The following is a 1,153,433-nucleotide window of genomic DNA, read 5'->3' as shown; positions in this document are numbered from 1 at the left end:
AAGAGAGATGTCTCCTGGTGACTTGTCCACCTTCCTAGAATTGGCTGGATGGACAATGAGCTAAGGGTGACAGCTCCCTGGCAGGATGCACAATGGGTCAATTGTGGCCTAAGTGCTGTGAAACTTAACTCGCCCTCTCTACTCTACAGATACAGACAGATCCTCAACCATATTTCGATATTCATCTTATTTCTTTCATATCTCATTCAATTCAGTTCGATATATCTGCATTTTTCTAGGAATCTTGATAAATTGTATCGCAAGATTCTTCCTATATCCTAGTTTCAAGTTGTAAACTACGTTGAGTGCTGTTTTATGGATTTAAACTCATTTTGAGTCAGAGGTTTATCTTAAAAACAAAACCCAGTGCCTAACTTTGTTTCAAAAAGACCCCTTTTCAGTGTTTCATTTTAAATATTTTTTCAAACCACTTCGTTCGTTTTTTTTTATTCTCCTGTCAGATATCCTATTGATAAAAATTGTAGATTTTACCGCCAGGCCTGAAATTAATCAAGAAGTCGCCTTTTAATTCTGCTGAGGAACGGATCCTTCATGAAGTGTTTGCTAAAACATATCTTCTCGTACTGGGATTACTTAGATGTACTGTCAATACTGTGCCTTCCAGTGATGCCCAAAATTAGGTGACTAATTTAGTCGTCGTCAATTTCAGTCCATTTCCTTTATAGAAAAAAAAATAAGCTCTAGTATAAATATACATTTGAAAACTCCAGGGGGCACAAATCTATGATTGATTTTATAGTCACTAATAGAAAAAATATTCAAAAGCAGATTCTAGATATCCGAACTTTAAACTCAGCAGAGGCAGGGAGTGAACACAAAATAACACCAAAACATTTTCTACAGGAAATCACCGAGGAAAAATTCAATGTAGAATCACTGTGGAACGACTCTACAAGAGAAATATACCAAAGGAAGCTAGCACAGAAGATACAGCTGAAACAAATAGACGACATCGAAGATATAATCGCGAGCTAGGAGAAAATTAAAAACAACATTGAGGAAGCAGCAACAGAAGCTCTAGGAAAACGCCAAGTCATACTGAACAAAGGAAACAACATCAATACACCATGGTTCAGAAAATAAATAAAAGAGAAATGTAAAGAGAAACGAGAGGCCTACACGAAGTACAAAACATCCAATACTCCAGAATTCCGAGACACCTACAAAAGAATACGAAATGAAACAAAGCAGTTGGTAAGAAAAACAAAAAATGAACACCGGGAACAGTTTACAAAAAGGATGAAAAGCGACTTCTACGGTACACAAAAACAAATATGGAGATTCATAAGAAACCAATGGAAATAAATGGCAGAATTGAAGGAATACAATAACATAACAGCAAACGAATGGGAAAGATACCTGACGGAACTGTTTAAAGAAAGGGAAAATAATAGTCAAATAATAACACAATAAAGTACCTGAATTAAGACACGAAATAGAAATCAGTTTTCAGGAAGCAGAGATAGCCATAAATTCACTCAAAAATAGAATAGAAAGTCAAAAGGACCAGACGGAATAACCAACGAGCTTCTAAAACACGGAGGAGAAAGTATAACCCTTGAGATGACAAAACTTATACAAAAGAAAGAGCATAATGATACCAATGTTAACAATGTTAACAAAATCAATAAACTAACAACTTTATCAGATAAACAACAAGGATTCAGATCCGGAAGATCCAGCGTAGACGCCGTATTTGTACTGAGACAAATCACAGAAAAAGCCATCGAGTACAATAAACCACCATATCTATGTTTTATAGACCTGACAAAGGCTTTCGATCGCATCCAAGTCGAAGACGTCTTACACCTACTGTATAAAAGAAACATACCAATCAATATTATACAAACCATCGAAAACATCTACTTCCATAATCGAATACAGGCAAAGGTAAAAGGAAAACTAATACAGTGTATACCAGTACAAAGAGAAGTCAGACAGGGTGACTCGTTAAGCCTACTTCTCTTTAATATAATTATGAACGAAATAATACAAGCAGTACGTAAAGGTCATGGTTACAGAATAGGGAACAAAGAAATCCAAATATTATGTTCAACGACGCCGCATTAATCGCAAAGAGTAATTTTGCTATTAATTGCTAATGAGGCATTTACTATCAAAATTAAATTTTAAACAGTTTTATTTAAAGCTCAACGTAGAGACAATGACGAAACGTTTATTCTTTACTAGAAGGCTCTCGAATTATTTGTAAGCCTATAAAGTGATCTATTTTTGGTATGTGTTTACACTTTATAGTCTTTAACGAAATAGGTTGAGGAGGGGAGAATCGTTTGTCTCAAGTTGGTCATCCAGAATTTTGTCTGTGTTTTTAATTTGTTAATTTCCATAGATTCCAATAAAGATAGCTTAAGGCCTTCTACCCGCCTTCTACATACGCACTTCGCCATCTAAAAGGCGAAGTGCGTATGTAGAATCTGTTTTTCTATTATTGAAAGCCCTTTTATGTTCTGCTATTCGTTTATTAACAATTCTACCAATTTGACCGATGTAAGTTTTTGGGCAGTCGCCACATTTAAGTTTGTATACACTACTGTGTAAGTGCTGTATACAAACTATACGTTTATATATATTTGTATACAGTTTATCTAATAAATTAAATTGTTTTATACAGAGTAGTTTGATTCGATAAACATTATGTATCACTATTCACACGAATAAATATTTAAGAAGAACAGGAAATTCGTTTATATATATTTCTATTCAGATTTTTTCGTTTTATAAAATGTTACATCTAATTGTTAGAATTTGCCCTTTAATTGTAGATAACTACTTTTTCAGTGATATTTATATCTACATAGGAAATTCAAAAGATACGATTAATTAAAATTGCATTTCCTGCGTAACTGTACAAATGTTCACTAGAACATGCGAGAATTTGATCAGATATCTTTTAAGTTCGATATTGAATACATTGTAAGAGAATAATAACGATATAGCATCATGCACAATGCGGTAATTTGTGGAATTTTCATATAACTCTTGCCTGCTTCATTCTGCATTTTATTTCTAGAGGTTTTTTTATTAACGAGTCGTATAAAAAGCAACTAAGAAGATATATAACTAATTAGTATTGCGATAATATCATTACCGAATGTAATTCTATGATGAGGATGATTAGGGATACGATTCTTCCTAAAAGTCATCCATTTTATACTACCATATTTCCATTTCAGACCAGATTCCGCACTTTTGATTGCCATTATAGCTGATACTTTCTAAGAATACTCAGATACTTCTGAAGATGATTACCAAATGTAGAATTGACCATAAAAATGATTAGGATTATGATATTTCTTAAAAGCCATCCATTTGATCCTCTAAATGTTTCATTTCAGTCCGGATTCAGCACTTTTGATTACCACCATAGCTGTACTGTCTGATGATACTCACATCCTCCTGAGGATATATCGCCAAACTACACAACAACTACCACTGTGCCGACATGAGAGGCATCGCTGCGCGCCGTAAAACCAACACTGCATTCTAACTGTGGCTTCTACTATAGGGCTTAGTCAATCTTGTACGCTCTAATTATAATTAACAATGAACACTTATGAATTCTACATATCCTATTCTTCTTAAACTATTACTAAGTAACTTAAGAATCGTACCCTACAAGCTCCGAGTCAACAATGTACAGAAAACGTTTACATACTACCAAGTTTAGATTGCCCACTCATATTTCCCTTTTTATCATGTCGCAAATATATATGAAAATGTCCTTAACGTCAGCAAGAACAATTTTGTGATTGTGATCCGCCGTCTACATCGTTTAGATCTTTTGGTCGACCTCGTCGTCCTGGAAGCATAGCTCGATCTACCGCTGTTTCTATTCTGATCATCACTCGCTCTACTAAGGTTTCCACGGCCCTGTTTACGTTCTGTCCGGTTGCGGCACTCGTTTCCAAATAGGGCAATCTGAAAGATCGAGATATTTATTTGTATACTGTAAACATGCCGTCAGTAAAATATATACTGAATTAATAAATGCTGTATGTGGGGTGTACTGCATAGATTCAAACTGTGAAGTAACTTAATAACGTTTCAGGAAAACAATATCTCTTGGTAAATATCGGCGAAAGAAACTATTTTTATCTGTGTGTCCGTCCATGAAGAAAATAACACCTAATATATTTTAAGCGAAAACAATAACTATTAACTGACGCCAATGTAAAAGTAATACTTTTTCACCATAAATCTTTTATATGTGATAATTTTCACTACATGTTATTAGAAGTGATTTTCTTCGCGGTCGCGCATTTTTTTTTCGCCGCTCCTTTTTAGAAAATTCAATCTTCTCGAATATATGAACAGAATAAACTTTCTTGGCCTTCTTGGAGCAGTTACTTTTTTCGCCGCGCATTATTAGAAGTTACAGTTTTTGCTGTTCAAGTTTCGCGAATTCAATCAGTTGGTATCGCTGACACGGTTTATAATATAGTAGTAACCTGACCTGGGTCAACTTTAAGTGTTCAGTTATACAATAAATTAAAAACTACAATCCGTCTTTCTGCTAAAAAACTGAACATTTAAAATCAGTTGGGCTAATGTAGTGGAAGCCCAACACCACATTAGGTGTATGGAACGTAATAGGGATGTCCAAAAGGATAAATATGTGCGTATTAATGAGTTCATTAATAATTAAATATACATACTTATACGATTCGGCAAATTCCCTAGCTCTCCATTCGGTAATAACTCTTCTTTCTTCTAGATCTGCTTTATTTCCACACAAAACTACATCTGGTACCTCGCAGTAGGCATGTAACTAAAAGAATTCAAGAAATTTATCATGTGTGTACTAGTTTAATGAAACCAGCATACCAAATTATAAATTACTGATCTAAACTACCGATATTTACAAATATATGAAAATTGAAGCATAAAATGTAAAAGAAAACACAAAATAGACATACAGTGGAAACAAATACAGTAAATTAAATAAAAACTTTATAATAGGATTCTTTTTTAATAACTATTGTACTACAGCCACTTGCAAAAGATAGGGAAGCAATTAAAAAAGTGATCGCCAACCTTCGTTACAAGATGGCACAATAAAAAGAAGAAGTATTATATTAAGTAGAAAAAATTCAAAGTCCTGTGAGATCCCAAATTAACCAGGTTTGACTTTGATTATACAAAAATTACATTATTATACAGTCTTAAAATTCGAGATGAAAAAAACAAAAATTATAAAAATACAAGAAATATATTGTACACAAAATAATTCTTTAAAACAATCTAAACAGGGTACTAAATGTAAAATGCACCTAATTGTATTTATAAAAAGAAAAGAAAAATATAAAAAGCAAACTATGCAGTGTTTCATTAATCCAGAGTGCAGCAAAGCTAGCAAATAAAAAAAAAACTAAGGACAAAATGTTCAATTGGCCTCCTACCCTTAGTTGTTCTATCCAGTTTCGTATCTCGAGAAATGATTGTTCATTTGTGAGATCGAATAGGAGCAAAAATCCCATGGCATCTCTATAAAATGCCGTTGTGAGGCTGCGAAATCTGACAATAAAATTATGAAATTAATTGCATTCCTATTATTTTGTATATATCTAGAAAATGTGTTTTAAATATTTACTTTTACAATACCAAGACGAACTTTAATATACTTTTACTAGTATTGATCCCATCAATAAAGAGTATTCAAAACAAAATCGCATACAAAAATCACAAGAGCTTATATTTTATCATGTATCTAGAATATTATAGGTCCAAGTGCGAAATTTCTATAATGAGAGATATTAGAAAATAATAGAATGACTTCAATTAGTAACAGCATCAATACATTTTAAATAAAGGATAATATATGAATAGTAGATGTAGATCTTTGGGAATATGAAATGTCCAATAGATGAAAGATGTCTTATGAATGCTGAATTAGACAAAAAATGTTTCAATGGAGTAAATCAAGAGGATGAAGAAGTAAATACAAAAGAAAAAGATGAACAGCAAGTAAATAAAGATTATAAAATCTGATATTTTTAGTAACTAAATTCCAATCTAGTCCTAGTATGCCAATACCAGCATACAAGATATTATAAAACAAGTTAAGAAACTCTTTTTGTAAATTTGTAACTATTGTCAATATTAAGGTTCATCACAGTAATGGTTACTGTCTTATTCTTCTAGGTCTGGCTATATGATAGAAGGTCTAGGACAAAAAAATCTATTATCAATGGTTTATACTTGATTGGATCATTCTGTAGTTAGCAAATTATTCAATTTTGCCAAAATTAGAATTAGGAAACTTTTTCGTTGATTCCATACTTGTACTAGTTTCACATTATGTTATTTTAACATAAGTAGTAATTATTTTTGCAAATCATGTTTTAACATCAATTTTTAAAATAATCAAAATGTTGAAATCTTTAAGTATCAACTTCCTTGTTAATGGCTCTAATATATGTTTTTAATCTTTTACAGGAAACAGTTATATCAGTAATACCCAAAATATAACAAATTTGATTGTGGTACATGTCATCCCTAATTTTTTAATGAAATAACTTATTTAAAAGTGATTTGTTTACTAAGTACAGGTCACCTGGTAGGTTTACCTGTTGCATATACTATATCCAACAACTAAAAATACAGTTTAACTATTTATCTATTTTACCTAAAATTATTCAAGCAGTTTTTCTTACCTTTCTTGTCCAGCTGTATCCCAAAGTTGTAGATGAATTCTATGATTTCTGCCTTTTGACTGATATATCTGAAAAACTACTTGTTGTACTTCGTGTGACGTAAGTTAGACACTATCTTACCATTCTCTTTTCTCTAAAATCAATTCCAACTGTTGATATGAATCTTGAATGGAACACTCCATCTGTATATTGGTATAAAAAACTAGTTTTTCCTACTCCTGAATCTCCTAACGCAAGAAATTTTATTAGGTAATCGTATTCCATTCTGAGAAACTAATATTTTTATTTCCGATTATGCTACTGATAAATTCTTAAAAAAATAGATTTACCAAACAAATACATGTCAAATTTATATAGGTTAAAAAATTAATGATCTTCTACTTTGTATAATATGTGTATGTAACCTATAATTTACCCAGCACAAGTGTCAACTGTAAAATTTTGATGTATTATTTAAGTTCATTTTTAAATGTATTATATAGTATATAAATGTATTATGCAAAAGCTGCAAATCGTCTTGTCGATTAAATACATAATAATAATTTTATTCAATAGTACTGAAAGTTCATATTTAGTGGTTGACGACTTTTTCACAGCATAGACATAGACTCAAATGTTTTATTCCCTATGCTGTGATTTTTTGACATTGACATGTACGCGGTGTCAATAAACTTTCAATATTTTGTTATCATTGAATCAAACGTCACATTAACTAATGAATATAAATATTTTTGTGTCCGTTTTACGGACATTATCTAATAATCATTTGATTTTATGTAGAAATAATTAATTTTATAAGTTTTCAGACGAATTTATTTAAACACAATTAATAACTAATGGATTTTTATTTCAATATATGTTTTTAAACCGGCTGCAACACTTAACATTCCAACCAGAAACACATTTTGGGTTTAAAAATGTTTGTAGGAGAATTTAGCAAAATAGTCCATTGGGGACCGCTAACTGCTTTAGGTATTACATTTTATTCGCAGTTATTTTATTTAATTCTTTTTAATCCAAAGAATTTAAATTATTAATTCATAAATTTATTAAAAATCACCTTTTTAGGAATTATCAAGATTGTCACAGCCATGACTATTCACTGTTCAAATATGTGGTGGCCAAGAAGTACAATAGGTGGAAAACTTAATTTTTTAGTTTTTGTAGGATTCTCTGGTCTCACCTTATATAATTTTCTGTCTTCTATGTATCATGGTCCAGGCTATTTAATACTTAATTGGAGACCTGTAAGTTTAATAGATTACTGTAATTTGTGTCCATAAATTGTAAACCCAATAAACCCAAAATTTTTTTATCATTTATTTTTAGGATAAAGAAGAGCATTGCAAAAATTTACAGTTTTGTTTAGAATGTCAGGGATATAAAGCTCCTAGGTCACACCATTGTCGAAAGTGTAAGTAAACTATGTACATAATGTCTGTACAATAAAAAAAATACTTTTTTATTCTTCCATATTTTAATATATCCATTATATTATTATGAAATTTTAATCACCAGAATTAAATAGCAATGAGATTTCATTGAAATTTCTTGTATCAACAAAATACTATTGCTAATTTTATCATTTTTTATGCATATTAAATAGTTTTTTCTTATTTTTCCTGTTTGATTTTTATGTAATATATTATACCTCTTATTCCTAGTCTCTATCTGGCAGAATCAGGAAGTTAACATGATTTCTGGTGTACTTTCTTCGACTATTGATCCTATATATCTGCCATTGACAATCTTCTTATGGAACATGTTTCCAATATGTCTTTTGAGAAGCTCTTAGCTAGGTTATGGTCACTAATAATGTGAATGAAAGCAAATAATGGCTCAACATCATGTATTAAAAAGAAAATTTATATAACTCATAGGTTTAACTTTAATTTTGAAATGATACATGGTTCCGATGTTTTATATGCAGTTGTCAGTTAATTATTTTATTCTTTTAATAGCCTAATAGCTTTCACTGTGGCAGAACAAATGCTGGGAAAAATATTTCCAAATATTGACCTATGCACTTGCAAAACATTGTATCATGATAACACACTGACTGTAAAAGTCTATATTCTTTTGATAACTATATTTTGTTTTTGACAGGTGGTCGTTGTGTTTTAAAAATGGATCATCACTGCCCGTGGATCAATAATTGCGTGGGCTGGGGTAACCACGCACATTTCATCTTTTTCTTAACGTTCGCAACTGCCGGATGTCTGCAAGCCTCAGTGATATTGGGATGTTGTTTGTATAAATCCATACATAGAGTAAGGTACTTTTATCACGGAGATACATCAGTAAATTTTGGTCTGTATGGGATGATGTTATGTGTTCTTTCACTTGGCTTGTCCATTGGGGTGGTGGTAGCAGTAGGAATGCTTTTATTTTTTCAGGTAAGCTACAGCAACTTTAAGTATTGATGTGTTTTTATTAGATTGGTATAATTCAGTAGATAATGATTGTACAATAGCTATGTCAATTAATTTAAGATGATGCAAATTTGGTGGAATCACAGGCAACAACTACATAGACATGAGAATATTGAGGCAATCAATTTCCTTGATACTACTGCCGTTACTAAAACACTGAAGAAGACAACACCTTTGAACTAGTTTGAATGATAAAGAAAATCAGAGCATAGTGCTTTGTGTGTGTGTGTGTGCATGTGTAGAATAGTGCATCATTTCTTCATTTCGTTAGTTTAGATAAGAAAACCCATAGGAAAGCTCTTAATTAGAAGGAACATTAGTAATTTAGGTTATATAAAGTTGCTTATGGGTCATTTATGAACAGCCTAGGCTTATTAATAAAAAATATATATTTTTGGAAATTGCTCATATAAAAATTTAATATCGTACAGAGAAAATCATATTAACTTCATACTTTCATATTTAACAGATATAAATCAACAAAAATAAGTCAGTCATGTCAAATGAGATAAATGTAATTGTTAAACAATAAATAAACAACATAAGAATAAGAGTATCATCCTTAAGTAGATTCATCTAAGATATTGTTAATTTTTTTCGAACGATAACAATAATGTAACAACTAGAACAAAACTATGAGACTGATTCGGCAAAAATGTTGACATTAGCCTTCTACAAGCATGTACCACACTACACAATAGAAAATGGCGCCATCTGGCGGTGATACTCAGTACTTATCGGATCGCCGTCGTAGATATAAATTTTGATTACTATAACTTGAAATTCGGGACAGCGTATACTTGTTTGTAATATTTGTGCTAAAAAATAAATTTAAAATGAACTTCAAATTTTTTGCGTCCCTTAAGGATATTTAGAGGTGTCGCTGCACCCAGGGCACCCACTTTAGCCACGCTACCGTATTTATGAACTTTTTTTCTCCTTAGATTAGAGCTGTTATGAAAAATAGAACAGGTATAGAAGACTGGATTATGGAAAAAGCTGTTGGTCGTAGGAAAGGAACACAAGAACAATTTCGATTTCCATACGATATAGGGATATGGAGAAACATAAGTCAAGTAATAAACCTTAGTTGTCAGCCTGTTGGCGACGGTATTATGTCTTGGCCTGTCGCCGAAGGATGCCACGAGTTTTCGCTTACTGTAAGTATCGTTGAGTTTTATCTTGAGAGTTTATATTAGTCTTACTTAAGGGGGGGTTGAAAGTGGGGACTGAGCAATTACTGGGCTGGAGATAGGGTAAGCAAACAAACCGAAACGTCTGCGAACGGCCACTCTTGTTTTGGAGAGCTGGGTCGTAAGTAGTAAGTGAATAAAGGAGGGACTGGAAGGGGTAATTACAAAGAAAGAAATCAAAAAAATACTTACATAGATTTTCTGGGCAACAAACACAAGAAGGTTCCTAAACTATTTGAAATGCACGCACTGGCCGATGTATTTCCTTTAAGAAAGTTTTTGGGATCGGAATTGGACCAAAACACTGCAAAAAACACACAACTGTATCCCACAAAGGCTAGAATTGGTCTGAAGTGACCATGGAACACAAATATGGTCAATTCTTGGGAAGATTTGGGCTTCAGATTATCCTGGATGACAACAAACTGCAATCTTCAAAACCCGGTCACTCAATTTCTTCTTTAAATCATGTGGACGTCTCAAATGGTTGGAAACGCCCTCTTACAAATCCTTCAGATAGGGCACAGTACAAAACAATCGGTGATTAACTCAACAAAAACTGCCAAATAACATTTTGAGCACAAATTCACCTTTAAAATTGAAAAAATTGCCAGCTTTTAAGAATACAACCGAAATCTATCTCTTCCCAATCTCAATCTCAACTTGTCTGTTTCTCTTCGTCTCGGTTTACTCGACTTTCTTCACTTAAACTCCACACTGCTACTATACTACACATTTTCCATAACAAAAACGAACAAACAATAACGAATTTGACGAAAATCCGGACTAAACAATGAAACCAAACGCTTTGGCGTTCCATATTAGATTAATTTCATTCTCCCAAAACCGCTCTCTTGTCCGCATCAACGAAAAGATTTCTGTTTACTTAACGCGCAATATCCAATAGGCGGCATCATCATCAAACAGATGCAATTAAAATTATTATATACAGACCAGAAATGTTTATGTTATCAATCCCAACGACGCAAAAGGATTGAGAAAATATTTCGGTGTTTTAATACATACGAAAGGAAACCGAAATGTTACAACTTTCTTCCACGAATTCATATCTTTACTTAACTACATTACTCTTTTGTTTAAGGTTGAACAAATAGAACAGAAACAAGAAAAGAGGCTAAAATCTAGAGTTTATAAAATTGTTAAACCCGCTTCTGGATATTGGTTTCCTATAACTTTCGGCATAAGAGTTTGCTTAAATTACCCATTTAATGATGAGCCGAGAATAAAGTTAGATATTGGAGATTCTGTAGTAGTTACTAGATGGAGAAGGTAAGTAAATATACAAAATATTTGTAGATTTCATTATTTTATGGTATTGTTACATTAAACGCTCGGTAGTTTCATTGACATGTCCCAATTTCTCTGACTAATGATGCTAAGGTGTCGTTCGAGTCTTAATGAACAGAACATTAAAATGACTGAAGAATTCTTTAACTGTAATTTTTGAAACCGTGGAGGTTTCCTAGTCGGGATTGTATAGGATCATTTTCTCTCTTAAAATTAGATTATTAAAAAAATTATTCTACTGCTTTAAGTACTTTGTCTGCTTTTTCATTCCCTTCTATACTAATATGAGATGGAATCCAGATAATTGTGATCGCCCATTTTGGTGTATATGAGTAATTCTCCACTAAATGAGAAATATCTGCTCCAAGCTAATTTTATGTATAATACATGTTGGTTTTTTTTTGTATTTTTGGCACGTCACAGCATATTTAGTAATTTAAAAAAGGAATATTTAAATAAATGAACTTCAAACACCTCAAAACACAGTCCCCCGGTACATACCTTTTCCAGAATTACAAATCTTATCATAAGTATTTATTTTTCAAACAAATTCAAAATACAAAAAAAAGTTTCCAAAATATCCAAGTACATAAAAAAACTGGTATGCATCTTTAGACATTATATTTTTAACAAATTTTAATCAAAATATTTATATGCTAATGCTACCAAACCGCGTTGAGTCAAATTTTGTTTTGGTGCGGGATATTTGGGTCTGCTGGTGAACCCCACGTCTCAGCCGTTAGTGAAAACAGTCCCCTGGTAAGCTTTTTTGTACTATTTTAAGAGTTTTAATAACGACAATTTGTTTAGAATAATTGATTATCTATCAACATCCCTTGCCAACAATCCCCTACCATTTCATAGCACAGGGAACTAAAATTGTTTATTTTAATATTTTATTATTTGATGTGCCTATCTTCTGTTATCCTTTTCTTGCTAATTATAGCTTTGTTTTCTTAACGTTTATATTGAGTCCATATTGTTGACTGTAATACGTGATTTTGTTCATAAGAACTTGTAGTTCTTCTAAGTTGTCCGCAAATACTATGGTGTCATCGGCATATCTGATGTTTAGCCGGTAACCATTTAGTAGAATACCTTTTTCAGTTTCGTGCAAAGCTTCGATAAATATTCTTTCAGAGTATAGATTGAAGATTAGAGGAGACAAAATACAGCCTTGCCTCACTCCACGCATAATTCACATAGTCAGTGTGTTCACCTTCAACTCTGAGATTTGCTGAGTAAAGATTTCTAATTATTTTCAGATCTTGGTTGTTAATTCCTACTTCTTTAGTATTTGCTTTGTTTTTGTGGATTACTTTACGTTTTGGAGCTGAGAACTTGAATTTATCGCTTTAATTTATTTTTAGGCATTGGCTTTTTGGTGAAAAGATACAAGAAGTTCCGGTAGGACAGCCCGTTGAACGAATTAAGGGGTGGTTTCCTAGACGGTGTGCCGTTGAAGTAATTGAAAACAGCAATTCTCCAGCTTCCAACAACAGGCAGATTAATGGTCAACATTATAAGAAGAATAAATAAAAATATTTATTGTGTTGTGTGTTTTTTATCCCTTCTTTTTTGCTGCTGCGGAAAATTACGGAAGTATAGCTGTAATATAAACATATAGGAATTCTTAGTCTATAAACACCTGATAAGGGCGAGAAAAAAGTAATCATTTGTGTTATTTAGTAGAATTTTCACAAAAGCAATAAAATAAAATGCATGTAAACCCAGTGAAGTATAGGAATAGAATAATGAGAATGTTACTGAGGTGTATATGAAAATGTATCATTTACATTCAATTTAATTGGACCTCTTTAATAAAGAAAAAATATACTATGGCCTGTAATGGTGAGCCGCACTCGAAGTTTATAGGCTGTGGTCTAAAATGTATGTTCTTCTTAATGTTAATACTTAATGCAGAAAAGGGTTTGCATTTAAACATGTCAAGAAAAAGCTAATTCCAGATCACGCTGTATAAAGCCTGAATAAAGTTCATTATTACAAAAAAAGGGCAGCGATGGCTGCGCTTCTTGATAATACAACAGAATCTTGTTCTCATGTGTGCATCAGCAAGTTTCACATGCATTGAAAATTATATTGCGTAGTATGAAACAAATAATTACATGGATTATTACATAATTTATAAAAGGAGAGAAATGATGATGTGCCTCTTCATTAAAATTGATTCGTACATCTACAGACAGTAGTTATGAATACTGTAAATTTTTGAGTGTTGACACTGACACAGCGTCTGTATCGATACAGTGTATCAGCACAAAAGTGCTCCAGCGTTACATCGGGCGACGACCCAGCCGATTGATATAAATTCTCAATACAAAAAACGTAGCAGATACATGGTATTTCCTATACTAAGAAGTAGGGAGAGAGTTTCTAGCGCCACACGTGTTCGGGCACTGTATAGTGCTAAAAAGACATTAACACGTTCGCACCTAACCTATTGATACTAGACGTTCCTCAGAAACGGATATGGGTTTTTAGGTAAAAAACAGGAATATTGGATTAAAACTCGGACACATGGATTAGTATATAGATATTAAAACATTTTTTTTGGTTTACTTAGCCTGTCAGTATACTGGTAGTCAGGATATAGATGTACGTTTTTAACTATATACTAAATACCAGTATACTGGCAGGCTAATCTAGACAAAATAAACAACAATAATCGCTGTATAATTGGGAAAAAAATTTCTCTTATCAATTTTATCATTTTTTTTATTACAAAAGAAACATAATTATCATTCTAAACTTAAAACTATAAGAAATAAATTTATTGTTAGACTTGTGTATGGAACAATTTGTAGCAAGGAACTATGCATAGTCCTGGTGAGTCGGGGCAGCTGGGACAATAATAACGGGACCTTTTTCGGGCATTTTGCTTAGTGCAATATCGGGACCGTAACATACCACTTTTATTTTTTTCCGTGACAGGAACTTGTTCTGGGTAATGCATATTGTTTGCAGTTGTTTGTACCTGAATAGCCTTGTTATTGTCGATAAGGTCCATTACTATGCTCTCACGAAATTGCAAAAAAGAAGTTTTCTTATTCGATGCTCTCTTGTAGATGTAAAAGCTGGTCCAAATGCATATGTCTAATAGATGGACAAACAATTTTCTATACCACCGAAGTGTTTTTCTTGGTACCGAGTAATATGACAACATCTGGTCTGCTCGATCTATCCCAGACATGTGCTTATTGTAGTCAAGCACACAATCGGGTTTAATTTTCGTAGCACCTCGTTTACAAACAACCTCAGTCATAACGTGCTTATGCTTTGTGCTGATCATTCTGACATCACGCTTATCTTTCCATTTAGTAACCAATACGGGCCCTTTACGTTTCCATACAGCATCTCCTTTCTTTAGCTTCTTTTTTAACATGTCCTTGGGGTTTCCAGTTCTGTCTTCTCGTAGAGTTCCAACAACGTGTGTCTTTTCCTTGAATAGGGCTTCCGCCAATCCTACGCTGTTGTAGAAATTATCCATGTATAAAACATGACCTTTTCCGAAATAATCCTTCGTCAACTCTTTGACAATATCCGCCGTTTTCAAGGTACCTCTTCCGGTATATACAATAAAATTTAATATATATCCATCGTGTGTAGTGAGTTCGTATAGTTTAATTCCATACTTGTGACGTTTACTGGCTATGTATTGTCGAAAGATGAGACGACCACGCCACAAGATTATGGCCTCATCAATAGAGAGCTCTCTATTAGGGTATAGACAATTTTGTATATTTTTGCGTCCAAACTGCGCGTAACTGCGTCCAAAATAGTCCGAATCTTGTAAAGACGGTCCTCAGTATTAACATCAGTATGGTCTACGAATCGTAGCATTTTTAAAATCCCTAGAAATCTATCGCGGGCCATAGTTTTTCCAAAAACAGGGTGGTAGTAAATACTTTCCCTGCTCCAGTGTTTGGCAAGGGAAGGAAATTTTACGATGCCTCCCAAAACACACAAACCTAGGAATTTTTTGATTTCCTCATTAGAAACTTCTTTCCTTTTTCTTTGAAGTGTTGTAGATGTGGATACAGTGGGTCGTGTATTAGTTTCACATACAATTGTGTCGATTATATCGTTGTCGAAAAGCACATTAAAATAATCTATGGGTTTTGCATTGGCCGGAAGATTTACATTGATAGACGGTATTCCAGTAAAATCAAATTCTGTTACATCTTCTTCTACTTCGCCCCAACCATAATGTTCATCTGAAATGTATTTTGTAGATTTTTTCTGTGTCATAGTGGTATTTGTTGTCTTATTATGGCAAATATGTGGTTCATCTGTTAGATCAAAATGTTGTTCATCCCCAGATTAACTTTGACCGGACTCTGTATCTTCAGAACTATTTACACTAGTTTCGCTAAGATAAGTTTTATCAACTACAGAATCATCGTTAGAAAAATCGTCTTCGGACTCATTAAGATTTTCTGGGAGACTATCGAAACATTCTGCCTCTATTTTATTTGCTTCAATCTGTAATTCTTGTTCTGTTAACGGGCGATTGCTAGCATACTTTGAAAGTCTAGGTTTTTTCATACCACTTGGGCTAAAACAAAAAGAAAACAATTAATAATGCACAAACTATTGAACCACTCTGTACATAACTTTATTTTTCATCTAAATTTTATAATACTTTTAAGAACAATTAAAACATTTCAATATTATTTATTCGTCCAAGAAACATTCAAGTGTTTATAATGGGGCAATAAAAAAAATCTTGTAACTAAATAAAGTGAACAAAATTTAAGAATGCTAAATTTAACTTAAGAGTGAGATGTTTAAGTTCATACAATCAACTACATTTAAAGTAAAATCATATAAAAAAATTATCAAAAGTGGAATTAGTTGCACAAGTGCTTTTAATTAATCAGTAACTAAATAACACTAAAATATTAGACCAAAATTATTTTGTTTTATTACTAGCACTATTATGACTTATTCTATAAATGATATTTAATATTTCTTACCCTGGAATATTTGTATTATCCATATTTCATCAATAAAATTCACCAATATCACCATATAACCTTAAAATTATCACGTGCTCTAAATGTGTCAATAAAATTGTTTAGGAACGAACTACCAGTATACTGGCAAAGATTACAATATTAGAGACTACATACATATACGGCGTCTACATCTCGTTCCTTTACTCCTGGTCTGTGTGAATATATAAAGCATTGAAATTAGTAGAGCTGTGAGCCAGTAAAGTGGTAGTCAGTATATTACGGAAAACTCGAACTACCAGTATAGTGGTAGTCAGGTGCGAACGTGTTAAACTGTGGTTCGGGCCTTGGATTAAAACATTTGGCGTAAATTCAAAACGCATGTTGTGAATAATTTGCTACTAAAAACTTAGCAACCGAAAATGAATATAAGCACAAAGGAAAACCTTCTGTATAAATGCGAATATAATTGCGCATGCCCTTATGTCCAACTTTTCGATCGGAGATGTGAAACAATTCGAGTGTTACATGGTGGAGTAAATGTTTTATCGGTAGCTCATAAATACGCACACTTGACGTAATCTCAATGACAACGTACTACTTGGTGAGAACTACGTGCTCAAAAACGTTCAAACCCAATCTGTAATCTCACAAATAAAACAACTCATAAAAAAAATCCATTCCATTGCCTTTGTAACTGAACCTAGATTCTTACACAAACATAATTTGAATTAAGAAGTTATTGCAATAGATTATTTGAAATTAGACGCTTACACAAATATAATTCGAACTAGGATGTTATTGCAGTAGAACTTAGCAATTGATCCAATTCTATCGGAAGGTAAATAACCTCGTAATTAAAGTATATTATATACAGTGAAATTAGGAAGTTAAGATTCATGTGAGACTACAAATTAGGGGTTTAATTTGGGATTGAAAGGATAGGTTTTTATGTGTCATTTTATGACTATATCTGCTTTCCATTATATTAAAATGACAAAGCAGCAAAAAAATAAAACACATTATTATGTTGCTTATTTATTTCTATAATTTTCTTTGATAAAGTACTGATTTATTGTAACTTACATACCTTTTAAAATACTCTTCTTTAAACGAGCATATGCACATGGTAAACTCTAGCGTTTCTGCAATATTGCTCTTAATGATCATCACAAATTAGCATTTGTTGCCCAGAAGTAGAAGGTCACTGAAAATCTATAATAATGGAATATTATTACAATTAAGAATGTGTGAATATCATATATGTCTGCGGCCCACAGGTAGGATGTGAAGAACAGGAAAAAGAAGAATTTCGTAGTGCCCTTGATTGTAAGATACTCAAGATTCCTGTAGACGAAAAGTGTTTTATTGGAGGTGGTTTGAATGGACATATTGGTCAAGAAAGAGCTGGATTAGAAAGAGTTCATAGAGGTTTGGAGATGGGAATAAGAAATGTTAAAGGAAATAGTGTAATTGACTTTGTAGTAGCATGGGATTTGGCTATGTACGTTGTTTATGACGACCGAAGACCAGTATGTTACCTGTAGCAGCGAAAGAAGAGAAGGTCAGATGATTTGGTGCTGTGTAAAAGAAGCCAGCTATAGGAGATTATCAAGTGCAAAGTGATAAAGGGGGAGTGTGTAACTGGTCAACACCGACCGATCATAAAGGTAAGGCGGAAAGGAAAGCAAGTTGGACATCAGAAAGTAAAGTGGTGGAAGTTAAAGTACAAGGATTTGGCAAAAGTCTTTAAGAGCGTATTCACAAAATTTCGAGCCAATGCTTTTTAAATGCATTCATTTTTTTCGAATCCTAAAAAAACTAATAAGTATTTTTGAAAAATTTAAACGCAGAATGAAAGAATACATTATTACTGAGGGCCGAAAGTCCCTGAAAACTTCTATAATGTTTATTTTAATAAGTTACAGGGGTGAGAAAATTTAGTGATTTTTAATTTCAACTATCTCATTCAAAAAAACTTTTTGTTTATTCTAAGGGACTTTCGGCCCTCGGTAATAATATAGTCTTTCATTCTGCGTTTAAATTCTTCAAAAATATTTGTTAGTTTTCTCAGGATTCGAAAAAAATGATTGCATTTAAAAAGCATTGGCCCGAAATTTTGCGCTTACGCTCTTACGAGTATAGTGCTGGAAGAGTTTGACGAACAAGATAAAGTAAAGATGTTTCAAAACCTCGTGAACCTCGTAAATACGCATGCCCGAAAAAATAAATGGACCCTAAAAACATTTACCATTTTAATTTTATAGGAAATTAGGCGACAGGGTAGGATTTAATAGGATGTATTAAGTAGGATGCTAATGATGTCGAGTATTTCTAATAAACATGACATATTATGTTTCTCTAATCTTAAACATTCCAGTTAGTCATCGCATTTTTATTTTATCTCACATTGAAAGATGTAATAAAAATTTACGACTTCCGGTCTTCACTGTCGATAAGAATTGCTGTGTAAAAATGTAAAATATTTACATTGCACTAATTTGGCTTATAAATAAACCTTTTAAGAACTGAAAAAAATCTAGAGGACAAATAAATAAATAACAAATCAATGTATGATAGAAAAATAATAGGATTTTGATTTTAAATTCAGCAAAATATGTTTATACGAGACGAAAACCTCGAATTCCTTGGGAAAAATATTCCCATGAGATTTTTTGCATAATCACTTTCATAAAATACCGCAGAATAATGTTCAAGAGGTCGCTCATACAAAAAGTGGTCCTAATTTATTAAACAGTTTTGTATAAATCCATTTTTAGGTTGTGATAAGGTCCTCAAACAACTAAAAACAATGTTTTTAAATTAAATAAGCCCAAACTAAAGTATCAGAAACTGATAGAACAAGGTTTGGTGAATTCAAAAATAATTGTGTGTTTTTGAGCCTTCAATCATTTTTCGTTTTTTTTTTTCAGTTTTAAATTGTTTATAAGTTGAAAACGATAAACTTTAAAGAAGAATTATAATTAACATTTTTTATTCAGAATTATCCAAAAAATGATAAAATATTAAAAACGATTGTTCACAAAAAAAAAAATAAAAAATATTAAAGCATGCTCACTAACGCAAAAACTAGTTCGTCTCTGTCTCGCTACGATAACGCACTGAAGAGAACTGCATGTTTTTAGCAATGCCTGATACCGTTGTTTCGTTCGTAGATCGACGTCACTAAATGATTACGACAGGTCCACGACATTATGAATTATCTTTAAATTACTGGTGGGAAACCAACAAAGTTGTTAGTTGTGTCGGGTTGACCCAAGGATACTAAACACAGATAGGATTGATTTTGTCCTATGCTCTAATGTAAGAAATGCGTTGTGTTGAGTGTGACGTAGGCGTGGGGATTCGTGGTTGACATGTCTTATTGTTTTATACAGAATAGTTGTGCCTGCTGCCAATTTTTTTGTTGTACTAGCTATTTAACGGCCTTATAATAATATTTAATTATTGTTTCTGTATCAATTTACTTGTATAAACAAAATGGGTGGTAATAGATGTGCCATATATGGTTGTGACAATAATTTTAAGAGTGTAAAAACCAAGAATATGCCTGTTATTTTTCACAGTTTTCCAAAAGGAAAGGATTTAGTGTCGAAAACTGTAAGGGTTGAATAGGTTAACCGAAGCAGAAGAGCTGATAATTTTAATCCTGATTCTAGTAGAATATCTTCTGTTTATTTTACAAACAATGGCTATGAAAGAGATCTTCAAAATGAATTATTAGGTAAAATAAAAAGCAATAAAATGCCTATAAAATTTTTTTTAAGGTAACTTATTTTAGGTTTACCTACTAAACGCCTTTTAAAGAAAAGTGCAGTTCCAACACTTTGTTTATATAAACATACCTTTGACATACCTGTCTCTACTCGTGAATGTAGATTAGATGTTAGAAACAAAAAGCAACTTGTAGCAGAAATTACAAAGGTTGATTCAAATATTTTGAATATTGCATCTAATCAATATGAACATACTATTACTGAATATGAAATAATTTTTGAACAAGCTGGTGACAATATAGATTTAAAGCCTGAAGTAGATTTTGAAGCAAAAGACAACGAATTATTAAACAAGTATGAAAAATTAATAGCTGATCATTCCAATTTGAAGAAAAAGGGTCAAATGAAAATAAAAAGTTTAACAAGTCAGTTGAGGTATTCTAAAGCAAAAAATATGAATGTTCAGAAAAAATCAAAAAGATTTGAAATTTTGTTAAATAAAGTGTTAACCACAAACCAAATTGCACTTTTTTCTGAGTGTGGATCAATATATTAGTCCAAAAGTATTCCAAAAAGCCAATCTTAAAATTCCTTAAGAAAAAATAGAAGAACCTGATGTATCTAACAATAGTAGTTCTTTCTCTTACCAAGAATCATCTTCTAATCAGTCTGCCATCTCATATTGTGTTGTCAGTGATTTGCAGGAAACTACAGAAGATGCCTTAAAATACATCGCTGGGTATTTAGCAAAAAAATTTATAGATAGTTTACCTGATTTAGGTAATTTCACATACAAAGTTAGTAAACATAGTTATAGTTTACAATTATGCGTGCAGCAACTCTCTTATGGAGGTCTTATCAAGCCTACAGATGGGTGGTTCATAAAAATAAAATTATGGAATAAATATTATGAAAAATATATTGATACCTATAGGAAAAATAATTGAGTTGTTGGAAACATTTCAAAAAGGATTTTAAAAAAAGAAAAAGTGTTGCCATATGTGCTTACTAAAAACTTTTGTAAACTTAAAACAATAATTGGAATAAATTATAGAAATTTAAAATTCAAGGAAGCTGGAAATTTGAAGCAAAAAAACTTATCCGTGTTGGATTCAATTAGGTCAAAAATTAGAAAATTAAATAGAATTGTTCGGTAGGGAATGTTTCTAAAGCTTCCTAGTATTGTATACTGTTTAGTTTTACCTATGTATGTTTATGAAATAAATGGTTCAGTATTGAATAGTTTTATTTATCATCAAATGTTTTTGGATATTAATTTGTGCTCTGACTACGTAAGTAAAACACAGATTTATAGATTTTATTTACCAGAAATATTTACTTTGAGAGTAAACTGACATTTATTAATTTACTTATAAACAAGCAAATGCATTCATTTCCAAAATAAATTTTATTTGCCATGTAAAACAGATCATTAAGAATTTATAAGTCTGAAATGTCTTAGGTACTGTTAAAAATCTGAATATCTGCCATCTATTTACAAAAACAAAACGTAAATTTTTCGTTTTAAACTTTTTAATCTCAAATTAAGCTCATCTTCCGTAAAAGTTAATAGTAACAATAAGGTCGATAATTGTTGTCATCCCCACACCTACGTCACGGCCGCGTGTTGCAGTGAGAGACAAATTTGGGCGATGGAACTATCCTATGTAGTCAACCGTTCTTGGGATTGACCGAAGATTTTCCGGTGGCGCGGCGATGTAAGTTTTATAGTGTATTTTTATGTATGAGAGAGTAATAAAACAATAAATTATGTATGCAAATCCCTAAACTGTTGATACGGGTGACTCAATGAAAAACAGATATTTGTCAACAAGTTTACAGAAGTATATAGGAAAACAATTTTAAATTGAGTATGACCACCAGGTATAAAGGTTGGAGCAGAATAGAATACAATAGTTGTGAGGATTGAGATCACAGAAAATGTGATAGTGGGTTTTTCCATTTTGTATATAGGAAGGTCCAAGTGGCGTTTTCAAAATTCTTAACAGTTCACTAAAAGTAGGTACTTCAGTTGCAAGGTGCAGTTTATTGTGTATACTAGTGTTATGGAAAATTTGGAAGTGCCGTGTAAACGCCGAAAAATTGGTCCTCTAACAGTTAATGAAAAAACATTAATATTTAATTGTTTTAAATCATTTACAGACAAACATTTATGTGAAAGTGTTGATGAGACCGTTGAGTTAGTTAGCAGTACACTTGGTGTTGGGAAATCTACGATTTACAGAGTTATTAAAGAAGAGAAATGTGGTAGTTTTCAAATGCCACGTAATGCTCCAGGGAAACCAAAATTTCAAATAGAATATCATTTTAAAGAAGGACTTCGACGGAAAGTGCATGAATTCTTCTTTAGACAAGAATTTCCAACATTGGATAAAGTTCTTGTCTCAGTTCGAAATGATAAGGATTACCCAGAAATTAGTCGAAGTACGTTATGGAAACTTTTAAAAGAAATAGGCTTCCGCTGGAAAAAGAATCCCAAAAAGTCTATTTTATTAGAAAGAAGCGATATTGTCATATGGAGAAGACATTTTCTAAGAACCATAAAGGAAATGAGAAACCAAAAAAGAAAAATATTTTATCTTGATGAAACATGGATCAACGAGGGTCATACACCAAATAAATTTTGGCAGGATGAAACTGTTACAAGTCAAAGGCACGCTTTTGTAAATAACTTATCTACTGGTTTAAACCCACCATCAGGAAAGGGACGCAGGCTGATAATAGTACACATTGGCAGTTCAGACGGTTTTGTTGAAGGTGGTTTATTAACTTTTGAATCAACTCGTACCGGTGACTACCATGAAGACATGAACGCTGATGTCTTTCAAGAATGGTTCGAACAAATGATAGATCTTCTTCCTAAGAACTGTGTAATAGTAATGGATAATGCAAGTTATCACTCCAGACTTATAGAAGGACTGCCCACAACCAAGTGGTTAAAAAAAAGACTTGCAGAATTGGCTGAGTTCAAAAAATATTACGTACCATCCCGGATCTATAAGAAAGGAACTTTATTCGTTGTGTGCCCTTCATAAAGAAAAATTTAAAAAATACGAAATTGATGAAATTGCCAAAAATCGTGGAATGACAGTACTTAGATCCCCACCATATCATTGTGAATTAAACCCGATTGAACTGGTATGGGCACAGATAAAGAGTGAAGTTTCAAGAAAAAATACCACTTTTAAAATTCATGATGTTAAACAGTTATTTTTGGAGGCCGTAAATAATGTAAAACCTGAAAACTGGGAAAAGGCAGTAAATCACACTATTAAAGAAGAGGAAAAAATGTGGAAGCTGGACAATATTACTGATAAAATGATCGAGCCAGTTATTATAAATCTTGGTTCTGAAAGTTCATCTTCTGAATCTGATTTGGATTTGTAACAAGTAGCTGTAAGTTTTATATTAATATTTTTATTCATCTATTTAACATACCTTAGACGGTTTTAAAAACTCTTTTGTAATTTTTAAAAATTAAAAAAAATGTGAATTTTTTAAAACCCTTTTTAATGTAGGCCAGTCAGTGCTAATATAGTGTGTGATAAAAGAGGTCACTTTTGTTTACATACACATAACAATTTATAACACTGAAATAATTCATTTATTTTTTACAATTATTCAAAGTAATTTTTCAATTAATCTTGAGCACGCCCATGGAGTGGTCGGAGCTACCAGTTAAAATTATGCTAATTACTCTCTCGTTCATAAAAATAAACTATAGCGTAGTATTTAACAAGTTTATACCTCTATAGTTTTTTATCTCCTTTTTTGAATAGTAGAATTAGTTTGCTCATTTTCCATTCTTCCGGTATTTTATTGTGTTTTATAATTTTATTAAAAAAATTGGAAACAGAAAATTTCCAGTGGGTCAATCAATCACTGTTCTTCGTCATATTGTTCTTTGTTTGCCGTATTCTTTTGCAGATGGACCTTAATAAAACAAACTATTGGTGAGAAATGTCATATTTGTGCAAAAATCCCACAGACAGACTCTTATCTTTCTTTATAGTACAGATTTATTCTTCTCTTCTTGTCATGACGCCGTCTCCTTTCGAAGGTTGGCGATCCAAATGGCAATTGTAGTTTTGGAAACTGCTGCGCGAAAGATCTCTGCGGATGAGCGGTCGAACCATCTCCTCAGGTCTTTCAGCCACGAGTTCTGGCGTCTTCCTACTGATCTTTTGAACTGTACTTTTCCTTCCAGTATAACTTGAAGTAATTCATATCTTTCGCCTGTCAACACATGACCCAAGTATTGCATTTTCCTCTCTGCAGTTGTATTTTCCTATATCTCCCTATAAGAATGTATAAGAATAATAATAACGACACCAACGTTATATTATGGTTTTACTGAGAATTGACAATAAGATAACATGTCATAATCACATTCAATTACATTTTACAGATTTTTTATACATCTCACGTATGTCACATTTTAATTTCATTTTGTATTACATCGAATTTAATTGGTTTACAACCAACGTTGTGCAATTTTTAATAGTGCAGTATCTGTCAAAAATCTTAAGTCATGCTTGAAAACCTTCGACACTTTATATATTTCATAAAAGCTTTTAAAAATTACTTAGAGATAAAAATGATTAAAAACGATGAAATAAATTAATCAAAAGATTTCACAATATTAACTTAAAAAGTGAATCATTAGCTATACACTGCTTCACAAAGCTAATTTAATAAAAAAGATAAAAGCTGCTTGGATCAAGTTATTTTCTGTACAATTTTAAGTTTCCCTGCAATTCCAGGAAAAATACTTCCATAGCTTTAACTTAAAAAACCTTGTTTTAAAGTATCTTTAGTATAATCTCTTGTTTTCTTTCAAAATATAAATGTTCTGCCAAGTTTCAATTCTATTCAGGTTTGTACTCGTATTTTCCACTGTATATTAAGAGCCATTTAACCATAAATTTTGGGAATATAATTGAAATTTTCTAATAATCTGATTTCGCGCAGTGGTGATTGGTAACTTGACTTACGCTATATATCCGGTAAGTTCCGGACTGCAATGCTTTATTCTAGTTTTTTTCAATAAAAAAATGACTGCTGGCATCATTTTATTCCAACTTGTGATCATGTTCTCCTTTTGTAATTTTAATGGCGCCATCTACCCATCAAGTTAAGGACTAGGTTTTCTATTTATCTGAATTTGTGTTTGGGTCATTGGTAAAGTGATCTGCTCCATCTATCTAGTAAGTTCCGGACTAGAAACACTTTTTATTTATCTGAGTTTGCGCAATGGTGATTGGCAACTTAAGCTGTACTATATATCAAGGAAGTTAGAGACTGTAACGCTTTCTGTTTATTAAAGTGTTTCGTCTACTGACAGATCTTTTAATTTTACTTTTGTTTTTTTGTTTAAGAAAAAAATGTCCGTTGCCTTCACCTTATCTTAGTTTTCATTTTGATTTGGGCTTATCATGTTTTCTTTTGTATCTTCTAACCACTGAATTTAGGATTAGAAAGTTTTTTAGTTATCTGAATTTGTGCACTGGTGATTGACGTGAGTTGCGCCATCTATCTACTAAGTTCCGTACTATAACGCTTTCTATTTATCTGAGTTTGCGTAGTGGAAATTGGCAGCTTGAGCTGCGCCATGTATCCATCAATTTTGTGACTAAAACGAACTTTAATTATTCGAGTTGTCTGCTGTGCTGATTAGACTACTTAAACTGTGCAATCTACCGACCAAGATCCGAACTTTTTCCATTTACGAGATTACGCAGTGGTAATTAATGTATTCGTCCCTTTTAATTGGCTGGTTCAAGATGGGAGAAATTAATTTTAATAAATGTTAGGTTGTTATAAATGCTTTTAAAAGGTTTTTTTTATTGTTATGTTTAAAAACTTCTATATTTGTCATAAAACATGTTTTTGTACATGTTTGCTTTTATAAATAATTAAAAATCTCATTTATACAAGTAATCTGTTATTTCTGAAAAAAATACAACATATAAAGCTTTAGTTCTAATAAAAATTGAATTATTTATTGCATCTTTTTCTAGTGTGTTACATTTCTTGAAAATAAGCACTAAAATTGTGGCTTTGGCAGAAAAACTGTTGCTATACTATCTATATATTGACTTCTGTATTTCAACGCTTCAGATAATCTTACTGCGCATTGGTGATTGGCAACTTAAGCTGCGCAATCGTAACACCAAGTTTCGGACAGTAAGGCTTGTTTGACAGATCTTTCAAGAAAAAAATGTCTGATCGCTAAAACCTTGCAAATTTTCATTATATTCGGATGTGTGTTAAAATTTTTCTATTACATCATAAATAAGGCTGTCCAGCCAGTAAGTTTCAGACTATATAGCTATTTGCCCGAATTGACACAGTGATTACTGTTAATTTAGACCGTGCCATCAATTTTCAGACTCTATAGCACTTTTTTATCTGATTTTGCGCAATGAACTTAAGCTACGCCATCTATACTCCAAGTTCCGAACTGAAATGCGTTCTATTTACTTGAGTTACGCAGTACTTGGTGGTAATTCAGGCTGCGCCGTCTATCCACTACGTTTTAGACTATAAGACTTTTTATTGAAAGTGATAATGCTTATCACGTTTGTCAATTTGATTGCAATAATATGAGTTCGAGTCCCACGTTTTTGCATGTTATAAAATTAAAAATTCCATCGGCACCGTTATTCTCAGATTGTTCCAGAATTTTTGGTGAATCTAAATACAATTGCTGTATCACATTTGTACAAGTTTCATTTTTAATTAACATGGAAGACAGGAAAAGTTATGTAAATATGTAATTTTTAGGTTAGAATCCACTTAAATGTTTTCACTTTGTTAAAACCGAAGAAAATATTAAAAGACGAACACTTTTTTTATATTTGATTCTGATAAAAGAAGTTTCTTGGTTTTGACGCCAAAACGGTATCAATTTGACTTAAATCTGATAATTATGACAGCTAAAAATTGGTCTGATTGAATTTATCATGTATTCAAAGAACACAAATTTAGAAATGTGGGATATTATAAAGGAGCAGTACTAGAATCTACCATATTTCGTTCTCAATGAGAATTTATCGTTTGTTTTATTATTCTTTATTAAAAACTTATTTTAAATCAGGTTTTTATGAAGACTGAATTTACATTATGTATTCGGTTGGTATGAAAATTTAAAAATAGCTTTTTTCATGATATTTCAGCATTCTTAAACAGGCTTTGTTATTATTTATTATCAAAAATACTTTACCAACAATGAAAGCATTATCTTTGCGTTCATGATTACAGTACTTGACGTATTCATTGACAATTGACAGATGACGTGACTTAACCCACGTTATACTCCTCAATGTTCCCATTTCGTTTCCCCCGCTAAAAATATAATAAAAAAATTTCGAGTGTGTCTTAAGATTTTGGCCAGACCTTATCATACATAATATTATGTACAATCGCCAACAAAATAAATAACTCTTAAATATAAAACAATTAATTTATACATAAAAAAGAAAATAATTTATCTTATATCTATAATGGTGGAGGATTTCTAACTAAAATTTTGACTAGGCTTTAAGTTTCGTCGGTTCCATTGGTCTAGTTTTGATGTAAGGTGGGTTGGGCCAGGGCCAAATTTGTGGTAGGGAGGGTTCGTAGTTGTAGTTGTATTGGTGGCTTTCGATATATTTTCTCATGTCTGTTGGTTTTGGATACACTGAAGCGATACCTACAAAATAACACAATTATTCAACCTCATTTTGACTATTGCTCATCAATCTTATATTTATTTAACCTTAACAAATTTAACATGCTACAAAAATTACAGAACCGTGGAATGAGAATGATTCTTAAAACAAATCGCCGTACCCCAATTGGGACGATGTTAAATACTCTAAATTGGTCCTCTGTTGAAAATAGACTGTGTTATTTCACCATGATTTTGGTCTTTAAAATAGTAAATGGCTTATCACCTGAATATTTTCAAGAATTCATTTCTTTCAACAAAAGTATTCATTCTTATAATACCCGAGGTTTAGATGACATATATTTACCTAGAACTATGTATAAAAGTACGATGAATTCGCTCTTTTTTAAAAGCTTCCTTAAATTTAATCAGTTACCATATATCAAAAATTTATAGTGTACTTTCTTTATATTGTATGTATATTAGGTTTTTTTTTCTATTTAAATAAAGATCTATCTAATCTAACATAACTTTAACTGCATTATGTAGCCGTTTGCTAGCTTTAAATAGTTTTTGGTGGTCCAGTATCAAAAATTTTTAGTCATTGACCAAATGTGACAACGTTTTGAATTTTAATTTTGGTGATTTGTTTGATAATCGTGTTAAAATTAGTTTTTGTCGTGTACTGTTTGTGTATAATGATTATTTTAACACAATATTTAGCATATTTTGTCACATTCTCACTAAGTAGGTAAGTATTTACATATAAGCGATACCCGAGGATCCAGATGAAGGTTCCTGATCAAGGTACGGAAGTAATCTTCTTGTAGGTAAGAGTCCTTCCAAAAACGTTTGAGCCTTAAAGCCATCACAATGTACAGGGTGAGTATTTAGTGCGTAGTTTATTTAGAAAAATTGTAGTCAATGATATTCTCCATACTTGGAAAATATGTGGAAGTCTACAGGGCGATTCATTACTGCGTGGTGTAATTCATTTCATTCATCATCATCATCAGTGATGATGATGATGAGAGTATTTAACAAGTTATGACCATTTTTATTTCGATATCCCTATGAAATCAACACCATGTATATAAAGAAGTAATGCATAAACAATTATTTATTTTATATAATAAAGTAAACAATATATTGTAGTTTGTAAATTAAGTTTAATTGAAATCATTGACAAAAATTTATATACAGGGTGGACTACAAAACAAAATTACGATTTTCTCAATTTTTTTTAATGAATCACCCTATATTTTATTTTTTACAAGGCAAGAGATGAGGGTTCAGATAACGAAGAAGAAAGGCCAACGAAGAGTCGAAAACTCCCCAAAATTCCACCGAAAACAATAGATAACGATGATGAGACAAAACTGTGTAAATTAATAGACATGATGAACAATCTGGCAAGTGACATTAAAGAAATAAAGAGAACTCAAAACAGAAGTAATGAAGTAATAGAAAGACTTATTGCTGATATCCAGACTTTAAGAGAAGAAAATAAAGACCTGAAGAAAGAAAATATGGAAATTAAAAAGGAGTTAAATGAAGTCAAGGAAACTATTGAATTCATGGAAAAACAATGTAGTCATGAGTGGACTAGCAATTGAAACATACGATCAAAGCGTCTTAAAAGAGGGAATGAGCAACTTCATTAAACACAATTTGAAGATAGATGTTAAAATTAAAAATGCACACAAACTGGGAGAGAAAACCTGTCTGATTGAATTAGCAGAACATAAAGAGAAGGTAAAGATTATGAAAAATAAATCTAAACTAAGACATGTTGAAAAAGGAAAAGTATATCAATGATGATACTACAAATAAAGAGAGAGAAATTCAGAAAACAATTAGAAAACTTGCGCAAGAAGAAAAGGAGAGAGGAAAGGATGTAAGACTTGGTGGAAATAAAATATGGATCAACAAGGTCGGCTGGAAATGGGACAACAAAGAGAACAAACTAGTCAAAATGAGGACAAAAAACTAGTAAACAAATGTGCCGGAAATACTATGACAAACCAGGCAATGCCAATGGACATGAGTAGTTATAGAACAGGTAGTAAAGACAAAGATATATCCATAAATAATGACCAAGGACGTGAGCAACGTCCTTGGTTGTTATTTGGTTATGGGTTTATCCTAACAAGAAGGATAAACCCATAAAAATGCAGTCAGCAACGAGCGAGAATATAAACAGTAACTATTTAAAACCCACATTAAACAAGAAAGAGCTTAATGACACGGCCCACAATAACGCAGCAGTGCTAAAGACCAAAGGATGGACATTAGCAACATGGAATGTCAGAGGTCTCAACGGCAAAGAAGTCGAACTTGCTGAAGAATTTGAGAAAAATCAAATAGACTTGCTGGGTATAACAGAGACCAAAAAGAAGGGAAAAACACACAGTTTTTAGAAAATAGACACTTCCTCATCACCAGTGGAGTGCCACTTGGAGAAAGGGCAAAATAAGAGGTAGGTTGCCTGATACACAGTAACCTAATAAAGAATATTCAAGATTGGGAATGCATTTCCGAAAGAATTCTAAAGATAAGACTGGTAACTGCGGAACACAAACTATCATCGTTATGTATGGAATAAATGATGACGAAAGAGCAGCTAGCAAAGACCTATCCTGGGGTATCCTCACAACGTTCATTACATCCATTCCAGAGTGATCCGCATCTTCAACTTTTTTTTCTCTTCTATAATTAGTCCGGAAGGAGTTTTTTTTACAAACTGCAACCTTGTCGGCCTTAATTTTTTACGCTGCGTCCCTCTTTGCTTTGCTATAATAATCTTATAATGGATATAACGTGAAAAAGACATGGCTGATTTTGGTATTCTTGAATAAATACTTCACTGTTAACCTTTTTGAGATCACCAGTCATAACGAAAATTACTCAAATGTTAACTCACAAAGCAACACAACGAACGTTAACTTATCAAGCTTGAAAATCTTGGGTACACACGTTGTAGCGTTTTAAATTTGGTGGAATATTTTCGTTTTTCTGTTTGCAAATGAATTTTAAAACGATCAATATATTATGGCATTTTAAGTTGAGATTCTAAATATCAAGTTTTGGTATTCAGCTGTTTTTGTCTTTTGTCGTTAAAACGCAATAAACTGGAATATTTAAAAGTTGTTTCGAGTCCCCTAATATAATATTGCAAGTCAGGTATACGGTTTTTCTAAGAAGTATTAACTGAGAATATTTTTTTTTGTCTTTGTTTACATTAATATTCCCCTATTCTCTGTATGTATTGTAAGGTAAAAAATTTCCAGTTAACCAATTTAAAAGTAAATAATCAAGAAGTTTTTTTGTTGTTTCGTTGCTAAGAACGAGGTCAAAAAAGGGTAGATTGTTTGTTTTAAGTTTGTAGGCAAAAACTAGCTGTGAGACGTAAAGGGAAATTTATTTTGCGTTGAAATTTGTAAAATGTAAGGCATCGAAGAGTCGACATTTAAGCCCCAAGCAGAGCAGACAGAAGAGATTTTGAATCGCGAGTCGATTCAATTTTTTTTTTGTGTAATATCTTAAGACCGGTTAAGGTGATGATACTCTATGCAATGTGGCAGTTTAGATCAGAGTAATCACCCATAAGATTTGTGCAGTACACCGGCACTGATGAAATTTGGAAAATGTTTATATAGAATGTCCCCGTCGACAGCTTGATTTCCTCCATCAAGTTTCTGTTCCAATCGTTCCTGCCTACGTATGCAAAATGGTTTATTTTTATTCAAGTTGAGAGTTATGTCCTTTGCAGCTCCAGTCCCATAGATGTTAACAAGTTTTTTTTGCAAGTTAAGTGCTAAACAGTGAAATCAGGTAACAATTAACATTTTAATTTTAAAGTAAAGACAGACATTTTTTTGCTAAAACAATAATTGCTTTCATTAAAATTTAAAGCATTTGTAATAAATAATAAATTGTAAATTCTATGGTTTACCAGCTGTCATTTTAATTGTTTTTTTTTTATGTAATGTTAACATATGACAGCTAGCTTTGTTCTTTTCGATATTCATTTGTTTTGTTTGTTTAAAAAAAGGTTAATCTCTGTGCGATAACATTTGTAAGTTTTGTAGTATCTCCAATCTATTTGTAAACGGAGTTTGTAAACGGACACATGTAAGTTTTTTTTTTATTCTGTATTTGGCAACTATTTATATAATATATTTTTTATGCCACTTATATGTTTGATAACTGTTTGTTTGAGACAGAAATAAATGTTTGCTGTAGTTGTAAAACTACTTTGTTTCCTTTATTTTAGAATAATCTCCTAACCCTTTTATGTGTTTTTATTTTAGGGATATTTTTCCTAAATCCGGCAAGTTTAGGATTCTTCGAAGCGGCGTCCTTTCCTTTCAAATAGCTAGAGGTAACCTTGTCTGCCATATCTTATTTCATTTTGTCAAGGAGATTTATGTAAGTACCCTTTCATTTTTTTTTGTAGCTGCCCCCATCCGACCCATTTATTTCACTTATCCACGACCCCAGCACTCCAACTAACCCCTGAGTGCCCGTTCGCATAGTAGCGTTTATTTCGCTTGCCCTATCTTGACCCCCATTAGTTTCTTTCCCCAATTTTATAAGTACCCCTATTTTCTTACCTTATGGTAAGCAAAATAATTTCGTTACAACGTACCGTTTTGCTTGCGCAAGCGCGCTTAATTCAAGCATGCATAATTAAGATTCTTTCAATCCTCAAGCCGCTTGTAAAATCATAAAGCTTGCACCACATTTCTCTACAGACACGCAAGCGTACTTGTAAAAAAAATGGACAAGCTTGCATATGTATCTGTAGCAGTCTTTAAAATTATTTCGTACATTTCTTAATATACTTACGTTCTTTATAGGCATATTCCAATATTTCACACGCTATTTGCATGGAACACTCTCTGATCGATCCTAGAGGTGGATATAAACTACCTCTCTTAAGGTCATCGTCTGAAACGTTATTGGCTACTGTTTCTGAGGCTATCAAGAAAATTTGTTCGTTAATATGATGGATTCCTGCGAGGATTACTCCTAAAGCTACTCCCGGGAAGATGTAAGCGTTGTTGCCTTGGCCCGGTTGGAATATTTTGTCCTGATAGTGGACTTTGCCGAAGGGAGAGCCACTGGAGAATATCGCACGGCCCTGAAATAAAATATTTATCGCTATAAAATATTAAACCAGCAAATATACACTCAGATGCAAAAAAAACGCAACGGAGAAAATTTTGGTAAAATTCAAAGTATTTCAGTTTTTTTTTATTTTTGGACCTATTTTGATGATTTTTTTAGCACACTGTGTAAAAATTTATAAATTTTAATTTAGTATAGTGAGTTTTTTAATAAAATTTCGTATTTGACTTATACGGGGTTATTCGAAAGGTGGTTTTTTATCCTAATTTTGAAACATCCTGTGGAATAATTCCATTAGCGGATTTCCTGTTATTACCATTATCGTTTGTATTAATTTGTAATACGACGATGGGGGTTTTGGTGACTGATATCGAAGGAATGTCATATCGACATCCCAGAAGCACTGTATTTAAATAATGATTAAAAGCAACGACATGATCTTGGTTTTATTGAACAATGATAACAATAACAAAACATAAAAAAGACAACTTAAATGTAACTTAACCTAAGTAAGCAAATAACACAGAAAAACTACTAAAAAATAACTGAATACTTTGTATTGCCTTCCCTAGCCTTTATAACTGCCTGTACACGTTGGCTCATGCTGTCTATGAGGTTGCGAATATCAGCTTGCTGGGTGCTTTGCCATTACTCTTCTAGAGCCAAGCGAAGTTCGGTAATTGAGGGTGGTGCGACTTCGCGACCTCTAATATTTCTACCAAGCATGTACCAAACGTGCTCTATTGGGTTCAGATCTAGCGAACAAGCTGGCCAGTTCATTTTATTAATACCAACTTCCTCTAAATATTGCGTGACACACATTGCAGAGTGGGGTCGCGTAGTATCTTGCATTAATAGAAAATCATCGCGACTACGACGTTAAATATGGTTAGATTTATTTGTATGCGTTAGTTTTGAGATTTTAGCTGGGAATGAGTCAAGGTTATTCTACGATATAATTTGAAGCATGTTCTACAAGATTTTTGGGTTGTTCCTCGGTGATAACGGGTTAAAGAGGAAAAGTGGCATAGGAAGCCGGTACGATACATCGATCGAAGGTCGAAAATCAGGTTTGAAAGGGTTGCTATAAAGAGCAGACGTGTTTAGTTAGTCGAAAAAAAAAACCGGCAAATTTGTCAAAGAAAAAGTGATTTATACTCAGTAAGGTGTCACTTTTTTTGTTTGTAAGCCGTCTCTCATTTGAGATGTTTGTAGAACGGCGTTTTCAACAAATTTGAAAAATACCAGCATGGTTCCAGTTCTTTAAGAAGCAGATTTTCGAAGTTTATGTCTAGTGCCGCCAATTTCAACCTCAAATTGTTGTCCTAATTAAGAAGCCGTTTCAAAATACTTTTGGTAGTATGAAGATGAATTTGATCGCGTGGCAGAGAGTACAGTATATATATATCCAGGTCCTATCCCCAGAAATTAAGGTAAAAGTGCATTTTAGTGAAATCCAGGTAACTTTTTTTGTTTGAACTTTTACAGTAAAAATAGACATTTTGACAGACTTTAGACTTAACATGAAACAAAAATCACAATGCTTAGGAGACATGGTTGCAACCGAAAAATAGGGTTTTACGAAGATTCGCAAACGGAATTATTCCACAGAATGTTTCAAAGTCGTTTTAATTAACCCCATACAATAAGTCAAATATAAAAGTTTATCAAAAAACTCACTATACTAAATTAAAATTTATAAATTTTTACACAGTGTGCTAAAAAAATCATCAAAATAGGGCTAAAAATAAAAAAATTGAAATACTTTGAATTTGACCAAAATTTTCTCCGTTGCATTTTTTTTGCATCTGAGTATAGTAAGAAATAAGAAAGACAAATTTGTAGAATAAGCTACTATTAAAATAAATGCTTTTGGATGTTGCTTGGTAAAATGCTCAAAAGTTATTAAACCAAAATGTACAGTTATTATTTTTAAGGGGAACAAAAAGAGTCTTACCTCTGTATTAACGTACGCCTGTTCAGCGGTACATTCAGCTTTACTTGTCGGATTACTGAGAGCAAAAATAATTGGTCTTTCATTAAAAGCAGCCATATTCTTTAAAATTTCCGGTGTAAATGCACCTGCAGCAGCGGAAGCTCCTAGAAGAGAGTCAAATGTGAGTGTGAAATGGTACATATTTAAATTTTAATAAAAAAATGAAGTTTTTCAAAGGGATTACCATTTCATCAGACCGTTTTCGGCCTTATCAAACGATCATTAGTGAACACAGAAATAGCAATTAAAACTATCTACTTAAAAAATCTGTTTGCAATGAACGTTCTCTCACAGAGATGTTTAGACATGAACCAAGAAATTTACACCTGCTTTATTGATTTCGAAAAGGCCTTTGACAAAGTACAACATGAACCACTAAGACAAATTCTAATAAAGAAAAATATAGACAGCCGAGATATTCGAATTATATGCAACCTATATTGGAATCAAACAGCTAATGTGAAGGTTGAGGGTAGGCTAACAGAAGAAATTCAAATCCGTCGAGGAGTCCGGCAGGGATGCATCTTGTCGCCACTTTTATTTAATCTGTATAGTGAAGCTATTTGTGAACAAGCACTCGAGGAAGAAGATCTTGGTCTGATAATAAATGGTGAGACGATCAACAATATAAGGTATGCTGACGATACGGTTCTTCTAACGGGAACGCTAGTAGAACTACAACATCTCGTTCAAAGTCTCAATATATACTGTAACAGTTACGGCTTGAAAATTAATTTGAAAAAAACCAAATTTATGGTAATCACGAAATCAAAGAACATCAGAGCTAATCTTGTAATAGACAATACAACGATTGAGCGTGTGTCCTGTTATAAATATCTAGGTGCTTGGATCACAGACGATACTGATCAAACAAAAGAGATTAGATGTAGAATAGAAATCGCTAGATCAGTCTTTAATAGAATGCGCAAACTCTTTTGCAATCGTGATATCAATATAAAGTTACGAATACGAATGCTGCGGTGTTATGTCTTTTCTACCCTGTTGTATGGAGTAGAGGCTTGGACACTAAAACAGTTGACCACAAAAAACATCGAAGCTTTCGAGATGTGGTGCTATAGGCGCATTCTCAGAATATCATGGATGGACCGCGTCACTAACACGCAAGTACTCCAAACTTTAGACAAAAGATGCGAAATTCTAAATGAGATAAAAACTAGAAAGATGGAATACTTGGGGCACATTGTGAGAGGTGAAAAGTACGAACTTTTAAGAAATATCATGCAGGGCAAAATTAAGGGCAAAAGAAGTGTGGGAAGAAGAAAAATATCGTGGCTTCGTAATCTACGTGAATGGTTCGGGTGTAGTTCGATTGAACTTTTTAGGCGCGCTGCTAACAAAGTCGCAGTGGCCATGATGATTTCCAATCTCCGCTAGGAGTGGCACGAGAAGAAGAAGAAGACTTAAAAAATGTGTAATAACCTGCTAATTACATTTTAAATGTTTAAAATTAAAATTCAAACGACGAGGTCGATATTAAAAGGTTTAACCTTAAGGGAACATATTGAACCCTACTCGAAGCATACTATCACACTTTAACACCAGCCAGAGTTCAATTACGTCTTCTATATGTGTATGCAGACATTTCACCTTCAATCTACAACGTGAAGAAATGCTCAGCCGATTCAAGACGTAGTAGTGAAGTATAATTGCGCTGCAAATAATCGACCAAAGACAAGATCAGCGCCTACAAATGCCTAAAATTTGGAGTGCTCTAATGATATTACTTCTTTTTCCTTAGATTTCATTAACTACGTGGCATCCAACATGGCGGCTGTCATATGTCAATATTGAGGCTGTCAGATGTCAATATGGAGGTTGTCAGATGTCAATATGTCAGCTGCCAAAACGTAGTAAATCCAACATAGCGACTGTCAGCTGTCAACCCGTGGCTAATCTAACACGGCAGCAGTCAGATATTATCCGGAGTTTTTAAATACAAATCTATCATAAAGTAAGACTTTTTTCATAATTGCCTATTATTTTTTTTATATCATAATAATTTCTTGATACAAAATATTTAGAAATTCACTTTTCTTCATTAAAAAAACATACTTGTCACATTGTTGGAATAAAAATTGTACATGAAAATGTATTGTGCAAGAAGAATACGTCTGCGTCCAATGAGGATCACCAAGACATCTTCATGACGATTTCCAAAAAGTATTAAATATAGACTAAAGTGACGTTTACGTCGATAGGTTACAGTGGATGAAACACAGATTCACTGCTGTATATCCGAAACCAAAGAGCAGTGCATAAAAGCCGGATTTTCGGCACCAAAGAAAACAAGGATACCCATCGGTAGAAAAGCTCACGGTGATGACATTATTTTTTTGCCTTGGAAAAGGTAGGATCCTAACTGGAGAATACGACACCCAACTTCCGATAAAACTGGACGCCAAATATTAGTTAAAACTGCATATTCTGCATCTGCTCACAAAAATGTTTTAACAATGCGGAAATTAAATGATCTGTACTTTAAGGTGATGGAACATCCACTCTATTCCCCAGACTTGGTACCCTCAACTTCCTTTTATATTCAAAACTAAAACTATTTCTCACCGGTCAGCGCTTTTCGACCAATCAAGAAACCATTGCAGTTCTGTATGTATATTTTGCAAGAGAAACTCTATAGAGAGAAGAACAACCACAGTATTGGAGCAAACATTGCTTAGAGAAGATTATTTTATGAAAAATAAAACTTCTTTAATATAAATTGTCGTTTCTACCATCAAGCCAAGAACTTTTCAGATCACCATCGTATTCTTCTCCTTTTATCTTTTTAGACATCTCTAACAGGAAAAAGTATTTTCTAAATTCTATTTTTAACGGCAATATATTTTATTAAAAATACATTTTTAATGACCTAAAAACATCTAAAATTGTTATTCCAATTTACTAACTTACCTATTAATACCGACGGTTTAATTTCGTTAACAATGGCGGCGAAGTCTTTGATGGGAGCGTGATTTTTAGCGTAATACTTCTTGTGGCCATCCAAATTGCCTTCGGATCTTTCCAACGCTAACAATCCATCGATGTCAACCATCCAAATTTTGTCCCTGGCTTCTTCTGTACTTAATCCTTCATTTTCTAATGCTTTAACCGTCAAATCGGCAATACCTGTGAAAATTATTTAATAAATAAACTTCCGTAATGTACAACAAATCATTATAAAATGAAGTATAGAATATTGGCTTAAAATCTTAATTTTTTTTCCTTGGCAGATAATATTTCAATAGGTTAGGTCACATAGAGAGAATGAATGATATGGAGCCGCCAAAACATATTTATAACCAAAGAATAGATGGAGTGAGAAGGAGAGGCAGACCCAGAGTATTAAGGATCAGGTGGAGGAAGACTTACGAATGTTGGGAGTACGAAACTGGAAAGTTAAGGCGAAAAATAGGAGAGAATGGAGACTTATCCTTGAGCAGGGCAAGACCCACCATGGGTTGTGGAGCCAATGATGATCATGATGATAATATTGCAATGAATTTGTTCAGTTTTTACACTGCAATGAAAGCAGTTACTACTTATTTACTACTTAAACAATTGTAAAATGAATAGAATGTAATCTATAATATACACACTAAACTAACTCATAACATAACAATAACCGGTCTGAATACATTACAGCTACTGAATATTCAAGATATTCAGGAAACATTTAAATCTGCAGAAGGACGAGATGTGGCAATTAAGTTCCAGAAATTTGTCGATAAAACATAAGCAAATAAATTACGATCAAAATTTTATTATACATCTTCGCAGCAGTATCTCTTTAGACAACGTTTTTAATGTTGCTCTTATGACTGAAAGCACCTCCGGTGATCCTCCTTAATCCATTCCCTAACACCCTCTAAGCCCCTATGGTAGTTGTTTGAGGTGCACCTTTAACTTGGAGAATGTGAAAAAGTCACAGGGGGCGATATCTGGACTGTAGGATGGGTGCGACAATGTTGGCATGTATTTAATCGAGCAAAACTATAGGAGCATTTATCCAGTTACCAAAACTTTATTAGTTTAAGTTTTGTGGTTCAGAAACTAGTTGGAGGGAAAATTTTAGACTTAATTCGACATTTGTTTAAACTTACATGTAAAAATATAATGGTAAACAGCCAAATGAATAACTCAACTGAAGATATTAGTACTATTACTCAATTTATTACCGAAATGTATGTAAAGTTAACTAAAATTATTTTCCATTAAAAAAATCACGATCTCATAGTAAAGCTCCAATTTCTTGGTCTTTCCACCGTCAAGATAATTGCTGATGTTACAAAGGCATATATTGAGTATAAAAAGTTTAAGAAGCACTATAAATCAACAATATCATTAAAGAAAAAAACTGGCTTATGAGAATTTCTTTTCTAATTCAGAAAATATATCTCGTGACAGTTGGAAAGTTATAAATTATCAATAGTAATACCACTAGTGATTCAATTTTCGCGATAAGTCTGTCGATTTACTTCTAAACGAAAGTGAGTTGCTTGAAAACACCAAAAGTCCGTAGGACGAGTGGTGTTTTCTTTAAGAAACTCAGTTGAGTTTAGAAATAAAAGACAGACTTATAAGCTAAATTAAATCACGAGTAGAATAGAAAAACTACAAGAAGAATATACCAAGGCTGGCCTAGATATTAACCTCGCGAAAACAAAGTACCTATCTACAAGTGAAGAAGACATAGAAGATCTACAGATTGATGACAACGTAACAATCAAAGGAAAGGATAAATTCAAATACCTGGGGTTTATATTCACGAAAAAGGCAACAACAGAGGAAGAAATTACACAAAGATTAGGAGAAACAAGAACAGCAATCCGACAACTTAACTCAGTATGGTGGGATAGACACCTAAATATGAAGACAAAAACGCAGATTTATAAAACATTAGTGCGAAGTATTATGACATATGGGGCTGAAAATTGGATCATAAACAAGAAAACCAGCAGTAAGATAGTAGCAACAGAGATGGAATGCCTGCGAAGATGCTGCAGAGTAACAAGAATGGATAGGAGAAGTAATGACGAAATAAAGCAAAGAACATCAATAGAAACAGACATACTAACATATATACAACAAAAAAGACTAAAGTGGTATGGACATGTAAGAAGAACTAGCGACAGCAGATGGATAAAGAAAATAACCGAATGGAGCCCCATAGGAAGGAGGAAAAGAGGACGACCCCGAAAATCCTGGAGGAACGAAGTAGACGACGCCATGAGTAAGAGAGGACTAAACGATGGAGAATGGAACAACAGAGAGAGATGGAAACGGTTGAGCGAGGGAAGGCAGTGAATACTGCAGAATCCCTAAATATATATAAATCACGAGTGGTATTTTATTAGAATATTTCATGAACAAAGTGATAGGTCAAAAATTCAGTAGAATGAGAGGAAGGAATTTAATAAGCTCTCGCTTCCTTGAAGGTTATATCTTTGAAGGGATCAATATGTCTCTGATACTCACAGAAATATTTTTCTTGTACCAATTTTGCAGTAGTGTTCCATGTGGTTTTAATAACACTCTCCTTGTAATCACTACCATCAATTTTTCGCATGTTGAAGGCCCAGTCTTTTAGAATGAATGCTAGTCTTTCGTTGTTATTTTCTGCATCTAATTTGTAGTTGCGATCCACACAGAACATCATAAATTGTCTCCATATATAAGATTTAGATTTTCTTGTGTTACTCGGTATATTTTCTTCAATGTTTTGGTTTATAACTTCGTTTGAAGTACCACCGAAATGACTCATTTTGACGTATACAGCTACAATAATTTTTTTGGTAAACGTCAAACTTTGCTTTGCGATCGGTATCCATGGTTACGTCGTTGAAAACACGAAGCTGATAGACCAATCAGAATTGAAAGACAGTTGGTGTTTTCGCGATAACACAAGCTGTCTTTGGTGTGTGATTGGTCAGATTATGTGAAAATTTTAAGATGAGTGAAATAGTCACAGAAATAAATTTCAAAATAAAAAAGTCTGTGCAAGTGCGATTACAACAAACAATTTCAATAATTAGTTTATTTCAGTAGCTAAACATATTAGAAGTTCTTTTAATTCTACAAATGAAACCGTAGCCATAGATTTTTTGAAATATGTACACTCTCCTTACGACTCTTTATTTTTATTATCTATTAGTGATACTGAAATCAGCAATGTTTTGCATAGATTAAAAAATTCACACTGGCCGGATTTTTATTTCTTAAACTAAAAAATAATTGTTGAAACAATCGATATAATTATTATACAGAAAATTGTGAGAGATATAGTTGATGGCTTGGAGGAAGACCATTTTGTGTCTTTGACATTGTGTGACTTATCCAAAGCTTTTGACTGTGTTTCGCATGAATTACTGTTGGAAAAAATTAACAAATAAGGTATTAGAGGAAACGTTTTTAATCTATTTAGATCATACCTGACAAATAGAAAACAGGCAGTTTTTCTTAATAACAGCTATTCTGAGTCATTAACACTGTCGAATATGGGGTTCCTCAAGGTTCGATATTAGGACCCATTTTGTTTCTTATTTATCTAAACGATTTATTTCAATATACTTTTCCTATAAAATGTGTTTGCTTCGCAGATGATACAACTCTCGTTAATACTGATATTAATCAGCATAATTAAAAATAAAAATAGATAGTGATACCCAGAAAGCAAAAAACTGGTTTGTACATAATGGACTGAATCTAAATAAGGAGAAAAATCAGAATTTGATTTTTTGTTTCCGATTGGAAGTATATCTCAGGAAATAGTATTAAACCATTAGGAATCTTTCTAGATGATAATTTGGATTGGAGTGCTCATACAGATTACTTAAGTTCTAGACTTGCTACAAGTATATTTTGAATACGCAACTTAGTTTATATGATTCCTAAAAGTACCCTTCGAATGTGCTACTTTAAACTATTCCACAGCCATTTACAGTACGGAATAACTGTTTGGGGTAATTCTTCTCACGCAGATCGAGTTTTTAAACTACAAAAAAGAGTAGTGAGGATACTCGCAGGAGCAGAGTATATAGGACACTGTAAACCTTTATTTCTGGATTTAAGTATTATGCCAAAATAAAACGGGTTGTGCAATATATCACTGGAATTCTGATTACAAAGAATCATGTCGATTGCCCAATGAAGCTTCAATATATACTGCCGAGCTATCAGCTTTATTTCTTGCGTTAAAATATATAGCCTCTATTGGTATGAATAATTATATCATTCTGACTGATTGTAGAAGCATTATGGACAAACTCACTTCTATCAAAACCACAAAAAACCTAAACCATATTGAGATACAAATAAAGAAGTTACATTATGATATTATTTCCGCAGGTAGCTCGATTATTATTTGTTGGGTAAAAGGACACTCTGGAATATTAGGAAATGAAGAAATCGACAAATTAGCTAAATCTGCAGCTTTAACCAAACATAATATAAACAACATACTTCTTCCAGTAGCAGACATAGATAATATTAGTAGAAACAACTGCAAACAAAGATGGCAACGTTTATACAACCAAAGTACAACTGGAATAAACTTTAGAGCTTGTCAACCACTAATACCCAATGAGAGATGGTTCAAATATGAGACAAATAGGTTATTTATAAAAACAATAAACAGAATAAGATCAAACCACGCACTCACTCCTGCATACAAACATAGCATAGGTATTACTGATAATCCATATTGCTCCTGTGGTAAAGTGGGAGATCTGCAGCACTTTATATTGGAGTGTGGACAGTACAAACAAAGTATCAAAATGATGTATGAAAAACTAATTGAGCTAAATTGTTCATTGCCTGTCAATTTAAATACAATTATTTTTTCAAATAATAAGCAGATATTAAAATGTATCTACGAATACATAACATCCTGTAAATTTAAATTTTAAGTAGTTTTAGGTATTCAAATCAAAAATTGTAAATATGTCAAAAATTGTGTATACCAACATATTACTTCCTGTAAATTTATATTATAAATCGGCTTAGGTAATAAAATCAAAAATTGTAATTACCACAAATAGTCTGGCTAATTGGCTATGCCAAAGCCATTATACAATAAAAAAAAGTATTATGCCACTACCTTCACTCTATATATGGACCCTGTTCTGCAACAATGGTGTAACCCACAATTTGTTTACAAATGTAAAATACATGCCAACAAGTTTATTACGAGTGGTTTGACAAAAAGCAAAAATGGTAGAAGCCGTATCTGGTACTTTAGCGATATCTATTAACCAAAGTTCTAATCCACATTCGTCAAACTAGTGATAATGCATAAATCTACAACAACCAGGTAATCCACAGTGCGGTTTACATTGTTGTTGAAAAATATTCAATGGGTATATGTATCAACATAAACTACAATAATTCTTTTTCAAAACAGAACATGAATCAATTATTTTATTAGGACAAATTGGGTATAGATCTCAGTAATCATTTGTTTTATAATATGCTGTAGTTTACTATTTACACAAATAAACTTAGCGGTTGATACCCTGGTGCTATAAAATGTAGTGGGTTACGCCGTTGTTGCTTACTGCTGCATTATACACTGGGGGAAAAACTAAGACAAATTAAGTTAATTGCGTTATACAATACATGCGTTTTTATGCAATAAACGACAATTAGACCGAAATCATTAGACTGAAAGCAGTAAACCAAACTCATTGGACCGAAAAGCCCTTTACCGTAACCTCACTAGACCGAACAGCATTAGACCTACAGCATTTTCATCAGTTAAACAAATTAACATCGCAAGTTAACATCGAAAATGCAGGAAAGGACAGAAAACCTTTACTTGGAAAAATAGAACTGCCTCCACTGTGGCCAAATGGTAGACAGCTTTCTGCTGAAAAAATAAAAGACCTGAAAGACATCTTGGATTTGGTACCTACAGATGCAAAAGTCTTTTATAATTTCTTAGATAAAGTCGGAAGTGAAAATTTCATAGACGATGTAGAAGGACATGGACAGATGCCAGATTTTACTATTGATGAAGAGCAATTTGACGTTGTATATGAATAATAAAAATAACTGTATCTACTTTTTCTCAATAAAAATGCTTTCTGATTATCTTTTGTATCAAATTGTATTATAAACTATTTTGACACAATTAACTATGATCACTTACTCAATTTTGCAACAATCATGTAACCCAGTTTTTATTGTTTTTTTTATACCAAAAATTAAAGGTTATTGTTTTATTTCGATATTTTCCGTTTATATGTATTATTGTAAAAGACTAAAACATATTTAAAGAAAAAAATCTCAGCAAGGGAATTTTCTATGATAACGAAATACAAAAAGCTAATTATCTCAGAACAACATGCCGGTGGCTTACACCATTGTTGCAGAACAGGGTCCATATATGAGACACTGATTGAAATTCATGCCAACAAAGGTAAGTTTAGCATAAACTCCAACTTCCATGATCACGATACAAGATCTAGAGATGCTATTAGAGCACAAAGTTTTAGGTTGACAAAGATCATAAAAAATTCGACTGATGTTGGTTTGTATAACTTTTTGTCAGATGAAGTAAAAAGTCTTCACTTGTTATCTTTTAAGCTTAAAATCAAGTCACACTTTTTGAAACACTGTTTCTATTCAAAAGTACAGCTTTTACACGATAGTACTAGTTTGGTCAGGGTATTTGCCTGTTATGATGATATTTCATGTTTTTATATTTTTATTTAGTGTGTTTGTCGTTTCTTAAATTGTTAATATTAAATATCTGTTTGTAATGTATAAATTCTCAAAAATTTTATATGTATGTATGTAAAAATTGTCACTATTCCTTTGACTTGTCAAAAACAAAACTAATTTTTGTATATTGACTAAATAAATTCTATTCTATTCTATAGACAAGAACAAATTAGAATATTTTGGCCAAGTTATGAGAAATTTCTAATAGTACTATTGTAAAAAAGTCTTTATATGATCGTTTGGGAATTTATGAGGTTACACAAGATGATATTGTTGAACCATTAATAAGTTAGATAGTTAGTAATAACAAATTATTGAAATATTTTGTGAATAAATAGTAACTGTCTTTTACAGTTATTTCTTATTAGAATTAATTTTTATTTTCTTTATAATGCTTTTGTTTCATCTGTCACGGCGATTAAAAGTTCATATAGAAAGGAATATTTGGTAAAGTAAAGCGATCTACTATTCGACTCTCTAAAATTATCATATGTACTAAAAAAACGATTACAACTGGCTATATTATGCAGCGATTTATATAGCCTGTAAGGAAGACAAAAACTGATATATTGGAACTTAAAAAATAAAACTAATTCTTCTTATAAAAATATGTGGTTGTTTTTAAACATAGCAACAAATAAAAATTACCTATGGCCGCTTCTCCGGCTCCCAGGAACAGGAATTTGTTGTCACTGAGTTTTTTGTTTGTAAGTCTTTTGGAGGCCAATAATCCAGATACTGCCACACTGGCAGTGCCCTGCAAGAAAGCAACATTAAGCGTTTTGTAAATTATACATTGTTTTGTAGACAAAAACACTCTAATATTACAACATTAATTAATACTATAAAAGACTGTATTATTTTAAGTCAATTTCTCAATTTTACATGTTCACTTAAGTATTCGTCTTTCGCATTTAGACCTTGTTTTATTTGAACTACATATCTATGTGCGAAAGTATCTTTTTCTAGCTAGCTACCTTCTTCGGGAGTAGAAAGGTGTTGGACCTTGTCTTGTTTGTACCATATTTGCACGAATGTATCTTCTTCTAGCTAGCTAGCTTCTTCAGGAGTAGAAAGGGTGATGGATCTTGCCTTGTTTGGACCATCAGTGTGCGAATTTATCTCCCCCCTAGCTTCTTCAGGAGTAGGAAGGTTTGGCATGGTCTTGTTTGAACCAGGTGTGTACGAACATATCTTCTTCTAGCTAGCTAGCTTTTTCAGGAGTAAGAAAGTGTCGGACCTTGTTTTGTGTGGATCATCTGTGTGCGAATGTACCTTCTTCTAGCTAGCTAGCTTCATCAGGAACAGGAAGGTGTTGGACCTTCTCCTGTTTGGACCACCTGCGTGCAAATTTATCTTCTTATAGCTAGCTTCCTCAGGAGCAGGAAGATTTGACCTTGTTTTGTTTGGACCATCTGTCTGCGAATGTACTATCTTATTTCAGCTAGCTAGCTTATTCAGGAGCATCAATGTTATTGGTCAAGGTGATTCTAGTACTTAAAGCACAATAAGTATTTGCTGTGTTATGCCCAAAAGTTGGGGAAAATTTGTATGTTCTTCCCGTTCTGACAACAGTGTCACCAGACGCTCACTCAGACACTGAATAATGGGCATCCTGACTGGATAGTCCAATCTGAAGCCTTTATTTTCGTTGAAAACTCCGCCTCCTACAACCAAGACTTAGTAGGCCAAGGTATAAATAGTATAAATATACAAGGGCCAGTAAGTAGTATTAATGTTTTGTGCTACTCGATAAAAGTGTTGCATTTATATCTATTATTGCTCATATCTTTCTTTCTTGTTTTTCTTTCCCTATTCCGAGCTGAACTATCTGTGACGTAACTTCCTCGCAAATAGGTGCTTTCATCCCATTTATTGGTGCTTGGAATCCTCGGGAATCTCTACAGCTGGAGTAGGGGTCTATCGTATTGAATTCTGACTTTCTCCACAGCCACAGAGCTATAGTTTCCCCCTAACTATTTGCAACAATGAGAGGAATCTCTCGCATTATCAAGTAGCTGTGATGAGCACGATCTGCACCTCACTATTTACACCATCGGTTTTCTCCCTATCCCTATGTAAGTCGTGAAAAAAACACAATTTCACGATCTACTACGACAAGAGCTACATTGTGTGACCAGTAACACCAGAGATGAGTTTATCGCGATTGATTGTTGCAACACTTAGCCAATCGGATGCTCCTATTTCTCTGAATAATAATTCTAGTTGCTGACGAGATAAGTTGACTTAGCTAGAAAATAGGGGGAGCACCAGTTGTTTTCTTCTTCATCCGCCAGGATTATTGTAATATAACAGGCAGCACTGTTGTTTGATTCTTCCATTAGGTCCGGATTATTATAATCATTTGCTTCCTGGCGTACAAAAAATGTATACAACGATAAGCCTTGTCTCCGATAATGACCATGCTTCACCAAGCCTGACCCGTCCACCTCGGTGTTTAACTGATCCGACGGAATATGGCTTTGGTAACCAAAAGTGTCCCTCGACCATTAAACTGTGTAGGTCCAAACCCATCAAGAAGACACTTCAAACATCTTCACCGCTTCACAAAGTTTTCTAGAATAGAAATGGGGATTTTTAAAACAATCAAGTAATGTGGAAAGTCCGGTATCTTGTGCTTTTGGATTGGGGTTTTGACGTCAAGACCAGTTTCATCGACGTACACATGACTGTAGAGGCGTATGCACTACCAGACGAGAGAAGAGGTGGTGGATATTTGAGAGCAGTTAAAAATTTGGAACTTATTCCTGATGCCTACTTTGGGAAACTTCTTGCTTATAATATGACGAGGCGAATACAGGGAAAGACGGAGACATATACAAGGAAAGAATGGGAGTAGGATCCGAGTTAGAGATATGTGAATATTTAGACGGAACTAGATATCGATGGGAAATCTTTTTTATTATACATTTAGAGTAACCAGAATTCTCTTGGGCTGGATGGTGGTGTGAGATCGTGTAAATGACAATTGGTATCAGTAATGGCTAAAGGAAGTCAAATGGCAGATTATATCGTGTCAAAGCGTTCAGAAATAGTATCCACATGTATCACCGGCAAGTTTCTGAGAGACCATGCGAAATACGAATAAAAATCTAAACGAAAATTGTGAATAAATACACAAGCTGTATCATCTTAAGATATCTAAGAATACCAGACAAAGGAAGATCCTTCTGCTCTAAAATCTTATTTTTCTGAAAGATATTGGTGCAGTCAATAAGAATCTCTTAACAAATAGCATTAACTTGAAACGCTATAGATTTCATAATGTAGAAATTCTTAATATTAAAGTAAATAAAACCATTTTTAAATTGTTGCTTTACCTCTACCTCTAGATTTTATCAAGTAGACATTATTGCTTTAAACTTAATTGCAGGTCATAAAATTTTGACGTTGAGATTTTCGTGCAGGGTTGCCATATTGACTGGATAGTAGAAGGATATAGGGAATTATATAATAATGAAAATGTAAGTTATTATTATTATAAATTCATCTTTTCAGAGGTATATAGTGAATTGTGACGATAAAAAATATTTAAGTATAATGAAGAATCTGTATCAAATTTAAATTACTGAAAGTTGGATTTCTAAGTTGAGATTTTTCCACGCGGATTTGTTATTGGACTTTTCAGTGGTATGAGAATCACTTAGTACTACATTTACGGGTTTACTTTTAATGCTCTCGGTACTGAAGTAATTTCGTATAGCCCTTCTAATTTTTTTTTATTTTTCAATGATATTTCATATAATTATTTCATACAAATTTAATTTTATTAAAAAATATGTTTATAAGTGAAAATAGTTGAACTGTGATGGAAAATATCACTGAGAATGTCCAATAACTTCAAAGTCATGTTAATTAAAAAAAATACACATAAAAAATTACCTGAATATCGTCATTGAAAGTACAATACTGTTCTCGGTATTTGTAAAGGAATCTGAAGGCATTGTGGTTACCAAAATCTTCAAATTGAATTAAAGTGTTCTGACCATAGCGGGTCACGATTGCTTCCATGAATTCGTCCAGAAAGTCGTCGTACAATTTTCCGGTCGATCTCTTCTGACGAAGTCCAACATACAGAGGATCTTCAAGGAGATTCTGAAAGTCAGTATCATTCAAACAAAACGTATGGAGTATAGGAATAAATAAAAAGGACGGCAGTGTGTACTGTATTTAAAAAATTTAAGGTCCTGTAAGTCTTTCACAAACTGAGTAAGTTAAAATCGGATCTACCTACTGAAAACAATTTTCATTTACCTGATTATTGGTGCCGACGTCGAGTACTACCGGTAGACATTCATGAGGTTTAATTCCAGCTAAAGCTGTATACAAGGCCAGCTTTCCTACAGGAATCCCCATGCCGCAAGCACCAAGATCGCCGAGACCTAATATTCTTTCACCATCTGTGACGACCACAGCTTTTACATCTGGTTCGGGCCTGAAATATAACGCTTACAATATTTCCATTTATTAATTCATTTTAAGGTTAAGTTTAAGATAAATCGATGCAATATTAGCGATCATATAAAACTGCAATATCAGAAAACCAGTAGTACTATCCCATTCGGAAATTTGGTCGGTACTGAATCGTCTCAATTCCCATACATCATCACTAAAATTCCCCACGGGCTAAAAGTGTTCCACTTAAAATCCAATCTTTGATCAACCGGCTAATTACTTATATTTTCACATTGGACCTAATGGAAAACTACGGGGTACTGTGGGATAGACAGATTACCAGAAATACAAAGAAGAGAATTTATAACACCTTGGTACGCAGTATAATGACCTATGGAACAGAGAATTGGATAATAAATAAACTAAACAGGTCCAAAATCACAGCAACTGAAATGGAGTTCATGAGAAGAAGCTGCAGAGTGACAAAAATGGATCGCATCAGAAATGAGGAGATAAAACGAAGAATGGCAGTAGAACAAGACATACTCAGCTACATCGAAGAAAAACGTTTAATTTGGTATGGACATGTGAGAAGAACAGATCATACAAGGTGGATAGCAAAGATTTCGGATTGGAGCCCAATAAGAAGGAGGAAAAGAGGTAGACCCCGAAGATCATGGAGGGATGAAGTGGACGAGGCCATGGAAAGACGAGACCTTAGAGATGGAGAATGGCAGAACAGAAAGGACTGGAAACGTTGGCTGAAAGAAGGAAGGCGGCGACAGCTGTAAAAATCCTTGTATAGATAGATAGATAGGAAAACTACGATTTAAAAAACACAAGGATTCAGCTGATTATGTAGCAGACAGAGATTACCAGCCCGAAAAACCCTCTCAAAACAAAAATACGAATGCTTCATCATTCATAATAATCTTAGATTAAATTAGAATTAGAGATTAAATACCTTTTGTCGCGGAAGAAATTTCAATTTTAACAGAATGGGACAAAGAAATCTACAGTGTGCACATTGTGGCTACAAAATAATTTCTCAAAGCAAAATTCAATATGTAAAATATGGGATAGATGTTGTACTTACCAATTTTTAACGACATCGTAGACGTGCCCAATGTCATTAATCGTAATAAATAACCCTCTAGGTCTTCTGTAAATCAATCCAAACTTCTGGCAAGCCAACCCGACAGTAGGAGTGTAAACGATCGGCATCAACGTTTCAATATTTTCAGATAACAGCCTAAAGAAGAGTTTTTCGTTTCTGTCTTGTAATTCGGTGAGGTAGATGTATTTGTTTAAATCTTCTTGGTATCTTTCGACGGATATCCTACAGAGTTCTAGTTGTTGTTCTTGGGTCTTAAAACGGGCTGGCTGTAAACCGTGTATACCTAGTGCTTGACGTTCTTCTAATGTAAATCCTAACCCCTAAAAAAAAATTTGACATTATGTAGCAAAATGACAGGTAATGTTTGCAAAAATTAAGGCAAAAACACTTTTAGGCACTACCACTAATGTGTGATGAGTCCAGGATGGTTCTTTATGACTCAGACGGTCGCATCAAAACGTACAGAAGACGTGAGGAACGATATGCTGCTTGTATTCGACGAGCACGTGTTGCTTTTGGAGGAGGCTCGGTAATGTTTGGGCAGGCATTTCATTCGAAGGTAATGCCTTTTGCTGGGTTTGTGGGCTAAACTTTCGTTTTAATGCAAGATAACACGCGGCCAAACGTAGTCAGAATGGTAACGTAATATCTGGAAACCTTCAGTGTGCTAAAAATGAATTGGTCGGCTTAAAGCCCAGATTTGAACCCAATTGAGCAGGTTTGGGACCAACTCAAATGAGGAGTAAGAAACAGAATACCTGCTCCAATAAATCGTGAGCAGCTTCGGTTGGCGCTCATGGAATAATGGAAAGGTAGCATAAATAATTTAATCAATTCAATGCCAAGTCGAATGAGGAGTGTAATTCAAAATAGAGGTGGTAATACAGAATATTAAAAATCAAGACTTTAATGTATAAAGAAAATAAAAAAAAATTACATTGAACAAGAAGAAACGTAGTTTAGAATTTGATAATTAATAATTGTACTAATTGTCGATCGGATTAGCCAAGCGGGCTGGGCGACTGGCTTCTCCTTCGCTTCAATGCGAGAGATGTCAGTTCAATCCCCGGCTCGGTGTACAGAAAACAAAAAGGCTAACGCAGCAGTTTAAAATTCTAAAATGAATCTGCGGCTTAGTCTAGAATATGCTGGTATCTGATCGGCCTATGGTGGAGCAGTACGGCAAGAGATAAGGGCTTGCGGCTAGGTGATACTCCTCCATAGATCCCTACCGGAAGGGCGTCGAACGCCTAAATACCGGGTATATATATATATATATATATATATATATATATATATATATAATTGTACTAATATTTAATGTATTTCTTTATCGATTGTAATGTTACTGTATATTCTTGTAACGTAATGTAATAAAATTGTACCTGTATTAGTGACCTACGCTGTCGAGACACTTAAAGCTAAATAAATAAAAAAAAATCCTATATAGTTAATTTGGGGACAATTAAAATCAAGTAGAGGGCGTGCAAATACATTTCCTAAATTTGAAAAGAAGGTAATTGAGATTATTTACATGATTAGATTTGTTTTATTACTATGTATTTTATTGATAATTGACTACCAGCCACCTCAAGATGGTTAAATATTTACTTTTGTTGTAGATTAGCCATCGAGTCTAAGCTTTTATTGTAGCTTAAAAATAGGTGGTTTGTTGATTGCATATTAATATAAGTTTGATACCTTATTCAAACGAGGATCCCTTAGATGCTCAATTCCCATGACTTGGCCCGGAGAAATAACGTCCCCGGTAAGATGCCTCTTGTGTTGGTCCTCTGCATTTAAGGTTCTTGGTATCTGGTTGAGAATTGTCTTGTGACCAGCATTTGCTGTCACTGATCTAAAAGGAAATTCTGAATTATTATAAATATATAGTAAAAAATTAAAAGAAAGTCAGTATTATTATATAATACTATCTAGATAAATATTTCATAAAATAGGCACCATCTATTTATATTCGAATTAATATTAGTTGTAGCTGTCAACTACGTAGATTGTTAACTTCGATAAACCTCTGAATTTGGCACTATATAAGTTAAAAAAGGGGTATAATATAATTCATTTCACAGATTTTACCTGTGCAACTCCGTCAGATACAGGTAAATGCTTGGAAATACTATGTTTCTAAAATCTGTCAGAAATATCAAATGCTCAGCGCAATTTCTGATCGCAAAATACGTAATACTTTAACACTAGTTCGTTGCTAAAGAATAAAAACACAAAGCGAGTTTACAAGTCCAGTGTACTCGATGCACTCGCTCCGTTAGCTGCTTATAAAAAAAGCTCTGGAAAAAGCTGAACTGCCGACGATTTTACACGCCGTTCGCTGGCTTTTGTGCGAATGCGTATCACAGTAGCTTGTTCACAAGTGGCTAGTAGCATTAAAGGTCGTGGCATATTATCGTGCACGTTGCGTTTCTAGCACATAGCGTTTCCGAAAAATATAATTTAAATGATTTTAAATATGAACAACTCACACTGTCCGGAACGTATCGTATAAGACACCTAACGTTTCCGTTCAGTATATTCGAAAACAATATTTTACAGATGCCGACGGCTACGGAACGAGTCGAAAACTGTTGGTACCGATAGAAGTCCGTCGTTTTCCCCTCGTTGTTAATTTAGGTATTTGTTTGATTTTGATATAGAGTATTTAAAAAAAAAAAGGCTATTTTGTCATTTATGCATGTGTTTTCATTGCTTTGTGACAATTCAACACGGAAGTGATAAACAATTATGACTTTTGCACGGAAGTGATACCTCTTCTTTTTTAAAAAAATCTTTGTTTTGTTTACAGTTTAATAGTACAAGATAAAATGGATTTCGAAAAATTAATTGAACTCGTATGCGGTGAAGAAATTTTATATAACTACAATGATAAATGCTATCATGATGCAAATAAAAAAGAAAATATTTCAAGGGAAATCGCACGCAAATTAGGACAAAATGGTAAGTAGGTATCAAATAATACCGCAAATATTTAATCCGTCTAAAATGTATTAATTACACGAAATACATAGGAATTATTGTTGCCAGTCAAGTTTTCCAGCAGCACATTGAAAAAATGATTTAAAGTTGCCCCTTGCTGTGAAAGCTAATAATGAATTTTTGTCGCGAAAAGCAAGAACACACTAACTTAAAAATCGATGGAAAAAATTTTCTTTTTGCTGATGATACCAGTATTACCTGGAGGAACTCTAATATTGCAACTCTTCATGCAATTATAACTTCTGATCCTAAATCTAAACCTGGTCCGACTCTAATTTACTCTCTTTTAACGTGGATAAGACAGTAGCATTATCCTATAAAGGAGCTCTTTAACCATTGCTTCTTAATAACAGCCAGATCAGTATCGTTGATTCTGTAAAATTTCTTGGTATTTTTATAAGCAGCAACCTTAAATGGCCCCTTCATATAGATTTGTTAAGTAAGAAACTGGCCTCAGCCTGCTATGCAATAAGATCTGTTTCAAAGGAAATCAATTTAGCATCCTCCAAAATAACATATTTTTTTGTTCGAGTCTCATCTTCGATATGGCCTTCCTTTTTGGGGTTCTAGTACAGCTGCCCAATCTGATCTTATTTTTAAATTACAAAAAAGAGCAATACGGTATTTTTTGGCCTCAGTAGAATAACACATTGCTTTGAATGAAGCAGTGAAGAATTTTAACTCTTCCCACTTTATATATTTACAAATTGTTTGCTTAATTCGTGAATACCTGCATGTTTTTCCAGCTACTGACTACTACACCAGAAATTCAACCTTTGATGTGTATTTACCGATCCCGTCCGCTGAGTTATTAAAGAAATCTATATTATATTCGGCAAAAAAATTATACAACCATCTCCCTTTGCAACTTAAATCTACATCTTCTTTACTTAAGTTCCGTAAATTGACAAAAGCCTATCTATCTAAAAGACCAAATTATTCAGTGGAAGAGTTTCATAACGAATAACTAAGAAATTACTCTATGTTTAGGTACAAGCAACCAAAGTATTTTATATATATTTGGGTATCACTTGCAGCAACTTAAACTTATTTTATAGTTCGTATTGTTTTATTATGCAATTTGCATTTTAGCTAAATTTTGCAATGGATTGCATATTTTATTATCTTTTATTTTGTGATATTGACGATTTATGTAATTTTAGTAAATTTTAATTGTTGGTGTTATTATTTTGACTTTTTGTAAGCTTTGTCCATAAAATTGTACGAGCATATTTCTATTTTAAGTGTTTTTCAGTAACAAATCGGCAAAAAAGGGTGAAACGGATTATACAAAATCTAATTCTAATATTAAACTAAAAATAATATTTTAAACTAACAAAGTTACATTCATTAATTAAGAATTCACAAAAATAATCGCACACAAGCATACGCCCAACCTTCACCAATAACCTTGACTTTAAACAAAAACCTTGTATCAGTCTATTCATTCAGGAAGAAGCTGTGAATTTATTTCATTTGTGGTATCAGTTTTGAACGAAATACTGTTTGTTATTGGTATTTTACTTATTAAAGAAAGTGGTTTACAACAAATGTTATATACAGGGCGACAATTTGAAATATTTTTACTCTATATATCAAATTTTAAAATTTTTAAATCCTTTTTGAAGTTGCAATGATTCTTTAAGACGAGAAATTTATAAAAAAATAACATTGTTATTCTTGTAGAGATTATTTAGTTTTCATAAACAATTTGACAATAGTTTTGTACCAATTCGTCACGCGTCCTGATGACTAATGGGATATAATTATAATTATGAACGTTTTTTGAGTCCAACATTTCTTATGAAATTAAGCGTCTTCCAATGGCGTGAATTTCCGCTTGAAATATAATAAAATTATGTCAATCAATTGGCATAGAGCAATTGGCTGGCGACCAAGACTGCGCTCGTATTTGCACCGGTGGTCGTGGAATTTTTTCATACAACAAATAATATACAATGCATTGCAGACAAAAATATGACAAAAACCAAGAATGCAATAAAATAAAACATATTCATATTGGGACATTATATTATACAATCTACTCTTGAATTTGATAAAATTTAAATATTTGTGATAATAATAGATACATAGTCACCACTAATATATTATATAGATAATATTCATAAATGGCTTTTATCTAACCGGTCTTGTTTTAATAAAAGTAACGGGATCTGTTGTATAATATAATATACATATATCTTAAATACTTTCTAATCAGGAATATAAATTTAGGCTTGGCGACATACGGTTGAACTTTTATAACACTATAAGCACATGCGAAAGAATGCCGAAGGCGTTGCTGGGAATAGTCAATAATAGGATTTATTAAAAGTTCGACAATAAACTAGGCTTTAGAAACGACATGGGCACTAAAGTCTCATGCTCATGCAAAGAAATCTAGATATAAACCAGGATGCTTCATTTATTTTAAAAAGGCTTTCGACCGGGTTGAATACGACCAATTTATTAACATTGTAAAAAGAAAGAACATAGACACCTCTGCAACATCAGAATAATAACAATATTGGAATCAGAAAGTCAAAATAAGAATCGAAGATCAACTGCCAGAAGAGATATATTCTTAGGGGGGTATATATTGTCACCGTGTGTATTGTCGAAATGTTCTGGTCACTGTTGAAAAGAAAACCCTCATACTACTTACAGGAAAAGCAAACATTAAATACGAATAGGAATTAAATAGGAATACCATATAGAACACGAAGTCAGACAGGGATGCGTTCTTTTGCCATTACTGTTTAATTTATTTTTACTGTTTAATTTAATTTAGATTAGAACTGAGAGTAAGAGCACTGAGATGCAACGTGTTTTCGATACTGCAATATGGGCTTGAAAGCTGGACATTAAAGCAAGAACACATAAATAAGTTAGAGTCCTTTGAAATGTGGTGTTACAGGAGGATGCTTAGAATAGCATGGACACAGAAGAAAACTAACACGAAAGTATTGCGAGAAATGGGCAAAGAATGCGAAATAATAAACACAATAAAAATAAGAAAGTTACAATATCTGGGACACGTAAGTAGGGGACAGCGATATGGACTGCTAAGGCTGATAATACAGGGAAAGATAAGAGGAGGAAGGAGTATAGAAAGAAGGAGAGTGTCATGGTTGAAGAATTTAAGGGACTGGTTTAAATGCAGTTCTATAGAACTCTTCAGAGCAACAGTAGATAGAGTAAAGATAGTGATGATGATATATCCAACCTCCGATCGGGAGACGACACTTAAAGAAGAAGAAGTTTAATTTCTAATTTGACAAAATCTTTAAGAAAGCTCTAGAAGACCAAATATTTGGCTTAAAAGTAAACTGGGAGCTGGTCAATAATATCAAGTATACAGATGATACTTGCGCTTATCTAGCTAATCAACCACCTTCCTTCATTAGCTAATAAACTCGGAAATGCGACAAATCATCCATTAAGAGGAACGGCATTAGAGAGAGATGCGAATGATGCTGTAATTTTATGCGAAAATCTGCAAAATCTGACTTGAATATAAATGTGAATAAGTTCAAACGTATGATCTTTCGTCGAAATCCATATATGCTGCCTATATCTCTAAAGGATGCGATCTTTTAAGGCCAAGAAATAGGTGCGTCACGACCCCTTCCAATCCACCGACCAGGATACAGGCCTGCAAAGGTATTCCCGGACTTCATTACTGTAATGCGGTGGAGCGCCATCTTGTAGAAACCACATATTTTGTCTTATTGCAATATTCACTTCTTCCAAATACTGTTGTAAATCGTTTGCCAAAAACTGCAAAAAATTATCACCATTTAAATTGTTGGGAAGAAATACTGGGCCTAGTCGATTGTTATCCAGAATTCCTGCCCAAACATTAATTTTGAACGTCCTTTGGTGATGAGTCATTTTTTTGGCGTGAGGATTTTCGTCGGCCCAAATGTGCTCGTTATGATGGTTTGTTATTCCATTTTTCCTGAAGGTAGCCTCGTCGGTAAACAAAATATTTCTAATAAAATTAACATTTCGAGTGTTTTACATTAACAACCAATCGCAAAATCCAATCCTTTTAGGATAATCTTCAACCAATAACTCTTGAACCGTTGTTAAGTGATAGGGTTTAAGCAGCTGATCCTTCAAACGCCTCCAAATCCTTACGCGAGGAACATTTAGTTGAGCAGCTATTAGCCTTGTACTTGTTCCAGGGACCTTCAATGATTTCTAAAATGTCTTCATCAGTTGCATCCATTATTGGACGACCACTATTGCCAGCAACTTGCGGTTGGAATGTACCCGTTTCCGGTAAACGGCGATCAATGGTTAGAAATAATCGTCTATCGGGTGTATTTCGATTGGAGTATTTTACTACATAACGCCTTGTGGCTGCTGCACTATTTCCTTGACATTCACCTACGATATTCGCGATAGTTTATTGAAATCATATTTAATCTGTTTCAACTTACCCAAAGTTAAATGCATATCTGCCATTTCCTGAAATGTGTAGGCCATTGTGATATCAAAATTTTTAATATTAATCTTATCCACACAATAAATGATAGCTTCAATATTATTGACTGTTATTGATGGAACTGTGTGTAATTATTGTATTCGTAGTATCTAATTGTAATTTTATGGCCAACTAGGAAAAAACTAGTTTTCCGAAAAAGTGATAAACACAATTCATTTGATTTGAACGTACTCAAAAGTTTGGGGGGACTTAGAACTGCACACACCCCTTAAAATTTTTCTGTGCGCTTAGATTTTGTTGTTTCTTTTGTATGAAAAATGATTTCAGAAAGAAAGTAACGTGTCCATTTTTATTACAAAATGTCAAGTAGTTTAGGAGATAATGCAATAAAAAAAATTTTTGTTTTGTAACTTCAAAAGACTGTAACTTTTTTTGTATACACTTTTGTACTAAGGTAAGTTGGATTCAATCAATTTATTTTTGTCCCCGTAATAAGTGATTTAATTTATGACATAACTTTTTGAAACACTCTGTATGACCCATAACTAATGGAAGAATAAAAAATGGGGTTTGGAGGTAAATATAAACAAAACTGAATATATGTGTGTAAGAGGAAGAAGAAAAGATCTGATACTTAATGATGAAGAACGTATACAATATAACCAAACGTTCAAATGTTTGCACATGGAATTGACACTTGAAGGGACCCTGGATGAATCAATAAAAAACCGAAATATACAAAGAAGACAACGAACCTTGTGTTCACCACAAATTCTACGGTCGCGGTCGGCTGAGGACGTCTAAAGGACTGACAAAACTAAAGTAACATCGAAATGGTAGCGTCCATCAACGTCATGCCATCTCACACATTCCCACTGAGCTACTTGTGGCAAAACTGCATCTCGAAAGCCGGCGAAGCCTGGCTGTTAACGCAAACATTCAATAACACAAACACTACACGCTGGAAAGAACATAACATCCAGACAAACCTCCCACCTCTGATTCAACTGGCGACAGCATTCAAGATTCTCCACAACACGCGCCACGACAACTTACCACAGTGCCTCTTTCTGCCTTGTACTGTGCTAATCCAACAACATTCAAAGCAAACCTGAAGAACACAAGGTACTAAACGGAGACTTCACGTTTAATCCCATTCGTAATAAAGAATCCTATTCGTATCCACAAATGAACATTGCAGTCAAGGAAAACAAACCATAAAAGTTATGAAAGGGGTTCTGTAGAACCAAAATATCTCCAATGAAAACAAAAGAAAGATTTACCAGACCATTATACAAAGTATTGTCACATATGGTTCAGAAGTTTGGCCACTAAAAATACTTAGCCAAGGAAATGAACTCCTGGAGGAGGTTAGTTGGAAGATCACCTCAATAAAGAGTTATTTGTGAAAACACAATGATTGATCACGTAAAGTACAAACAACTGAAGTCGTACGGTTACGTGCAGAGAATGGAAGAAGATCGATCACCAAAGCAGATACTAGACTAGACACCAAAGGAAAGACGTAGAAGAGGTAATCCACGAACAAAATGCACAAAAACAAACCAAACTTAAACGTTTACCTAGGAAAAAAACGAATTTTTATGCACAGAAAATGAATATATTAAAAAATGACTGCTATACTTACTGAAATTTATCAACTGACTTTCGAGTTTGATATTAATCATTAATCCCTAGTTCCTTGTTGTTGGGCGTGATCATATAATTTTCTGTACACCGGCTTCACTACTAAAACTCTAGTTATCAACTTATGTCTGTTCACACCTTGCTTTATAGATGTTTTCAATAATGGATTAGTATCGATTAATAATACTAATATAATAATAGAATTACATTTACGATAATTGATTTTCCTGGGCTATATTTAGATGTCATACAAAAGGTTTATTCAAGGCGTGGTATTTCAATAATAATATGAGACATAAAAAAAAAACAAAAAGCTAAAATTATTTGTGAAACTTCATCGATTTTCAATGAGCAATTTTTGTTCTGGTATTAATGGCTTTGGTTACAACCAATTAGTTAGATTTGTGAAGTGAGTGTTATTACTATGTACTATGCTACAACATGAGCATAATAAATTTATTAATGCACGTGAGTGAGTTGGTTTTATTTACACCGTTTGTTATTGAACCAGTTTCATTTAGTTAAAAAATATTTCTATATAAACAAGGAGATGAAATCCTCAAAGTTCCACAGCAAACTCTTGTGCATCTTCGAAAGCTACTTTACTAAGGACTTTCCAAGTGTCCCACCAGGTCTGTATTATACAAACTTTTTTGTTTCTGGTTAGTAATTTTACAATTTAAGTTTACAGTTTATAATGTTTTGATAAAGTACATAAAATATGTTTATATTTTCTGAAAAAATAATACAATTTAGATCTAAATATATCGCTCCAATATCGCCCCAATACTCAACCCAATGTGTGGATGCCTTACCGTTAGGTCTATAAATATCGCACTTCACCCAACTTGCACAAAATGATGACTTAATGGTTCAAATTCCACTTATTTCGCGTCTTATATTGAATAAAACGTATTTTTATACTATTTTTGTCATCAAAATTTACCATTGCGGTATAGTTTCACGAAAAAGCCTGTAAAATGACTATATTGACATAAGCGTGCGGTATTATTTACTTATATAATATTTACTGTAAACTAATATTGATATTATTAGGACTTATCACACGCTGATTTCAAAGAATGAAAAATAAAACAATGTAACACAAGCCTCTATTTCCCTTGTAAAAAAAGTAAATAAATTATCAAGATCAAGTGCGTATCGTGTATCTAAAGTAAACATGCAGATACGCTAAACCATTTGCTAATAGACAAAAGAGAACAACAAACAAGATTTGTAAATAAAATTTTTATTACTCTTTGCTATATTGCTTAAATTTTTATTCAACATTCATTATTATAACGTATTCTATACACATTCCATACACATTTCTTTCTATCGATCTTCATTATTTATCATTGTGTAGAATAGTGGTTCTCAAACTTTTTTAGTCGCGGCACCCTTGTAGGGATAAAAATATTTCGAGGTACACCAACCCTTGAAGCGATTTGAAAAATGACAAAAAATACAATTTTGAAGCTCATTTGATTTCAATACAAACTTTATTTCAGATCAATAAAATACAGTACATTTGATATTCAAATATCCTTACTTAATGTGATGAATGAAACTGTTTCAATGATGTTTTCATATATCCTTTATAATTATGGAAATCTTTGTAAGTTTGACCCTCAAATCGATTGATGCTTGAAGTTTGCGTCTGTATTTAGTTTTAATGTAAGCATAAGCGGAGAAAGAAGACTCACAGGGATAAGTCGAGTGAAACACACAAGTTTTTTCACTGCAACCTTGACAACAACATTATTTTCTGAATATACCTGCATCCAGAACTTTTCTTCGCTTCCTTCACGGTATTTGAGTTTTAAACTGCTATGTTCGCTGATCTCAAATAGATTTTGAAAAACTTCATTTTTACGCAAGGCTTTGATTTTATCTAATTTTGCTCCTCCTTTACCTTGAAACGAAGTGGTGGTTTTATTTATTATTTCGAAGATGTCTGAAAGGTATCCCAATTTTAGCAGCCAATTGACATCTTTTAATTCTTGGATGAAAGCCTCATCTGTAAATGTGATAGTCAGTGGATCTTTTAGTTCAAATAGTCTCCCTAAAATTGTTCCCCTCGATATCCACCGGACCTCTATGTGGAGCAAAAGATTGAAGTGATCCATACCCATATCTTCAGCAGTGAGCTTTAAAAGGCATTCTTGAAGCAGACTTGCGGCATCTTTTTAGTTGCCAAAGAATGGCAATGTAAGATACAATGACTGCTGGAGGCATTTTCTGCCACTATCTTTATTCTAGACACCGCCCCTCTAATTTTACCATTGCCAACCATTGCAGCCGCTTCATCACTGCAAATATCCACACATTTACTCCACTCTATATCAGTTTTTCTTATATACTCGTGGATAACTTTGAAAATTTCTTCACCAGTGGCATAACTTTTAAGCTCTTCACACATAAGGAATTCTTCTTCTATTTTCATCCCGAATGGAAACCTCACAAACACAAGCAGAACAGCAAGTCCAACCGTCGGACTTTAATCAAGCTGTAAACTGAAAAATTCACAAGTTTTTAACATATTTATAAGCTCTCTCTCTACAAAGTCTGAAATAGTGTGAATTCTCTTGCTTATAGCGGTGTTTGACATCTGCACATTATCAATCTTCTTGGTCATATCTGGACGTAACATGCATTGTACGACATCCTTCACGCAAGGTTTAATCAGTTCCTCGGCAATGGTATGAGGTTTTCCAGCCTTTGCAATGTGGCATTTTCATTTTCATTTTTGTAGACTCTTTCCATCATGCGTGACCCTGCCTGAAGAGATGAAGCACGACGTTTGAAGGTTTCTTCGGCCTTATCGGCTAAACCAGAATGATTACTTTCCAAATGTCTTTTTAATTTAGATGGAACCAAGCACCCATTAGCAACATTCTGGTGCCTGCTCGTTGCCAACTTGAATAAAGCCATATAACGTGAGATAGCTAGGATCATACCTTCTTATTTTTCCCCAAATTTCTTTTTGGTAATGAACTTCCTTTCCACAAATTGAACATTTGCATCTTCTCCATCTCTGCTAGTTGTCAATGAATCAGTTGATTCAGATGCTTCAGTTACTTCACTATATTTCCTTTTCAAAGACCAAGAGAGGTATTTTCCAACCGTAATAGTGCAAGACATATTTTAAGGCAAAAATAGCAACAAAAGTACATAATACTATACATATTAATCGCTCTCACGATGAGCAAAATTATTATTTGGTTGATTTACTTACGGTCTTACATAAAAATCCTTGTCGAATCGAGAATATTGCCAGTTTCCATGATGCAAGTTCTGCGTATCGAGTTCGAGTTCGCGATTGTGATATTCCGTTGTGTGCCAAAGCTTTTTGTTCCATTCATGGGATTACAAAAAATAAAATGAATTATAAAGAAAAGCCTGGAACACATAGAAAACTGGGCGACTTAACAAAAGGTGTGGTATGTGACCACATCAAAAGTTGTAAGGATCGTCAGAGACACTATAGTCTGAAAGATACAAAAAAGACTTATTTACCAGAAGAGCTCACGATCAAAAAAATGTTTAACTTCTTTAAGGAAAATCATCTAAATGGTAAAGTCTCATCTGAAACATACAGAACAATTTTTAATACGTATTTTAATATTGCTTTTGGATACCCCACAAGTGACACATGCGCAACGTGTGATGAATTTCAAATAAAGTTTAAAAGTTTGATTGATACTGATGAACTTAGACAATTAACTCTTATGAACGATTTGCATAAAAGAAAGGTCGATGTCTTCTATTCAAGGAAAAGGCAAGCAAAAAAATCTGCAAAAAAAGCAACAAAAAGAAAGTCATCTGCATTGATTTTTCAAAAAAAAGGTTTAAATTCCGAAAATTACCGCTAACGATGTGTACTATAAATGCCAATTGTCTATGTATGCCTTTAATGTACATGTCCTCTCTTATGGTCAGTCTATTTTTTATTCCTATCATGAAGGAATGGCGAAAAAAGGATCAAAGGACGTTGCATCTTTTCTTCTCCATTTTATCAATATTTACTTACAAAGGCCATGTTGAAGAACTGCAAATCTTCTGTGACTCTGCCGGAGGACAAAATAAAAACTATTTTTCGATTTATTCATTTTGTAGTAAACAACAAAATTCATAATCTGAAAGAAATAAATATCACATTCCCTGTAAGAGGACTGTGGGATTTGAATTGTCCCTTTGAGGTCCCGGAAAAATTTGAAGAAGTCATTAGGCATTCCCTTGGGGTTTGAAGGAAAAAGTAGCATCATCTGATCATACTCGCCTTATCTACTACCGTTCAACATACAATGGACCAGTACTATCTGGAATAATACGAAAACGCTTTTACCAAAACTCAGCTTTAAGATGTGGAGAATTTTTGCTGTCTGTTCGGGTATACGATGGTAAGTTATAAGAAACTTTTAAATAACAATGAGATTTATTACTTTTTTTCAATTTTTGCTACAGATCCTTTACCAATTCCAAAGGCTGCTTTTGTTTCTGAAAAACCGTGAGTGATGCAGATTTTTTTGCAACAAAGCCGACTTTGTAAACCCAAAAACTGTAGTTATAATACTTTATAATAATGTTAATTTCTGTTTTATGTAAACTACTGTTTATAATCCCTTTTTTAAAATAAAAATAATTGGTTTTAAACATTAAAATTCAATTGACTCAGTTGTGACAAGAAATGACATATCTGGTTTTTCCCTGTACCCTTCAATTATGATCCGAAAGTATTATTAAAATATATTTTTCTAAAAATCATCTTATGGTGCTTCTTACACCTAATCCGAAAATATACTGATCATTCATATTTGTTGACAAACTATACGGAAAATAAATCATTCGATATCGATTGTGTAAATTGAATTTCAAGTTTATAGCAAGATAAATTTTATTAAAAAATTAACAAACATTTTTATCATATTTATAATGACCATATGTATTACTCGTAAAAAACAGATAAAATGTTATTTCCTATAAATACATATATTATCATTTTTTGTTAATATAATATGAAGTAATTCAATACGGTAGAACACAAAGATATTTAATTTTGATTTGTAGCGTTTAGCCAAACAGGTCGCCTTCATTTTGATTCTCTATTTAAAATTGGAATACTTCCAAATGTCCACAAATCTGTTTATACAGCAATTGACTATCTCGATTCAATTCAAAACGCTTTATAATACTAGTGCTATTGAGTTAATAGCACTTACTGCTTATTATTATTTATTGCTTGTTGATAATCTGTACTACTACTTCTAGATAGTGCATGTATGAAATTCAATAATAACTCATATCATCTTTTAAAATAAAATTTGATTGGAAAGTGCATGTAAGCGGTTTATGTGTTTATAGGAATATTCCACTGAGTACAGACGTCCTTTTTGGCCAATAATAACTTCATGCATGGTGTTTGATTTTATATCTTTTTATCTACTGTAAAAAGGTAGATAAAATTATTCTTCTACAAGTTTTCTATGTCTAAAGGCCCGTTTTCACGCTACGTCTTATTGTACGTTTTGTTGGATAGGACAAATCCTATACAATAAAACGTGGCATGTAAACAGCAAAACGTACGTCTTGTCGAATCGAAATGAAATCCAAGGTCAGATCGTAGAAATGATGGAAGAAGTATAGTTTTGCGAGAACTGATACGATAAAACGTTACGTGAAAATACATATTCAGACAAGTCGTCCGATCTTGACTTATTTGACAACTAGTTCCACTGCAGTTCGTTTCATTTTTCCCAAAAAAAAGAATAATAATGTCAGATTTGCGGCAATGCACCCACGATTTTCTCGAGGAATTTTTTGAATTGTATAAAAGTTTTTAAGTAGTTATGTTTTAAAACCAAGTATATTGCATTACAGGTTTCAGTAATTATTTGGCTTAACGCTGGTTTGGATATTATGATTGTGAACTCCAAGTCCTTGACGCTGCGTCCTGTTGTAAGATATCTGAGAGTTGCGGTGAGTCTTTCATGGGGTGTAATGGCTTTTCTCATGAGGTGTCTTATTTCAATATGTATGGTGTTACCAACTCTAGCAATTGACAATAGGCTGAGGTGTCCATTCGCAAATATTGCGCCAATCATCTGGTTCGCCTCTTTTAGTAACGAGACGTGGGAATACTGGCTTCTTTTTAGAAGCCCACTCTCTTGACCATCTTGTCTTTTCCCTCTTCATCCCCTTTTTCCTCAGTCGTAGTATCTTTATAGTTGAAAAAATAAAAGAAAGCAGCCGTGTTTCCTCCATAATAAAAAAACACTAAACAAACTCCACACAACTCAAGACTCTGAATTAGAAATGAGAATGAAAACGGAAGGGAAAACGTAGTGTGTATACACTGGACAAAACGTACATTTTGTCGTACGTTTTATATGACCCACAAAACGTACAATAAGACGTAGCGTGAAAACGGGCCATAAAACGGCATCTATGGTATACTTGGTATCTGTGCCCTCACGGTGGAATTAATAGTTTTATAATAAATTTAATTTTAGGAGGTCTATACCAGGGCTATCCAACGCAAGACCCGCAGGTCGCATGCGAAAGATATTTTTTGCGACCCGCGTATGGATACTATGCATTTAGAAAATATGTAAATCTATTTTATAAAAAAAATAAACACCGTAGGCAGAAAAATATAACTAGTTAAAGAATTTTTACTTTATCTGGCAACGCTGCATGTAAACCGTCCCTCCCCTCTGATGCATCGCTTGGCCGATGTAACAACTTGTCGGTGTCGTCATTTGGCATCAATACGAATGGTATTGGAGCGGTTGTAGATGTGACCAGTTTTTATGAGAGGTAATCGATAAAATACAGTAAAACTTGTAGCATTTCGTAACTGATGCTGACTTCGGAATCAACATGACGGCAACTGCTGTCTTTAGGCCAACTATCCGCCCCCTATCAAACTCGGTCTTCTTCTTATCGCGTCGTCTGCTTTTGAACATTGGCGATCCAAATGGTAGATGTAACTTTGGAAACAGCTGCACGAAAGATTTGATTCTGATCTTGTAAAAAATGTTTTCCGCTCGCTCAAACTCAGTTGATGGAAACTTGTGAGTCTTCGTACTGTGTGAATTGTAAGTTGTACTAAATTCTGATCGGTACTAGATTTAAAATTTAAAATTTAGTGGTTAACAAATTTAGAAAAAAAGAAATTGAATAAAAAACTAACGTCCGGTTCCACCAACGTGATCTAAGTAAAATCTTACCTAAGTTTTGCTTAGTTAAAAATATTTCTTAGTTGTAATTTGCGTTCCACCATACAAATTTTTACTTAACTTAACCAAGAAAAAACTTAAGTTCTCCGAAATACCAACTTTTGCAAAATTGTCAGAAATTCTTAAATTGTTGACTCGTTATTAATGCAGAAACAACAAAAAAAGAAGAAAAAGATGAACATTTGTGTCATTTTTGATGCTGTATTTAATCCAATGTCATTTCAATATTTATTGTAAATGTAAATGGTGACCTGTGTTCTTGTGTATTTTGATATTTTATTTTGTAGCTAGTATAAAATAAATATAATAGTTTAAACTATAGTAAAACATATTATACACACTATATTGTATATAACACACACGATAAACTACACACTTCGGTGCAATTTACAACAAAAAAATATAAAAATAAAAATGCTATCAACACAAGAACATCTACGTACGCTATGTATACACTATAAACTATTATATACTATCTACTACTTTTATATTATAGATTACTATACTACGATATTACTATAGATTAAATAAGATTATAAAAATAAAAAATCCAATTAGACCGAAAAAATGCGAGTTAACCCAACATCGACGATCAACAGATGAAATCAGTGTTACCAATGGCTGGGCATGGAAAGATGCACCTCCCTGTCAAAAATTATGCGATTTTGTCCAAAATTATGCGCTGTGTTGTAAAACGTGAGAAGCAATCAACAAACATCAAACAAACCTTATTTTTATGTCCTTACTGTCATCTGTCACTGTCATGTCCTGTCAGTTGTCATTGTAATAGTGATTGAAAATGGATTTAAAGCGTGTCACAGTCACGAAACATTTGCTAAAGTTAATGCTGTATAACTATAAATGTCAGGTCAGTACAAACATTTTGTTTTAAAAGAAAAAAGAAGACGCGGACTCTTCTTATAAACGTTGTAAACTGTGGCTTGGCCTTGGCTTTTTCTTTTGCTTTGCTGGATTATGCGAAATTGTGCGATTTTATGAAAATGCGAAAATTATGCGCTGGGAATTAAATTATGCGAAAATCGCATAATTATGCGCCGATTGGCAACACTGGATGAAATGTAACCTCACTTATGTGTCAATATATGACAGAAAATGAATTTCAATGCATGCTCAAGTTAAAATTTTTGCTTAAGTCGTCATAGTAGGTGACTTAAGCTTAAGCAAAAATATTTGTACTCAAGTAAATATTTTTAGTTGGTGGAACAAAACTCAACGGACTTAAGTGAAAATTATTTCTTAAGATCAAATTTTCACTTAAATCGCGTTGGTGGAACTGGGCGTAAAACCTAAACTGATAGGGCTGAAATTTATTGTTTTTGCCAAGATAAGCATGTATACAAAGTTTTATTAAAATAAAATATTTTATAATAAGTGTTCGGATTTAAATACAGTAAAACCTCCGTTAACCGAAATAATTGGGGGGAAGGCTGTTTCGGATAACAAGAATTTCCGTTAAATATAACATTGTTTTTATATTATTCTTGGTCAAAGTATTGGTGTTAAAAAATACTATGAGGTGATTTCATAATGTTTTCTAATAAGTAGATACAGAATAAAGTAATAAAATCACGGAAAATAAACAAGTTTAACATTCTTTTTTAAAGAAATCTTCTATTTTCTTTTGCGTTTTCGTTTGACAACGATGTTTGGCAGCTATATCTCTCCATCGTCCATTTGCAGAACGTCATGAGTTTGCCTCATTCGATTGTTCAACGAAACGTAAAGCAATCTAAAAAGGACAAAACTTTAGCAATGACAACAAAAATTAAGAACCTTGTCGTGTTCCTAACTAATTATGCCTACTGTATAAAATTCTTACCTCTAAGGCATTGAAAATCTCGTAGGAGGGCTCGTGCTGCCTGTTGTCTGTTGGGTCGTCATCTTCGGCGTCTGATATGCTCAGGTTGTCTGGATGAAGAGCCATATATTCACTTTCTGAATAATCGGCTGCTAACCACTCACGTATCTCGTCTTGGTTAATTTCGTTACATCCCAGCAAATTTTTATTAAAGTTTAATTTCTTCTGTCGTTCCTTTATCATTTTCTTCTTCGGGATCGTCAATCAAAATCCCATCAAAAAGTTTGTTCCAGCATTTGAAGATTTGATCTTGGCCTACAACTCAGCACACCAATAAACAACATGTTTCATTGTTAAAGATTTGAGAATTTCGGAAACACTTTTGGATTCATGCGTCTCCTGTAATAGCAGATGTCTTAAGAATGCTCCTCTATAATGTCTCTATTACTCCCTCGTCTAACGGCTGAATTAAGCTCGTGACATTCGGTGACAAAAATCTGACAATTGTCACCATTTTGTAGATTTTGAGGGTGAGTTGGCGCATTGCCAACAAGCAACAATGCTTGGATGGGAAGGTTGTTTGATTTTAAAAAGGATTTTACACTTGGGACGAATTCATTTTCGAACCATTCTAAAAATAAAATGGTCGACATCCATGAGATTTTTTGGCTTCTTTAAAATGATTTGATTTGGAAATGGCTTGATTTCCCAACACACATAGGCATCAATCGGTGAGTGAAATTAATGGAATTGTTTACGTTTTGCGATAAAAATTTACTTTTTATTGACGAAATTATTAAGACTGTCAGCCGTTTCGGTTAAGGGAGGTTTTACTGTACCACTTATATTTCCAAATAAGTTTAAAAACCAAGCACAACAAAATTAAAATTAGTAGGCTTTTGCAAACCCCTTTGCAAAGTCTAAGTCCTTCAACGTATATTATTATAAATTTACTAATAACAATATCTATTTTTACATACACAAATTTGTATCATATACTATCCTGTACCACTGTTATTTAATTGGATTTATGACGATGTGTTAATTTTGAGTATACTTCAATTATGTAAATAGCACACCAATGTGTGAAACTTAAAAAATGTATGTTATAATTATTTTTCTCAATCCGGCGCAGGATGGTACATAAATAACCGCTACATAAATGTAAAATTTCAAAGGAAACCACAAAAATGACCGCAGATGCATCATACAAAAATATAAAAGTCTATGAGAGCTAGATAACAAAATATCTCAAACTTAAATAATCTAACTAAAGATTATTTAAAAACTACTTGTAGACTCCGTATAAAAATTACTGATAGCACGATTTTTAGGATACCTGTCCAATAAAATGGGTGTCTCCATAATACATTAACGTATACTTAATTCATTATACAACGCTTCTAATAGCGGCTAATATATAATAGCTCCATAGCCGGATAAGAATGTCACAATTGCCCCAGGGGAAACTTGACCCCAAGGCATCACAAAATATGAAGATTCACCAAATTTAAGCACAAAATATTGACACAACCTCAAAATCATCATAACTCCAGTTATAAGAGTCCAAAACGGTTCATTCGAGATCTAAATTAAAGGTATTGATGTCGAATGATCGATCAAATGATTTTCAAAGTGGTACCGTCCCTCTAACTAAAATTATAACTCAAAAATTACGAAAAAATTGTGAAACGCCAGAGAATTGAAGGTTAGAATCAGATTTTAGTCTTTTAAATCAACATAACTCTGGTTTTAAGAGTCCAAAATGGTTCAAATGGGGGAGGGGGTCCAAATTAAAGGTATTGATGTCAGCTATTTACTAAAATAACTTTCAAAAGAGTAGCGAGTGTCTCTAACTAAAAATGTAACTTAATAAACGGCGAAAAAAACATCAAAAATACTGTTTTTTCGATTTTTAACTACCTTGTACTACTTTAAAAATTCTAAAAAAATTCGGGGAATGAGAGAACGGGTCGTTTAAACGTGCATGGCAAGATGACAATATAAAGAGTACTAAAAAATGCCACTAAAATACGTTTTTATGATGATGATAAGTCACACCGTTTGTCCAGTAAAGTAACGACTCCATCTAGGAAAAAAACTACCACCATTTGACATTTTAATTCATAATTTGTTCTTGAAACGATGTATTTAATTAATAATACTGTATTAATTACATATTAATATAATTAATAATTAATTTTAATAATACTTTTAAGGTAGAATATAATACAAAATAATTTAAAGCTTTATGTTAGTTTAGATTTAAAATCATATCGCAATCTGAACAAAGAAATCTGAACTACTGGCATTTCAACCTATGAGTCAATCATATTTTGTTTTTGAAACGATATGTTTAATTGATAATACAAAAAATATTAATTTCATATTAATATAATTATTAATAATGTGATTAATATTTTTAAGGTACGATTTATACAAAATAATTTAAAGTTTTATGTTTAGAGCCATTTTAAGAAGTCCACTAAGCAATCCAATTTCTATAATGAATTTCATATTAGAACCAGATATGCAACATAACTTTTTATGTATAGAAGAGAAGGTTAGGTACTAGTTCATCCAGTGGAAGTAGCAGTAGGTTAAAAAGATTCAACCGTTCTAATCTACAGCAACATTCTACGAGTATAACCTAATGAGAGATCAAAATTAAGACAACTTTGAAGATGACTTGCTAAATAAAGACAAAACTGAACTTTTGAAGTTGAAGATGTTTGAGCTAACCTTGTATAATATTTTAGTGTTATGGAAAAACCTGAAAAGAATCACTAAACATGTATTATTTTTTATTCGTTTATTAAATTTTCTTTACATAATTTAATTTATTCCTGACACCACAAATTGTATAATCAAAAGAGATATTAAAACATTATTGTGATTTCTTTGACAATTAATATTGGTGTTTTCCGAAATAAATTTTTATTTATCTTACAGATAGTAACCAATATAATTTGACGTGAAAAGACGGGTACATTTTATTTTATAAATAAATGTCTATCCTTTAGATAACTATCTATCAAATAGGACAATATTTATCTGGAGGTAAAAAGACCGGCCCTTTCATGCAAGAAGTTAATTATTTAAAAAATTTAATTTTTAATTCTTTTGAAAATTTTGTTGATCCTAAAAAATTGGCTATAGTCCTTTTCCATCATATTGATAGCACATTATGTATGCAAATCCTCAACAGGTCAAAAAACCAAAGGCGTCACCCTATACTTGTTTTGAAATAAATAAAAAAAATTAATATTTTAAGATGCCGTCAACAATTCATTATCTTTTAAAAAATCTTCTGTAAAATAAGTGTCCACTGTCCACTAATCTCACTATACCTTTTTTGTGCGTAAAAAACGTCGGTATATATGCCACACGATTATTGTTACTTATACACGGGTGATTAACGAGAGAATTCAATGTTTCACGAAATAAATTAATGTAAACAGTAATTTAAAGGTGATTATTGTTTTCTATACAAGTTATCGCCTGACACAAAAAGAATACCTTCTTTGAACGATTACCTGGAATTACTGATAAGGCTTCACTAATGATAGTTTAAGTAGTTTTTATGCCACATTACAGCTTATGCCAATAATATAAATTAGAAATTTTTTGCATCTTCCATTTAGTTTGTAGATGTACATTGTTCATGTCTTACCTACCTACGTTTTTGGTGTCGATATTTTGTTATTTGCATTTAAAAATGACGTCGACAACAGGTTTTATCCCGGTTAAGAGTAGTTTTAAAGGTTCCTTCAGTCTAAGAGAGAAAAATATAATATTAAATGTACACGATGCACTTGTACATCAACGCCCTTTAAGTAATGTTCGTGAAATCGTTAACATGTGTTCAAATATGACAGGGGTTGGAGAAGCAACAATTTATAGATTCTTAAAAGAAAGAAAAGGAGGAACTGTTTCATCTCCCAAGAAGAGTGGAGGGAGTAAACCCTTGGAAATTGAAGAAATACATAAAAACATGATAAGACGCAGCGTCCACTCATTTTTTTTTTTAACAAAGAATTTCCAACATTGGACAAAATCCAAACATTAATTAGAGAAAACGAAGAGTTACCAATCATAAGCAACAAGAAATTATGGGACTATTGAGAGAGATGGGATTTCGTTGGCAAAAGAATAGAAGAAAATCCGTTTTAATTGAAAAAGATTACATTGTATGTTGGAGACGAGATTATCTAAGAACTATTAAAAAGTACCGAGAAGAAGGGCAAACAATTTTTTATTTGGACGAGACGGCTAAATGAAGGTCATACTGTACCATATCTATGGGTTGATACAAATGTGAAAAGTTCCCGTCAGGCATTCATCGAAGGTGTATCTACTGGAATAATCAATATTCCCATTGGAAAAGGACGCAGACTCATAATAACCCATATTGGAAACGAATACGGTTTTGTCAATGGTGGATTATTAAATTTTGCCTCAAAATCAACCAAAGATTACCACGAGGAAATGACTGCTGACGTTTTTGAAGAATATTTTGAGCAAATGTTGGATTTAATTCCAAAAAATTCTGTCAGTCATAGATAATGCTAGTTACCATTCAAGACTAGCAGAAAAATTGCCAACAACGGCATGGAAAAAAGGAGAGATAATCGAATGGTTGGATAAACACGCAATTGAGTACAAGGAGAATTCGACAAAAAAGGAATTATTACCTATTGTAAGGCAACATAGAGCAGCTTATAAAAAATATATAATTGATGAAATGGCATTAAACCGTGATGTAATTATTTTACGTTTACCCCCATACCACTGTGATCTGAATCCGATAGAAAATATAAATGGTCTCAAGTAAAGTGTGAAGTCGGACGCAACAACAAAACTTTTAAATTAGAAGACTTACAACAATTATTAGAACATTCCTTATCCAAAGTAACTCCAGAAAATTGGAAAAATGCTGTTAGTCATGCTCACAAGGAAGAAAATAAAATGTGGAATTTGGATAATATGATGCAATGCTGGAACCGGTAATAATTAACATTGGAGTTGAAGATTCCTTCGATTCTGAAGAAAGCAGTGAATCTGAAATGGAATTTGATTAAAATAATATTCATTTTTTTACAAATCGGTCCCTGTTACGGCCACAAATTATTTTATATATAACCAATAAAATAAACATCTTACATTTCTTGTAAATTCATTAGTACCTGTTAATCTCCATCACTCCGACACTGGCAACTTTATTTAGGGATTAGTAACCTCAAAACTATTGTATTCTATTCTGCTTCAACCTTTATACCGGGTGGTCATACTCAATTTAAAATTGTTTTCCTATATACTTCTGTAAACTTGTTGACAAATATCTATTTTTCATTGAGTTACCCGTATCAACAGTTTAGGGATTTGCATGCATAATGTGCTATCAATATGATGGAAATGGACTATACGAATTTGGTGATCCTAAAAAATTGGCTGCGAATTTGGTGATCGGTAAAAAATATAATACAAAACTCGAGCTTTCCCAACAAATAAATTGCCAAACAAAAATTACGCAGATTTTATACGTAATTTTGCGGGGATTTCATCATTTTAACTCCTTGCTTGTAATGACGACATCCATATGCTCAAAAGTTAAAGGATCTGAAAAATAATTTTACCGTCCTAACCGAAGAATCCAAGAAAGTTGTACTCAGTATTGAGGAAAAACACAGTATACTTTAATCAGCAAAAATTCACAGTTTAACAAAAAAAACACTATTCGTCAATCAATACGAATTTGAGAAAAATAGTATTCGCAAATATTTCATTCAAAATCGACACGGTCCCAAGACGGAAGTTTTTTTTGGGACACGTCCAAACTTTTCTTTTAAAACTGTTTATTAAATAATTAAAAAAAAATCTAAAAAAAATTTTTGTTTACTTTAAACATCGGGAATGTGTTACAATTTTGATATGCATTGTATACAAAAACATAGTGTTAATCTTTAGTTCAGGTTAAGGTCACAGTAGCCTCATCGCCTTGAATAATAATTGCAAATAGATTAAAGTGAATTGATTTAATAGTTTGCTACTCCTCTCCAGACCTACAAGACACCGAAAATTGAGTGATAAATTCATACGGGAATAAAATGTTGCACAGGTACGTAATATATGGCTTAGTTGTTTATTTCTCAGTCAAATAGTTCTTCTCACTCTTTAGGTGATGTACTCTCATGGAACTATCAATAAGGCAAATTGAATTTTATCTACTGCTTTTCTAAATGTGTCTTAAGCTCAAAACTGTTTTCACTTTGATCTCTCATTCTAGTATCAGTTTTAAAAGTTCTTAGTTAGCATGTATTTTTTGTAGAAAAATATACCACAATTGCTAGGTCGTATGATCGCCCAAGTTCAGCTCATGGTGGCACCCTAATTCTTTCTACAAATAATGCTTTCTCTCCTATAACAAAATATGACTTTCTGTTAAATGAAGCCTTTTTGAGTTTTCACTGGTTTATAACAAGAATCTTAATCTATACATTATTTGCATTTATAGATCACCTGATTCTTCCACGGAACTATTTTTTCAGAACCTAAATTTGTTAGACGACCTGCCCAATAAAAGCAGAAAAATTCTATGCGGTGATTTGAATATTAATTGCTGTTGCTTGTGCTACCCAAGTATCCTTGGGTAAATGATCTTCGAAATAAAACTAATACAGCTCAAACATTTTCCCTTCCATATCCTGAAAATCTAAATGAATGCTTCGTTAATGTGAGTAAAAATATAACATCAACTATTTTGCCACAGCAAGATCCTATTTCCTATCTCCCCAATTCAAAAAAGCCTCGAATTCATTCTTTATAAGACCAGTTGATAAATCTGAACTGATCCAAACAATCAGTAGTATCAAAAGCAAATCTTCTTGTAGTACTAATGGACTATCCATAAAAATTTTCTTAAATCTCCCAAAAAATGTATTGGAAGTCCTAATTAATGATTCCTTTGAAAAAGGTATATTTCCAGAGTGCCTTAAGACAGCCATTATTATTCCTCTTCATAAAGGTGGTGAAAAATCGAATCTCTGCAACTATAGACCTATTACCTTACTACCAGTCCTATCCAAAATTATTGAGAGACTTATAAAAGTCGGACTTATATGCTTTCTTGTCGAAAACAACATTTTATCACAAAGTCAGTTCGGCTTTTTATCTAATAAATGTACCAGCGATGCTGTGTTTTCTGTACTACATAAAGTCTATCAGGCACTAAACAATAATCTTTACACTGCCACTGTTTTTTGTGACTATGCCAAAGCTTTTGATTGTGTAAATCACGACATTTTGATAAAAAAACTAAATTTCTACGGAGTTCGAGGTATTTCTTTGAATTGGTTCCAATCTTACTTGAGGAATAGGAAACAACTACTTAGAGCAAATGATACTGACACTAGTCACAAAAGCATTGTATGTGGAGTATCACAAGGTTCAGTACTGGGTCGTCTACTTTTCCTTATCTTTATAAATGACATCATCTATTTTAAAAGTCGATGAAATTTTTTTTCTTTTTGCTGATGATAGTATCACCTGGAGGAACTCTAATATTGCAACTCTTCAGACAACTATAACTTCTGATCTACTTCAAATAAAAACCTGGTCCGACTCTAATTTACTCTCTTTTAACGTGGACAAAACAATAGCATTTTCCTATAAAGGAGCTCTTCAACCCTTACTTCTTAATAACAGCCATATCAGTACCATTGATTCTGTAAAATTTCTTGGTATTTTTATAGACAGCAACTTTAAATGGTCCCCTCATATCGATTTGTTAAGTAAGAAACTAGTCTCAGCCTGCTATGCAATAAGATCTGTTTCGAAGGAAATCAATTTAGCATCTTCCAAAATAACATATTTTTCTTTGTTCGAGTCTCATCTTCGATATGGCCTTCCTTTTTGGGGTGTCTGCCCAATCTGATGTTATTTTTAAATTAAAAAAAAAAAACAATACGGTATCTTTTTGGCCTCAGTACAATAAAACATTGGAAGAAGCTACTTCAAAAATCACGGGATTTTATTTCTTCCCTCTTTATATATTTTAGAAACTGTTTGCTTAATTCGTAAACACCTACATACATGTTTTTCCAGCAAGGCCTAATCATGATTAATCCACCAGAAATTCAAGCTTTGATGTGTATTTACCGATCCCGTCCAGTGAGTTAGTAAAGAAATCTGTATTATATTCGGCAAAAAAATTATACAACCATCTCCCTTTGAAACTTAAATCTACAACTTCATTCCTAAAGTTCCGTAAATTGACAAAAGCCTTTTATCTGAAAGACCATATTATTAGTACCAGTACGTTTAGGTACAAGTATTTTTATATATATTTGGGTATCACATGCAGCAACTTAAACTTATTAGTTCCTGCTCGTTTCGTTCGGTTCCCTCGGTTCCTATACCTGCTCGGTAACGAATTGAGGGCCGACCCTTATGATCTGGCGGATATAAAATTTGTAAGATTTAAGCCTTCTTGGCTGAGTATTAAAAGGAATCGAAAATGAGTGACATCTAAGTAGTTATTCATTTAATTTTAATAAGTTTTTCAGGAAAATTTATTTTAATTTAATCATTTGTTTAACATTATTTAATAATTATTTAATCATTATTTAATATTGTTCTGAAGCTATTTTCTTGTGGCATTTTAAATTAGATACTATTTTATTGGCAATAAGCCACAATTGAAGGTTAAAATAAGTTTATTGACGTTTCAATTTTCACCTCGGAAATCGTTTTCAAAATACCGTCAATAAACTTATTTTAACCTTCAATTGTGGCTTATTCCCAATAAAATACTATCTCATTATTTAATATTTAGTTTTAGTATTTTGGTTATTGTTGGGATATTCTATTTTTGTTAAATTTTTGTAGAAATGTGGACATCCCGTGAATAAATAAATAGCTTCAACAAAGATTCCTTTTATCTTCAAGATTAACAGAACACAAATCGATTTGTGGCTACCGTACGAAACGTTGTGATGTTCTTATATAATTATAATTCATTGGACACAAAATCTAATTATAATATTCATATATATTTAGGAGTTTGTTAACATTTTGTCCTTGGACAATTAAATCATTGACAGGACCTTAGCCAAAAAATGCGTCCTAAATTTAGACTAAATAATCGTTTAGCTATTTACCATTAAATTATTTAATCTGTGGTTATATCTTACAAAATAAAATATAAAAGTAAACACGTTTTGACATTGAATAAAATTCGAGATTTCCTGATAATAATGATAGTATAGCATACATATATTTAAATTTATGAAAATTCAGATACGAATTATCTGATTAGCAATGTTTTATATCGCAAATTAAATAAAAAGGAATTTTGATTGTGATGAGTTCCAGAAAGTGTGAAATATAATTTTCTTACGAAAAATAATTATTTTTTTTTAATATTCATTATTAACTTGAAACGTACTGATGATAATAAGGCAATAAAAGATAAAAACAATTGGCGGTGCGGTCGCTAGCCTTCAGTAATGAAAATAGTATCATCACAGTAAGGTCTTGAGAGCTTTTCGCAGAAAGGACCATTACAAAAAATATGATTTTCTATTAAATCATTATTATTTACTAACCAGATTTATAATTGCAAAAGGAAATATGGCGCTTCATAAGAGGTCAAAAAACGGAGGTAAAGAAACTAATAGAACCAAAACACATAGAAAAGGATACATGGATTGACTACCACAATGAAGAACATAATATGAATGTACAAGAAGTTCGTAAAATAATTGAAAAGCTGAAGAACAGAAAAGCAGCAACTAAAGACGGGATACCAAACGAATTACTGAAATTTTGTGGAGCAGCAATGACAGAACAATTAACAATATTAATTAATAAAATTATAAAACACAATAAAATACCGGAAGAATGGAGAACGAGCGAACTAATTCTACTATTTAAAAAAGCAGATAAAAACAGCCAGAAAACTACAAAAGTATAAATTTGTTAAATACTACGCTAGTGCCGATTGTTCGAACGCTAATCAAAACTTGATTGTAATCAAATATTTAATTGCAATAAAATACGTCATACGTAATATGATTTATTTTATTCAATTTTATTATTTTGTGTTATAATTTAAAATAAACCATAATTAAACTCTGCCTGATGTTAATTTCATGTTTTTATTTACAAATCAATAATAAACAATTTTTAATAAATTTGACAGCTGCTGACGGATTTGCTTGTAATTAAATATTTGATTACAATCAAGTTTTGATAAGCATTCGAACAAACCGCCCCTAAACTTACAATTAAACTTTTCATCATCATCATCATCACTGGCTCGACAACCCTCTTTGGATCTTGGCCTGTTCCAGGATTCTTCTCCATTCTGATCTGTTTCGTGCATTTTTTCTCCAGTTTTTTATTTTTAAGGTTGTTATATCATTAAGTATCTCAGTTTCGGTCTTCCTCTTGTTCTTTTTCCTACTGGCATCTGTTTGAATATTTTGTTTGGTATTTCGCCTTCTTCCATTCTTTCTACATGTCCTATCCAACGCAGCCGTCCTATTTTAATGAATGTGATAATATCCGGATCCTGGTATATTTTGTATAGTTCAGAGTTGTATCGTCTTCGCCATATTCCGTTTTCTTTTGTGCCCTTATATATGTGTCGCAAGATTTTTCTTTCGAAGGTGGCTAACAACGTTTCCTCTCTTTTAGTGAGTGTCCAGGTTTCTGAGCCATATGTGAGTACCGGTCTTATTAGGGTTTTATATATTTGGCATTTTGTCTTTCTTGCGACGTTATCTGATCTTAGGTGTCTAATTAAGCCATGGTAACATTTATTTGCAATAAATATTCGCCTCTTCACTTCCTCCGTAACGTTATTATCAGACGTGACTAGGGATCCCAAGTATATAAAGTTTTTTACCCCCTCTATGTTGTATTCTCCTATTGTTATATTTTGTGGCTGCCTTATTTCTGCGTTTTTACTTACCTGCATATATTTTGTTTTGGTCTGATTGATTTTAAGACCACTATTTTGTGCAGCTCGTTCTATTTGGTTGTATGCCTCTATCATTTCTCTTCTTGATCTTGCGATTATGTCAACATCATCTGCAAATGCTAGTATTTGCACGCTTTTATTAATGATTGTTCCTCGTGTATTGACTGTTGTGTCCCTCAGTATTTTCTCGAGTACGATGTTGAACAAGATGCATGATAGAGCGTCTCCCTGGCGTAGTCCCTTTTTCACATCTATTGTTTCCGTTAATTCATTTTGTATCCGGATTCTACTTTCTACTTTTAGAGATTCTTTTATCAGTTCTATTAGTTGTGTTGGTATATTAAATTCTTTCATTGCTTTTATTAAGAATTCTCGGTTTATATTGTCATATGCGCTTTCAAAGTCTATGAAGAGATGATGTGTTTCGATGTTATATTCACTTGTTTTTTCGAGGATCTGTCGCAGAACAAATATCTGGTCTATTGTTGACTTCTGTCTACAGAAGCCACTTTGGTATTTGCCAACTATTTTTTCAGCGTGTGGTCTAAGTCTTTCATAAATGACATTGGACATTATTTTGTATGCTGCATTCAGCAGCGTGATTCCACGGTAGTTTCCACATTCTAACTGATTTCCTTTTTTATGTAATGGTACAATAATACCGCTATTCCACTCCGTTGGTAGCTGTTTATTCGACCATATCTTTGTTATCAATTCATGTATTGTTTTTTGTAGTGCGTCTCCTCCTTCCTTTAGTAACTCCGATGCTATTTGGTCCGATCCCGGTGCTTTATTGTTCTTTAATTTTTCTACTGCTGTTCTAATCTCGGCTATTGTTGGTGGAGTCTTTTCTCTGTTGTCTGCTTGGTCTAATGGTATGTCAGGTGTCGTCTCTCTCTGATCTCCTTCAAACTTTTCCGTAAAATGTTCTGTCCATCTACTTAGTATCTCTTGCTGTTCTGTCAATATATTACCTTCCTTATCTCTACACATCGTTGTTCTCGGTTTGAAGTCTTTTCTGCTTTTGTTTAGTCTCTGATAAAATTTTCTTGTCTCTGTTGATTTACTTAGTTCTTGTAGTTCTTGAAGTTCTTTGTTCATATATTCTCTCTTTTTTCTTCGGTGAGTTTTCTTTTCTTCTTTGCGTAGTCGTTTATATTCTTCCTCTGCTTGTCGGGTTCTGTGCCCCTGTTGCATCAGTAAATATGCTCTGTTTTTTTTGTCTGTGATGATCTGACATTCCTTGTCAAACCAGTCATTCGTTCTTGTTTTTCTTTCTCTACCTTTTATGCCTAGTACTTCTTTAGCTGCCTCTTTTATGATGTCTCTGCATTCTTCCCACTCTTTATTTAGGTTTTCATGTGTTATTCTGTTTTCTAGTTTGTTGTTTATCTTTTCTTTATACTCTTTATTTTTGTTTGTTTCTTTGAGTCTTTCTACCTTGTATCGTTCATGTTTAGAGCCTCTTTCCTTTTTGATGTTTGAAATTCTAGCCCTTACCCTACTTTCGACCAGGTAGTGATCACAATCCGCATTTGCCCCTCTTCTGGTGCGGACGTTTATTATATTCGATTGGTGTCTCGAGTCTACAATAACATGATCTATCATATTTACTGTAAGTCCATCCGGGGATTTCCAGGTACCTTTGTGTATATCTTTGCGAGCGAAGTTAATTTAATTAAGAATTAAAATTTTACAAGTGCTAATAAATCAGAGGATAAGTTTAGCAGATGAACAACAGGGTTTTGGTAGTAGAAGATCGTGTACAGATGTAATATTTGTAATAAATCAAATTACTGAGAAATCGATAGACTATAATAGATCAGCATTTCTATGTCTGATTGACCTAAAGAAAGCATTTGACAGAGTAAGACTCAAAGATGTAATCCACATTCTGTATAACAGAGAAGTTCCCCTAAATATTATAAAAACTATCGAAAATATCTACCAAAACAACAAAATGGAAGTCAGAATAGATGCACAACTTACAGAACCTATAAAATAGGCAGCGGAACAAGACAAGTGGACTCATTGAGCCCCATGCTTTTCAATTTAATCATGGATGAAATCATCAAAAGCGTTAACAAAGGAAGAGGATACAGAATGGGAAACAAAGAAATAAAAATACTCTGTTACGCAGACGACGCAATATTGATAGCCCAAGATGAAGATAGTCTGCAAAGACTGGTCCACAGATTTAACATAAGAGCAAATCTCATCAACGACAATCTCATCTCGGCTTCGGGCGGATGAGTTAGTAAGTGGTATGGCACTTCTTTCTCCTGTTGTTGAGAAATTGGTTCCAAAGGCGGATGAACCTATTAGTGGTCAACGGCATAAAGATGTAGAAGGCAACGGGAAACCACTGCATTAATGATCGTCAGATTTCCCTAGAACAATAACCATGGAACCACGGTCAATCACATGGCCCCTAGTCCGCGGCGGACCTTTAATAGTCGAGGGGTGCTAAGAATCTCCGCGAGGAGGAGCCACCCGAATGTGGCAACTAACTATATAGAGAAAAAATCCTTTTTAAATTTCGGGACATAGAATGTGAGGAGTTTGTTCGAACAAGGAAAGACGCACAACACGATTCAGGAAATGAACAGACTGAACCTAGAAATATTAGGCATAAGCGAAATGCGCTGGCCTGGTTCCGGTAAAACATTGGTCATGGATAAAACGATATACTACTCCGGAAATGACACCCGAAATCATCTATATGGAGTTGGAACAATTATCTGCAGGAGAATCCAAGCAGCCGTTGTAAATTTTGTTCCCTTTTCGGATAAAATGCTATTATTACAAATACAGGCTAAGCCAGTGAACATTAAGTGTATGCTCCAACTGCAGATAAATCAGAAGCTGAAATAGAACATTTTTATGAAAAACTCAAACAACTTCTACAATACACAAGAAAGGAAGAAATTACAGTAATAATGGGTGATTTAAATGCAAAAATAGAAATAATCCAAGTTGACATTATATTAGGTGATTATGGTTTAGAAATAAGGAATGCTAGAAGCAACAGATTGGCTCAATTTTGTCAAGAAGAAAACCTGGCGATTATGAACACATGATTTCGATTACTACCCCGTAGACTGTATACCTGGAGGTCACCACAGGATAATGAACAAAATTGCATTAGAAATCAGATCGACTTTATTCTAACCAATCTAAGATTTAGAAATTCCATTGTAAGCGTTAAGACTTTTCCTGGAGCAGATGTCCCTTCAGACCATAACCTCCTTGTCTCAAAAATGAAACTAGTAGTAAAAAAGATAATAAAATCCAAAAGTTCTAAGGTGAATACTCAGTTACTCAAGATAAATGAAATCTATGCTGAGGCTTCAACTTGTATCAATCAAGAAATGAAGAAATTAACATCAGAAATGAAAAACACTGAGAATGTGAACATTATGTGGAGTAAAATCAAAGATTCTGTTATAAAAACACAGAAAGAAACTCTACAAAAGAAAACAGAAAGCCGAAAACGTTGAATGACTCAAGAAATACTGGAAATCATGGAACAAAGAAGAAAATATAGAAACAAAAACCCAAATAAGTACAGAACAAAATAAAAGGGCTAAGGAAACGTGGATGATGGAAACATGCATCGAAGTGGAAGAATTGCAGAAAAAGCATGATCATTATAATTTACATAAAAAAGTGAAAGAATTATCTGGAAAATCACGAACAAATACACCTAACCGATTAATTGACAAAAACAATAAACCTATTATTAACCCAATTGAAATAAAACAAGTATGGACTAAATATATTGAAGATCTTATCATGGACACAAGAACGGAACCAGCACAAATTGATAACGAGGAAGCTCCAATAATATTAAAATCTTAAGTCCAACATGCTATAAACAACATAAATGTTCCTGTAAACAAAGGAACAAACAATGTAATTCATTTAATTATTCACATAATTATTTATGAGAAAGACAAATCATTTTGCTGATAATAGTAAGAAAAAACAAGCTCAGCAAGCTGGTACAGAGTCCTGGAATGGATATCATAAATTAATGAAAAAAAAAACAGTAAAAAACAATGGTGGTAACATGGGAAGTGCTTTTTTAAAAGTTTTTAAATGGGCCTAACATATGAATAATATCTAACAAATTTCAGCAATACTTTTTGCAACAATTTAATCAATTAATCAGTAAAATAAATCACAACTTATAGATTGAAGTATTATTTTAAAAATGCTAATTTTGATAAATTGTAAAATATTTCAACAATCCATTGTAAATAAGTTATCAATCAATTATCATACCTTTGTTTGATAATTATGATTATTAAATAAATCATATGACTCACATATTATAATATAGACTTGGAGAAAGAAAAACTATATTGATATTCCTCAAAATAATTCTACTACATTATAAATTAAATAGAACTAGATTTAGTAATAATTGAGAAATTTGATAGGAGAACTGAGGAAAATAATTGCATGCCCAAACAAGCATTAGGGAAGTAGATTAGTCGAGTCCTCTTATATTCAGTGTGACCATGGAAAAATCATCAAAAAGAGAAACAAAAACCAAACGGAATAAAATGAAATAGAGATGATACAAATATGTTATGATATGCAACATACTTAAGATATGTTAAGATGCTTGGCAGAGCAATCAGTTGTATGGGGAAGAAAGCTTCATGTAATTTTCATATATTTAATAAACAAGTTCAAATGTTAAACGTGAATCTTGGCAGATGAACAAGAACATCTACAAACTGACATTAATAAAATACTAAAAACACATTAAAATTACTGTGAATGTCTATATAAAAACAATCTTCATTTCATTTGGATGTATTTTTACACAACAATAAAAATCATGGATATTTATTATTTTTTCCTTGGGTTTTATACAATTAAGACAATTTCATATTTTTGTTATCACTGCAGGTACAAATTTCCTATACTTATCCTGCCATTTTTTACTTTCATAATTTTTGTTCATTTTTTTTAATACTTTTACTACCTACTTTCAAAAAAAATTCAAATTTAAGCTCTTTCAGGCAAATAGGTAATTCGCAAAGATTTGCATTTTTAATATTTACCCTTATAATTACCGTAGACGTTATTTTTCAACATTTTTACTTTTTAAGAAAAACTATAATGAGCACAAAAAATACAAGAAAAAAATTATGATACAAAAAATGTTTAGGGATTGCAAACATGCAATAAAATATTATTTAAAATCATACATTTTTTCAAAACAGCTGAGAAATGCACAGCTGGCTATACAATTAAATTAAGTAAGTATCTAAAAATAAATTTTACAACAGACTAGAATAATGAAATTGAAATAATAAAAAATGATAAAATTAGTATATAAATGTGGTTAATTCTTGTAAATAACATCATATTAACAGTTTTTAAACATAATGTGTAGGGAATTGAATGAAGGGTCATTCATTTTTTATAAAATATTTGTGAAAAGCCTCAGTAATTAAGTGCGTATTTAAATTCCTAAAAACTTTTTGTGAATTAACTGTCATTGTGAAATTGCACCTTAAATAATGTCATTGTAGTTCAAATAATCATTGCAAATAAAAACCAATATCAATTATAAATAAAAATTCCTTTAATTTTGATTCAAATTACTATTGTAAATATTGGATTTCTGTTTTGTATTTCTGTATTGGAAATCTAATAAAATCTGCCTTCAACTTCACTTTATATCGATTTTTAGGAACATTATCTAAGTAGAATGTATCATTATAATTGATTTTTAAGCTGTTAAAGAGACAGCATTGTTATTATTTTTATAAGCTTTATATAACAACACATTGTCTGCATAAAAATCATAATTTTGAATACTCTGACAAGCTTTTTTACAAAATAAAGATTAAAATGACTTACCTGAGCGATCGAGGTATAAAAGACAACATTTTTAAGAAGCCGACAAAAGAGTCATACGATTTTTTTCGGAGTTTTAAATAAAATTTATGGACGCGAGTTAGAAGCACAGCAAACACTGGGAACACAGAATTTTATTGGCACAGGTAGTTCGATCGTTATATTACATCACCGACACAGCTGACTTCTTTGGACAAAAATGACAGGTAGCTAACGTCATGTGGACAGACAAGCATTTCTTCCCGATTAAATGAAAAGTGGACTACATTCATGTAGGGCAAAATGGAATAATTTATTGATTAGTCTTAAGAGTACATTTGGACGTATTTTATTGTAAGAATTGTATTTTAACACTATCATCTAAAAAAAATAAGTAGGAAAGATATTGATGCGGATAAATGGTACGCCCAAATTTATGCAGTATATATGACATTTTTGAGAAAATGCATTTCAGGCTAAACTGAAAGTACCTATTAACATTTAAAAGACAAATGTAAGTGTAGACAATAACTAAAAACATAGGATTTTCTAGATCTGTAAATATAAAACAAACAACTCTAGCTTTCTGCTTTTTCATGAAGATAAACTTAAATCATTAAACTAGTAATATTAACTGTACCAGTAAAAATTAAAATGTAGAAAAAGCAAGCTGAACGTTTTTTTTTTACAAAACAATTTGCAGAAAGTAATAAAAATTTAATACAGCAATTAAAATTACTATTCCAGAGTGGAAAAATCGTTTAAGTCAACATTTACTGAAACTGCTGATATCTAGATTGTAGTAGAGCAATCAAGGAACAGTAGCACGCACAGAAGTGAGCTGAGAATGCATAGCATGGTTCATACAATGTGAAAATATTTTCATGTAAGATTTGTCAGATGCAGTTTAAATTTAAACAGCAAATTAGGGGGCTATATTGCATGAAAACACTACCTCTTTCGAGTATGATATTTGTAACAAGAAATTTAAATTAAAGCAGCAACCTGTTAGTCACATCAAAAGTCATAATGAAGGACCATTCAACTGCATCTTTTGTGACAAAACATTTAAGTTTAAAGAGCAATTGCTGATTCACTCAACAGTTTATGAGGAAAAGAGACCCTTTAAGTGGGACACATATGATAAAGCTTTCAAGCTGAAGCATCAATTGGACTTATATGCAAGGATACACAATGACTTAAAGTCATATATATGTGAGGTGCTGAATTTAAACTAAAATTAAAAAATCTGCTAGAAAGATCTGAACAAGAAAATATCGGCCAAAATCTGGATATACTTAATGAATCCCGCCATGGTCACAGCAAATGGTCATAGCAAATGAAGTTTTGCAATCAGAAAAAGGATTGGATGACCGATAAAATACTAGACTTTATTCAATAAAGAGGCAAGTGGAAAAATAAAGATGAGACGCATATAGAGAAATATATCGACAATTAACAAATAATATACGAAATTAAGCGAGCAAAAGACAACTAAAAAGAAAACATGACGAGTTTGGACATCTACGAATACTGGTTCTAGTATTTTTAGAGAAAACCATTAAACAAAGAAAAAATAAAAAATCTTCAGCCCCTGACCAAATATCATCAAACTGGCTGAAACTTCTAGATGACCATAATGTCTCAGAACTAAAAAAAATTATGACTACATATACGAAACTGGAATAATGCCACAAATATGGTTGGAATCTACATTAAAGTAGACACTCTCTACACTCCCAAAAAAACCTAATACATCATCATGTAAAGACTTTAGACTATATAGTCTTGTGAGTCACTCTCTCAAACTGTTTCTCAAGATAATTCTTAATAGAATTAAGCAGAAGTGGAAGAAACAAAAAATTCGCTTTTAGAGTAGGATTGGGAACAAGGGAAGCTTTGTTCTCAATGCTAACATTACTTCAAAGATCAAAGGAAGTACAGAAACCAATTTACGTCTGATTTATACATTTTGAAAAGGCGTTTGATAGGGTCCAACATGATAGGCTGTTTGAGTATTAAGAAATGATTGGAATATATGACAAAGATCTGAGACTTTTACAACATCTATATTGGAATCAAGAAGCTGCTATTCTGGTTGGCGGCGAACAAACAGACAATATTTTCATTCAAAGAGATGTCAGACAAGGTTATGTGTTATCCCCAACTTTGTTTAACTCGGAAATAATATTTAACAAAGCCTTGGAAGGACAATGTGGAGTTCGAATTGAGAAAGAAACTATTAACATCAGATAAGCAGATGACACGGCGATCATGGCTGAAAGTATCGAAGATCTTCAATTACTTATAGATCTGGTTACTAGAGAATGCCCCAATAATGGACTAAGCATAAATACATCAAAGACAAAGTTACTTGTGCTTAGTAAACAAGACGTTGTCCCTATGCAACTAATTGTCAATAATGATTTCAAGTTAAATTAAGAGGCAATCTGGCAAATGTGCATTTCAGCACACTTATCCTAATTGAAATCAAACTGAATAAAAGTATAGCTTTAGTTTTGGTGTTTCTCAGTTTTTTAGTAAAATTTGCAGAAGATACTGCGAGAAAATATAGAGCAAGCGATAGAAGGCAAAATCGGGGAGGATCAGGCAGGCTTCACGGCAGGAAGATCATGCATAAACCACATATAGGTACACACTGGAAAAAAAAGCAAAAAATAGAGATATACATTTGGCATTTGTGGACCTGAGAAAGGCGTATGACTCTGTACCAAGGTCAGAACTATGGGAGGCAATGTACAAATTAGAAATACAGACCGAACTCATAGAAGCTACAAAAGCTCTATATAAAGAAAATAAAGTGTCCATTAAAATGGGAACAAGAATCATAGGAGACTTCACCACAACAAAAGGGCTCCTGCAGAGTTGTTCCACATCTCCAACCTTCTTTAAAATATACTTAGAGAAAGCCTTGACTACATGGAAAAGAAAATGCGAAGGCATGGGAGTAGCGGTACGAAACGAATACCTATATACGTTAAGCTTTGCAGACGATCAAGTAGTGATTGCACAAGACCAAGAAGACCTCAGTTACATGATGAAGAAACTACAAGAAGAATATACTAAGGCTGGCCTAAATATTAACCTCGCGAAAACAGAGTATCCATCTACAAGTGAAGACGACATAGAAGATCTACAGATTGACGACAACGTAACAATCAAAGGAAAGGATAAATTCAAATACTTGGGGTTTATAATCACGAAAAGGCAACAACAGAGGAAGAAATTAAGCAGAGATTAGGACAAACAAGAACAGCAATCCGACAACTTAAGTCAGTATGGTGGGATAGACACCTAAATATGAAGACAAAAACACAGATTTATCAAACATTAGTGCGAAATATTATGACATATGGGGCTAAAAATTGGATTATAAACAAGATAAACAGCAGTAAGATAGTAGCAACGAAGATCGAATGCCTGCGAAGATGCTAGAGAGTAACAAGAATGGATAGGAGAAGTAATGACGAAATAAAGCAAAGAACATCAATAGAAACAGACATACTAACATATATAGAAAAAAAAACTAAAGTGGTATGGACATGTAAAAAGAACTAGCGACAGTAAATGGATAAAGAGAATATACGAATGGAGCTCCATAGGAAGGAGGAAAAGAGGACGACCCCGAAGATCTTGGAGGAACGAAGTAGACAACGCCATGAGTAAGAGAGGCCTAAACGATGGAGAATGGGACAACAGAGAGAGATGGAATCGGTTGAGTGAGGGAAAGCAGTGAATACTGTAGAATCCCTGAATAGATATATTTATGGAAATCAGATGCAATTATAAGTTTGATGAAAAAAATAAAGAAACATACGTTCATATGGTATTCATTGATCTTGGGAAAGCATATGAGAGTTCCTCGAGTGATTCTGTGATGGGCACTCAACAAGAAAGGCTCGGTGCTTAGTCCTTATATATTCTCATTAGTTCTGGATCAATCAAACGGGCAATAGAATATGCAGTCCATTTAAGACGACAAAGGGACTACTACAGGGTTGCTCCACATCCCCCACCCTGTTCAAAATATTCCTGGAAAAAACCCTGAAACCATGGAAAAGAAAGTGCGAAGGAATGGGTATACCAGTAAGGAACGAATATCTATATACGCTAAGTTTTGCCGACGACCAAATAGTGATCGCACAAGACGAGGATGACCTCAGTTTTATGATGAGAAAACTGGAGCAGGAATATACAAAGAATGGGATGGAAATAAACCTAAAGAAAACTGAATACCTAACAACGGAGAATACAGAAATAAAACAGCTGGAAATAGACGAAGGTAAACAAATCAAAGGAACAGACAAGTATAAGTATTTAGGTTTCATAATATCAAACAAAGGAACAACGGAGGAAGATATAAAAAATAGACTAGGACAAATAAGAGACTGCATACGAAAATTGAACCCGGTACTATGGGATAAGAACATCAGCATGAAAACAAAGAAAAACAATCTATAATACCATGACAAGAAGTATCCTCACTTATGGGTGTGAAAATTGGACAATAAATAAGAAAACCAAAAACAAAATAAGAGCAACAGAGATGGAATTCCTAAGAAGAAGCTGCAGAGTAACAAGAAGAGATAGAATAAATAACATGGAGATTAAGAGGAGAATGGGAATGAACTCCGACATAATAGACTACATCGAACAGAAGAGGTTAACCTGGTACGGACATGTCAGAAGAGCAGACCAAAATCGGTGGATAAATAGAATAATAGAGTGGAGCCCGATAGGAAGAAGAAAGAGAGGCAGACCCCGAAGATCTTTCAGAGATAAGGTGGACGAAGCAATGAGTAGAAGAAACCTACAGGAAGGGGACTGGCTAAACAGGAAAAATTTAGGAAAACGGTTGAGTGAAGGAATACAGTGAAAACTGTGGAAATCCTTGTATATATATATATATATATATATATATATATATATATATATATATATATATATATATATATATGTTTGTTTTGAGGTTTCCGCGGGAGCTATATGTGCTGTCACTATTTTTCCGGGTTTGATTCCGCGTTGTAAAATGCTGGTTTTCCTGAAAACCATTGTTTTGGCGACGTTTCGGCAAGGTCTCACTTGCCATTCTCAAGCCTGGTGGATCTACTTCTCGTCGTTACTCGATTAGTACTTAAGTAGTACCAGTACTAATCGAGTAACGACGAGAAGTAGATCCACCAGGCTTGAGAATGGCAAGTGAGACCTTGCCGAAACGTCGCCAAAACAATGGTTTTCAGGAAAACCAGCATTTTACAACGCGGAGTCAAACCCGGAAAAATAGTGACAGCATATATATATATATATATATATATATATATATTTCTTTGTAGTACCAATTGACTTCTGGACGAAAAGTATTCCCATTTGGCATCCGTGAATATTCACGGGCCACAATATACAGCGAATTCTGTTGCGGTACCAATTGGCATCAATCGCTGTTGCGGTTTCTTTGGCATCGATTGGCTTTGGACCTTTAGCACCCATTGGTTTATGACTCAAGTCGACAATAATACCTAAAGGTTTCGGTGGAATTCTACCTGAGTCAATTCATCTGTTCAGTCATTGTAATATTTTGTTGTCGAAACGGATGTTTAAAAATTTAACTTGTTAGAGTATATTATAAAGTTATCTTTATCTATAAATTGTAGGCAGGTAGTTATTGCTTTTTTCGAGATTGAATATTTTTCTTTTAAAATTATGACAGCTTCAAATTTGATTTAATTTGCTAAATACTTTTATTTTACATTTTTTAAGCTCAGTAATTTAAAAATGTTTTATCGTCTTTTAACAACTTCTAGTCTGATTATTCCCTGAGTAAAAGAGCTCTGTTGTAATGAATTATTTGGTATAAAGAAATTCTGGTATAGTAGGATTAAATGTTAAAATTAAATGTTACAATGATTGTAACTTCATGTCTTGGACTGTTACGTCGCATTATGGGCTATATGGGCTGTATTTTCTCGTTCTTGTTCGTATTTCTCTTCGATTTGCATTTTCGATGACACTTTCCAATATTTTAGCAAATTCAAAGTCCATGAAAAATACTTAGAAAGCAAACAAAAGTACTTATAAGAGTATACGACCATTTGATAACACTCACTGTGAAAATTTTTGCAAGTGAAGATGTTTAAGACAACAGGCACATTATTGCCGAACGCAAAGTGCACATAACTTTCTCCTTTATTTTTTGGTATCTGACTTCTTACAACTGTGTGTATTTTTCTTTCCTCTGTCCATACTTCTCGTACGTCACTGAATCTGGTTTAATGTGGTATTATATAATAATAGATGCACAATCAAAACGAACCAGATTCTTTTACATTAAAAAGAGATAAAATATTATGTCCATATACTATGAAAAGCAATAATTAAAAAAGAGTCGTATTTTAACACATATTTGTTTTTCTTTAACCGTTTGTTAATAAATAATATATCAAAATTTATTCGACATAATGTATGTTTTATTTTAAGGCTGTAACATAAAAATAAGAATTACCTGTTATGAAGGCACTACATAGGTAATTATTATCTGTACCTAACAAAAACCAATTTTATCAAAATCAACCTAGTTTGAAATATATGGAGTCTCGATTATATCTCATGGTTGTGTTTGCCCTACGTAGAAAAAAATAAAATAAAATTACTGAAATCTCTTGGGAATTGAAGTACTCAAGAATTGAAAAGATGTTGAAATTACTGTAACTTTGAAGAAGTTGAAAATCAAATGTTTAAAGGTACACTTCTTTTAAACAAAATTCAGAATCAGTATTTTATCTCTTAACTTCATTAGAAGTGAATAATAAAGAAGTTATATACATACAAAAGGTTTTTGTAAGAAACACAGTTGCAAACATATAATTTACAAAATTTCTTGGTCTCTCTTTTTAAAATGGCGATACATAGCTTTCAACGTAAACAAAGTTTTAGGAGTAGTGTCCACTTAATAGCTTCTAATGGTAATAGTGGGTTAGGGACAATTAAAACCTAGTTAATGTTTAAAATTTGCCAATGTTTTTACTTTATTTTAAGTCTTTATCAAGGCTATACATGGCACATACCTATAATGGTACATAAAATGATCCATTGTGACGTTTGGGTTCACCATTGGAAAGTTGTCCGTTCTGCTTTGGGGACTGTGTCCTCTGACTATAAAATATAAGCGAAAAATTGCAATACACTCTTAACTGCTCAACATATCAAGGTGTTATAGCAGGTGTTCCGGGTGCAATGCTGCCATGTTCACATGTACAGCGTGGAAAACAAGAGTCATTTGCTGTCGGTTAAGGTTACCGAAAACCCAAGCAAAGCTTAACTTTTTGGATCAATAGCAACAACTACTCCAGTGACTCCAATAGTGAACATGGCAGCATTGCACGCGGAACACCTGCTATAACACCTTGATGTGTTGAGCAGTTAAGAGTGTATTGCATTTATACTAATTGAACATCTTTGGGATATGTTAGATAGATGTGTCCCGAGGCGCCCACATCCACCTCAAATCCTTCAACAACTAAAAGAAACTCTAATCGAAGAATGGGAAAATATAGGTACCTCAACAAGATATCGACAGGCTTATACGCAGCATGCCACGTAGATTTCAAGCACTAATTCGCGCTGGTGAAAAATACACAAGATATTAAGAATCAATTTTTCTTCATATCCTTACGTTAGAGATGTGGAACAACTGCTTATTCCATTTCATTTGTTGTAGTGTTTTCAAGTTGTTATGATTATCTTCAAAATGGTATGTAGAAATGGTTTTAATTTATTAAATTTATTTGAACAAAACATGATTCCTTTATTCAGGTAATAAGATTTCTATATTATTAAAATTATTAAGACGCAAATATGTGTGAGGCAAAATTAATAACAAACTATGAACGAATAAATAAACGAAACACAAATATAGAGATATCAGCAGGAGTGGTGAGAAAAGCAAAGAATAGTAGAAGGCAGGAGAGTAATAATATCCCAGTTAAAGACAAAAAATGATCCAGAAATTGAAATTTAATAAGACACTTTAATAAAATATAGGTAGAAGAGCGAGCACTAAATCCTACATATCTGATCTACCCGAAAATGTATTACTTTGCTATACTATAAAATACTAGTTATGTTTGGATCAACAGAAACAACTACTCCGAGGGCTAATACCCCTACCGGCATTGAATTATACTATTGATCCTATAGTCGCAGAACAACACAACCCATCAAGTGTGAAACGCCAAACAGCTGTTTCGGTCCGCCAGACCTCATCAGTGACGCTTGGCTTCTCCATTGGAAAGTTGTTCGTTCTGCTTAAGGGTACAAGGTCCTCTGAATCTCAAATGTAGATGAGAATGCAATCCACTCTTAACTGATCAACATTTAATATGTCATCACAGGTGTTTCGTGTGCAATGCTGCCAGGTCACCCATGTACAGCTTGGAACAACAAGAGCCATTTGCTGATCGGTTTAGGTCACTGAAACCCAACCAATTATGTTTGGATCAACAGAAACAACTACTCCGAGGGCTAATACCCCTACCGGCATTGAATTATACTATTGATCCAATGGTCGCAGAACAACACAACCCATCAAGTGTGAAACGCCAAACAGCTGTTTCGGTCCGCCAGACCTTATCTGTGACGCTTGGCTTCTCCATTGGAAAGTTGTCCGTTCTGCTTAAGGGGACAAGGTCCTCTGAATCTCAAATGTAAATGAGAATGCAATCCACTCTTAACTGATCAACATTTAATATGTCATCACAGGTGTTCCGTGTGCAATGCCGCCAGGTCACCCATGTACAGCTTGGAACAACAAGAGCCATTTGCTGATCGGTTTTAGGTCACCGAAACCCAATTAATTATATTTAGATCAACAGAAACAACTACTCAGAGGGCTAATACCCCTACCGGCATTGAATTATACTATTGATCCTATAGTCGCAGAACAACACAACCCATCAAGTGTGAAACGCCAAACAGCTGTTTCGGTCCGCCAGACCTGATCAGTGACGCTTGGCTTCTCCATTGAAAAGTGTTCGTTCTGCTTAAGGGGACAAGGTCCTCTGAATCTCAAATGTAAATGAGAATGCAATCCACTCTTAACTGATCAACATTTAATATGTCATCACAGGTGTTCCGTGTGCAATGCTGCCAGGTCACCCATGTACAGCTTGGAACAACAAGAGCCATTTGCTGATCGGTTTAGGTCACCGAAACCCAACCAATTATGATTGGATCAACAGAAACAACTACTCCGTGGGCTAATACCCCTACCGGCATTGAATTATACTATTGATCCAATGGTCGCAGAACAACACAACCCATCAAGTGTGAAACGCCAAACAGCTGTTTCGGTCCGCCAGACCTCATCAGTGACGCTTGGCTTCTCCATTGGAAAGTTGTTCGTTCTGCTTAAGGGTACAAGGTCCTCTGAATCTCAAATGTAGATGAGAATGCAATCCACTCTTAACTGATCAACATTTAATATGTCATCACAGGTGTTTCGTGTGCAATGCTGCCAGGTCACCCATGTACAGCTTGGAACAACAAGAGCCATTTGCTGATCGGTTTAGGTCACTGAAACCCAACCAATTATGTTTGGATCAACAGAAACAACTACTCCGAGGGCTAATACCCCTACCGGCATTGAATTATACTATTGATCCAATGGTCGCAGAACAACACAACCCATCAAGTGTGAAACGCCAAACAGCTGTTTCGGTCCGCCAGACCTTATCTGTGACGCTTGGCTTCTCCATTGGAAAGTTGTCCGTTCTGCTTAAGGGGACAAGGTCCTCTGAATCTCAAATGTAAATGAGAATGCAATCCACTCTTAACTGATCAACATTTAATATGTCATCACAGGTGTTCCGTGTGCAATGCCGCCAGGTCACCCATGTACAGCTTGGAACAACAAGAGCCATTTGCTGATCGGTTTTAGGTCACCGAAACCCAATTAATTATATTTAGATCAACAGAAACAACTACTCAGAGGGCTAATACCCCTACCGGCATTGAATTATACTATTGATCCTATAGTCGCAGAACAACACAACCCATCAAGTGTGAAACGCCAAACAGCTGTTTCGGTCCGCCAGACCTGATCAGTGACGCTTGGCTTCTCCATTGAAAAGTGTTCGTTCTGCTTAAGGGGACAAGGTCCTCTGAATCTCAAATGTAAATGAGAATGCAATCCACTCTTAACTGATCAACATTTAATATGTCATCACAGGTGTTCCGTGTGCAATGCTGCCAGGTCACCCATGTACAGCTTGGAACAACAAGAGCCATTTGCTGATCGGTTTAGGTCACCGAAACCCAACCAATTATGATTGGATCAACAGAAACAACTACTTCGTGGGCTAATACCCCTACCGGCATTGAATTATACTATTGATCCAATGGTCGCAGAACAACACAACCCATCAAGTGTGAAACGCCAAACAGCTGTTTCGGTCCGCCAGACCTTATCTGTGACGCTTGGCTTCTCCATTGGAAAGTTGTCCGTTCTGCTTAAGGGGACAAGGTCCTCTGAATCTCAAATGTAAATGAGAATGCAATCCACTCTTAACTGATCAACATTTAATATGTCATCACAGGTGTTCCGTGTGCAATGCTGCTAGGTCACCTATGTGATCAGTTAAGAGTGGATTGCATTCTCATTTACATTTGAGATTCAGAGGACCTTGTCCCCTTAAGCAGAACGGACAACTTTCCAATGGAGAAGCCAAGCGTCACTGATGAGGTCTGGCGGACCGAAACTGCTGTTTGGCGTTTCACACTTGATGGGTTGTGTTGATCTGCGACCATTGGATCAATAGTATAACTCAATGCCAGTAGGTGTATTACCCCTCGGAGTAGTGGTTTTTGTTGATCCAAACATAATTGGTTGGGTTTCGGTGACCTAAACCGATCAGCAAAGGGCTCTTGTTGTTCCAAGTTGTACATGGGTGACCTGGCAGCATTGCACACGGAACACCGGTGATGACATATTAAATGTTGATCAGTTAAGAATGGATTGCATTCTCATTTACATTTGAGATGCAGAGGACCTTGTCCCCTTAAGCAGAACGGACAACTTTCCAATGGAGAAGCCAAGCGTCACTGATGAGGTCTGGCGGACCGCAACAACTGTTTGGCGTTTCACACTTGATGGGTTGTGTTGTGCTGCGACCATTGGATCAATAGTATAATTCAATGCCGGTAGGGGTATTAGCCCTCGGAGTAGTTGTTTCTGTTGATCTAAACATAATTAATTGGGTTTCGGCGGCCTAAACCGATCAGCAAATGGCTCTTGTTGTTCCAAGCTGTACATGGGTGACCTGGCAGCATTGCACACGGAACACCTGTGATGACATATTAAATGTTGATCAGTTAAGAGTGGATTACATTCTCATTTACATTTGAGATTCAGAGGACCTTGTCCCCTTAAGCAGAACGGACAACTTTCCAATGGAGAAGCCAAGCGTCACTGATAAGGTCTGGCGGACCGAAACAGCTGTTTGGCGTTTCACACTTGATGGGTTGTGTTGTTCTGCGACCATTGGATCAATAGTATAATTCAATGCCGGTAGGGGTATTTGCCCACGGAGTAGTTGTTTCTGTTGATCCAATCATAATTGGTTGGGTTTCGGTGACCTAAACCGATCAGCAAATGGCTCTTGTTGTTCCAAGCTGTACATGGGTGACCTGGCAGCATTGCACACGGAACACCTGTGATGACATATTAAATGTTGATCAGTTAAGAGTGGATTGCATTCTCATTTACATATAAAATACTAGCTTTTATCCTCGATTCGATTGTGATGGCGTCTTCTGCCGAGAAGTATCCCTTGAAAATACAACTTTTTTTAATAAAATGTATCATCTGTGCTTATTTGTGTCCCTGTCAAAATTGCAAAAATAATCAATATGATCGGTTAAAAAGTTAAACAGGGAATGCGAAAAAAAACAAGCCGACAAACACCTTACACTCACATTTATAATATTAGCTAATATTTTCACAGAAAAAAAGACAAAGCATAACCAGAGATAGATAAAAACTAAGCATCTTAACGAAAGAATCTTATTAAAACAGCGCCAAACCACATTTTCAAAATTCACAACATTTTTAATGCATTTACAACCCCTAACATTAAATGCTTTTTAATACACAACGTTTTAGCAATGTGCTTCAAAAAATTATACACATGGCGCTGAGAAATAAGGTTATAAAACCTTTCAAAAAGAATAAAAGACTGCAGATAACAAGAAAGTAAGATAAAACCAATAATATATTGTAAATTCAGAAACTAAACAAAAAATATCCATTCTAAGAATTAAACTCAAACGCGAATCGACCAGATGTTACTCGAACCTTTATAAACCTGGAATCTAAGACAATCTAAGTGACTAACTGGCTTCCAAAATCGTATCACATCCTGTAGATGCCAATTGAACCGCTAAGCTGTAACGACATGAATATCGCTTCAACTCAATATACACAAATCGATGGTGGCGCTGCTTATTTTTTGCCTCGAACTACGATTTATTTACGAATCAAAAAACGGTCCAATTGGATTCCGGGTTCATATCGCGTATAGAGCCTTATAATATCATCCACTATGCGTTTCTGATATTATTTTGAAGAGGTCAATTGGCATCCGAATACCGGATGCCAATTGACCAGCGGAAGCCAATTGAACCTACAACTTTACATGTGGGAAGTCAATTGTTACCGTAAATAAATATATATATATATATATATATATATATATATATATATATATATATATATATATATATATATATATATATATATATATATATATATATATATATATATATATATATAGTTCCGGATCAAATAACAGCGAAACAACAGGGTAATAATATATATAATAATAATAATAATAAATAAATACCTATTATTCTTTCTTCTTTCTATCACTGGAGTCATCCCGAAGAACCTTCTAGAAAACATAAGAAAGCTGGGTCTAAATGAACATCTATATAAGATCATGCAGAAAGCTGTGCTACTTTCGACGTCCAGATGCGTTCGAAAATTTTTGGGAGATACACCGATGTACCAAGTCACCTAGGACTCGATAACATGGAAAGAGTCCCACCAGAGCTCAATCCTTTTGATACCGTAGGTATCTGGGATGAGTGAATTTTCCCCTTAGAGGGAGTGTGAACCGTATGGCTAAATCTGGATAATAATAATAACAGTAAAACAAGGGGTGCTTAATGTATGCTGATGTAGTCTTAGTAAGAAATAGAGAAAGCGACTTAGAACAAAAGGAGACAAGCTCTTGAGGAAAAAGGTTTAAAACTAAGTAGGACAAAAACAGAGTATTTGGAATGTTCATTTAAAGATGGAGTTACTACAAATATAATGATTGTGAAAAGTAATATGTAGCTTTAGGTACCTAGGATCGGTGTTACATAGTAATTGGGGAATAGATGGAGATGCATGCAATAGAATTATTTGAAGAGTAGAAGCTGAAGACCAGCTATGATGTACAGAACTGAATGTTGGTCAGTTAAAAAGAAAGAGGAACAACGATAGCATGTGGTGGAAATGAGAATGCTTAGATGGATAAGTGGAGTGACAAAAAAGGATAAAATTAGGAATGAGTATATTAGGGGAAGTCCACGGGTGGCTCCAATTATTGCCAAGATAAGAGCAATAGGTTAAGATGATTTGGTCATCATGATTAACGTAGAGACGTTAATCATCCAATACGAAGAATTGCTGATCTGCGGATTCCCTGGAGTAGTAGGAGGGGAAGACACCGGGGGGGGGGGGGGGGAGACGCTAAGACAGGACATGTCGGTAAAGGATATTAATATGGATATGACCCAAGATAGACACTTATGGAGACATGTAATTAGGGAAGCCGACCCGGCATAAGGATAAAGACAAAGAGAATGATGATTATAAAAAAATTAAAAAATTGAATTCTGGGAGTTAGGGTATTTTGCCTATCTTAATGGGGGGTATCCTTTCTCCTCCTATATAATTTTTGGTATTCTTCTTTAATACTTTATGAGTTGGACCGAGTCTGTGTATTAGTCGGTAATCGATTCTTCATTGATTTTTTTAACAAACTCTCTCATTTTGGCATCAATTGGTCTTACCTATACAAACATCCATTATCCCTCTACACTTGGGGTCCTAGGGAAAGTAAAGGATATACAAACAAAAACAACACATGGGAAAATCTAAATACTGTATTTCCGAAATATCTACTTATACATTAAATATGGATTATAATAACAATATAACATAAATTATTTATTACTTAGTAACTTATTAGAGTTTGGGGAATGCATAAACCGCAGGTAACGCAGGTTGGTAGTCCGTATCATACATCTGAGCTTTGATGAAAGCTTCTTTGTCTTTTGGTTCGGGAAGAACCGTTGCGTTTCCTAAAAAAATAATATTTAGTTTATAAAAATATAAGTTTATAATAAGTGTCAGTTGAATAAAAAAAAATAAACAAAATAAATTGTAAATTTAGTAAATTTTAATTGTTATTGTTATTTTTTGACTTTTTGTGAGCTTTCTCCATAGAATTGTACAATTTTCAGTGACAATAAAGCATATTTCTATTCTAATCTAACCACAAAGTGGTAGCTTTACGAATACATATCCGAATATAATAAAAAAAAACAAAAAACATATATAAACAGTTTGTTTTTTTTTTGGTCGATCCCTTCTTTATCTCACCCTAGTTCTATTACCCTCATATAATCCATTCTGCTGATTTGTTTGTTCCATTATCTTTTTTCTGTTCAACATTCATTATTTATATTTTGAGAGTTTTCATTTGACACACCACTTGACCGGTCTTTCTTGCTTACTCTATTTCTCGTTATATCCCTCTGGGAATGCACAGTGAATTATGAAAGTTAAAGTTGATATTCGGTCAATTTTTTAGGCTAGTGACCTAGATTATCTCGGAAACCACTTCACCAACAAAATGGGAGCATACGCGCAAATTGATCCGCTAATTGAAGGCTTTCGTTTGACATATATCTTAACCTTGAATGACAAATATGTTTATTTTACTATTGCTATAAGTAAAGTTGTAATGTAAATTTTTTGACTTTGTCTTTTATTTTACTATTTTTATTCTAAAAATAGTTGGCGTCCAATTCTTCTTTCAACTCTTCAATCAACTAAATATCCTATTTAATCTTTATTTTTCATTTTCAATCTTCATTTATTTCAGTTATATTTCCTGTATTTGACTCCAGTCTGTTCTATGTCACAGACATGGAACATATAAATTTCTATGCCTCACTTCAGTGGACAAAGGTTATTTGTCAGTTGACAACTGTGCCCTGTCATGTCACACTTCAATGCTGAAGAAAGGAAGAATAGTATTTATATTGTATTTTGCTTTTTAAGCTGGTGCTTCATTTGAATATTCATTTACATATTAAATATTCTCTGGGATAAGTTATATTTAATATTTAACCAATATCTGTCTTTTTACCTCTTTCGCACATGTTTCTTTAAACATATAATTCGGCCATTATTATTATAATTGAACTAATTTGCCATTTTCTATTTAATATTGTAATTATTTTTAATTTTCATATGGCAAGAAAATATTTTAAAACACATGCAGTAGGGCTAACACATGGTTAATATTTTTAGTGTTTTTGGCATAATTTTTATCAACCTTTTTAGCTGAAGAATTCTGCAGCATATGCTCGACCACGCAGCAAAAACCCAATGGCCACCTGAAGATCAAAGTACCTAAATTCAACTACATCATCAGCAAGTTATCCTGTGAAGCCAACATCAGCAAAAAACCTCTACATTCTTCAATCCTCTGAAGCCAACAAGTGATCCAGTGATGGCATAAGTATCATATTTTATATTTGTAAAGCTTATAGGCCAGATTTGTTTTGATTAATTTTAATCTATTATTAAAATTTTGAATTTTTATAAAATATTTGTTTATGTATAATAAAAATATGATTAGTTAATATCTTAGTTTATTTGTCCTAGCCATTTGTCATATGTCATCTTTACTTCTAAGATAAGACGTTCTCACACCTGAGACACTGAGCTAAACGAGGTCTAACAATTAGCTCCCAAAGAAAGTTGTTTTATTGTTCTACATTGGCTCCTAACTTTCGGTGGTAGTTATATTGGCACCCAACGTTTCTGATAGGTCGTTCAAAGGTCACATAGTATAAAATAACATCTTCTTATTCGTTATACAAGATTACGATGCCGCTGTTCATATTCTTGTACTAAAAATATTCCGAAATAAAAACACAAACTATTCAAGTTATTTTAAACGATATTTCATTTGATTTATTCAAAATCCGTCTACAGTCTCCTCCCGAATGAACTGTAAAACTTAATAAATTGTTGGTACAACTGAACTACGACACGTATTTATACTAAGTGTATTACTTGCCATAAGATCCCATTTAAAATTATCTTACAAAATGGGGACCGTTTGTAATTTTTAATGATGGTGTCACAAAAACAACATAAAAACTATTAAGGGGTGATTAGTTCAGCTACCCAAAAATTTGTTTTAGACAAGTATGTATCGAAATCGTCTCGATGTCCATCAGTCTGCTTGTTTGTGTAATAAATCTTGAACGAAGAGTCCTAGGGTCTTGAAACTTTGTACACAAGTTTCTCTTTGTGTAAGGAAGGACCATATTAAATTGTGTCAATAGGTTGTATAAATCTTCTCATCTACTGACGCCGTTTTTGTTTGTTGATGCCAAAATGCTAGATTTGTGAAACTTGGTACACTTGATGTTGCTCTTCTACTGGTATTATACTGAATTTAGGATCAATAGGTCTTCTTCTTGTCATATCCTTATGCTTCTAGTATTTTGAAACTTGGTAGATAGATTCCTCTTAGTTTTACGTTAAAGAATACTGTGGGGCCATCCGTTGTATCCGTTTATTAACTTATGTGTTATGGTTCAGAAAATAGTTAAGATTTTAAGTTAAGTTTTTCCTTGTAAAACTTTATATTCGTTGTAACTAGTTAACTAAATTCTATTGACTTACTAAAATTAAACTACAAACTACAATAAATATTATTACATCAAAGTCTTACCTTCTTCATAAGCGTACTCGAGAAGTCGCGTTGCGATTCTTAGCGAACACGCAACGATGCTCTCCAGTGGTGGGTATATTCTTCCATTTTCGAGATTATCTTCCGTTACCAAATTGGCGAGTGCCTGAAATACATAAGTTTTAAAATATTGCCTATTGTGAAATATGCGTGGAACACGTACGTACAAGTGAGAGGAGCAAAGGGGAGTATTAGAGAATTAATTGAGGGTGATTAATCGTAGTATATAGGTAAAATAAGACACCTTTGTCGATCATAAATAAAAGAGAGTCGTAAGAAAGAGTGGTAGCAAAATAAAAAGTCTGACTGGATAATGAATGAAAGTTTTCTATGATTAGTTAAAAATGATTTATATATGAGGATCTGTTGAAGCTCGGAGAACTTCTGTAATAGTTAATTAAAGAGGTAAGACTTCTACAATTCGCTTATATGTATTTCGTACTTTTGAGAACTCATCAGAGCGCCTCAGTAGGAAGCCCTAAACGTGAAATCAATTTTTTTTCCCGTTAAAGGAAGCAATAATGAAATAACTTCCTAAAAAGGCATACAGCGACATCTAAAAATAACGCAAGAAGTAAAAAATCAGAAGATTTCTACTAATTATTCGAAACCAAAATTCAGATTCTTACCAAAATCTGCGCTGTCAATTTTCAAACAACAAAGACGAGGTCAGACTACCTTCCCGCTCTCTCTACTGCTATTTTACAACCATTCGGCCAATGAATATCCAGTCGCGAACATTTTTTGTGCCATGAATATATTACAAAGATGTTTCAAGAGAGGAGAAAGCAATAATCTCTAAAAGCAATCCAAGAGCAAATAAGAAACGGTGTATGAAAAACTAAGTTTTGGAACTAGAAATGATGCTGGGGATAATATAATTGAGCTGGAAATTGCACTAGTATTTATACAACAACTGTATGTCTCACCTTGACGTATAGGATCTGTTCACGAACAGTTCAGGGCATTGTAGATACCTGTTTAGGACCTTTTCGAGACAGGTCTACACAATAACCACCACTGTCGTATAATTCACAGAAAAACAACAAAACAGTCCATGAATGAATTGTTGAGACCATAGCCCAAATACAAGAAATAGGTTCACGACTAAGGGCATGCTAAAAGAGCAAGAGGAACAATAAACTTTAATTCACATTTTAACTTGCAAAGTTTTTTCCGAAGCTATTGACCGACCAACAAAAACAACACCAAATTCAAGTTTGCCAGAGAATTCTTAAATCCACTAATGGTGATGAAAACTTGCTGCAAACGCATCATCACTAGAGAATCGTCTCGAATGAGGTCAAGAATCTCTCCTGCGTCTAAGAAAGTACAAAAGTGTTTCCATGGCCTTGAAATGCCGAGAAGTTTTCTAGGCGCTTCGCTGTGTCTGGGCCATGAATTATGATAACGGTTATATGTAGCATTTTAGCAATTTATGTATACAAACAGCATAAGCGTGATTCATCAACCTCCATACTCACCAGACCTAACCCCTCCTGCCTTTGTATTGTTTCTCATATTCAAGAGATCTTTGAAAATACATATTTGACACGATCAACAACATTAAACAAAGTAGCAAGAGGAGCTCAACAGCATTCGACAAGAACACTCCTCAGGGTAAATTTAGTGATGCAAATAACGTTGGAAGAAGTGTATACGTTGCCAATGGGAGTATTTTAAGGAAACAGTAAGAAACGGTTTATAATATTTATAAACAAAGTTTTTAGACATGAGTTGGAACTTCTTAACGATCCCTTGTTTTATCAATTCAAGGTGTGACACCTTTTGTTTTTCAATAGTTTGCCTAATTTGTTCCTAATTATCACTTTTATCATTTATTTTAACCTAATTTTATTGTCAAGATAAACAACCAAACAAGATTAATTGTCAGCGATGGTCCAAAAATGTGGAGGGACTTAAATATAGTTATAAAATAAAAATTAAATTCATAGAAGCAATTTTCTTACTAATTCTAATAAGTAGTTAAAGCAATCTTAAAAATTCGACAGTAAATCAATTACGCTTACCTCTGCTGCAACCAGGAAGTGTTCTTCGCTGATTTTTTGGATTCCAGCAGTGACTGTGGCCAATCCTACTCCAGGGAATATGTATGAGTTGTTACCTTGTCCCGGGTAAAACGTCTTTCCATCTAGAGTAACTGGATCGAATGGACTACCACTCGCAAAGATGGCAGTACCCTGAAAACAGTTGAAATCTTTCAGCAAAAAATTAAGAGAAGACTATATTAACTTTTATAAACCTTTATTGATCGAAATATGTAGCTAGACTCATTAATAAAACAGTTTTTAATTGGCAAGAAAATGTTGAATCTGTTATAAAAATTGAATTGATATCAACTAAACAAAAATTTAAATATTAGCGCCATATGTCATTTACCGGAAGTTAGGATTGGTACAATGTAAAACTGTCAATTGTATTCACTTTTGGAAGTCAGTCTTTACTGTATACTCAACTGGTTCGTTTCATTTAAAGTTTTAACAGTAACTAGTGGTATACAAGGTTTTAATAATAAGCATTTAGGATTCTCCACAAGCAGATGATGAATCTGTTATAAAAATTCATCTAGCTATCATAGTTTATCAGTACATGTATATATGCAGTGTAAGCATACTACAATTATTAATTAAAGACAATTATTTACTTACATTTGTTTCTCTGTAGGCTTCTTCAGCTGTACATTCCGCTTTATTCGTAGGATTGCTCAAAGCGAAGATCACAGGTCGTTTGTTATTTTTGGCCATTTCGCGCAATATTTCTGAGGTAAAAGCGCCACCGACGGCCGCGGCTCCAATTAAGATTGAGGGTTTGATGCTCTTTACGACTTCGGTCAATGTTTTTACAGGTGAGTGCTCGTGTGCATAGAGTTCCTTGTGGTGGTTAATTCCTATAAAATTGAACACCGTGTAGTAAATTGTAAAACATTATATGTATATATATATATATATATATATATACATATATATATATATATATATATATATATATATATATATATATATATATATATATATATATATATATATATATATAAAGTTTTTTTTATACCAAGTGCAAAAATCCAAATAAGCTAATGGCAAGGTTAAGTTGAGAAGCTTATCGAGAAAGCAACTTAAAACAATTAAAGCAATGTTGCCAGATAGTCATTAGAAGTATAGAACACAAAGATAAACATAGTAACTAAAGACATTGTTGGTAGTGGATTATTAGTAAGGTAAGTCTCAGTACTAAGTAACAGTTGAAGTGAGTTGTTGTGCTTGAACACCCTTATCTCTTTCCGATACCTACTAAATTCTCTCGTGAAGAGTCTTGTCCTGGCATTGTCTCCTTGCTTGCTATGGAATTCAACAACACAACTCTTAACTCCCATTTCACTGTTATCTTTACTTTTTTTCGCTGTTGAACTGTTAACACACAGCTTATTAACAACGATACAGATCAGACTGAATTAGTATCACTGACTAACTGATAGATCAATTTAAAATTAACCGAATTTAAATAGTAAGAATAAAAAAATATATATTAACGTAATTGACTGACCTATTTGATCTTTATTGCAATGCACAAAATAGTACAAAACATGTTTATCATTAAAACGTTTATTATTCCAAAATTAATTTATCATTATCTAAATAAAATGTGCTTATCTGAAGTGGGTGGAATTTTGGCGTCAACAAAATGATATTGTCTTATATAAGGCATATTCGAAGTATAATTACTACAAACATCTTGAGTATTCACACATTTATAGCTGTATTAGATGGAAGTCTCTTGTAACTGCTCTCTTGTAACCCTTCTTTACGTAATACATCATAGTCTCACTCACTCCTAGTTAGAGGAGCAATTTCTAAACTCCGAAAAGTATAAATCGATAATGCCTGAATAATATAAAGAAGCTGCAGTGATAAAACTGGAATAAAAGCAGGTAATAACAGTTTAATTACAGCTTTAACATACTAATGTATGACTTAAAAATCAAGAAGGACATCTTATCCTGCTATAACTGATAAACTTAACTACCAGTAATGAAAGAAGTCTATTTTATACAATTTTTCTATTTTTCTAGTAGTTTTAAGTTTACTAGGCTTAAGCATTAACATATATTACAAATAAATAGATCTCTAGGGCTTGGCAATATAGCTGTAGAGTTACTTAAAGCAGGAGGTCCACTCCTAATAGAACGAATAACTTTTCTAATGAATCAATGCTACCAACAAATTAAAGTACCATCTGAATGGAAAACCGCTCACCAAGTGTCCATCTTTAAAAAGGGTAATCGGAAAGATCCTAACTGCTACAGAGGATTAAGTGTCCTACCTACTTTAGGGAGATTGTTTGAAAAGATAATAGAACCAACAATTAATAAAAAAAAGAATAGCGGTTGGTACCGCAGTACATCTAGCCTTCATCGACCTAGAAAAGGCGTATGATAGAGTTCCAAGACTTAAATTGTGACAAACTTTACAAAACATCGGCATTAGTCCATACCTTTTAGGAACAATCACAGAAGTATACAGGGATAACACTACCTACCTAAAAATCGGAAATAGACTATCAGAGCCAATAAAAGTAACTAAAGGACTAAGACAAGGATGCAGTATGTCACCCTTACTGTTTAATTTATATATTGAGGCAGCCCTCCAAAATTGGGGAAAACACTGTCAGGGAATGAGAATCCCCATTGGAAATGACGTACTGTTCTCCCTGAACTTTGCTAATGACCAAGTCGCCCTAGCTCAAGATTCTTATGATCTAGAATTTATGATAAAGCGTCTATACAGAGAATATGTAAAATGGGGGTTACAAGTCAGCATGAAGAAAACAGAATATTTGGTTATCAATTCAGGTGCAAGGTTTGAAGTGTTGATAGATGAGGACGTGGAAATCAAACAAGTGGACAAATTTAAATATTTAGGTGCACTCATTGATAAGAACGGCTTGGGAGAAACCGAAATTAAACACCGAATTCATCAGGGATGTAAAATTGTAGGATGTCTGAACTCCTAATGGTGAAATCGCAACATTACCAAAAGGAACAAAAAAAGAATAGGGCAAACCATGTTTGAATCAGTTCTTTCTTATGGCTCTAAAGTATGGACAATTAATGCAGACCTGAAGAGAAGATTGTTGGCAGTTGAAATCGATTATTTAAGAAGTGCTAGAACATCCAGGCTGGAAAGGAAGACCAACGAATCGATAAGAAATAACATGAATACTACAGAAACGGTCATTGACATAATAGAAAGAAGAGGTTTAAAATGGTTTGGACACCTATTGGGAATGTCTGACGAAAGTTGGCTCGAAAAACTTCACAGATGGAAGCACCCTGGAAGAAGAAAAAGAGGTAGACCTCGACGCTCATGAAATGCAGGAATTAGAAGAGCGATGGAATCGAGAGGTTTGTAGGAAGAGCATGCCTTGGACCGGGAGGATTGGCGAAGGAAAAGAGCATGTATTGTATTTACAAATTGGATCCTGTAATATATACAGATAAATAGAGATAAATGTATAAATTAATTGTAGTTTATTACCTCCTTCAGGTCTGTCCTTAACGATTAATCCTTTAGAGTCTACCATCCATATTTTCTTCCGGGCGTCATTCTCACTAGTACCTTCCTTTATCATTGCCATGGTACACAATTGGGCGATACCCAGATTTGCTTCTCCTGCACCTTGGAATACTATCACATGATCGGAAAGTCTGAAAATATAAGGATATAAAAATATTTTCGATTCAATTATGCACAATCAAATATAATTCATTCAATGGTCCTTAATATAATTGGCGTTAAAGGTATAATGAATTGTATTGTCAAATGTATGTGAAAATTGTCGATGCTAGATAAAAGTTTTCAATTGTACATCGAAATTGTCAAATTGTCAATTAAGAGCAATTAAATATACTCCGTTCAATGATTGGTAACAACATTTGCGTCGTGAACTGTTATATTATAAATTGGTATCAATCATATTACCAACAACTGTGAGTTGCGCGTCAAAATTGTTACATTTATGTGAAAATTATCAAATTTACGTAAAAATTGTCAATTATATGTCAAAACTGTGAATTCTTCACTGCTATATTATGTAATGATATTAATTGTATTACCAACAACTGTCAGTTGAACGACAAAATTGTTAGATTTACGTGGAACTTATCAAAATTGACATCAAAATTGCCTATTGTATGACAAAATTATCGATTCTACATAAAAATTGTCAATTGTATGCCAAAATTGTCAATTTTAAATCGAAATTACGGAAGTCATTCTTATATCTTAAGTCATTTTAATAAATATCATATAATTAAATGTAATAATGTGTTGTCTGGTGTGTTGCCTATATGCGGGGCATCTAAATTATGGTCAGTATTGTGGCTGTAATATTATAATAACCTATAAGATCTCTCCGCTATTTTACACTCGTTTTTTGACATTAAGAATTTAAATTAACGGCATCTTTGTTTTCCAACTGCTCCCGAGTTCGTTATGACTGACTACGTTGTCATTCATTCATGGGCATTCAAAATTATGGACTTCTTTGATCATCAGCTGTTTCGAGAGAATTCATTCTCGTTATATAAGCCAACATAAGAGAGATATGAAGATTATTATTGGTAATTTGACGCATCAGTGCGAATTCTTCTAAGTGATAATTATTAATGTAATTAGTAATATTTGTAATTAAGCCAGTTTTTGAGTTAAATAAAGTTAGATAAACCACGTTGTGCTTCACTTAATCTCTGAACCCACAGAAAAATGTAAAATATACTAAGGAAATTTATCTCTTTTTAAAGAAAAGTATATACGATAAAAATTTACAAAATTCATGCCTATATTAGAGATAGACTATGCAGACAAATATCTTAATTTTCCTTACCTAGTTTTTGTGATTCTCAAAGAAGCCAATAGACCAGCTACGGCTACACTAGCGGTACCCTGAATGTCGTCATTGAAAGTACAATAGTTGTTTCTGTACTTTTCCAACAACCTGAACGCGTTCGAGTTACCGAAATCTTCGAATTGGATCAAAGTATTCTGGCCCCATCGGCGAACTACTGCTTCCATGAATTCGTCGAGGAGCTCGTCGTACTGTTGTCCTGTGACTCTTCTTTGTCTCAAACCTGTACAATAACAAAATTTGTTAATATTTAATGCTAGACAGAGGAATGTGGTACTTTAAATCGACTTAATACAGCATCGGCAATATTTATATTGAGATTATGCACGAGTAAAAGAGAAGAGAAACTTTTACGTGGATGTGGTAGAAGTAATTAATGGAGAATTTCAAATCGTAAAATTTACATCAATTGCCTAAATAAATGTTAAAATTGAAAAATCCAAATGTCTTTGAGTGCAGGAATTTAAACAGGAAACAAAAAAGTTGCTAAAAATCTTCTTTTGTGTCGATTTTTACTTTGCTAGTCAGTGGATACTCAAGGTACTAATTAGGTAATTAGTAACCTAAAATAATTATTAAGATAAGTAGTAACCTATGATAATTAGTAACCTAATTAATTTCGATAAGATCTATATAAAAACTATACAGAAAGCTTGATTTACAACCAAAAAAGTTACTAAAAACTTTATCAGAGTCTTCTTTTTATGCCGATTTTTACTTTGTAGTCAGACGATACCCAAGATACTCATTTAGACAAATTAACTTTAAAGAAACTGAAACAATGCATCAATGACAGTCTAGATAGATGTCAAACTACATCACACTAACATATGAGAACTAGAACGCATTTGTCAAACACTGTTTATGGGGGCAAGTAAAAAAAGCGATTACTATAACAATAAACAAGAAAGAAAAAACTGAATGACAGATGCAATTTTGAAAATGATAAATGAGAGAAAAAAATATGACAATACCAAGAGATACAAGAAAAATAACAGATCAAACAACTACAACTTTAATATGCATAAAAACTACGTACCTATATACAAAGGATCTTTCAGATGAGTCTCGTTGTTGGTTCCTACGTCTATCGTAATCGGGAGACATTGATGGGGCTTTATTCCTGCCAAAGCTGTGTATAGAGACAGCTTTCCAACGGGGATTCCCATGCCACAGGCTCCTTGGTCTCCTAAACCTAAGATACGTTCACCGTCGGTGACTACTATTGCGCGGACATCTGATTCGGGCCTAAAAATTAAATAACAAGCTTAGTAAACATAAACACGAGCAATTTGGTATCTGAATAGAAGAGTATGGGGCGCTTTGGCCAGACAGAGATTTGAACTACTCTGACATCACTGTCGGTAAGCGTTGAATCTGTATTACCGACCAAAACCATTTGCAAACTGTCAATTGACACTTTGGAAAAGAGAGGAGTAAGGAGAGGATGCGTTAAATGAAAGGGGAGGCGACAACGATTACGGTGGTGAATATCTTACAAAAAATATACCCACCGTCTGCCGAAAGATGACACCAACTCTGCCGAAAGCTATTTCTTCTTTACATTCTTTGTTCAAGAGACCTTCTTTTTGCGGTTGTTATAAGCATTAATTGTGTATTTCTTTTGTACTAAAAGATATCTAGTTTGCTAAAAGACTATTATTTCTTCTTTCTATACTTGTTTAAGGTGCTTTTCTTACAAATACCTTTTTTGCGATTCTTATAACCATTTTACATTAAGAATTCTTTTATACTGAAAGATACCTAGTCTGCCGAAAGACTATTTCTTCTTTAAATTCTTTGTTCAAGGTGCTCTTATGTCAGAGACCTTTTTGCGGTTTTTATAGTCATTTTTTGATGATTTTTGTACGCGGAATCTTGCCTAAATATACGGGGAGAATCAAAACTAACACAAGGTCTCTTAATAATTTAACAAGGTTTATATATATTTTCGAAACTGCAACAATGTTATAAAGCATGTTGATAAACAGAAAATGGATTTCTAATAGAAAAATATTGGGTATTTACACGTACGCGGTCTTGTATAATCAGCATGGCTTATGTATTTAAGCGACTTACTAGAATTATCATGGACGTATAAACATAGATGGACACAGCAATAAGATACCTTAAACGCACACTGTTTTGAAGCTTTGATATTCCTGGACAAGAGGGTAAAGGGGAGTAAAACGGGTATCGATAGACTGTGATACTTCCTCAATGAACATAAGCGTGCTTGAATTTTTACTCGCGGGGATAATTATTCAGACGTTAATAATTGGAAGTAGTAATAATGTATAAAAACACGTTTTTATAGAAAAAATAAAATACAATTTTATTTGCTTTAAAATTATTACAATAAAATATAGTTGAGCTCAAGTTAATTTTTAATAGGTATCAAATAATCCTACGATAAAAAAAACAATTAAAAAATATACATTTGTCAAATTTAAGTACACACCTCTATATATATAGGTATGTACTTAAATTTGACATATGACGTATATTTATTGATAATTGTATTAAAACATATTTTTTAAAATTGTGACAAATTTGTTTTAATACAATATGAATAGATTCCTCGTAGTAAGGGTTTCTGCTACAAAAATATTTATTGATCATTCCAAAGCTGGCATTTGACATAAAATTATTTGCAAATATACCTACTTATTAAAAAGTAGGCGTGAAAATGTATAAATTATTGGAAAGCTATTTAGCGAACAGAAATATTAAAGTAAAAATGGTAAATAGACATAATAGAAGACGTTGGTACAGAAATAAATTTTTATTGATTGCGAAATAAAACAGTCTTAGTAAGAACGCTTCTTATGCGCACGGTGTTAGCATCTAAAGTAGTCCTCGTTTCATGATGAATTTCAATTTTAAAATATTTCTCAAGAACCAATTTTAAAAGTTGCATAGAGTGACTATCGATTGCATCTTCATCATACATATGGTCACCAAAATGCTCATAAATTGATTTTGGGACATGTATGGTTTTATTAATCAAAATATTCATAAGGTTTTTAACTCGTCTGTTGTAGATATTTATAGTTTTATTAAAATATCTGAAATATTTTTCAGCTTCCTTACAAGTTTTAATAACCAAAAATGATGCTTTTGAAAGGTTTTTATACTGTTTTCTCTGTTGAAGTTTGGAGTAAGTTTCATCATTAATCAATATTATTTGGAAACCTACATAGAAAAATAAATGAGTTTTATTCATTTCACTAATTTATTTGAATTCATGAGAAATATTAAATTATAAAGCTACTAAACAGATCTTTTTAATCAGATGATGTCTACTTACAATTTAAAAATGTCTATACTAATTTCATGAACTAATATCTTGTTCAATACATTAATGAATATGGATAAACCCAATGGTACACCTATGAAAGACATATTTTAAAATGTAAACAAACAAGCTTCCTCAGTTCCTCATCTTAATAATGTAAACAAACAGTACTTACAAATTAAATGAGACATTGGGATGTAAATATTTCGTTTTTTTGCAAATGCAATACTGTAGCACCATTATTATAATATGTTTATTTCACTATTTACAAATATCACTTAAAATACAGCCAAAATATCGAAAAACAACTTTTCCTCATCTTGGGTAAAAAGTAAACAAACATGGACATGACATGGAACAGCATTTGATTAACGTAGAGCCACATAAGACAGAGAAATGTAAACACCGTTGCCATTAATAAATAGTTTTCAGTGCTTCTACATATAAAATAATTGGTTGATATCTGTTTTATACGCTATTATTAAATGATATGCAGACTATGTGCACACTTGATGTTTTAATTACAATTAAATATATTAATATAAGTAATAAATTATTATTTTGGTTTGATAATACCTGTAGAGTATAAAATAAATATAGTAATATTTTCAGCGATACGTGAATAAGATATTTTAATAAAAAAACGTGACAACATTTGAAGGTGCTGAGAATGTAACCTAGTCAAATAATTTTGGCTTCACATTTTTATGTAAATAACTGAGTCCATCTGTGTTTATACGTCCATGAGAATTATAAATAGATAAAAACATTAGTTAGTCATGTGCTAACACAACTTTAATGTAGAAATCTACTTTTGTTTACAATCTTTCAACCAGACCTGGGTTGAACTATAATTGTCAAGTTATTCAATTAAGAAGGAAAAAGTACCATCCATACTTTTTGAAAGTAAGTACAAATTGAAGAATCGGTTGGCTTAGCGTAGCGAGAGCACACCATAAGAAAAAGAATGTCTAGGTGGAGAGACTTTTGTGGATAGTAACACAGCATCATTTTAACATTATTTAAAAGTAAGATATATCACATAAAAAATTTGTCAAACAAACTTACCAATTTTTCATAATTTCGTAAACGTTTCCTTTGTCGTAAATTGTAACATACATGCCCCTCGGTCTTCTGTAAACCAATCCAAAGTTTTGACAAGCTAATCCTACGACTGGTGTATATACTAAGGGCATAATATCCGTTACATATTTCCTGACGAAGCTGTAGAATAGTTTTTCATTACGGTCCTACAAGTTGAACATTTGTCAAAAAAATTGAAATATTTAAATCTACCTAAATTTAAGAGCAAAGAAAGATCCAGAATTATTTTTGGACGTTTCTTTGCGTACGTTTTTACTGGAGCGTGTGTTGCGATCATCGTTGAGCGATCGTCGCTGAGTAATGATCGCTAAGCAATGATCGCAAGCGGAGTGTTTTTACTGGTGGTAACAAGTGTGAACAAGTGGTTTTGTTGCAGCGATGAGCGTATGTAAAAGAAAACAATTCTTGTTAAAATACCTGTTAGCAGAAGAAAGAGACGACGAAGGAATGTTAGAAATGTTAAGTGTTCCAAAATTAGAAAAATATGCAATATTTAAAAGAAGACAAGAAGAAGAATCTTCAAAATTTTGATAAACAACCATTTATTCGGAGATGATGTTAACTTTCCACAATTATTCCGTTTGAATGAACTTCAGTTTGGTTTTGTGTTAAGTTTAGTAAAACAGGATATGAAAAAGTCGTCTACAAACTGTATTCCATATCCAGTGTCTCCAGAAGAGAATCTCTCAAATCAAAAACTGTCAAAATCACATACACAAGCCAGTGGCGGCTTTTGGGGGTAGGCAGGATAGGCCGGGCCTACCCAATAATTTTAAGAGCTTTAAAATTGAAACACATATATTCAAAAATTATGTTAATGCATGTAAATAACTTTTAAATGTACTAAATCACTCAATACATTAGCGTCCGTTAAAACAACTAAGTTATTATATTACCACAGAAAGCATCGAATCGTATTCAGGCATTTTAAATATCATTAATAGGCCCGATAGGAACTGGCCGACCCAGCTCACATAAGATCCCCGTACAAAAAGCGTTTGAAGTTAAGCAGCTTGCCGGACAACGATTTATATTGTCATGTTTATGCTTGCTGTTTAGGCACCAGACGATCGGGCCTACGATGATCATCGTTGTCACTTGTAACGTAATTATCGAATTGTAATATAAATTTTCTTTTAAATTATGATAAAAAAATATGTAACATAATCTATAATTGTAACATATTTTTAAACAAACAACACAATTGCAAACAAGTGCACGGTTGCCCAAATAAATTTAAAAAAATTCGTAAAATTCGAAGAAAAAAAATCACATTTGCATGATTTCTATATCGCCTGATTGTATGCAACTTATATATTTGAGATTGTTTTATAACTGATACATAAAAATGAGTTTTTATGACGTTTTACCAGGTTGCAGTAATAGTAATGTTGTTAGTGAGCGTTTGGACATTGTTGTTTCACTATTGGAATCGCCATTATCTAGAAGAACTGAAATTGATAGAAAAAAATTATTATGAATGAAAGGCTTACTCCAACATTGCGTATTGACCAAAAAGATGGGAAAAAGGTGCGTACTTTTAATTGCTCTTGGTATGATGTCTACAAATGGTTGTCTGGAAGTATTACGAAAAACAGACTATATTGTTGGCCGTGTTTCTTATTTTCTAATAAGAAATGTGTATAGAATTGTGAAGGATACTTTGATTTAAAAAATATGTCTGCCTCCTTATTCCAGTTGCAAGGAACATTTAAGTAATTTCCTGTCCTTTAAGGATATACAGAAGAGGGCGTTTTCTGTTCGCGATTTGCTAGATGAAAAATCAAAAATCGCAAAAATTAGATACAACGCAGTAGTTAAAATGAACAGAGAAATCATTAAAAAATTAGTTAGGGGGGGGGGGGGTCATGACTCCGTGACCTCTCCCTCTGGATCCGTCACTGATTACACATAGTTATGTAATTTGCTGGCTTGGCCTACCCAAAATTTTACCACACCAGCCGCCACGTCACAAGCCACTATAGTCGCTCAGCGTTTGCAACTGTGTCCTGTGTCTGTGTGTCTGGTGTTGGTCTGGTCTCGGACCAGTCTCCAACGATCGACGATAGATGGCTCCAGCTCCAGCGACAGACGCTTCACTGCTTCAGTCAAAACGGCGCCGTAACAGACCACGCAAGCGGTACACCGTACACCGACGATCGCTTAGCGATGATCGCAACGCCAACCAGACGCTCCAGTCCAGTAAAAACGTACCTTGAGATAGAAGCAGTCAAGATATTTGTTAAAAATTAGATAATCACCGTTTTTTTTTCTATAGAAATATGATATCTGGTGCAAACGACAGGCGATTAGTCCGAATTAACAAACACGAATTATCGAGCTTTAAATTCGTTTTTTGAATACTGGAAGCGAAAATGTAAACAATAAAGAATTTCTAAAAATACGAACTTACCAAAGGCCTATCAGGTACAAATACTTGTTTAAATTATCGTCTAATCTGTCCAAACATTTTTTACAATGATCGATTTGTTGTTCCTGTGTTTTTACTACGGGAGGTAGCAATCCATGAATTCCCAGCTGTTGTCTCTCTTCGAAGGTGAATGCCAAACCCTGTAACAAAAATAAAACCGTTTGAACATTTCGTAATAAAAGCAACCAGTATGTTTTGTTGGTGTGTGAAATTCTAAAAATGTCATATTTATCATCGACAACAATTCCAAATGTTAATAAAAATAAACTCTTGGATGTTTGTTTATTTTGTGTTAAATCATTTTATAAGTTTATGTTTATATAATAAATTTTGTAATATATGTTTAATGGATAGGAATTTTTATTACACACTTAAAATTTTTGCACTGCAATAACACACGTTAGTGTGTCCTTGATTTTTAAAGTTTTGCTTCCTATAATTTGGGAAACCCCCATTTTATTCAAAATACATTATACAAATAAAATTAATTTTGTGCCAAAATTGTGTACACTTTCAAAATTGATATAAAGAGAGTGAAACAGAGAAAATAATGTATGCTAATAATGTAGTATTAGAAGGAAATACTGGATTTAAAACAAAAATTGGAACAGTGGGGACTTCTTCTTAGCGGTGCTTGTCCGTTCCGAACGTTGGCGATCATTCTGGCTATGATGACTTTGTTGGTTGCTACATACAGTGTGTAAAAGCCAAATGGAATAAATTCATTATTTAGGTTACTGTACATATTTATAAAAAATCCCGAAACACGTCAAATTTAAATTATAACTTGACATTCTTTAACGTGAAAATGCAACCTCTACCTTCAAACCCCTTAGAATGACAGGTACAACCCCCAATTTTTAAAATAGGAAGTATAGGCTTGTGATAAATCGTTTGAAAGGTCTTTTCATTCTCCATTCAAAAATGTTGTCGCTTTCAAGTTTATTAAGATTAATTAAGATAAAATTAATTAAAATCATGTGATTACCGAAATTCGCTAAAATATACTCAAAACTTATTTCCCGTTTAGGTCTTGATAATGAGAAAGTGAACAAAAACCATAGCAATGTGGTTTTTAGATGGTAACCATTAAAAAACTTTAAAGAATTTCCGTGGCAACGTTATTTTAACACGCATTAGTAAATTGTTTTGTTTAAGTTGTCAGTATTTTAATTTAAGTAAAAAGTTCGTTCAATTCAATTCTGAAAAATGGTTAGATTAACGGAAATGCATAAAATAACAGTTTTACAAATGATTGGTTACGGAGATAACACCCGAACACAACAGGAAGTAACTCGCTTATTTCATGAGAAATTTCCTAATTTATCGCCTATATCCCAAGGAACAATAAGTAAAATAGAGAAGCAGTTTCGCGAGTTTGGTCATGTAAGGCAGATAAAAAAAGCAGCTGCCAATGCACTGAGTGATGAACTCAAATTAGATGTGTTGCTTGAGTTTCAGGAAAATCCACATACATCGAGTAGACAGGCATCCACTACATTCAATGCTAGCCATACATCGATAGTAAACAGATTAAAAGAAAATAAATTGCATCCCTATAAGATGATACCTACTCAGGAGCTCATGAAAGACGATTTTGATAGGAGAACTTTTTTTTGTGAGCAAATGATGGACATGTTGGATAACAATTTTATCCAATTAGAAGTCGTTATGTTTTCTGATGAGTGTACTTTTTCACTTAACGGTCATGCTAATCAACAAAATTGCCGCTACTGGGCCACGGAAAATCCTCACTGGATGAAAGAAGAACACACTCAATACCCTCAAAAGGTTAATGTTTGGGCAGGGATTGTAGGAAACAATATCATTGGTCCCTTTTTCATTGAGGGCAACTTGAATGGCAACAATTATTTGGCACTACTTCAACATTATGTCATTCCAATGTTGGCAAATTTATATCCTGATCCAGGAAACCCTCAAGTTCCAGCGAATACGATATCGTTTCAGCAGGATGGAGCACCACCACATTACTAACTTAATGTCCGGCAGTACCTCTATACAATATTTCCCAATCGGTGGATAGGGAGGCGAGGATCGATTGAATGGCCAGCGCGATCACCTGATCTTACATTATTAGATTTCTTTTTATGGGGATATGTGAAGAGCCATGTGTACAAAACTAAACCTTCTGATTTAAATGACTTAAAAGAACGAATAACGCTTGCCATTAGGTCGATCACGCCTGTTATGTTAAATAATGTTAGAAGACAGTTTTATTTGAGATTAGGATGTTGCCAAGACGTTCGCGGTGAACATTTTGAACATCTACTTCATTAACATTCATAGTTCTTTTTCGTGTTCTACATTTTATTACGTTTTGCATTACATTTTAGTTTTTGATTGTATTGTAGCGAATTTCGGTAACCACATGATTTTAATTTATTTTATCTTAATTAACCTTAATAAACTTGAAAGCGACAACATTTTTGAATGGAGAATGAAAAGACCTTTCAAACGATATATCACAAGCCTATACTTCCTATTTTAAAAATTGGGGGTTGTACCTGTCATTCTAAGGGGTTGAAGGTAGGGGTTGCATTTTCACGTTAAAGAATGTCAAGTAATAATTTAAATTCGACGTGTTTCGGGATTTTTTATAAATATGTACAGTAACCTAAATAATGAATTTATTCCATTTGGCTTTTACACACTGTAGAATAGCTGTGTTGAGGTCTTTCTATACCATGCTCTCAGGTTAGCAAGCCAGTATATTCTTCTTCGTCCTGGGGCAATAGTAAGAATTATGTTTGTTTATTGATTATTGTTATAGTTATGTGAAAAAGATTCATCAAAGCGTGGACTTTTGAAACTTCCTAATATTGCAGTCAAGAGTTAAAAAAATATATAATGCAGAGAAGGAAGTATCTTTGTATAAGTTTATTTTCATTGAGGAAACATGGACCTTTCAAAATGCAACAATAGATAGTTCATGGCAAAATGAAGACAAAAGAAGCGTCAGAATTATAAAAACAGATAGTAAAAGGTTAGTCACATTGGCCAATTCGTCAATTACATTTTATTATTATCCGAATTGGATTTATTAAGTTTATAAAACTTTTCATTTTTTTTACAGATAGAATATAATCAATTCTGGTAATGAGAATGGATTTATTGACGGTGCACAAGCGATATATTCTTCGAAAACTAAAATATATATTATTACTATGGAGAAATGAATAAAGATGACTTATACACTGGTTTGAATAGCAGCAGGGCCGCCCAGAGCCAGGCTGGGCCCCGGGGATGAGACCCGGCCGGGCCCCCCTCCCCCAAACCCAGTTGAACGAAAATTCCCAAAAATCTGATAACTCATAAACTGGGATATGTAATAGTGAACACTCATGCTATTGACACAGGAAGGAAGTGTGGCAGTGGCCGATAGAGCGAGCTTCCGATCAGGGGCTCCCACGCGCAATGTATTCCCGATATATTTTTATTAATTGTAACTTATGCAAAGAAATAATTTCTTGCATATTGCCTTTTCCAAATGCATAATATTCCTTATAATAATTTCATAATTAAAACCGCAAGCAAATTCAATCTGTTGTAAAATATTTTAATAAAAAGAATTTTTTTAAATTTGCTAATGGCCGGGCCCGGGCCTCGGGGATTTTGCCCCCCTGTCCCCCCCCCTCTGGTCGGGCCTGAATAGCAGTTATTAAAGTACAACCTTCGATAATTATTATGGACAATGCTTTAAAATTTTACAGTCAAGTTTCATAGTTCTTAAAATGAAAAGTTCGTGAATCATTCCGTAGATTTTCTCTTGTTAAATCTGCTTTTCGTAAATGAATCTGTATTTGAACCTTCTTTTCACGTTCTAATCACATAACTCCTTATACATATTTTCAAATTTAATTCAACACAAATCTTCTCGCGCTGTCTTCAACTAACGATTTTTAAATTGTTGTTGAATATTTTCATCTAACACTTCAATTTCTAGTCAGTTCACGCTCGGATTTTTCTTTATAAAGATCATATATCTTACACAAAGTAAGCACATAATAATTTACTTCACTCCATTGATTAAAATTCCAGCTAATTCATCTTCTAAGGCTTTTTGATAGATACGTAAACATACACATTTCCAGAAGGTATGTTGAAAAATCATAGGTGAGACAATACATCCTTGTCTCACACCTTTTTATAATAATTTCTTCCGGATAAGAATTTTAAGATTCAGCTAAGCTGTTTGCTAAACTCCAGTAGTGCTTAATGTGTTATTTGTAATTAATAATAATAGCGCTTTCTGGTACAACTTATCTGTAAAATTAAAAGTTTATTCTTTACAACGAAATATTCATATATAACATACCTAATCACCGAAAGTAATAGCTAATTTAATTTCACGGAGGTGAAATCCGATTTAATTAAAATGTTGACACACTTGTCAGCAACAATAGCAAGGATGATTTTTAAAATTATTAGATATTTTTTAGAAGTATAATTAAAGTAGATGATAAGCAGAATTCCACGTTAAGTAACAAATAGAATACCTCTCTAGATAACTTAATAATCTTCGAAATCGTACTATCAACATGAGTATGTAAGACTTTTTAAAACACGATTTCTTAATAAATAGCTGATACAATTTTAAGTTGTATGAACTATAGTAAAATGAATTAAGGAAAGAATATAAAAATTAAATATTTTGTACAGCTGAATACGCTATTTAGCTTCTCTGCACCTAAAGCCGCGTTTACACGGTGACAATTGGCGAGACAAATTGTCATTGGACAATTGTCATCACGTGGTTGCGGATTGTCGGAGGCAAGTCCAGTTGAACGAGAAGATGTTTATACGGGGCTAACTATTGCCATGGCAGTAGACAGCTAAAACATGGCCGACTGCTCGTCATCTGTTGTGTCCGGCGAGGGAACTGGTAAAAAACACATACTGGCCTACACCGTTCACACGGCGCCAATTGTCGCGACAATTGAGATTTCGAGTGGTGGGGGGCTCACTGGGCGCAGCTCATTGTCCTCAGTCTACTCCCGGAGACAACTGAATTTTGGGCCAATTGTGAGGGCAGTTGGCAAGGCAATTGGTCTGAAGTGTTTAGACGAAGACAATAATTTCATGCCAGTCAGTTGTCTTCTGACAATTGTCTCGCCAATTGTCATCGTGTAAACGCGGCTTAACAAGATCGTTTGTGAAATATAATGCAATCAAAACATCAATGAACAGGAAAGCATCCAGAGCAGAGCAAATAAACAGGGAACTTAAAAGATATGGTACAAATCCAAATTATGATTATATCTGACCAGAAAGTGCTTTATAAAATTCGTAGACATTTTTTAACACGAATTCCATTTGATTTTCGCTCCCTATAAGAGAACTGTTTGACATTTAATCAAAATACACGTTTTTCCATTGTTCTGTTTATCATTAGTTACAATTAGGAACAATATCAGTGATAATACACAGCATCAGCTCTTCTGGATAAATTAGGGGCTATATGCCTTATTTTTACCGTTTCAGCAATTTTCGGCAAGGTCAGATTTGTCATTAACAAGTAAGAACGGAATTTAGTTACATAAAGAGAGGTCCAAATAAACTTTGAGAACTGTATTTGTTCATCAACGCTCTCGTTCAGAATCACACCTCGTCTATACCATAGTACCACAATTGTAGCAAGTGACTCATATTTTCAATGTAGACCTCTGCTGGTTTGAGGGAAAAGGAAATCGATGAGTCATAGGCCTGCGGTTATTATAAAAAAAAATAATTAGGATTTTAGAACGAATTGATTAACATAAAAATTATTTTCTTATTTTCTAGATGCCATAGATAAAGAAAAGTAATTCTTGTTAAATATATTTTTTGGGACAAACTTTCTATTCGTTTAAATCAACAAACTTGACTTGATGACTTGATTCAAGGATTAAATTTAATTCCTATTGTCTAATGAGATTTAATGGCATGCGATTAGAAACAGGGTCGTCTAGTAACTTTTACAATAGGTAAAACTGAATTACTTATTTGGTAACTTAACTGAATATTTATTTCTATAAAATATAAAAAATATAATAATAAAACACTGAAAACTTCGTTTTCAAAACTTCCATAACATTTATTATAATATCTTATCACTGCAGCTGTTTCGGCAGAGTGCTTTTCTTAAGTGATCTATTTTTGGCATGCTTAAGTTAATTTCCATAGATTCTAATAAAGATAGATTAAGGCCTTTATATTGGATATGAAGAATTTGAAATTTGTCATTAAAAGAATGATTATGATCTAGAAGGTGAAATGCGTATGTAGAATCTGTTTTTCTATTTTTGAAAGTCCTTTTATGTTATGCTATACGTTTGTTAAAAATTCTACCAGTTTGTCCGATGTAAGTTTTTGGGCAGTCGCCACATTTAAGTTTGTATACACCACTGTGTAAGTGCTTTTTATTTTAGCTCTTGTTGTTTTTAATATATTTATCTAAGTTGTTATTTGTTTCAAAAGCTGGTGTAATTTCTTTCTTTGTTTATGTGTTTGGCTACTTTGAATTTAATAATCAAATATATACCGATTTTAATTTAAGTTTGTTTGTTTGGTTTTTTTTTTAAGAAACAAAACATGATTTGAAAAAAGGGTACAATTTTATTAGTTCATTAGTTATAAGCATTTAAACTTCTTCTTCTTCAAGTGCCACCTTCGTTCCGAAGGTTGGCGATCATCAGGGCTATACGTATTTTCGAAACTGCTGACCGAAACAATTCGTTGCTGCTACAGCTATACCATTCCCGTAGATTCTTTAGCCAGGAGTTTCGTCTTCTTCCTATGGACCTTTTTCCTGCTATTTTCCCTTGCATAATTATTCGAAGCAGTTCATATCTTTCGCCTCTTGTAATGTGTCCCAGGTATTGCAGTTTTCGTTTTTTGATCGTAAATATGACTTCCTTTTCTTTATTCATTCTTCTCAAGACCTCCACATTTGTGACTCTCTCGGTCCATGATATTCTCAGGATTCTGCGATACATCCACAGTTCAAATGCCTCTAATTTTTTGGTATCAATCTTTTTCAACGTCCATGACTCCATTCCGTAGAACAGCACAGAAAGTACGTAACATCTCATCAGGCGAAGTTTCATTTCAAGGCTCAAATCTCTTCCGCAGAACACTCTCTTCATTTTAGTGAATATGGGTCTGGCTTTTTCTATTCTTATTTTGATTTCTGCTGAGCTATCGTTGTCTTCATTTATAAAAGTGCCTAAATATTTGTATTTGCTAACTCGATCGATAATTTCATTGTGTAAATATAAATTTTGGACATTTTGTGTTGATTTCGATATTACCATAAATTTAAGCATTTAAACAATAAATTGTTAACAACACATTCCTGTCCAAAAATTCGGATTATCATGTAGAAGATTGGGATTTAGCGGCCCAAAATACATAAAAATCGGTTGTAAATCTCATGAACCTCAATCGGCTATGAAACCCTCCTTTGCCCCTAGACTATTAAACCATCAAACCGTAGTTTTTGAACCGATTAAAACAATATTTACTATTTGATCTACGCCCTTTGAACCGTTACATCTGGTCGAAAATCTAAATAAATTTGTAAACAATACCTAATTGACTTTTGTAAAACGATATCGTTAAAAAATGCTACGATAACGTTTACCACAAATAAAGGAACATTTGAAAGACAACGATCGTGAAAAGTGACACAAGGTCACCTATTCATTTGATCTAAGGTTATTAGCACTATCGGTAAAAGTACAATCTCCTGCGATAATATATTATTTAATTATTATCAACTGTGAAACCATAAACAATGTATGTATTCAAAATTATTAACGCTTACTATGTGTTTATTTAGTGAGGGTAAAAAATGTTTGCTCGAAATTTCCTTTACAAGTTTTTTCCATTCGTCTTTATTCCTCGATCTCTTTTTGACAACTCCATCTCAGGCCAATTATTTCATGATCTCTTGTTACAGTTCTTCTCCAGTTATTATCCGTCTTCCTCTTCTTCTTTTTTCGTTTGTTTGGTATTCGAGACTGTCTGGTTATATTATTTTTGTCGTTCCTTAGCGTATGTCCAATCCATTTGCATTTTAGATTTTAGATTTACTTATTTTTGTGTTTACTTGACTTTGTAGTAATCCTTTCCGGTAGGGACTACAAGGAGATACTTGGTGTTTATAAATAATAGGAGTATGACATTGCCGCATCAGTTTCAAGACTGCGCAATGTGGTTATACATGTCAAATAAGTTTGGCAAGGGGGATATACCCCTTCGCGAACGTATCAAATATTCTTAGTGTTAATGATTGGATAATTTTAGTTCATTTTACATAGCTATAAGCAGAAATATCTGACTTCTCAGCAACGAGACATAAAAAAAGATTCAAATCACTTGTTTGTAATAAAAAACCATTTTCTTCGATTTTTGCATCTTATCTTATCTTATCTTTACTTTGCAAACACTCCCCAATACATTCTAACTAAAGCAATTATTTCTAACGCTGAAATCGCCCTCGGAATAATTTTCAAAATCTTAGTCGATAGCATTTAATGGCACAAATGCCCAAATAATGCCAAATCCCTTAATTTTAATATTTTCCACGATTAATTTACATATCTCGTTCAATTTCTGAGAAAAAAATAATTCCTGCAAACAAAGCCAACGCTACTGTCAAATGATACCAGCGTATTTTTAGTTAATTATCTCCAAATTTAAAATAAACATTTAAGAGTGGGAACTACCATTTTGTGGTAAATTTTACAATGAGTCACTGTTAAGATTAGGAAAATACCAACTATCAAGTTTGTTAAAAATGTGGTAAGCAGACGCAGTATGATTTACTGATAAATTTACCTTATTTAAAAAAACAGGTTGAAAAATTGGAATTATACAAGCTGTATAATACGAGGCTTCCACTATAAGTACGAGACATTTCCCATGGTAAATAACATTGGCATATTGAAAATCCATACGAAAAATTTCGATTTGCTGGGCCATCCTGCATCCTGTTTACCTTGGACAGCAATTAAATTGTAACGCAGAAAGTCACGGCGAAATTAGATATAGGATAGAGCAGGCTAGAGCGGCTTTTAGAAGAATGTCCAAGAACAGAGACCTAAACTTGGCATTGAGGATCCGCCTACTTCGCTGCTACGTGTTCTCGATCTTACTTTATGGTGTCGCGTCCTGGACTGTGAATAAAATCGATATAAATCGCCTTGAGGCTTTTGAAATGTGGTGCTACAGAAGAATTTTAAAAGTTTCCTGGGTGGAGAAGATTCGAAATTCCACAATACTAGAACGTCTCAGTAAGACTACTGAGAGATGCATCAAGCAGAGAAAGCTGGAGTATTTCGGACATGTAATGAGAAGTCCCAAATATAGGTTGCTACAAAATATCATGCAGGGAAAAATAGCAGGCAAACGCAGTCGAGGACGAAGAAGAACCTCATGGTTGAAGAACTTGCGAGATTGGTATGGTGTTGATATAAGCACGCTATTTAGGGTGGCAGTGAATAAAATTAAGTTAGCTATGATGGTAACCAATGTTCTGAGAGGGCATGGTACATGAAGAAGAAGAATCCTGCATACAGTCCTGACTTAGCACCGTGTGATTTCTTTGCATTTTCACGAATAAAAAATAAACTACGCGGTAAATTAGATGATATAAACACAGAATATGTTTTTTATTGAAAAATTAACATAAATTGATTAACACACATGAAAATCGACTATCCAAACCAATACTAAAATACAAACCAAAAGAAAGAAGGCAATAAAGAAGAATGTATGGTCTTACCATTAAATTACAATCATTTATTTATATCAGGTCTACAGAAAAGTCAAGGTAAATCTTACGTTGTATTGTTATTTTCGAAGTATTTCCCTCTTATCCAAACTGAAAGAATAGGGCTATTATCGTCTGGATAGATGTATTTTCTGGATAGATTTCCTCCACAGTAGCAATCATTATGTTTTGTCATATATCGCGGTAAGCTATTACAATAAATAAGGATATAACTGCATTGTAAAAACTTATCCAAGTTCAAACGTTCATTGAAAACTATCTGACCGATTCATTGGTGATACGCATCTTTCAGCAAATCTTGTAGTAGCTGGTCCATAAAGCCTTTAGCCATAGTTGTAAGATTTAAGGCTTTCTCGTCTGAAAAACACGTTATTTTCTTAGTTTCTTCTGATAATTAATTTTTTTTTTTCACTCATATTTCATTTTTTACTCGCGATCAGTACCTACTGTACTATTAAATTATCGTTAGACATTTTGGGCTGTCCTGGAGCTAGTCTTTTACTCACCAACACTTCTAGATATCGAAAACCGTAATTGTATTTAATCGGTAATGGGTTACCACTGTTCTAATGAACCAGCCCTAATCCAGCATAGAAAAGCTAAAGAATACTGTTATGTTTCGTCATTTTTCAATCAACGAATCTACGTACCATTTCAATATTAACCCACATGGAGGTTACAATTTATTGAGCCTACCTCCCCAAAAGTAGCTCTGGGAGGACTCTTTCGTGCTAGGAGACATGGTATGCTGGAGCTTGTTCTTAAATTTTCTTATGCATCTAGAAATCGCGAGGTGTGCATGGTCTTATAAAGATGTTCATTAAACCAAGCTGTTTGATGTCCTCCAGGTTCTTCGGAGAGACACCAATTGGTCATCAATAGAACACCAATAGAGAAGATAATAGCTCTCATTTGTCATCTTTTGGCGTTGTTGGTTTATTAATTATCATGAGATCCGGTCGATAATGGTTAGTCTGAGAACACAGTACGGTTCCAGTATAGCCTGTGGTTGTCATTTTCAAGTGTACTACCAGAGACGTATTAATAATACAAGAGATGGTTCGTTTCGAGGAATCCCAGTTTTTTAGTTATCTCTTAATGGAGTTTTCCCCTGACATGTCGTTCCTTACAATCAATTGCAACAAATGCCTGGCAATTCCCTGTAGGATTTTGGATGATTTCTTGGATTTAACTTCCTTTTTTTGATTGCACCGCTGTTTCACAAAACTCTATCCTGATGACAACCAATAGCTCGACGCTGTATTGTTAATCTGTGCCTAGGCACTGTTTTAATATATTAAAGAACCCTTTATTCACTAGATATAAATATATTTTGTGGTTAGATAAAAAGTTCGCAGTTTTTATTTTTCTAAAAATTGTACTACTGTTTGATGATGAAAACAAGTAAAGTTTTACTTAGATCTCTCAACAAATTTGTATCTTTATAGCTGTTGAAGTTGTCTTAAAGTTAACATCACGTGAAGGATGTTCAAAAAGTACATTTAACACTCATAGAGCAAAGGATATGGTTTAGGAAAATCGTTGATTAACCAAGAGAGGTTTAGTAAAAGCTCTAGGATTTTACTAAACAATAGAAATATTTAGAGTATTTTAGAAGGGTTAAAAATGCTTTTGGGATGATACTTGGGTTTACCAGTATGATCTTAAGGTGCTAAGGAGTGGTTTGAACCCGGTGTTTGCGGTCACAAATGTATTAAAATTCAGAGAGATTATTTCAGCAAAATTCTATATTACAGTTTTCGTAACTAAAAATGGGACTGTCAATATATGCAATATCGATTCCTGAGTAAATATTGCTAACAATAACTATTATTTTTTACTAAAATTACTGGCAGTACAATTAACCAACAGGAAAATTCCCTCTGAAACATAATTACTGTTTGATAATGCAAATGATAATTTATATATGGAAAAAACAAATTAACGTGGCTAAAACCTTTTTATATCCAATTTAGCTATCGATTTAGACCAACTAAAAGAAGTTGCTAGCAATAATACTAAACAAATTGTAAAGCAAAGCTATTATTTTCAACTGTGAAACGATTTCTTTTCTTCCAGTCTATACTTACACGAATGTTAATAGCTGTAATTAGTTTAATAGATTTTCAGGTTCGTTAATTATAAAAACTTGTTTGTACAACATGAATAACAATAATAGTTACGTAAAGTTGTACGGTATGTCTCTTCTAAAAAGACGTAGATCCGTTATTTCTGAATATTTGTTGTTCTTACATGATTTCTATTAGTTTTTCCATTCTCTACTTGTAATATTTATCCAATGGTTCCTCTTAATGCTCTTAATGTTCGCGTCGACCCTGTTTCTAATGTCTACGTACTTTATATGTGATTTCTGAGATTGCTTTTCTTTTCTGATAGTAGCTTTCTAGCTTTCTAGAGAAGAGATGATTTATACGTAAACGATATCGACACAATTAAACTTATCCATGATTTTTATTTGGTCAAGAGGAAAAAAACAGTCCAAGTTCTAGCTGCCAATCTCTTTGATCCCAACTAACCGCAGACAACAATTTGTAATGCAAATTCATGTATGTTGCAATAAAGATCAGAACATATCCACGGAATATCTTGTAATTTTAAACCGTAATCGCAGATAAATAATTTTAAAAAATCAATAAAATTAAACCATTGGATGCTGAAAGAATGTGTTAGCAATCACCATATCTATCACCAATGATTGGGAAAAGCAATAATTTTAAGTAGGTACCTAGGATCGGCATTATAGAGTAATGGGGAAATAGCTGAAGATGCATGCAGTAGAGTTGTCTAATTTATTGTCTTATATCGAAAATTATAGGCAAATCGATCGATATACAAAACCATCCAAGTGTAAACCCTCTATAGCCCCGTGTGTACTCAAGGCAACAAGGGAGTTTTCGATGCAGAAAACTTTTTTAAAACAATTTCCGACTCTAAGATGTCCTCTGTTGATTTCAGGCAACATTTGGTTATATATTTTAATACACTTAGTGCCATCTATGAACCTATGACGAAACCTATATGGAAATTTTTAACAGTATGTCAAATGCGCATGGCTGCCTTATTAGTTTGTATTTTCGATCGTGATTTATTGTTATAAATTGTGTACAATTTATATAAAAATACACAGAGGCATTATATCAGCATTTAGATATTGATTGCCGTTGAAATTTGTTTATTTTATTGTGTTGTTTCAGTAATGTGATAAAAAACAGGTATGTTGCTTTGAATCCACACTGGACCATATCATTTTAAATTATTTTTTTAGGATGGATACAAAAACGTTCTACGGGAAAAGCAGTAAATATCCGTTATTGTTTGTAAAAGTTCCCAACAAATCCGAGGAATCCAAAGACTCTGACTTTAAAGAGAGTGATAATGAATTTTCCATAGGCACTTAGATATCAATCGATCCAGGATCAAATGAAATGGAAAATAAAGACGATTTGTACGAAGCAAATTTAGATTAGGATACCAATTTAGATTTAGACCAAGATGAAGATGAGGATGATACCGATAAAACAGAAAAACAAATTGAACAAAATGTGTTCAAAAGGTCAAAAATGATCTAAAAAAACATTCAGTAGAAGACTGGTCCCCGAACAATATTTCCAATTCCAGAATGGAAAGGTAATTTACCGACATGCAAATTATTAGAACCGGAATCCCCTCTACATTATTTTAAAAAGATGATATCTACCAATATGCTGGAAAACATAGTAGAACAAAGTAATTTGTATGTACTGCAAAAGAATATAAATAAACCATTAAATATGACACTAGCAGAATTAAACCAATTTATTGGATCTGTTCTACTGATGTCAATATATGGCTTGCCAAGGTCGCCAAGGACAAGATCATTTTGGCAAAAGGAAACACGTGTTGCTCAAATAGTTGACACTATATCTAGGAATCGCTGGGAAGAAATAAAAACTAAAATTCATTTCAATAATAACGAAAATATGGTCAACAATAATGATAAGTTATACAAAATTAGACCATTCATCAACGGTCTAGTTCAAAATTTTCAGAGTATTCCAATGAGTGAAAAATTGTGTATTGATGAACAAATGATACCATTCAAAGGGGCACATTCTTTAAAACAATATATGAAGAACAAACCCAAAAAATGGAGATACAAGGCATTTGTTTTGTGTGATAGCAATGGTATTGTTTATAACTGGGAATTATATACAGGAACTAATGTAGTAATAAGATTATGTGAGATAGTCGAACAAAACAAATTCTATAAAGTATATTTTGACAACTGGTTCAATAGCATTCAGTTGCAGATTGAAATGGAAAAACGTGGACTGCAATGTTTGGGAACTGTTCGTCCAAACAGATTGCCTAATTGCCATTTTTCTGATGACAAGAATATGAAGAAACAGGGCAGAGGTACTGTAGAAGAAAAGCACGCTACAGTAGATGGCATTAGACTAACAGCGTTAAAGTGGTACGATAATAAACCGGTTCATTTTCTTAGTACATTTGTTGGTTCTGAGTCTACTTCGTTAGTGAAGAGGTGGGATAAGAAACAAAAATCAAGAATTGATGTATACTGTCCAAATGCAGTGCAATGTTATAATAAATTTATGGGAGGTGTCGATCTTATGGATTCACTAATTGCTCTTTACAGAACAGACATAAGATCTAAAAAGTGGTATCTAAAAATATTTTTTCACCTTCTGGATTTAGCTGTTGTTAACAGCTGGTTGTTGTATCGTCGTGATTGCGATTACTTTGAAATTGAAAAGAAAAACCAGTTGCCTTTGTTACAGTTTAAGTCCCACTTATGTAGCGTACTGTTAGCAAGAACTGACCAGATCAAAAACAAAGGACGTCCCAGGCTCAGTGAAATTGAGAACGAAATTGTAAAAAAACAGAAGAGAGGACCTACTGCTATTGTACCACCAAAGGAAGTTAGGCTTGACCAAAACTCCCACTGGCCAGTATTTTCTGAAAAAAAGGGAAGATGCAAAAAACCAGGATGCTGTAGTACTCTTAAAGTAATGTGCGATAAATGTAAAGTTGCTTTATGTTTTACAACTACAAATAATTGTTTTTTTGATTGGAATCATAAATAAGTCTATAACTTAATTCGTTAGTTTTTGCTGCCCACAATTGCCTGAGGGCAACAGTCCCAAAACTCTCGCCAAGTTTACAAAAAAGTCGGGCAATAGAGGGTTAACGAAACATATTGAGCATCGTTCGTATGACTTATGAGCCAACCAAAGCAGTCCATTTCTAATTCTCCAACAAAAGTAACAACATAATTCTATAGAAAAAATCAAAAATTCTAACCAATATTGACGGGGTTTATGCTTACAGTTAACAGATGACCAGCCACTATCTTCAGTGGAGACTTAATTTTGTTGAAATAGAGAAGAATTTACTGAAGAATTAGTTTTTTTATTTATATTTTAACCACGGCGTATGTTATAGTATGCTATTTCATAAATAGCATTCAGTATGGGAGAAGAAATATATAAAAATTATTTAAATATTAGCATATACTTAACCACCATGGACAGGTATGTTGTAAATAAAAAAAAATTGTATGGGAATATGCAATGGGCAATTTTTATTAATTAATTGCATTTATTTTCTACATACCAACATTATTCACGAATGCAAAACAAATTTGCAATTCACCTTGACTACGTAATTCTACTTTCCTAGACCGATGAATAAAATTAATTAAACTCGCTGGTTAAGTTAATATGCACCACAGAAAATCATAGTATACACAGGAAATCGAATGGATTATTTATAGATGTGTGGAAAAATCTAAAATTGCGATTAGCCAAAGTTTAAATCGAATTACACAGATTGTGCAATCAAAATACGCAATAAAAAAAAATTAAAAGAATATCTGCCAATAAGAGATTCGATTCGTAAAGATTCTCAAAATTTAAAAGCCATAAATGTCATCCGATTAATGGCGATATTAAATCATTTGTTTAAATTTTTATGACACTTCCGATTTTAAAATAATTTCATATAAATACAATTATTATTTTTAAACATTTTATTCAGTTTATATAATAATTAAATTTACTATCAAATAATATTAATTTATATTTTATTATTAATTTAATATTTCGTCTGAATATGAAAGGTCTGTCAGCAGTAAACAACTTACGCTTTGTTAATACATTAAATATGGCGTTAGGAGCTAACATAATAATTTATTGAATTATTTTATTTGCAATTTGCATTTGTTTATTTGCAATCAAACTCTATGTTAGAGTTTTAATTAAATTGTCTGTGTGCTTCAACTTAGCAGTGAAAACAGAGTTTGGAAGTGATGAGACATCTACCGGAATTTTGCTACAACTACATTAGTTGCGAAGGATGAAATTGTGATGTTTCGTGTGCGTGGTATATTTGTTTCGAAGATAAAGCAAAAAATATGTGTTTTAGGACGCTGCCTGGTGGAACACTTGATTCAAAAGTGTTGGATTTAGTGATATGTCTGACAAACAAGCTACTACTACTACTATCGGTTTACAGCGTTCTCCGACGCCTTCCGACTCCTAACCGCCATTCTTCTCTATTTAACCATAGGCCTGGAGGGATTTCTCTTTCCTCTAGTTCTTTTTCAATTCCCTCTCTCCAGCTTCTTCTCGACCTTCCTCTTTTTCTTCTTCCTTGTGGTGTCCACGTCAAAATCTGTTTCGGAATCCTGTCATCTGGCATTCTCTGTACATGGTCGTACCATATTAACTGTTTTGTTTTTATGTCATCAACTATTGTATGCTTGACTCCCATCATTTCTCGTATTCTCTCATTTGGTATCCGATCTCTTCTTGATTTGCCTGCTGCTCTTCTCCAGAAGTCAATTTCTGTTGTTAGTAACAGTTTCTCTGTTCTTTGTTTCATTGGCCAAACTTCACTGCCATATGTGATTACACTTTTAAGTACGGTGTTGTATATGAGTTGTTTGTTCACTTTAGATATTGTTTGGTCCCACAGAATGCCGTTCATCATGGATATGGCTTTTCTACCCTGTATGTTTCTGTCTTTTATAGCAGCATCGAGTGTTCCATCTTGAGTTATCTTCATACCCAAACAAGCTTCTATTGGATACTTATGGTTTGACTATAAGGTAGAAGCTACTTGATAGCGTGTTTTTTGTAACTTAAAGAGTATTGTTGGATGCCACACTCCATTGAAAGGCTGGAAGATATTTCTTTCCTTCAAGGCTTTTAATAATTTCATTAGCTACCCTATGCATTTGCTGCTTTGTCAAGTGGTTTTCACGAAAGTCTAATTGATAAGTTGGAATATTTTTTAGTAACGGACGTTCTTCTTTTATTCTATTTAATAGCAGCCTACGTATAATTTGAATTAATATTGTTTTCAGTTTATTTATCCTGGTTGCCACTTTTATCTTGTGTATAAATTCTTTTTTACTTGCCATTTCTTTTAGGATGATTGTATTTTAATTTGGATTCGCGAAAGAGATCAAAGGAATTCAAATTACTCAAACAGAAAGTGCGTTTCATTCCTCAATCCTTCCCTTTCTGCACTCTCTCGTTGATAAGCGCAAGTACAGTGTAGGCCCAGGTAATTTGATTAGATTTCTATGCATACACTAATTATGATTTTATGTTTCAGGACATCCTACAAAAAACACAAAAAACGGCTTCGGTCACCAAAAAATTTACAAAATTACTATCAAAAACGGGCGAAAACCACAAAAAAATATTAACAAAAACCATAAAAACCCAGGAAAGTGGGGCCCAACCCCTTGAGCATCAAGAGACTTGAGGCCCAAGTAAGCAATTTTAGATTCGCGGTAAGTCACATGAAGATAACAGGAATAAAGCGACTAATTCTAGCCCCAATTTTAATCGGATAGGGTACCTTATGTTGGAGTTCTATTACCCAGGGCTCCCACATGAAGAGAATTTGGCTGATACTTGTGCCCCTATCGCGGATCAGAGTGCTATAGTGGGGAAAGGGGTGATCTGGAGCATTGGAGCGCGGTGGAATGACCTAGACCGAGTCAATACACCTCGCTCCAATGAATTGTTACACCCGAACGTAATTCTTAGGGGTGAACATGTCTCACAGGCTGGGTTTAATTAAATTGCTTACTTGCTTGCTTCCTGCACTCTCCCTTGCACTGTTGCCATCAACATGAATATCTCATACTTTAAAGAATGACTACCACAGAAATAAAATTACATTGATTAAAAAGTATTTACTATTTATTTTGCAAATCTCTCAATCATAATGGTAGATTTTAACATCTAAACTTGTATATTGAAATAAATTATTGAAAAATTGTTTTACCACTGGCAGTTTATGGGATATAAATATGATGAGGATGGAAAAAGATTAATCAAAAGCTGTAGCATTTGAAATTTATTGGAATCCCCTCGTATATGTGTTAAATTGAAATCCCCTTATATATGCATTATAATAACGAAGAATTTTTTCAATGTTTCTTAGTTCGTATCCTTCAATTTAAAACCCAAATAATCTTTCGTTCTTTTTAGGTCGCCGCCGTCGATAATAAATCATTTTATTGTTTGTTTATGTCACAGGCGCAAATTTCTTCGATATTTCGTTGTTCAAACCGCCCGATATTGCGTTTTCAAATTAAGAATTTACGTCTTAATTTCCGTTGTGTCTTGTTTATGTGTCTTAAACCCAAAGTGTTTTGTTTATTCCCACTTATGCGATCAATTTTTTAAGATAATTTCGTCACTTTCGTTGGAGCCGCGGTGAAGAGCGGTGGTCTTCAGCGTTATATCCAAATTTTACGTCAAATTTGAAATGTTCTTCGTTGTTCGTCTTTTTTTATAAAAAATATGTAAAATATAGTAGCAGTTTAATGGTTCAGTTACAGTTTTAAGTAAGTTTTGAAATGTTGCCATTGTATCCAGTTGTACCTTTTCCTGTTTTTAAGAAGCCAAGTCCAGTTTAGTTTCCAAGGTTTGTGTTCCAGTGATCCATCTTCCTTTTTGTTCGTGTGTCAGAGATTCCCAGCCATTGTTGAGTTTTTAAGAAGTCCAGTTTACAGCGCAAGTGTAATTTTTGTGAAATCCAGGTAACTTTCAAATTTTAAAGTAAAGACAGACATTTTTTTAATAAGAAGAATTTGCTTTCATAACAAAAAAGATTTGTAATAATTAATAAATTGTAAAATTTTAGGGTTTGACTTTAGCTGTCAATTTATTTGTTCAGTTTTTTTTTAATTTAATGTTAACTCACGACAGCTCGTTTGATTATTTTTGATTTTAGTTTGTTTTATTTAAAAAAAAAAAGGTTAATCTCTGTGCGGTAAATTTATTAAGTTTATAATAGTATCTCCAACTCCTGGAATTTGTAAACAGATGAAACATGTAAGTCTTTTTTGTATTTTTGTATTTTGCGACTACTGTTGTATTATTTTTTCACTGTCTATTTTGTAACTGTTTGTGGTGACACAAAAATAAATGTTAAATTTTGTTTCTTAACATTTTGTTTATTCCTTTTTAACTAACCCTTTTTGAGTTTTATTTGAAAAAGATATGTTTTTTATGTTTAATAATTATATCTCCAGTTACAACTAGCTGTTGTGATGGATATAATTAGGCACCTCAAAGTGGCGCTCTATATAAATTACTAGAGGTGTTTCCTGTTTGTTTCTGTTTTGTTTGTCCCAAGAGATATGTATAAATACCCCTTTATTTCATATTTTCTGTAGTTGCCCCAATCCTACCCCCTTGTCTTTTACTTATCCACGACCCCAGCTCTCCTACCAAAACCTGAGTGCCGTTCGCATATGTTTCGATTATTTTGCTTGCCCTTCTCCACCCCCAGTAGTTTCTATCCCCAATTTTCTAGCCCTATTAGTAATACCCTATGGTAGGCAAAATATTTTCGTTACAAAGCATATACTGCATTTGAAAAAAAAACGAAGGTATTAAGAATGATAAAACCACTTTTTTCAATATTTACGTCACAATAACGTATTTTTTGGTAAAACTCATAAAATATGATTTGTTATGTAGTTTTTTGTCCAATAAAATTGTGGAAAATGTTGTTACCGCTTACCCGAACAGGAAACCCCGCAGTTGACTGTAATTTATAGATTTATATTAAACCGAAAGGAAGGTAAGTTAGTTCATAGATAAAAATAGATACAACACATGAGAGGGGGCGAGCACTTGCTTAATAAAGATGTAAAATTTAAAAATTAACTTTACAACCACGAATTTATCAACATTTAATATAAAGTTATGAGAAAGGAAATAGTTTGTATTTGTAAATTGGTGTAAAAATGTTTCGACTGTGTATATTTTGTCGATATAACCCAGAAAAAGACATAGTGATCTTGACGTAAGATTTTATAAGCTTTCTATAAAAATATTAAGGACGACATTTACATGCATATTGTATTCTTATATAATAGAGGTAGTTATTAATTTACCAACATTTGGAAACTATTAGAATGGAATTAGATTGCATAATTTTTACTACTTTTATACAACAAAGATTATCCAGCGAAATATTTGTCAAATTATGTGTCACACACATAAAATTAAGGGGCTTGTGATACTGGAAGGGAGGCTGTTGACAAATGACAGATGTCTATATCGTTAAAAGATGACTAAAACAAAAATCGACCTGTTTGAGCATTTTCACAAAATCCAACAAAAAGTGCCAAATATCAGTTTTGAGTTAGCCAACCCTGTTCTTTTTTTGTGTATTTGTCCTGTAAGCGACCGTCTTTTTTGTTTAAAAAAATGACGAGTCTACCTTTGCGTAACTTCTCCATAGAAACGAAATGTTTTCTAGGTCACTTAAAACACGTAAACCGTTTGTTTTTATCTATAAATCTTTTTCACTAAAATTGTATAGTCATGTTTCCTACAAAACAGTCCAAAGTTTGAAATAAATGCAAATGCGTCAGGTAAATGATTGAAATAGTTTTGTATTTATTCGGTGTGATCATATTAACGATGACTCAGACGTTCAGCTGGGTTCAGTTAAAAAAAAAAAAAATCCAAGGAAACGGAAAAGAAAGCAGTCAAGGTAATGCACGTTGCGGCTACGTATCCGTGAGTTCAAGATATATTCTAGAATTTACGTAATTTATCAAAGATGTTGTCTCTTATGGTAATAATACGTTATATATGCCAAAAAACAATTATTTCAAGATTCTAAAGATATCATTATTATCAAATTAAACGACACAAATTGACAAATGCATACAATAATGTAATTAACATAATTGGCGATAATGAAGACAAAACCCATATTACAATTTAGATTTAGACGAATCAAATTTAGACGCTTCATCAATCAAAATAACAATTTGGATAACAGTGTTGCAGGAGAGAAAAAAATTTAACTTGCCACACCACCAAGTACTAGTGCCCCAAATGGAGATACAGGAGAAGGTAGTACAGGAGTAAAAACAAAGAGAGCTACAAATAAAGTTCAAACAGTCCCTTCTAAGCAATCAAGGATTGTTAGAGAAACAAGGAAGATTTGCAGAAATGCTGGTCAACTATATGTCACAGAAAGTGATAAAGAGGTACGGGGTAAATTTTGTTACGATTTATTACCACGCCGATTGAATGTGGTATAAGATTTGAAGCGGCTAAACGACAAGTGTTGTTTTCTGCTTTATGGTCTTTAGGAAGTCATGAAAGTCGAGCAGACCATAAATTGATGGAGAATTCAATCAAATATTTAAAGTATGTTTTATGAAAACTTTTGATATCACAGAAGGGTATATGAAGGTGCAACTTATTAAAATGCTCACTAATTCAGGTCAAACAACTATAACTATTGACAATCGAGGTAAACATTCACTGGTAACAAAAACTACACAGGAAAGAAAATATAAAATCAATCATATAAACTCGTTTCCAAGATATGAAAGCCATTGACATGCCAAAAGACATGTTGAAAAAAAGTATCTTCCATCTCATTTAAATATTTCAGTTTTGTATTGTTCTGAAGCTATTTTCTTGTGGCATTTTAAATTAATTACTATTTAAATGGGAATAAGCCACAATTAAAGGTTAAAATACGTTTATTGACGTTTCAATTTCCACTTCGGAAATCGTTCTCAAAATACAAACATTAATATTTTCTCAAATAAATGTTCTCAAAATACAAATGTTTGTATTTTGAGAACGATTTCCGAAGTGGAAATTGAAACGTCAATAAACGTATTTTAACCTTTAATTGTGACTTATTCCCATTTAATTAGTAATTAATTTCAGTTTTGTATTTACTTTACAAAGAATCAGTAACGGATCAGTGTCCTACAATGTAAATAGAAATATTTTTAAAGAAATGAATAAGTTCCCATAATAATACATGCAACACGTGCGACACATTCAAGCTAAAATCTAAATTATGTAAAGATGAAGTAGAAAGGACAAGATCTGGTAACGGAATGGAACAGACATAAAAAAGTAGCTGACAAACATTTTGAAGCAAAATCAAATGATAAAGCCGATGCAATAAAAAAACCTTTCAATTAAAAATGGTAACCTTTGATTTGCAACAAGTCTTAAAAACTCAGGACACAGGAGTAGCTAAAAAATGAACCAACACATATTTTGTCATGAAATAAAAAACAAAATGCTTAGGAGTAACGGTTGCAGTCGAAAAATAAGGTTTTACGAAAATCCACTAACGAAATTATTCCACAGGATGTTTCAAAGTTAGGATAAAAAACCACTTTTCGATTAACCCCGTATAATAAGTCAAATACAAAATTTTATTAAAAACTCACTATACTAAATTAAAATTTATAAATTTTTACACAGTGTGCTAAAAAAATCATCAAAATAGGGCTAAAAATAAAAAAGCTGAAATAGGTACTTTGAATTTGACCAAAATTTTCTCCGTTGCATTTTTTTTGTATCTGAGTATAATGTATATGCCAAAGAAATGTACTTAAAAACAAAAGATAATGAAAAAAATAAATTTGTGTGGCATGATATACAATGGATGTGATTTTTCTTCTTCTTCCTACTTCATAAATAGGCTTAATGCCTGTTTTACTTCGGTTTTGGGCGATTTGTCTCTTGATATACGTACTATTATATTTTCTGTCATTCTTTCGATGTGTTGATTCCATTCCACTTTTCTTCTTTTGGCCCACACGTTTATTTCCTCTATACCACATCTCGCTCGTATTTCCCCACTTCTTACTCTGTCTCTTAGAGTTTGGTTTGTTATTTTTCGTAAGACTTTCATTTCTGTTGTTTCCAGTAGTCTTTGTGTTTTCGCCGTATCTGCTCTTGTTTCCGCTGTGTACGTCATTATCGGTCTTATTGTTGATTTATATACCCTGGTTTTCGTTTCCGTTGTGAGGTATTTGTTTCTCCAGATTGTGTTGTTGAGACATCCTGCTGCTCTGTTTGCCATGTTCACTTGTTTTTGTACTTCTTCTTCCACTTTTCCGTAGCTTGATAGTTTTATTCCCAAGTAGTCAGTTTCCATCACTTGTTTTATTATTTTATTATTTACGACTATGATATCACTATCGTTTTAGTTTTCTCTGTTGAGATCTCCATGTTGTATATGAGCGCCGTATCTTCGAATTTTTTAATTAACCTTTGTAGGTGATCTTCATTTTCGGCTGTTATTATGGCGTCGTCTGCGTAGCATATTATCCTTATTTCCTTTTCTCCCATTCTATATCATCTTCTTTTTTTCACTTTCTTTACGATTTCATCCATTATCAGATTAAATATTAATGGGCTCAGCGAATCTCCTTGTCTAATGCCAGTTTCATATTTGATAGGTTGCGATAGTTTTCCTTTACATCTTACCATAGCTATGTTATCTTTATATATATTCTCAATGGTTTTTACTAAATCCAGTGATATTCCCTTTTCATATAATAAATGTATCGCGTCCCGAATTCTCACTCTATCAAACGCTTTCTTCAAATCTATCAGACACATATATGCTGGTTTGTTGTATTCCAGCGACTTTTCTTTTATTTGTCTTATTACAAAAACTGCATCCGTGCATGATCTTCCTGTCCGAAATCCTTGCTGTTTCTCTTACAGAGATATTCGTTCGTTTATTTTTGTCGCTATTATTCTTGTTGTCAATTTGAGTGCTGTATTTAATAGATTTATTGCTCGATAATTATTGGGGTCTTTCTTATCTCCTTTTTTTGAAGAACATCACCATGATCGCTCTCCTCCATTCATCCGGTATTCTGTTCGTGATTATTTTATTAATAAGAAGTTGCAGTTGTTGTACAAGATGATCACCTCCATATTTTAAGAGTTCATTTGGTATTTGATCTTCTCCTGGTGACTTTCTGTTTTTTAATTTGTTTATTCCTTCTTTCACATCGTTTTGGGAGATTTCGGTCTTTTCCTCAGTTATTATATTTGGCGTTTCTGGTAAAGGTTCTTCGTTTTGTTTTTTAAACATTTCTGTCAGGAAGGCCACCCATGTATCCTCTTGTATGTGATTTTTGAAAGAAGACTGTATGTGTACCCTGTTGTATAAAACATCTCTAGAATTAGATGATCCTTTTCATTACGTCATTGTTTTGGAGATACTGTTTTAATTTTTTAAACGCTTTATTATGACAGACACCATGATACATAAAAGCGAGTTTAAGTTATTGTATCATGGACAGATACTGTTCAATAGATCGATTATTCGTTTATTTTGATAATAAATTGTGTTATAGTTTATTTCACGAAAAATGGTTGAGTGCTTAATGATTGCAATAAAACCCGACCGCAAGTACCCCAGCTTAGTCAACATTAGTTGAGCAGGTAAGTATTCAGGTAAAATTGAAGCTACTGTGGAGTGTCGTTATCTTGTTTGTATAATAAATTCCTGGTAATATAAAAACGATTAAAAAATCGTATAAAATTATAAAAACGATTAGAATACATTTTATTTCATAAAGTTGTAAACATTTTAACAGTGAGTTTCACTATCAATGGTTGATCTTTTAATGACCACAATAAATTTGTTGATCGTTAAGTATTTCCTGGAATAATTATACAGGTTCGCTCTATTCTGTATAATTTGTAAAAGTATAAAAAACCGATGAGAAGTTTTTAAATATACATTTTGTTTCATTTAGTTGAAAGTGTTACAAGTGTTACCAGTGTTATACCTATAAAACAGCATTGTGTGGCGTCCGTGGAAAAACATTAAGAAAAGCATTTATCTGTTGACGCTAGAGAAATCGTAAAAACAATATATAGTTCTTTACTTACAAGAGGACTTACTGCTAATACTGCTGCCAGTGAAATATCTGATTTAACGAAAATACCTCTAACCACAGTGAAAAGAATTACATCAAATCCCATTAAGTCAAGAAGGAAGCGTAAGGATGCCGGTTCTACCAAATGTATTGACGAAAGTGATAAGGACTTAATAAGAGGAAAAATTTACACAATGTACGAAGAGCAACGGATACCTACATTAGATGCTTTAAAACAACGGCTTACTAATGATGATACACAAATAAACTGTAGCCGCATTAGTCTTTGGAGGATTTTGTCTAAAATGGGCTTCAGATATCGTACAATTGACAAAAGGCAAGTGCTTATGGAGTCTCATCGTTTACAAAAGTGGCGTACTGAATATATAACTTCCATAAGAAAGTACCGTACAGAAGATCGACCAATAATTTATCTGGACGAGACATGGTTTGACACACATGAAACACCATCCAAAGGATGGTCCGATTCTTCCAACAGGTGTCAAACAAAAGCTCCATCGAACAAAGGGAAAATAATAACAATTTTACATGCAGGATCAGAAAATGGTTGGGTTCCAAATGCCTTATGGCTTTCTGCAAAGAACATTAAAGACTCCTGCGTGGATTAATATGAGGATACAACGGCAGAGCTTTTTGATCAATTGTTTAAGAATTGTCTTATATCTAACCTTCCTCAAAATAGTGTGATAGTAATGGACAATGCAAAATACCACAGTCGTCAATTACATAAGTCTCCAAGTGCAAATAACACGAAAATTGAAATTCAAAACTACCTGTTAGAAAACGATTTATATTTTGAAGAAAGTTATTTAAAAAATGAACTGTTAGAAGTGTTTTAAAATCATTTTCTATTAAAAAAGTATATGTTTGTGACGCATTGGCCGAGGACATGGGACATACAGTGTTACGGCTTCCGCCCTACTATTGTTTATTTAATCCCATAGAGCATATGTGGCACCAACTAAAGTCAAATGTTAGGTCACAAAATGTTTCTCCGACTTTAAGTGGTAGTGTAGTCGAATTAATAAGGAAATGTGTTGCTGATATCTCCCCAGAAAGTTGGAAAAATTCAGTATACCATGTAATGAACGTAGAAAATTCATATGTTACTTTGAATCACATAATTAAACCAATTGTTATTAATCTTGAAGAGGATAGCGACAGCGAAACAGAATTACGTATTTAGGAATTCATAAATATATTTTGGTTATTTTGGGTATATTTTTTTGTAAATATTAACTTGTATATATTTTTCTATATTTTTTTTTCAATTCATCTATTTTTTGTACATTGTATATTACGTACGTTTGTATGTATATACTATAAATAGAACTATTATTACTGTACATTTTTAATGATATCCGATTAGGAAGAGCAAAAACTTTTAAACACGCCAGTTTTTTTCTGACAGTCCTAAGCCTGTAAAAAGTGTGAAGGAAAGTACCTTTCTGAATTTAGATCCATATACTACAATTATTCACGTAGAAAAAAAACTACTTTCTTCATGTTAAAAATTATTCAATTATCAAGTATATTCACTTGAACAACCTGAAAATACCTTATGAAATAATTTAATAAATTTTTATAATCGTGTATTACACAGCTACCAATTATATTAAAAAAAATATATTTTATTACTACCAAAATATATTAAATAACAAACTTTCTGAAGTGCGACCCTGTGTACTTCGGTAGTTTATTGAGAGACTCTTGTATACACAATAGGATCAACTCAGGTAACCATTAAGCACTCAACCATTTTTCGTGAAACAAACTATACAGTTGTATATAAAGAGATTGAAAACTGAAATGCCAAAGATAAAACTTTTAAACAATAGCGAAAAATATTGAGTAATAATTGTAGGCAAGCCCATTTTATTAATGTGCTTACCTACTTATATATAATAGATAATCTAGTAAGATGATAAATATCAAAGTCATATATTTTTAATTTGGCAATCTTAATAGCTTTAACATTAAAAATTTAATGGATTTTAACTAAAACAAGGCATTTAACACTAACAGGCATGGGAATGAGTAGATAGAATTTTTAGTAGTACACAGTATAAAAGATAATTGATTAAAGTTTATTTTTATATATCCAGTTATCTAATTATATGGGAATTTGTTAAAAGTAGGTAGTTTTTTTTGAAGGTATAAAGTTTGTGTTTTTGTATAATTGCTTCCGTATATTATAATAAAATAAATATCCACATTTTAAACTTAACAATTTTAGAAAACTTTTGTTTTCAACAATTCCACAAAATTTATTTTAAATTATTTTCACTACAGCTGTTTCGACCAGAGTGCCATTCTCACGTGATCTAATTTTGATATGTGTTTACACTTTATAGTCTCTAACTGAATAAGTTGAGGAGAGGAAAACTGTTCGTCTCAAGTTGGTCATTTAGAATTATGTCTGTATTTTTTCGTTTGTTGTTTTCTATAGATTCTAATAAAAATAACTTAAGGCCTTTATTTTGAATGTGAAGAATTTAAAATTCGTCATTCTTATGACCTAGAAGGTGAAGTGCGTAGGTAGAGTTTGTTTTTCGATTATTGAAAGCCCTTTTATGTTCTGATTTGCGTTTGATAAAAGTTCTATCAGTTTGACCGATGTAAGTCGCCACATTTGTATACACCACTGTGTAAGTACTTTTTCTTTTGGCTATTGTTGTTTTTAATATATTTGCCTAAGTTGTTGTTTGTTCTAAAAGCTGATGTTATTCCTTTCTTTCTTATGTGTTTGGCTATTTTTGTTGATATCTTGCCTGTAAATGTAATCGAGCAGAAGGTACTGGATTTTTTCTCTGGTGGTGGAAATACTAATTTCAGGGCTTTCTTATGTAGTGTTTGATTTAAAATTTTATTTATTGTGTGTTTGTTGTACCCATTATTTACTGCTATTTGCTTAATGATATTCAGTTCTATCTCAAAGTTATTTTTCGACATAAGAATTTTTATTAATCTATATAACATACTATTGTAGGAAGCCCATTTATGTTGTGTAGGATGGGATGATGGATTGTGTATAGTCGTGTCAGTATGGGTAGGTTTATGAAATACGGAGAACTCATGTTTGTTTTAAGTCTGACAATTTTTAAATCTAGAAAATGTATGGATTGAATCTGTTCTGTTTCTATTGTGAATTTAATATAACTATGGAGTGAATTAATATACGATAAGAATTGGTCAAGTTGTCTGTTAGTTCCTGTAAAACATACCAGTACATCATATACGTATCTCCACCAATACAAAAACTGTTTGAATATGGGATGTTTAGAAATCTTTGTTTCTAGATGGTCCATAAAAATATCTGATACCAATGGGCTTAGAGGATTACCCATTATAAGTCCTGCACTGTTATTTGTATCTATTTGATTATTAAATTCAAAGTAGTCCTGGCTTATGCAAATTTCAAGAAGATCTAAAATTTCAGACGTAATGATAGGATTTCTAATATTATAGTCAAAAGTTTCTGTAAAAGGAATACTAGCAAAAAGGTTTTTGACGTCAAATAAAATTAATTTTGAGTTGATAGGAAATTGAAAATGTTTTATTTTTTTAACTAGTTCTATCATATTTTTTACGGTAAATTGAGGTGGAAACATCGGTCAAACTGGTAGAAAATTTATCAAACGTATAGCATAACATAAATGTATGCATCATACATCAAATATACCGCTTTCAAAATTATCCAACGAAAACTTAACTTCTTTTTTAAAAAAATATTGTAAATTGAATATTTCAAGTGAAAGGACTCTAAAGAGAAACCATGTCAACTCGTACTCCTCAGTTATAGATAATACAAAAACTAATTTTAGTGACAATTACTTCTACGTGTGTGTTGACGAAACTACTGATTCGCTTCTGCTAGATGCTAAACAAATTCTTAAAAACAACGTTCTTCAGCAGCAACTTTCATTCATTAAATCAAATTTTTAATTGCTTTAAACAACTATTACTCAATTAGAATCATCAAAGTTGTTTTTGGCAGAAAGCATAGCCTTAATAAAAGAAATTAGATTAGATTGTCAAAATGTTAAAGGTGACACTGGAAAAGATATTTTTCAAAAATTTCAAACAATAATTAAAACAAACAATGGTTTTCAGAAACTGATTGAGGTAATTGACGTTCTTTTTGGTAATTTTTGCGAAGAAATAGATTTAAAACCAAACAATTTTGTGAATGTAAAATATGCTCCTATTAAATCCATTGATGTGGAAAGAAGTTTTTCAATTTACAAATATATGTACACAGATTGTGAACAGAAGCCATAAGTTTTTATTGAAAAATTTTGAAAAACATTTTGAAAAGCATTCTCAATTTACAAATATATGTACACAGATAGAAGACATAAGTTTTTATTGAAAAATTTTGAAAAACATTTTGAAAAGCATTCTCAATTTACAAATATATGTACACAGATAGAAGAAAGTTTTTATTGAAAAAATTTGAAAAGCATTCTCAATTTACAAATATATGTACACAGATAGAAGCCATAAGTTTTTATTGAAAAATTTTGAAAAACATTTTGAAAAGCATTCTCAATTTACAAATATATGTACACAGATAGAAGCCATAAGTTTTTATTGAGAAATTTTGAAAAACATTTTGAAAAGCATTCTCAATTTACAAATATATGTACACAGATAGAAGCCATAAGTTTTTATTGAAAAATTTTGAAAAACATTTGGTCATTTATTGTTGCCAGAATTCTAAGGAATAGTATTTCATTTCATTAAAATTATTTAGTACATTGCAATTACCTACTTGTTTTTAAATGTATTTATATTGTTTTCTAATTATTAAAATAAACGTTAATTTATAATACCATTATTAAATATGTTTCAACTCACAGTAAGCATATTTTCTAAAAACAGTGCATATTTAATGCATATTTTAGGTTTAGTCATAACCATTTCAGTTTAGAACTAATAAAAAGAATGATCCACATAGCCAATATTGTTCTATGGAGTAGAGTACAAGAATGGACAATAAAAGTACTTAAGGATGAACCGAATTGAAGCATTAGAAATGCGAGTAAAAAAAAAGAGAGTTACGAAAGATTGTTAAATGTGGGAAAAGTATCTTATTAACAAGAGATACATAAGAAAAACTGCAAAATTGAATCTTAAGAGAAAAACCAGAAGGTTGAAAAGGTGTAGGTAGAATCGAAATACACAGGAAACACAGTATAACTTTTTTCTATTATAGAAGACCATAAAGTCTTTGCTATCACCAACGTCCGATCATTCTGATATGGTACAAAAATAAGATTTCACATACAATGACTTTTAAAATTTCAATTTTTGTGAACAACCTTTGTGGACACACTGTAGGTGATAATTTATAGAAAAATACAGAACAATAGGTCAAGTCAATAAGGTGAAGTAGCTGAATGACGTACACCTGAGAGACAATGCTAATACAAACAAATCTTAGAAATTATTGGTTTAGATGAATTGTAATAAGGAAAAATAAGATGTTTAAAGAGTGGAAGCGAGTAATACTAAAAAAAGGAATCACTGACAAGTAAAATAGCACACAATGTAAAAAATACAATACATAAAACAGTTATTAAAAATAATACGCGACAAAAGCAAAGTATTTACCTGTAATTTAGGAAAACACGAAAGAAAATTTTTAATTTGCATAGAGAGAAAATTAAAGATTCAATTAATTGAGATTCAAGTCATTTTATAATTGGTAATGCATATTTATAGAAGCAAAGTCCTTTAAACAAGTAAAATATGAAAAAATCTGTAAAAATATTATTTTTGAAACCAAAGTAAATTTTATACAATACATCTTAAACAACAAAAAAATGTAGTAATAAAATAATCTCTGGTATCATAGTTTACTACATCTGGGAATGTTTTACCAAACATATTTGTTTATTTTTAGAAAACCGCTCAAGAAACAACCGGCAATAATACATATTACAAAAACAAACATCTTACCTTATTTAAAGCGGGAGTCCTCAGCCTCTCGAGTCCGGAAACGCCGCCTGGTACGAGGTGCTCTCCATTTCCCCAATTTCCAACCCGATCTCTTTCCATCGTTACGTTTGATTTGTTTATTGGGAGTGGGCTAGAACTGCAACAAAAAGGAGACCGTACTGATTTATCGTGCGACAGATATCATACTGATTTTTAGTTTAGTGTAATGAATAGAAATTTAGCTTATCGGTAGAAGTGCTAGACCTGCGCAACATGTCGTAACGATCAGCTGACGGCGGTGAGCGACGCCCCACAACGCGGCGACGCCTGGCGTACAAGCCTTCGTCATGATCGCGTAACTGCGGAGCCGAGGTAGTAGGTGAAAGGAAAAGCTATTAGGATTGGCTTAGGTAATAACGCTTATATCAGTCACTGGGTCAGTAAAATAGCAAAGTAGTAAATTAAAAATGCCAGAAGAGAATAAGCCGAATTTATGTTTGTGATCAATTTTAATAACGCACATACAGGGTTTTTCCAAAGTAATCTGAAATATTTTACGGGAAATTCCTCGTTCAATTTTAGGATTCAAAGATTCTATGAACTTGTTTAATATGCTTCGTCGTTTATGATACAAAGATGGTTAAAAACAAAATTAAAAATTTATTATTGACTGATTTGAAAATAATTGATAGCGCAAAGTGACGAAGAATTTCAAAATTATTTTAAATTGTCTTTTCTCAAATGTTGTAGTAGTTTTAAAAAATCAATAATGCATAAATACTTATTAACAAGCCCGTAAGATTCTTAGAAATGTTCAAAATATCCTATCCATACTGCAGCAATCTCTAAAACTGCCGCTCTAAAACTGTTCCTGAAAATAATCCATAATAGGATCTATAGGAAATTAGACGTAGACATCAGTAACACTCAGATGGGATTCAGAAAAGGGCTGGGTACAAGGGAGGCTCTGTTTGCAATGAACGTTCTCTCACAGAGATGCTTAGACATGAACCAAGAAATTTACACCTGCTTTATTGATTTCGAAAAGGCCTTTGACAAAGTACAACATGAACCACTAAGACAAATTCTAATAAAGAAAAATATAGACAGCCGAGATATTCGAATTATATGCAACCTATATTGGAATCAAACAGCAAATGTGAAGGTTGAGGTTAGGCTAACAGAAGAAATTCAAATCCGTCGAGGAGTCCGGCAGGGATGCATCTTGTCGCCACTTTTATTTAATCTGTATAGTGAAGCTATTTGTGAACAAGCACTCGAGGAAGAAGATCTTGGTCTGATAATAAATGGTGAAACGATCAACAATATAAGGTATGCTGACGATACGGTTCTCCTAACGGGAACGCTAGTAGAACTACAACATCTCGTTCAAAGTCTCAATATATACTGTAACAGTTACGGCTTGAAAATTAATTTGAAAAAAACTAAATTTATGGTAATCACGAAATCAAAGAACATCAGAGCTAATCTTGTAATAAACAATACAACGATTGAGCGTGTGTCCTGTTATAAATATCTAGGTGCTTGGATCACAGACGATACTGATCAAACAAAAGAGATTAGATGTAGAATAGAAATCGCTAGATCAGTCTTTAATAGAATGCGCAAATTCTTTTGCAATCGTGATATCAATATAAAGTTACGAATACGAATGCTGCGGTGTTATGTCTTTTCTACCCTGTTGTATGGAGTAGAGGCTTGGACACTAAAACAGTTGACCACAAAAAACATCGAAGCTTTCGAGATGTGGTGCTATAGGCGCATTCTCAGAATATCATGGATGGACCGCGTCACTAACACGCAAGTACCCCAAACTTTAGACAAAAGATGCGAAATTCTAAATGAGATAAAAACTAGAAAGATGGAATACTTGGGGCACATTGTGAGAGGTGAAAAGTACGAACTTTTAAGAAATATCATGCAGGGCAAAATTAAGGGCAAAAGAAGTGTGGGAAGAAGAAAAATATCGTGGCTTCGTAATCTACGTGAATGGTTCGGGTGTAGTTCGATTGAACTTTTTAGGCGCGCTGCTAACAAAGTCGCAGTGGCCATGATGATTTCCAATCTCCGCTAGGAGTGGCACGAGAAGAAGAAGACTGCAGCAATGTGGCATATCTGCAACATTAGATTTTTGAATTTTTTAATATTGACGGAACTTTTTTGACGATATTTTGTTGTTTTTTACCAAGAAAGACAACATAAATACATAGTATATCTTTCTTTTTGTTGAATTTAAAAAAATCATACATTAAAGGGTTAAAAAATCGGTTTTTGCTATGAAAATCAAGGAAAAAACTTATATTGAACGGTACAGAAGAGAGTGTTTGTTGCGAAGTCAATTTTTGAGAATGGTAACAATTCTTAGATTAGAAAGACGAAGCATTTTCGATTTAGATGAAACCTGGGTAAACGAAAATCATACCGTTTCAAAAGTATTGGCAGATAAAAATATTACAAGTTCTCGACAAGTCTTTCTAGAAGGATATTCTACTGTTTTAAATGCTCCCGTAGGAAAAAGTCGAAGATTAACAATTACGCACATTGGTAACGAACATGATTTTGTGGAGAATGGTTTATTTGAGTTCGTTTCAAAATCTAGTAAAAATTATCCACTTATATTGTTTCCAATAACGCCAGCTATCACTCAAAATTAGTATACAGTTGCCGACGGTCTCATGGAAAAAAGTAGATAAGTAGATAGTAATTGACTGGCTCAGACAGACAGACAGACAATGCTTAAAACGGAATTATTACGAATTGCAAGGCAACATAAATCGTACAATACCAAATATGCCATTGACAAAATGGCAAAAACAAAAAGGAATAACGGTATTACGTTTGCCACCTTATCATTTTCCACTAAATCCAATAGAGTTGGTATGGGCTCAAGTAAAAGGTGAAGTGGCCAGACAAAATACAAAAACAACTGTTATTAAATTCCATGAAAAACATAACGAAAGCTAACTGAACCAATGCCGTAAACCACGTAAAAAAAGAGGAAGATTGTGGACTGTTAATATTAACTATGAAGAACTTTGTCAATTATAGATATCAATACCGCTTTAACATTATTTTATTTAACATATAAACCTGTTCCTCTTTGAATCTCCAACACTGACCCATGCTTTTCATACTTGTTATTGAGCGTTCCACGTTAAGAAAATAACATTGCGGAGATAGGGCCATGTATCTCTTATGGACGATAGAAGCGCGGCGATGCCACGACGAACACAAGCACGATTCAGGGTTGTATTATTTGTATTTTCGTTTCCACAGGCATGAATTAAAATTAACGTTTTTTAACGTAATTGACAAAAAGTGCCAATTCGAAACAAGAGATAAAAAGTAGGGAAAATAATTTTAATTAAATAAATAGTATTTACAAAAGTTAATTTATTTTATATTATTTTAATTATAGTAACGACAGTTTATTTAACGACGTGGTGAGGATACCATATGCCATGAATCATGAAAATCAGTAGAAAATATTGCTCAGCTAAATCATGCATTTTTCCGGCTATTCAAGATAAGCAATTAAACAGACCGCTTTGTGTAGCGCGGTTATCCAGCTATCCGTTGGAATACATATATTTAATTACTAATTGCAACTTAAAATAATACGGTGTGCGTATGTCAGCAATTTTATGTCATTCTCTGACTACATAATGATAATAAGGCTTTGTGGTTCTTTAGTAGTTACTCTGACTTTACAGTTAAATGTTAATTGAAAATGGAAATTCAAAAATTAGGCCAAGGGAATATCTTGGACATCCGTGCAAAACAAATTGTTTTAAATGTATTTAATTATCATCTAAATTTAAGAAGTGGTGAAAGCGTTAGAAAGAAGTTTAACCGATAAAGTAAGTGCAATGACGGGAGTAAGTTTTAGTACTATTTCTAAAATACGCAAAGAAGCTGCGGAAGGAGAACTAAGGCCTATAAAAAAAACAAGAAAACGTACCAAAACTAGAGTGAACAGTGGAAAGTTCACTTACGATGCAGTAGTTTATACGCGGCTAAGTGCCATCGTACATAGCTTTTTCTTTAAAAATTTACTGCCGACATTGAACAAAGTTCTTGTACTGGTTAAAAAAGACAAAGATTTAGCAAACATGCCACGCACAACAATGTGGAGAATGCCCCATGAAATGAACTTTGTTTTTTGCAAACTAGGAGTAAAGTCAAGTATGATTGAACGGCCCGATCTTCTAAAATGGAGGCATCAGTATTTGCGTGAGATAAAAAAATTTCGTTCTCAAGGATACACCGTCGTTTATTTGGACGAAACTGGGGTGAATGTTGGACATAGTGTTTCCAAAGAATGGAAGGACCTCTCAGTGACTTCAACCAGGGATGCGTTTGTTAACAGGCCTAAAACAGCCGACACAACGAGGCCCCCGATTTGTTATAGTGCATGCGAGTAGCAGATTGGGCTTTGTAGAAGGTGCTGCTTTTTTGTTTCTAGCTAAAAAAAACTCAGCGGACTATCATGATGAGATGGACGGTCCTATATTTGAACAATGGTTTAAGGAAAAGCTGCTTCCTAGTCTTCCAGAGAAAACTGTTGTGGTGATGGACAACGCGTGCATGAGAGTTTTGGCAACACTGATCTCTATAAACGCAATGTTATTTTCTTAACTTGAAACAAAGTATTCATTGATTTGTATTGTTATTTCTATGTGAACAGGATGAAGACTCTTTAAAAAATAATATCTACTAAATGATTTCAGTTTGATCACTTCACTTGCTGTTTGCAGATTAGCGAAGATTTGCATTCGTAATGAGCTACCAGTTACAAACAAATAAAGTATAAATATTTAGGAAAATCCGAACTTTAAAAAATACGCAACGGAAATAACAGCCCAGTAAGATCAGGCGAATAAAGAGGATATTAGGAAATTTAATATATACCAATTTACTAACAATAAAATTTCTCAACTTGCAGGAACTTGTGAAAATGTTAAAACGGTCCGATTTTGTAAAATTATTTCGAAGGAGATGAGGCAACAGAACAAAAGAAATATTCTTTGTTGATAACGTGACCGAAAATTGCGCTTGATAAAAAAGGTGTAACTTGTTTAAAGAAAGAACATTAAAAGAAGATTATTAGATCATCTATTAATAATGTTTAGTAGTATGTTTTCTTAGGATCTAAATCTCCCAAAATATTGTGTTTTTCTTTTATTTATCTACCAGTTGTGTTAATTTATATCACCACCACCACCACAATTCATACGCATTTGATCTTGTTTGCTATATATTTGTCTATATATATGTCTCTTCTATTCGTAGCTTCATTAATATCACTTGACATGATTCTTTTTGTTTTCATTTTCTTCTTCATCTCTTGGAAATCCACTTCGAAGTTTTTATTAATCATCATTCTGGCTTTACTATTCCGCGTGGGTCCGAGACTCCTCAAGAATTACTCTCCAGTCGTCCCTATCCTTCGCCTTTCTCCGGCAAGCACGTATTCCCATATTTCTCATGTCTTCATCGATGTTATCAAGGAACTTTGTTCTGGGTCTTCCTCTTCTTCTATGACCAATGGGTTTCTGACCGAAGTTTTTATTGGTAGTCTGACATCTGTCATTTTTCGCATCAGGTATTTTCACTATTGGAATCTGTAAGTGATGTACCTTTATTCATTATTTCTTTGATTCTGTCCGTTTCTGCATGTACACCTCCAATACTTTTTTGTGTGTTTTTATCCCATAATAATGAATTTAACTGACTTCTGAAAGTGTGTACTTTGTCTGTTTTCTGCAATATATACTTTTTCTACTGTTTTCGTCTTAAGTCCGTGTCACTTTCAAGTATCTGTAATGATTTGCTTCATGGTCACGCTTCCAACAATGTTTAGATGTTGTTTTGCAGAGTCGAATGCCATATACCTTATTTTCATTCATTCATTTTCAGAGCGGAGCGACTTAGTTCTTCCACTAGTTTTCTATAAGAACAGTATACCTTTTGCTTATTTTACCCACAGTACCATTTTATTCAGGCAAAATCATCGCCCTGGGAGCTAGATATTTTTGAAAAATCCAGGCTTTTTGTGTGATGGTCAGATCTCGACCATTTGAGCTATCCATCTTTCTTCTTTCTGATGTTTGTTTTCAAATCTTGGCAAGCTGTTGATAGCTTACCTGAAACAATTACTTGACTGTTCGACCTGCCCTATGTTTACGTAGCCAGGACAATCGTTAAATTAAAGCCGGCAAGAGGGTAAAATTATATTCAGATAGAATCTTTAAAAGTGCTTTGTGCAACTTAAAATATGATATAAAATTAATGGAAAGCTGATAAATACCATCACATACGCAGATGACGTAGTTATATTGAGCGATGACTGAAATTGATTGATAGATACGCAAAGATACACATTTAAAAATAGATATACAACAAATCAGATGTTTTGCAGACAGTCTTGAAGGTCTGCAAACACTTGTCTCCAGGGTGGCAAAAGTAAGTAGCAGGTTTGGGCTTGATTTTAAAATCAAAAAACCAAATACATAGTTATAAGCAAAAACAGAATACCACCTGGTCAACAACCTATAACACAAATCACCAACTTTTATTATCTGGGTGCAAACTTAAATGAACAGTGGGACCAATCGACGGAAATTAAGATAAGGATCGAGAAGGCAAGATCAGCTTTCGAAAAAATGAAAAAAATCTTTAACAGCCACGATATAAAATTGGAAATAAAAGTTCGTTTACTAAAATGCTACGTATTCTCCGTTCTTTTATATGGCGTGGAGTCATGGACCTTAACTGAAGCATCACTGAAGAGACTCCAAGCATTTGAGATGTGGTGCTATAGACGCATGTTGAGGATTTCCTGGATATACAGAGTTACCAACGAAGAAGTACTACATAGAATGGGTAAAGAGCGCGAACTAGTCGTAACCATAAAACGTCGCAAACTAGAATACTTGTGCCATATAATGCGCAATGAACAATGATTAGACCTACTTCGGACCATACTTCAAGGAAAAGTGCATGGGAAAAGAGGTCCAGGGCGAAGAAGAATATCCTGGCTGCATAACCTGCGAAAATGGTTTAACTTAACCACTACCGGACTTTTCAGAGCAGCAGTCAACAAAGTCAGAATAGCCATGTTAGTGTCCAACATACGTAACGGATAGGCACCATAAGAAGAAGAAGAAGACATTAAATACAAAAAGTATCCAATTTTAAATATCTAGGTTATTATATTACCGAAAAACACATTATAAAAGGTTACATAGAGTCAGTTGTCTTATATGGTGTAGAAGCATGGACCTTGAAAATATCTACTATTAACCGCTTAGAGGCTTTTGAAATGTAGTTGTATAGACGAACACTAAAAATGATGATGACAAATAAAGCAGTTCCCAACAGAGCGGAATCTACTCCTCAGCTGACTGTAATATTCTTCGACTAAATATGATGGATAAAATCGAAGATCGCAAAGGAATTAGTAAAAAACAAGTCTCGTGGTTAAAGAATGTCAGAGAAAGGACCGGAGAATGGAACAACTGTTCAGAATAGATCAAGATAGCGATAGTCTTGTCGTGTTAATCACCAACGTCAAGGGAACTTGATAAGGCACGTTAAGAAAAAGAATCATGGATTTCAGCTCTTCTATGTTTGGGAAAGCGTCCATCCATTTTAAAACCTTTTCCATTCTAGTTGTTTACATATAAAGTAATCAATTCCACTTCAGTTATTTAGGTTTTTGTATCAATCTAAGTTTATGAATGCTTTTACAAATTTCTTTGTTTGTACTAACGACTAAAAAACTAAACTATTTGCTGTATTAAATACTTACAAAATCTCATTGTGTTTGGTGTTTGGTTGGTGATTGATGTTTGGTGATGTTTCGATGTTTTTTTCATTCTGATCGTCCTTGTTAAACCAATTCCACGAACCCAGCATGATTTAAGAGCTTAATTGTATCGGTATAGCAAGAGAGATAGGTTGGACACCCTGTATTCCAATGGAAAATGAGCGCTACAAGACAAGGAATAAAAATCAATGAGTTAATAAAGATGTGCGTGATGATGATGAAAACCCCATAGAACCAGAGAAGCTAATTACAACATATCCGTTATTAAATGTAAATCCAAAACCAACAGTAAATCTGGAAAGAGATCTTTACAATACCTCCAAAAATATTAACGTAATATGCATTAGCACGTTCACAAGCAGAAATCGGGAAATCTCCAACCTAACCTAACCTAACCTTTTCTCAGTTCTCAGTCTCAGTGAAAGACCACAAGGATATGAAAAGAAAGAACAAAGAAATACAGCACAATGGGAATAATAAATAATGTTAGTATTTACACATATTCATCTACAAGATAAAAATATATGGCTAGTGCATTTCTAATCTAAACTTACTTTTATTATTTGTAAAGGTTGTTAAAGTAAAAGGTCGTCAATTTCTTCTTTTAAGACACTGTAATAGGTATACAGTTTTCTTATAAGTACCATACGGTAATTTCTTCGTTCTGTACCAATAAATATACAACACTCAACGTCTTATTCAAACTAACCTTGTTTTGCAAAGAAATTAATTTCTCTTTAATATGAAGTAAATTATAAAAATGTCATACATGACACTTACAGTTCGTATTTACTCTCATCGAATGAGTATATAATGCAGACTGGTATCAAATTTTTTAATTTTCTCTATTTTAGTCTGATTTTCTATTGTGTTAAACATTTTATGACATCGATCATCGTTCTCATATTCTTTCATAGTTAGGGCCTCTAAATATACTATTTATATATAAATTTCTACGGTATTATTATTATAAATCAAATAGAACAAGTACTAAAACAGAAACAGCAGGGTGCATCCTCAGAAAACCCTTTTAAATATACAGAATATGTTGAGAACGGAGATGGAGATCATCGACCTCAGAGACCTTCGACATAGAAAACATTGATCTGGAGAAAATATGTAATCTAACAGTACGTGCTCTAAACGACACCGTAGGAAGATCTTGCAATAAATAAAACAAAAATCGGATAAAATAAGTCTTAAAAAGAAAGAAAGGGTATTGGAATGGTTTGATGATATGCAAAGTATAGATGAAAAAAATGTTTTGCAAACAGAAATGTCTCACATAGGTTAGTGCAAGAAAGAAAAAGGATTTAGCAATAGCAAATCTAAACTAATAGAATGAAGCTAAGAACTTCTACATCGCGGTAAAGGATTTCAACCAAGGACTAATTCATGTAAAGATACAGAGCTAAGAATTTAAGGAGAGAAAAATGAGGTGATTGCTGAGTTTGAAATGGGCTGAATGTTTCAAGGATCTACTTCACATTGAGAAGCAAGCTATAGAGCAAAAACCGGTAATTGTGACACTAGAACTGCAATTTCATCAGTCGAGGTACTAGAGGGAGCAATCATGAAGCTGAAAAGCGGAAGTGTCTGGAGAACATCAACTGGTAGCAGAGATAGATTTTTAAATCAGGTAGTCAGTGTTTGATCATTGCTCTTCATAAGTTGCTTTACAATCTCTGGGTCAATGAAAAATTCCCTATGAATGGAGAATAGAGAAAACTGTATAGTAGATAAAGAAGGTTATATGTACATACATACGAATAAATATTAGAAGAGTATCAGTTTGTATACCATCCTGGTAGATATACTGTTTATCAGAGCTTTCTTATGTGTCAAGCCGAGGAAACGTGCTTGGAGTACGATGCATATGCTGTTTATAGATTTCTATAATATGTTTGATAAAAGGTAAACTTATATACATAATGCAAATCTTTGAGGTACCGATGAAAGAGTTATAACGGTCGCAAGCTGACGTGTACGTAGGAGAAAACTCGAGTGGAACTTTTTTGATAAATAAGGGACTGCAACACGAGATTCTCCGCCTGGTGGCATTTTTAATGTGGCCTTAATAGGACTGAAATTAAGTGGAATTATTGGACTAGTTTCTCAAGACCTTGCATTGCTGAAAGAAGTGCTGTTTGAGATTAAAGAAAGTGAGTCGTTTAGGCTAAAAATAAACAAGAAGAAAACCAAACACTTAAGATTGTCTGCAGATTAAACCAGAAGAAACTGCCAAACGTTACTTTGAGCATTTTATCTTCCAACGAGCTACGAGTATTAAGCCTCAAGGGTACCAGATTGACTCGTAGATCACAAAAGGGATTATGGGGGAAAACTGGGCGTACTTTCACAATATAAAGGTACTAAAGTCTACGTTGCTCTCCAGAGGAACTGTAATTAAGTTGTACAAAACTTGGACAAGACCAGTTATCACCTTTTCATTCCAACTCCATTCGAATTTATGAAACAAACTACTTCGAAGGATCTAGGGGGTCGATACGGGAAGATATTACGTGAAGAACAAGAAGTTATTTTGAACTTTAGGAGTTTATCGGGAAGGAATATATAGTTACAATAAATTGAGAAGACTTGCCTAGCTAGGTCACCTAAAGATAAAGCTATAGGATAGTTGGGGATGTGAAGGACGATTTGAGAGCAAGGCAGTTGGTAGAGAGATCGCAAAGAGTAGAGTAGACTGAAGGCGAATTAGGGAAGAGACCAAAAACCATCAGTTATAGCACCTAAGATGATTATAGCGTCATGGGCCATTAAACAAATAAATAACACGATTTTTTTGCGATCTGTACAGAATTGCTAAAAAATCTATGTGGCTCTTAATTGCTAAGGTAATTTCTGTGTTAATTACGGACTAAGTCCTGCAATGTCCAGTTCTTGTACCATATTTTTGGAGGTGTTTCAATTGGTCTCGATGTCTTGGATTTTTCAGACCTTGCAATTTTTGCTGGCCTTTCATCGTCCATTCTACTGATGTGGTCTCTTGACTCCCTGCGTCTGTGTCTAGCCTATCTTACGATATCCAGGACACAACACTGTTCTCTTGTAAACTCATTCTTTTTTTGGTCCCTAAGAGTGTAACTAGCAATGAATCTTATCGTTCGTATTTCAGCTGATCTTCGGAGCTTCTTGGTTGTAGCTATTTCCGCTCTGGTTTCAATCGCATAAGAAACTTTTAAAATGCACCACATTTCGAAAGCCTCAAGGCCTCATGTGCTTGTGCATCTAAATAATGTCACGTAGGTAGCTAGATATCATTGTTGTTCTGTTAGTCCGTACTTTGGGATTTCTGCTACTGGTTAATGTTGACTCCTAGATTTTGGAAGTTCATAACTTTGGCTCAACACTTTGGCCGCTAGTTTAGATCTTCTAGATTCTCTATAAATCATGAGATTTCGTATATTCTCAATAATATAACCATATTAAATTTGTGTGCAATGTTTTTGGACCTGTATAGTAATCTGTGATTAATTCGACCGTTACTTGATGGAAGTTCATTTTATCAAGCAATAAAATAACGAAAACTTTGCAAAAGGTACTCTGCCTTAAGTGTTTTATTGCTTGTACAGTAATCAGAACAAATTTTTTACCCCATCAGAGTAATTACTCTTGAAATACAAATTTCTCGAATATGTGATATAAGCAACCGGTAGTTGAGACTTAAAATTGGATTCTACTTCCCTCGAAAAACAGATAATTTTAATCATAGATACATAAAAGTTTTTAACGGCTGACCCACTAAGCAATTTTCTCCCAATTAAGGAAAAATTTCGTGAAGGTAACGACGCTAATTTGATTTTCACAATAGCCGTTACCGCAACGAACGTTTGAAGAACACGGTTACCGCAACAATTTAAGGCAAATCTGTCAAGAGCCAGACTAAAGAGTGTTCCAATTAACAATTAATCGAACGACTAACTGTATCTGATGGCCTTCACGGCTTCTAAATTACTTTTGCGTAGAAAAGTCCGTTACTTCAATGACTCGGATTTTGATCAATGGGTAATTTACGATTATTGTTATTTTTTGCCTTTTTTTTTTGGTATTATACAGAGAGTGTACCTTTATTTTGTTTTACATGTACATGTTCTATAAAGTTTTGTATCGTAAACTATACCGGAATAATTATTATGCAATTAAACTTTTGTTTATGATTTCAATTTTCTTATTTTTCTTCTTTTACGGCCTATTCCTTTTTTTTTCTTGAAACCCTTTTCCCTTTTTGTGATAGCATTTTGTTTTCGTTTAGGTTCGAGTTTATAAACAAATTTGAAATAGCTGGCATTTGACACACCAGTCAAAGCCATTAAAGGTTTTGAGAATACAGGAATGAATATTTCCATATAATCCTGAAACTTTTACCGATGAAGACTTTGCTCCAGTTGAATCATTCATACAAGAAACAGATAAAAAGACACTAGACCCAGAGAAAAAAAGAGGATTTGATAAGGAGAAGAATAATAAGGAAGTTAAGGGGAATAAGGAAAGTTCGACACATGACAAAAAGTTTAAAGTATCTTTTGTTGACATAATTCCACTACTAGGATGCTCAAAAGATGACTCAGTTGGAAACAAAAGATCCAACCACAAAAGCAACAGGAAGCAACATTCCGAAATAATGACATCAACACCAATGAAGTTACTTCTAGAAGAAAAACAGCGGAAGAAGGAAGAGCAAATGAGAAATAAATCCAGCAAAGGAACCAAACGAAAAATAGGCATCGAAGAGTCCAGTCCTCCGCGAATAGTTCCAAAAAGAAATTGTATAAGAACACAGAAGATTTATTTCAGATATATCATCTGAAGATGAGGATGATGACGATGACCGTGATAGGGACATTACCGAAGATATTTGCACAATTTGTGGCGAATTCGGTAAAAACAGAGAACTCTGGATCCAATGCAGCATTTGCGGCCAATGGGCACGCAAAGACTGTGCCAGTTTCAGAGGCAAAATTTACATTTACGATTTCTGCATTTAATTACTTTTTAAATGGGGGTAATAGTGGCTAAGGATTGAAGTTTTATTTACGTTAACAGTATAATTTTTAAAGCTATGTAGCGGTATAAATAAATCAAAATGCTTAGGCGGCCACTATCCCCCCCCTTTCCCCTAACCGCCAGAAAATTTAACATTTTAATTTCCCCGAAAAATAAAAAATGCATGGTAATTACAGCAAATTTACTAAGATGTAAATTGGAGCTGGAAGGTCAGATAATAAAACAAGTGATGGGGTTTAAATATCTAAATATCACATTATTTAGCTACGGAAAGCTCGAATCTGAAGTGGAAGATCAAGTGAATAGACCAAACAGAGCCGCAGGGTGCCTGAATAAAACAATACCTATGGAGAAAGAAAAATATCCGGAAGGAAATGAAAGGCAGAATTTATAAAACAGTCATCAGACCAATAATGACATACGCGGCAGAAACACAACTTGACATAGAGAGGACAAAAAGGATGTTAGATACAGCAGAGATGAACACTATATACTTGATGGTAAGACACTATGGGAAAGAGCTAGCAGTACATATACGAAGTAGATGCGAGGTGGAGAACAGCGAGAACTGGGTAAGAAATAGAAGAGTAGAATAGAACGATCATATAAGCCGAATTACAACAAATTGAATAATAAAGACGTCAAGAGATGGTTCCCCAATAGAAAGACCACGAAAACGATGGAATGACAACTTACTGGAGGCACAGTGAAAACAGACAGTTATGTCTACATAAAAAAAAAAGAAGAAAACATACGACATAAGTTCAAGACAGTAGAATGTACTACAGTAGTGACTATAATCTTAAATTCTAAAACAACGTATGCTGTAGTCATGCAGCCGTTGTGTACTTGTAGATTAGAGGGGAGACATTTAAATAATAACTTTATAATTTCGGTTTTCTATATCACCGAAAATCTTCTGTAATTGTTGTCATGGATACATTATTTATTAGATAATTTAAATAAAATGTATAATAGCTTTAGATAAGATGTTATACAACATTAAAGAAAATACCAACAAGTAATTATTGTTCTTTAATTAAATAATAATATTTGTTTTGTAAGATAAGTGTACAAACAATCAATATTTTTGTGTTATTCTAAATAGATCAAATATTTGCATTCCAAGCAGTACAGTCGATTGTCCAAGAGAATATTATTTCAATATCGGGAATGTAAATGGATTGTTAAACGTTTATAATCGATCAAAAATAAAACAGGAAAGCAAACAAGAATATCATCTGGAGTGCTCGTTATTTTTAATGGATTTTTAGTCTACAAACGAAGTGAAATGTTATGTTAAAATTATTTTATAAAACTCACAAAAAGCGGAGCAAAAATAAATTTATGTAAGACAAAACTGGATATGGCATTGAAAGCAAATTCTCTTATTATTTTCTATTTTTGGTCTAGCCGTATTAATTATGCAAAGTAAATCTTCCAGAAAAGTTGTCTATGTTTCCAACTTATTTGATCTAAAAATCTAATCTAAAGCATAAAAACTCAGAAAATGTGTAACTTGCAAAATGACGCACAAATTATTGGTAATTATATTGACAAGATAATGTAAAAATTTGTGTACTTCGAAATAATGAGCTGAGGGAGATACGAAGGGAAAAACTTTTTTTTTTGGAGACAATTCCACAAATAGTTGTCCTTTCTTCTTCTTGTTTTTTTTTTTCGTTATAAACAATTCTGCTAGTTAATTGTTGGATTGATACCTCTCTGGGAGATACGTAGGTGGTGCAATAACACCACCCGATATTACGAAAACGTGATAAGAATCTTCTTCTTCTTCTACTTCTTGGTGATTTTCAGATCTGTTTAATTTTGAAACTGCCTCTGGTTAATTTCCTGGGAGGTAGATTGCCAACTAGAAAATTTTACAAGGAAATCAAGCAATGCACCCAAGGATACATAACAAGATCAACAGTTTGCAAGGACAAAAATGGGGCAATTATCAGCGAGAAAGAGGAAATAATGAAAAGGTGGAAGAGCTTTTTCAAGAGCTGTTAAACCCAGAAAAAGAACAAAACGAAGATGAAGAGATAATTCACCACACAGCAGAACAACTAGTTGAGCAACCAACATTGGAAGAAACGATAAACGTCATAAAACATCTAAAAAATAACAAAGCACCTGGCACAGATGGAATAACTGCAGAACTGATAAAGAATGGTGGACATGCGCTATGGAGGCGTATCCATAAATTAATCGACCGCATATGGACACTAGAAGTCATCCCAGAAGATTGGAAAGTAGGAATCATACTTCCTATGTACAAAGGGGGAGACAAACGACTCTGCAAAAATTATAGGGGCATAACAGTTTTAAATGTCATCTACAAGATATTATCAGGAATTATATATAGCCGCCTGGAATCGTTTTCGGAGGAGATTATTGGTGAATACCAATGTGGCTTCAGACCAAAGAGGTCAACTATAGACCAAATACATATGTTAAGAGGTATACATGAAAAATGTGTTGAATATAACATACCTATTTACAACTTGTATATCGATTTCAAATAGGCGTTTGATGGAGTAGATCGACAAAAGATGTTAAAGCAACTATCTATGTTAGGGATACCCAATAAGTTGGTTAAACTTATACGAATGACTCTGGAGGGTTCCAAAGCTATGGTGAGAATAGATGGAGATATGACGCAGGCCTTTGATATTGAAAATGGAGTTAGACAAGGGGATGCCTTATCAACAACACTTTTTAATCTAACTTTAGAAGCTGTTGTTAGAAAACTGGATGTAAACGGCTGTATTAATACAAGATCTATGCAAATATGCGCATATGCGGATGATGTTGCCATAATAAGCCGCAACAAAAGGGTATTGAGCGAAAAAGCTATAGAACTGAAACGAGAAGCTGCTACGTTTGGTCTATATATAAATGAAAGCAAAACAAAATATATGGAGTGCACAAAATCGAAAGAACATGAGAATCTGAAGGTAGACAACCATACCTACAAATATGCCTCCACTTTCCCCTACCTAGGCTCAATAATAAATGACAACAACAACATCAGTCAAGAAATACAAGCACGGATTCTTAGCGGTAATAAGTGCTTTTATGCATACAAAGACTTAATGAAAAGTAAGTTACTGAATCGTGAGTCTAAGCTGAGAATCTACAAAACAGTAATTAGACCAGTGGTCACATATGGATGTGAAACGTGGACCCTCTCAACCACTGATGAAAATCAACTGAGAATATTTGAGCGCAAAATACTAAGGAAGATATTTGGACCAACCCAATGCAGCGATAGTTCGTGGAGAATTAAAATGAACCACGAGCTGGATGAACTAATGCAGAGCGCAGATATTGTCAGATTTGTAAAATCACAAAGACTAAACTGGCTTGGTCACCTAGAAAGAATGCCAGATAATCGAGCTGTAAAAGTAGTCCAGAGATGGAAGCCCCAAGGAAACAGAACAAGAGGAAGGCCCCGTAAAAGATGGATAGACGACGTAGAGAGGGATCTTAAAACCATGAACATCAGGCAGTGGCGAAGGAAAGTATCCGACAGGGCAGAATGGAAGAACATTGTTAAGCAGGCCAAGACTCACAAAGGGTTGTAGCGCCATTAGAAGAAGAAGAAGAGATTGCCAACTATCCCTCCATCTTTTAGGTGGTCTTCCGGGAGGTCTTGAACCGGGCGGATTGTTTTCTAGGGCAATTTTTGGGAGTCTATTCTCATCCATTCGTCTTACATGATTGTACCACATCCTTTTACGCTGCCTTCCACAACGTACAATATCTTGAATTTTACACTACTCTGACGTTTATGTTTCCCATCATGTATCTTCTTGTTTTGCCAACTATTGTTCTTAAGGTTTTCATTTCGGCAACCCTTAGCATCTGTTTCGTTTTGTTGGTATCTTCGCGCACCGATCTGAATTGCATCACCTATTCTATGAGGTTGTTCTCAACCACTAACTTACATCTGAGCGGATCTTTTGCTATTGTCATACATTTAGTTTTGGTTTAGTTTTAGATAAGAATCTACGATCTCGTATTGGCAGACCGCCGACTGATGGTGCGCGAGATAACTGAAACAGTAGGGATCTAATCCGAAAGATTTTCTACGTTGTTTCCTACCCATCGTTCGGAAAGATGATGGCCACTATTTTCTGGAATTCACAAGAGGTGATCTACATCGACTATCTGGAGAAGGTGAAAAGGATCACAGGGCCCTACTACGCCGAATTATTGGGCCGAGTCGGTCCAATTTCAATTGGCGAAGAAAAAAGTATTCTTTCACCACGATAACGCATTGACTCAGACCTCCGCCTTCGATATAGCTAAATTAGTCGAATTGGGCTACGAACTGTTACTCTATCCATCGTATTCTCCAGATTTGACTCCGTGTGACTTTTTTTGTTTCCAAACTTAAAAAGGGCACTCACCGGGCAGAAATTTACCTACTTTGCAGACCTCAAAAAAACGTAATTTTCAGAAGGGTTAAAGAAGTTGGAGCATCGCTGGTTAAAGTGTATCGAGCTAAAATGAGACTATGTTGAGAAATAAATCTTCACTTTTCCAAAATTTTCGTTTTTCTTTTGTAACTAAGTAGTCACTTCATCTTTTGAGCAGTTGGCCCATATTTCTACGATCTGTTATCTCTCGCTAATTTGTCGACCTTGGTCTCTTCTATTCTATTTATGTGGTTATTCTATTCTTTTTTTCTATTTCTCCGTTATATTTTCTCTTGATGGTCTTCACTCCTCTTTCGGTCCCCTCTTCCTCCATTTCCATTAGCTCTTTGTGTTGTAGCTGTATTCTTGTTTGTGATGCTTACGTCATTATTGGTTTGACACTAGCTTCATAAATGCTTAATTCCATTCCAGTGTTAATATGTCGGTTTCGTCATATAATTTAGTAAGAAAGTAAGTCTATTTGCTTTTTGTAGATGATTTCTCACTTCTCTTTCCAAATATCCATGGCTGAACAGTAAAATCCAAAGGTATCTTATTTCCATTAGTTATTCAATGCTGACGGCATCCATTTCTAATTTATATCTGGTTGGTTCTTAACTAGCAAATATTGTTTTGGTTTTCTCAGTTGAGATTGTTTTATTTTTCTTTCTTAACGTATTTGATGATTTCATCCACGATTAAATTGATCATAGTATTACTTAATGAATCTCCCTGTCATATTATATTGTCTATGTCTATATATTCAGTAAGATGTCCATCTATTTTGATTTCCAAATTGTTGTATTGATGATACACGTTAATAACTTCATTATTATACAAAAGATGAATGTTATCTTTTAGTCTTATTCTGTAGAATGTTTTCTTCAAGTCGTTCATGCATCAAAAAGCTGGTCTATTATTCTCTACCATCTATTATATTATATTATTATTAGAATATTTTTGTTTATCTGCGACAATTCTGTAATTTATTCATTCTTGTAATTTTGCGACTGGTATTTAACTGTAAATACCATCTGAGTTGTTATCTCTGTCATTTTCTAGCAGTTTTTACTCTTCTTTTTCTTGGGAAGCAGGATTAGTTGTTCTGAAGGCGAAATGGCGAAAACCAATGATCATCCACTGTTCAGTCCTGATCTTACATCGAGTGCCTTTTTTTCGTCCATCATAAATAAACTACGAGTTCAACGTTTTTTAGTGAATTATGAATTTTCGTGAAGATCAATTTAAAATACAGCGCCGAGTAGCCAAGTGGACATTGTTAAGAGTAGAGACTTTGAGAATAATAAAGTATTTGGGGAGCATTGGGTCTAGGAGAGTTCGTATCTGGCTCCACCAGGTGCCAATCCGCATCAGATTTTACTTTAAAGACAAGCATGCCTGTTTGGTTTTGGAGTTACCCTATCCAAGTGGAAAAGGAAGCTAACACAAGAATTGTATTATTTCTCATCGAAAGTATTTTAAAATATAAGAGAATTATTTTAAATGTTAAATATTTGTTTTATTTCTATATTATTATATCAAACTTTCTGTAACAATTAATTGTTTTGTCTGACATGGACGCCTAATTGTTAATTTCTGTTAATCTCTGAATAACGTAAAATTCAAACAATGATCCAAATATCAATTAAAATAAAACCTGCTTTTCCACATTAAACGATTATTTTAAATGCCTTTATAGACGCACGTAAACATAAAGAATAAAATCGAGCAGGTAATTAACTTTTAATTGCAGCTTAATTACAACACGTAGGTTAGCTCCTTTTACTATTATCTTAATTCTTTTTAAATTACATTTAAGTAATTCGTTAGAATATGTTTTTTCTCAGAAAAAAATTCTTGATACCTTGGAAATTAACCGGACAATTAGATTTTTATGCATTTTTTCGTTTTTAGATAAAAACTTCATTTTTGTGAATTTTATTTTATGCCTTATTAGCGACGTTTTTTTCTTCTTTCAACCTGTTAAGATGATTTTTACGAACAACAACAGTTCTACACAAACTTTTTCTTAATGTGAAATAATGTCTTAAATTAAGTAGCATTATTTTAAGTTTATTTTGGTATTTTAAGTGTTTATAAGTTTGGCAATAGTTTTATTTTCGTTCTCCGAAGAACGGAGAATTGGTTATATCGCAAATGCTTTGGAATTTTTCCCGAAAGATTTCGGGAAACAGGACAATAAACTAGTAGGCCAGGAAATGAAGCTGAAAAAATGGCAAAACCTCGCATTTTTGTCGCCCAGCATCGATTTGTACAAAAATTTGGGATTAGGCTCAAGTTCATTTTCTATATTGAGCCGCTGTACGCTTTTGGATTTTTAAGGGTGAAAACTACCCCTAGTTGTAAGAAATTATAAAATACCATTTGAAACTTTAATATAGTCAACATTTGGATTTTATTAGTTGAATAATGATTGTTTTATGCTTTAGGATATAATATCATAATATTTCAATCCTTAAAAACCACCCTTAATAACAGTGCAATTTATATAATTAATTTAATAGATCTATACAGTAAAAAAAGTAGAATTACGGCTTACATGAGCAGATATTTCTTCTTTTCTGTCTTTTGATTTGTATAGAGAAAGTGGAACATATTATTTATAACGTATTACTGCGAAAAAACCGGTTCTATACATTAAAAATGCTCTTTTACACTCCCAAGGGGCTATTCAAATTTTTCGAAAAAAAAAAAAAAAATTTAAATGATTTTTAGGGTTTTTTGAACTGATATAAGACTATGTAAATTAAATTCCGCAAGATCACTTAGTTTTTAAGTGGGGTGAGTTTAAAGGGCTCGAATAAGAGGGTGTTTGCTCGTAAATAAAAGTTTTAAACAGCTATACCTTGCTAAACATTCACTGTAAAGAAAATTTATGCACAGGAAAATTTTAGTTAATAAAAAAGCTACAATTTAGTACTGTATAATTTTTTTCGTATATCCAGTATTTTTGAAGATATTTCGAAGAAAAGGCAAAAAATACGGAATTGCAAAAAAAAATTCTCTTTAAAATCAAATTTTTCTAAAATTAGGCCTTTTAAATGAGTCAAGCTTCTTGGATGTATTGATACATATATAAAAAGAATTAAAGAAGGGTGAAGATCAATTTCAATTAGGAGGGTACTTAGGGGGCTGTTTTCACTGAAATGTTTCGTAGAAAAAAGTAGGTACCGACCTTATTTTGATCATAAGTCGCTCAATATTTATGCTAGAACATTTTTTTTTTAGTTCTAATTGTATACTTGACTAAAGATTCCAAACATTTTCCTCGAAAAATACAAAGTGTTTTCGTTATTTGGCTTTGAATATTTCAAATTATGGAATTGACGAAAAAAGCAAATCTTTAACATGCCGTATCTCGGTTTGTATTGGTCGTAGAAAAACTATAAAAAAAGGATTTTGTTTGTGTTTCCAAAAGATACATTTTTATATGTACAGTATTTTTGATTAAATGCATATTTTTCGAGTCATTTTCAAAAAACCCTCTAAAAAAGTCGATTTGTTCGTCGAAAAACTGTTACTTTCAATCGCGAATAACTCAAAAAATACCAGTTTTACGAAGAAAACGTAAAGAACATTTTTTCTTAGAACTATATTTCCATCAATTTCCATTAAAATGTTTTGAAAAATTCCCACCCCCAAGGTTTTAGAGTACAGCGGCATGATATAGAAAATGATCCTTGGGCTATTCCCTAGCTTCTATAAAAATTTTAAGTAAATCCATTCTGGACGAAAAAATTGCAAGCCAAAATGTTTCATTTCCTGGACTAAAGGAGGCCAGATTAAAGTTAAAGCATCTTCAATGTAACGTATGATTATTACATTTAAAACTTTTTTTGCTACGCCCATGACTACTAAAACAACATGGCGTCATACCCTAGTCTCTCAATTGCGAAAACTTGGCGCCGTATTGTTCCCTTTAGCGACATTTGTCTTGTTGAAAGAATTTGTTGACTCCTCTTGCCAGCCACAAGATTATGTAGTGCCATTTGCACCATTTGTTGGAGAAACATTTTTTGTCTAAAGCAAGATAATGCTGGTCCGTACATTGCAAGATGTGAGTATGGGATATTCTGAGATGACGTATTCGACATAACCATTTTGAGTTTCAAATCATAGGCTATTGATTATGTTAAAACAAAAAATAGAGTTAAAAGGAACCACAGCGTTCATTGTTTCTATGGTAATGGATCCCCAAATATAAAAGAACCGCGGAGTGCTACCATTTAGAGGTGTGCGTTTTTGAGAAAGTAGTGAATTTTTACTTGCTCTAGGTGCATTTTGGTGAATTTTATGCACTTTTAGTGAACAGGGAATTAAGCAGGGAATTTGGCAACTTGTTTATTTATTGTTTGGCAAATTGTTCGTTAACTGGTTGAGTGGAGCAATGACTGAATGAAGTGCTGAAGTTTTTAGAGCTATATGCTAGTGAGAGATTGTTGTGGGATTCTTCACATACAGACCACAAAAAAACCCAAAACACCCGATGTGTTTAAAAAGATCAGCATAAATTTGGAAAATACCTCAATAGAAGAACTGAAATCGATAAAGAAGTCGCCAAAATAATGGCGACTTATTTATTGCAATATTACCTTAATTTGGTCCTTTAAATTGATATTAATTGCTCTAAAAACTTCCGGCACAATCAGTTAAAAAATAATTGTGCGGATTCCTCACAAGTCAATTGAAAAAGTTTGTCATATTTCCTCTGAAAAAAAAAATGTTTGAAGCCAGTTTCAGATTATTATCCAAATAAAGACTTTTTCGACATCGACGTTTTTTTTCTACCTCATTTGTTTTTAAAACGTTTAGATAATTTTGCAAACTTAAAACATACAGAGCTGCTGCCGCAGTAATTTCTATGCTCTCCATTGCTGATGGTACACTGATACAACTCTTGTGGTAGCTGTATGTAAACAGTCATTTGTCTTAAATACAGCCGTGGAATTCTTTTGGGTAGGACATTGGTCAACGCGAGCAGCAGCAATGGCTGCATGTAAAGGGGATATAACAACTGTACTTGTCCAAACAGTGACTCTATAGGTATTTAGCAGAACGCAATCGATTCTTTCAGGCTTCAACTTTGAGGTAGATATATTAAAAAAAAGCACCCTTTTATCAATATTGTCATTTTAAAAAACCGTTTGAAAAAGAGCTAACTTTTTAGTTTATAAACATTTATAATAACATTGGTTAAAATACAAACAAGTCATTTGTCTATGATCAGCTGGTATTTGAATGTGAGCAACAACGAGCCATCTACTAACTATGTATGTATTCTGTAAGAATTTCAATATGAAAATATCGATAAAACAGACACAAATTAAAGATCTTGAAGGTAAATAAATACCACAAAAAACCAGAATTTAAACAAAAGAATAGTCGGTGCAGAGTTCAATGCTATCTTAGCAACTCACGTTGTGAAACACAAGATATTATAAAAATATAATCTTAATAGTTGATGGTGGCTAATTATAATAAAAACATTGTATTGTTCGAAACGTATCCTTAGATTATATAACTGCGTGATGTACTTTAAACATCCAGGAGATAAAAAGCTAAATCTGTACAATTGATTAAAATTTGTTATATTATGTATTTGGAATAATAAATAATAAACTGATAATGGTATTATGTAATGCAATTTTTACACCGTTTTACAAACCTAAACTAAAGTTTAAAGTTATCATACAATGCATAAATAAATACGTATTTTATGTTTGGTAGTTCCTGGCCACGAATTTTCTATCCAAGTATGTTGTGAAACCTGCCAGTTTGAATGAATAAAAAAATAATAGCATTCATTAGTTGAGGACATGAGTTTATGAGACCCTGGGAAAAAAAGAAACAATAATAAACGAGCGAATTAATTCTAATATTCAAAAAAGGAAATAAAAAACAGTCAGAAAACTACAGAGGTATAAACTTGCAACTAAAATTTTACCAAGTAGACCAGAGTAGAGTATAATAGAACAGCATTTCTCTGATTGACCCAAAAACAGGGTTTGACAGAGTAAGACTCAAAGATGTAATCCATCTACTGTATAAAAGAGAAGTTCCCCTAAATATTATCAAAACTATCAAAAACATCTACCAAAACAACAAAATGGGGGTCATAATAGATGGACAACTTACAGCACCTATAGAAATATAATATATAGGCAGTGTAATAAGAAAAGAGTATGCTCTTAAATTTAATCATGGATAAAATCATCAATAGCGTTACTCTGATCTGCAGACGACGAAATATTGATAGCCCAAGATGAAGATAGTCAGCAAAGACTGGTCCACAGATTTATCATAAGAGCAAAATAATTTAATATGACAATTTCATCTCAGAAAACTAAAACAATAGTAGTCATTAAAGAACCAACCAGATGTAAAAAGTAATGGAAATAAAATACCTGGGAATTACACTGTCCAGCCAAGGAGACCTGGACAAAGGAGTGAGAGATCAAGTACAGAAAGCAAATAGACTGGCAGGATGCCTTAATAACACTGGCGAAACAGACACATTAACACAAAGATGAAGTCAAGAATTTATAAAGCCAATAATGACATATGCCTCAGAAATAAGACTCGACACAGCTGCAACGCAAAGGCTACTGGAACGGCAGTAGCCTTTGCGTTGTAGCTGTGGGGTCTTATTGAGACATCCCTGACAGATCCATGAGAGTACTAAGAAGAATTACAGGAAATAGAGAGGAAATGAGAGATCGAAAGAGAATAACCACATAAGCAGAATGGAGAAGGCCCGTGTTAAAAATGTCAAAATAGCAAGAGATAAGTTACCAATCGGCAAAAGAAGTATCGGATGATCACGCAAAAGATGGAGTGACAACCTTCCATAGAGGTATTAATCCGCCAATGAACAAGCAGAATTGCTTATAATGAGGAAGAAGAAGAAGAAGAAGTAATAGCAAATATAAAACAGACGAAAACAAAGAAGGAGGATCTATACGGACCAAAACGGATTTCAAGCAAAGGCATCAGCAATCTTAGGAAAGTTTATCAGTCAAATTGAGATGCAACAATATGAGAATCTGTGACATATACCAATCATATACCATGTGAGAAATGACCATATACCAATACAAAAATTTATGAGAGGCTCTTACAAAGCGACATCATCAAAGAGTAGGAAAGTAACAAGGACAGATCAATCAAACATTTGTAGACCATCCGGCCACCTTAAAAATGGGTAATTTTTGATGTCTTATATCTCCTAAACTTTTGTCCGATTTAAGTGAGTTTTTTAATATGTTATAGCCTTATTCCTTGACAATATCGTTATACTAATATGGTTGCTAAACAGTTAAATTTTCATTGTATACCGGGTGTATGAATTCAACTGTGTTTTTTTCTTAAAGTTTGCATCACCCTGTGGGATATTCTAGCATTTATAAAATATTGAAATTAAAACTATAGCCTCATGTTTTCTTCACGTTTTATTTTTTGATTCATTCGCTTATGTTGGATAACACAAAAGTTAGGTAGTTTAACAACTAGCCATGTTTTTCATCAAGACAGACGATTTAACTCACCAGCAAAATTAACCCCACAAACTTTATTATTGTTTTGTTTACATCACCTGTGACAGTTTGTTTCCTAAGTTTGTGTCATCGAAGGTTTTTTGACATATAGTCGTTGTACGACATTGTTGCAAATCTGTTTCCGTGAATAACAATTCTTTTGTAATTAAAATTAACAATTAAAATTGTAATTTTATATCATTGTGAGCGAATATTGTTTAAGTTGAAATTTTAGTGATTATTTTTTGTTTGTGATTTTAAAAATACCACTCCTTCCAACTGATGCTGCTAGGGCAGTGGCTTTAGTTGATGCTGGTTACAGTCAACGTCATATCGCTGGTATACTCGATGTACACAGAACTACGGTACAAGATGCCATTTCGGGAGACAGGACACTTCAGTTCGAGATGACCGCTTCATTGTCACTAAAGTATTGAAAAATCGCTTTTGCATCGCTCCTGAAGATCGTAGGTCTCTTCTTGAGGTGAGAAACGTTAGTGTGAGTAGACAAACGATTAGAAGAAGACTGTCAGAAATCTGTCAGACTGCTCCCACAACACCGTAGAGCTAGACTTCATTTTGCGCGAGAATATGCTAACTGGATTATGGCGGAATGGAAGAATATACTGTTCTTAGATGAGAGCAGAATAGCCCTAAAAGGTCCAGATGGACGCCAACGTGTCTATAGGCGTCAAAATGAAAGGTTTGCTGCATGCGCTATAACCGAAACAGTGGCTTACCGAGGAGGGTCAATAATGATTGGGGGAGGTATACCTTACGAAGCGCGTACTGATCTTGTTGTGTTCGGTAGAGGCAGTGTAAATGCCCAAGTATACGTGCAAGAAGTTCTCCAAGACCATGTCATGCCTTTTGCACCATTCATTGGTGATAACTTTGGACTAATGCATGACAATGCACGTTGCCATACAGTAAGATCTACCCGTGAGTACCTTAATGAGGTCGGGATTCAAGTTCTACCATGACCAGCACACAGTCCCGATCTTAACCAAATTGAGCATATCTGGGACAACCTTAAAAGACGGGTAAGAGCAAGAGTACCAGCCCCTTCATCCTTTGAAGAGCTGAAGACAGCTGCGGTATAGGAGTGGCACAATATCCCCCAATCTGATATCCAGGATATCATGAATGGATTGCCAAACCGGCTCCAAGAAGGGCTAGACGCGGTAACACCCATTATTGATACCTAATTTTTTTTCAATTATATTAATTTGAAGTAATTACTATTTAAATGGGAATAAGCCACAATTAAAGGTTAAAGTACGTTTATTGACGTTTCAATTTCCACTTCGGAAATCGTTCTCAAAATACAAACATTAGTAAATTACAATTTACTAATGTTTGTATTTTGAGAACGATTTCCGAAGTGGAAATTGAAACGTCAATAAACGTACTTTAACCTTTAATTGTGGCTTATTCCCATTTAAATAGTAATTACTTTAAAATGCCACAAGAAAATAGCTTCAGAACAATAATATTAATTTGAGTTTTCTTCGTAGATTTTATTCATTGGATTTTTACTATAACAAATGACTTTTTTTCAAAAAGATTATTTTTTCTCTTCCGCGGAGATAAAAATTGATAAAAAACATGTACAGTTGTTAAAGCTCCTAACTTTTGTATTATCCAACATAAGCGAATCAATCAAAAAACAGAATGTTCAGAAAGCATGAGGCTATAGTTACGATTTAATTTCAGTATTCTACAAATGCTAGAATACTCCACAGGGTGATGCAAACTTTAAGAAAAAAACAGTTTGATTCGTACACCCGGTATACAATGAAAATTTACCTGTTTAGCAACAATATTATTATAAAGATATTGTCAAGGAATAAGGCTATAACATATTAAAAAAATCACTTAAATCGGACAACAGGTTTAGGAGATATAAGAAATCAAAAATTACCCATTTTTAAGGTGGCCGGTTAATTTTGGCCAAGTGTATGATCCAAAAAGGAATTTTCTGAGAAATTAAGGGAAAGGTATGTCCAATATTGAGCCAATAAACTTGATATAGATAGATAGACAATACAAAGATATACATATGTTTCTTTTTAGTTTTAAATTACTTTTTTACGTTTTAAAAATGGTTTTTTGATGACCATATAAACTTGAAATCAAAGCGAATATTAATTGTAAACAGATGGCTTTTTTATCTCATATACAGTTAAATTCCCCAACACTCAGTGGTTTTTTACCACTATTTTTTTCATGCCATACAAAATCATTTATGTTTTTAAATAACATGCACATAAAATCAGAATTTGGTGTTTATTGAGAGTAAACTAAATTAAAGACCAAATACTTGTCAGGATAGAATGCCAGGATAGCATGATGAGATTTTTTCCTGTTTTTTCCCTCATAATTTACTATGGAATCACTAACAGGAGAATTTTACTGTCATCATGGCATGTGTTTGTCTTTTTAAAGACGAATCACATGCTATGATTTTTTTTTGATGCACGGATATTCTCAAGTTAAAGTTGATTTCATGTAATCGAATGAACTACAATAAAGTCGTCCCAGGAACGCAACTCAGCAATATTGGCAATATCATTTTCAAGTCGTCTATTTTAAAATATACAATATATGTCTGAATTGACAATATGAATGAGTCAGATAGCCTAAAATTCTTTTTTATTAGTAAAGATAATGTAATTTTGCTAAGTTTTTTTTAAAGCTGAATTATACTTGAATCAAATGCTAATTTTGCAATTGTTTACAAAGAGAATGATAATTATAGTGTTCCGTATTTAGTGCAGTATTTAATTTATTTATTTAAGTTGTCATATTGATAAAAATATGTTTGTATTTGTTTTTAGGCGACATTAACCACTTATCTGTTAATGTTTGAGAATGATTATCTGTTTTGATGATAAGTTTTCACAATTAACAGAAATATTAAATATGTAGTTGAAATTTATATTTACTTGTTGACATTCTTCCTTTCTATTTGTAATTTCGTATTTGTTTACTTATTATAGTCAATTTTTACCCACAAAAGTTATTTAATTTATTAGCTTAAAAACACTGAAATTTTGCAACAAAGCATAATTAACTTTAGACATTATTCAAAATTAATTTTAAGTAATTTTCAGGATTCTACTATATATATATATATATATATATATATATATATATATATATATATATATATATATATATATATATATACTCTTCTTTCATTTAAGCGTTGAAGAATCCTCCTAATTTTATTAGTTTGTGTCTTAAAGCTCTACAAAAATTGTTCGTAAATTTGGAAAAAAACTAATTGATTTGTTTAAAAACTATTCAATGAATCGTTTCGAAATTTTTATTACATATTCTCCACTGAGTAGATTTGTAAAGTCACAAAGACTAAACTGGCTTGGTCACCTAGAAAGAATGCCAGATAATCGAGCTGTAAAAGTAGTCCAGAGATGGAAGCCCCAAGGAAACAGAACAAGAGGAAGGCCCCGTAAACGATGGATAGACGACGTAGAGAGGGATCTTAAAACCATGAACATCAGGCAGTGGCGAAGGAAAGTATCCGACAGGGCAGAATGGAAGAACATTATTAAGCAGGTCAAGACTCACAAAGGGTTGTAGCGCCATTAGAAGAAGAAGATTCTCCACTGAGTACAACTTGAATCTCTTGTATAATAAAAAAGACCCCGCTGGATATTATAAAAACAAATGAAAACGTCTATCGAACAATATAATATGAATGGAATAAGATAGGGATAAAAATAAAACCTATATTTAGTAACAGATTTATCAATTACCAATCACAGCATCCACCTCATATGAAAGTAAATTTTATACTCTAAAAAACCAGAATAAGCAAATTATCACACACTAATAACGTCAATAAAGGATTAATGAAACTAAAAAACATTTTATTGGAGAATTTTTACCCAATTAAACTAATAAACAAATTTTTATTTAACAACCCTAATAATAGAATGATTGACATATAATAAGTTAAACAACAGAACCAAAATATGTCATCATTAACACCCAAACTAACTAAAGTCTTTGCTAACTATTCTGAGATTAAAATTGCAACTAAATATATAAAAACCCTGGCATCATTGTATACAAAAACTAAATCACCTATTAGCATTATGGAAAGCTCAAATGTAGTTTATAAAATACTATGCTAAAGTTGTGATATATTGTATATAGGACACACATCCAGAAATCTAACAGGCAGAGTGACATCACATAAAACTGACCTCAGAAATAATAAAAAATACATACATTACGCATTTACTTTCAATTAGACCAAAATATTGAGACATTAAACAAATTAAACAAAAGAAAATTCCTAGAAATGATAGATAAAAATAAATATCAATGTTAAGAATACCAAGCATTTTTAGAATTATTGGAGTTAATACTAGAATTAGATAGACTCTTTTCTAATGATATAAATCCTTATCTCGTGAATAGATCAATTTGCTTTCAGCAAGATGGTGCACATCCTCATTATCTTTCAATCGGTGGTGAGTTTATCAACAATACATTTAAAAATCGTTGGATTGGAAGCAGAGGAGTTATCGAATAGCCAGCAAAATACCAGGATTTGACGCCTCTAGATTAGTTATTTAAAAATCAAAGTGTATGTAAATAGGCCACGGACATACGATTACATAGATTTTTGAAATCAGTATTTCAAAAGCTTTTAAATGAGGTGCCACATGATGTACTTTTCCATTTAAAAAAATCAAAGTTATGATTGTCGTCTGAAGAGGGATCGCGTAAAGTTCGAAACATTGATGGTATAATATACTACGATTATTTTTAAAATCGACTTGTCCGAGCGTTTGGCTTACTTGCTAAAAATAAATAAGTCATTAGTGGGGGTAGCTCTTATTCCAGCGCATGGCACAAATTCAAGTAATAATTTAGAATTTTTGGAATAAGTCCCAAATAAGAAAAAATAAAATATGTTGTAAAAAACTCTGAAGTGCCACCGAAATATCAAGTCATTATCTATAGATTTACAAAGTATTTACTAAACAATCAATAATAATTAAAAGTAATCACAAACATGATATAATGAACTGTTTTGATTTCAAATTTAAAGTGACTCTAATTCTTTATGAAGTGTTTTAGTAATTGTGTAAAACATTTGCAATACAAAAAGTTTTTAAGATATATTTGATCAAATTGTTTTATAAACGCTCAAAATTATTTTATTAATATTTACTATTAACACGATCGTGAATCAGAAACATCAAAAATCTATACTATAGGATCTAGAGTGCCTAAAGGTAGTGTTCTGGGTCCTGTTATGGTCCTAATGTTAGTCACAGATAATAATCCTGCAACAGCTACCGAATCTCTTCAAAGGCATATTAGGGACATTGAAAAGTGGACAAAGAGATGGCGATAGAACTTCGTTCCTATTGGTCATAGAAGGTCTTTTTTTTTAATATGAGTTTTTTTACCAGCTATCCAATGGTTGTACGTACAAGTATGTAGCTTGAAAAATATAGAAGTTATTACAATTGTTGCGTAAAAAATATACTCCTTTTTCAAACGTTTATTTTGTAAATAATTTCGATGAAAACGCAATATGCATTTAACTTCTGAGATAGTTTAAGTCTTAAAGAATCCTATGAAATTTTCTAAATGTGTCTGGCATCATTAATAGAGCCAGTTCAATAGTTTAAATATTTAGCCTCAGGGATAAATAAATTGACATAAAAAAATGATATAAACATTGTTTATGTAAAATATAAGGGAAAAACTTATAGACAAAAAATCAAATTGTGACCATAAATTATTGTTTAAAAAACTCAAGGTAAAAATACGAATACTTTTTCATCTATTAGTCATCTAGTAACCCCCACCTATGTCTTAAAAGCTTCAGATATCTGCGAAAAATTTTGCCGTGAAATCGATGATTTTTACATAACCAGACTGTGCTATTTAACTTTAGACAACCTCGTTGACTTAGAATCAGAAATCCACGAAGCATTTGCAATAAAACAGAATTGTGTTGGAATATTTTTTGATATAAGCAAAGCATATGATACAGTTTGGAAATATTCAATCATTAAAACACTCAGCAACTGGTTAATAAGGGGTAACATATTAAAATACATTTCAAATTTTCTTGAAAACAGACAATTTCAAGTTCGAGTTGACGGAACATATTCTCAAACAAAAATTCAACAAAATGGTATACCACAAGGATCAAATTTAAGCACAACTTTATTCTTAGTAGCAATAAATTCGATATTAACACAAATTGAAAACCCCGTCAAAGCTAGATCATACGCTTACGACCTAGTTATTTTCTGTAGAGGAAAAAACATAGCAACGATTCACAATCACATTCAAAAAGCGTTAACACACATTGAGAAATGGTCAGCTACAAGTGGACTTCAGTTTAACACTACAAAAACGAAAGCAATCTGTTTCTCAAAGAGAAATCAAATCCAAACAAAAGAATTATATCTACACGAACAAAAACTAGATTACGTAGAAGAAATCAGATTCTTGGGTATGACGTTTGATAAAAAATTAACTTGGAAGACACATATTCAACAGCTGAAAAATCCTGTCTACCTGGTATAAATTTACTACGATCACTTGCCTTTAAAAACTGGGGTGCCGATTATTCAAGTTTAATACTTATTTACAAATCCATAATTCGATCAAAACTTGACTATGGAGCCATCGTCTACAACTCCTCCAAAAAAACACATTTGAAGTCACTGGATATTATCCAAAATAGATGTCTACGTATTTCTTTAGGTGCTCACTACACAAGTCCCATTCAAAGTCTCTATTGGGAAAGTGGAGAACTTCCTCTTTCTTTCAGAAGACAATATCTAAGCCTAACATATGCAGCGGCAGTGTCATCAAACCGAAATAATCCAGTACTGCATAACGTTTTTGCTGATCGATTTACAAATAAATTTCAACAAACACATAAAATTGATCATCCTTTTTACTTTCGTATACAATCATACTTATCCAAATTAAATTTTCAATTTCCAAAAACCTATGATACCTCTTCAATCCACAACCCAGCACCATGGACAATATCTATTCCTGATATCGACATCAGTCTAACAAACCTAAGAAAATCAGAGAAATCATCAACCGTCATTAAACAAAAGTGTTATACACTATTAAACAGATATGGCAATACCTACAACGTATACACCGATGCGTCAAAAAATGAAGACAGAGTTGGAGCAGCAATTTATTCGGAAGACTCCTCAGTTAGTTTCAAATTGCCATCAATTACAACCATCTTTTCGGCTGGAATATTTGCAATTCTAAAAGCACTATTGTTAATACAAAACAAAAACAAAGAAAGATGTATAATAATCACAGATTCTTTAAGTTCATTATCCTCACTGATTCAATTGTACTGTGACAACCCCCTTCTACTTCTTATTAAAAAAGAACTTAACAACATTGCAAATAAGAACATCCAAGTTCACTTTTTATGGGTACCTTCTCATATAGGAATTGAAGGTAACGAAGTTGTAGATAAACTGGCTAAAAACGCACCAACTAACCCGATGTCCGAAGAAAGTAATATATTGGTACAAAACGATTTAAAACCATACTTAAAACAAAAAATAATTCAAAAATGGCAACAAACTTGGAACAACACTCCATCAAGGCTATACGAAGTCAACAAACATTCACATCTTTGGAAACCAAAAATAAAAGACAGGAGAGAGCAAGTGATACTTACCCGTCTCCGTATCGGCCATACACGACTTACTCATGACTATTTATTACAGCGCAAAAATAAACCAGTGTGTGAAGTGTGCAACAGTGTTCTAACGGTAAAACATTTTTTAATACAGTGTCCCAAATATAATAGTGAACGACTCAAATATAACATACCCAACTCCCTAAGAGATGCCCTAGAAGAAAATACAGACACCCGAAAAATATTTTCCTATCTTAAAGACTGCCAACTTCTTCAAAAGATCTAAAATGAACATTGTAACACACAAAGATATTATTATTATTATTATTGTAAACTAATGTATATTTTACTTATTGTATCTATATTGTATTAATCTTAATACGCTAATGACCCTGCGTGGTTGATGCGTTATTAAAATAAAAAAAAAGACTGTGCTATTTATATTTCGAACCACAAAGACGCTTATTATTAGAATGTTTATAACTAATAGATTACTGAATATACGTTAAAAAAAATAACACGATCGTATACAATCTAAGTCCCCTTGTAGTGCTGTTGAATGGATTAACAGAACTGTTGGATAAAGAAGAAGCGAATCTACAGCCAAGTTAGCTCTCTACTGATAGACTGGAAGCCCATACCCCTCACATAAGTAAGATTATGCGTTCGAACAAGACAATGAGATGGCGACCACGGCAAGAAAGAGGACAACGAATTTATGGAAAGTGAGGAGGATACTTCGAATTTAATGTCACGTCATTCAGCATGATGAAAACGGTGGTGATGAAAAGAAACGACTGGCGAAGGTCAAAGTTTAACTAAGGTTGTAGCACTTGTGATGATGATGATGTTTCTTATTTAACTTTTCTTAAAACATTCATTTTTTTATTTACATCGTTTACCAAATAAAGTGTCGCAATATCTCACCAATGATTCAATTCTGTCATTGTATGTTATGTTCAACCAGCAAATTTTGGATTAGTGTGATTATGTTTAGTGAACAATGTTCAATTAAATAAATAATTAACGTCACTACAAAGTACTATTTTAAAGAGTTAATTTTTTGTTGTTTGAGTAAATATTTTTTACTCAAGCTATAAAACTTGAAGTCATAATAACCTTATAATGTTACATGTGCAACGAGTTAAATGACGAAATTCAAAGTTTTATTAATAACATCCTTAACCTATTGCAAATAAAGCAACAATTCTCATTAAGATGTTCTTGTAACCTTCAGCGATAGCAGCCGACCTTCATGAGTTTCATTATCACTTGTTATCATACATTAGTCATTATTGAAGAAGAAAGGTTACGTGAAGTATACGATCAGGAAGCTCAATGACACATTTAAAAATTTAACGGTAACTATCAGTTTGAATGAAACGAATTATATTCCTTTGAGGCATTCTTCTTTTGGTGCCTATTTATTTCGAATATTGGCGATCATTCTGGCTATAATTATTTTATTAACTGATGCTCTAAATAGATTAGTTGCTGTTGTGGAGAACCATTTCCTCAAGTTTTTTAACCATGATATTCTTCTCCCAATTTCTCGCTTTCCAAATACTTTGCCTTGAAGGATTATTTTCAGTAATCTGTATTTAGTGCCGTTTTGAGGCATAAGACATAAGAAAGAAGCTAAACCATAGTCAGAAAAATAAAAATGGAACACTGGGACGGAAGTCTATAAGAATATAATCCTGCAGCAAGCCGAATTCAGGCCAGGAAAATCATGTCCTGCACAAGCATTTACACTCACTGAATGCATGTGGCATTGGTTGATTTGTCGGCGGCTTACGACACCATAAACAACAAAGTGCTGTTATCAAACACCTTCAAAATCACTAGAGATATTAATCTTAACAAAGATAATCGCATCTGTAATACAGAAAAGAAGAGAAATTGGAGAAACCAAAAAACGGCTTGTTCCAATGCATAGATAGATTAATTGATAATTCCCGTCATCATCTGCAAATTGCAAGCTGTAGTACCATCTTTTCTATTATTTTCCAGATATTAAAAAACCCCTCCAAATGAATCTTAAAGGACGTAGGGGCAATGCAACAACCTTGGCGAAGTTCTTTAGTCACCTTTATCTTTTTTGTCACTTTTTGTCCAATCTTTATTGAACTCGTCATTAGGTCCTCTTGCACCTGCCACATTTTGCTAATGGGACACTGTCATATGTTTTTTGAAGGACAATAAATATCAAGTGTTTCTCCACACGCTTTTCTATTGTTTGCTTTAGGCAAAAACATATTGCCTATACAAGAACGACCACTACGAAAGCCACTCTGATGCTCAACATTTTCCCAACAACTTTCAATTCGGCTTTTAATTATCTTCCCATACATTCTATATATTGAGTTGGTTACCCTGAATCCCCGTTAATTTAGACCATCTTTTATGTAGCCTTTTCTTTACGTTATCGTAGGCTTTATTCCACATTTCATTCTTGGCTCTATTTACTGATTTTTTTAATAACTGTTGCAGATCGTAAATGTTGCTTTTCGGTTCGCTAGCCATTTATTGTACATATATGTATGGTTCGTATTAATTGGTAAGGAGTAATAAACATTGTTTAATTTAAAATTCAGCCTCATTCGATATCTGGGTAGACTCGATTTCAAAACATTGCAGATAGGGGTAGAAAAGAATTAGAAAAAAGAGCTAAGAATCTTCTAGAGGCCGCAGGATATATGGGATTACAGATAAATATAAATAAAACAAAATACATGGAGCTGAAGAATAAGTAAAAGAAAAGCAGAAAACTAAATATGGAAATTGCATTAGGAAGAGAAATTCTGGAAATTGAAGAGGTGGAGGATTACAAGTATCTGGGAGTTCTTGTGACAAATAAATGTGAAGAAGAAGAGGAAATAGACAATCTACAATAAATCTACGAATAGCAAAAGGAAACAGGTGTGCAGGCAGTTTGCAAAGAATAATAAAATCAAAATCATCATTCAATCAAATCAAATAAGACATGGGTGTTAACAAACAAAACTACAACAGAAATATGGAAACGAAGAATATTAAGAAGACTTTTTGGAGGAAAGTTGAAGAACAAATGCTGAAACTTATGAAATGTTCGGTGAAGGGAGAATAAGCGATTTTGTCAAAGCTAGAAGATTGCAGTGACTAGGTCATCTTGTTAAAATGGATAATGGTAGAGAGGTAAAGAACATGACATGGAGAACCCCGGAAGATAAAATGAAAAGAGGCAGACCGAGGAGAAGATGGAGGGAAGCAGTTGCGGACGATCTACAAGAAAATAAGATAGAAAATTGGAGGAAAGAAGCTAGAGATAGAACGAGATGGAAGAAAATTACTAAGCTATGGGCCTGAAACGGTCTGCTACAATCTTTTATATAATATATTCTCGTATATTCTGTAAATATTAAGTAAATTGTAAAGATTGAAATAAAAAATGGTAGGAGTACAAAAAATATATGGCAAAGAACACAATCACTAACATTTTTCAAAATGGGGACGAACATGAAGAGAATATAATCTAAATAAACAAATTCCACAGTTTCGTATACAAATATGTAACAATCAATATTTTATATCCTTTCTATATAAAATACAAAACTCACAGTTACCAATTTTGGCGATATTATTTTCCTAGAACTCAGTAGATAAATGTTTAATCCGCTCAACAATGTTTTTTGACCTCGGAGGCGAATTAGTGTGCCCGGGACGCGAATATAAGAATATAAGCTTGGTATTACAGATATGGGTGGTATTGTATCCAAACTATAAAACTATAAACAGTGTGTAACCTAAACAGTCAAATTAAAATTGGCTCAACAATTCACCCTGTAATCATGTTGTTGTATTAACCATCAACACCCTAACCCTAAGTCTTTAAAAGCAAACCAAAAACAACCACATATGGATGAAAAATTCTGTTGAAAATTATAAACTAAATTACCGGTCAAGCTCAAGGACTATGGGGCGGCTAAACGAATGAAATTGGATGATTTCTATAATGTTTAAAATGAAAGTTATTAAAATCCATATTGGGCTAAAACTTACCGTTCTAGTGTACGGTCTGTGACACTGCAAAAATTATCGCGAACCGAAAATGTTGCCGAATATCTGTCGTACAAACACCTCTTACATAAACCACCGAAAAGTTCGTATCTGTTTAATAATTTTAATTTGCCGAACATGATATTTATATCAAAATAGTTTGGAAGATCATGTGTACATTGATTGATAAAAATGTTAATTGTAATGTGTTCGCATGACCGTGTGCATATTTGTATATAAACAAGAAAAAAAATAGCAAGATTAGCGTTTAATAGCAAACAGTATGTATTGCTAGGTTTAGATGATAGCGGATGAACAAATATTATCTGTTTTAGGTAATATACAAGAAAATGGAATAATAACAATACATAAGCATATATTATTCTTCTTCTTTTTACTGTTCTTTATGAACATAAGTGCTTTTTCATTCTGCGGCTTATTCCTAGACTTCAAATTTATTGGTTTCAGAGACTGTCTGATACTCGTCCCATTGATCTCCTCCCAGCTGATGATTTACCTCCTGCTACATTTACTACCCTCTATTTTTAGTCAGTAAGATATTCTATAGTATTACTAAAGTAATACTATAGTATACTGTATACAATAACTATATTATTACTAAAGAAACGTGCTTTGTGTTTCACTTAAATGTACAAAGTATTACTAATAAGGTAGATGAATTAAATGCATTTTTTAAAGATAATAAGTATGACATTTTTTGTGTTTCGGAACACTGGTTCTTCTTTCTAAGTGTCGTCTCCGCAACGAAGGTTGGTTACCATAGTAGGGGAGACCGGGGAGAGTTCGGACCATTTTTAAAAATTAATTTTTATTAGAAAAGTGTATTGATATATTTACCTTTTAAAGTAGTTAACTTAAGCTTCCAAGGTTCAGGCATAACCAATCAAGAGCAGAATATATCAAATCAATAAATTAACAACAAAAATAAAAAAATATTGCAGGGGGTCATTTGTCCGAAGTCTCCCCAGAAACGGGGAGACTTCGGACTAGGAACTGGGAGACTTCGGACAGTACTGGGAGACTTCGGACAGTACAACATATGTTACTTATAAAAATGTATTTAAAAAAAATAGACATGTTTAGATATTAAAAAATTAATGCAATGAATAATCTTCTAAATCTGTATTAAAATAGATCATATTTTCATATCTTTGACGTGTATCTTTCAAGGGCTTCGGTAAAATACATTTTATGTCTTCAAATATAACAAAAGCATCTTCTTCAGTGGAGATAAACCGATTAGAAGTGGCATGTTTTTTATAAAATTTTACGTCGTATCCTTTTATCTGTTTTTCCTGAATTTCTGCAACATAGTGCCGAAATGTAGCTGGTGTTTTTCCATAAACTCTGGCAATTATAAACTGACCATTTGCAATATTTGTTTCTTCTGTATCCACTTCGTCATCTTGCTCTATGAAGTCAGAGGATTTTTCATTGCTCATTATGTCTTCAGAGGAAGAAGAAGAAGATGTTTCAACAATTTTTTTAGTGACTTTCTGTCTTTTTTTAGGATTTACTTTCCTTGTAACAGATCGTTTTAGTTTCCTGTTGGCAATTTCGTCTTTTTCTGGAGTATCCGTGGCAATGATACATTTGCCCTTAGGCCTCCCTCTATTTGATGTTTTACGTTCTGGCGCCTTGGGAAACGGTCTAACCATTTCTGGAGAAATGATGTTTGGAGAAGTTGAGTGACTCGGAGAAACTAAAACTTTGCTTGGCCCCGGTTTGGACAAGCTATCAAAATCTCTTTTTCCGAGTTCCGGTTCTGTAGTAGGCATTGGTCTATCTGTCACGTAAGAAGATAAGAACTCTTCTTCTCCGAATATATTCCTGTCAAAAGGCCAAATACCTGTACACTTGAAACCACTTTTAATATTAACTGGATTGGCAGCTCTGTCCCAAGCAGAAGAACAAATAGCAGGCAAGTCATATATAGAAAGTGTCTGACCAGGATTAGACAACATCCAGGAATTAGCACCATCATTAAAAAACTTTTTGAAAGGACCAAACACTGTTTGGTCCAAAGGTTGTAACTTATTAGAAGTATGAGGTGGTAGTGTCAAAACAGTAATTCCATTTTCTTTGCAGTAATCAAGTCCCTCCACTGAGAGATGGGACTCGTGGTTATCCATGATTAGTAAAATTTTATTAGTATCAGAGCAGAGTGTATTTTTGACAACATGTTTAAGTACTTTCAAAAAATTATCACTTGTCATCCATCCTGAAGGAGATACTAATCCTAAAGCAACTTGAGGAACCCCTTTCATCATGCGGTTTTCATCAAAACGTTGCCGTGGGAATACCCATATAGGAGGCAATGCTTTTCCATCAGCAGAAATTATGCCCACTTGTGTAACTAATTCTCCACGTTCACGTGAGGTCACCTGCCCTATTTGATGTTGACCTTTTCTTCCAATTATTTTAGGTACACGCTGAACTGTAGTAACCCCAGTCTAAAAAATAAGTGATATTAATTATCAAAATAACTAAACAAAATTGTTAATTGACTCACTTCATCTAAATTGAAAATCGCTGAAGATCCAAAAGAATGACGACGTAAAACTTCTTCTAATTTATTTTGAAACGTCTCAACAGTAACTTTGTTAAAACTCGTCATTCTAGCGAGACTAGTGGCTTCAGGTGTTCTAATAGATAGTACAGGATGACGTTTCATGAAACCTGAAAACCAGTCTGTTCCAGCTTCTTCATTTTCGCTCCATGTAGTAGGCATTTTAACATGGTTTTTCTTGGCAAATTCAAAAGCTAAACGTCTTGCAGCTTTAGGCGTTAGTCCATGAAACATGGAAGAACAATCTAATAAATATTTTTCAAGCATTTTTTCCATTATATCGGTAAACACTTGAGATTGCTTGAAATTTGGAGAGAATGTTACGTTGTCTATACCCACAGCTCTAGCTTTCTTTATGTAATCTAGAAGACTAGATTTAGGAACGCCGTAGGTTTTGGCGCTATTCCGAATGCTCAATTTGCCGTCAAGCACCTCTGATGTGGCATTTTTCATAGTGTCTGCAGAAAATTGTCGTTCTGTTACCCTTGTATATGTACGGGGCATTATGAGCTGTAAGAGAAAAATAGAATAACTACAGATCAGGGGAGACTTCGGACACACAGGGGAGAGTTCGGACACTGTGTCCGAACTCTCCCCTAATGCAAACATTGGTAATACAATGGGTTTATAAAAAAACTTACCTAAATATTGCAACAACATAAACGCAAATTAATGAAATAAGTATAGTAGATTACAGCACCAAAGTTTTATACGTGGTAAGTCTATGTATTTTAAAATATATCTTCTGGATTGCACCGATATTTTTAGAACAAAACTCGACAAAACACTTCACAATAGATAACTCTGTGACTACGACCGAAATCACAGCTGTCAATACATAACCTATAATTATGTACAAATAAGGTTGTGTTTACCAAATGACAACAGTGCATCTTCAAAAATGTGCGAAATTCAAATGTGTCTCTCAATTAGGTTTTAGAAAAAAATACCCAACAACTAAAGCTTTGATAAATTGCGTTAGGCTTTCACGGCCATCGTCTAACTTATTAAACTGTTTATTCGGGCTGTTGGGCCGTTGTCTTCTGTTGAGATTTGTTCTCGACGTTTCGCCAACACTAGGGGTTGGCATCTTCTGGAGATGTTGATGCTTCGCTTGTAAGCAGAAACTGACGACGCGTTGTACTACGGAGGCAATATTTATAATTCCCACTCGCCTCCCCTCCACTGGTTTCGGCTTGAGGGGGCGTGTCGTTGTTTATAGTAGCTTTTCTATCTCCGTGTTTGGCGGGAAGGGCGTTTGTGGATTTTAATACTGGTATCCATGTTTTGTTGATTTTTAGTCCTTCTTCTATCCTATTGAAATTGTTTGGGTGCTTGTATATTTCCACCGCTTCCCGATATAACCGTGGGTAGTACTGTGAAGTTTTGTCCAGCATCTGTGTTTCTTCAAATAGTATTCGATGTTCTCCGCTTCCCAAAGCGTGTTCGGCAACGGCAGATTTGTCGATATGTCCTAAACGACAATGGCTTTTATGTTCATTTATCCTGGTGTTGGTGTGTCTTTTTGTGGTTCCCACATATACCATTCCACATGTGCATGGTATTCGGTATACTCCGGCCGTTGCTAATGGGTCGCGTTTGTCTTTTACCGATCTTAAACAATCCTTGATCTTCTTTGTAGGTCTGAAGATGGTCTTTATGTTGGCTTTCTTGAGTATTCGCCCAATTATGTCCGTTACCCCCGATATATAGAAAAAAACAGAGTCTACCAAGTAGTAAATTCTCAATCTTTTTTGAACCTATGTTCACCGCCTTACGGCAATATGAGTGACTGCCCTCCCCTAAATAATGTTGTCACGCAGGTGGCAACATGCGAAGAAGAATTTTACCAACCTCCGATGACGACTCCTCTTATTCGCCCGAGTCCGAGGACGAAAAAAACAGCGAAGATGATATGGACGCAGCCATCCCCGACGAAGCTTTGAACGCTGAGTCGGACGCACCGCTGAACGCTCAGTCGGACGACTATCTGAACGTCGAGTCGGACGTACCATTGAACGCCGTAGCCCCGCCCCTAGACGACAATAACGTCGAGATGGAAGCACTATCTAAACAGCTGAAGAGACAGCGTGCCCCAGAAGTAGACGAAGACGAAGAAGAAAGAAAAAAAGCAAAAGAAATGGAAGCCATAGAAAGAGCAAAGGAACTAAGTAGGTCAGTCAATGCACTGACCGAACAGATGAAAGAGATGAAAAGAGAAATGCGTGCCAGGGAAGAGAAACTTCTTAGCCAGCTAAACGAGCTAAGAAAAGAAAATCAGGAGAAAGATCGGGAGGTCAAGAGACTCACCGACAAGATATTCGAGTTAATGGACGCATTAACTCAGCAACGCAACGAGGCAAAACTCGTTAAAGAAAAAGCAGAGGCATTCCAAGAACCACCTAAAGAAAAACCAGCCAAGTCGAATTCGGTGAAAAAAACGAATTCGAAAAAAGTAACTCAAAAAGAAGTTACAGTGATACCAATCACCACTAGTGACGACGCTATGGAACTGGAAGCTGAAGACGAATGGCACTCCACCTGCAACACCGAGTGGAAAACAGTCGAAACAAAAAAACCAAGACAAAGCGCTGCGGAAAAGCAAACCCAGCTGATCCAAAAGCGAAACGAAGAGGCAATGTCAAAAACAATAAAATCAAGGCAGGAGAACAGACAAACTCCTGAAAATAAAAAAGAATCAACGACAAAGGAGTCGCAACCTCCTACCAAAAAAGTTGATGCAAAGAAAAAGGAGGCGCAAACTCCTACCAAAAATGTTGGCAACATGGAGTCACAACCTCCAACCAAAAAAGTTGAAGGAAAAGCGACCCCAGAGATCACACCCGAAGTGGTCTCCACTCCAAAACAACAGAAACCACCGGCGATAATTTTAAAATCAGTCGGAGAACACCAAAAGATACTGCAGCAAGCAGCATCCATGAAGATTATCTCGGCAAACAAATTTGCCAGATCTGGAAGGTCTATAGTCATCCAGACTAAGACCAGGGAGGATTACCTGAAAATGGTAAGACTTCTAGAGTCTTACACGCCAAAGATCGATTTTATCGCGTATCCTATTGATACCGATAAAATGAAGAGAGTCATCATTAGAGGACTATCGGCAAAAACCGATACGAATCTAATTTTAAATGAAATAATAAGCAAAGGAGTGGAGGCCACCAAGGTTGTAAATATGATCTCCAGAAAACCGGACAAGAAACCTCTTCCAATGTTTTTAGTCACAATAAAAGCAGAAGAGGACACCAAAATCAAAAACATATCTGACCTATGTTATATGAGGATCAGCATTGAAGACGAGATGAAGTCAAGACAGGAAACAATCCAATGTTTCAACTGCCAAGGCTTCTACCACAGTTCCAAATCTTGCCACTGTGGATCTAGATGTGTAAAGTGCGGAGGAAATCACCTTAGTAGCGAATGCGAAAAGGATAGAGAAACAGACCCAAAATGCGCTAACTGCGAGCAAGCGCATACAGCAAACTACCGCGGATGCCCAAGAGCTCCAAAGAAGAAAGCCGCCCCACAACAACAAAGGGCAAGGCCAATCAGCGCAAACAATACCAACAAAGGAGTCAGCTACGCTCAGGCTACCAAACAGCCTGAAAGCGTACCCACTGAAAACACTGCCACAAACGAAGCAGCAGCACTAATAGCAAAATTCAACGCCGATCTAAATGCTAAAATGGCACATGTCACCAGCATGCTAGATCAAGTTCAACAAGTAATGACAGCCATAGGAAACATAGGTCAGAAATGTTAGTACACCAAACGGAAGATCTTCGCATTGGGTCATGGAACTCCGGCGGATTATCCAAAAAAATCAACCTTCTGGACGAAATGATAAATAGATTAGAGCTCGATATCGTAGCCCTACAAGAAACCAAATTAGTGGAAAGGAAGAAAACAAAATTTCCCGGCTACGATATCTACAGGACGGATCACAGAGCACTATCAGGTGGAACAGCCATAATTGTGAAAAAAGAAATCGAACACGAACACATCCCAACACCAGATGGACTGGTCACAATGGAAGCCACACTCATAAGAATAAAAGCGAACAACGACTCATTAAAAATAGTGTCTGCATATGTCAGACCAAATGAACCGATCCTAGATGAAGACTTGAGCCTAATATTAAACTCAGAAGAGCCAACAATAATAATAGGAGACCTTAATGCGAGATCTCCCAATTGGCACGACAGGACGACCAATAATAACGGACGACGACTATGCAACCACTTGGAAAATAGACCAAATACGTACGTGATCGGACCAACTGAACCGACATGCTTTCACGGACAACTTCCCACTCATCTAGACATTGCAATCCTACACAACGTGGGTCAACAATATGAGATACACTCTCTTAACGAAGGCGATTCAACACATAACTTAATCGTACTGACCCTGGGCGCAATAGAAACAAACTATTTGCAGCCCCACAACAGGAAAAAGACTAGTTGGCCTAACTACAGAAGAATTGTGAGCGAGAACATCGGTAATATCCCCACAATCAACAACATAACAGAATTAGAGGACAGTGTAATAAAACTAGAGGAAACAATTAACAATGCTATCGATGCCAGCTCCAAAACCGAAACAATAACCAGACAAAAAGGAAGATTTAGGGATATAAGCACAGAACTTAAAAACCTAATCAAACAGAAAAACCGTAAAAGAAGAAGAGCCTACCGCACAAGAACGGTAGAAGACAAAAGGATTGCAAATGAGCTAGACAGGGAAGTGAAAAAACAACTTCAAAATCATCGAAATGAAAGCTGGGACTCCTATATCGAAGAGCTAAATCCAAACAAATCTGCGTTCTGGAAACTATCAAAAATTCTACGTAAAGACAAAAAACCCATACCCCCTCTACACGGAGTAAACGGGATTGTCTACACAGAAATAGAAAAAGCAGAAGTCCTAAAAGACGAAATAGAAAGGGCGTGTAGAAACAACGAACACCCCAACGAAGATATAGACTTCGAAGAAGAGGTAGAGAGGACAGCAAGAAGACTAAAAAGGACAAAAGGCAGAATAGGGATACTTCATACATCTCCCGAAGAAATAAAAGAACTTATAAAGCAGACCAATGCCAAAAAAGCCCCTGGTCCAGACAACATCACAAACAGGGCGCTGAAAAACCTACCAAAAAAAGCTATTGTTTATATTACCAACATCATAAACAATATGCTGAAGCTAAGATATTTTCCAGACAGATGGAAGGAAGCTCACATAATCATGATTGCAAAGCCAGGGAAAAATGGCACATTTCCTCAAAATTACAGACCAATCAGCCTACTATCATCTATAAGCAAGATTGCGGAAAGAGTAATTCTAAAAAGATTGAATGAAGAATCTCAAGCATTACACACCATTCCAGAAGCTCAATTCGGTTTCAGAAGTGAACACTCCTGTGAACTACAGGCATTAAGACTCACAGAATTTATAACCAAAGGTTTCAACGAAAAGGCCTACACAGCAACCGCATTTCTGGACGTCAGTAAAGCATTTGACAGAGTCTGGCACAAAGGACTCATCTATAAAATGAACTCATTGGGATACAGCGAGGCGATGACATGTCTCCTTGCGTCATACCTTGCTAACAGAAGGTTCCGAATTCGTATAGGGGCAACCCTGTCTGAAGTCGGAACCCTGGAAGCGGGTGTGCCTCAGGGTGCTGTGTTATCACCATACCTGTACACCATCTATACGGCCGACACGCCAACAGAACCCGGATCTCTGTTAAGTCTTTACGCAGACGATACAGCAATAGCGGTTAGCTGGAGAAACCCGGATCATGCAGCTAATCATCTGCAAAGAGCACTAAATAGATTTCAACGATGGTGCATAAAATGGAAAATAGCCTTAAACCCAGACAAAACTCAGGCTGTAATGTTTAGTCATAGAAAAAGTGTACCAAACCGAGAAATCACGATAGACAACACCCCAGTTGAATGGACCAACCAGGCAAGATACCTAGGAGTGTTACTCGATAAGAAGCTAACATTCACAGAACATATCAACCAACAGGTATATAAAGCCAAAGCGCTGAAAAGTCAGCTCTCAACGCTCATAGGAAGAAGAAGCAAACTTAGATTTAAAACCAAAATCAGGGTTGCAAACAGCATCATCATGCCAGTCCTAACGTACGCCTCGGCAGCTTGGGGACATACCTGCAAGTCAAACAGGATGAAGATTCAGAGATCTCAGAACCAAATCATTCGAGATGCACTAAAAATACCAAAATACGTACCTTTAAGGTACGTATTCAGAGACTCAGGACAAACCAGGATACTACGGACGCTTGACGAAAGAGCCTACGATATATTCAACGGACTTACAAACCACCCTAGTAGGATGCTAAGAGAGCTGACAAACTACAACGAAAACATCAGGACGGTACACAGAAGACCAAAACAGCAAATTGCAAGATATAGGGAGAACCCAAACGAATAATCAAAGGATGCAATGGTGCATAGTCGTCATAACCTCAAGATCAAGATAAATAGGAGACCAACCAAAAAAAACACTCTGGCGAGAGGGTACGCTTTTCTTTTAGGTTTTTAGGTTTTTTAGGTAGAATTAAGTCCAATATACACCGGGGTGAGTGAGAGCAGTATACACTTGGGAATGCTCACCCCAACACACGCACACAAATAGGATAAGGAAAAAAAAGGAAAGAATTGGGACCCAGGCATATTATAGTTCCGAAGCTCCAAGGAAGTCCACAAAAAACAAAAAAAAAAAAAAACAAAAAAACAAAAAACAAAAAAATATATAAAACGGTCTCACTATTTGAATCACTCGGATTCATCCAGTACTTAAACATTTGTCACTTTTTCGTAAATTCACTTCAATGACCAAATATGGAGGGCCCATCAGGCCCCACATATACCGTTACAACGGACTAGGCCCCTAAGGCGGATCAGATGAACACTGATATTCTCGCGAAATCCGAGCACTGAGGTCTTGTGCGGCATACAAGGGCTCAGTGGCCGGACCCTACTCGGATGCTCGGCCGGCGAGGAGAACAAAATTTATTTTGCCAAATCGGCGGCCGAGTGACCGAGCACACACTCTTTTCCGGACATAGAGTCGTCAGCCACGGCTGGGGGCTCTATGGTCGGAACACACGCTTTTTTCTTTTGTTTTAGGGACTCAAGTCCCGAAGTCATGATAGAGTAACTTCAATAGAGTCAGTAATGTAAATAGGGAGAAAAGCCTAGATGTGGCTACCCCTACAGTTAGGTGGCATAACCACAGTAATTAAAAACAGAGGGTGTTCCATTACCCAGGACACCTTACGTAACTTTCAAATCACTAAGATCATAAGCCTCCTCACGTAAGTCACACGATGAGGAGGGGTGGAGGAAAAACCTGGGGGTCAGATAGGTACCACTTCGACTAGCGAGGTGAGACCGGTTTGATCTTCGGACATGTGGATCCCATTCTTAGATTGGTATACACATGTTCCTAGGGGCAGGGTTGATCACTGCGTGTGTGTGTGTGTGACGCGTCGTCAGTTTCTGCTTACAAGCGAAGCATCAACATCTCCAGAAGATGCCAACCCCTAGTGTTGGCGAAACGTCGAGAACAAATCTCAACAGAAGACAACGGCCCAACAGCCCGAATAAACAGTTTAATAAGTTAACTAAAGCTTTATTAGAAGTAATAGAACATATTGTTCACGGTCTTAATGCAGGTGAACCTGCTAATGGATTAATGTGTGACCTTACAACAGCTTTTGATTGTATAGATATTCAAACACTATTGATAAAATTGGAGTACATACTATGGAATAAGAGGTACCATACTCGACCTTTTAAAATTATAGCTTAGGTACAGGAAGAACGCAGATTGTTACATTTGATTGAGTACCACAAGGATCAGTTTTGGGACCTCTGCTATTCTTGATATATATAAATGATTTACCAAGTGCGTTGGAAAAAACCAACTGTGTTTTTTTGCAGATGACACAACTTTATTATGTAGAGGTAAAACTGATTACAGTCAGGAAATATTAGAAAAATCTAAATCCTGGTTTAACTGTAACAAACTTAAGTTAAACGAGCAGAAAACTCAGACAATAGTATTTAGTTTCAATAGATGGATTAAACCATCTGAACCAGTAAATTTACTATATTGAAGGATTGTGTAAGAAGTTCGCCTCACAGATTTTTGCCATTTGCAGATTGGCTACTTCTGTGAGTCGAGATATTCTTAGGTCAGTTTATTTTAGATTGGAATGGACTGGAAGTCCAAAAACATCTACCGCTCATGAAGATCGTACGCTTTTGGAGAGATTAGAAAAGAATCCTTTTGAAGATGCGAAAATTGCAAGAATTATGTCACAGTTTCTGGGATGAAAGACAACAACTTGACTCAGAATTAAAGCATCGGGTGTTAGGTACCAAACTACAGCAAAAAACAAGCTCTTACACCACAACAGAAGCAATTGTCGCCAAAGTGACCAATCACGACACAGATTGTCACTTTGGCCGGCCAATCACAAAGATCGTTATTAACTGCTTTGTCATTGGCCTCCCGGCGGAATATTGCTGAGAATTCTCAAACACTAAGTGTATAAAAGAGCAGCATATCTTCCGATCGGGATCTAGTCGTCATATACTACTAGCCCTGCTAAACCTTGTTGGGCCTGGTGTCGCTACCATACTACTTTGAGTTTTATTATTCCAGTAACCTGATATCGTCGAAGACGTCGAATAAAAGAAGACTTCATCCATTTAGAAAATAAACTTCGAAGCACAAGAACCGGTGTGTTGTAAAGCAATTACAAGCGGGCTTGTAATTGCTTTTCCGATCAGTGGTCGAGCTTCGATAACACTTCGTCGCCAGAAACCTTATGCAAATAGTAACCATCCTTACAGGATCGAAAATACTGTTTACGAAAGGTAGTGACACGAAGCGACGGACAGTAGGAAGAGTTGACACTGCCGGCATTCTTGTGCCTCTCTCGAGGAGAGCGAACGCGGCTACACGAGGTGAGAAGGCCGGCATCTCTGTGGAACTCGAGGCATACACCACGCAGCAGAATACTTCTTCTTCTTAAAGTGCCTATCCGTTCCGGATGTTGGCGATCATCACGGCTATCTTTACTTTATTTATTGCAGCGCGGAACAGTTCAGTGGTAGTCGTGTTATACCACTTTCGTAAATTTTGAAGCCAGGAAATGCGTCTTCTTCCCGGTCCTCTCTTACCATTTACTTTCCCTTGGAGAATCAGCTGGAGACGGCAGTAACGTTCTTGATTTCTCATTGCATGTCCTAGATATTCCAACTTTTTAGTTTTGACGGTCATGAGAATTTCACATTCTTTCCCCATTCTACGCAGGATCTCCACATTAGTAACTCTGTCAACCCTGGATATACGTAAGATGCGCCTATAACACCACATTTCGAAAGCTTCGAGCCGATTCATAGATGCAACAGTCAGTGTCCACGCTTCCATTCCGTAGAGCAGAACTGTGAATATGTAGCAGTTCAATAGACGGCATTTTGTTTTTAATGATATGTCTCGACTGTTGAAAATGGTTCTCATTCTAACGAATGCTGCTTTTGCTTTTATTATTCGCTGTTTAATTTCTGTTGAGTGGTCCCATTGGCTATTTAAATTGGTGCCTAGATATTGTCGTCTCCGGTGTAATTAATAAACGTATGAAAAACTGATTGCAACTTGGTGCAAGTTTCCATGTTTATTAATTTGTCCAACTATTGCGCAATATGGTGTTATATTGCGTAGTTGGCCGGTACGCTCTTATTGTGGCATTATCTTGAAGAGACAATGCCATTGTGGTTTTATTAGGTGGTGGAAATAAAACACATTCTTTCTAAGAAGAAAAAAACTCAGCTTCAGAGTCTTAGAAAGAAACAGAGCCCTTCGAGCAAAGTGCTCTAGGGAGCTACCCTACACGGGTAAAACACACACTATACACTGTACTGACTTGACTAACTTGAGATCCGAAAATATCCCATATTTAAAGATAAATTAACTTTTATATGAAACTTTTTCATTTCTCAACCAATTAAATTTAATTATAAGTTCCAGAAGGAAGGGCGATGAACATCGAAGTGCGTGATTGGTGGCACTTGATGACATCCCCCCTGCTTTGGAGACTCTGAGGCTGATAAAAAAAAGATGATTTTATTAAAAAAACTTAAGAAAACAATTTTTTTACAAATCACATGTAGAAAAGAAAAAAAAATGCATAAAATATATTAAATATAACATGAAATATATCAAAATGAATATGTCTATATTGTCAAATTACTTACAAGTCCTCTAACACACACTACACTCGCGTACACTCGCGTAGCGCGCACTTACACTGCACAAAAACACTCACAGGCGGTGATCGGTGTTGTGGACAGCATCTGCAGGTCCATCCTCGACGACGTGCTCTTCTACGGCGGCTTCGTCCTCTCTAGCTGTACATTTCCCATCTGCATGTCGCCGGTGTGTCGTAGGCGAGTTTGCCGGGCCTCCGTGGTGCTCTGGACCACATAATGGTAGGGCAGGCAGTGACTGGCTACTGCGGAGACATCCATTGCATCAGGTACTTAGCATCAAGTAGGCTGGCTCGTCGGAGATATGGCACATCGACGGTTTCAGGGCTGCAGAAGGTGGATATCGGCATGTTAGTTTGGTGTACTAACATCCGATGCTTCTCCCCGCTGTTTTCTTGAGTGGTTTTGATGCAGGCATCGTGTTGGAACTTTTTGCGATTTTCGATCGCGGAGCATGAGAACTCTAACATCTCGGAGTCGTGGTAGAGTTCGTTGAAGGTTGGGCGCCATGTCGTCTCCGGTGTAATTAATAAACGTATGAAAAACTGATTGCAACTTGGTGCAAGTTTCCATGTTTATTAATTTGTCCAACTATTGCGCAATATGGTGTTATATTGCGTAGTTGGCCGGTACGCTCTTATTGTGGCATTATCTTGAAGAGACAATGCCATTGTGGTTTTATTAGGTGGTGGAAATAAAACACATTCTTTCTAAGAAGAAAAAAACTCAGCTTCAGAGTCTTAGAAAGAAACAGAGCCCTTCGAGCAAAGTGCTCTAGGGAGCTACCCTACACGGGTAAAACACACACTATACACTGTACTGACTTGACTAACTTGAGATCCGAAAATGTCCCATATTTAAAGATAAATTAACTTTTATATGAAACTTTTTCATTTCTCAACCAATTAAATTTAATTATAAGTTCCAGAAGGAAGGGCGATGAACATCGAAGTGCGTGATTGGTGGCACTTGATGACAATATGTATATTGCTTGACTCTTTCGATATTCTGTTTTTTGATTGTAAGTTGAGCGTTTAGTATTGGTTTTTTACTAATTGTCATAAATTTGGTTTTCTTTATGTTAAGAGCTAGTCCGTATTTGTTGCTGACTTCTGTTATGCGATTTGTTAATATCTGTAAGTCATTCAGATTATCGGCAAAAACTATAGTGTCATCTGCATATCTAATGTTATTCAACCATTCACCGTTTATTAGTATTCCTTTCGCACAACCGTCTAAAGCTTCCTTAAATACCCATTCAGAATAAATGTTGAACAACAATGGAGACAAAATACAGCCCTGTCGTACTCCACGTTCTATTGCAATTTTATCAGTTAACTGGACTTCTATTTTGATTTTGGCCGTTTGATTGTAGTAAATGTTTCTGATAATTCTAAGATCTTTGTTGTCAATTCCAATTTCTTGCATTAGAGTCATTAATTTGTCATGTTTTACTCTGTCAAATGCCTTCTGGTAATCTATAAAGCATACGTACATGTCACAATTCACATCCCTGGTTTGTTGGACAGACTTATCTGAATATTCTAGAAAATATCATGTTTCCCAGTGTAGAACAGTTGTACCCAGAAAATAATTTTATCCTTCAACTAGATAATTGTCTTGTTCATACTGCAAATATAATAAACCAGTGGCTCCAGAATAACAACATCGAAAGTTTACCATGGCCCAGCTACAGTCCAGATTTAAACCCAATCGAGAATGTGTGGAGGGATATTATAAAACGGTTGTATCGGCGTAGTTTTATACCTCAAAATACTGAAGAGCTGTGGCACGGTATATAACAACTTTGGAAAGAGCTCTCTGAAGAAGACAGTTTCATAGTTTCTTTCACGCAAATGGACCGAAAACTACAATTTAGTATAGTTTTTGTCTTCCAGACCCTCGCTTTCTTTCGAGAGTTTCTTGTTCCCTCCATTTTTTATTAATAGAAAAACTGTGGTTATGCTTATGGTAAAATGTTTTGCCCAGTTATCTTTTAATTTGGTTACAATTCTTGCTTTAATATATTGTTGAGTTAAGTCGTTTGTTTCATTCTTTAACAATAATAAAAATAATAACAACAACCCTATTTTATGTAAAAACTATCATTTATATACTCTTTATAAAATGCTGGAATTGAAAACAATAATAAAATTTAGACCTTAATAATTATTATAATTTATGAATTACCATATGTAATCCATATGTTTGTTGTTTGTTTGTTTATTTTATTATTTGTCTGTCATAACTAATATAATGTCAGACCAATCAAATACACTGCCCAAAATGATCAAATCTTACTAAGAGTCGTATCAGTTTTTTTAGGAACCAGCTGTACATAAAAGGAAAACTAATATTAAATGTCAGGAGGGAAAGAATCAAACTAAGAAGAAAGAAGCTAAACTGGTGAGCATAGATCTGGAAGAAACAAATAACCAAATAGTACTCTGAGAAACGGTGTAACAGCAAACAAAATAAAACATCTAATAAAATCAATCAAAACACAAAAGAGCTTACGGAAGACGAAGATGAATCGAATATAATAGAACAACAGCAGAATACACACGAATAAGCAAAGAAATATCAAAAGAGAAAAGGAAATATGTAGGAAAATACAATACAGAAACTATTTCGGAAGTAATAGCACATAATAAAAGTCGAAATCAGAACAGGACATAAGGCTAAGGACATTTATCTGCGAAATAATTTCAAAATTGGAAAAATATTTGAAATGTTGCAGTTTTCTATTATTGAAAGAACTTTTGTGTTCTGTTATACGTTTGTTAAAAGTTCGACCAGTTTGACCGATGTAAGTTTTTGGGCATTCATCACTTGTAAGTTTGTTTAACCTATTGTTAAGTGTTTTTTCCTTTAGATCTTGTTTTTCTCAATATATTTGTTTTAAGTTGTTATTCGTTCTGAAGGCTCGTGTTATTCCTTTCTTTTAATGTGTTTGGCTATTTTTGTTGATATCTTGCCTGTATATGTAATCGAGCAGAAAGTGTTGGATTTTTTTTCTGGTGGTGGAAAAACTAATGTCAGGTCTTTCTTATGCAGTTTTAATGAAGAAAAATCAAGCTAATAGAGTGCTCATTTGAAATCCTTATATGGTTACTGGCTAAGTAACTTGTTAGCATGGACCAGATCTTGGGTTGAATTTTTAGAGCCAAAAACCGGTTGGCTTAGTTTCAGTATTATTAATTGTAAACGCTTTTCTTGTTTATTTTTATCTTTTGAAAATGAACTCACATTTGCAAACAATTAATCAATTACATATTCTACTTAAGAGTTTGATAATAGTTGGCAAACTGTGACTAATAAGTCATTATATAGGTTTATTATTTTCTGATTCATTTCTCTGTAAATTTTACGACCATTTCGTGACATTCCGGACTGTGATTATTACATTAGTATTGCATACTGTATATTTATAATACGAGTAAATTTAATTTGCAAAATTGTGCATAACTGACCAACTCAATACGTCGATAATCCAATGTTATCTGTAGCTTTTTTTAATGTACATCGCATGATCTTCATGTACTGGTATCACCTCCATAACGAACACCAAAGTTCTTTTGTATCAACGATATAATAAATTAGTAGTATCACGCATGATTCGTATGATATTATGTTTTAATTATTGCAGATTTTTATTTGGCAATTTGGAAAACTTTGTTTTGGTGTAATTTGGAATGCAATTAAATATTTGTTCTCTTGATGTGCATGTCCATTTTCACAAAGAAATCTTGATTGTTCCTCGGAAAGTTCTTCTTCTTCTTCTACGTTTATATAGGCTTCTTCTTCTTCGTTTTTTTTTGTTTTCGATTATATAATCATTTACCCAGTACATGTAAGGTTATGCTCGTCTTGCTCTAGGCAATGCAAAACCAGGGATAAATTTCTACTTCTGTTTACTGCTAATTGACAGCTGGGTGATACTGAAAGATCACCTTTTCCATTTGTTTATCTTCTTCCTATAATAGAGGGGGAGGAAGTGTTACGTACATTTAAGGTTAGATTAGACTTTTCTCGTTTGGGAGTAGCTTCCAAACATTGTCACATTAGGTTTATGGGTAATGCTACTTTCGGTTAGGATTAAGGATTTTAAGGACGTAAATTTTTGTATGTTAGTATATTTCCAGTATTTTTTTAAATTTATTTTATTTTTTTAATTTTGACAAGTAAAAAAAAATTTGTTGAATTTGAAAAAAATTGATTAATTTATTAATTATTTTTATAACTTTGTCAGAGGGTTTATATAGAATACTATGTAAAGATATTGGACTCTCTATTCCTGCTTTTAATAGTTCTAAATACAGATCCATATTTTTGTGTTTGTTTATGGGACATTCAAATAAGATATGGATCACTGTTCCAATGGTTCCGCATTCACATATCGGTGTTTCTATTTTACCTATTTTGTAGAGGTAGCAAGGCGTTTTGCAATGTCCACTACGTAAACGATTAATATTTGTTATAGTATTTCTGTCCATATACCCACATTTGGCATACCATGGTTTTATGGGGAAATCATACTGCAATATGCAATAGTTTGGATCTTTATCTTTAATTTGGGAATGCCATTCATTTATATAGGCAAACCGCTTGTTTTCTTTGACGTCACCTCCTACCCTCCTCCTTCTTCTTCTTTTCCTAGGTTCATTCATGCAGTTATCCATCGTTTGATATTATGTTGGTTACCATATTAGCTATCGTGATTTTACAGATAGCAGCTCTCCATACGGATGTAGCCAATTTTCTCTAATATCGTCTTAGATTTTTTAGCCATATTGTTCTTCTTTTACCAGAACTACGTTTACCTTTGATCTTTCCCTGAATGATGAAAATCCCTAAATTTGACATTTTCCAAATATTATTGAAACCATGTTTTTGTTTAGCTATTTTAGAAGTAGTGGGTGTGAATATAAAATCAGTTCTATAAAAATGAAATAAAATAAAAATGAATTTCAACATTACACAAAAAGTGATAAATTCGATCGGAAACACTCGGGTTTCAATCGTCAAACAGGGGTAAATATAATTTTAATCTTTGTCTATTAAGTGAAATCATAATGTGAGTTATCTTTGTTAGATATCTCAGATTATAAATTCCCTTCACATATCAGTTGGCCCATATATGGAATTTGCAGTTAAAGTCGATTACCATAAACAAATTATACTCTGCACGTTTTTATAAGTTCCCTATTAATTAATATGGCATGTTTTTTATTTATTTTCAACAATAAAAAAATTTCACTAAACCCTGGCTAATGTTCACTATTACTCACTTATGTCAACACACGTTGATTTTTTCATAATTACGTTAAATCCAGAGGTAGTTATGGAAAAATGACGTCAAAACAACAATATTGTCAGTTAATGTCTAATGTTTTTTGTAGTATTGTAAAGCTTTTTGCTGTTTGTAGATTGTACAATGGGTCGAGCTAACGTTATCGATAAGAAAATTTATTCATCATTATTAGATTTTTTAATTCTGGAAAATCCATTTCGGAAATCTCGAATATGTTGCAATTGTCACGCTATAGTGTAAGAAATATAGTCAGAAGGCACAAAACTACAGATTCGGTCGTCACAAAACTTAGAAATGTACGAAAAAGTAAAATAACCGAAACAGATCGAAAGGCATTAAGACGCATTATAGTGAAAAATCGACGAGCAAACTATATGAAGTTAAGTGGTTTATGGAGTGACGTTATTGGAAGACACGTTTCTAGATCCACATGTCACCAAGAGGCCCAAATCCAAATGTAAGTACCAAATTAGGATTTGGTACTTACAAAGTAAGTTTTACAGTTGGAAAGATTAGTACGAATTGTTTTTAATAAATTTTAATTTATTTTAGGCTAAGGAAAAGCCACTTTTAACATTACAACAAAAGAAAAATAGACTAAGATGGTTAAAAGAGCATAAATATTGGACTCAGCAGCATTGGGATTCAATACAATGAAGTAATGCGACCAGATCCACATCTGAAATCCACATCTGAATCTTACTCAATCCACATCTGAATCCAGCTCATAAAATTAATGACTTACTTGACAGTTTTAATTTGGTACAGATTATTGATGGGCCAACTCATATAACCCCTACATCGCAGACTCTGATTGATTATATAATTGTCTCAAACAAAAATAGAATAAGCTCCTTTGGTGTGTGTTCTCTTGACCACATAACAGACCATGAGCTTATTTATTGTGACGTCAATATCTTCCCAGAAAAACCAGCCCCAATTTTTAAGACAGTTAGAAATTTCAAACACTTTGATGTAAATCTTTTTTTACTTGATTTAAACTGTACTTTGTTTGCCAACATCTATCACATTGAAAACATCAATGATAAAGTAAAATTCTTAAGCAGCTCCATTTTGGCTCTCTTCGACAAACATGCTCCTTTTAAAAAGATTAAAGTCACTAAAAATTATAATCCTTGGCTAACAGATAATGTGAAACTTCTTATGTCACTAAGAGATCAGGCTAAAAAAAAGTGGCAGAAAACTAAGGAGGTAGCTCACCTTACCTACTACAAAATGATTAGAAATTATACAACATTAGCATGTGAGAATGAAAAAAAAGCTTTCTTTCAACACAAACTTCATGTGGGTGGGATAAAAAATACTTGGAAAAATTTACAACTCATTAATATTGGTAAGACAGAACACACAATTCCAGAAACATTAAAAGAACCCTATGAGATTAATCAGTACTACACATCTTGCATCCCACATCTAACAATCAATCAAAATACAATTGACAATTATTTAAATACTGTACCTAATCGCGAACAATTTACCTTTGCTCCAGTATCTTGTGATCTAGTGCAAAAATTGTTATATACTATTAAATCTAATGCTCTAGGTTCAGACGGTTTAAACTTAAAAATGTTGCTTCAATGTTGCCCATTAATCATTCCTTATATAACGCATATAATGAATTGTTGCCTCTCAAGTAAATATTTTCCAGATGAATGGAAAAAAGCATTAATTAGACCCATACCTAAATGTAACAATCCAACCGAATATAAGGATCTTAGACCTATTAGTATTCTGCCTACTTTATCAAAAGTGTTAGAACGCATTATGCAAATGCAGCTTGGTGATTATATTTCTAACAATAATATCTTAACTGATTTTCAGTCCGGGTTTAGGCCATTTCACAACTGTGAAACAGCACTCCTTAAAATAACTGATGACATTTTGAGAGAAAGAGATGTGGGTAAGGTTACCATTTTAGTTTTGATCGATTTCTCTAAGGCATTCGACACTCTCAATCATTCACTACTCTGTGCAATTTTGAAGTCAATCGGCTTTTCCATAGATGCATTGAATATGGTTAAGTCATACTTGCATCACAGGAAACAGAGCGTCAAAGTAGACGAAAGAATCTCTGATTTTCTAAACATTTTGTCAGGTGTACCTCAGGGCTCAATCTTAGGTCCAATCTTATTTACTTTATACACCACCAATATTGGTACCTCCTTGAATACCTGTAAATTTCATCTCTATGCAGATGATACACAAATTTACCACTCATTTTACCCAGTTGACAGAGCAAGTGCTATTGAGATTGTTAATCAAGATATTAAATCATTGATTGCTTGGGCAGGAAATCATGCATTAAATATAAATTCTAAAAAAACTAATCTGGTGGTTTTTGGTCCAAACAGGGTGTGTTTGGAAATGAGTAACATCATTGAAATAGTTGTTAATAATGAAATCATTAAACCTGTAACTAGTGCAAAAAATCTAGGTTTAACTTTAGATAATCACCTCAAATTTACAAAACATGTAATAAGAACAATTTACCATAATCGCCGCTATCTGTCATACAAAGTAAAAAGAATATTGTGCGAAAATCTGGTACTATCAAAATTTAACTATGGAGATGTTGTGTATGGGCCTTGTATTAGTTCAGATGATAGGAGAAGAATTCAGGTGGTTCAAAATTCGTGTCTTCGTCTGATCTGTGATGTAAGAAGACACCAGCCTATTTCTCACAAATTAAAACATGTTAAATGGTTGAACATGGAAAAGAGAAGATTTCTACATGCTGCTTGTCTTTTTCACAAAATTATCAAAAACTCTCTACCAGCATATCTTTTTAAAAAAATTATATACAGAACTGACATACATAATGTTAATACAAGATATAAAAATACAATTACAGCTCCGCCACATCGTACAGAACAATTCAAAAATTCATTTACATATCAAATATCAAAAGTATATAATGGATTAGCTAAAGAATTAAAATTAAAATCGATTATATCTTTTAAGAAATCTCTTAAATCTAAATTGCTAAGTGAGTAACACATGTGCAACTATTTGATGACCTGTTATGAAGTATGTATAAACTGTGTGATAGTTTTTGTACAATATTTAAATGTTAAATGTTTCTATTGGTTATGGTTTTTAATTGATTGTTACATAACATGCAAAAAAATATATTATATTTTTTTTTTCTCTCTTGCTTAAGATGAAAAGCAGAGGTACTGATTTCTTGAAATCAGCACCAACTGATCTTCGGCATTTTTTCTTTCTTTCTTTCTTTCTTTCTTATTGGATTTTATGCATATATAAATTATATATTTTGTGTATTGTATGAATTTGAAGGAAAAATAAAGACCTTTATTATTATTATTATTATTATTAGATTTTAAGTGTGTGTTGGAGACAGTAGGAGTCGCGTCATTCGCAGGAAAAATGAAGCCTTCCATCCCGACTGTCTGAAGAGAAAAGTCAAATTTCCTACATCTGTCATGATCTGGGGAAGCATGTCGTCTAAAGGTGTGGGAAAGTTACATTTTATCGATGAAATTGTAAACACGGACAAATATTTGAATATTTTAGAAGAATCTCTTTTACCGATTATGGAACACCGCACCGTTTAACATCACCGGAAGATTTTGTCTTCCAACAGGACGGCCCAAGTTTTCAAACCTCAAAAAAGAGTTTAAAATGGATTGAAGACCATGGCATACCACTTCTGGAATGGGTTTCTAATAGTCCCGACTTGTCCCCGATAGAGACTTTGTGGCGCGAAATGAAAAAAGGAAAAATTGCAAGAAATATGGGATTCGTTTACATTAGAATTTTGTTATAACTTGGTAAAAACTATGCCCCGAAGAATTGTAAATGTCATTAAAAATAAAGGGGATGTAACTCAGTGATAAACTTTCACATTTTTTTTGTTAATATTACACATTCTATGCGTTTTTTTAAATTTAATATTATTCTGTTTAATCAATAGTTTTCATTACGTTATAAAATATTTTTTATAATTAGGAAATTCAAAAATGTTTATCGATGCATTAAAACTTCTAAAATGTATGTTGCGCTTTTATTTTTGTTCTCTAAAATTTAATTTTCTAATTAATCTAACGTTGGGCCAACTGATATGGGAAGGGGCTCGTATTCCCATATTAATAGAAGAAAAATGATATTTACCTAAAACGTCGTACGATAAATGAGAAACTTATTATTATGATGAAATTTGTATTTTTGTGATAGTTTTTTATGAAGTTATTTTTATTTTTGAACAGAAATATGTGAAATTCAGTTTTGACCTATCCAGGTCAAGTATGGTATATAGAAAACTATTAAAACCTTTTAACTGATAACCTTATCAGTATTGTTAGGTGGCAAAAAGGGGTCAATCCGTCTGTTAGAAAAGAGATAAATATATCGGCAAATTTGAATTTCATCATTATTCTGTAGACATAACTAAGTTTTAGTGTTTATTGCCCTTATTTTCTCTTTAACGGAAAACACGCTAAGTTTCAATTTTTTCTTATTTTTATTTATTTTTTATGTTATTACTTTATGTTGTAGGGGAGAGTGCGGTCCCTAAAAAATATTTTTTTTTCCTTTGTAAGTAATTTTTTTCACGAGTTAAAATAACTCGAATACAGGTGCCAGACAATACCAAATTCACTGAAAAAATTAAATCTTTATTATCTTTAACAACTATATCTTGTAGACGAATTATTCATAAAAATATTATGCCCCGGCCCCATTATAATGGGGCAAACCGGGTAAACCGGACTACTAAATGTGGCAAAGTGGGGGCAAATAATACAATATAACTAAGTACAATTTAGTGCAGTTTATCATAATCACTTTAAACTATCTGACTTTAAAATGTACTTTTATTGTTAAGAAAATAAATACTCAAGTCGTCAGAGACGAAAATGCCACTGAATCCCTAAAAATCATAGGAACAAGCTGAATTTTGCCAAGAATATTAATTTTGGGATCTCAAAAAACTGCAAAACCGAACTTCCCCCTAAAACCCCCCTCGTATGGGTGTAAAAACGCAAAAAAATCAATTGACCAAGAATCTATATGTCGTAGAAAAAAATGTTTCAAATAAAAAATATAGCTGAGATCATTCTAAATCAAAATGGTTATTAGCACTTTTTGTGTAGAATGAACCGTTCTCTCAGAAACAACGCTTGAAGCGTTGAATCCCAAAATTAATATTCTCGGCAAAATTCAGCTTGTTCGTATGAGTTTTAGGGGTCAACCCTCTGACGACTGGACTATTATTAAATGCAAACGTTTATTAAGAAACAGATTGGCTCCCGTGGGACATGGTAGATAGCTCAGTTAATTAGAGCATAGGCACGGATCGCTTAGATCGTGGGTTCAAACTCCACCCGGCACCAGTTGTTTAGGCATATATTAATTTGGTTGGTCTTTATTATGGCTATTAATTCAAGCTTAAAATTTACCTACTCTGTTACGATGTTCTAAGATCTAAAGTAACGTTTAATAAATAGCAATAGGCTAATGGATAACTGCGAGACTTGCAAGACTCTTGCTGCAAGAATAAGACCAAGACCAGGTGTATTGGTGCAAGATCAAGACCAAGACTGTCTAAGCCTCGTCTTATTCTTGTATTTGAACAACACTACTCATATTAAATTAGAAATACTATCTTTCCTGGATATTCGTTTTAGAATACACTCGATAATTCTCTTAGTCCACGTGCTATCGTCCATTTTTGCAACATACCCTACCCGATTCTACTTTAAAGTAGCTGTTTATTACTGTTTCTTTAGCCGCCATTGTTAGTCAATTTGGAATGAATAGAGCAATAATTAATCCCCTAAGGATGCTCGTTAACAAAATCATTAAACGTTCGGTAAAAACTGGGTATTTCGATATTCCCTTGTATGGGTTTATAATATTACTTAAATTATTCTAATTTCTTTTCTCTGTAATTTTGAACGTTTCTGCTCTGGTACACTTATATAAAAAAATAATACAAATTAGGTACTTGAAAAAAGTTAATTACAAGGGTTGTGTGTGTGCTTGGGATGTTGACTGCGAAACCTATGGTTTCATTCGCCTAATCATGTTTGACTTTGATTCTTGACAATGAATAAAATACAATCTATTAATATTTAAAATTTACATTAATAATTTTTTAAAAACAATATAACTACGGTAATAAATTCTACATTATACAATTGGTGAACTTACAAAAATCATATATTTTTTATACATTTTTATACAATTTTTTTTATTTATTAATTTTTTATTTATTTATTTATTTTTTTTTATTTATTAATTTTTTTTACTTATTTATTTTTATTTATTTATTTATTTTTTTATTTATGTACAAGTTTTGGTATACATTGGTCTTTATAAACTATTGTTTCATATTCTTATTTTTAAAGTTCAATTGCAAGGGTTGTATGTCTACATATAGAAAAATGTTACACCCAGCACAAAAATGAACCTACCTTTATTTCTGGCAATGAATAAAAAATGAACATGAATTAGCACGTAATTCCTCCGGGTATTTGAAGAATCAATATCTAATTTTTAGGATACATCATAATATACGTTAAATAAGTAGTTTAATAATCGATTCCTTAATGTTCTTTGTAGCATGCAATAATGATTAATGTAATTTGGGGAAGATCGATATCTTTGGTACGATAAAATAAAATCCCTTTATTTCTTAGTTTATGGAGATTGTACTTGCGAGGGCGTGTTCTCGCATATCTTCATTAAAGAGCGTTGATACATCATTTTGTTTTTTTCCTTTGTTTTTAATTTAATAGTTATTTGGTCGATTTTGTTGTGTATTTTTGTATTTTCTCATTGCTTGAGTAGATACTGAGTTCTGTTTAACGTCTTCATTTTTTTGCCTATTAAGTTTTGTAGTGCATTTCACTCTTTTACGCAATCTTATTTGGCGTGCTGGATTCGAAAGTTATTTCTTTATGCCATTATCCAAATTTCACATTCATATAACATAGAAACCTCCACTCATCCCAAACTCCAGCTGGAATGTGTGATGGGTGGATCGAGTAGCCTATTGAGTATGGCTGCCACTGCCATGGTCCTTCGAAGTGTAGGGGGTTGTACAAAAAGTTAACGAAAGGATTGACAGATTGAGAGCTCTTTCTTGATTCGGTGGGTGGTGGTGCATGGCTTATTTCGACATCCCAAAGGCCCGTCGGTGGAGCCTGCTCTTGCTGCACGCGCTTTTTACTGTCGGTGTACACAAAATTTTTCTTAGAGGGACAGGCGGCTTCTAGCCGCACGAGATTAAGCAATAACAGGTCTGTGATGCCCTTAGATGTTCTGGGCCGCACGCGCACTACACTGAAGGAATCAGCCTGTTTTCCTTGGCCGAGCGACCCGGGTATCCCGCTGAACCTCCTTCATGCTAGGGATTGGGGCTTACAATTGTTCCCCGTGAACAAGGAATTCACAGTAAGCGCGAGTCATAAGCTCGCGTTGATTACGTCTTTACCCTTTGTACACACCGCCTGTCGCTACTACGATTGAAAAAACTTATTTTTATGAAAGCACAAAGAAGAAAAGCCGGATTGTTTATTTCACGACGACCTGGCAAACGACAAAGGAATAACGATTTACAAGAATCCTCTACGAACCCTTTATACCCCAAGCGCTCTCAAAATTGCTAACACAAGAACTGGATAAAATGAAAGCCGATGTAATAGCGATTCAATAGATGAGATGGACTGGTTCAGGAATTATCGAGAGAAAAGACGGATATACAATATATACTACAGCGGACATAACACCCGACAAGAGTTTGGCAGTGTTTCTACAAGAGTTTCTACGTCTCAAAATTCTTTAAATATAGCTTACTTAGTGTACACGCCCACACGGAAGAAAAGGAAGACGAAAAAGATGAATTCTACGACACCTTAGACAAAGAATATGTCCACGTCATGATGTGAAAATCATTGCTGGATACCTTAATACAAAAAGTGACAAATAGCAATTTTTCCAGCCAACTATAGGATATGAGGGCTTGCATAAAGAGTCCAATGATAATGAATTGAGACTAATAAACTTTGTATGCATCAAAAACATGATAGTAGGAGGAACGAGATTTCTCCATAAAATGATACACAAATGAACATGGAAATGCCCTGACAACAAAACCGTTGACCAGATAGATAACATCCTGATAGATGCAAGTAATTCTTCCGATCGCATGGACGTCAGAAGCTACCGAGGTCCAAATATAGATTAGTGACCACTTTTTTGTAATGGCAAAAATCAGAGGAAGAATATCAAACCTAAAGAAGGATGAACATGACAGAAGAGTGAAACAAGACAGAATTAATGTTGATAATCTGCGAATTGAAACCGTTGCGAGAGAGTATAGAAAAAAAAATGGATGAGGAAATGCAGAGCCTGGAGGGGGCGGAAATGTGAAGGAATTGTAGACAAAATGTAGAAATAACTGAGAAGGTTACGGAAATATTTGGGAAAACCAAATCAGTTAAACAGAACGAATGGTTTGACAAGGAGTGTCAAGAAGCAACAGATAACAAAAATAGAGCATATCTAAAGACAAATCAAGCTGGATGCACAGGAAGAGTAAAAAAAGAATACCGAAACCTAAGAAGAGAAGAAAAACGATTACATAGAATAAAAACAAAGGCAATTTGAAGAAAAGCAGTTAGAAAACATAGAATGGGATTTTTGATTGAAGAAGGAGCTCACCACAAATAGATTCTTCTCTTCCAGGTAATTCAATAAATTGTCGCCTCAATTGTTTCTTGACCCGCAGTAAAAAATATCCGTGTTTCTTCATAATTGTTTGTTCCTAATTTTGCTTAGAAAATTATTAAATTAATAAACTGGAATATAAAAAAGCGATATTGGTCATATTCTCACTATAAACCCTTACTGAGAATTCATCTGTATTTATAATTTTTTATATTTGTACGGTTTCATGGAGTGAATTATAATGTATTTTGGTCGTTACGTGCTAATACCCATAATTTACTGACACGGAGGGTCAACTAGTTAGTTTTATCATTCTAACAGCTTAATAGGTAAGAAACAATTTTATGGTCCGTTTAAGTATGGCGCAATAATTGTCTGTCGTCTTCATATTTTATCTGGATACATAAATATGTATACTCAAACACTACTATAAAATCACCTTAGTTTCTCTTCCTGTATGGGTAGTTGGAAAGTTTTAGCGTACCTTATACCGCGATATGAAAGTCTACGAAAACGACACGATACGAATTATGATCTTTAATTAGGAATAAAATAAAAAATAATTGTAAAATTATTGTTACAGAAAAAGTAAACGATATTTACAATAAATTGCGAAAATATAGACACGCATGCCAAACAAATAATTGATTTCGTATGTGACATCGAAGTTTTTGATTATTTTTCTTTAAAAGAAGAAGAATATAAAAAATTTCGAACACAATTTTAAAGAGTTACTGGAGACTATAATCTATATTCCAAATTCCTATTTAAAGAGGCAGTGGAGGAATCCCAAGACAGTGTCAAGATGAACGACCTAAATATGAAAGGCATCAGGTATGCCGATGATACTGTGTGAAAAATAAGCAGATTTTGACTTGAGTCTAAAACGACCCATCGACAAAACCAACCAGGTTTGTGAGCAATTCAGTATGAATATAAGCAATTACTATTTTTATTGGGAATAAGTAACAATTTAAAAAAAATCCAAATCCAAAAAGGTTGAAATAATATTTTACAAAAAAGTAAAAAGACAGGGAGAATAAGATCAAAAAATAACTAGGTGAAGACTAAGATAAGTTATTGATGTAGAAAACCAAGTAATACTATGTTATGCCTACACGACACGAACTAGAACAACTTATGAAGAGAAATTAATAAGAACCAATACGCTTATTTTCGTCCCTTCAAACTGAGTCCAATTTGAGAAACCTCATAAGTTATAATTTTACCAATAACCTATCTACAGCGGTATGATTTGGCGATGTATTAGAAAAACACCAAGTCAATGACTAAAGGCGTTTCTCCTATGCAGCGCGCATGTTGTTATAATTTGGCGCAATAATGCCAATAATTTTCAGTCAAGTTCAATCTTGTGTTGTGAATGCACATAGATAAATGTGTAGTGCATACGAATACAGTAGTAATCATATTGTGGATTAGCTAGAGTCAAAGAAAACGGATACATCAATTAGAAGGAGAAGAATGTTCCTGCAGTTCCTTCTCCATCCTCCAAAGATTGCAAGTTGATAATTTGTTCTATTCTAATAAGAAGTTTTCATTGAAAATAATTGTTTGTTGACCTCTAAATGTGTTAATATGTACTTAATTTTTAGGTGAAGGAAAAAGTGCTGTTCATTGATGAGTAGCGACGAAAAAATGCAGATTTTCTAACCATTGACTTGACTACAAAAAATGAGCAAGATTATTACTTATAAAGCCTAATTTCCGCAACTGAAGTTAAGCAACGAAGTAGAAGAAAAGAGCTTGGGGAGTCTTGAAAACCTAATAGAAGTAATACTCCATATCAACCCCCAATAAAAAAATTACCGTTTGTAAATTATGAAAAAGTACCCCAGGTAATGCAATTGCTGGTATTATTACAGATGCTATTCGTGAACATATTAAATCATATTCCACAAAGTTAGCTCACTATACTAGCAAGGAAAAGTATTATTTTAATGATAAATGAGATATTACTCTTATGTACACAATGTTTACAGAAAAATTTCCGGAATATGCCATTATTATTGTTATTCGCGGATGTTATGCGCGGAATCAAGTGGCAAAAATAATCCAAGGAATCAGAAGGTTCGACTAAAAATAAGCCAATTCATGCATTTTCACCTCTCCTACGTGAACTCAAACTTGGTTGTAGCAACTTCTGTGTGTTGTGTCCTTCTATTAACGGTTAGCCAATCACACCTTCAGGCTTAACAATAATAAAAAAGTACACGAATATTGTCTGAAACATTGGCATATACCAGTGGAAAGACTCCAATTAATTATAAGAATATTGTTGATATACAAAAACTACAACGTTATATCATAGAATAACCGAACACACATAGAAGCGACACAACGGTCCAAAAGCGTGTACCATTTTTGTATACGCATGCCCGATTCTGGTTGTTTAACTGTCAAAAACACGTACTTATTCTTTAATTCTGGTTGTTTTCGATAGTCCGTAGGCGTCCAAAAAAAGAGAAAATTTAGTGTGATTTTTAATTTCAAATATCTCATTCAAAAAAACTTTTTGTTTATTCTAAGGGACTTTCGGCCCTCGGTAATAATGTAATCTTTCATTCTGTGTTTAAATGTTTCAAAAATATTTGTTAGTTTTCTCAGGATTCCAAAAAAATGTTAAAAAGCATTGGCCCGAAATTTTGCGCCTACGCTCTTAAACGAAACAAAGAAATTACTAAAATGCTCAAACTAAAAATTGTTGGAAACATAATTAGACCGATAATAATTGGGAAAATCTTAAAATTACAACAGAACAAGACTTCAAAATTGCAAAAACATGGTTGCAAATAAACAAACTTACATTAAATTATGAAAAAACTAAATAGGTACTCATCTACTTTTTGCTATATACAAAAGTTGTCTGCCAATTTTTAATTCGTTAAATATAAATAAAAAAGATCAAATATATGGATCGAAGTACATAAAATATTTAGAGTTTTAAATGGGAATTACAAATAAAAAATATTAAAACTTTATTTGTTGCATATCTCAATATTTAGTGACATTTTTGTGACTTAGTCAGGAGAAAACTGTAAATTTATTAAGATTAGATATTGACAAAAGTTAAATATTTCATTACTTATAATATACTTAGAATATATTAATACTCTTATAGTTGTAAGTAATAAAGTATTATTTATAAATACAGAAAAAGTTCTTTGTTTAAAATTTGTTCTGTTAAAAATTTGTAGTGCCAAAGTGTGGATAGAAGCTTGCAGACGAGAAGATTTGTTATTCAAAATGGATTCACTTTATAATAATTATAGGATTTGTGAACTGCATTTTGAAGATAATGTTATTGTAAAAGGAAATAGAAGAAAAACATTGGCGCATGACGCAGTACCTTCAATGATCTTTGTTATTTATATTTAACGAATTAAAAATTGGCAGACAACTTTTGTATATAGCAAAAAGTAGATGAGTACCTATTTAGTTTTTTCATAATTTAATGTAAGTTTGTTTATTTGCAACCATGTTTTTGTAATTTTGAAGTCTTGTTCTGTTGTAATTTTAGGATTTTTAGTAATTTCTTTGTTTCGCTTAAGAGCGTAGGCGCAAAATTTCGGGCCAATGCTTTTTAAATACAATCATTTTTTTCGAATCCTGAGAAAACTAACAAATATTTTTGAAAAATTTAAACACAAAATGAAAGATTACATTATTACCGAGGGCCGAAAGTCCCTTAAAATAAACAAAAAGTTTTTTTGAATGAGATATTTGAAATTAAAAATCACACTAAATTTTCTCTTTTTTTTTCACCCCTGTAACTTATTAAAATAAACATTATAGAAGTTTTCAGCGACTTTCGGCCCTCAGTAATAATGTCGTCTTTCATTCTGCGTTTAAATTTTTCAAAAATACTTATCAGTTTTTTCAGGATTCGAAAAAAATGAATGCATTTAAAAAACATTGGCCCGAAATTTTGCGCCTACGCTCTTAAGAATTTATATTGTGTGATATGCCCACTGACTATTAATTTTCTGGTTGTTAGCTGTCATTGGCGGCTTGGCCACGTAACTTCAAAGGACTGTCGCTTCTCTGTGTTCGGTTGTTCTCTGGTTATATACCGAATGTAGAAAATATCCAGGGTTCAAAGGGGTAGTGAAGCGCAATATAAGATGCTGTTTCCAGTTAGCATTCTCTAGCCTCTCCTACTCAATCCCTATACTCACCTCCACGAAGTGCGGCTTGGGCTGCACGGGTGAACCCTGGAAAACCTAAGGAACCTTGCTGGAGATTGGGTAACCAACCCCAATGCAAGGCAGGGTCGGGGCTGACGAGGAAGGGAGAAATGGTCCTCCGAAAAAGGGGTTGGTGAGCAAGGTTAGCAGCCTACCTACTGTCAAAAAAAATCAATGCTCAGAGAACCGAACAGAAGCCTCGGAATTGGACGGATACACAGATGACGAACCACGCAAGAAAAAGGACAAAGAGACCAAATAATCTACGAATTGGCATTTGGATCATCGCATCGTGGAACAAACGGGAACAGGAAGTTGTGCAGGAATTGGAGCTCCATAAAATTGATATATGTGCCCTGAACGAAACAAAAAAGAGGGAAAGGAAGTGCCAATAGAAACAAATTTATATTCCTGTACAGCGGAGTAGATAAAAGCAAACGAGCTCAGGCAGCCGTATGCCTCTTAATGCACAATAAATATAGTAACGATATTCAAGAAATAAGATACATCAACGAACACATGATGCTGGTTTGCCTTAAACTTCACCAGACGATACTTAATATTATCCCCGTATATGCGCCGGATAACAGCAAAAACAATAGCCGGTAGTAAAACAATAATTCTCGGCGATCTAAACGCCAGAGTAGGCAACATACCTGTGGCTGGAGTTACACAAAGATTTAACGAAGAAACGCTCAACGACAACGGAGAAAGACTTCTAGAACTTTGTTTAATGAATAACCTCCGAATTAACAACACATACTTTGACCACCCAATACAACATAAGATCACCTGGTCAGATACAAGAGGACGTAACTCTATGATTGACTACATTCTAACAAACAGACAAATACACCCCAAGAATATAATAGATGGTACTCTATTATATTCTTGGGGTGTATTTGCGGCGCACTCTATCTTCCGCCAATGGTACTAGGAAAAATAAATATAGCAATCACCACACAAGGCAAGCGAAATACAAAAGTAGAAGAAAAGTTAAACAAAGAAAGCTTAGAAGAAGAACGGACACAAAACTTGCATAGAAACAGACTAACGGAAAAGCTAAACAGCCATAACCTAGAGACTAAAAAGAATATAGAAGAAACCTGGAAAATTATTAAAAAATGTATCCTACAAGCAGCGGAAGAAGCTTTAGGTAAAAGAAAAGTTAACAGAAATAAACGGGAATACAAAACTCCATGGTACGATGAAAGGGTGAAAACACTAGCAAATGAAAAGAAACAAGCTTTCCTAACATACAAAGGAGTGAAGACACCGGAAGCACGAGAAGACTACGTGAGAATCAGGAATAGAGTAAACCAAGAAATAGATAACATTCAAAAAGGACACTGGGAGAAATTTACCAAAGATATGGAATACGACCTCTATGGATCCTAGAAAAAGGTGTGGAAGATGATAAGGAGACAAAAAACAGAAATGAATGATGATTTTACCTATTAGAAATGAATGAATTTGTACGCATAGATAACATTACGGAGGAACAATGGACTGAGCATTTCACGAAATTATATGGAGAAGTAGAAGAAGAGAACAGAGAAACAATCATTAACGAAACCCACGATAGAGTACTAATATCAGAAGAAGAGCTACAAGAACGAATAAAAAAAACAGAAAAGCACCTGGTCCTGATAAGATATGTCCCTTAAACAGGGAGACTCGAGAACTCCTGAAAATTATAGAGGCATTAGTCTGATGAATAGTACATTAAAATTGTTAACGGCAGTCATAAAAGATAAAATCGAGGAAAAAGCGAACATGGCAGATGAACAACAAGGCTTCCGGAAGAACCGCATCACATAGACGCAATTTTTATTATCAGAAAAATAATAGAGAAGTCTATTGGATAAGGAAAACCAGCATACATGTTTTTTGTAGATTTAAAAAGTACTTTTGACAGGGTGAAGAGAAATGACATATTAAATTTATTACAAGCTGAACAAATAGACCATCAGATAATAAGGACAATTAATGAAATTAACAAGAACAACAAGATCAGAGTTATAATGCCAACAGGGGAACAGAATGCATAGAACTAAAAGGAGGAATCCGCCAAGGAGACTGGCTCAGCCCATTGTTATTCAATATGGTGATGAATCAAATAATTCACGAAGTAAGAAAACAACACGGATACCACTTGGGAGCGCATAAAATCACGATATTATGCTATGCCGATGATGCAGTACTAATTGCTGATAACAAAGATGACCTACAAAGGCAGCTCCACACCTTCAATATCACAGCAAACAAACTTAATATGAGAATATCAGTAGAAAAAACTAAATGTATAGTGATCAGTACAGAGCCGCGCAGATGCAAACTAGAAATAGACGGCAAAATTGTAGACCAAGTAATGAAATTCAATTACCTAGGAGTAGAGATCACTAGTGACAGGGAGATAAGAACAGAGACCACAAGGCAAGCATCAAAAGCGGCAAGAGTAAGTGGTTGTATCCGAGAAATCATATGGAGAAACAAATATCTGACCACGGAAAGAAAAATGAAAGTATACAAGACAACAGTAAGACCAATCCTAACATATGCAGCGTAGACAAGGACCGATACAAGAAAGAACGAAACAACAAATCAACAATATCGAAATGAAAGTATTAAGATCAATAGCGGGCATATCATTAAGAGACAGACAAACCAACAGAAGTATACGCGAACAATGCAAAATTCAAAATATTAACAGGTGGATAAAAACAAGAAAAAAAAAACTGGAACGAACATGTAAACCGAATGGGACCAGATAGATTAGCGAACATCTGTAAAAACAACAAGCCGTATAGCAGAAGACCCGTTGGAAGGCCGCCAAAAAGGTGGAAAGGTAATGTACAGTCAACAACGACTAAAACAGAATAAGAAGCGGACAAAGAGGAGTAATCCTAGTCGCACGAAGAAGAAGAAGAAGAAAATATCCAGGATTATTATAATGAATTGTTCAACTGGCCCACAACATCCAATAATATACCTGACGAAGATGAATAATCACACTTTTTTTTTGAGTTGTAATATTTTTTATACTTTTTAATATAAATTATAGTACTTGTGAATTTTGCTTATAAAGTTTAGTTTCAGGTGAGGCTGAACAATTTATTTGAGAAACCCCGTAAGTCAATCAAGTTTGAGCTTATATAGATTTTATTCTCAATCTTTTTTTCAAAAAGTATTGAAGTGAAAAAGTCAAGAAACAGTGTATAAATGGAATTAGGTCAGTTTTTAACATGTAGAAATCTTCGTGTTTTTCTCGCACGGGCTTTTTAGTTTTTCGAAAGTTTTAGTTTTGTAACTTATGGGGTTTCTTAAATAAGTGATTCAATTATTAAGTAACGTAAGTCTCTAATTAACAAAATATACTTTTTCAAAAATACCTAATAAAATATTTACCCGTTATGGTTTTTTTCCACATTATCCATATTACCACAACACACTTGTGTTACGACGCTCGCGGTGTTCCCCATCACGACAGATTCGTTCACAATTAACTGCGACCATTTCAATTATTTCCTCACGAAAACATAATCATTGTACTAGGAATCACAACCGTTAAAAACTTTGACGGATTTAAGCATCTAACGAATAGCATTGAAAGCGAAGGAAGATCGCGTTCATCGGCGGTCTCGTTTTCACTTTTCATTAATAATATATTATTCCATCGATTTCGCAATTAAATTGGGGAAATAAAACTATAGTTCGGAACTAATTATGTATGGAATAGTTGATAATAGTTTCGTATTGTACGTTTACGGTACCTAATAATATTCTTTTCGGACGCGACCTTGATAAAAATGAAGATAGATAGATACCTACAGGTTGAAGCGTATATTTTATATAGTCATGCTAAAAAGTGATAGTAATGTAATATTGTGTTTAAGACCTTGCTCCAGAAATCCAACTTTTTATCGATTTTAAGGGAAGCATATTGTTTGTATTATCTCTTCATATTTCAACATAGTAGAATAATTATTTAAAAAATTGCGGGACGACTTGCCACATTTTTTTAAATCACACTTATAATATATACATATATATATATATATATATATATATATATATATATATATATATATATATATATGAGCCGCTCAGAGGAAAAGTGGTATAACCGCATATAACTTAACTTTTGGTAAATACAGATTTTGCATGTTAACGAACTAAAAAATCTCAGTAAGTTAACTTACGGAGCCAGTTGTGACGGATTCTTGACAAGAATTTGTTGAAATTTATATGGGATGCAGAATTACAATGATTAAAGTTCGTTGTTCCCATGTAATTAGATGTTACTTCCAGAATACCATTTCACCAACAAACATTTGTGACGAGTTTAGCAAAAAATATAAGCAACAGAGGGCAAAAGTAAAAGACATGGTGATTAAAGCAAAAAAGAAGAGTGGGGAGGATTTTGGGAATAAGCTGGAGAAGGACCACCACACTAACCAAAAACTATTTTACAAAACTCTGAGAAGTCTAAGAACAGAGAACAGACAACAAACACCAAAACAAAGATGGCCACATCCTCTGCGAGAACGAAAATATTATGAACAGGTGGAGAGAATATTTCGAAGACCTTTTGACTCAAAAAGACTATAATAATAAAATAGACAACACTGAAGAAAACCCATATGAGAACCCAAACCAAAACGAAATAACAATAGAAGAAATAAGAGAAATAATACTCAGGCTCAAAAGAGGAAAGGCAGCTGGCTATGATAAGATAACTGCGGAAATGCTAAAAAATATGGGAAAAAATGGAAATGAAATGCTTAGAAAAGTTTGCAATAAAGCATGGAATGAGAACAAGATCCCAAAAGACTGGGAAGTGGGCGTTATTCTACCCATTTTCAAAAAAGGTGACAGACGAGAATGCAGCAACTACAGAGGTATAACTCTCCTGAGTATCCCTTCCAAAGTTTACGAACGAGTACTGGAGAAAAGACTACTACAAGAAGTAGACCATAAGCTGGAGCAGTCACAGAGCGGTTTCACGAAGGGAAGAAGCATCCATGACCATGTTTTTACACTCAAGCATCTAATACAAAATGTACGAAATACAAGCACGGAACTATACCAAGCCTTCATAGACCTCGAAAAAGCATTTGATAGAACACCGCGAACCGAAATAGACAAAAGCCTCAGAAACAGAGAAGTAGACAGCAAACTCAGAAAAGCTATTATGAGCCTATACAAGAACACAAGAAACAGAGTAAGAACAGATAATATGGAATCAGAAGAGTTTAGAGTCAATGATGGCTTACGACAAGGAGGTGTACTAGGCCCCATCCTGTTCAATATTGTACTAGATGATGTAATGAAGGAAACTAGAGAAGAAACATCGAGAATATTTGTTGGACATAGAAACCTGGAAATGATACAGATAGCGGAGTGCGTATTTGCAGATGACCTCGTCGTATTTGGAAGAAACGAGGACGCACTTAAGAGAAACCTCCAGATATGGAGAGATAAACTTGAAAAACGTAACCTGAGAATTAATGAAAGTAAAACCAAGGTCATGGTATGTGGGAAAACAGACCAACATACAAACATTAAAATCAATAACTATACTTTAGAACAAGTCGAAACCTTTAAATACCTGGGAGTGCAACTAGAGAGTAGGGGTACACAAGAAGCAGAGATAATTGAATAGCAAACGCTTCCCGGATATACCACGCAATTAAGAGCACATTCCTATCGAAAAAAGAAGTATCCCAAAAAGCAAAGATAGCTATCTACAACACAGTTTTTGTACCTATCTTAACATTTGGATGTGAAAGCTGGACGCACACCACCAGACTAAAAAATAAACTGCAAAGTATTACAATGAAGTATCTAAGAAGAGTACTAGGGGTGACCAGAATGGACAGGATACGGAACGATGAAATAAGAAAACGCTTTAAAGTCCAATCAATAGAGAAGAAAATCGAAGAAGCCCAACTAAGATGGTACGGCCACATGGTAAGGATGGATAAAAAAAGCCAAGTGAAACAAGTGTGGGAAGCGAGAAGAACCTTGAAAAGACCGAGGGGCAGACCCATGAAGACCTGGGACGATGAAATTGCCGCCATCCTAGACAGGAGAGGAGTCATCAAGGAGCAAGCGAAGAAACTGGCAAGCAACAAGAAGAATTGGAGGAAGTTTGTATATGAAACCTAAAAATAGACTTTACACCCAACACCTTAGGGTAGAAGGGTTATTCATTATATATATATATATATATATATATATATATATATATATATATATATATATATATATATATATATATTATTGATTCCATTGAAAGTGTACGCAATTTTCTTTCAGTTTACCTTTCAGTTTCAAATGCGACAATTTTTGTAAAAGTTTATTTTATAATTTGAACAAAGAAGTTTTAAGGAAAATTACCTAACAGAAACAGAAATGAATATTGCTACTAAACAAACGTAAAGAGGTATTTTAAGAAAATTCGTATTAAAAACCAATATTACTCTTCATCTTCTTCATAGTCAGACAAATGTTGATGTTCCACATCAACAGCATCATGAACCGTTACTAAGTCAATGAAAAACTGGTGCAGAACAGGGGGAATCCACTGAAGACGTTCTAGCATATCTTTATTATTTGCTGCAGTAACTGGCCTGGGAGAATAATACAGTCGGTCCATTGAAAAAGAGGTGCAGGGTCTTTCTTTGGCTGATTTCTTTAAACCCAAACTTTTAAATTGCTCAATATCACTCAAGGTTCCCTTGTACAAAATTACTTTGGGAGAATTGCCAAACTGTAGCCACTGAACTTGTAACCATCTAAAAGGCATTTTATCGGCGTTCACCTTTCGCTTTGTGACAGACTTTTCCAACGTTTGAGTTGACCAAAAATCATCTCGTTGCATTTCGTATACATAAAACTTGTATTTGTAGAAATTGTAGAAACATGCATTTTAAATCATGTTACAATATAATATATAATATTAAAGTACTTACCATCTAACACCGTCTATATCAGAGTTGTATTCGTCGCTTTCAACATCATTGTTCGTAACTTTTTTATTTAAAGGTGTGTCTGCATTTTTCTTTGGTGATTTTCTGTTTCGACTAGTCTGAGATTCGTTAATTCTGTAAACAAAAAACAACGAATAGACTCTACATCCAATATAAAAGCAGCAAGAGCAACGAAAATTGATAATCACAATAACGACAAGAAACACGAGGTACGCAGGAAGTAATAATATAAGGAAGTAATAATATATAAAATACATAGACATTATGTACAAAGGTGCTTCTCGTGGCGTCAGTAAGTTCAGTGTATGAGACGCACACTGGCAGTTAACGTGTTAATATCATTAATAATTTTCATTTTAAAATATTTTTTTGAAAAGTATTTCCACACATACGTCACGACCCGATATAGCATTGCAAAAGACACGGTTATTTTGATAAATCGTTATATATAAATTTGAAGTACGGAAAACACGATTTATTGTATTATTAGAGTTAAAGTCGGCATGTAATTTGATTAGTGCCAATAAAATTGTTAACGTAGTAATTTTGGCCCTGCCACTTCATTTATCATTACGTACCTCTAACAAGTTAATATAATACTTTGTGAAACTATTGCATTTTATTATCAAATCAGCTGCAAAACTAACCACCTAAGGACTAAAACACTGTTTAGTCCTTAGGTCCACAATGGTTTAACTCCATATAAAACAATATTTTAAATATGCCACAAGAAAACAGTTTCAGAATCATTGTAAGTTGTAACTTAGTTAATAAAAGTGTTGTTACTTTTTTAGTTGTCCAATATTGATCCAAATATAATTACTTTGGCCCGTTAATTTACACATACCTAATTGTGGAAGCTGAGGAGTCGCTACATAAGCTCTCTTCTGTCCGTATTCTCAGGCGTTTATTCAATGCAACTCTTAATTCCCTAGAAGGTTTCCTCTTTCGGTCTCTTCTCGTGGCATTGAGTGCTGCAACTCTAAAAATACTATATTTAAATTCATTCAATAAAATAACTGATTTTATAAAGTATAGTTTATTTCACGAAAAATGGTTGAGTGCTTAATGATTGCAATTAAACCCGACCGCAAGTACCCCAGCTTAGTCAACATTAGTTGAGCAGGTAAGTATTCAGGTAAAATTTAAGCTACTGTGGAGTGTCGTTATCTTGTTTGTATAATAAATTCCTGGTAATATAAAAACGATTAAAAAATCGTATAAAATTATAAAAACGATAAGAATACATTTTATTTCATAAAGTTGTAAACATTTTAACAGTGAGTTTCACTATCAATGGTTGATCTTTTAATGACCACAATAAATTTGTTGATCGTTAAGTATTTCCTGGAATAATTATACAGGTTCCCTCTATTCTGTATAATTTGTAAAAGTATAAAAAACCGATGAGAAATTTTTAAATATACATTTTGTTTCATTTAGTTGAAAGTGTTACAAGTGTTACCAGTGTTATACCTATAAAACAGCATTGTGTGGCGTCCGTGGAAAAACATTAAGGAAAAGCATTTATCTGTTGACGCTAGAGAAATCGTAAAAACAATATATAGTTCTTCAACGAAAATACCTCTAACCACAGTGAAAAGAATTACATCAAATCCCATTAAGTCAAGAAGGAAGCCGGAAGATGCCGGTTTTACCAAATGTATTGACGAAAGTGATAAGGACTTAATAAGAGGAAAAATTTACACAATGTACAAAGAGCAACGGATACACAAATAAACTGTAGCCGCATTAGTCTTTGGAGGATTTTGTCTAAAATGGGCTTCAGATATCGTACAATTGACAAAAGGCAAGTGCTTATGGAGTCACATCGTTTACAAAAGTGGCGTACTGAATATATACCTTCCATAAGAAAGTGCCGTACAGAAGATCGACCAATAATTTATCTGGACGAGACATGGTTTGACACTCATGAAACACCATCCAAAGGATGGTCCGATTCTTCCAAGAGGTGTCAAACAAAAGCTCCATCAAACAAAGGGAAAATAATAACAATTTTACATGCAGGATCAGAAAATGGTTGGGTTCCAAATGCCTTATGGCTTTCTGCAAAGAACATTAAAGACTCCTGTGTGGACTACCATGAGGATACAACGGCAAAGCTTTTTGAGCAATGGTTTAAGAATTGTCTTATACCTAATCTTCCTCAAAATAGTGTGATAGTAATGAACAATGCAAGTTACAACAGTCGTCAATTACATAAGTCTCCAAGTGCAAATAACACCAAAATTGAAATTCAAAACTACCTGTTAGAAAACGATATACATTTTAAAGAAAGTTATTTAAAAAATGAACTGTTAGAAGTGTTAAAATCATTTTCTATTAAAAAAGTATATGTTTGTGACGAATTGGCCGAGGACATGGGACATACAGTGTTACGGCTTCCGCCCTACTATTGTTTATTTAATCCCATAGAGCATATGTGGCACCAACTAAAGTCAAATATTAGGTCACAAAATGTTTCTCCGACTTTAAGTGGTAGTGTAGTCGAATTAATAAGGAAATGTGTTGATGATATCGTAGCGTAATAAACGTAGAAAATTCATATGTTACTTTGAATCACATAATTAAACCAATTGTTATTAATCTTGAAGAGGATAGCGACAGCGAAACAGAATTAGGTATTTAGGAATTCATAAATATATTTTGGTTATTTTGGGTATTTTTTTGTAAATATTAACTTGTATATATTTTTCTATATTTTTTTTTCAATTCATCTATTTTTTGTACATTATGTATTCGTTTGTATGTATATACTGTAAATAGAACTATTATTACTGTACATTTTTAACGATATTAGATTAGGAAGAGCAAAAACTTTTAAACACGCCAGTTTTTTGCTGACAGTCCTAAGCCTGTAAAAAGTGTGAAGGAAAGTACCTTTCTGAATTTAGATCCATATACTACAATTATTCACGTAGAACAAAAAAACTACTTTCTTCATGTTAAAAATTGTTCAATTATCAAGTATATTCACTTGAACAACCTGAAAATACCATATGAAATAATTTAATAAATTTTTATAATCGTGTATTACACAGCTACCAATGAAATATATTAAATAACAAACTTTCTGAAGTGCGACCCTGTGTACTTCGGTAGTTTATTGAGAGACTCTTGTATACACAATAGGATCAACTCAGGTAACCTCAACCATTTTTCGTGAAACAAACTATACATGCACTTACTTCTCAATTATATCACTATCTTCTGTATCATTTTCTTTTTGCAAGGTACTACTACTACTAGTACTGCTATGTGTAGAACCTGTGTCAGAAATATCTATTGACTTGTTAATCTCTTTTGTGCTTGATACTTTGGATTTTTTGGCTTTATTTACACTTTGTCCTTTTAATTTAGAGTCATTTTGAGTTGTTGTATTCCTAGAATACAAATAAACAAAAATAAGTAATAATATGTTATTTCTGCGTTTTGGTCACCTTCTGACAGCACTTAAAACACAGTTCGATTAAATAACATCTGTGGCGTATCAATGAGGGTTTTGGGGGTTAAACCCTTTCCCCAGAGCATATAAAGTAAAAAATATGTAAAGAATATTAGGAAAATGTAACTTGTCTTTACACACAATACAAAAAATCAAAGAATTCAAAACGCTAATTTAATAATTAAATTAGAGTTTTGAATTTATTATATTAAAAATAACGTCAGAAAAGGAAAGAAACATGGATATTAAAATTAAATTACCACCTTAAATATGTAGGATACAATAATTACTGTATAAATGCGCAATAAGTATTATTGTGTATTTGTATTATTGTCAGAAATAACGCTTAAATTTGGCAACATTGCAAGCCGAATAATTACACAGCAATGAAGAAATGTGGCGCAAGCCTTTGTGTATCGGGTGAAAGACTTTGGGGAATTACCCCATTCTCTTTTATAGTTTTAGTTTTAGGTTCTTTGCTTTGCATTTGTGTAAAAAATATAGAAAGCAAAGATTAAATCCTGAAATAGCAAACAAGGTAAGTTTAGTAGGCATGTTCATAGATAAAGAATATATATTACTGAATAGATAGGAAACTGTGTAGGTTATTTCTGGACAATGCGCCATCTGGCGGCCTTAGGAAATCAACATCTTTTTAAAAAATCTTCTCGTAATTCTACAAATATAAAGATTAATATTGAGGGTTTGATTACAAAAATAAAACAAACGTTGGTTCTTTTTCTACTTTATCTTCTTTTTTACGTTTTTATATAAACATTAATTACATGTATTTAAATGTAGTTGGTTAAACAGTGGCTATTCTGTAGTTTCTATAAATTACAACACAGAAACAGAGAAGGAAAAGCATCACATTTCAAGGTGGACTTATACCTCAATCCAACATAGCGGGTTTCTGGTCCAAAATGAATTGTGCAAGTCTTCTCTGCCAATTTTGTTAATCCAAATATCATAAAGCTAAAAAATAAATAGTTTGTTTTTATTATTTTCTGTGAAATTATGTTACATAGTATATTTCTAGAGGTGCTTTACAAAAGGACAAATAAACAAAAGTTTTGTAGAAAAAGTTCTTGAAACATTGAAGAATTGCCACATTTTTAATGGCGATAATTTTAATTCCTAAAAAACTTTTACCTAATTCTATATCGGCAACAATTCTAATACACATCATAACGTGAAAGAAAGAAGTTTGGGACAACATCGGACATTTTAAGGCAATTATTAAAAAATAAATAAAATCTTATATCAGCATTTTCTACTTACCGCCCCATCTTTTGGAAAAATATGCATTTGAGCATCCTTATTGTAATTATTACAACCATTAACGCAACAGTTAAAAACCGTATTTATTTAAATATGATGGCAAAAAAACAAACAATTATTTAATCGCAAATAATACAACTCAAAACACTGTGTCGAAACCACAATAAAAATGGCGTACTTGTTTTGTTGGTTGCGGTATTGCGCAGTCACGAAGCTTTGCTATGAATGCTACGCCCTCTGGTGTCCTTAGGAAATACAAATTTCAGAGGACTGTCACTCCCATAAGAGATACCCGGGCATGGGCATGTTAACATATGTAATTAATTACAGGTTAACTTGAACGAAAATACAAGCTGAATATAGCCGCAAATGTCAACCATAGAACAAAATATTTCAGTTTGGCATTGTTGAAATGTTGTTTCGTCGAGAAAATGTCGAGAAAATTACCTATCTCCTATCTGGTACTAGTATAATAAGAAGGAACGATGTATATGGAGATGAAATTTATATCAATGAATTCTGCTTTACTTACTGATAATTGTACAATGATTTTTATTATCTGGGAAACGTTCTTTTTATGTAATTTCCATTTAAAATGTCTTATTTTTAAAAGCCATGCCATTATTTACCATGAAACAACAAGAAATGGCAGGAATGACAACTGTTTCATTTTATTCTTACCTACTTTAAAGAGAAAATTACTGCTTTTTTTACCAGGGTTAGGTTAGATTTGGTAAGGTTTGGTTACGTTGGGTTAGCTTTATTATCATTGGTTTATGTTCTTAATAATAAAATGTAAAGAAAAATATGAAATTTTTCAAATAATACAAATTGCCAGCTTCCCAGTCGGATTTTAAGTTATGTTGGGTTATATTGTTTTACATTTTTCAATTATAAAGTATCGAGGAAAATATTAAATTTTAAGTAAATAAATATTGTGGAATTTCAGAGTCATTTATGTATATATGATACTTTAAAGTATTTAAATAAATCAATACCACGGAATAAATAACAATCAGAATGTCCACTCTCAGATGCCGCTTTTGAAGTTTGTCAGCATGCGATCGCCATATTTTAAACGGAAACAAAAACTCGAACGTCTTATTTCACCGATATTAGCACGAAAATAAACAAAATCGCCTTTATCTCGAAACTTACTTATTCTGACTTACAGCAACCTTGCACTGAGTGTGCTATATTATGTCTATAGTTATGCACACCAGATAAAATGTCACTGAACAGTACTGGTTCCGTTTAAGACATGGCTGATTCCGTCTGCGCGTACTTATTTTTTCAAGCAGAGTGGTCATTCTGGTTGTTTATTATTCTGTGTCAATACTGTGGGATTCCCAGGCAGACTTTTAACCGTTGGTACAGAATCTAGAAATTTTCATGGAATCAATCTAATATGCTCTGTGAACGTATATTTCCTCTATGAAATTTCCTTACGGCTGCGTTGCCGTGCAGACGATAAAAGACAATTTCATATGAAAATAAGGATATATTTTCATTAAAGTGTATAGCATGGAGGAACGTAAGGAATAGCATTTTCAACCCGTTTCTTGTTTGTTCGTCACCAAAGAAAGCTGTAACAGAGTGCAGTGGGTGTATACTAAAATTTATTGAAAGTTTTGCGTTGTGCTTAAATAAATTTAGTGCCCAAGAACTTCTGATTAAACATAGTGTGCCGGTAGAGAAAATGTGTATGTTGTGTTAAACCATTAAAAATGTTGTGTTAAAACATTTAAAGCCAAATAGGCAGTTCGTAATTTCTTCTAAGATGATGGTTAGCTGGTACTCGTTTTGCACTTGTTATTAAGATTGCACCCATCTGTTTATATTAAGGTAAGTAATTTTCATGAAATTTTTAGATCTTTTCAAGGTTACGGGTACTACAACGTAGGTCACTAGCAACGATGTCGAATGTACATAAAATTTAACTTCTTGCGCATGTCCGCCATATTGTTTTGAAATATTAAAAATCTTGATTATTTTAAACAATTTTACGCATTTTTTCATAATTTAACAGTTAAAGTCAGTGATTTTTATTATGTTTTAGTTACTTTTTTTTTATTAAGACATACATACTCTTCTTTGCTTTTGCGTAAATTTTTTTGGTTAACATTACTTTATTTGATTTTCTTTGTATTTCTTGATTTTGGGCACTTTTACTAGTTTTCAACAAAGAAAACACCACAAAAAATTGGGCCTTTTTGAGGCGTAACTATAAATATCTTACTAAATAATTACCAAATATCTTATGTCAGTACTATTATTGACATTGGTAATGAAAATACAGTACAAATGATTTGGTTGACTGACTGGAGTTGGCTGATATATCCCCCAACAATGGATGCTGCGTTCTGTAAGTTTTTTGCGTTATTCTCCACTGTTGTAGGACAGCAAGGAAAGATTTTAAAAAACATTCCGAAAACCTAAATCATAAAAAATGTTTAGAAAAAGCGGCTAATTTTTTAGCAACATGCACTGGAGAAAAGGACAATACCCAATTAATGCTTAATAATTTCAAAAAACAAATAGGGAATCCCTTAAACCCACAATTTAAGATGGCTATTTTTCTTGCTAAAATGGGGCAGTCTTTTAGAGGTCAACGCTATTTTTTACCTTTCGATTTTAATGTCCCACCACAAAGAGGGGGAGAAAACTTCAATAAAATAGCTGATTTTACAAAATACATGTACTTACTTCTCAATTTTATCACTACCTTCTGCATCTTTTTCTTTCTGCTTGGTACTTCCGCTATGTGTAGAATTTGTGTCAGAAATATCTATAACTTGTATAATCTCTTTTGTGCTTGATACTTTGGTTTTATTGGCATTATTTGCATTTTGGACTTTAAAGTTAGAGTAATTTTGAGGTTTTGTATCCCTATAATACATACAAACAAAAATAAATAGTGATATAAACAGTGTGTGTTACTTCTGCATTTTGGTCAGATTAAATAATGGGATGACTATTTAACCTGCTGAATTAATAGCAATATTGGAAGCTCTTAAATATATTTTAAACTATCAAAATAACAGAAATAAAAATATAACATACATAGGTCACAAATAATATGTAAAAAAAAAATGTTGGCAGATTTGGACAAAAATAATTCTTGCACAATCAATAAGATCCACCAAAACAACATTAAATCAAGAACTATTTACATGTAAATGTGACTGAATATTAAAAAAATACTTACTTAAAAATATCCTTCAACAAAATTTTAATTTCTCTCCTGAAAACATATTTTGGATTTATGACATTCTCATCCTCTTCTATATTTACTGGCTTTTGCTGTTTCCTTCTTGATGCAGCAATGGTTTTAGAAAATTTAGCTGGGTGATTGTCAGATTCATCTTCAGAAGAAATATATATAGAAGAACATATCCGTTTTCGTTTTGGATTTATGACATTCTCATCCTCTTCTATATTTACTGGCTTTTGCTGTTTCCTTCTTGATGCAGCAATGGTTTTAGAAAATTTAGCTGGGTGATTGTCAGATTCATCTTCAGAAGAAATATATATAGAATATATCCGTTTTCGTTTATTTCTTTCACCACGCAATCGTAGACTTAAATTTTTTTTAATTGTAGGTCTTTTTCTTAAAATGTTATTTCTATTGTATTTATTTTTCTTTGATGATTTGCACTTTTCCTTTTCAGAATTATCAGAGTCTTCACTGCTTAATTTATTTTGACTTCCGTTATTTTTGTTTTTGTAATTTTCTTTTTCAGAAATACTACATGAATAACTAAAATCTTTTTTGCCTTTTTTTTGTGAATTGGAACTGTGATCACTTTCATGGTCTGAATTACTAAATGCATCACTATTTTTTGTATTATCCTTCTTGGATGTACCGTTTAGATCACTTTCATGGTCTGAATTACTAGATGCATCACTATTTATTGTATTTTCCTTCTCTTGTTTATCGTTTATTTTGTCACTTTTGTCCCCTAAAACATCACTTATACGTTTTTTGTTATTTGTATTGTCACATTTTTGTTTATTGATAGTTTCATCATTTTTTTCTTGAAAACTTTTAGGAGATTTTTTATTAGTTATATTTGTTGAATTCGTGTCATTTTCTTCCTCAACATCACTTGTCGTAATTTCAATAGTTTGATCAAGTTCATCTGTATCAATTGATCCTTGTTCATCATCATCATTTTCAGAATGATTATGTCCGTTTTGATTTATTGAATTGTCTTTTACTGCATCAATATCATCTTCAATACTGTTTTCATCTATTACAATAGTTTTCTCTTTAGATATATCCTTTGCATTTTCAGTACCTTCAAAATTACTACCTGAATCCTCATCATCACTGCCTTTGTCTTCTTCATTATTATTCCCAGATTTCTCAGGATCCTTATTATTTTTATTTATATTATTCTTCTCTTGTAGAAATTGTTTAGAATAACACTTTTCATCATTAGCATTTTTTGAAGTTATATTTTGTATACCAGATGTAGTAGAAAATTCAGCACTTTCAACAGAATAAAAGGAAGCGGGTGATTGCAAATTATCTTCAACATCTGATTGAACTCCACTAGTTTCTGAAGAATTATCAACTTGACGTTTATTTTTAATAGTCTTGGATTGACCAGTTTTATTTTTTAATTCACTAGATGATTTATTTGAATCTGAAGTAAATTCTTCGTGGGGGTTTTCTGTTTCTTTTGGTTCTGATTCAGACTCATGATCTTTCTCTTGAAGGTGTAATTCACTCTGAGCATCAGCAAAAATCTGTGGAGACAGTGTTTCTGAACTCACATCTTCAGATTCTTCTTCACCCTGATCTTTATTTTCTGTTTCATCAGCATCCAAGATGCGTTTCGTGTTTATATTTGATTTAAGATTTTTTGGAGTATCCATTGAAGATTTATGTTTTTGTTTCTGTGAATTATTTGAATCTTCTTCTGAACTGTTATGGTCAAAAAGATTTTCCCTAATTATTTCGAACCAGCTATGTTTTCCAGGTTCATATATTCCTTTAATATCCTTAAATATTATGCCCTTAAATTTTTGTTTTTTTACTTCGGCTATCATTTCTGCACAGTCTTTTTCTTGGTAGATGTTTTTCATTTCTGAAAACAATACATGATTTGGAATTTCCTTAAAATTATTTTTCAAATATTTTTTTCTTTCACACAAAGGTTCTTTCATTAAACTTGCTTCTCCAAAAAACAAACAATCAATAACAAAAAGACAAAAGCTTACTTTTTGAAGTTTCTCACTTTCTATAACTCTTTCCAATGGTATAGAGATTTTAGATTTATCTGTAAGAACAAGCTCTCCATCTACAATACAATCTTCAATAGAAGGAAAGGCAGTGTTCATGTATTTTTCCAAATCAACTATCTTTTCCAATGGGATTTGTTTTAAATTGTTTGAAAAATATTTAAAACTGCTGCCAGACTTGTGAATTTGGATTCTATCACCACCATATGTAATCTCTGCACAAACTCCATTTGTGCACTTTTTAAAAACATCTTCTACTGATGTACAATCTTCTGCTAACATTGGCAACACAGGTACCATTAAGTTTCTATTCATTAATATTTTAATCTTCTGATTGTTATCCAAAATAAATTTAGAAAGAACATCATCTATATTATTACAAGTTTGATATAATTTATAGGCACTTTCATCAACTGTATCTAATATTAATCTTGGGCTAGCATCTATTTGTAGGTCGCCTTCAATTATATGTATCACAGTAACAAGATCATTTACTGTACAGTTTACAAGGAAATTTTTAAAAAGCCCTACGATTTTATTATCCTCATCTAAATTATCTAATTTTGATAAGAAGTCATTTACATGGTAAACAGTCAAATTACTTTTTTTGGCAGGAGGTAAAATTGTGCTTTTGTTAAAAAAGTATTTAATAGTCTCTGCCATATCATATTCTTGGTTAAAATATCTCAATATAATATTTTTGTCTGTATTGAATATCCTACTGAATATTTTGATTAAATGGTTATGATCTAAGTATTCAAAATTATAATGTATAACACTTGGCATCAATAACTGATACCAAAGAATCTTATTATCTTTACTACAGTCCACAAATGCCTTAGCAAACTTTTCCAAATGTTCAGTTTTTTCTTGTCTAGTGTCAGAATTGGCTATATCTGCAACTAATTTTCGGAATTCTTTAAATGAGGCATATTTATTTTGTTTTTTGACATCATCTTTATTAGATTTATTCATGGTCTCTTGATCTTTTTGGGATTCACTAACACTTTCTTCATCTATGTTATCTTCTTTTGGCTGTTTTCGTCTGACAGAAGTACTTGTAATATTGCCATGAAAATCATCACACTTTTTTGTGTACTTAAGAATATACTGTTGATGTTCTTCATCTAAAAGCTCCCAACCTAAAACATCCTCAGGGTCTTCAATTCGCCGAGTCGAGGCACGCTGATTTAAAAACACTTTGAACAAACATTTGATGTGATACCATAGTTTCCGTTTACTTTGTTCAAAAGGATTGAAAGTTATTTTTGCTATTCTCCAGTCTCCTTCAGAACATTTATTTTTGCAATGTTTACATGTAGCTTGTCCATTTTTAGCTTGTTCCACCTCAAAAGGTTTCTCGTCCTCTTTATATTCAGAATCGGACATAATAAAAATAAGCAGACTTCAATGTTAATTATTTTTTATCTTACACATGTATTACACCACATCAATTTTAAAATTAGAATATTTAATTTACTATTTACAATTTACATAACCCTAAAAACCCTTTTAAATGAAATGAACAACAAATCAAAACAAATGAATAAATGAAAGAAACATGTTGCCAACTTCACACTTGTTTCTTTAAATGTAAGGCCTATGTAAGACGCGTAAATGTAAGGTAATAAATTTAATGTAAATAAATTATATAATAATTATTAGTGTGAAATAAATTAGTTATATTGTAAAAAATAAAGACTTTAAAAATAAACTAAGTATTAGAACATTTTTATAATAAATAAAGTTCATAAATTAGACAAATAAATATACTACTAAAGTTTATTTTGATGTTTCGATTTTTTTTATATGCTTAAACTACACGCTATTAAATATGACAAAAAATAAAAATCGGTTGCCTGTAAAGTCGGTTTTACGGGCGAAGATTTTACGTGACAACGTCTTTTTCTCGGTAGAATATTTATTGATATGAATATTATTAAATTGCACAATAGGAACAAGGAATTGAATGAAAATAAGAATTGCACAAATTTTAACTATAGAAATATATTTTGTTTACTAAAACATTGTACATGTAAACTTAAACTTAACTAATTTCTATTTGAGTGATTTTGTTGAGGATAGGACGATGATAGGAGAAATAGCATCGCACCAGCGGACCGATCATGTTTGAGTGGGAGAGAGACGCAAGGCATTCGCCGGTCCGGCGGGCCTATCTCTCGTTCGGTGACTCATCGTAACAGACGTGAGCGGGCGTTACACTTTTTCATGAGTGACTCCGAGCCACAACCTAATTTAAGACGTTGTCACGTCAAAAGGTCTGAAACTGTTGTTTTGTGACATGTTCAAGTTAAAAAATGTTGTATTTTTATGGGATTAAACCACAATTTATTATATTAAAAATACTTTTTACATTTGTTTTTGACGTTTCAATTTCGACTCTGAAAATCGTTTTTAAAAGAAGATTCTTTTAAAATAAGTAGAAATAATTTCTAACAACAGCTCCTTATTACATATAAATAAATGTAAATAAATATACCACCAACCTACAGTTTATAACATCTGTAACTGTATTAAAACAATTTTTTATTTACGTATTTAAAGTGAAAGCGTTGTCAATTTAAACTAAGAAGAAGAAATGTTTGTTATGACAGTATGTGACAGATTAAGTTGGTTTAAGGTTAACATTAGAAAAATAAATGATTTTAAAACAAGCTAAATAAGCAGCGTAATTTTGATATTGCAATCGATATTATCAAATATACAACTTTAAAATCGCCTTTAGTTAATAATCTGTGATAAAAATCTGGAGTTTAGGAGTTAAGTTTTGATTATACAGTGCTGAATTAAGTATTTTAATTATTTACTTTCTGTTTAAACATACGGTATGTCTGACGAAGATGACCAAGTAGAAGAAAAACCCTTTGCAATAGAAAGGGCTAAACAGGGCCGTGCTTTGTGTAAAAAATGCAAAAAACATTGTTTACAAGGGGAATGGCGCATCGCAAAGTTAGTACCGAACCCTTTTGGAGATGGAAAAATGAAATCCTGGCATCATATCGACTGTCTGTTTGAACAATTTTTAAAGCAGCGTAAAACAACTAAACGTATCGAAGGCCCAGAAGAAATTGATGGATGGGATGATTTAGATAAAGATTTGCAAGATAATATCCTGAAGCAGATTGAAGAATGTGATAAATTTCATGGTAAAGCACCAACAACTCCTAGTAAAAAGAAAAAAACTCAAGCTTCTCCTACTAAACCGTCTGCTGTGGATTCAAATAAAGAAAAAGATAAACATATCAAGAATGAGGTAATAAGTGATAAAAAAGAGTTATTTAAGGATTTTAGGAAGTTGGTACTTGATATTGCAATGCATGATAGTCATCTAGATAAAACAAGTTGCATAAAAAAAGTATTTTCTGAGATGTTTCCTGATTCTTCTTTTAAAGATCAAATAATACTTTGGAGCAGATTACTATTACCTGGAGTAGTACAAAGAGTATATAATTTAAAAAGTAAGCAGCTCATTAAGTTATTTAGTAGGATTTTCGTAACAGATCAAAGTGATATGTTAGAACATCTGGAATTAGGTGATATTGGTGAAACTATCCATAAATTTTTTGAAGAAAGTAGCAAGGTCAAACCAAACAAAAAAAGTAAGCTAACAGTTAAAGAAGTAGATGTGTTTTTAAATAGGTTATCTACTCTTACCAAAGAAGATGATCAAATAGAGCATTTTAAATCTTTGATTCCAAAATGCAAATCAAATGATCTTAAAATGATCATAAGGCTAATTAAAGGTGACTTAAGAATGGGCGCTGGTGCTAAAACTGTTTTAGATGCTGTTCATGTTGATGCTTATCAATCTTACCAAACTTCAAGAGATTTGGCTCTTGTTATAAATGAATTCATGTCTAACAGTAAAAAACACAAAGCAGATGTTGTACTGATGACACCTGTTTTACCAATGCTTGCAGAAGCTTGTAAATCCGTAGAACAAGCTATAAATAAGTGTCCCAATGGGATGTACTCAGAGATTAAGTATGATGGGGAAAGAGTTCAGGTCCACAAACAAGGATCAACATTTAAATACTTTTCTAGATCTCTCAAACCTGTTTTAGCACACAAAATTGCGCATTTCAAAGAGTATATTCCTAAAGCATTTCCAAATGCCAATGATTTAATTTTAGATAGTGAGATACTTATGATGGATACTGTGAGTGGAAATCCTCTACCTTTTGGAACCTTAGGAGTTCACAAACAGACTGAGTTCAAAGATGCCACTGTGTGCCTTTTTGTTTTTGACTGCATTTATTTTAACGGAAGAAGTTTAATCAAACAACCACTCAGTGAGAGGAAGAAAATTTTACAGGATAATATGATTGAAATACCAAATCGAATAATGTTTTCTGAAATGCAGGAGATCAACAAAAAAAGTGAGTTAGCAAAGATGATTGCTAAAGTTTTAAAACAAGGACTGGAGGGATTAGTTTTGAAAGATTTACAGAGCATATATGAACCAGGAAAGAGGCACTGGCTAAAAGTTAAAAAGGATTATTTGTTTGGGGGTGCTATGGCTGATAGTGCAGATTTAATAGTATTAGGAGCTTGGTATGGGACAGGAAAGAAAGGAGGTATGATGTCTGTATTTCTTATGGGCTGTTATAATCCTGATGCTGATATCTTTTGTACTGTAACAAAAGTTCACACAGGTCATGATGATAAAACCTTAGAAAAGTTACAAAACGAGTTAGATATGATTAAGATAAGTCAGGACCAATCTAGAGTTCCTAAATGGTTAAAATGTACAAAAACTATGATTCCAGATTTCGTAGCTAGAGATCCCAGAAAGCAACCGGTTTGGGAAATTACTGGTGCTGAATTTTCGAAAAACGTTGTTCATACAGCAAATGGCATTTCAATCCGTTTTCCTAGAGTAACAAAAATACGAGATGACAAGGATCATAAGACTGCAACCAATTTACATGAACTGGTTAAGCTGTATAATGCTTCTGCAGAAAATATAGATATAAGCTTATTGACCAAAGATATGGATAGTTCTCAAAATGACAAACCTGCTGAATCACCAAAAAAGAGAAAAAACACAGATAGTAGTGAAAAAACTCCTAATAAGAAACAGAAGACTATTGAAAAGAAAGAGAAGACTGGCAAACAAGAAAAAATTCCAAAGCAAGAGAGTAATTCTGCAAAGAAAACTAATAAAAATAAAACAACTATATTCAAGGGAGTAAAAGCTGTTTTAGAAGACGAAATGAAGAAAGATGATCATGCTGACATTGTTAAGTAAGTATTGTTTGTTGAGTAATAGTTTATATTTGTGTATGTGGTAGTTGTACTATTTTACAGCTTGTGGGTATAGATAGGTCACGCTGTAGTCAATTGTATATTTTTTATGTTATAGTGTGTGCCTTGTTACTAAGTAAAGTTGAAAGAATCGCTTATTATATCATTCACTATATTACGATTACTTTTCTGAACTTAGTACAAAAATTTATAAAAATTTACTATAGAATGAAGTAAATTTTGAGAAAATTGAATTTTATTTCATTTTATATGGTTTTAGACAACATTTCAAATAAAAAAAAAATTATTTCCTACACGTTGCTGCATCTGAGTTATTATAAATGATTATAAGCTTAAAATTTACCTTTTTAAACCAATTTTACACTATATAAAATACATTTTTTAATCAATAAAATAATTAATTTTTTAATAGAAACCTTCCTCTTCATTTTGCTGCTTTCAGAATTCACATAGAGCTAATAGTTTACACATACTAATGTTGTATATTATTTGTAAAAATTCTGTATTGCTGATTGATTTTTATTTAATTACAATATTTTTATATCTTTTAGACATTTCATTGATCACGGAGGGGACATTCTATTAGATGAAGAACAAAAAGTAGCAACACATGTTTTGCATTATTACAATCTAATCAGAGAACCGTTGGTGGTATGTCCGTACACTGCCAGACATGTAACCTTTGAATGGATCGAAGATTCAATAGAGGCGGGATCTTTGTGTGACTATCGCATGTACACAGTGAGGTGGAACCCAGATGGATGAAAATCTGGTTCATCATAGGACCTATTCAAAGTTTGTTAATAGCAGTAAATCTGTGATTTCATATATTTGAAAGCACTTTTTATCTATTTTTGTATTCTTCTCAAAATCTCAGTATTATCAGTAATCATTTATAATTCCACATTTCACGTTTTGACTTTTTGTATACGCTGTGCTGAATTGGTATGTAAAAGTCATCAAAAACATGTAACAATTCAGCAGTTTGATTTTACTTTTTATGACAAAGTAATTTGTATGGAACATTTTTACTGTTATTGCCTTTTTTGATCATGTATTTAATTCTTATTGAGTTTTATTATGGTTTTTAAGTACAATATATCGAAAGTTAAGTTAAACAGCAACTTTGAATCACCAAGAAGATGTCTTTCGCTGTTCGGTTTTCTACTTTCGTTAAAAAGACAAATCTAAACATTTTTAATTCTCTTGAAATCAAATGGTTACACTCAAGTTATTTCTTACTGTAAAGGATTATTTGTCTATATTTTGCTCACCAGTTTTGGATTTTGTTATCTTATCTCATCGTTGGTGTTCTTAATTTGCTTTCACTTGATATTAATTCTAGTAGAAGATTTAAAGGAATCGTTGACAAATTTTCAATCATATTTTTAACCATTTAAATTATTAGAAAAAGTATTGATACATGGGTAAACCTGTTAGTTGGTTCTTGGCGGTATTTTAATTTAATATGGTGTTAAAGGAAAATTAATTATTTGTTCATAATGTATGTCGATGTATTAAACATCTGAGTTGACTTTCTCGTCATCTTATGTTGCTAGAAAGACAACTCAGGCGTTTGTCACATCGTCATTGATAATGTCTTGCGCAGATCAAAACCCACAGGAAGAAGTAATTCCAGACCACTTGTTATCGTGGAAATCAATGTATCGTTACCAATTTCATCCATAAAAGCGGCCACTCCTTGTGTAGTTTTCGTCATTTTCCGTGTACAAGCGTAAACCAATTTATTTCTTGTTGGAACAAAATCCATATATAAGATGGTTTTAGATTCGATTGTGCTAAAAAAATATATTTGTATACTTTTTTCATCATTTTTATTAAGTTGAAGACAATTTTTATGTTATATCTGAATCCAATAAAATAGATTTAAGATTTTAATATATATTTATTATTTTAAAAGTTTAAAATACTATGTTTAGCAAATTTTTTACCTTAAATATCCTTTAATATATTCTAACAGATATACGTGCATACTATTGTAAATAATATATTGTTACACATTGTTACAAAAAATATATTTATTAATAGATAAAATATTATGTATATATATTTATTTTCCTTATTATTTTTAACAAAATATATAGAACGGTGGAATTCCGCGCGGTGGGTAAATCCGCGCAATAAAGTAACTAGTAAACTATTACATGTGATAAATTGCAAGCCCATTTCTAGTAAGTATCAATTCTCACTGCATTCTTGTGGTTCAACACGCTGCGCATTTTCTCATAAAATTTAGTATGTTATGAACTTGTTCAGAGTGAGGTTTACTTTCATAGACAAACGTTTAATTTTTCGCAGATCCTGTAGCTTTATATCTTTTAACCTTTCTCTCCACAATCGATTTGGAGATAGGATCCATTCCAAACCAAAAAGTATCGTTGAAAATATCACTTTCTTCCGAGTATGATCTTTTTCTATGAGCTCAGCCTATTAGTAATGATATTTTTTCTTGTTAATTAAGATGAGCCATTAAAAAAAAACACTTTTACAAGTCAAATTTTTCTTTATAGATGAAGATTAATCTGCTTGAATAAATTTAACAGTTGAACTGATGTATATTTTAAGAAGTAGCTACCAAATGGATGAAGTACAAAAAATTACAATAAAAATAGTCCACTTTTTGGTTACTTATTTATTCATAAAGAAAAGTTTTAATTGTTTTGTCAGAAATAATAAAAATGTCAAAATTCGTCAGTAAGGCTACAGCAAAAATTCAGTAAAAGTTACAATCAGTCTCTAATGTTCTTCTTTTAATATAATTATCAAATTGATCTTCAATTTCAGGAGTCATATGATTTTTCCAATCCCCTACTTCACCCTTTCGAATAAAGTGATAACCCGCTTTCTCAAAATATTTCTTTCCTCCTTTTTTATCTAAAAGTACCTCACAATTACAAGCCTTATTTTCTTTCATATTTGAAAACTGAAGAAATTTGTTGAGAGATTCTACATCATCCTCAGACACATCTTTTTCCAAAAATTGTGCAATTTTTCTTATAGCTGCCCGACTGTCTTTCTTCATTTGCTCGTACTGGATGAATAGAACGTTTTCCTCCTGTCGTTTTTTCCAGAACTCCGACACGTGGTCAAAGAAATCTCCGTAAATGACAGATCCGTTGAGGAATAATTCACAGAATGTTTCGAAGGTGACGTTAAAGCCATGTAAAAGTTTGACGTGATAGTAGAATGAAACGCAGGTGTCCTTTGGATTCCTCGTACAGTATATTATCTGAAACAATGTAACAATTATGAGTTTATTCAAATCGTAAATAATAGACGATATATAAAAACACACCAAAGAAAATGGTGCCAGTAGAAAAAACATGATCATAAGCTCGACTTTTTTCCCACACTGTGATATACACAAAGCGATATGGATTATACACCATACACAAAAAAGGAGATATCTTTGAATGCTTTAACCACAGAGGAAATCACCGTTTGGCTCCATATGCAGAACGGATAGTAGGAAAATACCAGGCTGGTTTCATAGATAGTAAATCGACAATGTGTGTCAACAATTCCTTTGCACAAATTAGAATAGGAGGCAAAACTTCAAAGGCTTTCGGCATAAGCACCGGACTCAGACAGGAAGACCCGCTGTCCCCATTACTATTTAACCTAGCATTGGAATATGCAATGCGAAAAATCTATGCCAGAGTCAAACCAGACATAACTGCCAGAGGAGCAAAGATTATTCTCGCATTTGCAGATGATGTAGATGCAGTAGCACAGACAACACTGGAAGTTAAGGATATAGTATCGAACTTTGAAGAAGGAACACTAAGCGTAGGCCTGAAAATAAACGAAGAAAAAACTAAATACATGGTCGTATCAAAAAAGGAACGACAGCGAATAAGACAAAACATTACCATAAACGATCATAATTTTGAGGTGGTCAAAGAATTCAAATACCTAGAAGCAACAATTACCAGTGAAAACACAGGAGAACGGGAGGTTGAAATACGAATACTGGCGGGGAATAAATCATTCTTTGCCATTCAACATCTAATGAGGTCAAAGCTTCTCTCAAGGCGTGCCAAAATCCAAATGTACAAAACCATAATACGACCAGCAGTGACATATGGAAGTGAAACATGGACATTGAGAAAGAAAGAAATCAATAAGCTATTAGTATGGGAACGCAAAATCCTGCGAATTATATATGGTCCTTGCAGGGACAGCGTGACAAATGAATGGAGGAGCAGATACAACAATGAAATAGAGACTCTCTTCGGGAAAGGAAACATCGTAAGTTACATAAAAGCCAATAGATTAAGATGGGCAGGCCACGTGGTACGGAGTGATGACGACAGACTGATTAGCAATGTGTTTTGGGAAAGACCAGATGGTAGAAGATCGACAGGAAGGCCTAGAAAAAGATGGAAAGACACAGTCAGGGAAGACCTGGAGAAGATGGAAGTAAGGCCATGGGAAATAATAGCACAGGATCGGAATCAATGGAAGGCAATAGTAAACGCGGCAAAAACTCACGAAGAGTTGTAAAAGCCAATGATGATGATGAAATCGACAATTCACCAGATTGTAACCTTGAAACAAATTTTAGAAAAAACACTTGAATATGGCTTAGGTAATCATCACATATGGACATATAAGGACAAAAGAACCAAAATGACTATCTACAGAACACTGATTAGACCCGTAGTAACCTATGGATGTGAAACTTGGGTAATGACGAAAAAAGATGAAGCCCAACTCAGGACATTCGAGAGAAAAATACTGAGGAAAGTATATGGCCCGGTACAAGAGGAAGATGGCACATGGAGAATCAGGAGAAACGACGAGGTTAATGAGTTAAATGAAGGTTATGACATTGTAAGATTTGTGAAAAGTCAAAGACTGTCATGGCTGGGACATGTGCAGAGACAAAGCGATGCAAAAACAACTAAGAAAATGTTACAATGGAAGCCCATAGGAAGGCGAAAAAAAGGAAGGCCCAGAACGAGATGGTTGGATGACGTGGAAGACGACCTGAAAACAATGAACATAAGACAATGGAGAAGAAGGGCACAAGAGAGATCTGAATGGAAGGACATAGCCAGACAGGCAAAGACCCATCCAGGGTTATGATGCCAAAAGAAGAAGAAGAAGAATCATCACATATTTATAGACTACAAAGCAGCCCACGACTCTGTGAATAGAAGGGAAATATTCAAAGCAAAGAGCTAGGAATACCAAATCAGCTGGTAAATTTAACAAAACTAACTCTTGAAAAAGTTAAATATAGAGTACGAATTCAGGGGGACCTGTCTAAAGCTTTTAAAACAAATAACAGAATTCAGGGGGACCTGTCTAAAGCTTTTAAAACAAATAACAGGCTTCGCCAGGGAGACCCTCTCTCCTGTATACCTACTGTTTAATCTGGCGCTGGAAAAGTTGGAAAAATATGTCTAACAGAGAAAAGAAAATACGAAAACGGTAATATACAGAAAATAGAGAAAAATCTTCAAAAAAACGATATAAGAGAAGCGTATAAATATCTACGTAATTTAAGATAAGAATACAACTCCCGAACAAATTTATACGGAAATCAAGAAGGGCAGATAACCAGTGATAGAAACAAAATCAATCTGGAAAACCTATTATCAAACTATTTTACGGAAGCAAAATTAATGAAGAGCATGTGAGTATGCAGCAAATTGAGAGAGTTACCGAAAATATAGAACCTGCGACAATAGAAGAGGTAAAACAAGCAATACGAGCACAAAGGCTTTAGGTATTGACAATCTCCCCTCTGAACTATATAAATTTGGTGAAGAAAACCTAGTAGGACAAATGCATGCGCTGATAATTAGGAATTCTAATGGTGAAAAGATCCTAGCGACTGAAAAACCGGGATTATATGCCCAATATATAAAAAAGGGGATAAATTGTAATGCGAACATTATCCATGACCCTCTTGTGCACAGCGTACAAAGTTTTTACCACCGACTCTAATGTCCTGTACTCATAAGGGACTCAACGTCGTCCAAATCTGTCGCTCTAGGAGAGGTATGTGATCAGTGATCATACATATGTTCACAATCAAGCAGTGCGTTTGCATAGCTTTTGCCCTGTTGACATCGTTGTGCCGTGTTGAAAAGTGATCTGTCTACACTACATTGGAAGTTAAAAATAATAATACGGAATTATTCATTTGTGACATGTAATAAGACAAATACAAGAACGGAGTTTTACCCACTGCACTATTATACAACGTAGACTTAATGGTTTTCTTTCAATTATCTTTATTTTCTTTTTTGCGTCGTCCCCTTGAAGAAATTGAAACAGTTTCTTTATAATTTTTACTCATGATTAAATATTTAAGGCATAATAGTTCCTCTTAAAAGAAAGGTTTAAAGAAACTTTATAATTTAAAAAGTTAATATAATTAAATACCTTAAAGTTACAACGAGTTTTTCTTCGGGTGCAATCCCACCCATTACTGAATTTTCACATGGTAATAGGTATTCTTTTAATAAAGTTAACAGTTCATCAAAATATGTTAAATTCATTCGGAAATAGGTAAAAAACTTTGGAGGGTATTTTCTCAATTTGGGGTACGGAGTCATAAAAGAACCCACGATCAATCTATCATTATTTAAAGGGTGCACCCACCATCTTTTATTGTTTTTGCCTTGCTCTGAATCTACGGTGTAACAAACAAATACATGCTAACTCCTCTAACTTCACAACTGTACCGGCTTTCGACATTCTGGTAAACCGCGGTGCTAAGCACTGTCATGTGTACGATACCACTTTTTCTAACGTGCGTTCAACGCGGCGTCAAGCGGCTTCCCACGATCGGCGATATTGCGGACCAGCTCGCACCCACGCACCGTGGGAAATGTCTCATCCGTGGTAGCACAGGCATATCTGTGCTGGTACGTGTATTCATCGAAAGTCGGTAACATCAAAGGTGCGGTACATGCCCGTGCGACGCGATCCGAACGCGTCCGTGTTTTAACAAACGACAAGTGCAAGTCCGAAGTTCATTCGCTGACACGAGTAGTTGTGTGTAGTGTTGTCAAAGTTGTTTTGCAGTTTTTTTTGCTAGTTTTTTGCTAGAAAATGGAATAGACAAACGAAGTTAGTTTTGATTTTTTAAATTTGTATCAAAATGAACCAAGTTTATCGAATTCTACGGCGTTAGAGCATAAGAACCGAAACGATCTATACGATGCATGGAACCCAATAAAAAATCAATTGAAGAATAGTACTATTTCGGTTAAAGACTTAAAAAGAAGAGAGACAATTTAGTCTCGACATGCAGAAGGCAAAAAAACAAAAGTAGAGACGACAAACTGTCACTGCGTTGCCGTCTGTGCTCATCGTGCGCGATGATCTGTATAATCGCCGATCGTGGGAAGCCGCTATAAAGCCTTCATGAGTACAGGCCACCGAACTACAGGCCCTAACAATTAAATGAAAATATTGTCGTGGAATATCAAACCGGTTTGATTGACATTGTACAAGATTGATCAAACTTGATGACATCAAACTTCCGATGAAATTAACGATTATGTTTTTGGAATGTTGTGCCTACTTACCTTAGGTTTAGTTGTTTCAAGTTCAACTGGAAGTAACTGCAATGGGAGATGACTCTTAATACATCTTGGAGAAGGTAGACTGTTCACATAGTCGACTGAATTGGTGAAGATATGTTTAAATTGATCGGTATATTCAAAAAGAGCAACAGACATCCTAAAATAACAAAATAATAAATAAATTAGTAAATAATTATTATTAAAATAATACTGGTATTGGCTTTTGACTACCCAATTATGTTTTATTGCTTAAGTACATACCATTATTTAAGAAAAGTTTTACTGGGTGGCTCTAATAATTTGATCACCCCACTATTTTAAGAGCATCTAGCATTCTGCACACAAAATATTATTTCGGTTAGGTTTAGAGGTACTATTAATATATTTATTCCTTTGACAAAAATTAAATATTAATTTAAGTTTGTAATAACAGTCGACTTTTGCGTTCGTATAAAAATTATTAGGATTATAATAAAGCTTACTCTATTAATGGGGCTCGAAGCTGCTGTACAGTCGATTGAGCTTTCTGAAAATCCAGGTTATTATTTAGCAACCATATCATTTCCTGGCACCACGTTGAACCTGATCCATGAAAACAATTCATTAATAAAAACTAATATATATATATATATATATATATATATATATATATATATATATATATATATATATATACATATAATCAAAAAAATACGACCGTTGATAAATTTAAAATATATTCAATGGTTGAATTGGCAAATGAAAGTCGTCAACTACTTTATTGATTTATTCGAATACGTTTCGCTTTTATTTTTAAAAGCATTATCAGTTCACTACAAATAAAAAAGATTTTAGAATATAAGTAAACAATCAACAGGGTTCATACTTACAAAAACAATTTGTAGGTTTTTTTAGATGTTATGAAAACTCTACGATAACTTAACATTAAAGATTAACAACTAAACGAGAGAAACGAAACAAAAAAATACAAGAAAAACTGTAAGAACACTATTGTTCATTTAATTTTAACCGATGGCTTCATTTGAATGTTGGCTTAAGCTCTTTCGAGGGTCAAACCACACTAATCTTTTCGATTGTTTTCTATCAGCTCTAGGATGTCATAATTACAGGGAGGAGGTACCATTATTGAGGGAATTAGCGAGCGGAACGGGGACAGACCTTTTTTTAAAAAAGGATTCCTTTTTTCTTTTTCTTTAAAAAACAAACAAACAAAAATAATGGAAAGAAGAATGGGAATGAAGTTACTGTCTTGTACGGGGGTTTTTTATTTGTTTTGTATGATGAGAGAGTGATATATCTGGCTCAAGTTAATCGGCACTTTTTGTGAAAAGTTTAACTCACTTTTAGTCTTAAACGAAGTTCAATACATATTATTGTTAAAACAAGACTATTATTAGCTTACATAACTGTCAAACAAGGTCCATAGGCAACTTGCCGTTATCAATAAATAAAGATTATTGAAAAAAATATGAGTGATGTGTTAATTTTGTCCAGGAGTTTATGTAGGTTCTCTGAAGCCAAGGGAAGTAAAAGTCCGTCTGATGTTTTTACTTAGCAAAATAGTTGAAACCTGGGGCTTTTTCAGAAGGAACGTCTTTAAGGACGGTCTCTATTCACGTGAAAGGGCGACAATTTTCTGTCTCGATCGATTCTCATTACAGGGTTTTTACATGGTTGCTTTTGATGACGTAACAATATGAGATGAGTTTGTGTTGAAAGTTTTTATCATCTCCAAGTTTAAGTTTTCTACTGTCTCAGTCCATTTTTGCTGTGGTGTATCACTATTTTGAAACCATACCAGAAAATATTCTTTTTGATAACTTCTGGGCATGCTCTTCTTGGTTCTACTTATCGCTGTCCCAATAAAACGAGCATAGTTCTTACTGACGAGGTATCGAAAAGCGAACTTTTCCCAGTTTGCTCGTGTAAAATTTCATCTAAGACTTGGAATTGACTTTATAGGGACTAGGGAAATTTATATGCCCAGCTCTACAATGACTGGTTGATATGGCTGTGTGGAAAACCTGGGAGAACACTGCTTGTGGCCACTAGAGGGGCGTTGTTATAGTCGCTTGATACAAAACAGAGGTCATGGTTGTACTCTCTGTTCCATGCGGCTGATGAGATATAAATGCTTATCTTCAGTTCACTGTGCTAAGGCATCCCCAATTATGCAATTTTTCCTGTATTTACACTGTTCATGATCACTATTGAATTCGCCTATATACACCGCTGTATGGGGGTACGTTTCTAGAACGTGAGTTGGCCACTGGTTTCTGGAGGTTTATAGACGTTAGTGATGCCGATTTTTGTAAGAAATGCCGCACTCCTAAGAAAACTTAGGAGTGCGGCCTACTGATATGACGAATGGAAGGCCGAGAAAGTAAATATGGTGGGAAAATTGGAGAAAGTTGGTTCTTGGTTGAAAAAGAAAAGAAACTATGAGTTCGATTTTGATTGTGGAGAAAAGAAGGCAGTTAACCTCCAAAAAAAAATGTGCCAGCCAGAGGTTTGAATAAAACAAGTTAGATAATGTCCTTTATGATGACCTGTCTTCAAAAAATATTTTCATGTAATTATTTAAAATAAATTTTTCAATAAACATTAAAAGATGAGAGTTAAGAACCAACAAAGAGCAGCGTAGAGCAACTCATTTTGAATTTTGTCTCAATATCAAATAGACATATTTTACATATACATTTATTTATTCAACTAAAACTACTTTAAATAATTACCTGTTCTTGGATAACTAATCAACCAGACATCATCCTTTCTAACTGGAGCACCCAAAATTTGCGGAGCATAATTTTCGAAAAACGCCGGTAACATGCACTTACCGGGATTAAATTCCCAAAGGGCATGTTTTATTCCCAAATGCGCGTCTGTTATTTCTCCGCATTTACCTTCTAACGGTTTTTTCGTTATCACTTTCATAGTTAAGGTAATTGCACTCAACTGGACTGTCGATAGATGCATAGTTTTGCAAGTGTAGGTATGTGCATTTCTATTTGAAATTACTTTCACTGAATTTCTTAATTTACTTATACTAAGAAAGTGGTTTGTAGTTATACTTATTGCTAGCTATAATAGTTATACGTTAGTATTTGGATATTTATAAATTAATTATATATCAAACAACGTATGATATAGAGAGGTCGGCAACATTTTTCGGACGGTGGGCGATTTTCAAAATAAAAATTTTTATGCAGGGCTTCACATTTAAATGTAAATTAAATAGTGCTTTGATAAGGTCCAGATTCATAGCTGGAAACCTACAACACACAAAAGTTTCTATTTTACAGTATTAACACCGACCGTATTAACACCTTAAATAAACTTTTATTACAGATTTCTTTCATTGAAAAAAGATGAATTATCATAAATAGTGGAAGTGTATACTAAACCCATACAATTTTGGGTAGTATATATTTGAAAGGCCACGGGAAAGAACGATCAGAATCACATTTTGTACAAATCGAATTTTAAAGTTTAATGACGTTTATTTTAGTTTAGAAAAATTAAATACAACATTTTTAATTATCACTTTATACTTTTTAAGACCTTTTGTAAATAAAATAAATTTTTAAGACTTTTTAATACACAAATGAAAAAAAAATAGTTTGCTAATAATATGTATGTGCTTAAAATCTTTAAATTTTTAATTAAGGAGCTGGACTCTGATCTATTTTGCTCGTTAAATATCGATCGTCGACCAATTCCACTTCACTACCTTCATTTGTCGGGCATGGGAAACTAGTCATTGGTAAAAGGAATGCTCTTCAGGTTTGTCAGGAATTGTGTTTGGTGCAATAACTCATGCAACTTAGCAGTCTTAAAAGGCAGAGGTTCATTATTTAGCTTCTTTAATGGAACAGGTTCCAATTTTCTCAGGCTGCAGGATATACCTAGACCAAAATAGTGATCTTTGTGTAACACAAACCATGGGTGTTTTTTTAATTTTTGGAATCCTGATAGGCCTGGTTGCCGTAGGACATTTTGGCACATAAAGATGGAACAAATATTCGGCCGATGTTTGAAAGTTAACTTCATCCGCACAATTTATTACCTTGAATGGTGATGGTTTACTGCGACTATTCTTTAATACATCTCTCCATTCCTCCGGTATTTCCGTATAAGATTTAGAATTGACAAGACTCATGTCCTTATCGCATTCTAGGTAAGAGTGTCCACGTATAGGAAATATCATTTTCACTAGGTCGAATCGGTTAAGCTTGTGCACTACATAGTGGAGAAAGCGAATTACGGTAAAATTTTTTTTGACCTCCGCACGAATCACAAAAAATTATTATGTGGCGTATGTTTGAGTCCAAAATATACAAAAGAAAGTAAATTAAAGTACATTCTTGTCGGCAACAGGAGAGAGAAGCAAGAAATAAAATTCTCTCATTCTCTCTCCTGTTGCCGACAAGAATGTAGCGTAGAATCTTTTTAAATAATTTTAAACTGTTGGTCCTTGTTCTAGTGTAGTGTTATGTACAATGTATGTTTCAATTACATGTTTATTACATTCTGTGCTTGCTGGATAGCCCAAATTTGACGAAATGTCCCTGATGATGCTGTAGAAAGCGAAAGTACTTGGGCAAGATTTGATTATTAAAATTGTGCTCGATATTTGCCTTTAATTTTCAAAGTACAAAAGAAAGTGTTCCAACATTGAACAGACATCATCGGCACCCTTTCGGGCAACACTTTCGTCGTACTTATAAAATACTGAAGTTGCATTTGACAGAACATGAATATTAAAATGATTAAATGATATGAAGTTGTGTTGGCGGCGATAGTAAACATCAGATGTTGAGATGTTGGGAGTGGGAAGGTTTTTTTTGTAATATATCGTTATGGCTTCCATTGTCTCGTTTTTTCGTGATTCTTTTCTATAATTTTTTTTAGCGAGTAAAACTACTTTTTTGTAAATGGATCATCTTCTCACGCACTAGTGTCTGCAGTGTTGTTGTCAATCATTTTTTGTTTCTTCATCGGTGCATTTAGCCATTTTATCCGTAGTAATTGCAATGTTAGCTTTAAAACTGGAACCAGATATCGTAAAACATATTAAGATAGGACATCTGAGGTGAATAAGGCATGTAATGCGGATAGAACAAAATGACCCAGCTAGAAAAACGCTCCTTGATATAGATCCGTTGTTCAGAGAAGAAAAGGAAGACCCAGAACAAGGTTCCGTAATAACATCAATGAAGACATGAGAAAAATGGAAATACGTGCTTGGCGGAGGAAGGCGATGGATAGGGACGACTGGAGAGAAATTCTTGAGGAGGCTAGGACCCAGGCAAGGTTGTAAAGTAAGAATGATGATGAGGGCCATGTCTTAATTTTCGTCATTGCAATAATGCTGCTAAAAATAAGCTAGTAATAATACAATATTATATTTTTTTATTGAGTAAAGAATATAATAAATACATGCTTTATAATCGCAAATATCATCCTGTTCCTAGCACCTCTTACTAACTTTAAACGGACAAAAAATCACTAACACCAAAATTTTCTAATACATTACATTGCTATAGAAACAACAGTTTTTTCGTTGTACACCATTTTTTGTTGTATTCACAACTGAAAGAAGGCTATGAAAAGAACCATAGTAGCTATATTATTAATTTATAGTAGCTATTTATAATCCTATGGGGTTTTCATCTTACTTATACGCTAATAAAAAAACTATTTAATCAAGCATTTGAGATTTCTACAATCTGCCATTTTATAATTTACATCTACACCGTCGATATATTTATTTCTTTTTGATATTTTTGCAGACCCACTCCATCCCTTCCCGCACACCAACGCCTTGAGTAGCGGTGCACGATTGAATTTGCCAGGACCGGTCTTTGATCGTGGGCAATCCCAGAGTTCTGGCAATTTCGGCAGCTGATAAGGAATCGGGAAGATCTTGTTTGTTTGCGTAAACTAGGAGAGGTACATCTAGAAGCTTGTCATCGCTCAAAAGCTCGTATAACTCGATACCTGTTTCTTCGAGACGTTTTTTGTCTGCGGAATCTACGACATATATCTGAAAATCAAGATGATAGCTGTTAATATTCATATTAGCATATTTCGTTAATAAAAAAGCATGACCATAAGCGAGAATAATGTGCACACATATATTCAGATAAAGCAAGTGCGATAAATTGCCAATAAACAAATAAAAACAAAACTTACAATCGATTTCATACTAGATCAGCTCCAAACTAACTATTTGCCTCAACAAAGATGTATAGCTGCAGTCACTGAATAGTTTATATCTTAATTTTTACATTGTAATACTGTAAAATCGCAGTACCATACGAATTTGCTAAATGTCAAAGGGCTTGTCAAAAATTTCGCGCGTATTAAAAAATAAAATAAAAACCTATCAAACGCGTCCAAAAAGGAATTGCCAAACTCGAAGAACAGCAAAAACTTCTTTCTATAATTTTCATTTTGTTACATTTGTCAATTTCGTTTCTTGTCTAATATCTTTAGACCATAGTAGAGAGTTAAGAATGTTTACCGCTTTTTCTCCCTACTGCGTTCCCTTTTCGATGTCTCTTTTGGTAGTGCCTTCTTTAGATATTATGGATCCGAGATATTTATATTCATTGCATGTTTTGTGTTTCTAATTTCTAACTCTGGATCTTCTTCTTCATCTCCTATTATAAGATACTCTGTCTTTGATATATTGTGTTTATTCCCTTTCTTGAATATTGAGCTATCCAACATTCCAATCATCAGGGATGTTTTGTCCTCTTAAGCATTTGTTAAATAGTTGAACCAACATCTCATCCTACATCTACATACCTACATCTATCCCCTGTCAGTAAGACCTCATAATGGTGTTTCCACTGTTTCAGATCTATTAACTGTAAGTTAGATTTTTTCCTTTCCTTCCCTCCGGAGAGACTTTATCACCTTCCACGCTTGCCCAACTCTTGTTCCACCCATATACCTATCCACCCCTGCACATTTTCAATCCCACATCTCATTTTTACTTTTCACTACTTTTCTTTTTACATCTCGATTTAATTTTTTATATATCTTGTAATATCTTGTAAATTCAAGAAGGTACTGACTTGTTCAGAGTTCGATCTTCAACTGAGACTAAGGTTTACTAAGTGCTACGTGTGGTCAGTGCTGCTATATGGCGTAGAGGGCTGGACACTCAAAACGAGGGATATAAACAGATTAGAAGCTTTCGAAATGTGGCTCTATCGCCGTATCCTAAAAATACCATGGACAGCGAAAATCACAAATATAGATGTCCTTAAAAGAATAAACCAAGAACGCCAACTTTTCGAAACCATCAAGAAAAGGAAAACGGCGTATCTAGGTCACATCATGCGAAATGAAAAATACCAGTTCCTCCAACTTATAATCCAGGGTAAAATTGAAGGCAAGAGAGGAATGGGACGCAAGAAAATGTCCTGACTCCGAAACATAAGGCAATGGACAGGGATTAACGACATACAATCTCTGGTACATATTGCAAGAAATAGAGAATTAATGGAAAATGTGATCGCTAACATCCGTTAGTGGATTTGCATCAGAAGAAGAAGAAGATATCTTGTAATCATCCTCCTTTCTCGTTGACATCCATTTCTGATAAGCAGTTTTCTTCTTGTTTATTACCGTTTGCATATTCTCCGACCACCATTCTTGATTTTTTGTTTCACGTTTATCTTTATACCCCAAAGCTTCACTTGCAGCCTCATGAATGCATTTTTAAGTTGCTGGTATAATTCTTCCGCTGATATATTTTCTCGATCCACATTTTGTAATTTTGTGGCCAGTCGTAATTTGTAAAGAAATTTCGTTGAATCTTCTTTTAAGCTTTTTAGGTTATATTTAGGGTGAATGACTGTAAATTCTATAAGAGAAACACTCGCTCATAAATGTTTATTTAGGTGCTGGTATTAATTTTATGCGAAAATAAGTTATATGTAAATTTATCAATTAATATAAATATGGTGTGTGTATGCAATCAAATTACGGTACCTGTGATGTTGATCTAATACTTCTTCTTCTTCCACAGTGCACTGGAGGGAAAGTCAGATTCGGCAGAATCTTCTTAAAGCCGCGTCGTCAGGTTTGCACAAAAATACTGAAGTGTTTAGCGCGCTGATTTATACAAGACTAAAAACTGAGGTGCGTGTCGTCTCGTAGCTTTGCTCCCTTAAGACTTTTAGGGGGGCGGACTGTACAGGTCCGTATTAATTCACGATTATAGGACATACACACACGTTAATTAAAGAATTAAATATAAAAATAAAATAATAAAAATTATTAATAAAAACTAAGAATATGTGTGGAGGGACGTAACATAGGGGATGTTACTTCTTGTCCCTTTTCTATATTCTGTATTAATTTATAATTTCTGTATAAATTAAACGATGGTCGGATCCACATTCTGATCCACGATATACCCTACGTCAGTTGTTTTCAGCTGGGAAGTTTGACGTTGGATTACATAGTCGATTATCGAGCGAGGATTCCTAGTAGGTTGTATCCATGTAAATTTGTGGATGTCTCTATGTTGAAAAAATCCATTCATAATTTTGAGAGACATTGTTTCACAAAAATCTCTAAGACGCATTTAGTTGTCATTGGTTATTTGTTCACTATATCTTCTTAAAACTCTGTTATTTTCTTCTCTCCCTACTCTGCCGTTTAAATCTCCTAGTATAAAGATTTCACAGTTTTCTTTAACTTAAGAGAGTATTTCATTCATCTTGTTATAGAAATCGTCTTTACTTTCTGGATCTGCAGCTTCGTTTGGGGCATACACTCCGACAATTACGATGTTGTGTCCATTCTTTTTTATTTCCAGTATTAGTAGTTGTTCATTTACTTCAGTCCACGATTTACTATTGTTTTTAAGATTTTTGTGAATGGCGGCGCAATAGAGACTCCTCTCTTAGCTCTATTATCTTTACTCACTCCACTGTAGATATGTATATATTCTCCTATGTCTTCATTTCCTTTTCCCTTTTTCTTGGTCTCGGTGAGAATACGTATATTTATTTTTCTTTGCGCTAATTCTTTGAATATTTCTACTTGTTTGGTTGTAAGTCCTTGTACATTCCATGTAGCCAATATTATTTTCCTTTTCCGTTGCATTAGTCGTCTTTGTTTTGATCCATCCTTTATATTCTGAGGCTTTTGGTCGAAATTTTTAGCATTTATTTCTTTTGACAAGGGATGAGTTGCTAGCCCATCGCCTCAACCCTCCTCCTTTATCCGGGCTTGGGGCCTGCACCGGCATTTACTGAACTATTCAATCCACCCCGCACTTACCGGAGGCGGAGTTAGGTTTTTTTAATTTTAATCAACCTATTCTGTCCGGGTTCGCCACTGGTAAAGTCACTTTGACGTAAAATGTGCGTTTAAACGAGCCGATTAAAAAAATCGGCTACTAGATTTGTAATAAGGGTGTAAACTATTCAATGGCCGTAGCTATAAGTCTTTTTTATTACTCGATGGTGTGGTACATAATAGACGAGATTTGATACCAGATAAAAAATTAATGAAATAAACAACGCTTACCGAAGTGTCGATATTTAACAATAACAATGTGCGTGTTAAATGCAACGAGAAAACCGCTAGTATAGAGATATTGTCCATGTAAAAAGCCTCATATTCACGATAGAGTATTATGTGGATAATAATTAAAATATAAATAATTACCAAGACATCGGTGTTCTCAAAATAATTCTTCCAATATGGGCGGATTTTCCTTTGGCCCCCAATATCCCATACATTCAACTTAAATCCATCTGAATTAACTGATTTTATATTAAAACCCGCTGTCGGTGTTATATTTGTGATATCCTCTGAAGCCAACGTTTTTAAAATTGTAGTTTTACCAGCATTATCCAAACCAAGTAATAATAAGCGGAGTTCTTTTTCTGGAGCAGTTCGAAGTTTTCTTAAAATTGACAGCAGGCCCTACAATGAAAACAATGTTTTTACATTTTAATTTTAAAAACATAGGAAGAAAGTTTTGCATTACTGTATATTTTACAGGGGCAATTTTAATATATTATGGTACCTATGTATATGAAGAAATACTCACGCCTACGTCATGAGGAACCAAATTTAGCATAGTATTTCGCAAAAATTGTCTAACTTTAAATTCCAATAATTTATCCAATAAAAACTGCCATTTGTCAAAAATGTCAAAATTTATGTTTGTGATTTTATGTTGTAATGAAGTTTCTATGGAAACTTACGTTATCCACTAATAACAAACAATGAATTTTTTGCAAAATATTAGCTACATTTGACGATATCTTTAAATTCCATTGTTTTTTATGTTACGTACCATAGTTCATGAATTGATGATGCTATAAATCTATCAATAAGCCTACTCTGGAAGATTTAACTTGCAAAATTAAAGCAGGTTGTTGTGTTTAATCACCAAGTACTTGGTCAATGAAAACAAATTCAAAGCAAAAATAATCAATAATGAAGATTTACAGTAGGGGTTTTAATTTATTCGGGGAGATTACGGAACCCATTCTGAATAATTTCACACTGGTAGTTGAATTTGAGGTTATAAAAAAGGTAAACATTTAAATTTTTGTGCTTTTTGAGTTCTTGTAAATAAGTTTAAAGAAGTTAAACATACTATTTTTTGTGTTAAATGAGCTAAATTTAAATTCAAAAGAGTTTTTGGTTAATATCAATAAATTACAGTAAACTATAATTTCTATTTGATTAGGAGTGAGAGGAAATAGACATAATTGTCTTTTATTTTTAATTAATTTGTAACAATTTTTCTGTTTACATTTTTAAATGGTACTTTTCTATGCACATGGGACTATATATTTTTGTATTCTATTGCAGAAAGTATTTTGATACCTCAAATAATTGTTGCAATATTTTTAGGTATGTTTAAATTTCAGTTACTCCATATTTCATACAGACAAAGAGTGTTTCCTTTATGTACATGAAGGTGTGATTGACCTAGTCAAAGCGTTTGAAGGTGATGTTGTAATGGTTGGTTCCAATGATGATTTTTACCTTTTTATGAAAGATACAGGGGAGCTACTATTAGGTGACTTAAACCATTTACAGGAATCCATACAGACACATTACGAAAACCATTTTCCTGATAAAACTATTAAAGATATTGTTTGTGGATCTAAGATTATTGTCATTTATGCAACAGATGGTACAGTGTGTAAAGTTATTGACAGTGTTTCACAGACTCTCAAGTTTAAATGTAATAATATTGTTGATGTTAAGTGTGGAAAAGAACATTGTTTAATACTGGATGAAATTGGGAATGTTTACTCATTTGGCGTAGGCAGGTATGTCAAGATATTTTTGTTCTGTAACACATTTCTTAATGTCTGTTAGTATTGTAACATTTAAAAGAAGAATTATATCTTACAATATGGTGGCAGTAATTTTAATTTACGATCATTCATTTTAAATATTTATTTAGCTATTTCATCAGTAATCCATTTTTTAAAATGTAACTTTGAATCTAAAGTTGCCTTTAAGCATTGCAAATGTATAACTTTTTCTGTGAACAGTTTCTAATATCAGCTTTTGTGTAAGAGATTGATGAAAGTTTTTCTGTTAGTTGCAAATTGACAGTGCTCTTAACAATTACACCATATTCAAGATCTACAATATGTGTAAAATAATTCATGAATTAAATAAAATATATTTATTTTCTAAAATAATTTAGTTACAATATGATATAAATGTTTTTAGGTTACTATAATTATTTTTGTTTTTAGCCGTGGGCAGCTAGGTCATGGCAAACTGAACGAAGAGCCAGAGCCAGTATTAATAGAAGCTTTAGCTGGCATTAAGATCAAGAAAATAGCAGCTGGTGGCTGGCATTCATGTGCTATCAGTGAAGATGGTGTTTTATATGCATGGGGTTGGAATTGTAATGGGCAGATAGGATTAGGAAAAACAGAGGAAGAAGATGGATATGTTGCGGTTATGGCACAACCGCAAGTTGTAGAAATTTCTAATGAAGACTTGAATGCCCTTTATGTTGCCTGTGGGGCTCGACATACTATTGTTTATACAGGTAAGTAGAAATTCATAATCCTCTTTAGCTTTAGAGCATCATTTAGCAATTAACTTGTTATACTGCATACTTTGTATGCACAGATCTTTAATTTCCATTGTTAAACAATAAAAAAAAAACAATTACTTTGTCTCCATATGACATATGTAATTTTTTTGGTTTCTCTTTAGTTAAGGCCCAGGTGCTTTACTCTGTTATTGAGTATGAAGCTAGGGAGGAAAATATTTTCATTCTCAGCTGTTGCACTTGTGGATAAGAAAAATTAACTAGCATTCCAGTGGTGACTGTTTCCCAGAAGTTCGTAAATATACTGCTTATAAGGGGCTTGGTATCTTCCAAGACTAGCTCCCACTTTTCAGAGCATACTTGTCACAGCTGTCTGAAAGGTTTACAAAATTTTTTCGGGACGAATGTGTTGAGGTATTTCACCAGTCTCCACCAGAATTCTCTTGACAAAAGGAACAGGCATAAACATAGAAAAAGTGATGCCCCACTTAAAAAATAAATGTTGTATTTACCTTTCTCAAGTTTTGATATGCACACCAAATAATAATATCTGTCGTCTTAATCGTTAAAATGTTATTCCTTTGAAATAAAAAAAACCTGATTTTTATATAAAATATTCATCTTTAATTTCTGTACTTAATATTCCCTTCATATCGCATTGTTACAACCTTAACAAGAAATAATAATAGATGGTTATAATTGGTAGTAAAATGTCAAGGTTAGTTTTTTTAATATCTTCAATACTTCTGAAGTAATTGTTATGTTTCTGTCTCATAATTAACTTGCAATCATTTTAATGGAAGCAAAATATAATTTATTCAATCTTTCAATAAGTTCACACGTACTTGTCAGGAATACAAGTAATTGAACATAGAATAGAACCAGTCAAATAAACGTACACACTAGATTGGAATTCCTTTCATCAAAGGCTCATCTGTTTCTTATAACGGGTGTCCCACAATTCACGCAAGATTTGAATGTGCCGTCATTTGTGCAGTGAAGTGTTGGCAACAAAAAACAGAAACATTCTGACAGCTGACAGCTTAGGGTTAGTAAAAATAAATGAAGCGTTACATGAGAAAACTACACATTTTCATTGTTGAACAAAAATATAGTCAAAATATTGATTTAACTTCAACTGTCACGAGAGTAATTAAAAAATTCAAGGATACCGGATCAGTAATGCTAAACACACTGATCGTCCAAAAACAAGCCGCCTAAATATTAATATCAAAAGTCCAAGAATATCAATTGGGCATCATGGACAAGAATTACAAACTTCAAGAGGCTCTCTACAGTGTATACTCACTAAATATCTGGATCTCCATGCTTACAAAGTTCAATTGACACAAGAACTGAAGTCAAGCAGTGACTATTATTGGTGCTCGATATCTCAACATGATAACAGACTTCTTTCAGTCTAGATTGATGTGGACAATATCTGGTTTGGAGCATGTGATTTGGAATTTGTGGAACAAAATGGTCCCACATGCCATAAAGCCCTGAAACAATTTAGTTACTGCATGAGAATTTTCCTGGTCGTGTACTATCTATAAAATCAATAATAGATCATCAACCAAAGCAGATTCAGAAGTCAATCAATCAAAGCAGATTCTAGATATCCAAACTTTAAACTCAGCAGACGCAGGGAGTGAACACAAACTAGTACTAGCAAAAATAAGAACTACAATAACACCAAAACATTTTTTACAGGAAATCACTGAAGAAAGATTCAATGTAGAATCACTGTGAAACGACTCCACAAGAGAAATGTACAGCTATAAGAGCATGCAATATAAAAGACATAAATGGATGGGTGACAAAACGGAAACAGAAGTAGAATGAACACATAGTATGAATAGCATGAGATAAGTCACCAAATGAACGAAGAAGTATTGGCAGACCAAGAAAGATGGTGCGATAATTTAAACAATTTAGGAGGCTAATATTGAAGAAGAAACAGGCTTTAAAGCCTACATACAAGAAGGAATATCAAGAAGTGTACTATCTCATTGCGGTTAACAGGATTGGCTCCCTAGATCGTATGATTTAACACCATTGGATTTCTTTTTATGGGGTTATTTGAAGTCAAAGATTTATGCCAACAAGCCTACAACCATTCGTGCATTGAAGCAGAAGTTTCAATGATGCATCAACGAAATTTAGCCACATTCATGCAAAATGGTATGCTGTACCTAACGCTATCGTGTTTATTTTATGATTCAATAAAAAATTACAATCTACAGAAAAAAAAACGGATGTGGTAGTCCAGTGGGACTGCCGGTAGAAGTTATACTTCTATACACGCGTTCGCCGTTACAAATTTATATGGGAGTCAATCTGCACAATCATTACATATTTAATGCTATAGGTAAGAGAGAGCAGAAAGAGAAAAAGAATTAGGTATATAGGTATATGGTACATCGTTTGCTGTATATAAACATTTGACCTGTAATAGGAGTATAGTAAATGAAGGATTGTATCAATATGTTAATGAAAATATATATTTTTATTTTCATATATGTATAAAAGGAGTTGAATGCAAATAAAATTTTTTTACGAATACTCTGCAATAAAATTCATTGTTTATTTTGTTATTAATATAAAAATTACAATACAATACACTACAACATAATTCAATATAATAATACAATACAAATTAAAATGCAATATCCATAAGTATTTAAAATTGCCAATATACATAACTTACTTTACGAAGATAAAAATAAAAAACCAACAACTCGGATTATGTTGTAAATTTTCATTTTATTTTAAAATTTAGCATTTTTGCGTATATTACATATATTTAATAACATTAACGTGAGGTTTTTAAATATTTCAAAAATAAAAAAGGAAATTCATATTGGAATTCGAACTCACGTACATCAGCGTATGAACCAAACACGTAAAAGATTTGCCAATTAGACGTGATACTAACGGATTTCAAAATTGACAGTTGTCTGTCATACAGTGATTATTTTGAAATACAAAAGCCTAAAATAATTATGAACATTTAATAAATAATACAAAACATATCACATAAATAATAATATTAATATATATTATATTATATTATATTATATATATATATATATATATATATATATATATAAATATATATCATATATAATATAATATATTTATAATATTAAATATATATACAAAAGGAACATTTTTATTCTCGAGAGAGGAAGAGAGAGAAAATATATCTTATGTCTTTCTCTTACTCATTATCTTACATATGTAATGGTTTCACAGATTCACTCCCGTGCAAATTTCCAACGCCGACCGTGCGTATAGAAGTATAACTTCAAAAAACAGTGTTTTCTATTCAATTCGAATCTTGTATAAATTTTGGCGACACCCAATATAATAAGGTTCTCAAACTACTTTTATATGAGATTAAGCCACAATTATTTGAAATGACATAAAACAAAAATAACTTCGGTTATAAATTTTCCCAGAATTTTTATAATAATCTTATATTGTGGCTTAATCCATATAAACAATAATACCCATTATTATGATGTGATAATGTGGGATAATGTGAATAGACCATTAATTTACAAAATCCTTTTTATTTGCAGATGATAAACAATTGTACGGCTGCGGATGGAACAAATACCACCAGCTAAAAACTTGTGACGACAAAAACATTTTCGAATTGACTCACCTGCATAACTTCGAAGATTATAGCGTCCTGGACCTCCAATGTGGACCATGGAGTTCAGCAGCTATTTGCGAATAAGTAGTTTCGGTAGACTTAGTCGACTTTAAGTTTTATTTTTACCAAATTTTATTAAGACTGAAAAGTATTTAGGAGTTGAGATCTTATTTACCAGTTACAAATGTTGGATTGTACTATATTGTAAAAACCTTTACTTTGTTTATATTTAATGTAAATTGTTAGCTGTATTTATTTACCCGGTGCGTACACATAGTATGATTTATATGTTTAGCCAAAATATAATAAACAGTTTTAAACAAAAGGTTGTTTTATTGGTTGCCTATTTGATGTCCACCTCGACAAGAGTTTTAACAAAGAATGTATATATGTCGTACGCAATCGGTGTAACACGTTATTCCGTGGAAAGCCTAGTTATTACATGTATTGCCGACAAACGCTGTATTACAATCATTATTACTTTGTTTGACTGCCATTTCAAGGACTGCCGTCTACTCTTTAGGCAAACGGTGTTACAGCTTATTTCAAATCGAGTGGCGAGCCCTTCCACGAAATAGTTAATGGCGCAGACAATAGAATATCTATGATCAGACCCATGCAGTGGCGTTGCAATATTAAAATCGGTAAAGAAAACCAAATAGCCGAAATAAAAAGACGCATACAATTGTCTTGGGTACCTTTCAGCAAGCTAAGCTTTATCTTGAAGAATAAATATATACTTCTTCTAGTTCTATGACCGTTGTCGATCGTTGGATCGATGTTGGCTACCATATTCGCTATCGTAACTTTATTGACAGCAGCTCTAAATAACGATGTAGTTGATTTTCCATACCATTGCCTTAGATTTTTGAGCCATGATGTTCTTCTTCTACCAGGACCACGATTACCTTGGATCTTTCCCTGAATGATCAGATGTAAAAGATCATATTTTTCAGGGTGTCTCATAATGTGACCGAAGTATTCCAGCTTGCGTTTCTTTATTATATTGACCAGTTGTGTTGTTTGGTTCAGCCGTCTAAGGACCTCCTCATATTTTCATTAGTTGTCTGTATACCCACATCTCAAAGGCTGTCAAGCGTTTAAGTATAGCCTCAGTTAGAGTCCACGCTTCCACTCCATACAGCAGGACAGGAAAGATGTAGCAAGATGTCATTCGAACTCTAAGGTCAATGCTAAGATCGTGACTGCAAAGTACGTTTCTCATTTTTACAAAGGCAGCTCGGGCTTGTTCTATTCGGCTTTTAATTTCTGCGGTTGGATCCCAGCTCTCATTGATATTACTGCCGAGATACATGAGTTTCTCTACTCTGTCCAGTGTGGCATCTCCGACTTTTATATATACCCCCATCCTGTATATAATTTTGTTTGCTAACTATCATATATTTAGTTTTCTTAATGTTGAGTTTTAATCCATACTGATCACAAGTCTGTTTTATTTTGTTCATTAGATTGAAGGTCTTCGCCGCAATTAGCAAGCACTAAGTATCGTCGGCATATCTAATATTGTTGACGGTTACTCCATTCACAATAATACCTTCGGTTGTCTCCATTAAGGCTTCCTTAAATATTTCCTCCGAATATAAGTTAAAAAGTAAAGGCGACAATATACAGCCTTGTCTCACTCCTCTTTTTATATTTATTTCATCCGACAGTTCTTGTTCAACCTTTATTCTTGCCACTTGATGCCAGTATAGATTTGTAATTATTCGTAGATCTTTATTGTCCAATCCAGCTGTTTCCAATATTTCTAGCATTTTGTTATGTCGGACTTTGTCAAAAGCCTTTTCAAAAAAGATATACCAATGTGTCTAAAACGTAGAGTTTATGACAAATGTATTTTGCCTGTCACTACATATGGATTGGAGATCATGGCCTTTAGAAAGAAAACCTTATAGCAGCTCAGTACAAACCAAAGAACGATGGAGAGGGCCGTGCTAAGGATTAGTTTGAGAGACAGGATTCGCAATATCGACATTCGTGAAAGAACAAAGATTCCTGATGTCGCAGAACGTATAGAAAGGCTCAAGTGGCAATGGGTCGGACATGTTGCCCGAGATAATCCCGAAAAATGGACACAGAGATTACCAAACTGGAGACCAAGAGAGAACAGGCGAGGAGTAGGCAGGCCACAGAAGAGGTGGGCAGGTGATATCAGAATGATAGACTGTCTAAACAAGAAAAAGTAAAAAACAATCAAAGATTAACTCTGCCTGTATTAATGTGGGGTGAATTGAATAGCTCTATAACCGATGCAGGCGGTACCAAGTCCGGATAAAAGAGGAGGGACAGAGGAGTACCACCTCTAAAAAAAAACAGGGTTCAGCTGACCCGGCTGATAGCACCCTGTGAGGGTCCCTGCCTGGGTACAGGTGAAAACCGGTCAACGGTCTTAAGAGTAGAGGATGGCTGGAAAAGTCACAATGGTCGAGAGGGCGGAAGAACCAACACCATCTGATCCAGAATGGACAGTTGAAGAAAAGGTCCTCTAAACGGGGGTTCTGACGTTAGGCATTAGCAACCCAACACACAGAAAAACGTAAGGGTAAGAAGAACGAAAATCGAAAGATGAAAAAGCCAATCAATCAATCAAAACGAAGAAAAGATAGAACATTCATATGTGCAACGTGGAATATAGGCGACGGAAGTGATCAAGGAGTTAAGAGAAAGCAACATCGACATACTAGTAACAACAGAAACCAAAAAGAAAGGAAATGGAACGGAAACAATAGAAGACCATATCCACTGCTGTAGCGGAATTAATAAGGAATGTAGAGCAAAGGCAGGAGTGGGAATACTAATCAAAAATAAGTGGAAGAACAGGGTTAGAACATGGGAGCCAATCGACGAGAGGATAATTCATATAGACAAATACGGTTAAGAGACAGTGATAGTCAGAGTATATATGCACCAACAAACGATTCCCCGAGAGTAGAAAAAGAAAATTTCACGGAACAACTTCAACACCAAAAAGATCTTATCAAGAAGAACGTGGAGATAATTATAACAGGAGACCTTGTGGGGAGATTTGGAGTGGATGAACAAAACGATAACGGAGAACATCTGATTGAATTATGCGAACTAAACAACCTAAAAATAACCAACGGATTCTTCAGACATAAAAATATTCATAAATATACATGGACGCAAGAAACACGAAAGCTGAAATCGATAATAGACTACTTAATGTTCAAACAAGATACCACAATAAAGATAAAAGATGTGAGAGTCAGAAGAGGAGCAGAATGTGGAACTGACCACAAACTACTGACAGCAAAAATGGGCATTAATTGGAAACATAAAAAGACCCTCTCTACATAAGAACTGCTGAACACTATAACAGAAAAACAATACAAAAATACAAACAACGTCTAGAGCAAAAATTAATAGAATTCAGATACGGCAACATCGAAGAAATATACGAGCATATAAAGGCGAGTATAAAACAAGCAGCATTTGAAGCCCTTGGAGAGAAAGAACATATAACGAATAAACAGCACTATTATGAAATAAATGAACCAACAAAAAGAATAATTGAAGAAAAAAAGCAACTATGCAGAAAATGACTGATTACAAACAACGATGAAGTTTATAAAGAATATAGAGAAAAAGATAGGGAAGTGAAAAACAAATAACACAACAAAAGAATGAAGAATGAGAAAGAACCTGCTTAAATATTGAAATATACATAGGAGGTACGAGAACTTCGGAGTCATGGAAAGGACTAAGAGGATTGAAACAAAACTCAAAAGAAAAAATTAAATTGAGAAATATACAGGACAAAGAATGGAAGGACTACTACAAGCAACAGAACAAAGACCACAATTTATTGGAAAAGAAAACAGGCGAAGACGAAGCAGATCCCCACAACAAGAAATAGAAATAACAGATAGGGAAATGAGAACCGCCATAAAAGCAATCATAAATAAGAAAGCACCGGAACCTGGAGGCATCTCACCTGAGCTTATAAAATACGGCTCAAAAAAATTACACCGGATGATAAAATGGATATTTCAGAAAGCCATAAATGGAGAACAGCTCCCAAAGGAATGAACGGAGGCATATATGACATATATATTTAAGAAAGGATATAGAAAACGATGCAAAAACTACAGAGGAATAAGCATAATATCACCAATAGGAAGATTATATGGGAAGATACTGCGAGAAAATATAGAACAAGCAGTAAAAGGCAAAATCGGAGAGGATCAGGCAGGGTTTACGGCAGGAAGATCATGCATAGACCACATATACACACTGGAACAACTGTTGTAAAAGAAAAAAGCAAAAAACAGAGATACACATTTGTCATTTGTTGACCTGCGAAAGGCGTATGATTTTGTACCAAGGTCAGAACTATGGGAGGCAATGTACAAATTAGAAATACAGATGGAACTCATAGAAGCTACGAAATCTCTGTATAAAGAAAATAAAGTGTCCATTAAAATGGGAAAAATCATAGGAGACTTCACCACAACAAAATGACTCCTGCAGGTTCTTCCACATCTCCAACCCTATTCAAAATATACTTAGAGAAAGCCTTGACTACATGGAAAATAAAATGCGAAGGCATGGGAGTACCGGTACGAAACGAATTCCTATATACGTTAAGCTTTGCAGACGATCAAGTAGTGATTGCACAAGACCAACAAGACCTCAGTTACATAATGAAGAAACTTCAAGAAGAATATACCAAGGCTGGCCTAGATATTAACCTCGCGAAAACAGAGTACCTATCTACAAGTGAAGAAGACATAGAAGATCTACAGATTGGTGACAACGTAACAATCAAAGGAAAGGATACATTCAAATACTTGGGGTTTATAATCACGAAAAAGGCAACAACAGAGAAAGAAATTGCACAAAGATTAGGACAAACAAGAACAGCAATCCGACAACTTAACTCAGTATGGTGGGATAGACACCTAAATATGAAGACAAAAATACAGATTTATAAAACATTAGTGCGAAGTATTATGACATATGGAGCTGAAAATTGGATTATAAACAAGAAAAACAGCAGTAAGATAGTAGCAACAGAGATGGAATGCCTGCGAAGATGCTGCAGTGTAACAAGAACGCATAAGAGAAGTAATGACGAAATAAAGCAAAGAACATCAATAGAGACAGACATACTAACATAGAACAAAAAAGACTAAAGTGGTATGGACATGTAAGAAGAACTAGCGACAGCAGATGGATAAAGAGAATAACCGAATGGAGCCCCATAGGAAGGAGGAAAAGAGGACAACCCCGAAAATCCTGGAGGAACGAAGTGGACGACGCCATGAGTAAGAGAGGCCTAAACGATGGAGAATGGGAAAACAGAGAGAGATGGAAACGGTTGAGCGAGGGAAGGCAGTGAATACTGTTGAATCCCTGAATGTATATATATATATATATATATATATATATATATAATCAATGATTTCTTCAGAAAGTGTGAGCACAGTATGTATTTACATACGTCCATAATTAATCTACCTTAGTTGCAGCAGTTACATTAAATTTATAAGCTTCCATATTCCATATAAACAATAAATTTGTTTTAGTTGGGCGAAATGGGCGTTTCATTTGCATATTAATCTGGGTAGCACTTTACTCATAAAATTTAAGAATATTGTCGGCTACTGTTAGCAAAACAATGCCATATACATAATCACTTTCGGTAATCCGACACTTCTTTGGTTCATACCTGTCAGATTATGAAGGAACAACTTTTTTTAAAACTTGAAAATTAGCGGAAACTAACATATCACCACTACTACAACATTTTTAACAGGTAAATGATTTTTAACTTACTATTTAACAATATCTGTAACTGATACCTATCTATTATTCACTATTTACAGACCTTCTCGAATGGAAAACTGACTATTTCGTGATTATAATAGAGTAATAAACGACTGAATCAATTTTTAAACGAAACTCTAGTTGTGTGGAGGATGTTTAATGTTTTATACTACAAGAATTATTAAAGGTCTGTGGAATCGATAACATAGAGGTCGATTTTTTTTATTTAACGTTGTTTGCGTGATCTGTTTAAGTGTACCTATGTTTTACGGATGTATATAAATATCTCGATTTCAAAAGGAAGTCAATTAGTTTAATGGAGTATGTAGTAGTAGGCTACTATATTATGTCATACAAAGGAAAACTCAAACAATTACGACTTAGATAAAAAAAACTTGTTCTAAATTACAAATGTCAACTCATTTAGCAAATTCAAAAATTACCACCATAAAATAATACGTGAAATGTGAATTATAATTTCTTCTTCGTCTTCGTCCTCTTTATAAGCAATTCTGCTCTTGTTCATTGGCGGATTAATACCTATATGGAAGGTTGTGACTCCATCTTTTGCGCGGTCGTCCGATACTTCTTCCAGGCCCGACCAGTGGCGGGGTAGGGGGGGTAGGGGGGGGGCAAAATCCCCGGGGCCCGGCCGTTAGCGAATTTAAAAAAATTCCTTTTATTAAAATATTTTACAACAGATTGAATTTGCTTGCGATTTTAATTATGAAATTATTATAAGGAATATTATGCATTTGGAAAAGGCAATATGCAAGAAATTATTTCTTTGCATAAGTTACAATTAATAAAAATATATCGGGAATACATTGCGCGTGGGAGCCCCTGATCGGAAGCTCGCTCTATCGGCCACTGCCACACGATTCGCAGAAGCGCTGACCTTGGCGCGACGTCTGTTTGTTTACAAGTTTACGTTCTGACTCACTTCTTCTTCTTCTTCTTTTGGCATCATAACCCTGGATGGGTCTTTGCCTGTCTGGCTATGTCCTTCCATTTAGATCTCTCTTGTGCCCTTCTTCTCCATTGTCTTATGTTCATTGTTTTCAGGTCGTCTTCCACGTCATCCAACCATCTCGTTCTAGGCCTTCCTGTTTTTCGCCTTCCTATGGGTTTCCATTGTAACATTTTCTTTGTTGTTTTTGCATCGTTTTGTCTCTGCACATGTCCCAGCCATGACAGTCTTTGACTTTTCACAAATCTTACAATGTCATAACCTTCATTTAACTCATTAACCTCGTCGTTTCTCCTGATTCTCCATGTGCCATCTTCCTCTTGTAACGGGCCATATACTTTCCTCAGTATTTTTCTCTCGAATGTCCTGAGTTGGGCTTCATCTTTTTTCGTCATTACCCAAGTTTCACATCCATAGGTTACTACGGGTCTAATCAGTGTTCTGTAGATAGTCATTTTGGTTCTTTTGTCTAATAATTTCGATGTCATCAATCTTTTATTAGCATAGTATGTACGATTCCCGCTGGAAATACGTGCATTAATTTCGCTACTTACGGAGTTGTTCTGATTGATTTCTGTGCCGAGATATGTAAAGGCATCCACTCGTTCGATAGTATAGTTGTCTATTGTGATATTATTTTCATTGTCAGTTATTCTTTTGACTGTCATATACTTCGTTTTTGCTTCGTTTATTTTGAGACCTCTTTTTCTTGCTTCAGGATCAATTTGTTTGAACACTTCCATTAGTCGTGGCTTATTCCTACTTATTATGCAGTAATTTGTACTGATTTGGTGTTTATATGGCCGGTTATATTGGTTTTTCTGATGACTGCCTTAAGAACTAGGTTGAATAGCATGGTTGATAGGGCATCTCCCTGTCTTACTCCCATGTTGATGTTAAACAAGGGAGTCAGTTCTCCATCTACTCTGACTGCGGCTTTTGAACCCTGCAATGACATTTTTATGAGGCTGATGTATTTCTTAGGTATACCTAGATTACAAAGGTCTTCCAGCATTTTGTCTCTTTTCACACTATCAAAAGCTTGTTTAAAGTCTATATACATATTATATAGGTCTATGTCGTATTCATAAGCTTTTTCTTGTATCGTTCTTAGTATGAATATGTTATCTGTAGTGGCTCTATTTGGTCTGAATCCATTTTGATAATCACCAATTATATTTTCGAAGTATTCTAATAATCTATTGTAGATTATACCAGAAAGAATTTTGTATATTACATTTAGCAATGTAATTGGCCTATAATTCTGGCATTCCCTCTTATCTCCTTTTTTATATATTGGCTGTATGAGGCCAACTGTCCATTCCTCTGGCATTTGCTCCTTCGTCCATATTAATGTTATTAGGTAATGGATTCTTTCCCAGAGTTCGGATCCTCCATGCTTTAATAATTCTGCCGAAATTCCGTCCGTTCCTGGCGCTTTATTATTTTTTTGTTTATTTATTATCTGAACTACTTCTTCATAACTTGGATTTTCGATGTGCAGCTCCGCCGTATAATATATTGTCTCGTTCTGATCATTTTCGTTGTCTGCATTTAGATTTTCTTCGAAATATTGTTTCCATCTCATTATAATTTTTTGCTTCTCTGTTAGTAGTTCTCCGTCCTTGTCTTTGCATATCGTTAGTTTTGGTCTAAATGACTGTGTGCTTTCTTTTATGCATTTATAGAATTTTCTGCTTTCGCGTCTGTTGTTATGCTTTACGATTTCTTGTACTTGTTTTTTCATAGCCTCTCTTTTCTTTCTTCTGCATATTCTAGTGGCTTGTATTCTTTTTTCGTTATAAATCTCACTGCTATTTCTTGTATTTCTTTGAAGTTGGTTAAGCCTAGCTTGCCTTTTTTCCTCTACTGCAGTTCTGCATTCATCATCCTACCAATCCGCATTTCTTTGCCTTTTGGCTTTTCCGACAGTTTCCTCGGCTGACTCCGTTATAATTGTTTTTAATTGTCTCCATTCCTCCTCTGCAGTATCTTCCTCTCTAGTTCGGTTGAGTTTTATTTGGAGAGCATTTCTGTAATCTTGTCTTTTTGTTGCGCTTTTGAATCCTTCGACATTCCATTTTTTGATTTGAATATTTTTCCCTTTTGCTACTGTCGCTATTTTCTGTCGTAATTTTGCCCCTACAAGATAGTGATCTGAGTCAGAGTTCGCCCCGCGATACGTTCTGACATTAGTTATGTCTGTTGCCCATCTTTTTGAGATGAGTATATGGTCAATTTGATTGGCTTCGTTAGTTCCTGGTATTTTCCATGTTCCTTTATGGATATCTTTTCTCTGAAAGTTAGTACTGACAACTACGTAATTATTTGCTGCTGCGAACTGTGCCACCCTGAGTCCATTTTGACTGGTTTCAGTGTGCAAACTGTGTTTCCCAAATATATTTGCAAACGTTTCTTCTTTCCCCAGTTTAGCATTAAAATCGCCTAACGTTATAACAGCATCGTGTCTTTGGATTTTATCACATACATCCTGTAGTTCTCCGTAGAATCTTTCAACGTCTTCTTCATCAGCCTCTTCCGTCGGTGCATATACATTAACCATTGTCACGTTATGAAATTTACCTTTAAATCTTATGGTGCAAATTCTATCTGATATTGGTGTAAATGCGATAATGGCTTTCCGCAGTTTTTTGGTTACCATAAACCCTACTCCTCTTTCCCCTTGTCTCATTTCATTTCCGGAGTACTATAGTGAGAATTTATTCTTATGAATTTCTCCCTGGCTCTTCCATCTGATTTCCTGCAGTGCCAATATTTCAACTCCGTATTTTTCAAGTTCTTCTGCCATACTTATCATAGCTCCTGCCTTTAAGAAGGTTCGCGCGTTCCAGGTTCCAAATTTTAAATCCATAATCATGTCCATTTTTCTGTGCTGAGTTCGTCGTTGTGAGGGTTGTTACCCCTTCGCTTAACCCCCTTTTCATCGGAGGACCAAGGCTCCCTTCTTCGTCTGCCCTGACCCCACCTTCCACTGGGGTTGGCTACCCAGTCTCCAGTGGGGTTGCTCAGGTTACCGGTGTGTACCAGATTGGAGGTGAAGATAGGAATTAAGTAGGAGAGGCTAAGTGATGCCAACAGGATACGACATCATGTATTGCGCTTCACTACCCCTTTACACACCTCCTGACTCACTACCATTCCCATATACCCCCTTCGTCACAGGTTTCAATTGCAATTTTCGGCAGTTCGAATTTAAATAGGACGTTGAACACAGCTTTGGTGTTATTTTGTTGTTTAATTTCAGTTTTTATAATCTGTACAATTTATTCAGTTGCAGCCCGAAAAGATGGGAGCTTCTGAAAGAGATAGTAGGATCTTCACTGCACTCATTGTCTGATACGAGGTGGAGTGCTAGAGTAGAATGTGTGAAATCAATAGCGGCACACATAGGCAAAATCATTGAGGCAGTTTCATCATTGTTGAATCTTAACGTAACTGTTGAAACGAGAGCCACAATCAATGGGGTTTTAGAATATCTTAACACCTTCAAGTGCATCCTCATGGCGTCAATTTGGGTGAAAGTGTTGGTACCCATCAACTACAGAAATCAACTACTTCAAACTATGGACGCTACTTTGGATGTTGAGAGTAGTAATATAGAGAGCCTAATTGATGATTTAAGTGCCTTAAGAAATAACTGGGACAAGATATTGTCTGAATGCAAACATGTTGCAAATGCTTATGGTATCGAACCGGAACTCTCCACTTCCCGTGTGAGAAAGAGGAAGACTTTTCACGATGAAACAGCTACAGAAGATGTAATGTTAAATTTATCCCCGGAAGAACGCTTCAAAACAGAAGTTTTTTACACAATAATTGATGTTTTGGTTGCCAACCTGAAAACGAGGTTCACAGCACTGAGAGAAATCGAAATGAAATTTTCATTTTTATGGAAGTATAACGAAATGGACGAGAATACGATCTCAGAAAGTTGTGTAAGATTCGCCGAAGAGTACAATTCAGATGTAAGCAGGGATCTAGTTGATGAAATGATTTACTTGAAAACTGTTAGTAAATCAAACATCTCAGATACGTCGCTGAAACCAGCAAAACTTTTGAACAAGCTCGTGTCCCTTAATGTGACAAATCTTTTCCCCAATGTGTACATTGCTCTTCGCATATTCTGTTGCCTACCAGTATCCGTTGCTCAGGCCGAGAGATCATTTAGTGTTTTGAGCCGAATTAAGAATTGTTTATGATCTACTATGGGTCAACAACGATTATCTGATTTGGGACTGTTAAGCATAGAGTCGAAACTTGAAAAAACTCTTGATTTCGACCACGTGATCCAAAACTTTGCGGATATGAAAGCAAGAAAAGTTATGTTGTAACTAACAGTTCTATTGTAAATTATCAAAAACAAAGTTTAATTGTTAAAACTGTTTTAATTTTCTTCCTTCCTGTGTCAATAGCATGAGTGTTCACTATTGCATATCCCAGTTTATGAGTTATCAGATTTTTGGGAATTTTCGTTCAACTGGGTTTGGGGGGGGGCCGGCCGGGTCTCATCCCCGGGGCCCGGTCTGGCTCTGGGCGGCCCTGACTTCTTCTGCCGATGGGTGACTTATCTCTTGCTATTTTAAAGACACGGGTCTCCTAAATTCTGCTTATGTAATTATTCCAGTCTTTTTTATATTTTGTTTCCATTCATTTGTCCATTGGTGTACGTTACATTTTTTTTTCTAATGTCTTCACTTCTCTTTAGATCTCTCAGCGTATTTCCTGTAATCCTGTGTCTGTTTCGCCATATAGTGTTATTAAGGCCAGTCTATTTGCTTTGTGTACTTGATCTCTCACTTCTTTGTCCAGGTCTCAATAGCTAGACAGTGTAATTCCCAGGTATTTAATTTCCATTACTTGTTGAATACTGATGCCATCAATTTCTATTTTACATCTGGTTGGTTCTTTCCTGACTACTATTGTTTTAGTTTTCTGAGATGAGATCGTCATATTAAATTTTTTTTTCTCTTATGTTAAAGCTGTGAGCCAGCCTTTGCAGACTATCTTCATCTTGGGCTATCAATATTGCGTCTTCTGCGTAACAGAGTATTTTGATTTCTTTACTGTAAGTTGTCCATCTAATCTGACTTCAATTTTGTTGTTTTGGTAGATGTTTTCGATGAAGCCACCATCTACACATCCGAAATGCTAGATTTAAAGTTTGCTCTTTCTCACGCTTTGACAAAGGAAATGAAGAACTGTGTAATATTTACAGACAGTAAAAGTGCAGTAGAAAGATTATGTGTAACAAATAAATCCAAGCAATTGACTCATCTTGATATAGAGATTTTAAAAGTGTACTACGAGGTTTCAAAGCTCGGAGGAGAAGTTATTATCGCATGGATCAAAGGCCATTCTGGGATAAAGGCTAATATATCTAATAGCAGATTGGCTTTGGCAAAAGAAGAATTATCAAGCGGAGAAACCATAGACAACAATATTCTACCGGTGTCAGATATAGATGTATGTAGTAAACTAAGTTAAATGTAAAGACAGATAAAAGTATTTCAAAGGGAATTCCGAAATTAAAAATAGACAAATGTGAGACTTTTAAGAAAACAAATAAAAATAAAGGAGAATCTATTGCTAAGAAGACAATGACAACCAAGGTTAAAAAGAAAAGTGCTAAGAAAGAGGAAGCTTTTAGTTCATCTGAAGACTATGAAGAATTCATTTTAGATGATGATTCTAACATGGAATGTGATATTGGGGAAGAGGAAGCAGAATGTATGTTTTGTACTGGACTCTTCTCTGAAGATACCTCGGGCGAACAATGGATTCAGTGCTCAAAGTGTTTTAAGTGGGCTCACACCGACTGCACCAATATAGACAAAAAAGACACATATATTTGTGATTTCTGCCTCGATGGCTAATTTTATCCCGTTATCCTAATATCCTTGTTTTGCTCTAAAATATTCATAAATTAATTGACGTATTAAAACTAATATTAGGGTTAAAAAAAGTATCCGATATTAGGGCACTTTACTATAGGTAAGCATAAATGAGTACCTACCTACTATTTCATCGTCCGTGCTTCTATATTATAAAAATTAATTTGAATAGCTTTTTGTGGGAATTCTAAAAACAAAAATTGATTGATAAATTAGAGAGGCATACAATTTTTCCAGAGAAATCAATGTAAAACAATTTTTACTTAATTAAATTTATTACTAAACATGTCTTGTAACATAAATAACCAAAAAATTTATCAACTTTTAAAATAAACACAATTTTCAAAATTCCCAAGATTTTATAGCAGGACAATACGAATACGAGAGATCGCTGTCGGTTGAGTGTGTCTGTCCGCTGTTTTGTTCATCCATCTCTTACCACATAGATGGCGCAGACAGTTGTGGTTACATATATGCCACGCTGTTGCCTAGTTTAAATTTTTTCCGGCATGCATCCGGTATGTCCGGTATTCCACTATTAACAGGCAATAATGCGGTAATAAATTACTAGGAAAACTTTAAATAAACTAAATAAACTGTTTAAAATATATTTACTACATTATAAAAATGTAATAGTATTTATAAAATACTAATATTTATATACAAAACACTTTTATTTCATTTCTTTAAAACTTTAATACATGCCCAGTTATCGGGCCACCATTTTGTAGGCGTATCCAAGGTACATGACATGGACAAGGACAACCCACTCAAGTTTCAGACTCACTGATAATACGAGGATCGTCTCGCATTTCTGTTATCCCGCTACTAAATTTAGTAAATCATTTAAGGGGGTATGTTCACGCCGCAGTTAAAATGAGTGGCATTCAAATAAACTAACGTTTAACAATTCTTTGAGTAGATGGCAGCACGTGCATCATATTCTAATTTTTTAATTTTCCCGAAATTTACTTCTCTGAACAGCGACATAGTTGCCAGTGAGGGCAAGTACTGGGAGTTATAATATAATACGATCGGTACAGTTCGCTCTCAATCGGCAGTCTGCGGCAGTCTTGTTCAATGTAAGTTGATATTAGTAGAAGTTTCAGAAATTTTTATTTTCGGATTGGATCATTCCATATATTTTTTTAATTTTGAATCGTGTTTTGTTATTTATTTACCTTTGAGGTTGCTGTTTTGATTTTGAGTGTTGTTTTGTTAGTTTTATAAACATTTTAAATAGTGTATACCAGTCTTGTTTCCTAATATTGAAGAAAATAGATATTAATAGTACTTTGTAGTATATGTTAATGATACAGAGCCCCTATTTATTGAAAAGATTGAGCGAGATGAAGAACTTTGGGCTCGAATGATAGAAAAACTCAATAGTTTTTTTTTATAACTGTTTTTTACCGAAAATGGTCGATAGAAACAAAAAATGTCAGAAAAAAAATCATTAAATTTCTGATATGCTTTGTTTTTTTTAACATTTCTAAGTATTGAAACTAGATGTAAACACTAAAAAGTGTATTTATTGATACGTGTGGAACGTCCCGCAGCTACTTTCCATAAACCTCATAATTTATTAACCCAGCAGCGGTCGCTAAGGGCCGATCAGTTCCTTGCTTAGGTAATTTTACATTTTTCTTGGCAACAAGGTTATTGAATTTATATTTATTTTCAGTCGGTAAACCAAAACCTTCCGTTGCTAAATCAATTTCTTCTTTATTTTGAAATTCACTCTGTAAAAAGCTCATTAGCCCACTCAATCTTGTTTCTAAAGATGTAACTTCTGCAGTTTCTCCACAACAAACAAGATGTTATAGTCGAATGGTATGTTTTGTCAAACCTGACTCAATAAGAGGATACAATATCGCCGAAAACTTGTCAGCAGGTTTTGTCTAAGGTCTCAAGTGAACGAAGTTGACTCTCAATCATATCATAAAGAGCAGAAATCTTACAAGGACTACTAGAAACTCGACTGAAAATTATCTTTAAGAGCTCTCTAATGTAAACTTCAATCTGGAGATCCTCTCTGCCAAACCTAGGTTACAAACTCTTAATAATTTTTCAACTCGATTGGAGGTAATTTAAATTTGCGCTTACCTTTTACAATTCATGACTCAAAGTACCTTGCACTGTATTTATCCGTTGCCTCCATCTCACTGATTATCTCTTCTTCGGAAACTTCTTCGAATATACTTTTAAGTACCGCACTTTCCACTTCACAAAGCTCATTGTACTTTACTTGTAAGGCTTACAACTTACAAGTAAAGCTATTGTAACAAACTGTCCAAAACATTGACAATTTTCGTAAATGCACTATACGAAGTACCGTTCTGCTTTTTCTATCTGATTTCATTTTCCGAGGTTAACTTTGGCCGACCCTTACGGCAAAAACAAAATTATTTGCCAGAAAAAAAGTTTGCACTAAAATAAGCGAAAACAACTAACTTCCCGTATATAAGTCCTGTCACGTCCCGCAGTTATTTTTCACGAAAGATGCGGGGTTCGAAATAATACAAAATTAAATTTTAAACAAAAAACCTGCTTTTGTATTAAATTACACAAGTGTGGTTTTATTACAGCTTGCTCTTGTGGTAAAAAATCGACTAACTATATATATGCAATTCTAATACATATTATCAACAGTTATTGATATGATACATGATACTCAATACATTCTCAGACGAAAAAGGTCGTAAAATTTAATTATCTTACACCAGCACTTAGCCGGATGTGCTGACTGGGAATTTTTTTAGTAAACATATTAATTACTTGATATTTTTTATACTACTACATACACACAAAACGTTCATTCATTTGGAAATATTTATGACAATTCTGAATTCTTTATCTGCCCAAAAATATTTATTCCAAACTGATAAAGAAATTTGGAATTGTTTGAAAAGCAGGTAAATAATAATCAAAAAAGGAATTATGGTAATTAGACCATTTATTTATAAGAACAGTATTTTTAAGAAATCTAAAATATGTTAGTCAGTTGAAAAACAGCGTCACTACAATAATAACTTTTTTCATATCAAATGTTAACAGTGGAAGTTTTTTCCTCAGAAAATTTCAGATTTTCATCTGATTTCTAATTATGACTCAAGTTCTTGATAATTGAAAGTCAAACGAAGCCAAAATATTAACTGGGAGGGGCCGCTTTGCTAAACAAAACCACGTGATTCGTATTACCATGGTTACTGCATAACAAATAGACAATTGGCATAACCACAAAACTAGGTTTTAATGTTTTGCAGATTTTTCTTAAATTCGGCAAACACGCATTTGTCGCTATGTAATACATCACTGCTGCCTTCTACTAAATGACACGTGAACTTATTTTCCCATCTATTAAGTGATAGCCGAACTAATTTCTCACTATCAAAATGCCAACTTATAATGGTAACATCAACAAAATCCCTAGTTTGCAGCTTTTAATTGTAATTTTATCTTTAGGTACAGTTAATTTAAAAATTAGGGCAGTATGGATAACGAACATTTGCTTAAAATAAAGGTTTTTGGATAGTTAATCATTTAACGTAGTTATTTTGTACCTAAGTTCAAAAATTATTACACAATACCAATTTTTAGGCACGTTACCAAGTAAGTTATGACATCGATTTATTTAAGTACAGTTATAAAAAAATTACTGCTTTCTTTGGAAATTTTAACTAGATATCATTAAAATAGAAGGTGTACAGTTTACGTACATAATCATAAGTTGAAGATTTGTTTTGAAATAGTGACGATAACTGTACCTAAAAAGTATATAAATTTTAACATTGTGACATACCACCTTAAGGTTTGTTCCAACACGCCACTTTTGTACGGTTTTAAAACGATCACGAAACTGTTTTGAATTGATTTTTGCGCGTGCGTCGATTTTGCACCGTTAGCGTACGATGCCAAAAACCAAAAAAAATTGTTAATCGGGTTATTTAGTTGAGTATCAAAAGTTTAATTTAATATTTTGAAATAGAAGCATATTATAATATTTATAATGATTGATTTATTTATTGTAATTTAATTAATTTATGTATAATTTAGCTTGATTGTTTGCGCTATCTATACAGTAAGAATCAGACGTAAGAATCAGACTACTACAACTAAAAAAGAAGGAAACTGTAATGGGCATGCTAAAGTCGGAAACAAATTAGTAATGCGTCTCGGCAAACGACGGAGGAAAGGACGATCTCCTCACAGTTCTGTTATCCGAATGCGAAATCTTGCAGTGAGTTCAAAATTTGTTCCATAACTTCCTTGAATTGTTTTCATGTTTTTATTAAGTCTGCTTTCTAGTTTGGTTTATATTCTCTATTTTTGTTTGTATTTTTGAGTCCCTTTACATTGTATCGTTCATGTTTAGAATCTATTTTCTTTTTTAAATGTTAAAAATTCTGACCCTTACCCTACTTTCGATTCAGTAGTGATCAGAACCCGCATTTGCTCCTCTTCTGGTGCGAACTTTTATTATATTGAATTGGTGTCTTGAGTCTAGTATAGCCTGATCTATCATATTTACTATAAGTCCGTCTAGTGATTTGCAGGTGCCTTAGTTTTTATCTTTTCAGCGAATTTAATTATACAATCGATTCAAAAAAAGCTGCTATGAAAAAAGACATTTTTGAAATCAGATCATCAAAAATTTTAAAATTCGTTATTTCTCAAGCAGCAATTTTTTATTTGGTTGGGCTGTGTTATCTATCATTCCTGTTCCATACTACGCAAAATAAACGTTTACTTTGTATTCCAGTTCTTCCTTTGACATAATATTTAGTTTTTTATTGACGTTTATAAAATGAAAGTATTTGCTTCGTTGTGTAGTTGCAGAAATCTGATCAGTGGCGGATCTAGAAATTTTTGTCGGGGGGGGGGTCATGGGTCTTGAGGGTGATGTTGATACAGGATTTAGATTTTTGCACCTTTCAGTGGCTGATCCCCAGAAATTTTTTGTCTGGGGGGGATATCAATTTGTAACAACATTCATTTATTCTTTATTGCTATACGAAGTGGAAACATGGACTCTAGGAATTACAAGTATGAGCCGTATAGAAGCCTTTGGAATGTATGTTTTTCGAAGAATGCTGAAGATTTCGTGGACAGAGCACGTGACCAATAACGAGGTGCTGAGAAGAATGGCTGAGAGAGAACTCCTAAATATTGTAAACAATAGAAAAACGAGTTATCTAGGACATATTCATAGAGAAGAAAAATATAACTTATTACGACTCATAATGGAAGGGAAAGTAGAAGGAAAAAGAGGTCCAGGAAGAAAAAATGCCCCTGGCTGAAGAATGTAAGAGACTGGACAGGCATGGACACACATTCGATACTAAGAACAGCTCAAGATAAAGAGCAATTTGCTGTAGTTATAGCAACCCTTTCGTAATGAAGAAGAAACCTTAAGAATAAGTGTAAACAGCATTTTATTTAAGTTAATTTATTCAACAAAAAACATAATATAATTAAGGAATAGTTATTTCTATAATTAGGCATATTAGGCTATAAGTGCACGAATCGTCAGCAACAGCCGGTGGAAAATAAAAGTCCAGCAACGAGTGGTAAATAAAAGTTCAGTAATTAAAAATACTATATAAAAAGTAAATATTATATAATTTTATAAAAATGTATTCTTTTCGCCTATCCGATTTAGCACATCGCTCTATGATTGCATTAACATCTAGAGAAATTTCAGGATGCACCTTGATGAGTGCTAAACCAGTTAACAGAAGTTCTATTTCTAAGCCAAGTCTTTGGACGCTTAAGCGTAGAACGCTCTGTTGTTGCTGCACTGACTGGCAGTGTAATTAATATTTGCAGAAATATTCTGATATTTCGATACATACCTATGAATCTCGCAGTTTTCTAATATTTCTAAAATACAATCAGAAAGTTTTCCATTATTTTGCACCACTCTTTTCCACTTTTGAATCCACAGTGAAAACTCTTTTTCTACTGTGGAATATGCAGTAAGTAGTTGGTCCAATAATATCCTGGAAGGTGGAAGTTAAGATATTATCTAAAAGGGGCAAATAAATAAATCTTCGGAAATATTCTTCGCAAGAGTTAGCAGATTTGTTTTGACGACAGGTTTGACGAGAAACTATACGAAGCATCTTCAATTCAATGTCTAGCTGTTTAGCTATTTGTTTACTTCATAGTAAAGCTTGCTAAAAACAGATTCAGCATTTGATCTTTTATTTTGAAGAATGTATTTAGTGTCCTCTATGGCCTCAGTAGCCTACTTAAGATCTAATTTTGGTGACTGAAGAAGACGACTAAGTGATACAGTTGTACCTAAAACATCACTAAGACAAACTACTGTTTCACAGTTTCACAAATGCCTTGGACAGCAGCACCCAGTTCCTTTATTTGTATTCACTAACGTATCAGACAGAGCTAATGCAACAACAATATTCACTTTGATATTTATAGATAAATTATAAAATATAGCACACACTCTCAACAATTATAATACATATATTCAAATTACAAACAACCAATTCGTAGACAAAACTGAAGATAAGAAATACCTAATACAAAATAAAAATGTGCTGATTTCGTGTGAAAGGTCATGTCATGTACATTGAATGAGCAATAATGTGATTAAAGTAATTCATGATATTTAATTTTGTTTTGGGGGTGGTCATTGGGGGCCCCCTTGGATCCGCCACTGTATATAGTCGACTTCCGCTCAGTCAACGCATTATTAATGTGAATCAAAATTAATTTTATAGACTAGATCTAATGTATTATTTTTATTATTGTAAGCAGAGATATAATATTCTATTGTTACAATGATCGAATTCGTGATGGGCACGTGATTTCGGCTATATTCCACCAGTTACGGTGCGTGTTTTCGGATGACTTATTTCATTTAATATTAATTTGCCAGAGTTTTATCTTTATGGAACATGCATATCCATTCAATTACATCATCACTCAAATTCTACTTGCTCATAGAATTATGACCTGTTGGAATCTAGACAATGGAATAACGCACCCGCCAAAATTTACACTGCCAAACTCAGATATGCAACCAGTAATACATTGATAAAATGCGTTAGGCTTTCAAGTCCATCGTCTAACTTGTTAAACTGTTTGTTCGGGCTGTTAGGCCGTTGTCTTCTGAGATTAGTTCTCGACGTTTTGTCAACACTAGGGGTTGGCATCTTCTTGAGTTGTTACTGCTTCGCTTGTAAGCTGAAACTGACGAGAACTGTTTCGCTTGTAAGCCGAAACGTCGAGAACTAATCTCAGAAGACAACGGCCTAACAGCCCGAACAAACAGTTTAACAAGTTAGACGATGGACGTGAAAGCCTAACGCATTTTATCAATGTATTACTGGTTGCATATCTGAGGTTGGCAGTTTAAATTTTGGCGGGTGCGTTATTCCATTGTCTAGATCAGCGGTTCTCAACCTTTTTTACCTTTTTAACTCCTTCACCAAACTTTTCTGGCTTGTAACAAAAATGTCTATATTTTTCATGACTTTTACACTTAATTGCATTTCTTTGTTGTAGTTATTTATTTTCTCGGTAATTTACCTATTTTGGACAATTTTTCCACAGTGTGATCTTCATATCTACTCTTTTATGTTTTAAAACTAACTATTTAACAACTTTCTCTATCTTTTACGCTCTAATAACTGCTTTTTAGTCTTTTTGAACTTTCATATGTGGTGACTTTTTGCCTATTTTAGTTTATTCCCTTCATTTGGACACCATAATTGTTGTTTTCTCCTGTAATACATGCAATTTTGTTACATATTTACCTCATTTCTACATCGCATTAAACACAGATATTTTCACCATATTAGAACACAAATTTACCTTTCAAATTAATTCGGCAAACTAATATTAGTGTTGAGAAGTTACGAAATTGGCCTAAGTATGAAGTCATTCTTTTTTTAATTGTTGTTATATAAATTCTAACTCTCTGTTTATGGCGTTTTTTTTTATAATACTGTTCGATTCGTTACGTGTTGTGTCCGTGATATTCCAAGCATTTTGCCATAAAGCTACATTTCAAGGGTCTCATAGTATTTCATTTCAATGTCCAGGATTCAACTCCATACTGAAAGATTGACTAAACAACATTGTAAAGTAAAACTTATTCTAACTTGCTGGTATTTAGGTCAATGCAATAGTTTTCCTGGTTTTGATAATTACCATTCAGATTTATTATCGATTTCATTTCTTCACTTGCATTAATAACTATGTCTAATATATTTTGTGAGTTTTTAATTCTTTCTTCTAACAGTGTTCTCTTCTCTAGTGCTTGTTTGAATATACATTCAGAGTACAAGTTGAAGAGTAATGGAGATATGACGCCTCTTCGTACATACGAGGGTGGATTGATATAAAACTGGCCTTTGATAGAAAAAACAAGTTTTTTTGAAGTAGATACACTTAGTAAGACGAAGTTTCAGCGACGACTACATCATTTGTTGCGAAACGGCGTCCTCCGTACCATTTTTTTAGGTTTGGAAACAGAAAAAAATCGCTGGCGGCAAGATCTGGGGAATACCGTGGGTATTCAACCAATTCATAGCCCAATTTGTGTAATTTAGCCATGGCGACGGCCGATCGGTGAGCCGGTGCATTGTCTTGGTGAAAGAGCACTTTTTGCGTTCCAAACCGGGGCGTTTTCGACACAATTCGGCATCGAATCGATCCAATAATGCTGCGTAGTACTCACCATTGATTGTTTTTCCTTTTTCCAAGTAGTCGATGTGGCTGATGCCCTTCGCATCCCAGAAAACAGTCGTCATCACTTTGCCGGCCCAATGTGCACTCTTTGCCTTCTTCGGCGGCCCTTCGCCGCGTTTGGACCACTGTCTCGACTGTTCTTTGGTTTCCGGTGTATAATAATGCACCCAGGTTCCATCAACGGTGATAAATCGGTGAAAAAAATCCTTCGAATGGCGCCGTGTCATGCCAAAAGCGTCTCCGAAGTGGTCACACGTTTTTGCATTTAATCGATTGTCAACAAACGCGGCACACATCGCGCGGATAGCCTTTTCATGTCCAAATGATGGTGAATGATGTTGTATACGCGTCCGTAGGAAATGTTTAGGATCTCTATTAACTCGCGGAGCTTAATTTGACGATCTGCCATAATCATGTCATGGATTTTGTTGATCATTTTCGGCGTGGTGACTTCATTTGGCCTCCCGGGACGCTCATCATCAAAAACATTCGTACGACCACAACCAAATTCAGCTTCTCAAAATTTTACTGGTGCTAACGAAGATGCAACCTCACCATAAACTTTATCCAGGTCGGCTTTCATTTGCACATTCGTTTTACCCTTTTTGTAGAGGAACTTAATCACCGAACGATACTCGACTTTTTCCATTTCTCCGAAAACACAAAATTTGCTTGCTTTTGACGGCTGTAAAAACCAAACTAATTGTTTTTAAAACTTAAAATTTTGACAGACGTCGTGTCATGAATGGCAAATGTCAACACCGAAACCAATTCGATATCAAGTAGCGCCATCTATCAAAGGCTAGTTTAATATCAATCTATCCTCGCATATGGATATTTTGATATATACCATTGTTGGAATATTTTAAGATTGCTTCTTGTTTCCAATGAAGGTTTTAAATTATGCGACTTCGTCTCACCTTATCTAATTTAATTCACCTATACGTGCTTGAAATTGTAGATAAAAGGAAATAAGGAATTGGGAGATGAATAAAAAAACATGTAAAAATGAATATGCTCATTATTTAGTGCAAAAAAGACATAACAAGTAGTCAATACTTTTGGTTATTAAAAAGGACTGATTGTTCAAGCTATTTTTCCAATTAGGTACATTTACTTAAAGCTACTAACCACTTATTTTATTTACAAAAAAATTATTGCGATCTACCAAGAAATAATAGGTCCTGCATTAGAATTTGATCACTTGAAATATCATTGAGAAAAAAATGCTTAACTTTTATATTTTTATTTCATTGTAAATGTTTTCAGTTGACATTAAGGATGGCGGTACATATACAGTTGTATTACAGGATGAATGTCGAAAGTTTCGAATAGGATTGTAATGCACACCAGCTATGTTAACTAAACGATCAATGAAGAAAGAGTATTAGAATACAAGTTATGACAGACTTCAAATTTCAACTGTCAAAATTTGTACTTACTTGGAACATTTTTCATGTTATAAAGGTTTAGGTGACCTTTTCTTTTGCAATGCTATTTGCGTCCTGATGAAAAAATAGTGTTTAGCCAAAGCCATCTTTTGAAAACTGTTATTTGGTCTATGTCCATTCAGAAACAATGTTTAATATTTAGTATGCTGAAATATAAGACAATGAAGGAAAAGTATTAGAAAACTGCAACACTGTACGTGACATATATGTAGATGGCATCACTAATAATTAGGTATACTAGTCTTCAAACGTCAACTGTCAAAATTTGAATTCACTTTCTAATAGAAAAAATAGTATTGGAGCAAAGAAATCGTTTAAAAACTACTACTAAACTATGCTTCTTTGGTAACAAACTTCAAGGTGTGCCACGCAAAAAAACAAAACAATATGGTAAGTGTATTACATCAATACATCACTGGGCATGCAATAAATGTAGTTTGCCCCACTACTAACAAGTTATACCAATCTTTAAGTGTCAACTGTCAAATTGTGAACTTATTTGGACCATTTTACAAAGCTTCTTCGGAAACAAAGTTTAGTTTGTGGTATACTGGAAAATAAGACAGTGAAGGAAAAATATGAGAACATTATATCACTTTACATGACATATATAACGATGGTTGCCACTAATAACAAGGTATACTAACGTCAACTGTCAAAATTTGAACTTATTTGGACCATTAAAGTTATAGAGGCAAGTGAAACGTCCTTCTGATGGGAAAAATAGTGATGAGGCAAAAAAAAACAATTTTAAAACTGTTATTCTGATTATACCATCTGTGGAGACAAATTTAATATTGGTTTGTTAAAAAACAATGCAGTGAAGGAAAAATATGAGAACTCCACATCATTGGACATACCATATATAAAGACGGTGCCACTTATAATAAGGAATACCAACTTTCAAACCTCCACTGTCAAAATTTGAACTTAATTGAACGATGTTAAAGTTATAGAGGTTTAAGTGAAACGTCCTTTGCAAATTTTAAGTCATTTCTGATGAGAAAAATAGTGTTGAGGCAAAAGAATCGTTTGAAAACTATTATTCGCACTATGACTTGTTTGGAAACAAAGTTTAGGATGTCGTGTGCTGGGAAACAAGAAAAAATATTAGACCATCCCATCACTGGATATAACATAAATAAAGATGGTGCAAATAATAACAAGGTATACCAACTTTCAAACATCAACTCTTAAAACTTGAACTCTTGGACTCAATAGGACCAAGTTACTGGAGGTTTAAATGATACTTTCTTTGCTTACGAAACTTACACACTTTACGAAATTTTGATTGATTCTTGATGAAAAGAAACCTTATGGAGCAAAGTAATCATTTAACAACTGTTCGGATTTTGTTTCTTCGGAAACAAAGTTTAATATGTATTTTGCTGACAAATAAGACAGTAGTCGTAAAAAAAGTCGACAAAATGACTTTGGTCGATCCTAAGTGGAATCTTAAAAGTAATGTGATTTAACAAAGCAACATTTTTATGTCTAATCGATTTAAAGGAATATGAAGACATTATTGTATAGGAAATCTATACAAACAATTTTATTTCGGCACTAAAAAGCAAATTAATAGATGCAATAACATACGAATTACAAGACTAATTAGGCCAAGACAATCAAGCATTTGTATTGAATATCACGATGAATGAAAATATAAAAAATACAAGAACATAGTGAGTAACAGAAAAAAAGTAATATGTAAATGGCATGCTATATCCATAAATCCAATACCACAGGAGTTTTTAAGAAACTTTTCAAGTAAAGAAGTAATACAATAGTTGTAAAAAACACAAAATAAATGAAGATACTATTGGTAACTTGTCTTTAGTTTTTTTTATATGGTAGCCCCATTTACCACAGTGAAAAATGTTTTTCGTAACACACATTTGTCGATCGGATTAACAATTCGACTTTTGGCTATGTTATGTGTTCTTTGTGTTGCTGTATAGAGTGAAGACATCATCATCATTCTGGCTTCACAACCATGCGTGGATCCTAACCTCCTCAAGAATTTCTTTCCAGTCGTCCCTATCCATCGCCTTCCTGATGTCATCAAGGAACCTCTTTTCGGGTCTTCTTCTTCTTCTCTGACTAATGGGTCCTTTAAGGAGAGAGTAGAGACATGGAAGCATGGAAAAAACAGATCGTCGATAGATTGATCGATAGAATAAGCTGGGTGAACAGAGTTACAAACCACTTAAGGAGCGTTATTGTAGATATTAATAGTTTACCGGGTGGTCCAATAAGCCGATCTCTCGGCTGTATATCAGAAACTATTCATGTTATAACTTTAGGAGAAAAAATTCCTCAGTAAAAGTGGCCAAGAAAAATCGCTGGAAATAACTTTCAAGGTTCTGGGTTAACCGGTAGGGGGCGTAACCTGTGAAGAAAACTTTGAAAACAAGTTTTTTGGGAAATATGCCCAATTATACCAAGTGTTAAATAAGTAAACTAGAAAGAGGCCTAAATTCTGCACAAAGTTGTTCAAGTACTTTTTTTTATTTTTTCAAATAAAGGGTGGGGGAGAGTGGGAAAATATTTGTGGATAAATACCTATAACTTTGGTTTGGATCAACCGATTTTAACGAAATTAGTGTCAATAGAAAGAGTGTGGATGAATTAATTTATATCTACTATACAATAATTGCACTTAGTTTTAATTGTCATGTGTAGAGGGTACTTTCGAATAGAAAAAATTAAAATTTGTTTTTCTTCAAAATGTTTAATAGAAACACCTATTTATTGTAAATTACAATGGAACTGGATTAAATTCGTAACAAAATGGCGCAAACCGCATGTTGATAGCTTTTGTCGAACTCGAGATACGAATAAAAACGCATAAACATAAGTAAGTATAGTATTGACTCACCCTGTATTATAAATTAAATTAAAAAATAAGTCAGTACGTACTTTCAAATTTTTGTATAGCAGAAGAATCTTAATGTTAATACCTATTTTGACCATTGTTATTTCATATGATTAAAAATAATTTTTTCGAAACTAAGTAGGCTAAGACAATGAATTTGACGGGGAGTTCATATTGTTTATTTATTGACAGCAGTCAAAACATTGGTAAGAAGTGTTATATTATAATTCGAATTGAAGATTGCACTTTTTTTCAATAGATATTAATATTGGTAATATTAGTAATTAATTATCAGTACTAATAATTTGTGATGAGTATATCAAATGCAGAATGCAGAATTGTATAATATGATTGGAGTTTATTTCGAATGTCACCAAAATGCCGCTATTGCCTCACGTATATATTCTGTAGGATATCCTGACAGGAGAGATTATGGCAAAGAAGTATTTGAAAGAAATGCAAGAAGATTAAGAGAAACTGGTAGTTTTCATAGTCCTTGTTTTAAACGACGTAGTAGAGGTATGACCGAAGATAATTCAATCAATATTTTTGCTTTAATTCAACACAATCTAGATATAAGTATAAAAACATATTTGGATTTTCTGGAAAATCAGTTACCCGTTTTATTGAAAGATATTTCCTTACAAACAAGATATGATAATACAACATGACGGGTGTCCTGCACACTTTTCCAGACGAGTTCGAGATTGTTTGTATGCAAGTTATCCAAATAAATGGATTGGAAGGGGAAGTATATTTTCATGGCCAGCTAGATCTCCAGACTTAACATGTCTGGACTTTTATCTGTGGGGAAGATTGAAGGACTTAGTGTACCAAACTCGACCAAACATGCGAGACGACATAAAACAGCGCATTATAAACGCAATAAATAGTATATCAACAGCTGAGATTGAAGCAGCTGTTATGTCTACGCGCGAAAGATTACATCTTTGTGTGGACATCGATAGAAAACAATTTGAACATTTAATTGGACATTAAGTTTTAATGATCGAGATATTTGTATGATCTTTCACATATTTAATTTTAAGTTATAATACGGGGTGAGTCAATACTATACTTACTTATGTTTATGCGTTTTTATTCCTATCTCGAGTTCGACAAAAGCTATCAACATGCAGTTTGCGCCATTTTGTTACGAATTTAATCCAGTTCCATTGTAATTTACAATAAATACGTGTTTCCATTAAACATTTTGAAGAAAAACAAATTTGAATTTTTTCTATTCGAATGTACTCTCTACCCATGACAATTAAAACTAAATGCAATTGTTTTATAGTAGATGTAAATTAAATCATCCACACTCTTTCTAATGACACTAATTTCATTAAAATCGGTTGATCCAAACCAAAGTTATAGGTATTTATCCACAAATAGTTTCCTACTCTCCCCCACCCTTTATTTGAAAAAATAAAAAAAAGTACTTGAACAACTTTGTGCGGAATTTAGGCCTCTTTCTAGTTTACTTATTTAACACTTGGTATAATTGGGCATATTTCACAAAAAGCTGGTTTTCAAATTTTTCTTCACAGGTTACGCCCCCTAGCGGTTAACATAGAAACTTGAAAGTTATTTCCAGCGATTTCTCTTGGCCACTTTTACTAAGGAATTTGTTCTCCTAAAGTTATAACATGAATCATTTCTGATATATAGCCGAGATATCGGCTTATTGGACCACCCAGTACATGCACTCCATGCATGCATGTATCCCTTTTGTACCATTGTTTAAGAGCAATACCAAGAGCAAGAGTTTTTATCGTCAATGGAAATTAGACCTGAAAGTTTCTAGATATTGTAAAATATAATTGAGCACTATAATAATAATGGACGATAAAATCCAATCAATGAACATTTTTTATACCAAAAAAGAACACAAGTAGAAGACTCAATATCACAACCGACGCAATACCTTAACTTGATTTTACAATAGTAAAAATAAAACAGTTTTGATTTCCCAATGATTATTTCAAATTTCATAATTCTAGTTTGTAAATATACTCTTTTTTCAAATTTCTGATTCGTTGTTAACCTACAACTACAATAATCGTTGAAGAATCTAATATAGCGCATCAGCTCGACATAAAAGAATATGTCATTTTTACACAGAGAGAGACGTGTGCAAGAACAATGTCGTTTAAAAATCAATAGACATATATTGTTTGTTTATACGTATGAAAAATAAATTCGACTCGAATATTCAACTAAAACTAAAATTGTAATAAGATTTATATAGAGTGTAATACTATTCGAGAAACGTGTTAAATTTTTTTGAATTAGTGTTGTATTTGTGCCAAACTTTAATATATTTTCGAAGTATTACCAATTACCACATAGACTGTTATAAATGAACGTCGGATCGGTACCCATCCAAGAAGACGCAGTCGTCCGTATACGAGTATGATAAACGACTCTCTGTTAAAACAGACGGACGAAGCTAACTTTACCCAGCAACAAAGCATTTACGCATCTCACATGTTATGTATACTTCATCTAATTTACATACCGTTCCACGTCATCCTCGTCATAGTCCGTGAGGTCACATGATACCAACAAGAAATATTTAGGCGGTAGGTGTGTTCTTTTTTAGAATCACTTTGCCGAGTACACTGGCATTACAGCCACTAGACATATTTTATTATATACGCGTAGAAATAATATTTAAAGATTTCTATTAATGTTAACTTAAAGAAATACATAATAATATGTTGCATTTAATTTGTATAAATGCATTATAAAGCGTTTTTATAAAGAACATTTGTACGGAACACACTCTGAAATCGAACGAAGGTGATATTTTTGCATAAATTGGAATATTTTTGCATAAATAAACACTTATTTGACAGTTGCGGTGTTGACACTTTTTATTTTACATTTTACATAACATAAAATAAATATCTATGTATTCCATTTTACATCTTTATACGACGCATTCAAGCGGCTCAAATTTTTTTTAACACGATTATTTTTTAACTCTTGTTTTGTTTCTATTTATTTACATTAAATATTAATTTGTTTTGTTGTATAATCCACTTTTGCAATAATTATGTGACCTATTTGATTTAAAATGGATTCAGGATTTTTGTATACTTTGGCAACTATGTCAACTTCGATCTCTGTCAATGATAATGACGTGTAACGGTAAGTAAATTAGATGGACTGTATAGAGATTGTCCCATAACTAATGTAGATGATTAGAAAGATTTACTAAAGAAGGGAAATATGTTTAAATGATGTTCTAATTTAACACCATTCAGCTCTTTATAGCATGCGCACGCGAACGTTATAAAGAAAATAGACTCGCTTCGACTCTGAAGTTAGAAATAACCTCAAAAATTTGTCGACTTTTGACACTGATCAATCAGCGTCATCAATGATGTATCAACACTGATGTGGATAATTAAAAAAGAGCATTCATACATAAAATAGAAACATAATAACAGAAGAAAAGGAAGATCTTTGGAATATGCTAAATTAATCTATTAATTTAATTCATCCAGCTCTTTCAGCCCTTGCACATGCGCATGTTACAAAGAAAACCTAAGAAAACAAACTCACTTATACTCTTAAGTTACACATAACCTAAAAATCTTCCAGATATTGTCCACAACCTTTTGATGGTGCCACAGTTTTTTAATTGAGCAGATATTGGATTAAAAATTGTGAATTTTTTTATTATAGTGGAATTTTTGTGAATTTACGATTAGTTTTGCATTATGAATATTTAAGAGGAAGTTCTGAAATGAAAAATAGTGCTATCTGCAACAAGTCTTGGAATGAAGCTTTGGATGAAGTAGTAGATAAAAATGAGGAATGGAAAGTTTGTGTTACAAAAGTATAGGGAATGGCTGAACATGAATTTGAGAACACACAGTAGATTCTAATCCTATATCTTCGTTGCAAAATTTAAGGTTACCCATTTATTATAAAGTTGTGTAGGGAGTGCTATATGTGCACCTTACTGGATTCGATCACTGTTAAACGAATTTTTGTTAGAAATTAGTAAATATGTAATATATATAAAACATTTTTGACAGTTAATTTTATTTCTCCTATAAAAATATTTGGGACTGTTTGGAAGTCAAGAAAATGACCATCTGATTGGTGTACCTCAATTTATATTCCGCTACACAAAAAAGGAACTACTACCAGATCTGAAAACTACCGCACACTGTCACTAATAACACATGCTAGTAAAATCTTGTTGCATATCATCAAAAACAGATTAAAAACCTATCTACATTATTAAATTCCTCAGGAACGAGGGTTGTAAAGGATAAAAGTACACGAGAACAAATCCTGAACCTGAGACATTGAAAAGTCTAGAGAATTTCAAGTATCTATGATTATATGCTTTGTTGACTACCAAAAGGCATTTGATTGTGTGAGCTGGATAAATCTGTGGTCCATTTTAATAGAAATGGGCACACCAATGCACCTGGTGACCCTTATTAAAAATCTGTACCAGTTCAATATAGCAACAGTACGACTAGATCATAAGTTCTCAAAACCAATTCAAGACCGAGAGAAGTGTTAGACAAGGATGCGTGTTGTCACCTGACTTATTCAACATGTCATGAGGATGGCTTTAGGTGGATGGGCCGTTGGAGTAACAGTAGCTGGTAGGAAAATCTCAAATTTAAGATTTGCTGATGGCACTACACTTATAGTAGCAAATGAGCAAGAAATGTTTAATATTCTGCAAAGAGTTGAGTACGAAAGCAATAAAGTTGGTCTGAAAATAATAAAGAAAAGACAAAAATTATGGTGGTCGACAGATTCCACACTATTTAACTGAGTAACATGTTACAGGAATACCAGAGAGTGGACAGTTTTGTCTATCTTGAGTCTGGTATAACTAACGATGGAAACTGAAGTAGAAGTTCGGAGACGTATTAGAAATACGAAAGACAGACATATCTCTCAAAATATCAAGATGAGACTGTTGAATGCCCTTGTATTCTCAATATTTCTATACGGGGCAGAGACTTAAACTCTTCGCTCACGCGAGCGCTAGAAAATAGATGCCTTTGAGATGTGGTGCTGGAGAAGAATGCTGCGCATACCTTAGACAGCTCATAGGACAGACGTTTTCATTCTAAACCAACTCTTAAAAGGCTAAGATTAAAAAAAGGCTGTCCAGAATATGTCTTCAACGTATTCTGCAATTTTTCGGTCACGTGGTTCGCAGCGGTGACGATAGTTGGGAGAGATTAATTGTTTCTGGAAACGTTTTGGGGAGAAGATCAAGAGGACGATCAACAACTAGATGGTCCGACTAAATTAAGAATTCAACTGGAAACTTATTCTGCGAAGCTCTCAGAGCAGCTGAAGATTGAGACTAATTGAGAAAAATAATTAGGAATATTGAAAGAAATCACGATTCTCAGTAATGGGGGAACGACAAGAGAGAGATAAAAATGTTGATATAAGAATTATTCAAAAAACAAATTGTACTTCACTGTTATTAGTGGTATACTCTCAAATTTTACGACTTCCTATATTCAAATTATTTTAGGAAATAAAGCATATTTTAGGCAATGAAGTATTTAGTATTACTATCTATTTAATGTAAAGGATTGGCAAAAATTTAATATCATATTAATAAAAAAAATTGAATCGACACTGACACTTTTAGTCAGTACAACAAAACTTTGAAAATTTCTCTCATATGTAACAATGTTCTGACACATGGCTCCCTCTGGATCAATTATCTACAGATATACTTAACCAAGCTTTTACTCATTTAATATCTAATATATAATACAGGGGTAAAAGATAATATCGTTGCTTAAAAAATACATAGATTTAATATTGTACATAGTCGAGCAAGAGCATATCTCTGAATTTCAGTCAAGGCGTAAAGTATTGTGATGATCTAGGTACATTGGGCAGCTAGAAAATATAGAATTTGAAGGAAATCGATAGCAGAAAAGTTTTTTGATCTACCAACTTAACAATTTCTTGAAAACAGTTTTACTTATAGGACCTGCTACAATTCTGTAAGGACCTGCTGTTCAACAAGTAATTTAACAATACATGGTAAATAACATTCCTTTTAAACTATGATATTTTCATGGTTAAAAACAGTAAAATTGCTGGTTTCTCGAATGCATGTTACTTTTGTGGATATTTATTTTTTTTATCAACATTAAAAACATTGGCCAAAATAAATAAAATTATTGTTTCTCTATCTTAGCTCGGTGGATCCAGAAATCTTTCCTTCTATTTTTCATCTATATATCTGGTTTTTTAAGCATGCACTTGAACTAACTGATCATATAAAACTATGATCAAGTTCCAAATCAATTTGCACAGATGAAACAATATGTTTTAGTTTATTTTTAGGTATTCATCCATTTCAAAGTTGATTTTCTTTTAACAGAATATATTCATAGATTTTTCGACAAAATATGATTCCTCATATTCAAGAAGTTGTATTTAAGCTTTGAATTAAACTAAATTTTGTAGACTGTGTGTCTACATTAAATTATTGCGTTATTTTTTCTTGTACGGATAACATAAACATACGGTAGAAGGATAACTTGGTGTAGAGAGTCGGTCTATATGGTGGTTTTCGTCTTTTGAATTTGTATTTTTTAGTTAGCAATTTCCATAATTTATGAAAGTTCAAAGCATCACAAGCGTGTTCAGTTGAGTGTAAATAAGTTGACGAGACCTGCTTATTCCTTAGAGCTAGTTTGTGTTCATTTAGTCTGGTGGATAATCATGTGTTAGTTTGTCCTATGTGTTTTTGGTTACAAGTTCTGCAAAATATACTGTACAGACCTAGATTTTTCAATGGAAATATATACTTAGCATTTCTTAGCGTTGATCCCGCTTGTAATGGTGTATATGCAGTTAATACGTTATATTCATATTGTAATTATACTGTAATAAACTCATGACGATGGTTAACGTTAAACTAACTTGATATATAATAGATAACACTTTTTACAGCTTTTACAGCTGTACTTTGAATTTAAATGTTAACAAATTTGACAGTTTATTTATGATAAGCCTTTTTGAACAGCAAAAAATTAGTTTTTTGACTATTTTTTGTCTGTCAGAAATCAGCAAAAGTTCGGAAGTCAATTCTGATCGTCCCTGTATTTGCTTTGATAATGTATATATACGAAAGACCAAACGTATGGAAGAAAAATACAGAGTACGGTCTATAGGTTCACAAAACAATGTATCATTATAATATTAGGCTAGTTTCTACTTTCAAATGATTTATTTAGAAGTCCTTGTACTTAACTTGTATGACATTGCAGTATAGCTAGATCAAAAAGCTTTTCTATTGCCGATATTGTTTTAAACCAAAACTCAGTCTACGTTTATCATAAATACTTAATATCTAAGCTCAGGAATTTTCATTATCGTTCTTGAAAATATATTACAATTGTCTCAATTGACTAGTATATATAGCAAATATTACAACATTTATATTCTTATTTTACGTTAGAATCTAGACATTGTCTTGAATTATTGTGCCATGTGAAGAAATTTTAAAAGAAAATAAGGAACCAAGATAGTTTTTGATAAGTTCCTTTATTGTTTTTATACGTATATAGATAATAGACAATATATATGAGTATTTAAATGCATAAAGGTATTGAAACAATATTTAACATCAATAATGATGTTATTTTTATAAAGAATGTATTCCACTAGTCATAGTTTCTCTTATTTCTTAGCCGTGTATCAAAACTCAAAACCTGTGGGCATTTATATATTATATTAGAGTACATATTCAAAAAGAGCTGTATACTGTGTTGTATTATCACCTGCTAACTGTCAGCTGTCACCCATTAATGTCAACTATGAAAAGTCAACATTAAAAATATTAACAAGCTATCTGGTGCAGTTTTTAGCGTTTTAAAAACTTACGTGTTTCTTTCTTGTTACTTTTTTTGACATTGTTTAAGAAGCACAAGAAAATATTAAAAATGATGAGCGAAGGATGGAAAGGAGCAACAAACAGAGAAAAAGAACCGGTTTATAATGAATGTAACATAAAAAACTGAGAGCATCAGGAATGAATGAATGGAAAATCTTATAGGAAAAAATGGTGCTAAATAGAACACCTATAAGAAAGAAACGCAGATGAAGGTCACGCAATAAATCGAAGCTGTTCATGACAGATTAAAAAACTGTATAATAATAACATGGGTACGCAAATCACTGAAACTACAAACCTGGGAAAAGTGACTCAAATAAAACAAACCACATTCACTGTTCATTTTCCTAAGACAATATACGTTTGTCATAAATTATTCTGTATAACGATATACAAGGTCGAAATACTTATAACATGGTGGCAATTAAGACAAAATATAAAATATTCTTCTAAACGTATACTTGTACTAGAGAAAAGTAGTAAAGAAAGCACTGGAGTAATTGTATAACATAATATATACATATTAAATAATTGTAAAAAGTAGCTTAAACGAATATTTAGTAAAAAAATATATTTTACTACTCTCCTAGCACTAGGTACGCCAACATAACCTACATAGGTTCATCAATCAATAAATCGATAAAATCGAAGTAAATATGATTGATTGTGTCTAAATGGAAAAATAATACGAGAAAAATTAAAAAATTGAATTTATATTATTTAATGAATTGTCAGGCTAAAACAGCTTCCGAAATACGATATGACAACATGAAAGAGGAGTACAATGTCAGAATACATATAAAATGACAGTAAAAAGAGAAGAATATTACAAAAACACCGATTAATTGTTTTTGAATAGGAGGAAATTTAGTAGATTATTACGTTTGTTTAGGGAAAACAATAATTAAAACTCCGTTTTGTATCTGTGGAGCAAAAGATGCATTCAAATCCTATTTCATGCATCTTTTTCCCATCCACATACTAGTTTAGAAGTCATCATTCTGGCTTTATCGATGTTATCAAGTAACCTTGTTCTGTGTCTTCCTCTTCTTCTCTGAGGAATAGGTCTATTAAGGAGCGTTTTTCTAGCTGGGTCATTTTATTCCATCCGCACTTTCTTACAGCGTTTTCCGTTCTCTTAACAATATTGATATCATCAACATAGGCAAGCATTTGCACTGATTTATTATATATTGGACCAATGGTACTTTTTCCAGCGCCAGATTGAACAGTATACAGGAGATAGGGTCTCCCCGCATTATTTGTTTTAAAAGGTTCAGACAGCTCCCCCTGAATTCGTACTCTACATTCAACTTTTTCAATCAAATTGTCAATCAATCAAGATATATATGCATGTTTTATTGACTATAATAAAGCATTCGATAAAGTACGACATAAACAATTAATTAACGTCCTGAAATCGAAGAAGATTGACTACAACGACCTCGGGAGCATATCAAATTTATTATATAAACAGCGAGCAAAAGTACGTGTTAACGAACAGTTGTCAGAATAAATTGAAATTAGACGTGGACAGGGATGCGTATTGTCGCCAATTCTTTTTAATGCCTATTCCGAAGAGATCTTGAAAAACGCTCTTGAGGGTGAAACAGCTGGAATAAATGTAAATGGAGTTCCCATTAACAACATTAGATATGCGGACGCTGGGAACAGTGATTAACTCCACAAATGATTACATTCAGGAGATCAAAATCAGAATAGAAAAGGCTAGAGCAAATTTCAACAAAATGAGAAGAGTGCTATGTACAAGGGATTTAAAATTGGAGCTAAGAGTTAGGTTGGCGAGGTGCTATATTTTTTCGACTTTGTTTTATGGAATGGAATCTTGGACCTTGAATGCGACATCAATGACAAAACTGGAATCATTCGAGCTGTTTGTATATAGAAGAATTCTGAAAATATCGTGGACAGAACATGTCACAAATAAAGACTTTCTGAGAAGGATGAATAAAGAAATAAAAATTTTATAGAAAACACAATTAAAACAAGAAAATTGGAATATCTCAGACATATTACACGTGGAGAGAAATACACCTTGCTCCAACTGATCATGCAGGGAAAGATCCAAGAAAAGAGAAGTATAGACAGTGGAGACAGTGGTACGGATGTACATCAAACATTTTGAGAGCAGTCTCACAAGTCCGAATAGCTATGATGATTGCCGACCTCCGCCGCGGAGATGCACTCGAAGAAGAAGAATTCAACTTTTTCAATAGTTAGTTATGTTAACTTTACCAAATCATTTGGTATTCCTGGCTCTTTCATTGCTTTGAATATTTCTCTTCTATTCACAGAGTCGTAGGCTGCTTTGCAGTCTGTAAATATGGGATGAGTGTTTTTTTTTCTACATAATATTCCAGTGTTTTTCTAAAACTTGTTTTTATTTACCACCTCTGAAACCAGCCTGGTATTTTCATACTATCCGTTCTGCATATGGCGCCATACGGTGACATAGTACTGTAGAAAATATTTTATACGCTGCATTTAGAAGCGTAATTCCTCTGTGGTTAGAGCATTCAAGCAGTTTAGAAGTCACCCCTTTTATAGGGATAGAGAAAAAGTCGATGACTGATACAGATTCGGCATAAAAAGTTATGTGGGGAAAAATTTGAAACTATAAGTTTCTTAGTAAGTAAGAAGAAAATTTAGGTGCAATATTCTCTGTACTTATTAACATACATTAGCCTCGTGAAAGAGTATACAGGAAGAAAATACGTTAAAACTATTTCACACATTTTATTTCGATCCATAACCTGTTTAAGTTTTAGGTATTTAAGAATAAAACACTAAATCACAAATTTTCAATGTTTCGTTCTTAGATAAAATGAACCTTCATCAAGTAACGGTCGAATACATCAATTATTATAAGTATTTGTTGGTTAGTTGTTATATTTTGTTCAATATATTGTTTAAAGTTTTTAAATTTCAGTTTGTTCCAATTTCGTACTGTATTTATATGTTTGATCTTATGAGAATCTATGAGATATTTAAAATCTACAAAAAAGTTGATTGCAAGTTACGTTTTGAAATTTATACAACATAAAATAACTTAGTTTAGTATTTAAACATATAAAAGTTTTACCAAAAACTATTTTAGTCCCTTTTAGGCCTTAAACTTAATAATAAAAAGCAGATGATTAACTTTTAACTTTATCAGAAGATAACCTTTGAAGAGAAACATCTACGCATCGAGGTTGATTATCAATCTTCTGATAAGCGAGATCTATATAAGCATCTAGAAGGCCCGATTTTTAAAAAATGTACAACGTGAAGAAATTTAGGAACAGGGGAATGTAGCGAAACAGAGTACTTGTATGCATGAAGGTAGAAGGCAGATCTACTGTGAGAGGATTCTTGATTCGTTAGGTTGTATCGGTGTTGTCTAAATTATGTGCCTTTATCAAAATGTTATTCTTACTTTATCCTATAGTATAAGTTTAAAATAAGTATGTGATTTGTGACGATGTCTTGCAAAGAGATTTGAAAATATGCTAATGGAATAGTCAATCAGCTGTTTGGGTCCATTTTTGAGACTCAGAACTGGACATTCTAATTATTTAAACACAAATATATATAAAACCATTAATAATACTGTTGGGTTTTTACTCGAAACAATTATTATAAAAGTCTTTGGATCAAAATATAAACTAAAAACATTTAGTTATTTAGCTTTGTGTGTCTTTCTATAAGATTAATACAATCAAAACTATAACAGATATATACTGACGCCGAATTTGAATTTAGTATTAAAAGTAATGCAGGAGCAAATTAAACAAATCTATAAAATTGTGTATAGCGAGAAAATGAATGGATGGAAAAAGAATGGAACAACAAGGGTATCAACGTCGACGGATCATACTTAAACCACTTGAGATTCGCAGATGACATAGTTTTAATAGCCGACAATATCCAGGAACTAAATGATATGTTACAACAATTGAATGCAGTTTCAGGAGCGGTAGACTTAAAAATGAACTACAGCAAAACAAAAATACTGAGCCGAGACCAGACAAATATAACAATACAAAATCGTACCATAGAAAATGTTGAACATTATGTATATCTAGGTCATGTCATCAAACTGGGAAAACCAACTCAAGATGCTGAAATTAAAAGAACACAACTGGCATGGGGCGTTTTCGGCAAACCAGGATATATCTTGAAAAACACCTCCATTTCTGTAAACTTAAAAGAAAATGGTGTATAACACATGCATACTACCAGTTTGTACCTACGGCTTGGAGACAGTAGCCCTTGATACTTGAGATATTGTGGAAGAAATTACAAAAATGAAATGGCGCTGGGCAGGTCACGTAGCCCGATATAATGATAACAGGTGGACACGGAGAATTCTAGAATGGAGACCAAGGACGACAACACAAGTGGCAGGCAAACAGTGGATTAGATTGGCGCAAGATATAGAAAGCTGGAAGCAATTGGGAGAGACCTACATTCAGGAGTGGATGGAAAATGGTTGACAAAGAGATAGCGAGAAAATATATATTCTCTCTACTTACTATTGTAAATTATTTGTGGAAGTCAATATGTAGGTAGAAATTACATGTATATTTCCTTTTTATATTGATACAGGTAAAGTAATTTACATTGGTGACATCTAATGCGACTATTTCTATGAAATTTCTATACGGTGCACAAAATTCAAGCAAGATTTGAAGTTGCCGCAAAAAACAAAAACAGTTTGACAGCTGACAGCTTTGGGTCAGTAAAAATGGAGGTTTACACGAGAGAACAACGTGTTTTCATTGTTGAACAATATTTTTAAAATAATAGAAAGTAACTTCGTCAACTATGAAGAGAGTAGTTGAAAAATTCAGGGAGACTGGATCAATTGGTGATGATCCATCTAAAAATAAGGTGCTCAAATATAAATATCGAAGCAGTACTTGAGAGTATTGGTGAAAGTTATACGGTGCACAAAATTCAAGCAAGATTTGAAGTTGCCGCAAAAAACAAAAACAGTTTGACAGCTGACAGCTTTGGGTCAGTAAAAATGGAGGTTTACACGAGAGAACAACGTGTTTTCATTGTTGAACAATATTTTTAAAATAATAGAAAGTAACTTCGTCAACTATGAAGAGAGTAGTTAAACAATTCAGGGAGACTGGATCAATTGGTGATGATCCATCTAAAAATAAGGCGCTCAAATGTAAATATCGAAGCAGTACTTGAGAGTATTGGTGAAAGTATAAGAACATAAATTCGGCGTCGAGGACAAGAATTGCACATTTCAATAACAGCGTATACTCATTGAAGATCGCGTATCCATGCTTATAACGTTTAATTGACACAACAACTGAAGCCTTATGTCCATGCACAGTGAAGAGAGTTTGTTGAATGGATTATTGAATATCAACTAGTGGATGTTGATTTTTTAAGCAAAATCATCCTAAACGATGGCACATTTTCATCGTGATGGTTTTGTTAATCCTCAAAATTTCTACTTTTGGGGTTCTAAAAACCCACATGTGACTGTCGACGAACAAAAAGGTATCCACAACGTGTCAATGTTTGGTGCGGATTTTGGGCTGGAACCATCATTTGACCATATCTTAGATGTAAAATAAGTAACATCGAGTGGTACATTAAAAATTTACTGTAAAGTATCGAAAAAAGTCGCAGACCTATTTAGGTATTTAAAACACTACACAGCGTAAGGTTTGAACCACAAACTCAGTAAAATATTCACATGAAGTGAGAGTGCTCACTTACTGAGCCACGGGGTGATTCAAATCATCGTTTTTTGTTATGTTAATTAAATTTTTTGTGGAAATAGACTAATCTACTAATTTTTTGACTAACAGATAATAGATGGACAAAGCGGATACTGGAATGGAGACCAAGAGATGATGCCTACCGAAGCAGAGGTCGTCCACCAACACGTTGGACTGACGATCTAAAACGTTGTCATAGGAATTGGATGCAAGAGGCACAAGATCGAAATAGATGGAAAATTATGAGGGAGATCTATGTCCAGCAGTGGATAAGCGAAGATTGAATGATGATGATGATGACTAATTTTTTGATGAATTTTACTTTTTGTATATTGTTCTGATTCTTCAGTATTAGTCTCTTAGTGTTTTTTTTTGCATTTATGATCTGGAAATAATCTTCTAAAGTTTTTTACATTTTGTAACTCATTCTTTTCGTATTTTTATTCGAATACTCGAAGTGTGTATTCCAGAACACTATATATCTTAACTTATTGTCAATTGGCATATGCTCTACTTTGTCTCTACCACTACTCCCACTATATTCCCGAATTTATAAATTTCCTAGTCCTTTAGTGGATCCTGACCGCTTGGACATTTTATTCTACCAAATGTAGATAATAATATTTCATCTAATATATCATCCAAGAAGTTTCAGACCTGATATAGATGGCGACATTAGTATCGAATATATATATGGTTTATAAAATACCAATCTTCAAATGTCATCTTCAAAAATTCGAGTTCAATAGCATAAATCCATTTGGTTTAGTAAGTACTACAAACTTCATCTGTCAAAACTCGAGCTCGATAGAACAATAGTTCATAAATTGTATAATAGTTCCGCAATTTGCAAAGTAACGAAAGAATTGTACTTTCCTATTCAAATGATTGCTACCAGTTAGAAAAAATATTACTCAAGCTAGACAATGGCTTTATATATGATACTTGAACTCTGCTTGATTGATAAAAAATGATTAAGAGGTAGTATGCTTAGTTTCAGCGAGGTGATAAAGACTCAAATAATGCTGAGCACTTTATTCGTCCAAATTCGGCAGTTGTTACAGTAAATATAAAAAAATATAGTAAGCAGTTTTAACTGATTGTAAATTGAAGTTGTCTGAGATAGCAAAGGAGTTAAAGATATTAGAAGGTAGTGTGTTCATCCTTTTTCATTAATATATGTCTGTGTCTATTTGCTTCTATGACTCTCATGGAGTTTTCATAGTGTAATCATAGTCATAGGAGTGTAATCCTGGATTTAATAAATGCCTGGCCTTTTGGTAGATCATGGCCACGTGATATTTCTCCTCAATCTATCTCATAATATTCCAGCAACAAAATTACTTAGGAAGTGCCTAGCGTGATGTACAGATGGCGCCACTACTAACAAATTTATATGGTTTACATTGAACTTTAAACGTCAAATGTCAAAATGTGGGTGCCTCAGGCCAAATCCATATGGATTAGAAAGTTTTTCAAACATCAAATGTCAAAATTCTACAAGAAATTTTAAACGTGTTGCATTGTATTTCATTAAAGCATTTGAAAAGTGGATATATCGAAAAATACTTAGAAAACCTTTAACTACAAATCAATCTAATGCTCAAGTATACATAAGAGCAAATACTTTACCATCTGCAACAATCAGCAACAATACTCTCTAAAGAACACACATAAATATAAATAAATTAACAGCACAGTTATAGGAAAACAGATTTTTTAAGAATAATTTCCAACTTTAGGAGACCACACAAAGCACCTCGAAGAAGAAGAACTTTGGTGTGGCGTGTATTTAGAATTTTCCGCTCTAGATGTGTATTTTTGCTGGATATTTTGGCATAAAAGTATTTGTATTCACGCAAATAAATGCCTAAGTGTCCTCAAATAGGTGGGAACTCCATCTGAGTGAGTTTGGCGGCTGTGGAAGAAAGAAAATCATGTATGACACACATGCGACTGCATTTGGATTTTTAAATTAGTATCCTCGTAGTAAACCGTGCACAAAATTAAATGTTTGTTTTTAAAACAATGTTTTTAACATAGTTACCTAAGAGTACCAAAAACAATTAAATCAATAATGCCCTGAATAAAAATTATTACATAATAAAAATTAATATCTGAAAAGTATAATATCCAACATAAAACGGCTACGATTTTTCCGTTTTAATGCTACAAACTTACGCAGTTTCTAGTTACCAACAAATATTTATGTCCAGTTTCTGATTCTCAAAAATTAAACGGCCAAGTTCTCTTTTTAAACAGCTGTATTAACGTCCAAACGTCTCTGTTGTTATAAAACGTGATTTCTGCTAATACTTATCCAAACTGAAACAAAAAAAACATACTTTGGCTTCTATATATGTTATTTACTCTTACTTATCTAAATGATCTTATTTCTGACAGCTCTCAGAGTTTGCTATTTCCTTCTAAATGTAGAAGAAAGCGGATTTTCAAACGGTAACTCTACCATTCGTTAATTGCTAATTGTTACAGTGGTATAAAATTAACCAAACGGTTACCAAATGGTATAAAATTTTGAGATATGAAATGTCTAAGATCGATTCAAAACCGGGTTTGTAGTATTGAAATAACTAATGGAGTAAAATCTATGTTATCTCACTTTTTACTAATATTAATGGTTGAAAAAGTCTGGTGGTGTTTTGCCGTTTATGTAATTATTCCCACCACGTAACAACTATAGATATCTAACTATATTGTACGTATAAATACATTCTCATGTAACGGGAAGTGTTCCAAAATTTCTACAAGGTAACAAAAAATTGTGTTCATTGGAAAGTTTTGCTTTTTCAGATCTAATATTTAGGTTTATTTATTATTATTGGTATCAGTTATTTAAGTTGAGTGTTGTGGGGGCGTATGCTTCAGGATGGCATGAAATTAGAACCCTTAAGTCTATATAAGAGGGCTGTTTACGGGTTATGAGGGATTTCATAAAATAAATTTTATTATTATGTCTGCATCAACGAAAAAGTTGTAAAAGACACTTTGATAAACGCCAAAAATTCAAAAAACTATATCACATATAAACACATTTTTACTGAATTAACTTCAAACAGTTTTTACTGCATTAAAAATGCCTCCACTAAGAATTTTTGTCGTAACAATAACCATTTTCATACTAGAATCTTTGAAAATGTGAATATTTTCAATAAACACAATTTTTTGTAAATATCTAAAGTAAGTCAGACCCAACTTGCTCCAGAAATATACTAATTTAAATCAAATAAACGAAATTAGTTCATCAAACACAGCTAAATTATAATTTGGTTTGTCTCTAGTGTACCATACTTATAAAAAAGTGATCTTGTTGCAAAAAGATGCATATTTTACTGGTCAATCAGCAATAGGTTTTGAGATAAACAAAATTAAATATAAATGTTAATTTTATTACTGTAATAAACTTCCGAACATACTGTATTGTCAGTGGAATTGTCTAATAATTTATCAGTGTTTTTTATTACTTCGCTAATGCTTCTAGTTAAGAAACTTTATATTCCATTTAAATTAAATATTATATCACATTTATAATATAAATTATAAAATTAAATATAAAAAAGTGTATTTTGTCTACTAACGACTGTGTCCATTATACATACATATAAGAAAAATGGTGGTAAAATAAAACTCTTTAACCGCGATTGTATTCTTCTCGCTATAGGCCCAGTATGGACAGTGGGAGTGTGACGTCACAACTGTCAATTACTTTCCAAACAAAAGTTAAAATGCCCAATCTCAAGACTTTTTAATTTCTATAAAGTTAACATTTTGCTTCCTCTGCTGCTTTTTCTTTTAAGTATAGTGTTTTTTACGATAATACCATTATAATTTAGTGTTCTATTTCTATGAAATATAGTTTAAAAGTTTAAATTAACGACATTCTAACCTTACTTTATTGATACATGCATTTTATTGCTATTTTTATAAAACAACATGCTTTATTATTTACACAACCTTGTAAAATTTTTGTAGTAAGTAACTATTAGAATAGACAGATGTCAATAAAATCTACGTCATCACTTCCACAGTCCATTATATCTACAAAATAGAGGCAGGCCCTCTATTTGACAGATCGACAATGTTGCCACATATAATGTAACGGTCTGATGAATTAAAGACGGCCGTGAGTACACATTATGATAACTTGATCAATTGGAATATTAAATGAACTGTTGAAAAAATGTCTGATACCGAAATATGCCATGATCAATATAATTTACTATTACCGAATGGTTTTTAATAAATACTTTGCTACGCCTTGCGGTTGCTTTTATATTTACCATCTGCATAAATAACAATACAGTAAAACATTTAAATTAAACAAAACGAAGATGTTAGAAAAATATAGCTTGAATTTTTCATTTATTTCAGTTTTCTGGATTCTAATGGTAGGCATATTTCTTAAAGCATGTTTTGGACTGACTTAAAAGTAGGTAAATATTTCTACATCATATATCTATATGATTTTTCATCTAAAATAAACATTAGACGTATCTATAAATAATAAAGTACAGTATAGTTTATCACCCTGTGTTCTATTTACAACATTGTTCCCTTTTATCATCTAACCAGTCTTCCTAAGTACTATGTAGGAGCATATCCTAAATTTTTTCTTTGCAAGAATAAGTGTATTTCTCTAAACGTAGGCCTATCAGAATCTTTCCTCCTCCAACATTCTAACATTAAATCGTATATATCCTTGTGGGTCGTAGGACGAGGTAGGTATTTGAATTGCCCATCATCACAGTGTAAGCGTGCTAAGTTCTCCATCACCTCGGGATCGGTGAGGAATTCGTACGGCTGTCGGCGACAAAGCGTTAGGATTTCCCATAGTGTGACGGCGAATGCCCAAACGTCACTTTTCGTTGTGTACCTACAAAAGTATAATTTACATTAGTATTGCACATGCAACAATAGCCACAATTAAATAATTTGGTTGGGTTTACCGAAAGTACAAGGTGATTATAGCCGCAAATGTCAAACATGGAACAAAAAATTTCGGTTTAGCAGTGTTGGCATGTTTTAATAATAGAGAGTTATTGCAAAGTTAACAGTGCCTGCGTTGCACTATTTACACTGCGCTATTTTGACGTACGGGTGACACATCACAAATAGAGATATTGCTTGAGCTTATGCATACGTTGTTGCGTTATTTACGTTGTTTATGTTTTCTTTTCATTTGTTCGCAAAATATTGAAAATGGATCATAATTTAGAAGCACTTATTTAACAAATGCTCATGATGATGATGTAGAGTTTATCATTTTAAATAACATTGTGGGAGAACACGTATTACATCCACAAAATCAAGAATTTAATTTAGAAAACATGTTGCAAACAGATGTAAAAATACATTTTAGGTTTAGCAGATAAGAGATTCCTACATTTGCAAGAGCTTTACGCCTACCAGATTTTATTCGTACCAATACTAGAAACTCTGTTAGTGGTAAAGGCATTTGCATTCTACATTACTTGAGTGATGAGAAGGCTCGCATATCCCAGCAGGCTTAAAGATCTTCAGCTTTTATTCAATTTGTCACCTCAATCATTATCTCAAATTATTAATTATATTGTTGCATTATGCTACTGTCTGATGTACTCATTTTAGTAAATTATTACCAATAAACTTGGTTTAGATAAAAGACAAATAACATACATAACCTGAGAAAGAAAATAGCGCAACGAATTCCGCACAGCGTAACGGCTCCCCTAATAACGGCAGGCCGTATTTTCAATAACTCAGCGTAAGCCAAATATCACATCTGCGCATGCTCTACTGTCAAAATAACGCGTGCTGTAATACAGCAACTGCAAAATTGACTCTGCAATATCTCTCTATTGTATATGCTGTATGCTTCAAATATAAAGAGATAAAACTTTAGAAAAGTACATTTTGATTATATTATGTTATGAATTCTGCAAATTTTGATTTATATAAAACAAGAATGTGTAAATATTTGTTTCTTTGGAGATTAATTGCAATTAATTATTAGAATTTTTTTTTGGCAATTGCCCTTTTATAGATTAGGGAATAGATTTGGCAATCGTCAAATCAGCAGTAGCCAGATTGCAACAGATACTTGCAATTAATCTATAAAGACACAAATTTGCAGAATTAATAAAATAATATATTCAAAATGTACTTTTTAAATTCTTCCTTTATATTTAAAGCATAGAACATATGCATTATAAAAACATCCCGACATTGCCAAACCGAAATGTTTTATTTCATGGTTGATATTTGCTGCTATATTCAGCTTGTACTTTCGGTAAACTCATTTTATTTTATTATACTCAGATTTCAAGTTATTGGGTATAAATCAAGAAGCTCTCAATATTTTGTATGGAGTGACGGTACCAGACAGACAGACAGACGTAGAGAGAGAGAGAGAGAGAGAGAGGATGAAATAAATATTAAAATAGAAATAAAAATTGTCCGTCTGTCCGTCCAATATCCGTCCGTCCGAGGCCCTCTAAATATTATAGCAGTTAAAACAGATACCGAAAAACTGATGAAATATACAGATACGGAAGAACTGATGATAGATTAAGTTTGTTTCAGCATTAAAATTAATGCGTTAATTACTATTGTAATTAAAGCATTAATTACTATTATGCTGTGTGGGACAATTAAATTAACAAATTAGCAAATAAATTAATTAAAAGTCGTTGTTATGTATATGTTTTTAATGTCAATTTAATAAAAATTCTTTGTATTAATTATTTATTAGTTATTATTAATATTTAGCTATTAAATTTTTAAATTAGAGTAAAGATAAAAGTAGAGATAAAAAAGGCCAAGGAAAAGTGGTTAACAGACCAATGCATAGAAATAGAAGAGTATGACAGAAAATAAGACAACTTTAATATGCATAAAAAAATAAAAGAACTAACAAATACCAAAAAGCGAGCACACTATGGGATACTCAAAGATGATAATGGTAAATTCATTGCAGACATCAAAGATAAACTAAGATTTTGGCAAGAATATATAATGAAACTATTCGACGATGATAGAATTATACAAGAAGACCCACAGGAACAAATAGTAAAACAAACAAACCGAAAATAATAATATACGAATTAAAACAGGCAATTAGAAATGCAAAGAACGCAAATTCAGTAAACCCAGATCAGATACCCACTGAGCTAATTAAATGCATTGACGAAGAAAAACTGCATATACTTTAGATCTGTTCAACAAAGTATATACAACAGGAGTAATACCCGAAGATTGGTTGCTGTCCACCTTTGTAACACTACCAAAGTCAGTACATGCGACATAATGCTCCCAGTACAGAACAATTTCCTTAATAAACCACACACTTAAAATATTTCTCAAAATAATACATGGAAGACTATACAAAAAATTAGAAGAAGATACAGATGACACCCAGTTTGGATTCAGAGGAGGACTAGGAACGAGAGAGGCTCTGTTCGCTTTTAACGTTCTCGCGCAAACACGACTAGATATGAACCAGGATTTCTATGTCTGCTTTATAGATTATCAAAAGGCTTTTGATAGAGTACGACATCAAAAACTCATAAAACTGTTAAAAGAAAAGAATGTGGATAGTCAAGATATACGGGTTATTATCAATCTGTACTGGAATCAAAAACAAAGGTTAGAATCGAAAATGTCGATACACAAACTATAGAAATCAAAAGAGTTGTTAGACATGGTTGCGTGCTGTCACTATTGTTATTCAATCTGTACAGCGAAGCTATTTTTAAGGAAGCAATATCAGAGGAACAACAGGGTATATCAATAAACGGAAAAATCTACAACAACATAAGATTCGCAGACGACACTGCTGTTTTTGCAGACAGTCTAGAAGCACTGCAACGCTTAGTAAATGGATTTAATCAAGTCAGTATCAAATATGGACTACAAATCAACGTTAAGAAAACCAAGTGCATGACTATTTCTAAGCAACATACAGTAGGAAGGCTAGATATCGAAAGAACACACGTAGAAAGAGTGAATAACTACAAATATCTGGGAACCTGGGTAAATGAAAACAATGTCCAAGGTAGAGAAATAAGGACACGTATTAAAATTGCAAGACAAGAATTTATAAAAATTAAAACAATGTTTGTTAATCGAGACCTTCCTCTGGAGCTGGAAGGAAAAGGAGAATGGAAAGCTGGACACTAAAAGTGGATAATATAAAGGAGTTGGAATCATTTGAGATGTGGTGCTATAGAAGGATTTTGAAAATACCATGTAACCAACGAGTTACAAATGCAGAAGTGTTAAGAAGGATACAAAATGATTGCGAGGTCATAAAGAACATAAAACAAATCTGGAATATTTAGGCCACATTACCAGAGGTGCGAAATATGGGATATTAAGGCTCATAATGCAAGGTAAAATCAAGGGTAAAAGATCTATAGGAAGACGAAGAATTTCCTGGCTAAGAAACCTAAGAGAGTGGTATAGTTGCAGCTCAGTAGATTTTTCAGAGCAGCTGTCAATAAGGTACGGATAGCTGTGATGATAGCCAATCTCCGATAGGAGAAGGAACTACAGGAAGAAAAAGACCGTTGACATTGACAGTTAGTGACGTTGAATTAAAGAAAAATAAAATATAAACAGTAATTCATATTTTTTTAAGTTTGAAGAAGGTTAATACAATATGGTGTTTATAATTATTTAGTTAAGACTTGATTTTCCACAAAACGACGTTTATTTGAGAAGTTGCAAGAAAAAAGCGTTATAGTATGTGTTACGTCCCTCCACACATATTCTTAGTTTTTATTAATAATTTTTATTATTTTATTTTTATATTTAATTCTTTAATTAACGTGTGTGTATGTCTTGTCAATCGTGAATTAACACGGACCTGTACAGTCCGCCCCCTAAAAGTCTTGAGGGAGCAGGGCTACGAGACGACACGCACTTCAATCTTAGTTTAGTCTTGTATAAATCAGCGCGATAAACACTTCAGTATTTTTGTGTAACCTGACCACGCGGCTGAGAAGATTCTGTCCCATCCGAGTCAACCCCAGTGCACTGTGGGAGAAGAAGAAGTTACATCAACATCACAGGTACCGTAATTTGATTACATACACACACAATATTTATATTAATTGATAAATTTACATATAACTTATTTTCATATTAAAATTATACCAACACCTAAATAAACAATTATGAGTGGGTGTTTCTCTTATAGAATTTAAAGCTCATTCATTGTGGTCCTTCGAGCCGGATTTGAACCAGCGACCTTATTTAGGTGCTGGTATAATTTTAATATGAAAATAAGTTATATGTAAATTTATACCAGCACCTAAATAAACAATTATGAGTAAGTGTTTCTCTTATAGAATTTAAAGCTCATTCAGTATGTCCTGTACCTGCCTTTTGCTATATTTAAAAGGTTTTAATTTTGTCTCTCTATCTATCGTTAATAAATCTACATAGAATTCGTTAAGTTTTCGAGTAGTACTTACCTAGTCTGATAAACACTTTCCCAGGCCATCCATCTAATCGGCAACGGCGTATTACCATCAACCTTATAATAATCACTAATGTAAAGTTCGTTGTATGTACCGAAGTCACAAATTTTAATCTGGTAACCCTTTCCTATCAAACAGTTTCTCGTCGCCAAGTCTCTGTGAACGAAATTTAAAGTTTCTAAATAGTGCATCCCAGAGGCGACTTGAACTCCCATGTAGAGAAGGCAATCGAACGACAGCGACTTGAGTCCGTACGGCAGCGTGGAAGTGTTGGAGGCGGCCACGTGGGTTCTTAAGAACTGGCAGAGGTCTCCGTGGTCGAGATACTCCATTATGACGCACAGTGGTTCATCTTGACTGCAGACGCCGAGAACTCTAGCTATGTTCGGGTCTTCTAAGGCTGCTAGTATTCGGACATCTCGGTAGAAGTCTTTCCTGCAAAATAATTAGTGAAACGATTAAAACTAATTACTATTTAAATTTACAATTAAAACTTCTAAAACACCTATATAATACTTTTTGATATCTATATTCTTAAATAAAAAAATTTAACCAAAAACAAGCTTAAATGACATAAAACTAGCTGTAAGACGGTACTCTTAGACGTAGAAACTCTTCAACAACATATTGTTACGGGTCGAAGCTGCCCCCCTAAGGCTGACCCGTTCTAGGTTTCCTGATGGTGAGTTTCTTGATTTGCGTCGTACCTAGGGTGCTTACAGGAGCTTCGTACGTGTCCTATTTCGCCACAATTCCAGCATCTGATGGTCTTCGTTTTCTTGTATGTCATGCTTTTCATCATATTAACGAGCTGGTCAAGTTTATCTTCATCTCCTTCCTCTTTTACAGTCCTAACTTTACTGTACCCGCCAGAGGCCTGCGTAGCTGACTCGTATTCGAGGGCGGCGGAGAGGACATCAACCAGCGTCTTGTGACGAGCTAATCGCAGTGTTCTCTGCATTTCATGATCACGAAGACCATCAATAAACGTTTGAACGGCCAATTTTTCCATCATGTCTTCGGGAGCTGTTGGATAAGCATATCGTACTAATCTGGCAATATCTACCTCATATTCTTGAAGAGCCTCATCTTTCTTCTGTCTACGATTTTTAAGCTGCGACTGATATACATGCTCCAAATGTTCGTGGCCATATCGCATATTTAACCTCTTCTTCAGTTGTTCGAAATCATCGGTCTCCTCTACGGCTATGGTCTGAAGCACATCTAAAACATCTCCTCGAAGAGCGATAGTCAGGTTTACAGCCTTTTCTTTTTCAGACCATCCATTCGCTCTTGCGGCTGATTCGAACTGTTTCATGTAGTTGATCCATGATGATTTTCCGTCGAAAGTTGGGACTTTAACATGAATAGAACCTCCACTTCCTTCAAATTTCGGCCGTGTCTCCAACTTACATTTCGTCTCGTCTTCTTTTGTCTCCACTGCAATCGGATTGTTTCCTCTCTCTGCTGTCCCTGTTTCTTCCATCTTCCTTTCCATCTCTTTCAACTTTTCTTCGAAGGCCAACTTATCGGCAGCAACTTGGTTTTTTAACGAAGATATTCTATCGTCGAGGGCAGACATCTCAGAAGTGACTTTAGAGATTTCCGAAGAGATGTTAGCAGAGACTTTGCTTTCCAGCGAAGAAATCTCGTTAGAAACTTTGTCTTCCAACGAAGCGATGTCGCCGGAAACTTTGGCTACATCAGAAGAAACTTTCGAAATATCGTCAGAAACTTTGTTCTCTAATGATGCGATGTCACCAGAAACTTTCGAAATATCGCCAGAAACTTTGTTCTCCAATGATGCGATATCACCAGAAACTTTCGCAATCGACGAGATAACAGCAACATGCTTGTCTTCAAATATATAAGTTTCCGGATCCAAACCTTCTTCTTTTAAAGCGTTCTTTAGTCGTTGGACTAAATCAGCCTTTTTCCCGGTAGAAGCTAATTCCCTATCTTCAAGATGCCTTCTTAAATCCGTAACTGTGAGCTCATAAATCGTAGTCATTTTCACAATTTATTTTATATCCCACTTCTGACACCAGTGTAATGAAATTTATTTATGTATAATTAGTTATAATGTCTTTACTAATTTATTATATTGTTCCTACTTTAATTTATTAAAAAGCACGATAACTTATATTAATTTATTTAACTACTCAATAATACATAATTTATTTAAAGGCGAACGTGACAGTTAAATGTGAAGACTCGCGCCCGCGATTTAATTGTCACGTTCGCCTTTAAATAAATTATGTATTATTGAGTAGGTAAATAAATTAATATAAGTTATCGTGCTTTTTAATAAATTAAAGTAGGAACAATATAATAAATTAGTAAAGACATTATAACTAATTATACATAAATAAATTTCATTACAATATAAAAAACAGGAAATATTTCAACAGACTGTTTGCAGGTTATGGTTAAAAAATATAGAGATGTAGATATAAAAAAATCGTTCTCGTCTTTAATTGACATCGAGAAATTCTTTGACCGGGTCAATCAAAATATTAAATGGAACAAAATATTGGCAAATAACAATTTGGGTTCCATAATGGCCTAGGAACAAAGGAGGCATTATTTTGCATTAGAGTATTGTTACAAAAAGCTGTGGATTTCGTAAAAATATCTATGTATGCTTCATAGATTAAAAAATTCGATCAAATGAAACACACCAAACTATTTCAATGCTTGAAATCGTTTTCTTCTTCCTTCTTGTATGTCGGCTTTAAAGCCCGTTTCTTCTTCAATATTAGCCCCCTCCATCTTTTTCTTGGATACGGCGTCTACGAAGGATCTTCCGGATCTGAATCCTTATTGTTCATCTGATAAAGTTGTTAGTTTATTTATTTTGTTGGTTAGGACTTTTGTGGTAAGCTTAAGTGCGGTGTTCAGTAGATTTATAGCTCTATAATTGTTGGGGTCTTCTTTATCTCCTTTCTTGAACATTGTTATCATTATGCTGTTTCTCCATGCGTCTGGTATCTTATAGTGCAATATTAGTTTTTGTATTATAAGTTTTGGGTTATACTTTCTCCTCCGTGTTTTAGAAACTAGTTGGTTATTCCGTCTGGTCCTGGTGACTTTCTATTTTTGAGTGAATACTATCTCTACTTCCTGAAATCTGATTTAGACGAGAAAACAAGGCGCAAAGAACCGATATAAATACTTGAAATCGAACAACATAAATAAATATGTTATGCGACTTATAATGAATTTATAATACAAAGAAATAGCTGTAGTTAGATTACATCATCGTAGTCAGAATCGAAGAAGAGGTCACAAACGATATAAGATACATTGATGTCACGACCATTATGGCGGATAGAGTGTCGAAGGTGAGGCGTAGATATAAACATCAAAAAGATAAAAAGGAAGGCTATAGGTAAAATTACACCCACACCGATAGCGATTAAGAGTATTTGGTAAGTTTACTAAACAATAAAATCACAAGCGACGAAGAAGTAAAGGCTTAATAACAATGGCATGTAGACAATGCGTTTGCTAAATAGAAACCCACACCAACAAGGATGTCGGATGGATGCTAAAGGTCGATAAACTAAATACAATAGAGGCGTTTGACATGTGGGACTACCAGAGAAAGCTGAAAATTGGCTTGAACTATACACACCAGCGATGAATAAGTTCTCAAACTGCCAAAAATAAAGGTCGAGAAATTCTAAACATCGTCAAAACGAGGAAAGTTAGCTATTTTGGACATGTAGTGAGAAGCAGTAAATATCATTTTCCTCGCCTAATTATCCAGTAAAGTAAGAAATGTAGACGGAAAGAGATCGACTGATCGGAAAAGGCTCTCACGGTTGCGGAGTATAAGAGGTTGGACTGGGCTGGGTGTAGAGCAACTTTTCCGTGCAGCAAACAATCGACAAAGGTTTTATTGCATTATCATGGGGATAGTCAACGCTTGAACACAGACACAGCACACAAGTATGTTTTAGCAACTTTCCGTAATTCTGTTGTTACTGCAACAGCAATCACTGCTGAGTATTGAAATCTTTCTACATTTGGAATAGGTATAGTCCAATTTTTATATTATCAACAATTGTTTCTTGAAAGTAGTACATAGTTAGTTTTCTCATTGATCTTTTTTGTATTTTTTGTTTCTTGTAGAAAAGAATCTACCGTCTAGGTAGCGCAATGGACGGTGCGGTAATCTTGCGAGAAAGTGTCGATGGATGCATAATTCAAAGATAACCGTGCACGGGATTTTTTTATCAATAGAAATTCTCCTCTTAGCTGAGTAGTATCAATCGAGGATTCATGGTAATAAAGTATTTATTCAACACATTATACAAAAACTTCAGTCTTGAAAAAGGCGTAACGAATTCTGAAAGATAGAATGGAAAAACGAAAAAGAAAGAATGTAACAAATGATCCTCACTACATGTTTTTATGAATCTATGTAGGTTTTGGTGGATTATTCGGTCATATACCGAATAATAGAGGTAACATCTAAAAAAAGGCTTAAGTGGTAACCGTAGGCTCCTCCGTATATAGATCGAGTGGTTTGGACAGTACCAAAACAATATAAATGATCTTCAGGGAACTTTAACAAGACAATAAAAAATAATAAGACAAGACTTTTTAGCAATCAAAGCAGAAAAACAACAAAAAGGCAAAGTCTAAACATGTTTTCATTTTCATCAAATATATTTTTAGATATTCCTCATTTATATTCGCTTTAAGACTTAAATTACATTCTACTTTAATGCTCTATATTTAAAATTGTCTTACCTTTCCTTATCCGTAGCTGTTTCTCCCAAAAACTTGATAGCTACTAATCTGGTTTCGGTAGACATGTTTGAAGAAAATTCGTTTATTCCATCTGCTTCAGCAATATAAACCTAAAGAGATCACACAATTAGACATGAACAAAATAAACAAAAATACTTGTACACAAAAAACCATATTTTGTCTGCAATATAGAACACTTTTTTCTTTGTTCCTTTTTTTATCACTCGTAGTCCTGTGTATCCCATGTGTTCTATTTGTTTCTTTTAGTCACTGATTGGTAGTATATTATAGTGACCATAAGTGTAGAACTGAATTGATCTACTAATTTTGGTGGCTGAGGGACCGTAATAGGTTTTGATGAAGACTCCAGACAGGAAGTCGAAAGCTCCACATGACCAAACTTGACCCGCCACATCCCAGAAACTTTATAGACTAAATGTATAATAATAAATACAATTTTGATTTTAATGCTGTCTTAAATCACAAATAGGATTTCTCATGATTTATTGAAAAATATTTTTCCGAAAAGCCTGATTGCAGTATCGAACAATTAGTGTGAAAAGCCGATAGAAAAGCGATAAATATTGACATGGAAACTGTTCATTCTACACTCATAGTCTAGGTAATCAGAAGGTTGCTGCTGAGTGGGTTTCCAAGACCAGAAGCCTATTATTACCGCATTTTATGCACTATGTACAAGAAGGTGATACGTTTTTCCCCAAATTGTCATGAGTAATAAGTCTTGGTGTCACAAAAACGTTAGAATAATCAACGAAAGCATCTTAACTGTCTCAACCTACTTCAGGAAAAGTAATTGTGGCTGTATCTTTTATTACGGCTCTACTATTGAAAGATTTTACAAAACAGGATACCTTGAAATTCTTACGTGTCAGCATTACGACTATTCGTCCTGAAAAGCTTCACAAACGATGTCATTCTTCTGCATGGCAATGTACGATCACATGCAACTCACACAGTCCAGGATTCGATTGGTTACGTAAAGTGGAAAGTCTAATAACATCCACTTTATAATGCAGACTTATCACCCAGTGTTTAGCACGTGTTCGGTCCACTAAAACAGTCACCAAAACGGCGCCGATTCAGTTCGGATGCAGAGGTAGATTTTTTTTATTAAAGAATAGTTAAATAAACTGCCGAACATATTTTATGAGTTTGATATTCATAGAATGATTATACAATCACATAACATTAACGCAAACTTATTTTTAATTGGTAAAACTAAAAGCACGGTTTCTAAACATGTTTTTGGGCTCTCTTACCATTTTGACTATTGAATTTAATTTTATTTTTAGTAACATTAAAGAAAGTAAAGCATTTACCGTTCCAAAAGCCCCTTCAGACAATTTGGACAACATTCTGAGTCGATGCCTTGGGAATTCCATAATCGTAGTACCGTCCAATCTTTTTCTTAATGCTGTAATAGCTTCTTGTTGGGTTGGAGACTACAAGCAAATCATACCGTTAATACAAATCAACCAAAACAGAAAAATCAAGAATCAAAAAATGTTTTATGATATAAAAAAAGTTGTGTCGTTGCTAAAAATTACCTTAAAGAATGTAAATTAAATAAAACACATTAAAATTGGAAAATAAAACGTACCTGTCTTCCTCTATCGTCGTTATGGGTACTTTTGATGGACATTCGTGGTCCTTTCGATGTTACACTATTAAGCCTGCTTCTTGAAACAGGTAAAGTGTTTTGCTCTGACTCTGAAAGTAACGGTAAATTGCTTCCTTCTGGGATGACATAGTCGTAGTTATCTAAAAAAAAAAGAATAACATTTGTAATTATAATAAATAGACTCGACTGCTCAACGAGCGGCAGACTTACTCTTACCTGCCGCAATAGGATATTTCTTCATCGTCCCTTGGATCGTATTCTGCATTTCCATGACCACAGGACTATAGCTGTAGTAAGGAGCAAATTTCATCGCTTGATATGGTTCTTGATATTCGTTGCTTTCGGATATATTGCCAGGGTGAGGCAGTGGAAGGGTCGACCTAAGACTAGACTTCATTGTTCCGTGACTCATTCGGTAGTCGTCGATTTCTGTTACTCCGTACGCTTCGATGGAGCTACCTTTTTCACTCAGACCTATTAAATTAAAAAAGTAGAGTTACTTAAATTTTTTAAAAAGATTTTAAAGAATATCACTAATATATATATATATATATATATATATATATATATATATATATATATATATATATATATATATATATACATAATCCAGAAATTAAGACCTTTATTCTTCTTCTTCAAGTGCCGTCTCCATCAATGGAGGTTAGCGGTTATGGTGGCAAACGTTGGTGGCCTTTATATTTTATATTTTTATATTTACAAGGAATTTATTTCTGCGCAATTTTTAAATCTCTTCTGTTGTGATATTATGTTTTTAGGCAACCAGGACTACTATCGTGGGTATTGTTGGTTGCCTAAGATGTAGAGACGATCATTATTATCGTCATGTCATGGCATTATTGATACGTGTGTATTTAATGTATCTTAAAATAAAATATTATAAAAAGCCGTTGTAAAGGTTAATAATATTCGAAATTTTAATATATTAACATCTTAGTGAGATAAATTTTATTATTTTTGCCTCGGATACGTAGAACCATATTTGTCAGACTTATTTTCTTGCCACACTTTATTAGTTTTGTTTTTGTTCTGGCACCAGAGTAGAATTTTCAAAAACTATTTTTTATTATTAAAAAATGTTTCAAATCTTCTAAAATAAGGGAATAACTCTTTCAATCCCTCCAGAAACTGAATACGAAATGAAAAAAAGAGAGGCAAAACAAGTCGTTGGGAGAAATCGTCCAGCTTTGGCCTCTGCGTTTGCTTATATATGTAAAATATTATTGTGGCGAAATCAGATGTATACCGCCAGAGAAATGACCTGCAATTTCAACTTGGTTCACCGAACACGGGCTTCTTGACGCATTTTAAATATTCTAGAACTATAAAACTGGATTATAAAGAATACCCAGAAGTGTTTCTTGATTATTACTTATGTATATATAGGCCGGTTATTGTGATGGAGTTGTAGTTTTGAACAACTTTTAAAAAAATATTGATCTTGTGAGATTAATTCTCATTAATATATAGAATAATAAACACTGTACACTATAAATAAAGATAAACAAATTAAAGGTAAAAATAGAATATAACAAAATATTGGTATACTTACACTTACCGTACACAGATTCTGGCTGAAGGTGAGGTATGGTATTGTTGGGGAAGCCGATATTAGACGAATTAGGACTTCGGAAGAATTTCCTATTTCTAAATCTATATATGAGCAAAACGAAAGCTCCGATAATTAGTATTGCAAGGATAAGCCCTAAAAAATAAAATTAAAAATATTACTGTTGTGTTTATTATCTAAGTTATTTATCTAAAACTATCAAAAAATACTAATTTTGTTTTCGCACAATTCAATAGACATTTAAAAACTTTGTACGAGATTGTGCTAAACTGAAAATTTGTTAACGCAAACTTAACTAAACTTATAACAAATATAGATAATTTGCTTATTATGTCTGTCTGTCTGTCTGTCCGTAACGAAAACCATAGCGCCACCTCTCCACAAGAACTACTACTATCTCTGTAGCAAATGACGATCTCTGTAGCAAATGTTCTTAAAATGACGGAAAAAACAAACATGGCGGCATTGTCAAAAGAGCATTACAAAATATCTCTGTTGTTATTGGTCCGATTGGAGCATGTTATGAGTTTAATAAAAAGAGAAAGAAAATATAATGAACCCATAGTTACATACAAGATATCACAGGGCATTATGGATGAAAATAGATTTCCTATAAGACAAATTTTTATTTTATAGACTTAAAGAAGGCCTCTGGCTAAGTACAAAATAAAAATCTGATCGAATTCTAACACGCGACATATCAAACCAAAGGGACGGATATACCGATTATACTAAGATAGAAAAAAAAAACAAACAAGGCGATTACCAAAAGGACACTACACAGTATTTTCATTATTAATGAACCTACAGAGACATACGAGATATCATAGGGTACTATGTATAAAAAAAGATTAATTTTAAGACAAATTTTGTTTTACTGACTCAAAGAAGGCCTCTGGCTAAGTACGAACTAAACAAATGATCGAATCCTAACATACGACATAGCAAATGAAAGGAGAGGAAATAAAGAATATATTAAGATAGAAAAAATCAGTCAGTTTTTAGTTGTTACCACCCGTGGAGAAACGATGACGACTATTAGACCTAAGTCTGTTTGTTACTAAGTAGCAAACACGAGACTGTAGCTTATTTGTAGTGTACTGTTTTGTGCGTCTTAAAACGTTTTATTTTTCATTTTTCTTTCAAAAGCACTAAAGTAGAACAACACGTTCTAAAATCCTAATTAGAATCGGGCCACATTTAACTAGAATATATAAATTACTTTAATAAGTGTGTCTCACCATAACTAAGGAGATTTTCCGCCTGGAAGGCCTCATGGAGTGTGGGAGGACGAGGAGGTTAAGCATATGCCTATGCCCTTCACTCCAGAAGAACTCGGAACTTTGGGTACACTTAAAATGCGCAAGGCTTCAGGGATACTAGACTAGACTAGACAGGGTACCGCCAAAGGAATGGAGCAGGCATTTATTCTGAAGTATTTGAAAGCACTGCTTACCGCGCAACGATTTCCAGAATCTTGGAGGACATCAAAGCTGTTTCTCATTCCAAAGAGCGGAGACAAGTATGTCTCTATTTGTCTCCTTCTATGCATTGCAAAATCATATGAAAGATTGATCAGAGGGAGACTGGATAGGTTCATTGCGAAGTCGGGAGCCATATCTCAGAGATAATACGGCTTTCGGGAGGGATACAGTGCGGTGGATGCGATAGTTGGCGTCTATTGGACGTTGTGCAGGGAGAGCACAAATGCATTCAGCTCACTGAAATGGAGGATCGCTGACATAGACTTGCTGAGAAATAGATGCTGTCTAAGATACCTGACAATGGCAGAAAAAGAAGTTGCAGTCGACGTCGACGATCCTGGGACCGATACACAAGAATACAGGGATGGTACCACTCACTTCGCATTCTCTCATTCGCTGATGACTTCGCTATACTGGTAGTTGAGGAGGATAGCGATGAGTTTCTCTTTAACATCCAGATGGCAAATGATCGGATCGTGTGAACCACTGGATTAGATAACGTGGACTAGAACTGGCGACCCAGAAAACGGAAGCGATATTCCTCAAAGGATTAAGAGGCCGGCTCGAAATTCCCCTAAATGCGCAGGACAGAGGGTTATACCAAAATCGAAGATACAATAACTCGATGTCACGATACATCAAGACGGAGAGAGCATGTGCGAGCGGTCACCAACAAGGCTGCGGAAAGTCTTGCTGTGCTGGATGGATCATGGCCGACATTGGCGGGCCTAAAATCCGAAAGCAGGAGGACCCTTCACTCTGTTGCAGTGTGTGCAGTCAATCGTCCTAATGGCATATTAAGACCGTTATGAGCACGAAAGAAAATGTTTAGAAAGCTCCAAGATAAGTCAAAGGAAATAGAGAACGTTGAAAGAATCGATATCAGCACAGAAAAGAGTCTATGGTCGGGTAAGTAGAGAGGTAGTTTGTAAAGGTCTGTTGACCTTGTCTTCGAGTATTTTGGTATACGATATTGTTGGATTGAGCTGCCACCCACAATTTGATATCAAGCGAAAGTATTATACAGTGTGTCCGTAAAGTACGGAATAAATTCTATATTTCCTAAACGAAAAGCCTTTTTAAAAAAATCTAAAACACGTCGATTTTTAAATTTAATGTTCTACATTTTACAATAAAATTTCATTATACAATGTGATACACATTACAGTGATGACGTCATCGGCTCTTTTTTAAATGTAACACCCTGTATTTTAGGACATTTTTAGATCGATAAAAATGAGCTGATTTCAAAAAAGTATAATACTCGGGTCTAATGGATATAATTTGAAAGATATGCGTTTGGAAAATAAATTATTTATTATCAATTGCAAAAAAGTAGCCTACTTCTAGTTTTTGGTAAACTGTAATTATTTTTAGTAACGTTCAATAACAATTAAGTAGTACAATGATTGTATTAATTCGTGAATGTTCTGTATTATTGCTTAGAATTAATTTTAAGTAGAAATGAATTTGAGTGTAAAGCAAAGAATTGAAATACTCATGATGATTAGGTATGGAGACAAATCTCGAACGCAGTCAACAGTAAGTAAGATTGAAAAGAAATTTCGAGAAACTGGTACGGTTGAAAATGCACGCAAATCAGGTCGTCCCTCTGTAGTAGGTTAGTAGTAATCTCGATGTTTGCAAAACAACGGTACACAAAGTACGTAAAAGTAAGTAAAATGCACAGTTGTACAGGAATTAAACGAGGATGATCCACATAAAAGAATACAATTTTGGTTTTAATCCCCCTCTTGGTTTAAAATATTATTTTTTCTGATGAGGCTACATTCAAATTAAATCGCGAGGTCAACCGTCAGAATTGTAGATACTTGGCAAAGGAAAACTCCAACTGGATGCGGAAACATCAGACACAATACCCGCAAAAGGTAAACGTATGGGGTGGCATTGTAAGAAATAAAATCATTGCACCCTACTATTTCGAAGGTAATTTAAACGGGCCAGCATAACTTCAGTTTTTAAGTGGGTATCTCATACCTAATTTAGTTAATTTATTCCCCATGCTTTTTTAATGATTTTTCCATGTCTATAAAGCTCAGATATATTTCTTTATTTTTCTTTAAGGCTTTTTCTATTACTTGTTGCATGGTGAATATATGGTCTTGTGTGTTGTGTCCTTTTCTGAATCCACTTTGTACGTCCTCTAATGTATGTTCTATTTCTTTTCTGATTTTCCTTTCTATTATGGTTTCGTATACTTTTGCTGCTACACATAGTAGTGATATACATCTATAGTTCTTACAGTCTCTTGTGTTTCCTTTCTTGTATATAGGTATAATTAGCATTTTTCCATTCTCTGGGTATTACTTTTCTCTTCCATATTAGGTTATATGTGTATAACAATTTTTCTTTTGCTTTTACTCCTATATATTTCATCATTTCGGGTGCCACTTAATCGCTTCCTGGTGCTTTTCCAATCTTTATCTTTCTTATTGCTTTTTCCAGTTCTTCTTTTTCTATAGTTTCTAGATTTTTCGTGTTTCTCATGGATACTCTCTTGTTGTGGCTTTCCTTCTCCATTGTATTCGCTTGATTTCCATTCAGTATCAGCTGGAAATGTTCCCTCCATCTTTCTATTATTGTCTTATCGTCGTTTATTATTGTTCCTTCCTTGTTCATTATTTGTTTCAGTTTCGTTTCTTTGTTGCTTCTTAGGTTTTTCAGTGTTCTGTAAAATAATTTTCTGTGCTGTTTTCTTCCATTTTTTCCCCGAATTTTTCCCAACTTTTCTTTTTCTCTTTCTTAATTATCTGTTTAACTTTTGTTCTTCGTCTCTTATAATTTTCATATTTTTGCTGTGTTTTGTCTTGTATGTATTCTTTCCATAATTTCTTTTTTTCTTTTATTTCTCTTTTCACTTCATCGTTCCACCAAGTTGTTTGTTTCCCTCTGTTGTTATTTCTTATAGTTCCACATATTGATTTGGCTGTTTTTATCATCGCATTTTTAAATATTCCCCTTTCTTCTTCTTTGTCTCTGTTATTTCATGTTCATTGTCCATCTCTTTCTCTAGCCCCTCTGAGTATCTTATTTTCGTTGTGTCTTCCCTTAGTTTATAAATTTTTATTATTTCTTTGTGTTTTCTGTTTATGTTTTCATTTTTTTTTTCTTTTGCTTTTGAATGTGGTTTCTAGTAGATAGTGTCACTACCAATTTCATAACTCTTTTTAACCTTACGAGCTCATTTTAATCGATCTAAAAATGTCCTAAAATACAGGGTGTTACGTTTAAAAAAAGAGCCGATGACGTCATCACTGTAATATATATCACATTCTATAACGAAATTTTATTGTAAAATGTAGAACATTAAATTAAAAAATCGACGTGTTTTAGATTTTTTTAAAAAGGCTTTTCATTTGGGAAATATCGAATTTACTCCATACTTTACGGACACACTGTTTAACAACACTTCTCACAACTATCAGATCCAAAAAGTGTAAACATGAATATGCCATCGAGACCAAGTAAGTCAACTGTCAAATTTATATTCTTTTCCCACCACAAATTAAAAATATATTTCAAAAAATAAATTTTTTAAAAACGATTTTCGGATTGTCCAAAGTCTAAAAATTCTGCTTTAATCTTTCTGCTTTAATTTTATCCATAAAGCAGAAATATCTTTGAAACATCCAAATATTTAGTAGTTTAGTATAAATTTAAAATTTTTGTGTTTTCAGTATCTCCCTAAATTACTTTAGCAGTGTATTAACATTAACTATCACTATAAAAATGCATATTCGTTATTAACAGTGAGTCTTTTCATATTTCCATAAATCTACCATTCCCATTAGGTATTGAAAAGCCTCTTTATGGATTACACTATTACCTTCAAACCATAATACGCACCTATCAGTATAATAGCTATTATCGTCGGTTCATTGATTTCATTGGGGACCGGAATTTCAATTTTGTGATCGTGTTTGTCGCCATCAGGCAGATCCACTTCCGGTGCCACTGTGCTGGGCTCTGGTTCGACGCTGTAGTTTCCATGGGCGACAACAGAATCAAAAGAAATCTCGCTAATTAAAATCCATTTTGATGCAAAATATAGGCGCAGTTTGACGAATCTGCCGACTCTGTGGTGCAGTTTTATAGATACGTTTCTGGAATTTTCGAATATTCTGTCTTCGATGTATTCGTACGTGATTGGCTCACCTCTGCCGAAATGTTTGCCTCCTATGCTAAAAACAACTTTGGCCATAGAAAATACCTAAAAAAAAATAACAAACAATAGTTAGACGATCCATAATCATTTTCTCTATAGTCATAGTCATAGTCATCTTTATTGATCCTTTAAGACATTCAAAATAAATGTATAGGATACGTCACTACAGAATTTGGTATAAAAAACATTAGTGTGTATAATACAATACTCACAGTGTAAAAGAAATTGACAAAACATAAAATATATAAAATAACATTTTTACAAGTAAAATATGAAGCTATTGCAGTTTGTCCTCAAGATATTCATTTATAGAATAATATGCTTTTCTTAAGAGTAAATCTTTAACATTTTTTTTAAATTTAGAGATAAGTGGTATTTCTTTCACAGTTTTTGGCAAATGATTGTATAAGGTCAGTCCCATATATCTGAAGCAATTTTGAAATTTGGATGTTCTGTGTTTAGGAACTCGTAAAGATTCAGCACTTCTTGTATTGTAGTAGTGATTGTCTGAATTTACTGGAAATGTATTGATTTCCTCTTTGACATAAAGTAAACATTTATAGATATATAGGCAGTAGAAAGTTAAAATTTGATGTTTAATAAAAACTGGTTTACAAGACTGTTGATAATCCAAATTAAAAATTTTACGGATAATTTTTTGTTGGTTAATGAACACTTTGTTACTATCTACTGAGTTCCCCCACAAAATTACATTGTAGCACATGTGGCTGTAAGCAAGGCTATAATAAACGTTCATTAATGCCGAGATGGGTAGTGTGTTTTTAATTCTAGATATAGCATAAAAAGCTTTATTCAATTTCATGTTCACTGAATTCACTTGCTCTGACCATTTGAGATTACAATCAATGAATACACCCAAAAACTTTGTAGAGTGAGTGGAAGATAACATATTGTTTCTATCGTGGATGGTTAAGATATAGTCATATTTAGATGAGTTGTATGAATGAAAATAAATAATTTGCGTCTTGTCAATGTTTAATATTAGTCTGTTGGTATTACACCAGCGTATAAAGCAGTCAACAACAGTCTTCATTGTCATTTTTAATTCCTCTAGTGTACGTGCAGAGACTATTAACGAGGTATCATCAGCAAACATTGATATTATAAGTGCCCTTATGTGATCTGGTAGGTCATTAATAAAAATTAGGAATAATAATGGTCCCAGTACGGATCCCTGTGGTACTCCTTTATTTGTCGTGTATGGTTCTGAGCTTGATTCTTTCATCTTAACAACACTCTTCCTGTCACTTAAGAAATTTATTATCCATTCTAGAAATATCCCTCTAAAACCAACGTTATATAATTTATTGCGAATAAATGGTATATCTAAGCAGTCAAAAGCACGTGATAGATCAAAAAATAGTCCTGCCACGTGGTTTCTACTATCTAATTCATCATAAATACGCTCAAACAAGCTGCATGCAGCCGTGAGTGTTGCCTTTTTTTATCTAAAGCCGTGTTGGGTTGGAGTTAATAAATTGTATTCTTCTATAAAATTTAACATTCTGTTGTATACAACCTTCTCTATTACTTTTGAAATTATGCTAAGGACAGATACTGGTCTATAATTTGAAATATCATGAGGGTCATTCTTTTTGAAGATTGGAATAACTTTTGCCATTTTAAATATGGATGGAAATTGGCTGGTTGTTATTGAGAGATTAACTAAATGGGTTAAAGGAATCGATATATGATCACTTATCAGTTTTATTATTTTTACAGATATGTTATCAATACCAGTACTAGGCTTATTTTTTAGTTGATCGATTGTATTTTTTATTTCAATTGGAGTTACCGGTAAAAAGAAAAATGTTTTGTTACACATTTTTGAGGTAGTACAAGAAGAAGGTAACGATGTGCCAAAATGAGTTTGAAGATTGTGTTCTGTAATTGTAGCAAAATATGAGGCAAACGAATTAGCAATATCACAAGACTTGGTAATAATTTTACTATCATAATGTAGAATAATATCAGTCCTGTTCTTTTGCCTACCAGTTTCACTGTTTACTAAATTCCAAATTGTTTTTGGTATGTTGTAAGATTGATTAATTAAGTCACTATGAAAGTTTTTTTTGTATTTATTAATAGAGAATTATATTCTTTTTTTGCCTGTTTATAGGTATCTTGAGACTCGAGACTCCCTATATTTTTTGCTATCCAGTGTAGATTTTTTAGTTTTTCACTAGCGTGTCTTACCTCATTTGTTACCCATGTAGCCTTATTTGTTTTGTGTGCTTTATACCGTGTTTTTATTGGACAATATAAATTTAGATTGTAATCTAAAATGCTAACAAATGAATTTGTGGCATATTCAGCATTCAATTGTGAATAAACTTCATCAAAAACTGTAGAAGAAATCTCTGCTTTAAACATCAGCATATTTTCATCTGACATATCCCTGTAACTGATGGGTTTTTTATCTTTTTTCGATACTTTATTGGCTTGCAAATTTACACTAAGTGAAAATACTTTATGGTCACTGAAGTGACCCTCGAACACATTTGATTTATAAAGATGTGGTTCGATATTTGTCAATATGTAATCCAATTTTGTATATGATGTTTTACCTACTTTATCTACGAAAACTCTTGTAGGAGCCTCAGATGTGACTCTCAGATTATAACTTACTAAAAACTCGTTAAAAGATTGCTTATTATTAGACATGACAAGATAATCAATGTTTAGATCCCCACAAATATAAATATCATGATATGACTTACTGCATAGCTCCAATATATTATGTAATTATAGTTTTAAAACTATAAAAACTTAAACTTATAATTCCAGAAATAAAAAAATATAAAGATATTTTTTCTTACCTGTACTTCTTTGGTAAACTGATTATTGCAATAAATATGTACAGCAGAAAATTCCCTAACCCTATCAAATTCAGCTACTATTTCGACGGGCTTGTTGTGTCTAGTTTCATTCTTCCATCCGACCCAAGTCTGCCCGTCGTAGAAGTCGGTTTTGAAATCATCGTGGCCAAACTTGCCGTCGGTAAGCTGGCCAAGGCCTTCCCTTAGATTGTTGCCATCCCATTCGCCATCATATCTGAAATATAGTAGTTATAAATACATAGTTTTTTGTTCACGTTTTATAACAGAAAAAGATAATTAAGTATATTAAAAATATGTTTGTAGCTATTTTATTTGTAGGTTAGAATAGATTCAAGGGATTAAACGTTTAAGAATTAGCATGATTGGCATAAGCGAACTGAGAAGAGATGAACTGGAACATGTGAACAGGATGAAGGCATACTGTACTACTCTGGGAGTGAAGAAAACGATACAGTCACGGAGTTAAAAAATACGTTAAATTTTTTATACCTGTTAGTAAAAGAATAGTATTGATCTAATTAAATAGCAGAACATTTAATGTAAATAATATTCAGGTATACGGCACTACCGCAGAAAATAAATACGACAATGAAGTAGAATATTTTTTATAAACATTGTTCTGAAGCTATTTTCTTGTGACATCTTAAAGTAATTGCTATTTTATTGGGAATAAGCCACAGTTGAAGTTAAAATAAGTTGAAGTTTTAATTTCGGAAATAGTTCTCAAAATACAAACATTAATTAACTAGCGGACCCAACAGACTTCGTTCTGTCAAATAGATTTAGAATGTGGCAGTTTATTTTTTTAATTCTCGTGAACAGAACCGTCACCATGATGATAGGGCGGTGTGTGAGGGTTAGCTCGGGTGACCTAAGTATCTTCGCCTCCACGAACTTTGGCCATCCTTTTGGACCCACTAAAAACCCCGACTGGGATGTCTGCCAGAGGGCTTCAAACTAAGAGGAGAACTTAAGGTTCAAACCTGATTGAAAAATAATCTAAAGGGATAGTGGGAACCCAAAGGTGACAAATATTTATAAAGTGGGTGCTTCAATGACAAAACATAGAGATAATTAATTATTTATTATTATTAACATAGGGTTAATAACCGATGTAATAAAGAATAATGAAATAAAACGTATATAAGTATTTTCAGTAATCTGTTTTATTTTTATTGTAGTGCTTTATGATATACAATGCTTTTTGTTTGATTACCTGGTGAATATACAAACAAATCTGATGGTTTTCCAGTACTGAACAGGCAACATACAATTGACCATGTGAGAAACATGGGTTTTCTAGATTAATACCACAAACACCTAATGATTGCCCCTGGAACTCTTATTTATGGTCATAGCAAAAGCAAGCCGCACTGGAAATTGTAGTCGTTTAAATTCAAATGGTACATCAGTCGGAATCATTGGGATGCGTGGTATCAAAACGTCTTCTCCTTTATACTTTCCTTTCAGTATAGTTGCTTCTATCACGTTATTCAATAATTTTTTATCGCTAACCGTGTGCCGTTGCAAAAAACGCGGTTGGTTGATATTTCTCAACATTATAACTAGCGATCCAACCTTTAATTAAAGAATATGAGGTGGCAATCTTGGTAAATCCAGCGAGTTTAAAAAATCAGGCGGATAGTTGACGACTTCATCTTGGTTAGTAGCCGAATCAACTGATTTACATCTCCTAAATTCGCCTGTAATTTGTTCTTGAATTTTGAAATTTAATTCATTTACATCTATGATTTTTGCAGCCAATATAGCCCGTTCGCTAAACCAATCATGGTTGCTGTAATTTTGAGCAACATCTGGAAACACCTTTTGAATAAGTTCATCTTTTGATCGAGTTAACTGACAAAAACTTTGAGGAAAGTTAATGCAACCAGTCAAGGTGTCTAAAGAAAATTTGCCATTACCAATGTCAATGAGTTGTTTAGAAAATATGTCTCCAGATTGGTCATTTTGCAACTCGACACGCATATTCTTGCTTAAGTGTAATACCTTGACATGTTTCCATAAATTGGAGGACTTTAAACATGCATTGAGTTCATCAGCTGGCGTTGATCGTGGAATCACTGAAAATCTATGGTGATTTATTGTAGATCTTGTAATGTTCTATCTAAATAAAGCCTCCAAAAAATTTTTTATGTGCCATCGTGCATTCATCCCAAACAATCAATTCACATTGCTGCAAAACCTTTGCCATTGCAGAGTTCTTCGAAATATTGCAGGTTAGAGTTTCGTTGCTTTGTATGTTTAATGACAATTTTAGTGCTGAATGGGCTGTTCGACCACCTTCAAGCAAAGTTGCTGCGATTCCCGACGAAGCGAGTGCAAGTGCAATTTTATTTTGTGAGCGAATTGTGGCTAATATCAATGAAATCAAAAAAGTTTTTCCTGTACCACCAGGTGCATCTAAGAAGTAAATCCCTCCTCTTTTATCATTTATTACTTTCATAAGTGTATCAAATATACCTACATACTTCTGTTTTTCATTCAATAGTGGAAGATTTGTTTGAATTAATTCTTTATAAGAAAATATTTGTATGGGAAAAAGAAAAGGGCTGTTTTAGAGTTTTCCTGGAAATTATTGGAAATTTTTCTCGCCGTAAAAACCATTCTTAGACTTCAAGGACCATTTTAAAAAAAGAATTGGTAAGATTGGTCCATGCGTTGTTGAGTTATACGCTTACCAACACATTTTGCGATTAATTTTTATATTATAGATGACGAGTGTACTGAGATATAGGCAACTTAAAATACACAATTCAGTATTATAGTATCTCAAATAACCTACCACATTTTCAACGATAACTGCATTAAGTTGAGTTACTGTAATCTTCGTTGCATAATCATCATATTTTTTAAATAATGTTTGTCGTATATTGTGTTACTACAGTTTTCTTTGCAAAATATCTAGATAGTGCTGTGTCTTCTTTGAGTTACTATTTACTTGTTTGCATTTTCGTAAATAACTTTTTAAGGTAATGCACTTACATAAATATTTGCTTGAGTTTTGTGTGAAGAGTGTTTGAAGTTTAAAATATGAATAGAATTAAACGTATATTTTAGTTATCTAAGAAAATTTGTGAACAACCTGACCCTGGTAAGTGTAGATACAAAAACAATAATATTATTACTTTGGTAACACTTCAAATTTCCTTTCGCCATCATAAAAGCTATTAATACCTAGTAGGTATTTTTATATCTGAATTCTTATGACTATCAGAAATATCATCAAATATAGTTCAGGAGCCATATAGTTTTAAGTCTTGTTTCTAATTCTCACAGAGCTATCTTCACCAATATCCGCGAAACCAACACGTGATTCTATCATGATAACTGAGGTGTGGAATAAAATTATCAATTATGCAGAGAAGCAATGTCTTTTCAACTATCAAGATATCGAAAATTCCGACTGTTCTGATGAGAATCCACACTATGTTCCTACTGATGATAATGCTGAATCAGAAGGTGAAAAACAACATAGTAGTAATAAACCTAAACTAAAAAAAAATGGCAATGACAAACACGAAAGGAAGAAATCGTGTAAGAAATCAACAGGAGTGGAAAGACAATAAGGTTAAAAAAGAACTTAATTTAGGAAATAAACATAAAAATAGAGCAGGCAAAATATTTCCATCTAGGATCATGAAAGCACCATGCAACGAGAATTGCAGAAATGGATACACGGAAAAAATTTCGGAAAATAACAGGCAAAAAATCTTTGAAAATTATTGGGGACTAGGAGATCATACCAGACAATCGGATTTCATCACAAAATGTGTGCATCAAAGAGAAAAGAAACATGTAATAAAGAAAACTGAGTCAAGGCGCAATGTTTCCCGAGAATATAATTTTATGCTTAATAATAAAAAAATAAAAACTTGTAAAACGATGTTTTTAAACAAGCTGCATATTTCGGAAACCTGGGTTACAACTGCCTTGAAAAAATTGGAGAAGGTGGCACTTTAGAAAAGGATATGCGGGGACGCCATACTGTAACACCCAATAATATTGTAGAAGATATTAAGGAAAGTGTGACAACTCATATTAAATTGTTTCCATTAGTTCCTTCTCAGTATAATAGAAAACATTCAAAGAAAATGTATTTGGAAGATGGTTTAAATATTAGTAAAATGTACAGAATGTACAAAGAGCATATTGGAACCAATTCAGTACAGATTGCAAGTGAACGGCAATATCGTAAAATTTTCAATTCAGAATTCAATATAACATTCTTTAAACCAAAAAAGAATCAGTGTGAACTATGCACGGGTTGTACAGATGCTGATAATGACATAAAATTGAAATTGCAAGAAAATATGATCAACACTTAGATAACAAAGTTGCAGTCCGAAAATTGAAAGATGTGGATAAGGAACTAGCTACTGAGGATAAAACTTGTGTTGCGTGTTTTGACCTGCAAAAGGTATTAGTTAGCCTTCAATTAGAAGTAAGTACATTTTATTATAAAAGTAAAACTGCAACCTATAATTTTACAGTCTACGACATAAGTAACAATAAAGGATTTTGTTACGTTTGGTATGAAGAGGTCGCGAAACGGGGACCAAATGAAATTAGTAGTTGCTTGTTAGACTTTCTGAGGATACAAAAAACTAAAGATGTTGAAAGTGTCATCTTATACTCCGACAATTGTGGTGGCAAAATAAAAACCGTTTTATTTTCTCCATGTTTGCATATGCTACTAAAATTCTGAACATAAAGATAACACATAGGTTTTTGGAGAAGAGGCATACTCAGAATGAAGGAAATAGTATGCTTGCAGTAATAGAGACAGCTAAAAAGTGACAGGGTGCTGTCTATACCCCAGTCAAGGGATCACATTAATAAAAATGGCGAAAGTAACTGGCCAACCATACATAGTAAAAGAAATGTCCCAAGCAGACTTTATAAAATTTTCTGACATGGTAAAAAATCAGAACTGGAGAATGGACGAAACTTTTAATCCAGGAAAAATTAATAAAATGCTGGAATTGTCGTGGCTACCACAAGAACCTAATACTGTTTAATTTAAATACGATTTTGCAGAAACCCCAAGAATTCTATGTCTGAAAAAAAGTAGGCGTAGTCAACTTCAAACTTATTCCACTGAGTTGCCGAAACTTTATACTTCTCCTCTAACTGTTGATAGTAAGAAATTGAAAGGTTTATTAGAGCTCTGCAGAGGTGATCCATCTTCAATACTGCGTTTGTACCATAACTTTTTTTTTCTTTACGGTCAAAGGAGGGAACACAGACGAAGGATGATATACATCATGACTCTAAAAGTTGCAATAGCAGCTAATCTGAAGAACATGACTTTGAGTAGAAATAAATGTAACCTATTTTGTGAGATTTAAGATATAATTATAAAGTTCATATTAGAATGTGTCTTTCAAAATGATGTTATGTCATATTTTCCCTAAATTGTTCCAACGAAAATTGTAATTCATATAAAAAAAAAAACAGAATATATCAAGAAAAAATATAATTATTTGGTGTTTATACTTGTAAATAGGGCAAAAATACGCATTATTACAACATCATTATCATTATTACAACTTATTATGCAAGGCAAAATCCGAGGAAAGCGAAATGTGGGAAGACAAAGAATATCCTGGCTTAAGAACTTAAGGGAATGATTTGAATGCAGTAGTGCAGAACTTTTTAGAGCGACAGTCAACAGAGTCTGCATAGCTATGATGATTTCCAACCTTCGATAGAAGATGGAACTTAAACAAGAAGATACTTGTAAATTAATTTTCTCAAAACTATCTAAAAGGACTTACTACAGGCTTCGTTACATGAATCGAATTGTAAAAGTGAATTGGATTTACTTAAAATACTCTTTTCTTCTACCATTCATATAACCACTGAAAACTTTTAATACCATAACTTAATACATAAAATCTATTAAGCCACGGTTTAACTATTCTTATTGTGTTCCGTATCTTTTGTCCTTTCTAATTATACCCCTGTCGACCCTTAAACCCTTTGACTATTAATTACTTCCAAACTGATTATTTTTCAGGTGTATCGCTTACGCGTCTGCCTATATTTATAAAGTAATTGGTGATAAATTTCCGAACAAAACCTGGCTTAATGTACCTATAAAGAATAAAATGGGAACGTACCAAGCGTATTGATCGAAACTTTCCTACATAATCTCCAATAATCCTCCAAAACCGCTACCTATATTTGTTATAACCCTATACTCGCGACTTTGCCACAATTTATTGTTCCCTCATATTGCTACCCTCACATTCTGACACGGATACAGTTTTGCAGCTATAGAAGTAGCAATGTTTCCGCTAAGTATAAGTGAAATTCAAATTTAAGACGTATGAATATTTATTACTCTTTCGTACTTCGTCGTTATTGTGTAATCTATTTAGTAGCGAAAACGATAGAAATTTCGGATCTTGCTGTCGTATTAACCAGGTAAAATTAGATGGCTTTGTTTTCAATTTCGACGAACGAAGCAGCAGGGCGACCCGCTCTAAGAATTTCAACCAGTGGTAGATTATATCGCATTGTTAAATAAGAGTAAAAATAAATCTCTAAAACTGAAAAAAAAAAAATTATTGGGAATGGTCAAACAATATAAATATTTTGTTAACATATAACTGTTATATTCTCCCCAGAACTGACACTTCTTAAGAATGATCTTTATTATAGATATTTTTATTAAGATTATCATTCTTATCAAGAAAGTAGAAATTTTCGGATTTTTAGTTTCGTCATTTATTATCAGATGTCGCTATAGTCCGGATAGGACAACTCCTATCCGAACTCGGGAACCCGGAGGCTGGAGTGCCACAGGGAGCGGTACTGTCACCTCTACTGTACACGATATACACAGCAGACATACCTAGAACACCAGGTACACCAGTGGCTCACCCAGAATTTGTCTTAGGGGGGGGGTTTGAAATTTTTTTTATGCTACCTTCATTTTGAGTCCCTAAAATTTGGGTTTTAGTTTAATTTAAAGTACTAAAGATAGCGGTGCCAAAGATTCAGGTATCTATTATCCTGCCTAGCAACTAAAACCACCCTCTCTTACTTGTACGCAGTTGATTGTCGCACGTACCGTACTCCGAAAGTGGGGTGGCCACTGTAAGGCTGACGACATTTTTGGAACACTCCCTTCTCGTATCTAGATCTTATCTATTGTTCTGAAGCTATTTTCTTGTGGCATTTTAAAGTAATCACTATTTTAATGGGAATAAGCCACAATTGAAGGTTAAAATAAGGTTATTGACGTTTGACATTAATCCAACTTGTAAATACAATACATTTTGGAGACGGCTATCGCCGTATTCCCGTTTTCCTCCGCCAATCCTCCCGGTCCAAGGCATGCCTCTCCTCCAAACCTCTCGATTCCATCGCTCTTTTAATTCTTTCATTCCATGATCGTCGAGGTCTACCTCTTTTGTTCTTCCAAGGGGCTTCCATTTGTGAAGTTTTTGGGGCCAACGTTCGTCAGGCATTCTCAATAGATGTCCAAACCATTTTGAACCTCTTCTTTCTATTCTGTCAATGACCGTTTCTGTAGCATTCATGTTATTTCTTATAGATTCTTTGGTCTTCCTTTCCTGCCTTGATGCTCTAGCACTTCTTCTCAAATAATCCATTTCAACTGCCAACAATCTTCTCTCCAGGTCTGCATTAATTGTCCATACTTCAGAGCCATAACAAAGAACTGATTCAACCATGGTTTGCTCTATTCTTTTTTTGTTCCTTTTGGAAATGTTGTGATCCCACCATAAGGAGTTCAGACATCCTACAATTTAACGTCCCTGATTAATTCGTGTTTAATTTCGGATTCTTCCAAGCCGTTCTTAGGAATGAGTGGACCTAAATATTTAAAATTTTCCACTTGTTTGATTTCCACGTCCTCGTCTATCAACACTTCAAACCTTGCATCTGAATTGATAACTAAGTAAATATTCTGTTTTCTTCATGCTGACTTGTAACCCCCATTTTAAATATTCTCTCTATAGACGCTTTATCATAAATTCTAGATCATAAGAATCTTGAGCTAGGATGACTTGGTCATACGCAAAGTTCAGGGAGAACAGTACGTCATTTTCTATGGGGATTCCCATTCCCTGGCAGGGGTTTTTCCAATTTTGGAGGGCTACCTCAATATATAAATTAAACAGTTAGAGTAACATACTGCATCCTTGTTTTAGTCCTATAGTTACTTTTATTGGCTCTGATAGTCTATATCCGATTTTTAGGTAAGTAGTGTTATCCCTGTATACTTCTGTGATTATTCCTAAAAGGTATGTATTAATGTCGAGTTGTTGTTAAGCTTGCCACAATTTAAGTCTTGGAACTGTATCATATGCCTTTTCTAGGTCGATAAAGGCTAGATGTACTTCGGTACTAACCGCTATTCTTTTTTCTATTAATTGTTGGAGTATAAACAAATTATCAGTGCAAGATCAAAGATCAAAAATTCAAACGTCAATAAACTTATTTTAACCTTCAATTGCTACTTATTCCCATTAAAATAGTAATTAGATCTTATCTCTGTCGTTAGCTCGGTCGGTGTTTCTCTTCTTCTTCTTTCTTTTTATTGACTGCTCGGATGTAATTGTGAACACTATTCCATCACTCCGTATTTCCCTCACCTTCACGATCATCTCTTTTACAGTCACAGGGTTCATACCTATTTATTTATACATTCTGTTTCTCTCCACTGTACATCTATTACACTCCAACGTTGTGTGAGTAACAATGTTGGAATATTCGCAGTATATGCATTTATCTGTATCTGTCTTTCTAAACCTATGAAGATACGCCCTAAGACAATCTACCCAGTCCCTTAGGCTCGGGATCAGCATCTTTGTCCACTGAGCAACATCTTCCTTGTTGTTCCACTCTTCTTTCCATCTTTCCATTGATCTTTCCCTTTCTTCTTTTTTTTATAGCTGTTGTCAAATCCTTCCTTCTCCTATAGAGATGTCCCTTTTCTACTGCTAATACAGGCAGAGGAACACAACCCGTGATAGTCCACAAGGCCGCCGCAGATACAGTCCTGTAGGCGCATGCTACTCGCAACAGACTCGTTCTGTCAACTTTTTCATAAGCCTAATATTAGATATCGATATCTAAATATAATGAAAAATATTATTAATTATTGTGTATTAATTATTGTGTATTTATACAATAATACAATAATTATTTTGTTCTACATATTTAAAGTGGTAATTTAATTATTCAATCAGCGTTTTGGATTTTTTGTATTATGTGTGAAAGACAAGTTACGTTTTCCTACTATTCTTTATATATTGTTTACTTTATATGCCCTGGGGGGGGGGGTTTAACCCCCAAAACCTCCCCTGGGTGCGCCACAGAGGTACACTACTAAGCCTCTATGCTGATGACACAGCGATAGCGGCCAAACACAGAAATGTAGACATAGCGGTAAACAACTTACAAACAGCGCTAGACGACATAGAAGAATGGAGTTTAAAATGGAAAATCGCTATAAACTCCGAAAAGACACAGGCTGTACTTTTCAAAAAGAGGCACCAACAACCATAAGAACAGGTAACTGTGCAAGACAATCCCATCGAGTGGAAAAGTGAAGCAAAATACCTCGGAGTAACCATGGAGAAAGGCTTAACGTTTAGTAAACATGTAGAAGCTACAGTACAAAAAGCCAACATGGCAAGAGCATCAATAAGAGGCCTAGCAGGAAGAAAAAGCAAAAATAAGATTAATAAATAGTATAATTCTTCCCATACTAACATATGCATCTCTCGCATGGGGACACATATGCAATACATCAAAAAAGAAAATACAAGCGGCACATAACGACAGCCTAAGAGAAGCAGTCAACGTACCGGGATACGTAGCAGAAAGATTCCTCTTTAGAGAAATACAACAAATCAGAGTGACTGACAGGTTGAAAGAAAAAGCTAAGACAAAGTTCGCGGAGATAGAGAACCACCCCAGCCACATATTGCGAGAGATATTAAGGTATGACGCTTTCCACAGACGGAAGCACAAAAGACCCAAACAACAAATAGTAGAATAAAATCATAATACTAGAGAGAAAATCAACAATCACACCAGAGAGAAAACAAAACACCAGAGAGAAAACACTTCAAAAAACAACAACAACGCACAATGAAGATAGTTCGTAGCTCATAACCCTCGTGGACAATCGCAACGTACAGCGTGGATCCAGTTAATTTTATGTAGATAATTTATTATATTAATATACACTAATTCTGATTTTATGTTTCAGGCATCCTACAAAAAAAATCCAAAAAACAACAAAAAAAGGCTTCGGCCTCCACAAAAAAATCAAAAAACTACTAACAAAAACCCACTAAAAACTCGGGCATGTAGGGCCCAACCCCTTGAGTACCAAGTCGCCGAACTGAGCCTAGCTCAGAGCGGAGACTTGAGGCCCAGGTAAGCAATTTTAGTTCGCGTATAAGTCACATTAAGATAACAGGAATATAGCGACAATGCGCTGTCCTGAGTTTTGAATTCGGTTAGGAAACCATGTTGAGGTTCTATTACCCAGGATCTCCACATGAAGAGCATTTGGCTGATAGTTGTGCCCCTATCGCGCATCAGAGTGCTATAGGGGGGAAAGGGATGGTCTGGAGCATTGGATCACAGTGGAGTGACTAGTGTTCTTACTTGAGTTAATACACCTCGCTCCAATGAATTGTTATACCCGAACGTAATTCTTAGAGGTAAACATTTCTCACAGGCTGGGTTTAATTAAATTGCTTGCTTGCTTGTCGCTATAACGTCCATATTGAAGCCATTTTATTGTTGCTTCTTTTGACGAAAAATATTTGTTTTCACGTTTAGAGCCTCTGTAGCAGTTGCTCTGATGATTCCTGCTACTGGTTGCTATCCCTTTAATAAAAATATTTTTTCCTCAGAAGATTTCGTAGGAGCTGAAGTTGCGGAAGTCAGTGATGTATCGCAGCAAGCAGCGAGATACCACAACTGATAATTGTATAAATTGCAGTACACTCTCTAATTCCGAAATTCTTTCTACATCATCATTGCCCAATGTTCAACCACAACTCAACAATAAGTGTCAACCTGTTTTAACTACCGAAAAACAAACTTCCAAAATTGTAATTATTTCCGATGCAAAACTTACTCCGGAACAAATTCGTCCATACCCAAAGGCCGTGAGAAAGTTCAAAGAAAGGAAGAAAGAAAATAATTTTAATCATTCTGACCGCTACACCAGAAAAAAATAGATTGGAAAATGTAATAAGAGAAAATGAGGAAAAAGAGGAACGGGCTCAGGAAAGAAAGGCAAGCAATATAGAAAAGAAAAAATCCAAATCCCATATTCGCATAATCCCATAAAGTTTTTGATGGATGAGGAGACATCAGAAAGCGACATTGAGAATTATTGTGAAGAATCAGATAATAGTCTTATGGAAGTTGAGACTGAAGATGGTAAAGATTTTGGATTGGTTCTTACGAATATCTAGAAAGGGGATTTTGTTCTCATTAAATTTGATACAAAAAAAAACACTCAAATTCTTCGTTGGTTAGATCGAAAAGGAACTAGAAGAGTCAGAATTTTTAATAATTTTTTTAAAAATGACGCCGCGACAAGATTTTCTATTTCCAGATCAGAAGGATGAGAATCATATTTCTGCAAACGATATTATGAGAAAATTGCCAGATCCTGAAAAAAAAAAAAATTGGGACAGCCAGATCTAGCTCCATTTTTAGGTTTTCCGTTAATGGGTAAAACATGGGATAATTCAACGTATTATGTTAAATAAATATTAAAAATTGCACTTATAAAAAAATGTTATTATTTTATTTCCATCAAAACCTTTGTCCATATGTGCCCCGTAGAAAATATTGTCTTGTCCACATGTGCCTCCCTTAGGGGCACGTAATGTAATGTAATGTAATAAAATTGTACCTGTGTCAGTGACTTACGCTGTCGAGACACCTAAAGCTAAATAAAAAAAAGTTTTTAAAGCTTTTATCAACTTACAAACTATTAATGTATATTTTTTTAAATTATCTTTTACACAAATCATCTCTTGATAATAACAAATACACAAAAAAAGAATTATCTAATTTTGTGCAGTCCTTTTAATGTTATGTGCCTACAAACATTTCGGTAATTTATTTATATTTATATAGACATAGATTAGAAACCTTTATATATAGTAGTAGTGGAATAATTGTTATTATATCTTAGATTAATGAGGCAGATAACCTTTAAATAAAATTATGTCGTTTTTTGTTATTCTTTATACATATTTTTATCTAAATATTGATTTCTTCGGAACAAAAACTAGTTTATACTACCAACTTTTAGAGTAACGACCTCGAAAGACTTTAATTATTGTTCCCTCCCTTCCTTTATTAATAAAAAAACTTATGTTAATAACTTATTAACGATCAAAAATAAGGTATATATTTAGAAAGATTAATAATTAACTACGAGACAATAACTATACCCTCTGAGTCATGCAAAGATGTAATTAACTCTATTAAAATTGTTTGTCAAAGAGATAAACGACTTTTTCTACAAAAGCCGCTTTTATGTCTTCAAAGTAAAACCTAACACGAGTTTAATGCTTCAAATAAAAATTTTATTAACCTTATAAAATATATATTATGTGCCCTTTTCAGATCAGCAAATTTTATACCTTTATGTAGGTTGTAATGTAATACATTCAAGGATATATTCGATCTTTATATCAATCAATATTTACAATGATTATTATTAATGTGACTGCCAATAAATAGTTTTATTAAAATTATAAGAGTAATGGAAAAAATAACAATAACAATATTATGGTGGCTTATTCTGTTATAGGCTTATAATAGCCAGGGCCGAGCCGTGCCGGGGTGCAAAGGGGTTCGTGGCACCCGGGCGGCGCTCGCTTGGGGCGGCAAAATTTACCCAAAAATATAAAAATATAAATATTTTTAATAAAAAATAAAATCAAAACGCCAAGCAAGCAAAGTGCAAAAAAAACTGGCCAAATAGTTGCTATTCAGAAGATAGCGAGGCCTTTCCCTGTGATGTATAATATACAGTTTAATAAAAACAATAGTACCAAAATTGTGCGTAGCTAGCGCTGACCGATGCTATTACCAAAGAATATAGACGCTTAGCGTCTATATTCTTTGGTAATACTTGCCTCGGGCTTCACAAAAACACGAAACTAGTAAGGGCCATTTCGAAAGTGTTAAGAAATGGGATGAATTAAAAAATCAATTGAAAAAGGTTTAACTGTCGATTTGAATCAGAATTTATTTCAAATAGAAAAAAAAAATGGACATTTGTTTTAGAAAGAACAGAAGATTTGTGATTCAAATTTTGGCTGGACAAAATTTAGCTTTTAGGGGCAACAGTCAAAAACTATACGAAAAAGGTAATGGCAATTTTATGAAATTAATTGAGACAATTGCAAAATTTGATAGTGTCATGGCTGACCATATTGGCAGGATTCAAAAAGATGGCAAAAAAGGCACATTATTTGGGCGATAAATCCAAAATGAAATAATCACCTTAGTTGGAGAAAAAGTTAAAAAAATATAATTGAATCTTTAAAAATGTGCAAATATTTTTCAATTATCCTTGATTATCCACCTGACATTAGTCATCAAGAACAAATCACAATTTTTGCTAGATTTGTTTTTGTTAATGATTTTTCTAAAACTGTAGGGGTTTGAGAACATTTTTTAGGATTCTGCGAAGTTAGCAACATTATTGGTCAAGGTTTAACTGATTTCATATTAAATTTTGTAAAGGAATCTGATATTAATATTGGACAGAATCAGATGATTGTCGAGCCAAAGACGATGACGATAACAAAAACGAAAACTGGAGATGCAAAAAGTTGGAATCTCATCTTTTTGTTTATTTGTTATGTTTTTTTTTAAACATCACTTAACCCGGCAACTGTGTTGTGGGGTGAAAATCACTCACGTCGTTCATTAGCGCTTGTTAAAATAGTGGCAACATCGCCAGATTCATCTGGCGCCACGAGTACCTTCCCATAATATAAGATCTTGTATTGCATCATAAATTTCAGTATATAAATAAGATTTGAACGAGTGGTGTCGCGTTCTTTGGATTTTTGGGTGATTTTAACCCCACCTTACAGTTGAAATGCAGTAATATTCAGTTTTTGGGTAATTTTAACCCCACAACACCGGTTAATTATTAACAGGTAAGTTCTTATACCAGCACAATTTACCTTTACTTTTTTAACAGAAACATAATTTAATTGGTACGAATATTAAAAATTGATTTTTAATTTCAGACATATAGAAATATGTGTAGTTGGGAGAAAGAACAAGAAGCTCTCTTGAAGCTTTGGCAGGATGAATTAACTGGACCAGAGGTAGGATCAGAAAGCGAATCTGAAAATGAAAGTCAGCAGGTTAGCCTTCGTCCCAGTGAGGATGTTTTAGAAAACCAACTTCAATCAGTGGAAAATTGTCAGCCTGGAAATTCTAATCAGGAAAATCAATCATCGTCGGAAGATTCTTCTAAAGACAAGACTTTTGATCGATTTGTATCCAGTTGTCAACAATATTTTATTCCTAGTGGATACTTGACGATCGATGAAAAATTAGAATCTTTTCGGGGACGATGTTCCTTTCGGCAATATATCTCCAATAATCCGTCCAAATATGGCATTAAAATATTTGCCTTAGTGGATGCCAAAACACTCTACATTTTAAATTTAGAGGTATATGTTGGCTCACAGCCTGAAGGACCTTTTCAATTTAGTAATAGACCGTTTGATGTAGTAAACATGCTTGTAAATCCAATCCGTGGTACTAAACGCAACATTACATTCGACAACTGGTTTACCAGCATACCGCTAATGGAACATTTGCTTAATGAACATCGGTTAACATCTGTTGGAACTATTCGTGAAAACAAGAGGGAAATACCGACAATCTTTTTGAATTCCAAAAACAGTGCCGAAAACCACGCAATTTTCGGATTTAAAAAAAGACATTTCTTTGGTGCCCTTTGTCCCGAAGAAAAATAAAATAGTGTTAGTAGCTTCTTCACTTCATCATGATACAGAATTTGACCCCAAATCAAATAAACCTGAGATTATTGACTTTTATAATCACACAAAAGGTGGCGCAGATATGGTTGACGAAATGTCTGCGTTATATAATGTGTCTCGTAATAGCAAGCGATGGCCTCTAACAATTTTTTTTCACTGCTTAATAATGCAGGAATAAATAGTTATGTTATTTATCAATATAACAAGCCAACTGACAAACTAAAACGCAGATTTTTTTTAAAAGAACTTGGTTTGGCACTAATTAAACCATATATTGAAAAAAGAGGTAACAATCAAAGAATACTATCAGACATAAGAGCGAAACTAAAAATAAATGATAGCGGAGAGGACTCTCAAGGACCTCCAAACAGGAAACAACGAACAACATCCAGATGTGGAGTGTATTCCCGTGGAAAGGACATAAAGTGCAAAAACAAATGTGTCAAATGTGACATTTTTCTCTGTCTTGAACATTGTGTATATTTTTGTTCTAAATGTGCAAATAATTGTTAATTGTGCTATTTAAACAAAAGTTCACAGTTACTTTTTATAAAATTTGTATTTTTTTTTATTCTGAATCTCTAATAAAAATTTTGGTAACAAAAATTGTGGTAGTGGTTTAAATATAAACTAAATTTTAGTATATTTTTTAAATCGTTGAATTTTTAACGGAAATTTTTTAAATGATTTAACTTTGAAAAAGATTATATAACAATATAACCATGATTTAAAATCTTAAGGTTGCATGTAAAAATAAAATAGTTTATCAATTTTATAAATAAAAAAAAATGGGATGATAATTACCCCAACACACAGCTCCTGTCAGAAAATTTCAAAAAGAATAACCCTATCTTAATTCTTAATAAATTTTATTTTAAATTTAATTGTTCAAATTAAATATTAACCGGAATATCATGAATAAACAACATTCTCAGAATGTTGTTTATTCATAAATTATATTCAACCAGTATTACTTCCCCTATCGTTACAGACATCATGTTATTTTAATAATGACTTAATTGGGCCACAATTTATGCATTAAAAATTTATTTGAATGTTCCTATAAATGACAGTTAATAAGTAGTTGTATTTCTCAATGCGATGTATTTAAGACAAAGCCAGTGGCGTATTTTGTACTACATTTTCCCTATTAAATCTGCTTTGGCATTATTCAGAGGGAAAATGTTTGTTGCAATCAAATCAGAAACTCGTAGATTATAATAAAATACTACAAAAATGAAGATCTGAAATGAAGTATTTTAATACCTCTGTTTAAAAAGAGAGAAGAAAAAGATACAGGAAACTTTACTTCGTTTTTTCTTTTCTGAATAACCATTACAAAATTCTTAAACTCTTCTTCTTCTTCTTCTTCTTCTTCTTAATAATATGACAATTCGCACTTTCCATACGGCTGATCTAAAGAGACCAGAGGCGTTGTTAGCTAAGCTCTCAAATTGTTCACACATGAGATGTGTCTTCTTCCACAACCCTTTCTACCCTATCTTCTTCCTTATATTATTAATTGCAGTAAGTAATGCTTGTCCTTCATAATATGTTCCAGGTATTACAATTTTCTAATTTTAATAGTATTTAAAACCTCTTTTTCTCTTCCCATTCTTCTCAACACCTTTCTATTTCTCCATATTGTTTTATTCAGGCAAACTGCGTCTTTGTTTGCTCTATTCACTTGATCTTCCACTTTAGTTTCGAGCTTTCCGTAGCTAAATAATGTGATGCCTAGATATTTAAACTTGTTCTATTATCTGACCTTCCATTTTACTTCCATCTGACAGCAATTTACATCTTAGTAAATTTGCTGTTGTAACCACGCATTTTGTCTTTTTTGGAGAAATTAACACGTTAAATTTTCTGACGGTTGTATTAAATTGGTGCAGCATACGTTGTAAATCATCATCACTTTGAGAAAGTAGTATTGCATCGTCTGCAAAGCATATTATTTTAAGTTGTTTTTCTCCCCTTTGGCATCCTTTTTTAGTTCTTACTTTTTTTTATTATTTCATCCATAATCAGGTTTAACAATTGAGCACGCAGGGAATACAAGACTCAGGTTTCAATAGAACAAAACAGAATTCCTCAAGAATGGAGATCAAGCATCCTAATACCCCTCTTCAAAAAAGGTGACAAATCGGATCCGGAAAAGTACAGAGGAATTAATTTATTAAACGCAATGGCCCTTAATTTATAATGAGAAAAGTGAAAGAGAAATCATTAGAATACAACAAACCGGCATATCTATGTTTCGTGGACCTTAAGAAAATGGACGTTATCCACTTATTGTACGCAAGAGAGATACCTCTAGGAATAATTAAAATGGTCGAAAATATCTACAAAAACAACACAATAAAAGTAAAAGTGGAAGAAAAACTAAACGACCCTATTGAAGCTGACAATGGGATAAGACAGGGGGATTCCCTGAGAGAAAATACCTGATGAGAAAAATGACAGATAAACTACCAATAAAAACTTTGTTTCAGAAACCCATTGGTGAAAGAAGAAGAAGAAGACCCAGAACAAGGTTCCTTAATAACATCGATGAAGACGAGAAATATGGGACTACGTACTTGGCAGAGATGAAGATGAAGAGATGAAGAAGAAAATGAAAACAAAAAGAATCATGTCAAATATTAATGAAACTACGAATAGAAGAGACATATAGACAGTGTATAGAGAGAGTAGTATTAGTATTTCGTCGTCTGCATAGCAGATTATTTTAAGTTGTTTTTCTTCCATTTGGTATCCTTTTTTTAAATAGTAATTTAGCTGGCCAAATTTACATGCATCGGTTTACCGAAAGACGAATTCCTAATGCTTGAACCTTTGTGAATGTTTCTCAACGAGTAGTAGTATTAGGGTTCTGTTATACCGAAAAAAAAAAGTGGAAAAACAAAAACTATCTGTCGATTAAATGTAGAAGACGACATTTTAGACGCTGTGGAGAATAATAATAAGTGTAAGTACACTAACAGTGACTAAAATGGTTGCAATGTTAAAAAATTTCAAAAACAACTTCTACATCTACACTTCTATAAGAGAGTACAAGGTTTACACCAAGGTGATCTTCCTTGAAGATTAACATTTTGTAGGTGGTTTCAATTTTTAGAATTTCCATCCAAAGTGAAACGGCTGAAGCATGTTTCACGAGAAATAATGTATATAATTTTCATTATTGCAACGTATGGGGTGACGAGAACCCTTATTTAATAAGTAGGAAAAGTTTTCGATGAAAATTTATCATAAATTTATGGACTGGAATAACTAACAATCGTTTGATAGGACCATATGAATTACCCAGAACACTAAATGGAGGGGCTTACTATAATTCCTTGCAAAATGTTTTGCCGGTACTTCTTAAAGATGTGCCTTAAAGAAAGCGCCTGTAAACACATCGTAAAATATAGTTTTTCATTTTACCAGAACTGTTAATAACATTCTTGATATCAGTTATCCTCGTCGTTGGATTAGTAGGAATGGATCCATTCTGTAGCCACCACGAAGTCCCGAATGCAATGTACTGACTTTTTGAGAATATCTGAAATCGTTAGTTTATGATAAGCGAGATGAAATCGAAACAGAAACGGAATTACGGGAACGAATTTTTGATGCTACACAAACTATCCCAGATAATTTAGTTAACTATGGCATTATTAACCATTCTGGATTCTGTTGTTTATGGGGGGGGGGGAGGGGTTTATCGAACACACTGTATTTATGGTAACGTATGGTCCTAAAGTTTTGGGAAAAATTTCAAAAGCATATAACTCTGACCACAATAATCTTATATTTTTATTAAATTATTCAACAATTTAACTTAACTATCCTTATTATAAATAAAAATCAAATGACAGACAAGGGACCATTATTTTCGATTTGCCTAATAATTTCCCTGACACGTTGCATCATCCTTTGGACGACCTCGGCGTCAATTTCTCTAATTTTTTGATATATGCGGCGTCTTAAATGTTCCTGATTTTGTGCTTCCCATCCGTTATTATAGACTTTCCGACTTAATATTGTCCATAACTCTTCAATTGGACGAGCCTGAGGTAAGTTGGGGGGATTGTCTGCTTTCGGTACAAAGGTAAAGTAAAGTTTCGACTTGTTGACGAAATGCACTCGCCTTAACGCGCGGCAACATCTCGGAATTCTCTCTAATTGATCCTCTGTTATTTTGGAGCTTTCCTTCTTTTCCGGTAGATAATATTGTTACTCGATAGGGTCCTGTATACTGTAGTCTTTCCAAAATGAAATCTTCTGGCCAGTTTTCGCTGTGAGACCCTAATGTTGTTCTTAGCTGCTTCAATCAGACTTGCCTCTTTTATATGGTTCAAAATCCGCGGTCGGCCACTTTTACGCAAGTTAACACATGGTATCACTTCTTCACATTCTCTGATTGTGCGATAAATTGTCGATTTGCTTATGTTTTGATCTCGATAAATATTAACAATATCTCGTTTCGACATTTTTCGCCATTTCGCTCAACCATATTATAAACACCTCGACGAATATCAATTTTATAAGACATTTTGCAGAGCACAAACCAAAATATTCTGCTTTGTTTATTAAATGTCAATAACTGATGACATTTCAATTCCATGGCCTTCTTTGTTAAATGCATTTTGCTTCTCAATCAGACCAGGTGAAATTTTTCCTAAAACTTTAGGACCATACGTTAGTAAAAGATTGCCCGAAAATATACTACATATACATTAAAAAACAGACAGATTTTACGCCTATCTGAAAAAAGAAGAAGTAATTTGAATATAATATATATTTATACAATTTAATATCCTATATATAGATTAAAGTTTTTCCATAATTAAATAGTCAACAAAATATTTACAGATTTAAAAAAAAAAAATAGAAAAAAATATTTTTATGAATTATATTGATCTATTTGGATAAAATATTTACACAAATCAAATCCTTGTTTATTTTGCGTTATTTAATTTGCTTTTTAAATTAACTATTGTTGCGGAGTGGTAAAGTGTATGTATGTATGTATATTTATCTTTTCATCTATTTGTTTTATAATTTAAACATGTGAATAATTTCACACCGAAATAAATAAACCGAGGGCTCACTGGCTATGCCACGTCTCACCAAATATGAATATTGGTTCCTTATATTAAACGCATAACATATTTGGACCAACAAAATTAATTTGGTTTACTGTAAATTTTTTTCACGTATTAAACGACAAATTTAATTTATTTTAAAGCCTAAGTTCTAGATTAAATCGTTCTAGATTAAATTAATAATTATTAGTTTATAACTGATCATCATTAGTAGCTCATTACTGATTTGCAATAAACTATAAAGACATTTTACCACTTGGTGGAGAACAAAAAATAAGGACAACACGGTTCAGGAGTACAGTTTATCATAAACAAACTTTGTAAGACATATACCAATTACTAAAGATATATCATATATATTTACATAATTATCTAGAGACATATCACACTAAAAATATGAATAGAGTAGTACTGTAAGTATTGTAGGACATAGGAAGGTATTATTAGGGTATGAATCATGTCGAAAGTTTTTGCGTAGTCCAGAAAATCAATAAATACGCCATTTATATCTCTGAATGATCACATGCCTAGCAAACAGAGCTTCTCGTGTTCCAAGACCCCCCCCCTTGAACCCATTTGTATTTTGTCATGTTCTCTTCACACCTACTATAAAATCGGGCATAAATAAATTTAAAGATATATAAACAGAAAACAGAAAAAATATCCTGATCGAGTACCAATAAGTAAAGCGACGGTAAGCAAAATATTGCATAGTTTTAATGATACTGGCAATGTGAGAGATAAGCTCAAGAGTGGCAGTCCCACTGTTTCCGACGAGAATCAATTAAATGTATTACTTGAAATTGAAGAAAATCCTCATACTTCAATTTACGAAGACGACTTTAATAGACGCATGGAATTATGCGAAAATATGGAGGAATTGTGTAATCGAAAAAATGGATTTGAATATAATGTCTTGTTTTCCGACTAGGCCATTTTTTTGTTCAAATGGTAACGTTAATAGGCAAAATTGTCGTTATTGGGCAACAGAAAATCCCAATTGGAAAATGAAAGTTTATGCCCAATATCCCCAAAAAGTAAATATATGGGCTGGAATTGTTAGGAATACCATACTCATACATAGAGATGTAAACCTACGTAGTTCCATTTTTAACCGCAACATTTCCAGATAACAATAATCCTGGTCAAATAGATCTGACCGTTTGGTTTCATTAGGATGAAGCAAGTCCACATTATGCTGTATCATCATCATCATTGGTGCTACAGCCCTATAAAAGAGCCTCAACCTTCCCAAGTGTATTACGCCAGTCAGTTCTATCCATTGCCAACTGTTACCAGCTTGGTGCGCCTATTTTTCTACCATCCTCATCTACACCATCCTTCCATCTGAGTTTTGGCCTACCCCTACTTCTACTTCCCACAGGTTGTGACATAAGGATTCTTCTAGCAGGGTTGTTCTGCTGTGATCTTGCCAGATGTCCTGCCCATCTTAGTCTTCCTATTTTTATAAGAGATACTACGTCTTTACCACCAAATGTATGTTTATATCTGTGATATATCTCGTAGTTGTACCTCCTTCTCCAAACACCATTTTCACAGATGCCATCGAATATTCTTCTCAGGGTCCTTCGTTCAAATATAAGCAGGAGGTTTTCATCTGCCTTGGAAATGGTCCATGTCTCCGATCCATATGTCAACACTGGTTGTATAAGAGTTTTGTATATGTTTATTTTTGTTTTTTGGCTTAAATTTCTGTTTCTCATATGTCTACTCAGTCCAAAATAGCATTTATTTGCTAGGATTATTCTTCGCTTGATTTCTTCCGTCATGACGTTCTCCTTGGTGATTAGGGAGCCTAAGTATGTGGATTTGTCCACCACTTTAAGGTAGAGTTATCAACTGTGCATACGTGTCAACATCATCTGCATATGCCAAAATTTGGGATGATTTATTAAAAATGTTTCCTCTGTTGTCTATTTGGGCATTCCTGACCGCCTTTTCCAGAGCTATGTTGAAAAGGAGACACGCCAGCGCATCTTCCTGTCGCAGTCCAACATGCGTTTCAAATGCCTGTGATTGTTCGCCATGTATTTCGACTTTGCAAACAACTTTATGCGTTGTAGCCTTAACCAATCTTATCAGTTTATCGGGGATATGGAATTCATCCATGGCTTTATACAATTTATTTCTTAGGACACTATCATAAGCCGATTTAAAATCTACGACAAGATGGTATGCGTCCATATTGAATTCATTGGTTTTTTCCTTTTTAGCACAAAGATCTGGTCTGTTGTTAATCGACTAGGCCTAAAACCACTTTGATATTCGCCAAGAAGCTCCTCCAAATATGCACTCAGGCGGCCATATAAAATACTCGAAAATATTTTGTATGCTGTATTAAGGAAGATTCTTTCCCTATAGTTTCTACATTCCAATTGATCGCCCTTTTTGTGTAGCGGGCAAACGATCCTAATACACCACTCTTCCGGGATTTGTTCCTCATTCCAGGCTCTCAGTATGATTTTATATATATATATGATTAGTCAGAGTAGCACCTCCACATTTAATGAGTTCCGCGGGTATACCATCACTTCCTGGAGATTTATTATTTTTTAGGTGTTTTATTGCTTCCCGTACTTCTTGAATTGATGGAGGCTCCAAAGGTGTATTGTTGCTTGCTCCTGCGGGCGGTTGATTTGGATCTTCTACTTCGATAGTAAGTAGTTGTTTATAGTGGTTGGAAATTTTCTAAATACAACTTTCCAATCGCTGGATTGGACGACGCACATTAAATGGCATGTTAGGTCGCTAGATTTGAATCCCATGGACTTTTCTATTTGTGGTTCTTTGAAAAGTAAAGTATATGTAAACCGACCTACCAATTTGGTAGACCTCAAACAGAGAATTTGTACTGAAATGCAACAAATTACACCAGTGATGTTGTCAAACATAACCTAAGAATTCATTGGGCGTCTTGGGTACTGTCAATTAAACCAAGGAGCTCAATTCGAGCATTTGTTGTAATTATGTTATTTGTTTGTCTTTAATATGAAATAACTTCTTCATTTTCTTTGTAAAATAAATTTTAAATTAAAATTGTATACAATTGTATACAATTTAACGATATACGACGACAAGTAAAACTAGAATGTAGCTATTTTTAATGTTCGTTTAATCTATAGGAGGATCCGTTCAATTTCCTTCTTTACAGGATTAATGTATGCGTAAATTAGCTGTGCTGGCTTACCTTTCGTTAAAACAAAGCATGTTTTTTAATCTGTCCCGATTCAAGTACAATTATCCAATGTCCAACGTTCTCGTAGTAATTTAAAAACAACGGAAGCGCACACGTGACATAAATTTAAAAATCCCTGTTTAAGGATATAATTTCTCACCTGAAATCGTAAAATTCCCAATTATTTCCTCTTTTATCCCCTTGCGGCATTGAGTAACTAATGATGCCGTCGGTCCATTGGCAGCCGTAGAGCTCGACTCGCATACACACGGTCCTTTTATGATAGCTGTAGGGGTAAAACCTGATTTTACTGGCCCATATTGGTGGATCTAATTCACGTTTCGCCTCCAGATAAGGATTAACGTTTCCGGGGATGACCTGAAACAAAATAAAATGTATTTTATAAGGCGATTTTGCGGGTTCGCGAAGTGCAACTTGTGGGTTTCGGGTGCGAAAAAGGGTTGAATCGATGAAAATTCGTCCAAGATATTCAGGATAATTTTAAATAGCGAACTTGATCCTAATATTTATCAATCAAATATTACAAACAAGTATACGCTGTCCTGAATTTCCAGTGTAAGATTACGTATAACAATCAAAATTTATATATATATATATATATATATATATATATATATATATATATATATATATATATATATATATATATATTTAAATTGTCTTAGAGATAATTTTTTTTACTTTAAACATTGAATACAATCGGTTATAAGTTAACGGTTAGGAGTGGTCAATGTTTATGCAAAAAATTTTTAGTATTGGTATTCACAAAAAAATCCTCCAAAAGTCCAAGACAAAAAAGATCTGGAAATTATGGCTAAAAAATAGTGACTCAAGCAATAGTGGAGCTTCTCCTAATTGAACAAAAACCTACTTTATATGCAATTGAAACCCAACAGGCAATCTGACCATATTTAGGCACAGCAAAAAAAAAACATAGTGGCCGTACTAAAAATGAAATACAAAAAAAATCAGAGTAAAAAGGTTATAGGATGTCAAAGGATATATCCGAGAAAAAAATATATATCTCCTCTTCTTCTCAGTCTTTGAGTGTTACCATACCATACGAATTTTTATTATACTGTACAAAAGTATCATACTAATGCATGTCGCTACGTTTTCGGAAGAAATAAATATGTATTTTTTAATTGTAAATTTGTTTATTTTATTAACAAATACAGGAAATTAAGTCTACATATTTAAGATTTGTAATGTATTTTTATAGAATAGAAAGAAGTCCGCGATCTTCGATGGCAGGTAAATTTGGTGTTGCATGTACAATAAGCCTTTGGACTGTTTCTAAGTCAATCTCACGAAATTTTTGCAAAATTCTTCGCCTTAGCTGATATTCATTTTGGGCTTCCCAGCTATTATTATACACCATTATACTCAAAACAGCCTATATAGGCCTTACCTAAGGCACATTTGGAGGGTTGTCGCGCTTGGGAACAAAATTTATATTTTGAGCAGTTAACCAATGTGTCGTTTTTCTGGCGTAATGGCATGACGCTAGGTCGGGTCAAAATATAATTTCATTATTGGGGTGATGAGTATTTATAAATTGAACAAGCTTTGTAAGACACCCGTCAACGTAATTGTCAGCATTGAGAGCTTCACCGCGAACACGCCCAATAAACGGCTGTGAAACAATGTAGCATTTGTAAATTCCTTGATATACATTGAAATCCCCTCGTATATGTATTAAAACACTGAAGAGTAATTTCGGTGTATTTCTGTTTTCTTTCGTACAAGTTAAAACACCGAATCTTTCAACTTCGTTTTATTTGCGTCGCTAGAGTTAATGAAAACCAATTTATAGTTTGTTTTGTATTTCACAGATGGTTATTTCCTCACTATTCTTTGATCGTTAAACCGCTCAATACTGCGTTTTAAATAAATATTCCCGTTTAGTGTTTTGTTTATACCAAGCTAAGTGAAGGATTTTTAAGAATTCACTCACTCTCACTGAGGCGTTGTCAGAGACAACTGCTTCCATCGTTCAGTCAAAAAGTTTTCTTCAAATTTGTAATATCTTCGTCCTTCATCCTTTTTTTATAGGAAAATGTGTAGCAGTGTAAAGTATAGTAGCAGTTTAATGTGTAGTTGCAGTCTGAGTGAAATTTTGAAGATAACCATATGTTGCCATTGTGTTCAGTTGTACCTGTTCCAGTCTTTTAAGGAGACAAGTTTTCCAAGGTTTGTGTTATAGTGCTAGCTTCCACCTTCATTTTCTTATCCCTGGTCGTCGTCCCAGTCTATAGATGCAGTTTTTTTGCGTGGCAGTGGCAGTCTCAAGTTCAAACCTCAGAAATGTAGAAAATATGTAAAGTAAAGAAATTTAGTGAAAATCAAGGTAACTTTTTGTGTTTAAATTTTAAAGTAAAGATAGACATTTTTTTAATAATAATAATTGCTTTCATCATTTAAAAAAATAATTTTTTATTTGCAATAAGTTATTTCTGCCACAGTTTATAGCCCACTAACAATAGTAAGTGTTTCTCTTTGTTATTTTTGTATTTACTTTTGTGACTATGAATATAGTATTTTTGTATTGTCTATTTTTGTAACTGTTTGTGGTGAGACAACAATAAAAATTTAATTTTTTTTTAACCATTTTGTTTATAACTCTCTAACCCCTTTTTTGAGTTTCATTTAAAAAGATATATTTTGCATTTCTAATAATTATTTCAATAGTTACAACTAGTTGCTGTAATCGTTATAATTTGTCACCTCGCAACGGCGTCCTTATTTTAAATAGCTAGAGGTCCTTCCTGTTGTTTTTTTTGTTCATTTGTTCCAGGAGATTCATGTAAATACCCTTTTGTTTCATTTTTGTAGTTGCCCCAATCCAACCCACTTGCCATTCACTTATCCACGACCCAGCTACTCCAAATAAACCCTGAGTGCCGTTCGCATAAGTTTCATTTATTTTGCTTGCCCTATCTCCACCCCCAGTACCTTCTGTCCCAAACTTTCAACCCCTTATAGCAATACCCTATGTGGTAAGCAAAATATTCGTTACAACACCAGCTTCTGAGATGGCACATCATACCAAACTTTTATAAGCAAATTTCACTTTTCCCTTAACTTCGTCCGGTGCATCTTGTACATTGCGTGTATAAAATCCGTCGTTGCCCTTCATTTTGAAATCGGATAAACTAAATACTTTTTCATCTGCGTGATAGGAAGTATGAAATTGTCTTCTTCAGAGAGCTCTTCCCAAACCTGTTGTATACCGTACCACAGTTCTTCAACATTTTGGGTATACAATTACGCCGATACAACCGTTTTATAATAAGCCCCCACACATTCTCGATTGGGTTTAAATCTGGACTGTAGCTAGGCCATGGTAAAGTTTCAATGTTGTTATTCTGGAGCTACTGGTTTATTATATTTGCAGTGTGAACAGGACAATGATCTTGTTGGAGGATAAAATTATTTTCTTGATACAACTGTTCTACACTGGGAAACATAATGTTTTCTAGAATATTCAGATAAGTCTCCCCAAGAAACCTGCCATGAATACGCCATACCATTTCCATTCCTCTAGATGAAATCCATTCCCATACTTTGGTGCTAAAATGACCAGCTGCTCGATATCTATCAACATACAGAGGATTAAATCTATTATTATCTGGTCTATACACCCCAGTTTTGCCCTTTTTAGAAGATAGAAAAATTTTCTCATCTGTAAATATTACCCTGCCCCAAAAATCTTGATTTTGTAGCTGATGATTTAAAGCAAATATAAGTCTTGATTGCTTCTGTTGTGGTGTAAGAGCTTGTTTTTTTGCTGCAGTTCGGTAGCTTTAATTCTGTGCCAAGTTGTTGTCTTTCTTTCCGGAAACTGTGACAAAATTCTTGCAGTTTTCGCATCTTTAAAAGGATTCTCTTCTAATCTCTTCTGGATTCTCTTCCAAAACCATGCTTTCTTTCGAGAGTTTCTTTTTCTCTGCATCTTTTATTAATATTAAAACCTGTTCTTCTGCTTACGTTAAAATGATTCGCTACGCAGATAGTGATCAACCATCTTCTAATTTCGTTACAATTCTTGCTTTTAGTTCTTTGCTAGCAATGAAGCCATTTTTTGAGGATGAACAGAGTAAGTTATCTGACAAATTTTAAGATTTGGCAGTAACAGTGACAATATGTAAATAATAAGTATTTATCCTTCAAAATACACTGCTCAATTTTCTACAAAATACGCTTTAAGAGTCGTACCAGTTTTTTAGGAACCAACTGTACATCCATCACTAGGTAATCAAATTCTATTAAAAATAATGGTTGTTCCCTTTTACCAGTAAGTTATAAAACGGTCCTGGTATACGTAAATTTAATTACAAAAATATGTATCAAATTTAATAGCAAAATACAACAGGTGTTAAAAGTTAACAAGTAGCACAAAGACCTTATTGTTCCATAATCTGATTCTGCGTCGTCATTTATATCAATTACCCGGTAATAAACATTAATTTATAGTTCGCCATCAAAGTTTATAATACGTTCTGCATATTTAGTATAGTTAATCAGACAAGGCGCCTCACAGGAAGTAGACAATTGAAGATAAACTGCGGCAATAGGCGAATCCCGTTTTGGAACTTCTACTGCCGAGAAATAAATCTCCGTGTACCCTGAGCAAACAATTGTTTTGTTCACGATGTGGAATATGTGTAAATTAGAAATGGATTTAAGTTGAAACAATGTTATAAACTGGTGGGCGGTATAGAATTCCTTGCTGTTATAATAAAGTCGAAAATATTGTACCAGCTTATCGTAGTGTAAAGTTTTTATAGTTTATTGTAGAAAATGAACAAGATGGTGATCTTACCAGCATTTGGAGCGGATTAACAACTCAATAAATTAAAGATCGAAGGACCACCCACGGATGTAGAAAAAAAATTAACAAAAATACAATTTAATGTCTAACTTTACTACTATTGCTAAAACAAGATCTGGTTAAAGATCTTTTGTGAAGTTCTTATCTCGCGTGTTCATACCGTCGATTCCACTAGTCTACCACGAAACACAAACACACTAGCACTGTTTATAGTTATTAAAGGTAACTAACTAGGACATAAACGTGGTCTTTGATACTAATCAACTTAATTAACTATGCAATAATAAATGGCGTTTGTTAACGTGTTGCTTTCAAACTATATTTTACAAGACAAATAAGAGAGAGTTGGTACTCTAAATAAATCAAATGCGACGTTCACACTCAGTGGTATCTAAACTCGTACTCTTAATTGACTGTCTTTTCTATGCAGGGTTTGATAACAACTACCCGTTAGGATACAAGCTGCACAAGAAGAAGACATCAACAGGTTCTATGGTCGTCTAAAAGAAACTATTTTCGAAGCGCTATTCCGAATCGTGAACTACTCATAATTGTAGGAGACTTAGACGCCAAAGTAGGGTCATCTAATGAAAATTTTAAAGGAGTGCTGGGCAAATGCGTGTTGCATTGTTGTAGCGCCAAAAAATTGATGCCTTTGAGATGTGTTGCTGGAGAAGAATGCTGCGCATACCTTGGACACCTCATAGGACAAACGTACTACTGCTACTTGTCGGTGTATAATGTTCTCATCCGTTTTCCGACTTTCAATCGCCACTTAGTCTGGTTGTTCCATAGGTCTTCTTCTATGGCCCTTTCTCTGTTCTTTATTCATTCCTTCGCTCCAACTTTTTCTCGGTCTACCTCGTTTTCTCTTTCCTTCTAGTTGCCATTTTAATATTTCTTTTGGTATTAGTTGTTCATCCATTCTTTGTATGTGTCCGAACCAGATAAGTTGTTTTGCGGCTCTTCTCTAAAAATCCATTTCTATCTCTTTCAGCGTTGCCAGTGTTCTTTCTTTCAGTGGCCATACCTCACAGCTGTATAAAGTGATACTTTTTACTATAGTCTCATATATCCGCTTTTTATTTTTCTTTGCTGATGGATTGGTCCCATAAAATGCTGTTTAACATTGTGATGGCTTTTCTCCCTGACGTATTTCTCTCTCTTATGGCTTAGTGTAATGTTACATCTTGTGAAAGAGTGATACCTAGATATTTGTAGTCACAGTAGTGCTTTACCATGGTGTTATCGTCTAATATGAGATCTTTTTGTTCTACTCCAATGCACACGTATTCGGTTTTCTTTTTAATTACTTCTAGACCCCATATATCATTCTCTTCCATTAATTTTCGTGCCATATAGTTCAAATCGTCATATTCTTGAGCCATTATTACTTGATCGTCTGCAAAGTTGAGCGTATATACCATAGTGTTGGTGAGTGGTATTCCCATTGTCCTGCATTTTTGTTCCTATCTTTTTAAAGCACTTTCGAGGTATATTTTAAATAAAGTGTGGGACAGACAACATCCTTGCTTTAATCCTTTTGATGTTTTAAATCCTGTTGTTATTTGAGTCCCTGCTTTTATTTTTGTTATTGGTTGGTTGTATAGCACTTTGACGGCTGCCACAGCTTCTTCAGTGGAACCCAGCCGTAGGTTTTCCGTAGGTCGACGAACAACATATGAATATCTTGATTCCGTGCCATCTTTATTTCTACTATCTGGGTTAAGGAGAAAATGTGGTCAATAGTGGATCTACCCGTACGAAATCCTGCTTGTTCTTCTGCTTCATAATCTAAATATTCTCCCTCGATTCGGTTCTTCACAACCTTTCCATATATTCGACTCATAGATCCGGTTACAGCTATTCCTCGGTAATTTTTACAATTATTTTTATTACTCTTTTTATGTATAGTACTGAGGTATGATATCTTCCATTTCGTAGGGATTTTTCTTGTGTTTATGCATTCTTGAAATAGTTGTCGAAGACAATCGTACAATTCTTCGTTCCGTACTTAAACAATTCTCCGGGTATATCCTCTGGTCCGGGTGCTTTGTTCCTCTTCAACTGTTTACATACATTTTTAATTTCCTCTGTTGTTAATCTTATTGATGAGCCGAATATTGAAATTCTATCTTGGTTTTGATTTCTATGTTCTTGAAATTCGACTCTATTCTCTACCAAAAGTTCTTTGAAATACTCTTCCCAGTCTTCAGGTTTTATGCTCTGTATTACTTCTTTATTCTTTTCTTTTCTCAGTTTTTTTATCAGTTTCCAGCTTTCTGTGTTTCTGATACCTCCTAGATAAGTATTTATTCGTTGGCAGTTTCTTTCCCAAGTCTCGTTCTTCTTCTTAGAGATTTTCCTTCGTACTTCGGCTTGTTTTTATTTATATTTTATTTTGTTTTGTAATGATTTAAAGCTTAAATATTGTTGTCTTTTAAATTTTATTTCTTCCTCTATTTCGTTATACCACCAGTATGGTTTGTTTACCTTGGGTTTTATGTAGTATCCCATTGCTTCAAATGTTGCTTCGTGTAAACAGTTTTTTATATGTTTATATAACTGGTCGATATTCTTAGGGGCGGGAATTTGTAGCTTCTCATCCAATCTATTTTTGAATATGTCTTGGGTACTTTCTTCATCTAGGTTTCTGATGTTGTATCTTCGTTCCTGTATCTTTTCTGTCTTGTTTATGTCTCTATGTGATTCTCTCTGTTGTCTTCGGGTTGGGAAGTGTATTTTTGAACGTAATAAATAGTGATCGCTAACGCATGTTGCGCTTCTCTGAACTCTTACATCTTGTACTCTCAGTCGGGTTTTTTGTTTTGTTACAATGTAATCGATTATTGATTTTATGTTTCGTGTTTCCTGAATCCATGTATAGCTGTCCTCAGTTTATGTAAAAAGTATCCATTTAAGATTCTGAGTTGATTCTGGTTGCATAAATCTATGAATCTTTCACCATTGTTGTTCGTGGTGTCTTCTCCGTATTTTCCTACTATTTCATCCGCATCTTTTCTTCCTACTCTACTGTTAATATCCCCCATTAATATTATTTCCCGCGATTGACTTATTTTAGATATTTCTTCGTGAAGCTGTTCAAAAAATGCGTCTTTTACTTTGGCTAGTGCGTCGTTATTTATTGTGCATACGCCCATAATTGTAAGTTTATATCCACGAAGACACACTTTATTTTAATTAATCTTTCATTTATGGCTTCCCAGGTTGTTATGAATTTTTTTAGTCTTCTGTTAATCATTAAAGAAATTCCCTGTTGAGCTCTACATTCTTTTGGTACTCCACGTATAGAAATGGTCATATTTTCCTAGATTTTCAGAGCTAGTGCGCTTCTTTTTGGTTTCGGTAATGACTGCTATGTCTATTTTTAGTTCTGTTAATTCATGTAAGACTTCATTGAGTTTTTTTGATATACCTTGAACGTTCCAAACAAATGGACCAAAAAATCGTGTCCTATTCAAAGCTTATGTCGTCTTTGTTGTGCCGTTCTATTCCGAGGCGTGTGATTGGGTTTTTTAACATTTTTCTATGTTTTTTACAAGTACCGGAAAGTTAGTCCAATGCTTTAACCCCCAACCTGGAGGACCAGGAGTTTGGGTTCAGAGTCTCGCTCTCCTAGACGGATACCGGGATCTACCGCTAACGGGTTCGGTCCATCCTTTTAATTTTATACGAACCCTAAAATCGGGGGTCGCCACTTCCGCCATACACACCGTACCGAAGATGTTCTTCTCCGCCGTGGATACCATTGTGGTCTTCATCCGGACCCTGGATAAGGGACCCTTTCCCAAGTTTTCCGGGTCAGGAAACTCCTGGAATCTGCGGAGGGCAGGGATTGATTCACTTTCCCTGGTAGGACTGTCCAAAGGAGTTCCTACCCGCTACCCTGGACAAACGTTTCTATTCTTAACCAACTCGAGATTAAAAAAGGTTGTCCACAATATGTCTGCAATGTATTTTGCAATTTTTCGGTCACGTGGTTCGCAGAGGTGACGAGAGTTTGGTGAGATTGAACGTTTCTGGAAACGTTCCGGGGAGAAGATCAAGAGGACGATCACCAACTAGATGGTCCTACCAAATTAGGAATTCAGCTGGAAACTCATTCTGCGAAGCTCTCAGGGTAGCTGAAGATAGAGACCAATGAAAAAAAAATAATTAGGAATATTGGAAGAAATCACGATCTTTAGTAATGGGGAAATTACAAGAGAGAGAGACCCGATAGGATAATTACGAGAAAAAATATCTGACTACGTTTGTACATATTAAGATGGTAAATAGGGACAAGGAAATACAAGATTATGGAGTGAACTGAGTAGCTCTAGATTCGATGCAGATAGTGACAAACTCGTAAAAAGAGGAGTGATAAAGGAAAAATACCTCTATAAACAACCAGGGTTTAGCTGGCTAGCTGATAGTACGCTATAAGAGTCCCTAGGGTAGCGTCACAGAAGAAGAGATTGGAAACGGTGAATTCGGCAGCAGAATGTGCAGATGACCAACTAGAAGAAAATATAATGCTCTTAAGCTTTAGTAAAAGTAAATCGTCTAGTAGAACGAAAACTCCAAAATAAACTCCCGACTACAAGTCGGTAGTTGAGTCATTACTCGGAAAGTAGTTGGGTTACTCAGAAAAAACAAAAAGGTTAAAAAACCCATTAAGAAAAAATTGATCAACAAACGACGATGTATGGCTACCAAAAAGGATTATGAATAGACTTCGGCAAATATGCATATTGCATATTGTGCATATTTTATGCAAATATTTCATATTTTGGCATATTTGTATAAAAGTTTGCATAAAGTGCATAAAAGTTCAGATTTTTATACTGTATTTGAAAATTTTTAAACATACCAATTTATTTCAATTCTTGTATAAAATTTTGTAGTCATTTTAATCAAGAAATGATCTAAGTACGTAATCTCTACAGGTACAAAACATTTACAATTTCAAAGAAGATCAATTTAAGTAGCCCTCAACATTCTTAGAAAGTCTCGGTCACTGAGGCATTCAGTTATTGGATAATCGCTAAGGGTTCGCTCATTTGCATTTTATGATCTAATCCCCAAATCTATCTACAATTTATTGTATCTTAACAGCAGGTAAACGGCTAATGATTTTGTTCCTAATTTAGGGATTTTCCAAAATCTCCCAGTTTATTGAATTAGGTACCTAAACATTTCTAATTTGATGCTCAGATTTGTAAATCATTTTTGTTTTGATATTCAAAGCGTAAACACTCGTTGTGCGTAACAAAAAGGAAGATTGTGATTTTATAATGCCTAAAACAACCAGTGCTTCAACTTGGATTAAACCTTATAAAGAGCTGTCTATGGATATGGGAAAAATCTACTGTTCAGTCTGTGGCAAAATTGTAAGTATCTAATATTTTCTATTAAATATCTAATATTTCATACATACAGGGTGTTTCCAAATGACACTTACAACGTTTGACTGTAGATACTTCTCGAAAAATTGAACAAAACGGTATAGTTAATGAGGGGTCAAACTTATTTACTTTTCGAGATACAAGGTGTTAAAATTAAAAAAAATTAAATTCTTTTAATTAATAACAACAATAACTTTAAAACCAATAAACGTATTTACTTGAAATTTAGTACTCGTAAGTTGTTTTTAAATGAAAAATAGCTTCCTTTAGTGAGAAAAAATTGTCCATGGTACAATACAATGGTGTGTATTTAGAAAAATGTTTCACCTTTACTTTTTTTTATGAAGTCAGCTATTCTAAAACACAATTATTTTTATTGTAATTGAATTAACAAAAAAAAAACTTTTGTTGAATTTTAAAATAAGTTATATGATGTACTAATGGTTAGTAACAAAAACTAATTTGTGGATTAATACTGCATTTAAAACACTTAGCGAGTGTTTTTTTTCCAAACCAGTTATTTGATTAACCAAAAACACCTTGTTTATTTTTATATTTTAAAGGTTGGGTTAAAATAAATGTTTTTATTTTTATTTATAGATAGCATGTGAGAAGAAATTTCAGATAGACCAACATGTGAGAACTGCTTCACACATTGCAAAAAAAGGAAAAATAGGAGGAAAACATCAAACTTCAATGGCTAAATGTTTCCAATCTACTTAAAAAAAATTAGATGAGCAAGAAACTTTTAATGAAGACTTGTGTCGCGCATTAGTGTCTGCAAACATACCGCTTTCAAAATTAGCAAATGTAAATTTTAGTTCGTTTCTAAAAAAATATTGCAAACTTAATGTTCCAAGTGATCGGTCTCTAAGAAGAAATAATGTGAACGGGCTATACTCGTCGGTGTTAATTAATATTAAGGAAGAAATTGCAGATAATTATTTTTACATATCTGTAGACGAAACCACTGATTCCTCAGGAAAGTATATTGCTCATTTATTGATTGGTATTCTTAAAGAAGATACCTTACTAAAATCTCATCTTATTTCATGCCAGCAACTTGAGAAAACAAATGCTTTAACAATTTCGCGTTTTATACAAGAAACATTAGCAACTTTTTTTCTTCCGACAACTATTCCTTCTAATAAATTACTGCTTATTTTATCGGATGCTGCTCCTTATATGGTGAAAGCAGGACAAAATTTAAAAATATTTTTCCCAGATTTAATACATGTTACTTGTGTAGCGCATGGATTAAACAGAGTTGCAGAGGAAATACGAAAAAGTTTCCTCTTGTAAATACCATGATATCCAGTGTCAAAAAAGTATTTCTTAAATCTCCTATAAGAATTCAACTTTATAAAGAAATGCTACCTAACATTCCTCTTCCACCACAACCTATTTTAACGCGATGGGGAACATGGTTAGAAGCAGCTAATTTTTATGCAGATCATTTTGTTAAAATAAAGAACATAATTGATAGGTACGTTAACAGATGAAAGTTCCCAATCTCTTTTGGATTCTAAACAAACTTTTCAGAGTAACTTGCTTCAACAAGAACTTTCATTTATAAAATCAAATTTTAGTTTTGTTCAAAAAACAATTACTCAGTTAGAATCACCAAAACTGTCATTGTTCGAAAGTACAGCATTAATAAAAGAATTTGCGTCATGTTGTCGGAACGTTAGAGGTAATATTGGAAAAAATATTTTAAAAAAATTTGAAGCTACTATGGAAAAAAATAAAGGTTACCATATTCTTTCTGAAGTAGTCAGTGTTCTAGCTGGAAATATTTCGGAAACAATTAATTTAGAACCAAATGTTTTGGTTAGTTTGAAAAATGCTCCCGTTACATCAGTTGATGTTGAACGAAGTTTTTCCATATATAAATATATGTACTCAGACAGAAGCCACAAGTTTTTGTTAGAAAATTTTGAACACCACTTGGTCATTTATTGTTACCATAATTCTAAATAAGTTTATTCATACTTAAAAATGATGTAGTTACTTAAAATAAATGTAAATCTTAATGAATAGTAGGAAATATTTAGTTATGTACACTTTTTTTTTAAATAAAATTGTTACTATTTTACGATTTTTTTATTTATTTGTATGCATATTTTGTAAAATATTTGCATATTTTCTGGTAAACACGTGCATATTTATGCGCATATTTTCTATATTTTTATTTGCATATTTGCCGAAGTCTAATTATGAACATCGTAACTTAGAACGTGCTCGATTTCTGTATAAAATCAAATGGGACAAAAGGGACAAATACGGCTTGTTTATTTTACTATATTGTTGACAGATAATGATTAAAAACGATAACATAAAGACATATTTAATTTTCATGGCGATTTATAGCTAGCAACCAGTAATCTAGGAATCGGCAGATCTGCAGTTGTATTTCCGTCACAATTTAATCAAATTTATCATAATCGACCTCTTGTGTAATATAAATGATATTCAAACAAAATACAATAATTTATACCCAAATTTCATTTTGCTGAATATGAACGGTTGAAATATTTGCATAGTAATTGTTATCAACATTAACTGTGACCTGGAAATCCACTCATAATTATAATTTATTCAGTTATCCATTTAGATTATATATGCATAAAAATAAGGTATATTGTTAATTATTAATTTGGTTAATTTGGTACAGAACTAACATCAAATAATTCTTGTTCATAAATAATGTAATGCTGCGATACATTAAACAAGGTACTTTTCAAATTATTCAATTTAATTGTATTACTATCAAACTAAATTTTCTCTTGCGATTTACGTCAATGTTAAATGAAAATATATATATTTTCATAATCAACATAAGATATACGAACCATCTGAATGAATCTAAAAGCGTTTATAAAACAGCTAAAGAAAGGACTAATGTTCAAAGATCATAACAATACAATAATTCGATAACTTTTTTTCATCGTTATCGGCTGTAAAGAGGTTGTTTAAAAAAGAATTATAATATAAAGCAATCGCAGCATATCTATCTATATAAAAGGCTATGATGACAAGTCATCCAGTAAACTAACGACGCCATCTAGGAACGAAATCTGAACTACCGCCATTTGACATTTCAATCATATTATGTTCTTGGAACGATACGATTGATTAATAATACTGTATTAATTACATATTAATATAATTAATAATTAATTATATAGTGAAGTCGTTTTACCCTGCCGTATCTCGGATTAACGCCCGAAAAATAATTTATGACTCTAGTTACAGCCACTCTGTTATGCTTTCCCTTTTCTACCTGCTTTGTGGTACCGAACCTCCTACTGGTCGGCTGTAGTACTTGAGGATAAATCAGCGCTACCAAAACAATTTTTTTATAAATCATAAAAAAACACAAATTGAATGCTTTGTGATGATAATTTATTGAAAAAACTTTTATAATTTTATTTCAAATAAAATTGTCTCGAGGAGTGCATCCATTCCCTGCGGTCGCATAACTGGATAATTTTAGTTGTTACATTTGCAAAAATAGTAAACAGTCTGCGGAGCGAGGCTCTCCATTGACCGGACTTATCGGCCAATGACCGACGCGCCCTGCCACCGAGGTCCCGCCCCCTCGTGTATATATTCAGAGAGCTCCGAAAAATCTCGCTATTAGTATTCAACGATCGCCGGTTTTCAATAGTGACAATGGATAACGTACAAGAAAACGATAGAACACCTAAATATAAGTTTTTATCTCCGAGTGAGCGTCGGAAATTGTGTTGAAAGTGGAAAATTATTATTTATTCAAAAAATAAAGGACAGATAACTTTGTGATATGGGTTTGACCAGTTTATCAAAAGTATTAAAAGCTATGGGTTTTAGATACAAAAAAACCAATAATCGTAAAGTGTTGTGCGAGCTGTCCAATGTTATTGGAAAAAGGTGGAAATTTATAAGAAACTATTTAAAAAACAAGAATTCCGAATTTGCCAGACAATTTGTGTTTCTTGACGAAACATGGATTTTTTCGAAAGGAAATAATACCAAATCATCCTGGCAAGATGATTCTACCAAATGCTATTCGAGTACTAGTGCGAGTAATGGCAAAAGATATATTATATTGCATGCAGGAAATACGGAAGGTTTTATACCCAATGCTAGTCTTATATTTTCTTCGACAAAAAAAACTGATGATTACCACGGAAATATGGACGGTGGAAAAGTTTCCCACAAGCAGCTGGAAAAAAGAAGACTTAACAAAGTGGCTCTCGGAGAAAAATATAGAACACGAACATCTAGTTTTAAAAGCTGAATTATTAAATAAGTGCAAAGAACACATTACTGAGAAACAATTTGTCGTTGACCAAATGGCACTAAAATATGGTCATGAGGTTCTAAGACTACCACTATATTACTGTCAGTACAATCCAATTGAATTGGTGTGGGGCATCACTAAAAACTACTATGATAAACATGCATGTAAGACCACCGACGAAGCCAGCGTTTTACAACTCTGGCAAGATGCACTAAACCAAGTCAATGAGGAACAATGGCGGAAATGTATTGAGCATACTGAAAAAAAAAATTTAGAGTCATATGAAATAGAACAAGTTATTGATGAAGTAAGACCTTTAATTATTCGTAATGATGAAGATTCAGATGAATCGGATAGCGAGTCAGATAGTGATGATACCTGTCCATAGATTAAGAGGTAGATAGAAAAATTAACACAAAAGGGTACCACAAAAAAATAAAACAAAAACCGCATGCAGGAGGAAAAAAATTAGATTAGCAAGTAAGGTAGATTAAGGACATGACTGGACGAATGACTGGTATTAGACGACGGATGAAAGGATTCGATGCTTGCTCGCTCTCGACTGCACTTGGTGCAGAAAAGGGAAAGCAAGTATCGGCACACACAACCATCATTAGATCGCCGAACAATTGCTTTGACCGGTAGTGATAAAGCCAAATGGGCTAACCTACCACATGAATGTAAATACACGGAAATCTCCCATTGTCTGACGGGGGATACCGCGAAATAGTCGAGACCTGGCTCCAAAGACCAGGGGGCGGAGGAAAACCGGGGCTGGTTGTACCGCAGGAGGACAACCTACCTCGGTGGGTTTGGGAAGGTGTGTGTGAGAAGTAGGAATAAGTCTTTGTTTTATATAGATATATATTTTTATAGATATATTTATAAAATATATAAAAATAAAAATATAATACAAAATTTTGAATACCCAGTATTAACATTGGCAAATTTTTTTATGCTTAAATAAAAATAGAGTTTAGTACACGCTGAAAAAGAATTTTTGTTTTTTCAGCATAAATATTAACCACAATATTAATTTTTGAAGTTGCATGTGTAATATGAAAAATTTTTCTAAAACTTTAAATATCTCAAAAACGGCTATTCGAGAATGGTATCCCAATAAAAATCGATCCAGAATTTTACGTAGATTCTAAAAAAATAACAAAAAGCACAGTTTCTATTTAAAATAAGAAACTTAATGGCGACTTCCGGTACAACCGGAAGTGCTAGAAGAATGCAAATATTTAAAAAATGAAGAATGCTTTGCATAACCCATTATTCCAAGTTTGCAGAAACCAGTGACGACCAGAACTTTGAAAACTTTTAACCAACATGTTGCGTGAATGACCCTGTATATTTCATACTCAATGTTTATCAATTTACATTATGATATTCAATTATTATAAAACATAATACAAAGTTATTTTATTAAAAAAATCCCTAATGTCGTATTATCAAATTAAGAAAACCGTACATTTTTAATTTGAGAACCGCTGACTACCTGAGGCAAATTTGAACAGACACTTTTATTACTTATGCGATAGGCTAAAACGATCCTACTTTAATAATATTTTTAAGGTGGAATTTATTACAAAATAATGTAAAGCTTTATGTTAGTTTAGATTTAAAGTACAAACGCCATCTGAACAAAGAAATCTGAACTACTGACATTTCAAGGCTAAATTTCTCAAATAACGATTTTTTCCATAAGTCTATATGACTAAAAAACTCCACGTAGAGAAAAAGCGATGGAAACGATGATGAGTTTCCTTTATTGGAAACCGTGAACGAGTCATACTGTATATAAATAATATACATAAATTGCGTTCCTACAGAAATCTCTACCTCCATGAAAATTTAACGTATCAGCCGCTAGTTATGTGTGCTTCAAAGTTTGGAGCAATGTCGAGAATCTCCTCAGTTATTCATCTTATACAAGCTTGTGAATAACTTAATAGGTTACCTCTCTTGAAAGACATGCTGGAGCTCGCAGAATTCGCTATTTCTTTTTATTAAAAGATTGCTTTTCCTGAAAATGGCAACCGTACATTTTTAATGGAATAGCGTATTTTATTTTTCGAAAATAGTTTATTGAGTAATGTCGAAAAATGGGTTATATTTTCGCAAAAAAAGGGCAAACGAAAAAGAAAAAATAACAAATGAAACAAATGGAATCTGTGATATAGTAAGGATATTACAAAATATTATCATTTTAGATTTCTGTTTCTAGGAAGATTATAGCCCATTTTCATCATATTGATAGCACATTATGTATGCAAATCCCTAAACTGTTGATACGGGTGACTCTTATGAAAAATAGATATTTGTCAACAAGTTTACAGAAGTATATAGGAAAACAATTTTAAATTGAGTATGGCCACCAGGTATAAAGGTTGAAGCAGAATAGAATACAATAGTTTTGAGGGTTACTAATCCCTAAATAAAGTTGCCAGTGTCGGAGTGATGGAGATTAACAGGTACTAATGAATTTGCAAGAAATGTAAGATGTTTATTTTATTGGTTATATATAAAATAATTTGTGGCCGTAACAGGGACCGATTTGTAAAAAAATGAATATTATTTTAATCAAATTCCATTTCAGATTCACTGCTTTCTTCAGAATCTAAGGAATCTTCAACTCCAATGTTAATTATTACCGGTTCCAGCATTGCATCAGTCATATTATCCAAATTCCACATTTTATTTTCTTCCTTGTGAGCATGACTAACAGCATTTTTCCAATTTTCTGGAGTTACTTTTGATAAGGAATGTTCTAATAATTGTTATAAGTCTTCTAATTTAAAAGTTTTGTTGTTGCGTCCGACTTCACCCTTTACTTGAGACCATATATTTTCTATCGGATTCAGATCACAGTGGTATGGGAGTAAACGTAAAATAATTACATCATGGTTTAATGCCATTTCATCAATTATATATTTTTTATAAGCTGCTTTATGTTGCCTTACAATAGGTCATAATTCCTTTTTTGTCGAATTCTCCTTGTACTCAATTGCGTGTTTATCCAACCATTCGTTTATCTCTCCTTTTTTTCCATGCCGTTGTTGGCAATTATCCGCTAGTCTTGAATGGTAACTAGCATTATCCATGACTATGACAGAATTTGTTGGAATTAAATCCAATATTTGCTCAAAATATTCTTCAAAAACGTCAGCAGTCATTTCCTCGTGGTAATCTTTGGTTGATTTTGAGGCAAAACTTAATAATCCACCATTGACAAAACCGTATTCGTTTCCAATATGGGTTATTATGAGTCTGCGTCCTTTTCCAACGGGAATATTGTTTATTCCAGTAGATACACCTTCGATGAATGCCTGACGGGAACTTTTCACATTTGTATCAACCCATAGATATGGTACAGTATGACCTTCATTTAGCCAAGTCTCGTCCAAATAAAAAATTGTTTTCCCTTCTTCTCGGTACTTTTTAATAGTTCTTAGATAATCTCGTCTCCAACATACAATGTAATCTTTTTCAATTAAAACGGATTTTCTTCTATTCTTTTGCCAACGAAATCCCATCTCTCTCAATAGTCCCCATAATTTCTTGTTGCTTATGATTGGTAACTCTTCGTTTTCTCTAATTAATGTTTGGATTTTGTCCAATGTTGGAAATTCTTTGTTAAAAAAAATGAGTGGACGCTGCGTCTTATCATGTTTTTATGTATTTCTTCAATTTCCAAGGGTTTACTCCCTCTTCTTGGGAGATGAAACAGTTCCTCCTTTTCTTTCTTTTAGGAATCTATAAATTGTTGCTTCTCCAACCCCTGTCATATTTGAACACATGTTAACGATTTCACGAACATTACTTAAAGGGCGTTGATGTAGAAGTGCATCGTGTACATTTAATATTATATTTTTCTCTCTTAGACTGAAGGCACCTTTAAAAACTATACTTAACCGGGATAAAACCTGTTGTCGACGCCATTTTTAAATGCAAATAACAAAATATCGACACCAAAAACGTAGGTAGGTAAGACATGAACAATGTACATCTACAAACTAAATGGAAGATGCAAACAATTTCTAATTTATATTATTGGCATAAGCTGTAATGTGGCATAAAAACTACTTAAACTATCATTAGTGAAGCCTTATCAGTAATTCCAGGTAATCGTTCGAAGAAGGTATTCTTTTTGTGTCAGGCGATAACTTGTATAGAAAACAATAATCACTTTTAAATTACTGTTTACATTAATTTATTACGTGAAACATTGAATTCTCTCGTTAATCACTCGTGTATAATTAACAATAATCGTGTGGCATATATACCGACGTTTTTTACGCACAAAAAAGGTATAGTGAGATTAGTGGACACTTATTTTACAGAAGATTTTTTAAAAGATAATAAATTGTTGACGGCATCTTAAAATATTAATTTTTTTTATTTATTTCAAAACAAGTATAGGGTGACGCCTATGGTTTTTTGACCTGTTGAGGATTTGCATACATAATGTGCTATCAATATGATGGAAAAGGACTATAGATTATTTCAGGCGGAATCGTACTTTTATTTTCGATTTGCATTAATTATTCGATAGTTAGGTGTGTTTAAATTAAAATAAGAAATAGAAAAAATAGACAATGACAGCTGGAAAAATAGTGTTGCCCATATTCTAAAGATAGAAAGATTTTGTATACATCTTCTTCTTCTTCACGTGCCATCTTCGCGACGGAGTTTGGCAATCATCATGGCTATTCCGATCTTAGATGCTGCTGCTGCTCTGAATAGTTCAATTGATGTGCATCCGTACCATTCCCTCAAGTTACGCAACCATGAGATTCTTCTTCTTCCTACACTTCTCTTGCCCTTTATTTTTTTTGCCCTTTCGTGTCTTGATGGTTTCCAATACTTCCATTCTTTTCTTGATTCTTCTCATGACTTCGTTGTTTGTTACATGCTCGGTCCATGATATCTTCAGGATTCTTCTATACACCCACATTTCAAATGCTTCCAACTTTTTAGCAGTCGACGCATTAAGTGTCCATGCTTCTATCCCATAAAGCAGAGTCGAGAAAATATAACACCTTGCCAGCCTAACTCTCAAGTCCAATTTTAGTTCTCTTGCACAAAATACCTTTCTCATTTTATTGAAGTTTGTACGTGCTTTCTCTATTCGAACTTTGATTTCTTTGGAGTAATCGTTTGTGTGATTAATTATTGTGCCAAGATAGTGGTAGTTTTCAACTTATTCTAAAGCACTACCGTTAATTGTCAGGCTTTCACCATTATTTTGGGTTTTTGATATCCTAATAAATTTGGTTTTCTTGGTGTTTATTGATAATCCATATTCTTCTCCATACTCAACTATCTTGTTCATTAGCTTTTGGAGGTCTTGGAGGTTGTCTGTTATTATGATAGTATCGTCCGCATATCTAATGTTGTTAATTGGTGTTCCATTGACGTTGATTCCTGCTGTTTCTCCCTCAAGAGCTCTTTTCATAATTTCTTCAGAGTATGCATTGAATAGTAGTGGTGACAATACACACCCCTGTCGCACTCCTCTTTTAACTTCGAACTCCTCTGATGTGTGTTCATTAATGCGTACGTGTGCCTGCTGTTTATAATATAGATTTGTTATAATTCGAAGGTCATTGTGTTGTAGTTGTTTTGCTTTGAGGGTGTCCATTAGCTCTTTGTGGCGGACTTTGTCGAAAGCTTTGTTGTAGTCTATGAAACAGACGTACATATCTTGGTTCACATCTAAGCATCTCTGGATTGGTACGTTGAATGCAAATAGAGCTTCACGGGTACCTACGCCATTACGGAATCCAGATTGAGGTACCTTGTATACATACAGATATGTTACTCAAAGAAACCATTATTATAGATCTAGATAATGACAGTGATAGTGAATCTGACTTGTCCATGTATTTTTTTTAATGTAAGTACTTTTTATAAATGGTAAACTTTCTAGGTATACATAATTTATGTAAATATTTTTAAATTCAGTTGATAACGGTATAAAACCAGCTTTTAGACACACTTCAATTTTGAAAATAATTTTCTAAAATATTTTTGCCTCTGTTCCTTTTGTACTCTATTTAGAAATGACAAAGTTTTGTAAATATGTGAATGTAGTGTATGTAAATATTTTTGCAACTATTATAACTTTAGTAGACAATGATAAAAACCGGCTTTTTAACACACCTAACAATAGAATAAGTAATGAAAATCGAAAATAAAAGTACGATCTTGTCCAGAGGCGATCCTCCGCTGTATTGCGGTAGACACTTATCGATAATAAATATTAATGACTTTCTTAGATCTCTGGTAGGACTATATCAGAAACTTTAATGATTCTTTGTTTTTGTTGAACGAATAATCCTGCAAGAAGAACAACAAGGGAGATGCGATACATTTATTATATGACTAGGGAATACAACTTTATAAAGAAAAAACGTTAGGGAATATAATATATAAAGACAAAATAGAGATGGTAAGGTCCGAAGGACCACCAAGTAACCTAAAAAGGTAAAACAGACAATAGGATAGGACAAGAGCAATAGGACGCCCGAGGAAAGATATCAGTTGAAGCTAAAAACCGAAGTAAAACAGGCATGAGGCTTTAATAGAGTAAGAATAAGGACAACTGAAGAAACAAGTAAAAAGAAAAGTATGATTATGTCGGGTTTAAAAATAGATATAAATGATGACAAGAAACTAAAAGAAAGCATAGAGATATTCATATCACAAGAACTGCAGGCTCAAATAAAACTGAGGAACGCAACAAAAATAGAGATTTTTTCAGTCTATGCCATAGAAACAGAAACTTTCACGGATAAAATTGAGATACTAAATAGGAAAAGTAAGTTAAAGTACATATCATAAAAATCGCATTTACATAAATAATGATCTGATAGTAAAAGAAAAAAGAAATACAGAAAGAAATAGTTAAAATAGCAAAGGAAATAAAAATTAAGGAAAACAGACAAAAATAGGCTATAAGAAGTTTGTGAATGGAAAAGAATGGATAAGGGATGAAGAAAAACAACAACTAAAAGAAAATACCAAAGAAAAATTGTCAAAAAAATAGTAGAAGAAAAACAACCGGGGAGATATGATACCGAAACTGCAAGGCAAAGGAATACGGCCATGGAAAACGGAAAAATAAACACAAAAGAAAGGCAACAATCCAAGGATATAATAAAAATTGGGACTTATAATGTGAGAGGTACTTTTAAGCAGGGAGCTTGAAGAAACTTAGACCAAATTATGAAAAAGTATACAATAGATATCCTTGCCCGGCAAGAAACGAAACAACTAGGAAATGAAATAATAAAAATAGGAAAGAGCACACAGTTCAAGAGTGGGGGAACCAAGAGATATTTTGGAGTGGGATTCATGTTGTCGGAGAAAGTAAACAAAGCAGTTGTAAATTGTTAACCAATATCAGACAGAAAGTTACTTGAGACCAAGAGGAAAGTATAGGAAGATAAGTATTATTAATGTACATGCGCCCACTGAAAATATAAACCTAGAAACCAAAACAGAGTTCTCGCAAGGCAACTTGGTCACGTTATACTAATGCTAGAGAATCGAAATGTTAAAACAATGCCGAAGGAGGGAAAAAAGGGGAAAAAAGAAGAGGACGTCTAAAGAAGAAGTGATTGGAAGCAGTAAAGCAAGACTTGTCAGAAATATGCGTGGGAAATTGAAGAGAGAAAGCAAGGGACCGAAAAAAATGTAGGGAAATAACCCTCCATAATAATTTTATATGGTATTTTACTTTTTAATAAATGCCTATTTGAAGGAAACATACCAAAGGAATGGAATACTGCTAACACAATATTAATACACAAAAAAGGGGACAATACAGATCTGAAAAATTATCGTCCAATATCACTACTATCACAACTTTATAAAACATTCACAAAAATAATTACAAATAGATTGACAACAAAGTTCGATGTATATCAACCAGTAGAGCAAGCCGGATTTAGAAAAGGGTTCAGTACATGTGACCATCTTCACACACTAAAGGTCCTAATAGAAAAAGTTAACGAATACAATTTACCAATCTGTTTAGCATTTATAGACTACGAGAAAGCTTTTGACAGCATAGAATTATGGGCTATTGAGGAAGCACTGGTCAACAGCAGAATAGATTCTAGATATAGGATATTAATACATAACATATATCAACACGCTGAAATGGTAGTCACGATGGATAACGGAATGAAAACGAGGCCAATAAAAATCAACCGAGGAGTAAGACAGGGAGACACCATATCTCCAAAACTATTTACTGCCGCACTTGAAGACATCTTTAAATCACTAAATTGGGAAACGAAGGAACTATCGATAAACGGAAAGTATTTAAACCATCTAAGATATGCAGATGACGTAGTACTAATAGCCGACAGCTGGAAAGAACTGAAGACGATGATCGATGAGCTTCATACGGAATCCATAAAAAAAGGACTGAAAATGAATCTGAGTAAAACTAAGCTAATGTCGAATAAAGATGATCAACCGACGATAACCATCCAAGGAACAAAAGTGGAACATGTAGAAGAATACATATATCTGGGTCAGAATATCAACGTAAACAAAGAAAACCAAACTACCGAAATAAGCAGACGAGTAAGAATGGGAAGGGCCGCATTTGGAAAACTCTCATACATACTGAAAGACAAAAAGATACCCCAAAACCTTCGAACAAAAGTGTTCGATTCTTGTATCCTTCCCGTTCTCACTTACGGAGCTCAAACCTGGACATTCACAAAAAAGAACATGGACAAGATTCGAAAAACTCAGCGAGCCATGGAACGACAGATGCTTGGTATCTCACTAATAGATCGGCAAACGAACGAAGCAATCCGGAACAGAACAAAAATAAAGGACGCCGCGAAACAAGCAGCTAAATTAAAATGGAAATGGGCTGGACACAACGAACGTCTCGAAGATGGTAGATGGAACAAAGAAGTCGGAAACTGGCGACCGTACGATGCGAAGAGACCAAGAGGAAGACCTCAAATGCGCTGGAGCGACGATATCAAAAGAGTCGCAGGACCAATGTGGAAACGCCTAGCACACAACAGCGATGAATGGCGAGAAATGGGAGAGGCCTTTATTCGACAATTCGGATAGAAAAAGGGCTATAAAAAAAAAATAATTTTATATATATATATATATATATATATATATATATATATATATATAAGAAGAAGGATATTTAAAACATTTTTTGCATTTTTACACACTTTTTATTGATATTTTTGACGTAATTGCTATCAAACGCGTTTGCGCCATGTTATTGTCTCTAAAAATTACAAAATAATTATTTATATTTTTGTTTCGACTGTTTAAGTTTTGTAATCAAAGACTAAGTATTTTAATCACAAAACCACAGAAGACGTTTTCTTGAGAAATAACAGAATTTCAATATTAGTCTTACCCATTTTCCAAGTTTCCCAGTACAATTAGAATTCTAATATTTTCTATTGGATTTAGAAGTTTCTGCTTAACTTTTATTTCCAGTTCCAACTTTAATTAGAATTGCCTCTTCGTTTCCTGTTTTGGCTTCTTCCTAACTTTCTCATTTCTCCGTTTCAAAATAAAATATGAATGTTTCCTGCGTAACTTCACTAATGAGCAATAAATGAAATATTTGGCTTTAAACAGGCTTCGGAGTCGGTTACCCGAATTGTCTCTCTTCCAGAAAGCTTTAATTACTGGAATCTGTGGGAATTTTAATTCGAAAACGCTGTAAAAATTCAATTTTGCGCTTTTTCAAGGACTTCGCCCGAAAGAAAATATCACGGCTTGAAGACTTATTAAATTTAAAAACAATTTTCACTCGACTGAAATAATTACACTAAAATAACATTCTTTTCTTTAGAAATAATAAAACTGATGTTTCTGCTAAAAAACCATTATAAATGGAAAATGTCTGCCTGTTGTTCGGATCTTTTCTAATGCATCTTTTTCTATAAGTTTCAGAATGTTTTTTGGTAGTTGATAAGTTGTACTGGGGCTCAAATCCGTATAAGATAAGATCCATTGTATTAACTCTAAGGTAGAAATATACATTTAGTTTATGAGAAAAGTTTAGCATAGCCATCATTTAAACATTTCATAATTCTTAACCTTATAGATATAGTTAAAAAATGTGTGTTCATCCAAGTGCACTGCAGGTATTGTGGCGTGGAGTATAAACATAGTTTAGACAATTCTTTATTTAAGTATTTTCTTTTTTTAGTTTTTTAATATTTATTGCCAAAAATATTGTTTCTATATTGTTTCTAGCTCCAAAAATTTTAGAGCACGGGACTAATTTAATAATTGTATCGAAACTAAATCGGAGTACAGTATGGTTGACTATGCTATAGTCTAGGTAGGCTATGGGCGACCGAAGCCTTACAAGAGAAACAATACTTATAGAGCCAGTAAACGTCTTTCCGAAGGATTGTTAGCCATAAAAACATATGGATGGGGTTTTTTCAGAAGGGAAATGTTGCTTTTTGAAAATAACTAAAAAACGTTGCGGGTAGTAAAAGGAGGGTTGTAATCAAATTACAATTCAAAATTATTCTAAAATTAAGGAGCTTAAATTGAAAAATACTCCTTCTAGACCATGAAACTTAGATAAAATGAATTGTTATATTGATCCATCCGTCTAAAACTACTACTATTGCAAACTTAAGAAGAAACGAGAGGCATTCTACGAAAAATTGCAAACCATCCTAGATAAAATACCTCATGAAGAACCCTTCATTCTTATGGGTCACTTAATGCACGAATTGGAAATGAAATAGGTCGAGTAAAACAAAGATTTAATGAAAAGCATGTCAACACAAATTGAGAACTGATGGCTAATCTTTGTGCTTTTAATGAACTGAGAATCAATAATACATTTTTCGACCATAAGTCTATGGAATCTATGATTGATTTTGTAGTCACTAATAGAAAAATCCACTCAAAGTAGATTCTAGATATCTGAACTTTAAACTCAGCAGACGCAGGGAGTGAACACAAACTAGTACTAGCAAAAATAATAATGAAAATCACACCAAAATATTTTCTACAGAAAATCACCGAGGAAAAATTTAATGTAGAATCATTGTAAAACGACTCTACAAGAGAAATGTACCAAATAGACCTAACAAAGGCTTCCGATCGCATCCAAGTCGAAGACGTCTTACACCTACTGTATAAAAGAAACATACCAATCAATATTATACAAACCATCGAAAACATCTACTTACATAATCGAATACAGGCAAAGATAAATGGAAAACTAACACAGTGTATACCAGTACAAAGCGAAGTCAGACAGGGTGACTCCTTGAGCCCACTTATTTTTTTTTTATTAGGAAAAGATGTCGCATCCACCAAAAGGTTATTAGCGACGGAACAAAATATAAATAACAAAGTTAAACAGCTACAGATTATACAAAATGTTTATGGATCTGAGATAATTCACTATATTGTCACAGGAAACAGTTTTGACCTAGAACCTGTGGTAGAGCGTTTGGGATCTTGTAGCGCTGTCTTTCTTGGTCATATTTACTACAAATTGTTAAAAAGTCTTCGACTGTTAATCGGACGTTACACTGATCTCATATAGGTGGATTTTTCTTTGTGAAAAGGTAGGAGTGCGTTAATCTGGTATGTCCTAGACGTAAACGCGCAACCGCAATTTGTTCTCGTCTATTGCGCGAAGATGGAAACCACTGAGACATACTATTTTTAATTTTATTTAAATTGGAATTAGTTTGAGACCACTCATTTCGCCATAAACACACTTTATTTTTAAAATAAGCTTTTAAGTCACTGGAAACACACTTGTCTATCGGCTCCGACAAATCACTTAAAATTGCCTCTCGTGCAATCATGTCAGCTTCTTCATTTCCTGTTATTCCGACGTGTGAGGGAACCCATAAAAATTGGACGCTTCTTCCATGTTCATGATCTTGGCAAAGCTAGTATTTTAGCAACTTTTCGAAAAGATGGTTCGGAAAGATGTGTTTTAATGAATTTTGACAGATAAAAGAAGCTGTAGCATAGAGAGACGAGGGAAGAATCCATCAATGTTCCATTGAAGTATCGAGTTGAATGTTGTTAACAGATTTAGAGTTAGATGATATTGAACGATTGTCTACAGAAGAGTCACTATCTAAGTCAGAAATCTCTTTCTCTAAGTGGTTGTGTAGTTTCTTTTGAAGTTTTGTAAACTTGCTTTTTGTAGATCTATCATTTGCATATTGATAGCTGCTTTGTAAAAGATGGAGTAAACCAGCCATATCAGTTGTAAATTCTTTAACGACGCTAATAGCGTCGGGGGAGCCTTGGACATTTCAATCAGTAAGGACAATTGGTGGAAATTTAAAACGAATGGTGGGGTATGATTATCAATGAAATTTTCAAGAGTTTCCCGTGTAGATTGGACTTTAGATGAGCGCGGTTTTTTTTTGGTTGAGAGAGTTTGGGTTTTGCAAACAGATTATCTGATGAAATTGCTGAATCTGAAGGAGGCGTGTCGATCTCACCAATACTGCGTTTTATGGAAGAACTTGCGTTTTCGCAATTGCTATTAGAGTTTTCACTTAGATGATGTGGCTTTATTACATTTGGAAGTACTGGAGCAAACTCATTGGTAGTGACAGAAGTCGAGCTTGTAGTTTTATTTGTAAGATTGGTTAAAATGGTTGTTTCAAAAAATTGTGGTGATGTATCAGTTTTATTAGAACTTTCTGCAGTTGTATCTAATGGAAAAAAAAACTGATAGATTGAAAAATATTGCTTCCGAAGTTTGTGAAAACGGTATTGCCGCTGAATGAGGTTGATTAAAAGTGTTGCTATGAGTAGGAGTATTAGTAGTTTCTTTGTCGTGGAGATTTGTAGGTGTAGGTGATATGCTCGGATTTGATAATGGATAACTTGATGACTGCTGGGTGTTTGGTACCTTATGTAGTATACTTGTTGAAGCTGTTTGATTTGGTACTTCATTGTTTGACTCGATATGAGTTGATTCCGTTACTGAACTGTTTTTGCATTGGGATGATATGTGTCCTGTATTTTTGCAAATAAAGCAGGTGAGTGTACCTTGTGACAAAAATATGCGGTAAGGTGTTTGGTCGAAATTTATTAGAATAGAATCTGGAATTGGTGATGTTATAGGGCTTATATAAACTTGCCTCCGAAAGCTCAATATGTGACTATATTCGGGAAGAGTCGAGCTAATTTTTAGAAATGTTATTGGGGAAATAAGCTTTAAACCGATATTCTGTAATTCTTCAACTAATACTTGATGAGGAATTGACGGGCAGACTCCAGACAAGATTAGTCTTTCTGCTGGAGAGACAAGTCTTCGTGCTGTTACAACTTCGCCGAGTACTTCTATAGAGCCATGTTGTGTCATGAAGTTATCTACTACGGTTTTGTTTGCCAAATACATGCAGATTCTATTATGAGATAATCTAGATGAAAAAATAATATTTTTTGGGTTGATGATTGTACCTAAAGGAATGAGATAATCCTGCAGTTTAGCATTATCGATACAACTAAATACAATTGCTTGGTTCTTACTCGGAAAAGAATGTGAAGCGGCTGAAGCATAACTGTTTGTGATATTCGAACGTTGATTTACTGGACTGGTTAGATCGGAAGGTGTGTTTACATTGTGTGAAGTCATTTTAAGCTGCGGTGGCGAAGGCCTTACTCCGACTCTGGTAAATGAAAAACCAATCGCATGCCACTATAAGCTACTTATAGCAGCTAACCTCACAAAATGATTGTACGGTAGTGTATATTTATTATTTGACGTTTTCTTTTCACAATAATAAAATAATAATTACGTATAGATGACTTACTTAGTAGTATCTAGTAGATAAACACTTTAATTTTAAAAAACTATTTAGTAAAACCACTTGTTTTTATTAAAAACTAGGAGTACGATATCAGTACAACTTAACCGTACCTTGCCAGGGTCGGTCTCCTTCTGAGCCCACTTATCTTTAATATAATAATGGACGAAATAATACAAGCAGTACGTAAAGGTCATGGTTACAGAATGAGGAACAAAGAAATCCAAATATTATCTTATGCAGACGACCGCATTAATCGCCGAGACAGAAGATGAGCTCCAAAGATTAACACTCATCTTCAATACAACAGCCAAGAAATACAATATGATAATATCAGCAGAAAAAACCAAATGTATGACAACATCTTAATACCCACTACGATGTAAAATCGAAATTAACGGGAAAATATTAAAGCAGGAAGCAAGGTTTAGATATCTAGGAATACATATAACTAGTTACGGAGATGTCGAAGAAAAAGTACGACAACAAAGCTTAAAAGCAAGTAAAGTGGCGGAATCTTTTAATAACACAATCTGGAAGAACAAACACCTAAGACAAGACACAAAAACAAGAATATATAAAGCAGCAATTAGACCTATATTAAAGTACACGCCGGAAACAAGACCTGACACATCTACAACGAGACGACTACTAGAAACAACAGAGATGAGAATACTTCGACGAATATCAGGGAAAAGTCTGTTGAATAAGGAGAGAAGCAAAAACATACGAAGAGCATGCAATATAGAAGGTATAAATGGATGGATAAAAAACGGAAACAGGAGTGGAACGATCACATTAGTAGAATGGCAGAGGATAGGATAGTACGAATGGCACAAGATAAGTCACCAAATGGACGAAGAAGTATTGGCAGACCAAAAAAAGGTGGTGCGATAATTTAAACAATTTAGTAGGCTAATATTGAAAAAGAAACAGGTTTAAGAGCCTACATACAAGAAGAAAGAAGACGAAGAAGTCTAAAACTAAAATGATCGGTGCGAAAAAGAAGCACTGACACACTAGAACAATCTTTGCCTCTGAAGTCTGAAAACAAGAACATCACTGTTTGGCTGGAAGCATATGCTTCAAGTCTAAAAGCCTCCGCTTAGTTTTTGTGATTAAAAATTATTTCACAAATAGCTTTTTGTCATTAATTAATCCATACCGTCCCATTTTACTAATGCACGACGGTCACTCAACTTGTGTGAGCATTAAATTAATAGAGTTACATCACATCTTAAAACAACCTCCGTATACGACTTACATCTTACAACCTCCAGGTATTACAGCTTTTAAATATTTAAAAACTTACTAGGATTACATATTGGTAACTTTTGCAAAGAAGTCTTATAAGAGATATCGAATAACAAAACCCTGAACACTTTTGTTTTCAACACTAAGGCCTTTATTTTGAATGTGAAGAATTTAAAATTGGTCATTAAAATAATTATTACGGTCTAGAAGGTGTAGTACGTACGTAGAATCTAGTTTTCTATTATTGAAAGCCCTTTTGTGTTCTGTTATACGTTTATTAAAAGTTCTACCAGTTTGACCGATGTATATTTTTGAGCAGTCGCCACATTTAAGTTTGTATACACCATTGTGTAAGTGATTTTTCTTCTGGATCTTGTTCTTAATATATTTGCTTAAGTTGTTGTTTGTTCTAAAAGCTGGTGTTATTCTTTTTTTTCTTATGTGATTGGATATTTTTGTTGATATCTTGCTTCAATATGTAATCGAGTAGAAGGTATTTCGTTTTTTCTCCGCTGGTGGAAATACTAATTTACACCACAAGGTAATTCAGGACTTTTTTATGCAGTTTCTGTAAAATTTTGTATATTGTTTGTTCGGTATACCCATTGTTTACTACTATTTGCTTAATGGTATTGAATTCTATCGTGAAGTTTTTTATTACATCGAGTGATGAATTGTCAATATACCACCTCTGAAACCAGCCTGGTAATTTCCGATTATTCGTTCTGCATATGCTGCCATACGATGGCACGAATACTGTATGCGCTGCATTTAGGAGCGTAGTTCCTCTGTGGTTAGAGCATTCAAAGATATCTCCTTTTTTGTATATGGTTCAAAATATTCCAATCTTATTTGTCCAAGACTTATGTGTCTTTGTTTCTTTTATAAACTGTTGAGTCTTGGCCACCGCATTTATAATATAGTTTAGCTGGGAGATTATCTATTTCGGATGAATTTTGCTGGCTATAGTGTGTGGTGACTAAGAATATCGTGTCTTTATGTTGAAAAGTGGTTTTATTAAAAACAGCAGATAACCTTACTTTTATGTAATTAATTGCAAACATAGATTTCCATGTAACGATGCTCTGATCGTTTAACAGTCGAACCGTGGGAGTGTCAATATTTGCGCATCCACTTCTACAACGTGACGGCGTAGTGGGATTCAGAACGGCTATTTAAGGCGTGTGAATAGCGGAATTAGATAGTCTTGTAACTAGCGCTCTAGGCTCCCTGACTCGCCGGTGTAGTGAACCTGCGAGCCATCTCGGACAGAGAGATTTCCGTATTGAGGATCATACTCTGTCCCTAACCAAGCGGAACCCATCGGTGTTGCGTATTGAGTATTACCGCGGATCTGCACAGAACCAACCGGGACAGAGAGATTTCCGTATTGAGGATCATACTCTGTCCTTAGCCAAGCGGAACCCGTCGGTATTGTGTATTGAACATTGCCATGGGTCTGCACAGCTAAATATTTTGTTTGCGAGCGTATTCGGAGCTTTCGCTGAATTGAAGCGAAAGCGAGTATAAATCTGCGCGCGATCGATTTCCCCCATTTCGTTTCTTATTAGTACTAATTAATTTCTTTTCTTTTATAGACGTTCGCCGAGGACTTCGTCCATCGCGAGATCCAGACGGGGACGTAGAATTCGTTTCAGTTTTATTCATTGTACAAGTATACAACGTAGAATTCCTTTTTATTTTTATTTATTGTAGATATACTAAATTAATAGATTTATTTTTATTTCAAACCTGTGTTTTACTGAGTCTGTCGCCCCGAAAGAGCTACCCATCACATCCATTTAACTATATGTTTTTATAGCTTCAAAAATAAAGCTTTTAACTGTCAAAGTCCTTATTGGAAGGCAATAGCTTTGACAGCTTTGTAATTTTCAAGAGTTCTGTGAGATCTATTTTCCTGCCACACTACATATATACGATTTACTCTTTACTTTTATTTCCACTTGGACTACTTTTCACTACAACTAGGTTTGTTTAATGATGTTGTTACATAAATTTATATTGGAGAATCTTTAATAAATACTTGCCACATCTTTTCATATTTTCCCGGTTATTCTATTTACCTAAAAGATAACAATTTTCTGAGTGTATTCACCTTAATATTTTTATCCCAACTTCCTCTTCAGAAGCGAAGTTTGTCGCTCGGAAACATGGTTTAGAAACTCACAAAATGTAATATATAACTTTATACTTCCCGTACGTTGAGATCACAGTACACGTTCGACATTATCTACACATGAAAGAAGCTGGAACTCAAATACACATAACACTACACAGAGCCGACTGTGTACGTGTAATGAATACAGTAATAAATTTACAGGCTCTGATTTACATACTGAATAAACTCTAAAGAAATTTACACAGATTCTAACCGAAAGAAAATACTTCTATATTTTGCACAAAATTTGCATTTTTAGTTCACTAGATGAAGTAAACACACTCGCATATTATTATTCTGTGTGAAAATAACTTACACTTTCGACCGTTAAATGCAATATGTTGTCGTAAAAATATTTTATTACATTACATTACAAGAATATACAGTAATAATATTAAAAATATAATTCTAAAGTACGTTTCTTCTCCTAAATTTGCTGGTAAACCTGGTTTCACAGATGAAATTAATAAGGTTTTGGAATTGATCTGGCGAGCTGAGAATATTTTGTATGTTTAACAAATAGAATATTTGATTTGATCAAATTAAAGGCAGATATCGAGCTCAGTTTATTAATTAAATCTTGCTCAAGTACTTTCGATTCCTAGAGCATCTTCAGGAGCATTTTGTGAATTTTGGCCTATCCAACAATCTGTTGAGAATGTTATAAACATAAAATTGTACATTACACTACACTACACAAGGACACAAAAATAGAAAGAGCTTTAAACGAGCTAAAAAATAATAAAGTTCCAGGACACGACGGTATAATTGCCGAGCTCTTGAAAACAAGCAAGACATTAACAATCCCTGTACTAACAGAGCTATTTAATAGATGTCTCTATAATAGCAAGATCCCTAAAGACTGGAACGAGAGTCTAGTAATACTCTTACACAAAAAAGGGGACAAATGTGATCTACAGAATTATCGACCTATATCGTTGCTCAGTCAAGTATACAAACTATTTATGGAAATTATTAATAACCGGTTAACCTACAAAATAGATAATTACCAACTGGTTGAACAGGCTGGCTTCTGCAAAGGATATAGTACATCATACCATCTGCTGACAATGAGAACATTGATAGAGAAGACAAATGAATACCAACTACCCGTATTTCTTGCCTTCGTCGACTATGAAAAGGCGTTTGATAGTATCGAGAAGTGGGACATAGAACAAGCTATTAATAATTGTAGAACAGCTTCGAGATATAGGCAACTAATACATAATATATATGAAAATTCAACTATGATAGTACAACTAGACGAAAATACAAATCCCATCCCCATTAAGAGAGGAGTGAGACAAGGAGACGTAATATCGCCAAAGCTTTTCAACCTAGCCCTAGAAGACGTCTTCAAAACTACAAATTGGTCAACCTATGGCATTAACGTTAATGGCAACAAGTTAAACCACCTCTGATTCGCTGACGACATAGTGATTATAGCGGGCACATTCGAGGAACTGCAAATTATGATGGGGGAACTAGCAGCCAGCTCCCAATGCATCGGCTTAAAAATGAATACGAAAAAAACAAAAAATCGGTTGCCTGTAAAGTCGGTTTTACGGGCGAAGATTTTACGTGACAACGTCTTTTTCTCGGTAGAATATTTATTGATATGAATATTATTAAATTGCACAATAGGAACAAGGAATTGAATGAAAATAAGAATTGCACAAATTTTAACTATAGAAATATATTTTGTTTACTAAAACATTGTACATGTAAACTTAAACTTAACTAATTTCTATTTGAGTGATTTTGTTGAGGATAGGACGATGATAGGAGAAATATGAAATGAAAGGAAGTGTTTCTGCTGTAATGTGTCTTGAACGCCAAGAACGCTCGAGAAAGACAGAGACCAGTGATGTTCCGTGGAGCTTATCCAATATCGGGAGATGCCTTCGGCAAAATTCGGTAGATTTCGGTAGATCATATGCAATGACGTAAATTATATATATATATATATATATATATATATATATATATATATATATATATATATATATATTATAATACAGTGCGTCCAATTAAGTGAACACCATAATGGAATTTTTTTTTAGTTTTATGACCTAAAACCTAAAATCAATCATCAATTAAATTTTTTGAGCCATATACACGAGGTTTGTCAAAAAATATGAACATAAAATTCATATTTTTTGATAAACTGCCTATATTACTAAAAAAATTTAATATCTGATGATTGTATTCTAAGTTTTAGATCATTCAGAACTTTTTAGAAAGAATAACTTTTTTCCATAAAACTAAAAATTGAAAAGTTTCCCATTATGGTGGCGACTTAATGGTTCAAAAGTTAAAGACCTTAAATAATTATGCTGAACTAATTATTAGAAATAACCATAATTCATTGAATTTTGTTTAATAAATAAAGAATCAAATTATTGGGACCAAATGCTCACATCAGCTATTATGATACAAATAAGGTTTAATAATATTTTGAGAAATAGTTATAGGTCATAATATTTACAGAAAGTTAAAACGTTCTGGTTCAAATAGATGTAACAACCATTATCTGCTAATGGATTAAGTCGGCAGTCAAAGAAAACCGACAGCACACACACCGTCATTTAGCTAATAACTTATCACTTGATACTTGAGATTCTTTGAGAATTGAAGAGACGTGTGTGAATGATTATGATTACGGAATGATGTTTATACAATATGTTATTATTAGGTATAAAATTACGAACTTGAATCTCGGGGTATTTCGCTTTCTTTGCATCTTTGCAAATATATTTTTAAACACTATAGGAAGTATCAAATGAATTTTAATACAAACGTATTAAAAATACCAAGTATTAGGTTACACTGAAAAGTTTTTTGATGGTAACAGAAATAAAAAGATAAATTGTATTATCCGAATTTATTTTCAAGTCATTGTGATATTTGTTTTAAAATTAGGTAGATTCAAGGGGCAGTTCGGTAGATCGGTAGATAGGAATCAAATTCGGTAGATCTAGCGAAAAATCGGTAGACGGAACAACACTGACAGAGACAAAAGCACGGAAGCACGCACCGATTCAACGCGCCTAATTCTCTAGTGCTGCGCGCGCAGCGGACCGATTATGTTTGAGTGGGAGAGAGACGCAAGGCATTCGCCGGTCCGGCGGGCCTCTCTCTCGTTCGGTGACTCACTGTAACAGACGTGAGCGGGCGTTACACTTTTTCATGAATGACTCCGAGCCACAACCTAATTTAAGACGTTGTCACGTCAAAAGTAATGACAAACACAGATGACCCCTGACGTCTAACTATAAATGGCGGTGAGATAGAACAAATCCAGAAATATATCTACCTAGGCCCAATCCTGAGACTCGACAAAGAGAACCAAAGTGCGGAAATTACTAGAAGAGCAAGACTAGCATGGACAGGATTTGGAAATCTTAGTTGGATACTTAAGAACCGTAAAATACCCCAATACTTGAGGAGCAAAGTGTTCAACCAATGCATCCTTCCTATCATGACATATGGATGTCAAACCTGGACCCTAACCAAGGTAAACATGAATAAACTAGCCACAACAGAAAGAACAATGGAAAGAGGAATGTTAGGTATACGACTGTCAGATAAAAAGAGGTACGACTGGGTAAGATTCAAAACAAAAGTAGAGGACATAGCAACAAAAATTGCCAAACTTAAATTGAGCTTCGCGGGCCACACTGCTAGGCAAAAGGACCAACGTTGGAATACTACAATACAACATTGGAGGAGACCTCACGAAAGTAAACGACCAAGAGGAAGACCACAGATGAGATGGATTGATGGTATTAAAAGAATAGACGGAACAAATTGGAAATATGTTGCTCAAGATAGAGACCGATGGAAGGATTTGGGAGAGGCCTATGTCCAAATATGGACGACAGAAGGCTAAGAAGAAGAAGACACAAGGAGTAACAGTTTAAAATTTTTAAAATAGGCGAAGCTACATTATGGTTGGCATCAGGAGAGAGAATGGCTCCTGGTCTTAATAGAAACGTTAAGGTGACATGTGACATATGACAGCTTGGATGGGCAGTCACAATTATAGAAATGTAATCTGCACATTTCAAAATTCTATAAAACTAAGCATTGACCAAAGGTCCAACTGACACTACTATAGGAAATCAACTGATGAAATATTAAATTATATAGAATATTTTATGTAGGTTGTATAATTCAGATCTCATAGTCAAACCTGTCTATAATAATTAAAGTGTTAGTTGATTTCCTATAGTAGGCACTCAATTAAATAATTATTTTTGCATTATACATGAAGCCATAATGTTGCGTTAGAAAATATTTGCTTGTCAGATATTCTCAGGGTAATGAGAGTGGGTTTTCAGAGGTTAGAACCAGAGTGGCTTCATTTGGAGTGCTTTTCATTAATCGTAATACAATTTTCAAAGCTTCAAATTGGATTCTATCAAGTATATGTCAATTAGTTATGCTAGCTGACCCATATAACAAATAGCAGTAATCTATAATAAATCGAATATAGGGTTTATAAAAATTTAATATAATATTTTGATCTGTACCTCATGACCTGTTACAAGGCATTTTAAGTGAATTAATACTTTTTTCGCAACGACTAATTGTTGTTGAGTTCAAAGCATGTTGTGTGTTGTTGAACATACTTAAATACAACTTTCCTGAACGTTGGATTGTTCGTAGTAGTCATATACCTTGGTCATGTGGTGAGGTCATGTGATGTCATATAATTACTTAATGCATAAAAATCCCAGAAGAATACTTATTATTATACTTATAATACTTATTATAAATACTGCAGCAGTTTCTTTCGAACCAATGATGCTATTTGATATGAGACGATCTTTTATGTAATGTATTGACAAATGAATTAAAGAAAATGGTGGAGATATCGAACACTTACTTTGACAAAAAGTTTAATGTTATTTAGTTTAACTATTTCTTAATTTGGTTTATAAATAAAATATTTTGGTTATGAATTTCATTTAATACAAAACGTAAAATGTTTGATGTAAAATCCAATTATTCTGTTATTTTGTCAAATCCTACTATTCTATCCTGCTAATATATTTATTTTATTCATTATTTCGTTAACTATTAACTTTATTAAAGGCATTTTATACCAACATTCAAAAGTATTGATGTTCTTGTCTAATTTTCTTTCGTTGCTTGAAGTAATTGCAGTAAGTCTGAATTATGTAGTTGATTTGTAAAATGCGATTAACTCGAAAACTGTTGAGTTTTGAAGTTATTAACAAGTATACCATTTATATCACAAACACCAGTAAGTTAAAGAGCAAAAAGGTTAAGTGCAAATGTATGCCACATATGTGGCATATGTGGCGCCCCCTCTATCAGCTATATTAAAGCATGTATCAAATTATAATTTACGATGTTCAATAGTACCCAGTTATGAATTTTAATACATAAATGTTCACAAACATAAAAGTTATAGCGAAAATTAAAATTTTAAATTTCCACTTTAACACCCTGTATCTTTCTTAATATCAACGTTTTATTGAAGCAATTTGGCTTAGATCGTAATATTTTAAAGTGTAGAATCTACGGTTTCTTTTTGTACAATTACTTAAGGACCAGATCACAAACTAGTAATCGTTTGGATGGAATTCCCCTTCATATGGACCCAACAGAAACCGACCCAGGGAGAGTCTGACCAAGTTACGGCTTCGGCTACACCTGTCAATACGTGCTCAACACAAGAAAAGAAATTCAAAATCAATTTATTAGAAGAAGACTCAATAAAAGACCTATATAAGCGAAGATTGGACCAAAAGCTAGAAGAGTTTCGGTATGAATCATTAGAACAAACATACGAACACATAAAAACCTGCATGAAGACAGCAGCCCTAGAAGCTCTTGGAGAAGTGGACCAAAAATACACCCACCAAACTACGAAATTAACCGAAGACACACTAACATCCATAAAAGAGAAAAAAGAACTCCATATAAAATACCTGAACACAAAAAACTATGAGGACTTGGAACTATACAGGAAAAAAAAATAAAGAAGTGAAAAGAAAAGTGGCAAATGAAAAAAATGAAAGATGGGAAAAATCATGCACAGAGATAGAACAGCACATAGGAGAAACGAGAAATTCAGAGTCATGGCGCACCTTAAAGTCGCTCCAAAGAAATAAGACAGAGAAAATCAAGATCGGTCAAATCAAAGAAAACGAATGGCAAGAATACTATAAAAAATTGCTAACCGAAGACCGCCCCGAATTCAAAAAATCAGAAATAGACGGAATAGAAATCTACACACATGACGAAATCGAATTAAGCCTAGCTGAGGTAAAAAGAACGATCAAAACTCTAAAGAACAAAAAAGCAGAAGGTCCCGGCGGAATACCAAATGAATTGATAAAAAACGGATCGGAAAAGTTATTCCGTATGATACATAAAATGTTTGAGAGAGCACTGAATGGAGAAGACCGGCAGAATGGACCCAAGCATATATCACATCAATATACAAGAAAGGAAATAGAAAAAACTGCGAAAACTATCGGGGAATCAGCATTATATCGTCTATAGGCAGACTGTATGGAAAGACCATAAAGGAAAAATTAGAAATATATATACAAGATAAAATCGGAGAAGACCAGGCAGGTTTCACAGCGGGGAAAGCATGCTTAGATCACATTTACACGGTCGAACAACTAATAGAAAAAAGAATGGTCAAAAATAAATCCGTCCATCTGGCTTTTGTTGATCTTAAGAACCAAGCTATGGGAAGCAATGGAAGACATCGAAGTTCCACGAAGATTAATAAACGCTGTAAAAGCACTCTACAAGAATAACGAAGTAGCTATCAAAACGGGCAATAGAATATGCAGTCCATTTAAGACGACAAAGGAACTACTACAGGGTTGCTTCACATCCCCCACCCTGTTCAAAATATTCCTGGAAAAAACCCTGAAACCATGGAAAAGAAAGTGCGAAGGAATGGGTATACCAGTAAGAAACGAATATCTATATACGCTAAGTTTTGCCGACGACCAAATAGTGATCGCACAAGACGAAGATGACCTCAGTTTTATGATGAGAAAACTGGAGCAGGAATATACAAAGAATGGGATGGAAATAAACCTAAAGAAAACTGAATACCCAACAACGGAGAATACAGAAATAAAACAGCTGGAAATAGACGAAGGTAAACAAATCAAAGGAACAGACAAGTATAAGTATTTAGGCTTCATAATATCAAACAAAGGAACAACGGAGGAAGATATAAAAAATAGACTAGGACAAACAAGAGACTGCATACGAAAATTGAACCCGGTACTATGGGATAAGAACATCAGCATGAAAACAAAGAAAAAAATCTATAATACCATGACAAGAAGTATTCTCACTTATGGGTGTGAAAATTGGACAATAAATAAGAAAACTAAAAACAAAATAAGAGCAACAGAGATGGAATTCCTAAGGAGAAGCTGCAGAGTAACAAGAAGAGATAGAATAAATAACATGGAGATTAAGGGGAGAATGGGAAGGAACTCCGACATAATAGACCACATCGATCAAAAGAGGTTAACCTGGTACGGACATGTCAGAAGAGCAGACCAAAATCGGTGGATAGAATAACAGAGTGGAGCCCGATAGGAAGAAGAAAGAGAGGCAGACCCCGAAGATCTTTCAGAGATGAAGTGGACGAAGCAATAAGTAGAAGAAACCTACAGGAAGGGGACTGGCTTAACAGGAAAAATTGGAGAAAACGGTTGGAAACTGTGGAAATCCTTGTATATATATACTTAAGGACCACCCTGTATATGTTTTATTACAGTACTCGTAATTTGCTTATATTTCTTGTCAAACCAGCGGGAACATCTAAAGGTGGATTAACAAACTATTATGTAAAACATATCTAGAATATCGATAAAGCATAAAAATACAGTTTTCATTTCTGCAATAAAGCAATTTTTATAATTCAATGTTTTACTTATTTAGTCACAATTATTTATGAGCCGTATATCGATATTATTGCTTTTGAAACCGATCCCATCTTGACTATTAATAAAATTCCAGCTCATATTTCTTGAACCGATTACAATTTCATGAGATAGTGGAACAATTAGTAGCTAAGTCACGTATAATACCTTTAAACTGCAAGACAAACTCATGTAAGTCAATATTTGCCGAGGTACAACTAATAAAGTGCCTAATAATTGACGAAAATTAACTAAAAGTTCTCAACTGCTAGAAGCTACAAAGCTCCAGACTCCATTTCCGACTGCCTGAATATTTCATCACATCTATAAGTCAACTATAATAAGTATCTGGTTGTACCCTATATATACCAATAAGCTCCTTTTAATAGTATTAGATGTGGGTGGAGAACGCAGAGTGTGGCTTATTAAAAAAGTTTAGATCTCGCTCAAGATATGGATATTGAAAAACTTCGCGCAAGCAATTAAAAGTCTGTAAAATTCGAAATTTTTATATGTAGATCGTGCCGATAAGAAGTGTTAATGGGTCGGTGGATGTTCGCATTGTTTAAAGTTTTTTTGAATGAAAGATAAAATAAAAAACACAAAACGGATATCGGATCGCAAATGCCGAAACTTTTTTGTAATTTAAAAGTCTTACAGTAAAACCATTGAAAAGGAAAAAAAGAAGCTTTATGTTTTATAAATGAGATCCAATTTTACATGTTTTTTTTTCATTTTAATATTGATTACAAAAGTTTTTGGATTAATGTTGCTAATAAAGAGCTGGAAAAGTTGGATTTATACGGGACTTTTTGTAACATAAGTTCAGTGACAGTAGATATATTAAATCGTTTTCTGTAAATTCAAAAAGTATTAATGTACCGAGTAGCGAACAAAGAACGGGTTTCAGAAATATCTAGCGAATGGATAATACTGGTAATAGTCCATTGAGAGAAAGTGACACTGAGATTACATTTTTGAGAGGACGCAATTTTGTTTTTTTATGTGTCGGAGTGGTTAGTATAAGCTTAAGTTCAAGTTTGTGTCTGTATCTCGCAAATTATTTACACCATTTGTAGCAAATTAAATTCTCTACGACTTTATTTCTGTTACTTTTTATCGTAAAATTAAAAGTAAAAAAGTTATATATAAAAATAACTAAAAATTTTTGAACAAATTTTCTTTTGGGCCGTATAACTTCTTTTCTGGTCATTATATACCCTCTTTAATGACAGATTAGAGGTTACACAAAGAACGGTACTAGGCTCGGGCTTCAGTCTGATAGAGGTATCTTGGTCGGAGTTCTTATTACAGCTCAAATATAAAGAATCAGTTAGAGAAGTACTGAAGATACAGAGACGAGAAGTTAGAAGATAAGAGAAGAGAATTATTTGGGCACCACCCTATTTTTAGAGGAACAGGGAAACCTTAAGACATATAGAATAATATAACAGGAAAGGTAGGATACAGTAAGATAATCACGCGAGAATAAAGTAAACCGTGTGAGAAAAGGTATTATGATTGTGCGGTACACACTTAATATTTCGACACATATACACTAGTTATATGATAAAACAAATAATAATATAAATCAATAAAAATGCCTGAAAGAGATACACCTTGCACAAAAATATAAATTCATATCATAGCAAAAATATAAAAAGCAAATAGTTCGTCAAAAAAGTTATATTGAGGTATAATAAAAAAATGCACTATAACAATTTTTATGGCACAGTTAAATAGATTACACAATCTATTATCGAATACAACAACAAAATATCTTTTTTGAAAAATAATACTGAATAATGTAGTATTCTCAAGAAAAAAACAAGGAATATTATAATTGTCAATATTCGTCAAAATAAAATATTATTATGCCTTGAGAATACGTAAACATTTACTAAATTTTTTTGAACGTGATCCCCTCAAATCTATTCCTAAAATTTATCATAAATATAACCTACTTTAATATCAAACAAATGGTTCGTAATTTGTACGTATATATGATATCGTAAGTTTATACCCGTGATAGTTCATTCGGTTAAACTTAACCATAAAGCAAAGTCGCTGAACCGAACGTTGTAAATCAGTTTCTTACTATTTAGGTATTGAAGTTGAGCTTTAGTCAATAAAATTTATAGTTACTCACAATACCGTCGACAACAGGTGGACACAGGTAATGGCGTTACGTCCTCAATAAAGGCACTTGGGTCCTGGCAACTGGTATTGGACGGCAGGTACAGCAACGAATTACGGTTTTCGATCCGTAATCCCTCGAATTGACTTAGGTAGTCGAAAAGAGAAACAACCAGACAGGAACAGCACAGGTAGTAGTAAGTAGTATAGATAAATGAAGAGACAAATGAACGTAAAGTTGAATGATGGCGTCAAATAGCAGAGACGAATGAAGGTAGAGATGAACGATCGGCAAACAGAGGTGATTTCGTTCCTTCGAATTGAAACACGTCTGTTTGACAAAAGGGAAAATAGTTAATATAGGACTCACTGTGTAAAGATATTTTGTATAGATAAGGGTGAATTGAAAATACACTTACCGCCGTCTGATGGAGAACAAACCGCTTCCCACAGGAACCAACTTGAAAATGAATTCGAATTTTATTCTGAGGCAAGCTAAAGATACAAAAGAGGTGGGAGTATTGGCTGAAGAGTGCCACGCAAAATTGATATTTAAATAGCAAGGCTAGTGGGGTCATTTTTGTAACTTAAACACTATCTCCCGACAGGAATTATACGTTCACCGAAAACCAACTCTTCGGCTTTTCTGAGAAGGTAGACCGGAGATTTCACAATAGGCACTGACTCCTTTGTTTCTAGGAAAGATTTCTATTAAGCAAAGGATAGATAAAAAGATCAGGGAACATTTGGCGAAATATTTCATTGTTAAAAAAAAGCATTGCGAATCGCTCGTTGCTATTGGGTTACTTTTAAGGCTTTTAACAAAATATATGGACATAGGCGGCGTGAAATTAATTTTCTAAGGAGAATAATTTAAAGACATTTTAAACATGCTTCAATTATACTATAAAATGACATCAGAGCAATATTAGAGAGGGTTTTTCATAAAAGTAATTTTCACTAGAAGAAGTCACAAATGATTTAAGGACGCTAGAACTGAACTCCATAGATAACAAGTGCAATAATATCAAAACAGTAGTACTGACAGCGGCAGCGTCCACCCTGGGAAACAAGAAAAGACAAGAAGAGGAGCTTGGTTTGATGACGAGTGCAGACAAGCAATAGGGGAAAGAAATGAAGCACACAAAATGTATATAACAAGAAGAACACGGGAAAGTCGAACATCATTTGAAGTCGAAAGACGGAAAGCAGACAAGATATGTATAAATAAAAAAAAACCTATGAAAATGGACAAATAGGAAAAATGGAAGAAAATTTCAAAAACAACAAAATTATAGGGGTTTACGAATACCTAAAAAAGATAAAAAGTGGGTACAAACCTCAAACAAGTTTACGTAAAGATGAAAGTGGGTAAATAATTAGTGACCAAGAGAAAGTCACAGAAACCTGGAAGTATTATTTTCAGACCCTACTTGGTACACAAGTAGACATGGAAGATGAAAGAGGTATGAACCACGTAGAAGAGAATGAAGTAGAGAATGGAGTAAAAGCTCCAACAATAGAGGAAGTTCTCGAAGCTATTAAGGCCTAAAAAAAGAATAAAACCCCGAGAGTTGACGAAATACCAGCAGAATTGTATAAGGAAGGTTGCGACCACCTAGCAAGTCACATCCACGTGCTCATCAAAGACATACGACAAGAAGAGAAAATACCCGACGATTGGAAGAAAACTACCGTGGAACTTCTCTACTATGTACAGCATATAAAGTCCTCACGTATATTATAAACCAGCTGCTCCAACCACTAGCAGAAAATATTATTGGAGAGTATCAGACGGGAAAGATCGACACTGGATCAAATATTTACAGTCAAACAAATCTTGAGTAAATCATGGGAATATGACATTGATGTTCACAACGTATTTGTAGACTTCAAACAAGCATACGACTCAGTCAAACGGAACAAACTCTACAATATATTGGACCACAACTTTGTTTAACCTGGCACTGGAATATTCGGTTAGGCAAATGCAAACTGGACGAGGAAATCTACTGACCAACCAGACGGTTCAACTGGCCGCTTATGCCGATGATATTAATATTATGAGCAGAACAACAGGAGCACATGAGACATACGTAGAGTTAAAAACGCAAACAAAAAGAGTAGGTCTGGAAATTAACACAAAAAAAACAAAAATAAAGTCCCAGTCCCAATAATGTCTCCTAAAGAGAAGAAATATAGTCCCACAAAACATTATAAATGAAGATGACATTGAAACTATTGGAAAGTTTACATACCTGGGAGTAGAAATATATGCCGATGGATCAGAAGATGGAGAAATACGGAAGAGAATAACGTAGGCAAACAGAGCTTATTTTGCCGTCTCCCATATATTTCGATCTAAGAATGGTTACCGAAATACAAAGATGAAAATCTATAAAACCTTAATTCGACCAATAGCATGCTATAGCAGTGAGGCATAGGTCCTGAAAGAAACATCCAAAAGCAAACTCGACACATTCGAAATGAAAGTACTGAAGAGAATACTAGGACCTCTGAGGAAAAACGGAATCTTCAGAAGTCGATACACCAACGAGCTTTATCAACTTATAAGGAAGCACCACTGTCAGACTTCATTTAAATACAAAGATTGCAATGGGCCGGACCTTTGATAAGAATGGTAGAGGATAGGCTACCAAAAAGAGCACTGAATGCTAGAATGCAGGGAAAGAGACCGGTTGGAAAGCCAAGAAAGCGCTGGGAATACACAGTAAATAGCGACGCACAAGCCCTTTTAGGAGTCCGTGTATGGAGCAGATCAGCCACAGACAAGCAAGGGTGAGACAAAAAATAAAGGAGACAAGGCTTAATTTGGGCTGTAGTGCCATAAAAGAAGAAGAATTTTCACTACAAATTTGTTTAATGTTATTAATTTCTCTAGATTTTACGGTCCACCGAAGTTGGCAGGGACATCTTGGAATAAGGGGTTTAAAGGGTTTTCGCGTTGTATCTCGTATATTGGCAACACTACAGAAAATTTTATTAAACATTAGTTGTAGAAAATTTAATTGTCTACAAATTTATTCTATTATTATTCTTCTATTACTTTAATCGTAAAATGGAAAATAAAAAGTTAATAACATTTTACAATAAAAAAACACCGTGGAAATATTATAGGGGGTTTTCAACGAATAATTTTCACTACGTGTTTAATTTCATTAATTTTTCTGGGTTTTCTCAGTTTTCTGAAGTTGACCAAGTTCTTGAATACTCATAAGAATACGATAAAAACGAACCTTTAAGCTATATATTTTTTTGTTTATATAATTTATTGGTTTGTTAACGTTCCTATGGTATTATTAGATTATTATCGAACTTTTTCGCGACCACCTATGAGGTAGAGTCTGGAGGCGCATTTTTTTAAGGGGTATCCCCATTAGGCATAATTCACTGACAATTTCCAGACAAAATAATATTGAGTATGTTGTAATGTTTATACTTTATACGAAATTTATACGCAAATTATAAAAATATGCTTTGTTACTACCGATGGGACTTTAAGAAAAATTTTTATAATTTGTTTAAAAATTCTTTAGTTACTTTTAAAGTTCCTAAACTATTCATGTTACTGTTGATATTACGTACAATGATAAATGACATATTCTCTTATCTTATTCTTGCATAGCAGGCAATAAGCCTAAGCAAACATCTTATGTTTGGAGGGTTGAAATTTGCCAATTACATCTGTTTATTAATAAACAGTCAAAGTCAAGTATACTTAGTCTACATAAGGTCAAATCCAGGTACTATATTATTTTATATATCAACGTGTCAAAAATAGCATTTGTTATCAGATAATTTCCGATTTTACTGCAAAATTTTGGGTAACAGTTAGTAAGTTTTCTGCAGATTTTGTAATCATTCAAAATATTAACGAATTCTTAATAAATCTTTCACAAATATTTTAAACATCGAATTATTCACGTTAAAAGAATTAGATAATTTAAAACAAAATCTTTTCAAACTATATCGTAGAAATTCGCTTCTTGTCAATGATGAACATCTGTATGAACTTCAGTTAAGATTTATCCGATCCCAAATAAAGATCACATCATAATATTACGACCTACACCCTATTATGTTAATAACAAATGGTTTGAAAGCTGCGCAATGGAAAAAGTGACCACATAATTTGTACCAAAAGTGTACAATACCATTGTAGAATACCAAATGTTCATAATTGCACAAAGACCATAGCGACAGAAAAGTTTTTCCTAGCAAAGTCATTTTGCCAGAAATAATACATCCAATAATTATCCAACAACATGAAGTAAAATTAACTAGGTTGCTAATGACAGAAGAATCAATTGTTATTGAAGGAGTCTACTTCAACAAGACAACATCCTAAGACATAACTGAACGTTGTTAGTGTTACTGGTTTTTTGTTTCTAATTTATGGCGGAGGCTCTTACAAATAACATTCGCCATTTATTAAAAAACTAATTTTAAGAGTAGGCGCAAAATTTCGGGCCAATGCTTTTTACATTCATTTTTTTCGAATCCTGAGAAAACTAATAAGTATTTTTGAAAAATTTAAACGCAGAATGAAATATTACATTATTACCGAGGACCGAAAGTCCCTGAAAACTTCTATGTGGTTTATTTTAGTAAGTTAAAGGGGTGAAAAAGAAGAGAAAATTTAGTGTGACTTTTAATTTCAAATATCTCATTCAAAAAAAAACTTTTTGTTTATTCTAACGGACTTTCGGCCCTCGGTAATGATGTAATCTTTCATTGTGCGTTTAAATTTTTCAAAAATATTTATTAGTTTTCTCAGGATTGGAAAAAAAATGAATGAATTTAAAAAGCGTTGGCCCGAAATTTTGCGCCTCATCTGCATCTGCAACATACAAGCATGGCGGAGGAAGAGAACGATCTACAACTCGTCGGCAAGACTGTTTTGTAGTTCTGACGGCAAGAAGAAACCCAACATTCACGGCTTCCAGAATTAACAGTATCTTCAGGCATGCTACTGGGCTTGCCGTCTAGCCCTCAAATTTGATGCATGTAACCGTTTTCTGACAGTTTGACTGAAAATCGCTCGCCCAGTAGCATGCCTGAAGATACTGTTAATTCTGGAAGCCGTGAATGTTGGGTTTCTTCTTGCCGTCAGAACTACAAAACAGTCTTGCCGACGAGTTGTAGATCGTTCTCTTCCTCCGCCATGCCTGTATGTTGCAGATCCAGTTGCTACATACCGAATCCATGCACGACTTATCACAATTTGCGACACATTTAGCCTCATAGCAACCTCTTGTTGAGTTATGCCTTGTTGCATGTTGCAACAACCTAATTGCTCGAGCTGCACTAGTTCTAAACGTCTTTGCGGCATAATGTTTTTGTGATAAATAGATTTCTTGACTTATTGACAACTGGTAAAGCCAATACAAGCACTTTTATACGAATGATATATTCATGTTTGGAACAACATGTCTCTCTTTGTACGAGATAAGGGCCGATAAGAATAGGGAGAAAAAAACCACATGCAAAAAATATTGGCAATAAAGATAGTATATAGAATATAGTACAGGCAATTATTTTAAAAAAAGTTTTATATGTTTTTTATCCACTTCAATTTTAAAAAATTTTAAAATTATCCACTTCAATTGTTGAGTAGTGTATATTGATTACTGGATATTACAGCTAATAATAAAACTTTATCAGACCAGTAGACATAAAGCAGGGCGTGATAACCCTAAAATACAAATCTAATTCCCATTTTGTAACTCTGCAATATTCTAACATTAGATTTCGAAATGAATTTCCCGAATCAGCCTTGACATTAAATAATAATACCAACCAATGTAGAAAATTTAAATGTCAGATCGTTGTCAAGCCCCTCCGAATTTTTTGTAAGACAAAATTCAAATAATAAGGGATGATTTGCTTAGCTCGCATATTTTTCCATGATATATTAAATTATGTACCGTTTATTCTGACGTTTGTCCCAAATTTATTTTATTGCGTCTAAATTTTTAGACCTATAAATCTTTGATATGTATATTCGTCAAGGCTCGCAATAGTTGATTCAGTGCTTTAAAATATAGGTACCAATTCCTAATATAAATATAGTTCTACTTGTTTATTTGTACGACCGATTTGGCATTATCCTGAATAGTCCATTGAAATGTTATAATTGTTATGCCTTAGAGAAAGCAATTTCATTTTTTTGATATGTTGGGTTAAGTATAATCTTAAGGTATAATCTATCCTTGTCCCCCTGTCGCTATCTTGGAAACTGTATCTCGTCATTGCATTCTATATCGTCAGTATTTCTTTGCAACTCCTTTCATTTGATTTCTATTGAATTTCATGGAAATTAAAACAGTATTTTGTTATATTCACATACTAAGTTATCGTTAGTTTTAAATTAACTGTCACTTCTAACTCGTATGTAGCATTAAATTCATTACTATGTCTGAAAAGTTTTGAATATATAATACCCCTAATACTAAGCTAGCTATAAATTAAATTTTGTATCTAGTCTAATTAACTAATTAATTAACAGAGAAAACGACTTTTTAGCCAAAATTCATTATAAACAACAACGTTCTTTCCCCGAGCAAACATTTATTCAAGTTGGAATTGTATTTATGTTGGTGTTATTTCCAGTGAAAGCGTATATTATTATTCTCTTCTGCACTATTATGAGTTTACTAACAAATGTGTCGTTCTCATGCTATTCCCCTGCGATATAGTCCGGCCTACAGTTTTGAATGCGAAGCGAAGGGAACGCTTAATGTACATCTACGGTATTAAAGTTGACTTGTGACCAAGCAAACAGAGGCTTAATATTGAAAACAATTTTCTTTCACAACTTTTTATGCAAATCCAGAAGCTAAAACTAAAATAATCGAATTCGAAATCTGACAGTCGAGTAAGTTGTTAATTTTTTTTTATTTAGCATTACGTGTCTCGACAGCGTAGGTCACTGACAGGTACAATTTTATTATATTACAAGAATATACAGTAACATTAGAATCGATAAAGAAATACATTAAATACATTAAACATTGGTACAACTATTAATTATCACATTCTAAACTACGTTTTTTCTTCTAAATTTCCCTGGTTTCATAGAGGAAGTTAATAAGGTTTTGGAATTGATCTGGCCAGCTGAGAATATTTTGTAGGTTTCGAATCAAAAGATTATTTTTTCTGTTGTTAAAATAGGGACAGTCTACGAGACTATTTTTAACAGATAGAATATTACCACAGTGTGTACATGTAGGTGGATCTTGGGAAGTTAGTAAATGTTTATGAGTTAGTATTGTATGGCTGATTCTAAGTCAGCGAATTAAGATTTTGTTTTTTCGTGTCATGGAAGGAAACTCAAGCTTTTTAACGGTGGAATGGATATCACGAAGCTTGGAAGGGATTTTATTCCGGTGATCTTGCCAAGATATTTGGATAATATTTTTAAAATACGACTGTAAATCTGTATTTAATTGTATGTTTTCAGTCTCCATATTAGAAGACGCGGCTTGTTTTGCAAAGAGGTCGGCTAATTCGTTACCAGGGATTCTTACATGAGACGGAATCCAGATCATGATTATGGATACTCTCAGTGAGATTAAACTATCGAAAGAGTTTTGAATAGCTTGAACCAAAGGATGTAACTTGTACATACTTATAAGAGAGTAAATAGACGCTAAAGAGTCTGTAAATATTGCTACTTTTTTTTATTCTGGTGATAGTAAGTTTGTAACTTGAAGAATAGAGAATAATTCAGCAGTGTGTATGCAGCAGAAGAGCGGGAGATTACAAAATATGATTAAACCTGTGTTTGAAGTTACAGCATATCCAACATCCATAGGAATCTAGAAGCATCTGTGTATACAATTTGGTGAAATCTGTTGTTGTGACATTTGACTTGCACCTCCAATAAAATAAAATTCAATAAACTACAAAAATAATAAAAACATTTGAAACTTACGTGCAAGGTTTTCCAATGGCCTTTCCTGGAAGCATGTGATTTCTCTTAATTTTAAAAGTGTTATACTCATCTAGGTTTTTAACTCCCTTCTTTCTCTTTTTTGTAATCTCATTCTTCTTCTTCTTCTTCTTCAGCCTTCATTCATCCATTGTTGGACATAGGCCTCCTCCAATTGTTTCCACGCTTCCCTATCTTTTGCAATTCTCATCCACTGCTTTCCAGCTACAGCTGTTATATCGTCTATCCATCTCTTTTTGGGTCTTCCCACGCTTCTTTTTGTTTCTCGAGGTCTCCAGAATGTCACTTTATGAGACCATCTGTTGGTGTCTTGTCTTCCTACATGTGCTACCCATTGCCATCTCAATGTCGCTATTTTTTCCATGATGTCAGTTACTTTAGTTCTTCGACGTATTTCGGTGTTAGGAATTTTGTCTCTGAGGCTTATATTTAACATGGCCCTCTCCATGGCCCGTTGAGTTACTCTTAATTGTTCTGCCATTTTTCTTGTTATTGCCATAGTTTCCAATCCATAAGTTGCAACTGGTAGTATACAAGTGTCATAGGTCTTTCGTTTTAAGTGTATTGGGATTTTTCTGTCTTTTAAAATGAAGCTCAACTTCCCAAAAGCAGCCCATGATAATTGTGTCCTTCTTTTAATTTCTAGGGTTTGATTTTCCTTTTCGTTTTTAATTGCATGTCCTAGATATATATATTGTTCTACCTTTTCTACATTGATGTTATCTATCGTGATGTTTTCTAGGCTGTTGCTTAATATCTTTGTTTTGTCGAGATTCATTTTTAATCCTATTTGATTCGATTTGTGATTTAAATCTTGAAGCATTGATTTTAGTTCATGGATATCTGTGCTTATTAGTACTATGTCGTCTGCGAAACGCAAATGGTTAAGATATACTCCATCTATTTTTAATCCCTTTTCGACCCAATTTAGTTTTTTGAAGACATTTTCTAATGCCAAAGTAAATAACTTGGGTGAGATGGTGTCACCCTGTCTCACGCCTTTGCCAAGGTGTATTTTCATAGTTTCCAGATCATCATCTATTTTTACGTGAAAAGTAGCATCATCGTATATATTCTTAAGGAGGGCAGCATATCTTGAATCTACTCTGGCGTCGTCCAATGCTGTTAAGAAAGCCCATTTCTCGATACTGTCGAATGCTTTGTGATAATCGACAAATGCCAGATGTAGTGGTATGTTGTACTCTATTGTTTTTTCAATAACTGTCCGGATTGTTTGCAAGTGATCGATAGTGCTAAAACCCTTACGAAAGCCTGCTTGCTCCACCGGTTGGTATGCATCTAGCTTAGCTGTCAATCTATTTGTTATTATTCGGGTTAGTAGTTTGTAAAGGTGTGACAACAAGGTTATTGGTCGGTAGTTTTCTATATTTGCGGCGTCTCCTTTTTTATGGAGTAGAATGACTTCCGCATTTTTCCATGCTTTTGGTATTTGTCCTTCCAATAGGCATTTATTCAGTAATGCTCTCATTGCCTCTTCTAATGCAGTGCCTCCCATTTTTAGCATCTCTGAAGTAATTTTATCTTCTCCTGGTGTTTTCCCATTTTTCATTTGTTTTAGGGCGGCTCTAATTTCTGATGTTATTATTTCAGGGAGATCCTCTGAGCCCACATTTAAGATATGTTTTGTTGGTATACCGGGGTTCGGAATAGTAGAAGTATACAGCTTCTCGTAAAATTTTCGGATTTCTCTAACGATCTCTTCCTTATGCGAGCACAAAGTTCCACGGTCGACTTTTATCTTTATGATTTTATTCCTGCCAGCGGACTTACATGTTTTTAGTACTTTCATGTTCTTATTGTTCTCTATGGTTTCAAGAATCTGGTTTGTTCTATAAGCTCTGAGGTCTTTTCGAATATTTTTCTTAACGCTTCTGTTGAGCGCTTTATAGTCTGGGTTATCTCTGTTCGTTCTTCTTCTTTTCTCTATCTGTTCTAGAGTCTCGGGTTTTAGTTTAGCTTCTTTTTGTTTTCTTATTCTGCAACAAAGTTTCTTAGTGACTGTTTGTATGTCTTTAAGTTATTTTCTCAGCTAGTTCATCTATATTCTTGTGCTCAAAGGTATTTGCTACTAGTTTCCGTGCTAATTCCCCTGGATATTTCTCTTTATTACTGGCTAGAATGTCTGCCGTCGGTAGAGGGTTTGTTGTTAATAGTTTTCGTCTTTCTCTCTTTACGTTAATATGTATATCGGCACGAACTAGTCTATGGTCACTGCCAGTATTAAATTTGTTCAGCACCTCGATGTTTTTACATATTGATCTATCACTGGAAAGGATTATATCTATTTCATTCTTAACCTGGCCGTTCGGGCTACGCCATGTCCACTTTCTTTGTATTTGTTTTTTATAGAACGTGTTCAGGCAAAACATTTTTTCGGTTCTTATGAAATTTGCTAATGTCTCTCCTCTGGTGTTTCTGTTGCCTAGACCGAAGTTTCCTATGTAGTCTGAGTCGCCTGGTATTCGCCGCCCTATTTTTGCATTAAAATCTCCGTTGATGATAACATCTAGGTCTTTAGCTCGCGTTATATCTTCGTAGAGTTGTTCTATTGACTTGTCATCCGCAGTGGAAGTTGGAGCATAGCAGTGTATTATTTGTAAGCTATATCGTTTATTCAGTTCTAATACAAGATATATCACTCTTTCCGACACTACTGAGTATTTTACAATCTGGTGTTCTATTCTTCGGTTGACCATGAAAGCCACTCCTCCTTGACCGTGGTTCTCTTCTATATTATATTGGTATAAAGTGTGCCCAGATTTTGGGGCACATATCACTCATCAATCTCATTATCACTCATATTAAATTAAATATGTAGTATTTTACAAAACAATCGCCGAAATATCAAAGTATTTGTCTATAAACAACAACAAAACAACCTGCTTGTCATTTATCAACAAGCAAAATCGCTGTGTTCATGACACTACTAGCGCCAGTCAAAGATCAGCGGCAAATTTATAAAACGATATAAGTCAATGACTTAATCGTTTCATAAATAGATGAAGTATTCTGTTGGCTGCCTACCTATCAACAGTACTGAAGACTTATATTCTTTTATAACTGAACGTTAGATATAAATATTGGAAACAAATTTTCGTCATAATCTCAATTTACATAAAGTAGTGACTGATATCCTTTCATAAATAAGCGATTCAAATGACATAAACTACTTTTACGTAGTTTTTCAATACAATCTGTATAAATTGTTTACTAACTTTGGTAGAAAGACATTAAAAATGACATACTTAATGACAATAAAGGAAAAGCTTAACACGTCCGACATAAAAAATCCTTCAGCTTACATCTATCACCAATACTAATGTCTCCCGACTGCCAACTCTCATTAATAACTCTCGTTCAAGAAAACCCTTCAAGTCCGTAATTTTTATACACGTCTGAAGTTGACTTATTTCATAAGTTGCCCTACCGTACCCGTGATTGATATTGCTTCCAGTTTCGAGTTGATCGTCTAATGATAAATGGTTCGATACTATTAGAGAAGACAAAGTTGCTGTATCGGCGGAACTCGTGTAAATTTAGTTTTTAAAAACAGAATTATAAAAATGGAAAACTTCCATTAGGGGCAATCGTAAATTATACCTAGAGAAGCTAATCTTTTCATCATAAATAATATCATTTCAATTTAGAATTAGTTGATTTACACACACACACACACACACACACACACATATATATATATATATATATATATATATATATATATATATATATATATATATATATATATATATATATATATATATATATATATATATATATATATATATATAAACTAAGGTACACTCGAAGAGTGGTGGATTTTTCGGTCAAAGTGGAGAAATAAAAGACAAAGAAGGTGGCTACTTCATCTATTTATTGAAGACGTTTCGCTTTCTGTTTAGAAAGCATCATCAGTTCATCTAAAAAGAACAATGTGAAAAAACCAAACATCCAAAGAGAAGTTAAAACATTGTTACCTCAAAAAGACATGTAGCAGTCTCATCAAATTGTTATAAAAAACTTAAGTAAAAAACATTAAAATTGATGTGCAAAGAACTAGAAAGATCATGAGATGCACTTCCAACAATGTATTATCAGTAAAATTTAAATTTGACTTTAGGTAACATTATTAATTAGTTGAGATTAAAATATAATATTTAAAAGTAAAATGAAGTTATCACTCTTTAGCTTACTGAATGCAGCAGGTAAATGAATTAACAGGTGTAACACCCACGTCAACAACGTGAAAAGACAATGGCCTTGAGGTCAAAAAGTGACAGAACAGCAAGGCGAAATACCAACCTCTAATGTAGTAGAGCGGTACATTTAAAGATTATGGTAAATTTGGGTGACAACTTGTCATTATAAGTCAAAAAGCCAAAAAAATGAAAGGAAAAGGTGGTTAAAAACACCATTTTCCCCCCAGTGATTGGTTTGAAACTCAAAAACAAAGCAAGCGAGGTCAATCCAAAATATCATATATTATAATATCTACGTTGTGACTGGTTAGCCAGCCAACAGGTGAAGATTGATTTAACTTCCACAGTCCAAGGTTCATAGTATTTGGAACTGTGAATGAAAAGATCTATGAATCAGTTTCAATAAAAAGATTTTATTAAACAAGTCAGCCAACAAAAAACAATTACTTAATATATGTAAATGTGATATTGACAAAATATTTAATAAAATTGTAAGTTATTAAATCTAAGTTAATTAAAGAAAGAAAAAAAATTTATTTTATTTATTATTATTATTAGATATGAAAAATACATATGATCATACACACTTTATGGGACAATTCAAAGTAAATAACATATTGAGCCTAATTCTGTAGAATTAATGCATGATAAACTTGGCTCAAGTTACTAATGTCGGTTCTCTTATTAAGAGTATTTGGGTGTTTACCCATTGCTACTTCTGCATCATCTTGTTTAAACCCCATTTTCGCATTTAAGTCGCCCATAATTATGGTGTAATATGCTGGTGTGGCATGTAACGCGGTTTCTAGGACCTCATAAAATTTTTTAATTTCTTTATGTGAGTGGGTAGTCGTTAGAGCATATGTCTGGATTACTTTAAGGTTATATCTTGCATTTAGTTTGAAGATGAGATATACAATCCTCGGACTTATGCTGATAATTCCAACTATATTTTGTGTGTGCTTTCTATGTATAATGAATCCTAGTCCACCATTTGAAGTGTCTTCTTCACCTCTAAAATAAAATACTTGTCCTGATTTAAGAGTAATTTGGGCTTCTCTTCTTCGTCTTGTTTCACTAAGGCCGGCGATGTCCCATTTTATGTTTTTCAGATCTTCCTCAAGTTCCATCATCTTCTGGTCTGATATAAGAGTTCTAATATTGTATGAAGTGATATACATTTGTCGCTCTTTGTAGTAGTCTCATTTTTTCCGGGGATTCTTAGCACCTTCTGCTCCAAACCTCTTCCAACCGCTACCTTGGTTAAAGGGTGTTGCAGCCGCCGGAGACTGAGGGCCGTTTAGTAGTTTATGGAAAATAACTTTTGGGGTTTTAAGCCATTAAAACAGCACGCTTGACTAGTGCGTGTTGGCGAGTTGGTTTGGAAGTTGAGGGAGGAAAGGGTGGAGATGGGAATGCTTTGGGTTTGGACATAGTAAGAAAGAATTAGGAACAGACATAAATCAACCAAACATCGTAAAAGTAATAGATACAACTACTGTAAAGTTTAGACTACTTACGATTTTGTCGCTACAATGGGACTAAGGAAAATATAGTCAAAAAACAACACTTTTTCAACAAATAATGAATTCACAACTTATCGACATCGGAAAAGGGAAAGGCCAAAGACCTATTAAAAACAGAGTGTGATTACAAGCCAGAAACTTGCAAGAATTCGACTAGGAAGTTTCTAGGATGTAGGAAAAAACGAAAGAAAGGCGGCGGACAATATGGAAAAATGTTCTAAACTTGATTGAAGAGATTTTGTAAAAAAAAATTGTCTCGCAAAAGTATTTATCAGCATTCTAAAAAATTTAACTTTTGAGAGATTATGTTGTTGATCTGTTTTTTACTGACGGGAATTTGAATGCTCAAAAGTCATAAGTATTTCCAATATTGTATGTAAATTAGTTAAAATATAGGTGTACTTTTCTTTATATTCTTCATTTGTTATAAAAGTGGATGGATATCCAATTTTTGTACACTGTATAAGGAGTTTCAATGCTAATTCAAATTCAATATCAGTTTTGTATGCTGTTCCCTTATAAAAATATGTTATTACACAATTCGATCGATTTGTGAGGCGCAGATTTATACCGAAAACGGCTTTCGCCGAAATCTCCACTTTTGATTTATTATCATCCCCCTTGCTATAGAAAAATTGACCGGAGCGGTGAAACTCCCATGGGAATTTTTGTGTTCTAAGGTTGTAAGGATGTTAGAGTGTAATAAAATCTCTACTGTCGACTAGCCACAGCAACACAGTACAAACATGGAATAAAAAATTACTCAGAAACATAACGTCTGAGAAAAGTGAATTTAAAATTATGCTGCTGAGACGTTATTAGATATAAAGATTGATGATTCTACCTAACAATGAGCTATAACATTTAACGATTATGTTTTTTAACACATTGAAGATTATGTTTCAACATCTGCAACTTTCTAAGAAACAAATAAGGATAGGAACGTTTAGAAAAGCCACTTTCATGGTTTTTATATGACCTGTAAGTTTGTTCTCTTCTCAATTTTTTTTACTTTTTGCTGATAGACGATTAAAGCGAAAATTCACCGTTTTTTGACCTTAATTTGTTAATAATTTACTAAGTCCAAAAAATCGATTGCAGGAAACATATAGATTTTTGTTACGGAGGTCCATACTACTCAAAACAACTGTCGTTTGCCTGGCCGGTTCAGTATCACAAACAGGGTACTTTTTTGATTATTTCCCTGGTCTATAATGCTCAGTGAAAATACCAGTATAAATACCAGATCATGAGAAATAATCCAAAACATTTACTTCTATGGTTGAAGCTCAAAATTCTTTCTGTTAACATTGATACAGCGGTTTTAATTCTTAAATATAGTACAATATATATATATATATATATATATATATATATATATATATATATATATATATATATACAGGGTGAGTCATAACTATTGGGACATAGACTAAGGACAGGTTATTTGGACCAAAATATGGCTATTGGGCCAAATATGCCTTAATAAAATGTTGCTAAGCTAATTTTTGTTTTTCGTTTTTTGCTAACAGTTTCCCTGTATATTTATAAATTGCTATCAAAATTGGCACAGAGGCATAATCTTAGACAAGAAATAGTATTTTATTTACAATTCCACTATCAAATACCAAATTAATAAACAAAGTTGCAACTAACGTAAGGTTTCCGTTTTGACGATAAATCAAAACTAAACACACTTTAACTTAAAAGAACTCACAAAAACTCAAACTAAATGTTCTACATGGTCTCCTCCGATTTCTATGCCTTTTCTAATTGTTTTTATAAAGGATTTTCGGACGTTAAAAAAATATTATTTTTCCCTTATAAGATTAGCTGCATTTTGAATGTATCTCCAAAGTTCGTCTCGTGTATTAATTTCATTGGCATAAACTAAGGACTTCATATGTCCCCAAAAACCCCTCGTCTGGTAAAAGTTGCTTCGTCGGTGAACATAATATTCTTAATAAAGTGTCTGTCATTGCGATGTTTATTCAGAATACGTTGGCCAAACTGTAACCGTCGTGGAAGATCTGTTGGAAGTAAATTTTGAACAGGAGTGAGGTGATAAGGATGGAGGTTCTCTTTTTTTAGAATTCCAACAATAGACGACTTACTCCTCTTGCTGCTGATAGATGTCGTGAACTTATTTCAGGATTTCCATCTACTCGAACCAAAAGTTTATCTTCTTGATTAGGTGTGATTTGTTTCGGTCCACCACCCCGATTTTTAGTGTGAAATGACCCAGTTTCACCTAAACTGCGATATAATCTTGCAAAAGTTTTGTGATTTGGTTGCCTTCTGTTTGCGTATAACATTCCATACCTTCTGGCTGCCGAGCGACCGTAAAAATTTTCTTGTGCGTATACGCAAATCATATCTCGCATTTCTTCATTAGTAAAATGATTATGACGAGGCATTTCAATCAAAAAAAGTAATGATTTTTACTTTTAAAAAATGCAACATTGCACTACACTGTCACATCAAAAATAATTTACTCTGAACAAATGACATTTACCAACAACCATTATCTGACAGTCCAAAGCATACTTTTCATAAATGAAATAATATTTGAAATCCTTTTTTAAGACTCTAACCAGTTCGACTGCGTTTTTATCGACAACGGTTGAAATTATCATGTTTAAACAAGAGTACCAATTTTACGTAAAAATGATGTTTACGTCATATTTTCTAATAAAAATTACTAAAAAGTTTCATCAGAAAAAGTTTAGACTCAATTTGATCATTAGGAATGATCCACGTGGCGCCCTCTATGACAAAACGTAAAATTGTAAATAAAATACTATTTCTTGTCTAAGATTATGCCGCTGTGTCAATTTTGATAGTAATTTATAAATATACAGGGAAACTATTAGCAAAAATCGAAAAACAAAAATTAACTTAACACTCTGTATTTTTTTTCTCAGCAACAATATATATATATATATATATATATATATATATATATATATATATATATATATATATATATATATATATATATATATATATATATATATATATATATATATATATATATATATATATATATATATATATATATATATATATATATATATATATATATATATATATATATATAGTGGTCCAATTCAAGTGATACGCAATGTTTTTGTTTAATAATCAGTAACAATATTACTTCCACTATAATATTTTTCCGCTTCATAAATTTCCACCACGCTTCCTTTTTTTGCAGGTTAACCTATTGTCAAACAAAATGGCATATCGACCAAAAATTTATTCATTATAGTATTTAATCGTTCGTCGTATACCTGAATATAAATCTCCATTTCGTTTCGTATTTTCGTATCCGGGTTTTTCAGTGGGATAATCCAGGCGCCAAATGGACTCCCAACTTGCGTGACTTCAGAAAATTAGAATGCTCTCGCATGAGTTAGTACTTGTAACGAGCGCGTGGAGTGCAGAAAGTAACAATGAAACGGTCATTTTTGTGTACATGTAGACATATCTTTCACAAACGACGACATTCTGACTACATTGCTGGAATTCACGGTTAACTAAATTTATTTCCATTGTTATTTAACGTTACAGCGTATTTTCTCTGGCGTTTTATCCAAATTTAATTGTATCGTGTATCTTTGTATTCATTTTTTCGACCGTTTTGACATTCACATTATATACTTAAACCCATATACAGTCCATCTAATTTACTTACCGTTGCACGTCATTATCATTGACAGAGATCGAAGTTGACATAGTTGCCAAAGTATATAAAAATCCTGAATCCATTTTAAATCAAATAGGTCACATAATTATTATTATACTCTTTACAACGACTATTTAAATTCTTACGTGACATTTTTAAAATAAAGCACACTAATTTTGTTCTAAAAAGAACAGATTTTATTAAATAGGTAAAAATATAAAACAAGAGGTATTCACTTTAAAATACAAAATAATAAAGTACAAAAAGTGTCAAGACCGCAACTGTCAAATAAGTGTTACCAATTTATGCCAAAATATCACCTTGTGACCCGAACAAATGTTCTTCGTAAAAACGGTTTATAATGCATTTATACAAGTTAAATTAAACATATTATTGTGTATTTCTTTAGGTTAACATTAATAGAAATCTTTAAATATTATTTCTACGCGTATATAATAAAATATGTCTAGTGGCTGTAATGCCAGTGTATCGGCAAAGTAATTCTAAAAAAGAACACACCTACCACCTAAATATTTCGTGTTGGTATCATATGACGTCACGGGCTATGACGCGGATGACGTGCAACGGTAAGTAAATTAGATGAAGTATAGGTAATATAAAGGGTGTCCATCTTCTGTATTGAGTAAATAAACAAAAAAGTCATATAGTAAGCTGTACTGCAGATTAGCGCGAAGCCTCATATAGTACGTCCACGCTATCTTTTCCCATGCATGAAATTATTCACGAATTTCTTTTTATACTAGGTCTCTTTTTTACTCACAGAAACTAGTACTGCACAATTAAGCCGCTTGTCCATAGAAATCACAGAACGGGGAGGTTATGATGGTAAACGTTTTGTAATTGTTTACGCTGGTTCACATCTAACGTAGCTCATTATTATGGAGAAATGAACAACGAACTTTTTACTTAGTAACACAATTAATATCTAATTTAGAAGAGCCATCATTGGTTGTAATTGATAATGTTTCTTACCACAGTGTCCTTTTAAATAAACAACCCTCAATTACTTCAAGGAAAGATGAAATTATTAGTTGGTTGGTAACAAATAATATTAAATATGACCCACATTTTTCTAAAGCTGAATTGCTACAAATAGCCAAAAATAACGGAAAAGAAAATATATATGTAATTGTCGAGTTGCTCCGAGAATATGGTCATGAGGTGTTGAGACTGCCTCCTTATCACTGTAAATTTATCGGAATAGAATTAATTTGGGCAAATTGCAAGTCGTATTACAATAAATATATTGGAATAGATGAGCATGGGGATTATAATACTACTGTTTTAAATATGTGGAATAAGAAACAATGTAATGCAGATATTTGGGAGAAATATGTAAGACATACTAATGAAACTTTCAAAAAAATGGTATATCCGAGACAAGGGCATAGTGAATGTTGACATTCAACCAATTATAATAAATTCTGGTGATAGCTCAGATTCAGACAGTGACGAGAATTAAAATACATGCATCTTATTTAGGTTGGCATTCGGTTGACAGTTTATTGTTATATAGTTACCCAATCCTAGAGGGTTTAGACATTTTTTTTAATAGTGTTACGATAGATAATGACGTGTCATATGACTCAAAACTGTAAACATATTTATTACTAATATCTTTTCTATTCAGATATTTTCTAGACCGTAAATATACCTGCCGGCAGAAACCTCTAGAGCCATGGGTCCCCCTACGATATAAAAAAACATGTTTACATTGATGGAACTGCTTTGGGATGGAAGGTCATCGATTCATCGCCGGGATTCCAGAACTAACGGCATTTTATATTTAAAGAGGAATTTTGTTGTAAAGAGAACAGTTAGTTTTTGAACATCGCGTCGGGTTTTTTAAAATGTAACGCACGTAGATAAATTATATAATTATTAGTGTAATATAAATTAGTTATATTGTGAAATAAAGACTTTAAATAAACTTATAAGTGTTATAAGTGTAGAACCTTTAATAATAAATAAAAACAATAAATTAGATTAATAATAATACTACAATAGTTTATTTTCAAACCACGATAAAAAATTTGCTTGATTCATTTCTTTATGATAGTCCATTATAGCCGATTTAGAGGAAAATATAGCCTGTGCACCCTTAATGAAACACCTTCACGTTTTCAATATGATTACGGTTATATATTATTGTGAATATAAATATATTACGGTTTTCCATCAATTTTAATAGATTTTACACATATTTTATTCTCATCTTGCCACACGCGACATATAGATCTATAAATCAAGTTTCATCTATAAAAACAAACTTGTACAGTTCTTCATGTTTATATTTTTTATATAATCTCAAATATTCTGCTCTTTTCACAGCAATATGAGATTGTTCTATCAGTTCTCGCCTTGGATCATCTTTTAGCCATTTAAAACCAATGTCTTTTAGTACAATATTGAGTGACGTACGATAACCACTAAACAGATCTTTTTCCTTCAATTGAATCCATAAATGGGTCTAAGTCACATGAGTGACACAAGGAAGAGTTGCAATTCTGACTTTTGAGTCCCCAGACAAAGAGTAGTATTAGTAATATTGTAGTGTTGATAACTCAATTTGTGAAAAATTTGCACTTTTGTCACTGTTTCCCTAAAGGTGCGATATATTAAAAATATTAATTGTTTTTTATGTAATTCATAATTGTCAAATGGGTATAAATCGTACTTTATGGCAGTACGGGGTCAAATCAACTTTTACTATAAAAAATTAGTCGATTTATTGTCAAATTTTTTTACAATAAATCGACTAGAGTACTCTATAAGGATTTAAACAGTACCGAAAACGATAAAACTGGTTTAAAAATAATAAACATTTTACAGCCTTAGTAGCTGGAGTGAGTTTTGTGTTTTGTCCTTAAGACCTCGTTCTGCTAAATAGGAAGTTATTTAAAAAATGTTCCCGTAGGTAACGTGTTAAAAATATAGTTCCAAAGTTTACTTTGGTTTACTACCGTTACTACGGAACTATCTTCTTCTTTAGGTACCGTCTCCTCTAAGGAGGTTGGTAATCATCACAGCTATTTTCACTTTTGAGATTGCAGCTCTGAACAAGTCGACGGAACTGCAATTATGCCACTTTCTCAGATTGTTGAGCCAGGAGATGCGTCTTCTCCCAATACTTCGTTTTCCCTGTATTTTTCCCTGCATTATGGTACCGAGCAATAAAAATAAGTTATTTCAAGGCCTTCAAAATTACAATTTTGTCGATCGCTTTATATAAATAAAGTCACTAAATTCGTAAAACTATATTTTCAATCACGTAAAAATCCAAATTTATAACGTATTTTCGAACAAAAAATATTATTTTTATCTATAACTCTTAATAATACGTCAAGTTTTTTCAAAACTCTCTTCGTCGATTCTTACAGCAAAAACAAAAGTACGTATTCAACAGATGTGATTCAAAAACAGATTTTTTCATATAAATCCACCGTTTCCGTATACTGCGAGTAAGTTATAAAGCGAGATTCTAAGTTCAGGAAGCATTAAGCCAGAAAGATTACGCAGGCGAATGTCAGAAAAAGCAAATTAAACAATTCCATCTGAATCCGAAGCGTATTTCAAACTGAAGTAATTACAACCACGAACATCTTGAATCGATAAATCTGGTGGGCAAAAAACTTGGCGGGAACTAAATGAAACGTCTATTTAGCTAATAGCAAACTGTGACTTTTACGACGAACACTTACGGCGAACTTTATTCATTTGTAAATGAAATTAGTTGTACAAGTTAATGGCTTTAGCTCGGTGTTTATGTAAAATAACCAAATTAAATACCACAACATTGTTCCTGTAAATTGTCGACATCATCAAGACCTTATAAGACTACTGAGATCTAAGCTTAACGTATTTTCTATAGTACCTATGTCATGATTATGTTATGAAATTTCTAATGTTCTTCCGTTAGTCTTCGAGAATTGTCAAAACTTTCAAAAATGTCAAAATAACTAACTGCTTTTACACATTTGAAATCCTTTGAAACACAAATAGTCCAGTCGTCAGAGAGTTGACCTCTAAAAATCATACGAACAAGCTGAATTTTGCCGTGAATATTAATTTTGGGACACCAAAAATAGATGCCAAAAAAGTTAATCACTGTTACCGCCAGGCTTCCCCCTAAAACTCCCTCATGGAGAGGTAAAAACGCAAAAAATCGATTTACCAAGAATCTGTCTACCGTAGAAATTTTTTTTTTTTTATAGTCCTTTTTCTATCCAAATTGTCGAATAAAGGCCTCTCCCATTTCTCGCCATTCACCCCTGTTATGTGCTAGGCGTTTCCACATTGGTCCTGCGACTCTTTTGATATCGTCGCTCCAGCGCATTTGAGGTCTTCCTCTTGGTCTCTTCGCATCGTACGGTCGCGTTTCCGATTTCTTTGTTCCATCTACCATCTTCGAGACGTTCGTTGTGTCCAGCCCATTTCCATTTTAATTTAGCTGCTTGTTTCGCGGCGTCCTTTATTTTTGTTTTGTTCCGGATTGCTTCATTCGTTTGTCGATCTATTAGTGAGATACCAAGCATCTGTCGTTCCATGGCTCGCTGAGTTTTTCGAATCTTGTCCATGTTCTTTTTTGTGAATGTCCAGGTTTGAGCTCCGTAAGTGAGAACGGGAAGGATACAAGAATCGAACACTTTGGTTCGAAGGTTTTGGGGTATCTTTTTGTCTTTCAGTATGTATGAGAGTTTTCCAAATGCGGCCCATCCCATTCTTACTCGTCTGCTTATTTCGGTAGTTTGGTTTTCTTTGTTTACCTTGATATTCTGACCCAGATATATGTATTCTTCTACATGTTCCACTTTTGTTCCTTGGATGGTTATCGTCGGTTGATCATCTTCATTCGACATTAGCTTAGTTTTACTCAGATTCATTTTCAGTCCTTTTTTTATGGATTCCGTATGAAGCTCATCGATCATCGTCTTCAGTTCTTTCCAGCTGTCGGCTATTAGTACTACGTCATCTGCATATCTTAGATGGTTTAAATACTTTCCGTTTATCGATAGTCCCTTCGTTTCCCAATTTAGTGATTTAAAGATATCTTCAAGTGCGACAGTAAATAGTTTTGGAGATATGGTGTCTCCCTGTCTTACTCCTCGGTTGATTTTTATTGACCTCGTTTTCATTGCGTTATCCATCGTGACTACCATTTCAGCGTGTTGATATATATTATATATTAATATCCTATATCTAGAATCTATTCTGCTGTTGACCAGTGCTTCCTCAATAGCCCATAATTCTATGCTGTCAAAAGCTTTCTCGTAGTCTATAAATGCTAAACAGATTGGTAAATTGTATTCGTTAACTTTTTCTATTAGGACCTTTAGTGTGTGAAGATGGTCACATGTACTGAACCCTTTTCTAAATCCGGCTTGCTCTACTGGTTGATATACATCGAACTTTGTTGTCAATCTATTTGTAATTATTTTTGTGAATGTTTTATAAAGTTGTGATAGTAGTGATATTGGACGATAATTTTTCAGATCTGTATTGTCCCCTTTTTTGTGTATTAATATTGTGTTAGCAGTATTTCATTCCTTTGGTATGTTTCCTTCAAATATGCATTTATTAAAAAGTATTTTTAGGTACCTGATGACTTCTTCTCCGCCTTCTTTCAACATTTCTGCCAGAATTCCATCACTACCCGGTGCTTTATTTCTTTTCAATTCTTTAATTGCATTTTCTATTTCTACTTCGCTTATTTCGGGCATTACTTCAGAATTTACGTTTGTTATTTGTCTTTTCAGATTTTGCTTTGAAGAGTCGGGGGGATCGTTTCTTGGGCGGTATAACTCAGTATAGAAGTTTTCAACTATGTTTGATATCTGAGCTTTGCTTGTTTCTAGTTGGCCTTGTTGATTTTTCATAGTTATAATATTTTTCTTTCCTAATTTCGGTTTGGTATATTTCAGACTTCGATTTTTCTCTATCACTCTTTCTACATGTTCTTGTTGATGTTTTTTAATATCGTCTTTTATCTGTTTTCGTATGGCTCGATTAAGTTCTTTGTATTCTGTGGTATATTTTTTGTTTAGTGACAGGAGCTCTTTTCGTTGTTTCAGCATATTCTTCTATTCTGCACTTGTTTTGGATTTTTTGTTGTTATGGCGGGTTGCTACTTCTGAGCTAGCATTCAATAGTTCTTTTGTTATAACTGAGTTAATTTTATTAACGCTGAGTTGTTCTAGATTCAGTGCTTGGATGGTTTTTAATTTGCTAGCATATTTTTCTTTATCGACTTTTAGCTTTTCTGTGTCTATTTGTATCGTGTTATTAAAGTTAATTCTACGTTTGCTACACTTAATCCTTAGTTTAGCTCTAACCATTCTGTGATCACTACCCAGAGAGACATTATTTATTACTGTTACATCTTCTACGATACCTTTCTTGTTACACATGATGTAATCGATTTCGTTCCTTGTTTTTCCGTCTGGTGATAACCACGTCCACTTTCTTTGCGGTTTTTTCTTATAAAATGTGTTCATTACGAAATATTTGTTGCTATGTAGGAAGTTAACCAGGGTTTCTCCTCTCTCATTTCTAACACCATAGCCGAATTCACCAATATAGTTTTCGCTTTCTTCTAGTCGTTGTCCAATCTTAGCGTTGAAATCTCCTATTATAAGTGTGTAAGTGCTGTGATAGTTCGTGTTGGTTTCTATTATTTTCTCGTAGAACTCGTCTATCTCTTCATCGGGGTGTGTTGAAGTTGGGGCGTACACTTGAATGATTTTTAGGGTGATTTTCTCGTTTATATTCATCACAATCATTGCAATTCTTTCTGAGATTCCCACATATTGTTCTATTTTATTAATAAATATAATAAAATATAATAATAGAAAAAAATAGCTGAGATAATTTTAAACAAATATGTTTATTGATACTCTTTGCGGAAAATGAACCGTTCTCTCATAAACAGCGCTTGAAGCGACCGTCGATTTTTGAATGTCAATGTTCAATAAAACTTGTATCAGCTCGACGGTAAAAATTCGATATCTTTTGATCCAAGTATCCTATCGACAAAAAACAAGATGCGTTTTAAAGTGAATGAGTGAAGCTTTCGTATGCAGTTTTTGTATTTTGCCGCAAGTAAACTCAGTTTTTATAAAAATGTTAAATAAATAAACGTGGCGCGATGTTTGTCATTTTTTCAGATTCTTCAAGAGATCAATAAAATTGATCACGTTCATTGACCAGTCGTAGTAAAATTTACATTTTTAGAAATCAAACTTTCAAACCTATGACATAAAATTTCAATTTTAAATAGTGGCGACAAATATGAGGCATTTGAAATATGAAGAAGAAACGCAGAATTTAATTTAACGTAGTTTTACATTTTGAAGTCACGGGAAATGACTTCAAGAAGACTGTTTTGGGTGTAGTTTGTAGCAGAAGTTTGGTTCTTTTTAGTTTTTTAGTTTTTAGTTTTTAGTCTTTTTAGTTTTTAGTCTTTTTAGTTTTTTTGAAAAAAGAGTGTTTTAAACGTTTTAGATTGTTTGTTATGTGAACGTTTCAATCGAGATGTTTTTAAGGATATTTCAAATACGTCAGATTTGTTGCCAAAACTCAAAGCTATATGTAAAAATTTATAGTGGCAAGTTAATAAGAGGGATAGATTGTATTGATCTCATAAGAATCATCAAAAATGGCAAAAATCGCGCAACGTTTATTTATTTAACACCTTTATAAGATCTATGTTTACTTGCGGCAAAATACAAAAATTGCATACGAAAGCTAAAGCCTTTACCTTTAAAACGCATATTGATTTTTGTCGATAGGACCCTTGGATCAAAAGATATCGAATTTTTACCGTCGAGCTGATAGAAATTTCTGTATATATTCTGAATAAATTCACGAAGAAAGTCATGAATTTATTCATCAATTTCTGTGTCAATAAACTCGTGAATTTCTTGGATGTAAAAGTTCCTTTGATTTCAAATAAAATTTTACATCAAGTGTTATATTTTCAGTAGTACCAATGGTTTTATTATTGGATGTTGAAAAAAGTAATATTGTTTTAAAAAGAAAATAGTGACTAAGATTGGAGAAAAAATTATGCTGAATTTAGTAAAGAGTGAGAGCTTGAACAAGCAGTAAAAATTAGTAGAAATTACATGTAGTTAGTGGAAACTTCTTCTTCTTCCTACTTTATAAATAGGCTTAATGACTGTTCTACTTCGGTTTTTAGCCTCAATTGACATTTTCTGACAATCTTTTCCTCGATCGTCCCAATGATATTCTTCCATTTGGCGATTTGTCTCTTGCTATTGGTACTATTCTATTTTCTGTCATTCTTTCGATGTGTTGATTCCATTCTACTTTTCTTCTTTTGGTCCACGCGTTTATTTCGTCTATACCACATCTCGTTTGTATTTCGGCACTTCTTACTCTTTAGAGTTTGGTTTGTTATTTTTCATAAGACTTTCATTTCTGTTGTTTCCAGTAGTCTTTGTGTTTTCGCCGTATCTGCTCTTGTTTCCGCTGTATACGTCATTATCGGTCTTATTGTTGATTTATATATCCTAATTTTCGTTTCCGTTGTGAGGTATTTGTTTCTCCAGATTTTGTTGTTGAGACATCCTGCTGCTCTGTTTGCCATGTTCACTTGTTTTTGTACTTCTTCTTCTTCCACTTTTCCGTAGCTTGACAGTTTTATTCCAAAGTATTTAGTTTCCATCACTTGTTCTATAATTTTGTTATTAACGACTAGTTTACATCGTCTCGGTTCCGCTGATATTACTATCGTTTCAGTTTTCTCTGTTGAGATCTCCATGTTGTATATGAGCGCCGTATCTTCGAATTCTTTAATTAATCTTTGTAGGTCATCTTCATTTTCGGCTATTATTATGGCGTCGTCGGCGTAGTATATTATCCTTATTTGCCTTTCTCCCATTCTATATCCTCTTCTTTTTTAACTTTCTTTATGATTTCATCCATTATCAGATTAAATATTAATGGGCTCAGCGAATCTCCTTGTCTAATGCCAGTTTCATATTTGATAGGTTGCGATAGTTTTCCTTTACATCTTACCATAGCTATGTTATCTTTATATATATTGTCAATGGTTTTTACTAAATCCAGTGATATTCCCTTTTCATATAATAAATGTATCGCGTCCCGAATTCTCACTCTATCAAACGCTTTCTTCAAATTTGTCAGACACATCTATGCTGGTTTGTTGTATTCCATCGACTTTTCTTTTATTTGTCTTATTACAAAAACTGCATCCGTGCATGATCTTCCTGTCCGAAATCCTTGCTGTTCCTCAGATATATTCGTTCGTTTATTTTTGTGCTAAAGCTAAAGCTAAAGAAACAGAAAAAGTGGTAATTTTATTTTTTTTATGATAGAACAAGAAAATCTAGCATTCATTACATACTAAAAATTAACTGTAGTTAGTAGAAATGTTAATCAATTCATTGTGATGTTTATAATAATGGGAGCGTTTATTTAAATACAATCACTGCCTGCATTAAGTCGAAGTAAAGAAGAACGAAAGGTACAATACTTTTTCTAATCTTTTAACCTCTATTCGTAATATATTCTCAAGAGATATCTAATATAAATAAATATGTTTATTGTTAGAATATTGAGATATGTTAGATAGATATGTAGAAATCTAATCAAAAAGTGATGTTTTTTAAAGAAATGGATACTTAAAAAATGGAAATAACCAGCAATACTTTACCATTAGTCACTTTTTGTTTAAAAAAACGTTTTGAGATCTTTACATACACTCTCACGTACTAATTCAGATTCGGCACTTGTTGCTGCTTCACGAGCACTACTGTCTGCCTCTTCATTGACGATGTTATCTTGATGTTGATGTATTTGTAAGATAGTTCATTCGATTACATGAAGTCAACTTTAATTTGAGAATATCCGTCAGAAAAAATCATAAAAAATCGTAATTCGTCTTTAAAAATACAAACACATGCCATGTTGACAGTAAAATTCCCCTGTTAGTGATTCCATAGTAAATTATGAGGGAAAACCAGGAAAAAACCTCATAATACTATCCCGACATGGTAAGTATGTGGTCGTACATTTAAGTCTACTTTCAATAAACACCAAATTCTGATTTAATATGTTTGTTATTTAAAAAACATATATGATGTATCCTCTATATGCCACTGACTGACTAAAACTGGTATTTTCCTTTTAATAACTTCCTCTTTTAATATGGGTAACCAGATCCTACTATATTCTGCCGAGGAATTTGCGACACACTTGGTCTCATTTAATTATATAGAAGCGGCTCTAATTATGCTTTAGCGATATCTATAGATATCGATATTATAGCAATAGTCGGTTTTTTAATAAACAATTATGTCAAAGGCACGAATTCTTTGAATACAAAATAGAAATCTTTTGTATACAGAATTTTAAAAGTAAGGATAAAGCTTTTAGTAAAAGATGAGGGTAGATAATAATCTTAATGTTTAGTTATATTGTTATATAGAGGCTTGTAAACAAAAAAGAATGAATTATTTATGAAATTGGAAATGATATAAGGTCATGACGACAGCGAGTTTGTTTACTGAAAAAGTATGGAATGTGATTGGTTTTTTGATTGTTGGAATGGGTTTATGGAATGTGAATTTAAGGTGTGGAGTGTATGATGCAGGAATCTGATTGGCAGATTAGGAAGGTAGAGGGAAACGACGTCAAGCCGATTTTGCGATGACACAGGAGATTTTACTGTGTTCTGAAGAAGCTAGATGTTTTGTTGCTCTATAGTCTGCAGTAAAAGTGATCAAAGTTGCTTGTAAAAAAAATGTGTATAGCGTTTGATGTTTCTGTGGAACAAGCCAAAGGAGTAGTAGCAGTTCAAAGCGGAATTTATATCCTGTAGTAAGGAACACAGGTGTACCATATATGTAGTGCTGATCGGTGAAGTGAGAATCCTTTCGATTAGTAAGAATGTGTGTTTCTGTGGGATAGGTGTTTATCCAGGAGGTGTTTCTAGAAACTGAAGCGGCGTTAGTGTGTGTGAGAGACTTTCACCAGCTGAGTAGAACAGAGGTGTGTGAAACATCCAAGAATACGAGCTGTAGATGGTCAGAGCACAGTCGGAAGAGAGAAGGAGCAAATAGAAAAATTGTATAAATAAAGGGACAGTCTGAAATATAATAAAAAAGGACTTTCAACCACACTCGTAACGATATCATAACTAAATTTATTCTTTCAACATTTTGTTCAGCTATTCGTTTTCATAATAAATATAAAATTTAATTAAGAGATCTTCTTTTTGAGTACAAGTCATAATAAGTATTAGTAATTTGTGTATGAACATTGGAGAATTTTTAAGTTTAATTATACGTATTAAAGCATAGGTTATATCGATGGCGTCACGACAAAAAGGCATAAGCGCCAAAATTTATAAACTTATGTTTTGGTATCAAAATAAAATACATTTTACGTCCTATCGACTATGAAAATGACGCAGCTGTAAAAAATTCCAACTCGACTAAAACAAGCTTTGAATTTTCTACCCGCCAAACGAGTTTCTTAAAAGATGAGACACCGAAATCAGTAAGCGACAAGATCCGTAGTGGAAGGTGGTGCTTACGTCTTGGGTCTGAAAACGTGGTTATATCAATAAGGTAAACAATAATTTGAAATATTATTAATATTTAATGTTTTGTTAAGCGTTTAGTTAGATTATTTATCTTGAGAAATCATAATATACCATAAGAATGTACAATTTTACCGACTGTCGGTTAGGCCTTTTCAGAAAAAAATTTTTCGTTTATCTAACCGCCATTTGGCCATTTAAAATACACTATGACTTAGATAGAAAAGTTACTACTTAACCGACTTAAATAAGGTTTGAACCTAAATAAAATATATATTGACTTTGTTGTATAGTTTTCTTTTTTTTAATTTTAAAGTTATATTTTGGTAGTAATATTATTTTAAAAAACTAACATTTGAATGGCGCTTACTTCTTTTTTTAATGGTTTTTAGAATGGTTTCTCGGGGGCATAAAATAATGAATCTTGCATTGCAATCCATTTGGGAAGATAAGAAAAGCAATGTGCAGGAATCCAGCGGAAATAATAAAAACCATGGTTCATTTTCCACTGAAAATGAGGTCCTCAATGAAGCGCTAAAGCATGATATTCTTTTAGAGACTGTACTAAAAGACCTTGAACAAGAACTCCAAATGCCTAGTTCTGTTCTAGATGATGATGCCATTGTGGATTTCAGTTTTCCTCAAGTCTAAATTTGAATATTGACAGCCGTTTATTTTCGAATATTGATGAAACTGCCGAAGAAGAGACTGATTTATTAACCACCTGTGATAAAAAGCTTGTACCTTACTCAGATAGTGATGATACTGATGATAGTAGTAATAATGCCGCAATAGTATTTAGATCATTAGTTAATAATAAGATAGGCTGTAACGATTTTATACAACAAAATGATTCTTTAAACTCCGAATCAGATTCATCATCCTTGACAGTATTTTTTAAAAATGAGACTGAAATTGACAGCATTAGTTCTAGCTCATTACGTTCTAGCTCATCAACTGGTTCAATTTTCTGTTATATGGGTTCTTCGTTTCTATTAGTTTGTTTTGTTATTGATAAATGTTATTTTCTGTTATCAAATTTTGATTTGCATTTTATTTCTATTAGTTTTATAATACAACTTACTTAGTTATCAATGTAGAAAAATGGTACGTTTTAATAGTTTTTGTTGTTTTTTACTTAATATAACGTGATAATTATATTAACTTTTATTTTTGTATTTTTTTACACCAATATAACTCTAAGAAACTCATAAATATATTATTGTGTATTGTTTAATTTATATTATTTTTACTTAATTGTTATGCTTTAAAATGAAAAGATTTATTCTCCATTTTTGTTATAATTCCGTAAAATTAAAAGGCGTACAAGTTCCTAAGCGACATTTTTTGATCAAAATACTTTTTTCGAAATATGGTAACCGCCTTTCAAAAAGGCTTAAACACCACAGAACCTAACATTAAAGGCGTAAGCACCAAAATGTTAAATATCTCATGTTTATAATAATTGTTTTATAAATAACATATGGTAAGTCAGAATGCCTCAGTTCGATAATAATAAAATGCCAAAAAAATGTAAAAAAAGAAATATTAAGCGATATTAAACGTTTTTTGTGTCTCCTGAAAAAAACTGTCAATGGCGCTTATGCCTTTCTGTCGTGACACCGTCGATGTGTTTGGTTTAATTATAAATTTATTTGATTTATTAATTTGAAAGTAAATTTTAAAAATTGTTAGTTAGAGTATATCTTTTGTATCGGGACATATATGTTGTATGTTTAGTAAAACTACTAATAGCATTTTACGAAAAATAAGTAGAAAAGTACAAAAATCCCAAGAACTCGTTTAACAAACTTGGTCTAGTTAATGGAAAACATCAAAACTTAGTAGTAAGTTAGAGCAGATATTTTCCTATGTATGATAACCATCAAACACAAACATGGCAATAATCCTAAAACAACAAAACCGGCGAATGTCAAAATACACAACTCCGGTCTGGGGCGGAAAAGGAACTTTGGGAAGGTACAACTTTTAGTTATTGTGTTTCCGAAATATAATCAAAGTTTTAAACATACACAGGAAACGAATAAACAGTGACGCAAGTACTGGGGTTATGCTACATTCGATATAAAGCAGATTAAGCTAAACCGGTTTTGAGGATGACAATTTAAATGCCTCAAACACATCCATTGTAGTAGCAATTCTAAAGGTTAAGTATTATGGGGATTGTTAGATTGAAATTCAGATTTGGTCAAATTTGAAATAATGCTAATTGCTAAATTTCCGAGTATTTGGCATTTATTGTTTGACATTTTCAATGTGGATTTTGCTTAGGCCTATATTTTTAACAAATATTTTTGGGAAATTTAATAAATTTCACGAATATAAATTCTATATAGATGTAAAAGTAAACAGTTCCAATTGTAAAATAAAAATTAAAAAATGATGGTTTAACAAACAATGAGAGAACGATGCAATATCTTTAGAGCTTTTTTATGACAACCTAATAATCAGAATCACTAAAATCCCATGTTAAACTAGATATTTAATTAAGATTTAAATATCGTTATTATCGCGGTGTTACAGTCCTTAAAGGCAGCACCGATCCTCTCAGCATCCTATACTACGCTGTCTATCCACCTTAGCATTGGTCTTCTTAGCCCCGTCTTATTACTTCTACCGACTTCGCTGTTAAAATAGACTTTATAATGTTCGATTCTAGGGCCCTGCTACATGTTTGGCCTACTGCAGACTGTTTTATGGTGGTAATATATTTTTCACCAAACTTATGCTTGTAAATCTTCTGCAGTTCATAGTTATATCTACGCCTACGTAGATCTTTACTCCAAAATCGATAAAGAAGTTTCATCTGTTTTGGTTAAGGTACATACCTTAACCAAAAGGACCTTAAGGTCTTATACCAGTTTTTTGAGACAGACGTTTGTTAGGTAAGTACTTTAATAGACCATGATAACAGCTGTAGATTTAAATATTCTTCTTTAGGTACCGTCTCCTGTTAGAAAGTTGTTAATCATCACAGCTATTCGTACTTTTGATACTGAAGCTCTGTAGGTCTACAGAACTGCATTTATACCACTTTCTCAAATTATTTAACTAGAAAATGCGCCTTATTCCGATACTCCTCTTTCCTTCCTGACGTTTTGTTAAAGGATTTGCCAAAGTGAATGAAAAGTATCAAAAAGCTTTCGAACAATTACAAATAGCTTTGATCACTGCACCAATTTTAAGCTATCCTAGACAGGCAGGAAAATTTGTGTTGGACACAGATGCCAGCAACAGTCCAATAGGAGCTGTTCTCTCCCAAATCCAAGATGGACAGGAAAAAGTCATCGCTTACTTTAACAAAGTCTTGTCGAAACCAGAAAGAAACTATTGCGTTACCAGGAGAGAATTGCTAGGCATAGTGAAGGCTTGCGAGCATTTCCATAAATATTTGTATGGTAGAAAGTTCCTTTCTCGTACGGATCACGACTCTCTAAAATTGCTCCTACAGTTCCGTAATCCAGAGGGCCAGATGGCAAGATGGATAGAATGATTACAAGAATATAATTACGAGATCTAACATAGGGTTGGAAGAGTTCACTTAAATGCTGATGCTCTTTCAAGACAACCGTGCATTGCAACTTGTCTTAAATTGGAAGAACGACTTTGCCCCGTGAGACCAACCGCCGTCATTAATGATCAATGGCAGCCTCAACAGCTATAAGATGCCCAAGCGGATGATCCATGTATAAAAAGAGTATTGGATTGGATGCATCGAACCGAAAGACCTACTTGACAAGACATTAGTGCATGTAGTTCAGAATTCAAGTCTGGAGCCCATTAAATTGCCATATAAATAAAGGGAATCCCTTCAATTACTTAAAAAAATTCTGATTGAGAATTCCTATCCATCCTCCCTTATCAATAAATACCTTTTCTTACAAAGCTATGGTTCCTCTTTAAATGACATACTGAATGGTGACCACCTTAGAATAATATCAAATAATTCCATTAATAACACTGTTCTGCCTAGTACTGTACTTGGGACTCCAACTACCCATTATTCATCTTTACCTTATTTTCCTCAAGTTACTGAGAAGCTCCTTAAACTGTACAAACAGAATATCGGACCTGTTAAAATTGCAGTTAAGAATGCTAAGACTGTCAGGAATTTGTTTTCTAAAACTAAAACACCTTTGTTCTTTCTGGAACAAGTTAATGTAATCTATCATATACCTTGTGCTGAGTGTGACTCATGTTACATCGGTCAGACAGGGAGATCACTGAGAGGGCGTCTTACGACACACCGCAGTGATATCAACTTATCTAAGCATACTTGTGCTCTTGCCCAGCATGCTATTAACTCTAAGCACAAAGTGAACTTTAATGAAGTTAAAATTCTTGGCACTGAACGCAATCTTGTCGAAAGACAGTTTTTGGAAATGTGTTCAATACGTAAGTATGGATATGGTGACAGAAATGTACGAGGGCAAATATTGCTAAACTTCTTACACCTGGGAACTGGGAAAATTTATTCATGGTGAACTCTTTTTTCGATACAAAGCCCCAGCGTAAATGAACATGGATCAGCCTAGATGTCAGTGTCAAAAATAAAACAAATTATATCATAACGAACAGAAAAGAAATAATCAAAGACATCGAAGTACTCAACAAATTTTCAATAGGAAGCGACCACAGATTAATCCGAGCTAAAGTACTATTAAATGTCAAATTGGAAGGAACAAAGAGGATCCTAAAAACAAGAAAAAAGAAATGGATTGAAAAAAGAAAAGATGAAATAGAAGATGTAAATCAAGCAAATGATGGCATAATGAAGGCTCTAAAAGAAAGGGAAAGGTAGTGCTGCCCGACCGGACCCATAAAGAAAAACTAAGCGAAAACATCCAAGGAGCTAATAGATGGAAGATCTGAGGGAGACATATGTCCAGCAGTGGACGCATACAGATTGATGATGATGAATAAATTAACAATCAGAATAAAAATGTAATCTATAAGTTAATGTGATGAGTTTAGGTCCTGGTTCCTTGATTCTGGCGTGATGTTGTCCCCTCTATGAGAGACTATTATGCTTTGGGGGGCAATATACTGCTGAAATTGTTGTTTAGTACTTTAGTTAAGTACTCTAGATTGCATACAGCCTTTAACATAACTTTGCATCATGAAATGTTTAATTGATTGTTTGATTAAGATTGCTGTACCTCCATAGGCAGTCTTGTCTGGGTGATTAGTATGGTACGTTAGATAATGTGGTATTTTAAAATACGATTTGTCTGTAAAATGTGTAAAAGTTTATTTAAAATCCTTTATAAAAGGTATATAATTTAAAATTCCTTTCAGATTACATCACAGAAAGTTTTCGGAGTAAAAAGCTCATCATCAGTGTTTTTTTATTCAGTGCACATAAGTCAAGCCACTAGAACCTGGGTAAAAACCCTTCAGATGGTACAAAATTTAATATGTCTTACATTTTATTTAAAAATATGTTGTGATGTTATTGTGAGTATTTCTCAGATAACCTATATGGCAATGTAAGACTCCCACTAGGGGTTGCTGCTAAACCTCAGACGATATTTGGTATTTAATAGCAAAAAAGATGTTACTACTACTTAACAACCTTAGTTTTTGTTGTTGTAGCATTCGTCCCAATGCTACAGTCTTCATGTATTTTTTTTGTCGAGCATATTTATATAGACAGCGTCTTTCTGCATATTGTAAACATTTTAGATTTTCATCAAACAAACTATGTATGCTTAACCCTCCGTTCATCGGGTGTGGTCTGTGAGTCTACGACAAAATAAAAATTTTGGATAATTCTCTCATTTTATTTTTTTAAATTTCTACCTTTTCAGTATCTTCCTAGAAACTAAATACCATTAGTTTTTTTTATACAAAACTGTTTTTGAAATTTCTAAATAGCTGCTGCATGGCCGTTTGTCCTGACAGACCCCACCTGATCAAATGTGTAACAATGCTTTCACTGCTTCTTAGTTGTATTTTTCTTGCAATCTTGTTTCACTTGGCCAGAAATAACGCAAATTAAAAATAGGCAGGTATATTCTTCAGTTTTTGCATTTAGCAACTATATGACTGCCGTATCATATATACCGAAGAAAGGAAAAAATGTGATTGCTGTTTCCACTATGCACAGAGATGATCGGATTGATGAAGATACTGGTGACCAGAAAAAACCAGAAATAATTACTGTTTATAATTCCACAAAGAGTGGAGTAGATGTTGTAGACAGAATGATCACATCATATAATGTTTCCAGAAATACGAAACGTTGGCCAATGGTAGTAGTTTATAATCTCCTTAATCTCGCAGCAATTAATGCATTTGTAATTTACAAAGGCAACAACCCAGATGGAGAATTTTCCAAAACGCGAAGATTATTCCAAAAAAACCTAGGTATGGAATTGGTACAGGAGAGTATACGACGGAGAGAAGTTGACACGCATTTGACAAAAGCTGTGCGTGCCTTGAGACTCTCAGTCATTGAGGTCGACGTTGTAAGAGATCCCCAGCCAGGTAAGAGAGGAAATTGTAAGTATTGCAAAAGACGTAAAACTCGCTTTTTTGCAATATTTGCAAATCCTGGCTATGCATGGACCACATAATGGCATGCTGCAAAGATTGCTTAGAAAATTTGACCACCAAAGTTTGTGTCCACAATTTAATTTTTTAGTTTATATATGTTTTTCTAGTACTTTGTTTGTTTCTAATTAAAGTTTTAAATATTTTTTTTTTGTTTTTTTCAATATTTAGTCGCTGTTCACAAATTTGAAAAAATATGCGTTGAAATTGTAAACATTTTTAAAATACAATTACAACTAAAAAAATTTTTCGAATTATTTCTGTAATAAACATTATATAGTTTATAATTTATATAATAAACATTATAATATACAGTGTGTAAAAGCCAAATGGAATAAATTCATTATTTAGGTTACTGTACATATTTATAAAAAATCCCGAAACACGTCAAATTTAAATTATAACTTGACATTCTTTAACGTGAAAATGCAACCCCTACCTTCAACCCCCTTAGAATGACAGGTACAACCCCCAATTTTTAAAATAGGAAGTATAGGCTTGTGATATATAGTTTGAAAGGTCTTTTCATTCTCCATTCAAAAATGTTGTCGCTTTCAAGTTTATTAAGATTAATTAAGATAAAATAAATTAAAATCATGTGGTTACCGAAATTCGCTAAAATATACTCAAAACTTATTTCCAGTTTAGGTCTTGATAATGAGAAAGTGAACAAAAACCATAATAATGTGGTTTTTAGATGGTAACCATTAAAAAACTTTAAAGAATTTCCGTGGCAACGTTATTTTAACACGCATTAGTAAATCTTTTTAATTAAGTTGTCAGTATTTTAATTTAAGTAAAAAGTTCATTCAATTCAATTCTGAAAAATGGTTAGATTAACGGAAATGCATAAAATAACAATTTTACAAATGATTGGTTACGGAGATAACACCCGAACACAACAGGAAGTAACTCGCCTATTTCATGAGAAATTTCCTAATTTACCGCCTATATCCCAAGGAACAATAAGTAAAATAGAGAAGCAGTTTCGCGAGTTTGGTCATGTAAGGCAGATAAAAAAAGCAACTGCCAATGCACTGAGTGATGAACTCAAATTAGATGTGTTGCTTGAGTTTCAGGAAAATCCACATACATCGAGTAGACGGGCATCCACTACATTCAATGCTAGCCATACATCGATAGTAAACATATTAAAAGAAAATAAATTGCATCCCCATAAGTTCCTTCTCAGGAGCTCATGGAAGACGATTTTGATAGGAGAACTTTTTTTTGTGAGCAAATGATGGACATGTTGGATAACAATATTATCCAATTAGAAGACGTTATGTTTTCTGATGAGTGTACTTTTTCACTTAACGGTCACGCTAATCGGCAAAATTGCCGCTACTGGGCCACGGAAAATCCTCACTGGATGAGAGAAGAACACACTCAATACCCTCAAAAGGTTAATGTTTGGGCAGGGATTGTAGGAAACAATATCATTGGTCCCTTTTTCATTGAGGGCAACTTGAATGGCAACAATTATTTGGCATTACTTCAAAATGATGTCATTCCAACGTTGGCAAATTTATATCCTGATCCAGGAAACCCTCAAGTTCCAGCGAATACGATATGGTTTCAGCAGGATGGAGCACCACCACATTACCAACTTAATGTCCGGCAGTAACTCGATACAATATTTCCCAAATCGGTGGATAGGGCGGCGAGGATCGATTGAATGGCCAGCGCGATCACCTGATATTACATTATTAGATTTCTTTTTATGGGGATATGTGAAGAGCCATGTGTATAAAACTAAACATTCTGATTTAAATGACTTTAAAGAACGAATAACGCTTGCGATTAGGTCGATCACGCCTATAATGTTAAATAATGTTAGAAGACAGTTTTATTTGAGATTAGGATGTTGCCAAGACGTTCGCGGTGAACATTTTGAACATCTACTTCATTAACATTCATAGTTCTTTTTCGTGTTCTACATTTTATTACGTTTTGCATTACATTTTAGTTTTTGATTGTATTGTAGCGAATTTCGGTAACCACATGATTTTAATTTATTTTATCTTAATTAATCTTAATAATCTTGAAAGCGACAACATTTTTGAATGGAGAATGAAAAGACCTTTCAAACGACATATCACAAGCTTATACTTCCTATTTTAAAAATTGGGGGTTGTACCTGTCATTCTAAGGGGGTTGAAGGTAGGGGTTGCATTTTCACGTTAAAGAATGTCAAGTTATAATTTAAATTTGACGTGTTTCGGTATTTTTTATAAATATGTACAGTAACCTAAATAATGAATTTATTCCATTTGGCTTTTACACACTGTATGTAATAAACATTATATATAAGCGGAACTAGCAATAAAATGTATGCTGTTGCTCGGGAGGCGGGAAGCGATATTACAGAATATAAGTTAGATAATATTGAGTTTAGTACAAAATGCTAGAACAAAACTTTATTTTTAATTCTTATCCATGCAATATATAAATTTAATATATTTTCTCATTGTCGTCTATCACTAACTCTGTTAGTACATCTAATGTTCGACATGGTTAATTTCTTTATTTGTTCGCCCGTGTGTAACCCTGTGTATAAGGGAAATGATAATAAATATAAATCATAAATGGAAATTTCGACGAAACCTGTTTTGGTATAAATCTGAGCCTAGATACCGCACAAATCGAACGGATAGACTAATAACATATTTTTTATGAAATAAAAGGTATGCAAATGAAACATTTTCGGCGGAATGTGCTCTTGGTACCTGTCTCGTCTCATCGGCTGTAGTAAAAGCGTACGGTAGCGTGAAGGTGTGGTGTGTATTCGGCCCTTTTAATGGAATAAAAATCGATAGACAAGTCGTTTGCGTGACAAACCTAATAATGACGTAGAAAACTGTAAGGCTGCTTTAGTCTGAGGGTAGTATGATGGATAGATCTATTTCGAATTGGATCCCTCGAATAAAATAAAAAATATAAATCTATTGGCTGTGTTTCAATTCGTTTGCGGTATTTATTCATACGAACGCCAATCGTGAAAGTAATATCATACTTTCCGGATCGTATCTTAATTTAAGATAAAAATTAGTTTCAATAATTGAAGTGTTTCTTCTTTTCTATATAGAATATTTTTACAAATATATAAAAACAATCCTAATTAATATTTGAACAATTTGACTAAAAGAAAAATTAAGTTAAATATTTATAATCCCGCCGTACTTGGACAGAACATATTAAAAGCCTCATCTTTGTTGAATTTATTGAGCGTTTATTTATTGTTGAATTTTGAGCGTAGGCGCAAAATTTCGGGCCAATGCTTTTTAAACGCATTCATTTTTTTCGAATCCTGAGGAAACTGCAGCTGTGACAAGTTATGCAGAAAAGTTTCCTAGAAGAAACTTACCAAGTAAAAAAACATTTAGAGCCGTTGAACGACGTTGTCGAGAAACTGGGAATGTGAGACCAAATAAAATAAATTCTGGTAGACCAAGAACAACAAGAACAATTAATAAAGAAAATAATATTTTAAATTTACTTGATCAAGATCCAACAGTTAACGTAAGGAATATAGCAAGACAAACAAATACTTCTTCTTCAAGTACTTGGCGGATACTGAAAGAACAGCAATTACATCCTTATCATTACAGACAAGTCCAAGAGCTCTTGCCAGATGATCTACCGGTTAGAGTGGATTTTTGTGAAACATTGCAACAAAGGACAGCCCACAATCCAAATTTTTTAAAATGTATTCTTTTTACGGACGAGGCCACCTTTACGCGACAAGGTATGTTTAACTCCCATAATGCACACTACTGGTGTGATGAGAATCCACGAGTCAAAAGGGTATCACATTACCAACACTCATTTAAAGTTAATGTTTGGGCAGCAACTTTAGGTAACAAATTAATAGGTTATCATATTCTACCTGGAAATTTAAATGGTGATATGTATCTTGATTTTTTAAACAATTCCTTATTCGAGATATTAGAAGATTTAACGCTAAACGAGCGAAGATCTTTATTTTTTATGCACGATGGAGCTCCACCACACTTTGATAGAAGGTGTCGTAATTGGTTGAGTAATCATTTTCCGAATCGATGGATTGGTAGAGGTGCAGAAGCTCCGATTCATTGGCCTCCTCGGTCATGCGGTTTTTACCCTTTGGACTACGCAGTTTGGTCGTATATTAAGGAAAAAGTCTATGCTACAGAGGTAAATTCACGCCAAGAATTGGAAGAAAGAATTCAACGTCAATTTAATGACATCATAGCTGATCCCCTACCGTTTAGAAGGTTAATGGAATCTTTAGAAAAAAGAATAGACTTGTGTATTCGCGAAACGGGAGGGCATTTTGAACACTTACTGTAATTGAATTTTATTTTATGTTCTTAGTCATTAATTTAATTTTCTTCTTGTGAGTTTTGTTTAATTACTAACCATTTTATACCAGCATCAATTATTACTTCATAATTTTCAAATCAAAATATTCCGAAAACGGTACACAGTGTCGAGTTTTACCAAGAGTACCTTTTTCGTGTAAAATTGAATGATGTTTAAGTTTACTTGAAATTTTGATTAATAATTATACTCTTAAAGAAGTTATATTGACTAATACTTAGTACACTCCGTGTAACTAGCACCCTCTATGAGAATCAGATATAAAAACAAATTTATGGGATGTATTAGCTTCCAAAACATATTCGTGTAAAATTTCATTACAATGTTGCCAGTGGTTTTAGCAAAATCGTAAAAAATGCGTAAAATTTTTTTTCTTCAACGCCCTGTATCTCGTAAACGGATGGCGTTACAAAAATTTTTTACTAAGCAAACCCCAATTATTTTTTAGTTTTTTACCTATCCTATAGACGGGGTTACCTTGTTTTGAAACACCCTGTATATTACAAAATATTGCAAAAGTGTAACTGGATATTACCAAAAAATGGGTACAAGAAACAAAAAAGACAAAACAAATATATTAAAAAACAAACAAGTAATAATAAACCTGATAAAGACTATGTCGTAAATGCAGAATAGTTAGTTCAGTTGTCGGATGAAGACTTCGAAGCACAAAAACAGGAATTTTTAGAAAATCTACAAAAAAATATCTCAGAAAGAACAGATTTTTAATAATACAACGGCTCAAAATAACGGTACTGCCTAGTATATGGAACGTCAGCAACAATTAACGTCCAGTAATTTCGGTAAAATATCTAAATTACGAGAAAAAGCATACATAACTAAAAATGTGGAAGCAATACACCTTGTCAAATGATAACTGGTAAACTGATGAAGTGAAAACATGACAAAGTCAACATTTAAATTTTTTAATATGTATGGTTTTACTACAACTCCTTTATCATCGAATAATTCCTTATACGTTGACTAAAATTTCCGCATAGATATCTCCTGGAAGCACTAAACCATTTACTTGCCTACATTCAACTGAAAGTGTGCTCGGTATTTCTGTCCTCGCACCATTTTCTGTTATACTTTACTTACATTTAATGTGACTGGAAACCGGAACATCGATCGGTAATGTAAGGGCTCAGTACGTGAGTCGAAAGCCGATGTGGACAACACAATTTCGAAAACTAAATTTATTTTATTGACTGATACGTCGAGAGACGCTTCAAATAGTAAAGTGGTTTAAGAAGACCGAGGACGCCCATATCGGAATATAAACTACTATTTTTATAAGTACTAGTGCTTAACTTCGGAATCGTCGGGATAAAAACGAGAACAACCATTAGGGTTATTGAACATACATAACAAACAGTTAAAAATGAGAAATATACAACGGTAATAATTCAAAGCGAGAAGAGGACGATAACAGGTGTTTATCGTAGTTTCTGTACTATAAGGTACGGTTCCAGTCTTTTTTATAAATCAGCCATGTCAAGTTCAGTCACTCATGAGTAAGCTCGGATTTATAGGCAACAAAAATTGAAGAAAAAGGCGCCTATATAGGCAAAGATTTTTATTAAAAAAGGCAGGAATATTAAAATTTAGGCAAAATATAGGCAATAAAGGAATATAACTTATTATTTATTGTAAAAACTGAATTAACGTAATATTAACTTAAGGCAGGTATATTTACACATCATAATCATAACATTAGTATAAATAAACTAGTAACTAAATAACTGTAAATTAATAATTAAACATTGTAACCACTTAAAATTTTATCATTAATAGAAACAACTAAATGTTTTTCAATATTTTCGGTCTTAAAACTATGTCTTCGATCACTTAAAATTAATTTGTACATTGAAAACGAACGTTCGACATCGACAGATGTAATTGGAGCATATTTCAGAGCGGATAATAAATCTGGCATAATTTGAAATTCCTCGGAAAATGTCCCATTCAAAACTTTAGCAACATTAGATAAAAACGAAAAACCTTCATTCTTGTCGAAAACATATTTCATTTTTTTTTAAATTAATTGACCGTCACTTCCAGGTGCCGATTTAATTTTCGTCTTAAATTATCTATAATATATATTATAATTGTGGTAACTATTAATTTATAATTATCATTGATATAAGCGAGTTCCTGTTTCAATTTGGGATTTTTTAATGTTTTTTTTTGCTTCTCGAATGGCTTCGGAAATATCATCATCAAATTCTGACATAACTAATTCCATTTCATTGCAGTGTTCAAAGTAAAAAAAACTGCTTTGAGCCAGGTTCCCCACCTTGTAATTACTGGTTTAGGTGGCAAAGAGACACCGGGAAGTCTTTCTTTATATATTTGCACCCTCAACGGAGCCTCTACAAAAACTTTTTTCATAAAATTTATAAAATTATTTACCAACGGAAATAGATTTCTTATTTTTTCAGCAATTCTATTTACCCCGGCTACACAAGTGCAATGAATTAAATTAGGATAAAAAATCTTTAAATTAACAGCAGCTTTTAACATATATGCCGCAGCATCTGAAAGCATTAAAACTATTTTACTCACTGGTATAGCGTTGGGTAAAAAGAGGTTTGTTAAACTATCTTGTATAAATCGACTTATTGTTAAATTGTTTGTTTTTTCCAATTCTTTAACGGCAACTAAATAAGGTTTTCTCGCAAAGTTTTCGTTTAAAATTCCAATCATTAAATTAGCTATATACCTGCTGCATACATCTGTCGTTTCATCCACGATAATATACAAAAAATTGCCCTCTAACTCCTGCTTGATTTTTGAAATACATTCCACATAACATTTTTCCACAGTATGTTTTCTCAATGTACTCTCGTTCGGTAAGGATTTATTAAGATATTTTTCGAAAAAGCATTTAAAACTAGGGTTATTAACTTTATGTAGAGGAATGTTGGATGCAATCATCATCTGGCATAAATCAAATTTAAATGCGTCTTCCTCCTTTTTTTTGAACTGCCTAAACTATCCCGCAGAGATATTTGGGCTAACTTAGAGGAATTTAATTTTTCCAAATTACGTTTATGAAGTGGGGTTCCACAATGCTGGTCAATAAAGTACTTTTTTCTACTTGAAATCTGAGAATGAAAAAAAAAAAAAAATTAGAATTCTAAAATCGCTTTAGAATTTAGTTATGTTGTGTTTTAAAATGTGTTCTTTGCTTTTCGGTATACGCAACAAAACTAAACTAGGATATAGCAATTTGTGACTAAACTCTGATACAGTAACCGACTGTACAACTGATAATAAACTAATAAAGCTTAGGGATTTCCAAATAGTTAACCCTCAAGTCTCGATCAGGTACATTTTCCTAGAAATCTGTTATATAAACAAACCATTGATATTTTATTATTGACCCAAAATTTTATTATAGAATGGTTTAGTAAATAGTAAATAGTAAATTTTATTATAGAAATTTTAAAAAAGGCACAAATAGGCGGAATTTACGAAAAAAGGCAAAAAGTGCAAAAAACAATTATAATAGGCAAAATAGGCAAAAAAGGCATTTTGCCTATAATCCAAGCTTTACTTATAAGTACCTTTATTAAAAAGGACATTACTAAATAAGGCAAACGTTAACCTCTTTCTTCTTTTCTCAGATATTTCACGTTTTGTCGTTAAGTAAGTTGTCTACTTGTGGCGTAAATTTAACAGCAGAAATAACTTTTCAAATCGCGTCAATCGACATTAACAGGATTTTACATCCAAATTATCATATATTTCTTTATATTGAACAGGAAAGTACTTTAAGTCGGTCTAACACTGAATCTCTAAAACTTCCATCTGTAAGTAAGGGGGAACCTTATCAATATCTACAGTTAAAAGACCATTAATAAAGAAATATTGATTTTTTAGTACTTAAAATCGTAAAAATGATTTTTAAATTCTGCCTTGACTTTAACCGAAAATGAGTACATGGATGTCCTCTTAAAGCTCTTTAATGAAATTTTACAGTCGGGTGATATACCCAATGAATGGTTAACCTCAACATTTGTTTGTCTCCCAAAAAAGAAAAATGCTAGAGAATGCACCGACCACCGCACCATAAGCCTGATGTCTTAAACCCAATTTGGATTCCGTAGAGGCGTAGGTATCCGTGAAGCTCTCTTTGCATTCAACGTACTTATCCAGAGATGCTTTAATGTGAACCAAGATATGTACGTCTGTTTCATAGATTACAACAAGGCTTTCGATAAAGTCCGCCACAAAGAGCTAATTGACATCCTCAAAGCAAAACAATTACAATACAATGACCTTCGAATTATAACAAATCTATATTATAAACAGCAGGCACACATACGCATTAATGAACACACATCAGAAGAATTCGAAATTAAAAGAGGAGTGCGACAGGGTTGTGTATTGTCACCACTACTATTCAATGCATACTCTGAAGAAATTGTGAAAAGAGCTCTTGAGGGAGAAACAGTAGGAATAAAGGTCAATGGAACACGAATTAACAACATTAGATATTCGGACGATACTATCATAATAACAGACAACCTCCAAGACCTCAAAAAACTAATGAACAAGATAGTTGAGTATGGAGAAGAAATACAAAGATGAAACGAAATGGTCCATCAGCTTTACATAAGTTTTACAAGGCCTTTCCTTTTTGAACTGATTTGTTGCTAACAGTGTATGCAAAATTAAAAAAAAAAGTGTTACTACTTCTTGTGTTATAGTTTTGTATTTATCATTTAAAAAATTTAACATTCTTGTTCTTCCTCTATGGCCAATACTTAAATGTGCTTCATACAGAATATCAAATAATTCCTCCATTTTTACGTATTATAAAAATTTCTCTTTACCTTCTTGCAAACGAACAATAAGTTTGAAATCATTTCCCACATTCACTACATCGTATTTGGCCAAACGTCGATATGACAATTCTGTTTTTATAGCTTGTCGTTTCGCTTCTTTCACTTGATTAAAAATTAAATCATATTTTTTACGAGATAAATAAGCATTGTTGTCATCTTTTTTTGTAAAAATAATTTTATCGAGATTCTCTAACCGGTCTTTAAATTCATTGGACATATTGAATACTTACATTTTCACTTTTAAATAACAATACTTCTTGCACGAATGCCACTTGATTACGCATCAAAACAATGTAGACTTTAACAGGACACTTGTGTTAATGTCGGACACTTCAGCAAGAGCTTAGCTACGACTTTGTTGAATTGAAACGCCAAATATGTACATAAACAGAGAAAGGAGCACAATTCGTGTATGAATTGGTACTAATAAACTGTTATAACATTATTTCTGAATTCCTCAAGTCTTCAGACAGTCGGGAAATAGCAGAACAATTCGCTGGCTTTGAGGAATTGTACTCATTTCGCCGTTCATTTATATATTCGGAGTTTTAATTCATCAAATTTAGCTAAGTTATTGTTGAAATCTGTGTGTGTACACAAAGGTACCTGGAAATTCCCAGATGGACTTACAGTAAATATGATAGATCATGTCATTGTAGACTCGAGACACCAATCGAATATAATAAACGTCCGCACCAGAAGAGGGGCAAATGCGGATTCTGATCACTACCTGGTCGAAAGTAGGGTAAGGGCTAGAATTTCAAACATCAAAAAGAAAAGAGGCCCTAAACATGAACGATACAAGGTAGAAGGACTCAAAGAAACAAACAAAAATAAAGAGTATAAAGAAAAGATAAACAACAAACTAGAAAACAGAATATCACATGAAAACCTAAATAAGGAGTGGGAAGAATGCAGATACATCATAAAAGAGGCAGCTAAAGAAGTATTAGGCATAGAAGGCAGAGAAAGAAGAACAAGACCGAATGACCGGTTTGACGAAGAATATCAGATTATAACAGACAAAAAAACAGAGCATATTTACTGATGCAACAGGGGCACAAAACCCGACAAGCAGAGGAAGAATAAAAACAACTACGCAAAGAAGAAAAGAAAACTCACCGAAGAAAAAAGAGAGAATATATGAACAAAGAACTTCAAGAACTACAAGAACTAAGTAAATCAACAGAGACAAGAAAATTTTATCAGGAGACTGAACAAAAGCAGAAAAGACTTCAAACCGAAAACAACGATGTGTAGAGATAAGGAAGGTAATATATTGACAGAACAGCAAGAGATACTAAGTAGATGGACAGAACATTTTACGGAAAAGCTTGAAAGAGATCGGAGAGAGACGAACCCTGACATACCATTAGGCCAAGCAGACAAGAGGGAAAAGACTCCACCAACAATAGCCGAGATTAGAGCAGCAGTAGACAAATTAAAGAACAATAAAGCACCGGGATCGGATCAAATAGCATCGGATTTACTGAAGGAAGGAGGAGACGCACTACAAAAAACAATACATGAATTGATAACAAAGATATGGTCGAATAAACAGCTACCAGCGGAGTGGAATAGCAGTGTTATTGTACCATTACATAAAAAAGGAAATCAGTTAGAATGTGGAAACTACCGTGGAATCACGCTGCTGAATGCAGCACATAAAATAATGTCCAACGTTATTTATGAAAGACTTAGACCACACGCTGAAAAAATAGTTGGCAAATACCAAAGTGGCTTCTGTAGACAGAAGTCAACAATAGACCAGATATTTGTTCTACGACAGATCCTCGAAAAAAACAGGTGAATATAACATCGACACACATCATCTCTTCTTAGACTTTGAAAGCGCATATGACAATATACACCTAGAATTCTTAATAAAAGCAATAAAAGAATTGAATATACAAACAGAACTAATAGAACTGATAAAAGAATCCCTAAAAGTAAAAAGTAGAATCCGGATACAAAATGAATTAACGGAAACAATAGATGTGAAAAAGGGACTACGGCAGGGAGACGCTCTATCATGCATCTTGTTCAACATCGTACTCGAGAAAATACTGAGGGACACAACAGTCAATACAGAGGAATAATCATTAATGAAAGCGTGTAAATACTAGCATTTGCAGATGATGTTGACATAATCGCAAGATCAAGAAGAGAAATGATAGAGGCATACAACCAAATAGAACGAGCTGCATAAAATAGGTGCCTTAAAATCAATCAGACCAAAACAAAATATATGCAGGTAAGTAAAAACGCAGAAATAATGCAGCCACAAAATATAACAATAGGAGAATATAACATTGAGGGGGTAAAAAACTTTATATACTTGGGATCCCTAGTCACGTCTGATAAGAACGTTGCGGAGGAAGTGAAGAGGCGAATATTTATTGAAAATAAATGTTACCATGGCTTAATTAAGCAACTTAGATCAGATAACGTCGCAAGAAAAACAAAATGCCAAATATATAAAACCCTAATAAGACCGGTACTCATATACGGCTCAGAAACCTGGACACTCACTAAAAGAGAGGAAACGTTGTTAGCCACCTTCGAAAGAAAAATCTTGCGACACATATATAAGGGCACAAAAGAAAACGAAATATGGCGAAGAAGATACAACTCTGAACTATACAAAATATACCAGGATCCGGATATTATCACATTTATTAAAACAGGACGGCTGCGTTGGATAGGACATGTAGAAAGAATGGAAGAAGGCGAAATACCAAACAAAATATTCAAACAGATGCCAGTAGGAAAAAGAACAAGAAGAAGACCGAAACTGAGATACTTAGAACAAATAGAAAATGATATAACAACCTTAAAAATAAAAAACTTGAGAAAAAAAGCACGAAACAGATCAGAATGGAGAAGAATCCTGGAACAGGCCAAGACCCAAAAAGGGTTGTGGAGCCAGTGATGATGATGATTGTTGAAATCTTTAATTCTTTTACAAATTTCGTGTAACTCCAAAATACAGACATAATTTAAAAATATCTGACCGATATTTTTAAAATATATTACCAAATTCAATGTTAAGTTCAAACCATAACCAATTTAATAACATTCTATAGTAAATTTTAACTGGGAATATTTTTTCTTCGCGTCAAGTAAATATTTAAGTCGTTAAAAGCATTTAAAATGTAACGTTTCAGTCTATTTAGTAAATTGACATTTTAGGTGTTAAATATTTACTTCATTTCCTCTAACCCATTTAAAAATTTATCTTCTCTCATTTCGTGTTAACGGTCCCATAAAAAAATTTAATTGCGAAAGTAACCATTCTACAAATATGTATGCTAACGACAGTCAATGGCTCTAAAGAGTAGTGGTAGTTATTATTTAACCGTTAAAGTTGAATCACATTTTATAACCAATGAAAAACTTTTGTGTTTTCCACACAGGTCCGTGTTTTAGTGGTTTTAACAATATATCCCAGAGATATGTAAGACAGGGGATATGACATACGGTGAAATAGATGGGATCGGTTCGCCATATTGGTGAGTATCTGACAGATTGTTGTTTGTGTCGAGCAGTTCTGTGCATAGAAATTTAATTTTAAAAATATTTTGAGCTTATTTTTGTACGGTTTTTACGTTTATTTAAAGTAAAACTATTATGACATCGTGTTCTTTTATTTTGTGTCCAAATAACACTCATAATAATAAGAAAATCTCCACTGGAATATCTTTTCATAGGTTAGTATGAAATTGTAAACAGTGTACAGGGCGGTATTACTTCCGTTTTTAGTGATGCCGCGTGTAAAAAGAACATGTAATCCTTTTAATTTGGTTTATGTGGTTGTAGATTTCCTAAAGATGTTGAAAGGATAAATGCCTGGATACAGTTCGTAAATAGTGTGGGAACTGGGAACCTTCAAAATTTAGTAAATTGGACATTATAATTATAATTATAATTACACCTGGACATTACACAGTATACAACTTCAATTGTACATTTCACTTGCTTTCATTTGCAAATAAATAAGTTTGTATAGGTGTGAACAAAGAGATTTCAACTAGAAGGTTCTTGATATTTTGTATAAAGTACTAGTTAATAATTAATCACATTTTTGTTTTGGCCATTCTTTAATTTGACATTTTTTTTGATGTAACAACAGCAGTTTTTTGCGTTTAAAAATATGATTTATGCTTTTTTTTATAATAAAGCTACTTTATTTGTGTACAAAATGAAGTTTAAGTCAGCTTATAAAAAAATTTTGGTGCATGTTGAACTGAAAAATAAATTTAGTGGTAACTGCTTTCCTTTAGAAGATTTAAATATTTTAAAATGCAATCCCACTGATCACATTAATATCACTTCCAGAGAATATAGATTGAGTAATAGTTGTGATACTGATGTGTCAGTAGATATAATTCATGATCACAGCTATATCAATCCTTTCTCTCAATACTCTAAAAGCATAACTACATACATTGCTGGTTATGTTGTGTTTTACTTACAAAAAAGATTAGTCTGTAGTGAATGTTTAAGCGCCTTAGTAAGTGTCACTCGGAACAACTTTTTATTTTCATTTATTGATAAAAAAAATAAAAAAGGATTGCAATATCCATCTGAAAGTGTAATTGATATATGCTTTATGGCTGAGACAATTTTAAAAGAAATCCCTTCTCCAACTTGTATGAGTACCAACGATTTAGTTAAAAAAGTTTTACGCAGGTACATAAACAAAGACATCTTTTTAAATTTACTTAGTCATAGCATTGTTCAACAATTCTCAGATAATCACAGAATACTCCTAATAAAGGCTGTAGCAAGCCGCTATATTGATATTAGAATGTTCTATATGTGCAAAAGTAAGACTGACAAATCTTTCAGTATGAGACCTCTTATTAATAAAGTGGTATTATTTAGTGGACACTTTAGTGGAATTCAAATTGTTTAAAAAAAAAAATAAAATAAAAATATTGTTTAAAAATTCTTGTAAACATTTTTTTTTTTTTTTTTATTTAAAGAAACAAAGTCGCATCCACCCAAAGGTTATTACCGACACTCCTGTAACATTTGTAATAATATTAAATTAACGTTTGTAACAGTCAATCATTGTAACAATTAATTACAATTTGTGAACAATTGAACATTTGTAACAATTAATTAAGTTAAATTTTGTGTAACATATTTATACATTTTAAGTAACCTAATAAATTGTCCGGAACTAAACTTTTGTTGAGTAGTGCTTTCAGGTTATTTGGCAAATTGTAAGACTTCTTTGATTCTTGTAAACATTGTTAACATCAATATAATAAAGTTCTTTCATTTTTCTAATTTTTATTCGAGGGCTCGATATACCATCATATTGTGAGCTAGTTTTTGTACCAGCTTTATACATAGGATGAGTATCTCAAACTTTATATGTTACGGAAAATAAACGAAAAGCCGGTGAATATCGACAATCGCCTGTTGAGTTACTTATTGTTGACAGTTGCAACAGCTAAAAAGTAGTATTTTCAACCGTTTAAAATATCCCGCGACTTTGACACTAGCTATAATATTCCTTATCATAGGCTCGCATTACTGGAAAAGGGATCTTTATATGCAGATATAACAATTCCATAGAAACCACAATAAGTTAAAAAAAGGATAAAGAACACGGCATGTCTTTGATACAATTCTTTAACTACCTACCTATACACAATAACTAATTTTTATATTTTTTATATAAATATATAAAATAATAATATATAAATATATAATTTATATTAATAGTACATGGAACTAACATATCTAAATGTATATAAACTTATGTAAGTGCACTTGCTAATTGTTGTTTTTTACTTGTATGTAAATGTTATAATTTTAAAACCATATCATTGACTGGTTTTGTACATTTTTTTAAACTTTATGTATGTAATAAATTTTATAATTATTATTAAAGTGTACTTGAAGAGTACTAAAAATGAAAGTAATTTTATTCCAAATAACTATTATTAATCTAACTCGATGCTTATTCCCAAACTAAACAGTAAATCGTAAATAAAGTTTGAATTAATTTGGATCCGGACCTGCCCGTCGCCATATTGGAGAGTACATCCTGTCAAATTAAGTGGTCCCATTTAGTAGATACAGAAATATCGTTTGTGTCATATCCCCTCTCTTACATATCTCTGGTATATCCAATGTATTAACCTCAACTTTAAAAAAAAATGTTGACGAAATTGATATTTATGTTTTGTAAAATAACAGGTTTTACGGATACAAATCCAAACACAAGATATAAAAAGAGTCCTCAATTAACAATATATTTTTCTTGTTTATGGTCTTGGCATTGCCAATTGTCCAGACTATTTTGTGAGTTACACTGAAGTTAAAATATGTTTATTATACAGAGTATGTACAACCAGAAAATTGAACAATGCAGGATTAATAGGACTTTTACATTTAAAATTTCTTAACACATTCACGACCAACCGTCACACATGTGTGACGGTGAAGTTTTCGTAAGAATTGCTGACACACATGTGTGACACCGAACTTACGTGATGAAATGTAAAATAATTTTACCACGGTTTATCATAGTGGGTCTAAATTTGGCCACACTCCACCTGAACAATCCTTCTTTGACACGCTATGGCTGGGTTGTGATCTCGTTTTAAAAAAGAAGAAATAACCTATAAATTTATAGCACGTATGCAAATGTCAAATACGAAAAGTTTCCAATGTCAAAATGACATCTAAGTACACGAGATCTTAAATTAGAGGCCGAGATGGCTAGTAGGGAAGTTAGTGAGTACAGAGATACCGAAAATATTGAATATGAATTCGAGGAGGACCATAATGATGAAATGTTTTATTCTAGTGGAAGTGAATATTATCCTTCTTATTCTGGAGAGGATACTAGCAATGATGGGGGTGAGTTGAACAAAGATGGCGGTAAGTCGAGTAATGATGAGGGCGAAGCGAACGATGCAAATGAAAATGTGGTATAAGAAAATGATATATACAATATTTTGCATTACTATTTGATGAAGAGTTTTTGATAAAAATTGATTTTGAGTAGAGTGGACAAACCACACAGCTGCTTCATGTAAAGAAAACCCAAACTTAAAAAAATATTCCTTTTTAAGACGCTAGATAGATATAAATATTGACGACCTAAAAAAAATTTATCCGCATTCCATTCCATAGCTTTCTTCAAAATATTTTTTTGAGAACTTTTCTTTCCCACACTTGGAGCATGACTTGTTCGGATTTGGTTTTCGTCGTTTTTTCCATGGCATATAATGCTACAGGTCTTATCTTACATATTCTTATCTTAGCCCTTCTAAATATGTATTTACTGCTCAATAACTTTTTACAGCAAAGATACAACGATTACCAGCCATAATTCACTTGGATTTCTTCTTTTAGATTTGGTCTCCTAGTGAATGTGGCTCCTAGGTACTGGAATCTTTCTACTTCCTTGAATTTATATATTTTTCCTTCTATGATTATTGCCAGGTATTGTCCTTGTATTTGTCCGGAAAGCAAAAACGTAAAAAATTAAGGTCAGATTGGTACGATGAGGAATGCGCACAAGCAACGCAAAGAAAAAATCAGGCATATAGAAGACTCCAAGGGCGAAGAACGAGACAAACAAAGGAAGAGTATAGGCAGCTGAGACGAGAAGAAAAACGAATACTTAAAAAAAGAAGAAACAGCATATAGAGAGCCAAATAAAAGAACTAGAGAACTATAAGGCACAAGAAGAAACGCGAAAGTTCTACAAGAGGATTAACCAGAATAGGAAAGAATTCAAACCTAGATTATCAATCGTTAAAAGTAGAACAGAGGAAAAAGGCTAAATATAAGAGGTGAGACATGGTTCCACGAATCAGAAATCCAACTCGAGGACATTGACGCCGAAAGAGAGAAAGATAACATCCCAACAGAGGTAGAAGTCATCCAAGCTATACAAAAATTGAAAGAAAATAAAGCTCCTGGAGCAGATGGCATTCCTTCAGAAGCTTTAAAACACGGCAAAAAAAAACCTGACATACTGTATATGTAGACTGGTAGAACTGATCTGGAAGCAAATAAAGTTGCCAGAAGACTGGAATGTAGGTATAATTGTACCTATTCACAAGAAAGGAGATCAAACAATATGTGACAACTACAGTACGTACAGACTCCTAAACGTAACACACAGAATATTGACTTTACAACCGACTATCGGGATATTATGAAGACCTAATAGATAAATATCAGTGTTGGTTTCGTAAAGAAAGATCAACGATCGAAGAAATATTCCTTCTAGGGCAAGCTCTGGAAAAAAAACATATGAGTATGGCACTGATACTCATCACCTGTTTGTTAATTTTAGATGTGCCTATGATAGTGTTGAAAGAAACGCACTGTACAAGGCCATAATAGAATTCAGCATACCAGTACACTTAGTAAAATTGGTGAAAGCGACCCTCTCAAGAGTCGAGTGTAAAGTTAGAGTGCAGAACGGAGTTTCCAGAACGTTCCAGTCTCAGATAGGACTTGGACAAGGAGACAGCCTATCAGGCCTTCTATTCAATATTGTACAAGAGAAAGCGATAAGAGAATCTGGAATAACAACCAGAGGAACTATTATTAATGGCAGCGTACAATTACTAGCGTACGCCGATGACATCGACATTATTGCAAGAAGAAAGGCGGACGTGGTCGAATCATTCAAGGCGCTTGATGCAGCAACAAAAAAATAACTAACACTAAATCTAACACTAGTAAGACGAAGTATATGAAAGTATCAAATTATATACAAGCAGCACAACCCGAAGATCTAACGATCGGAACATATACTTTCGAAGGAGTAAGAGAGTTTATATACATAGGCTCACAAATTAATTAGAATAATGCAGTAAGTGCAGAAATTAACAGACGGATATATCTGGCAAATAGATCTTATTATGGATTAAAAACATTTTTAACAACAAGCCTAGTTACAAAAAGAACGAAACTAGTGATATACAAAACTCTTAGCAAGCCCATCCTCACCTACGCATCGGAAACATGAACGATGACAAAGAGCGATGAAGAACGTTTAAGACGCTTTGAATGTAAAATCCTCCGGTATATCTATGGAGGAGTACAGGAGGGCGGATTATGGCGTAGACGCTATAATTTCGAACTTTACTGCCTGTATGATAAACCTGATATTAGTAGGTCCATCAAAATAAACCGGCTGCGTTGGTTAGGTCACATAGAGAGAATGAATGATATGGAGCCGCCAAAACATATTTATAACCAAAGAATAGATGGAGTTAGAAGGAGAGCCAGACTTAGAGCACGATTTAAGGATCAGGTAGAGGAAGACTTGAGAATGTTGGGAGTACGAAACTGGAAAGCCAAGGCGAAGAATAGGAGAGAATGGAGACTTTTTCTTGAGCAGGTCAAGACCCACCATGGGTTGTGGAGCCAATGAGGATGATGATGATTGTCCTTGTATGTATTCTCGTTCTTTCCATTCCATATATTTGGTCTTTTCTTCGTTTTTGTATATCCCTTACCGACTGTTAGAGGCTTACAACGGAATGGTCCAACAACCTTAAAAGAAATGTTAAAGCCAATTGGATAGCAGAAACGCAGAACCAAAATACATACAGAAGGCGTATATTCAACAAGGTACAAATCAGGGCTGATTGGTGATAATGATGATTTGCAAACGATTTGAAGCATAAATAATCTTAAAATTATAAATTCCGCGCTATTATGATATAATATCCTTTACTGGTCTAACAAAATATTATAGCATATCAAAAGAGAGGTGAATTCTTAAAATAATAGTCAACAAAAACCATATTTACAAGCTATTTACCAAGAAGCAAATTGATTCGTTAATCTCAGTCTTGTATTTCTGTATTTAGTTGATGTTCTCTCATAAGTTACTATTAAAAAGTCCACCAAGGCAGTAATTGCTTCCAAGACAATATTAAATATGTCAGACCTTCATGTCGGCGCACATCTTTAGCGACTTTTAAAAAAATGATAAATAGTTATTCATGATTATCATCCTGCAAAAATGGTCTTTTAAGTGTGGCGTTCATACTGATTAATGATGCGACAGTTATTATTAATTTACAGAACCCACCAACATTATACAAGAACTGTTTGTTCTCTTCTAAGCGCATTTAATTAGAGAGTGAGAGCTAAATACAAGTGAAATGTAGAGATGGGCGATTCAGTGACTTTTAAATGGCTCGTATTCGTTCCTGTTTATTCTCATCCTGTTATATCCTCAGTTGTATCTAGAGATTCTTTCTTTTCTTGTAGTTTTTCGTTTAACTGTGTTATTTTGGCCTTCCTTATATCTTCCCCAGATTTTTTCTTAATTATTTTGTAGATTTCTGTTATTTCTCTTATTAAATGTTCGGTCTTGCACAAGTTGTTGCTTCTCCATGTCTCTTCTATTTTTGTTAGATATATTTTTAGGTTAGTTTAACATGAACCAGAAAAAGAAAATTCATACCAAAACAAAAAATGAAACAAAACAGCATTCTACTTTGACCTGTCTGCTGTTTTGTTTGCATTTCTTAGTATTTATTTAATAAGCAACAGAGAGTTTTTTACTAATAAAGAAGGCAAACACCAAACAAAAAAAAAACAATATTGATTTCCTGTGAACTTGAAATAACTACCCCACATCTTTTGTGTACTTTTTATGAGGCTTTTATATGTGTGATATTTCTTTCTTAGGTAGTAGATTACTATATATCTATAGCACTTAGATTCTCAATGTTCTTTTCTTTATTCAGGTGTTCTGTGTGGTTTTTATTAGACCCAGTTCTAAAAATAATTTTTGTTGCCTTTTTTTTCTTGCCAATATTTTTACTTGGTCATAGTTTAGAATGTGACCCATCGTGACTGAATGTGCACTAAATGTCTTGTGTCATATTAATCTTCCCGACATGTTCCTGGATGTTTCTCCAATATAAACTTTGTTGCAATTATTACAAGGTAAAGAATACACAACTTTGGAGCTTTCTTTAATGTTTTAGGGTGTTTTTTAGTTTAGTGTGTGACTTAGATACCGTTTTTATATTTCTAGTTTCAATTTTGATATTCGGTACTTCTCAAAACATATTTAAAGCCTATTTCTTATGCCTGGAATATATGGTATAGAGAAAACTCCAGAACTATAGCCCCCATCCGCTTCTATAAACCAAGAATTATCCGAGAAGTCATAGAAATTGAAAAAAGGCCAAATTGTCTCAATAAAAAAGATAAAGGCATACGGTTACCTTCAAACAATACCTACAAATTTTACCCTCAGAAGTAAAGAATGCCCTACAGAATGCAAAACAAAGAAAAGCACCGGTTCCTGATCAAATTCCAGTTGAACTGTTAAAAACCTTAGATGACGGTAATATAAAGAGACTCACCCGAATTCTCAACCACATATATGTAGAGGGCAATATCCCAGAGGAATGGCTTAAATCGATATTTTTACCTCTACCAAAAAACAACAATCCCAAATCATGTAATGACTATAGATTGATAAGCCTAATGTGCCACCCTTTAAAGATTCTCTTAAAAATTGTTCAAAACCGAATTTATAAGAAATGTGAGGAGCAGATCGATGAAACGCAGTTTGGCTTCAGAGGAGGCATGGGTACAAGAGAGGCAGTATTTGCGTTGATGGTTCTCTTGCAAAAATGTCGGGAATATAACAAGAGTGCATATATATGCTTCATAGACTTTAGGAAGGCCTTTGACCGAGTGCAGCATATAAAGTTAATAGATCAATTAAAAAACGTAAATTTAGACAAAAAAGATATTGCGTTTATTAAGGCTATATACTGGAAACAGAAAGCAGTCGTAAAGGTGAACGATAAAGGTAAACAAATAACATACCGATTGCGAGAGGTGTCAGGCAAGGATCCGTCTTGTCTCCGACGCTTTTCAACGTGTAGTCACAGCTCATATTCAGAAAAGCCTTATGGGAAAGAAAAGAGGGAATAAGAATTGGTGAAGAAATCGTAAACACCATGAGATTTGCAGATGACACGGTAATTATGGCTGAGAGTATAGAAGAACTACAAACTTTACTAGATGCAATAAATAGTGAATGCATTCAAATGGGACTTGACATTAATACATATAAGACCAAATTTATGATAGTATCAAGGAGTCCAATAAATAATGAACAACTAACCCTTGGTGGGCAGCAAATAGAGTGAGTGACAAAATATAAATATCTGGGAGCTTACATCAACACAGAATTAGATCCAGACCAAGAGACCAGGGTACGAATAGAAATGGCTAGGGCAGCGTTCTTAAAATTCAAGCAATTGTTCTGTGACAAAAATCTGAATACTGCACTGAGACTGAGGTTTGTTGAATGTTACGTCTGGTCCCAACTATTATACGGGGTAGAAACATGGACGTTAAAAGCGCAAATAGTTAAGAAGCTTAAAGTCTTTAAACTTTGGATATACCGGAGAATGTTGAGAATTCCATGGACTGCCAGGGTCACCAATGAGGAAGTGCTGAGAAGGATGGGTCGAGACAAAAAATTGTTGAGAACAATAAAAGTACGCAAGACTGCATACCTTGGACACATACTGAGGAATGATAAATATAGTCTTCTGCAGGTCATCATGCAGGGTAGAGTCGATGGCAAAAAGGAAATAGGTAGAAAGAGGAAGTCATGGCTGCGAAATATTCGAGACTGAACAAATATGACTGTAGACGAATTATTCCACGTTGCAAAAGACAGAGAAATTTTTTGAGATGTGGTCGCCAACGTCCGTTAATGGAGATGGCATAGGAAGAAGAAGAAGAAGAAGGTTACCTTCGACATGGAGACCTCTCATAAAGAAAATATTGTCCACTCCATCTGCGAATTAAAATCCTACCGTCAGAAATGTTCGCTCCAACTTCCGCGCCAATCAGCACACTAACCCCCCCGCTAACCTTCACCAAACCACGTCACGATTTACATTCACCACGTACAAAGTAATTTTCCCAGAATTTGTTTTTCTTTTGCTTTGTAACTTTATATTATTTATTTGATATTTCCTCTTATTGTTTATTTAACATTAGAGAATATTCGCCTCCTTTTAAATGCTATTTTTATTGCTTTCAAACTATACGATCTGCTGATTTGGCGAGCCATATCACTGAAACGATCTTATACGACCGAATTCATCAAATATATGAGTTGTCCTATGATTTTTCAATACTAGTGAATAAATCACAGCCCGCCAAACACATCTCACCTCTAGCCGGATAGATTACCATCACTATCGTCATCTCCCCTTCCTTTTTGCTCACAATGCTGGTCAACAAAACTACGAACGAACTTTGCGCTTGGTAAAGGGAGCTGCCGAACCACATAAACATTTATCTGTTGTAAACTTGGAGGTCTTATTCTTTATAAGTACGCGAGTCATAAAATTAACTTTAAAGGAAGTATTTTATGTATTTAGGAAATTTTTAAACATGACGTGGAAATATACTCGTAAAGTAATTACGAAGTGAGAAAAATGGAGAATAGCTTAAATAGTTATTTACAGTATAGCCCAAAAAAGTTTTAACATAGATAGTAAAAAAAAAGGAAAATAGAAATCTTTAAATATTCGATTTCTCTAAAAGCAAACTAAAAGCAAAATTTTGTCTATCTGAAATGAAAAGACAACTAGAATAATACACATAGTCCAGTCGTCAGAGAGTTGACCCCTGAATTTTGCAGAGAATATTAATTTCGGGATCCCAAAAAAGTTGCATAAAAATTTACCACTTTTACCTCCAGGCTTCCACCTAAAACCCCCCTCGCAGAGGGGTAAAAACGCAAAAAAATCAATTTACCGATAACATTATACTTATTCAAGAATTCTTGAGAGAGAAGAATTCTTGAATTCTTTCTGCTAAAAATTCATAAATAAGTATAATGATGTTACAGGGTTCCAGAATTCTGGAATGGATCAAATCAATAAATAGAAGCTGAACAATCAGCGAACCAGCTACCTATACGAAAATAAATAAATATGAAAGAAATAATTATAGATTTGAGTTCTGATGGCATGCTAAAATATAATTTAATTCGCAAACAAAGTCTTCTGGATAAATAGGAAAACAATTCTCAGCTACCAAGGAAGTCCCCAAATTTTTAGTTCCATTCGCGACTTCATACCTTTGTGAAATTCCATTCGCCTCTCCTGGCTAGTAAAAATGTACAAAGTAAATCTGTGGAACCAAAAGAATTGCTAAGATTCAGTTAAAGCAGGAAAGAAAACCCAAAGAAATCCATATACAGGGTGAGTTTTTAGTGCGACATCGGTGGATAATTTCATTCTTCTTCTTCTTTAAGTTCCATCTTCTATCGAAGGTTGGAAATCATCATGGCTATGCGGACTCTGTTGACTGACGCTCTAAAAAGTTTTGCACTACTGCATTCAAATCATTCCCTTAAATTCTTAAGCCAGGATATTCTTCGTCTTCCCACATTTCGCTTTCCTCGGATTTTGCCTTGCATAATAGGTTGTAATAATGCGTATTTTTGCCCTCTCATCACATGTCTTAAGTACTCAAGTTTTCGTCTTTTGATAGTTAATATTATTTCCGCCTCATTTCCTATCCTTCTAGATACTTCCACGTTTGACATTCTTTGAATCCATGATATTCGTAGGATTCTTCTGTAACACCAAAATTCAAAGGCGACCAACTTATTCAGATGGACTTGTTTTAGTGTCCACGCTTCCAAGCCATAAAGAAGAGTAGAGAACACGTAACATCGAAGCATTCTCAGGCGTAGTTCTAACCTAATATTTCGACAACAAAGAAACTTTTTAAGTTTAATGAATGATGCAAGTGCTATTTCAATGCGTGTCCTAATTTCTTTGGTTTGGTCTACATCTGATGTTATAAATGTTCCTAAGTATTTATAGTTATTAACACTCTCAATTGTAGTATCTTCAATAGTCAATTGGCTATTTGCATGTGCAGATTTAGTCATGATCATGCATTTAGTTTTCTTTAAATTTATCTTCAGTCCGTACTCATGCCGGCGTTCATTAAAGCGTTGGATTATGTTCTGTAAATCATTGTTGTTATCCGTCGTTATTACTATATCGTCTGCAAAACGTAAGTTATTCAAAACTTCTCCATTGATGGATATACCTTCTATTGAATCTGAGAGCGCTTTTTGAAATACCGCTTCACTGTAGACATTAAAAAGTAGTGGGGACAGCACGCAACCTTGGCGGACTCCTCTCTGTATTTTGATATTTGGGTGTACTGGTTGTCAACTCTTACCTTGGCAGTTTGATTCCAATATAAATTAGATATAATTTTCATATCACGACTGTCAATATTTTTGCTTTTTAATACATCTACAAGCTTTTTATGTTGAACCTTATCAAATACCTTTTCAAAGTCTACAAAACATAAGTACATGTCCTGATTCATGTTCATGCATCTCTGAGCCAGCAAATTCAAGACGAACAAAGCATCTCTTGTACTCATTCCATTTCTAAAGCCAAATTGTGTGTCACTAATTTCATATTCAAAAGTTTTAACAATTCTGCTGTGAATTATTTTCAAAAATGTTTTAAGTGTGTGACTCATTAAAGCTATTATTCTGTGATCTGAGCAAGTTGTTGTACTTGGCTTTTTGGGAATTGCTACAAAGGTCGATTACAGCCATTGTCTGGGGATTGTGGCAGTCTGATATATTAGATTAAAGAGTTCAACCATTACATCAATAACATCTTCATCGATGAGTTTTAATAATTCGATTGGCACATCATCTGGTCCAGTAGCTTTACCTTCTTTTGTGTTTTTGATGGCATAGATGACTTCTTCTCTTAATATTGGTGGCCCGGTATCCTCGGGCCACAAATATAATTCCATTAGGGTATAGAATATCCAAAAAACTTATTTAGAAAAAATGTAGGCAATGATAGTCTCCATAATTGGAAAATATGTAAAATTCTACAGGGTGATTAATAAGTACGTGGTATAGCAAACATATAATTTTTTAAATGGGACATCCTGTGTCCTAAGACTCACTCTGTATATGAATGTAATTAATATTGATCTGATTATAGAACAATTTAATGAAGGTGGTTGTTGTATAGTATAGTACTATAGTACACTTTTCTAAATCTATTTTCTAAATAAATCTACCCACTACCAGGGCCGCCGTTAAGGTATTGGCCGCCCTTGTGCAACTTAATATTTGCCGCCCCCCTTCCAACACTTTAGACATACATACTATTATTTAAAGAAATGTGCAGAAGATGCATAATATAACAGTAATAATTTGTAAATAGATAAATACTTAAACATTTAGACTAATCTCCATGATCCAACGTCCATATATTATCCTAATGTATATACTAATGTATATCCTAATATCCTAATATCCCATCCTAATATCCTAATTAAACGTCCATTTAATTAAAATAAACCGTGAATAGAAACATAAACACATAAAAAAACTAAAAACGCACTTTTTGGGCTTTCGTCTCGGAAAACTTTTTGACAATATCTTTAATGTCCAATGTCGCACACACTTAATGTTCTATAGATAACATTGCTAAAGCAGAAAGTCTATCTTGCTTCATTGAGGATCGCAAATAGTTTTTAATAATCTTAAGTTTTGAAAACGACCGCTCACCCGTAGCTACAGTAACAGGTAGAGTTAGGAATATACGTACTATTATAGTTAAGTTGGGAAATGTTGATACAACATTATTTTCGTAAATATATTCAAGAATATCACTAGGACTTTTTCTGCGGAAAAAAATTGTTGAATAGCTTTAATTTCTTCATATAAATCGGTTGCACTAATGTCAGTCTCTGAGCTGTTTATGTCTGTAAGGGCTTGATTCACTTTCTCACAATTGGTTTTAAGTTCATCATCGTTTTTAACTTTGGTTATGCCATATATTACACTAAAAATGTCTGTGTGTTGTTGAAGTAATTGGAACCGTTCTTTAATTGCTGTTATGGCCACATCCAAAATCTTAAAATAAAAATTTATTTTAAATGATTAAAAATTCTAGAGATAATATAGGTTCATCAGCTCCTTTATACTCAAAATGCACTTTTCTTCTTCTAATTCGTTCGGTAGAGGAGCTAGGGAAATCTTCTTCTATGTTAGCTTTTGTAGATATCTCTCTGGATTCGATTACAAAATTTTGAAAATGTTCATCAGAACGTTTGGTTATAAAATATTTTTTTAAATTATCAAGTGCATCAAGTGAAGATTTTATGTCAAATTTTGGACTTTTAAGGGATTTTGCCAAAGTCCTAGTATTCGTATCCCTTGTGTTATCATTTTGCAATTCTTCTAAAGCATCATATATTTCACTAATCTGGGTTTTTAATGGTGCGATTGCATCGATCCGACTCTCCCATCGCGTGTCAGACGACGCTTTTAATGTCAACTTTGGAAGGTGCTTTAATAAAATGTTTCATCTAATATTGGAAGAAGAAGAAAATACATATAGTTCCTGTACAGTATTAAAAAATTCCATTGACTCAAAACTTATTTTTACTGCATCATTCACCACCAGATATAAACTATGCGCAGAACAGGGAATAAAAAATGCTCGAGGATATTTTCTTCTGCAATCCAATGGGTTCACGCATATTGGCACCATTATCGTAACCCTGTCCACGCAAATTATTAATATTTATATTTAATTCATTCAGTTTATTTTCTATAAATTCAAACAGAACCTTGTCCAGTTAGGTCAGTTACAGGAGAAAAGCCCAAGAAGTACAATTTCCATTATTTGGCACTGTTCCGTACCTGCAAAAGGGCGGCAGTTCAAACAATAAATAATATTTTCCGACATTTTTTTTACATTAGGATGAAGAAAAGAAGTATACATGATAAATGAAACGCATTTAAGTATAATCACGTACTGAATAATTATTATTGTTTGGAATATTATAGTTCACAGAATTATCTGAATCGTTACTATTTAATTATTTGAATTTATTTTCGTTTTAAAAAAGTATTATTATCAGTGGACTGCTTTTGGCCGCCCCTATTGTTGGCCGCCCGTGTGCGATGCACACTTGGCACACATGGTAGCGGCGGCCCTGCCCACTACTTTTCTTACACTCAGTAATTTTGTATTTATTCTTAATTTGTAAAATAAAGCAATACAACTATGTACATACACAACAGTGGTCGACCCTGTCCACGTTAATAGGTAAAGAAAATAACCACTTGACCAGATTGACAAGATTGAGTGACTGAGAGGATGAACCAAATGTATTTTTAACTCTCATCTCCCTGTCTCTTATAACTAAAGAAATTGTTAAGATCTGAATTATGACTATAAAAGAAAAACACTCTTAACGACATTCAAGCTGCATGTATTGTTCGTCTACTTTTTTATTCTAATCAAAAATCTTGTTAAACAAGACGTAACTTTAATAAATTGGAGTATATTAAGAATTCTTCGCAACGAAGAACCCAATTAGATTTCTATGGCATCGTATTTATAGTAATCCCGACAAATTTTCAAATCTTTCCACATTCGTCTGTTAGTTATTTACATTGTTCCTCTTTAGCTAGTAACTCCACGCTGTCCGCGGTTGTACGCCTCTTCCATGGGGGTTTAATTAAACGCAGCGAATGATAGAAAATGACATTTTTCATCTTTTAGATCCACGTCTATTTGCGCAACAGAAACGAATCTTATTTTCTCAATTTAATATCCAATTCTCCCAGCAACAATTTAAAATCTCAGTTTATTACGTTTCTCAAAATAAAAGATTTTCATGCAGAAACTAGAGTACAGTTACGTATAAACAAACACAGGGTGTCGTACTGAAAAATAGTAAAAGTAAATCGAGTCCAGAATCTAACAGACCCATCTCTTTAGCATGTTCCACGTGTAAACTACTCGAGAAAATGGCCAGTAATAGATTACTGCAGCACCTAGAGGAAAATAAACTTCTTAGCTCAATTCAAAGCGGCTTTAGAAAATTTAGGTCTACTTCTGATAACATAGTAGACATAGAGTCTGTAGTACATGAATCATTTGGCTGTGGGCAGGACTGTTTAGTTGTTTTCTTCGATATAACTCCCGCCTATGACACAATTTGGAGACAAGATATTTTAAATACCTTGTCAAGCTGGTCAATTCAAGGAAACATCTTGCATTTTATCCGAAACTTTTTCCTGAAGCGACATTTCCTCCAAGTTCTAATAGACAGCACTTATTCTGATATTAAAACCCAATCAAACGGTATTCCTCAAGGGTCCAATCTTGGTGTTACTTTATTTCTTATTGTAATCAATAATATTGCCAACTCAATTTCACCTCCAGTCAAAGCCTATCTACTTGTGGACGACCTGGTCATCTACTCAAGAGGGAAAAATGTATCATCAATATCACATCATATTCAAGGAGCCATTAACAAACTAGAAAACTGGTCTAATACTACTGGTCTGCGGTTCTCTTCCAATAAAACAAAAGCTATGCATTTCAGCAAACGCTTTAGAGCTAGTTTAATCCCTCCAAATCTAGTATTAAATAACAATTCTATTGAATATGTACAATCTATTTATGTTCTTGGCATGGAATTAGATAACTTGGAAAAATCATGTGCGTACAGCTCGGCAAAAACTTCCATTATACTAAAAATTCTCGATCCAGTTCATAATTCCGCAATTAGGATAACATTGGAGGCACATTACACAAGCTCTATTAAGAGCATATACTGTGAATCTGGGGAGCCTTTACTTCAACATAGAAGGGAATATTTAAGTCTTTCATATGCTACAAGGGTGGCGGCAAATCCAACCATTCCTGTTTTCAGAAACACTTTTGCCGACAGATTTTTCTCGACGTTTCAGTCAAGAAGAAAATTAGACATCACTGCACCTCCTATATACACACTTACAAATTCTGATAATCCTCCACCATGGACAATATCTCTCCCAAAGTGCCATATCAGTCTTACGTCATTTAAAAAATCTGATACTTAATCATACCTATTGAAAACCAAAGCCTTAGAGAAGTTAAATCGTCATCAAAAGTCCACGCACATTTATACTTATCCGTCAAAATCGGAAAATCGAGTGAATGCTGCATTTGTAACGACCAGCGAAGAACGGTCATCTCAACTCCCTAAGCAATTCACTATATTCTCTGGTGAACTATTTGCCATTCTTCAGGTAATAAAATTCGTCAATGAAAATAAGATTGATAATGGCCAAATAATTAGTGATTCATTGAGTCCATTATCCTCTTAAACATCCTATTTAGTCCATTAATCCATTAAGTCGAAACTCATGATATGCGAAATCAATAATCGAACTGTTCAGTTTTTTTGGACCTCTTCGTATTGTCGAATAAAACAAGCAATTGAGAAACCAATTTCATTGTCAATGTCTACTTGTCACCACCTTGATGTCAAACAATATTTTAAACAGAAAATAATGAAAAAATGGTAGGAAACATGGGATGTCTCAAATTCTAACCTTAGATCCATAAAATAAACTGTCCTACCATGGAGGCTACCTATGAAAAGAAGAGTTCAAGTTATCATCTCCAGACTACGATTAGGACACACCAAGATCACACATGATTTCCTATTACAGAAGCAACCCAAACATTTCTGTTAAGCGTGTGATAGGGATCTAACAGTACATCACTAAGTGGAGTGTCCATTGTACGCATTTGAAAGATAACATGAACAGTTACTTACAACAATAAAAGACATTCTACATACTTTTTTTGGTTACCTCAGGACTAATCAACAAAATCTAATTATTATATTTTTGTTTTTTATATTTATGTTATCTGCAAAATCGACCCTTTCTAATAACCGTTGTGGTTGAAGCAGTTAAAAAAACACAGTGTGTTACATTTTCAATATATTGATCAATTCATTCAATAATAATCATTACAGTCACTCAAGCATTTAGCAACCAATTTTTTTGGATTGGAGTGAAATTTGAACTATTGCTAGGAAGTAGTCCAAGAAACAAAAGTTAAATAATGCCATTGTCTGCTTTTACCCTAGAGGTAGATGCCACCTCTTCTGGGGTCGGATATTAAAAATAACTACACCGTTCAATATATGGACAAATTCTTAGCAAACAATGTTCTATATAAAAATTTTTTACACCCAATACTTTTTGAGATATTGGCGCCTAAAAGTGGTCGTTTTTAGTCCAAAATGTTTATTTTTTTGTGGTATTTTGGAAAATATCTCAAAAACTACAAGCTTTTGACTAGAGAATATTATAACATAATGATATGACTGACGTACTATCCCTTGCAAGATAATTCGGATGAAATTCCCCAGATTAAGAAACTGGGCCGATATCAAGCACAAAATGACTGTACTCCCTTAATGTTGTAACGAATAGTCACCGTTAGTCTTTAGTTACATTAGGTTCAATTTTAAATTATATCCAAAGTTTAAAGGTACTTTACTAAATGATACAAAGTAGGTGTAGCCAGGTACGTATTTAAATTTTGAGTTATTAACGTTTGGTAAATAAAGTTTTAAGCATAATTTTGTGTACCTATTTAAATTTAATTAGTTAATTCATAATCAGTCACTTAATAAAAGAGCTTCATTTTTCTTTTGCCGTTCATTTAGAACAGTGTAATAACTATAAATACGACTGATATAGAAATGATTAGTGACGATGTCCTGTACATTCCTGCCATTATTTCAGGAAGTGAAGTCTAATCTGAACCTGAAAAACGTTCTGTTTATATTCATCTCACACACGATGCAAAGCAAATCGTGCTTAACGTTTACAACTGTAAGTACTCGTTAAAAATACTCTTTCGTTAAGTTTAAAATTATTATTTTCTTTGTATTTTTTCACTATGTTAAATATATATTTTAATATAAAAGTATTACTTATATGTATTTTTCTTTTACTTTGTGGGATTGCCGTAATATTGATAAAATGTATCAGTATATAAGTCCATACGTAAAAATTCCTCAAATTTTTTTAAAGTGTTTGGATATAAAAAACTTAAATATCAGTAAAATCTAAAAACTTACCTCTTCGCCTTTACTGTTGTGGTACCGAATCCACTTTTGTAGCCTTGGTCGCCAGTATTCCAGCATGTAGGCTTCGGCGTATTCGATCCCTTGGCCGTTTCCGAAGCGGCCTTGCGTTTCCGTCGCTGTGATCATGCGAACGGTACGCAGGTCGAGCTGGATCCATTCCTCCGGCTCTGTCGTTGCTTGCTTCAGGGGACACCAAGCTCCACCATTTTTATCAGTCCGGATTCTGGAAATAAACACGTCTGTGAGTTTCTAATCGACTAGAAAAATATTGATAGGAATAATAAAATTATTCTTCTGTTGTATCTAACGACAAATGTATATTAATCTTTTTCACACAATAAATGATAGCTTCAAATTATTGACTATTATTGATGGGACTGTAATAATTGTATCCGTAGAAACTAATTGTAATTTTATGGCTAACTAGGAAAAAATTAGTTTTTCGAAAAAGTGATAAGAGGTAAAAAAAATTTAAAAATAATGATTTGAACGTACTTAAAAGTTTGGGGGGATTTAGGGCTGCACACCCCCCTTAAAATTTTTCTGTGCGCTTAGATTTTGTTGTTTCTTTTTTATGAAAAATGCTTTCAGAACTGTAACGTGTCCATTTTTATTACAAAATGTCAAGTAGTTTAGGAGATAACGCAAAAAAAAAATTTATTTTGTAACTTCAAAGGGCTGTAACTTTTTTGTGTACACTTTTGTACTAAGGTAAGTTGAATTCAATCAATTTATTTTTGTCCCCGGAACATGTGATTTAATTTATGACATACCTTTTTGAAACACCCTATATAGTGGAATGTTTATTGCTGAAACCAAATTGATGATTTGGTATAAGATTTTTTTTTTTCTATTATTGGTTTTAATCTTTTCAATAGAAGTTTTTTAAATAGTTTTTATATCACCGGAAGGAGTGATATATGTCGATAGGATGTTACTTCATTAGAAGGTTTACCTGGTTTGGCGATCATAGTGACTTCGGCTACTGTCCAGAGTCTGGGAACATATCTTAATCTAAAAGCAGCATTTATTAGGTGTTTCAGCTTAACTATGTCTTTTCTTGGTAGATTTTTTAATAGTTCTCCTGTTACGAGATCATATCCTGGAGCTTTCTTAGGATTTATATTCTCTTTTATCTCAGTTGATACTTCTCTAAATGATATAAACGTTATTATTTCTTCGGTTTGAAATGATTCTTCCCATCTCAGTTCTTCACCATTATTGTCGTTGGGTTGAAACTCTTCCAGTCAGAATAACTAAATTTATAAATTTAAATATATAAAAGTTGCAATATCTCCGGTTCTAATCAACGAAAATTTATGTTTTTTTTTAATTTGGGGTACCTCGTTTATTTAACCGAGTAATTGCATTAAACAGTTTAATATAAATATTTATTTTGCAAAATTAACATAACATTGATATGACAAGGTTTTTAAAGTAGATTAACCTTGATGTAACCTATGTACAAAAAGAATAATAAAAATGTAGTATCGACATTTATGATACAACGATATATTGAGTATTAAACACATGAACTGACAAAAATGCTAAATTTACGCACCAATATACGTTTAAAGTATAGTTAGATTTAATTTAAAGTACATTTACACAAGTGTCCCTTTTCTTTATTTTAACAACAAAAGAACCGTTGATCATGTGATCGCTTACTTGAGAGTTCGTCGAGAAAACTTTTTCACTACTTTTATTCCTGCCCTGAGGGTGTTCTTCTGTAAACGCTGTAATGCGTTTTTTTCAAGTTTGCAATTTTCTATTTCTTTCGTTTTAGGATTTCAAAAATTTAAAGTTTTAAATAGACGAAAACGTTGCCAGATGGCAATATCGACATATTTAAAAGTTCTAAAGGGTTTTTGTTTTTTCATGTCGGTAGATTTTATAATCTTATTTTTGTCTGTGTTAATAAGAAACTTTCGTTATAATAGTAGCTAGTGGAAAGAGCGTCTTGACAATTGAGTATCCAAGTTTGTTTATTGATAGTAAACTTTTTTTTTATTAAAAAGTTTTTAAAAGTGTCTTCTTGGGGTATGTATAAGTTAGATATTATATTTATATGGGATTATGGGGCCAAAGTTCCTCCTAAACAGTCAGTTTTATCACACAATACAACATCTTTTATCAAAAGCTCACTGCAATTCTTGCATAAACTAGCAGAAATAGATTACAAGTCCATCAATATCCTAGTCAGTTTTGATATTACCAATCTTTTTACGAATGTACTATTGGAGAAAACAATAAAAATAATAAGATGTGAATGATAGAGGGATGACACATTGACGGCAAAAACTAAGCTGAATTAAAAAATATAAAAGAATCCAGTTTGAACAGGAAGTACATGGAGGAGAAAGTAAAAGTGTCGAACTAGGCTACAGAAAAAAAGAGGGCATATACTAGTTTCCAGCGGTCAGATTTTAATACCATACAGTTAAAGTCACAGGTAAATTCGCTCCGGCCATATGTTTCTCAGAAAAGATAACGTATGGTCCTAAAGTTTTGGGAAAAATTTCACCTGGTCTGATTGAGAAGCAAAATGCATTTAACAAAGAAGGCCATGGAATTGAAATGTCATCAGTTATTAACATTTAATAAACAAAGCAGAATATTTTGGTTTGTGCTCTGCAAAATGTCTTATAAAATTGATATTCGTCGAGGTGTTTATAATATGGTTGGGCGAATGTCGAAACGAGATATTGTTAATATTTATCGAGATCAGAACATACGCAAATCGACAATTTATCGCACAATCAGAGAATGTGAAGAAGGGATACCATGTGTTAACTTGCGTAAAAGTGGCCGACCGCGGATTTTGTACCATATAAGAGAGGCAAGACTGATTGAAGCAGCTAAGAACAAAATTGGGGTCTCACAGCGAAAACTGGCCAGAAGATTTCATGTTGGAAAGATGTACAGTATACAGGACCCTATCGAGTAACAATATTATCTACCGGAAAAGAAGGAAAGCTCCAAAATACACAGAGGATCAATTAGAGAGAATTCCGAGATGTTGCCGCGCGTTAAGGCGAGTGCATTTCGTCAACAAGTCGAAACTTTACTTTACCTTTGTACCGAAAGCAGACAATCCCCCCAACCTACCTCAGGCTCGTCCAACTGAAGAGTTCTGGGCAATATTAAGTCGGAAACTCTATAATAACGGATGGAAAGCCATAATAACAGCCGAAAATGAAGATGATCTACAAAGATTAATTAAAGAATTCGAAGATACGGCGCTCATATACCACATGTAGATCTCAACAGAGAAAACTAAAGCGATAGTGATATCAGCGTAACCGAGACGATGTAAACTAGTTGTAAATAACAAAATAATAAAACTAGTGATGGAAACTGAATACTTGGGAATAAAACTGTCAAGCTACAGAAAAGTGGAAGAAGAAGTACAAAAACAAGTGAACATGGCAATCAGAGCAGCAGGATGTCTCAACAACACAATCTGGAGAAACAAATACCTCACAACGGAAACGAAAATCAGGATATATAAATCAACAATAAGACCGATAATGACGTACACAGCGGAAACAAGAGCAGATACGGCGAAAACACAAAGACTACTGGAAACAACAGTAATGAAAGTCTTACGAAAAATAACAAACCAAACTCTAAGAGACAGAGTAAGAAGTGAGGAAATACGAGCGAGATGTGGTATAAAGGAAATAAACGAGTGGACCAAAAGAAGAAAAGTGGAATGGAATCAACACATCGAAAGAATGACAGAAAATAGAATAGTACGAATAGCAAGAGACAAATCGCCAAATGGAAGAAGATCATTGGGACAACCGAGGAAAAGATGGTCAGACAAAGTCAATTGAGGCTAAAAACCGAAGTAAAACAGGCATTAAGCATATTTATAAAGTAGGAAGAAGAGATATTAAAGGAAAAACACTATTAGACAGAACAAGGAGTAATTGAGATCAGAGACCTATGCAGAATAATCAACATTTAGGAAAGGTTGCAAGAAAGAAACATAGAATGTAACAGCTATATAAGTAAAATAGCAGAGAACAGACTAGTTAGAATAGCCTGGCATAAGTCTTCAATCCAAAAAAGAAGCACAGGACGTCCACGGAAACAAAAAAAAATATCTTCCACTGGGTGACGTCGAAGAAAAACGGGCAATTTGCCTACATAAAAGTAAAAGAAGAAGAAAACAAAACAGTGTAAAAGATTATAGTATCAGAAAAATTGGCTTATTGGTATACTTTTTCGCAACTCTGTATATATCAATAAAGGATACAAGTTTACAAACAAGGAACAACAAAAAATTGCGTATTCAGCTAAAATTTCCGGACAACCTTTACCCTAAAATAGTAAACTTTTAGTTAAAATATTGTTGAAACTATCAATATACATCTAGTTAGAACCCTCAACTTGTTAACAATAACCAACTCAAGGGCCGTTTATAACAAATCTTTTCATGAGGAGTTGGAAACTTCAATTAGTAGGAAGCTTAATTATATTTTGAGGGTTAGATGCAGCTATGCTTATAATGTCTATGCTGCAGTCCTTGATGATTCAGGTTCGGAGCTTGTCGCTACAAAACTAATCAGAGGTAATGAAATATTCACGAAATTATTTTACGTGGAATTAAAATTAAAAACATCATAGAGTCATTTTTGTATTTAACTTGGTAATTATCACAGAGAGTTGTTACTTGCTTTTGCTTCATTTTTTCTTGTCTCTTTGATGATTATAATAAAACAAATAGAATTAAATTTAAGAATGTAGCAACAAATTTTGATTAAAATTTTTGATATAAAAAATAATCATAAATTTTTATGTTTTTGTTAAATTAATAAGATAACAATACTATTAACAGATCAGTATTATGAAATTAATTCCAAAATATTTAGAAATCATATGAAACATTTTAGCCCAGTCTGGTTAAAAAAAAAGGTGGAAAAATGTTTCGCAGATATCTGAAGCTTTTAAGACATAGGTGGGAGATACTAAACAGCGTTCCACGTTAAGAAAATAACATTAGGCTTATGGAGATCAGTGTTGCCAAAACTCTCAGGCGTGCGGTTTACTAGATTGTCGATATATTTTTCGAATTTCCATTTTCAATTAACGTTTAACTGTTAAGTCAGAATAACAACTGAAGAACCACAAAGCCTTATTATCATTATGTAGTCTCAGAGAACGACATAAAATCGCTGACATACGTACACCGTATTATTTTAAGTTGCAATTAGTAATTAGATATATGCATTCCAAGCGGTCCGTTTATTTGCTTTTAAATCTTTAATAGCCGGCAAAGTGGATGATTTAACTAAGCAATATTTTCTACTGATTTCTATGATTCATGGTATATGATATTCTTACCGAAAAACAAATAAACTGTCGTTACTATAATTAAAATAAGATAAAATAAAATTATCTTTTGTAAATACTATTTATTTAATTAAAATCATTTTCCCTACTTTTCATCTCTTGTTTCGAATAAATTTAACTCATGTCTGTGAAAACGAAAATACAAATAATTATACAACCCTGAACCGTGCTTGTGTTCATCGTGGCATCGCTGCGCTTCTATCGTCCATAAGAAATACATGGCCCTATCTCCGCAATGTTATTTTCTTAACTTGGAACGCTCTATAGATGATGAATAGATAAAAAGATACTCCTAGTTTTACCTTGCGTTTTTTTTTAAGCAATAATTTATGGTCACAATTTGATTTTTTGTCTATAAATTTTTTCCCTTATATTTTAAATAAACAATATTTATGTAATTTTTTTATGTTAAGAATATCTTTATTTTCCCGTTTTTTTTAATTAAAATTGATAAATAATTTACAGAGATATTTGGAAAAAGGCAGTTTTTTTGCACTAATTTATAAATTTTATTAATTTTTTTATTAACAAAATAAAATGGTATTCATACATTTAAACATCAAGGAATTACCATCTTTTAGATTTGTGCGAAATTTCCCCCCCTATCAGTCAAATATTTTATAAGTTATTTAATTTTTTTATCCCTGAGGCTAATTATTTAAACTATTGAGCTTGCCCTATGCATGATGCTAGACACATTCAGCAAATTTCGTAGGATTCTTTAAGACTTAGACTATCTCAGAAGTTAAATGCATATTGAGTTTTCCTCGAAATTATTTACAAAATAAACGTTTGAAAAAGGGGTATGTTTTTTACTTATAAACAATTGTAATAACTTCTATATTTTTCAAGCTACAGACTTGTACGTAAAACCATTAAATAGCTGGTAAAAAAGCTCACATTAAAAAATAAAAAACCTTCTATGACCAATAGGAACGAAGTTAGTGACTATTTTTAAAAAAATCATATCTCCATTGTTTATAAACATTAAAAAGTAAAATTTGCACAAATTTTGAATGAAAATCTAAACTTTATATTGAAACTTATAGCTATAAAATTTATCTAATTTTTCGAAACGACGGTACTTTCGAAAGATCGACATAGGAAAGTGGAGAGGATATCTGTTTCAGCTCCGTTTTTTTTCGGCATCGGAACTTCAAATTGCAACACGTAGGAAAAATTTACATTATCTCGGCTTCCTTTGCAGCTGCAAGCCTCTTTTTTTTATTCTGGGGTAGCTCGTAGAAATATGAATAACTACATAGTTTTCACTGGCCAGAAAATATGGGAAAACTCGGAAAAATTGAATCCATTTGAAATTCACCCTAAATACTTACTTTTTTTTAATTTGCTCGAATAGTCTGTCGCAGTATTAATAATGATGACATACACACCCCCCATAAATCTCGGAAAATCCCGGAAAATCAACATGTTTTTTCATTTTATATCAATGATGTAATAATATATTTTATAAATTAAATTTCAGGTAATTTTTTACACATTATATTATTATATTCCTTATATTAATTACGAGTATAATGGTTTGTATTTTTATAATTAACAATATTGATTTTTATTCTATTTTTCTTACAAATATGATATACAATATTAATCTAATCTGCCTTACTGCTTTGATAAAAAAAGTCGATTTTTTCATCACTTGCCTTATCAAATTTTGCAATGTTTATTGAACTTTAGTTTTTTTATTTTCTTTACATACATTGGTTTAAAAGTTAAAATTTGGTTCATTTATTCGACTTCACTGTCAGGTCTGAACCTTTTTGTTGCAGGTTGTTTGTCTTCACTTATTAAGTCAGTCTTTCCATACATTAACATATTATTGGGCGATCTTAATGCCAAGGTGGGTCAAGGTAAGGTAGGAGAACAAGTAGGAAAATATGGGCTTGGAAACAGAAATGACAGAGGAGATTGATTTATTCATTTTTGCTAAAGTGAAGACTTCGTAATAACAAATACCTTTTTCAAATTACCTCCTCGACGGTTATATACATGGACATCTCCACAACATACCAAAGAAAAAATAGTGAGAAATCAAATTGACTACATTATGGTAGCAAGGAGGTATCATAATGCTGTTAAATGTACTAAGACGTACCCAGGAGCTGATATAGGCTCAGATTATAACCCGGTAGTTACTGTGATAGAGGCGAGACCAAAAAAGATTAGAAGACCACACAGAAAGGCACTAGATTTAAATAAACTTAGAAACAAAAATATACGACAAGAAACAGGAGAAGAAATAAATGAAAACCTCCGTTCAGTGCAGCAACAAATTAACGATACAAACAACGTTAACCAAAAATTAAAGTACATAAATACAGCTATACAAACAGCAGGAAAGAAACATCTTACAAAAATAACAACAAAGAATAAGGGGTGGATGACACAAGATATACTAGACTTGATGGAACAAAGAAGAAAGATGAATAATTACCCAGACAAATACAAAGAAATAAATAAACACATAAAAAAGAGAATAAAAGAAGCCAAAGAGGAGTGGATTAAAGAACAATGTGAAGAAATGGAAACCTATGAGAAAAAGTACGATGCGTTCAATATGCACAAAAAAGTAAAAAAAATAACAGGAAGCATAAAGAAATGCCAAATAGGTAAACTTAAAGACAAAGATGGAAATCTTATTGTAGATCTAGAGAATAAAATAAAAAGATGGATAGAATACCTGAATGAATTATTTGAAGACGATAGAAACAACTTAACTCAGATAATCAATGCAACTGGGCCAGACATATTGAAAGAAGAAGTAGAATACGCAATAAGAAACGCTAAAAATGGAAAAGCAAATGGACCTGATGAAATTCCTACAGAACTGTTGAAGCTTTTGAATGCTAAATCAGTAACCATAATATTAAATTTTGCAGCGAGGAGCTAAAACAGTTTCCCGTCCATTTTCCTATGTCGATCTTTCGAAAGTAACTTCGTTTCGAAAGGTTTTAAGTTTCGAAAAATTGAATGAATTTTATAGCTATAAAATTCAATATAAAGTTTAGATCTTCATTCAAAATTTGTGCAAATTTTACTTCTTAATGTTTATAAACAATGGAGATATGATTTTTAAAAAAATAGTCACTAACTTCATTCCTATTCCTATTCCTCCTATTATTCATAAAAGGTTTATTTTTTTTGTTAAATGTGAGTTTTTTTACCAGCTATCTAATGGTTGTACGTACAAGTCTGTAGCTTGAAAAATATAGAAGTTATTACAATTGTTTATAAGTAAAAAACATACCCCTTTTTCAAACGTTTATTTTGTAAATAATTTCGATGAAAACTCAATATGCATTTAACTTCTGAGATAGTATAAGTCTTAAAGAATCCTATGAAATTTGTTAAATATGTCTAGCATCATTCATAGGGCAAGTTCAATGGTTTAAATAATTAGTCCCAGGGATAAACAAATTGAATAACTTTTAAACTATTTGACCGATCGGGGGGAAATTTCGCACAAATTTAAAGGACGGTAATTCCTCAATGTTGAAATGTATTAATAACATTTTATTTTGTTAATAAAAAAATTAATTAAATTTATAAATTAGTGCAAAAAAACTGCTTTTTTGCAAATATCTCCGTAAATTATTTATCAATTTTAATTGAAAAAACAGGAAAATAAAGATATTTTTGATATAAAAAAATGGTATAAATATTGTTTATTTAAATTGTAAGGGAAAAAACTTATAGATAAAAAACCAAATTCTGACCATAAATTATTGTTTAAAAAACACGCAAGGTAAAAATAGGAGTATCTTTTTATCTATTCGTCATCCCGTAACTCCCACCTATGTCTTAAAAGCTTCAGATATCTGCGAAACATTTTGCCGTGAAATCGATGATTTTTGTATAACCAGACTGGGCTATTTCCAAAAAAAGTATTAACAGGAAGAGTGTGGACGAGGAAGACCAAAAAAGAAAATGTTAAAAGAGGTTAAAACCGATGTAAGAAAACTAAGAATACCGAACTGGGAGGAAAAGACGAAAAACAGAGATGATTGGAAAAAATAGTGAAGAAAATAGAAACCATGGGCCTCCAGGATGTCCAGAAGAGCTGTTCTCAAACTCGACTGACGTCTCGTGATTTAACTGTCAAAATTTAATTCGCGAAGATTGCCAGGCGACAAACTTTCATAGCAGTCGAAAATATTGCCGGCAAAATTTTCTCTCTTATGATTATTATATACGATAATAAATTCTTTTTAGATGAATTCAATCTGTTGTTATTTGCAAAAATAAAAGTATAATATTACACTTATATAATATATGAAGTCAATTTTTGGCGAATTTGAGATATTGACGTTATCCTATAGAAAACAAGTTATATTTTGTCGTAAACATACGCTGAGGACAAAAACGCGATACGTCAGGAAATATGTAATAGGAAAAATAATCTGTACAGGAGAATAACGTGATAAGTCCGTGCGGTACCGGGCAAAAACGGGATAAGTCCGGGTTTCTGACTTCTATTCGTTGGCGTGCCACGTGTCGCTATTGTAATGGTTTTCTGTAGTTTTGACAGTATTATTCATGTTTTTCGTTAGTAAGCATTGTTACAAACATCGTTCGTGTCGGGTGTCGCTGTTGTGATAGTTTTCTTCAGTTTTGTCAGTATTATTCGAGTTGTTCGTTAGTAAGCATTGTTAGAAACATTTCTCTAGCATGGAAAGTGACTTAGGTGATTGCGAAGATACGCCGATGGTGTTTTCTAAAAAAAGAGGCCCAAACATGGAAGATTAACATATGTGAATAAAAAAATTAGGCTAAAAAGTCATGAAATTGGCAGGGAATGTGACTGCAAACGTTTACAGTGCTCCAAAAAGATTCCAGTGGAGGGGAAGCAAAACATTATAAGAAGTTTTAATCTTTTGGAGTCTACCGATAAACAAAACTCCTATTTATGTGGACTCATTAGTATTCTTCCAGTTAAGAATAGACGTCCTTGGTTGGACGAAGAAAATGCTCGTTTAAGAGATGTTGTAGGTCTTTATAAGATTAGATATTTACATGAAAACAAACTTAATGAAGTAGTAGTTTGCCGAAATGAGTTTGTAGCTTTACACGGCATCACAAAACGTAGAATTAAGTATTTACTCACATCTTTAAAAAATACCGGCATGCCTCCAATCGAGAAAAGAGGAAAACACTTAAACCGACTCTTAAAACTGTATGATGATACTCGTAATAAAATTAAAGAGCACATATCATCATTTAAAAGCAGAAGCAGTCATTACAGTACCAACGACTCTCAGAAGAAATATTTACCTGAAGAACTCAATGTTAAGAAAATGTGGGAAATGTTTAAAAAAATGCATTCCTGCAGCGAAGTATCATACGAAATTTACAGAACCATTTTCACCTCATATTTTAACATAGCTTTTGGTTACTCACGCACAGACAGTGCAGTAAAGTGAAATGTGTCAAGCAAGAAAAACAACCAGGTAATGAAAAACCTGTACACGTGTTTCTAAATGAAAACCAAAAAATTGATCAAACTAAATAACAACTAAAATTAAACAACTGACCACCTTACATGATCTTCATTTACGTAAAGCAAAATCATTTTATTCAATTAAAAAGCAGTCAAAGCCAAGTCGTAAATCCAACAATGTAAAAGAGTCAATCTGTATAGACTTTGGTAAAAATTTTCCAATTCCCAAAATTCCTACTAATGATGTATACTACAAGAGGCAGCTGTCTATTTATATGTTCAACGTACATGTTCTCTCTGAGTCAAGAAGTATCTTTTATTTGTACACAGAAATCATTGCTAAAAAAGGTAGTGATGATGTTGCTTCTCTACTGAATCATTTCGTATATAACTATTGTGATTTAAACATAAGAGAACTGAAATTGTTTTGTGACTCCTGCGGTGGGCAAAACAAGAATTACACCATTTTCCGCTATTTGCATAATCTTGTTCACCATCAAAAAAGGTTTGATTCTATTAGAGTAACTTTTCCTATTAGAGGTCATTCTTATATGGAGAATAATAAGAATATGGGAATCATTAATCATAAAGCCAGAATTGAAACAGTGAAAGAATTACGCGATCTCGTTCAATCTTCCAGGCACAAACCTTCACCCTTTGTAGTGGAACATATCTCAGAAGACAATCAACATATTTTTCGAAAGTGGACCGAACATGTAAATAAACTTTACAAGAAAAAAGCTAACTTTCCAATTCCATCAATAAGACAATTCAAAGTTTCAAAAGAACATCCTAGGTTAATCGAGTATAAAGACATAATGGGGCATGGAACTCAGCAGTTGTAATCGATAGAAAACCTACATTTATCAAAAATTTGGAGAGTAACAATCAATTTCTTTTTCCTGAAATATCTTACTCAGGTAAAGTTGTATTCATAGACTGTTATGTAGTTTCACTATTATTATTTTTGCTTCAGGTCAAATACCAATTTCGGCGCAAAAAAGTTCTGTGGAAAAGAAGCTCAGGATTATTTTAACTCACTGGTGCACAATTAATTAAGAATATGGGGGACATTTTTTATTTTCTTCGATGAAAAAACCTTTTAAAATAATCGAAACAATCTTGTTATTTTCTTATAATAATGGATCTATTAATTTTTTAGTTTAACTATTTTTTTAGAAGTAAAATTGTTTGTACAATAAAAATATACTTAAAAAAACAAAATTGTTATACATTCAGGGCAAAAACGGGCTAAGTCAGAACCAACTTTGAATAACTTCTTGATTTTTCTATCAAAAAAGTTTTTTAATGCTTTCAGTTTTTATCCTAAAGGTCTCAGATAGTTTAAAAACATAATGGTAAAAAAACAAATTCTGACTTCAACAACTTTAGTATTTGTAGCGTTTTTGAACTTTTGAACTTAAAATCATAAAATGTGACTTAGCCTGTTTTTCCCCTATACCCTTTATATACACTTTGGCGGTTTCGCTATCATCTTTCAGTTTCATACCTATTCAACTAATAAATGCTTAAAAAACTTGCCACCTACTTTTTAGATGACTTTATATGCGATATATTTTTCTAAACAAAAAAATCATTGATAATTAAATAATATAAGACAGCCTTCGCTGCAATAAAGCATATCGATCATGTATTTCCCCCATAACAGCAAAATTCATTGCTTACAGAGCATAAAAGAAAATTTCCCCTGTTCGTTTTTATCTCCACGCCCCCTATTCTTCCACTAATTTCCTAATTGTACACTCTACCTGCTCTACTCAAAGTTTATTAAGAATAAATGTTTATTGCCCGCACAGAAGAAGAATTAAAACCCGGCATTTGTTCCCGATTGTGAGTTTCGAAGTTATTCGCAGACGGGTCTACTCCGCATGCTGCTTTCTACAACTCTAATAATCGCCACTTAACTAAAGAGAATTTTCCGGGCGATTATTCCACTAGAATGGGAAAACGTAGAACACCCAATTGATCACTTAATACTTATTCCAGCATTTCTGCCTTCCCAAACAAAAAGTCCGTGGAAGCGCCAAAGTTTTTTGTCTGTGCCTGACTTCAGAATGTTTTCCATACATTATTGAGCTTTCCATTCTTTGAATGCATCTCTTCAATCCAACACTGGGGACTGACAACAGAGAGGGATTTTACAGATTACTTTTCAAAGTTTAAAAGCTATAATCCTTAGGCTAGACAAATGTTTTGGTCGAAATCGACCAAATTTAAAGTTTTCGTTATTGCATGTACCAATAATGGATTAAAAATGTAATTTTTACTTAAAACCACATGATTAATGAAAATTGATTTTTATGATTTCAAATTATTTTTGAAAATATATATGTAGTTTCTATACTCTCATGGCAGATCTGTAAAAAATCGACTAAATTTGGATGTTAGAGGTGGTATTCGGATTTTTGCAGAAATAGTTAGGTAATTTGAGTAATAATAATTAATTTCTCTTTCTCAAATATATCGTTAACATTAATCAAAAAATTAAAATATTTAAAAGTAACATCGATTTTGCTTATAACTTTAAAAAATTTCTTTTTGGAGCAAAGTCGCAATAAAATAAAATAATATATCGCTGGTTGAAAATGTTTTATTTTATTATCTTTGCTGCAAAATAGTAATAAATACAAAAAAGAGAGGGAAACAAGCCTTGTCTTATTTAATCTATTTTAACCACTTGCTATAATTGATTTCAAACCAATAAACAACCGCATGTGCTCTCTAAAACTCAAAGGCAAGTGGTTTAACCTAACCCTCCTCTCAATTCACGCACCAACGGAAGAAGCAAATGAAGACGACAAGGAGAAATATTAGAACAACAATACACAACGGCACCCAGACACGACGTCAAAATCATACTGGGAGACTTCAATGCCAAACTAGGTAAAGAGGACCATCTTAGAGCGATGATACTTAGCTTACATGATAACACTAATGATAACGGATCAAGACTGGCAGAATTCGCTGTAGCCAACAATATGGTAGTAAAAACTACACAATTCCAAAGAAAAAATATACATAAAGTAATCTGGGTGTCAAATGACGGAATCACACAAAACCAGATAGACCATGTGTTTATCGATGGAAGATATTCTAGCAATATCATCAGCGCACACAGTCTGAGGGGAGCAGAAAGTGACTCTGACCACTTCCTGCTCAGAACAAAGATGAGAACAAGGCTAAAGACGAGACAGCCAAAGCAACGCCAACAAGGAAACAGATGGGACATTTCAAGGCTTGATTTACCTGATAATGCACGCCAATATCAGGCACTGATCCAAAACAAATTGCAGACACTGGAAGAAGAAGAAACATCAACGATAGAATTGACCATAGACCAGAGATGACAAAATATAACGAACGTCATAAAAAGTGCCGCAGCGGAAATTATAGGAAAAGAAAGGAATAACAAGAAGAAAAACCAGTGGTTTGACCAGGAGTGCGAATAAAGCTTGCATCAGAAAGCAATCAAGAGGCTAGAGTTACTAACACGCCCTACAGATGAGAATAGGGAAGACTACAACAGAATAAGGACTCAAACGAGAAGACTTTGAGAAGAAAAAAGAAACAGTACCTAGAAGCGCGAATACAGCAACTGGAGGAGGAACATAGAACCGTCAGTCTAGACAGTTTTATAAGGACCTAAAAACAATGAAGGGCAACACGACCAACAGCCCAAGATTTATAAAAGACGATGCAGGACAATTGCTCACAGACGACGAGGAGATAAGCCGCCAATGAAGAAAGTATTTTGAGGGACTCTTAAATACAGAAAAACCCACAACGAGAGGGCCACAAAGACAGTACCAGTTAGCCGAACCTGAAATACCAGGGCCCACACTAGCTGAAGTAAAATCCACAATTTCGTCTCTAAAAAAACATAAAGCACCAGAGACCCAGACGACATACAGGCGGAACTACTAAAAAAAAGGGGGAGAAAATACCTTGAGATATATCATCTTATAAGAGAAGTCTGGGAAAGAGAAGAAATACCGAAACACTGGCATGAAAGCCATATAGTACCTATCCACAAGAAGAGAGACAAACAAATATGTCGGAACTATAGAATAATATCGTTAATCAATACAACGTACAAAATTATATCCATAATACTGTCTAGAAGGCTAACTCCATAAGCAGAGGAAATAATAGGCGACTACCAAAGCGGATTCATACCGGGAACGTCGACCATAGACCACATATTCGTCCTACGCCAGGTATTGGAAAAAAAACTGGGAATTATTGACACCGGGCTTAGACAAGGAGATCCTCTCGCCCCCCTGCTATTTCATTTTGCAGTGTAACTTGCGGTAAGGAAAGCTCAACCACAACTGACAAACGGATTTACCGCCCAAGGATCAAAAATACTATTGGCTTTTGCGGATGACGTGGACATAATTGCACAATCCACCAGAGATGCAAAAGAAGTTTTCACCCTATTCGAAAACGGAGCCAAGGAAGTTGGTCTGAAGGTCAACGAGGACAAGGCCAAGTACATGGTGGTTACGAAGAACCCAAGATCAAGGGTTAAACAAAACGTAACAATCAATGAAGACAACTTTGAAGTCGTCAAAGAATTCAAGAACCTGGGAGCGATCATAACATCTAAAAATAAATATGAAAAGGACATGGTAGCCAGGATCATTGCAGGAAACAAGGCATATTACTCATTAATGACCGTACTTAAATCAAAAATACTCTCAATACCAGCAAAAATAAGAGTGTATAAGACAATAATTCGTCCCACAATAACGTATGGAAGCGAGACATGGACTCTGAACCAGCGGGAAACGACAAAATTACTGGTACTGGAAAGAAAGATACTGCGGACTATCTATGGGCCTTGCAGAGAAGAGATAACAAAAAAATGGAGAAGAAGATACAATAATGAACTCCAGACAGTATATGGAGATGAAAACATAGTACGCTACATTAAAGCAAACCGAATAAGATGGGCGGGCCACGTACTAAGATCGAGTGACGAAAGACTTCTGAACGCCACATTCTGGGAAAGGCCCGATGGCAGAAGATCAGTTGGTCGCCCAAGAAAGACATGGAAGGACGCAGTAGCCAGTGATCTACGCAAAATGGGAATACAGCAATGGGAAATAGCTGCTTAGGAACGACAACAATGGAGGGCAATAGTAAACGCGGCCAAGACTCACATAGAGTTGTAGAGACAAATGATGATGATGAACCACTTGGATTACACTTACGACAATAAACAACAAGAACAAGATCTGAACCTTCCTAAGTCCTAACACAAATACCTGTAACAGAAACAAGTGCTCATGTACAACCTGAACCTGCACCTTCGACTTCTGGTATAATCGGAGCACTTCTAGGTCTGGGGTTTTCTTATGCTAAAAGTCCAGTGCGAGAGAAACAAGAACAAGTATCTAAAAATGTATGCAGTTATAAGTCCAGTGCCAGAGGAAGGAAGAATAGTATCTAACAGAGGAATAAAAGCTACCGTAGCAGTTGTAAACAAACGAACAAAGAAAAATGAGACTGATTCCGAAGAAGAATACTCTGAGGAACAGGACGTTATCTAGTTTGATACAGACAGTGAGCCTGATGGGATAAGAATCTCCTGACTCTAGTGATGCTGAATGTATGTTTTGCTAAAGACTTTTCCACGGATAAGAGTGGACGAAACTGGATTAAGTGCATAATATTTGGGCTCTGGGCTCACTATCACAACTACCGGTTTAATATATAACAAATCTGTGCAAATCTTAGCATATGCTGATGATATCAATATTGTTGGGAGAACGGAAAACGCAGCACGAGAGGCGTACGTAGCATTAAAGGAAGCGGCTACAAAAATGGGTTTAATAATAAACACCAACAAAACAAAATACATGAAAATAGGTACGCAACCACAAACACTACGGCCACTTGTTATAGAAAATGACGTCATCGAAGCAGTTAACGAATTTGTATACCTGGGAACGCTCGTCAATACTGAAAATGACACTACCGCAGAGATAAACCGCAGAATTTGCACGGCTAATAGATGCTATTTTGGGCTTAATCTCCTTTTTAAATCTACAGTTATATCAAGAAATACAAAAGTAAAACTCTACAAAACAATAATACGCCCAGTCCTAACATATGGTTCAGAAACCTGGACTTTAACACAAAGCAATGAAAACATGTTAGGATGTTTCGAAAGAAAAATACTAAGGCGCATCTATGGAGCGGTAAATGAAAATGGTGTCTGGAGAAGACGATACAACTTCGAACTCTATAGGATATACCAGGAACCAGATATCGTAAAACACATAAAGATAGGACGTCTGAGGTGGGTAGGCCATGTTATGCGGATGGAGCAAACCGACCCAGCTAGAAAAACGCTCCTTGATAGACCTATTGGTCAAAGAAGAAGAGGAAGACCCAGAACAAGATTCCTAGATAACATCGATGAAGACATGAGAAATATGGAAATACGTGCTTGGCGGAGGAAGGCGATGGATAGGGACGACTGGAGAAAAATTCTTGGGGAGGCTAGGACCCACACAGGGTTGTAAAGCCAAAATGATGATGATGGGCTCACTATGATTGTGCTAGTCCAGAGTTTGATACATGGATCTGGACTACTGCAAGTGAATTAAGCTACTTCTTTCATTTTTCACAATTTTTTTGTTTAAATTATTTGATCTCATAGCTTTTTATGTCTATTTTTGGTTACTCATTTGTGATTTTGGTTCTTAGTGTTCGTTTTAATTAAGATATTTGATAGAAGACTGTTAATTACTATATAAAAATGTATGACTGATTTGTCCCAAAAATACCCAAAACAAAATGGTATTCCATAATTGGTGACTTTCCTCTAGTAGTTTTGGCTTGAAAGAAGAAAGTAAATAAAATATTTTTATTCGTTTACCATTATTTTATTTTATGTACTGTCCAGGAATTTGCTGATTGTTTATTTAAAATTTCTGAATGGTATGGGGCATTATCCAAGACTATAACAGATAATTTATGTAAACTTGGAAGCAGTTTTTCTTTTAACAATTTCATAAATATCTTGAATTTGAAACTTACAACCCCCAGGAAGAATTTTAGTCTTATTGTGTGGTCTATGCTTATATTGTGCAACTTCTACTTCACTATTTATACTTGTTCTGATTTTCAAAACTGACTTGAGTTTTGTCTCACTAATAAACAATGCATCATACACACTTTTATATCTAAAACACGTCTCGCCATTTTCAATCACAAGTACTATTATGACAAACTTATTAAGGTACCATTAATTTCCAACGAGTTTGGGAGTATCGCTAAAGTAAGGTATCTGTTTCCCCGAATAGTCGAAAACCCAAGTACGGGTTATGAGAAATTCAATAAATATTTACGCTTATGTTAACTAAATGGAGATATGGGAAAGGAAAATTCTGAGGAAGATATATGGAGGAATAATAAGGGACGGTTTATGGATAAGAAGATCAAATGATGAGTTAAAGGAATTATATAATCAACCTAATATAATAGGAGTCATAAAGGCACAGAGACTAAGATGGCGAGGTAACCTAGAAAGGATGCCGAACACGAGGGCTCCAAAAAGGGTACTAAATTACACTATAGCTTCAAAAAAGAGAAAAGGAAGGCCAAACAATAAATGGAATCAAGAGGTAGAAAAAGATATGGAAAAAATTGGACTAGAAGGCCAGAAAAGAAAAATGTATAACAAGAAGGAATGGAGAAAAATCACATATCGAGCCAGAAAAGATCTCAGTACATAAAGAAAAGCGAAAATGAAGAAAGAACAAACTTTTCAAGCCATGGGCATCTAAGGCCTTTAGTGCTATTGTATATCTATATACATATATTATACATGTATACATGTATATTATATATTATACATGTATACATGTATACGCTTATATATATATATATATATATATATATATATATATATATATATATATATATATATATATATATATATGTTTGCCCTAGGAATGCCGAATGGCATGTCACCATGCTCATTATCCATACTAATTGATATTTTATTTATTTGTACATTTCATCTCGGAAACGTCGATCAGAATAGCATTTTTCATCCTTGACTATTTTTCTATAAAATACTTTCTGTGAGTTTCTTACGTGAAAAATTTCTTGTGACAGTGTCAAGTACATAAAATATTAACCTTTGCTCTGTTACATCTCCGTAATATTGTGCAGCTCAAAGAATCTGTCATCGATTCATGTTTATCTTATTCAAGCCTCACGTAAACTCCCCGAGTACGTGCCTGTTCCAATCTTTTCTTGGATGAAATATTCATTCCTTAATTTCACAGATAAAACAGGTAGCCGGCGAATTAGGTCTTGGTTTTTGGGCGACTTCAAAAGGTGCATGAACGGGAAAGAAAACTCATTGACTAACGTAACTTCAACGGTAATTATTTGCTAAGTTAAGAATTATCAAAGATTCATAGAAAAGATAAATTTTTTAAAACTTGTTTTTGATTTTTACCTTGATGTATAATACATTTAGACACATCTACCTTTTATGGAATAATAAAAAGATTATTATGAAAACCAAAGGAACGTTAATGGTATAGTTTCTAATACAGCATTTAACTACTAGCACGATGGAGCATTGGATTTAACAAAATACCAATAAAATTTGTTTATTACCGAAAAAGTTACTTTCTATGTATCTTCTCTTCTCATGTAGTAGTTTTGGAAACTGCTGCGCGAAAGATTTTTGCGGATGAGCGGTCGAACCATCTCCTCAGGTCTTTCAGCCACAAGTTTTAAGGTCTTCCTACTGATCTCTTGCCCTGTACTTTTCCTTCCAGTATAACTTGAAGTAATTCGTATCTTTTGTCTCTCAACATATGACCCAAGTATTGTATTTTCCTCTCTTTGATTATTCTTAGTAATTCTTTTTGTTTACACATGCGACGAAGTACCTCAACATTAGTAACTCTTTGTATCCATGGAATTCTCAACATTCGTCTGTATATATACATCTCAAAGGCATCTATTCTTTTTTCTATTTCAGAGTCCATTGTCCAACTTTCACAGCCATACAGCAAGACAGAAAAAACGTAACATCTGATCATTCGGATTCTACAGCTGCAGACTAAGGTCTGATCTTGTAAAAAATGTTTTCATGCTCATGAATGCTTTCCTTGCTTGTTCGATTCTTGATAGGATTTCTTTTTTTGGATTACACTGGCTATTGATATTTGCTCCCAAATATTTTATGGAATTTACCTGTTCTATTATTTGACCCTTGGAACATTTCGCTGTGGTGAACTACCGCATTTATTATATTTTGTAGTTCTTGTGCGTTGCTTGCTATTAAGACGGTATCATCAGCATATCTGATGTTGTCTATGCTGATTCCGTTAATCTTAATTCCGCCTTGGACCTCGTCTAATGCTTCTCTGAATATAGACACTGAATACAAATTAAATAGTAGTGGTAATAAGACGCAACCCTGTCTCACTCCTCTTTGTATATCTTCAGATGTTGTGTGCTCTATTTTAATTGTTGCCGTTTGGTGCCAGTATAGTTCTGAGATAATTCGCAAGTCTTGTTCGTCAACTCCAGTTGTTCTCAGAATTTCGATCATCTTTTGATGGTTAACGCAGTCAAATGCCTTTCGATAGTCAATAAAATATGCATATACATGTGCATTCATGTCTCTGCATCGTTGCGTTAACACATTTAAAGCAAAAAGAGCCTCTCGTGTTCCCAATCCATTTCGAAATCCGAATTGAGTGTCACTCATCTGGAACTCACACTTATTGTAAATTAGTGTATGGATAATTCTGAGAAAAGTTTTAATGACTTGAGACATCAAGCTTAATATTCGATAATCATTGCATTGTGAGGAATTCGATTTTTTTGGTAATTCTACGAATGTTGATTTTAGCTAGTTTGTTGGTATTTTACCTGTGTCATATATCTTATTAAATATTCGATGTAAACTATGAAAAATTGGTTAGGATTTTCCAAATTCCTGCTAGAAACTTTGGATCAAATTTTAAAAATCTCAAGCATTTGGTAGTCGCTGATTAGCTTCCTCCGCAGAAGATTTCTCGCTTTTCGCATAATTCTTTCGCTTTAAATCAGCTGTTTGATCTCCACGCGACATCAAAGTTGTCTGCATTTGTTTTTTTGCGAATGTGAAACGTTTTGAGTTATTAGATTTGTGTAATACATTTTTCTCTCACAAATAACAATAATAATAATAGTCTCCCGTTTTATACCGCTCGCGGCTTTGGGAGTATAGCAGGGTAGTCTGCTATATCTAGGGCCTACGGTATACAAGGAAGGTAACATGGCCAGTGCTACGCTTCAACCGCCTATTATTAAACCTGGTTTTACCCAAGGTACTCATTTTATTCAGGCTGAGTCGACCTGGGGCCTATAGACATTTTTAAAAATGTCTAGTTGTTCTTGCCGGAGGTAGGATTCGAACTCCAGACCACCGGCATGCGAGGCAAGCATCCTACCGCTTGCGCTACGCAGGCCCAATACAAATAAAAAAAATAAAAAAAATAAATAAAAATAAAAAAAAGAGAAAAAATGAGGAACTTGGATAGTCCACAGTAAAGTAGCTATTGAATTAAGTAGATAGCTGCAGAAGAGTTTGCTGTGGAACTCTGAGGACCTCATCACCTATTTTATATATAAATAACTAAAAAGCACCTAATAGAAAAAAAAACTAGAAACAAATTACCAAAAAAAAGACTATGTATTAGAGATCAATACTACCTAGTAATAGATTTAGGATAAGATTCTATAAGAAACAATGACTAATGAAAAAATTAGTAAAAATTGTAAAATTGGCGAATGGATTTAGTGTCCGCAGTTATATAAACCCAAACAAACAACAACACTTTTGAAAACGGTAGAGGACAAAGATCTATGATAGACTATATTCTGTCGAATAGAGAGTTACATGCCTCTCAAATCTTGGATGTAAGAGCACTAACATCAGCAGAAATAGGAAGCGATGATAAATTGGTATTGTGCAAAATCCGAATGAATACACATTTATGTAATAACAAAACACCAGAATACACCACAAAGATAAAAGTCGAAAGCTTACAGGATATCTCCAAAATACCTATTGCAAAAAAGAAGAGCCGAAAAAAAGCAGAAACACATATATCACAGAAAGTGAGGGAGTGGAAGAAAGATAAGCAAAAATTAAGTCCAATATCTTAGCCTGAGCTAGGAAGTTTTTGGTGAAAGAAATATAAATAAAAATAAATCGTTCCCAAGGCAAAGAACTCCATGATTTTGTACAGAAGTGAAGGAAAAATGTAAAGAAAAGAAAAAAGCTTACCTGAAATACATGTGAACCAAAACACAAGAGGCATATCATAATTTCAAGACAATTAGAAACAAAACACATGCACTTATAAGAAAAATAAAAAATGGTCACTGTGAACGCTTTTAGAAAGAAATGGAACATGATCTTTACGGTATGCAAAAGGAAATATCGCGCTTCATATGAGGTCAAAGATCGGAGCTAAAGCAACTAATATAACCAAAACACATAGAAATGGATACTTGAATTAACTACCTAAAAAAGCTCTATGCAGGGTAAGAACAAACGACGCTAGAACTGGAAACACCAGAAATTACCACAAATGAAGAACTTAACACAAATGTACAGGAAGTTCGGGAAATACTTGAAAATCTGAAGAACAGAAAAGCAGCAGGTAAAGACGGGTACCAAACGAATTACTGAAATATTGTGGAGCAGTAATGACGGAACAATTAACAACATTCATAAATAAAATTATAAAACACAAAAAAATACCGGAAGAATGGAGAACAAGCGAACGAGGAAGATCGTGTACAGACGTAGTATTCGTTATAAAGCAAATTACTGAGAAATCTCTAGAGTATAATAGACCAGCACATCTGTGTCTGATTGACCTAAAGAAAGCGTTCAGAGTAAGACTTAAATATTATAAAAACTATCGAAACCATCTACCTAAACAACGAAATCGAAGTCAGAATAGATGGACAACTGACAGAACCCATAGAAATAGGCAGCGGGATAAGACAAGGGGATTTATTGAGCCCCATGCTCTTCAATTTGATCATGGATGAAATCATCAAAAACGGTAACAAAGGAAGAAGATACAGAATTGGAAACAAACAAATAAAAATACTCTGTTACACAGACAACGCAATATTGATAGCCCAAGATAAAGATAGTCTGCAAAGACTGGTCCACAGATTTGACATAGAGCAAAAGAATTTAATATGACAATCTCATCTCAGAAAACTAAAACAATAGTAGTCAGCAAAGAACCAACCAGATCTAAAATAGAAATTGATGGCAACAGTATTGAACTAGTAATGGAAATAAAATATCTGGGTCTAGCTATGGAGACCTGGACAAATCTATCATTGGTTGTAAGTGATTAAGTATAAGTTATTGATTTGTTTTGACCAGGTTTTGTGACACATTTTTTTTTACATATTATTTTAATATTTGGCAGTTTATTTTTGTGGTCTTTCGTTTTTCCATTTAGCTCCTAAGTCGCCAAAGATGTGAAAAAGAATAGCTTATCATTTAAATTTCCCATAGATTAGTTTACTGCTCACATTTAATTTATTCTTCTACACAGCTTTTTAACTGAAAATCTCCGATAACACATGGAGTTCCCTGGCTATAAAGAAATTGTTGGAAAAGGAGAACAATTTCTAGTTAGTGCTTTCAGTGCTCACTTACTTAAAAATATTATCTATTATTAAAATATATAAATGAAATATTCGTTTCTCGATTACAATAAAAGTTTTATAGTGAAAATATGGTGTAAAGGTTATTTAAAATATTACGAAAAAAACTGGAATAAAATTGTTAATAACAATTGTTAGTATTTTAAAGCGTAATCCCAAATCAGAAAAAAAAACAACCATATTGGTCCATTATACCAAATATATCGTAAAATTTTAAAACACTTTCGATTTGAAATTTTCAATTTCACTTTTCAATTTTTAACGTTGTTAACTGATCCCCCCACCATTTTTAAGATTGGAGATTACTTTTAGAAGACACTTTTAAATTGTTATTTACGTAAAAATATTAAATTTTTGACATAAACAAATTATTTCTTTTTTTTTTCTAAACTTCGATTTAGGATAGTTCTGAATGTGAAATCTTTTTTTTTTTCCTTTCGAGCTTCCCTGTATATTTCTGTTTTTCTGCTATCTTATTCATTATGTTAGTTCATTATAGAGTAAATTTCATTTGTTAATTTTATTGGCATTTGTACATTTACATAAAAACATAGAAACACGCTAGAAACTTCAGAATTGTCTAACCAACTCGTTTTAACGTTTTTTTTTTTAAACTGCCCATCAACCGTTCTAATTTGTTTGAACAGCAAAATTGTTTGAAATTGAGAGAGGGTAAAATATTGGCAAAACATTCTTTGCCTTTCGTCTGCCGCTTAATGACAGCAACTTTAATATATTACGACGAATCCTCATGCTTTGGGGTATAAATGAGCAAAGCTCGAAAGCACAAGGTACAAATTATTCACTCATTTGTTGGACACGACTTATTGCTCAAATTTACAACTGTTTAACAGCGCATAATCCTCATTCAGAGCCTCCTCCATTTGTTTTGCGTACGTGCCTTCGGGCTATAATGATATTAGAAGACCTTTCTGGCCGGTAAAAATCAATTTGGAATTTCATTAAATAAAGATCATCTACTTTTTGAAATTACCTAATTAGTTATTTAGCGACGAAACAAATGTTATCTCCAACATTTTAGACATTAAAATAACATATATCTCGTACGTTTATATGAAAATCATTTTAAAGGAAAAGAAAAAGCTATATATACTTTAATTTTTATAAAGAGTTTTACACTAATATTTTGGTGGCTCAGGCATGTTAACCTGTAAGTATAACCATTTTGCTTTTTAACCTTAGTCAAAATTTCAATCACGTTTGTTTTAACTAAATGGTTTATACTTATTTTAGGCTTTTAACCTGATGATGGAATCATTATTCCGAAAACGTGTGTGTTTTTTTACGTAGCCCTTCTAAGGGTTTTTTAAATATACATACAATCAAAGATTTAAACCTCTTTTTGTGATACATGGTATACAGCCAGCTGCAGGAATTTATTTTCCTTGTGGATTTTACTTATTAATATAAGGAAATTGTAAAATTTCTATCTAGCTAATATTAGACCATTTTTCATACCCTGTCGACCGTACCTTCGAAATAGCCAATAACTGTATCAGACAGAAAAGTCATTTATACAAAAGACGAAGCCCGAGTTATGAATAATTAACATTCTAAAAACTTTTATCATAAATAGCATTCTGGAATGTAGAAACAAGGAAAATTCGACGCCCTTAATTCCTATTACCATCCAAGCGGGTGCATTAATGTCAAAATTCGAACAAAAAACTGTGCTATAACTTTTTAAAAATGGAAATGTAATGGTGACCATCAATCAAACCCTTATTGTAAACGGTTTGCTGAATGATTCCCTTTGAACACAGCCCTCCGGTTTTAAATATTCATGAAAGATGTAATAAATTGTTTCTGATATTTCTTAAGAATTTAATTCTCATCATAACTTAAAAGAATTCATTTTTCAAAATCAGAAATTTCAACGTTTCTAATGTTTACGGAGATTTTTTTTTGTTTAGCAATTTAGGAATTCCGGTCTTTTTTAATGAAAACCGATCAAATTCATGAGGCAACCAGACGAATAGTAATTAGAAGATATATTGGATCTCATCAGGGCGTATCTTATATAAAAGGCAATTAATACTCAGTTTGTATAAATATAAGGATAGTGGCAACACGGTGGAATACAGTATACACGTTGAAAATGCTGCATTAAATAAAATGTGTCTAAAGTGTTCAAAAAAAGTTGTAAGTGCTTTAACTTGTATAAAATGCAACAGTTTTTATCATCCTGGTAGTGCAAAATCTTTAAATCATGTGAAATACATAAATAAAAGTGACACTTTTATTACAGCATCTTTAATCTACTAAAGATGCTGTCAAATACCTCTTGGGGGGCAGATACAACAACCTTACTTACTCTATATAGATCACTAATACGAAGTAAACTAGACTACGGCTGTTTATGCTACGATACTGCTAACAAAACATCTTTAAAAAAACTTGACTACATTCAAAATATGTGCTTGAGATTAGTTTTAGGTGCCACAAGAACTAGTCCAGTAAGTAGCTTACAAGTTTTGGCTAATGAACTGTCCTTAATCCAACGAAGGCAACTCCTATCACTAAATTACGTTGCCAGAATTTCAGCAAACAACAGCAACGTAACCTACTCAACTCAACAATACTTTGCAGAACAAATATATCGTCCGATCTTTACAGAAACATTGCAATAAAAAAACTACCATTTCCCGAACAAATAAAACGTATTGGTCTTAATTTAGAACAGTTTAGTCTTACTATGCCTATTCATGTAAATGTTCCTCCTTGGATGATTAAACCTCCAAAAATAGATACGTCTCTAAAAGAACTCCCGAAACATTCCACACATCCTTTCCTTATACAGCAAGCTTATAAAAATGTAATATCCAAATACCCAACAACCCATCAAATCTTCACTGATGCTTCCAAATGTCATGAAGGACATGCTCCAGCCTACATCTACGAAAACGTCAAGTCTACAATACGAATCCCAACAAATTGTTGTATATATACCGGAGAACTTACGGCAATTCGCCAGGCCCTGAAAAAATGTTGTTCTATCAATGAAAGCAAATTTGTTATCATCACCGATTCAATGAGCGCATTACTTGGAATAAAACAGCTATATACAACTCACGCCATACTTCTCAAGATCAAAGAAGAGTTTTCTTATCTACAGACTCAACAAAAAGATATTTCCTTTATCTGGGTACCTTCCCATATGGCAATAAGTGGTAATGAGGAAGTGTACTCTCTCGCAAGCAATGCAGCCACCGACCAAAGTATTGCTATCATAAATCAAATGCCTTGGACTGATCACAAAGTAAATATCAAAGCCCACGTGTACAGAGCATGGCAAACTACTTGCACGCTGCTAACAAACTCAAAGAATGTCTAAGTCAAGTAGGAACCAAACTCATCTTACCAAATAATAGAAAAGACCAAGTTATCATCAACCGACTCCGAATAGGACATACTTTCCTTACACACAAGCATATCTTCAACCAGGAGGCTGCTCCGATGTGTACCAAGTGCAACACTCAGTTGTCAGTGAAACATATAATTGTTGAGTGTCCAGTGTACCAGAACGAAAGAATCGCGTGTGCCCTTATTGATAATTTAAAAAGTATACTAACGTCAAATTTACAGTCTTTATTAAGTTATCTTAAAATGAGTAAACTATATACCAGATTGTAAAAAATATTTTTTTATGTAACAATATGTATCTTACTGTTTGTGAATGTCCCCCCGCTAATAACCCTTAGTGGTTGATGCGGGTATATTTGTTTAAATAAAAAAAAAGTGACACTGTTTGCCGTGAACTAGAGGATATGTCTAACCTTAAATTGGTCGATGATTTCCTAAATGCTATTCAGCAGGTTCGATTGACAATAAGGTAGATATAAAAATATTTAATTATATTATTAAACAAAAAGACCTTATTATTAATGGTCTGCATCAACAAATAAAGGTATTAACAGACCAAATCAACTTTTTATATTCCAATAAAAAAGGAAATCCCATGTTTATCAATGAATATAAAAAACCTAAGTATTTGCCCAAAGCAACAAATTACAAAATATTCATACAGAAAACCATAACAGCGTTGCCAAAGGTTCTCAAAAATCTCAAATTACTATTAAACAAACTTCCAGTGCTATTTTAGAAGCTGAAACTGCTGCAAAATGTAACAAGTATATTAGTTTAAACCAATATATAATACCAATATATAAATCCAGTAAAATAAGGCAAAAAAGGGGGCAAACCTCGGAATGAAAGATAATAAGCTGAAAATTTGCATACGTCTTTATTTTGATGGTATAAAACTTACCTCAAAAGTCTCATATAATCACGTGTCCGCGACTTAAGATATTAAAGGTCAAAGGTCACAAAAATGAGTTTTCTGCAAATATCTCGTTTCCCTTACACTTTATGACATTTAAGGTGGTAAGAAAAATTGTAGAATGGAAAATTCTCTTCAATTTTTGTCTCAAGTACTTTAATGTACCTTCAACCCTTCTTAAGATAGAGCGGAAAGAGTGGGGGACCGCTTACCTGTGTATACGGTAACGCGAAATCAGCCAGTAGGATTCAATAAATAATAAGTTATATAGTTAATTATTCACTTAAAATACTATTATTATCATTAAATTTTTATTATTTATTATTTAATAAACTATATTTATAGATATTAATTATAAAATATATATTTCTTATATAATATTTATTTTATTTTTAACAAACATACAATTTTAAATAAAACACTTTTCGTCCATATTACTACGAATATTATATCTCGAAATACAAATCTCTTGTACGGCGGTTGCTGTTTCTGATAAGCTGTAGCAGATGCTCCTTTGTTATATATGAACTAACCGGTTTTTTTTTAATATGACTTTCTACACACCGTGGCGAATGAGTTTGGGACTTCTATGTATATACGCACAATAGCGGCGGAGGGATATTTCACTTGATGATGGGAATGGTATGGTAGAGATATTTCTCTGCGTTAGTATTTCTTTACCGAAAAAAATTTATTTTATCGTTCAGTTGAAAACGACATCTTAGCATCGACAGACGTATAATTTTGAGTGAATATTTTTAATTGCAATGGCTGATTTGTGTTTTATTTGTAACAAGTTATTATCAGAAGGTGTCTCTGTGAGTGTTGTGCGTGGCTTACAAACATTAAAAACTGCAAGTATTGAAAGAAATGACGGTCATATAAATTATTTAAATACTTTGACTTCTGTAATGATGCATGTTGAGTGTCGAAAAGTGTATATAAGTAAACATTCAATTGCTGCAATACCGCCAGCACCAGAAGAACTGCTGAATACAATATTTTGCAATTGCAAGAAAGGTTGTAGTTCTAATTGCGGATGCAGGAAATCAGGATTGCAATGTACTTTAATTTGTGGGCAGTGTAATGGACAATCATGTCTAAAGGCTTTATCAACTTCAGATGATTTCAATGAAGAAAGTAAATATGCACCTGATATTCTTGAATATTTTTATTCTGATACTTTAATAAACGAGAATGATGATGATGAATCCGATATTGAGCAGTCAGAGGAAGAAGAAGAAGAAGACGAAGAAGAAGACAATGAAGAAGAAAATGAATACAAAAATATTAACCATACATAATAAAAGAATATATATTATATTTGTAACTTTAATAAATCGATTATTGGATTAATAAATAAATATATAATTTAAAAAATATTAAATATGATTTTTTCAGTATTTAATTAAATATAAAAATGATTATTGTTGAATTCTGCACTTGATCTTAATTTATCGTATATACAGCTGTTAAAAATATCATTAAAGTTCATTTGAAATATTTCATTTAATATTGTATGTTTGTTAAAAATAAAATAAATATTATATAAAAAATATATATTTTATAATTAATATCTATAAATATAGTTTATTAAATAATAAATAATAAAAATTTAATGATAATAATAGTATTTTAAGTGAATAATTAACTATATAACTTATTAAGTTATATAGTTAATTATTCACTTATTCACGTTTCAATAAAATTATTTATTGAAACCCACTGGCTGACTTCGCGTTACCGTATACACAGGTAAGCGGTCCCCCACTCTTTGCGCTTTATCTTAAGAAGGGTTGAAGGTACATAAAAGTACTTGAGACAAAAATTGAAGAGAATTTTCCATTCTACAATTTTTCTTACCACCTTAAATGTCATAAAGTGTAAGGGAAACGAGATATTTGCAGAAAACTCATGTTCGTGACCTTTGACCTTAAATATCTTAAGTCGCGGACACGTGATTATATGAGACTTTTGAGGTAAGTTTTTATACCATCAAAATAGAGACATATGCAAATTTCCTTGTCACTTTCAACTCTGCAGTCAATCCAGCTACCCAGATATCTAAAGTGTTCCACCCTTTCCAGGATTTTGTTATCTAATCTTAGCACCAAGTCTTCGATATTAATTTTTCCGACCACCATCCATTTTGTTTTTTTTTTGCGTTGATTGTTAAGCCCTTTTCAGTGCATTCGTTGTTTACAGCATTCAACAGGGTTTGAAGATCTTCTAGACTCTCTGCCATTATTGCGGTGTCATCAGCGTATCTGACGTTGTTAATAATTTCATCACCGATCTTAACATCTTCGCGGCGATTATTTAACGCTATTTCAAAAACTGGTTCAGTGTAGGCATTAAACAACATCGGTGACATAACACATCCCTGTTTGACACCACGCTTAATAGAAACTTTAGCTGAAACCTCTTGGTCCACCTTAACACAAGCGGTCTGATTGTAGTAAAGATTTTTAAGCTATCTAATGTCATACGTGTCCAGACCAACTGAGTCTAAGCATTGAAATAATAATGTATGTGGTACTCTATCAAAGGCTTTTTCGAAGTATATAAAACATACGTAAATATTTTTCCTAAACTCAATGCTCTTTTGTAAGAGTATTCGCATGCAAAAAAGAGCTTCTCGAGTACCCATACCGTTTCGGAAACCAAACTGCTCATCACCAGTTATCCCCTCACAAAGTTTATATATGCACATTTATTACACTATATATGCAAAATATTAAATCTTTTAGCACAAGGTGCCATCGCTTTGATGAACTGACATAGGAAGACAAATTCGTCAAATTTCCGTATTCGAATCGGTATCAGTAGAGTGTCATGACATAATTTTAGCATCCTGCTTCGTCAGAAACTCGAGCTGATACAAATTCAAACTCGGAAAGTCCAACGAATATCTCCTGAACAATTCCCACTTCAGTGCGTGGAAATGATCAACAACCCTACAGAGATCACAGAAACTATACAGTTTCTAAAAACCGCCCAGCTTTATCGCAATATTTAAACTAAAAGACATTAGTTAAAGTGATATAATTATTATTTGATTTCATTATTGAATATAATCTAACGTTATTGTTACTGTCCCAATGGATATAGTTGTTGAGGTACTTTATGTGTATAAAAAAAATAAGAATTAAGACTTTTGGATCAAAAGCCAACACTATAGATCGCAGTTAAAAAATGAACATTTTGGCGTTATGCGTGTTCGATATTATGACTTGAAACCGTACCGAAAGAGTTAATAGAGTTTAGTCTTGCAGTCTTTAGCGCACTATCAGGAAAAATGTATCATAAGTAATTTTAGAAAAAGCTCAAACGGATATATTTTTAAATCAAGAATCCTATTAGCTTGGTTGATGATTAAAATTTGTTCAGCGTAAAGATAAATTCATAAATTATTTGATTCCAATGGAATATTTTAGTAGAAAATGATGCTAATATTTCCCTTTTTGAAAACAAAACACCTGATCATTTATTAACGAATGGCGAGGATGTGGGTAGCTAATCTACATTTAAATTATCTACATTGTGCTCATCTGTAAGCCGCATCCAGTTAATAAATATTAATCATAATGCCGGCCGGAACACTCTTACTTCATATATACGTTCACCTATTCCATAAATCTCGATACTTGCTATTTTATGAGCATAAACATGGACTATAAATACATTCCCGACGCGGTACAACATATGTTAATAGAATAACTCAACCGACGAACGAAAGCCGGGCAATCCGTCATGTTTCTAAGTTGAATGGTATTTTCTACTAAGATATTCATGGAATTGGCCAACCGATCCAAAGTGCAAGCTCTCGTTTTTGACTTTGACAGATAGCGGAAAGCGCTTCTCATCTCCCTCTCGAAATGAGGTCATTCCATTGAATGAATCGAAAGTATGAACGTTATGTAAAGTCCGACTGCTATCTTTTCCGCTACGGTAGACTCCGAAACGAATTTGGGCTCGGTTCTTACTATAAGACTATAAATTATATCTGAAAGCGAGAATCTTACCATTTTTCGACAATTCGTCGTCGGGTTTCAGTTAATCAAATTATTGTTAAAAAGGGAGGATTTTATGACTATCCTATCGATGAATTTCACTTCAAGCTACTCTTATGCCTCAAAAACTATATTTGGAGCCAGTGTGGAAAAGTCAAATTCATCTGTTTCACAAATATTTGAGTGAGAATAACATAATACCAAGCTCTGGTCGATTTTTTATGAAAATTTGCCAAGAGTTAAATGAAGCAATCTTTTCTCCACGAAAAGATCAGTGTGACCAATACAGTGCATTTAATCATGATGTAAACCTTCACCAGACAGCCCATGATATTCATACTAATAAAAAAGACAGAGTCCAAATAGAGAAAGAAGATGACAAAAACAAATCTGACGATACTCCCTTAGTCTTTCCAGTAGACGTTCAAGCTGTTTTGTTATCACCAAGATTGCAAGCTTCATCTACATATTACAAAACAAAATTATTGAAGGTTCACAATTATACTATGTATAATTTAAAAACGAAGAAACCCACACGCTATATTTGTGGTAATTAACGCTAATATATTAGTTTTAAAAGCTAGAGGTGGACGCTGCTCCAAAGTAACTGACAATTAATTTAATTGAAAATTAATTTATCAAGGAAGAAAACGTGAAAATAAATTACTACAAGCTACTGCTTAAGAGAACCATTTTCCTTCGACGCGTTGAGTGGGGAGGGTGGGTCTATCGCGAATAGTAGCACTAGAAATATGGATTCAGATGATAATACATCCTATGACAATCAGAAAAGAAATAGAGAAGAAGTGGAACTGCTATTTGGTTCCAGTAAAAAAAGTATAAAGAAGTCCAGTTAAAAGTCACAGAGATGAAAAAAAAAAAATAGATCAAATACTAAATATGATAAAAAATGTAACAATAGCGTTACAAGAATTAAAAACTGATGTAAAAGAAGTAAAAAAGGAGCAAAAACAATACAGAGAAAAAATGAGGGAACTCAGAACTGAACTAGAAAAACTAAAACAAGAGAATAGTGAAATCCGAAAAAAAAAATGAACAAATCAAAAAGAATCTGAATGATACGAAAGGACGCCTTGAAAGGCTGGATAGAATAAGAAAAGAAAACAATGTGATAATACAGGGAATGACAATAGAAACTGAAGATAGAAGAACACTAAACGAAGTAATAGGAAATTGTATGAAAAGAGAACTAAATATTAACGTAAATTCAGAACAAGCAGTAAAACTAGGAGATAAAACACGTTTAGTCAGACTACCAAACAAAGAAGAAAAAACAAAAGTTATGGAAAACAAAATTAAATTTAAAGAAGTGAAAGAAGAAAATATATATATATATATATATATATATATATATATATATATATATATATATATATATATATATAAACAATGATCTAACGACAGAGGAATTACAAATACAGAAAATAATACGAAGAATAGCAAAAGATTAAATAAATAAAGGTAAACGGGGCCAAATTAAAGCCAACAAACTGGTAATAGATGGACGAGAAAATAAACGGAATAGAAACACCAACCAGCTGGAGGACCTTCCTGGAGGTGGTTTAAAAAACTAGCAAGTGATGAGAGGATATATTATTCGTTGACGAACGAGGCAAAGAAACAGAAAATGACTGCAGCTCTGCAAGAATTACGTTGGGAGGGGCAAGGACAGATTGATAAACAAGACTTTACAATGTTATATTCAGGAGGAAAGAAGCAAGAGCAAAAAAGGGTTTGATTCATGATACTAAGGCACCTAAGAGGGAAAACTATAGATTTCAAGCCAATATGCGAAAGGATGGCCTATGTAAGAATCAACAACAAACCATTTAATATATCAGTGTTGAACTTATACGCCCCTACAGAAACAAGCAATGTAGACTAAGAAGAAATATTTTATGATAGGGTCGAAGAGGAGAAAAAATGCCCAAAAAAGATGTCATATTTGTAACTACTATGTAACCTAGAAACAAGAATAAATTTGTTAATAAGCTCAACAAAATTTGAATACCCTAAAATACATAAGATAACATGGAGGTCACTAGATCAGAAAACATACAGTCAAATTGATCACCTAGTGATTAATAAACGAAAACAATTGTCAATAAAAGATGTAAGAACATTTAGAGGTGGCTGTGCAGATTTAAAAAACTACATGGTCACAGCCACTATAAAACAAAAAGTTAAAATTGAAACAAAAAAGAAAACTCAATTTAGAAAGTGGAATGTCAATAAAATAAGTAATGAGGAAGTACGAAAAAAATATGAAGAGGCCGTACCAATTCAAATAAAAGAGAAATATATAGCAGAAGATATATACACAGAATGGGAGACCATCAAACAATCAATAGAAGAAGGTGCAAATATGCAGGTAGGTAAGTCAGGATAAAACAAAAAACGGATGGTATATCTAAGAATGTAGAGCAATAAGAGAAAAAAAGTGCAAGCCAGAATTAAATGGCTAAGAACAGATAAAGAGGAAGACAGAGAAGAATATGAAAAATTAAGAAAGAATGCTAAGAAAGTGATAAGGCAAAATAAAAGAAGATGAGAAGACAAAAAAATGAAGGAAATAGAGCAAGAAAGAACAATCAGAAATATTTTTACAAAAATATTAAAGAACAAAACAAAAATACAAAGGCAAAACAAACAGAATAAAACATAAAGAGGGAACGGTGATACTAGAGGATCAAAAATACAAGAAAGTATGGAGGGATTACTAGTAAGAAGCAGACGAAGTAGATAAATTAGACATCAAAATTTCAAAAGAACCAACATTAGAGGAATTGGAGGAAGTAATACAGAGAAGCAAAAATAGAAAAGCCCCTGGTAAAGATGGAATTAATATGGAACTAATAAAATACGGAAGAAGGGAGCTGAGAGGAGAAATACGCTCACTATTAAAAAATATATATGGAAACAAGAGAAAATCCCAGGGAACTGGGAAGCAGGACAGATCATAACTACTACTACTACTACTAAGGATTTCCACAGTTTTCACTGTCTTCCTTCACTCAACCGTTTTCTCCAATTTTCCCTGTCATTCCAGTCTCCATCTCGCAGGGTTCTTTTCTCCATAGCCTCGTCGATTTCATCTCTGAATGACCTTCGGGGTCTTCCTCTCTTTCTTCTTCCAATCAGGCTCCATTCTGTGATTTTGTTTATCCAGCGTCCTCTGTCCGCTCTTCTGACGTGGCCGTACCAGGATAGTCTCTTCTCCTCTATATAGTCGATTATGTCTGATTGCACTCCGCTTAATCTCTGCGTTTTCAATTCTGTCTCTTTTTGTAAGTCTACAGCTTCTCCTCAGGAACTCCATTTCTACTGCTCTTATTCTACCTCTATTTCTCTTGTTTATTGTCCAGTTTTCGGACCCATATGTCAGGATACTTCTTGTCAGGGTGTTATATATTCTCTTTTTTGTCTTTATCGTAATGTTCTTATCCCACAACACTGAGTTTAGTTGTCTTATACAGTTTCTTGTTTGTCTCAGTCTGTTGTTTATATCTTCTTCTGTTGTTCCCTGGTTCGATATTATGGTTCCTAAATACTTGAATTTATCTGTTCCATTTATTTGTCTTCCCTCGTCTATCTCTAGGTTTCTCATATCCTTGTTTTCTGTTGTTAGGTATTTGTTATGATCTGTTGATACCTAACAACAGATCATAACAATACACAAAAATGAAAACCAACAAATTTGTGAAAATTATAGAGGAATAACGTTACTAAAAACATATAAAATATTGACATCAATAATATAAAGGGTATCAAAGATTACAAAGAAGACAGTGGGACAGTACAAATGTGGATTCTCAGAAGGAAGATCTACAATAGATGCAATACAAATACACACAATAAAACAAATAATGGAAAAAAGCAAACAAATATAAATTAGAATTGGAAATGTTATTCACAGACTTCAAACAGGCATTTGATTCAAATCCACAAGGAAACTCAGTTCCTGTAGCTGGCTGTATACCATGTATCACAAAAAATGTTTCACAAAAAATTTTTTACCGGCATTTGATTCAATTAAAAGGACAGGATTCATGATAGCACTTAAAAAATTAAAAATTCCACATAAACTCAGAAAATTAATAGAAATGATAATGAGAACTACAAAAATTAGCATAAAGACAGAAAGAGGAGAGACGGAATTCAGTAGAAATAAAGGAATGAAACAAGAAAATGCCTTGCCAACAACGCTATTTAATCTAGCCTTAGAATATGTACTACGAAATATAAATAAAGAAAATATAAGAACAGAAGTGGTCAAATAATCGCATATGCAGACGATAGTGCTATTATTGGAAAGAACAGGAAAATAATAAAAGTAATGATAGCAGAAATAAAAGAGAAAAGGGAGGTAATGGGACTAAGATTAAATCAAGAAAAGACAAAAATATTATTAAGATTAGGGAAAAAGCCAATGAAAGAAAAAATCAAAATAGAAAGTTCTGAGTTTAAAAAAGTAGAATACTTCAAATACCTAGGAGTTACAATAAGCAAACCCGGCGAAAGGAAGTCCGAAATAAAAGAAAAAATATTAGCAACGAATAAAGCTTCAGGGCAGGAGTCAGAGAATGGACAGGAAAAACTAGAGACAAGTAACATGGAGAGATATCGTCAAGAAGATAACATAAACAAAAGGGACTGATCCACCCAAGAAATAGGATCTAGAAAGCATTCGTGGTTTAACCCCAGCGTGGATATATAGCCATTTTGTATGTATGTACAACTATTATTTTCCTTGTACTCACTAAATATTGTTAAGATTTTCTTCCATAGATCATCCTGTAACAATCTGGTAATTTTAATTATCCAACTTCGTTGTAAGTGTGTTTGTAATTTTAATGAGAAGTTATTAAAAATGCACCCACTTTAACGTAAACAGGAAATGAACAAATTAAATTACCCTTATTCTTCCATTCACGTCACGATTAGAGCCACCCGTTCGAGAATTTTTCCTATTTAGTTGAGTGACTACTCAAAGGAATATGAAAATTCTAAAGCGCCCCCAAGACCATGTCAGCCGACGTCTTCTGCCACTCAATCTTGCCCACCGCGATGCTTTCTGGCAACTTTACGAGTTTTACCCCTTCGTTTGGACCAGTGACGCGTGAGTGGGGTGAGCAGGAATCACGCGGGAAGATTGTAGACAAAAAGAAAGACACACATTAAATAAAACCATAAAAGTTCAGTCTAGACTGACTCTCTACTACATAAAACATTCATAATGGTAACATCGATAGTAATTCTTTACAAAACAATCTGAATTGTTTACAATTATTTGTTTTCACTTTTTTATTAAGAGCAAAGATCCAGTATTAGTACTTCTTAGATCTATTATAGTATTCTTTTAGATATACTGTTTAACTATATTTTTTTCCTTTTAATTTCAAGATTACTTTCTATAGAAGATACTTCCTATCATTACAACGTAGGTGTGTGTCTTTATAATTTAAGCTTTGCCATTAAATTAATTTTCGCACAGAAGCCCTCTGCTTTTAATAAAAGCCAGAAACTTTCTTACAAGAAATTTAAAGATTTTTTCTGGCTCCTATTTGTGTTTTCATAATATCTCCGCCATTTTTTATTAAGTATTTCATATTTCTAAGGCAGTTTCTTTCTTCATCCCATATTTCCTGCACCATCGCCAATTTATCCTTTATTGGAGATCCCTAAGATCCATTGAACTAGGCCAAAGCCGACAATACTCCTAACGAATTTCTTCATTTACTTAGATTTGTTCTGTAGAGTCTGTTTGTAATTTTGATTTCGTTCCAATCACGTATCTATTTAATTTCTCACTACATTTTTAGTAATGTCATAGAATTATTTTGTCATTAAAGATTCTTTAGATCCTTATTTTACCAATGAGTCTGCTAAAGTGTTTCCTGGGACTTATTGATATCCAGCCCGCACATGAGAGACATCTTATTGTCTTAAGCTTAAAATAGGGTAATTCTCGGGAGTTGATTGTATTATAAGTTAAAAAAAACTCGATCATCGAAGTCAAAAATCTGATGTAAGTCTTCTTCTTCTTCTTCATTTTATGTAGACATGACTCTGTCTGTTTTCCAATGTGCCTCCAGTAAGTTCCATCGTTTTCGTAGTCTTCCTACTGATCGTCTGCCTATTGGGGAACCGTCTCCTACCGTCTTTACTACTCTATTTATTGTCATTCGGCATATATGATCGTCCCATTTTACTCTTTGATTTCTTAACCTGTTCTTGATATTCTCCACCTTGCACCTACGTCGTATATCTGTACTTCTAGCTCTGTCCCATAGTGTCTTACCATTAATTTTTCTAAGTGTTTTCATATCTGCTGTTTCTAACATCCTTTTTGTCCTCTCTGTATTAGGTCCTGTTTCTGCCGCGTATATTATTGGTCTGATGACTGTTTTGTAAATTCTGTCTTTCATTTCTTTTCTGATATTTTTATTTCTCCATATTGTTTCATTAAGGCAGCCTGCGGCTCTGTTTGCTCTATTCACTTAATTTCCACTCTATTATCTGACCTTTTAGCTCCAATTTACATCTTAGTAAATTTGTTGTAACCATGTATTTTGTCTTTTTTGGGAAATTAACATGTTAAATTTTCTGGCGGTTATATTAAAAAAAAAAAAATACTCTCAATACCAGCAAAAATAAGAGTGTACAATACAATAATTCGTCCCACAATAACGTATGAAAGCGAGACATGAATTCTGAACCAGCGGGAAACGACAAAATTACTGGTACTGGAAAGAAAGATACTGCGGACTATCTATGGGCCTTGTAGAGAAGAGACAACGGGAGAATGGAGAAGAAGACACAATGATGAAATCCAGACAGTATATGGAGATGAAAACATAGTACGCTACATTAAAGCAAACCGAATAAGATGGGAGGGCCACGTACTAAGATCGAGTGACGAAAGACTCCTGAACGCCACATTCTGGGAAAGACCCGATGACAGAAGGTCAGTTGGTCGTCCAAGAAAGAGATGGAAGGACGCAGTAGCCAGTAATCTACGCAAAATGGGAATACAGCAATGGGAAATAGCTGCTCAGAAGCGACAACAATGGAGGAAAATAGTAAACGCGGCCAAGACTCACATAGAGTTGTAGAGCCAAATGATGATGATGATGATGATATATTAAATTTGTGCAGCATTCGTTGTAAATGGTCTTCACTTTGAGAAATTAATATTGCGTCGTCAGCATAGCAGATTATTTTAAGTTCTTTTCCTCCCATTTGGTATCCTTTTTTAGTTCTTACTTTTTTTATTATTTCATCTATAATTAGGTTGAACAATAGAGAACTCAGGGAATCCTTCTGTCTTATCTCATTGCCAGCTGTCTAGAGTCGGAAGCGGCAATGGGTACGACTGAAAGACATATGAGGAACTCATTAAATTGAGAGTAGGTATGATCCAGGGTCAAACATCAACGGTGAAAAACCTGAGACGAGTCATGAAAGAAGCTGTAGAAGGCAGTAGAATAGGTCGTTGAGAGGTTAGCAGGATGCCATACTGGTGGAGTGCGGACATCGAAGAGCTCAGAGAGATGATTGAATAGCCATAAGGAGAAGGATAACGAGAGCAAGAGGAGAGCAGGGATAAACTCTGTTGTCGTCGAGCAAATCCAGCTAATCGAAATAGAATACCGCGCACGAAAGAGAGAACTCTACAGAAAAATTCGCACAGAAAAAAGAAGGCATTGGAAAGAACTGTGTGGCAAGCTGGATGAGGACATATTTGGTCAGGGATATAGGATCGCAATAAAAAAGTTTCGTGCGTACCCCTCATATGAAAGGCCACTAGACAAAAAGCTTAAGGTAACACGTGAGCTTTTTCCGTCCGGCAGATGGCATGGAGTATGGAGAAACGAGAGAGCTGAGCGGGCCGTACCCTTTACCATGGTTGAATTAGTCGAGGCATTGAATGCACTCAAGACACTTAGGTCCCCAGGACTAGACCAGATACCGCCCGAAGCGGTAAAGGGTCGAGGAAGCGCGAAACCTGGGTGGCTTTTGGAGCATATGAATGCATTTCTTGGAGCACATACATTTCCTGAAGCTTGAAGGACATCAAGGTCGGTATTGCTTCTAAAAACTGTGGAGAAATATCGCTCCATATGCCACTTCCCATGCATCGGAAAGTTGTACTAGAGGATGCTGCGAGGACGAATCGACGACACGATTGAGAGAATAGGAGGTCTATCTCTGAGACAATTCGGATTCTAAATATTTGAAATCTATGTTAAAATATCAATGTTTATGATACTAGAGACTCCCCAGGTTTGTATTTCGTACTTTCTCAAAACAATTTACGTATGGTTTTATATAGTATCAATTTAGAATTACCTAAAAACACTATTGATTTTTTTCGTAACAAGACATAAATGCAACGTAAAGAAAAGTGAAAAAAAGTCTAACGCCGCCGCTGATTTCACCCCAAAGTAAAACCGGCTGGAATTCGGCATCGGTCGATATTCACCTGGAGCTCTTAGTTTCTGCCAAAACTATGCATACTTACATGAACTTTGGCTCTTGTGTCCCTATTTTTAGATTAGTTGGAGTATCGACCGGGTAGCCAAATATTTACCTTTATATATACGAGGTAACTACATATTTTAGAGTGTCCTTTGTCGAGATTTCTTCGTTTATTAATTCCATAGCCTGTTGTTGATCTATTGGCTATGCCGTATAGTACGTATTAGCGTAAGACTAGGTAATAAACTTAATAGAAAACAAACAAGCTTTGTGTAATATTCGTTGGTTAAAAGTGCGAAGCTTTCTAAAGTTAAACAGTTTTTATTAAGCATGTAAAACGACTTGGGATCACAATTTTTAATAAAATTTTAAGCATTTGATATAGAACCATCGATAAAGAAACTGAATTTAGAGTGAGCTGTATAATAAAAGTGTTTTAAGTTGGGATTTTAGTCACTGCAACACAATAAAATAGCAACCCAGCTATTATTTATTTTCTAAACACAAAAACAACGCGATAGATATCCAACATTCCGATTTCGGGTAATTACGATTCGACTTGGTCATTTCTATTCGATTTGTTAAAAGTTACAGAATAGATCGGGTGTCGATTAAGTAGCCCATGTGTGATTGCAAGAACACGCTTTGATATTTGAAAATAATAGAATTAGAGATCAGAACATACTGGGGTTTCGTGAAGTAAAGATATTTTATTCTTCCTTAGCTACTAAACATTAAACAGAACGTTAATTACCACCGTCCATACCTAAACAAAATCTTGAGCTGAGTGTAGACTGTTGTGGAGAGGTTAGTTTTAGCCTATTGCCTACTTGGTAATTTTGCTAAGTAAGAGAGGAACCACAGGTTTAGACATTTGGTTGACGCATTTACAAGAGCGTGTAATGGTGGCAACAAAGGTTCCAACGATATCTCTTGAAGTTTCGAGAGTCGACAGGCTCAAAACAACATTACAATACTTGTTAACAGTTCTAAATAAATGACTATTCAAACAGTCAATAGTTGAACTGTCAATGTATTGTTTATATACATTTTCTGACGTTACAAGACATTTTGGAACATTTCGGTGACATCTAGAACGTTCTTTTTTTTAATTTTGTTTTTTTTATATCAAGTGACTTGTTCTCTATGCAATAAATCTTAGGGAAGTGTCGTAACATTATTTTATTTTAATCTATTAGTGTCCATCCTTTTTTAAACAGTTCTAAAAATAGATAACTGGTTAAAAAGAGATTTATGGTAGCTAAATTAACTACAACATCTATAGATTATAATGGCCATTATACTGGGATCTTTTTATTAGTTTCATAGGCCTGATGATAGTATACCAGTCACAGAAACGCACCATTAATTAGTACTTAATAAATATATAGGATTGTGAGTAGGGACTTTTCTTTCCACGTCAATTAGATGAATTCACATCTGCAATCATTTCAGTACGGAATTCTAGTTATGAATTGTCGTGAAAGCATTCTAGGATAGAAAAATAATTGGGCAACAGCTCCGCATTAACAAAACAAAACGTACTTTATATAAAGATTTCCATAAAATGAGGATTACCTGATATGTTCAACTGATCTAATAATTTTTAAAACTGTCTTAGATTTTCCAAATAAAGATTATTTAAATCAATTATTTCTGAAAGGGCTTAAGTGCTATTTCGGCCATTTTTCTTTCAATATGCGAAATTAATTATTGACAAAAAACCTACCGTTTGGTGCAGAAATAAACTAAATTCGATTATTCCTTACTTGCATTTCTGTGTGAGAAAATAATGGTTTAGCGCAGAAAGGACCTAAGTAAACTAACTTAGTCCCTTTAAGAAATAATCGATTCATTTACTTTATACACATATACCTTTCATATGCTAAGATACACCCCTGCATCTTATTTCCCTTTCAACAAATTAACCTAGCTTCTTATGAGCTTTCCAGTGTCGCTGTTGCTAGATTATAATCTTTTCTCACGCTTTTTTACTTTCATTTTAATATTCCGTAACATTTCAAGAGTGGAGCGGTGTAAACTCCAGGACGTGTAACTTTATGAGAAAATTACTAGCAATAAAAAATATAAGGGCAGCTCCGTCGACTACCCTTTTTTTTAGAACACTGTTCTTGAAAAAATAAACCTCGGTTCGGCAATAAACATCAAATGGGAGTATAAAAAGACGACAACGTAAGGTACAAGAATATTAGAGGAAAATTGAACTGTGGAGTAGCATCGCAGGGTGGATTTTACCTTTTTTTAATTATGGAGAGAGGTTTAGCAGGCCAGCGAGTAAAAAATTAATAAACGAGACAACTTAAACATGTAACAAACAAATGGTTTAAATTAAACGTTTTAAAATACGGAGGGTATTAGCTACTTTAACAAGTATACAATACGATATCACTTTTATTAACGGTTCCAATGTTTAATAATAAAATAAAACTAAAAAAAACATTGTTTTTTAGTTTTCACAGAAAATAATCAACTTAACATGTTTTACTGTACAAAAGCTGCCTCACAAAAAAATTTAGAGTATTTTTTTTTGACTTTTAAGTTCAAAACTTATTTATCTAGCCCATTGGTTAAACAAGTAAAAACAGTTAACTTTTATACTTTCTTTAAATTTATATCTGGGACAATTTCTTATAATACCGTAAACTGGGGTAACTTTGCTCCACTTTTAGGAGTTATTAAAGGAATTGCGAGGAAAAGTGTATAAACTTTCTACTAGTATTATGTTTTTTTTAATAACTGATGAAGAAGGTATACAATGTAATTATTGTATGGTATTTTTTATTCTAAAAATAATTAATTACATATTTTTTTTGACTAAAAAGTGGAGCAAAGTTACCTATAGTGTGGGGTAACTTTGCTCCACCTCATAAAAGCATGAAATTTTGTATAGGAACATATAGTTGGAGCAAAGCTAATGGGTTGCTTATATTAACCTTGCTCCAAAAATATTATTTGTGCAAAAAAAACTAATAAAGAAGGCAGCGTATTCGGCTAAGTACTTCCTCAACATTCAGAGGAAATATTCCGCATTTTCGAAACCCTTCCTCTAAATTAGATTTGATTTGTGGATCAAGCAAGTCCATCACTTTTGACAATAATGGAGGAAAGTGTTGCTTCTGTATATTAGTGTTGCGGATGCCATCTTCAGTACTTTTCAAAACTGAAAAAATTTTTCGTCATTCTATTTTTAGGGGCCGAAAGAAAGCCACGTCTAGAGGTTGCGTCAAATGTGTACTGTTTGGAAGCAGACAAATTAAATGATTGTCGTTTTGACGACAGAGTTGAAGTGCATGTACTGTAATATGTGAAGAGAGGTTGTCGCATAGTAATACCTTTTTACCATTCAGCTTCCTAAACATAGGTACCAACTGAAATTCAGGCCAATCTGCAAAAATATTTGTAGTCCACATTTTAGCAGCCCGGTAATTAACATAGGGTGGTAAAAGTTCACCTTTGCCGTTTCCACAGAACATAATGGACACAGATGTCTTTGAAGCGTTTCTAATTAGTTCTGGATACTTGCAACCTCTCTTGACTATGACTTTCTTTTTGTCGGGATCAACAGTGAGATTAGTTTCATCACAATTCCATATATTTGTTGGAGCAATGCCGCCTAACTCGACTGCCAGATTTTCGAAAAACTTCTCAATATGTTTTCATCAACTCCTGCTCGTACACGTTTAATATTATCTGCAAAACGTGGGGAAATTTCAGGATGTCTCACCATAATTTTTTTGATCCAATCCTCTCCAGGGAAGTTATCCTTGAAAATTTTGACATCTCTTCCACAACTGTTTAAATAATTTTTGATGTTTCTCAGTTTCCTTGCGTTAATAGGGAACCCATACTCTCCCATATAAATCAGGCAATTGACAAATTGGTTTTCTTCGCCGGGAGTAAATACGTTTTGCTTCCCTGGCGTTTTGGAATGTTTCATTTTCAGTTTATTTAAAATGGTCTTTCTTGGAAGCTTATATTTTTCTTCTGCCCTTCTGTGTGAGATTTCACCTCTTCTTATTTCATTTAAACACTCTTGTAGGGTTTCTTGTCTATAGTCAGCATAGCGCCGTGATCCTAGTACTGTTTTAGGTGTTCTAGGCATATCTGTAACAAAAATATATATTAAACATAATATATATTTCGGGGTAATTTTGGCCACTTTTTTGGAGCAAAGTTACCCCGAGTCACCTGATAATTTGTAAAATTAGGTTAGAAAAAGAAAAGTTTATCATTTGTTCATTTATAAGTCACAATTTAATAAAAAAGTGGATAAACAGTATACACTTAACGCATACACAAATACTTACTTGTGAGATAATAGCACAACTTTCTACACACACCAAATGTTATACGTAGTTTTTACCGAAGTTTTTACACCACCACCTTCTCGACTCGCTGTAGGCATGTAAATGGAAGAGCAAGACGATGCTGCACATGGGGAGACTTTGTCAATAGGCAACCAGTAAAGGAGGACAACAACGATACTCTGGTAAGCGAAATGGTACGTGCTGTACTAGAGTTTAATGGAACAAATCTATTTAGCAGACCACCGCTACCAAAAATAAACTCTTCTAAAAAACTAGGTGCGCTGCTACAAATTATGATTACTGAAGTCCTACCCAATTACGTCATAGAAGCCCATACGCTGGAATATTTGCACATGCTTATTTACTGTGCAGCAACAGCTAATGTACTAATGTAATGGGAATTAAGATCAGAACACGACGTGGTACCAATGCCGGAAGGACAGATAACAGAGTTGCACCCTGGGAGAAACGGCTTCTAAACAAGATTGAATTATTGCGTAGGAAAATTGGTCAAATGACAGAATATATACGAGGAATAACAAGTAGAAAAGCCATTAAAAGAGCTGAGCAAATAATGCTAAGTATTGCAAGACACTCGCAATATAATTCAGAAAACAACACAACCCAACAGTGCTTGGATACATTAAAACAAAAACTCTCCGTTTATTCAGGACGACTAAGGAGGTACAAAGTTAGTAACAGCCGGAAATGTGACAATGCGCTTTTTGAGCATGCCGGGAAGGCGTTCCATCGGAAACTCAATTTCACTGTCTAATAAATCATACTCAAGCCAAGAAGAAATTCAGGAGTTTTGGAGAAATCAACTTTCCATACCAGCTGCTCTTAACACCAATGCTGGATGGATAGAAGATACGACACACAGCTGTCAACACTACCGTACAACTGTTTATGAATCCTTCACCACAGAAGTCTCTTATATAATCAAAGAGCTTCATAACTGGAAATTTCCTGGACCAGACGGAGCTCAAAACTTCTGGCTTAAGAAGTGCTGAAGTGCTCATGAGTGCTTTTCAACACTAATTAATCGTGTTATTTCTAAGCCGCAGGAAATACTATCATTCCTAGCTCAGGGAACAATTTATTTAATACCCAAGGATCAAAATAATACCCAAGATCCAGCGAAGTACCGCCCAATTACTTGTCTTCCAACTCTGTACAAATTGGTCACATCCTGTGTAGCCCAGCGTATCTACCAACACTGCGCTCTAAACAATATCATATACTTAACCTCAACAGAGAGGATGCGCTAAGAGTTCCATGGGTTGCAAAGAACAACTTATTATCGACTGTCATTTCTAACCAGGCATACATAAAAAAAGGAAGCTCTTAACTGCCTTTATTAACTATAAGAAAGCCTTTGCCTTAGTGGTATAAATAAATGGCTGGTAGATATATTAAGAATCTATAAAGTCGATATTATAGAGACCTTCTTAAGAGATCTAATGACAAATTTCAAACTAAAATTCACCTCTAAATACCTGGTGAAAACAATATTGAAACGGAAAATATCGCAATTAACCGAGGCCTATTCCAAGGAAACTGTCAGAGTCCATTGTGTTTTTGTCTAGCGGTAAGCCCACTATCCCAGCTATCGAACTTCACTGACTTAGGTTTTAGCATTAAAAAACACAATACTGTAGTGGCGTCTTCTACAAACAAACCATCTCCCATATCACCAATGCGTTCCTGAGAGTATGCATGAGAATGATAACTACAAGCTATACTGGGATTGCACTGTGCTTACAGACCAAATTGTAGCACATAATAGACCAGATCTCGTGCTAGTTAATAAACTAACAAGACAAACAACACTAATCGATGTGACTATACCTAACAACAATAAACTGTGTGTTAAGTACAACGCCAAGTACAGAGTTCTGGAAATACAAATAAGGAGACAATGTAGAATAGAAAGTACCCAGACGATACCTTATTACTCTTTCTACCATTGGAATCGTTCCGAAGAACCTCCTAAAAAACATAAAAAAGCTGGGTCTAAATGAACCTCTATATAAGATCATGCAAAAAGCTGAGCTACTTTCGACGTCCAGATGCGTGCGAAAATTTTTGGGAGATACACCGACGCACGTGCCAAGTCACCTAGGACTCGATAACATGGAAAGAGTCCCACCAGATCTCAATCCTTTTGATACCGTAGGTATCTGGGATGAGTAGTGAATTTTCCCCTTAGAGGGAGTGTGAGCGATATGGTTAAATCTGGATAATAATGTCTATTTAGGAAGCTTACATAGATTACAAGAAACAAAAAGCATACTAAATACTAAATAAACATGAAAACTTACTCAAGTAGAGCTACTATAAAAGTAGCACCTCTTATGCGTGAGACTTAAAAATATATCTTCAAACAAAGAAATATTTAACAAAAATCGGTAAGATAGTTTCGAAACAAATTCAGATTTCTGCTTTAATCTGGAGCCTTCTAAAAATTGCAAGGCATAGCCAGACGTTGATAAAGATGTTAATAGAGACATGGGGAATCTAAAATTTGCATTCCACGACATGTCTCCTCAACTAAGCAGAAATCCTTAACGAATTTGTTTCTTGTACTCATACAGAGTAGATCCGAATAAAATGAAAAAGACAGAAAAGATTTGATTTCACGTACAAAGCGTCTATGTATCTGTTGATACGTATTTCGACTTAATAAGTCTCATCAGAACAGTTATTCATAGCCGTTCTAAACGTGAAAAATAATCTTCTCTGTCTTATTAGGAAGCAACAATAAAATGGCTTCGTTATGGACGCAATAGCGACATCTGATAGAAAAATCGGTAAGATAGTTTCGAAACAAATTCAGATTTCTGCTTTAATCTGGAGCCTTCTAAAAATTGCAAGGCATAGCCAGACGTTGATATCTTTTCTGTCTTTTTCATTTTATTCGGATCTACTCTGTATGAGTACAAGAAACCAATTCGCTAAGGATTTCTTCTTAGTTGAGGAGACATGTCGTGGAATGCAAATTTTAGATTCCCCATGTCTCTATTAACATCTTTATCAACGTCTGGCTATGCCTTGCAATTTTTAGAAGGCTCCAGATTAAAGCAGAAATCTGAATTTGTTTCGAAACTGTCTTACCGATTTTTCTATCAGATGTCGCTATTGCGTCCATAACGAATCCATTTTATTGTTGCTTCCTAATAAGACAGAGAAGATTATTTTTCACGTTAAGAACGGCTATGAATAACTGTTCTGATGAGACTTATTAAGTCGAAATACGTATCAACAGATACATAGACGCTTTGTACGTGAAATCAAATCTTTTCTGTCTTTTTCATTTTTTTCATTTCAAAATATTTAACAATTGTATAAATATAAATAGTAAGTTACATATGCGTACTTACATTATATAATAACTACTATTTTAATATAGCATTTACTTTTTTTAACAAACAATATAGCCAACGGTTAAAGGCAAAAAACATAGCAAAAAGAAAAGACAGTAGCAAATACTACAACTAAACATATATACCATTTCGTATTCACACAACCACTGTTTGGAAAAGGTATTTTAAATTTTTTGTTTGGTAAGTTTGAAAAATTCCTATAAAATCGATCTAATAAATAAAACAAATAAAATACTAATGTAAAAAAGTTAGATATTACTTCTTAAAAAATCATCAATTTTGGTTGTTTTTTTACATTATTTTTCACAATTTCTGACTTAACATTTAAAATTAAATCAGATATTTTTTGACTTACTGCATCCACTTTGTATATAAAAAATAATTCTAAGTCTCTTAGTTTTAGGTAAGCATCATTTAAATTACTTACAGTTGTAGTAAGTTCTAGATCATCGTCACTCTCACTGTCAGAAACATTGGATACCTGTTCGTTTTATTTAAAATCACTAACACAACTAGCTAAGTTTACTTCAGGATTTTCCATCAATAGGGCTGCATCAATCTCTATGTAGATCCAAAAATTTTCAACTCCATGACTTTCGCAAAACGTTGACAATGGCAAATCATCTTCCAGATCTTGTAGCTCCAGATTTTCGACAATTTCTTCTCCATTTTTCCATCATCTAATGAAATACTTTTCAATTGTTTTGGTTGAAACGTCTCTCCATGCTGTCACAGGTTATAAATATCTTCAAGGAAATAGCCACTTAATAAATTTTTGAAGTTTTTTTGCCACTCTGAAACGTCATCAAGGTTAACATTTGCAGCTGCTCCAGAGATTGCTCTAAATTTAATGTTACGTCTTAAGCCAAACCTTTCAAGCCAACCATTGTAAGCTTTAAAATTTAAATTGAGTTCGTTCGCCGCCCCTAAAGCTCTTTCTTTTATTATCGGTACACTATAGTATCGATGGTAACACCTTCAGTTTTAATCCTCTTTTTTTGTTGAACATTTCCACTTTCATTATTCCATTTTTTTAAATTGGCCTCTTTGTTTAAAATGTCACTAACTTGAGTTTTTCCTATTTGAAACTTTTCGGCAAAAACTCAAACACTATAACTTTTTTTTCAGATAATAGTATGGGATTCATTTTTAAGTTTATCACTTCTTTCCAGAGTTTTAAAAGAAAGATATTTAAAAATTGATATACACACACTCAAAAATGGTTTGCATAATGTAATATTTTCAAAATTATCCACCTAATCTGGTGAAATCTATTTTTTTTTAACAAAACACTTTATTATATATATAAAATGGTATGTTTTAAAGAAAACAATAAACAAAATTTAAATTATTAACAATTTATTATTATTATTTATAATATGTATTATAAATATATTTTTTGTAATTTGTAAAGATATAGGAACTAATACTTAATATACCGTATTTCCACCTCTTGCATCAATTCAAGACTGAATGCGATGTCCCATGCTTCTTATAAGTGTATTAATGTAGTTCTGGTCCATGGTACCCCATTCTTTAATCGCTGCTATTCTAAGGTCTTGTAGTGTCCTTGGGGGTGGCTGCCGAGACTGAATTTTTCTTTTGAGCATATCCCATCCGTGCTCAATGGGATTGAGGTCAGGTGAGCAAGGTGGCCATTGTAATCTGAGGATATCTTCTGTCTCTAAAAAATCTGCCACATGTCTCATACGATGGGGAGGCGCATTGTCGTCCATAAAAATAAATTCTGGACCAACAGCTCCTCGCCACAAGCGTACAACAGGCCTAAGAATGGCATCAATATAAATTTATCCATTCATGTTACCAACAATAGGAATTAAAGGAGTTTTATTATTTAGCATGATGCCGCCCCAAAATATTATGGAGCCAACTTGATATGGGACTCTTTGGACAGCTTGGTTAAGTCTATCCTGTCGATTTGGGTTCCTCTAAATCCTAATTCGGCGATTATCCGACAAAAGGCTTATTTTGGTTTCATCAGAAAATAACACGTTTCCCCATCTGTTGTCATGCCATTGTAAATGTTCATTGGCCCATTCCAGTCAAGTCCTTTTCTGCTCTAACGTAAGCTTTGGTACAAACAATGGTCTTCTTGTAAATAAATTTACCGAATGTAACCTGTTTCAAATAGTCTGATCGCAAATTACAATATTATGAGCTTGCTGGAGCTCTCTTTTAATAGCTGGGGCAGTCATAGTGGGGTTTCTTCGGGCAGTTAACGTTAAAAAGCGTTTTTGGACATTGGTAGTACTTCTGGGTCTTCCGCTTTTTGGATGATCGCTAACAGAATTCGTCTCTCGATATTTTTTCACAATCCGAGACACATCACTCTGATTAACTTCAACCCGGACAGCAACGTCGACTTGTGTGTGGCCTTCCTCAATCAAAGTAACGATTCTAGTTCTGTTGTACTCAGATATCACTTGTCTATTCATATTGTTCACTACAAAGTGAATAAAACGCAAACCAATTTTTACAAATATCGGTTTTCGAAAACTGATGAACACAATATGAATACTGAGAATCTTTGCGACGATTAAGAAACAAAAAACAAGCAATAAAATACATTATTTTAGTAGACAAAAAAAAAACAATGCAAAAAATTTCAAATGAGAAACGTTCAGTGGCGTTACAGATAATATGCAAAACATTTTTGAGTGTGTATATAATTAAAAGAAATATATTCACTTAAAATGTTGTACATATTTATTTTATTCAATAATTCATTTCAGTCAAGTAACGGCGTTTTTAGTTCCTTAAGTTCGATATTTTGAGTCTCACTTGATCTAATCTGTTGCTTACCGTGGGAATGTCATGAAATACTAACGACAATAAACATCCTCAAACTTCGGCTATGACGGCTAAATTATTCAGATAGCCAATAGGTTTCAATTTAGTGTCTGCGCCTACCCCTTGTTTTAGTTTAGCAGGATTTTTCTAAAAGATCCTCGTGCCAGAAGCGACCAAAGGCTTTGAATAAATCCCACAGGATAGGGGTGGAAAATTTGCCGTATCACCTTAATACCCTTTGACATAATTGTGGCATAATTTGAGTTGACGTTTATAGCTTAAAGAGATGTTTTATACTCTTTTTTCGTAGCCAGATGGTAAAAACACAATATATATCCAGAAAAATTTTATTTTTTGCATCAATCCTTTGCGATTATACATGACTGACGAATCGCCTGCATAGAGAGGGTGTCATGAAAAATTTTACACTAATAGAATGTTTAATATGTTCAGAATTGCATAGAAAAGTAACATGAGACATCAAAGTTCGAGTTAAAAATCTGCAACTAGAGAAAAATAGATAAATTCAAGATTTCAAAACTGTCAACACAAATATCTTTAATAGTCCAGTTACTGTGGCATTTTCCCTTTAAATTTTTTATAACTGCACCGATTTATCTGAAATTTTTACAGTAGGTAGTCAATTACTCAAAAAACATAAGTTATATGGTGCCAATGTGTGCTTCTACCCCTAGGGTGGTTGGCACCCCATCTAGGGGGTTGAACTTTTTACACTCAAAATAATCCCGGGAATTGATAGAGAGTCAAATTTTAAACAAAAAATGTCATATAAATTTTTTTCTTTAAATCAATACTTTTTGAGTTATACGCACTTAAAAAAGTAAACTTTTCGCAAAAATAAAACATGTTTTCCAATGATTTTGTACGAATAACTCAAAAACAAAGCGTTTTATTGAAAAATCTATAATGAACAAAAATAGAGCTTATAAAAAATCAAAGAGATTGTTTTATCATTAAGTTTTATAAGTACAATACTAAGCGATTTATAATTATTTGAAGATGACTTTTTATTTTTGGGATACTATACTCGATGCATTTAACATTAAATATCAGAAAATGGACATCTTTTTTGATAAAAACTCATACAACACTTTTTAAAGAGCTAGAAAAAACCTGTAAAATGAGCTATGTTAAAAGCCATTTCGATTAAAACAAAGCGAAATACGAAGGAAAGAATTTGAATTACTCTAGCGTTTAAAAAAAAACGAGCAGTATAAGTAACACTATTTCGATCAGAATTGAAATTAAACGTATATCTTCTACAAGTCATTTTTTTTAGTGTTATTTATAAGTTTTAAAAGTTTAGTCTGTTTAAAATGCGTATTTTTTGCAAAAATCATGTTTAAATTAAAAAATCTTTTTTTTTAATTATCTAAAAATTTACATTTTTTTAAAATAAATCTAAAACTATAAGAGATACGCGAAAAATGGTTCTATACCAAAATGTAGTTTTTTTCTTAACAAAAATTTTGATATTTTTATTTTTGTTGTAGCTCGAAAAATAATAGAGATATAGCCAATTGAAGTTTGAGATACAGCGGCTGACACACCTGTAATCAGCACTTTGGCCCTTCACTATTTTAAAAGAAAGAATTTTAACATATTTTATTCTACTTAGTCTTGTAGCTTTTGAAATTACCTTCAAAATATTTTTTTAATGGACACTGTAGCTTAAAAATTAACGGAGTTATTCTAAAAAAATTTTGAAGCATGTTATTTATATTTTTGAACATCAACTTATTTTCTGTATATTTAAATGCTTTATTCAAGTATATTCGAAAAACTGGTAACAGACACACTAACACTCACACAAATATGTATATAATACATACATATATATATATATATATGTATATATATGTTATGTATATAATATATACAGGCTCTATATGTATATAATATATACATATAGAGGCACCTCTAAACTGAACATCTGCTTCAGAGAACTAACAAAAACAGAGAAGCGACACTCCTTTGAAGTTGCGTGGGCAAGCCGCCAATGAGTGCCAATGACAGGAGTACTTCAGATCTCGAAGACATTTTAGAAGCTGGGAGATACTGTACAATTTTGCTGTATGGCCTTGCCAAAGACACCCACATGAACAAAATGAATAAGGTCGAAGGTTATTCATCTTTACTTGAACAAATGTGATACGAATCCTTTATTAAAGGCACAACTAAAAATAGTGCAGTTCAATTATCATCTCTTGTACCAACTGTAAGTGCCCTGGATGAGGATATCAAAAGAGTTTATTTACAAACTCAGATATGGCTTGAAAACAAAGAGATTGATATAACGGATTGGGGATGGTTCAAGAGTAATGATATTTTACAACCAATAAAAATAAAAGACTAGGTCTATTTTGCAATGCTACGTGTGGAACATGCTCTGGCGACAATTGTCAAAACTGTCCTGCAATAGACGAAGAGGTGGAGTTAGAACACGACGAGAATGACGTTTCAGACAATGAATAATTTGATATATTGTAAATAATTTTTATTTTTGTAAATATATTTTGTAGACTTTCTAATGTAAAGTATTTTCATGCATAATTTTTTACTATAAAAACATCATGAGTACACTTAATTTTTTTATTTAGACATTTACCAAAGGGGAATTTGTTTCGTGAGCATAGAGGTGGTTATCAAAAGTTGAAAATAAGCAACCAATCAAAAAATATTTTATTGATAAGAAAGGAATTTTTGCATATAAATGTACATTAAAAACTTTTGAAGTTGTTTAAAAAGATTTTTTTATATATTTTGACATAGGGGTAGTTTTTAAGGGTTGAAGTGTTGCAATCAACCAAAATTATTTTATATAAGCAGAGAATTACATTAAATAGATGATATAAATGCACTACAAAAGCGTTTGAACTTGTTAAACGATTTTTTACAATTGTTTTTATTAAAAGGGGTGGTTTTTAAGATTATTTAAGGGTTGAGAATGTACACAATATCCATTATTATAATTGACAATACATATTTCAATTACCTAATTTAACACGATTTAAATCCATAAAATGCGTTAATATAAATTTTTTTCATTATTTTCAATAAGGGGTGATTTCACCCTTTAAAAATAAAAAGCTCACCTAGCGCATATATAACTTTTGAAGAGAGAGGTAAGATAAGCCTAATTCCAAATTTGTAGCAAAATCGATTCAGTTATAAAAAATTTAGAGGTATTGACCTCTTTTTTTCCACAGTGACTGGAGTATAACAGGGTTCTGCATCGATAACTATAATGTTGTACTCAATGTGAGCTCCAAATATTTTTAACATTAACAAAGTTTAATGTAAGTAATAAATTGTGAATCTTAGTGATATATTGAAATAAACTTTAAGTGTACAAACTCCTTACATAATATCCAGTTAAATTAGTATTAAAGTCAGCAAATTGCAATTATTTGTTATTGTTGTCAACAAACAAATCCAGTTTTACCAGCAAATAACCGCTTTTAGTAAAGACCGATATATCTGTTTTAGGAGGTGTACAGGGTCGGACTTACTTTTCACAAACGTTTATCGAAATGAATTCAAACATGGAATCACACAACAGTTCTACAATACAAGACCATCAAAATCAAATAAACACATCAGTCATACTCTTCGGCAGCGTCGAGAGTGCAATTTCCTTTAAAGTCCCAAGCAATTATCTTTAGTGCCTTAGAAAACACCAAACTTCAAGACTACCTTGTCCCACTTGGAAATATAATTCAACCGAAAAATCTTCTGTTCTAGATTATCTAATAATCGCATATGTATGTATTTATCCAATAAACAAATAATGGACGATTTTGGACAAAATTGTCACAGCAAGAAGGTTAGTTACACCAGTGGAACGACTTGTGCTCTCCGGCGTATGTCCTTTAATACCGCACGACATGCTAATCAATGAGTTACAAAAATTCGGCATAGTTCCTGTCTCCCCCATGACCTTCTTCAAAATAAGTGCTTTTATGCCTGAGTACAATTACATCCTTAGTTTTCGAAGACAAATCTATATTAGTCCTCACAATCTAACACTACCAGAGTCATTTACTCTTGTTTTTGACAACACGGCATATAGAATATTCATTTCTCAAGACAGTTTAGTTTGCTTTAGATGCAAGAAGCCAGGACACATCGCTTCACAGTGCTCCGAACGACTAGCTCAACAAAACCCCAACCAAAACGATGAAGCATCGGTCTCCAGCGCAACAAATATATCCTTGCAAGCATCCAATGACACAAACCCTTCACAGTGTGAACAAATGTCTATTTCTAATATCCCGGAGATACCGAACAAAATAGATGCAGCAAATAAGGACAGTCACATAATTAATCAACCAAAAAAAAACTTTTATGAAATTATTTCACCTGAAGCAGATTCATCTTCAAAAGAATGTAACATTTTTCCACCAACTAAAGTCCAAGCAAAATCTAAAAAAGTTAAAATTAGTTCAGCAAGCACTTCTGAATGCTCATTTTCTCTCTTACTTGACTCTGCTAAAAACTTCATAGAAAATCACCCTCTACCTTTCCTTCTAAACGTAGATCAACTTAACATGCTCCTAATGAATATCACGGGGTCAACAGATCCTATAACCACAATTCAAGAATATACCACAGACCTACCAGCTTTGTCCCATATGCTCAGTCAAGTTTATCCCCATTTAAAGGAAAGATCCATAAAAGGTAAATTCACGTCCATAAGGAAAAAAATCCATAATTATCTTATCAGTGAGGCATCGGAAGCGTAAAGCGACAGATCTCAGTTAAGCCAACCTTAAATTCAACTCTAGGAGAACTTGGCGTTGGAGTAGCAGTGGTAACCCCAAATGACACTTTTCAATTTAAACTTCCTTTAAATTCCAGCATCTTTACTACAGAACTATTTGGTTTGCTCAAAGCCATCAAGCAAGTAAATATTAAAAACATCCCTTGTTGTCTAGTCCTTTCTGACTCTCTCAGCGCAGTCAAAGCTATGCAAAATGTATACCCTAAACACCCCATTGAGAAAATTATCAGGGCCGAATTAATAAAAGCCCAAGAAAATTTCAGAAGAGTCCACTTCCTATGGATACCATCTCATATAGGCATAGAAGGGAATGAAGAAGCAGATACTAATGCGCGTAACGCTATCACCAGTGACGCATCAGAAAAAGAGTGTCGGAGTATCGCAGGCAATCTAAAAGTTTATTTCAAAAATAAGGTGTTAAGTGCGTGGAATCGGGAGTGGAATGACTCTAGTTCAAAAGTCAGAACTATCAAAACTGATTTTTTTCATGGAAGTCCACAGCCAGAAGTAGAAGATGCCAAACTATTATTACACGTCTACGACTTGGACACTGTAGGTATACTCATGCCTATCTCTTCTCAAATAGTAAACCTCCAAAATGCGAAACATGCAATACAGTAGATACAGTATAAAGCACTTCTTTATAGACTGTCCTAAATATGTAAATCAAAGACAGTGTTACAATTTGCCAAATAACCTGAAAGCACTCCTCAACAAAAGTTTAGTTCTGAACAATTTATTAGGTTACTTAAAATGTATAAATATGTTACACAAAATTTAACTTAATTAATTGTTCCAAATGTTCAATTGTTCACAATTTGTAATTAATTGTTACAATGATTGATTGTTACAAATGTTAAATTTAATATTATTACAAATGTTACAGGAAGGCCGCTAATAATAACCTTTGAGTGGATGCGACTTTGTTTCTTTAAATAAAAAAAAATATCTTTAATGCTTTGTAAAATTGGCGAGAAAGCCTTGAATATCTGATCGTATTATACATAAAAATATATAAGGATACGCTCAAGAGAAGAACTTTATTAATCACTGTAGCAGTTACAGAAACCCCGTATATAAAAATGTCATTATGGCACATGTCGCGGCTCCTGTATTTTGAGCCCAATATTGAATATTTTAACTTTTTCGTTCATACAGCAAACAGCCCGAAAGTTTTGAGTTGTCTTTATTCGATAAGTGAAAAAGTTTCCGGAGTGTCTCACTAGACTTTCTTCCTCTTATTTCCACACCCTCGAAAACAAAATTAAAACTCCTCTAACTTAATCAATAACTTAAAATATAGTTGTGATGTTAAACAAACAAACTTAGAATCCAAGTCAAATAAATTTAAAGATGGGCGAGAATTTTTTCAGGCCCGCAAAAGTTTTACAATTTTCAACGACGTTAATGAAGAGAAACAGCTATGTACCGGAATAAATTGTTATTCGTGTGTACTTTGTGTAATTTGGTAGAAAAGTGCCGTTATTTTCAGGTTAAGAAACGCCAGCAAAACTGGTTCATATCTGGAAAGCTATGTGGCACTTAACGATTTTCTGTAACACTCTTTCTAACATTAAAACTGAAAGGTTATTTAGTTGAGTAAATAAAAACTCTCTATTTTTAGTCTCTCTATTTATTATAAGTCAAACCCCAAATTTTGGGCAGTCAAGGGAATAAACATTGAGGAATTAACGTCATCATTCTCTTTGCATTTATTTCTACGTGGGGGTAATAATGATATTAAGAGTCATGCCTTATCTAACTTGGAGTCGATTAGCCGTGATGCCGTGACTTATTCAATGGTAATCGGGGGTCCTGTTTGCCATTCTATGTCTATAATGTCAATCTGCCTTTTATCTGCAAATGTTACTTCCACATATTTCTTCCAAGTGTCTAGTCTCTCTTCCACACTTAGTAGTGGATTACCTTGGTTGTCTGCCAAATATCCAACTCTTCTACACTTGTATAAGCCTGCAGTTTCTTTAACTTTTTTGTGCATATTGAATGAATCGTGTTTCTGTTGTAACAGCTGTATTTCCGCACATTGTTCTCTCAGCTGTGTGTCCTTAGCTATTCTGATTGCTTTTTTGATCTCTTTGTCTATTCTTTTGTATAATGTCTTGTCCTGATCTTTGACCTTTCGCCTCTCTTCCATCGTATCTAGAATCTCCACAGCATAGTCAATGAAACTCGATAGAATGAATATAAAAAACAGTTTAAGTTACATTATGGGTGGCTTTAACGCCCGTGTAGCTGATGAGATAGTACCAGGGATAAAACAAAGATATAAGAAGGATATCAGAAATAAAAACGGTGATCTTCTGATGGACTTAATAAGCATCACAAGTATCTCTTTAAAAATATCAGAGGTCAAAGATCTATGATCGACTACATTCTTTCAAATAAAGAGCTTATCTCTTCCAAAATTTTGGATGCAAGGGCACTAACATCTATAGAGATAGGAAGTAAAAACTTTATGCAAAAACCGAATGAAAATATGTATATCATAAACATAAAATTGCACAATACACCACAAAGATGAAAGTTGAAAATCTGTTGTTGTTTTAAATTTTAATTCGGTGTCTTATATTTTTATATGCGGATGGAAGTGTATCACAAAAATTCGAATTTCATCTCAGATCTTCGAAAAAAAAACACTGTAGTACCTCTTCGAATAAAACAAAGAAAATGTAAACATTTATTTTACATAGTTTTAATTACACCAAATAACGCTTTAGAATGGAATCTCACAACTAAGCAAAATTAGTGTTTTTTTAAATTTACCAAGATAGACCAGCGATTGCCAGATGTTTTAAATTGCCTTAGCGTGGGATCGTTGAGAAGGAATTTTTTTTCGCGAGTCACTTTTCACCTGGACAGCGAAGAGAACGGACGCGAAGCTTCTTGCCGATCGTTACCGACTTTTTTAGTTTGAAGACATCTTTGGAGACCAAATGTATCTTTGGTAGTAGTAATAGTATGCAGTTAATGAAATGGTGCGAGCTAAAGCCAAATATTCTAGATATAGGATATTAATACATAATATATACCAACACGCTGAAATGGTAGTCACGATGGATAACGGAATGAAAACGAGGCCAATAAAAATCAACCGAGGAGTAAGACAGGGAGACACCATATCTCCAAAACTATTTACTGCCGCACTTGAAGACATCTTTAAATCACTAAATTGGGAAACGAAGGGACTGTCGATAAACGGAAAGTATTTAAACCATCTAAGATATGCAGATGACGTAGTACTAATAGCCGACAGCTGGAAAGAACTGAAGACGATGATCGATGAGCTTCATACGGAATCCATAAAAAAAGGACTGAAAATGAATCTGAGTAAAACTAAGCTAATGTCGAATAAAGATGATCAACCGACGATAACCATCCAAGGAACAAAAGTGGAACATGTAGAAGAATACATATATCTGGGTCAGAATATCAAGGTAAACAAAGAAAACCAAACTACCGAAATAAGCAGACGAGTAAGAATGGGATGGGCCGCATTTGGAAAACTCTCATACATACTGAAAGACAAAAAGATACCCCAAAACCTTCGAACCAAAGTGTTCGATTCTTGTATCCTTCCCGTTCTCACTTACGGAGCTCAAACCTGGACATTCGCAAAAAAGAACATGGACAAGATTCGAAAAACTCAGCGAACCATGGAACGACAGATGCTTGGTATCTCACTAATAGATCGGCAAACGAACGAAGCAATCCGGAACAAAACAAAAATAAAGGACGCCGCGAAACAAGCAGCTAAATTAAAATGGAAATGGGCTGGACACAACGAACGTCTCGAAGATGGTAGATGGAACAAAGAAGTCGGAAACTGGCGGCCGTACGATGCGAAGAGACCAAAAGGAAGACCTCAAATGCGCAAAAAAGCCAAATATGTAGTGACCCAGCAAGTAAAGATTAAGTTAGTGCAGAATGGGTCATCCTTAATAAGCCTAGGTCTGCTATTAGTGGTCTGCTAAGTGTATTTGTTTCATTAAACTCTTATACGGCACGTGCCATTTCGCTTATCATGCAACTCTTTGTTGTACTATTGCGTATTATCAGGTTACGTTTTTGTATAACATTCACAAGGAAACTAAATTCCTGTAGCTGGCTATATACCATGTATCACAAAAAAGACGAGATGAGGACAGCAACTGTTCTCATCTCGTCTTCTATCATCAATTCCTCGTAGATACTTTGTCTCAGGGCCAGCAACTTCATGTAGAGTCGTACGTTGCCATGTTATCAAATCCACTGGTAACTTTAATATCTTAATACATAAGATCGAATAATGTAAACCTAATTTTAACCTACAACTTTTAACGAGTTTTTACCTAGATGTAAACATGTATACCTACACACTGATGATGGAATATGGATTCCGAAAACGTTTTGTCTTTATGATATATATCGATTGGGTTTTTTAATTATATACCTTTTATAAAGGATTTTAATAAATTTTTTCTTGTATAACTTGTCTAGTTTCTGGGATAGGAGTCGATAGCTGACCATTTCCACCTTATAATAGAAGCTCAAAATATTTTTGTTCATGAACACAGTCCGTTTCATGCGCTGCCTCGGTCGTCCCACTTGGGTGAGCGCCAGTTAATGTTCCGGTAGAGAACGATTTCCGAAGTGGAAATTGAAACGTCAATAAACGTACTTTAATCTTTAATTGTGGCTTATTCCCATTTAAATAGTAATAACTTTCATTCAGTGCAGCTCTTGTTCTTTGACTAACTTTTATTTAATAATAAAAGGCTAAGAAAAAGAAATCAAGGATTGGCTAATCGAAAAGAACATTTTCTTCGAGGAAGATTACTTAACAAGTGAATAATTACTGGATACTGTGGCCGCATTTAGAGACTTGTACGACAAGTACAAAATTGAAAAAATTGCGGAAAAACACGGCGTTAAATTTTGAGACTGCCGCCTCACCATTGCGAGCTGAACCCGATTGAGATGGTGTGGAGTCAAATGAAAAGGTAGTGGCTTCAAACAACGTCGATTTTAAAGAAAAAAATGGTAGAACGGTTGATACAAGAAGTTTACCAACGCGTATTAAAAGAGCAGTGGCATAGTTATGTGAACCACGTCAATAAAGTAGAAGAAAACAATGTGTGCGGTGGACAATTTGCAGGAAGATATTGAATCGGTGATAATTTAATATAGGAGATGATTCAGAGGATGAGCACGATTAAGATATGAATTGCGATTATATTGCGAAATATTAGATATTATTAACATAAAGAACATCTCTGATAGACTTAAAATCAACAGCTGTTAGTGTTTTATCATTACTATAAAACACATTTTAAGTATAAGACAACTTTGTCAACCATTTAAAAACTTTTCTAAAGGAAGCATTTTAGTTTAAAATGCAGAATGTCTGGAAGTGATTATAAAGTTAACATAAAAATATCTAATGGTTGTTTCTTACTTTTTTAGCCATTATCCTTTGTCTTCAAATACATGTACTTCAAAATAAAGTTTACATTCCCGATAAAAATTGAAAAGCCATTTAAAATTCCGAACAAAACGTAAAGTTTCAAACTGAAAATGACATGATATAATCGGTGGAAGTAATAATTAAGTTGAATATTTCATGGCAGCAATTTTGAGCGACCGTTCAATACGGAATTTTCTCAATAGTTTAAGTTAATCTATTTCATTCATTGCACATGGACATTAATAATCATTAAATATAGATTACCAGTTAGATTGATTTTCTTTTCCTCGAGGTCATTTACTTTTAGAATAAATACGGAGAATATGCGATTATATCTGGCGTTGCCAAAATACCGTGATCCCAAATGACGTGCTTTGATGAAGTTGTTTTTTGCCAACTTCTGACATTTCATTGATTGCAGTGATATTTCTTTATGTTGTAAATTACCGTTTTTTGCCCTCGTAGTTCGGGGAGCACACACACACACCCTAAAATATTCATGGAGTGTGGAACAAAAGCGTTTGCGTCTAACAAAGAAAACAGGTATACATATTAATGGGTCTTGTGTGAAATACGTGGTTAGTTATGATGTTACCACTAACACTGTATTATTTCGTTGGAAAATTGAAATTAGACAAAGACAAGGGTCGTTAGAGTATTTTGTAGTGAATAAATGGTATGTATGTATAAATATGGGTTTAAAATAATATTTTAAAATAACTATTTGTAATTGAATGTATTATCTAAAAAATCGAAATTTGAGAAGGCTACGGAATCATTTATCTATACGGCTTGTTAATAGTTTAGTCAAGGCGCTGGAAGACGTGACAGATATGGATTAACATTGTCAATATAATTTCTTTATAATATGAAAATTTTTATTAGAAACATATAACTGAATGAAGAGTATGACATTGTAATATTTGTGAAAAGTCAAAGACTGTCATGGCTGAGACATGTTCAGCGACAAGAAGACACAAAAACGACAAAGAAGATGTTACAGTGGAAGCCGGTAGAAAGGCGGAAAAAAGGAAGACCCAGGACGAGATGGTTGGATGACGTGGAAGACGACCTGAAAACCATGAATATAAGACAATGGAGAAGAGCCCCAGAGAAATCTGAATTAAAGAACATAGCCAGACAGGCAAAGACCCATCCAGAGTTATGATGCCAAAAGAAGAAGAAGAGGAAGTATTATATATTAATTAAGCGTTAAATGTGTTGAATGCCTAGGATTTTAACTGAATTACATAGTTTACAGTGGAAATAATTAAATACAACAGATAAAGTTTAATAATTATAATTTATTTTTTCACACTATGTTCTGACTATCAGTAATTTGTTTACTTGTTATTGTTAATATTGATAATTGTTATCAATGCCATAGCTAACTAAATTATGTTGAATAGTTGTCTGCAGTATCAAAAATTTGTTCTCGCAATTCAGCTTTTGAGTTCATTTCGATTACCATAAACTAACGATTTCAGATGTCACCAAAAATAAAAATCCAGTACATTACATTCAGAACCTCGTGATGGTCACAGAAAGGGTCCATTCATACCAATCCAGCTACGAGGCCAAGTAGTATCGAAAATATTTTAACAGCTCTGGTAAAATGTGCTGGGATTCCGTCGTGAAGAAACCTCATTTCACGTCGAGTTTACAACGACTTCACGACTTGTCTTGAAGAAGTAAGCAAACCAGCAAAACAGTTTAAAAGAAATTATAGTAGGCTTCTCCATTTAGTGTTCTGGGTAATTCATATGTTCCTATTAAAGGATTGTTAAAGAAATCACCAAACTCTGCCAACAACATGACCAGACACTAAGAGACCACACCAAAAATCTAGCCCAAAGTTAATGACACAAGCAATAGGACGAAGGCTCAAATAAAAGGCGCCAGCCGATTTGTCAACTATAAACTAGTGACAGAAGCAAAACCAAACCCTACGACATATGTAACACTATTTCAGTGACAGTTTCTCCATTTTTCTTTAGTAATGTTTATATTGTTAAATATCGTCAGCCAATTTATTTATTGTAATTATATTACAGATTGTAAATATATTGGAATGGTAAATAAAAAAAAATATATACACTTTATAGATATTGAAGTTATAGTTTCCGTCAAGATATAAGAAATTTTGCCTGACGATGGTGGGATCACCCTACCGGTTTAGTATTATAATAACAAACAACAGACCCTCTAGAAGCGGATTCGCTAAAATTAACAAAAAAGCTGAAGTACATATAATATTTTAATAGGGTTGGAATAATAAATATAAAATTAAATATCATATCATATATTTAATACGTATTTATATTTATGTAGTTATAGGTATGTTATTATGTACAATGAAATAAGAGAAATGGACAAATTAAAGAAATTAAGCAAAAAAATGTTAATAACAGTAAATGATTAAAAGAGTGGTAGCAAAAATCAGAATTAAATGAGATAACATAATAAAATTAGAAACAATAGCATAAAAAAATAAAATTTGACGGTTTAGATGAAAAAAAATTATTACAAATTACAACTCTATGTCACTATCGCTGCCATCTTCAGTAGAATCGTCATCATCTACCGATTCGCTACCAAATTTGGGACAGCAGTTGTTTCGCCGTAAACTTCCCTTAAGTTGGATCCATACTAATTCAATAGGGTTGAAAACACAGTAATAAGGAAGTAATTGCAATATAATATGACCATCACGTTTGGCTAATTCGTCTATAACAAACTGTTTCTCAAATACTTTTGTGTGAAGAACTTCCAACATTTCTTTTTTTGTATATATTTCTTTAAAGTACAAATCATTTTCATACAAAAAATCCGTTATTTGTTTTTTCGTCGAGCCTACACTGGGGATTTTTCTAATTTTTTCGCTGTGATACGTCGCGTTATCCATTACGATGACACTTTTTGGAGGCAAATTTGGCAACACTTTCTTTTCAAACCATTCTACGGTAATCCAGCTTTGAATCTTTAATGTTTTTTGCCGATATTAAAAATCTTTCTTCTCCAAACCAGCAATTTTTGGATCCAATGTTCATAATAATTATTCGCTGACCTCTATTAATTGGATAATTGGGTGCACACTTAATAGAGTCGTCTGACCAACCTTTTTGAGCAGTATCATGGGTATCGAACCATGTTTCATTCAAATAAAATATTGGTCTTCCTTCATCTCTAAATTTAGATATAGCATCCAAGTATTCGTTTATCCAGTTAATAAGTCGAGGCGAATCCCTTATTGATGATCGCTTATTAATTTTCTTGTATCGAAAACCAATGTGATTCAAAAACCTTGATAACATTGAAGGGGAATATGTAATAGAATAGTCTTTAACATGTTGATCGTAGATCATACTAAGCATTGGAACTAGATTCTTTGAATAGAAATTATAAACTGTTCTTCTACTTACCTCAGCGTCTTTTTCATTTACTGCTTTATATGTAGAAAAGTTACTCCACTTTTTACGAGGTTGAATTCTATCTGTAACAATTTTTCACACTGTTGTATATGGCATCCTATTCAATCGAGATGTTGCCTTGATGAGAAATTTACGGTCCGCTGGATTTGGATTATCTTCTTTTACTGTTTGATAAACATTCCTAATAATTTCTTCAGATCATCAGATATCATCAGATAAATGTAAACGTTTTTTATACTTAGCACTAGCTTCACCGATTCCTGACATTTTACTTGAATAGTCATGACCTAACCACCGATCTAAATGCAAGAAAACAACTGCCTGAATGTGCAAATGTCAAACTTAAATATGTCTGACCCCTTTCATAATGTTTCATAAATTGCGTTTTCCAGATAAATAAATGACACCTAATTATACATAAATACCCATTAGCACGAGAATTATAATATGTAAAGCTATAGAATAATAATAAGAGGTATACTTTATCTTTGACTAATATACTTGCTAATGATTTTTTTTAATTTTCTTTTATTTAAAGATAGAAAGCTTCATTATCGAAAGTCCATTTTATTTAAAGTGAAAACGACATAAAACAGATAATATTCTAGCTCCATAAAATTCAAGTAATGAGCCCGTTGAACATGAAAATTGTTTGTGGTCGTTAATAATAATCGATTCCAAACAACTTAATTTCAGATGAGTAAATCAGATGAGTAAGCAAAGATGACTAATTCGTGTATAGCAAAATTCTTTTTAATGCGAAGCATTGTGTAGAAATTTTAATTTTAACAATGTATTGCACTGATAGGTAATGAGTAGACTTCGGCAAATATGCAAATAAAAATGTAGAAAATATGCGCATAAATATGCACGTGTTTACCCGAAAATATGCAAATATTTTACAAAATATGCATACAAATAAATAAAAAAATCGTAAAATAGTAACAATTTTATTTAAAAAAAAAGTGTACATAACTAAATATTTCCTACTATTCATTAAGATTTACATTTATTTTAAGTAACTACATCATTTTTAAGTATGAATAAACTTATTTAGAATTATGGTAACAATAAATGACCAAGTGGTGTTCAAAATTTTCTAACAAAAACTTGTGGCTTCTGTCTGAGTACATATATTTATATATGGAAAAACTTCGTTCAACATCAACTGATGTAACGGGAGCATTTTTCAAACTAACCAAAACATTTGGTTCTAAATTAATTGTTTCCGAAATATTTCCAGCTAGAACACTGACTACTTCAGAAAGAATATGGTAACCTTTATTTTTTTCCATAGTAGCTTCAAATTTTTTTAAAATATCTTTTCCAATATTACCTCTAACTTTCCGACAACATGACGCAAATTCTTTTATTAATGCTGTACTTTCGAACAATGACAGTTTTGGTGATTCTAACTGAGTAATTGTTTTTTGAACAAAACTAAAATTTGATTTTATAAATGAAAGTTCTTGTTGAAGCAAGTTACTCTGAAAAGTTTGTTTAGAATCCAAAAGAGATTGGGAACTTTCATCTGTTAACGTATCAATTATGTTCTTTATTTTAACAAAATGATCTGCATAAAAATTAGCTGCTTCTAACCATGTTCCCCATCGCGTTAAAATAGGTTGTGGTGGAAGAGGAATGTTAGGTAGCATTTCTTTATAAAGTTGAATTCTTATAGGAGATTTAAGAAATACTTTTTTGACACTGGATATCATGGTATTTACAAGAGGAAACTTTTTTCGTATTTCCTCTGCAACTCTGTTTAATCCATGCGCTACACAAGTAACATGTATTAAATCTGGGAAAAATATTTTTAAATTTTGTCCTGCTTCACCATATAAGGAGCAGCATCCGATAAAATAAGCAGTAATTTATTAGAAGGAATAGTTGTCGGAAGAAAAAAAGTTGCTAATGTTTCTTGTATAAAACGCGAAATTGTTAAAGCATTTGTTTTCTCAAGTTGCTGGCATGAAATAAGATGAGATTTTGGTAAGGTATCTTCTTTAAGAACACCAATCAATAAATGAGCAATATACTTTCCTGAGGAATCAGTGGTTTCGTCTACAGATATGTAAAAATAATTATCTGCAATTTCTTCCTTAATATTAATTAACACCGACGAGTATAGCCCGTTCACATTATTTCTTCTTAGAGACCGATCACTTGGAACATTAAGTTTGCAATATTTTTTTAGAAACGAACTAAAATTTACATTTGCTAATTTTGAAAGCGGTATGTTTGCAGACACTAATGCGCGACACAAGTCTTCATTAAAAGTTTCTTGCTCATCTAATTTTTTTGAAGTAGATTGGAAACATTTAGCCATTGAAGTTTGATGTTTTCCTCCTATTTTTCCTTTTTTTGCAATGTGTGAAGCAGTTCTCACATGTTGGTCTATCTGAAATTTCTTCTCACATGCTATCTATAAATAAAAATAAAAACCTTTATTTTAACCCAACCTTTAAAATATAAAAATATACAAGGTGTTTTTGGTTAATCAAATAACTGGTTTGGAAAAAAAAACACTCGCTAAGTGTTTTAAATGCAGTATTAATCCACAAATTAGTTTTTGTTACTAACCATTAGTACATCATATAACTTATTTTAAAATTCAACAAAAGTTTTTTTTTTGTTAATTCAATTACAATAAAAATAATTGTGTTTTAGAATAGCTGACTTCATAAAAAAAAGTAAAGGTGAAAATTTTTTCTAAATACACACCATTGTATTGTACCATGGACAATTTTTTCTGACTAAAGGAAGCTATTTTTCATTTAAAAACAACCTACGAGTACTAAATTTCAAGTAAATACGTTTATTGGTTTTAAAGTTATTGTTGTTATTAACTAAAAGAATTTAATTTTTTTTAATTTTAACACCCTGTATCTCGAAAAGTAAATAAGTTTGACCCCTCATTAACTATATCGTTTTGTTCAATTTTTCGAGAAGTATCTACAGTCAAACGTTGTAAGTGTCATTTGGAAACACCCTGGATGTATTAAATATTAGATATTTAATAGAAAATATTAGATACTTACAATTTTGCCACAGACTGAACAGTAGATTTTTCCCATATCCATAGACAGCTCTTTATAAGGTTTAATCCAAGTTGAAGCACTGGTTGTTTTAGGCATTATAAAATCACAATCTTCCTTTTTGTTACGCACAACGAGTGTTTACGCTTTGAATATCAAAACAAAAATGATTTACAAATCTGAGCATCAAATTAGAAATGTTTAGGTACCTAATTCAATAAACTGGGAGATTTTGGAAAATCCCTAAATTAGGAACAAAACTATTAGCCGTTTACCTGCTGTTAAGATACAATAAATTGTAGATAGATTTGGGGATTAGATCATAAAATGCAAATGAGCGAACCCTTAGCGATTATCCAATAACTGAATGCCTCAGTGACCGAGACTTTCTAAGAATGTTGAGGGCTACTTAAATTGATCTTCTTTAAAATTGTAAATGTTTTGTACCTGTAGAGATTACGTACTTAGATCATTTCTTGATTAAAATGACTACAAAATTTTATACAAGAATTGAAATAAATTGGTATGTTTAAAAATTTTCAAATACAGTATAAAAATCTGAACTTTTATACACTTTATGCAAACTTTTATACAAATATGCCAAAATATGAAATAGTTGCATAAAATATGCACAATATGCAAAATATGCAATATGCATATTTGCCGAAGTCTAATAATAACAAACAACAGACCCTCCAGAAGCGGATTCGCTAAAATTAACAAAAAAGTTGAAGTACATATATTATTTTAATAGAGTTGAAATAATAATATAAAATTAAATATCATATCATATATTTACTACGTATTTATATTTATGTAGTTATAGGTATGTTATTATGTACAATGAAATAAGAGAAATGAACAAATTAAAGAAATTAAGGAAAATAATGTTAATAACAGTAAAAGATTAAAAGAGTGGTAGCAAAAATCAGAATTAAATGAGATAACATAATAAAATTAGAAACAATAGCATAAAAAAATAAAATTTGAAGTTTAGATGGAAAAAAATAATTACAAATTACAACTCTATGTCACTATCGCTGCCATCTTCAGTAGAATCGTCATCATCTACCGATTCGCTACCAAATTTGGGACAGCAGTTGTTTCGCCGTAAACTTCCCTTAAGTTGGCTCCATATTAATTCAATAGTGTTGAAAACACAGTAATAAGGAGGTAATTGCAATATAATATGACCATCACGTTTGGCTAATTCGTCTATAACAAACTGTTTCTCAAATACTTTTGTGTGAAGAACTTCCAACATTTCTTTTTTTTTGTATATATTTCTTCAAAGTACAAATCATTTTCATACAAAAAATCCGATATTTGTTTTTTCGTCGAGCCTACACTGGGGATTTTTCTAATTTTTTCGCTGTGATACGTCGCGTTATCCATTACAATGACACTTTTTGGAGGCAAATTTGGCAACACTTTCTTTTTAAACCATTCTACGGTAATCCAGCTTTGAATCTTTAATGTTTTTTGCCGATATTAAAAATCTTTCTCCTCCAAAACAGCCATTTTTGGATCCAATGTTCATAATAATTATTCGCTGACCTCTATTAATTGGATAATTGGGTGCACACTTAATAGAGTCGTCTGTCCAACCTTTTTGAGCAGTATCATGGGTATTGAACCATGTTTCACCCAAATAAAATATTGGTCTTCCTTCATCTCTAAATTTAGATATAGCATCCAAGTATTCGTTTCTCCAGTTAATAAGTCGAGGGGAATCCCTTATTGATGATCGCTTATTAATTTTCTTGTATCGAAAACCAATGTGATTCAAAAACCTTGATAACGTTGGAGAGGAATATGTAATAGAATAGTCTTTAACAAGTTGATCATAGATCATACTAAGCGTTGGAACGAGGTTCTTTGAATTGAAATTATAAACTGTTCTTCTACTTACCTCAGCGTCTTTTTTATTTACTGCTTTATATGTAGAAAAGTCACTCCACTTTTTATGAGGTTGAATTCTATCGTTGGCTATATAGCCAACGATAAAGAAGACCTGACATATATGGCCAGAAAACTACAGGAAGAATACAAAAAGTGGGGTTTAGAACTCAATACACAAAAAACAAAATATCTCCCAATAGGCGCAGAACTATCCAACATTCAGATGAACACAACCGAAATTGCATTCTGCACTGAATATACCTACCTAGGAATTGATTTCGACACCACAGGTACAGACAATAGGGAAATTAGAAAACGAATAACCCAGGCCCGTAGAACAATTGGATGCCTTAACGGAGTTCTTTGGAGCTCAGAAATTGGTAAAAACGAAAATACAATATATATGAATCTCTCATAAAAACCAGCTTAACCTATGGTACCTGGATACATGGAGACTAACAGAAAGCAATAAAAGAAAACTCGAAGCAACAAAAATGGATGTATTTAGACGATCACTTCGAATATCTAGGGCAGACAGAATTAGAAACGATGAAATAAGGAATCGGATGGGGGTAGATGGATCACTAGCAACAGACATAGAAAGGAAACAACTTATATGGTATGGCCATGTTCAAAGAATTCCAGAAACAAGACTACCAAAAATCGCCATGAAATGGATACCACCAAATCGTAAGAAACGAGGAATACCAAAAAGAACATGGAAGGAGGGAATAACAAAGGCAATGAGCTCCCGAGACTTGACCGAAGAACAATGGAATGATAGAAATTCGTGGAAATTAGGCATCGGACAACGACGCAAGACGTTTTGAAACCGATATATATATATATATGAATTCTATCTGTAACAATTTTCCACACTGTTGTATATGGCATCCTTTTCAATCGAGATGTTGCCTTGATGAGAAATTTACGGTCTGCTGGATTTGGATTATCTTCTTTTACTGTTTGATAAACATTCCTAATAATTTCTTTGGCATCATCAGATAAATGTAAACGTTTTTTACACTTAGCACTAGCTTCACCGATTCCTGACATTTTACTTGAATAGTCATGATCTAACCACCGGTCTAAATGCAAGAAAACAACTGCCTGAATGTGCAAATGTCAAACTTAAATATGTCTGACCCCTTTCATAATGTTTCATAAATTACGTTTACTAGATAAATAAATGATACCTAATTATACCTAAATACCTATTAGCACGAGAATTATAATGTGTAAAGCTATAGAATAATAATAAGAGGTATACTTTATCTTTAACCAATATACTTGCTAATGATTTTTTAATTTTCTTTTTTTTTAAAGATAGAAAGCTTCATTATCGAAAGTCCATTTTATTTAAAGTGAAAACGACATAAAACAGATAATATTCTAGCTCCATAAAATTCAAGTAATGAGCCCCTTGAACATGAAAATTGTTTGTGGTCGTTAATAATGATTGATTGGAAACAAGTTAATTTCAGATGAGTAAATCAGATGAGTAAGCAAAGATGACTAATTCGTGTATAGCAAAATTTTTTTTAATACGAAGCATTGTGTAGAAATTTTAATTTTAACAATTTATTGCACTGATAGGTATAGGTAAAACAAACACTCCTGACCATGGAGCTGCGCGAAGGCGGAGTCAAATTCACGTAAAGGCAGAAAGGTTCTATTGTAAGTGGAATTATACAGTGCACAGTACAATGCGTTTTGCATGGAAGTGGGGACTAAACCAAATTTTGTCTACTGCGCCGTGGTCAGGAGTGCTTGCACTATCTCTAATGAGTCAGTTCTGTAAATAATATAAAGTCCGGTCCTAGTAAGCTGTTCCAAAACTATTGCTACCCGTCGCAAAGACAATTGAGGGATTAGTAACATCAATAGGTGTTGTCCATTATTATAATACTGCGGTCTACTGGGTCATCCCACCAGCCTCAGGCCAAATTTCTTATATCTTGAACCAAACTATACTAACTTGCGACTTGACTATTCTAAGGCAAATTTTTGATGAAATTAAAACGAAAATTATAAATTTTCACACGAAGACATTACAAATACAAATAACGGTCTAAACATATACCATCAGAGACATATGTCTAATGATTTGAATCTAAAACTGCAATTATTTATTCACATTTTGTCTATTCAAATCATCAACCAATTAAATCCTTTGGGCGTGTGCCATATTTGCACTAAAACCTCAACTGAGGATTTATATATTTATCTTAACTTACTCATATTCACATAGAAACTGCTCGCGCGATTGCAATATTCCCCATCTCAAAGAAACCTCATCTTCTTGTATTTTATTATTAATAATATTGACCCGCCAGGACTAAATTAAAGTGCAAGAGACCTGAATAGGATATCGAAAGAAAATGAAATTTTCAGATACTATTTAAATGAGAAAACTTTCTCAAAAGAATCAATATCCTGTTGTAAAAGAATCCGAGTTTTATTTGTTTTTCCGTCCTACCTAAAAAAGTTTCTTCTCAACTAATTATATAGATATGTACGTTAACAAGAAAACAGTCCAAAGTTTGCTGTTTACGATACTAAAGTTATGATTAAAAATAAATAAAACAAGGATAAATTACAGTAATAATTTACAACGGAAAGTTATATTATTAATAATAATATTGAAAGGTCAAAAACAAATAAAAAAAACTTTTCCGATAATACGAGGTTTTCTAACGATCTTACAAAATTATTCAAAACTCCTTATATTAAGTTTGTCATTATATACTCATTATCATCATTGGATCGACAAATCTCATTAGTATTGGCTTGTTCAAGAAATATTCTCCATTCTGATCTATGATCTTATTTATCGTTCATAAATTCTTCTTCTTAAGTTAGTCGTGTTATACCACTTTCGTAAATTTTGAAGCCAGGAAATGCGTCTTCTTCCCGGTCCTCTCTTACCATTTACCTTCCCTTGGAGAATCAGCTGGAGAAGGCCAAAACGTTCTTGATTTCTCATTACATGTCTTAGATATTCCAACTTTTTAGTTTTGACGGTCATGAGAATTTCACATTCTTTCCCCATTCTACGCAGGACCTCCACATTAGTAACTCTGTCAACCCATAGATGCGCCTATAACACCACATTTCGAAAGCTTCGAGCCGATTTATAGATGCAACAGTCAGTGTCCATGCTTCCATTCCGTAGAGCAGAACTGTGAATATGTAGCAGTTCAATAGACGACATTTTGTTTTTAATGATATGTCTCGACTGTTGAAAATAGTTCTCATTCTAACGAATGCTGCTTTTGCTTTTATTATTCGCTGTTTAATTTCTGTTGAGTGGTCCTATTGGCTATTTAAATTGCTGCCTAGATATGTATATTGCTCGACTCTTTCGATATTCTGTTGGTTGATTGTAAGTTGAGCGTTTAGTATTAGTTTTTTACTAATTGTCATAAATTTGGTTTTCTTTATGTTAAGAGCTAGTCCGTATCTGTTGCTGACTTGTGTTATGCGATTTGTTAATATCTGCCATTCAGATTATCGGCAAAAACTATAGTGTCATCCGCATATCTAATGTTATTCAACCATTCACCGTTTATTAGTATTCCTTTTGCACAACCGTCTAAAGCTTCCTTAAATACCCATTCAGAATAAATATTGAACAACAATGGAGACAAAATACAGCACTCGTCGTACTCCACGTTCTATTGCAATTTTATCAGTTAACTGGTCTTCGATTTTGATTTTGGCCGTTTGATTGTAGTAAATGTTTCTGATAATTCTAAGATCTTTGTTGTCCATTCCAATTTCTTGCATTAGAGTCATGAGTTTGTCATGTTTTACTCTGTCAAATGCCTTCTGGTAATCTATAAAGCATACGTATATGTCACAATTCACATCCCTGCATCTCTGAAATAGCACCTGTACAGCAAAAAGGGCCTCCCGTGTTCCCAGAGCATCACGAAATCCGAATTGTGTTCTTGTTAGTTGTTCCTCACATTTTGTATATAGTCTTTTGTGAATGACCTTTAGAAACGTTTTAAGTAAATGGCTCATAAGGCTTATAATTCTATAGTCTTCGCACTTTCTTGCATTGAGTTTTTTTCGGAAGATTTGTAAAAGTTGACACTAACCATTTTTGGGGAATTATGCCTGTATCATATATATTGTTAAATATATTTGTCAACCATTTTATGCCATCATAGCCCATAAGTTTTAAGAATTCTGAGTGAAAATTATCAGAGCCTACTGCTTTACCATCTTTAGTGCTTTTGATGGCATATTTTACTTATTCGACTGTAAATGGTGGTCCAGATTCGCAATTGGTGTTTGTTTTAATACCAGTGTTACTTCGTATATCTTCAAAAGTTTTTTCCACGTATTTAATCCAAATATCCCCTTTATGCTCTATTTCCAGTACTATGTTTCCCTGATTATCTGTCAGGAATCCAGTGTTCTTGTGTTTATATAAGCCTGCCGCTCCTTTAATCTTTTTATGGAGGTTAAATGAATCATGTTTTTGTTGTTTCATAAATTATGTTGGATAAAACTTTGTATGCTGTGTTCAGCAGCGTCATTCTGTGGTAACTTCCAACCGATCTTCTGAGCTTCTCTAACTGATTACAACTGATCTTCTTTTTGTACAAATATGCCGGTGTTCCATTAGATCTTAGTCAATGTTTTGCCGAGTTAAAGTCGCAGGGCCGTGAGCCAAACAATTTGCCTTCTTCCTATTGACCTTATCTATACCTATTGCTCCGAGTATTTCTGCTCATTTCTGATGATAAAAGCAATCAAAATCTTTGAAATAGTCTATAAAGCAGGCGTATATACAAAGATAAAGCCCACAAAAAGATGCTTACCTGACGAACTAGAACAATTGTAGAGAATTACAAAACAAAAAGTAAAGATGATACTTCAACAGAGAGAAAGAATTCAGAGCATTCTATAAGAAAGTTAACATCAACAGAAAAGACTTCAAGGAAACCACAAAACAATGCTTAAATCGGAATGGTGACCTATTAACAACAAGAAAAGATGTATTGAATAGATGGGTGAAATACTTTAACTATGCACTTAATATAGAGGAAGAAGAAGAAAACCTAGAAGACGAAAGAGATGAGGTAAGGGGAATAGACGAGAGGGAAGAGGAACCACCAACGATTCTTGAAGTTAAAGATGTAGTTAAAAAACTAGCCAAAAACAAATCACCCGGAATAGATAATCTCCCAGCTGAACTATATAAAGAAGGTGGCTACGTATCGTGCACAGCAGCTTATAAGAGAAATATGGACACAGAAATCCCTTTCCAATGATTGGAATATTGCAATACTTTGCACAATTCACAAAAAAGGAGATATCTTTGAATGCTCTAACCACAGAGGAATTACCCTTCTAAATGCAGCGTATAAAAGGACACTTGGATAAAAAGATATCGAATTTTTTCCGTCGAGCAGATACAAATTTTATTGAACATTGATTTCGCGTGCGTAACTGACATTCAAAATCGACGGTCGCTTCAAGCGTTGTTTGTGAGAGAACGGTTCATTCTACGCAAAAAGTGCTAATAAACATTCTTGTTTAAAATTATCTCCGCTAGAGTTTTTACTCAAAACATTTTTTTCTAAGGCATATAGTATATTGGTAAATCGATTTTTAATCGATTAAAACATTGTAGCATGCAGAAAATTCCTTAAAAAATATCTCTATTATTCAAGTATAAAAATTTTCTAATACGCCCCTGGCCCAAGTATAAACGTTTCCCTGTTTCTCTGTTTGTATTGTCATGTAAAGAAAAGAATTCCAAATTCCAGTCATAACTACGACGAAAATATGGTTTTATTTATTTGTACGCTTAGTTCTACAATTTTAAAAACTGGAAGTGATTCAAGCTCGTTTTGCGATATAGTCTAAAGAGGTTTAACAAGAATTTTGTGTTGGCGAGAACGGGTTAGAGGGGAAAAGTGGTGGCATAGGGGCCGGCCGGTACATGGGAGGTCGAATGAATTCAAGTTTTAGGTTTGAAAAGATGGGTGATTGAAGCAGTCGTGTTTAGTTGAGTCGGAAAAAAACCAGCAAATTTGAAGAAAAACGTGAATTTTACTCAAAGTAATGTGTGTGCTTAAATAAGAGTAATCACTGACTTTTGTTGTATCCCGTCTCTCATACGAGATATTTGCAAAACGGCGATTACAACAAATTTAAAAAATACCCACATTGTTCCAGTTTTTTTTAAGAAGCTAAGTCCAATGTTTGCGTTTAGTGCCACTTCAACCTCACTTTTGTTTGTCCCTGGTCGTCGTTCCAGACTATAGATGCAGTTTTTTTGTTCGTGTGTCAGAGATTCCCAGTCCAGTTCCTACCCCCAGAAATTTTAGTAACTTCAGTTTACAACTCAATTGCATTTTAGTAAAACTCCGGTAACTTTTTTGTTTGAACTTTCAAAGTTAAAATACGACATTTTTTATAATAATTTGCTTTCACTGATCTACAACCCAGCTACTCCAAATAAACCCTGAGAGCCGTTCTCATAAGTTTCGTTTTATTTTTGCTTGTCCTATCTCTTCCCCAATAATTTCTGTCCCCAATTTTCAACCCCCTATAATAATACCCTATGTCGTAGGTTAGGTTAGGTTAGTTAAAAAGCAAGTGGGGGAATATATTAAAAACCAAGTTAAACAACTAAAAGAAAAAAATAACATCCAACGAGAAATCAATCAATTCGAAGAAATAATTAAGAAAACTAAACAAGATCTGCTAAAACCAAACAAAGAAACAAAGTAGAAATCTTGGATGACTCCAGAAATCCTTTACTTAATGGAACGCAGAAGGTTAATTAAAGGAAATAAAGATGAATATAAAAAATGCAGGCTTACATCAGAAGAAAAATAAGAGAAGCTAAAGAAAAAGAAGCTGTAGAGAAATGTAAAGAAATAGAAAGACTACAAGCCAAGCATGACAATTTTAATATACACAAAAAGGTAAAAGAAATAACGGGTACTTTTAAAAAGCGAACACAAATGAAACTCGTAGACATCAATGAAAAATTAATCATTGACACCCAAGAGATGAAAGACAAATGGAGAATATATTTGGAGACACTTTTTCAAGATCAAAGAACGGATTATAGAATGTATCCTTTCGCCATTTTCAGAGAGGATGACGGGCCCGGACATACTTAAATCCGAGGTAGAAGAAGCAATAAAACGGATGAAAAGCAGGAAAGCTGTAGGGCGTGATAATATCGAAGCTGAATTTTTAAAACTCTTGGAGGAAGAAGGAATAAATTGGATCACGGCTGTCTTCAATAAAATATACAATACAGGAATCATCCCTGATAAATGGCTAGAATCAGAATTCATAGCGATACCTAAAAAACAGGGGGCTAAAAAGTGCGAAGAATATCGAACAATCAGCCTAATGAGCCACATGTTGAAACTGTTTCTTAGAGTCATCCATGGAGGAATTTATAAGAAGTGCGAGGAACAAATATCGGACAGACAGTTCGGCTTCATTAACGCAGTGGGGATCAGAGAGGCACTTTTCGGAGTACAGGTACTGATTCAACGATGCAGGGACGTTAACTGCGACGTATACGCGTGCTTGATCGACTATGAAAAGGCATTTGACAGAGTTCAACATCAAAAGATGATAAACATTTTAAAAGAAGCAGACCTGAATGACAAAGACCTCAGAATAATTTCAGAACTCTACTGGAATCAAACCGCATACATGAAAATTAACGGAGAAGAAACAGATCACATAAAAATACTACGTGGAGTTAGACAGGAATGTATCCTATCGCCGTTGATATTTAATATGTACTCAGAGAAAATTTTTAACTAGGCTCTTTACGGAATAGCCGAAGGCATCCTTCTAAATGGTGAAAGAGTAAACAATGTTAGATATGCCGACGACACCATGGTGATAGCAGATAGTTTAGAGGGACTTCAGAGGCTAATGGACAGAATAAACGAGTACAGTCAACAGTACCGACTAAACATTAATACCCACAAAACGAAACAAATGATTATCAACAAGGAGAATATAAATGGGGCTCATCTATACATTAACGGGACGCAGATAGAGCGAGTAAAGCAGTATTGTTACCTGGGAACTATTATAAACGAACAGTGGAGCAATGTAGAGGAAATAAAGTGCCGCATAGGAAAGGCAAGAACGGTCTTTAACAAAATGAGCGCCATCTTCAAAAGTCACAACATATCCCTAGATACAAAAATGAGACATTTGAGACGCTATGTTTTCTCTGTGTTGTTGTACGGGGCGGAGACATGGACGCTTACAGACACCACTATTAAAAAACTTGAAGCATTTGAGATGTGGCTTTATAGAAGAATGCTGAGAATATCATGGACAGCAAGGATCACGAACAAGGAAGTTCTACAAAAAATGAAGAATGAACCAGAGATTGTGTTTACGATCAATCAAACGCATAAAATTGCAATATCTGGGACACGTTATGAGAAATCAGCACCGTTACTCCCTGCTGCAGTCTATATTGCAAGGTAAAGTCAAAGGTAAGCGAGGACCCGGTAGAAGGAGAATATCATGGCTGCGGATTTAAGAACATGGTTTAAGAAAACCTCAACGGAGCTGTTTCGAGCCGCAGCGAGCAAGGTCATGATTGCCAATATGATTTCCAACATCCGAAACGGATAGGAACCAGAAGAAGAAGAAGAATGTCGTAGGTGGGCAAAATATTTCGTTACAACATTCATGAATATGTGCTTACACCAGCAAACTATTCATCAATTACCGACTAATTCAAGCTGGGCATGTAAAGTATTTTAAATATCACCTGGATAAAAAGTCACCAAAAGAGAAGAAGCTGTCAGGCAAAGTCAAAAATTAATTTGTATTCCTCGTTTATATTTGAAAAAAGCTTCAGTTCATTTTCAATCATTTTTCATATAACGACCTAATATATCGACTGTGCAAATATAAGTTAACGATATAATCCGTATTTTATATTTTTTGAACCTCCTTAAATTCGTTCCCGTATCGTTGCACAAGTTGTTTTAAATTTATCTACATCTGAGCAAAAGAGATCCGAGGCTGCGAATGGCGGCGTAAAGTAGCATAATTACAAGGAGCAATTTTGCCTGAAACGGAGTCTAGTAATCGTTTAAACTCGCCTTTGTGAACCGGTTCAGGTGTGGAGGAGTGTCTTCATATTTTAGTTGTCAAGTTCTAGAAGTGAAGTTTGTAACTGTGCACAGGGCAAGGGATAAATTAGATGGTATAACGGCCAACTTTAATATTGCATTAATTGTTACTTCCATTGTGCGGTCCTTTCCGTCGGAATGTGCCAAGAATTTCAATATGCATTAATGTCGAAATCTGTCTATACACCCTTTATAGGAAACACAATAGTGCCGTAGACTGTTCAATGGATTTGATTGTACAATGGATCCGAATTCTCAATAAATATTCGCCAGTAAAGTATACTAACTTGTTACTTTATTTGACTTTAACAGTCCAGGAGGATGTTTATATAGGAAATTCATATACAGGGATTGTAGTAAAGATTCAAATAATTGCATAATACATATAGTCAAAGAGGTTCTAAAACTATTTTTTTGTGATATGTTCCAGGTAAATATTGTACTGTATTTTTAAAATTAATTAGATATTATAACCTAACTTCTATCGCTATCATGCACGCTGTTCAACCTAGCGTTAGAAAAAGTTATGGGAGATTCGGGAATAAACTTAAAAGGTACGATATATACCCGTAGTATACAAATAATGGCATACGCTGATGATATCGTCATAATTGGAAGAACCCAAAATGAAGCAGTGGAGGCTTTCACAGGTATCAAAAATGCCGCAGAAAACATCGGACTTCTGATTAACATTCAGAAAACTAAATATATGCCGGCCATATCAAGAATTCAACAAAATAACTTAGAGGTGCAACACGAAACGATAGAAATGGTAGAAGAATTCTGCTACTTAGGATCACTGGTAGACTACAAAAATACCACATCCAACGAGATAAAAAAAAAGAATATGCGTGGCTAACCGCTGTTATTTTGGCCTGGGCCATCAACTAAGAGCGAGAAGTATGTCAATAGCAACAAAGTGCAAACTTTATAAAACAATAATACGCTCAGTGCTCACATACGGATCGGAAGCATGGGCAATGACGACTCGAGATGAAGAGTTACTGCGAGTCTTTGAAAGAAAAGTATTGAGGACCATATATGGCGGAGTAAACGAACAGGGTCTGTGGAGAAGGCGATATAACTTTGAACTCTATAGACTTTTTGGTGATGCAGATATTGTGAAGACCATCAAAATAAACCGCCTAAGGTGGGTGGGCCACGTTATGCGGATGGATGAGAGTGATCCCACTAAAATAACTATGCCTAACAGGCCGGTCGGAAGAAGAAGAAGGGGGCGACCTAAACTCAGATATCTGGACGATGTACAGGAAGATCTGAGGAAGATTGGAGTGAGGGGCTGGAGAAGACAGACACTCGATAGGGAATGATGGAAAAATGTTGTGAAGCAAGCCAAGGCTCACGAAGGGCTGTAGCACCAACTGATGATAAACCTAACTTCTTCTTCTTGTAGTGCCTATCCATTTCGGATGTTGGCAACCATCATGGCAATTGTATTTTGCAAACTGCGGCTCTGAAAAATCGTGGCATTTGAATAGCTTAGCCATTTTTTGAAATGCAGATCATGCTTTCTCTATCCTAGATTGGTTGACCATTTACACTGATTCTTTCAACTTTCTGTTCCTTCTTAGAGATATATTTTGTTTTCTTAATGTTCAGTGAAAGTAAATAGGTATCTCTTACTCACTTCTCTGTGATTCTATTCAATAACTCCTGGAGTTATACTCCAGGACCCTGTCATTCGCGTATCTGATGTTACTGATACATTCTCCGGTAATTCGGATTTCGGCTTCAACATATTTTACTGCTTCTTGAAGGTTTTCCTCAGAGTATATTTAAAACTAAATATACTAAGCAAGCAGCTAAAAAACAGAAATTTAAGCCAGAAAACCAAACTAATAATATATAGAACACTCATCCTACCAGTGCTGACATATGGGTCAGAAACATGGATCATCTCCAAAACAGACGCAAATCTTCTGCTCGTCTTCGAAAGGAAGATACTAAGAAGAATAATGGGCGCATTCTGTGAGAATGGTATTTGGAGAAGGCGATATAATTTCGAATTGTACGAGAAGTATAAAAAAATAGTAAATGGTAGAGATGTAATATCCTTCATAAAAATAGGTAGGCTTAGATGGGCTGGACATGTGTCAAGAGCAAATGAAAATTACCCACCCAGATGAACTCTATTATCGGTCCCAGTGGGAAATAGGAGTAGAGGCAGACCATGACTGAGATGGAGGGACGGTGTGGACGAGGACGCAAGGAAAATCGGCGCGGCAAATTGGCAACGGTTGGCGATGAACGGAAACGACTGGCGAAATAGACTGGAGAAGGTCAAGGCTCAACTAGAGATTGCTAATAATTCTTAGATCACAGGTGTTTATTCCAATATTTGTTAATATCTCCATCAGCGTGTTTTACTGTATCAAATGCTTTATGGTAATCAATGGGGCATGTATAAATATTGCAATTCACATCTCTACATCGTTGAAATAGCCTTGCATGCTAAAGAGAGCCTGCCTTGTACTTACTGCGTTCCGAAAACCAAACTCTGTACGGCTAATTTTTTCTTCGCATATCAGAAATTAAGTCTGGAAGGGCACCTGGCTCCTCAGATATGTTAATCAGGAGAAATTGTCGAGATTTTCGGAAAAGGGTGTACCTTGTCGAATGATTTAGTCACTATTGATCCCATTAAAATTTCCAGTTATCATGTAGCTTGGCTTTACTTATGGTTATGGTTATTAAAATGCTGTCTTTTGCCAACTGATTTACTTTTTCATTATGAAAAAGTAAATCAGTATATTGGATTTAAAAATGCTTGTGTTATTCTTTGTACTTCTTTTTCCTCTTAATTATTTCGATAATTTTATTTGAGGTCGAGTTCTTGTTTACTGCATAAGTTTATTATGCATCACTCTTTTTCCTCTAAATGTTCTCATACTCAGCATCGAACCAGTCATTGCCTGGTGGTCGTCCTTCTGGTCCTAGAATATTATTTTCTGCTTATTTAATAATATTCTTAAATGTTTTCCACTTGTTACTAGTTATTAGATCCTCATTAATTATGTTTTTAGTTTCATTATAATTTTAAAACTTCTCTTGCGTTTGTAGATTTTTTTAAATTTAAAAACGTATTCTCACTGTTTAGTTTTTAAAATGCACCGTTCATTTAACCTGATTCCAACAGCATATAAACGATTCGAACTCGAAAACAAATAAAATAAACGCGAGTTAAAGGGCAAACCTACAATTTCTGACATATCATTTTCTAAAATCAAGATCAAGCGTTCGTAATGATTTTGTATCGTTTTTATGCTGTCTATGAATATGTGGTTTATTCATTCCGATGTATTATTCCGCTTAGAGCTCACTTTGTCAGTCGGCTTATTATATATTCAAACATCCGTCTATCCATGCAATCAATCAATTAGGTTCTCTGCGTCGACATTAATTGCTGAGTTACTTATTTAGTTTTCAAAGGTAATCGTTCGGAAATGATAGTGTGATGTCTGGCGAAAGCGCGTGGATTATTAAACTTTAAAAGAGGGGGTGAAATAAAAAGGGAGAAAAATTATAATGAAATAGTTCTTATTAAATAATATCTAGGCATACGCATATTGACCCCTAAAAAATTCGAAAAAAAAATAATAATAATAATACAAGTCGAGTAAAAAATGTAAATATTTGTAAAACATCACAAGATTAAAATTAAAAGATAAAAAGTACATACGATTAATTATTTACATCACCCAGATATTCACTTACATTGTAGAAACAATTTTACAATAGAAAAGATTTTAATTTACCTCGAAATTTATTTAAATTTGTTTCAGATTTATTACTGTTGGGAAGATGATTGAAAAGTCCTATACCCATATATAGGTACTGCGATTATTCAAATCGCGCTGTATTATGTTTTGGTACTCTGATGAAGTCATTTTGCCTAGTTGAGTACTGGTGAATATCAGAGTTTAAATGAAAAGTAGTTATATTGGCTTTTACATGTAGTTATACATTTAAAAATATATATAGAAGGTATGTCAATACTGACAAACAGATTAGAAGCAAAACTCAATTTCTATCAATCAGAAAAACAGACAGGATTTCGAGCGGAACACGGAACAAACGACCATTTGCAATGCCTTAAAACTCTAGTTGAAAAGTCTATCGAATATAACAAACCCCTTGCTCTTATCTTTGTCGACTTCCACAAAGCATTTGACACAGTCGAAACAGTTGCTATCTTAAAACCACTATCAGAATGCAGAATAGATCACAGGTATGCAAATATTATTCGAAATATTCAATCATCTCAGATACGCCGATGATATTGTTCTCATAACAGACAACTTAGGAGAAGCCAGAGTTATGCTACAACAACTACAGCAAGTAACCCAGAAAGTCGGTTTAAAAATAAACTATGGAAAAACAAAAATGATGACCAATCTCGTCCCCAATGAGCTAATAGAAATCGAAAAGTCGCCCATAGAACTTGTGGAAAAATATGTGTATTTGGGTCACGAAATAAGGTTAACGCGAGATAACCAAACATGCGAGCTACTCAGAAGAATAAGTCGGGGTTGGGCTGCATTCGGAAAAATGAGAGACGTATTTAAAACAAATATACCGATCCATTTAAAAAGAAAAGCTTTTAACCAGTGCGTTCTACCAGTCCTCACATACGGAGGAGAAACCTTAACTCTCAGAAAAACATCAGCCGAAAAATTGAGAAGGACACAACGAAAGATGGAGAGATCAATCCTTGGAATAAGCTTAAGAAATAGAATAAGAAACGAGAAAGTTCGTAGACGAACCGGAGAGGAAGACATTATCGAACATATTACAAGGCAAAAATGGAGATGGGCAGGACATGTTGCAAGAATGAAAGACGACAGTTGGACAAAAAAATTGCTTGAGTGGAGACCACGGGCTGACAAGCGAAGCCGAGGAAGACACCCAACGCGATGGACCGACGACCTGAAAAGAATCGTGACCAATTGGATAGCAGAGGCGCAGAACAGAAGCAGATGGAAAAGTCTAGAGGAGGCCTATGTTCAACAATGGACAACTCAGGGCTGATTGATGATGATGATGATAGAAGGTATTGTTAAAATATTTTCGATATGAATGCCTGTATGGTAAATTAAAAATTAACCGAATTATCATTTTCTGAGAGACTACTCTTGTAGCATTCACAGCACTACCCCAAAGATTTATATTGAAGGCCAATTGAGAATAAACAATTGCATAATAAACATTCAATAACTTCCATTTTAAAAAAAACTTTTTAATTACAATATTACATAATATCATCATCATTGGCTCCACAACCGATGGTGGATCTTGGCCTGCTCAAGGATAAGTCTCCATTCTCTCCTATTCTTCGCATTGGCTTTCCAGTTTCGTACTCCCAACATTCTCAAGTCTTCCTCCATCTGCTCCTTAAATCAAGCTCTGGGTCTGCCTCTCCTTCTCACTCCCTCTATCTCATTCATTCTCTCTATGTGACCTAACTACCGCAGCCGGTTTATTTTGATGGACCTACTAATATCAGGTTTATCATACAGGCGGTAAAGTTCGAAATTATAGCGTCTACGCCATAATCCGCCCTCCTGTACTCCTCCATAGATATGCCGGAGGATTTTACATTCAAAGCATCTTAAACATTCTTCATCGCTCTTTGTCATCGTCCATGTTTCCGACGCGTAGGTGAGGATGGACTTGATAAGAGTTCTGTATATCACTAGTTTCGTTCTTTTTGTAACTAGGCTTGTTGTTAAAAATTTGTTTAATTTATAATAGGCTCTATTTGCCAGATATATCCATCTGTTATATCCATCTGTTGTATATAAACTCTCTTACTCCTTCGAAAGTATATGTTCCGATCGTTAGATCTTCGGGTGGTGCTGCTTGTATATAATTTGATACTTTCATATACTTCGTCTTACTAGTGTTAACCTCTAGTCCCATTCTTTTTGTTGCTGCTTCAAGCACCTTGAATAATTCGACCACGTCCGCCTTTCTTCTTGCAATAATGTCGATGTCATCGGCGTACGTCTACTTATCTAAGTCCTATCAGAGACGTTCTGGAAACTCCGTTCTGTACTCTAACTTTACACTCGACTCTTGAGAGGGTCGCTTTCACAAATTTTACTAAGTGTACTGTTATGCTGAATTCTATCATGGCCTTGTACAGGCCATGATACAATTCAGAATTCGAAATTCCCAGCTCATGTTACTATCAAGATACAAACCTAAAAATTTGGTAGAAGTTGTAGAATGAACCAGGCTATCATTTACTTTTATAGAAAACTGGTAACTTGATTTTGATCTATAGTAGAATTGCATGCTTGCGGTTTTTTAGCATTAACAATCAAAGCATTTTTTTACTCCACTCTGTAAAATCTTCTGATATAACATTCAGTTGAACAGTTAATTCCTCGACACTTGAAGCAGATGTAGCAATAGGTGTGTCATTTTCATAAATAAATATGTTATTTGAACTGACATATCTGGGCATATCATTAACATAGCATAGGCATATTAATGGCCCCAATATTGAACCTGGAGGAACCCCAATATGAATATCACCATAATCTGATCGTGAGTCACTAACTTTAACAAAAATCTTCCTAGAATATAAATAAGATGACAGCCATAATGAGAACTGACCTCTAAAACCAAAATTTTTTAACTTCCCTATACCAACTCTTACGTTTATGGTATCAAATGCTTTTGAGATATCAAAGAAAAGTGCCCCTACAAAATCACCCCGATCCAGTAAAATGTGAATAAAGCTAAGTAATTCAGTGGTAGCACCCTCTGTTGATCTTCCAGGCAGAAATTCGTGTTGGTTGGAACATACTATATTGTATTTACTAAGGAAACTATAAATTCTTTTGTATACACATTTTCCATAAATTTTGACCAAAATAGTAGGGACGGGACTCTAACTGGCCAGTAATTATCTAAAACTGAATTATCTCCACTCTTGAATATTCTCCTATTCCTAACTCCTATCTTCAAGCTATGTTGAAAAACACCCTGTTCCACTGATAAATTTATTAAGTCTGCAAGGGGTTGCGCTATATATTCACTAATACACTTTGTTAATTTAGTTGATATGCAATCAATACCTACCGAGGTAATATTTTTCAAGCAGCATAATAACCATTGTTCTTCTTCTTTTTCAGATGCAAATCCACTAATGGATGTTAGCGATCACATTTTCCATTAATTCTCTATTTGTTGCAATATGTATCAGATATTGTATGTCGTTAATCCCTGTCCATTGCCTTATGTTTCGGAGCCAGGACATTTTCTTGCGTCCCATTCCTCTCTTGCCTTTAATTTTACCCTCGATTATAAGTTGGAGGAACTGGTATTTTTTATTTCGCATGATGTGACCTAGATACGCCGTTTTCCTTTTCTTGATGGTTTCGAAAAGTTGACGTTCTTGGTTTATTCTTTTAAGGGCATCTATATTTGTGATTTTCGCTGTCCATGGTATTTTTAGGATACGGCGATAGAGCCACATTTCGAAAGCTTCTAATCTGTTTATGTCCCTCGTTTTGAGTGTCCAGCCCTCTACGCCATATAGCAGCACTGACCACACGTAGCACTTAGTAAACCTTAGTCTCAGTTGAAGATCGAATTCTGAACAAGTCAGTACCTTCTTGAATTTTACGAAAGCTTGTCGAGCTTGCTCAATGCGACATTTTACTTCCCTGTCCGATGCCCAGTCTTCAAAAAGCCACGATCCCAGGTATTTAAATTTACTCACTCTTTGTAAATTAAGACACCATCATCAGCATATCGTATGTTGTTGATCAATACTTCATTCACTTTGATTCCCATCTTTGCATTCTCCAAAGACTCTTGAAATATGGCTACCGAATAAATGCATAAAAGCACACATCCCTGTCGAACGCTCCTTCTTATATGTATGGGTTTGGATATAGAATTGTCTATTTTTAACTGTGCCGTTTGATGCCTGTACAAGTTTTCTATGCATCTTATGTCTTTTTGATCTATATCAACTTTCTTGAGGAACTGCATTAACTTGTGGTGTTGGACACGATCAAACGCTTTTTGGTAATCTAAAAAGCATAGGAACACATCCTTCTTCTGATCGTAACAATTTTAGACCAGCACCTGTGTTGCTACTATTGCTTCTCGTGTTCCTAAACCTTGCCTAAACCCGAACTGGGAGTCACTGATGTCCCATTCACATTTTCTGTATAATCTTTGATGTAGTATTTTTAAGAATATCTTTAAAGTGTGACTCATCAGGCTAATGAGTCTGTGATCCTCACATCTTTTTGCATTGACTTTCTTGGGCAGGGGAATAAAGGTAGAGTGTAACCACTGTTGAGGATAGCAGCCAGTTTCATAAATTAAGTTAAATATTTTGTGTAGTGCTGAAATTCCCCTTTCATCCAGTAATTTGAGTATTTCTGACGGGATTTCATCTGGTCCAGGTACCTTATTTTTGAATTTAATATTGCCTTTTCTATCTCCTCTTTGGTGATTGAAGGGCCAGTCAGCTGGTCGTCTATATAAACTTTACTCATGGGACTTTCGTCATGGAAGAGCTCCTGGATATAATTTTCCTATATATCAATTTTCTCCTTTTCACCCAGCACTATCTGGTTATCCTGATTAACTATGGTAGTTGGTCTTCGTTTTCTGTATATTCCAGCAGTCTCCTTAAGCTTTTTATGTAAATTACGGTCGTCGTTGTAAATGTTCTAGATCGATACATTGTTGCTTATTATAACCATTGTTATATAATACATTTAAAGGTTCATCATCAACCATAAGGTTTTACAAAAAATTTAAATAAACGATGCCACTTATCTTTTTTCAAGTGCTAAATATGGTCCTTTAACGATATTTTAAGCGGATCGTACTAAACATAGTTTTTCAATTTCGATTCCGCTATGGAACTAATGTATATCTTTGCCGAAATGCATACATTTCAACCGGTGAAATGAAAAAGAAACACCGGCAGACATAATACGGTATCATGAATAAATCAGATGGAAAGACTACATAAAAACATTGAATATTCATTGGAAAAGCTTGATCCCCGGTGAGAATTGGACAGGCATGAAAATTACAGCTTCAGCTATTGGATTTTAGACGAAAAGTTTTTCATCGCATACGTCTAGTCGAAGCTCTCGAATATCGAATGTACGAGGTATATTAGAATTGATAGATATCTGGGGAAAAAAACAACTTTCAATATTTTTCTTTTCATTATTTTGCTTTAATTGCTTGTCTGTTATGGTAACAGTTTAATTTCTCCGCGAATGTCCAGTACTTCTTTAGTCCGTCTTATAAAACCTCGACTAATTTATATATTCGCGTTGGTATATTGTTTTAATATCTTTAATTAATTATTATTTCGCATAATATGATATTAATTACGGTCTTTACAGGAACATGAAAATAATACAAAAAGAATTTATGTAAATAAATTTATTAAACGTGTATGTCAAGACTACGTCTAGTTTATCGCTTCATGTGTTTATCATCACTAATATTCTGTCTTTACAACCCTATGTGGATTCTAACTCCTTAACAATTTTTCTTCTAATTTTCCCTATCATTGTGTCCGACATGTTTCTCATATCTTCTTCTTCCTTCTTGTATGTAAGCTTTAAAGTCTGTTTCTTCGTCAATATTAGCCTCCTAAATTATTTAAATTATCGCACCATATTTTTCTTGGTTTGCCAATACTTCTTTGTCCATTTGGTGACTTATCTCGTGCTATTCGTACTATTCTATCCTCTGCCATTCTACTAGTGTGTTCGTTCCACTCCTGTTTCCGTTTTGTCACACATCCATTTCTGTCTTCTATGTTGCATGCTCTTCTTTATTCCCCATTCCGCAACCATGACTTTTACGTACTGCTTGTATTATTTCGTCCATTATTATATTAAAGAGAAGTGGGCTTAACGAGTCACCCTGTCTGACTCCGCTTTGTACTGGTATACACTGTGTTAGTTTTTTCCATTTATCTTTGCCTGTATTTGATTATGGAAGTAGATGTTTTCGATGGTTTGTATAATATTGATTGGTATGTTTCTTTTATACAGTAGGTGTAAGACGTCTTCGACTTGGATGCGATTGAAAGCCTTTGTCAGGTATATAAAACATAGATTTGCTGGTTTATTGTATTCTACATTGATTTTTTCCTCTTCGATTTCCTGTAGAAAATGTTTTGGTGTTATTTATCATATCTTCTCCGATGGCATGCATGAATTCTTATAAAGTTTTTCCCCTTATTTTCTGCCCAGTGTACGGTTTGTACACTGGACCATATACATAAACAAACTTTTAGGAAATACTTTTAAAAAACAGTCTAATGCAGAACTGCCTCGATTCAATTGATCTGTAATAACTGGGGCTGTTCTGGCTGGTAGATCATATCTCGGAATAAAATTTTTTGCATTGACATCAGTCCAAACAACGGAAAATTCTGTACTAGTTGGCGGCAAAGGTTGCATAACCTCGTCTGCATCTTGGATATCTTCATCATCGTCAGAGGATTCCTGATCTGACATTTGAGCTGCGTTCTCAGTGTCATTACCTATATCCACTTCACTTTCAAGTGAACTTGCCTCACTTAGTTCATCTGATGACAAAATGAAGTCCTTATCCACCATACTATCATCACTATTATAGTCTATACTTTCAATTTCATCAATGTTATTAGCATAGTAATCAAGTTCATCTTCGGTAAGTTTCTATTTCTTTCGATCCATGCTATAAAAAGGAAGTTGTTTATACCTGTCGGGATAATATTTCCCAGTAAAAACACCTGTTGAGATATATAATCCCATTCAAGATTTATTGCCCATTACGATAAATTTCGTACTGAGCAGCAATATTAAATTATGTACTCACCTATTTAATCTTTTATAATTAACAATCAGCAACCAAAATTGTCCTTACGCCAACAGAAATATGTTATCAACACAGTTTTATATGATCAATGATCATACTCACAACGTGGTCACATTACACTAAATTTTAGGTTAAAGTTGGTTGCTGACGGTGGATACTCGATTTCACGTTATAAGAAATGCCATAGTCTACTAAAATATCCCGTCCCAACGAAGTTTTAAGCCAGTTTAAAACATTCAGAATTTTTCAAACATGTATTGGGATATATATATATAAATATATATATATATATATATATATATATATATATATATATATCCCGACAGGAGTGAAAGGGTTAAATAAACACAGTATGGTCGAAAATAATTTGGTGTTTATCTGTATAATATATATATATATATATATATATATATATATATATATATATATATATATATATATATATTGTTATGTTTCTTCTTTCCCAATCAAAGAAAAATAAATAAAAAAATCCATCGAAATAAAATTTTAAGATATCAATATAAAACGACCTTTTTCCGTTTCAAACAAAATTATCAAAAAACCTTTGTTTAGAATTAGAAGACATTTTACCTGTAAGTTAATCTTTTCATTGTTTGTATAATCGAGTATTAAATGACCATATTCTAATCTTTTGAAATATGTATAAATTGTGTATTGACAAAACCAATTTTAAAGTAAGCTATTTAGTTTTTCTCTGAAACCGAAATTAGGCTTTTCCAAAATCATGGTAAACACAATTTGAGCTTTTGATTGGACGGTCGTTTTTAAATGGGAATTTGTGAGCCGATCATAAAAACGGGAGACGTCAGTTATAATTTGGTCATCGAAGGAAACAGTCGTTTGTCTCAAGATAGAGTGTGGTTCGTGAGTTTGGATACCGGCATTGTGAAAAGAGGTGAATAGTTTTGCAGAAGAAGATAACAAGTAGATTAAAAGAGGTCCTTGTATCTACCGTTGGCATTTTGTGAAGATTTGTGAAAGTAGTTTTACGGCATCAAGTTGACAAAAGGAGGTCCTTGTGTCATTAATAAGTAGTTGAGTTTTTGGAGAAGTGCATCAGGTGTTTTTGGTTAGTGCAGCAGGTTTGCAGAGACGTTAGGAAGGAGCCTAGGTGCCAAAAAGGAGAGATCACATCGTTGAGGAGACTGGATTTTTCTGGGTATGTTCCAACATACAACTCAATAAAAAAATAAGCTGTAAGTGTTTTGTACAATTGAATTTCATATCTGTGAAGAATCGGTTTGACATCATGGTCATTAGCATTCAAATTTAAGAACTGAGGTTTTGTTAGGCTAATCAAAAGTTTAAAGTTTTGTTGTTTTCTTGTTTCAAGTAAAGAAAAATTTAAGTAAAATTGGTTTTCACTTAATAGAAATGTATGTAGATTTAAAATCTTATTATTATAAAAATTTGATTTATTTTCTTGTATGCTGATTGATAAGATAACGACAGAATTTGATAATTGTTTTATTCGTTCATATAAAATAAAGAAACGTAAATTTTTGTAATATAATATTTTTTTTTATTCTTATCCTTCTTCTCTATCCCGATAAAAGACAACTAGAAAATCTTTGAATCCATCGAACACAGGTAATATAAGGAGTTTATTTTACTTTTGATAACAAATAAGTTATATTTTTTTATTGGCTCAATAAACTAAGATTAAAGTCAAAATAAACAATTATAACAATATATATATATATATATATATATATATATATATATATATATATATATATATATATATATTGTACACTGTAGATTGTTCAGATAGAGATATATGATTAAAGACCAAGCATTATTACCTTTCTATGTATATAAAAACAAAAAAAAAGTACTTAGCTCCACTCACTACAAAGAAAATCCATTTCTCTTTCCCAAAAACCCCTCGAAAAAAACATACGAGCAAGTTTTGATATTTAGAAGTAAATATTCGGGAAGCAAATCCATCATAATAAGTCAGTGTCTGACAAAAGGCCTCGAATCAGTATGAATAAGTTGGATTTAGAATCCGGCGAGAATGCAAGGAATAATCAATACATTGTGTTCAGTAATATACAGCTCCACGGAGAATAGAGATAACAATATAAATTCAGTACGTTCATCGGTTTTGAAAGAGTATCTTTCGAAACACTTTCAATAAAACATAATATTCTATTGGATTCTATTCTCTGTTTGTTTCTTCTTTGAAAAAAGGTTTTAAGAGCTTTTTAACTGTTTAAGAAATACCCGGCTAGGGTTACGGTGGAGTCAAGTTTCTTGGAGGAAATAATGGCGAAAGAAACTTCAAGAAACTCCATTTAAATTCTGCATTATGCACTTAAAAACAACAGTAGTCTTCCAGTTTGTTTCATTGTAAATTAAAAATATCAACTTCTCAATGGATCATCAAAAGTAAAAATAAATATTAAACATAAATACGCAATAAATTATATAAAATCTTTTAAATTATAAAGCACGTATATATTAGTTGTTGTTTTTCTTTTATTCTATTTTTTATACAACTATTTACACAGTAGGTACTTGTACATTGGAACTTAAGCTTGTTTGTAAGATTTTTGTTTTATTGTTCAAGCAAATTATTTTATACAAGTTTAACATCTTCTTCTTTACGTGCCATCTCCGAGACGGAGGTTTGCAATCATCATGGCTATTCTGATCTTAGATGCCATGAGAACCATGAGATTCTTCTTCTTCCTACACTTCTCTTGTCCTAGATTTTCCCTTGTATAATTAATTGAAGTATATTGTATCTTTCATTACGCATAACATGCCCCAGGTATTGCAGCTTTCGTGTCTTAATGGTTTCCAATGTTTCCATTCTTTTGTTGACTCTTCTCATGACTTTGTTGTTTGTTACATGCTCGGTCCATGATATCTTCAGGATTCTTTTATACACCCACATTCCAAATACTTCCAACTGTTTAGTAGTCGACGCGTTAGGTGTCCATGCTTCTATCCCGTAAAGCAGAGTCGAGAAAATGACACCTTGCCAGCGTAACTCTCAAGTCTAATTTCAGTTCTCTTGCAAAAAGTACCTTCCTCATTTTATTAAAGTTTATTCGTGCTTTCTCTATTCGAACTTTGATTTCTTTGGAGTAATAGTTTGTGCGATTAATTATTGTGCAAGATAATTGTAGTTTTCGACTTGTTCTAAAGTTTTACTGTTAATTGTCAGGCTTTCATCATTATTTTGGGTTTTTGATATCCTCATAAATTAAGTTTTCTTGATTTTATTGATAATCCATATTCTTCTCCATACTCAACTATGTTGTTTATTAGCTTTTGGAGGTTGTCTGCTATTATGATAGTATCGTCTGCATATCTAATGTTGTTAATTGGTGTTCCATTGACCTTTATTTCTACTGTTTCTCCCTCAAGAGCTCTTTTCACAATTTCTTCAGAGTATGCATTGAATAGTAGTGGTGACAATACACACCCCTGTCGCACTCCTCTTTTAATTTCGAATTCTTCTGATGTGTGTTCATTAATGCGTATGTCTGCCTGCTGTTTATAATATAGATTTGTTATAATTAGAAGGTCATTGTATTGTAATTGTTTTGCTTTGAGGACGTCCATTAGCTCCTTGTGGCGGACTTGTTGTAAAAGCCTTGTTATAATCTATGAAACAGATGTACATATCTTCTCAAGCATCTCTGGATTAGTACGTTGAATGCAAAGAGAGCTTCACGGGTACTTACGCCTCTACGGATTCCAAATTGGGTGTCTTCAATATCCATATCGGCCTCAGGATCATATCAAATTTATACTATAAACAGTGAGCAAAAGTACGTGTTAACGAACAGCTGTCAGAAAAAATTGAAATTAGATGTGGAGTGAGACAGGGATGCGTATTGTCGCCAATAACGCTCTTGAGGGTGAAACAGCTGGAATAAAGGTAAATGGAGTTCCCATTAACAACATTAGATATGCGGACGACACTGTGATCTTACCCGAAAATATTGAAGATCTTCAGAGACCGGTGATCAGAATGGCGGAGTATGGAGTATGGTCTAACAATGAATGTCAAGAAGACGAAATTTACGAGAATATCGAAAACTCAAAGAAATAACGAGAATCTTCTAATAAACGGAACCAACGTCGAACAAGTGGACAAATATGCATATCTGGGAACAATGATTAACTCCACAAATGATTACATTCAGGAGATCAAAATCAGAATAGAAAAGGCTAAAGCAAATTTCAACAAAATGAGAAGAGTGATTTTAAAAATATCGTGGACAGAACACGTCACAAACAAAGAGGTTCTGAGAAGGATGAATAAAGAAATAGAAATTTTAAATATAATTAAAACAAGAAAATTGGAATATCTCGGACATATTACACGTGGGGAGAAATACACCTTGCTCCAACTGATAATGCAGGGAAAGATCCAAGGAAAGAGAAGCATAGGGAGGCGTAGAATGTCATGGCTGCGCAACCTGAGGATGTACATCAAATGAATTTTTCAGAGCAGCCGTCTCAAAAGTCAGAGTAGCTATGATGATTGCCGACCTCCGCCGCGGAGATGGCACTTGAAGAAGAAGAATATCCATATCAAGTATTTGGTAAATGCGTTTATGGATGATCTTTAAAAAAATTTTAAGTGTGAGAGACATCAGACTTATGGTGCGGTGGTTGGTGCATTCTCTAGCATTTTTCTTTTTTGGGAGACAAATAAATGTTGAGGTCAACCATTCATTGGATATGTCACCTGACTGATAAATTTCATTAAAGTGCTTTAAGAGAACATAAATGTACTCATTTTCTATTATTTTAAGAATATCAATAGGCAGTTGATCTGGCCCCGAACTTTTTCCGTTTCTGGTGTTCTTTAGTGCATACAATATTTCTTCCTTTTTAATTTCTATACCTGTTTCTCTGTAGGAAACATATGTCTTGTAGGTTTGTTCTTACGTCGTCGAAGAGCTCTTCCATATATTCTTTTCATCGTTTTAGCTTTTCGTCAGTCGTTATCATAGTATTTTCATTTTTATCTAAAAGAGTTGTGTTGTGATTTATTTTTGGCAACCCTCTCATTTCTTTAACCTTTTTATGTAGGTTGAATAGGTCGTATTTGTTCTGAAGATTTTCTACCTGTTTACATTTTTCCTCATAGTAACTTTGTTTTGCCTCTCTTATCATTTTTATGATTTCATAGTTAATGATTTCGTTTAATGATTTAAGTTTAACATCCGGGATTTTTAATGTTGCATTGCAAAAAATTGCTAATTCTTGAAAATTTGAGATAAACAAATTGAACTGTTTAAAAACTCTTCGAGGAAACGTAATAAAATTTTTATCACATATATTTTCCACTATAAAAGCCCTGTTTTGACGAAAAATTAAAAGTTTCAAAATTATTTTTGCAAAAGTTATGAACGATTTATTACATTTTAAAATTTTTACCTCTTTTTATTATTTATTAAAAAATAAATGCATCAAAAAAGTGGTACCACGTTCATTTTAAAGGTTTTTCAATAAGCCGATTTTTAGTTTTTAGAAAAAATATAACAGATCCAACTTACAGAACAAAAAATTTTAAAAATTAGCCACCTTTCATTTAAGTTAGTAATAAATAAAAAGTTGCACACTTACTAAGATAAATATATACAGTGATAGTCAAAAGTCCGTTTCCGATGAAAACAAATTTCATCCATACAAATTAAAAATTGTGCGCCAACATTTAGATGATGACCCCTACCGAAGACGAATTCTGTGAGAATATGTCCAATAAAATTAACCAACTGCCCGATTACATAAAAACAATTTGTTTTAGTGACGAAAGTGCTTTGCCTCTCAATGGAAATGTTAACACACACAATGTGGGGTATTGGAGTGACACAAATCCTTACGTCCTTCGTAAAATACATACTCTTTTTCCAAAAAAAAGATAAACGTTTGGCCAGGTATTTTGGGAAACCACATAGTTGGGCCTGTTTTTCTCAATACTAACTTAACCGGTGAAGTGTAATAACTGGAGAAGTTACAAAATACAATTGAACCGTTAATACTTGAAATTCTGGAGGATAATCCAGATGAATTCGGAAACTTGGAAATAACGTTTCAACAAGATGGTTCTCCTGCACACCATTATGTTGCAGTAAGACGTTACCTAGATGAAGTATATCGTGGTAGATGGATTGGACGACGAGGTACGACAGAATGGCCAGCTCGGTCACGGGACCTCACACCATTAGATTTTTTTGTGGGGATACTTGAAATTTAAAGTTTACGCTACAGCACCCGACAATATTGACATTTTTAAACAACGAATTGTTGAAGAATGTAGGACAATTTCCCCCGACACATTTGAACGAGTACGACTAGAAATAGGATGCATTACTGTCAGGAAGTAAATAGTGACATTTTCAACACTTACTATAAGAACTAAATATTATTAATTGTTAAATATTTATTAATTAAATGAGAAGCTACAATTTTATTATTTATTTAATTAATTAATTTTGAATAAAATCCTTTATAAAAAGGTATATAAAAAACCCAGTTGGGCTATGTTGCATTGACAAAACGTTTTCGGAATAAATATTCCATCATCAGTGTCCTAAAATAGTATTTAACCACTTAATTAAAAAGAACATGAAATGATTTAAGTTTTGACTAAGGTTAATGTAAAAGTGTGGTTAATACTTACTAGTTAATACATGGATGTAGCCACTAAATATGTGGGTAAAAACCCTTTAAAAATTATTAAATAAGATTTGATTTACATTTTGTCTAATTTACAGTTAAGATGTTAAAGTTACCGTTGGATTGGTAATATGGCGACATATGACTCTACATTAGTTGCGAGTCCTGAGACGGTATGTCTACGAGGACTTTGTCAAAGCAACTGATTGAAATGACAATCTTGGCAGGTTAAGACGGAAGTTATGACAGAGCAGTCAGTGTAACTGTATATGTCTATTTAAGACAGAAGCCAACGTTGTTTAAAATTGTGAAAGTTGAAATAAAATAAAATTATAACAGTATCAACCATCAATGTTATTGTTTTAAATTATGTATGTGAAATGAAATTGTGGTGAGAAAATTATGTGATTATAGTTAGGCAACCAACTATATAGTGTCGAGTGGTGTGATGAAAAGATTCTTATATAAGGCCCTTTATGTTTTAATAACATTTGGTACCTGGAAAATGGAAACTAGACACTGGTGGAAAGTTGGGTTCTTGAAAAAATATAGGAATTGATATATTTAATATGTGAGGATGTTGTTCAATGAATGAAATAAAACTATTATGATATAAAGTTCATGTAAAAATTAACTTACAACTCAATTATATTAGGCCCTGTATGTCAAAAAACAACATTTGGTACCTGGAAATGTAAAACTTCTTGAGTTGTAAGTTCATGAATATGAATATCTGATTAGATGTTGACAAACTGAGTGAAGTAGTTATATTTTGTGTGTTGACACAAGTATGAAATGGACAAAATTTGATGGTTGAAAGTGGTTGTGTAATATATTGGTCGTAAAGTACTTAACTTATAACTTGAGAAAAAGCCCTATCTGTTATAAAGCAACACTAGGTACATAGGAAGATAAAAGATTAAGTTATAAGTTGGTAAGTTGAATGAACTATTGGTCTATATTGACTATAATAGTAAAATGAAATTGTTGTATGTGGCTCTGTTACATTTGAGTAAAGAGAATGAAAATTAAGGTGTTTTGAGAAAATTGTGATAAACGGATAGACTACGAAAGGCTGAGGTCCCCAGAGAACCGAAGCCAAACCCTGAGGGAATTGTGTAGAGAAGTAAAATAAGAATTTGATAATATGGAATGGGTGGTGGATGATGGATGATCTGATCTGAATTTGGGAGTGTCGAAATAGAAGCTTCTATTTCGTCTCAGGACTCGCAACTAATGTAGAGTCATATGTCGCCATGTTACCAATCCAACGGTAACTTTAACATCTTAACTGTAAATTAGACATAATGTAAATCAAATCTTATTTAATAATTTTTAAAGGGTTTTTACCCACATATTTAGTGGCTACATCCATGTATTAACTAGTAAGTATTAACCACACTTTTACATTAACCTTAGTCAAAACTTAAATCATTTCATGTTCTTTTTAATTAAGTGATTAAATAATATTTTAGGACACTGATGATGGAATATTTATTCCGAAAACGTTTTGTCAATGCAACATAGCCCAACTGGGTTTTTTATATACCTTTTTATAAAGGATTTTATTCAAAATTTTTTAATATATGGTATACAGCCAAATACAGGGACTTTTTTTCCTTGTGGAATTTAATTAATTCATCAAAATGAGCTTTAACTCAACAAAATTATTATGACTGAATAGGTATTTTCAATACCTTTCAAAGGAGGTATCACTTGCCATAAGGTCCCACTTAAAATTATCTGTCACAGAGGCGCTGTAACGTCATCTGTCTTTATTACGTCACCTTTTATAACTAGTTAAGAAGCCTACGTCTGTTTATTACCTCCCTCCTAATTTCACTATTATAACAATAACCGTTCAAAAGATACGAGGGGGAACGAACTTTTGACTAACCTAATAAATAAAATTAAATATAAAAAAAACGTGGATAAATTTGCATAACTTTTGTTATTCTACTGATATAAAATCTGAAACAATTTTTAGGTAGCAGTTACAGTAACTATCTTAAATAAATTCTCGTATGTGATAAAATTTACAATTTTTCCACAACACATTCTCCATCTTAAAGAAAGAACTACTGTAACCTAACATATTCAGAGATATATTTGAATTTAAGCTAGTCTGTGGGTATAAAAGTTTCGACTAGAAACTCACTAGTGTCAAATGAGTGATATTTACGTGTTGTTTTATAAGGAAAAAGCGTCCAGACGAGACTTTTCCCCTTTTGCTCATCATAACACATTCACGGTACATAAATTTTTATATATGTTCACCAGTATTATTGTAATAAGGCATTGCCATAGATACCGGAATCGGAAAGTGTCCCGTATTCATAAACTAGTAATTTGTGGAATAGGTTTGTTTGTTCTGTTACAATGTAGTGCGGTAACGAAAGGAACTTCCTGTAGATAAAACATCTTGAATTATTACCTTGTTTAAATAACAGAATGAACTTCATATTTTATTGACAGTTGCTGTAATTTATAGTACTTTATTAATTTCGGAAAGACAAGAAAACACTAATTGAGAAACTAAAGTATATGAAAAAGATATTCGCATAATAAGAAATATATGTGCATATTAGTTAACGTTAGAGCTCACATAGAAATAGATAGATAGAAAGCATGTACATCTTGCTTAAAACAATTTCATGAACTGTAGCTATTTAAAATTATGTATTTTCCCAGTGATGTACTTTCGCACCAGCAAATAATCAATAATATTAATTATAGCCCAGTCTGGTTAAAAAAAAAGGTTGAAAAATATTTCGCAGATATCTGAAGCTTTTAAGACATAGGTGGGGGTACTAGATGATGAATAGATGAAAAGATACTCCTAGTTTTACATTGCGTTTTTTTTAAGCAATAATTTATGGTCACAATTTGATTTTTTGTCTATAAATTTTTTCCCTTATATTTGAAATAAACAATATTTGTCATTTTTTTATGTCAAGAATATCTTTATTTTCCCATTTTTTTAATTAAAATTGATAAATAATTTACAGAGATGTTTGCAAAAAAGCAGTTTTTTGCACTAATTTATAAATTTTATTAATTTTTTTATTAACAAAATAAAATGGTATTAATACATTTAAACATCAAGGAATTACCATCTTTTAGATTTGTGCGAAATTTCTCCTCGATCAGTCAAATATTTTATAAGTTATTTAATTTGTTTATCCCTGAGGCTAATTATTTAAACTATTGAACTTGCCCTATGCATATTGCTAGACACATTCAGCAAATTTCATAGGATTCTTTAAGACTTAGACTATCGCAGAAGTTAAATGCATATTGAGTTTTCATCGAAATTATTTACAAAATAAACGTTTGAAAAAGGGGTATGTTTTTTACTTATAAACAATTGTAATAACTTCTATATTTTTCAAGCTACAGACTTGTACATACAACCATTGGATAGCTGGTAAAAAGCTCACATTAAAAAATAAAAAATCTTCTATAACCAATAGGAACGAAGTTGGTGACTATTTTTAAAAAAATTATATCTCCATTGTTTATAAACAATAAGAAGTAAAATTTGCACAAATTTTAAATGAAAATCTAAACTTTATATTGAAACTTATAGCTTTAAAATTTATCTAATTTTTCGAAAAGACGGTACTTTCGAAAGATCGACATAGGAAAGTGGAGAGGATATCTGTTTCAGCTCCGTTTTTTTTTCGGCATCGTAACTTCAAATTGCAACACGTAGGAAAAATTTACATTATCTCGGCTTCCTTTGCAGCTCCAAGCCTCTTTTTTTTATTCTGGGGTAGCTCGTCGAAATATGAATAACTACATAGTTTTCATTGGCCGGAAAATATGGGAAAACTCGGAAAAATTGAGTCAATTTGAAATTCACCCTAAATACTTACTTTTTTTAATTTGCTTGAATAGTCTGTCGCAGTATTAATAATGATGACATAATTTTCACCCCCATAAATCTGGGAAAATCCCGGAAAATCAAAATATGTTTTTTCATTTTATATCAATGATGTAATAATACTTATATATTTTATAAATTAAATTTCAGGTAATTTTTTACACATTATATTATTATTATAATTCCGTATATTAATTATAATTGTTTGTATTTTTATAATTAACAATATTGATTTTTATTCTATTTTTCTTACAAATATGATATAAAAATATTAATCTAATCTGCCTTACTGCTTTGATAAAATAAGTCGATTTTTTCATCACTTGCCTTATTAAATTTTGCAATGTTTATTGAACTTTACTTTTTTTATTTTCTTTACATACATTGGTTTAAAAGTTAAAATTTGGTTCATTTATTCGACTTCACTGTCACGTCTGAACCTTTTTGTTGCAGGTTATTTGTCTTCACTTATTGAGTCAGTCTTTCCATACATTAACATAATAATGGGCGATCTTAATGCCAAGGTGGGTCAAGGGAAGGTAGGAGAACAAGTAGGAAAATATGGGCTTGGAAACAGAAATGACAGAGGAGATCGATTGATTCAATTTTGCCAAAGTGAAGGCTTCGTAATAACAAATACCTTTTTCAAATTACCTCCTCGACGGTTATATACATGGACATCTCCACAACATACCAAAGAAAAAATAGTGAGAAATCAAATAGACTACATTATGATAGCAAGGAGGTATCATAATGCTGTTAAATGTACTAAGACGTACCCAGGAGCTGATATAGGCTCAGATCATAACCCGGTAGTTACTGTGATAGAGGCGAGACCAAAAAAGATTAGAAGACCACACAGAAAGGCACTAGATTTAAATAAACTTAGAAACAAAAATATACGACAAGAAACAGGAGAAGAAATAAATGAAAACCTCCGTTCAGTGCAGCAACACATTAACGATACAAACAACGTTATCCAAAAATTAAACTATATAAACAGCAGGAAAGAAACATTTTACAAAAACAACAACAAAGAATAAGGGGTGGATGACACAAGATATACTAGACTTGATGGAACAAAGAAGAAAGATGAAGAATTACCCAGACAAATACAAAGAAATAAATAAACACATAAAAAAGAGAATAAAAGAAGCCAAAGAGGAGTGGATTAAAGAACAATGTGAAGAAATGGAAACCTATGAGAAAGAGGTTCGTTCAATATAAGCAAAAAAGTAAAAGAGATAACAGGAAGCATAAAGAAATGCCAAATGGGTTAACTTAAAGACAAAGATGAAAATCTTATTGTAGATCTAGAGAATAAAATAAAAAGATGGACAGAATACCTGAATGAATTATTTGAAGACGATAGAAACAACTTAACTCAGATAATCAATGCAACTGGGCCAGACATATTGAAAGAAGAAGTAGAATACGCAATAAGAAACGCTAAAAATGGAAAAGCAAATGGACCTGATGAAATTTCTACAGAACTGTTGAAGCTTTTAAATGATAAATCCGTAACCATAATATTAAATTTTGCAGCGAGGAGCTAAAACAGTTTTCCCTCCACTTTCCTATGTCGATCTTTCGAAAGTAACTTCGTTTCGAAAGGTTTTAAGTTTCGAAAAATTGAATGAATTTTATAGCTATAAAATTCATTATAAAGTTTAGATTTTCATTTAAAATTTGTGCAAATTTTACTTCGTAATGTTTATAAACAATGGAGATATAATTAACAAAAAAATTGTCGCGAACTTCGTTCCTATTGTTCATAGAAGGTTTATTTTTTTGTTAAATGTGAGTTTTTTTACCAGCTATCTAATGGTTGTACGTACAAGTCTGTAGCTTGAAAAATATAGAAGTTATTACAATTGTTTATAAGTAAAAAACATACCCCTTTTTCAAACGTTTATTTTGTAAATAATTTCGATGAAAACTCAATATTCATTTAATTTCTGTGATAGCATAAGTCTTAAAGAATCCTATGAAAATTGTTAAATGTGTCTAGCATCATCCATAGGGCAAGTTCAATGGTTTAAATAATTAGTCTCAGGGATAAACAAATTGAATAACTTTTAAACTATTTGACCGATCGGGGGAAAATTTCCCAAAAATTTGAAGGACGGTAATTCCTCAATGTTGAAATGTACTTATAACATTTTATTTTATTAATAAAAAAATTAATTAAATTTATAAATTAGTGCAAAAAAACTGCTTTTTTGCAAATATCTCCGTAAATTATTTATCAATTTTAATTGAAAAAACGGGAAAATAAAGATATTCTTGATGAAAAATGGTATAAATATTGTTTATTTAAATTATAAGGGAAAAAACTTATAGATAAAAAATCAAATTCTTACCATAAATTATTGTTTAAAAAAAACGCAAGGTAAAAATAGGAGTATCTTTTTATCTATTCGTCATCTAGTAACCCCTACCTATGTCTTAAAAGCTTCAGATATCTGCGAAACATTTTGCCGTGAAATCGATGATTTTTGTATAACCAGACTGGGCTATTACTTTTACTCTCACAAACTGAATCAAGCACAAAATGAAAAATCAACTTCTTAAAAATTACTGACTTTAAAAAAGTAACACTAACTAACCTGCCATTTTGTGGTCCAACGTTCCCACTGTCAAACGAAGAACTGGCTGTTATATCGGAGTCTTTAATAACACCATTTTCCATCCCCAGAGGAGCAATACATTGTGCTGAAACAAAAAAAAAATAGGTTACATTCGGGGCACTCAAAATAAAATATAATTTTTATATAATTTATTCCATAAACCAACTTTCAATTGAAATTTTATTATACATATTTGGCCACCTGATATTTGGTAATATTCATTGGATTTTGTGAAAATGCTAAAACAGTTCGATTTTTGTTCCAAAGGTGTCATCTTTTAACGATATAGATATGCCATTTGTCAATCCCCTCTCTTCAAGTACCAGCAACCTTTAATTTTAAATAAGGAATGGACCAAGTGTGGCACATCAACAGACAAGTAGTCATAATAATGACAATTAATTACAATTAATGACGATTTTTTTTGATCCAGTCCAAAATGACATTGAAAAACAATTTCAAAAAGTTTGGCTATTTGAGTTGTTGTTGGTACCATTTAACAGTGGTATTAAATGATAAGTATTAAAAATCTATTAAAGCTTTTAAAAAGATTACTACAGGGAAGAATAGTACCATCTTCTTCTTCTTAGGGTGTCTGTCAGTTCCGAACGTTGGCGATCATTCTGACTATGACGACTTTGTTGGTTGCTATACGGAATAGCTGTGTTGAGGTCTTTCTATACCATGCTCTCAGGTTAGCCCAGGATATTCGTCTTCGTCCTGGGGCCCTTTTTCCTTCAATTTTACCTTGCAAAATGCATCGAAGTAGCTCGTATCTGCCTTGATTTCTCATTATATGTCCCAAGTACTGCAGCTTACGGCTCTTCACGATGTTGACCAAATCCATGGTTGTGTTCATCCTCGGTAGTACTTCTTCATTGGTGACTTTGTCTGGTATCTTCGGGATCCTTATGTATAACCATAGCTCACAAGCCTGAAGTTTTGATAGAGTTTTTACCTTCAACGTCCACGTTCCTACTCCGTACAGAAGCCCTGAGTACACGTAACATTTAAGGAGCCTTATTTTTGTTTCTAGGGTGAGGTCATGGCTCTTGAACACAGAGTTCATAGTCAAGAATGTACTTTTTGCCTTTCCGATGCGACACTTAATGTCTTGGGTACTGTTTCACGACTCATTGATTATAGTTCCCAAGTAGTTGTATTGTGAGACACGTTCAATTCTCATTTGGTTCACATACAAATTTGCTCCAGTTATGTTTTCCTTGCTGATGATCATTAGCTTGGTTTTGCTGGTGTCTATATCCATTCCATATGTTCTACTTGTTTCCGTTATTTTATTTATTAAGTTTTGCAGACCTTCTATGGTATTGGAAAACACTACTGTATCATCTGCATGCAGCAGAATATTGAGCTTCACTCCATTTATTGAGATGCCTTCATTAATATCTTTTAAAGCCTCTTCAAAAATGTGCTCCGAGTACAGATTAAATATCAGTGGTGAAATTATGCACCCCTGTCTCACTCACTTTAAGATTTTGACCTGATCTATATATTCTCCATCTATTCGGAGCACCGCTGATTGATTCCAATACAGGTTAGCTATTATTTTTAAGTATCTTCCGTCAATCCCTGTAATCTTCAGCACTTCTATCATTTGTTCATGCCTGACTCTATCGAAAGCCTTCTTGTAGTCAACCAGTCATGCAAAATCATCACAGCTGACATCTCTACATTTTTGAAACAATATTGGGCGCAATTTGTTCATTGCATTTTCGATAAATTCTTTTGTGGATGACTTTTAAAAACAGCTTCAACAGATTGCTCATTAGGCTTATGGTCCTATAGTCTTCACAAACTTTTGCTCCTGGTTTTTTGGACAATGGTACGAACTCCGATTTGAGCCACCCTACTGGTATTTTCCTGCCTTGCTGCCTTGTATATTTCATTAAATATTTCAGTTATTATTTTTATTTGTTTTGCATCTAATAGCTTCCGCAGTTCTGCAGGAATTTCATCAAGTCCCGGTGCCTTCCCATCCTTCATTTGTCTCACGGCTGCCGTTATTTCGTCTGGTAGGATTTCGGGACTTAAATTTTCGTTAATGGTGGGCTCTTGTATTGTTCTAAGGTAATGGAAAAGTTTCTCCAAGTATTCTTCATTCTTCATTCTCCAAATATAGTGTCATCATTTTTATATAATGGTTTCCGAAAATGTGGCTTAATTCCCTGGAATGTAAGTGCTATTGTGTTTCATATTAATACAATAGAAATTTTAAATAAAAAACAAAAATTGCCGGAAATGAAACAAAGCAAATACTTTATAGAAAAACATATAGATAAAGAAAAACTTACTCTTTTCAAAACAAGTCTAGAATGGAACATTGACAATAAAGATTTTTTAGAAGAAAAAACAATTTGAAAATGAAAAAAGATGCGAAAGGACTGGATGATGAAGACATTATTGACGACACACCAAATGATAAAGACAACGCTAATGTTGAAGACACTGACTTTTTCCAGAACCTAGCTGATCTCCAATAGTAAGTATAAATTATTTATATGTTGATAAATAAATAAACATTAAAAAATACATTAATTTTCTTTTTTAGTTCAAAAATAGAAACGGCTGGTTTTTGTCTGTTTTAGGTGACATTGCTGCTTTTGTTTCTTTGGCAAAACCGTGAGTGATGCAGATTATTTTTGCAATAAAGCCGACTTTAGTTTTTGTTGACCAAAAAACTGTAGTTATAATACTTTATAATAATCTAAACTTCTGTTTTATGTAAACTACTGCTTACAATCCCTTTTTGAAATAAAAATAATTGGCTAAGAACATGAAAATTCAATTTGCTCAGTTGTGAACCCTTCAATTATTCTATCATTATAATTACTAAGTCATCAGTACCTATTTGAGTGTCAATTATTAAAAGGTATGTGTGAACTACTGACACTTTTGCAACACTTGTTGTAAACTTTATAAAAAAATATTTCAAAACGCAATTTTTTATAATTTGTTTGTTAAACATTTAGAAATGATTAGATTATCTGCATATACATATATTTTTTAGTAAAGTTCAACACTGTCACACTGTATTTTGTGAACGATTTCCGAAGTGGAAATTGAAACGTAAATAAACGTATTTTAACCTTTAATTGTGGCTTATTCCCATTTAAATAGCAATTACTTTAAAATGTCACAAGAAAATAGCTTCAGAACAATATAAAACAATATTTTAAAAAGATCTTCTTCTTAGAGTGCCATATCCCTACGGAACGTCGGCGACTACCATGCTTATAATATTGTTATACTGATCTCGGTCTTGCGCTACGTGTAGCAATTGGTCCGCTGTCAAACCTGTCCACTGCCGCAAATTCCTCAACCAAGAGAGTTTCTTCCGTCCTATCCATTTCTTTCCTTCGATTTTACCGTTGAGAATTAGCCGAAGGAACTCATATTAAAAAGATAATAATGAATAAATGGGGAATGAATGTCAATACAACAAAAACCAAATATCTTTGTATTGGAAACGAGTCAGATAACATAGACCTCGAAAACGGACAACATATTTCCTGCTGTCAGAGCTATGACTACTTGGGTGTTGCCTTTGACCATACAGGAACTGATACACGGGAAATAGAAAAACGAATCACTCAAGCAAAGAAAGTCTTAGGATGTCTCAATGGTATACTGTGGAGTAAAGAGATAACGAAAGGAAGGAAATTTAATATATATGAGACCATGATTAAAACTACTCTTCTTTATGGCGCTGAAACATGGAGAATTAGTGAAAAGAACAAAAAGCGAATAGAAGCAGTAGAGATGGATGCAATGAGAAGATCTTTAGGTATTTCCAGACGAGAACGAATCAGAAATGATGTAATAAAACAACGTATGGGAATAGAAGGAAATATAACTCAAGATATAGAGAAGAAACAATTAAGGTGGTATGGGCATGTTCAACGGATGCCAGCATCAAGACTCCCCAAAAAAGTAATAGAATGGCAACCGATAGGTCGACGGAAAAGAGGAAGACCCAGATTAGAATGGCAACACGGCGTAAACAAGTTCATGAGCGAAAGAAATTTAACAACAAACGACTGCGAAGATAGGAAGAGATGGTGTTTAGGTATCGGACAACGTCGAAAGACGTTCTAAACCGATGTGTATATATAATGAATAAATGGCAGGAACCATGGGATGTCTCAAATTCTAACCTTAGATCTATAAAAAAATTGTCCTACCATGGAGGCTACCTATAAAAGGAAGAGATCAAGTTCAAGATCATCTCCAGACTACGATTAGGACACACCAAGATCACACATGATTTCCTAGCATGAAGCAACCCAAACCTTTGTGTTACGCGTGTGATAGTGATATAATAGTAGATCACTTATTAGTGGAGTGTCCGTTGTACGCATTTGAAAGACAACATGAACAGTTACTTACAACAATAAAAGACATTCTAAGTGAACATAGTGACCACAATCGTACCATACTTTTTTTGGTTTCCTCAGGACTAATCAACCAAATCTAATTGTATTTTTTTATATTTATGTTATCTGTAAAATCGACCATTGCTAATAACTAGACTTCGGCAAATATGCATATTGCATATTTTGCATATTGTGCATATTTTATGCAAATATTTCATATTTTGGCATATTTGTATAAAAGTTTGCATAAAGTGCATAAAAGTTCAGATTTTTATACTGTATTTGAAAATTTTTAAACATACCAATTTATTTCAATTCTTGTATAAAATTTTGTAGTCATTTTAATCAAGAAATGATCTAAGTACGTAATCTCTACAGGTACAAAACATTTACAATTTCAAAGAAGATCAATTTAAGTAGCCCTCAACATTCTTAGAAAGTCTCGGTCACTGAGGCATTCAGTTATTGGATAATCGCTAAGGGTTCGCTCATTTGCATTTTATGATCTAATTCCCAAATCGATCTACAATTTATTGTATCTTAACAGCAGGTAAACGGCTAATAGTTTTGTTCCTAATTTAGGGATTTTCCAAAATCTCCCAGTTTATTGAATTAGGTACCTAAACATTTCTAATTTGATGCTCAGATCTGTAAATCATTTTTGTTTTGATATTCAAAGCGTAAACACTCGTTGTGCGTAACAAAAAGGAAGATTGTGATTTTATAATGCCTAAAACAACCAGTGCTTCAACTTGGATTAAACCTTATAAAGAGCTGTCTATGGATATGGGAAAAATCTACTGTTCAGTCTGTGGCAAAATTGTAAGTATCTAATATTTTCTATTAAATATCTAATATTTCATACATACAGGGTGTTTCCAAATGACACTTACAACGTTTGACTGTAGATACTTCTCGAAAAATTGAACAAAACGATATAGTTAATGAGGAGTCAAACTTATTTACTTTTCGAGATACAGGGTGTTAAAATTAAAAAAAATTAAATTCTTTTAGTTAATAACAACAATAACTTTAAAACCAATAACCGTATTTACTTGAAATTTAGTACTCGTAGGTTGTTTTTAAATGAAAAATAGCTTCCTTTAGTGAGAAAAAATTGTCCATGGTACAATACAATGGTGTGTATTTAAAAAAAATTTTCACCTTTACTTTTTTTTATGAAGTCAGCTATTCTAAAACACAATTATTTTTATTGTAATTGAATTACCAAAAAAAAAAACTTTTGTTGAATTTTAAAATAAGTTATATGATGTACTAATGGTTAGTAACAAAAACTAATTTGTGGATTAATACTGCATTTAAAACACTTAGCGAGTGTTTTTTTTTCCAAACCAGTTATTTGATTAACCAAAAACACCTTGTATATTTTTATATTTTAAAGGTTGGGTTAAAATAAAGGTTTTTATTTTTATTTATAGATAGCATGTGAGAAGAAATTTCAGATAGACCAACATGTGAGAACTGCTTCACACATTGCAAAAAAAGGAAAAATAGGAGGAAAACATCAAACTTCAATGGCTAAATGTTTCCAATCTACTTCAAAAAAATTAGATGAGCAAGAAACTTTTAATGAAGACTTGTGTCGCGCATTAGTGTCTGCAAACATACCGCTTTCAAAATTAGCAAATGTAAATTTTAGTTCGTTTCTAAAAAAATATTGCAAACTTAATGTTCCAAGTGATCGGTCTCTAAGAAGAAATAATGTGAACGGGCTATACTCGTCGGTGTTAATTAATATTAAGGAAGAAATTGCAGATAATTATTTTTACATATCTGTAGACGAAACCACTGATTCCTCAGGAAAGTATATTGCTCATTTATTGATTGGTGTTCTTAAAGAAGATACCTTACCAAAATCTCATCTTATTTCATGCCAGCAACTTGAGAAAACAAATGCTTTAACAATTTCGCGTTTTATACAAGAAACATTAGCAACTTTTTTTCTTCCAACAACTATTCCTTCTAATAAATTACTGCTTATTTTATCGGATGCTGCTCCTTATATGGTGAAAGCAGGACAAAATTTAAAAATATTTTTCCCAGATTTAATACATGTTACTTGTGTAGCGCATGGATTAAACAGAGTTGCAGAGGAAATACGAAAAAAGTTTCCTCTTGTAAATACCATGATATCCAGTGTCAAAAAAGTATTTCTTAAATCTCCTATAAGAATTCAACTTTATAAAGAAATGCTACCTAACATTCCTCTTCCACCACAACCTATTTTAACGCGATGGGGAACATGGTTAGAAGCAGCTAATTTTTATGCAGATCATTTTGTTAAAATAAAGAACATAATTGATACGTTAACAGATGAAAGTTCCCAATCTCTTTTGGATTCTAAACAAACTTTTCAGAGTAACTTGCTTCAACAAGAACTTTCATTTATAAAATCAAATTTTAGTTTTGTTCAAAAAACAATTTCTCAGTTAGAATCACCAAAACTGTCATTGTTCGAAAGTACAGCATTAATAAAAGAATTTGCGTCATGTTGTCGGAACGTTAGAGGTAATATTGGAAAAGATATTTTAAAAAAATTTGAAGCTACTATGGAAAAAAATAAAGGTTACCATATTCTTTCTGAAGTAGTCAGTGTTCTAGCTGGAAATATTTCGGAAACAATTAATTTAGAACCAAATGTTTTGGTTAGTTTGAAAAATGCTCCCGTTACATCAGTTGATGTTGAACGAAGTTTTTCCATATATAAATATATGTACTCAGACAGAAGCCACAAGTTTTTGTTAGAAAATTTTGAACACCACTTGGTCATTTATTGTTACCATAATTCTAAATAAGTTTATTCATACTTAAAAATGATGTAGTTACTTAAAATAAATGTAAATCTTAATGAATAGTAGGAAATATTTAGTTATGTACACTTTTTTTTAAATAAAATTGTTACTATTTTACGATTTTTTTATTTATTTGTATGCATATTTTGTAAAATATTTGCATATTTTCGGGTAAACACGTGCATATTTATGCGCATATTTTCTACATTTTTATTTGCATATTTGCCGAAGTCTACTAATAACCCTTGTGGTTGAAGCAATTTCAAATAAAAAAAAAATACTTTATGTCAGAATTATGTAATTATTTTTACAGCAAGTGTTTAAGTCTATATGAGTGTAGATAAGAATACATCTTAAAAGTTCAACAAAAAATATGTGCTTACAAATTACTGTCTCCAATAAGTTTAATGACCCCTTTTGTTATATTAGTAGATTCGTTCATCATTTGTTTATTTCGGTAAACAAAAGATGTGAATTTATATACTAAACAACTGTTGCATTGAACATCCACTGTCACGTATATTAAATTCTACAGCCAGGTGCTGCTGAAGAGTACGAAATTTTCGAACGCAGGAAATCGCTACTTGTAAACATATTTTAATGTCTACCGTTGAGTGGTAATAAGTTCCTTATATTCTAAATTTATCCCGTCGGCTTCATTGCTGGATAAAGTATTTCATTAATTATTTCCCCCTAATCTTAATATTAATTACGGCCCGGATCCCTATTTGTCTCTCTTCATATTTAGCAAAGTTCATATTAGTTATGACGTTGTGAGTCATAAATTAACTCCACATCACTTTCTAATTACAATTTGTTTTTTTGATTAGTTTTGATGGTTAATAAAAGCCTCATTTCGAGTATGACGGTGTTTTAATACAGCTAGGGAAAATATTTTTATGTCAACTTGATAGTATATAACATTCTAAAGATCCCCTACTAAATTCGTTTATAAGATTCTATCTTGCCAGATCTCTATTAACATCTAATTAAAACCCTTCTCCGCTTAAAACCTCATTCATCATCATCCAGCCCCATTTTCACATCCATTGTTGGATATAGGCTTCCTCCAAACGTCTCCAGTTCTCTCTATCTCTAGCTGCTGCAATCCAGTTTGTTTCTATTCTCCTTAGGTCGTCGGTCCATCGGGTGGGTGGTCTGCCTCGACTTCGCTTGTCGGCTCTTGGTCTCCACTCCAATAATCTCTTCGTCCATCTTTCGTTTTCCATTCTAGCAACATGTCCAGCCCACCTCCACATTTGTTTATTGATTCGCAGTATAATATCGTCTACGCCAGTTCGTCGGCGTATCTCCTCATTTCTCACGCGATCTTTCAAGGTCAGGCCCAGCATTGATCTCTCCATTCGCCTTTGTGTTACCCTCAGTTTTTCGGCAGTAGCTTTCGTTAAAGTTAGGGTCTCTGCTCCGTAGGTCAAAACTGGTAAGATGCATTGGTTAAATGCCTTCCTTTTCAGGTGAATTGGGGTATTTGTTTTAAAAATGTCTCTCATCCTTCCATATGCCGCTCATCCCAACGTGATTCGACTATTTAGCTCGCAGGTTTGGTTGTCTCTGGTTATTCTAATTTCATGACCCAAGTATGTGTATTTATCGATTAATTCTACCTTGTTGTTATTGATCTGTATCTCTTCGCTGGGAACCATATTGGTCATCATTTTGATTTTCTCGAAATTTATCTCCAGCCCAGTTTCTTGTAGTATGTCATTCAGTTCTTCGAGCATGTCTTTGATCTCTGCCAGATTATCTGACAGAAGCACGATATCGTCCGCAAAACGTAGATGGTTTAATCTTTCTCCATCGATGGATATTCCTTTCTGTTGCCATGTTGGTTTTTTAAATGCATACTCAAGAATGGTAATGAACAGCTTTGGTGACATGGTATCACGTTGCCTGACTCCCCTTTTTATCTTTATTTTATTAGTTGCTGAATGTAGACTTATGGTTGTTGTGTCATTTTCATATATATTTTTAACTATATTACAATATCTGTGGTCGACCCTGCAATCTTGTAGTGCTCTTAAGATGGACGGTAGTTCTACTGTATCAAACGCCTTTTTAAAGTCTACAAATATCAATGCCAAGGGACGGTTATATTCGTTAGTTTTTTCTATCAGGGTTTTTAGGCACTGCAGGTGATCGTTTGTGCCGTAATTAGGGCGGAAACCGGCTTGTTCCCGAGGTTGGTAAAAATCTAGCTTTGTCTCTAATCTGTTCGTTATTATTCGGGTGTATAATTTATCTTCTTCTTCAAGTGCCGTCTCCATCAATGGAGGTTAGCGGTTATGGTGGCAAACGTTTGTCTATCTTCAGCTGTTCTTAAGAGTTCCTCAAATCCAAGTCCTGTCCAGTTTCTGATATTACGTAACCAGGACAATTTTTTTCTTCCAATTCCTCGCTTTCCTTCTATTTTGCCTTTTATTATCAACTGAGGGATGTAGTATTTCTCGTTGCGCAACAAATGCGCGTATAATTTATAAAGATGGTTAAGGAGACTGATTGGTCTGTATCTTTCCAGGTCTGCTATCCAGGTCAAAACCTCATTAGGTGAAGTTAACTTTCCTTAGTATATTTCTCAAACAGTTTATATTCTTTCTCACCTACCAGTTATTTTTTAGCCTTTATTTTCTATTCCTTTCATCTCCTTGACAATCAGAAAGTGTTTATATTTAGTAATTATCACTTCGTTGAAAGTACTCTATCTTGTGTGCCTCTCATTTTGGCGTTAATTGGTCTCATATCATATTCTATCTTTTTTTCCAACCTTTACCCGTCTGCCATATATTCTCACTTCTGTAACATACATTTATCGTTTTTTTTTTGTTTTTACCTATCTACTATTCACTTCCAGACTAACCAGAAAAAAAAGTTACTGAACTAGACCACAACATCTTCCAGTTCATATCAAGAAATCCCTGTAAACAAAAATAGGGAACCACGAACAGTAAAACAAATTTTAAAATTCTCAGTATAGAATAGTCACCTGAAATGCAAGAAGGAAGGGAACATTCTAAGGGGAATAAAAAAGAAAAATAAATAAGACACAATAACACACCAACATTATAAAACCTGAATCTTGGACAGAAAACTTGACAAGAAGAACAAGACCAAAGTAACGCAAATATTGACGAATATATTGATATTAACAAAGATATAACTAGTGAAGAGATAGATTATAAATAAAGAGATTTAAATTTATCATCTTTCAACCAACTCACACGTTCTCATGAACCGACAGAGAACAGAAGTGAATTATTGAACAAGATACCTGTTCATAACTGGCTCATAACTAGCGACTAACAAGGTTTTGGTGCTCATTCAATGTTTTAACTCACTTTAGTATTAAGAATATTAGAAGAACTCGCTATTCATGGTGTAATGAATGCAGGACTTATTATTACCGTTGAAAATATCCTAAATAAATTATTTCATACTATAACATTGAAGAAGGTGATAAAATATGTGGAAAATTACTTGATCAGTTTAATAACAAATTAATTGAATATCAGAAACGAGGGCCAATCGCGCAATTATGAGTAAAAAACGCGCCGAGTCCACTATACTTCATCTAATTTATTTACCGTTGCACGTCATCCTCGTCATAGCCTGTAAGGTCACAATACCAACACGAAATATTTAGGCGGTAGGTGTGTTCTTTTTTAGAATCACTTTGCCGAGTACACTGGCATTACAGCCACTAGACATATTTTATTATATACGCGTAGAAATAATATTTAAAGATTTCTAGTAATGTTAACTTAAAGAAATACACAATAATGTGTTTCATTTAATTTGTATAAATGCATTAGAAAGCGTTTTTATGAAGAACATTTGTTCGGAATACACTGTAACCGTAATCGAACGAAGGAGATATTTTGGCATAAATTGGTAACACTTATTTGACAGTTGTGGTGTTGACACTTTTTGTACTTTATTATTTTGAATTTTAAAGTGAATACCTCTTGTTTTTTTATATTTTTACCTATTTAATAAAATCTGTTCTTTTTAGAACAAAATTAGTGTGTTTTATTTCAAAAATGTCACGTAAGAATTTAAATAGTCGTTGTAAAGAGATGGTAGCTTCTTTGATTCATTATTTTGAACAGAAACGTGATAATAACGGCTCCATTCTACCCTTGACTGCTGTCAGAGAAGTATGTAAATGTATGTTTTGTATATTATTGTAGATGCTTAAAATATACATTCTTGTTTTAGCGTGTAGTTGCAGCTTTAAATTTACATATTTCAACTGTGAGTTCTATTTCTCAGGCCGTAAAAACTAATACACTTCTATCACCGCCCAAAAAACATACTAGGCCTAAGAAAGTTACCAATACTAATTTAATAAATACAATCGAAATTCGTAATACAATTTACAGTGTAAGAGCGAAGTAAGTATACTTTTCGTTAGATATCATAAAGAGTATTAAGTTAGGAGCGTAGGCGCAAAATTTCGGATGAACATTTTTTAAATGCATTCATTTTTTTCGAATCCTGAAAAAACTAATAACTATTTTTGAAAAATTTAAACCCAGAATGGAAAACTACATTATTACCGTAGGCCGAAATTGATTTAAAATGGATTCAGGATTTTTTTATACTTTGGCAACTAAGTCAACTTCGATCTCTGTCAATGATAATGACGTGCAATGGTAAGTAAATTAGATGAACTGTACCTCACAGGTGGCGTGGAAATGTGTGCGCATCATGTATAATGTGACTCTTAGAATCGCGATATCTCAGAAATGGTAACTCTTAGGAAAAAATCATACAGACTATTTCTGTAGAGAATTTTAAGATGTACAACTGTGGTGTAAGGTTTTTTGATAAAACTTACTGTTTTCGAGAAAAATCCAAAAAACCTCAAATTTTGACATTTGACCTCGGATAACTTTTGTAGCATACATACGATCGATGGAGATTTTTAAAATTTTAAAATCGTAAACTAATTTTCGAAACTAAATTCAGAATTTCGCTTTAATCTGTGCCTTCTAAGAATTGCAAGGCAAAACAGACGTTGATGTTATGAGAGACATGGGGAATCTAAAAATTGCATTCCACAACATATCTCCTCAACTAAGCAAAATTCTTAGCGAATTGGTTTCTAGTACTCGTACACAGTATATCGAAATAAAAAGGAAAAGACAGTTAAGATTTGACTTCACGTACAGGGCGCTTGCGCATCTGCTTATACGTATTTCGGCCTAATAGGCCTCATCAGAACGGCTTTCGCAATCGCTCTAGAGCTCCAGAGGTAGTTTATGGTCTAGGGTTTATGGTAAACCCCAGCTCTCCACCAAAACTTGGTTTTCCGGGAATTTTTGTTTTAAAGTTGACTGAATTTTAATTATTATTGATTGCAGATTTATAGTCAAAATTTTCTTGTTAAAAAAGAATGAAATTAACTAAATAACATGTTATTGTAACGAAATAGCCCATCTCCGATACGTCATAATTCTTAGAAGGATAAATCTAGAATTCTCAAAAATTGGCATTTCAATAGCGCCCGTCTTTGATGCGCTTTCGATGAGACGAATTAGAGGTGGGCTGCTCCAGAATATTCTCGTACATAATACTTTTGGTATTAGACTAGGCGGGATCTGTAGAAATTCAGACCATAATGGACATTTTCCATAGGAAGCTATTTTTTTGCTGGAATCCCTTCAGGATGTGCCCATTATCGATAATCACGATATGCGCCAGTCGCAAACCCTGTGCTAAATTTTTTATTTAACAAAATCTGAAACCAATTGAAAATTTCTCATTTTTTTGCTCTTATTTTCGTCTATAATTCGAAAAATATTGATCCTAGAGAAAAAATTATAAGAAGGTAAAAGTTTCGTTATTCAATTTTACACAATATTTCGTTAAATAATTGAAAAAAAAAAAGTACAAAAAAATGAAGTTAATCCTTTAAATGTTTTCGACTTTCTAAACTTGACTTACAAGCTCCATATTCCGCCTAGAAAAACCTTTTAATATGTTTAAAACGTGTGCTAAATTTTGTTAAGATCGGTCGCATATTTTTTGCATAATAATTTTGCAATTCAGCCTACTGGAAAAAAATCGCAAATTTTCAAATTTATAGTAGGCCCTAAATAAGGCTCTCAGATAGTTGCAAATTTTTTTACATATAAAGGAAGGCTCAAACTTTTAAACGCTTTTTGTAAAATTCAAATCGGTTCACAAGGAGAGTCTAGAAAAATTTTTAAAGTTTTAAACACTTTTTATATGTATTAGGCGTATAAACAAATTGAATAACTTTACGAGCTTTAAACATATCAATTTCAAAATTTATACACTTAAAGAACATTAAAAGACACTTCTTTAAAAAAAAAAGATACATTCGGCTTACTGGTTGCCGAGATATTGAAAGTCAAAGTTGGCATACATTTGCCGTGTAACCATAAGTAATAGAGGGCTCGTTTTTAAACCAATAACCTCGTCTTGTCAAGTACTTTTTATATGAAAAGTTTTACGTAATGCGCTTCATGGCAACATCCATAAAAAAGACAAATAAAAAACCGTTTTCGCGTAAAATGTTGCTCGGAATGCATGAGAGGTGGTGGTGGGAGACATTCACTCGAAATGTGAATCGGCGAGTTCAAAATCATAGCGCGCGCTAAAAATTGCATTATTTCGGCTTCTTGTTAACCAATTTTGCTCTTTTTTTTTGAATCGATGTCTCGGACGACAAGGATTTCAAATATCATATTTTTAAATACCATTTTTAATTGCAAATTGGGAAATTTGTAATAAACAATTGTATGTTAAACAAGTAATTGCATTTTTTCTTCATGCATTTTTTTTGAGCTTGCAATTTATACATTGAAGTAAATTGTTACTTTTAGTAAACAAATATGTATTTATAAATTGTTAATAAATAATAATTTAAATTGTTAAAACAAAGGCGAACAAAAAAATTTTTTTTTTCATAAATAAACTTTATTTTGACTCAATCTTCAATAATTTTTTTTAAAGTCTTTTTCTTTTTTTGGAAGGACAAGCATCTTCAGGTCTTATTTCTTCCTCAAAACCTTCATTTTCCATTTCAATATCTTCATCCTCGATCGAATTTAATTTACAACTATCTGAGGGCTTTATTTAGAGCCTACTATAAATTTGAAAATTTGCGATTTTTTTCCAGTAGGCTGGGTTGCAAAATTATTATGCAAAACCTATCAGACCGACCTTAACAAAATTTAGAACACGTTTTAAACATATTAAAAGGTTTTTCTAGGCGGAATATGGAGCTTGTAAGTCAAGTTTAGAAAGTCGAAAACATTTAAAGGATTAACTTCATTTTTTTGTACTTTTTTTTTTCCAATTATTGCTATTTTTTTAACAATAAACATTAAAATTTCAATTTCTAGCTAACGAAATATTGTGTAAAATTGAATAACGAAACTTCGTATAATTTTTTCTCTAGGATTAATATTTTCCGAATTATAAACGAAAATAGAAGCAAAAAAATGAGAAATTTTCAATTGTTTTCAGATGTTGTTAAATAAAAAATTTAGCAGAGGGTTTGCGACTGGCGCATATCGTGATTATCGATATTGAGCACATCCTGAAGGGATTCCAGCAAAAAAATAGCTTCCTATGGAAAATGTCCAAACCAAAACAGATCCCGCCTAGACTATATATATATATATATATATATATATATATATATATATATATATATATATATATATATATATATATATATATATATATATATATATATATATGTAACGATGTTAGGAGTAGGGTTTTAGTTGATAAGAGAGTACCGAACTGTAAAGTTATAGATAAATATATTTATATAAATTCAAACCGCTCGTTTTATTTAATCTCGCTACATTATTTAACTAACCTTAGATCCATCTGTCGTAGTTATCTACAAATATTTACGTGAAATGCCCCCGGTTATATGTGTTGGTAAAGTAGGTCAGAAGCGTAAACGAATAAATCATAAAAAAAATTTTATACATTTTAATATTCAAACAAACAAGCTGTCATTCTGTACCAAACAGCACAGTAAATTAAATCGTTGGACGAACAAAAGGCATCTCTTGGCAAGTACACTCTATTTATTGTTTTTATTTTGAAAAAATACATTCATAAAGATTAAAACCAATTTCGTCGGTGAGTATATAAATGACATTCAGCAAAAACGAATTTGATATCATCGGACAACGGCCTTTGTTGTATCCGATTGTATTGATGTCCCGTTCGTATTACTCGATTGAAAAATATTAAACACCCCCAGTATTAATCCGTCAAATATGGTAGTGCATAATTAGATATTTGGTTTATGAATAACGTTATAATCCTCTTTGATTAGAATCAGCAGTAATCACAGTGGATTACTCTCGTTCGCTTCTGAAACTCTATCCATCCATCATCCTTCTGAATCCTATAATTATTGGAAATCAAGTTAAACCGAGGTGAAAAATCGATCAGGTGTTGTCTGTTGGACAGTTTCATTAATTCCCAACAATGGAGAGACGAGTGATGAACTATCCCCGATATCTGCCGTAATTAGAATTTGATACAGAGTGAAACTTGAGAAAAATCTTATCGATTTTATTCAGCCGAGTGAAAAAGTCATTATTAAATTATATTAAGAAGATCGTAATTGATCAGAAATTAATTTTTAATCAAAAATAATCACATCCATATATAGAGATCTCTCTTTTAGAACCATTATTTAAATAACTAGTTTTGCTAGCATTTTTATTTTAATCTTTTTTCTTTTATTTTTCCTCTTCTTCTTTAGGTACTGTTTTCTCTAAGGAGGTTGGTAATCATCACAGCTATTTTCACTTTTGAGATTGCAGCTCTGAATAAGTCGACTGAACTGCAATTATACCATTTTCTCAGATTGTTGAGTCAGGAGATGCGTCTTCTTCCAATACTTCGTTTTCCCTGTATTTTTTCCTGCATTATGGTTTGTAGCAACTCATATTTATCCCCTCTCATAACGTGGCCGAGATATTGAGGGCTATGATGTATCGTTTATGTGAAATAATTACATGCTGTAAACTCCGATTTTAACACATTTATGTAAAAATTTTCAAATCGGTATGATGTAAGAACTACGTATAACGGGTTGCCTACCTTGATATGTAATTTATCTATATGTAAATGTAATTTTTAAGCTGTCTAAAATTAGGTGCCGTTTTCGCTTTTAGTTAGGTTATGTTATTGTATGTAATTTGTGGAAACAAGTTACTATTTTTTTATAATTATAATAAAATAAACTAATGGCTTCAATTAAAAAGAAAACAACCAGGAAACAATTGTAAGTGATGTTAGACTTCATAAAAATAAATAGTGCTTACTGGCAAAATAGTCAAGGAAAGCTAAGAAAGTAGCCCAATTGTGAGAGGAATTTGCTATCATGGTAAATACAGTAGATGGTGGCCCTAAAAAACAGGAGAACAATGAAGACATGTAAGAAGATTAATTTCTGTTACTATCAAATTTAATAAATGCTAAATTTTTAGGTGTTCAATGAGTGGAAGATTTTGCAACCCATTTCAAAGATTCATCTTGGGGAGCCCCAGATTATAAATACATTGGAGTTTAAAAGTAAAGATTAATTATTGATGTATTATGTTTATTATGGTGTATAATATTTTTTAGAAGGAAAAGGAAGTCAACCTGTAAAAATTAAAAATGCAATAGTTTTATTTAAAATTCTATAAACATATCCTTTATAAAATTATATCTCAATTATGGAATAAACTGAATACAAACATTTTTATTTAACAATTTTATAACTCAAAATTTTTTAGCCACTTTGTAATATGTTTCAGATTTTTGTTTTGTCTTGATCTTTGTGTTATTCTTTTTGATTTTGTAACTAATTGTAACATAAATACCTACATATCATTATGAAATATACTAATTATAAACACTTTTATTTATTTGTTTTTTTTTATCTTACAACACCGAAGTTTGCAGCAATAATACTTCTTCATATTCTCTAAGGGTTATGAGCACATTTGGACGATTTTGTAATATATTTTAGTTTGTTTTACCATTATCATTAGTCAACATCAATGCAACACAGGAATATATGTTTCCAGCTTTAACAAGGCTATAATGTAAAACTCTGTGCTTGTGCAAATAATTCTTTAGGACAATCCTCCATTCACCCCTGTGTCTACCAACTCTTCTGTACATTCTAACTCCAATAGATTTTAAATCATCGTCTAAATTGTCTTGATACCTAAGTCTTGGTTTTCTTCTGGTTTATTGTCCCATCAATCCTTCTTCCTCTTCTGTTAAAAACCTTTCCGACTGTTGCACCTACCTCTTGCCTGATGAAATGCTCTGCTCTATCCATGTAAGGTATGCTACCTTAATGAATTTTATGTCAGGTTCTATACAACCCAAAGTTGTAATGTTTGTGCTACAAACCTTGTTCTTTGTAGTAGTATATTTTAGGTGTATTTGTAGGTTTACTTTGTGGTATATTTTAGGTTTGCGTTAATTTTTGAAATTGTATTTTTCACTTGTATGTTTTAATTTTTCAAGGGTTTTAACAAATTTTGGACTACTTTTTAATATATTTTAAATTTGTTTATTTTGAACTTTTTGCAATTAATTGTAACATACGGGTTTTATGTTTTTAAACATTTTTATTTAACAATTTTATAACACAAAGTTTGTATAAATATAAATCATATAATTATAAAATAAACTGAGGATAAACATTTTTATTTAAATATTTTATAACAACATTTGCAGCGATAACACTTCTTTATATTCTCTAAGGTTTTCAAAACTTTTGAGCCAGGTTGTAATATATTTTTATTTTGTTAGTGTTGTGTCATTTTTGTAATTAATTGTAACATACATGATTTATGTTTTTGTTTTTAACAATATATAAACATTTTTAATTTAATATGTTATAATACAGTATGCAGCAATATAATATCTTCGTATTATCTAAACAGTTTAAAAAATTTTTGAGCCACTGAGTAATATGTTTTAGATTGTTTGTTTTGAGAGCTTTTTGTAATTAATTGAAATATTAACATTTATATCACTAAACTATACTAGATTATAAAACTTTATCATATATATTATAAGATGATGAAATATCACTAAATTGTAAAATTATATTACTAAACTATATTTGATTATAAAACTATATCACTATTTATCATTGTGAAATAAATAAATTATGAAAATATTAATAAGTTTTTGTTTCACTACACAAAGTTTGCAGCAATAACACTTCTTATTCTCTGTGCTTCCAACACCCAACCATTGTTTTGATTTGCCTCCTTTGGAATCATTTCTATGAGAACTACGCTGTACTTCATCTTTTTCACCATTTTGGCACAAAGTGTTCCACTATCCCTGCAGCTGCAGCTATTTCTGTTAATACTTTACTAAATGTACTTTGTTCCATTGAAAATAACAGGTTGTTACCAGTACATTTTTGGTAACTTTCATTTCCTACAAAATTAAGTAGGGAGAGAACCTTTAATTCTATTGCAATTTAGTTAGAGTTGGTTATCTATTTCAAATGGGTTACTGGTGTCCCGTAACTGAAGTTGCTCTACATTTACATAATTTCTTTCTGCCACATCATTCAATTCATTGAGTAATAACAAATTTACAAAATCCATTTTTTCAAAAACAAACAAGAAGCCAAAAGTTAGCTTAATTTGAATTATCTGACAGATCTTTATCAGTTTTTATGAAATATTTTATTAACCATTTACATATTTACATTATGATACTCGGCAAAACAGTTTTTTTTTCATTGCAGCATAAGAAAACTCCACATGCAACACATTTAGAGTGAGGACGTGATTGTATTGCGTTAGATGCACATTGTTCACATCTTCTTCTCTCTTTCACGAACGTTATCCAGTAACTTCCTCTGTTTCCCAATCTTACATCAGCATTGACACTATAATTGTATCTCCTTCTCTTGGAAGATGGTACACTAGGAGATTGTCTGTTTTCATTACTAATCCGTTTTTTATTGTTTATTTTTAATGTGCTAGTATTTTCGTTCATTAGACCCTGGGCAACTGATCGTCTAAAATCAAGGAGCGTCATCGTATCTTCTTCAGCTTCCGAATATATGATATAAGAATTGACAAAGGCAATGTCCAAGAGCCCAAAGAATAATCGATGCCACCACTTTTTAGAACGCCGATCTACACAGTAGGTACCTCTCAGTTGATCGGCATGATCTACAGCACCCATATATTTATTATAATCCGCAACTGCAACTGGACAAACAATTTGGGTTTTAGTTCCATCCTTCTCTTTTCTTCCAACAAATGTGGTTTGTGATCCATGAAAGTTTGATGCAAAATGGACACATTTGTTGTCTTTCCATTTGAAAAAACTAATATCTGTATTAGAAATTCTGACCAAAACCAAAAACAGTTTTATGACATTTCACTGCTTCCAACCGAAACTAATAAACTACACAGAACTTAAAAATATGTTACTCTAGGGAACCGCAGGGGCTGACAGCGCAGTTAAACGGCCGAGTTATTTATAATGCCTTTGAATGATGCCGGTACTTAAAAGTACCGTTGGTACACAAAGGGTTAATATTCTTCGGTAGGTCTACATCTCGAATGCTTCAAGTCGATCGCTCACCTCTTTCTTTAAGGTCTACGCCTCCACCCCATACAGCAGCACCGAAAACACATATGAACGTAATATTCTTATTTTGAGTTGCAAACTAAGGTCTCTACTGCATAATACTTTTCTCATCTTATTAAATGTTGCTCTAGCTTGTCCAATTTTCATTTTGATGGATTTTCACTTATAGTTTAAATTTGCATGTACTTTTGGCGTAAATTACAAAAATGCCTTTTGTTATAGTGTATTTTTATGTATGAGAGAGTAATAAAACAATAAATTATGTATGCAAATCCCTAAACTGTTGATACGGGTGACTCAATGAAAAACAGATATTTGTCAACAAGTTTACAAAAGTATATAGGAAAACAATTTTAAATTGAGTATGACCACCAGGTATAAAGGTTGGAGCAGAATAGAATACAATAGTTGTGAGGTTTACTAATCCCTAAATAAGGTTGCCAGTGTCGGAGTGATGGAGGTTAACAGGTACTAATGAATTTGCAAGAAATGTAAGATATTTATTTTATTGGTTATATATAACCAATAAAAGTTTAATAAGTACCTACCTATTTGCAAAATAAAGTTTAATTCTTTAGATAAAATAAAACGTTTTATTTTATCTATTTGCAAAATAAAGTTTAATTCTTTGCCTATTTGCAAAATAAAGTTTAATTCTTTAGATAAAATAAAACGTTTTATTTTATCTGAAATGAGTGCATTCCACGAAGTAAGGATTTCAACAATCAAACATTTAATTCTTTAATTCCAGGAATCTACGACAGTAATTGACTAGATAATTACCTTCTAAACTTATTCCACAGAAAATGTGATAGTGGGTTTTTCCATTTTGTATATAGGAAGGTCCAAGTGGCGTATTCAAAATTCTTAACAGTTCACTAAAAGTAGGTACTTCAGTTGCAAGGTGCAGTTTATTGTGTATACTAGTGTTATGGAACATTTGGAAGTGCCGTGTAAACGCCGAAAAATTGGTCCTCTAACAGTTAATGAAAAAACATTAATATTTAATTGTTTTAAATCATTTACAGACAAACGTTTATGTGAAAGTGTTGATGAGACCGTTGAGTTAGTTAGCAGTACACTTGGTGTTGGGAAATCTACGATTTACAGAGTTATTAAAGAAGAGAAATGTGGTAGTTTTCAAATGCCACGTAATGCTCCAGGGAAACCAAAATTTCAAATAGAATATCATTTTAAAGAAGGACTTCGACGGAAAGTGCATGAATTCTTCTTTAGACAAGAATTTCCAACATTGGATAAAGTTCTTGTCTCAGTTCGAGATGATAAGGATTACCCAGAAATGAGTCGAAGTACGTTATGGAAACTTTTAAAAGAAATAGGCTTCCGCTGGAAAAAGAATCCCAGAAAGTCTATTTTATTAGAAAGAAGCGATATTGTCATATGGAGAAGACATTTTCTAAGAACCATAAAGGAAATGAGAAACCAAAAAAGAAAAATATTTTATCTTGATGAAACATGGATCAACGAGGGTCATACACCAAATAAATTTTGGCAGGATGAAACTGTTACAAGTCAAAGGCACGCTTTTGTAAATAACTTATCTATTGGTTTAAACCCACCATCAGGAAAGGGAAGCAGGCTGATAATAGTACACATTGGCAGTTCAGACGGTTTTGTTGAAGGTGGTTTATTAACTTTTGAATCAACTCGTACCGGTGACTACCATGAAGACATGAACGCTGATGTCTTTCAAGAATGGTTCGAACAAATGATAGATCTTCTTCCTAAGAACTGTGTAATAGTAATGGATAATGCAAGTTATCACTCCAGACTTATAGAAGGACTGCCCACAACAAGTGGTTAAAAAAAGACTTGCAGAATTGGCTGAGTTCAAAAAATATTACGTACCATCCCGGATCTATAAGAAAGGAACTTTATTCGTTGTGTGCCCTTCATAAAGAAAAATTTAAAAAATACGAAATTGATGAAATTGCCAAAAATCGTGGAATGACAGTACTTAGATCCCCACCATATCATTGTGAATTAAACCCGATTGAACTGGTATGGGCACAGATAAAGAGTGAAGTTTCAAGAAAAAATACCACTTTTAAAATTCATGATGTTAAACAGTTGTTTTTGGAGGCCGTAAATAATGTAAAACCTGAAAACTGAGAAAAGGCAGTAAATCACACTATTAAAGAAGAGGAAAAAATGTGGAAGCTGGATAATATTACTGATAAAATGATCGAGCCAGTTATTATAAATCTTGGTTCTGAAAGTTCATCTTCTGAATCTGATTTGGATTTGTAACAAGTAGCTGTAAGTTTTATATTAATATTTTTATTCATCTATTTAACATACCTTAGACGGTTTTAAAAACTCTTTTTCTCTTTTGTAATTTTTAAAAATTAAAAAAAATGTGAATTTTTTAAAACCCTTTTTAATGTAGGCCAGTCAGTTCTAATATATAATATAGTGTGTGATAAAAGAGGTCACTTTTGTTTACATACACATAACACTTTATAACACTGAAATAATTCATTTATTTTTTACAATTATTCAAAGTAATTTTTCAATTAATCTTGAGCACGCCCATGGAGTGGTCGGAGCTACCAGTTAAAATTATGCTAATTACTCTCTCGTTCATAAAAATAAACTATAATACATTTTTGGATAATTTAACAATGTAAATAGTTTAAACTTTTTGGCAATAAAACAGACTTCAAAATAATTTTAGAAATATTTTTATTAAAATCATAGAAATGAATCATTTAACATTAAATTATTATTATAAAAAGCATCAAATTGAGATTAATTCATTTTTCCCTACGTCTCATCGCGAATTTTATTGATTGTGTCATTGTATAAATTGCACGGTGAAACATAAATCTCCTCAACCGTTAATTTGACAGATGTCAAATATCAATGAGTTCTCCAAGAATACAGCAGCAATAATAATAACAGCCCTTTCCGCTTTCAGGCTCTATTGAAGAGATTTTGGGGTTCAATCCTTCAACTCGGAGAATATTAATAATATGCCACAGCTGCTATTTATTGTCAGTATTATATTAAGCTCGGAATAATGGCAAGTCGACAAAACTTAAGATTAATTAAAAGGACCCACAAAGAAAAACTTTCCAAAGCATTAGGCCCTCTTAAATTTTTACGCGAACAAAAATTCCCTTAGTAATATTAATTAAAAACACTTTTGTCAACATATAAGTGCGTCGTTTCCTTAGACAAAGGGCCTTTAGATATCAAAGCAAGGGCCATTTATTATTTTGGTATGCGGAGACTGACCTTAAGAGTCGAATTGAAACATAGCCCATATTGTACAAAGAATTTTACCATTTTTTTAACATTTCTGAGAATGCTTGGTTAATTTAGTAAACTAAAGAAAAATAAGAAATACAAAAATGTTGGAAAAGCTAAATTAGAAAGACATACAGTTCTTAATAGTTGTTACATATAAACAAACCAGCTATAAATTAAAAAAAAGGACTAACTTCTTCCCTAATTATTGTAGGATAATTTTTGAAGTGAAAACCTTTTATATTGGGTTTGTATTACTTTTTTCTCTTTAGTAAAATGCTGAAGCGAGGGTCACAGAACTAGTCATCATATATTTACTTTAATCAGGTTTAAATTAAGGTAAAAGCTTTAGGTAAAAGAAAAGTTAACAGAAATAAACGGGAATACAAAACACCATGGTACGACGAAAGGGTAAAAGCACTAGCAAATAAAAAGAAACAAGCTTTCCTAATATACAAAGGAGTGAAGACACCGGAGGCACGAGAAGACTACGTGAGAATTAGGAATAGAGTAAACCAAGAAATAGATAACATCAAAAAAGAACACTGGGAGAAATTTACCAAAGATATGGAATACGACCTCTATGGATCCCAGAAAAAGGTGTGTAAGATGATAAGGAGACAAAAAACAGAAATGAATGAGTTTGTACGCATATATAACATTACCGAGGAACAATGGACTGAGCATTTCACGAAATTATATGGAGAAGGAGAAGAAGAGAACAGAGAAATAATCATTAACGAAACTCACGATAGAGTACTAATATCAGAAGAAGAGTTACAAGAAAGAATAAAAAAATTAAAAAACAGAAAAGCACCTGGTCCTGATAAGATAAACAATGAACTGCTAAAATATGGAGGAACAACACTACACAAATGGCTCCTAAAATTATTCGTCGATATAATAAATACCGGAGTAGTACCAGCGGAATGGAAGGAAAGTGTCCTGCTACCGATACTTAAAAAGGGAGACTCGAGAAATCCTGAAAATTATAGAGGCATTAGTCTGATGAATAGTACATTAAAATTGTTAACGGCAGTCATAAAAAATAAATTCGAGGAAAAAGCGAACATGACAGATAAACAACAAGGCTTCCGAAAAAACCGCAGCACAATAGACGCAATTTTTATTATCAGACAAATAATAGAAAAGTCTATTGAATATGGAAAACCAGCATACATGTGCTTTGTAGATTTAAAAAGTTCTTTTGACAGGGTGAAGCGAAATGACATCTTAAATTTATTACAAGCTGAACAAATAGACCATCAGATAATAAGGATAATTAATGAAATTAACAAGAACAACAAGACCAAAGTTATAATGCCAACAGGGGAAACAGAAGGCATAGAACTAAAAGGAGGAATCCGCCAAGGAGACTCGCTCAGCCCATTGTTATTCAATATGGTGATGAATCAAATAATTCACGAAGTAAGAAAACGACACGGATACCACATGGGAGCGCATAAAATCACGATACTATACTATGCCGATGATGCAGTACTAATTGCTGATAACGAAGATAACCTACAAAGGCAGCTCCACACCTTCAATATCACAGCAAACAAACTTAATATGAGAATATCAGTAGAAAAAACTAAATATATAGTGATCAGTAAAGAGCCGCGTAGATGCAAACTAGAAATAGACGGCAAAATTGTAGAACAAGTAATGAAATTCAATTACCTAGGAGTAGAGATCACTAGTGACTCGGATATAAGAACAGAGACCACAAGGCAAGCATTAAAAGCGGAGAGAGTAAGTGGTTGCCTCCGAGAAACCATATGGAGAAACAAATATCTGACCATGGTAGGCAAAATCAAAGTATACAAGACAACACTAAGACCAATCCTAACATATGCAGCGGAGACAAGGACCGACACAAGAAAGACGAAACAACAAAGCGGGCATATCATTAAGAGACAGACAAACCAACAGAAGTATACGAGAACAATACAAAATTCAAAATATTAACAGGTGGATAAAAACAAGAAAAAAAAAACTGGAACGAACATTGAAACCGAATGTGACCAGATAGATAAGCGATCATCTGTAAAAACAACAAGCCGTATAGCAGAAGACCCGTTGGAAGGCCGCCAAAAAGGTGGAAAGATAATGTACAGTCAACAACGACTGAAACAGAATAAGAGGCAGACAAACAGGAGTAATCCTAGTCGCGCGAAGAAGAAGAAAAAGAAGAAGGTTTAAATTAAAAACTACACGAAAAATAACTAACAAAATACAGACATTAAATAAGAAGTAAAGAATTAAAAGTATATCTGTCAATAAAAGATGGTAAAACCAACAGAAAAATAAAACATCTATGCAAAAATTCGATTCCTAACGATTCTCGAACGTCAAAATTTAAAAGTCATCATAAATCTCATCTAATTAATAATAATATAAAATCGTCTGTTTAATAACGCCCGATTTCATAATCAATTTAAAGTCACAAAGTCTCTATCAGGGACAAGTCAGGACTGTTAGAAACCCATTGCAGAAGTGGTATGCCATGGTCTTCAATCCATTTTAAACTCTTTTTTGAGACATGACAACCTGCGCCATCCTATTGGAAGACAAAATCTTCCGCTGATGTTAAACGGTGTTCCATAATCGGTAAAAGAGATTCTTCTAAAATATTTAAATATTTAACCGTGTCGTGTTGTCGTGTTTACAATCCCATCTTCTTCTTCTTCATGTACCATGTCCTTTCAGAACGTTGGTTACCATCATAGCTATCTTAATTTTATTCACTGCTACCCTAAATAGAGTGCTTGTATTAACACCATACCAATCTCGCAAGTTCTTCAACCATGAGGTTCTTCTTCATCCTGGACTGCATTTGCCTGCTATTTTTCCTTGCATGATATTTTGTAGCAACGTATGTTTGGGACCTCTTATTACATGTCCGAAATACTCCAGCTTTCTCTGCTTGATGCTTTTTATGATCTCAGTAGTCTTGTTGAGACATTCTAATATTGTGGAGTTTCGAATCTTCTCCACCCAGGAAACTTTTAAAATTCTTCTACCTATAGCACCACATTTCGAAGGCGATTTAGATCGATTTTATTCACAGTCCAGGACTCGACACCCTAAAGTAAGACCAATAACACGTAGTAGCGAAGTAGGCGGATCCTCAATGCCAATTTTAGGTCTCTGTTACATAACACCTTGGACATCCTTCTAAAAGCCGTTCTAGCTTGCTCTATCCTAGATCTAATTTTGCCGTGACTTTCGGCGTTACAATTTAATTGCTGTCCAAGGTAAACGATTTTATCAACTTGCTCAAGTTTGGTATTATTTACATATATAGACGGTTTTATATGCTATTTACTTATTACGATTATTTTGGTTTTCCGTATGTCCAGATCCAGACCTGTCTCCCTACAACTCTCAACGACACTATCAAGTAGTGTTTGCAGATCTTCTTGACTAGCTGCTAGGAGTACTGCATCGTCCGCATATTGCAAATTATTGATGACTTCACCGTTCACAAGTATTCCTTATTGTTTTTCAGAAAGTGCTTTTCTGAAAATTCTTTTGGAGTAAACGTTGAAAAGCAGGGGTGACAAGAGGCATCCCTGCCGTACTCCTCTTTTAATATTAAGAGCCTGTGATTCCAGACCATCTACTAAAACTGATGTTGTTTGATTCCAATATAAATTTGCAATTATTCGAACATCTCTGCCGTCCAAGCCAATGTCTTTAAGAGCTTCGATCAATATAGAGTGCTTAAAACGATCAAATGACTTTTGGAAGTCAATAAAACAACAGTATATGTCTACAGATATATCTCGACATCTTTGAGCAAGTACGTTCATTCCAAACAGTACCTGTCTCGTTCCAAACCAGCTATGTAAACCAAACTGTGTGTCATCCAGGTATTCCTCGCATTTATTGTAGATAAGACCATGTATTACCTTCAGAAAAATTTTCAATAAGTGGTTTACCAAACTGTTGGTTCTATAGTCAGCACAGGTTTTTGATGTTGTCTTCTTAGGTAGAGCTATAAACAGGGAATTAGACCAACCATTAGGTAGTTGTCCGCTGGTATAAATGGTATTGAAAAACAAAGTTATAGCCTCTAAAACATTGCTATCATTTATAAGCTTGTATATTTCAGTTGGAATTTCATCAAGACCAGTCGCTCTGCCATTTTTTGATGATTGTGTGGCTTTTATAACCTCAGAGCGTGTTACTCAGAGAACAGTCAGAGCGTGTTATTAGGGGTCCGTCGCAGTTAGTAATATCGGGAGGTGAATTACTCCTATCGTCTTCGAATAGGTTCTTGACGTAATTTTTCCATTCTTTAAGTTTGTCCTCTACTTCAAATATTACTTTACCATGTTCATCCTGTAGCAATGCAGCTTGTTTCTTATTGAAGATACCAGTCGCTTTTTTCACTTTTTTATACATGTTAAACGTGTCGTATCTGTTTTCAAGTTCTTCAATGTCATGACACTGTTTGGCTTGATGTTGACTCTTTGCTTCTCGTATTTTACGTCGAATTTCTTTTTGTATGCTGTTAAAAAGTGTTTCGTTGTTTTTCGCTAGTCGCCGTTGTTCCATCAAATCCAATATGTCATCTGTGATTCTAAAAGCCTACTTTTTTATCTTTGACCTGCCTTATAAATTTCTCACACAGATTTCTTTTACTGTTGTTACGATTTTATTTAAGCCCTAATCGATATTTTCACCAATATTTTCCCAAATTAAATATTCATTCAGTTGTCTTTGAACTGATTCCTTAACTTTCTCGTCTTGTAATTGAGCTGTTTCAATATTTTTGCGAGACTTCTTTTCGATCACCTTTTTTAATTTTAATTGGGTTACAGCTATTATGGTATTGTGATCAGACCCAATGTCATCACCTGGATAAGTTTTAACTGATTTGATGCAGTTTCTAAATCGATTTTTTATTAGAATGAAGTCGATTTGGTTCCTAATAATTTTGTCCTCTGATTCTGCATTTGACTTCCAGGTGTAGAGTCTTCTCGGTTGTAGTTTAAAGTGAGTATTCGATATAATGAAATCATGTTCTTGACAGAACTGGACAAGTCGATCTCCACATTCGTCTTTTCCCAAGACATAATCCACAACACAATGTTCTTTGCCGACTTTAGCGTTAAAATCTCCGAGGACTATGGTATTTTCTGCTGCTTTGACAAGATCTAGAGCATCAGTAAGATCTTTGTAAAATGCTTCTAATTTATCTTCATCACTGGATGATGTTGGGGCATAGACCTGAATTACATTGGTAATGAACGGCTTAGAACTAAATTTCACTAGCATTACTCTGTCAGATATGGGGATATAAGTTAATACTGATTGAGCTAAGTGTTTTGATACTACGATTGCAACTCCATTATAGTGATTGCATTTCACTTATTCCGAGGATGCTGATTTGCATTCTTTTCATTTCTTTTATGGCATTATATATTTTACCTGACTCAAACATGCTTCTGACGTTCCATGTGGCTATTTTGCAAGGATTTCGCATATTAACGACCTGAGAGGCCCTGCAGTCTCGAGATTGTCCTCTCTTGCAGGATCTTGGGTTCCGAGATCATAAATTATTTACAGCCATGATAGTTAAAACTAGGAGTGCCAAAAGGCCTTTAATGCAGTAGTTCTCCTTTGCTTTCTGTATCCTTATGCCGTTGACTAATTTATAGTTTTATAGTTCTTCCGCCTTCGGAATCAATTTCTCAATTCCAGGACAAAAGAGTGCCCTACCACTTCTCAACTCATCCGCCCCAAGCCGTTGGTCAGTAAGTGGGGGATTGCTTATACCGGCAATCACTCGGACGCCAGAGCCTCGTTTGTTGTAAAGCAGGATGCACCGGATGATCAGAATAAAGATCATCACACGGGCTGGTGAGGTTGACATCCCATCGATAAAATGTAACTTTAGACGACATGCTGTCCCAGATCATGACAGATGCAGGAAATTTGACTTTTCTCTTCAGACAATCGGAATAGATTTTTCCTGTGAAGTGAGTCAAATCTTTATACTCTTTTGACCATCTTAGTCTATTTTTCTTTTGTTATAATGTTAAAAGTGGCTTTTCTTAGCCTAAAATAAAATGAAATTTATTAAAAACATGTCGTACTAACTTTTTCAACTATAAAACTTACTTTGTAAGTGCAAAATCCTAATTTGTGGGTTCCTCGGCGACATGTTGATCTGAGAAACGTGTCTTCCAATAACGTCAGACCATAAAAGGCTTAACTCCATATAATTTGCTCGTCGATTTTTCACTATAATACGTCTTAATGCCCTTCGATCTTCTTCGGTTATTTTACTTTTTCGTACATTTCTAGGTTTTGTGACGACCGAAACAGTAGTTTTGTATATTCGGACTATGAATGTAGAATGTAGAAAATGGAGCGGCCAATAGAGCCTGATACACTGCGACCTTTGCAGATCTATTGTGTTTTCCCCTTATTTTAAAGCACTTCTCGTTGCCACGATGAAGATTATGTCCCGGCACCCAGGCAAGTGTCAACCTGTTTTGACTTCCCACCTGAGAGAGGACATCCAAACAGTTCCATACCAGCCATGAATCGACCTGTACCGAACTGAGAGCCTTTAGAGCCGCTTGACTATCCGAATAGATAACGATGGAGTCGTTATCTACATTTCGGCCGATTAGTTCCATAGCGCACCTGTGTATAGCAGCTAATTCGGCTTGAAATACGGTCGCGTATGTTCCTAGACATACCCGGACTTCCGTCCTTGGTTTTATGCCATATATTCCAGCCTCCGTACCTGTTTCCGTTTTGGAGCCGTCCGTATACCATATTGAGTTTGCTGTTAGCGGCGGACCAGTTTCCCAGTCCTCTCTTTTTGGTATTGTAATTTGAAAATTTTTGTTAAAACTATACCTCGTAACCATTCGGTCTACAGGCATTCCTAGAACGGGGTCTGCCTTTATGTCCTGGTATAGCCTTAAGTTATCAGCTCCCTGCATCATACTTATTGGAGCTTGGCCTTGGATCAACCGATGTACTGTTGATCTGGCTTCACTCTGTATGTATATATGCAGAGGTGGTAGGTTTAGCAGAACTTCTAGCGCGTCCGTTGGGGCTGTTCTCATGGCTCCTGTAACACTCAAGCATGCAAGCCTTTGTGTACTACTGAGCAATCAAATCGCCCCGGACTGTTGCGTTTTGTTCCACCACGCCACTGAACCATAAGTTATCATGGGCCTTATAACCCTTGTGTATAACCAGAGGTTCATTTTAGGATTTAACCCCCAATTCTTACCACACATTCGTCTACATGTGTTCAGGGCCATAGTGGCCTTCTGTGTGACTTTCTGAATGTGTGCATTCCATGTCAGCCTCTGGTCGAATATTACACCTAAGTACTTGGCCTGACTTGTGAATGGGATTTCTACTCCCTTGAGCACTAGTGGCTGTAAGCCTTGCAGTGCTCTTTTTATGGTGAAGGGAACAACAGATGTTTTTTTAGGGTTAACCTTTAGGCCTTCTTCCTCACACCAGCTGTCCACCATCCTCAGAGCGACTTGAAGTCTCTCCGAAATTATTTTGGTAAAGCGTCCTCGGACTACAATTACCAAATCGTCCGCATAACCCAGACAGTAAAAACCCTCCCTGGACAGTGTATTAAGTAGGTCGTCCATAAGCGTAGCCCACAGTAATGGGGATAAAACTCCTCCTTGTGGGCAGCCGCTTCCTGCCTTCGCTTCAATAGTGGCTTCACCTAACGAGGACACAATGATCCTGTTTGTTAAGGTCGCCTTTGTCCACTCGCATATGAAGGCAGGAACTCCTCTTCTTTTAAGCGCGTCCGTTACAGACTCGAAGGAGACGTTATTAAACGCTCCCTCCACGTCCAGAAACGTCGCCACCGCTATCTCCTTGTCATCTAGCGACTTTGAGAGCAGTCTGTTAAGATCATCCAGCGCCAAGTCAGTTGACGTTCCTGGCTGGTATGCATATTGGCGATCGCTAAGTGGATTCTCCATCAGCACGTCGTCCCTAATATACCTGTCTATCAATCTTTCCAGCGTTTTTGCTAGGAAAGAGGACAGACTATATTCTGACTATATTTCTTACACTATACCGTGACAATTGCAACATATTCGAAAATTGGATTTTCCAGAATTAAAAAATATTGAAAAAATTTTCTCATCGATAACTTTACCTCGACCCACTGTACAATCCACAAACGGCAAAAAGCTTTACAATACTACAAAATACGTTTGACATTAACTGACAATATTATTGTTTTGATGTCATTTTTCCATAGCTGCCTCTGGATTTAACGTAATTATGAAAAAATCAACGTATATTGACATAAGTAAATGCATAGTCAGGGTTTAGTGAAATTTTTTATTGTTGAAAATAAATAAAAAACCATATTAATTAATATGGAAGTTTATAAAAACATGCAGAGTAGAATCTGTTTATGGTAATCGACCTTAACTGCCAATTCCATAGGTGGGTTAACTGATAGGGGAAGGGGCTCGTAGTTGTAAGTTCATCTTCTTGACTTATATTATTGCAGAAAAAGTTGTTTAAGATTAACAATTTAAATAACTTTCACACTAATCAATAAATTACTCTGAAATTTTGACTGGAAAGACCCAACTTTCCAACCAATATCGAGGTTATAGGTTTATTTTTCACAATAACTATCAACATTTATTAAAAATTAAGAATTTTTAGGTTTTTTTACAGTTTTCTGTGCAAGAAACTAGTAAATCAACATTTATAAATCGCCATTTTAAAGCTTTAAACGGGTTTTATCAGATAGTTATCTCAAATTTTGTTTGAAACTGGTAGACAAAGGTACTTAAAATGATGCATTTTTGACCTCTAATTGTTAATTTAAAAAATCCACCCAATGCACTTTGAAAAAAATAGAATTATTACATATTGAGGTTCATAAAACTTAAAAAAAACTCCCCTTTCAATTTAAAAACGCCTTGTTTAAAGTAATTTTAATTTAAACATAAAAAAATTCATATTAAATACTAGTTCTAAACCAAAAACTATTTATGTGGACTCTTCTTTTTGTTCAAATTCAGAAAACAATGTTTCGTATTCCAACAGTTTGACTAACAGACGTATAAGTTAAACACGGAGCGAACATTGTATATATGTGTTAAATGAAATGTGAACATGCAAATAGGACTTACAGGGATCGACAGCGTAGGACGTTTCCAAATAAATTAACAGAAGTTTCACTAAAACGCTGTTAAGCATCTGCATACTCAATCGCTCAATGAGGAATTATCCTCATAAGAGAAATCCTGAGGAGGATCCGTTTCCTGTAACAAAATTGAACATATAAGATACGGTATTACTGTTATTATAGAGAAAATGGTACAAATTAAAAAAAAAAAGAAAATTTGTGTTCTTATTTTTTTATTCTTAAATGAAGTTATTTTATTAAAATGAAAGAAGTCGATATATAATTTGACAAAACATTGTTAAATAAAAAATAGAGACAAATTTTAAATTTTTACTGGGTAATAAAATATATTAAAATAGATAAGTATGTGGATAAGTATTTTGATATTAAAGTACATTTCTTATTAAAATAATACAATTATTTCGTTCACTGCGTTTTAAAGGTGTCTATAGTAGAAACCACAGTTAGAATGCAGTGCAGGTAATAGCGGCTTCCCACGATCGGCGATTCTACAGATCATCTCGCACAGCCGATGAGCACGGACGGCAACGCACTGCAGACAGAGCTCTTCCTACGGTCCGTGACAGTCTGTGTAGATCAATGACAGTACTGTTTGATTTAACTTTATTTCAATAAATTTAACTCTTTTTAAGTCTTTAATCGAAATGGTACTATTCTTTAATTGATTTTTTATTCGGTTCCATGCATCGTATATATCGTTCCGGTTCTTATGCTCTGGCGCCGTAGAATTCCATAAACTTGGTACGTTTTAATACAAATTTAAAAAATTAAAAATATCTTTGTTTGTCCATTTCATTTTTTAGCAAAAAACTGCGAAACAACTTTGACAACACTACAGACAACTACTTGTGTCAGCAAATAAACAACTTCTGACTTGCACTTGTCTGTTCAAACACTGACGGGCTCGGAACGTGTCGTACGGGCATGTACCGCACCTTTGATGTTACCGACTCTCGATGGATAGGACGCACCAGCACAGGCGTGTCTGTGCTACCCCGGACATAATATCAACAAAAATAGCGAAACACATAAAAAAGAAGGGAATAACACTAGCTTTCAAAACAAATAACAACCTAGGCAAATATATTAAAAACAACAATAGCCAAAATAAAAAATACTTACACAGTGGTGTGTACAAACTTAAATGTGGCGACTGCCCAAAAACTTACATCGGCCAAACTGGTAGAAATTTTAATAAATGAATAGGAGAACATAATAGGGGTTTCAATAATAGAAAACGAGATTCTACTTACGCACTTCACCTTCTAGATGATAATCATCCTTTTAATGATGAATTTCAAATTCTTCACATTCAAAATAAAGGCCTTAAGGCCTTAATAAACCGGCTGTAGTGATAAGATTTTATAATAAATTTTGTGGAAGTTTTGAAAACAAAGTTTTCAGTGTTTTATTGTTATATTATGTTTTTTTTTAATTCGTGTAAAAATGCCAACATGGCGAATAAAAAAATTATCTTCCTATCATTTATTTTGGAAACCCCATTAGTCATAATTTTACCAAAATCGTTTTTTCACTAAAATGGACTTTCAACTTCATGTAAAAATAACCGCTTTAATGTGGTATTGGTCAATGCTAAAGAGGTAATTGATTACAAAAATTGGTGGCCAGAATACTACAAAAAAACCATGTTATCCGCGGAATCCAGTGGCAAAAATATTCCAATTCAAGGAATCAGAAGGTTCAAATAAAAATAAGCCAATTCATACATTTTCACCACTCCTACGAGAACTCAAACTTGGTTGTAGCAAACCCTTTTATTAACGTATTAGCCAATCACACCTTCAGGCTTAACAATAACAAAAAAATACACTAATATTCCCTGAAGCATTGGCATATTCCAGTGCAAAGATTCCGATTAATTATAAGAAGACTGTTGATATACAAAACCTACAAAGTTATATACCGGATGTAGAAAATATCCAGGATTAATATAAGGAATTGTTCAACTGGTCCACAACGACCAATAATATACCTGAAGAAAATGAATGATCACACTCTTCGATTTTTTTTATTGTAATAATATTTTTTGTACTATTTAATACAAATTACAGTGCTATGTGTATTTTGTTTTATTTTAATTCCTTATAAAGTTTAGTTTCAGGTGACGCTGAACAATTTATTTGGGAAACCCCATAAGTCAATCAAGTTTGAGCTTACATAGAGCTTATTCTCAATCTTTTTTTCAAAAAATATTGGAGTGAAAAAGTCAAGAAACAGTCTATCTAACTATCTAATTAGCCCTTTTCGGTCCATCTTTGGACATAGGCCTCCCCAATCCTTTTCCATTCTTCTCTGTCTGTCGCTATAGTCATCCACCTAGAGTCCACGTGCTTTTTGATATCATCTGCCCATCTTATTTGGGGCCTTCCTCTGCTTCGTTTATATTCCCACGGTCTCCAACTTATAAGAATTTTGTTCCATCGGTCTTCTTTTTGTCTTATATTGTGTCCTGCAAATCTCCATTTCAATTTTGCAACTTCTTGTCTAATATCCCTCATTTTTGTTTTCTCTCTTATCCACTCGTTTCTCTTTTTATCCATTAGTCTGATGTGCAACATTTGTCTTTCCACTGCTCTTTGGGTTTTTATGATTTTGTCCATGTTTGCTTTTGTAAATGTCCACGTTTGGGAACCATAAATGAGAACAGGGAGTACGCATTGATTGTATACTGTGGTCTTAAGATGCTGTGGATATCTTTTGTTTTTAAGAATGTAGCTTAGTTTGCCAAATGCCGCCCATGCCAGTCTAACTCGTCTTTTTATCTCTGCTGTTTGGTTTTCTTTGTGAAGTTTTATAATTTGACCCATATATATATATATATATATATATATATATATATATATATATATATATATATATATATATATATATATATATATATATATATATATATATATAATCCTGAACTTAATCAATTTCATCTTGTCCGATCCTCATTGTGATGTCTTCATCTGTATTTGTTATGATTTTGGTCTTGCTGTAATTCATATTAAGGCCTATCTTTCCAGCTTCTACGTCCAGTTCTTTCATCATTTCAAATAATTCTTCTTTTTTATCGGTTATCACTGCGATGCCATCAGCGTACCTTAGATGATTCAAGAGTTGTCCACAAATTTTTATACCTTTTTCTTCCCATTCTAATCTTTTAAAAATATCTTTCAGAGCCTGATTAAAAAGTTTCGGTGATATTGTGTCACCCTGTCTTACGCCTCTATTTATTTGTATTGATTTTGTTCCTTTATATACTTTAATTGTTGTTTTGGCTTCCTTATATATATATTGGCTATTAGTTCCGTATATCTGTGGTCAATTCTGCTGTTAATCAAAGAACTTTTCACTGCCCAATATTCGACACTGTCGAAAGCCTTTTCGAAATCTATGAACGCTATATATAGAGGAATGTGGTATTCATTTGCTCGTTCTATAAGTATTTTCATACTTAGTAAATGGTCACTTGTGCTGAACCCCTTTCTAAAACCAGCTTGTTCTTTTGACTAGTATCCGTCGAATTTTGTCGTCAATCTATTAGTTAAAATTTTTGTTAGGAGTTTGTACATTACATTGAGGAGTGTTATAGAACGGTAGTTTTTTATATCTGCTTTATCCCCTTTCTTGTGTAGGATAATGGTTACGGATTCCTTCCAGTTGTTTGAGATTCTTTTTTCTTTTAATATCTTGTTAAAAAAGGAATGTAGACTATTAATTACCACTTTTCCACCATATTTCAGCATCTCTGCAGTTATTCCATCTTTTCCAGGCGATTTGTTGTTTTTTATTTCTTTCAATGCCTTCTTTATTTCTGATTTGCTTATTTCTGGCTGTAGCTCTGAGTTGACATTTATTTTAGAAACAGTAAATAAATGAAATTAGGTCAGTTTTTAACATGTAGAAATCTTAGTGTTTTTCTCACACAGTTTTTTCTTCTTTTCCGAAAGTTTCAGTTTTTTGACTTATGGGGTTTCTCAAATAAGTAATTTATATTGATCCGTTGATGAGTAATTTTAATTTTTTTTTTGAGCTTAAAATCACAGTATTTATGTAAACCTATTTTACAATATTTAATATCAATTTTTAATCGTTAAATGATAGTTAGTTAGTAGTTAGTTCTCTGGTCTACTTCGCACATAGTCAAAGATCTTTTTAATGCAAACTGATATTTTATTGACAATTTTCTATTCTTTCTGTGCTGTAACCGATAATGAACGAAAAATGTACCTATCTAATGAAAAAGGGATAAATGTATAAAGGCCTAAATATTCATACCGTAGATGATAAGCGGTAAGCATGAAAAATAAAAAACGGCACCACTGTTCCACGTCGAATTAATAATAAAGGATATAAGGCTTTGAAGCCCTCAAGGTAGCTGCATAACTAGGTTAATAATAGTGGCGAAAGCTCAAAGACCAACAGACCTTTTACAGATCGATATAAGCTGTCATCTATGTTGGCTGTATGATTACGAATGGGCGATTTATGACGGCAACCGGACTTTTATTGAAAATTAAAGACCCATGTTCACAATGTACTCTACCGATATGCAGCATTGTAATAACGGCGTATTGTTAGCTGGTGGGGGTGTGCCGTTCTATGCATGACTTAAAAAGTGCGTGGTTGAGGTAACTTTATCGACTTGAATCTGAAATAATTTATTATTCTGAATAATATACCGAATAACATATAATTAATAACGTCGCGTGAAGATGTGAAGATTGGGAAAGGAAAAATTATATTTCTTAGCGTGATTTGTCCATCTAAAATCAGCATTTCTTAAATACAGATAAGAAAACACGGTTTATTAATAAATTTATATTACACTTGCACCATGTTTCTCAAAAACGGTTATCAAAAAACAACTATACTGTACACTTACGAGGGAGCTGCAATAGAATATTTCAGTACTGCGACGCCATACACAATATTGTTATCAGCTATTTCTCTACACATATTTGTTTTTTTTTATTTAATAAAACAGGAATCTTATGATTATTGCTATCTGATTATTCACTCTGATCTATATACACAATATTACAAAAAACTTATCTAAGGTTACATTCAGGAATATTCCTTAGGCTCTAATCATTATAGTACTACTAGCTAACATGTATACTAGCCGCACTTTGCTCTGCTTTTTCACTTTCATTCACTTATAGCACTAACTCAAACGTCTTCGTTCTCTTAAGTCTTCTTATCTGGTTGGCTTTGTCTAGGAGTTTGATGGCCTCGACATTCACGTGGTTGGAGAGCCTTTGTTCATGACTCTCGGCAAACTTACTTATTGTCTGGATAACCGTATCCATCTGGAGGCCTCGATGAAGATCACAGTTTCTGAAGTACCATGGAGCGTTAACGATGTTCCTTAATAATTTATTCTGATATCGTTGTATAATAGTCTAGCTGCCAGGCGACATACTGAATGACTTATAACAGGCTACAATTTTCAGGATAGCTTCATAAGACCTCGACCCCCAAATATCTCTTGGGGTACTTTCTGTACCGGGTGCTTTTTCTCTCCGACTTATCCAAAAGTGGTCATTTTGAAGTGATGTATCAAATTTATTAATAACGTATTGCTGTTCAATGAACACAAAAGTCGACTTCCTGAAATATCCGAAAAAAATCTTCTCCGACAAAAATTTTGGTTCCATAAGGGAGTCCACCAAACTAAACATGCCAAAAAAACAACTTCAAAAAATTTAGTAATAACAAGCTGATTTTCTCTATATCGTTCAAAAATAACGTGAAAAATACTATTTTTACATTGTCCGACAAAATGTACTCGCCGATTTTACCGTTCGACAGTGAAAATCGGCTTTTCCACGAGTCTTTGGAAATTTATTAATAACTGTCGGACAAAAAAGAATTAGATTTGTGAAAGATTTACATACTAAATGGAATATGTGTCCGACAAATATAATGTAACCAAATTGCAGTCCGACAGAAAATGGCAATTTTTTTATTTATTTAATCTATATAAATTTCAGATGTTACGCAAAGCTTTAATTTTATTAATAACCTTCGGACTAAGTACAAAGTTAATTTTTTAGATAATTATTAAATGTTTAATACTATTGGCGGGCAAATCAAATTGTGCGATAGCGTCATTTTTATTAAATAAAATAATAAAAATATTAAAAAATGTATTTTTTAATATTTTTAACATATTTATGACAGTGTTCTTCACCACTAGGATCAACTGAACATTTTCAATGTAGGTTTTTAAATGTTAACTTCCACCATTTGTACTAAATAAGTTTTCCATTTAGGTGCTGAAGAAGGTGACAGCCTATCACGGAAAATTCAAATTTAGAATAAAGTTCTACACCAAACTGGCTTATACCATCTCTAGCCGATCCTTGATTTGACGCTTTCCCCAAAGTTACCTATCAAAGAATTATATATATATATATATATATATATATATATATATATATATAAACATATGTACCTATACAATAAAAAATAATTAAATAATTAAACTTTTTTTGTCATTCTTCATCAAAACTGTTATTTAACTCTTCATCACTTGAACTAATAATGTCCTCATCGTTCTCTTCATTTTGAATTTCCGTATCTGAAATAATAATAGATTATGATTTCTTACAAGTAGCTTGTTACCTATATTTCAAATATAAGTAACCTGATATATTTGAAGATATATCATCAAATATAGGATACTGAGGGCCATCAAACCAATGGTGGTAATATTTTTCTTCTATCAGTGTCCATCCACAATTTTCAGGTTTTAAATTTATTGGTGATCTTAAGTACAGCAATATATAAACACTGCATATATAAATTGTTGTTTTAATTTGTTGTAATAGCTCTTCTTTAGATGAAGGCATACTTGATGCATCGAGACCTTTTAATTGAGCTTTTATTACCATTTCATCGTGATTTTTGTTTCCAAAAGCCTACTCGAAGAGCTCAACTCGTCCCATGTTGACGTCTTTGCTTTTTAAGGAATAAACTTTACAAATAAATTCTTCAATGACTTTAAATGTTGGGTTTGAAGTATTCATTTCAGATGGAGGGATTCTTAAAAGATCCAGGAAGGCTACCTGGTATCTTTCGTTTTTCTTCAAAATAACAGATGGTCTCTTCTTTCCTTTTTTATAAAATGCAAGGTTATAATCATTGCCAGTAAATACATGACATACTGTTACAGCTCGTGTCATTTGCTCTCCATAATTTTGATAAATATCATTGATATTAAAATATTCCTATTTTTTGTTGGTTGACATATCTATATCTATAATTACTTCCACATTAGATTTTAAAAATTCCATATTGGATAACATAATTATAAAAATGTCAGAATCGGTACAACGAACTGTCACTCGGTAGTTCGTGTTCATCTGGCAAATATGGTGTACAATCTTTGTATCTGCTTCTTCATGTGTACAAGATCAATTATAATCTACAGATTTTTTCATACTTCAATATTCAATTCAATTCAATTCAATCATAATTCAATTTAAATATTTTTCCTTCTCATATCTCAGCAAATTCGTCGATGCACCAGTCTTCAATGAGAAATTCCACAAACTTTTCTTTAAAATTTTTATTTCTTAATAATTTGCCAAAATCTGTTGAGCGCATATTTTCTCTTCTGACATCATACCGAATATTACTGTCTTCTCCTCTCAACTGATGTTCGTGGTCTTTAATAGTTGATGAGTTGTATTTGTCAAATATGATATGAACGAAACGTGTCCGACTGAAAAATCGGAAAAAGATTCTTGTCCGTCAATTCTACATTTGTATACTACGAGATTTTATAAAACAGCTTTGAAAAAATCAGCTTGTTATTTATAAATAGGATATATCTACAATTTTAATGCCCACACATTCTACAAAAAAGTAATCTCGGCTGTATGTTTTTTTAATTTTTAGATAAAAGGCCCTATTTTTTTGTCCGACAATTTATTCACTAAGTTGTACTCTTCATTTAAAAACTAAAAAATCATAAAAAAAACCGTTATTAATAAATTTCCACAGACTCGTGGAAAAGCCGATTTCACTGTTGGACGGTAAAATCGGCGAGTACATTTTGTCGGACAATGTAAAAATAGTATTTTTCACGTTATTTTTGAACGATATATAGAAAATCAGCTTGTTATTACTAAATTTTTTGAAGTTGTTTATTTGGCATGTTTAGTTTGGTGGACTCCCTTATGGAATCAAAATTTTTGTCGGACAAGATTTTTTTTTGGATATTTCACAAAGTCGACTTTTGTATTCATTAAACAGCATTACGTTATTAATAAATTTGATACATCACTTCAAAATGACCACTTTTGGATAAGCTGGAGAGAAAAAGCACCTGGTACAGATAGTATTCCAAGAGATATTTGGGGGTTGAGGTCTTATGAAGCTATCCTGAAAATTGTAGCCTGTTATGTATAAGTGATTCAGTATGTCGCCTGGCACTTAGACTATAATTTGGATGTTACTTTCTTTTGTACAGCCCCATAGCTGTATCCCATATGTCCATATCGGTTTAAGGACTTGCTCCTACATTAACAATTTGTTATAAGTAGACAGAGTGGATTTTTTTCCCATCAACCAGTACATCTTTCTGTACACCAATCAACTTAATTTCTAATTCCCTTTTTTTCTTCTTAATATGTGCTTTCCAACGTAGCTTGGAATCTAATGTCATACCAAAATATTTTGCCGTATTTGCATAAGGTATTTGGTTTCTGAGAAGACCAGGCAGGTTTCACAGCGGGGAAAACATGCTTAGATCACATTTACACGGTCGAACAACTAATAGAAAAAAGAATGGCCAAAAATAGATCCGTCCATCTGGCTTTTGTTGATCTTATGACCCAATACCTAGAACCAAGCTATGGGAAGCAATGGAAGACATCGAAGTTCCACAAAGATTAATAAACGCGGTAAAAGCACTCTACAAGAATAACGAAGTAGCTATCAAAACGGGCAATAGAATATGCAGTCCATTTAAGACGACAAAGGGACTACTACAGGGTTGCTCCACATTCCCCACTCTGTTCAAAATATTCCTGGAAAAAACCCTGAAACCATGGAAAGAAAAGTGCGAAGAAATGGGTATACCAGTAAGGAACGAATATCTATATACGCTAAGTTTTGCCGACGACCAAATAGTGATCGCACAAGATGAGGATGACCTCAGTTTTATGATGAGAAAACTGGAGCAGGAATATACAAAGAATGGGATGGAAATAAACCTACAGAAAACTGAATACCTAACAACGGAGAATACAGAAATAAAACAGCTGGAAATAGAAGAAGGTAAACAAATCAAAGGAACAGACAAGTATAAGTATTTAGGTGTCATAATATCAAACAAAGAAACAACGGAGGAAGATATAAAAAATAGACTAGGACAAACAAGAGACTGCATACGAAAATTGAACCCGGTACTATGGGATAAGAACATCAGCATGAAGACAAAGAAAAAAATATATAATACCATGACAAGAAGTATCCTCACTTATGGGTGTGAAAATTGGACAATAAATAAGAAAACCAAAAACAAAATAAGAGCAACAGAGATGGAATTCCTAAGGAGAAGCTGCAGAGTAACAAGAAGAGATAGAATAAATAACATGGATATTAAGAGGAGAATGGGAATGAACTCCGACATAATAGACTACATCGAACAGAAGAGGTTAACCTGGTACGGGTATGTCAGAAGAGCAGACTAAAATCGGTGGATAAATAGAATAACAGAGTGGAGCCCGATAGGAAGAAGAAAGAGAGGCAGACCCCGAAGATCTTTCAGAGATGAAGTGGACGAAGCAATGAGTAGAAGAAACCTACAGGAAGGGGTCTGACTAAACAGGAAAAATTGGAGAAAACGGTTGAGTGAAGGAATACAGTGAAAACTGTGGAAATCCTTGTATATATATATATATATATATATATATATATATATATATATATATATATATAGTTCTTTCTCAATAGAGAGTTTTTCTAAATACTTCTTTAGAGCACACTTTAATTAGTAAATCTCACTAATTATTCTAATAAATCAATGTTGTTCATTTTTGGTTAATTATTAATTGGCACATGTGCTGTTTCTTATTTCTCTTACATGTGATTAAATATATATTATAGTGCCACATACCCCCGTAGCTAGAAAATACTATGTTCAAGTGCTATTACTCCCTTACATCCAGATTAATTTTTAATAAATATTAAGTTTTAAATCAATCTAATGAATAGTTTACATTCTTGCACACTACAATATCGATTCGCGGTTCAAGGACTTCTTTTCTTCGAGGCCTTTGTGTTCTAGTAATTTTTGCTTTCTAAAGAGTCGTAAAAAATTAATTTGCATGGTGGCACAATGTACCGTAGACGGTTGAAGTTGTTGGTGTACATGGGGTAGGTCAATTTTAATGAGTTCTAATGGGAACAAATTGAATCAACCTTGCTGGTTTTGCATAAAATACATTATAAGGATTTCGTCTTTTTCAATAGAAGAAAGGTGTACTACATATAGCAGTCGTATACAAAAAAATGTTTACAACAAAATTTCCTTAAAATATGCTAAAAAATAATTAGTATTTGAAACCAAGTATGTATGAAAGAGACCATAAAAGTATATATAGGCCAGTAAAGAAAACAGATCAGCTGAAAAAATCTTATGAGTACAGATTTTTGAAGGTATATCAGAGATAGCTGATGACAAATCCTTAAAAACGTACAACTGATTTTGCTTTGTTTTTTTTCAACAATCATAAAAAGTGAATAAATTTTGTTGTGCCTATAAAACGTTCCTTTATTAAACTGCTAGCTTGGTATCTATTATTGGTCATAGAAGATTCTTTAAAAAGAAATGTTTTTTCGCCAATTTTTTAGTGAACTTACTTACAAGCGCGTTACAAAAAAAAATCGATAATAATATAGATATTTATAAGCTAAAAATCCTCTTCAAACGGGTTTTTTTAAAGTTTTAAATTTTTTTAAACTTAAAAGTTTTTTATTATATCTTAAAATTGAAGCATCAAATTAATCAATTGTGATCTGCTAAATACCTATAAAGTCATCGTTTTGGCAGGTACAAGTTAATAACATTTATAAGTTACTGCAAAATAATAGCTTTTTTCAATTACCTCTTATCTTTTTAAGACCTACAACTTTTGTTTCAACTTCTCTAAGCTTTTAATGATTGTTAAAAAAAAAACAAAATCAGCTGTACGTCTTCACGGATTTTTCATAAGCTACCCCTTATATACCTTTTAGAACTTTCAAGTAGCTGTGTAAGATATTTACCGTAAAATTTTCATGTCTCATGATATTTTCACAGATAGACCAAACAAAGATTTCAAAATATAAAATCACACTAAACACTCCTGTGATTTTCAAACTACATAAATAGTCAATGAAAACGACATATGCGACAATGTTGTCGCACTTTTATTAAATTTTTAGTGAACGATCAAATCTTACCAAAAATAGAACAACCATAATGAAGTATCAAATTATAAGGTAATTAATTTAAACAAATGTTATAAATTTCAAACATTTTAATTGAAATGATAAACTGAGTCACTGCACAACAAAAAACAGTAACTACTAACAATAACGAAGAACAATTTAAAAAAAAAAAACTAAAAATATATACATAGTTATGATAAACCCATAAATTAGAACTCGAAAAGATACAATAATGGTAACAAAATAAAAATAATTCAAAATAGATTTTCGAAATGGAATCCTGCAGCCTGTACACATTTTTGTTGCCGAATTGTTAATTGACGTATTGAATTACGGATACTCTGGGGATCGTTTCTAATAGTATTACAACAATGTATAATTCTATCAATTAATTGTTGTCGGTTATTAATATTCACTGCGTAAACTAGTTGCTTCAATCGTCCCCAAATATGGTAATCAACGGGATTGAAATCAGGGGATCTTGAAGGCCACGAAATAGAACCTGCACGTCCTATCCACCTGTTGCCATAAACATTATTGAGATGTTGTCTCACTGCCAGTAAAAAGTGTGGGGGTGCCCCATCATGCTGAAAATACATCCCTCGGATAGCAACGTTCGCGTTGGCAAGCAAATTCGGCAAAATATTTTGTAGAAAGTTCAAATAGACCTGCCCTGTTAAAGGACCATCAAAAAAGTGAGGACCTACTAATTGGTTATTTATGACACCAATCCACACGTTAACCGAAAACCTTAACTGAGAACGACGTTCTCGAATAGCATGGGGATTTTCTTCTGCCCATACATGTGAATTTCGTGAATTATTTATCCCGTCTCTGGTAAATTGGGCTTCATCTGTAAATAGTGTCCTGTATAGCGTTGGTCGATTATTGTTTATCCATCTACAAAATTCCAACCTATCGATCTCATCTCCAGCATGTAGTCGCTGAACCATTTGAATGTGATATGGGTATAGATTATTTTTTTGTAAGACTCTACATACTTTTGATTGAGTAACATTGAGCTCTCGACTTACTTGTCTAGTGCTTATTGTAGGGTTCATAGTAACGGCGTCCATAATGTCATCTTCCTGCGCTTCATCTACATGTCGCTCTGTTGTTCCACTAGGAAAAATGCCATTTTCTCGCAAATAATTAAAAACTGACCCAAATGTTGGATAACTGGGAGTTCGACGATAAGGAGATCTCCTGCGATATTCTCTACTAGCAGCCCTACCATTCCCATTACAGAATCCATAAACAAATATTATGTCTGCATATTCTGTGGTCGAAAACTGATGTGGCATTTTGAACGAAAGTAACAAAAGCTCTACCAAAACTAACACAATGTACTTAACGTAGATATGACAGAAGAAATATGTATTCTTGTACACATAAATAACAATTGATAATGACAATAATGACAATGGGTATAAAATATCAAGAAACGTCAAACGGTCAACGCCAACCTTCATTTTAAACTTTTTTAGATTTATTTTTATTTAGTACAGTTGATGCAATGTATTATTATTTGACATAAAATTTTAATCATTTACAATCAACAAAAACTAACACATACAAGAGGTTTGACTTTTTAATCAATTTAATTTATTATTTATCGAAAATAATGCCCCAATACGATCTATGAGTAAAAATTTAAAATTGGAAAACAATTGATTCTATCGTAGAGATAATACAAAGTGACAGTAAAGATGTTAATTTTCTACGTATTAGATTATGTTGTAGGAACTCATTTTAATTAAAATGTTTGAAATTTATAACATTTGTTTAAATTAATACCTTATAATTTGATACTTCATTATGGTTGTTCTATTTTTGGTAAGATTTGATCGTTCAATAAAAATTTAATAAAAGTGCGACAACATTGTCGCATATGTCGTTTTCATTGGCTATTTATGTAGTTTGAAAATCACTTATTGCATTTTAAAAAAAATTTATACAGGGTGTAATATTTAATACAAATCCCTAAATTAATTTTTCCAAAGCCAGTCCTGGAATTTTTTAGTTTAGCTAATACCAGACGAATGCTTGATAGTAGTGTACTGTATCATGCAAAAATTAAAAAAATCAAATGAGCCGTATAAACAATACAGTAAAATGAAATAAATGGTCAATTACACAAATCACCCTGTTAATTAATAAAGAAGAGGAGTTGACATGTTTTATTGGCCACATGATATGCTCCCTGAGGGACTCTACATATGGTAGAAGTATGTAAAGTTCCTCATGACTCACCCTGTATATTTGGGTATCACATACAGCAACTTAAACTGATTAGTTCGTAAGGTTTTATTATTCAGTTTGCAATAAGATTTAAATTTTGCAATGGATTTTATTATTTTTAATTTTGTAATGCTGACGATTTATTTAATTTCAGTAAATTTTAAATTGTTATTGTTATTTCTCTGATTTTTTTAAGCTTTGTCCATAAAATTGTACAATTTGTAGTGACAATAAAGCATATTTCTATTCTATTACATTCTATAAATTCAATAATAAAGGCGGTACTACAAATGTGTTTATTTGATCCACCCACTGTACCGTATTAATATTTTAATTAGTCACCTGTAAAGGAGGTTTTGTTTTACTAGTACTGCCTATAAATCTTCGTATTGGTTACCTACTGTTATCAGTACGGTAGAAAACAAGTTATTTAGCACTAATAAAATCGTTATATGAGTAATTTGTAGGCATGATAAATTAAGGAGACAGTTTTTATTTATAAAACACCAATAAAACCAGAATGCTGAAAGTGTTTTTATATAAATACCTGGAATTTAGTAAATAATAAATTAAATAGTTTCATTTAAAAATTATTCAATCGTTTGAAAATTAAAATTACATGCTTTTGTTTTTGATTCTAGTTCGGAAATGATTTTCAAAAACACTTTTTTATGTTTAAAATTTTCATGGAGTTAGAATCTATGGAGAGGGCATCACGTGACTAAAAACAACCTCACTTCGGCCATATTGTTATGATCGTTGTGTCAGATCGTGTATAATGGTTTACGTTTGTTGTTTTTAGAATATTTTTTAGTTTTAATACTTTTATACTAACTGTTATATTATATTGTAATAGTGCATAATAATAGTTTCTTGTTCTCAATGTAGTTGCAGTAGCAGTAGCAATGTCGATAAAAAATCTTCAAGAATAACGTTTCTTAGGTTAATATACAAATATGTAAACAAAGAAGTGGTCCGTACTTCAGAGAATAAATTAATAGTGTTCATAAAACATGTTATAAGTAACGTAGATCAGTTTATTGATTAATTCTTCAGCCATTATTGATTATTTTGAAAAGTTTACAAAATAGCAATTAAAACATCCACTTCCCATAAAATAGAAATATTTAATACATAGGATATAAAGATACCAACAATTTCTAGGCTGTTCGAAGAACATCGAACAATCCATCGAAGATCATTGGAACCAAATCAAAACGATTATAAGCAACTCAACTCCAAACTTAAAAGAGAGCAGCCAAAAAAAGCAACAGTGGATGAACGATGAGATTTTGAATTTGATGGAAAAAAGACGCAATTTTAACAACCAAAACGTCGAAATGTATAAAGTAATTAATAAAGAGATAAGGACTAAAACAAGAGCTGCAAAACAAACATACTTCGAAAACAAATGTTTAGAAATTGAAGAATTACAGGGAAAACATGATTCATTTAATATGTATAAAAAAATAAAAGAACTGACAGGTCAAAACAAAAAACAGGCAAATAACATCGTTGATAGAGACGGAAAACTGATTATCACTAATTTGCATTAAATAGACAGATGGAAAGAGTATATTGAGGAACTTTTTAGTGATGAAAGGACCGAGCTTGAAATTAACGAAGTAGTTACACGACCTGACATAACTATGGATGAAATTGAACAAGCAATACGATTAGCAAAGACCCGAAAAGCGACGGGACCAGATGAAATACCGAGTGAAATAATAAAGCTCTTAGACAGTTCAGGTAAAATATCTCTCCTTCATATGTTTAATAAAATTTATGAAACTGGCTATATACCAACGGATTGGCGGCTGTCGACTTTTGTGACGATACCTAAAAAAGCAAATGCAAAAGGATGTAGTGACTACCAAACCATCAGCTTGATGAGTCATGTTTTAAAGATATTTCTACGAATTTTGCACTCTAGAATGTATCAAAAAATAGAACAACAACTTGGTGACACACAGTTTGGATTCCGCAATAACTTTGGAACAAGAGAAGCACTATTTAGTATTCAGATTATGGTACAGAGATGCAGGGATGTCGGACATCCAGTTTATATGTGTTTTATTAACTTTGAGAAGGCCTTTGATCGAGTAAAACATACTGAAATGATAGAAATTCTTCAGCAGGTAGGTATTGATGATAAAGACCTACGCATTATTAAAAATCTTTACTGGCATCAACGTGTAAACATCAGGATTGGCCGGGACACCTCTGAAGAGCTTCAAATACGAAGAGGAGTAAGGCAGGGCTGCATTTTGTCCCCGCTACTATTTAACATATATTCTGAGTTCGTTTTCAATAAAGCAGTGGATAATGTTCAATGTGGTATAAAAATGAATGACGTCAATATTAATAATTTGAGATATGCGGATGACACAGTGTTAATTGCAAGCAATTACGAAGAACTTCAACATCTAATTAATAGGATTACCACAACGTGTGATGAATATGGCCTTAAGCTAAACACCGCAAAGACAAAGGTGATGGTCGTCAGTAAAACGCCAATACAACCGAAAGTGGTAACTGCTTATGATGAACAACTGGAGAGAACTAACAGTATCACTTACCTTGGTTGTAATCTAAATGAGAACTGGGACATGAGTAAAGAAATTAGAATACGGATAGAGAAGGCCAGAGCTGCATGTTTTAAGATGAAGAAACTGTTATGTGGAAACAATATTACTTTAAGTCTGAAAATTAGACTAGTGAGATGTTATGTGTTCTCTACTCTTTTCTATGGTGTCGAAGGTTGGAGTTTGACGGATACACTTCTCAAGAAACTCGAAGCCTTTGAAATCTGGGTGTATCGGAGAATCCTATGAATAAGTTGGGTGGATAGAGTTCGTAACGAAGCTGTTTTGCATCGGATGGGAAAAGTTACGGAAGTCGTCAGAACAGTTAAAAATAGCAAACTTAAATATTTTGACCATGTTATGCGCCACCCAGAGAGATATAATATACTCCATTTAATAATACAAGGCAAGGTAGACGAAAGAAGAGGGCCAGGTCGAAGAAGAACGTCAGGTCGAAGAAGAACATCATGGCTTAGAAACCTGAGAGATCGGTTTAACAGATCCTCTGCATCTCTTTTCCGAGCTGCCGTCAACAAAATTACTATAGCCAATTTGATAGCCAACGCTCGATAATCGAGCTAGGCACATGAAGAAGAAGAATCTGAAATCAACCAAAAGCCGAAAGTTTTATGATCAGAGATAGTACCGACTAATTTTATATAACTAAAACTTAACAGAATCAAATTCCGAGGTATTTTTTGCGTGATATTCTTGAGAGTAATCAAAAATCTTAAACCTAAATATCTTAAAATTTCAATATTAAATACGGTAACATAGTCTTTTTATTTTTACACAGTATTTCGATTGTGATATTTGGCAGATATTCCTTGTTGTTTGTTAATTAATAACTTTTCTAACTTTGTTAATTGAATTAATTTTTGGTCAAGTATGTAACGAACTTTGTACAGCGTTCAGTTAATCTGAAGTTATCAAATACCTAAGTTGTAAAAGGAACGTATTTTTCTTATTTCATATCGTATATTTCGTTTCCCCTTTAAAATATTATTTATATTATTATCTCTTTCAGGTACAACTTGCTATTTGATCGTATTAATTATTCTTTATACAGTGTGTAAAAGCCAAATGGAATAAATTCATTATTTAGGTTACTGTACATATTTATAAAAAATCCCGAAACACGTCAAATTTAAATTATAACTTGACATTCTTTAACGTAAAAATGCAACCTCTACCTTCAACCCCCTTAGAATGACAGGTACAACCTCCAATTTTTAAAATAGGAAGTATAGGCTTGTGATATATCGTTTGAAAGGTCTTTTCATTCTCCATTCAAAAATTTTGTCGCTTTCAAGTTTATTAAGATTAATTAAGATAAAATAAATTAAAATCATGTGGTTACCGAAATTCGCTATAATACAATCAAAAACTAAAATGTAATGCAAAACGTAATAAAATGTAGAACACGAAAAAGAACTATGAATGTTAATGAAGTAGATGTTCAAAATGTTCACCGCGAACGTCTTGACAATATCCTAATCTCAAATAAGACTGTCTTCTAACATTATTTAACATAACAGGCGTGATCGACCTAATCGCAAGCGTTATTCGTTCTATTAAGTCATTTAAATCAGAAGGTTTAGTTTTATATACATGGCTCTTCACATATCACCATAAAAAGAAATCTAATAATGTAAGATCGGGTGATCGCGCTGGCCATTCAATCGATCCTCGCCTCCCTATCCACCGATTGGGAAATATTGTATCGAGGTACTGCAGGACATTAAGTTGGTAATGTGGTGGTGCTCCATCCTGCTGAAACCATATCGTATTCGCTGGAACTTGAGGGTTTCCTGGATCAGAATATAAATTTGCCAACGTTGGAATGACATCATTTTGAAGTAGTGCCAAATAATTGTTGCCATTCAAGTTGCCCTCAATGAAAAAGGGACCAATGATATTGTTTCCTACAATCCCTGCCCAAACATTAACCTTTTGAGGGTATTGAGTGTGTTCTCTCATCCAGTGAGGATTTTCCGTGGCCCAGTAGCGGCAATTTTGCCGATTAGCATGACCGTTAAGTGAAAAAGTACACTCATCAGAAAACATAACGTCTTCTAATTGGATAATATTGTTATCCAACATGTCCATCATTTGCTCACAAAAAAAGTTCTCCTATCAAAATCGTCTTCCATGAGCTCCTGACTAGGTATCATCTTATAGGGATGCAATTTATTTTCTTTTAATATGTTTACTATCGATGTATGGCAGCATTGAATGTAGTGGATGCCTGTCTACTCGATGTATGTGGATTTTCCTGAAACTCAAGCAACACATCTAATTTGAGTTCATCACTCAGTGCATTGGCAGCTGCTTTTTTTATCTGCCTTACATGACCAAACTCGCGAAACTGCTTTTCTATTTTACTTATTGTTCCTTGGGATATAGGCGATAAATTAGGAAATTTCTCATTGAATAGGCCAGTTACTTCCTGTTGTGTTCGGGTGTTATCTCCGTACCAATCATTTGTAAAACTGTTATTTTATGCATTTACGTTAATCTAACCATTTTTCAGAATTGAATTGAACAAACTTTTTACTTAAATTAAAATACTGACAACTTAAATAAAACAATTTACTAATGCGTGTTAAAATAACGTTGCCACGGAAATTCTTTAAATTTTTAAATGGTTACCATCTAAAAACCACATTGCTATGGTTTTTGTTCACTTTCTCATTATCAAGACCTAAACGGGAAATAAGTTTTGAGTATATTTTAACGAATTTCGGTAACCACATGATTTTAATTTATTTTATCTTAATTAATCTTAATAAACTTGAAAGCGACAACATTTTTGAATGGAGAATGAAAAGACCTTTCAAACGATATATCACAAGCCTATACTTCCTATTTTAAAAATTGGGGGTTGTACCTGTCATTCTAAGGGGGTTGAAGGTAGGGGTTGCATTTTCACGTTAAAGAATGTCAAGTTATAATTTAAATTTGACGTGTTTCGGGATTTTTGATAAATATGTACAGTAACCTAAATAATGAATTTATTCTATTTGGCTTTTACACACTGTATATTATTTATATATGTCGTATTTTAGTGTTTACAGCAGGATATAATTACTTTTCCCTACTCTTTTTGTTCCCATCTAGGAACCATATGTATCTTTCTCGTATTGTTTTTGTCTTATTTTCTTTCCGTTCTCGTCACTTTATATCTTTCACGTTATCGCTCTTATCTAATTTTCTATCCATTCTCGTATTTACTACCTTTCACTGCTCCTTCAAAAATAGGTTGGTGTCCAAAAGTTTCATCTTCTAGGTGTATTTACCTCACTCGCGAATCTCTTGCAGTCTAGCTCAATACGCCTCTATAAGATTAAAGCCCATACCCGTAGTATTCTTATTTGTGTAACCATGTTGCCAATGTTCAGAGCATTTTCCATCTTCCATTAAGCACAATTCTCCATACTTTTAATAAATGTGCATCTTGTATTCCTGCTTTTTAATCAATTTATTTCCTACTTTTTTTATACTATCGCAATTAGTGAATTTAGTGTACATCATGATTTTTACATGATTTTTTAATAGTTACCCAATGGCAACCCCTTTAATTTTGATTGAATAAATCATAGTTTATTAAAAATGTATTGCACTTTTTTAGATTATGTTTAAATCTTCTGAACAACTAATCATAATTGTATAGTAGTTTTAATATTATTGAGTCCGGCCTTGATCCCACCGCCACATTGGTATGATCATTAACCACACCTTCTGACGCCGTTTTTAATATACACGTTAATATGCTCATAGCTTCTCCATAGATTCTAACTCGATAAAAATTTTATATAACTCATAATATTCGTATTCTGGGTCAGCAGATGAGTGTATATTGGCCATCTTGTATTTAGTTAAACAGGGTAAGCAATTAAATATTTTTGTTTGTTTTTAATATCTATTAAACTTACACCTTATGTTAGTTTTGATTTTCGTTTAAAACATTTAATAAGTTAGAATGTGCGTGGCCACATAGAAAAGTTTTTTTTTATAGCCCTTTTTCTATCCGAATTGTCGAATAAAGGCCTCTCCCATTTCTCGCCATTCATCCCTGTTGTGTGCTAGGCGTTTCCACATTGGTCCTGCGACTCTTTTGATATCGTCGCTCCAGCGCATTTGAGGTCTTCCTCTTGGTCTCTTCGCATCGTACGATCGCCAGTTTCCGACGTCTTTGTTCCATCTACCATCTTCGAGACGTTCGTTGTGTCCAGCCCATTTCCATTTTAATTTAGCTGCTTGTTTCGCGGCGTCCTTTATTTTTGTTTTGTTCCGGATTGCTTCGTTCGTTTGCCGATCTATTAGTGAGATACCAAGCATCTGTCGTTCCATGGCTCGCTGAGTTTTTCGAATCTTGTCCATGTTCTTTTTTGTGAATGTCCAGGTTTGAGCTCCGTAAGTGAGAACATGAAGGATACAAGAATCGAACACTTTGGTTCGAAGGTTTTGGGGTATCTTTTTGTCTTTCAGTATGTATGAGAGTTTTCCAAATGCGGCCCATCCCATTCTTACTCGTCTGCTTATTTCGGTAGTTTGGTTTTCTTTGTTTACCTTGATATTCTGACCCAGATATATGTATTCTTCTACATGTTCCACTTTTGTTCCTTGGATGGTTATCGTCGGTTGATCATCTTTATTCGACATTAGCTTAGTTTTACTCAGATTTATTTTCAGTCCTTTTTTTATGGATTCCGTATGAAGCTCATCGATCATCGTCTTCAGTTCTTTCCAGCTGTCGGCTATTAGTACTACGTCATCTGCATATCTTAGATGGTTTAAATACTTTCCGTTTATCGATAGTCCCTTCGTTTCCCAATTTAGTGATTTAAAGATGTCTTTAAGTGCGGCAGTAAATAGTTTTGGAGATATGGTGTCTCCCTGTATCCCTGGTGTCTCTCTCTGTTTAGGGTAGCGGGTAGGAACTCCTTTGGAGTCCCTTGGATTCTTTTGGATAGTCCTGTCAGGGAAAGTGAATCAATCCCTGCCATCCGCAGATTCCAGGAGCTTCTTGACCCGGGAAGCTAGCACCTGCTAAGGGTCCCTTGTTAGGGTCACGGATGAAGTCCAGAACTTAGATTAAAGAAACCGGTTTCGTTAATCTAAGGTCCAGAACGGCATCCAAGGCGACGAAGAATACTTTCGATACGGCGAAGATGGCGGAGCTGGCAACCCTTGATTTTAGGGATAGGATAAGATCACAAACTGTAGCGTCTGATCCAGAGTGGACGGCTACGAACAGCGTCTGATCCAGAATGGACGGCTGAATACACACTCACCAACACGTCTGGCCAGCGCGGTGTCTTAAGGCTAATAACCTCCCCAAAATGATGGCGAATTCTAAAACGATAGGAGTAAGTCCCCAGGTGGGTAGATCATACAGTATTGGCAAGTCCCACTCCTTTATAAAAAAAGGACAGCTTCATGGAATCTGGGGGAAGCAAGAAATCGCTAAAAACAACATAGAAAAGTTATATTTCAGTAATTAACTGCAATTCACACCATTTATGAGGATACCTAAACTAAAAGAAAATCATCAACGTTTACTTTATTTATTATTTTGTTGCAGTTAATTAAAAAACAATCAAAAATTGCCATAGAGCTCCCGAATTGAGCAACGAGAGCCTCGTAAAGTATTTGTGAACGATCAGCTTATTAACTGCCATTCTTCTTCTTTTCCGTTACAATAATATGATAAAGCTTAGATGCAATTGTGTAAAACTAAAGGTCTTTTCGTAGACCTCTATCTCTGTTTCAATCTTCCACGAACAAATTGAAATTTTTCGTATATTCAAGGAAAATACATCCCGCCCAGATCTCCCTGTATTATTTTGAGGCACGTAGCTCCACGATAAAAACATCATTATCACTAACAACCCCACAAAAGATCTAAAAACGGTTCTGTTGGCTTAATAGGGCGCGTAAAGGGCCTATTCTTGTTCAAGAGATAACAAACATACTGAATGAGAACTTTTATATTAGTATTTATGAGGGCCAGTTACAGCGACTGGAAAATACTTTTGAAAACTTGACTTCTAGTTAAACAGTACTTTTCGGGAAACGAGCTTTGGGATTTTTATTATTTTAACGCCAAAATTTCAAAAAATCTAACTAAACAACTATTAATTATACATGCTGGTAGTCTTATAGATCGGGGTATATATAAACAGAATTTATTAGAGTCTGATGATTAATTTGAAACTGATAAGTCATATGTCAAAAATATTTGCATTTGTTTATTTTCAAGCATTCTTACTGATGTAAAAAATAACGTCAATTTAAAATATATACATCAAACATCTATCATCAGCCTTCACTCTTTTTTTCCCTGTATCTTTCCTTGCACAGTCAATCTTACTAATTTATATTTCTTTCCTCTCATTATACGAAGTTTTTAAATGTTAACAGTTTTTGTACATTACGTAACACTACAAATCAAAACAGTTTTATTAATGTTTCTTCTGTTTTTATCAGGTTTTATCTTTTATCTGTTTAGTTTTCCTTTCATCTCCACTTTATTTCGTCTTCCATTTCGTACTCTCTCTTTGATATCAACCTGATCATTTACAGTTTTCTCTTTGGTAATACTTCGTATTTGGCAGGGAGAATTATTCAAGAGAAAACCAAATGTCTACCACGGGAAGTAAAAGTTTGGGAAAGACAAAACAAATGGAAAACTTAGAAACAACAACCATGGAAACAGAAAGACCGCAACTACGGATTTGAAAAGATTTTACAAGAGATCCAAAGGCAATCACAAAAAATGTATGAAAATCAACGGGAAACAATAGTCTGGAAAATTATAAATAGGAAACTAAGTGATATGTAGAGGAGATAAAGAGCGAAATGATACAACAAATGGAAGAAATAACACTAAAGACTGCAAAACAGGAGACAGAGATTAAAGAAATTGAAAATAAAATAAAGGAGATAAAGAATTGCCAGAAAAAGGAACTAGAAAATTTGAAAATCAAGTTGGAGATCGCTATTCAAGAAGACATGAAAGAATTGGAGAAAAGAATTAAACAAATAAAAAAAAAGTCACAGAAAACAAAAATCAACAAAAATTCGGAGACAGAAGAGAAACACTTATCCATAGTACAGGTGACGTGAAAATCCAATTTGGCGGGGATGTGAGAAAATTGCACCCAGTTCCCTTCATTAAGAATTTAAAAAAACTACAGTTCGAAATGTTGCTTCATCCTCAAGGATGAAGCGAGCCTATGACAGTAAAAAAGATGAATTTATTAGTTGGGAAAACTTTGAAAAAGATTTTAAAATTATTTCTGTGGCAAAATCCAGCAACTAGAAATCAACAAAGAACTGCAGAACGGGAGATACAATGAAAGGATGGGAATGTCAGAAGAAAACACTTATACATTACAGGTCTACAACAACGCTAAACATTTGGAATACAATTATTCATCGGAACAATTGGTAGAATTGGTTACCAGACATTTTGAGGAAACGCTAGAAGACCACATTGCTTTTCAAAATTACAAAGAAATTGATATCTTTGTCAATTTGTACAAAGAAGAGAATCGCGTCTACGAGACAGAAGAACTAGAAGACCACAAGACACGCAGGACTACAGAGATAGGGGCAAAAGTATCGTTAAGAACGGCCAAAAAGAGAATTTATCCCGAAAAGAGAATACCAAAATAGAGAAACCAGGAGAGAGAATTACGAATCCAGGAACCAACAAGGGAACAGGGATAGATACAGAGAAAATCGTAATAGAAATACATACACAAAGAAAATAACAATTACAGGTGAACACATGAACAATAATATCGGGAATCGGGAAAACAGATATATACATACATACATACATATATATATATATATATATATATATATATATATATATATATATATATATATATATATATATATAAATATGTTGAAAATATCGGGTATGTGGTCTATATTAAATAAAAATATTTGTTTTTTCTAAAGCTCAATATTTCACCATTTATTTAATAGCTTCATCGGGAGTAACTGTAAAAAACAAACATTTCAAAACACTGACGTACACTTAGATTTACAATACTTACAGAAATTAAAAGATTATACACATAAATAAAATTGAATATTAAAATAACATTATTGTTGATGAAGCTGTACATTTGAAGAGCTTAATGTGAAACAATGACAAGCCTCAAAAAGGCAAAAGTGAGATATTTGACTTTGAATGTTAAAAATAATATTATAAAATCCAGTAACAACTTTTGTTGTTTTAATTTAGATATGTGGGTGCATGTTGAGCTATGGAACTATATTTATAACAATATTAATAAAATTACTCCAAAGCTGAGATAAAAACAGTCTTTATTTAAAAAAAATGTGGCTTGTTACATTATTACATTAATGATAAGTACCCAAAATCTTATTTAATCAACCAACTCGGCGACCTCATCAGCAACATCAGGGCTGACATCCTCTTGTAAACTCTTGTAGAATGGATGATACACTGAAGGTATGTAGGGTAATAATGATCTTACATTTTCGAGTTTCTTTTTTGCAATCCGAATGGGCTCAATATACTTCTGTTTTAAAACAGATACAGTAAGCACATTAGGACGTCCCTTCTTGACAACACTAACGGGGTTGTAGGTACCATTCACAGAATGTTTAACGTAAAATGCTTGTCTGTTATCACTCCTGAACAAAAAGGAAAAAACATTGGAAAAATCCAAAGATTGCTGGTCATCAGTGCGAGTACTCTTTTTAATGTTCTCTAAGAGTGGTTGTACATTGAGGAAATCTTCCTGCTTCATAACAGTTAAGTTGAAGGGCTTCTTTTTATTAGATTCTTTTATAATTTTTTGCCATTCCTCAGGAGAGTATACAAGCGGAGTATACTTTCTATGTCGTTTTTCTATAAGAGCAAAATCCCTGTTGGAGGGAAGGTGAGTGTGTCCGCTGACTAAAAAATGGTGTGTAATAGACTTAAACTTTTGTTCCTTCACTAGCTGGAACCATAAAGACATTAAAAGCCAGTTTTTGTTTTGCCCGGGACAATTATCCGTGAAGAAAACGAGATGTTCTACTTCACCTATCTTTGAGCTTAGAAATTTTATGAGTATTGATGCAATTTCATCACTTCCTCTTTTTGCAATGTTTTCCGTCCAGACAAACATATGACCAGCGTCTTCCGTACAATCATGGATTCCTAGATTATACATCCAGATTTTCCTGCAATAAAATATTGCAGGAAAATCTGGAAAGCCTGGAAAGCAGGAAAATCTGAAAAGCCAACAGCATCGGGAAGGTATATGAACTACTTTTCAAACCACACCACTCGTCAAAAATATAATACAGTATTGGGTATGAAAAACAGGGTAATGTCCATTGTTGATGATAATTTGTTACAAAAAAATCTGGACATATTATACAAAATTTTTCGAAACAACGGCTATCCTAAACATATTTTAAAAAAACTCATTTACAGCAGTAATTTCTATGATGGTCCTGTCCTTGACTCTAACAATGAGTCAATCAAATACAAAAAACTCCCCTTTACTAACGGTCTAACTCAGTCTGTCGTATCCATATTTAAAGATGTTTCCAATATTAATTTAGCTAAATACAATACCATAAATAGCAAACAACTTTTTTCTAAAATTAAAGACCCAGTACCAAGCTTATATAGGAGTAATGTGGTATATGAAATACCGTGTCTAGGATGTAAAAAAAGCTACATTGGCCATACATCGCAGTGGCTAAAACAACGTATCACACAGCATAAAAGTGATTGCCGCTTAGGAAAAAATTCTTGCGCAGTTGTCGAGCACTACAAAAACACCGGTCATCTGTTAGACTACAACAATGCTCGTATTTTGGCACAGACTTTGTAATTTTTGAAAATTACAAAAGTAGGTTATTTTTGGAGATGTACCAAATTAACAGAAATAAACAAACTTTAAATTATAAAACAAACACGGGACAATTAAGCAACATATATTGCAATATATTAAACAAAATTTAAAACTACACTCACCGTAATGATTAATCATACTAATTAGCCTTAATGATTAATTAAAGAAATACTATTCCTCTAATGTTTTCTTACATTGTTATTTTTTGCATTTTGAAATAATTTTTACTTGTTCCATCTTATTTATTGTTAAGGAACGTGCTCAAAGATATTTTAAATTTTAACATGCATTTTATTAAATGTACAGTTTCATCAACAATAACGTTATTTTAATATTTAATTTTATTTATGTGTATAATCTTTTAATTTCTGTAAGTATTGTAAATCTAAGTGTACGTCAGTGTTTTGAAATGTTTGTTTTTTACAGTTACTCCCGATGAAGCTATTAAATAAATGGCGAAATATTGAGCTTTAGAAAAAACAAAGATTTTTATTTAATATAGACCACATACCCGATATTTCCAACATACTTATAAATTGTTTTTTGGTCGAAATAATCACGTTAAATATATATATATATATATATATATATATATATATATATATATATGCTGTCACTATTTTTCCGGGTTTGACTCCGCGTTGTAAAATGCTGGTTTTCTTGAAAACCATTGTTTTGGCGACGTTTCGGCAAGGTCTCACTTGCCATTCTCAAGCCTGGTGGATCTACTTCTCGTCGTTACTCGATTAGTACTGATCTACGATTTCAAGAAAACCAGCATTTTACAACGCGGAGTCAAACCCGGAAAAATAGTGACAGCACATATAGCTCCCGCGGAAACCTCAAAACAAACATATATATATATATATATATATATATATATATATATATATATATATATATATATATATATATATATATATATATATACGAGTACCTAAACAAAAGGTATTAATTACGAGAAGAGTATTGCTTCATAAACGTTAGTGTTGGTCAGTGTTTCGATTACCGTATATGATTATAAACAAAAATAATGTAAAAATGTATTTTAATATAACAACATTTGCAAAGTAAATAAAAAAAGCACCTCAAATTATCACCAACATTATTTATTATTACAACATTAAGCATATTAAAGATAAAATGATCCTTACTGGGGTTAGAAGAAGGCGAATCGATGGAAATACTTTCGATTTTCAATCATCTCGAACTACCCGCCGCAAATGGAAACGTTACACCTAGAATGTTACCGAAACCGCATATGTGGCCCGAAATATTAAACTTCCTTCGGAATCATTCCTGCCTTTAAAATGGGATTACCTATAAGTCGATTGCGTAAATATCTTAGTGGAACAGAGTGGGTTCTGGATATTTTATTCCATTCATATTGCCTCGATTATAATGTACAGTTTCTTAATATTTATAAGTGACAGCTAACAAAATAATTTTACTAATTTTAATAATCTCTAATAACTAAACACCTTTGAAATATTCGCTCAATTTGTACATGCTTTCTTGCAAAAAAATTTTTTTAACAATATTTTAATTGGTAAAAAAGATTGAAATGATTTTCTTCTTTTGTTGTTCTTTTACTAATCCTAGCACTCTTTGCACTAGCATTCTTGTAAACTTATGATATCCCTTAAGAATACCCTATTATTCTTCCCTGTCCAATACTTAGTTTCTCCGTTGTATGATTTTTGTGACTTCCTTTTGTTGGAATTCCTCAACATCACGCACTTCTTACGGGGCTTTCAAGTGCTTATTTTCCATGGTGCTTGTATATTTTTATAATATAATACGATGTGTTCTGTGGGACTAGAAACCTCAAGCTATTTTAGTGAGGATACCTTTAGTATGGCTTTGATTAATATTCGTTCTATAAGATATAAAACAGATAAATTATTTTTGTTCCTAGAGAAATTAGTATTTCCCCCGATAGTTACTGTGACCGAGCACTGGCTTGAAGTCAACGAGCCTTTTTTTGTAGAAAAATATACCACAATTGCTAAGTATGATCGCCCAAGTTCAGCTCATGATGGCACCCTAATTCTTTCTACAAATAATAATTTCTCTCTATATCCCTTGTACTCATTGCCTTGGTTACCCCTTCTTTCCATGTCTTTTTGGGTCTTCCTCGTTTTTTACGGTTTGGTGGTACCCACTGCATAATCTTTTTGGGCAATCTTGTGTCTTCCATTCTTTGAACATGACCATACCAAATTAACTGTTTCCTCTCAATATCTGTTGTTAAGTAGCCGTCTACTCCAAGTCTTATTTCCTGATTTCGAACTCTTTCCCTGCGGGATATACCTAACTATCTTCTAAACACATCCATTTCTACAGCTTCTAATTTTTTTCTGTTGTTCTCGGTTATTCGCCAAGTTTCTGCTCCGTAGAGTAGGCTGTTTTTTATTAGTGTTTCATATATATTGTAACAAAATATAACTTTCTGTTAAATGAAGTATTTTTTGAGTTTTAATTGGTTTATAACAAGAATCTTAATCTATACATTATTTGCATTATAGATCGCCTGATTTTTCCACGGAACTATTTTTTCAGAACATTTTACGCTGTTGCTTGTACTACCCAATTGTCCTTGGTAAATACATTCAAATCGTATGGTTTCATAATGCACGTTAACTCTCCTACAAGAATTACTAAAACAACATCTACCATAATTGATTATATTGCCTCAGATTTCTCACCTCTTGATGTACGCTCTACAATTATTAATGCAGGAATATCTGATCATTAAGCAGTATATACCAAGTTTAACACTCTTAACAAACCATTCTCGAAAACCTAACGTTAAGGTAAGATTTTTTCCGCACAGAACTTTCGTAAATTCCAAAATTTGTGCTTGACTTCTGGGTGGCACTTTCCCTCTGTGGACGTTGGCTGTAATTTCAGTGATTTTTAGATAGGCTTGTTTGTATTTTCAATAAGGCATTTTCTTTAATTACAATTAGGTCAAAACATCACAAACCCTGGACTACCAAAGGTAATCGCATATGAGCCAAGAATATGCTTTAAATTTGGGTTTGCTCTATCATTAATCTTTCATTCCCATGTTGCGTTTTTGAGACAATCATAAATTTAGTTTTTCTCTTATTTATTTTTAGTCCATATCTAATGCAATAATCGTTAATTCTATTTACCAATTCTTGTAGCGATTCCAGGGTGTCTCATCGGTGTCATCAGCCAATCTTATGTTATTTACTATTCTTGCGTTTACAGAGATTCCATCACCCACATCCGCTATCGCTTCCTGGAATATGGCTTCACTGTACAGGTTAAACAGTAATGGTGACAGAACACAGCACTGTCTTACTCCTCTCTTTATATCTGTATTTTCGGACTTTTGTTCTTCTATCTTTATATTGGCCTTTTGATTCCAATACAGATTGATAATGATTCGTAAGTCTCGTCTGTCTATATCTTTGTTTCTCAGTACTTCTATTAGTTTTTCATGTCGGACCCTGTCGAATGCATTCTCGAAGTCGATGAAACAGAAATAAATATCTAGGTTCATATCTAAGCATCTTTGAGAGAGGACCTTAAAAGCAAACAATGCCTCTCTCGTTCCCAGTCCCTTGCGGAACCCAAACTGAGTATCATCCATATCATCTTCTAGTTTTCTATATAATCTTCCATGAATCACCTTTAGAAATATTTTGAGGGCATGGCTTATTAGTGATATTGTCCTATAGTCTGAACAATCTTTGGCATATACTGTTTTTGGTATTGCTACAAAGGTGAACACCAACCATTCCTGTGGGATTTTTCCAGTTTTATATACTTCATTAAATAGGTCCAGAAGTACAGGTAGAGTTTCATCGTCTAGACATTTCAGTAGTTCCGCAGGTATTTCGTCTGGACCTACAGTTTTTCCGTTTTTTGCGTTTCGTATTGCTTGTTCGATTTCCTCTATTATGATCTCTGGCCCCGTTTCGCTGTCGATTTCTTCCGGTTCTTGTCGATTATCCTCAAACAGATCTGTTATGTATGTCTTCCATTTTTTTAATTTCTCTTTAATTTCTATAATGATTTTTCCATTTGCGTCTTTCAGAAGGGCATCTTTCTTTTTTCTCAGTGTATTTGTCATTTCCTTTATTTTCTTATGCATGTTAAAACTATCATACTGTTTAGCATATGCCTCTATTTCACTGCATTGATTAGCAAGCCATGTGGATTTGGTCTCTTTTATTTTCTTTCCTATCAATCTCTGTAGTTCTTTGTATTTTGCCTTACTCCTACCTTTATGTTTCCTTCTTTCCTCCATTAGATCTAAGATTTCTGAAGTCATCCATCTCTGTTTTTTTCTTATTTTTGTCTGCAGTAGCTTTTCTCCTGCCTTTATTAAAGTTTCCTGTACCATGTTCCATTTGTCATTAACATCTGTTGTTTTTATCACGTCTTGTTTGATTTTCTTTAAGTTATCAGGTAAACAGTGGATATGAATTGCACAGGATAGAAATCAGTGAAAGAAAATGGAAGAAGCACATGTACAAAAATAGGTAGATATAGAGTAGAGGGTAGATTGGAAGACAGAAGAAAAAGAAAAAAGACATTGTTGTTTTAAATAATGAATTCAGCTTCTTTGTAACAGATTACTTATACGTTTCTCTTTCTTATTATAAATAGACTAGAAATACTGCGTCTTAGAAGAGTGATATTAAATTGTTTGATTATTTTTTATGTTATATGACAAAATATATGAAAGATATTTTTTTACAAGTTTTAATAAATTACACCAACATCAAACTATTAACCAATCATGGAACGAACACACCTGTAACGAACTTTCTGCATAGTTGAACATCTCGAAGACACCAATCACCTACTTAAAACTCTATAAGACGTGATATTGGCAACTGGGTCACAGGTTAGCCAGAGTAAGAGTATTATGGGTCATAACATATTTCATAGTTCGTATCTTGCACAGCAGAAGATATTACGGCACTTTTAGCGTGCCACCATCTAATTAAAATGGTCGATAATATGTGGAAATCGAAATCGTGCATTCGATAGAAAAATCTCCGCACGCACGTATAGACCTTTTGCATTTCTAAATTAAATTGATATTTGAATATATGTAAAGTAAGTTGAATTGAGTTTTATGGATATTTTACATGATTGCCCTAGATTTACGCAACACAATAAGTAGAAAGAGCTAAAAACGATTATAAAGTAGATGGATAACACGAGATAATAATACATGGATTACTCATTACAATATCGTGTGTTAAAACACAGTAAAATACAAGAATTTTTTACAAGATTTCGGTAAATAATGTTTACTAAAAGTAAATACGGGTAATACATTTACTTCTTCCATATGCATGATTGGTTGACTGTCAATATAATACTGTTTAAATTATCTGCCTTGCGAAGTCACCTGTCATTTTATTTTCAGCGCACAAGTGATTTAAAGTACTTTCCTGCTGTATTAAGAATCTTTTATTCGAGCTGCAGTATAAGTAACTATAAACATATTGTCTTATCTGTAACTCACAGTGATCTTCTTTTTGTAGCGCCTATCCGTTTCGGATGTTGGTGACGGCAATCTGTATTTTGCAAACTGCTTCTCTGAATAGATTTGTGATTGTTGTGTTGAACCATGAACCACATTTTTCAGCCAGAGAGTGCTTCGCCTTCCTGGTCCGCGTTTTCCTTCTACTTTTCCTTGTAGAATTAATTGCAGCAACCCACATCTTTCGCTGTTCCTCATGATGTGACCAAGGTATTCTATTTTGGCTGTTTATATTGTGGTTAGCAACTCTTTTCCTCGTAATTCTATTTTCTGTCATTCTTTCGATGTGTTGATTCCATTCCACTTTTCTTCATTTGGTCCTTTATTTCCTCTATACCACATCTCGCTCGTATTTCCTCACTTCTTGTCTCTTAAAGTTTGGTTTGTTATTTTTCGTAAGACTTTCATTTTTGTTGTTTCCAGTAGTCTTTGTGTTTTCGCCGTTTTCTGCTCTTGTTTCAGCTGTGTACGTCATTATCTGTCTTATTGTTGATTTATATATCCTGGTGTTCGTTTCCGTTGTAATTTATTTGTTTCTCCAGATTGTGTTGTTGAGATATCCTGCTGCTCTGTTTGCCATGTTCACTTGTTTTTGTACTTCTTCTTCCACTTTTCCGTAGCTTGAAAGTTTTATTCCCAAGTATTCAGTTTCCATCACTTGTTTTATTATTTTGTTATTTATGACTAGTTTACATCGTCTCGGTTCCGCTGATATCACTATCGTTTTAGTTTTCTCTGTTGAGATCTCCATGTTGTATATAAGCGCCGTATCTTCGAATTCTTTAATTAATCTTTGCAGGTCATCTTCATTTTCGGCTGTTATTATGGCGTCGTCGGCGTAGCATATTATCGTTATTTCCTTTTCTCCCATTCTATATCCTCTTCTTTTTTTAACTTTCTTTATGATTTCATCCATTATCAGATTAAATATTAATGGGCTCAGGGAATCTCCTTGTCTAATGCCAGTTAGATAATGCCAGTTAGTTATTTGATTTAACCAATTTTCTTTGGCCTTTCGTATTTCAGTTCTTATTTGTTTCTGAATATTTTTGTACATTCTTTTGTTATTCTATGATTTTCTTCTTTCTTCAATGAGTTGAAGTATATTGTCATTCATCCAACTTTTCCTCTTTTCTTTATATTCTATTAGATGTTCTCGTCTTAATAAAGGTTTCACATATATTCTGGAGTGATTCTTCTGGATCATGTTTGCTCCATGTTACTTACTGTCTCCTTTGTTTCCTTTTTTTTGTCTTCTGATATCACATTATTTGTTACTATTCTTTTTTGTAACCTTTTTAAATCTAAACCTAAATTTACCAATAACAGGAATATGATCTGACGATACGTCAGCAAGCACCGGGTAACTTTTAACTGATATGCATCCATTACTGAATCTATTAAGCAATCAATTTGAAACCTTATTATGTTTCCTGGTGAATCTTATGTAGAGACCCAAGTATAGTCACAGTGATAAAAAATCATTAATGCAGAAGAATGGGAGAAATTTAAGGAATTGCATAAAGAAACCGATGCATAGCAGCAATTAGATAGATAAAGGCAGGCATATGAGGACAAACGTTGTACAGTTCTATATACAAGGTAATTTAAGACATTTGCATGAATGAATGAATGAAAGAAGAAACAATGCCAGATGAATGGAAAGAAGGGATTATTGTACCAATACACAAAAAGGAAACAAAAAGCAATGTACTAACTACCGGGAAATAACACTCCTAAACACCACCTACAAAATCCTTGCAAACATCCTACTAGAAAGAACCAAAACATACACAGAAGTAATCGTTGGAGATTATCAATGCGGATTTAGACCGAGCCACTCTACCATTGACCAGATATTCACAATAAAACAGATAATGGAAAAATGCTAGGAGTTTGATCGTGAGCTTCATCAGATGTTCATAGATTTTAAACAAGCATTTGATAGAGTATGCAGGGCCAGATTGTAAACAGCGATGCAGGAACTTGGCTTTCCAAAAAAACTAGTCAGGTTGTTACGGATGTGTATGGAACGGTTACGATGTAAGGTGAGAGTTCGACAACAATACTCGGAGACATTTGAAATAAACAATGGACTAAAACAGGGAGATGCACTTTCACCACAACTCTTGAACTTAGCTCTGGAACACATAATCAGAAGTGCAAGAATTTAAAAAACGAATACAGTATTTCATCGAGAAGGACCAAACTTACTACTGGCATTTGCAGACGATATCGATCTAATAGGAAACACACGATTAAGGATGAAGGAGACTTTCATGAGGATCAAGAAGGAAGCAGAGAAGATAGGGCTTCAAATCAACGAAAAAAAAAGACGAAATATATGTATATGAGCCGCAATGACCAAAGCAGAGACAGAATCGGTCAGAACATCACCATCGATGACTTTAACTTTGAGCGCGTTAGAGAATTCAAGTATCTTGGAACAACAATAACTGAAGACAATAACGGATTACAAGAAATAAACAACAGGATCCATTCCGGCAACAGATGTCTTTTTGCCCTCCAAAACCTCATATAATCGAAACAACTAATAAGACGTACGAAGATGCAGGCATATAAAACAATCATACCACCCGTTGTGATGTATGGAAGCGAAACGTGGACGATAACAAAGGCAAACGAAGAGAGACTATGTGTTTGGGAAAGAAAAATCCTAAGGAAGATTTTTGGCCCTGTGCTGAATGAAGCATCAGGACAATATAGGATAAGAACTAACAAAAAGATCGAAGAACTTTACCCAGACGTCAACATCATAAAAGAAATAAAGTCCAGAAGACTCCAATGGGCAGGACACCTCAGAAGACATTCTGATGAACGAACAGTAAGACTGGTGTGGGAGGAAGTCTCCCAACTGGAAAGAGACCACGCGGACGCCCTCGTCCCCGGTGGCAAGACAATATAGCAGGAGACCTAAACACTAAGCAAGTGGAGAATTGGATGGAGGTTGCTCAAGACAGAAAACAGTGGAGGCATGTTGTCGAGTCGGCTAAAACCCACGAAGGGTTTTAGTGCCATGGAGTAAGTAAGTAATATGAGGACAAACAATCTCTCTAGTTCCATTACCATTATCGATCGTTAAATACTTATGTTGACTATCATATTCGCTATCGTGATTATACAGACAGCAGCTCCTAATAATGATGTAGATGATTTTCCGTACCATTGTCTCAGATTTTTTAGCCATGATGTTCTTCTTTTATCATGACCACATTTACATTGGATTTTTTCCTTAATGATGAGTTGAAAAAGTTCATATTTTTCATGGCATATTTTTCAAACGGCATTTGTCGATTTCCCATTTTATGTGCCAAATAATCTGCATCTTTTATTATAGTAGAGAAAGAAATGTTCTCTTAAAACGTTTGTAATAGCTGAGTGGAATTCACGTCTTTGAGACCTGGATTTTGTAAACAAATTAACCTAAACTTTTGGGTTTCCAAAGCTTCATCATCTCAAAGAAGAATCTTGTCTATCGTTTCTAATAGAAATATTACAACAACTGCTTACGTCAGTAAAATAATACACCCCTGACTCGCTCGGTTTAGGTTTTTTGAGAATAGTTTCTAGTTTTTGAAAAGCTGAATTTTCTACTCCTTGTAATTTCGGAAAAAATCTAAAGTTCGGATTATCATTATTTGGATTCTGCTAAAGCTGGTTCTCGAAAATTATGCTCAGTTTCCTTCTTATCTTCTTCTTTATTGGCCTGGTTAACTACAGACTGAACATTGGTTGGTGTACTAGGTAGAATGCTTCACTTTACCAAAGCAATATCAGTTCTTTTTTTCTTTTTCTAACGGATAAAGTATGTGAAACTATTTTTACACAACTAGATGTATTAGTACTTTCATTGTTATCATTGCGATGAATTTCGGGCTCGACGGTGTTTTCATAGTTATATTTGTTATTCTACTAAACTGACGGTTTTCGTTCATCCGGCAATGTGTTCGTGTCCATGGGAATGGTGATGGTATCTTCCTGGAGATCGAATAGGTCTTCTAGCTGGAGAATTTGGATTCAAAGGCAGAGGTCCCCAAACATATTCCCCTCTCGGTGGAGGCTGATTGTCTAAAATACTGTATGATCCGGTCAAACCCGCTATTTGATCTTGCATATTAGTGTCTCCTCCTGATCTGTTCTGAATCTGAATCTATATTGACTGTCCGCACTGTTAGCACCTCCTTGGTAAGCTATCGAATTTTCTCTTTAGGAATTATTTTGTCCGACATCTACTCCAAGACAATCTCTTCCAACTCTAGCCACTTAACGATCATATTGTATTGTTATAATTGTCAGAAATATTTGGAGTATTATCTTCTGAGTTTGGAGAATAAAAGTTATCAACTCTACCTGAATTATAAAACCTCTCGTTAGTAATGTGATTATTCCACGAACAAACCTGTAAACCAGTTGCAATGGATGGAAATCGATATTTCTCACAACAACTGCAGTATCTAGATGGAGGCTGGATACTGATCCATAGTTAGTGGGTGGTCCAGATTGCTGTTGATAGAACGATCAACATCGAAGTTCAAATTGTTTCCAGTACACTTTCTTTTTCTCGTGACTTAAAAACTGGTATACCAGCATACAGAAAAAAAAAATACAAACTAATATTCCACTAACGGATATTTCAAACATGGTTCTAAGCCATGAGTACAGGGCACCATGGATGACTTCACAATCAGGAAGTGAGTTGAAAACATATTAAGATACCCTCATCAGCAACAGTATGAGCTTCTAATAATGTAGAATATTAGGTACATGTTCTGGTCTTTTGAGTGTAGAGACATTCTCTTATCGTTTGTAATCACGTTGACTACCATATTCGTTATTGTGATTTTAAAGAAAGAATTTCTAAATAATAATGTAGTCGATTTTCCATACCATTGTCTCAGATTTTTTAGCCATAATGTTCGTCTTTTATCAGGGCCACGTTTACCTTGGATTTTTCCCTGAATGATGAGATGCAAAAGTTCATCTTTTTCAGGGCGTTTCATAAGAAAGACCTCATCATTCCTAACTCTTTCCACTCCATATAGTAGCACTTGAAAGATATGGCAATGTATCATTCGAACGCGAAGGTCAACACTAAGATTATGGCTGCAAAGTTCGTTTCTTATTAATTTGTATTTCTAATATCTCTTTAACTAGTATTCAGAGTAAATACTTAAGGAAACCCCAATGGAGACAACAGAAGCTATTATTGTGAATGATAACCGTGGACAATAGTGATGGCTAATTATAATGAGAACATTGATGATCTAATGAACAAAATAAACTAGACCTGTGATGTTTTATTTATAAAAATTTATGTTTTATTTTTTATAAATGCGTTTCATTGCTAAGCTGAGTAAAAGAACCTTAGATTCAGTGCATTAATGATTGCAATAGGTGTACAAAACCTGTAATAAAAATTCAAAGTAAAAGCAACATAAATGAATGATATTTTCATTGTGTAAATAGAGAATTGCTAAATTTAATTTAAATTTTAACTGATATTACAACAACAAAAATTTCTTTAAATGTTAAACATGTATGTACACTTTTTTGAATTCATTATCAAAACGAAAAGTTTCAGAGAACTTACTATTTATAATAACATAAAATTATTAAGTTTTAATTGTAATAAAAAATATATACATCAGTTTAACAAGCAGTATACACCTTTTACTGATTTACCCAACTTATTTCCTATTTAAAATTTGATACAAATTACACAAAACACCCGCGTGCCTTTCTACTGTTAAATTAATTGAACAAAATGATCTAAAAGCACAATTTTTACGTCCCCGTCATTTTTATATTTACTAAATCCCGATAAAATATTACAGCAATGTTTAACAGCAAAGTTCATACTCCGGTGATGGCCCAACTTCCCAAACAGAACTACCAAGTTTAAAAATATTGTTCCAACAGCAGATAAAATAAATGTTCCTCCATCTACATGCCACCTGCTAAGTAGATATAGTTCTAGATATGCAGGCGCTATACTGTCAGACTACGTTATTATGTTATGTGATCTTATAAAGTCCCAAGGGAAAAGTTTATTTTCGCATTCATAAATATTGGAGAGAGAGTTTTTCAACTTCTTAAGATAGGCCAGAGATTATGTGGAATTGCGTGGAAGACTGTTTTGGAGAAATTGTGAAGCTTGATTTTTTATACTATGTTCGAAAATTATTGATAGTACAGTAGTTTTTATGAAACAACTGATAATCCAGAACGTTAGCTCATAAACCAGTAAAAACGAATTTTAAAATTATTTGACAAACAGAATTTTAGAAAATCAAGAAATACCAACATTCTTGAAAACCAAAAATAAAAAGTAGAAAAGAACACTGTAAGTGACAATTATAAATATTCTTCTTCTTCTGGTTCCTATCCGTTTCGGATGTTGGAAATCATATTGGCAATCATGACCTTGCTCGCTGCGGCTAGAAACAGCTCCGTTGAGGTTTTCTTAAACCATGTTCTTAAATTCCGCAGCCATGATATTCTCCTTCTACCGGGTTCTCGCTTACCTTTGACTTTATCTTGCAATATAGATTGCAGCAGGGAGTAACGGTGCTGATTTCTCATAACGTGTCCCAGATATTGCAATTTTATGCGTTTGATCGTAAACCCAATCTCTGGTTCCTTCTTCATTTTTTCTAGAACTTCCTTGTTCGTGATCCTGGCTGTCCATGATATTCTCAGCATTCTTCTATAAAGCCACATCTCAAATGCTTCAAGTTTTTTAATAGTGGTGTCTGTAAGCGTCCATGCCTCCGCCCCGTATATGTTGTGACTTTTGAAGATGGCGCTCATTTTGTTAAAGACCGTTCTTGCCTTTCCTATGCAGCACTTTATTTCCTGTACATTGCTCCACTGTTTGTTTATAATAGTTCCCAGGTAGCAATACTGTTTTACTCGCTATATTATAAATATATCACTCATTATATTAAAATTCTAATCTAATTAACCTAGTAATAGATATAATACAAGATAACTGCAATATGAAAGTACTGAAAGCAAAAAACTCAAACGGCATAACAAAAATCATAAAAATAAAAAATGAGAAAAACGTCACCGTCCGAGACAGAAAGAAAATAAGCGGGGCTATTGAAAAATTCTACACTAAATTATACTCGAGAATACACAACCACAACAATGACGTACTGAACGAACAATAATTAACACCGGCTCAGAAGAAATACCGGACATAACCGACTATGAAATAAGAATGGCCCTAAATCAACTAAAAACGAATAAATTACATATCAGGAAAGGATAAAATTACAGTTGAAATGTTGAAAATTAGGGGCAGAAAAATGGAACAGGTATTAAATATTTTATTAAATAAAGTAATTGATGAAGGAAAGATTCCTCAATAATGGTACAACTCCGAACTCATTCTGCTATTCAACAAAGGATACACAGCAAACATCGAGAATTACCGACCAATATCCTTGCTATCACATCTGTATAAATTACTAACTAAAATCATAACCAACCGCCTAATACATAAGCTCGATTTCTATCAACCTATCGAGCAGGCTGGATTCAGACAACATTTTAGTACCATAGACCATTTGCACACAGTAAGAACACTGATAGCAAAATGCATCGAGTATAATGTTCCAATTAATATGGCAATCTCTAGAAAATGCACGTATAGATTCAAGATACACTAACATAATTAAAAACATATATGAAAATGCCACCATACAGATAAAGGCGAAAGCACAAAAACTAATCCCATAAGACTACAACGGGAAGTAAGACAAGGAGACACCATCTCTTCCAAACTATTTAACCTTGCTCTAGAAGACATTTTTAAGAAACTAGAATGAAACAACAAGGGTATCAACGTCGACGGATCATACTTAAACTACTTGAGATTCGCAGATAACATAGTTTTAATAGCCGATAATATCCAAGAACTAAATGATATGTTAGAACAATTAAATGCTGTTTCAGGAGCGGTAGACTTAAAAATTAACTACAACAAAACAAAAATACTGAGCCGAGACCAGACAAATATAACAATACAAAATCATACTGTAGAAAATGTTGAACATTAGGTATATCTAGGTCATGTCATCAAACTAGGAAAACCAAATCAAGATGCTGAAATTAAAAGAAGATTACAACTGGCATGGGGCGCTTTCGGCAAACTAGCCTATATCTTGAAAAACACCTAGATTCCTGTAAACTTAAAGAAAAAGGTGTACATTCATACTACCAGTTTGTACCTACGGATTGGAGACAGTAGCCCTTACCAAAAAATCTGCTAAAAAAATAGAAACAACGCAAAGAGCAATGGAACGAATCATGCTTTGAATATCACTGAGAGACAAGATTAGAAACACCAAGATAAGACGTAGAATGAAGATTGGGGATATTGTGGAAGAAATTACAAAAATGAAATGGCGCTGGGCAGGCCACGTAGCCCGATATAATGACAATAGGTGGACACGGAGAATTATAGAATGGAGACCAAGGACGACAACAAGAAGCATGGGAAGACCTCAAAAAAGATGGGTAGATGACATAAGAGCAGTGGCAGGCAAACAGTGGATTAGATTGGCGCAAGATAGAGAAAGATGAAAGCAATTGGGAGAGACCTACATTCAGGAGTGGATGGAAAATGGTTGACAAAGAAGATATTAAAATTACAACGTTTGAAGGATGTGAATAAGAATAATTTGGAATAAAATACACATGTAATACTAATTTTGTACGTTTCTAGAAGACATTTGCCTTAAAACTAGTATCAGTTTGGAAGCTACTAAATAACTTTAGAATCGACTTCTGTCATTTCCAACCTATTTACAATAAATATATATAAACACGCAGCATTAATGATAAAGCTTTAGAAAAAAAGTCAGAAACTCAATACCGAAAGAGATGTTACCAAAACTGTTTATGCGATGTTGAAATCATGCTTTAAAGATACTCACTGAGATAATGTATGAACGTAAGTCGGCGAAGGGAGATTAAATCCACAATGAAAAAGTTAAATTCCTGGAGTCAGCTGTATACCATAGATCTTAAAAAAAATGTTATTAAAAAGTTCTTTATAAAAGGTATGGATATTTAAAAGATCCCTTACGGGCTAAATTACAGAATGTTTTCGGACTCAATAGTCTATCTTTAGTGCTGCGACATTAACAATATCAGTTTGTTTATTTGCTACCTAAAGTCCGTTTAGAGACTATGTCTCGGGTCCTCAGGACCAGTAACCCTCATTGTAAGCTAATGTTGTCATGAAGTGAATCTAGTTAAACTTTTAACATCCTTCATAATTATCAGCCACGATGTAATCTAATACCAATTAAATATCATTTAAAGGGTTTTCACCCATATATTTAGTGGCTTCCCAAAATCCGAATGCCACCTCTGTGGTCATTTTTTCTCAGATCCACCCTGGTCTAAATGCATAAAGCAGTTCTGTATACAAATATGGTTGCTTGGTTGCCTATATTAAAATACTCCGCAAAAACCAGCCAATCGCTGGACTTGACTTGTTTATGCACTGCCGAGTTAGTAAAAATATTGTTTTGATGTGAAAGTCTTGTTGTAAATATTTCACAGTAATTTAGTAGCGATTTGTGATTGGTTTTAAGTTAAAAATAATGTTACCTACTAGTGAAAGTGTTAATGAAAAAAAGTGAAAATGATCTTTTGCAAAAAAAATACGCACAGAAAGCGACAAAGATTATTTAACGCTAGAATACACCTTACAAAGTGGTTTATAGATAATTCTTCTGATTCTTAAAGCCAAAGAATAGCTTTAAGTAGTAACAAAAATGCTCAACTGCTTGGTACTTCTGCTCAAAGGTCACAACGAGGAAAAAAGCGGAGTTGTTCAACGAGCAATATGAAAAAGATAATTACAACAAAGTAAAAGAGTTTAGGAGAAACCAGTATGCTGCTACATTTTTTAAACACCTACATTAACCAATATATAACTGATTTATAATGATTTTACAACTACTACGACAAAAATTATGTATCGGTAGAGTTTTTGTATGCTATGTTGAAAACAATTCATTTTATCCAGAAAGAAAACTGAAAAAGAACCAATTTGATCATGTTATGTTTCTAGCAAAGAATAATATATCAGTGTATCAATGGTTCTGTGAGGAAATTCGAAACTACCATCAAAGCGTTTTATCAGTAGAAACAGAATCTCCTGTATCATAATTCACTAATGATGAGTAAATAACTATATTCAAAATGTATGTTAATAGATTAGATGAAGATTGCATTTGTTTATTTCATTTAGTTGACTATATTAATATAAACTATTATTTTTAAATTTAAATTTCTATATGTTTCTCTTTCAAAAACATAAAAACCATCAGTCCACAAAGTCCATTAACCTCCCACTACATTTATTTCGATAATTATTGACAGACGACGGGATAGATTTTGTTTCGATTTAAATCAGTGGCATATGTATCTAACTCACTCCAAACTTAATAATAAACCTATTACAGAAGTTACAAACTAAAAAAATGCTTGAAAGAATATGTATGAAATAAATTTGACACAAAAAAACTTAAAATGTATTAAAGATTAATTAAAAACTTGATATTTTATGCAAGAGACTTAGAGAAATGTGATGCGCAACGTGTAGCATTCCACAAAATGCAATTTTGAAGCTTAAATATAAAGTTTTGTTAAAAAAAAGTCTCTGAAAGCAGACTGGAAAGGCGAAACTGAAACTGAAACGAATTCCTTCGATAATGGTTTTCAAGTCTCGACAGATACTGGCCTAGGGAGCCAAACTTTATTTTCACATTCATAAATACTGAGACGGACCTTTTCTATACCTTCCACTACGTGTTCTGTATAATAAAGTATGCAATTTCTGTTGTCACCCCCCTAGCAATAAATTGTTTGTCTTCATTCACTATTGGGGAATTTGACACACATTTGTTGATCCCTTAGGTCACGTTCTTCGCAAGTCTGAGTGGCATATAAAGCCACGTAATAGTGTATAGGGAACCGCATAGGTTTTTCTTTTATATATCATATAGCTAGCAGGTATGGCGCGTGACATCTTCCTGAACTATGGCTGCTGAAATTGAAATTTTGTTTGTAAGTCGTCTGTGCGAAATAAATTGACTGGAAGGAAAAAATAGGATTCACAAACGACTGTTCGGAGTAAAGCGGGGTTATTTGTTCCTTTCCAGGGGAAAGCGGCAACTTGTTTTCATTTTTCGAGGTACGTTAAACAACATTAGGCTGACTCCCGCGGTAACGACCGCAATTTACTAAATAATTGAAATTCTATGGCATCAGTGGTTTGTTTGTTATGGTTGTGCTTTTCATTTCAAACTATTAAGAATTCAATAATGTTACCAGATGTTTTAGTGCAACGACTGAAGAATTAATAAAAGGATCAGAGCAAAAATCACTCAGCATCAACTACTGAGAGTCGCTAACAAACATAAGAACAATTTGCACCTTATTACGAGGTTTATCATAATGTAATACAATGCATGTGGAGTATTAGAGCAAAAATCACTCAGCATCAACTACTGAGAGTCGCTAACGAACAGAAGAACAATTTGCACCTTATTACGAGGTTTATCATAATGTAATACAAAGCATGTGGAGTTACCAAATCCTATATCTGAGAGTGAAATGAGAAATGTAAAGATATAATTGATCAGTGTGAGAAATCAAAAGATACTGACGTTGGTGAACAACTTTTAGAAACTGTAAATTTCGCGATAAGCTCTATGCGAAGAGAAACTTTTCAATTTCACACAGTAGCCGCACTGCATGGAATCTGAGTGAAATAGGTTATAGTCCAAATAACCCCACAATGAATTCTACAAGCTTAAAACAGGAAAACACAGCCAAACTTCTTCTTCATATACCATGTCCTTTCAGAACGTTGGTTACCATCATAACTATCTTAATTTCATTCTTGGAATATATTCTTGGATGGTCTGAGGAGAGCGAAAAACTGTATAAAAAATTCTGTGAAGACGGAAGGCCAGACGAATTACTCCACAGCATTGATACCGCTAGGCGCGAGAAATGGGCTGAGATAGTTGAAAATCTAGATTTCAAAAACTCAAGTAGGCTGGTCATTGCTTTGAAAACTAGGCGACAGTAACCCACCCGACCGCCCAACAAATCTAGTAGCACCAAACCAAGTGGAGTCCATAATATCTACTATCTATCTGAACATAATACCTACTTTAAGAGCACCCCAAAATCACACTTTGGAGGGTTGAACCCCGGTTACCTATGCAACCTTGTGAAAGTCCGCGGTAACTAATTCCGGTGAGCAATAGGATCAGAGCTATTCCGAGAGCGGAAGAAGACTCATCTGAAACGGTATTTGGGCAATAGGTCAACCACTCATTCCAGGAAAAGTACTATCGTTGCTAAACTAACGGATGAGCCTCAGAGTATAACACTGATTGACTGGCGAAGGCTTAGGTAAAAAAATGTGGAACTTAAGATTAGATCATGGAATGTTAGAAATTTAAAAAAGCCTGGTGCACAGACAAACCTTCTAAATGAGCCCAGACTAAAATCAAAATTCACAGCTTAACTAGTAGCATACGACGAAAAATTTGTAGGCTCTGCTATATTCTTGACGTCACCCAGGCATTTGACAAGTCTGGCACGCAGGGTTAATTAAAAAGCTACAAAAATGCTCGCGATACAATATCTGAGAATTATCCGACCTTTTCGAGAATAGTGTATTTAGACTAGTTCTTTACTTGTTGTATGCACATGATATACCTTAACAGCGAAATATTAAAATAGTTATCTACGCTGTTGAAACAGATGAAAACGTAGGAAAATAGATCTGGGCTACCATTCAGGAAACCAAATCAAAGGCAAGAAAATCTGTAATGATCGCTAAGCTCCACCGGAAGATAGCACCATAACAAGAAGAAAATCTGAACTAATGTATGTATGAGATATTTGGTAAACAAGGAAGTAATCGGGATTTCGATCAAAATTTGGAACCAATAATTAACTCCATATTGTGACACAGCTCATAGAAAAAATCAATAAAATAAACAAACCTTAAGTGTGACTGTGTATCCCTATTAACACTATAGATTACATAAAGACAGTGACGAAATAAAAATTGAAAATCACGCCAGCTAAGGATTTATTATTTGAATCACATCAAATTTTGCACTTCCCAACTCAATGGCACTGGTTGAAAAGGTTATACCTACTTCAAAATATGAAGAATTATAATTCCATAAGATAAACCCTTGAAATTTAAGTAACAGCCCAACAACACCAGAAAAACATAACAACTGGAAATATAGTCAAACAGCGAATATAATCAATTTTTTATGTAACCTTTTGTTTAAAATTTTTATCTACATATATTCGACGTGGCGGCGGTTGTTTGTTTCTGTTGGTTCTGACATATAGAATTCCTTTGTGACGCTATTTTTTGTACTGGAATTAGTGTTAAACTAATAAACGCTTTGTTGTGGATGTACTAAAAATTACATAATGTTTGTTATTTATATCGGTAAATGTTAATAATTTATGGCGCACATCGGTACAATTTTTGTTTTTCAAACATTGAAGCCAGGAATGATGGAAGCCAGGAAACTAATGATATTATTTTGTTAAATAAATGGTCAAAACTATTGTTTTATAAATTATCAGAAAACTTAATCACTAGCTCATAAATTTATATTTTAAAACAATTTTAAAACAACTCTACATAAAACAATAAACCTATAAGAACTGTAACTACTAAAACACTATTTATAGTGTATTTTAAAAATAACGTAGAGTAAATTGTCAGAAATCTAATCTACGAGACTCAACATACATAGGCGTGCATCATTTATAAATGCTAAGTTTTATTTAACTAAGTACGTAGGCGATCCAATAAGTATTTAGCCTCTCCGCCAGATGGCGGCACTATCTCAAGAGAAATCTACTATCGTGTCATACATTCCCGTAGAGGGCTAGTTTTGTTTCGACCGCGAGTGGAAGCGGGCGTGTCCAGGGACTTTAGAAAACTGGAAAACGAGCAATATCGATCGGTGATTCGATTCTTGTCAGGTTCAACCCTCAAAATTTAACGAGTTTCAACGAGGTCGCACGTCGGTTTTTGATGAGCCACGCCCAGGTGCCCCGAAATCGGCTACCACTGAGGATAATGTGACAAAAATTCACGATCTCACATTGGCAGACCGCTGACTAAAGGTACGTGAAATAACTGAGACAGTAGACATCTCAAAAGACTGAGTATATCATATTCTGCGTGAAATTTTATGCACGAGAAAACTGTTGGCGCGATGATTGCCATGTTTGTTCATTCCGGACAACAAGCTTAACAGTGAGACCACAGATCAGTGTTTGACGCTATTTAAGCGTAATCGAAAAGAATTTCTACGTCATTTTGTAACCATTGACGAAACATGAATCTTTTGGTATCAAGGGACCAAGAAACAGTCAAAACAGGGGCTAACGTGCACCAAAAGGGGCGAAGACTGTCCTATCGGCCGAAAAGGTGATGGCCGCCATTTTCTGTGATTCACAAGGGGTGATCTACGTCGACTACTGGAGAATAGCAAAACGGTCACAGAGTTCTACTACGCCGCATTATTAGGCCGATTCGAAGCCGAATTGCAGCCTTCGCCTTCACCCATTTAGCGAAGAAAAACGTGCTCTTCCACCATGGCAATGGACTCGCTCATACCTCCGCCATCGGAGCCATCCTCCGCCATCCACCATATTCTCTAGAATTGGCTCCGTGTGACTTCTTTTTGTTTTCAAATATAAAAACAGCACTCAACGGACAGAAATTACGACACTCACCGGACAGAAATTACGACACTCACCGGACAGAAATTTAAGTCGAAACAGGAGGTCATCGCCTCCACGGAAGCCTACTTTGCTGACTTCGATAAAATGTATTTTTCAGACGGGTTAAAGAAGTTGAAGCATGCTGGGTCAATTTAATCGAGCTAAGAGTAGACTCTGGTGAGAAATAAATCGCCACTGTTGCAAAACTTTCATTTTTCTTTGTAGGCTAAATACTTATCGAGCCGCCCTAGTATATGAATAAAACGTTGAAAAAATATATTGTATACGTGTGAGATAAATGCTTTTCTATATATACACAATCATCTATGCAAAGTTTAATACATAGTGTTAACAAAAACTGAACCGAATACACAATGTTAATTGGATAAAATGTAAAATAAAATTCTCTGTCTTACTGAGAGGTTCTGATTCCCGCTGGAAAATAAAATTTTGAGCTACAGTTAATAGTTATATGTACTTTTTCATATTCTATCTTAGATGAATTGTCGTTAGCTTCAACAGAAATTACTATAGGCTCTATTCTGCTGTCCATAATATGATTAATATAGTTCGCACATATTGCAACCTGTTCCTTTGCTCAACTAAAGTTGTCAATTATCGGAAGATGAGTTGACCAATAGGAACAAAACTACGTGATTACCATTTACACGTCTTAAGCTCTGGGGGCATGCCAAAATTATATTGCACAATTTGCCGTAGTCGACTGGTTATATGAGGAGGTATAACATTTGTCGCAATGATGTTTAAAAAATTATCTTAACTTAAAACGTCTTTTGTTAGAAAGTGATGATGAAATATAATAATGTATTTGTATATATCTGTATTCTAACACTTCTTGTTATCTATACTTCACAAATTAAAACTGAATGTGATAAGTAATAGTAAAAATTAAAGTTACTCCGGTCTAAGAATTAATTACTTTATAAATTCAATTACTACGAACAACAAAAAATGTTCGGGCGAAACCTTCAAAATATTCACGTCCAATAAATGTTGAATCACAAGGTTGTACCTTTTTTACAACGTGTGTCAAATCAAATTTAAGACTAAAAAGTAAGTACTTAAAAAACAATTAGTGACACACCAGTTCCGCCTTCTGTACAATAACGAATTAAAATAATAGTACGATACCCCTGGTGGGTTGGTAGGTATCATTAGTACCGCCTTTATTATCGATTTCGTCTCTTAAGATATCATAGACGAGAGTAATTAGCAAACAAAGACGTAAAAAATTTTTGAGACATTCTTTGATATAGGTCTCTAACTACTACTCTGCAAAAGATTAAACGTCATTTTTTACTTATAAACAATATATACTGCGCTCCAAAATTAACGCATAATTTTAAAATTCTTATTTTGAGTTGTAATGAAAAAAATTTTGTTTGTTCTTTTCTGCTTTATGATCGTTTTAGAACATATTAAATAAAAAACTTTTCCTTTTTTACAAAAAATATATTAAAATTAAGAATATAACATCATAAATCTAAACATCTAAACAAACAACTGATCTAAACAAACTAACATTATAAATTAATGACGAAATTGAAATTTTTAAAGTGGAAGAAAATACTAGTACCGTGTACTAGTATCGAGTATTGCCTCCTCTGGCATTTATTACTGTTTGACAACGATCTCCCATACTGAGAATAATCGTTCTGATTTTTTCTTGATCAATTTGATCCCAGATTTCAACCAACCGCAAAATCAGTTCATCTAATGTGTTTGGTTCATTAGGTAATATTGTTCTGAAGCTATTTTCTTGTGGCATTTTAAATTAATTACTATTTAAAAGGGAATAAGCCACAATTAAAGGTTAAAATACGTTTATTGACGTTTCCATTTCCACTTCGGAAATCGTTCTCGAACGAGTTTATACAATAATTAAATTTACTATCAAATGATATTTATTTATATTTTAATAATAATTTAATACTTTGTCTGAATTTGACATGTCTGTCAGAAGTAAACAACGTATGCTTTGTTAATACGTTCACAGATGGCGTTAGGATGCTGGAAATTATTAAGATAGATTTTAAGATGCTGGAAGTTGAAGGTAGTAAAGTGAGTCAGACTGTATGAGTTACACTTCACCATCTTTTTTTATATTTTTAACATTTATTAATAAATTAATGCACCAAATAACTTTTACAACAGCTCATTTTAAAGGTTTTTGATAAACTAATTGATTCTTTTTTCAGTTCAAACAATTTTTTGATACAATATAATGGTTTTAACTATAGACGAAAATTCTTAAAATCAGACATTTTTTAATTAAATCGCTAATGAATATAGAACATATAGAACCTAAATCAAGTATTAAAAAGTATTTACAGCGACTATCTTAACACATTTTCATTTTCCTGGTCTCAGGAACTTTCAGAATTGTAACATTAACAGACGGAACAAAGCTGATTCTAAATAGTTATTTATATTATTTCAAGTTAAGAATCTAATAAATGTATACATCTAAGATTCTACGATTAACAGATCCCTTCACCGGATTTAAAATGATTAAGGGCACAAACTACCCTACAGCTGCAACGTGATTTCGATCTGGCGAATCAATAAAAGTGATAAATAATGGATGTATAGGTGCATCTCTAGAGTAGAGACGTTGTTAAACGAGGCGACTACGTGAAACAATTGCCTTAACCACCAAAAGCTATTTCGAATTTGACTAATCCTATTAGGAGTTGTATCTTTCTCCGCAACCCGGACTGGTTAATATTAATGCACAAGAGGGATGTCGATGCCGGTCGGGCAGCGAAGAGAAGCAAAGAATAAGAAAGCCGGGGGATTATTGATGATTAGTGGCAGACATCAGAACACCAAGGCGTAAGACAGAAGAGTATTGGATGTCTATTCAAATGTAATGGGAATATTCAATGAACTTTTTGTTTCGAACAGATACGAGGTGATACTCGGAAGACATTTATAAACATGAGGACGGTCGTTTCGACAAACTTTTATCGATATTTCCTAATAATAAAATATTAAGAGTTATAATTAATTACACAGCAGAAAAAAAAGGTTTTTTTGTTGATCCTGTTTGAAATTTTATGTCTTTGATCTTTTTACTATGTAAGAAGCTGTTCAATGTAGTTGAAACTACGTTCTTTCAGATGGGATTAAACCACAAGTGTGATTTATTCCTATACATCTAAAAAAATGATTAAACTGTTTTGTTCTACAATACACTTTGGTGGAAAAGACCAATCTTTTTACAATTACCTTTTTAAGTTATAGCAGTACCGTCATTAGATTTAATCACTCGATATTCAAATTTCATTACACTTTAAACAATAAGTTGGGTACACGTAAACTCATCACTAAAGCTCGGATTTATAGTCAACAAAAATTGAAGAAAAAGGCGCCTATATAGGCAAAGATTTTTATTAAAAAAGGCAGGAATATTAACATTTAGGCATAATATAGGCAATAAAGGAATATAACTTATTATTTATTGTACAAAGTGAATTAACGTAATATTAACTTAAGGCAGGTATATTTACACATCATAATCATAACATTAGTATAAATAAACTAGTAACTAAATAACTGTAAATTAATAATTAAACATTGTAACCACTTAAAATTTTATCATTAATAGAAACAACTAAATGTTTTTCAATATTTTCGGTCTTAAAACTATGAGCTATGAACTATAAACCATATTTCAGAGCGGATAATAAATCTGGCATAATTTGAAATTCCTCGGAAAATGTCACATTCAAAACTTTAGCAACATTAGATAAAAACGAAAAACCTTCATTCTTGTCGAAAACATATTTCTTTTTTTTTTTTAATTAATTGACCGTTACTTCCAGGTGCCGATTTAATTTTCGTCTTTAAATTATCTATTAATTTTACTGACTCACATAAATTTATCTCTTGTTTTTCTAATAAGGTAATTGTGGTAACTATTAATTTATAATTGTCATTGATATAAGCGAGTTCCTGTTTCAATTTGGGATTTTTTGCTTCTCGAATGGCTTCGGAAATATCGTCATCAAATTCTGACATAACTAATTCTATTTCATTGCAGTGTTCAAAGTAAAAAAAAAACTGCTTCGAGCCAGGTTCCCCACCTTGTAATTACTGGTTTAGGTGGCAAAGGGACACCGGGAAGTCTTTCTTTATATATTTGCACCCTCAACGGAGCCTTTACAAAAACTTTTTTCAAAAAATTTATAAAATTATTTACCAACGCAAACAGATTTCTTATTTCTTCAGCAATTCTATTTACCCCGTGGGCTACACAAGTGCAATGAATTAAATTAGGATAAAAAATCTTTAAATTAACAGCAGCTTTTAACATATATGCCGCAGCATCTGAAAGCATTACATTACTATTTTATTCACTGGTATAGCGTTGCGTAAAATGAGGTTTGTTAAACTATCTTGTATAAATCGACTTATTGTTAAATTGTTTGTTTTTTTCCAATTCTTTAACGGCAACTAAATAAGGTTTTCTCGCAAAGTTTTCTTTCAAAATTCCAATCATTAAATTAGCTATATACCTGCCGCATACATCTGTCGTTTCATCCACGATAATATACAAAAAATTGCCCTCTAACTCCAGCTTAATTTTTGAAATACATTCCACATAACATTTTTCCACAGTATGTTTTCTCAATGTACTCTCGTCCGGTAAGGATTTATTAAGATATTTTTCGAAAAAGCATTTAAAACTAGGGTTATTAACTTTATATAGAGAAATGTTGGATGCAATCATCATCTGGCATAAATCAAATTTAAATGCGTCTTCCTCATTTTTTTTTTGGAACTGCTTAAACTATCCCGCAGAGATCTTTGGGCTAACTTAGAGGAATTTAATTTTTCCAAATTACGTTTATGAAGTGGGGTTCCACAATGCTGGTCAATAAAGTACTTTTTTCTACTTGAAATCTGAGAATTAAAAAAAAAATAATTAGAATTCTAAAACCGCTTTAGAATTTGGTTATGTTGTAGGACGAGAAAAAAATAGAAAAAATAAAACTTACCGATTTGCCGCATGGTTTACAAAATGCTCCATCTCCTTCTAGAGAAAGTTCCTAATAAGGTGCGATCCATAGCCTTAATTTAGATGTCATCTTTTCACACAAATGTCCAAAACGTTTTAAAACGTATTCTTTGCTTTTCGGTATACGCAACAAAACTAAACTAGGATATAGCAATTTGTGACTAAATTCTGATACAGTAACCGCCTATACAACTGATAATAAACTAATAAAGCTTAGGGATTTCCAAATAGTTAACCCTCAAGTCTCGATCAGGTACATTTTCCTAGAAATCTGTTATATAAACAAACCATTGATATTTTATTATTGACCCAAAATTTTATTATAGATTGGTTTAGTAATAGAATAATATCATGGGTAGTACCATGAATTTTAAAAAAAGCACACATATGCGGAATTTACGAAAAAAGGCAAAAAGTCCAAAAAACAATTATAATAGGCAAAATAGGCAAATAGGCATTTTGCCTATAATCCGAGCTTTACAGTCATCACCACATAGTACAAACTCATCCGCCATAAAACTAGGGATTTTAAAATAGACCCGAGAGATTGATGAACACGTCACTGGCCTACCTGCACCCCGTTGCAGGTATAGAAAATAAACCCTTTGGAAACCGCTAATATTTGGTAATCAATAATTTCAAATTTCATTTGCTAAAGACTCTAAAATCAAATTGCCTTTTGTGGACTTGTTCGACCAAAGGGTGTAAGACTAAATGTCATAAAACTGGTGAGTAGGTTTTATACCTTTATTTTAGTTGTTTGGCACTGGTGGCGGATCATTCTGATCAAACAAAAAAAAATCAGCTCCATTAGGTTTTTTAGGTCAACTGTACAAGAAGTTTCTTGTAGACAAGACATAATATTACGTTGTTGATTTAAGTAGATTAACCTTTCTGATATTACATTTTTAGATTTCTGTTTAAACTGTGAAAGTCACATTGTCACAGTTGTAGATTTTAGGTAGATCATTCTAAAACATTAGATATCTCAAAAAGTATGTCAGATGCTACGTTGACTTTTCACCTATGGATGTGACGCAAAAGATTTTTGTTTTTTTATTAACACAGTTTTACATCAGATACCATTTAATTATTTAAGTTTGACTGTTGATTAAATTTTCTGGATTTTAATTGCAATAAGAATAACATTATTAATATTTATAGATACAAACCAAACCAAACCAAAGTATGTATATAAAATATGTATGTTACTTATGCATTATCCATTTGAGAAAAGTCATCATCATCATCATCATCATCATCATCATCTTGGTGCTACAGCTTTGGTCTACCCCGTCTTCTCATTACCACGGGTTGCGCTGTTAGAGAAAAGTACGGTAATAATAATTAGTGCGAATCGGTGGAATATTGAAGATGATGTTCTATTAAAGACAACCTAAATCATGCCACATACAACATCTAGTAAACCCGAAATAAATAATTTTTGGTGATAATCACTTAATTCTAGAGAACTTCGCTATTTTTCTTAATTGACACAATTTCCATGTTTCGTGAACAGTGATAGAGTTAAACACCCTGCATATTTAGAAGTTTAAATATAAACACAAATGTATGTCAATATTGTTCTTTAAAGTTTGTTAAGAAATACTCTACATTTCTCTTGCTAGATATTTTTGATAAAAATTCAAAGTGCCAGACTTTGGAAAATCATTTAATATAAATAACTACTTTCTGTGTAGAATTGCAATTGTACTTCTAGATTAAGTTTTGCAATACCAGCTGATGATCCAAATATTTTTTTGACTTAACCACAAATGAACCATTTTTTATACTTCAATAAAGTCATTTTTCATATGAAACGTAAAAATATGCAAACAATTTATTAATATTTTAAAAATAAAGAAGACTCTTTTCCTTTTTCCACTACTATATGCTGTTTTTTGGGTCCATATTTCTAGAATTTTCTCGTTTAAAAGTACCTTTTCCGACCCATTTCCATTTTATGCCATCCATAGTTAGTTCTTTGTACCCTATCTTCAAGTTATTATCTTTAGGTCTTAATTTCTTGTCTTTCTTTACAATATCCTGCCTCACGTGTCTTTCCATTTCGGTCGGGTCATCGTTGATGAAGATCTTTTCTCCAGTAAGAAATCTGAGTTTGCTTTTTTCTTTCAGTATCTTATTTTTTTCGCCATAATCCTTCATTTGTACCAGACATATTATTGTTTTTCAGCTTCATTGCAGATTCTATTTCAACATCCTCTTTTAGGTGCTTTTGTATAAAATTTTTACGTCATTTTTTAAGAGTGTTTCATCTATTGCGACTATTGGTAGACCAGTAATTACTAGGTTATCTTTTTATCTGTTTTTCTATTCTTTCTACTTTGTTTTCAACCTGGGTTCATTTGTTTTTTGGTTCTTTCAATTCTTGCTTTATCTTTATGTTTTCTTTTTTCAGTTGCTAACATATCTTCTCTATATTCCTTATTTTCATTTCTGATTTCTTTCAGTTCTCCCATCATCTTCTTGAACATACTCATAACGTTGTCCTCATCCTCTGAATCTTCTTCCATTGGTGTTGTTTTGCTTTGAGTTCTGGTAGTTTTTTTGTTCTGCAGGAAAGGTGAAGTTGACCCTCTATCTTTTCTCTTCTTGCCTTCTGACCCGTTATCATCACTGTCCGTGTACATCATATCTGTTTCTAAGGACCGCGAAAGGAACTAGATCCGCTTCAACCGCTCAAAAATCCAGTGCCTATCAGTCCTCAGTTAGCAGAATTATTTGTAACTTTGGCAATGTCGCAAAACTGACGGACAAAGGAATATGATTGTTTCGAATTTTAAATAACCATAGTTAGTCGTGTCATTTCAAACATTAGTTTTTACCGGCATATTTGTGGGATATTATTAGGAGAAAAATAAATTTACTTTTATCTGCTTAGTACCTATATAAAATAATAATTAACCTAAATATTCCATAGGGAAACAGTTTCAAAACGCCTTTTTTTATATTATATGTTGTTAGTACACAATTCTTCTATAAACATAACACCCGATCAATTTTCGCGGTGTAAAAATGGGTGGATGTCAAAATACGAACGTGTAACACAAAAACACTTTCACTGTTCCCGTAAAAAATCTAGTATATCTGCTATCTCCTTATTTAATCGACTATTACCATAATACATGAAAGAAAAAGTGAAACGAAGCCGAAGTGGCTAATGATATTTGTTGGTTTAGTCCTTGTTTTCTTGACGAGAGCCGAGTTCACTCACGAATGAAATTTGTGAGGTTTCAGTGTATATGTAAAATATCCCATGAAATTTAATCAGTACAGGCACGAAAGAATGAAAAGATTCTAGTAAGCCGATAACAAACAGATTAATGATTCTCGCAGTTTATAAATCTTTTATGGTATAATCCTGACTAATGATACGGAGAAAAGTGACATTTAGTTTAAGGGTGCCATCTGAATCATTTCAGTAAAATGCAATCGTTGAAATTGACTATGGGCTAATACAGTACAGTCACTATAGCATTTCTCTACTAATTTTGTCTAATGGGATGGATCGGGATGAAATTTGAACTGTAGTTAGGGATTACACCAAAAAACAAAAGTTATATAGTGCTGTTGTCCCCAGATGATGATGATTACCCAATAGGTGGATGCCACCCCTTCTTAAGATTGGCAATTTTTTCATAAATAATAACTTAAAAATTCGATACAGAAACAAATGTTTCAAATACATCCATTAGAAGATATGAAACTATTTAAAAATATTTTTAATTTAGTGATTAACTCCGTCAGGCCATGGATTTCGGGGGGTGCGGTGTCTGCAACGCAGTATGTCGTGCCCTCAGTTCTCCATGCTATGGCATGCTGTACAGTCTGTAGTCACTACCCCGATGTATAAGCGGGAACACAATAAGTATAAAAAAAGAAGACAGTTACAAAGTGGAAGGGACATTGACCCACAAACCATTCGGGCACTCAACAAAGACATATCGAAAGCTGTGAGAAGAGATATTAGGAAATTTAAACATGAAAAAATCGTACAGACTATAGAGCAAAACAGAAGCATGAAGGTAATGAGACGAAAAATGGCGACAAGTAGAAAAAAAAATTTCCAGCTTAGTAATAAAGAGGGTGAAGTAACAACAGACAGACAAAAAATACTTGAAATAGTCGAAGAATTCTACACTATATTATACACAAACCGAATTAACACTAACGTAAATGAAGACGGTAGACAAAAGGTTTAAAACCAGGGATCTGAGGACATTCCAGGAATTACTCAAGATGAGATACAATATGCACCAAAAAAAAAAGAGAGACAGCAGGGCGCCAGGAGATTATGGAATAGTTACAGACGCTATAAAACTTGGCGGAACTTCTCTTCTGAAAAAAATACGAGACCTCTTCAATCTCTGCTTGTGTAGTAGGAAAATTCCTATAGCTTGGTATAACTCCATTACAATTCTTCTGCATAAAAACGGTGACAACATAAACCTAGAGAATTCCAGGCCAATTTCTCTACTCAACCATTTATACGAACTGTACACCAGAATAATAACCAATCGATTGAAAGCAAAATTTGAGCTATATCAGCCAAGAGAACAGGCTGATTTTCGCCCCAACTACGGTACAAATGACCACCTACAGTGCATAAAAGTCTTGATTTAAAAATCAATTGAATACAATAGACCTCTAGTTCTAACATTTATAGACTTCCATAAAGCGTTTGATACTATCGGACTACCCGCACTTCTAAAGGCATTGGAAGAGTGTCGAATTGATCATAGGTACACCAATACTATAGAAAATATATACAGAAATTCTACAACAACTATACATCTGCACGGTCCTACCAATAAGTTACAGGAGAGGTATTCGACAGGGAGATACTATGTCGCCTAAGTTGTTCATTACTGTACTTGAACATGCTTTGAAGTCACTGGAATGGGAAAGTAAAGAAATAAATATTGATGGTGAGATGCTTAGTCATCTACGATTCGCAGATGATGTTGTTCTGATTTCAGATAACCTAAAGGCTGCCAGTGATATGTTGAATGAGCTCAGCGATGCAGCACGTAAAGTAGGTCTAAAATTAACTACCAAAAGACAAAAATGATGACTAATTTAGTTCCGAGCCATCCTTTAAGGGTAGAAGACGTCGAAATTGAAATTGTTGACAGCTATATATACCTTGGACATACGATAAAAATTAGCAGAGATAATCAAACTGCTGAGCTGCTAAGAAGAATAACACTGGGATGGGCAGTATATGGAAGACTGCGTGATATTTTTAAAGGTGATATTCCTATCAGCTTAAAAAGAAGAGCCTTTAATCAGTGTGTCCTGCCTCTCCTTACATATGGCGCAGAGACACTTACCCTAACAAGGACACCTACACGAAAACTACAAGTGACGCAACGTAGAATAGAAAGATCATTGTTGGGCATAACGTTGCGAGATGGAGAGGGTAAGAAACGAAGAAATCCGTAGAAAAAGTGGTGTAGAAGACATTATAAAACACATAGCCAAAATTAAATGGAGGTGGGAAGGACACGTCGCTAGAATGAAGGATAATAGATGGACCAAAAAAATCTTGGAGTGGAGACCGAGAGCGGATAGACGAAACCCGGGAAAACCACCTACAAGATGGACTGGCGACATAAAGAGGATTTATACCAACTCGATTGCAGCAGCGCAAGATAGATCTGAATGGAGATTTTTCGAGTAGGCCTATGTTCAGCAGTGGACGACTATGGGCTGATGATGAACTATTAATATAGTGTTTTTTGTACCATTTGTATTTTTGTAACCGTTTATGGTGAGACATAATAAATGTTTAATTTATTTCTCTAAATCATTTTTGTCTTTTTATTTTAGAAAAGTCTCCTAACCATTTTTGTATTTTTAATAATTATTTTAATAGCGGTGTCCATTTTAAATTGCTAGAGGTCCTTCCTGTTGTTTGTTTTGTTTGTCCATTTGTTACAGGAGTTTATGTCAGTACCCCTATGTTTAATTTTTGTAGTTGCCCCAATGCGACCCCTTGCAATTCAACTTCAAATCAACGACCCAGCTCTACAAACAAAATTAAATGGAAGTGGACAGGACACGTCGCTAAAATGAAGGATAATAGATGGATCAAAAAAATCTTGGAGTCGAGAAGGAGAGTGGATAGACGAAACCCGGGAAGACCACCCACAAGATAGACTGACGACATAAAGAGGATTTGTACCAACTGGAGCAGCGCGAGATAGATCTGAATGGAGGTTTTTCGAGGAGGCCCATGTTTAGCAGTGGACGACTATGGGCTGATGATGATGAATTAACTCCGTTTTTGACAATAATTTGCCAACGTTTCGAAATGTGTAAATATAAGTGAGAACAGTGCCTAGTGTTTCCTGTGCATAAGACATATTAAGTTTCAAAAATTACTCCCGAAGGACCAGGCACGCAGGCACCCACCTACAACAGAGCAAATTTAAACAGAGACGAATCAAAGTATACTATACAATAGCTTCCATTGTAAACATATCGTTTGGGAAATAAAGATCATTATAAAGTCATTAGGAGAAACGAATCAGTTTCAATCCCCATTGTCCACGCAAAGCAAACATGTCTGTCATTTGCCATTAGACCAAAAACTTGTAGGCAAACAGTATGAAAGCTCAGTTCTATTTTATTTTCGCAAGCGGATGAAAGTACCTACATCATGGAGGTATGGAGTATCTATCGTCAATTTCAAACAGGCTATACCTCTTAGTGTGCAAGTAAAACGTGTGGTGTTAAATGTATTGAACTATCTTCTGAACTTAAAGAATGGCGACAGCTTGACTATTACTGTGGAAAAAGTTTCGAAAATGTGCGGTGTGAGTGTTAGCAAAATTTATGACATCCGCGAAGAGACCCAGCAAATAAAAACATTGAGGACGAAGGATAATGTAAACCTTGTTTATACCGATGAGTCTTGGACTAACGTCGGTGCTTCAGTCAACTAGAAATGGAGGGACATAATGATCAAGGATCCACGAGATGCCTTCATAAAAGGGCTCTCTACTGGACTGAAAGTTGTAACGATATATTTTGCCTACCATAGGGGTATTACTATTAGGGGTAGAAGACGGGGGATAGAAATTCTTGGGGCGAAGATAGGGTAAGCAAAATAAACGCTACTTGTGCGAACGGGCACTCAGGTTTCGGCAGGAGAGCTGGGGTCGTGGATAAGTAAAAGACAAGAGGGTTTGGATTGGGGCAACTACAGAAAAATGAAATAAAGGGTCATAAATCTCTTGGAATAAACAAAAACAAAACGAAACAGGAAACACCTCAAGAAATTTAATATAGGGCGCCACTTGAGGTGCCTAATTATACCTATTACAACCAGCTAGTTATAACTGGAGATATAATTATCAGAAATGCAAAACATTCAAAATCTTTTTCAAATTAAACTCAAAAAGAGTTAGTTAAAAAAATAAACAAATGTTAAGAAACAAAATTTAACATTTATTTTTGTGTCACCACAAACAGTTACAAAACATAGAGAACATAAAAACACTATATTAATAGTCACAATTAAGAAAAATATAGAAAAAACTTACAATTGCTAATGGGCGACAATTTGTAGCAGAAATAAATTATTACAAATCAAAAAAAATATCTTTTTAAGTGAAACTATGCATAGTGGTTAACCTTCTTTAAAAAAACAAAAACAAAATCTCAAATATGATTAGGTATTTACCAAATGTCAAAAATAGTGCTAACTGTCATAGGTTAATACTAAATTTAAAACAAAACTGAACAAATAAAATGACAGCTAAAAGTCAAACCATAAAATTTACTACTTTAAACATTACAATTTTTTTTGTATGAAAGCAATTATTACGTTTATTTAAAAAATGTCTACTTTACTTTTAAAATCTGATCCCAAAAATAAAGTTACCTGAGTTTCACTGTATAACTTTCAATAACTGGAACAAAAAACTACATCTTCAAACTGTGAAAAAAATATCCCTAAACGGCTGCTTAGGACATTGAGGTTTGAGGTGGAAACTGGCACATTGGACACACCATGTAAACGCTTCTTAAAAACTGGACAATGGAAATGTTGATATCTTTATAAACACATTACTTGAGTAAAATACCACTTCTCTAACATATTTGTCGGTTTTCTTTTTGACCGACCTCTAAAACATCTTCATTCTTCCGTTATCTCTATCAACCTCATCAACTGCACTTAAAACTCAACACTGCTACTATACTGCACATTTTCGAATGACAAAAGACGAAAAAAACAAAAAAAAACATTACGAATTAAAAGAAAAATTCGGACTAACACCGAAACCACTGCCTCTAACAGCGGCTCCACTGAGAGTGACGAAATTATCCAAAAAAATTGCTCACATCAGTTAGAATAAACAAACCACTTAGCGCATAAACTAAACACAATGGAAATTAAGACGTAAATTAATTTGAAAACGCAATATCGGGCGGTTTGAACAAAGAAATATCGAAGAATTTGCGCCTGTGACATAAATAAACAATAAAATGATTCATTATCGGCGGCGGCGACCTAAACAAAGAACGAAAGATTATATGGGTTTTAAACTGAAGGATACGAACTAAGAAACATTGAAAAAATTCTTCGTTATTTTGATGCATATATGTATAAGGGGATTTCAATTAACACATATACGAGGGGACTTCAAAATAAAATGCCACAAAGTTCCAACCCAAAGAGGTCTTTTTTTACTTCTCATTTGTAATTTAATACCTAAACAGAGACTGTTTATATCTTGTCCGGGATAATGTAATCCTCCTAGAATCTTTTAATACCTTTTGTTCGTTACAAGATAATAAAGGTTAACTTTGTTAATGGTTTTGTTTTAAATTTCTTATTTTATTTCTTTGTCTGAGCTCGTTTCCTTACGAGGGAAAACTATTAAAGGATAGTGTGCGAATTCATTTTAATTTTAAAGACCATACAAACAGATTGTATAGGAATTTTGAAAGAACCACACTCAATATATTCCCGACACAAGCAAAAGGCCCTAGAATATTTATGTACATAAGTAAATAGTTAGTTTACGTTACAAAGGTAGTGAAAATATCGAAGGTGTAGAAATTAAACAAAATTGGACTTAAAATCAAGCATTAAAGAACTTATGTCAAAATATTTAAAAAGTTAGACCTTTCTCCGTCTATAGAACAGCCTATTGAGATCAAATTTGCGAAGGATGGGGAATTATTATCAGATCAACTAAAACGATAACTTCACCTATATCTTTTTCTCCCAAAAGTCTTATATTATTTTAAAGAGCGCTGTTTGACAGTTGTGAAAAGCCGGAGTGATTACCAGGTAATATATTTTTGTCTTAAGTGAAAAAAATCAGCTTATTATATTTCATTAACTAAAGAAAATATAACAATTCCCCTTTTAGTGTATTTTAGAGAGCATTAAATCAGCGACTTGCTTACGTCTTTGATAAAGAAAATAATGGTCTCAGCGTTGCATATTTCCACCCCTAGGGATTAGTTTTTACAGCCAAAATATAGATACTTAATATAAATCAAAGAGACGTTGTTTGCGTAGCTCTTATCGTAATGAATATAATATTAGTATTAATTGAGCATTTCAGAATGGGCCAAATTTAATTAACGCAGTAGAACCAATTAAACAGCTGACACAAACAAAAGTAGTTTGAACAGTCTGTCTTGAAAAGCTTACTACTTGGGAATTGTTTGTGCGCCAATCACGAACGTACTTCTAAGAGCAGAGGTTATGAATCTTTCATAATTTCTCACTGGCGTCGCCCGGAGGGAAAATTTAAACTCGAAATCAATGAGAGGAGACTGTATTGTTCAGCGAAAATGAACCGTTAAATAAAGTGGTATGAAAATATTATTTGGACAACGAGAAAAAATCTCTTTTAAAAGATTTTTTTACTCACGTTGATATTTTTGTGTAGCTTGTACAGTAAATTCCTTCGAAATATGATTGAGGGCTCTTTTATAGAATATATTTTTTTTATTATTGATTTATCAAATATTGCACAGATTTTACTTGGATCAAAACCGGCTGCAAACAGAAAATATGGAAGCCGCTTTGAGCACATGGCCGTTTTTTGTTTCTAAATCCAATGTTATCTAACTGACTAAATCATACACAAAAATATTTTAAGCGGTCTTTATAGCTTCATTAGAACTAGAGAGCGGATTATATGCAAAGCGCATATATTACATATTTCTGCCCATTTCAAACAACATTAAATATTTAAGCTAAACACGATTTATTTTGCTTATTTTAAAAATAAATTATATAAAAGGTTAAAATTCTCCTCTTAGTTGGAATTCTTGGATATGAATGAGCTCGTTATTTATCTGAGCTTTCCCATTACTATCTGAATTTAATAATTATGGATTTTCCAAGTATTCACTTGACTCCCGACCTGTAAACATCGATACGAATTGGGCGAAAGTTTATAGTGGTGATTAAAAACGGGCTCCAGCCTCGTTTTTACCGTCATTATCCTGTATCAAGTGCATATACTATTTATAAACTCGGTAAGATAGTTTCGAAACAAATTCAGGTGTCTGCTTTAATCTGAACCTTCTAAAATTGCAAGGTATAACAGACGTTGATAAAGATGTTAATAGAGACATGGGGTATCTAAAATTTGCATTCCACGACATGTCTATCAACTAAGCAGAAATCCTTAACGAATTTGTTTCTTGTACTCATACAGAGTAGATCCGAATAAAATGAAAAAGACAGCAAAGATTTGATTTCACGTACAAAGCGTCTATGTATCTGTTGATACGTATTTCGACTTAATAAGTCTCATCAGAACAGTTATTCATAGGCGTTCTCGAAGTTTCGAAACTATCTTACCGATTTTTCGATCAGATGTCGCTATTGCGTCCATAACGAACCCATTTTATTGTTGCTTCTTAAAAGACAGAAAAGATTTATTTTTCACGTTGAGAACGCCTATGAATAACTGATCTGATGAGACTTATTAAGTCGAAATACGTATCAACAGATACATAGACGCTTTGTACGTGAAATCCAATCTTTGCTGTCTTTTTCATTTTATTCGGATCTACTCTGTATGAGTACAAGAAACAAATTCGTTAAGGATTTGTGCTTAGTTGATAGACATGTCATGGAATGCAAATTTTATATTCCCCATGTCTCTATTAACATCTTTATTAACGTCTGTTATACCTTGCAATTTTAGAAGGTTCAGATTAAAGCAGAAATCTGAATTTGTTTCGAAACAATCTTACCGATTTTTCTATCAGATATCGCTATTGCGTCCATAACGAAGCCATTTTATTGTTGCTTCTTAAAAGACAGAAAAGATTTATTTTTCACGTTGAGAACGCCTATGAATAACTGTTCAGATGAGACTTATTAAGTCGAAATACGTATCAACAGATACATAGACGCTTTGTACGTGAAATCAAATCTTTGCTGTCTTTTTCATTTTATTTATAAACTATTTAAAAATTAAAATATATAGTTTTAACAATTAAAATGAGTGCTTTATCAGATTTATCGGTGAGTGTCCCTTTTTACACTGCTACTGTTAATGGTTAACCTATAGATATTCAATATCAGCAACAGCAAATCAACCAGAATGCCCAAATGTCCTTTTTCCACAAAATTTACAACCAAATTCAGTACAAATTTTAAAGAACCCATTAACAACAATATATTATGTTCCTAACCAAGTACTATCACAATCTTCCTCAAAGTGTCAATACAATTCTTAAGTAAATCATACATTATCTACACCCCAAAATTAAGCTTCTGATTCTATTGAGATGACACATACATTACAAAGTGAAGAGTTTTCAGGGGAAATCAGCGACATTGAGTCATCGGACATCCATGAATGGCAAACTATACAACATAATAACAAAAAACGTAAAATTAATCCTCCGACACCAAAAGAAAACGAAGACACGGTAGTAACCAGCAATAAAATTCAGAATCTACAAAATGAAAACGAAAACGACAACAATAACAGTATAGAAAATACCAACGAAACTCCAGCAACCTCTAAATCCCACCAATTTTTATATATGGTGTTACTGAATATAATAAAATGGTTAATAACCTATCGGAAGTAGCAAAAACAGAGACATACTACTGTACAGCATTAAAAAACAGCACAATAAAAATAAATTCCCGGGACTCTGAAGCATACCGAAAACTGGTAAGACATTTAAACAGCAAAAAAATTGTGCATCATACGTACCAAATGAAAGAGGATAGAGCATACAGAGTTGTAATTCGTAATCTACATCATACGTGCCCATTAATATAATAAAAAGCGAAATAGAAAAACATGGGCATTGCATTAAAATCATAAAATCTAGTCAAAATAATAAAAAAATATATGAAATTAAATTTATAAACAACGCGAAAATAGTTATTGAGCCACCGTATAAAAAGAATAATATTGTCCAGTGTACCAGATGCCAATTGTATGGACACTCTAAGACATACTGTAATAGACCTTATACAAAGAGTTAATTAGCAGTAGAAACAGAGCAAAAGAGTATCATCGCACACTCCAGCGAACAATCAACTGCAATATAACAGAAATACAGTACAGAAAGAATAATCCAAACTTAAGCAATCAAAATCATGCGACTTACACACAAGCAACAGGGGAACAAATGTAAATAATGTCCATAATAATACGAACTCATACAACCAAAATCATGCAACTTATGCTCAAATAACAAGTGGAACACATGTAAGTAATACAAACAGTGACATTGGAGATGATGAAGAGTTTCCTTAACGAATTCAAAGCTATGTTTTCACAACTAATAAATCAAAATAACGTGATGTTAAACATGCTTTTCACAGTAATAAATAAATTCAGTAATGGAACTTAAGTCACTACGAATTGCACAATGGAATTCCAACGGCCTAGGCAACCATAACACAGAAGTTACTAACTTTCTTGAACATAACAAAATTGATATTCTACTCATATCGGAAACCCATTTCACTGACAGAACGATGTTCAAGATTCCTCATTATTCTATTTACAACACCAACCATCCTGATGGAACAGCACACTTTGGCGCTGCTGTTATTGTACGTAACACCATACCACACTATGAGGAAACAATGTACCAGAAGAAAAAAATACAAGCTGCAGTAATATGTATCAGTTCTCAACCATGGTCTTTTGACATTGCGGCAATGTACAGTCCAAGGCATAATATCACCACAGCAGAATATGAAGACCTCTTCAAACATCCATCAAATAAATTCTTAATTGGAGGTGACTGGAATGTCAAGCATACAGACTAGGGGTCGAGACTATGTACGACAAAGGGAAAAAATCTTAGACAAGCCATAGCTAACACAAACAGCTCTTACTTATCTACTGGCCATCAGATCCAAAGAAAATCCCAGATCTACTCGACTTCTTTATCCTCCATATCATGGCCTTAAATTATTTTGACATACAGGCATCCTGGGATCTGTCCACAAGCGTCGTTCAAATACTAAGGGACAAATCACCAATGGAAGAAGAAGTATTGGTCGATCGCGTCAGAGATGACGTAATAATGTTCCATAGAGGCAACATGAAGTTCAATATACACTTTTATGAAATAACTAACAGAGCTTATCGTGGTTTGGGTTTTGTCAGTAGAAATAGTAAAAATTTCAGAATAAGCACAGTTATAAACCTCTATAATGCCCTGGTGAGACCACATATGGAATATGCTTCAATCATCTGGGCTTCTACTGCATTTTCAAACTCAGAAATGATTGAAAATGTGCAAAAACGATTTTTAAGATTTCTATACGTAAGGAAAAATAAGAAATATCCATATGTGGTCTCATACAGTCAGGCCATTATGTTCATATACTTGATTGTTAACAGTATTAAGTACACAAACTCTGATTTAATTGAGTTTATTTACTTTAGAGTACCCAAGAGTAGGTTAAGGATAACTAACCTAGCTTGTTTAGTCTTTGTGACTTTACAAATATGACAATATCTGCGCTCTGCATTAGTTCATCCAGCTCGTGGTTTATTTTAATTCTCCACGCACGAACCATCACTACAATGGGTTGGTCCAAATATCTTCCTTAGTATTTTGCGCTCAAATATTCTCAGTTGAATTTCATCAGTGGTTGAGAGGGTGCACGTTTCACATCCATATGTGACCACTGGTCTAATTACTGTTTTGTAGATTCTCAGCTTAGACTCACGATTCAGTAACTTACTTTTCATTAAGTCTTTGTATGCATAAAAGCACTTATTACCGCTAAGAATCCGTGCTTGTATTTCTTGACTGATGTTGTTGTTGTCATGTATTATTGAGCCTAGGTAGGGAAAAGTGGAGGCATATTTGTAGGTATGGTTGTCTACCTTCAGATTCTCACGTTCATTCGATTTTGTGCACTCCATATATTTTGTTTTGCTTTCATTTACATATAGACCAAACCGCGTGTGCGCATATTTTCATTGATCTTGTATTAATACAGCCGTTTATATCCAGTTTTCTAACAACAGCTTCTAAAGTTAGATTAAAAAGTGTTGTTGATAAGACATCACCTTGTCTAACTCCATTTTCAATATCAAAGGCCTGCGTCATATCTCCATCTATTCTCACCATAACTTTGGAACCCTCAAGAGTCATTCGTATAAGTTTAACTAACTTATTGGGTATCCCTAACATAGATTGTTGCTTTAACATCTTTTGTCGATCTACTCCATCAAACGCCTGTTTGAAATCGATATACAAGTTGTAAATAGGTATGTTATATTCAACACATTTTTCATGTATACCTGTTAACATATGTATTTGGTCTATAGTTGACCTCTTTGGTCTGAAACCACATTGGTATTCACCAATCATCTCCTCCGAAAACGATTCCAGGCGGCTGTATATAATTCCTGATAATATCTTGTAGACGACATTTAAAACTGTTATGCCCCTATAATTTTTGCTCATGTGGATATATTTAATGTAGAAAGCTGTGAACTTAAGACATTGCTCACTCATCAGCCCCAGGGTTAAGGGGTTTATTGTATTTTTTTCTTATTGTATTTTAATGTTCGTTTCTTTCATTCCTTTATTGTATGTTTTTTTTGTCTTAAACACTTTACATGTAATTACTATTAGTCTATAGTGTTTGTAAGCTGTCTAAATAAATTAATAAAATAAATGAATTATGTTAAATAAAAATTTTTTAGGATTAGGTGAATTATTTTTTTTCATAATAAAAAGTATGTTTACAATGACAAATTAACTTACGGTGTATGGTAAGGCAATTTGTACTGTGGTTGTAGCAATAAGAAAAAATTAAAACAGTCTCACTAAGTTATACTTTGTCTTTAGCTGGCGCCATATTTCATCTAAGTAAAGGAAAACCCGTTATTAAAAAAATGCATTACCGCCAAATGAAGCTCTCGAGACCAGTAACTTTTATTTAATAACGCAACTTTGACAGCTATTCGTTTTAAGCCGTTTTGCTGAGAAACTTTTACATTACAGTACGTGGCGTGTTTGTATAAAACGTAAAATTTGGCACCATTTAACTTTGCTTTTCGTCTGACCCATTATCCCAACTATTTTGAAAAGTTGGGCGAGGGCTAATGTTACATTTTGTATGTACAGGATAGATTTTCTCGCCCAAGCGACAAGCTTCCATTAGCCTTTTATGTAGTAGAGCAAATTCGCAAAAAGGCCGAGCTTTTATATGAAGCCGAAATGCTCCGGTCTGTTTGAAAAGATTAGCGGAATGTTATGTCTTTTATCATATTTTCCAACCGGTCAGGATCTGTTGCTCGAACGGTTTGTATTTAAGCGACTTGGGCAAAAAATAAAGCAGGATCGACAAAAAACAAACACCAAAGTGTGAAACTTTTAAATTGGCATAAAGGCATCATAAGCATTTACATATGAGCACTTTGTATAAAGATATGCTTCTAGTTTTTATACCTTCATTAAAAAACAAAACTTTAATGAAATATACAAGTAATAAGTTAATAAACTGATAAGGAAAAGACAAAAAAAAATACTATTGCTTGTCCTAGAATTATGACTAAATATTTTATTTCGTTTTTTAAATTGTAAAATCAGTATTGCAGTATATCAGTACACATCGCGTATTGCTGTTAATTTGTCGTTCTTTCTTCGTTCAGACCTCGTGTCCTTATCGTCAAATCGAACAAATCTTAGCAAATTTTTAAATCGTTTTAACCCCATGGTATATTAGGTCCATAAAACATACTCCAAAGTATATCTACATCATGGATGTTGGCACTCAGATGCCCTGCAGTCAGTAGTAGTCCAATAAAGGCATACAGCTCTGTAGAGTCGCAATATTTCCAGTTCTCTATCCAATACTTTTTTGGCTTCTTTATTTGTACACTTCACAATTTCGTTCATAATTTTTTCGTTCACAAACAAATGCAATCAACAGGATCATCTACACTTTGGCCAATGGCTAACATTACTTTGTGTACTTTGCTTTTTATTATGAGGCAGGATCGCATACGTCCTGTCGGTTGTGGTTGACACTTTCAGGTAATTCCATACTTAGTTTCAAAAATTACACACTCTGAAATCTGGGAACTTGTAGCTACACATTCTTCTTCATTATCACTTAATACTACTTGCTGATTGCTGAATACTTACAATATTATTGCATACAAACAATAATTATTAGTTTTTAAAATTCATTAAGAATAGATATAATACCTATTGTAAGCATCTCTTTGATGTTCACATCAAACAGATGTTTACATTGTTTGTTGCACGTTTAGACTTTATTATTGGATTTCCTTAATCATTAAAGTCATTTAGATAATTCACAAAAATATTAAATGACTGCCAGATTAACTTTTGTAACAAAGATTTAGACTTTAGGTATAAATACAAATAAGGTCCGATACAAGAGGCACAAGATCGAAATAGATGGAAAATTATGAGGGAGATCTATGTCCAGCAGTGGATAAGCGAAGATTGAATGATGATGAGGGTCCACGGACCCGTGATGCTTTTTTACATGAAAAAATTCTTTCGACGCAATAGTTTCAAAAATGATAATAAATATTTTAAATAGCTCATAACTATGTTGAGGACCCACCTTGCCCGGATAAGGGTTAAGGACATAGGTCCCAGTTTTTTCCAATGTTCTCTACCCTGTGTCGGTTGTAGTCACTTTTCCTCCATTCCAGACGCCGTCTGTCCTTCTAGTCGGTGGTCGCCTCCTTCTAGTCGGCTTCTTTTATAGTTTGTGGGCGTTCATTCAATTATTCGTCAGGTCCACCGCCCGTTTGTGTTTTAGCTAAGTATCCTGACCAGGTCCACCAAAGATTTTTGCCTGATTTGTTGGATATTTATGCTGTTATACGCCGAGAATTGCACGTTTACTTTTCATATTGTAATTGCTGAGCAAGCGTTTTAAAGTCCAACAGCTCCAGATGAATAAATTATTGGCACACAATTGTGACTTCAGCATTATAAAACATGTGGTTTCTCAGATCTCTATTACTTAGATTTTTCAAATTAGTTATTCTGTACATCGCATTTTAAATTTATCTACGTGAAAAGTAGAACAAAGAATAGACAAGAACTTTTTGTTTAGTTGTATTATAGCAAATATAAAAAATAAGAGAATCTGAAACGTCCACACAAACTGCTACAAATTGAATTGTAGATATTTCAAGTTAGTCTTAGAATTAACATTTTTGTTCTTATCTAGATAATTAATGGTCCCAGTATTTCCTTCCGGGGAAAGCGATCACCACTTAAACGGTTGGAAAATTACCTAAGCAATTCCATTCCCAAGTTAAGCTTATCTTAACTCTTAAGGAGGTCAAATGATTAGTGTATCGGAGTTTACAAGAATGGTCCAGGAATTGCAAATACCAGCAAATAGCAGCGGATGAATATTTTCGTACAAAAATAAAAATGGTTAGATGAAATTTAGTGAAAATTTGAAATAGCAATTTTTTGTTCAGTATTTCTTCTTGCATGTAAGCTAAAGCTTTTGTATTCTGTCATTTTACATGAATATTAATTGAAATTTTAAAATTTGAAAATACTGTATAGTTAGTTTTAACTTAACTAAAATATAAGTAACTAAGCTCAAGTGAACAAAATATCTGGTTTTCTGGAAGTCTTCATGGGTCTTATAGAAGTTTCGTCGGTAAAGTTTCAATAAATACTTTAAAACAGCTAACTACCAAGCATTGTGAAATTAATGCTGACGAGAATTATATTTTTTAGCAAGACGAAGCTGCCTGCCATTAGAACAGAACCATAAAAAACTGGTTTGAAAAAAACAATGGGTTTGTTTCTGCAGTGATTTGCTTACAGTTTGTAAACTATGCACTCTGCGCAGACGTGAAATTAGAGTGTTTCATGACCGTACTCAAAATTTAAGTTATAGTTTATTTCACGAAAAATGGTTGAGTGCTTAATGATTGCAATAAAACCCGACCGCAGTACTCCAGCTTAGTCAACATTAGTTGAGCAGGTAAGTATTCAGGTAAAATTGAAGCTACTGTGGAGTGTCGTTATCTTGTTTGTATAATAAATTCCTGGTAATATAAAAACGATTAAAAAATCGTATAAAATTATAAAAACGATTAGAATACATTTTATTTCATAAAGTTGTAAACATTTTAACAGTGAGTTTCACTATCAATGGTTGATCTTTTAATGACCACAATAAATTTGTTGATCGTTAAGAATTTCCTGGAATAATTATACAGGTTCTCTCTATTCTGTATATTTTGTAAAAGTATATAAAACCGATGAGAAATTTTTAAATATACATTTTGTTTCATTTAGTTGAAATTGTTACAAGTGTTACCAGTGTTATACCTATTTATACCTATAAAACAGCATTATGTGGCGTCCGTGGAAAAACATTGATGGTGCTTCTTCCAGTGTTCCAGTAAAGAAAAAGCATTTATCTGCTGACGCTAGAGAAATCGTAAAAACAATAATATAGTTCTTTACTTACAAGAGGACTTACTGCTAATACTACTGCCAGTGAAATATCTGATTTAACGAAAATACCTCTAACCAGAGTGAAAAGAATTACATCAAATCCCATTAAGTCAAGAAGGAAGCGTAAGGATGCCGGTTCTACCAAATATATTGACGAAAGTGATAAGGACTTAATAAGACGAAAAATTTACACAATGTACGAAGAGCAACGGATACCTACATTAGATGCTTTAAAACAACGGCTTACTAATGATGATACACAAATAAACTGTAGCCGCATTAGTCTTTGGAGGATTTTGTCTAAAATGGGCTTCAGATATCGTACAATTGACAAAAGGCAAGTGCTTATGGAGTCCCATCGTTTACAAAAGTGACGTACTGAATATATAACTTCCATAAGAAAGTACCGTACAGAAGATCGACCAATAATTTATCTGGACGAGACATGGTTTGACACTCATGAAACACCATCCAAAGGATGGTCCGATTCTTCCAACAGGTGTCAAACAAAAGCTCCATCAAACAAAGGGAAAAGAATAACAATTTTACACGCAGGATCAGAAAATGGTTGGGTCCCAAATGCCTTATGGCTTTCTACAAAGAACATTAAAGACTCCTGCGTGGACTACCATGAGGATACAACGGCAGAGCTTTTTGAGCAATGGTTTAAGAATTGTCTTATACCTAACCTTCCTCAAAATAGTGTGATAGTAATGGACAATGCAAGTTACCACAGTCGTCAATTACATAAGTCTCCAAGTGCAAATAACACGAAAATTGAAATTCAAAACTACCTGTTAGAAAACGATATATATTTTGAAGATAGTTATTTAAAAAATGAACTGTTAGAAGTGTTAAAATCATTTTCTATTAAAAAACTATATGTTTGTGACGCATTGGCCGAGGACATGGGACATACAGTGTCACGGCTTCCGCCCTACTATTGTTTATTTAATCCCATAGAGCATATGTGGCACCAACTAAAGTCAAATGTTAGGTCACAAAATGTTTCTCCGACTTTAACTGGTAGTGTAGTCTAATTAATAAGGAAATGTGTTGATGATATCTCCCCAGAAAGTTGGAAAAATTCAGTACGCCAAGTAATGAACGTAGAAAATTCATAAAGTTACTTTGAATCACATAATTAAATCAATTGTTATTAATCTTGAAGAGGATGGCGACAGCGAAACAGAATTAGGTATTGAGGAATTCATAAATATATTTTGGATATATTTTTTTTGTAAATATTAACTTGTATATATTTTTCTATATTTTTTTTTCAATTCATCTATTTTTTGTACATTATGTATTCGTTTGTATGTATATACTGTAAATAGAACTATTATTACTGTACATTTTTAACGATATCCGATTAGGAAGAGCAAAAACTTTTAAACACGCCAGTTTTTTGCTGACAGTCCTAAGCCTGTAAAAAGTGTGAAGGAAAGTACCTTTCTGAATTTAGATCCATATACTACAATTATTCACGTACAACAAAAAAACTACTTTCTTCATGTTAAAAATTGTTCAATTATCAAGTATATTCACTTGAACAACCTGAAAATACCATATGAAATAATTTAATAAATTTTTATAATCGTGTATTACACAGCTACCAATGAAATATATTAAATAACAAACTTTCTGAAGTGCGTCCCTGTGTACTTCGGTAGTTTATTGAGAGACTCTTGTATACACAATAGGATCAACTCAGGTAACCATTAAGCACTCAACCATTTTTCGTGAAACAAACTATACACGAACGATTTGCTGATTGTCGAAATTAAATTAATCTAACCTAATCTAACATTTTTGGTTAATATCGAGAAAGTCCATCGACAAGTGTTTTAGTCAGTATACCTATCTTGGGCCCACAACCAGATACTGTCATTGATAGATTTTTATAAAAAATACAGTGATATGGTAAGGAGTTTCCAAATGAAATCCATGAAAATATTGTGGGTAAAGGTAGCAGAACAACTAAAGGACTTACATGATATTAATTTGAATGCATGTCACTGCTAAAATAGATGGCGACTAATTAAAAGAAATTATAAGAAATATAAAGATGAGAGTAAAAAACCAGGAAGAGGCCGCAAAACATTTGAATATAGTAATGAACTGGATGAGATATTTGGGCAAAAAAGAAATGTCAATCCTGAATTGCTGTTATCCAATGAAACAGTTGCACATTACATAGATAAAAAGCCTGCAGATGTAGCAACAGTTAAAGCGAATGTTCTTAGTTCTACACCACAATCGCTTAAAAGAAAGAGAGAGAAACCAGTCAGCAAAAACAATATTCTCCAAAAAATTTGTAAAGACCAAAAAGGAATTTTGTACAGAAATGCTAAAATTTCACAAAGAAAAATTAGAAGTGATAAAAAAAAAATAAAACAAAGAAACTATTTTTTTTTTATTTCAAATTACATGTCTCTGCTGCTGTGGCCATTGACACGAGGAACTGTATTACAGAAAACAATAAATTAAGTTACATTGATTCAATCAATTTCAATATAGATGATATCAAAAAAAAAGAAAATAAAAAACTATGATTACAAAATTGAAATATAGATAGATGATACAATTACAACAGGTGATATAATTTACAGTTTTTAAGGAACTCTATCACATTAGACATATTGTTTTTAGATTTTAAGATATCACATAAACTTCCGTGGATACCATGTTTGATCGGTGCTGCTGCGTACTGGTTATATTCCACAAGTATATGGTGTACACTTAGACTGGAGTTGCAATATTGGCAGTTTGGAGGTTCTTCGGGAACCATCAGATATCCGTGGGTTAGCCGGGTGTGCCCAATTCTGAGCCTTCTAATGATGGTCTTCAATTTTCTTTCCGTAGTAACAATTCTAGGTCCTAAAATGTTTGGTTGGATGGACTTTAGTTGGGTAGTGCACCTGTTCCATTGATTTTGCCATATTGAGATAGATAACTTTTTAATTTCAATTATTATATCTTGAAACATTTGGACTTTTTCATCTGTAAGGTCAGAGCGGCGTGCTTCATTTGCTGAGTGGTCAACATTCTCATTTCCTTTAATACCAACATGTGAAGGATTCCATATCATCGAAACCGAAGTGTTTGATTTAGCAAGTGCTGTACATCTTTCGTGGATTTCAATAACTAAAGGATTCGATGTGTAGATTTTTCTAATCGAATTTATGGATGATAATGAATCTGTGCAGATTGCTAAGTTTTTGGTACCCTGCATTGGAACCTCTAGAGCTTTAAGTCTAGCGTAGAGTTCTGCTGTGAATATACTAGTCATCTTGGGTAGTCTATACATTGCTAGTCTGTTATTTGTGGAAGTAACAGCACATCCGACACTTTCTTCGTCTTTAGATGCATCTGTGAATATTATGTTATCAAACTTGCCTCTATTAATTATGTCGTTAAAAGTTTGTTTCATGAGTATCGTGGAGGTTTCCATTTTCTTATATCTGCACAAATTTACGTTAAAGTCAGGTAATATTTTTAGCCAAGGTGGAGTATTGGGCTCAATAATGGGGGTGGTAAGATTTAGGTCAATATTTTCTAAGAGTGGCAATAGAAACTGTAGTGATGAATTGGCAGTAGCTCTACTGTGTGCTCCTGTTAATTGAAAATTTTTAATAAGTTGGAAAGATATATTATTTGGGTTTGCAGAAACCTTAGCAAAATAGGAGTTTAGTAGACGTTGTCTTCTAATATTTAGAGGGGGTCCACACGATTCGACATATATGCTTTCTGTAGGGCTAGATCTGAAGGCTCCAAGGCATATTCTTAATGAAGTGTTTTGAATTGTATCTAGTGATTTTAAATAAGTTTTAGAGGCAGACATATATAATATCGATCCGTAGTCTATTTGAAGCAGAAAGACTTTCAGAAATAAGAAAACAAAATAGACTAAGAGAGAAGACAAACGAAATACTTAGCAAATATTTAGTATCCAAAGAATCTTTACCTACTGAAATACTTTTATCTTAAGCAAAGTAAATTTAAGATTTGTAAATTTGTAATAGGTTTTTTTAATAAAAAAGCATCATAGTTATATTTTTGATAGGCTAAAATATCATCTACATATCTATACAATAAGAATATTTATGGTTGGTAATGAATAAAAGTATTTTCAAGAGTGTTGAGAAAAAGATCTGTGGAGGAAGTGGATTTCCCATTGCTAAACCTTCTGGTTGTCTATAAATTTTATCGTTAAAAGTAAAAGAAGTCATGGGAAACGCAGAATTGGAGTAGGGAGGTAATTTGTGAACATTTATTGGGGTTAATGGTGTAATTTCCTGTAATTTTGTTATCACATGATCTCTCCTAGTAGTGATACTAAAATACTTGACGTAAGTGAAACATTGTAAACTTTAAATTAGTTATTTATATCATTGTTCTTTGTAAATATTGTAAACTTTAAATTAGAAATCGACAGCGAAACGGGGCCAGAGATCATAATAGATGAAATCGAACAAGCAATACGAAACGCAAAAAACTGAAAAACTGTAGGTCCAGACGAAATACCTGCGGAACTACTGAAATGTCTAGACGACGAAACTCTACATGTACTTCTGGACCTATTTAATGAAGTATATAAAACTGGAAAAATCCCACAGAAATGGTTGGTGTCCACCTTTGTAGCAATACCAAAAACAGTATATGCCAAAGATTGTTCAGACTATAGGACAATATCACTAATAAGCCATACCCTCAAAATATTTCTAAAGGTGATTCATGGAAGATTATATATAGAAAAATAGAAGATGATATGGATGATACTCAGTTTGGGTTCCGCAAGGGACTGGGAACGAGAGAGGCATTGTTTGCTTTTAATGTCTTCTCTCAAAGATGCTTAGATATAAACCTAGATATTTATTCCTGTTTCATCGAATTCGAGAAGGCATTCGACAGGGTCCGACATGAAAAACTAATAGAAGTACTGAGAAACAAAGATATAGACAGACGACACTTACGAATCATTATCAATCTGTATTGGAATCAAAAGGCCAATATAAAGATAGAAGAACAAAAGTCCGAAAATATAGATATAAAGAGAGGAGTAAGACAGGGCTGTGTTCTGTCATCATTACTGTTTAACGTGTACAGTGAAGCCATATTCCAGGAAGCGATAGCGGATCTGGGTGATGGAATCTCTGTAAACGGAAGAATAGTAAATAACATAAGATTCGCTGATGACACCGTTATAATGGCAGACACCCTGGAATCGCTACAAGAATTGGTAAATAGAATTAACGATTATTGCATTAGATACGGACTAAAAATAAATAAGAGAAAAACTAAATGTATGATTGTCTCAAAAACGCAACATGGAAATGAAAGATTAATGATAGAGCAAACCCAAATAGAAAAAGTAGAGACATACAAATATCTGGGAACCTGGGTTGATGACAAAAATGACCAAAGCAGAGAAATCAAAGTCCGAATTGAAACACTGCAAGGCAAGCATTTGTGAAAATGAAGACAATGCTTACCAACAGAGACCTTCAGTTGCATCTCAGATTGAGGGCTCTAAGATGTTACATATTTTTTATCTTACTATACGGAATGGAAGCTTGGACATTGAAGAAACAACACATAAGAAAAATAGAAGCGTTCGAAATGTGGTGTTACAGAAGAATATTAAAAATTCAGTTTGTTCAAAAGATTACCAATGCTGAAGTACTACGACGTCTAAATAAGGAGTTAGAAATTATGAACAGCATAAAAAGAAGAAAACTAGAGTATTTGGGTCACATAACCAGAGGAGAAAATATGAGCTGCTGAGAATTATTATGCAAGGAAGGATCCAAGGAAGAAGACCCATCTCCTGGCTGAGGAACCTTAGAGAATGGTTTAACTGTATTTCACTACAACTTTTCAGAGCAGCAGCCAACAAAGTGACCATAGCCGTTATGATATCCAACCTCCGATAGGAGATGGAACTTTAAGAAGAAGATCATTGTTCTATTGTAACATAGTTCTGAAGATGGCTTTGTAAGCCGAAAGGGTTCAACCAGGAATTAAATTATTTACACACTTAAATACTTTTTTTTTTCATTCTTTGATTTTTCAATATAAAAGAGATCATATAGAAACTCTTTCTAACCTATCTAACACTCCTCGTATAACTTTTAAAGCATCATCTAAACTAGAAAATACGAGAAACGAGATTTTTTGTAAAGAACACCCACTTTAAACGAAAAAAAAAAAGAGACTTGTTCGAAGACCAAAGCGTAGAGTAACAATGGGTTTCAGTCTCAACAACTGTCACCGAGGTAGCTTTTAGTGGATATTGTGTAGCAGACGTCCATTTTCAGACAGTAGTCAAGTTGAAATGTATACGGCCGAACATTCCGGATTCAATAAATTTATATTCCCCATAGTTTAACTGAAAGATAAAGCAAACGTGCATAGAAGGTCGTTTGTGTATGCATTTATTCAAAACGGTGAGCCACACGCAGCCAATTTTGTTACTATAAGCTTGTTTGGGATGTAACAGATTGAGGAGGATATAGTTCCTATAAATTCTGACATATGGAAGGTATTGCTGACACGCAAATAAATATTTTAAGATTATTATTGACGGAAAACGAGGGAGAGGTGAAGCAGGCTACAGTGAATAATAAAAATTTAGATTTTTTTTTATTTATATCTTGCTGAACTTATCGTATGTTTTTTGCATTGTTCGCCGAAATCGTTAAATATTTAAGATTACTTTTATTTGTTAAAGAAATGAGGTATTGCTATAGAGTCTTGCAATGCCAACAAAAGCATTATGTACGGAGTGATCTCATTAACAATATGTAATTACTAATTATTACAAATTTTATTTTTCAACGATCTATTTTAACTTTTTTTATCAATAAGGTGGCTGTATATTATAAAATTATATTATTATTATTATCATATCATTTAAATAGTGCCTATGTTGATTACAAGAGAGCTTTTGATTAAGTGCCGCATAAGTTGTTTAGTAAATCAAGAACATATATAATCATCGATATTGTGATATTGTGTACTATATTAGGTCTGATAATTTGTGACTTAAAACAAAGACTGATAGATAAAAATTTGTTACATATATACAATAATATCCCGAACTTACGTAAGTCAGTTCGGGGTAAACCCGCCCCGAAATTTGCATGCAATATCACTTAATATCACTGGAATTTGTTTAGATTAACAATAACGTTCGATTTCAGGTATGAAACTATGATTAAACCAATCATCAAAAAGGGAACCTGTCACCCAAGCTTTACGATTAGACTTCCAAATGACAGGCAAGTCAGATTTAGCTCATCTACATTGGTTGTCACATTCATTTATCATAGCACAACTATACCAGATATCAGCTATAGAGACCCAAACAAAGAAGTGAGAGATCAAGTACGAAAAGCAAATAGTCTGGCAGGATGCCTTAATAATATGGCGAAACAGACATATTAACACCGAGATGAAGTCAACAATTTATGAAACCAGTGTAAGACCAATAATGACATATCACTCAGAAACAAGACCCAACACAGCCACAACGCAAAGGCCACTCGAAACAGCAGAGATGAGAGTACTGAGAAGAATTACAGGAAATATGCTAAGAGATCGAAAGAGAAGTAATGACATTAGAAGAAAATGTAACGTACAGTGTGAAGAAGAAGAAGAAGAAGAAGAAGAAGAAGAAGAAGAAGAAGAAGAACTATCATAAATACAGCTACTTTTGAAGCGGCTAAACTAACCGTTGACTAAGCGTAAACTAATCGGCTAAACTCTTCATTTTGGGAGATATTTCCAGGATTCGCTTTCAATGTCTTAAAATAAGCTTAGCTTGAGAGCACACTACGTTCTAGTCAATAGGACAATTCTTTACATTTACCTGATTATCACATCATAATTGTAACATTTACAACAATAGCGTGATCTTTAGGAACGATGGTTGAATTACCAGATTGTGCACTTTTCACTTTGTTTTACGATTGTTTTGGCAGCCGATTAGGCAGATCTTCTTTGCATGGAGAACTTATGGCTAATCTCTGTGGTTTTAATGAACTGAGAATCAATAATATATTTTTCGACATAAGCTCCAGTATAAGTATACATTTGAAAACTCCAGGGGGCACAAATCTATGATTTATTTTTTAGTCATTAATAGAAAAATCCACCCAAAGCAGATTCTAGATATCCGAACTTTAAACTCAGCAGACGCATGGAGTGAACACAAACTAGTATTAGCAAAAATAAGAATGAAAATAACAACAAAACATTTTCTACAGGAAATCGCCGAGGAAAAATTCAATGTAGAATCACTGTGGAACGACTCTACAAGAGAAATGTACCAAAAGAGACTAGCACAGAAGATACTGCTGAAACAAGTAGACGACATCGAAGATATAAACGCGAGCTGGGAGAAAATTAAAAACAACATTGAAGAAGCAGCAACAAAAGCTCTAGGAAAATGCAAAGTCATCGTCATCCTGAACTAAAGAAACAACAACAATGCACAATGGTTCAGAAAATAAATAAAAGAGAAATGAAAAGAGAAACGAGAGGCCTACACGAAGTACAAGACATCAAATACTCTAGAATCCCGAGACGCCTATACAAGAATACGAAATGAAACAAAGCAGTTCGTAAGAAGAACAATACCCACGACGACGTAAAATCGAAATTGGTGGATATCTGGAAATAGATATAACTCGTTACGGAGATGTTGAAGAAGAAGTACGACAACAAAGCTTAAAAGCAAGTAAAGCGGCGTGGTCTTTTAATGACACAATCTGGAAGAACAAGCACCTAAGAGAAGACACAAAAACAAGAATCTATAAAGCAGCAATTAGACCTATATTAAAATTCACGGCGGAGACAATACCTAACACATCTAAAACGAGACGACTACTAAAAACAACAGAGATGAAAATCCTTCGACGAATATCAGGGAAAAGTCTATTGGATAGGGAGAGAACATAAGAAGAGCATTCAATGTAAAAGACATAAATGGATGGGTGACAAAACGGAAACAGGAGTGGAACGAACACATTGGTAGAATGGCAGAGGATAGGATAGTACGAATATCACGAGATAAGTTACCAAATGGACAAAGAAGTATTGGCAGACCAAGAAAAATATGGTAATTTAAACAATTTAGGAGGCTAACATTGAACAAGAAACATTCTTAAAACGCCTATATACAAGAAGGAAGAAGAAGACGAAACTTTTTTGTTCAAACTGTTATAAAATCTGTTAGCATGTAGCCCGTAGGCATGTAATTCAAGTATTGTACAGTTATTGTAATAATCGTTCCTTTTAGTATAGTTGCTTCTATCTATAAATATAATAACAATTTATGAATAAAGTAATATTTATGTCACTTATGGAATAACTTCATTCGCCTAATGTATCGTATTATTTATTATCTTTTTAATTCGTGGAAAAAAAGTGCCACTTTAGGATTGATTCAGATCAACAGTCAAGGGACAACCCATTCACACAGATAGGTAGTTAGAACAGATCACCGTCAGTCTACTAAGCATTCAGGTCGATTAAGTCTACAAGTTGAACAAGATCAACATTATCAAGAAATCTAAGAGAAAAACATTCTACAAAACAGCAACATTTTTTAAGAAGAAAAAATAAGAAGAAGACGTGAGACCTCGCCGAGAGTTGGTATACAATATATTTTATCAAAGAGAGAAGAAGGGATTTCTCAAAACTGTACCCAGAACTATTTGAGGACGAGACAAAATTTGCATAGTACTTTCGCATGTCGCATTGCGATTCCTTAATTTGCTTTCTTCTTTTTTAAGTTCCATCTTCTGTCGAAGGTTGTAAATCATCATGGCTATGCGGACTCTGTTGACAGCCGGTCTAAAAAGTTCTGCACTACTGCATTCAAACCATTCCCTTACGTTCTTCAGCCAGGATATTCAGGATAATTTGCTATCTTCGATTAAAGATGGCATAACGAAGATGGACACTCACTATAAAAGGGCAGTAACTCCAGCCAAAAACCTTGCTGCAAATTTGAGGTAAGAAAATAAAATTGTGTGAATGATTTAAAATTATGTATTGTAAAAAAATGTGTCCATAGTTATCAAAAAAAAGTTTTATGCAAAGTTTTCTGGTAAACAAGCTTCTAAGTACAAACCTATAGTTTGATTGGAGCTTGCTAGAGTAGACTGGGATGATGACGCACTGTGAATATGTTAACAAATTGTTGCAGCAGACGAGGAATGTACAAATTGGTTCCATTATTGCTCTTCATCACTGATTACACCAAAAACTGTCTGTTTAGCCAAAATTTTATTTCCTGCAATAAATGTTTTCACTCTAGCCTTTCTTCTGCCAAAGCAAAGGCCAATATCATCCTTTTCTTTTTCATTCTTCTCTTCTTTCAAAAAATGTACTTCTTCCATAACTCCACTAGCACTTTCAACAATGTCATGTCCACTACGTTAATGGTTGAATGATTTTCGCATTGAGATCACAATCGATGAGTGAGGTGTTCCGTTGGAGTTTTCTAAAAGAAGCTCCTCATCCAGGTGAACTTGTCCTGTAAAAGTTTTTTCATTTGTAATGTAAAACGATTTTTTTAATTGCAATTTTTTTATATTTTCTTGCCATGTTTTTAATGTTCGCTGAGAATCATAGTACATGGATGCAATAAATCGTAGATTACTTTCTTTACGAACGCACTTAATTAATTTTTCGGTCCCCCTGAAAATCTGAATGAAAGTGGCAAAGCAAGTGACGAAAATGTGTTATAATTTATACAACTGAAAATAGGCGGCTGACGGACTTCGAGGCTTGATCGCTGGCGGAGCTAGCGGATAGGCAGTGATCTTGATTGTGACTATACCCTGCCCGTGAGTGGGAATTTCAACTGTATCGTACCTGAATATGATCTGATAGTCCCATGACTGTTGGTGTAAATAAACTTTTATGCATTTTTACCCAAATTACTCTTTATTAGTATTATTTATCCCCTTAGATCCAGCTCTATTCGTTTTATAAATTAATATTTATTATTATCAGATCTACATTTTTTGTGAAATTACAGCTCTGATTGACATCCATGCCAAACTATTATTTTAACATTTTCGGATATAAATATGTCTATCAATTAAACAGAAATTAAATTTACATCATTTCTGATGCGAATTTTATATGAATACTCGGTTTATATGAGGGAAATATTTCATATTAATAGCTAAATATGCATTTATTTTATCATATTTGTGCGGACGGGAGTGGAGGAAGGTATGTAATTTAAAATTAGTAAAACATTCAGTTTAGAATTAACAAAACCGCGGGAATCGATTATCAGTGTTTTTGTAGAGATCGGCAAAATTATCAAAGCCTAAAATGTAGTGTGTGATAGCGGATGTTTCATATTCAAATTTTAAAATTGCAGTTAGTCACATGATAGTACGGGTAAACTAGTAGCTGTCCAAAGGAACATAAAGAATAAAAGATGAAAAGTAAAAGGTGAAAAAGATAGAACAATAATGTTTGTAAATATATTAAAACTTTAGATTGTTCAGAACTGAAGCTTTAAACATCTCTATACCTGATTATTAATGTTCTCTTGACACGATTTTTTACACAAGCTCATTTCTGCCATTTTTTATCCAGCAAATTTCCCATATTTCGACAAAACGCGATTTATGAGCAGATATTCGACAAAAACTATTAGAGATATTCAGAAATAAATCACTACGACGATAATACGGTAGTGACAATTCTGATATCGAGAATCTGTTTTAAATTCTCATCTTTCGCGACAAAGAATGATGTGAAGTGTCTACATCCCCATCAATGTGCAATATATTTTATTTGAAGAATCATTTTTGAATACGAAATCGTCGAATTTTCGCTTCAGATACCCTGCAACGTCGTCTCATTATATATGAAGTTTATGAAAAGTGCGAACGAAAAATGCAGTTCTCTTCAAGTAGAAAATATTATAAAGTTGCTTCAGGTTATTTGTGTTGCATCAATTATGATGTGCCAGTTAGTTTTACCGTTTCATCTTCTTTTTTCTCAATTTATTCTTATTCTTTGCATTCAAATAGACGCATATGGGAGAAGTCTAGAGATATTCTTATATAATAAAACTAATCAAAATAAATTGCAACTGGTTGCAAAATTATTGCCATTATTGTACATGTACAATGAGAATTTTAATATAAAAATATCGATAAAAACCGTTGAACGTTATTTCTTTCTTTATAAAGCCATTTGTCATTTTAGACGAAAAAAAGATTTTGGAAGAAAACTTCAGAAAGAACGTTTCACTCTCATGGTATGCGCTAATGCATCAGGATCCCACAAATTGAAATTGCTAATCGTTGGTAAGTTCAGATATGGCGACAATTCCACCGAGCGATTGCCGGTATAAGCAATCCCCCACTTACCTACCAACGGCTTCGGGCGGAAGAGTGGGTAAGTGGTAGGGCACTCTTTTGTCCTGAGACAGAGAAATCTGTCTCGAAGGCGGATGAATCAAGGAATGGTCAACGGCGTAAGGATACAGAAGGCAACGGGAAACCACTGTATTAATGATCTTTAAGATTCCCTAGTATAATCATGATGGCAAATGTCACATCAATCACTCATGTTACTGATCATGGACCTCGGAACCCAAGATCCGGCAGGAGAGGAAAACCACAGACAGACCATAGGGCCTCAAGGTCGTGAACCAGCGAAATCCCTGTGTAAGTAATGTCAATCACCTTAAGATGTTAAGAATAGCGACGTGGAATGTAAGAAGAATCTTTGCAGCAGGTAAATTAACTAATGTAGCCCTTGAAATGGAAAACCTTAAAATTGATGTCCTAGATATAAGTGATGTACAGTGGCCAGGATCAGGAAAATGCACGAATAATAGTGGAACACTTTATTATTCAGGCACCATCAGTTCAACTCATCGTTACGGTGTCGCTGTCTTGGTATCAAAGAAAATCAGTAACTGTGTAACAAGCTTTACTCCCTTCTCTGGTAGAATAATGGCACTACAATTTCAGTCAAATAAATTAATTATAAATATTATACAAGTATATGCTCCTACGGCTGTTAAAGATGATGATGAAATTGAAAGTTTCTAGTACGATCTGGAACAAATTCTAAAATCAATGAAGAAACATCACACTACAGTAGTAATGGGCGATTTTAATGCCAAAATTGGACATGGATGTGTGGACGGTTACGTGGGTGACTATGGATTAGGAGAACGAAACAAACGAGGAGACCGTATGGTACAATTTTGTCAAGCGGAGGAGTTAGTAGTTGCTAACACTCTTTTCAAGTTACCTAACAGACGAGTGTACACATGGAAATCTCCGAGTGACACCAAAGGTAGAGTAGTCAGAAATCAAATTGACTTTGTCCTTGTTAGACAAAGATTCCGCAACTCTATACTCTCAGCTAAAACCTACCCAGGAGCAGATATAGGCTCGGATCACAATCCTGTAGTAGTCACATTAAGAATAAAACTAAAGATCATTCAAAAACACATACAGAAACAAATTGACGTGAGAAGACTGAGTGAACAACATATAAAAGAGAAAACAATAGTGAACATCAAAGAAAATTTACAAAATATAGAGAAACTGAATAGAAATACTGATAACATAGACCAAAAATGGGAGAATATTAAACATGCCGTAATGCTGACAGGGAGAGAAAATTTAACACCGAAAGAAAGGAAACATAAAGAATGGATGAATGAGTCAATACTACAGATGATGTGTAAAAGAAGGGTACACAAAACAAATAATCCGATAAGATACAAAGAAACAGATAAACTGATAAAAAAGAAAATAAGAGAAGCTAGAGAAAGATGACTAAGTGAGCAATGCCAGGAGTTGGAACAACTGGAGCGAAAATATGACTTTTTTAATGTACACAAAAAGATTAAAGAAATAACAGGAAGGAGAAGAACAACACAGACAGGACAGATCAAAGATATAGATGGTTTACTCATAACAGATTTACAACAAAAAATGAATCGATGGACAGAATACATATCACAACTTTTTGATGACAAAGATAGACAAGAAATCTCAAACGAATATACAGATGATACAGGGCCTGATATAATCAGAGAAGAAATAGATTATGCAATCAAACAAGCGAAAAGTGGTAAGGCCCCCGGTCCTGATGAAATTCCCGTAGAACTGCTCAAACTTATGGACGATGAATCTATTAAAATACTCCTAGATCTATTTAACACAATATATAGAACTGGAATAATACCTAGGGAATGGCTCCGTTCGACCTTTATACTACTGCCAAAAAAGGCAAATACAAGGGAATGCAGCGAATATCGTACGATAGCTTTGATGAGTCATGCTCTAAAACTGTTCCTGAAAATAATCCATAATAGGATCTATAGGAAATTAGACGTAGACATCAGTAACACTCAGATGGGATTCAGAAAAGGGCTGGGTACAAGAGAGGCTCTGTTTGCAATGAACGTTCTCTCACAGAGATGCTTAGACATGAACCAAGAAATTTACACCTGCTTTATTGATTTCGAAAAGGCCTTTGACAAAATACAACATGAACCACTAAGACAAATTCTAATAAAGAAAAATATAGACAGCCGAGATATTCGAATTATATGCAACCTATATTGGAATCAAACAAAAAATCTGAAGGTTGAGGGTAGGCTAACAGAAGAAATCCAAATCCGTCGAGGAGTCCGGCAGGGATACATCTTGTCGCCACTTTTATTTAATCTGTATAGTGAAGCTATTTGTGAACAAGCACTCGAGGAAGAAGATCTTGGTCTGATAATAAATGGTGAGACGATCAACAATATAAGGTATGCTGACGATACGGTTCTCCTAACGGGAACGCTAGTAGAACTACAACATCTCGTTCAAAGTCTCAATATATACTGTAACAGTTACGGCTTGAAAATTAATTTGAAAAAAACTAAATTTATGGTAATCACGAAATCAAAGAACATCAGAGCTAATCTTGTAATAGACAATACAACGATTGAGCGTGTGTCCTGTTATAAATATCTAGGTGCTTGGATCACAGACGATACTGATCAAACAAAAGAGATTAGATGTAGAATAGAAATCGCTAGATCAGTCTTTAATAGAATGCGCAAACTCTTTTGCAATCGTGATATCAATATAAAGTTACGAATACGAATGCTGCGGTGCTAGGTCTTTTCTACCCTGTTGTATGGAGTAGAGGCTTGGACACTAAAACAGTTGACCACAAAAAACATCGAAGCTTTCGAGATGTGGTGCTATAGGCGCATTCTCAGAATATTATGGATGGACCGCGTCACTAACACGCAAGTACTCCAAACTTTAGACAAAAGATGCGAAATTCTAAATGAGATAAAAACTAGAAAGATGGAATACTTGGGGCACATTGTGAGAGGTGAAAAGTACGAACTTTTAAGAAATATCATGCAGGGCAAAATTAAGGGCAAAAGAAGTGTGGGAAGAAGAAAAATATCGTGGCTTCGTAATCTACGTGAATGGTTCGGGTGTAGTTCGATTGAACTTTTTAGGCGCGCTGCTAACAAAGTCGCAGTGGCCATGATGATTTCCAATCTCCGCTAGGAGTGGCACGAGAAGAAGAAGAAGGTAAGTTCAAAAAACATCGTAACTTCAAAAATGTTAAAATTGAGAAGCTGCCAATTACGTACATGTGGCAAAGGCGTGCCTGGGTGACAAAAGAAGTTTTTCTGTATTGGTACAAGAACAGTTTTGTCACACAAGTTAAAGGTGAGCTAAGAAAAAAGAAACTGCCAGTGAAAGCTCTCCTCTTGTTAGACAATGCTCCAGGACATCCTGATAAGGACGAATTAAAAATCAAAACTGCCGAAGGATATATCGAGGAAATGTACTTACCGAAAAATACTACTGGGTTGATTTAGCTCATTGATCAAAACGTTAATAAAACTCTCAAGGCACCCTACAAGAAACAACTCCTTGTGGATATTGTAAGTCAACCTAATCCTGGCATCACTTCAATTTCAAAAAACTTTAACATCAAAGATGCGATTATCAATGCTGCGTTTGCCTGGCAGCAAGTCAAGCCTACTAGACTGATTGTGGAAGAATATTTATCCCAACAGCCCACTCCTTCTAATAAAAGTTAACCAAAGGATCCAATGACCAACCTGTGCAAGTTGTACTAGATGCTGTCCTTCAAATTTGCAACGATATGACTAATTCATCAGAATCAAAAGAAGCTTTACAAGAGTGGATTTTAGATGACAATCTAAATGCTGACTGAACAGATGAAAAAAAAAAATAATTACAGAAATGACAGAATCTGATGAACACGACCCAAGAAGCACAGGATGAAAAATCTTTTACCGTCAACTGTGATGATGATATATTGGCTGCAAACACTTTGATGCGTTAATGCGAGCAGGGAGCATATGACTGAAAAAATTTTGATGTTAAAGGAAATATAAGAACAAGCAATGACAGACTGTCTAAACAAGAAAAAGTAAAAGACAATCACAGATTTCTTCAAAGTGTAAGCACAGTATGTATTTATATACGTCCATAATTAATCTACGTTAGATGTAGAAGTTAGTTATTGGTACGTATAATGTTTTATGTTATTATTTACGTACTCTATGTACATTAAATTTATTAGCTTCCATATTTCTTTTAATAAACATGTTTTAGTTAGCCGAAATGGGCGTTTCATTTGCATATTAATCTGGGTAGCAGACTACTGCTAGCAAAACAATGCCAAATATACATATAATAACTTTCGGTAATCCGGACACTTTTGGTAATCATTCGTAAAATATTCGAAAATACTAAATTAGCATTCTTCTTTTTTGAACTCGCAAATCATAAATAAGATTGAACATTTTTTAGATCATGTATTCTAAGGTGATTGGTCGATATTTTTATCGAGATAATATCTAAAATTCATTCACTTATTCTAACGTGATTGGTCGATATATTTTTATCGAGAGATGTAAAATTCAAAATTTATATATTAAAAACTAATAGTAAACGTTACACAGAAATTAAAATAGAAGAATGCAAACGATTTAGAAATACAAAAAAAAAGAGTTAAAAGAAACCCATTACCGCCACCAAAAAAAATCAGGAAATTGATAATATCAACAGTTTGGTAGTAAAACAGTAATCAATGTTTATTCTAATCAATACGTTATAGTGACGTTATGTTCCACAAAAACGTAACTGAGCATGTTGTTTCTTTGTCAATTTTTATTTGTGTACGTGTAGGTCTGAATTAAAGATGGGATAGTTATATTGTGGGTGATGATCTATATTTTTCAAAATTAACTCATTAATTGGAACAGTGAATTTTGAGAAATTTTTTTATTAATATTTTTCCTTCTTGTTTCTTATATATGTGTATTATATAGTCTGGTTTATTTTTTCAAATTATTTAGGTCAAATTTTTCTCTTTGTCTTTTTCTATGTTTGTCTGGATTTGTTAATGGATTACAAGATATAGAATTTTTAGCTTGTAAGGTGACTTTGAACACGTAGCAAAAATGGGATTATAGGAAAATTAACATAGACTATACCAGTACAAAGCGGAGTCTTCTTCTTCTTCTTATATAGACATGAATCTGTTTGTTTTTCAATGTGCCTCCAGTAAGTTGTCTTTCCATCATTTTCGTGGTCTTTTCCTATTGGGGAAACGTCTCTTGCCGTCTTTACTACTCTATTTGTTGACGTTCAGCTTATATGATCGTTCCATTCTACTCTTCTATTTCTTACCCTGTTCTTGATGTTCTTCACCTTGCATCTACGTCATATATATGTACTTCTAGCTCTGTCCAAAGTGTCTTACCATCAATTTTTCTAAGTGTTTTCATCTCTGCTGTTTCTAACATCCTTCTTGTCCCCTCTGTGTCAGATCTTGTTTCTGCCGTGTATGTCATTATTGGTCTGATGACTGTTTTGTAAATTCTGCCTTTCGTTTCTTTCCCGATAGTTTTATTTCTCCATATTGTTTCATTCAGGCAGATTGCGGCTCTGTTTGCTCTATTCACTTGATCTTCAACTTCAGTTTCGAGCTTTCCGTAGCTAGATAATTTGATGCCTAGATATTTAAATTCCATCACTTGGTCTATGATCTGACCTTCCAGCTCCAATTTACATCTTAGTAAATTTGCTGTTGTAACCATGCATTTTGTCTTTTTTGGGGAAATTAACATGTTAAATTTTCTGGCGGTTATATTAAATTGGTGCAGCATACGTTGTAAATCATCTTTACTTTAAGAGAGTAGTATTGCGTCGTATACATAACAGATTATTTTAAGTTGTTTTTCTCCCATTTGGTATCCTTTTTTAGTTCTTACTTTTTTTATTATTTCATCCACAATCAGGTTGAACAATAGAGAACTCAGGGATTCTCCCTGTTTTATCTCATTGCCAGCTTCAATAGGTTCGGATAGTTCTTCTTCCACTTTTACTTTTATTGTGTTGTTTTGGTAGATATTTTCGATTGTTGTAATTAATCCTAGAGGTATTATTCTCATTGTATTATTCAATTGGGCATATATAAAGACAAAGTCCAAGGCAGATGACCTCAAGGTGGAAGCCGATGCTTCCCATGATATGCAGCACAGCTTCTGGATGATGTTGTTTCTGGATTTAAGTTTTTGTTGTTATTTAGGTGGAAACTGGAAACCTCTGTTTTGGTAGCGTTTGGTTGGAGCCTCCATTTACTGAAATACTTTCCCACTGTGTGTAAGTCCACCGTGAGGATTTCTTCTGTTTCTTCAAATGACTTACACCTTGTTGCAAGGACCCATTCATCGGCGTAACCAAATTTCCTTGATCTTGTTTCTGGTATATCAGCGATGTACAGGCTAAAGAGGATAGGAGCTAGGACATATCCCTGAGGCAGTCCATTCTTCAGTTTTCATGGAGTGCTGATGTCGGTTCCCATGACTACTTGAATCGTTCGGTCGGCTAGCATACTGCTGATTATTCAAGCGGTGGATTTACAGGAGATTGTACGAAGGAGCTTGAATATCATGCTGTGCTGAGCTGAGATCTGCGCAGCTTCTTTTCGGTCGGAAACCTGCCTGATCAACCGGTATTGATTCAAGTAGCTTTGGACTAATTCTGTTGTAGATAAGTCGTTCTAGTAGATTGAAAGTCGCCGATAGTAGGGCTATTGGTCTGTAGTTCTTAGGGTCGTTATCATTTGGTTTTCCTGGTGTTAATATGGCATTTTCTCGCATATTTACCGCTGTTAATTAAGAATTCGGGATGAATATTGTCAAAACCTGGGCTTTACCTGGCTTTATATCCTTGAGAGCTACAGTGACGTCTTCGTAAGTGAAAGGAAGGGAGTATTCGGTTTCTGTCGATTGGAATTTTAAAGTTTTGAGCTTTCGTTTTACCTTGATTTTGTGTGGCTTGTCTTTCGGGACTCTAGACTTCGATACCAGATGTGAGACAATAGTATTTAGGTTAATTGTTGTTTTGTTTCTTGTTATAGAAGTTCCGCTTCCTAATTTTCTTAGTAGTGTCCATGCTTGCCTACTTGATGTTTGAAAATTAAGACTTTCTACAGTTTCCGTCCATTTTTGTTGTCTTGCTGCATATAAGCTATGGAGTAGTTCATCGGCTAATTCTCGATCGCCGTTTTCAAGAAAATTTTGATACAGTTCTTCGCTGTTACGGGACCAACCAGGAATATATTTCTTTCGATAGTCTCTTGGTATATGCTTTTTGGCCGTGCTTATTACGGCTCCAACGAATGTTTTGTAATTTCTGATGGTAGGGGGCATCCAGCCTAGAGTCTTGTTCCGTTCCGCAGAAAACCTATCCCACATAGCTTTCTTTAGATTCCACCGTGGACGAGGGATGGATGTAACAATGAGCATAGTTAAAAAGAGGAGACAGAATTAAGCGACCACTTTACTCAACATTACTGACCTAAGAAATAAAAAAAACTTTAATGCAAAACTGAGCCAAAGCTCATTTCGTTATCCCAAACCGTATTACGAAATGTTTAAACGAATAAATAGAGCAGAAAAAAACTGTCTACTTCAAAGTCACAAGCAACCAACAACTAACAGTTATAGAAAATAGAACAAAAAAGAAACTGAATATGAAATTCACCAATAGGAAGCCCCATTGACATTATTGTTTTTTATTGTCATAAATCACAAGTTTGACAAGGTAAAAATACACGACAAATATAAGAACTTAGATCAGATAAAATTGAAAATTGACTTGGATGCCACAATTTTGTTTAGTTATAATATCTTGCAATCAAGCTATAAACAAGCTAATGCTAAAAGAAAAATAGAAAACGTTATACTAATTGACATAACTGAATCACAAATAAGGACATCTCTACTAGTTCTGTCCATAATGGCTTTGTTGCAATATTAGTAATGTAGCCTAAATGATTCACTTACAACATTTTGTTCTGATTAGTATCAACTCAATACAAAGGGTTATTACTCTTTGCTATTACAGTATATACATTAGATTGGAAAACATGCAGGAGATTAGAGTTCGATCATAATAATGAATAAATATGGTAACATTTTTTAAATTATAGAATTATCATTAGGTAAATGGGATAATGATTATTGTCCAAATAAAGAAATGTCATAAGTTATCCATTAAAAGAAATTTCTAAAATGCTTAACATACATTTACGTTATTATAGATAACATTTCCTTACAATAAGTTATGACATTTTTAATTTGTTTTGTTTGAAAATTAACCCTTAAGCGGAAATATGAATATGAATATAAAGTGAGAAAAACTAAGCCAAATGCTTACTGCTATCTAAAGAATGACTTGGTTCTAAAAATAGAACTTACCCATGCCAGCAAATCATACACTTGCGTCAAAGATTTTTTTTTAGTAAAACACTCCTCAAAGAGTCCTCTGATTGTAAAAATTGTTTGTCTTTAAATTTGTCTGGCTAATTGGCTCGGCCAAGGCCATCAAACTAAAATAAAAAAAAACCCTCAAGAGGTGTCTTAACAATGCAAGTTGACCAGAAAAATCCATGAGCAGTTACTTAATACCATAATTACATTTAATAATGTTTCTACAGGGTCTTTCTCACTAACAGTAATTATATTCGCAAGCACTAGAGTACAGTAAGTCACACTATGCTCTGCTTTTGATCTCTTCACTACACTAGCTCTTCAAGTTCACTAAGTGCTTCAACCTCTTCAGTCTTCTTACTAACTCTGTATTATCCAGGACTTGGAGAGCCCTGATAATTACATGTTGATGCAATCTTTACTTATGATGGTGGGCACACTTACTTACTATTTCTTCAACAGTCTCCATCTTTAAGTCTCGGTGTACTGGGTTTAACGTTGTTCAAGGGATATCAGCGCTACTTCTTACGTCCTGCGTAAGGTTCCTGCTTACTAAAGTACTCAGATAGGAGTTCTGCATATTATCACTATTATCAAATATATACATTGTTGAGGCCCTGAGACAGTTGAAAGAACAGTGTAAGAGAATGGGACCGCCGATAGGCAATACAATAATCTAAACATTACATTACGCAGATGATCAAATTGTTATTGCTCAGAACAAGGAAGATTTAGAATCTATATCAAGAAAACGTGCGGAAGAATATAGAAACATAGGCAGAGAAGAAGCTAGGAAAAAACTGGACCTGCACAAAAAAAAACTTGAACTACAATGATTTTTTCTTAGATTTTTTCAGTTATTTCTTCTTGAGGGGTTTATGCAGAGCTGGAGAGACCTGTAGATTCCGCCATTCTGGGCCTTCATGTAGAGTTGCTGATCAGGACGTTCAAATCTAAGAGACGAATAACGAAATAGCATATCTTCGTGTGTCACAATTCTCACAAAGATACCGCATATATGAGAATCTTCGAGACAAGGTACTCCAGAATATACGGTGGTCGGCGTGTAACCGAAAGTAATAACAAGGCTTTAAAATAAGTTGTGATAAAACCCTCTAAGCTGAGAAGTAAGAGAGTTATAAAAAAATAAGAACGACTTAAAAAAAACACACAATGACACCCTTGGTACTACTACCCTAATTGCAATAAAAGGGTAATTTATGTACAATTTACTTAATTTCTGTATCAGCAAATGTATCCAGCAGTTTGGATGATTTAGAATTCTTTATTCTGAAAAAAATTAATGGTATAGGAGAAAAAGTATTTATGAAATATTTAAAAAAAAAAATTATCAAAGTAACTGAAAAACTATCAAAAATACGTTAAAATCATTACAGAACAAAAAGCTGGCATTTTTTATACTGAATATTTTGTTTTTTTTATTTGAAGCTATACTTCTATACGCGCGGTCGTTGGAAATTTGCACGGGAGTGAATCGGTGAAATCATTACATATGTAAGATATGAGTAAGAGGGAGACAGAAGATATATTTTCTCTCTTTCTCTATCGGGAATGAAAATGTTCCTTTTGTATATATATATATATATATATATATATATATATATATATATATATATATATATATATATATATATATATACTGTTTTGGATGGGTTGGAGTCAATAAAAGGGCTATTGGTTAACTATTTTTTTATTCTCGAGCTTTCAATTGTGTTTACAATTATTATCAAGAGCTAAAAAAGACAAAATACTTACAAGGTTGAACTAAAAAGAAAAAACAATTTTTGTTAACTTACCAAATAAAAATTAGTTTAGTAAAAATTACTGCTAATACATTTTCAAAATATTTAATACAAAAATGTTTCAATCCAATAAATGTTTCTCCGAAAATTTTTATAATTTTGAAAACATTTTTTTTTTTATACAAAAATAGTTGAATTTATAAATAAGTTCAAATAGCAACCAATTACAAATAGCCTCAATGTCATAACTGCCAACATAAAATTTTTATTTTTGACAATTATATTGCCAAAAGTAAAATTTCGTTTAAACATTCTTTTTCGTTTAGTAACAAAAAGAAGAAGATAAGCACCAAAGAAAAAAATAAATAAAAAGATCCATCGGAATAAAATTTTAAGATATTATTATAAACAAAATGTATATAGTAATTTAAGATAAGATTTAGTGTAGATAAGAATAGAAATTTTTTCCGTTTCAAACAAAAGTATCAAAAAACCTTTGTTTAGAATTAGAAGACATTTTACCTGTAAGTTAATCTTTTCATTGTTTGTATAGTCGAGTATTAAATGACCATATTCTAATCTTTTGAAATATGTATAAATTGTGTATTGACAAAACCAATTTTAAAGTAAGCTATTTAGTTTTTCTCTGAAACCGAAATTAGGCTTTTCCAAAATCATGGTAAACACAATTTGAGCTTTTGATTGGACGGTCGTTTTTAAATGGGAATTTTGTGAGCCGATCATGAGACCGAAGAAGTTAGTGATATTTTGGTCATCGAAAGGAAACAGTCGTTTGTCTCAAGATAGGGTGTGGTTCGTGAGTTTGGATACCGGCGTAACGAAAAGAAGTGAATAGTTTGCAGAAGGAGATAACAAGTAGATTAAAAGAGGTCCTTGTATCTACCGTGGGCATTTTATAAAGTATATGTGAAAGTATTCTTACGGCATCAAGTTGACAAAAGGAGGTCCTGGTGTCATAAATAAGTAGCTGAGTTTGGAGAAGTGAATCAGGTGTTTTTTTGTGTAGTCTGCAGGAGGTTTGCAGAGACGTTAAGAAGGAGCCGAGGTGCCAAAGAGGAGAGATCACATCGTTGAGGAGACTGGACTTTTCTGGGTATGTTCCAACACACAACTCAAGAAGAAAATAAGCTGTAAGTGTTTGTACAATTGAATTTTATATCTGTGAAGGATCGGTTTGACATCATGGTTATTAGCATTCAAATTTAAGAACTGAGGTTTTGTTAGGCTAATCAAAAGTTTAAAGTTTTGTTGTTTCTTGTTTCAAGTAAAGAAAATTTTAAGTAAAATTGGTTTTCACGTAATATAAATGTATGTAGCTTTATAATCTTATTATTATAAAAATTTGATTTATTTTCTTGTATGCTGATTGATAAGATAACGACAGAATTTAATAATTTTTTTATTCGTTCATATAAAATAAAGAAACGTAAATCTTTGTAATATAATCTATTTTATTCTTATCCTTTTTTCTCTTACCCGATAAAAGATAACTAGAAAATCTTTGAATCCATTGATCACAGGTAATATAAGGAGTTTATTTTACTTTTGATAACAAATAAGTTATATTTTTTTATTGGCTCAATAAACTAAGATTAAAGTCAAAATAAACAATCATAATATATATATATATATATATATATATATATATATATAATATATATTAATATTATTATTTATGTGATAAGCATTGTATTATTTATTATATGTTTATAATTATTTTAGGCTTTTGTATTTCAAAATAATAATTACAATAAATCACTCTATGACTGAGAACTGTTAATTTTGAAATGCGTTAGTGTCATGTCTAATTGATAAATTTCTTACATGTTTGGTTTATACGCTGGTATATGTGAGTTCTAATCCCAATATGAATTTCCCTTTTTATTTTTGAAATATTTAAAAACCCCACGTTAGTCTCATTAAATATATGTCATATAAGCAAAAAGGCTAAATTTTAAAATAAAATGAAAATTTACAACATAATCAGAGTTGTTGGTTTTTATTTTTATCTTCCACAAACATTTTTTGAAGTTATACTTCCATACGCGCGTCGACGTTGGAAATTTGTGTGTATTCGTATATATATTGAGTGAATCGACAAAATCATTACATATGTAAGATACAGGTAAGAGAGAGACAGAAGATATATTTTCTCTCTCTTTCTCTCTCGAGAATAAAAATCTTCCGTTTGTAAAAATATTTAATATTTATTAATATTATTATTTTTTTATTAATATTATTATCATGGTAAATTAAACATATAAGTAAGTTATGTTTATTGTCATTTTTAAATACTTATGAATATTGCATTTTAATTTGTATTGTATTATAATATTGAATTATGTGGCAGTGAATCGTATTTTATTTTTTTTATTAATAACAAAATTAACAATGAATTTTGCTGCAGAGTATGTGTAAAAATTTTTTTTGCATTCAACTCCTTTCATACATACATAATATATGAAAATAAAAATATACATTTTCATCAAAATATTGATTCAATCCTTCATTTACTATACTCCTATTACAGGTCAAATGTTGTTTATATACAGCAAACCATGCACCATATACCTATATACCTAATTCTGTTTCTCTTTCTGCTCTCTCTTACCTATAGCATTACATATGTAATGATTGTGCAGATTGACTCCCATATAAATTTGTAACGGCGAACGCGTGTATAGAAGTATAACTTCTACCGGCAGTCCCACTAGACTGCCACACCCGTTTTTTTTTTATTTTGGAAGCTTCGCATTAGTATGTGAATGATTTGTTTTGGAGCTCTGTAAACTGAAAAAAATGGAATTCTATAAATTTTTTTAACATTTACATGCTTATAGGTTATAAAATTCTTTACAAAATTTTTATAGCTTTACTTCCATGTTTTTCAAATTTTTGTATAAATATATCTCTAAACGATTTTTTCGTTTATTTTTTGTAATAAAGGATGATTCATAAGAGATGGAAAAGAAATATTTAGTCATAAAAGGGTATTAAATTATTTTTTTTTCCAATTCTATATTAACAGGGTGCTTTATAAGGGATAAAATCAGTTAAAAAGGGTTAAAAATGATAAATAGTATAATTTAGCATGAAAAACTCTTAATTCTTGTCCTACAAATGTTTTTCAGATTAATACATGCTTCATTTTCAAATTTTATTGGTTTTTTTTTGAAAAAAGGGGTAGTTTACACCTTAAACTAAATTTTTTTTATAAAAATCGATGCGTCTTCAAAGAAGTAGAACGTTGTATATCATTTTTAACTTGGTAGACTGGCCAATTTAATAATCTTAAATAAAAATCCAATTGGGGATGAGATTTCAATATTCTTGCTCAGTAATCTGTCATCAAAAAACCAAAAATTAGTAATACATATTTTACAACTGTACACAACTTTTTATTGACAGCTGTACACAATTCTCCTATACAGGGTGAGTCATGAGGAACTTTACATACTTCTACCATATGTAGAGTCCCTCAGGGAGCATATCATGTGGCCACTAAAAAATGTCAACTCCTCTTCTTTATTAATTAACAGGGTGATTTGTGTAATTGACCATTTATTTCATTTTACTGTAGTGTTTATACGGCTCATTTGATTTTTTTAATTTTTGCATGATACAGTACACTACTATAAAGCATTCGACTGGTATTAGCTAAACTAAAAAATTCCAGGACTGGCTTTGGAAAAATTAATTTAGGGATTCGTATTAAATATTACACCCTGTATATATTTTTTTTTTAAATGCAATAAGTGATTTTCAAACTACATAAATAGCCAATTAAAACGACATATGCGACAATGTTGTCGCACTTTTATTAAATTTTTAGTGAACGATCAAATCTTACCAAAAATAGAACAACCATAATGATGTATCAAATTATAAGGTAATTAATTTAAACAAATGTTATAAATTTCAAACATTTGATTCTATCATAGAGATAATACAAAGTGACAGTAAAGATGTTAATTTTCTACGTATCAGATTATGTTGTAGGAACTCATTTTAATTAAAATGTTTGAAATTTATAACATTTGTTTAAATTAATACCATATAATTTGATACTTCATTATGGTTGTTCTATTTTTGGTAAGATTTGATCGTTCACTAAAAATTTAATAAAAGTGCGACAACATTGTCACATATGTCGTTTTCATTGGCTATTTATGTAGTTTGAAAATCACTTATTGCATTTAAAAGAAAATTTATACAGGGTGTAATATTTAATACGAATCCCTAAATTAATTTTTCCAAAGCCAGTCCTGGAATTTTTTAGTTTAGCTAATACCAGTCGAATGCTTGATAGTAGTGTACTGTATCATGCAAAAATTAAAAAAATCAAATGAGCCGTATAAACACTACAGTAAAATGAAATAAATGGTCAATTACACAAATCACCCTGTTAATTAATAAAGAAGAGGAGTTGACATTTTTTAGTGGCCACATGATATGCTCCCTGAGGGACTCTACATATGGTAGAAGTATGTAAAGTTCCTCATGACTCACCCTGTATATCCCTTCTGTACCTAAACTCCGTTTCCCATATAAAAATGTAATAGACAATCATTTGGTTTTATTTTCGTTTCTGCAAAATTGAACCTAAGAAATCTTAAATCGCCCCGTATTTGAGGCTCTTTTCTCTAAAAGCAAGTAAATTAGTCTCCCTTAAAATCATAAATTCAACGTCGGCTAAAACCGTATCCGCCAAAAGCAAAAGTTCGTTCTTTGTTTCAATACCCCTCGCACTCATCTGCTCAATTATTTCTCTGGAAATTCTTGTGCCTATTATTTCGCCATGTTCTTAACAGAAACCCATAAAAATGACATAAATACTCCGTTATTGTTTTCCCATTACGCTGACTTCAAAGCATTATCGAGGACTCGAGAACGGTCTGTTGCACACACTAAAACCTCACACACCCGGGTCGATACTATTCATTACTCCTTCGGACTCTAGTGGGTCCTTATATTGAGACGTGTAAACTGACCTTTATTGACTCTTGACTGGGGAACGGCGAGTATATTTTCGATTTCCACAATTTATTCTTATGGTCAATGTGCCCAAAAAAAGACGATTCCATTCAGTGCAACCCACATAAAATACTAATAGATGGGATTTTTGTTTGTGCCCCGATCGCCCGGAGCTGGAATATATTACTTCTCGGATGCCTGAAATAAAAATGTGGAGCTTTTCAATGACTGAATCAGGAATTGTACCGTGACGTCGACGTTTGCGTTCTGTCGTAAATTGCAGATGTGTCTTATTCTCTCCTTGTATTTACCACTCAGATTTATTGGCACCAATAGTTTAAAATCGATATACTATTGATTCCTAAGAGAACAAAAAGGGGATAGGACAACAAAATACTTTTACACTGTTATACTGTTTCGTGTTTATTCTAGATAATAACAGAACATATAAACAAACCAAGAATTTAAAAATAACTAATATTCGGATATTCAATCAACGCTAATATTAAAACAAAGTTTATAGTCCATTAAAATGTTACATAAGCTTAAGTTTAAGTTTGTGGGGTCACCATACTTGTCCCCCTGGCTGCCATTTTGGAAAAAGGGGAAGAGTTTTCGCGCTATATCTTGTACACTACAAAAAAAACTAAACATTTTTGAAAAAAATTTCCTTTGAGCCTTACAACTTTTTTTCTTGTAATTTTGACTCAAAAATATACAATATAACTCAAAAAAATACTGAGTAGTAAAGAAAAATTAGTTAAATGGTAAAAACTGAAAACATAGTCATTTTAACAGAAACGAAGAACAAACTCAGGCTAACTGAACTAGGGATGAAATACTGCAGAAAACAGGTAGAAATCATCGCAGAATAATAATAGCCTTCCTTACTGGACGTGCGCCAATGAAGGGACAACTGCACTTAACCAGTATACTTATGCTGCAGACTTTGTTTCATAGAACATGAAACGATCAACATATTTTACAAGAGTTTGAGACACCCAGCCGAGAATATAGAAAACCAAATCGATCACAGACTAGTTTCAAATGAAATATATAACAATACGATGGACCATCATCACCATCATCTTCAGGCTTTCTGCGTTTAAACGCATTTGATCATAGGCCTTCCCTAATTTCTTCCAAATTCTGTCGATTTTGAGCTCCTTCATAGCGATTCTTTTGACGTCGTTGTTGTATATGTTTTCGATCACTTTGGAGTACTTATAATCTATATGACTTATCTCCAACGCTCTCATTACGGTGTTAACTCCTTCCGCTCCATCGTATCCACGTATGGATATTTTCAGGTATGGCGAACTTTACTACGATATCCACATACGGATATTGATATAGGTGATATTAATGCACTCTGTAAAAGTGATGTAGGGCTCTGTAGATTAATTTGAATCGCAGTAGGACATGGATATCCATAAGGCGATATCATGGTTAGCCATTCTTTTAAAAAAATATATATATATTTAGGGATTCTACAGTATTCACTACCTTCCCTCGCTCAACCGTTTCCATCTCTGTCTGTTGTTCCATTCTCCATCGTTTAGGCCTGTCTAACTCATGGCGTCGTCTACTTCGTTCCTCCAGGATTTTCGGGGTCGTCCTCTTTTCCTCCTTCCTATGGGGCTCCATTTAAAAAATTCCCAGAATAATATAAACAGCTCAAGGTCTACGTTCAGTCTGATGGCAACCCAACGTAGTGCAAGATATTTATTTAGTGCACGTTTAGAGTTTGTTGAGAGAGCACGTGACTTGCCCATTAGGTACGTAATCGTGTTTTACATTAGTAAAAATGGATTCGGATCTCGATAGTGAAAGTGATTTGAGTTATGAAATGTCTAATAGTGACTTTGAGAGCGATTCAGTCAGCAATTATTCATCAATGGATGAGGAGGAAGTCATTGATGGGGTACAAATGAGCGGCTGGACAGCCATTACGGATCCGTTCGATGATAAGTTTTGAGTCATTTGTAAGTAGCAGTATTGTTAAGGTGGCTTCGATCGACCTTTGCAGCCATACCTAAAACACCAAGTGTAAAACACTGTGATCAACACCATTTAATAAGCTTGATAAATCACATTACCAAAGTTTTCACCAAAATCATACACACAGTTATATATAGAATATATAACAAATGCGAAGCAAATATATCTGAGTCACAGTTCGGATTCCGAAGCGCATTGGGCACAAGAGAGGCGATCTTCAGTCTGCAAGTTTTAATTCAAAGATGCAGAGACATGCACAAGGACGTCCACTTGTGCTTCATCGACTTCTCCAAGGCGTTTGACAAGGTCAAACATGATAAACTCATGGAAATGTTCAGGAAGATGCATATTGATGGCAAGGATCTGCGCATAATAACCAGTCTCTATTGGAACCAAAGTGCTGAGATAAAGATGGGCAACTTACACAGTGGGAAGATAGCTATTAGAAAGGGTGTACGACAGGGATGCGTCCTCTCGCCGCTCCTGTTCAATATATACTCTGAACAAATCTTCAGAGAAGCACTGGGAGAAGTTTCGGAGGGTATCAAAGTAAACGGAGAGGTAATCAATAATATTAGATATGCTGACGACACAGTTATTATCGCAAATGACTGCAACGAGCTTCAAAGACTCATGCAAAGTATACACACAGCAAGTCAAGAATATGGTTTAGAACTCAATACAACCAAAACTAAATGCATGCTTAGTTCTGCTCATCAGCAGAACACAACAACCTCCGATGCAATTGACATTAAACAACCGAAAAATAGAACACGTGGAGACATACACATACCTTGGAACCACAGTCAACACAAAATGGGACCAGTCCTCAGAAATAAGATCACGAATTGAAAAAGCGCGAAACGCGTTCAACAATATGAAAAAGTGGTTCACAAGCAAAATCTCAATGGAACTAAAATTAAGACTGGTCAAGTGTTATGTCTTCCCGGTCTTGTTCTATGGAGCAGAGGCATGGACCACAACGGAAGCCACCCTGAAGAAACTAGAATCCTTTGAGCTGTGGATATATCGCCGTATTCTTCGGATATCCTGGACAGACCACATCACTAACGTGGAAGTAATGCAGAGAATAGGCAAAAGCAAAGAAATAATCTTCACCGTAAAGAAACGGAAGCTTGAGTACTTCGGACATGTCATGAGGCATACTAAGTACCGCCTGCTACAGTTTATAGTCCAAGGAAGAATCGAAAGTAGGACGGGACCGGGAAGAAGACGACACTCATGGATGCATCACCTGCGACAATGGTTCGGACTAACATCGACCGAACTGTTCAGAGGTGCCGTAAATAAAGTCAAAATAGCCTTGTTAATAGCCAACGTCCGAAACGGATAGGGCAAAGGAAGAAGAAGCAGTATTGTTAAAAAACTATGCGAATGGACCGATCAAATAGCTGATAAATATTTTAATGATAATCCACACACCGCCATGAAAGTTTTTGGACTTACTTATAAACCAGTGACAACAACAGAAGAAATATATGTATTTATAGCGCTATATTTACTCAGTGGATTGATCAAGTGTCCGCAAATTTCAGATTATTAGAGTACAGATAATATATGCACTGGTCCTCCAGTTTTTTATAAATCTGCTATGAGCCCAAATCGCTTTTTGACAATTCTTAAATTCTTAAGATTTTCACCACCAGAACTTCTTAAAAGTAATGCACCGCTTAGCAGACTAAGCATTTTTATGGCTCTTATTAGAGATAATTGTCAAAATTTAGTGGATCCAGGACCAGTTTTCGCAATAGATGAGGCAAGGATATATATGACATATCGCACATTTTAGAAACAGAAAACCTTTCTTTTTCCTAGAAAATAGTAGTTAATCTTTGCCAAAATCTACTGAACAGTAATCGTGAAGTGATTGTAGATAATTAGTATACATCTGTTCGTCTTGGCGAGTTTCTATTGACACAAAAGACTTTCCTTACAGGCACTATTCAACTAAATAGGGGAGTTCCAAGAGAATTAACAATGGTTCCATTAGATAGGCAACAATCATGTTTTGTTCGCAAGGATATGCTCCTTTTAGTTCGCTACAAGGACAAGAAACACGTTTATCTGCTTACCAGTAAACATGCTGCAGGATTTTGCGAAAGAGAACGATATGTTGTAGGAGGAAATGTTCTCTATTATAACAAACCGAAACATATTGAATTCTACAATCAAAATATGGGATCGGTTGATGCAGTGGATCAAGATGTTGATCCGTACAGTCCTTTGCGGAAATCCTACACGTGGTTCACCAAAATAGGTTTGAACCTTTTACGTCTTATGCTATTGAACTCCAGAGTATTTTACAGCTAAGCAGTTATTTTATATTATCTAAAACTGTCTTTTGGTCTGTATTTATTTGTTATTGAGAATGCTGTTGATGTGTTCTTCAAATGCATTTATATTATCAGGCTCTGTCAATGTAGATGTCGACATCTTGATCATGCAGTATCTCTCTTTTCCAACGTCTAGTTCTATATAGGGTTAGGTAGGGGTATCATTCTGTGGTCGTTACCTGTTGAAAACTGGTTTAGAATTGCACATTTCTAAATTATTGCCTCTTGTCAGTGATCAAGATCGATCTCATTCCTAGATTTTCCATTCGGGCCCTGCCACGTCAATCCTCTTTTTTTTGCAGAAGCTGTTTATTTGGAATAGATTTTTTTTCCAGCTACTTTTCCACTGTAAAGGTTCAACTTGCTCGTTCCTGTTTCCCAAACCAACTTTTCGTAGTAATATTTCTGTCTCATCTGCCTAGCTCCCATTTTTAGCATTAAAGTCACCACATATTACGGTATCGTATATTTTTGTATCGTTTAGGGCTAAAGTCATGTCATCTTAGAACTATAATTACGAATAGGGAAAAAAAACTCTAAGGTCGGTTAAACTGTTTTCATATAAATAGTTATTTGGCACACGATTTTTCATATATTGATCAAAAGCATCCATGTTGAAAGCACCGATAACCCTTAAATTTCCTTAATAACGTATATAATAAGCATAATCTTACCACATTTTGACACACACCACAGCGCGATTCTCAAAGGAAATCAGTAAAGCAAAATCTGTTAACTTTGTTAGAAGTTGGAAACTCCCTTACTTACTTAATGCGATCTCCGAGTCGCTAACCGTGACACTTTATAATAATTTAATTCTATGCACAAACCATATCCCTTTTCAATAGTTCAGATATCAGCGCCTGTATATTTCTCAATTGTCGAGCTCCCTCTCACGACCCGACTCGTATTTTAGTTGGTGTAAAACAATCGATTACAAATTGCCTCTTCTTTGCAATAATCTATTACGAACGATAAATTGTCGATTCAACAGATTCGTTCGCAAAATTCGACAAGGAGATATATTAAGAAAAATCGTCAGGAACATTTGTCGCTGCGAGTTGAAAATTGCTGCGATTTTTGAGTTATTTTAATAACCCTTGTTATTAATGTTTCTGAGCTTAGAACGAGATTGAAACAGAAATACCATTAATTATTTTAGCGGTTCTTGGGCAGACGACTATCTAAAATACAGTAAAACAATAAATCATCATATTGTACACGTTGATGGAAGCTTATTAGTAGATTTACATTCGATCTTCTTTAGAAATCTTAAACGTGCTTGCCAAATGAATTTTGACACTTTTAATTATTTTAAGATGTCTAATTTAATTAGATAGCGTAATTTAACTCATAATCTAAAACAATGTCAAGGAAAATAGATACATGTAGTCATAAAACCAAACAATCTTAAGCAAATAAGAATAAAAATAGAATGGGAGATTTTCACTTTTTTTTTCTCTTCCAGTACTGTAACCCCATGTAGAATTACTTCTTCAACCCTTTCCCACTGTTGATTTCATCATTCAATCTTCGCTTATCCACTGCTGGACATAGATCTCCCTCATAATTTTTCATCTATTTCGATCTTGTGCCTCTTGCATCCAATTCCTATGACAACGTTTTAGATCGTCAGTCCAACGTGTTGGTGGACGACCTCTGCTTCGGTAGGCATCATCTCTTGGTCTCCATTTCAGTATCCGTTTTGTCAATCTATTATCTGTCATTCGAGCCACGTGACCTGCCCAGTTCCATTTCAGTGTTGCTACTCTCTCTACTGCATCAGTCACTCCTGTTCTTTGACGTAGCTGGCGATTTGGGATCTTGTCTCGTAGTGAAACGCCCAACATAGCACGCTCCATCGCCCTTTGACACACACGGATCTTTTGGACTGTTCTCCTTGTCATGGTCAACGTTTCCGCGCCGTAAGTTAACACTGGCAAAACACACTGATTAAACGTTTTTCTTTTAAGGCATATTGATATATCAGACGATTTCAAAAAAAAGACTGTTGATTTATGTTTCCATAATTTTTACTTCCTGATAGTTTTTCTTCCTCTAGGCAATCAAAAGACAACTTGAAGCAAAGAAGAGTATACGAAAAGTACAAACATATACTCTTCAAAATATATCTGACTGAGGCGTTCTCAGTGTAGAGAAGAATATGCTGCAATATGGGCATCCCAATCGAAGGCGAGAGATTGTACACGATACACTTCGCTGACGACCAAGCCATTCTAGTTGAACACGAGTGACCCATTGGTGTATGGATAATTTTTATCGTTTTCTGTTCTTAACTGTCAACTTCTAATCTGATTTCCATCTCTCTGCATCTAATATCTTGCATTCTTGCTAGATGTCCGAGCAATTCTAGTCTACTTTTTTTACTACTTTTGTTATCGTAGGTTTAGCATACAATTGGTACACTTCTACATTAGTTCGTCTTCTCCATTCTCCCTCTACTACTTTTCCACCAAATATTCTGCGAGGTATTTTTCTTTTTCATGTTTTCAATCTGTTCGAATTTCTGTTTTGTATACTTTTTTTTGTATTACGAGATATATCTCTAACCTTAATTATTTTGTTTACGGCCCCTGCACATATGTTGCTCTTGGTCAGTCTCAGTTTGATTTCAGTTTTTTCCTTACATGTCTGATCAATTAAGTTACCTAAGTACACTTATTCATCCACATTCCTGAATTCTACAACTCATCTATCCTCCTCCTCTAATTTAAAGTAGCCCCTGGTGTTTATTCCTTTTTTGCTCGAGATTTCCATGTACTTGGATCTATTAATATGACCTTTCAGTCCCATTTTAGAGCTTTCCCGAAACACTCTTTTTGCTATGCTTGCCAGTTCTTTTCCATTTTTTGCAATGAGAAGTACATTATCAGCGTACGCTAAGCGTTGGTGCTCTTTGTATAAAAGAGTTCCGGACCCATTTATCCCACTAATCCTTACATTTTTTTCTAGAACTATATTGAATGGCCAGGTAGCAACGGGTCTCCTTGGTGAACACCTTTTTCAATTAGAATTCTTCTGAGACTGTACGGTTGCATTTTACATCACAAATGTTTTTTTCTAATTGTAATTTTTATCAATCTTACTATTTTTTCTGGCACCTGAAATTCTTTCAGCATTTCTATTAGTTTTTTTTCTGTCTACTGTATCGTAGGCGGCTTTGTAATCAACGAAAAGTACTTAAGCTGAAATGCTGTATTCATAGCAATTGATCAAGATTTGTTTCAGCATAAAAATTTGATCGTTTATTGATCTTCCCTTGATTCTTCCCACATATATTTCTAATAGTTTTTTAATTAGTATGGCGAGCACTTTGTATCTTACCAACCTTTGATTGTTCCAATTCTTGCTTTATCTTTATATTTTTTTTTCAGCGATATAATTTTTTCTCTATATTCCTTATTTTCATTCCTGATTTCTATCAATTCTTCCATCATATTCTTAAGCATACTCATAACGTTGTCCTTATCCTGTGAATCTTCTTCCCTTTATTTTCTTTTGCTTGAGGATCTGGCAGCTTTTTCTCTGCAGGAAAAGTGAGGTTGCCCCTCTATCTTGGCTCTTCTTGTCTTCTGACGTATAATCATCACTGTCCGTGTGCATCATATTTATTTCTAAGGACCGCAAAAATAACTAGATTCTCTTCAATCGCTCAAAAATCCAGTTTCTATCAGTCCTCAGTTAGCAGAATTATTTTTAACTTTGGTAAACTCGCAAATCTAACGGATACAGTTCCACCAATATGACTGTTTCGAATTTTAAATAACCTTACGTATTCATATTACTTTAAACACTACTTTTGACTGGAAGCGAGTTGTTTTTTCAGAAATTTCTCACTGCCCCATTACGAAGCCCTTTTAAATTCACATATGTAAACAAACCATAAACTATTTTTTTCTATTAATCGCGATATTTATGGTTATAGTACGAAAGAAAACAAAATTACTTTTATCTGCTTAGTACACATCTTGATAAACAAAAGATTCCGCAACTATATAAAAAGAGTGACCGCTTACCCTGGTGCGGACATTTCGTCTGACCACAACCCCATAATCGCGAATGTAAGGCTTCGATTGGCAAAGGTTAAAAAGCCATCTAATGAAAAATACATGAACACTAGAGAATTAATGAGAGATAAAGAGCTTAGATCTACATACAGTAAGCACATCAACGAGAACTTGAGAAACATACAAGGAAATTGCATAGAGGAAACCTGTGAGAAAATAAAAATAGCTATAGTCGAGGCTGACGAAGTAGTCGCAAGTAAAATAAAAAGAAATCACTAAAACGAGTGGATGACGGAAGCGATACTTGATCTAATGGAGTAACGCAGACAGTACAAAATACATCAGAATCAACAGGAATACAAGGAAATCCAACGTATGATAAGGGCAAGAATTAAAAACGCAAAAGAAAGCTGGATGAAAGAACGTTGTGAAGAATTGGAATCACTACAAGAAAAGGGAGATAGCTTTGGACTACATAAAAAGGTCAAAGAAATTTCGAGTATATACAAGAAACACCATGAGACTCGCCTGAAGAATGATCAAGGAAACTGCGTTCATACCCAGGAAGAACTAGCTAAACTCTGGGCAAACTATGCTTCGTCCCTCTTTGCGGATAATAGGCCGAATCTGCCAACTACTAACTTACCCACAGAAATTTATCCGGCCCTCCCATTATTCGCGCCGAGGTGGAGTACGCTATAAAAGTAGCAAAACTAGGCAAGGCCCCTGAACCGGATGGAATTACTACGGAAGCCATAAAACTGTTGGAAGATGATAACATCGACATGCTGGTAACAATTTTCAATGTCATATATAACACCGGCCACATTCCAACGAATTGGCTTTATTCAACCTTTATAATGATCTCTAAATCACAAAGAGCGACAAAATGCAAAGACCACAGACTGATAAGTTTAATGAGCCATTTGCTTAAGGTGTTTCTTCGCATCTTCACGCAAGAATGTTCAGAAAGCTGGAAGATCTAAGCGGAGAGACACAATTTGGTTTCAAGAGCGGACTGGGTACACGTGAACCAGCTTTCTGCTTGAATACGCTTGTACAAAACTGCATGGATTAACGAAATGATATAGTCATAACATTCCTCGATTATGAAAAAACGTTTGACACCGTAAATCATGACACAATGATAAAAATTCTACACAATGCTAACATTGACGAGAAAGATATAAGAGTTATCCAGAATCTCTATTGGAATCAAAAAGCACGAGTGAGACTGAACAAATCAACCAACACAGAAGAATTTGAAATTTTAAGAGGGGTGCGACAGGAGTGTATTTTGTCTCCTATGCTCTTCAATCTCTATGTGGAGAACATTTTTGTAGAGGCACTGGAAGGCTCTGAATGTGGAATAAAGGTAAACGGGTTCCCGATAAATAACATTCGTTACGCCGACGACACCGCGATAATAACAGACAACGAACATGATATGCAGTTGATGTTATATAAAATAAACACCGTAGGAAAAATATATGGCTTGAAGATAAATGCTGGAAAAACTAAATGCGTGTCAATAAGAAAAAACGCACTTTTAAGAATACAACTGCAAGTAGATAATGCTCCAATCGATCAAGTAAAAACAATTAAATACTTGGGAATGATCATGAATGACCAATGGGATCCTCAATAAGAAATAAAATGCCGTACCGAACAAGCAAGACAAGCTTTTATTAAATTTAAACCGCTACTATGTAACCGCAATCTTTCCTTCAATCTCCGCTAAATACATGATTATAGAGAGAAGTTAAGGAAAAGAAAATTTGAATATAAAAACAGATGATAAAGTTTATGTATTTGAGAAAGTCGATGATTTTAATAATTTGGTAGTCATTTTGGAAGAAATTGGCTATGGTCTGATCTACCTTTTTATTCAGGAATAGAAAGTTGTGAATATTCCGAACAGTAAGTACAGCAAGACCAACTACTATGTATACAAATCGTTGGAATGGTGGAGAAATTCACCAGTACGAATACAGTCGAAACAGGTCATTATAGAACATTCGCCAACATTTACGGCATACCTAATAAGCAAAGAAATAAAAACTGTCGAAGCGATTAACTTCTGTAAACCTAATGCCAACGCCTCTTTCTGAACAGAAACACTACTTTTGGAAACGATAATAAAAAACAGTGATTTAGAAAGAAATAAAACAATTTTTAGAAAGCAATACCAATACCTAGCTGCTGCCTAAGATAAAGATACAATCAATGAGGATATTTAAAAAACTTTAAAACATAGGGAAGCAAAAAAGTATGGACTGGAAAATAATATTAAAAAATTATCTCGCTACAGGATGGTTAAATGCTATGTATGCTCCGTATTGTTATACAGCATGTAAACATGGACGTTAAGAGTACCTTCCGTTAATAAGTTGGAGGCCTTCGAAATGTGGACGTTGCGAAGAATGTTTCGCATCCCATGAACAGATAGGGTGAGAAACGAGGAAGTTTTAAGAAAGGCAAATACTGTGAGAGAACTACTCAATTTGATCAAGGTACGAAAAATTGGATACCTCGTCCATATTCTGAGAGGAAAAAAATACGCAATCATGAACCCTCAACATGATCATTCAGGGAAAGATTGAAGGCAAGAGAGGAGTAGGTCGCAAACAAATGTCGTGGCTACGGAACATAAGGAACTGGACAGGCATAAATAACACTGGCGATCTTTTGCATGCCGCAAAAGACGTCTGGCCTTAAGATAATTCGCCAACGCACTGTAGGTGCACGGCACTATAAGAAGAAGAAGCTCAGTACACCGTTGCTGTTTCCTTGTTAACCTGTTGCCAGATTGATGTTATATCAACACAGTTTTTATAGTATTAACTTTTTAAATGGTCGGTGTGGTTTCAAAAAAAGTCGTTAAACAACGAAAATATACAGGTTTTATATATAAAAAAATTGTGTTTGCTTTGCCACGTAGTTACCAATCACCCTATATAATTCGGCACATCTGTCTTTAGCCCTGTAAATTGTTGTCCTGAGACAACCCAATGGTATCAGTCAAATATTTTCAACCCAGATATTATTTTCTCGTTTAAAACAGCCACTATTGATGAAATTAAATCACTTATATTATGGTTAAAATCGGAAGCTGTTGGATGTGATAATATTTCTGCAAAGATGCTACAACTCTCCCTTTCTAATACTGCCCCTTATATTACGCACAGTATAAATTGTTGTTTGGAGGTAGGTTATTTTCCGGATACTTGGAAATACGTTTTGGTAAAACCACTGCCCAAATCAAATAAACCTGAATCACTTAATGATCTTCGCCCAATAAGCATCCTATCGGGACTGTCAAAAATTTTAGAAAAGGTTATCTATAAACAGATATACGATTATATTTTTAGAAATAATGTAGTTACGTGTATACAATCAGGTGTATACAATTGATTTTTCTAAAGCCTTCGACACTATTGATCACGCTCTTCTGTGTGCTAAATTGAAATATTTTAGATTTGATGATACCTCCTTACAGTTTTTCAAATTGTATTTGGTAAATCATTATCAAAAGGTCATAATCGATAATAGTTCATCAGAATTTGCATCTGTCAATTCAGGGGTGCCTCAAGGTTTGGTTCTTGGTCCTCTTCTTTTTTCAATATATATTTCCGACCTGTATAAATCTTTAAATAATCTGAAATTGCACTCTTTTGCAGATGACACACAACTGTATTTCTTTTTTTGAACCTAACTCTGTAAATCAAGCGTCACAAAAAATAAATCTGGATTTGGAATCTATTTGTACTTATTCCACTAGACATAATCTTAAACTAAATGCTAAAAAATGTAATTCTTTGTTATATTGTTCAAAAAATTATAAAGCCACTGTTCAGGATAACTTAGAACTAATTATAAAAAATTAACCTCTAAAAAATGTTAATAGTTGCAGAAACATAGGATTCATATATGACTGTACGCTACGTTTTCAAGAGCATGTCACCCTTTTAGTAAAAAAGTGCTATTTAGTTATGCGTCAACTGTATAGAAGTAAAGGCATTTTAAACTTTAGATTGCGTAAGTTACTTTGTGAAACTATGGTAATGTCAATTCTTAATTATGGGCTCTTGGTATTTTACCCTTGCTTAGATCAAGTTACGAAATTGAGGTTGCAAAAAATTCAAAATAATTGTTGCAGATTTATCTCTGGCATAAGAAAATAATGATCGTGTATCATGCAAAATAAAAGAACTTCAATGGTTAACCATAGATAATTTATACAAATATCACCTCGCCTCATTGATATATCGAATTATTTTGTCGTCAAATCCTATTTATTTATTAGTATTTCGTGGAGACGCTCATAATCGAGATCTGAGATATCCTCATAGTCTTATGCTGCCAAGATATAAACTAGCTATTTTCCAGCGATCGTTTACTTACAATGCTGTTTTAGTGTTTAATTGTTTAACAAAAAATTTAAGAGGTAAATCTCTTGATTTCGTGAAGCGGTATTATAAGAAATTTTTACTACAATCGCAGTAACGTTATTATTATATTATATAGTATATTGTTGTCGTTATTGTTACCATTAGAATTTTTAGAATTTTTTTTGTTTTTATTTATCATTCATATCATTTATCACATAACATCACAAATTATTTTCTTTATCTTATTTTTCTAGTAGCCACATGACTATTTCTATCAGTTCAATATTATATTATTATTTATGTCAATTTATAAATCATTTTTTTTTTCATGTTCTACTTATTTCAAACTGACTTTGTAAACTTGAGGTTAAGTACAGTAGCTCTAGCTAGACTTCGCCTCATGTATCTCGTGTTTGTAAATTTTTACAGACTAAATAAAGGCAATTTATTATTATTATTATTATATTATCCAGGCCTGAAGAATATCATTGACTACATTTTTTTCCAAGAACTGTTTTGGATATTATGTACTATAATGGAGTTATCGACCAACGTTGCACTAAAAACTCACCCTGTATAGGTATATTTTCAACAGGTTTTTACCAAAGTTTGTCTATTACTGCACGTCTGCCTGTTGTACCAACCAGTTTTTGGCATATAGTTAACATAATGTCACTAGCGCGCACTTCTAAACGTCCATAAACTTCTTAATTGTTTGTAACTTAAACGTCTTATTTGGCAATAAATATGTCTTCGCAATACTTTGCTTTTATCCTGGTGTAATCTCCTCGAATTCCTTGCAACCCAGCCCGTAAGTCAAGTTAATACCATAAAGACAGTAAAGTCGACTGATGTATTAATAGAAGCGAGGTTTGTTTGTCAGTGGAGCCACGATTATCCTTGGACATAAACACCATAAATTGACATTCACTTACAGAATCCGTAAAAATAAAACGAAATCTGTGTGCAACTCGCGTGTACATCGTAATCTTTTTATCTAAACTACCCCGTGGCTCACGTAAGTTGTTTTAATAATTTATTAATATTTTCTTAAATCTATTTGAGTATGAGATTTATTCTACATTTTTCGTTTATAACAATTACTGCCCAAATGTTCAGTAGTTGATTTGACGTTGAAAAAATATGTTTTGTTATTAGTTGTTCGTTGATTGTTTATTTCCCGTAGATTGGTAGATGTTTGTTGAGGTTTTATCTCTTAATTCACAACATTTCATTCCAATCCTCATTACAGTCCATCAAACAACGTGATTTTTTAGCCAGTTTGGACTTTAATTACTGTATCCAAGCATCCCAATTGACGAAACGCCCAATTTAATTTCCGCCAATGAGGACCTATCAAATAATATATTAGATTTCGCGAAAAAATGGTTCTTCTTCTCATTGCGCCGTCTCCTTTCGAAGGTTGGCGATCCAAATGGCAATTGTAGTTTTCGAAACTGCTGCGCGAAAGATCTCTGCGGATGAGCGGTCGAACCATCTCCTCAGGTCTTTCAGCCACGAGTTCTGGCGTCTTCCTACTGATCTTTTGCCGTGTACTTTTCCTTCCATTATAACTTGAAGTAATTCATATCTTTCGCCTCTCAACACATGACCCAAGTATTGCATTTTCCTCTCTTTGATTATTCTCAGTAATTCTTTTTGTTTACACATGCGACGAAGTACCTCAACATTAGTCACTCTTTGTACCCATGGAATCCTCAACATTCGTCTGTATATATACATCTCAAAGGCATCTATTCTTTTTTCTTTTTCAGAGTCCATTGTCCAACTTTCACAGCCATACAGTAAGACAGAAAAAAACGTAACATCTGATCATTCGGATTCTAAGCTGTAAACTAAGGTCTGATCTTGTAAAAAATGGTTAACGAATGCATATACCTACTACAAATAATCAATAAAAATATAGACAAAAAGATCGCGCAGTCATGGGATCTTCACTCTCTCCTACCACAGCGAATATATTTATGATATACTTCGAGAAAAAAAGCCTTCTTTTTTGAAAACGAGAAGATACTAATTAAAAAAAATTACGGATTTGCAGTCCATTAAACAACGTCATTTTTTAGCGAGTTTGGACTTTAATTACTGTTTCCAGGCATCCTAATTGATGAAACGCTAAATTTAATTTCCACTAATGAGCACCTATCAAATAATATATTAGATTTCGCGAAAAAATGGTTAACGAATACATATTTCTTCTACAAGGAATCAATAAAAATATAGACAAAAAGATGGCACAGACATGGGATCTTCACTCTCTCCTACCACATCGAATCTCTTCGAGAAAAAAGCCTTCTTTTTTGAAAACGAGAAGATACTAATTAAAAAAAAATACGGATTTGCAGTCCATCAAACAACGTCATTTTTTAGCGAGTTTGGACTTTTGTTTCCAAGCATCCTAATTGATGAAACATGAAATTTCTCCTACAAGGAATCAATAAAAATATAGACAAAAAGATGGCGCAGCGATGGGATCGTTACTCTCTTCTACCACAGCGAATTTTTTTATGATATACTTCGAGAAAAAGCCTTCTTTTTCGAAAACGAGAAGATACTCATTAATACCAAAATTACAAATTTGCTATGTCAATGAAATTTTCGTTATTTGGTCCCACAAAATGGATAAAAAATTCCGTGGATATCTAAGATCAAGCCCATTACACCAAATTATGTCCCTCGCTTCTCACTAATACGACTATAATTAGCAAATAATTAAAAAAGAACCATAATCGAATTGGATGGCTTTTACGCAAAATCGATATCTAAGCAGCAAACGATTGGATCAACTCTAAGAAATCCTAAATATTCCTTTAGAAAATCAAAGAATCTATAGCATTTCCTGTAAGACATATGAAAAAAAAATTAGTGGAACAAACCAACTAAACAATATCCGCTCGACTAGAAAAATACAGTCCAAATATAAGAATCAAAGAAATCATCTTAGCTGTGTTTTAATATAAACACAATACTGGAGATAAAATCGACCTTTCAACAAATATCAGCTTTCGTCTTAAGTATAATTCTGTTTCAATTTTAGTCTTATGGCTATCCAATCAATCAATCAGTTTATAACGTTCGACGCCGTCTTTTGATTTTCAGTCTCCATTTGTCTCGGTCGCTCCAAAGGTTTTCTTGAACTTTTTTATCCCTTAAGTCTTTATCGATTCCTTCTCTTCAACTTAATCTCGGTCTACCTTGCTTTCTTCTTCCATGCGGTGTCCAGTTCAATACTTCCTTTGGTATTCTGTTTATCCATTCTATGGACGTGTCCATACCATCTTAGTTGCTTTATTCTGATGTACTCTGTTATATTGTGCAAAAAACACCCATAATTTCTCGTATTCTTTCGTTTCTAACTCTGTCTAATCCTGATTTTCCAGTCGCTCTTCTCCAGAAGTCCATTTTTGTTGCTTCTAATGCTTTTAAGTTTTTTCCTTTCAGTGGCCATACATCACTTCCATATGTAACAATGTTTTTTATAATGCTGTTTAGATTTTGTGTTTGTTTTCTTTGGAGATTGTTTTGTCCCACAGTACACTGTTTAATTGCCTAATGGGTGTCTTCCCTGGTTATTTCTATGTTTAATTTCTTTCTCTAATTTGCCATCGTTGATTATTTGCATGCCTAAATATTTGTATTTTTGACAGTGATTTATTTCTGGCTGTATTTCTTCCAAGATTAGATTTTGTTGAATTTGTCCAATACACATGTACTCAGTTTTCTTGATATTTACTTCTAGCCGCATAGTTCGTATTCTTTGATAAGTTTACGAGTCAACTATTCGAGGTCTTCGTAGTCTTGGACCATCCTATCTGGTCTTCTGAAAAACTTAATGTGTACAATGTATACTTATGGCTATCCACTTCTCCTAATCAATCCTTAATTGCGTCAAAGATCATTGTTAAAGATTATGTGGATGTAGAGGCCAAGAATTCCTGAGTTCGCCAACGTTTTCTTGGGCTGTTTTGATTCTGACAATTTTTATTCCTAGGTGGGGATTCTAAAAAAGGTTCTAGCAGTTTTTGTAAAATTTATTCTTTAAAGATATTACTTATTACTATACTTCAGCAAAGAAATAATGAAATGAGTCATACGCGTGATATCGTAAGTTATTGTATAATTTAGCGATTCGTACGAGTTTTAACAAGAAGCGTATCAGTAGCGAAGAATTTATTTTTTGTTTAGCATATTAAGAACACATAATTTAAATCAATATTTTTTATAAAAAAACGTTAAATGGATTATTACAAATAAAGATCTAATATAACAATATAATCTAAAACATTTTCGGTATCATTCAGAAATTCCATTTTCTTAATTTTTCTTACTGCTGTGTCAATATATTTCCCTCCTTATCTCCTTACGTCTTTTGTTTGAATTCCTTTCTGCTTTTGTTCAGTTTCTGGTAAAATTTTCTCGTCTCTATTGGTTTACTTAGATCTTGTAGTTCTTGAAGTTCTTTGTTTATAGTTTCTCTCTTCTTTCTGCGGTGGATTTTTTTTCTATCTTGAGTAGTTATTTATATTCCTCCTCTGCTTGTCGGGTTCTGTACCCCTGTTGCACCATTAAATAGGCTCTGTTTTTTCTCTCTATTATAATCTGATATTCTTCGTCGAAACAGTCATTCGTTTTTGTTCTTCTTTGTTTACCTTTCATGTCTAGTAATTCTTCAGCTGCTTCTTTCATGATGTTTCTGCACTCTTACTACTCTTCATTTATGTTTTTATGTTTTAGTATGGAGAAATAAAATACAAATGGAGAATATCGAAAATAAAAGCAATGTAGAGACTAGCTGGAGAAAACATAAGAAACATATTCTGGATGCTGCCCGAGAAGCACTTGGAACGAAAATAATAAACAAAAAGTGGTCAACGAAAACACCATAGTTCACACTAGAGGTTAAACAAAAATGTCACCAAAAAAAGAAAGCTTTCCAAAAATATAAGTCAGAAAAAACGAATGAATCATATAAAGAATATAAAATAATAAGAACTGAAACTCATCAAATGGCAAGAAAAACAAGAACAGATTACTGGGAAAGATTCACAAAAGGACTAGAGATGGATTTCTATGGACAACAGAAACAAGTATGGCGCTTCATAAGACAACAAAGAAGCGAAATGAAAGAACTAGTTGAAATAGAACTCATACAAGAGGATACATGGGTGGCCTTCCTGACAGAAATGTTTAAAAAACAAAACGAAGAACCTTTACCAGAAAGGCCAATATAATAACTGAGGTAAAGACAGAAATCCCACAAAACGATGTGAAAGAAGGAATAAACAAATTAAAAAATAGAAAGTCACCAGGAGAAGATCAAATGCCAAATGAACTCTTAAAATATGGAGGTGATCACCTTGTACAACAACTGCAACTTCTTATTAATAAAATAATCACCACGAACAGAATACCAGATGAATGGAGGAGAGCGATCATGGTGATGTTCTTCAAAAAAGGAGATAAGAAAGACCCCAACAATTATCGAGCAATAAATCTATTAAATACAACACTCAAATTGACAACAAGAATAATAGCGACAAAAATAAACGAACGAATATCTCTGCAAGAGGAACAGCAAGGATTTCGGACAGGAAGATCATGCACGGATGCAGTTTTTGTAATAAGACAAATAAAAGAAAAGTCGCTGGAATACAAAAAACCAGCATATATGTGTCTGATAGATTTGAAGAAAGCGTTTGATAGAGTGAGAATTCGGGACGCGATACATTTATTATATGAAAAGGGAATATCACTGGATTTAGTAAAAACCATTAAGAATATATATAAAGATAACATAGCTATGGTAAGATGTAAAGGAAACCTATCAAATATGAAACTGGCATTAGACAAGGAGATTCGCTGAGCCCATTAATATTTAATCTGATAATGGATGAAATCATAAAGAAAGTTAAAAAAGAAGAAGATATAGAATGGGAGAAAAGGAAATAAGGATAATATGCTACGCTGACGACGCCATAATAATAGCCGAAAATGAAGATGACCTACAAAGATTAATTAAAGAATTCGAAGATACGGCGCTCATATACAACATGGAGATCTCAACAGAGAAAACTAAAGCGATAGTGATATCAACAGAACCGAGACGATGTAAACTAGTCGTAAATAACAAAATAATAGAACAAGTGATGGAAACTGAATACTTGGGAATAAAACTGTCAAGCTAAGGAAAAGTGGAAGAAGAAGTACAAAAACAAGTGAACATGGCAAACAGAGCAGCAGGATGTCTCAACAACACAATCTGGAGAAACAAATACGTCACAACGGAAACGAAAACCAGGATATATAAATCAACAATAAGACAGATAATGACGTACACAGCGGAAACAATATCAGATACGGCGAAAACACAAAGACTACTAGAAACAACAGAAATGAAAGTCTTACGAAAAATAACAAACCAAACTCTAAGAGACAGAATAAGAAGTGAGCAAATACGAGCGAGATGTAGTATAGAGGAAATAAACGCGTTGACCAAAAGAAGAAAAGTGAAATGGAATCAACACATCGAAAGAACGACAGAAAATAGAATAGTACGAATAACAAGAGACAAATCGCCAAATGGAAGAAGATCATTGGGACGACCGAGAAAAAGATGGTCAGACAACGTCAATTGAGGCTAAAACCGAAGTAAAACGATTTATAGTAAGTAAAAAAGATTTATAAAGTAGGAAGAAGAAGAAGATGTTTTAGTATGTTTTCTAGTTTGGTGCATAGCAATATTAAGGTAGATATAGGCAGGGCATTTTTAATTGCAGTTCGAGAGAAGATAAAGAGACTCTTAAATCAATGTAATGGAACGAAAACCTTAAAAATTGTCAAATTATGTCAACTTTTTTATGCTATTTTAGTATTCAATGTATCATACAAATTTCTGAGAAGGCGAATTTCAATCCGATATTGACGAATTTGTGATCAAACGCCTTACGTGGTACACTGTGTATGTGATATCGATATGAGCATGTTTACACAGTACATGCTTTGTCAATCCGGCTGGTATTTTGTTGTTCGTTAGATATTCGTCAATGTTCCGGTCACGTGGCTGATGTTGCGATGTCGCGCACGAGACAAAGGAACCGCGCCACCGTGTTCGCCTTTTTTGTTTTGCTAATTTTCAACTCATCTTGTAGTCATCGCCGACGTTGACAGGGACGTCGATAGAGCACCGATTTCTGGGAAACGAAACGAAATCAACTCTACCAATTTGTACATGACTAAATATTGCTACTAAAGTTTTCATGCAGCAAATATGACAATATTTATCATTGAAAAAACATTTTTTATAATTTACTAATTTTACTGAAAATAATCCTTAATTTTACTTTAAAATAAGTTTATTTTGACTTTTTGATTTCTACTTCGGGAATCATTCTCAAAATGTAAATTAAACAAATATTTTGTTTATTACTTGGTATCAAAATATTGTTCTGAATCTCTTTTCTTGTGGCATCTTAATGCAGTTTACCCTTTTTATTAATAATTAAGAGAAAGAAGACGTTATTATAAGAAACCAAATAGACTATATACTTGTTAACATAATATATCGAAATAGTTTCAACAGTGTTAAAACCTACCCAGGCGCTGATATTCAATCTGACTACAATCCTTTAGTGGGCGTGTATAGAACCAAGTTAAAGAAAACACGCGGAAAAACTGTAAAAAACATGACATGAGAAAACTAAAATGTAGTGAAGTAAAGGAAATAATCAGTAAAATATTAAATAGAAAATTCAAAGAAATCGATAATACAATAGAAAGCACAGAAGAGAATATAGAATCTCTTAATAAAACGACAGACGAAATTAAAGACAATTTAATGAAGAACCCAGAAGGTAGAATAAGACACGGATGACGACAGAGATTCTGCAGCTGATGAAAGAAAGAAGGAAAAACAAGAACAATAACTCTATGTGTAAAATATTACAACGAGATATAAAGAGAAAGATAAGAGAAGCCAAACAGAAAGAACTGGAGAATGAATGCCAAGAAATCGAAATTCTCCAAAGTAAATACAACGACTTCAACGTGCATAAAAAGGTAAGAGAAATTACAGGCAAATGTAAAAACAGTAGAGTAAGCAAACTTGTTAATGACAACGGAGAGGTAATCGTGGACAGAGAGAATATTGATAATACCTGGAAAAATTACATAAGAAATTTATTTTTTGATGAGACTTAGAACCAGTCCCCAATACCTACGGAAACAGGACCACCTATACTAGTGGCGGAAATAAGAGCTGTCATGATATCACTAAAAGAAGGGAGAGCTCCAGGACCATACGGAGTACAGTCTGAATTTCTAAAATTTCTTGACGATGAATCTTTAAGAATACTATGTTAGATCTTGCTACTACTACTAAGGATTTCCACAGTTTTCACTGTCTTCCTTCACTCAACCGTTTTCTCCAATTTTTCCTGTCATTCCAGTCTCCATCTCGCAGGGTTCTTTTCTCCATAGCCTCGTCGATTTCATCTCTGAATGACCTTCGGGGTCTTCCTCTCTTTCTTCTTCCAATCGGGCTCCATTCTGTGATTTTGTTTATCCAGCGTCCTCTGTCCGCTCTTCTGACGTGGCCGTACCAGGATAGTCTCTTCTCCTCTATATAGTCGATTATGTCTGATTGCACTCCCATTCTCGCTTAATCTCTGCGTTTTCAATTCTGTCTCTTTTTGTAAGTCTACAGCTTCTCCTCAGGAACTCCATTTCTACTGCTCTTATTCTACCTCTATTTCTCTTGTTTATTGTCCAGTTTTCGGACCCATATGTCAGGATACTTCTTGTCAGGGTATTATATATTCTCTTTTTTGTCTTTATCGTAATGTTCTTTTCCCACGACACTGAGTTTAGTTGTCTTATACAGTTTCTTGTTTGTCTCAGTCTGTTGTTTATATCTTCTTCTGTTGTTCCCTGGTTCGATATTATGGTTCCTAAATACTTGAATTTATCTGTTCCATTTATTTGTCTTCCCTCGTCTATCTCTAGGTTTCTCATATCCTTGTTTTCTGTTGTTAGGTATTCGGTTTTCTCTAAGTTTATTTCCATTCCGTTGTTTTTATATTCTTCTTCTAGTTTTCTAAGCATAAAGCTGAGATATTCTTCATCTTGTGCGATGACTACTTGATCGTCGGCAAAATTTAAGGTGTATAGGTATTCATCTCTTACTGATATGCCCATTCCTTCGCACTTTCTCCTCCATGGTTTGAGTGTCTTTTCCAAGAATATTTTAAACAGAGTAGGGGACGTAGCACAGCCTTGTAGAAGTCCTTTTGTCGTCTTAAATGGATTGTAGGCTTTATTTCCACATTTAGTAGCTACTTTGTTTTCTTTGTATAGTGCTTTAACTGCTTTTATTCGTGTTTGTCGGATTCCGAGATCATTCATTGCTTCCCATAATTTGACTCTAGGTATTGAGTCATATGCTTTCTTTAGATCAACAAAGGCCAGATGGACCGGTCTACCTTTTGCCATTTTCTTCTCTATCAGTTGTTCTAATGTGTACGTATGATCTAGGCATGATTTTCCTACTGTGAACCCTGCTTGGTCTTCTCCAATTTTTCCTATTATTTCAGTTTCTATTAGATATATAGATTATGTTAGATCTTCTATCTATAAAAATATTCCAAAAGATTGGCTAGTTTCAGAATTTATTACGTTACCAAATAGACTTACACTAAAACTTTTTCTTAAAATTATACATCGCAGAATATACAAGCTATGCGAAGAGAGAATACAAGACACACAGTTTGGATTCATAAAAGAGGTAGGTAAAAGAGATGCACTGTTTAGTCTACAGGTCTTATTGAAAAGATGCAGAGATATGACTTGCGATATCTACACTTGCTTTGTCGATTACCAAAAAGCATTTGATACAGTTCAACACCGAAAAATGATGAATGTTCTAACAAAAGCCCAAATAGATGATAAAGACTGGCGTATAATACAAAATTTATACTGGAACCAATTAGCCACAATAAGAACAAATCTTGGAGATGAACCGACGTAAGCGATTCAGATTCTGCGAGGCGTTAGACAAGGATGTATACTTTCACTTATATTTTTCAACCTATATTTAGGGGAAATATTTAGTGAAGCCTCGGAAAATTGCGAACATGGAATCCTTTTAAATGGAGAACGCCTAAACAACATCCGCTATGCAGATGACACCGTTACTTTTACAGACAGTTTAAACAGTTTACAGCAACTAATAAACAAAGTAAATGAAGTAAGTGAAAGATTTGGACTAATACAAAGTTTGTATTTCCCTATCTCATAAAGTTATTAAAGGGATTAAATTATTATTGTTATTGTTTTAATGTGAAATACCAAGAAGATTTAACAGCATTAATTATTTCCAATCAAACTAGGGAATAATGGGTATGTTTGCCTGTTATTAAAGTTATTTTTAAAAGGAAAAAGACAGTTAAGATTTGATTTCACGTCTGTATATCCGCTTATACGTATTTCTCCCTAATAGGGATCATCAGAGACGGATATTCACAGACGCTCTGAACGTGAAAATAAATCTTTCCTGTCTTGGGAAGCAACTCTAACATGGCTTCGTATGGACGCAAATAGCGACATCTGATAATAAATCCGTAAACTAATTTTTATTTATTTTGTTTTAAAGTTATTTTTATCTACATTAAAAATTCAAAGATTTCCTACTTGGCGAAAGAGCAGAGTCACTACATATGGTACTCTAATGATACCTAATAAGTTTGAAATACGTATAAGTGGATGGCAGATGCCTTGAATTGAAATTAAATCTAAAACCGTCTTTCTGGATATTTATCTATGTCAAAACACCAAAAACATTTAAATGGATGTGTTTTTATGGATTTCAGTTCGATTTATATAAAAGAATGCAAGAAGTTTAGTAGTTGCATAAAGTATGCAAAATATGCTCTATGCATATAAATCTGGTGATAGCGACTTCTAAAAAAAGCTTGACAATAAAGCTAGAAAAATGCTTTATTGTCACTGAAAATTATTGAACAATTTTATGGACAAAGCAAAAAAAAAATTAGTCAAAAAGTATATAAAAACATAATAAAAAAAAACAGAACAATACAATTTTAAATTAGTAAAATTATTGTATCACTTACATAATTTGTACAGACAACAACAAATGAGACAAATTGTAGCCACTGCTTGAGACACCCAAATGTAATTATAAACAATACTAATTTTGTTTCTTTGTTATACATTAAGAAACTCGTCAACTGAATAATATGGTCTTTCAGAGAGATAAATTTTTGTCATCTTACGAAACTTAATGAAAGATGTTGCGGATTTAATTTCTCTTGGAAGGTGATTATAAAGTTTTTTTGCACTATATAGAATAGAATTCTTTACTAGCTGAGCGGACGGGATCGGTAAATAAACGTTACAATCCGAATTTCTAATGGAGTAGCCATGATCAGGTCTATCGGGAAAAATGTTTAGATGCTTGCGAATCAAACAAACCGTTTCCAAAATAAATAAAGAGGGAAGCGTCAAAATTCCGTAATTTTTGAAGTAGGTCTTGCAATGAGTTGTTTGTTTGAGAACAAATAGATAACGAATTGCTCTTTTTTGCAACTTAAAAATAGAATCAAATTGGGCCGCTGTACTAGAACCCCAAAATGAAAGCCCATATCGAAGATGGGACTCGAACAATGAGAAATATGCCATTTTGACAGAAGATAAATTTAGTTCCTTCGAAACAGATCTTATTGCAAAGCAAACGGAGGCTAGTTTCTTCCTTAAGGAGTCAGTATGCAAGGACCATTTAAGATCGCTGTCGACAAGAATACCTAGAAATTTCACGGAAGTAACGATACTGATTTGGCTCTCATTCAAAAGCAAGGGTTGAATGACTCCTTTATAAGATAATGCTACTGTCTTATCCACGTTACAGCTAAGTAAGTTGGAGTCTGACCAAGCCTTGATTATAAGCAAATCAGTGTTATAATTGAATGAAGCGTTGAAATATTAGAGCTGCTCCAAGTAATACTGGTATCATCAGCAAATAGAAAAATTTTCCCTTTAATTTTCAAGTAAGTGATGTCATTAATGAAAAGTAAAAAAAGAATGGGACCTAATACTAAACCTTGCACACCACTCCACACTCAATGTCTTTACAACTTTACAATGACGTTAGAAACCATAAGATGCGAAAAAAAAATCGGTTGCCTGTAAAGTCGGTTTTACGGGCGAAGATTTTACGTGACAACGTCTTTTTCTCGGTAGAATATTTATTGATATGAATATTATTAAATTGCACAATAGGAACAAGGAATTGAATGAAAATAAGAATTGCACAAATTTTAACTATAGAAATATATTTTGTTTACTAAAACATTGTACATGTAAACTTAAACTTAACTAATTTCTATTTGAGTGATTTTGTTGAGGATAGGACGATGATAGGAGAAATATGAAATGAAAGGAAGTGTTTCTGCTGTAATGTGTCGCATTACAGCACGGTCCGGCGGGCCTCTCTCTCGTTCGGTGACTCATCGTAACAGACGTGAGCGGGCGTTACACTTTTTCATGAGTGACTCCGAGCCACAACCTAATTTAAGACGTTGTCACGTCAAAAGTCAAGAGATCGACCAAAAATAAATTGGAGCGATGATAAAAAACTGTAGATTTTTTTTGTAGAAAAGACAAACAGAAAACATGATAAATAGTGACAAATTGAAAATCCTATAATTATAACGTTAATAGAAAACGGTATCGTTCTCTTTTAATAATGATGCGTATACTTTGAGATATAAAAAGACAAATCAATCGTGAAAAACATTCGGTAAATTTCGTACGTACGCTCCGTTTCATTATTTTCGGTTATCGCGACAATTCTATTGAATTCCATTAATAGGATGCCACCCTTGCCGCCCCCCGGCGGCGGGGCTGGTCTCCGTCATGTTTATTTGAATTAAAATGTCGCGACATGAGAAGGTACGTGTCGGTGAATATTCAATGGGGATTTTATAAACTCCTTGTGTGAGCTATTTACCAAAGTCGCAATTTCTTTTAACGAAAATCCACATTAAGAACGCGTTTACAGACATTTAAAAAGATGAAGCAGAGATTTATTTACATTTCAAAAATTGCCTAATACCTCCGGATAAAAATCTTCGTTGGCCTTTTATAAATTCACGGGGTGAAGTAGACGGGAAAAATGAGACGATTGCCCACAGTCGAATGCATGTAACGGAATACTTTTACAAGAAAAATAAGAAAGTTTTCAAAAGTTTTTGATCGTATTACATTGATAATATAATGTATTTTTTTAATACCATTACTATTAATACTATAACTTCTTCATTTTCAACAAAATTTTATTTTGAAGATCTATGATAAATTTGTTCTGCTATAATATCCATCCCAAGAACGCATGTTTCGCATGTTTAGTTTCTAATTGTCTTGTAATTATGGTCGTATCGATCTTTAATATCAGCTTTAAGAAATGGGTGTTTTGTCAAGGTGTTAAATGGTTTTCGAGCATATATTTAAAAAGCTGCTACTGGTAAGTAGAAATATATTCTAATGATCGAGACAAAACAGCAAATAATATTACAATATCTGTATCAAAACTCGAGCTGAATGGCAGAAATATTCAAATATGTAATTTCTACTATAGTAGATAATAAGCTGCTTGAGCACACTTCGACGTTTGACCTCTTCGCGTATATTTTCACGCGTCCATTACAATGAGGTTACTTCGCCAAAAGGACTCGTTTATAGCACAAAAATATCAAAAAACACATTTTAACTAAACCTTATAAGCTAATACCAATAAAATTAGCAAAATTTACTATTTACTGCCATAGTGACGATTATTTAGTAGAAATAGTTTTTAAATTTTTAAATGTAACCTGTAACTCAGCAAGGAACCACATTTTAAGTGATTTGGGTTAAACCTTAAAGAGGAAATACCACAGATCTAAGGCTTGAAAACGCAGTCATAAAAGGCTGCAACCAGTATAAATATCTAGGAAGCATCATATCAGCAGATGGCAGAGTTAAGATAGATGTACAAAACCGAATAACCCAAGGGAAAAAATGCATCCGAATACTGAATTCATTACTGTGGTCTAATAAAATAAAGATGCATACCAAACTTCGCGTATACAGAGCAATTGTAGAACCAATTACCCCATATGGTGCCGAATGTTGGACGATGACAAAGAATGAACGAGATAAAGTAGACGTTGTGGAAATGGATTATCTTAGAAGGTCATGTCGAGTATCGAGAATGGAAAGAATCAGGAATGAGGAAATACGAAACCGCACAGGAATTAGAGATACTCTTTCAGATAGAATACAAGGAAGGCAATTACAATGGTATGGTCACGTGATGAGAATGGAGGAGGAGCGGTGGCCAAAGAAAGCCTTAATGTATGTTCCGCCAGAAAGAAGGAAAAGGGGAAGACCACCAAATTCCTGGAGAAGAGAAATTACAAAAACAATGCAATCTAGAGGCTTAGAAGAGGGAGATTGGAGAGATAGGAAAAGATGGAGGCTGAAATGCGGGAAGCGGCAATCGCCGTAGGACCCCCGTTATATGATGATGATGGGTTAAACCTTAATATTTTGATCCCAGGAATCTACACTTAAAATATGTTCAATTATTAATGAAACATCTTGTTTAAATAAGGCTGACTGTCAAAAAGACTATAATTACTTTTTTATAAAACTGTAAAATGATCAACTTTCGATAGCAATAAGAGACAACATTGAAGAAGAAAAGAATTAGGTACAATTGATATAAGAAAAATTAAAAAAAAAACTTCCCTATCAAACTTGTTTCCTTTTGTATACACAAAGTATCAAAATTGACATAATTTCCAACTTCAAAACAACAACAAAACCTGCATGGTGTATTACTAGATTGTGAGCTCTGAAACGTTTTATAGAAACTGAAACGTATCATAAACTATAAAGGGATTTGTCCGGCCGCTGCACTTATTTAAATAGTTAAAAATGAGTTAAATAATTGATCAGGCTGCAACAGATCCTTTGTGGACATTCAACATGTTTTTGAAGTTACAGTACCGACAAAAAAATGAAACGGGTTGAAAATTGCAGCCATGTACAAATTACCGTAATATGCCCAGCCACAAAAGATCAAAGGGCTGGCGCTCGGTGGTATCTGTGAACAAAACCGGACATGTGGGTTACTCTCACACAACAATGATACAAAGGACAAGGGTAAAGTGAAATCAGCCTAACAATATTTTCCACTTACATGTCGAGTTGACCCTTACGTATAAAGGTCATGTCAGGGATTAAACTTTGGCTCTCTGAATAAACATAATTTTATTGTATTTTTTACGGCACGTTTCATCAAGTTGATACAAATACGTAAGATTAAAAAACTGACAAAAGCTTCCTTTGATTTCAGGTGGGAAAAATTCAATTCAGGTTGTAAAATATAAAGACAAATAAAAATTTCAAAATAAAAACTAAGACAGAGAGGGGAAAAAATTAATTTTAGCTCTGACTGAAGCACTTCAGTCATTAAGGGTACTGGGATATATTAAATGCCCAATGCAAAAGATATATGGGCTCCTCTATAAGTTTTAACTGTAATAAATCTATAAAGGTTAATTCCCGTATTTCAAAAATCTTTTAATTTGATTTAATTCAGAATTCAACAACTTTTATGCGACCATCTTAACCCGTAACTGCTACCGACAAAAAGTTATCTCGCAGCTGCTATTGACGGGTCACTGTGACCCAGTTTTAAAATTCTGAAATAAAGAAAAAACATTAGCTAATACATTTATTTTAAGTCATAAACACTTTTTTATATAACGGTAAACTAATTTAATGTAAAATAAATTCCTATTTACAATTTGGGCATATTTTTAGAGCACATTGTGAACATATAGGTAATTTGCACACAAAACAGTATGTATTTGTTTTCCGGTCTTTTTTTCCGGGACAAATTGCGCATCTCTTCCTTTTAGATATATTCTGTATTGGCAATGGTGCAGGTGTGTCATCTATATCTACTCCAAGGATATTCCCTGCGATACATCGAAGTTTCCGGGGTACATTTACGTTGTAAAGTCTTTTCTTCATATGTGGCGTGTACAGTGCAATGCCTAGTTCTTTTAAAAAATTGTAACGGGATATTTCTTTTCCTCGGGAAAACTGATATATTATTCGGCTGTTTACACCAGACACATTTAAAATACAGTGAAAAATTGCCATAGGCCATCGACGGGTCCTTCGAGAAGTGGAATATGTTGCACATTTTTCGTTCAAAGCATCTACACCTGCTTTGGTTTGGTTATAAAACATAATTATTTCGGGTTTCCCAGTGCTCTGATCAACAGTACTGTCGTGATGCATTGATGATATTAAAACAACAGATTTTCCCTTTTTTGGGACATATGATACCAGAATTGTCTGATGTAAATCCGAACTCTGAAGAACTAGCAGGTCTCTTTCTGTCGGCCATAAATTCTGGAGGAATCATTCTTTTATTTTTCTTCACTGTACCTACATATGTAATTCCTCGTTTTCTTAACTCGTTGGTTAATTCCATTGATGTGTACCAGTTATCTCCAGTGACATTACGGTTGGAATTTTCAATACATTTTATCATTCGAAGAACAACCTCAGTTGGATGTGAAAATAGCGATTTTTGTTTCTGTTGGAGAATTTTTCCTGTATAGACCTCCGCGTTATACATGTAGTGTGTTTGGGAATCGGCTAAGATCTGCACTTTTATACCATATTTCGCAGGTTTATTAGGTATGTACATTCTAAATGCACACCTTCCCCTGAATGGTACCAGCATTTCATCTACTGATACGTGAGGAGCTGGAACATAGTTCTGTTGGGAGTTTTTTACAAAAGTTTTAAATAGGTTGGATATAGCTGCCAATTCATTAGTTTTCACTCTTTCAGACCTTGTAAGATGATTGTCGAATCTTAAACAGCTTAGCAAAAATAAGAATCGTGCAAGTGACATCGAACATCTAAATAAATCTCTCCCTGTACCATCTGTTGCCCATAATGATTTTAAATCTTCAGGGTTAGACTTAAATATACCTTGCATAAATAAAAGTCCAATAAAAGCTTTTATCTCAATTTTATCTGTTCTTTCAATGAAAGTTGGGGCAAATTTTGAGAGAAAGTTTTTACGTCGTTTGAATGTAGCGTAATTTGAGAATACTAAGTCAATTCTTGTGTTGGTATGTTCAACAATAATTTCCAACATGTCATCAGTTATTAATAATTTCCAAGCTTCTTTAGGACACAGTGGTGGATTCTGACGGGTAGAACCTTTCAGTCCTGGTAAAACTCTTATAATGTTATGAGATTTTACTTTGGATCTTTTTGGCGATTGTTTTGCCCATTTTGTAGAATCTTTTCCATACCAAGCTAATTTTGAAATGTTCAAAGTAGCTGTTTTGTTACTTGAAGCGTTATTCGTGGCATCATCTCTGTCTAAGGTGTTTTCATGCAATAGTTCAACCTCAAATTCACTATCAGAGTCGTGTTCACTGTAAATTTCATTGTCTATTTCATCGCTGTCACTTTCACCTGAATAGTTAAATAATTTGTGTGCAGCTTGCTCCTTATTTTCTACTTCTTGGAGAGTATCTGTCGTTTCATCGGCATCTTCCAAATCTTTCCAAAACTCTTCACTGTTTAGAATGTCTTCCATCTCAGACAAAGTTAAATGCTTACTTGAAGAAGCCATTTTATTTAAAACAAAAAATGTGTATTAAGCAAATGATATAAATATTTAAATTATTCAAGCCGTTAACATAATAAAATATATATATATATATATATATATATATATATATATATATATATATATATATATATATATATATATATATATATATATATATATATATTTTTAGTGGATTTTCTTGGGCTTAGGTTCATAAAAAAATTTGATTTGGTACTAAGGCATTTTCATATATTTATTCGACGTTTCGGCAGGAAATCCATGCCTTTTTCAAGAAGTAATATTGACTAAAAAAACATTTTATGACAGACATAATACGATTTAAAAGTTAAAGTTAAGTCGACAGATGGGAAAAAATGTGCTACATCTCACCTAACACTGCTAATTCGCTCAAGATACATAATGCTGTAATTCCAAAAATATACGGTCTACCCAAAACACACAAAGAGGGTGTACCGCTGAGACCTATTGTTTCATGCATTCAGTCTCCTTTTGAAAACCTTTCAAAATATTTGAAGAACATTATTTCCAACGTAATAAATAAAAATCCACACTATTTAAAAGACGCTGATCACCTGAAATTAAAACTCAAAAATATACATTTACCTCCAAATTATAAATTAGTTTCTCTCGATGTGGTATCTTTATACACCAATATTCCAATAGCTTTAGCGAAAGACATTATTAAAAAAAAGTGGAATGAAATCAAAGCGTTCACAGACATCCCTCTAGAAGAATTTCTGCTAGCAGTCGAAACAACATTAAAGTCAACCTATTTCCTATATAAAAACAAAATCTTCCAACAAACAGATGGATGTGCTATGGGTGCTAGCATATCCAGTGCCATCGCTCAATTAGTTTTAGAGCATCTAGAGGAAATTGTTTTAAATAAAATAGATTTTGATATACCTTTTTTCTATCGCTATATAGATGACTGCTTGAGCGCAGCACCAGAGGATAAAATGGATATTTTACTAAATGAATTCAATAACTTTCACCAAAAACTAAAATTTACATTAGAAATTGAAAAAAATCATCAAATTAATTTTCTGGACCTGACCTTACATAGAGAAAACAGCACTATAACTACTTCATGGTACACCAAAAAAACCTGGTCATCGAGATATCTGAATTTCAACTCTCATCATCCCCTGTCTCAAAAGAAATCAGTAGTTATCGGACTCGCCGATAGAGCTATTAGATTATCCGATCCTATTAATAGACCTCAGGCCATTAAAAAAGCAAAAACAGCACTAACACTTAATTCATACCCACACCACCTTATCGACAACACTTTCAAATCGCGACTGCATAAATTTTACAATAACAATAATAACAATGAAACCAACACGGTAAAGAAAAACTATATGTCTCTTCCCTATATAAAAGGATTATCAGAACAAATTGCAAATCTTCTGTCCAAACATAATATTATGGTTGCTCATAAAGGGCACAATCTTTTGAAAAAGAATTTTACAAGATTAAAAACAAAAACCCCTCTATTAAAAAGATCGCATGTTGTATATGAAATTCCCTGCTCGAATTGTGATGGAGTTTATATTGGACAAACCAGTCAGCTACTTAACTCAAGAATACGTTCCCACAAATATGACAAAAAAAACTCAACCGCCCTCACAAAACATGAAAACGAAAAAAAACATAAATTTGATTTTGAGAAAACCAAGATCCTAAAAAGTGAACCCAACAGGAAAAAGAGAGAGCTTCTAGAGTCTATACAAATAAAAAAAAATAATAATGCAATAAATGATAAAAAAGATGTCAAAAATTTGAACAAAATATATTTTAACTTAATTTAAAAACACATAATAAGACAATCTCAGAACGCCTATGATGTTAAAATAACTGGTTGTTTAAACGATAAACTAACTTCAATAAACAACACATTAGATCTAAAATATATTTTACATGTAGTGACTTAGTGGGTATGTCCTATGTTTTTAATATTATTTTAATTGTGACGTCTACTTTTTAGTAACAAATTTTTACATGCTTGGTAAGTCAAAAGTTTAACTTTTAAATCGTATTATGTCTGTCATAAAATGTTTTTTTAGTCAATATTACTTCTTGAAAAAGGCATGGATTTCCTGCCGAAACGTCGAATAAATATATGAAAATGCCTTAGTACCAAATCAAATTTTTTTATGAACCTAAGCCCAAGAAAATCCACTAAAAAAATATATATTAAGGTTCAAGAACTAAACTCAAACTATATATATATATATATATATATATATATATATATATATATATAATAATAAAAATAGGTACATACCTTTACAACCAAAAAATATTATGTTACTTAAATACTATAGACGGGTCACCGTGACACAACTACGTAATTATTTCGAATTTGACACGATCAACAAAACTGCTCACTTTGCCTTTTTATAAAATACTAACTGGCCAGAGAATAGGTGGACAGACAGCTCCCTCACTATCAAACTTAAATGGGTAGGGCGGTTTAAAACTATTGATGGGTCACACTGACCCTGTCGGTAGCAGTTACGGGTTAATAATCTATGCAGTTACGAATATGCACTTAAAACATATTAAGTTTTAAAATTTCAAACTGGAAAAACAAATACTTTAAGTTTCCCTTAAAATAAATAAACAAAATTTAAAAATGTTGTAAGCTCGGAAATTTTTTTTTGATGGTGCTAGAAAGGTCACCAATGGAGACACCATTGATGGTTAGTGGAGAGCGAGTCGCGGATTCGAAAGCTTTTGGAACCGGCAATGGATCCAACAGAAGATATAATAAAGATTAGATAGATTAGAAAAGACAGAGAAATAGATAACAAGAGAGATAGGTAAAATTACCAAAGATAAGAGAAGATAGGAAAAAGGGCGCCACTTAACTTTTTGGGGTTACAAGGCGAAAATTAAGAAACCTTAAAAACAAAAAGATATAAGGAGAGATAATTAAGTTCTGGGGCCAAATACAAGAAAAGATATTAACAGTTAATTATTAAATAAAGGTGGTCAACACATTACATGAACAAATAATAAATATGTTCGGTGGAATTCGTCCACCTACTTACCTACAAACATGCACACATAAATAAAATATAACATTAAGAAGAACTTGATATTTTAAAAAAATTCCAAAAGAGTAGATCAGATAAATATCTTTCCCTAATGTTTTAGGCTTATCTCGAGATAATTGGCTTTAAAAGTAATAATTTATAGCAAGTACAAAATAATACTAAATTAATTTACAATAAAGTTGCAGAAGTACAAAGATAAGATTATAAAAATCGGTTTTACCAAAAATTAAAGTAAGGACCAACCCAAACTTGGTTTACAAGAAGCTACTTGCACAGCTTTTATTTAAATAATGAATATTTGTAATTCATATTTGTTAATGAAATGATATGAAAGTAAATAAAAGTTCTGAAAGTGCAATTGATGAAATCGTTGTTCCTTAGAGCAATTGATTGCATCGGTAGTTAGCTTTAACCATCAATCAGGAAAATGTTGTCGAAAATATCCCGTAGATTACTCTACTTTGGAGATAATTAAAGCTAATATTAATAGTAAGACCACTTACAGTAACTCTAGATGATGTTGCCTCTTAAATCGAACTGAATTTAAACTGTACTCAACTTTAGTATCATACACTGAAGTTAATTTATATTTATGTATATTTGATCTACTCGGGTGTTAGATCAAACTATTTGAGATACAATAGAACTGTATATACACACTTATAGATAAATTCCCAGAGAAAGAAATACGTTCAAACTCTTAGACGACGCAACAAAAAGTCAGTCTTATTCTCTTAGACTACCCAACGAAAAGTTTCCTCTTTTTCTCAACTTGGACAAACTATCTCCTAGAACAGGATCAGCCCCACTTAAAGAACTTCCTCTTAACAAGAACCGACTTATTTTTATTTTTGGCGAAAACATACAACCATAACGGTATTTTTTAAAAAGGGAAGCAAAAAGGCAAATAACTGTACCATATTGAGGAAATATTCTCTTTAAATTAAAGCTATTTGTAAGAAGTTTAACAAATTTGAATACTCTCTTCCTAGCGCTATAAAAAAACGGGCCTTAATGTTCTTTGTTCCCAAAAAAATGACGATTGCTCTCAAATTTCTAACAAAGCAGCCATCAAGTAATCTGCTTGTATCGGTACTTCTTTTAAGAAATAAAAAAGCGAAGAATTAGGTCTATAAAGCTACAAAATCTAAAGTACCGTTACATTCTCATGAAGGGCTATATCGAGACCTCTCATTCGTTTCGGCGAGATGCAAAAGGGAGATTTTTGGATACGGCCGTTGGCGTAGCTGCGGTAATTGCAAAAGGTTTTTAAAATTAATCTTAAATTCATCATCATCATCATCATTGGTGCTACAGCTCTATAAAAGAGCCTCGACCTTCCCAAGTCTATTACGCCAATCAGTTCTATTCATTGCCAACTGTTGCCAACTTGCTGCGCCTATTTGTCTACCATTCTCATCTACACCACCCCTCCATCTGAGTTTTGGCCTACCCTTACTTCTACTTCCCACAGGTTGTGACATAAGGATTCTTTTAGGAGGGTTGTTCTGCTGTGATCTTGCCAGATGTCCTGCCATCTTAGTCTTCCTATTTTTATAAAGGATACTACGTCTTTACCACCAAATATATGTTTATATCTGTGATATATCTCGTAGTTGTACCTCCTTCTCCAAACACCATTTTCACAGATGTCACCGAATATTCTTCTCAGGATCCTTCGTTCAAATATAAGCAGGAGATTTTCATCTGCCTTGGAAATGGTCCATGTCTCCGATCCATATGTCAACACTGGTTGTATAAGGGTTTTGTATATGGTTATTTTTGTTTTTTGGCTTAAATTTCTGCTTCTCATATGTCTACTCAGTCCAAAATAGCATTTGTTTGCTAGGTTTATTCTTCGCTTGATTTCTTCCGTCATGACGTTCTCCTTGGTGATCAGGGAGCCCAAGTATGTGAATTTGTCCACCACTTCAATCAAAGGTAGAGTTATCAACCGTGAATTGGTGGCCGATGTTTCTGGCTCTATTGTTGGGTGTTGACGCTATTATCTTAGTTTTCTTCTCATTTACTTGCAGGCCCATATTTTTTGAGGCGTTTGACAAGGTGGTATACATTTCTTCTAGCTTGCGTGTTGTGCGGGCAACTAGGTCAACATCATCTGCATATGCCAAAATTTGGGATTATTTATTAAAAATGTTTCCTCTTTTATCTATTTGGGCATCCCTGACCGCCTTTTCCAGAGCTATGTTAAGAAGAAGACACGCCAGCGCATCTCTTTGTCGCAGCTCAATCTTAAATTATTATATAATAATTAGTTACTAATCTAATTATAAAAAAAATGTTCCAATGTTTATTTTACTCATCACAAACAGCCTATATCGTAGTGTTCCATTAAGATCTGTGTGTGAATCTAAGCAAGTAGCGGTCAATTAAAGATTTTAATTTAAGTGGAGCACTTTTAGCTCGTGCAGGAATGTCCATGTATTGTCCACATACCTAATATTGTTAATTGGTGTTCCGTTTACCTTTATTTCAACTGTTTTTCCCTCAAACGAAGAATATAGGAGGAGTAAAAGAACAAAGATGGTGGAGCAGACGGTATATTAATTTTATAAGATACCAAAACACATAAAAAAGAAAGAAATAATACCAGCTTTTAGACCAAACAACTTAGGAAAATATATTAAGAACAACAAGAGCCAAAAAAGCACTTACACAGTGGTGTATACCAACATACATGTAGTGACTGTCCAAAAACTTACATCGGTCAAACTGGTAGAACCCTTAACAAACGGATATCAGAACACAAAAGGGATTTCAATAATATAAAAACAGGTTTTACGTACGCACTTCACCTTCTACATCATAATCATTCTTTTAATGACCAATTTCAAATTCTCCATATTTAAAAAAAGGCCTTAAGCTATCTTTTAGAAACTATGGTTATTAATAAAAGCAGTCGTTAAGTTCACAGAGGCTATGATCAGCCTGACATGAAACTCATTAAATTAGCACGAAAGAATACCGGTGGACCAGAGAAGGACCATAATTTAGGTACCTGGGCAAATTGAGGACGACATAAAATTTATTGGAGTTAAAAAGTAAAGAAGAATTACATAAGGTAAAGAGAGCGGTGGCTGAAAGAAAATGCTTTTGGCTTATAACGACTTAACTGTAACGCCATTGATGAGTATTTAATAGACATAACTTTTGAATAAGATCTCCTTTAATACCCCGGTTATTTTCCTTGAACTTTTGTTTGATCTCTGGAATAATAATTAATGACTTGTCTAATTCTCGCAGTTTTATTTTCTACTGGTAATAATATTTCTCCAATCTTCTCCAATTGGAGAAGATGTTGCCAACTCACTAGAAGAGATAGAGTAAGGAATACTGAAATCAGAGAGCGTATGGGCATAGACATTGACGTCCTGAAAACTATAGAATGCAAAAGGCTGAAATGGTATGGCCATGTAGAAAGGATGAATGATCAACGATGGCCAAAGAGAATGTTACAGTGGATCCCCACCAACCGCAGGAAAAAGGGAAGACCAAGAAGATCGTGGAGACAAGAAGTAAAAGGTGCAATGGAAGATAGGGGTCTACAAGTAGAGGACTGGAACGATCGCAAGCGTTGGAAGCTAGGTTGCGAGACACGGCGGCAGCTGTAATAAACTCGTTATATATATATATATATATAATAATATTACTTCTCTTTCTGATCTTTAAAATGATATCTGTACTTTTCAGTTATTCGTGTTATTGGAAGTTGTATTTTTCCTTATTTATGTCTAACAAATATTTTTGATACACTTTTTTAAAAATCTTTTATATATTTTTGTATATATTTCATGTTCTCCAAAATAGCCCATAGATAAAATACCTACCTAATAAACAACCATAACGATAGGCATTACGCCAAGAAAAATGGTTCATATTTTATTTCGTTTTTTAAAAAATCGATACATTGATGGTCCCTGTTCGTTCGAAGGCAATTCGTTTCCATTTAGGGCTCTCAGAAACGTTCCATATATCAGTCGTGCAGGTTTTCCCTTCGACATTTATGTCTATGGCCATTTTTCCTGGCCTTGAACTTCTTTATTTTTTAATAAGATAAAAACTTTCCTTTTCGATCGGCCCTAAGGCGTAAACTTTTAATCCTATACAAAGGTTGTTTTATCAGCTTCGTAAAAAATTCACCAATATGTTATTTTATTTATGAAAGAATATATAACTGAGATAACGTCCTTATGGTTTCATTTTACTGAGAGCTAAATTCTGTGAAATTTTAGAAAACCCTTTTTGAATACTTTATTTATAGTATATTTACGAATTTCATCAATTTTATTTCCATTTTTCTCTGCCCACAGTTTTTCATTGAAAATAAAATATTTTAATAGATCTCAAAAAGATACCTTCCACTTAGAAGTCATTAACCAGCAATAATGGATATAAACAATTTTTTTTTTTTTCGAATTATTAAAATGCACGACCAGATACTTACCATGTCGGGATAGTATTATGAGGTTTTTTTCCTGGTTTTTCCCTCATAATGTACTATGGAATCACTAACAGGAGATTTTTACTGTCATCATGGCATGTGTTTATCTTTTTATAGACGAATTACATTCTATGATTTTTTTCTGACGGATATTCTCAAGTTAAAGTTGATTTCATGTAATCGAATGATTTATCTTACAAGTAAAGTCGTCCCAGGAACGCAACTCAACAATATTGGCAATATCATTTTAAAGTCGTCTACTTTAAAATGTATAATGTATGTCTGAATTGTCAATATAAATGAGTCAGATAAAATTAAATTATTAGAAGAATTTTTCACCAAGTAACAAAAAAAAAACAAAATTTGTTTAATTTACTAATGTTTGTATTTTGAGAACGATTTCCGAAGTAGAAATTGAAACGTCAATAAACGTACTTTAACCTTTAATTGTGGCTTATTCCCATTTAAATAGTAATTACTCTAACATGCCACAAGAAAATAGCTTCAGAACAATATAACAAAACCAACGTATGTAGACCACACAGCGGTAATCTCTTCTCATGAAGACGCAGTTATAGCATCAAACAGAGTACAGGCTAACTTAAATGCCATAAAAACTTAAACAGTCAACCTTTGACACAGAAAGACGACACAAAATACTTGGGAATGTACTTGGATCGCAGGCTCACATGAAGAAAATACATCTTTAACAAACGAGAACAGCTGCGCCTTAAACTCAGCTAACTATATTGATTAAGAAGCCGGAAGTTAAAACTGTCCATCGACAACATTTTAACATATTAAGTTATTTTAAAACCCATTTGGAGCTATGGCATTCAGCCATGGGGAACAGTACCTAGATCCAGTATTAACATTCTTAAAAGATTCCAATCGAAAGTACTCCAAATGGTAATGTTCATGGTACGTTTCAAACAAGATGATTACTGTCAATGAAGAAGTCACCAAACTCTGCCAACGATATGAACACAGACTAATCGACCACCTTCATAATCTAGCCCAAAATTTAATGATACAACCAATTATATGAAGGCTCAAACGAAAGACCCCGGTTGACCTGTTAACTATAAACTAGTTAGCAGAAGCTCAATAGAATCTAGAAGTAGAAGCCCAACCAAACCCTAAAACATACGTGACACTATTCCTGGGCCAAGAATATACAGGAAATTGTCAATGGGTAATTTTCTAGAAGACATTTTTTTTCTTTAATAGTATTTATATTGATAAATATTGTCAGACAATTTACTTGTAATTATATTACAGATTGTAAATATATTGGTATGTTAAAAAAATAAATGTTTATGTAAATAAACTCTGCCTGGACCAGACGGAATAACCAACGAGCTTCTAAAACACGGAGGAGAAAGTATAACCCTTGAGATGACAAAACTTATACAAAAACTAATATTGAACTGCAAGATACCAGGTGCATGGGAAACAGCATAATGATACCAATGTTCAAGAAAGGAGATAAAGAAGATCCAAACGATTATAGAGGTATAAATCTACTGAACACCGCACTTAAGCTTACCACCAAAGTCCTAACCAACAAAATCAATAAAGTAACAACTTTATCAAAAGAACAACAAGGATTCAGATCCGGAAGATCCTGCGTAGACGCCGTATTTGTACTAAGACAAATCACAGAAAAGGCCATTTAAGTACAATAAACCAGCATATCTATGTTTTATAGCCCTGACAAAGGCTTTCGATCGCATCCAAGTCGAAGACGTCTTACACCTACTTAATAAAAGAAACATACCAATCAGTATTATACAAACCATTGAAAACATCTACTTCCGTAATCGAATACAGACAAAGATAAATGGAAAACTACAAGCAGTACGTAAAGATCATGGTTACAGAATGGGGAACAAAGAAATCCAAATATTAAGTTACGCAGACGACGCCGCATTAATCGCCGATACAGAAGACGAGCTCCAAAGATTAACACACGTCTTCAATACAACAGCCATATGATAAATACCAAGAAATGCCATATGATAAATCAGCAGAAAAAACAAAATGTATGACATCTAAATACCCACTACGGTGTAAAATCCATTTGATGGGAAAATAATAAAGCAGGAAGCAAGGTTTAGATATCTGGGAATAGATATAACTAGTTACGGAGATGTTGAAGAAGGAGTTCGACAACAAAGTTTGTGTTGCAGTTTCGCAACGATATATAAACATTTGTAATAAATTAACAGACTTTTTAATAGTTTCGATTCTCCCCGTATATTTAAACGAGATTTGCGTGTACAAGGGCACAGCAGTTTTAAGGGCTAAACATTCCAAGACGAGCCATCTGCGAGATAAAAAGGGCGAGTTCCATATGCCAGATAAGGATATGTGTTTTTGAAGTTAAGATCAGCGCGTCGAGACACTTCATTGCGGTCATGTAACAGAGTCGAGTTTTATCTCTCAAACCACACACATGTGTGTGCGTTTGGGTTAAGAGTACCTTAAGACACTTGCCAGCGGTCCTTTGACCGAGGAAGTCGGTTTGATGTAGAAAAGTTGAAATTAGAAATTTTGTGGTTCCTGGTGTACGTCGATGAAGACGTTGGTAATAGCGGCTGGTGCTGTGATTTATGGGGTAAGCTACAATACACCATAATTTTGTTGCTGCATATATCAAGTACGTTTACTTGGTATATAGATGTCATATTTGCTTCGAACTTTTATCTGTTGTGCCGCGATCGCGATTGAACTTGATTGAGAACATTTCATTACCTTTATGTAGATTTGTATATTTTTCATATTATAATAATTTCACTATTCTTTTTGTATATATATCACAGTGTTGTGTATTTTATTACCTAATATTAACTCATAATGTGTATTATGAGTATACTTTTGCATTGAGTTTAATAATTTGTTTTTATATGACATATATATTCATATTTTTTATTTTTTGTATATTATTTCTATCTATAACGTGGTATATATACAATCGACAGTTTTGTTTTGTTTATGGTTCTCTTTTTGTGTGTAAGTTTGTACTACATATATTCTTCTTCTTTTAAGTTTATATTCTTCTTTATTTATAATTGTAGGTATATTGGGTTATGTGTATTTATGTTTAATTTCACCTTCTTGTTTAAAATAGAGTTTTATACAGTCCACTGGTTTCATTTCTTTTCTTTATTTGAATATACATACCCAATCCGAAAGGGGGAAACCAGCGAGTTCTAGATTGAACAAAATATCTTCTCTCCCCCTTCAGGATGACCAAAATTGTTATATTGAGGTCATCGTATGTGCAGAACGCAACAGTTTGAAAGCATGTAAAGCGGCGGGATCTCTTAATAACACAATCTGGAAGAACAAATACCTAAGATAAGACACAAAAACAAGAATCTATAAAGCAGCAATTAGACCTATATTAACATTCACGGCGGAGACAAGACCTGGCACATCTAAAACGAGACGACAACTAAAAACAACAGAAATGACAATACTCCGTCGAATATCAGGAAAAAGTCTGTTGGATAGGAAGAGAAACGAAAACATAAGAAGAGCATGCAATATAGAAGACATAAATGGATGGGTGACAAAACGGAAACAGGAGCGGAACGAACACATTAGTAGAATGGCAGAGGATAGGATAGTACGAATAGCACGAGATAAGTTACCAAATGGACGAAGAAGTATTGGCAGACCAAGAAAAAGATGGTGTGATAATTTAAACAATTTAGGAGGCTTAGAGTCTAAGACAATAGCTCCCACTAAGGAGAAGACAAGAAAAGAAAACATTGAAGACATGTGGGGGAAAATTAAAAATACTGTCTTAGAGGCAACAGACCAAAGTATACAGAAAGAAAACCGGAAACATAGAAAACCATGGATGACAAACGAAATATTACAAATTATGGAGAGGAGACGGATGGTAAAAAACAAAAACCTAACAAGATACAAAGAACTCAACAAGGAAATTGAGAAAAAAATAAATATAGCTAAGGAAGAGTGGATGAAGGAAAAATGTAAAGAGGTAGAAGATCTGCATATGAAGCATAAAGATAGAGAACTACACAGAAAGGTTAAAGAAGTAGCTGGAATATGGAAACCCAAACACTTATCGTTTGTAACAAACAAGAAAAACCAAATGGAATTGGACCCTGAAAAACAGAAAGAAACATGGGAGCAATATGTTAAAGATTTGTTTGGTGATTAGACAAACAGAAGAGCCCCCAAAAATGGATACAGATGAAAAATTAAACATTCTCACCGAAGAAGTTTTGCAGGCAATAAAAGACGCAAAGAACAACAAGGCACCCGGAGAAGACCTAATAAGAGCCGAACATTTTAAACACCTCAGTGATAATGCTGTCAGGAAAATAACATCCCTCTACAACATTATATATGAACATGGCATAATACCGCATGACTGGCTAACATCCACATATATAGCTCTTCCTAAAAAACAAAAAGCAAGGAAATATGAAGACCATCGAACTGTATCCATAACGAGTCATGCCGCTAAGATTTTTATGCGAATAATTTATAACCAAATTCAAAATAAGTGTAAAGAATACCCGAGTCGTTCTCAATATGGCTTTAGAAAGGGTACAGGCACTAGAGAAGCAATTATGGGATTGACACTGACGGCAGAAAGGTATTTTGAGGTTTAAAAACGGCTGTATGTGTCCTTTGTCGATTATAGAAAGGCCTTTGACCGCATCAAACACGGAAAATTGATCGAGGTGCTAAAAGAAGTAAGGTTGGATGGGCACGACATAGCTATCATAAGTAATACATACTGGAACCACACAGGATGCGTTCGAACAGAGAACGGAAATACCAAGTACATCAACATAGAACGAGGAGTGCGTCAAGGGTGCATTTTATCCCCCCTATTATTTAATGTATACGCCGAAAATATAATTAGAGCTTCTCTTGAAGATCGCCTTGAAGGTGTCAGAGCCAATGGAATCATCATTAACAATATAAGATATGCCGATGACACCGTAGAAGAAACAGAAGACCAACTAAAAATATTGATGAACATATTATCAGAAGAAAGTCACAGGCTGGGCTTGGACATTAACTTTTCCAAAACCAAAATTCTGGTATTCCACAAAAACCCCCATGAACAAGTTACACCTAACATACAAATAAATGGTATCACCCTTCAGAGTTCCCAAACCTTCTTCATATACCTGGGCAGAGAACTAAATAGTCAACTAGACCACTCAAAAGAAATTAGAAGACTCATTGAAATAGCAAGATCTGGTTTCATAAATATGCGTAAAATGCTCTGTAACTCCAAGCTATCAGTCTCAATAAGATTGAGAACACTAAAGTGTTTTGTGTGGTCTCTATTACTATGTTGCTGTGAAACCTGGACATTAAAACAGTATGACGTCAACAAATTAAATTCATTTGAAATGTGGATGTACCGCCGAATGCTAAGAATAAGCTGGACCAGCAGAACTACGAATGAAGAAGTACTGAGAGCAATGAACACACGCCCTCATCTGGTCAATACTATCAAAATTAGAAAGACGTCATATCTAGAACACATAATGCGCCTGATTGAGCTTAAATTCTATAAGAGAAACACTCACTCATAATTGTTTAAAGGTGCTGGCATAATTTTAATATGAAAATAAGTTATATGTAAATTTATCAATTAATATAAATACTGTGTGTGTATGCAATCAAATTACGGTACCTGTGATGTTGATGTAATACTTCTTCTTCTTCCTCAGTGCACTGGGTTGACTCGGGAACAGAATCTTCTCAAAAGGTCGCGTGGTCACTTTACACAAAAATACTGGAGTGTTTCGCGCGCTGATTTATACAAGACTATGTCTAAACTAAGATTGAAGTGCGTGTCGCCCCGTAGCGTTGCTCCCTTAAGACTTTTAGGGGGGGGGCGGACTGTACAGGTCCGTATTAATTCACGATTGACAAGGCATACACACACGTTAATTAAAGAATTAAATATAAAAATAAAATAATAAAAATTATTAATAAAAAACTAAGAATATAGGTGGAGGGACGTAACAGCGCCATAGGAAATTTGAGCAGCTCCAGGTAATATTAGAAGGCAAGATTGAAGGTAAAAGGGGCATAGGACGAAAGAAAAAATCTTGGCTACGAAACATCAGAGATTGGACCCACACAATGGAAATGAATTAATTCATCAAGCCCAGAATAGAGAGAAATTTGCCATATTGATCGCCAACCTCAACAGAGAAGGCACTTAGAAGGAGGAATATTGAAGAAGAAACAGGCTTTAAAGCCTACATACAAGAAGGAAGAAGAAGAAGTTTATGTAAATAGTATTCAAGAAGTTGTTCCAAGTGAAGTCCACTTCGGAAATCGTTCTGGAAATTAAAAAAATTGAAACGCCAATAAACTTATTTTAACCTTCGATTGTAGCTTACTACCAATAATATACCAAGAAAATAGCTTCAGAACAACATTAAGTTTAAATTTAATTTCTTCAACTCTGTTAACATTGTTGTTTTTGCCAATGGCAAATTATCGGTATATATACTATATGTAGTATAGATCTGAGTTTTGTACGATACGAATGGAGTTTTTTAAACAAATATTAATCCAGATATCAAGAAGATCATAATCCATTATTTTACCCAATGGAGTATTCCTGGAATATTCAATATTCCAAATACTTAAATCTAACCTTCCCGACACCAATTTCCCATCTTATCATTGTCTGCCAAACCCCAAAGGGTAAATTTGAAAAATTAGCCTTTCCGCATAACAAATAAGTGCTGAACCAAGACGAAAAGTGATTAAATAAACCAGTGAACGGTATTTTCTCCGTTCGCCTTAAAATTCATATCAAAGGGGAACGCAAATCGTATTTGCGATTGCGCAATTTTTAAAATGTAAATAAATCCGTGATTTATTTTCTATTTTTCTTTGTTCGGTTCGATGTAATCGCCAAGAAAAGACTGTAATCAAAGAACATGTGTATAATTTTTGGATTGCATAGAAGTTATGCTGCAGGGATTTGTAGAATATCTAAAATGAGTAGTATGAAATTATTGACTTTTGTGAGACTAAAATGCACTGTGTGTGTGTGTGAGAGAGAGATGGCATTAGACAAAAAATCTTTTTGCCACAGAAAATTTGTTATAAGGATGTTTAAATTTTTATTTTAGAATCGTTTATAAACTTGATTAGAATATTATATATAGACTTGTCAGAATAAGATAACAGATTGCTGATTTTAACAGGTAGGCTTTTATTGAGATCAATTAAATCTAAATATAGGCTTCGAGTCTGTTCCCTATGATTAGGACAATCGAAAAATAAGTGGTTCAAATCTCCGACAGATTTACCATTACAAGGACAGAAAGGAGTTTCATAGATTCCAATCCTATGCAGATGCCCTGGAAAGAGGCCATGGTTAAGTTTTAGCCCCGGGTTATTAACAAAGAATGTACTTTATTATAGTTAAAATTAAAATGGGAATTTTTTTGGTAAGCATGGATGAATAGAAAAGTAATGGTTTCTTGAAGTCTTCTGAACCTCTTTATATTTTGACATCAATCTTTCCTTGCCAATACTACTAATAATAGAAAAAAAATCTTTAAAGTAGTAAAAATTTGTAATTTCGGATATCTCAGATGTATTTTTTGCCATACCATCCACTAATTCGTTTCCAATTACTCCATTGTGTCCTTTAACCCAGAGTAAAGTAACTGTTTTTTTTTTGTGAATTTTAGATCATGTAATAATTTTTTGATATCAAGTATAATGGAGTTTTGAAAACTATCCAATGGATGGCTACGAATAGCTTGTAATACTGCCTGAGAATCTGATACTATTACGATGTTCTCACAATAATTAATTAGTGATACACCAAATTAGTGCTTTCTGTATAACAGCAGCCTCGGCTGTAAAAATAGAACAACATTCAGGAATTCGATATTTCTCAACATAATTGCTGTTTGAAACAAAAAAAGCGAAACCAGTACTTTCAACAGTTTTTGAACCACCTGTATAAATTATTGTTAAATCTTCCCCTAATTTGCTTAGTATGGATTTGAATATCATATTAGTTAAAATTGGCAAGTCTGAATAAGAGGCCATTATAATGGTTGGTTTGTCTATCAGAACTTCAAAGTCTTGTATGTAAAAAGGAAATTTTGGTAGCTGTAATATATAAGATTGAAATGAATTCGTATCGATAAAAGATTCTGCAAGAGGAGGAGAATTTTTTATTCTCCAGTAAGAATTTCTTAAATTTTCTGTCAAAAGTAAACCTATTTTGTGAACCATAGTTGTATTAAACGATCTGTATGTTATTAGACGTTTGTTGGCTAACATTTGCCTACGTATGTGTAAAGGTGGTTCCTGGGCTTCTGCTAGAACTGCTTGGTAGACATCATAGCTCCTAGACAAATTTTTATTGATTTAAATTGTATTCTGTCAAGAGTTAATAGATTTGTTTTGCATGTTGAACCATAAAGAATACAACAGTAATCCAGAATGGATCGTATGTAGGATCTATAAAACATTAAAGAGATATTTTGATCTGCACCACATCTTTTTTTAGAAACGAAACGCAGAAGGTTAATTCCACGCTCGCACTTTTGATTTACGTAATTTGTATGACTGGACCACAAGAGTTTTTTATCTAGGATCATGCCTAGATACTTATACTCTTCTGCTAAGAGGAAATTATAATCACGTATCTGGCATTTGCCTGTGACTTTTTGTCTACGTCTAGTGAAACATACAATCGAAGATTTTTCTTGTGATATACTAAAACCCATTTGTTTCACCCACTTATCTATGTTACTAAAACTAAGTTTTAGATTCAACATACAATCTTCATAGGATTTATGGCTGGTATATAAACATATATCGTCTGCATATTGAATTATTTTGAATTTGTCATCCACCAAACCATGCAGATCTGCAGTATAAACATTAAATAATAAAGGACTTAGAATTGTGCCTTGAGGGAGACCGTTATATAATATTCTTGGACCGTGTAATACATTTCTATGGTCCCGTAAGTATATTTTTCTATTCACATACAAATTTATTATATTTTATATTATATATATATATTGTTATCACAATAATATATATATATATATATATATATATATATATATATATATATATATTATTGTGATATTTAAAGTCTTGGTGCGCCAAGCAATAATTAGCTAATTAATTTTTTTGATTAATTAAAATTATTTAAATGATATGATTATTACTCTATCACAATTTTAATTCTTTTATCTCATTTAATTTTATTTTATTTAATTTAATTTTCTTTATTACATGTGAAAGGTAAGGTCCAGAGAATACCGGAATAATAAAAAACACATATGATCTAACACTATATATTGAAATAAAAATAATGAAATAATTCACACTCAAAAGTTTTCAATAAACAAATCTCATATAAGGATTCTCAAAATTTTGTTCTCCGTACGTGAACAATCAAAATTAATGGTACAAACAATATTAATTGAAATCTCAAAATCCCAAACTATTCTAACTCTCCTAATCAAAATATTTATATCCTTTCTAAATTACGTGTAAAAATTGTGTTATCAATAAAAGAAAAAAACTGCAGAAACAAAAATATCTCTCTCTGATGATGAGTGGTCCAAATCCTTGTTCCTTGTAGACTATATTATCTCCTCTCAACCGCTCCCTATGTAATCAGCAATCTTACACAGATTGTTGCAAGTATATCGTCCTTAATGATCTCCTTCAAAAGCACAAATCATTCAAATTATGATAGCCTTTCTCCTCTCGATAAACTGAATCTCTCGTTGGCCCGAGTGAAAAATGACTCTTGGAATATCTTCTCTTTACGATAAACTGAATCTCTCGTTGGCCTGAACAGTGACTCTTGGAATATAAGTAGAGAAATATGACTTACAATATTTTGCTGCTTCAGCTTCTGTCAGATACACTAACTCCACAAAAACTCACTAACATTCAACACTACTGCTTGCTACATTTCAGGAACCGCCAGAGAACAATCACTGTTCGTCTTACAGACTTGGAAACCAACTGATTATCCTTTCTCTCTCCTCAATCTAGCTAAACTTTTTCCTACATACTTATCCCACCTTTTTCAATCTCCGCCAATCAAAACTCGTCACAATTCACCCATTTTTTCATTTCGATAACAAACAAATTTTTACCTATAATTATAAAATTTCCTAAAACTTATTTACAAATAATATTTTCTATAATTCTTAAAAACTAACAAAAACCTCTTTCTAAAATCTCTTCTATTTGTCTCTAATCACTGCATTAATGTATTTTGGAAAACCCGTTTCAATTGTCTTTGGATTTCACTTAAAATTATGCGGGTCACTCAAGTATAACAAAGAAATAATTTATGTATAGCTTACATTTTGTTTAGTACAGGTAATCCAAGAATTTAATAACTTTCCTTCTTTGAAATGTTTGTTGTTTATTATCTTACTTATCTGAATTATTTTAATGTTTTTGAACTTTGAAATATTTTAATCAAACCAATATTTTTCTCGATTTTACATATCATAACAATATATATATATATATATATATATATATATATATATATATATATATATATATTATTGTGATATTTAAAGTCTTGGTGCGCCAAGCAATAATTAGCTAATTAAATTTTTTTGATTAATTAAAATTATTTAAATGATATGATTATGACTCTATCACAATTTTTAATTCTTTTATCTCAGGGTTAAATTCGTGCTTCAATATCTATGCTATTACATGTGAAAGGTAAGGTCCAGAGAATACCGGAACAATAAAAAACACATATGATCTAACACTATATATTGAAATAAAAATAATGAAATAATTCACACTCAAAAGTTTTCAATAAACAAATCTCATATAAGGATTCTCAAAATTTTGTTCTCCGTACGTAAACAATCAAAAATTAATGGTACAAACAATATTAATTGAAATCTCAAAATCCCAAACTATTCTAACTCTCCTAATCCAAATATTTATATCCTTTCTAAATTACGTGTAAAAATTGTGTTATCAATAAAAGAAAAAACTGCAGAAAACAAAATTATCTCTCTCTGATGATGAGTGGTCCAAATCCTTGTTCCTTGTAGATTATATTATCTCCTCTCAACCGCTCCCTATGTAATCAGCAATCTTACATCAGATTGTTGCAAGTATATCGTCCTTAATGATCTCCTTCAAAAGCACAAATCATTCAAATTATGATAGCCTTTCTCCTCTCGATAAACTGAATCTCTCGTTGGCCCGAGTGAAAAATTGACTCTTGGAATATCTTCTCTTTACGATAAACTGAATCTCTCGTTGGCCTGAATAGTGACTCTTGGAATATAAGTAGAGAAATATGACTTACAATATTTTGTTGTTTCAGCTTCTGTCAGATACACTAACTCCACAAAAACTCACTAACATTCCACACTACTGCTTGCTACATTTCGGGAACCGACAGAGAACAAACACTGTTCTTTCTTGAAGACTTGGAAACCAACTGACCGCTATCTTTTCTCTCTCCTCAATCTCGCTAAACTTTCTCCCACACACTTATCCCACCCCTTTCAATCTCCGCCAATCACAACTCGTCACAATTCCCCCACTTCTTCATTTCGATAACAAACAAATTTTTACCTATAATTATAAATTTCCTAAAACTTATTTACAAATAATATTTTTCTATAAATCTTAAAACTAACAAAAACCTCTTTCCAAAATATCTTCTATTGTCTTTAATCACTGCACTAATGCATTTGTAAAAACCCGTTTCAATTTGTCTTTTGTTTCACTTAAACTTATGCGGGTCACTCAAGTTTAACAAAGAAATGATTGATGTAAAGCTTACATTTTGTTTGGTACAGGTAATTCAAGGATTTAATAACTTTCCTTCTCCGAAATGTTTGTTGGATATTATCCTACTTATCTGAATTATTTTAATGTTTTTGAACTTTGAAATATCTTTAAACAAACCAATATTTTCTTGATTTTACATATCATAACAATATATATATATATATATATATATATATATATATATATATATATATATATATATATATATATATATTATATATATATATATATTATATATATATATTATATATTATATATATATATATATATATATATATATATATATATATATATATATATATATAATGCACTACTTATATCTAATTTTTGTGTTTACGAGAGATTTAAAACATTGCAGATTGTTTTATAAACGCTTATTAAATCTAAAGTTTTGAGAACAAATTTGTCAATGAAAAATTAACAATAATCGTAGAATCTGGGTACCGTAAGAAAGTTTTCTTTCAAATTCAAATTAATATTTTGATAATATTTGTCAACAATATATTATTTGTAATGTTGGGAAACAATAATTTGAAACTCTTTATTTTCTTTAAAAATCTAATTTCATTTCACGTCTTTTCTACCACAACATATTGTCGGCTGTATGCAATAGTGACTTAAATTAAAATTTGACAAAATTGAGTTAACCCTTTCACTCCTAATTTGTTGTCAGTAGTTTGTTGTTCTAGAGCATTTAAAAAGAACTAAGAATGTATTTAAAAAAATTTATTTTTTATTTTTTTTGGTAAAAAATGCATGGGATTATATATCCCAACAGTATATATAATATACTTTTTTATTTCGTTCTTATTATAATTGTTAATAAACAAATTTTCTTGTGCAAGTAACTTGTAGTATTTTTTATTGAACCTTTATTACAGTTGGTAGGAATAAAAAAATGTCAGTTTTGTCTTTGCCTTAATTAGTCTTGAAAGACAAAATGTTGATGTGCAATAGCGGCACAACTCAAAATAAGGGTTGAATTTAAAAGCATGTGTTACAATTCATTAAAAGCTACCTAACGCTCTCCCAAATAAACCAAAATTTTTTTTTTTTTTCAAAAATCCCAATCCATGTAGTAAAACGAATAAGGCAAAATTATTGGCACACAAACTTTAAACCCCTGTTTTGAAAAATTACCAGTTTTTGTGTTGTGCCACTATTGCATACAGCCGACTATTGCATACTATATGGCATTAAAAGAAACTTTGGTGTAAGTAAAACTTACCAGTAATATCCTGAACCTTATACAAGTCTTTAAGGGACGATTAAAGTAACGAAAACTCAACACGTCAGTGTCATAATAGTATTTTAGTGCTATAATATGACAAGATAAAATTTGAGAACATATCGGAAACTATGGCCTTGGTGTCAGAAACGAGAGGGTCGATTAATTAGTTTAATTTTGCCAAAGTGAAGATTTATTAATAACTAATACTCTTCCGCTGGACTCGAATATGCTATACACATGGACCTCTCTACAGTATTCACAAGAAAAAAATTTGAGCTAAATAGACTACACTACATTACCATTACGATAACAAGGAGATACCGTAACGTTGTCCAATGTTCAAAAACATTCTGGGGCAGATGGTTGCTAGGATTACAATTCTGTACCTTCTACACTACAATTATTAATACTAAACTCAAAAAGATCAGAAAACCTACTGTAGAATCGTTATGACTTAACTACACTAAGAAATGATGAGATGTACTACACTACACATCAGAAGAGATGTAGAAAAAGAAATTAACGAAAATCTAAGTTATATAAATGATCAAATAAACAATATAACTGCCATATATTGTATAAGTACAACGACAAAATCACTGGGAAAGAAATTCCCAACCAGAGGTAGAAAACCATCCGGCAAAGTATAAAGAATTGGACAGAAAAGTCAAAAGAAGAATAAAAAATGCCAAAGAATTATGGATTAAAAATCAATGTGAAGAAATAAAAAACTGTAACAGAAAATAAAATGGTTTCAATATATACAAAAAAGTAAAAGAGATAGCGGAGATTCCGTAGGAAAGCCACATCGGTGTATTTAAGAACAGATATAAAAGATAATCACGGGTGTAATAGATAAACTACCGAGATATAGTGAATATATAAATAAGTTATTTTTTGACAATACAAACAATCTTCCACAAACAAAGTGTGAAAGCGGTTCTGATATATTAAAAGAAGAAATAGAAAACACTGAGAGCAAATACAAATTTAAGAGAGTTGTTTGGTTCGAACGGCCATGAACGAACTGTTTAGAACAGCTGAAAACAAAGTTCGCAATGAATAGCATTAATAATCCAATACAATCAGCATGTTATCCAGCACATTTGCCTAGGATCAAAATACTCTATAGCGATCTTTGCGAGGTTTGTAACATAATCGAAGATCTAGACTATGTTTTCTTTGGGTGCATAAAATATAGAGCGCGGTTTACCGAACTGTTCCAGAAACTTCTATAACTAAACCGAAAGCCTATATAATATAATGTCTCTACTGCCCTAATGCCTAAAAAATAACTTCAAAGACATTAGATCGCAGACAGCAAATACTTTTTGCGGATCAACTGACTCATATATGGGTATAATAAGCCAACCAAGTTGTACAATAAGCCAGTTGGTCGAAGTACAACCCGTATATACTATATAAGAGAAACTTTCCAAAATATTGTATTATTTATAGATTCCACTTACCATTCAGAAACATCGGGGTAATTTCATTAGTGGAATGGACCCTGGAAATAAAATTTAAATATCAAATTTATTTCTAATAACATAGAAATATGATTAAAATATTGCAATATCCGTATTTAAAAGCTGAAAATGGATCCAATAATGTATATATAACGTTATTAGTATAAATATATTTAAATAAATATATAGATAAAATGAATATTGCATAATAAATTTAACGATTATTCGGATAATTACTTTTTCTACGATTATTTAAAAAACTAGAAAAAATAGTCCGACCCATCTTAGTCTTTGACCTTGAACTGAAGCAATGTTTGAAATTTTTTTTTGTCCATTTATTTGAATTATTTCATTATTTGTTTTTCTTAGCTCATCAATCTTTTATACCTCAATATATTCTTCTGAGTATCTTTCGCTTCCATCTATCTAGCTCCAGTTCTATGGTTTTGTTTAAAATCTAAATCTCACTATAGTTTATTTTTATGAACGAGAGAGTAATTAGCATAATTTTAACTGGTAGCTCCGACCACTCCATGGGCGTGCTCAAGATTAATTGAAAAATTACTTTGAATAATTGTAAAAAATAAATGAATTATTTCAGTGTTATAAAGTGTTATGTGTATGTAAACAAAAGTGACCTCTTTTATCACACACTATATTAGAACTGACTGGCCTACATTAAAAAGTGTTTTAAAAAATTCACATTTTTTTTAATTTTTAAAAATTACAAAAGAGAAAAAGAGTTTTTAAAACCGTCTAAGGTATGTTAAATAGATGAATAAAAATATTAATATAAAACTTACAGCTACTTGTTACAAATCCAAATCAGATTCAGAAGATGAACTTTCAGAACCAAGATTTATAATAACTGGCTCGATCATTTTATCAGTAATATTGTCCAGCTTCCACATTTGTTCCTTTTCTTTAATAGTGTGATTTACTGCCTTTTCCCAGTTTTCAGGTTTTACATTATTTACGGCCTCCAAAAACAACTGTTTAACATCATGAATTTTAAAAGTGGTATTTTTTCTTGAAACTTCACTCTTTATCTGTGCCCATACCAGTTCAATCGGGTTTAATTCACAATGATATGGTGGGGATCTAAGTACTGTCATTCCACGATTTTTGGCAATTTCATCAATTTCGTATTTTTTAAATTTTTCTTTATGAAGGGCACACAACGAATAAAGTTCCTTTCTTATAGATCCGGGATGGTACGTAATATTTTTTGAACTCAGCCAATTCTGCAAGTCTTTTTTTAACCACTTGGTTATGGGCAGTCCTTCTATAAGTCTGGAGTGATAACTTGCATTATCCATTACTATTACACAGTTCTTAGGAAGAAGATCTATCATTTGTTCGAACCATTCTTGAAAGAGCCTGCTTCATCCTGCCAAAATTTATTTGGTGTATGACCCTCGTTGATCCATGTTTCATCAAGATAAAATATTTTTCTTTTTTGGTTTCTCATTTCCTTTATGGTTCTTAAAAAATGTCTTCTCCATATGACAATATCGCTTCTTTCTAATAAAATAGACTTTCTGGGATTCTTTTTCCAGCGGAAGCCTATTTCTTTTAAAAGTTTCCATAACGTACTTCGACTCATTTCTGGGTAATCCTTATCATCTCGAACTGAGACAAGAACTTTATCCAATGTTGGAAATTCTTGTCTAAAGAAGAATTCATGCACTTTCCGTCGAAGTCCTTCTTTAAAATGATATTCTATTTGAAATTTTGGTTTCCCTGGAGCATTACGTGGCATTTGAAAACTACCACATTTCTCTTCTTTAATAACTCTGTAAATCGTAGATATCCCAATACCAAGTGTACTGCTAACTAACTCAACGGTCTCATCAACACTTTCACATAAACGTTTGTCTGTAAATGATTTAAACAATTAAATATTAATGTTTTTTCATTAACTGTTAGAGGACCAATTTTTCGGCGTTTACACGACACTTCCAAATTTTCCATAACACTAGTATACACAATAAACTGCACCTTGCAACTGAAGTACCTACTTTTAGTGAACTGTTAAGAATTTTGAATACGCCACTTGGACCTTCCTATATACAAAATGGAAAAACCCACTATCACATTTTCTGTGGAATAAGTTTAGAAGGTAATTATCTAGTCAATTACTGTCGTAGATTCCTGGAATTAAAGAATTAAATGTTTGATTGTTGAAACCCTTACTTCGTGGAATGCACTCATTTCAGATAAAATAAAACGTTTTATTTTATCTAAAGAATTAAACTTTATTTTGCAAATAGGCAAAGAATTAAACTTTATTTTGCAAATAGATAAAATAAAACGTTTTATTTTATCTAAAGAATTAAACTTTATTTTGCAAATAGGTAGGTACTTATTAAACTTTTATTGGTTATATATAACCAATAAAATAAACATCTTACATTTCTTGCAAATTCATTAGTACCTGTTAACCTCCATCACTCCGACACTGGCAACCTTATTTAGGGATTAGTAACCCTCACAACTATTGTATTCTATTCTGCTCCAACCTTTATACCTGGTGGTCATACTCAATCTAAAATTGTTTTCCTATATACTTCTGTAAACTTGTTGACAAATATCTGTTTTTCATTGAGTCACCCGTATCAACAGTTTAGGGATTTGCATACATAATTTATTGTTTTATTACTCTCTCATACATAAAAATACACTATAGCATACAGCACCGTTGGTCGGATAACCGTTGTATATATGTATTCTTCTTTTTTGCATCTTATTTAGAATTCCAGCACTTTTACTACCTGTAGCCATTCTTTTTTAGATTTCTTGAGTCTCATTTCTATTGGTTAACGTTACTCCGAAATAATCGAACTGTCCAACTATCTCAAAATTATATTCCTTGTCTGGGACAGATACTGTCCAAAACTGGCTTAAATGTTCATTATTCCTCTCATCTATATATACTTTGTTTTCTCTTCATTTACTTCCAGCCCATACTCCCTGGATGTTCTTCCAGTCTTTTAAAAATGTCTCTTAATTATGTTGGTCTTTTTGTTATTAGGACAAAGGCTTCCGCGTATGCCAAGCATTGATGTCTGTGGTGGTAAATTGAGCCTTTATTGTCTATATGGCTTTCTCTTAGAATTCCTTTCAGTATTAAATTAAAAAATACAGTAGACACAAGGTCAGCTTGTCGGATGACAGAGACATGACCTATCATGACCTTTACTTTTGTCATTTAGATTGCTGTCTCTGTATGTGCTTTTTCCGCCGATTATATGTCCGTAAGCATCCTTCTTACTAACTTTTACGTTAAAATCTCCTACAATTATTTTAATATCATACGATGGTATTTCGTGCAACAGTTTTCTAGAGTTGTTTATAAAAGTAGTTTTTAATATCCTCATCCTTATCTTCTCTTGGAGCATGTACATTTATAAATGTTGTTTTTCTGTACTTTCCCCCCATTCTTCACTGACATAATCTGCTTGTTATTGGTTCATAGTTCACCAGTAGTCCTACAATTTTCTTTCTAACAAAAAATCCTACCCAAAATAGTCTTTCATTGTCTTCACTGTTAAAGAATATGTAGTTCTTAATCTCTGTGCAGAAAATTCATTCCCTTTTGTTTGGTTTCTTGAATAGCTACAAATGCAGTTTCAAATGTTCCTCTAAAAAATTCATGAAATGGGAAAAAATCCCATTTCATGCCTTTTTCGTTATTAGTTTTTTGTTGTTTTTTCTAGTATTTTAATAGCTGGGTTCCATTTCCACCATTCGTTATTTACGCATAGTTTTTGGTATCCGTTACGTATCTTACTTTTCTCCTTTCCTTTCTCGCTAAATCCCTTAACTCGTTCTGTATTTTGGCTTCTTGTGTTAGATCACTCTCGGTTAGGTAGATAACGATAATAAGAAACGAAGATCTGCGAAAGAAAAAGGACGGGTATTGCTGATGTTGTAGAAGCCATAGCGGAACTGAAATGGATCTGGGCAGGCCATGTAGCGAGAATTCACGACTTACGATAAACGAGCACAATTACAAATTGGAGGCCAAGAGCAGACAAACGTAGTAGAGGAAGACCACTTACACGTTGGGCTGACATCAGGTGTATCATCAAAAATCGGCAACAAAGAGCACAAAATCGTAAAGGATGGAGGAGTTTAAGGGAGGCCTATGTCCAGCAGTAGATATCAAGTCCAGTAATAAATGAAGGCTAGATGATGATGATTATGACTTGAGGGTGTTCATTTTCAATACTGCTATTGGTGGTTTTCCGTTCATGACCTTGATTTTCTGAACGCCATTTAATTTTATTTTCACATTCAGCTTATCTTCTATGAATTTTGTAGCATCTTCAATTTCTTAATCTTTCTTAAATTCAAGCTCTTTAACTACAACATTCTGTTTCCTGATTTGCTAATCCATTTTCTCAAACTTGTTCTTCTAAAAGTTTACTTTATGCCTTAGCTCTAAATTTTCTTTATTTAAATTTGCTCTTGAAAGTTTTTTTGGTCGTTTGTTTTTGCTTTTACTTCGTGCATATCGTATTTACCGATTTTCAAAACCCTTTACCGGACAATGCACTTGAAAGAAGATAAAAAAATCAATTTAGTCAGCAGTACTTCATTATATTACGACTCCCTAGTCAAGATTGCCATAAATGCACATCCAAACTTTTGTAAAACATTTGACCATTTCTTTTTACACATCCCCCATTCTGCAATGCCTTTGGGAATTTACAAATAACGTTCGAGAAAGAAATAAATAAAATAACCAGAATGCTCCTTCTACCGTACATTTCTCAAAGTTAAGGTTGCGATTTTGAATGTAAACTTCATCAACGCCGTCATTTTTGTTGTCAAACATCGTTTGGCCACCCTAATTTCCACTCTCCTTTTGTTTCTTCGGCGAACTTTTCCGAAAGATTTGTTTAACATATTTTTAAAGTCGTAACGACATTCACCCCAGAAATTCCTTAGGTATTTCCACCACTTCTACATTCAAAAGAATGAAAATTTCCCCAGACATTCAACCTCTTATGTTTACTTGCCGTACGATTTGCATAAATATTTAAATTCATAATTATTTCCCTCAAAGAAGGTAGGAATATGAATGTGCTAGAACTGAAATTTGAGTTTTTCTGAAAACATCTCGGTCGTAATCCCAACTGAACATCCACATTCATTTCTCAGTCCTTTTCATGCATTAATTTCGTGTAGTGAGCAATCTCCAGTCTGGAATTTCAAGTATTTCCACTGTAATTACAAGAATAGAGGTATTCTGAATATTTTCAAAGGACAGTGCACGCATTAAGCCAGAGTTTTACCCTTACCCTTCACAGATTTTGGGTTGTTAAAAAACAAGTTAAAATTATGATTAGAAGTACACTGACGCACCTGCCAAAAAATAAACGAGGAATTCCTTTAATTCATTTAATAAAGCGGAGAATTAAAAAGCTCAACGGCGACGACCAAAAGAAAAAGTTAGGTTAAGAATTTAAATATGAAATCCGGATAAACACAAAGGAATGTTTTCAGTCATTCAAAGTATGTTTAATACGAGGAAAAATTAAATATAAATGTTAAATGCGTCTTTGAGCGATATCTCGCATTCTTCTTAAAATTAATAAGTACATTATTTCTACAAAATATATTTTTATTTAGAAGTTGAAGTTTCAAATTTTAAGTATTTAGGGTCAATGATTAGTCGAGATGGTACTTGTATGAAAGATATAGAAATGAAAATAGCACGGAGAAAACAAGCCACAAGAGCACTTTATGGAGTGATATGGAACAACACTCTAACCAAAGAAAACAAAAAGAGGATCTTTCAAAGCATAGTGATGAATATTACCCTATATGTAGCGGAAGTATGGCCAATGACAACAACAATACGAAATAAAATAAGAACAGTTGAACTGGACTTTATGAGAAGATGTCTACAAATCACAAGAGAGGATAGAATAAGAACGGAGGCAATATGGAACAGAATGGAAGTAAAATGCTCAATTACAAAAAAGTTGGAAAACAGAGCCCTGCAGTGGTACGGGCATGTACAAAGAATGCCAGAGCATAGGTGGCCGAAAAGAATATTAAACTGGGACCCGCCGGGAAGAAGACGGAGAGGAAGACCTGCTACAAGATGGAAAACATACGTCGGAAATGCTATGATAGATAAAGACCTCAGATAAGGTGACTGGGAGAATAGAATGCTGTGGAGGACGAAAACAGCGAACTCATAATGGGAAAAGCCGAAGAAGAAGAAGAAGAAGAAGAAGTTTCAAATGCTTTATCTACCCAATTAGATATAAATTTTAAGCTTGGAACTTAGCATATTTCTTTTACACTCTTCTTTTCTCATTTTTCTCTTTCCTAAGCAATTTAAATTAATTTTGATTTAGCAACACCTTCTTTTATCGTAATTACTTTTTTACATTATGTGCTTTTTAGATAAAACTAGCCATCTTATACAACTTTTGAACTTCCAATTTTCCAATTTTTAGGAAAAACGGAAAAACACGTCAAGTAATATTTGAAGGGAGAGACATTATATCATGTTTAAGGTTGCTGGGAAATGCACCCTCTCACCCCCCGTATCATCCCTTTATTTTTTTAAATTACTTCCCCCTTTTTTATTTTATATTTGGATTCTCCTTTTTGTTTGTGGGGAGTTGTCTGTCTTCCATCATACGCGTCCCTAGATGGTGGATAGGGGAACGCCCTAACCGGTCATAAGACCGGAGGGTATTTGGGAAATAAAAATACCAACCGAGAACCAAAACAGACTAAGGTATGGAAACCCTAACAAAAGAGTCTCTGGCCCTCCAGGTTGGGGGTTGGGCTAGAGGCTGACAACCACTTCCTGTAAAAAAACATATGTTATGGAACCTCAGGAACTATTAGCTGGACAGAACTCACGACTACGACTCTGCACACGAAAAATGGAACTGAGATTAGGAATATGGAATACCCGAACCCTGTACCGAACTGGAGTACTCACATCTTTACTAGACATAATGAACATGTACAAAGTAGATTTTTTAGCATTGCAGTAAATGCGGTGAACGGGAACTGGCACTGTTGACAAGAGAACCCATTCCATATATTATAGCTGCAATGAAAGCCAACACATAGATGGGGTGGGATTTATTGTAAATTTAAGAACAAAGGTCTTCTTATTGACTTTAAAGCCTTCAGTCAAATAATGTGGTCATTGCGCTTAAAAGGGAAATTCTTTAATTACAGTTTGATCAATCTACATGCCCCAACAGATGATAAACCAGAGGAAATAAAAGAACAGTTCTTCGAAGACCTAGAGCAAGCCTATAGGAGATGTCCCGGAAATGACATTAAGATTATATAAGGTGACATGAATGCAAGAATAGGACGAGAGTGAGTTTGCATGCCCACGATAGAAAAGCATAGCCTATACAACATCGATGGATTACGACTGATAAACTTAGCAGCAGCACTCAATATGACAGTCGCTAGCACCTATTTTGAACATAAGAACATACACAAGGTAACCTAGACCTCTCCTGATGGAAGAACAACGAGTCAGATTGATCACATCCTGATGGAACAGACGTAATAAACTGCAGAAGTTATAGAGGAGCAAACATAGACTCAGATAACTGCCTAATGATCTCAACATTGAGGGCTAGAATTTCAAATACCAGTAAAGAAAATAATATGGATACAAAAAAATTGAATGTGCAAAAGCTGAGAGATGCGACAATTGCAGAAGTACTCGGAAAACATCACCAAAAGGCTAAGGAATCAAAATGTAAATAAAGAAGGCCAGACATATATAGACTCCTACTGGACCAGAATAAAGGAAGACATTGAAGCAGTAGCGAAAGATGAAATAGGAACAGAAATGTGTGCCCATAAAAATTATTGATTTGACGATAAATGCAAGAATGCAACAAAAGAAAAAAATGAAGACACCAAGAAAAAAACGAATTTGATTTATTGTATGGCACTTGAAACATTTACATTTAAACTTACATATGTTTTATATAAAACATTACATATATATTTACAAACGAACATCTAACTTATTTATCTGACCTGCCTTGATAGGATCTTGTGGGACACTGTTCTGTAATGTGACAGATGGTTTGAGGTTGTCCGTAGTCACAAAGTGGGGATGGTCGTTTAGCCCATTTGTGCATCATGTAACCACATCTGCCGTGTTGGGTTCTGATACGGTTCTGCATAGTCCATGTGTTGCGTGGTAAGTCAAAACCTGGTAGTCTTTGTGTGATGCAGGGTAAGCTGCTATTTTGTTGCTCCATCCATTCTCGAGTCCAAGTGGTCGTTAAGTTGAACTCATTTTCCACAACGTCTGTGCTGTTTTTATTGGCAGTCGTCTGGAGCGTAAACGGTTACCGTTGGCAGCATCTATATCTTGATGAATTGGCAGGATCTCGTTACTAAATATCTTTTTGTACTCACTAGTGAGGGAGTGTATGCGCCGTAGTTTAGGTGGTGCATTCTCATTTTACTGTTCAATTGGGCATCTACTTTGTGTATATGTGGGCTGTTAAGCCAGGCTGAAGCAGTATTCTGCGGTTGAGAAGACAAAGCCCAGGGCAGATGATCGCAAGGTAGAAGCCGATGCTCCCCATGTTGTGCCGCACAGCTTCTGGATGATGCTGTTTCTGGATTTAAGTTTTTCCGCTGTTTTTGACAGATGTTCCTTGAAAGATAGGGTTCTGTCAAGAGTCACCCCAAGGTACTTTGGTGTTTTATTGTAGGGGAGTGTGGTGTTTTCGAATTGGATGTTGAAACAAAAAATGTGCTTGGCGGAGGAAGGCGATGGATACGGACGACTGGAGAGAAATTCTTGAGGAGGCTGGGACCCACGCAGGGTTGTAAAGTCAGAATGATGATGACGATTCTCCTTTTTGTACTGATTTCAAAAATGTATAATGCATTTGGCTTAAATTGATTAGTTTATGAGATATACAATTTTTCTTTTAACAAGATAGTATCTCTGTCATCTTAATTGGCTGTAACAAAATAGATTGTAGCATAATTTAAACTTTTTAAATATTTAACCGTACTATTTGTAGTACCTTCAAAAACCAAGAATCAAAAACCTTAACTTTTTATTAAAGTTGTATCAAAGGTTTTTTGATATTATTTGGACATTATTTATTTTAATCGGTTAATAGCACATGACAATTTGTTATAACTTGTAACAGCCTATTTTGATACGTGTGCAATTTGATTGCTGAAATGGTTTACCCTTTGCAAGAAAGAATCGAAATTGTAGGTTTATACTACAAAAATAATAATTGTTTAAGAGCTGCTGCTAGAATCTTTAATGAAACACACTACAATAGACATGCAACTCATAAGTTGTAACATAATAAATTTCTTAGTATAAAATTTTCTCAGACGCCCCTGGCCCAAGTATAAATGTTTCCCAGATTCTGTTTATTTGTGATGTAAAAAAAATCCAGTTTGTAACTGCGACGAAAATATGGTTTTATTTATTTGTACGTGTTAGTTTTAAACTGGAAATGTTTCAAGGTTATTTTGCGATATTGTTTGAAGGGCTGACGAGAATTTTGGGTTAGCGGGGAAGGAAAACGATAGGAGCCGGTAAGCCGGTATACAACATCGAGGATGAGGAGAATTCGAGTTTTCAGGTTTGAAATGTAGGCGGTAATGAGCAGACGTATTTAAGTTAGACGGTCTAGAAGCAGGACATTTGTGAAGAACAAGTAATTTTTACTCCAAGTAATGTTTCACTTCAGACCAGAGTAATCACTGTTTTTTTTTTTGTAGTATGCCGTATCTCATCGTGAGATATTTGTAGAACGGCATGTGCAACAGCTCTGAGAAATATCCACATGTTCCAGTTTTTTTTTGTAAGAAGCCCAGTCTGATGTCTGTATCCAGTGCCGTCCATTTCATCTTCAATGTCCTAAGAAACAGCCGTTTCAGAATACTTTTCCCAGTGGAGAATTTGTTCGTGTGGCAGGGAGTTTAAATTCCAGTTCTCAACCTCAGAAATTTAAAGTAATTTAGTGCAATCCAGGTAACTTTTTGTGTTTAAATTTTAAAGGAAAAATAAACATTTTAATAATAATTGCTTTCACAAGGATTTGTAAAGAATTTGTAATAATTAAAAATATATGTATTAGGGCGTGGCCATAGATGTCATAATTATTCTCAGTTTTAAATTTAATGTTGACATATGACAGCTCGTTTTAATATTTTTGACATTAATTTATTTTGGTTTTTTAAAGTAGGTTAACCTCTCTAGAAATAGTTTCATTTTGAAGATATTTCTTGATTTGTAATAATTTTTTCTGCCACAGTTTATAGCCCAGTATTTTTGTAAGTTTTGTAGCAATTCCCACTTGCATGTAAACGGATAATGACATGTAAGCTTTCTTTGTTAATTTTGGTATAAATCTCTGTAACTATTTATATAATAAATATTTTTGTGCCATTTATATTTTGTAACTGTTTTTGTTGAGACAGTGATAAATGTTTAATTTATTTCTCTAAACCAATTTGTTTATTTCCTATTTTAAAAAAAGTCTCCTAACCCCTTTTTTGTATTTTTTTAGGACGGAAGAACCTTTTCTTTCCTCCAGAAGGAAGTTTCCTCGAAGCGGCGTCCCATTTCAAATAGCTAGAGGGAACTCTTGTGTTCTGTGTTACCCATTTGTCTAGGAGATTCATGTAAGTACCCTTTTGTTTCATTTTTTGTAATTGTCCCAATCCAATCCCCCTGTTTCATTCACTTATCCACGACCCCAGCTCTCCAAATAAACCCTGAGTGCCGTTCGCATAAGTTTCGTTTATTTTGCTGGCCCTATCTCCACCCCAGTAACTTCTGTCCCCAATTTTCAACCCCCCATAGCAATACCCTATGTGGTAGGCAAAATAATTCGTTACAAAGTAGGTGATTGAACTGATGCAGAAATTTAGAGCAACAGAGTCAGTTTGCAATAAAAACATAACCGGCAGGAACTTGTAAATAACGAAGAAATCCAAGTAACTGTTTTAGAGCAAGTTAACTTGGAGGCTGAGCAATCACAGTCACTGTCAACAATAAGCAGAACAGTCGGTGTTTCATATTCTACAGCCTTTCATAAATTTAAGTTTCATCCATATAAAATTAAATTAATACAAGATTTAAAGGAAGAAGATTTTGATCGTCGTCTCGAATTTTGCGAATTAATGACATAATGCATCAATAACAATCCACGATTGTTAAACAAAATTTGCTTCTCGGATGAATGGTCATTCTCATTAAATGGTTTGGTGAACAGACATAATTGCCGATACTGGGCTTCACATATTGTACGTGAATTTCACACACAGCATCTTCAAAGGTTAAACATGTGATATGGAATCCTAGGTGATCACATTATCTGACCCTTTTTTATGACTGGAAACTTAAATGGTGCACCGTATCTTGAATTACTCAGGCAAGTGGTTGATCGTATTAGAACAATAATAGACAATGATAATAACCTTTCCGAAGATCTGGTTATATTTTAACATGATGGAGCTCCTCCACACTTTGCTTTACCTGTGCGAAAATTTTTAAACGAAACGTTTCCCGGTCGTTGGATAGGTAGAAGAGGACAGATGATGGATTGGCCACCTATGTCACCGGATTTAACACCTATGGACTTCTTCTTATAGGGGTATTAAAAAATAAAAAATTTATGCTACTCAACCAGAATCTCTAGATGATTTACGACAAAGAATAGAGCATGAATCTCGACAATTAAATGCAAACGTGTTAAGCAACTGTCGGAGAAGAATTTCAAAATAGATTGTACTATATTGTATGGAAATGAATGGCAGTTATTTTGAACAATTATTGTAAGAATTTTTAGTAGTGAAATGTTAATTCTAAATGCTTTTAAATCATTTTCCATTTTTCCTTTATTTTTTCTTGGATATTAATAAAATATATAAAGGCCAATATTTTGCGAACTTTAAGAGTGAACATATAATTAATAATGCCTTCCTAATAACTCATAATTTTTTCAAAAACACGCGAAAAATTTAAGAAAGGAGTTCTAAAATTCTTGTTGACATACCGTTAAAAATAAAGCACGACGTAAGAAATTAAAAACTTTTTTTTGAAAATTTAATAAAAACTCTTTCAGACTTTCCTAAATTAAACAACATCGGCAAATTCTTTATTAAATTTTTTATTGGTCTTGGTAAAGTAGTCCAGTCAAATTAAACTAAGTATGACATTTTTTGTAAAAAAATCAGACTTCAAAAATTAATCGAATTTAAATATTTATAATTATAAACACTTTTGAATTCAGTTTTGTTCTGATCAATCAAACTCGCAAAATTTTTGTTAAATATTGGAGCATGTGAGACTGGAGAATCATTCAGTTACATCTATATACTGCTGATATTCCTAAATAATGAACGATAGTTATTTTTACAGACACATCCCCTCCAAGTTTACTTATACGAAGATTAAGTAAAACGTAAAAACGGACACTGACATCACTTCATTAATGTCAGTGTCCGTTTTTACGTTTTGAATCTTGACAAAGGCAAGGGTTTCCTGCCGAAACGTTGATTTTTATGGAAAATAAAATCTAGTTCCACATCTAATATAATTTATTGAACCCAAACCCAAGAAAAACTAATTTTATATTAAATATATATATATATATATATATATATATATATATATATATATATATATTGTTATGCTATGTAAAATTGAAAATAATATTGGTTTGCTCTTAATATATTTCAACTGATAAACTATAAAAGATATTCCGAAGAAATGAGAGTCCATTATCTTTGGATTACCTGTAGTAAACAAATTTTAAGATATGCATAAATTATTTTCTTTGTAAAATATATATTCGAGTGACGTGAGGTAGATTAAGTGAAATAATGGAACAATGAAAGTGGATTTTCCAAATAGACTTGTACGCCGATACGGTGAATAAGACAATAGAATCGAAATATTTAAAATGTATAATTCTCCGTTAGTTTTTAAGAATTTGTAGAACCGATTAGCATGTTAATAGTTTTTAGGAAATTTATAATTGTAGGTAAAATTGTTTGTTTGTTATCTAAATGGTAGATGTGAATACGTATGACGAACTTTGATTGGCAAAGAGTGGAAAGAGTGGGAGATTTATGTAAGAAGGAGAGTTGAGCTAGACTTTAGAGTGAAAAAAGATAATCAGTTGTTTTTCCAAGGGTGCAAGGCGAACAGTCGTTGTTCTTTGGCGGTTCCCAAGTGATAGTAAGCATTAGAAGTGAATGTTTGTGAGTTTTCGTGGACTAAGTGTATCTTGACCGAAGCTGATCCAGTAAAATATTGTAAGTCATACTTTTCTACTTATATATTCCAAGAGTCACTGTTCAGGCTGGAACGAGAGATTCTGTTTTTTTGAGAGGAGAAGAGGCTAGCGTCTTTTGGACGATACGTGCATCTGAAGGAGATCATTGAAGACGAGAGGCTCGCAATAATTTGTTGTAAGATTGCTGATTACCTAGGGAACTGCGAAGAATAGATAGTGTAGGCTACAAGGAACAAGGATTTTGACAACTCATCTTCAGAGAGACAGTTTTTTTTACCATTCGTCAGTCTTCCTTTATCAACAAAGTTTTTTTTAATTGTTTCAGAAAAGATAAAAATATTTATCAGGAGATATAGAACAACAATTTTGATTTGAAATTTTAATTTATATAGTATATAACATTAATTTTTTGAAGGTTCAGAAAGCATCATCAGTTCATCTAAAAAGAACAATATGAAAAACCAAACATCCATAGAAAAGTTATTATAAGTGTGTTACCTCTAAAAGACATGTATCAGTCAATGATATTAAATATGTAAAGAAGCTTACGACAATGGACATTACAAGATTATGTTGTATAAACAATTAATTGAAACTAAATGCAGTTTACAAATTAACTCAAACTTAGCACAGCAAAAGACCATGTGGTAATTGTACATGTATATAAAAATTATGTAAAAAAGCTTAAGTAAAAAACATTAATTTGCAGAGATCATAAGATGCACTTCCAACAGTATATTATTAGTTAAATTTAATTTTAACTTTAGGTAACATTATTAAATTGATTAAGATTGAAATATAGTAATATTTAAAAATATAATGAGGTTACCACCTTATCGTCATTCTCACTAACCTCATAAGCTTTTTTGGTATTTCTAATATTCTCAGGGTCTCATATAGCATCGTTTTAGAGAGTCATAAGCTTGTTTAAAATCGATAAATAGCATATGTAATCCTAAGTTTTGTTCGTAGCTATTCTTTTGTATTAATTGTAATTTTTGCAAGTATTTTATAGACTACTTCTAATAGTGCCATTCCTCTATACGTTTTCGCACTCCGTTTTGTCTCATTTTTTATAGATAGGACAAATAAGAGCACTATTTAATTGTATCGGCATTTCTTCCTTTTGCCAAATTATTAGTGTCAAGTGAAATATCGTTTTCTTCAATCTTTCGCCACCTTCCTTAAAAACCCCAGCTGGGATACCACATTCTCCTGTACTTCTGCTATTTTTTAGGTCTCATATTATTTCTTTGACTTCATTCAGTGTTGGTTTCTCACACGTCCTTTCTTCATCTTCTTGTCAATTCTCATTTCCCTCAAGTTTCTCTTGTTGGACTGTATTTAATAGATCTACGAAATATTCCGCCTATCTGTTTAATTTTTCTGTTGTTTCACCTAGACGTAAGCCTTCTTCGTTTCTGCAATACTGTGGATTATTCTTTGTAGTTGTAGGGGAACGTAATGAACGCGCAGACCGTTTGATTGAATTTGCAACTGAAGAACAGCTCGTAGTGACAAACACCTTTTATGATCTTCCTCCAAGACGACTATATACGTGGAAATCTCCCCAGGATACTCCAGATCACACAGTACGAAATCAAATAGACTATATTCTTATTAACAAACGATATAGAAACTAACATCTGTTAAAGCGTACCCGGGATCCGACATAAATTCGGACCACAATCCACTTATCGCCAAAATGAAACTTAGTTTAAAGAAAGTTCAAAGACCAAAAATTATGAAGTACGATATTAACCAACTGAAAAATAAAACAGTAAAGGAAAAGGTACAAAAACGCCTAAAAGAAAAAACGTGGGCTCGTACAGAAAAACCATGGGCCCGTACAGAAACAGATAACACAGATGTAGAACTAGAAAATTTGCACAAAGTAAGTCAAGAAATAACAGAGAAATACTTAAAACCTGAAAGAACAAATAAAAAGGAATAGATGACGGAGGAGATTCTATATATGATGGAAGACAGAAGAAACGCTAAAGATAATAAGAATTACTACAACAACATAAATAACGAAATAAAAAGGGCTATTAAAATAGCAAAAGAAAATTGGTTTAGCTGGAAGTGTACAGAGATAGAGTCATTAAAAAAAAAATGATTTATTTAACCTCCATAAAAAGAAGCGGCAGGCTTATATAAACACAAGAATACTGGATTCCTGACAGATAATCAGGGAAACATAGTACTGGAAATAGAGCATAAAAGAGATATTTGGATTAAATACGTAGAAAAAACTTTTGAAGATATACGAAGTAACACTGGTATTATTACAACAAACACCAATTGCGAATCTGGACCACCATTTACAGTCGAAGAAGTAAAATATGCCATCAAAAGCACCAAAGATGGTAAAGCAGTAGGCCTGATAATTTTCACTCAGAATTCTTAAAACTTATGGACTATGATGGCATAAAATGGTTGACAAATATATTTAACAGTATATATGATACGGGCGTGGTTCCCCAAGAGTGGTTAGTGTCAACTTTTATAAATCTTCCAAAAAAACCCAATGCGAGAAAGTGCGAAGACTATAGAATTATAAGCCTTATGAACCATTTACTCAAAACATTTCTAAAGGTCATTCACAAAAGAATATATACAAAATGTGAGGAACAACTAACAAGAACACAATTCGGATTTCGTGATGCTCTGGGAACACGGGAGGCCCTTTTTGCTGTACAGGTGCTATTTCAGAGATACAGGGATGTGAATTGTGACATATATGTATGCTTTATAGATTACCAGAAGGCATTTGACAGAGTAAAACATGACAAATTAATGACTCTAATGCAAGAAATTGGAATTGACAACAAAGATCTTAGAATTATCAGAAACATTTACTACAATCAAACGGCCAAAATCAAAATAGAAGACCAGTTAACTGATAAAATTGCAATAGAACGTGGAGTACGACAGGGCTGTATTTTGTCTCCATTGTTGTTCAACATTTATTCTGAATGGGTATTTAAGGAAGCTTTAGACGGTTGTGCGAAAGGAATACTAATAAACGGTGAATGGTTGAATAACATTAGATATGCAGATGACACTATAGTTTTTGCCGATAATCTGAATGACTTACAGATATTAACAAATCGCATAACACAAGTCAGCAACAGATACGGACTAGCTCTTAACATAAAAAAAACCAAATTTATGACAATTAGTAAAAAACCAATACTAAACGCTCAACTTACAATCAACCAACAGAATATCGAAAGAGTCGAGCAATATACATATCTAGGCACCAATTTAAATAGCCAATGAGACCACTCAACAGAAATTAAACAGCGAATAATAAAAGCAAAAGCAGCATTCGTTAGAATGAGAAGCATTTTCAACAGTCGAGACATATCATTAAAAACAAAATGCCGTCTATTGAACTGCTACATATTCACAGTTCTGCTCTACGGAATGGAAGCATAGACACTGACTGTTGCATCTATGAATCTGCCGAAGCTTTCGAAATGTGGTGTTATAGGCGCATCTTACGTATATCCTGGGTTGACAGAGTTACTAATGTGGAGGTCCTGCGTAGAATGGGGAAAGAATGTAAAATTCTCATGACCGTCAAAACTAAAAAGTGGGAATATCTAGGACATGTAATGAGAAATCAAGAACGTTACGGCCTTCTCCAGCTGATTCTCCAAGGGAAAGTAAATGGTAAGAGAGGACCGGGAAGAAGACGCATTTCCTGGCTTCAAAATTACGAAAGTGATATAACACGACTACCACTGAACTGTTCCGCGCTGCAATAAATAAAGTAAAGATAGCCGTGATGATCGCCAACATCCGGAACGGATAGGCACTTTAAGAATGCATGTTTTTCAATTGCTTTTCTAACTGTTCACTTTTTTACTGCAAATTCTTTTCACTTCCCTTCTTCTTGCCACATAGTTTTTAATCGCATTTTGGGTATTTTCTTTGCCTCTTTGTAGTTTTGCCCTGTTTCTTCTTGCCAAAACATTCCTACATAGTTCCTACATAGTAATAACATCGTTATTTTAAATAAAACACCCTGTATTTTATTAGTGTGTAGTGTGTAAAATTATTTACTTAGCTTTCACTTTATATTTGGGTTTCTTGGCCTTTATTTTTGAAATATTTCAACAATTCTTCAACAATTATAATCAAGTATGGCATGGAATAAATTCATTTATTCATAATCATTCAAACTTTTGGAAAGTTAAATTGCAAAGAACATACAAAAAAGGAAATAGATGTAACACCTCTGTATCGACATTACTAACTACTATTTACAGTGTGTATCGAACGAACACCGCAAAACATAAATAATGCAAAATTGTTTTGCCCCTATAAAGCATCAACACTTCCCAGTGTAACTACCTGGTATTTTCCTGGTGGTTGTGTAATTTTATGTAAATCAAGTGCGGTGCATTTTAATCACCCCGATGGAGTATTTTTTCATGTAAATCCCGGGGAAATATTGACTTCTTTCGAAGTTTGTAGGAGTTAAGTAGAAAGAGTGCTGCTGACATCAAAAAAATCCGCGGTCTAATTATGCCAGCGGCTCGACGATAGAGTAGCTATTTTTTATGGAAATCACGGACGAGGAAGTGTTGATGCTTTTCAGGAGACACAGTTAAACCGGTCGAACTGAAGTAAAATTGGTTTGAAAAGTCAGGAACTTAAGAGTCTCTATTTAATTTAGTAGTCTTATATATATATATATATATATATATATATATATATATATATATATAATATATATATATATATATATATATATATATTATATAAAATATATAATAAAACAAAACGTCATGACGTCATTTTGATCTTTCTTGGTCTTATCAGACGCAAGGGCTGAATGCAAAATCAAACATGAAATACCAACAAACGTCTCGTGACTATTTCTCACTCAAAGGAATTTTTGTTAAAGTCTTTGTTGATTGGTTTTCTTTCTGAAATGCACATTTGTTGGAGCATATAGCTCTATAGAGTGGGAAAAGCCCTGGACCTGACATGCTTCCTATAAAAATCATAAAAATTCTAGATGAAAAGCACATTGATGTTTTAGTGACACTCTTGAACCAAATTTATAGTTCAGGCGTATTACCCAAAGAGTGGTTACCGTCTATTTTTATTTGTCTCCCCAAAAAGAAAAAGGCAAGAGAATGCAGCGATTACCGCACCATTAGCTTGATGTCTCATGTGCTAAAGTTACTACTAAAAGTCATCCATAACCGAATATATCACAAACTGGACATAGACGTTAATGATACACAATTTGGTTTTCGCAAAGGCCTAGGAACGCGTGAAGCTCTTTTTCACTCAATATAATGATACAAAGATGCCTGGACGTCAATCAAGATATATACGTATGTTTTATTGACTATAATAAAGCATTCGATAAAGTACGACATAAACAATTAATGAATGTCCTGAAAGCAAAGAAGATTGACTACAACGACCTCAGGATCGTATCAAATTTATACTATAAACAGCGAGCAAAAGTACGTGTTAACGAACAGCTATCAGAAGAAATATAAATAAGATGTGGAGTGAGACAGGGATGCGTATTGTCGCCAATTCTTTTTAATGCTTACTCCCAAGAGATCCTGAAAAACGCTCTTGAGGGTGAAACAGCTAGAATAAAGGTAAATGGAGTTCCCACTAACAACATTAGATATCTATGTAATTACGTGGCTAAAGGTTTTAAGCCAAAGCCATTAAAGAAAAATAAAAAAAAATAAATAAAAAAAAATACATTAGATATGCGGACGACACTGTGATCTTAGCCGAAAATATTGAAGATCTTCAGAGACTGGTGACCAGAATAGCGGAGTATGGAAAAGAGTATGGTCTAACCATGAATGTCAAGAAGACGAAATTTATGAGAATATCGAAAACTCAAATAACGAGAATCTTCTAATAAACGGAACCAACGTCGAACAAGTGGACAAATATGCATATCTGGGAACAATGATTAACTTTACAAATGATTACATTCAGGAGATCAAAATCAGAATAGAAAGGCTACAACAAAATGAGCAGAGTGCTATGTACAAGGGATTTAAAATTGGAACTAAGAGTTAGGTTGGCGAGACATCAATGAAAAAACTGGAATCATTCGAGCTGTGGGTATATAGAAGAATTCTGAAAATATCGTGGACAGAACACGTCACAAACAAAGAGGTTCTGAGAAGGATGTATAAGGAAATAGAAATTTTAAATATAATTAAAACAAGAAAATTGGAATATCTCGGACATATTACACGTGGAGAGAAATACACCTTGCTCCAAATGATTATGCAGGGAAAGATCCAAGAAAAGAGAAGCATAGGGAGGCGTAGAATGTCATGGCTGCGCAACCTGAGAGAGTGGTACGGATGTACATCAAATGAACTGTTCAGAGCAGCCGTCTCAAAAGTCCGAATAGCTATGATGATTGCCGACCTCCGCCGCGGAGATGGCACTTGAAGAAGAATAGCTCTATATTAATTTTTATTTTAATAATTAATAAAATCACTGTTGGGAGTGACCATCGGTTGGTTAGAGTAAAAATAATGATCAACATTAGACGAGAGAGGACAGCAACGATAACAGAGAGGCATTCTAATAAATGGAAATCGATAGAAGATAGAGTAGCTTATCAGAATCTCATAACTTCAGATCTGAAAGAAGTAGAACATCTAAATTAAAATGCATTAGATATAGAGATGACAAACATGCGAATAAATAGTGCGATTCGAAACGCTCATAGAAAATATAAGGAAAAAGGAAAAAACAAGATGGATAAACTCACTCAAGCTACTAAAGATCTTATAAACAAAAGAAGAGAATTGAAAGACAAATGCATAGATAATTTTATAACACTTAGACGGTTAAACAAAGATATCACAAAATCCATTCGAAAAGATGTCAGAAATTAAAACTCAAGTCATTAATAAAAATAAAAGTTTAAAGGTTCTGCGCCGACAAATGACTGAAGGATCGAAAAATATTTGTAAACTTGGAAATAAAAAAGGAAAAACTACAACAAATAAGGAAGATATTTTAAAAATTGCTCAAGATTTTTACCCAGAATTGTATAAGCGAGAAGAACTTCCAGATCCTGATCAAAATAAAATACCAAAAGTTCAAAATGTAGGCTCAGAAGACATCACAGATATCACAACAGAGGAAATAAAATCAGCTCTCTCGGAGATGAAAAACAATAAATCACGCGGAGAAGATGGGATAGTCATTGAACAAATCAAAGAAGGAGGAGGAACGTTAGTAAATGTGTTGAAAAAGATGTTTAATACTTGTTTGACAAGAGGCGTAACCCCCTCCCAGTGGCATAATGCAATAATAACCATAATGCACAAAAAAGGTGACATTTCAGACCTAAAGAACTGCAGACCTATTAGTTTGCTCTCCCATAGATACAAAATATTCATGAAGATAATAACATAACGGCTTGTGAACAAACTGGATAGTTACCAACCTAGTGAACAGGCTGGGTTCCGCTCCAGATACGGAGCAAACGATCATCTACAAGTTATAAAAACGCTAATAGAAAAGTGTACAGAGTATAACAAGCCTATCTTTCTTATATTCGTAAATTATGAAAAGGCGTTTGATACTATAGATCATCATAAAATGCTTCGAGCATTGCCGCATTGACTGCCGCATTGACTGCCGCATTGACTACCGATATATCGCCTTGATTAAAAGTATTTACGAAGCTGGTATAGCTTGTGTCCGGTTTCATGAAGATACCAAGAAGTTTCGAATAGAACGTGGAATTAGATAGGGTGATACTATCTCCCCTAAATTATTTACAGCTGTTCTTGAATATATGTTCAAGCAAATGGAACGAGAGGATAACATGGGAATTAATATAAATGGAGAAGATCTGAACCACCACAAGATTTGCCGATGACATCGTTTTAATATCTGATAGAGTTGATAAAGCTACAAAAATGCTGCACACGCTCTATAAAGTGTCAAAAATAATTGGTCTTAAAATTAACACCTCAAAGACAAAAGTTATGACCAACCATGTAGTCAGCGGTAAAATTCTGATTGAGAGCCATAGCATCGACCAAGTAATTCCTTACAAATATCTAGGGCATGAGATTCGCTAAGACCGAGATAATCAGACAACTGAAATACAAAGAAGGATAGGTCTCACATGGGCCGTCTTTGGTAGATTGAATAACATTTTCAAGTCTATTATCCCAGTTTGTTTAAAAAAAAAGGTTTTTAACCAGTGCGTTTTACCGGTTCTTACATATGGTGCAAAAACACTGACTCTGACCAAAAGAACAATAGATAAAATAAGAGTTGCACAACGCGCTATGGATCAATATTAGGCATTACCATTAGAGATAAAGTACTAAACCTAGAAATAAGAAGAAGAACAGGAGCCACAGATGCAGTTGAAAAAATAACCATGGCTAAATGCTTTCGGGCTTGGGCCGGACATGTTGCCAGATTAACGGATGATAGATGGACCAGAAAGATTCTGAAATGGCGATCAAGGCAAGAGGCATATCGAAGCAGAGGACGACCACCGACTAGATGGACGGATGATATCAAGCACATCACCACAAACTGGATGCAAGAAGATCAAGATAGAAATAGGTGGAAAATTTTACGGGAGGCCTACGTTTAGCAGTGGACAAATATAGGCTAATTGATGATGATGATAGCTCTTTATAGCTCTATATACAGCTATGCTCTACCACATAATGATTTGATAATTTCCTTTTTGATAGTTCTGTTGTGGTTTGAGTTATAATTTAAATATCTGTTGGTGATTGGTTTTCTGTAAAATTTGGTTGGATATCCTGTATCCTCATTTGTGATTAACACATCCAGAACTGATAGTTAATTGTTGTTTTCCTATTTCTAGGTGAATTTGATTGATCCTTCTTGACAGTTAATGTCCCTCATCAAAACCTTACAGGATGATTCAACGATATATCTTTTCCAAAAGGAATAATGTATCAGATAACTATACTCAGATGGAATAGTGTCGATAAAATATTAGGCCCTAAAGTGACAAATATTGTGTCACGACATATACATACAATACCAGGAGATAAATTATTAAACAGTAGAAGTATTTGCTAACCGTGCAAAGATTACTAACCTTCCACAGAGACTTTAATCCTTCCATGAACCAGCAGAGTTACCTAGCTTCTACAAGTAGAAGAAAAAAAGTATATTTGATATCAGAGCAATATGTGTTATTTAATTTTATTTGTAAAAGTGATTGAATTCAAGGTAATTTTCTCCAATTTAGTCTAAATATTAAAGTATTATTAAATTCGATCAATAATAACGACATTTAAGATTTAATTCCATTTTAGAGCACCAACATTTGCTTATACGTGTTTCGTCCTTTTGGACACCTTAGAACCAACTTGTGGTAAGCTCTGAATGAAACAAAAACTTTCTGTCATAGCAATTATTTTAAAAATAATGAGTAGCAGGCGCTACAAACGCCATCTATTAAAAACTAATAGAACTTCGTTTGAAATCAATTCAGGAAAATGCTAAATCTGTCTTTGTACAATGTACAAAGCAAACTGAAGTGACCAAAAAACAAAAGAGAACTGGCATGAGAAATCTAAAGATCATTGTTTGCTTTGTAAACTGTTGAATTTTTCTCCAAAAAATATTTTTTCTTGCTTCTTTACCTTATTTTTCAGCCAATTTTTAGCTCTCACAAGTATTTATTATTTCGTGAAGAAACAAACTTAAAGTATTTCACATTCCAGTCTTTTTTGTCATATATTAATTAAAAAGACATTTTTATTACAATCACAAACTCCCTTTTTATTAGTTTGAAAAATATCCGACGAAGAGGATTATATTCAGCACCATTTTTTGTTGCGTGCAGTTTCTGGGTCGTTAATAAGGCTAAAACAATATTTTACCAAGTTCTTAAAGAGCGACTCGAGCACACAATTTTTAGTAATAACAAATTTCGAAGCAATTTTCTCCCGGCATTAAAATACCACCACCAGCAAGTAAATTAATTAGCAGCATCGTGACTGTCCCTTTAATAATAACGCCCACAAAAATCCATAGGCGCGTTTTTGTTTTTCTGGTTCACTGACATCTTTCGCACAGCAAGAGACAATATTTTTCTGAAGCTATTTTATTGTGGCAAAACAATATGAAAAATATCTCCCATGTCATAACAAAAAAAATCTATTATTAAAGTTCCTAGCAAATATAAATGTTTGACAAACAACAAGATATTTTGCAATTCCCAATCTGTTGAATCAACTTAATAAATGTTCCCTATACGTGCTAAAATGATATTTTTCGCATTTATTTAAAGAGATTTTGATTTCCAAACGCGTCGATTACTGATCGTCAGCTCTACGCCTTTTTTTTCCAACGAGCATTATCAAGTACATCGAAAACGTTTTGTTCATCACGCTCCTTTGGATTTATAATTGGCTTAACGATCAATATCGGAGGTGTTTGTGCCCTGTTTTGATGCAATAGGAAAGGTATTTTAACCTGTAACCAGTGAACCGAAATCTCGCTGCTCTCGGCTGCATTCAAAACGCTTTTTGATCACATGATTGCGATGGCTCGGTTGTTCTCTGGTTTACAAATAATTTCGCCGGCGCTACACGCCGGTTCAGTTACACATTTTCAAAAATACCTATGTTCGATGTTCGTATTCAATGATATAAGCAAAATAATTTTTATGAAACCATTAAAACAGATAGCTCTGATTCTCACACGTTCGTATTGTATAATTCTCAAATAAATATACAAAATGGAAATACATCGCTCGTGCTATATACGTCGCATTTATCATTTAACAGATATCAACAACACTCGACGATGAATATAGTCATCATCAAGCTATTGGGCTTTTTTATATCGAAAGGTTCTCGACAACTCGACAAGTCTTCTTCTTATGGTGCCGTGCACCTATAGTGCGTTGGCGAATTATCTTAAGGTCAGACGTCTGTCTTTTGCGGCATGCAAAAGTTCGCCAGTGTTAGTTACGCCTGTCCAGTTCTTTATATTTCGCAGCCACGACATTTGTTTGCGACCTACTCCTCTCTTGCCCTCAATCTTTCCTTGGATAATTAGTTGAGGGATTGCGTATCTTTCCCCTCTCAGGATGTGGCCCAGGTATCCAATCTTTCGTGCCTTGATCAAGCTGAGCAATTCTCTCTCAGTATTTGCTCTTCTTAGGACTTCCTCGTTTCTCACCCTATCTGTCCATGGTATGCGGAACATTCTTCGCAAGGTCCACATTTCGAAGGCTTCCAACTTGTTAATGGAAGATATTTTCAACGTCCATGTCTCCATGCCGTATAACAATATGGACCATACATAGCACTTAACCATTCTGTAACGGAGATTGAAGGAAAGATTGCGGTTACAAAGTAGCGGTTTAAATTTAAGAAAAGCTTGTCTTGCTTCTTCGGTACGGCATTTTATTTCTTGTTGAGGATCCCATTGGTCATTCACCATCATTCCCAAGTATTTAAATGTTTTCACTTGCTCGATTGGAGCATTATCTACGTGCAGTTGTACTCTGAAAAATGCGCCCTTTATTATTGTCATGCATTTTGTTTTTCCAGCATTTATCTTCAGGCCATATGTTTTTCCTGTGATGTTTATTTTATTTAGTATCAACTGCATATCATGTTCGTTATCTGTGATTATTGCGGTGTCGTCAGCGTAACGAATGTTATTTATCGGGTACCCGTTGACCTTTATACCACAATCAGTGCCTTCAAGTGCCTCTGCAAAAACATTCTCCACATAGAGGTTGAACAGCATAGGAGACAAAATACACCCCTGTCGCACCCCTCGTAAAATTTTGAATTCCTCTGTGTTTGTTGATTTGTTCAGCCTCACACGTGCCTTTTGATTCCAATAGAGATTCTGGATAACTCTTATATCTTTCTCATCAATATCAGCATTGTGTAGCATTTTTATTATTTCATCGTGTTTTACGGTGTCAAAAGCTTTTTCGTAGTCGAGGAATGTGATGACTATATCTTTTCGTTGGTCCATACAGTTTTGTACCAGGGTATTCAAGCAGAATGATGCTTCGCGCGTCCCGAGTCCCTTCTTGAAACCAAATTGTGTCTCGCCGCTCAGCTCTTCTAGTTTTCTGAACATTCTTGTGTGGAGTATGCGAAGAAATATTTTAAGTAAATGACTCATCAAGCTAATCAGTCTGTGGTCCTTGCACATTGTCGCTCTTTGTGATTTAGGGATCATTATGAAGGTTGAACAAAGCCAATCCGTTGGAATGTGGCCGGTGTCATATATAGCATTGAAGATTGTTACCAAAGTGTCGATGTTGTCATCATCCAACAGTTTTCGGGCTTCCGTAGTAATGCCATCGACTCGACAAGTAAATATTAAGAATTAACTAAAGGGGAATTACTTAAATAATGACAGATACATCTTAAACTGTAGTTCCAGATCTATCTGTCTATCTATAACCTGTTATGAACACATATTAACAATGGTTACAAGGCTTTTCACACTGGTTTCTATTAATACCTTTACCTTATGTTGCAGTTTCGCAACTGTAGGTATAATATTTGAAATATGAAATGGGAATTATTGCGGAATCTAAATGCGGAAAGTATAAATTAGAAGAGAAGGAAAAATCACTTGCTTTAAGCATTAAGCAACATTGGCGCTAATAGCACTCCCACTTAGACTTCCAGATTAAGGAGATAGAAGGCATCTCTGAGAATCGACATCTACTTCACTCTGATCCTGAAAATCGCCCATGGAAGTGTTCGAAAATCGATTCAAAGGTTATGCGAACAGTTACAAAAATGCTTACGTTTGCTTAATATTATCACTTTATCTCATTTTGCAATCGACTCCTTGATCCTCAATAAGATTGTTAAGATTCTATGTGTAAACTACCTTACTGTAGAGCACCTTTATCATCCGACCACCCCGATTAATTTTAACAGCTAATTAGTTAATGGATAGTTTTAACAGCTATTAATGAAGCTAAGAAAGACTTTGAATCGTGTGTTATTGGTGAAGACACGGACCTTATAGTTTTGTTGACTCTCCTCTTACCATCAGGGACAAAATTGAAAATTGTGGTACCAAATAAAGACAATCAGCAAGAGGAAAGTGCAAGCCAACGACTCTCTTTGTAGAAAATTTCTAGTCTTCAACGAACCCAAAACTGACCCCAGTGCAGTAGCTGACGCCGAAAAGCATATCCTTCTTGCGATGTTTGATGACAGGAACATGTAAGATCCAGATTGTTTTCGCTATCAGTCTTACTTGAAGGCTATTGCAAACTACCCTATATATTATTTGTTCAAGTTAGCTACACTATCCCTTACTTTAGTAACTACCAGCCAGAATTCGTTTAGAACCTACCACCAGGTACAGCAGTGGCTGAATGAGAAGAATAATCCGCTTGAGTGGGGTTGAAATAAGATTAACAAACACCTAACAAAACTTACACCAGTATGTGCTGCCTCCTGAAGAATTACTCCCTCATAGTGTATACTTGCAAAGACGAATGCATCCGTAACTGTGGGTTTTGAAAGAGTGGTCTAAGATGGTTCTAAGTACCATGGTACATAGAACGTTCCTTAAATACAATTTTTTTAAGCATATAAGTAGTTAATTTTTTCTTTTTAATTACACAGGTTATGAGTGAATATACCAGTGTGTTACAAATACAATACATGTTAATAAAGCTTTTAACTTAACATTTGACTTAGAAAGTTTTTTTCCTTTCCTGACAAAAATAGCAAAAGGCACTTAGAACGTTTGGAATTTCTACTCTACTACTAATTTGCCGATTTCCCCCTCCACTCTTCCCCAAACTGGACGCTTAAAATAGTGTAACTTTTTACTGAACTTTATGTGGACCATATAGAACAATTTGGTGTTGGAAAATAACTTTTACTTTGGATGTCAGAGTTTGAGTATATTTATATCATACTACTTGTAAAATAATCTATTTGAGACTGATTTTATACAGTTTCTTATATGATAAAGTTTAATTTTTTCAAACAATATGTTTTGAAACAATATGTTATCTATTATTTTTCTTTAAAAAATATACAGTAAATGCCGTGTAACATTCTTTTTTATATGTATTATATGAGACGACCGCAGCTATTTATGACTTGTAATCCATCTTGAACTCAATCACACTCGAAATAGCACGACAAAAAAATGATCGTTAGAAGTCTCATTATGTACAATGGCAAAAAGATATTTATGAGATATTAAGTACATACGAACAGCAACATATAAAATATCGCTGTGGTTTATAACCAACCGTACGAGGACGTACAAGAATCGTTGCGTGACTATCTTCGATGAAGCTTCATCATTGACTGGACAAAGTATTTATTGGGATACTACGTTACAAATAGGACCGCAAAAACTGTGGGGATAAAAATCGAGATTGATTTATTTTAGATTAACGCAAGAGGGTCTACAAATGTAACAGCAAAAAAGTGTTGGGATATAAGGGAAGAACATTAAATGTAATTCACGAAAGTTTGTCGTAAAATGTTAAAAATGTCTGGGACAATTTCTTAACTAAAGACTGGTCAATTTTGATTTAAGAAAATACCTAGATAAATATTTTTATACTGAATATTTTATATGTTGTGGAAATATACAACAACGTTATTAGAATTTATGAGTCCTGTTAGGATGAAATCCACCAGCTTTTAGAACAAACAACTTTACATTGGTCAAACTGGTAGTACATTTAATAAACGAATAGCAGAACATAAAAGAGCTTTCAATAATAGAAAAACGATTCTACATACGCAGTTCACTTTCTAGATCATAATCATTCTTTTAATGACGAATTTCAAATTCTTTACATTCAAAATAAAGGCATTAAGCCATTTTTATTAGAATCTATAAAAATCAACAAATTAAAAAATACAGACATAATTTTGAATGACCAACTTGAGACAAACAGTTCTCCCCTCCTCAACTTATTTAGTTAAAGACGGTGTAAACACGTACCAAAAATAGATCACTTGAGAAAAGCACTCTGGCCGAAACAGCTGTAGTAGTAATAATTTAAAATAACAATAAAACACTGAAAACTTTGTTTTTAAAACTTCCACAAAATTTATTTTGAATTCTTATCACTACAGCTGTTTCGGCAGATTGCCTTTCTCAAGTGATCTATTTTTGGCATGGGTTTACACTTTATAGTCTCTAATGAAATAGGTTGAGGAGGGAAGAACTGTTTGTCTCAAGCTGGTCATTCAGAATTATATCTGTGTTTTTTAATTTGTTGATTTTCATAGATTCTAACAAAGATAGCTTAAGGCCTTTATTTTGAATGTGAAGAATTTTAAATTAGTCATTAAAAGAATGATTATGATCTAGAAGGTGAAGTGCGTATGTAGAATCTGTTTTTCTATTATTAAAAGCCCTTTTATGTTCTGCTATTTGTTTATTAAAATTTCTACCAGTTTGACCAATGTAAGTTTTTGGACAGTCGCCACATTTAAGTTTGTACACACCACTGTGTAAGTGTTTTTTATGTTGGCTCTTGTTGTTTTTAATATATTTGCCTAGGTTTTTATTTGTTCTGAAAGCTGGTGTTATTCCTTTCTTTTTTATGTGTTTGGCTATTTTTGTTGATATTTTGCCTGTATATGTAATCGAGCAGAAGGTACTGGGTTTTTTCTCTGGTGGTGGAAATACTAAGTTCAGGGCTTTCTTGTGTAGTTTTTGATTTAACATTTTATTAACTGTGTGTTCGTTGTATCCATTGTTTACTGCTATTTGCTTAATGATATTTAATTCTGTCTCAAAATTGTATTTTGACATCGGAATTTCTGTTAATCTATGTAACATACTATGATAGGTTGCCAGTTTATGTTGTGTGGGATGGAATGATGAATTGTGAATAGTCGTGTCAGTATGGGTAGGTTTATGAAATATGGAGAAGTCATGTTTGTTAAGTCTGATAATTTTTAAATCTAAAAAAATTATGGATTGATTTTGTTCTGTTTCTATTGTAAATTCAATATGACTATAAAGTGAATTAATATACGATAAAAATTGGTCGAGTTGCCTGTTAGTTCCTGTGAAACATACCAGTACGTCGTCTACGTATCTCCACCAATATAAAAACTGTTTGAATATGGGATGTTTTGAAATCTTTGTCTCTAGATGATCCATAAAAATATCTAATAGCAATGGGCCCTAGAGGATTGCCCATTATAAGTCCTGCACGGTTATTTGTATAGATTTGTATAGAGACAAATAACAGTGCAGGACTTATAATGGGCAATCCTCTAAGCCCATTGCTATAAGATATTTTTATGGATCATCTAGAGACAAAGATTTCAAAACATCCCATATTCAAACAGTTTTTATATTGGTGGAGATACGTAGAGGACGTACTGGTATGTTTCACAGGAACTAACAGGCAACTCGACCAATTTTTATCGTATATTAATTCACTTCATAGTCATATTGAATTTACAATAGAAACAGAACAAAATCAATCCATAAATTTTTTAGATTTAAAAATTATCAGACTTAAAAACAAACATGACTTCTCCATATTTCATAAACCTACCAATACTGACACGACTATTCACAATTCATCATTCCATCCCACACAACATAAACTGGCAGCCTATCATAGTATGTTACATAGATTAACAGAAATTCCGATGTCAAAATACAATTTTGAGACAGAATTAAATATCATTAAGCAAATAGCAGTAAACAATGGATACAACGAACAAACAATTAATAAAATGGTAAATCAAAAACTACACAAGAAAGCCCTGAACTTAGTATTTCCACCACCAGAGAAAAAAAATAGTAACTTCTGCTCGATTACATATACAGGCAAAATATCAACAAAAATAGCCAAACACATAAAAAGAAAGGAATAACACCAGCTTTCAGAACAAATAACAACCTAGGCAAATATATTAAAAACAACAAGAGCCAACATAAAAAATACTTACACAGTGGTGTGTACAAACTTAAATGTGGCGACTGCCCAAAAACTTACATTGGGCAAACTGGTAGAAATTTTAATAAACGAATAGCAGAACATAAAAAGGCTTTCAATAATAGAAAAACAGATTCTACATACGCACTTCACCTTCTAGATCATAATCAGTCTTTTAATGACGAATTTAAAATTCTTCACATTCAAAATAAAGGCCTTAAGCTATCTTTGTTAGAATCTATGGAAATCAACAAATTAAAAAACACAGATATAATTCTGAATGACCAGCTTGAGACAAACAGTTCCCCCCTCCTCAACCTATTTCATTAGAGACTATAAAGTGTAAACCCATGCCAAAAACAGATCTGTTGAGAAAGGCAATCAGCCGAAACAGCTGTAGTGATGAGAATTTAAAATAAATTTTGTGGAAGTTTTGAAAACAAAGTTTTCAGTGTTTTATTGTTACATAAAATGAATTTCCATCAAGTAACGGTCGAATCCATCACTTAATATTTTTTTTATTTTGTACCCGAAATTTTTTTATTGATTTCCAGAAATTTCGTCTCCACAAAATGATATCGTCTCGATCTAACAAAGCACTATTTCTGTCCCTCCGTACTTATTTAAAATCAAGTGAATTGAGAAGTTTATAAGATGTACTGCTTTTAAAGTTCTTCAAGTTTTCGTCCTCGTTAACAGCTAGAAGAACTTGATGTATAGTGGATATTCCATTTAAAAAAAATTGGTATCGGCATCATCAATTTTGTCCATTATATTTGTCCTGGGCTTAGTCTTTTTCGGAGAAGAAAATCTTCCGGTATTCTTCTGCTCTCTAACAATTCTGCACACAGAAGCTTCACCTTCTCCACAAGAAAAAACTGTCTGTTTCACTATTTTAGATACTAAAGCTTCCGGGTGTGATTCTATTTATCGATATATAAACATAATAAATAACACTTTTTTTCATACTACTAAAAGTACGTATTTTCAATCGCTTTTTTGTGGTAACTTTCTCCGTAGAATCTGTAGAACTGGACATTTTAAATTACAAATTAGAACGCACTACCTTGAAAAATCTTAAAAAAAATAAAAAAAACTACTACATACACCTTAAGTTAGCAAAAAAAAAGAATTATATACATAAATAGTTTATTTATTAGAACAAAATGCCTTAAAAGAGCGTAGGCGCAAAATTTCGGGCAAATGCTTTTTAAATGCGTTCATTTTTTTCGAATCCTGAGAAAACTGATAAGTAGTTTTGAAAAATTTAAACGCAGAATGAAAGATTATATTATTATCGAGGGCCGAAAGTACCTAAAAACTTTTATAATGTTTATTTTAGTAAGTAGCAGAGGTAAAAAAGAAGAGAAAATTAAGTGTGATTGTTAATTTCCAATATCTGATTCAGAAGAAACTTTTTGTTTACTCTTAGGGACTTTTGGCCTTCGGTATTATAATAATGTAATCCTTCAATCTGCATTTAAAAAGCATTGGCCCGAAATTTTGCTCCTTCAGAAACTTTAAGAAAAAGTAGCACGCGACTACTCTAACAGACTATAGCTTCTCGACTGATATTGAACAAAACAAGTTCAGTACTGAGATAATAGATCAGGTAAAACGCCGTCTACACCAGAGAACAACCCAACACAGAGAAGCGACAGTCCTTTGAAGTTACGTGGCCAAGCCGCCAATGACAGCTAACAACCAGAAAATTAATAGTCAGTGGGCATATCACACAATATAAATTCTTAAGAGCGTAGGCGCAAAATTTCGGGCCAATGTTTTTTAAATGCATTCATTTTTTCCGAATCCTGAAAAAACTAATTTTGAAAGTATTTTTGAAAAATTTAAACGCAGAGTGAAAGACTACATTATTACTGAGGGCCGAAAGTCCCTGAAAACTTCTATAATGTTTATTTTAATAAGTTACAGGGGTGAAAAAAAAAAGAAAATTTAGTGTGATTTTTAATTTGAAATATCTCATTCAAAAAAACTTTTAGTTTATTCTAAGGGAATTTCGGCCCTCGGTAATAATGTAATCTTTCATTCTGTATTTAAATTTTTCAAAAATATTTGTTAGTTTTCTCAGGATTCGAAAAAAATGATTGCATTGATGAATTTAGAATTAAAATGACATTCTAGCAAATAAACAAATTTAATAAAATTCTTTGGTGGTGAGTATAAATGACCAAAAATATTTTCTCCCTCATGAAATGCCTTGAAATGAATAAATAAATTATTGGCATCCAATTGGTATTAGTATATTCTAAGTATATTGTAAGTAATGAAATATTTAATTTTTGTCAATATCTAATCTTAATAAATTTTCAGTTTTCTCCTGATGAAGTCACAAAAGTGTCACTAAATATTGAGATATACAACAAATAAAGTTTTAATATTTTTTATTTGTAATTCCCATTTAAAACTCCTAAATATTTTATGTATTTCGATCCATATATTTGATCTTTTTTATTTATATTTAACGAATTAAAAATTGGCAGACAACTTTTGTATATAGCAAAAAGTAGACGAGTACCTATTTAGTTTTTTCATAATTTAATGTAAGTTTGTTTATTTGCAACCATGTTTTTGCAATTTTGAAGTCTTGTTCTGTTGGAATTTTAAGATTTTCCCAATTATCGGTCTAATTATGTTTCCAACAATTTTTAGTTTGAGCATTTTAGTAATTTCTTTGTTTCGTTTAAGAGCGTAGACGCAAAATTTCGGGCCAATGCTTTTTAACATTTTTTTGGAATCCTGAGAAAACTAACAAATATTTTTGTAAAATTTAAACACAGAATGAAAGATTACATTATTACCGAGGGCCGAAAGTTCCTTAGAATAAACAAAAAGTTTTTTTGAATGAGATATTTGAAATTAAAAATCACACTAAATTTTCTCTTTTTTTTCACCCCTGTAACTTATTAAAATAAACATTATAAAAGTTTTCGGGGACTTTTGGCCCTCAGTAATAATGTGGTCTTTCATTCTGCGTTTAAATTTTTCAAAAATACTTATTAGTTTTTTCAGGATTCGAAAAAAATGAATACATTTAGAAAACATTTGCCCCAAATTTTGCGCCTACGCTCTTAAATCAAATATTCTCGTGTATAAAACCCTCTATATATTTTTATTTCTTAAAAATACTATATTCGTATTGTTGTCTTCGAGCGCGCCGACATTTGGCCACCATCTGTTGATTTTTTGACCTGAGCCTTCGGAGACTTGCGTCTTTCAATAAAAGAAATAGCACTGACACCAAATTTAATGTTTTCATTTTGAACTAGGTATCCCTTGGCAGACCAAAGTTTATTTTTTTATAGCTCGGACAGACACGTCGGCGTCGGCTTACTGTTCGAAAGTCAAACCAATACTATTATGTAATTAGTAATAACTAATAATAATTACAAAGCAATAGTAATTACCTGTTTTTATTCTTAGGAAATCTAAATAAACTTATTCCTTTTCCTGTCACAGATGAACATCCGCGAATCGCACAAATATATCCAGACATTTTAAATATAAATTAAACTTTTAACTATAAACTATAACTATAAACTTATATATTTAACTATAAACTATAACTATACCCTTTTAACTATAAATAAATTATATAAATGGTCAAATGCACTTGTTGTGTCGAGTATTTACCATAGACGCCTACGGACTATCGAAAACAACCAGAATTAAAGAATAAGCACGTGTTTTTGACAGTAATACAACCAGAATCGGGCATGCGTATACAAAAATGGTACACGCTTTTGGACCGCTATGTCGCTTCTATGTGTCTCTGATATTCTAGGTCTACACTCTCGATTGAAGTTCTTCGGACGAAGTGTCGAAGTGAAGTTAATCGAGGCGAGGTGATTCTCTACATACTCGTGAAGTCGAGTAATGTAGTGTGATACTTCGTATTCGAACTTTGGGCTCATTGACTCGGATGCGAAAAACCGACCCAAAACGGAAGTAGAACGAGGCGAAGAGAATTTGCATGAAGTACCTATCTACACTCTCGTACTCATTGAACTTCAACCAACGTCGCGAGTAGTATAGTGACCTGTCACTATACTACTGTCTATGGATATTTACAGTGTTTTTAGTGTGACATTGGTCGACTTTCCATTATGGTACAGAATATCCAAAAAAGTTATTTAGAAAAAATGTAGACAATGATATTCTCCAGGCTTGGATAATATGCCTAATTCTACAGGATCATTGATAACTACGTCGTAAAGCAAACATACCATTGTTTAAACAGCATACCCTGTATATTTTCTCATGAATTGAATAGGGCACCATAAGAAGAAGATTGAATTGTTCTTTTCGCAAATTCGAATGTATTTTGATTACGGTGTAATTTTTATGTGACAAGTTATATTCTTTGTTATGCATTTATCGCGTAGCAGCTTAGCTAGAAAAAAGTGCCGCATGTAAGGCAGTTGTCTATTAATCAAAAGTAAACTCGGAATACAAAAAAAGGAAAGCTAAATAAATACCAAAGAAAAAATATAAGTAAAGAAGAAATGTAGTCAAGTCCCATGAAAAAATGACGTTTTATACCAGAACGGACAACAAATGTCTTGACCCTGGAAGGAGGAAGAGCAATATTAAAGATGAAGTTAGTGAATTCATGGAATCGAATGAATTAAGAATCTTTAACGTGCGCTACTGAACTGGTACATCATTCTTGATTTCCCCAATACCCTCCACTGCATTTTACCTGAAACATATTGAGCAGTAATGACGAAAATAGTTTCCCTTGTTGTCGGAATGAAGACAGGCGGCGTATATTCATTTATACTCGTTTCTGCGGAGTAGGGTCAGTGAGGAACGAAGGAATGGAGAGGAGTTTAACTCCGTGGGGTAACATAAAGCTGGCTGTATATCAATTCCCTCTCCGATTGCGGACGGTTATAAATTACTATGTTTATTTCACTATGTACCAAAGGGAGTTCAAACCACTACCTGTCCTAACAACACAAGGATATATAAGGGGAAATTTAGAATTCGTTAACTGGAGTTCAGTTTTATCGAAATTGAAAATTGGAAAGGAATCCGACTATATATATCTAAAGCGATTTTATTTCCAGAGGAAGGGGAGCGCTAAATATTGGGGATAATAGGTGCAGCATGCAGTAGATTTCTCACGAAAAGTGCTGTAGACACTGCAGGGTCGTATTTTCAATTCATTTATATTATATATATATATATATATATATATATATATATATATATATATATATATATTATATATATATATATATATTATATATATATATATATATATATATTATATATATATATATATTAAATATATATATATATATATTATATATATATATATATTATATATATATATATATATATATATATATATATATATATATATATAACTGTTTTGGATGGGTTGGAGTCAATAATAGGGCTATTGGTTAACTATTTTTTTATTCTCGAGCTTTCAATTGTGTTTACAATTATTATCAAGAGCTAAAAAAGACAAAATACTTACAAGGTTGAACTAAAAAGAAAAAACAATTTTTGTTAACTTACCAAATAAAAATTAGTTTGGTAAGTAAAAATTACTGCTTACATCTTCAAAATATTTAATACAAAAATGTTTTAATCTAATAAATGTTTCTCCGAAAATTTTTATAATTTTGAAAACATTTTTTTTATATAAAAATAATTGAATTTATAAATAAGTTCAAATAGCAACCAATTACAAATAGCCTCAATGTCATAAATGCCAACATAAAATTTTTATTTTTGACAATTATATTGCCAAAAGTAAAACTTCGTTTAAACATTCTTTTTTGTTTAGTAACAAAAAGAAGAAGATTTATTCACCCTTGACAGATGTCTGAAAAAATGTGACAGATATATGGAGAATTAAATATGACATTTTACAAGTTTTATATATAAATCATAAAGAAAGAATATAATTATAAATTTTACTTAAATTTTGAATTTCAGATCTTTTGTTTAAACTCTTATCATTTTTGCTAATACAAACCATTTCCAAAAAAGTCCTTTTAAATTTATTACTTTCACTACATAAAATTTTAATGTTATCAAAATCCATAATATGGTCTTTATCGATTACATGTTCTGCCAAAGCACAAGATGGTTTTTTAATTCTGCAATCACTTTTGTGAGAAATAATGCGATTTGAAAGATTTCTTCCGGTCTCACCAACATATTCAGCCTCACACTGAGTACAACTAATGCTGTATACTAAATTCGTTTTTTCAAATTTGTCTATAGGATATTTAGTTTTAGAATATAAAGATGAAATAGTTTTGATGTTCTTTGTTGCTATTTTTATATTGTCAATAACCTTTAGTGTTTGTATTAATTTAGGTGTTAATGATGGTATAAAAGGTAGTGAATGATAATAGATGTTCTGATTGTTAGATACAATGTTTTGAGATTGAGCAAAAAATGGTGTTAAATTATTTATATTACCAATATTAGAAAAAAGCATCCTATGTAGCATATCTGGAGGATAAGAGTTTTCAATTAGAATATTTTTTAATAACTGAAGATCTTCCTGTAGATAATCTGGATGAGAAAGTTTTAAAACACGTTCTTTTAATCCTGTTATAAGGTTCATTTTCATCTTATTTGGATGGTGAGAGTAATAGCTTATAAATCTATTACTACATATGGGTTTTCTGAACCATCTGGTTTTCAACATATTGTCTGTATTTCTTACAATTCTCATGTCAAGGAATGGTAGAGAATTATCTACCTCTTCCTCAACTGTGAATTGTATATGCTGATTATGACTGTTGAAAATGTTGACTGTTTCTTGAATTTTGTGTTTAGGAAGTGCCAAAACTAAATCATCTACATATCTCTTAATAAAAGGAATGAAAAAAGTGCAATTACTGATACAATCACTGATAACATCATCCATGACATAGCTACTTAGAATGGGTGAAAGACTAGATCCCATAGGACTACCAAAAATTTGTTTATAAAATACACCATTAAATATAAAAATATTAGAATCAAAAACAAAGTTGATAAGTGTTTTGAAATGTAATAAGTCAATATTAGTGTGTTGTGAAATCTCATTCCAATGTTTTTCAACACTACTTATGATTAAATCTAAAGGCAAATTAGTAAAAAGAGATGTTACATCAAAACTAACTAAAACATAATTTTGTGGTAATTGGAAATTATTAATGAAAGAACTAAAATCAAATGAATCTTTAATGTAAAAATTGTTGTTTAAATTATAAGCATTAGTTAAGATGTCAGTGAGGAGCTGTGCTATTGGTCCATTAGGAGGGCATAAAGATGAAACAATTGGTCTCATAGATAAAGTTGGTTTATGTATTTTTGGCAGAGCATAGAACCGTGGAGCAATAGAATTATAAATTTTGAGCTCTTTTGTTTTTTTATTATCAATAAATTTCTTTATGTTTAATTTAGATACTAGACAATTTGCTTTTTGTTGCAAAGTACAAACAGGTCTCCTTCTAAGTGTAGTGTAATACTTAGTATCATTTAAGAGTTCTCCAGTTTTTTTTAGATAATCCTCTTTGTACATTACAACAGTTACGTTACCTTTATCGCTTTTAACAATATAAATTTCAGGATGGTTTTTAAGAAAAAGTTTAGTTTGCATATAGTATTTATTTAAAAAATGATCTTTGACTTCTTTATGCAAAAAGTTTGTAATAACGTTTGTACATTTAGATCTAACAACATCCTTTTGACTATCATTAAGTGGTCTGATTATTGATTCAATATCAGAAAGTAAATTAGGAACTCTAATATCAGATTTGGAAGGACATGAATTTGAAAGACAATTCTTTGAAGAATTCTGAAGGATTGGACTAGAATTACCATCAAACTTGCTGCTTTACACAATCAGAAGACTTTTTTGTTGAAGTGTAGATCTAATGGATGTTTCCCTGGACATGTTACAAATGGCCTAGTTAATGTAAATTCCCTTTTACATCATCGGACTGGGAATATTCACCATGATGCTTGGAAATTATGTGACAGGTTTGGAAGAAATATTATTAATTTAGAAATTAAAATCGCTTTTGCTGATATAAACTTTTTTGAAAGAAAATTACATGAGTTACGTACCAAGGCCTATAATATCTTAAATTTCCACACATTTAATGAATTTAATCGTAGACAAAGAATTAAATACAACACAGAATTTCATAAAATCAAAAAAATACAAATTAATAAGTTCAATAAATTAAAAATAGAAGTTTTTGATAAGATAAAATTTCAAGAAAAATGGTTTAAAAATCTAACATCTATTCATTTTCCTTTTGAAATTAAAAAATTTTTAGCATTAGGACCTAAATTTTCTTTATGTCCTTCCAAATCTGATATTAGAGTTCCTAATTTACTTTCTGATATTGAATCAATAATCAGACCACTTAATGATAGTCAAAAGGATGTTGTTAGATCTAAATGTACAAACGTTATTACAAACTTTTTGCATAAAGAAGTCAAAGATCATTTTTTAAATAAATACTATATGCAAACTAAACTTTTTCTTAAAAACCATCCTGAAATTTATATTGTTAAAAGCGATAAAGGTAACGTAACTGTTGTAATGTACAAAGAGGATTATCTAAAAAAAACTGGAGAACTCTTAAATGATACTAAGTATTACACTACACTTAGAAGGAGTCCTGTTTGTACTTTGCAACAAAAAGCAAATTGTCTAGTATCTAAATTAAACATAAAGAAATTTATTGATAATAAAAAAACAAAAGAGCTCAAAATTTATAATTCTATTGCTCCACGGTTCTATGCTCTGCCAAAAATACATAAACCAACTTTATCTATGAGACCAATTGTTTCATCTTTATGCCCTCCTAATGGACCAATAGCACAGCTCCTCACTGACATCTTAACTAATGCTTATAATTTAAACAACAATTTTTACATTAAAGATTCATTTGATTTTAGTTCTTTCATTAATAATTTCCAATTACCACAAAATTATGTTTTAGTTAGTTTTGATGTAACATCTCTTTTTACTAATTTGCCTTTAGATTTAATCATAAGTAGTGTTGAAAAACATTGGAATGAGATTTCACAACACACTAATATTGACTTATTACATTTCAAAACACTTATCAACTTTGTTTTTGATTCTAATATTTTTATATTTAATGGTGTATTTTATAAACAAATTTTTGGTAGTCCTATGGGATCTAGTCTTTCACCCATTCTAAGTAGCTATGTCATGGATGATGTTATCAGTGATTGTATCAGTAATTGCACTTTTTTCATTCCTTTTATTAAGAGATATGTAGATGATTTAGTTTTGGCACTTCCTAAACACAAAATTCAAGAAACAGTCAACATTTTCAACAGTCATAATCAGCATATACAATTCACAGTTGAGGAAGAGGTAGATAATTCTCTACCATTCCTTGACATGAGAATTGTAAGAAATACAGACAATATGTTGAAAACCAGATGGTTCAGAAAACCCATATGTAGTAATAGATTTATAAGCTATTACTCTCACCATCCAAATAAGATGAAAATGAACCTTATAACAGGATTAAAAGAACGTGTTTTAAAACTTTCTCATCCAGATTATCTACAGGAAGATCTTCAGTTATTAAAAAATATTCTAATTGAAAACTCTTATCCTCCAGATATGCTACATAGGATGCTTTTTTCTAATATTGGTAATATAAATAATTTAACACCATTTTTTGCTCAATCTCAAAACATTGTATCTAACAATCAGAACATCTATTATCATTCACTACCTTTTATACCATCATTAACACCTAAATTAATACAAACACTAAAGGTTATTGACAATATAAAAATAGCAACAAAGAACATCAAAACTATTTCATCTTTATATTCTAAAACTAAATATCCTATAGACAAATTTGAAAAAACGAATTTAGTATACAGCATTAGTTGTACTCAGTGTGAGGCTGAATATGTTGGTGAGACCGGAAGAAATCTTTCAAATCGCATTATTTCTCACAAAAGTGATTGCAGAATTAAAAAACCATCTTGTGCTTTGGCAGAACATGTAATCGATAAAGACCATATTATGGATTTTGATAACATTAAAATTTTATGTAGTGAAAGTAATAAATTTAAAAGGACTTTTTTGGAAATGGTTTGTATTAGCAAAAATGATAAGAGTTTAAACAAAAGATCTGAAATTCAAAATTTAAGTAAAATTTATAATTATATTCTTTCTTTATGATTTATATATAAAACTTGTAAAATGTCATATTTAATTCTCCATATATCTGTCACATTCTTTCAGACATCTGTCAAGGGTGAATAAATCTTCTTCTTTTTGTTACTAAACAAAAAAGAATGTTTAAACGAAGTTTTACTTTTGGCAATATAATTGTCAAAAATAAAAATTTTATGTTGGCATTTATGACATTGAGGCTATTTGTAATTGGTTGCTATTTGAACTTATTTATAAATTCAATTATTTTTATATAAAAAAAATGTTTTCAAAATTATAGAAATTTTCGGAGAAACATTTGTTAGATCAAAACATTTTTATATTAAATATTTTGAACATGTAAGCAGTGATTTTTACTTACCAAACTAATTTTTATTTGGTAAGTTAACAAAAATTGTTTTTTCTTTTTAGTTCAACCTTGTAAGTATTTTGTCTTTTTTAGCTCTTGATAATAATTGTAAACACAATTGAAAGCTCGAGAATAAAAAAATAGTTAACCAATAGCCCTATTATTGACTCCAACCCATCCAAAACAGTTATATATTTGTTCCAAACGAGTCACAAGTACTTTTTTCTTATATATATATATATATATATATATATATATATATATATATATATATATATATATATATATATATATATATTGTTATGCTATGTAAAATTGAAAATAATATTGGTTTGCTTTTAATATATTTCAAAGTACAAAAAAAAATATATTTCGAAGAAATGAAAGTCCATTATCCTGGATTACCTGTAGTAAACAAAATTTAAAGATATGCATAAATTATTTTCTTTGTAAAATATATTCGAGTGACGTGAGTGAGCTTAGTGAAATCGTGATCAATGAGAGCGGGTTTTCCAAAGAGACTTGTACGTCGATATACAGTGAATAAGACAATAGAATAGAAATATTTAGAAAATATAATTCTCCGTTCGTTCTTAAGAATTTGTAGAAACCGATTAGCATGTTAATAGTTTTTAGGAAATTTATAATTGTAGGTAAAATTGTTGTTTATTATCTAAATGGTAGATGGGGATAAGTGTGACGAACTCTGATTGGAGGAGATTGAAAAAAGTGGGATAGGTATAAAGGAATGAGAGTTTAGCTAGATTTTTGAGGGAGAAAATATAATCAGTTGTTTTTCCAAGGGTTCAAGGCGAACAGTCGTTGTTCTCTGGTGGTTCTCCATCGGTAGTAAGCAGTAGAAGTGAATGTTTGTGAGTTTTCTTGGAGTAAGTGTATCTGACGAAAGCTGATCCAGTAAAATATTGTAAGTTATATTTTTCTACTTATATTCCAAGAGTCACTGTTTAGGTAGGAACGAGAGATTCAGTTTATTGAGAGGAAAAGAGGCTAGCATCATTTGAACGATACGTGCATTTGAAGGAGATCATTAAAGACGATAGGCTCGCAATAATTTGTTGTAAGATTGCTGATTACCTAGGGGACTGCTAAGAATAAATAATGTAGGCTACAAGGAACAAGGATTTGGACAACTCATCATTAGAGAGATAGTTTTACCATTCGTCAGGTTTTCTTTATTAACAACACTTTTTTAACAATTGCTTTAGAAAGGATAGGAATAGGTAGAAAACGGCTGGAATGAGAGGGATATTTGTGCGTTCTGGAGAGAGCAGGCGTATTTGGAGAATCTGGGAAGTACGAGCAAGGTGGACAGGTCGCAATCGAAGGAAAATAAGGTGGAGTCAGCCGTTTTTAAGACAAAAGGTTAGTTTTGTCATTTGGTTAACAGTTTTACTTAACAATAGGATAAAGCTAGAAGTACAGATATACGACGTAGATGCAAGATGGAGAACATCAAGAACTGGATAAGAAATAGAAGAGTAGAATGGAACGATCATATGAGCCAAATGACAACAAATTGAGCAGTAAAGACGGCAAGAGACGGTTTCCCAATAGGAAGACGATCAGTAGGAAGACCACGAAAACGATGAAACGACAACTTACTAGAGGCAGATTGAAAAACAGACAGAGGCATGTCTACATAAAAAGAAAAAGAAGAAGAAGACGACAAGTATTTACTGATCAACGTTTGGTTGTCATGTCTATATAAAAAAAAGAAGAAGGAGAAGAGAAGAAGTTTAACAAAAAAATAATATAATAATTCAAATTTATGTACATTACTTCTTAGATTGTGAAAATTTGTGAAAAGTTAGTTAATAAATTTTTACAAATTTAGAGTATCACCTCATGTTGTCTAGTAAAGAGTACTGAAACTTGAACATGAACAACTCAGACGACAAAGGAATGAATTGCAGCAAAATTTGAAATTATAGAAAACTAATCTATTAGGAAATAAAAAATATGGACTTTTGTTAATTGCATTGAAGTTAATGTGAAGTGAAATTATAAATAATTGATGATAAAGCATTTACACAGTGGTGTATACAAACTTAAATGTGGCGACTGTCCAAAAATTTACATCGGTCAAACTGGTAGAAATTTTAATAAACGAATAGCAGAACATAAAAGGGCTTTCAATAATAGAAAAACAGATTCTACATACGCACTTCACCTTGTAGATCATAACCATTCTTTTAATGACGAATTTAAAATTCTTCACATTCAAAATAAAGACCTTAAGCTATCTTTGTTAGAATCTATGGAAATTAACAAATTAAAAAACACAAATATAATTCTGAATGACCAACTTGAGACAAACAGTTCTCCCCTCCTCAACCTATTTCATTAAAGACTATAAAGTGTAAACGCATGCCAAAAATAGATCACTTGAGAAAGGCAATCAGCCGAAACGTCTGTAGTGATAGTGATAAGAGTTTATAATAAATTTTGTGGCGGTTTTTGAAAACAAAGTTTGTTTTTGTCAGTGTTTTATTGTTAGATGAAAAATTAAAGGTGACAGAGAGATTTTAAACATTGAACAAAATTTTAGAAAGATTTAGAATAAAATTAACTTTTTGGAATTTCAAATTATAGATACAGATTTGCAGGGTGATCCCTAATGAAGGAGATTACAGTACAAGAAGAAAATAATAAATAATAGTCATGAAAAAATAACGCGTTTTATTGAATTCTTCAGCGTTTATGGCAGTTTTACCATTCATTTTTATTGCTCCACAATACCTACGACTCTAAAATCAAATACAAAATATGTTGACAATAAAACCGTTGTATTATATCTAGATTCCGTAGTATACTAGTATCAAATTAATGTCTCCATAACGACCAAAGTTCTTTCTCCACGGTGTACGACCTAAAACCGGGAATTTTCATTTCACTTTTTATTGTCAATAAATTCAGGCCGGAAAGGGAGAGAGGCTTGGAGTATAGGATGGCAGCCTGTCGTTCGTTCCAACAACAGAGAAACTATTTTCATCATTACTTCCCAATATGTTTTCAGGTAGAGCGGAATGAGGGACGGCGGATTATTTACCTGCCAGGATTATGTACCCGCGCAAGTTTCAAATTTTCATCCTAGGATTATATAGAGATGAGAATGTAGAAGTACATGTTTAAATTTAATACCAATCAAGTTGAGGAATGTAAATTTGGTATCGGGATAGAATAACAACATATTGTTATCGTTTATGGTGTGTCCCTACGTGGGACGAATAACAAAGTTGAGAGAAAATTCAGAATATGTCGGAATATGTTAAAACGGGTCGAAAAATACAAGCGACTAGAATATGCAGAAAAAAAAATAAAGGCTTTAAAAAAACAAGTACAAGAAATCCTAGAACATAACAACAAACACGAGAGCTGAAAATTCTATAAAAGAATAAAAAAAGCACACAATCCTTTAGACCAAAATTAACAATATTCAAAGACAAGGACGGAGAACTACTAACAGAGAAAAAAAATTATATTGAGATGGAAAGAATACTTTGAGGAAAACCTAAAGGCAGTGTAACGTTATAAACGTCACATCTCTATTAATTTATAATTAAATAATTATTTCATTTTAATTTATTTATTATTTATTAATTACTTTAACTTCATTTCTCTTTTTACTATGTTTTATTTAAAAAGTAGTTGGCGCCCTCTGTTTTTCTTTTCTTCGTCTGCCTTTTTTTTCTCTTTCTGCCCCGAAGAATAAACACTCGCCCTCTCTATTTCTGTCCTGTAGACTAAAATATTCTGTTTCGTGTTGACAGACAAGCTAATTCTATCGTATAGGAACATCCTATGACATCTGTGCTAACTTCAAGCAGTCCCTACCTATTTTCTGTCAATCACCTTTAATGGTGGGATTCTTTTTTGTTTATAATTGAAATTTATAAAAGAAGGTAGAAATTCTAATAAGCTTCATTTTATGGTCTGCAATATTTCTCTTTGGGGTAAGTTCTTTCATTGTAATCTTTATTCTATAATTTTGACAGCATTTCTGATATTCATAACCTTACTTCTTTCCAAACCACGCTTCTTAAATTGATTATGATTTTTTCTTAATTTTGTGCAGCAGAAATCTTAACAAAATTTAGCTAAAGTTCAATAATAATTATATTTTTTAATTTGTTCTTGCCATACGCTATTTGTTATTTTGTAAAATGGCAAGGAACTTAAACCCCTTTTGATGTATCTCTAATACCAGTTATTGTTGTATTTTTAGTTTATTGACAAGACCATATTTTATTGACCAGTTTGAAAATTTTGTGAACACATTCAAAATCATAAAAATTTATTGACCACATAGAATTTATTGACCATATTGAACATTTATTAACCACTTAATCAGAACCTACATTCACATGTTACTGCAGCTCTCCAGAGGACACAGCATTTAATTAGTAGGACCTAACATCTACAAGACACAAGCAGCCCATCGAAGTCTCACTAATTATTGTTAAGCTTTGGCAGGGTGGATTATTGTTTTTTTTTATTCTTTTTAATAAATATGTTTAGTTAAAATTTGTCTTATTTGCTATCAGCTAAGAGTTCAGGTTCAATCCCCAGTTTAATACAATACGAACTCACACTTGAGATACTGAGCTAAGAATGTAACCGGCTATATAAACACCAAAACAGTACAAATTACTGCATATGCAGACGATGTCGTCATCATTAGTAGAAGCAAGACACGACTAATGGAAACGTTCAAGAAAATTGATCCTGAAGCACAAAAAAGAGGGCTTAAAATAAACAAAACAAAAACTAGGTACATGACTATCAAAAGAACACCTAAGAATGAAAATAATATAGACAACTATACTATTAAACGTGTGGATGGCTCCACATATCTGGGCACAGAAATCAATCAGAAGAATTCCATAAGTAGCAAAATTAATGCATATATTTACAGTGGAAATCGTACATACTATGCTACGAAAAGATTGATGACATCGAAATTATTAGACAAAAGAACCAAAATGACTATCTACAGAACTTTGATTAGACCCGTAGTAACCTATGGTTGTGAAACCTAGGTAATGACGAAAAAGAGGAAGACCAACTCAAGATATTCGAGAGAAAGATACTGAGAAAAGTATATAGCCCAGTGCAAGAAAAAGACGGCACATGGAGAATCAGGATAAACGACGAGGTTAATGAAATGAATGAAGGGTATGACATTGTAAGATTTGTGAAAAGTCAAAGACTGTCATGGCTGGGACACGTTCAGCGACAAGAAGACACGAAAACAATAAAGAAGATGTTACAGTGGAAGCCGGTAGAAAGGCGGAAAAAAGGAAGGCCTACATACGACTAGATGGTTGGATGACGTGGAAGACGACCTGAAAACCTTGAATATAAGACAATCGAGGAGAAGGGATCAAGAGAGATCTGAATGGAAGGACATAGTCAGATGGGCAAAGACCCATCCAGGGTTATGATGCCAAATGAAGAAGAATATGATGTCAAAACTGGATATAAAAAGACACAAGAGGACTCAAGATAAATAAAAACTTCAAGAACTTTTCTGGGTCGAAGACAATCTATAGTGATAATTTGATAAATCTAATACAATATGTAACAAATCAAAGATGTACATATAAATCGAAAGAAGGAAATGCATGTCTATAGTTGGAGAATTAATAAGGTTCAGACGGAAATCTCCTGGACCATACAGCGTTCAAAAATTCTGACTAAAGAAATTCTGGAGTATTCATGATTACTTATCAGCATTAATTAACCACACTCTTTCTAATTGGCAGGAAATACCATCTTTCCTAACCCAGGGAATAACTTATTTAATACCAAAGGATTAAAATAACACCCGAGATCCAACCAAGCATCGCCAATTACTTGTCCTCCAACTCTTCATACATTGGTCATATCCTATGTAGCCCAGCGTATCTATCAACACTGTGCTTTAAACAATATTATAGAACGTCAACAGAAAGGACGTGCTAAGGGTTCCATAGGCTGCAAAGAACAACTTATCATAGACTCTGTCATTTCTAACCAAGCAAATAGCAAAAAGAAAGGAATCTCTTTATTGCTTTCATCGACTACAAGAAAGCGTTTAATTCAGTGCCCCATGAATGGCTTATAGATATATTAAATATAATATAAAGTCGATGATAACATTGTGGTCTTTTTAAAATATATTATTTCTTAGAATAATTAGAAAATTTCTCTCCAAATCCTTGATCAAGATGTAGCTATCAAACTGGGACTTCCCCAAGCAAACCATCTCCCATATTATCAATATGTACCAGAGAGTATGCTTGAAAATAACAACAGTACCACACAATAGACACGATCTTGTACTAATTAATCAACAAACGAGATATACAACACTAATCGATGTGGCGATACCTAATAACAATAATCTGCGTGTTAAATTCAACGAAAAGATCGCCAAGTACAGAGATCTGGAAATACAAATAAGGAGACAATATAGAATGAAAGGCACCGACAATACCTATTATTCTTTCTACTACTGGAGTCATTCCGAAAAACGTCCTAAAAAACATAAAAAAGCTGGGTCTGAATGAACATCTCTATAAGACCATGCAGAAACCTGGACTACTCTCGACGTCCAGATATGTACGAACATTTTTGGGAGATACTCCAGCATAGCAACTCACCTAGGGCTCGATAACACGGAAAGAGTCCCACCAGAGCTCAATCTTTTTGATACCGTAGGTGTCTGGAATGAGTGAATTTTCCCCTTAGAGAGAGTGAGAGCCGTATGGCTAAATCTGGATAATCATTTCAGGTTCAGAGCTTCTATACCAGTCACTTTGATGAGTCTTGTTAAGACGAACTACGTATAAACGAATAGTAAAGGCACTATAAGTAAAAATACGTCCTAGGTGAATCGATATGTCGTGGCATGCAATTTTAGATGCCCCATGTCGGTCCAATTCATCGTCTGTTTGCCTCGAAAATAGTAGAAAGCACAGATTTAGTAATTAATTTAAATTTGGTTTCAAACACTTAGAAATCTTCGGTTTTCCAAGTTTTTGGTTTGAAAATAATTTATCCGTCTAACTTACTTAGCTATTAGACCTACTAGAATTAAGCAACAAATAATGTCGATTAAGATGACAGACATTTAACATATTCTGTAAAAATAAAAACTAGATTAACACTTGGCAAACACACAGGTTTACTCTATGCAGTGAAAACTTCATTGTCGGAAGAAGATTCCGACTTATCGGTAAATAATTCCTCTAAAGAATAATAAGATCACTGTTGACTTCATGTTTGTTCCATCACATTCAGGTATACAAGAAAATGAAAAAGCAAATGAACTAGCCCGCTTAGCATCCTTTAGCCAGGACTCCATTCTTATTAATGAGGTTTCTTCTGGTGACTTTAAGTCAGAAATAAAATATATAAAGTGTTGAGTGCGTGGGGAATAAGTGGAGTGCATCGCAAGGTACACTCAAGGAAATCGAACAATAAGTGAAACCGTGGCTCCAACCCACAGCGAATAGATACAAACAAATGAGAATAGCGCGTTTGCGGCTGGGACACAGTGATTTGGCACATAAACGCCTCTTTGCGCGGACTGTGTCGCCAATGTGTAAGAATGGTCAAGTAAAATACTCCGTGGAGCATATACTAACTCAGTACTGTATCAATTATTGTAATTTTTCTAACTTTACCTGTATTATATTTTCTAGGTCGCTAATAACCCTTGTGGTTGCAGCGTAAATAAATAAAAAAAACTAGATTAACACATAAAAAGGAAAAGAAACCAGTACATTAACATGATACAGTATTTAGTTAAATTGGCCGTTATATTCGTTTAAGGTAGAAATCTTAAATTCTTTAAATAGCTCCGTATCTTAATTTAACTAAAGATAATAAAGTTATTAGTGACATTTTGATTTTGAATATATTTTAAAGAGTAAATAAAAATCTGGAACGGTAAAGTTGCTCCACGATTCTTGCGAGTACGTATCTTAGGGGAAAATTGTTTAAAGCTCCAAATGAAAAATAATCGTGTGCGGTTTTATTTATCCATTTACCAAAATGTTCGGTGCAGCTCCTCTAATAGCGACTGCGGTTAAAAACTGTATATTAATGATGGTTTCCCTGTGGTTTAAAGCTCGGAAAATTACCTACGCTTACTTTCGCTCTTCCCCGTGAAAGCATTTATCATTAAAATACTTTACATAAATTTTCATCAGATACACAGCCCCTGCTTAAGCCGAAGAATTATATTTTTTAATCTTTTCACTTAGAACACTGAGCTTTATTTATTCTTTTTATTTGCGGCGTATTTGTTTTAATGGACGCATTCTGTCAAAGTCGCTACTGATACTTCCAGATTTAAAATTATTATTTTTTAATTGTATCAGCTTAATTTAATATATTACACCTTGTGAGATTTTAGTTAGTGAGAGCTAAAATAACGATATCAACCGAAAAAGAAAGACTCAAAATGATAAATAAGAAACAACCAAAGAAATGGACAAAACCAACTAACATTCAGGAGTTCGAAAAATATATTGGTAATTCATTGAATTTATACAACAACAGCAGACATCAATATATTGAACAAACAAATAGTCAACACAATACAACAGGCTCAAACTAAATATTGTCACAAGCAAAAAAGATGAAAAACTAAGTCAACCCACGAAAACCCTTATAGAACTAAGGCGACAAATGAAAGGAGATAACACTACAAGCAAAGAAGCGATAAATCAAATAAATATGACGGTCACAAAGGCAATAAGAAAAGACATAAGAAACTACAATGTAGGAAAAACAAAACAGGCAATAGATCAAAATAAGAACATGAAAGTTTTGAAGAGGAGCGTACAAAAGGGGAAAATAGAAATTAACAAACTGAGAAACAGAACTGGAGAAGAAACAACGAACAGAGATGAAATATTAAGAATAGTCGAAGAGTTCTACACAGAGTTATATAGATCAAGAAAAAAAGATAACAATACGGACCCTCCAATTACACTAAAAACTGGGGTATTAAACCAAGGATCAGATTTAATGCCCGATATAACAAAATCAGAAATCAAAGAAGCCCTGAAGAAAATGAAAAATAATCGAACCCCGGGTGAAGACGGAATAGTATCAGAAACACTAACAATTGGAGGGGATGTATTACTTGAAAAAATTAAACAACTTTTCAATATCTGCCTTCACAGCGCCAATATTCCAACAGACTGGAACAACGCTACTATGATTCTCTTACACAAAGCAGGAGACAAAGCAAATTTAGAGAATTACAGACCGATTAGCCTCCTCAGCCATATATATAAGTTGTTTACGCGAATACTAGTTAAGAGAATGGAAAGAAAATTAGAGACTTATCAACCAAGGGAACAGGCAGGATTCCGAAAAAGTTACAGAACAAATGACCATTTACAAAGTATAAAAACCCTAATAGAGAAAGCAGTGGAATACAATAAACCTCTAGTTCTAATATTTATCGATTTTCACAAAGCCTTTGACACAGTTGAGCTAAGCAAAATATTACAGGCGCTTAAAGAATGCAGGCTAGATTATAGATATACTAAATTATTATACAAAATATACCTGCAGGCAACAACCACTGTCAGATTACATACTAACAGTAATCGCATAAAAATATAACGGGGGGTTAGACAAGGAGACCCAATGTCACCTAAACTTCTTAATACGGTGCTAGAACATGCTTTTAAGAATTTGGATTGGATGACAAAGGGAATAAAAATAGATGGAGAATATCTAAACAACTTACGTTTCGCCGATGATATACTTATAATAGCTGAAGATCTAGGTATGGCAAGAAAGATGGTACAGGAACTCGTTGTGGCTACAGAAAGTGTAGGTTTAAATATAAATATCTCGAAAACAAAAATCATGACCAATTTGGTACCCAGAACATCAGTATTGGTGGGAAAGAAATAGAACTCGTAGATAGATATAAATACCTGGGACATGAAATTATGATTGGCAGGGATAACCAGAGTCATGAACTGAAGAGAAGAATCGGCCTTGGGTGGGCAGCATTTGGAAAACTGAGAGAAACTTTTAAAAGTAAGCTGCCCACATGCCTAAAGAGAAAGGTATTTGATCAGTGCGTCCTCCCAGTCTTGACGTACGGAGCAGAAACACTTACCTTAACAAAAGCAGCAGCTAGCAAACTGAGAGTCACGCAGAGAAGAATGGAGCGGTCCATGTTAGGAATAACTCTGCGAGACAGAATAACCAACGAAGACATCAGGAGAAGAACCGGAGTGACTGACATCATCGAGAAGATAGCCAGGCTAAAATGGAGATGGGCAGGACACATAGCCAGAATGACAGATGGGCGATGGACAAAGAGGTTATTGGAATGGAGGCCAAGGGAAGACAAGAGAAGCGTCGGTCGACCACTTACAAGATGGACTGACGAATTAAGAAGACTCAATAAAAACTGGATGAGAGCGGCGCAAGATAGACGGGGTTGGAAACATGAGGAAGAGGCCTATGTTCAGCAGTAGACTCTTGAGGCTGGATGATGATGACACTTTACAGTCCATCTAATTTACTTACCGTTGCACGTCATTATCATTGACAGAGATCGAAGTTGACATAGTTGCCAAAGTATAAAAAAATCCTGAGTCCATTTTAAATCAGATAGGTCACATAATTATTGCAAAAGTGGATTATACAACAAAACAAATTAATATTTAATGTAAATAAATAGAAACGTAATAAAAAAATCATTATGCTATGATTACAGTTAGAATAAAGGAGAAAAAACTGCAGATGAGACTAGTCTAGTCTGTTTACGACTTCCCATATCAGTTGGCACACATATGGAATTTGCAGTTTAAATCGATTAAATACTCTGCATATTTTTATAAGTTCCCATATAATTAAATATGGCATTTTTATTAATATTTATTAAACCCTTATGGTTTTTTATTTATTTTCAACAATAAAAAAAAATTTCACTTAACCCTGGCTATGCATTCACTTATGTCAGCATACGTTGATTTTTTCATAATTACGTTAAATCCTGTGGTAGCTATGGAAAAATAAAATCAAAACAATAATAGGCGAGAGTGTTGTACTTTTGGGCGCTTGTACCTCTGGACACTGTCGTTAAAATTGTTGTTTTCTCCGTGTTGGAAAGAATTTTTGCTTTAACGTTCTAATATTGACCACTTGAGGTCGGTAAAATAGTTTCGCTTCATAAATATAAAGACTTTGGAATTTAGTCAGGTTTGTAAATTTTTCATGTTAAAAGTAAATAATTAGCGAGAACATAAAGAGTCGGTGTGTTACAAAGTTGTGGCTGGTTTCATCTATAATTTCCCAGGTAAGAAATATACTATGTTTGCTATTTAAAACTTATGTCCAATCCGTAAAGTTTACATTACCTTAAAAAATTAATGTGTTTTGGTAGTTGTAAACATTGTTGTACCTTGGGACATTACGTTTATTGTACCTTTGGCCTGGCCAGAGGTACAACTGGCAATGGCCAAAGGTACAACAAGACAAAACATTTTAGTTTTTCTAATTTATCTGTAATTTCACTGGAAGTAGACACTTAAGTAAGGCGAAATCGCGAAAAAATTTTTAATGCATACATAGGTAATAAATAATTTTCAAATCAGAGGAAGCTCAGTGGTCTCTTTGCTTTAATATGTAACGCGGAATTAACTTTAATGCTTTTTTACTAAAATTATAATAAACTGACACCAAACTTCTTTGCAGAAAAAATGCCACGAAGCAAAAGTGGAATAAAAAGAGACAAAGTAGATGTAGGTGCTTTGCATCAAGATGTCGAAGACGTCCTCGAAAATAAGATTCGACAAGCTGCCAAAAAATATGATATTTGTCGATCAACCTTATCTAATCATATTCGAATTCATGTAAACTCCGAACGTCCTACATTCGAATACAACGCGAACAACGATGTTAAAAAAGTGTTTTCACTTGAACAAGAGTCACAGTTGGAGCAGTACTTGACACAGGCAGCGTCGCTTCATAATGGACTCACAAAAAAAGATACAAGAATCTTAGCATTTCAATATGTACGTGAAAACAAGATAAAAACACCAGACAATCGGACTTCAAATGAAACTGCAGGCAAAGAATGGCTAAGACACTTCATAAATCGGCATCCATCATTGTCGCTAAGGAAACACGAGGCTACAAGCCTGGCAAGGTCAACCAGTTTTAACAAAGAAAATATCCAAGCTTTTTTCAACAATCTTAAAATTGTAATGTCACGCTATAAGTTTTCCCCTGCCAATATCTATAATTTGGATGAAACCGGGAATTCTTCAGTCCATGCCCCACCTAAGATAATACCCTTAAAAGGTGTAAAGCAACTGGGTAGTATGACATCCGGAGAAAGAGGGATCAATGTAACTTTGATTGCTGCGGTTAATGCCATTGGTAACCATGTGCCGCCCATGTTGATATTCCCTCGCGTGTTTTTCAAGGACCACATGTTACATGGTGCACCACCGGGTTCAATTGGAGGCGCAAATCTATCAGGATGGTCAAACGAGAAGCTTTTTTTTACACTACCTGCAGCATTTTATAGCACACGTTAAGCCGAGAGAGCAAGAAAAAGTGCTACTAATACTCAATAATCACGAGTCCCATATTGCAGTTTCCATGATTGATTTGGCGAAGGAAAATAATATTGTGCTATTAACGTTGTCGTCAAACACCTCGCACAGAACTGAACCTCTTGACAGGACTGTTTTTGGACCATACAAAACCTACTACAACACCATAGCTAATGAGTGGATGATGACCCATCCTGGACGTCCTGTAAGCTTGTATGACGTAGCTGAAGTCGTAGACAAGGCATTTGCAAAAGCATTTACCCCTGCAAACATTGTCAAAGGATTTGAAAAAACAGGGATATGGACTGTTAATAAAAATATATTTGGCGAACACGAATATCTGTCGTCCTTTGTAACAGATCGCCCAAATCCAGAATCAGAAGAGAAAACTAATACGGTATCTTGCTCATCAAGCCTTCAACTATCCGCAAATCCATCAACATCAAACTTGACACCGGCACTTCCACTGCAGTCTAATGACAACAAGGCAAATAACGTTCACTTCAAAAGCCCTTTTGTAGTGCGCCTATTCCCCAAAGCCGTAGCTCAAAAGGGACAAAAGCGTGGTAAAACAAGAATTTTGACAGACACCCCGGAGTAAGACGAACTATTGCAAAGTAAGGTGAAAAAACCAAAGTCAGTCAAAAGGAAGGTTCTCTGCGATAGCTCAGATGAATCTGATGAAGAGATAAAAAATATAACAAAGGATTCAAGTGACAAGGGAAACTTTTGTGGGAAACGAAAATGAAAATTATTGATTAGAGCAGCAGGAAAGTGAAGAAATACTGAGTTAAAAGAAAGTGATTCTGTTCTCGTAAAATTGGCCAGTAAAAAGAATATTGCACACTATGTTGACAAGATAGTTGAGGTTTTAGATGACGAATACATGGTCAAATATTTAAAAATAGTTATTGGAAACAATAAATTTGTCTATTCAGATGAGGAAGTCTCTTGTGTCTACAAAGGCGACATAATAAAAAAACTGCCTTCACCAGATTTGGTTGGAATATTACAACGCCAACAAAATATGATGTCCTTTAATATTAAATTTGATACATACAATGTAAAGTAATCATGTTTGTCATCTTATAATACTACTACTACTAAGGATTTCCACAGTTTTCACTGTCTTCCTTCACTCAACCGTTTTCTCCAATTTTCCCTGTCATTCCAGTCTCCATCTCGCAGGGTTCTTTTCTCCATAGCCTCGTCGATTTCATCTCTGAATGACCTTCGGGGTCTTCCTCTCTTTCTTCTTCCAATCGGGCTCCATTCTGTGATTTTGTTTATCCAGCGTCCTCTGTCCGCTCTTCTGACGTGGCCGTACCAGGATAGTCTCTTCTCCTCTATATAGTCGATCATCTTATAATTCATGTAATAAATAAGATTCCGTTCGTTTGTGTTGCTTCTTCTTAATCGAAGGTAATTTGTTCTCTGACCACAGGTACAACATAATGTGGACAAAGGTACAACACAGTGTCGTACCTTTGGACGACCTGTCTAAAAATTTCAATTTTTTTTAAAAGGTAACTGAAACGAATCCGTAGACCTATACTTTTTATAGATAAAGGTTGTATCTACTTCTGTATGCTTCAATGGTCGCTATAAGGTAATTTTTAAACATTTACAGCCAAACGACATGAAATTTGCCCAAAGGTACAACACTCTCCCCTACTGTCAGTTAATGTCAAATGTATTTTGTAGTATTGTAAAGCTTTTTGCCGTTTGTGGATTGTCGAGGTAAAGTTATCGATGAAAAAATTTATTAATTTGGAATTTGGAAAAAAATGGAATTTTTGCTATACAAATTGCTAGGGAAGTTAACGTGAATGCTCGAACTGTCCAGCGAGTTCTCAAAAGGAATGGGTATCACTGTTTTAAGATACAACCAGCATAAGAACTTTTTCCGGAAAATAACTTAAGGCGGATAGAGTTTTGTGAATTTATGTTAGATAAACAGAATGAAAATGTACACTTTTTAAAAAATATTTTATTTTTTGAGAAATCTTCATTTTCATTACATAAAAAACACAATCCATCCGTTGCAAGGTATTATTCTCGGAAAAATAAGCACTTCAGTGTTGCAGTGCGAACGCAGCATCCGTAAAAGTTAAATGTTTGGACTGGGATGTTAGGCGACCATATTGACGGTCCATTTTTTATCGATGGAAGCCTAAACGGGCCCAAATATTTACAACTTTGACAGAATGAGATTATTCCGGCAGTTCGACGCCTTCCCGTTAATTTTCAGGAGGTTTATTTTCAACAGGATGGGTGTTTGACTCACAACTCTAGAGCAACTATTGACTTCCTCAATCAAACGTTTCCTGATCGACTGATAAGTACATGTGGTACAATTAAATGGCCCGCTCGATCCTGTGACTTAGCGCCTACCGATTTCTTTTTTTGGGGTTTTCTCAAAGAAAACATTTATAGGCATCAGTTTGAAAGGGCCACAAACCTAGTCGAATTAAGGGCAAAAATACTTCATTTCTCTGCAAGCATTATACCAGCTCTACTCCAAAATATGAAGAGAAATCTGTATGACAGATTTGGTTACTGTTTAGCACAAGGAGGTGGAATATTTGAGCCCTTAATTCATTAGTCTGCTTTCCTAATTTTTATTTTTTGTTAGGTATATTTTACGAAGCTTGTGGGTTCTTAATTAGGTAGTACAGTTAGGTAGGTTTGTAGATTAGGGCGCACAAATTTTTTTTCCCTAAATCTACTGAAAAACTTTTCACTTGGCATTTCACATCTGGCATCAGCGCCTCCCATAAGAGCCTATGTGTTAGAGTGACGTGCAAGGTATCGATGGAAAGGGGAGGTGGTAATGAATATGTTTAGACAAAAATCAAAAGAAATTAAAAGAAAAGAATTTTTATTCAGATATTTTTCTTTTAATTTCTTATAAGAAGAATAAAAATTCTTTTTATTGATTATTAAAAATATTAAAAAGTATTTTTGAAAAAAAGCGTATTTTCTGCTTACATCACCCTGTGAGTATATACTTTCCAATTTCTTATTAAAGATGAACGCTAACCCCGCGCCCCGACTCTCCAGCCCATTTAGAAATCTCATTCCACTGGACGGATGTTTTTGTAACAACTGCTAGTCGTTCCTATTCAGAACTTGGGATCATAAAAACACTATTTGTTTTTATGTTACTTTGGAGACTGGGGAAAGACGTTGAGAACTACTTGTAGCTTAAAGCTCACTAAATTGGACTGAACTAGCACGTTTTCTATAATCATTAAAACGTTTTTCTTGGACGGTTTAAGCACTTTTGACTCTTTAACTGATGTGTACTTGTCGAGTATTTGTTTTCTTTTGAAAAATTTAAAAATATGTAATAATTACTAAAATAATATTAAAAATAAAGCTCTAATATGAGTCAATATTTTTTGGCTTCGGAAATTTCTTAATGCGACGATATGTCAAATATCTATAAAAACCGAGCTGTGTTATCTGATTGTTTTGTTGGTTTGTTAATGTTCAATAAAAACCTTTACTCTTCGCAACAATAACAAGTTTTTCGAAAGAAATAAATATTGGTTTGAAATAGGTACATGGTGATTCCATATAAATTTGGTTGTGTGTAAATCCCTTTGTTATTTGTTTCTCACTATAGCCCAGTCTGGTTATACAAAAATCATCGATTTCACGGCAAAATGTTTCGCAGATATCTGAAGCTTTTAAGACATAGGTGGGGGTTACTAGATGACGAATAGATAAAAAGATACTCCTATTTTTACCTTGCGTGTTTTTTAAACAATAATTTATGGTCAGAATTTGATTTTTTATCTATAAGTTTTTTCCCTTATAATTTAAATAAACAATATTTATACCATTTTTTTATATCAAGAATATCTTTATTTTCCCGTTTTTTCAACTAAAATTGATAAATAATTTACGGAGATATTTGCAAAAAAGCAGTTTTTTTGCACTAATTTATAAATTTAATGAATTTTTTAATTAACAAAACAAAATGTTATTAATACATTTCAACATTGAGCAGTTACCGTCCTTTAAATTTGTGCGAAATTTCCCCCCGATCGGTCAAATAGTTTAAAAGTTATTCAATTTGTTTATCCCTGGGATTAATTATTTAAACCATTGAACTTGCCCTATGAATGATGCTAGACACATTTAACAAATTTCATAGGATTCTTTAAGACTTATACTATCTCAGAAGTTAAATGAATATTGATTTTTCATCGAAATTATTTACAAAATAAACGTTTGAAAAAGGGGTATGTTTTTTACTTATAAACAATTGTAAAAACTTCTATATTTTCCAAGCTACAGACTTGTACGTACAACCATTAGATAGCTGGTAAAAAAACTCACATTTAACAAAAAAAAATAAACCTTCTATGAACAATAGGAACGAAGTTAGCGACAATTTTTTTGTTAATTATATCTCCATTGTTTATAAACATTAAGAAGTAAAATTTGCACAAATTTTGATTGAAAATGTAAACTTTATATTGAATTTTATAGCTATAAAATTCATCCAATTTTTCGAAACTTAAAACCTTTCGAAACGAAGTTACTTTCGAAAGATCGACATAGGAAAGTGGAGGGGAAACTGTTTTAGCTCCTCGCTGCAAAATTTAATATTATGGTTACGGATTTATCATTCAGAAGCTTCAACAGTTCTGTAGGAATTTCATCAGGTCCATTTGCTTTTCCGTTTAGCGTTTCTTATTGCGTATTCTACTTCTTCTTTCAATATGTCTGGCCCAGTTGCATTGATTATCTGAGTTAAGTTGTTTCTATCGTCTTCAAATAATTCATTCAGGTATTCTGTCCATATTTTTATTTTATTCTCTAGATCTACAATAAGATTTCCATCTTTATCTTTAAGTTTACCTATTTGGCATTTCTTTATGCTTCCTGTTATCTCTTTTACTTTTTTGTGCATATTGAACGCATCGTACTTTTTCTCATAGGTTTTCATCGTACCATTTCTTCACATTGTTCTTTAATCCACTCCTCTTTGGCTTCTTTTATTCTCTTTTTTATGTGTTTATTTATTTCTTTGTATTTGTCTGGGTAATTTTTCATCTTTCTTCTTTGTTCCATCAAGTCTAGTATATCTTGTGTCATCCACCCCTTATTCTTTGTTGTTGTTTTTGTAAGATGTTTCTTTCCTGCTGTTTGTATAGCTTTATTTATGTACTTTAATTTTTGGTTAACGTTGTTTGTATCCTTAATTTGTTGCTGCACTGAACGGAGGTTTTCATTTATTTCTTCTCCTGTTTCTTGTCGTATATTTTTGTTTCAAAGTTTATTTAAATCTAGTGCCTTTCTGCGTGGTCTTATAATCTTTTTTGGTCTCGCCTCTATCACAGTAACTGCCGGGTTATGATCTGAGCCTATATCAGCTCCTGGGTACGTCTTAGTACATTTAACAGCATTATGATACCTCCTTGCTATCATAAATTAGTCTATTTGATTTCTCACTATTTTTTCTTTGGTATGTTGTGGAGACGTCCATGTATATAACCGTCGAGGAGGTAATTTGAAAAAGGTATTTGTTATTATGAAGTCTTCACTTTGGCAAAATTGAATCAATCGATCTCCTCTGTCATTTCTGTTTCCAAGCCCATATTTTCCTACTTGTTCTCCTACCCACCTTGGCATTAAGATCGCCCATTAATATGTTAATGTATGGAAAGACTGAGTTAATAAGTGAAGACAAACAACCTGCAACAAAAAGGTTCAGACCTGACAGTGAAGTCGAATAAATGATCCAAATTTTAACTTTTAAAGCAATGTATGTAAAGAAAATAAAAAAAGTAAAGTTCAATAAACATTGCAAAATTTAATAAGGCAAGTGATGAAAAAATCGACTTATTTTATCAAAGCAGTAAGGCAGATTAGATTAATATTGCATATCATATTTGTAAGAAAAATAGAATAAAAATCAATATTGTTAATTATAAAAATACAAACAATTATAATTAATATAAGGAATATAACAATATAATGTGTAAAAAATTACCTGAAATTTAATTTATAAAATATATAAGTATTAAATATCATTGATATAAAATGAAAAAACATATGTTGATTTTCCGTGATTTTCCGAGATTTATGGGGGGTGAAAATTATGTCATCATTATGACTATTCGAGCAAATAAAAAAAAAGTAAGCATTTAGGGTGAATTTCAAATGGATTCAATTTTTCCGAGTTTTCCCATATTTTCCGGCCAGTGAAAACTATGTAGTTATTTATATTTCGACGAGCTACCCCAGAATAAAAAAAGAGGCTTGCAGCTGCAAAGGAAGCTGAGATAATGTATATTTTTCCTACGTGTTGCAATTTGAAGTTCCGATGCCGAAAAAAAAACGGAGCTGAAACAGATATCCTCTCCACTTTCCTATGTCGATCTTTCGAAAGTACCGTCGTTTCGAAAAATTAGATAAATTTTATAGCTATAAGTTTCAATATAAAGTTTACATTTTCATTCAAAATTTGTGCAAATTTTACTTCTTAATGTTTATAAACAATGGAGATATGATTTTTTTAAAAATAGTCACTAACTTCGTTCCTATTGGTCATAGAAGATTTTTTATTTTTTAATGTGAGCTTTTTTACCAGCTATCCAATGGTTGTACGTACAAGTCTGTAGCTTGGAAAATATAGAAGTTATTACAATTGTTTATAAGTAAAAAACATACCCCTTTTTCAAACGTTTATTTTGTAAATAATTTCGATGAAAACTCAATATGCATTTAACTTCTGAGATAGTCTAAGTCTTAAAGAATCCTATGAAATTTGCTGAATGTTTCTAGCATCATGCATAGGGCAAGCTCAATAGTTTAAATAATTAGCCTCAGGGATAATCAAATTAAATAACTTATAAAATATTTGACTGATCGGGGGGAAATTTCGCACAAATCTAAAAGATGGTAATTCCTTGATGTTTAAATGTATTAATAGCATTTTGTTTTGTTAATAAAAAAATTAATAAAATTTATAAATTAGTGCAAAAAAACTGCTTTTTTGCAAATATCTCTGTAAATTATTTATCAATTTTAATTAAAAAAAAAAATAAAGATATTCTTGACATAAAAAAATGACATAAATATTGTTTATTGAAAATATAAGACAAAAAATTTATAGACAAAAAATCAAATTGTGACCATAAATTATTGCTTAAAAAAAACGCAAGGTAAAACTAGGAGTATCTTTTCATCTATTCATCATCTAGTATCCCCCACCTATGTCTTAAAAGCTTCAGATATCTGCGAAGCATTTTTCCACCTTTTTTTTTAACCAGACTGGTCTACTAGTCTTCTCTGCTTCATCAATTAAAAAATTTCGTGCTTTATAATATCCATTGTTGTTTTTTTCTTGTTTTTGATTTTTTTCTATGTTTTTCTAAAAGTAAGTACATTAAGAAAATGAAATACAACTTGAATTTTTAGATTTCTATATATAAATTGATGTCGTATAAGCTGTTCTTGTTTTATATATAATTTATGGCCACGAATGCTAATACATAAAATATAAACGAAACGATTTCATTTATTTTATGGATGAAGCAATATTTCATATTAAAAGAGGAAAAATAAAATTCCTGCTTGTTTTCGCTTACAACTCAACAACAATAATGCTGTAATTGATGTGACACACAACTTTTTGTTCCGTTTCAATTGCACAGTTGTTTCTTTGTGGTGGTCTGGGTCCCAACCACATTAGGCCAGTTTCTTAAAAAATCAAATAAATATAACATTCCAAACCGCCTTTGTACTACTTGAGTTTTCTTCTGGTGCGTTTGTCAAGTTAAAATTCTTGTATGGTAATTTTTTTTGGTATATTTTTGCTGTATGTTTGTGTTTCGTAAATCTTTTTCCATCAGTAGCCAATTTTTAAAGCATGAAGCTATGAAAATAAAAGATGACAGAAATGTTTTTGTTTCTCTCTTAGTAAGGATATATTCAATTATCAACTAGTTTGAAATATTTAATCAATTAATGGCATCCATTTAAAAATTAAACAATTTTCAAAGTTTATTTACATTATAAAACACATCACACCAATTTAATTGAATATAGGCTGTCATATATAGTAGAGGAAATATGAAAATTGATTGATTTTTAAACATCGTGTTAGCGTTTTTTTGGTATACCATTTTTCAAAGTAAAAACGTTGCACGTCACAATTTATATAAAGTGACGTCACTTATATTTAAAATTTCCAGAACGTCAACCTTAGAGTTCAAATTTTCCTAACACAGCTAATAATACGAAACCCATACGGAAGTGCTTAATCTTTCATAGGCGTTAACATGGTATAATATTCAGAAAAATGTAATCATGATTATATTGGGAATTTTAGAACTATATTGATTAAATAACCAAAAACATGTGTTATAGTAGGATCGGTTTAGCCTGTCGCATAAGTAATAAAAGTGTCTGTTCAGATTTGCCTCAGGTAGTCAGCGGTTCTCAAATCAAAAATGTACGGTTTTCTTAATTTGATAATACGACATTAGGGATTTTTTTAATAAAATAACTTTGTTTTATGTTTTATAATAATTGAATATCATAATGTAAATTGATAAACATTGAGTATGAAATATACAGGGTCATTCACGCAACATGTTGGTTAAAAGTTTTCAAAGTTTTGGTCGTCACTGGTTTCTGCAAACTTGGAATAATGGGTTATGCAAAGCATTCTTCATTTTTTAAATATTTGCATTCTTCTAGTACTTCCGGTTGTACCGGAAGTCGCCATTAAGTTTCTTATTTTAAATAGAAACTGTGCTTTTTGTTATTTTTTTTAGAATCTAAGTAACATTCTGTATCGATTTTTATTGGGATACCATTCTCGAAAAAATAGCCGTTTTTGAGATATTTAAAGTTTTTGAAAAATTTTTCATATTACACATGCAACTTCAAAAATTAATATTGTGGTTAATATTTATGCTGAAAAAACAAAAATTCTTTTTCAGCGGGTACTAAACTCTATTTTTATTTAAGCATAAAAAAATTTGTCAATGTTAATACTGGGTGTTCAAAATTTTGTATTATATTTTTATTTTTATATATTTTATAAAAATATCTATAAAAATATATATCTATATAAAACAAAGACTTATTCCTACTTCCCACACACACCTTCCCAAACCCACCGAGGTACGTTGTCCTCCTGCGGTACAACCAGCCTCGGCTTTCCTCCGCCCCCTGGTCTTTGGAGCCAGGTCTCGACTATTTAGAGGTATCCCCTGTCAGCCCCCTGTAGGTTAGCCCATTTGGCTTTATCACTACCGGTCAAAGCAATTGTTCGGCGATCTAATGATGGTTGTGTGTGCCGATACTTGCTTTCCCTTTTCTGCACCAAGTGCAGTCGAGAGCGAGCAAACATCGAATCCTTTCATCCGTCGTCTAATACCCAGTCATTCGTCCAGTCATGTCCTTAATCTACCTTACTTGCTAATCTAATTTTTTTGGTACTTGCATTCAAGAGCGTCGTGCCCCCGGCTGTCTCCTGCATGCGGTTTTTGTTTTATTTTTTTTTTGGTGGTTGGTACCCTTTTGTGTTAATTTTTCTATTTACGTCTTAATCTATGGACAGGTATCATCACTATCTGACTCGCTATCCGATTCATCTGAATCTTCATCATTACGAATAATTAAAGGTCTTACTTCATCAATAACTTGTTCTATTTCAAATGACTCTAAAATTTTCAGTATGCTCAATACATTTCCGCGATTGTTCCTCATTGAGTTGGTTTAGTGCATCTTGCCAGAGTTGTAAAACGCTGGCTTCGTCGGTGGTCTTACATGCATGTTTATCATAGTAGTTTTTAGTGATGCCCCACACCAATTCAATTGGATTGTACTGGCAGTGATATGGTGGTAGTCTTAGGACCTCATGACCATATTTTAGTGCCATTTGGTCAACGACAAATTTTTTCTCAGTAATGTGTTCTTTGCACTTATTTAATAATTCAGCTTTTAAAACTAGATGTTTGTGTTCTATATTTTTCTCCGACAGTCACTTTCTTAAGTCTTTTTTTTTCCAGCTGCTTGTGGACAACTTTTCCTCCTCTCTGGTGTGATACGAAGCATTGTCTAAGACTATTAATGACGGATTTTCCAGATTTTTTAATAATTTTTCCTCAAACCAATGTTCAAAAATATCGGCGTCCATATTTCCGTGGTAATCATCAGTTTTTTTTGTCGAAGAAAATATGAGACTAGCATTGGGTATAAAACCTTCCGTATTTCCTGCATGCAATATAATATATCTTTTGCCATTACTCGCACTAGTACTCGAATAGCATTTGGTAGAATCATCTTGCCAGGATGATTTGGTATTATTTCCTTTCGCAAAAATCCATGTTTCGTGAAGAAACACAAATTGTCTGGCAAATTCGGAATTCTTGTTTTTTAATTAGTTTCTTATAAATTATAAAAAAATGTTTTGGTAGCGCTGATTTATCCTCAAGTACTACAGCCGACCAGTAGGAGGTTCGGTACCACAAAGCAGGTAGAAAAGGGAAAGCATAACAGAGTGGCTGTAACTAGAGTCATAAATTATTTTTCGGGCGTTAATTCGAAATACGACAGGGTAAAACGACTTCACTATATTATTAATAATATAAAGTTTATAAAATAACTCTTTAAGTTTAATATTCCACAAAATAATAATTTTAATTAAATAGATTAGACAATTGTACGCAACTGATACGGGAATACTTTACATTTTAATGACAGTTGAGCATGTGGCAAAATTGTATAAAGTGTTGCTGCTTTTTTAGAGTAAGAATTTTGTTTATCTTTTGATTTCTTACACAATTTGATCATAATATATTATATATTAATAAATTGTATTTATAAATAAGTACATATTAAATTTAGGTTAATAGCTTTAAAAACTAATTATTGTTGTGTACTGTGATTGTGCTATGCCAAAACACTAAATAGTATGTAGAAAGCTGATAATCTTTCATATAAGATAGATTATTTTAAACAAGAAATAATTGCGGGGCGTTTTTACTATTAAAGCCCTAAAAGAGGTTTTAAAATTTAGAATATATAATTTTGTATTAAAATGTTTTCTTATGTATTTTAGTGAGTTGCATTAGTCTTAAAACTAAGTGTATTTACTGTTAATGTAAGAGTTTGACAATCGTGCAATCATTTTTATATGAAAAATTCATTTACAGTTTGTCGAAGATTACATGAATTTGGTTTGCAAAGTTGCAGACCAGCAACTGGTCCAAATTACTTCCGCAGCACAGAGTGACTAGACTACAATTTTCCAGGGAACATGAGAGGCGCACACTGAATTGGTATTTATTAAGGGTTCGTTGACTGCACATCGGTATATTGAGGAAGTTTTAGCCAATCACGTAGTACCCTTTTCTCAATATATCGGCGATGATTTTAATGAACTGGCCAGCAGGTTCTCCAGATCTGAACCCAATAGTGCACATTTGGGACATGCTTGGTAGAAATATTAGAGGTTGCACCAGCCTCAATTAACGAACTTCGCTTAGCTCTAGAAGGGGAATGGCAAAACATCCAGCAAGACGATATTCGCAGCTTCTTAGACAGCATGGGCCGACGTGTATAGGCAGTTATAGAGGCTAGGGGAGGCAATACAAAAAATTAAGTTACTTTTAGTAGTTTTTCTTTGTTCTTTGCGTACTTAGGTTAAGTTAAAATGAAGTTGTGTTTTTTATGTTTTGTTGTCGTCGTTGTATGTCGTTGCTTTTAATCATTATTTAAATACAGTGCTTCTGGGATGTCGATATGATATTCCTTCGATATCAGTCACGAAAGTCCCCATCGTCGTATTACAAATTAATACAAAAGATAATGATAATAATAGGATAAGTCGTAAATTGTGGGTGGCATGAAACAAAAAACATAATACTTAGAAGATATGGTTGCAACCGAAAAACAAGGTTTTATGAAAATCCGCTAACTGAATTATTCCACAGGATGTTTCAAAGTTAGGATAAAAAACCACCTTTCGATTAACCCCGTATAATAAGTCAAATACAAAATTTTATTAAAAACTCACTATACTAAATTAAAATTTATAAATTTTTACACAGTGCGCTAAAAAAATAATCAAAATAGGGCCAAAAACTAAAATACTTTGAATTTGACCAAAATTTTCTACTTTGCGTTTTTTTGCATCTAAATGTAGTTGTCTCAAATATGATACTGTGCGTATTATTACTGGCCTATGACGTGTGGTCAGCGCTATCTACATGGTTCATCTCAGACGGTCACGCGAAGCTTCTTGTACTTGACTTGAGATGATAAAGAGTAGCAATATTTTATGGGCTTCTGAAAAAGTATATAATAATGGATTCATAAAGGCGTAAGATTAGATAGCCGACTTTTCAAGGAAATTATTTCTGTTATTTATTTCGACGTTTCCATCTTGGTTATCTTCCTGAGGAAATTAAGAGTTGCAAAGATCAGATTATTACAGCAATAAGTGGCAGGGAAAAGTAAATAAAACTTTGGGGCTATTAATATTTTTCGGTGAGATTTTGGCGATGAATTTTTAATTGAATTTTTTTAACATTTCTGGTTTAAAAACTGTGAGTCCACAAATAGTTAGTTAGTAGGATAATAGATATTACCTTTTTTGGGTTTTTTTCGATGAACTCCTGTTCGGCTCAAGATTAGTTTACCGTAAGATATATTTGCTACAAAATACTATTTTATCAAATTAAAATAATGTACGACGACAATTTTGATAGGACATTACTAAAAATACATTACAAAGCGTCTAACAGAAGCCCCTAGTGGAGGGGAGGTCGTTTCTAAAAACTATAAAATTTTACCTTGGGAAAGCAAGTATTGTTCTTCTCAGAAATCCATAAATACGTAGCGGGCACAAGAACAATGAACCATTTGATTCGACTAACTGTAAATATTAAAACTACCTAATTTCTAAAGACAGGGATTATTATCTACAAATTTTCCCCAGAAATATGTAAAACTGATAAACATTTTAATCTTTTAATAGATTTCTAGAAGCTAATTTACCCTAACTTTAAGAATTACCGATATCAATCTAAAATAATAAAGTAAAATCGACAAACAACATGAAGTAAATTATAATGGGACCGAACAACTCCGTTAGAAAAATATAATTTAAAATAATAAATATTAAAAGAGCTTTCCCAACTAAAAAAGTCTAAAAAAACTAGGAAAGCTGAGAGAATGTGTAAGAGTTTTATATACATCACGAAAAATTGATGGTCTAATTTACACTAGTTAGCAACAAAATTGCATATCCACTTGAATCTAGTTTGCATCATGATATCCAAAGCCCTCATCCAACTCTTTTCCTATCTTAACTATCTATCTTAAACCAAAAATATTTACTGTATCCATTTCGTACCTTTTTGTGTAGATTTTGTTCAAGTTAATTGCTTTTCCTGTGTTATCAAAGGCAATTTGAAAAATTTGTCCTTAAAAGAATTTATAAAAACCTGCCGTTTTCTCGGTATATTATATACAGTGTAGGTAAAAGTTTATGGTCGGTATGGTAAAATTTAACAGGATATCTAACGCAGATATAAAATCATATTTTCAGCGAACAGACAAAGATAACAATCATATTTCCCCTTGGTCTCCCCTCCATATTTCTTATTGCTGCCCATTGCCCAGTAGTAAGACGATTAGTTCCGATTAGTTTCGATTAGTTCCGATTAGTTCCGATTAGTTCCGATCAGAGATATTTTACATATCTCTGGTTCCGATCCTAAGAAACTAGAGGTGGGTCGTTGACATTTTTATCGGAACCGTTTTTCGTAAACTGTAACTAGTTGATTGTTTATCAGTAGTTTCAAATAAGCGAGTACACAAAAAACATATTGGCTATTATATTGAAAGAAACTAACGAAGGATATATTTATTATAACTTAAAAAATAAATTAAACAATACAAATAGTACTTACATTTACATGACACATTATTAAATCGCGAATCGTCTAAATTGACATTTAAAAACATACGTTCTTCCACTTTTCTTGTTGTTTCTTCTTTTGTTTAAAATTAAACCAGATTTTGAACATGTGTTCACAATGAACAGATTTTGTTACAATACTACAATATTTTATGAATATAGTGGTTAAGTTAGGATATACATGGCGATGGTTTTTCCACCACTGTAATGGACAGTTCCAATCACCGTTCGAAATTTTTTGTGGTTAATATCATCAGACAAATACATGTCGACTTCTTTTATATCTCTAGATACAGGTGTATGTTTAGATGAGTCATGTCTAATAAATTCATCAAAAATACACCATGGACTTAAGTCATCTTTATTATTTCTTTTTCTTGTACTGGTTGATTTTCACTAGTACAATCTTCTTTTTCTTTTTTGATAGAAGTAACCAGCTTCTTAACTCTTTCTTTTGTTTTTTATAACTAGGTATTCTGATTAATGAATCAGTTTCGATTTACGATTGATCTGCATTTTCGATTTCAAATCTTTATCGATAGTTCGTCAAAGGATTTATTTATTGTAAATATTCAATTATGAATTATTTTTCTTAGTCAAAATCATTGACCTAGTATAAGAATAATAATTTTATTTTCAAAAAATGCGCATTTGTAGAAGATACAGCTTTTATGGTCCACTTTCTGAATATTGCAATGATTGAAACTTCTCCTGACGCATTTCTGTCCGTTTCGACTACTTCTACTACAAGTACTGACATACTGCCACCGCCACTCAAGCGTCAAAAGGTGATGGATACTTCCATTAATAAAAATATTAGTTTAGAACAAAAGAAACAAATAGATATGGATTTAATAAACCTATGCAAAGACTCGTTTCATCCGTTTTCCATAGTTGAAGAACGAGCGTTTAAAAAGTTTGCAGGGTGAATTCCTGGATATAAACCACCAACAAGAAAAACTTGTTCATTACGTCAGGCTCATTACTTCAGGAATGTTATACCAAAACTAAACAAATTATTAGATCCAAAGTTGTTAAAGAAGTAGAAAATATCTGTATTACTACTGACCTTTGGACATATGGAGTAACTGAGAGTTACATCGCATTAACAGGACAATATTTAACCGAAAATTTAGAATTTAAAACGATTTTATTCGGCTGCTGCCATTTTTCTGGAAACCATAATTCAGAAAAGATCGCTTTTGAAATTAGTGAAATTATTTCACTAATTTCAAATTTCAGTTTCTAAAAAAACACATTTCAAAAAAAGTACCTTATCTTTAGAAAGGCTTTTAAAGTATCAATTACAACATAACAAAGTTCTCAAACGGCCAATCCAAGACGTGGAAACTAGGTAGAACTTCACCTATTACATGTTAAAAAGATTGACCGAGTTAGAAGAGGAAATCCGTTCCACTTTTGTATTAGTTAATACAGACTTAGACTTGGACCAAATCTAAATAATGAAGACTGGATTATTTGTTCTCAATTTTCCCAAATTTTACGGCCTTTTAAAGAAATAACAAGTACAATGAGTGGCAAAAAATACTTGAAGGGTAGTTCAGTGATTGTTATGGTACGCTGCCTTCAAGAATCTTGCAATAAAATTTTAGCAAACGGTAACCTTACATCCATAATATCCGACGTAGTACAATTACTAATATCGGGTTTAGCAAAAAGTATTGTAAATGTGAACACATGTTCAAAATCTGGTTTAATTTTAAATAAAAGAAGAACACGGTTAACAAGAAATAAAGTAGAAAAACTTACGTTTTTAAATGTCAATTTAGACGATTCGCGATTTAATAATAACGTGTAGTGTAAGTACGATTTACTATTTGTATTGTTTAGTTTATTTTTCAAGTTATAATAAATATATCCTTCATTAGTTTCTTTCACTTCAATAAATATACACATAAACGATAATAGCCATTATGTTTGTTTATGTAGGTACTCTCTTACTTGAAACTACTGTTAAACAATCATAGTTATTGTTTACGAAAATCGGTTTAGTCGCGTTAAGAGCGTAGGCGAAAAATTTCAGGCCAATGCTTTTTAAATGTATTCATTTTTTTCGAATCCTGAGAAAACTAACAAATATTTTTGAAAAATTTAAACGCAGAATGAAAGGTGACATTATTCCCGAGAGCCGAAATAAACAAAAAGTTTTTTTGAATGAGATACTTAAAATTCAAAATCACACTAAATTTTCTCTTTTTTCGCCCCTGTAACTTATTATATATATATATATATATATATATATATATATATATATATATATATATATATATATATATATATATATATATATATTTAGGGATTCTACAGTATTCACTGCCTTCCCTCGCTCAACCGTTTCCATCTCTCTATGTTGTTCCATTCTCCATCGTTTAGTCCTCTCTTACTCATGGCGTCGTCTACTTCGTAACTTATTAAAATAAACATTATAGAAGTTTTCAGAGACTTTCGGCCCTCGGTAATAATGTATTCCTTCATTCTGCGTTTAAATTTTTCAAAAATATTTATTAGTTTTCTCAGGATTCGAAAAAAAAAGAAAGCCCACCTCTACTCGTTCGTTACCTGTGTTCCTACTTTGATTCGGTGATTTGACTACGCGACATGAGACGTTGCCAAATAATTTCGTATGAAGGTTTATTTATTGTGGAGTTATATGCATATTTTTATTGGAAATAAGGCACAATGTGACTTTAAAATAAGCTTATTTTGATGTTTAGATTTTTAATTCGGAAATCGTACTTAAAATACGAAACATTAATAAATTTTATTTACATATTACGATTTCCGAAGTGGAAATCAAAATGTTAAATTAAACTTATTGTAAAGAAAAATTGTGGCAAATTTAAAATAAAAAACAGTAAGCTACCATTTAAATCAATTCGCCCAAATTTGATTATCTTAGAACGTTGTTAAAATGCTAAAAAGACAACAGGTCAAATAAAACCAATAAGTTTGGCAACGTTGAACTTCTCCTCTTTTCTTAGTTCCACTAATGCTATTTCGACGATATAATGGGCTGACCTAATATACCTCTCTCTTTTTAAATAGGTGTTTCTCACTCCATCTCACATAAGGTCCATACCGACCATAAACTTTTACCTACACTGTATATGTTAATTGTTAATAAACGTTAGCTGATTTAAAATTTTTTATTTGGTGAATTTGAAATACGGTTCAAAAATCTGAGTCCCGAATGAATTTTTATTGGTCTGTTACATTATTAGGTCATCGATATCATCAAATGGTGAATAGAGACCTTTATTTAATATCGTCGTCCCTTTTTTGTTCGGTGACAAACACACAAATCTCCAAACTTTTGTTTGTAATCACATTTCCCCCTCCGAAAACTAAAAAGTTTAAGTCAAAGCAATTACAGCTCTATCCTTTTCATACGTTTCGGTCATGCATGCATTTCATGTGGTTGTTTTGCCTTTGGAAGGGTATATTTAATTTTGAGCACGGGAAATATGTAATCTGCGAAATTCCAACCCCAAAGTAATAAATGTTGGAGAGTTGTAAAATATTTTACTGAAAATTTACGAGCGATTCACCTTTGTTTACATTTTTGAGATGCTTGGGATGAAACACCTGACAAACGTGTACCGCCTGCTCTTGTGTGGGTAAAAATAAAGCGGTAGGGAATCTCTTTTAATTAGAACTCAACATTTTTGAGATCAAAAATCTCCTAAAATATCACCCCAAATGGTTTTAACGCGAGGAGATATAAATTGGCAACTTTTTCACAAAATGTCGGTGAGTTTGATTTAGTGTAGAAACAGAAAGACACAGGAAAAGTTTTAGATAAAAAGCTATAAACACAAGAAGATAAAATACTAAAATACTCTGTGTAGAAGTACAATTAAAAAACATATATTTCAGTTGCAATCTCTACGTACCATCCAGTGTATCAGGCACTTATGTTGAATTAAAAGAACTAATAGGTCAGATACCCTTACTCCGTTTTATAGTGGGAGATTGCAATAGTCATATTATCTGGGGATCCTCCTACACAGATCGTGATGGCTCTCTTACCAGATTCGATATAAGCACCGAAAACTCTTCAGCAATCGACCTATGTATTTGCGAAACTTTACTTATGCTACAATTTACTTGGAAAGTTCTACCATATACATATGTCAGTGAATACCATCCTATAATTATAAAGAACATTACGGCAATAAGGCAAGATATTTTTTACCAAAGTTGAAAATCGAGACAGACTATTGTTCAAAATTTGAAAAGTGCATTGATGATTAAATGTCAAATTGTTGTTTATCCAACAACGTCGATGTGGCACTAAATGCATTACTTAATACATACAATTAAAACTGGTGCTGAGTTCTTTGTCAGAAAAACAAAAAAGACGAATAAGAATCATCAATCCGTGCCCTGGTGGACTGCAGAATGTGATACTGCAATTAGGTTAAGAAAAACATCGCTAAAAAAATATAAGAGGTACAAAACTATTGAGAATAAAGTAAATTTTAAATTAACAAAAGCCAGAGATCAACTTATAACTAAACAAGCCAAAAAATCGTACTGGTCCAAATACATTTCTAAAATAAATTCTTCAACTCAAACAAGAATGTTTCGTTTATACTTTCAATATTGTGGAACACGAAAACTATGATTTTTTTATCTTCAACAACAGAAAACGTGTTTGATGTTAAAAAAAAAAGAAAAAGAGGTTAGTCTTTGTATGTGGGTATATTTTATTTTATAAAAACCCTTAAAAGGGCAACATTAAAAGCACGAACGTTTTCGGAACAACTGTTCCATCATCAGGTTAAAATATTTTAACCTGATGATGGAACAGTTGTTCCGAAAACGTTCGTGCTTTTAATGTTGCCCTTTTAAGGGTTTTTATAAAATAAAATATACCCACATACAAAGACTAACCTCTTTTTGTTATACGTAGTATACAGCCAGCTGCAGGAATTATTTTCCTTGTGGATTGTGTTTGATGTTCTCTCCACTTTTGAATACCACTCTTCCGGTAAGTAAAGGTATGTGACTTACGTACATGGCAAAAATGATTGGCTTCTTTCAAGAAATCTTCATCTTCAGGATGGTAGATTACCTTAAACCTTCTAGTTGCGACCAAAGAAGACAACATCTGAACTACACCCATGTTCTTATTTTGCTCAACACAGTTATCGGTGAATAAGTATAGTGTTTCAACAGAAGGATGAACAACATTGTCAACATAATGTTTTAAAAAAGATACTGTCTCATTCGCACCTTTTTTTCCTTCGACTTCATTGTACATGTACATATAGGACCTACCCGATTTTGCTGAGTAAAAACACTGGTTATAAACCCACAACTGTCTTCTATAAACAAATATTAGTTACTGGTAGTGCTGGTACTGGAAAGTTGTGTTGATAATCAAAGCTAATAACATCCATTTTTCGTCCCATTTAGTTTCTTCACTTCAACTTCTGCGCTTTGAATAGATGTAGAGTGTAGTCTTGATTTAATTGGGATTTTTCTTCTGGATTTTCCGCCGCATCTATTTGATTTTTGAGTCTGTCACGTGCATTGCAGACGTCCGTTTTAAATTTTCCAAATAAAAAATTAAATCTGGTATTGAATATGTGATGATAAAAATCATAGCTTCTTTTAAATCAAAATGCCCTTTCCAAGTAGCTTCTTTTTCATAACGTCTGATCGTCCTCTGAATAAAAAAATACTTTTAAAATAACTTGCTAGTTCTCTGAATAGGAGAAGTAGTATTTTAATATTCAAACAAATGCATTTGTAGATATGAAAATTTTGGACCCTCTAGATCAAGAAAATTATGTTTTTCCAAGTCCTCTTTAAACAGTAGTATTAAATGAAAATTTTTAGCTTGTAGTGCAAGCTTACAAGACAAACATCCTATTTGTCCTCTCTGTGTCAGGTCTTGTTTCTGCCGCATATGTCATAATTGGTTTGATGATTGTTTTGTAAATTCTGCATTTGGTTTCTTTCCAGATATTTTTATTTCTCCATATTGGTTCATTTAGGCAGCCTGCGGCTCTGTTTCCTCTATTCACTTGATCTTCCACTTCAGTTTCGAGCTTTCCGTAGCTAGTGAAGCTAGTGGAGATAATATGAAGCGTAGATATCCTAGACTCCATCACTTGTTTTATTATCTGACCTTCCAGCTCCAATTTACATCTTAGTAAACTTGCTGTTGTAACTATGCATTTTGTCTTTTTTTTTTTGAGAGAGTAGTATTGCGTCGTTTGCATAGCAAATTATTTTAAGTTGTTTTCCTCTCATTTGGTATCCTTTTTTGATTCTTACTTTTTTTATTATTTCATCCTTAATCAAGTTGAACAATAGAGGACTCAGGGAATCTCCCTGTCTTATTCCATTACCAGCTTCTGTCGGGTCGGTTAGTTGTTCTTCTACTTTTACTTTTATTGTGTTGTTTTGGTAGATATTTTCGATCGTTTTGATTATTCCTAGAGGTATCTATCTTGCGTACAGTAAGTGGATAACGTCTTTTAGTTTGACCCGGTCAAATGCCTTCGTAAGCTCCACGAAACATAGATATGCCAATGATACAATACAAACACTTTATTTAGACTTCACTTAGAATGAAAACTGTGTAAAAACCGAAGATAACGAGTTTTCATTCTCAATGATCGAAATGGATATACACTCTCGCCATCTATTGGCAAAACTATTAACCGGACATGTTTAGTTTTCACTTTAATACGTGTATTAGGTCTATATGAGTCGAATTACGTAAAAACCAATTTTTAATAAAAAGTGGTTTTTAAGTCGGAATAAAATTTTGTACCCCAGTAATACACTAGAAGAAGGACATGCTAAAACTTAACGTATATATAGAAATTTTACATATGCACATCTTTAAATTTCATTTTGCATGTAGACAAATATATTTAAAATACACAGACACCTTTTAAATCCATGCTTAGTTGAAGGGTTAAAAATTCTGCACGAAATAAATCCAACCAAAAGCAACTTTTTACTTAAGTAAGTGCCGCAAACGCCGCAAACTTTATTTTAAAATAATTACACAAATTACCAAGTTCAGAACACTATTACTCCATTATAAATTGGTGTGTCGTTCTGTGAACCCCATTAACAACCCCATCAGGCCCAAAACCTTTAATGAAAATCCAAGATAAATGAATGAATTGAAGTCATACTTTTAAGTTTTCCAATTAAATCGTTTTGATAAATGATGCGTTTTGGCCGAAACCAAATCCTTCGGGAAATATAATAAGGTAAGAGAGGGATACGCTCAATTAGCACAGCTGGTTCGGTGTCTGGATCCTGCCAGCAGAAAGGAAACCCGACAAGAAACTCCTGCCAGGACGTCACAGCCGCCGACTGAGAGGGGTGAGTTACATGATCAGCCCCAACGCTTTGCAAATAGTAACTTCAAGTTAGATGTTGACAAGATATATGGTTTATAAATGAAGATAAATAAAATATAATGGCATAGTATTTTTAGCAAAATATTTTTTTTAATAAACAAAACAACCGTCACATAAAAATGGTTTAAGCAACTTATAGATTATGGTCGTTACGACAGTGATTTACTAGAACTACAATGAATACAATTAAACTAATCGTTCAATTACAATTAATATAAATAATATAATTATTTTTAGCCCGTATTTTAAACAAAAAAGATTTTTTTTTGATTAGACTTATTTTCATACAGCCAGACACAAAGGAATAAGACAGTATCCATCATTATAATTTACCTAAATGCCCTATCAAAATAAAAGATTACACCGATATTAGGAGAACAGGGACACACTCTTCTCGCCTAGGGACCTATCAAGGCATTGATTTATATAAGTCACAACAACACTAGGTGACGGAGAGGAGGAAGTTATACAAATGGTTTAAAACAAAGGTAACAAGATTAACTAAATACTTTTTAGAGAATTAAAATGATAATTTGCTGTCTTTTAAAAATTTAATTAAAGAGTTCTAAATATTTACAGAGCCAAGTGATAATAAATATAGTATGTTCCAAGGAGCTGCTATTTTATATTTTAATAAATCATTTATACGTTTGGATGAGTAGACTGTATTTTTAGAACAACCAAACATATATGATCTAAATCACTTTCCTCTCCACAATGCTCACCTTTGTCATCATCAAAAACTTGTATTTTAAATAAGTGTTTTGGATAACATGCGTGCCCGAATCGTATTCTAATAATGGAAGTTATGTGCCTCCTGGAAGCTCTACAAGACTTTTACCAAGGAAATTTGGGAATATCTGGCTGAATTAACGAGTATCTATTTTGATTCACAAAAGAGTATTCTTTCCACTAGTAGCTCCACTTTCAAAGCAATGTTGACTTGCAAGAAACAATACTATCAGAAAGCGTTACTTTATATAGAATACCAGTATCGGTTGAAATGCTTTCTTTGGCTAATAAATCGACATATTTATTTTGTTCAAATCCTGCATGTGCTTTAATCCAGAGAAAATGTACATTGATTCCTTTGGTGAAAATAGTTTAAATACTATGTTTAATTCTACAAATGTATGGGCAGTCTTGTAAGTTTGGTGGTGTAATGTAAACATAGCAAGGAAATAAAGAACGAAAAATTAAGGGATAATTAGCCTAGTAAAGAGTAATAATTATTTAAGTAATTATTATATATTCCAAATTAATAAAGAATAAATTCAACACAGTTTAACGTATACATTTCAAATTAAAAACAAAACAATTCACCCAGTTTAACACAAGCCTGAATGTTTAAAAAATTACGACACTTAGACCTTGTTGGAAATTAATACAAGGTACGAATTGTTAAACAAGTGATAAGAATTGAGCTGACTAAGAAGTTTTACATAGCGTGATCCAGTTTAAGACATGGAATAGATGGCATAATCAGCGAAAACGTAGAAACAAATCTCCACTTCGGACGTGACAAAAAGAATCTAAGGTAGGAGTTGGCAATAGATAAAAACAAACAGAAGTTGGTCAAACGTCCAGTAAGAGCGCGGCGCCCGAGAGTGGCCCACGCGAGAGGCACGGCGATCGGGCACGCTGGTGTAACTCGACGGGATAGTGTGACGTATAAGTGCCGGCAACTGGAGATTCGAAAGTTCGCGATCCCGAATCCCTGTAGGACTGGAGGCGTATTCATTAGCTAGAGCCTAAATACGCTAAGGTAACTAAGATCTATATACTAACCCAAGGTATATCTAATGATACGGAATTGTCCGACCTTTAATTCCTTGCTTTGTCTCTTCTCGTCTCCCTTCGCGCCTGATCGAAATATTATTGGTCATAACTGATATTTTGTAGTGTACAGTCTGTTTAATACATTGTAAACTCGAAATTTGTTTTTTTTTGTTATTCCCGGCCGTTACAGGTAGAGACTAGAAGAGATTCACATTTCCGCTTATGCAGTGCTCCGGCTTCTAACGTAAGCCCATAGCCTCTCACTCTTTGCAGGACCTGAGACCGAGAAGTCCTTAATCCCCTTCCTTCCAAAAATCTCCCTACCCTCTTGTAAATCCGCGAGGGCGGAACCAGTCAGTCCAGACTAGTGGAACCAGCAAGCCTTGCCCCGCTCGTAGGGATAAGTATCCCCTAAGAATTGTAGATGCATTGATAAGGATATTGAGACAGACGTCTTCTACAGTGGTTCATATTTACCAATAGATTTTAACACTGCTAAGGAGTCGGACAAAAAACCATTGTGTAGTGATTTCTGTGTCCATATTTATTTTATAATCTGCTGTAATGCCATTATGGTATCGTCGCCACCTCCTTTATATAGTTCAGCTGAGAGATTATCTATTCCGGGTGGTTTGTTTCTATCTAGTTTTTTAACTTCAACAATCTTTGGTGGTTCCTTTTCACTCTCGTCTATTCAATACATCTTTCCTTGTTGTTAATAGGTCGCCATTCCGACTTCTGCATTGTCTTGTGGTTGCCTTGAATTCTTTTCTGTTGATGTTTTGTTGTGTCAAAAAATATTTAGAAGTATCAAAAGTATTCTATTGCAAAAAATAATGGTTTTTTTAATAGAAAACTAGGGCACACATACTAGCTAACATATTTGTTTTGTTTCAAAATATTTTCGCTACACTTCAAGATTAACCTGGTAGATTCAGCAGTTTTATAAATATATTTACCCTAGTAACAAGTCGATCTGTAATAGAATCCAGATGTTATATAAAGGTAAATAGAGGCGCTATGAAATAAAATATAAAAAATAAGATACGAGTAAATAATTTTCTTTTTAATGATATACCGGATGTGTTAAAAGAAGCGGGCAATCGAATATTTTGCGAAATTAACATTGGATAGAAAGATTAAAAGACACGTTTCCAATATTTTTCAAAGATTTATTGAATAACACCAAATGCGATACCCCACGCCCACTCCCTGAGGAGACGGGGGAAACCAAGGAAAACTTTGTAATTTTAAATGAAGGGTACAGGCAAAGAAGGTGTTATGTCAATTTTTGCAGAAAATGAGTTTCTGGTCCCCTCTGTTAGCCAGTGACCTGGACTACCATTCTATAAATCAATCACCGCTGTAAACGTGTTCAATCATGAATAATAACATATTTTAATTTCTCTAGTCAGGCTAAGAAGGTGGCAAGTCCGCGCGGTCCCGGCGAACAAAGTGCTTTGTCAGGATGTACACGTAAGCGTCGGCTGATGCTATTACATCGGCAAATTCCAGCAAATTTAGTAAACAAACGTGTTTTCCTCAGTGAACTTGTGTTTATTACAAAAACTAAGTAATGGAGAGAATTGACCCTGAAATCGTTGATAATCGTTGATAACGACATTTCAAATAGAAATAGTAAAAAAAGAAAGAAGTATGGAAAATTGAGTGATGTAAATAAGTTATTAAATTTGAGAAGCCATACTATGGGTGAGGACTGTAGGTGTAAGAGATTAAAGTGTTTTGAGCGTGTACCAGAAAATGCTAGGAACAAAATCATCCAGAGTTTTAATCTACTCAACTCAGTTGATGAGCAGAATATATATCTGTGTGGTTTGATAACGACCCTTCCAATCAAACAACGAAGACCAAGGCAACAAGAACGAGATGCTCTTCTTCACGATGCTTCCTTCCGGTACCGTGTAAGAGTTGTAGACAATATAAATGGTCATGCTGAAGATGTTGAAATATGTAAAAAGGCATTTATATCTATACATGGAATAGGCCGAAGAAAGTTAGCCGTGCTGCAGCAATCATTAAAACTAACAGGAGATGCACCAAAAGATCGTAGAGGTAAGCACACTAATCGGCCACACAAGCTCTCTATTGAAGCAAACAGTACGATAAAAAGTCATATTGGATCGTTTAGAGGTCGTAAAAGTCATTACAGTATGCATGATACGGCTAAGGTATACCTACCAGAAGAACTAAATATTAAAAAAATGTTTAATATGTTCTGTGAAAAGTTTCCAAATGAGAATGTGTCATATGAAACTTATAGGACCATTTTTTCAACCGAGTTCAACATATCATTTGGATACCCTAGATCTGACACATGTAGTCAATGCGACGAATATTTAGCTAAGATTAAAAGTCTAGAAGCTGAAAAACTCAATTTATCGCAAACAGAAAATCTGAGGCAAAAACTAGAGGCAGATATAAACCGGTTAAACATAGAGAATAAATTACACAAAACGAAAGCAGAACAATTTTATAAAAGAAAGAGGGACGCAAGAACACGTAGCCAGAAGTTGATTTCCACGGAAGCAATCTGCATCGATTTTGCAAAAAATCTTCCGGTTCCGAATATTAGTACGAGTGACGTCTATTATAAAAGGCAGTTGTCTACATATGCATTCAATATCCATGTTTTGTCTACATCACAAAGCATATTTTACATTTATCCCGAAACAGTTGGAAAAAAGGGAGTGATGATGTCTGCTCTTTGCTACATCATTTTGTATATAATTATCTTAACCCTGAAGTTCGTGAACTAGAAATATTCTGCGATTCCTGTGGAGGACAGAACAAAAATTACACTATGTTTCGTTTTCTACACTATGTAGTGCATGTAGAAAAAAGACTAGATTTGATTAAGGTTACTTTTCCAATTAGAGGCCATTCGTACATGGAGTGTGATAAAGATTTTGGATTAATAAATCAAAAAACACGAGTGGAACTCCCAGAACAATGGCAGGAAGAATTCCGAATGGCTAGAAAGAAACCCTCTCCTTTTCAAGTAGAAAACGTTAACCAAACGTACTTCAGAACCTGGACAACATTCTTGAGTAGACGTTATAGAGGAACATGTCCATTTCCTTCTAGGCCGATTAGGGAAATGAAAATAGAAAAAGAACATCAAAGGATGATACTTCACCGAGACAGCTACAATGGTGCAAATTTAAAACTAAAATCAAATTAGAACGCAACCAGTTTGAACTGCCTGATCACTTGTATAAAAGTAAGATACACATTTTTACCTTTGAAATATTTCTGTAACAGGAAAATTTCTTTTAGCGCTTTTACCCATTAGTAAGATGAAATGGAAAAATCTCCAAGAGCTGAAGATATTTTGTGGCTCAGCGGCTCAAGACTACTTTAACCAGTTGCCATATTTGTAGAAGACAAACTGATGACCTTTGAGCTTTATGATTATTGCGGTAAGCTAGACAACCTCATCTATATACGAATTGACCCTAATTTTTTTTTGTTTTAGGATGAATAAAGCACTCAATACCTGAAAAATTTTACCACATCCTCTTTTTCATAAGGATGCCTTTAGTTTTATTTACCTACATTTTAAGTTTACTGTTACAATAAAAATATTATGTTTAGTAAGTAGTCTATAATATTAAGTTATTTGACAAAACACCTTTTTGCCCTGTAAAAATTGCAATTTTCTACAAAATGTTTTATTACTTTTTATGCATTTGTATTTTGGCTATTCACATTTAACTGTCTAATAGGTAACATTCCAATACATTATCAAAAAATTTGTCACTTTTTATTTTCCTCTAATAAACAAACACCAGAGAGTCCAAACCTTTAAAACCGTTTTTCTCGAAACTTGTTTTTTTGACATATCACCTTCTTTGCCTGTACCCTTCAAATGGAAACCCCCTTTTTATTGCAGATTTAGATTTCTTGTGCAAAACTACGTAACTTTTATTGGAGAAATTTTTTGATGAATGGCGCTATAATCGGAAAAGTCCTAGTTATCCTCATACCCTAGGAAAATTATGGAACAGTCTAATATATCGAGAAATGCTACTATTAAATTACTAATAAAAATTTGTCGAACGATGCCAAACACGACTGCTCACCTCTATCCTCTGGTGGTAGAGCGGGAGGCAACTTTAAAATATCGGGCGATTTCAGTGTCATCTATCTATCAGTGTCTAAGTTCCCGAGCGGTGCACCAGCCCTAGACGCCACTGTCCAGCAGTCTAGATATCGACAGCATTCAAAAAAGGTACGTGAATCTCTTATAGAATTTTTACAAGAAGTTATTAAATCTGCCAATTGGTTTTTGAATAACAATCATCTACAATATATTCTGATTTACACATGTTGATTTTTTTCGTTATTATAAATTAATATAATTAAACTAGCGACTTCAATACGTATAAACACATTAAAAAAATAACAATATGCCAATATAATTATGTACTTAAAGCACTCACCGTTAACAGAATTGTGCAGTCATATACTTTAAGATGACAATTACCTGTAAAAGAAAAATATGGTTTTAGTGGAGATACCAACACTAAACAAAATATAATCGACATTTTCTATACAATCTACCGTTTTTTTTTTTAGAATTTAAGCAAGTAATAATTAAAATAATCTAAAAACGACTTGCAAAGTTTTTGGACACATTGTGAATAATTTTCCAATTGTATGCATATGTATTTAGTTTCTTCCTTCTCCTGTGCATTTTTCGATGTAGATACCGGATTGTCGAGCTATAGCCGCAGGACTCTCGGCGAGTATGATTCCAGTACCACTCTAGTCTATCCTCATCGGCTTCGTCGAAGTGGTTTTTTTTTCAAGTTTTTCAAGTCTTCATTTTTTCTACCTTTACTTGCTCCAGTTATCTTTCGTAAATTGGGTTCTCTTACCATCGGTATGAACGACTAGTGGTTATTTTTCCATTGTTATCTTGTCAAACCTATATGTATTGACTCTCGCTCTAATTGATCAGTTTCCTATAGTTCTTTATTTTTATTTTCTGAACTTTTACCCAAGAGTTTCTATCTCTTGGGTAAACTTTCTTCAGTAGGTTGAAATCCCATCGGTTCCAACTCTCCAATTTTATTTTTTGATTCTGATAAATCCTTAATGATTTTATTTTAGTTCCTTTTGATTCATCTAAGAGTTTCGGTATGAATCATTAGAACAAACATACGAACACATAAAAACCTGCATGAAGACAGCAGCCCTAGAAGCTCTTGGAGAAGTGGACCAAAAATACACCCACCAAACTACGAAATTAACCGAAGACACACTAACATGCATAAAAGAGAAAAAAGAACTCCATATAAAATACCTGAACACAAAAAACTATGAGGACTTGGAACTATAGAGAAAAAAAATAAAGAAGTGAAAAGAAAAGTGGCGAATGAAAAAAATGAAAGATGGGAAAAAACATGCACAAAGATAGAATAGCACATAGGAGGAACGAGAAATTCAGAGTCATGGCGCATCTTAAAGTCGCTCCAAAGAAATAAGATAGGGAAAATCAAGATCGGTCACATCAAAGAAAACGAATGGCAAGAATACTATAAAAAATTGCTAAACGAAGACCGCCCCGAATTCAAACAATCAGAAATAGAGAAATAGAAATCTACACACATGACGAAATCGAATTAAGCCTAGCTGAGGTAAAAATAACGATCAAAACTCTAAAGAACAAAAAAGCAGAAGGTCCCGGCGGAATACCAAATGAATTGATAAAAAACGGATCGGAAAAGTTATTCCGTATGATACATAAAATGTTTGAGAGAGCACTGAATCGAGAAGACTTACCGGCAGAATGGACCCAAGCATATATGGCATCAATATACAAGAAAGGAAATAGAAAAAACCGCGAAAACTATCGGGGAATCAGCATTATATCGTATGGAAAGAACATAAAGGAAAAATTAGAAATATATATACAAGATAAAATCGGAGAAGACCAGGCAGGTTTCACAGCGAGGAAAGCATGCTTAGATCACATTTACACGGTCGAACAACTAATAGAAAAAAGAATGGCCAAAAATAGATCCGTCCATCTGGCTTTTGTTGATCTTAAGAAGGCATATGACTCCATTTAAGACGACAAAGGGACTACTACAGGGTTGCTCCACATCCCCCACCCTGTTCAAAATATTCCTGGAAAAAAACCCTGAAATCATGGAAAAGAAAGTGCGAAGGAATGGGTATACCAGTAAGGAACGAATATCTATATACGCTAAGTTTTGCCGACGACCAAATAGTGATCGCACAAGACGAGGATGACCTCAGTTTTATGATGAGAAAACTGGAGCAGGAATATACAAAGAATGGGATGGAAATAAACCTAAAGAAAACTGAATACCTAACAACGGAGAATACAGAAATAAAACAGCTGGAAATAGACGAAAGTAAACAAATCAAAGGAACAGACAAGTATAAGTATTTAGGTTTCATAATATCAAACAAAGGAACAACGGAGGAAGATATAAAAAATGGACTAGGACAAACAAGAGACTGCATACGAAATTTGAACCAGGTACTATGGGATAAGAACATCAGCATGAAAACAAAGAAAAAAATATATAATACCATAACAAGAAGTATCCTCACTTATGGGTGTGAAAATTGGACAATAAATAAGAAAACCAAAAACAAAATAAGAGCAACAGAGATGGAATTCCTAAGGAGAAGCTGCAGAGTAACAAGAAGAGATAGAATAAATAACATGGAGATTAAGAGGACAATGGGAATGAACTCCGACATAATAGACTATATCGAACAGAAGAGGTTAACCTGGTACGGAAATGTCAGAAGAGCAGACCAAAATCGGTGGGTGGATAAATAGAATAACAGAGTGGAGCCCGATAGGAAGAAGAAAGAGAGGCAGACCCGAAGATCTTTCAGAGATGAAGTGGACGAAGTAATGAGTAGAAGAAACCTACAGGAAGGGGACTGGCTAAACAGGAAAAATTGGAGAAAACGGTTGAGTGAAGGAATACAGTGAAAACTGTGGAAATCCTTGTATATATTCATCTAATTCAATATTTGACATATTGAAAATTTCATAAACCCTTGTCGCGAAAAAAATACACGAAAAAAAAATATGTATGTACGTGAGCTTCCAAATGTCGGATATGAAACAGATAGTTGATGTTCTTTAAGAGTTAAGTTGTAAATTAGTCCGCAATTAGTTCGAAAACTGCCTCTGTTGGTTGTACAGTTTGTTCTTCTCGATGGCACCTGCAATCAGCCATCTGTATCTTAAATGAACCATTTTGAGGCAAACGTTCGTGAAGATGACACGATGTTGTGCGATGTGGTACCCTACAACCTGTATATAACTCAGTATATAATCGTCCAGCTGATCAACAAAATGTAAGTCTAACAATTCGGCATTTGCAAAATTTTTCATTCTTTTTGATATAAAAAAATTAATTAATTACTAACAATAATGTTAAAGCAAACCATAAGCTTAGTAATGAATAAATTAATTTGATATTTCGTATTTAACATTAGATAAATGTTGAGAGTAGATAAATAAACTAACTGATAAATGGTAACACTAGCCTATTAGACAATATATTAAAGACACTTAAAATTCGCCTTATGATGTTTTATGTATAAAAACGGCGCCTCATGTAAAAAAAGGCAAGATAAATTTTTTCTCACAAAAAAATTGAGATTATTACCCGTTTGCGCGCCAATGATGAATATAATATACTTAGTTGTATGTCAAAAAATGCGCAATAACTGTCTCTTACAAAACAAATAGTTTCATTTGCATATCTCAACCAGTTTCAGAGCAATAAATAAATCGTTAATTTGTAAGAAAAATTTCAACACCCTGTATCTCGGAAAACGAAGCATTTGCGGATATACGTTTATATAGCAAACTGTCATTATTTTTCCCGTGGAAGCAGTCCTTAAAATTTGTTACACTTATTTACTAACACTCTATTATTCAAATATGTATATATTATTCTTTTGGATTAAAAACGGACACTTTGAAGCTTCGTAACTTTGAAAAAATTGATATCTGAGTCTTGGAGCACACATATCTTTTGATCAGCATGACCAAAGCTACCTCTCTTCAAAGTTTCAACCAATTTAATTGATAACACTTTTACATAAGAAAAGTGCCGTGGTCCTTTTTGTTCCAAAAAGAATATTTCCTTATTTTTTACATATTTTCTTTAGGCATATAATAAGTAATCTAATAATGTAGTGCTGTGGTAATATACGTTTTGTACTTTTGTAATCAATTTGAGTGATGTAATCGTAAACTCTGATTTTTATAAAGCCCAATACAATCATTGCTCGTAACTCTACCTTCGATCTTTAATTTTTTCGTATAATTTTACAAATATATGATGATATAAATGTCTTTGGGAATATATATTCTTATAAAATTAGATCTCACAAAACAATACAAAGACAAAAGCAGAAACGAGGAAAGCCGATTTAGAAAATAAAAAAACCATCACCACCGGCATTCTTTCTTTATTCCATATGTCCCAATAAAATTTTTTCAACAAGCTCTCATACACATTTCCATGTATATAAACCCCCGATATTTCCCTGCGGCCCTGTGTAGAAGAAATCCCGCCATGTCGTTCGCGATGCCTGGCAAGAAATGCTCCAGCTGCTTCAACTGAGGATGTATTTGCTCCTCTAATTTCTCATTTCGCTCTGTCTACTCGGCCATATCCGGAGTTATAGTTCAGACTTAATAATCCAATATTCAGGGTTTTTGTCGTTGTTTCCGTTATTTCATTGCTTGGAATAACTGTTATTTTGGACGGATGCCTAGCGTCTGGGTACTTTAACAATGGAGAGGTTTTAAGAAACTTTCCAAATTTTAGAGCAGCTGAAGGAGGATATTTATACAAGGTTAAATAGAATTTATTGTCAAAAATGATAATTTTGAAATTTTCTCTAATTTTTTTCTTAAGAAAACGGTTAGCTATCGGATCTTTCCGAGAGATTTTCTATTATCTTCCAATTATCAGAAGTTTACAAAAGTTTCCTTTTGTAAATTCCCTGATATCAAGCATAAAAAAGTATACCAAATCTCCTATAAGACTTTAGCTTTATAAAGCAAAAACGCTGGAAAGATTGATAGACAGGTATATTAGGGACGACGTGCTGATGGAGAATCCACTTAGCGATCGCCAATATGCATACCAGCCAGGAAAGTCAACTGACTTGGCGCTGGATGATCTTAACAGACTGCTCTCAAAGTCGCTAGATGACAAGGAGATAGCGGTGGCGACGTTTCTGGACGTGGAGGGAGCGTTTAATAACGTCTCCTTCGAGTCTGTAACGGACGCGCTTAAAAGAAGAGGAGTTCCTGCCTTCATATGCGAGTGGACAAAGGCGACCTTAACAAACAGGATCATTGTGTCCTCGTTAGGTGAAGCCACTATTGAAGCGAAGGCAGGAAGCGGCTGCCCACAAGGAGGAGTTTTATCCCCATTACTGTGGGCTACGCTTATGGATGACCTACTTAATACACTGTCCAGGGAGGGATTTCACTGTCTGGGTTATGCGGACGATTTGGTAATTGTAGTCCGAGGACGCTTTACCAAAATAATTTCGGAGAGACTTCAGGTCGCTCTGAGGATGGTGGACAGCTGGTATGAGGAAGAAGGCCTGAAGGTTAACCCTAAAAAAACATCTGTTGTTCCCTTCACCAGAAAAAGAGCACTGCAAGGCTTACAGCCACTAGTGCTCAAGGGAGTAGAAATCCCATTCACAAGTCAGGCCAAGTACTTAGGTGTAATATTCGACCAGAGGCTGACATGGAATGCACACATTCAGAAAGTCACACCGAAGGCCACTATGGCCCTGAACACATGTAGACGAATGTGTGGTAAGAATTGGGGGTTAAATCCTAAAATGAACCTCTGGTTGTACACAAGGGTTATAAGGCCCATGATAACTTATGGTTCAGTGGCGTGGTGGAACAAAACGCAACAGTCCGGGGCGATTCGATTGCTCAGTAGCACACAAAGGCTTGCATGCTTGAGTGTTACAGGAGCCATGAGAACAGCCCCAACGGACGCGCTAGAAGTTCTGCTAAACCTACCACCTCTGCATATATACATACAGAGTGAAGCCAGATCAACAGTACATCGGTTGATCCAAGGCCAAGCTCCAATAAGTATGATGCAGGGAGCTGATAACTTAAGGCTATACCAGGACATAAAGGCAGACCCCGTTCTAGGAATGCCTGTAGACCGAATGGTTACGAGGTATAGTTTTAACAAAAATTTTCAAATTACAATACCAAAAAGAGAGGACTGGGAAACTGGTCCGCCGCTAACAGCAAACTCAATATGGTATACGGACGGCTCCAAAACGGATACAGGTACGGGGGCTGGAATATATGGCATAAAACCAAGGACGGAAGTCCGGGTATGTCTAGGAATATACGCGACCGTATTTCAAGCCGAATTAGCTGCTATACACAGGTGCGCTATGGAACTAATCGGCCGAAATGTAGATAACGACTCCATCGTTATCTATTCGGATAGTCAAGCGGCTCTAAAGGCTCTCAGTTCGGTACAGGTCGATTCATGGCTGGTATGGAACTGTTTGGATGTCCTCTCCCAGGTGGGAAGTCAAAACAGGTTGACACTTGCCTGGGTGCCGGGACATAAGCGTCATCGTGGCAACGAGAAGGCCGATGAATTGGCCCGAGAAGGCGCATCTACGCCACTAGTTGGTCCGGAACCCTTCTTTGGAATCGCAAATACGATAAAAAGGGCAGACATACACAAATGGGTGCAACAGAAGTCTCTTGAGTGGTGGAACAACTCACCAGGACAGAGGCAGGCCAAACTTACAGCAGACTTACTTTCGCACAGACGCAGGACTGTCAGAATGATAGTGGGTCTGCTCACTGGGCACTGTAGACTCAATAGACACTTGAATCTCATAGGCCTGACAGAAGAGGACACCTGTCGTTTCTGTCTGGAAGAAGAGGAAACCGCTCTACACGTTCTGTGCCATTGCGAAGGTCTCGCACGAATGCGGTTTCTAGAACTCGGAGAGGAAAAACCGGAAGCACCAGGCTACATGAAAAGGCCACTATCAAGGCTGTTGAGTCTCATTAAGAGGACCAAGCTAGATAAAGTGCTTTAAAATAAGGGGGAAACACAATAGATCTGCAAAGGTCGCAGTGTATCAGGCTCTATTGGCCGCCCCATTTTCTACATTCTACATTAGCTTTATAAAGAAATGCTTTCAAATATTTCACTTTCACCAGAACCCATCCTAACACGATGGGGAACATAGTTGGAGGCCGATTTTTTTCTATTTAGACTATTTACTAGATTTAAAAAATATTGTTCTTTATTGAAACGTCAATAAACGTACTTTAACCTTTAATTGTGGCTTATTCCCATTTAAACAGTAATTATTTAAAAAAATATAATTGACGCTTTAACGAACTTTAAGTTCCTTCAGTACCAACTTTCATTCATTACACCAAATTTCAGTTTGCTTTAAAAAACTATTACTCAATTTGAATCAACAAAGTTTTCCTTGGTAGAAAGCATAACCTTAATAAAAAAATTAGATTAGCTTGTCAAAATGTTAAAGGTGACACTGGAAAAGATATTTTTCAAAAATTTGAAACAGTAATTAAAAAAAAACAATGGTTTTCAGAAACATACTGAGGTAGCTGACATTCTTGTTGGTAATTTTTGCGAAGGAATAGATTTAGAACCCAATATTTATTTTTATTTTTTTTTATATATTACTAAATATATGTCTCCATTGACAATATGCATATTTTCTAAAAGAAATGCATATTTAATGTATGATTTTGGGTAAATTAGTGCATATTGTTCACTTTTTGCATAAGTCTACTTATAAGTGATATAAAAACCTTTATTTTTATTTTTTTTATATATTACTAAATATATGTCTCCATTGACAATATGCATATTTTCTAAAAGAAATGCATATTTAATGTATGATTTTGGGTAAATTAGTGCATATTGTTCACTTTTTGCATAAGTCTACTTATAAGTGATATAAAAACCTTTATTTTTATTTTTTTTATATATTACTAAATATATGTCTCCATTGACAATATGCATATTTTCTAAAAGAAATGCATATTTAATGTATGATTTTGGGTAAATTAGTGCATATTGTTCACTTTTTGCATAAGTCTACTTATAAGTGATATAAAAACCTTTATTTTTATTTTTTTTATATATTACTAAATATATGTCTCCATTGACAATATGCATATTTTCTAAAAGAAATGCATATTTAATGTATGATTTTTAGGGTAAATTAGTGCATATTGTTCACTTTTTGCATAAGTCTACTTATAAGTGATATAAAAACCTTCAAAAATACTTCTATCCTTATTTTTTGCTTAGAAAATTGCAAAATAACTTAGAAATTTCGGTTTTTTCGGACTTGTGGTACTTAAAATATGATTAATATTTCAAGTTATTTTATTTGTTTTTTAAAAATTATATTTTTTGCAGCAATAAAACTCAAAAAATAATAACTTAACAGTAATGCTATGTGCAGTTTATCAAAGAAGAACATTTATTCTTTAAACATTAAAAAAAGAAGTAAAGAAAAATAATTTTAAATATTGCAAAATTATTTTTCAAAAACAGGTCGCTTTTTTTATAAACAAGGATTGTTTAAAATATAACGAAATGAAAACCACAATCCTTTTGTGCTCTAAGCTTCTTCAGACCAAAATCAGCATCATAAAATTCTCGAACCACGTCAAATAAACAAAAACAAATCACTTACAGTGTATCTACAATGAAGCTATCTTCAATCTTATCAAGGAAACGCAGAAAAAATACTTTTATTCTCAATCTATTAAATTATCTTTGGTTAAAATTCACAGGTTCCAAACTTTGGCAACCGAGCTCTTCAAAAAGTCATTCTGACATGATCTCCTTTCTCTCGTTCCTTTATTTTATCCCTTTACTTCTGACTTCCTGAGAAGACGAAAGAGAAGTAATTAAAGAAATAATAAAAGATATGAAAAATCAAAAAAGCCCCCGGGAGAGTGGCATTGTGGCAGAGAACTTAAAATATGGAGGAGAGGAAATACTTCAAGAATGGAATAAGTCCATCATAATTCCTATACACAAAAAGGGAGATAGAACTGAATGCGCAAACTATAGAAGAATATCCTTGTTAGAAGTAATATACAAAGTGCTTGCCATACTAATTAAAAAACCATTAGAAATATATGAGGAGAAGAATACCGATTAAATTTTTATACTAAAACAAATCCTGAATTAATTGCTAGGAATACAACATTTCAGTACAAGTACTTTTCATTGATTACAAAGCCGTCTACGATACAATAGACAGAAACAAATTAATAGAAGCGCTAAAAGAATTTCAAATGCCAGAAAAAATAGTAAAAATGACAATTAGACAAACCAAGTAAAAAAAGGTGTTCGCCAAGGAGAGCCGTTGTCTACCTTGCTATTCATTATAGTTCTAGAAAAAATTGTAAGGGTTCGAGGGATAAATAGGTCCAGCACTCTTTTATATAAAGAGCACCAATGCTTAGCATACGCTGATGATGTGGTTCTCATTGCAAGAAATGGAAAAGAACTGGCAAGTATGGCAAAAAGACTAATTCGGGAAAGCTCTAAAATGGGACAGACAGTTAATATTAATAAATCCCAGTACATGGAAATCTCGTGCAAAAAAGGAATAAACACTAGGGTCTCTTTTAAATTGGAAGTAGAGGATGGATCAGTTATAGAGTTCGAGAAGGTGGATGAACATATGTAATAAGGTACTCTTATTGAACGGACATGTAAGGAAGAAACTGAAATCAACCTGAGACTGACCAAGAGCAACAGATGTGCTGGAGCCATGAGCAAAATAATTAAGGCCAAATATATATCTCGTAGTACAAAAATAAGAGTATACAAAACTATAATTAGACCCACAATGCTATACGCTGCCGGGACATTGACTATGAACAAAATCATACAGAAGTACAGAACGGATTGGAAGCATGGAAAACAAAGATACTTCGCAGAATGTTTGGTGGAAAAGTAGTAGATTGAGAATGGAGAAGACGAACTAATGCAGAAATGTACCAATTGTATGCTAAGTCTACAATAACAAAAAGTGATGAAAATACGTAGACTAGAATGGCTCGGACATCTAGAAAGAATGCAAGGTAATAGTCTAGTCAAGAATATTGTTTGGAGAGTGAGGACAGAAAAAGAAAGGAAGACGAAGAAAGAAATGGAGAGATGTAGTGATGGAAGATGTCAGAGAGATGGGAATCAGAGATTGGAAGCTGATAGCTAAGAACAGAAAACGATGGAAATTATCCATCCCCATGGGTCTAAAAGGCCTGTTAACGCTACATATACATTTACTTCTGACTTCCTAAAATAATTCCTAGTGAATCCACTTCTTTAATCTTCTCCAATCCACTTCTTTCTATACTACCTAAATTGAAAAACAGAATCCTTTCTTCGTACTTATACCATTCCCCAAGTGTTTAAATTAGATAGTTTTACTTAACAAATACCTTCTAAGAACTTATCGGAAAGCCATTACGCTGTTTATTTTATAATCAATTTTAAAAATTCGTTCGAAAACATTTATTGTCTTATCTACCTAACCAAAACGTAGACAAAAAATACGATTATTAATCTTCCTAGAAGCCACACAGGGAAAGTTTTATTATTCAGCACTGCAACATTGTCTTTTTTGAATCACTACAGTCAATTTGAAATATTGGCACTGCAGGAAATCAGATGGAAGAGCCAGGGAGAAATTCATAAGAATAAATTCTCACTATACTACTCCGGAAATGAAATGAGACAAGGTGAAAGAGGAGTAGGGTTTATGGTAACCAAAAAACTGCGGAAAGCCATTATCGCATTTACACCAATATCAGATAGAATTTGCACCATAAGATTTAAAGGTAAATTTCATAACGTGACAATGGTTAATGTATATGCACCGACGGAAGAGGCTGATGAAGAAGACGTTGAAAGATTCTACGGAGAACTACAGGATGTATGTGATAAAATCCAAAGACACGATGCTGTTATAACGTTAGGCGATTTTAATGCTAAACTGGGGAAAGAAGAAACGTAAATATATTTGGGAAACACAGTTTGCACACTGAAACCAGTCAAAATGGACTCAGGGTGGCACAGTTCGCAGCAGCAAATAATTACGTAGTTGTCAGTACTAACTTTCAGAGAAAAGATATCCATAAAGGAACATGGAAAATACCAGGAACTAACGAAGCCAATCAAATTGACCATATACTCATCTCAAAAAGATGGGCAACAGACATAGCTAATGTTAGAACGTATCGCGGGGCGAACTCTGACTCAGATCACTATCTTGTAGGGGCAAAATTACGGCAGAAAATAGCGACAGTAACAAAAGGGAAAAATATTCAAATCAAAAAATGGAATGTCGAAGGATTCAAAAGCGCAACAAAAAGACAAGATTACAGAAATGCTCTCCAAATAAAACTCAACCGAACTAGAGAGGAAGATACTGCAGAGGAGGAATGGAGACAATTAAAAACAATTATAACGGAGTCAGCAGAGGAAACTGTCGGAAAAACCAAAAGGCAAAGAAATGCGGATTGGTATGATGATAAATGCAGAACTGCAGTAGGGGAAAAACGGCAAGCTAGGCTTAACCAACTTCAAAGAAATACAAGAAATAGCAGTGAGATTTATAACGAAAAAAGAATACAAGCGACTAGAATATGCAGAAGAAAGAAAAGAGAGGCTATGAAAAAACAAGTACAAGAAATCGTAAAGCATAACAACAGACGCGAAAGCAGAAAATTCTATAAATGCATAAAAGAAAGCACACAGTCATTTAGACCAAAACTAACGATATGCAAAGACAAGGACGGAGAACTACTAACAGAGAAGCAAAAAATTATAATGAGATGGAAACAATATTTCGAAGAAAATCTAAATGCAGACAACGAAAATGATCAGAACGAGACAATATATTATACGGCGGAGCTGCACATCGAAAATCCAAGTTATGAAGAAGTAGTTCAGATAATAAATAAACTAAAAAATAATAAAGCACCAGGAACGGACGGAATTTCAGCAGAATTATTAAAGCATGGAGGATCCGAACTCTGGGAAAGAATCCATTACCTAATAACATTAATATGGACGAAGGAGCAAATGCCAGAGGAATGGACAGTTGGCCTCATACAGCCAATATATAAAAAAGGAGATAAGAGGGAATGCCAGAATTATAGGCCAATTACATTGCTAAATGTAATATACAAAATTCTTTCTGGTATAATCTACAATAGATTATTAGAATACTCCGAAAATATAATTGGTGATTATCAAAATGGATTCAGACCAAATAGAGCCACTATAGATAACATATTCATACTAAGAACGATACAAGAAAAAGCTTATGAATACGACATATATAATATGTATATAGACTTTAAACAAGCTTTTGATAGTGTGAAAAGAGACAAAATGCTGGAAGACCTTTGTAATCTAGGTATACCTAAGAAATACATCAGCCTCATAAAACTGAGATTGCAGGGTTCAAAAGCCGCAGTCAGAGTAGATGGAGAACTGACTCCCTTGTTTAACATCAACATGGGAGTAAGACAGGGAGATGCCCTATCAACCATGCTATTCAACCTAGTTCTTGAGGCAGTCATCAGAAAAACCAATATAACCGGCCATATAAACACCAAATCAGTACAAATTACTGCATATGCAGACGATGTAGCCATCATTAGTAGGAATAAGCCACGACTAATGGAAGTGTTCAAACAAATTGATCCTGAAGCAAGAAAAAGAGGTCTCAAAATAAACGAAGCAAAAACGAAGTATATGACAGTCAAAAGAATAACTGACAATGAAAATATCACAATAGACAACTGTACTATCGAACGAGTGGATGCCTTTACATATCTCGGCACAGAAATCAATCAGAATAACTCCGTAAGTAGCGAAATTAATGCACGTATTTCCAGCGGGAATCGTACATACTATGCTAATAAAAGATTGATGACATCGAAATTATTAGACAAAAGAACCAAAATGACTATCTACAGAACACTGATTAGACCCGTAGTAACCTATGGATGTGAAACTTGGGTCTATACTATCGAACGAGTGGATGCCTTTACATATCTAGGCACAGAAATCAATCAGAATAACTCCGTAAGTAGCGAAATTAATGCACGTATTTCCAGCGGGAATCGTACATACTATGCTAATAAAAGATTGATGACATCGAAATTATTAGACAAAAGAACCAAAATGACTATCTACAGAACACTGATTAGACCCGTAGTAACCTATGGATGTGAAACTTGGGTAATGACGAAAAAAGATGAAGCCCAACTCAGGACATTCGAGAGAAAAATACTGAGGAAAGTATATGGCCCGGTACAAGAGGAAGATGGCACATGGAGAATCAGGAGAAACGACGAGGTTAATGAGTTAAATGAAGGTTATGACATTGTAAGATTTGTGAAAAGTCAAAGACTGTCATGGCTGGGACATGTGCAGAGACAAAACGATGCAAAAACAACAAAGAAAATGTTACAATGGAAGCCCATAGGAAGGCGAAAAAAAGGAAGGCCCAGAACGAGATGGTTGGATGACGTGGAAGACGACCTGAAAACAATGAACATAAGACAATGGAGAAGAAGGGCACAAGAGAGATCTGAATGGAAGGACATAGCCAGACAGGCAAAGACCCATCCAGGGTTATGATGCCAAAAGAAGAAGAAGAAAGAACATTGTCTTTTTTATCTTCGTGTCAAACAATCCTAAATTACACTATAAAACTACCTATTTATCAAAAACAAATTGTTTTTTTTTCTGCAAATTTTTATTTCCAATGACTTGAAACATTTACAGCATTTTTAAATATACAGCAATATATCGTTATAGAGTTTAAAAAAATCTAGGTACATAAAAAGTTAGCTAAATTAATATTAAAGAAGAACCTTATCTATAAAGAATATATAATAAACGTAGTCGTATATGTATATGCATGGTTTTACAGAATATCTTGCAAATTACAGAATAAAAGCAGCCATGGAAAATAATACTCCCATAAACAGCTTTCTAATGCTACAATCCGCATAGAAAAGTCAATTTAGTTCCATTTTCCAGGCCAACGAAAGCAGCCTAACACAATCTACCGTAATAAAGTTATTCCTGTTAATTCCGAATCGTAGAAAGCAAGAAAAGCAGAAAAATATGTAATTATTCTAAAATAAATTTTGGCTCTACCGCAAAGTAAATTTAATTTCTTGTTTCGGCAAATTACCGCAGCCACCTCTATTCCAATTACTTGGGCGGCAGCTCATTCCGCTTCCCGTTCACGGTAAGAATGGCGGTAAAAATGAAAAGGGGGGAAAGAAGACTGCTTCTAATGTACCACTATTCAAATATTTTAGTTGGGGAGTAGTTTGGAGTTATTAAAACACTGGAATTCTGGTGACAGTGTATATATAAGAAAAAAAGAGAAAAAATAGAAGAAAAACACGGATCTGAAAAGGAGAGATGGCGCAGTTAGTGGGATTTGTTCTGTTTGTAAAAAGAATATGACATTTCCTTTCTTTAGTTGAATATTAAACTTAAAGTACTATTAATATTCTTTCTTAAATTTCAAGTTGATTTTTTAAAAAGAATTTGTACTTCAATAATTTAATGCGGGAGATTAATTTGTAGCTTTTACTAAATATATAAGAGTTTTATACCTATTTCCCTAATGATTTCGCTTTATGACCTTTTTTGTCATATTAGGACGGTGTATTAGTGTACCTGATGTTGTCTATGCTGAATCCGTTAATTTTGATTTCACCTTGGACCTTGTCTAATGATTTTCTATAGATTCTGAATACATATTAAATAATAGCGATCATAAGACGCCACACTGTCGCACCCCTCGTCGGATTCGTATATATTTGGATGTTGTGTGCTCTATTTCAATTGTTGTCGTTTGGTGCCAATATAGTTCTAAAATGATTCGCAAGTCTTGTTCGTCAATTCCAGTTGTTCTCAGAATTTCGATCAGTCTCACTCTCCTGTTTACTTTTATATCCTGCTTTTCTTTTACTAGTGTTATTTTTTGTCCTAAATAAATGTATTGGATGGCATTTTGAAATTTTTTGTCGTTTATTACCATTTCTTCCTTATTTGATCAACTTCTCATTACTTTTTTTCATATTCATTTTTAGACCTTTGATTATCTATTTATCTCTTTTGATTTTTGTTCTATCTCTGTTACCATTGTTTTCTAATCTCTTCCGCTTCCTTCCTAGAAATAAAATTATATCATCTGCTTATCTTAGAATGTTTATCTCTACGCCATTCGTATTTATTCTGTAATCCCCCAATTCAGCATTTTGAAAATATTTTCCATCGCTAAGTCGAACAAATGTACTGGCATAGTGTCTACTTGTACAATACCTCTTCTTAACCTTCCATCATTGCACAGTGTTGCCCAGATAGAGTCCAAAAAGCTATATGTAGGAGGTAAGTAAAAGTGTAGTCCTTGAGTACCTTTGAGTCTTGAACTTACAGCAGTAAGAGTCGCTGCAGCCTTTGATCAGGTCTGGTCCAAGGGAAAGGTCTTGAACAGCTTTGAACAAGTATTAAACAGATCTTGAATAGTTTTTGAATAACTTAAGGATATTTAATATCTGTTTTTACCTGTTCAAAGCTGTTTAGGACCAATTACAGACTTGTTTAGAGGCGGCTCAAATGCTGTGACAGGGGCATTTGAGAACTACTCGTACAGTTGCCCTTTGCTGTAAGTATAAATTTTTAATTAGGCGTAAATCTTTGTCATCAATACTAGATACTTTCAGTATGTGAAATAATTTTTGATGTTGCACCTTGTCAAATGCTTTTTTAAAGTCTACATGCGCGTAAGCGTAAGTAAAACATGCGCAGACTTCGCAATTTACGTCTCGAGCTCTTTGTATCAATACTTGTATGGAAAATAGGGCCTCTCGCGTTCCCAGTCCGCTTCTAAACCCAAACTGAACACTGCTAATGTTTTCTTCAAGTTTTCTATATATGCGAGAGTGAATAACAGAAAGAAGGATTTTGAGTGCAGGGCTCATTAAGCTTAAAACTCTGTAATCAGAGGATATGGTGGCATTTGCGTTCTTGGTGAGAGGGATGAAACTAGCCAATCTGTAGGAAATTCTGCAGTTTCATAGATTTTGTTCAGTCGACTCGTTAGGAGTTTAAGTTGGTTGTTTTCAAATAGTTTTAATATTTCAGTTTGTATGTTATCAGGTCCAAGTGCTTTGTTGGTTTTTAGTCTTTTTATTGCATATGTTACTTAACTGAGCGTTTTTTCTGGTCGTGAACATCCAGAAATATTGATTTCTGTCTCTTGCTCTTCCTTGAATAATTCTTCCATGTATTACCTCCATTTCCCATCCAGCTCTCAAGTATTCTCTCATTTTCGTAGAGCAGATTGTTGTGCTCGTCTCGTATTATTATTTTATGTAGGTTAAAAGTGGCATGCTTCTGTTCTAGGGATTCTATTTCTATGCACTAATCTTATAGCCATGATTTTTTTGCTTCTTTAATCATTTTCTTAATGATTTTGTTTATTGCTTTGTACCTTTCCCCATTTTCTGTGTTTTCTTCGTTCTTCCATTAGCTCTAATATTTCCTGTCTCATCCAGAGCTGTTTCTTTTTATTGTTTTCTGGTTTAAGTTTATTATCCACAACTGAATTACAGAGATTTTTGATTTTATTCCACATATCATCAACGCTTATGTTTTCTTGATTAATATCTGAGATTACCATGCTGTTTATTTTGTTGTTGATCTCCTCTTTGACTTCTTCTCTTGTGGTTTTATCTTTCAACTTTCCGGACGTTTTTGTGCTTTTCTTTTATTGACTTTTTTCATGGGGAGTTTGAAACGTCCTAGTAAAAGATTATGGTCTAATGGAGCATCTGCTCCCGAATATGTACTTGCGGATTTTACGGAATTCTGAAACCGTTTGTTGATGATGATGTAGTCAATCTGGTTTTTAATCATTTTTTTTTTTGGGCAGTCAGCTGGTGTTAGAGTCTTCGATTGGAAAAAGATGTTCATTATTGCACTATCCGTTTCCTGACAGAACTGAACAAGGCGGTCTCCTCTATCATTTCGCGTTCCTAGTCCAAAGTGTCCCACAGTATTGTTTTTTGGTATGTTTTAGGGATTCTTTAAATTATTCATAGAATATTTCTACTTTCTGCTCTGAGCTTTCCGAAGTTGGAGCATATACTTGAATAATGTTCATGTTAACTGGTTTAGCATTAATTTTGAATACTGCAACTCTATCTGATATACTTATAAAATTAAGTACACATTTGTTAACTTCTTTATTTACTATTATAGCCACTCTGTTTTTGTTTCTTGTTGTAGTATCTCCACAGTCGAACATAGTGTGGTTTTCTATTTCGCACTGGCCTAAATTGGACCATCTAACTTCTTTGCATCCAAGTATGTCAGTGTTGAGTCTTAGCATTTCTTTAATTACGTTATTCACTTTGGCACGGAATGGATACCACCAGGTAAAAGAACCAGAAACAGACCTAAACTGAGATGAAGACAAGTGGAAGAAGTCTTAATGAGTACAGAAATTAGAATGAAGCCTAAAAATAAAAAAAAGTAGTGTAAACATCGAAATCATACCAGAAACTGTAAAACCAAACCCAGAATGGGATGAACCTCCACACAAAAAGGATCTTTAAGTGAAAACAGCTTCCGCTTCTTCGGGAGCGCATAGCTTGCATATATAGTGATTCCATAATAGTAAATGTTAATCTAACTAACTTGTTCTAATAAAAGTACAGCTAGAAGTAGAAATCTACATAAAAATGATCAAAGAAGAAGGTAAATATAAAATACAACTGTAGTTAGCAAAGAAACTATGCGCTTATATAGTACTGAATACTTGTAAAATGAACCTTTTCCGTTCTATTTATTTATTTTCCCATTTTTCCATGATTTCTGATGTATTTTTCTTGAAATCTCTTTAGCTTCTTTCCGAGATTCACTGTATATTTTCCAAGTACTTGTAATATGTTTGTTTCATTTCAATTACTACATTTTTCAATTGTTGTTAATCTTTTGGAAAACCCTTCCTGTTCCTTATTTTCTTTTTCTTGCCTAGAGTCTTATAAATAAGCTACTTTTTCAATACCTGTTCTCAAATTCTCCCATTTATCATTTATATACACTTTATGATTATAATAGAGCTTTAGGTAAATTTATTGTTGCTAAATAGATATTTTATCCCCATATAGAAATCCCACAATTAATAAAAAGTTAGTAAGGAATATTATCCATAATATTTTATCCGTTTTATAGCACTTATTGTCGTAGACAGAAGCGTTTCTTTTATTTCATTTTCAGAATAAATACATTTTCATATTGCATTTGAATATAAAGCGCTATTCTTACAAACTTCTCGAAAACAATTTCCACAAAAATGTAACCCCAAATACACCAGAGGTATAAATTTGAAACTACAGATACTGCAAATAAATAAACCGCGCAGACTTTCGCAGCAGATCCGGTTTGCGACGAATCTTTGAAAATGTTTAATAAATTAGATAAAAGACAGAGATGATGTAGAATTGATTTCTTTATTATAAGCCCAAGAGTATATACATGAAAACAACAAATGCAGTAAGAATGTTAAATATACAGTCAGAACCATTTGAAACAACTCAAGGAGTTAGACAAGGGGGAAGTCTCAGCCCAGTGCTATTCATAAATGCAATAGATGAGATAGTGAAAGAATGTAAGAAAACATTCAAGAAATACTGCATCGGTTGGAACAGAATGCAAATTATAAATGCTGAGATGTGTATATTTGCAGACGACATAGTATTAATTGCGGAAACAGCAGAAAAACTGAAATACAACATAGAGAAATGGAACCTAGAAGCAAGCAAATACAACTTAAACGTAAACAAAGAGAAGACTCAGAAACATGAAAATATCAAGGAAACAAGGGACGGAAGATCAAATAGAAGTAATGATAGACCAACAAAAAATAATACAGACAAATTCATACAAATACTTAGGAACAGTAATCAACAACAAAGGAGACATCGAGGACGATCTTAACAACAGAATGGAAAACACAGAAACACTATTGCAAGCACTAAATACAGGATTTCTTAATAACAAAGAAATATCAACAAAGACCAAGATAATAATATACAAAACAATATATAGACCTACAGTGACATATGGAGCAGAAAATTGGATGTTAAACAAAAGACATCAGAGCAGAATTCAGGCAGCAGATATAAAATACCTCAGAAGAACGATCGGAGTAAAAAGAACAGATGGAATCAGAAATGAAGAAATAAGAGAAAGACTCAAAATCAAGCCGATACTCGACTCAATCAAGGAGAAAAAATTGGCATTGTTCGGACATCTAACCCGAATGGACAATAATAGACAAGTAAAAAGAGTGTGGAACGCCAAAACCAATAGGGAAGAACAGAAGAGGAAGACCCATTAAAGAATGGAACAGTGACATCTCGCAGATACTGCAGAGTAAGGGTAAGACTTGGCAGGAAGCAACACAGATGGCATCCAATAGGAAGGAATGGAGAAAGTTCGTAAAGAGCTAGGACACCTGGGAAGATTGTAAAATATTGTAATTTAATGAATTGTATTATAAACGGCCCAACACCGAAAGGTACAAATGGGTCTACTGATTAAGTAAAGTAAAGTAAAGTAAAGTATTATAAGCCTACTTTTTTCTTTGGACATCAGAGTAATTCTTTCTTGGTCAGAGCTTCATTTTTCCAGATTCTGTTAATTTTTGACCCATTCACAATGCGTCTAATGGCACTAATTTTTTTTACAATTTTTTTGGTATTTTTTTCTGTCAGTCTTTCTCGTAGGAAACTATTGGTGCTTCTAGGTGTGTTAAAAAACTTAAGTGGCATTTGAAAAACAATGACACATTCGAAAAAGCCTACATTACATGGAAGCAAACGATCTACAAAATCACAACAATCGCCAAATAGCATTTGGAAAAAAGTGAAATATATACACTGCTGCTTGTTGCGCGATATACTTTAGATTCCACAAGATGGAACATTGCAAATAGATATATTAAAAAGTGTGCAATGGCAGCTTGATGCTTGTAAAAAGCACGCAGTCTTCCAATCTCGCAGCTGCAAAATCCTGTGGCTATATCAACTTCGTAAAGCACACTATTAATTTTCTCACTAAGAACTTTGTATACATTTTTAAATAATTTAATTATATCTTCCTGTTATAGATATTTAATTTTTGCTAATTGCCTTTTAAAGAGTAATTTTGGAGCTGCTTCTCTACTATTTGCAAAATTTCGAAGCCGTCTTCTATAATATTCTTCTAAAGCTGTACAGCTAAAGTCTATAAAAGCTATAGCATTACAAACTTCGTTTCTATGTAGAACTATGTCTTTAAAAAGCCTTACTGTTAATTCACTGAAATTGTTGGTTTGCTGGTCATGTGTTGTTGCGTTCTTATAAGCGAGGCACCAATCCTCTTTTCTTTTCCAATATTCAGTAATATATTTCTTCCACTGCGGAAGAAATTTGGTTTTCAAGAATAATTTTAAATGACTCTGTGACATTCTCTAATGTCAGTGCTAATAATACAGCTTGAAATGTCTTGAATAAAAGTTGTCGTTTGTCTTGGGGTATTCCATTCCTTTTTTCACACAGCTAGCGTCAAATTATTTGGCATATATAAAAACGGCATAAAAGTGTTTGTGATGCTGGTCAAACACGTTTTAAGGCTTTTCTTTCCACGTCATTATCATCTGTAATAAATATTTTAGAATAACACATTCCATCGAAGGCATTTGGTATTGATCCTTTCAATAACAATTTCAATATGTATATGTGAAATATGGAGGGCAGCACAGTACAGAAAGCTGTAAAAAGAAACAAAACACACCAGGCAAATATGTTTTATGTGAAGGAGATCACCCAGCTAATTAAAAAGCACGTGATACAGAGTAAGGAGTCTCTTCGGACACAAGGAGTTTAGGATTCTCGACATGGTCTCGATTCGCTTTCAACTATTCTGCTATCACCAACTTAACTCACAAACAAAAACTTATACTTATTTTTCACACACTGCTTTCAAACTAGACTTCTCGTTCTGGAAGGTAAAAACACAATGATTGAAATCTCCTGATTCAATTTTCAAATCGACTGTCCTATTCTCCTACCCTCGTTCTTCCTAGTCAATCATACACATTCATTCTTTCCACATATTTTCAAAATTTCCTACTTTTAAATTTTAAGAAATCAAGCGTGTTTTACCCACTTAGGTTTTTCTCTAAATTAACAGAAGATAATACCGATTAGGACATGTTGCAAGAATGAAAGACGACAGTTGGACAAAAAAATTGCTTGAGTGGAGACCACGGGCTGACAAGCGAAGCCGAGGAAGACCCCCAAAGCGATGGACCGACGACCTCAAAAGAATCGTGACCAATTGGATAGCAGAGGCGCAGAACAGAAGCAGATGGAAAAGTCTAGAGGAGGCCTATGTTCAACAATGGACAACTCAGGGCTGATTGATGATGATGATGAATACCGATTAACCTTTCTTTTGTGTCTACAGGAAAATCCGTATTTGTAAAAGATAACGTCTAATTCATAGCATTACCTTCAAAGAAAAATAATATACAAACCATTGTATATCAAACAATAAGTTGAAATTCTTATCTGATACAAAACCATGTATAATTATTGGTAAGATTTTAAACAATTACTTTCTAAATAACCCTGAAATGTTCTTCCTATACAAATTGTTCTTAGAAACTATTCATTATTCAAGTTTCTCCGAAAACACTTCTTAATTATATATCATTATATTTACAAATTCTTAACCTATACATTCTATATATATATATATATATATATATATATATATATATATATATATATATATATATATATATATTATCACAAAAAACATGCCAAAAGTAAATCCATAGATCTTCCCACTACCATTAATCGTTTAGAAGTGTCGAATTTGAGCTACTCCTTTTTAATCGCCCCATTTTGCACCCCATAAATCCTTCCATTTACACTAATGCATCTTACCGGCATTTCACCATTCTGGACGTCGTATTTTTGTTCGCCGATTGTATAGAACCGACCGCGACGCTGCCTTTACCTTTGCCTTTCAGATATTCTTATTCTTATCGCTAAATCTAAAAACATTTCTGCTTATCGATTGGTACCAGGAGTCAACAAGCACTGCTGAAAAGAAAATCAGTCTCCCCCAATATCGAGTATAGCAAAAATGTATTTATAAGGTCACAAACTGCTTTCAGTAAACTTAAATTGAATCTTTTATACAACAAAGAAAACAATTTTCCATCATCGAGCATGTTAAATAACAGCACATAGATCAGCGTTGTTATTTTGACTGTGCGGATTACATTCTTTATAAAATCTGGGTTAATATGGAGGGTTGCACTTAACGGAAAGGTCAACGAAACGATACGGTTGAATATAGAAGTGTAAAAACACAAGAATGACTTTATTTTATCACATTTTTTTATAATATTGCATCAACTCGTAAGTTTTGATTTTAATAGTTTGTTTACAAATATACCATTAGATAAAACTTCAGAAATAATAAGGTCATATTACAAAACTAGACAACTAGCACAAAATTAAATATAATGAGATATAATGGTGCAATTAATTTTATGTACGAATAAATAAGTTTTGTATAATATTATTTTGTAATGTGATCTGGCGATGTGATTTTTACTACACTACTAGTCAAGGCGGCATATGTTCTATAACACCTTTATTTGAATAAATCATATCTGATGATTTTTTTTGTTTTAATCGCTTCTAATTATAATTAGAAATGATAATTTCTTTGTTTTTTCTACTTTTTGTTGTTATATCTCGATAGCTATGGATTTTAGAAAAATTTTGTAAAAAAAGAGAAAATTTCCTACAAGATGGGATTGATTGCAAATTGAAAAAATAATTATTGTTATTGCAAAATTAGCCAAAACCATTAAAAAAAGTAGATATGCCTACGAGGCAGCAGTTTTTGTAGATAGCTTTGATGGCTTACAAACAATAATGTCGCACACAAGTAGAAAGGTATACACTTGAAGACACTTTGACCTTTGACCTCTGACGTCACAAGCCCCGTCTACATTCGTTCCCACTCCACGCTCCGGTCATGCCAACTGCTTAAAATTTGTTAAAGCTGTTCAAGACCTGTTCGAAACTTGTTCAAGACCTGTTCGAGACCTGTTCAAGACCTGTTCAAGACCTGTTCGAAACTTGTTCAAGACCTGTTCGAGACCTGTTCAAGACCTGTTCAAGACCTGTTTAAGACCTGTTCAAGACCTGTTCAAGACCTGATCAAGACCTGTTCGAGACCTGATCTAAAGCTGTTCAAAGATTGATCGTATACCTATATTTTACGATGAATAAATCTTCTTGAATTATTTGTCCTTGTTTGAGTTGTCTCAATTTACTTTGGATGTTTTTTCGTTTAGTTATAAGTTGTCTCTTCAAATCCTTATTCATTGAAAGTATCATCCGAACAGCTTTAGATCAGGTCTCGAACAGGTCTTAAACAGGTCTTGAACAGGTCTCGAACATGTCTTGAACAGGTCTGAACAGGTCTTGAACAGGTCTTAAACAGGTCTCGAACAGGTCTTGAATAGCTTTAACAAATTTTAAGCAGTTGGCATGACCGGATCACCGGAGCAGTTTGGTCAAAGGTCAAAATGTCTTCAAGTGCATACCTTTCTACTCACACATCAAATTTTTTTGTACTATATAATTGCTCTTAACATTTTTGATTGACATCTTTCCACTATATAGCATTATTAGACTTACTTCTACAGACCCACAGCTGTATGCCATATGTCCATATTGATTTGATAACTGTTTTATAAATTAAAATTTTATTATTAATTGACAGCTTAGAGTTTTTTTTTTAATTAACCAATTGATTTTTTGTCTTAGTTTTATTTGTCTTCTTTTTTGCTGATGTGTTTCTTCCAACACAGCGTTTGGTCTAAATGTACCCCAAGATATTTGGTTGTTTTAGTCCTGGATATTTCCTCATAGTTGATATATATGGATGGTGGTGTTTCTCGTCGTAAAGTGAAAAGTTATGTGCGTTGACTTTTATTTATTTTTTTTTTTCATTATATATTTTTTTCATTGTTTCAGCCAGTTTTCAAGCTCATACAAATAGTCTTCGAGTTGTTGTATAGCTATGTTAATGTGTTTATGACTAGTATGAGTCCTACTGTGTCACCTGCGAATGTGCCTATTGTTACGTTATTTGAAGTTGGTAAATCAGACGTATATATAAATATAATAGAGGTCCTAGAACGCTGCCTTGCGGAATTTCCGCCTTTATAGGATGCATTTACCAAGTATGATGTAAGTATTCAAAAATTTAATATTTACACCTTTAAGTAAACCATTTCTCAAGATACGCTTAAGTTTTGGCATCGAAAACACAAAATTCTAACGACTTTATAAAATTAATTATAAAAAGAATCAAGATTTTCTAAGGAACAGTCAAATTAAAATAATATTCACTGCTATTGATGCAGCATTTTCAAACGGTATTATTGAAATAATAAAGCAAACATTGGTTAATAAAATAAGATGAAAAATAAATTAAAGTGATAAGAAAAAAGCATGGACAACTATCACCCGAGAATGAATACACAAATTTTCCTTAATGAGAAAGAAAATACAATTACAAAATTTGCACCAAAATATTTATTAGGAGTAAATGTAAGCATTCTGCGTAATGAACTCAAATCTACAGTTATAAAGGCAGATCTCAAAAGAGGTCAAAAAATTGCTTTGGGAAATAAAAAAATTACACAATTATAATAAAAAGAGATTCGAGATCTACATAAAAAGGAAATATAAGTGTTGAAGATTTAGTATATGTGGAGAATGGAAAAGAAGAAATGGAAGAGGAACATACCCAAAGAATAGCTCCTCTCAACTTTTGTAACGATTCCAAAAATCACAGATGCTAAAGATTGCAATGACTATCGAACAATTGCATTAATGAGCCACACATTGAAAACCTTCCTTAAAATCATACATAACAGAATCCACATGAAATTAGAACAAGAAATAAGTGATTAACAGATGGGTTTATAAAGGGTCTAGGAACTAGAGAAGCATTATTCGGAGTCAATGTTCTGACACAACTATGTCTGGATATGAATCAGGACATATATGCTTGCTTCATAGATTTTAAAAAAGCTTTTGACAGAGTTCAACATGAAAAGCTTTTAAGTATTCTTAAGACCAAAAACATAGATAGTAGAGATCTACAAATTATATCGAATCTGTATCAAAATCAGAAAGCAAGAATAAGAGTCGAAGGACAACTGACAGAGGAAGTAAGTATACTTAGAGGAGTTCGACAAGGGTGCATACTTTCATCACTCTTATTCAACCTCTACAGTGAAGTGATATTTCAAGAAGCTTTATTGGATATTGTGGAAGGTATTTTGGTCAACGGAAATAGCATTAATAATATTAGATATGCGGACGATACGGTCATATTTGCAAGTGACATGGAAGATCTACAGTACATAATACAACATGCATACAATGCATGTGAAAGGTACGGACTGCAAATGAATCTCAAGAAAACGAAATCAATGATATTCTCAAAAAAACCACAAAATGTAGATAACCTGATCATCAATAATACAACGATCGAAAGAGTAACAACAGATAAATATTTAGGAACGTGGCTAACCGACGATGGAGATCAAACAAAAGAAATCAGATCTAGAATAGAAATGGCAAGAAACACGTTCATAAAATTAAAGAACTTACTTTGCAACCGTAATCTTAATCTAGAGATCCACACAAGAATGCTACGTTGTTACGTTTTTTCTACTTTACTATACGGCATGGAAGTGTGGACAATAAAACAGTCTGAAATCAAAAAATTAAACTCCTTTGAGATGTGGTGCTACAGGAGAATCCACATAATATCGTGGACTGAAAAAGTAACTAATATAAAGGTGTTACAAAGAATGAAGAAAGAATGTGAAGTCATAAAAACTGTTAAAATTAAAAAGATTCAATATCTGGGTCATGTAATGAGGGGCGAGAAGTAGGTATTACTTAGGTTAATTATGCAAGGGAAGATACAAGGGAAGAGAAACCTACGACGACGCAAAATATCCTGGCTAAGAAATTTGAGAGAGTGGTTCGGTTGCAGCTCATTAGAGTTCAGAAGCGCGGCCAATAAAATTAAAATAGAAATATGCTGGGCATAGCAAACGGAACCTTTTTCATATCAAACCTTTTTCATATCACTAAATTTATTCCAGTGTTGAAAGAGAATATTCACTAAATAGTCAGGCTATATATCGTTTATAATGGTTATGTCGTTATAATAAGGGGGTAATGTAAAGAAAAACAGAACATCCTTTTTGCTTTTCGTTAATTTATGTAATTTAGGTTTTAATAGTTTGTTACGCCACTGTCGAAATACTTACAGTCTTATTTAGCTTTTGACGGTGACATTGAGTCTTATCATTATTAATTACTACAACTAATAACAAAGTTATTAACATAACTTTGTTATTAGTTGTAGTAAAGTAATACATTATACAACCGATAAAAAAGTTGTTCTTTTTGCAAAGATGCACAATTGAGTTTTACTAATGAAGCTTTGTTGATTGAAGAAACAAACATTATTACAAATATATATGCAAAAGATTAAAACTTTTGACAAAAGTTTGATATTGCTCTGATGATTAAAAAGCCAAATATATGGCGTTGGAGCACAAATTTGTCAAACCTTCCACGTTAGAATCGTTATCAATAGAGTGGTCCACCTAGTGTCTCCAAAATATTTCCCACTTTTGTAGATAGCGTACAAAGGTGCCATCGACGTTAATGGCCAAAAACATAAAAGATCCAATAACATTGTTTTTTGTCCTTTAGGTTATACGAAATGTGCAGAAGATTAAAACTTTTAGCAAAAGCTTGATATTGCTCTGATGAATTAAAAAGCTAAATATATGACGTTAAAACATAAACTTTTGCGTTCGAATCGGTATCAATAGAGTGACGGATTGACGAATTTGTGCTCAACGCCATATATTTGGCTTTTTAATTCATCGGAGCAATAGCTTTTGCTAAAAGTTTTAATCTTTTACACATTTCCTATAGCCCAGAACACAGAAAACAATATTGTTGGATCGTTTTCGTTCTTGGCCATCCTAGTTTGGGAGTCTTACGTTACTATAAAGTAAGTTCTGTTTAAAAGTTTAATATCCTATAAAATTATCAATAATAATATCAATGTAATATAACACCAATTTAATAACATTTAAAAGATTTTTACCCAGATAATTAGTGGCTTCATACATGTATACCTAGTAGTAGCATTGATGATGGAATAGTCATTCTGAAAACGTTCTGTTAGGGTTTTTATAAATAAATATACATTTTTGTAAAAGATTTTTTGATTAAAATTTTTGTGATTTATGGTATGGTATACATATTATACTGGACTGTATTGTGTAGTTTCGCTATACGCTGATCTTCCATTCTATTCAGAATCTCCTCTGTCATCCAAAGTTTTCTTGTTTCTCGCTCTGTACTTTTATTTTTCTCCATTTCAGTTTAAAGTTCTGCCTTCCTGTCATTTTTCTTCAAAGCCTCGGTGTCTTATCTTTTTATTTTTTTCTGGGATCCTATTAGGTTTCCCCTAAAATTAGAGGATTTTGGTCTCAGCCCATGTCCGCTCCAGGATATCCGAGTATGCGGCGATTGATTTAATAACTAAATTAAGTAAAATTCAGTTTGTGATTGAGTCGGTTGAAAATGAAGTGACGTGTTGTTAAGCGACTACGCTATTTTCCTACCGAGCAAAATTAAATAACGAGTTAACAAAAAGTCCTCGGACATTTTTAATTAATACAGATACACAAACAAGCCTTTACTGTGACTGATGCTGAAACTTTTCATTCAGCGTTACAGCTTCGCGAAATTCACAGAAAAAAGTAAAGCACAAAAGATCGTTTTTTTTTGTTCGAGCTTCCAGTAATTTATATATTTACGGTAAAGTTAATTGGCGCCAGGATTTCCACCTTCCAAAGCGATTTAGAAGTTCTGTGACTAAAGCCCCGCATGTGAGTTTAAATAATAATCACTAACGAAATAAATTTCCAAATGTGACGGTACGTAAAAGGAATGTTATATATAATTAGAGAAGGGTTCGCCAAAAATTAATTTGGAATGAACTGGACCGTGTATTTAAATGAAGTCTGTGTCGCCGGCTTTCCTGAATTTCAAAATGTTTTTAATAATACATGTATAACATTCTGCAATTATTCACGCCAGCATTTGTACCAACATACATATTTTAATTTTAATTCTGCCAGCCACATCTCCTAATATTAATATGCCCTGCGGCGACGACCGCCTAGAGGTACTCTTCTGCAATCCAACTAAATAAATAATTAAAGAGAAGCAGCAATGATACGGGTGCAGATTTATGTAATAACCCCGAAAATGTATTTATCATTGCTTTATATCTCTACCCCTCTATATCAAACAAGAAAGTAAAACTATATATCACCTTATTCACATTTCAAACAGCATCACATTTCTGAAATTTGCAATACTTAGTTCATAAGAATACTTTATATAAAAATAGTTATTATTATTATCAGAAGTAGCTGCAAACTGAAGATGCTGATAAAAAACTGATACACTGAATAAAAACTGAATTTATTTGTACCGTTCGCGTCATAAAAAACTGGTACAACTCTTATTACCGAAAATCATGTCATGCCCGGGTATCTCTTATGGGAGTGACAGTCCTCTGAAATTTGTATTTCCTAAGAACACCAGAGGGCGTAGCATTCATAGCAAAGCTTCGTGACTGCGCAATACCGCAACCAACAAAACAAGTACGCCATTTTTATTGTGGTTTCGACACAGTGTTTCGAGTTGTATTATTTGCGATTAAATAATTGTTTGCTTTTTTGCCATCATATTTAAATAATTACGGTTTTTAACTGTTGCGTTAATGGTTGTAATAATTACAATAAGGATGCTCAAATGCATATTTTTCCAAAAGATAGGGCGGTAAGTAGAAAATGCTGATATAAGATTTAATTTATTTTTTAATAATTGCCTTAAAATGTCCGATGTTGTCCCAAACTTCTTTCTTTCACGTTATGATGTGTATTAGAATTGTTGCCGATATAGAATTAGGTAAAAGTTGCCGATATAGAATTTTTAGGAATTAAAATTATCGCCATTAAAAATGTGGCAATTTTTCAATGTTTTAAGAACTTTTTCTACAAAACTTTTGTTTATTTGTCCTTTTGTAAAGCACCTCTAGAAATATACTATGTAACATTATTTCACAGAAAATATTAAAAACAAACTATTTATTTTTTAGCTTTATGATATTTGGATTAACAAAATTGGCAGAGAAGACTTGCACAATTCATTTTGGACCAGAAGCCCGCTATGTTGGATTGAGATATAAGTCCACCTTGAAATGTGATGCTATTCCTTCTCTGTTTCTGTGTTGTAATTTATAGAAACTACAGAATAGCCACTGTTTAACCAACTACATTTAAATACATGTAATTAATGTTTATATAAAAACGTAAAAAAGAAAATAAAGTAGAAAAAGAACCAACGTTTGTTTTATTTTTGTAATCAAACCCTCAATATTAATCTTTATATTTGAAGAATTACGAGAAGATTTTTTAAAAAGATGTTGCTTTCCTAAGGCCGCCAGATGGCGCATTGTCCAGAAATAACCTACACAGTTTCCTATCTATTCAGTAATATATATTCTTTATCTATGAATCATGTTTTTCAAGTTGTGTAAGTTGATCTTGTCACATGTGTCATTCTAATTTCTAGGGCACTGTTGCCAGTTCAACGAAAATATTATATGAAATCAGCTAAAAGCAGGGCTGTGTGACAGACCGCCAGTTTTGAGTATTCTAAAAACTAAAACATCGAGCATTCTCGATCAGTCAGTCACATTAAATTTGTTTAAACATGCATCCTAAAAAATTCTTATATTAATTTTGTAATTTTTCATTATCTCAATTAAGTACTCATACCTTGATTTGTGTTTTATTATAATTTATAAAAATATTGCAATTCAAATATAGTGACAGATAAAATCAATCTAGACATAACTTTAAATTATTATAATAAACATTACAGTGAGGTATTGGATTGTAACTGTCACTTTATAATCTATGTAGGATAAAGCATAATGTTAGTTTTTGTTAATGTTATCGTTCATATAATAAATAATAAATTAATCTTGGTAGTTGGCCTGTGACTAAACTTATTGATACAAAATACAGTTCGTGTTCGGTAGGTAATTGAAGTAAAAAATTAGGTACAGTAGATGCATTCCAATGTTCCCTGTGCCAATAATCTACGTTTAAAGATCCTTCAAATATTTTGGATATTAGCTGAACCCTATCTCTGGTTATTAAATTTATTAAATACGGTTTTTTGTTGTTAATGATAAAAATAATACCTATTTAATAAAAACTTTATTTTTTTTAATTAGATTTAGTGCAATTCCGTTATCTGTGATGGCAACAGCGAAATAATTCACGAACCACTGTATCCAGTCTGAACCCAGGTTTACATTGGGAAAAAAAGTGTACCAGTTTTATATGACGCGAAGTGTACATTGCCTTATGCAACGTTACAACATGATGATTGAATTGACATTGTCATGCGCGCTGTCACCAGTTGACATGCGACGAGCACTTATTTGCCCTACACTTGTGTATTCTGCAACACAGATGATAGACGAACATAATAATATGCAAGATCAAACAGAAAAGTAGTAACGTAAGTAGTATCTAGTAACTAAAGCAAAAAATGTTTCCTGGGAAAGTAAATGCGAAGAGCTCAACAAATATAATAGGGTCAATAAGATCAAGAGAAGCATGAAAAGCAGTAAAAAACCTGAGAACAAACAAAAATGAAGTAAGTAGAATATATTTAATAGAAGACAGATCTTGGATCGAACATTACTCACAATGTCTAACTGAAACAAAACCACAATTCACGAACACCATTACAACAACATCATTTCACCAGAAAACGTAATGTTAGTAGTCCAGAACTTACAATCTTTGAATAGAATATGTTGATTGTATCAAATTCCTTGGAATTAATTTTGACAAACATTTAAATTTTAAGCAACATATTTATTATCTTAAAGCATCTTGTCAACAATATTTGAACATAATGAAAGTCCTATTTACTAAAAATTGGGGGTGTAATCAAGATATCCTCTTGACAATATATAAAAGCCTTATTAGATCTAAAGTCGATTACGGTTCAATAGTGTATGGTAGACCCAGTAAATCACTTTTAAAAGAGTTGCAAACAATCCAAAATGCTGCTGTAAGAATAGCCTTAGGAGCTTTTTGTATCACACCTACAAATAGCTTACTATGTTTATTAGGAGAATTGCCTCTTGAATTAAGAAGACAATATCTTAGCCTAGCATATGCTGCAGACGATTCAGCAAATAGTGAAAATACCGTCAGCAACAATGTCTTTGCTTCTTGTTTCCACACAACATATCTTAACAAAAAAAGATCTAAACCCCCCTTTTTTGAAAGACTTAATAGATACATGAACAGTAATAATATTGTCTTCCCTAAAATATACCAAACCATCCTTTTAACCGCTCCCCCTTGGATGGTCAGAAAACCCTTCCTAGACATGAGTTTAACAAAGACTAATAATCAACTTAATGCTTCTTCTATGGTTAAACAATTTTACAGTAAGATTGATGAGTACCAAAATTACCAACATATTTATACTGATGCCTCCAAATCAGAAAAAGGAGTGGGATGTGCCTTCATAAACAACAACTACACTGCTTCATACAATACTGACAGATTCCTTAAGTTCCATAAGTAGCTTAGGCACCATTTACCCAACTCATCCATTGTTGAGATTGATAAAGAACCATTTGTACCAACTTCAGCAAAAGAATACGATCGTAAAATTTATGTGGATTCCGTCACATCTAGGTATACATGGTAATGAAAGAGTAGATGCTGCCGCCAAATCTTCAGTTAACAACGAAGATTTGACAGAACCTACCTATAAGAAAGATTCTCGTCACTGTTTCAATCATTTTACCATTATGATCCTTTACAGTTGTAATCATCAAAACTTGTCTTTTATCAGTCCATTTTATAATCTTTGCTCCAGATCTATTATTGACGCCCGAAACTTCGCCGCGTCTTTGTTTCTGGTTCAAAAAAATTTTGGGCAATTTCTTTCTGTTTTATCGAAGTGTACCACAAAAAAATGTCTTGAGTTCCATAAGATTTTCTACTTGGTCTAGAAGTCCGTCAAGTAGATCGATAGTAATTTGATGAGCATGACCAATTTCGTTATTTGTTGTTACTGTTTGTTTTCCTGCATAAACCTTGGTGTTACATGTGTATCCATTAGGTAAACAAAGTTTATAGAAATTAACCCCATACTTGTGTGTCTTTAGAGGAATATACTGACGAAACGAGAGGCGACTTCTCCATGCTTTCATCTATAACTAATTCTTTGCCTGGTCTTACCAACTCCGCACACTTTTGGTTTAACGTATTTAATAAGCGACGAACTTTGTAAAGACGATCTCCGTCATCTTTTTAAATTATCCTCAAAATGGCAGAATTTTAGCAACTGTAAAAATCGATCACTAGCTATACACTCGTATTTTTTGCCTTCCCGTTCTTTTTACAGTACACTGTTCGGCGTAACGATTTGTTTCATCTACCGTGAGTTGAATTACTCATCCGTCAAAAATAATTTACATATACTATAGGGCTCTTCTAAATTAACATCTGAGGGTGTAAAATGGTTTGGCTGTTGGTACTTATCAAAATTACAGTTGACATACGTATTGGCTTCACTAATTGATGTTCACTCTACTACTGACGGTGCTATGTTTTGTTGTTCATTTTCTTCTACTTCCTCTTCGTCAGAATCTGTCGATGATAAACTCTTGCTAGATAGACTTAATAATTCAAAGTCGGGATCACTATCACTATCGTCAGAAAAAACATCCCATGTAGAAAATGAGGTGTTTGAAGATGTTGCACTTAGCTCTATATAATCTTGCAAACGAATAGTAGATGCAATCATAGATGAGGTAGTAGGTAGTTGAGGAACTTCGTCGCTCGGTTGTTTTTTGTTACTATTAGAAACTATTTCTGGTGGTATGTCCAGAGGAAAAGTTCTACGTGAAGTGCTGGTACATAAACTAATTTGATGGTCATTTGGTCCATCATTTCTAGACATGATATAAGACGTAGAAGTTTCTGCATGGTGCTGTAATGTTTGGTCCTCGCTATTAATTTTTTTTTCGGCTAGCGGCTTTAATGGACGAATGGTATCATCAGATAACACAATATTTTCTCTCTCATTTTGATTATACAGCTTGCTAGATGTACTATTTTCGATAACCTACTTGATTTTTCCACGGGTGGATCGCAAGCTTATTACACCAGAGCGGTGCGGTACACCGGTGGGTCGCTGTATTTTTTATGGTTTACGATATTGTATTTCACTAACGAATGTTTTCTGATACTACTATTGACACAAAGAATTCAAATACGCAAAAAAACCTCTCCGGCCTGACGGAAAGAAATATCGTAAATTGCAAGGTTCTAGTAGGAAAAACTTTTAACATGACGATCCGTCTTGAACGTGTTAAGAAAATTTTTATGGAGATACTCCGTCAGTACTACAGGAAGATGTGCTTTTGATACTACTGATTGTTTGGATCAGTTCAGATTTATCAACTGGTCTTATAAAGATTGAATTCGAGACCTTTTTTGAATTGGGGAAATAGCAAATAGGATTGTGGCAAAATAGTTGATTTTATATTTTTACTCACAAAAACGAAGTATTCATTTAGATTTTCAGACTTTGGAAGACAAAATGTTTGAGCTGTGTTAGTTTTATTTCGAAGATCATTTATCGAGGACCAAGTTTCTCTTGCAGTACAGTAGTGAACGCATATTCTAGGCTTGTATGCGGATACCTTTGATAGTCCAGGGTGTGTGATGTTTTGACTTAATTGCAATTAAAGGAAATGCCTTAGAAAATACAGACAAGCCTATCTAAAAAATCACTAAAATTATAGTGCACGTCCACAGATGGAAAGTGCCACCCAGAAATTAAGCACAAATTTTGGAATTTACGAAAGTTCTGGGAGGAAAAAATCCTACCTAAACGTTGGGTTTTCGAGAATTGTTTGTTAAGAGTGTTAAACTTGGTATATACTGCTTCATGATCAGATAGTCCTGCAATAATAATTGTAGAGCGTATATCAAGGTGTGAGAAATCTGCGACAATATAATCAATTATGGTAGATGTTGTTTTAGTAATTCTTGTACGAAAATTAACGTGCATTCTGAAACCATACGATTCGAATATATTGACCAAGGATAATGGGTAGCACAAGCAACAGTGTAATTAATATTCAAGTCACCGCATAGAATCTTTCGCTTTTATTGGGCAGGTCGTCTAACAAATTTAACAGGTTCTAAAAAAATAGTTCCGTGGAAGAATCAGGTGATCTATAAATGCAAAGAATGTATAGATTAAGATTCTTGTTATAAACCAATGAAAACTCAAAAAAGGATTCATTTAATTTAATTAGGGTGCCACCATGAACTGAATTTGGACGATCATACCTAGCAGTTGTGGTATATTTTTCTACAACAAAAGACTCGTTGACTTGAAGCCAGGGCTCGGTAACGGCAACTATCAGAGGGAATCCTAATTCCTCTAGAAACAAAAATAATTTATCTGTTTTATACCGTATAGAACGAATATTAATCAGAATCATGCTAATGTTGTCATCACTAAAATAATTTGAGGTTTCTAGTTCCTCAAAACTTTCGTTTCGGAGAGGCAACAGAATAGTAGCTTCGGTGACTTTGTAGCATGCAGAAAATTCCATAAAAACTATCTTATATTCAAATAAAAAAAAATTATCTAGTACGTTCCTGGGCTATATATAAAATGGTGTCTTTGTGTACACATTCCACACTCCTCAAGAAAGAATTCGGCTACGAAGTAAAATAATCCATATAATACGTGTGTATTTCTACAATTTTAAAATTTGTTTGATTCAAGGTCGTTTTGCGATATAATTTGAAGCGGTTTGACAAGATTTTTGAGTTGTCCCATTGCAAGGATCGGAGGAGAGGTAAGGAAACGGTAGAGGCCGGTAAGACAGAGATCTATCGAAGGTCGAAAGTTAGGTTTAAATATTTGGTCAAGGGGGACAGACGTGTTTAATTTAGTCGGTCAAGAAGCCGGCAAAATTTGTTGAAAATAGTGAATTATACTCTATGGAAAGTGTCAGTTTTGGAAGAGTAATCACTATTTCTATGTTTCTAAGTATCTAAGAGATTTGTGTCGCCTGCAATAACTTTGAAAGATTACAACATGTTCCGTTGTTAAGGTTAAAAATTCTTTAAAGTTTTAAAATTCAAGTATTGACATCTGACAGCTAGTTTTATTTTTTGGCATTAGTTTGTTTTGTTTCTAGAAAAAGGTTAACCTCTATGAATAGTTTCATTTAAAAGACATTTCTTTATTTGTAATAATTTATCTCTGCCACAGATTATAGCCCAGTAACGTTTGTAAGTATTGTAGTATTGTAGTATCTCCAACTTCTAAGAGTTTGTAAACAGATAGGACATACTTACTAAGTGTTTCTTCTTTGTTATTTTGGTATAAATCTTTGTAACTATTAATAGAGTATTTTTGTGCCATTTATATTTGTAAGTATTTGTGGTGAGATAACAATAAATGTTTAATTTATTTCTCTGAACCATTTTGTTTATTTATTGTAAAAAAGTTTGCTAACCTCTCGCTTGTGTTTTTTAGTAAGGAAGAACCTTTTGAAGAACTCTTGTGTTTTGTTTGTCTGTTCCAGGAGATTCCATGATCCAGTTTTCCAAATAAACCCTGAGAGCCGTTCGCATAAGTTTCGGTTATTTTGCTTGTCCTATCTCCACCCCCAGTAACTTTTGTCCCCAATTTTTAACCCTAAATAGTAATACCCTATGTGGTAGGCAAAATAATTCGGTTCAACTTTCACTTGATTTTTGCAGGTGAATAATTCTTTCCGAAGTGAGAAAGGACCTAAAAGCAGCAAGATCAGCTTCCACTTCAGTTGAACAAATTCCATAGGCATTGTTAAATTCTAGAAGGATTTTTCGTAGATCTTCAGTCTTAGTGGAAAGTCCTCCTTCGGAAGCCAATTGTAACATCCTGAAGCAGGTTGCCAAAGATATCCGGTTCCTTTAATCTTGCTAGAAGATATCGAGTGTTTTAGTTATTGATTAATCTAACTCATGGTGGAGTCAAAGGATCCAGATAAATTGATAGTTTTAAAGTATCCTTCTACTACTACTATCGGTTTACAGCGTTCTCCGACGCCTTCCGACTCCTAACCGCCATTCTTCTCTATTCAGCCATAGGCCTAGAGGGATTTCTCTTTCCTCTAGTTCTTTTTCGATTCCCTCTTTCCAGCTTTTTCTCGGCCTCTTTTCCTTCTCCCTTGTGGTGTCCACGTCAAAATCTGTTTTGGAATCCTGTCATCTGGCATTCTCTGTACATGGCCGTACCATATTAACTGTTTTGTTTTTATGTCATCAACTATTGTATGCTTGACTCCCATCATTTCACGTATTCTCTCATTTGGTATCCGATCTCTTCTTGATTTTCCTGCTGCTCTTCTCCAGAAGTCCATTTCTGTTGCTAGTAACAGTTTCTCTGTTCTTTGTTTCATTTGCCAAACTTCGCTGCCATATGTGATTACACTTTTAAGTATGGTGTTGTATATGAGTTGTTTATTCGCTTTAGATATTGTTTGGTCCCACAGAATTCCGTTCATCATGGATATGGCTTTTCTACCCTGTATGTTTCTGTCTTTTATAGCAGCATCGAGTGTTCCATCTTGAGTTATCTTCATACCCAGGTACTTGTGTTCATCACAGTTTCTAATTTCTACCCCATCGTCTAATATAATGGACTGTTTTGTCCCTCCAATACACATGGCTTCAGTTTTCTTAATGTTGACTTCGAGACCCCATTTGTTATATTCTTCTATTAGCTTCCGAGTCATGTAACTCAAGTCGTCATGATCCTGAGCAATCAGTATTTGGTCATCAGCGAAACATAAGGTGTACAGTGTAGTCTCGTCATTGAGAGGAATTCCCATGCCATTACATTTTCTTTTCCACAGCTTGAGTGCTTGTTCCAGATAAATTTTGAAAAGGGTAGGCAAAATACAGCAACCCTGCTTTAGTCTTTTCGTGACCTTAAATCCTTCAGATATCCTTGATCCAGTTTTAATTTTTGCAGTCGTTCCATTATACAGACTTTGGACTGCTTTGATAAGACCATGCTTAATGTTGGTTTGCTGTAGGGTTGACCATAGTTTACTTAGGGGTACACTGTCATATGTTTTTTGTAAGTCTACGTACATCAGGCGAACTTCTTTATTGACGGCTGTTTTTTTTTTCAATAACTTGCGTAATAGAGTACAGGTGGTCTACTGTGGATCGCCCAGCTCTAAAACTAGCTTGTTCCTCTGCTTCGTAATCTCTATAGTCATTTTCTATTTTGTTCTTAATAAGTTTCCCATACATCCTACTTATTGTGCTGTTTACCGCAATTCCTCTGTAATTTTCACACTGATCCTTGCTGCCCTTTTTGTGGATAGTTGACATGATAGATAATTTCCACTCTTTTGGTAATTCGGCTCCATTCAAGCAGTCTTGAAAGAGTTTTCTTAACTGTTCCTGGAGTTTGTCTGTACCGGCTTTCACTAATTCTGCAGGGATGTCACCAGGACCAGGGGATTTTCCATTTTTCAGGGATTTGGTTATTTCTTCCATCTCTGATTTACTTATTTGTAATGGTGATGAATTTATACGTATACCTATCGTGTTGTCTTCCATGTTAGCAAATTCTGGTCTTTGTTCTGTTAGTAATTTTTTGAAATATTCTTCCCATTTTTCTGTTGTTATTGGTGATATAACGTCTTTTTTCTTGTTATTTCTCATACTTTTAATCAATCTCCAACTCTCTGTGCTTCTTCTACCTCCTATGTAGGTGTTGATCTTTTGGCAGTTCTGTTCCCATGATTCGTTCTTTTTTTGAGTGATCTTTTTTCTTACTTTGGCTTGTGCTTCTTTGTAAATTGTTTTATCGTTTTCTGTTTTTGTTGTTAAGAATGTTTGGTATTTCCGACGTGTATCTTTAATTTCCTTCTCTATTTCTTCATCCCACCAGTATGGTTTTATTCCTTTATGATTTTCGTCACATTTCCCCAGTGCTTCTTCTGCTGCTAAATGAATCGCCCTTTTGATGTGTTCGTAGTGTTCTTCGGTATTTTCGAAATTACCCATTTCTAATTTCTGGTCTAATCGTTTTTTATACAGTAGCTTTACACTCTCATGGTTTTAACTGTCTAGGTTGTAGCGTACTTGTTTTATTGATTTTAGCGATTTGACTCGATGTGCTCTTTTTCTTTTTCGTACCTGTTTGGAAGTATCGTTTTAACTTTTAGCAAATGATGATCGGTGCCACATGATGGCCCTCTGGCTACTCGAACATCTTGTATTTTAATTTTAGTTCTCTGTCTTACAATGCTATAATCTATTATAGATTTCAGATTTCTGGTCTGTTGTATCCACGTGTATTTGTGTATATCGCGATGTGGATAAAATCCATTTAATATTTTTAAGTTATTTTGGATGTTTTCCACTTCACTTTTGTTAAGTAAGTCTTAACTGTCAAGACTCATTTACCACCAATTGAATTAAACAACATTTGCAAGTTATATTTACATATTTACAATCTTTTACTCATATTTTTTTTTTTGAAAACATTTTCCGAATGGAAAATTTAAACGTTAAAATCAAAAAATGTAACTCTTCTTACAATTCATTGTAGTTTATTTCCATATATATGTATAAAAGTAGACGTGAAAGTAATTCAGTATCGTAACATGTTATAAACATCCTCATCTCTGTATTGTTTTTAAACCTTTTAAAACACGTTACACAAATAGATTTACGTTAATTTTTTTTAATATGTATTAACTATGACAATTAACTGTCCCATATGAATTTTTATGAAAATTTAACCCTTCTCAAAAAACATCCTTTTTCGCGAACACTCATGTAAATCGCGGGCCGAAAATTTATTTCATTAGCGATTATTCAAGCACACATGGTCCGGTCTTCTCGCGACTTTAGGTGCAAAATTCTTAATTTATGACATTAATATGTAGCACCAGAATACGATAATGGGACTCTGAAGGGGTTATCTGCTTCAAACAGTAACCATAACCGCAAACGTGCAGTTTGTAAATGACAGCGGGAGGTATGGAGCATCATTCAAATGCAGATCTCACACACACACACATACACCAGTGTGCCGAACTTCCATTTAGGTCGGACGTAGGCACATGTTGCATATACGCCGACATATGCTACTTAGGTAGGGAATGCAATTCGGAACAATGACGCTGCAAGGTGTATAGAATTCGCAGCCTCGACTGGGCTACCTACATTGTATACGAGTATTACCGGTGAATTGAGATATGACTGACTTCCACCATTATATAACTATGCCAATGACATTTAAAGGGAGAGAGAAACACTAAGAAACATTTATTCTATTATATATACTTAGATACATTTCGAAATTACCGCGCGTGCTTGTTAAATTTTATTCAGGGGGTTATTATATACTAAAAATCAATTGTGGACACTTTGTTTTGATATTCTTTGATGCAGTTTTTAGATAATACAGTCGGTATACTACAGGGATGATCAGATTTTTAAGGAGTTTGAGATCGATCACAGGTTTGACCATATGTCACGGTTTAAACATTTTTTTTATTTTTTTACCCACAAGCTAAGGGTACTTTGTACTACAATCTGATTAAGAAGTAGAATGAGTACTTCTGTTCTAACCTAAATTGTTACAGTTAACATTTTAAGAACTTTAGTTTCATTCAGTAATGTTTCTGTAGACACTAACTTAGTTAGGCTTTTACACTTTCACTAACTCGAAAGGTTTTGTCTTCTTGAGCCTTATTGAACACATGGAAAGTTGGAAAGACTTATTATCCAAGAAAAGGTGAAAGGTCAAAGATCAAGAGGAAGATCCCCATCAAGATGAATCGACCAAACTACATGAGTTAAAAGAAATGACTAGATACAGAGATATTTGGAGATGGACAATCTGGACAATCAGGACTGAAGAGAGAGAGAGAGAGAGAGAGAGAGAGAGAGAGAGAGAGAGAAAAGAGGTCGAGGATTTAGATTTTAGATTTCCTCTACATGTCTACATCTACTTAAAGTAGACATTGCTCATGTCTGCTGGTACATTTGGCAATTATTTCGTCTACTGTCTCCATCTTTAAATCCCGGTGGCTGTAGCTGGTTTTGTACCATGGAACAACGCTACTCTTTAGTACCCTATTCTAAAACCGATTACTTCAGCGTTGTTTTTACTTGTATATTCTCCAAGATATTCGGCGTATGCCCATTATTAGTGTTTGTTTGTAAATCAGTAGTTTGGTATTAATGGATAGTTTAGAATTTCTTCCAAGCATCCAGTTCAGTCTCTTATCCAAATGCAACCCCAGTTATTTTATAGAATTTGCAACAGAGAACTGAATGTTATTTATTATAATAGGCTATTATCGCTTCCTTTAATAGGTGAAATTGATATGCATTGATTTTGTATCAGTAATTTTAATTTTCCATTTTTTTGTCCAATTTTATTCATTGAGAACTACAGTTTCTTTGCAGCTTCTTAATGATCTTATCTAACTCACATAATAACCTAAATAATAATCGAAAGTGCCTATAACATTTTGTTTAAAGTCTGGAATAGTATTAATATATAATAGGTGAAGATCAGGGAAAAATCGATTAGGGGAAGAGCCGTGCTGACCACGGTTTTAAAAAATATTCAAGAACAAAACTGCAATGGTTTGATAATTTCAGACGTAGAGATGAAAACTATGTGGGACGAAGGATAGAGCTGTTAGAAGTTAATGGAAGGAGAGCAAAATCGAGAATATTGAAGGACTGTGTGGCAGAGGACTTAAGAAAGAAAGGTTTAGGTGAAAAAGACCCGATGGACAGAAATGTGTTACGACGGAGAGTAAGTAACAGCGACCCCTAAAAAGGAAATAGTTGAGAAAAAAGAAGATAAGTAGTGGAGCGGTCCCAATACAATACCTTGCGGTACCCCCGCTTTGATTTCTTTCAGCCTAGAATAGGCCTCCTCGTGCTTGACTCTAAAGAATGTGTTTAAATTGTAAGATTCCAATAATTGAGAGTATTTTTTTGGTAGTACTCTTTCTGTGAATGAGGCCCGTATGCCATACTCTACCGAAAGCTTGAGCAGCATCCAAAAAGACATCTGAATAAGCAATTTTTATATATAGAGATATATATTAGGTATGAATGATGAAACTTCATACTACGGTTTACCTGGCTTTACTACCATTGTAATCTCTTCAATTTTCCAGTCTAAATGATGCATTTATTGAGTAATTTTCGCTATATTTTGGAAGCTATATTAATATTTCTTCTATTGCTACGTCGAATCCAGGCGCTTTTTAAGGATTAACATTTTCATGTAGCTTTTTTTTTAATTTCTTGAGGAGTAAAAAATTGAATTTCCACTTCGGTTTGATAAATACGATCAGTTTCTTGAGATTATCTCCCTCGTTTGGTTATAAATGTGCTTTAAATATTCTGTAAAAGTGTTCTTTAGCAAAAATGTTTTTTAGCTTTTTGTTCGTTGTTGCTGGCCCAGCTACTATCTGCATTTCTTATTGCAGGATTGTGCATGATGGGTCTTTTAAGTTTCTTAGTAGCCTTCCATAATGAACTTCTTTTTGTCATACGTCAATTCGCTTAGGTAAACTTCAACTGATTCATTTGTGCTTTGTTAGTTTTCTCTTCTGTATTCTTGAATTTCATTATTTAGTTTTGTTTTATGGGGTTTTTTAGTTGTATGGCACTCCTAAATATTTCGCTGTAAATAATTTTCTATGAACACCACAACCAGAGAGCATTTAAATCATCCTGTATCAACTCAATTGTGTTAACTCAAGCAAGAAAACTTATTAAAAAAAGTTTGTTACCTTAGAGTAGAATACAAAAAACACTGTCCCACACAAACTTCAAACGATCTGGATCCGACCTATGAGAGACACAAAATGGAATCTAAACAAATCTTGGGAGAGGTCAAACATTAAACTGGTCCTCAGGTTATACTGGATGATAACTATATGATTCTTCAAGCTCGGCTGCCTATTTTCCTAAAAACCATGTCAGCTTACTTAGCCTTCAGATCACTGTTAATCAAATCCCTTTGTCACGGTGATTTACTGACTTTACAAAGACTGCCACAAACTATTTTGAGCTTAAGTCAGCTTTTTCTAACGAAAACTCATTAAATTAGACGAAACTGCCGGTTTTTAAAACTCTACGAGAACCATGTTTTCCCGTTCAGACCCTAAGCTGTTTTCTTTTGACTACTACACTATCGAATCTTCTTCTTCAAGTGCCATCTTCGTTCCGAAGGTTGGCGATCATCAGGGCTATACGTATTTTCGAAACTGCTGACCGAAACAATTGTTGCTACAGCTATACCATTCCCGTAGATTCTTTAGCCAGGAGTTTCGTCTTTTTCCTATGGACCTTTTTCCTGCTATTTTCCCTTGCATAATTATTCGAAGCAGTTCATATCTTTCGCCTCTTGTAATGTGTCCCAAGTATTGCAGTTTTCGTTTTTTGATCGTAAATACGACTTCCTTTTCTTTATTCATTCTTCTCAAGACCTCGACATTTGTGACTCTCTCGGTCCATGGTATTCTCAGGATTCTGCGATACATCCACAGTTCAAATGTCTCTAATTTTTTGGTATCAATCTTTTTCAACGTCCATGACTCCATTCCGTAGACTCCGCAGACACTATCGAATATCCGATGACAAAATCATTCACGATTTCAATAATGAAATCGACTGCTCTCTGCCTAATCCCACAAAAATCGGTGTAAACATAAACGAAAAGATTCCTTTTTATTCTCTGCGTAAATATCTAATAGGCGGAATCGAGATCAATCGAAAGAGCAACTATGATTATTATAAACAGACTCGAAAATATGTACATTACCAATCTTAGAGACGCAAAAAGATTAAGAATTGTTTTCGGTGTTTTGTTATATACGAGGTAAAACGAAAATGCTACAATACACAGGGTGCTTCAAAAAAAGGTCTAGGGTAGGTAAAAAACTGAAAAATAATTGGGGTTTGCTTTGTAAAAAATTTTTGTAACGCCATCCGTTTTCAAGATACAGGGCGTTGAAGAAAAAAAAAATTAACGCATTTTTTACGATTTTGCCGAAACTACTGGCAACATTGTAATGAAATTTTATACGAATATGTTTTGGAAGCTGATACATCCCATGAATTTGTTTTTATATCTAATTCTCATAGAGAGCGCTAGTTACACGGATCGTACTAAGTATTAGTCAATATAACTTTTTTAAGAGTATAATTATTAATCAAAATTTCAAGTAAACTTAAACATCATTCAATTTTACACGAAAAAGGTACTCTTGGTAAAACTCGATACTGTGTACCGTTTTCGGAATATTTTGATTTGAAAATTATGAAGTAATAATTGATGCTGGTAGTAATGATAAAGTTCTAATAGGTATACCTCTATTTTTTCCAAGTGTGCCATGGAAATCTGACATTTATTGATTGTTATGACGATAAATCAACAATAATTAGAGTTTTGAAACCTTGTTATTTGTAAAATCAAATCAAAATGTACTCAAATGTTGAATACACTGACATGTTATTAATCTTACGCGAATGTTTAGGATGTTCTAGTTCAGCTGTGACACATTAAGCATGAAAGGTTTCCTAGAAGAAACTTACCAAGTAAAAAAACATTTAGAGCCGTTGAACGACGTTGTCGAGAAACTGGGAATGTGAGACCAAATAAAATAAATTCTGGTAGACCAAGAACAACAAGAACAATTTAAATTTACTTCATCAAGATCCAACAGTTAGCGTAAGGAATATAGCAAGACAAACAAATACTTCTTCTTCAAGTACTTGGCGGATACTGAAAGAACAGCAATTACATCCTTATCATTACAGACAAGTCCAAGAGCTCTTGCCAGATAATCTACCGGTTAGAGTGGATTTTTGTGAAACACTGCAACAAAGCACAGCACACAATCCAAATTTTTTAAAATGCATTCTTTTTACGGACGAGGCCACCTTTACGCGACAATGTTTAACTCCCATAATGCACACTACTGGTGTGATGAGAATCCACGAGTCAAAAGGGTATCACATTACCAACACTCATTTAAAGTTAATGTTTGGGCAGCAACTTTAGGTAACAAATTAATAGGTTATCATATTCTACCTGGAAATTTAAATGGTGATATGTATCTTGATTTTTTAAACAATTCCTTATTCGAGATATTAGAAGATTTAACGCTAAACGAGCGAAGATCTTTATTTTTTATGCACGATGGAGCTCCACCACACTTTGATAGAAGGTGTCGTAATTGGTTGAGTAATAATTTTCCGAATCGATGGATTGGTAGAGGTGCAGAAGCTCCGATTCATTGACCTTCTTGGTCATGCGATTTTAACCCTTTGGACAACGCAGTTTGGTCGTATATTAAGGAAAAAGTCTATGTTACAGAGGTAAATTCACGCCAAGAATTGGAAGAAAGAATTCAACGTCAATTTAATGACATCATAGCTGATCCCCTACCGTTTAGAAGGTTAATGGAATCTTTAGAAAAAAGAAAAGACTTATGTATTCGCGAAAACGGAGGGCATTTTGAACACTTACTGTAATTGAATTTTATTTTATGTTCTTAGTCATTAATTTAATTTTCTTCTTGTGAGTTTTGTTTAATTACTAACTATTTTATACCAGCATCAATTATTACTTCATAATTTTCAAATCAAAATATTCCGAAAACAGTAAACAGCATCGAGTTTTACCAAGAGTACCTTTTTCGTGTAAAATTGAATGATGTTTAAGTTTACTTAAAATTTTGATTAATAATTATACTCTTAAAAAAGTTATATTGACTAATACTTAGTACGATCCGTGTAACTAGCGCCCTCTATGAGAATCAGATATAAAAACAAATTCATGGGATGTATCAGCTTCCAAAACATATTCGTATAAAATTTCATTATAATGTTGCCAGTAGTTTCGGCAAAATCGTAAAAAATGCGTATTTTTTTTTCTTCAACGCCCTGTATCTTGAAAATGGATGGCGTTACAAAAATTTTTTACTAAGCAAACCCCAATTATTTTTCAGTTTTTTACCTACCCTAGAGACGGGGTTACCTTTTTTTGAAACACCCTGTATTTCCAAAAGTTTTTGGGATTAGACTGAAGATCACTATTTATCACATGCAATATACTGATTTTGACATTGGATAGTTAGTATCTTCCATCTAGATCTAAGTTCCGAAAATAGTTCGTATTCCTTGATGTCATTGGTTTCCAAAAATATCTTTGATGTTGTGTCTTTGTTTGAACAACTAAATTTCTCAGTTCAAAATTAAAAAACTTAGGAAATTAGAAAATTTATATTTCTTGTATGGAGCAAATAGATTTATTTTCTCATACAATACCTTATACAATTTGAAAATACTTACATTTAAATCATTAGTATCTAAAAAGTTATTCCAGTCATAACCTAATGCTATTACTCTCCACTGTTTTCAAATTTACTGATGATATGGTCATGCTATTTTGGCCGTACTACTATATCTACCATACTATACAACTTACTGCATGCATCACAATTTTGTCTTAGAATGTTACAAAAAAGAAAAATATTAATCACAGAAAAAAATTATATGCCTAATAATTGCTATACGGATTTTAGTTTTTGTATTTTCTGTGTAGCATGTTAACTAATCTCAGCAATCTATTTCTAACGACAAATGAAAAAGCATCGACAGCAAAAAACATTAACAAGTTTGTTTTTCGCAACACCACTTCGTCTTTTCCTGCGACCGGCGGTAACTCTGGCGAACATTCGAATGTCTTTATACACATTACCCGAATTTGTCATTTGATCTTGTTAGTAACAGCTAAATCAGCCTGTGACAGTGCCATTCAATATAAATGCCATTTATGTTGTCTGTCTTAGCGGAAGTGTCTCCGAGGCAAGTCTTGGCCACTATCTTTATTAGCTTTTGGTTTGCTATTCTTAACCCTCCGTTCCCCACACGCCAAACGCTTTGATGCAGGGATTGATTAGATCTGTTTATTTCTACAGATATGAATGAAGGAGCTGGCGCCGGCAGAGAGTCACTTTGAGAAGGGCAGAAGGGCGGTTTCCGTAAATGGGGATTATTATTCGATGTTCGTGCTTTGATAAAGTTAGGCACATATGTTGGCTTACGACGGAGATGTTGATAGCGTATGATATAAGCTGCTTCACAAATATTTCTACTTTGCGTGTAAATAATAAAAATAAATTGGTCCTTTATATAATAACAAAATAAGTAAGATCAATTCTAAACAGATATGAGTCCGCCAGATGCAAAACTTTATATTTACCGTATAAGTGAAACAGTTATTTGCAAAAAACGTAGATTTGCAAAAAATCTTAGATTTGATAAATGTCACTTTTTTGTAATACATAAATGCTTTATTAGGAAAAATATAATGATTTTTTTCTTAGAAAGTTATTGTGTTTGATAGGAAAGGAAGAAAAATTTGAAAATATCGAGTTTTGCAAGTGAACTATGTAAATAAAGATTTATGCAACCAACCTTTAGAAATACATGATAATAGTCAACCATTAACGATATTACTGGTTCTTGGATTAGTCTGTGTTCCAAACCTAGTGTGGTACGAATAAGAAAGAAAGCGTGTGGAAGTAAACTTTTATTCAACAGTTTATTTTTACACAAAGTACAAAAGGTCTTACAAATTATGTGTACCGTAAAACGAAACAGGGTTATTTTGCACTGAGCAGGGTAACTTTGCACCAAACGTGTAAAAGTATATTTTCTGTAAACCTACGCTCAATTTTGTTTATATATTTGGACTACCTCTAGAGCACATAGGCAACATCGCAATACGTGAGTAAGACGTTCGCGATTGTCTCTGCGGTCGCCAGATATCTAAGCAACGGTTAGAATATTAACCTCGAAAATCTATTATTTTCTAACTTTGCAAAATCACACTGTGCAGACAGTCCCAGCGGACACAAATTGGTAAGTACACGTCTAATGGCATATACCACAATCAATTGCGATTTTTAGTTGTTAAAATAACGGTTTTAAACCAGGATATCAATATACTTTGCACCGCCAATTTGCAAGTGGTGCAAAGTATCCCCAAGAATAAAAGGTTAATAGGAAAATGGTTTTTAGGAAATGCCCAGACATTATAAAAGCAATCTGGGATCTCGCAAATATGCAGACTACTCAGAAGAGGATTTGAAAGCATGTCTGTCAGCAATAAAAGATGGCATGAGTACAAGAGTTGCCGCTGAATCCTTTAACATTCCAAGGAGAACTATTTTTTACAAATTAAAAGGAGTACACGCTGGAAAACCTGGATACCTATCAATATTCTCTTATGAAGAGGAAAGGTGCTTCGTACAATGCATTATTAGCCTTAGTGATGCTGAATTTCCTGTTACTGGAATGGAATTACGACAACTAATCAAGACTCATTTAAATTGCCAAGGAAAAAAAAAATAAATCGCTAGGATAATACTCCTGGTATGGATTGGGTCAAATAATTTTCAAGTCGTCATAAAGACCTTACTGCAAGGATAACCTCAAACATAAAAGAAGTAGAGCAGCACTCAATGCAGACCAAATGGCTGAATACACACAAAATTTAAAACAAACATAAACTGGTGTAGAGCCACATGCTATTTTTAATTATGACGAGACGAACATAACAAATGATCCCGAACAAAAAAAGGTATTAACTAAACGTGGGGTTAAATATCCTGAACTAATTTGTAACTCTTCAAAAAGTAGCATTTCTCTTATGATGTGTGGAAATGCAGCTGGTGAGCTACTACCTACTTATGTTGTGTATAAATCCAAGCATTTGTGGGACACCTGGACTGAAAATGGCTCCTCTGGTACACGTTATTCAAATACTGCATCTGGTTGGTTCGAATCACAGACATTTGCAAATTGGTTTAACACTATTCTATTACCCAGGCTTAAAAAAATTTAGGGAAAGGTCTTTTTAGGAGACAATTTGTCTTCTTATATTAATGTTGAAGTCCTGGATTTGTGTCGAAAACACGACATTCATTTTATATTCTTGCCTCCGAATAGCACCCACGTTACACAACCGCTAGATGTTGCATTATTTGCCCCAATGAAAAAGGCCTGAAGGTAAATTTTATCTGAATATAAGGAAACTCATGTGGGGAGTAGATCAAATGTACTTGAGAAACAGCATTTCCAACGCTTTTACGGACCCATGGGGTCACGACGATTTTTATTTATAATTTTAATTTAGGCTAAGTTTATGCTAAAAAGGAAGCTCAGCCTCTGCATCCTCGAAAGTGATTATGGAATTAATGGAGCCATATTTAGATTTGGGTAGAACACTATATGCGGACAACTATAATAGTGTCACTTTGGCAGAAAAATTATTGGATAGGCAAACCTTTTTAGTAGGGACACTTCGAGCCAATAGGAAACGCAATCAAATTGATGTTACTAAAATAAAACTAAAAAAATGCTTCTGACTGATTTAGTGAATTCCAAACTATGCGTTTGCAACTGTTTATCGTCTTTGCTCTTTCTTTTTGTAGGTTTATCATTACTCTAGCTCTTACTGGTCTGTGGTCGCTTTCTACTGATAGTTTATTGAGTACAGTGACATCTTAAATAATTTGCTTTTTGTCTGTTATTATATAATTATATTCGCTCTTAGTTCTTTCGTCTGGACTAGCCCACGTCCATTTTCTATTCTGTTTCTTCTTAAAAAAGGTGTTTATTGCATACAGTTTATATTGCAGTAGAAAGTTGGTAAGCATTTCGCCTCTTTCGTTTCTTACTCTGATTCCAAAATCTCCTATTGCCACTTCTTGTTTGTCCTTTTTCCTTCCGAGTTTCCCGTTAAAAACTCCTATTATCAGATTGTAATGAGCCGGTTCCTGCTTTTTTGCTCTTTCGATTTCCTCATAGAAGGCTTCAGCAATTTCATCTTCGTAATCGCTGGTGGGGGCGTATACCTGAATTATTTTTAGATTGTATCTCTTATTTAGTCTTAGGTTTATATACATAACTCTTGGGGAAATACAGTTAAAAAGCACAATACATCTAACGTGGCGTTAAATACTATAATATATTATTAATATCATTGTGTACAAAACGCATTCTGTATACCGCTACTGAGAAATATTTTGTTAATATATATATATATATATATATATATACACCGGTATTTAGGCGGTACGTCCTTCCGGTAGGGATCTATGGAGGAGTATCACCGAGCCGCAAGCCCTTATCTCTTGCCGTACTGCTCCACCATAGGCCGATCAGACACCAGCATATTCTAGTCTAAGCCGCAGATTCATTTAGAATTTTAAACTGCTGCGTTAGCCTTTTTGTTTTCTGTACACCGAGCTGGGGATCGAACTCACATCCACTGAACCACTCTCAGTAAAGCGATTGAGAACCGGCCGCCCAGCCCGTTAGGCTATCTGACCGACATATTTTGTTATATTTTGTTTTTAATTCTCTTAATTTCTTTAGTTTTTGCTTTGTTTTTGTAATACTATTCTGTCAAGCTTTTTTAATTAATATTGTAAGTTTTTCTCGTTAATATGATTACATTGTGTTGGTAGTAGTTCTGCTAATCATCTTTAAAACATAGGAATACTCTTTTATATTTAGATAAGATATTCCTTAGTTACATCTGAAACATAAAAACTTCAAGCCATTTGGAGATATCGTCTTCCTCATAAAAATATGAATTTAAATAGGAAATGTATACCATCCTGAAGACCCCAATACCAATAAATTCTTGTGTCTTGTATTACATAAGTATAGATCCAGCAGCGCAGATGGACTAATTTCAAACCCTTGTCGCCTAGCAACAAACTGGAGAACACTTGTAAGCTCGTATTAGAGTGCGTCAAATAATAACGAAAAAAAACCTGTACAAAATTTTTGTGGGGTTGTTTCAACCCCAATTATCTGTAAACTTTCGGGAGGTACGGGAAATCCAATTAAGTATATACAATACGACGAATGGAATACACGACACAATACAGGAGATTCCAACGGGAACACGGTGTTGTCGAATGAAAATTTATGTTACTTTTCAATAGGGTGAGTACGATACCTGGGTTCGTTTTCGCTACAACTGGATATATTATTTTGAGGGGTCGTTGAGTTTAAATAAAATATAAAAACATATATTCTTACAGTTAAAATACAAGATACTGGGATTTAAAACAACAACAAAATGAGTTAAAATCTAATTTAGAAAGACAAATCGTTCAGTTATAAAGAAAAAGCTTCTTTATCTAAAGGCCGGTTTTCACGCTACGTCTTATTGTACGTTTTGTTGGATAGGACAAATCCTATACAATAAAACGTGGCATGTAAACAGCAAAACGTACGTCTTGTTGAATCGTAATGAAATCCAAGGTCAGATCGTAGAAATGATGGGAGAAGCATAGTTTTGCGAGAACTGATAGGATAAAACGTTACTTGAAAATACATGTTCAGACAAGTCGTCCGATCTTGACTTATTTGACGACTAGTTCCACTGCAGTTCGTTTCATTTTTCCCAAAAAAACCCTGAAATTTCAGATTTGCGGCAATGTACCCACGATTTTCTCGGGAAATTTATTGAATTGTATAAAAGTTTTTAAGTAGTTATGTTTTAAACCCAAGTAGATTGCATTACAGGTTTTAGGAATTATTTAGCTTAACGCTGGTTTGCATATTATGATTGTGAACTCCAAGTCCTTGACGCTGCGTCCTGTTGTAAGATATCTGAGAGTTGCTGTGAGTCTTTCATGGGGTGTAATGGCTTTTCTCATGAGGTGTCTTATTTCAATATGTATGGTGTTACCAACTCTAGCAATTGACAATAGGCTGAGGTTTCCATTCGCAAATAATTGCGCCAGTCATCTGGTTCGCCTCTTTTAGTAACGAGACGTGGGAATACTGGCTTCTTTTTAGAAGCCCACTCTCTTGGCCATCTTGTCTTTTCCCTCTTCATCCCCTTTTTCCTCAGTCGTAGTATCTTTATAGTTGAAAAAATAAACGTTAATAAAATAAAGGTCGTACGTTTTATATGACCCACAAAACGTACAATAAGACGTAGTGTGAAAACAGGCCTTAATATTGTTTCAGTAACTAATGTCGAATATGAATTAACAGCTTTCTAATTTCTTAGAATTAGAATTAGCAAAATTTTAAAACCACCCACATTCGATTGCCAAACATCATGGGAAACTTATCGTTTTCAATTCTAAGCTGCAGCTAGAGCAAATGGCTTGAATAAGGAAGAAATAGCAGCTTCTTTTGTGATGCCAGGATGCACCTAGCTATACTTCTCTTGTTCAAGCTTTAGAGACCAAATGTATTTGGCATCCCCTGAGGTACCTAAAGATTTTCTGGAACAAATTGGAATACAGTCACTTATAGATAGACTACAGGATGTTGAAATGCAACAAGCTCTCCGATTACATCGTAAAACACTAAATGTAGCACTAATCTCAGCCCAGGAGTATGAAGCGCCGAAAAGAATTTCCAGATCTAGCCCAAAATTAAAAGAAATAAGTTTTCGAGGAAATGAAAAAGTCACTATCGCAGATAACCAACAACATATTTTATCTCAAATTCTAAACACACTGAAAAATCTTTAACAAAAAACTCCAAATAAAAACAGGAGACGACTTTAAAATGATATTGCCAATGTTGTTGAGTTGCGTTCCTGTGACGACTTTACTTGTAAGATAGTTCATTCGATTACATGAAATCAACTTTAACTGGAAAATATCCGTCAGAAAAAATCATAGCATGTTATTCGTCTTTAAAAGTAAAATTCTCCTGTTAGTGATTCCATAGTAAATTATGAGGGAAAAACCAGGAAAAAACCTCATACTACTATCCCGACATGCTAAGTATTTTCAACATATTTTCAACTAAATAATGAATTCTATAAACAAAATGTTGGTCTAGCAATGTACTCTAGTTTATCTCCATTATTAACCGATATATTTATGGAAGATTTTGAAACAAATATTATTTCTCAACAAAATTTAAAACCCACAGTATTGTGGAGATATGTAGATAATGTATTCTCAATATGGCCCTTATAAATCAGAGTTGTTGGCCACATTCCTGAATGATATAAATGATAAAGAAGAAACATTTACCATGGAAAAGGAATATAATAACACACTGCTTTTCCTGGATGTTTTAATCTCTAAGAACGATACTGGATATGAGACTCATGTGTATAAAAAACCAACACACACCAACAGATATTTAAATTTCAAATTAAATCACAATATTCAAAAGGGCATCATTAAATCCTTATGCGATAGAGCAAAATTGCTTTTTCTAACGAAAATTCGTTCTTTGAGGAAAAACATTTGTTAACATCTATTTTATTAAAAAATGATTATCATTTATCGTTTATAAATCAGGAATTTTCAACAATCGACCGAATGGAACAGAACAACTTAGAACGAGATCCTACAGCATACACAAAGAATAATACGAGGAGGGTAACAATACCTTACATAAAAGGATTATCAGAAAAACTTAAAAGGATAGGAAATAAATTCAATATTTCAACAACATTTAAAACAATAAACACATTGAGATCCATTTTGTCTAAAACCAAACCTACAATGAACAAGAAAGGACAAAGAATTGTATTTATAAAATACCTTGTGAATGCGATCAGTTTGATTTAGGTGAAATATCAAGGCCATTAAATGTTAGAATAAGTGAACATCAATCTTAGATTAAAAATAGAGAATTTGATAGGTCTCAAATATGTAAACACGCATGGGTTAATGAACATAGGGTTCAATTTAATAATACAAGTATAGTCTTAAAAGAAACGGATGGTAAAAAGAGAAAAATAAAAGAAGCGGCTCTAATTATGCTAAATGAGACCAATCGTGTCACAAAATCCTCGGCAGAATGTAGTAGGATCTGGTTACCCATATTAAAAGAGGAAGTTATTCAAAGGAAAATACCAGTATTAGCCAGTCAGTAACATATCGAGGATACATAATTTATGTTTTTTAAATAACAAACATATAAAATCAGAATTTGGTGTTTATTGAAAGTAAACTGAATGTACGACCAAATACTTACCATGTCGGGATAGTATTATGAGGTTTTCTTCCTAATAAGACTATGTGATGGGCTTCTAGATGTCGATCTAGGTGACCTTCTGGCCTCATGCTTTGATTCTTTTTTCCTTAATATTATTCTGAAACTATTTTCTTGTGGAATTTTAAAGTAATTATTACTATTTAAATGGGAATAAGCCACAATTAAAGGTTAAAGCAAGTTTATTGACTTTTCAATTTCCACTTCGGAAATCGTTCTCAAAACACATTTTACAACCTTCAAAAATCTGCATCAGATTTTTTCAACTTTGTTTTGTACTGGCCTATAAATAACTGCATATTTTGCGGTCAGAAATTGCACTATGAATTGGATATTTTTGACAGATTTCAGAAAATAAAATTTAAAATTAAAATTGCCATTTCTGGAATGAATATAATAATTGAGTTAGTATTTAGTAGATAAATCAAATATTTGAAATTTAGTGAAAAATCAATATTGTACCGCTTCTAGTGATGAAAGCTATTCAATAGAATTCTTAAATAAGAAACGATTCGAGGAAAATAAAGGAATACCATTAATTAATGACACTTCACCAATAAACAATCCTATAAGCTTTACTGAACTTATTGAAACTCTTAACTCCGTTAGAAATACTAGTCCAGGACCAGATAACATACCTGTGCTTTTTCTACAGAACCTGCAACTAGTAGGCCAAGAACTATTATTCCATAGTTCCAATACACAAACCAGGTAAACCTAAATTTGAAGAAGAATCCTATAGACCAATCTCCCTCACGAATGCAATGTGTAAGTATAGAAAAGATCATTGCCAATCGACTCATGTGGTATATTGAACATAAACATCTTATTATACCCGAACAAAGTGGATTTCGGAAAAATAGATCTTCTTCTCCTTGCAGTACCGTCTCCTATCGGAGGTTGGCTACCATCACAGCAATCTTTACTTTGTTGGCTGCAACTCTGAACAACTGTATTGAACTGCACCCATACCACTCCCTTAAATTTCGCAACCAGGAAATCCTCCTATGTCCCACATTTCTCTTTCCCGAGATTTTTCCTTGGATTATGAGTCTAAGCAGAGAGTACTTTTCTCCTCTCATTATGTGGCCCAGATATTCCAGTTTTTTCGATTGTATGGTTTTTATGACTTCGCATTCCTTCCCCATCTTCAGCAGAACATCTTGATTTGTTACTCTTTCTGTCCATGGTATTTTCCACATTCTCCTGTAACACCACATCTCGAATGCCTCAATGTTTTTGATGTTTATCTTTTTCAATGTCCAGGCTTCCATGCTGTACAGCAGAACAGAGAAAACATAGCACCTTAACATTCTCGTTCTTAAGTTTATATTTATGTCCCGGCTGCATAGGAACTTTTTCATTTTGACAAACGATTGCCTCGCTATCTCTATTCGCCTCTTGATTTCTCTTGTCTGGTCATTAGTATCAGTGAAGCAAACCCCTAAATATTTGTAGGACGTAACTCTTTTAACTGGCTGATTATTTATAGTTTAATTCACATTGGTGTGTAGCTTCTTTGTTACAATCATGAATTTAGTCTTTTTAATGTTCAGTTTTAGACCATACTTTTTGGTATGGGTGTTTATGTTTTCCATCAAAAACTGTAAATTTGCTAGGTTATCTGTTACTATTAGCGTGTCATCAGCGTATCGTATATTGTTAATTAACTCTCCGTTAATGTTCATACCAATGTTTTGTTTTGAGAAATAGATCAACATTAGATAACTTCATATCATTAGAATCAGAAATTCACGAAGCATTTATATGCAATCAAGATTGTTTAGCCATATTCTCTTATGTAAAATAGGCTTTTGATACAGTATGGCGCTATGATATTTTAACTACACTCCACAATTAAAAGAATCACGGTAACATGTTTGCTTTTATTTCAAACTTTCTACGGAAAGTTCGAATCAATAACCATTTGTCTCAATCTAAATTACAGAAAAGTGGAATTCCACAGAGCTCGAATCTAAGCGTAGCGGTATTTTTAATTGCTATTAAAAATGTTGTGTCGTAACGCAATGGCACAATTAAAACTTTTTGTACGCTGATGATCTGGTAATTCTAGCAAGAAATAAAAACCTATTATCTGCTCATAATCGTATTGCTGCAGCTCTTAAGTCGATAAAATCATGGTCTAACAATATTGGGCTCCAGTTTTCCACCACAAAAATAAAAGCTATACATTTTTCACGAAAATTAAATCCACAAATGCTCCCAAATCTATTTTTATACAATTCTTCTATAAAATATACAAAAGAAATAAAATTCTTATAGATGCAACTGGTTCAAAATTAAATTGGACAAGTCATATACATTCGCTAAGACTATCGTGCCAAGCTGGACTAAACATTATGAAATCTGTATCACATAAAAATTGGGGAGCAGATTTGCCAACTCTAATAAATTTATATAGAGCTTTAATTAGATCAAAACTGGACTAAGGATGTGTTGTGTATAATTCCGCAAACTAAGCATTGTTCAAAACTTTGGATACTCTTCAGCCGTTAGACTTGGTCTACTCTGTAAAGCTGGAGAGCCACCCTTAAACCTAAAAAGAAAATAATTAACTCTATCGTATGTCTCGAACATAAAATCTAACCCAAAAAATCCAGCTCTTAATCACGCTGTTGCTAACACGTTCCAGGAATAGATACTTATTAGGTTTTAATATTGAACTACCTCCCATTTATCCTACCTGTGAAATAAATTTAATATAACAAAAATAACGTGATACCCATTTTTTTTAAAACTCACTTTCTCCATGTTCTACAATGGTACAAAAATTACCATCTTATATACACGGACGCATCTAAGACCATAAATGGAGTAGGAGCATGCTTTTTGATATCACATGATCATTCCATCTATAAATTGTCTCCTGAGACAAGTATTTTTACAGCAGAACTCTTTGCCATAGTTAAGGCCCTAATCTTTATTCTAGAAAAAAAACTTCCTAAATCTGTTATATCTGATTCATTTTGTTGTCAATGTCAATCAATTTCTCAGATTTATCCCTCTCATCTAACATTACAGCAGATTAAGATAATTTTATATCATCACAGGCATCAATGCGTAGCATATGCAGATGCTGTTACCTTAATAACAAGGAGACCTGCAGAATTAAGAGAAATCTTTACTAGAATAGAGAGAATGGCCAGGGAATATGGTTTAGAAATAAACGAAGAAAAAACAAAATATATGGTGATGAGGGGAAACGAAAATCATCAAGGACAGTCCTTTAAGATACAAAGCCCAAGTAAAGAATATAACTTTGAAGTTGTTAGCCAATTCGATTACTTGGGAGTGACACTAACAAATAGGAACGAAGAGAACCAAGAAATCATAAAAAGAATGGCCAAAGGTAGTAAGAGTGCTGGGAGCCTGACTAAGATACTGGGGTCGAAGATAATATCCAGAACAGCAAAAAAACGAATATATACAACAGTTATCCGACCTACAGTACTCTATGCTAGCGAGACCTGGACACTAAATAAAGATATGGAAGTAAAATTAGATAGATGGGAACGAAAAATTCTTAGAAGGATATACGGAGGTGTAAAAGAGGGGAACAACCCCTCTGGGCAACCAAAAATAACAAGACTTGCTAAAATTCAAAGATTAAGATGGCTCGGACATATAGCAAGAATGAAGCAAGGAAGAGTTCCCAATGAATTAATAAACACGGAGGCTGGTACAAAAAGAAAAAGAGGCCGCCCCCGAAGAAAATGGCTGGAGTCGGCAAAAGAAGATCTGAAGTCGCTGCGGGTACAAGATTGGAAAAACTTAGCACAAGATAGAAAGAAATGGAAGAAAACCGTTGAAGCCTTGGGCCTTTGAGGCCTGTTGAGCTGAACTATATATATAAGATAATTTTATACCGTATTGTATACCTTATCATGTAATTGAGATTTTGTATATCCCTATGTATGTCTTTATCACTTTTTGTACTATTCTTATGCTATGAACCCTAAGTGGTTGAATTAAAATAAATAAAAAACAATTTAGTGAAACGTATATATTAACGAAAAAATAACTTTTACTACCGTATGATATTCTTTTTGCGTTTCGTACTCTTAGCACGCCAAAAACACTTTTTAATAGGTAATAATTGAAAGTGCGAGGGCATTAAAAGTGGATAAACAATTGCATTTTTTTATTTCCTGGTTAAGGATCATCCCCCGAAGGTTATTTCCTGTTTAACCGGTGTCAGTTCCGTCAGTGTAATAAAAACACCGATGTTCATTTCTCACAAAAACAATAAATCGCGATAGCCATTACCATAATGGCGACAGATTCCGCTGTATCGACACCGGGTTCGATATAGACACAGCTTAAGGGCCTCATATGTTACGCCGGAATGGTGAGAGTTAATGGATAAATAACAATACCCATCAAAACTGTTCAATTGATAATTTATTCTAGATTAATTTCCATATTTCTCTAACACTCTTTCGCGCACCGATGTACCGAAAAATATGGCTGTTCGGTAAATTACAATTTGCAGGAGAGAATTTAATGAGTCCCCGATACACTGTTTAATGGTAGTGAGTTGTTCATCTGGCTGTGTGTTTGCCCGTTACATTTATAATTAAAGACATTTATTGGTTTATTATGCTAATACAAACATGCCAGTCTGCTTGTATTGTTAATTAAATAACTACGCTTGCCCATAGTTACAGCTACATCTATTGACATCTTACAGATTGTTTTGGCTCTAATTTTAACAACCTTATACAGCAAGGGATAATACGCGTATGCAGTGATCAGGTTCAAATGCTACAGACATGGGACAACGATAAAATTACTTAAATAGAATAAAAACGTAAAAATTATATCTACAATGTAAGAATCAAAGTTATTCTACAGATAAATCTATAACAGATTTCATAAAATAGTATTAACTTATTTCAGAATAGTATAAATCTTTAAAAAAGACAGTTTGTCATTTGTAATAAATAAAGCAGGGGTGGCCAAACTGCGGCTCGAAAGCCACATGCGGCTCTTTGTAGGATTTTTGTGGCTCTCCATAAATGTACACGACTTCCTTTTCATTTTTGTGTTATACACTCAGATGCAAAAAAACGCAACGGAGAAAATTTTGGTCAAATTCAAAGTAGGTATTTCAATTTTCTTATTTTTAGCCGTATTTCGATGATTTTTTAGCATACCGTGTAAAAATTTATAAATTTTAATTTTGGTATAGTCAGTTTTTTGATAAAATTTTATATTTGACTTTGTCGTACGGCCGTAACGTCCTCCTGGTTTTCAGGGGTTTCTGGACGTTCTACGACCGCCGCTCTCGAAGAGGATCTCAAGTTCCGAGAGCACATCTTCGTTTCGTGGAGTTAATTAGGATTCCGGCCTCTACGTGTAAGAAGCTCCGCCGAGCCTCTATGGTAGGTGAGGGGACACCGGCAATCAGATTTCTCTAACAGTTCGAGCTTTCTTACAGACAGTATTCTTACAATGACTTAATATTTGTGTTAGAATTCTGATGCGTGGTGTATGTCACAAATCCCACAGAGATGCCGGCTTTCTCACTTCCTATAGTTTCTTATAGAAACAGTATTTCCTATAGTTACTATTTGCATAAGGATTCTGGCGACGAAGCGTTATCGCAGCTTGACCCTGATCGGAAAAGCAATTACAAGTCCCCTTCGGGGCTTTTATTCACTCTTTACCGTGACAGGCCCAAAGAACGCTGTGGTCAGTTCGACACAATTTGAAATAGTTCTAAGACCAATGTCTTTTCTATCTCAGAAAGTCGTGTTCTACTGCCAGGGAGCGTTTGTAGTCGACACGCCGGTTCTCGTGCTCTTGATAATTTAACTTCTAAATTGGATGAAGTCTTCTTGGGTTCGATGTCTTCGACAATAGTAGGTTATTGGTTAAATAATAAAACTCAAAGTAGCGTGGTAGCACACTAGGCCAACAAGGTCTAGCGGGGCTAGTAGTATATGACGACTGGATCCCGATCGGAAGATGTGCTGCTCTTTTATACACATTGTGTTTGAGAATTTTCAGCAATCTTCCGCCGAGAGGCCAATGACAGCGTAGTTTAACGAGCGCTGTGATTGGCCGGCCAAAGTAGAAATTTTTGTCGTGATTGCTTACCTTGGCGACAACTTATTGTACAGGGTGAATTTATATGTAATTATTGGATTGTTAATGTATCAAATACACAATGCACACACGATACCCGTGCTCGACCATTTTTGGTTTTAACGGGTAGTACCAGATGTTTATTTTTTGATGTGTAAATAACATACTTAAATTATTGTTCTTTTTTATACAATGTATATGAAAAATTAATAAACATTATTATTATTATTATTATAATTAAAACGTGGTTTTATTATTCTAACTTTTAAACATCCTGTGGAATAATTCCGTTTGAGAATTTTCATCCATGTCTCCTAAGCATTGTGTTTTTTGTTTCATGTCAAAATATACCTTGGTTATTGTTAGACCTGATTTCCACGAATCTAGGAAGTAATGTATTTTCTCCGTGGAAATCTGGAATCATGTCAAGATATTCCTTTTTTAATTGTGGGATTGCCATTTTTATTTTATTTTTTAAGTAAAAATTTAAATTAAAAGTACGATTATTTATTAAGGATGAATTAGAACAAAAATTATCTTTAATAGGGAGTTTTGAGTCAGAATCTGAGTCTGATGAATCAGAATTTATTAGAATTTTAGGCTCTCTATACGACATAAGCACTTACCAGAGAAGAATTGTCCACTCCATGTAAGCTGGTTCACTCAGAAGGTTTGACTAGGCAGGTATCTTCGATATTCACTCGAAAAGTCCACTTAACACGATTCCTGTTATAAAGGGCTACTCAATCCACCCACAGGAATATAACACTTCCGAATTAAGGTCAATAAATCGTTGAAACGAACCGAATTTATATTCGTTAAACCCGTTTGACCTAGCTACTGACTGCGCCACTCAAATTTGGGAATGCGAAAAGTCCTTTTTTAAAAAGAATTTATTAGAGCTAAAACGACTAATTACAATAAAATCAGATTCTAAACTGAATAAAAATATTAGTTAAAATAAAACATAATACAGTTGCAATTATACAATTCACAATATTACGAAACATAGCGTCAGCACTCCTAAGTTCAATGTCTTTGACCATGTCAGCACTCCTGAGTCCATGGCCTGAATAAACCCATAGGCGACCCATTGTTAGAGCCAAATGAATTTGCCACCCACAATTTAGGACTTTTTTAATTATGATTATTTTGGAGTTATTTTGTATTACGACGAGGTAGCTTTGGTGACTGTTTTGTGACGAGAGGCACACACTGAATTGGTATTTATTGAGGGTTCGTTGACTGCACACCGGTATATTGAAGAAATTTTAGCGAATTACGTAGTACCCTTTCTCAATATAACGGCGATGATTTTCATTAATGCAAGATAATGCGCGATGCCACTCTGAAATGTATGTCACGCAATATTTAGAGGAAGTTGGTATTAATAAAATAAACTGGCCAGCGTGTTCGCCACATCTGAACCTAATAGAGCACGTTTTGAACATGATTTGTATTTAATAATAAATTGTGTAATAACTTATCTCGCGCCATTTAACTGTTAAGTAGAAATTGTTATCGCGCATTTACTTTAACTATACCTCCATACAATCTTGTTGCGCACGTGCATGGTGTATCTCTTTCAGACATTGTTATTGATTTATATTACTATTTGATTTATCATATTGTTACGAACATGCTTTCGGCATGGCCCATGTAACGGTTGCATCTCGAAAACGCTTCGAGAACATTCGCGATGTATCGAGTGAGAGAAAGAACAACACGTTACGTAGGCGAATTAGAGGTGAGACTACCCCAGAAGATTCGAGAATAATACTTCTTAGTATATATATATGTAACGATGTTATGAGTGAGTTTAGTTAATAAGAGAGTACCGAACTGTCTTAAATTAGAAGAACGACTTTACCCCGTGAGACGAACCACCGTCATTAATGATCAATGGCAACCTCAATAGCTACAAGACGCTCAAGCAGATGATCCATGTATAAAAAGAGTATTGGATTGGATGCGTCGAAGTGAAAGACCTTCTTGGCAAGACATTAGTGCATGTAGTCCCGAAGTCAAGTGTTACTGGAGCCAATGGAATTGCCTAGTGCTAAAAGATGATCTTCTGTATAGAACCTTTGAGAACGATGATGGTACAGAATCTAAGCTTCAGTTGTTTGTTCAGCGAAGATTATGTCGACCGCCTGAAGTTAAGAATGAACAACATTCATGAACTTGCCCGACAACACATCCAGTTAGCCAGTGACAGAATGAAAGATCAATATGATTCTCGATGCAAGACTGAAAGCTATGAAGTAGGTGATCTTGTTTGGCTTTATAATCCACAACGTCGTCGAAGCTTGTCACCTAAACTGCAAAGACAATGGGAACGTCCGTATGAAATTAAAAAGAGAATAAATGACGTAATATACCGAATTAAGAAGTTACCGAAAGGTAAACCAAAAGTAGTTCACATAAATCGTCTTGCACCATATGCTGGCTGAAATGAAAAAGAAGAAGCACGAACCCTTCAACATGAGATTTAAGATGACCGGCGACCAAGCTTTAAAGAATTCATGTCAGATTACGCAGAAAGAAAGAGTGCTAGATTCGGTGTGACCACAGAAGTTCAGCAGGATCTTTTTAGTGTTCCGCATAACGTCTCTCTAGCCCACTGTCTTGCCCAAGATCTTGAGATGACTAAAGGAATCTCATCCGTATTTTATAAGAAATTCGGTCGTTTGGACGAGTTAAAAAACAAGCAGCCTAAAGTTGGAAGAGTACTGAGATTAGAAGATGGTTCTCGATCTTTGCTGTATATGGTGACCAGAAAGTCGTATACAGACAGGGCAAGCTACGAGGATATATGGCGTGCTCTAACTAATTTGAAGAAAATTGTGTGCAATTACGACATCAAGAATTTGGCCTTACCCAAGATAGGCCATGCACTAGATAATCTGGACTGGAAGATTGTCAGAAGCATGCTTAAAGTGATCTTCCGAGAAACCGGCGTACGAATTACTATGTGTTGCATTCACCCGATGAGTTCGTATCCTTCAAAGTCAGTAGACTGTTATTTATTTCTAAAGGGTTCATGCAGAGCTGGAGAGTCCTGTAGATTCCACCATCCTAGGTCTACATATAGAGTTGCTGATCGGGACGCTCAGATTTAAGAGGGGAGCAGTGTTACGAAAATGCTTTTGGCATGGCCCATGTAACGGTTGCATCTCGAAAACGCTTCGAGAACATTCGCGATGTATCGAGTGCGAGAGAGAACAACACGTCACGTAGGCGAATTAGAGGTGGGACTATCCCAGCAGATTAGATAATAATACTTTTTGGTATATATATGTAACATGTTATGAGTGAGTTTAGTTAATAAGAGAGTATCGAACTGTAAACTTACAAATAAATATATGTATATAAATTTGAACTGCTCGTTTTATTTAAAATCGCTACAATATAAACAGTGTATATGTGTCGAAATATTAAGTGTGTACCGCACAATCATAATAACTTTTCTCTCACGGTTTATTTTATTCTCGCGTGATTATCTTAACCGTACCTTACCTTTCTCGTTATCTTATATTATATGTCGTAGGTTTCCCAGTAGTGTCGTAGGGTGGTGCCCAATTATTTCCCTTCTCTTTATCTTCTAACTTATCTTCTCTTTATCTTCAGTACTCCACTAACTAATTCTTTGTATTTGAGCTGCAATAAGAGCCCCGACCAGAAGACCTCTACCAGACTGAAGCCCGAGCCTAGTACCGTTCCCTATGTAACCTCTACTCTGTCATTAAAGAGGGTACATATTCAGTCGAAGAGATTATTGATGAATGAACTAAGAAATTATATATATACAAGGATTTCCACAGTTTTCACTGTATTCCTTCACTCAACCGCTTTCTCCAATTTTTCCTGTTTAGCCAGTCCCCTTCCTGTAGGTTTCTTCTACTCATGCCTCGTCCAAGAAATTACACTAAGAAATTACAATACCTTTATGTACAAGTAACTATAGTATTTTTTATCTATATTTGGGTATCACATGCAGCAACTTCAACTTATTAATTCGTATGGTTTTATTATGCAATTTGCAATTTATTTTGTTATTTTTTATTTTGTGATATTGGCGATTTACGTGATTTTCTGAATTTTGTAAGCTTTGTCCATAAAATTGTATAATTTTCAGTGCCAATAAAGCATATTTCTAATTTTAATTATAATTCTTGTTTTGTCTTTAATTTCTAAAAGATAAGAAAACATTTTAAATACATATATAAACTGGAATTTTTATTTGACCCTTTTATGTACTAAGCAAGTTCTCTGCATATAATTAACTCATTAACCTTTATAATTATAAATTTAATTTAAATTAAGGACTATAAATATACTATAAATATACGTTTTAAAATCTGGGAAGCAGTATATAAAAATTATAAAGAAGCATACAAAAAATATGGCAATATAGGTATATATTATATAAAAAAGCTATTAGCTTTTTATTGCTTTACAAAAAGCTGTGCGCATTTACATAAAAGCAATTCTCCCAACAAGAAAACAGCAGTCACATCCGTTGGATGTGATCATACCCAAAGCATAAAAGCAATAATGACACAACTCCCAATATCTTAATCCCTTGCTCTTGAAACATATTTCAGCCCTTTACAAGTGAAATCCCTTTGAGCAAAGCGTGATGGGGAAGGAGTGGCCAGAAACAGAATCGTTATTTTATATCACCACACGCAAAAAAAGAAGTTGGTCTAAAGCTGACAATTCCGTTTACATTTAAAGGGTTTGGCGTTGGGGGATTTACGCGAAGAGGATTTTTTAATAAAACTTACAAATACTATCGTCAAAAATTGGTTTTGAAAGGATTTTTTCGTCAACAGGTATACAAGACGTTAAAAACTGTCGATTGAGGTTTCCGTTTTATTTTATAATAAATCTGTATATGTAGCAACTCATGGTAAGTTGTTTACATTTAACATTTAACTAAGGTTTACGTTTAACTAAAGAAAGTTGGTAATTTCGCCGTCAAATGTCAGTTAATGATATAAGAGTTTTGAGGTTCTTGGGAGTAGGGGAAGTGTGCCTATGTTGGACCCCTGTATATGATGGAATTATAGTAATAGTACAGCTAATATGCTGTAATTTCAAATATGGCGCGGTTACATGCACATCGCCGGTTGCGGCTTGCGCACGAAGTTTGTAATTTAGTATTTGCAAAGTTTCAGACCCGTGGCGGTTATAATAGTAAATTTGTGAAATAAAATTAAAATTTGGCGTTGCTGATCTAATGAAATGTTTTGGTAAGTAATATTTTACTGGTAACATACTTCAAGCTAAGTGTTGCTTTTGTTTTGTATAAAATGACTACACTTTCTTTGTCAAATACTATACTTTATTTTAGGTTAGAATGGTCAAAACAAAAGTAACAGAATTAAATTGACTATCTTATCTATTTGCCTATGATGGACCCCTTTGTCGTTACCTATGACGGACTAGGGGTCCATCATAAGAAAAAGGAAATAAGTTGCTACTTAACGATTAAAATAATACACTTTAAAGGGATGGATCCTCATAAAAGTCAACAGTGGAATGAGAGTAATATGCAGCAAGCTTTAAAAAGCATACTAGAAAAAACTATGGGGTTTAAGCTGGCAGCAAAAACATTTAACGTTCCAAAAACGACTTTGAAAAGGCACTTTAATAAGCAACAAGTAAGTACCAAAGGTGATTTGGGAGGACGAAGACCAATATTTTCCACTACTATTAAAAAGGAAATTGCTGACCATATTTTCACCATGGAAGCTCGTTTTTTTTTGCCTCACCAATAAAGATTTACGAAAACTTGTATACGAAGTAGTTGAAAGAAACAATATTAGCCACAGTTTTAATAAGGAAACCAAGATGGCAGGCTGGAAATGGGTCAGAGGTTTTTTAAAGCGAAATCCTCGAATATCATTACGAACTCCAGAAAATACTTCATTGGCAAGAGCTCAAGCTTTTAATAAACCAAATATATGTGCCTATTTTACAGAATTAGCACATATATTAGACGAGTTTCAATTTCCACCGGAAAACATTTATAACATGGACGAGTCCGATTTGACAACTGTGCAAAAGAGATCGCAGAAGATTTATGCTAGTAAAGGTCGCAAACAAGTTGGTGCTTTAAGTAGTGCAGAGCGGGGTCTACATATAACAGTCGTATGTGCAATGAATGCCATTGGAACATATATTTCTCCTGCTTTGATTTTTCCTCGACAGAGAAAGAAAGACGAACTTATAATCGATGCACCTACTGAAAGTGTAGCCTTCGCTCAAGAAAAAGGATGGATGACTTCCGACATTTTCTGTCTCTGGCTACAACATTTTTTAAGGTAATCAAAGGCTTCTAAAACCAACCAAGTTTTGTTGTTACTCGATGGTCATGGTAGTCATAAAAGTTTTAAAGCTCTCCAGTTTGCAAAAGAAAACGGTATTATTATGTTTTGTTTTCCTGCTCACTGCTCTCATCACGTTCAACGCTTGGACGTAGAATTTTTTAGACCACTTTAAACTTACTACGGCCAAGAAATTCAATTATGGCTGCGACAGAATCCAGGTAAAACAGTTACCCAATTTAAAGTAGCCAGTATCTTTAATACAGCATATTATTTAAAAAGTGTTCTTCCATCAAATGCAAACAGGAATAGAACCGTTAAATCCAGATTTCTTCGCGGATTGGCAGTTTTTGCTGTCTATAACAACAGATAGAGAAAATTATGAACAAAACCCACTACCAGAATGTTCTGACGAGAACTCACTACCGGAACATCCGAACCAAAATGTTTCTTCGATTCAAGGTTTATCAAAAATTACTGATCAGAAATCAACATCATCGTCAGTCCTAAACATCTCGATCGAAGATATTTGTCCTGCTCCTCTAGCTGGAGTATCTGAAGTAACTCAGAAAAGGGGTAGAAAACGGAGTAAAATAGGATATTTAAATTCAACGCCAGAAATTGATGATATAAAACAAAAAATTGCAGAAAAAGAAAATAAAAAAAAGAAAACAAGACTCAAGAAAAGTGAAAAGGCAAGTTCGTGTTTCAACTACAAACAGTTCTGAAGACGATTGTGAATCTTCTTTTGAAGAAGACGACTCTGACGATGCAGCTTGCATTTACTGTAACGAACTATTTTTGCATTCACGATCCAAAGAAAAATGGATTCGTTTTCAAGTGTGTAAGAATTGGTGTCACAATAAATGTGCAGATGTAAATCCTAGACGTAAACAATTTGTGTGTGAATTGTGCATGTAACTTTTTTCTTAAAAATACCTATTTGTGATATTATTTATCGTTTAGAATATCTTTTGCAGAGCGTATCTGCCCATGATGGACCTTTAACAAGATTTTTTATCAAAATTTGAAACATTTGCATATTATACAAATAACAAGACGTAAATAATTAAAATTATTATGAAGTTTTTTCCTTACAAAACAAATGCAAAATGTTCTTAATTGGCAATGTTCAATCGCGATCGCGGCCCAACAAAGATAAAGTTCTAAACAAACAAATATGAAATGTATATACCAAGTAAACGTACTTGATCCATGCAGCAAGAAGATAAATGGTGTATTGTACTTTACCCCAAGGAAATGATGTCTCTGTCACAAGAACGCAGCGAAGTTGCCTAGGAAGCGCTGCGCTTAACCCAAACACACATCTGTGTCGGTTGGGAGATAAAACTCGACTGTCTCTTTTGGCATATGGAACTCGTCTCTTATCGCAAATACACGTCAGGGATATCTCGCATATGGCTCGTGTTGCAATGTTTATCCCTTAAAACCACTATGCCCTTGTATACGCTTCTTCTTCTTCTTGCAGTACCGTCTCCTATCAGAGGTTGGCTACTATCACAGTAATCTTTACTATGTTGGCTGCAGCTCTGAACAACTGTATTGAACTGCACCCATACCACTCTCTTAAATTTCGCAACCAGGAAATCCTCCTACGTCCCACATTTCTCTTTCCCAAGATTTTTCCTTGGATTATGAGTCTAAGCAGAGAGTACTTTTCTCCTCTCATTATGTGGCCCAGATATTCCAGTTTTTTCGTTTGTATGGTTTTTATGACTTCGCATTCCTTCCCCATCTTCAGCAGAACATCTTGATTTGTTACTCTTTCTGTCCATGGTATTTTCCACATTCTCCTGTAACACCACATCGCGAATGCCTCAATGTTTGATGTTTATCTTTTTCAGTGTCCAGGCTTCCATGCCGTATAGCAGAACGGAGAAAACATAGCACCTTAACATTCTCGTTCTTAAGTTTATATTTATGTCCCGGCTGCATAGGAACTTTTTCATTTTGACAAACGAGTGTCTCGCTATCTCTATTCGCCTCTTGATTTCTCTTGTCTGGTCATTAGTATCAGTGAAGCAAACCCCTAAATATTTGTAGGACGTGACTCTTTCAACTGGCTGATTATTTATGGTTAAATTCACATTGGTGTATAGCTTCTTTGTTACAATCATGAATTTAGTCTTTTTGATGTTCAGTTTTAGACCATACTTTTTGGTATGGGTGTTTATGTTTTCCATCAAAGTGTTTTCCTTGTATACGCAATCTTGTTTAAATATACGGGGAGCACCAAACTAACAAAAAGTCTGTTAATACATTACAAATGTTGCAAAGTTGCAAAACTGCAACACTCATCACTCACAATTAATTATGTAATACGGGCATAACGCATGCTTTTTGGACGACTGTAATTCAAGTGGTAATTGCACTAAAACAAAAAACTCTTTTCCTTAAAACACGAAACGAAAATGATGAAAGATAGGACTCAAATTAACCCACATTCGTATCTTAATACCCCCGTCGACGTTCACTTTGAGATGCTCGTATAAAAATATGTTGGCTGCATCCTACTTATCGCAAACTCCGGCACTCATACATTTGTTTATTTGCCTATTTCGCTTTTTGCCGTTGCAATCTTTTGGCATGCTCGCATCAATAAATAACTTCGTGCTGGAAAACATGTGAGAGCTCCCGTGATAACGTGGCGAACGGTATTTTTATATGACTTTTTTAGTTTTTGTAATCGAGTTTTTATTGCCAGATCGTTATTTCGTTTTTATTATAAATGAACGCGAAATGGTAAAAAACCGCAACGCTAAATGTGATTATATACTCGTACGTATACGAATAGGTAGTGTTTGTTTGGCCATTTTTGTAACGTGCATTTATAAACGTTTTATTGCATTAATTATTTATGTTCATATATAGTTCACACGAATGCATAGATAATTATTTTAATTGTGGACGTGGAAGAACGATTTTACCGTTGGCAAGAAGGAAACAATGAATAAATCATGTTTCAGTTTGATAGTAAATCGTTTTTGAATGACTTGTTTATGAGTATCCATGACTAATTTATCGAAATCAACAAACTACAATCGCTGAGAAGTGAACGTTGTGATAACTCTAGTATACACACATCAAAAATGTCTAAGGAACACCACTATTATTTCACTTATTTCAATAGAAACTTAAACACATTTTTCTAATACATACCATTCGGTTTGAAAACTTATTCTCTACAAATCAAACTATGCCATGATAATAGTCTATCTATCAATTGCGTTGTTTGTGTCAAAAAGTCAAAAGTGACAGCATCATAAATTTATACGATTAATTGCTTCAAATTGTAAAGAAATATTGCTTCAAATTTTAAAGATAGTCTGTATTTACTTTAAAATTTTACTAAAACAAGATTATTAAACGTAACGATAATCATGGAGCGTCGGCATTTAATACATGTTCAAATGGTAAGTGCTTGAGGGGAGCTTTCACATGCTGATTTTGCGTCATTTTGACGTGTCTCGAAGCGTGATTGTGCAACTACTCCACTACAGGATCGTTATATGGTAGGTTTTTTTTTTTGTGTGGCATTGACTTTCGTCATTCAGCCAGTCTCGAAAGGTTATAATATATTCCTTAAAAAAGTATACACAGATAAGTACAGATTATTTCTCTCAGACAAATGCACAGCGATATCCCTAAAACGAAATAGACGAATAATAGAAGAACACGTCGAAGGAAAATACAAGGACACTCGCTTCTCGTCTATGGGTCCGTCAAGACATTTATTTTAACAGACAAACAATACTGGACCACGGATAAGGTATTGTTACATATACGATAAACAAAGGGTACAAGTCTAACCCTATACACGCTCATGAGAGTTTTCATGAACGAGTACCAGATTTATAAAGCTATGCATGTGTCTGACAAAAATTCTATAATTAAATTATATATTGTTACAGAACCTATGGCTAACAAGGACTGTATATTATATGGAGCGTATGTATTGCATTTAGTTAGTTTTGTATACAGGGAGTTTGAATGCTGAATAAATTTAGGACATTCAAAGAAGATGTGATCGAGGTCACCTAGCTTGCCGCAATGTTTGCAACTATCATCATCGATGACTTTAATTTTAAATAAATGGCATGGGTAGCATGCATGTCCAAAGCGTATTCGATTTATAGTAGTAATATATTTACGAGGAGCTTTGAAATTCTGAAACCAGGTTGTTTGAGGTAGAGTGTTGGTTGTAAAGGGGTATACCTTTTATGGTTTGTAGAACAGTAATGTTTCCATTGCTCTTTCCATCTAAGTTGCTGATTTTTTTTGAAAATCGTAGTAACATCTGATGTGTTAAGCATATATTTCAACGTAAAGTCAGTTGTTACACTCATTTTAGCCAAGTGATCTACATATTCATTGTGTTTGAGACCAATATGTGCTTTGACCCAAATAAATTTTATGTTGACTCCAGTCGATGATAAATGATACAATTGGTCTTTTATTTCAAATATGTAGGGGTTGCTAAATGTTGAGGGCAATTCAATGTTTTTTATGCTCTGCAAAACTGAAAGGCAATCTGACAGAATTAAGATATGTCTATTACAGGTGTTTTTAACATATTTTATAGCCTCAAGTATAGCTATTGATTCCGCAGAAAAGATTGAACATTCATATGGTAGTTTATACTTGAATTCTACGTTTGTAGCAGGTAAAAAGTATGCGCATCCAGTCCCTTCTGTTGTTTTTTATGCGTCCGTGTATATTACTGTGGCTTCCCTATAATCCTGCAGTAGAGATATTAGAAGATTGCTACTCATAATACCCACTATAAGTGGGTATTATAACCTAAGTTCTGTGGAATAAAGAATAGTAGTCTAAGCTTCTGTCAACCGTGTCCAATTTCTTGAAAAAAATAGGATTATTCTGTAATGCCATGCATAAAGGCGGGAAAGGTTTTTTCTCCCAATATTTGTTTGTAAGATCTGACTCGTTAAGTTGACGGACGCTTGAAAATAACTGGGAGTTAGTTAATAGAATTTTAAGAAGGCTTTTTTCACTTAAAAAATTTCTTCTATTTTCCAAGGGTAGCTCAGCGGCTTCAACATATAAGGGTTGTATAGGGGTTGATCTCATAGCACCCAAACATACCCTCATAATAGAATTTTGAAACGTGTCGATTTTTCTTAAAAGGTTCTTAGAGGCGGAACCATAAAGAGTAGCACCGTAATCTAGAATAGATCGTATATATGCGCGATAAAACAACAAGGATGTTTCTACATCGCAACCCCACCACGTTTTAGTTGTCATTCTGAGGAAATTGCTGCCTTTGTTACATCTATCAAGCATGTACTCGATGTGTTGTCTCCAAGTTAACTTCTTATCCAAAATAAGGCCTAGATATTTGACATGATTTTGAAGCTTAAAACATTGATCGTTCAGAATGATATTTTCATTTGTAGGAATGTTATGTCTTGTGAAGATAGATACTACTGATTTTTCTATAGATAAATTGAGACCATTCTCTAAGAACCATGAAAAAAGGGGTTCACATACTTTGCTAAGGCTTTGTATGCAGGTTTCATATTTTTTGTTTTCTGTATAGATGCAGAAATCGTCGGGCATACTGTACGATTTTGAATGAACTGTTATTTATTTGGATGTTATGTATGTCAGAGCTGTATATATTAAATAAGATTGGAGATAAAACTGAGCCTTGTGGTATACCTTGATAATTATATCGCGGTCCAATTAGCTTGTTATTATGATCTCTTAAATAGATGATCCTCTTTGTGTAAAATCCAATTATTGTATCCACGAATGCGATTGGCATATGAAATAAATTAACCATTTTATTTCTTAAAGTTGACAAGCAAACTGATTCGTATGCTCCCTCAATATCCAAGAATAGTCCTGTTAAATAGTTGTTTCTGGTTAATGTATTTTGTACATCTACCACAATGGTTGTTAGAGCATCTAGTGTTCCAAAGCTTCTTTTATAACCAAACTGATTTTCTGGTAGCAAATTATTTTTTTGTAACTTGTATGGTAGGATTAGCTTGTCCAAATGTGCATATAACAGCACATGAACTTGGTGGGACCTTAAAAAATACCCACAACATTACTGTATGCCACCAAACTTTGAAGAATAGATTATATGAAGCTGGCCTGTAAACCAGACCTTCATTGAGGGTTCCCATGTTACGTCACTGAAATCGTGGACTCAGATTAAGATGGGACAACAACATGGGTACAGATGAAGCTAGGTTTTGTATCTACCCTGATTCAAAAAGAGTAAGACTTTGGAAACGACCTGGACAAGAGAGACTTAGGGATGTACAGCATGTTCGTCCATGTAGTTGTCTACAAATTATCATGTGGGCCGGAATAATTTTCCATCATCAAACTGTTTCCGTTTTTGTGGAATGAATTTTAAATCGATATCTGCAAGGCAACACAATACAGCCACAGTAAGAGATTGGTTTCATAATAAGGACATTCCACTTTTACCCTGGCCAGCACAATCGCCAGATCTCAATTCCATCGAACATATATGGGATATACTTTAGAGACGGATTGCTCCTCACTTGTACAATGTTCATACTAGACAACGATTCAAGATCTTCTTAAATAGGACGAGATCCTATTGCCTCAAAGCGAAGTTGACAATTTAATTTTAAGCATGCCAAGGCAGTGTCAAGCTGGAATTAGTGCTGCTGGAGGAAACATAGATTATTTAAACCCATTTTTTGTTAGATTTATATATTTTATGTTAAAAATTTCCATTTAATTAGAGCACTTCTTAACTTTTGTTTGATTATTTCATCATAGAGAAATCATGTTTCTCTAAAATTAAGATGAATGTCCTGTTGACTTTCTTAGGCAGTTCCTTAGCCATTTTTGATGTGTTTATTTATAATTTTTATTAGATATTATACAATCACTTACAAGCGTTATACCCAAGTTTGCTAAAAAATCGTCAGATACGATTTATTATCCATATATCCAATATTCAAACATACTATTCAATATCATTGAGTATGGATAACCCTCAAGAAATAAGTTTGAAAATAAAAAAATCTACTAGTGCTCTGGTATGCCCAATGTGAGAGGACCAGAGACTGCCAAAAGAAGAAATTTAATGGAAGTGGTCCACTCTACTGTACTCTATACGATACCGGTGTGGCAACAAGTGCTTAACATCAAGAAATATAGGAGAATGCTAGAAAAAGCTCAAAGAAAAGCACTGCTAAGGGTAGCACATGTATACAGAACAATTTCAGCGGTGGCCATACTAAAGAAAGGGCAAGAACTTACGGGAAGGAAGAGCAGGAGAAAATGATAGCTAGGAAGAGCAGCATAACGGAGTGGCAGGAAGAATGGACAAACAAGCATAGGGCGGCCTGGACGAGGGTATTAATTCCAACTGTTGTATACTGGACGAAATGCAGCGACAGACGCACTAGCGACTTTTTCACCGTAGCTTCTTCAGGGTCTATCTAGAAACGATAGGGAAAGTAGAAGATGCTACTAAATAAATGAATAAATAACGTATGGTCCTAAAGTTTTGGGAAAAATCTCAAAAGCATATAACTCTGACCACAATAATCTTATATTTTTATTAAATTATTCAACAATTTAACTTAACTATCCTTATTATAAATCAAAATTCAAATGACAGACAAGGGACCATTATTTTCGATTTGCCTAATAATTCCCCTAACACGTTGCATCACCCTTTGGACGACCTCGGCGTCAATTTCTCTAATTTTTGTATATATGCGGCGTCTTAGCTGTTCCTGATTTTGTGCTTCCCATCCGTTATTATAGACTTTCCGACTTAATATTGCCCAGAACTCTTCAATTGGACGAGCCTGAGGTAGGTTGGGGGGATTGTCTGCTTTCGGTACAAAGGTAATGTTGTTAGTTTCGTACCAGTCCCTTGTGATCCTCGCGTAATGACATGAAGCAAGATCTGGCCAAAAGACTATTTGATCATTTGCATGATGTGTGTTCACAAACTGAAGCAATTTAGAGAGACATCTTTGAATATAAATATTTGCGTTTAAGGCTTCGCTTCGAACAACACCAATGTAGGGCTGTGAGATAAAGCCACCTCAGAAATTGCACACCATACCAAAATTTTGTCCTCAAATTGTTTCTTACTTTTGAATTTTATTTCATCAGGTACATTTTCGTAATCGTTCGTGTAAAACCCATCGTTACCCTTCATCTCAGAGTTGGACAAAGTAAAATATTTTTCATCGTCCATCACGATCAACTTGTTGACGAAATGCACTCGCCTTAACGCGCGGCAACATCTCGGAATTCTCTCTAATTGATCCTCTGTGTATTTTGGAGCTTTCCTTCTTTTCCGGTAGATAATATTATTACTCGATAGGGTCCTGTATACTGTAGTCTTTCCAACATCTTCTGGCCAGTTTTCGCTGTGAGACCCCAATTTTGTTCTTAGCTGCTTCAATCAGTCTTGCCTTTCTTATATGGTTCAAAATCCGCGGTCGGCCACTTTTACGCAAGTTAACACATGGTATCCCTTTCTCACATTCTCTTATTGTGCGATAAATTGTCGATTTGCTTATGTTTTGATCTCGATAAATATTAACAATATCTCGTTTCGACATTCGCCCAACCATATTATAAACACCTCGACGAATATCAATTTTATAAGACATTTTGCAGAGCACAAACCAAAATATTCTGCTTTGTTTATTAAATGTCAATAACTGATGACATTTCAATTCCATGGCCTTCTTTGTTAAATGCATATTGCTTCTCAATCAAACCAGGTGAAATTTTTCCCAAAACTTTAGGACCATACGTTACTACTAAAAACTGTTGGTACAAGAAACTTTTGATTTATCAGAAATTCTACTTTCAACTGTATACAAAATAGTTAAAAATCAACCCTATTATCTCATTAGGCGATGTGACTACAAATTTTCAAGATCCATACATGCTTTACTTATAAAAATGTTGAAAACCTCAATATGTGATTGCTACAGAAGCAATGAAACATCTACAATGGAAGTAAGAAATTGGAAACAACCGGTCGGAACATGAACTAATGTGAAAAAACTCTTTAAAATCGAATATAAGAAAATGAGCTTTAAATTTAAAACAATAAATAAACTTAAAGCAGTTATGAAAAGCCAAAGAATAGTCAACAAATCTAAGACAAATTACTAAGTATAGTCAAAAAAGTAGGCAAATTTACTATTTAGACGAAACTTGTATGATACCCATGGAACAGTAAAGGAAGGATGGACAGATGGTTCAAACATGTGCATATCACAAACTCCTGCAAATAAATGATTGCAGCTAATTGTTTGGCATTAAGGAAGTGAAGGATGGGTTCTGAATGCATTAAAACTAGGGAAAAATAGAGGATTGACTACCACACGTTGACTACCACAAGAGCATGGAAGATGATATTTTTGAAGATTTATTTGAAAACTCACTGATCCCACATTTGTAGCCAAATAGTGTAATAGTGCTTGACAATGCTGCCCATCATTCCTGACAGCTCACTAAGATACTAAATACTTCTTCAAAGAAAGCTGTTATCATTCAGCCACTATAGAAAATAACTAACACCCATACACCCATGCGCACAGATACACATATAGGTATTAATAAATAAAAAACAAAAATAAATACAAAAAAGGATAAAAACATTAAATTGATCAGTACTCATTGACAAGTACTCTTCCTCCAGGGCCCCAACCAACTTAGATTGATTTACAAATAAGGAATTAGACACATCATACTAAATGCTAATACTAAGTGTGTGTGTGTGTTTTCCTTTTTGTCTTTTTTTTTCATTTTTTTTATTATTTTTTTAATTGTTTTTATAATATAAAGTATATGAGGGTGTTAAAGCCAAAGTGGTGTAAGTCATATTTTTGAAATTTTGGTGTAAGTCTTGCTTTATAATCTTGAGATACAGGTCTCTTAAAAGGAACAGTGGTATACCTTCTAACTTTATCTATACCTTCATAGATGACAGTATCAATTAAACTAATAAATGAATAGCTGTTTTTATTAACAGACATTGTGGTGCAAGTCAGACATACACCACTATTCCTGCAACTGTTTGTGAGAAGTGTGGTGTACTTGTAAATCAACCCCAGCTACATTATATTTTGTTGTAGATGGATCCTCAATCTGATGAAGATAAAAATAGCGAACCAAGTGTTTATAACGTTTTGGAACTTACGGTCATTTTCTTGTCAGAATGTATTTTTATGTGGGTTGATTAAACAAATGGCGCCTAAACTTAGAGGCCCTAGAACTGGATCAAGAAGTCCCAGGCTGGTTAAGGAAAAGAAGAGGGACATGTTAGATTTGCTTTCATACATTCCACCTATCAACCATGCTTACTTTCAGGAACTTGTTGAAACAACAGAAACACAAGATATAGGCCCGCTGGATTTAGTTGATATTGAACATGACTGAGATGTTTTATTGCAAAGAAAGAACTTTATGATTGTATTAGTGTAGTTATTTGAGTATATATAACAAGCGAGTCTTCTACAGCTGGCGCCGCTTCTTGCATCCTAATTTCCAGCGTTTTCTGTCGAAGCAATCTTCAGTTGTTAAATCTCTGGCGGTCATTGCATCGTCGACATCGTCTCTCCAGGATCGTCTTGGTCTACCTCGTTTTCTTCTAGTTGGCGGAGTCCATTCTTCTATTTTTTTTGGCCATCTATTTTCAGGCATTCTCTGAAGGTGTCCATACCAGTTAAGTCTTTTGGCTTCGATTGTGTCTATTATGTCTAGATCGATTTCCATTTCTCTCCGAATATCTTCCTTTCCTACCCTATCAAGTCTAGTGAGCTGGCAACATCGTCTCCAGTAGTTCATTTCCATGGCCTTAATTTTTGATTTGTTTCTTTGGTTTATTTCCCAGAGTTCGGCGCCGTACAGCCCAATACTTTCTATTATTGTTTTATAGATTTTTCTTTTATTTTCTTTTGTTATTTTTTTATTCCATAATAGTCCGTGTAGTTGTCTGGTGGCTGATCTTGCTTGGCCAATCCTGGAGTGTATTTCTTCGCTACTTCCTGCTTTTGATGTTATTTGGACTCCCAAGTATTTGAAATTGTCGGATGGTTTTATAGTTCCCATTTCGATTTGTAGGCTTTCTGGTTTTTCTCCTACAACTAAGTACTCAGTTTTTTGTATATTAATTGTGAGGCCCCATTTGGTATACTCATCTTCCAGTTTTCTAAGCATGTAGCCTACATCGCTCTCGACTTCAGCTAGAATGGCTTAGTCGTCAGCGAAGTGTATCGTGTACAATCTATCATCTCCGATTGGGATGCCCATATTGCAGCACTTTCTTCTCCACACTGAGAGTGCCTCATTTAGATATATTTTGAAGAGTGTAGGTGCTATGCAGCAGCCTTGCTTTAGGCCCTTACTAATAGGAATTTCTCTAGTTAATCTATTTCCAGTTTTAATGTTTGCCGTCATATTTTTGTAGAGTTGTTGTACTGCTTGTATATTTTTTTGGCTTATTCCTTGTTTTTCCATTGCTACCCAAAGCATTGAAAGTGGTACACTATCGTATGCCTTTGTCAGATCTATAAAGACTATATGAGTTGAAAGGTTGTGGGCTAATCTTTTCTCGATAACTTGCTTTAGAGAGAATATACTGTCCATACAGGATCTGCCTGCACGAAAGCCATTCTGTTCTTCAACATCTGTCATCTCTTTTTCAATTTTGTTTTTTATTATTTTTCCATACAGTCTTGAGAGTGAATTTATGACACTTAGCCCCCTGTAGTTTGAACAATTCGTTCTATCTCCTTTTTTGTAGATGTTGTTAATATGTGCTTTTGTCCACTCCGGTGGTAAGTCGTGTCCATTATAGAATAAGGTGAAGACATACGCCAGTAATTCCCGTAATACTTGTGGGCTATGTTTTAATAATTCATTTGGTATACCATGTGGTCCGTTATTTGAGTAAAACATAAAATTTGTGCCTAATTTTTTTTCTATTTTTTTAATATCAATTTACAACAAATTGCGTTTCTTCAAATGCAGTAACGTAAGTCTTAGCGTAAGTAAGATATCTTCCTGCAATGTACAACAAAAAAAGTGCTAATAATCTGTTGTGTAATTTAATATAAAGATTTTAACAAAACCTTCTATTTCTCATAATGCACACAACATGACTTACACCACTTTGGGTTTAACACCCTCATATATTGACCTATAATTTTTGTTAAATAATTATTGTGACATATTCTATAATATGAATATATCTATACATTATTGCCGCACCCTGTATACTTGTAATGTTAAGATTTCCATTTAAGTATGTAATTAAAAAATAAATTCACCCCTAATAAAAATAATTAAAAAACTTTCCATTTGCTTTGGACGAGTACTTCCCCACACCACGAACTGAGTTTTCTAACCTTTCCCAACAAAACTACTGCATACCACACACTCCTGAATACACTCATCCCTAACCCCATGGCAATATCAACGTGATACATGAGGCTACGTCAAGCCGAATAAAGAACTGGGCGGTATTATTATATTGATTAGAAGAGGGATGATTTTAATGGTAACATTGAGAGTGTGCAATTCAAAACATTTCTTTTTTATACACGAACAGATGCTGCACTTTCATTGATTTATATTATAATGAATGAGGGTGGTTTGATAAAAGAGTTTGAGGGAAATGTGTACCTGAATAATGAATTTGTTTAGAAGCTAGTAGCCTTTTCTTGAGAATACAATTAATAATTTATGAATAAAATATATAAAATGGTAAATTTTTTTCACGGTTGGATCAATTTTCTTGGTAAAAAAGTCTCTTCTTGCATTAAAATATTTTCTATACGTCTCTATATAAATAATAAAAATTCTAGTAATAATCCTAAAATATTTAGTTGCGGACTGGATCGTAATTGTATAAAAAATCGAACATTTCACTGTTTATATAATTATAGTGTAAAAAAACTACAGAGGTATAGTATAAACTTGTTAAATACTACGCTAAAACTTACAACTAAAATTTTACAAGTGCTAATAAATCAGAGGATAAGTTTAGCAGATGAACAACAGAGTTTTCGTAATGAAAGAGCGTGTATAGATGCAATATTCGTTATAAAGCAAATTACTGAGAAATCACTAGAGTATAATAGACTAGCATTTCTGTGTCTGATTGACCTATAGAAAGCGTTTGACAGAGTAAGACTGAAAGATGTAAACCATATTCTGTATAATAGAGAAGTTCCCCTAAATATTATAAAAACTGTCAAAAACATCTACAAAAACAACAAAATGGAAGTCAGAATAGATGGACAACTTACAGAACCTATAGAAATAGGCAGCAGAATAAAACAAGGGGATTCATTGAGCTCCATGCTCTTTAATTTGATTATGGACGAAATCATCAAAAGCGTTAACAATGGAACAGGATACAGAATGGGAAACAAAGAAATAAAAATACTCTGTTACGCAGACGACGCAATATTAATAGCCCAATATGAAGATAGTCTGCAAAGACTGGTCCACAGATTTAACAATAGTAGTTAGCAAAGAACCGACCAGATGTAAAATAGAAATTAATGGCATCAATATTGAACAAGTATATAAGGTTCTTGAACTCCTAAGTGGAGCATAGAGCTTCAGTGAAAACGCGCCATCGGGTTCTATTTTGCGCTAAGGCCTTCACCTCATTCCAAGACTTTCCTTGGCCTCTTATCTCCTCCATGATGGATCTTCACCAAGTTTGTACTGGGCGACGTCTTTTTCTTTTCCCTTGGGGATTCCACTCTAGGGCAGTCTTTGCGATACTGCAACTATTTTTTCGGAGTGTGTGACCGATCCAACCCCACTTTCTGGACTTAATTTCATTTTGTACCCTCTTTTGTTCGGTCAGGTGTAGCAGATCGTCGTTTCTGGTGGTGTTAGGCCAGAATATACGAACAATTCTTCGTAGACATTTGTTAACAAAGACCTAATTGAAGAAGTAATGGAAATAAAATACCTGGGAGTTACACTGTCTAGCTATGGAGACCTGGACAAAGAAGTGAGAGATCAAGTACAAAAACCACATAGACTGTCAGGATGCCTTTAGCAGCTACTGGTTGATTTTTTAATCACTTATTTTTTATTTTATTAATTATTATTAATTTATACATGATCAGATTATGCAGGTACTTCAATTAATGATTTATAAAAATTACTGCTAGAAAATATCAAATAGTTTGAAAATTCTTCGTCCCTAGTTTATGACAATTCGTCAAAATTGGGCTATCAATTTTTCAAACGGAGAATTGGTTAGTTAGAGAAATCACATCACAGTTCATCTCTATGAAACAATATTTTCTATATTACTCGTGAGACCCGATAGAGTTAAAAATCTATAACCGGTGCTATATTTTCCAAGAACTTCTTTTCCAAGACCGTGCTAGCGTCATTCAGTAGCATGATTGAAAGCCCTATCAAGATAAGACGTGTATTCTCATATTTGTATGCAGTACTGATTGATACAGTCGTTTTGCATTTTTTATAATGTACGTATCTTTTGTGTGTGAATGTTCGGTAGATATTGCGAAGAATAACTTCTCGGAGTATAATTTCTTGAAAATGTATCTCGCGGAATGAGCGAAGTTTAGCCAGTGGCGGACTTATGCGAATAAAAAGCTGGCAGAATTTTTATTTCAGGTTTTACAACATAAAGATGAATGGTGTATGGAAATATCTGATAAGCAAATTTGATAATAAGAAATAAACAATGTTCTAGATGGAAACGTTCAAGGAAATTGATCCTAAAGCACAAAAAAGAGGGCTTAAAATAAACGAAACAAAAACTAAGTACATGACCATCAAAAAAACACCTGAGAATGAAAATATATCAACAGACAACTATACTATTAAACGTGTGGATGTCTTTACATATCTGGGCACAGAAAGCAATCAGAAGAATTTCGTAAGTAGCGAAATTAATGCACGTATTTCCAGTGAAAATCGTACATACTATGCTAATAAAAGATTGATGACATCAAAATTATTGGACAAAAAAAAACAAAATGACTATCTACAGAACTTTGATTAGACCCGTAGTAACCTATGGTTGTGAAACTTGGGTAATGACGAAAAAAGAAGAAGCCCAACTCAGATTCGAGAGAAAGATAGTGCGAAAAGTATTTGGCCCGGTGCAAGAGGAAGGCAGCACATGGATGAAGAGTATAACACTGTAAGATTTGTGAAAAGTCAAAGACTGTCATGGCTGGGACATGTTCAGCAACAAGAAGACACGAAAGCGACAGTGGAAGCCGCTAGGAAGGCGGAAAAAAAGAAGGCCCAGGACGAGATGGTTGGGTGACTTGTTCCCAAGGAGTAAACCTCACACGAAAGAAAAATCATTGGGAAACCACCCCAATTAACTTTCCCTAAAATAGTCACAATGGATCAAATCAATATAGAAAGGGCCCTTAGTCCCGGGAACCCCTTAAGTGGGGAGAGGGTGCTAAGAATCCCCCGGTTGCCACAAATATTTAGATTTAAGCATGATAAGAAGATTGGTACATGAAATATACAAAGTTTATTCCAGGCCGGAAAAGTGAATAAAGTAATTAAAGAAATGCGAAGACTTAACATTGACATACTTGGATGCAGTGAAGTTAGATGGCCCAATTTAGACCAGTGCGAAATAGAAAACCACACAACTGTGGAGATACAACGACAAGAAACAAAAACGGAGTGGCTATAATAGTAAATAAAGAAGTTAAAAAATGTGTACTTAGTTTTATAGGAATATCAGATAGAGTTGCAGTACTCAAAATTAATGCTTAACCAGTTAACGTGAACATTATTCAAGCATATGCTCCAACTTCGGAAAGCTCAGAGCAGAAAATAGAAATATTCTATGAACAATTGAAAGAATCCCTAAAACATACCAAAAAACAAGAAGTGAATATCCTGCTAGGAGATTTCAATGCCAAAGTAGGCAAAGGAGGTGTTGGCAATACTGTGGGACACTTTGGACTAGGAACGCGAAATGATAGAGGAGACCGCCTTGTTCAGTTCTGCCAGGAAACGGATAGTGCAACAATGAACACCTTTTTCCAATTACCACCTCGAAGACTCTACACCTGGAAATCTCCAGCTGACTGTCCAAAAAGAAAAATGATTAGAAACCAGATTTACTACATCATCATCAACAAACGATTTCAGAATTCCGTAAATTCGAAAAAAAAAACATATCCGGGAGCAGATGTTCCATCAGACCATAATCTGTTACTAGGAGGTTTCAAACCCCACATGAAAACAGTCCATAAAAGAAAAACACAAAAAACGTCCGGACATCCAGAAGTTGAAAGATAAAACCACAAGAGAAGAAGTCAAAGAGGAGATTAACAACAAAATAAACAGCACTGTAATCTCAGATATTAATCAAGAAAATATAAGTGTGGATGATATGTGGAATAAAATCAAAAATATCTGCAATTCAGTGGTAGATAATAAACTTAAACCAGAAAACAATATAAAGAAATAGCCATGGATGAGACAAGAAATATTAGAGCTAATGGAAGAACGAAGAAACACAGAAATAAAAATGGGGAAAGGTACCAAGAAATAAATAAAATCATTAAGAAAAAGATTAAAGAAGCAAAAGAATCATGGCTACAAGATCAATGCATAGAAATAGAATCCCTAGAACAAAAGCATGACACTTTTAACCTACATAAAAAGACCACAAACTTAACGGGAGGAAACGGATCACGAAGTCATAACTTAATACTAGACGAGCACAACAATCTGCTCTACGAAAATGAGAGAATACTTGAAAGATGGAGACAATACATGGAAGAATTATTCAAGGAAGAGCAAGAGACAGAAGTCAGTGTTTCTGGATGTTCAGGACCAGAAATAACGCTCAGTGAAGTAACATATGCAATAAAAAGACTCAAAAAAAACAAAGCACCTGGACCTGATAACATACAAGCTGAAATATTGAAATACTGAACAAAATCTATGAAACTCCAGAATTTCCTACAGATTGGCTAGTTTCCACCTTCATCCCTCTCCCCAAAAAGGCAAATGCCACCAGATGCTCTGATTACAGAATTATAAGCTTAATGAGCCATGCACTCAAAATCCTTCTTCCTGTTATTCACTCTCGCATATATAGAAAACTTAAAGAAAACATTAGCAGTGTTCAGTTTGGGTTTAGAAGCGGACTGGGAACGCGAGAGGCCCTATTTTCCATACAAGTATTGATACAAAGAGCTCGAGACGTAAATTGCAAAGTCTGCACATGCTTTATAGACTTTGAAAAAGCATTTGACAAGGTGCAACATCGAAAATTATTTCAGATACTGGAAGAATATAGTATTGATGATAAAGATTTACGCCTCATTAAAAATTTATACTTACAGCAAAGGGCAACTGTATGAGTAGACAACGAAACCTCACAAAAATTCACGATAAAACAAGGAGTAGGTCAGGACTGCATTTTATCACCGACGTTGTTCAATACTTAATCGGAAAGGCTGTTCGGGGAAGCTATTGATGGTTTAAGAGAAGGTATAAAAATCAATGGTGAAATCATAAACAATTTAAGATATACGGACGATACGGTTTTGATTGCTGATAATGCGGAGGATCTGCAAACATTAATAGACCGTGTGGTGAAAGCTTGTGACAGATACGGCATGAAATTAAACTGTAAGAAGACCAAAATTCTTGTAGTAAGTAAAAACGACGTAATACAGCACCAATTCACAGCTAATAATGAACCCTTGAAAATAATCGACAAAATTACATACCTTGGATGCAGCCTAAATAAGGAATGGGACCACTCACACGAAATAAGATGTCGTATAGAAAAGGCGAGAGCTGTCTTTAATCGCCTCAGGAAGATTTTATGTAATATGCACCTAAACATTGATATAAGAACACGAGTCTTGAGATGCTATGTATTTTCTACCCTTTTATATGGAGTCGAAGCCTGGACCTTGACGGAGGCAACATCCAAACGATTAGAAGCCTTTGAAATGTGGTGCTACCGCCGTATGCTCAGAATTTCCTATATCCATCATGTTACAAACAACACCGTGATCCAACGTATGAATAAAGATCTGAAAATTCTGCGTATCGTGAAAATCAGAAAGATGACATACTTAGGGCATGTGATGCGCAATGAGAGGTATCAACTAATTTAACTAATTTAACAAGGTAAGGTAGAAATCAAAAGATCTCAAGGGCGCAGAAGGACATCGTGGTTCAAGAACATCAGACAGTGGGCAGGAATGACTACCATACATCTATTTAGAGCAGCTGTCAACAAAGTTGTATGGACCAACGTGATTGCCAACATCCACAGAGGATAGGCACCAAAAGAAGAAGAAGACGAATTCAGGGGCATCTGTCTGAACCTTTTAAAACAAATAAAGGGCTACGCCAGGAAGACCCTCTTTCCTGTATACTGTTTAATCTGGCTCTAGAAAAAATAATACGTATGTCACAAATCACAACCACTAAAAAAACATTTTACGCATTTTTTACGATTTTGCCGAAACTACTGGCAACATTGTAATGAAATTTTATACGAATATGTTTTGGAAGCTGATACATCCCATGAATTTGTTTTTATATCTGATTCTCATAGAGGGTGCTAGTTACACGGATCGTACTAAGTATTAGTCAATATAACTTTTTTAAGAGTATAATTATTAATCAAAATTTCAAGTAAACTTAAACATCATTCAATTTTACACGAAAAAGGTACTCTTGGTAAAACTCGATACTGTGTACCGTTTTCGGAATATTTTGATTTGAAAATTATGAAGTAATAATTGATGCTGGTATAAAAAAATAGTTAGTAATTAAACAAAACTCACAAGAAGAAAATTAAATTAATGACTAAGAACATAAAATAAAATTCAATTACAGTAAGTGTTCAAAATGCCCTCCGTTTTCGCGAATACACAGGTCTATTGTTTTTTCTAAAGATTCCATTAACCTTCTAAATGGTAGGGGATCAGCTATGATGTCATTAAATTGACGTTGAATTCTTTCTTCCAATTCTTGGCGTGAATTTACCTTTTTCCTTTATATACGACCAAACTGCGTAGTCCAAAGGGTTAAAATCGCATGACCGAGGAGGCCAATGAATCGGAGCTACTGCACCTCTACCAATCCATCGATTCGGAAAATGATTACTCAACCAATTACGACACCTTCTATCAAAGTGTGGTGGAGCTCCATCATGCATAAAAAATAAAGATCTTCGCTCATTTAGCGTTAAATCTTCTAATATCTCGAATAAGGAATTGTTTAAAAAATCAAGATACATATCGCCATTTAAATTTCCAGGTAGAATATGATAACCTATTAATTTGTTACCTAAAGTTGCTGCCCAAACATTAACTTTAAATGAGTGTTGGTAATGTGATACTCTTTTGACTCGTGGATTCTCATCACACCAGTAGTGTGGTTTGTGGCCTGTCCTTTGTTGCAATGTTTCACAAAAATCCACTCTAATCGGTAGATCATCTGGCAAGAGCTCTTGGACTTGTCTGTAATGATAGCGATGTAATTGCTGTTCTTTCAGTATCCGCCAAGTACTTGAAGAAGAAGTATTTGTTTGTCTTGCTATATTCCTTACGCTAACTGTTGGATCTTGATCAAGTAAATTTAAAATATTATTTTCTTTATTAATTGTTCTTGTTGTTCTTGGTCTACCAGAATTTATTTTATTTGGTCTCACATTCCCAGTTTCTCGACAACGCCGTTCAACGGCATCAATTATTACTTCATAATTTTCAAATCAAAATATTCCAAAAACGGTACACAGTATCGAGTTTTACCAAGAGTACCTTTTTCGTGTAAAATTGAATGATGTTTGTTTACTTGAAATTTTGATTAATAATTATACTCTTAAAAAAGTTATATTGACTAATACTTAGTACGATCCGTGTAACTAGCGCCCTCTATGAGAATCAGATATAAAAACAAATTCATGGGATGTATCAGCTTCCAAAACATATTCGTATAAAATTTCATTACAATCTTGCCAGTAGTTTCGGCAAAATCGTAAAAAATGCGTAAATTTTTTTTTTCTTCAACGCCCTGTATCTTAAAAACGGATGGCGTTACAAAAATTTTTTACTAAGCAAACCCCAATTATTTTTCAGTTTTTTACCTACCCTAGAGACGGGGTTACCTTTTTTTGAAACACCCTGTATAATAAATCAGTGCAAACCCTGGTCTATACTGATGATATCAATATTGTTGGGAGAAGGAAAACGCTGTACGAGAGGCGTATGTAGCATTAAAATAATCAGCTACAAAAATGGGTTTAATAATAAACACCAACAAAACAAAGTATATGAAAATAAGCACGCAACTACAAATCCTATGATCACTTGTTATAGAAAACGACGTCATCGAAGCAGTGAACGACTTTGTATACCTGGAAGCGCTTCTTAACACTAAAAATAAAACTACCGCAGAGATAAATCGCAGAATTTACACGTTCAACAGATGCTATTTTGGGCTCAATAATATAATTAAATCCACACTTACCTATATCGAGACATATAAAAACAAAACTCTGCAAAACAATAATACGCCCAGTCCTAACATATGGTTCAGAGACCTTGACTCTAACAAAAAATAATGAAAACATGTTAGGATGTTTTGAAAGAATCTATGGAGCAGTGAATGACAATGGAGTGTGGAGAAAACATATTAAGATGACGTCTGAGGTAGATAGGGCATAAATGACCCAGCTAGAAAAACGCTCCTTGATAGACCCATTGGTCAGAGAAGAAGAGGAAGACCCAGAACAAGGTTTCTTGCATCGATAAAGACATGAGAAATATGGGAATACGTGCTTGGCGGAGAAAGGCGATGGATAGGGACAAATGGAGAGAAATTCTTGAGGCTAGGATCCACGCAGAGTTGTAAAGCCAGAATGATGATAATGACTTATAGACAGAATTGAGAATGTGAAATATCTTGGAGCTACCTTAAACAGTAAGTTGTACTGCGACAAGAAGTGAATATACGAGTAGCAATAGCTTGAAATACTTTTACTAAATTCCATAACTATCTTTGTCATGGCAAAACTCCTTTAAATCTCGGTATTCGCGTCCTATAATGCTACATATGGTCAATAACAATTAATATACTAATAGTCATTTAAGTAAGATCGCTAAACCGTATTGAAGCGTTCTAAATAATTCATCTACATCATAAGTTTACCAAAATTTGCTTTAATCATATAATACAAATTTTGTATCACAAAATAATTTGCCAATTAATTGCATCTAATTAAGTGATTAATAAATAAATGAGATATCAAGTGAAAAGTAACAACATTTTAAGGAGAATATTAAAAACCGTAAACTCTTAAATATCGTTTGTGTCTGAAGAAACACTTTAGCGTTTTAGGTTGTTAACAATGGCCTCGTTTAATTCCCCAAAATAACCATCAATAGTCATTAGTCAGCGCCCCGACCGACCGGTCTAGCTATAACTCATATTAGGGAAACCTCCAGACAGTAGCAAAGGTGGTCGTAACCGACTTGCACCATCAAATATCCTCAAAGCTGTGATGATATACAAGTTTTCAGGAGTAATAATTAGAAACAGGGGGATCGCCGTGGACCCTAGCAGCCCTTGAATCTGGCTCTGGTATGTTTAATAATACCGGAAATTAACTGATTCTCCAGGGGTGGAACGTCGACGAACGACGCTTTTTACAGTTACCTATCGATCGCATCTATGTATGATTCATAACGCTTCTCACTTCTCACGTCTCACACCTACCTGGCCGATGCGTGTCTTTGCGTTTTTGCTTTTTTAAACGATCGATACCATCACTAGGGCTTTTCAAAACATTGGTGGCTTCGCATCTTCCTGTTTTCAATACAAAGGGTAAAATTTTACATACATTCTACTGAATATGAAAATATTTATCGCTATTAAATAAACACTAAAAATTATTTTTAGTTTTAGATTGACTTTTTCTTTATTGCTGACTTTAAAAAGACTAGGAAATATGTGTAAGACATAAAATACGTTGGTCATTATTCTTGTTCTCTAATTTACCAACGAAATCCAATGGAAATGTTTGACTTTAGAGCAATTTTTACGCTGACACTTGAAGGATTTTCTGTGTATGTCCCACATAATGTTTTAGTTTAAAAGATATAGGCATATGACAGCTCATTATCTGTGTCGGAGCTGAGTAGGTTTTAAAAATATCTCGTTACGGTATTTTGCTATGTAAATCTATAATCACTGGAGTAATTCCACTAATTTTATTTTCCCGGATCCACCACTCTTCTATTAATTTTTCATATTTATTTACAGTTTTGGCCCATATTTCTGAAGTTGCAGTTTTAAGAGCTTTTTACCACATTTCCCTAACTGCATCGTCACTGTATCCCCTGAATACAACGTGGTTATCATAATACTTTTTACATATACACCAGATGTGGTCGATGGGATTAAACTGACAGTGATACGGCGGTGACCGTAGTACTTGATGTCCATAACTTGATACAATTTGGTCAACTGTATAAACTGTTGATTTTTCATTAGGTTTCGAAATTAAATAGTAAAATGCATTATCTAAAACTCTAATTGATGGTTCACTCAGAGTAGGTAACAGTTTCTCCTCAAGTCATTTAACAAACATATCTGCATTCATGTTTTCATGGTAATCAACAGATTTTGATTTTGAAGAAAAATTCAAATCTGCATTTTCTATAAAGCCTTCTTTTCCTCCTGCATGAAGAATGATGTATTTTTTTCCTTGGGTATCTGTGTGTTTTATTGATTTTATGCTGTTGTCTCGCCTCTTCTTCTTGCAGTACCGTCTCCTATCGGAGGTTGGTTACCATCACAGCAATCTTTACTTTGTTGGCTGCAGCTCTGAACTACTGTATTGAACTGCACCCATACCACTCCCTTAAATTTCGCAACCAGGAAATCCTCCTACGTCCCACATTTCTCTTTCCCGAGATTTTTCCTTTGAGTCTAAGCAGAGAGTACTTTTCTCCTCTCATTATGTGGCCCAGATATTCCAGTTTTTTCGTTTGTATGGTTTTTATGACTTCGCATTCCTTCCCCATCTTCAGCAGAACATCTTGATTTGTTACTCTTTCTGTCCATGGTATTTTCCACATTCTCCTGTAACACCACATCTCGAAGGCCTCAATGTTTTTGATGTTTATCTTTTTCAGTGTCCAGGCTTCCATGCCGTACAGCAGAATGGAGAAAACATAGCACCTTAACATTCTCGTTCTTAAGTTTATATTTATGTCCCGGCTGCATAGGAACTTTTTCATTTTGACAAACGATTGTCTCGCTATCTCTATTCGCCTCTTGATTTCTCTTGTCTGGTCATTAGTATCAGTGAAGCAAACCCCTAAATAATTGTAGGACGTAACTCTTTCAACTGGCTGATTATTTATGGTTAAATTTACATTGGTGTATAGCTTCTTTGTTACAATCATGAATTTAGTCTTTTTGATGTTCAGTTTTAGACCATACTTTTTGGTATGGGTGTTTATGTTTTTCATCAAAAACTGTAAATTTGCTAGGTTATCTGTTACTATTAGCGTGTGATCAGCGTATCGTATATTGTTAATTAACTCTCCGTTAATGTTCATACCAATGTTTTGCTTTAGGAGCGCTTCCTGACATATTGTTTCGCTATATATATATATTGAATAATAGCGGAGAAAGCACACAACCCTGACGCACACCTCGACGAATCTCAATTTCTTCGGTTAACTCATTATCAACTTTTATTTTTGCTGTTTGTCCCCAGTGCAACCTGGATATGATGTTAATGTCGCGACTGTCGATGTTTTTGCTTCTTAGGATTTCATACAGCTTTTGGTGTCTGACTTTATCAAAGGCCTTCTCAAAATCTATGAAACCTACGTAGAGGTCGTGGTTTACATCCAAACATTTTGTCTTGCCAAATTCTTTTAATTCCACATTTTGCATGTCCATGCCTCCATCTAACTATACGAATGTAGCATTTTCAGATTTAAGTCTAGTATATTCTCTCAAAAAGTTAATTCTTTTATGAACCACAATACTTTCACATAAAAGTAACCTATAATATTCTTTTTTGAATTTAAATCCTAAATCTCTCAACACTTTCCAAAGGCTAGTCCTCTTAATTTCAGAAACTTGTCTTTCTCTTATTTTGGCCAGTAAAGTATCTAAACTGACATGTTGATTGTTTTCACGCATTCAATAGAAAATATTGCGAATTCCAAATTTTTCTCCATCAGGTAAGTCAATGTTCCTAAAATGTTTACGAGTTGTTTTCTTGTCTTCGTAATACTCAGTCACAGTAAGATCTCCTTAGAATCTCTGACAGTCTTCATTACAGTTTTTAGTTTACTTTCACGTATCCCGAGTGCGTCACAAACGCGTTGATTTATACATAATAATGACTTTAAAGGTCCACCATTGTGTCTTTCCATGGTAAAGTATTTATGCACGTTTGCAATTAATTCATCAATATCCAACTTACGTTTAGCCATGTTGGTCACTTGAAACTACACGTTTGAATTACAATATACTAAGTTTAGATCAATATGACAGAAACTGTCTAACTGTTGTGTTTGAATCAAATATTTTTGCGAATTTACCGTGTTATCGCGGGAGATACCACCGTTCGCAAGAGCGCAACTGACTTGTTCGGCAGACAAGAACAAAAGTGAAGTACTTAGATGACGGGTTTCGGGAATGCTTTCGATCTCATCAACCCGGAAGTATAAGTGGGGCAACTATTAGCGCCAATGTCGCTTAATTCTTAAAGCCAATGGTGAATTTTTTGCTGTGATTCGTACCTCTTGCATTCCGATGCGGTTGTTGGTACGATGTAGAAATAATTTCAATTCAATATTTATTATATTAGTTGATAAAAAGTTGCGAAACTGACACAACTATTTCACAGTGTTCTAAATAACCATGTAACTTTATAAATATCAGAAAAGTACATTTTATGGTCGTCATTCTTTATTTATTAAATTATATTTTGATTTAACTACTTTACTATTAGTATAAGGTAAAATAAAAAGTTTGCATTTTTAAAATTTGTAATTGTTAATAATTAAAAGCATACGTATGGTCCACTGCAGATAAACTCTAGATTTTTGTCCTGGAGGGCCATACATGTTAAAAAATATGTCACGTATCTGGAGAGTTGTGGAAAGCAATTATTTCTCTGGTTTTGAAATTTTTCCTTTGATTGATCTTTGTATTTATTGAAATTATTAGACCTGTATTATTTATTATTTTACTGTACTATTTGATCATACATGAAGCGTATTATCTACAAATCCAAGAAAATAAACGTTTCTGGAGCTGAAACAACGACGTATAAAATACTTAAAGAAAAAAAGAAACGTTCACATTTCTCTGCTCTTGTAGTCGTAAAGGCAGGAATTTTACGTTTTGTTTTTTCCACAAATTGAATATCTACTGCTGCCTTGTGCCGACCTCTGACGTGTATTGGTCTGTGAATGAAACAAACTCTATCTCGGTTTGAAGTTCCCAATTCCCAGAAGCAACAAAGCCCCTTAAATTCCGCATCAACAAACCCCCTTCATTCTCTCAAGACATTCACAACACATTAGTGTTTAGGTCTGACTTCGACGACTTTATTACGAAAAGAGAATTAAATATAAGGGGGTGATAAGTCGATAAATGCATGTTTTTCCTTTAAAACAATAAGGTCTCGCCGTGATTTAAATCGTTACAGAAAGAGAGATGTTATTCGATTATAATCGAAGCTGTTGTTACTGGGTTCACTTTTAAATGGGTTTCCGTCTGGAGTTTGTTCGAGAGATAAAAGCACAAACTTCTAGATATTATTAGTTAGCTTAAGTGGCATAAACGAATAAAATCGATTATCTTTAACAGTTTTTAAAAGTTTAAATGGAGTTATAAAATCAAGAGGGGTATTAGAAATATAAGAAACCTTTTATAGGATTGTTCGCAGCGATATATTACAGTGTAGATAATATGGTGATCGAGAATTTACGAATTAGTGATAAATAGATTAGCTTCTAGTTTTTTGGGTGTGGTTTTTTCTTGTATTTGGAAAATCAATCTACGTTCAAAAGGATAGTCAGTCAACACATTGGTATAATTCTAATAATCTGCTCTGTCAATGTACTGGAAGAAAAAGTAGAAGATTTGAATTGTTGTATACCAGGGGTGTTTACACTTGTAGTGTCTGCGGCCTATCATCATCATCATCATTGGTGCTACAGCCCTATAAAAGAGCCTCGACCTTCCCAAGTCTATTACGCCAGTCAGTTCTATCCATTGCCAACTGTTGCCAGTTTGCTACGCCTATTTGTCTACCATCCTCATCTACACCATCTCTCCATCTGAGTTTTGGCCTACCCCTACTTCTACTTCCCACAGGTTGTGACATAAGGATTCTTCTAGGAGGGTTGTTCTGCTGTGATCTTGCCAGATGTCCTGCCCATCTTAGTCTTCCTATTTTTATAAAGGATACTACGTCTTTACCACCAAATATATGTTTATATCTGTGATATATCTCGTAGTTTGCCTCCTTCTATAAAAACCATTTTCACAGATGCCACCGAATTTTTCTCCTCAGGATCCTTAGTTCAAATATAAGCAGGAGATTTTCATCTGCCTTGGAAATGGTCCATGTCTCCGACCCATATGTCAACACTGGTTGTATAAGGGTTTTGTATATGGTTATTTTTGTTTTTTGGCTTAAGTTTCTGCTTCTCATATGTCTACTCAGTACAAAATAGCATTTGTTTGCTAGGATTATTCTTCGCTTAATTTCTTCCGTCATGACGTTCTCCCCATAGTAGTTTTTTTTTTGTAATGGATTGTATAATTTGAACTTTGCTCAGAAATATATACACAACGGCACCCGGAAATCACCCAGACGGACTTATAGTAAATATGATAGACCATGTTATCGCTAATTGTAGAATATTCGCTTGCAATTAGATTTATCCGAACTTTAACAATAAATTATAATATTTTTTGCTTAAATTAATACTCATATTTAATAATTTTCACATCTCTATTTAAGGGAGATTACCGTTGCTCTCACTGTCACTGTCACTGCTGTTATCGCCTGTAGTACCTTTGGAAGGTAACCTTAAGAAATGATTTATCCACTTTAAATGAGTACTGCAAAAAATTTAGGGTCATACCAAACCTTAATAAGACTGAAGTTAGTTCCTTCGACCTAAATAACAAGACAGCAAACTACTAACTGATACATCCCATGAATTTGTTTTTATATCTGATTCTCATAGAGGGCGTTAGTTACACGGATCGTACTAAGTATTAGTCAATATAACTTTTTTAAGAGTATAATTATTAATTAAAATTTCAAGTAAACTTAAACATCATTCAATTTTACACGAAAAAGGTACTCTTGGTAAAACTCGATACTGTGTACCGTTTTAGGAATATTTTGATTTGAAAATTATGAAGTAATAATTGATTCTGGTAGTAATGATCAAGTTCTAATAGGTATACCTCTATTTTCTCCAAGTGTGCCATGGAAATCTGACATTTATTGATTGTTATGACGATAAATCAACAATAGTTAGAGTTTTGAAACCCTGTTATTTGTAAAATCAAATCAAAATGTACTCAAATGTTGAATACGCTGACATGTTATTAACCTTAGGCGAATGTTTAGGATGTTCTAGTGCAGCTGTGACACGTTATGCAGAAAAGTTTCCTAGAAGAAACTTACCAAGTAAAAAAACATCTAGAGCCGTTGAACGACGTTGTCGAAAAACTGGGAATGTGAGACCAAATAAAATAAATTCTGGTAGACCAAGAACAACAAGAACAAGTAATAAAGAAAATAATATTTTAAATTTACTCCATCAAGATCCAACAGTTAGCGTAAGGAATCTAGCAAGATAAACAAATACTTCAAGTACTTGGTGGATACTGGAAGAACAGCAATTACATCCTTATCATTACAGACAAGTCCAAGAGCTCTTGCCAGATGATCTACAGGTTAGAGTGGTTTTTGGGAAACATTGCAACAAAGGACAGCCCACAATCCAAATTTTTTAAAATGCATTCTTTTTACGGACGAGGCCACCTTTACGCGACAAGGTATGTTTAACTCCCATAATGCACACTACTGGTGTAATGAGAATCCACGAGTCAAAAGGGTATCACATCACATTACCAAAACTCATTTAAAGTTAATGTTTGGGCAGCAACTTTACGTAACAAATTAATAGGTTATCACATTCTACCTGGAAATTTAAATGGTGATATGTATCTTGATTTTTTAAACAATTCCTTATTCTAGATATTAGAAGATTTAACGCTAAACGAGCGAAGATCTTTATTTTTTATGCACGATGGAGCTCCACCACACTTTGATAGAAGGTGTCGTAATTGGTTGAGTAATCATTTTCCGAATCGATGGATTGGTAGAGGTGCAGAAGCTCCGATTCATTGGCCTCCTCGGTGATGCGATTTTAACCCTTTGGACTACGCAGTTTGGTCGTATATTAAGGAAAAAGTCTATGCTACAGAGGTAAATTCACGCCAAGAATTGGAAGAAAGAATTCAACGTCAATTTAATGGCATCATAGCTGATCCCCTACCGTTTAGAAGGTTAATGGAATCTTTAGAAAAAAGAATAGAGTTGTGTATTCGCGAAAACGGAGGGCATTTTGAACACTTACTGTAATTGAATTTTATTTTATGTTCTTAGTCATTAATTTAATTTTCTTCTTGTGAGTTTTGTTTAATTACTAATTATTTTATACCAGCACCAATAATTACTTCATAATTTTCAAATCAAAATATTCCGAAAACGGTACACAGTATCGAGTTTTACCAAGAGTACCTTTTTCGTGTAAAATTGAATGATGTTTAAGTTTACTTGAAATTTTGATTAATAATTAGACTCTTAAAAAAGTTATATTGACTAATACTTAGTACGATCCGTGTAACTAGCGCCCTCTATCAGAATCAGATATAAAAACAAATTCATGGGATGTATCAGCTTCCAAAACATATTCGTATAAAATTTCATTACAATGTTGCCAGTATTTTCGGCAAAATCGTAAAAAATGCGTAAAATTTTTTTGTCTTCAACGCCCTGTATCTTGAAAACGGATGGCGTTACAAAAATTTTTTACAAAGCACACCCCAATTATTTTTTAGTTTTTTACCTACCCTAGAGAGGGGGTTATTTTTTTTAAACACCCTGTATATGAGCATATTTTGGTAATGTTGTGTTACATACATGTACTTCAATAATATTGCGTTGATTTTCATTGGCGTAAATATTACATTTTGTTCCATATTCTACTATACTATAAAAATAATTAGCAACGGAGTCGCTATTACGTAGAAAGATAAGAAAACGTCTTATGATATTGTTATAAAAAGAAAATGAGAATGATATAAAAACACACAGCGTGAGTTGTCACAAATAAAAAATAATGAAACAATTTCCTCTCAAACATAATTAGAAATAATCATTTCCAAGATGAATACAAGAATCTTCTCTGTAACGAACAATTTTAATTTGATATTTTGTAACGGATTTTAGAAAGCTTGTCCTACTTCAGATTTAATGGCATAACTTACCATTAAATCAACAACTTCCATTTATCTAGCATTATATCAATAACCTTTATTTCCTTTCTTTTATAAGAATTCTAATACCTGAATAAATCCGTGAATGCGTATAGGCCACATTAATTATTCCAGCACTAATTGCTGCTCTAGCTCGTTCGCAAATAGAAAGGAATAATTATGAAAATCAAATCGACTGAATTCTAAAATAATTTACCGTTTTTCACATGCCAAATGGAGTGCGTTATTATCCAACCTGGCGTTGTATTAGCTCGGAGAATGGGTAAATCGAAAATTCCACAATCCGACTTACTGCGCCATTCCGCGAAATTGCTGCTTAAGTCAATAATTAAAATAGGCATTTACCGGATCTGTGAGCACTGAGGAACATGCATACACTTATTATACACTGATATGAGTTTAGCTCATTCTAATTATTCTCACTGATCCTTGCCAAATAAGTGCCTTTAATTAAAGTTTTTGGTCTATAAGGCATTATTCGGAATTACGCAAAACAATTTCCATATTTGTCTGGAGCTATAATAGGAAGTAGTTCTTGAAGGGGTATGCGTGGAAATGTTGTAGAAACACCTATGTCACCAATGTGGGTTGTCTGTACATTATTGAGTGTACTGATTTTATTGTTGGTGGCTTTATATCTATATAGTGTCAACAATCATTTATGCCTTTAAAAGAGTTTTATTTTTCAACATAAACTGCTTTAGTTTCTGTATTCTTCGTTCACAAATTGTTGAGAGCACGAAATATGCCTCAAACTCATAAAACGGTCGTAAATCATAGGCGTTCCTAAGGTGTTTATTCATTAAATAATAATATAATGTTTTAATACTGTTATATATAATATTGATAATATTTTAATACTAATATATTTAGCAAAAAAACAATTAAAACTTTCACGACTAATGTTGGTTATTATATTATATTAATAAAAATAAGAATTTATCCATTAACAATTTTGTAAATAAGAATACCTTATCTCTTTGGATATTTCAATACGAATCTTCGCGTTTAATCACTTTACTAGAACACCTGGAATTCATATCCGAAGGTACTATTCGTTGCAAGATAATTAAGATGGAATTCCCCAGATTTTTAATAATATAATTATATTCGAAACTTAACTTGAAAGGGTGAAGTTATTACGAACGAAAACAATTTTTTTGTTTAGTACGTTTTTGATCGCATGTAATTTACGGCACGTCGGTGTTTCCGCGTCTACGGCAGTAATTAGCGTCTCGAATATTTCTTTTGAGAATTATATGCAGTGCGTGAGTGATTTTTATTCCATATACCTACGAACATATACGTACCTTTCGCTCGTGCTCGTTTTGTTGGATTGTTTGTGATGGCTTCATCATCAAGTTTTACACCGGTACTGTTCCGTAAAGTCAGTAAGTCTGTCTATTTACCAAGAGAGAAGACTATTGTCCTAAATGTTCACGATGCTCTGGTTTCTCAGAATCCCACAAACACTGTTCGCAACATAGTCGAAAGTTGTGCCAACATGACTGGCGTAGGAGAGTCAACTTTATATAGGTTCCTATCAGAAAGAAAAAAACACGGTATAGCTAACCCAAACACAAACGAAAACTTAAAGAGAGGGAAAAAGCCTATTGAAATTGATGAATTTGCCAAAAATGGTATTCGAAGGAAAATTCATGGATTTTTTTTCAAAAAAGAAATACCAAACCTAAACAAAATTTTACAAGAAGTTAGAGACGACCCGGATTTGCCTCATATCGGACGAACTAAATTGTGGCAAGTTTTAAAAGATTTAAATTGCCGGTGGGAGAAATCAGACCGAAAAACACTTTTGATTGACCGGGAGGAGAAGATGATGTTGGAGAAGAAATTATCTAAGATTCATACGAAAATTCCGGGCTGAAGAAAGGCCCATCTTCTACCAGGATGAAACGTGGGTAAACTCAGCTCATACTCTAAAAAAAATTTGGTCAGATAAAAATATATTAAGCTCCAGGCAAGCCTTTATGGAAGGTTGGTCTACTGGTATCTCCCCACCTTCTGTTAAAGGCAGTAGATTAATAATTTCTCACATTGGCAGTGAAAAAGGATTTGTTAAGCATGGTTTGTTGGAATTTCATTCCAAAAGCACAAAAGACACTGATGTTTTCAAAGAATATTTTGAGCAAATGATTGAACACATACCACCAAATTCAATTATAGTATTAGATAATGCACCTTATCATTCACGACTAGTAGAAAGACTTCTAACGAATGCGTGGAAGAAACAGGATATTCTTGACTGGCTGCGGAATAAGTATCTGCCTTACGAAGATGGAATGGTAAAAGCAGAACTTTTAAAAATTGCACGGCAACACAAATCTAAGTTCAAGAAATACGTAGTTGACAAAATGGCGGAAAGGCGAAACATCACAGTCTTTAGACTTCCACCCTACCACTGCGAAATAAATCCAATTGAACTCATTTGGGCACAAATGAAAAGTTATGTGGCTAGAAAAAATACGTCATATAAAATACAAGCTGTACGTGAATTGTTATACGAGTCTTTTTTAACATATTACAAAACAAAACTGGAAAGATGCAGTAAGACATGTAATAGAAGAAGAACAAAAAATGTGGGATCTTGATAACATAATTGATGCGACCGTAGAGATTAATAACCTAATTATTAACCCTCAAGACGACTCGGATTCCGAAGTTGATCCTATTTATTTTGAATTTGAATAGTTTTCTAATCGTAATTATATAAGGTAAGTAATAGTAGTTGTAATCGTAAGGTATTAAAGGGGAAAGGCGCAAAATGTCGCCTGTCAAAATGTTCAATGTGTTTTAAATGTATCCATTTTTTTTTTCAAATCCTGAGAAAACTAAAAAGCATTGTTGAAAAATTTAAAGGCAGAATGAAATATTTTTTAGAATAAATAAAAAGTTTCTTTTGCATGCAATATTTTCAATTAAAAATTATACTATATTTTCTCTTTTATTTTCACCCCTGTTACATAACATATTAAAATAAACATTGTAGAAGTTTTCAGGGACTTTCCGCCCTGAGTAATAATGTAATCTTTCATTCTGCGTTTAAATTTTTCAAAAATATTTATTAGTTTTCTCCGGATTCGAAAATAATGGATACATTTAAAACACATTGGAAATTTTGCCAGGCGACATTTGGCGCCTTTTTCCTTAATTAAATAAATGTATCTTTTACAAATGGCAAGAAACTTTTTATTTTTGAATAAAATAAAGTTTTATTAAAAAATACAATTTACATAAGTACAATTTAAAAAATATATTTATTTAGTTCAAATAAATGTTTCAATCATATACTCTAAGACACTAGTCGTTCATCTCTAACCATTCAAAATACCCCCGTAATAGGATTATAAGGTATTGTATTCCTTCAGATATAAGGTGGGTTAGTCGAAAACGTCTTAAACCGTCAGTTTTAGGTTGGTTTTTACTATTATATCGTATTACCTATCTTCTCTGTATTTCAGTTTTCTAATTAGGGTTAAACTTGTAGTGAGCTATCAACAAATTGTGAACCGACTATAGTTGTTTTAGCAACTGTGTGGTCTTTGGCTAAAATATCGTGTTGTATTAGAAGTTTCATTTGGATCATAATAAATTGTGAAATCCTAAGACTGAAAGTATTTTTTTTTATTTAATTAATGGCTTTGGATAACTTGAGCCATTCAGCCACGATAATGTATTTGACTACTTGAATTTGTTAATGGTGTATTGACCTATAGCATTTGTTAACAAAATAGTACTTCGCCTAGAGGTAAATTAAAAATATAATGTAAACATCAGTATCACAAGAATCAGTAGATAGACAAGAAACCATACTTTCAATCGTTACAATCAAGGCCCTAACCAAATTAAAGTGAATATTTAGAACCAAGAAGGGATTACATAATATATGGATACTTTTCACGCTAAGGTGCCTTTCATAGCGACTTCATTACAACACCAGACAGGCAATGGCTAGGAGGTAAATATATAACATAAGGATCTTCTTCTTCTTGATGTGCCTATCCGTTACAAATGTTGGCGATCATCATGGCAAGCTTTATCTTATCTGCAGCAGCGCGGAAAATCTGCACAGATGTTGTATTGAACCAGATTCTGAGGTTTTTTAACCAAGATGTTCTTCTTCTTCCAGGACCTCGTTTTCCAAATATTTTTTCTTGCAGGATGTCTTGAAGGAGAGCATATCTGGATTCATTTCGCATAATATGTCCGAAGAACTGTAACTTTCATGATTTGATGGTGGTCAGTACCTCTCGGTTCTTATTCATTCTTCTGAGGACCTCCTCATGTGTGACTTGGTCAGTCCACGGGTTCTTAAGCATTCTCCGATATAGCCACATCTCAAATGCTTCCAGTTTTCTGCACATATCTTCGTTCAAGGTCCACGATTTAACACCATAAAAAAGGACAGAGAAGACGTAGTATGGCAGCATTCTTACTTTTGTATCAAGAGAGAAGTTGTGACTCTTGAAGAAGGCTCCCATGCGATTGAAGGTGGATCTAGCTTTTCTTATGCGTGCTATAATCTCTTAGTTGTTGGTCCATTCTTCATTTATTATGGTGCCGAGGTTGTTGTAGTGCGTCACTCTTTCTACAGGCTATTGGTTAACGTAGAGTTGACCTTCTGTTATCCTTTTATTGCTAATTATCATAAGCTTTGTCTTCTCAACGTTTATATTGAGTCCATATTGTTGACTGTAATACGTAATTTTGTTCATAAGAACTTGTAGGTCTTCTAAGTTGTCCGCAAATACTATGGTGTCATCTGCATATCTGATATTGTTTAGCCGGTAACCATTTACTAGAATACCTTTTTCAGTTTCGTCCAAAGCTTCGATAAATATTCTTTCAGAGTACAGATTGAAGATTAGAAGAGACAAAATACAGCCTTGCCTCACTCCACGCATAATTTTCACATAGTCAGTGTGTTCACCTTCAACTCTGAGATTTGCTATCTGATTCCAGTAAAGATTTCTAATTATTTTCAGATCTTGGTTGTTAATTCCTGTTTCTTTTAGTATTTGCATCATCTTGGCGTACTGTACTCGATCATAAGGATAGACAGAGGAAACAAAGCTAGATTTATACATTCACATTACACATTCCATCCTAAATTTTTCTTTTAGTCCTTTTTAAATATCCCCAAAAAATTTGGTTAAACCTAATATTATGACGAGAAATATATAAAATAAAAGATGGACACTGAGGAAGAGGTATTTGTTCTTTTATCAGATTTTCCAATAGATACTTAATAGCAGGATCATTATAATATATGATTATGCACCCGAACATCCAATGATTGATATCGTCAGTGTTACCATTATAATCTCAAAGTTCTGTTTCACTTCAATTAAATTTATGAACATAGGCTTTCACAGTAGCATGATTAACAAGACATCTAACACACATTGAATATACTCTTCTATTGGGATGACATCTTGCAGCAAAAGGCGCAGTAGGTAAAGCAGGGCGAATTTTTGTATAAAGGTTGTTACTTTTGTTACAGAAAGCATTCCATTCAATTTCCCAGTTTTCTTTTAATACTTGTTTACGCAGTGAGACTAAATCATTTCTATTGAGCCAACTAATTTCTAATCCTTTTGAAGCCGCTTCTTTAGCAAAATAATCTCCTTTGGTGTTACCCGAGATACCAGCATGTCCTTACCCAAATGAAAGACTGAAATATTTCTTTTAAGTAGCTTTAATTGATTTTCTAAAATTTTGACGATAATACTGTTTATGTATATATGCTTACGCGAGTTACTATTTGTTGATCACACATTTTTTTCTCAATAGCCCATTCCAGACCTTGATATATCGCAACCAGTTCTGCAGAATAAATGGAACATTGTTGATTTCATTTGAACATAATATATTCTTGATTGTATTGGATATATATATAATACCGCACAACCAACTCCTCTCCTATATGGCTTATCAAATTTGGCAAGTTGTTTCTGAAGTTGAAGGGCGTTGTTATCATCATAAGTAGGGAAATAAACTTTGGTTTGGGAATAAAGAATATTGTAATAGGTTCGGAATTTTTAAATAGGAAGAAACATTAGGAAATGCTATAGCTATAGTTGGAGAATTTTTGTTATGGCACCATTTGTCAACTAAGTTAGACACAGATATGTCAGATATGTTTTGCAATAGGTAGGTTTGGTTGTTACCTTGACATTTAAGGACAAAATTTTCAGCTAAAAAAAGACGTCTTAAATGTAACAGAGGTTCCATACATTCGGCTAATAGATTTTTAGTAGGTGTAGATTTAAGTGCACCTAAAACCAAACGCAGATCTTTGCACTGGATTCGGTCCAATTTTTTAAGTCTAGTATTTGTAGCAGACCCATATAAAAAGCAACTATAGTCAAGAATTGGTATATGCTTTATAAAACATTAGATTAACCTTGGGATCAGCGGCCCATTGGTGACGGTTAACTACCTTTAAAACATTTAGGCTTTTTCGCATTTAATTAAAAAGTTATTATTATGTTCTTCCCATCTTAATATAGTATCAAGTAAAGTAAAGTAAATACGACGACTTCAACGTGCATAAGAAGGTAAGAGAAATTACAGGTAAATGTAAAAACAGAAGAATAAGTAAACTTGTTAATAACAATGGAGAGATAATCGTGGACAAAGAGAGTATCAATGATACCTGGAAAAATTATATAAGAAATTTATTTTTTGATGAGAGAGAGAACCAGCTTCCAATACCTACGGAAACAGGACCACCTATACTAGTGGCAGAAATAAGAGCAGCCATAATACACTCTGGGCCAAAATTAACCGGCCACCTTAAAAATGGGTAATTTTTGATTTCTTATATCTCCTAAACCTGTTGTCCGATTTAAGTGATTTTTTTAATATGTTATAGCCTTATTCCTTGACAATATCTTTATAATAATATTGTTGCTAAACAGGTAAATTTTCAGTGTACACCGGGTGTACGAATCAAACTGTGTTTTTTTCTTAAAGTTTGCATCACCCTGTGGAATATTCTAGCATTTGTAGAATACTTAAATTAAATCGTAACTATAACCTCATGCTTTCTCAACATTTTGTTTTTTGATTGATTCGCTTATGTTAAATAATACAAAAGTTAGATGCTTTAACAACTAGACATGTTTTTTATCAATTTTTATCTCAGCGGAAGAGAAAAAATAATCTTTTTGAAAAAAAGTAATTTGTTACAGTAAAAACCCAATGAATCAAATCTTCGAAGAAAATTCAAATTAACGATATTTTGGAAATTAAAGTCTAATTGAAAAAAAAATTGGGTATCAATAATGGGTGTTGCCGCCTCTAGCCCGTAGGAACCGATTTGGCAATCCATTCATGATATCTTGGATATTAGATTGGGGGATATTGCGCCACTCCTCTACTGCATCTGTCTTCAGCTCTTTAAAGGATGCAGGGGCTGGTACTCTTGCTCTTCCTGTCTTTTGAGGTTGTCCCAGATATGCTCAATTGGGTTAAGATCGGGACTGTGTTCTACCATGGTAGAACTTGAATCCCGACCTCATTAAGGTTCTCACGGGTAGATCTTGCTGTATGGCAACGTGCATTGTTATGCATTAGTCTGAAGTTATCACCAATTAATGGTGCAAAAGGCATGACATGGTCTTGGAGAACTTCTTGCACGTATACTTGGGCATTCACACTGCCTCTACCGAACACAACAAGATCAGTACGGGCTTCGTAAGAAATACCTCCCCAAATCATTATTGACCCTCCTCGGTAAGCGTTATAACATATGCAGCAAACCTTTCATTTTGACGCCTATAGACACGTTGGCGTCCATCTGGACCTTTTAGGGCTATTCTGCTCTCATCTGAGAACAGTATATTCTTCTATTCCGCCATAGTCGAGTTAAGATATTCTCGCGCAAAATGAAGTCTAGCCCTACGGTACTGTGGGAGCAGTTGTGGTGCGCGAGCCTGGACGAAAAGCCCCCAAGTTTATTTCTGACAGTCTTCTTCCAATCGTTTGTCTACTCACACTAACGTTTCTGACCTCAAGAAGAGACCTACGAGCTTCAGGAGCGGTGCAAAAGCGATTTTTCAATACCTTCGTGACAATGAAGCGGTTATCTTGAACTGAAGTGCATCTTTTTCGGCCTTGACCTGGCCTGTGGTTGTACGATCCTGTGTCCCGAAATCGTCTGATGGCATCTTGTACCGTAGTTCTGGGTACATCGAGTATACCAGCGGTATGACGTTGACTGTAACCAGCATCAACTAAAGCCACTGCCCTAGCACTCTAGCAGCATCAGTTGGAACGAGTGGCATTTTTAAAATCACAAATAATAAATAAGCACTAAAATTTCAACTTAAACAATATTCGCTCACAATGATATAAAATTACAATTTTAATTACAAATTTAATTTTAATTACAAATTATTCAAGAATTGTTATTAACACGGAAATAGATTTGCAACAATGTCGTACAACGACTATATGTCAAAAATCCTTTTATGACACAAATTTAGAAAACAAACTCTCAATGGTACTGTAAACAAAACAATAATAAACGTGGTGGGGTTAATTTTTCTGGTGAGTTAAATCGTCTGTATCGATGAAAAACATGGCTAGTTGTTAAATTACCTAACTTTTGTATTATCCAACATAAGCGAATGAATCAGAAAATAAAATGTTGAGAAAACATGAGGCTATAGTTAGGTTTTAATTTCAATATTTTATAAATGCTAGAATATTCCACAGGGTGATGCAAACTTTAAGAAAAAAACACAGTTTAATTCGTACACCCGGTATACAATGAAAATTTACCTGTTTAGCAACCATATTATTATAAAGATATTGTCAAGGAATAAGGCTATAACATATTAACAAAATCACTTAAATTGGATAACAGGTTTAGGAGATATAAGACATCAAAAATTACCCATTTTTAAGGTGGCCGGTTAATTTTGGCCCAGAGTGTATCACTAAAAGAAGGTAGAGCTCCAGGACCAGACGGAGTACAATCTGAATTTCTTAAACTTCTTGATGATGAATCTTTAAGAGTACTATGTAAAATCTTCAATAATATCTATGACACAGGCAATATCCCAAAAGATTGGCTACTTTCAGAATTTATTACCTTACCAAAGAAACAGGGAGCAAAAAAGTGCGGAGAATATAGGCTAATAAGTCTAATGAGCCATACATTAAAACTTTTTCTTAAAATTATACATCGTAGAATATACAAGCTATGCGAAGAGAGAATACAAGATACACAGTTTGGATTCATGAAAGGCGTAGGTACAAGAGATGCACTGTTTAGTCTACAAGTATTATTTCAAAGATGCAGAGATATGACTTGCGAAATTTACACCTGCTTTGTGGACTACCAAAAAGCATTTGATACAGTTCAACACCAAAAAATGATGGATATTCTAACAAAAGCCCAAATGGATGATAAAGATCGGCGTATAATACAAAATTTATACTGGAACCAATCAGCCACAATAAGAACGAATTTTGGAGGTGAACCAACGGAAATGATCCAGATTCTACGAGGCGTTAGATAAGGTTGTATACTTTCACCTATATTATTTAATCTATATTCAGAGGAAATATTTAGTGAAGCCTTGGAAAAATGCGAACATGGAATACTTCTAAATGGAGAACGCCTAAACAACATCCGTTATGCAGACGACACCGTTATTTTTGCAGACAGTTTGAACAGTTTACAGCAACTAATAAACAAAGTAAATGAAGTAAGTGAAAGATTTGGACTTCAAGTAAATATAACAAAAACTAAATTTATGATCATCAGCAAAAATAAAGTTAGAGACGCTCAACTACTTATCAATAATACACCAGTGGACCGAGTAAAACAGTATAACTATCTTGGAACAACAGTAAATGAACAATGGGATCACTCACAGGAAATAAAATGTAGAATAGAGAAGGCTAGGAGTGCATTCAATAACATGGCCAAACTCTTTAAAAGCCACAATCTTAATCTGGAGATAAAAGTAAGGCTCCTACGATGTTATATCTTCTCAATATTGTATTACGGAGTTGAATCCTGGACACTAACTGAAGCAATGGAGAAAAAACTTGAAGCCTTCGAGATGTGGCTATACAGGCGAATTCTAAGGATATCGTGGACAGACAAGATAACCAACGAGACCGTATTACGAAGAGTGGGCAAAGAAAGAGAGGTAATGTATACCATTAAAAGGAGAAAGTTGGAATATCTCGGACATATAATGAGAAACAGCACTAAATACAGATTACTGAAGGTAATCCTACAGGGTAAAGTATTCGGAAAGCGAGGAATTGGGAGAAGGAGAATATCATGGTTGAAGAACCTGAGGAAATGGTTCTCCACAACAACAACGAATCTATTTAAAGCATCAGTCAATAAAATAATTATAGCCAGAATGATTGCCAATATTCGGAACGAATAGGCACTGAAAGAAGAAGAAGTGTGACGCCGAGATAAGTATGGAGTTTTTGGACAGGTATACCTACGGTATATATTACTATACGGTAAGCGATGACGAGTAAACAACACTACAGCGAATTTATTCGAAGTAAATTCCAACCCTTCGTTAAGAAAGTATTCTCTTGCACTGTACATAATCCGTTTTATTGAATCAATACATTCCTGATAATAATTTTTAGAAATGTAAAGACAGAAATCATCGGCATATTGTAAAATATTACAATACAATACCCATACCATGTAGATCCATAGTATACAGATTAAAAAACAAAGGGATAAGCACAGATCCCTGCGGCAAACCTTGATAAACTTACCTTGGACCAATCAATTTATTATTGCACCGAATGAATACTTCTCTATTAACAAATAGATTAACCAATACCTGTGCACATCTAGTTGGGACTCCTGTATGTGTTAGTTTCTCGAAAAGTAAGTTTAAAATAACGTTATCACATGCACCCGAAATATCTAGAAAAAGTGCTGCTACATAATTATTATTTGAGTACGACAATTGGAGAGTGAAAGTATACTATATATACTCTCTCTAATCCTAGTATAGATCCTACTAGAAAACTGGCATCTTATATACTTCGGATGATTATAAAAGATTTTTGCGCAAGGGGTCATTCTTTATTTTCTAGAACTAGGTAATATTTATCTATAGAACGTTATTGACAAACCACTATGTATAATGCAGTAAAAAATCATTTAGAGCATTGTAAAGTCATCCGAGTTGATTGTCGTTTAACTCATGTATTCGTTTTGTCGCTCCCCATTTGCGTCATATTCTTATCTCTAACCGTAATTATTCACACGGAACTAGTGTACCACATTACGATTGAGATAAAGCACGTCGACGCCTACATACAAAGGGTTTTCTTAAAAACCTCTTATTTTGAGTGCTACCAGAGTCGTGTAAAAGAGAATGCTGCGTCCAAAGGTTTTAAAACCTTATCGGCGTTTGGTGCGGTTTTTTGTAAATATAAACGTGCAAGATTTGTTTACTTTCAAGAGACACTAAAGAAAGGGAGGGCCAGTGTATTAACTTATAAGGTTTTTATACTAAGTGGCACAAAAAATCCGAACATTTTGTACAATTATACAGGGGGGCAAAATTATCAAACGATCAAAATTACAATATGATTGAAACAACTTACAGGGGTAAATCAATTAATATTGTGTTGATGCATCTCGATGCATCTCTTAGATGCGGCTGGGCTCGCTTCTGATAAGGTGGCACATATTCTCTTAGGGTATCTCGTTCCATGCCCTAATGAACTCCTCCCGAGTACTCCTAAAGTTTGAGGAGGATGCTTTAAATTAAGAATTTTCCGACTCATCATGTTCTACACCTGTTTAATTATAGATAAGTCCGGAAATTTTAGGGGCCGGGGAAAAGATTGACTCCAAGCTGTTGAAAAAAGTCCATGGTAATTCTCGCAATGTGTGGCACTACGTTATCGTAGTAAAAATATTGGATATTGGAGTGTTTGAAGGTAGGATAAGAAATGGGGTTCAAGATTGAAATTTTATATAAGTTAAAAAGATTAATTAATATATATATATATATATATATATATATATATATATATATATATATATATATTATTGTGATATTTAAAGTCTTGGTGCGCCAAGCAATAATTAGCTAATTAATTTTTTTTATTAATTAAAATTATTTAAATGATATGATTATGACTCTATCACAATTTTTAATTCTTTTATCTCAGGGTTAAATTCGTGCTTCAATATCTATGCTATTACATGTGAAAGGTAAGGTCCAGAGAATACCGGAATAATAAAAAACACATATGATCTAACACTATATATTGAAATAAAAATAATGAAATAATTCACACTCAAAAGTTTTCAATAAACAAATCTCATATAAGGATTCTCAAAATTTTGTTCTCCGTACGTGAACAATCAAAATTTTTGGTACAAACAATATTAATTGAAAACTCAAAATCCCAAACTATTCTAACTCTCCTAATCAAAATATTTATATCCTTTCTCAATTCTTCTTACGTGTAAAATTTTGTTATCAATAAAAGAAATAAACTGCAGAAACAAAAATATCTCTCTCTGATGATGAGTGGTCCAAATCCTTGTTCCTTGTAGACTATATTATCTCCTCTCAACCGCTCCCTATGTAAACAGCAATCTTACACAGATTGTTGCAAGTATATCGTCCTTAATGATCTCCTTCAAAAGCACAAATCATTCAAATTATGATAGCCTTTCTCCTCTCGATAAACTGAATCTCTCGTTGGCCCGAACAGTGACTCTTGGAATATAAGTAGAGAAATATGACTTACAATATTTTGCTGCTTCAGCTTCTGTCAGATACACTAACTCCACAAAAACTCACTAACATTCCACTACTGCTTGCTACATTTCAGGAACCGCCAGAGAACAAACACCGTTCCTCTCCCAGACTTGGAAACCGACTGCTCTTTTCCTTTCTCCTCAATCTCGCTAAACTTTTTCCTACATACTTATCCCACCTTTTTCAATCTCCGCCAATCAAAACTCGTCACAATTCCCCCATTTTTTCATTTCGATAACAAACAAATTTTTTCCTATACTTATAAATTTCCTAAAACTTATTTACAAATAATATTTTTCTATAATTCTTAAAAACTAACAAAAACCACTTTCTATAATCCCTTCTATTGTCTTTAATCACTGCATTAATGTATTTTGAAAAAACCCCGTTCAATTGTCTGTGGCTTTCACTTAAACTTATGCGGGTCACTCAAGTATAACAAAGAAATAATTTATGCAAAGCTTACACTATGTTTAGTATAGGAAATCCAAGGATTTAATAACTTTCCTTCTCCGAAATGTTTGTTGGATATTATCCTACTTATCTGAATTATTTTAATGTTTTTGAACTTTGAAATATTTTTAAACAAACCAATATTTTTCTCGATTTTACATATCATAACAATATATATATATATATATATATATATATATATATATATATATATGTATATATAAGCGGGGATCCTACAGCTTCTGCCGCTTCCCGCATTTCGATCGCCATCTTTTTCTATCTCTCCAGGTGTCTTCATCAATGGCTCTGTCTTTCATGGTTTCCATAATACCTTGTATCCAAGACTTGACTGGTCTTCCTCGTTTCCTTCTATTACTTGGATTGTATTCCATAGTTCTTTTTGGCCATCTGTTGTCGTCCATCCTCTGTACGTGCCAAACCATATTAACTGTCTAGCTTCTATTCTTTCAGAAGTTGTATGTACTCTATCTGTTTTTCTTCTAATTTCAGAATTAGGTATACGTTCTACTCTTGATATACGGCAAGCTCTTCTCAGGTAGTCCATTTCAACCGTGTCAACTTTTTTCTTTCCTTTTACTGTTATTTGCCAACATTCTGCTCCATATGTAAGAATGGGCTCTACAATTACTTTGTAGATAGTCATTTTAGTTCTCATAGTAGCTTTGTTGGACCAAAGTATCGAAGTCAGAATTTGAACACTCTTCCTGCCTTGTTGCATTCTATAGTCTATATCTCGTTCCGTTGTTCTTTTACTGCAGATAATACTTCCCAAATATTTGTATTCGTAGCACCTTTTCATTTGTCTAATTTCCAAATCCGGGTCTTCGTCTTCACTGCCTATTCGCATATATTCTGTTTTAGACATATTCATACTCATCCCCCATTTTTCGTATTCATCTTTGAGCTTTCTAAGCATATAATCTGCATCTTCTTCACAGCTTGCAATTAGTACTTGATCATCTGCAAAGAACAGCGTTGTCAGATAATGGTTGTTAAGCTTTAACCCCATTCCCGCACATTTTTGTCTTCACTGGTGCAGTGCTTCTTGGATATATATTTTGAATAGGGTGGGGGAAAGACAACATCCTTGTCTCAAGCCTTTCGTTACTGTAAATACCCTTGAGAAAGTATTTCCTGTTTTTACAGTGCTTTGAGGACATTTATAGATGTTCAGTATTGCTTTTAGATATGTTTTACTAAGGTCCGTTTTCGTCAAGACACTAAATAAGAGTTTTAAAGGAACTGTATCATAAGCCTTCTCCAGATCTATAAATACCAGATGCGTAGGGAGGTTTCGAGCTGTTCGTTTTTCAATTACTTGTTGAAGGGTAAATGTGTTGTCCACGCACGATCTTCCTGCTCTGAAGCCGCTTTGTTCTTCAATTTATTTATACTCCTCTTCTATTCTTCTTTTCAATATACGACTATATAACCTTCCCAGCGAGCTAGTTACGCTAATACCTTTATAATTTCCGCATTCTTTTCTGTCTCCCTTTTTATAAATGGGGCTAATGTGGGTCAAATTAAGATTAATTAATGCTAAATAATATCAAATTTATAACAAATTAAACAAGCTCGACTGACGATGCTTAAGTTTTTACTTTCACTTTTGTGATTTGCAAAAGGACAATTCTATTGATACGCCACGTAATAAACATTTGAGCTATTAATTTATTACGGGATTTTAATCGGTTACCTGCTACAACAACGCCAAGAATATTAGGTAGTATCTTTAGGTACTATCGGTAATTTTGATTTTACTTTACTGAAAGATTGAAATAACATTGGAATTTCAAGTCATACCATTATCTACTGTTAGATATATATTATTTAAAATCCGTAATTCGAAGTAAATTGACGTTTATGCAATTTTAAGTATAAATATGCAAAAATTTTTGCCTAAATCTAATAATAACCAATAATTGAATATAACAATTGTCATGTCATACTGTGAAATTTATTCGATGTCTAAATTGCCGACTTATTTTACTTGAATGTTATTTTCACAGCCTCCTCTTATTATAATTGTATGCGATGGCTCGATAGTAGTGAGTTTAATATTAATTGCAATTATTTATTTCTTTAAAGATCAAAATTTAAGACCAGATTAAAAAACGTAAATAGTATGTAAATTATTGTGCAGTAATCAAACCAATTAACCTAATAAAGAAAGCACTTATATACCTTGAAATATCCTCGTTAGGGTAACTTAACGATACTACTTCACTGTGCGAAGCCCATGACGTGAATTCCTTTTCAATCACGCGTTTTCCTTTCAGTTGTTTTTCAATATACAATTCGACTTTTGTTCCTTTTATAATAGACCTTGTTATCATATCTTTTATATAATATTGTCATTCTTTTGTATTCCTTTTTATCATTCCTAACAAAGCACAGAAGTTCACGGTTCGCGTCTGTTGATACAATAAAAGGACTTTTTTAATTTTGATATTTGGTAAATACGACCCGCTCAATATCGTTATTGGATACATAATATAATATTTAAAGCTTGTCCCAAAAAAAATGACTATAACAGTAGAAACCAACCTTTTATTTTTATATTTTTGGTTTTTTCTTCTTGTTTTGAATTATAACATAATTTTCTATATCAGTTCTGATAAAAGTACTCTACACTTTTTTTAATGTTTGTTTCACTTCATTAGACAAATCTACTAATGGTAATTCTTGTCCTTTTAATTTCAGGTACTAGATCTTTTATAAATTATTGTAATCACGTTAATATTTTCATTGGGTTTCAATTTTCTTTTAGGTCAATCTTCTCTTGTGATATCTCTGTTTCAGATATAAAGAGCTTATTGCAACATCATGGTAAGCCACAATTTGACAGAATTATTCTATTTTATTGGATTATGTGTAACGTTATAAACGTCACATCTCTATTAATTTATATTTTAATAATTATTTCATTTTAATTTCTTTATTAATTTATTAATTTCTTTATCTTCAGTTTAATTTTTACTATTTTTTATTTACAAAAATAGTTGGCGCCCCATGTTTTTTCTCTTCTTCCTCTGTCTTTATTTTTTTTCTCTCTTTCTGTCCCATAGAATAAATATTCGCCCTCTCACTTTTGTTCGGCAGACTATTCTGTTCCGTGTTGACTGACAAGCTAGTTTCATGATATCTATAGCAACATCCTATGACATCTGTGCTAACTTCATTCAGTCTCCCACTTTCTGTCAAAACAACTTTTCTGTAGTGGGATTATTTTTTGCCTCTTTTTGAAATTTATAAAAGAAGGCAAAAATTATTATAAGACTCATTTTTATGGTCTATAAATTCTCTTGGGTTTATTGGAGATATCAAAACTTTATTGGTTTACTGGATATTTTATTGGGTTTGTTGGACACATCAAAACTTAATTGGAGTTGTTGAATTTATTGGTTTATTGGACACCGAAACTTAGGACATACAGCCACGTGTGACTGCAGCTCTCTCTCCAGAAGCCACAACTTCTAATTGGAGGACCCAACAGCTAGAACACACAAGCAGCCCATCGAAACAATAAGTAACACTTATTAACTGTTAAGCTTTGGCAGGGTTAATTATTGTTTTTTTATTCATTTAAATAAATATGTTTGGTTAAAATTTGTCTTATTTGCTATCAACTGAGAAATCAGGTTCAATCCCTAGTTTAAGACAAGACGAACTCATCCTTGAGATACTGAGCTAGGCAAGATATAGACGATAAGCTCCCATGGTTGATTGAGGTATTATTTTTACAATAGTATTTCAATTCTCTTTGGTAGTCTTATCGTTACAATGTATAAAAAGAAACCTGTGTTAATCTACAGAAAAACTATTGAGTTATTACTGCAGTAGATGTCTGAGTTATTGCTGCATCCTGTTATTCCAATCACCCGTTTCTGTTCACTTTTTCGCGTAAAACGTGGTAGGTCACATGAAAATTGCATCAAATTTACGTACACGTGCTGAATTAAGAGCAGTTTTAAGCGAAAACAGCAGTTTAAATCGAATTTTTTTTGACGATAGTGATGACAGCGTAGCAGACAAAGAATATAGCCCCAGTAGTGATGATTTTTTGTCTAAATCTACTGAGATAGGTATTTTTTCTTATTTTTTTTGGCTTACCACTTACCATGTTTTTGTAAAAATATATTTCATTAATATTATATGGAAAAATATGGTATGGTATGTGGCTTATCAAGTTATTAGTTATTATACAAATTCTATTTGTAGAAATTGAAATTGTAGATATAAAATTGTATTAGTTTTTGTTCAATCTAGTGTTATGATTTTTTAAATTGAAGATGTTCTTCAGCCATGTATTTTTTCTGTAAAATAATAAATGCTTATGAATTTTAATAATTAACACAAACAAATAACAAGAGTCATGGTTTTCTAAAGTTCAATCCACATTTTAAAGATTTTTTTAAAACTTTAAATCTTAATATCAGTCGTGTTCTAGTTCACCTACGAATCGGACGTGCCTATCGACAAAGCGAAACGAAATTAAACTGTATTCGTTTAAAAATTGTGTTTTATAATTCTTCAAATTTGGTGTAAAAATAAAATTAGATAGTGAGTTAAGATCAATTAAATGGACCAGTTAGTCGGGGGGAAACCCCCAGACGACCCAGCGTCCCCAGATATACGTCAAAAAATATAGTTTTTGGTGAATGTGTAAGTATGGATATCTCCCCAGGTGCAGAGCTGACACCTCTTAATAAGAATAGCATTCCCAACCAAGATCATCCAGTAAGTAATATAAATAATTTATTAATAAATCCAACTTCGTCAAAAAATGATAAGTATACAAACAACAACAATGAGCATCGATAACACATCGAAAGAAAGAGAGGAGTTTTTGTATGTAAGTACTGATTTAGGCCCGTATCATATTTATGTTGAGAATAATTCGGTCGAATTTAAAGGTAAATTCAGTGCACTTAAAATCGGAGATATAATTCTTTCTAAATTGCCGGAGATAGACAATAAAATTATTAGTATTGTTCTATAGGTCGGAATAGAATTAGAATCAAGTTAAAGGATTATAAATCAGCAAATTTTCTAATAAATAATAAAAACGAAAATATTTTTGTTAAAAATAACTTTGTATTGTATATCCCAAAATGCATTCTTCATAGACAAGGTGTTATTAGAAATATAGAAAAAGATTTTTCAGAGGCGTATATAAAAGATAAAATAAGACAATTTGATCAACATTGCACTTTTGAAGTATCTAATGTCAAAAGAATAAAACGTAAAGTAGAAAAAATTACGGATGAAGGTAAAATAGTAGAATATGTACCCACAAAGTCTTGCATTGTTATTTTCAAATCACAAATCTTACCAAAATATATTTCTATTAATAAAGTTATCAAGGAAGTAGAGCCGTATAACCAGAAAGTATTATTAGGTTATAACTGCCTCCGTTTTGGTCACCTGGGAGGTCAGTGTCGAAGTAAACCAAGATGCAGCAAATGTCAGGAGTCCCATACCACACAAGATTGTAATAATTCAGATTACGTACCACGCTGCTTTAACTGTCAAGGAAATCATCTTACTACTAATTTGTCTGCTTGTCCAGAATTTAAAAGACAAAAAATTGTAAAGGAAACCATGAGCTCTTGCAATATTAATTTCTTTGATGCATATCCTCGACAAATTATTCCCAACGGCTTCAATCTGGACCTACCCCTTCTAGTACAATACAGTATCATTCCTCTCAACCTCAGTACTCACAGTCCCACAATTTACAACCCAAATCCTATAATAACAATTTTACTAATTATATGTTTTCTTCCCCTACAACTTCAAACCCAAACAAAAGGCACAGGCCAACCAGCCCTGATCCCATTGAAATTTCAAGAAAAGAAATACACAACCAAACACCTCTTTTGTCTCGGGGAATTTTTAATAGTCAACATTATTTAAAAAACTCAGTCGCAGTAAAATTACAATCAGAGGAATTAAATGCAACAATAAGTGTAGTTTTAGAAGTAGTTCTCAATATTATAAGTAATATAAAACAAACAAACAATTCCGATGTATCAAAATCTGTAATAGTGGAATAAATTAGTAAACATGTAAACCATACCTTGTCTTCAAATTCGCAGACACAAACGCAAACATAAATTTGCTGCCAGCAGTAGCTAATAAAGTAAATCTAGAATATCTGCTATATCAAAATAATATTTCCATAGCATTGCTTTCAGAAACGTGGTTTAAATCAAAATACTATTATAATTTTAAAGGTTACAATTGCTTTAGATCAGATCGGGCCGACGGATATGGTGGAACTGCCATTTTATTAAAATCAAACTTAAGATGCAAAGAAATAAATCTTAAAAATAGATATCCTTTCACTCATAAATGTATTTCAGTTAAAATTTTCCGAGGTAAAAATCCCATCAATATTGTGTCAGTTTACATTGAACCAAAGACCAAGATATCTAAAAGTCAATGGTTGGAATTCTTTAAAGACATACCCAAACCGTTTATTATTGGTGGGGATTTTAATTCCCACAGTATCGCATGGGGCTGTGAAATTGAAGACAGCTATGGTAAAAAACTTCTAGAATGTATTCATAGATATGTAATCATTGTAATTTGATATGTCTGAATGATGGATCGCCCACATTAGCAACTAGTAAGAGTCCATCCGCTATTGACTTAACCTTTTGTACACAAGATATTTCAAAATTTTTTACTTGGAGAGTCCTACAGGACCCTCATGGATCCAATCATCTTCCGATTATCATTAACATGGAAACAGATCATATAACTTCATTTCCAGCTCAAAACTGTCACAAGATCTGGAATCTTAACAAGGCCGATTGGAAATTATACACATATGTACTAGAAGCTGAAAATTCTCCTGGAAACTATCAAACTCTAATAGCAAACATTAATAAAGCAGCCAATTTAGCAATACCAAAGTTTTCATCTAACGGAATAAATAAGAGACGAATTTCGAACTAATGGTGGTGTGAAAGTTGCAAAACCGCCACTGATAACTGAAAAATTGCATATGGAAAATATAAACAAGATCCTACAAGAAATAATTTAGTTGAATTTAAGAGACTTGACTTAAGTATGGAAGAAAGTAAACGCTTTTAAAAACCGCAAACAGTCCAACAAGATTCCAATAGATCCAGAATCCAGCTGGCTAGATGAATTTCATAAGAAAATATCTCCACAGTGGGTACCTTCACAACATTTTCCAGAATACAGCGAATCAGTGTCAAGAGATAGGTTTGGCTTAGAAGAACCATTTAAAATGTGGGAGTTAGAGCGAGTACTTAGTCAACAAAATAGCAGTGCTCTAGGTAAAGACAATATTTCATATTCCATGATATACCATATTCCTTACCACTATAAAATATCATTATTAAATATTTTTAATGACATTTGGAATGATACGTTACAAATTCCAGACAGCTGGAAGGAATATAGTCTAATACCTATTAAAAAACTTGGGGAACCAGAAAATTGCAGTAGATCATATAGACCAATATCCTTAGCCTTTTGCTTCCTAAAGACTTTAGAAAGATTAATAAAAAATAGAATTGAACATTGGTTAGAGCAAGAACATATTCTCCCAAAATCTCAGTATGGATTTCGAAAATCAAAATCAACCCAAGATGTCATAACTGCCTTAGTCTCATCCATACTAATAAACTTTACTGATGATATATATACTATGGCTGCTTTTCTTGATGTCTCCTCTGCATTCGATACCGTTAACTTGGACATTATGCATAAAAAGCTATTAGACATCGGCTTCCCCATCACCATAGCTAGATTTCTGAGGACACTGTACAGCACCCTAATATGGGCTTTTTATAATTTCAGCATTTAATTTACTTTGTACCACTGACCTGATGATGCTTTGCAAATTTTAGAAAGCGAAACTGGTCGTTTTGGGTAGTAAAATTAAACTGATTGTGAGTAAGTCTAATTTATTTCTTTTACCTCTTTTGTAAAATGGACTCACACAAGCAACACATTCATGATGAGACATGACAGTGTGAAGTATATGTACCAATAACTGCATTCCTACGACAACATCAATGATTTTTAGGTTACCACAGATTGTCGTCTTCAAAATTAATTTTCAAAACCTAAATTGTTCTACTTTTGACCGATGTTTTTCTGAGACAACCTTTATACTATCAGATTTTTTTCTCTTAATTGTCTTAAAAATGGGTGACGTCGAAATTTTAATATCGAGAACATCGAAACTTCTCAGTTGATATATAACTTTTTGTTTGAGATGTTTAAGGCATTTTTTGTTTAGAAAAAAAAAGCTTAATTTGATCCTTTGTAAGAAAAACAAGTCTGGAAATTGGGAGCTACTTTTTACGAAAATTCCAAGTTTGTTAAAGTTAAAATTTTTAAAGTCTGGGAATTATAGATTTTTAAGATTTTTAGTTACGAATAAATTTTTAATAATCTCACCTGTCAAAAATTTCCCGTCACATTATTCTCTCCTCTTAATTTTTATAGATTTGAATTACTTTTGTTTAGTGTTATCATTAGACTTCGGCAAATATGCATATTGCATATTTTGCATATTGTGCATATTTTATGCAAATATTTCATATTTTGGCATATTTGTATAAAAGTTTGCATAAAGTGCATAAAAGTTCAGATTTTTATACTGTATTTGAAAATTTTTAAACATACCAATTTATTTCAATTCTTGTATAAAATTTTGTAGTCATTTTAATCAAGAAATGATCTAAGTACGTAATCTCTACAGGTACAAAACATTTACAATTTCAAAGAAGATCAATTTAAGTAGCCCTCAACATTCTTAGAAAGTCTCGGTCACTGAGGCATTTAGTTATTGGATAATCGCTAAGGGTTCGCTCATTTGCATTTTATGATCTAATCCCCAAATCTATCTACAATTTATTGTATCTTAACAGCAGATAAACGGCTAATAGTTTTGTTCCTAATTTAGGGATTTTCCAAAATCTCCCAGTTTATTGAATTAGGTACCTAAACATTTCTAATTTGATGCTCAGATTTGTAAATCATTTTTGTTTTGATATTCAAAGCGTAAACACTCGTTGTGCGTAACAAAAAGGAAGATTGTGATTTTATAATGCCTAAAACAACCAGTGCTTCAACTTGGATTAAACCTTATAAAATGGTTATGGATATGGGAAAAATCTACTGTTTAGTCTGTGGCAAAATTGTAAGTATCTAATATTTTCTATTAAATATCTAATATTTCATACATACAGGGTGTTTACAAATGACACTTACAACGTTTGACTGTAGATACTTCTCGAAAAATTGAACAAAACAATATAGTTAATGAGGGGTCAAACTTATTTACTTTTCGAGATACAGGGTATTAAAATTAAAAAAAATTAAATTCTGTTAGTTAATAACAACAATAACTTTAAAACCAATAAACGTATTTACTTGAAATTTAGTACTCGTAGGTTGTTTTTAAATGAAAAATAGCTTCCTTTAGTGAGAAAAAATTGTCCATGGTACAATACAATGGTGTGTATTTAGAAAAATTTTTCACCTTTACTTTTTTTTATGAAGTCAGCTATTCTAAAACACAATTATTTTTATTGTAATTGAATTAACAAAAAAAAAAACTTTTGTTGAATTTTAAAATAAGTTATATGATGTACTAATGGTTAGTAACAAAAACTAATTTGTGAATTAATACTGCATTTAAAACACTTAGCGAGTGTTTTTTTTCCAAACCAGTTATTTGATTAACCAAAAACACCTTGTATATTTTTATATTTTAAAGGTTGGGTTAAAATAAAGGTTTTTATTTTTATTTATAGATAGCATGTGAGAAGAAATTTCAGATAGACCAACATGTGAGAACTGCTTCACACATTGCAAAAAAAGGAAAAATAGGAGGAAAACATCAAACTTAAATGGCTAAATGTTTCCAATCTACTTCAAAAAAATTAGATGAGCAAGAAACTTTTAATGAAGACTTGTGTCGCGCATTAGTGTCTGCAAACATACCGCTTTCAAAATTAGCAAATGTAAATTTTAGTTCGTTTCTAAAAAAATATTGCAAACTTAATGTTCCAAGTGATCGGTCTCTAAGAAGAAATAATGTGAACGGGCTATACTCGTCGGTGTTAATTAATATTAAGGAAGAAATTGCAGATAATTATTTTTACATATCTGTAGACGAAACCACTGATTCCTCAGGAAAGTATATTGCTCATTTATTGATTGGTGTTCTTAAAGAAGATACCTTACCAAAATCTCATCTTATTTCATGCCAGCAACTTGAGAAAACAAATGCTTTAACAATTTCGCGTTTTATACAAGAAACATTAGCAACTTTTTTTCTTCCGACAACTATTCCTTCTAATAAATTACTGCTTATTTTATCGGATGCTGCTCCTTATATGGTGAAAGCAGGACAAAATTTAAAAATATTTTTCCCAGATTTAATACATGTTACTTGTGTAGCGCATGGATTAAACAGAGTTGCAGAGGAAATACGAAAAAAGTTTCCTCTTGTAAATACCATGATATCCAGTGTCAAAAAAGTATTTCTCAAATCTCCTATAAGAATTCAACTTTATAAAGAAATGCTACCTAATATTCCTCTTCCACCACAACCTATTTTAACGCGATGGGGAACATGGTTAGAAGCAGCTAATTTTTATGCAGATCATTTTGTTAAAATAAAGAACATAATTGATACGTTAACAGATGAAAGTTCCCAATCTCTTTTGGATTCTAAACAAACTTTTCAGAGTAACTTGCTTCAACAAGAACTTTCATTTATAAAATCAAATTTTAGTTTTGTTCAAAAAACAATTACTCAGTTAGAATCACCAAAACTGTCATTGTTCGAAAGTACAGCATTAATAAAAGAATTTGCGTCATGTTGTCGGAACGTTAGAGGTAATATTGGAAAAGATATTTTAAAAAAATTTGAAGCTACTATGGAAAAAAATAAAGGTTACCATATTCTTTCTGAAGTAGTCAGTGTTCTAGCTGGAAATATTTCGGAAACAATTAATTTAGAACCAAATGTTTTGGTTAGTTTGAAAAATGCTCCCGTTACATCAGTTGATGTTGAACGAAGTTTTTCCATATATAAATATATGTACTCAGACAGAAGCCACAAGTTTTTGTTAGAAAATTTTGAACACCACTTGGTCATTTATTGTTACCATAATTCTAAATAAGTTTATTCATACTTAAAAATGATGTAGTTACTTAAAATAAATGTAAATCTTAATGAATAGTAGGAAATATTTAGTTATGTACACTTTTTTTTTTAAATAAAATTGTTACTATTTTACGATTTTTTTATTTATTTGTATGCATATTTTGTAAAATATTTGCATATTTTCGGGTAAACACGTGCATATTTATGCGCATATTTTCTACATTTTTATTTGCATATTTGCCGAAGTCTAGTTATCATCTTGCAAGTCTTACAACTACAAAGAGTCAAAAATAATTTCTAGTATAATTTTACAGAACACAGAAAAATATTTAGCTAATTCTCTTTACTAGTTTTTTTTTAATTCATCCCACATAGCGTAAAAGCAGAAGATAATGCAGTTTTTAATGAGAAAAGCGTAATAGCGTTACTTAATAAATTGCATGTAGAGGCGTTTAACGTTAAGCGGTAGTTTCTAAAAATTGAAATTCCATTTTTAGCCCGAGCGAATACTTTAAAAAGCATTTCCGTGAAATAGCCGACCACCGGCATATTGCAGAACAGAAACTTCTGCACTTACACCAAATCGTCTGCACCTATAATATAACAGAGGTTATCTCAGCATCGTCAGCTACTTTTCTACAATAACGAGGCCCATTCCATTCCATTAACAAGCCAACTTGACTAGGTCATTATCTTTAGATGCTTTGTAACCGAAACGAACGGTGTTGAACGTTTAGTAGTTATCAGCCTTATCTTTATGCCATCGAGTACGGCGACAAACTTCCAGTTAACTTGGGGTTTAGTACGGTTCAACAACATTTTGGAAGGCTCTGTATCATTTGCAGATATGATCTAGTGTTGAGGGATTCGGCGAATATGCATTTGCGGTGGTAGCTGTATAAATGTTGCTTTTCCCCTTACATCCGTTCTCTGGTTAACAGTTTACTGTTATGGCGTAGATATATTTTTGAAAAAGGACCTTTTCCTGAATGTAAATCATTGAAATTATTCATGTTGATGGGATTCACTATAGCTGATAATTCCTTGATGGCAAGCCAAGGGAGGGTTATTTAATTATTAAATTTAACAAATTAATAATTACAACGAATTGTAAATACATACAGTCCAATTCTCTATAACCAAAATATGCAATGTTACCACTTATCTTTCTTTTTTTTTTTCATTCCAGATATTAGGCACTAACGATAAAATTTTACTGTCACCATTGCATGTGGTAGTCTTTCTAAAGACAAATCACATGCTATGATTTTTGTGATGGGTATTTCCAAGTGAATTTTATGTAACCGAATGATATTAAAATATATAATACATATCTTAATTGTAACAATAAAACACTGAAAACTTTGTTTTCAAAACTTCCACAAAATTTATTTTAAATTTTTATCACTACACCTGTTTCGGCTGATTGCCTTTCTCAAGTGACCTGTTTTGACTTCATTGTAGCGTTGGTTTTTGTGTGTTTTGTGTTTTTCTTGTGTCTTGGATGTATCAGCTGTCCTGTTTTAGGCTTGTGCCTCTTCAGGACGTGTTTCCTTTGTGATGGGTGTGGCACTGGGATTTTTGATGTGTCCACTGGTATGTTGCGGTGTTTGTTGGCGAAAGGGATACAAGTGAACGGTTCCTTTCAGAATTTATTTGGTCTAAAACAGAATTAGTAAATATGTGAAAATTATATGTTTATTAATTAACAAAATCTATTGAATTATTGTATGAATGTCGCGACGCGTGAGGGCAGCTGTGGACTGGTACCTCGAAAAATCGACGGGGTATCATTGTGCCATGGGATCGGAAAACCACAGAAAACCAATACCCCCCCCCCCCCCCCCCGTCAGTGTCAGTTCGAAGTGAACATTTAGTATTATAATAAGCGACGGTAATAGAGGGGAGTTGCCTCCTGAATGTCAATGTATTCATCAGGGAGCTCGTTGCTGGCGAGTTCCAGCAGAATAGCGGGTAGGAATGGGAGTTTGGGTTTAGGTCGTCTTCTGAATACATTGCCGAGGGACGAGCAGGTAGTTTTGAGGATGCTTTGGGCTCTGAGGTTTTGGCCCCGGATGGTGCGAATTGTATAACTCCTGCTCAGAGAGGAAAGCCTCTCATTGATGGGCTGGATATTCGACAGGCGATGAATGAGTGCAGAAGGATAGTCGCGTCGTTTTCTGTTAAGTTTACGTAAGATTCTCCTTTCCAGTGTAATTAGTCTATTGTTGAGATGTTTGGGCATCACAGCACAGATGCAGGATCTGTACTCGATGACCGGTCTGATAAATCTTTTGTATGTATGGATAAGTGTGCGTGAGTGAGTGCGGCCGAATCTGCCAGTAAGAGCGTTGAGAAGTCCGAGTCGGCTCCTAACCTTATTACAGGTTCTGTCAGTATCGTCACTCCAGCGTAGTGTTTGCGTAAACAGCACGCCGAGATATTCGACCTGGTTTCGGAGACGGAGTCGTTCTCCCCATAGACTCAAATTGTGCCATTCGGTGATGATAGGTGTGATGTATTGGCTGCGATAAGGGTGTCTGAAAAGGATCATCTGTGTTTTGTTAGGGTTTGGTGTCACTCTCCATCTCTGACACCATTGTTCAACAAGGAGCAGATGATTTCGAGCGAACCTAAGTGTAGAGTCGACGTGTGGTGTAGTTGTAAGGAGTGCTGTGTCGTCTGCGTATAGTAAAGTAGTTGTATTGGTATATCTAGGGTTAGGGAAGTCGCTGTTGTATATTGTGTAAAGTATTGGTGCCAACACGGAACCCTGAGGGACTCCCGCAGTGGGAGTGAAGGATGTAGAGAAACGATCACGCTCCTTGACTGTGATCCGCCGTTGAGAGACATATGAGTGGATGAGTCTGACGAATGGAGTTGGTAGCCCGATGCTCACGAGTTTCTTGACCAGTCCCACATGCCAGACTTGGTCAAAGGCTTTTTGAACATCGAGGAAGATACCTAGTGACAATTTGCCGTCGTTCAGACTTTGTGTAAGGTGTGTCACGATTTCAGTCAATGCCGTTTTGGTAGAGTACCCTTCTCTAAAGCCGAATTGGTAAGGTGGGATGATATTGTGTTCTGTGGTGAAGTCTACGAGTCTTTCTTTAAGGATTCTCTCGAAGACTTTCGCCAGGACGTTAAGGAGTGATATCGGCCTATAAGAGTGTGGGTCGGTACGCGGCTTGCCTTTTTTCAAGAGCATAGTTGTATATGCTACTTTCCAAGGTTTTGGGAAGTAGCAGAGTTTATGAGTGGCATTGACTATGTTCGTCAAGTATAGAGTGACGCTCAGCGGGAGGTGTCGCACACAGTTCCTGGCAATCTTGTCAGGCCCCGGTGCGTTTGATTTGCCAATTTGGCAGAAATGTATGAAGGTTTGGGGATCCACAGGCGCCATGATTGGATGTTCATGGGGTGCCTGAGTGTCGAAAGGGGTTCTGAGCAGTCGTGTTATGTCTCTCACTGCGCGATCACAGAAGGCATGATCAAATCTCGGATCGTCTGGGGAGACTAAGGTATTTTGTAAGTGGATTTTGAAAGCTTCTGCTTTCTGTTGGTTTGAGTTAATAATATGATTGTTCACCACAAGGTGAGAAGGATTATTGGTTTTTTGTTTGGTTAGGCATTTGAATTTATGACAGAATCTATCGCTGTCACGGTAATCAAGACTGGAGGTCGCTGCAGCCCATTGAAGTGATCTGTTTTTGGCATGGGTTTACACTTATAGTCTCTAATGAAATAGGTTGAGGAGGGGAGAACTGTTTGTCTCAAGCTGGTCATTCAGAATTATATCTGTGTTTTTTTTTAATTTGTTGATTTCCATAGATTCTAACAAAGATAGCTTAAGGCCTTTATTTTGAATGTGGAGAATTTTAAAATCGTCATTAAAAGAATGATTATGATCTAGAAGGTGATGTGCGTATGTAGAATCTGTTTTTCTATTATTGAAAGCCCTTTTATGTTCTGCTATTCGTTTATTAAAATTTCTACCCGTTTGACCAATGTAAGTTTTTGGGCAGTCGCCACATTTAAGTTTGTACACAACACTGTGTAAGTGTTTTTTATGTTGGCTCTTGTTGTTTTTAATATATTTGCCTAGGTTGTTATTTGTTCTGAAACCTGGTGTTATTCCTTTCTTTTTTATGTGTTTGGCTATTTTTGTTGATATTTTGCCTGTATATGTAATCGAGCAGAAGTTACTGGGTTTTTTCTCTTTTTTTTGCACAAAATTTGCTGGCTTTTGACGGCTGTAAAAACCAAACTAATTGTTTTTAAAACTTAAAATTTTGACAGACGTCATGTCATGAATGGCAAATGTCAACACCGAAATCAATTCGGTATCAAGTAGCGCCATCTATCAAAGGCTAGTTTAATATCAATCTATCCTCGTACATTGTACACTCGAGAGACTTACACCAAAGTTTTTAAAGTTTCACGCTGACCGTGGCCATCGTCTTATCAGACGAGAAGACTACACAAACAATTTATAATTGACGTTAAAACTACAGAAACTATGCTAATAATGATTTTTAGATAATTTCTAAGATCAAGAACTGAAAATGGACATGCAGTGGCCTTTATACTAGGAAATAATGAATATGCTATTCGTATCCCTCAATTCTGCAGCACTTTTACGCGAGAAACAATCGCCATTTTAAAGGCATTAAACATATTTAAGAATCACACAAGCTCAAACTTTCTTCTCATTTCTGACCTTTTATCTGTTCTTCAGAGCTTAGGGTAAATATATCCAGCACTTGCTATCCTGCAACAAATACAATTGGCACTTTACCACCTACAAAAAAGAGATGCAAAAGTTAAATTTCTTTGGGAACCGTCGCACACAAGTATCGCAGGGAATGACAAAGTGGATAAATTGGAAAAGAAAGCTATTACTGACGAGCAAACTGAAATAATGACAACAATTCCATTCAGTGATATCCAGCTCAATATTAAACAGCATTGTGTAAAAAATTGGCAATAAATGTGAAATTCTTCTACGGCTAAACTTAAAAATGTTAAAATTAAATTGGTACTAAATAGAAGGCAACAGGTGATTATAAACCGATTAAGAATTGGACATACAGCGTTAACTCACCAGCATCTCATAACAAAAGAGTTACTACCTAAATGTTCTTACTGTGAATGTCCAATAACTGTTCAGCATATATTGATTGAATGCCCTCTTCATTCCTACGAAAGAGCCATCAACAACAGACCAGAAGAAGCAAAGAAACTTAAAGATATTTTAAACTGTAATGTATCAAATACAATTAAATTCCTTAAGGACATACGTTTATTCATCATCATCCAGCCTCAAGAGTCCACTGCCGAACATAGGCCTCTTCCTCATGTTTCCAACCCCGTCTATCTTGCGCCGCTCTTATCCAGTTTTTATTGAGTCTTCTTAAATCGTCAGTCCATCTTGTAGGTGGTCGACCGACGCTTCTCTTGTCTTCCCTTGGCCTCCATTCCAATAACCTCTTTGTCCATCGCCCATCTGTCATTCTGGCTATGTGTCCTGCCCATCTCCATTTTAGTCTGGCTATCTTCTCGATGATGTCAGTCACTCCGGTTCTTCTCCTGATGTCTTCGTTGGTTATTCTGTCTCGCAGAGTTATTCCTAACATGGACCGCTCCATTCTTCTCTGCGTGACTCTCAGTTTGGTAGCTGCTGCTTTTGTTAAGGTAAGTGTTTCTGCTCCGTACGTCAAGACTGGGAGGACGCACTGATCAAATACCTTTCTCTTTAGGCATGTGGGCAGCTCACTTTTAAAAGTTTCTCTCAGTTTTCCAAATGCTGCCCACCCAAGGCCGATTCTTCTCTTCAGTTCATGAGTCTGGTTGTCCCTGCCAATCATAATTTCATGTCCCAGGTATTTATATCTATCTACGAGTTCTATTTCTTTCCCACCAATACTGATGTTCTGGTTTACTACGTTCTGGTTCTGGTTCTGTACGTTTATTACATAAAATTTAATAGTTATATATATTATTTTGTAATTTATAATTTATTATTTGTAATTTGTAATTATTAGTATATTTTGTTACTGTAAAATCTGTAAAACCCGCTAATAACCTTTAATGATTGATGCGGCAATTCTAAACAAAAAAAAATAATGATTTAATTTCTAAAATAAATTCAAATTAGGACGTGACCCTAATTTTATGGTCAACAGTGTATTATTTTATTATTATGCTGTTAAACTATTTATTTTGTTCTATTTAGAATCTCTAACAACAGCATAATAAGACAATGGAGAAGAAGGGCACAAGAGTGATCTGAATGGAAGGACATAGCCAGACAGGCAAAGACCCATCCAGGGTTATGATGCCAAAAGAAGAAGAAGAAGAAGAACAACAGCATAATAAGGAAACAAAGTGTCGCAGTGTTTCTACAAATCAATTTATTTATATTAGAGAGAAGAAAAATGAATGATAAATGAGAATGAGGAAAGTAAATTAGACAAAGACAAAGGTGAAATATTGACGAAAATTATATTAACAAAGATTTGGATGTGTCTTGTTCCAATTTCGTTCAAAGCTTGTTATCTCAAAAGTGACTTCAAAACGTGAAAAGTTAATAGTGTCTCCACCCATGACATACACATCTAATGTAATTAACAGAGCCCTATAATGTGTTTCTTAAAAACCCTTGACGCTCATTAATTGTTTCCGTCAAAGTCAACCCCCATCCGAAAATACTGAACATTAGCACACGACCACGTACCGTTAACATAATAAAACTTGATTTAAAGGGGACAGAGTCGACTCGCTAATTAGCCGCAGCCATAATCTACCCCTATCTACTGATTCGGAAAATTTTGATCCGGTGCCTGTCTAATTTTCGCCACAAGTGAGGTGGCGAATCAACGTTTAATTGATACCATGTGCCTCCTCTGCTAGAAATACGACACTGAATATATTTACATAATCAAAAGTTTTTCAAGAATTTCAGTGGGGTAAGAAGACAGAGTAAATTATAAAACTTTGTGTTTAACATACGAATACAGAGACATTGTATGATAAATGTTTATTACGGTTATTCGATGGAAACACGTTTAGATGTTGCAAGCTATTTTTAATTTAACACGTTTAAAAGCAGTCTGCTAATAAAATATGTTCAGCGGATCATCAAACGATTCTGTAACAGACATCTATATCTCTATATCCGAATGGAACATTTTTATTCGCAGATTTAAAGGACTGTATATATAGTAATGTTTAGATAGCGGAATTTACGAAGAACGGACGATTTATTTTGCATATTTTAAAAACAAATTATATAAAAGTTTAACATTTTCCTGTCTTGGAATTTTTTTAAGTTGGATATAAATGAGTTACTACCTGAATTTAATAATATTATAGGTTTCCGAAGAAAAAAAAAGTTATTAGCGTAGCAAGTCGTAGGTACGTACTTGCTTTTAAGGGCCAGTTCAGCAGTCGACTCATACATGCATTCAAAATGTTTAAGATCAAGATGAATAAAAAAAGAAAATATTTGTTTAATCAAGACCTGTGTAAAGCAAGCTATGTTAGCAGCAAACATTCCGTTACAAAAAATGCAAAATACACGTTTTAGCCAATTTTTACAAAAATATTGTAGCTTTAATGCTTCTACTGAGGCAACACTAATAAAGGGCACTTTAATTGCATTGTCTTCTTCTTCTTATTAGTCTTCTGTCGTCCATGTTTGGACATAGGCCTCTCCCAACTCCTTCCATCGGTCTCTATCCTGAGCAACATATTTCCAATTTGTTCCAGCTATTCTTTTAATGTCATCAACCCATCTCATCTGTGGTCTTCCTCTTGGTCGTTGACTTTCGTAAGGTCTCCAATGTTGTATTGTAGTATTCCAACGTTGGTCTTTTTGTCTAGCAGTGTGGCTCGCGAAGCTCCATTTAAGTTTGGCAATTTTTGTTGCTATGTCCTCGACTTTTGTTTTGGATCTTACCCAGTCGTTCCTCTTTTTATCTGACAGTCATATACCTAACATTGCTCTTTCCATTGTTCTTTCTGTTGTGACTAGTTTATTCATGTTTGCCTTGGTTAGGGTCCAGGTTTGACATCCATATGTCATGATAGGAAGGACGCATTGGTTGAACACTTTGCTCCTTAAGTATTGGGGTATTTTGCAGTTCTTAAGTATCCAACTAAGTTTTCCAAATCCTGCCCATGCTAGTCTTGCTCTTCTAGTAATTTGCGCACTTTGGTTCTCTTTGTCAAGTCACAGGATTTAGCCTAGATAGATATATTCCCGGATTTTTTCTATCTCACTGCCATTTATACGTCTGGAATCATCTGTGTTTGTCATTATTTTTGTTGTTTTCATATTCATTTTTAGGCTGACGTATTGGGAGCTGGCTGCTAGTTTCCCCATCATAATTAGCAGTTCCTCGAATATGCTCGCTATAATCACTATGTCGTCAGCGAATCTGAGGTGGTATAACTTGTTGCCATTAACGTTAATGCCATAGGTTGACCAATTTGTAGTTTTGAAGACGTCTTCTAGGGCGAGGTTGAAAAGCTTTGGCGATATTACGTCTCCTTGTCTCACCCCTCTCTTAATGGGGATGGGATTTGTATTTTCGTCTAGTTGTACTATCATAGTTGCATTTTCATATATATTATGTATTAGTTGCCTATATCTCGAATCTATTCTACAATTATTAATAGCTTGTTCTATGGCCCACATCTTGATGCTATCAAACGCCTTTTCATAGTCGACGAAGGCAAGAAATACGGGTAGTTGGTATTCATTTGCCTTCTCTATCAATGTTCTCATTGTCAGCAGATGGTCTGATGTACTATATCCTTTGCGGAAGCCAGCCTGTTCAACCGGTTGGTAATTATCCATTTTGTAGGTTAACCGGTTAATTGCGGAAATTAACGCTTCTTTAAGCGATAACAACTTTTACGTAATTGTCGATGAAAGTACAGATGTCACTAAAAGAGGATTAACCAAGAAAACCTTATTTAATAGCTTCAAAATAACTAGAGAAACCTAATAATATGACTATAAGCCGTTTAATTCAGCAAACGCTCTCTGCTTTGTTATTGCAAAGGGAGATAAAAAGAGAAAATTGTTTAATATTTTTATCAGATGCCGCTCCATATATAAGTAGTAGAAGTTCTTAGAAGTGAATTTGATTTAGTCATAAATTAATTTCAGACGATAAAAAAGTATTTTTGAAAGCACCTTTGTAGCATTTATAAATTCCTTGGTATAGATTAAAATCGCCTCGTATATTTTAAAACACCCAAAAATATATTTTCAATCCTCTCTGCGTCGCCGAGTTGATATAACCACATTTTACAGTTTGTTTATATTTCACAGACGCATATCCTTTGGTATTTTCTTTGATCGAAAGCCGCTCGATGTTGCGTTTTAAATAAACATCCATTTAGATCGCAGAGAAGGTTTTAACGGAAAGATAATTGCAACATTCTCGCTGAGGCCGTTGTCAGGAGTAGTTGGCTTCAGGTTAGTCCAAATTTTACGTCAAATTTGTAATGTTTTCTCGTCCTTCGTCCCTTTTCATGGAAATCTAGTGTGTAGTGGCAGTTAATTGTGCAGTATGTGCAGTTACAGAGGAGGTTTGAAAGGGTGGCCATAATGAGCAGACGTGTTTAATTTAGTCGGAAAAGAGCGGCTAATTTGTTGAAAAATAATGAATTATACTCTACGTAATGTGTCAGTTTTGAAAGAGTAATCACTGTTTCTATGTTTCTAAGTATCCAAGAGATTTATGTCGCCTACAACAATTTTGAAAGATATCCACATGTTCAATTTTCCTGTTTTTTAAAAAGCCGAGTCTGAAGTTTGTATCCAGTGCCGCCAATTTCAACTTCAAATTTGTATTTGTCCTAATTAAGAAGCCGTTTCAAAATACTTTTCATAGAATGGAGATGAATTTGTTCGAGTGGCAGAGAGTTTCAGTTCCAGTTCGTAACCCCAGAAAATTAAAATAATTTTAGTGAAATCAAGGTAACTTTTGTGTTTGATTTTTAAAGGAAGAATAAACATTTTTAATAATAATTTGCTTTCATAACAATTTAAAAAATAGTAATAATTAAAATTGTAGATCATACCCTTTTTCTTGTGTTTTATTAGGAAGAAAGGGCCTTTTTCTTTCATCCAGCAGGAAGTTTTCTCAAAGCGGCGTCCCATTTTAAATAGCTAGAGGACTTCCTTGTGTTTTGTTTGGCCATTTGTCCAGGAGATTCATGTAAGTACGCTCTTTTTGTTTCATTTTTGTAGTTGCGCCAATCCAACCCCCTTGCCATTCACTTATCCACGACCCAGTTTCTCCAAATAAACCCTGAGCGCCGTTCGCAACAGTTTCGTATATTTTGCTTGCCCTGTCTCTAGCCCCGTAATTTCTGTGGTAGGTAATATGGTAGGCAAAATAATTCGTTACACCTTTACGCCTGCAAGTTTCTAAAAAAACATTACCAGGTGTAGGCTTGCCTCCAGAGCCCCTAATTACATGATGGGAAGCATGGATTACAGCAGCAATTTTCTACGCAAATCATTTTGTGCCATAAAAGATGTTGTTTTAGATATTCAAAATGACATTGTGTAACTGAAAGTCAACTTTTAAGTTAAGTACAAATTGCTAAAAAACTTATGTTTATAAAAGTTAATATTAGTTTTTTTTACGAAATCTAAAGTCATTAGAACAAAGGAATATTCAATTAAGTGATTCGGGTACATTTGTTAAAGGTTTTTATACCAGTGCTTCTATTCTCAAGAATGCTGAGAAATGAAGATTCTATGGGAAGTATTTTCGTAATTTACTGTAAACGAATCAGTTACGATAAAATTGTATGGACTGCCATATACTTGCCTTCGGAAACTTAGTAGGTATGTGGCTATGTTCCGGTAGGTTTGAACTAATCCTAAGAAAAGAAATCGGTGAAATCATATTTAAACCAATATTTTTTAATTCTTCGAAAAGCACTTCATCAGGAATAGTTAGAGATACATTTGACAGTATAAGTCTCTCAGCTGGTGTTATAAGTCGACGTGCCTGTATAATTTTATCTTGAACTTCCATTGAGCCATAGGAATTCATTAAATCCTCTAACAGCTACTTAATAGATAGATATATGCAAATTCTATTATTGATAAACATATGACATACAGCATAAGACATACCGCATACGACTCAGTCAACAGACAAAAACTTCTACAGGCTATGGTGGAATTTCAAATGCCGCTTCATCTTGTTCAACTAACGGAACTTACACTCACAGGCGTAGAGAGTGTAGTCAGAATCCAAAACGACTTTTTAAGATCCTTCCATTGTAAAAATGGACTGAGACAATTGGATGCACTATCGTGTCTCTTATTTAACCTTGCACTAGAAAAAGTAATTCGAGAGTGCCATATTAATACGAATGGCACCATCTTTAATAAATCTGTACAAGTGGTCGGATATGCAGATGACATAGACATTATTGCTAGGTCCACAGAATCTCTGATCGAAGCATTTCGATCACTAAGGGCGTCTGCACTGAGAATGCGATTAAAAATAAACGCACAGAAAACCAAGTATATGTATTGTACTAGATCAAGCAACCAGATACCTAGACTAATAATTGATGATCTGGAACTGGAAGGTGTGGACACCTTCGTCTATCTGGGCTCGCTGCTGAATAGTGCTTGCCAATGAGTGCTATTATTGCTTGAGGAAACAGATGGCCCCAAAACTACCCAGAAAAATTAAAGTTACCATATATAAAACACTAAAAAGGCCAATGTTAACATACGGGTCAGAAACGTGGTCACTTACACAGAACGACCAAGAATTACTTAAAGGTTTCGAGAGAAAAATTCTAAGGAAAATATATAGAGGAGTCCGAAAACAGGGTTTGTGGCGTAGGCGCTACAACTTTGAGTTATACAGAAGTTTTAGGGAAACTGACGTTGTAAAATGTATTAAATTAGCACGCCTTCGATGAATAGGACATGTAATTAGGCGAGATGAAGATGCAACGATCAGAAAAATTTTCGAACGAAGAGGACCAGTAGGAAGACGAGCCAGAGGAAGACCAAAACTTAGGTATCAAGATAACATAGAGGATGATCTAAAATCCATCGGAGTTAAAGCATAGAGAAGAGTTGCCAGAGACAGGGGCGAATGGAAGATTGTTCTGAAGAAGACTTTGGCTTATAACGAGCTGTAATGCCACTGATGATGATGATTGTTGATAAACGGGAACAGAAAATAATATTTTTGGGTCCTATTATGTTTCCTAAAGGGATAAGGTAATCCTGAAGACGAGCTCCATCGATTGGATCTTTTTTTGGAAATTGCTGCTGGGCTAAGGCTGTGGAATATGACTTAACGGTGGTACATTGGATTTGAATAAGAGTGGAAATCGACTCAATATTTAGCTCCATAGTTATCTTAGACAGTGGCCCCAAAATTTTCGGTGCTGACCTGTCCAGTTGCTAATAACAACGGCATGCACACCTCAATACACATCGTATAGATACGAAATTTTAAGACGACTTAGTTTATCAGCTAAAAAATCATGAATTTGTCACAGTCCCGAACAGGGACATTTTTTTGGTTATTTTCCTGTACTTTCTGAGCTGTTATTTTACTTCTCCATAAAATGTTTTATTTTGATTTTTCTAACCTTTAATAGAAAAAGACTACAATATAGTTAAAAAGAAACATTAAATGCCTGTTTTGTTAAATTGTCAAAATTTACAAAAAATATCTGTTGGCATTCAGTTTTATTCGAAATGATACATTTGCATATTTTCTCACTTTCAGTGAAAATATGAATGACTGCACCGCGGAAGTGTGAGCGGCGAAGACGTTGATTGATTGATGGCCGATAATTTTTTTTGCATCATCCAGCATGTTCGGCAAACAGCGGAATCGCTATTGTTTTTCCATCAGTATCTAATGATCGATGATTTTCCTAAAGCCATATTTTCCAATGTATCTGCGGAAAATAAGGACCGTTTATTTAAATCATTCCACTATGACAGTTCATTACGATAAAATTGTGTAATGTTTGCGAATTTAAATCAACATAAACTGAATGCGAACAGGTCTAAATGTATTATCTGATTTGTGTATAAATTCATATGTTGCTATCAGTTTTGTTAACATTGAAAGTTAACATCGTACGTTTTCAAAATATGGTTTCGCTTATTTGATGCATAATAGTAAATTACTGATGTTAATATATCCCATTTAATGGAAACAAGACCGCAAATTTGTTGTTTCTGTTTAACAGTCCAAATATTTGTTAATTTTGTTAATTACTTGTATACAACTAACGGTGAATGAGAATCACAAAAAACAGTATTTTATATTTATCATAATACTATTTAGCTTTTACTCGAGTCATTAGATACACTTAGAAGAATGAGAGTATAAATTGCGTGCATTTGAGAGACTGAGGTAGAAAAAACAAAGGGAAAAAACTAGGTAAAGCATACAGATTTTAGTATGTAGTGAAAAATAAAACCAAAGATATAGTTGGTATAATCTTAAGATCCAACGAACTTACCTGATGTTTGATCTTGATTATATGCGGCTTCATCGAAATAAATAAATAAATTGTAGCACCTCGGCCTCTCGCTAAGTATTCACAACTTCAAAGCATAAACACTTTGGCCCCACCACACCGTCTCGAGGTCATCCATATTCAGTATATTTGAAAGTTATTGTTGCAACATATTATCGGTATTTTTCCAAAATGTTAGGGTGGGTTGGGACCATGGATGTATAAATAAAGATATGTCTTTATTTATACGTCCATGGTTGGGACTTTTTTATTTCGATGAGGCCTCATATAATCAAGATCGAACATCAGGTAAGTTCGTTTGATCTTAAGATTATATTCGGCCTCATCTCATAAATAAATAAATTGTAAATGTTTAAAGTCATTGCAACAACTTTATTATAATAATGCACATATTATATGTTCCTAAAACGTAAATATAGTCTTCTGCAGGTCATCATGCAGGGTAGAGTCGATGGCAAAAAGGGAATAGGTAGAAAGAGGAAGTCATGGCTGCGAAATATTCGAGAATGGACAAACATGACTGTAGACGAATTATTCCACGTTGCAAAAGACATAGAATCTTTTAGAAATGTGGTCGCCAACCTCCGTTAATGGGGACGGCATAGAAAGAAGAAGAAAACGTAAAGTTCCTATCTAAAAATGCCCTGAGGCAATTAGTTAACACATTCTATAACTATGCAAATAACTTAAGGTATTAGGTTTCAATCCAACCTTTAACTAAATTTAGCAATAAGGCTCTGCGTGATCCTCTTAAATCTTTTGTCTTTTCCAAATACACTTAAGAGCTCTTGTTACACAAATATTTGCATCCTTTTCAAAAAATGGCAAGACAAGAAAAGGTTGGGTTTTTTTAATAGCTGTTGTTTTTGTTCTATTAAATATTTTAATTTCAATTTTACCGTCATGTTTTATTATAGTATCAATGTCAATAAGTCTTAATGTTTGTATTCTCTGTCCAATTGCAGGAGCCATTAAGTGAAATGGTATTATTTTCAAGAGTTCGCAGATACTTGAGAGCTACGCCTGGATCCTTGGTATTTTCATACCGCGGTAAAGGTCGTAATTTTCAATTATTTCAAGTAGCTGGGCATCGGTTAGAGGAATTTTATTTTGATTCCATGCCATCTGTAAATGTAGAAAAAAAATCGTGCATTACTAGCCAAAGGTACTTATAGGTACCATTTAAAAAACGGCCTATATGAAAGCTCACATTACATTGCACAGTTTGTAAATTACACAAAATTACAAGAAAACTACTTAGATTTAGAAATTTGTATCCTTAGCACCTGTATTTTCAAGCAATTTGTCCGTTACAAATAAAAAACACAGCACGACCTTCACTATAAAAAACATCAGTGCACACTAACTGTATCGGGTATCGGTATCCTGTATCACAGAGAATATCGAGAGACAAAGGACTTTAATGTACCGATACCTAAATTTGCGTGAACTGAATGCAATGTTGTTTATACGACACTCAAAGTTGATGGTACTCAAATGTACCTCTGGACGTTAAGGGTCGGGAAAATTTATATTCTCTGGCCGTCAAAGGGTTAAAGTTCCGCCCTCTATCGAAGATTGGATACCAGCATGGCAATTTTCACTTTATTTATGGCAACTCTATTATTATTACTATTTATAATATAAAAAAAGTTTTTAAGATTTGTAGAATGCCAAAACATTGGTTGCTAAATAAGCTACCTTTTTTTAGTTAAATTTTTTACCCTCTATATGGATTTCCAATATGCATTTAGCTTCCAAGATTCAATTCTTACTACTAACAAAAAGAATTGTGCAGTCCTGTCAAATTTTGTCTGGCAACTTCCTTTTTACTTTAAAGCCAGAAAGGAGCCGCTCTTCCAATAGTGCCACACTAAAATCAATTAGGAGTGACAGAACGAGTATTTAGTAATTGGAAGAAAACTATAAACGGAAAGAAATAATTGGCCGCCATATTTGATTGAAAATATGCCGATAATCCCATCACGATAAACTTTTGATGTTCCTCGACACATTTCGAGGCATCATAATCCGACAAAATGGAAGGGCAGGTCACACCGAGCCGAGCAGAATAAGCTTGAGTAAAACAACAATTATATCGAGACTGGACAAGAGTGTTAATCAAATATTTACTGGCAATGGGCAGTCGTAAATGTACGTGTCATAAAACGAGAAGTAATTCTAAGTCTGTTATTAGAAAAGCATAAAAATACCCTCGGATAATCATAAGATATTATTTTTTAATAGTAGCGACATTTTCAGAAACTGCAAAATAAACATGTGACAGTCCAACTTTAAGCTACATGTATATACATAGTAGTTATCTTTAAAAGCATTTATTATCAATTTTGAATTTCCTTCTAGCAGGACATTTAATCCGTAAATTATTTTGGGCAATAAAATTCTAATCCAATAATAAAATATAACCCATAGTATAAAATCTTCAAATAATACTAAAATATTAGAGCATATCGCTTTCCGGCGATAATAGTGAGACAGCCCAAAAAACGCGTTTCGAGAAAATCGAGTTGCAAGTTTTTGGCATTTTGCACAGCTATTGTATGCTTTATATTCATTTTTGACTAAAACTATCTCCTTTATTTTAGTAGACATTAAAGATTGCTTTTCAGTTTATTTAGGCAATCATTTGGTACCACTTGAGTTATTAATTAGCATTTAATTGGAAAAATTTTGTGATTCTCGAATAAAACTCGAAATTCGACTACGTTTATCAAAATGCTACGTCTGGTCGACTCTTCTATATGCAGTTGAAACGTGGACCCTAAAAACATCAACCGTAAATAAATTGGAGGCCTTTGAAATGTGGATCTACCGGAGAATGCTCAAAATTTCATGGACATCGCATACCTCAAACGAAGAAGTGCTGCATAGAATAGGCAAGGAAAGAGAACTTTTTAACACAGTAAAAGTTAGAAAAACATCATACCTAGGCCACATACTGAGAAATAATAAGTACCAATATGCCCAACTTATAGTGAAAGGAAAAATCGAGGGAAAGAGAGGCCTAGGAAGGAAAAGACTATCGTGGCTCAGAAACATCCGACAATGGACAGGGCTAAATTTTGAACAGCTAATAAGAACAGCTGAAGATAGAGAAGATTTTAAAATTGTAGTAGCCAACCTCCATTGAGGAGAGGGCACTTTAAGAAGAAGAAGGAAAAATTTTGAATTGTCCCAGTATTGTTGCAAGAATTATTTCATTATTATGAAATATCCACTCGTTTCGATCTCCCATTTAGAGAGTAATAGACTAAATAGAAAAGATAAATAAAAAGTAGACGATAGTTTAATAGTTTTATTAAAAAGTAAAAGAGTTCACAAAAATTCATGTGTATTGAATTAGACGAGTACACAAACTTGATAGCTAAAAACAACACTAGGAGCTTTACGTTTTTGTCTTTGTTAATCAATAAGTATTTGTAGAAACCGTGGCAGGTGGAGATAATTAGATTATCACAGAATAGTGACATCAAATTCTGTTTCTTGTTCGCAGATATTCCCACCGGTTTGTCATAAGCCTTTTTCTTTGACCGGTTTTTTATTACGCTTCTTCTGGTTCTGTTTAGCGAAAATATCAACAGTCTTAAATTCATTCAAATACGATAATTTGTAAAGAAATTTATAAGGTTTCTCTCTGATAATTTTCACCATTTTAATATCTGAGAACGAAAAGTTTTCAGAATCGATATATTTGTTGTAGTTTGTGCCGATTTCTCCTGCCAAATCTTTGAAATCAATAAAATCATTGTACTCGTATTAAATTTCTCTTACACGGTACAGTGGAGAGGTTTTCTTCGCACTTTTCATTAGCTGGTAGTACTGGGCCGGCACATAAATGGGTCCAGTTTTGCGAGTCCTCTTTTTCTGCCTCAATAGTTGCATAAACCGAATCACCCTCGTTTTGAGTGTACCTGGAGATCGGATATATATAGGAGATGATTTTGATTATTGAAGTCGATCGGATAGCCAAGCGGGCTGGGCGGCTGGCTTCTCCTTCGCTTCAATGCGAGAGATGTCAGTTCAAATCCCCGGCTCGGTGAATAGCAAACAAAAAGGCTAACGCAGTAGTTTAAAATTCTAAAATGGATCTGCGGCTTAGTCTAGAATATGCTGGTATCTGATCGGCCTATGGTGGAGCAGTACGGCAAGAGATAAGGGCTTGCGGCTAGGTGATACTCCTCCATAGATCCCTACCGGAAGGGCGTGGAACGCCTAAATACCGGGTATATATATATATATATATATATATATATATATATATATATATATATATATATATATATATATATATATATATATTTTGATTATTGAACTGTGTAATGGCGTATAATATGTACATGCTCAACAAAAATTTGTTTTTTTTTGTCCGCAGAAGTTGTCGGTGAAGAAAATGAACTCTATATCTCCTTCTGCGTTCATAGTTATTTCTTCAATAAATTTATAAATACATGTAGCTATTTCATTGGCACCTTTGTGGACATCACCCTCGTGCCAGACATTGCAAATAGCTTGTTTTGTCTTCAAGTCAAGTACAGTTAGGATGTACATAGAGAGTTTCGACTTATAATAAAACGTTGAAACTTCTTTCTTAAGAGTAGGCAATGCTGTTTGTAACTCCGAAGCCATTCTACTATTCAAGAAAGGAGACAAAGTAAACATCGAGAATTACCAACCAATATCCTTGCTATCACATCTGTATAAATTACTAACTAAAATCATAACCAACCGCCTAACACATAAGCTCGATTTCTATCAACCTATCGAGCAGGCTGGATTCAGAAAACATTTTAATACCATAGACCACTTGCACACCATAAGAACGCTGATAGAAAAATGCACTGAGTATAATGTTCCAATTCATATGGCGTTCGTCGATTTCCATAAATCATTCGATTCCAGCGAATTATGGGCATTGAATCTCTAGAAAATGCACGTATAGATTCAACATACATTAACTTAATTAAAAACATAGCTCGACGAAAGCACAAAAACTAATCCCATAAGACTACAACGGGGAGTAAAACAAGGAGACACCATCTCTCCCAAAATATTTACCCTTGCTTTAGAGGATATTTTTAAGAAACTAGAATGGTACAACAAGGGTATCAACGTCGACGGATCATACTTAAACCACTTGCGATTCGCAAATGACACAGTTTTAATAGCCGATAATATCCAGGAACTAAATGATATGTTCCAACAATTGAATGTAGTTTCAGGAGCGGTAGACTTAAAAATGAACTACAACAAAACAAAAATACTGAGCCGAGAGCAGACAAATATATGGATATACGTAAGATGCGCCTATAACACCACATTTCGAAAGCTTCGAGCCGATTCATAGATGCAACAGTCAGTGTCCACGCTTCCATTCCGTAAAGCAGAACTGTGAATATGTAGCAGTTCAATAGACGGCATTTTGTTTTTAACGATATGTCTCGACTGTTGAAAATGGTTCTCATTCTAACGAATGCTGCTTTTGCTTTTATTATGCATTAAGAGTATAACCAAGACTTACACCAAATTTGTATAGACTGTAAACAGAGTAGAATGGAAGGTAAAGTGCTAATAATGGCGAAAAGAAATATTTATTTATGATTCAAGGTCTAATGAAATCAAGGCTTCCCTCATAAAGGAAAAAAATCTAAATACGACTTTTAAATTAAAACCTCAGTTCAACAAGGCCGTCAAATATAACCCTTTTAACAGTGCGACCATGTCTATTATCATTAGCTGTTTCGAAACTAAAGAAAATAATCAGGATAATGCTTCGTTTTCATTACTCTTTATGCAAAACAATACGGAACGCTCAGTCCTCTTGACGCCATTCATATCGAATTACATGGGCTTGTGACACCTTTCTATCATTGAAAAGAGCCATCCTAATTTTCATATATACTCACGAGAGAGGAAATATGTGCTTTATGTGCTTTGTGTACCTTTAAAGCCGAAAAATGCCAATTACTTAAAAGGGATTTTTGTATTGCCGGAAGTTGAATTGGTACTTCACATATGAAACTTTCTGAGACCAAACAGAATTATATATTTTTCAAGAAAATGAAAATTAATATATCACTATAAAAATTTATATATGGATAATTACTTATTATTGCGAAAGGCAATAATTATGTATAGAACATTCGATTAGATGAAACTTAACTGCTGCTTGGTATATGTAAAAGAATTTAAATTTTGAGGAAATAAAAAATAAATTGGCATATAAAACCGCTAAAAAATGTATATTTTCATCATGTTATGAAAGTCAAAATATATCAGCTCTTAAAATTAATTATCAAGGGCAAAACTAAAGAAAAATATGGTCGATGAAGAAGATGAACACTGTAGCTAAAAAATATAGATCAATGATATGGAGCTAGGACGAGACTATTATTCAGAGCAATATTAGATAAAGTGAAGATCATGCAATTAATTGATGATATGAGACTTAAAAACAAATTAAAGAAAATCTTGATGACGAAAATATGAAGAATTTCTGCTAAGAAACGAAAAAGCGAAACAGTCATTACCAGCAGAAAATGAGTTTCTTTAAGGATGCAGAAGAGAATATGGTTGATAATTGAAGGTTTATCAACTATTTTTTACTACTTCCATTTAACACTATTTTATTTCTTTATGTTCGGTTAAAGACTGTGTTTACATTATCAGCCTGAACTTACAAACGATAAATCGTAAGCAATCTTACGGTGAGAATTCTGAATATATGTTAAATAGCAACATTCACGACTTAACAGAAAACCTAAATTTAGAGGTGATCATTATTCAAGCATTAGCTCTTCTTCCCTTTCTTTTAATATAATTTTGTGGATTTTGTTGTTTGATAAGACGTCGTCTCCATATTTTTAGAGTTCTGCAGGATTTCCTAGCGCTTTGTTGTTCTTTAGTTTCTGGCTTGCCCTGTTAGATTCCTGTAAGGAAGGTGGATGGAGTTCATTATATTTAGGTCTAGAGCATTATCATCATTTATCAAATTTTTACAGCAAATCCTTGAAATATTCTTTCCTTGTTCCTTCTTCTTCTTCTTGAGCATCATGACAATCTGTATTTTGCATACTGCTTCACTAAAAAGATTTGTGGTTTTTGTGTTAAACCACTTACGTAGAGTGTTCAGCCAGGAAATTCTTTGCCTTCCTGATATTCGTTTTCCTTCTACTTTTTCCTCTAAAACCCCTTTATTATTTGCTATCATATAATTGTTCTCTTTAACCACCTTGTCCCTTCACAGATTTATTCTCGGTTTAAACATTTTTTCTTTCATAATTTTCTTAGTTTTTTGTCTTGTTCTGCTTTCTTAGTGCTTTCAGTTTTTCAATGATTTGAGTCTAAAACTTCCTCTTATATTTCTATGAACATATTTCTCATCTCCTCTAAGCTAAGTAGATGTGATCTAGCAAAAATCGTCGTAAGAAAGATGGCCAAAATATGAAAGAACACTGATTAGACCCGTAGTAACCTATGGATGTGAAACTTGGGTAATGACGAAAAAAGATGAAGCCCAACTCAGGACATTCGAGAGAAAAATACTGCGGAAAGTATGTGGCCCGGTACAAGAGGAAGATGGCACATGTAGAATCAGGAGAAACGACGAGGTTAATGAGTTAAATGAAGGTTATGACATTGTAAGATTTGTGAAAAGTCAAAGAGTGTCATGGCTGGGACATGTGCAGAGACAAAACGATGCAAAAACAACAATGGAAGCCCATAGGAAGGCGAAAAAAAGGAAGGCCCAGAACGAGATGGTTGGATGACGTGGAAGACGACCTGAAAACAGTGAACATAAGACAATGGAGAAGAAGGGCACAAGAGAGATCTGAATGGAAGGACATAGCCAGACAGGCAAAGACCCATTCAGGGTTATGATGCCAAAAGAAGAAGAAAGATCAACAAACGATTCTCCAGTAAAATCAATCTCCAATAATTAAAATATTTTAAACATGTTATTAGAACAGACACGGAAAACATGGAAAGACTTATTATCCAAGGAAATATAGAAGGCTGAGAAGGCTGAAGTTTACGAAGAAATCCCCAACAAGATGGATAGACCAAATTACAGGATCTATGCATGAATATGCAAAAAACCTATGCATAAGTTGAAAGAAATGACCAGGAACAGAGATTTTTGGAGACGGACACTATACTACATCACGATAATCACTATAGTCCCTCCAGAAGTCAGGAATGAAGAGAGATCCATGATAATTATGAGATCATTAATCTGCTTCTGATATCTTCTTCTCTCTGTAACTACGGGCATTTAGGAGGCTAGAAAAATGTTCAGTGAAAAATGACAGTGTGAGTCCAACGAACGATGTCCACGTGACCTTGTGTATCTTTATGTTCGGGAAATATGTGCTACCAATCTCCATATCTCTTGCTGCGAAGTTAATTGCTCGGCTTCCATCTCCATTTATGACATCATGTGCGATAAATTTACCAATACATGCTTGGTGGCAGTCTTTTTTATGAGTTTTGGAATTTAGGTCACTAACCACAATTTTCATGTGGTACTCATCATAAACAGTCTCCAATTCTTCATAAAATTAATACTTCTGCTCTTCTTCCTTTTCTTTGTTTGGTAAGTTGAATAATTTTATTCCCATTGACAACGATAATTGAAGAAAATTGAAGAGAGACTTGTGAAATTATTAAGACCGCTCTGTAAAAGATAATTTTCCTTTTGAATATATAACTCATGAGACTCTTTTGCTGTTAGACAACAAGAAATTTAACAGGGCAATTTCATCTTCTGTTCTGAGTCGATAATTTAGAAAAAATCTCGTATAAAATAAATGGAAGAAGGCTCCCGGAAAAAAATATTTTTGTCTTTTATTTAATAAAACGTCTAATAATTTGAGTATACAAAACTGGCAATTCTGGCAAATCTTACAAAAACCTTATTTCATTAAAGTATCCACTGGCTGAAGTACTTAAAGATTTAATTTTATTTGTGAAAAATCCACCGAACAAAACAAGATTCTTCAAAAATATTTTATATCCGAACATACAAAACAAAGTTGGGAGGCTCGTCGGGTTTTTTAATCAAAATAAAATCCAGATTTATCGTGCTAAGAGGGCAATTTAAGAAAGCGAATTATAAAAGTGTAAGAGGGTTGCCGACATAAAACTAATTGAGTGATTTTTTAAAAATGGGTTTAAAAATAAGCTCCGAGGACCTTTATTAAAACTAAGAATCAATTCTAAATGTTTGCGTTGTTTAAATTTGCTACCAACGCGACCAAAGTGTTCACAGTCATTTCCCCTAAACTGAGTAAAAATATGTATACTTATAGTAAAATTAAAATGGTCGTTACTCAAGATCAAGTTCTGTCATTGGCATTCCAGTTATAATCTCGTTTCCACGCCCCAGATGGAAGTTCGGGAAAGCTAACCGATCTGCTTTCTCTTGTAATCTTGACAAATGCGGATAGCAAAAGCAGCAGCTCCTAGAGGGAGCAAAGAGCAAGGAGCAAAACTATGAAAAATTCTGTGAAGACAACAAGCAGGAATTTGCAGACGAATTGTTCTACAGAATTGATACCGCTAGGCGCGAAAAGTGGACTGAGACAGTTGAAAATTTAGATTTTAAAAACTCGAGTAGGAGAGCCTAGTCATTGCTGTGAAAAGTAGGAGGCAGTAATCCACCCGACCATCCAAACTAGTAAGTGGTGTCCCACAAAGTGTCTACCTTAAAAGCACCCCAAAACAACTGAAATTAAGACCTTAAGACTTTAAAAGCCACAAATCACTAAAGAAATCACCCTTAACCTGGCTTTGATGGCACTCGTACTGAGTTATAAAGCACAGTGGCAGATTTACTACACAATGACTTGCAAAGTTCTTTTCAGACACTCTTCAGAAGGGAAATGTTTCCCAAAAGAGCAAAAATCGTCACCATTTTAAAACAAGTTAAAGCTAATGATCTATCAGGAGCATACTACACGAGGTGGACACAAAAGGGGTAATATATAAATTAATACGAGCGATTTCATGCAGAAAGATCACTAATATCATCAATGCTATGCTATACAACAAGTGTTTTAAAGTCATAATGGGCCATAGGACTAGTACCCAAATGAAACTAAACAATGGCCTTCCGCAAGGATAGATGCTGGCCCCTATACTCTTTAGTCTTTATATAAGAGACTGATCTGGTTCCTTCATTTAAGCAACAAGCTGGAGAACTACTAATTAAAAAGCCACTTTGAAGACAGACCCTTCAGCCACAGTAAACCCAAAATACCTAGGTGTAGCACTCGATAGAATACTAAGCCTTAAAGAACATCTTACGAAGACGACTGCAAAACTCGAAAATATTCTGCAAACGTTGTGCGATGGGACTCGTGTACCCCATTGCGGAGTAGAGTGTGTACAGTAGCCCACCCCCAAACATATTGAAGTCCAACTAAACCAGGCTTTATGTAATATATCAGGCACAATCAAGAGCACGCCAATGCACTGCCTACCATCACTGTACCACATAGCATCACACAGGATCGCCAACAAGAAGCTCTTGTCAGGAAGTAAGTATAAAAAAATTAACGCTGATCCAGAGCTCCGCTCACACGTTGGTAACACCGGCTTCGCTCAAAAAACAACCCTCTAAACTCCGCAAGAATTCTAAGTGAAAAGAACTTCAAGATAACTGACCAATGGCTAGAAGAATGCAATGACCGTCACTAGGAATATGCAAGTATTAAAATCAAACTAGAGTTTCGACCAAACCAGACATGGTTTCCATGTCCAACCATGACAAATCTGGGCCACACTAAACAAGACACAAGAACGAACTGTGGCAGGTTTTCCGATTCACTTTTCAGATGAAGGAAAACACCGTCCCCAAATGCGGTACTGCAAGACAAACGGTTAAACATCTGGTGAAAGAATGTCAGATCTGATCCTGCAGTGGCAATCCATTCAATTTCTTAGTTGCAACCAAACAATTAATTGAATATATTTGACAAATAGGTCTATCAAATATTCTTCTTCGGGTATAATCATAGCTATTTTGAATTTTGAAATAGCTGCTCCAAAGTGTTGACTTAACTGTATCACAACCAATAGACTGACACACGCACACTGTAGTAATCCTGGCCACGCAAGACATGCAAGGTCATAAACAGCAAATCGGGGATCAATGCCTTGAATTAGGGAGGATTGGTACATGCCCAAGGCAGGAGCTAAGCCTCCCAACCCCAATGCTCCCCAGATACTCCACCATCTATACCAAGATCGGATTATTGTCATTTTTAAGTTCGTATCATGTGAACATCCTGAGTAAAGGCGTTCTCACTTTGGTCTTCTTCCGTAATGTGATTTTTATCTGCTTTCTGTGTTTTCGTGTCCAATCATCTAAGGTCCGCTTCGCATTTTCCAGAGCATACATGGCTACTAAGCTTCTTATTTTTGCTCAAAAGGCGTTTACATTTTGTACTGAGGTTGTTTTTCAAACCTCTTCTTAACCATCATTACTTGTTACTTCTCAGGGGATTTATTGTTATTTTTTGTTGTATACACCAGTCTTCTAATACGTCTAAGGATGTCGGTAGATTTATGGTTACTGGGTTTGGGTAGTTCCTTTAACTAATAATGGAAGGAAAAATAAAGAAAAGCGTAGTCCTGGCAGACGACAAATGACCTGGCTGCCTAAAATCAAGGATTGAACATGAGTAGACCTCCAAACCGTAACAATAAAAGTACAGGATAGAGACGAATTTGCAGAAGTCAGATATATGTGTTTGGCCGCTATTGATATATCGTCTAACTAGAAGCTAATCGGTGTTCCAGGTGCTTTTGGAACGTTGGCTGTGTATATGATGTACACTTATGGTAATAGCTCTGCTCCCTGTAACTGTCCTCTGTGGGAAGAATGCCACGGGGACGCTGTATCCATAAAGTTTCATCTTGTTAATTAGTTCCTTATATCAGACTCTATCAAATGCTTTTTTTACATCAAGAAAATCTGTATTTATTGCCGTTGAATCCTGTTGCCATGTATTTGTGAATTTGTAGTTTGGGCTTCTGGGATTACTCTTAATCTTCTTGTTTCCTATTCTAGCCTTGAATGGATTAATGTGCAATTTTGCTGATTGCTGAAAGTTAGCTTATTTACCTGCAGTTCTGTGGAAATGTGCAGTTTTCTTCTGATCATGGGATCAGGAGAATGAATCCTGTTGATGGTATCAGGAGATGCTCCTATAAATCATAACAACGTGGGCTTCTTTCAATTGAGTAGGAAAGATTTTACCATCTTCTTTATAACCGTCAAATAAAAGACTGCTTTTGCAGGTAGCATCTTCGCCTGTAGCCTAGGCAAGATACCCTCACAGAGTGCTATCATCAGGAGTAGATGATCTTTCCTCTTTTTTCATCTCATGATGATCAGACATCAGGCTTGAGACTGTCATAGCTGAGTTTACTATATATTATTGACTGTCTTCATTAATAATAGCTAATATTTATTGTTCCTGTACATTGTAAAATAATTTAAATATGGCTGTTAATCGTGATGTGTTCCATCGTAATACTTTTATTCCCCACAAAATAATTATCTGAAATGAACTGATGGTCCACTAACGTACAAACAAATATAAAAATTCATCAGGTCTCAAAAGGCATTCAAACCGCAACACATTTTTCCACAAAAAAAGCCCGAAACAAAAAAGATTTGAAATCATTTGAGGTATTTCACGCTGGACACCAACAATGGACAAAATGAAAATTTAAATTCCATCAACCAATCAACAATTACAGTCCGCTTGCGTATTTCGAGGCACTCGTACATAGAGAGGAGCACATTTTATCGAAAATATGGATTTCGGACCCTCGAGTTTTTAATTTTCCAGAAATTTAATTTTTTTACATCGTCGCTAATACGGAAACAGGGCGACTGTAACGGGCGAAATGGTAATCAGGTCAGTATTTTTATGTTCACACCTATTTATTGAGAATTAGCTTTATTGGAGCGCGAGCTTTATTTAAGGGTGCGTGAAATGTTCAATAATTTCGTATTATCTCTGTGCTCATACAGAATAGAGATATTAGGGTTCTTACTTAAACGGAGTGTCAGTTTTCTCGGTACGTCTAAAGAGACGAATATCTTGATAGAAATACAATTTATATGACACTGTTCACATTAAGACGAATCAGAGAGCAAAAATGGATCAGGGTGTTTAGATGGATAAATCGAAGGGAGTATAAATTCAACATATATTGGACAGACGCATCCGTATTTACAAAGATGAATTATCGCACATAAAAACAGCATTAGAAACAACAAACCAAATACTACAGATTTAGCAAAAGATTATTTGGAAAATACCATTTTTTTGATTTTGAAAATATAGAACTATTGGAAAGGGAATTAAAAGGTAATAAAATATATAAAAACACCAATATCAAAGATCTCTCCAATATATCTGGACCTGAGTATTAAAAGAGCCAAATTCCATTTTTGACTTTATTGAGTTAGTATCACCAAAAAAATTATAATATTTAAAACTTTCAATACAAAAACAGCCAATATTCTTGTATGACTGGTTGCCGATTCTTAATTTGAATTTCGGGCTTATCTCCAAATCAGTTTAAATTAAAACGACAGGTGCACAAACTGCTCACTCTACTTAACTAAAGGGCCAATATCCAGTGGACATTAGACTTAAGCCTTTTAATACTTAAGTCATTGGCGATTGGCATTTACAAAAACATTACCTTAAAAAAATTTTTGTTGTTGTAATGACCGGTGAAGCCCTTCTGTGTTTTATTATAAGTGAGTTTACTGCAAGTGAAGCAAAAAAATGTATTCAAGCCGAACTAAAAGGCTTTTGTCTTTAATTAAAAACGAGTTGGTGATAGAAATAGAAACGAAAATGGTAAGCACTCAGGGCTTACCATTGGTAAGGGCCAATGGTGGGGTATGTCCACTAAATGAAAGAGGAATGCATAAAAATCAACCCAAAATTGCTGAACGATTGAAAGATACTGTTCGCGATCACAAGAAGTTTTCCAGCATATACTAGCCACTATTCAAGTGAAAAATCTTCTAGACATTATCTTAACCCCGATTTGAATATTTCAAGTAAGACTTTATACTGAAAACTGCGAAGAAATAAAAGTTGCTTCGCTTAAAGAATTTCAGTACAGAAAAATATTTAATGGAGAATTTAATCTTGCTTTTCATCATACTGCAAATGTTACATGTGCGAAGTGTGATCGATTAAATCTTCGCCTTAAATCACATTATAATAAAACAAATCTTACAGAAAATAAGGTACAGAAAAGATTATAATAGAACAAGATTTAAATAACATATGGAAATGGCTCAAAGCTGGTATGAAAATAAGAAGAAAGATAAAGAAAGAAGTAAATTAGATAAAAAGTTATTGACTGTTTCATTTGATTTGGAAAAATGTTTGCCGATCCCCTTCTTGAGAAATGGTGTACCGTTTTACAAAAGACAACTGGTGGTCTACAACCTAACTCTTTATAAAACAGATCATATTGGCAGTCAAGGGATTTGTTTTTTATGGAACGAAATTATAGCAGGACAAGGAGGTCAAGAAATAGCTTCTTGTTTAAGAAAGTTTTTTTTTGCAGCGATTCATGTTCTGGGTAGAATAGAAACATTTATGTTGCTACAATGTTCTGCAGGATTTTAAAGGAGCTACCTCATTATTTGAGATAAACCACTACATGCATCCATTGAAAAAGCTAAAAAAAACTGCCATGGAAATCGAGATGCCACATGACTGGACAAATTTTATTAAAGCAGTTTAGAGAAAAACAAACTTAGCGTATTTGAGGTTAGACAAGAAGAGTTTTTAAATTATAGAGATTTAGTGTACAGAAAAAAAAATGAAGAAAGGGATTTGGTACCGTGGACGCAAATCAAACAAATAAAGTTTCAAAAAAATCTTCCATATCAGTTTTGCTATAAAACTGATGGTAGTAGAGGGGTAGCCACTTGAAGACACTTTGACCTTTGACCTCTGATGTCCCAAGCCTCGTCCACCTTCGTCCCCACTCCGCGCTTAAACCGTTCCGGACATGCCAACTGCTTAAAAGCTGTTCGAGACCGCATCAATACCTGGTTCGATACCTGATCAAGACCTGTTCGAGACCTGATCTAAAGCTGTTCAAAGATTGATCGTACACCTACATTTTACGATGAATAAATCTTCTTGACTTATTTGTCCTGGTTTGAGTTGTCTCAATTTACTTTGGATGTTTCTCCGTTTCCTTATACACTCGCGATCATAAAACCCGGGTCACCTTGTAAATACTAATAACACAAATAGAAACTAATGCATGTTTCTGGGAATTGTTGTCGGCTTAGCGGTTTCCTTTGCAACAAAGAATTTCAATAGTGCCGATTTCGCGGGAAAGCGCACACTTCCCAAAATGAACGGTACCTGTAACTGCCGCTTGTTTTAAATGTCTCATTTGTGCTTCGACTTTCTGTTCAAACGCAACGAACAAACGTTTATTATTGCCACCAGTAGTGTTTATTAGTGCCATTATTAGTGTTTATTATTGTTTATTTTTTGCCAAAAATACCCTTGACTGTCGTTGAAACGACACAAATTGTTGCGCTTGTGAAAGACGGTCACACTCAACGGCAAGTCGCAAGAACTGTTGGCGTAAGCCTTTCTTCGGTTCAACGAGTGCTTCAACGCTTTCAGGAGAAGGGTTTGCTATCCAGACGACCTGGCTCTGGACGAAGAAGAATGACCACGGTACGAGATGACCGTTTTCTTGTGTCTCAGGCTTTACGAAACCGGACCTCAACTGCGATTATGCATCGAAATCGTCTACAGGAAGTGCGAAATCGCAATGTTGGCGCTGCAACAGTCAGGAGAAGACTTCGTTCTTTTGGACTATCATCTCGGGTAACGGCTACAGGACCGCCACTTCGCCTAGCGCATCGAGTTGCACGACAAGCTTTTGCTCGACAATACGCGCATTGGGGAATTAACGATTGGAGCAAAGAGTTATTCTCAGATGAATCCCGTTTCAGCCTAACTGGATCCGATGGACGTGTAAGAGTTTGGAGGAGAACCGGTGAATGATTTTCACAAGCTTGCATTGCTCCAAGAATGCCATTTGGTGAAGGCTTAGTCATGGCTTGGGGAGGTGTATCTTCCGACTTCCGCACAGAATTATCCTTCATCGAAAATGGGTCCTTAACTGCACGAAGGGACATTACGGAGATTCTGGAAGAACAAGTTATGCATACCATGACAAGGTTTGGAGAAAACACACGGTTTTTACGCTCAAACGCACGTTGCCACGATCAGTATACAATACTTGGACGAGGTTGGAATTACCAGGTTACCCTGACCAGCTAGGTCTCCGGACCTGAATCCTATCGAACATATCTGGGACGATTTGCAAAAACGTATTCAACCCCTAACATCTCCTCCTAACAACGGAGAGGAGCTTAAGGATCTGTTAGTGAGAGAGTGGAATAACATACCACAACATGTAATCCAGAGAAAAATTGAGAGTATGCCCCGTCGTCTGCAAGAGGTCATTAGAGCAAGTGGAGGCAATACACGATATTAGTCATTGAAATTTCACTGACATTTTACCACGTTCTGTATTTTCCATTTTTTTCGTATGCCTGTTTTATCAACAATTTGGTTTGTTTTCTGCTTTTTCAATAAAAACAATAAAAAACCGTTTTTTTTTCTTTCAAAACAAACATTGATGACAAATAAAAAATACGTTAGCCTAAAAAAAGGTTATTACTGCACCAGAGGCAAAAATATTCCAGAAACTTGAAATTTTCAAGGTGATCCGGATTTTATGATCGCGAGTGTAAGTTGTCTTTTCAAATATTTATACATCGTTAAATGTAGGTATACGATCAATCTTTGAACAGCTTTAGATCAGGTCTCGAATAGGTCTTGATCAGGTATCGAACAGGTATTGATCAGGTATCGAACAGGTATTAATCAGGTCTCGAACAGGTAGTGATCAGGTCGTGAACAGGTATCGAACAGGTCTTGATTAGGTCTTGATAAGGCATCAAACAGGTATTGATTAGGTCTTGATCAGGCATCGAACAGCTTTTAAGCAGTTGGCATGACCGGAGCGGTTTAAGCTCGGAGTGGGGACGAAGGTGGACGAGGCTTGTGACGTCAAAGGTGAAAGATCAAAGTGGATACCCTTCTACTGATGGTAATTTTAAAAAAGTGGATCTCAAATTCTTCTGAGCAGGTAAAACCTTGAAAACTTGAACAACTACCAATGGTCAACCAAAAATATGAAGATTAATTGCAGTTGTTGCAGTACATTAGTGATCATAACTAAACGTATTTTAAACAGTTAAACGTTCTTCAACATTAGATGTCGATGACTATCCATCACTATCCTGCTTTAGAGGAAGAAATACAGTAAAACTACAATTATTTTGTTTTTACAGGAAGCTATGTTATTTTTTAAATACTTAAATAAACGAATTTTGCAAAATACTTATTTTATTCTAGAGCCAATCTTCAAGAAAAATTACTATTTCTTAATTTTTAAAAGGTCATACTCCATCAAAATTCAAACTTACTAAACATTTGGAAACACAATATTAAGTAATAAAAAAAACTACTTTTAGTGAAGTTTATTAGTAATCAAAAATCTATTTTACCTAAATTTAAAATTGACATTTTACTTTTCCTGAAACTTAAATTGATTATTACTCAAAACCACGAAAATGGAGTTTGACACTTTTAAAACTCAGGTTACTAACCAGTGTTACTATATGGAGTTGAAGCCTGGACACTGACGCAGCCACTGAAAAACGAATCGAAGCCTTCGAGATGTGGATATACAGAAGGATACTAAAAATATCTTATGTGGACCATGTCACCAACGTTGAGGTCCTACAGCGCATGACAAAAGAAAAGGAAGTGCTTAATTTAATTAAACAACGTAAGCTTGAGTACCTCGGCCACGTGATGCGGAACGAAGAAAAATATCGAATTCTTCAACTTGTTATGCAGGGTAAAGTATTTGGCAGAAGAGGACCGGGACGCCGTCGTATCTCGTGGTTGAAAAATCTCCGACAATGGTCTGGGATGACCTCAGCGGAGCTGTTTCGCAGAGCAGTCAACAAAACCATGATAGCCTTGATAATCGCCAACATCCGGACCGGATAAGGCACTGAAGAAGAAGAAAACTCAGGTCCGGATGAATTATAATTTATTTGATTAAATAGTTAAATAGTAAACACATTTACTACGACACTGGCAAAGTTTACATGTGGAACTGCACAGGCAGAATCTCTATGAATTTTGATTTTTAAGGAATCGCCTATTTCTCTATCATTTAAGTTATAAATACCAATGCAACAAATAAATAAATAGGAAATTATTCCTACTACAAATATTTTTGATGTAAGTCATGTCTTTGATGTACCTTCCTTTGAGTTTCATCGTGATCATGAATGTTTAAAATACACAAACCCTTTGCAATTGATTCCTTTAAAAACTATTATCGAAATCCCTTATAGGACTGTAATTACTTCCAAGCCTAATGGACAGTGTTCAGTAATGGGTTGTAAGCTAGTAAATATGTAGTAGTCTCTTGGGAAATTACCCCCATACATTTTTGATGACATCTTCGTCGGTATTGGTCTGTTGCATTTATATTATGAAATTTATTTTAATGGTAGTGTAGATATACTTTTTCCTCTTTTAGTCTAAAATTTATGCTCTTTTATATACAGTGGGAGTATGGCGAATATAGATGAAGTTTTCAAATATAAAACTTCGCGTTTAACTTTACATATTGGTAGAAAACTTTTTATTAGTTTTTTGAGTACTAGTCAACAGAAGAAATGAAAGTGTTTTATATAAAAAAATGTTTAGAAATAAGAAGATAAGCAGAAACACAAAAATGAAAATCCGCAAAACAACCATAAGACCAATAGTAGTATATGCTGCAGAAACATTTACATTAACTGCAAGAGAAGAAGAGCAATTGAAAGTTTTTGACAGGAAGATTATCAGAAAAATACTGTGACCAAAGAGGAGAGGATGCAAGACAATAGTTGAATCACGAAATACAAGAATGGATGGGTCAAGAGAACATAGTTAGAGCAATAAAAGCACAAAGAATTAGATGGTATGGACACATAACGAGAATAGAAAAGAGTAATCCGTTAAGAGTTCCTGTCACCAGGTAAAAGAACCAGAGCAGACCTAAACTAAGATGAAAACAACAAGTGGAAATAGACTTTAGGAGTATGGAAAAAAAGTGAAGATTCAAGTATAAGAAGATGATGATGTAAACAACATTCCCTTCCAGCTACTGTAATTGAAACATAGCAAGGAAATAAAGAAGGAAAAATTAAGGGACAATTAGCCTAGTTAAGAGAAATAATTATTTAAGAAATTATTACATATTCCAAATTGATTAAAGAACAAATAAATTCATAGCTAGTAGGTAACATATTTACGTAAACATTTTACATTAAACAAAGATTGAAAACTCGACCCAGTTTAAATGTATTACACGAGTCTCAAATATCAGGCCACCAAGGTTGTTTAAATCACGTTTCAAAACATAGACCTCCGCCGAAATACAACACGGGGATCAGTCAGCAAAAAAAACAATAACGCGACCTTGGTACTACGACTGAAAATTGAGAACACGGACTGATAAAAAATGCGAACAAGGGGGCCAGCGGGGCTAGTGGGAAGTGGTCACGCCAGACGCTCCACGCCATAGTGTGGAGATCGGACGATACGCAGACAGTGGACGCGTTATTTAACTCGACGGGATAGTGTGACGTATAAGTGTCGGCAACTGGAGATTCGAAGGTTCGCAATCTCAAATCCCTGTAGGACTGGAGGCGTATTCCCTAGCTAGAGCCTAGATACGCGAAGGTAACTAAGATCTATATACTAACCCAAGGTATATCTAATAATACGGAATTGTCCGACCTTTAATTCCTTGCTTGTCTCTTCTCGTCTCCCTTTTTGTTATTGTTTTGTTATTCCTAGCCGTTATAGGTCGAGACTAGAAGAGATACACATTTCGCTTATGCAGTGCTCCGGCTTCTAACGTAAGCCCATAGCCTCTCACTCTTTGCAGGACCTGAGACCGAGAAGTCCTTAAGTCCCTTCCTTTCCAGAAAGATTTCCCTACCCTCTTGTAAATCCGCGAGGGCGGAACCAGTCAGTCCAGACTAGTGGAACCAGTAAGCCTTGCCCCGCTCGCAGGGATAAGTATCCCCTAAGAATTGTAGAGGCATTGATAAGGACATTGAGACAGACGTCTTCTACAATGGTGACAGCCTTTATCAGAGTGGAGACAATTCATTAGAGGGGTTTATTCGATTCATCTACTGCTTCAATCCTAAATTATCACACCTAACCCCCCCAATTTATTAGACTACCAAAAGTTGCTAATCTTATATAAAAATTGCTAATCTCATCCATACAATCATCAAGACACATTATGATTGACTAATGAAATATAACAAGAGTTTCTCTTTATATATTGACATTGTAACCTATACTATCCATTATTTTAACTTACGTTAAGCATGCGAGAAATAACACAAGATATATTTTTTATAAATTTATTATAGATATATTTTTTATAAATTTATTATAGATATCTAAACATTACATTATAACTCATTATTCCATGATTAATAAATTTGCATTTTAAAAGGAGCAGAATGCTGCGAATTCATTATTTTTCTATACGTGATGTGTGAGTTTGCATGCATATCCTCTTCTCCGATGGTGAAGTAATGTATATATATGTAATCTAATGAATAGCTTTGTAAATCAAAACTTAAATATTTCAGTATACAGTCGGTGGACCGCTCCGTTCCATTACCGAACTGTACATCGTACGTACTGACAGACTCGTTATGTCAAGTCTTTTTACGAACACAAACCTAAAAGTTTAATAATGCAATCTTTGCAAATAAAAGAGAAAAGGGATGTAAATCTTTTTCAAACTCTCATGCCGGTTTCAAAAGGAAACGGTTGATACAAGGGCAGTGACCGGATATGACAAACGCGCACACGAAACATTTTTCTGTTTGTTTGTTTATCTTGTATCTGTAGTTTACTAGACTGTCTGGATAACAAATCCCTAATCCGTGTCCTGGAAAATATGTACCGAATTTTTTATTTTTTCGCTTTGAAAAGCTCTTTCACCGGATCTTTTTGTTTGGGCTACCGCAGAATAACACTATAGTGAATATCTTTTACACGTTTAAGTAGTGTAGGTAAAGGAAAACATTTTAACTTTAATAACAATTAATAACAATAATAACAATTACTTCATAAAATTGACAAATGAACACATTTTTACCAAACTTTTTAAATGAAATAAATAAACCAGGAATTTGCAACTAGGCAATTCTTCGTGTCGAGTGATTCTAATTTTGGGTTTAAATATGTCATAAACATCTTAACCTATACTCCTTTATCTTGGCATCAATTGGTGCAACCCTTAGACTTTCCCTAATATGCTATTCTTAATTTTATTCATTTTCATTACAACTTTAGCATGATTCTAATTAATATTCGTTCTAGACGACATGCACGTTAATTCTCCTACAAGAATTACTAAAACAACATCTTCCATAATTGATTATATTGCCAAAATTTGTGCTTGACTTATGGGTGGCACTTTCCCTCTGCGGACGTGCAAAATAATTTTAGATATTTTTAGATAGGCTTGCCTGTATTTTCAATAAGGTATTTCCTTTTTTTGCAATTAAATCAAAACATCACAAACCTTGACTAAAAAAGGAACCACATATCAGCCAAGAATATGCGTTCACTACTGTACATCAAGAAATTTACTACCAACGTCTCTATCACTGAATATATCTTTTTAATTATATAAAACTAACACAGCTCAAACATTTTCTCTTCCAAACCCTGAAAATCTAAATGAATACTTCGTTAATGGGAGTAAAAATGTAACATCAACTATTTTGCCACCACAAGATCCTATTTCCTATCTCCCCAGTTCAAAAAAGTTCTCGAATTCATTCTTTATAAGACCAGTTGAAAAATCTGAAAAATGTGTTGGAAGTCCTGGTCTCACTAATTAATGATTACTTTGAAAAAGGAACATTTCCACGGTGCTTAAAGACAACCATTATTATTCTTCTTCATAAGGGTGGTGAAAAATCGAATGTCTGCAACTATAGACCTATTGCCTTACTAACGGTCCTATCCAAAATTATTGAGAGACTTATAAAAACCCGACTTATGTCCTTTCTCGTTAAAAACAACATTTAATCACACAGTCAATTCGGATTTTTATCCAATAAATGTACCGTTTTCTGTAGTACATGAGATCTATCAAGTACTAAACATTACTAAACATTAAACAATAATCTTTACACTCCGCTGTTTTTTGTGACTATGCCAAAGCTTTTGATTGTGTAAATAATTTTTATAAAAGAACGAAATTCCTAGGGAATTCGAGGTATTTCTTTGAATTGACTCCAATCTTACTTGAGGAATAGAAAACAACTTGTTAGGACAAATGATACTGACTCAAGTCACAAAAGTATTGTTTTGTGGAGAACCACAAGGTTCAGTATTGGGTCCTCTATACGTACGTTTCCTCCGGGTCTTTCGTTTTTCTTGTAAAAAATGGTTAATTACTATAACAGCAGCACTTGCTATTGCTAATTTTGTTTCCATCGTGCGCGCGTAAATAAAAACTGGAACTTATTTGCTCCTCTAGAATCACATGCGCAAAGTTGCGCCGCTCTGTATAGTTCTGCTCCGCGCTGCTCGAAGCAGAGCGGCGCAGCGCAGAATAGCGCGACTGGTGGGACCCCGCCTTTAAGGTTTATTAAATACATGATTATATTTTTTGTTTCCATAATAATTAAACTTTTATTAATATAATTTTTTTAATCAGATATTTGCGTAATTTTTCTTTCACCACATTATCAAATTATTCATTTCGATTGTAACTAATATTATCTCTTTCAGGTGCCTATTTTATTATTTTATCTTTATGCATGTATATGAGTTTTAATAATTGGTGATTACCGCGAGATATAAATACTCCTCTCTCTATATTTGTTTTGGTACAGTATACCTTATCTTTTTCGTATTATTCCCGTTGTCTTTTCTTATCTCACTCGTGTCTGTTAACTTTATCTATTCCCTATCCATAGATAGGGAATTCTCTTTTCTTCTCTTTCTCTTCCGTACCTCATACCTCTACCACACTAAAGCCCGAGCCAAGTGCCGTTTCCTGGGTAGCCTCCACTTTGTCCATAAAGAGCGTACAATGTCACGCGCTTCTAAGTAGGCTCACCGTAAAATTAGTCAAAAAACACGATCTTAAAAAAAAGAACCTTTTGGTTTCTTTTTCATACCTAATATTTTTTATCTTTTTATATTAATAACGACACTATCCTCTATCTTTTGAGCAACGTATTGCGTAGCATAATTGTTTATTTCATCTGTTGCATTTAATTTTTATATTTAGGATCTGACCTCAATACAATTTTAAAATGATTATAATTCTAGAACTTTTTCTATATTTTTTTAATTCAATATTAAATATTGAATCTTTTATTGTTTAATATCGTACAATAATTATTGTTATCAGCCAATTAAGGCCATAAATCTTTATAAACGATCATAAAAGTATTTGAATAGTGCATTTATGAAATACGGTTCGAAGAATTCCTATCGCGCTAGTCTGCCGATAAGAAATGTAAAGGTTGTTATAAATAAGTAAATATTACTCACAAAAAATGTTTTGTTGATTCATCAATACCAATAACAGAAAATTGAAAAAGAACGCGCCATTTGTCTCTGTAAATAACAATGACAAGATAAGCACCTTACCTGAAAATAGTTTCCGATGATATGGCATGTTTTGTGATTCACATATGGATCATACATGTGAATAACTTCGCAGCCTAGTGCGTGCAGAGATGATCTTTCTCTCTCCTGATGCCAACCAACATGTAGCACCGCCGTTTATTAATTTTTTAAAAACTTTTAAACTGTTTGTCCTTGTGCCGTGTAGTGTAATGTACAATTTTATGTTTATGGCATTTTCAACAGATTATTGGATAGGCTAAATTTGACGAAATGCCCCTGAAGATGCTCTAGGGAGCGAAAGTACTAGGGCAAGATTTAATTAATAAAATGTGCTCGATATCTGCCTTTTATTTGATTAAAGTTCATTTATTCGAGCATTCAACCTTATATCAATTTAAAAAAAAATTGTTGAAATTTAAATATCTTCTTCTTTATGAAGAAGAAAGAAATCCTCATTATAATCATTTTTGGTTTAATTTTTGACATTTATCAAAAAATAACACGATTTGTTTCTTGTTGTCAAAATGAAAACTTTAAAATAACTTTTATTGAAAAATGTATTACTACTTTATTACTACTTTACTATTTGTTTATTATATGAAACAGTAATCTGAGAATCCGTTAAAATCTCGAAATCATACTTAAATCTACCTTATTATTTCCGTTCTTTTCACCGTACTCCGAAACCTGGTCAAATACATCGCCATTTAAAACTTTTCGCCAACAAAAGTGTTGTTCAGTGAATGTATGAATTTAATGAATGCTTCTTACCTGTTATTCGATCCAAGCTCTGTTCTGAAGTTGGCTCGTTATCTGCAAAACAGAAAACTCTATTTTAATTTGGGAATGATACTCTTATTTACATGTTGAACGCTTGTTAAAACTTGAATTAACCCTAAAATTTCGTTTATGGGCAATACAAGTACCGTAAATAACGACTGCTTTAAATAGACGTCGAGATGGGTGTCCCCATAAAATTTAACGTAAATATATACCGGAAATTGAACTAACATCGATTTTATACTCAGTGTTCTTCTCATTTTTGTCATACTGCCTTCTTTAACTCATTTTAATTAATCCTGTTGTTATACAGGGTGTTTCAAAAAAGTTTGTCATAAATTAAATCACGCATTCCGGGGACAAAAATAAATTGATTGAATCTAACTTACCTTAATACAAAAGTGTACACAAAAAAGTTACAGACTTTTGAAATTAGAAAATAAAAATTATTTTTTTGCATTATCTTCTAAACTACTTGACATTTTGAAATAAAAATGGACACGTTACTTTCTTGTTCTGAAAGCATTTTTCATACAAAAGAAACAACAAAATCTATGCGCACAGAAAAATTTTAAGGGGGGTGTGCAGCCCTAAATCCCCCCAAACTTTTAAGTACGTTCAAATCAACGAAAACAATTTTTATTTTGTAACTTCAAAAGGCTGTAACTTTTTTTGTGTACACTTTTGTACTAAGGTAAGTTGAATTCAATCAATTTATTTTTGTCCACGGAATGCGTGATTTAATTTATGACATACCTTTTAGAAACACCCTGTATAATATAATTTCATAATTATGCTATGACGTAGATTGAACAAAGAGGAAGAGAGACAGAAATAATTTGTTTATTTTCATCAAAATTTATGCTTTTTGTACGTTTGAAATTAATATTTTCGAGATCAATCATAATATGTTACCTTCCAATATTAATATTGCGGTGAACTTCCTCCAACAAAAATACATCTAAGTGTCTTTTTGAGCACGTGGAGTATTTAATTAAAATTTTGTGATTAGTTTTCCCCGCTCTAAATCGATATTGGCCATTTCTTTATAAATATACAGCTTTCCAAAAATTGCCGGAAAAAATTTAATAATTTTTCGTTGATATTTTCCTTTATCGATGTGGTAATCCTAAATTGTATTTTCTTGACAATATTGAAAATTTTTTAGTAGAAATAATCATTTTGGGCTGTTGCGTTGCGAAGCGCTCTTGTCATTTTTAGTAAATAGCTATTGAAAGGTTTAATTTGTAAACAAAAGCTTAAATTAAATTGGGTAAAGATGTTATTTTTAAACAGTCTGTAGATCTCATCATGATAAAAGCCTTGAAATCCCTAAGGATTATGACTAACGCCAGAGCATTTTGGAAATCCCTATTTTGAGGTGAGGTAGATTATTGTTCTTTATTATTTATCATTTATTAACTTGTGTATTATCATGTAATTAATGTAGTTAATTAATTAATTAACTGTATTATCATTATCTTCTTCTATACCTGTGCTATAGTACCTCAATAATTATCCTTTTCAGCAAATCTGTGTGTAGTCGCCTGTGTGTAGCGTTATGAGTTATTATCTCGATTCTAGATGTAACGATAAGACTTAGTCAAGGTCAATTTTCCTTTCTTTCGTATGTTCTTCCGTTCCGATTTTTCCTATCGTCACATCAGGTAGCTGAAGGCAGACACTGCTTTAAATTTATAGTTTTGTGTGATTAGGTATTTCTGAAACCTATTTCACAAACGGATACAAGTCTAAAGAGGGTGTGAGGGTGTGGGAGCATGAATGTACTCCAAAAATCTAAGATTCAGCGAAAACTTTGCCTTGGTGGTGAACTGCATCGTTTTTCAAGCGGAGAGAGCACTTGAAAAAGATCAGATCTATATATTTTCTGACATTCAAGTGGAACTTCATGCCTCAAACTCATAAAACGGTCGTAAATCATAGGCGTTCCTAAGGTGTTTATTCATTAAATAATAATATAATGTTTTAATACTGTTATATATATAATATTGATAATACTTTAATACTAACTAATATATTTAGCAAAAAAACAATTAAAACTTTCACGACTAATGTTGGTTATTATATTATATTAATACAAATAAGAATTTAACCATTAACAATTTTGTAAATAAGAATACCTTATGTCTTTGGATATTTCAATACTAATCTTCGCGTTTAATCACTTTACTAGAAAACCTGGAATTCATATCCGAAGGTACTATTCGTTGCAAGATAATTAAGATGGAATTCCCCAGATTTTTAATAATATAATTATATTCGAAACTTAACTTGAAAGGGTGAAGTTATAACGAACGAAAACAATTTTTTTGGTTTAGTACGTTTTTGATGGCATGTAATTTACGGCTCGTCGGTGTTTCCGCGTCTACGGCAGTAATTAGCGTTTCGAATATTTCTTTTGCGAATTATATGCATTGCGTGGTTGATTTTTTATTCCATATACCTACGAACATATACGTACCTTTCGTGCTCGTTTTGTTGGATTATTTGTGATGGCTTCATCATCAAGTTTTACACCGGTACTGTTGCGTACAGTCAGTAAGTCTGTCTATTCACCAAGAGAGAAGACTATTGTCCTGAATGTTCACGATGCTCTGGTTTCTCAGAATCCCACAAACACTGTTCGCAACATAGTCGAAAGTTGTGCCAACATGACTGGCGTAGGAGAGTCAACTTTATATAGGTTCCTATCAGAAAGAAAAAAACACGGTATAGCTAACTCAAACACCAACGAACACTTAAAGAGAGGGAAAAAGCCTATTGAAATTGATGAATTTGCCAAAAATGGTATTCGAAGGAAAATTCATGGATTTTTTTTCAAAAAAGAAATACCAAACCTAAACAAAATTTTACAAGAAGTTAGAGACGACCCGGATTTGCCTCATATCGGACGAACTAAACTGTGGCAAGTTTTAAAAGAATTAAATTTACGGTGGGAGAAATCAGACCGAAAATCACTTTTGATTGACCGGGAGGAGAAGATGATGTTGGAGAAGAAATTATCTAATATTCATACGAAAATTCCGGGCTGAAGAAAGGCCCATCTTCTACCAGGATGAAACGTGGGTAAACTCAGGTCATACTCTAAAAAAAAATTGGTCAGATAAAAATATATTAAGCTCCAGGCAAGCCTTTATGGAAGGTTGGTCTACTGTTATCTCCCCACCTTCTGGTAAAGGCAGTAGATTAATAATTTCTCACATTGGCAGTGAAAAAGGATTTGTTAAGCATGGTTTGTTGGAATTTCATTCCAAAAGCACAAAAGACTATCACGAGGAGATGACAGCTGATGTTTTCGAAGAGTATTTTGAGCAAATGATTGAACACATACCACAAAATTCAATTATAGTATTAGATAATGCACCTTATCATTCACGACTAGTAGAAAGACTTCTAACGAATGCGTGAAAGAAACAGGATATTGTTGACTGGCTGCGGAATAAGTATCTGCCTTACGAAGATGGAATGGTAAAAGCAGAACTTTTAAAAATTGCCCGGCAACACAAATCTAAGTTCAAGAAATACGTAGTTGACAAAATGGCGGAAAGGCGAAACCTCAGTCTTTAGACTTCCACCCTACCACTGCGAAATAAATCCAATTGAACTCATTTGGGCACAAATGAAAAGTTATGTGGCTAGAAAAAATACGTCATATAAAATACAAGCTGTACGTGAATTGTTATATGAGTCTTTATAACATATTACAAAACAAAACTGGAAAGATGCAGTAAGACATGTAATAGAAGAAGAACAAAAAATGTGGGATCTTGATAACATAATTGATGCGACCGTAGAGATTATTAACCTAATTATTAACCCTCAAGACGACTCGGATTCCGAAGTTGATCCTATTTATTTTGAATTTGAATAGTTTTAATCGTAATTATATAAGGTAAGTAATAGTAGTTGTAATCGTAAGGTATTAAAGGGGAAAGGCGCAAAATGTCGCCTGTCAAAATGTTCAATGTGTTTTAAATGTATCCATTTTTTTTCAAATCCTGAGAAAACTAGAAAGCATTTTTGAAAAATTTAAAGGCAGAATGAAATATTTTTTAGAATAAATAAAAAGTTTCTTTTGCATGCAATATTTTCAATTAAAAATTATACTATATTTTCTCTTTTATTTTCACCCCTGTTACATAACATATTAAAATAAACATTGTAGAAGTTTTCAGGGACTTTCTGCACTGAGTAATAATGTAATCTTTCATTCTGCGTTTAAATTTTTCAAAAATATTTATTAGTTTTCTCCGGATTCGAAAATAATGGATACATTTAAAACACATTGGAAATTTTGCCAGGCGACATTTGGCGCCTTTTTCCTTAATTAAATAAATCTATCTTTTACAAATGGCAAGAAAATTTTTATTTTTGAATAAAATAAATAAGTTTTATTAAAAAATACAATTTACATAAGTACAATTTAGAAAATATATTTATTTAGTTTAAATAAATGTTTCAATCATATACTCTACGACACTGGTGGTTCATCTCTAACCATTCAAAATACCCCCGTAATAGGATTATAAGGTATTGTATTCCTTCAGATATAAGGTGGGTTTGTCGAAAACGTCTTAAACCGTCAGTTTTAGGTTGGTTTTTACTATTATATCGTATTACCTATCATCTCTGTATTTCAGTTTTCTAATTAGGGTTAAACTTGTAGCTATCAACAAATTGTGAACCAACTATAATTGAAATTTTAAAAGTCGAATATCTACTATAATATATAGCGCTCATTGTGCATATTCGTAGGTGTGACATTCCACCGAGGATATGATTGGAATAAAATTCATATTAGTCAACCAACATTGTGTGGTTTATTGATTTTTCTTGATGATTTTCTACAATTTCTAATTAAATAATTATTCAATCTCAATTTCGGTTTTCGTCGAATCTTTTTTGTGTTTGACCCAATTAAACTGCTTTATCCTACATTTATCGATTCATCTTTTTTACGTCTTTCTTTATTCACTGATTTTATTTAACCGTACATAAAATTCGAGCATCGAATCTAAGAACCAAACTTGGGAAAACAAATAAAATAATTTGGAGTCATGTAGCGGCGCATCGTAGGACTTTCATCTGAGTATTTAATTAATTTCCCGTTGATTTGATTTATACAAATGAAGCCTCAAAATTCTAACGAAGTTGCTCTAATTGAACCTCGTTCTAGAATAATTGGTTGCGCACTTTCGGCTCCGGATCGTGAACAGAAAAAGACGAGGACTGAAAAAGTATAAGAAATTAATGTTTGTGGCAGCAGATCAAAACGCGGTTTTTCTTTGATTTACATAAGCTAATGAGGATACTTACACTTTTCGATGTGGCGCGTGGGTGAGTTGTTAAATATTAAAATGTTAAAGGACCGACACCTGCGTAACAGTCTCATACTCTTTATAATAGGAATTCCTTAAATATAAGTTTGGGTCGGCCTAAAAATGTTTGCAAACAAAAAACATTATTTAACATAAAGGGGAAGTTCAACCCTATATTACATGAATTTTAAATATGAACACTACAAATCATTTCTTGTTTTGACATAGCTTTAGTGATGAATTTAAAAATTCCTCTAGACTAATTTTTGAGTTGCTGCCCCTTTTTGGGAAATATGGAATGTATACTGTAGGCCAGTGGTGCTCAGACTTATACTGCATGGGATCTACCACATAAACTGCAAGCGTCCGGAGATCGACTGCTATATCCTGTTTTTAAACCAGAAGTAATTCAAATATGAATTTATTGTTATGAAATTTTGAGACTAATGGCGTTTCATAGGTTAATTAAGTTATATTGGCGATTTTCTGTGTTTTCTGCGTTATTCTTTTAATTTTTAGATTTTTAGTCTGCTTTTATATAAAAAAAACATTTGTTTTTAGAACTCTTTAGCGACGTATTAATATAATATTTTTGGATTACCGTCGAAGGTCGATATGATCAACCAAAAATATGTATTTGGTAACTTTTCCGGTGACTTTCTTGGCTGTGAATCTGTCTCTTTAGTTTACTCCTCCTGATTTAAAAACAAAGCATAGTAAACCAAAACAATTTTGAAAATAAAAAACTTTAGTGCACATTTCTAGTTGATAAAAAGTTGTAACTACAGAGAATTATAATTAAAGTCATGTTTTTCATATTAATTTTATTTGAATGTTGATGCATGGCACTGCATATCATCACTTTAGTCTTTTTTGTTCTATATATGTTAGTATGTCTGTTTCTATTGATGTTGTTTGCTTTATTTCGTCATTACTTCTCCTATCCATTCTTGTTATTCTGCAGCATCTTCGCAGGCATTCCATCTCTGTTGCTACTATCTTACTGCTGGTTTTCTTGTTTATGATCCAATTTTCAGCCCCATATGTCATAATACTTCGCACTAATGTTTTATAAATCTGCGTTTTTGTCTTCATATTTAGGTGTCTATCCCACCATACTGAGTTAAGTTGTCGGATTGCTGTTCTTGTTTGTCCTAATCTTTGTGTAATTTCTTCCTCTGTTGTTGCCTTTTTCGTGATTATAAACCCCAGGTATTTGAATTTATCCTTTCCTTTGATTGTTACGTTGTCATCAATCTGTAGATCTTCTATGTCTTCTTCACTTGTAGATAGGTACTCTGTTTTCGCGAGGTTAATATCTAGGCCAGCCTTGGTATATTCTTCTTGTAGTTTCTTCATCATGTAGCTGAGGTCGTCTTGGTCTTGTGCAATCACTACTTGATCGTCTGCAAAACTTAATGTATATAGGTATTCGTTCCGTACCGGTACTCCCATGCCTTCGCATTTTCTTTTCCATGTAGTCAAGGCTTTCTCTAAGTATATTTTGAATAGGGTTGGAGATGTGGAACAACCCTGCAGGAGCCCTTTTGTTGTGGTGAAGTCTCCTATGATTCTTGTTCCCATTTTAATGGACACTTTATTTTCTTTATACAGAGCTTTTGTAGCTTCTATGAGTTCCGTCTGTATTTCTAATTTGTACATTGCCTCCCATAGTTCTGACCTTGGTACAGAGTCATACGCCTTTCTCAGGTCCACAAATGCCAAGTGTATATCTCTATTTTTTGCTTTTTTTATAAGTTATAAACTTATAACATCAAATATGTATTAAGATGTAAATTGGAGATGGAAGGTCAGATACTAGAACAAGTGATGGAGTCTACATTATGCCTTATGTCTACATAAAAAGAAGAAGAAGAAGAGGACATCTACCTTTTTGTTCAAAATATATGGACCAATGACCCATTTCTTCTTTTTTAACTTCTCCAAAAAATGGATGTTGTTTGAAATAATGGATAACAGTTTACTTATTTTTCAAATAAAGTGTTTATGAAATTTCTGCTTTGAATTCTAGTAGACGTAACGGTTCTTTTTTTGTGTGTTCTTTTTTTAATAATTGCAATTTCGTCTATATTAAACCAATGCTTGAAGAACCATAATATCAACAACGTGAAAAAGGAATCTGTGGTACCACTTCTTGGACCTAATCGTTTTTCTATATAGGGCAATAAGCGAAACGAGCAAATCAACGCCTCCTATACTCTTATTGTATAAAAGAATGGATGATGGACAACCAATATCAATATATTGTTTAGATATACGGTCCCAACTCTTCTTTTTGCCACATGGATACACTCCTACATATGAGTACATATGATTAGAATAGTAACACCTTTGTTACTACCTATGTTATCATACCAATTCACCACAGTTAGGGCAACACCATCGATAATAGTTTTTTGCTATCTATTTACAAAATCTATTTACACTAACCTGAGGTATTTACATGGCGTGATGGTATAAAGTTGCCTAAAAGCAACGCCCATTTAAAACTTGATTTGTTGTTCTAATTTTAATTTTATACTTACTAATTGTATATAAAATAATTATCCACAATTATATTAAAAAAATTAAGAGAACTTTGTGCTTAGAAATAGTATAAAAGACTAAAACTTGGACATACTTGAATCGCACAAATGACTGTCTACAACATCTAAAAACTATTGGCGCGAGTATTTGGTTTGATGTACTAACATTGGGAATTGCGCGATCACTTTGATCGAATGTGTCTTTGGGTGCACAATATGCACTTTAAACTCACTAAAAGGCGGAATAACGAATTTACCATTCAAAAAGGATAACATTGGAAATAAGTATATTAAGGGAAGTCTAGGGGCGACATCAATTGATGCCGAAATGAGAGAGCATAGAAAGGTTAAGATGACTCGTTAATGACCCATTACGAAGAATTGCTGATTTGCAAGTTGCTGAGAGGAGTATGGGAGAAACACCATGAGAAGTAGGTAAAAACTGATGATGTTCCTCTATATTGCGCAGTGATTATTTATTTTTGAACTGCTGTTTTCCTGATATCATCGTACTTCAACAATTCTTTTGAAATTTTGTCCAAATCTGAAGAAATTAATGTAAATCCAGCATTGGATATTACAGACTTATAACCACATAATCATAAAAGTACATGGATTCTAATTAGTTCAAAAATAAATAAAACGATGAAAGAAAAATGCCTTTTAAAAGTGAATAAATTGTTCCAAGCATTTACGCAAAATAAGATTCATAATTTGTAAGTTAAAGATTTGATTTTAGTTGCTTTTACAACTTCATTTTACAAATCGGCATTTAGTACAGCCAAAGTAATTAATAAGTGATTGTTTTCCTGGAAAACTCCCATTCTGATAATTCGCCAGTAAATTACTAACCTAATTTCCAAACTGTACGACCGTAAATTTAATGCAGCAGTTACAATTTAGCTATAAAATTATAACGGATTTTAAAGAGCTATCAAAAATTTTAATTCGTTTTTCTAACGGTGGCGCTGTTGTGGTAATTGACCGTAAAGACCGAACGGTCCTAATATTGTTTAACCGTTAAAATCGTAGTTTTCAAAATTAGAAAGTTACTGCCTAACGCGCAATTAAAGTCTTACAGCTATGTCAAATTTTTTATTGCGTCTTTACTGCTGAAACGCCTGAAAATGATTACTTTTTTAATGTAGGTATAAAACGTTAAATTTTATCTACTTCTATAACAGGAGTTACTTTTGTTGTGTAAAAAAAAAGAAGTTATGCTTGAAAGCTATATACAGGAATCTTTAGGTCACGTTATCGAAGAAGCGCATGAAAATAGTACAGTAGATCTTTGTAAGGAATTAAGATTTATAATTTTTCTGCTTTTTCTACTTCTCTGTTATATATATATATATATATATATATATATATATATATATATATATATATATATATATATATATATATATATATATATATATATATATTGAGATGATATTAAATATAGAAGAAACAAAGGTAATCTAGAATGAACTTAAATATTGATTAAGGAAATGGTTTATAAGTTATATACTACAGAATATTATAAAAAGTATTTATATGAGGGCATTCTTAAATTCTTTAAATTTATCTGTTGGAAAAGGTCAATGTTAAGTATCAATGTTTATTATTCAAACATCGCGTTTTTTTTTCAACTCAAACTCTTCCTATCCCGTCTATGCTTTAAAATATTTTAGAATGACACTTTTTAGTTTTTTGTTTCATTTATAAGTCCCTTAATATCAACATATTACGTTTAGATTAGAAGGGCATATTGGAATTACCAGCTTGGTCCATAAAGCGAGCTCAAAAGCCAGAACACACACATGCACGCCGCCGTCAGTTCGCGTTCGTAGATATTAAAGTGTTTCAAAGTGCTCACCACCACTACCTAACTTCTTTTATGCCAGAATAAATAAATTCCCGTTCCATGTCGATGCCCCGCATGTGACCTTCTGTTTTACTGCTTTCAGGATCTAGTTGTTCTGTAATCCGTTTGTATTGTATGGCGCGCTTTTAGTACCGACTTGTTTATTTACCAAAGTTTGATCTTAATTGATGTTTTAGACTGTTATTTATGGGAGAAAATAAACTGGCTTATTTTGATTACCCACTCATTAGATAAATATTGAAACATTCTTGTGTTTTCGAATTGATTCCTCTGCTTTCAGTGGCGCCCCTTGATTTTCTAGCTATTTCAGTCACAAGATTTTTAAGTGAAACGCAAACTTCCAACATTCTTCTTTAGGTGCTTTTTTCATTAGATCCGGAGGGAAATTTCCCTTTTTGCGGGAATTTTTGACACAAAAGGGAAAAAATACAAAACTCAAAAGGGAATATTTACTCCAGTGCAAATTGTAAAATATTTTTTAAAAAAATTCAAAAAAATATTTGAAAAGAATTAAACATATCTTCAACCCCTAGTAGTAATTGATATGTACCATAATGTTCTCCTATTTGGGTATTCTTAATCATAACAAAACATCATTCGATAATCATAACTCTCAAGAATCTCAAGCACTTAGTGTCAAAAATTAAAATAGATGATGGTTGGGTAATCATTTCACAATCAGATCACCATAGTTTTATATAAATATTATGATCTTTAGGTACCTATTCCCCAAATCAAAATATAATAAAACTTAATGAATGCTGATGTAAGCACTTGTGAAACCCACCGAAATAATTGTCTTATTTGATTTGGTACTTTCTGCACAGTAATAGAAACAAACTGGATTGCAGCAGCTAGAGATAGAGAGAACTGGAGACGTTTGGGGGAGGCCTATATCCAACAATGGATGTGAAAATGGGGCTGGATGATGATGATGATGATTTCTGCACAGTATATTCTTTTTAAGCAATAGTAGTGTGCTTTCTGTATAAAGTGTTAACTTAATAATTATTGGAGTTTAGAGCAGAGTGTAATAACAATAAAAATGAGTGACAATAATAACAGTAGTGTATTTAGTGATAGTAATAGTAGTCATCCAATAAAATAAACAAATCTAGAGAAAAAACATTTAATGTTAAGTAGTTAGAAGATCCTTCTTTTAAAATCTGGGTTAAGGCTTTGCCACATAATAATAAAAAATGTATGTGGAAAGTGTGTAATGCAGAAATTTTATGTGGCAAAAGTGAAAACTGCAAAAACATGCTGCAGGTAAGAAGTATTTAAAAAAAAATGACTGCTATTAAATCTAGTTCAAGTATTTCCTCGTTTTTGGCAACTGGTAATACTTCTTTAAAACACCAAAACGCCGTCAAAGGCGTTGAAATAAGATTAAGTGTTTTTTTTTTGCTGAACATAACGTGGTTAAATATACACATCCTTATATTTCTGTTATAAAACCCATTTTGTAAACGGGAGGGAATTTTTACATAAAAGTGGGAATTTTTAAGGCAAGTTGAGGGAAAAAGCTTGCAAGAAGGTTGGCAGCACTAAGAGATTGTTAGTAGTTAATGAGTATCCTTAGAAGTAGTTGTAGTAACCTTTATTTTGAAGAATAGTAAATACAAAATAATGAAGACTCTAAATATGTAGTAAATTTATAACTTATCACAAATGTGAATCACAAAAAATAGTGTGATTTACAAAAGAATTAAATTTTTGAGAGAATATACTAGACTTAAATCTGAAATTGCATCATTCGTATATTTAGACGAGACATGGATATTTGCAAAGGGTGGAATTAAAAGAATTTGGCAAGACGGCAGCATAAAATCAATAAAACACACAGATAGCGAAGGCAAAAGACACATCATTCTTCATACAGGAGCAAAAGAAGGCTTTATACAAAACGCAGATTTGATTTTTTCTTCAAAATCAAGATCTGCTGATTACCATGAAAACATGAATGCAGATATGTTTGTTAAATGGCTTGAGGAGAAACTGTTACCTAGTCTGAGTGAATCATCAGTTATAGTTTTAAAAAATGAAGACAGAAAGAAAGAAAAACCCAAAACAGTCGTGGAACTTACCGCGCATAAAAAAATTGTTAGTTAAAAATAACATCAATTTTTCGGAATACGCCTTCAACTCAGAGTTATTGGAAACTTCGAAATGTACTGAAAATTTGTGTGGATACACAGTGGATACAGTGATGATGCAATATGGGCCAAAACTGTATATAAATGTGTGAAATTAATCCAGTGATTATAGATTTACATAATGATAGCAGTAGTGAATTTAGTAACGATGATGATGATATACAAAGTTAAATAATCAGTTAGTACACTATAATAATGTTATTTACAAAATAATTGTACAACTGGTTAACCATTATATTTATACATTCAATATTAGCCAAATAAACAATATTTAAAATTCCATTTGAATTTTTGCTCCTCATTTTATACAAATTAACTTTAACTGATAATACAGGCAAAAATATTCTAAACAAAGTAATTAATTAAAAAGATTATGAAGAACTCCAGTGCAGTTTACCGTGCCTTTTACTACAACGAAAGGTTTTCTGCGAATTTCATTAATCGTTTAGAAATGTAAATTGGTTGAATGTACTGTATTTCAGCTTGTATGCTATTTATCGGATTTGTTCTGTACGCTCCAAGTATAATGCTTAGGGAGGTTTTAACGTTGTTATGCTGGCAGATGCATATGCAACACATACGTAATCAATTTTGGGACGAATTAAGAATCTATGAGTAGTGTTTTACTATCGGCACCCCAAGTTTTGTGAGTTAGGTACTTTAACAAGTTGAGGCAATCTCGACATGAAAGAACTAACTGCTGGATATAACTTTTCCAATTTAACTGTTGATCAAATATTACTCCTAAAAATTGTATTTCGTTTGTATAGAAAAGATTTGTGTTTCCAAGCATTAGATTCGGTTTATCCTCTATATGTCTTTTTAAAAATATTATGCATTTTGTTTTATTAGAGCAAAACCTAAAACTGATACTTAAAGACCAATTTACTAGTTTTTTAAGTGTTCTTGTAATATTGACACCATACGATTAACGTTCTTGCCTTTGATGTTAATAGTTAGGTCGTCAACATAATAGTCTTGCCTGAAAAGGTTTTGAAATGATTTTTATTATATTGTTTATTGCTAATAAAAATAGAGTAGGGCTGATAATCGATTTTTGTGGAATTCCGTTTTGTTGTTCTCTAAGAGAGCGTATAAAAAAACCATTCGCTCGGACCTGAAATGTTCTTTGAGTTAAAAAATTGTTTATCTAGGCCAAAATATTTCCTTGATATCCCAATTTTTTTAAAATATTCAATATACGGTGTTTCCATCCTGTATCAAATGCTTTAGTTATGTCAAAGTAAATTGCCATACATTTTTGATTATTTTTAAAAGCTCCGTGAATAGCGTTTTCTAGATCTATAATGTTGTCGTTTGTAGATCTGCCTATTTTAAAGTCAGCTTGTTCGATGGTGAAGTGGATCATTATATTCTAGGTTCCACATTAATCTTTTGTTGACTATTTTTTCCGTAAGTTTACATAAAGAACATGTTAATAATTAATATACGACAATATGATTCTGGTTGTAATTTATTTTTATTTGGTTTAATAAGGTTTAATATTCAAGGTTTCAACGAGTCAAAATTGGTAGGTGTTTATCAGATAAATTTCAGGCTACATCTGGTGTCCCCCAAGGGAGCAACTTAGGGCCTTTGTTTTTCTTAATTTTTGTCAACTCACTACCACAATCTCTTAAATTTTCTTCTAGTTTGATCTATGCTGATGATTTTAAGCTTTTTAAGACTATACATACTTCAAATGATTGTCAGTTACTACAGCAGGACCTGACCTCAGTTGTGGAATGGTTTAGGGACAACAATATGATCTTGAATATTAAGAAGTGCGGAGTCATATCTTTTACTCGCAAAATCGACTACATTTAAAATAATTATAGAATTGACAATTGTGTAGTATCTAGGAAAACCAAATGTAAATATCTGGGAATATACTTACAGGCTAACATGAAATTTAATGAACACTATATAAATATTGTTAATAAGGCCTACAAAATATTGGGATTTGTAATAAGAAATTCCAAACACTTTAGTATAAACACAACCATTAGACTATATAACGCTTTAGTCAGACCAAACTTGGAATATGCATCAGTGGTATGGACTCCTGAGGCCAAAGTTCATATTAATCATATAGAAAAGGTACAAAAAAGATTTCTAAGGTATTTATACCTTAAGAAATACAATGTGTATACTCACCTTACGCCATCAAAAGAGTTGCTTCAAATATTTGGCTTGCAGTCATTAGAGCAAAGAAGAAACATGCATTGTGTTGTATTTATTCATAATGCCATTAACAATGTTAAATATAAGACATGTGGTTTGATCAACTTTATTAGGTTTCATGTGCCAAAGGTCAACCTAAGGGTAAACAGTAATGACCTATTTTCTTGTAGTCCATATAATTCTTGTGCAATAATAAACTATATGCAATATCAGTGTAATGAGTTAATAAAGATCTCTGATATAGACTTCTTTACCTGTAGTGTAAGGGATATTAAAAAATGTTATGAATAGATAAGTAATGGACTGAATTTTAAAATTTTATTAACTTGCGTCTTTTTTTTTGTGTTTTACTTTCTGTGTTTTTATTTTGTACTTGTGTGTATATTGTAGTATATTGTATTTTTTGTGTGTATATTTTTATACCAAGTAATGAGCACTCTTACATGTAATTACTACCTAGGTGGTGTTTGTAAGTTTTAATAAATAAATAAATAAATAAGAATAACGATTGATAATGATTTTTTTGAAAATTTGGAGTAGAAACTCTTTTGCTTCTATGGGAAGTTTTTGAATAAATTGTATTGGTATGTCGTGTGGACCTGGTGAAGTATCTTTCATGCTATTAATTGCTTCTTGAAACTCCCCATAAATAAGGGTTGTATTGATAGGGTTAAATTCGTCGGAAATTGTAACAGGTACTGCCTCCTCCTGTTGTTTGTAAGTTAGGAATTCGTTACTCTAATTTTGGCTGGATGAGAATCTTTTATAGGTACCAGGTAGTTCGTTTAATATATATATCATGTGGATCAGTTAGTAACGTCCCTTCTTTTTCTTAACTTACGATTTGTTGGTAAGTGTGCTGTTAAATATTAATAAATATTATATTATATATATAATATTATCTATATAGAATATATATAATATTAAATATATATACAAAAGGAACATTTTTTTTCTCGAGAGAGAAAGAGAGAGAAAATATATCTTCTGTCTCTCTTTTACTCATTATCTTACATATGTAATGATTTCAGCAATTCACTCCCGTACAAATTTCCAACGTGGAGCGCGCGTATAGAAGTATAACTTCAAAAACCGAAATATATTTGTGTTGCTGTTAAGGCTCGATATGTATTTCTGCCAAGATTCTTGTTTGCTTTTTTATGATACTCCTTGCTTCAGCTCTACATTTTTTGTACTCTGTTAATAGTTCAATATTTTTGTACTTTTTGTACCGGTTCCAAATTGTTTTACTTAATTGAATAGTCTGGTTGATTACGAGAAAGCGTTTGATCAAGTACAGCACGCCAAGATGATGCAAATACTAAAAGAAGCAGGAATTAACAACCAAGATCTGAAAATAATTAGAAATCTTAACTGGAATCATACAGCAAATCCCATCATACAGATTGTCTCCTCTAATCTTCAATCTGTACTCTGAAAGAATATTTATCGAAGCTTTGCACGAAACTGAAAAACGTATTCTACTTAATGGTTACCGGGTAAACAACATCAGATATGCAGATGACACTTAAAAGACCTACAAGTTCTTATGAACAAAATCATGTATTACAGTCAACAATATGGACTCAATATAAACGTTAAGAAGACAAAGCTTATGATAATTAGCAAGAAAAGGATAACAGAAGGTCAACTCTACGTTAACCAATCCCCTGTAGAAAGAGTGACCCATTACAACTACCTTGGGACCATAATAAATGAAGAATGGACCAACAACCAGGAGATTAGAGCATGCATCGGAAAAGCTAGATACACCTTTAATCGGGGGCCTTCTTCAAGAGTCACAACCTCTCTCTTGATACAAAAGTAAGAATAATGCGATGCTACGTCTTCTCTATACTTTTTATGGTGTTGAATCGTGGACCTTGAAGATATGTGCAGAAAACTGGAAGCATTTGGGATATGACTATATCGGAGAATATTTAAGATCCCATGGACTGACCAAATCACAAATGAGGAGGTCCTCAGAAGAATGAATAAGAACCGAGAGGTACTGACCACCATCAAATCTCGAAAGTTACAATTCTTCTGACATATTATGCGAAATTAATCCAGATATGTTCCCCTTCAAGCCATCCTGCAAGGAAAAATATTTGGAAAACGAGGTCCAGGAAGAAGAAGAACATCTTGGTTAAAGAACCTTAGAATCTGGTTCAATACAACATCTGTGCAGCTTTTCCGCGCTGTTGCATAAGACAAAGATTGCCATGATGATCGCCAACATTCGTAACGGATAGGCACATTAAGAAGAAGAAGAACTGAATAGCGGCCTCACATTGTGTGTTCTACCAAGGAACTGGTTTGTGCTTCTTTAAGAGTTTAGATTTTTCTATGGCTATATTAGCAGCATTGAGCACAAGCCGATTAAAGCTCGTGGGTGTGTCGTCAATCGACTCTAAAATTTTGATCTGATTTATTCTCTCTGATATAATTTTTTCAAATTCAATCCAATTTGCCTTTGTTAGTTTCCATTTTTGAGTTGGTATTGTATTTAAATTAACTGTATGTTTTCTTAAGATTGGGAAGTGGTCACTACTATATAAATCTTTTAGTGCTGTCCAATGAGTTGGGTGAGCAATGAGGGTTCGCATATAGGGGGATCAATGGCAGAAGATGTTCTTGTAGCCATATTGAATCTTGTTGGAGATCCGTCGTTGACTAGGCATAGGTTCATAGTATTAAAATCTTTTTTGCTTGCTCTTTGTATCTTAATAAATTAGCTTAAACAAAAGAACGATCCTACATCTAAGTGAGCTATTTAAATTACCAAACAAGTAGTCCAAGTATTTTTAGAAGACAAACAATACTAAAACAAAACAAAAAGTTAAAAAATAAACGAAATATTAAGAAACTGAATCCAAAGATCTAAAGGAAACAAACAATACAATTTTTATTATAATTCATTTTGGTTTATTCCGTTATATAACATATTCGGTGTAAAAAACGGTGCAAGAAAATAGTTTTAGAACATAAATCTAGTTGCCAGCGAGAATAAAAAAATTCAGTGTGTACTTCACTTCTAATTTATACAGCAGGAAACTTTTTGTTGTAATTCTTGTGCGACGACCGTATCGTAAGGTCCCATCCAAAATTAGTTCAACTCTCTTAAACATTTTAATCTAAGAAAAGTGTTATAGCATACGAAAAAAGCGGAAACAAACCATTTTTATTTCGCAGCTCATTTTTGTTCCTCATCGAACTTCATTCTTTATTCTTGTTCCTTAATTCAGAAAAAAGGTTCGCGCTTCTATTAAGGAAATCCCTATTCAGAGGATGTCTTTCGGCAAAATTGGATTAAAAGATAATTAAAATCAATATTAGATATGCTAATTGTAAGTGTCAAGTCCCAGTCTACAGTTTCTGTGACGAATTTAGGAGTACATTCACAGCCGCATTTGATTATTTCTTCTTCTCGGTCATTTTAAAATGCACAAATGTAATTATACAGTTGGCTCTAGTCTGTGGCTTTAATTTTCTCAATTGTATCCACAGCAAGATCTACGGGCATCCTCTAATCGTTTTACTGTCTGCTTTTTGTCGCTTATACCGTCGTAATTTCATTGGAGGGTCTTTTTCTTTATATATTAACATAGTTGAAAAGTTTTGATATTAATTTCGTATTCCACCGCAATTTCTACCAAAATTTCGAAGACCTTCACTAGAGAGAGATAGAGTTAATATTAAATAACGCCAAAAAACATCATTATTTGTGCTATGATATCAAAGACGTTTGATTTTAAACTTTAAACATAAAATGTATCTATGAAAATTTATCAGTTTATTTCTTTTAGTGTTTCCTTTCCTGAGTTACTTTTTTTTTAATGAACTGCTGCATCTACTACACAAAATCGATTGTTTCCCAAATTGACGTGTAATAAAAATTGATAATAGCCTCATATTCGAATGAACGTTGTACAGGAGCTTCCATAGTCTACTTGCATACTTCCTCAAAAAGACCGAATCGGATAATTACTTGTATCGTGCGGCTTCGGACACTGTGCCACATACCCTTTTGGATTGTGTCAGATAAGTAAGAGCAAGGAATGAGCTGGAGAAAGTGTTTGAGCCGGTGAGAGATTGTAGAGAAGGTAATGAGAGATGGTAGAGTGGTGGTGGAACAAAATCCACAACTAGGGTAAAGGGAGGAGAGATGGACCAGGAGAATAGTCGGTCCGCTAGGTATACCTGACCAAGCTTGGTAACAGGGCAAGTCTATCCTACTCTGTTAAAAGACACCAATTGTAACGCATCGGTGCGTACTTGTAGGAGTGTTATTTACAGTAATTGAAACTGAAACGTATACTAATTTTATTTGAGTTTTTAAAATTTCATTTTTTGTAAAAACAGGTGAGTTTGACCGATTATTTGTTAGTATATTATATTTAAAATGTGTATTATAGAGTAAGAACTACTGCTGTAGTCTGCTTATTTTAAACAATACGGGCTGGTCCATCTGTCCTATTTGAGGATAGACGGACCACTTACGAGGAGGAGAGTTGGACCAGTATGTTTTTTTTAGGATTATGCCCAATAAATATATTCGCAAACAAAATACACCTAAGAGAGGTAACTGGACCTCTAGGGAGCTAAGTGATACCGTAGATGCTGTAAAGAATGGTGATATGGGTATTAATGAAGCTGCCAAAGCATTTGGAATACCTAAAACGACTTTTAAACGTCGAATAAAAACCAACAATATGGATAAGATGAACCGATTGGGTCTAGATTATTCTTTAGGGACTGATGTCGAAGCTAAAATCGTAAGTCATATAAAAAAACTACAAAAAGCAGGCTTTGCCCAACCAGAACTGAAGTATTTAATGTAGAAGAAGGTAAATTTTTAAATTCATAAATCTGATACAATAGTTACTTATTGTCTACTTTTAGGTAAAGCTGGTAAAAAATTGTTAAAATTGAATTAAAAAAGTTAAAATACCATCAAATAAACCATTTTATAGTTGTTTATATTTCGCAGCTGCGTATGTTGCTCGATATGTCTTTGTTCAAACCGCCCGATACTGCGTTTTTAAATTAATAATTTGCGTCTTAATTCCCGTCTGTGTTTTGTTTATACCCAGCGTTTTGTTTATAAAAAGTTATGTGAATTAATTTTAAAAATAACTTCATGACTCTCGCTGGGCCGCGATCAAGAGCGGTGGGCTTCAGCTTATGTCCAAATTCACGTTCGAATTTGTAGTCTTTCGAAGTTTTCTGTTTTTGCCCCTTTTCATGAAAATCTTCGTCTTACGTTATGGAAAAAAATTTTAGTAGCAGTTAATAGTAGCAATTTAATGTGTCTTCTTCTTAACGTGCCCTATCAAGTCCCCTTGACGTTGGCGATCAACATGGCGAAACTGTCTCTGTCTTGAGCTATTCTAAAGAGTTGCTCAGCTTTCCTCATTCCTGTCCACTCCCTGATATTCTTCAACCAAGAGGCCTGCTTTCTACCAATTCCTCTGCGTCCTTCGATTATGATGGGTACATCATAATAAGTTGAAGAATATTATATCGATCTTCCCTTACTACGTATCCAAAATAGGCCATCTTTCTACATTTTATGTTATCAAGCAGCTCGCGAGCAGCATTTGCTCTCTTAAGGACTGCCACATTTGTCAGCATAGCCGTCCATAAAATTTTTAGTATACGTCTGTGCAGCCACATTTCAAAGGCCTCCAGACGATTAATGGTGGATATTTTTAATGTCCATGCTTCGACACCGTATAAGAGGACTGACCAAATGTAGCATTTAACCATGCGCTTTCGAAGTTGAAGTTGCAAGTTATCATTACAGAAGAATGACTTCATTTTTAAAAATGTCGTGCGGGCTATCTCGATTCTACGTTTTATCTCTTGATCTGGATCTAGTTGTTCAGTAATATGGCAACCGAGATAATTAAAACTGGACACTCTTTGAATTATATGACCATCAACATATAATCGTGCATCTTGATGTGCTAAACGGCTAAACACCATGTGTTTTGTTTTTGAACAGTTTATGTTTAGGCCAAACTCTCTTCCCACTGTATCAATGGCATTTAAAAGGCATTGTAATCCATTCATGTCATCACTTAAAATAACTGTATCGTCTGCATATCTGATTGTATTTATCAGAATTCCATTAACTTTCACGCCCCATTCCAACCAAATTATGCAGCGCTTCTTTAAATATTCTATCTGAATATAAATTAAATAACAGTGGGGATAGTATACAACCCTGTCTGACACCTCTTTGTATTTTACATATTTCTGTTTATTTTCCGTTTATGCGAGCTGTCGCTGTTTGACGCCAGTATAATTTTTCTATGAATCGTATGTCTTGACTATCAACTCCTTTATCTTTTAAAATTGTAATTAATTTTTGATGCTGTAATTTAATGTGTTTCAAATAACAATAATTGCTTTCATAACATAAATAATGTAATATGTATTATATTTTGTAAATTTTAGTGTTTGACTGTAGCTGTCAATTTATTTGTTTTCAGTTTTTAAAAAATTTAATTTTAACATATGACAGCTAGCTTTATTATTTTAATTTTTTTTGATATTCATTTGTTTTGTTTTTAAAAAAAGGTTAACCTTCGTTGCAGTAACAATGTCTTTGTAAGTTCTTGGTAGTATCTTTAACTCCTAGAGTTTGTAAACGGCTAGGACACATGTAAGTCCTTTCTTGTTATTTTTGTACTTTGTAACTGTTCATATAGTATTTTTGTATTGTCTTATTTTTATAACTGTTTGTGGTAGGACACAATAAATGTTAAATTTTTTTTCTTAACACTTTGTTTATTTTTTAACTAACCCTTTTTTGAGTTTCATTTGAAAGAGATATGTTTTGCATTTCTAATAATTATTTCAATAGTTACAACTAGCTGTTGTAATGGTTAAAATTAGGCACCTCGAAGTGGCGTCCTTTTTAAATTACTAGAGGTGTTTCCTGTTTCCTTTCTGTGTTTTGTTTGTTTGTCCCAAGAGATTCATGGTAGTACCCCTTTGTTCCATTTTTTTTTGTAGTTACCCCAATCCAACCCCCTTTTTATTTACTTATCCACGATCCCAGCTCTCCAAATAAACCCTGAGTGCCGTTCGCATAAGTATCGATTATTCTGCTTGCCCTATCTCAGCCCTCATAGTTTCTGTCCCCAATTTTCTACCCCTTACAATAATACCCCATGTGGTAGGCAAAATATTTTCGTTACAGTACCCCCATCGCATGGTGACGGGTAAAATCACTAGTATAATATACACTCGCGATCATAAAATCTGGGTCACCTTGAAAATCACCGATATTTTATTTTCAACAAGCTTTATCGTAAATAATAACACAAATACAAACTACTCAGCATGTTTCTGAGAATTGTTGTAGTCTTAGCGGTTTCCTCTGCAACAAAGAATTTCAATAGTGCCGATTTCGCGGGAAAGCGCACACTTCCCAAAATGAACGGTACCTGTAACTGCCGCTTGTTTTAAATATCTCATTTGTGCTTCGACTTTCTGTTCAAACGCAACGAACAAACGTTTATTATTGCCACCATTAGTGTTTATTAGTGCCATTATTAGTGTTTATTATTGTTTATTTTTTTGCCAAAAATACCCTTGACTGTTGTTGAAACGGCACAAATTGTTGCTCTTGTGAAAGACGGTCACACTCAACGGCAAGTCGCAAGAACTGTTGGCGTAAGCCTTTCTACGGTTCAACGAGTGCTTCAACGCTTTCAGGAGAAGGGTTTGCTATCCAGACGATCTGGCTCTGGACGAAGAAGAATGACCACGGTACGAGATGACCGTTTTCTTGTGTTTCAGGCTTTACGAAACCGGACCTCAACTGCGATTATGCATCGAAATCGTCTACAGGAAGTACGAAATGGCAATATTAGCGTTGTAACAGTCAGAAGAAGACTTCGTTCTTTTGGACTATCTTCTTGGGTAATGGCTACAGGACCGCCACTTCGCCTGGCGCATCGAGTTGCACGACTAGTTTTTGCTCGACAATACGCGCATTGGGGAATTAACGATTGGAGCAAAGAGTTATTCTCAGATGAATTCCGTTTCTGCCTAACTGGATTCGATGGACGTGTAAGAGTTTGGAGGAGAACCGGTGAATGATTTGCACAAGCTTGCATTGCTCCAAGAATGCCATTTGGTGGAGGCTCGGTCATGGCTTGGGGAGGTGTATCTTCCGACTTCCGCACAGAATTACCCTTCATCGAAAATGGGTCCTTAACTGCACGAAGGGACATTACGGAGATTCTGGAAGAACATATTATGCATACCATGGCAAGGCTTGGAGAAAACGTCGTTTTTATGCAGAACAACGTGCGAAAGCACGTTGCCACGATCAGTATGCAATACTTGGACAAGGTTGGAATTACGAGATTACCCTATCCAGCTAGGTCTTCGGACCTGAATCCCATCGAACATATCTGGGACGATTTGAAAAAACGTATTCAACCCCTAACATCTCCTCCTAACAACGGACAGGAGCTTAAGGATCTGTTAGTGAGAGAGTGGAATAACATACCACAACATGTAATCCAGAGAAAAATTGAGAGTATGCCCCGTCGTCTGCAAGAGGTCATTAGAGCAAGTGGAGGCAATACACGATATTAGTCATTGAAATTTCACTGACATTTTACCACGTTCTGTATTTTCCATTTGTTTCGTATGCCCGTTTTATCAACAATTTGGTTTGTTTTCAGCTTTTTCAATAAAAACAATAAAAAACCGTTTTTTTTTTTCTTTCAAAACAAACATTGATGACAAATAAAAAATACGTTAACCTAAAAAAAGGTTATTACTCCACCATAGGCAAAAATATTCCAGAAACTTGAAATTTTCCAGGTGACCCGGATTTTATGATCGCGAGTGTAGATTTCTTTACTTAACTTAGTGGACGGAATCGGTAAATAAGCATCAAAGGTTGAATTTTTGGTGGAGTATTTTGCTTTTTTGATAAAAATTTGATAAAAATATTTTATTCGGTAAACAGGTGGGTGAAGGCGATCTAGATTCGGATTTTCGGACTATGATGAGACATTTCGGATAGATCTAAAAACTTTTTTTTAATGTTTTCTATTTTTAGTCTTATCTTATGAATCTTAAGAAGATTTTATATTATTATTCTTCTTTACAGTCAACAGTTTAAGTTCTAATAATCATTTTCTTTTTTCAAAAATCCACGTAAAATGTAAAGAACGGTGTTATTATTTCGGCACTTTATTACACATTCCGATGAGCAGGAAGCCGTCAAGTATGAACTAACCGAAAATATATCCAATTTTTGCGTGATCTTTGTAAGAAAAGTCGATTTTGTCGGGCTAACAGGATCATCAGCATGTTGAAGCACACTTAGACTCAATAAAACTCCCTTCGCTACTTCCGACGACTCGCTTTAATAAAGTTATACATAAAAAGGTTGAAGAACCATGACGAGAGAAGCAGCCGCCAATAATAAGATTCCGTAAATTTGATTTTATTGACTGCCGCGAATTTAAATATTTTTGAGGTATTTTCTTTACTTTGTAGCTATATTACTACCCTCGTGCCGGTCTACTATCGACTGTGGAGTGGGTCGACTCTAAAGGAATACATTTCGATTGAAAACCACCAAAGCAACAGGGCAAAAAAGAAGAAGGACATCACGTAGGCGTCTTAGCTAGTGTACACTAAAAAATATACCAAATTACATTTTAATTTAAGTTTATTTGAGCAGGTTACTGACAAAATGACATTATTTTAACCGAACACATACAAACATTATTTTAAAGGTATTAAGAACAAAATGCTATCTACAAAATACTGTTGATCCTTTTTAAAAAATATATTAGATTTCGACCGTTACCATTGCTAAAACTATTACACCAGTCTAGCTGAGATATTTTGTTATAGGAGAGAAATCATTAGTTGTAATGATGTTGAAAATTCATCTATTACCAGTGTTTGGGAAAGTATGTACTATTTCTTTTCATATTTTTATTATTAATATTTTTCTTTTAGTGTACTATAATGTGATCTAATTCAATGCTGTATTCTGACGACTTTGTTAAAATATATTGCTTCCTGTTATTTCGTAAAATTGTTAAATTGGCTATCTCATTTATTATGTTTTAAGTACGGAGAATTTGGCTTCTCTTTTGTATTTTGTGTCACAAATATAGAAACCGATGCAAAGTATCGTATTACCGCAACAATTTAACTTAAATTATCGCCATTCAAAATCGCAATACAATAGAGTGATTTATTGGTATACCCTCTTCCTACCAACCGCTTCGAAGCGTGGCCATAGGGTGGTTTCTGACCTGACGATCTCAAGACACACACTTTATCTCTAAACAGCGAACGAAACGCACCGAGTTTTTTGGTTCTCGTGCTATCGAGCCTCGGCGTCCCGACGTGGTACCAACGAGATTCAGCTGGCTAAGAATCTTACGACATCAATATTTCAAAGGGTGAGTCTATGTTCTTTGTACAGACAACAATAATGAGTAAGGCTAGTTAATATCATAATTTATTCACAGTTGTATTTGCTATTTTTCACTAATTTTTTTACAGTCAAAATATTGCATTTTTTCTTCATTATTACCTCGAAATTCATTTAACCAGCGACCTCTTAAGTTTTATACAAAACATTTAGTCCTTCGAGCCGGATATGAACCAGCGACCTATGGATTTTATACAAAACATTTGTTTTCGGAGCGGGGGAATGTTTGGGAAAGTATGTACTATTTCTTTTCATATATTGGATACATATCAAATATGTTTTCGCATCTTTCTTAAAATTCGTATCCTACTGGATACCGGCTCCACAGCCAATTTTATTTCAGTAATCTACCAAATCACGCATTTTAGTAATCCGATCTTATAGACATACTCATAGGTGTTGTATTGGTTCTTCGTTTCGTAAATTTTGGTCAAAATTCTTGGCGAACCAAATCATCCTGTGGCCTTAGAAATCATTTTCAATTATGTTCTATAAGGGCGAGTCTCTGCGACTCATTCTATATTTTATTTCACATCTTTTATTACTTCTATGTATACAAACATAGATCTTTTCTACAAAGGTTTTGGGAAGTCGAAAAGAGTAGGCACCTGTTAGTTTTGTCCCAACACGACCAAGCTCGTGAAGGATATTTTTAAGTTGTTGATTTTCTGAAAGTTAACAAGCCAATTTTCTGTTATTCCACCGTTTTTACAACCCAATCCTCTTTGTTTATCTTTTCTCGTGTTTATATTCGCTACTTATTCGTTATTCTTATGCATATCTTCGTTTTGTATGCTAGAGAATCGCTTCAGGAAACTCCCGAATCTCAAAGAGACATATGTTGCATTCATGGAGATTTTAAATCGACTATTTCTTATAACTCTTACACAGTTCTCAAAAAACAAATTTTTATTTCGCACCTTTTATCCAAAATTCGTACTAACTATTAATTTTTGATATCTTCGTTGTTGTTTTATTTACGATATGAAGCTAACGTATCGACAAATTAAAGTAAATAAGGAATTTTGGAACTATAAAAGAGGTTCTCTGGAGATCGGACTTTTTAAACCTCTCTAAGAGTTTTTACTACGTATCGTTACTTACGGTACTTCTTCGTTTTATTTCGCTTAAAAACTCTACAAGAGTAACGCTTAGTTTTTAAAGCTCAATGGTTTTCCGCTAGGCAATGGGCCAGCAACCATCTCGAAGGACTTACGTCAGAATCACGCTACAAGTGATTCTCTTTGATACTACTCACCTTCTGCAGTGAGCACTTGCTTAGCTTTTAAAGCTTGATGGTTTTTCGCTAGACAAATCGACAACGTCAGCAACCATCTTTAATTATTTTCAGGCTTTGGCTTAGACATTTTAACATGTTGATCATTGACAAAGAGGAACCTTTCATTTTTAGGGTACTGGGCCTAAAATGGAATCCTACGACTGACCTCTTTTCTCATTCTTCTCGTCCCTTTGACAAACCTTGTACAAAGCAGGCTATTCGTTCGTAAATCAGTCGTATTTTTGTTGCTATTCTCTTGTTTTTATTCCTTTTTCATGTCTTTTTGCTAGTCAAACGTCTTCTACAACCGTTGTGGTAATTCAATGTATGCTGGGATGATGAAACATCTGAACAGATACATGTGACCTCTGTACTTGTATGTGTTACATTTCTGGTGTTATGCCTATACAAGAACATCTATGGCAGGATCGGAGCTTTTGGCAGCTATACTGCTGACTGAACTAGTCACCTTTGTCAACGAGTCTCGTCCAATTTTCATGCTCGCTCTGTCTCGACAAGATTGGAACTCTTGGCAGCCATATTGCTGGCTGATCTAGTCACTTTTGTCAAAGGGTTCTCCACCCGATCTTCCGATATTTGATCTGACTCGACGATTGCGCTCCCTTGAGCTAATTTTTCTACCCATAAATTGTCAATCGCATTAAACACATACAAGAACTGATACCACACTCTACTCGGCATTATATGCCTTCTAATCAACACCTCTCTGATTGTGTTAGTCGTGTTTTATCACCGGCACAATTATTACAATTTGCACCAAACGGGCATTTTCCTACCGTGGATCTCGTCGAAACATCATTACTTCCTGGCTGTCATTGAAGACTTGAAATGTGACACCACGCCGAGATTTCGACGCTGTTCTTCTTCTTGCCTTTTCGCATCCCACGGAATTCTTATAGGAAAAAGGGCCATCGGTATTGTGTATGACACAGTCTTTCTAGTTTAGTCGGTCGAAAAATTCTACTGATTCGACGCTATTCTTTTTTAATTGATGACATTGTACGCGTTGATAATCTGAGCACAGTTTTAGATGGCATCCAGCAGTGTTCGGTGGTCAAAATATGACCGCCGCTTATTTGTCAACTCATATTTTATTTTTACTTAGTTCTTTATTAGTATATCGATCTTTTCATGTCTATGCTTTATACTTATACTTTCAGCTGTTCTTAGAAACATTCGTTTTTGGAGCGGGAGAATATGTTTTGTACAAAACTTAGAGGTCGCTGGTTAAATGATATTAGATAAATAATAAGAAAAAACACTGGAACGAACATGTAAACCGAATGGGACCAGATAGATTAGCGAACATCTGTAAAAACAACAAGCCGTATAGCAGAAGACCCGTTGGAAGGCCGCCAAAAAGGTGGAAAGATAATGTAGAGTCAACAACGACTGAAACAGAATAAGAGGCAGACAAACAGGAGTAATCCTAGTCGCGCGAAGAAGAAGAAGATAAATAATATCATTTAACCAGCGACCTCTACGTTTTATACAAAACAACCAGCGAGCAATGTTATTGAGCTCCAACACAACCTAACACCGTTGGCTTTAACTACATAAATAACAATTTTGAAGCTTATGCTGTTTATATTAACTACAAAGTCGTTATTCACATGACCTTATCAACGTTCAGAAAACAGCAATTATACAAAATACTAGCGCTGTTTATTATAACAATTTCTCTGAGTAAATACTAATCTCACGAAGTTTTTTCCGCAAAAATTCATGAATTCAGCCTGCCATGTCATTAGGTTGGTACTTTAATTTATGTCGCTTTGCCATGTCGCACAAACATTTTTTATTGTGGCTACTTAATCATGTTAATGCATATGGGAATATTATCTAATTAGTTTTATAAAAGTCGCAAATAAAAGGCGGGGAGGCACGACACCTATTTTTTATTCTTCTTTTCCACCCGTAACGTATATGGCTCTTATCGTGATATTTTTGATAAGAAGGTGCTTTATTATAATGCTAAATGTGACTGGCGGCTATTTGTATTGAGGGAAACTTATGAAAACGTTAACCTTCGGTGTGGTTAACGGAATAAAAAATTCAGGAGACCGATAACCCTTGACTTATTCAGTAGTGTAAGGAATTTATGGTAAAAAAATAAATAAAAAATACAAAACCGTAATGAACGATTCAAACCGCATGAGATTTTTATCCATCGTAAGTTTAGAATTTCTGGAATATTACACTCGATTTGGAAATGTATAATAGTAGAGTTTTATGGTAAAAGATTACAGCAGTTTTTATTTATGACTATGAGTAAAGCTTTGCCCAACAATGTAAATATCAAAGAAAAATCTAAATATTTAAAAATAAATTAGCGGAATCCGTTAATTCGTCATGAGAAATTGGGTTATCAAAATGAGCATGATTTGATGATTTGAGATCTTAATGCAATCAAGGTGTTGATGATGTAACTTTTTAGTTGCTGAAGAGGCTAGCCAAATTGCTGATTGTGGAATTTTGTACATATTTCCCAGCAAAAGCACCAAAACATCAATATCCGAAGCTTTAATTAAAATCCTTGATCCAGGTGCAATTTTATGAGCATGAAAAACAATCCGCGTACCCGTTTCTTCGTGGTAACATGTAAAATCAGCTTCTTTAGTTTTTTTAATGTAATTATTATACGCACGCGAGAAATAATAGCACGTACAAAGCAAACAGCCCGAAAATCTACTGGTGGTAAAGCACCACGTAAACACTTAGCAACCAAAGCTGCTCGTAAGAGTGCACCTGTCATTGGAGGAGTTAAAAAACCTCATCGTTACAGGCCAGGTACCGTAGCTCTTCGTGAAATTAGACGTTACTATAAAAGTACTGAATTATTTATCAGAAAACTATCTTTCCAACGTCTTGTCCGTGAAATTGCACGAGATTTTAAAACAGATTTACGTTTTCAAAGTTCGGCAGTTATGGCTTTACAGGAAGCGAGTGAAGCATATTTGGTAGGTTTGTTTGAAGATACCAATTTATGCGCTATTTAATATAAGAGAGTCACTATTATGCTCAAGGACATTCAGCTAGCCAGGAGAATCAGGGGTGAAAGGGCTTAAACACATCAAAGACATTAATTATTACGAGCTTGATACGAATAACACTGATGATCAACAATTAAATGACTGATTAGCATACACTGATTAGCATACATGAGAAGTTCCTATATTTGAAACATAATTAGTTCTGCGATGAGGAACATTAAAAGTGAATTCTGACTCAATGAACGGGAAGTAATACGAAAACAAATTAGCTAAATAGGACATTAGATTATTCCATTCATCATCATCATCAGTGGCGTTACAGCTCTTTAAGAGCCAAAGCCTTCTTCAGAACAATCCTCCATTCGCCCCTGTCTCTGGCAACTCTTCTTCATGCTCTAATTCCGATAGACTTCAAATCATTTTCTAGGTTGTCTTGGTACCTAAGTCTCGGTCTTCCTCTTCTTCGTTGTCCGATCGGTCAAAAACTTTTCTGACTATGGCATCTTCCTCTCGTCTGATTACATGACCTATCCATCTGAGGCGTGCTACCTTAATGAATTTTACAACGTCAGGTTCTCCAAATCTTCTATACAACTCAAAATTGTAACAGCTGCGCCACAAACCTTGTTCTTTTATGCCTCCATATATTCGTCTTAGTATTTTTCGCTCAAAACGTTTGAGCAATTCTTGGTCATTCTGTGTTAGTGTCCAAGTTTCTGAACCATATGTTAGCACTGGTCTTATTAGTGTTTTGTATACAGTCAGTTTAATTTTTCTAGGCATTTTTGAGGCCATCTGTCTTCTTAAGCCATAGTAACACTTATTGGCGAGCACTATTCTTCTTTTGATTTCTTCACTGACGTTGTTATCTTTGGTTAGCAGCGACCCTAAGTATATGAAGGTGTCAACACCTTCCAGTTCTAGGTCATCAATTATTATTCGTGTAGGTGTCGGGTTGCTTGACCTAGTGCAACACATGTATTTGGTCTTTTGAACATTTATATTTAGTCCCATTCTGTGTGCAGATGCTCTTAACGACCGAAATGCTTCAGTCAGAGATTCTGTGGACCTACCTATGATGTCTATGTCATCTAGATTATTCCATTAACAAGTTTAAAAATAAAAATAAAGTTAACTCTTCTGATAAGAAGAGAATTCAGATTCAAGAAATTGATTATACCAGAGTAACAATATGGTCCCCGTAGTTTAGAAGAACAGTGCATCAGAAATCTTCTTTGAACTCTCTCAAACTTTTCGATATATACTTGAGTAAAGAGAAATCAGGTCAGATTTGAATTTTCATGTTGGAAGCGGACAAGAGATAAGTAGGTATAGCGATTTTACAGAAACAAAACTACAAAAATTTCTGGTATGCCTCTTAATGAAATTAAGCTGTTGCATACCCTTGTTGCATCTAAGATCTACATGTAGATTGAAAGGCAAATTTCTCTAAAAAACCACACCTAGATATGTAAAATTATTGGCCCTCTCCATCAAAATATCCTCTAAATTTATGATCATCTGTGTATGTTTCACAGTCGGTCAAGGTTCTGACAGCACCATCAACAAAAACTTCAAAGACTAGTCCAAGTCCTAAATGGACAACTTGAAGTACTCCAGAGCTTGGAAAGTATTCGGGTGGAGTAAAGCCCTTCAGTTTGACATTTTCATAAGAAAATCTTATTGACGTAAGTGGGCTACAAACTACCATTGATTGGGAGTAGTAAATCGCTTATGGTCGTTATTGAGCTGTGTAGCAAGTATTCCTTGTCTAAAGTTGCATAAAGATAAGTGTCTCTAATTCATTCTTATGTACTGTACATTTCGTTAAACAACGTAAATACTTTAACGTCAGTGTTAGTAACTAATCTATTTGAAGTTTTCTTCTTTAGTTTGCATCAACCATAAAGATTTAAATCAACTTTATTTTTTAATTTCACTTTATATTTACCGTTTTATTTATATAATTGAATTAATACATTAAACGACAGTGTTTTGCATCACCGAATGCATGTAAAGGGGTATAAGTACTAATCGACCTAAGCATTGGAATTTAAAAAAAATTGTTATTAAGCTAATTAAGTGTTGTTATAACTATAATTTTTAATGGTACAACCATGTATGCGCTCAGTCACTAGCACTCAAAATTGTCTGTCTGTATCTTGTTGAAGTTTTGATATGGAATGACTCAGGTTTTCTGTTTGTATATTGTAAACATTTTTTTATTTAAAACAAAGTTAACATTATAAAAAAAAGAGTATATCATATATTTTTCATTCTCTATACATTATATATTATATAATCAAGCCATTTTTTACATTTTCTATAATAAAACCACATATTGTACATATTGTGTTTTACTTTACTGCGAAATAGTTTTTTTAGAATTAAATAATACTTTTATCGTTTATAAACGGAGTATATATATATATATATTTAACGGAGTAGAAGTTCCAACAGACTTTTACTCTTCTGCGATCTTCGGTTTTTATCTGTTGTTTCTTTATCATCATCTATTTTCTTCTAACACGGCACGAAAAACCAGCCGATCTCCATTCCCTCAATATTTACGTCTCGTCCTCTTATTGTTCTCTATCTCTCTCTCTCTCTCTCTCTCTCTCTCTCTCTCTCTCTCTCTCTCTCTCTCTCTCACTCACTAAATTTTAGTTAACCAGCTTGACCATCAGTTCACTCAAATTCCCTTTCATTAATATCACTTGCCTCTCTAATTTCTCCCCATTTCTTTATCTCTCGTTTGATCCAATTGTTAAGCCTGGGTTTTATTTCTCTCTCTTTCTTTTTTGATGTGACAACGTCTTAAATTAGGTTGTGGCTCGGAGTCATTTAAGAAAAAGTGTAACGCCCGCTCACGTCTGTTACAGTGAGTCACCGAACGAGAGAGAGGCCCGCCGGACCGGCGAATGCCTTGCGTCTCTCTCCCACTCAAACATGATCGGTCCGCTGCGCGCGGCACTAGAGAATTAGGCGCGTTGAATCGCTAAAGTTGAAAATCGTTGAAAGTATCGTCAGCTGTGTCTGTAGTGAAAATGTGGAGTGCTTACAGTGTCCTATTTTAGGGGGAACCACCAGTATCTGATATAATTTTAGGAAATTACCTAGGGACCTATATTCTTTTATAATATTGCTATGGATTTATCCATTTAATATTGAGCAATGATTGTAAACATTCTTTATAGTTTAAACTTTAATGAAAATTATTAACTGTGTCTAAAGACATATATGATATGAGGTATTTTACCCAAGAGTATTAAGTATAATGAATATACATAAAAACATAATTTTGTTTTCTTAGGATTTAACATTTTGTCAGCACATTATCTCAAATTCACACTTCAATCAATATGTTTTTACTATTAGGTCTGTTGAATGTTTGTTCTTTACACAAAATTTAGTCTATACTTCATATTTATTAAAGGCGGTAAAATATACATTACAATTCAGTTGTTTATAAACCACTTTCAAAGCATAAAGAACCTTTTAAGCTTTGTTTATATTATTTTGTGTATATTAATTGAGTTAATTGGAGTAGCCCACTTTGATACAAAAATACAGTCAATTTATGGATATTTCAAGGTGACAATCTAAAAAAAGCTGATTTCCTCCCATGCATTTTATTAGAAACACTTGAAATTTAAAAAAAATTTAAAAATCGTAAGATGTAAGACCTTAATCGTGAGATCGTGAGATTTGTCTTCAATTCGTGAGTAGATTCGTCATTTACAACAACTACAACAATAAAGGTAAATCATTGTACACTAATATTTCATTATCGTAAACTATGATTGATTGATTAATTGTTAGATTGACACAAAAGTTGAGAAACTGAGTTTATAGCGGCAATTCCTTGTTCCTATTGTGCAATTTAATAATATTCATATCAATAAATATTCTACCGAGAAAAAGACGTCACGTAAAATCTTCGCCCGTAAAACCGACTTTACAGGCAACCGATTTTTTTTCTTTTCTTTGGTCAATCCAGTAGCCAACAGCAAAATTTTAAAAGAAACTTACTAAATAGTTTTAACACCTTTTACTCATGTTATAAAACGATAAAAGTTCTAACAACACGTTTGCAGTCTATGATCTTCAGGCGGTTTTACCATGCCCGTCTGGAGAAGCCTCATCCTTCTATTGTTTCCAAAGTGAACCTTTATAATGTAACTCTCAACATTAGTTTGTATTTTGAGAACAAATTGAAACGTCAATAAACGTACTTTAACCTTTAATTGTGGTTTATTCCCATTTAAATAGTAATTACTATTTATACTGTATCCAGAAATTTAGTGTCTCATTATAAAATTTATTTTAATACCAGCTGTAAGACTGAATAATCCCTTGTAAGTACTCTATTGTTGTATAATTATCACAGCTATCCAAGCTAACAGGACCGGCATATAGCCAAGTCAACTGTAGGTTAGTACATATAATCAGATCAAATATTTATTATCATTCAAGCGTAATGTCAAAAAACTCTTTTTATAAACATACAAATTTCCCATAATTATTTTATTCTTTTATTAATCATTATTTTAAGTCTCAACGAAATCTCAAAATTATGAAGATCTCAATTTAGTTAAATTGACTGGACCGGTGGTGGAAATTAATAAGTTTTGGGAAAACGGGTAATATCCCAAACACATTAGAACTGACGAACCCGTATATACAGTTATAATGAGTAAACGTTTAACTTAATTGACCTATTATTGACCCCTTAATTATCTAGATATTTATTTAAATTAAATATGTAATGTAAATGCCAAATAAAATATAAAATTCGTTAAGCCGGCCCTTTTTACTATTTACCTGAAGAGGCAAATCTCTTTATGGCGTCGACTTTATCAGCGGGATACTTTTAAATTCTGCATAAGTCAGTTCTTATAATTGTGAATGAAGTATACCTGTTATATTCAAGTATTTTCGTTTTATCAAGTGTTAGACATAAAATCTTTATTTTCTTTTATATGTTTAATAATATTTTTTATACTAGTAAGATAATTTCCATATTATTAATAAAATTTCATTCCTCAAGTTAATACTTTCATTAATTTTTAAAAAAGTGATCAACATTTTAAAAGAAAAGTGACATAAGTCAAAATTTTCATCTTCTTTTCTTTGTTAAATCAGATATTGTATTTTTTTTGGTTTTGCTTCTTACACAATTAGAAACATTCACTTACCCTTATTCTTCGTTTTTAATTTGAAAATTTTAGCAATTACCGTTTAAAATTGACAGCTAAATTAAGATCGAAAAAATCTATTGTTGTCTCTCCTGAAAAATGATGTTTTATGACTTGTGACACTGTTCTTTCGGATGACCGATGTGTTCTTGTTTGTGGTCTATTTAAATTACGTTTTATATTCATTTTTGATATATTATGTATTTTTTCTTGACTTGCTACAAACAATATTTGTATTTGTTTAGTAGTTAAGTAAATAAACTATAAACTCTAAACAAAGCTCTGATTTTCTAGTTTTATTTTGTTTTTACTATTTCAAGTGTTTTTATGACAATGCATTTAATAGAAAAACTAAAATAAAACTTTATTCGATGATTTTAAATAAGTTTTTATTACAGGAAAAGTAAATGGTCAATTGCAGAATAAATAACGCATTCCTCAGTTATGTCCACTATTAATTCTAGATTCAGAGAGTCGTCTTCCAGGTAGACGTCACTCAGTCCCATTTCAAAAGTCATTTTGAGACTATCAAAAAGTAGTGAGTCTCCAGTCTTGACGAAGCCGAACACATACCTCAAACGGCATCGATTACTAGAGAGAGATGATGGAATTGGAAGCCAAGGGAGACTTTTATGCCGAGGGAAATTTATGTTTATCTTAAAAACGTGAAACATCGATACCTGTACACCAGCGGTGTAAATAATAGAGTGAATTATAAATTCGGAAAAACTGTTAGTCGCTCCTTGTTTTATGTTATTTTCACTGCGACAGTAAACTTTTGGAACGTGTGTGAAACATAATCAAACGAGAAGTTGAACATCTTTAAATTATGTTTAGAAGAAGCGCGACAACTCTTTGATAAATCATTTGGAGATAAATGTAACAGAAGCTTGTTAAAAATGTATATTTGTTATATCACATATGACGTTGGTAGCCAACGTATTCAGAAGAATGGTTACAGAATATTCACGAATAATGACGCAACGTATCTTGCTAATTACGGAAATAATCCGTCAAAAATAAACACTACATTCATAATTAGACATTGTTAATAAACATTGTGGGCATTATCTGGGAACAACAACACTGCAGTACATTCAACTAACTTACACCTCTAAACGATTAATGGAATTCGCAGAACACCTTTCGTTGTAGTAAAAGGCAGGGTAAACTGCACTGGAGTTCTCCATAATCTTTTTAAGTACTTACTTTTTGTAGAATATTTTTGCCTGTATTATCAGTTAGAGTTAGGATCTTTTTTAGACACAATATATATAAAAAAAATGCCCATTTAAAGTTATTTTGAGTTTGAGTTTGAAGGAAATACTGGCATCATCTGATCATAGCCGCTATATCTACTATCGTTCATTATACAATGGTCCAGTACTATCTGGATTAATACGAAAACACTTTGACCAAAACTCAGCTTTAAAAGATGTGGAGAATGTTTGCTGTCTGTTCCGGTATACAATGGTAAGTTATAAGTTACATTTAAATATATAAAAATGAGATAAGAATGAGAGCCAGAACCTGGCTCATCTTTAACAGTAAGTTTCAATTATTTACATGTTGAGAAATAAATAAACATTAAAAAATTAATTAATTTTCTTTTTTAGTTCAAAAATAAAAACGGCTGGTTTTTGTCTGTTTTAGGTGACATTGCTGCTTTTGCTCCTGCAATAACAGTAAGTGATGCAGATTTTTTTGCAATAAAGCCGACTTTAGTTTTTGTAAACCAAAAAACTGTAGTTATAATACTTTATAATAATGTTAACTTCTGTCTTACGTAAACTACTGTTTATAATCAACATCAGCATTTTTGATTTACAACCCTGTGTGGGTCCTAGCCTCCCCAAGAATTTTTTTCCAGTCGTCCCTATCCATCGCCTTCCTCCGCCAAGCACGTATTTCCATATTTCTCATATCTTGGTCTATGTTATCTAGGAATCTTGTTTTGGGTCTTCCTCTTCTTCTTTGACCAATAGGTCTATCAAGGAGCGTTTTTCTAGCTGGGTCGGTTTGCTTCATCCGCATTACATGGCCTACCCACCTCAGACGTCCTATCTTAATGTGTTGTACGATATCTGGTTCCTGGTATATTCTATAGTTCGAAGTTGTATCGTCTTCTCCAGACACCCTTTTCATTTACCGCTCCATAGATTCGCCTTAGTATTTTTCTTTTGAAACATCCTAACATGTTTTCATTGGTTTTTGTTAAAGTCCAGGTTTCTGAACCATATTAGGACTGGGCGTATTATTGTTTTGTAGAGTTTTGCTTTTATATTTCTTGATATAACTGTAGATTTAAAAAGAAGATTGAGCCCAAAATAGCAACTATTAGCCGTGCAAATTCTGCGGTTTATCTCTGCAGCAGTGTCATTGCTAGTATTGACGAGCGTTCCCAGGTATACAAATTCGTTAACTGCTTTGATGACGTCGTTTTCTATAACAAGTGGCCGTAGTATTTGTGGTTGCGTACCTATTTTCATGTATTTTATTTTATTGGTGTTTATTATTAAACCCATTTTTGTGCTACGTATGCCTCTCGTGCTGCGTTTTCCGTTCTCCCAATAATATTGATATCATCAGCATATGCTAGGATTTGGACAGATTTGTTATATATTGAACCGGTAGTTGTGATTTGTTACGTACGTATTACTTTTTCCAGAGCTAGATTGAATAGTATACAGGAGAGTGGGTGTCCCTGACGTAGTCCGTTATTTGTTTTAAAAGGTTCAGAGAGTTCCCCCTGGATTCGTACTTTGCATTCAACTTTTTCAAGGGTTAGTTTGGTTAGACTTACCAACTGATTTGGTACTCCTAGGTCTATCATTGCTCTAAACAATTCTCTTCTATTTACAGAGTCGTAGGCTGCCTTGTAGTCTATAAATATGTGGTGCGTGTCTACACCGTATTCCAGTGTTTTCTCTAGAATTTGTCTCAGGGTTGAAATCTGATGAATTGTTGATTTACCACCTCTGAAACCAGCCTGGTATTGTCCTATTATTCGCTCTGCATATGGTGCCATACGATAGCATAGTATATTGGAGAATATTTTATACGCTGCTTTTAGGAGCGTAATTTCTCGATGGTTAGAGCATTCAAAGATATCTCCCTTTTTGTGTATGGTGCAAAGTATTCCAATATTCCGATCATTGGGAAGGGACTTCTTTATCCATATTTCTTTTATAAGCTGCTGTAGCGCTATTATGATATCGTGGCCACCTTCTTTATATAATTCCGCTGGGAGATTATCTATTCCGGGTGATTTGTTTCTGGCTAGTTTGTTTACAGCGTCTTTAACTTCCAGGATCGTTGGTGGATCCTCCTCCCTCTCGTCCGCTCCGCTTACCTCACAGCTTCCGGGTTTTCTTCTTCTTCCTCTATATTAAGTAGCTGGTAAAATATTCCGTCTATCGGTTAAGTACGTCTGTTCTTGTTGTTAATAGATCGCCATTTAAACTTCTACATTGATTTGTGTTTGCCTTGAATTCTTTTCTGTTGATGTTAACTTTCTTATAGAATGTTCTGAATTCTTTCTCTCCTTTTTTAAGTGGTTTCGTTTCTTCATTCTGTGTATTTTCTTTTCTTCTCTTCTCTTTGTCTGGTAATTCTCTATACTTGTTCTAGTTAGGCGGGTAAGCATTTTTGCATATACTTCATTTTTTTTTCTGTGTTGCGTCTTTGCATTCATCGTCAAACCAGTGATTTTTTCGGATACAAGTTTCTGTTCCTATTTCAGCTGCTGACTCAATATCTTCCTTTATCCTGTTCCAGTTTATAATCTGGAACAGGATACACTGTTTATAATCCCTTTTTGAAATAAAAATCATCGGTTTTGAACATTAAAATTCAATTTACTCAGAAATGTTGTGAAAAGAAATGACATATCTGGTTTTTTCTCTGTACCCTTCATATATATTTTAAATTGCTCTTGATATTGTTATTAGTTCCCCCGTAAATACTGTGGTAATTTTATCAACAAGACGTATGTTCCCTACTGAACCGAATAGTTAGTAATACGTTAAATAATTTTGAATAAAATTTGATGTCGGAACAATTTCGAATGAGTTTGTCTAAAATATGCTGAATAAAAGAAACGACCATATTCGTTCACGTATAACTTGGATTCGGCAAGAAAAAATTGCTTCACGAAGTATAGAAATTTTAAGTATTCTTAATTGTTGATGTATTTGCAACATTGCATAAATAATTCATCGGGCTTCCGCAGCCACATCGCGAGTACGAGACTTGATTTCGCTATTTCTATATCCGCTGAATACGTTTTCTTCGAAAATTGTCATCCAACCCATTGTCATCCTAGAATATCTCATCACCGCCCCGCTCGTATTGTATGAATTGGAGAATTGCTCGCCAGGGAGCATTAGTTTCGTATAAATTAAGCAAATTAAAGTCTTCAACTCGCACAATCCTTTATTTAAAGACTACCAGTTTCGAAGTATATAATTTGCCATCCATTTGGAACTCAAGGTAGAGATGGGCGGATCGGATCCGATTTGAAATAGTGAGTCGAATCTGTGAGACGAGTTATAGTCCCAGATTTGAAGCTATTTTATACAAATTATATATTTGTGATCATCGATACATATGACTTAACGCTAAACTAGGAAAAAATTAATGATATTGGTGAGTTTGGACTGGATACAAACAACAGAGGAGACTAACGGAATATAATGGGGGTGAGAAATGCCTTTTTCCAATTACCAACTCGTAGACTATATACATGGACGTCACCTGCAGATAATAAAGGGAGGATTACAAGAAACTAAGTCGAACAGGTCAAAAAATTTTAAGAAAAAAGTAGAATATGGACTAAAATAGACAAAAGAGAGGGAAGCGACGTGCCCAAATGGCATCTCAATAGAGTTTCTTAAACTTGCCGATGAGGAAACGGTAGATATTTCGGTAGATCTGTACGATAATATTTATAGCACAGACATCGCACCAAAAGAATAGTTAGTAAAATTATAATAATTATAAATAAATTATATAAGTAATAGTTAGTAGCATTAGCTGTATTGTCTCTAAAAACTTGGAAATAAAGAACAGATTTTTTTATAGCCCTTTTTCTATCCGAATTGTCGAATAAAGGCCTCTCCCATTTCTCGCCATTTATCCCTGTTGTGTGCTAGGCGTTTCCACATTGGTCCTGCGACTCTTTTGATATCGTCGCTCCAGCGCATTTGAAGTCTTCCTCTTGGTCTCTTTGCATCGTACGGTCGCCAGTTTCCGACTTCTTTGTTTCATCTACCATCTTCGAGACGTTTAGCTGCTTGTTTCGCGGCGTCCTTTATTTTTGTTTTGTTCCGGATTGCTTCGTTCGTTTGCCGATCTATTAGTGAGATACCAAGCATTTGTCGTTCCATGGCTCGCTGAGTTTTTCGAATCTTGTCCATGTTCTTTTTTGTGAATGTCCAGGTTTGAGCTCCGTAAGTGAGAACGGGAAGGATACAAGAATCGAACACTTTGGTTCGAAGGTTTTGGGGTATCTTTTTGTCTTTCAGTATGTATGAGAGTTTTCCAAATGCGGCCCATCCCATTCTTACTCGTCTGTTTATTTCGGTAGTTTGGTTTTCTTTGTTTACCTTGATATTCTGACCCAGATATATGTATTCTTCTACATGTTCCACTTTTGTTCCTTGGATGGTTATCGTCGGTTGATCATCTTTATTCGACATTAGCTTAGTTTTACTCAGATTAATTTTCAGTCCTTTTTTTTATGGATTCCATATGAAACTCATCGATCATCGTTTTCAGTTCTTTCCAGCTGTCGGCTATTAGTACTACGTCATCTGCATATCTTAGATGGTTTAAATACTTTCCGTTTATCGATAGTCCCTTCGTTTCCCCATTTAGTGATTTAAAGATGTCTTCAAGTGCGGCAGTAAATAGTTTTGGAGATATGGTGTCTCCCTATCTTACTCCTCGGTTGATTTTTATTGGCCTCGTTTTCATTCCGTTATCCATCGTGACTACCATTTCAGCGTGTTGATATATATTATGTATTAATATCCTATATCTAGAATCTATTCTGCTGTTGACCAGTGCTTCCTCAATAGCCCATAATTCTATGCTGTCAAAAGCTTTCTCGTAGTCTATAAATGCTAAACAGATTGGTAAATTGTATTCGGTAACTTTTTCTATTAGGACCTTTAGTGTGTGAAGATGGTCACATGTACTAAACCATTTTCTAAATCCGGCTTGCTCTACTGGTTGATATACATCGAACTTTGTTGTGATATTTGTTTTATAAAGTTGTGATAGTATTGATATTGGACGATAATTTTTCAGATCTGTATTGTCCCCTTTTTTGTGTATTAATATTGTGTTAGCAGTATTCCATTCCTTTGGTATGTTTCCTTCAAATAGGCATTTATTAAAAAGTATTTTTAGGTACCTGATGACTTCTTCTCCGCCTTCTTTCAATATTTCTGCCAGAATTCCATTACTACCCGGTGCTTTATTTCTTTTCAATTCTTTAATTGCATTTTCTATTTCTACTTCGCTTATTTCGGGCATTACTTCAGAATTTACGTTTGTTATTTGTCTTTTCAGATTTTGCTTTGAAGAGTCGGGGGGATCGTTTTTTTGAGCGGTATAACTCAGTATAGAAGTTTTCAACTATGTTTGATATCTGAGCTTTGCTTGTTTCTAGTTGGCCTCGTTGATTTTTCATAGTTATAATATTTTTCTTTCCTAATTTCGGTTTGGTATATTTCAGACTTCGATTTTTCTCTATCACTCTTTCTACATGTTCTTGTTGATGTTTTTTAATATCGTCTTTTATCTTTTTTTTTTTTCACCAGATCTTATTTATGTAAAATAATCATAATAGCATTGATCTTGTATTTGACAAGTCACAGAATTTTATTGTTCGAAAGGGATGGCGTGGTATGTAGGATGTGTGTGTGTCTGATTGGTGAAAAGGAAAAGGAGAGATTGAAGTGAAGAAAGTCATGTTTTGTTTGGAAAAAGGAAGATGACTGTGATTTGAACGTCGGAAGAACCAAGTTGTTTTTGTTCCATATCCTGCAATGAAAGTTCTTGTCAAATAATAATTGTGAAAGGTGTTTTGTGTCTGTGAAAGGAACCCCAAGCATTGGTAGCAGTGGACAACGAAAGTATATCCTGTAATAAACAAACAGGTGTATAGTATTTTTGGTATTTGGTACTAGTCGATTAAGTGAAAATGCTTTCGACTAGAAAGAAATTGAGTTCCCGTGAGATAGGAGTTTGGTCCAGGAGCTTTTGGAGAGACTGTTGCGGCGATAGTGAGTGCGAGAGACGTTGACAAGCAGAGGAGCTTGGTTAGTTTGCCATATAATCAACAAAGACTTTCAACCACGATCCTAACTAGATCATAATTAATTTGGTTTTTTTTTTAATATTGTATTCAGTGATTTCATGTCACAATAAATATAATCTTTCAATTTAGGTATAAAAAAAAATTAAAAAAGTAATATTTCTTGAAAGAAAATTCTTTGTCTTGATTTAATTTAAAAAAGGAAGCACAGAGAAGAGATCTTTTATTTGAATACAAGTCCAGACAATTATTGATAATTTGTATAGGAATTTTAATGAATTTATAATTTTAATTATAGGGATTATGATATATGATTATGATTAAATGTAGAATTGTCTGACTTTAATATTTTTTTTATTTTTTTTTTTAATAAATTATTTAATAGTTTAATATCACAAAATTGTTTCGTTTAATTTATTTTCCTATTATCCATTCTTTCCTCAACGGAAACTACGTAAATAATACTTTGAAGCCATTTATTATAATTAACGATAAAAGAAGCCCTGAGATCAAATTTTAATTAAAATTAATTTATTTGTTTTTGTAAAATTAAGCATAAAGCATATTAAATTAGTTAAACATATGAAAGGTCCAAATGTGCAAATCATAATAACACATCTGTCAGGAAAGATATATACTCTTAACAGTCACAATCTCACAGGTCACAATATCGGGTATGAAGATAGGTTAAATTGAAAATTGGGTAAAAGGAAAGGACCAATAGTTTTAAAGTACAACAATTGTCATCATACGAACGGTACAATCCCAAAAAAAGTGTAGACAAAATTAGGTGATAGAATTGACTTTTTTGAAATAGTCATTAAAGACCTTTTGCTATTTCTCCAATAAATTTAAGGGATCCAATCTGATCAAAGTACATAGCCAGTTTAGCGAGCGGAGTGATTCAAATCCATCAAATCAAATCTAAAAAATGACCCGAGTTCACCATCTCCGCTTCCAATCCTTTATTTAAAGACCAACAGTTCCAAAGTACATAATTTGCCATCACTCGAAGGCTACAATGTCAGAAAATGTTTAAGATACGAAGTGACGAAAAGCGGAATGAGTTTATTGCATACTGAAAGAAATACTTTGTAGCTTCTACTTTGCGTTGACAGATATTTTACAGCTAACTCTTGTATTCGGCTGTTGAATAATTAATTATGTGCTTACAGAGGAATTATTGATTCTGTCCTTATCGTCAATTAGATAATTAGGATCAGATAAGTTGAGACATGAATTGTTTTGTATTTCAGTCATATTTTTATCGGATGAGCAGTGTTTGCAGTCTTTTACGAGGTGTCTCAAAAATTATGACTTTACTTTTAATTATAATATAATATTATATTACATTACATTACATTATTGATTATGTAATTATTATAAAACAAAAGCACCCGATGCACTTTCACAAAAGATGTCAGAAAAAAAAATTTTAAATTTATAGAATGGTCATTTTCAAAACAGTATTTAACTTGGAATGTAATACTCCAGTTCCAGTCGTCAGAGACGATGCCACTAAACCTGTAAAGATCATACGAACAAGCTGAATTTTGGAACACAGCTTGGATCTTCTTTCTGTTCTTCTGCAAGTCTGTTCCCATACGAGAGATGCGTATGTCAGTATAGGCAGTATGATGCTGTTGATGACCTTTGTCTTTGTTCTGAATAATAATTCGCTTCTCCAATTAGGCTTTTGATAATGGGTTGTACCATCTTTGCCTTCTTTACTGTTGTTGTAACAGGCGATGTGAACGTAAGTTGCTTATCCATGGAGACCCCAAGGTACTTTACTTAATTTGACCATCCGAGGCAGAGCAGAGCATTCGAACTGTCGAGCATCTCTACTTGTTCGGCTGGTACGTAACGTCTCTTCTTAAACAGCACTGCTTGGGTCATCTCCAGATTTACTTCAATTTTCCACTGTATGCACACCTATCTTCTAGGTGGTCTACTGCTATCTGAAGGTTCCTAGTTGTTATGTCTTGGTTACTGTGCTTGGCCACTATTGAAGTGTCGTCTGCATAGAGCTTATTCATGATGCCTGGTGTTCTAGAGGCATGGGCTGTGTATATGTTATACAGCAGTGGAGAGAGTACAGCTCACTGTAGTACTTCTACTTCAAAAATTTTGAGTACTAATGCAAATCCTGAATTTTCGATTTTCGGAGAAAAGTAGCTCCGTCATGGGTTTCCCGTATCGATAGTTCTTTATTTTGTAGATCAATCCTTTGTGCCAAGCCTGCTGCGATGTATTCTGTAAGCTTGACTACCTGGTGTTCCCTTGAATTCTAAATCTGCATTGGGCTTCCGGTAAGACCTGCAGTCTTTCTGTTTCCTCTTCGAGCCTTGAGAACATCACTCTTTCAGCAATTTTACTGACTGCTGGCAGTAAGCTTGCTGGCCTGCAGTCCTGTGGAAAAATGCTATTTTTTCCTGGATTATGGATTGCGATCACATGGGCTTCTTTCCGTCGATTAGGGAATCTTCTGAAACTAATCAGTACATTTATTATGTTGGTCAGATAAACGACTGCTTTCGCTGGAAGATATTTTACAATCCTGTTGGTTATTTGGACATATGGTAAGTGAAAACGTAACCATTTCGAGAGGGGTTAGACAGGGCTGTATTCTTTCGCCACTGCTTTTCAACCTGTACACGGAACAAATATTTCTAGAGGCACTGGAAGAGTACAACGAGGGCATCAAGATTAATGACGTACCAATAAGTAATTTTCGATATGCATATGATACTGTTATACTGGCCGAGAACATCGAAGATTTACAGATGATGCTAAATAGAGTAAATACAACTGGCAACCAATTTGGACTGAAGATCAATAGAAAGAAAACTAAATTTATGGTGATCAGTAAAAAGAACATTCAACATATCGACCTGAATATTGATAAGTGGGACCCAGATGTAGAGATTAAGATCCGAATTGAAATAGCAAGATCCAAATTCATCAAAATAAGAAAGCTTTTAAGCAACCGCCACCTAAGCGTTAACCTCCGATGGCGCGCCACGAAATGCCACGTACTCTTTACGCTACTTTACTGAGTTGAAGGGTGGACCTTAACAGCAGCAACTATAAAGAAGTTAGCGTCTCTAGAAATGTGGCTGTATCGACGCATACTGAGAATACCTTGGACAGACAGAGTGACCAACACAGAGGTATTAAGACGAATGAGTAAAGAAGTGGAATTGTTAACAACTGTTAAAAGGAGGAAAGCGTCATACCTGGGCCATGTGTTTCGTAATGATAAGTACAGCCTGCTACAGCTTATCGTGGAAGGCAAGATTGAAGGTAGAAGAGGTTTGGGCAGAAAGAAGAAATCCTGGCTGAGAAAGTTGAGAGAATGGTTTCAAATACCAGAAGCTGCGAACATAATACATGCGGCACAAAACAGAGAAACCTATCGTTTGATGGTCGCCAACCTTCGGTAGAAGACGGCACATAAAGAAAGTTGGTTATTTCGTCTGGGAATTAATATTGATATGACCCAAGATAGATAATAATGGAGAAATGTAACTAGAGATTTATCAGAATAATGAAATTATTAGTTTTTAGGTGACTCTTTGTTGCTCACTGTCAGAATTTTGAATTATTAGCTGTGCATAAATATCAAAAAGTATTGTTTTTATTCTTGGTGTGGAGTGTCGTGCTTTACTTGTATATCTGTTCGTATTTTTTTATCTTTCTCACTTAGGATGCTGTCAAAATAAATTAAAAAACGTTAATTGACATACCATAACCTTGTTTTAGATCTTGGTCTCTTTCAACGGCTTTTGTAATATTGTTTAATCAATTGTTAATAATTTTGGAGTGCACTCTATAGTTTATTTTTAGCAGACTAGAGCTCTCCCTGATTAAGTAAATAAATGGCTGACATATGTATAAAACTTAATGTTGATTAACTGTCAATTACCAAATGATTGAAGAAATATGAAGTTTCTTCCTTTAATAAATTTAAACAAACATCAAAATCGTGAAGAAATATCAAAGTAGGGATTTTTTCTTAGAACGCGTTTTCTCAACTAAACGTTTACAACGGAAAACAGTTGATCATTTATGTATTTACATGTAAATAATAATATACGATGTTTATTCAAAGAATCGAATCTTAGACGCCTGTTATATATTATATTTATTCGATATATCAATTTGTTTGTACAAACGATATCTTAAACAAAGTTTATGACACTTTAAAAGTTATCCGTACTTTACAAGAAAACAATTGATATTTACTGCGATGTTGTGTAAGTTTAATAAATGAACATTAAACAGTTTGCTTTGGGAGCCGTCAAAAACCGATAATGCATATTTGTGGTGATATGACCATGTCGTATATGCTGGTGTAAAATCTAAACAATTTAATTTACTTATCTCAATATACGCTTATTTATTTGGGCATTTAATGAAATCTTATGCATATTTTTTGCAGTAGTCGTTACCATTTTCGAATATTGATGTTTCTACTGGATAGCACACTATAGCCACATCAAGAGCTCCAGTTGTATATCATTGTATATCAAAGAAATCTCTTTTAACACCAAAAAAACTGGTGAATTCTTCTTCTGCTATAACTTCCACGCTAGGTACTCAAGGATTTATAAATCGCAGTGAAAGCACCATCTAGATCTAGATTTTCTACAACAGCGATTTTTTTGTCGCCGCGACTAAAAATCGCAAGTGGAGAGCTGGCCTTACGTAATAAATAATTCAATAAATGTATAGGAATGTGCACAACTATTTAAAAGAACTATAATACCATTTAAACATTAACGGAGTAATGTTTTAAAACAGCTATAAACGTCCAAAAAAAGGTAAACATCTAGTAGATTGCGTTACTAATTTGGTATCTTTTTTACTCAACGGATTCAATATAATAAAACAAAAATATTCACTTAATTAATTTGATTTTTCCTAATCTATCCATTAATCTTCGCAGGAAGCTAAAATTACCAGCACAACCTACACATATCAATGCCTCGAACGGGATAATCTAAAAAAATGCATACCCGTTAGATAACTATAAAGTTAATTCAATTAATTGCTCTCGGTTTTAAGGTTTTAACCAATTTTCATAATCTTGTTTGCTTGAACGGTCTTAAGCATTAAAAACACAGATGCGGCTGTTGGAAGATGGGTTTCCGGAAGATGCTGCCACTGAGTTTTAGAGATGGCCGGTAATGAAAGAAAGTAGAGATCCGGATATTAGGAACCGTTACATTAAGATAGCAGTTTATTGTGTTGATATTTTTATAAACTAAATCAACTCTAATTGCAAGTCAATTTCATATATTTATATAATTATATAAATATAATAAAGTTTTATATATTATTATAAAACTAATAAAAAAAAACGGGTGTGGCAGTCCAGTGGGACTGCCGGTGGAAGTTACACTTCTATACACGCATTCGCCGTTACAAATTTATTTGGGAGTCAATCTGCACAATCATTACATATGTAATTCTATAGGTAAGACATATCAGAAAGAGAAACAGAATTAATAACAACTTACTAACAATGAAGGATTGAATCAATATTTTGATGAAATGTATATTTTTATTTTCATATATGTATGAAAGGAGTTGAATGCAATTTTTTTTACACATACTCTGCAGTCAAATTCATTGTTTATTTTGTTATTAATATAATAATACAATTGTGTTTTCATCTTGTTCAGCATTTGTGTTTGGGCATAAAATGTTACGAGTATTATTGTAGATATGCTTTTCTCGATTTGATCTGTCTTTTAGCAAAGCAAGTTCCATATACGAGCTAGGCTTTTGCTTATATTTAGTACAAGTTTGTTTTTCGTTGTTAGAGGACACTATAGAGGACATAACACAAATGTATTTCAAAATTGACAGTTCTGGATCATACAGTGATTTATTGAGATTATTATTTTGAAATACAAAAGAATAATATAATTATGAACATTTAATAAATAATACAAAACATATCACATAAATAATAATATTAATAAATATTTTTTTATATGTATAATATTATATGTATATATATATATATATATATATATATATATATATATATATATATGTATATATCTTTATATAATATATATAATATTAAATTATATATACAAAAGGAACATTTTTATATTCGAGAGAGGAAGAGAGAGAAAATATATTTTCTGCCTCTCTCTTACTCATTATCTTACATATGTAATGATTTCACAGATTCACTCCCATACAAATTTCCAACGTGGAGCGCGCGTATAGAAGTATAACTTCAAAAATCTTTCTTCAAAGCGGCTTTTTGAATTTTGACAAATATTTGGCTTTAAAGGAGGTTTTGGTACTCACCAGACTATTTTTTTCCTATGAATCGTGATGCATTTATGTGTTTTATACATTTCTCAAAGGCGTTCGATAATCTAAATCACGAAAAATTAATAAAACTCCACAAAGATGCAGGTTGATTTTTATCGAACCCCTACACAATGGTGTAGAACAACAGCGACGAATTTGATACTTACTGGAGTTAGACAAAATGCGTGCTTTCTTTTTAACAGAGCAGTAGACTATGTTCTCTCCAAACTAGACTCCGACACAAGAGGGGTACAATGGACGTTAACCACAAGCCTAAGCGGTCTGGTATACGCCGACGATATCTGCCTGTTAGGACAAAGGTTTCAAGATGTGGCTGATCAATTGGAAACACTGTCCACTGAAGCCTATAAAGTAGGTGTGAAAATCATTATTAGTAAAACCAAATCCATGAGAGTAAATGCAAGAAACAACACGCTATTTACTATCAACAACATGCAGATTGAAAATGTAGAAATCTTTACGTATGTTGACTTCTTGAGACTTAAATCAGACTCGGATGGCACTTAACTTAAAATATATTTAAAGTTTCCTAACATAAACATTTCATAATAGTGTGTCTTCTTAAGTCTCATAACCTTATAATACTAATGATAGAATCAATTGTCAGGTGTCAATCATACCAACACTAGCACCTAACTTAACAGTAAATTGCTGATATGCCGAAACTATCGAGGCCGTGTCATTGGCGCTCTAATTTGAAATAGTCATAACAGAAAGCGGAGATACAAAGGACGATATTCGTATGAGGATACGAAAAGCTCAACAAGCATTTAACATGCTTAACCCTGTTTTTAGATCTGGCGAGTATGCTATAAGGACAAAGATCCGCATATTCCAGTTAAATGTCATGTTTGTTCTACTCTACGTATATGAAATCTGGAAAGTGACAAAAACCCTTACAGATATACTGCAGGTCTATATTAATAAATGTCTACGACGAATTTTTCGTATTTTCTGGCCTAATATCATCAGAAACGAAGATTCCAGTATTGCAAAGATTGCCCTATCTTTGAATAGGAAGGATTCTGGAAGAAGAAAAAGAGGTCGCCCAGTACAAACTTTGTAGAAGATCCATCAAGGACAAGATAAGAGGTCAAAGAAAGTTTTGGAATGAGGTGAAGGCCTTAGCGCAAAATAGAACCCGATGGCGCTTTTTCACTGAAGCTCTATACTCCACTTAGGAGTTCAAGAACCTTATATATAAATATACACAATTATTTCTAAAAAAAGTATTTATTTAAGGATTGCTTCGGAAACCTTTTTGTAATATATTTTTAAAAATAGACTCCAAATCAGTCATTTTTCCAAATATTTTTTCTGTACGATCGTTTCATTTCCACAGATTAAAATCCTTTTGTAATATTACGTCAAATTTACTATGTTGGTAGGTAAATCACTGTTGTGTATCCAATAACGAAGATTGAAATTTCATCCATCTCTACACCGTTTGTCACGTACTTGAACATGTTTATATAAAACGTCAAGCGTATGTAGTTTTAATTGGAGAAAACGTATCTTTCTATTCTATATTTATCCCGGCAATTAGGTGTATGTATGTATTTTGGTTGATTAGTTTTTGTGGGCACGGGACACCAGCTAACTAAAACGTCAATTTTTATAATGTCAACATCACGTTTGTTTACATAGTTGTCTGCTGGTCTTCTGGGTTTAAAAAAAGAATATGTATTAAAAAATATGATTTAGATATTGTACTTCCTAGTATGTGTCGATGACAGTTATTGGTTGGGGTTTTAAATAGAAATATTTAGATGAAACAATCAATAATAAATAAAAAAAACGACCGCGGTTTACAACAGACATAGTCAGCCCATTGAAAAGTTACATTGAGTACATTTTTGAGACGACACAATTTTATTTTTTTTTATGTATGGGAGTGGTTAGTATAAGCTTCATTCAAGTTTGTGGGTCGCCACACTTGTCCCCCGGTCACCATCTTGGAAAAAGGGTTTTCGCGCTGAATCTCGTAAATCACATCAAAAAAAATAAAAGTGCGTCTTCTAAGAAATGCACGCTAAGGCTTAAAAAATGTAATATTGTAATGGAGTAGCAATAAACATAAGTATAAAAAAAATAGATATAAATCAGTAAAAACAGTAGGAATTTTTAGTAAACACTGAGAAATATTGATCAAGGAGTTAGAGATGGATTTTTATGCCAAACAGAAACAGCAAAAACAACTTTATTTTGTGTTTTATGACTAAATAAGTGAAATGGAGACTATGGGGAAACCTGGCTTCTGTCTCTTATAAAAATGTTTTAAAGAAAAATGGAGCAGATGTATCAATAGGAACTCCAACTACAATAACTAATGAAAAAATCCTGAAACGATAGGTGAAATAAATAATCCCTATAGTAGAATATCTTATACAGTCCATTCAACAAACTTACACCTCTAAACGATTAATAGAATTCGCAGAAAAATTTTTTCGTTGTAGTAAAAGGGACAATCAACTGCACTGAAGTTCTCCATAATCTTTTTAATTACTTACTTTGTTTAGAATATTTTGCCTATATTATCAGTTAGAGTTAATTTGTATAAAATGAAGAGCAAAAATTCAAATTTAATGTACAATTATTTTGTAAATAACATTATAATAGTGTACTTATTGATTATTTAAATTTATAAATCATGATCATCTTCACTAAATTCACTACCGCTATCATTATGTAAATCTATAATCACTAGATTAATTTCACTAATTTTATTTACCCGGATCCACCACTCTTCTATGGTAATGGTTCACTCAGAAAAAATGTTCAAACTACCTCTCAATTGCTCAATTTTTAGTGCTGAAGCGCTTGCAGTTCTTGAAGACTTGATATATTTCGACAGTTTAAACAATAATGCAGTATCATTAATATCCGATTCATTGTCAGTCTTATTATCTCTCAAAAATACAAAGTTACCCAATTATAATTCTAAGCCTTTCATTTACCAAGTTAAGAACAAGCTTTTCAACCTTAAAAATAAAAATAAAACTACGAATTTTATTTGGGTAAAAGCTCATATTGGTATAAAACATATTGAGCATGTTGATTCCATTGCTAAAGCTGCAATAACCTCTACAGCTGAAATTTTACCAGAAGAGAAAATTTGTGTTTCTGACGCTTTTCTCATCTCTAAAAGAAATTAAACAGATCGTTGGAATACTTCCTGGCAAACTTTTTGCGTCCACTCAACAACACAATACGTGTATATAAAACCACACATCCCTAATTTCAGATGGTTTAAGAATTTCAATACCGCCTGTAAATATAGAACAACTTTAATAAGATTGAGGTTTCGCCACGATCCTGCTCATCTTACACAAATCACAGAGATCTTAACCACATCTTTTTTAAGTGTTCCAAATAGCTTCAGCATTCAGGAACTCTTTTAAACAACTTGCAAATTCTGCAAATATTTCCTCCACATCAAATAAATAACCTATTGGCTACTAATAATAAAAAAGTCTATGATTGTCTGATTAAATTTATACATAGTGCAAATGTGTGTCTGTAGTCATAAGCTCGTTAGCCTTTGTTTTAACCCAATTATTGTTATTTACCTTTCCTTCCATGACCTATTGCTAGTAATGTCTTAATCAAAATCAAAATGATTAGGAATTGGAAACTTCGATAAATATGATGCGAGAAGTGACCAATGTACTATATACAGGGTGAGTATTTAGTGCGACATCGGTAGATAATTTCATTGTGGTACAAGATATTCAAAAAACTTATTAAGAAAAAATGTTGGCAATAATATTCTTCATACTCGTAAATTATGTGGAATTTTACAGGGTGATTAATAACTAGGTGGTGTAGAAAACATACAATTTTTTAAATAGAACAGGCTATATATTTTTTTAAATTTGTATTCATTATATAATTATTGTTTGTATAGTATTGAGTTTTGCATTACTATACAGAGTATTTAACAAGTTATGACCGTTTTTATTTCGATATCCCTATGAAATCAACACCATGTATATAAAGAAGTAATGCACAAACAATTCTTTATTTTATATAATAAGTTAAACATTATATTGTAGTTTTTAAATTAAGTTTAATTGAAATCATTGACTAAAATTTGTATACAGGGTGAACTACAAATTTTTTAATGGATCACCCTGTATTTTATTTTTTAGAAATATTGCATTTATGATACTCTTTCATTTTTATATAGAATTCCCTATACCTAACCTCATTATTTTCCGAGATATTTTTAGTTTTCTTCAAATTTCGGGAATATATTCAATTTTTGTAAGTAAAAAATAAGTATTGAGTCTTCTTTTCTTCTTCCTATGCCGTCCCCATTAACGGAGGTTGGCGACCACATTTTTAAAAGCTTCTCTGTCTTTTGCAACGTGGAATAATTCGTCTACAGTCATGTTTGTCCAGTCTCGAATATTTCGCAGCCTCTTCTTTCTACCTATTCCCTTTTTGCCATCGACTCTACCCTGCATGATGACCTGCAGAAGACTATATTTATTATTTCTTAGTATGTGTCCAAGGTATGCAGTCTTGCGTACTTTTATCGTTCTCAACAATTTTTTGTCTCGACCCATCCTTCTCAGCACTTCCTCATTGGTGACCCTGGCAGTCCATGGAATTCTCAACATTCTCCGGTATATCCAAAGTTCAAAGGCTTCAATATTTTTAACTATTTGCGCTTTTAGTGTCAATGTTTCTACCCCGTACAATAGTTGCGACCAGACGTAACATTCAACAAACCTCAGTCTCAGCGCAGTATTCAGATTTTTGTCACAGAACAATTGTTTGAATTTTAAGAACGCTGCCCTTGCCATTTCTATTCGTACCCGGATCTCATGGTCTGGATCTAATTCTGATTTGTGTAGTAATTCTGAAGTATTGAGTATTGAGTAATAATATAACAAAATTATTTTTATTCGATAAGTAACTAATTGTGGGTCAATTACATAATCGCCAACAATACCACCCCCAATATTTATAGACCACCTAGTTTGACTATGAGTGTTAACCAAATTAGGGAATGCTTGATGCATAGTAATGAAAATTATGCCGATTTACCGTTCCATTTTTGTCAAATGTAGCCTCATCTCCAAAAACCACATAATCGAAAAAAAATCGGTCTCTTTGTACCTAACGTGAAATTTCACGAGTACTCATGTGGAGATCTTCAGTAGTAGCTGTCAATACATCATATTTCTTGTCTTCACTTAGAACAGTTTTAGTTAATTTTTTTCATATACAATTGACCCAGTGCGAACAAAATGATCCATTAATATTTCAAAAGCTCTTGTGTTTGGCCACCTCTGTTCAGGAACTTTTTCCTAATACCCAGATCATATTTGTTAACTCTTCTACAAAAAAATTCATTTTTAACAATAAAGACAAGGCACATAGACCGATTAAAAAGGTAATAATATAAAAACTGTCATTTTCAAAGCCTACCGTTTACGGTTTAGTAATATGGAAGCTGTCATTTTTTCAAAGCCTACTATTTTACCTTTGTAACTTACACAAATGGCCTTTTACTTATTAATAACTCTGCGTCACAATCGGCAGTTAGGAACGTTTTATTAAAAATTCCTAGCTTATAATACTGTCTATATAACAATCTAAACATTGTTACATCACTCAAGACGCGAGGCTGCGCTGGAAAGTCCATGTCAAACAGGAAAGAGGTGAGCTTGATATTAGATATAAGAAATTGTATTGGCTAATTGGAAAAATTCAACATTATCCATTCATAATAAACTATCCATTTATAAACAAGTACTGAGGCCAGTATGGGTATATGGGTGCTAACTCTGGGGTTGTACCAAAGCTAGTAATCTACATATTATCCAGAGATTTCAAAACAAAGTTCTAAGGAACATTGTTGATGCTTCTTGGTATATTCGTAACAGCAACCTCCACTAGGACCTGGGTATGGAAACGGTGACCGAAGTAATCAAGAGAACAGCAGCAAATCACGAGCAGATACTGCATAGTCATGTGAATGTCGACACAATCCAGCTTCTTGACAACACTGAACTAAAGAGAAGACTCATAAGGACAAAACCATTTCAGTTAGTGTAAATGTGTAACAGTTTGTAACGATAATACTACCAAAGAGAATTGAAGTACTATTGTAAGAATAATACCTCAATCAACCGTGGGAGCTTATCGTCTATACCTTGCTTAGCTCAGTATCTCAAGGGTGAGTTAGTCTTGTCCTAAACTAGGGATTGAACCTGAGTTCTTAGTCGATAGCAAATAAGACAAATTTTAACCAAACATATTTATTAAAAAGAATAAAAAAAACAATAATTAACCCCGGCAAAGCTTAACAGTTAATAAGTGCTACTTATTGCTTCGATGGGCTGCTTGTGTGTTTTAGCTGTTAGGTCCTCCAATTAAAAGTGGTGGCTTCTGGAGAGCTGCAGTCACATGTGGCTGTATGTCCGTATTAAGTTGTTAAAATCCAATATAGCCAATAAATTCGATCTGGTCAATAAACCCAATAAAGTTGTTGATATGCCAATAAACCCAAGATAATTTGTGTACCATAAAATGAGTATTATAATAATTTTTGCCTTCTTTTATAAATTTCAAAAAGAGGCAAAAAATAATCCCACCACCTTAGAAAAGTTGTTTTGACAGAAATTGGAAGACTAAAAGAAGTTAGCACAGATGTCATAGGATGTTGCTACAGATATCATGAAACTAGCTTGTCTGTCAACACGGAACAAAATAGTCTGCCGGACAAAAAGAGAGAGGGCGAATACTTATTCTATGGGACAGAAAGAGAGAGAAAATAAAGACAGAGGAAGAAAAGAAAAAACAGAGGGCGCCAGCTACTTTTAAAATAAAAAATAGTAAAAATTAAACTGAAGATAAAGAAATTAATAAAATAATAAAGAAATTAAAATGAAATAATTATTTAAATATAAATTAATAGAGATGTGACGTTTATAACGTTACAAGTTTAATGTAAAAAGCAGAGTATAGTGCTGTAATGTTATTGCATGCTAGTTGTAGTGCATTAGTTGATAGATAAAATAAGAGTAAGTCATAGGGTAAGCCCTTAGATTTAAGTATTTGCTGTTTATTAAGTTAGGTCAGAAACTAACCGATAATTGGTCATTTGTGACCAGATAGCAATATACAAACACCCTACAGGTGTTATACAAAAAAAAACCGTACACTTTATGTCCAAAATATTAACCTTACGGTTATAGGGCTAGTTATACAGTTTGGATAATTTCTTCCAATTGCGACATGACCGATCTGGTTTATTTCGGTTTGATTTATGTGAACTTTTAGTTCCCTAAAATTTGCATTAAATTTTCATAACATGAACTTACGGATATGCAGAGATTTTCTGAACACTTGATTAACGATGCGCGCTCAAAAAAGCTTTCAATTTATTTTCGTACGGAGTGACCTATTTTGAAACCACCACCAAATATTTCAATTACTTATCACCTAATCCATTATGCTTATAAAAATCCCAACAGTCAATCATTCTGTCGAGTGACAGTGTGTGTAGTTACTAGTAAATATTTAATTGTTTTTAAAATGTTATGTGGACTTTTACCTAGTTTTATCAAAACAACTTTTACTCCAGTCACTGTGGAGGAAAAGAGGTCAATACCTCTAAATTTTTTATAACTGAATAGATTTTGCTAAAAATTTGGAATTAGGCTTATCTTACCTCCCTCTTCAAAAGTTATATATGCGCTAGGTGAGCTTTTTATTTTTAAGGGGTGAAATCACCACTTAATGAAAATAATGAAAAAAATTTATATTAAAGCATTTTATGGATTTAAATCGTGTTAAATTAAGTAATTGAAATATTGTCAATTATAATAATGGATATTGTGTACATTCTCAACCCTTAAATAATCTTAAAAACCACCCCTTTTAATAAAAATAATTGTAAAAAATCGTTTAACAGGTTCAAACGCTTTTGTAGTGCATTTATATCATCTACAATGTAATTCTCTGCTTATATAAAATAATTTTGGTTGATTGCAACACTTCAACCCTTAAAAACTACCCCCTATGTCAAAATATATAAAAAAATCTTTTTAAACAACTTCAAAAGTTTTTAATGTACATTTATATTCAAAAATTCCTTTCTTATCAATAAAATATTTTTTGATTGGTTGCTTATTTTCAACCTTTAAAAACCACCTCTATGCTCACGAAACAAATTTCCCTTTGGTAAATGTCTAAATAAAAAAATTAAGTATACTCATGATGTTTTTATTGTAAAAAATTATGCATGAAAATACTTTACATTAGAAAGCATACAAAATATATTTAAAAAAATAAAAATTATTTACAATATATCAAATTATTCATTGTCTGAAACGTCATTCTCGTCGTGTTCTAAACTCCACCTCTTCGTTGCAGGACAGTTTTGACAATTATCGCCAGAGCATGTTCCACACGCAGCATTGCAAAATAGACCTAGTCTATGACAGCCACACGCTGAGCCGCAACCCTTTTTGAAACTGCAAAAAATCATTTTCAATAGTTGTTCTGGTGCAGGTGAACTTTTCATTTTTATTGGTTGTAAAATATCATCACTCTTGAACCATCCCCAATCCGTTATATTAATCTCTTTGTTTTCAAGGCATATCTGAGTTTGTAAATAAACTCTTTTGATATGCTCATCCAGGGCACTTACAGTTGGCACAAGAGATGATAATTTAACTGCACCATTTTTAGTTGTGGCTTTAATAAAGGATTCGTATCGCATTTGTTCAAGTAATGATGAATAATCTTCGACCTTATTCATTTTGTTCATGTGGGTGTCTTTGGCAAGGCCATACAGCAAAATTGTACAGTATCTCCCAGCTTTAAAAATGTCTTCGAGATCTGAAGTACTCCTGTCATTGGCACTCATTGACGGCTTGCCCACGCAACTTCAAAGAAATGTCGCTTCTCTGTGTTCGTTAGTTCTCTGAAGCAGATGTTCAGTTTAGAGTTGCTTATAATATATACATAACATATATATATATATATATATATATATATATATATATATATATATATATATATATATATATATACATATATATATATGTATGTATTATATACATAAAATATATATATATATATATATATATATATATATATATATATATATAATATATACTTAAATAAAGCATTTATATATACGGAAAATAAGTTAATGCTCCAAAATATAAATAACATTCTCCAATTTTTTTTAGAATAACTCCGTTAATTTTTAAGCTACAGTGTCCATTAAAAAAATATTTTGAAGGTAATTTCAAAAGCTACAAGACTAAGTAGATTAAAATATATTAAAATTCTTTCTTTTTAAATAGTAAAGGGCCAAAGTGCTGATTACAGGTGTGTCAGCCGCTGTATCTCAAACTTCAATTGGCTATATCTCTATTATTTTTCAAGCTACAACAAAAATAAAAAAAACATAATTTTTGTTAAGAAATAAACGACGTTTTGGTATAGAACCATTTTTCACGTATCTCTTACAGTTTTAGATTTATTTTGAAAAAACGTAAATTTTTAAATAATTAAAAAAAAATATTTTTTAATTTAAACATGATTTTTTTAAAAAATACTCATTTTAAACAGGCCAAACTTTTAAAACTTATAAATAACACTAAAAAAAAATGAATTGTAGAAGATATACGTTTAATTTCTATTCTGATCGAAATAGTGTTACTTATACTGCTCGTTTTTTTTTTAACGCTAGAGTAATTCAAATTCTTTCCTTCGTATTTCGCTTTGTTTTAATCGAAATGGCTTTTAACATAGCTCATTTTAAAGGTATTTTCTAGCTCTTTAAAAAGTGTTGTATGAGTTTTTATCAAAAAAGATGTCCATTTTCCGATATTTGATGTTAAATGCATCGAGTATAGTATCCCAAAAATAAAAAGTCATCTTCAAACAATTATAAATTGCTTAGTATTGTACTTATAAAACTTAGTAAAAAAACAATCGCTTTGTTTTTTTATAAGCTTTATTTTTGTTTATTATAGATTTTTCAATAAAACGCTTTGTTTTTGAGTTATTCGTACAAAATAATTGGAAAACATGTTTTATTTTTGCGAAAAGTTTAGTTTTTCAAGTGCGTATAACTCAAAAAGTATTGAGTTAGCGCAAAAAATTTATATGACATTTTTTGTTTAAAATTTAATTCTCTATCAATTCCCGGAGTTATTTTAAGTGTAAAAAGTTCAACCCCCTAGATGGGGTGCCAACCACCCCAGGGGTAGGCATAAAAGGTTTAGGTATAAAATAAATATACGTGTCATTAGGGTAAATGCGTATAAGACTACGCACTTAATATTAAAAGTGCGACAGTTTTTTATTTTTACGAAAATGGACCATTTATCATTCCTCACATTGTTAATCAACCATTTAGAAAGATGTTATAGAATAGTTTTAAACCATGTTTTAAACCATTCAAATAAGAAATATTTAATTTTATTTGCGAAGCTGCTAATGCGTACTCTTATACACAAATTTGCGTAAGAGGGCGCATCTATATGTTTAAGAGTACGCACATTACTGAAGTGTCCAAAAATATTAAGACATTCCAAAAATCAAACTTTATTTCTAAAATAAACGCAACACAAATACATAAAAAAAGAAATATGAAAAGTATGTTTCTAAGAACTCATTTTTATTTCATCTTTAAATCCATTGCTACTCCTCACAGTTAAAACACATGAAGTCTCCTGTTACGTAAGTCGTACAAGATTCGTGCCACCAATTCTTGCGTTGACAGCACATGTTCCAGTCTTCAACAGAATTTGAATATAATAATTCATTACATTTGTTTTTCGGTAGAATATCATATACCATGAATCATAGAAATCAGTAGAAAATATTGCTTAGTTAAATCATGCACTTTGCCGGCTATTAAAGATTTAAAAACAAATAAACACACCGCTTGGAATGCATATATCTAATTACTAATTGCAACTTAAAATAATACGGTGTGCGTATGTCAGCGATTTTATGTCGTTCTCTGAGACTACATAATGATAATAAGGCTTTGTGGTTCTTCAGTTGTTATTCTGACTTTATAGTTAAATGTTAATTGAAAATGGAATTTCGAAAAATATATCGACAATCTAGTAAACCGCATTCCTGAGAGTTTTGGCAACACTGATCTCCATAAGCCTAATGTAAAATTCTTAACGTGAAACGCTCTATAGCAATAATTATTAGTGTAGATATTAACTTTTTTATTTTCTTTAGTATTAATTATATTAGAATATTAACCCATTAGTGGTCAGAACTAAAAAAGTTTTAAAGTTGAATTTTTTTTTATTAAAAAGAGATATTTACTAAAAAATTTAAAAAAAAATCAAAATCTGTCAAAAGGTTGTCAAAATGAGTGGCAACTTTAGTTATGGTTACGGTTTGGTATTAATAAAAAAATTTCTATGTCAGAAAAATGTATTAAAAACTAATCGTGCTTTAACAAAACTAGAGATACATGTATGGAAATTATTTATGGAAAGTTTCAAAGCAAGTCAAATGTAAGGGCACATTACATCTGTTACACAAGTATGTTGTTCTTCTTTGGCACATTTTGCATCAGCGGTACTTTGACTCTCCTTTCACGATAATGTGATTTTTCTTGTCCATTCTTAGATCACCTAAAACAACGGATGTTGAAAACGATGTAGGCGACCCGCGTTTAGTTGGAGAACAACCATATTTTGTAAGAAGCTGTAATACTACTTGTCTTCTAAATTGCAATTATGGTAATTCGTGACCTACCAGTCTATATAGAAGCCAACCTTGAACACAACATTCATTCACAGACCAAGCATAGAGCGACCACCATCATTTTTTATTGCGAATTTTGCAACTATATTGAGCAGTGAACTACTGATCATTTAGGTCAACACCTCCTATATAAGAATTATAGTGGGAAATGGCATCAGGCATTTTAATTATCACCTTCTTTTGTTCACGCTTACTAAACCGCTGAACATTAAACGGCACTTCTGTGTGGCAATTTGACAATACTGTTACAACAGCATTGTCATTCCATCTAATAGCTATTAGCTTTCCGTTAGATGTGGAATGTGTCTCTCTCTCTCTCACATTTCTTGAAAGATTTTTTCGGAGGCAAATTCATCCATTTTGCTATTCTATTTTCTCGCAACGGTCCAGTTCCTCCAAAGTCTCGTTTAGACAGTTTTTCAAGTAAGGACACAGAAGTGAATAAATTGTCAAAATATAATTTAGTTCCGCTAGGAACGTTGGCATATTCAGCAAGTCCTAGTACTACATTTCCTCCTTGTTCGAGTCCAGTATCAGGAAGCTTTGTATGTCCAGTATGGTTCAGCGTGAGGTACAAATCCATCCAGGTTTGGTAAAACCCACAATTTAGACCCAAAACGAATGGGTTTGCCTCGTATAAATTGTTTTGTAGGATGACGTCCATAATACGGGACTATGTTCTCATCTATAACAACTGAATTTGCAACTGGTACTTGCTTAAATGAATTATTTAGATAATTAAACAGAGGAGGGACCTTGTAAAACCTCGGTTATTAACAAATTACGCTATTAAAAACGTTATTAAACGTTGTAAATAATTTAAACGATTATTAAAAACGGTATTACGGTAATTCCGTAATTATTTAATTCCATTCCTTTGTGCCCGGCATAAATATTAGTTTGTGTAATTATATATGTTCCATTAGAGCATCGGTAAAAAGCATTTGAAAGCTTGCAGCGAAGAATTTACCATTTTTTCAAAACATCTATAGTCGATGGTCCAGAGGGTATAGTAATGGCAAGTAACCAACTGTTTTCTTTATGCTGAGACCAAACAGTCTTTGCAGATTCAATTACTTTTCGCTTTTTGTTACCAATAGGTTTTGAAGTACCTGGCTGTGGCAAATGAATATTTTTCTCATCCAAACTGATACTTATTTGTATGTTTTCAATAGGTTTTGAAGTACCTGGCTGTGGCAAATGAATATTTTTCTCATCCAAACTGATACTTATTTGTTTGTTTTCAATAGGTTTTGAAGTACCTGGCTGTGGCTAATCAATATTTTTGTTATCCAAACATATATTTACTGTACTCTCTGAATAATTCTCAACAATTTCCTCATCCAACTCAACAATCGTTTGCAATCTGAGGATTCTACCTTGTAGATGATTCGGATTTCCTTTAGTATCATGATCTGATAAATCTGAATCTTCGTCATTATCAGATTCAGCAGATTCGATAGGAGGAACTATTCCTACAGACCGGATGTCGACATGCTAAAAATTATATACCACCTAAAAATAGGCCACACAAAATACTCATGAGATTTTATGGGTGTTGAAAGTCACTGGCAACCAACGTTGCCACTGAGCGCTAATGAGTTAATATTAGTAATGTTTCATTTATTATTTCTTAAAACGTAATTGGCTAAATAGCTAAGTGCTAAACTCACAAAAAAAATACTCGATCAATCAATATAGTATGCACACTAACAATTTTTTCGTCAACTTTTATATCCTGTTTTGCCTCATCCACAAATCTATATAATTATTAATCAAAAATACTCTTAAGCATACATCCGAAAGAAACTTGATTGGTTTCACCGGAACCGATGTTTACGATACCACCCGAAAGTATCGATTCATCTGTCAACCAACAGCTTAGTGGCGACTGGCTCGAAAAATATAAAGAAAGCAGTGAACCTGTATCAATTATTTGACGCTTTATTTAGTCTGCGGTCTTAAAGACTTCTTTATCTTTGCATTTAACAGGCATCCTCTTGTGAGACTGGCTGTCGCCTCATTAAATTTTATGTTGCTTATTAGTTCCAGTCCCTTATCCGGCCTACTTTAGTAAATAGAGTCGAGTACAGGGTGAAAGACGAGTTAAGGGTGCACTACGATCACATCTGTTTGGCATCGAATACAAGAAATAGTTGGATACTTGTTTTACAAAAATTCAAGGAAAAACAAATTAATTTTGATGATTTAATATACGTTTATATATCATAAATCTCGAAAGAATAAAAATGTCTTTTTGAACGACCTTCCTATAATATTGAATTTAAATTCCCCATCATGTTAATATAACAGTAAATATACAACATTTCTCCTGCAATATGTGATCTACCCCTTTTTAAATACAATAAGCTTGAGGACCACCCATGCAACAATTATTCAATCATTTTAAAACATACTTGCTTCTTTCCCAGATCATTGTCATATCTACGAGTATACAGATTCATCCAAAACTATTGATGATGTGGGATCAGCAGTTATAACTCCGAACATTGTATTATAGTTAAAATTATCTTCCAGTTGCAGTATTTACTCTGGAGAACTATAATTACCCTCATTATACCCTCATTTATAAACGTAACCAAAAAATTCCAAATTCTGTCATAATTACCGACTCTCTCAGTGCATTATATACGATAGAACAGTTATATACAAGTAATCTTATAGGTATTTTGATACAAGAATAAGAACATTTGCTACATAACGCGAGGCAGCAAGTACGCTTTATATGGGTCCCATCACACATTGGACTTGAACGAAACAAACAAGCAGATTTTCATGCCAGGGAAACAATACACAGTGCCTCTTCAGTGTTAGTGAACGTAGAGTCCGTTCTCGACTACAAATTTTTCCTTGAAGAAAAAATGACAATTAAATGGAAAAACGAATGGAATCTTCACTATCAACTCTACTTATCGTAAACTCCTCAACCGAATCTTGGTGCGAGATAAATTTCAATCGCCAGCTGGTTGTTAACCTAACCCGTTTACGTATAGCTCATAACAGACCAACTCAAAGTCAAAGCTACCTATTTTCCAAATCAAATCGCGCTATTTTGTGACTTATGTAACTGCGACATTAATGTAACACATATCTTAATAGAGTGTCCATAAAAGCAGTCTTATGAGCACATTGTAAATTTACAAATATGTTTAATGACTTGAAAAATATTAATGTTTTAAACAAACTGTAAATATTAATGTTTTGTAAACTCTATTTATAAATTGTAAAATATGACATTCTTACCTAACTGTGCACCTAATAATTAATCAAAAATACTATTTAGATTTAAAATCCACAAGGAATCTACGTTCCTGTATTTGGCTGTATACCATATATTAAAAAAATTTATTAAAAATCCTTTGTAAAAGGTATATATTTTTAAAAACCCAAACGGGCTGTTATAGACAAAACGTTTTCGGAATCCATTATTCCATCATCAGTGTCCTATAAAATATATAACCACTTAATTAAAGAGAACGTGAAGTTAAAATTTTGACTAAGGTTAATGTACATTCATTCATGTACACCTAGTAAGTATTAACCACACTTTACATTAACCTTAGTCAAAATTTTAACTTCACGTTCTCTTTAATTAAGTGGTTATATATTTTATAGGACACTGATGATGAAATAATGGATTCCGAAAACGTTTTGTCTATAACAGCCCGTTTGGGTTTTTAAAAATATATACCTTTTACAAAGGATTTTTAATAAATTTTTTTTATTTAGATTTAAGTATCTACGTATTAACTATAGCGCAGCTAATAACCCAATGGCGCACCCAGAATTTTCCCGTGGGGGGGTTTGGCACCGAAATTTTTTTTATGCCTCCTCCATTTTGAGTCCTTAAAAACATTGTGAGTAACAGTGTCGGAATAGTGCCCTGGGAGGGGGGGGTTTAAACCCTAACCAGATGTGTCTGGATACAACTTTTTTCCTGGAAAAAGGTTTTATTGGGACAATGGAGCAGACATTTTTAAAAAAATGGTGAAGAAGGTTTATTCAAATAATGCGTTTTACCAGTAATCAAAAAATTACAGAGTTCTTTTCTCAAATATTATCAACCAACTGAAAATATGAATTATAATGAGTCGATGGTCAAATATAATGGTCGCCGTAATTGTAAAAAATTCATTAGGAGAAAACCGATAAGATTCGGTTACAAAGTGGTGCCTTAACTTCGAAACTAGTTACCTTGTAAATTTTAAGATCTATCAAGAAAAAAATACAAATTTGAACGATTTTTATTAACTTGCATTTGGAAAGGCAGTCGCTCACCTTCTCTCGATGTTGGACACTTTGCCACAACAAAAGTTGCTTACAAAATCTATGTAGATAAGAAAGAAAATGGATATGGTGTCACAGGAACAATAAGAGACAACAGAATACCACAAGATGTTCCACTTATCGATAAAAAAACTATGTCTAAACAAACTCGAGGTTATTTGGATTCAAAAATTGACAAGGAAGATGGTATTATGTTGACAAGATAACGCAGTAGTAACAATGGCATCAACTTCACATAGTGTGCATCCTATTCAACAAGTAAAACGTTGTTCACATTCTGAAAAAAGTTGTCCAAGTTCCTCACCCACACGTTGTTGGAATGTATAACAAGTTTATGGGAGGCACTGATAGAATGGATGAGGATTTAACAAGATAGCGTATAAGTATTTATAGTAAGAAATGGTACTGGTCTATACTTACATGATTAATTGATGCTGTAGTGCAAAAATCGTGATTACTTTATAAGTGTTCAGGAAGACCGAACTAATTTGAATTTTCGACGTGTAATCGCGACTATTTACCTTACCAAATTCAGAAACCTTCCCATTAGACCTGAGAGACCAACAACAAGTAGAAATAGAATATCTTTTAACAGAATCTCTGACATTAGGTACGATGGTATTAACCATCTCATTATACCTGTTCCTAACAGAAAACGAGAGCGGTTCGCAGGAGAAAGTGTTGCTCAGTAAGACGTACGCAGTATGAGAATAGAGATATTGGACTCTGCATTGAATGCTTTGCCATATTTCATAAAGAGTAAATCTTATAATATTTTTATAGTATTTTGACGTAGGGTTACCATATGGCCAGAGTTTGTAATGTCATATATTCAATAAACAAATAAAAATTAATAGGTTTTTCTGCTTATTTGTATTTTTCCTAAACTAAACTTGGTAAAAAACCACCAATTTAACAAAAAAATTAATTCAGGCTTTGATGGGTTAAGTAATAAATCTTATGGATTCTGCTTTGTATACAAACTATCTAAATTTATATTATTATACATTTTGTCAGTAGTTTGATATCCAATCTGATATTTTACTGTTGCTTGAAACATTTTATTGTACTTTAATACTAAAGTAATTTGTTTAAAATGCTGATTGTCGTGAACTATAGTTTATTTTTATGAACGAGAGAGTAATTAGCATAATTTTAACTGGTAGCTCCGACCACTCCATGGGCGTGCTCAAGATTAATTGAAAAATTACGTTGAATAATTGTAAAAAATAAATGAATTATTTCAGTGTTATAAAGTGTTATGTGTATGTAAACAAAAGTGACCTCTTTTATCACACACTATATTAGAACTGACTGGCCTACATTAAAAAGGGTTTTAAAAAATTCACATTTTTTTTAAATTTTTAAAAATTACAAAAGAGAAAAAGAGTTTTTAAAACCATCTAAGGTATGTTAAATACATGAATAAAAATATTAATATAAAACTTACAGCTACTTGTTACAAATCCAAATCAGATTCAGAAGATGAACTTTCAGAACCAAGATTTATAATAACTGGCTCGATCATTTTATCAGTAATATTGTCCAGCTTCCACATTTTTTCCTCTTCTTTAATAGTGTGATTTACTGCCTTTTCCCAGTTTTCAGGTTTTACATTATTTACGGCCTCCAAAAACAACTGTTTAACATCATGAATTTTAAAAGTGGTATTTTTTCTTGAAACTTCACTCTTTATCTGTGCCCATACCAGTTCAATCGGGTTTAATTCACAATGATATGGTGGGGATCTAAGTACTGTCATTCCACGATTTTTGGCAATTTCATCAATTTCGTATTTTTTAAATTTTTCTTTATGAAGGGCACACAACGAATAAAGTTCCTTTCTTATAGATCCGGGATGGTACGTAATATTTTTTGAACTCAGCCAATTCTGCAAGTCTTTTTTTAACCACTTGGTTGTGGGCAGTCCTTCTATAAGTCTGGAGTGATAACTTGCATTATCCATTACTATTACACAGTTCTTAGGAAGAAGATCTATGATTTGTTCGAACCATTCTTGAAAGACATCAGCGTTCATGTCTTCATGGTAGTCACCGGTACGAGTTGATTCAAAAGTTAATAAACCACCTTCAACAAAACCGTCTGAACTGCCAATGTGTACTATTATCAGCCTGCGTCCCTTTCCTGATGGTGGGTTTAAACCAGTAGATAAGTTATCTACAAAAGCGTGCCTTTGACTTGTAACAGTTTCATCCTGCCAAAATTTATTTGGTGTATGACCCTCGTTGATCCATGTTTCATCAAGATAAAATATTTTTCTTTTTTGGTTTCTCATTTCCTTTATGGTTCTTAGAAAATGTCTTCTCCATATGACAATATCGCTTCTTTCTAATAAAATAGACTTTCTGGGATTCTTTTTCCAGCGGAAGCCTATTTCTTTTAAAAGTTTCCATAACGTACTTCGACTCATTTCTGGGTAATCCTTATCACCTCGAACTGAGACAAGAACTTTATCCAATGTTAGAAATTCTTGTCTAAAGAAGAATTCATGCACTTTCCGTCGAAGTCCTTCTTTAAAATGATATTCTATTTGAAATTTTGGTTTCCCTGGAGCATTACGTGGCATTTGAAAACTACCACATTTCTCTTCTTTAATAACTCTGTAAATCGTAGATTTCCCAACACCAAGTGTACTGCTAACTAACTCAACGGTCTCATCAACACTTTCACATAAACGTTTGTCTGTAAATGATTTAAAACAATTAAATATTAATGTTTTTTCATTAACTGTTAGAGGACCAATTTTTCGGCGTTTACACGGCACTTCCAAATTTTCCATAACACTAGTATACACAATAAACTGCACCTTGCAACTGAAGTACCTACTTTTAGTGAACTGTTAAGAATTTTGAATACGCCACTTGGACCTTCCTATATACAAAATGGAAAAACCCACTATCACATTTTCTGTGGAATAAGTTTAGAAGGTAATTATCTAGTCAATTACTGTCGTAGATTCCTGGAATTAAAGAATTAAATGTTTGATTGTTGAAACCCTTACTTCGTGGAATGCACTCATTTCAGATAAAATAAAACGTTTTATTTTATCTAAAGAATTAAACTTTATTTTGCAAATAGGCAAAGAATTAAACTTTATTTTGCAAATAGATAAAATAAAACGTTTTATTTTATCTAAAGAATTAAACTTTATTTTGCAAATAGGTAGGTACTTATTAAACTTTTATTGGTTATATATAACCAATAAAATAAACATCTTACATTTCTTGCAAATTCATTAGTACCTGTTAACCTCCATCACTCCGACACTGGCAACCTTATTTAGGGATTAGTAACCCTCACAACTATTGTATTCTATTCTGCTACAACCTTTATACCTGGTGGTCATATTCAATTTAAAATTGTTTTCCTATATACTTCTGTAAACTTGTTGACAAATATGTTTTTCATTGAGTCACCCGTATCAAGAGTTTAGGGATTTGCATACATAATTTATTGTTTTATTACTCTCTCATACATAAAAATACACTATAAATTTGTCTGTGAAATCTTTGAAACTATGGGATTAGATCAACTTACAAATCGGCCGACTAAGAATCATATTGAATACTGAAACCGTTATTGATTATATTCTTACGAGAAAACAAACATCTATTGATGATATTTTATTGGAATGTGTTGATTTCAGTGAGCATGAGTTGTTGATATCTAAAATAAGCATAGAAAAGAAAAGAAATTGTTTATAAAACAGTTAGATATTTCAAGGCAATAATACCATTTTTTATGAAGCATGACAGTCTCTTCCTTGATGAATTATTTTTGATACTGATAGTGTTAATGAGAAACATGAGTAATTTACTATAATAATATATCTTTACAGGATCGTCATGCGCTTATCTATATTATACGACCTACAAAATTTCGAAGAAATATGCACCGTGGATAACTGATATTGTACGTTATGAATGACACTGAGTGCATACAAAAAATACAAAAACGTGTAAACTTAAGGAATATATAACATCAATAGAACACCTAGAAAAATAAACATCGTATGGGCAAGGATGCAATTTTTTTCTTTTGTACAAGAGTGAGGTGTTATATGTGTCAAAGTGTCATTACTGCCGCATTAAGGGTACTAATATTGCTCTGCTTATCTCTGTCTGACAAGTGTATACTTCATCTTATTTACTTACCGTTGCACGTCATCCGCGTCATAGCCCGTGAGGCCACATGATACCAACACGAAATATTTGGGTGGTAGGTGTGTTCTTTTTTAGAATCACTTTGCCGAGTACACTGGCATTACAGCCACTAGGCATATTTTATTATATACGCGTAGAAATAATATTTAAAGATTTCTATTAATGTTAACTTAAAGAAATACACAATAATATGTTTCATTTAATTTGTATAAATGCATTCTAAAGCGTTTTTATGAAGAACATTTGTTAAGAACACACTGTAACTGTAATCGAACGAAGGTGAAATTTTGGCATAAATTGGTATCACTTATTTGACAGTTACGGTGTTGACACTTTTTGTACTTTATTATTTTGAATTTTAAAGTGAATATCTTTATATTTTTACCTATTTAATAAAATCTGTTCTTTTTAGAAAAAAATTAGTGCGTTTTATTTCAATAATTTGTGTTTGTATTTATTTACATTAAATATTAATTTGTTTTGTTGTATAATCTACTTTTGCAATAATTATGTGACCTATTTGATTTAAAATGGATTCAGGATTTTTTTTATACTTTGGCAACTATGTCAACTTCGATCTCTGACGTAGATAATGACGTGCAACGGTAAATAAATTAGATGGACTGTATTATTATTATTATATTACAAATAAGGGCAGAGGAGCGAGCTCCTATTATGCCCAAAAATCAAACATAAAAAACATCCTTATAAAACTAATACCAATTATAAAGTTAAGTAAACATAAACAATTAAGTATATCATACAAAAGTTGAACGGTGAGACAATAAATAAATAAATAAATAATGCTGTCCAAGAAAAAAAATCCTATAAATAAAATAAACCACTATCAAGTTTATTTTTAAAGATGTTAACACTAGTTGCCAATATGGTGTCTTGATCCAAATTGTTCCAGATATTAAAGATTCTATTTGGCAAGAAGTTCACCCTGGACCTTGCAGTAGTTTGTTCCCTTTTCAATTTGTATCGATGGCCTCTTAATCTTTCGTCTTGATTCAAAGTGACTATGGTGCTTAGGTTCCCAAAGTTATGTTTTAAAATACGGAAGGACATAATTAGATCACCTCGAAGACGTCGCTGCTCGAATGTTGTAAGATGAGCCATGGATAATCTATCTTCATAGTTAGGTCTTACACGACCGTAAGCCAGTCTTGTAGCTTTACGCTGAACATTTTCAAGTAGGATCTTATCGCGAATGAGATCTGGATTCCACACTGGTCCGGCAAACTCCAGAATAGGTCTAACGTATATTGAGTAAAGTTTACTAACAGAAGTTAGAGATATACGTGTAAAACATTTACGGATCAAAAACAGTTTCGAGTTTGCACGTTTACACACCGACACTATGTGATCAGACCAATTTAAGTCACTATTAATTATCACTCCGAGATCATTGTGGGAGGTTACCGAGTTTAAGGGATGTCCATTAATAAAGTACGGTAGTGATGGGTTATTTTTGCCGATATGTAAAATAACGCATTTTTCAATGTTAAGCGGAAGTAACCATTCTGAGGACCATTTGAATATTGCGTCAAGATCTTGTTGAAAAACATGTTGGTTAATAGTTGGATTCACATATAATTTCGTGTCATCAGCGTAAATGGAAACCTTACTGGATACGATGAGCGGAAGATCACTAGTGTAGACACAAAATAGTAGCGGTCCAAGTACTGATCCTTGTGGGACTCCACTCTTGACTGGCTTATCTAGTGAGTGGTCTTCCCCAACACGAACCCTGAAGTATCTATCGGATAGAAAATCTTCAATCCAAATGTTCAACTTTCCGCGGATACCATAGTGATCCAATTAAGCTAGTAATCGACGTTTTGGAACACGGTCAAAAGCTTTGGAGAAGTCTAAGTAGACTACATCGACAGGATTCCGATTGTTTAAAGATAATGACCAATCATTTACACAATGAAGTAAGTTTGTGATCGTTGAACGACCTTTGATAAAGCCATGCTGTTGGTGAGGGATGATATTTTCTTGAAGAAGAAACTCAGACATAGCTTCTGAAACAATCGATTCCATGACCTTGCCGACAATAGGAACCAGGCTGATTGGACGATAGTTATTGCAATCAAGTTTATTTCCTTTCTTGAATATAGGGGTAACCGAAGCCAATTTCCAGGACGAGGGGAGAGAACCTTGATTAAAAGAAGCATTCATTATAAGAGATATAGGGATAACTACAGATTGATTAAAAGAAGCATTCATTATAAGAGATATAGGGATAACTACAGATTCTGCACATTGTTTGTGCATTTACATTTACTTTTTTACTATTACCACTAGCAATGATAGATTCTTCAAATTCTGTTCTTAACTTTGGCAAAGATTGTTTGACTCGGTTAGAAAAATTACGGTGGGCGAGAAAATCATCAGGGGATCCAGTAAGTTTATATCTTCGCCAAAGCTTTCGCTTATGTCGAATTAAATGGGTAGCTGAGAGGTTCATCCAAGGTTTTAGTCGGTTTCCAAGCATTAAAGAAATCAGTAGTGGCATACGTTACGAAATTATTTTTGCAAGGCGGTGTTAAACTAAATTGAATGTAAGCAGTAATAAGTGAGTGGTCAGAAAGACCCACAGGAGAGGACACTTCAAGTGTAGAAATTAGTTGATCATCATTTGTGAAAAATAAGTCTAAAATTGAAGGATTATTGTTTGCTCTAAACCTTGTAGGTTCAGTTATCAGTTGTAATAAATTTGAGTTCATGACAAAGTTTCTAAACAAATTTTGGGAATTGATAGTATCAGTTTTGGAAATAATGGGCCAGCTTATGTCTGGAAAATTGAAATCTCCAACAACAATAAGATTTTCAAGGGATGATAATTCCTCAAGTTTGTTAATAAGCATATTGTCCTGAGTAAGTACTGTATCCGGAGGTCGGTATATGCAAACTATATTAAATATGAAAGAGTTATTAGTAATAAGTAAGTGGATAATTTCTATACCGGGTACGTCTATTGTTTTATTACTAATGGAAAAAGTATTGGTAATTTCATTTGCTAAATAGATGCATACTCCTCCCCCACGACGAGTACCTCTATCTCTACGAAATATAGTGAAATTATCAATGTTTACAAGAGCGTCGGGAATAAAAGAATTAAGCCACGTTTCTGTTAGAAGAATAATGTATGTATGTGTCTCATTGTAAACCGTCTTATATTGTTCATTAGCCTCCTGCCATGGGCGCCGGCAGCGGGGTGCCGTGCCCTTCTTTCTCTTCTTCCCACGTGATTCTTTGTTGTTCCATTTTTCGTTCTAGCATACTTTGATATAGTGTGTTTCTTCGACTCATTGTACAGTTTTTCTATATAAATTTTAGTTTCAAGTTTTGGTGTTTCGATCATATGTTTTCTCATCATATTAAAGTTAATTTTTACCAAAACTAATACGTAGTTAGTGCCTAATTTAGCTATGCTTTGGCTCTGTAGATCTAATACTTTTCTTTTATTATTTAAACAAAAATAACCCTGCATCAACTACTGAGGGTTATTGATTAGCAGGGGGTATAAACACAAATTACAAGTTTTCAATGTCTTATATTGTATACAATTTAAATATATTATTTTAAATGTTCTTCTTCTTCTTCCTCTTTATAAGCAATTCTGCTTGTTCATTGGCGGATTAATACCTCTATGGAAGGTTTTCACTCCCGTCCGATACTTCTTCTGCCGAATGGTGACTTATCTCTTGCTATTTTGATGACACCGGTCTCTTCCATTCTGCTTATGTGATTATTCCATTTTTTTTGCTGTTTTTTGTTCATTCATTTATACACTGTACGTTAAATTTTCTTCTAATGTCTTCACGTCTCGTTCGATGTCTCAGCGTATTTCCTGTAATTCTTCTCAATACTCTCATCTCTGCCGTTTCCAGTAGCCTTTGCATTGTGGCTATGTCGGGTCTTTTTTCTGAGGCATATGTCATTATTAGTCTTACACTGGCTTTATAAATTCTTGACTCCATCTTAGTATTAATGTGTATGTTTCGCCATATAGTGTTATTAAAGCATCCTGCCAGTCTATTTGCTTTTTGTACTTGATCTCTCACTTCTTTGTCCAGGTCTCCATTGCTAGACAGTGTAATTCCCAGGTATTTTACTTCCATTACTTGTTCAATACTGATGCCATCAATTTCTATTTTACATCTGGTTGGTTCTTTGCTGAATACTATTGTTTTAGTTTTTGAGATGAGATTGTCGTATTAAATTCTTTTGCTCTTATGTTAAATCTGTGGACCAGCCTTTGCAGACTATCTTCATCTTAGGCTATCAATATTGCATCGTCTGCGTAACAGAGTATTTTTATTTCTTTGTTTCCCATTCTGCATCCTCTTCTTTTGTTACATATTTTAAATTTTGCGAAATTTAATGTCTTAAATATTTTCGTACTTGGTTGAACTAGCAGCTTAGTAGATCTTTTATGTTGATAGCTACGTTATTTTTTTCTTCTTTTGTGGATGTATGTTTGGTATTCTAGCAGGATATGTTTAACAATGATTGAGATCTTGCAGTTTTGGCAGAGAGGTATGGTTCTTTATTTAGTAAGTGTATATGGGTTGGTATTGTATGTCTTAAACGCAATCGAGTTATGATTACTTGCTCACTAAGTTTGAGTGGGAGTGGTAAAGATTATGATGATCTAGAATATTAATTTGTTGGACATGGAATTTGTTGGACATGGAATTTTAGTGATTCTGTCATAAATTAGTGGTATGTTTTTTATAGAGGCTTTATTGTCGTTTCTTATTAGCATGTTTGCTAATAAGAAAGACATCATGGTCCACTGCTTCGTTTGTCTTGATTTCCACGTATGATGGCACGCATAAAAAGTTTCTATATTTTTAGTTGATAGTAGTATATACTTTCAATTGATAGATATAGTTGCTGTAAAGTGTAATCTAATAATTGTTTGTATTGAATATTTCTGTTTATAAGAAGGCAGTTTATCATTGATTTGAATCCTCTTGTGTTGGTTTAAAAATATGCGTTAATAGTACTCTATTTAAATTTTTGCTTTATGTCTGTTGTCTGATTACCAGTTCTTGCCAATCACTGCAAACGTTGTTGGTATTACATCTACCACCTTTTGAAGATCTTCATAGAATCTAACTCGGGTTTCTTACGGTTTACCATTCTCGTTTAGTCTTTTCTGAAAGTTTTTTCTAAAAATATCTACAGAGTGGGCGAATTTTATCCTTGTTTTTCTGCTTTAGGAGTTTTAGCTTAAACGTGCGCTAGCTAGTACGAGGATGGACGTTTTCTATGATACTAATAATGATCCTGATTTTTTGACAGTCTTTCTTACCTATACTTATAACAACTTTATATTAAAGCATTTTTCACTAAAAAAAATACGATAAACTGCTGAAAAACACCTGTGCAATGGTTTAATAATGAATTAAAAATGACATTGTAAAAACGGTACACTGTTTGTAACTTATTCCTACAAATAAACAGTTTTCTAATAAAAAAAAAAAAAAAAAATGAATTAAAGTCTTACAGATCTAATCTTTCTCTTATTAAACACATTGCAGATGCCAGTAAGGATCCCGATTTGTTCAAAATATACAAAATTGAAACAACAAAAATGTATAAACAACAAAAAATTTAATGTAATCGGCAATTACAAAATGATAAAAAGTCAGCTTATTGTGATTTTATTACTAATTCCAATAATAAACCTAGACTGCTGAAAAATAGTGAATTTCGAAAGAAACAATACAAGATCCAGTTTGGTCCGACCTGATCTACCTCCAGACGAAATAAATCAATTTTTTACTACAATTGCAGAGAATATAATTACATCTTTTGTTACTATTAATGTCAATATATTATAGAAATTATCCTTCTCCGAGCAAGTCTTTTTTCGTCCCGTTGTGGAAGAAGAGGTCTATCAAATAATAAAGTATCTTAGTAATTCTAATTGTAGGGACGTTTACGAAAATAATAGCAAAATTTTAAAAGAAACTTACCAAATAGTTTTAACACCTTTCACTCATCTTATTAATTTAATTCTATCAACTGGAGTATTTCCGAAAGTACTAAATTACTGTTGTTTGTTTGAGTTTATATGACTGCGGACACTAAATCCATTTGCCAAAAAAAAATATATTCCCTCATTGGGATCGAACTCGCGACTTCTGGTTCTAAATACCGCGCCTCAACTCATTCGACCAAAAAAAAAGCCTTAAATTACTGAAAAGTACTACCTATCTACAAAAAAGGTAATTCCTCAAAAACTGTCAATTACAGACCCATAAGCATTGTTTCTACTTTTGGGAAAGTGAATGAAAAGGTTAACAAACAACAATTTTATTTTTATTTTGAGTCAAATAATTACTTTAGCAACTCACAATATGGATTCAGAAGTCCTCCTTCTACTACGAACCCGGTATTTAATGGTGTGAGCGAGGTGATTGAGGGGCTTGAACGCAGCAATCGCATAGCAATTTTTTTGCGACTTGTCGAAGGCTTTTGACTGCGTTTCAGACGATATTTTGCTCCACAAATTAAATTACTATGGAATCAGAGGTATCCCTCTTAAGCTTATAACTTCTTATCTATGTGGCAGAACACCAGGCGGTAGTATCTAAAGGTCATCTCTCCGATTTTCGGTTCGGTCTTAGACCTCTTTTGTTTATTATTTGTGTCAACGATTTGCTAAAATCATATCTCCGTATAAATCCGTATAATTCGAAGATGATACGACATATGTTATATCAGAAAAAAAAATGATTTAAAAATGTCTTATGAGGAAGTTTCTACTAAATCTAGCTTATGGTTTGCTGCAAACAAACTAAAAGTTAACTTATAAAACGCAAAATTTGGTTATATCTGCAAGTAATTTACATAATGATCCAGATAACAAAGATATTGTTGAACTATTGGGAATAACCATAGATAATCGAGTGAACTGGTCGGCTCATGTCTCACAACTAAAGAAAAAGCTATCAAGTTCATTATTTGTTATTCGCCAACTAGCAAGGGTTGTCAACTTTGAAACAGTAAAAATGACGTATTTTTCTTTATTTCACTCTGTCCTAAACTATAGATTAATTATATGGAGCAATTCAACAAATGCAGTTCAAATATTTAGAATGCAAAAGAAAGCTGTTAAGATTTTAGCTGGGGTTAGCTATCTAGAACACTGCCAACCTTTCTCCTTTCTTTTAAGTGGGAACTATCCACTGCTGTCATCGGTCCTTCTTTTACGTTTCTTAAATGGCGCAGTCAAAAATTTGTCATAAAATCTAGGAACATTATTTTTCCAGTGAGACTTTAAGATAATATATGTTGAAATTGCCACAAATAACAATGAAATAATTCTGGACATAACAGACACTAAGAGTATGATACAATGAGTGTATCTGTTTATTCCCTGAAAAATTATCAGAAGAATTTGTTTGTTCCTTAAATGTTTTGGTTTTATTTTTTTCGATAAAACATAATTACAATAATTTGATCAAAATTTCTTGTTTTTAAGCTCTTTTTCAAGATGATGAATGACTGATTTCACTGAACAGATCATACGATTGCTCCCACTGCTATTTGAAATAGATTCGTTCTTATATACTTATTCCATGTCAATATATGAAAAATTTGGAATCTTAAAATCACATATTAAAGATGGAAGTAACAGAATTTGGTGACATGTCGTTATAATAAAAATCAAATATTTATCTACGGTCCAAAGTAATAATATTTTTCAATCTTAACCGAATCAACAAATTTAAAATGATTAAATCCCCATGCGAATATTCTTATCGTGTTTGTTCCTCAGCGACTGCCTGTTTCCATTCCAATTTTCTGAAATAGATTTGGACAATCTGGCGCACATTTCTGATCGGTAACCGACTGCTTACGTGAACGTCTTAATCCGGGCCTGGGAGGGTTCGATATAAAATTTGTACTTTGGCACTTGTGGATCCTTTTTCCTGACTGATACGTGACGAAACTCCAAAAAGGAATTATTAGTTCATTGACATAATTTTCTTGATGTTCGGGGTTCTTCATTTCGGTAAAAGAGATGGGATCCCAACGCGGTTGGTTCATTATTTTAGATAATATAATAACAGAAAACGATAAAACGTATATAATAGGATATAAAAATAATGACTTCGTCGGCGGATATTGCTATTGAATATAAATTATTAAAATTAATAAATAATATTTTTTATTTAGAATTACCGAATCAACGTTAAATTAATATTAGATTTTTTTATTAGATTGGAGTCTTTAAAAAATTGAATTGTGTTTTATCGGACATTTAGAGGAGATTGAGCAAATAAATAATTTTAGAAACAATTGGAAGAAGTGCCTCTTCTTGTATCACTTCAATTATATAAGATACATACAGACTGCGGAACTTAAGTTAAGTTTATTTAACCCTTTGGAGACGGTTTTTTTAACGGGTTTTAAAAACATATTTTTGTGGTTTTTTATTTTTATATACACAAATATACCATTTTTTGACAAAACATGTTAATAAAAACGTTAGGTTGTTGGTGGGGAGGGGTGGTACATATACGTACCATTAGTCTTGTGTAATGGTACGTATGTGTACCAACAGTCCTACATAAAAATATTATATAACACACTCTCGAAATGTTTTCTTTTTATAGATAGATATTCTTTCCTTCTTAGATAAACGTCGTATAGCAGAAATTTTTTGTCCTTCGGCAATAATTTCTTCTGCTAGAGGTACCAGAAATTGTATCAGAGGAATTTTTTTTTATTTTTTTCATTACAAATAATCCATGAGTTTACAACTGACATCATAAGTAAATGATGGAATACTTTTTTCCACCATTTGTTTGATTTACGATCTAAATCGTACAATCCTACCATTTGGTCCGCTAGATCAACCCCACCCATAATTTTCCTGTAGCACGCTATCATTTCTGGGCAAGGCACATTTACTTTCGAGCCATGTCTCATGGTTTTATTGACAGATGAAACATTGTCATTATGGCAATTACTCAGCATCAAGACTTCCTTGGTGTCCTGCCATTTCACAAACATTAGTCCATTTTCATTGCACTGAAATAAGCGTTCACCTCTTCGCAATTTATCTTTTATGTTTGGTAAGTTTTTTCTATTCTGGTTACAGGTACCTATTGCTGCGTACTGTAGATTTTTCAACAGACAAACCGAAGTAAAACAGCGATCAAAGCAAAAGGTTATATCTCTTTCTTTTGCTGTGGAAATAAGTTTGTTCACTACACATTCCCCAAGAGTTCCTTCTACATATTCAGTTTCACGACTTGTGTAAATGTTGAAGTCGTAGGTATATCCAGTAAACGATTCTGACCTAAGCCACATTTTGACTCCCCTTTTTACTGATTTGAGCGGCATATACTGCTTGAGTGACGATCGACCTTTGAATTTCGTCATGGACTCTTCGATACTTTGAAAACTGCTGTCTTGTCGATATTTTTGAAAGGTACCTTTCAAGCATTGTATAACGTCATCAACGTAATGCGTTTCAGGAATTTAACGGCAAAACATTATTTTAGGCTCGTATGCAAACATAGTGGTACTTACACATATGTACCTGGAGTCTCGAAATGGTTAAGTAAAAGTTAGGAGCATACCTTAAAAGTATTTTCAAATATACAGGGCCACCCATCTTACCCATTATCTTCTTTTAATGAAACACCCTGAATATTTTTTTTATTTTAATTAGGTGGTTATTTCATTCTTTTTTCTATTTTGTTTCCATTCATTTATATACTGTACGTTACATTTTCTTCTAATGTCTTCACTTCTCTTTTGATCTCCTAGCGTATATCCTGTAATTCTTCTCAGTACTCTCATCTCTACCGTTTCTGCGTTGTGGCTGTGTCAGCTCTTGTTTCTGAGGCATATGTCATTATTGGTCTTACACTGGCTTTATAAATTCTTGACTTCATCTCAGTGTTAATGTGTCTGTTTCGCCATATAGTGTTATTAAGGGCATCCTGCCATTATTTTGCTTTTTGTACTTGATCTCTCACTTCATTATCCAGGTTTCTATAGCTAGACAGTGTAATTCCCAGTAAAAATACTTTTTTTATTTAACTAAAATAATTTCATTTTACTTTAATTGAAACCTTATCCTTTGTGTATAATTTAGTCTTTTTTTTATTTTTTTTTATTCCTATTTTTATTCTTTTGCTTTTTTTTGTTTTCTTTTTTGTTGTTTCTTTTTGTTGATTTTTTTTTCTTTATGCCACTTACAACATATCAGTTATTTCATGTTTATATTGATACAGGTAATACATTAACCTTTCAGTAGACGCAGCTTGTCTATTAGACCGCTGGGAGTCAATGACGGTCAATTCTAAAGGCAATCGGAATGCTATTACTTATGTTTTTGTATATATTTATTTAGTTAGTCAGTGCTTAATATGTAACTATTGTAATGTAACCATTTAATTGCACACTATATAACATTGTATTTACATGGGCATATGGGTTTTGCGACCCATGCTCAAATTTATTGTAAAATAAAATAAATACCCAAGACAATAAGAATTCGACTAAGGGAGATTTGTCATTTGGATAAAGATGCCGTGCCAATTCAAAGAACTCCAGGAGCAATTAGGAGGTGTAATGAATGTGGATGGAAAACGAATCGAAAAACGAAATATTTTTGTTCGATTTGTAAAAAGTATGTTTGTTTGGAACATGTAAATCCAATTTGCAATGAGTGTAACAATATTCCGGCTTAATTTTATTATGTTTTTTGCCATTTTTTTTTTTTATTTTTTTATGATAAGTCTCAGTGAAATAATGTTTTATTTTTGTTTAAGATAGTTCTTGAAGACTTATGTTCTAATTTTAAATTAGCTTTTTAACGTCTTCGTAAAAAGAATTTATTTCCTCATCGGTTGCTTTTTCAGTTGGAGCATAAACTTGCACGATCTTTATTTTAGTTTTTGGACTTAGTTTTAAGACCATGTATGTAACCCTGTCTGATATGCTGTCAATTATTTGAATTTGAGATTTTCTCTTCTTGTTGATTAAGAAACCTACTCCACCGTATGTGTAGGCTTCCCTGCCTTTATAATAAAGTCTGTCGCCTGAATGTAAGTCCACATATCCTTCACCTCTTCTTTTAACTTCTGACAGTCCCATTATGTCCCAATTCAAGTTCCCCAATTCCTCTTCTAGTTCGTAGAGTTTTTCATCTTTTGCCATGGAGCGGATGTTGTATGTTGCCATATGGAGTTGTTTGTTCTTCTTCTTTTTCAATGCCGACTTGCCCGTTTCTTTAATTGTGTGTTTTACTTCACTTTCTGTTATTTATGGTCCAGTCTCTTCAAAGAAATATTCGTTATCTATTTTGTCTCGTTTGTCGTTAAACAGCTGTTCTATATAGTTTGCCCATACCATCAATTTGTTTTCTGTTTCCATTACTGTGTTTCCCTTTTCATCATCTAGTATATTTTGTTTGTATTCTGATCTTCTAGTTAATTATTTTATTTTCCTGTGTAAATTAAAGCTGTCATGTTTATTTTGTATCATTTCTATTTCATCACATTTTTCTTTTAACCAATTTTCTTTTGCTATTCGAATTTGTCGCCGTATTTCGTTTTGTGTTTGCTGGCAAATGATTTATTTTTGTCCTTATATACTCTTCTTTTGTTCATCAAGTTTAGTATTTCGTCCGTCATCCAATCTTTTTTCTTTTCTTTAGTTTTGCATAGATACTTTTTTGAAGGTTCTATTAAGTCAGCCTTTATTTTCTCCCAGTTTTTGTTGATGTTTTCTTCGATATTTCCTCTGATTTCTGGATCTCTTAGTGCATTTATATCAATTCTTTCTTCTTTTGCTGTCCTCTCTATTCTTTTAATTTTAATTTTCATATGTGCTACTACGATATTCCGATATCTTTCTTTGATCATTATATATTCTATTTGATTTCTCATTATCTGATGTTTATTATCTCTTGGTGATTTCCACGTGTACAAACGTCTATTAGGTAATTCAAAGAACGTGTTTGTAACATCTATATTATCTATTACTCTTGTACCTTAAAACCAAAAAAAAACTTATTTTTCCTGTTACGTGTTTTTGAAAATGTAGTCGTATATGTTGCGAATAAAAGAAGTACATTACCAAACATTACCAAAACAGTTCCTTTTCAAATACTTGTAAACCACTTCGTTCTTGTCAATGTCTAATTCAATTCGGTCAAATCCACTACCAGTTTTAGACTACTACAAGTTCGCATTTTGCAAACGTGACCGTTACTATTCTTTTCGCCATCTATCGATTCCGTTCTCTCTTCGACTAATTTTATTATTCAGGACAAATCCAATCATCCGTATTGTTTGTAACATTTACATATTGTATAGGAATCGTCAAGTTAAATAGAGAATACTAAGGAAACGTATAACAGTTTCCAGGAAGAAGGACAAAGTCTGCATTAAAGAAAGACTAATTTTCATTGTAATGGATAAATCGGCATTTACAACTCGAACATATTTATGCATTGCGCCGCGATGAAGATGAAAGACTTTCCTTGTTTGTACGCTGAGAAAAAGGCAACCGAGATTTTCTTTACTCTTGTTTGGAATAAAATTTTAATGATAAACTTTTATAACCATTTCAATATTGATTTACTGGAATTGTATGTTACTGAGAATAACGATGAATTACCTCAATCGACTTCACAACTATCTTTATCTTACTCAGCTGCAGTCGGTAAACAACAAGAACCAATCTATCCATCCAAACTAAACAATAGTTTTCAATTCTCTCAATAATGTCAAATTAGAAGAATACTTAGCGATAGGTACTCTAGTTAGTCCAAACATATTATTTTTTCATCAAGAACCACCAACAATCGTACCTGTATTTATTTCTTAAGTATATTCAAGTAAACAAATTGTAGATGAATTTTTTTCAAAAAATGGAGTTTTACACACAAGTATTACTAAACAGTCTTCTTCTTCCAGTCTACGCAATTATTCTAGCTCTCTTAATTAAAATAAAGACTTTCGGGCAACACAAAAATTTAGCATATCCAACGAGACAAATACATCAAAATCAGCCTCCAAACGAACTATATCTGAAGCAATAACACTCCCCAATGAGACTAGTGACAATGTATTTTTAAAGCCAATCCAGAAACCAAAAAAAAATCCAAAAACAGCGACAGTGTCTTTAGAAACCCTAATGCAACCAATTAAAGAATTATTCGATTCCGAAAAACAAATATTAACCTTCGAAAAAACAGTTGATTTATTTGAAAACATTCAAGGGGCTAAAGATATTATCAGTGTTACAAATAAATATACCTCAAAACCTCAAGCATTTATAGAACTCTTATCCAAAATCCATTCATGTACATCCGAGCGTCCACTAAAATTAAAATGTACAAAGTTAAAAAAGAAACTGGCAAAACAACTCAGAAAACTCAAATGCGATGATAAAAAACTAGACAAGGATAGGTCGAGTGAGTTCTCCCAGAAGCTTAATATTTAATTAAAAACAAAATAAACATTCAATTTATTACAATACAACATATTCGCTGATCGTTTTAAAAACTTATATACTGAAAATAGTAATGTGAAATAATCATTCTACGAAAGGGTTAGGCATACTCTCATGGCTTTACAATTTCCGATACCAAGTACCTATTCCAACTTCATAAGAATTCATCCTTCTTGAACAATAAGCATTCCTCAATCTGACGCATCCTTAAATATCTTTAGAAAGAACGATACTCCCGACTCCTTAATAAAAAATACCTTCATCAAAAAATTTTCTAACTTCTATCACGTATACACAGATGCCTCTAAAACATCTACTGGAGTTGGAGCAGCTGTCGTTACTTCAAATATTACACTTGAGTATAAACTACCATTCTTAAGCTGCATACATACCGGCGAGCTATATGCCATCTACCAAGCTCTAACTCATATTAACTCCTGCAATATATCGAAAGCTCTTATAATTATCGATTTTCTCAGTTCCACCAATACCATTAACCAGCTGTATACAACACATCCAATTGCTCTCCTAATTAAAAAAAACTAGCCACCATACAAAACAGCAACCATACTGTACAATTTCTGTGGGTTCCTTTACACATTGGACTTCAAAGGAACGAAGAACCGAGCCGCATTGACAACAAGCAAAAAACAATGAAACCGCAAGTGAAGTGAGAAACGCAGTGCTAAATGATTTAAAATTATTTGTTAAAGCGAAGGTTGAAAATTTGTGCCAAAACCAGTGGGACAGTTTAGCCCAGTCTGGTTAAAAAAAAGGTGCAAAAATGTTTCGCAGATAACTGAAGGTTTTAAGACATAGGTGGGGGATACTAGATGATGAATCGATGAAAAGATACTCCTAGTTTTAACTTGCGTTTTTTTTAAGCAATAATTTATGGTCACAATTTGATTTTTTGTCTATAAATTTTTTCCCTTATATTTTAAATAAACAATATTTATGTCATTTTTTTATGTCAAGAATATCTTTATTTTCCCGTTTTTTTAATTAAAATTGATAAATAATTTACAGAGATATTTGCAAAAAAGCAGTGTTTTTGCACTAATTTATAAATTTTATTAAATTTTTATTAACAAAAAAAATGGTATTAATACATTTAAACATCAAGGAATTACCATCTTTTAGATTTGTGCGAAATTTCGCCCCGATTAGTCAAATATTTAATAAGTTATTTAATTTGTTTATCCCTGAGGCTAATTATTTAAACTATTGAGCTTGCCCTATGCATGATGCTAGACACATTCAGTAAATTTCATTGGATTCTTTAAGACTTAGACTATCTCAGAAGTTAAATGCATATTGAGTTTTCATCGAATTTATTTTCAAAATAAACGTTTGAAAAAGGGGTATGTTTTTTACTTATAAACAATTGTAATAACTTCTATATGTTTCAAGCTACAGACTTGTACGTACAACCATTGGATAGCTGGTAAATAAGCTCACATTAAAAAATAAAAAACCTTCTATGACTAATAGGAACGAAGTTAGTGACTATTTTTAAAAAAAAATTATATCTCCATTGTTTATAAACATTAAGAAGTAAAATTTGCACAAATTTTGAATGAAAATCTAAACTTTATTTTTCGAAACGACGGTAGTTTCGAAAGATCGACATAGGAAAGTGAAGAGGATATCTGTTTCAGCTCCGTTTTTTTTTTCGGCATCGGAACTTCAAATTGCAACACGTAGGAAAAATTTACATTATCTCGGCTTCCTTTGCAGCTGCAAGCCTCTTTTTTTATTCTGGGGTAGCTCGTCGAAATATGAATAACTACATAGTTTTCACTGGCCGGAAAATATGGGAAAACCCGGAAAAATTGAGTCCATTTGAAATTCACCCTAAATACTTACTTTTTTCTAATTTGCTCGAATAATCTGTCGCAGTATTAATAATGATGACATAATTTTCACCCCCCATAAATCTCGGAAAATCCCGGAAAATCAACATGTTTTTTCATTTTATATCAATGATGTAATAATACTTATATATTTTATAAATTAAATTTCAGGTAATTTTCTACACATTATATTATTATATTCCTTATATTAATTATAATTGTTTGTATTTTTATAATTAACCATATTGATTTTTATTCTATTTTTCTTACAAATATGATATACAATATTAATCTAATCTGCCTTACTGCTTTGATAAAACAAGTCGATTTTTTCATCACTTGCCTTATTAAATTTTGCACTGTTTATTAAACTTTACTTTTTTTTAATTTCATTACATACATTGGTTTAAAAGGTAAAATTTGGTTCATTTATTCGACTTCACTGTCAGGTCTGAACCTTTTTGTTGCAGGTTGTTTGTCTTCACTTATTAAGTCAGTCTTTCCATACATTAACATATTAATGGGCGATCTTAATGTCAAGGTGGGTCAAGGTAAGGTAGGAGAACAAGTAGGAAAATATGGACTTGGAAACAGAAATGACAGAGGAGATCGATTGATTCAATTTTGCCAAAGTGAAGACTTCGTAATAACAAATACCTTTCTCAAATTACCTCCTCGACGGTTATATACATGGACATCTCCACAACATACCAAAGAAAAAATAGAGAAATCAAATAGACTACATTATGATAGCAAGGAGGTTTCATAATGCCGTTAAATGTACTAAGACGTACCCAGGAGCTGATATAGGCTCAGATCATAACCCGGTAGTTACTGTGATATAGGCGAGACCAAAAAAAATTAGAAGACCACACAGAAAGGCACTAGATTTAAATAAACTTAGAAACAAAAATATACGACAAGAAACAGGAGAAGAAATAAATGAAAACCTCCGTTCAGTGGAGCAACAAATTAACGATACAAACAACGTTAACCAAAAATTAAAGTACATAAATGCAGCTATACAAACAGCAGGAAAGAAACATCTTACAAAAACAACAACAAAGAATAAGAGGTGGATGACTCAAGATATACTAGACTTGATGGAACAAAGAAGAAAGATGAAGAATTATCCAGACAAATACAAAGAAATAAATAAACACATAAAAAAGAGAATAAAAGAAGCCAAAGAGGAGTGGATTAAAGAACAATGTGAAGAAATGGAAACGTATGAGAAAAAGTACGATGCGTTCAATATGCACAAAAAAGTAAAGGAGATAACAGGAAGCATAAAGAAATGCCAAATAGGTAAACTTAAAGACAAAGATGGAAATCTTATTGTAGATCTAGAAAATAAAATAAAAAGATAGACAGAATACCTAAATGAATTATTTGAAGACGATAGAAACAACTTAACTCAGATAATCAATGCAACTGGGCCAGACATATTGAAAGAAGAAGTAGGATACGCAATAAGAAACGCTAAAAATGGAAAAGCAAATGGACCTGATGAAATTCCTACAGAACTGTTGAAGCTTTTGAATGATAAATCCGTAACCATAATATTAAATTTTGCAGCGAGGAGTTAAAGCAGTTTCCCCTCCACTTTCCTATGTCGATCTTTCGAAAGTAACTTCGTTTCGAAAGGTTTTAAGTTTCGAAAAATTGGATGAATTTTATAGCTATAAAATTTAATATAAAGTTTAGATTTTCATTCAAAATTTGTGCAAATTTTACTTTTTAATGTTTATAAACAATGGAGATATATTAACAAAAAAATTGTCGCTAACTTCGTTCCTATTGTTCATAGAAGGTTTATTTTTATTAAATGTGAGTTTTTTTACCAGCTATCTAATGGTTGTACGTACAAGTCTGTAGCTTGAAAAATATAGAAGTTATTACAATTGTTTGTACAAAGTAAAAAACATACCCCTTTTTCAAACGTTTATTTTGAAAATAAATTCGATGAAAACTCAATATGCTCAACTCAATATAACTTCTGAGATAGTCTAAGTCTTAAAGAATCCTATGAAATTTGTTAAATGTGTCTAGCATCATTCATAGGGCAAGTTCAATGGTTTAAATAATTAGTCCCAGGGATAAACAAATTGAATAACTTTTAAACTATTTGACCGATCGGGAAGAAATTTCGCACAAATTTAAAGGACGGTAATTCCTCAATGTTGAAATGTATTAATAACATTTCAACTGGGCTAGTTCAACTTCAAAACTTCGCGAAGTGAAAACATATGTAAAACCGTGGAAAAATCAAATTTCAAACAGAGCTCATCAATTCGTTATTACTCGACTTCGTCTAGGACATACCCGACTTACGCATAGGCATATAATCGGCCACACTAATACTACTTTAGCATAAATAACACTAATCGTTTACGAGGTAAAAACCAAGACGATATATTTTGAGACAAGCTATACACAATTCTAAAAAAAAGCCGTCCAATTGATATTCATCTATGACCTAGCAGAAATTAAAGCTAAAAACAAAATTGACAGTAATTGTGCCTTTAACAAAAGAACTCGACGTTTATCCTCCTTAAGCTTCTTTATTAGCAAAAAGTGTTGGTATAATAAAGACATCCGTTCATATTCATTTATTAATGGCAACAAAAGGCTTCAGTGTTGCTAATGCATGACTCACACGACGAGACAAGCCGAAACGATTGTACCTTTTTAGGCAGTAAAAAGATTTCTTAGAAGCAAATCTTTTATCGCCTCGACGGCGCAAAAATGCATCGAACTCACACGAGAAGTTATTATACTGTGTGGGAGGCGTTGTTAATATTTTAAGTAAATTAAAAAAGTGTAAAGTGTTTGGTGCGGTGTCGTAAAAGAACAAAAACTAAATGATTAATAACTTCACGTTCATAATGGACAAAATTTCAGCTAGTTTGAAATAATTAGTGGAGAAAGCAGGTGTTAAGTCTCACTGTATCATTTTTGTTAACACATTTTCATGCGTAAGCATTGAAACCACTTCAGTTTTTAAACAATCTAAATAAGTGAATATTGACCATTAAGTCTAAATTTATTTATCTGTTTAAAGCTGTTACAATATATAGAACTATGAATCTGAATGTCAGTTAAAATCAAAAGAAAAGTACTATAGAAATGAATTTTATCAAAAGAGCTTATCGATTGTTCAGAATAGAACATATACCTAATGAAAAAGTTAGAACAAGCACAAACAGGATTCATTCAACATCATAAAGGGTAGAATAAAGGCAATTAATATGGTATGACACGTAAAGAGGATGGGGGATAATAGATAATCGAAAAAATCTATCGAATATGAGCCTGCCCAAAAAGGGAAAAGCCTGGACAGTGCAAAGACTTGCCAGCTTTGAGATGTGGTGTTATAGAAGAATGTGGAAAATATCATGGACACAACACGCAACAAACACTAAAAGGAAGGTGGCAGTGGAGTGGAAAAACAACCATAGAACTCTTCAGAATTGCTGAAGACAGAATAAAATGGACCATGATGATCGTCAATGTCCTTAAAGGATGAGACACACGAAGAGATAATTTCTTATTTCCTCTTTTGTGATTTATATTTCCTTTAATATTTTTGATCCATCTTAAATTTCTGTTCCTTCTTCTTCAGGTATAATAGTATCTTCCTTGTAAAGTTTTTCTACATATCTGGTCCATTGTAAAGTTTTTATAAACTTCTTTATTCGTTACGGTTTAGTGTCTTGGAAGGAAGGAAGTATGGTAAAGACCACACGTTTTGCATGTAGCTAAATATAAGGTGTGGGTTGCAATATATGTAAAAAAGTAAATAATCACTACTGACGTAATCATCATCTAGACCTCCCACCTCCCGTTCATGTCATCAAAAATACGCAAAGCACTAGTGTTGCCCAAAATCGGTCTTGGTCTTGCAGTCTTGGTCTTGTTCTTGCGTTTTTGCAAGACCAAGACCAAGACCAAGACCGCCTTATTTTAGCAAGACCAAGACCAAGACTGACCGTGCAAGATTTAAGCAAGAACAAGACTAAGCCTGCGAGACTCTTGCGTCTTGCAGCTAGGACTGAATGAGACTCAATGAGACGCAAAAAAATGTAATAAAAATTTGAAAAACTGAACTAATGCGCATTACAAACAATACCATAAACATACATACCGAATCAAAATATTCATTAAAAAAATACATTTGACACGTGCTCAGAGGTCGAGATTACAAAATTAAATATTTTGTACATTCTTTTCCAGTACACGACTTCTTGGCTCTGAAATTAATTGTCCATATTTTAAGAATAGCCGGCCTCTAATCATAAAACTAATCTTTTTGCATTGCGACGCCGACAGTAATATCGTATCGATATTTTTTAAAATATGTCACCCTAGCTAATAAAAAATATAATTGTTACGGACACCCACTTAATAATTCAATTTTTTTCCGATTATAGTTTAGTCAGGAGGAATCTAAATAACCAAATCTTATCGGCCTAAGACTATAAATTGTTTCTGCTGAGTGTGCGATGAGATCATTCGGTTAAACAAAATTTGCTGAAAGAGCGCGAAAGTAACGAGACAAAATTAATAACAGATAATGTCGCCTACCATAACAAAATACCGAAGTATTTAGAATAACGAAGTAACGATATATAATTCTCGGTTTGTTGTTAGATACTTAAGGTATTGGATAGTAACGAACATAAAGTAACTAGTAGTATCGTAGTTACTTTCTCGACATTACTTAACTTCATTCCCAATTGAGCTTTACTTTGAGTTTAATATAATAATTGTTGACAAATTTACAATTTGTTAACAGACCTAAAAGCAAATTTGATGAGTTTTTCGAAATAATTCATGCATCCCTAATTGGTTTGTGTAAATTGTGCTTACATAGAAAGGTTGAAATGAAAATGAACAACAGAAACACGTCAGGTTTAAGGAAGCATCTAATATCTTTTCACAAAAAGGAATTACAAATATTTCTTCCTGAAAAAACAAAATTCAGTGGAGATATCACAAGCTTTTTAATAACCACTGGTAAAAGTGGACATATAAAAAAATATACTTATTTCCTTATTACCAATTACATATTATATCATATACCTACTAAATTTTGGTAAATTAATGTATTTATTAAGTAGGTATCTCCTTAATTTAAAATAACTTCTTTTGATTGTCATTGCTTTTTTACCTATTCTTTATTTTCTCAAGTTAGTTTTTTATATAAAAGTAGAGATAAGATTTCTAAAAACATTTATTTTGCTTTAATAAGTGGATTATAATTTGTTATCTTATCACCTAAAAAATCTGTGCCCTTGATACATGTATGTGGATTTTTTGCCCATCATGTCCATCAATCTCTTTCTAGGCAGATAATGTTCTTTAAAATACAGGCATGCTTATGTCATTAATTTGTTTTTTTTTGTGTTTTAACCATGTTTTAGCACATGTAAGCTTAGTAAATGCAAGCGTTTATTAAGTAACAGATTGACTTCTGTGGGGCATGGTAGATAGCTGAGTTAGTTAGAGCATAGGCACGGTACGCTTATATCGTGGCTTCAAACCCCACCCGATGTCAGTTGTTTAGACATTTATTAATTTGGTTGGTCTTTATTATGGCTATGTTAATTCAAGCTTAAAATGTACTGACTCCGTTACGTTGTTCTAAGATCTAAAGTAACCTTTAATAAATAGCAATAGGCTAATGGGTAACTGCAAGACTTGCAAGACTCTTGCTGCAAGACCAAGACCAAGACCAGGAGTGCAATACCAAGACCAAGACCAAGACCAGGTGTATTGGCGCAAGACCAAGACCAAGACTGTCTAAGTCTCGTCTTGTTCTTGCATTTGGGCAACACTACAAAGCACAGACCTCTGGCCCCCTACAGAGCTTATGTAATACTTGAACAGCCATAAGAATAACACGCGGAGTGTGACAGGTATATATATATTGTCGCCACTACTATTTAACGTCTATAGTGAACAAATTTCCCAGGAAGTTTTATCAAGCACAAGGAAAGGAATAATCGTCAATGGGGAAGTGACATATAACAATAGATGTGCAGATGTTACTGAGATGTTGGCAAAATCATAGTTTTGAACATAGCGTTTGAAATGCGTGGGGGGCTCTAATTTATTATAGCATTAAATAAAAACGATCCCATTGCTGTACCTAAAAGTACATTTATTGAATTTAGAAAACAGTACAAGAAAGTCATCAGACTTATTATGGTAACACATAAAATTAATGCTACGTAAATCGCTGTCGTAAATAGTTAAAGGGTTTTTTGATATATTTGAAGTGTAACCAAATTCAGGTAAATTAACCTAAAAAAATGCAAGCTATGGGAGAAACTGCAAGTACTGATAAATCTGATATTGTAAATTATATTTTGCAATATGGGTTTTCATCTATTCTATACGAAGAACAAATTGATATTAAAAATCAGGGACGTTCTTTGCTTAAAACGGCCCAGCTTATGAATATTAGTGCGGGGGCAAGGGAAGTAATAGATTATTTTCGGATAATTGGTACAGCAAGTACTCATGGATTCTTCTTCTTCTTTCAGTGCCTATTCGTTCCGAATATTGGCAATCATTCTGGCTATAATTATTTTATTGACTGATGCTTTAAATAGATTCGTTGTTGTTGTGGAGAACCATTTCCTCAGGTTCTTCAACCATGATATTCTCCTTCTCCCAATTCCTCGCTTTCCGAATACTTTACCCTGTAGGATTACCTTCAGTAATCTGTATTTAGTGCTGTTTCTCATTATATGTCCGAGATATTCCAACTTTCTCCTTTTAATGGTATACATCACCTCTCTTTCTTTGCCCACTCTTCGTAATACGGTCTCGTTGGTTATCTTGTCTGTCCATGATATCCTTAGAATTCGCCTGTATAGCCACATCTCGAAGGCTTCAAGTTTTTTCTCCATTGCTTCAGTTAGTGTCCAGGATTCAACTCCGTAATACAATATTGAGAAGATATAACACCGTAGGAGCCTTACTTTTATCTCCAGATTAAGATTGTGGCTTTTAAAGAGTTTGGCCATGTTATTGAATGCACTCCTAGCCTTCTCTATTCTACATTTTATTTCCTGTGAGTGATCCCATTGTTCATTTACTGTTGTTCCAAGATAGTTATACTGTTTTACTCGGTCCACTGGTGTATTATTGATAAGTAGTTGAGCGTCTCTAACTTTATTTTTGCTGATGATCATAAATTTAGTTTTTGTTATATTTACTTGAAGTCCAAATCTTTCACTTACTTCATTTACTTTGTTTATCAGTTGCTGTAAACTGTTCAAACTGTCTGCAAAAATAACGGTATCGTCTGCATAACGGATGTTGTTTAGGCGTTCTCCATTTAGAAGTATTCCATGTTCGCATTTTTCCAAGGCTTCACTAAATATTTCCTCTGAATATAGATTAAATAATATAGGTGAAAGTATACAACCTTGTCTAACGCCTCGTAGATCTTGATCATTTCCGTTGGTTCACCTCCAAAATTCGTTCTTATTGTGGCTGATTGGTTCCAGTATAAACTTTGTATTATACGCCGATCTTTATCATCCATTTGGGCTTTTGTTAGAATATCCATCATTTTTTGGTGTTGAACTGTATCAAATGCTTTTTGGTAGTCCACAAAGCAGGTGTAAATATCGCAAGTCATATCTCTGCATCTTTGAAATAATACTTGTAGACTAAACAGTGCATCTCTTGTACCTACGCCCTTCATGAATCCAAACTGTGTGTCTTGTATTCTCTCTTCGCATAGCTTGTATATTCTACGATGTATAATTTTAAGAAAAAGTTTTAATGTATGGCTCATTAGACTTATTAGCCTATATTCTCCGCACTTTTTTGCTCCCTGTTTCTTTGGTAAGGTAATAAATTCTGAAAGTAGCCAATCTTTTGGGATATTGCCTATGTCATAGATATTATTGAAGATTTTACATAGCACTCTTAAAGATTCATCATCAAGAAGTTTAAGAAATTCAGATTGTACTCCGTCTGGTCCTGGAGCTCTACCTTCTTTTAGTGATATTATGGCTGCTCTTATTTCTGCCACTAGTATAGGTGGTCCTGTTTCCGTAGGTATTGGGGGCTGGTTCTCTCTCTCATCAAAAAATAAATTTCTTATGTAATTTTTCCAGGTATCATTGATACTCTCTTTGTCCACGATTATCTCTCCATTGTCATTAACAAGTTTACTTATTCTTCTGTTTTTACATTTACCTGTAATTTCTCTTACCTTCTTATGCACGTTGAAGTCGTCGTATTTTACTCATGGATTACCGAGAGTGAAATAAAAAACAGATTTTTCTGTTCGTCTTGCATCTTATTTTAGACAAATAGGGTTAAACTTCAAAATCGAAAAGTCAGTTTCGAAAACAAAATATCTATGTTTCATTAGATAATGCCCAACGTGAAAATGCTATTAAACATAATGAAATTGTAAAAAATAATGAAGCAGTTTTATGTCGTTTAATTGACATTTCAATTTTTTTAAGTTCTTGTGAATAATTATCATTTAAGGGACACGATGAATTGGAGCATTCTTTAAATCAGGGTAATTATACACAACTAATAAAAATGTTTAAGAAGTACGATTTCGAATTTTCTAATTTACTTTCTGATTCTAAGACATTTAGAGGTGCATCTAAAACAGTCCAGAATCAATTAGTTACATTTTGAATAACGTTATTAAATCTGAGATTCAGTAAACCCTTTGCTTTTTGCTAGAAGTAGATGAAACTACTGATATATCATGTCAATTGTTGATCGATACGAGTTACGTGGTTATATTTACGAGGTTTTTAGGTTTTACAGACGTAAGTAAACGCCATAAGTCAGAATATATTTTTGGTGTTTTAAAGAAAAGATTAAAATTTTTTGATATCAAAAAAAGATTGGTAGGGCAAACTTATGACAGCGCTGCCGTGATCTCCGGTGAATTGAATGAGCTCGAGGCAAAAGTTAAATATATTGCACCGCAAGCGTTATTTACTCATTGTCATGCGTATAGAATGAATTTAGTTTTGCAGGCTACGTTTTGTTTCAAAAATTTGTTTCGAAAAAAATGCAAACAGTTTGTTAAACGCGATGGAATCGCGTAATAGAATAGTCTTCACAGAAGCAGATTTTCGTGAACAGCTTTTGGAAGTTTTTGATTTTATTATTGATGGCGACGATTTTGAAAGTGATGTTATCTCGATCTGTGGAGTAGTCGGTTTGAAAAGTTTATTAAATTATTACCCTTTTATTATTATTTTAAATATATTTAAGAAAGTGTTTACCCAAACCGATTTGATATTCAATGTTGTTCAAAATCAGTCAACTGATATTATTTATTTCAAAAATAGAATAACAAAACTAGTGCAACAATAGATATTTTCATAATGGTAGTAATTTTCAATATATAAGCAGTGACGTTTTGGATTCGCTTTATATTTTTGAACTCCCCCAAAAAAACTCAAAGGCATGACACATACCTCAAAAAACGAGTATATTTTGAAATTTTGCATGCTATTATTGTGAAAATAGATATACTCGTTTTTCGAATTTAGAAGATTTGCAAATTTTTGACCTCTTAGACGATTCAAAATTTAAAAGTTACGCCAAAGAATTTCCAAGATATCTATTAGACAAGTTAATTAAAAATTATCCATCATTATTTAATAAAATAGAATTAGAAAATGAATTAAAAGTCTTATATGCCGATGCAAATATTTTCGGAAGGTGGGATAAGTTACAAGATATGTATAATTTTATATACTCACTAATAAATACGGCTACAGAGCTCATCTTGGCGGCATATTGTATCGCTAATTAATTGCTGTTGATTGGTATATTAACCAATCACCAAAAGCTAACCCATCATCCCCTAACTCAAAAAACACCACCAGAAAATCGAGATATCGGTCAAAAACGTTGAAACAAAAAAAGTGAACCGGCAGGAATTAATTGATAAATTTATTGTTGAAGTTTTACGCCAAGAAAAAATATACTGCTGTACCCGTTTACGAGAAACAATGGCTACGTTAACTTATTGGTAAAGCCAGCATAGCCATATCTATATCTCGGTAACGAAAAGGGATACAGGTTTTTAAAAAAGCTTGAAATATACTATAAAAAAATAATAATAAATAAACATAGTAAAAGACTTTGCAAGCTAAAAGCGAGGGTGAAATGATATATGTTATATACTGTATCAGCACTATTTCGTCAAGGTTAAGATAGGTTCAGTCATCATTATTTTTCGGAAACGCTTGCAGCAATAAAGTGTTTCTTGGCATAAAATTTCAGCAACAAATTAGCAACTAATTCATAGCGGTTCACTTTTCTGGTTTCAACGTTTTTGGCAGATATCTCTATTTTTTCAGGTATGCGTTTCGCGTTAGGGGGATGATGGGATAGTTTTTGGTGATTGGACAATGTACCAATCAACAGAAATTAATTAGCAATAAAAGATACCGCCAAGATGGGCCTTGTAATAATTTTTATTGCTGATATATACCTATGGCTATGGTAGTTTTACCGTCAAGTTAGCATAGCCATGGTTTCTCGGAAACGGTTGCAGTAATATATTGTTTCTTGGCGTAAAACTTCGGCAATGAATAGCAATAAATTTCTTGCGGATCGCTTTTTGGCAGAAATTTCGATTTTCTGGTGGTGTTTTTTGAGTTAGGGGATGATGGGTTAACTTTTGGGGATTGGTTAATATACCAATCAACAGCAATTAATTAGCAATAAAATATGCTCCTTCTCGAGATATAGCTATGCTAGATTTACCGTAAAGTTAGCATAGATATGCTTATAACTTAATAGACATAATTAATTATCTCATTACCATTAAGTTCTGCCTCAAATAAACGGGATTTCACTTGTCTCAAAAGAATCAAAACATATTGTCAAAACACCATGAAACAAGAGTGAATATCAATCTTCTATCAGATGTCAATAGAAAAAAAAAATTTTAAATCTCTCCAAAGCTCTAATAAACTTTACGATGACGTTATAACCCATTTTGGTACTTCCAAACAACGTAAACTATAGTTAATTTATAAACATGTTTAGGTTAAAAACAAAAACTCTCCTAATGATGATTGAAGCCTTTTTATTAGACGGTATACCTATATGAGGAGACAAAAAAAACTTGCCGACCTTGTTTCTAAAGCCACGAACCGCCACTGCATTTAGAAGATGTACCGATAGATAGGGGTTGAAAATACAAATACTTGGAAACCTGGATTTCAAAAAATAATGATCAAACAATAGAAATAAGTACCAGGATAGAAATAGCAAGAAAGGCGTTTGTAAAAATGAAAACAATTTTCTGTAATAATCACCTTAGATGAGAACTGAGATGTTACGTGATTTCGGTAGTATAATATGGACTTGAAAGCTGGACACTGAAGCATAAACAAGCTACAGTGATTTGAAATGTATGTTGTGTTACAGACGGATGCTTAGAATGACATGGACACAGAAGAAAACGAATACTGAAGTATATGATAACACAGGGAAAGAAAAGAGATGGGGAAGGAGTATAAGAAGAAGGAGAGTGTCTTGTTTGAAAAATTTAGGGCACTGGTTTATATGCAGCTCAATAGAACTCTTCAGAGCAATGGTAGATAGAGTACAGATACTGATGATGATATCCAATCTCCGATTGGCAGACGGCACTTAAAAAAGAAGAATAAACTTAAGTAGTTCATAATGATAATATTTTATATCTGAACAGATTGTTTGGTTACCCACATTAACGTTTTATTAGAATTAGTGCAACATTTGACATAAGAAAATTTCAAAGAATTTGGAAATTCTTCCGTATTTGGTTTATGTCATTACTTACATGATCGACTGTGTGCATAAAAACAGTGCTATCAATAACTTTCAGACGAGGTATAGTTACCTAAAGAGAGTAGGTAACATTTTTTTGTTATTGATTGATTCCGTCAAAGGAAAGGCCGCAAACCAACGTTGTTTGTGTTAATGAAGTTTCGGAACAAAAGCAATAAAATAATAGGCGATGGTTGGTAATTAAAGACAGCGTCGGCAACACAAACATTCCGGCCAAAGTAAAAAATGGAAAGTAAACACGAACCCCCAATCATATATTCATAAGCAATAAAAAGGTAGTAAAAGGGTCTCACCTAACTCAACTTTTAGTACTAACACACCGACGGGTAAAATACACAGAACACAGCAAAAAGTTTTTAAATTATTTCCACATGACAGTTCGTTTGTCGATTAAAACACCAACCACAACCACTATGAATATTTTAAACGCGTGTCGTTGGGCTCCAAACGCATCCCGGCAACAACCTCTCTACACCGCGAGTAGAAGAAAACTAAGAATTGGCAATCGCGCCCGCTCTAAATGCGCCTGTGCTCACAGTCGGCCGCCCCACTCCTCACTATTGCATTATGGATATTTTGTGTATATGGCCAATTTCTCTTCGGCGGTGAGGGGTGGTCGAGGAATTTTTAAACAGGTGGTGGAGTTGACGGGATAACAGCAGGAATATTAAAGGAGATAAATAAAAAGAGATGGCTAGTACGGGCGAAAGTGGATTGTTATGTTTGGGATGAGTATGTGCAAGTTTGACAGTTGTGTTTATTGCGGCTGACATGATTCGAGGAAAGCTTTCAAAATATCGCTTTTCGATTATGAGAGGTTTTATTTTGTTTCAATAATTCTGATTCCATTTCGGTGGAAATATATAATGTTCCTGAACTGTATGCAAATAGTAAAATAAACTGTAAAAGGACGTTTGGGTTTCGATTCGTTATTTACATATTTAATGTTCTTTTCATTCTGATGGATAGGTTTATCGAAAATTTAAATGCCATTTACGGCATTCGCTAAAATACGCAACGCCAGTGCTGATAAATTGCTTATAAGCTTTGCCTTTATCAAATTTAGATTTGCTTTCATTATTTGTACAGTTCTATTATATGTTGTGCAAGATGAATAAATTAATCACTGCTCACCGAAGAATTGCACAAGAATAAGAGGTCAGATCCAACTGCCATCACTACCCATCACCTACTTCCTGATAACCAAACTTATAATTACTCCAGTCGTCAGTGACGAAAGTACCTTCTTCTTAACGTGCCCCATCCCTAAGGACATTGGCGATCATCATTGCCCATTTGACTCTATCTGCAGAAGTTCTGAAAAGTTCTATTGACGTTTTCCCACTCCATTGTCTCAGATTCTTCAGCCAGGACGTGCGTCTTCTCCCCGGTCCTCTTTTGCCTTCCACCTTCCCTTGTATGATCAGCCGCAAGTACCACACAACCTCTAAACATTATACAAGCTGAATTTTGCCGAGTGTCAATTTTGGGCCCCTAAAATATGCAAAAAGATTTACCACTCTTACCCACTAAAAGCCCCCCTGTAGGGGGGAAAACGAAAAAAAAACGATTTACCAAGAGTCTGTAAGCCTTAGAAAAAAATGTTTCTAATAAAAGTTTTCACTTTTTAGATTTAACCATTAATAAGAATTCTTCCTCTCCTTCCTGTTCTACATTAGAACTTTCAGTGTTTAGAAAACCTATACAAACTGATCATATACAGTATAGTCCATTTATTTAGCGTATGGCTCAATACATGGAGTAAATACAGTAATAATTGTAAAAAATGTAAGTACATAATTCAAAAATACAAACACAAGATTATATAAAAACGAACATAGACAAAATACAGATAAAATACAAGATGATACAAACAGATAAGGTTATATCTTTAAGTCAAGTTGAGCTATCCATTCAAGGCTTGCAGGCGTAGTTTTGAAAAAGTCTTTTGGGTCCCCTCGATATGCCCTCAATTCACATGTCTCCACTATGTGTTGGATGGTTTGATCTGGAGCTCCACAGTCGCAGCTGGAGGTAGGCTGTTTTCCCATTTATGTAGGTTGTGTGCGCATACTGCATGTCCCGTTCTAATTCGGTTTAGGCTCTTCCATATGTTTCGTGGCTGGTCGAAGCCATCAGGCTTTTGGAATGGGTCAATAAGGTTGGATACTTCAGGTGGGGCTTCCTCAGTCCACAGCGTGCGCCATCTGGAGGTAACATTAAAATCATCTGCTGTTAGCTGTTGGGCTGTTCTTATGAGTGGTTTTCTGGATGGGAGTCGGTTTGCTGCTAAACTCGGGATGCCTTCATGGATTGAGCAAGTTGCTATTTACTTTCGAATACTCCGTTATCAAGGCCTTTTGTCTTCGTAGAATAGGCGGAGGAATATGGCTAAGGATCGGAAGCCAATATAGTGGAGTAGTCTTGATGCAGCCGCTAATCACCGCCGCTAGCTCGCGTCCGTAAAAGAATTTTACACGGGCACCCTGGGTAATGCTAAATGAGCTAGCGCGATAGTTGGCGACTAGTATATCTCTTAAAGATCTCCTAGTCATCGATATACATGGAAACAGTATAGCCCAAAATAAATAGTACTGAACTTGTAATTATTTTATTGTTTTAAAAAATACATACTATTGACACTTTATAACAAGTTCTAAATGAGCTTCTCCTCTCTCAATACAGATTTTATACCGATATTCCAGATTTCTCGTAATGTTTCTCGAAGAAGGCTCTAACGGCATCCTTTAACTCATTGATGGTTGGTGGTACCTGTTTAAAAACGGGCTCGAGCCCGTTTAAAAACGTCAGTAAATCGTGAAATGAATTTGTTTGAAAAATGTTCCAAATTGACGAATTTGTATATACCTCTGTTGAGTAAGTTTGACTTGCCTACCATTTTCTTCGATAAAGTATGGACCAATGATTCCATGTCCCGAAACTGCACACCAGACACTCACTTTTGCGCTATGTAAAGGAACTTCTTGAACTTCATCTGGTCTGGCAAAGCCCAAATGCATCCAGCTCCTTCAAGATTCTTTGCAAGGAAGTTCGTTTTAAGCCAAAATGCAACGCTGTTCTTGTCTAGCTGGCTTTCGGATTTTCCAAGATTCGCTCAAAAACACGATCCAACACGGTTATCGTTGTTGTTAACTGTCCTGGGACGCCCTGAGTTTCCTTTTCGTTGGCACAATATATTACCCTTATTTCTAAACTTTTCAGCAACCTTCAAAATTACAGCATTACTTGGAGAACGTTTATTAAACCGTTGTGTGAATTGATCACACACGTATTGCAGACTTACACTATTACGTCGGCCGATTCTGTATGAGCGAGAATAATGTTCCACAAGAAACACTTTTTCTCTGTACTTAGCACCATTTTTAACAATTAGGCCTTAATAATTAATAGTTTAAGGATTACTTTACAGGTCTATACTAGTTAATTTGAATATGACAGCCCGCACAAAGAGACATCTATGTTTCAGTTTCAGTACTGTTTATTTTGGGCAATACTGTACCTACGTCATCGAATCATCCTTTTTAACGTTAGATGGTAGCTATTCAATGTTATGGGCATAGACTTCTTAACAACTCTATGTCCCAAGAAAACTGTGATAAAAAAATCACAATTATAAAACAAATATCAAACAACAATGGTTTACCTTCTTCTGCTGTCGATAAGGTCATTAGAAGGTCAATACTAAAAAAGAGAGTAAACTAAGCTTTCAATGTGGAAAACAAACCCAACACTACACCCATATTCGGATCTTTATCTCATTAAGAACCAATTTCAGAAAAAATATCAAGAGTACTTTCTAATAATATCAGTAACAACCACATCTCTTTTAAAATCAAACACAACTTTAAGTTCATTTTTAGCAAGACTAACAACAAAAGTGGTATTTACAAATTGTGTTGTGGTGATTGTAACATGATTTATGTGTGTAGAACAATGAGAACTCTGGCTCAAAGAATCAAAGAACATCTCAATAACACAGATAAATCTAACTTTAAACATCACATTAAATTTAATAATCATTCGTTTTCTCCTACCAAAAATAGTAAAATTTTACATAACATCCCAAATAAAAATTTTAGCCTTATGAACCTTTTAGAAGAGTTTGAGATCAAACGCAATCATGATCAAACCAATGATTTCTTTTGCCTGAGTTGGTTTTGCCCAATATTTCAACCGATTTCTCTAACACAATATCTCGTATATTTGCCTATAATTATTTAATGTCTTCTACTTCTTCTAAGTTTTCTGTCCTTATTTGATTTTCTATTTGCATTCTGTATATATTTGCAATGTCGGGATCTTTTAGTTAATTAATGTCAATTTGTTCTCTTCTTTTCCCGATCTGCTTTTTTAAATTGGATATTCTCCCTTTAAATCACTATCTATGTTTGCTCCTCTAAAATACCTATCTATCTCTATCTAGATAAGGATTTTTACAGCTGTCGCTGCCTTCCTTCTTTCAGCCAACGTCTCCAGTCCTTTCTGTTCGGTCATTCTCCATCTCTAAGGTCTCGTCTTTCCATGGCCTCGTCCACTTTATCCCTCCATGATCTTCGGGGTCCACCTCTTTTCCTCCTTCCTATTGGGCTCCAATCCGAAATTTTTGCTATCCATCTTGTATGATCTGTTCTTCTCACATGTCCATACCAAATTAAACGTTTTTCTTCGATGTAGCTGAGTATCTCTTGTTCTACTGCCATTCTTCGTTTTATCTCCTCATTTCTGATGCGATCCATTTTTGTCACTCTGCAGCTTCTTTTCATGAACTCCATTTCAGTTGCTGTGATTTTGGACCTGTTTCGTTTATTTATTACCCAATTCTCTGCTCCATAGGTCATTATACTGCGTACCAAGGTGTTATAAATTCTCTTCTTTGTATTTCTGGTCATCTGTCTATCCCACAGTACCCTGTTCATTTGTTTAATACATGTTCTTGTCTGTGCTAATCTGCTAGTTATCTCTTGCTCGGTGGTTCCATTTTTTGAGAGTATGAATCCCAAATATTTGAATTTGTCAGTGCCGTTAATTTCCCTATTATCGTCCATTTCCATGTTTCCCACTGGTTCTTGCTCTGTTGTTAAATATTCGGTCTTTTCTAGATTTATTTCTAGTCCATTTTTTGTGTATTCCTTTTCTAATTTTTGGAGCATATAGCACAGATCTTCTTCATCTTGAGCCGTTACCACTAGGTCATCTGCAAAGCTTAATGTGTACAAGAAGTTGTCTCGGATTGGTATTCCCATCCCTTCACATTTCTTTTTCCATGGTTTTAATATTTGTTCAAGGAATATCTTGAACAGTGTCGGAGATGTATAGCATCCCTGCAATAAGCCTTTTGTGGTCTTAAACTCGTTGGAGTATTTATTGTCGGTTTTAACTCTTACCTTGTTGTTGTTGTAAAGGTTTTTTACGGCTTCTATTAACCTCTGAGTTATTCCGATTTCCTTCATCGTGTTCCGTAGTTGTTTTCTGGGAACCGTGTCATATGCCTTTTTTAAATCTATGAATGCCATGTGTACTGGTCTATTTCTTGCCATTTTTTTTAATTAATTGTTGGAGTGTATATATGTGGTCTATGCAAGATCTTCCTGCCGTGAACCCCGCCTGATCTTCTCCGATTTTATTTGAGATCGATTTTTCCAGTTTTTCTTTCAGTATTTTTCCATATAACCTAAAAGACCTAACATCTAATAAGTTAGAGCTTCTTCTTCCTCATGTGTCGAGCTCGATTATCGAGCGTTGGCTATCAAATTGGCTATAGTAATTTTGTTGACGGCAGCTCGGAAAAGAGATGCAGAGGATCTGTTAAACCAATCTCTCAGGTTTCTAAGCCATGACGTTCTTCTTCGACCTGGCCCTCTTCTTCCGTCTACCTAAGTTAGAGCAGTGTCTTCCATCTATAATTATATTATCTATTTGGTTAATCGTTTCATTATCAGGAGATTTCCAACTTGCCTTATGTATATATTTATGGGAAAATGGTGTCCCAGCTATTACCATGTTCTTAGACATCGCAAGGTTTATGATTCTGAAACCGTTATCATTAGAGTATACGTCTAGGTTCTCTTTTCCGATGGTGGGCGAAAATAGATTCTCTCTTCCGACTTTGGCATTTAAGTCTCCTGCTATTATTTTTAAGTCATTTTTTGGGCACTCATCGTACTCTCGGTTTAGTTCCTCATAGAATATGTCTTTTTAATCATCCTCTTTTTCTTCCTTTAAGTTTTCCTTCGACATATCCTATGATCAATAGCTTTGAAATCAATTACACTATGTTTGACCTTGCTGCTTACAATAAATCCGGTACCAAATTCGTGTCGAGTAGGATGTCCACTGTAGTAAATATTGCAGTTATTTTTTTCCATGATGATTCAGCTAATCCACCTCATTTTCTGTAAAGCAATGATAGTTGCTTTGGCTTTATTCATTTCTTGTATGAGCAGAGCCGTGGCTCCAGGTTGATAAAGGCTTCTTTCGTTCCACGTGCAAATCATTATCCTTATCGGGTTTGCGAGTTCGTCGTAGGTTAGATAGTCCGGTTTCTTACTTTGTAGCTCTCATAACAAAAGGTTTTTTACAGGATTGGATAATTAACCCAACGCCAAACCACCTTTTCGGAGGGCCATTACACCCGCTCTCGTCAGTTCCCGATCCAGCTTTCTGCTCGGGTTGGATACTGGATCTCCAGTTCCAGCTCGGTTTGCAGGGGACGTTGATCCATCATAAAATTCCAAAATTAAAAAATAGAAGAAAGCAAGTAACCTTCACTCGCATCCGTATTGGTCATACTCGGTTAACACATGACTACCTACTAAAACGTGCTGATAAACCTGTGTGAGACATGTGTAAAGATATCTTAACGGTAAACATTTTCGCATTTTTCAAAGATTGCAAACTTTTATCAAAAATCTAGTATTCTACTCTGTATAAATTTAGGGCTTTTTTTAATTATCTATTGTTATTGTTAATATTTTGAACTATACTACCGTAAATGTGTTTTTTGATTTCTCGTCGAATTGTTTTTTGCCAAAGAAGAGAGTTTAAGGCATGGGTTGCTGCTCTGCCCTTGTTTATTCTTTTCCTGATTTCATCTGCGCTATTTCCCTTCTTGTTGAAAATGACCCCCAAATATTTGCAGGATTGCACGCTTTTGATTTTGTCGTCTTCCAAGACTATGTCACATATTTTATCTGTTCCCATTGAGAGATATTCACATTTTGTCATATTCATGTTTTGAGCTGCCACCTCATATTCTTCTTGCAGTTTTCTTACCATATAGCGAAAATCGTAGCTGTCTTCGGCAATTACTACCTGGTCATCCGCAAAGAAAACTGTATATAGCTTGTTTTCTTCCACCATTATTCCCATGTTTCTACATTTTTTTACCCATTTTACTAAGAATCTGTCCAAATAGATTTTAAATAAGGTGGTTGACAGACAGCAGCCTTGTCTTAGTCCCTTTGTTGTTTGAAAAGGAGAGGTGATTTCTTGTCCCATTTTAATTCTTGCTAAGTTTTGTTCGTAATATTTTTCAGTGGCGTTAATAAGAATTGGGATTATTTTCAAGTTACCCATTTCTATCCATAGTTGGGAGATATAGTCCAAAGTATTACACTTTACGGTTCGGAAGTATGGGACGTCACCAAAGCTAATAGAAACAAACTTATGACGACAGAAATGGATTATCTCAGACGAAGCTGCGGTAGATCCAAACTGGAGAGAGTTAGAAACGAACAAATAAGAAACCAAATGAAAATGGAGCGAAATACCAATGATGACATAGAAATAAAACAATTAATCTGGTTCGGACCTGTTAAAAGAATGCCAGAGTACAGATGGCCTAGAAGAGTACTGGAATGGATCCCTCCTGAAAGAAGAAAGAGAGGACGACCACGGAGAAGTTGGCGCAACGATATTGATGAAGCAATGGCGGCAAGAGACTTAGAAGAGGCAACTGCATATGACAGAAAAAGATGGAAATTGGGGGCGGAGAAGCGGCGACAGCTGTAATAAATCCGTTATTATTATATTATATTAGTTCAAATTTTGTAACACAATCCATACACGCTAATAACCCTGGTGGTTGATACGTCATGTAACGAAAAAAATGTATAATAAAGTACTGGACAACTGAAAAATCAATTATATATAACTGGCCTCATATTCTTAAATTTTATGCAGACATAAATTGGTAATTTTTTTTCTTTCAACTTTCTTAATTTTAACTATTATAGAATCACATTAGTGTGAGCATTTTTTTAAATGCCGCAAACCATAACAATATATTTGTTTTACAACCACTTTTATAATTTAGAGATCTGATATATATTTTTTTACTTTTTCTACTTGAAAAATTCCCTACTTTTATGTATCGTTTTTGTAACAACCTGTTACAGACTCCGGTCTATAGTGAGCACCCGAGATAATTCCGAGCGGCAATTTCTATTCCGGAATTTTTATAGGCAAAGTAGCTGTTATGAAAATGATTGAAAAGACGTCAAAATTCGAGACGTCCCGTTAACTTTCACTTTTTTAATCTTTTAGAATGAAAGTCGGCCCAGATATCACTTTCGCATTTCCAATTTTCCCTTCAACTTCGAAAAGAACTCACCGAGCGTGACGCACAACTTCTCAAGTAGAGGACAAACAGGCACCTTTTTTTAAAGTAGGATACGCATGATTTCTTTCACTTCTCGCTAGATGAATTGATTTCTTTTCCTTCCTTTCTTCTGAATATATTATTTTATGGAGGATAATATCAAGGGTGAAATAGCGATAAAGTTGCTCTTTTTGAAACGCATTAATAAAGTGATTTTCTAAAGATTATGGATAGGAGGTAGAAAAGTTTGGAGCTTTTTCGACATATAGACATTTCCGAATACTGTTTACTTTAAAAACAAACAAGATTCTAATGGAAAAGTATTTTTTTATTGCTAATAAAATGTCATATTTCATTTACCTTGACATTTCTGAGAAATAATATTGTTTTTTTTAGTTAAACACAAAACTGAAACTGTTTTACTTCTCTTTTAGAGTCAAAGAATCTAGATGTATATAAAATTTTATATGGTCATATTAATTGCTTAAAATTAAAGCTCTGACAAAAAAAAAACAAATTAAAAAAAATAAAATAAAAAAAAGTTACTAAGAAGATATAAACCTCCGAGGTGTCGAATCGGGTTTATGTCTTAGCGTAGTAATAAAAAAAATAAATAAAACAAAATAAAAAAAAGTAAAAAAAAAATTAAAAAAAAGATACAAAAAATAAAACAGCAAAAACAGAGTAAACTAGTAAGTAAGTTTGTAACATTCCATGTCTTAACTGTCAATACAATAGTTTTAAATTTAAATACTAACAATATCTTGTGTAAAGAGAGAACTCAAAACAAATTGACTGGCCAGTTGGTTGTCAAAACCAGTGCCAATAAAACACACACACACACACGTTTTACTTTGTAAGTTAGCAGTAAGGGTGCTTTTAACCTTCGTACTGACCGGGGTCTATTTTGACCCCAAATCACAATTTTTGGCTGTTACTTTATAGATCTTAATTTTTAATCGGCAGTCCTCCATCTATCTATAGTTTATATATTGTATTGTTAAAAAAACGGGTGTGGCAGTCCAGTGGGACTGCCGGTGGAAGTTACACTTCTATACACGCATTCGCCGTTACAAATTTATTTGGGAGTCAATCTGCACAATCATTACATATGTAATGCTATAGGTAAGACATAGCAGAAAGAGAAACAGAATTAATAACAACTTACTAACAATTAATAAACAACTTTTGACCTGTAATAGGAGTATGGTAAATGAAGGATTGAATCAATATTTTGATGAAGATGTATATTTTTATTTTCATATATGTATGAAAGGAGTTGAATGCAAAAATTTTTTTACACATACTCTGCAGTACAATTCATTGTTTATTTTGTTATTAATATAATAATACAATACAAATTAAAATGCAATATTCATAAGTATTTAAAAATGACAATAATATACATAAAAAAAATACACTACAATATAGTGCAACATAATTCAATATAATAATACAATACAAATTAAAATGCAATATTCATAAGTATTTAAAAATGACAATAATATACATAACTTTTCTACTTACGCATATATGTTTAAGTCACCATATAATAATATTAATAAAAAAGTCCTCCACGTCTGGGAATCGAACCCCGGTCTCCCGCGTGACAGGCGGGGATACTGACTACTATACTACCGAGGACTTGACACAAACGTATTTCAAAATTGATAGTTCTGGGTCAGTGATTTATTGAGATTATTATTTTGAAATACAAAAGACTAATATAATTATGAACATTTAATAAATAATACAAAACATATCACATAAATAATAATATTAATAAATATTTTATTATATATATATAATATTATATATATATATATATATATATATATATATATATATATATATATATATATATCTTTATATAATATATATAATATTAAATTATGTATACAAAAGGAACATTTTTATATTCGAGAGAAGAAGAGATAGAAAATATATCTTCTGTCTCTCTCTTACTCATTATCTTACATATGTAATGATTTCACAGATTCACTCCCATACAAATTTCCAACGTGGAGCGCGCGTATAGAAGTATACCTTCAAAAATTATGCCTACAAGAATATTTAACGGTTAGATTAAATTTAAACTTCATTTTTATAGACTGGGGTCTCCTAATACCCCGGCGAGCCTTTTATGTCATATATAATTAATTATAATAAAGTTGTAATAATGTGGAAATTCCATAAATTTTACGGATTAGTACCGACTATGAATGTACTATCGTTTTATGTAAGGGTTTTTACATGTTTAAATGGGGAATTCCCCGAGCTGCGATAAAATTGAACGAAATAATATAAATCATGAATGTGTTGCTTGTGTGAGTTCATTTCAAAAGGTAAAAGAAATAATAAATTAGACTTACTCACAATCAATTTAATTTAACTATCCAGATGACCGGTTTCGCTTTCTACAATATGCAAAGCATCTTCAGGAATCGATACAAAGTTAAATAAATGCTGGAATAATAAACCCATATTAGAGTGTTGTCTAATAATGATAAACAAAAATAGATGATATAAATTACAGTAATTATGCCAGTATTACATGTCTGTTGTTTTTCAAAATGAATAAAATGTTTAAGCAGACAAGGTAAGACCCACAAATTGGTAAAATAGTCTATTAAATTATAATAAATTAATAAATGAACAAATAAATAAAACATTACTTACATGCCGGTACTCTATTAATTGATGGTTGAAAGAACATGGTTCAAACTATCCGTCCCCCTTTTAAGTGTTTTCTGTGTGTCTTAAATTGTCCTTAATTTTAAACTTTAAATACTTTACTTTACAATCATTTGCCATATATTTCAATAGAACTTTATCAAAGAAATTTGATAATTACAAGTTGAAAGAATTACACACCCACACCATTTGTACATCTAATCTCATTCATTGTCTTACAACTGTCACCTTCATAAAACAAAATCTCAATAAATAACACACATTTCATAAATATATCTCTAGAATAAATATAAATAACTTTTAAATAACTCAATGGTATGGAACATTACTTTCATCTAACAAACAATCACATTACACCTATCTCTACTTCATTGGATAAAATCTGTCTCCTCAAGAACTTCCCCGTTTACTGTCAAACAATTACAATAGCAGACTTAAGTTCTCCAATCAACAATACAGGATAGTTTGAACCATGTTCATATTTATTTGTTCATTTATTAATTTATTACAATTTAATAGACTATTTTACCAATTTGTGGGTCTTACCTTGTCTGCTTAAACATTTTATTCATTTTGAAAAACGACAGACATGTAATATTGGCATAATTACTGTAATTTATATCATCTATCTTTGTTTATCTTTATTAGACAACACCCTAATATGGGTTTATTATTTCAGCATTTATTTAACTTTATTTAAATTTATTACAATTTAATAGACTATTTTACCAATTTGTGGGTCTTACCTTGTCTGCTTAAACATTTTATTCATTTTGAAAAACGACAGACATGTAATATTGGCATAATTACTGTAATTTATATCATCTATCTTTGTTTATCTTTATTAGACAACACCCTAATATGGGTTTATTATTTCAGCATTTATTTAACTTTGTATCGAGACCTGAAGATGCTTTGCATATTGTAAAAAGCGAAACCGCTCGTCTGGATAGTTAAATTAAATTGATTGTGAGTAACTCTAATTTATTATTTCTTTTACCTTTTGAAATAATATAAATATATTGAGTTCCACTGTCAGTTGATTTCTTGTCATATTTGTGAATAGTGCATAAAATTCTGAACATGAGTTACATTTCATTTATATATATATATATATATATATATATATATATATATATATATATATATATAAGGGTTATATATATATATATATATATATATATATATATGTATATATATATAACCGATGTATGTATATATATTTAGCCAGAACGCGCTTGCGTTCTGGCTAAAACAGAACCTCACTTTTAAACTATCTAAAAATCAAAAATTTAGTTATTGCCGACAATTCAAAGAATTACCTCCTTTTAAATGTAGTTACATTAGGTTTTTCGATTAACCTTGGGTAAGCCTTTACGTGTCAAGTTCAAAGCTACCATACATTTCAAACCTTACAAAAAAACTTTTTTTGCACATAGTAACAAAAAACACCACTATGTTACTAGCTAAGTTTTTTAATATTCTAACTCTACAATTCTAAGTTACGGTAAGATCAATAATGTTTTAATAGATAATATATGGTAGCTAATTATAATTTATTCTCTTTCAGCCCTGAAGAAGCCAAATTAATTCTCTTTGGCGAAAACGTTCGGCGAAACAATTGATACACATTAGAGTCTTTCTTGCAGATTTCCCCAATATTTAAGAGTTTACTATATATATATATATATATATATATATATATATATATATATATATATATATATATATATATATATATATATATATAACGAGTTTATTACAGCTGCCGCCGTTTCTCGCGACCTAGCTTCCAACACTTGCGATTGTTCCAGTCATCTACTTGTAGACCCTTATCTTCCATTGCATCTTTTACTTCTTGTCTCCACGATCTTTTTGGTCTTCCCTTTTTCCTGCGGTTGGTGGGGATCCACTGTAACATTCTCTTTGGCCATCGTTGATCATTCATCCTTTCTACATGGCCATACCATTTCAGACTTTTGCATTCTATAGTTTCCAGGACGTCAATGTCTATGCCCATACGCTCTCTGATTTCAGTACTCCTTACTCTCTCTCTTCTAGTGAGTTGGCAACATCTTCTCCAATAATTCATTTTCATTGCTTTTATTTTGGATGCGTCATTTTTATTTATTACCCAAACTCTGAACCATATGTAGCAATGCTTTCTATGATACTTTTGTATATCCTATTTTTTGTGTTTCGGGTGATGTGGTTATTCCAAAGTATACTATTCAGTTGACGTATTGCTGAATTTCCTTGACCAATTCTAGTAGCTATTTTTTTGTATTCCAACCATTGTTTGTAATGTTTACACCGAGATATTTATAGCTATCAGTATTTTGAATTTGTTTGCTTCCTAGTTCTAGAGTGCTTAGAAGTGTTTTCCTTCACCTCCCACTACTACGTACTCTGTTTTTGATGGATTAATTGATAAGCCCCACTTAGTATATTCTTCATCTATTTTTCGTAACATGTAGTGGATATTATCTTGATCTTCTGCAAGTATTACTTGGTCATCAGCAAAATGCAAGCTGTACAGTGTATGGTCTCCAATTTTAACACCCATAGGTTCACATTTTCTTTTCCAAATATCCAAAACCCCCTCCAAATAAATCTTAAAGAGTGTAGGTGCAATGCAGCAGCCTTGGCGAAGTCCTTTGGTCACTTTTATCTTTTTTGTCACTTTTTGTCCAATCTTTATTACACTCGTCATATCATCGTACAACTCCCTTACAGCATTAATGTAAATTGGTGGAATATTCTTGTCTTCTAGCACCTGCCATAGCTTGGCTAATGGGACACTGTCATACGCTTTTTAAAGATCAATAAATACCATGTGTGTCTCCATATTATGTTCCAAACGCTTTTCTATTGTTTGTTTTAGGCAGAACACATTGTCTATACAAGAACTACCAGTACGAAAGCCACTCTGATCTTCAGCGTCTTCCCAGCAATCTTCAATTCGGCTTTTAATTATCTTCCCGTAGACTTTACAGATTGAGTTAGTTACACTAAGCCCTCGGTAGTTCTTACAATCTTTTCTGTCGCCTTTATTTTTGTATAGATTGCTGATATATGCAGTTTTCCATTCTGGGGGTAGCTCTTCTCCTCTCAGGAATAAATTAAAAGTATAAGCCAATAGCTAAAATAGTTTGTCAGGGCCATATTTAATCAGTTCAATGGGTACTCCCCCCGGTCCTGGAGCCTTTCCATTTTTCATAGCGTTGGCGTGTTTTTTAATTTCTTCTGGTGTTATTTCAGTTTCTTCGCGGTAGGAAATATCCTTTTTTTTGGTAGCCAATATCTTGGAATTCTGTTCGATCTTCTGTCAGCATTTGTTCATAATATTCGACCCATAATTCTGGGACTATTAGAGTTAACCTACTGCATTCTTTTCTATCTGTTCTACTACCTCTAATTGTTTTCCAGGCTTCTTTACTTCTTGCAGTACCCATAAAATTTTCTACGTTATAGCAGGCTTTATTCCACATCTCATTTCTGGCTTTATTTACCTCTTTTTTTACTTCTTTGTTTAAGCTGTTGTACTGTTGTCGATAGTAAGGGTTCTTTGTTGCTAGCCATTTGTTATACATATTCTTCTTCTTCCCCACAAGATCTTCTATTTCTTTATTCCACCATTCATTTCTATTTTTTTTGCTATCCACTTCTCCAATAGCCTCCATTGCAGCTTCGTCAAGAGCTTTCATAATTTCGTTGTACGTATTAATTGGTGAGGAGTAACAAACATCGTGCAATTTCAGATTCAACCTCATTCGATACAGAAACTGGGTAGACTCATTTTCAAAACCTTGTAGATTATATCTCTTTGTTGAAATGTCTTGCAGTATCATTGAACTTTCGTTTTCATTTTGTCGTTGGCTTCCTTTAAATGTAAATAGTAGTGACGCTTTAAGCAAATGGTAATTAGATCCACATTCTGCTCCTCAATGGACTCTAACGTTATTAACGTTTCATTTATATCTAGTCGAAAGCAACTAAGTGAAGATGAACTTTTACGTTTACTTGAAAGTGATGATCCAGAGCTTGATATCAATAAAGATAAAGCTAGTGATTTAGAAGATGAAGACAATGTAACAGAGGTAGAAGAAGAAAATGACCTTATTATTGATCAAAGCATAGAGCTTTCAGTGCATTTGCTTTCAATTAGAACATGATCTATCTGATTTTTTATTTTTTCAACGGGAGAAGTCCATTTTACCTTATGAATCTATTTGTGATCAAACATTGTGTTAGCTATCTTCATTTTGTTCACTGTAGAAAATTCTATTAACTTTTTCCCGTTTTCATTTGATTCCTTAAGTAAACTTCGTCCACCTGTTATTCTTCTATATATTTTCTCTTTTCCGACTTTCGCATTCATGTCACCAATGATTATCTTTATATCATATTTCTGTATATTCCCTATAAGTGTGCTTAGCTTTTCGTAGAACTCTGTTTTGGTTTTAAAGTCTTTATCTTCAGTGAGAGCATGTACATTAATGATAATTATCTTCCTCTACTTTCCTCTTACTCTCAAGTAACATATTCTGTCTGATATTGATTGAAAATTTACAACTGCTTTGTTTACTTTCTCCGACTCCATGAATCTCACTCCAAAATATCTCTTGGTTCCCCCACTCTTTATATATATTTTTCCATAATTTGGTCCAAGTTTCTTAAAGCTCACTGCTCATAAGTACCTCTCACACTACAAGTCCCAATTTTTATTATACCCTTGGATTGTTGCCTTTTTTTCTGTTTATTTTTCCGTTTTCCATGGTCGTATTCTTTTGCCTTGTTGTTTCGGTATCATATCATCCCGGTTGTTTTTCTTCTACTAGTTTTTTGGCAATTTTTCTTTGGCATTTTCTTTTAGTTGTTGATTTTCTTCATACCATATCCATTCTTTCCCACTAACGAACAACTTCTTATAGCCTATTTTTGTCTGTTTTCCTTTACTTTTTTTCTTCCCTTGCTATTTTAACTATTTCTTTCTGTATTTCTTTTTGTTTTGCTGTCAATTATTATGTAGATGTCATTATTTATGTAGATGTAGATTTCTTCTATTTTTGTTGCGTTCCTCAGTTTTATTTGCGCCTGGAGTTCTTGTAATATGAATGTTTCCATGCTTTCTTTTAGTTTCTTATCATCATTTGTATCTACGAGGGTGGATTGATATAAAACTAGCCTTTGATAGAAAAAACAAGTTTTTTGGAATTAAATCGATTTATTTCTTAACATAGTCCCCTTTTAGCTCGATACACTTAGTAAGACGATGTTCCAATTTTTTTATCCCATCCGAATAGTACTTTTGCTCGAACTCTTCAAAATACGTCGAAGTTTCAGCGACGACTTCATCATTTGTTGCGAAACGGCGTCCTCCGAGCCATTTTTTTAGGTTTGGAAACAGGAAAAAATCGCTGGCGGCAAGATCTGGGGAATACGGTGGGTGTTCAACCAATTCATAGTCCAATTCGTGTAATTTTGCCATGGCGACGGCCGATCGGCGAGCCGGTGCATTGTCTAGGAGAAAGAGCACTTTTTTGCGTTCCAAACCTGGGCGTTTTCGACGCAATTCGGCATCGAATCGATCTATTAATGCTGCGTAGTACTCACCATTGATTGTTTTTCCTTTTTCCAAGTAGTCGATGTGGATGATGCCCTTCGCATCTCAGAAAACAGTCGCCATCACTTTGCTGGCCGAATATGCACTCTTTGGCAGCTCTTCGCCGCGTTTGCGCCACTGTTTCGACTGTTCTTTGGTTTCCGGTGTGTAATAATGCACCCAGGTTTAATCAACGATGATAAATCGGCGAAAAAAATACTTCGGATTGCGCCGTATCATCGACAAAAGCGTCTCCGAAGTGGTCACACTTTTTGCATTTGATCGATTGTCACGACCCATCGCGCGGATAGCTTTTTCATGTCCAAATGATGGTGAATGATGTTGTATACGCGTTCGTAGGAAATGTTTAGGACCTCTATTAACTCGCGGAGCTTAATTCGACGATTTGCCATAATTATGGCATGGACTTTGTTGATCATTTTCGGCGTGGTGACTTCATTTGGACTCCCGGGACGCTCATCATCAAAAACACTCGTACGACCACGAACAAATTCAGCTTTCCAAAACTTAACTGTTGCTAACGAAGGTGCAATCTCACCATAAACTTCGTCCAGGTCGGCTTTGATTTGCACATTCGTTTTACCCTTTTTGTGGAGGAACTTAATCACCGAATGATACTCGACTTTTTCCATTTCTCCGAAAGCACAAAATTTGCTTGCTTTTGACGGCTGTAAAAACCAAACTAATTGTTTTTAAAACTTAAAATTTTGACAGACGTCATGTCATGAATGGCAAATGTCAACACCGAAACCAATTGGGTATCAAGTAGCGCCATCTATCAAAGGCTAGTTTAATATCAATCTATCCTCGTATTTTCACGTCGTTTTCTAATTTTCTGTTTTCCTCCTTTATCTCTTGTAGTTGTTTATTATTTTCAATTTGTTCTTTTCTTATTTGCTTTATTTCGGTCATCATTTCTTCATTTATTTCCATTAGTTGTTGCATCATTTTAATCATGAAATCCTCTTTCTCTTCCTTTCTCTCCGTGTCACTTTTAGAAGGTGTACGCTTTGTCATTTTACTTCTTCTAAAATATTCATCCGGGTCTCTTCTCTTGCGTTTCGTTTCTTCATCTGTATCTATTTCGCTTCCTGTTCCTTTGCCACTTCTATTTATTTTCCTATATCAATTAAACATTTTTATTACAATAGCACTTATTATTTATTATTTTAATTTAATTTAATTCTAATCTTAACTTTAATCTAATTTATTTTAAGGCCGGATCTGGATTTTTGTAACACAGTTATGTGGTTTTTATTTTGATATTTAATTATCTTGTCCGCATTAATTACTTTCTTATGTGCCAAAAAAACCAAAAAAAACGCGTAGGAATGCTTAAGCGGGTCGACTCTTTTTTTAATTTAATTTTAATTTTTTAGTTTAATTTTAAACATATTATTTAAATTTTGAGAAATACAGAAATCATAGTCTGAAGCTTCGCTTTAGTTTCCAGTACCGCCTACTGTACCACTTTTTTTTGACTTTCAAACCGTTAAATGTAAAATTTTAGTCCAAAGTGTGCAAAATACATTCTCTTTACAAAGACTGTTATATTGAGTTGTTGTTTTAAAACTGAGTTGCTTTAAGTTTGTGTTTTTGACAAATCTTGTATTTGCTTAAAATAACCTCAAAAATTACCTAACCTACCTAACCTCAAAAGTAGCTTACAAGTTTTAGCGAGAGAACCACCTCTATATATTAGACGCCAACAATTATCCCTAAACTATATAGGGAAAATATCAGCACAGAAACAACATCCAGTATTCTCCCAAATTTGCCATCCGAATATTGGTTCTACAAAACCAACTAAAAATAGTACTCCTCTTATAGAACGAATAAAATCTTCTAACTTTGATATGGATAAGCTAAGTCGATCTCTACAAGTCAGTGTAAATTTTCCTCAATGGATAATCCAACCACTTACCATTGATTTAACCCTCTCAAAATACCCCAAATCAACTACAAATCCGATTTTCATTAAACACTTGTACTCCGAAGTGATATCTCATTAGGTATCCTAATCATCTCCAAATTTTCAGTGATGCCTCTAAAGCTCATGACGGACATGCTGCTGCATACTACTGTAAATACACTACTCACACTATATCCATACCTACAAACTGCTGCATCCTCACAGGCGAGACCACAGCCATTTTGGAAGCCTTAATTTTCTTCAAAACGCGTAGTAAGAATAGATGTGTCATTATCACTGACTCATTAAATGCTCTATTAGGTGTAACACAAATATACCCTACAAATCCAATATTTCGGGCTATAAAAAATGAGATAAATATAATTCAATCAACTCGAAAAGAAGTAGCATTTATCTGGGTACCATCGCATGTAGGAATAGCTGGAAATGAGAAAGTGGACAACCTAGCAAACACAAGTCGAATAAACTCACAATACACAACCAAAACAATAAATTACCCATATTCCGATCTCAAAAACCTAATTAAAGACCACTGTATGAACATATGGCAAGACTACTGGAAAGATTCAGGAACCAAACTATATGAGATTTACCCCCTTGTGAAGACCATCTCGAATAATCCATCCAATAGAAGGGATCAAGTAATAATTAACCGACTAAGAATTGGACACACTACACTGACCCATAGATTCTTAATCAACAAAGAATCTTCTCCAACCCGCAGAAACTGTTCTCTCCCATTGACGGTGAAGCATATTCTGATTGACTGCCAGTACCACGAAGAAACAAGAAGAAAATCTGGAATCTCAGATGACATCAAAACCACGTTAACCATAAAGACTGACCATGTCATAAATTATTTAAAAGATTTACGTTTATATACATCTATTTAATGTAAATAAAATGAACTTTTGTGTACGTTACTCCACTAATAACCCTTCGTGGTTGATGTGGATTATATATATATATATATATATATATATATATATATATATATATATATATATATATATATTGTTATGATGTGTTTTTTTGTTTGAATGATGAGCAATGAGTATTTTTAATAATATAGGGTTTTTATCGCGGTTCTCAAAGAATTAGTTTGTAAGTACTTTTTTAAATTATCTTTATTATAACTATTATGAAACACACATATATATCTAACCTAGTCAATGTAAATTTAAAATAAACTATCTTTAAACTGATATTCTTATAAAACTAATTAAATTCTATAGACAATCTAAAATTTAAACAAAACTATCTTCAAAATTGAAATTGTTATGACACTAACTAAATTATATTAACAAAATTTTGTACCTTTCTTTCACTGAATGCCTAAATGAACTGTTTTCCACTATATATATTCTAATCACCACTGAATGTCTTCGTACTTCAGTTATCCTTGTTTTTTGTGAAATTACTTTTTTCAATTATCAGCTTCTACCAATTTAAGATATATTTTTCTTCACCAGCATCTATACACCACCAACCAAACCAGCAAACAGCATTTATATTTATTCTTCTTTTCAATATACCAATATCCAATTATTATAAGTTGATTTATACTAATCTCCAACCATAATTTAATTTCTTCCAATATACCTTTTTTTATCTGATTCACTGACTCCAACTAACTTTCATATTTCTTACTAAACTTTTCTGACTGACTTCTTGAAAATTCTGAACAATTTACTTCAATATTCACTAACTAAATGTGTCTATTAACTTTCATAATGAACTGGCCTGACTTCTGACTAAAAACTTCTTAAACTACTGCCAAAAACTGCCTCTTCTGAATAAAAAAACTGCCATCTTGAATCCAAATCACGGGTATTTATATCTTTCGGATATTCCAGAACCATCTCGTAATAGATCATGTTCCAATTTAGTTCTATTTAATACATGTCTGAATTTTCTGGAACAAACCATTTCGCAAACATGGCCATCTCCGGAGATCCAGAGAATTCCATTCTTTTCTATTAATAATTTTGTTTACATTTAGGCTTTTCAGATCAGAATATATAATTAAATTAGTAACTTAACATTCTAATTTAATAAAATACACATTTCAAACAATATATTATTATAACCCACTTATATTCGTAAATATTCTTAAACGTCACTTCAGAGTATAAATATCTGTCAAATTTCGAGAGTATTTTTGGTTGCCTAGGCACATGGCTCACTTAAATCTATCTACCACATTATAATTACTAAAATACAACTTTTTACACTTAATTATATGCTAATTTATTAAAAATACCCTCACATAAATATATTTTTATTAAATTCTCTAGTATATAACTTATTTAAAACAACCAAATATCTAATATTATGTAGTATATAACTTATAAATTATTTTCTATAAACCGTAATCGTATCAATACCCCAAAATAATATTTAAAATAAATAATTTACTTATTATTTTTTTAAATATTAATTTTCTCATACCTTATTAAATTTAATAAATCAATTTTTTTTTTATTTAAAATGTGTTAAATACATCCCTGTTCGCTGTCTATGTCAAAACAGAGAACAACGGAGCACAGTTCGGCTATTCTATGGTCAAACTGTCATGTCAAATGGAGCAATGGATGCGATATCAGAGAATAAAATATAACCTTAATTAAAAATATAATCGATATGGTGTTCTGTTTGTTTATAGACAAAATCTAGGAATTATTTCCATTCAAAATAACTTTCATCAATATAAATTGGTAAGTTTTTTTTTTTTTTTTTTACTTTATTATATTAGAAAGACATTTTTATAGCAATTATAGTATCAATTTTGTGTCTAACCCCAAATTATGATTTTTAGGGTACAAATTAATTTCCATATATACAAAATTCAACAAGTATGATGTCAAATTGATTCAAAATAATGAAATCTACCATCTACCATTTAACAAATCAAGTCTATTGAATAAAATGGATGTATCAGTAAGTTATTAGTGTTATTATATTTGTGTTAAAGGTATAGAAAATATTATTCAATCTCTTCATGATATTGAAAAATGTCGTTGATATGAAATATGCCTCTTAGTCTGTTCTCTGCATCTATTAACACATAACTATTTAGTCCATTCTGATTTCAATTGTATATGGACCTTCAAACATTGGTTGTAATTTCTTACAACGGTTTTCTTTCATATTACTTTTTCTAAGTGAACGAATTAACACTTGGTCTCCTTTTTTAAATGTGATTGGTTTTTTTATATTTCGATTTTGTCTTCTGATATATTTTTCAGCTTTCCTCCTAATTCGGTTATTCACTTTCTGCATTACTTGTTCTAACATATCCTGATTATATTCACTAATCCACTTTCTGTTTCCTATATGGCCAAACATTAAATATTCTGGTACTTCCTCTGTATTCAAATTATGTGTATTATTTAAAAAAATATTCTACTTGTGGTATATGTTGCTGCCAAGTTTCGTGTTGATTTTGGCACAGTATCCTTAAATATTTTATAACTTCTTTAATATATCTTTCTGCAGGATTTGCCTGAGGATGTCTGATACTTGTAAAATGAATGTTGATTCCCTTTTTCTCACAAAATGCCCGAAATTTTTGGTTGTTAAAATATGTAGCATTATCTATTATGCAATTTCTAAATGGTCCTATTTCTTCGAAAAATTGATTAATATATAATTTTAATGTTTTAACATTTGTTCTGGAGCAGGGATATAGTTTAATAAATTTTGTATATAAATCAACTATCACTAGTATATGCTTTTTTCCTGTTGGACTGAGAACTAAATTTGAAATAAAATCCATGGAAACTGTATTTAATTTTTCATATACAACATTAGATTTATATGTGTTCTGGTTTTTGAAATTCTTTTCTTTGTTTAGTTGACATATTGGGCATTGGTTAGTAATTTTTTTTTGCTATACTTATGTCATTCTTTGCAAAATAATTGTCCCTAAATAGCATCCATAGCTTTCTTGAACCAATATGCATATAATTGTTATGTAAATTTTTCAATATTTTCTTTGCTAAAGTTCTAGTTATTACATATACTTCTATGCCATTTATTATTTTATAATAAACTCCATCTTTCTTAAGGACTTTTTGTTTTTCACTCAAATTGATCTGATCTCTTATAATTTCTTCTTTAGAATATAATCCAGTACTTTCTACTAATTGATTTAATCCAATTTTTATTGTTCGCTGCCCTTTTTGTGGTGTATTTTCTAACCTTGATAAAGCATCTGCCACTATATTGGATTTTCCAGAAATGTATTTGATTTCAAAGCAGTATTCACTAAGTATTAGACTCCACCGATGTATTCTACTGTTTCCATATTTGTTATTTAATATAGACGTTAAAGCTTGGTGATCTGTTTCTATTGTAAATTCATTACCCAACAAATAAAATCTTAATTTTGTGACACAGTGTATTATACTTGCTAGTTCTAATTCTGAAACTGAGTAACCCTTTTCATGTGGCTTTGTAATTCTTGAAATGAATTGTATTGGGTATTCGACCCCATCATGTATTTGCAATAATACCCCTGATAATCTCTCTATTTATGCATCTGTTCTTAATATGAATGGCTGTGTGTAGTCAGGATAGTATATTTTCAAATTTGACAGAAAAATGTTTTTAATTTCTTGGAATGCTAGTTCTCTTCTCTGATCCCATCTCCATTTTACACCTTTTCTCAGTAGTTCAAGTAATGGAATTTCTTTTATACTTAGATCTGGTATCATCCTTTTATAATAATTAATTATTCCAATAAATCCTCTTAAAGTTCTTAAATTGTGTGGTGTTTTATATTCCTGAATGACTTGTGTCCGTTCTGGATCCATTTCGATTCCCTTAGTGTTAAGTTTATAACCTAGATATATGACTTCTTTTTGAAAAAATGTACATTTTTCTTGATTTATTTTTAGTCCCACTTTGTCTAATCTATTTATTATAATTTTTAGGTGTTTCTCATGATCTTCAGCCGTTTTAGAAAAAATTAATATATCATCAATGTAGTGAATTACAAAATGTTCATATTGATCCAAAATATCATGAAGACATCTACATAGAGCACTGCAAGATGATTGAAGTCCAAATGGTACTACTTTGAATTGATATACTACTCCATCTATCTGAAATCCTGTATACTGTCTACTTTTTCTTTCTAGAGGTATTAACCAAAAACTATGCTGTAAATCGATTTTAGTGAAAAATGACATTCCTGTAATTCTTCCTAATATTCCATCTATACTCATTGGTGCTTCAAATTGCTTTTCCGTAATCTTGTTAATATTCCTTGCATCCAAACATAACCTGATTTCACCTGATCTTTTTCGTACTACTACTATGGGGTTAATAAAACGTGTGTCTGCCTTCTCAATGATCCCATCTTCTAACATATTATTAATTGTTTTGTTTACTTCTTCTCTGTATTTATATGGTATTGGGTATGATTTTGTTTTAAAATCTTTTTCTTCTTTAACTTTTATATTATGGATATAATTTTGTGCAATTCTATTTTCTTTATTGACAAGTCCCTTGTGTTGCTGCAATATGGAAATGACTATTGATTTATATTCTTCAGGGCAATTTAAAACTTTCATCATATCTTCTTCTTTACAAATCACATTATTCTTCAATATGTACTCATTATTCCTTGCTTCCAATTTTACGCACTCCGCCTCGTAGGCATCTATCTGCTTAAAATTTCCATTCCTTAAATATTCACTACAATAATTATTCTTTACATTCTTCTGGGACATTTCCCTATCATCAAAATACATTTCTTCTTCATAAACATCATTATTTTCTTTTAATAATATCCTATCAACTCTTATTCCTTCTTCCACCTCATCTTTCTGCATAAATTTAATTATTTGCCCTTCCAAAGTTACCATTTTTTCTTCAAAATCTATCTTTACTTTCTTCTTTTCCAATTCATCATTTCCCATTAATATATCAACACATAAATCCTTGACAATAAATCCTTGCATATTAATTTCTTTATTAAGAATATTAATTTTAAAATTGGCTAGTTTATCAATTTCACCCAACTTCTTATTATTTGCACCAACAATTTTAATTTTTGGAATCTTTATTATATCTGATAATTTTAATGTATTAAAAATAAAATTCTCCGAGACTAAAGTACTTTCTGAACCAGTATCTATCATAATCTTAATCATTTTATTTTTGGCCAAAGCATTTATATAAATTAAATTAATAGAGTCAATAATTTTATCCTCATCTAAAGAAATAAATTCAGAAGGTTTTTCATAATAGCAATGGCCTAACTTGTAATTCAGAAAGTTTACTGCACAAAATTTTGATTATTAGAATTGTCAGATTGTATCTGACCACTTGGATCTGATGTCCTATGTCTTTCCCTACTATGACTTCTACTCACATTTTCTTGCCTTGTACGATTTTGTTCCCTGTCTTCGCAGCTCCTATTCCTTCGAACACAATTTACCTGTCTGTTATAGTTAGGTCGCTCTGTATTTCTTCTATTGTTAAAATCTTGTCTATTATTATTAGTACTGTTATTAAAATGTTGTCTATTATAATTAGTATTATTATTAAAATTTTGTCTATTATAACTAGTATTATTATTAAAGTTCTGTCTATTTATATTACTGTTATTATTATTAAAATTTTGTAAATTATCACCACACCCATTATATGATTGTTTAAATTGTTGATTATCATTTTTATTATATTGAAAGTTATTATTGTTTTTTCTGTTGTTATTATTACTTGTCATATTGCCTCTTTGTATTCTTTGAATAAAATTAATAAAACTATCTATTGTTTGAATATTTTGTACAGTTACGGTTTGCACAACATCAGCATCAAAATGTCTAGATACATTTAAGACTGTTTCATCCTCTCTAAGTGGTGGTTCTAAATATTTTGCAACTGTTATCAATTTCAATGCATAATCTACCATATTTGATTTTAAATTTTGATTATACTTTCCAAAATATAGAATTTCTCTAAACTTTGCTTGCTCTAATTCACCCCAATAATAATTTAAAAATTTATTTTCAAATGTTTGAAAGTTATCTAAATCATTCTCAATACTAGCAAACCAAGTTGCTGCATTGTCATTTAATGTCATTCTAATATAATCTTTAATATCATTAATATTATTCACCAATCTTAATTTATGTTTTAAACTATTTATGTATACTCTAGGATGCAAATTTTTTATATTACCAGAGAATTTAATCCCAGTCTCATTTGTTAAATTTAAGTAAGGTCTCCCTATGTCTCTCATTTGTGAAATATCATCTATTCTCTGTTCCACATTTCTTATTTGATTACTATTTATTTGGATATTTTGTTGTATATCGTCTAATTTTTCTTCTGTGTTTCTCCTGTCTTCGTTAATTTTTACTTCTAAGTTACATTTCTGTAACTCTATTTTCTGTTCTATATCTATCTTATTATCTTGAATAATCCTCTTTACTTCTGTCCTCTCATTTTCTATCCTTTTCTTGTAGTCATTCCTTATATTTTTTATTTCATTTGCTACTTTTTTCTCTGCAGCTTCAAGTTTTTTATCCATTTGTTTTTCTATTTGTTTTACAATTTTATTATTATTATCTTCTATTTTCTTTTCTAATTTTCTATAATTCTCTTCTAATTTCTGTTCCATTTTTTTCATGTCTTCTTTGACTTCTTTTGAATTCTCTTCCAATTTTTTTATGTCTTCTTTGACTTGTTTTGAATTCTCTTCCAATTTTTTTATGTCTTCTTTGACTTCTTTTGAATTCTCTTCCAATTTTTTTATGTCTTCTTTGATTTCTTTTGAATTCTCTTCCATTTTTTTCGTATTCTCTTCCATTGTCTTGTTCATCTGCATCATTAATGACATCAAAGCTGCCATATTGACATTTTCCTCTCTTTCTGGATTCATTTCTGCAGTATCTTGTGGAGCTTGAACTAAACTCTCCTCTTGTATAGGTTGTGTTTCTACTTCCACATCTTCTTCATTCTTTTTGCTTCTTGTACCTTTCTTTCCTTGAGACATTTTGAGACTTTACTTGTTCAAATATAATTAAAAATAAAATCTATAATTTTTCCTTTCTACTGATGATTAATTTAATTATATGAGAGCACTTATCTTCCCAAACTAATTCTTTTAAATAGAGAGCCCCACGTTGGGCGCCAAATTGTTATGATGTGTTTTTTTGTTTGAATGATGAGCAATGAGTATTTTTAATAATATAGGGTTTTTATCGCGGTTCTCAAAGAATTAGTTTGTAAGTACTTTTTTAAATTATCTTTATTATAACTATTATGAAACACACATATATATCTAACCTAGTCAATGTAAATTTAAAATAAACTATCTTTAAACTGATATTCTTATAAAACTAATTAAATTCTATAGACAATCTAAAATTTAAACAAAACTATCTTCAAAATTGAAATTGTTATGACACTAACTAAATTATATTAACAAAATTTTGTACCTTTCTTTCACTGAATGCCTAAATGAACTGTTTTCCACTATATATATTCTAATCACCACTGAATGTCTTCGTACTTCAGTTATCCTTGTTTTTTGTGAAATTACTTTTTTCAATTATCAGCTTCTACCAATTTAAGATATATTTTTCTTCACCAGCATCTATACACCACCAACCAAACCAGCAAACAGCATTTATATTTATTCTTCTTTTCAATATACCAATATCCAATTATTATAAGTTGATTTATACTAATCTCCAACCATAATTTAATTTCTTCCAATATACCTTTTTTTATCTGATTCACTGACTCCAACTAACTTTCATATTTCTTACTAAACTTTTCTGACTGACTTCTTGAAAATTCTGAACAATTTACTTCAATATTCACTAACTAAATGTGTCTATTAACTTTCATAATGAACTGGCCTGACTTCTGACTAAAAACTTCTTAAACTACTGCCAAAAACTGCCTCTTCTGAATAAAAAAACTGCCATCTTGAATCCAAATCACGGGTATTTATATCTTTCGGATATTCCAGAACCATCTCGTAATAGATCATGTTCCAATTTAGTTCTATTTAATACATGTCTGAATTTTCTGGAACAAACCATTTCGCAAACATGGCCATCTCCGGAGATCCAGAGAATTCCATTCTTTTCTATTAATAATTTTGTTTACATTTAGGCTTTTCAGATCAGAATATATAATTAAATTAGTAACTTAACATTCTAATTTAATAAAATACACATTTCAAACAATATATTATTATAACCCACTTATATTCGTAAATATTCTTAAACGTCACTTCAGAGTATAAATATCTGTCAAATTTCGAGAGTATTTTTGGTTGCCTAGGCACATGGCTCACTTAAATCTATCTACCACATTATAATTACTAAAATACAACTTTTTACACTTAATTATATGCTAATTTATTAAAAATACCCTCACATAAATATATTTTTATTAAATTCTCTAGTATATAACTTATTTAAAACAACCAAATATCTAATATTATGTAGTATATAACTTATAAATTATTTTCTATAAACCGTAATCGTATCAATATATATATATATATATATATATATATATATATATATATATATATATATATATATATATAACGAGTTTATTACAGCTGCCGCCGTTTCTCGCAACCTAGCTTCCAACGCTTGCGATCGTTCCAGTCATCTACTTGTAGACCCCTATCTTCCATTGCACCTTTTACTTCTTGTCTCCACGATCTTCTTGGTCTTCCCTTTTTCCTGCGGTTGGTGGGGATCCACGATAACATTCTCTTTGGCCATCGTTGATCATTCATCCTTTCTACATGGCCATACCATTTCAGCCTTTTGCATTCTATAGTTTCCAGGACGTCAATGTCTATGCCCATACGCTCTCTGATTTCAGTATTCCTTACTCTATCTCTTCTAGTGAGTTGCCAACATCTCCAATAATTCATTTCCATTGCTTTTATTTTGGATGCGTCATTTTTATTTATTACCCAAAGCTCTGAACCATATGTAGCAATGCTTTCTATGATACTTTTGTATATTCTAATTTTAGTGTTTCGGGTGATGTGGTTGTTCCAAAGTATACTATTCAGTTGACGTATTGCTGAATTTCCTTGACCAATTCTAGTAGCTATTTCTTTTGTATTCCGACCATTGTTGGTAATGTTTACACCGAGATATTTATAGCTATTGTTTTCCATTTATAGTATTTTAAATTTGTTTGCTTCCTAGTTCTAAGTGCTTTCCTTCACCTCCCACTACTACGTACTCTGTTTTTGATGGATTAATTGATAAGCTCCACTTAGTATATTCTTCATCTATTTTTCGTAACATGTAGTGGATATCATCTTGATCTTCTGCAAGTATTACTTGGTCATCAGCAAAATGCAAGCTGTACAGTGTATGGTCTCCAATTTTAACACCCATAGGTTCACATTTTCTTTTCCAAATATCCAAAACCCCCTCCAAATAAATCTTAAAGAGTGTAGATGCAATGCAGCAGCCTTGGCGAAGTCCTTTGGTCACTTTTATCTTTTTTGTCACTTTTTGTCCAATCTTTATTACACTCGTCATATCATCGTACAACTCCCTTACAGCATTAACGTAAATCGGTGGAATATTCTTGTCTTCTAGCACCTGCCATAGCTTATCTAATTTGACACTGTCATACGCTTTTTGGAGATCAATAAATACCATGTGTGTCTCCATATGTTCCAAACGCTTTTCTATTGTTTGTTTTAGGCAGAACACATTGTCTATACAAGAACGACCAGTACGAAAGCCACTCTGATCTTCAGCGTCTTCCCAACAATCTTCAATTCGGCTTTTAATTATCTTCCCGTAGACTCTACAGATTGAGTTAGTTACACTAAGCCCTCGGTAGTTCTTACAATCTTTTCTGTCGCCTTTATTTTTGTATAGATTGCTGATATATGCAGTTTTCCATTCTGGGGGCAGCTCTTCTCCTTTCAAGAATAAATTAAAAGTATAGGCCAATAGCTGAAATAGTTTGTCAAGGCCATATTTAATCAGTTCAATGGGTACTCCCCCCGGTCCTGGAGCCTTTTCATTTTTCATAGCGTTGGCGTGTTTTTTAATTTCTTCTGGTGTTATTTCAGTTTCTTCGCGGTAGGAAATATCATATTTTTGGTAGCCAATATCTTGGAATTCTGTTCGATCTTCTGTCAGCATTTGTTCATAATATTTGACCCATAATTCTGGGGCTATTAGAGTTAACCTACTGCATTCTTTTCTATCTATTCTACTACCTCTAATTGTTTTCCAGGCTTCTTTACTTCTTGCTGTACCCATAAAATTTTCTACGTTATCGCAGGCTTTATTCCACATCTCATTTTTGGCTTTATTTACCTCTTTTTTTACTTATTTGTTTAAGCTGTTGTACTGTTGTCGATCGTAAGGGTCCTTTGTTGCTAGTCATTTGTTATACATATTCTTCTTCTTCCCCACAAGATCTTCTATTTCTTTATTCCACCATTCATTTCTATTTTTTATGCTATCCACTTCTCCAATAGCTTCCATTGCAGCTTCGTCAAGAGCTTCCATAATGTCGTTGTACGTATTAATTGGTGAGGAGTAACAAACATCGTGCAATTTCAGATTCAACTTCATTCGATACACATTCTGCTCCTCGATGGACTCTAACGTTATTAACCTTTATTGTAGAGTTTTCTTTGCATATACAGTAATCGATTATTGATTTCAAATTCCTCGTTGGCTGAATCCACGTGAATTTATGAATAACCTTGTGCTGATAATATCCATTCATTATCTTTAAATTCATATGATCGCAGAAACTTATTAATCTCTCACCGTTTTTATTTATTTTTTCTTCTCCAAATGGACCGACCACTTTGCTATTTACTTTTCTTCCGGTTCTAGCATTTAAGTCACCTAGTAGAATTACTTCCTTCCTAGTTCCAATACTCTCTACCAGGTCCGTCAATTCGTCGTAAAATTTATCCTTTACCTCGTCCTTTTCATCTTCAGAAGGTGCATATGCGCCCACTACCACTATGTCACGTCCTTTTAGCTTCATCTCAACTTTTATTAGCCTTTCGTTTATTTGTTCCCAGTTCTTAGTATTTCGTGACAGCCTTTTCTTTATCAATATACTTACACCTGCTGCTGCTCTTCTGTCTTTTCCTACTCCACTATAGAAATGAACAAAATCTTTAAACTCGTCTGTCCCTTTCCCTTTCTTTTTTGTTTCTTATGTTTTCTTTTTATATGTTTTTTCTAAATAAAAATTATTATATTTTAATTTTTAGACCAACTTTCCATGAATAATAAATTTCTTTACTAAAATTAAAAATAAAAGACTTTAACAGAAACTTACTATATAACGCGAAATAAAACTTCTTTATTCGTGATTTAGAATAGCAAACATCGCCGTGTACCTTTAGTCTAAATTGTTTATTTTTGACACGTATCCTAGAGAAATATTGTTTCCAACTCCTGAACTTATCGCAAGGAATGCTTCGAGGCATTATCAAGCTCTAACCGAGAAAACCGTCTTCTGTGTTTAAAATAAATCGCGTTTTAAGCACAAATATGCTGCTGCATGCATCTCTATAAAACACTTTTTATCCCTTTTTAATTTTCCGGTCTCCCTCGACAAACGTTTACCGTTTCTGCTGATTCTGAGGTTTAGGGAGACAAGAACAATATGACTGTTTGAATTCGTAGCAGATAGCACTACATGTGTAGGCATAATCCAGTAATTTTATTATCGATCTGTTTGAGGGAGCGCCAACACTAGTGAATAATGTCAAAGGATGTACCTAGTGTGGAGACAAACTTTATTTATTAGATTACACGTCAGACTGATGATGTGCCTCCGTGGAACCGTTCGTATTTCTCTCTTAAAGCACAAGGGCTTATTTCGGGAGCGAAATGGATTGTGGGAGTGTTTTTGGAAACTTGTTGACTTTGTTGCTTATAGAAAATTTGAATATGGAAATCTCCCACTAAGCCATTTATTGTCTAACGAAATCGGTGTAATTAGATCTAATGTAATAAACAAATTTGGCAAGAAACATGAAATTATAAAAAATATATATTCAAAAAGTCAACAGATTAATGATGTAAAATTACAAAAGAACTAGTAGAAAAAAATATAGGCATATATGTGCACTACAAGAGACGAAGAAAAAAGGAAAGGGTCAAATTATGCTAGATGATTATCTGATGATTTACAGTGGTGTTTCGAAAGAAACCAGAGCCAAAGAAGGAGTTGCCCTGTTAGTACACAGACAATTTTTACACCAAGTACAAGAATGTAACTATACCTCTGAAAGAATAGTAAGTGTAAAAATTTAACTGGATGGCAAACCTCTGAATATTGTAGCATGCAGAAAATTCCCTAAAAAACTATCGAATATTGGAAGTGTAAAAATTATCTAATACGCTCCTGGGCTATATATAAATTTTGGTATCTTTGTGTACACATTCCATACTCCCCAAGAAAGAATTTATGATTATATTTGGTTTTATTTATTTGTACGTGTTAGTTTTGAACTGGAAGTGATTCAAGGTCGTTTTGCGATATGTTTAACCAGAATTTTGGGTTTGTTCCGTGGTATGGACGGGACAGGTGAGACGTAAAACTGGTAGCCCCTGCCAATATCGAGGGTCGAATAAATTCCAATTTTTACGTTTAAGATGATGGGCTATTGAAGCAGACGTTTTAGTTAGTCGGTAAAGAAACCGACAAAATTTGTTGAAAATAGTGAAATATACTCTATGTAATATGTCAAATTTGGAAGAGTAATCACTATTTCTATTTTTCTAAGTACCTAAGAGATTTGTATCGCCTGCAACAATTTTGAAAGATAACCACATGTTGCCATTGTGTCCAGTTTTACATATTCCTGTTTTTAAGAAGCCGAGTCAAAGGTGTGTTCCAGTACCCCAACTTTCAACCTCGGATTTGTATTCGTCCCAATTAAGAAGCAGTTTCAGAATACTTTTCCCAGTGGAGAATTTGTTTGTGTGGCAGGGAGTTTAAATTCCAGTTCTCAACCTCAGAAATTTAAAGAAATTTAGTGAAAATCAAGGTAACCTTTTTGTGTTCAATTTTAAAGTAAAAATAGACAGTTTAAAATAATAATTGCTTTCATACAATTTAAAAATACATATTGTAATAATTAAAATTGTCAATTTTAGGGTGTGGCCATTGCTGTCATTTTATTTGTTCTCCGTTATAAAATTTAATGTTGACATATGAGAGCTGGCAACTAGCTTTATTATTTTTCTGACATTAGTTTGTTTTGTTTTTAGAAGGTTAACCTCTATACATGGTTTCACTTAAAAAGTTAATTCTTTATTTGTAGCAATTTTTTGTAAGATTTGTAGCATCTCCCACTTGTAAACAGAGTTTGTAAACGGATAATGACATGTAAGTGTTTCTTTGTTATTTTCTTATTTATCTCTGTAACTATCTATATAGTATTTTGTGCCATTTATTTTTGTAACTTTTTGTTAAGACAACAATAAGTGTTTTTAATGTAATTTATTTCTCTAAACCAATTTGTTTATTTCCGATTTTTGAAAAGTCTGCTAACCCCTTTTGTGTTTCTTTTTTAGGAAGGAAGAGCCTTTTTCCTTCATCCAGCAGGAGGATCCCTCGAAGCGGCGTCCAATCTTAAATAGCTGTGAGGTCCTTCTTGTTGTGTTTTGTTTGTCTGTTTGTTTCAGGAGATTCATGTATGTAAGTACCCTTTTGTTTCATTTTTTGTAGTTGCCCCAATCCGACCCCTTGCCATTCAACTTATCCACGACCCCAGTGCTCTCCAAATAAACCCTGAGTGCTGTTTGCATAAGTATCGTTTATTTTGCTTGCCCTCTCTCCACCCCCAGTAACTTCTGTCCCAATGTTCAACCCCTTATAGCAATATCCCATGTGGTAGGCAAAATCTTCGTTACAATGTGATAGCAATCTATGCACCAGATAACAACAGATACCACCACAAGGGAAACCTTCTACGAACACCTTCAGACGAGACAGCAAATGATGAATATATAATCATTATAAGTTATTTTAACGCCCGTGTTGACAATGATATAGTTCCAGGAATAAAACAGCGATATAACGAAAATATCAGACTATTTTTTGTCAAATAGTTGCAACCCTCTCAAATCTTGGATGTAAGAGCATTAACATCAGCAGAAATAGGAAGCGATTATAAATTGCTATTGTGCAAAATCCGAATAAAAACACATATTTATATGTGATAACAAAACACCAGAATACACCACAAAGATAAAAGTCGAAAGCTTACAGGATAACTCCACAAGATACCTATTCCAAAAAAGAATAACCGGAAACTGCAGAAACACATATATCACAGAAAGTGATGGAGTCGAAGAAAGCTGGGCAAAAATTAAGTCTAATATCTTAGCCTCAGCCAAGGAAGTTCTTAGTGAAAGAAATATAAATAAAAATGAATCATTTTTAAGGCGAAGAACTCAATGTTTTTGTACAGAAGTAAAGTAAAAATGTAAAGAAAAAAAAGCTTACCTGAAATACATGTCAAAAACTACAGAGGTATAAACTTGTTAAATACTACACTAGAACTTACAACTAAAATTTTACAAATACTAATAAATCAGAGGATAAGTTTAGCAGATGAACAACAGGGTTTTCGTAGTGGAAGATCGTATACAGATGCCATATTCGTTATAAAGCAAATTACTGAGAAATCACTAGAGTATAATAGACCAGTATTTCTGTGTCTAATTGATCCAAAGAAAGCGTTTGACAGAGTAAGACTCAGATGTAATCCATCTTCTGTATAATAGAGAAGTTCACTTAAATATCATAAAAACTATCGAAAATATCTACCAAAACAACAAAATTGAAGTCAAAATAGATGGAAAACTTACAGAACCTATAGAAATAGGCAGCGGAATAAGACAAGAGGATTCATCGAGCCCCATGTTCTTCAATTTGATCATGGATGATATCATCAAAAAAGTTAACAAATGAAGAGGATACAGAATGGTAAACAAAGAAATCAAGATACTCTGCTACGCAGACGACGCAATATTGATAGCCCAAGATGAAGATAGTCAGCAAAGACTGGTCCACAAATTTAACATAAAAGCAAGAGAATTTAATATGACAATCTCATCTCAGAAAACTAAAACAATAGTAGTCAGCAAAGAACCAACCAGATGTAAAATAGAAATTAATGGCATCAGTATTGAATATGTAATGGAAATAAAATACCTGGGAATTACACTGTTCGCTATGGAGATCTGGACAAAGAAGTAGGAGATCAAGTACAAAAAGCAAATAGTACAACATCACAGTCACAACGCAAACGGTACTGAAAACTGCAGAGATGAAAGTACTAAGAAGAATTACAGGAAATACGCTAAGAGATCAAAAGAGACTCACCATGGTTACGTCGAATACGTCTTTCCAAAATATCCTATGCATGCTCTATTGGATTTAAGTCTGCACTCCTTGGTGGCCATGGTAATAAATGAATTTCAATTTCATCCAAGTAATCTCGTGTTATTCTTGCGATGTGCGGACGATCATTATCTTGCATCAGACGAAAGTTTTCTCCAACAAATGGGGTAAATGGCACTACAAGATCTTCTAAACATTGCTGAATATACCCAGTGGCGCACCTACAATTTTCCTGGGGGGGGGGGTTAGGTTGGCCACCGAATTTTTTTTACGCTACCTCCATTTTGAGTCCTTAAAATTTGTGAGTAACAGTGTCGGAATAGTGCCCTGGGGGGGGGGGCTTTAAGCCCCAAAACCTCCGCTGGGTGCGCCACTGAATATACCGTTGAGCGTTCAAATTGCCCCCTTGAATGGTAACAAGTTATGTATGAGCCTCTAAGTAGATGTCTGCCCACATCATTATACCACCTCCAATAAATTGAACTCTCGCAGTAAAACTACATTGCTGATAACGTTCACCAACTCTTCTCCATATCCTACGCCGCCCATCTGAAGAGTATTTCATTCGTAAAAAGCACAGCACTTTAATAGTCAACACCCCAATTAAGACGTTAATGAGCGAAGTGTAAACGTTACCACCGATGATCTTCTGTTAATAGAGGTCCCGTGACAGGTATTCTGGCTGGACCTTAATCCATATTCATTTAAGAGTCTTCGAACGTTATAAACGGACACTATGTTTCTATGGACATTATTTAATCGTTGAACAAATACTGGTGCTGATAATGTACGATCGCGTAACGCTTGTAACCTAAGAAAGCGAACTTCAATTTGACTTGTGGTTCTTCATCTACCTTGACCTTGCCTCCTGGTGTATTGTACTGTTTCCCGAAACCTTTGTATTGCATCAAACACTATGCTTCGAGAAATTCCTAAAGCATTTCCGATGTAACGAATGCTCCGCCCATCATCTTGTAAAGCAACAGCTTGTGCTACTTCTTCTGGTGTCATAATTTTTTTAATGTAACTTTTAAACAGAAGACAATACAAAAATCTACAGTCGAACTTATAATCAGGTACAGTACCACAATAAACTTAAATTAATACTAACCACTATTTCACATTAATAACAAAAAACGTATGTGTAAAAGTGTTGTAGTTCACAAGAGATTCAAACAAGAAAAAAACGTTATGGCATAAAATACAATTCAAACAAATTAAATAAGTTTTGATCTAAACACCAACATAAAACAAAAAAATCTGAGTGTCCGGTTAATTTTGCACCCCAGTGTACATTTTCTTATATAGGATACCTTATTCTGCCTTCTTCTAGTGTTCGAATAAATCCATTCGAACATGTAAAACTTTTTATCAATATTTTTAATTTAGTATTTAACTCCACTTTTGTCAAAAATTCGGCCACTATGTAAATATATAAATGACAACATTGTCAACAGTGCTTAGTGTTATAGTGTTTGTGCGCTTAAGACTCTTCCAAAAAGGACTCCCCGAAAAATCAGGCACCCTGCCTACAACCCAGAGCGAATTTGGCAGAAGTCCTCAAAAATCCGTCAAGGATTTACTCCTCACAAACTTATAAAGTGCTCTCCAAATCTGTCAAAGATTTGTCCTGCTGTTAGTATAACAGCAATCAATTATAATCATAGATATATACATATTGATTATAATACAGTAGTGCCCGTTTTTGTATACACTAGAAGTTCTAGAAGTTTTTTCGCATAGTTCTCTGGGTAGCCTTTGACACATGGTTGCCACATCTCCACATCTCTTAACCAGGATCTTCGTGATAGTCACTTGAATGGACCCGCACATAGACGTTTTTGAAAAATTTGTTAACTAGTAAGTAGTATTTAGTAGTAGGAATTTTGCTTAGTTTTTTAAGTATTTGTACTGATTTTATTTATGCTATTTGTTTTTCTCTTTTTCTCTTTAATAAATCGTTTTGTACCTTTGGATCGGTTTTTGAACCGGTAGTGTTTAAGACATTCCTATATTACAGGTAAGAGGTCTCATATTTTGTAACCAGCAGTCTATGTTATACTCTCTATCTCATTTTAGGACATTCTTCATGTTTGTCCTATTATGTAGATACTAATTTTATCTACATCTAGTATCGAAGTATGATTCCGATTTTGTATACACGCCCTATCTTTCATTACTGGTTTACAGTTTTATCGAATCATATTTAAGCATTACTCACACAGTTAAAAAAACAATCAATTCGGCAGTTATTTGCTAGCGGTGTGACTAATAAAACATAGTCCTGCCCAAAACTATTAATACACCAATAAAAATGCAAACACTCAAATCTAGTTTTATTTCTAAGACAAATAAAAAACCTGCTCTGCATTCACTAAATATAACTAAGTGACACTCCCTTTCTTTCTTTATTGGTTTACAGTTTTATCGAATAATATTCAAGCGTTACTCATACAATTTCAAAAAAAACTATAAATACAGCAGTGATTTGTTAGTGGTATGACCAGTAACACATAGTCCTACCTAAAATTATCGATTAACCAATCAAAAAGAAACGTAAAACTAGTTTTACTGACAAGACGAGTAAAGTACCTGTTCGGTATTTATTTGATTTATGTGATCACACAATCAGTAAGTTTTTGCATGGATGTATTTTTGTATGGATTGTTTTGAAATATTCAGGTTTTATTAATCACAAGACCCAATGTTCAACGCAATAGAGGTGTGCTTATTAGTTCTTTTAGACGAACTAGTTAAAGAGAACTATTTCACAAAAATGAACTAGTTCGCGAAAGAACTATTTGTAGGACCGAAATCGAAATCCAACCCTAACATAACTGGTTGCCAGATGTCTCGTCTTATCATCACACAAGCACGGGTTTTCTTCGGTTTTTAGTCAGTCTTTCACTCTTTCACTACCGTACAAGTAGTTCAGGTTCGGAACCATTTCTTTCGATCGTATGTTTAGGTTTAAATGTTTTAAATTCATTTTTCAAATGTTTTGCAAATAACATTTTTTTTATTTGCAAAAAATTATTAAGATTTGTTTTTTATTAATCGTTTTAAATATAAATATGGTTCACGGATGATTTATTTTTATATTTACGTATATTTAAACTCATAGGTATCTATATTAGATTATTTCTAAAAGAACCTTACAAAAAAATCAGTGAATTTTCTAGGAACATTAAATAACACATATTCATTCTCACTTTTACATAAAATAAGATTTTATGTAGATGCATCAATCATTTTAACCACAACTTAAAATTGTTATTTCAAAATTACAATACGAGAAACAACACAGCATGTCAACGTTCAAGCCAATGCATAGGCATAAGATCCGAACCATTATGATATTAAGATAAGACTGTTTATGTTATTGTCACGTTCATAAGAATTATGATCTGTTATCTGAGACTAATCGACACTTCTTTTTTTAAACTAGTCAGTCCATCCCATTCTCAAAATAATAAATATATGATCTCATTCATTCATTATTTTCTTCTTTAAAAGTTGAGACACAATTTATAATGCAAATCGTTCGCAGTTAACTAGTTCTATGAAAATTAATGAACTAGTTCAATTAGTTCAGTTGAAAGAATCGTTCATTTGAACTATTTCGATGGTGAACTACACATCTCTACAACGCAATATTAAAAATTTAGGCTAAATTTTACAAGATTTGTAAATAAATAACGATTTTGCACTAATTTCAGTTTTAGGAGCACAATTAAATTTTTATAATAATTTATAATTTTATAATTTATAATTATAAAATTATAAATTATTATAAAATAATATATAATATAAATATTATAAAAACTATCAAAAACATCCTCCAAAACAACAAAATGAAAGTCAGAATAGATGGACGATTTACAGAACCTATAAAAATAGGCAGCGGAATAAGACAAGGGGATTTATTGAGCCCCATACTCTTTAATTCGAGATCATGGATGAAATTATCAAAAGCGTTAACAAAGCAAGAGAATACGGAATGGGAAACAAAGTAATAAAAATACTCTGTTACGCAGACGACGCAATATTGATAGCCTAAGATGAAGATAGTCTATAAAGACTGGTCCACAGATTTAACATAAGAGCAAAAGATTCTAATATGACAATCTTATCTCATAAAACTAAAACAATAGTGGTCAGCAAAGAACCAACCAGATGTAAAATAGAAATTAATGGCATCAGCACTGAACAAGTAATGGAAATAAAATACCTGGAAATTACACTGTCTAGCTATGGAGACCTGGACAAAAACATGAGAGATAGAGTACAAAAAGCAGGATGCCTTAATAACACTATATGGCTAAACAGACACATTAACATTGAGATGAAGTCAAGAATTTATAAAGCCAATATAAGACCAATAATGAAATCAGTCCCAGAAGCAAGACACGACACAGTCAAAACGCAAAGGCTACTGGAAACGATAGAGATGAGAGTACTGAGAAGAATTACAGGAAATACGCTAGAAGATCAAAAGAGAAGTGAAGACATTAGAAGAAAATGTAACGTACAGTGTATGAATGAATAGACGCATAATAGAAAAAAAAGAATGGAAGAGATAAGTCACCAATCGGCAGAAGAAGTATCGGATGACCGCGCAAACGATGGAATGACAACCTTCTATAGATGTATTAATTCGCCAATGAACCAGCAGAATTGCTTATAAAGAGGAAGAAGAAGAAGAAGAAGAAGAAGACAGTAACGGCGATGGTAATCCAAATTACAAACTCTAGCAGTTATATCAGATATTAATCATGAATTAAATATTGTTTTAAGAGAGCTAAGAACAAGTAAACGAATAGCTTTGTTTAGTAGACCTGAAATATATTTTCTATATATTGTAACGTGTCAAAAAGTTTTCACGTTTTAATTATTTATTTTCTCTTTACTTTGCATATTTTGTGAGACATACTGTATATTAATTGTAATCCTGTAATTATTTATATGCAGTACTTTCTCACTATATTTTTATGACCACTATAAACATTTATTTGTATATACAAACACGAGTTAGTCCGTTAGATATTTATTTTGAAATATTTCTCCGTTACCTTTTTGATCTCCCAAGTAGGGAATTTATTTTTTGTTAAACCCCAACTACGTTAATTAATGTGATTCTTTTTTGCTAATATAAATATGTCTGAATAATTGTCAAATCTAGTTATTTTTGATCTAATATCATTAAATCAAACAAACACTATATATCCTTACCATACATTAATGGATTCTCTGGACAACTGTCGAAAATGTTGAAAAAATATGATATCAAATATGATATCAATTAAATAGGCCAATAATTATCGAAATAACTATTTACAGACGACAGACGTAACAACGCCATCTAATAACAACAAGAGACATCATACAGTTTCCTACCTGGAGAAACCGAATTCAAATTTTTACCACTGTGCCTTCTACGCCTGCCTGTACCACTGTGCCTACGACGGGATAGATTTTGTTTCGATTCAAAGCAGTCTCATATACCGCTCTGATGAGACCTAAAGAGGTCGAAATACGTATAAGCGGCTTGCCGCTGCCCTGTATCGAAACAAAAATCCAATACCGTCATTATGTTTTATTTCTTTACTCTTTTTGGAGTACCAGAAACTGAATTCACTACGAATTTTGACCATAATTAATGGCAGGTGGAATGCATATTTTAGATTCCCTTGCTGAGTAATTCATCAAGCTGTTTGCTTTGCAAGTTTAAGAAGGCATAGTGGTAAAATTCGAATTCGATTTCGCCAGGTAGGAAATCGTATGATTTCTCTTGTTGTCGTGTCTTTTTGTTTACGAGTCTCGATATAACGATATAACTAAACATCAAGATTATTATCTACCCTCATCTTTTACTAAAAGATTTCTCCTTACTTTCAAAATTCAGTGTATAAAAGGTTTCTATTTTGTATTCAAAGAATTCCTATACCTGTGCCTTTGACATAATTGTTCATTAAAAACCGACTATTGCTATCATATCGATATATCTGCTCTATCATAGCTTAAAAAAACCATTACTCATTCTTATCTATTTGGTTTTTACAGAAATAATTTTCCTATTTATTTATTACATCGAGTTTAGTGGTCGATGAAATTAAATTTATAATATGATATTTTTTTTTTAATATTTTAGACCAATTATTCAAACCACAACAATATACACTCGCGATCATAAAATCCGGGTCATCTTGAAAATTTCAAGTTTCTTAAATATTTTTGCCTCTAGTGCAGTAATAACCTTTTTTTTTTGGCTAATGTATTTTTTATTTGTCTCTAATAACCTCTTGCAGACGACGTGGCATACTCTCAATTTTTCTCCGGATTACATGTTGTGGTATGTTATTCCACTCTCTCACTAACAGATCCTTAAGCTCCTGTGCGTTGTTAGGAGGAGGTGTATGGGTTTGAATACGTTTTTTCAAATCGTCCCAGAGATGTTCGATGGGATTCAGGTCCGGAGACCTAGCTGGCCAGGGTACCCTCGTAATTCCAACTTCGTCCAAGTATTACATACTGATCCTGGCAACGTGCGGTCGCACGTTGTCCTGCATAAAAACAGCGTTTTCTCCAAGCCCTGCCATGTTGGGCATAACATGTTCTTCCGGAATCTCCGTAATGTACCTTCGTGCAGTTAGGGACCCATTTTCGATGAAGGGTAATTCTGTGTGGAAGTCGGAAGATATACCTCCCCAAGCCATGACCGAGCCTCCACCAAATGGCATTCTTGGAGCAATGCAAGCTTGTGAAAATCGTTCACCGGTTCTCCTCGAAACTCTTACACGTCTATCGGATCCAGTTAGGCAGAAACGGGATTCATCTGAGTATAACACTTTGCTACAATCGTTAATTCCCCAATGCGCGTATTGTCGAGCAAAAGCTAGTCGTGCAACTCGAGGCACCCGGCGAAGTGGTGGTCCTCTAGCCATTACCCGAGAAGATAGTCAAGAAGAACGAAGTCTTCTTCTGACTGTTGCAACACTAAAATTGCGATTTCGTACTTCCTTTTGACGATTTTGATGCATAACCGCAGTTGAGGTCCGGTTTCGTAAAGCCTGAAACACAAGGAAACGGTCATCTAGTGCCTTGGTCGTTCTTCTTCATCCAGAACCAGGTCGCCTGGTTAGCAAACTTGCCTCCTGAAAGCGTTGAAGCACTGGTTGGACCATAGAAAGGCTTACGCCAACAGTTCTTGCGACTTGCCGTTGAGTATGGCCGTCTTTCACAAGTGCAACAATTTGTGCCGTTTCAACAACAGTCAAAGGCATTTTTGTCAAAAAATAAACACTAATAATGGCACTAATAAACACTAATGGTGGCAATAATAAACGTTTGTCCGTTGCATTTGAACAAAAAGTCGAAGTACAAACGAGACATTTAAAACAAGCGGAGTTACAGGTAGCGTTTATTTTGGGAAGTGTGCACTTTATCGCGAAATCGGCACTATTGGAATTCTTTGTTACAAAGGAAACCGCAACAATTCTCAGAAACATGCATTAGTTTGTATTTGTGTTATTATTATTTACGATAAAGCTCGTTAAAAATGAAATATCGGTGATTTTCAAGGTGACCCGGATTTTATGATCGCGAGTGTATTATATATATATATATATATATATATATATATATATATATATATATATATATATATATATATATATATATATATATATATATATAAACTTGTTTGATACATGAACTCACCCTATACTTTCTCATCCATATATTGGCCAACAAAGAGGGACCTGAAAGATGCCCCGAGTGCAAAGGGGAATAGAACCTGCTTGTTCTGTTGCGGTGACACCCTCACGCTAAAAGTATATGCCCCCCGGGAGGTTAATTAACTTTACCCAAAACTATAGACAAACATATTGATTTATATTCTTTAATGTTGTTAATAATCTTCAGCATTTTTTATTCAACTTCTTTGTGCATGTTTTTTATGGCAATGGTGTGTCAATATTGGTCTTGTAGAGTTTTTCTACTGCAATTTTAATGAACAACTTAGAACTTTACTTCAAAATCGTTAATCAAATTCGATTTAAATTGTGAATTCGTATAACTACCAATGATTTTTTGGTTTATTCTATTGAACTGTATTTATAAATCTAATTTATTAACTTTATTTATTATAAAACGTTCTAACACTTAGTTTATTAGAGTCTTTATTTAATTTATGTATAATTTTACACTTAATTTATTTTACACTATTTACACTATTCTAATTTATATAATTTATTTTGGGCGTTACAATTCAAACTCGACTCGATACAATTATTCTTTTTAGAATGATTGTTTACAATGAAAATATATATCCTAAAATATCCTCTATATATATTTATTAACCGTTGTTCTGGAGTTCTCTAGAATTCGGAAGGTGACCCCTTGCTGAACGTTCTCGAACGCCATAGAACCCAGACAGGTTTTATCGGAGGGGACCCTACTAAAAAATACTTGTTAGAAAAATATGTTTACAGTTTAGGTATGGGTCATATTTATCGTAATATTGCCCCCCTCTTAAAAGATGGTTCCTCCTGGAACCTTGTCGGAACTGGAACTGGAACGATATGCTGGTATCGCCAACTGGACCCTCTTTTACAACTTCCAGTTGTATAAAAACGACAAGGGACGTTTTTCTCTCCGCACCAGTAACTATGCGGATTGCAACAGACTAACACCTGGACTTCGGTGTCTTTAAAGATCTCCTCCACCATACTTCGGATAACCCAACGATCTAATTGGAGGCACTCTAACTTTGGTATGGCTAACTTGGCTAAAGACACTCCAAATCGGCTGATATATTCTTGGATCAACTTATCTGCAACGGTGGCGGCCTTCTGGTCTGGAAGTGCGTAAATCTCGACCCACTTAGTAAAGTAATCCATTACTACCAACATGTACTTTCCTCCATTTTCACTTTCTGGAAATGACCCAGCAATGTCCAAAGCTATTCTTTCAAACGGGCTTCCAACATTATATTGTCTCATAGGAGCTTTCCTTTTTCGGTAAGGCCCGTTGCTCGTAACACAAATAGTACATTTCTTATACCAGTCTTTTACGTCGTCGGAACTGTTCATCCAATAAAACCGTTCCCGAATTCGCTGAAGGGTTTTCCTTACACCGAAATGCCAAAGTAAAAGCGCCATAAACATTTTCGTATAAAATCAGTCCATCTAAAACTATTACTTTTTATTTTGAAATGACTAATGGTCCGACATAAAAATATTTCATAAACCAAAACACTTTTTATTTTTAACATACATTTCAAAATCGAAATTTATTATCCTCATTACACTCGACGCATTCTGCATTTTTCTTGTCACGATAAAATTTTAAAGTCGATAAATCTACTCTCAAATTGTGTTTTACGGCAAGGTCTTTATTAAATAAAAGCATTCAATCAACTCTTACGATAACGAGCTGGGTTTGATGGTTGACGGTTTGCAGTGATTCCTGTCTAATGGCGTATCAAGACAGTGTTTCATAGCCCCGCAACAACAATTTTTCAATTTAAGTGGTCGTTCGTTTCTTGGTGCGCCCGAGAAAAATGAACTTTTCCCACTGATTAGTAAGTTACCTGCCTCCTTTCAGTTTCCGTAGTAGGAAAATAATCATTTATGATACCGTTTTCACTGCTATCGCTTTAGGAAAGTAATTTTTAGAGAAACACTCCAGGAATGACCTAAATATCGTCCAACTGTCCGGAGTTTATGAAACATTTAATGATAGGGAATAAAATAGGTTATAAATAGACAAATATGCAAAATATGCAAAAAAAGTGAAAAATATGAGCATAATTGACGAGCAGCTGAGCAAAATGTATTAAATCCAAAATATATGATTTTGAATTATCGACAAAAAACTAATTGAATCAAACCTAGTTACAAGTGAATATTTTATTGACTATAGAACTTTATTAATAACATTATTTTTGACATACAGTTAGAGTTTTGTGTAATTTCGGAGTTTCTAATTTTTAAACCTTTCGTTTTGTTGAATTTATCTCAGTTTGCTTAAACATTGTGTGGATTTATAGCGTTTTGCTCCATACGAATGGATTTAGTTCGTTTTAATTAACCTTTGGTTGGATTTTTGTCATTTTGATATATAACTTAATAAATAAATGTCGAAAATAAAACACCAGTATACGAAAAATACTATTATTTACTTCTAAAACAAAGCTTCTCAAATATGTAGGCCTGTATCAGTTTCTAGACAATCACATTCCTTTTCCATTTCATTACCTTCATTAGCTGTGTCATCTTCTCGATTTTCTAGAATATCCTTATAACATTTAAGCTCGTTTTCTTCTCACGTATTTCCAAATTCTTGTATCAGTAAATGTTTTAACGGTTTTTTTTCTTTTCTCTTAGTGGTCTACCTAATCTCGCGGCTTCTAGTGCCAACCATACTTTTTACTTTTCTTAAGCAATGTTTTAAGAACTTCAGAGTTACTTTCTAACCTAAAATGTTCAAAGCATGTAATGGTTATTGGTGACAGATGATTTTTCTGATATTCCATAAATTTTTTAAAATATGATTGCAATTGTTTAACATCATACATAATCCAATCAGATGAAAGGCTTTTTACAGCTTCAAAAAGGCGGTAAACTTTTTCATATTTTTCTTTTATCTTTAAAGAAGCATATTTTGTTAAGGCTTTTTCAACGCGCCCAAATACTCTGTCAGCTGGTAAGAAGCTGTAACCTCTAACAGGGAATGTAAGATAAATTTCAGTTAATTAAGTATTCAGGCGATTTTTTTTTTCAGCCACTAGAGAGGGCAAGGATAACATGGGCGTTTTTATTCTGCCCTCCACATCCGCCATAAAATAAATGAACTTGAGTGGCAAGAAACTCCCATATTTCATTTTCTTCTAAAAATATTGGCAAACATCGTCAAACTGAAGAAATGGTTATTATCTATACATTGTGAGTTATATAGTTTATGTAATTTTGATATATTTAGGTTGGCAGATAAATAGATGCTCTTTGATTTTGATCTGTGACTTTCTGAGCCTTTTAGGTTTTCATCATCATCATATAACGGGGGTCCTACGGCGATTGCCGCTTCCCGCATTTCAGCCTCCATCTTTTCCTATCTCTCCAATCTCCCTCTTCTAAGCCTCTAGATTGCATTGTTTTTGGAATTTCTCTTCTCCAGGAATTTGGTGGTCTTCCCCTTTTCCTTCTTTCTGGCGGAACATACATTAAGGCTTTCTTTGGCCACCGCTCCTCCTCCATTCTCATCACGTGATCATACCATTGTAATTGCCTTCCTTGTATTCTATCTAAAAGAGTATCTCTAATTCCTGTACGGTTTCGTATTTCCTCATTCCTGATTCTTTCCATTCTCGATACTCGACATGACCTTCTAAGATAATCCATTTCCACAACGTCTACTTTATCTCGTTCATTCTTTGTCATCGTCCAACATTCGGCACCATATGTGGTAATTGGTTCTACAATTGCTCTGTATATGCGAAGTTTGGTATGCATCTTTATTTTATTAGACCACAGTAATGAATTCAGTATTCGGATGCATTTTTTCCCTTGGGTTATTCGGTTTTGTACATCTATCTTAACTCTGCCATCTGCTGATATGATACTTCCTAGATATTTATACTGGCTGCAGCCTTTTATGACTGCGTTTTCAAGCCTCAGATCTGTGGTATTTCTTCCAATTTTTAAATATTCTGTTTTGCTTATGTTTACAGTAAGCCCCCATTTGGCATATTCCTCAAATAATTTTCGATTCATATAATTTATATCTTCCTCATCGGTTGCAACCACCACCTGATCATCTGCAAACAACAATTTATACAGAGTTTCTTGTCCCACTTCGATGCCCATAAATCTACATTTATTTCTCCAATTCCTCAATGCTTCTTGGACGTATATTTTAAAGAGTGTCGGTGACAAACAGCATCCTTGCTTTAGGCCTTTAGTGACTTTAAATTCATTTGAGGTTCTGGTTCCAATTTTTACACACTTTTACACACTCCAATTTTTAAACCTTTTAGGTTTTCAATAAACTCAATAATATTTTTCTTTATCTTTACTATTTTATGAGAAAACTTATCTCTCCCTCGTCGTTCTTTTAGAGCAAGAGTATTGTGTTTCTTTTTACAAACTGCATTTACTCTTCGCTCACTAATTCCGAGAGCTGTTGACAAGAATTTTAGACAAACTCTTGTGGGTCTGGTACCCTTTATAGGTGTTACATGATAAAGAGTATTAAATGTCTGTCACGTCACATTAACTACAATAGATAAGAAATATTTTCCAAACTTATTAAACACTACCCTTCAGCACATGGACAAAAAAAACAAAAACAGACGAAAACAGCGCTATAAAACCAATTATTGTTTCCTCCTTTGCAGCCACAGGAATTTACTCTTTCTCCCACGAGAAATTTTTAAATAAGTTACCTAGAGAAGATGAAGAAATAGAAGGCCAAATCGATAACCTCTTGGTGATTTTCTAAAAGAGAGAAGATATTCAGCTGCACCATCCAGGCGAAATATTAAGAGAACCAAACTAAATGTCGACACAGGAAAAAGTGTTGTAGCTTAGCAACCTGATGAAACTGAAAGAGACAGTAAAGAATAGCCACCAAGTGATAACGTTACGCCTGTTTATCAACAGAAAGATGTTTACGCTTGTTTTATCGACTATGAGAAAGCATTCGATACTATCAAACATGACAAACTCATAGAACTATTACATCTTACAGGACTTGACACTAATGACATCCAGATTATAAAAAATCCATATTGGAATCAAACAGCCCACATGAAGAATGGACATATGGTGAGTGAAAACGTAACCATTTCGAGAGGAGTTAGACAGGGCTGTATTCTTTCGCCACTGCTTTTCAACCTGTACACGGAACAAATATTTCTAGAGGCACTGGAAGAGTACAACGAGGGCATCAAGATTAATGACGTACCAATAAGTAATTTTCGATATGCAGATGATACTGGCCGATAACATCGAAGATTTACAGATGATACTAAATAGAGTAAATACAACTGGCAACCAATTTGGACTGAAGATCGATAGAAAGAAAACTAAATTTATGGTGATCAGTAAAAAGAACATTCAACATATCGACCTGAATATTGAAGCCGAACGTATTGAAAGAGTACACCGATTTAAATATCTGGGATATACAGTAAATGATAAGTGGGACCCAGATGTAGAGATTAAGATCCGAATTGAAATAGCAAGATCCAAATTCATCAAAATGAGAAAGCTCTTAAGCAATCGCCACCTAAGCGTTAACATCCGATGGCGCGCCACGAAATGCTACGTACTCTCTACGCTACTTTATGGAGTTCAAGGGTGGACGTTAACAGAAGCAACTATAAAGAAGTTAGCGGCTCTAGAAATGTGGCTGTATCGACGCATACTGAGAATACCTTGGACAGACAGAGTGACCAACACAGAGGTATTAAGACGAATGGGTAAAGAGGTGGAATTGTTAACAACTGTTAAAAGGAGGAAAGCGTCATACCTGGGCCATGTGTTCCGTAATGATAAGTACAGTCTGCTACAGCTTATCGTGGAAGGCAAGATTGAAGGTAGAAGAGATTTGGGCAGAAAGAAGAAATCCTGACTGAGAAACTTGAGAGAATGGTTTCAAATACCAGAAGCTGCGAACATAATACATGCGGCACAAAACAGAGAAACCTATCGTTTGATGGTCGCCAACCTTCGGTAGAAGACGGCACATAAAGGAAGATAACGGAACGACGCCTTACAATGGCCAGATCAGCAACGGTCAAACTTACTAAAATCTGGAAAGATACGGACATAACCAGGAACACGAAACTGCGCCTAGTACGGATGCTTATCTTTCCTATCGCTACCTATGCGTCAGAAACTTGAACCAATAAAAAGTCCGACTCGCGACGTATAATGGCCTTTGAAATGTGGGTATATCGTAGAATGATGCGCATACCCTAGACAGCACATCGCACAAATGTCTCAATATTGAGAGAACTCGACATCAACACTAGACTTACCACAATCATCAACCAAAATATATTGAGGTACTTTGGACACATTACCAGCCGAATGGAAGGCATGGAGAGGTTGGTGGTTGAAGGATGAAGGCAAGATAGATGGTAAAAGAACCCGACGAAGATCGCCACTCCGATTGTCAGACCAAATAAAGTACGCTACCGGTTACTCTCTGTCTGAGGCAGCACACCGTACCCAGAAGAGAGAAGAATGGATATCAACCATTCGTCAAATACCATAACGTCACCACGTCCTTACGAAGGATAAAGGATAGAGGAGGAGGAGAGGATAACGAAACAGAAAGTGAAACGTCTTTGGATAAGTCTGACAATAATGATGGGGTTGAATATTTTGCATATAACAAGGTCATCAAAGAAGGAGTTTTTCTGTTAGTAAAGGTATTGGGAGGAAGAATGAAGAAGCAATACTAATAAAGAAGGCCTTTAAACTGGTCGAACATGATAAATTTTCAGTTGAAGTGAGTGATATTATTGCCATTTTGCCCTATCCTTAATTCTTTAATTCAACAGAAATATCGCAGCAAACTTTCTGGCCTAATAAAACTCACAGTCCAGGGATATTTTCTCGTTCTAAGTCACCGTTCACATCACAACGGCTTATGTCTCAAGATATTCAAAAATAAGTGGATTCTAAGTAAGTCTTCTTCTTCTTTTAATTTTATATAGGCAAAGTGTCCGTTTTTTTTTTCGACGTAACCTACTACCCTAGTGGAATGTTCTGTGCTTCTTCTTTCAATTGGACTTATCTTGAGTTAATCTAACTACTATCCATGAGGCACTTTTTGGCTTAAATGTACTTTTTCAAAAATGCCGTGATCACGTGAAGATATTATGAAAAGACTCTCGATAGGGTACAGCATGGAACGCTTTTGAACTTATTAAGAACCAAAGGCATTGGCAGTAGAAACCTACGTATCATAGAAAACTCGTATTGTAAGCAGAAAGCAGTCGTACGAGTTGATTGGATATTAACCGACGAATATTACATTTAAAGATACAGAAACATAAAAAAATTTCACACACAGAGCATGTTCTTAGAGGAAATCGTTACAGAATCCTTCAGCTCATCAATATTGTTTTCGCTTTTATAGTTCTAAATCGAAGACAATGTATCCGCTTTTATGAATATAAAACGTTTTTCTCAAGTGGAAAGCTAACCTGTCGTAAGGAGGAAACTTCACGTACCTATCGGTATAAATACCCATCTTCTTATTCAGTGCCCACCACAGAACCTATTAAGCTACTTTATCTTCTTCTTCTAAATGTGCCTATCTTCTAGAGACGTTGGCGATCACATTAACCCATCTTATTCTATTCATAGCAGCTCGAAATAGATCCGTTGTCAGTCCACTTCCTAAAATGGGCCAGCCAGAATATACGTTTACCTCCAGGGCCTCTCTTACTCTCAATCTTGTCTTGTAGAATCAACTGTAGAAGTCGGTATAGCTTTCTACTCCATAGAAGAGGACACTTAAGACGTAACGTCTAAGAATTCTTATGCGTATATTGATACTTAAGTTGCAGAGAATCTTGCTAATGTTGTTGAAAGAGTTTCTGGCTTTTTCAATACAAGTTTTTATTTCTTAGCTGTGATTCCAAGTAACCTTAATATTGCAGCCCAAATAGCATGTTTTTCCAACCTTTCTAACGGTGTATCGCCTATTGTAATTTGGGCGTTTATGTTGGTGTTCTTACTAATGATCATTATTTTTGTCTTCTTACAATTTAGTTTTAGACCGTATTTGTTACATGTTTCTACAACGTTATCCATCATCCTTTGAAGCCTCTTCGCACTATCTGCCAGCAACATTGTATCGTCTGCATGCTAATGTCTGCATGTCTAATATTGTTTATAGATTGGCCATAAAGCAATAACATCTTCTGATTCGTCCAAGGCCTCTCTAAAGATGTTTTCAGAGTATATGTTTAATACTGTCTAACTCCTTTTTCGACTGTGAAGATCTCGGACAGTTTATTTTCTAATTCTACTGTTGCTTTTTGTTGAAAAGATAAGTTTGAGATCAGTCTTATATCCTTACCATCGAGTCCTGATGTTTTTAGGATATCGATTAATTTCTCCATCATCCCCCATTTCTTTGTCAGCCATGCTTCTTTTGCCCCTTTTATCTACTTTAGTATAGTCTTATGCAACTTTCGTTGTCATTTCTACCTTCTAATTTTCTTCGCTCTTTCATCATCTGCAATAGTTTATCTGTCATCCATTCTTGCTTCTTTTCTCTTTTTGATTTTAGATATTCATGCAAAATTGTGGTAATAGATGTCTTCATCTTGTTCTGGGTCTTCAGAGGAAGACCCAGAACAAGATTCCTAGATAACATAGATCAAGATATGAGAAATATGGAAATACGCTTGGCGGAGGAAGGCGATGGATAGGGAAGACTGGAAAAAAATTCTCGGGGAGGCTAGAACCCACACAGGGTTGTAAAGCCAAAATGACGATGATGATGATGATGATGATGTCTTCATTTCGTGCCACTGTTCATCTATGCCTCTAGTAGTGTCTTCAACTATTTTCGCAAAATTCTTATTAATCTCTGTTTTTATTTTTGTCTGGATGTCATTTTCTTTTAGTAAACTTATATCTATCTTGGGCGTCATTTTCTTATGAATTATTTTGAGTCGTATGTTAATATTTGCAACCAATAGACTATGATTAGTGTTGCCCAAATGCAAGAACAAGACGAGACTAAGACAGTCTTGGTCTTGGTCTTGCGTCAATACACCTGGTCTTGGTCTTGGTCTTACCATATCTACCATGTCCAACGGGAGTCAATCTGTTTCTTAATAAACGTTTGGATTTAAGAAGCTTACATGTGCTAAAACAAGGTTAAAACACAAAAAAAAACAAATAATGACATAAACTTGACTACATTTTAAGATTAGATGAAAAACAATTATTACATTACATTCGAAGGAAAGCTCAATTGGGAATGAAGTTTATTGATGTCCAAAAAGTAACTACTCGTTACTTTATATTTTTACCTATCCAATACCCTAAGTATCGAATAGCAAACCAAGTATTTTGTTTACACAGTAGCCGGCATTATCTGTTATTAATTTGTCTCGTTACTTTTAAATATTAGCCGCGCTCTTCCAGCAAATTTTGTTTAACCTAATGATGCATTGAAATAGCAAGATGTGGTTTAATGAATATGCGTAAAATGCTCTGTAACCCCAAGCTATCACTCTCAATAAGGTTAAGAACACTAAAGTGTTATGTGTGGTCTCTATTACTATATGGTTGTGAGACCTGGACATTAAAACAGTATGACGTCAACAAATTAAATTCATTTGAAATGTAAATGTATCTCCGAATTCTAAGAATAAGCTTGACCAGAAGAACTACGAATGAAGAAGTACTCAACGAGAGCAATGAACACACGCCCTCATCTGGTCAATACTATCAAAATTAGAAAGACGTCATATCTAGAACACATAATGCGCTATAGGGAATTTGAGCAGCTTCAGGTAATAGTAGAAGGCAAGATTGAAGGTAAAAGCGGCATAGGACGAAAGAAAAAATCTTGGCTACCAAGAATTCATCAAGCCCAGAACAGAGAAATGTGCCATATTGATCGCTAACCTCAACAGAGAAGGCACTTAGGAGAAGGAGGAATGATCTCATTGTCTTAGGTCGATAAGATTTGTGGTATAGATTCCTCCTGCGTAATGCGCATAAGTCCAATTTTCCAAATTTTTGTTACATATTTTTTTGCATCTCATAGTCTCTAAGCATATACCCGAACTATTATACTCCCTAAAACGACACTCAATCCTTACTGCAAGACGCAAGACTCTCACAGACTTAGTCTTGTTCTTGCTCAAATCTTACACGGTCAGTCTTGGTCTTAGTCTTGCTAAAATTAGGCGGTCTTGGTCTTGGTCTTGATCTTGCAAAAACGCAAGAACAAGACCAAGACTGCAAGACCAAGGCCGATTTTGGGCAACACTAACTATGATCTGAGAAGATATCTGCGCTTGGATATGTTTTTGTTGAGGTGATAGAATTTCTAAACCTTTTGTTTATGTTGATAAAATCAATTTGGTTTCTTATGATTTGCCCAAGGGTATCACCAGGTGCTTCCCATGTATAAAGCCTTTTTGGGTGTAATTTAAAAAGTGTATTCGTTACAACCATATCCGTCTCTTGGCAGATTTGATCAGTCTTTCTCTTCTTTTGTTTCTTATGCCAAGACCATATGACTCCACGACATTCTCGAGTGTACCTTGTCCTATTTTGGCATTGAAATCGCCCATAATAATAGTCATGTTTTTGGTCAGTTTTAGAGTGTGATAGAAATTTACCATCTTATCATATCCATTTATTTTTTTATTCTCATAAACTATAACACATTAGCTGCTTTATAACGAAAATTGCATATATTGTAGATTTACCTTGCATAAATCTAAACTGATTTTTGAATATTTTAATTTCTTGGCAAAGTATACGTTTATCAATTCTATCAATTATTCTGTGACTTAGTAGAAATTTGACGCTATGGTTTGTATACTACGAATATTGAAGATGTTTGTTAGTTTATACAGGGTGGTCCTTAAGTAATTGTACAAAAAGAAACAGTAGATTCTACACTTTAAAATATTACGACTTAAGCCAAATTGCTTTAATAAAATGTTGATATTAAGAAAGATACAGGGTGTTAAAGTGCAAAATTAAAATTTTATTTTTCGCTATAACTTTCATGTTTTTAAACATTTATATACAAAAATTTACAACTGGGTACTATTAAATATGAGTAATTATAATGTGATGCACACTTTGATGTAACTGATAGAGGGCGCCACTTATGCCACATATGTGGTATAAATTTGCACTTAACTTTTTGCTCTTTAAGTTACCTTTATTTGGGAGAAAAAATATTAAAGACACAATATTTTAACAAAAAAAAGGTATACTTGTTAATAACCTCAAAACTCAACAGTTTTCGAGATAATCGCCTTTTAAAAATCAGCTGCATAATTTTGATCTAAGGCAATTACTCCAGGCAACGAAGAAAAAATAGACAAAAACATTAATACTTCTGAATTTTGGTATAAAATACCATTAACTAAAGTTAATAGTTAATAAAATATTAAATAAAATAAATATATCAGCAGGATAATTAATAATAGGATTTGACAAAATAACAGAATAATAGCATTTTACATCAAACATTTTACGTTTTATGTTAAATTAAAGTCATAATCAAATCATTTTGTTTACAAACCAAATTGAGAAATAGTTAAACTAAATAACACAACACTTTTTGTGTCAAAGTAAATGTTCGATATGTCCACCATTTTCTTTAATTAATTTGTCAATATATTTCATAAAAGATCGTCTCATATTAAATATCATCATTGGTTCTAAAGGAACTGCTGCAGTATTTATTTCTTCCCATAGTTGGTTGTGAATGCTTATGGGATTCTTATAGACACGTTGTTTTAATGCGCCCCATACACCAAAATCAAGCGGATTAAATTCGGGCCTACGTGATGGCTATAATGTATAATGGATGAATGTATTATTTTGGATACATATCCAAATCTTATGGTATATTATGGAACTACATCTTATTTGTCGCAGAAGTTAAATAATTTATTAAACTGTGATGTATCTCGTTCATTGGTTACTTATACAAACACGGAATAACCTATCGATGACATTACTTATTTATATGATTACGTTACAGCTTACGAGTAACTATAATTACATCTCGAACAAATGGACTATTATGATTTACTAACGAACCAATATTATGCTGAACTAAATTGCCTGTGTGCTTACTATATTTATAACAATATTGGTTATTAGGACAACGATGATGCTTTTGTAAAAATGCTGAGTCTTTCAGGTTAGATTTGTAGCAAAAGTATTATGAAACAGGACACATATGTGTTATTCAATACCTGTGCTCTAGTTTCTATTTGTCCTAAAAAAATAAGTAAACAATTTACGTAATAAACAATAAGTATTCTTTTCGGTTTTTTTATGAATTAAATAATTATATCAATATCTCGCCACATTGCCAAGGAATATGACTACCACGACCAATACAACGTTCAGAAAAGTTCTCTTACTGCCTTCTCTCTAGAATGTGGTGGTGTACCATCTTGCATAAACCATATATTTTGGGTTTTTAGCATTTTACAATAGAGAAAAAGTAATACAACGCTATTATAGAAACTTAAGAAGAAAATATAGATATAAAGAGAGGAGTAAGACAGGGCTGTGTTCTGTCACCATTACTGTTTAACGTGTACAGTGAAGCCATATTCCAGGAAGCGATAGCGGTTCTGGATAATGGAATCTCTGTAAACGGAAGAATAGTAAATAACATAAGATTCGCTGATGACACCGTTATAATGGCAGACACCCTGGAATCGCTACAAGAATTGGTAAATAGAATTAACGATTATTGCATTAGATACAGACTAAAAATAAATAAGAGAAAAACTAAATTCATGATTGTCTCAAAAACGCAACATGGAAATGAAAGATTAATGATAGAGCAAACCCAAATAGAAAAAGTAGAGACATATAAATATCTGGGAACCTGGGTTGATGACAAAAATGACCAAAGCAGAGAAATCAAAGTCCGAATTGAAACTGCAAGGCAAGCATTTGTGAAAATGAAGACAATGCTTACCAACAGAGACCTTCAGTTGCATCTCAGATTGAGGGCTCTAAGATATTACATATTTTCTATCTTACTATACGGAATGGAAGCTTGGACATTGAAGAAACAACACATAAGGAAAATAGAAGCGTTCGAAATGTGGTGTTACAGAAGAATATTAAAAATTCAGTGGGTTCAAAGGATTACCAATGCTGAGGTACTACGACGTCTAAATAAGGAGTTAGAAATTATGAACAGCATAAAAAGAAGAAAACTAGAATATTTTTGTCACATAACCAGAGGAGAAAAATATGAGCTGCTGAGAATTATTATGCAAGGAAGGATCCAAGGAAGAAGAAGCATAGGAAGAAGACGCATCTCCTGGCTGAAAAACCTTAGAGAATGGTTTAACTGTAGTTCACTACAACTTTTCAGAGCAGCAGCTAACAAAGTGACCATAGCCGTTATGATATCCAACCTCTGATAGGAGATGGAACTTTAAGAAGAAGAAGAAGAAGCGATAGCAAAGGGAAATTGTAAACATGATGACGGCCAACGTCTGAATACGGACACGACACCTAAAGAAGAAGATGGAATATTTTTTCTCAAGACATTTAGCATCCATAACAATGCACTTTGTGATGTTATATTATCATCTTTGAGTTGTTTTAATAAGAATAAACTATGAACTATGCTTATCTACAGGTATTCAGTGCTTTACCGCACAAATATCAAACTAAGAATTATTGTGCAACTGACTTATAAAATGCATTTATCTCGAAAACGGTTGAATTTTCAGGTTACTAATAAGTATACCTTTTCTTTGTAAAAATAATGTATCTTTAATATTTTTTAACACAAATGAAGCTAACTTAAAGAGCAAAAAAGTTAAGCGCAAATTTATGCCACACATGTGGCATATGTGGCGCCCTTTATTTGTTACATTAAAGTAAGTATAAAATTATAATTTATCCTTCTTAAAAGCATCTAACTGTAAATTTTTGTCCAAAAATATTAACAAATGCAAAAGTTATACCGAAAAATAAAATTTTTAATTTCCACTTTAACACCCTGTATCTTTCTTAATATCAACATTTTATTAAAGCAATTTGGCTTTAATCGTAATTTTTTAAAGTTCAGAATCTACGGTTTCTGTTTGTACAATTACTTACGGACCACCCTGTATAGACACTAAAAAACTGTTTCTCTATTCATTTGTTCTAATTCCATAATTATATTTAAAAAAAACTTGTTAACGTGTGCTGTAAAGCGTCTATACTTACCCGAGAGTCTCATCTAATTTAATCTTCTTTATCCTTTTTTATCTACGTAATCGCTTTAATAAAAATTATCCTTGTACTGCAATGTAGGTTACGTATTGTAGATATAAAATTTCACATAAAGTCATTAAACAAACCAAACAAAACTTGACATTCTTTTCTGTTCTACCACACTTGAAAAACACATTAGCTTAATGAAAAAGTCCACTCATATCCTTCCAGATTGTCAAGACTATGTCGCTGAAGTGTTATTAGGAACAATATACTAGGAAATCCTACCACGTTATTCAGTTTCATAACAAGCATAAACTAGTTTTAAGCGATTTCTTGCCCCAAAACGATGCACTTGTGTATGTAGTATCGGGTTAATTAGCGGATATTATTCTCTTGTCAACAAAACCACATTTTTGTTTGTGATATGAAGAGGTAGAGTGAAATGAATATTGAAGTATGGACTAAAAATATTGTTGAAATTTATTCATAAGAAATTTAGTTGTTTCTGGCTCGGGTAATACAAAGATTACGCATTTAATATTAGCAATGGGAATGCTACTAATTTACAAGATTTTCAGTACTTTTCTTTATTCCAAAATTCCTACAAAAACCTAGCTGTCACCAGTGGTACATACTAGTAGCTTTCTTCTTTTTCTTATGATGCGTATCTGTTGCATATGTTGGACACCAACATTGCTATTATAATTATATTGACTGCTGCCCTAAAAGTTCGCTAATGGTCAAGTTAAACCACTAGTTAAAATAAATTAAATAAACTTTTGGACGTTTGTTCTGGATGGAATATTAGGACACAGGACATAAAGGATACTAGCGAGTGAAGTACCAAAGGAAATACCCCGATAGTTGCACTGGCTTTAAGTCAACTCTTTTTTTGTATAAAAATATACCACAATTGCTAGGTATGATCGTCCAAGTTCAGCTCATGGTGTCACCTTAATTCTTTCTACAATTAATGATTTCTCTCCTATAACAAACTATGACTTTCTGTTGAATGAATCCTTTTTTGTGTTTTCATTGGTTTATAACAAGAATCTTAATCTATACATTCTTTGCATTTATAGATCACCTGATTTTTCCACGGAACTATTTTTTCAGAACCTGTTAAATTTGTTAGATGACCTGCCCAATAAAAGCAGAAAGATTCTATGCAGTGACTTGAATATTAATTACGCTGTTGCTTGTGCTACCCAATTCTCCTACAAAAATTACTAATAACATCTACCATAATTGATTATATTGTCTCAGATTTCTCACCCCCTTAATGTATGCTCTAGAATTATTAATGCAGGACTATCTGCTCATGAAGCAGTATATACCAAGTTAAACACTCTTAAACAATCCTTGAAAACAAAACATTTAGGTAGGATTTTTTCCACTCAGAACTTTCGTAAATTCCAAAATTTGTGCTTGCATTCTGGGTGGCACTTTCCCTCTGTGGACTATAATTTCAGTGATTTTTTAGATAGACTTCATAGATTAGTCAGTATTTTCAATAAGGCATTTTCTTTAATTATAATTATAATTAAGTCAAAACATCACAAACCCTGGACTACCAAAGGTATTTGCATATCAGCCAAGAATATGCGTTCACTACTGTACATCAAGAAATATACTACCAACGTCTTTGTCACTGAATATATTTCCAAGTACAGAGAAACCTATCTAAAACTTATCGAAACAGTTAAAAATATATACCATCAAAATCGTCTAGGAAGCTCTAAAAATGTAGCAAAAGAAACTTGGTAAATAATAAACGATCTTCGAAATAAAACTAACACAGCTCAAACAATTTTTCTTCCAAACCCTGAAAATCTAAATGAATACTTCGTTAATGTGAGTAAAAATATAACATCAACTATTTTGCCGCAACAAGATCATATTTCCTATATTCCAAATTCAAAAAAGGTCTTGAATTCATTCTTTATAAGATCAGTTGATAAATCTTAACTGATCCAAACTGTGGGGAATTAACAAGCAAATGTACTATTACGAATTAATACTAATTAAATTAACACGAACTATTCCTTCGATAGCTCTGGTAAGATAAATGAACTTTAACTCATAGGTGCAAATAATTATGAAAATTTAAATGGTTGCAATAAACAATCAAAAATATTTAAAGGTTGAGGTAAAACTAGATGAAAAACTTGCGGCTAACTACCATGAGTTGCACTACTTTACGAAACAACGAATAAAACGAATTCAATATGAATGCATCGATGCACTAGCGGGTGCGTTTGTCCCTCTTAACGACAAAAATTCTTGTGTCTTTAGCGAGATGTATTTCCGAGCCTCAGCGGTACTATTAAGGGACCGTAGGAATACAGGGAGGACAAATGTTTTGATTAGTTCACACCACCATATTTGAATTTAAACACAAACAATCAGTAGTATTAAAAGCAAATCTTCCTGTAGTACTGATGGACTATCCATAAACATTTTCTTAAACCTCCCAAAAAATGTTTTGGAAGTCCTGGTTTTTCTAATTAATGATTCCTTTGAAAAAGGAATATTTTCAGAGTGACTAAAGACAGCCATTATTATATTCTTCTTCATAAGGGTGGTGAAAAATCGAATGTCTGCAACTATAGACCTATTGCCTTACTACCGGTCCTATCCAAAATTATTAAGAGACTTATAAAAGCCAGACTTATGTCCTTTCTTGTTAAAAACAACATTTTATCACATAGTCAGCTCGGCTTTTTTTATCTAATAAATATACCAGTGACGATATGTTTTCTGTACTAGATGAGGTCTATCAAGCACTAAACAATAATCTTTACAATGCCACTGTTTTTTGTGACCATTCCAAAGCTTTTGATTGTATAAGATTATAAAAGATCTAAAAATCTAAAAACAATAAACTGGAAAAACAAAGCAAAACACAGAACAGAATGGAAAAAGATTCTGGAATAAGACATGACCCAAAAAGGGGTTAACTGTTGGCACTACCTATGCGTGAAAGGATGTCAAAGAGTCAACAAACAGTTTATATGGTAACCAGGCATTATTGTTATAATAAAACCGTTTATATTGGTCAAGACATCCTTTGAAATTTTCCATCTAAGTAGACTTTTTCCTGGATTTATCTTCTTTTCGATTCATCGACAAAAGGGCAAAAAGTATTGTCTTTATTCGTATATATTTTATAATTTGTGCACCTATCAAACAGTATTTACTTTAATTACATATTGATCAAAACACTAATTTGGTTGCTTCATAGATGCACTAAAACCTTTTATGATTTCTCGCGCCCCGTAGCAATGCCCATGTATTCAAATTTTGTTAATTTTAAAACAAAGCGTATTCATTAGCAAACAATAGAGATACATCAGTGAAAGAGCCGCATCTAAAAAACAGGTAAATTATAACCACATCCACCCCTATCTGAATGAATCCACCCGACGACGACGAATGCAGAACGGCATTTGCCAACCAGAGCGATACACTTTTATTTATTTTCACTCTCTGAACATATTCTTCATAAACGGCTGGAAGTTCATCGCTTTATGCTGCAAAACATACACATATATGTCATAGAGCGCTATTTTTAGGTGACAACTTCTTAATAACCTTCACTACTTTACGCGTTTGATATATTTCCGAACAGGGCCGTCTTATCCCGAGGGACGTTCATTCATTGCAACTACAGCTTTTTTAACGGCTCAAAATTCAACGTTTTTTGTAACACTCACTTTGTAGACTATCTTTAATCGTTTAAATATATTATTCATTAATTTGAATAGTTAACTTTTTCACTACTACATTTTCAGTTATTATTTCACGGAATCGTCGAATTAAAGATCTGACGTCTGCGCTGGATGGGCCATGTTGAACGAATGTTGGAGACTGAAACAACAAAACATATTATGAGGCAAACACCAGTAGGAAGAAGGTCAAAGGGAAGACCCAAACTTAGATACATGGAACAAGTGGAACAAGATCTGAAAAAAGATTGCCAACTGGAAAAACAAAGCAAGGAACAGAACAGAATGGCGGAAAATCCTAGAACAAGCCAGGACCCAGAAAGGGTTGTCGAGCTACTGATGATGATGATGATGATGATGATGATGATGATGATGATTTCACGGAATAGAACTTTATGATCAGGAAAAAAAAGTTGATAATCAATTTTTATTTATACACCATTACCATATTCTTTTTGAGTGACTTTCCTATCGAATATCGACAACAATTTTGAAACTTTGTCTCGATCTTAAGTATTCCTCCGCAAATTGAGAAAATACGAGATTGAGCCAGATTGCTCAATCTCGTATTTACGTGGCGTAATACGCCAGTATTACTGTCTATTTCCTGTCCGCATCTACCTTTTATCTTACCCTTTATTATGAGTTTGTTTTTTTTTAATTGCCGTATTGCCAGATTCCAGTAAGGGCCTAAGAAGGTATCCATTGAATTCTGACAGGCAACGGTGGGGGAAATCTTTTTTGGACATCTACGTCACGGAACAAGACACCCTGGCATCTTTCGGCCGAGTAGGATAGAAGACCCCAGGGTAGTGCCGGATTAACTGTGTTTCGGCTAAAACCTTAACCACCGTTCCAGAGAGAAGGTCTTGCCACTTAATGAACAACTAAAATAAAAAACTAAAAATATAAATTTCATAACCATAAATTTCAGATACCTGGCTCAATTTCCTCCTCTGTCCTCCTGCTCCTTTTTCTTCATTACCCCAGAAATCAGACAGTGTACTTCTCTCCATTCTTTCTCTCCTCTCAACATTATGTTTACAACGTTTATTTAATCCAGCCCGAAATCTCCCCCCTCATTTGCCCATCTCTGGCCGTTAAAAATGTGGACGGGAGCGTCCGGTACCCCACAAATACTACAGTCTGCCGAGGCAGGTTTGTCTATTTTATTTGTGAAAGTGCCAAAGCTACCATGTCAGTCCGAAACTGCGTCAGGGAATAGTCTAGTATCCTGGACTTACATTTCCACCACGGCCTCAGATCTGGAATAAGCTCCTTTGTCCACCTTGCCTTTTCGCTATCATTCGCCCATTCTCTCTGCCACTCTACTATCGTTCTTTCTCTCTCATTTTCATCTATATTTACATCTATTCTCCTCGCATACACCCTCGCTCGCTCTTTGCACAACAAAACGATCGGTATCACCGCTCCAATGACATATAGAGCCTCATTTGAAACTGTCCTATATACGCTAGATACCCTGAGGAGCATTCGCCTTTGCGAAGTCTCCATCAGCTCAGCGTATTTAGCAGTGTTTAGTACGCTACACCACACGGGGGCAGCGTAGGTTACCACCGACTGTAAAACTCCATTTTCCGTTCGGCTCGCGGAGATAAGAATACCCTGAATGGGCCTCCAATGTTTGACATCAGTCGTATCAACGCCTCCAGATTTCGGTTCGCCTTCTTTACCGTCTTTTGGATGTGTACTCCGAACCTTAGTCCTTCCGACAACCAGACTCCCAGATACTTAATCGATTTAACCGGTGCAACCTCCACACCTTTCACTATCAAGCGAAGAGAGGATGTTTCCCGGCTCTCTTTGAGAACTAACACCTCAGTTTTTTGAGGCGTTAGCTGTAGATCGTTCTCTCTGATCCACCTACTAATGCGACGCAGATTAGCAATGTACGTTTTCTGACTCGCCTTCGCAACCAGTGCTAGATCATCGGCATAAGCTATAAGAGTGCATCCCCTTGGCATCTGTAACCTCAACACCACGTCGTACAACACATTCCAGAGGATGGGTCCTAGTACTGAACCCTGGGGAACACCCTGCGACAAACTGATGCTGGTATCTTTTTCTCTTATGGACCTGTCAGTAAAGTATCTGTCAATTACATTGACCAGGTACTCACTAATGCAAAATTCTCTCAGCCTGGACATGATCTTTTCCCATGATGCCGTATTAAAGGCATTCTTGACGTCAAGCAAGATAAGAGCCACCCATCTCTTTGTATCCTGTGTAACTAAAGATATTACTTCTGTGACCGCATCTATGTCAGACCTTTTGGCCCTAAAACCATATTGGCGGTCACTCAGCGCATGCTTTTCTTCTAGCTCTCGCTCAAGGCGGCCTTTTACAAGCTGTTCGTAAAATTTAGCTATCGAACTAAGAAGGCAAATTGGCCGAAATCGTACCTCTTCACCTCTACCTTTCGGGATCAGTAATATATTATAAGTAATATATTTTCGGGATAATATATTATGAATTTAAGGAAGTAATATTTATTGTAATTCCAGCTCACGTTCCTTGTTCATTCGACGCAAAACATATAAGTTGGGAGTTTACCATTTCAAATGCGTCAAAGGGTAGAGAAGCAAAAACTATGACCCAAATTTCACGGCACAGACAAGTCAACACGAGGCGTGATAGAATAGGGTAAAGTGTGTCTGTGGAGGACTGCAATGTTGAAAGAATCAGAAAATTCAAATATTTGGAAGCAATATTAACAAACGATAACGACGTGCAAGAAGAAACCAAAACTAGAATTATCGCAGGCAACAAATTCTGTAATAAAGATCCTTTGAGAGAAACACATTTTTAAAAAACCTATGAATAAAATTTATAAAACTGCCGTAAGACCGATAGTATTATACGGATGCAAAACGTGGACACTAATAAAAGCTACAGAAGAAAAATTACAGTGCTTCGAATGGAAAGTTAAGAAAAATATACCGCTCAATAATGGAGAAAGGCATATAAAGACATCGGATAACAAATATAGAACTTAAGTAACTATACAAGCACTCAGACATTGTAAGAGATGCCAAGGCGTAAAGGTTAAGACGAGCAGATTATATTCAATGAGAACCAGATAACCAATGGCCAAAACTAGCTAGAAGTTTAACCCAAAAGGAAGCGACAACATGGCTAAATATACCATGGGCTTCGAGTTGGATAAAGACCTTATGAGGATCCGTAGGAAATGGCGGCAGATAGTACAGATATTCAAGACCCACGATGGGTTGTACAGCTACAGAGTAAAAAAGTATAATATCAACCGGGTAGCACTGCGGAAGAGATATTTGAAATGTATACTCCTTGTGCATAACCTTTATGCTTCTTTAGGGAATTTTTTTTTGTCTGTTTACCAATAACCATTTGGTTGTAAGAAATCTTCAAATTAGAAAGCAATTCTATTGAATTTCTTCTTCTTCTTCTTCTTTTTATGTAGACATGACTCTGCCTGTTTTTCAATGTGCCTCCAGTAAATTGTCGTTCCATCGTTTTCGTGGTCTTCTAACTGATAATCTTCCTATTAGGGAACCGTCGCTTGCCGTCTTTACTACTCTATTTGTTGTCATTCGGCTTATATGATCGTTCCATTCTACTCTTCTATTTCTTATTTAGTTTTTGATGTTCTCCACCTAGCAGTTACGTCGTATATCTGTATTTTTAGCTCTCTCCAATAGTGTCTTGCCATTAAGTTTTCTTAAGCATTCAAATTTTTACCACTGTGCTTTCTAAAACTTGCGAAGCAAATAGCTTGATAAATTACTCGACAAGGGAATCTAAAATGCATTCCACCTGCCGTCCATCATGGTCAAAATTCGTAGTAAATTCAGTTTCTGGTACTCCACACGGAGTAAAGAAATAAAACATAATGAACAATAAATTTGTCAACGGCAGAAGAATGCAGAAGGCAACTGGAAACCACTGCATTAAAGACCCATGGAGTATCCCTAGAAATCGTCATGGCTTATAGAAATGACAATCAATAACCTACTAATCATGGTTCTCGGATGCCAAGATTCGGCAGGGGAAGAAACAACAGTAACGACAGGGCTTCCCAGGCAGTTAGCCAGCGAAATCCCTGTTCACTAAATATATACAAATCCATCTGCAAAATCGCTACATGGAAGGTAAGAAGTATGTATGAACCTGGGAAACTGAGGAATATACAGCAAGATATGTTGCGACTGGAGATTGATATATTAGGAATAAACGATACAAGATGGATCAGCTCTGGCAAACTCAATACAGACAATGGACGAATTTATTACTCTGGAAGCAGCAACACTCAACACAGATATGAAGTTGCTATGATCCTCAGTGAAAAAGTAACAAGATCTGTAACAGGCTTCGTTCTGATGTCCGAAAGAATTATAATGCTGCAGCTATTGACAACCCATGGAAAAATGAACTTAATTCAGATTTATGCGCCAACTGCTGACAAAAATGAAGAAGAAATAGAACACCTGTATAGCGAACTTCAAAAAACATTACATCTCACAGCATCTAGAGATATAACAGTGATCATGGGTGATTTCAATGCAAAAATTGACGAGGGAAAGTGCTACCCTAATGTAGGAACATGTGGGCTTGGTGAAAGAAACGACAGAAGAGATCGCCTAATAGAATGTTGCCAGGAGCATAATGTTATAGTCGCAAATAAATTTTTTAAATTACCTAAGCGACGCCTTTATACATGGAAATCGCCAGCTGACAAAGACAACAAAAGCGTCAGAAATCAAATTGACTACATCCTAATAAAACACAGATATCGAAATTCAATTCAGGCAGTAAACGCATATCCAGGAGCAGACATATCCTCTGATCACCTTATTGCTAGGTTTCAACTTCAAATAAAAAAGACGCAAAAAAGTCACAACAACAATGCACTTAACATACAGAAACTAAAGTCAGAAGAAACAAATGAAAATCTGAAACACGAAATCAACACAAATCTAGATAGACACCCAAGAAATAATTGCAACGTAGAGCAGCAGTGGCAATTCTTCAAAACCTCTATATTGGAGCTATGTAAGAAAGTACTTACAACAACCAAATGTAAGAAAAAAGAGTGGATGACCCAGGAAATTCTAGAGTTGATGAATGAAAGGAGAAAAAACAAAACCATCAATACGATCCTCTATAAACAGCTTCAAAACCAAATAAGAAGAAAAATTAGGGAGGCTAAAGAAACCTACTTCTCTGAAAAATGTAAAGAAATAGAAGAACTGCAAAACAGATATGACAACTTTAATCTACATAAAAAAGTCAAAGAACTAGTAGGAAGTAGAAGAGCCTCGAATATATTGAATATATTGGAGGCAGAACAAAACTACGCCGGTGGAAAGAGTACATCGAGGAATTATTTCATGACCAGAGAGAAACTAGAACATCTGTAGATAGCCAAACGGGAGATGTAGGCCCAGAGATAACCAAATCAGAGGTTAGTCAGGCATTAAACTCAATGAAAACCAATAAATCTGCTGGTCCAGATGAATTACCAAGCGAGCTATTAAAGTTGGCCAACGAGAAAAACCTGCAAATAATAGTAGAACTGTTCAACGCTATCTATACTACAGCAATCATCCCCAGAGAAATGTTGACATCAGCATTTGTGTGTTTGCCAAAGAAAGTGAATGCCAAACAGTGACTATTGAACCATAACCTTAATGTCACATACCTTGAAAATTCTGTTGAAAATTATCTACGCCAGAGTTCACTCTAAACTGGAGCTGGATATTAGTGACACACAATATGAGTTCCGTAATGGCATGGGTACCAGAGAGGCACTATTGTCCTTCAACGTGCTGACGCAGAGATGTTTGGATGATAACCGTCCTCTTTACGTCTGTTTTATAGACTACAATAAAGTGTTTGATAAAGTAAAACATGACCGACTCATGGATTCGTACATCTACTTGGGAACAACAGTTAACTCAAATTGGGATCAAGCGAAGGAAATACGTATAAGAGTAGAAAAGGCAAGAGCATCGTTCACTAGCATGAAGCAAATTTTCACCTCTAAAAGCCTCACCCTACCTCTCAAAATTCGACTTCTGAAATGTTATGTATTCCTGGTTTTGTTATATGGAATGGAGGCGTGGACAATGATCGCAACATTGATGAAAAAAGTAGAGGCCTTCGAAATGTGGGCTTACCGACGTATATTACGTATATCCTGGACTGAGCACGTGACCAACGAAGAGGTACTACGCCGGATAGGTAAAGAGAGAGAGGTAGGAATAAGTATAAAGAAAAGAAAGTTGGAATACTTGGGTCACGTTATGAGACATAATAAATATAGAGTACTACAACTGATCGTTCAAGGGAAAATAGACAGCAGAAGGGGTCCAGGGAGGAGAAGACACTCGTGGCTCCAAAACTTGCGGCAATGGTTCGGATTATCATCTGCTGAACTATTTAGATCTGCCGTAAACAAAGTCAGAATAGCCATGTTGATTGCCAACGTTCGGAACGGACAAGGCACATGAAGAAGAGATGACCGACTCATGGAAATTTTAAAAATAAAAACCTAGATGAAAGAGATTTAAGGCTAATAACAAACCTTTATTACAATCAGCGAGCAATAGTACGAATTGAAAAGAGACATCTGAAGAAATGGAAATCAAGAGAGGAGTCAGGCAAGGCTGCATACTATAACCTCTATTATTTAACTCTTATTCTGAAGAGGTAATTCGAGAAACTCTGGAGGATGAAACAGTCGGCATAAGAGTAAATGAAGTCTTAGTTAACAACATCAGATATGCAGATGATACAGTAATAATAGCTGATAGTTTACAAGACCTGGAAAGACTCATAAATAAAATAGTAATCTGTAGTAGGGAGTACGGACTCTTGCTCAATATCAAAAAGACGAAGTTTATGAAAATTTGTAAAAACAACCATAATACTAACGAAATCTTGATAGTAGGGGGCCAGCAGGTCGAAAGAGTAAATAAGAACACTTACCTAGGAACACTTATAACAGAAAATAATGACTACACTGCAGAAATCAAAGTCAGAATCGAAAAAGCACGTTCTAATTTTATGAAAATGAAAAAGGTCCTATGTGGCAGAGACTTAACATTAGCTCTTAAAGTATGCCTAACAAAATGTTACGTATACAGTGTACTATACTATGGAGTGGAATCATGGACATTAAATCTAGACACAATGAGACGACTCAACGCCTTTAAAATGTGGACTTATAGAAGAACTATAAGGGTTTCCTGGGTAGATAGAGTTACGAACAATGAAGTACTGAGAAGGATAGGTAAAGAGGAGGAAGTCGAACTTACAATTAAAGAAAGAAAGCTACAGTATCTCGGATACGTGATGCGGGGCGAGAAGTATGGCATCCTGCGACTCATAATGCAAGGAAAGATAGATGGCAGAAGAAGCATCGGAAGAAGACGAATTTCATGGCTTAAGAACCTGAGAGAATGCAGCTCAAAACAACTATTTAAAGCTACTGCCTCAAAAATTAAAATAGCTATGATGATTTCCAACCTCCGTAGCAGAGATGGCACCTGAAGAAGAAGAGCGGTATTGCCACCGCCCTGAATCGAACCAAAATCTATCCCGTCATAGACCAATAGTTATCAAAATAGCTATTTACGTCAAAAAGAGAAATCATACGATTTCTACCTGGCGAAACCGAATTCAAATTTTTGCCACTGTGCTTTCTAAAACTTGCAAAGCAAACAGCTTGATCAATTATTTTTTATTTCAGGATAATTCTTATTTTACATAATACTAGGCTATGGTCGCTACCTACATCTGCTGAGTTGAGGCATCTTAAGTGGATTATTTTCGATGGATGTATATCTCTGTTGGTTACAACATAATCTATCATAGATCTTTGTCCACGGGTGTTATTTAATGTATTTATTGAAAAATCTATTGAATTTACCTATCGCATTGTAACATCGTTTAATTATTATAAATTAATTAAGCGCAAAATTTGACAGATCGTTAAAGTAAAACTGTTATATTGTGTGAATTCTTCAAATATCTTTCAGAAACCGGTACTGTGCTCTTCAGTGATGAATTTCCCTAGCAGGTGACCTCGTAGTCTCAGTCTCGTTTAGCGTTTTTAAACTGCAGTAAATTGTGAGTGTTATTTATTTTCATTTAATTACAAGCACGAGCCCAAATATTATTTTGTTGTCATTAGTAAGTCGGCAAAGCAAAGTAAGCAGATTGGTATTTTTAAACTGGCGGGTTGGGCAAATGCACCAGATTATTTAAAGTGTATAAACTCCTAAGAGGATTAGAGTAAAGTTTAGTTCATACGCCAGGGTTGGAAATGAAACCGGAGGTAGATTTCAAAAATGTCGGGACAGTTTAATGTGAATTGTGGATTAGAAAACAGTAGTCAAGATGGGACGTACATTTTTTTACGGCAATTTTTTGTAAATATTATTGTGATGTTAGAAAATAAAAAGTCATACAGACATGAACGTTAATCTTTTATTTGTGGAAAACTGCAACAAAAAATTTGTAGAAATGAAATCCTATCAAAATTCGAACAAGCGAGAAAAACGCATATGAACATAAAAACATTTTTTACTAGATCAGTTCTTAGTCTAGAGCTCAGAATTCGAATGATCAGATGTTTCGTTTTCTCTGTTTTACTGTATTGCTGTGAAAGTTGGACAATGTGTAGCATTTGCATTTTCCTTGAAGGAAATTTGTATTTTGAATTGAATTTTGATTTGTACTTTGATTTGTATTTTGAAATCCCCTCGTATATGTATTATATTGAGTCTTCTTAAATCGTCAGTCCATCTTGTAGGTGGTCGACCGACGCTTCTCTTGTCTTCCCTTGGCCTCCATTCCAATAACCTCTTTGTCCATCGCCCATCTGTCATTCTGGCTATGTGTCCTGCCCATCTCCATTTTAGTCTGGCTATGTTCTCGATGATGTCAGTCACTCCGGTTCTTCTCCTGATGTCTTCGTTGGTTATTCTGTCTCGCAGAGTTATTCCTAACATGGACCGCTCCATTCTTCTCTGCGTGACTCTCAGTTTGGTAGCTGCTGCTTTTGTTAAGGTAAGTGTTTCTGCTCCGTACGTCAAGACTGGGAGGACGCACTGATCAAATACCTTTCTCTTTAGGCATGTGGGCAGCTCACAAGAGCGGCACGAGATAGACGGGGTTGGAAACATGAGGAACAGGCGTATGTTCAGCAGTGGACTCTTGAGGCTGGATGATGATGTATTATATTGAAATCCACTCGTATATATTTAAAATCTCAAAGAATATTCTTAAGTGTATTTCTCTTTACTTTCGTACTTATAAAAACACCGAATTCTTCCAATTCATCGGAGCGTCGCTGAGTAAAATAAACCATTTTTAGAGTTGTTTATATCACGGCGCAAATTCTTCGATATTTTTTTTTTATCGAAACCGCTAAATATTCTGCGTTTCAAATAAATATTCCAGTTTATATGTTTTGTTTATGCTAAGTTAAGCGAATGAATTTAGAAGAATATTAGATCACTCTCGCTCTCGCTGGAGCTGCGGTCAAGAGTGATAAGCTTCAGCGTTATGTCCAAATTCACGTCGAATTTGTAAAGTTTTCTGTTTTTGCCCCATTTCAGGGAAATCTTCGTCTTATATTATGAAAAACAATTTTAGTAGCAGTAAATCGTAGCAAATTAATGTGTTTTTTAAGAGGCAGCAAGCTTTTTTTGTATTTTTGTACTTCGTAACTATTTATGTATATAGTATTTTTGCATTGTCTTATTTTTATAACTGTTTGTGGTAAGACACAATAAATGTTAAATTTTTTTTCTTAACATTTTGTTTATTTTTTAACTAACCCTTTTTTGAGTTTGATTTGAAAAAGATATGTTTTTCATTTTAAATAATTATTTCGATAGTTACAACTAGCTGTTGTAATAGTTATAATTAGGCACCTCGAAGTGGCGTCCTTTTTAATTTACTGGAGGTGTTTCCTGTTTCTTTTTGTTTTGTTTGTCCCAAGAGATTCATGACCCTTTGTTTCATTTTTCTGTAGTTGCCTCAATACAACCCCCTTGTCATTTACTTATCCACGACCCCAGCTCTCTTAACAAACCCTGAGTGCCGTTTGCACAAGTAGCGTTTATTTTGCTTGCCCTATCTTCGCCCCCAGTAATTTCTATCTCCAATCTTCTACCCCTTATAATAATACCCCATGTGGTAGGCAAAATATTATCGTTACAAATGGACTCTGAAAAAGAAAAAAAATAGATGCCTTTGAAATGTATACATACAGACGAATGCTGAGAATTTCATGTATACAAAAATTACCAATGGTAATTCGATGCATGAGTAAACAAAAAGAATTACTCAGCACAATTAAAGAGAGAAAAGAACCATAATTGGGTCATGTCTTGAGAGGTGAAAGATATTGTTTGGGAAAGTATGTACTATTTCTTTTCATATTTTTACTATTAATATTTTTCTTTTAGTGTACTATAATGTGATCTAATTCAATCTTGTATTCTAACGACTCTGTTAAAATATATTGCTTCCGGTTATTTCGTAAAATTGTAAACTGGCTATCTTATTTATTATGTTTTAAGTACGGAGAATTTGACTTCTTTTGTTCTTTTTGTGTCGCCAATACACACAAGTGTACCAATTCGTATTAAGGTCACAATTAACTTAAATTATCTCCAACTCAAAATCGCAACACAATAGAGTGATTTATTGGTGTACCCTCTTGGTATACAGACCACACGCAACGGTTAGAAGGTTCTTTTCTGACCGTCTTAAGTCTCAAAACACTTCATTCCAAGACAGCGAACCAAACACATCTAGTTTGATCGGTCTCGTATCATTAGCCTCGGCGTCCCGGGCGTCGTGATGCACCGCTACCAAATCTTCAGCCTCTTACGAATACATCAATATTTCAAAAGGTAAGTCTATATTCTTTGTACAGACAACAATAATGAGTAAGACCAGTTAATTTCTTAATTTACTGATAGTTGAATTTGCTATTTTTTGCTAATTTATTTACAAACAAAATATTGCATTTTTTTTTTCATTATTATTTATCTAATATCATTTAACCAGCGACCTCTTAAGTTTTATACAAAACAGATATGAATTACTCCAAATCATATTGGAAGGTAAAGTGAAGGGCAAGAGATCAGTTGGAAGACGCCAGAACTCGTGGCTGAAAGACCTGAGGAGATGGTTCGACCGCTCATCCGCAGAAATCTTTCGCGCAGCAGTTTCCAAAATTACAATTGCCATTTGGATCGCCAACCTTCGAAAGGAGACCGCGCAATAAGAAGTAGAAATGGAATAATTACAGTAATTACAGCCTCTTTCCATCTTACTTTATCCCAGGATTCTTTAGGTTACTTCCTTTACAATTATCATCTAATTTTTTACTTTCTTTATATTTCTTTCATTTACTTAATTAATTATGTTTGTTTAGCAAATGCTATTTACATTTAGTCTTTTCTATCTATGGTTTTCTTTATACTTCCTTTGTATATTTACTTGCAGGCAATCGATAAATATTATGCATCCCAACTATCCTGCTTTTATTCTTTTATCTTTTGCATAATGCTTAGTTCTTTATGTGACTCCAACACTTTGTTATTGCTTCCTCTTCTCATTACTGTATCATTATCATATCTTAGTCTAAAATCCGAATCTAGATCGAATCAAATTTTATACATAGACAAATGCGTCTTGCATGTAGTACCTAGCGGGTAGCGGGTAGACACTTTTCTACGATCCTGGTGGAAAATAGGTCTACTTCAGGCAAGCGTCCCTGCCCACGCGAGCCATACTTTGCTCTCAATTCCTTACTGAGAGAAATCATGTCCAATTCCTTTATCCTTTCAAAATCTAGTTTCCTACTTCCTATCCCTCCCTGGTGAAAAGCAGCAGCGATCATCAGTACCAGTTCAAGGCGTAGAGGAAATGATCCTGGACCGGCTTGAAACTGGATTACCACAAGCATGACTGGATCAGTTTAAATGGTTGTGGTACTGCGATGGGGAAGGCAACTGGAAAACCACCCCATTATATTTTCCACAAATCTAAATGGCAGACGAGAAAAAAAAATTTCCCTCAGTCCGGGGCACCTATTAAATGGGGAGAGGGTGCGAAGAATCCCCCCGTCAACTACCCAAGAAAGTGGACAGAGAATACAAATATACGACCGAATAGTATGCATTGCCACCTGGAACGTACTCAGCTTATTTATGTCCGGAAAACTGGCGGTTTAGATAAGTGCTTTTACTAAAGGATTTTTACCAGTCGATAATTTCTCTCTTTCTAATACTCTCTATGAACAAACCCGAAAAATGACTAAACATGAATTTAACGGATTTTTGCAGTAAGCCCACGATATATCATAGTATAGTACAGTATTAAAAAACCATTGTTATACAACTGTTTTTGTCTCTTTTTTTGTACAACTGTATTTTTTTGTACATTGTAAGGCTTCCATAGCGTTCTACATAAATGAACACAAAGTAAATCTGAAATATTTTGTTTTTACTCTGTCCTAAAATACGAATTTTAATTAACTCGGTTCAAAAACAAAACCCAGAACAATTTTGAAGCTTTTAGGTACACTGAAGTAATTAATATCTACCGTTTTTTCTACACGTATTCTCCTAACAAAAGACTGATGTATTTAATTGTTCCTACATTATATCTTAATCCCCGTCTTGCTTTTATAACACTGAGATCCGAGCAAAATCGATACGAAACAAGACGAAAGACCATTCAAGAACATACATTCCCGCTTTGTTCCAGTTGAAGTAACAGGCACAGCATTATTATGTTCAACAAATTACTAGAAACGGAAATCGCGATATTATTTTTCTTTATTAAGCTCTCGTGTATTTGCTTTCAATGCTTAATAAGTTCTGCTAAACTAACTTAAGAACAGATGTTGCAATTCGTGTTTCTGCATTCGAATTTATTTTATAAGCAGCACAAAATAAATTAATGTAGTTACTTATAAATGCAGGCGGTTATTTCAAAGAAAACGTTCACCTTGATACAAAAGAAGGGTACTTCTTTGGGAATGAGTTTAATTTGGTTTTCTGAATACGTTCAATATTACACAAACAGAGCAGGAAATAAGAAATAGTAAGATAAAAATTAGGATTATTTCGTAAATGTTTTTCGCTTGTTTACATATGGTAATTTCATCGGTAGTTATGTTATCTCTAGGGAAATTATACATGCATTAGTGATCATTCGTCTCTAGTTGATAACTGAATTATGTATTTGTTAATAATACCGAGACTACATCAAAACAAGATAATGCAATTAATACTAAATGACGATAGAGAGTGAGAGGTGAGTTTCTGGTGAGTATAACATAACTGAAATATATCCACTGAAAAAAGAAAAACTCCTACAAAAAAACCAGGCAGATTTGAAGATATCGAGGTGATACTCCCGCCAATAGATGTAACGATAATGCCGTCAACAGTTAGCCCTCTCTCTATGTACCCGCACTCTCACCAACAACCTACCACTATCATTGATGCGCACTGGAGATGTAATACCAGCCAAAAGTATAAAATGCGGCGAGGAATAATAAGAACTGATTGAACGAAGTTCATCAGAAGTATTGATCTGGCAAGAACTTCTACGCCTGTCTTTGGGTACCGATCAGAGCCCACCGTGCTTTCCCGCTGCTATCAGTATTGATCGACCGTTTCGTCCTTATCATAAGAAACCAAATAGACTATATACTTGTATCGAAATAGTTTCAACAGTGTTAAAACCTACCCAGGAGCTGATATTTAATCTGACCATAATCCTTTAGTGGGCGTGGACAGAACCAAGTTAAAGAATACAGGCGGAAAAACTGTAAAAAAAACCTGACATGAGAAAACTGAAATGTGGTGAAGTAAGAGAAATAGTCAGCAAAACAATAACTAGAAAATTTAAAGAAATCGATAATACAACGGAAAGCACAGAAGAGAAGATAGAATTTCTTAATAAAACGATAGTCGACATTAAAGACAATTTTATGAAGAACGAAGAAGGTAAAAATAAGACATGGATGATGACAGAGATTCTGCAGCTGATGGAAGAAAGAAGGAAAAACAAGAACAATAACTCTATGTATAAAACATTACAACGCGATATACAGAGAAAGATCAGAGAAGCCAAGCAGAAAGAACTAGAGAAAAATACCAAGAAAGAGACAGACAAATGTAAAAACGAAGAGTAAGTAAACTTATTAATGACAACGGAAACGTTTTCGTGGACAAGGAGAGTATTGATAATACCTGGAAAAATTACATACGAAATT

General features: G+C 33.5%; 10 protein-coding genes and 2 pseudogenes across 15 annotated transcripts; 5 read left to right on the top strand and 7 right to left on the bottom strand.

Annotated features, from left to right (window-relative positions):
- Nucleotides 1–1,974: 1,974 nt before the first annotated feature.
- Rab27 (RAS oncogene family member Rab27) lies at nt 1,975–7,027 on the bottom strand. Its single transcript, XM_072543628.1, has 5 exons — nt 6,816–7,027; nt 6,696–6,763; nt 5,442–5,556; nt 4,698–4,810; nt 1,975–3,960 (listed from the first exon to the last, which is right to left on the bottom strand). The coding sequence occupies exons 1-5, from the start codon at nt 6,957–6,959 to the stop codon at nt 3,771–3,773; spliced, it is 630 nt and encodes a 209-aa protein (XP_072399729.1). The 5' UTR covers nt 6,960–7,027; the 3' UTR covers nt 1,975–3,770.
- Nucleotides 7,028–7,374: 347 nt separating this feature from the next.
- Nucleotides 7,375–13,182, top strand: LOC140450172 (palmitoyltransferase ZDHHC6). Its single transcript, XM_072543627.1, has 7 exons — nt 7,375–7,667; nt 7,764–7,942; nt 8,025–8,109; nt 8,802–9,091; nt 10,072–10,287; nt 11,423–11,610; nt 12,999–13,182. Exons 1-7 carry the CDS (start codon nt 7,613–7,615, stop codon nt 13,165–13,167), a joined length of 1,182 nt encoding a protein of 393 aa, XP_072399728.1. The 5' UTR covers nt 7,375–7,612; the 3' UTR covers nt 13,168–13,182.
- Nucleotides 13,183–25,414: 12,232 nt separating this feature from the next.
- Men-b (NADP-dependent malic enzyme b, mitochondrial) lies at nt 25,415–85,645 on the bottom strand. 2 transcript variants are annotated; one of them, XM_072542721.1, is made up of 10 exons: nt 85,450–85,645; nt 52,118–52,274; nt 50,396–50,736; nt 49,159–49,339; nt 48,787–48,999; nt 45,532–45,640; nt 38,074–38,289; nt 35,107–35,249; nt 32,868–33,162; nt 25,415–28,058 (listed from the first exon to the last, which is right to left on the bottom strand). In XM_072542721.1, exons 1-10 carry the CDS (start codon nt 85,476–85,478, stop codon nt 27,898–27,900), a joined length of 1,845 nt encoding a protein of 614 aa, XP_072398822.1. In that variant the 5' UTR covers nt 85,479–85,645; the 3' UTR covers nt 25,415–27,897. The 2 variants fall into 2 exon arrangements, with proteins under 2 accessions (XP_072398822.1, XP_072398823.1); XM_072542722.1 differs by lacking the exon at nt 85,450–85,645 and adding an exon at nt 59,524–59,613.
- A 13,990-nt stretch (nt 85,646–99,635) lies between these two features.
- On the bottom strand, nt 99,636–233,478 carry LOC140449526 (uncharacterized). Its single transcript, XM_072542723.1, is given in 15 exon segments — nt 99,636–99,849; nt 102,525–102,648; nt 104,573–104,743; nt 105,212–105,450; nt 108,095–108,264; nt 109,443–109,686; nt 110,503–110,711; nt 113,830–114,011; nt 116,275–116,436; nt 147,307–147,442; nt 221,997–222,128; nt 222,862–223,005; nt 225,224–225,418; nt 229,468–229,650; nt 229,970–233,478. Coding segments are annotated over 15 exon segments (5,838 nt in total). The 5' UTR covers nt 233,401–233,478; the 3' UTR covers nt 99,636–99,733.
- A 1,139-nt stretch (nt 233,479–234,617) lies between these two features.
- DNAlig3 (DNA ligase 3) lies at nt 234,618–238,418 on the top strand. The gene is made up of 2 exons (XM_072542719.1): nt 234,618–237,279; nt 237,852–238,418. Exons 1-2 carry the CDS (start codon nt 234,860–234,862, stop codon nt 238,063–238,065), a joined length of 2,634 nt encoding a protein of 877 aa, XP_072398820.1. The 5' UTR covers nt 234,618–234,859; the 3' UTR covers nt 238,066–238,418.
- A 140-nt stretch (nt 238,419–238,558) lies between these two features.
- On the bottom strand, nt 238,559–248,097 carry LOC140449523 (sulfotransferase 1 family member D1-like). The gene is made up of 4 exons (XM_072542720.1): nt 247,604–248,097; nt 245,351–245,450; nt 244,872–245,025; nt 238,559–240,550 (listed from the first exon to the last, which is right to left on the bottom strand). Exons 1-4 carry the CDS (start codon nt 247,842–247,844, stop codon nt 240,035–240,037), a joined length of 1,011 nt encoding a protein of 336 aa, XP_072398821.1. The 5' UTR covers nt 247,845–248,097; the 3' UTR covers nt 238,559–240,034.
- Nucleotides 248,098–250,281: 2,184 nt separating this feature from the next.
- On the bottom strand, nt 250,282–255,319 carry LOC140449521 (ADP-ribosylation factor-like protein 3). Of its 2 annotated transcripts, none has more exons than XM_072542718.1 (3): nt 255,202–255,319; nt 254,565–254,825; nt 250,282–250,914 (listed from the first exon to the last, which is right to left on the bottom strand). In XM_072542718.1, exons 1-3 carry the CDS (start codon nt 255,202–255,204, stop codon nt 250,636–250,638), a joined length of 543 nt encoding a protein of 180 aa, XP_072398819.1. In that variant the 5' UTR covers nt 255,205–255,319; the 3' UTR covers nt 250,282–250,635. The 2 variants fall into 2 exon arrangements, with proteins under 2 accessions (XP_072398819.1, XP_072398818.1); XM_072542717.1 differs by lacking the exon at nt 255,202–255,319 and adding an exon at nt 254,953–255,042.
- On the top strand, nt 255,308–260,927 carry LOC140449520 (RCC1 domain-containing protein 1). The gene is made up of 4 exons (XM_072542716.1): nt 255,308–255,443; nt 255,768–256,192; nt 256,631–256,932; nt 260,526–260,927. Exons 1-4 carry the CDS (start codon nt 255,345–255,347, stop codon nt 260,684–260,686), a joined length of 987 nt encoding a protein of 328 aa, XP_072398817.1. The 5' UTR covers nt 255,308–255,344; the 3' UTR covers nt 260,687–260,927.
- A 1,615-nt stretch (nt 260,928–262,542) lies between these two features.
- Nucleotides 262,543–271,603, top strand: LOC140450431 (zinc finger MYM-type protein 1-like). Its single transcript, XM_072544070.1, has 2 exons — nt 262,543–262,805; nt 270,676–271,603. The coding sequence occupies exons 1-2, from the start codon at nt 262,543–262,545 to the stop codon at nt 271,601–271,603; spliced, it is 1,191 nt and encodes a 396-aa protein (XP_072400171.1).
- A 17,694-nt stretch (nt 271,604–289,297) lies between these two features.
- On the bottom strand, nt 289,298–1,078,597 carry Ddr (discoidin domain-containing receptor 2). Of its 4 annotated transcripts, none has more exons than XM_072542711.1 (16): nt 1,078,428–1,078,597; nt 982,885–982,926; nt 743,945–743,985; nt 593,156–593,287; nt 560,837–560,942; nt 458,071–458,302; nt 349,544–349,761; nt 325,997–326,231; nt 322,838–323,201; nt 317,469–317,621; nt 316,106–316,369; nt 315,875–316,035; nt 315,594–315,716; nt 314,254–314,363; nt 309,487–309,927; nt 289,298–304,904 (listed from the first exon to the last, which is right to left on the bottom strand). In XM_072542711.1, the coding sequence occupies exons 4-16, from the start codon at nt 593,226–593,228 to the stop codon at nt 304,616–304,618; spliced, it is 2,769 nt and encodes a 922-aa protein (XP_072398812.1). In that variant the 5' UTR covers nt 593,229–593,287; nt 743,945–743,985; nt 982,885–982,926; nt 1,078,428–1,078,597; the 3' UTR covers nt 289,298–304,615. The 4 variants fall into 4 exon arrangements, with proteins under 4 accessions (XP_072398812.1, XP_072398813.1, XP_072398814.1 ...); XM_072542712.1 differs by having other exon boundaries at nt 316,112–316,369; XM_072542713.1 differs by having other exon boundaries at nt 317,475–317,621.
- On the bottom strand, nt 628,265–646,926 carry LOC140450430 (uncharacterized; annotated as a pseudogene).
- Nucleotides 1,011,342–1,011,848, top strand: LOC140450058 (histone H3-like; annotated as a pseudogene).
- Nucleotides 1,078,598–1,153,433: the final 74,836 nt, after the last annotated feature.

Source organism: Diabrotica undecimpunctata, chromosome 9, assembly GCF_040954645.1.
Source record: "Diabrotica undecimpunctata isolate CICGRU chromosome 9, icDiaUnde3, whole genome shotgun sequence".
Lineage (NCBI taxonomy): Eukaryota > Metazoa > Arthropoda > Insecta > Coleoptera > Chrysomelidae > Diabrotica > Diabrotica undecimpunctata.
Note: the sequence above shows the minus strand (reverse complement) of the source record. Positions and strands in the feature narration are given on the sequence as shown.

Bases quoted from the DNA above. Each gene is read 5' to 3' on its own strand.
- Rab27 (XM_072543628.1), bottom strand. From the start codon at position 6,959: ATGGAATACGATTACCTAATAAAATTTCTTGCGTTAGGAGATTCAGGA. The intron at 6,764-6,815 runs GTAAGATAGTGT...GTAGTTTTTCAG, and splicing joins ATTTTAGAGAAAAGAGAATG to ATATATCAGTCAAAAGGCAG. The intron at 4,811-5,441 runs GTAGGAGGCCAA...GAATTCTTTTAG, and splicing joins ACTGGATAGAACAACTAAGG to TTACATGCCTACTGCGAGGT.
- LOC140450172 (XM_072543627.1), top strand. From the start codon at position 7,613: ATGTTTGTAGGAGAATTTAGCAAAATAGTCCATTGGGGACCGCTAACT. The intron at 9,092-10,071 runs GTAAGCTACAGC...TTTTCTCCTTAG, and splicing joins GAATGCTTTTATTTTTTCAG to ATTAGAGCTGTTATGAAAAA. The intron at 11,611-12,998 runs GTAAGTAAATAT...ATTTATTTTTAG, and splicing joins GTAGTTACTAGATGGAGAAG to GCATTGGCTTTTTGGTGAAA.
- Men-b (XM_072542721.1), bottom strand. From the start codon at position 85,478: ATGTTGTCTTTTATACCTCGATCGCTCAG. The intron at 49,340-50,395 runs GTAAGTACAACA...GTTATATTTCAG, and splicing joins TACGATGTCGTTAAAAATTG to GCCCGAACCAGATGTAAAAG. The intron at 33,163-35,106 runs GTAAGACTCTTT...ATTTTATTTCAG, and splicing joins AGGCGTACGTTAATACAGAG to GGCCGTGCGATATTCTCCAG.
- DNAlig3 (XM_072542719.1), top strand. From the start codon at position 234,860: ATGTCTGACGAAGATGACCAAGTAGAAGAAAAACCCTTTGCAATAGAA. The intron at 237,280-237,851 runs GTAAGTATTGTT...TATATCTTTTAG, and splicing joins GATCATGCTGACATTGTTAA to ACATTTCATTGATCACGGAG.
- LOC140449523 (XM_072542720.1), bottom strand. From the start codon at position 247,844: ATGCATCTATCGACAGTCCAGTTGAGTGCAATTACCTTAACTATGAAA. The intron at 245,026-245,350 runs GTAAGCTTTATT...TTGTTATTTTAG, and splicing joins CTTCGAGCCCCATTAATAGA to GATGTCTGTTGCTCTTTTTG. The intron at 240,551-244,871 runs GTAAGTAGGCAC...ACATTGTTTCAG, and splicing joins TTGAAACAACTAAACCTAAG to ATAATATACTGTACGAGGAA.
- LOC140449521 (XM_072542717.1), bottom strand. From the start codon at position 254,982: ATGCTAAATTTGGTTCCTCATGACGTAGGC. The intron at 254,826-254,952 runs GTGAGTATTTCT...TTTTCATTGTAG, and splicing joins TGGTTCCTCATGACGTAGGC to GGCCTGCTGTCAATTTTAAG. The intron at 250,915-254,564 runs GTAATTATTTAT...CTTGATTTTCAG, and splicing joins TTGAGAACACCGATGTCTTG to ATATATGTCGTAGATTCCGC.
- LOC140449520 (XM_072542716.1), top strand. From the start codon at position 255,345: ATGAAGATTTACAGTAGGGGTTTTAATTTATTCGGGGAGATTACGGAA. The intron at 255,444-255,767 runs GTAAACATTTAA...CAATATTTTTAG, and splicing joins AATTTGAGGTTATAAAAAAG to GTATGTTTAAATTTCAGTTA. The intron at 256,933-260,525 runs GTAAGTAGAAAT...TTTTATTTGCAG, and splicing joins ACATACTATTGTTTATACAG to ATGATAAACAATTGTACGGC.
- LOC140450431 (XM_072544070.1), top strand. From the start codon at position 262,543: ATGGAGAGGGCCGTGCTAAGGATTAGTTTGAGAGACAGGATTCGCAAT. The intron at 262,806-270,675 runs GTAAAAAACAAT...CAATTTATTCAG, and splicing joins GACTGTCTAAACAAGAAAAA to TTGCAGCCCGAAAAGATGGG.
- Ddr (XM_072542711.1), bottom strand. From the start codon at position 593,228: ATGCAGATGCTTAACAGCGTTTTAGTGAAACTTCTGTTAATTTATTTG. The intron at 316,370-317,468 runs GTAAGTATACCA...TTAATTTAATAG, and splicing joins AGAATCTGTGTACGGTAAGT to GTCTGAGTGAAAAAGGTAGC. The intron at 309,928-314,253 runs GTAAGACAATTT...ATTATTTTGCAG, and splicing joins ACAGCTACGGATAAGGAAAG to GAAAGACTTCTACCGAGATG.